This window comes from Homo sapiens, chromosome 12 (assembly GCF_000001405.40).
Source record: "Homo sapiens chromosome 12, GRCh38.p14 Primary Assembly".
Lineage (NCBI taxonomy): Eukaryota > Metazoa > Chordata > Mammalia > Primates > Hominidae > Homo > Homo sapiens.
The window spans coordinates 43562967-44499235 of NC_000012.12; the positions used below are offsets into that span (position 1 = coordinate 43562967).

At 37.5% G+C, this 936269-nt stretch overlaps 4 protein-coding genes, 1 long non-coding RNA gene and 4 pseudogenes across 47 annotated transcripts, besides 21 other annotated features; 4 read left to right on the forward strand and 5 right to left on the reverse strand.

Moving 5' to 3' along the window:
* On the reverse strand, nt 6780–9224 carry LOC400026 (THAP domain containing 12 pseudogene; annotated as a pseudogene).
* Nucleotides 23420–23920: an enhancer, noted in NCBI's record as "H3K27ac hESC enhancer chr12:43980189-43980689 (GRCh37/hg19 assembly coordinates)". NCBI's record gives its function as "activates a minimal SCP1, AML or CMV promoter by ChIP-STARR-seq in primed H9 embryonic stem cells {active_cell/tissue: H9 hESC(primed)}" and the evidence as "EXISTENCE:reporter gene assay evidence [ECO:0000049][PMID:30033119]".
* Nucleotides 96905–98317, forward strand: EEF1A1P17 (eukaryotic translation elongation factor 1 alpha 1 pseudogene 17; annotated as a pseudogene).
* Nucleotides 122612–123407: an enhancer, noted in NCBI's record as "NANOG-H3K27ac hESC enhancer chr12:44079381-44080176 (GRCh37/hg19 assembly coordinates)". NCBI's record gives its function as "activates a minimal SCP1, AML or CMV promoter by ChIP-STARR-seq in naive H9 embryonic stem cells {active_cell/tissue: H9 hESC(naive)}" and the evidence as "EXISTENCE:reporter gene assay evidence [ECO:0000049][PMID:30033119]".
* Nucleotides 156026–195824, reverse strand: PUS7L (pseudouridine synthase 7 like). Of its 11 annotated transcripts, none has more exons than NM_031292.5 (9): nt 195764–195824; nt 191370–192295; nt 185484–185643; nt 183080–183272; nt 179491–179589; nt 175344–175425; nt 173415–173695; nt 168739–168792; nt 156026–167736 (listed from the first exon to the last, which is right to left on the reverse strand). In NM_031292.5, exons 2-9 carry the CDS (start codon nt 192277–192279, stop codon nt 167410–167412), a joined length of 2106 nt encoding a protein of 701 aa, NP_112582.3. In that variant the 5' UTR covers nt 192280–192295; nt 195764–195824; the 3' UTR covers nt 156026–167409. The 11 variants fall into 11 exon arrangements, 10 of the variants coding, with proteins under 10 accessions (NP_112582.3, NP_001092084.1, XP_011537092.1 ...); NM_001098614.3 differs by having other exon boundaries at nt 195735–195824; XM_011538790.4 differs by having other exon boundaries at nt 195727–195824.
* Nucleotides 195512–195561: an enhancer, noted in NCBI's record as "active region_6217". NCBI's record gives its function as "activates an Ori minimal core promoter by ATAC-STARR-seq in GM12878 lymphoblastoid cells {active_cell/tissue: GM12878}" and the evidence as "EXISTENCE:reporter gene assay evidence [ECO:0000049][PMID:35858748]".
* Nucleotides 195902–196011: an enhancer, noted in NCBI's record as "active region_6218". NCBI's record gives its function as "activates an Ori minimal core promoter by ATAC-STARR-seq in GM12878 lymphoblastoid cells {active_cell/tissue: GM12878}" and the evidence as "EXISTENCE:reporter gene assay evidence [ECO:0000049][PMID:35858748]".
* Nucleotides 195985–226575, forward strand: IRAK4 (interleukin 1 receptor associated kinase 4). 19 transcript variants are annotated; one of them, XM_017019390.3, is made up of 14 exons: nt 195985–196050; nt 197959–198006; nt 200336–200490; nt 205137–205306; nt 208254–208399; nt 209214–209396; nt 209946–210106; nt 210999–211063; nt 214664–214778; nt 215227–215336; nt 219341–219524; nt 220696–220758; nt 223433–223591; nt 223714–226575. In XM_017019390.3, the coding sequence occupies exons 4-14, from the start codon at nt 205146–205148 to the stop codon at nt 223747–223749; spliced, it is 1383 nt and encodes a 460-aa protein (XP_016874879.1). In that variant the 5' UTR covers nt 195985–196050; nt 197959–198006; nt 200336–200490; nt 205137–205145; the 3' UTR covers nt 223750–226575. The 19 variants fall into 19 exon arrangements, with proteins under 19 accessions (XP_016874879.1, NP_001338268.1, XP_011536733.1 ...); NM_001351339.2 differs by lacking the exon at nt 200336–200490 and adding an exon at nt 208072–208138; XM_011538431.3 differs by lacking the exon at nt 200336–200490 and having other exon boundaries at nt 195985–197020.
* Nucleotides 196632–196691: an enhancer, noted in NCBI's record as "active region_6219". NCBI's record gives its function as "activates an Ori minimal core promoter by ATAC-STARR-seq in GM12878 lymphoblastoid cells {active_cell/tissue: GM12878}" and the evidence as "EXISTENCE:reporter gene assay evidence [ECO:0000049][PMID:35858748]".
* TWF1 (twinfilin actin binding protein 1) lies at nt 230757–243351 on the reverse strand. Of its 6 annotated transcripts, none has more exons than NR_073473.2 (10): nt 243255–243351; nt 242865–242919; nt 241529–241606; nt 239320–239498; nt 237469–237564; nt 236432–236536; nt 234742–234867; nt 234336–234486; nt 234010–234131; nt 230757–232789 (listed from the first exon to the last, which is right to left on the reverse strand). NR_073473.2 is itself a non-coding variant. In NM_001242397.2 (10 exons), exons 1-10 carry the CDS (start codon nt 243277–243279, stop codon nt 232619–232621), a joined length of 1074 nt encoding a protein of 357 aa, NP_001229326.1. In that variant the 5' UTR covers nt 243280–243351; the 3' UTR covers nt 230757–232618. The 6 variants fall into 6 exon arrangements, 4 of the variants coding, with proteins under 4 accessions (NP_001229326.1, XP_047285154.1, NP_002813.3 ...); NM_001242397.2 differs by lacking the exon at nt 242865–242919 and adding an exon at nt 235599–235619; XM_047429198.1 differs by having other exon boundaries at nt 242865–243036.
* On the forward strand, nt 232836–836142 carry TMEM117 (transmembrane protein 117). 10 transcript variants are annotated; one of them, XM_047429662.1, is made up of 9 exons: nt 232836–232854; nt 233009–233184; nt 281658–281962; nt 381244–381376; nt 580559–580658; nt 648324–648421; nt 736614–736773; nt 813629–813758; nt 825060–826792. In XM_047429662.1, exons 3-9 carry the CDS (start codon nt 281686–281688, stop codon nt 825704–825706), a joined length of 1545 nt encoding a protein of 514 aa, XP_047285618.1. In that variant the 5' UTR covers nt 232836–232854; nt 233009–233184; nt 281658–281685; the 3' UTR covers nt 825707–826792. The 10 variants fall into 10 exon arrangements, with proteins under 10 accessions (XP_047285618.1, XP_047285621.1, NP_115632.1 ...); XM_047429665.1 differs by lacking the exons at nt 232836–232854; nt 233009–233184; nt 825060–826792 and adding exons at nt 273115–273230; nt 831193–836142; NM_032256.3 differs by lacking the exons at nt 232836–232854; nt 233009–233184 and adding an exon at nt 273115–273230.
* Nucleotides 243047–243526: a silencer, noted in NCBI's record as "silent region_4370". NCBI's record gives its function as "represses an Ori minimal core promoter by ATAC-STARR-seq in GM12878 lymphoblastoid cells {active_cell/tissue: GM12878}" and the evidence as "EXISTENCE:reporter gene assay evidence [ECO:0000049][PMID:35858748]".
* Nucleotides 272790–272899: a silencer, noted in NCBI's record as "silent region_4371". NCBI's record gives its function as "represses an Ori minimal core promoter by ATAC-STARR-seq in GM12878 lymphoblastoid cells {active_cell/tissue: GM12878}" and the evidence as "EXISTENCE:reporter gene assay evidence [ECO:0000049][PMID:35858748]".
* Nucleotides 272930–273369: a silencer, noted in NCBI's record as "silent region_4372". NCBI's record gives its function as "represses an Ori minimal core promoter by ATAC-STARR-seq in GM12878 lymphoblastoid cells {active_cell/tissue: GM12878}" and the evidence as "EXISTENCE:reporter gene assay evidence [ECO:0000049][PMID:35858748]".
* Nucleotides 273356–273588: a silencer, noted in NCBI's record as "fragment chr12:44230125-44230357 (GRCh37/hg19 assembly coordinates)". NCBI's record gives its function as "represses an EF-1alpha promoter that drives an FKBP-Casp9 reporter gene in an ReSE screen in K562 erythroleukemia cells {active_cell/tissue: K562}" and the evidence as "EXISTENCE:reporter gene assay evidence [ECO:0000049][PMID:32094911]".
* Nucleotides 298967–299167: a silencer, noted in NCBI's record as "peak1704 fragment used in MPRA reporter construct". NCBI's record gives its function as "represses an SCP1 promoter by STARR-seq MPRAs in K562 erythroleukemia cells {active_cell/tissue: K562}" and the evidence as "EXISTENCE:reporter gene assay evidence [ECO:0000049][PMID:32103011]".
* Nucleotides 336440–337168: an enhancer, noted in NCBI's record as "NANOG hESC enhancer chr12:44293209-44293937 (GRCh37/hg19 assembly coordinates)". NCBI's record gives its function as "activates a minimal SCP1, AML or CMV promoter by ChIP-STARR-seq in naive H9 embryonic stem cells {active_cell/tissue: H9 hESC(naive)}" and the evidence as "EXISTENCE:reporter gene assay evidence [ECO:0000049][PMID:30033119]".
* Nucleotides 354987–355187: a silencer, noted in NCBI's record as "peak1705 fragment used in MPRA reporter construct". NCBI's record gives its function as "represses an SCP1 promoter by STARR-seq MPRAs in K562 erythroleukemia cells {active_cell/tissue: K562}" and the evidence as "EXISTENCE:reporter gene assay evidence [ECO:0000049][PMID:32103011]".
* Nucleotides 361726–362925: an enhancer, noted in NCBI's record as "BRD4-independent group 4 enhancer chr12:44318495-44319694 (GRCh37/hg19 assembly coordinates)". NCBI's record gives its function as "activates an origin of replication core promoter dependent on BRD2, P300/CBP, MED14 and CDK7 cofactors, and independent of BRD4, by STARR-seq in HCT116 cells {active_cell/tissue: HCT116}" and the evidence as "EXISTENCE:reporter gene assay evidence [ECO:0000049][PMID:35650434]".
* Nucleotides 416440–417071: an enhancer, noted in NCBI's record as "OCT4-NANOG hESC enhancer chr12:44373209-44373840 (GRCh37/hg19 assembly coordinates)". NCBI's record gives its function as "activates a minimal SCP1, AML or CMV promoter by ChIP-STARR-seq in naive and primed H9 embryonic stem cells {active_cell/tissue: H9 hESC(naive and primed)}" and the evidence as "EXISTENCE:reporter gene assay evidence [ECO:0000049][PMID:30033119]".
* Nucleotides 437435–437484: an enhancer, noted in NCBI's record as "active region_6220". NCBI's record gives its function as "activates an Ori minimal core promoter by ATAC-STARR-seq in GM12878 lymphoblastoid cells {active_cell/tissue: GM12878}" and the evidence as "EXISTENCE:reporter gene assay evidence [ECO:0000049][PMID:35858748]".
* Nucleotides 445019–447567, reverse strand: ZNF75BP (zinc finger protein 75B, pseudogene; annotated as a pseudogene).
* Nucleotides 466021–467220: an enhancer, noted in NCBI's record as "MED14-independent group 3 enhancer chr12:44422790-44423989 (GRCh37/hg19 assembly coordinates)". NCBI's record gives its function as "activates an origin of replication core promoter dependent on BRD2, BRD4, P300/CBP and CDK7 cofactors, and independent of MED14, by STARR-seq in HCT116 cells {active_cell/tissue: HCT116}" and the evidence as "EXISTENCE:reporter gene assay evidence [ECO:0000049][PMID:35650434]".
* LOC100294713 (IQ motif containing F1 pseudogene) lies at nt 685415–686047 on the reverse strand (annotated as a pseudogene).
* Nucleotides 745267–745767: an enhancer, noted in NCBI's record as "H3K4me1 hESC enhancer chr12:44702016-44702516 (GRCh37/hg19 assembly coordinates)". NCBI's record gives its function as "activates a minimal SCP1, AML or CMV promoter by ChIP-STARR-seq in primed H9 embryonic stem cells {active_cell/tissue: H9 hESC(primed)}" and the evidence as "EXISTENCE:reporter gene assay evidence [ECO:0000049][PMID:30033119]".
* On the forward strand, nt 749924–760311 carry LOC124902922 (uncharacterized). Its single transcript, XR_007063281.1, has 2 exons — nt 749924–759277; nt 759446–760311. It is a non-coding gene; the product is annotated as an uncharacterized LOC124902922 (long non-coding RNA).
* Nucleotides 878233–878312: an enhancer, noted in NCBI's record as "active region_6221". NCBI's record gives its function as "activates an Ori minimal core promoter by ATAC-STARR-seq in GM12878 lymphoblastoid cells {active_cell/tissue: GM12878}" and the evidence as "EXISTENCE:reporter gene assay evidence [ECO:0000049][PMID:35858748]".
* Nucleotides 878323–878372: an enhancer, noted in NCBI's record as "active region_6222". NCBI's record gives its function as "activates an Ori minimal core promoter by ATAC-STARR-seq in GM12878 lymphoblastoid cells {active_cell/tissue: GM12878}" and the evidence as "EXISTENCE:reporter gene assay evidence [ECO:0000049][PMID:35858748]".
* Nucleotides 878473–878522: an enhancer, noted in NCBI's record as "active region_6223". NCBI's record gives its function as "activates an Ori minimal core promoter by ATAC-STARR-seq in GM12878 lymphoblastoid cells {active_cell/tissue: GM12878}" and the evidence as "EXISTENCE:reporter gene assay evidence [ECO:0000049][PMID:35858748]".
* Nucleotides 903910–904105: a silencer, noted in NCBI's record as "fragment chr12:44860659-44860854 (GRCh37/hg19 assembly coordinates)". NCBI's record gives its function as "represses an EF-1alpha promoter that drives an FKBP-Casp9 reporter gene in an ReSE screen in K562 erythroleukemia cells {active_cell/tissue: K562}" and the evidence as "EXISTENCE:reporter gene assay evidence [ECO:0000049][PMID:32094911]".

Below are 936269 nucleotides of genomic sequence, written 5' to 3' on the forward strand. Positions count from 1 at the left end.
GAAATGGAGTCTCGCTCTGTCACCCAGGCTACAGTGCAGTGGCCTGATCTCGGCTCACTGCAACCTCCGCTTCCCGGGTTCAAGTGATTCTCCTGCCTCAGCCTCCTGAGTATCTGGGATTACAGGTGCATACCACCACCCCCGACTGATTTTTGTATTTTTAGTAAAGACAGGGTTTCACCATGTTGGTCAGGCTGGTCTCAAACTCCTGACCTCATGATCCGCCCACCTCGGCCTCCCAAAGTTCTGGGATTACAGGCATGAGCCACCGCGCCTGGCCTCAGAACGAGTTTTGTTGTTGTTGTTGTTGTTGTTATTGTTTTTATTTTTTTGTTTTTGATTTTTTTTTTGAGACGGTGTCTCGCTCTGTCGCCCAGGCCGGACTGCGGACTGCAGTGGCACAATCTCGGCTCACTGCAAGCTCCGCCTCCTGGGTTCACGCCATTCTCCTGCCTCAGCCTCCCTAGTAGCTGGGACTGCAGGCGCCCGCTACAGCGCCCGGCTGATTGTATTTTTAGTAGAAACGGGGGTTTCACCGTGTTAGCCAGGATGGTCTCGATCTGTGGACCTCATGATCCACCCGCCTCGGCCTCCCAAAGTGCTGGGATTACAGGCGTGAGCCACCGCGCCCGGCCCTCAGAGGGAGTTTTAAAACAACTCGAGTCAAGTAGAAAATGCAAACATTTATATTTGCATTGTATCCATGTGCATGTTTATATGCATATTTTGAACATTGTTTTAGAAAATCATCAATAGGCCAGGCGCGGTGGCTCACGCCTGTAATTCCAGCACTTTAGGAGGCCAAGGCACACGGATTGCTTGAGGTCAAGAGTTCGAGACCAACCTGGCCAACATGGTGAAACCCCGTCTCTACTAAAAATACAAAAATTAGCTGGGCATGGTGGCATTCGCCTGTAATCCCAGCTACTCAGGAGACTGACGCAGGAGAATCGCTTGAACCGGGGAGGCGGAACTTGCAGTGAGCCTAGATCGGCCCATTGTACTCCAGCCTGGGCGACAAGAGCAAAACTCCGTCATAAAAATAAATAATAATAAAATAAGAAAAGAAAAAAAAAATCAGCAATAATGAAAAGCTACACATCAGAACAAATGAGATAGAGATACAACAGGACTCTGAAGAAAATTTATTACCTTAAATTTTTAGATAATTTTTTAAAAGGAATGAAAAATTAATTCAGCCAATAACCAAAATGTTGGTTAAAAAATCATGTAAAACAAAATGCAGGAATTAATAAAAATACAAGCAAAAATGAAAGAGTTAGAAAATAAACTGCAGGCCTTCATGATTCTAAAGATAATGTATTTAACTGACTTTGATGGGAAAGTTTGCCATAGGAGAAGGAAAACTCAAAAGTCTGCTTGAGAAGTTAGCCTGTAATATGTGAAACAGGCCCGGTGCAGTGGCTCATGCATGTAGTCCCAGCACTTTGGGAGGCCAAGGTGGGTGGATCACCTGAGTTCAGGAGTTCGAGACGAGCCTGGCCAACATGGCAAAACCCCATCTCTAGTAGAAATACAAAAATTAGCTGGGCATGGTGGCAGGTGCCTGTAATCCCAGCTACTTGGGGAGGCTGAGGCAGGAGAATCGTTTGAACCTGGGAGGTGGAGATTGCAGTGAGCCAAGATCACACCACTGTACTCCAGCCTGGGCAACAGAGTGAGACTCTGTCTCAAAAAAACAAACAAACAAACAAAAAATGTGAAACAAAATAAGAAGGCATTCACATTAACTTAGAGACATTTTGTTTTGTTTCATTTTGTTTTTTATCATGGACCAGGAGGGTGACTTTTTCAGAAAAAGAACTAGGCTTCTTAGTCTTAGTTTATATAACTGAGAGAAAAAAAAATAAAGAATATCTTTTTCATCAATACCATTATGTAACAAAACTAAAACGTAATAACAATAGCAGTGTGTAGAAATATACAAATCACAGTGTCAGAGTGATAGTCTTGGGTGGTAGAACATTCTGCTTTCTCTACAATGAATATGTATTCTTTATGTAATAAAAATTAAAATACGATTCCCTACTTCACAGCATACCCAGAAATCAATTCCAGATGAATTACAGATTTATATGTTAAAGAAAAAGAATAGACCTTTTAAGGAAAATGTAAGATAACATATGGGCCTTGGGAATAGGTAAAAATTTATTTAGAAAGATTCAAAACTGTCAACCAAAAATGATAAACTGGATTACAGTAAAATTGAGAACCTCTGTGCATCAGATACCATTTGGAGAGAGACAAGTATGTTGGAGAAATTATTTGTAATTATATAAAATGACAAAGAACTTCTTTCAAAATAGAGAAACAAAGGAAAAAATAAGACATGGGATTTCTAAAGGAAAAATAACACATGGGATTATAGGAAAATTAAGAACTATTTTAAGTCACTGTCAAGAGAGTGAAAAGTGTGGGAGACCTATTTATCTAACAAAGATTTGTATCCAGAACATATTAGTAAAGGCTCCTCTACATTAAATAAAAGACAACCAAACAATAGTCAAAAGACTTTAAAAGACATTTCACAAACAGGATATAAAAATAGCAAATAAACATTGGAAAATTTACTCAAAACCATTAATCAAGATAATGCAAACAAAAAAAGCACATACCCACAGGCTGAATAAGTTTAAAAGACGGATAATATCAAATGGTGGCAACGACACCGTGCAACTGGAGCTCTCAGACACTGCTGAGTGGGGATGCAAATTGCTACAACCAGTTTGAGCTAAACCTAAAAACTACCCAAAAGCCAATCATCAGTAGAAAAGATCAAGAAATTGTGGTATATGTGCACAATGGAATACTAGACAGAATGAAAATGTAAAATCTGCAGTTACATGCAACAATATAAATGAATGTCACAAAGAAACTGTTTAGAGAGAGACCCAGACCCCACAAAAAAGGATAAATATTGCATGATTCCATATCTATACAATATACAAGAACAGAGAAAAATACTCTATGTCATTAGAAGTCCAGGTACTTGCTAACCCTTGGGATGCAAAGAATAGAAATTAGAGTGAAGTTAAGGGATTTTCTAAGATGGTAGAAGCATTCTGTTTCTTGATCTGGATTTTAGTTTTACAGGTGGGTTGTTTTGTGAAAGTTTATACATCTACACTCTTATGTTCATTTTTCTATGTGTGGGTATGTAATACTGTATTTTTATTTAATATGTTAATATTGAAAACACTTTTTTTTACTATATGGGAAAAGCTTAAAAGAACCTCAGGTAATTAAACATTAAAATAATCTTTGAGGGTAAATATTTATTTCCAGACACAACTTAATACAAAAATTGGAGCCTATAACTAGACTCTCACAATCCAAAAATATCAGGAAAATTCTGACAAAAATATCATCTATTGCTATTTATGAGTCACTTAACAATGTATTCAATTTTTCTTTATATTTCCTCCAAAGAACATGTTTGCATTTAATTAGAATACATTGTCAACTACATGGCGCTTAACTCATGAGTTAAAAAATAAAGAAAAAAGGAAATTAATAACTTTCCCTTGATTTTGAGGGATTCATTAATGATTCATTCATTTTCTTTTAAAATATGTAGCGCTGCTAAGTTTACTCAAGAGAATGTAGACTCCTGATGGGTCTAATCATCATTTTCTATTTTATTTGAAACTTCTTGACTTTTTACACCATTTTGCATATTAAGGTCTATATCCTGTTGTACAGTATTATAGGATTATTTAGTAGAAGTATTTTTTCTGACACAATGGATTCACACAAAATACATCAATTGACTTCTATACAGAGTGATGTTTCTAGTCCAGGAAAAATGAAATATAAGTGGAACAGTCAACTGCTTTAGAGGAAATACATTTTTCTAAACAATTATACCATTGTTTCTGTTTAAATGGTTCTTATATTGGAATTGTACAAAGCGTAATGAACTGATGCGTCTTGCTCCTGAAATTTGTCTTTTGGCAAAATGTTCTGGAAAGTAAGTTCTTGATATCTATGGTTTAAGGGCCATATAAGTAAAGTGTTTCCTTCTATACAAAGTATTCAAGTAGTATATTCTGCATTTCAATTTGCTAATGAGACAAAATTTTAGCAGTCTGTTAGGGGTAGAAAAGGTTAAAAGAATTATTACCACTGAGATTTTTTTTTAATTCTACACTAAGGCAAAGATATATTGAACTGAGAAAAAGTAAAAATAATTGTATTTTAAGGAAGTGTTAAACAAAAAATAGACATTATGTGGCATTTAACTACTAGATGGTTTTGCTAGGGAAAAAAAATGGCAGAAGATTAGAGAACACAGGAGCCAGTCTTGGAGTTTGCCCCAGTGACCTGACTGAATGACAAATAATGTGGAACACCACCAACACAGGGAGAAAAAAAGGCAAGGAGACTTTAGCAAGCCAATGAAGGAAGGGAAGACATGGTTTCAAGGATAGAAGAAGAAAGGAGATACTCTCTCCCTATCCAGCTTAAGTTACAAAACTCTGGAAGCAATGGGAGGAGCTAAAATTACAACTCTGTTCTGGCTGGGAAGGTGCCTGGAAATCCATCAGGCTAACATGATAATGATTGAATGGTTTAAATATAAGACTCTCTAATATGTTTGCAAAGAGCAAAGTAAATGCCTGCACTAAGGAGCAGGGATTTGCTGACTCTGAGCAAAAATTCATACAGGCTTTTCCATTCCAGTATACTTCACCACATTTTTTCAAAAATAATAACTATTTATAACCAATATAGCCTAGTAAGAGTGATACTCAAGACATTGTCACACCAAAGAACATGTATGTCAAACCTCTCCTTCTTTTAAGGTCTCTGTTCTCTTACCTGTAAAATCAGAAGATTGGACTGGATAACTTCTGTGACCATTTACACACACGACATTTTATTTTTCTATAATTTTGTGATTTAGAATAAAGTATAAAATATACAAGACCACCTGGGAAGGGAAGAGGTTTCAGGCTAAAGAAGGACAATATGAATATTGAATCTTCATTATGAAGGGAGGGTAGCAAAAAATAGATGTTGCACTTTGGGATATTATATAGGAGCTTCAAGAAATACCTTGTTCCTTGATGAAACAAAGTAAGGTGGAAATAAAAAGCTGAAATCAATATTTTGGTATCCAAAAGAGGCCTACTAAGCTCAAATGAATTACATGTAGTCAATAAAGCTTTACAAACAGCTTAGAGAGAAAAGGGTGCATTACATGGTTTCTTTTGAGAAATTTTGTAGATTATGCTCACTGACTTCTTTTGTTCCAACATTTTACACTGCACACATATATAGAGACTTAAGTATTAGGGTCATTTTAAAAACTGAAATGAACTTATCAAAGTGCATGGTTTCTATTACTGAATATTCTCACCCTCACAAATCGAGATCAAAATTATATTTTATGTAAAGGAATGTACTTTTTATAGAAAATTAAAATAAGATAAATCCCAATAAATAAATTAAGATAAATAAATTCAAATTCACAGGAATTACTTTGAAAATACACCAGCCAAAGGGATGCCTTACATAGTATTTCTTTACTTTCATGGTTTTTGTTTGTTTGTTTTTTTAAACAAAATTCACATTTTATTTAGATTGAAATAAACTACACAAAATTGATTTTCTTCACCAAAAATAACAGCAATATTTTCCATATCTTTCTAGATAAACCTCAACACTTATTTTTGTAGGTTTTCCAGGTTTTTCTTATAAATCAACATGAGGCAGTAGATAAGAGTCATGGAAAAAGACAGAAAAAAAACAGACGAATCAGTTGTCAGTATCCATGGCCTCTGATTCTGCCTTCACCATGAAACAGAAGTGTTCAACATATACCTGCTAAAAAGCTTAGGAGATGTAGGCTCCACAAAGGAATGTAAACAGCAACAACGAGATGTGGGAAAAAAACAGGCTCTTCCATTCAAACTTTAACTTTTGTTTGTTCCTTTAAGTTCATTTGAGAAAGGCAAAATCTACACTGAAGTCCTTGTTTGGAGAGCTCACAAGCTTTTCTCTGGTAATTTCTTGTAACTGTCCAGTATAGATTTTTAACATACTTAAAACTCCTATTAGTCAAAGGTCAGTTGTGGGCTTCACTGTAACATTTTATAAAATGTATTCCTTCCTCCCATACCTCTTCAAAATATATTTCTTCAAAGAATTCATAACACCCAACGAGTAGAGATCCACAGTGATAATAAATGCTATGTCTAAAATGACTTAACTAAGACAATTCCAGAGTGCCGCTAGCAGAGATCACACAGAAGGAAACATGGCACTTTCAGTGTTCTCTTCTGGAAGAACAGATAGGTCTTCAAAGCATGAGAGTTCAAACAGGGGCCATTTAAACAGGTAGATTATCAATGGCTAATGTATTCAGTGGAGTCCTATAGGCAAAGATATTTAGTGATTAAGTGGCCTACATACACCTTATGGCTTTTCTTCCACATATCAAATATGAGAAAGCCAATTTTTTTTTTTTTAGACAGTCCTGCTCTGTCACCCAGGCTGGAGTGCAGTGGTGCGATCTTGGCTCACTGCAAGCTTCGCCTCCCGGGTTCAGGCCATTCTCCTGCCTCAGCCTCCTGAGTAGCCAAGATTACAGGCGCATGCCGCCACCACGCCCAGCTAATTTTTTTGGTATTTTTAGTAGAGACGGGGTTTCACCATGTCAGCAAGGATGATCTCGATCTCCTGACCTCGTGATCTGCCCGCCTCGGCCTCCCAAAGTGCTGGGATTACAGGCGTGAGTCACCGCATCCGGCCAGGAAAACCTATTTTTAAAAGTCTCTTACGTATTTTCCACAGTTTCTGAATTATCTGTGGGAAGCTCTGACTTACTTGTATAGAGTTTAACGTATGTGTCCACCATTAAATCCAGGTCATTTTTTATATCAAAATTTATGTTAAGCAAAGCCAAGTTACTCGACCTTTGGTCTGTCAAAGTGTTCCCCAAATAGGCCTTAAGACGCTTTCATCCGTTTTCATACTGCTCATTCTCAACCTTCATCACAGGACCTTCAGCAATGCATACACATTAGGAAAAAAATGTCAGGCATGTGGAGGGCTTCATAGATGGTGGATGGAAGCTGTATATTTTTCCTCCTGTGTTTCCATTTGATTCTCCAACAATGAAGCTCGGCTGAGACCATGTTGGGATTGGGTAAGTCACTACTATACAGGTCAGCATGGTGTTCCTCCAACGTATTGACTTTGAGTTGTCCCATGACTGAGGGTACCAGAGATAAGCATTTAAGAGCTTTGAGGTGCTGTTCTGAGAATATGTCTTTAAGTTCCTGAATAATGTGCTCCACTGTTGGGACACTTAGGATTTCTTTATAGTAACTCTCAGAGGTTAGCTGAGATTCCAAGTTACCCTGGTGAGCTCTGCGGAATGTCCTAGGGAGTTTCATTTGAATATCAAGTTTGGTTGCCAAATTTGTGGCTTCCTCAAACCAAAATTCATGATAAACTTCAATATTTTCCATCACTTCGTTGAGTGAATGCAATACTGCAGTCAAGCCACCGGCTGCAAAGAAGACATCAGAGGTTTGCGCCTGGAGGTTTTTCCGAAAGGCTCTTGTAAAAGATAGGACACTTTTAAGAACAACAATAGCAACAATGAAATCAAAATCTGTTACTGCACTGCAGAGTACAAATGCTTGGCCAGTTATACAGTTATTCCATTAATATTTGTGTCACTATTTCTACCATCTAAACATAAAACAAGTGCTTGCAGGAGTTCCACTAAAATTTCAAAAGCATTAGGCCTGCCTGTCCACTGAGAATGGCAGATTTCCTTCAGTTCTTTACCCCTTTCTTTACTATTCTGAAAAAAAAAACAACCAGAAATTACATTGTCAAGTTCTAAAAGCAGTTGTGGTGATCCATGGAAAAAAGAACACACTTCCTCAATTGTTCCTAATGCAACAGATACTCCCATAACAGGTACTGATTTTGCCAACCACATATTTAAGGCACAGGAAGAGTAGATTGTGTGGATAGCTTGGGGATATTTCTTTAAAAGTCTGGAAGCAACAATTTTCATTTTGGAAGAAAATCCACTAGACACAATGTAAGCCTGGTCACGACAATACTCCATATTTAATCCCCACTTCTCAGTTATCATAGTGTGAAATTTCACAGCCATAATTTCTGCTTCAGCTTCATAAGGCAGGAAGCCTACAAATTCCTCTCATAGGTTATGAGATTCATCAACAAACCTCACCAACACAGGTAGGTGCTCTTCCTCTGATGTCCACTATGTCGTCAATGACAATGGAAAAGAAGTGTGAGTCTCTCACTTCCCTGAGAGTTTCTTCTCCAATACAGTTCTCACAGATCTCTAGAACTGCCTCTGCTGTGTTTTTGAACAAAACAACATTTTAACTGCTGTTGTCTCAAACCGCTTTCTCAGAACCTCTTCACCAGAATTTATTCCGCACTCCAGCAGTGCTTGAAAGTTATCTGGAGTAGAGACCTTCTGGGATTTCATCAGCTTCATGTCCATCCAGAGGTATGTTTTGCCTTCCCATCAGAATCAAGATTTCAAATAGAGATTTTAGGTATTCCTTGTTTTCCTTCTCTTCAAGGGTTAGAGGCAAAATGTCCTCATCTTGCCCTTCACCCTCTTCTTCACTGGGATTCTGAGCATTGCTATTGTTGGTTTCTTTCTGTTTTTGTTCCTGCTCAGAAGTTTCATCAATTTTTTTTTCTGTTTCAGTGTCCTGATTTCGTCTTCACTCAGTTTTTTATTTGTTTTCTGTGTCTACTACGTGGGTTGTTCAAATGACTGGTAAGATCAAATATTGTTGATATTGCATTATCTCGAAGAACTGTCCTATAAGGACTAGTTCTACAAATCATAGAGGTCGCAAAATGTTTGGCACATAATCGATAACGTTTATTTAGCTGATCATGTGTTTTACCTTCTAAATCTGCTCTCCTACAATTCTCTACCCACTTCTGGCATCTGGCCGGGTACCGCGGGAACCTGAAGAAGGCCACGTCGGACTGTGTGCTCTTCCGCATGCGGTTGAGGGCAGCGCAGAAGTTGGGCACCGTAGCCCGCCCGCCGGCCGGCCCAGCCCTGCCATGCCCGCCTCCTCAGGGGAGTACGCCCGCGCATCGGTGCCGGAGAGGGGAGCCAGGCTGGCCTGCCGGCCGGCTCATCAGGGCCGACGCGCGGGGGAGGGGCGGGCAAGCGAGAAGCCTACTTTCATGGTTTTGTATAAATAAGTGCTATTGTAACTTTCCCTGTCCTTTGAGATGATGCTAAGAATAATACACAAAGATTGTTTGTATACAAAATAGAAATGTTGTTTCAACGCAGACCAGATATTGTCATCTCTCAACATCATCTTTTCTTGATTCTTCCAGAAGAAAACAGAAGTTTTCACAGACACACTGAGCTTGTGCCATATAAACTTGTAAACATTGAAAATACCTAGATTCCCATTTCCTTGAATAAATACAAGATAAGGAGCGGCAGGCTCAGTCATCTATTTTAGAGTGGTTCACCATGATTGTGGATCAGACCTCACCGCATCAAAATATTTATTGATTATTCTTATTTGTGCTTTTTCTCATCTAATGTAAGCTATAGTGAATGTAGGAGGAGTAGAGAGCCCAAACCACATCTGTCAGTAAGATCAGCCATGATTCTGCAATTTTTGTTACAAAGTACCACATGTGAATTTACTTAAATCCTCTCTCTCTTAACTGTGTCTCTATTTTGATTTCATACAGTTGTCAGGGTTTTGTTTTTTCCAGAGTAGCTCCTAAATGAAGCATATTGAGGATTATCTATTTGCGATCTCCCCTTCCCCTCTTTCTCCCTGTTTTTCTCTCTCTCTTTGTTTTAAAAACGGGAACACCTATAAGGATATACCCACCTCTGTGGGATTGGTTTATCACACTGGAATATAGAAAAAAAATTCTTCCAACTTGTTGTTTCATTAAAGCTGCTAGGATGGTTCATTTTAAGAGGCTATCTTTAAAAAATTGGGGAAAAGGTTAAAATATGAGTTAAAATTGGATTACTTAAGAGCCAGAATATTTCTGGAAGGACCATTAGTCAACTAAGAATGGGGAAGAGGTAAAATAAAATGAAGAGTGATAATATCTACTGGATTTCACAAAAAGAGAATCATCCATGATGTTAGTGGACCCATTACTGTGAAACGAGTAGATCGTACACCAGGAAGCAAGGCAGGTTGATACAATGAGCACAGACAAGTATTTCAGAAACTGAGTTACGGAGAGAGCATGAGCTCTGGGAGACATATGGTTGAAGAACTTTTTAAAGATAAAAGTGTCTTGAGAATATTTAAAAGCCAATGGAATAGAGAAGGAGCAGTTGAAGTTTCAGGAATGAAACAGGAGTAAAGATAGTATTCTGTAAAGTGGTAGATGGATTGGTCTTGGGCAAAAAGAGAGACATCCAGTCAGTAAAAGGATGGTTTATTTCATGTAACATAATGACCTCCAGTTCTGTCCATGTTGTTGCAAATGACTGAATCTCATTCTTTTTTATGGCTAAATAGTACTCCATTGCATATAAGTGCAATATTTTCTTTAACCATTCATCTGTTGATGGACACAAGTTGCTTCCAAATCTTGGCCATTGTGAATAGCAATGCAATATACATAAGAGTGCAGTTATCACTTAAGTAGAGGATATATTTTTAACACAGATATTTGGAAGAAATTCTTAATTCTTAATACTCTTCATTATTCCCCAATATTATAATATGAAAGGAATAAAGAGCAAACACCACCACACACGTAGAACTTCAAAGAATACTACACACAGAAAAAGTAATGGTTGCTAAATATTACTACGTGACAAGCAATCACCTAAGATTCTTTGGAGAGAAGTTCCTTCTAAGGGAATTTGCAGGATGCATCTCCAGTGATAGAGAACAAAGGGGAATCTTTGGATAGATTGGTTGGAACATTCAGATGGCATCTCATTCTCTAGCTGGATGCTTTCTAAGCTACATAAACTATTTGGATCATCCAAGGCTATTTCAAGAATGAAGCATGATAGTCTTTGAGAGAACCTAATAAATCCATGGAGTTTGGAGAGCAGAGGGTCTAGGTGTGTGGCTCTCACGTGGAGCAGTCTGAGGGTGGCATATGATTGCAGTTGCCTTTGGTTGCCAAGTGAATAGAGAGGAAAGGGAAGGAGTGGGAATGGCCAGCTTGCATTTCCAGAGTTTCACAGGACTAGTCTGCATGAGTTCTGGGGGACCAAATGAATGTCATTGAAATAAGCCTGACTCCAGTTGGAGAGAGTTGTCTGCCTAACACCTGCCTAGGAGAGTTGTCTCATGGGAAACGGGGGACCAGGAGAGAAAGGTTGTGTAGGGTCTACCTCCAAGACAGAGGCCTGAAAACCTGAAGGTTTCCCTGCAAAGTAAGCTAGAGAGAGTATCACCTATGACAGAGAATGATAACGTAGAAGTCCCCGAAGCCTTTAGATGCGTATCTCAGAGGTAGTCCAAAAAGAGCCTGCGTCAAAGAAAAAGCAATATTTGGGCATCTGCCCTACAGAAGGCCCCAGCAGCCAGATAACAACAGGAGCTTCCGTCAAACAGCAGTCGTTTTCCTCCTATTGACCTCCAAAATTATTTTCTGATCAGCTCTCTTTGAATTCAGCCTGTTTAACCAACTGCTTTCCTCTTAATTTGCAGTAGTTTCTTGACTGGTCTCCTTATCCCAATCTAGCAGCTCTTTTTTTTTTTTTTTTTTTTTTTTTGAGACCGAGTCTCGCTCTGTCACCCAGGCTGGAGTGCAGTGATGTGATCTCGGCTCACTGCAAGGTCCGCCTCCCGGGTTCACACCATTCTCCTGCCTCAGCCTCCCCAGTAGCTGGGACTACAGGCACCCGCCACCACGCCCGGCTAATTTTTTTTGTATTTTTAGTAGAGATGGGGTTTCACTATGTTAGCCAGGATGGTCTCGATCTCCTGACCTTGTAATCCGTCCGCCTCAGCCTCCCAAAATGCTGGGATTACAGGCATGAGCCACCGCACCCGGCCTCTAGCAGCTCTTTATGCAACATTTTTAATGCTGTCAATATTTTTTTAGAAAATACTGCCTCCAGGTCAGACACTGTGACTCACGTCTGTAATCCCAGCATTTTGAGAGGCCAAGGTGGGCAGGAGTTGAACCCAGGAGTTCAAGACCAGCCTGGGTAACATGGTAAAAATGCATCTGTACAAAAAGACAAAGAAAATTAGTCAGGTCTGCAGTCTCAGCTACTCGGGAGGCTGAGGTGGGAGAATTCCTGAGCCCAGGAAGTCGAGGCTGCAGTGAGCCATGATCACACCACTGTACTTCAGCCTGGGGGATGAAAGTGAGACCCCATCTCAGAAACAAAAACAAATAAACAAACAAAAACCCAGAAAAGAAAATATTGCTTACTTTCTCAGATACCTGGCCCCTCCCAATTAAGACTTAACTCTTCAGTATTCATATATGGGATTCAATAATCTTTTCCTTTTATTCACTTTCCAACAAAAAAGCATTTTGAATAGTATTAGGAGCCACTTTGAAGGGGAACATTTTAAAGGATCTTTAGGAATACATTTTGTTCCCCCAAAGTTCTGTGACCATGCAATTTTATTTCCCCAAACTGTCCATGGGTGTCACAACTCTCTGTCTATGTCAGTCTCTCAATCTGAAGTGTTTCCATAGCCCCAATCAAAATCCAACCCACCCTTCAAAGCTCAGCTCAAATATCACCTCTTCTTAAAATTGTTATCTGATTCCCACAGTTGGAATCAGTTAGTCCTTAGCCTGCATTCCCCTGACCTTTTCTGTATTCTTTTGGTTTTGATCTTATTTCATTCTGTTTTATATTATAGTTATGCAGCATGGGCATCAGGCAAAGCCCAAAATGTACATCCACTGTAAATTTCCAACATATCAAGGAATAAAAGAAAAGAACTTGGGAGATTCTAGTTGCATGCAAACTAAACAGCCCACTTGAAAGAAGTTTCTGAGACCCTTGAACAAATAACAGGGTCAAACAAACCTCCCACTCTGTAGGGAGTGAGGTCTTGAGATGGACCTGAGTGCACAATGTGGAAGAACTAGAACTGTACTGGGGCACTAGCAGAAGTATGTCAGGGATGAACTCAAGGAATCAAACAATAGTTAAAATTACCAGCACCCAACAATGGGTTTGGAAGCCTCAGGTGAAGAATTTTTAAAAACTGAGCCTAATAAAGTGTTTTTATCTCTAGAAAATTGCAAGGGATACTATTTAGGAGCTGGTTAGGAGTTACTTCACTGGAGAGAAGAAGGCTATTTCTTACCTAAGCTGAAGATGAAAGTGATGGAAAAGAGAAAGTATCAACAAGTGTGATAATATGGGCATGAGACCAAAGAGAAAATGACAAATCCAAGTCATAGCAGTCAGCTTGAATGAGTGTGGTTAGGGACCGAACAATAAAGTGTGTGGGGTCAGTGTGTGTACAGGCAGAAGAAGTGGGACCAACAGGGCAGCTGTGACCGTGATGTTGTGGTGTCAGCAGCAGGGCCCTCAGATGAATTAGAGAATTCAGAATTACAGAAACAACCACATGTGGCTACAGTGAGGACATTCCAAAAGTCACAAGAAGCATTCATAAACCACTCCACCAAGGCAAGGGGTTTGAATTTGAGTTTTAGCTACTGCTCACTCCTATATCACAACACAGAAGAAACTGTACATAAGAGTTTACAATTGTAGACAATTAATAAATATGAATTGAATAAATAATAAACATATTGTCATTTTCTGCTGGAAATTCTACGACCAGTTCTTGGAAAACAGCATATCCAGCAATTCTCATTTTCTCACTATATCCTTAATTTTCCATATAGTTGCCATCTACATTTTTGCATGCTGAACATGCCTCTTTCTCCTTCCTCTAGTAAATGCAACTCCCTTCTTTTGGGAAACTGGTTCTTCCCTGGTCCAACTATTTGACACTGGTGAGGCTGCCAGTTGTAGACACACAAACAAGCCTCACAATCTCAACAGTATCCTGTTGTGTTAGCAACAGAGATTGGTGTCAAGGATAGATATAAGACTGAGATGTGGTTAATCAGAATTATTAAATAGGAGTATTATATATGGAATAAGGTAGAGAGAAGCCCTGTCTTTGCTCAGAGTCATGAAATTGTCATGTTTACAACCTCGGAGCGGCTGCTACCCATCGTGTTCTCAATCATGTGGGGAAAGCCTGTTTGAAGGAGGGGAGAATGAAGGACAGCAAGGACAATCTTAGGGGTGTGTGTGTGTGTGTGTATGTGTGTGAGAGAGAGAGAGAGAGCACGAGAGGGAAAAGGGAGGGAGGAAGAGAGAGAGAAAGAAAGAAAATAAAAGTTTTATTAGGAAAGTAGTAACTTGAATATTTTTCTGTTTGCATTCTCTTTATTAACATTTCATGCTGTTTAAACAAAAATTTTTTTGAATAAAAAGAAAACACAAACATATAAAGCACATATCGGTAAGACACATGTGAAAGTTTATCATCATTTAGCTGATCCAGCCTCACCAGGCTTGCCTGTTTTAGACTGTTTATTTCCAATCTATCACCATGTGTGACACTAATGAAGATTCTAGCTTCATAGCGCATATGCTAGAAGCTGCCTTGTTTTCTCTAACATGCTGGAGTCCCACTATAAATATTTAAAGCATGTCAAGCTCATTATCTACAAAAGAGATTATGGGCAAGAATAGAGCTTTAAAACTCTCTTAAAACATTAGAGTGGGATAACAGAGTCGTTATAAAACCATAAAGCCTTGTAAAATTCATGCTGACTTTTTTTATTTTAGATTTGGCATTTTTTTATATCATTCTTTGTGTTTCTTATTTCTGACTAGATAGTCCTGCTTAATATTTCTAAAGCATTAGATCATCACACTGATTCTTAAAAATCAATAAAACTTAAAGCAGAGGAGGAAAAAAGCCAAAAACCTTGGGATGAAAACTAGGCAAGGAAGAAAAGTAAATCAAAATTGTCTTGAACCACCAACAGGTTTAAAAGTTGAATTTTTCAAGGCAGCACGTTTTCTGTTTTCCAGCTCTATGCTGCAAGAATTGGAAACAGAAAGAGTGGCATTGTTATATATTTTTCACTGCCAGCCTTTTGCTGCCACCACAAAGCACCCCAGCCTCTGTCCTTATTGCTAGTGGGCAAGAACCTTGCATAGAAAATAACAAGCAGAATCCCTGGTTCTGTTTTTAAGTGATAAGGACACACCTTTAGACTTCTACAAAGAAACTTCTCCATCCAAACTTTCCCTAATTAATTTGTCTAATAATGTTATCAGGTAAGATTTGCTTCCATCATTTTTTTCACAGTTAAGACACAGCTGCAAACATAAAGATTGGATGTAAGAAAGCGAAACGTTTTTGGAAAATTCATGCAATTCCCATAATTTCTCTCCAATTTGTAACATTTACGTTGACATTGTCCACAATTACCCTAAAATCATGTAAATGATAGACTCTCTCTAATTTCATTATAAAATTTCATGCCTCCTAACTTCATAGTTTTAAAATAATTGGGACTGCAACAAAACACTGAATTCAGTTTGATTTTTCTTTACCCTTTTTCAAACAAACAATTTTTTTCTCTTTGAAATTTTCTACCCTTCATTTCATCAGGATGATCCATGGGATTTTTTTTTTCTTACATGAAGGCAGGTCTAGTCTGTCTGTAATTTGAGAAGCCCTGAAGAGACGCCTTGCCCACAATATTTTTTTTTCCTCTCCCAAGACTACTTTGTATTAAATCCCACATCTCTAGAAAGCTTCAGTTATACTTCAGGGAAACAAATACCTGGGAGGAAGAAGAGAAGTTGGAGAGGGCCAGTCACTTCCCTGGGAAGGGAAAGCCCAAAAAGAGACAAGCAACAAGCAAAGGAAACACTGAAAAGCTTTAGTGTCAAAAATGAGTTGAGAGTTTTCTTCAGATTTCAATGATGCAGCACATGGGAATGCACTACCACAAAGCTTGGCATGACAAGCTCTACTACAAATGTTTCTGTCTTTCCTCCCTCCTTCCCAGTTCTCCACGTAACAGAGAACGAGACTGATGTAGGATGCCACTGAAGACCCCCCAAAACACACACATGTCCACATTTCCAACACTAATTTGGATGTAAGCTAACTCGGTACTATGCTTGCAGCAGACTTGTTCTAGACAATACATGTCTAATGAAATAAGTTTGGAAAGACTAAAAGTTCCCGCTATATCTCTCAGCTAAAATTACATACAGATGCTGCTCAGTGCTTGTATTAACTTGTAACTGTGAACAAATTATAAGGTTTTAAGATCACAGAAAAGTTTTTGAAGTTGAAAATAACCACCATTACAGACAAAATAACCTGTCACTTCTTTTCGAGTTCAAGGAAATAAAATGTTGGTAAGAAAAAAAACATTCTGGCTTTGTGCCAGAGCATAACATTACATTCCCTCACGTGCTTCTAAAGTGCTGAGTGTCAGCTAGTGGCTGTTTGTTTAAATCCATGTCTCTTAAAAATATTTAAGATCTTTTTAATTGACAATATGGAGTGTCTGATATATATGCGATTATGTATTAACTTTGTTCTAAAGGCAATAGTATCCAAACCTTTATTTCAACTGAATCAAACTTATATTAATTGCAAAACTCATCTGCAAACCAAGAAAAGAAAAATATTTGATATGCATAATAAAGTGACAGCTATGTGCATTTTAATTCTGCAATGTGTTTATTTTCCTGTATTTTGTCATTTGAAAAAAACAATACACAGAGTTTAGAATGTATATAGAACTTAAAATTTCTGTCTCCAGATACTTTATCTTGTAAACATAAGATGTAAGTTCAGAAAACCTACATTGCATTATTATTATAATAATGTAAGTTCAGAGAAAATGAGGTCTGATAATAATCTTGAGTATCAGTTTAATCATAAAGAATAAATAACTGATATGAAATTAAAAGGGAAGTTGCTTTCGCCAACACTCTACCCAGAAAATACACATTATAGCTCTCAAAGGGGAGAAAACCAGTTCTCTTGAGATTCCCCATCTGCAGCTGAATTCTACAGAGATTGAAAAACCATTGAAATGAATTGCCCCAAAGTTCAACTCAAGGTTTTACTTTGAAGGGCACACTGAGGGTAAATTTTTGAACCTAATTATTATGCCACTTCAAATACACTCCTTCAGCTGATGGGTGGAACACAGCCATCTATACATAGGTTCAGCATCTCAAACATATACCCTTCTGACCCTTCTCATTTCCTCTTCCTCGATGCCAAGCTATGCTGGCTTTTATTTTCTTCATTACATCTTTCCTGTTCTCAAGGAGGAAAAACTAATGCGAAAGAGACTGAACCATGGTACCAAGTCCTTGGGCATGTAGAAAAGCAGATAGAATTTATCAAATATAGATTCTAAACCCTATGTATTTTTTTGAATAATGAAAATCAAGAAAATGATTTGTTACATTCACTAGCAATATTGGGTCCATTACGATATGTCAAACATGCCAGAAAGTTTAAAGTCTGAGACTACCTTCTGAAGAGTGGAATTGATGCATCATACCATTTAGCATAGGAACTACAGTTTAGTTTTGCCTTTGCGTCAACAGGTATTAATGCTTTGGGGTATTTTGGAATTGTATTAATTGATTTAAAGTTCACGAGTTCCAGATCGCACTCTGCCCTCAAAACTCTGTGTAATCTTGAGTAACCCCCATGTAACTTGCTTGTAAGTTACAAGTTACTCAACGTGTTTCCTTATCTATACAGTAAGGAAGTTGAGCCAAATCCATTTCTAACCCATGAGTCAAAAACCCTTTCAGAGTCATGGGGTTACTGAAAGGGATAAGGTACATCAAATGCACAACTGAATAAATGCTACTATCACACAGGTATGTAGAATACTAGTGTCATCAAATGTGTGCACATGCTATCGCTATTAGTAGAATATAAGTTCACTTAAAAGTCTTACTGAATTCAGAACAGCATTTTGTTACTTTCATTTCCATTAACCATTCAATACTAAAATTACATAAGAGATCTGAAAAAAATGGCATTAAAGAGAACCCCCATAGGGGGGTTCTACATTTCTATAGCTGTTCTACAGAACAGCTATAGAAACTTTGAAATAGAGCAGCAAATGGGTATCTTTGTGTCCTGTAGGCTGTTTTCCACCCAACTAGCCAGTGAAGGCCTTTATGGGGTATTGGAGTTATGGATTCTAACCGAAACCGAGAATGCTTCAGACTCCAACTTAAGCTAGGAACACTGGATATCTTCAAACATGTTTATTTCTCTTTCTCAGAGTTACCTATGAAAATAGTCATGCCTATAACCATTGCAACATTTTTCTTTGAACAGAAAGTTTAAGCTACAATATTCAATGTTAGAAAATAGTTCTGAGACTTGATATAAGAAGTTTGTGGTAATTCTTCTAGAATAAAAGCTAAAATTGAGGAGATAATACAATTCTGTAGAATTTTAACCAGGGAGACAAGGAAAACTATCTTCTGTATCCAGTTTGATTCTTTAGGCATGATAGGTTTTCTTTTTAATTCTCTTTTTTTTCTATTGTCTTATGTTAAAAAGTATCTTTCTAAAATCAGAAGTAGAATAAAGTCCTTACTGGGGACACCAATTGATCAATTATCAAGACAATTATAACAAATTTTTCTTTCTTTGCATGATACTTCCACTGTCTATACATCCTCACAATCCCTTCAATGGAGTTTTCTCAGTGTCCCACCACCCGCAAATCTCAAGAGCTCCCAGATTCCTCTCATCAGCTTAGAGAATGCTGATGCTCACCTTCCATCCACGCTGATTTCTTCTAGTTCGAGTTCATGTTGTCCCAGTAGAAAAACCCAGTCCTCGTCCCCATCCGTGACTGATTCTAGGTCACTCCCTACTCAAATTCATCCTATCCTACCATCAGAGTTATTTTTCTAGAACAGTTTACTTCTATTAACAGTTTACTTCTATTAACAGCTGCACTCAGATTTTGTTTAAATCTTCAACTACTCCCCATTAGCTTAAAGAGAAGGTACATCCTACTTAACATAGCCTACAAAATTTCACAACCTAGTTGTGCACCTAATTCTTTAGCCTCACCTCCAGCCAACTTAGTCTTAGTGTATTATTTGAATACACCATGTGTTTTTTTGCAAGTCTTTTTCTTTCCTTCTGCTACTTACTATGTCTAGATTATTTTCTCCCCAAAGCCTCACCACTCCTGTATCCCTTTTATTTAGTCTTCAAGATCCAGATATTTTCTTCCTATATTTAGCTTTCTCTTACTCCCTTCTCCAAAGCAGAATTAATTGAATCTCACATGTAACACTAACTGAACATCTGCTGTGTCTAATAGCACATTAGATACTGGGGGTACAAATATAACAAGACCAGTTCTTACCATCCAAGAACTTTCAGACTAATAAAGGAGACAGTCCTGTATAAAAATAAAGGCAATTGAGTTATGTTAGCTTTATGACAGAACCCAGTACAATTGACCACAATGAAGGAGGTGGTCTGTTCTACCAGAAAAAAAGGGAAGGGAACAAGAAAGGCATCAAAGAGGAAATAATAATTGAGCTAATCTTGAAAGATCAACAGATATACAATCAGTAAATAAATAATCATCAAAAGAAGGGGGAAAGTAGAACCAGAAATACCATTTGATCCAGTAATCCCATTACTGAGTATATACCCAAAGGATTATAAATCATTCTACTATAAAGACACATGCACACGTATGTTTATTGTGGCACTGTTCACAATAGCAAAGACTTGGAACCAACCCAAATGCCCATCAATGATAGACTGGATAAAGAAAATGTGGCACATATACACCAAGGAATATTATGCAACCGTAAAAATGATGAGTTCATGTCCTTTGCAGGGACATGGAAGAAGCTGGAAACCATCATTCTCAGCAAACTAACATAGGAACAGAAAACTAAACACCACATGTCCTCACCCATAAGTGGGAGTCGAACAATGAGAACATATGGACACAGGGAGGGGCCTGTTGGGGGATGGGGAGTTAGGGGAGGGATAGCATTAGGAGAAATACCTAATGTAAATGACGGCTTGATGGGTGCAGCAAACCACCATGGCATGCGTATACCTATGTAACAAACCTGCACGTTCTGCACATGTATCCCAGAACTTAAACTATAATAATCAAAATAAAATAAAATAAAATAAAATAAAGAGGGAAAGTCTATTCAGTCGTTCAATTATTCATTCATCCAACATTTATTGAGTGACCATGATATTCCAGGCACTGCACCAGGTGCTGAAAACACAAACATAAATAAATTATATTCTTTGTCCAAAAAAAGACAAACAATTATATAATTATATTACAATGGATACGTTAGACAGCTCCCAGTAATAAGGAATCTGACGCCAATTTCATTTTTGATGTTTGACTATTGACAGCTTTCATGCCCTACCCTACGCCTTTCCCTTTTGTCCCACATAAGGGGAAGATAAAAAGAAAACCTTGGGGCTCCATTCATTGGTGTTGGCGGAGAAGTGCACACCATTCAAACCCAGTTCCTCTGGGAACATTCACTACAGCCCCACCCTCTCAGCACAATAGAAACCAAAGCCACTGGCTTCCCTTTTCACTCAAGACATTCCATGAAGAGGTCCTTCACATCCCTTGTAAGTTGGATTCCTAGGTATTTTATTCTCTTTGAAGCAATTGTGAATGGGAGTTCACCCATGATTTGGCTCTCTGTTTGTCTGTTGTTGGTGTATAAGAATGCTTGTGATTTTTGTACATTGATTTTGTATCCTGAGACTTTGCTGAAGTTGCTTATCAGCTTAAGGAGATTTTGGGCTGAGACGATGGGGTTTTCTAGATAAACAATCATGTCGTCTGCAAACAGGGACAATTTGACTTCCTCTTTTCCTAATTGAATACCCTTTATTTCCTTCTCCTGCCTGATTGCCCTGGCCAGAACTTCCAACACTATGTTGAATAGGAGCGGTGAGAGAGGGCATCCCTGTCTTGTGCCAGTTTTCAAAGGGAATGCTTCCAGTTTTTGCCCATTCAGTATGATATTGGCTGTGGGTTTGTCATAGATAGCTCTTATTATTTTGAAATACGTCCCATCAATACCTAATTTATTGAGAGTTTTTAGCATGAAGGGTTGTTGAATTTTGTCAAAGGCTTTTTCTGCATCTATTGAGATAATCATGTGGTTTTTGTCTTTGGCTCTGTTTATATGCTGGATTACATTTATTGATTTGCGTATATTGAACCAGCCTTGCATCCCAGGGATGAAGCCCACTTGATCATGGTGGACAAGCTTTTTGATGTGCTGCTGAATTCGGTTTGCCAGTATTTTATTGAGGATTTTTGCATCAATGTTCATCAAGGATATTGGTCTAAAATTCTCTTTTTTGGTTGTGTCTCTGCCCGGCTTTGGTATCAGAATGATGCTGGCCTCATAAAATGAGTTAGGGAGGATTCCCTCTTTTTCTATTGATTGGAATAGTTTCAGAAGGAATGGTACCAGTTCCTCCTTGTACCTCTGGTAGAATTCGGCTGTGAATCCATCTGGTCCTGGACTCTTTTTGGTTGGTAAACTATTGATTATTGCCACAATTTCAGAGCCTGTTATTGGTCTATTCAGAGATTCAACTTCTTCCTGGTTTAGTCTTGGGAGAGTGTATGTGTCGAGGAATGTATCCATTTCTTCTAGATTTTCTAGTTTATTTGCGTAGAGGTGTTTGTAGTATTCTCTGATGGTAGTTTGTATTTCTGTGGGATCGGTGGTGATATCCCCTTTATCATTTTTTATTGTGTCTATTTGATTCTTCTCTCTTTTTTTCTTTATTAGTCTTGCTAGCGGTCTATCAATTTTGTTGATCCTTTCAAAAAACCAGCTCCTGGATTCATTGATTTTTTGAAGGGTTTTTTGTGTCTCTATTTCCTTCAGTTCTGCTCTGATTTTAGTTATTTCTTGCCTTCTGCTAGCTTTTGAATGTGTTTGCTCTTGCTTTTCTAGTTCTTTTAATTGTGATGTTAGGGTGTCAATTTTGGATCTTTCCTGCTTTCTCTTGTAGGCATTTAGTGCTATAAATTTCCCTCTACACACTGCTTTGAATGCGTCCCAGAGATTCTGGTATGTGGTGTCTTTGTTCTCGTTGGTTTCAAAGAACATCTTTATTTCTGCCTTCATTTCGTTATGTACCCAGTAGCCCAGTAGTCATTCAGGAGCAGGCACTATTCACAATAGCAAAGACTTGGAACCAACCCAAATGTCCAACAATGATAGACTGGATTAAGAAAATGTGGCACATATACACCATGGAATACTATGCAGCCATAAAAAATGATGAGTTCATATCCTTTGTAGGGACATGGATGAAAATGGAAACCATCATTCTCAGTAAACTATCGCAAGAACAAAAAACCAAACACCGCATATTCTCACTCATAGGTGGGAATTGAACAATGAGATCACATGGACACAGGAAGGGGAATATCACACTCTGGGGACTGTGGTGGGGTCGGGGGAGGGGGGAGGGATAGCATTGGGAGATATACCTAATGCTAGATGACACATTAGTGGATGCAGCGCACCTGCATGGCACATGTATACATATGTAACTAACCTGCACAATGTGCACATGTACCCTAAAACTTAGAGTATAATAAAAAAAAAAAAAAGAAAAAAAAAAAAAAAAAAGAAATATGATAGAAAAAAAAAAAAAAAAAAAAGACATTCCAGACCAGCTTTTATGCCTGCCCAGCTTTTTTTTAGAAAGTCTCATTATGTGAGCAATAAATCTTTTCCTACCGCTTGGATGGAGGGATGGAAGCATCTTCAGTCTAACAGTCTCATCATCCTAACCAATTATGGATGAGTGTTTATTGCCCTCCACAAAGCAACCACAAAACATACCCCCGCCTCCTGGTATTCATGCCCTTGTATAATTCTCTCTGCTTGAATGTGGGCTGAGCCTAGTAACTAGCTTCAAGCAAATAGAATACAGCAAAAGTAATGGGATGTCTTTTCCAAATTAAATGTCAAAAAGACTCTTGGTTTCTCTCTTGCTCAACTTCTATTGCTCTCTTGCTTTCTCTGATGGAAACCAGTTACCTATGAACAGGTCCACATCATCAGTAACTGAGGGAGGCCTGTGGTCAATAGCCAGGGAGGAACAGAAGCCCTCAGTCCATCAGCCCATGTACAGCTGAATTCTGCCAATGACAATGTCAGTGAGCTTTGAAGTGGATCTTTCTCCAGTTGAGCCTGTATATGAGACCGTTGTTCCAACCAACACCTTCAATCGTAGCCTTTCAAGAGACCCTGGATAGAGGACCCAGTTAAGCCATGCCTGGATTTCTGACCCACAGAAACTGTGTTACAATAAGTGTTTGTTGTTTTAAGTCACTAGGTTTTCGGGGAGTTCGTTAAACATCAATAGATAATTAATACAATGGAGTAGTGCAGTAGTGGTGAAAATATACAAAGATATTGACACTTTGGGGTGATGGTTAGGGAAGGAAGGGTGGCTAACCCAGTTTGGACAGCATGGGTAAAATATGGAGACCAAGAAACCTGGTGAATCAATGAAATGTAGGTGCTTACAATAATTCAATATGGCTGGACTAGGAAAAAGGAGGAGAGTGTGGAGCGCTGAGTCTGGAGATACATACTGAAGCAGGATATGAGAGCGCCTTGTAAGACCATGAGAAGTAAGCAGTTATTAAAGAATTCCAAACAACACAACGACATGATTATATCTGTGTAACCTGAGCCTGAGCTGTTTTTTGCCTCAGATTCGGACGTGTCCAGACAGGTCTTGAGGGCAGGTGGCCCAGGCCCTCAGTAATCTGTTTGCCTGAGTAGTCAAGAAGCTTCTTGGGAAATAGTCCATCCATAAGAAGTAAGAGTTCCAAGAACTCTTGAAGTGACAAAAGACCAGTGAGCCTAAGCTTAGGAATGCAATGTCTGTTCCTGATTGTTCTCCTTCCTAGTCCCCAGGGACTGATGCCTCAGCCCCAAGGAGAAGGAATTGCAATGTTGCAATGACAAGCAAAGAAACACCTGTTCCACAAGATGCCCATGAGAACCTCAGATCCCAAGACAATATCAGCAAATCAGCGTTAAACATCGGACACCAACATTGACATCAGTGCTATGGTAAGAACTCCAGCAGAAGGCATTATTCTCTCTTTTCTTTGAAAGGACAAGACAGAAGAAACAGTGGACAACAAGACTATTTCAGAGCACACATTAAATGTCACCAGCCACCCAGGCTTCTGTATTTGGATAAAAATTTGAGGGATCTAGAGCTTCCCACAGAGGGAGGGAGATTTGGGAAACAGAGGGAGAGACAGAAACTATTTTTTATTAATAGGCTATTTTGTAGTACAGTTTAGATTTACGGAAAAATCGAACAGATAGTAAAGAGTTTCCACATGCCCACCCCCTGTGGTTTCCCCTGTTATTAACATCTTATATTCATATGCTAGATTTATTACAACTAATAAACCAATATTGATACATGAGTATTAACTGATGTTCATAGTTTAGTCATATTTTCTTAGTTTTCTTAGGATCCCATTTTCTTAAGATTCCATCCAGGATACGACATGACAACTGGTTGTCATATCTCCTTAGGCCCCTCTTAGTGGTAATGTTTTCTCGGACTTTCTTTGTTTCCGATGACTTTGATAGTTGTGAGGAGTACTGGCAAGATATATTGCAGAACCCTCCTCTCTTTAAATCTACCTGATGTTTTCCCCATGATGGGTTTGGGGTTATAAGTTTTGGGAGGGGAAGTACTATTTTGATATTGATGTTGTGTCCCCTTATTACCTCCACACTGCTTTGACCTGAGAAATATAGTGTATTTCATTTGTATTTTGAAAGGATCACTATTGTAGCAAAAATATGAAGGGCCAAGAAACTAAGCAATATGACCAACTTGAAAACTATTGCAACAATTCAGACATAAAGAGGATACGGGCTGAGGCAACGGTGGTGTAAAAAGAATGGATGAGGTAGATAAAATATACGTTAAGAACGTAGAAATCACAGAATTCTACAACCAATTGTATTGGTTGTAGGTGTATGAATGGGGAAATCTGTAAAAGTGACTGAGAAGAAATGGTTGAAAATGTGAAAGAAGAACCAGAAAGAGCAGTGTGCCAGAGCCGAAGGAAAAGAAAGTCTCAGGAATGCTGTAGTAATTCAAACAAATGAGGGCCAAGCAACCTTTGGACTTGGAAATTAATATGATTATTAGTGAGCATTATTGGGAAGGGCTGGGAAGTGAATTCGATGTAAGGAAATAGAAATAGTGCGCATTAATATTTCTAATCATTCAAATTATAAAGGAAAGGAGAATGATGAGGGTCATAGCTAGAGATATACAGAATTGAGGACTTTTAATGATATAAGAGACAGGAGCGAATAAAGAAAGATTGAAAATATGGCAAAATGAAAAACTGGTCTTAGAGAAGATGAAAATGTGGAATCATTAATGATAATAATAGTTACGCCCACTGAATATCTATCTAACTGTTTCAGGTCCTGGGGTAGGGCTTTAATGCATAAATGACATTAACCTTAACACTCCAGGGAGGTAGGTGTGTGATTATTCCTATTTTATGGACAAAGAACTAAGACATAAAGGACTGTGAGTCAAGATTTGAACCTAAGCAGCTTAACTCCACATGGTTATTCATTGCTTTACATTGCTTCTCCAAAGCCTGGGTGGCAGCCTGAAACAGCAGAAGAGACATCTGTGAGATGAAGGAAAATTAATGAATGTGGGTGGCACATGGTGGTTGCATAATAAATATTTGTAGGATGAATGGAAGAATAACAGAGTATAGATAAAGATATGTAGCTATAGGGCCAGAAGTCAATAGAGGTCACAATTTATAGTGCTGATTACATCACCATCGATGAATGTGTACCATGTTATGCACGAACAGTATAGCACTTTTTATTATGTTACAATTCTGTGTTTCACCTCTGTCTCCTTATTTATCTGAATCCCACTCCCTCAGCTATGAGATTGGTTGGGGCTAACTTATCTGGCCTGGTTCCTTAGGCCAGAACTGGAAAAGACCAGGAAATGTCAGAAGCAAGGAGAAAACAAAGCTCAATGAAAACGTGAAATCCAATGAGCTGAAAATCAAAGATCCCCAAATAGATGGAAGGAGCAGAAGCAGGTTTGGAATTCAAGAGTCTGAAGACCAGAATTTGAAATCCTGGGAGTCAAGAGCCAGGAGAGGGCTGGAAAAAAATGATCTTAACAGATGTCACCTTCTGAGTTTTATTTTTATCTGTCAGTCACGGTGATGAATAGCCAAACTGGCTACTTTAAAAGGTTGCAAGGGGCCAGATACCTCCAGGTAGCAAACATCCTGGGGGAATGGGCTATGTCTTTTTTTTTTTAAACCTGTGATTATGTCCCTAGTATCTGACACAGTGCCTGGCATAGAGAATGTGTTAAAAAAATAAAAAAGACTGAATAGAATGGACTAATCATCTATGGGTTTGAGTTAAATATTTTGGGGGAGTGATTAATAACTATTTTGAGTTATAAGATATCTGAATTTGAACTTGATGATCTGAACTTGATAATGCAAATTTAAGCTACAACGTCACTTGAATTTGCATCTTACAGAACATCCCTGGCTTATCATTGGATGTTGTTGACACATGTAATCTGTAATCCTACTTAAGGTTATAAATAATTACCTTTCAAAGGGAGCAATAAATAGAACCATGATTCATAAATTTATTAATCCTTCTTTCTAATTGCAGACAGCTGCAGTGTTCCAAAACATTTTTACCAAATATATAACCAACCCAGGTGCATCTATCTGGTCTTCAGGCTTTGCCAAGTTTACCAGTTAGGATTTGATCAGTGAAGTAGAAACACTGTAATTGCTATGGGATGAGGGATTTATTATGGAGATTAGGCCTTAGGAAATTGTGGGAACTGATAAAGAAGTCTAAGGAAACACATTGTCTCTGCCTCTGGTGATGGGCCTGAAGTCACTGCAAGACAATAGGACTGACAGTCTGGATGTGAACTGACGTTGTCTAAGGACAAACTAGAACCCACAACAATAAGAAACAGTCTCTCACTGTTTCTAATCTTGAGATGCAGGTGACACGCAGAAGGGATTCATTCACTTCTTCATGGAGCTGCACATGTGCATGGCTCAGGACCCTAAGAAGCTGAAGGAAGACATGAGGGGAACAGGAGAAACTGCAGGCCAACTACAGCCCAGCACCAAGAAATTGGGCCAGTAGATCAGCAATGAAGTGCACAACCTTCAACCTTTCTAGCACCTTTGCCTAGCACCTTTGATGGACTTTCAAAGCACAGTTGCTACTGCTTTTCTTCTGCCTCCCAAATATCACACAAATTACTGCTGTGGTCAATTCTAATCTGGAACCATACAGTAAAGGGATTCTGGGAAATGTTGTTTCAATTTGGCTGAGTAGACACAAAATAAAACCAGCATACTAAGTCATGTCTATGTGCTCTGCAAATTTGTGTTGGCCCCTCAATCAGGACCAATCTCACTCCAGGTGCTTTACAGACCACTTCCCTTTTTCTCCCAAGTATTTTGTCAGGTTGTTAACACACATCATCCTATTTCTACTCGAGTGTGGGCACAGCTAAGTCTCTGCTGAAATGTTTGATAGCCTGGAGTAATGGTAGTATGCCATAGCTCTAGAACTGGCTAAGTCCAATGGACCTCCTTTTACTTCCACCCACCAGAAGGAAACTCTAGACATCAGTGACCCTTGAGCTCCCATATCATCCACCCATAGGACTAGAGAAAAGAGGCAGATTTCAAATTCCAAGCACCACACCCCAGTTTCCATATCTGCCTCTGCCTGGTTTCCTTCCAAGCCTTTCCTCCATGGGGCATGACAACTTAAAGAACGTACTTTCTTTCCTTCAGGGAGAAAATGCTCTCCTGCACCTATCAAGTGTGGTTTGGCCCGCATGGCCCAGAAAAGGAAAAACAATGCTAATCCAGTAAATTTCCTAAATTAATCTTAAATAACACCCTTTGTGGGATGCCAAAGTGATGTTAAGTTAGTATGTGAAATGTGACCTGGCTCCTTTTTTAGCTTTTCCTGATATAAGATGAAGAAATCATGTCTGCATTTCTTTTCTGCTGTGATCTAGTCTTGTGACTAGCTAATAACAAAGTTTGAGCAAAGAAAACCCTTCCTCATGTACGCAAACGCATACTTTTCAAGAATACTAATGCTCTTGGGCATTTGGCAGCTTAAGACCAGACTCGATAAAAGAGAGGAGAGAATTCTGTCTCCAGCGTGGAATGGTCCTCCTAAAAATGTACAAAATATTTTTATTAAATAGAAGCTTTAACATCTCATATGAAACACTGCCTATAGAGTTCATGATTGCTTTATTGTTTTCTCCAAGAATAATGGGTCGATATTTGTCTTATAACTAAAGGACTGCAAATATGTATTTGTATAACTAAAGGAATCTAGTGATTCCCGCAACCTCCACCACCAAATCAAAGTCTGTTCCAAGGTAAACTGACATCTCTACCTCTAGAAACAGAAAACTGTTGGCAACTCTTAAAGATTCTTCTCTAATTAAAAAAATTTAAAGACTCAATGAGCCATGCTATTGCCTATCTAATGCACCTTCCCACAGAGATTCTTTCACATCTCTGAGCCTCATTTTATGAAATGGGGACAATACCTTCCTTGAAGAGATATTATAAGAAATAAATGAGATTTGGTATAATATTTTTATGGCACGAACAACATATTAAGTACTCATCTTAGTCTATTTAGGCAGCTATCAGAAAATGCCATAAAGTGAGTAGTTTATAAACAATAGAAATTTATTTCTCACAGTTCTGGAGGCTGGGAAGTCCTCGATCAAAGTACTGGCAGTTCGATGTCTGGTGAGGGTCCACTTTCTGGTTCAGAGATAGCTCCTTCTACTAGTGTCCTCACATGGTGGAAGGGAGAAGACAGGTCTCTGGCTTCTTTTACAAGGGCACTAATCCCATTCATGAGGGCTCTGCTCTCATGGTCTAATCACTTCCTAAAAGATCACAGGTCATAATACCATAACCATGAGGTTAGGATTTCCCTGTAGGAATTTGGGCAAGACACAAACATTCAAACCACAGCAGTGGTTTGAATCAATAGATAGAAGCTATTATTATTCTATATTACCTATAATATTCATTTCAGACATGTATATGTACAAACACATGGATGTATGTGTGTATTAATACATTTCCTTATATATTATCTACTACATATACCAGAGAAAAATAATTCTTATTTCCATATTGCGCACATGTGTGAAAGAGAAAGAAACCCATCTGTATAAGGAGAAGGACATGGAGTGAAAGAGAGCAGTACTGGGTGAGGAAAAGTTTAGTGAAATAAAACAGAAACTCTCTCTCAAATAACTGTAGTGAAATCTCACTTATGTTCCAGCTTAGACACACCACCAGATATGCTTGAAGAGTTTATTTGATGTCAAGTCTACTGAAATCAACTGCCCTTGATTTTTATTCTTACTCGCCATAGAAATAATACTAAAACTTTTGAGGACAGTGAGTTATGACAAATTTCCAGCATTTCTCATAAGAACAGGTGGTGTACTGTCTAATTTTTCGCCTCATTTTTCACTTATGCTAAATCATAGCATGTGTTTTTTATAGTTAAATGTGCAAAGTTGGAACAATGTTACTTTTTTCTGTCATTTCTTATTCCTCAAATATTTTTCATTATCTTCCAAAATAAAGCTATTTAAATTATATGGGGGGAGGAATCTCTCCATTTATCATGCTTTTCTCACTTAGCAAATAATAAATAATTTGACTCATATTGCTAACGAATTCTCCCATGTGCCCAATACTCTCTGAATAGTTATTGAGATTCTTCTGTGTACCAGGCATTTTTCTAGACCCTGGAGAGGCAGGAAGAGGTATCAGTTTCTGACTCTAATAGATTATTAAGTTTACTACCAGGATATTCAATAACCATACAGTGTGACCAAAGATAAATACAAAATACTATGTGATGAGAAAGAAGGGAATAAATATTCTGTAGGGGACAAAGGGAAAGTTAAAAAATACTTTACCACTGAGGTAATATTTTAACTGGTTATTGGTAGATAAACAGGAGAGGCTTAGACAGAAATGATAGAAAAGGGTTTTAAGTAGAGGAAATAGCCTAAGCTGTGGTGGGGAGAAATGAAAGACCATGAAGCTTCCTGGGTTAAGGAAAGTGATGCTTCAAGAAGGGAGTTTTTCAAATCAGAGGGAAACAAACACAGCAGAGAAATTTAGAAAGGCAATCTAGGATGCAAGTGGAAGAATCTGGACTTTGTCCTATCAGCACAGAACCCTTCATAGATTTATTTTCAAAATATTGACTTAGCTCAAATATTCAAAAAGTGAAAATCAAATAAAATGGTATGGAATTGTTATTTTTCTGTGTATTTCTTCCTCAATTTTAACCTGGGCACTATAATATTTTACTAGGTTTCCATATATTTAAAAGGCCTGCCGATGGACTGTAAAACAAAGCCACAGAGTGAAGAAATTTTAAATAATGCAAGTCTGGGAATAAATTCAGAATAGAATGCAGCTTTCAGTTTTTGTTTTAAGGCTCTCTATCATTACATTGTGAGAAGATTTGGTGGAGGACCTAAAATATTGAGGAGTCTTTATCTTCTAACTTACCTGTCGGTAGTGACTGCAAATTATTTGTAAGACAATGTTTTTAGTAATCCATTAACGTATAACAACAACATAATCCTTGGTGGGGAGGAAGGAATATGTAAAAGAAGGGTGGAATGACAAACTAGGGATTTTAAAGATGCCTGAGACTGATTTATCAGCTGTGATGCAATGTCTTTGAAAAAATAACAAGTAATTCCAAGCAATATTAAAACAATCCCAGAAGCTGACACTCTCCCTCTGAAAAGAAGCTAAAACATTGATAGAAAGAATGCAAAACTGAAATAGACTGATTTTCAGAGTGTCACCAAACCAGGGAAGAAGAGCAGGCCGAAGATATAATAAATTTTTAAAACTTCAATTTCAGAATTTCCAAGAGTTAAAATAAGAGTCATCTTTCATTACCTTTAATTCTATAGAAAAAAGTTAAATACATTTCAAATTGCAGCCATTTATATCCATTGACTCATATAAATTGATATAGGTATGTTTTACACAGTTGTTATTAGACTGTACATATTTTTTATTCACTATTTCTCCAAATACATATATCTATGCACAGTAATTTCTAATTACTGCAATATATTCTAATTAGGATTTCTAGTTGGCTCAACAATGTAGGTGAGAAGGAATTTCTACCATCTCCAAATAAACAATCACTACCATTCAGCCGGGCGTGGTGGCTCACGCCTGTAATCCCAGCACTTTGGGAGGCCGAGGCGAGTGGATCACGAAGTCAGGAGATCGAGACCATCCTGGCTAACATGGTGAAACCCCGTCTCTACTAAAAGTACAAAAAATTAGCTGGGTGTGGTGGCGGGTGCCTGTAGTCCCAGCTACTCGGGAGGCTGAGGCAGGAGAATGGTGTGAACCCGGGAGGTGGAGGTTGCAGTGAGCCGAGATCGATCCACTGCACTCCAGCCTGGGCAACAGAGCAAGACTCCGTCTCAAAAAAAAAAAAAAAATCACTACCATTCATAATTGACTTGCATGTGAAAGAAAAGTAGGCCAGGAATTAAGAGGCCATCCTTTAGTCCCAGCTGTATGTATTGTTAATATCCCAAGTCACTTTACTGCAAACTATATTACCTTCTTCAGACTTCCTTTTCCCAATTTACAGTAGAACGTCTGAAAGGAAGATTTAAGTCTTCTGGGTCCCAGATGCTGAGATCCTGAGAAGTACATTCATTCATTAATTCATGTACTCATTTATTTATCCATTCAACTAACATTTACCGGGTATCACAACTGCGCAGGTTCTGGGATACAGTTCCTGGGGATACAGCAGTGGAAAAGACCATCAGAAATCCCTGCTCTCTGAAATTTATACATTCATGATGGGAAGTAAACAATAAGCCAATAAGTAAATTGGGTAATGTCAGATAGTTATAAATGCCGGGAATGTAATAAAGAAAATCCAAGAAGAAGCAAGGATTTGGTTTGGGTACCTGTGTACAAACTGAAGTACAATGCAGAATATACTTTGTCTTACAGTGCTTCATCTTTGGGAAGTGTGTCTTGCAATTAAATTACCCATGGTACAGTTAGTAAAAACAAGATGCTTACAGGCATTTGATGTTGTTCTTTATAGATCAACTGCCCAACACTGGCAAATTCCCTTTAACAATATCATTATAACCCAGATCATATAGACAGAATATTAACATGGAAATGAAATATATTTAAGCGAGAAAGATGAGAAAAGGGCCATTCACTTGCTCCTTCTTGGGGCACCGTGATGGATCAGAAGGGGGGTAATATTTGCCATGTTCAGAAAGGCAAGGCTGAGTCAAGAAGACTATGAATCCCAGGTTTTCTTTTATAATTTCCCTTAGACTACAAATATCTATGTTTCAATGTTTTTCCTTTATTAAATGACAAAACTATTTGTCCCTTTTTATTTAAAGACAAATGTATAATCTCCCTAAATATGAGATGATGTTTTGCTACTATGTGCACATTGTTTTACAGAATCTATATTCATCTCTATAATGGAAAACCGCCACTGCATAATGTCACTAAAAAGTGATTATAATTTTAAAAAATAAAAAGCAGGTGTATGTTTTAGATCACAAACTCAAGAAATCCCTAAGGCCATTTTTTTTTTTTTTTTCTGAAATAGAGTCTCACTCTGTCGTCCAGGCTGGAGTGCAGTGGCGTGATCTTGGCTCACTGCAACCTCTGCCTAAGGCCGTTTTTGTCATAGCTGATTTGGTAAACAAGTTCTGCATCTTCTCAACGTGTATGTTTCAAGTAGTACTATGCAAAATGAACTAGAATTATTAAAATATGAAAAAACAGTTCAACTTCTAGGTGAGGGAGGATGTCTACTTTGTTGATACATTATTCACATAAGAGTTTTGGAAACTAATATTAAATATGCCCCATTCTCCTAGAATTTTAGCAAGGAGAGCATCTTCCCTTTATGTGGATATCACATCAAATGTAAAAAATAAAAATAAAAAATAAACTTTCTTTAACAGGCCAAATTACACTTCCTTTAAAACATGTGGCCAGTGTGGTGGCTCATGTCTGTAATCACAGCACTTTTGGAAGCCAAGGCAGGAGGATCATTTGAGCCCAGGAGTTCAAGACCAGCCTGGGCAACACAGTGAGACCTCATCTCTGCAAAAAATTAAAAAATGAGGCCGGAGGATCACTTGGGCCCAAGAGGCCAAGGCTGCAATGAGCCATGATCATGCCACTGCACTCCTACCTGGGTGAAAGAGCAAGACCCTGCCTCAAAAATAAATAAAATAAAACATGGATGGCTTGGCCCCTAGAATGCTAATCACACCAGCTTATAGCAGAACAGCTGCTGCCTAATCAAAGAGTTTTGGTCATACAACAGGACAGAGAGGAATAAATTTACCTCAGCCGAAGTGCCTGTGACAATGTAACTGTAGATAATATAATCCATGCAATTTTCAAAGTAACAAAATTACTCTGAGAAAGTACCTCAAAGTCAGAGCTAAAGATAATACCACTAGATTTTTAGATCTAAAATTTCTCTTCCACAGTATGGAAACAAAATATACATACTTAAATCATTTTAGATAACATTGTCTGGAAAATTATGAGTTCAAGACACTATTGTATTCATTTATCAATCTATTTGCAACCATAAATAATGACACATTTTGCATTGAGGAAACTATGAAATAATTTTTAAAACAACTTTTTGGTAGTGATAGATATTCTGAAAGTAAAAGATGATTTGTTTTAAGATAAAAGCCTCTATTCAACTAGGTACACAGATATAAAATGAAAAAGTATCCCAGCTCCTTAAAAAATATGATAGTCAGAAGTGTCATTCTGGCTATGTTATAAAGAACACAGAGTATCATCCTGCATGCCATTGTCCACATGGGCCCCATGACAGGTTTTGGTACAATTGTGTATGTTGTTGCCCTTCATTTTTTTTTTTTTTAAGTTTTAGCTTCAGGGAACACACGTGCAGGTTTGTCACATGGGTGTATTTGGTCATACTGTGGTTTGGGTTTCCAGTGAGCCCATCACTCAAATAGTGAACATAATAGCCACAGATAGTTTTTCAATTCTTGCCCCCCTCCCCTCTTTTGGAGCCCCCAGTGACTATTACTTCCATCTTCATGTTCATGTGTACCCATTGTTTAGTTCCTTACTCATAAGTGAGAGGATGGGGCATTTGATTTTCTGTTTCTGTGTTATTTCACTTAGGACAATGGCCTTCAGCAGCATCCATGTTGCTCCAAAGGACATGATTTCATTCTTTTTTATGGCTGGTAGTATTCCATGGTGTATGTGTACCACATTTTCTTTATCCAATCTACTGTTGATGGACATTGAGGCTGATTCCATGACTTTGCTATCATGAATAATGGAGGCTGAAATGGGACATTTAGGAGCAAGCATTTGTCTTTTCTTTCAGTTCTTTGCTCTTTGCTCAAGATACACAGGCACAGTGAACTGTCATAGCATGGGCAAAACTGAAGACAGGGTCAAATGGCCTAAATAACTTTCAAACCAGCTATGCTACTACCAAAGATTGTAAAGAGCTATCCACTCACAGAATTTTTGAATTGACTATCCCTTACCACCTTGAATTCAAAATTAATTTGTACCTCATTTTGTCTATAAATATAGAGCTTGGAGTTATTCAGTGGATGCTTTTCACTTTTTCTTCCAATTTAAGAGAGTGCATCTTGCTCTCGTTGTCCTCAGATCTCCCACTAATTGATATGGCTATAATTTTGTACATGACAATGATTTTCAATATGTGGAGGTAAGTAAAATTCTACAGTGTTTTCTTTCCCAAATTGTGGAAGTAAAACAAGTTAATAATATGTCTTCTAATCTTAAAATAATACCTTGTTTTTCTGGCATGCTTGCATGACAATAGCAGAGACCTGCCCTCTAATATCGCATTAAATCTGCAGAGCAAACAATACACATAAAATATTTCAAAGATACGTGAAAATTTTCTTAACCCTTAGGTTAGCCAAATAATAGTTTATGGCTAACATAATTCACCTTTATTTAGTCCTTTTTCTTTTAATTTGCTGCTACTTCTCTCCCATTCTCCATTATTTTCTTCTTTCGAATTATTCTAAACAAACTGCTTACATGGATCTAATACTGGCTCAGTTTGTGTCAGTCATTAACAGTCCCTAAAAACAGTCTAATTGTTTTTAACTCATAGGTACCTTCATAACTTCGATTGCTATCATTGTTCAAAAATATGGGCTGGTCACATTATAAATGCTATGTGTTCTTGAAATATTTTGGTTTCATTTTGTGGAAGACACAGAAGCACCAATGGGGAATGTAAGAAGAGAGAATAAATCCATGTGCTTGGTGGAGAATGTCAGGCATGTGGAGGTTTATACTTGGCTTGTCCGATTGCTACTTTGACTCCTGCTGAGGAGGTGTTGTAAAGGCTGATGAGACAGCAGCCCATACAAGGCACCAAACTGGAGCCAGAGACAAACCAGGCCCACCCTGCCTAGACCTTACAGCTTTGATTTTGTTGTTTCTAGTTATATTGTTGCACATACTTATAGGAATTAAGTCATTTCATGATAATTTAATAGCATATTAATTTTAAAAGAATCAAAGTAACAGGGAACAGGCTGTATGAATGTACAGATGTTAACATTTTATAAATTAAAGGTAAAAATATTATCTCCATACACCACAAATGTACATTTTTCTCTAAGTATCCTGTTAATCTGGGTATTCACCAGATTTCAGCCTTCAATCCTCATTAATCCTCAACCTCACAATCTCCATGGGGGCAGCTTCTGTTCTCATGACTCCAGTTACATCAATAGATTTATAATCCCCAAATCTATATCTTCAACTGGTCTACTCATTTGAGCTCCAGGCCCATACATGTGACTGCCTGCTAAATATCCTGCATCTTTCCTACTTTACATTTCCAAATCTGAATGAATTCCACCTCCACTACCCCTAGTATTCTTTATCTTTGTACGCTGTCAGTGAATGCCACCACCATTCACCTAATTATCAAAAGCAACACTGGAGGGCTTGGCTTCTTTCTTCTTCGTCACCACAACGCCAACAATTCTGGTCTTCTAAATTCTTTTCTTATCTAGATCTCAAAGCTGCCCATTCCCTTAGACAATTCCTTTATAGATATAATAGGATATCTCAAGATCCCAGAAGACCACTAGATATAGACTCTCAGTTATGCTTTCAATAAATATTTGTTAACTGCTTCATCACCCAATTCACCAAATACAATACACTTAATAGATCTAATATAGATTTTAACCATTTTATATATCAATTTGCTTAGCAAATTTCTTGCATATCCATGAGTCCAGATTTTTTATAAGACACTGCATCATAAAACAATGCTGATCAAATCCATATAAAGTATTTCTACTCTATTTACTATAAGCCAGAGATGTATTATATCAGAGTTCCATTGGCCGATGATTTCATCTTCTTTTGAGTACTCAGGCTGAACAAAAATTACTAGAGAGTGCAAGGGAATAAAAGAAGTTGGACAGAGGAGAGGATTTGGGGTTATTTAACCTTATTTTTCCTGCCTTCTAAAGTCAGATTTATCTACATTCAGTATAGTTTTTGATCTACCAGTTGGTATGTGATCTTGACAAACCAGAAAAGAAGAAAGACTGTGTCAGCAAATTTGGTTCTGTCTTGACTGAACTTTACCTTGTTGGAATGGTCCTTTTTTGTGCCATATATTTCTTCAACACTCTAAATGTAAGAGGTATGCTCCTTGTGTTAGCATTGATATGATCCCGGAATTGTTAATTCTACATTTTGTCCAAACCTTTGTTTTCCATGATAAACATGTCCAAATCTACCTGAGATATTGAGCCTACCCCCAATCACAACTGATGACCTTTTTCTTTGGACTATCTTTGACCCTCACCTTTGGTAATGATGAGTGACTGGGGAGAATTACTTGGGGAAAGGTAAATTAGCTTCACATTCTTTATACTTAATCTCAAAAGAAAGTCAGATTTATATATTCCCTAAAGAGACCAGCTCCTAGGCCTACAAGAGGTGAAGATAATTTCATTTAATGTATTAACTTATTGATACTCAAAGTGTGGTTTACGAACCAGCTATACTGATATAACTGCTAGCTTGTTAGGAATACAGTATCTAGGGCTCCATTTCAGATATACTGTATTATAATCTTTTTTAGAAGATCCCTAGGTGATTCTAATGCATATTAAAGTTTGAGAAGAGCTTTATTAAATTATCTCAGACAATAATGTATCAAACCGAAGGAATATTGATCAATTATGAACACTATTTTTAAAATGCTTGTCCCAGAAGAAAATGATCAGAGTCTATTCCAGTAGAGTTTAGGGGAAAAAAAGTCAGTCTTAAAGTATTTGCATTGGCAGAGTCACTCCTACTGTAAGCTCATCCTCTATAAGCATTTCTCCACAAGTAATATATGCCTAGCATTTATATCTGTCCTTAAGAGGTGGAGGAATGGGGAATCATAAACCCATTTATGACCAAAGACACTCCTGGATTAGATACGGGCGCCTTAAAGCAATAGTTAAAGCTCATGTGCTCCTTATTTACTCTATATTGTTATTCTTATTATAACAAAAATCCTTATCATAATTTTTTATTCTTCTTATGGATTCAGCAAAGAGCCTTATTTTATATCTAATGAAACTGTTCCAATTCTGAACTCTTCATCAGTTTGAACAAATCTTGTGTGGCTCTTTTTGCCTATAAAATTTGTCACTGTGTTTATATCTAAGTTTAGAAATACTCAAGCCTATAACAATTTATGACGATTAGATGTTCAGTGCCTTGGTTTCTCACTCTTTCCTTTTTATATAGTCTTTATTCTTTTCTTTCATTCTTTTCATCCTTCTTTCTTTCCTTTCTTCTCTCTTTCCTTTCTTCCCCATCCCTCTACTTCCCTTCCTCCCTTTATTCCTTGCTTTCTTCCCTACTTCTTTCCTATTACTTCTAAACCATTAATACAGTAAATATCTCTTTGTTTAAACCATTGTGCAATCTACATACTTAGGAGATATAAGAATTTCCCTTGTACCTTCTTCCAGATTGGTAACCAATATCCCCAGAAAATATGACTGCAATTTTCTGTATCAGATGAGATTAAGGAATAAGGAATGCCAAAGGATTAGGATCAAGGAATAAAATATCTATTTGCCAAAATCATTGTTTTAAATAGGGCAAATCTTTGTGTCAGGCCCAATGTCCATTCATAAGAAACAGTAGACCTTCTCTTTTGATAATCTAATGGTGGAAACTCCCTGCATCCTGGCAAGCAGTGAAGAAATGTTGCTTCAAGCAGGATTATAGATGCCTTTAAATCATACCAGGTAAGGCTGCCTAGGTAAAGAACTAGTTCAAATTTTTCAAAAGAAAAGTCATGTATCTTGAGAGCAAGTGGGTATGACAAAAACAGCATTAAACTGTAAGCTGACCACTCAGAGAGCTAGTCCTAGGTTCTGCAATTCTCTGGCAATCGCTGATGAGTTACTTCAAGTCTTGGACCCTCATGTATTCAACTGTAAAACGAGAAATCGGATCCGTCCAGTCCCTTCCAATTTCAATATCCTTTTTTCAATGATTCTTCATAAAAATGAACTCGAAAAATAGTAGTGAGGTTTAAATGAAATAAGTGAAGAGAAAAATAAGGAGTATGAAAGAGAGTGGGTTAAAGTACGGAATGAAATAGTTCCATACTGCTATGGATAAATATACAGCTATATATAGCTGTATGAATGAATAAATATACAGCTATTTATTTATGAACAAATGAGATCAATTTAACAGACAAATTCTTGCTATGCTTGTGGTCTATGGGTGTTCTAAATGTGATGCAGTCTGCTCACTGGCAGGTCAGAACCTTGTCTGGTCACTAGGCTAAATTTCAGCAGTGAGCTTGAGATCCCACAGAACATGAAGGGTGTGTTTTCAGGAGATGATATAGACTCCTAGGGACCATTACTACAGAGGGAAATGTTCTCTGTTCTGTTTCACAGATGCTGTTTGACAGCAAACACACAAGCACTGAGTATATTACTTGTTTTTTCCTATGCTTTCTATGTGAATGAAAGGGGTCAAGAAAGCATAAAGTATCAGTAAGAGTTCTCTTAATAACTCCAAAATAGATTATGACAGTTTGATAGAAAATTAAGTTTTTAATTTCATAATTTCATTCTTTGAGTCTCAGAAGACTAAGACTCTCCTCCCTCTTTCTTTCTGTCTTTTTTTTTTCTGAGATGGAGTCTCACTCTGTCACCCTGACTGGAGAGCAGTGGCGCAATCTCAGCTCACTGCAGCCTCTGCCTCCCAGGTTCTAGCTCTTCTCTGCCTCAGCCTCCCGAGTAGCTGGGATTACAGGCATGCACCACCATGTCCAACTAATTTTTTTTTTTTTTTGTATTTTTCGCAGAGACAGGGTTTCACCTTGTTGGGCAGGCTGGTCTCGAACTCCTAGCCTCAGGTGATCCACCCATCTCCCAAAATACTGGAATGACAGGCATGAGCCACCGTGACTGGCCCCTCTTTTTCTTTCAATGTATTTATTTTGGGAAAATTATATTGAAATGCTGACTTTAAAACTTTCCCACTTAACTACTCTATGATTTCTGCAGAGCCTGAGTAACTCTCAAAGTTCAAAGATCACAGTTCTTTACAAGTCCGCTCAGTATAACATGCTTGTGTTCACGCAGAGAAATGAACTGTAGTATTTCATGCTCGTTCAGAGTGTTAACTGTTGGCAGGGCAAAACTGTTGGTAATCCTTTCCCCAGCTACAAAATAACCTCTGGGTATCATATCATTAGATCTAATGACAATAAAAATGCACAATAACTTAACAAATCTACATTTAATTAAATTATTAAGACTCAAAAAATTAAGATAACCAAAGTTTCACATGCTGACATCAAATGATCTTATTTGTAGAAGGTACATATTAAATTTGTTTGTTACATCACATGAAATTTACATTAAATGTAACTAACTTCATCTGACAGTGGTTTATTTGGTTAGGACGCACAGTAGTATATACATGCCAGGAAGACTGCTGTTTAATAAGCAGAAAAAAATTGAATTCATAAATGTTTGTGGAGGACTGGAATGTTCTACACTAAGACTAAATTTCACTGATGTATTATTTTTAAATTATAACAACAGTTTGGAATGTCAGGTGTCTGATGTACTGTGTACTATGAAACTATATACAAATACCCTCTATTTTGAGACAAATCTAGAAGTTTTAGTCTTTCCACTGCCACCCAGAGGGGGTAAAAATCAACAAATCAAAGGAAAAAAGCTTCTCTACAGTCAGCTACTATAAATCAACATTAGGAGGTATTCTGCTAAAGGGTTTCTTCAGAAATTTGTGTATGGAAACCATCAGCCAAAGCAAAACAAAAACAAATAGAGAAAATTTTTAAGTGATGAAGAAAATAATCCTCAGGTGGAATTTATACTTAGCAAGTGTGCTAGGGATGGGGTGTCAGGTAGCTGTATAACGCATGCTTTCTTGGTGTAAAGCAGGAAATGGAGCATTTCTAAGCACATCCCATTACTTAAATGCATGAAAGTACTCACTGGAACAGCTGGGTTTTTTTCAAAGCTTTTACCCTTCATTTAGTCTGGATAAAGTAACTCATTTTAAAGCTAATTGTAGGTTGCTCTTAAATACAGTGTGAGGGTCTCCAATTTATGATTCTCCTTTTCTTTATGGCAAAGATAAAAGTACTGTGTGTGCATGTATATGTATGTGAGTGTGTTTCAGTTGAAAGACTTTAATACGTTTATTTCCCAGAGTATATGAATGGTCTTCTTAGCAGAGATATATTTTTGTTCTATTGATATGTTTCTGGGTAACCCTTTATTCTTTTTTCATTTTAACATATGTTTTATGCTTTTCATTCTTCTAAACAATTCTCAATAGAGTTTGATCAGAAAATGTGATACCTTTGATCAGAAAAGGTTCCACTATTTTACTGATAAAAGATATTTTTCATAAAATAAGCATTAAAAGTTTATTAATGTCACTGTACACAGCCAGTGGGAGATATAGATGCAAAAGCTCTGGTCCTTAACTTTCAGGAGGCTTATAAATTAATGTATGAGATAAATTTTATGTATATATTTTATGTATAAATATACAAACACACATTATATTTGACTTCCACATTATATAATGACATATATGAGGGAAGTTAAATTTATAGTTTATTCTTCAATACTTCTTAAATTTTTATGTTTTTAAGTTGTCAATAAAAATTGTATATATTTATCATGTATAATATGTTGTTTTGAAATACAGTATGTATACGTTGTGGAATGACTAAATAGAGCTAATTAGCATATGCATTACCTCACATACTTATCATTTTTCTATGGCGAGAATGCTTAAAATCTACTCTGTTAACCGTTTTCAAGAATGCAACATGTTCTTATTAACTATGGTCACCACATTGTACAATAGATTATGGTACATCACTTGAACTTATTACTCCAATCTACCGGAAATTCTGTATCCTTTAACCAACATTTTCCCATAACCACTATTCTATTTTCTACCTCTATGAGTTCAACTTTTTTAGATTCCACACATAAGTGAGATCATGAGGTATTGACATTTCCATGCCTGGTTTATTTCACCTAACATAACGTCCCCTAGGTTCATCCATATTGTAAAAAAATGACAAGATTTCCTTCTTTCTTCAGGCTGAATAGAATTCTATTGTGTATGTTTGTGTGTATATACACATACCACATATATATAAATGTGGTATGTGGTATGTGTATACACATTTATATATATGTGGTATGGGATACATACCACAATTTTTAAATCCATTCATCCATTGATGGACACTTAGATTGGTTCCATGTCTTCGCTATTGTGAATAATGCTGCATTGAACATGAGAATACAAATATCACTTCAAAATACTAATTGCATTTCCTTTGGATATATACCCAGTAATGGAATTCCTAGATCATATGGTAGTTCTTTATTTAATTGAGGAACATCCATTCTGTTTTTCATAATGACTGTATTAATTTACATTCCCACCAACAGGTGGATTACCTTTTATTCACATCCTCTCCAACATGTATCTTTTGTCTTTTTGATAATAGCCTTCCTAATAGGTGTGAGGTGATATATCCTTGTGGTGTGAGTTTACAAATTTCCATCATAATTAGTAATATTGAGCATTTTTTCTTATATCTTTTGGCCATTTGTATGTTTTCTTTTGAGAAATGTCTATTCAGATCCTTTGCTCTTTTTTAACTGACTTGTTTTCTCACAACTGAGTTGAGTTCCTTATGTTTTGGAACATAATCCCTTAACAGATATACAATCTGCAAATATTTTCTCCCATTCTGTAGGTTGTCTCTTCACTCTGTTGATTGTTTCCTTGGCTGTGCAGAAACTTTTTAGTTTGATGTAATTTCATTTTTCTATGTTTGCTTTTGTTGTCTGTGCTATTAAAGTCATATTCAAAAAAGTCATTGTAAGGGATATGAACAGACACTTCTCAAAAGAAGACATTTATGCAGCCAAAAAACACATGAAAAAATGCTCACCATCACTGGCCATCAGAGAAATGCAAATCAAAACCACAATGAGATACCATCTCACACCAGTTAGAATGGCAATCATTAAAAAGTCAGGAAACAACAGGTGCTGGAGAGGATGTGGAGAAATAGGAACAGTTTTACACTGTTGGTGGGACTGTAAACTAGTTCAACCATTGTGGAAGTCAGTGTGGCGATTCCTCAGGGATCTAGAACTAGAAATACCATTTGACCCAGCCATCCCATTACTGGGTATACACCCAAAGGACTATAAATCATGCTGCTATAAAGACACATGCACACGTATGTTTATTGCGGCACTATTCACAATAGCAAAGACTTGGAACCAACCCAAATGTCCAACAATGATAGACTGGATTAAGAAAATGTGGCACATATACACCATGGAATACTATGCAGCCATAAAAAATGATGAGTTCATGTCCTTTGTAGGGACATGGATGAAATTGGAAATCATCATTCTCAGTAAACTATCGCAAGGACAAAAAATCAAACACTGCATGGTCTCACTCATAGGTGGGAATTGAACAATGAGAACACATGGACACACGAAGGGGATCATCACACTCTGGGGACTGTTGGGGGGTGGGGGGAGGGGGGAGGGATAGCATTAGGAGATATACCTAATGCTAAATGACGAGTTAATGGGTGCAGCACACCAGCATGGCACATGTATACATATGTAACTAACCTGCACATTGTGCACATATACCCTAAAACTTAAAGTATAATAATAATGAAATAAAATTAAAAATAAATAAATAATTAAATAAATCCATTTTGTAGAGAAGAAAGCCGAAGTACAGAGAAGTGCAGGTAGTAAGTGATGAAGAAGAACTCTCACGCAGGCAGGCAGACTTGGAATGCCACTTTCCACCACCATGTGGACATATACAGAAAATACTCCTCTGCCTTTTTTGCCCCAACTGCAAACATTTCATTCAATTTTATATTTCCCTGTATTTTACTCAAGTGAAAATTAATCTGTAAAAAATAATACTCACAGCTGTTCAATCTGCTCAAATTCTTTCCCCTCATCTGTGTAACAAAAGAAGAATTTGACTATGAAGTTGGTTTGTCATTTTTATGGAACATATATGCTCAATTAAACCTCCTTCCTAAGTAAGAAAGTACTATGCTGTTTCTCTTGTTTGGAATGAAGGAGAGACATGCTACCTTAAACACCTACACCTCGTTTATCTGCACTACAGACCTTATCTGCATTTCTGATCAAACATAGTTTAGTGGCCTGATATTTTCAAAAACATGACTGCTTAGTTTGTCATTATTTAAATCATTAAAAATTTAGTATAAAATCAGGAAAGAATACAGGATGTAAGGTCAATTTTCTCGAGGATTACTGCTTTATCAACCTGTAACCCATCAGGCACAGGCTGCAAAAATAGGAAATGACAGGATGGTCTCTCTTTAATGAGAACTCTGGAATGGTTAATAAAATATTTTTTAAAATGATAAAAACAAAAACAAAAACATAAAAAAGTCATTGCCCAGCCCAATGTAATGGAGCTTGTTTTCTTCTAGTAGTTTTTCAATTTCAGGTCTTAATTTAAGTCTTTAATCCATTTTTAATTGATTTCCATGTGTGGTATGTGATGACAGTCGAATTTCATTCTTCTACATATGGATATCTACTTTTCCCAGCACCATTTATTGAAGAGGCTGTTCTTTCCTCATTCTGTGTTCTTGACATCTTTGCCAAAGATCAATTGACCATAAGTGCATGAATTTATTTCTGTATCTCTTTTCTGTTCTATTGGTCTATGTGTTTGTTTTCATGGAAATATCACAGTGTTTTGATTACTGTAGCTTTACAGTATATTTTGACATCAGGAGTATGATGTCTCCAGCTTTGTTCCTTTTGCACAAGATTGCTGTGCTATTCGAGGTCTCTTGTGCACTCCATACAAATTTTAAAATTGTTTTATGTACTTCTGTGAAAAATGTCCTTGCAATTTTGATAAGGATTGCATTCAATCTGTAAATTACTGTAGATAGTATGTACCTATTAACACCATTAACTCTTTCATTCTATCAACATGGGATATCTTTTCATTTTTTGTGCCTTTAGTTTTATCAGTATTTTATTGTTTTCAGTATACAGGTCTTTCATCTCCTCAATTAAATTTATTCCTAAGTATTTTTTGTAGCTGTAGCTATTTTAAATTGGATTGTTTTCTTGATTTCTTTTTCTGATAGTTCATTGCTAGTGTATAGACATGCTACTGATATTTGTGTGTTGATTTTATATCCTGCAACCTTACTGATTTTGTTTATTAGTTCTAACTGGTTTGGGTGGAATTTTTAGGGTTTTCTACATATGAATTCATATCATCTGCCAACAGGGACAATTTAGCTTCCTCCCCTTCTAGTTGGATGCCTTTATTTTTTTCCCTTACCTAATTGCTGTGTGTAGTAATTCCACTACTATGTTGAATATAAGTGATGAGAAAGTATTCTTGTCTTGTTCCTGATCTTGCAGGAAAAGCCTTCAACTTTTCACCATTGAATATGATATTAGCTGTGGGTTTGTCATATATGGCCTATATTGGGTTGCAGTACATTCCTTCTATACCAAATTTGTGGGTTTTCATCGTGAATGGATGTTTAATTTTATCAAAGGCTTTTTCTGCATCTATTGAAATGAGTTTGAAAGTATTCCTTACTCTTCAATTTTTGGGGAGATGTTTGAGAAGGATTTGTATTTGTTCTTCTTTAAATGTTTAGTAGAATTCAGCATTGAAGTCATCAGGTCCTGGGCTTTTCTTTGATGGGAATCATTCTACTGTTGATTCAGTCTCATCACTCATTATTGGTCTCTTCAGATTTTTTATTTCTTCGTGATTTAAAAATTAATATTTTATGATCAAGTTATATATTATCTTTCAAGGGCAAAAATATGTTTTGCTATTACTTAGCAAAGAACCATCAGAAACGTCCATCTATATTGCTTTATTTTGTAACTATATTAAGGTATAAGTGAGGTCAATAAAATACCCATATTTAAATTTTATAATTTAATCATATTTGACGTAAGTATGCACATGTGAGATCCTCACCACAACCAAGAAAAACATTTCCATCAACTCATATGCCCCTTCGTAATCCAACCCTTTCTCCACCTCCCTCCCCAATCAATGATCTGTTTTTTGTTCCTATAGATTAGTTTACATTTTCTAGAATTTTATATAAATGGAATCATAGACTACCTACCCTAGTTTATCCAGCTTTTTTCATTCAGCATAATGATTTTGTGATTCACCCATGTGATTGTTTGTATTCATTTGCCTTTTCTTAAATGAAGACTAATATCCATTTTAGGTCTATACAACAATTTGTTGACCTATTCTTCTTTTGATTGGCTTTGGGTATTTACCAGTTTGAGGCCTCTACAAATAAAGCTGCTATAAAGTATCATGTACAAATCTTAGACTTTTTATTGACTATCTTCCTGGGAATTAAAAGGTCAAGTTATATAGTATATGTATGTTCATTTAAGAAAGTACCAGACTCTTCCAAAGTAGTTCTATCATTTTATATCCCCTTCAGCAGTAATGAGAATTTCAGTTGATACACATCCTTACCAACACTTAATATGGTTACTTTAAAAAATCTCCACCCCAAATCAACAGAATATACATTCTTCTGAGCACCACATTACACTTATTCTAAAATTGACCACATAATTGGAAGTAAAAGACTCCTCAGCAAATGCAAAAGAACAGAAATCACTACAAATTGTCTGTCAGACCACAGTGCAATCAAATTAGAACTCAGGATTAAGAAACTCACTCAAAACTGCACAACTACATAGAAACTGAACAACCTGCTCCTGAATGACTACTGGGTAAATAACGAAATGAAGGCAGAAATAAAGATGTTCTTTCAAACCAATGAGAAAAGAGACACATTGTAACAGAATCTCTGGGACACATTTAAAGCAGTGTGTAGAGGGAAATTTATAGCATTAAATGCCCACAAGAGGAAGCAAGAAAGGTCTAAAATTGACACCCTAACATGACAATTAAAAGAACTAGAGAAGCAAGAGCAAACAAATTCAAAAGCTAGCGGAAGGCAAGAAATAACTAAGATCAGAGCAGAACTGAAGGAGATAGAGACACAAAAAAATCCTTCAAAAAATCAATGAATCCAGGAGCTGGTTTATTGAAAAAATCAACAAAATTGATAGACCGCTAGTAAGACTAATAAAGAAGAAACTGAGAGAAGAATCAAATAGACGCAATAAAAAATGATAGATGGGATATCACCACTGGTCCCACAGAAATACAAACTACCACCAGAGAATACTATAAACAGCTCTATGCAAATAAGCTAGAAAATCTAGAAGAAATGGAAAATTCCTGGACACATACACCTTCCCAAGACTAAACGAGGAAGAAGTTGAATCTCTGAATAGGCCAATAATAGGTTCTGAAATTGAGGCAATAATTAATAGCCTACCAACCAAATAAAGTCCAGGACCAGACAGATTCACAGCTGAATTCTACCAGAAGTACAAAGAGGAGCTGGTACTGTTTCTTCTGAAACTATTCCAACCAATAGAAAAAGAGGGAATCCTCCCTAACTCATTTTATGAGACCAGCATCATCTTGATAGCAAAGCCTGACAGAGACACAACAAAAAAAGAAAATTTTAGGCCAATATCCCTGATGAACATCAATGTGAAAAATCCTCAATAAAATACTGGCAAACTGAATCCAGCAGCACATCAAGAAGCTTATCCACCATGCTCAAGTCAACTTCATCCCTGGGATGCAAGGCTGGCTCAACATACACAAATCAATAAATGTAATCCATCACATAAACAGAACCAACGACAAAAACCACATGATTATCTCAATAGATCCAGAAAAGGTTTTCAACAAAATTCAACAGTGCTTCATGCTAAAAACTCTCAATAAACTAGACATTGATGGAACGCATCTCAAAATAATAAGAGCTATTCATGACAAACCCACAGACAATATCATACTGAATGGGCAAAAACTGGAAGCATTCCCTTTGAAAGCTGGCACAAGATAAGGATACCCTTTCTCACCACCCCTATTCAACATAGTGTTGAAGTTCTGGCCAAGGCAGTCAGGCAAGAGAAAGAAATAAAGGGTATTCAATTAGGAAAAGAGGAAGTCAAATTGTCCCTGTTTGCAGTTTACATGATGGTATATTTAGTAAACCTCATCGTTTCAGCCCAAAATCTCCTTAAGCTGATAAGCAACTTCAGCAAAGTCTCAGGATACAAAATCAATGTGCAAAAATCACAAGCATTCCTATACACAAATAACAGACAAACAGAGAGCCAAATCATGAGTGAACTCCCACTCACAATTACTGCAAAGAGAATAAAATAACTAGGAATCCAATTTACAAGGGATGTGAAGGACTTCTTCAAGGAGAACAACAAACCACTGCTCTTGAAATAAGACACAAACAAATGGAAGAATATTCCATGCTCATGGATAGGAAGAATCAGTATCTCGAAAATGGCCTTACTGCCCAAAGTAATTTATAGATTCAATGCCATCCCCATCAAGCTACCAATTACTTTCATCACAGAATTATAAAAAACTACTTTAAAGTTCATGTGGAACCGAAAAAGAGCCCACATAGCCAAGATAATCCTAAGCAAAAAGAACAAAGCTGGAGGCATCACAATACCTGACTTTAAACTATACTACAAGGCTACAGTAACCAAAACAACGTGGTACTGGTACCAAAACAGATATATAGACAAATGGAACAGAACAGAGCCCTCAGAAATAACACCACACATCTACAACCATCTGATCTTTGACAAACCTGGCAAAAACAAGCAATGGGGAAAGGATTACCTATTTAATAAATGGTGCTGGGAAAACTGGCTAGCCATATGTAGAAAGCTGAAACTGGATCCCTTCCTTATACCTTATACAAAAATTAACTCAAGATGGATTAAAGATTTAAACATAAGACCTAAAACCACAAAAACCCTAGAAGAAAACCTAGGCAATCCCATTCAGGACATAGGCATGGGCAAAGACTTCATGACTAAAACACCAAAAGCAATGGCAACAAAAGCCAAAATTGACAAATGGGATCTGATTAAACTAAAGAGCTTCTGCACCGCAAAAGAAACTATCATCAGAGTGAATGGGGAACCTACAGAATGGAAGAAAATTTCTGCAATCTACCCATCTGACAAAGGGCTAATATCCAGAATCTACAAAGAACTTAAATAAATTTACAAGAATAAAACAAACAGCCCCATCAAAAAGTGGGCAAAGGATATGAACAGACACTTCTCAAAAGAAGACATGTATGCAGCCAATAGACATATGAAAAAATGTTCATCATCACCGGTCATCAGAGAAATGCAAATCAAAACCACAATGAGATACTATCTCATGCCAGTTAGAATGGCGATCATTAAAAAGTCAGGAAACAACAGATGCTGGAGATGATGTGGAGAAACAGGGATGCTTTTACACTGTTGATGGGAGTGTAAATTAGTTCAACCATTATGGAAGACAGTGTGGCGATTCCTCAAGGATCTAAAATCAGAAATACCATTTGACCCAGCGACCCCATTACTGGGTATATACCCAAAGGATTATAAATCATGCTACTATAAAGACCCATGCACACTTACATTTATTGCAGCACTATTCACAACAGCAAAGACTTGGAACCAATCCAAATGTCCATCAATGATAGACTGGATTAAGAAAATGTGGCAAATATACACCATGGAATACTATGCAGCCATAAAAAAGGATAAGTTCGTGTCCTTTGCAGGGACATGGATGAAGCTGGAAATCATCATTCTCAGCAAACTATCACAAGGACAGAAAACCAAACAATGCATGTTCTCACTCATAAGTGGGAGTTGAACAATGAGAACGTATGGACACAGGGTGGGGAACATCACACACCTGGGCCTGTCAGGGTGTGGGGGCTGGGGGAGGGATAGTATTAGGAGAAATACCTAATGTAAATAACGAGTTGATGGGTGCAGCAAACCAACATGGCATATGTATACCTATGTAACAAACCTGCATGTTGTGCACAGTACTGTAGAACTTAAAGTATAATTTAAAAAAAAAATCTTAGACATTTTAGTATCTGAGTTGTGGTAGCTCCTTGTGATTTTAATTTGCATTTCCTTGATAACTAGTAACTTTGAACATTTTCCCATCTTCCATTAGGTTGCTTGTCGATCATTTACTTAAGAGTTCTTTATATACTTAGTATATAAGTCTTTTGTTTGATATGTGTGTTGGAAATAATTTTTACCAGTTTGCAGCTTGCCTTTTGATTTGCTTAATTGTGTGTTTTGAAGAGCAAACTTTTTAATTTTGATTAAAACAAATTTTTTTTTGAGACAGGGTCTCACTCTATAGCCCAGACTGGAGTAAAGTGGCGCAGTCTTGGTTCACTGCAACCTCGACCTCCTGGGCTCAAGCAATCCTCCTACCTGAGCCTCCTTGAGTAGCTGAGCCTACAGGTGCATACCACAATGCCTGGCTATTTTTTTTTTTTTTTTGAGATAAAGTCTCACTCTGTCACCCAGGCTGGAGTGTAGTGGTGCCATATCAGCTCATTGCAACCTCCACCTCCGGGTTCAAGTAATTCTTGTGTCTTAGCCTCCCAAGTAGCTGACATTACAGGCATGCACCACCACGACCAGCTAATTTTTTTTTATTTTTGGTAGAGACAGGGTTTTGTCATATTGGCCAGGCTGGCCTCGGACTCTTGGCCTCAAATGATCCACCCACCTCCGAAATAAGCACATTGTGAAGAATGAGATATCCATCTCCTCAAGCATTTATCCCTTGAGTTGCAAACAATCCAGTTACTCTTTATTTTAAAATGTATATTTATTATTAACTGTAGTCACCCTGTTTTACTAGCAAATAGTAGGTCTTATTTATCCTTTCTATTTTTTATACCCATTAACCATCCCCTTCTCCCCTCCAGCCCCCCACTACTCTACTCAGACTCTGGTAACCATCTTTCTACTCTCTATGTCCATGAGTTCAGTGGTTTGGTTTTTAGATCCCACAAATAAGTAAGAATGTGTGATGTTTGACTTTCTGTGCCTGGCTAATTTCACCTAACATAATGATCTCCAGTTCCATCCATGTTGCTGCAAATGACTGAATTTCATTCTTTTTTATGGCTGAATAGTACTCCATTGTGTATATGTACCACATTTTCTTTATCCATTCATCTGTTGATGGACACTTAGGTTGCTTTCAAATCTTAGCTATTGTGAACAGTGCTGCAACAAACATAGGAATGCAGATCTCTTCCATATGCTGATTTCCTTTCTTTTGTGTATATACCCAGCAGTGGGATTGCTGGATCATATGGTAGCTCTACTTAAAGTTTTTTGAGGAATTTCCAAACTGTTCTCCATAGTGGTTGTACTAATTTATATTATCATCAACAGTGTACACCTTTTTTACACATTCTTGCCAACATTTGTTATTGCCTGTCTTTTGGATATAAGCCATTTTAACTGGAGTGAGATGATATCTCCTTTTAGTTTTGATTTGCATTTCTCTGATGATCAGTGATGTTGAGTATCTTTTCATATGCCCATTTGCCATTTGTATGTCTTCTTTTGAGAAATGTCTTTTCAAATATTTTGCTCATTTTCATTGGATTATTAGATTTTTTCCTATAGAGTTGTTTGAACTCCTTATATATTCTGGTTATTAATCCTTTGTCAAATAGGTAGTTTGCATACATTTTCTCCCATTCTGTGGGTTGTCTCTTCACTTTGTTGATTGTATCCTTTGCTGTGCCGAAGTTTTAACTTAATGTGATCCCAGTTGTCCATTTTTTTTTGGTTGCCTGTGCTTGTGGGGTATTACTCAAGAAATAACCCATATGCCGGGGCCAAAAGACATTGCCCATACCAATGTCCTGCAGAGTTTCCTAGATGTTTTCTTATAGTACTTTCCTGGCTTGAGGTCTGAGATTTAAGTCTTTAATTCATTTTTATATGATTTTTGTATATGGTGAAAGACAGGGGTCTAGTTTCAGCCTTCTGCATATGTATATCCAGTTTTTCCCAGCACCATTTATTAAAGAGATGTCTTTTCCCCAATGTGTTCTTGGCACCTTTGTTGAAAATGAGTTCACTGTAGGTATATGGATTTGTCTCTGTGTTCTCTATTCTTTCCATTGGTCTTGTGACTGTTTTTATGACAGTATCATGCTATTTTGGTTATTATAGCTCTGTAGTATAATTTGAAGTCAGGTTATGTAATTCCTCCAATTTTGTTCTTTTTGCTTAGGATAGCTTTGGCTATTCTGGGTTTGTTGTGGTTCCATGTAAGTTTTAGGGTTTGGTTGTTTTTTTTTTTTTTTTGTATTTCTGTGAAAAATGTCATTGATATTTTGATAGGGATTGCATTGAATGTGTAAATTTCTTTGGGTAGTTTGGATATTTTAACAATATTAATCCTTCCAATCTCTGAACATGGTATGTTTTTGTTCTTTTCATTTTTGGGAGTGTTCTCTTCCATTTTCTTCACCAATATTTTACAGTCTTCATTATAGAGATCCTTCACTTTTTTGGTTAATTTCTAAGTGTTTAATTCTATGTGTGGCTACTGTACATGGAATTTTTTTTTTTCAGATTGTTCACTGTTAGCATACAAAAATGCCAGTGGTTTTTGTATGTTGATTTTGTATCCTGCAACTTTACTGACTTTGTTTATCGGTTCTAATAGTTTGCCTTTAGAGTCTTTTAGTTTTTCCAAATATAAGACTGTATCATCAGCAAACAGTGATAATTTGACTTCTTCCTTTGCAGTGTGGATGCCCTTTATATCCTTCTCTTGTCCGATTGCTCTAGCTAGGATTTCCAGTACTATGTTGAATAACAGTTGTGACAGTGCACATCCTTGTCGTGTTCTAAATCTTAGAGGAAAACCTTTCTGTCTTTTCTCATTTAGTATGATACTAGCTGTGGGTCTGTCGTAGATGGTTTTTATTATGCTGATATATTTTCCTTCAATATCCAGTTTTTTGAGAGTTTTTATCATGAAGAGATGTTGAATTTTATCAAATGTTTTTTCAGCGTCATTTGAGAGGATCATATGGTTTTTGTCCTTCAGTCTGTTGATATGATGTATCATATTGATTGATTTGCATATGTGGAACCATCTTTGCACCCCAGGGATTAATCCCACTTGGTCATGATGAATGATCTTTCTAATGTATTGTTGATTTGGTTTGGTGGTATTTTGTTGAGGATTTTTGAATCAATATTCATCAGAGATATTGGCCCCCAGTGGTGAGGTCTGTGGGCACTCGAGTTCTGACTGTTGGGATCTGCAATTGTCCTCTGACTAGGGCTGGTTTAAATGCTCTGTCTGTGTGTGGGTGCCAGCTGAGTTAGGTCCGGTATTTCTTTCTGCTTTAACAGGACAGCACTGAGTTCAATGCCTCACAATTGCTGTGTTCTCCCTCCGCCAGTGTACAAGGAAGCTCTCCACATAAGGCAGCTGCTGCCCAGGGTGCCGGCAAGGTGATGTTGACTGCTCAGGATTTTTTTTTTTTTATCTCTTCGGTGCCTCTTTCAGAGATAAAAAGTTAAATCCAACCAGTGCTATGAACACTTGCCTGATTCCTGGTTCTTACGAAGGCATTTTTTCTGTGTAAATAGCTGTTAATTTGGTCTCCTTGCAGGGGGGACGATCGGTGGGGCTTTCTATTCCACCATCTTGCCTACATTTATGATTGTTTTTGAGCTAATTTTTATCCATGATGTTCAGCAAGGATTAATTATTTATTTCCATTCAGTCAAATCTAGTGCCTTTTGTTGAAAAGATGTGTCTCGTTGAATTGCCTTGGCACTTTTGTTATAAATCAACTGGTTATATATGTATAGTTCTATTTCTGGTCTCTGTTTAGTTCTATTATCATGAATAGCAAACTATAGGGTAAGCCCTCCAACTTTCTTCTTAAAAAAAAAAAAAAGTTTTGTTTGCTCTAGATCCTTTGCATTTTCATGAAAGTTTTAGGAAAACTTTGTCAATTTCTATTTAAAAACATGCTGGAATTTTATTTGGGATTGCATTGATTCTGTAGATAAATTTGGGGACTTTAAGAATATTAGTTGGCTTAAGAATATTGAGTCTTAATTTCTTTTCATATATGTAGCATTTCTTTAATTTCTATCAGCTATGTTTGCAGTTTTCAGTGCAGATGTCTTGGACACCCTTTGCTAGTGTCATTCGTCAGTATTTTATGTTTTGACTTGTTTTTTTGTGTTATTCAGGAAGACTTTTTTATTTTTTTCAGTTGTTTCTTGTAAGTATATAAGACTATAACTTTTGTATATGAACCTTGTATCCTGCTACAATGCTAAATCCATTAGTTAATTTAGTAATTATTTTGTCAATTACCAGAGGTTTTTCTACATAAACAATTACAGAATCTGCAGATAGAAACAGTTTAATTGCCTTTTTTCAATGTCTAAGACCTTAGACCACTGTTGAGTAGAAGTACTAAATCAGGCAGTATTGGTTTGCTCCCAGGCAAATGGGGAAACAATTCAGTTTTTCATCATTAAATATGATAGCTGCTTGCTGGTACCTTTTATTTCTTTCAGAAAATTCCCTACCATTTCTACTTTGCTGATACTCTCACAAATATAAGCTGAGTTTTGTTAAAAGCTTCTTCTGCATTTATTGAAAATATGTGGGGTTTTTAATTATATGAATATGGCTGTTGTTTATATGAATATTACTGATTTTTTTTGAAAGTTAATCAACTTTGCATTCAGGGGATAAGTTCCATTTTATTATAATGTCTCATCCTTTTTAAATGTTTTTAAAATTAATTTACAAACATTTTGTTAAGGATTTTTGCATTCTGATTCATGAAGGATACTGGCCTATACATTTCTCTAGGATAATGGCTTATAAATTTCTCCTGTGTGTGTGTAACATTTGTGTCAGTTTGTCATATTAAGGTAATGCTGGCCATTAGTCAGTGATCCCTCCTCTATTTTCTTTTTTTTTTTTTTTTTTTTTTTTTTTTTTTGAGACGGAGTCTCGCTCTGTCGCCCAGGCTGGAGTGCAGTGGCGCGATCTCGGCTCACTGCAAGCTCCGCCTCTCGGGTTCACGCCATTCTCCTGCCTCAGCCTTCCCAGTAGCTGGGACTACAGGCGCCCGCCACCGCGCCCGGCTAATTTTTTGTATTTTTAATAGAAACGGGGTTTCACCGTGGTCTCGATCTCCTGACCTCGTGATCCGCCGCCCACCTCGGCCTCCCAAAGTGCTGGGATTACAGGCGTGAGCCACCGCGCCCGGCCTCCTTCTTTATTTTTAATAAAATTTTCTGGTGATAATCTATGGGTTTCGAATTTTCTTTTTAGGAAGATTTTAGATAAAATAAATAAATTTCTTTCATTGACATGGTAGTTAAAATTCCATGTTAAAATTTTACAGCAAATTTTGGTATTTTTGAATAAACGTCTATTTTATCTGAGTTTTCAAATTTGTTAGGCATACATTTGATTATAGTATTCTCTTATTATCCTTTGGCTGTCTATGTGATCTGTGATAGCAATCCCTTTTTCATTTGTGATTCTTTTCCCCTTGATTAGTCTAACTAGACATTTGTCAATTTTATTGATCTTTTCATATAATCTGCATTTGCCTTCCTTCTTGTCTCTATTATTGGCCTGTTTTCTATTTCTTTGATTGCTGCTCTTCATTATTTCCTTTTTGCTGTTTAATTTAGGCTCACTTTGCTCTTCGTATTCTAGATTTTTAAGGTGGAAACTTAGGTCATTAATTCTAGATCTTTCTTCTTGTCTAATACAAGCATTAGAAGCTAAAATTTTCTCCCAAATTACTTCTTTAGCTATGTTTTACTTTGACATAATATTTTCATTGTCATTTTGTTCAGAATATTTTTTACATTTGCCTTGTGATTTTGTCTTTGACCTGTAAATAATTCATAAATTGATTAATTTTTAGATATTTGAAGATTTTCTAAGTACTTTTTTTTTTGAGATGGAGATTTGCTCTTGTTGCCCAGGCTGGAGTGCAATGGTGCAATCCTGGCTCACCGCAACCTCTGCCTCCCGGGTTCAAGGGATTCTCCTGTCTCAACCTTCCGAATAGTTGGGATTACAGGCATGCGCCACCACAGCCAGTTAATTTTGTATTTTTAGTAGAGACAGGGTCTCTCCATGTTGGTCATGCTGGTCTCGAACTCCCGATCTTGGGTAATCCACCCACCTCAGCCTCCCAAAGTGCTGGGATTACAGGTGTGAGCCACCACACCCGGCCCTAAATACTTTTTATTAATTTCTAAGTTAATAATGTTTTGGCAAAAGAATATACTTTGTATAATTATTGATCCCTTTAAATTACTGAGGCTTGTTTTGTTCTCTAATTTATACTCTATTTTGGTAAATCCACTATACACACTTGAAAATAATGTGAAGTCTGCAATTATTAGATGTGGTATTTTATAAGTGTCAATTAGATCAAGGCAATTGGTAATATTATTGAGATTTTCTATGTCTTTACTATTTTTTATTTTGTCTCCTTGCTCTGTCAATTTCTGAAATACTTGTTTTTAAATCCCCTACTATATTTGTGTAGGAGTATACTACTACTTGCCTTTTAATTCTGTCCATTTTGCTTCATATATTTATGGATTTGTTATTAGGGGAATACATACTTATAATTATGTATCTTCCTGATGAATTATCTGTTTTCAAGCAAGATCATTTTATCATTATTATTATGATGTACAAATTTATGGGGTACACGTGAAATTTTGTTACATATATATAATGCACTGAAATCGAGTCACTATTATCACAGGGTATTTACAGTATCCATCACTTGAGTACAACACATTTTTGTAAACTCAATCACCCTGTTCTGCTATCAAACATTGGATTTATTCATTTTAACTGTATGTTTGTATCCATTAACCTGCTTCTCTTTATCCTCCTCATTTCCCCCAAACTCACTTTTTCCAGTCTCTGTTATCTATATTTTGACTCTCTACCTCAATGTGATCAAGTTTTTTAGCTTCCACATGTATGTGAGAACATGTAATATTTGTCTTTTTGTGCCTGGCTTATTTTTCACTTAAGATAATGACCTCCAGTTCCATCTAGGTTGCTGCAAATGACATGATTTATTTCCTTTTCATGGCCTAATAGTATTCCATTGTGTATATACACCACATTTTCTTTATCCATTCATCTGTTGATGGGCACATACCTTGATTCTATATCTTTGCTATTGAGAATAGTGCTGCAATAAACATGTGAGTGCAGATATCCCTGTCATATATTGATGTCTTTTCCTTTAGGTAGATACCCAGCAAAGGGATTGCTGAATTGCAAGAGAAATTTTTTGAGAAATCTTCATAATGTTTTACATAGTGACTATACTGGTTTACATTCCCACCAGCAGTGGATAAGGGTTCTCTTTTCACCACATCCTCACCAGTGTCTGTAATAACCATTCTTCCTGGGATAAGATGACATCTCATTGTGATTTTAATTTGCATTTCTCTGATGATTAGTGATGTTGAGCAATTTTTCATATACTTGTTGGCAATTTATGTGTCTTCTTTTGAGAAATGTCTAGTCATTTCCTTTGCCCACTTTTTAAAGGAATTATTTGTTTTTTCTTGGTAAGTTGTTTGAGTTCCTTGTATATTCTGAATATTAATCCCATGTCTAATGAATAATTTGCAGATATTTTCTCTCGTTCTGCAAATTGACTCTTGACTCTCTTGATTTTTTTTTCTGTGCAGAAGCTTTTTAGTTTAATTAAGTCTCATTTGTCCATTTTTGGTTTTGTTAAATTTGCTTTTGGAGTCCTAGTCATGAATTCACTGTCTAGGCCAATGTCCACAAAATTTTTTCCTAGATTTTCCTCTAGTATTTTCTTAGCTTCAGGTCTTACATTTAAGTCTTTAATCCATTTTAAGTTGATTTTGTATATGGTGAGTGATAAGAGTCTAATCTCATTCTTACGTATGTGGCTATCCATGTCTCCCAGCATCATTTATTGAAGACAGTGTTCAATAAATGATGGCAGTTAATAGGGTGCAGTTAATAGTGGAGGCTGTGCTGTGTTTTGCTGGCGATTAGGATACCAGCTTGGCCAGTCTTTGGGCCCTAGTGGTGGCAGCAATGGACTGAGAATGCCTTTTGGGCAACCCAGGGCAGCTTACAGTATTATTGGTTCCAGGAGGGCTGATTATTCCAGTATTGGGATCATGTGTGGGTGTGTGCTGGCTGCGGTGGTATTGGAAAGTTGAATCAGCCCAACCTCAGAGTCTGGGAGGAGTGCTCAGGTGTTAGCAGTAGTAGGCTTGGCTGGAAGGTTTCCATAGTTCTGGATGGCATGCTCAAGTACTGGGTAGAGGGGCCCAGTCTGGAAGACTTGTCCTCAGGCCCCGTGGTGGTACATTCAGATATTGGCTGTGATAAGCAAGGGATGGTGGTCCCCAGGCCATGGCAGAATGCTCTGCTGTGGGCAGCAGTGTCTATGCTGCATACCTGCCACCGGGGAAGGTGGTTCCCCTCTTAGCTGGAGAAGTATAAGCAGGTAGCTGTGGGGAGAGCAGTTTACTCATGCATTTGTCACATAGCAGCCTACAGCAGCAGCAGTGGGGTTTGCACTAGGTGTATGTAAGTGTGCCCAGCCTTCCTTCTTCCTCCTTGGCCCAGCAGTGGCAATGGCAGTGGCAGTCCAGACACCATTGCAGAATGTAAACCTTTGAAGGCTAGGCTCTCAGAATAGTTCTGGCCGTGGGCTTACCACCAGGGAAGGGAGGACCCTCCTTGGCTGGACCAAAAGGCAGGTAGCTATGGGGAGTGGAATTTGCTTGCACCTTGGTCCCACAGCAGCCCATAACAGCACAATGGGACTTGTTCTTGGGGTGCATGGGAGCACCCAGCCTCCCTTCTCCCTCTTTAGTCTAGTGGCAAAAGCTGTGGCATTGTTCCCAGGGCAAGACACAAATCTCTGGGGATTTGGCTCTGAGGATGGTGCCAAGCTGCAGCTGCTCAGGGCTTGGATACCTGTGAGGCGTTACATGAGTTCCTTCTTTCTAGCAATGTGTTTGTGCAATCTCTAGGCCATTCCCTATGTTAGTTTCAAAATTTGTATGGGTTGAGACATTCTCCCATAGCTAACATTATAAAGGACCATGGTGCAAGTATGGAGCCCTGGGGGTCTCTCTCTTACGCTTTCCCTGCACCCAGAAGCTTCTTCTGGATCCCAGCCAATTCCAACCAAGCAAGGACTCACTCTCCCCTTACCTGCTTTTGGTGCTTCTCATCACTTCTCTGCTGAATCCCAGTGTTATCTTCTAGATGATCTATTTGAAATGCGAATATCCACTTGCCATTTTGGTTCCTCTCTGTGGAGGAGGTTCATACTAGCTGCATCTAGTCAGAAATTTTGAAACAGCATCCAGGTTTTGTTTTGTTTTTTAAGATAGGAAATGCTTGAATATACTTGCAGAGTAACATAAAGGAATTTAAAAGGGGAAGAAGTGAAGTTTTTTTTCTTTTATTATTATACTTTAAGTTTTAGGGTACATGTGCACATTGTGCAGGTTAGTTACATATGTATACATGTGCCATGCTGGTGCGCTGCACCCACTAACTCATCATCTAGCATTAGGTATATCTCCTAATGCTATCCCTCCCCCCTCTCCCCACCCCACAACAGTCCCCAGAGTGTGATGTTCCCCTTCCTGTGTCCATGTGATCTCATTGTTCAATTCCCACCCATGAGCGAGAATATGCGATGTTTGGTTTTTTGTTCTTGCCATAGTTTACTGAGAATGATGATTTCCAATTTCATCCATGTCCCTACAAAGGACATGAACTCATCATTTTTTATGGCTGCATAGTATTCCATGGTGTATATGTGCCACATTTTCTTAATCCAGTCTATCATTGTTGGACATTTGGGTTGGTTCCAAGTCTTTGCTATTGTGAATAATGCCGCAATAAACATACGTGTGCATGTGTCTTTATAGCAGCATGATTTATAGTCCTTTGGGTATATACCCAGTAATGGGATGGCTGGGTCAAATGGTATTTCTAGTTCTAGATCCCTGAGGAATCGCCACACTGACTTCCACAATGGTTAAACTAGTTTACAGTCCCACCAACAGTGTAAAAGTGTTCCTATTTCTCCACATCCTCTCCAGCACCTGTTGTTTCCTGACTTTTTAATGATTGCCATTCTAACTGGTGTGAGATGGTATCTCATTGTAGTTTTGATTTGCATTTCTCTGATGGCCAGTGATGGTGAGCATTTTTTCATGTGTTTTTTGGCTGCATAAATGTCTTCTTTTGAGAAGTGTCTGTTCATGTCCTTCGCCCACTTTTTGATGGGGTTGTTTGTTTTTTTCTTGTAAATTTGTTTGAGTTCATTGTAGATTCTGGATATTAGCCCTTTGTCAGATGAGTAGTTTGCAAAAATTTTCTCTCATTTTGTAGGTTGCCTGTTCACTCTGATGGCAGTTTCTTTTGTTGTGCAGAAGCTCTTTAGTTTAATTAGATCCCATTTGTCAATTTTGTCTTTTGTTGCCATTGCTTTTGGTGTTTTAGACATGAAGTCCAACTTACAAGGGATATGAAGGACCTCTTCAAGGAGAACTACAAACCACTGCTCAAGGAAATAAAAGAGGTTACAAACAAATGGAAGAACATTCCATGCTCATGGGTAGGAAGAATCAATATCGTGAAAATGGCCATACTGCCCAAGGTAATTTACAGATTCAATGCCATCCCCATCAAGCTACCAATGCCTTTCTTCACAGAATTGGAAAAAACTACTTTAAAGTTCATATGGAACCAAAAAAAGAGCCCGCATCACCACGTCAATCCTAAGCCAAAAGAACAAAGCTGGAGGCATCACACTACCTGACTTCAAACTATACTACAAGGCTACAGTAACCAAAACAGCATGGTACTGGTACCAAAACAGAGATATAGATCAATGGAACAGAACAGAGCCCTCAGAAATAACGCTGCATATCTACAACTATCTGATCTTTGACAAACCTGAGAAAAACAAGCAATGGGGAAAGGATTCCCTATTTAATAAATGGTGCTGGGAAAACTGGCTAGCCATATGTAGAAAGCTGAAACTGGATCCCTTCCTTACACCTTATACAAAAATCAATTCAAGATGGATTAAAGACTTAAACGTTAGACCTAAAACCATAAAAACCCTAGAAGAAAACCTAGGCAATACCATTCACGACATAGGCATGGGCAAGGACTACATGTCTAAAACACCAGAAGTGAAGTTTTGAGATAGAGATTGAGAGAGAGGATTATTGGAGAAGCAGGGAGGAGAAGGAATCTAGAAGCCAGGTAGAAGGATCAGCCATAGAAAGAAGGAGAGAACTGTGAATTGGCACTTTGATCATTATAAAATATTTGTCTCTGGCAATACCATTTGTCCTAAAGTCTATTTTATCTGATACTAAAGTTTTCACTTCAGCTTTTGTATGTATACTGTGTGTATGGTAGATCTTTTCCATCCATGTGTATATCTTTTTCTGTCTATATGTGCCTGTATATTTGAGGTTTATTTCAAAGTATAGTTGAGTTTTGCTTTGTTATATGCTCTATCAATCTCTATCTTTAATTGGTGTATTTAGAACATGACCATTTAATATAATTATTGATATGGTTTGGTTTAGGTCTACCATTTTATTATTTCTTATATGTTCCCACTGACTTCATTCCTTTGTTCTCCTTTTCCTGCATTCTTTGAGATTTTTGAATATTTTTAATGTTCCAATTTAACTTATTTATTGATATTCTGTCTATATACTTTGTTTGACACAATATAATCTACAGTTGCTCAAAAACACAGCAGACAGTGTTGTCATTTTTGCTTTAAAGAGTTATTATACATATCTTAAAGAATTTAAGAGTAAAAAATAATATTTTCTATTTAGTCAGATATATTTAACACTTCTGTTCTTTCTTCATGCCTGATGACAAACATTTCCCTCTGATATTATGCCTCTTCTCCCTGAATAAATTATTTAAAAATTTCTTGTAGACTATGCTAACAACATATTATCTTATTTTACCTTTATTTGAGTATATTTTTATCAGTTTTAAAATTTATAACTATTTCTTTAATTTGTAATTTTGTAACACAAACATTATCTCTAAATATTGTAGTTTCAATTTATTTTAAACTAACTTAAATAAATAAGATAATACATTTTAAATTTTGAGCATCTTTCACTCAATATTATGTTGCTTATATTTATCCAGTTGTTAATTTTATCATCTAGCATTCCATCAATGAATGTATAGCATTTATTAATTCATTCTACTATTGACAGATATTAGAGTTCTTTCCAGTTTGAGGCTATTATGAATAATTCTGCTTTGAACATTTTTGTACATATTTATTGGTGCTCATATATATGTATTTCTGTTGGGTATATACCTATGAGTGGAATTTCTGGATCATAAGGTATGCATATTTTGAACACTAGTATGTAATATCTAATTATTATCTAAAGTGTTTGGACTAATTTACATTCCCACCAGCAATGTAGAAGAATTTGGATTACTTCATATTCTCAACAACACTTGGATTGTTAAGAATATGTAGCAACCCAAATTCTCCGTAACATAATCTCAGTAGCACTTGATATTGTCACCCTAGATTCAGCTTATTCCATTGGGTATGAAGTGTTATCTGGTTTGTTTGCATTAATAAAATTTAGTTTTTAGAGCAGTTTCAGGTTCATATTAAAATTGAGTGGAAAGAATATAGAGTTCTTATATACTTCCTGTCCCCACACACACACACAACTCCCCCTCCACTACCAATATGTAGCATTGAATGCATATATTAGAAAAGAAGTTTCTTCTTCTGTATTTAATGCTATAAATTTCTCTCTCAGCACTGCATCCCACAAATTTTGATAATTTGTATTTTCATTTTCATTTAATTCAAAATATTTTTGAAATTTCTCTCCAGATTTATTCTTTGGCCCATGTGTTCCATTCTTATCCAGTTGATTGATGGTGCTATTGAGCTGAATCATGTTTTTACTGATTTTCTTTCTGCTAGATCTGTCCATTTCTATTATAGGAGTGTAAAAGTCTACAAATATAATGGTAGTTTTATCAATTTCTCCTTACAGTTCTATCAGTTTTGCCTCATGTATTTTGATGCTCTGTTTTTGGGCACATACCCATTAAGGATTGTTATGTCTTCTCAGAGTATTAACCCCTTTGTCATTATCTAATGCCTCTCTTTTTTTTTGGTAATTTTTCTGCTCTAAATTAACATAGCTACTCCCACTTTATTTTTATTAGTAATAGTATGGTAAATATTTCTCCATCCTTTTATTTTTAATGTGCATATGTCTTCATATTTGAAGGGAGTTTCTCATAAACAACATATAGTTGGAAACTCCTTTTTTTATCTGCTCTGGCAATCCATGTCTTTTATTGTCATCTTTGTTCCTATTTTTTTTTCTGTACTTTTTCTTCCTTTTATGGTCTTAATTGAGAATTTTATATGATTCCATTTTCTCTCCTTTCTTAATATATCAAGTATACTTATTTTTAAACTTTCTTTCGTGGTTTCCTTAGAGTTTGCAATACATATTTACAACTAATTGAAGTCCACTTTCAAATAACATTATACCACTTCACAGGTAGTACAAGTATCTTATATAGCAAAATATTCCTAATTTCTCTCTCCCATTCCTTGTATAATTGTTGTTATTCATTTTACTTATGCATAAACATTCACGTGTTCACTTATATGTGTGTGTGTGTGTGTGTGTGTGTGTGTGTGCCTATATAATTTCCAACAAAGCCCTTGAATTTTTATTTGTCCTTCAACTTCAAGGACAGTTCCACAGGGTACATAATTCTAGATTGGTGGCTTTTTTCTCTAAACATTTTAAATATTCTACTCTAATCTCTTCTTGCTTGCATAGTTTCTGAGGGGAAGTTGGGTGTAATTCTTAGCTTTGCTCTGCCAAAGACAAAGTGTTTCTCCTCTGGATTTTTGGAATATTTTTTATTTACCTTTGATTTTTCTGTAATTTGAATATTACATGCCCAAGTGTAGTTATTGCTGGAGGGTGGGGTGTGGGTGCTTATCCTGCTTGATATTTTCTGAGCTTCCTAGATCTACGGTTTTGTGTCTGGCATTAATTTGGAAAAATTCTCAGTCATTATTATTTTAAATATTGCTTCTGTTCTTTTCTCTCTTTCTTGTCTTTCTAGTATATTCATTATGCATATATTAAACCTTTTTTGTTGCCCCACAGTTTTTGGATATTTTAGGGTTTTTCTGGCTCTTTCTCTTTGCTTTTCAGTTTGGGAAGTTTCTATTATCATATTCTCAAGCTCAGCAATTCTTTGCTCAGCCATGTTCAACCTACTAATCAGTTCATCAAAGGGATATTTTTATTTCTGCTACTGTGTTTTATCTCCAGCATTTCTTTTTGATTCTTTCTTAGAATTTCCATTTCTCTGTTGCCCAGGCTAAAGTGCAGTGGTATGATATCACAGCTCACTGCAACCTCTGCCTCCCAGTTTCAAGCGATTCTCATGCCTCAGCTTCCTGAATAGCTGGGATTACAGGCACATGCCACCACACCTGGCTAATTTTTGTATTTTAGTAGAGACGGAGTTTTGCCATGTTAGCCAGGCTGGTTTTGAACGGGCCTCAAACGATCCACCCACCTCAGCCTCTCAAAGTGTTGAGATTACAGGTGTGAGCCACCATGCCCATTCTCGCTCCTTATGTTATTTATCTATTATATTGTCATTAAAGTTCTTAGCACATTAATTACAGATTTTAAAACTTTTTTATTAGATAATTTCAACATTCCTGCTATATCTAACTCTGATTCTGATGCTTCCTCCATCTCTTTAAACTGCATTGAGTGGGGGTTGGCTTTTAGTGTGCATTGTAACCTTTTGTCGAAAGGTGGACATGACATACTAGGTGAAAGGAACTCTGGTAAATAAGCCTTTAGTAATATGTTGATAACATGTGTTGGGAGGGGAAGTGTATTCATCTGTTCTCACACTGCTAATAAAGACATACCCAAGACAGGGTAATTTTTAAAGGAAAGAGGTTTAATGGGCTCACAGTTCCACATGGCTGAGGAGGCCTTACAATCATGACAGAAGGCAAAGGAAAGACAAAGTCATGTCTTACATGGCGGCAGGCAAGGGAGCTTGTGCAGGGGAACTCCCATTTATAAAACCATCAGATCTTGAGAGATCATTCACTACCATGAGAATAGTATGAGAGAAACTGTCTTCATGATTCAATTATCTCCACCTCACCCAGCCCTTGACACGTGGGGATTATTATAATTCAAGGTGAGATTTGGGTGGGGACACAGCCAAACCATATTAGGAAGCATTCTATAGTCCTATGATAAGGTGTCAGTCTTTTGGTAAGGCTGTGCCCCTGGACTGTGAACTTCATCAGTACTTCACAGTTTTTACCCTGCTAGATGGGATATGATGGCTAGAGGAAGCCCGACTTGGATATTTCCCTTCTCCCATGTGTAAAGCTAAAGGGAGTTGAAGTTGAGTATTTCCTTTCCCTATGTGGAAGGCTACAGCTGGCTGGAGCTGGGTATTTCCCTTCCCAAAGGGAGGTTTAGGCTCTGAAAAAAAAACCCCAGCAGAGTAGGCTGTGGTAAAATAGTGTCTCTTGAGGACAAGATTTGCTAAAAACAGAATGCTCAAGTGTATTTCAAAATGGTTCTTTTTCCCCTCCTCCTATTAGATGTGTGAGAGGATTTTTCTCCAATATACACTGTAAGGACGTGGCAGAGTTCCTGCAAGTAAAATTCACAAAATCATGGAGGCCTCCTTATGACTGGGTCTTCTGGAGTTCTTAACTCAGACTTGTTCACACTCAGCCTCCAGTAATTCATGAAATACAATTCAAGTTTTCATACCCTGGCACTGGTTCCCTCAGAGATTTCTGCCTCATGGGTTTCTTCTACTCCAGTAAATTGTGATGATAGGTGTTTACCTGTCTGTCTCTCCAATTTGGAAAGTGGCATTTTTCTGTGGCCTCACTTCCCTGATAGATCTAAGAAATGGTTGTTGATTTTTCCGTTTGTTTAGCTTTTACTTGTCAGAATGAAGCTGGAATAGAGACCAGAAGTTTCCTATTTTACCTGTATCTTTAAAGGATATTTTCACTGGCTGTAAAAGTCTAGGTTGGCTGTTCTTTTCTTTCAGTACTTTAAAGATGTTATCGCACTGTCTTCTGATCTCCCAGGTTTTAAATGAGCAACATGCCATTGTTCAAATCCTTGCTCCTTTGTATGTATGAAATGTAACCTTTAAAGAAAAAAAAAGTACTTATAAGATTAAAAGAAAATCTTTGGTTTCCTGCATTTTTAGTATTATTTGTTTAAATTTGATTTTTTAAAATTTATCTGGTTTGTGGATCTGCTGAACTTAAATATGTACATTTTTATCTTTCACAAATTTGGAAAACTCCAAGCCATTATTTTTCAAATATATTTTTTTATCATCCCATTCTCTTTCTCCTCTCCTTCTGGAACTCCTATTGCATGTACATTAGACCTTTTTATACTGTCACGTTTTTTTTTTTCTGTCTGTTCTTCAGATTTGATCAAATTACCTGTCTTCAAGTTATTTTGTCATCTACGTTCTGCCATTGAGCACATTCAGTGAATTTTTTTATTCTTAGGGAAACTACTTTTTAAATTCTAACCTTTCCATTTAGTTAATTTTAAAGATTCTTTTCTGTGATGGCAAATTATCTTAATTCATTTCAAGTATGTTCTTCTTTCTTCATAAAACCTACTTGTAATAACTGCATTAAAATATTTGATTATTCCAACATCTGGGTTATCTAGGAAAACTGTTTATTTTTTTCTCTTGATAACTGTCCACATTTTCCTGGTTTTATGCTGAATAATTTTGAATTGTATCCTGGACATTGCAAATGTCATGTTGTGTAGACTCTAAGTTCTGTTATAATACTCTGGAGAATGTTGATTTTTCTTTAGCAGGCAATCAACATGGCTAGGTTCAGATCACAAAGTCTGTCTCACTTTCTTTGTGTGGTGGTTAAAATCTCAGTTCAGTTCCAAAAACACTTAGTCCACTTGTTTGAGCTTGTCTCTCGCATCCATGAATAATAAGTGAGGCTGAAACATCTGCAGGTTTTACATAGAATCAGGGGATTCTCTTTTCTGGTTCTCTCTTCTCTGAGATTCTCTCCTCTCTCCAGCCCCCAGAATCTTCTTTGTTGGTTTCTCTGGTTGGAAGACGAGCTTCCTATCGAAGTTTTAATTATGCATCCACTGCTGATGCGCTGCTCTGTGACTGGGGCTCACCCCTGGGGCAAAGCATAAGGGAAAAAAAAATGCAAAAGATACCTTGTACATTTACTTTTGACTCTTTGTCTCCTACTTTTGTTTATTTTTTTACAGTCCTCAGGTAGTTTCTTTTTGTTTTTGTCAAGATCCTTTTGTTGTAATTAGTTGGAAATCTGGTTTCTAGTGGGCTCTTGCCATTATGCTGGACACAGAAAATTCTTCCTTAATGTTTAAGTCACTGTTTCTCAAACTATGGATCATGATCATTTGTGGGTCATGAAATTAGTTCTGTGAATTGTTGATTCACATTTTAAGAATTCAGTACATTAGAGACTAGTCTAGATTATATCTTATTGCATCATGTTGTAAGAAATGTAAATTATTTTATAAAATATAAAACACTTGTTTACTTGTTTTTTGTTTAACAACTATTTGTTGAATACCTACTCTGTTAAAGACTGTTAGGTTGTGGGAAATATAGCAGTGAAAATAATATACGAACATGCACACTTTTTAAAAAATGAGTTGGAAGATAAAAAATGTACAACATATAGTGTGTTGGAAAAATAAGAGAAAAAAAGTACCCCAAACCTGTCTAATCTCATGAGGAGGGATTCTGTGGGGAATATTGGGATGCAACAGTAAAGAAAAGTGTTACCTCCCAAAATTCTTCACTCTACTGACATCCACATGGGGATAGTTGTACTATACAAAAATAAACAGAAATCTAAGTTTTCTAGGCAGTGATTGGCAGCAATGTAAATGGTAGGCCAAATTAGAACAAGAGCAAACAGAAAAATAGCTACAGTGAGGGTTGTCTCCAGAGTTTCCATAAAGAAACCTCTTTTTTTTTTAAACAAGCCTCTTTTCCCCCAAAATGTGCTGAAGGCTGATGGTTTTACACTGTTTGTGAAAATGAAGATGGAGAAGGTTTTTGTCATAGCATAGAATGGAAAGTTAGAATCACTATTGTTAAAAATTCTACTACCCCACAGTCAGGAATTCTCTACTGAGCACATTTATTTTTAGGATGCAGGCTCCTGAAATAGCATCTGGCCTATCTTTTCCTGCTCTCCCTTCTCTTTTCTGCTACTCCCTATCCTCACAATCCTGTTTATTTCTACAAGACAGTGTCAGTTTTCCTTTCTTTGACTTCTTGCCCCAGAGTTAATGGTACATCAACATGAGAACCCCTTCTATAGCCACCTATCATTCTATTCTCCCTTAGCAACAAAACCTATTTGTTCCTTTATATTTGGGGACAGGTAAAATTTGTGGTCTTGGTCTGCCTTTGGGAGTCCTCCTATAACTCCTGCATTTGGGAAAGGAGTAGAGCTAAGTCCTATGTCCTCATATCCCGGTAGCCCCCAGTAGTGGAGGTAGCAGTTATGAGGGCATGTTTTTCTCTCTTCAAATGCTTCTGACTACTAATTGGACAGCTAATATCTAAGTAGATCAAAGAATTATACACAGTCATACACGAAAATATATATAGTGACACATGCTTTTTTCCTATGCTATATTTTGTTACTGACTTGCTTGTTTTTAAGAGAAATGCTACTCATTTAGTTCTGATATGCCATTAATACTGAGATGGGAGCTACAGCACAGCTTCCCATTCCATGCATCTGGCTGAGATCAACAACTAAACAGTTCTCTGCGACACTCTACCCCCATCTTCAAAATCTTTCCCAACCCAGGCCTAAGATAGCCAAAATCAGTATTGATACAGGAAAGGAATTCTGTGTGTCCTCTCTACTTTTGGTTAATAGATAAAACTTTCCCAGAAAGCTATGTTTTTGCCAATTTTTACAAATAAATTTGCATTGCCAGATGATAATAGCTGAGTAATAAAGCAATAGAACATCAAGGCACTCTTCTATAGCAATGTCCATTCTAACTCTTTAAAGGTGTTCTAGGCACCATTTTAAACTACAGAGAAAATTAACTGAACATATGTAACTAAAGAAAAGGTACATTTGGACAAAAACAAATATTATTTTTAAAGAGCAAATATTTCTTTCTAGTGTGCTTATTTTTAAAATGCAGATCTGGAAGCAATTTAGGAAATCTACTGCATGTAAATTATAATTAACTTTGGATAGAAATGATTTGTTTTCTTTGAAAGAGGTAGATAAACTCAAGGGCAAGGAGGTCGGGTTCAAATCTTAATCCCAAAGTTAAGTGAGGCAGAAACAGACCCTGTATGTGATGCCTACTATAAATATGTGCGAGGCTGTTTAAATTGCTGACCACAGTACAACATTGCTATTTTGCAGTAACAGAATCTTACACATTTATTTATGGTTTTGACTACACCGAGATTTTTCTGAGTATGATCATTTAAATTCAATCTGCCCATTATATAAAAATTAAAGTAAATTAGAATTTTACACCACAAGCCCAAGCCTGATAAATGCAGTTTCATATTCAATCAAAGTTTGTTCAAATATGAGTGTTACTGAAAGCTCTTAAATAAAATAATATCACTTATGGGGTAAAATGGATGGATAAAAGCAGAAATTAAAATTCTGATTAAAAGAGAAATGGTGGTATTCTGGAATGTCTACACTACTCACACTTCTTGAAGGGATCTTCTGCAGGTCACAACTTCTGCTGAGTGAATAATGGACCCTATGTTTCTACCTCTCTAGGCTATAGATGGCTAAAGGGGTTCATTTTGAACCATGAGTAAGATAAGTAATCATGGGAAATTTTTAAGAGAGAGAGAATGAGAGAAAGAACAGAAGCATAGAGAAAAGCAGAGATGACTGAGGAGTATCTAAAATAGAAAGAGTAGTCCTATCTCTCTGTACCTCAGGGAATCTGAGGTCATTGAATTTTTCCTGGGGACACTCCTCAAGGATAAAGTTTCAAAACTTATGTCTGTGCAAAAGCAGACCTCTGCTTGCCAGTGGACCAGGTTCAAGGCATTTGTTGTCATTGGGGACTAGAATGGGCACATCAGACTAGGTGTCAAGTGCTACAAGAAGATAGACAAGGTAGCTGGTCAGAAGGAGGGACATATGTCAAAAGTTACTCTTTTCTCCTGTTCTTGATTCTAATCACCTGTGTCCCCTAACACATTGCTTCATCAGATATGCAGATATGCATCTCCCCACTCAATATTTTCATTCAGCCTAAATATCTCCCTTCTTAACTCCCTCAACACTTCATCTTCTTGCAACTAAAAAAACAAGACCTTTTTTTTTTCTTTCCCTTCTCAGTTAAGCATTTTGAAAGCCTACAGGTGTATGTATAGTTTCACACCTCAATTGTCCCTCTGCCTACTGCAATGTGGCTTCTAATCTCATTCCATCATGTTCCTTTCAAGGGTACCCATGAAAGAAAGGAACCCTTGATCATCAAATTGCCAAGTACAGTATCTTTTAAAACCTAAACGGAATATTCTCCACTTACCCTACCAAGTCTACTCTCTACTCTTTTCCACTCTGCTTTTTTTTTTTTTTTTTTTTTTTTTTTTTTTTTTTTTTGACACGGTCTCGCTTTGTCGCCCAGGCTGGAGTGCAGTGGCGCGATCTCGGCTCACTGCAAGCTCCGCCTCCCGGGTTCACGCCATTCTCCTGCCTCAGCCTCCCGAGTAGCTGGGACTACAGTCGCCCACCACCAAGGCCGGCAATTTTTTTTTTTTTTTTTGTATTTTTAGTAGAGACGGGGTTTCACCGTGTTAGCCAGGATGGTCTCAATCTCCTGACCTCGTGATGCACCCGCCTTGGCCTCCCAAAGTGCTGGGATTACAGGCATGAGCCACCGCCCCCAGCCCTCCACTCTGCTTCTTTATCAGATAAGCTGACCTATATGAACTACATCAATAACTTTTTCCTCTGACATCCAGTTGGGTTTTGTCAATGAGAGGCACCATAAGAGGCCAGAGTATGGAAGGTATTCACCCAGCTCCCTTCCTGCCATCCCGTGGTTTGGCTGCAACTATATTTTTCTATTCATGACCACAACCACCTATGTCAGGAGGTTCTTGGCTCTTCTACAGCTCTCTCTCTCTCTCTCTCTCTCTCTCTTTCTCTCTCTCTCTCTCTCATTCTCTCCTTAATCACCCCACTTGAGGGAGCCAGCTATTTCCTGGTAGAACCCTGCCAGGAATCAGTTCCAGTCCTTATCTTGTCTTTCAATAACATTTGATACTGTTAAACATCTCCTTCTTGCTATTCTTCAGTTTCTCAGATTCTTCACTTTTTGATTGACCATTCTCATCTACTTTATCAGTTCTTTCTCTGTCACTTTTTTTTTACATTGGTGTTTCCCAGAGCCTGGGTCATATTTTCTTCGTGTTTTCATTAGGGTATCTCAATTTAGTCCCCTAGCTTTAATGTTCGCCAAAAGCATAATTCTTGGGATCTAGTAGGTACTCAACAAATGTTCGCTATACAAGTGAGTGAATATGTATGCTGATGACTACCAAAGCTTAATCTCTACCACATGTCTTCCCTGATCTGCCTATATGTATTTCTTACTTTCCACTAAACAGCTCTACTTGGATGCCTCACAAGCATCTCAAACACAATGTGTTCAAAACTGGATGAATTATCTTTATCCCCAAATCTTGATTCTTGTAGTCCTATATTATTTAATACCAACTCTATCCACCCAGTAAACACTTCAGAAATCTAGGAGTCATACTAAACAACCACCTAATTCCACACATTGCTCACTAAATCTTGCCAAGTCTATCATGTGCATTTCTCTGTTGTCCATACCTTGCTCTCCATTTGCTACTCTTGTCATTAAGGCCCTCTTGGTCTCTCATCTGACTAGTACAATGTCTTCTTACCTGGGCTCTGTGGCTCTTGCTTTATCCTTCCTAAGGTACTCTTCAAATAGTCTTCGGGGTGATCTTTATAAACCACTTCTCTACTTAAAATAATTTAGTGGATCTCATTTGCATGACGTTCTTGATAGGCTCCCTACCTAACTTTCAAGCTTTTCATCTTTTACTTGCAACATGTACTTCATACTAAAAATCTGACATTACTGAGAATAAACCTTACTATTTCCTCTGTTAGAATTTGCTTTCCAACTTAACTTTTCAAGCTTCTTTACATCATCCAAGACTTAACCTAAAAGTGATCTCCTCACTGTTGCCTTTTCTTATTTTTTAACTTTCCCGCCATTCTATTCTTAGATGGTACTTTGTAAATATTTAAATTATACTTCTAAATGAATTGCATTGTAATTAGTTACCTACTTATCTGCCTCATCCAAGAGACTGTAAAACCTTTGAGGATATGTATATCTTATGTTTACTTAGTTTGGTACCTTTAATGCCTAGCACCATGTCTGGTGTATAGTGGAATTCAATAAATAATTATTAGATGAGTTTATCTTTTAATTCTTGTTATTGTTATTCAGGATTAAATTGTGTACTCCTACCCCAAATTTATAGACTGAAGTTTGATTCTCCAGCACCTCAAATGTGAATTATTTGGAAATTGAGTCTTTACAAAAATAATCAAGTTAAAATGGGGTCATTGGGGTATGACCTAATCCAACATGACTGGTGTCCTCATAAAAAGAGGAAATTTGGGCACAGAGAGGCATGCATAGAGGGAAGATGATGTGAAGAAATACAGAAATAAGACAGTCATCTACAAGCCAAAGAGAGAGGTTTGGAATAAATCCTTCCCTCACAGCCCTCATAAGGAACCAAACCGGCCAACATCTTGATTTTAGACTTCTAGTCTCTATAACTGTAAGACAACACATTTCTGTTGTTTAAGCCACACAGAAATACTTTGTGATACTTTGTGATACTTTCTATGGCAGCCCTAGCAAAAAAATATACATTGCAATTTAGCAATAATTTTTTACATTAAAATAAATTTGTCATTTTTATTAAATCTTTAGTTAAATCACTCACCTGGACTCTGGGCAACTTGCAATAGGTCTAGTGTTGGCAATATTTTACCATTAAATTTCTTTCTCCTAATATCTTTCCAGTTTAGTGAGTCAAAATACAACTGCCAATGTACTCTTGTCATATTCCATTAATACTTTCAGTGGACCTTGAAAATATCTCATTAAATTAAAAATTACAATTATGCTACTTGGGGTTTATTTTGCATTTTCTCTGGCTCCACTAATTTGTATTTTTTTACCACATATTACTTTCCTCTTAAATATTTCCTCTCTACTTAAGTTAGCCAATTAATGACCCCTATAAACTTTTTCTGTCTGAATTTTTAAACCTTATCATTCATTCATTTCTCAGACATTGATTGAGAACCTATAGAGTTTGACAAATTGTCCTAAGTACTGAGGGTGGTAAAGGATGGGGCCATCAAATAGTCTCTGATCACAAAAGGCATGTAATCTAGAATAAAGGATAAAATGAGTATAGGTCTTGAAATTATGACACACATGTCCAAAGATGTTTGTCACCAAATACCTGCATGTAATTTATCAGTGACCTCACAGCTAAAATGGGTGGAATAATACAAGCATCATGGGATATTTTGACAACTAAATGAAATAATGTATCACAGAGAGTAGCACTGAGGCCTGGGGAGTGTAGGCTCTGTGTGTTTGTTTAGCCTTTCTTCCCTACTCTATGATTCATGTTCACACACCAGCCTTGCAATACTCATAATTCAAAACAATACCTCAGCAAAATATTACATACCATGGGCTTTTAAGCCTGCTTCAAAATCCTCAGATGACAGGGCTTATCCTGTACAGATGGATACCATTTAAGCAGGTTTCAGAGAAAGGGCAAATCATATGTGCTTGAATTAGAACACACTGGGTAAAAAAGAAATTAATAATCTGTGCTCTCTAAATAGAACAACAAAGCCTAAATGACAGCTTATCTGTTTATAGCATGATTTACTGAATATTTTAAGCCCACCATTGAGAAGTGCTCAGAAAAAATTCCTTTCAAAATAGTACTGCTCATTAACAAATGCACCCAGTTACTTAAGAGCTCTGATGCAGACATACAAGAAGATGAATGTTGTTTTCATGCCTGCTAACACAACACCCATTCTGCAGCCCATGGATCAATGAGTCATTTTGACTTTCAAGTCTTACTATTTGAGAAATACATTTTAAAAGGCTATAGGTGCCATAGATAGTGATTCCTCTGAAGGATCTAGCAAAGTCGATTGAACCTGCTGGAAAGGATTCACCATTCTAGATGTCATTTAAAACATTTGTGATTCGTAGGGGAAGGTCAAAATATCAATATAAATAACAGGAATTTGAAAGAAGTTTATTCCAACCTTCATGAATGACTTTGAGGGATTCAAGACATCAGTGGAAAAAGTAACTGCATATGTGGTAGAAATAGTAAGAGAACTAGAATTAGACGTGGAGCCTGAGGATGTAACCAAATTGCTGCAATCTCACGATAAAACTTTAACAGATGAAGAGTTGCTTCTTATACATGAGCAAAGAAAGTGGTTTCTGGAGATGGAATCTACTCCTGGTGAAGATACTGCAAACACTATTTAAATGACAACAAAGGATTTAGAATATTACATAAAACTGATAAAGCTGTGGCAAGGTCTGGGAGGATTGACTCAAATTCTGAACGTTCTACTGTGGGTAAAATGCTATCAAACAGGAAAACATGCTACAGAGAAATCTTCTGTAGCAAACTTCATCATTGTCTTATTTTAAGAAATTGCTCCAGTCATGCCAGCCTTCAGCAACCACCACCTGATCAGCCAGCAGCCATCAACATCAAGGCAAGACCCTTCACCCACCAAAAGATTACAACCTGCTGAAGACTCCGAAGATGGTTAACATTTTTTAGCAATAAAATATTTTTAACTAAGGTATATAAATGTTTTGACATAATGTTATTGCACACTTCATAGAATACAGTATAGTGTAAACATAACTATTATATGTACTGGGAAACCAAAAAATTTGTATGACTGACTTTATTGCGATATTCACTTTATTGCGGTGGTCTGGAACCAAACTTACAATGTCCCTGAAGTATGCCTGTATGTATCCTTACATACTTAAATAACTTTTCTGGGAGAGAGATTAGACTTCTACAGGTTCTCAGAAGGCTTAACAACAATTGATCTGTGGGAACATCATTTCTGTAGGCAGACTGTGGCTTAACATAATGCAATGTCAAGATATGACAAGTAGCACTGGATAAGAAATTGGCTGTCTGATGAGGTGCCTGGCTTTCTGAAAAGAGAGTTTTCTAACAAAACATGCCAAAATGTAAAGATTGTATTATTAGATATGATCTTGCATTGAAAGATGGTTAGATTAGAAACTGCTAAAATCTTTCCAATTTCAAGTTCTAGGTTCAGGTTTAATAGTATTATATTTTTAGAAATATGTTTTACATTTAAGCCATAATTAACAAAATAAGTCAAAGACTTCCAGAAGTAAAATACATATTTTATAAGTTCCATTTAATTTTAGTGACATACTTAAGCAAAATGAAGTATAAATTAGTTTTTTAAAGTTATCTGGTTTCTAAAAAGAATGTTTCGTATTTTAAAAAAAAAATCATTTCTGATTCCTTAAAGAATGAAATATATTAATGACTGAGGTTTGTTCAACGGATTTGGAGGAAATCCACTCATGATTCATTTAAATCAATTTGGAGGAGGTTGACTAATGTTTTCATACCTTCTGTCTAGACTAGAAGCTTAAAAAGCATACCTGTGACTCTCCAAGCCTCTGATAAATCATGTCTGTTAAAACAAGAGTATAAAGAATAAAAAACTCATCACCCACAATACCCACAAGTATGAATCTGGAGCCTGGGGATGCTGAGAGTCGTCATTGTGTTAGGAGCCCAAGTGCTATTTACACATGGTTCCAATAGATCTTCCAAAGAGCTTTTCACCTTTGTGTTAGTGCAGAATGTATATTCCAGGAGCAGGGTCGACGAGGGGTAATTGTGGGAATGAAAAAAAGTATGAACCATCTGTTAGTATCCGCTCCGTAAAGTCTCACCACTCTTCTTCATAAATCATTTCCAGGGGCCCTGATTCTTTTTTTCCTTCCCTGCCACTCCACCGGTACTTGAGGTTCTGACACTCTCCTAGTTTAATATTTGAAAAAGTCTGATGTTAAAGCAGTAATACTGATTTATTCACTGTGCTTTAAGCTAAAATGCAATACAGCTCTTTTAAATTATCTCATTGGGCAGGTATAGCCATTTATTGGAAAACTCTCTGTTCCATGTTTGCCAAAATATAGAAATTAATAAAATAATCCTTCAAGTAATTAAACATTTTGGTAGTCGTTTTTAAATTTTGGCTTTTAGCAGTTAAAAGATTTTATCAAATAAATTGTATTGGCTTTCCCAAGTTTATAACACAAAAGCTGAGCATCTCTGTTTAAAATAGCCCTAAAAAACCTGAATCCTACCCACTTCACCTCCCCAGAGACCTGCCTTTAAATCACCCATTAGTTCCAGAGGCAACTCTGTGACTAATAGATGAGAAAGACATGTTAGTAATACAATACAAAGCAGAAATCAAGAATATAGACAAAGGAAATATTAAGTCCTATTAGGGTATTTTGACAGACATCACAGAAGAATTGGCATTTGCATTGTACGTTGAAAAATCAGCAGTGTTTTGACAAAAATATAGAAGGAAAAGAGGGGAAGAGTGTAAGTGAAGAAAAAGCAGGAACAAAATTCACAGAAGCTTGAAAGTAGAAGTGTATTTTCAGAACAAGTCAGAAAAAGTAGACCCTTGGTCTTTGTTTCCTAAAAAGTCATTATTTATCCTTCACTCTAGAGTGATTGGCTATGAATGATGTAGCACTGCACAGAGTCACAGAGTAGGTTCACAGGCTGTAGAGAAGGCATTATCTCTGCTCTAAATAAGCTTGCTGGCCAAACAGGAAGATGAGACAAGTATATTATATGTAGGCAATGTTAATATAAATGCACAAGACCTTCTTACTGAATTTTAAATCGTTCAGTGGTAAAGTTATATCCCTAATTTGCTTTGATCATTTCTTTTTTTTTTTTTAGTGTTCCTATTTTTATAGTCACTGAAATTTTCCCAAATTAATAGATCAAAGAGAATAAAGATATTACCAGATCACAAACCATTCTGGAGCTTTTCGCCTATACTAGAAAATAAAGGAGTTGGATAAGAAGGCCATGAATGTCCTTTCAAGTTGTAACACGTTTTGATTGTATTTGCATAAATGTAGTCAGCACATAAGCTCTCTCTCTTTTCCTCTCCTTTCTTCCCTCCTCCATGTTCTCTATCTCTCTTTTTCTCTCTCATACATGTATAATAAAAATATATACATTTTTAACAATAAAAAATTACTTAATCCTCAGGTTAGACTGACATTTTTATACACAGGCATTTTGTCTCTAAGTGAATATTCTTAGAGTATATTTGCATATATAATCTAATAAATATAAAAATATATGGCATGAACATGTGTGTGTTATCATTGTACATATATGCTGAGGTTTTAAAGAGTTGATAATATAAAATGGTTAATGCCAAATGTGGGTTGGTACCACTCTTCAACTTGGAAAGTATCAGAGAGTGCTGAGAGAGAGAAAGTTCCAATATGTTACTTATTTTGGTAGCATTCCTGAGGCTCATCAGAACTCTCCTTGCCTCCAGGCTCTAAGGTCAAAGCAGCAGTTAGGTCAAGTCTAGGGACTTCATGCTAATGGACACTGATCACTCCTTAACACTTCCTCAGTCCTCACAGAAGAATGAGATCAATTCTTACCTCCCTAGAAGAAGTTCATCTGTGGTGATCCTGAACCCAGAGTCCTTGAAGGCTCTGTGGGACTTTCAAGACTGATTTCAGGGAAGCTGAGGACTTTTTTTTTTCCTTTTTCCTTTTTTTTTTTTTTTTTAATTATACTTTAAGTTCTGGGATACATGTGCAGAATGTGCAGGTTTGTTACATAGGTATACATGTGCCATGGTAGTTTGCTGCACCCGTCAACCTAATGTAGATACATTAGGTATTTCTCCTAATGCTATCCCTCCCCTAGCCCCCCAGCCACTGACAGGCCCCGGTGTGTGATGTTCCCGTCCCTGTGTCCATATGTTCTCATTGTTGAACTCCCACTTATGAGTGAGAACATGCAGTGTTTTGTTTTCTGTTCCTGTGTTAGTTTTCTGAGAATGATGGTTTCCAGCTTCATCCATGTCCCCGCAAAGCACATGAGCTCATTCTTTTTTATGGTGTACATGTGCCACATTTTCTTTATCCAGTCTATCATTGGTGGACATTTGGGTTGGTTCCAAGTCTTTGCTGTTGTGAATAGTGCTGCAATAAACATACGTGTGCATGTGTCTTTATAACAGCATGATTTATAATCCTTTGGGTATATACCCAGTAATGAGATTGCTGGGTCAAATGGTATTTCTGATTCTAGATCCTTGAGGAATTGCCACACTGTCTTCCACAATGGTTGAACTAATTTACACTCCCATGAACAGTGTAAAAGCATTCCTATTTCTCCACATCCTCTCCAGCATCTGTTGTTTCCTGACTTTTTAATGATCATCATTCTAACTGGCATGAGATGGTATGTATCTCATTGTGGTCTTGATTTGCATTTCTCTAATGACCAGTGATGATAAGCTTTTTTTTTTTTTTGTATGTTTGTTGGCCACATAAATGTCTTCTTTTAAGAAGTGTCTGTTCATATCCTTGGCCCACTTTTTGATGGGGTTGTTTTTTTCTTGTAAATTTGTTTAAGTTCCTTGTAGATTCTGGATATTAGCCCTTTATCAGATGGGTAGATTGCAAAAATTTTCTCCCACTCTGTAGGTTTCCCATTCACTCTGATGATAGATTTTTTTTTGCTGCACAGAAGCTCTTTAGATTAATTAGATCCCATTTGTCAATTTCGGCTTTTGTTGCCATTGCTTTTGGTGTTTTAGTCATGAAGTATTTGCCCATGCCTATATCCTGAATGGTATTGCCTAGGTTTTCTTCTAGGGTTTTTATGGTTTTAAGTCCTACAATTAAGTCTTTAGTCCATCTTGAGTTAATTTTTGTATAAGGTGTAAGGAAGGGGTCCAGTTTCAGTTTTCTGCCTATGGCTAGCCAGTTTTCCCAACACCATTCATTAAATAGGGTATCCTTTCCCTATTGCTTGTTTTTGCCAGGTTTGTCAAAGATCAGATGGTTGTAGATGTGTGGTGTTATTTCTGAGGCCTCTGTTCTGTTCCATTGGTCTGTATATCTGTTTTGGTACCAGTACCATATTGTTTTGTTTACTGTAGCCTTATAGTGTAGTTTGAAGTCAGGTTGCATGATGCCATCAGAAGCTGAGGACTTTTAGGACTAGTATTAACCCAGGCTTCAGATAGACCCTAGAAAACAACTTCCACTTAGAACTCCATCAGTCCTAATACTCACTCTCCTAGTAGACTAGACTCCCTGGACTCAGCAGAAATTTCTGGTACATATTGAACGTTAATGCTGAATGCTTAAAAGGAAGGTAAGAGCTAAACTATGCAGAAGTATGTGGAAATGCTGATCTAGCCCATGAATCAGACTATAGAAAGCCCTGAAAGACTGGCAAAGCACAGGGAATCATCAGCTTAATCCATACAAAGAGAATCTCAAATAATTTTGTATTGCACATAAGGATATTTGTCTTCTCTCAAACGTTAATTCATTAAAACTATTTGGATAGTAACAGTAATAAACAAATAATTTTTCTAAATTAATAGCAGTTGACTATTATACAATAAGTCCTTACAAAAAGACACAGGTCAATCTGTTTATAGAAAATTTCATAAACTTCAGAAAAGCCTTATTCTAACATCTACACTTCAGAAAAGAATAAATCACATGGAATTCTTCAACTCAGTAAATGTCAGTAGTCAAAATACTTGTAGACATCTTAAATGTTCTGATTTTCTGAGGGTTTTAACAAACTTTGCCTTGTGTTCTGACATCAGCACATTGGTAATAATATATATTCCTGGAGAAATATTTAATTGCACCAGAGCAAAACAAAGAGAGCCTTTCTAATGAAACGAACCACAAAATAAACATACTTTTTAAATTAAACTGAGAAATTTTGTAGAATGGTTGGATTAAACTAGCCTTCAATTATATCAGAACTATTAGTTCTGGGATGATTAAATTATAAGTTGTCAACATTTCCTTTTAACTCCCTACATTTAGTAATTAATAATTTGATGAGAAAATTTTACTTTCAGCTAAGGCTAAAATATGGAATGGATATAAGTTAATTATGAAACTAGCAATAACAACCTCAACTAAGACACAGAGAGCCAAATATAATTATGCAGGAATTAAGTTTTTATAGCTTTTTCAAAGGTGTCTATTTCAGATTTGCATTGGTTAATTTTAGGTTGTTAGTTACCTGATATAGGCTGTTTTCATGTGTCATTCCTATAAAATCAAGTTCAATATAATTTCAGAAATAAAATTTGTATATTTCCTTTAGTAGTTTGTGCATAGAACTCATGAGTTACAGAGGAAAAATGTATTACCTATACAGTGATTTTAGAAAGAGACATATTAATTTGTTATTTCAAAGTCAAACTGATGAGCTGTATATTTGATGAACAAATTGGCTCTGAAGCTTTTGTTTAAGAAAATAACACTAACATTTTAAGAAGTCAATTGATATTTGGAACAGATTACTATTATTTTTAAAGCAGACCAATTTTAAACTTTGAATTACAGAATTATTTTAAATTTGTGGCTTTCTAGGAAATATATATTTTTAATTCTTGTGAATATATGAACAAATTAAATATTCTCCTAGGGAACAATTAGAGTATTAACTACAGGTTTTAAACTTGTTTTAATAAGAATTTAGATCAAATATTGAATAACAGCATAATAGAACTATGCCCAAGACAAGGAAAATTATTTTTCAACTTCTCTTCTTTAATGGCACCATGATAGAGAATCTTATAGTATTATCAAGTACTGCCTTATAAAAATATTAACTGTCTTATGATAATATTTCACTGTCTTACAGTATTATTAAGAGAGCAACTTAAATATCGAAATCTTATGGATTTCAAAATTAATTTTTTTTGACATCCAAGTATGATATGTAGTGAAATTTTGTAGTTATGTTTAAAGTAAGGCCACTATAAGTTCTCAAATTATAGAGTTAATTCAGACAATTGAGTAAGCTGCCCCAAATCCTCATTTCCATATATGGAAATGAGATATAAATGGAGTTTGGGCCCTCTTCCCAAGGTTTCCCCAGTGTTTTTTTGATCATGTAGTTCAACTACTTAGCAATTTGGGGGATTAATTAAAGATAGTAAAGAAAAAGCTACAGGAAGATATTATAAAATATCCCATGCTAAAAAGATTATGTGGTTTAGGCTTGACAAATGTGAAGTGACATCTGCTGGGCCCTTTTGTAGAAAGGGATAAAGGAATTGGTTCATCAAGAAAAAAAAGGATTCTTACCAGGAACCAGTGAGAGAAACAACACATCTTCTAAAAAGGAGCAGGGCTAAGCAAATGATTCACAAGGCTAAGCTCACAGTAGATGAAAGGCCATGATTTTTAATTCATTTTCTGTAGACCACAGATAAGGAATCCTCTAGATCAAAGCCTGGCAACACAATGGATACTAGCAAAATGCAACTAGGTCTAAAAACAGCTGTCAAGGGTTTAATGTGCACAAATGAAATACTTTGGCTGTACTGGATGATCTTTAAAGACTTTCATAGTTCTATTGTTGTATAATATTATACTATAAAATATGAACTAAAAGGACATGTATATCTTCGAGTTGGTACTTTCTAATGTGGAAAAAAAAAAGTACCTCACCTAGCAATGAAAAACTGGGTTACGGCAAATGGTTGAGGTATAAGTATTTTAAGTTGAACAAGAATTTTCAATGCTGTATCATTTTCAGGGAAGATTCCATGAGTTTTAATGTTTAAAGTTGATAATTTTGGGAGAAAATATACACTATTTTATTAATTGGGTCATGAGTTTATTAAAGGTTATTGACTAAATTTCAAATATCAGGCTCATATCTTCAAAATACTTTCCTCATTGTGTTCTAATTGTCTTCCCATATGTGTAGCAAGTAATTAATAGGGTCACACAGGAGAGAATAGATTTATAACTTTGTTTGGTGAAGACTCATTTAAGCGATCTTCTATAGTGATGAAAGTGTTGGGTCTATGGGTTCCATTATTCCAAGTAGAAGATAAGTAACTTTAAAGAGATAGATCTTTCTTGTTTTGTAAAGACTCACATCACCTCTCTTAGGTATATAGATGTTCAGCTAGGAATGCCATTTTTGTTTTGACAAATTTTTTGAAAAACTCTCACTCAAGTGTAGAAAAATTTGGTCACCTGAGAAGATCTGGCCTGCAAGGAGGTCCTGAGGACACCTTTACAACTAGAGCATTCCTGGACAATATTTTGGAGGAACTGGAGTCTTGGAGTGGGATAGGCTGTACCTTTGGAATTCCTGCATGAAAAGGTTTGAACACTGCAACCTGGGGACTGCTGAAGAAGGGTTTTTACAGTGCCTGAGAGGCAGAGTAAGAGTTACAAACTCATAAGTCTACAGATGCTAGACAGATGTATTACCCGAGGAATGGGCACTGGAGGGCTTGCCTCACCTTAAAGGGACAGTTGCTTCATGGCTCCCATTCATGACATGGATTTTTGCCATGAATAAATGTTTTGTCTAGAATTGCCAGACTTTCTGATTTTTCAAGACAACAGAGAAATCCAAATTTTCATGCAAAAACTTTTTAAGTGTAGCCAATGAATTTAAGATTTTATTAAAACACTGTGAGGATTATACAAAACAAATCTAGCAGGGTGGATTCAGCTCAGAGTGGTTTGCATGCAATCTCCAGTATAAAGGACACACAACTAGAATGTAAGCTCCTGGAGGGAAGGACCTTGTCTTCAATACCCCTGCTAATATCTGATACCATAGCAGGTGTTTAATATGGAGTATCAATTCACATGTAAGTATTTTTATGTATGACATATTGACACCTCTAAGTTGTTCACTGGTAGGAGACTTGCAGAAGAGTGCTTGGCAGAAGAAAGCCTCTGGTTTCAATTTTCAGAGCCCACAGGAGCCTACATTTTGTTTACCTACTTGGGATCTTGGATTCAGGTTCAAGTTCCCTCCCTCAGCCAGAGTTTCCTTCTTACCCCATCTCTGTTCTTACCTTATCAACTTCATTCATACTCTCCCCACAGTTGTGGGAGGTGATGGATTATAGGGTTTTTGGATGACAAATTAGGGAGCCTGGAGAGGAGGAAGTCACATGCATTGGGTGAATCCCTTCCTTAGCTTTCATCAGATTCTAAATTACAGCTAAAAAATATTTCTCAAATGCTATTCCAGCTAAGTAGTCCATGCTTATAAGTCTGAGCATCAAGTGTTACTTGACCATCTAGAAAAAGTGGAAAAAGTGAGCAGCAGAAAAAAGTGAGCAGGGAAATACCTGGCCAACATCTTACATGGGATCTGTGAACATTCCACTCATATACTGTTATATCCTGTCCAAAGGAGGCTAAGCTTGCACGAACCATAATTAAGAATTTTGTTTTCTGGCTCGCTGGAAGTGGACTTCACCTTTAATATATGACTATTGATAAAATTCTCAAATACATTTCCCATTAAATAAGAAGTAAGAATGACGGTAAAGATCACTGCTCATTTAAAAATTTAGCTGCATTGAGAATTTCCTGTTAGAACAGGATGTAATAAAATGAAAAGGAGAAATCCATTAACTCAAGGTATGGTTATGTCTCTTATCATCTCAGAAGTCTGTTCTTGGCCTTTTTTTTTTTTTTTTTTTTTTTTTTTTGAGATGGAGTCTTGCTCTGTCATCAGGCTGGAGTGCAGTGGCGCGAGCTCAGCTTACTGCAACCTCTGACTCCCAGGTTCAAGCAATTCTTCTGCCTCAGCCTCCTGAGTAGCTTGGGGCTACAGGCGCATGCCACCATGCCCAACTAATTTTTGTATTTTTAGTAGAGACGGGGTTTCACCATGTTAGCCAGATGGTCTCGATCTCTCGACCTCATGATCCACCTGCCTCAGCCTCCCAAAGTGCTGGGATTACAGGCTTGAGCCACCGCACCCGGCCCAGCCTTTTTTTTTAACCTATTACACTATGCACTCCCCCTAAGTCATATTCTTCACTATTTTGGCTTCGTCGTTATCTGTACACTCATGACAACCAAATATTTCAGCCTCCATGCCATAGACCAAACACTTACCAGATCACTCTTCACGCACCACCTATTCACATGGCTCACCTTTGTTCATTCTTCAGAATACCGTTTATTAACACTTTCTCTGAAGGAAACTTCTCTGACCTTCTAAGACCAGTTGCATTTTGCCCTTTATTTGCTCCTATCAGAGAATTTATCCCATCATGTGTTTATTTAATCAGTCAATAATTGAGTGCTAGCTGCTTGGGATATAAAAATAAGTAAATACAGGCAAATTCTGAGCATGTTGTAGATGCTCAATAAATATTGAGCATATTGATGTTAACTCCAGGCTAACATCAATATCCAAATTGGTGCTTGATAATGAGTGAGTCCCAACAGAATTCTACAATTCTGCTCTAGGACACTGTTCAAAGAAGTGTGATCTGGCCAGGCGCGGTGGCTCATGCCTGTAATCCCAGCACTTTTGGAGGCTGAGGCAGGTGGATCACTTGAGGCCAGGAGTTCAAGACCAGCCTGGCCAACATGGAGATACCCTGTCTCTACTAAAAAATACAAAAATTAGCTGGCTGGGGTGGCACATGCCTGTAATCCTAGCTACCTGGGAGGCTCAGGCAGGAGACTCTCTTGAACCCAGGAGGCAGAGATTGCAGTGAGCGGAGATCACACCATTGCACTCTAGCCTGGGTGACAGAGCAAGACTCAAAAAAAAAAAAGTGTCATCTATAGACCACCTTCTGAGCTCAACCCCAGATCTACTGAATTAGAATTTCTGTCAGTAAAATATGAAGACACGTATTTTTAGAAGCTCCTCCAAATGGTGTTTAATTACCCTGATATTTGAGAGTCATTTGTCTAAGCCAAGACAATGGCAATGTCAGGCATTTGATTTGAATCATGAACTTAGCCAATAGCAGGAAATCCAGATAGAAAACAGGTTCAGTTACCTCACAAAGGTTGAGAAGGATATCACCAGAGTCCCAACTACGTGTGCTGCAGATTCATGGCAGAGTCCAATATAAAACAGTGAAATGACAAGCTGTGATGAACCATAGAAATGGTCCCTAACTTCATAGACAAATAAAGAAGCAGAGTAACTTCATTTATGAGGCTGTGCTCTCTGCCACTCTGCAATGCTTATTCAATAGAGCTGTTTTCCTTATGGAAATCTAAAAGTTTTGCCTCCTAGAATGCTAACCATTTGATAAATATTATTACACAATTACAAATTACTTCCAGAAACATGGTAATGGTTTGTGATGTCCTAAATGACCTTGTGGCCCTCAGAAAGATAACTTGATACCTATTCTCCGAGACTGGATATTCTAGAGTCCTAGAACGTTAGTCACTCTTTAAAGGCCAGAGAAGATAGAAGAGTAGGTTAAAATTAGATCAAATGGCCAGTAGTGTCAGAGGCATTTGAACCAGAGTAACTCCATGTTGAATAGGGATGGGATAAAATGAGTCTGAGACCTACTGGGCTGTATTCCCACATGGTTAAGGCATTCTAAGTCACAGGATAAGACAGGAGGTCAACACAAGATATAGGTCATAAAAAATCTTGCTGATAAAACAGGCTGCAGTAAAGAAGCCAGCTGAAACCCACCAAAACCAAGATGGCCATGAGAGTGACCTCTGGTTGTCCTCACTGCCACATTCCCACCAGCACATGACAGTTTACAAATGCCATGGCAACGTCATGAAGTTACCCTATATGGTCTAAAAAGGGAGGCATGAATAATCCACCCTTTTTTTTTTTACCTTATCACCAAGAAATAACCATAAAAATGGGCAACCAGCAGCCCTCGGGGCTGCTTTGTCTATGGAGTAGCCATTCTTTTATTCCTTTACTTTCTTAATAAACTTGCTTTCACTTAAAAAAAAATGACAAGCTGTGACTGCACTCATTAACAGTGAATATCTACTGAGGTTATACAATAGTACAGGCTCTAGACTGAATGATTTATATAAACTATGTGCACTTAAACTTCACAACAACCCCATAACATTACATTTTTATTATCCCCAAATAACAGTTAAGAAAACTGAGGCACAGAATCATTCACTAAACTACCAAAGGACTGTACAATTAGCAATGTAGAGTTTATATAAATCCAGGCATTCTTCCTCCAGCTGCAATCAGGGAGAACTTTCCACTTGTAAAGTAAGCTCTGCCAGGCAAAGTAAAAACCGACAAACTAGGAGACTATCGTGGAACAGTAGAATCTCGTGGCCATGCTTCCATTACTGGACAGTGACCCGTTGAAGCTCAACTTTCAGAACTGAGAAGGGTGGATGAGCTTGAAAAGTGTCTGGCTTATGGAAACCTCACATGGCTTCCCATAGTGGGCCCTCTTTGGAGACGTCACCCTTTCACTGCCCAACATTGGTTCTCAATGACCTCAGTGTGGCAGGTATCCAAAAGCTGGCTCCTCCAGGGTCCTTACCACTAAACAGTTCTCTGAAGTAGAAAATCAGCTCCCCACCAAAGGAAGATTGTTTGCAGCCTTTTGCTGCTGAGGTTCTTCATCCAGCTTAGGTATCAGCAACACAGGCCAAGACCAGCTCTCCTCTGTGAGAAACTCACATATTCTTGCCAAGCCAAAAAGTGAGAGTGAGGGCATCATGCTGCTGTGAGCCTCACATCTCTCTCCAATTCTTCCCTCCCCTGTTCAGGTAGTGCAGACCCAAATCAGCAAAACTGCTGATGAGCTGATTTCCTACTGGGGAACAAGCTTCCCACCTCCCTTTGCTGCATCCTTAACCTTGTGTAAGTGATTATCTTAAAACAACCCTCCTTGATACTGAGGATTACAAACAGCTCCCTCCCTCTCGCCTCTCTGCATGGACACTACTATCTCCAAAAGACTGATGATGACCCTTCTTTCACTTGGGTTTGAGGAAGAGGGGGTGAAAGTGGTTGTTGGTGACAGGGTTAGCTATGTAATTAATTAAGATCTGCAGGAAGATAGCTAAATTAATTTCTGGAAGCTCCTTCAATGTAGAATATACAGAGCTTAGAAACTTTTGTTTCATATCTTAGAAACTTTTGTTTCAGTTTTTTACCTTAGCAGAAATTTGAGGAAAACAGGAAAAACATCACTTGGCTTTCTGTTACAAGAGTTTATCTTATAAAAAAAAAATACCTCTTCATCTTATCCCATTCTTCATCAATCCATAGGCATCTGGAATTTTATGGTGATAAAGTAAACTGTACAGTCAGTATTTTATTCCCATCTGTTTTTTCGCTTTATTTCCCAAGTATCAATCCAACTATGATGATAGACATGTGTTACTGGAGAAAAGTTGAACCAAATCTATTACTGCCATGGAATATCTCTAATTCAGAATATCTCTAATTCTGTGAGTTTAAGTAATTGGCCACTTGCTTGGATTATCTTCACTCTTACTGAACATCAGGGAGAATAAATGAAACCAAAGATGGATTGTTATGGACATTTAGGTCCCTCTTCAAGGAGGAAGGGCTTATTTCCCATCTGCTGGAAATATGGCCTGAAAACAGCCCTCAATTATCAGCCTTCTTTAGCTGGAATGTCATGGCTCCAGAAAATTGCCTCCCCCAAAGTTTCATCTCCTTCCAAGATCAGATCATATCCAATAATTAATTTACATGGGGTATAACAGCCAGCCCCAGCCACAACTCAGAATAATTGGAATGACCCTCTTAGATCCAGAGCTCCCCATGTGTTGGCTGAGACCTTCACTGGGATCACATCACAGCTCCACTTCTCCCTATGCCCAATCTTGCTTCCATCACGTCCCTTCCAAGAATACTTCCTAATAAACATTCCACATGGGTTCCTGGGGTACCTGAGATATAGGCAGAGGTCAGAATCACAGCATTTCACCAGTTTCATTTTTTTTTTTCATTTAAATTATGGAGAAAATATTATTTAAGGAAATATTTCATTGTGTAAGATAAGATTACAATTCTAGAAGTTAATTTTAGAGTCTGAAGAATATTTGGTTTAGATTTAAACAGTCTCAAAGAGAATTATGGAAAGTGGAATAATGATAGTATTCTGTATGATTTCTATAATTTATTGTTTTTATGAAAATATTTGTGCAATTTTTAAAAAGAAGATACTACATAGATGTATTCAATCAAATAAATTAGGGGATTATTTACTGGCATGAAAACCAGAAGAGCATCTAATGCTGGCTCAGAAGAGAGAACCGATATGGTAAAGAGAGTTGCAGCGTTATACTAAGGCCAAGATCCATATACAAAACCCTAGGAAGATCACTATCTGTCTACTCAATGTCTCTTTTATGAATTTTTTTCCAGTCCAGCTCTTTGGTAGATGGCAGGCTTTATACAGAAGAGGAGTCTGGCACTAAACAAATTCTGTGTTCCTTCAAAAGTTCTCTACTTTACAACCTTTCTTCTCCAGTGATGGGTTCTACTTTCCTTCTGTTCCAGTGCAGAGTCATGAAATTCAACCTCTATTTTGCCGCAAAGTGGACAACTCAATACACCATGCCGTAATGAGCATTTTGAATATAACTGATTTTCAAGTAGATGAACTCTACTTAGTTCCTTTTAAATATTTTTCTCTAATTTTATCAAACACACAGTTGGAAAACCTTACAGATATATTGGAATAACTTCTTTTTCTAGCAGCATTTTGCAGAAGTTATCTAGGGAGTAAAACATGCTGTATTAACACTTCTCTATCCATCAGAAGTTTTCATTAATTCTGACCAAATAGATCAAATAAAGCTATTTCAGTGGCATGATGAAAGAGTAATTCTAATTAAAGGCATTGGAATAACAATACATAGGTTGAACCTTCAGAGACTACATTATAAATCTGGCCTTATACCATAGAGCAATTTTGCCCAATATCCCAAGAAAAGGAAGGAATTTGCCGAGCTTACCTATTTATTTCCAATCATTTGTAATGTTTAAAATAGACTTATAATTGTCCATACTTTTGAATTTATTTTTAATAAGAGTTATAGGAAAAACTTTTAATTAAGCGACTGAAATATAATTTTCTGAAATATCTCAAGTATGTTCTTGGATCCTGGAGGTTTACATGGCCTTGATCATGGCATTTTCTTCAGGCACTGCCTAGAAATACTTTCTCTGAAGGGAATTGAACCCAACTGTCTACTAATTGTGTTTAAATTAATTTATTTATTTTTGGAATCAGTTTTCCACATTTTAAAAAATTCATAGCTCCCACAAACACATAAATAACTTCATGTAATGTGAAATTTTGGTTGTAATACACATGTTAAGATGCAAAATAGTCTTATCCTTAAGATTTTGATTTTATCAATTTAATATTAATTTTAATTTTAATGATAATTGTGCACTTTTTAACGAAAATAGTCTTATTAAAATATGTTATGAACATATATGATCTTATACTTTGGTTTTAGAGCAGTAAAGCCATGGTTTTATTAAAATATGGTGAGTATATTGAACTCACTTGCACTATTTGCATACTTGTAATATTTGTGGATTACTAATTTCAAAATAAATCAAATAGTTGGTTATGCAACTTAAAAGATAGATAATAACAAAGAAATAACAAAATGGAATCCACAATGGAGTTAAATTTACCAAGTGATTTTACTTATATTGGATACACCATCCCTTAAAAGAGAAAAGAACTAACGTGTCAAGTAGAAAACATGCATTTCACTACATAGTAGCTCTCTGAACATGGGCAACTTATCTAAATTCTAAACTTCAGCTTCTTTAAACAGAGGTGATAATTCACAATGTGATTGTAAGAATAATTGAGGTAACATAAGTAAAGTGCTTATAGCACATATAAAGTCCCTCGCATATAGGAAGGATACAAAAAATCATAACGATCATTAATATTTGCTATCAACGCATCTGCATTTCTGTTTCTATCACTAGCTATGAGTCCTGGGCAAGTCATCAAGATCCTCTGACTTACATTTTCCTTGTGAGTAATATAGGGCATTAATAGGACTTGAATGGTCTTCTGTACAAGCTGTTTTGAGGATTAAATGAGATAGTATATGTGAAGGTGAAATGTCCATCATTATAGTCCTAACTTTTCAGATGAGGAAACTAAAGGCTAATAGCTGAAAGCAAACTATTCAAGGTCAGGTTACTAGCAAGTAGCTGAGCCAGGGTTTAAAAACCAAACCTTCAATTCCTGAACCCACGACTCATTTCATCTTATCACACAGCTGCCTCTAGTAAAGTTTTTAAGAACTTCCTTTGCATGGTCCAGGATTAGTCCCAGGGCATGGGATAGGATTAAGTTTTTAAAAGAAGCAAAAGAACCTCAGCTGCTAGGGTGAAAGGTCATGGGAGTGGAGAACTATAACACCAACCATACTATTTCTAATAATAGGCCTCCCTGACTACTGAATTCAGTAGTATTGCTGAAGTCAATCTTTGACTTTTCCTTCATCACCCACAGCTACTTTTGCAAGTCTCACTCTTTCTTCCCTTAAAATATTTCCATTATCCACAATTTTCTCCCCATTTTCACTGCTAACACTCCAGCGCAGCCTTTATTGCTGTGTGCCTGGTACAGCAAATAACCTTAGGCTGTTATCTCCTCCCTCTACCAATTACCCTCAACAATACTGCTAGATGGCTCTCCCAGAGATATCACTTTTCAGATTTACGATGCCTGGGATTATCCACTGGTGTGCTGGACCTGGCTCTCACCAGCTGGAGAAAGTGGATTGTGCACATGTCTTCTCAAACACTGCCTTCAGGGAAGTCATGTTGATAACTTTAAATTGTCCATTGTGGGTGCATTTATACCATAGACATCAGCAAACACTATGAATCAGGGCATATTTTCCCCCAGGGGCTTATTGTTAAACATTTAGCAGCACCGATTACATCTGACATAGTCACTACTTACAGGTACTATACACAGCATCTGACACACAGTAGTACTCAATATACATTTGCTCAATAAATTACAGATGTTCGCCCCCTCATAAATCTGTATGTCTTGTCTGCACAATTCATAGTCCAACTCTACTGCCTAGCTTTCTAGACTTGCCTCATTTGGTCCTCCACTAGGAAGTCAATGTTTTTATTCTTTTATAAGACTGAGTTCTGGGCTGGGCATGGTGGTTCACACCTGTAATTCCAGCATTTTGGGAGGCCGAGGCAGGCGGATCACTTGAGGCCAGGGGTTCAAGACCGCCCTGGCCAACGTGACGAGACCCTGTCTCTCAGGTGCAGTAGCACATGCCTGTAATCCAGCTACTTGGGAGTCTGAGGCACAAGAATCGCTTGAACCCAGGAGGCAGAGGTTGCAATGAACCCCTATTTAAAGAAGCTGAAGTTTAGAATTTAGGTAAGTTGCCCATGTTCAGAGAGCTACTATGTAGTGAAATGCATGTTTTCTACTTGACACATTAGTTCTTTTCTCTTTTAAGGGATGGTGTATCCAATATAAGTAAAATCACTTGGTAAACTTAACTCCATTGTGGATTCCATTGTGTTATTTCTTTGTTATTATCTATCTTTTAAGTTGCATAACCAACTATTTGATTTATTTTGAAATTAATAATCCACAAATATTACAAGTATGCAAATAGTGCAAGTGAGTTCAATGTGCTCATCATATTTTAATAAAACCATGGCTTTGCTGCTCTAAAACCAAAGTATAAGATCATATCTGTTCATAACATATTTTAATAAAACTATTTTCATTAAAAAGTGCACAATTAGCATTAAACCATATTGATGGCACCACTGCACTCCAGCCTGGGTGACAGAGCAAGACTCTCTTTAAAAAAATTAAAAATAAGACTGAATTCCACTTAAGCTGCTGGGGCCACCACTGGTGCTGGCATGGTCTATGACTAATCCCTCCTCTAGGCCTCAGGTCCTTCTCTTTCTCCCACCTGGAAAGCTCTCTCCTTCTACTTGTGCAAATCCTGCTAGTTCTTTACAGTCCAGATCAGATTTCACATCTTCCCTGAAAATTCCATCATTCTAAGACATTCTCATCTCTATATAGTTAGTCCATTTATTTAGCATTTCATTACTTTGTATTGTTTCATTCCCATTAGTTTTATTTCTGTAGCTATATCACGAACTTCTTAAAAGCAGCGTCCACTTTTTTTTTCTTATTTGTATTTCCACAAGTCAGGTAATATACATTAAGACTGAAGAAGTCCATCTGGCCCAGTTGTTCCCAAACACTTTTTCATGGTCTGATCCAAAACATTCTTCTCACATAAATTCTGGACTGTTGTTTTTGAGGCACTTAATGCCCACACACCTCCAACCCTCAAGCTCACAGTGTTCAGTATAAGGGGAACCTTTGAGCTTCCTAACCACAAGCTGCTCTAGCGAGTCATCCAAACTGCAGCCAAAGGTATGGCACAATCATTGCTTGGACTTTCAGTTTAGTTTTCCCAGAATATTCCAAATGAAATAAAATAGGTTTTATTTTCTATTTTTTGCCAACACATCTATGTATTGCAAATAGTATTTTCTATGTTAAACTGTGAAAAAATAATATAGTATAGGAAACAGTTGGATGAATAAACTCTACTTTGTGATATATAATCAAATATAGATTTCCAAATTGATAATTGTTCAAGGAAATAATTACGGAAGTGGTATAAAATAAGCCTTTATATTATAAATGTATGAATTTTAATAATATTTTTCCTCCGTGAATTCATATGTGCATATGTATGCATGAATGTCTTATCGTGATAAGGACATCTGTATTCTGCAATTGAGTCCCTCTACCTTTTTTGCTGGTAAAAATGACCTTCGTCTTATTAAGTAATGGTGATAGTTGAATACAGTTCATTTAATAGCTTTATTTGCAAAACTAAAAAGTTGGCAATTCAATGTTTTTTATTCTACTCCAGCCTCATCAAAACCTTAAATATGTATATATACATATATCTTATATACATCATATATATATATATATTTATGTATCTGTTTATGTGTATGCATACATATATGTATATTTGCCTTAGTTCATTTGGCTGCTATAACAAAATTACCACAGACTGAGTAATTTATAAAAATAGAAATTCATTGTTTACAGTTCTAGAGGCTGGGAAGTCCAATATCAAGGCACTAGCAGACTCAGTGTTTGGTGAGGGCTTGCTCTGCAGTTCAAAGATGGCACCTATTATTGCATTGTCACATGGCAGCAGCAGAGAATGCTATGATCTCACGTGGCAGGAGGGGCCAGGAAACTGCTTTTAAATTTCTTTCATCAGGGCACTAATCCCATTCATGAATGTGAAGACCTCATTACTTAATTACTTCCAAACAGGCCCCACCTCTTAGTGCCACCACAATGGGAATTAGGTTTCAACGTAAATTTTGGAAGAATTAGACCAAAGCAATATGTATAGGTATATATGTCTGTTCAGTAAAGGGTTAACTTGGACTTGGGCTATTCAAATACTGTGCATTCCAACTGTCTTCAAGGCTGGCCTTGACTGGCTCCTAAGAGATAACCCATAAGGTCTTGGAATATCCTACCTAATAAACATGTCATTTTATACCTGAGCTTTGGGCCATGCCAGAAGTGTTTCTGCTAACAATGTGATGTATGGTGAATGTCTGTTTTTGTTCACCTGGGACCTAGGGCCATTCTCTATCAGTTTGACCTCTGGGAGGGACTGGAGACTGAGTAGCTAAGGTCAGTCATGACAGCACCTCATGCCTACGTGACTGACCCCCAAGACTGACCCCAAAAATGCTGGAGTGAGTTTTCCTGGTTGGCCATACATGCTGTCACACCTTGTTACTGAGAGAATTAAGCGCTGTCTGCTGTTTCTACAACTTCACTTGAAGAAGATACCTGAAACCATGTGCTTACCTCTAGATTTCTGTGTGTTTTTCCTTTGCTGATTTTAATCTGTATCTTTTCTGCTGTAATAATCTGCAACCATGGGTATAACAGCTTTCTGAGTTCTGTGAAACCTTCCAGTGAAGCATCAAATCTAAGGATGGTCTTGGGAACCCCCAGTACAACATATATGGGTATATGTGATTCACTGGTTGTGAAACTCAAAACCTTGATAACCACTGAGCTCAGTTCATCCTCCCTCATTTCCACCTCCAGCATACCCCAACTCTACCCTGCCTCACCCACATCCCTATCTCCTGCCTCCTTTTCTCCATTTATAAATGAGGAAACATAGGCCCAGGGAGATTAAGTAATTTTCAGTATAATGTAATATTTAACATTCTGTAATATAATTACTTAGCCATCACAAAAATCCCAGAGGTTGGAACTAAAATCTTTATTTATAAGTGAGAACTCCGAAGGCTTGAGTAAGATACTTGTCAGAGGTCATCAGCTAGTTAAGATATGGAATTGGGATTTAAGTCCAGATATTCTGACTCTAGACCCCAGCTCCTAACCTCTGTGTTCTAGTGTCTCAATGAATTAAGGAATGAATGAATTAAATCACTGCTATTAACCCTATCAAAACTTCTGTTCACTTTCTTGGGATTACTTGCACACATTGTCTACAACGAAGCAGCCATTCATCATTAATGACTTAGACCAAAGAATACTGACTTACATAGCAGAGCCAATGCACTTAGCCGTATAGGTATGTTGTGCCATTTGCCATGTGTGCTCTATGAGTGACACCTCCTAGAGGTATTCAATGCAGTGGCCTAACACTAAGCCTAATTGCTGAACAATTAGGTAATCTGAGAAGTAAAAAGCTTAATTCAGGGGGCATACAAGGTTTATAATTGGGACTATTCATCTACCTGCAAAAAAGATTCCCTTTGAAGTACAATGATTAAATACTTATGTTTGTAGTTTGCTAAGAAATTCAGTATACAAGGATAGATCAGATAACTGTTTCTGCACTTATATTTCTTAATATTTAATTAGGGAGAGAAGCCAGTGGTTCACTCACAAATCATAATTTGAAGAACTCACTATAAAGACTGAAATTCACCAGGCCATCATTTTCTTTCTTATAACAATGCAGTCAACTCATCACCACTTAATGAGAGGCAGAATAACTAGGCAGTTAAGAACACAGATTGGAGAGCTTGAATCCCAGCTTCATTGCCAGAAGTTTTGTGAATTTGGCCATGTTACTCAACCTCTCAATGCCTACATTTCTTCGTATGTAAAATGTGAATGATAACAACAGTATCTACTCTGGGTATTAGGAGCTCAAAATGAACTAATGTTTGCAAATGTTTAGCACAAGTTCAAGCACATGGTAAATGCTGCATAAGTATATATTAAGTAAGTATTGTGCTTGGAGAGAACTTTAAATCTTTTTTTTCATTCTCACTGATTTATCATTTCTAACATGTCTTATACATTTAGAAGACTTTAGTTAGTTTATGTTGTTTGGTCACATTTAAGAATAAGATGAAAGAAAAAGAGGAGGGGAAATAATCCATATTAATATCATTGCTTTTCCTTGCCATCAGTAGATTGAAAATCTACTCAGGATGCACAGTTTCTGGTTCTGGGAAAACTTAAACACACTGGAATTATTTCGTATCACAGAAACAAACATACACAAACATTTTATGAACTCTTAACCAACAGGTGAGGAAATTAAAGCCAAGCTTAAAGTCTCCATGAAAAAGGCTCGAATTACAATACGAATTTGCCCTCAACTAAAATGAATGACTTCAGAAAAAAAACTGGAAATTTCAGGGCCTCCCAAACAAAACAAATTCAAAGTTTTGGTTTATCTCATAATTGTCTTTTGCAGTCCAAGCAGACTGACAGAATGAATCAAACTTCTAAGATGTGGTGACATTTAGTTATCCTACTTAGATAGGTACAAATATTTTTAGAAATTTGCCCAGAGTCTAACAGGAAAAAGTATTGGAACAAAAGAAAGATTTCTATATTGGCTGCATTGTCCTTATACTAACTCAATAACGAAAATAAGAATCAAGGAATATAACAATTATGTACCCACCTCTGAAGTGTTTAAAGGAGTAATTGACCTTTCACAGGCTGAGGTAGTTACATACATTTTACTCCATAATTATTTACTTTGGAAATAACAGAGTAGCTATTTAACTTCCTTTTTCTTTCCTTCTACCCCATTGATGTGAGGCAGACTTTTCTGTAAAAGGAAACAGGATCTTAATAAATCATTGGCAACAATCAAACTTAATCATAATCACCTCTCACCTACAAGAGGTATCAAAAGTTAAAACTGCATATTTTATTTCCATCATGACTTTCTCTCTATTTTGAAATTATCTTGTTCAAATGTATCCAAATAACAACCTTCACTAATTTCGCTTGAAGATACTAGAAAATGCTGTGGCAAACTGTCCAAAATAACTTCCTAGAAATTCTGAGCAAATTGGACTGCTTCAATTTTACAATAACTATTAAAAATACAAGAACAAGAAAAAGCGATTAAAATTACCTTCCTTCAAGTATGCCTGGGTCTTGGATAAACTGAAAGATGAGCTTGAATATTGTATCACCATTGATATCTCCCTGTGGAAATTTGAGACCAGCAAGTACTACGCGACTGTCATTGATGCCCCAGGACACAGAGACTTCATCAAAAACATGATTACAGGGACATCTCAGGCTGACTGTGCTGTCCTGATTTTTGCTGCTGGTGTTGGTGAATTTGAAGCTGGTATATCCAAGAATGGGCAAACCTGAAAGCATGCCCTTCTGGCTTGTATACTGGGTGTGAAACAACTAATTGTTGGTGTTAACAAAATGGATTCCACTGAGCCATCCTACAGCCAGAAGAGATATGAAGAAATCGTTAAGGAAGTCAGCACTTACATTAAGAAAATTGTCCACAACCTGACACAGTAACATTTGTGCCAATTTCTGGTGGGAATGGTGACAACATGATGGAGCCAAGTGCTAACATGCCTTGGTTCAAGGGATGGAAAATCACCCATGAGGATGGCAATGCCTGTGGAGCCACGCTGCTTGAGGCTCTGGAATGCATCCTACCATCAACTCATCCAACTGACAAGCCCTTGCACCTGCCTCTCCAGGATATCTACAAAATTGATGGTATTGGTACTGTTCCTGTTGGCTGAGTGGAGACTGGTGTTCTCAAAAACGGTATGGCAGTCACCTTTGCTCCGGTCAATGTCACAACTGAAGTCAAGTCTGTTGAAATGCACCATGAAGTTTTGAGTGAAGCTCTTCCTGGGGACAATGTGGACTTCGATGTCAAGAATGTGTCTGTCAAGGAGGTTCATCATGGCAACGTTGCTGGTGACAGCAAAAACGACCCACCAATGGAAGCAGCTGGCTTCACTGCTCAGTGATTATCCTGAACCATCCAGGCCAAATCAGTGCTGGCTGTGCTCCCGTACTGGATTGCCACATGGCTCACATTGCATGCAAGTTTGCTAAGCTGAAGAAAAAGACTGGTAGCACTTCTGGTAAAAAGCTGGAAGATGGCCCTACTTTCTTGAAGTCTGGTGATGCTGCCATCGTTGATATGGTTCCTGGCAAGCCCATGTGTGTTGAGAGCTTCTCAGTCTACCCACCTCTGAGTCGCTTTGCTGTTTGTGATATGAGACAGACAGTTGCTGTGGGTGTCATCGAAGCAATGGACAAGAAGGCTGCTGGAGCTGGCAAGGTCACCAAGTCTACCCAGAAAGCTCAGAAGGCTAAATGAACATTATCCCTAATACCTGTCACCCAAGTCTTAATCAGTGGTGGAAGAACAGTCTCAGAACTGTTTGTTTCAATTGGCCATTTAAGTTTAATAGTAAATGACTGGTTAATGATAACAATGCATCATAAAACCTTCAGAAGGAAAGGAGAATGTTTTGTGGACCACTTTGGTTTTTGTTGTTGTTTTCTTTTTTCTTTTTCTTTCTTTTTTTTTATATGTGTGTGGCCATTTTAAGTCATTAGTTTTTAAAATTAGTACTTTTTAATGGAAACAACTTGACCAAAAATCTGTCACAGAATTTTGAGACCCATTAAAATGAAGTTTACTAAGAAATATATATAATATATATATGTATTTTTTTTTAAGAAATAATAGTAATCTCACATAAGCTCTCCCCAAGAATAGGAAATAGGAAACTCTTCCCACCGGGGTGAAATCTGATGAGAAAGAATGATGTGAGTAGATTTTTAAAGTAGTTTAGGGGAGTACACACCATAAACTTTAGAAACAAATATAATTTTATAACTGTTCTGATTTTCAACTCTAATTAAAGCTCAAAAAATTTGCTTCTTGGTGTAACTAAATTTTTACTAATAGAATAAAGAAATTCATGTATACAGTATTTGTTGAATACCTCTCTTCTCCCTTCTTTTTAACTTCTCCCCTGACAGTGGCTGTCCCTCATGCATTAACATGTGCAATTGCCTTCCTTCCTCAAAACTCTCCCTTAGCCCTGTCATTTCCTCTGCCATCTACTCCCTACCTTAGCCATCCAGACTTGAAAAATTAACTAGATTTTTGTCTCTAATTTTTCACTTCCCATTTTTTCTTTTAGCTTCAGCAATCTGATTTTGGTAATTCTATTCAAAATGCTTTCAGAAAAGTCACGAATGAACCCCAAATTGCCAAATGCAACGTGAGCTTTTTAGTCTTTGTTTTGCTGGACCTTTCTACTGCACTTAACACTGTTAATGAGGAACTGCTTCTTGAAACTTTTCTCCATTGACAACTTTAATAATAATATCTCTGGCTTTCTAATCATTATGTTTCTGCCTCTTTGGGTCCTTCCTCCTTTGATTACTTTGTATCTTTCCTTCAGGGGCCCAAGAGGTATGAAGACTATATGAGTACAGTTTCAAAAAGTAAACAGCCTTTCAGAAAAATTTAAATGCAAATTTACTGGTTATATACATGAAGTAGAATTGCATGAATATATTTCTAAATAGGTGCTCTATTCAACTTTTTAATATATGCAATATTTTTATTCAGCAAATTAATTTATGTATTTATAATTGCTCTGCTAAAGCTTTGAAGAAATATTTTATTAAGTTGATTAAATATTGCCTCTCATTTTCTGTGAATTTATTATGAAAAATGTAAATAGTCTGGAAATAATATTTAATGCTATCTGAAATTCTGATTTAATTAATTTGTCTGAATCTAAGTTAATCAGAATTGCAACCAACTCTACATTTCACTGATTAAAACATTTTAAATGCATCATGATAAGTTGTATTACTATCCTTAAAATAAGTAACCATATTCAGAAGAAAAAATAGCTACACATTTAAACTTCTATCTTGCTCATCTTTGGAAACTTTAGGGATGACCCTTCCTTGCTTTCAAGACAAATCAGAATTTTCAGCATTCAGAATATAAGTGACAAGGTTGATAAGACAAGACATATATTACTTTCTACGAAACCTTTAAAAGGCAAACCAGTTACTCACCAGCACAGCTCCATACACAACACAGAGACTGAGACAAAGTCTTCCTAGAAGTACTTCACAATTGGCCCTTTCTACAAGTGAAATAAGAACATAATTGTAATCTCTACCTAATAGCCTGAAGCCTTTCCCTGGTAGTCAGTTTAAACTGAATTAAACTACACATGAATATACAAGTCAACAATTAAAGGGAGATTGCAAAATATGGGCCAAGAGAGTCCTGACTGAGATGCTAGAAAATTATGACTTGTCTAAGTACCAGAAAGTATTTATATTAACTTGCCCTTTTGCAAGAGAAAAAAAAAGTAGTTGAGAAGTAGTTTTATCAAACACTTTTTTGAATCAGAAAAGCAAGTGCTATTCACCTCGCTGTAACTGCGAGTACGGTTTAAAGTCTAAATGTGTCCTCAAAATAAGGAACACATGCAAATAATCATCTGTGAACTTAATATATATGATTCTGATAAATTCTCTGAAAGCAGTATCTCAAGCTGGGCAAATTTACAAAATGGTAAAATATATGTTGAATTCACCCAAACAAATAATTTCAGCTATTTGTCTACAAATTACAATCTCACATTGGCAGTTGCTCACTCATCTAATAAATTATAGCCTTCTGATTAATGATCTAGTCCACAAAATCAGAGAAAACCATAGACCAAAATTTAGGATGTTTATTTTCAATTTTTAAATCTTTCTTAAAACAGTTTTAAAATATTGTCTAACAAAAAAAAGTCCTTATTCTTTAGTTTGACTTTCATTCTCATACATTCTTTCAGGGAGTAAATATAAATCATTAAAAAATGGAAATTTTCTAAGCAGGAAAAAATCAATGAAAAGGAACTTGTGTAGTAGATTATTCTACTTGGAAAGGTATAGCTAAGTTTTTTAATACATTTTCATGTTTTAAAGAACATGAAATTTTTAAGTTGAAACAGAATCTGCAACTCCTTCATTGTATTTCAGTTTTGGGTAAAATTTCTTCACCAAACATGAGGCTATTCTCACAAAGAATTCTCTTTTCCTACATAAAATGCCCAGCTGCCCTTTGGGTCACTGTGGGAAAAGGTGTGTGTAAAGCAAATATGTGCATCGGCATGTAACCCAATCCTAAGAAGGAACTCATTAATTTCATTTTAGATGAGTCTTCATAAGGTGGAGCATGTCTTCATAAAGTGAAGCATAATGTAAAAATGCTGGAAGGGTCTTCATACTCATAGTACAAAGACTGAATAAAGGATACCATAATGGTGCCTAACATATTTGATATAAATTCAAGCATTTGCAAGAGGTGTTTTGATGTCTGTTTCCCATTAATGACAGAACAAAGCAGCTACTGCCTATGTCCCCCACCCACCTCAGTTTGCCCCTGTCAATCTTAACTGCAGCAGATTTTTCCCTTAGCTGACATGAAGAGAAGTGCTCTGCCATATCATATAACCCTAGCTTTTGGGAATGACTTTTTGAAAATCTAGCAGAACCAGAAAAAGGTGAATGAGGCAAGAACAAAAATTGAATCAGAGTATGATTTTTGCTAACCCTAGCCTTGATTTACTTCCATCCCAGGTTTCTTGTCTGGCCCTTACCACAGCAGAGAGTGGTCTAAATTTGTCTAGGGTTGCCTTTTATACCCTGTCAACTCTCACACTTTCCTCTTGATCAAACTCTTCAGTCATAGCACCACAACTGCCTTCAAGGCAAATCCCTGTTTCCTATTAAAATCTACTTTCTCAGTTCTCAACCTCCAACACCTCTGCTTCTTCCAAAATGTCTGAATTGAAGTAACAACTGTAATGAATTAATCCATTCTAATGAAGATGGGTGGAGAACCCTAAAACCACTCCCTATTGCCCAAGAAAATTAATACATTTTAACAATAACCTGAAATAGTGAAAGATAATATTTATGGCCTCAAAAAGAAGACATTTAGAGATTAGATGAAACCTGAATATCCTTCCCTCCTTTTTTCCACTTGTGATATAACTTGTATCTTTTTTGTTGACTCCTCAGATAGGCATGCCGCCATAAAAAAAGTCAGGTATCAGAGTTTGTGACCCTCTCTGCAACTTACTAGGTGTATTTCCTAGGACAAGTCATTAATCTTCCTAAGTTTTATGCCCACCAATTGTAAATAGACTTCATAAAATATCTAACTCATAGAGTCATTACATGAATCACACTGACTTTTCATGAATATGAAAAGCAACAAAAAATTAAAAATTCTCCATTTTTTATTTAGTCTTACCACAAATCCCACCACTTTTATTACCTGACCTTAACTTACTAGTCATGATGATACTTTTTTCTAGTTTTAATCAGTGAGCAGATTCTTTACTGCCACACTTTAAAATTTGTCACAGCTTTAACTATATACAGTTGATAACTTTTTCCTAATGAACCATATGTTATACTTTCTTTATAATAAATTACCAAGCAAGAATAACTAAAAGCAAGACCCTGGCATGTGGCCAAGCTGTCATCATCAAAGCTGGGTTTGGCTTGTGTGAAGAGAAGACTGTTGAATTTCAGATGGTCCAAGAGCAGGAATATATTTTTCATATGCCAAGCAGGCAGCAAAGAAATAAACATGTAGTGATATAACTGTAACCTTTTGGCGTAGCTGTGGGAAACAAGGAAGAAGTGAAATAAATCCACCAATTCCCAGAAATGCCATCACAAAAAAAAAGGAGGTTAACATTAAAGAAAGGGTCAGAAAGTCATGAAGTAGAAAAACAGAATCACTAGGAGTGACAAAATTTCCAAGTAGTCATAGTGGTCCATGGTTAATGTTGACTTGAGCTACTATGGAAAGACTGATGGTGGCAAGTTGATCTAAACAGCAAGATTTAATGACAAAGTATAATCACAAGTTTTATTTTAAAGCCTCCAAGAATCTTTTTATCTGAATGATAACTTATTTGGCAATAAGAAAGTAAAATGGCTGAGTATCTCAAAATCACATGGTCCTAGAAAAACCTAAAATAGATTTCTTACAACCATTGTTCTTGTTGCTAAAAAAGACAAAGAGAATTTTATCTCTTTGAAATGGCTCACTTCTTTGGAACATAATCTTCACATTAATTTAAACATAGAAATCATGCTGTATGTTGGTTTCCGTCTTTTTAAAAAGTCTATTGTTAGAAAAATATTATTTCATTCAAATGTAAATATAGATTAAAATTTATTTCTGAAACAAAGTCTCCTTCATCCTTCCTTATTTTCATGATAAAATCACTCACCTTGAAGGGTCATGAACTCTTTTTTAAAAAAAATGTATAAACAATAGAAATGTATTGCTTATAGTTCCTGGAGGCTGGGAAGTCTAAGATCAAGGTTCCAGAAGATTCAGTGTATGGTGAGGGGCTGTTCCTCATAGATAATGCCATCTATGGGTTCTCTTATGGCAGAAGGGGCAAACAAGCTCCCTCAGACCTTTGTTACAACAGTACTAATTCATGAGAGTGGAGCCCTCATGCCCTATCACCTCCTAAAGGCCCCACCTCTTAATATCGTTACCCTGGAGGTTAGTTTCAACGTGTGAATTTGGGAGACACAGACATTCAGATCATAGCAGGCCTCATCATCTGTGATTAGTTCTTATTTTATTATTTTTAATTGGCAAACAATAATCATATATATTTATGGGATGCAATATGATATTTCAACACATGTATACATTGTAGAATGATCAAATCAGGCCAGTCAGCATATCCAACACCTCAAATATTTATCATTTCTTTGAAGTGAAAACACTTAAAATCCTCTCATTTACATGAACTCTTTTTATAAAATCACTCATAATGACTCATGTCATTGTCTCTGACATATTATCTTTCTGAAAACATGCTGCAAATAGAGTAATAACACTGGCAACATTGCTTTGACTATGAGGGATCATTTAAGCTATTTTTAAAAGAATATAAAGTATGGGTTTGTATTAATTAAAAATGTATATGTGTGGGGGAGTTCTTATAGACTTTGTATAAATATGAACTTGTTTAAATAATGTAAATGGTATTTTATGATATAATTTATTCAATACTTTAATATTAAAAATTATTGGTTTCATTTTCTTTTTATTTTAGACTTCGGGTGGAACTTTCTTTCAACTAAGGTCCAAGGATCTCTTCAGCATTTATTTCTTCTCTTTGAGCTGTGAATAGTGTTATACTTATCACAGAAAATAGTCATGTTCCTTCACGGCAGAATTTCAGATTAATGGTCCAGGATTCCACTAAAAAACTAATAATTTATTTAAAATAGTGATTTTCTCCCAATAAGTAAAAAGTGCCTTTCTTCAAATCTTGAAAATGAATTTAAAGATGTTTTAGGAAAAGAATGGAGCTGACCCAGGGGATAGGAAAAAGTAGAACATCTGTGAGAATGACAGTTGACAGTTTTTTTAAAAAAGAACAGGATTGAGAATGAAGACAATCAATAATTATATCAATAGAATGAATATGTATTATTTAAGAATTCTCAGAATTTTAGAACAATACAAATGTGGCCAGATAAAAAGTTTGTTATTAGACGTTTGTTCTTTTATAAGGTAAAGATTAAAATAGATATCTAAGGTTAAAAAAAGAAAAATTGCAGATTACAGGTATAGTATGCATTGTTAAAGAAAATATAGCATATTTGAGATATGTCTTACCTTTATAATATTGATATAAAACACAATTACCGCTAGTCCCCAACAAAGACCATAGGTTCACTGTAAAGAAAATGCAGCAGGATTGGTCAGATGCAGGAATTTCAAAGCCAATTTTTAAGTCTAAGACATTTTCACAGTAGTTGTTATTTCACAATGATGACAGCATAAGTAACTTGTTTCTCTTCCTATTTTTACAAGTGTTCTCTAAAGTTTTTATATGTTTTTTTCACAATGTGTATGTGTGTGTATATATATGTGTATGTATGTATGCATGTATGTATAAGTCTAAAAGTATAGATTTGCCTGTTCATGTATGATTAACTTTTTATTTTATTTTGTTTTAATTTTATTATTATTATACTTTAAGTTTTAGGGTACATGTGCACAATGTGCAGGTTTGTTACATATGTATACATGTGCCATGTTGGTGTGCTGCACCCATTAACTCGTCATTTAGCATTAGGTATATCTCCTAAGGCTATCCCTCCCCCCTCCCCCCACCCCACAACAGTCCCCAGTGTGTGATGTTACCCTTCCTGTGTCCATGTGTTCTCATTGTTCAATTCCCACCTATGAGTGAGAACATGTGGTGTTTGGTTTTTTGTCCTTGTGATAGTTTGCTGAGAATGATGGTTTCCAGTTTCATCCATGTCCCTACAAAGGACATGAACTCATCATTTGTTATGGCTGCATAGTATTCCATGGTGTATATGTGCCACATTTTCTTAATCCAGTCTATCGTTGTTGGACATTTAGGTTGGTTCCAAGTCTTTGCTATTGTGAATAGTGCCGCTATAAACATACATGTGCATGTGTCTTTATAGCAGCATGATTTATAATCCTTTGGGTGTATACCCAGTAATGGGATGGCTGGATCAAATGGTATTTCTAGTTCTAGATCCCTGAAAAAATCAGTTTTCTCTCTAAACTTTTTTGAAATCTAAATTTGAGGGCTCACATAGCATTTTTCTGCAGTTATCAGCTATGCTAGTTTTAAATTTGGAAATGAAAGTACTATGAAATGTCAGAGATTGTATTCTACTTAGAAGCCAGCAAATTAGCCAGCCATAGTTTACTGGATGCTTGTGGAAGACATGAGTCTCCTGAATCAGAGACACAGGATAGTTCATTAGTCACAGCAATAGAAGCAAACTATTTATTAGTCACAGCAATACAGCAAATTTGCGCTCTATCCCTGAGCCCCAATTCCTGTAAGGTGATAAAGAGAGACCCAGTGAATCGTGCACGTGTAGGAGGTTGCATTATGGGAGTGGAATTCAGAGTTTAGGGAACTCGAATCTGTTCACAGCAGGCACTAAACCTGCCCAATCTTGCACCAAAAAGAAACATATTCATAATATTGGACAGTAAAGAAACCTGCTGTATATAAAGATAGATGATAGATAGAAGATAGATAGATAGATAGATAGATAGATAGACGAGATAGATGCACATCTGTGTGTATCTATCTCTAATATACGTATCTGTGTGTATCTATATCTATGGATATAGATATCTGTGTGTGTATATGTATATGTCTGCATATATATATTTATATATATAAAATACTCATAGGAGTATTATAAACTCATATACATTCCTTAGATATTCTCTAGAAAACACAAGAACTTGAAGGATGGCAAACTATAAAGATGATGGTGATCTCTGGAGAATGTGGAGAGGTCCAAAATTGGGAGCAAGTGGGATTTTAGCTTTATCTCTAAAATCCCAAATTGTAATTTAAATAGACTATATATTCATATGTGTGGTAGGCTGAAAGTGCCCCAAGCCCAAAGATACAGGTTCTAATCTTAGAACCTAAAAATGTTACTAATATGTCAAAAACTTTGCGGATGTGATTAATTTAGATTATTCTAAACTATCAGACTGGGTCCTAAATGTAATCACAACTGTACTTATAACACTGAGGTAAAGGGAGACTTGACACAGACACACAAAGGAAAAGGCAACGCAAAGATAGAAAGAAGAGAGAAAAAAGTTGGAAGTTGCTGGTTGGAGCGATGCAGTCACAAGCCAAAGAATGGCAAGAGCCATCAGAGGCTGGAAAAGGCAGGCAACAGAATCTTCCCTAGAGCCTCTGGAGGCAGCATAGCCCTGACCACACCTTGATTTCTGCCCAGTGGAACTCATTTCAGAGCTAGAGCCTCCAGAACTGGAAATACATTTCTGTAGTTTTAAGTCACCCAATTTGTGGTAACTTGCTACAACAGCCACAAGAAACTAATACAGTTTGTCATTTATGAAATCTTTTTTAAAAAAATACACATAGAGAAAAGACAAAAGCACAAAAACCAAAATGTTAGCAACTATTCGTTCTGGGTCACAGGATGTGGGTCATTATTCATCTCTTCCCTTTCTGAATTTTTCAAATTTAAAAAAAAAGGAAAATGACAACAACAAACAGAACAAGGGGGATGCTAAGGAGATTCACTCTGAGAAACTGTCAGAAAATCAACATTTACACAAACAGTTTTACTTTAAGGCTAAGTTTCTCAGATAAGGTATTAAATATAGAAAATTGATTTAAATATTATGTACTCTCTAAGATGGATTAATGTCTGTAAAGCAAATGGCCATTGTTTAAATAAATTTGATTGATATGCAATCCAATGCCTCTGGTATACCTTGAGGAAAATCTGTTCTCTGGAATACTCTTGGCATCTCTTAGTTGTTTCCAGGTACCTTGCAATTAGCATTCCACAGACCATAGCTCTGTTTTGACTTTTATATCAAAGAAGGTCCTTAGTCTCTAATGGAGAACACAAGGCTTAGGCTAGGGTAATGCCACAAAGAAGTGACCTGTAACTGTCCATATTAGCAGTCTTCGAATTGGCTTATACTTATTCCCAGATATACACCTAAGTGGCACAAAACAAGGATATTTTTCAAGTAATAATTTTCGTAAGAACCCTGAAATGTCCCAAGACGCTGACTGAGAAAGTATCTTTGCTAAAGAGGTAGGTTTTACTTTCCTATATCCCCTTTCATGATAGTCATTTTCCCCCTTACAAGGAAAGACGTCATTCTCACCCATCCTGAACCTTACCATGATATATTCCCTTAGGATATACCCTAGTGTTAACTAATAAACATCTGTGCATACAAACTAATTAGAGAAAATAGTTCCATATCCAGCTCATTAAGATCCAGGTTACCAATAAAAGTTAATTTTTATAGTTACCACCCATTTATCAAATGCATAACATATTCATGTTTTTGTTATTTGTATTTTCTTGATAATTATAATAATTTAATTCAGACACTTTTTGTACTTATAACTTTATGGTCACAGGTCATAAAAAGTTCAATCTTAATTTGTATACATATTTTTATGACAAATAAATATGAAAGAATTCTTATCTTAGCCTAGCCTAAAGTGATCATCTAAAGCTATCACCTTAGTGAGGGATGTAAACTCAGGGCATCAGGAAAAAGGGAGAAGGAAAAAAGAGGCAGGGAAGAAGGGCAAGCTAATATTAATACAAAGGAGGGCAAGATTTGTGTCCAATACCAAGGACGCACAAACTGAGAAGCGAAATTATTTCAACAATCTTGACTATATCAAAGAAAAATATATGTGTACTGGCAAAGGGGCTGAATTTTTCCATTACCAAGAGTCATTAGGCCTGAGATTTTAGACATTCACCTCAATTTTCTATTACTTAAAAGACCAAACCCTCTGCTTTATCTGTCCTGTTTGATGTGTTTACTATTCTAAAAAAAATTATATGAGAGGAAATATAGATCCAGATTTAATTTTACTGTTGCAAAACCATTTATCCTCCTACTGTCTTTAAAAGAGCAGAAAAATAAAATTTATGGCCTTATAGATGTTTAATTTAAGGATTTTGGAATACCAACAGTTTCATTAACCCTAATCACTCCACTCAAGTGTATAAACATCTTGAATGATGAAGGGCATTTGCAACAGGAAGACAGATGATTACATTACCTTTAGTTTGGACATTTGATCAAAGAGCTTCCTGTCACCTTGGAACAGGAATTTCTATTTAGATTGCCAGTCAGATAGATGCTCTATCATCTTTTTAATCAAGATAAACAACTCTACTGCCACAGTTACAGTGCAACCAAAAGAAATATAGGAACATACACTTTATAGGTGGCGAAGATGCAGATTATAAAACAGTACAATTAGCTGTTTGCTCTTAGTTAAAAGGATCTTCCCTGATTATTTTTAACAAAATTTAAAAACCTCACTAAAATTAATTTCAGGTATATTTTGCCTATAACAATATGGTGCCAAGCTATAAGTCACAGTGTCTATTAGATTATAAAGCTTCTCAAATACTCTCTGTATTTATTGAACAATACACTCCCCACCCTCTTTGGCTTCACTGATTCTTTTTTCTGAAGTGCCACATCTAGGAAATTTTATGTTTAAAATCAAATTATGTGAGTTGTGTCTCTACTTCCTGGTTAGATTACAATTATTCTTTTAGCTTTTGTATTCCTAGACTGTGGGAGTAACTATAAGAAAGACCCTTTTCTACACTTGGAAGTTGTCTCTAGCTTCACAGAAGCTGGACCCAGATTTGAGGAAGGAGTGTCAGGGGATGGAAAGGGATAGAATGAAGCTAGTTTTGGTATTTCTCTAAACGTTTCAAAACTGTAGTGTCAAGAGATAAGCCACCAGGTGTGGTGGCTCGTGCCTGTAATCCCAGCACTTTGAGGAGGCTGAGGCGGGTGGGTCACGAGGTCAGGAGTTTGAGACCAGCCTGGCTAACATGGTGAAACCCTGTCTCTACTAAAAGTACAAAAATTAGCTGGGTGTGGTGGTGAGTGCCTGTAATCCCAGCTACTCAGGAGACTGAGGCAGGAGAAGCTTGAACCCAGGAGGCGGAGGTTGCAGTGAGCCGTGATCACGCCACTGCACTCCAACCTGGGCGACAAGAGTGAGACTGTCTCAAAAAAAAAAAGGAGATAAGCCAAGAGTCTCTGTTTCCCTACTACACAACCCTTAGCTAATTATTTCTGAGAAAAATTCTGTGGCCTGATTTTTACTGAAGGATTGTTTAAAAATCCAGACAAGAAGTGTTTTCTTTTTTAGATAAAATGCTTTAAATTGTTGTTTAAATAAATATTGTTACTCTCCAAGTAAAATAAATGTTCAGTTAATTCTTATCTTTGAAAGGAATTTAATTATCAAAGACAAAAGCTCCCTCCTTTTGTTGAAAAGCTGAACAATTTTCTATTGTGTTTCCTTTTAAGTAGAGGCCTTTCAATAATGTTCAACCTTCAATTAAAAAAAACAACAACTGTTGTGGGGTGGAACCATCAGCTCTGGGTACATCATTATTTTTCAGAATGATTGGTGATTAACAAATAAATTATATCATCCACTTGCATTTATTAAGTTCCCAAATGAACATAAAGTTATGCTGCATGCTGTATGAGGCAAGTTAAATAGACACAGTCCCTACCTTCTAAGAGGGAATTAATCCTATTTGTGAGATAACAGCATGATGTAATCCATGCTATCCAATGTAGCATTGAATGAGAGCAGATTTTACTCATAGGAGTATTATAAACTCATACATATTCCTTAGATATTCTCTAGAAAACACAATTAAGAACTGGAAGAATTATTCCTGTCTTTCGCATAGGTGATCTGATAGTGACCCTAATTATTTGCTTTCTGTCACTAATCATCCGGTCATCATGAAATATTAAATTTTAGGGAAATTTTTATTTATACGATTAATTAAACTGGTTATAATAGAGTTTCCCAAAGGGTAGTAAACTTACGATTACCTAAAAATAATTTTAGGTGTCACATGCATGACATTTTTTACTTTAATAGTAATATATTTATTGTAATGCATAGGAGAAGACATTAATTTACTACCTTCTTAAATCTGTGATATAACATTTCCTTTTAGATAAATTTATTTATGTTTAAAAAGTGATTAGATTTTTAAAAAATATATTAAATGGCATGTAGATATGACAAGAGTCATAAAGGCAAAAGGAAAATAATAAAGTTTAGAAAACATTTGGTTAGAATATGAACTTGGCATGTAAGTAGTAACAGAGTAGTGCCAAAATGAACTAGCTGGCTTTTCACATAAAATTGTCTTGTTTGACGTGGTAATGACATCTTTTTGCATGGAATTACAACAGTTGAAATATTAGGTAAGAGACTAAATAAATCAACAAAACCTACCAAAACCGCTTGTTAAATAATTCGAGCTGTATACACTAAAAAACAAAAAACCATTTCAATTAAGTAGTCTAAAAATACAATGGTATAAAAAAACTTAGGAATAAAATTATTATTATTACTTCTTTTTTTTTTTTTTTGAGATGGAATCTCTCTCTGTCACCCAGGCTGGAGTGCAGTGGTATGATCTTGGCTCACTGCAACCTCCACCTCCCAGGTTTAAGCAATTTTCCTGCCTCAGCCTCCCAAGTAGCTGGGTCTATGGGTGTGTGCCACCACGCCCAGCTAATTTTTTGTATTTTTAGTAGAGACAGGGTTTCACCCTGTTAGCCAGGAGGGTCTTGATCTCCTGATCTCATGATCCACCCGCCTCAGTCTCCCAAAGTGTTGGGATTACAGGCTTGAGCCACCGCACCTGGCCAAAAATAAAATTATTTTTAAGTACAAGACTTGTATACTGAACATACCATCGAGACAGATTAAAGACCTAAATAGATGGTAGACATTCTTTGTACATGGATTGGAAAACTTAATGTTGTTCGGATGCAATACTGCCCAAATGGATCTACAGATGTGGTGCAATCCTTAGTAAAATCTCAACTGGTTCTTTTGAAGAAATGGAAAAGCTGATTCTGAAATTTTTATAGAAATGCAAGGGACCCAGGTTAGCCAAAACAATCTTGGAAAAGAAAACCAACGCTAGAAAGCTCTCACTTCTTCATTTTTAAACTTACTGCAAATCTACTGTAATCAAGACAGTGTGGTACTGGCATAAGGATAGACATAGAGATCAATTGAATAGAAATGAGTCCAGGAGATTAGATTCAAGACAGCTGACTAGATGCAGCTAAGATGTGGCTCCTCCACAGAGAGGAAGCAAAATATCCAGTAAACCTTCACACTTCAAATGGATCTTTAGAGAGAAAACACTGAAATGTAACAGAGATGTGATGGAAGGCACTGTGATTGAAGAGGAAGGAAGTGGAGTATCCTGCTGGGTGTTGCTAGGTGCCAGAACCAACCCCTAGACCCAGACTGAACCCCGGGAAAGGATGAATGAAGGAAACCCAGGGCACCACATTCCCACCGTGGACCTCTGAGATCCTAGCTACGGGAGTTCCCATGACTCCTGCAGATATTTGGAGTGGCAAGGAGAGCTGTCTGGAGAACAAGCAGAGGCACCGCTTAAACCTTCATGGAGCCCTCAAGATTTCAGCGTGCTGGGCAGCTATAGCAAAACATAACTCTAGGCACCCATCCCCTGAGGCTCTGGGTCATGCCCTAAGTGGCTGCAGCTCCTGCCATCTGTGGAGGCCAGGAGAGATTTGAGGCTGGGTGTGCTCATGGGCCCAAGACAGAACCCACCATCACTGTCACAGGACTGAGATGCATCATATCATGTGCCCCTCATGCCTGCTGGTCCCTCTCAAGACTATCTGCTTGTCATTCCCACGGTGGGGCAAGTGGGCACCCACAGCACAGTCTCTACTGCCCTGCCTGGAGTGGTTTGTTGGTGGCCTAGGAGCAGTTCAACACCTCCATCACAGCCAGTGCATGACCCTGAGTGGCCAGGGGACAATCTGCTGGTCTGGTCCCAGTTCCCCAGGACTTGACCACACCGCCTAGGGGTATGAAGATGAGACTAGTGGCCTGATCTTTAGCAGGAGAGGAGCCCCCACTGTCAGAACACAGAGAAGAGTTTAGTGCAGGTCCATGTCATGACGCAGGAGTTGGGCACCCCTCCTTTCACAGGACCTGGAATGTGTCTGGCCTGATAGCCTTACTTTCTGCCACAGGGAATTTTATACTCTGGAATGCCTGGAATGGCTCAGTGATCTGGGCATAGATGACTTGGAAGTAGCCTAACTGGTTGGGCCTGTTGCCAGAGCCAGACACTGAGAGGAGGAAGACCCACCAGATCAGGGTGTGGGAGCTGAGCAGGCCCCACAGCTCCCTACTGCGCTGAAAACCCCAGGCCACCCCTCTTCCTCTGAGCTGGCTCTGTGGCACAGGAGAGATGCCTCTGCCCTTCCCTGGACGGTTGTCCCAGTGGCCTGAGAGCTGCCCCAGAACTTCACCAAGGTCAGCACCTGTACCTGCCCTAGAGAGCCTGAACCAGCCTGACCCAGCAGTGTCCAGCTTTGCTGCCTCTAGCTGCCTTGGCAGCAGTGTGGGGAGTGACCCCTGAGAGCCACACACCCCACCCATCGCCAGGGACACCCCAGTACTTCCCCTATCAACAAAGGCCAAATACAAATTCCACTACCAGTTGGGCACAGTGGCTCACGCCTGTAATCCCAGCACTTTGGGAGGCCAAGGTGAGTGGATCACCTGAGGTCAGAAGTTCAAGACCAGCCTGACCAATATGGTGAAACTCCATCTCTACCAAAAATACAAAAATTAGCCAGGCATGTTGGTAGGTGCCTGTAATCCCAGCTACTCTGGAAGATGAGGCAGGAGAATTGCTTGAACCCAGGAGGCAGAGGTTGAGGTTGCAGCGAGCCGAGATCACACCACTGCACTCCAGCCTGGGTGACAGAGCAAGACTCTGCCTCAAAAAAAAAAAAAAAAAAAAAAAAAAAGCCATTACCATCACTGTAACTTCATCTTGCCTACAAGCACCATCTATTGGCTGGGAGGTCAAACCGTACTGTCCATCACAACTTCTGACATTAGTGTACGTGTACGACAGCCAGTTGTCACTCACAAGCACCACCTACTGGCATGCATGGTGAACTGCCCAACCCAATGTAATTCCTGCTGACAGAGGTGCTGGAGAACAAAATATGGCTCTCTCTATCTTTATTGGAAACAGTGAACCTGATCACACATACAGCACACTGCTACTACAACCTACAAACAACTAGCATTAGAGAAAACCACTACACTATCTATAACCAACTAATTCAAACAGAGATTTGGCCACATGAAACTACATTAAAAAAAAAGCCAGCATAGGCAACAGTCACACTCTCAAGGAGAGAAGAAAAAAACTCACCCAAATGAAAGTAAATTCAAATGTAAAAAGTGACAGTTTCTACAGATAAGAAGCAACCAGCACAAGAACTCCAGCACCATGAAGAAACAAAATGCTGTGATACCCCCAAAAGACCACACCAGCTCTCTAGCAATGGGTCCTAACCAAAATGAAAACTTTGAAACGACAGATAAATAATTTAAGGTATGGGTTGTAAGCAAGTTCAGTGAGATCTAAGTGAAAGTTGAAAAATAACACAAAAAGGCATAAAAACAGATCAGGAGTTCCGTTTTATTGAAAACAAACAGTTATGTTTGACTGAAAAACAGAACTTCTGGAAATATAAAATACACTGAAGGAATTTCACAATACAATTGAAAGTTTTAACAAGACTACACCAAGCAGAAGAAAGAATATCAGAGTTTCAACATCTGTCTTTCAAATTAACACAGTTAGACAAAAATAAAGAAAACACAATATTTAAAAGTGAACAAAGACTTTGAGAAATATGGGATTTTGTAAAGTGATCAAACTTACAACTTTTAGGCATTCCTGAGGGAAAAGAAGAAAAAGAGGTTTGGAAAACATATTTGAGGGAATAATTCAGGAAAATTTCCCTGATCTGGCTACAGATGTAGACATCCAGATTTAAGAAATGCGAAGAATATCTGCAAGATACTCTACATGATGAATATCATAAAGCCATGTAGTCATTAGACTATCCAAGGTCAACATGAAAAAGCAAATCTTAAAGGCAGCTAGACAGAAGCATCAAATCACTTACAAAGGAAATCCCATCAGACTAACAGCAGGCTTTTCAGCACAAACCTTACAAATCAGAAAAGATTGGTGGCCTATCTTTAAGCTCTTAAAAGAGAAAAAATTGCTAGTCAAGAATTTTATATCCTGACAAACTAAGATTCATAAATGAAGAAGAAATGAAGTATTTCCCAAAAGAACAAATGCTAAGGGATTTCTCACCACTAGACAGGTCCTACAAGAAATGGTCAATGGAGTCCTAAACATGGAAATGAAAAGGTGATACTTGCCATAATAAAGGCACACATAAGTAGAAAGTCCACAGATCCCATAAAGTAATTACACAGTTTAGACCCCAAAGCAACTAGCTAACAAAACTATGACCAGGAGAAAAAAAAAACCTCACATATCAATACTAACCTTGAGCATAAATGGCCTATATACTCCACTTAAAATATAGAGAGTGGCAAATTTGATTAAAAAGAAAAAAAGACCCAACTATCTGCTGCCTACAAGGGACCTCCCAAATAACTAAAGACAGACTCAAGGGAGTCGAAAAAGATATATCATACAAATGGAAAAAAAAAAAAAAAAAAGCAAGCAGAGTAGCCATTTTTATACTGGATAAAACAGACTTTTAACCAACAACAGGAAAATAAGAGAAAATGGGTATTATATAATGATAAAGGATTAAATAAAGCAAGAAGATTTAACTATCATAAATAAATAGCACCCAACACTGGAGCAACCAGATTCATAAAATAAATACTACTAGACCTAAGAAAAGGGGCTGACAGAAATACAAAAATAGTGGGGACTTCAACACCCTACTAGCAACACAAAACAGGTAATCAAGTCAGAAAGTCAACAAAGAAACTCTGGACTTAAGTTGGACTCTGGACAAAATAGAGCTAATAGACATTTGCAGAACATTCTACCTAACAACCACAGAATATACATTTCTCTCATCTGAGCATGGAACAGTCTCCAAAATTGACCATATGCTTGGCCACAAAGCAAATCTCAATAAATATTAAAAAATCAAAATCCTATCAAGAACCGTCTTGGACCACAGTGGAATAAAATTAGAAATCAATACCAAGAGGAACTCTCAAAAATACACAAGTACATGGAAATTAAACAACTTGACCCTGAATGATTTTTGAGTAAATAATGAAATTAAGTCAGAAATCAAATATGTTTTTAAAATGAATGAAAACAGAGACGCAGCATACCAAAACCTCTTGGATTTAACAAAAGCAGTGCTAAGAGAAATTTTTATAGCATTAAACCCCTATATTAAAAATATAGAAAGATCTCAAATTGACAACCTAACATTATAACTCAAGGAACTAGAAATGCAAGAACAAACCAAACCCGAAGCTAGAAGAAGAAAATAAATAACAAAGATCAAAACAGAACTAAATGAAATTGAGACCAAAAAAAAAGATACAAAGGATCAACAAAATTAAAAGATGGTTCTTTGAAAAGATAAATAAAATCAATAGACCAGTAGCTAGTTTAACTAAGAAAAAAAGAGAGAAAATTCAAATAAGCACAATCCAAAATGATAAGGGTGCATTACAACTGATACCACAGAAATATAAAGAGATCATCAAAAATAACTATGAACATCTCTATGTGCACAAACTAGAAATCCTAGACACAATGAATAAATCCCTGGAAACATACAATCTCCCAAGGTTGAACCAGGTAGAACAATTTATTTATCAATTCCTTGTTGTTAGAAATTGTCATGGTTCATATCTTCTAGTACTGTAACTGTGAAGAAACAAGCCACTTCATATATACATCTTTGTATACTTGTCCAATTATTTATTTTAAAAATATTTGTGGATCTGAAATTGCTGAGTTAAAGGTTAGGCTTTTCATACATATTTCTAAATGTATGAATTTAGAAATATGTATGAAATTCCCCAATTTTGAGTACCAAGCTCTGCCCCAGTTGTAGAGGTGGACAAGATTAACAAGATGGTGATTCTCAGGTAATTTGCCTTCTATTAGGATGGATAAATTTTGGATTAATAAATATAGGTATGATCTGTGTTTCAGAGAGGGGAAACACAAGGCATTTTACTTGCCTAGAAGAAGTGCCTCTTTGTTCAGTTCAGGCAATGCTTTACTAAGAGATGTTTAAACAGATCCTGCAGAGCACAGGTTACAAAGGAAAAACGTGTTTCAGAAAGAGAGAAGACAGTATGATAGATGAATCAGGGATAAGACAGAATATGCCATTTGGGGAAATTAAGTAAAGCCCAGTTTGGCTAAAGCCATCTGTATGACAGATAAAAAGTTAATATCCTTACTATATGAAGAACTCTTACAAACCATAAGAAAAATTTGAGTATATCAGTGGGAACAGACAATTCATCAAAAAAGAAATATAAATATATAATAATTTTAAAAGTTCAGTCCCATTATTAAAAAATTCAATTAAAAATGAAAAACATTTTTAAAATTTTTGCCTATGATACTAACAATGTTTTGAAATAATCAGCATCCAAAATGGATAAGGGTCATTGTGAACAATAATACATGGTGGCTAAGAGCTTGAATTGAGAGCCAGACTGCCTAGATTCAAAACCTGCCTGTTACTAACACCATAAGACAAGGAAAGAAAAATTAAAAATTAAACGTTTTTAAAAATCTGCCTGTTTCACTTACCACCGATATGATCTTTGGCAATTTGCATAATCTCTCTATGCCTTAGTTTCCACGTCTACAAAATAAGACTAATGCAACCTTCTAAGTTTACTGTGGAGATGAAATAATATATGTCAAGTGATTACAGCAGCACCTGGAACACAGTGAGTAACCAGTAAATGCTGTTATTATTATGTGACCTTGCTCAATGGCTTTCCATGCCACCGTATCCACACACTAAATCATTATAGATATTTTGGTTTATTTTTAATTGTACAATCTGACACTGGTACAATACTGAATTGATTACATAATATATGTTAATATGGAACATGTTCATTGCTGAAGTCTTACATATTAAAATATATTTCAATGATAGGATAAATTTCTTGGTTTTTTTTTGAAACATTTTCTTAATATTTCTTATACATTTTTTCTAAATGCACTATAAAATGCCTTTTTAAGTTTTCAAATTCTAAAGTAAAATATTCCAAAAACAAGACTTGGAATTACATTTAATTATAGATTAATATGGAGAAATTACACCTTACAATTACAAATTACAACATTGTAACAATATTGAGGATGTCCCATATCCATGTTTATGTTATTTCCCTTTATTTATTTTACTCTTATATCTGCACACAAAAATAAATACAACCACAGCAGTATATTTTGTAGTTTTACATATATAGGTCATGCAGAGGATAAAACTTTGTGCATGAATGTATGTGTATGTGTGTGCATGTATATTCATATAGGCCACACATGAGATAAAACACATATTTACATTTTATTTATACATACATGCATACATATATGTATGTATAAAACAAATTATGTGGGAAATTCCAACAAAATTCAATAATATTGGAATAAATGCATAAGCATATCACTTTCAAAAACGACTCCATTTTAAAGAAGAAACATATTTATTTCAAAATATGAGTGTGTTTAGCTAAAGATGAAGCTCGTTACTTTATAGTTAAACTATTTATTAGTAGCCTGTAAATATAAAGTGTCAGGAATTTTTTTAAGTAATAATACTTGCCCGCTTTACTGATGAAATTATCATTTATATTCACATACACAAAAACACCCAACTTTCTATTTCCTAACTTAGCTTATGAAAAATTCATAGAAGTTAAAGGATTGTTGTCTTAGATATCATGGCATTTGGAATTCTACTTGAAATACTTTGTTTATAATGGATAATAAATATTCATAGGATAAATGGGTACCATCTAACATGATTCTTTACAAGGGAAAATTTATTCATTAATCATTCCCCTTCCAGGTTAAGTTCATATTATCTCTTGCTAGAAAAAAACAAAAGGGCAGCCTCTGGGTTCCGGCACATAGGCTGAAATAGGCTGTACAGGAATCATGAAGAGTTGGGCTGCACTGCCCAACTTCTATTCTGTCATTTAACAAACCCAGTGTTTTGCCCAAAAAAGTCTAGTGAGTCAAAAGGGGGACTAGGTGAAGTATAAGATAAATCAGTGGCAAAAATCTGCACAAAATACATCTGAACACTGAACCAGATGTGGACTTTCTGTGATGCTAAACATTTAGGGACCTCTCCTTTGCATAGACCACCATGGTTGCATGATCATTTTTGTAAGCTTGTAAAGATATTTTGTATTTTTATTCTTAAGCAGGAACCTCCTCTCTCCCATATTAAATAAATCTCAGGCATCACAAAACCTGAATCCACTCCTGCTCTTCACTCTTCTAACAATCACTTCCTGCCCTTAATTTTTTGAGACCTCTCACTAAATAAATATAAAGGGAATACATTCTCTTGGCATTGTTAGAATCTCCATGACTGTTGGATATCTGCATCCCATCGCCCTGGTAACCCAAAGGAAAGAAGAAGGATGAATAACTTCCAATTCATTTAAACTTAATTAGAAAGAGAAAAGGATAGTTTGAGTGAGGGTGGGGACCGGGGGAGGGACCTAATTTTATTGCACAGAATGTTAACGACCAAAAGTTAATATTTGTGTGCTACAAAATATATGTCAACATTATTTTAAATTCCTAGCTATATTTGAGGAGGAGACCAAGAAAGACCTCTTTGGTGTTATCATCCCCCTTATTCTAAAACACAGCTGCTCTCAGACGCAAAGAAAGGAAAAGAGTGGGCAGTAGATGCCTCACACTGCCTCTAAAGTTTTATTTTGGTTACAATTTCATAGCAGGTAGATGAGAAAAATGCTAACATTAATGAGGAAATATAACTATTTAATAAATGACATTTGTTTGAATGTAGCATTAGAGAATTCAATCCTTTCAAGAGCAGAAGTTCTAGGAACACTAAGCTTTCCTTCACAAAGTAAGGTATAAATTGAATAAAGCGGGTTTTTTTGTGGGGGGAAGAGTAGCACATCTTTCATATCTTGCAAGTGCAGGTGCAAAAAAGGAGAAAGTTGTGAAAAACAAGTGATACAAATAATGATTTAAGAGACCACTGAAGTTGGAACATTGTTGAATTAATATTTTCTTTAAACTGGCGTGAAATATGTTTCTAGATATTTCTTCCTCATTTTTAAAATTTATTCATATTCAATATGAAAATAACCAAGACTTTCAAAAGGTAACATAGTTATATTCAGTATTTATCACAAAGTTTTTGTTCTGCAACATTTGCATGTCTTCCTAATTCTTTTTGATGCTAGCCCAACCAGCCCCCACCTTCTGTTAAATGATGCTTGTCAGGATTTCTAGTTCATCTCCTTTGTTTCAGTGAAGTGTACTGTTCTTTTTTCCACACTCAAAGCAATGATATAGGGATATAAAACTACTGAAGTTCTATTTTATTAAGGAGTTTTATTTCAATTTCAGATAATTTTGAACAATTCATATTCTTTATACCTGACCTGCTTTGATAAATAGATTATTAGGACATATGGATAATGTGTTATTTTTACTATTTACTTATTTTTCTGTCCCTTATTCCAAGTATATTTAATTTACTAAGTTGACAGGGCACATGGCAAGTTATAAGATATGAGCACATTGTGATTTTTATATTAAAAAATTCCAATGACTACCTTAAGGTATTCTCCAATGACTTAGTATTTCCATTTTTATTTTCAGAGCATCTTTAACCTAAAGTAACTCTCATATGGTGGTACAGACTCCTCATTTCCCCCAGTAGTTCTTCTCCTTTTCCATAATAAAGAACTCTTGACTTTTTAGTTAGACCCATAGACACCCAGAATAAGAACTACATATCCTAGCTTCCATTGCATCTTCAAGCAGCATGTGACTGGATTCTAGCAAGAACATATAAGCAAAACCTTTCTGTAAAAGTAGTTGGCCCACATATTTTCCTCCTTTTTTGGTCAATTTCCCCCAACCCCCCGCCACCACCCCCCAGCCTTAGAAAATGTGAATGGAGCAGTGAACTAGGACCATGAGTAGACGCTAGGAATGGAAATCTACACATTGCCAAACAAAAAGGGAGGAGGAATCTCTTTCCCAAGAACTTTGTGGAACAGATATTTCTTATCAGCATTGTACTGCCTATTTTGGAATTTTACTTAAGATGTAAATAAATTACTCTCGTTTAACTCACTGGTATTTTGGGTTTCTGGTACTGATAACTGAACATTGCCATATCCGATATGTGGTATTGTACCAGCTAATTTCCTTGGACATAAGCGCCAAATACAAAGATCCCTCTCTAGCATGTAGGTCCTATTAAAAGTTTATGTATAGATAAACATTCTTGCACAGTATTTACAAGCTTTATACTGGCAATGAATTTATATTTATGTCTGATATCAAATACTGCAAAGCTGAAGTTACTACTACTAGCTACAGAAAAAGCAGCAAACCTTCAAGGAGAAAACTACCTTGGAACTATACTCAAAAGTTAAACTCTGCACATGACATTCCTATCAGGTATGAGTCTTTAAATTACTTTGTTATCAATTGGCCAATAATTTAATTCCATCATAACCTTTGAGGAAATAAACTACATAGATATGTATAAATAAAATAATCAGGTCCAAAAATAATAAAGAAAAGCAAACAATGTGGCTAGTTGAACCATTCATTCATTTATTTAATGGGCATATGTTAAAATTCTTTGTACTGTTTCTTGTGCCAATTTATTCATACACATATAAATAAAACATGTCCCTCCTAGGGTATTGCATTTTTATATTTAAAGAGAAACAGGCAGCCCTGCCTCTCCCTCTCCTTCTCCCCCTCCCCTCTCCCCTCTCCCCTCTCCCTTCTCCCCTCTCCCCTCTCCCTCTCGGTCTCCCTCTCCCTCTCGGTCTCCCTCTCCCTCTCTTTCCACGGTGTCCCTCTGATGCCGAGCCGAAGCTGGACTGTACTGCTGCCATCTTGGCTCACTGCAACCTCCCTGCCTGATTCTCCTGCCTCAGCCTAACGAGTGCCTGCGATTGCAGGCATGCGCCACCATACCTGACTGGTTTTCGTACTTTTTTGGTGGAGACGGGGTTTCGCTTTGTTGGCCGGGCTGGTCTCCAGCTCCTAACCGCGAGTGATCCGCCAGCCTCGGCCTCCTGAGGTGCCGGGATTGCAGATGGAGTCTGGTTCACTCAGTGCTCAATGGTGCCCAGGCTGGAGTGCAGTGGCGTGATCTCAGCTCCGCTACAACCTCCATCTCCCAGCCGCCTGCCTTGGCCTCCCAAAGTGTCGAGATTGCAGCCTCTGCCCGGCCGCCATCCCGTCTGGGAAGTGAGGAGCGTCTCTGCCTGGCCGCCCATCGTCTGGGACGTGAGGAGCCCCTCTGCCTGGCTGCCCAGTCTGGAAAGTGAGGAGCGTCTCTGCCCAGCCGCCATCCCATCTAGGAAGTGAGGAGCGCCTCTTCCCAGCAGCCATCCCATCTGGGAAGTGAGGAGCGTCTCTGCCCAGCCGCCCATTGTCTGAGATGTGGGGAGCGCCTCTGCCCCGCCGCCCCGTCTGGGATGTGAGGAGCGCCTCTGCCCGGCCGCGACCCCATCTGGGAGGTGAGGAGCGTCTCTGCCCAGCCGCCCCGTCTGAGAAGTGAGGAGACCCTCCGCCCAGCAACCGCCCCGTCTGAGAAGTGAGGAGCCCCTCCGCCCGGCAGCCGCCCTGTCTGAGAAGTGAGGAGCCCCTCTGCCCGGCAGCCACCCCGTCTAGGAAGTGAGAAGCGTCTCCGCCCGGCAGCCGCCCCGTCCGGGAGGGAGGTGGGGGGGTCAGCCCCCCGTCCGGGAGGGAGGTGGGGGGGGTCAGCCCCCGCCCGGCCAGCCACCCCGTCCGGGAGGGAGGTGGGGGGTCAGCCCCCCGCCCGGCCAGCCGCCCAGTCTGGGAGGTGAGGGGCGCCTCTGCCCAGCCGCCCCTACTGGGAAGTGAGGACCCCCTCTGCCGGGCCAGCCACCCGTCCGGGAGGGAGGTGGGTCAGCCCCCCCCCCAGCCAGCCGCCCCATCCGGGAGGGAGGTGGGGGGGTCAGCCCACCGCCCGGCCAGCCGCCCTGTCCGGGAGGGAGGTGCGGGGCTCAACCCCCCGCCCGGCCAGCCGCCCCGTCCGGGAGGTGAGGGGCTCCTCTGCCCGGCCGCCCCTACTAGGAAGTGAGGCGCCCCTCTGTCCGGCCAGCCGCTCCGTCCGGGAGGGAAGTGGGGGGGTCAGCCCCCTGCCCTGCCAGCCGCCCCGTCCGGGAGGTGAGGGGCACCTCTGCCCGGCCGCCCCTACTGGGAAGTGAGGAGCCCCTCTGCCCGGCCACCACACCGTCTGGGAGGTGTACCCAACAGCTCATTGAGAACGGGCGGGGATGACAATGGCGGTTTTGTGGAATAGAAAGCGGGGAAAGGTGGGGAAAAGATTGAGAAATCGGATGGTTGCCGTGTCTGTGTAGAAAGTAGTAGACATGGGAGACTTTTCATTTTGTTCTGTACTAAGATAAATTCTTCTGCCTTGGGATCCTGTTGATCGGTGACCTTACCCCCAACCCTGTGCTCTCTGAAACGTGTGCTGTATCCACTCAGGGTTAAATGGATTAAGGGCGGTGCAAGATGTGCTTTGTTAAACAGATGCTTGAAGGCAGCATGCTCGTTAAGAATCATCACCACTCCCTAATCTCAAGTACCCAGGGACACAAACACTGCGGAAGGCCGCAGGGTCCTCTGCCTAGGAAAACCAGAGACCTTTGTTCACTTGTTTATCTGCCGACCTTCCCTCCACTATTGTCCTACGACCCTGCCAAATCCCCCTCTGCGAGAAACACCCAAGAATGATCAATAAAAAAAATTCAAATTAAAAAGAAAAAAAAAAAAAAGAGAAACAGAATTCATAAGCAAAGGATAAATAAGATACTTTTCAGGCAAGCAAATGCTAAGAGAATTTGACTACCAGACCTGCCTTACAAGAGGTTCTGAAGGGAGTAATATGGAAAGGAAAGACCAACACGGACCGCCAAAAAAATTCACTTAAATACACAGACCACTGACACTATAAAGCAACCATACAAACAAGTTTGCATAATAACCAGCTAACAACATAACAGGATCAAATTCGCATATGTCAATATTAACCTTATATGTAAATAGACTAAATACTCCAGTTAAAAGGCATAGAGTGGTGAGTTGAATAATGAAGCAAAACCCAACTGTATGCTGTCTTTAAGAGACCCATCTCACATGCAATGATACCCACAGGATGAAAATAAATGGATGGAGAAAAATCCATTAAGCAAATGAAAAACAGAAAAAAAAAAAAGCAGGCATTGCTATTCTAATTTCAAGCAAAACTGACTTTAAACCAACAAAAATTTTAAAAGATAAACAAAGAAAGGCATTGCATAATAGTAAAGGGTTCAATTCAACAAGAAGACCTAACTCCCTTAAATATATATGCATTCAACACAGGAGCACCCAGATTCATAAAGCAAGTTCTTGGAGACCTAGAAAGAGATTTAGATAACCACACAGTAACAGAGGGAGACTTCAACAGCCCACTGACTGTATTAGAAAGATCATCAAGGCAGAAAACTAACAAAGATATTTAGGACCTGAACTTGACACTTGACCAAATGGACCTAATAGACATCTACAGAACTCTCTATTCAAAAACAACAGAATATACATTCTTCTCATCTGCACATGGCAGATGATCTAAAATTGACCACATGCCCAACCATAAAGCAATCCTTTTCAAATTCAAAAAAACTGAAATCATACCAATCACACTCTTGGACCACAGTACAATAAAAATTGAAATCAATATTAAGAAAATTGCTCAAAATCATACAATCACATGGAAATTAAACAACTTGCTCCTGAATTACTTTTGGGTAAGCAATGAAATTAAGGCAGAAATCAAGAAATGGTTTGAAACTAATAAGAACAAAGATACAACATACCAGAATTTCTGGAATACAGCTGATGCAGTGTTAAGAGGGAAGTTTATGGTATTAAATGCCCACATCAAAGAGTTAGAAAGATCTTAAATTAGCAACCTAACATCACATCTAGAGAAACTAAAGAAACAAGAGCAAACCAACTCCAAAGCTAACAGAAAACAAGAAATAACCAAAACCAGAGCTGAACTGAAAGGAATTGAGCTATGAAAAACCATATAAAAGATTAACAAGTTTGGTTTGTTCATTATTTAAAAGAATAAATAAAATACATAGACTGCTCATACTAGACTAATAGAAAAAGAGAGAAGATCCAAATAAACACAATGAGAAATGACAAAGGGGACATTATCACTGACACCACAGAAATACAAAAAAAAATCTCAGGGACAACTAACATCTCCATGCACACAAACTAGAACCCTAGAAGAAATGAATAAATTCCTAGAAACATACAACCTCTCATGATTGAACCAGGAAGAAATTGAATCCCTGAGCAGACCAACAATGAGTTCCAAAATTGAATAAGTAATAAAAACCCTACCAACCAGAAAAAGCCCAGGACCAGATGGAGTCATAGCCAAGTTCTATCAGATATATAAAGAAGAGCTGGTATTATTCCTACTGGAACTATTCCAAAAAATTTAAAATGGACTGCTCTGTAACTCATTCTTTGAGATCAGCATCACCCTGATACTAAAACCTGACAGACAGACAGAAAGACACACACACACACACACACACACACACACACACGAGAAAACTTTAAGCCAATATTCTTGATGAACATAGATGCAAAAATCGTCAACAAAACACTAGCAAACCAAATCCAGCAGCACATCAAAAAGCTAATCCACCATGATCAAGTAGGCTTTTCCCTGGGATGCAAGGTTGGTTCAACATACGCAAATCAATAAATGTGATTCATCACATAAACAGAACTACAAACAAAACCATATGATCATCTCAATAGGTACAGAAAAGCTTTTGATAAAATTCAACATCCTTCATGTTAAAAACCCTCAACAAACTAGGCATCAAAGGAACATACTTCCAAATAATAAGAGCCAGCTATAAAAAACCCACAGCCAACATTATACTGAATGGACAAAAGCTAGAAGCATTCCCCTTGACATCCAGAACAAGACAAGGATGCCCAGTCTCACCACCCCTATTTTAACATAGTTCTGCAAGTCCTAGCCAGAGAAATCAGGCAAGAGAAAGAAATAAAGGGCATCCAAATAGGAAGAGAGGAAGTCAAATATCTCTGTTTGCAGATGACATGATTTTATAGCTATAAAACCCAATACTCTCTGCCTAAAAGCACATTAAACTGATAAACAACTTTTGCAAAGTTTCAGGATACAAAATTAATGTACAAAAATCAGTAGCATTTCCATACACCAACAACATCCAAGCTGAGAGCCAAATCAAGAATGCGATCCCAGTTACAATAACCATAAAAAGAATAAAATACCTAAAAATCCATTTAACAAGGGAGGTGTAACATCTCTAAAACAAGAATTTCAATACACTGCTCAAAGAAATCAGAGATGATATAAACAAATGGAAAATATTCTATGCTCATGGATAGGAAGAATCAATGTTGTTAAAATAGCCATACTGCTCAAAGCAATTTACAGATTCAATACTATTCCTATCTAACTACCAATGACATTCTTCACAGAATTAGAAAAAAACTTTTTTAAAATTCATATGGAACCTGTCTACAGCCATACCACCCTGAATGTGTTTACTCTTGTCTGATCTTCGAAGCTAACATTCATATAGAACCAAAAAAAAAAAAACAATCCAAATAACCAAGGCAATTCTAAGCAAAAAGAACAAAGCTGGAGGTATCACATTACCTGATGTCAAAAACAGACACATAAATCAATAGAACAGAATAGGGAGCCCAGAAACAATGCTACATACTTACAACCATCTGTTTTTGACAAAGTCGACGAAGACAAACAATGGGGTCTGAAATCCCTGGTCAATAAATAATGCTGGGATAACTGGCTAGCCATATGCAGAAGATTGAATCTGGACCCCTTCTTTTCACCATATACAAAAATCAACTCAAGATGGATTAAAGATTTAAATGTAAAACCTAAAACCATAAGAACCCTGGACGATAGACTAGGAAATATGATTCTGGACATAGACCCTGGCAAAGATTTCATGATGATGACACTAAAAGCAATCACAACAAAAACAAAAATTGACAAACGGGGCCTAATTAAGCTAAAGAGCTTCTGCACAGCAAAAGAAAGTATCAACAGAGTAAACAGGCAACCTACAGAAAGGGAGACTCTATTTGCAAACTATGCATCCAATAAAGGCCTAATATCCAGAATTTATAAGGAACTTAAAACAAGCTAACAAGGAAAAAACACACAGGTGCATGAAAAGGCAGGCAAAGGACTTGCACAGACACTTTTCAAAATAAGCCATAAATGAGGCCAGTAAATATATGAAAATATGCTCAACATCACTAATTATGGAGAAATGCAAATCAAAACCACAGTGAGATGTGGTTTCATCTCATACCAGTCAGAATGGCTGTTATTAAAATGTCAAAAAATGACAGATGCTGAAGAGGTCACAGAGAAAGGAGAAAGCTTATATGCTGCTCATGGGAATGTAAATTAGTTCAGTCATTGTGGAAAGCGTTTTGGTGATTTCTTCAATAACTTAACATAAAATTACCATTTGACCCAGCAATCCCATCACTGGGTATATACCCAAAGGAATATAAATTGTTCTACCATAAAGACACATGTATGCATATGTTTGTCACAGCTCTATTCACGTAGCAAAGACGTGGAATCAACCTAGATGCCCATCAATGGTAGACTGGATAAGGAAAATATGGTACACATACACCATGAAATACTACACAGCCATAAAAAAGAACTAAATTATGTCCTTTTCAACAACATGGATGAAGCTGGAGGCCATTATCCTAAGTGAACTAATACAGGAACAGAAAACCAAATACTGCATATTTTCACTTATAAGTGGGAGCTAAACATTGAGTACACATGGACACAAAGAAGGGAACAACAGACACCGGGACCTACTTGAGGGTGGAGGGTGAGGATCAAAAAACTACGTATCAGGTACTATGCTTATTACTTCAGTGACAAAATAATCTGTATACCAAATCCTTGTGACACCCTTGTGATTAAATTATAAATTATAAAGGCTATGAGTTGAGAAAGACAATATTTCTTCCCTTATACATAATGTTCAAGTTGCTGAATGACTGACCAGGATATTTCACCAGAATTTAGATTGAAACAAAAAAGGCTGGAAGTTTCAGGGACAGAATTAAGAATTTGGCTATGAGATAGTAAATGTTAAGGCTATGATTAAAGAATATCTAAGCAGGCAAAGATCCAAATCAAGAATATTAACAAAGACAGGTTGGAGTTGGCAAGTTCCTTGGAATCTAATTAGAAATCAGGTAGGTCAGTTATCTGGGAGGACTTAAAGCCATGCTGGAAGACAGAGGCTGAAAATTAGAGTTTCTGGGCAATGCAAGATCAGAAAATCAAGCCAAAAAGCAACGCTCAGATTCCAAGTAGGTGGCTTTAGTAACAGGCATGGGAAATCAACAATATAAATGAGGTTTATTATTGAGCTAAAGATTCAGTGAGCCTAGGGCTTTCTATGTGTTTAGCCCAGGGCTGGAATTTGTCTCATAGCAAGAGACTGGCATGAAATTTCAGATACCTTTCACTTGGATGAAGAACTAAGAGAATGAAGAATAAGGCAATTCTTGATGTAGGGATCCAAACTCTAGGTATATTAGACTTTCTTGAGCTAATTTATGAGCATGATAGAGTTTTAGCAAATACAGGATTATAAAATTGTCAAATTAGGATCTCTTAAAATCAATAGTTGGGTCAATTTCATGGAGACTCTGATATGACATTTTTACTTTGGTAGAATTAAATGTTGCTGACTAGTCTTGTGTCTTCAAAAGGATAATGCACAATCTAAATTATTGCTGAAAAGCTGAAATAAGACATTTGGTTTCACATGTGAGAATATGGAGTTTTGCTCTTAGGCACTAGATCTGAGGGGACAAACCCTTCAACCCAAGAGGTTGAGCTACCTTGGGTCATAACAGCCACTGTGATTGCTGCTATGAGAAAAAAGCAATCAGTATGCAGGAATAGGCAGTATAATTAGTTCTCTACATCAACATACAGAGATACTCAAGCTTTTTAACAGACACTGAACTCATTTACACCCAAATCTGCTTATGTACCTCAATGTCGGATTGAAGTCTACCAGAGTTTCCACAGAAATCTCTATCTTACCCAAATTTTACTTACTCCTGAAATTTCATTATCATTAAAAAATATATAAAATGCTAGTTTTTAAATTTAGATTTATAAAAAGAGGTAGAAATAGATTTTTTCCATCCATGCATAGTTAAAATTATAGAGTGAACTCTAATTAATACATATGTGATTAACAGATAAAATTTAACTTGTTCTGCTATGGCCAGCATAAAAAACATAGTCATCTGAACAAGCAGTATAGATGAAGAGATAATTCTATAAGAAAATAAATAGAAAAAGATTCCTAAAAGAAAAAAAGAAAAAGAAGAAGAAATCTAAAGTAAAGGGGTAAAATCACAAATGGGATTTCAGACAAGCAGAAGTGTTCCAGGCAATGAAGGATGATTGAAGACTTGAACTAAAAACAGATTCAACCGACAAGAAATACATTTTGTGAAGAAGGACAGATGTAATGGCTTGGGGGGAGAAAGGAAGTAAGCAATGGAGCAGTGAACAGGAAAGAGTGACTCAGCTATGCAGTCACAGAGAGGTGATCTAAGAAAAGATGAGGTTGGAAAGCACAAAATGAAGGAAAAGAGACTGACTTTGCAAGTCAAGCAGGAAATTTCAAATTAGTTTCAGAATTTGATTAGAAATAAAATGGTAGCTGATAGATAATTAGCCCTACCTTATTCTTAAAATTCTTAAGGTTGGAAGAGGGGAGTTGGCAATAAACTAGGGAAAAACTCAAAGAAATTAACAACTGTCTACACGTAAGAAAGCCTAAGTAGGCAAAGATTTGAAGAAGGGACAACTCATCAATCACCTAATTTATTTATTTTAAATTTATTGTTTATTACCATTATTATTAGAGATAGGGTCTCACTGTGTCACCAGGCTGGAATGCAGTGGTGTAATCATAGCTCATGACAGCCTCGAACTCCTGGGCTCAAGTAATTCTCCTGTCTCAGTCCTGAGGAGCTGACACTACAAGTGAGAGTTACCACGCTAGCTAATCACCTAATTTAGCATTTTCAGTATGCAAAGTACTTTGGCATGGGTCATAGCCTTAGGTTCAAGCCTTGGTTTCACCTCCTACAATATCATCTCATGAAGTTCTTGGCTTATTTGAGCAAAATAATCTTCATCTATGAAGTGAGGGTAACATATATTTAATAGAATATCATCAGAAATACATCCAATAAATCGTGCTAATGTTCTGGATAAACTGATGCTTACTGTTATTGAAAAATAAAAGCAGGTGGCCGGGCACTGTGGCTCAAGCACTTTGGGAGGCCAAGGCAGGCGATCACGAGGTCAGGAGATCAAGACCATGCTGGCTAACACGGTGAAAACCCATCTCTACTAAAAATACAAAAAAATTAGCTGGGCGTGGTGGCGGGTGCCTGCAGTCCCAGCTGCTCGGGAGGCTGAGACAGGAGAATGGCGTGAACCCGGGAGGCGGAGCTTGCAGTGAGCAGAGATGGACTCCAGCCTGGGCGACAGAGCGAGACTCCGTCTCAAAAAAAAAACAAAAAGAAAACTAAAAGCAGGTATTTCTTTTAGAGTATTTTTAAGCAAAAGGGGAAACTACTTAGAGAAATTGAGTCCTATGCCCATAAGAAAATAGTGACAGAGCTGACATTCACCCAAGGCATACAGCTATAGAGGCTATGATTCTAAACGATTTGTGTATACTGCCTCAGTCCCTGATTTCAGGGAATTTACAATCTACTTTGAGGTAAAATACATGGAATACTGAATAATAAGACAAAAAACTTATCACAAAGGAGACTGTGATCCCATATTAGATGACTGTTAGAGACAGGGAACTTTATCCTGGGATAGTGTTAGAAGACCTCTTAGAAGAGAAAAAACATTTATAATAATGATTGGAATTGGCCGGGCGCGGTGGCTCACGCCTGTAATCCCAGCACTTTGGGAGGCCGAGATGCGTGGATCACAAGGTCAGGAGACCGAGACCATCCTGGCTAACACGGTGAAACCCTGTCTCTACTAAAAATACAAAAAATAAGCCGGTAGTTGTGGCGGGCGCCTGTAGCCCCAGCTACTCGGGAGGCTGAGGCAGGAGAATGGCGTGAACCCGGGAGGCGGAGCTTGCAGTGAGCCGAGATCGCGCCACTGCACTACAGCCTGGGCGACGGAGCGAGAATCCGTCTCAAAAAAAAAAAAAAATAGAATGGTTGGAATTGGCTAATAAGAATGATGAATAAAAATAGAAGAACAGGAAAACAATGAGGCAAAAAAAAGCATAGATATTAAGATTACTTAGTCCCATTTATGTTAAAGAAAAAGCTCAAAAATAAACTTTAATAAAATTATAAATACTGCTTTCATTAAGCTATATAATAATTATTAGTATTTATTTCTATTGAATATAGTAAATAATTATTCAATTCCAACATTAGACCTTAGGTCCTAAAATTGTCTTTATTTACTATTTGAAGGATATTTTGAAACAAATGATTCTGGGATACACCAACCAGAAACCAAAAAATCAATAAAAGAAAATGTAAACCACAATAAATAAACCATAATTTTTAATAAAGTATTTTATATTTAGACAAAAATAACACTATTAGTAAATAATCTTATTTTAGAATATTACTTCCTGCTTTTAATGCTTATTTCAGATTTAAAGTTTAACAAAATTATATTCAGTTTCAAAAAGACTTGTGTTTCTTGGCCTTGAAAGAAATTATAAAAAGAAAGTTTTAATCTTAAGACTTTTTTATACTATTAAAAAAACTGTTAAGCCTTACTACAAAATAGTCTTACAAAGTATAAAAACTGCATTGTATAATCTGTATTTATTTTGTGGGAATTTTGAAAAGTCAAAAGTCAAACTGGGCCAGGTGCGGTGACCCACCCCCATAATCCCAGCACTTAGGGAGGCCGAGGTGGGCAGATCACCTGAGGTCAGGAGTTCGAGACCAGCCTGGCCCACATGGTGAAACCCCATCTTTACCAAAAACACAAAAGTCAGCCGGACATAGTGGCGGGCGCCTGTAATCCCAGTACTCAGGAGGCTAAGGCAGGAGAATCAACTGAACCTGGAAGGCAGAGGTTGCAGCGAGCCGAGATTGCACCACTGCACTGCAGCCTGGGGGACAGAGTGTGACTCTGCCTCAAAAAAAAAAAAAAAAAGTCAAACTGGAAATACAAATATAAAATACCATTAAAAAAAATAGGAATCTGTCTCTATGTTAAAATTAAGTTTACCAAAACTTTAAGGTGCTTTTAGGCAGCAAACGTCTGGAATAAATTCCTGCTCACTTTATCTCTCTGCACCCTTCTTCTTTGCTCTTTTGGCTCCTGTCCAAAATGTGAGCTGTGAATATTATCTCTGTGTACTACAAGAGTGAGAAATATTGTTCAAGATGGTCTCTGGGCATCTTTTGATTTAGACCTTACTATATTATGACCAACATATTTTTTCCACTAAAACATTTCTTATGAAAATGCATACAATATAGGGCAGGAATAATACATATCACTATTAAAACCATGATTAACATTCATGATCAGCTTAGCTATGTATTTTCCTGGCAGGACTTACTTCCCTAGAGGACTTATTTATGGGAATGGGAAGTTAGAGAAGACCCTGTCATGACTTATGTATTAGTTCGGATACTTAAGTAACAAGCAACAGAAACCAAACCTGGCTAACTTAAGTAAAAGAAAACATGATATGAGCATCATAGGACCTAAGAGAGAGCTGAAGAAAAGGGATGGGAAAAGTGAAACCAGATAACCCCCAAAGGTCTTTCTAATTCCACATGACCACCACTGCTCAGATATGAACCTGAATTTTCATCACGTCAAGAATACAGATAATGAAGCAGAGTTAACATAAAAAGAGCAAAAGCAAGGTACCATTAGGAAAAAAAAAAACAAGATTTGAGTAGCAAATAATAATAATAAACAGCCACAATAGAGAGTCTTTATGGAAGGTTCTCAAAGGCAGCAGACCTGGCTAACTCCTTAGTTACTATTTGAGCAATGGTGAAAATGACTGAATATAAAATATACTAACCAGAAACCAAAATTTAATAAAAACTGTATGCCAAATAAAGACAATAGTATTTTTAAAAATTACAACAGTATTTTTTTTAATTAATGGATAGACCAAAAAAAAAAAAATACTATTGGATAAGAGCACAGACTCTTGTGCCAGCTTCATTTTGCAACCCTGAAAGAGCTACTGAATCTCAAATGATTTATGTAACTTTTTGTACCAAAAATGTTGTTTTCATCCTGCCAGACAAGGCAATATTCCTGAGATGAGTGGTATATGTCACACTTAAAAATTGCTCTACAAACTTGGGGTACAACCCAAACTTGGGGTCACTTCTTTTTTATTTTCCCAATTGATTGCTTAAGCACGTGCCTGCCATTTTAGTAGTAAGTTCAACATTTTTCTTTGAGCTCCACCTTTCCCCTGAATTTTCCAAAATCCCTGGCTTTACCCAGTAGAAGAGAGGTTCATTCTGCCTTTTGCACTCAAGCAGAAAGGCAGCTGGTTCCACAGTTGCTTCTTTCTGCTACATGGTGTTGCTGTTGACAGCTGGTCCTATAGCCTGGCAGATAGTGAATATCTAGCGGTAACACACACCCCTGCTTAGGCTGTGCAGGTCATGAGGAAGGATGAGCTGATTCATCAGGGGTTAAACTCCGCTGAAATTGCCCGATACTTGGTTCCCAGGGTCTCATAGGACTGTTTCCATTCTCTACCACATTAAGTACTTAAAGACACAGAATCACTCTTTCTTCCCTCCCTAAAGATCTGGGAGTGTTTTTCTTTGAAATCCCCCAGATCCAAATGTTCTGATTACATCCTTTTCCCTCTGATAAGGGGGCTTCTCAAATATTTTCCTAAGGAGCAATACCCTCAGTGTCTCCTGGGCATTACCCGCTCCCACCCTCCTTTTGCACACACTTCTGAAGGACAGCATTCAGTGTCTTCAAGGTGATTCATTGGCCTAAAGAAATTCCCCAGATAATGAAGATAATAACTTACAATTTCTCTATTGAGTCCATATTGTCTTTGAAATCAGTATAGGCACAATTAGTTTGTTTTATATGTAATGCCACACAATCCTCATCCGTGAGTACCCATGCTAATTAAGTTGTGTGAACTTTTCAGTCACTTCTTGTTGCATGCAGAAAATAATCCATGGGTTATAAAACCCAATGTGATTTGGCTTTCTGAATCTTATCTCATACTGTGTAACCCCTTGCCCCACTAACATTAGCCTTTTTCTTCCTTGAATGTGCCAAGCTCACATCCTGCTAATTGCCTTGAACTTGATGTTCCCTCTGAAGACTTTCCCATGGCTGGTTCTAACTCTTCACTTCCCTTTTCTTGTTTTTAACTTTTAATTTTTGTCAGTACATACTAGGCATATATACATATGGGGTACATGAGATGTTTTGATACAGGCATGCAGTGTGTAGCAATTACATCATGCAAAATGGGGTATCCATCTCCTCAAGCATTTATCCTTTGTGTTATAAATAATACAACTATACTCTTTTAATCATTTTAAGTGTGCAATTAAATTATTGTTGACTAGAGTCACCCTGTTGTGCTAGCAAACACTAGGTCTTATTCATCCTTTCTAGATATTTTTTGTACCCACTAACCATCCCGGCTTCCCTCTCAACCCCAACTACCCTTCCCAGCCTCTGATAAACATCCTTATACTCTGTCTCCATGACTTCAATTGCTTTGATTTTTAGATCCTACAATGCATAAGAACATGTTATGTTTGTCTTTCTGTGCCTGGCTTATTTCACTTAGCATAATTACCTGCAGTTCTATCCATGTTGTTGCAAATGATAGGATGTCTTTTTTTTCAATGGCTAAATAGTACTCCATTGTGTACATGTACCACATTTTCTTTATCCATTTATCTGTTGATGGACACTTAGGTTGCCTCCAAATCTTGGCTAGTGTGAACACTGCTGCAACAAACATGGGAGTGCACATATCTCTTTGATATACGGATTCCCCTTTCTTTTGGATACATACCCAGCAGTGGGATAGATGGATCATATGATAACTCTATTTTTAGTTTTTTGAGGAACCTCCAAACTGTTCTCCACGGTGTTTGTACTAATTTACATTTCCACCAACAGTGTATGAGGGTTCCCTTTTCTCCATATCCTCATCAGCATTTGTTATTGCTTGCCTTTTGAATAAAAGCCATTTTAACTGGGGTGAGATGATATCTCACTGTAGTTTGATTTGCATTTTTCTGATGATCAGTGACATTGAGCACCTTTTTATATGCCTGTTTGACATTTGTATGTCTTCTTTTAAGAAATGTCTATTCAGATATTTTGCTCATTTTTTAATCAGATTATTAGATTTTTGCCTGTAAGTTGTTTGAACTCCTTATATATTCTGTTTATTAATCCCTTGTCATATGGGTAGTTCACAAATATTTTCCCTCATTCTGTGGGTTGTCTCTTCACTTTGTTGATTGTTTCCTTTGCTGTGCAGAAGCTTTTTAACTTGGTGTGATCCCATTTATCCATTTTTGCTTTAGTTGCCTATGCTGGAATTTTTGCCCAGACCAATGTCCTGGAGAGTTTATCCAATGTTTTCTTATAGTAGTTTCATAGTTTGAGGTCTGAGATTTCAGTCTAATCCATTTGATTTGATTTTTGTATATGGTGAAAGATAGGGGTTTAGTTTCATTCTTCTGCATGTAAATATCCAGTTATTCCAGCACCATTTATTAAAGAGACTGTCTTTTCCCCAGTGTATATTCTTGGTACTTTTGTCAAAAATGAGTTCACTGTAGATATGTGGATATGTTTCTGGGTTCTCTATTCTGTTTCATTGGATTATGTATCTATTTTTATGCCAGTACCGTGCTGTTTTGGTTACTATAGCTCTGTAGTAAAATTTCAAGTCAGGTAATATGATTCCTCCAGTTTTGTTCTTTTTGCTTAGGATAGCTTTGGCTATTCTTGGTCTGTTGTGGTTCCATATAAATTTTTGGAATTTTTTTCTGTTTCTGTAAAGAATGTCATTGGTATTTTGATAAGGATTACATTGAATCTGTGGAGTGCTTTGGGTAGTAGGAACATTTTAACAATATTGATTCTTCCGATCCATGAACATGGAATATTTTTTCCATTTTTTGGTGCCCTCTTCAATTTCTTTCATCAGTCTTTTATAGTTTTGTAACAGATCTTTCACTTCTTTGGTTAACTCCAAGGTATTTAATTTTATTTGTGGCTACTGTAAATGGCATTACTTTATATTTTCTTCTCTGATTGTTCACTATTGGCATATAGAAATGCTACTGAGGGGGTTCTGTCTCTCAGCTTTGGAGCCCCCCTCCCTCTGTCTCTCTACAGGGGAGCTTCTTCTTTTTTTCTTCCCCCTTCTTTCTTGCCTATTATACTCCCTGCTCCTTAAAACTGCTCCTCCTGTGCCTGTGTCGTTTTTTCTAATTCAACTCGAGATGAAGATCCTGGCATTCCTCCACTCATCAGAGCCATATCTTTTGGTGCATTGGTTCGGAATCTGAGGTACAGCCTTCATCGGAGTGGTGAGTATGGGAGCAAGCTTAAAATCTGTTCTATCATTCCGAAGTGCTCTTTGCCTCTATATTTAAATAAATCCAATAAATCAGTGGGCATTGGTCAGCCTAGTACATATGCTTAGCGTTGGCTGCTGTACTTAAGTCATGGATGTGAGGCTTGCTGGGGAGAACGTGGAGAACCCCCATTACCCATGGGTATTGGGAATGTTGGCCATGTTTGAACTAGTTTCTTTTCATGGGGAACCTTGCCATTGCACGAGGCTGGGAAAAGTTCAGAGGCAACTGAGAATTTCTGGCCAGGGCACACCCTGGTGTGATTCAAAGGCCTCTGGACCAGACACAGCCTCTGACAGCCCATCCTGGGTTTTGGCAGAGAACCTCAACTGTCCTGTCCCATAACTCTTCTTCCTTCTCTATCCGCAGCCTCTTACTGTTTCTCTGTGTGAAATGTGCAAGGATTTTTACAGTCTGGGAATAGAGTTTTCCCGTTTTCCCCTACAGTAAGTTTACTTGCTACCATTTCTCTGGCAAGCACATAGCATTTCTAAGCCAACAACATCACCTCATGGAAGTAAATAAGAATCTAGGCTCTTCTGGGAACAGGAGGTTTCTGCCTTTAGCAGTTAGGAGTAAAATGTCTTCCATAGCCAAATTTTAGTCTTAATATTGTCCCACTGGCAGGGAAACGGCTATTTGGTTCCTAAGTTCCTTTAAGGAATCAATTTTGTCTCCTATTAAGAGAGTACTTAATTAGTAAGGGATTTTAAGTCCGGAAGTTAACCGGAACCATTTTTTAATGGGTAAATGCTTTAGCATGGCCTATAATAGCAGGATATAGAATTCAGTCTAGCGCGCCCTCTCCCTTAAAGGGGTCTTGCCCAATTACGTGGCTTTTCTTGAAATTCATTGTTTTGAAAGGCACAAGGCAACACAACTCTAGAAGGTCAAAGGGAAATAAAAGGCAGAGAACTGATTGCTTGGGGACAGCACGACTAAGGTCCAAACTCAGTTCCTCTGGTGCCATGGCTTGGAGGGTCACACCTGCAGTCATGGGCGGCACATTTAAACGGGTGCTGGGAATCCAGGAAAGAAGGAGAGAAAATAGTTGGGGGAACGGATGCCTCCTACTACTTTCTCCTCCATCCTGGATCACATACTGAAAGGAAAGAGACTAAAAGGACGCTTTTCTTCTCACTTCTTTTTCTAGATGGGTAGCAGATCGTCTTCAACATGTACTCCCCTGGAGTGTATTTTGAAGCACTGGGACTCCTTCAATCTTGAAACTTTGAAGAAAAAGTGGCTTATTTTCTTTTGTGGCCATATCGGGCAGGCCCAGGGAAAATAGTTGCTCAAAATTAAAAAAGGGAACTTTCAGGGAAATCATCTGAGGGTCCCCCTTATTTGGGGCCCCTTCATGTTCTCTTCTCATTGCAGGACATTAGGCAAGTAGAGGGAGACTTGGGTCATTTTTCTGATGACCCTGATAGGTGTATAGAAGCTTTCCAAAATTTAACTCAGGTATTTGACCTCTCACGCAGGAATGTTATGCTGCTCCTAAGCCAAACCCTAACTACGGTTAAAACAGGCAGCTCTGACAGCAGGAGAAAATTTTGGTCATGAGCAATATGCCTCCTGTAGTAGGCCAAAAGGGAAAAGAGAAAATAGGGAAGGCAAAGAAATAGGAGAAACACCATTCCCAATAGGAAAAGAGGCAATAACTCTTAAAAACCCTAATTGGAACTCCTTTTTGTGGTGTTTTTCCTTCTTTCATGGGTTAAAATGGTTTTTATCTCTTTTATAATGCTCTTCCAACCTGGGAGAAGTTAAGTTTCCAAACCTTAAAAATGCTTGGCTTAGAGTTGAGCTGGGGGAAGGGAACCCAGAAGCCTGACATGCTGGCAAAAGGGTAAAAATTTCTTACCATTAGGGCTTTTGGCTTCTCTTTACCTGTGCAAACTGGTAAAAGGGATAAGATTAGAAACCAGGCCCAGGATCCCATGGGCCTGCTCTTCAAGCCAACTCAGCAAGATGATCAGTAACGAACTTGACCACAGGCCTCCATCTTATTTCATGTCCTTGGGAACATAATCTGTAACCATGTGGCAATACTTTGTTTTAGTCTCAGCCATTTTTCAACAGGAAGTAGCCTCTTCTTGTGCTAAATCAGATAAGCCAGTTTGTCAATCTGGGTGGTGCCAGCTGATCCATCAAGGGCAGGGTTTACAAAATATCTTAAGCACTGATCTTGAGAGCAGTTTAGGGAGGGTCAAAAATCTTGTAGCCTCCAGCTGCATGGCTTCTGGGCCATGGTTTCTAATCTTGTGCCTAGTTCATTGGTCTGGTCCCCAGGAAAAAAGGAAATGTATCTTGGGAAGTGCCTGTTATCATCTTTGTTTTAGACTATGAACTGTAAACCAGGCTCCTCCCAAAGTTGCTTCAGCCTATGCCCAGGATGGGCAAATACAGCTTAGGGGTTGGAAACAAAATGGAATTGTTTGGGTCCAATCTCTTCCACTGTCACAAATTTGCAATGACAGTTTCAAAACCTGCCTATCACACCTTTAAAAATACCTTGTACAATTGTGGTTAAGTCATAACTTAATTAAGCCTTGTTGGTTTCACCTGTGAGGTTATTTTTTGTAAAATTCAAAAGCCAAAAATCTTAACTGCTTGGCGTGGCTAAAGTCAAGTAACAAGGGATTTAAAAGGATTTTCTTAAAGAATGCTTAGCTTAATTAAGAGTGGATATTCATGTTATAGGCATATTTAAAAGGCCTTTATGTTTTTCTCTTCTTGGATCTTGTTTTTCTGGAAAAAGGCTCTTCTCAGTTGACTGAATTATTTTTCTCCATTTTTTGTCTTATCACTCTTAATGCATGCATAAGAGGCCCTAAAGTAACTTCTGGTAGTATGGGACTCCTGGAGAAAAACAGAGGAGATGCAACAGACTCCAGACCCTGATTTGGGAAAAAAACCTCTGTTTTCCTCACGAAAACCCAGGAATTAAAAGGAGATAGATCCCTCTCAAAATCAAAGGCTCTGTTCTGTTTTGCATTGTGTTATCTGACAGTTTTCAGTTTTGGGGGTATCAGAAATTACTTCGCATTATGAGAGAGCTTTGGTGTGTAATAACTAGGTAGAAAATACACTGTAAGGGATGGCTATTAGTAGTTATAAATCAGAGAAGCATGTTCTTGGCCATCTGGAAAATAGGGAAACATCCCCACCCATGACTGGGAGATGAGAGTCCCATCAGGGATGGGCTGATTACAAAATAAGCCAATTAACTTTGGGTTGCCTTGCAATGAAATCCATGGTAAAGGCACTATACTGTCCTCTCCCATAGTATCTATATGGTCTTTTCATAAATTGAGCATTGAAATAAAAGCATAGCAAGGAGGGCTTTAAGACATTAATCTGCCCTTCAGTACAAGGGTTATAAAAGGTTTGTAAAGATTTCACCTCATCGTCAAATTGATTAAAATAAAAAGAAATGATCTATAAGGTTTCATTTAAACAAACTGGGGTTAACATTAATAAACTAATGCGAGGGTAAAATTTGGCTTTGAACAGGATTTTCATGTCATAGTAAAGGCTAATGAAAGGTTTTTGCCTTTTGAGTAATCATTTTGGCAAAATAATTTATGGCAATCTGGAAATTGTCCTTCCTGATGCCTGGCTTTTTAGATGGATCAGAGTGTCCCTGAAACATTTAAAAAAGAAATAAACAGGATTATTTGACATATTTAGTCACGTGAGATTGCCAAAATGATGTTCAGTCTTCTTTAAGTTATATTTTGGTGAATAATACTAATATATGTTCAAATATTGTATGGAATTTCTAAAATTCTAATGTCTAAGTATACGCTATCAATCATAATTAAGGGTAAAGTTATTGTAAACCACGGAGATAAACAAACTTCTTTGTCAGTCATGTTTTTAACTGTTAACTATCCTGGAAATGTTGCCATTCACAGACAATTGTTGTCTTGCTTTGTACCTTCTCAAAAGATGGTTTATAATCAAGCCATATTAAGGACTTTAACAGGTGTTCTCAAATGCAGGTTTTTAATAGCTTTGAAGATTGTAACACTGGAATAAAGAATGTACAGGACTCCTAAAGAACTGACATGTTCACAAATATCAAGCAAAACAAGAGTTAACTAAGTGGACTCTACTCAAAAAGTTTAAGCAACCTTTTCAACTTTTCCTTGGAATATTGCTGATCCTTATTTTGTTTTTCAGAGTCAAGGAAACTTATTTTAAACTATTTATGGCCTTTAATAATTGAGTAAGGTATACTACTGTGAATAAAATTTGGGGCATGTTCAATTTTTCTCTGCCTGGTTCCTCTAAAATTTGGAGACTACCTGTAAGTACTCTTAACCTATGGCAATATACTTGATCGCAACAGTGCAATAAGAATCCATTTTTCTTTGTCAACAGGACACAATTGGAAAAACTGGTTATTTTACCAAGGCTTTAACTGAAACGGTGTGTTTCCCTTTAAGGAATCAAGCTTGACATGCAAAGCCAATAAAAGCCCCTTGGGGAAAACCGGCCTCATACCTTGTCTACACAGTCCCCACACAGGATTCCTAACCTGTGGTCAGTAAAGAGTGTCACTTTCTAACAGGTCTGGGAGCTCTGAGTTTATCTTGGGACCTCCAGAGGAGAGGATTACTCAGCTCACAGGTACTAGAGAATACAAACCCATGGTTGGGCTCAGCTTTAAAGGTCTTATCTGAGATTCCTTGTGAAACAGAGTTTCATCAAAGCCAATCCAAAAGGCCTATGTAAAAATAACCATTCTTGCTGCACTTTATGCAAATAATCAGGCCAAGTATAAAACTGAAGTTTATTCATAATTAGTTTTTACCAAAAATGGGACCGGAGAGAAAAAATTTGCTTCAAAGCTTATCATACGTTTGTCATTAAATCCTAGTCATTAATTGTTTTTAAGCTGCTTGCCTGCATTTTAGACTAACCCTGCTTATTCCTGTGAATCAAGTGGCGATCTCCTGAAGCTTGGAAGAAACAAGAAGGAATGGGTAACGTAAATATCCGGATCAATATACTAGTTCTGGCAATTATCTTTCAAACTCTGCCAGGTAATGAAAGTGAATAGGGTGCCCATAACCCAAAGATTTATTTTTTTAGGAAAATAAAACCAAGAAACTTCATAGACCCCCTGCAAAGGAAAATTCTATATCTTGGCAAGTAAATTTTTAAATGGAAATTATTTACTACACCACACTTGTGGGAATTGTTATACTCACTCGACTATTTGCAATAGGGTTATACACGGTAGCACCTTCTAACTAAAATATTGGACAGAGAGTTTCCATTGCTGTCATATTTTGCTTAATTATTAACCTTATAACCGGGATAATAGTTACTAACAAAAATGAAGCATAAAAGTTTTACTATCATTAAGTCTGCCAGGACTTTTTATTGAATTTACTGATGCACTTTTAAATGAAACATGCTGCTTTTGGATTAACACCTCCAGTAAAGTAAAGGAAAATCTACAAGTACTTAAAAATCAAATCAAAATTATTAACAGGCTCAGGGAAAATGCCGACTCCAGCCCTGGGTGGCTACAATCCCTCTTTAATGAATTCCAGTCTTCTTTATGGAATTGGTTAGTCACTTTATTAAGCCCTCTCTTGCTTATATGTCTTGTATTAATATTTAGACCTTGTATACTCAATACTGTAACTTGAATTGTTTCTTCTCGCCTAGAAGCAATCAAACTCCAAATGGTGCCGCAAACTGAACCACACATGGACATGCCATTCTTCCAAGGACCCTTAAATCAACCCCAGGAGGAGCCCTAGCTGCTGTTCCCCATTTGACACCCCTTTTCAGCAGGAAGTAGCCAGAAAGAGTCATCGCCCAAAACCCCCTAACAGCAGTCAGTGTGGCATCTCCACAGGGAGGAATGTTGTAAGAGTTAATAAGAAATTTTTAAGAAATTATTTTAGGCAGATAGAAAAAGCGGTCTTGGGAAGTTTTCATTTTTTAAAGCATCTCCGGAAAGGTTTCTTGTAAAGCCCCGGCTCTTAGAGCCAGGCCAGCAACCTTTAATATGCAAATGCCAGCTGTTAGAAACTGGGTCCACCCAACATGGAGATTCCCACGGCCTTCTTGCCCTTGCCCCACATGTTCCTGACAACATGGCTTCCCTCACGTATCCCCACGTGTGGAGAACATCATGGCGCCCTCCATTTGCAATATTAAAAGGTTAGGGTGAAAGGGCCAGCTTTTTCACCTGCTATGTGAATGACATGCCTAGTCAAACCAATCCCCTGAGCCGTATGAAAAACAGACACCACCTCCTCCAGCCTCTGCATATGGGCAATGGTAGGTGGGGTTCTGTCTGTCGGCTTTGGAGCCCCCAACCCTCTGTCTCTGTACAGGGGAGCTTCTTATTTTTTCTTCCCCCTTCTTTCTTTCTTTCTTGCCTATTAAACTCCCTGCTCCTTAAAACTAAAAAAGAAAAGAAAGAAAGAAATGCTATGCTACTGATTTTTGTATGTTGATTTCATATCCTGCAACTTTACTGAATGTGTTTACCAGTTCTAATAGTTTCTTCATGGAGTCCTTTTTTTTTTTTTTTGAGATAGGGTCTCGCTAGTGTCACCCAGGCTGGAGTATAGTGGCCCAATCTCGTCTGGTAGGGCAGGGTCCTTTCCTTCAAGGTAGCAGGTTCCCTTCTGGCCCAGAGTGTGTCTAGAAATGTCATCTGGGAGCTAGGACCTGGAAAAGGGGCTTCATGATTCTGACCAGTGCCCTACCCTTCTGTGGCTGAGCTGGTATCAAAGATGCAAAATAAAGTCCTCCCCACTTTTCCCTCTCCTCTTCTCAAACAGGAGAATGTCTCTTGGAGCTCTGAGCTGTGCAGACTGGACTTAGGGGAGGAGTAATGCCAGCACTCCTTTGGCTGCCCCAGCTAGTGTCTCAGTATGTCACATGTAACCCCAGTCCACTGTCTCTGGGCCAAGTGCTCTAGGACTTGCCTAAGAGCTGCAGTCCTTATGGTCTAGACTGCCTTTCAGGTTTACTTAGAGAGTGGGGGCACTTTGGCCCTCAGTGGCAAGGTTTGTGGGAACTCAAGTCCAGAGGGATCTGTGATGTCCCTCTGGCTACAGCTGGTTTAAATGCTCTGTCTGTGGGTAGACATCAAGTGAGTTTGGTCTAACAGGACAGCACTGAGTTCAATGCCTTACAATTGCTATTTCAAGAAAATTTTCAATTTCCTATTTAATTTCTCCATTGACCCACTGGTAATTCAGGAGCATACTGTTTAATTTCCATGTATTTGTATAGTTTCCAACATTCCTCTTGTTATTGATCTTTAGTTTTATTCCATTGTAATCAGAGAAGATGCTAGATAATTCAACTTTTTTAATGCTTTAAGACTTGTTTTGTGACCTAACATATGATCTATCCTTGAGAATGATTCATGCGCTGAGGAAAAGAATGTTTATTCTGCAGCTGTTGAAGGAAATGTTCTGTAAATATCTGTTAAGTTTGATGCTTCTTTTTTGATTTTCTGTCTCGAAGATCTGTTCAATGCTGAAAGTGAAGTATTGATGTCTCCAGCTATTATTATATTCAGGTCTATCTCTCTCTTCAGCTGTAATAATATTTGCTTTACATATCTGGGTGCTCCATTGTTGGGTAAATATATATTTACAATTACATCCTCTTGCTGAACTGACCGCTTTATCATTATATAGTAGCCTTTTTTGTCAATAGTTTTGGTCTTGAATCTATTTTGTCTGATATGAGTATAGCTACTCCTTCTTTTGTTTGATTTCCATTGGCATGGAATATCTTTTTCTATCCTTTTATTTTCAGTCTATGTGTGTCTTTATAGGTGAAGTGTGTTTCTTGTAGGCAACACATCATTGGGCATTGTTTTTTCATCCATTCAGCCAGTCTATGTCTTTTGATTGGGGAGTTTAGTCCATTCACATTCAATGTTATTATTGATAAGTAAGGACTTACTCCTGCCTTTGATTATTTGTTTTCTGGTTGTTTTTTGTACTTCTCTTTCTTTCTTTCTTTCTTTCTTTCTTTCTTTCTTTCTTTCTTTCTTTCTTTCTTTCTTTTCTGCCTTTTGTCCTTTCTTCCTTTTAGTGATGGTGATTTTTGTCTGGTGATGTGACTTAATTTCTTTCTTTTTATTTTTTGTGTATTCATTGTATATTTCTTTGTTTAAGGTTACCACAAGGCTTGCAAATACTATTTTTGTAACACATGATTTTAAACTGATAACAACTTAACCCTGTTGGTATAAGCAAACAAACAAGAAAAAGAAAACTACTAAAGGCTCTACTCTTTAAGTTTGTCCCCCAACTTTTTAACTATTGTTGTTTCTATTTATAGCTTACCATACTACCTGTGTCTTGAAAAGTTGTTGTAGTTATTATTTTTGATTTGTTCATTGTTTAGTCTTTCTACTTGAGATAAAAGTAGTTTTCAAACCACAGTTACAGTGTTATTATATTCTGTGTTTTACTGCGTGCTTTTGTATTACCAGTGAGTTTTCTACCTTCAGAGGATTTCTTAATGCTCATTAACATCCTTTTATTTGTCATTGAAGTACTCCCTTCAGCATTTCTTGTAGGACAGGTCTGGTGTTGATGAAATCCCTCAGCTTTTGTTTGTCTTGGAAAGTCTTTATTTCTCCTTCATGTTTGAAGGATATTTTTGCCAGATATACTATTCTGGGTTAAAATTTTTTTTCTTCCAGTACTTTAAATGTGTCATGCCACTCTCTCCTGGCCTATAAGGTTTCCAATGAAGAGTCTGCTGCCAGATATAGTGGAACTCCATTGTATATTATTTGTTTCTTTTCTCTTGCTGCTTTTAGGATTATTTCCTTATTCTTGACTTTTGGGAGTTTGATTATTAAATGCCTTGAGGTAGTATCCTCTGGGTTAAATCTGCCTGGTGTTTGATAACCTTCTTGTTCTTGGAAATTGATGTCTTTCTCTGGGTTTGGGAAGATCTCTGTTATTATGTCTTTGAATAAACTTTCAGCCCTTATCTCTTTTTCTACCCCTTTTTACAAGCAATTACTCTTAGATTTGCTCTTTTGAGTCTACTTTCCAGATTCTGAAGGCATACTTCATTCTTCCTATTGTTTTTTTCTTTTATCTCCTTTGACTGTGTATTTTAAAATATCCTGTCTTCGAGCTCATGGATTCTTTCTCCTGCTTGATCAATTCTGCTATTAAAAAGAATCTGATCCATTCTTCAATACGCCAATTACATTTTTATGCTCCAGAATTCTGCTTGATTCTTTTTAATTATTTCAATCTCTTTGTTAAATTTGTCTGATAAAATTCTGAATTCCTTCTCTGTGTTATCTTGAATTTCTTTGAGTTTCCTCAACACAGCTATTTTGAATTCTCTGCTGAAACATCGGATATCCTATTTCTCCAGAATTGGTCCCGGGTTCTAATAAAATTTATCTATCATATTTGTCTGATAAAATTTTTCTGGTAGAATTCTGAATCCCTTTTGTGTTATGTTTAATTTCTTTTAGTTTCCACAACACAGCTATTTTGAATTCTCTATCTGAAAGGTAAAATATCTCTGTTTCTCCAGAATTGGTCCCTGGTTCTTTATTTAGTTTATTTGGTGAGGTCATGTTTTCCTGGATGGTCTTAAAACTTGTAGATATTTGTCTGTGTCTGAGCATTAAAGTGTCAGGGATTTATTGTAGTCTTCTCATTCTGGGCTTGTTTATATTCATCCTTCTTGGGAAGTCTTTCCAGATGTTTGAAATGATGTGGGTATTGTGATCTAAGCTGAATCTGTGTTAAGGGGCACCACACGCCATTTAATATTGTGCTTCTTTGCAGACTCACAGAGGTACTGCCTTGATGGTCTTGGAAAGGTCCAGAAGATTTCCCTGGATTACCAGGCAGAGACTCTCATTCTCTTCCCTTACTTTCTCCCAAACAAACAGATTCTCTCTTTCTCTCTCTCTCTCTCTCTCTCTCCTCTGTTCTGAGCCAACTGGAGCTGGGGGTGGAGTGATACAAGCTCTCCTGTGGGCACTGATACCGGAACTGTGCTGGGTCGGATCTAAAGCCAGCACAGCACTGGGTCTCACCCAAGGCCTGCTGTAACCACTCCCTGGCTATCGCTTGCAACCTCTACAATCAGCAAGTGGCAAAGCCATCTAGGTCTGTGTCCATCCTTTCATGATGGCAATCTTTTTCAGGACCTGGGTGAGTCCAGAGCTGCCATCTTGGAGCCAGGAACTAGAGTCAAAAACCTTAGAAGTCTACCAGGTATTCTATTGTACTGAGGCTAAGCTGGCACTCAAATCACAAGATGCAGTCCTTCCCACTCTTCTCTCCCTTTCCAAAGTCAGAGGAGCCTCACACCATGGCCACTACCACCACAGGCCCACAAGAAGTACTACCAGACTACCACTGATGTTCCCTTAAGGCCCAAGGGCTCATAAGTCAGCTTATGGTGAATGCTGCCTGGCCTGGGACTCACCCTTCAAGACAGTGGGCTCCCTTCTGACCCAGGGCAGGTCCAGAAATGTCATCCAAGAGCCAAGTCTTGGAGTCATGGAACCCAAGAGCCCACCTGGTGCCCTAACCTTCTGTGGCCAAGCCAGTACATAAGGTGCAAGACAAAGTCTCCTTTACTTTTGCCTCCATTTTTCTCAAGCTGTAACCAGGGGAGGAATTTCATCATGTAACCACTACATCTGGGAATGTGCTGAGTCTCACCTGAGGCCAGCGAGTCTCAGAGTCTCACCCCCCTGACGTAGTACCTGGGTATTGCTGCTGGTTATTCAGGGCCCAACGGCTCTTCACTTAGCAGTTGATGAATCCTTTGAAGGACTAGATCTTTCCCTTCAAAGCAGCAGGTTCCCTTCTGGTGCAGCATGTATCTAGAAATGTCATCCAGAAGCTGGGGCCTGGAAAGGGGGGCCTCACGACTCTGGCTGGTGCCCTATCCTGCTGTAGCTGAGCTGGTATCCAACATGCAAGACATAGTCTTCCCCACTCTTCCCTCTCTTCTCCTTAAGGAGAGGGAAGGAGTCTTGAAGCCATGAGCTGTGCAGCCTGAGGTTAGGGGAGGGGTGATGCCAGCACTCTCTTGGTTGCCCCTGCCAGTGTCTCAGTAGGTCACATGTCCCCCCATTCCACTGGCTCTGGGCCCAGTTCCACATTAGGACTCAGCTAGGAGTTCAGGTGAGTCCTTTCAATCTTTTCAAATTGCCTTTCATGATTATTTAGGTCCCAAGAGCACTTTAGCTCACAGTGGCAAGGTTTGTGGGCACTCAAGTTCAGACCGCTGGTATCTGCCATTCCCCTCTGGCTAGGGCTGATTGGAATGCTCTCTCTGTGGGTGGGCATCAGCTGAATTTGGTCCAGTTTTGTTTTCTGCTATAATAGGGCAGCACTGAATCAATCCCTTTCTCAAGTGCACAGAAATGCTCTCCGCACCATGCCACCACTATCAGAGAATGGGGAAAGAGTGGTGTTGGTGATTGAAGACTGTTTTTCCTACCTCTTCAGTACCTCTTTCAGTTATGTGAAGTTAAAGCCAGATACTGTGAGTGCTCACCTGATTTTTTGTTCTTATGAAGGTGCTTTTTTTGTGTAGTTGTTAAATTGGTGTCCTTGTTGGGGGGAGACAATCGGTGGAGCTTCTATTCTGCCGTCTTGCTCCACTCCCCTCCCCTAACTCTTTATTTTTCAGTTTCTATGTCACAACCTTAAGAAAGTCCTTCCTTGAATTCCCTCTCTATAGTCACTTTCTACTTGCGTCAATCTGTTTGTTTATTCTGTAATACTTACCAGATTTTTTAAACTTACTTGTTTATTGTTTACCAGCTCCCTCCCACCATCTTCACTAGAAGGATCATTCTCTGTCTTGTTCATTTCTGTGTCTCCAACTCCTAGAGAAATATTTGACATACAGTGGGCACTCAATAAATATTTCTTAAATTAAATGAAATACAAAGCATAACTTTTTAAGTATCTGTTTCTTTATCTATATATTGGATACAACATCTGTATGAGAATCAAGAAAATAGTCATGAGAACCTTCTATTACAGCACCATTACAAATGTATAATTACAGTCATACATAAAATATTAGAAGTAGAGGATTGTTAAGTTCTTCAACAGTTACCTCCCGGGCTGTGAGTTCTTTGAGGTCAGGAACTATGTCTATTCCCCTTATCACTGTTTACTTCATGCTTAGCCTAGTGTCTGCCATGTAAGTAAATATTTGTAGAATGAACAAATGAGTCAATCAATGAGCATATCATCTCTCTGCCTCCAGAGAGACTTTCATCTACGTGGAATAAGTTTAGTTGTAGTCCTTCACAAAGAATTACATCAATAGAATTGTCTTCTATTCTTCATTTACTCAGTCATAAGAATTATTGAGTACCTACTATGTGCCAGGCACTGTGCCAGGTGCTGAGGATACAATGATAAAAACCCACAAACCAACAATGTCCCTGCTCTCATGGGACCTCATAGTGTTTTTGCTATACTCCTTAATCATTTCTACTTGTATAAAATTGTGATTGAAAGATGCTTCCACTCTTTCAATGTTATGGGATTTAATTTTTTATGTTTGTAAATATATGGCCAGTTTCCATAGACTGCTACATTGGCAATGAAAACAAGTTTTATTCTGTATTCTCCATGCATATAGCTCATTTTATATATATAAAATATCTACCTTATGAATTAACATAATTCTTTCATATCTAAACATATTTTTTCCCACTTACCCTGTCATGGATGGAGGGAAGTGAAGAGTCCTAAAAGTAGTATATTTCTATCTTTCCTTCTATTTATATAATACCTGCTTTTGGACTGATGAAACGCCTTTTATTCAATGCATAACTATTCCAGCTTATTTTAATTTTGTAATCTGGAAGTTTTAGCACTATAAAGCATCCTTCTTTGTCTTATTTAATGATTTTGACTTGAATTCATTCTAAACTGATATTAACATTATGACCTTTGCTTTCTGTTCATATTTGCCTTTGTTCACGACTTTATATATGAGCACTTTGAATCTATTTGTTTTAGGTGAGCCTGTATCATACAGGATAGAGTGAGATTTGCTTTCTGCTATGATATGACATATATATGGCCTCATTTTCCTCACAGTTTTATTTTAAATTGATAGTTTGTGTCAGAAGCCAAGATGGAATTAGACATGCAAAAGGTTTTGGGGATTAATGACTGACAGATAATGAAGAGAAGGAGCAAGAGTAGGCAGGAAAAGCCTTCAGACCATGGTATGGGTCTGAAACTTGAGAAGAGGGAGGGGAAGGAAAGGATAGTTGGGTTGGGTAGGAAGATCCTCTGACTGCAGTGCAGCTCTGAAAAAGTCATGGCCAACCTTACAGGGAGCTCCAGAACAAAGACTGTGCATTAGAGAAGCCTCACATTGGGCACAGATGTGGCCTTAATATCCCTGCCCTGCTAAGCACTGGTGGAGTTGCAGGAGAGAACATGTCCTTGTCGTCAACGCTGCAGCACATCCTGAAAGTATGTAGGTAACTAAACGCAGGCCTGTAGCTAACTGCATGCTGCCTGCCAATCTCACTCTTGGAGGAGTATTTGAGTGAAAAATTGCCATGGCTACCACACACATTTTATAATATTTTTATTCAAGTATAATTTACATGCAGAAATGCACAGATCTTAACTGTGTACAGCGTAACAAGTTTTGACAAATTAATAAATCCATTTATCCCATCTCAAGGTACCAAACATTTCTTTCACACGAAAAATTCCCTGTGGCCCTTGGATCAAATCAAACCTCCTTCCCTCTGCACACTGGCTTCTTCTCCCCCCTACAAACTGAGGCAACCATTGATCTGATTTTTATTACCATAGTTTATTTTGCCTGCTTTGAACTTCATATAAATGGAATCATAGTACATGTTCTGTTTTGCTTCTGGCTTCTCTTATGTAACATAATGTTTTTAATATGCATGCATGCAGCGTGATCAGTAGCTTAAAATTGTTTTTTATTCCATTATGTAACTATACCATCACCTGTTTATCCATGTTCCTTTTGTGGACATTTGGGTTGCTTCCAGTTGTTGACTATTATAAAGTTACCATGAACATTTATTTATTTATTATTTATTTATTTATTTATTTTTTGAGATGGAGTCTCGCTCTGTCACCAGGCTGGAGTGCAGTGGCACGATCTCAGCTCACTGCAACCTCCATCTCCCAGGTTCAAGCGATTTTCCTGCCTCAGCCTCCTGAGTAGCTGGGACTACAGGCGCGCGCCACCACACCCAGCTAATTTTTTGTATTTTTAGTAGAGACAGGGTTTCACCATGTTGGCCAGGATGGTCTCAATCTCTTGACCTCATGATCCGCCCGCCTCGGCCTCCCAAAGTGCTGGGATTACAGGTGTGAGCCACCTCGGCACAGCCCAGTTACCATGAACATTTTTTATCCTTCTTTTGTGTAGACATGTATTTTCATTAATCTTTGGTAAATACCTAGTTTGGAATTACTGAATCATATTGTAAGTGTATGTGAAATTTATGAGAAAATGACAAACAATTTTCCAAATCATTGTTCCAGGGGTTCCCAGCTCCCGGGCCACAGACTGGTACCCACTGGTACTGGCACTGGACTGTTAGGAACCCAGCCACATAGCCGGAGGTGAGTGGCAGGCAAGCCACCATTACCGCCTGAGCTCTTCCTCCTGTCAGATCAGCGGCAGCATTAGATTCTCATAGGGATGCAAATCCTATTGTGAACTGTGCATGCGAGGGATCTAGGTCTTGGGCTCCTAATGCCTGATGATCTGAGGTGGAACAGTTTCATCCCAAAACCATCTCCCCACATTCCCCTGCCCCGTCCATGGAAAAATTGTCATCCACGAAACCAGTTCCTGGTGCCAAAAAGGTTGGAGACGGCTGATTTGTACCATTTTCACACAAACAACAGGCTGTCAAACAGAGGTTGTGTTTTGGTTGGCATTTAATCTAATCTGTATACCAATTTGGGGTAAACCATTTTAACAACATTGAGTCTTACTGTCATGAACATCATACATCTGTCCACTTATTTAGGTCTTTTTAATTTTTCTCTCAGAAATGTTTTGTTAACAGTGTAGAGAACATGTAACCACTTGTTAAATACACTCCTATTTGTTTTATACTTTTATGCTATTGTAAATATTATTGTTTTTAAATTTTCATTGTTCAATTATTCGTTGCTATTACATAGAAATAGAGTTAACTTTTGCACATTGACCTTTTAGTCTGTGAACTTCCTAAAAGCAACGATTAGTTCTGGCTGTTTGTAGATTCCTTTGCATTTTGTATGTCCACCAACATGTTGTCTTCCAAAGATAAAAATTTATTCCTTTCCAAACTTTATGTATTTACATGTTATTTCTTTTCCTTACTTTATCTCCCTGGCTAGGACCTCTACTATCACGGAAGTGGTGACAGCAGACATTTTTGCCTTCTTTCTGATCTTTTAGGAGAAGCTCTTCAATATTTTAACGTTAAGTGTTTTCTTCATTATGGATCACATTTTCTTGCTTCATTAAATGCCTTATTTTAAGAATTCAATTCCCAACATTGAGTATAAGATATCAGTGGTGTTTTGTTTTATTTATTTCCCAAACAGTACAAGCTCTTTCCTTTTTTGGCTGTTGGAAGAAAGGCTGTTTATTCTGACTCTTTCTAGAGTTTGAGTTGAGCTTAGGCTGGTACACAGATTATGTTAGGTTGAGTTTACCTACCCTCAGAGTGGGAGCTAATATGGCTCTCTGCTTAGCCATAAAGAATTCATGTCAGCCTGGGGCAGTGCCATGTGCCTGTAGTCCCAGCTACTTGGAGACTGTGGCAGGGGGATTGCTTGAGCCCAGTAGTTTGAGGCTGCAGTGCCTTATGATAATCACACCTGTGAATAGGCAGTGCACTCCAGCCTGAACAACATAGCAAGACCATGTTGCTTAAAAAAGAAAAAAAAAATTATATCACCCTTATAGTCAGTCCATCAAGCTTTCCTTAAATTCATTACCCTCTGTTAATTCCATGGGAAAGTATAATTTTTGTTTTGTCTCAGAGATTCTTGTTAACACAAACATAAAGGTCTTTTGTAGTCTTTTATATCCTAACCCATTAACATTTCATTTTATTGTTTTTCTTGCATTTGTGGGTACCTGTTGTGTGTTTAAATCTTCATACTTGGGAGAGCTCAACTTGGTTCTAGTGGTAGTCTTTGTTTTCTCTTAATTTGTTTTCCTCATTGTCTATTGTTACCTGTGCTTCTTTCAATTTATTTCCATTTTTCTGATGATTTTGCTTTTGTCTTTTGCATCTTTCCTAAGATCCACTATCTCAGGTTTCACCTCCTCCTCCTTTCGTCTTGTTATATCTTTCCTGTGTTTTTATACTTGATCCATTTCTTTTTTATAGCCATCCTTTATAGAAATTATTACTTTACAAAAAAATTATGTTTATCACATTTTTTATCTTCTTTATGGCCACCTGTGTGTAGTCTGTTGGTAAATTTTGCTGCTCTCTTCCACATGTTTATCTTACAGTATCTATGTATTGAGGCCATGCCAGTATCTTTTATTACTAGTAATTCAATGAGTTAAATTTCCCAGAGCAGCTATTTGCAGGAAGATCTTGATTAGGAGGGAGAGGCCAAGAAAATCTTCCAAGCTTTATAACTCAAAGATTCCCTCTTCTACTTCTACAACTATAGCACACCATTGTTTGTGATGCTTTGTTTAGCCCCAAGTCAGGTTCAGCAGGGTTTCTGCTGCCAGTTTTGCTTACTTAATTTTGTACACCCTTGACAATAAGCAAATTAACTTTTTCTTTAGAAAAAGCAGTTTTGCTGCTTTTGAGATCCGCTATTATTGAACAGTCTTGCCACTTTTTTCATTCTCTATTATGCAAATTTTCAGGTCTCATCTGCTCTTGGTAGCTCATAGATGTCGTTAAATTTGCTTATTATATTGTTTGTAGGGGTTTTTTTAACGTCATTTTTCTCATTACTTTTGTATGACTTCCAGAAGGGGGAAAAAATCCCCACTTACACAGCTATGTTCATATCAAAAGTCACCTAAAGGTGTTTTGGCAGAAATCTAAATTCTAACTCATGTCTCATAAGACAGTGTTTTATCTAGTCTCTTGGATAACATGAAATACAATTGTAAATGCAGTAGTCAAGGATTGAAAATGCTAAGTTTGCTAATTTTTCTTATCAAAGAACATATACAGAATATTTCCCAGTAGCTCCTACTAAAAGAAATTCTATTCAACTGCAATTGTTAGAGCTATTCAGCTGATTATCAAAATACTTTAATTCATCATCTAAAAACTGATTGCATAATAAAAATAAACATCCTAAAACTCCAGAAATAGCCAGAGTGAACTGTAGAGTAGCCCCCAGCTTTTCTTAGTGCACTAAGCCATGCAAGTATACCCAGTAGAGTTACATAAGCTATGAGGGGGTTATAAGTGCAAGGATATATTTCACTGTGAAATTAGAGCAGGCATTGAAGTTGAAGGATGGCTCCTAGTGAGTTTTCTTTTGGGAACACTAAGTAATCATCAGTACAAAGGTCACAGAAGTATCTTATGAAGCCAACCAACCACCTATGGCTTTCTGTGGCTGTGGAACTGATCAAGTCCAGTGAAGACTGAGAGCATGGGGGCATGGACCAAAAAGAGAGAGAAAAACAAAGAAGAAACACACAGGGCAATAAATGTCATTTTTATATGGACATCATATTTTATAACATTATTTATTTTTAATATACCTTGAAAATGCAGAATGGTTAAGAATAATGAGGAATTTTGCCTTCAGCTTCTTCCTCTATTTTATCTGACTCCATATAGTGTATTGCTCCCCAACTTTTTCCCCTCACATGAAGAAAATGATAATTGTGTCTCTCTAAAGTAGACTGGAGAGGATTAGGGGTATCAGTGGGGGAAAAAAATGATTACCTTTCTTTAAATAATTATAAGAAAAACAAAATACAACTACTAGGGAAGATATTAAGTATAGAATTTGTATAAAATTTCAACATAAAATATTTTTGCAATTTTAATGAGACATTCGCGCTTGCTTTTCTGACCATAATATTTTAATAGTGGGTTTTGTGTGTGCAATGGGTATATACACTTCTTGGCTAAACTTAGGATTAAAAGAATAACAGGCAAAGTGTTTGTGACAGTGCCTACCAAATAGTAAATGCTGTTTAACTGCATATAAAATTTTTTGGAAAATTTTAGTCTTCTTTTAGAGTCATCCAAAGTTTACAGCTATTGAAAAGTCCTCCAGGTTCATCCATGTTATAGCAAATGACCGAATTTCCTTCTTTTTAAAGGCTTAATAGTATTCCATTGTGTATATGCACCACATTTTCTGTATCTATTCATCTGCTGAATGGTTGGTTTGTATTGTGGCTACTGTGAATGCTGCTGCAATAAACGTGGGAGTGCAAAGATCTCTTCAACATACTTACTTCATTTCCTTCGAATATATGCCCAGTAGTAAGATTGTTGAATCATATGGTAGTTCTATTTTTAATTTTTTGAGTAGTTTCTATACTATTTTCTATAATGTCTGTACTAATTTACATTCCCACCAACAATGTACAAGGATTTCCTTTTCTCCACATCCTTGGCAAGATTTGTTCTTTCATCTTTTTTAATAATAGCCATTCTAAGAGATGTGAGGTGATAGTCACTGTGGTTTTGATTTGCATTTCCCTAATGATTAGTGATGCTGAGCATTTTTTCATACACCTATTGGTTATTTATATGTCTTTCTTTGAGAAATGTCTATTCAGGTCCTTTGTCCATATTTTAATCAAGTTTTTTTCTTGCTATTAATTACTTTTGGATATTAACCCCTTATGATATGTATGGTTTGCAAATGTTTTCTCCCATTCCGTAGGTTGTGTCTTCATTCTATAGATGGTTTCCTTTGTTGTCATGGTAATCACCATGGGTTTTCTCATAGACTACTCCGCTATTACGTTTAAAATGCAAGTTCACCAGCCGGGCACGGTAGCTCACCCCTGTAATCCCAGCACTTTGGGAGGCTGAGGGTAGACTACTTCCCTATTACATTTAAAATGCAAGTTCACCAGCTGGGCACAGTAGCTCACACCTGCAATCCCAGCACTTTGGGAGGCTGAGGGGGGCGGATCAAGAAGTCAAGAGATCAAGACCATCCTGGCCAACATGGTAAAACCTCGTCTCTACTAAAGATACAAAAATTAGCTGGGCATGGTGGCACACACCTGTAGTCCCAGCTACTCGGGAGGCTGAGGCAGGAGAATTGCTTGAACCCGGGAGGCGGAGGTTGCAGTGAGCCGAGATTGTGCCACTGCACTCCAGCCTGGCAACAGAGTGAGACTCTGTCTCAAGAAAAAAAAAAAAAAAAAAAAAAAAAAAAAAAATATATATATATATATATATATATATATATATGCAAGTTCAATATATGTGTTCGTTTGTGTGCATCTGCGTGTGTGTGTGTTCCCCAAACCCCAAAGCAAAAACAGGGCAGCTTTTAAAAACGAATCTGTTTCAATAGAGCTGAAAGGATTATTAACAGATTTAGTAGTTTCCTCAAACCAAAGGATGTTTTATAATATTTATTCTTGCATTCTAAAAAATTTGATACATAACAATATAAAAGTCCTTAAAATTTATTGAAAGTGTAAGTAATATTTTTAGAACATATACTCATGTAACCAAATTCAGGCCAAAAGATAGTCTGAGAATGGAAATTTACATTCCAAACACACACTGAAATAGAGATGCAAAAATCCTAAACAAAATATTAACAAATAATGTGATTGATCTCAGAAACAGTATTGAGTAAAACAAGGAAGACACAAACACAGATATGTACAATTCCATTCACATAAAATTCAAAATCAGACAAAACTGTGTATTTTTTAGGAATGAATACATGGGTGGTAAAGCTATCAAGAAAAGTAAGAAAAGTATTATAAAAGTTGAAATAAAGCTAACCTTGGAGTTGAGGACTTGTGATTAAAGAGGTGTTCATGAAGGATTTCTTGGTTGCAAAGCAGTCTTCTATCTTTTAGGTGTGGTCTCATAAAGTAAGAAACAGGTGGGGGGACTCTTCTTTATTTTTTCTAATCTCAGGAAAGTTTGTGTAGACTTGAATTATTATTTTTTTGAATGTCTAGTAGAACCAACCATTGAACACATCTGGCCCTGACCTTCCCTATATGGAAAAATTTTAAACTACTGGTTCATTTAATGATTACAGGATTATCATTATAGTATTCACATAACATAATACTGTCAAATTATATTTTTAAATGAATTTTCCATTTTATCTAAACTTTCAATAATATTGGCAGAAAATTGTTCATAATATTCTATTATCTTTTTAATTTTTACAGCACCTATAGTGATTTCCTTTCCAATTATGATATTGGTTAGTTGTAACTGCATTATTTCCATCAGTCTCACCACAAGTATGTCAGCTCTACTAGTATTTTCAACAAACCAACTTTTGGATTTGTAGATCGTCTCTTCTATTCTGGTTTTATTTCATTCATTTCTGTTTTAAGTTATCCTTTCCTTCTTTCTTTTGATGTTCTACTTGATGTCATTTTCCTAACTTCTTTAGATGGGTGCATAGCTACATAATGTACAGACTTCCTTCTTTTCTACCATAAGCATTTATGAATATAATCTCCCTCTACATGCTGCTTTAAGTGCATCCCACAAGTTTTGATGTGTAGTATGGTTTAATATCATTGACTTAAAAATATTTTCTAATTTCATTTTGTCTTACTTGACATATAGATTACTTAGAAGTGTATCTCTTCATCTGTAATCCCAGCATTTTGGGAGGCTGAGGCTGGCAGATCATTTGAGGTCAGGAGTTTGAGACCAGCATGGCCAACATGGTGAAATCCCATCTCTAATAAAAATACAAAAATTAGCTGGGTATGGTGGCACACGCCTGTAATCCTAGCTCCTTGGGAGGCTGATACAGGAGAATCACTTGAACCCAAGAGGCAGAGGTTGCAGTGAGCCAAGATCGTGCCACTGCACGGGTGATAGAGTGAGACTCCATCACAAAAAACAAAAAATAAATAAGTGCATCTCTTAATTTCTGATATATAGAGATTTTCCTGTTATCTTTTTGTTGTTCATTTCTAGCCTAATTGTGTTGTGGCAAAAGAATATACTCATATGGTTTCAGTCATTTGAAATTTTATTGCATATGCTTATAGTCCAGTGCATAGTCAATTTCTATAAATGTCCCATGGATGCTTTAAAAGAATAGAGGTTCTGTGGCTGCTGAGTATATTGGTCATTCAGTATACTGTTAAAGCTGCCTTTAAGGTTTTTCTTTTTATTATTGATGTTTTGCATATTCACTATGATGTATCTCAATGTAGTTTTTTAATTTACACTGCTTGGGATTCACTGAACTTCTTAAATCTGTACTTTACTGTCTTATTAGTTCCAGATAATTCTCCATGTTTTCTCTTTCTCTAGTTTCCTAACTGCATTCTATATGTGTCCTCATCTATAAAATGAAAATAATAACAGTACTTATCCCACATGTAAGTACTTGTTGATAAAATATAAAATGCTTAGTACACAGTACTCAATGATTGATAGCTATTGTCATTACAACACTTAAAGTGAATTTTCCCCAACTTTCCTTAATGTCATAAAGTTTTAGAAATATGCAGATAAATTCAGAGATAAGCAGATATTAAATAATCACTAGCTAGGCAAAGTGGAAAACTGAAGCACTTTCCATTAGAAATCAGTAGAGCAAGTGGTTATCATCATGCCCTTAAAACCAAAAAGGGCCAGGTTAGACTCTCTTTACAATCTAGAGGAAGCTACTTAACTTCTTCAAGCCCTGGAATCCTCATTTGTTAAATGAGACTAGTTATCATACCTGACAGCTTGTTCTAAATTTTAAATCAAATTCTACAATGCATTTAATATTTCAATAAAAGGCAAAGATGAAAGTATTACAAAAGAAAAAGCATTATAAAGATACCCAATTTTAATACTCTAAACTTTCTATGAGGGGAAATAACTATTTCAGAACTTTCTTGAGATGTGTATTCAGCAAATAAATTTGCTAAGGTATATTTGCAGTATTCACTCAGCATTTTTAACCCTGTTATATGTCAGGCACTGATAGGTGCCAGAGGTATAAAGATCAATGCTCTTGAATAATTCACAGTAGATGATCCAGATATTTAATCAAATAAGTACAATACAATGTGAGCCATGAGATGGTAGAGAACTATACAAAAGGCTATGAGAACACAGATTTCACATAAAAGACATTTAATATAAGCAGAGATGTTCCAGCCAATGGGAATGGGAGGTTGAGGTGTATAACATGGGAACATTTGCTATTAGGCTGAGCATCTCTAATCTGAAAATTCAAAATCCAAAATCCAAAACTTTTTGAGTACTGACATGATGCCACAAATGGAAAATTCCACACCTGACTTCATGTGATAGGTCACAGTCAAAATGTAGGTGCACAACATATAGTCTATTCAGTGTTCCCAAGGGAAAAATAAATTACCTTCAGGTTATGTGTATAAGGTATATATGAAACATAAATGAATTTTGTTTAGACTTGGGTCCCAACTCTAAGAGTATCTCATTATACATGTACAAATATTCCAAAATCCAAACATATCTGAAATCTGAAACTTTTAGTCCCAAACATTTTAGATAAGGGATATTCAACCTGTATTTGTGAAACAGCTGTAACAAAGGGTATGTACTATGGAGTAGTGACAGAAGCCACTTGAAGATTTGGGGCCATACTTGCAGGTGTAAATGTGTTATGTTGAGGGGTTTGGACTGTTACTGCATAGATACTGGAAAGCTTCTGAAATGTTCTATGGCCCCAAAACAATGACATTTCTACTTTTTGGAGAACAATTGACATAGTAAACAAGATGGACTGACTAGAGTGAAAAACGAAGGCCACCCAGTTAGAACATTATTATAATCATCAAAATAAAGAAGACATAAAAAATAGTCATCAAATGTTTTCAATGCATTGGGATAATGCTCTTCCAACTTAGAATAACTGCTTCCCAGATTTGCTATTGCCTCCTAAATGTGAAAATTATATTATTATTTACATAGAATAAAAATGTATTCGATTCCTTTGCGATATTTTATAGAAAAATAAATTAGTTTCCTTTTGAAAATCATATGCAAAAAATTCATTTTATTATAACCTATCATTCATTTTATTATAATGGAATTATAAAGGTTATAGAAAAAATATCCATCTTCCCTTTTTAGAAAAGAACACTAGTCCTTTATGTTCCCCTGCCACAGGGGAGGCATTGGAAACAATGATCAGCTCAGATTAAAACCCTATTGTACTGAAAAACTCAGAATCCTGACTTAACTAGTCTAAGGAAATGCCAGTAAGGCTTATTAGAAAAGGGAGGCTTGGTATAAAAGCATAAAGAATTGAGTTCAACCCCCTCCACTCTTCACCCTATCCTGCTGCCCAAACACCCTTAGTTAAGGAGTGACCAGCTCTTTGATCTCTTCTCTTTTAAAATAACCAAATAGCTCTTGTTTTGACTCCATGGCTAAACTCCATCCTTGCAACAGGAGTTTTATTTCTACATTGGTAGTTGAGTTTCTAACAAAAAAGACAATTTAATATATCTTATATTTTGTAATATGTTCTAAAGACTAAATTTAAATAATTTCATGGCTATTCTGACTTCTTTCCATAGTAAAATTTTTCTTTTGTAAGAGATGGCCTATGTACACAGGCAGAGTAAATTAACTCCTGCCTCAAAGTTGCTGAGAAAATGAATTGCTTAAGAAGATTAGAGTCATTTTCTTTACTTAGAGGTATTCTTGACAACCCACACTGAAATTACACAAGATTAACTCCATTAACACCATTTCCCATTCTTTAAACTAGTAGCTTTTTAGAAAGCAGCATTTAGACTGAATAGTTCAAAGCATATTTTAAGAGGAGATCTCAAGATGCTTAGAAATGCTAAATAAGTATCATTTAAGGATTTAGAATGGAGTGCTGAGAGGTCAAGTAACATATTATTGGTCATACAGTGAGCTGTAAGTGAAATGAAAAGATGCTGCTTGTTTTTCTCTTTACCATTTAGTCTGCATATTCCACTTGCAAGTGGCATTTCAAATCAAATGAAAACAAGGGATATTAACACTGTTAATCCCTCAAAGAAAGGGATATTATTTATTTTTGTCTTTCCCATAGCATTTTGTAGAGTACCTTTCACTTATTCAAATATTTGTTGGTTATTATGCCATATATTTGACATTATTTTGTGGCCTATTAAATATACATAAATCAGAGGGCTTAGAAAAACAGATTAAAACAGTACTATAAGAGAATCTTTCTGAAACTAGAAAGCAAAATCTATTAACACAGGCCCTAAACTTTAAACTAGTTATCCTAGCTGCCATTGGTGCCATTAAAATCTCTCTCTCTCAAAATGTTGTCATGAGCCACCAAAACCATTCTGAACAAATGCAATCATAACCCATTAATTCCCTTAAATTTCCCTCTTTGATCTTTATGCAATCTTCAGTGTTTTTAACCGCAAAATAATACACAAATATACTCATGTTTGAAATTCAAACATCAAAAGTAAATGGAGGAAAAAAGTCCCATTTTCCTACCTCCCCATATCTTCCTCCAACCTCTTTTCCTACCCTTACATTAATGTAAAAGACTTTGCATTAAATTATATAGAGTTTCATTTTCTTTTTGTTCTCTTAAAGATTACTCCCAGGTAGAAAACGTTAAGGAACATTGACCTAGACAGCTCTTAAAGATCCTAATTTGAATGAACTACTGAATCCCCAGATTTAGAAATAGTTGTTTCTACTACTACAAAAAAAAAAACCTCTAAAAATATGAATTGTAATTACTTTATGCTAAAACTAAGTCAGATCAGACCTCAATGGAAAGTCATTAACCATTTTATTATAAAAATTTTATCAGGGAGCATAGTAAAGTAATACTAACTGTAATAATACTAGCTGAAATTTACTGAGAATTTGCTAGGCACCAGACATTGTTCTTAGTGTTTCATAAGACTTGCTAAAATCAACTATCAGTAAAATTTTAAGATATAGCATGTGGTCATCAATGCCTCTGCTCATAATGTCTCAAATTTGTATATATTTCATAATTTTGTTTGATGCAATACTATCCTGGACTGAAAAATGATAACTAACAGTACTTCAAGTCCAAGAATTCTACAACAGAATCAGTGGGTTACTAAAGTCGCATATTAAAGCAGTGGTAGAGCCCATCTCTGATTTCAGGGATTCTCAACTGTACCAGTATATTTCCCATACTCTAATCCTTCATGTATTGGTATCATAATTACTGCTATGTCTATACTATTATTTATTTAATACCTTTAAATTGATTCTACCTCTTTAAAATTAAATTTAGTTTTAAAGGAAACATAATACCATCACATAAACAGGAAGCCAGAATTGATTACCATAAATAAAAGGGAAGATAAATTCAATAAAACAATGCAATCCTATTACATTCTAGCTACATATTATATTGTTGACTGCTGATGTTTCTGAGCCTGAGGCCTGCATAGTTGGCTAAAAAGGTAAATCAGCCAATGTTGATATATGTAAATAGTATCAATCAGCTTTCTCCTTCCTTAAACAGAATGATTGATGTGAGGACTGAAAGTATATTGAAAAAGAACAAGTTTCTCACTATGCTTTTTCAATGATATTTGTGCCAGGTACCATCTAAAACACCTCCTATGATCTATAATGATTTTACATATTATTATGATACAAATCCCAAAATACTTTGGGAAAACTCCAAAATGATTTGGGGATTTCCTGAAGGGATCCCCTTTACTTTATATTTTGGTCTCAGAATCAAAAGGTATCTTGTCTCTCCCAAGACATGCCCCAATATGCCTATTAAATCAATGGCAAGTTATATCAAGTTGGTAGAAATGGAAGTTATATTTTAATTTTTAGTTTAGTTTTTTTTTTTTTTTGAGGTGGAGCCTCGCTCTGTCACCTAGGCTGGGCAATCTCGGCTCACTGCAACCTCCACCTCCCGGGTTCAAGCGATTCTCCAGCCTCAGCCTCCCAAGTAGCCCAGCTAATTTTTTTATTTTTAGTAGAGACAGGGTTTCAGCATCTTGGCCAGGCTGGTCTTGAACTCCTGACCTCGTGATCCACTCGTCTTGGCCTCCCCAAAGTGTTGGGATTACAGGCGTGAGCCACCGTGCCTGGCCTAAATGGAAGTTAATATCCAAAAACTTGTTCTCAGAAGGCAAATGTTAGGTAGATGAAAACAGTACTGATTTAAGAAGCATAATCAAGCTCAACCACACGCTATTTTGTTTGACCTTGATTAGGTTAGTAAACTACTCAGGTATGTTTCCAATCTGCAAATAAGGGAAGATAATACCTCCACACAGGGTGGGAATATGGATTAAAGTGTGAGATACTGACATAATAGATACTCAGAAAATGTTAGTTAAATCAAAAGTTACATGACTTTCAGTTTTTTACAGCTCACAAAAAAAAAATCAAGGTGTTTTAATTTTAATATTAGTAAAAGACCTCAATTTGTTTCACCTAACCGACTCCCAGGCACTACTGCTAGCTCAGCGTCAAACAACCTTGGCAATTAAAACTAATTCAAATATAGCAATGAGGGAGGCATCACACAACCTGACATCAAACTAAACTACAAGGCTATAGTAACCAAAACAGCATGGTACTGGTACAAAAACAGACACATAGACCAATGGAACAGGTTAGAGAACCCAGAAATAAAGGCCACACACCTACAGCTACTTGATTTTTGTTAAAGTCAACAATAACAAGCAACAGGGAAAGGACTCCCTATTTAATAAATGGTGCTGGGATAACTGGTTAGCCACATCCTGAGGATTGAAACTGGACCCCTTCTTTTTACCATATACAAAAATCAACTCAAGATGGGTTAACAATGTAAATGTAAAACCTAAAACTATAAAAACCCTAGAAGAAAACCTAGGAAATATCATTCTGGACAAAAGACCTAACAAAGATATCATGACAGACTCCAAAAGCAACTGGAACAAAGCCAATAATTGACAAGTGAAGGCTGGGCATGGTGGCTCATGCCTGTAATCCTAGCACTTTCTGAGGCCGAGGTGGGTAGATCACTTGAGGTCAAGAGTTTGAGACCAGCCTGGCCAACATGGTGAAACCCCGTCTCTAATAAAAATACAAAAATTAGCCAGGTGTGGTGGTGGCCACTTGTAATCCCAGCTACTTGAGAGGCTGGGGCAGGAGAATGGCTTGAACCCAGGAGGAGGAGGTTGCAGTGAGCCGAGATTGCACCACTGCACTCCAGCCTGGGTGACAGAAGGAAACTCCATCTAAAAAAAAAAAAAAATTGACAAGTGGGACCTAATTAAACTAAATAGCTTCTGCACAGCCAAAGAAACTATCAACAGAGTAAACTGACAATCTACAGAATGGGAGAGAATATTTTCAAAGTATGCATGAACAAAGGTCTGATATCCAGAATCTATGAAGAACTTAACAAGCAAAAAATTATCCCATTAAAAACGGAAGAAAGGACATGAACAGACACTTCTCAAAAGAAGACATCCATGGGCCAAAAGCATATGAAAAAATGCTGAACATCACTAATCATTAGGGAAATGCAAATCAAAACCACAACGAGATACCATCTCACACCAGTCAGAATGGCTGTTATTAAAAAGTCAAAAAATAACAGATGTTGGGGAGGCTGCAGAGAAAAGGGAATGCTATACACTGCTGATGGGAATATAAATTAGTTCAGCCTCTGTGGAAAGCAGTTTGAAGATTTCTCAAAGAACTTAAAGCAGACATACCATTTGACCCAGCAATCCCATTATTGGTTATATACCCAAAGGAATATAAATTGTTCTACCATAAAGACCATGCACGCCTATGTTCATTACAGCACTATTGACAATAGCAAAGACATGGAACCAACCTAGATGCCCATTACAGTGGACTGGATAAAGAAAATGTAGTACATGTATACCAGATAATACTACACAGTCATAAAAAAGAACAAAATAATGTCTTTCCAGCAACATGGATGTAGCTGGAGGCCATTATTGTAAGCAAATTAATGCAGGAACAGAAAACCAAATACCAAATGTTCTTACTCATAAGTGGGAGCTGAACTTTGAGTACACTTGGACTCTAAGAAGGGAACAATAGGCACCATGGCCTACTTGAGGGTGGAGGGTGGGAGAAAGATGAGGATAGAAAAACAACCTATCAGGTACTATGCTCATTATCTGGGTGATTAAATAATTTGTATGCAGAACTCCCACAAAATGCAATTTACCCATGTAACAAACCTGCACATGTACCCCTAAACCTAAAATAAAAGTTGGAAGAAAAAATAAAAATAAAGCAAAACTTTGGAAATGGGGCTATAGAAGGTCAGCAAAGGGTAGGTTTGAGATGTTTGGGTAGGTTAAGTGGGCATTTTGATGACACAGCTTCTCCTTCGGCATGTTTAATTGGCATGTGATGTTTAAAGGACATCCTTGCAGTTTAAGATGACACTTTAAAAATAAATTAACTCCTAATAATGAGGTGAAGAAAAAAAAAAAACTAATCCAAAGATCATGCTTATGAAGGTCTGAAATGCCCCAGCAAAACTGCAAAAACCTAAGTGACTAGTCATCAGTTGGTCCAAAGCATACTATTAATAATAAAAGTCCTTAAACAAAAAAAGTTTAACATGGCATCTTATTGGCATATAAAATAATATTCCACATGAATGATATCTCAATACATTTTATGGTGATGAAATAAACTTAGTGTTCCTTTATACACTGCTGAAGTATTTACTAAATAAATCAATAAATGTCTAAAATTATAGTGCCATCTGCAGGCAAAAAAAGTAAAATCAATGATATATTTTCATGCTTTCGTATTTTCTGATTGCTATTCAAAACTTTTAAAAACTAGGATTTAATAATGTATATAACTCATTTTATGATTACATTTATAGGATACGATTTATCATATAAAATAAAACATTTTTTCTAAATTTTTTTTACTACCTAATAGAGGATCACTTCATTCTCAATATAACATTAAAATGATGGCAGTAATCCAAAGAAAATCAATGGTACTACAATATCCAATTTTGTGTATTGAGAATTATTTATTGCCAAAACATATAACAAAAAAAACTTTTTAGTATTAAAAAAAATCCAAATACCCCATCATCTTAACAGGAAGGGATTTTCATTTATTTGCTTTTCTCTTCCAAACTTGCATCTGCAGACACTTACTTAACAATAACTAAGTGCCAGGCACTTTTTAAAGTTGCTTTACATATATTAACTTAGAAAATTCTCACAGTAATCCTATGAGGTAGGCAATGTTAACATGCCCATTTTACAGATGTTGAAACTGAAGCCCATGAGTTTAAATAACTTTCCCAAGGCTGCAGTGCTATACGTGGCAGTGCCAGGGTTCAAACTGGGTTAGTTTGTCTCCAATATCTGTGCTTTTAATCACTATGCTAACATGTCTCTTATTTGTGAAAGATGAATTCAGAGTATTATTGCAGTTGTAACATATGTGTTCTACTTTTAGGGGGCAACATTTTCTCATGAAACTAAATTGTTCATTGCTTTTTTAAATAACTACATATTTTACCATCAAGTTGATACACATCATTTTACTTACTTTAGTTACGTAATGCTGGACTTTGAAAACTGTTTTTAGTGTCTGTATATGAAAATATTGCAATAAGCAAATTTTGCATTGCATATAGCTTCTCTTCCTTCTTTTGGATTTTATTTCCTAATGCTAACATTTCCCAAAATGGTTAAACTGGCTTAAGTATATATATCACATTACTGATATATAATGCTCCATACTGCTTTTTAAATTTCATCATTATATCTTACCAACAATGAAAGAAATGCTCAGATCTTCCTAAATCAATACATGTCTACATGCCAGTCATTCCTCCCCAACACACCCATATTTAACTGATATAAAATGGTGAAGGATGATTTATAATGTGGGATAGTTAAACCAACAAAAATTAAAATTTTCAAATGGGCACAATGTTTTGTTCCTCCAGCAACAGAAAATGTGGAGATAATCCTATTATTTGTCATTTATGAAGTTGTAATTGTCTTGATTCTATCAGTAACCACACACAAAAAAATCAACAACATACTCAAAATCACTAGTAAGTGTCAGAGCTAGAATCTAAGAATGAATCTGTCTGACTCTAACACCTGTTTTAGATAATATGAAAAAATTACAAATGGTCAAGAGGGTCAGCGTATGCCAAGATATAAAAATTGGATGAGAAATTGTATTTCAATCTTCATCAAAGATTACTTATCTCACAAAGAGGTAATAACTACTCTGGGGTATCTATCACAAACAGAGGTATGGCATTTCCCTTGTATATTGTTCTGATCAATAATTTCAAAAACAGGAAAGGGGGACAATAATAATTAGCAAAATGCTTCATCTATCTTTCTCTCCAACATTTGCTTCACTGCGACCTAATTTTACTAGTGTTCTAAGCAAGGAGCTGGAGGATATGAATATTCACAACTTTTTTTCTTAAATGTTATCTTGCAGTATTATATATATTCCTAATGGTTTTAAAAGATTGTAACTTTATGACACAGAATAAAGGTCACTGAAACATATAATAGAAAAAAAACACAGGCTTTGGGGTCACATGGACCTTAAATTTGGACCCTGACACTTACATATCCTCTATAAAATTACAGTATCAAATCCTAACTTCTCAGGATGCTGTGAAAATTAAAAGAGATAACAATTATGAAGTTCCTAACACATGGAAGGTGCTTAAGACATTTTAGCCCCCTTTCCTTCAAAGAGTGACATATATATGGTTATACCAAGGGTATCAGTTTTAAACGTCATGCTTCATTATTTCCTTCAGACAAACGGTAGCATAGCATGAAGCATCAAGATCAAAAGAGATCAAAAGAGACAAAGCTGTTTCATCAATGTGGGAACCTTTCGTTTTGACATCAATGTCATGATCTTCCATTAGTTGGTATGAGAGATTACAGGGATGTTTCAAAATCTGTCTATAGCAACCTGGTATATTCAGTTTCAGAGTAGGTACTTTAAACCTACATGTCTGTAGTCCATCTCTGCTAAGTATGTCATGGTACCACTGCCCTACTTTGTTCTTCGGGTACTGAATATTGTATCCAAGTACTGGAAGAACCACCTGTGAAAGAAAAGAGGGAAAAAATATGAAAATAGCCTTCAAAAAGATACATGATCATATTTTTAATGTACTTTTATGACTGCGACCTGGATTTGTAAAAATAGTCTCAGAATATAAACACCACAATCAGCCTAAAACATGCTTTAAATAATATGCTATGATATTTTTATGCTGCCAAAGAAAATAGCTAACTAAAATCAAGGACTCACAATAACTAAGGTAACCAACTCAAATCAGATATTATTAAACAATCCACTGTTTAAGAAGTTTAGGTACACTTAATTAGCTGATAAAGACTTAATCTGTATAAAATAAAGCATGTACTTTCTATAACACAAAGAGTAACCTCTACTGCTCAGTCACATTACCGGTATTTTGGTGGACAATTTTAAATTTTCTTATTTCTTCCAGAACAAGAAAACAAACACATAGCAACACATTCAATGTTTATTTTCTTAGCTGCTTGTGAGTAAACACTGCATTTTGTGGGTTGTTCTTCCTTTGCTGGTGTCTTCTAGACAGTTTTCTTGAACAGCACCAAAAGGTAGTCAAGAAAAGGAAGAAGGTAAAAAATTCAAATATACACAATATGAATGAATCTGAAATTCACTATGCTAAGTGAAAGATGCCAGACACAAAAGGCCATATACTGTAGTATTCCATTTATATGACATTATTTCAAAGGCAAAACCATAGTGACAGAAAACCGATCAGGGGTTGCCAGGGGTGAGGGATGGGAATGGGCGCAGGAAAATTTGGAGAGGGGAGGAAACTGTTCTTTATGATTGATATTTGTGGTGGCCACACAGTCCTACATTTATCAAAAATATGTTTATCAAAGTCTATACAATTGTAAACTAAGTGAATTTAATTGTATATAAATTATACCTTAATTTAAAAGTTGTTTAATAAAAAAGAGGAGGGGAACTAGTTAACATTTTGCTTTTTGGGGACAATGTCTACACTTAGATCTAAGTGATAGTAATTTTTAAGCAAATTTACCTGATGTATTGCATACATATTAGCTGATCCCTCCTCTTCAGTTACCAGGTGAATCTAGTTTTAAAAAACATGAAAATATGAATGATTCCCAAATGTTCCAAATTTCCACCACTTTCAATTTTCCCTAACTCTATTATATATAAATCAGTTCCTATGCTGAATATACATAAACCCAAACAAGATCTTATCATAATTTGTTTCTGGAGGAGTAGACTACATAAAAATTAGAATGATTCTTCCTGCTTTAACCACTAATCACTGAATTTGGATAACATGGAGAAAGGTGGGCTGCTGAAAACTCTGAGGCAATACTTTCACCTCAATCACCAGCAATCTTTTTCTAAATCACAAAGTTTTTCTTTATTAGGCTGAATTGAAAATCTGCTTCTATAATATCAACCCACTACCCACCCCCACTAATCTCTGTCCCCCGAAAATATAATAATCTATACAGAACTGATTTTTCTCTGACTGGATGTGGTAGCTCACATCTGTAATTCAGTGCTTTGGGAGGATCGCTTGAGGCCAGCAGTTTGAGACCAGCATGGACAACATAGGGAAATCCTGTCTATATAAAAAAAAATTTTTTTTTATTAGCCAGGTGTGGTGGCACATGCCTGTAGTGCTAGCTACATAGGAGACCCAGGCAAGAGGATCGCTTGATCCCAGGAGCTAAAGACTGCAGTGAAACATGATGGTGCCACTGCACTCCAGCCTGGGTGACAGAGCAAGACTCTGTCTTTAAAATAAAATTGAAAAAAAAAAAATTTAAAGAGGTGGTATTTCTCAGCATTTGTTTCATAGAATGGTAACAGGTGTCACATACAAGAGGAAAAAAAGGTGCATGACAGATTAACTCTATGAAATGTGGCTCTAGGATATCACAGAATAAGCAGTTCTGCTTTCTCTTATACATGAAAGCTCAAACAGAAAGGCAGCTATTCTCTCTTCACAAGGCTTCAGCGCATTCTCATATTCCTAAAGCATTCATCACACGGTACAGTGTCTAGAGCCCCTCTAAATCTACCTGATTTCCCCTCAACTCTCCCTAGTCTTATCAATAATGTTGCTCCTTTTTGTTTTTAATTTAGGGTTTGTTTTTTTGTTTATTGGTAACTAACCTCTTTCAGTTACTGCACTCAGAAACAGAAACAAAGCTCCAGATGTGATCTGATCAAAATACAAGAGACAGACTACATGGAATTATGATCTCTCTTGCATCACCATTTCTAGCCTTTTTTCTTTCACAGAGTCATAAGTATACCTACATACTGTGATTTAAGTAATTTATGAAAACATCGAATAAACATGGTCAGGTATAAAACACCATGCTTTGTCTTTAAAGAATTCCCTCCAGGTTGATATCCAGCAATTCATGAACAAACATGCTTTCCTTGTATGGCTGCTCCCCAACTATAAATTCACCTAAGTTTTTAATTGTCTAACTCACATTTCTCCATCTTGCCCACACACACACACACAAAGAAAAGTTACCAAGTGATTTGAAAATGTAGATACACCTGTTAGTCTAGTAACTCTATCAAAAGAAGGAATCAGATTAGTTTTCTATAATTTTTAATTGTAGATGCATATTACATGCCCCATATACCATTTATTAAGAATTTTATTCTTTTTCCTTTTCATATTTTATATTTTGGGCCTCTAAGTCCTGCCTTTTCTTTCCTCAGTGCTAACTAATAAAATAAGTGATCGATCTTAAAATATATATAAACATTGTTTTTGCTGCTCATAAAAGGAAATTCTGCAAAATATGTAGGAGAAAATGTTTTCTCTTCTCCTATAGCTCCAAAAAGAAAGCAGCTAAAATTCCAATCACAAAACTATCCTTGTAAATGTTATTCTGAATGAAGAAGTCTTATAAAACTCATGCATTTCAAAAATTGTTGTATCTTGTGAAAGTAATCTTTAACTTCCAAAAATCTGAATTAGAAATGGATGACTTACTAATTAGTGTGCTTTCCAATATTTAATTGGACATGTTTTCTGGGAGGTGTTAAGAAATGATAACGATTTTTTATTATTTATCAAAAGGGGATCATTGACATATCTCTTCTCCCCCACATGAGGTAAAATAAAACTTAAATGCTACTAGATTTCTTTTCACACAGTTTGAGTCTGTATCTCAATTAAATTACCATTCTTAGTAACATATGCTGCCTCCTAGTGATCATTTTCTTATCATTTCTTTCCTATTAGGTTGGAGCACAAGTAATTGCAGTTTTTGCATATTCATCCATTTAATGAAAAAGTGAAGCCGACATCTGATGTTCTGGCTTATGCAATCTTTACTCCCTCTTTTCAAGTAGCGGCACTCTCATTTTCCAGGGGACCTCTCCCAGGTGTCAGATGTGGATTAGGGTCCCAGGAAGGAGCCCCAGGAATGCAGGTTTAGTCAATCACATACTGCAGTTCACACTTTCTGGTTTGGTTCTGTACATATGATCCAGGCCAGGCCATTCCTAGCCACTGAGACTCAATTACACAGCTTTTGTTGACACTGTTGGGAAAGAAAAATCATTTTTCTGCAGAGAAGCAAGTCTAGAGTGGTGAGAAATAAGCCTAGAGTCGTTAATAATAATCTTGCCACCAAAGGTGTAAGCTAGACTGGGAATGGATCTAACAGAGAAAAGCAGAGCTGAATGATGAAAAAAAGGAGATCGTTTAGGACACTTAAGTCCCAAATACAGCTGCGCCTGAATCAATCATGGGCTTTCAGTTATGAGGACCAATAAATTCCCATGTTTCTTTAAATTACTGTGGGTTTGAGGTGGGTTTCTATTACTTAAAACCAAAAAACCTTAATTAATACATCAAGAATTCTGACATTAATTTAGATAAAGTTTGCTTTATGTAGAGTTCAGAGTCTGTTTTACCTCTATTTTTGAAAAACCGGACCATGTTCTAGTTCTCACTACAGACTACTTCTCTATACTCCATGATTTTTCTAGTAGAGACCCAACAGGGCTAGGAGTTAGGCAGCCGGGTCTTTTTAATTCCACTACTTGTGTGACTCTGAATCTGTCTACTCTCCAATCTGGGACCCAATTTTCATTTCTATAAAATGGGAATTAAAAAAGAGTGTCTCTAAAATCCTTTTGTTCTCTAAAATTCAATGATTTTACTGTTACATACGAAAGTGTTACTCAAATTTTCACTAATTTTTAAAATTTATGAGACTGACTTATGATAAAGTTGGAGAATAATAATTTGTTCTTTTTGCATTACAGCACTATCAAATGAATTTCCTTGCATGATTTATGGAACCCAGTTTCATTAGTTCAAACTCACAGAGATAAAAACAACTGGATGGCCGGGTGCGGAGGCTCACGCCTGTAATCTCAGCACTTTGGGAGGCCGAGGCGGGTGGATCACGAGGTCAGGAGATCGAGACCATCCTGGCTAACATGGTGAAACCCAGTCTCTACTAAAAATAAAAAAAAAATTAGCCAGGCGTGGTGGCAGGCATCTGTAGTCCCAGCTACTTGGGAGGCTGAGGCAGGAGAATGGCGTGAACCCGGGAGGCAGAGCTTGCAGTGAGCCGAGATCGCGCCACTGCACTCCAGCCTGGGCGACAGAGCGAGACTCTGTCTCAAAAAAATAAAAAAATAAAAAATAAAAATAAATAAATAAATAAAAATAAAAAATAAAACTGGACAAGGAGGAAATGGAAGGACCAAGCTTTATAATATAAACTATATTATAACTTCACTAATATAAATGTCTCTAAGACATTGTTAAGAGGAAATTATGAATCATATTTAGATAAAATCACATTTCTATAAAAGAAATACACACATTACATTGTTCCATATACCATTATAAAAATCATATTCCTTCTCCTCTCCATATTTTAAGTTTTGAGTCTCTAAGTCCTACCTTTTCTTTTCTCGGTGTTAACTAATAGAATAAAAATAGATTTTCAATGGATATTTATGTGAAAACATACAGAAAGGTCTAGAAAGACACATAACAAACAACAGAGGTTGAGTCTCTGGAGGAAGCACAGGGAATCACATTAGGATGCTAGCAGGGATGGCAGCCTCATCTGTAATGTTTTTATTTTTGTTTTTAGGCACAGTCTCGTTCTGTTACCCTGCCTGGAGCGCCATGGCACGATCTCGGCTCACTGTGACCTCCGCCTCCCAGGTTCAAGAGATTCTCCTGCCTCAGCCTCCTGAGTAGCTGGGATTACAGGCGTGCGCTACCACACCTGGCTAATTTTTGTATTTTAGTAGAGATGGGGCTTCACCATGTTGGTCAGGCTGGTCTCAAACTCCTGACCTCGTGATCCGCCCACCTCAGCTTCCCAAAGTGCTGGGATTACAGGTGTGAGCCACCACGCCTGGCCTTGATTTTTATTTTTATGGGCTGTTTTGTGCATTATTTGTGTAATCTTTTTTAAAATGGGTTTTTTAAAGGAAGCTTTACTACCTATATATCTTTCACTCCATACCACTATTTTTATCTTTCCATTTACCAACATGTGTTAAGCCTAAACTGACAGCAGACTTGAAGCAGGAGATGAGTAAATATAAGTACAAATAGATAAATAAATTACATGTATGTTTAAAGTGTTTCTATAATCAGGGCTTTTGAAAAATTCATGTTCTGGTATAGTAACTACTCTTGGAAAACTCTGATGGAATGATACTTACTTTACTATTTGGGAAATTCTCGTCATCAATGTCTTCATCCAAACAGACCAAATCACCCTGCACTACTCTTGCTCCATAGGTTTCAAGTCTGTAAGATACTGCCTCATTCCAAATTTTGCTGGTATATGCGTGAACATAGAATATGCGCATGGAATGGGGTAAAGAGAACCATGCCTGGATACAACCTTCCTCGGTCATGCCAAAGCGGTGCAATGCCTCCAACAATGCTCTCTCACGCACTTTGAATTCAGGCATCAATGAAAGTGTGCCTTTAGCATCCTCTGAAACAAAGGGTAAATCAGGTATAGTTAGCCACTTTTATTTAAAGGCCAGTTATAAAGGCTTTTGTTCTAATCTCAAACTGAGGCAATGAACATGGGTATTAAGATGATATTCAACACTTTCAGTTAAACCTAGCTACACTTGAAGAGCTTTAAAAAAAATAATAAGCATAATATGGCCCTACTTTCACTTTCCCTGCTATTAAAAAAAAAAAAAGCCAAGAATCCAACATTAGTAACAGCTTACTAAAGTCCCTTACTTCAGAATAGAGATAATCTAATGAAGTTATTCACAGGACTGTTAAAACAAAATCAAACAAACAAACAAAAAACCTAAAGGATTAAATAATTTAATTGCTGAGCTAGCAGAGGCTTGAGTTTTTTAAAGAGCTATTCTGGACATAAACACAGAATTTTTTTACTAAGAAAGGGTTGAGATCTGGAGCCTTCAGGCACACTATTATGCCTCACAAATGCACTTTGAAATGTAGATGACTGGAATCTACCACAAAGATGCTTATTCACGTATGGCCTTGGAATTGGCATTGAAATAGATGTACCAGGTGTTTCTTATGCATATGAATGTTTAAGAATCATTGCCATAAGGAAATTATCATCTCGGGACTCTATAACAGACATAAACAAGTCACTTTGAATTTTCCTTATTATTACTTAAATTACTCATAAGAGTTAGAAGTGTCCACACTGTTTACACATTGTGGTATGGCACAAAAATACTACTTTCCTGCGAATAGCTGCACATATGTAATATGTACATAATTAAAAATAATAAATAAATATTTGAAAACTGACATCCTTTATTTCAATATAAGTGAAATTCAGTATGTCGGTCAGATATCTGAATGAATCTGAAATGGTGTGCTTGCTGTTTTTATTATTTAAATAAAGGTAATATTTATAATATTATAAATAATATTATTTAAATAAAGGTAATATTTATCTCTGTGTAGTACACGCAAGGCATTATTCCAAGGGCATATCTAAATCTCATAATACTCTTTTAGGTACTGTGATTTGCTTCAATTTACAGATAAGGAAACTAACACAATGATGTCAAATCACTTGCACAAAATCATACAGTTGGGAAGTATTAAAGTTGAGAGTTAACCCCATGCAGTCTGACTCAAGCCATACTCATAACCACTTTTCCTTAGTGGTTTTCATCAAGCATTCTATATGTATTCCATCATACTGACCTAACGTTTTAAAAATTGACAGGGCTAATTGGCAGCTAGAATGAGAATAATGTGTAAAGTTTGGAATATCATAAATGAACTTTTATTTATTTGTGTTTGTATCTCCCCCAGCTGCAATTAATTATTGTCATCAGTGCCAGATTCGAATTTGGAACTCTCTCTCAGAGGATTTCAGCCAAGAAAAACTAAGAAACTATTTCTCCCATTGCCCCTACCCCTAGACAAGACTTAGCATAGACAAAAAAACTTCCAAATCTGACCAAAAACGAAGTGAGTGCCTAAGTCATGTAATAAAAGTGTTCAGTATGTAATATACTATAATTTATTTCTTATCACATTTATGTTACAATAAATGCTCTCCTGCTGATAAAACATTTATAGTGTGTATCTGTATCTGCATGGTTATGTACAGGATAAAGAAACGTAAATACCAGTTTGAAGAAAATACTTCTTTGCTCTATTTACAGGATCATCCAAGTCTTCTGGTGTAAGAAACAATTTTATGGCTTTCATCTTAAAAAATCAAGCAGGTAAACATGTGTTAATGAAAATGTCAAATTACTTTCTTTAAAAAAAGATGCAAATTCTCTAGCATCCTAAAAGAATAGGGATTTAATAATTATACTTGATGCTGCAATTTTCTCTTTAGGCTTGCAAAAATTAAACAGACAATGTTAAATGTAGAAATAAGCCTTCTGCATGAAATAATTTTATATATAGGTTTAAAATATTATGGACTGAAAAAAGTATTTCCCTATCACTTCCATAATTCTACTTTTGTCATTTTTTTTAAATATTAAAGTTAAAATGTATTGACATTCTTAGTAAGGTGTAAGAATTCTGAAAAGCTTAGGCTAAATGTATTAAACCCTTATTTTTAAACTGTTTCCAAAAGCAAAAAAATTAGCAAGTATTATAAATAGTAAAACTTTTTTGCAGTCATTTCAGGTTCTTAACAACCCACCAGAAGAAGCACCAAGAAAACCTAGCATATTTCCTAAGACAGTGAAAACTGAGCCCCTTCTGGCCTAAAAATAAATATTAAATAGTTCTTTAATATTTAAATAGATGTGTTTGAAAATATTTAATATTTAAATGGCTGGAGTAGAAGTAAAATTAAACCAATGTTTGTATTGTTACAGAAGAAAAAAGAAAAAAAAATAGGGCAAATGAAAAAGGAAGACAATGTCCAGATCAAAGAGTTAAATATGGACACAAGAAATGCAAGCAGCTGTAAAGTGAAAGATCAAGAACCACTCTGAGGGCTCAGAAGTAGAAACTAGTGAACTCCAAAAGCAACCCTCAAAGAAAAACAAAAAAGCAAGAAAGATTTTAAGTATCCAACTTACCTGAGTCAAAAAAGGGAAGAAGAAAAGAAGTAGCTCTGAAGATGTAGAATGCCTCGCTCCCAGAGCAAAAGTAAAGAAAATCACTCAGAAAGACAACATTAAAAAAAGAAGCCTCAGAAGTTTCCAAAGAAAACACAGCTATAACTTTCAGGTTAGGATTAAATGAATTAAAGTTATGTTTCACCCATTTCACAGCCACAAATATCTTTTTTGTTTGTTTTTTTGAGACGGAGTCTCGCTCTGTCACCCAAGCTGGAGTGCAGTGGCGCGATCTTGGCTCACTGCAACCTCTGCCTCCCGGGTTCAACCTATTCTCTTGCCTCAGCCTCCTGAGTAGCTGGGACTACAGGCGCCCACCACCACGCCCGGCTGATTTTTGTATTTTTAGTAGAGACAGTCTTTACCATATTGGCCAGGCTGGTCTCGAACTCCTGACGTTATGATCCTCCTGCCTCAGCACAAATAACTGGCTTTTTTATTTCTCAAGACTTAGAAGTCCTTGAAGAACAAAAGGATGCTGGAAATATAAAAGATGGTTCTCCCTTAAAACTAAAAAGGATTCATAAGACAAAAGATAAAGAGAGACATAAAATTGGAGAAGAGGTTATATTGAGAGTACTATCAAAGTAAGTACACAGTATAAATTCTATTGTCATTGGCAATTGACAGACAACCTAGAGTTCTGTCATCCTTTATCTCTATTATTGAGCCAAGAACACAAGGGTAAAATAATGGCATACATTTCAGACTGGACCAACACACATGACAAAAATAGGAAAGTAGCAAGCAGAGGGGAATGGCAAGCCCTTAATTTCATTTGTGCCCTCAATTTCCTAAATTCTTTGGACTTAAAAATAATTGCCAAAATCTTAATGAAAAAGTTGCCAAATTTAATATTTTAAATCCTAAATGATTAAAAGATGTTCCTTTTTTAAAAAATAATATCTACTAGTTTATGTATTTTATCACTGTCTTTAGCACTGGGATTTATTTCTAAAGCACGTGTCTTAGAGTAGGAAAGGATCTTAAATAGGTCATTTGACCCAATTTCCCACTCAATTTTCTTTTACAGCATTCATTTATTCAAACAAATATTATTAGGTATCTGCCACATGCTAGGTACTGCATAGGGTATTAGGGACAGAGCATTGAGTAAAAGAGTCATGGTCTCTGTTCAACTAAAACTTTCTGCCTACTGACAAAATTAAATAAGCAATAACAATAAAATATAATAAAACTTAAGATGGGAAGCCCAAGATGATTCAGGATCACAAAATAAGAGGAATTCACTTTTTCTTGGGGAGTAGAATGAGAATATTTAAACTGAGACCTAAAGAATATACAGGTTGGGGAGGGGGTGCTTCAGGCAAAGGAAAGAAGATATAGTTTTTTAGCTGCAGGAACCAGCCTCTAAGATGGCCCCCAATGCTCTCCATCACTTGGTCTTCACACATGGAGTAGTCCTCTCCCACACTTATCAGGGTTGGTCTCTGTGGCCAGAAGACAGAAGAAGTGAAAGTATGCCACTTCTGAGACTAGGTTATAAAAGACACTGTGGTATCTGTTGTCTCTCTCTCTCTCCTTTGCATCCTTGGACTTATCTCTCTAGGAGAAGCCATGCCACAAATAGTTTTAAGCAAGAAAATAAAGTCTGCCAACAACCACGAGCATGAGCTTGGAAGCAGATCCTCCATCCTGGTCAAGTCTTCAGAGACTACACATCCGGGCCAATTGTGTGACTGCAGCCTCACAAGAAACCCTGATCCAGAGCCACTCAGCTAAGCTGCTCCCAAATTCCTGACTCTCAGAAACTGAGATAATAAATGCTTGTTGTCTTCAACCACCACGTTTTGGGGTAATTTGTTACACAGCAATAATTGATTATTACTACTAAAGCAAAATTTTTTAAAAATTCAAGAGCATGTAATATGAGGTTTGAAAGAGGTAGAGGGGTAGCCATCCAGCTTTTGCTTAAATGTTATGAGAAACAGGACATTCCAGTTATTTGAACAATTGTTAAGAAAAAGTCTTTCTTATGCTGGACTACAAGTCCCTTAAATATCTAGCCCATTCCATCTATGGACACTTGTCTGGCACTGTACTAGCTGCCTTCACAAAAGTTCTTTCATTTGATTCTCAGAAAAATCTTGTGACATACATGCTATCTCCATTTTACAGATAAGGAAACTGAGGCTTGGAAAAGTTAAGCAACTTGGAAAAGTTAAGTACCTATAGTAACACATGTGACAAATGGCAGAACTCAAGTAGAACATCTGCTGCATCCAACAGGCCCCAAACTATTAAGTTCTTCTTCTGTATGACAAAATTTTAAACATTTTACAAGTTAATTTTCAGAGTTTTCTAGACTGAAGAACCACTGCTGAGGTAAACATTTCTAGACTCTTTATTATATCAGTTATATTCCAGTTGCTAAAATCTCCTTTGAAATGTGAAACCCAGAACTAATTATAGATTTGCAGATGTGGTCTAAATCATCAGCTCTGAACATTATTTGATATGTAAGATGATGTTCAATGCACTACGCTTCTCACAAAATCTTTTACTGTTTCTTTCTCTTCCACTCAAGAAATCATATTAGAACACAGGTGAGTGAACGAGATACTATCATAAGAATAATCTTGCATTTGTTCAAATATATAATTTTTATAGTTTTATAGTTTTCCTCCATTATGTGCACTCCATTTTAGTGTAAAAATATGTAATTACATATAAAAAATATAAATTAAAAGCAGATATACACACATACGCTTTTAATATTTCAGCAAATGCAGCTTCTTAGTTGTAACATGAATTTTTAGCTTCATTTTGAACTAGTCAGATTTTGTTTTCAAATTTACTGCTCCCCTTTTAGTCTCTGGACTTATGTGGATTCCTATCTTTTATATGATCTGATATCTGATTTCTGGGATTGTAGGATCAAAATTTCCTCTAAATCTTCTATTCAGTTCACTAAAATTGGAAAGTGATGGTCATTTCTGTGTCAAATCTCAAATATGTACTAACCACAAGGACACTCACACTGTTGGCTTTCTTGTAATGTGATATCAAGGACAGAGCAGCAGCTTACTAAATGTTCAGTAATGTAATATATTTGGTATGTGAGTGTTTACATGCATTTATATGCTAGAGTTAAGAAAGCAAGGAGCTGGGTTATGTAGTAAGTATAATTGACAGAAACAGATAAGATTACATTTTTCAAAATCCATACCATTTCATTCTTCAGCAAAGCTAGTCCAATTTGGTCTGTGTGAACTTTCCTTCCCTTCCCAAATCTCTGTGGTCCATAGTAATTCACAAAGCCTTTTTTCTATGTATACAAAATAATCAACAAATTAAGAGTATATAAATACAATTATGTGTCAAAATACACAATTGAATTTTTCTCTTCATAATTATTTTAACAGAATAACTCTGTAATCAGCAGTATACACATAGGGACCAAATGGTCTGAAAAATGCTGTAAATTAAAGAAAAGGAAAGAAAACACAGAATTAGAAGTTAGAACATAAAACCAATGAAGAAAACTTTAAAAATACGTCAGCTTTCCATTCATGTTACTGAGGGATTTCCTGGGATGTGAGATTTTCAGTGTTAAAGCCAGAAAAGTTCTGGGCTTCCAAAATGAGTTGATCACCTAGTACCAAGATCTGATCCCTACTCTGATGCTCTTTCTTATTTTGAGACTCTTCGGCTGTCTGGAGATGTCGGGAGTCAAGAACAGGCTCACTTTCAAACCCCACATATCCTGGCTCTTTTCTACATAACGTTCGTTCTTTAGTTCATCTCAGTTTCTTAAAGGCTGACCTGAGACAATGGAGCCACTTCAGCAGTACTCTACCGGTCCAGCTATTCCAGCACCTGGAACAGTCTGTATTCCAGGGGAAGAATACAGACTTCACTTCCTGCTGGAGGTGAACCATACAGGCCATGTTTTAAAACTGTCACATTACTCAGAAGAAATGGAAAACTGTAACATACTACCGCAACCATTAAAGAAATTGGTCAGTCATTAAACATGTGCTCACAAAGAAAACACCAGGCCCAGACAGTTTCTTGAAAGACAAGAGTCCTCCACACTTACTTTATGAGGAGAGTATGCATTTATTCAGTCAACAATTATTATTGAATACCAACTCAAGAACTTTTTAATAAAAGATGCGGAGCCAATTTGTTATCAGCATGGTACAAAAGCAATTGCATCTTTATCTCATGTCATTTAAAAAATTAATTGCAGGCCAGGCTCAGTGGCTCACACCTGTAATCCCAGCACTTTGGGAGGCCAAGGCCGGCGGATCACGAGCTCAGGAGATGGAGACCATCCTGGCTAACATGGTGAAACCCTGTCTCTACTAAAAATACAAAAAATTAGCTGGGCGTGGTGGCGGGCACCTGTAGTCCCAGCTACTCAGGAGGCTGGGGCAGGAGAATGGCGTGAACCCGGGAGGGGGTGCTTGCAGTGAGCCGAGATCGTGCCACTGCACTCCAGCCTGGGTGACAGAGCGAGACTCCGTCTCAAAAAAAAAAAAATTAATTACAGATAGAATAAGTACTCCCTGAATTAAATCTCATAAATATTTTTAGTTATTTCAAATTTGAAAAAATAACATAAGATGACGTCCTAGAGTAACCAGAAGAGTTTTAAATTAACCCTTCAAAGTACTTAGATATAACAAAAGGTTTATAACAGAGATATAACCCCTTGAAACAAAACTTCAAAGACTCCTTATTTTCAGGGTTTCTCAATTCCTTTCTCACATCATAAGAACTAATGGAAGTTGGCTAAAACTAAGATTGTTTCTAATGGGAATTTTGTAATAGGCAGCTGTATGTTCATAAATAACAAATGAAAGACAGGGAATAAATGCTACCAGAGTTCAAAGAAACTTCTACCTTTTTAAAGTATATCATTTTAGTAACAGTTTTTGAGGAAAAAAAAGTAGAATTTTAGGTGGGTCAAGGAAAACGAAGGTAAAACAACATATGATATGGTTTGGCTGTGTCCTCACCAAATTTCATCTTGAATTGTAATCCCCACAATTCCCACATGTCATGGGAAGGACCCGGTGGGAAGTAATTGAATTATGGGGTCGGTTTTACCCCATGCTGTTCTCATGAGAGTGAGTTCTCACGATAGTGAGTTCTCACGAGATCTGATGGTTTTACAAGTGTCTGGCATTTCCCCTGCTGGCATTCATTCTCTCTCCTGTCACCCTGTGAAGAGGTGCCTTCTGCCATGATTGTAAGTTTCCTGAGGCCTCCCCACCTATACGGAACTGTGAGTTAATTAAAGCACTTTTCTTCATAAATTGCCCAGTCTCGGGTATTTCTTCATAGCAGCATGAGAATGGACTAACAAAACATATAAAGAGTATATAATCAGATAACTTCCATATACAGATGAAAGTGCTGGATTTAAAAGATCTTTAGTTGGAAGATATTTTCCTAACTACAAGGCAGATTAATAACCAGTTTTTGTTTGTTTTCCTGTTGGACAGGTATAAAATTGTGTAAAAAGGTCTTTGTGGTGAGAAACTTGAATCAGTGTTTCTCGGTATTGGCTCTAAAGTACAGTCACCTAAGAAGTTTTTCAAAAATAAGTACTAATGCCTAACCTGCATCCCCAAATGTTCTTTTTTAATTGGTTCAGGAGTAGATATCAATGGGTGAAATTTTTTGAAAGCTCCTCAGGTTGAGAACTACTCATCTAGATCAGGGGTTAGCAAACTACTATAGCCCACAAATGAAACCTGGTCCAACACCTGTTTTTGTAAATAAAGTTTTATTGGAACACAGCCATGTTCATTCACTTATATATTGTCTGTGGCTGCTTCCATACAATGGCAGTAGATTAGTTGCAAGAGGAACCATATGTCTAAAAGGTCAAAAATTTTATTATCTGGCCCTTTACAGTATAAAGTTTGCTGATGTCTAGATGATCTAAGATGGTCTAGTCTTGAAAACTATAGTTGTATGTGCACATTTAAATGTCGGGAAAATGTCATTTAGAAACTTATGCTAAGTAATTTTTTACTGTAAAACATAAAGTTTATGATATGTTTGGCTGTGTCCCCACCCAAATCTCATCTTGAATTGTAGTTTCCATAATCCCCACTTGTCATGGGAGAGACCCAGTGGGATTGAATCATAGAGGTTGTTACTCCCATGCTATTCTCATGATAGCGAGTGAGTTCTCACAATATTTGATGGTTTTATAAGGGGCTTTTCCTCCTTTGCCTGGCACTTCTCCTTCCTGCCACCATGGGAAGAAGGATATGTTTGTTTCCCTTTCCACCATGATTATGAATTTCCTGAGGCATCCCCAGCCATGCTGAACTGTGAGTCAACTAAACCTCTTTCCTTCATAAATCAACCAGTCTCAGGTATGTCCTTACTAGCAGTGTGAGAATGGACTAATACAGTGTGTGTGATTTATAATGTGTATACATCAAAATTTCCAAACAATAAATTCCCCTGACTAAATACTACTCTATATAGCAGATGCTTAAAAAAAATCTCTCTTATGAATGTAGATTGTCCCCTCTTCTCTGGAGGACACCATATCCTGCATTTTTAAAATCATGTTTACATATTTTGTTTTGTTTAAATACAAAAATGTATTAAGCTGAAAATAAAATATAAGCCAAATGGCCCTAATTATCACTTTAGAAAATAATTAATCACTTTTAAAAATCCCATAAAAAGGTACAAAAGAAAAAGAAGTTTCCCCTCTTGCCTCAGTGTAGAGAAAGAGACAATGAAGATTTCCCTGGATGCCTTTTAAAATTAAGTTTTCTTACCTTAACATTTTCTATTGCTTCCATAATTCTCTCCCTCAGGTTTGCAGAATCATTTATTTGTTTTTTTAAATTTCTAATGACAATATCAAAGTGATTTCCTTTGAGCTGACCAAGTCTCAGGGAATCATCTACAGACCGAATATTAAAGACATTCATTCTTTTCTTTTCAATTTCTTTTTCAATATTTTTCAACCTGTAAGTAATAAATCATATAAACTCAGTTAAATTTTACATTTAAAAATTACTTTAAAATAAGGTTTTAAGTGGCAGTTGCCAAGCAACCCCTTATATGAGAATACTAATACAATTTTTTAAGAATATTCTAAAGTTAATGTTATTTCACCAAATGTGTGCTTAATACCCATTATTATAGGATTGCATTAACAGAACTATTTTAAAAACTTGAACATATATTACTAATGTTATCACTCTTCCAGTGTAGGCCTTCTGACTTCTCCTTAGCTCGAGTGACAGAAGCTCCTAGCAGTTCTCCTGATCTTCCTGTCCCCAACTCTGCTCCTTTCCTTCTCAGTCTCTTTACCCAACATTACCAAGAAAAATCACTAGCACCAGAGGATTTTCCTGAAATTCTGCTCTGACCACTTCCTTACTCAAACTTTCAATTCTTCCCAACACCTAAAGAATTAATATCTTCAATATTTTTAGAGTAACTTGTATGACCCTATAAGGGCTGATTTAAAATTTCCTTTATAGCCATATTTTCCACAGTCCTTATAGGAATTATATACGTGACAGACTATTGAGTTTACTGCCCGCAAATGTATCTCTAGTTTTTTGCGTCTGCTAAAATCTTACTATTACTTGAAGTGTAATTAAAATTCCAGACTCATAAGCTAAATTAAAGTAATCTCTCTTCCTTAGAGGGGAGCTTTCATCTTAAATACACTTTAACATCTAAAGTTCTTCTTTCTGCACTATCCTGCACTTCTTGACCACAAAAGCAAAATCAAACACCTTTTTTGTCCCCCATATAAGAGCTTAGAAGCACTCAGAAGAGTCTACTTGCACATAGTGGATACTTAAACATGCGTTAACTAAGAATTAATATATCGATATTACGTTAATTAGGCTGAATTTTGACCCAATCATTCACATTTTGAAGTTTATCTTAAGGAAATTATAAGTTACAGATTTAAGTATAAGAATATTACTCATGGTATTATTTACAGTGAAAAGCTGGAAAGAATTTCCATTTTCAAAAACAGGGAATGTTAAACAAATTAGTCTATATGATAGACATAATTTATTTCATGACATAAATTTTCATCTAACAATATTATTTTATTTTATAAAGCAAAATATAAACTGTATATGCAGTATGATTTTCATATATATAATAAATGTTGGCTGGGTGCAGTGGCTTATGCCTGTAATCCCAGCACTTTGGGAGGCTGAGGCGGGTGGATCATCTGAAGTCAGGAGTTCGAGACCAGCCTGGCCAACATGGTGAAACCCCATCTCTACTAAAAATTCAAAAATTAGCCAGGCATGGTGGTGGGCGCCTGTAATCCCAGCTACTCGGGAGACTGAGGCAGGAGAATCGCTTGAACTTGGGAGGTAGAGATTGCAGTGAGCCAAGATTGCGTGTTGCACTCCAGCCTGGGCAACAAGGGCAAAAATCCGTCTCAAAAAAATAATAAATAATAAAAAAAAGTTTTTGTGTGATGTAGTCTCTGAAAAAGGTCTAGAGAGAAACAGAGAAAAATGTTATTGCAGTTATTTACTTTTGTTTATTTTTTTGAGACGGAGTCTCGCTCTGTCGCCCAGGCTGGAGTGCAGTTGCATGATCCCTGCTCACTGCAACTCCCACCTCCCTATTCAAGCAATTCTCCTGCCTCAGCCTCCCAAGTAGCTGGGATTACAGGCGCACGCCATCACATCCAGCTAATTTTTTATATTTTTGGTAGAGATGGGGTTTCACCATGTTGGCCAGGCTGGTCTCGAACTCCTAACCTCAAGTGATCCGCCTGCCTCAGTCTCTCAAAGTACTGTGATTATAGGCGTAAGCCACCGTGCCCAGCCTATTGCAGTTATTTCTGAGTAGTAGGCTTACCGGTAACTTCATTTTTAAAAAACTTTTTTCTATTTTCTATAATAAATATATGTCTTTTACAGTAACAAAAAAATTTGTAAAATTTGATTAAGCTGACGGAGGCTAAATTTGAGTACTTTACATTCTATTTCACGAGGATTTTTTTTAAATGTAAGGATCCACGATAATAAAGGCATAATATAATTAATTAGGAAAACATGATTTATGAGACACTTTTCTGAATATAAATGCATATTTGAATGCAGTACAGGATGTTTAGAAACCATTTAGACAATTTAAATCTTCCACTTCTCAAAGTTTCTATCCTAAAATTTCTTAATATCTTATTACCTCTCTGGAGTCACTTTTCTAACAACCATTGCTTGATAGGTGATGGCTTTCTTGTCTTTAAGGCCTGCATAACTAAAATCCGAAGGAATAACACCAAGTTTGATAGCTAAAAAACCAATCGCTTCAAACATTTCCAGGTTTTCCTTTCGTAGGGTAAAAGCTGAAACAAAAAAAAAACTTAGATCACAAAAAAAGCAGCTACCATACATCAATTACATTCTTAGCTAACAGATTAGTATAATAAATCAAACTATTAATCTAAGGAGTTTTGTTGTTGTTGTTGTTGTTGTTTTGTGATGGAGTGTCACTCTGTCACCAGGCTGCAGTGCAGTGGCGCAATCTAGGCTCACTGCAACCTCTGCCTCCCGGGTTCCAGTGATTCTCCTGCCTCAGCCTCCTGAGTACCTGGGACTACAGGTACACACCACCACGCCCAGCTAATTTTTGTATTTTTAGCAGGGATGGGGTTTCACCACTTTGGCCAGGATGGTCTCGATCTCTTGGCCTCGTGATCCACCTGCCTCGGCCTCCCAAAGTGCTGGGATTACAGGCGTCAGCCACCATGCCCAGCCGTAAGGAGTACTTTTTAATGAAAATATAAAATCAGCATGATAGATTTCAGCTGTTATTTTTAAACTGCTGGTTGGCTCATTGAAGGCTTACAGGCAAAAAATTCCAAATTCCTTAATTTGGTATTCATATCTGGCCAAATCCACTTTTCCTGTCTCCAAGTGCACCACTTCCCTTCACATATCCTGTAACCCTGCCACAGAGAACTTCTTGTAATCCCTGGATTAACTAGAGCCTTCAACAGTTTTGTACTTTCGTACATTTAAGTCCTCTGTCTAAAACATGTGTTCCCCTTGTATGTTCATTGCAGCGCTATTCAGAATACCGAAGACATGGAATCAACCTACGTGCCCAACAACAGTGGATCTGATAAAGAAAATGTAGCTGGGTACTGTGGATCATGCCTGTAATCTCGGCACTCTGGGAGGCTGAGGCAGAAGGATTTCAAGAGCAAACAATCTAAGACCAGGCTGGGCAACATATGGAGACCCCATCTCTACAAAAAATTAAAAAGTTAGCAAACACCTATGGTCACAGCTACCCAGGAGGCTGAGGTGGGACGACTGCTTGATCCTAGGAGGTCGAGGCTGTAGCAAGCCACGATGGTGCCACTGCACTCCAGCCTGGGTGAAAGAGCGAGACCCTGTCTCAAAGAAAAAAAGGTGGTACATATACACCATGAAATACTACACAGCCACTAAAAAGAAAATCATGCCCTTTGCAGCAACATGGATGCAGCTAAAGGCCGTTATCCTAAGTGAATTAACAAAGGAACAGAAAACCAAACACCTCATGTTCTCACTTATAAGTAGGAGCTAAACACTGGGTACACATAGACATAAAAATGGAAACAATAGACACTGGGGTCTATAAGAGGTAGGAGGGAGGAAGGGCATAAGGCTGAAAAACTACCTGTTGGGTACTATGCTCACTACCTGGGTGATGGGTTCCATCGTACCCCAAATCTCAGCATCACACAATATACCCTTGTAACAAACCTGCACATGTACCCCCTGAAACTAACATAAAAATTAAAAAATAAAATGTGTTCCTTCCATTTATTATTTGTCTTACTTCTATGCATTCTTGAAGGTCCAACAGCAGCAGCCATTCGCCCTAACAATTTTGGACATGTCATTCAAAAAGCTCAGCAATTTAAAAGAAATCCCCAGCTTGTTTATCAGTTTGTTGCTGATACTAGCCTAGGTGGATAAGCATTTTTTCACCCATAAAGATTTAGAATTTAGTATAGAAATATATTTAACAAAATCAAATCCATGATATTGTATTAATATTAATCTGTATCTACATAAAAGTTTATGCACTTGAATGTTTAAGAGAATGAAACTTGTAGTTCCAATTTAAAATATTTAATTGATTTAATTTGTCTTTTTACATTGAATCTTATTTAAGTTAGTAAGCAATATGGGAACATTTACAAAATCTTAAGGGTCACTAAATTTATAAGTTTAATGTATAAGATTTATAACATTTTCTTAATTACTTAGAACAATTACATATTTAAAAACAAAGTCAATTACACTGAATTTTAAAATTCAATTTTAGAGACTTCCACTTTGAGCCCTGTTGGAATAACTGACACCAGATGACCTCCCACTGTAAACAAATAGAACACTGAACAAAACATATGAAACAGCCATCTTTAGAGACTGGCAAATAGGTACCACAAAACTGTAATCTAAAAGAAAAGAAAAACAAATGAGGGGAATCCTAAAATACTCTAATTTTCTGCCTAGAAGTACATTCTGGAACATAGCACAGACAGAATCCAGGTAGAGCACAGGAGTTTTGCTGAGTTAGGAGGGTAGATATTGGAATTCAGGAAGGCTGAGTGGGCTGGAATTCACAGGGAGAGTACCTGATAAGACAAAGCTTTGTAGAGAAGAAGTTCCAGAAATCTACATAAATCGTTCCTTGAGTTTGTTGCTGATCAGTAATTTATGCATGTCTACGGTTAAATGCTATGTATTATTTATTGTTGCGTAACAAGTCACTTCAAATCTTAGTGGCTTACAATATTCATTTATCTCCTGTAGTTTCTGTGGATCAGGACTTCAAGAACTCTTTGGTTTGGTGGTTCCAGTTCAGGCTCTCCTGAGGTTGCATGCAGTTAGATGTGGCTAGGGCTGCAGTTATTTATTTATTTATTTTTAATTTATATATATATATTATTATACTTTAAGTTCTAGGGTACATGTGCACAACATGCAGGTTTGTTACATATGTATACATGTGCCATGTTGGTGTGCTGCAACCATTAACTTGTCATTTACATTAAGTATATCTCCTAAGGCTATCCCTCCCCCCTCCCCCCACTCCACAACAGGACCCAGTGTGTGACGTTCCCCTTCCGGTGTCCAGGTGTTCTCATTGTTCAATTCCCACCTATGAGTGAGAACATGCAGTGTTTGGTTTTTTGTCCTTGCGATAGTTTGCTGAGAATGATGGTTTCCAGCTTCATCCACGTCCCTACAAAGGACATGAACTCATCATTTTTTATGGCTGCATAGTATTCCATGGTGTGTATGTGCCACATTTTCTTAATCCAGTCTATCGTTGTTGGACATTTGGGTTGGTTCCAAGTCTTTGCTATTCTGAGTAGTGCTGCAATAAACATACGTGTGCATGTGTCTTTATAGCAGCATGATTTATAATCCTTTGGGTATATACCCAGTAATGGTATGGCTGGGTCAAATGGTATTTCTAGTTCTAGATCCCTGAGGAATTGCCACACTGTCTTCCACAATGGTTGAACTAGTTTACAGTCCCACCAACAGTGTAAAAGTGTTCCTATTTCTCCACATCCTCTCTAGCACCTGTCACCTGTTTCCTGACTTTTTAATGATCGCCATTCTAACTGGTGTGAGATGATATCTCATTGTGGTTTTGATTTGCATTTCTCTGATGGCCAGTGATGATGAGCATTTTTTCATGTGTCTGTTGGCTGCATAAATGTCTGCTTTTGAGAAGTGTCTGTTCATATCCTTTGCCCACTTTTTGATGGGGTTGTTTTTTTCTTGTAAATTTGTTTGAGTTCTTTGTAGATTCTGGATATTAGCCCTTTGTCAGATGAGTAGATTGCAAAAATTTTCTTCCATTCTGTAGGTTGCCTGTTCACTCTGATGGGCTGCAGTTATTTAAAAGCCTGAAAGAAACTGGAGGATCCATTCCCAAAGGGGCTCATTTACGTGGCTGGAAGGTTGGTACTGGCTGTTGGCATGAAGCTCTAGTTCCTGTCCAAAGGGCTGTTTTGAGTATCCTCACAGCATAGCAGCTGGCTTTCCCCAGAGTGAGCAATCCAAGAACATGACAAGAAGTGTAATACTTTTATGACCTAGCCTCAGAAGTCACCTCACATCCACATTCTCCCTCAAATTCTTTCCAAGTTCCAAGGCTGAATGCTTACAAAGTAAATATCACGTGTGCTTTACTGACCATTATATCCCATCCACTGGCAGACAAATGGGTAAGCAAAATGTGGCATACACCTACCATGGGGTATTATTCAGCCTTAAAAGGGAAGGAAATTCTAACACATGCTACAACATAGATGAATCTCGACAACATACTAAGTGAAATAAGCCCATTACAAAAAGACAAATACTGTATGATTCCACTTATATGAGACACCTAGAGTTGTCTAATCCATAGAGACAGAATGAAAAATGGTGGTTCCCATTTTTCAGAACTGGAGAGGAGGAAGAATTGTTTAATAAATATGGAGTTTTAGTTTGGGATGGTGAAAAAATTCTGGAGATGAATGGTGGTGAGGGATGTACAACCATGTGACTGTCCTCAATGCCACTGATACTTAAAAATGGTTAAGATGGTACATTTTATGTTATGTATATTTTAATGTAATTTAAAATTAAAAATAAAAGGTTTTTTGAACCATCATTCCTCCTTTTAACATATGCCTCCAACTATTCACAACTTTAGAAAAGTGAATTTAAACTAATATATAAAGTTCTATAATTTTTTTACTCATTAACCCAAATTAATATTGTTAGAATTTCAAGTAGTATAAGATAAATAAGAATTCCTAGAGCTGCTTAAATCACTCACCAGCAATTCCTCTTTCTACAAGTAAAGCTAGTATTGTTTTTCCTTCAAAATGGATATATCTGTTAACACTTACTATATGCCTAATATTAAGTAACTATTACATAGTAAACAATTTCATTATTTCATTTAATCCTTCGAATATCATTGTGAGTCAGGCTTTCCTATTACCCTATTTTTCAAGTACAACCAAAAGTTATGAATTATTAAGTAACTTGCCCAAGGTATTATTCTTCCCATTTTTACATTTGTGAAATCAAATCTTAAACATGTTAAAAATTTCATAAGTCTTTTTGTGAACTAAAAGTCATAATATCAAATCAAACCCACATAGTTCCAAGGTCCAAACTCTTTTCATTTGCACCTGTAGTCCCTACATGGCACCATCCTATTTCTGTGTCACTGTGCAAATTTAGGTTCCTGGTTTTATCTTAAAATATCTTGCTAAATAAATTTATTAAATATGATCATCTGAAACAGTTCCCATCCTTCAAGTAGAATTGAGGCCAATTAAACCTAGTCAGCTGGACTTTTACAGTGAGAGTTCATCAGTTCCAGCCACCATGGGAATTAAACACAGACCCTAAAACAGTGATTCTCAAAACATAGCAGACCAGGAAAAAACACTGCCTGGAAATCTGTGAAAGCCCCAGAATCAGAAACTGAGAATGGAGCTCTGAAATCTGTTTTAACAAGAACTTTTGATGATTATATGCATGCTAAAGTTTCAGAACATCTTGTCTAAAGACCAGCAGGACCAAGTTTTCAGGTTCCCTACCTTGGGTAGGGAAATATAATTTGTTTTGGATTACAGAGTATCTCTTCACTTTCCCAAGCACAGTAAATATATTCTTCTAGTCTCTAAAAACTTAATTTTAATTGAGATGACTTCCAAAATATGAAATCAAGATTTACCTTCAATAAAACTTATTAAACACGAACCAACTGCTTCAACTTTATACATTTGTGAATAGGCTAATATAAATGCCTAGGTTATCAGTAAGGCTAATTTTTAAATTCAGTGTAATTTAAAAGGTTTTATCATCTTCTAGTAAGTAACAGAATAAATAAGAATTCCTAGAGTTGCTTAAATTGCTTATCAGCAATTCCTCTCCCTAAAGGTAAATCATATATTCTTTCCAATCTCTCTAGCCAAGTCTGTTCAATTCATTTTCACAATTTTAAATTTAGCTAAGCTTATCCAAGAAAATGGATGATGATTTATTAAATTACCTGTATATATAACTTTTCCTTCTTGGCATTCAGAAAGAGGCCTTTTCCCACGTTTGTGTGCTTTTTCCCGAAATCTTACTGTTACCACCACATTCGGATTACCAGCACTGCAATTCATTTTAGAAAAAGATTTGGTTTCCACAAGGTTTCCAAACTTTTTGTTGACAAAATGGTGGACAGCTTTTCTGTGGTCTTTGTTTGTATCAGGTTTAAAGGTAAATTTGGAATTTTCTTTCTTTGCATCCAAATATTTAAAAAAGTCAAATGCTTCCTCTTCAGATACCAAATGACAAAGTTCTTTATATTCAAGATTTGGTTTTACAACAATTTCACTGTTTTTTCCTACAGTTACTAAAAATGGAAATTTCTGCCTAATGGCACTGTGTAAACTAGCCCTCTGGTTTTTGTCAAGGATTCTGCCTATTGAGAATTCAGGAGGTAGTCCAATTAGCTCTGTTTTAGAAAGCCACTTCTCTCTTACATCACAGGCAAAATTATTCAGTAACTCATGAGTTTTTTCATCCAAAAAGGAGCTTAAAACATCAGCTTTTTCTTCACATTTGGAAGTTCCATCAACGATAGTATCTTCCTTTTCTGAACCAGACTGATGATTTTGGTCACCATCAGTGTACTTAATCAAAGTATGAACTTCTTGGTTTCTTCCATCTTCTAAGGACAGATTTTGAAGATCTAGTTTTGGTTTTTTGGGAAAATTATTTGGCTCAAGTTGTATTTCACTAATCTTGAAAATAGGCTCATCGATGGTCTTATTAACTAACTGTCCCTGTTCATCAATTTCAATAACAATAAAGTCACTTGGTGAGCTTTTTATAGTGCCATGAAATCCAACGTGATCATTAAAGAAACACAAAGAACTAAACCTGATTCTATAATCTGTATCTTCTTCCATTCTTCTATAACAGTGCCTAGAAAACAAAACAAAGAGGTGGTTAGTTAACAGAAAGAGAAGTTATGGATGACCAAATAGGAATAGGTTTGCAGGATTTAGTTAATTCTGTCTCTCTTTTAATTCTGAGTCTTCTTAAATGGTATCATTAACTTAATTTATAACTATATGTACTTCCTGTGTACTTTGACTCTCCTATACCAAGCTGAATTAATAGGCAAACTATTTCTGGTATAGCTAAAGATTTGTTAACTTGTATCTTCACTCACTCCAGATTTGTACCTATTATCCAGGATTAAAATGAGTCAATTTTATCTTAAAAATATCATTTGTAGGCTCACAAGAAGAGGTGAGAACACAGGACTATAAAACAAAGATTTGTCCAAATTCCATTCCTGGAGCCTAAAATTTCCAGCTAATTCCAGAGAACATGTGGCTAAGTTTTCTTATATTATTAGTGGTTAGTGACAGGAGAGGTGACAAAAAGACAATAGGAAAACTGATGGGTAAATGAAGTTCTAAATACAAATTTGTGATTTGATTATATTTCAAGGTAGGATTAAGTCAGTCCTGGGCCTTCTCTAATGCCCCCATTAGGACAAATAGAAGCTTTCAAGGTTGAGCCAGAGGAAAGTTCTAACTATATCATTGGCATCAGACAGAAGAAACCCTTACAGAGCTTCCTGGAAACACTATGCAAGAGAATAGTACTCTGATCTCTCACTTTTCACACAAACCCATGGCTACCATACCATATGGAGCTGCAGGAAAGATAAATTGCCCAGGGGCCCCATACTAGTGAGTTCTGTGTTTCCCCCACATTCTCCAAGTAACTTATCATCATCTGGACCATCATCTCATACCTATAATGTATTCTACTAATCTGAACCAATTTAGCAAATCACACCTTCTCAATCCTTTCCATCATGCCATATAGAAATCACTACAAATTCTCCATATCCTAATTTCCTAAGGAATATATAAGATATACTTACTTTCCTTAATTACTTAATTTCCTGTACAGTTCCCTCACTTTCTTGCCCTAATTGAAATCTGGCTATTTCTTCAGGCTGCTTCTTCTTCAGTCCTCTCAAGTAAAGGCTATTTTTTCTTTCCCACCCATCTACCTTAGGACCTGGAGGCTGTAAATATTGGTCTATGTTTGTCACTGTTCGTTGCAAGCCATTTCTTCCTCTACTACCTCCAAAAACCCCAATTCTTTTGAAGAGCCTGCCATTGGGCTTTACCATCTGCTGTCATCCTCTCTCGGATCCCCAGACAACTCTGCTTCATTCACTGATCTCTGGCTCACTACCTTCTTATCCAACATGATTTTTATGATCATCTATATGGATCATCCATTCAATGTCTTGGACCCTCAAGTCCTCAATCTCAACCTCAACCTCACACCTCTACTTCATCTTGGTCATCCACTGTCACGGTCATAACTTTGACTTTCTCATCTCCAAAAACTGCATTAACCTTAAGCATCTGATTCTTATGACTCCCAATGTCCTTTATCACACCAACTTTAATACTTCCATTCCAAAAACTTTTAGATATTGTGAAGGTCCCTAACTCCTGCTTCTATAACTAGCCCACAAACCAGCCAGAATGGTCTTAAAAGGTAAATTAAATCATATCACAATCCAGTTTAAAACCCTCTAGTCACATTTGCAATAAAATCCAAATTACTCACCCTGGCTTCCAAGGACATCTAAGATTAGGGACCCTGCTTATTCTCCAAACTCATTTGTACCTTTACCCCATTACCCACTATACTCCAGCTACTCTGGCCTTCTTCAATAGTTTTGTGCTAACTGTTCCTGTTGTTTAAATTGTTCCCTCCCCAATCATATAGCTGCATCTTTTAGGATTCATTTCCTCAGAGAAGTTTTTCCTGACCAATAATCTACAGGAACCTGCAAGTGATTCTCTTTTTTTTTGAGACGAAGTCTCACTCTGTCGTCCAGGCTGGAGTGCAGTGGCATGATCTCGGCTCACTGCAACCTCCGCCTCCCGAGTTCGAGCGATTCTCCTACTTCAGCCTCCCGAGTAGCTGGGACCACAGGGGCGCGCCACCACGCCCGGCTAATTCTTGTATTTTTTTAGTAGAGATGGGGTTTCACCATATTGGCCAGGGTGGTCTTGAACTCCTGACCTCGTGATCCACCCGCCTCGGCCTCCCAAAGTGCTGGGGTTACAGGCGTGAGCCACCGTGCCCAGCAAGTGATTCTCTTTCACAAAACCCTATTTAATTTTCTGCATAGCAGTTCTAGGTAAAGTTTTTCTTTATTATTTATTGTATATCTCCTCCAAAGAGAATGTTAGTTCCACGTGAGGAGTAACCTTGTCTGCCTTATTTACTACTGATGATCACACATTTTGAACAGTGTCAAGCACATGGTAGGTCTGCAATAAATACTATTGTTAAATAAATGAAATAACTAGTACAAAATAAGAGCTGTAGGAATGAAGTGGAAGATAATTAGAAGAGGCATAATGCAAGAAGTGGCCATCTAAGTCCTCCATAGTTCAAGAGATAGAAATGAGGCAGAGACCTCACAAGTAATGTACAAACAAAACATGCAATGTGTGCAAGAAAAACAAGCAGTCCAGATACAGAGCAGTGGGGATGGGAATGCAGGGAGACTACAGTGCTGGAAAATGTAGCTGAGTTAGTACCAGATTATGGAAGATGTTGAATGCCCTGACAAGGACTTAGAATCTATTGGGTGGTCAATGGATGGCTACTGTTAGTGTTTGAGTAGAAAAGTGACACAATTCCAAAACATGCTTTTGGAATTGTAAGATGATTCTGATGGAAATGAGCAAGATGTATCCGATGGAGTAACAGTTAGAGGAGTTCAAAAACAAAACAGCATGGTCAAGAACATAGCTGTAGGGATTGGCCCTGAAAGAATAATGATCTTTTCTTTCTCCCAGAAAAAAGGAGGAAGACAGACATTCTAAGCAAGTGAAACAGGTAGGGAAACTTGGGGAGAATGTAATTCCAGCATCCTGGTAGAAGAGTGGAACTGACCTGGAGGACAGCAAAGGAGCCCACGTGGCGTTAAGCCTGAAGGTGCAGTATTCCCATTCAACAGAGACTGCTGCTGACAGTGGGCGGGGGAGTAGTTTGCTTGGCCCGTGGTTGAGGAATTCGTTGGCGGAGGAGGGATCCTGAGAAGGTACTAGAAATACTGAACCCAGTCCTGCAGAAGCTACTTAACTTCACAGAAAACTAGGGCGTCGTTGCCCTCCAGCACGTCCAAAGGTGTCCCCGACAAGGCCAGCAGCTCTACCTGTTTCTTCTCCCTCCTCTTACTCTGCCTGTCCAAAGGCACGACACTAGTCCACGTCACCTTTCTTTGGGCGCAAAGGGTATGGATCCTCAATGCCAACCTCGTCACCCCCCCCCCCCACACACACACACACACACACACATACAAGCCCACCATCGCGCAAGAAACTCGACCCCGTCTACCTCGGTTCAGTGGAAGGCATTCATTTGCACAACGCTGTGCGCATGCCCGGAAGCCTTAAGTGTTTCAGCCTCCGACAGGGGCGTAATTAAAGGGGCAGGCGCCCACGTAAAGACGCGCCCTACGCAATACGTGGAGTTTCTCACTTTGTGGAGCCGCCTGGAGGCGCCAAGATGAAGCCCATCGGGGAAGTGGGGCGGGGCCAACCCGGCAGGCCCCGCCCCTTCGCGGCGCTTCCTAGTTCGGCTGGTTCTTCTGTCGCCGGCTTCAGCAGCCCGCGCCCGGGCAGGTAAGGCATTCCCCGCCTTAATGCCTCGGTCAAACGTCGTCCGAGGTCCGCTTCCAGGCCTCGGCACCTCTGCCCCAGGGTTGCTGGGGTCGGCTGCGGAACGGAAATCTCTTTATCATCCGTGAGAAAAGTTAGAGAGGAAGTGGGTTCCTTTGACAGAGCTTACTCCAGAAGAAAGACTTGGGTAGGTCCCCGGTAATCAAGAAGTTCGTCGGCCCTGAGGAAGAGCCTGAGGCTTGGAGGGACGTCACCCAGCTGTTCTGGGGCGCAGTCGGACCTCAAGTTTCTCACCTCTCAGGCCCTGGATTCCGTGAACCCGACTGCGAAATGAAGTCTCTTTTCCCCAGAACCAGGAAGTCAGGCCAGCACCTGACAGATGCCTGTGGCGCCAGCAGCTCGCTGAGCCTCCACACGATTGTAATTCGCTTGTTTCTCCGGCCTCCAAGCTTCCAGGGAATTAGAAAGTGGAGGCGGCTTATGGGATCAGATGAGTACATTCGCAGATGGGGGAAAAAAGTGTACCTGTCAGCTTGGAAGCCAGAGGGAGACAAAGGGATAAAAGCAAACCCTGTCCAGGTGCGGTGGCTCATGCTTGTAATCCCAGCACTTTGGGAGGCCCAGGCGGGCGGATCGCTTGAGGTCAGGAGTTCGAGACCAGCCTGGCCAACATGGTGAAACCCCTGTCTCTACTAAGATACAAAATTTAGCTGGCATAGTGGCGGGCGCCCGTAATGCCAGCTACTCCGGGGGCTGAGGCAGGAGAATCGCTTGAACCCAGGAGGCAGAGGTTGCAGTGAGCCGAGATCGTGCCACTACACTCCAGCCTGGGCAACAGAGGGAGACTCCGTCTCAAAAGAAAAAAAAAAAAAAAAAAGCAAACCCTGAGAAAGCGAGAAAGCACTTTGAGCATTTAGAATGGGAACAAACGGCGCTATTAGTGCTTCAAAAACGTAACTGCCCAAGGCCCCTGGTAAGCAGAGGATACTAAAATCTGCCTTTTCCCTTTCTTGGAGTGGTCCTTGAAGAGGGCTATCGGGAAGTTCAAATTTCTTCTGTTTTCCTGCAGAGCGTTCATTTGAAGTTTGCTTTCTACCTCTCCAAACTGAGCTTCTGATATTCCAGGCCAAACTTGCTCCTTCCTCAGCCTTCTCTATCTCAGTAAATATCGGTAAACTTGGTTATGCTGTCTTCTCACTCTCCACATCAGCCCATAGCTTTCTATTGGCTCCACCTCAGAATCCTAGGACTTCTGCACTTGCTCTGCTACGACCCTGGTCCCAGCCTGCAGCACGTCCCACCTGGCTTATTGGTAGGCTCTCCTAAATGCTTCTTTCTTGCTTCTCTGTCCTTACTCCAACATCCTTTATTCCCAGCAGCCCCAGTATCCTTCTAAGACATGAGTACAGAGCATGTCTCTTTTCTCAAAACTTCCAGCATCTACATCTCACCCAGAGGATAAACAAAGTCAATACAAAAACTCTAAGGCCCTTGAAGACCTGGCCCCTTTACCTTTCTGACCTCATCTGCTACTTGCCTGTTCCCTCCTCTGCAGTCTCACCATGTCCTTGCTGTTGCCCAGTGGGCCCAGTTCCAACCTTTGCATTTACATTTCGTTTTGTCCACAAACTTTTCCCACAGATAGTCCAGTGGCTGGCTTTCTCCTTCTTTTTGACCTTTAATCAAATGGCACCTTCTTATTGAGGCTTCCTGTGACTACCATATTTATAATTACAACCTTTTCTCTATTTCGTTTTGTTCTTTCATTTCACTTGGCACCATCTAACATACTATAGAGTTTATTTATTTGCTTATTGCCTTCCTTCCTCCATTAGAATATAAACTCCATGAATTCAGGTTTTGGTTTTGTTTTGTTTTTTTTCTCTAATTTTCCTAATGCTTCATCTCCAGGGGCCTGGAGCAGTATCTAGCACAAAGTAGACACTCAGTAAATATTTGGTGAGTCAATGGTATTATATTTTGTTTTTTAAATATATGCAAAGCATTTTCAATTACTTACTGTTGTGTTGGATCAATGTTCAAGAAAGATATGTTAAGTTTAATTTATGGTACACCAGCACATATCCCAGTTTGTAATAGGCAGCCCTATCTAATTTAATAGCTCTGGAAGCCCTCACCAGCTTTTGTTCATAATGATGATGTTAAAGTATCTAAAAATAAAGATTAATGGTTATACAGCATATTTTGCTAAGAATATATGGAAGTAAATAGTGTATTTTAGAAAGGATATAAATACATTAAAATTACCATGGTTGATCAAATAAGACAGCCACCATCTCAAAAGCTTAGCTATTTTCTCAGACTTGTTATTTGTACGCTTTCAGTAGATCCTCACTACTGTTCTGGAAATTGAACCTAAATACAGTCTGCACATATCTTTAAAAATAATGTGATATAAGAATAATTTCTGCCAGGAAATAATAATTGCTCCTTTTTTTTTTTGACCACCTATTATTATGTGACAAGATTTGGCCCTTTGCATGTGTTGATTTTAATTCTTACAGCAATTCTTAGGTATTACTATCTCTGTTTTTCAGATAAAGAAAAGCAAGGTGCAGAGAAATGTATTTACTAGCTCTGGTCACAGTTGGCTTTGGTTAGAACTTAGGCCTGTGCAACCTCAAAGTTCATCTTCCCTCCACCCCTGCACAATCTTTTCCTCTGATCAAAGTGCTAATGAAGCAGTCTTAAAACTTTATTAACACATTTGACAAGAATCTTTTGCCCTCCTGTTTTGGGCACAGTACTTTGGGAAGGCATTGGATTCCATAAGCAGGTGCTTATTTTAATATATTTCTCAATCACCACCCCACCTTTTACACTTGTCTGAATTGTCTTACTTGAAAATATGAATGGGTTTTCTTTACTATGAGAGTTAGTGGTATGAGGAAACAGTCATGAAGGTATTTACTTATTTGTAAGCAACATATCCTGTTCCACCTGTGTTAATCCTAAGTGTACTAAAGTAAATCTTGAAGAATTTGAAAGAGATGACACTTTTTAAGTTTTTTTTTGCCCAGTCTGTTTTCATTATTGAAAATTCAGAAAAGCAAAATGAAAACAAAACTATCATAAAAGTCATCACCAAGGGATAACCACGTTAATATTTTGGCTTATGTTCTTGTAAGTATGTGGTTGGGAGTGGTATATGAATATACATTTAAAGTAAAATTTTAATTTCTGGGATTTTGAACTTCTGGGCACATGTGTGGAGGAGTTGCAGAAGGCCTTCTTTTTCCTAGTATCCCTACACTTATCACCTCTGCTGGAAGCCTGGGTGCAGGAGAGCTACCAAATTTATCCCTGGCCTTTAGATAGTCTGGGTTTTTTCCTCAATTCCTTGTATTTTGCTCTAATTTATAAGACTACTAAGCAGTTCTATCTTGTCTAGCTTTGTCAATCATGTTGTACCTTACAGTAGAGAGAAATCTTAGTAAGGAAAAATAACTTGAAGAGAGCAACTGCAGAGTCTATAGGCAACCTAGATACAATTTCTTAATTAAAGTTAAAAAGTCATCAGCCTTTCATTCAACACAAATGTTGTGAGTCGTTGCTGAGGTGAATTTGGTTGGGTCCTAGCTCAGGAGAGCACCCATCTAACAGAGAAAGCAAACACATAAACAGTAAAACATAATAATTATTATAACAGAAGAATGACTAGGTGACATTTTGGAGCAAAAGAGATGACAATCAGGGGAAGCTAACAGTGCCTTTTGAATTGGGCTTGAAGGAATAATAGGCATTTACCAGGTGGCCTTTAAGGTATGTGGGCTATTCTTTTACCTGGCCCTAGATGACTTCATTTCCTGTTTCACAGAAAAAATAACAGTATGTGGGAACTCTTCTCCCTTCAAATATATCTGTATTTAAACCTCTGCTTCCTTCTTTCTAGATTCAAAAGAGGTTTCTCTCTATTCAAGGCTGATTTCTTCACCCTATATGCTATTCATTATCCCATTTGTATTGCCAAACAGCTTAAGTCTTAAACCCTTAACACCAACAGTTCTCAAAAGTCTGGTTGGAGTCCCTAATGCTCTTTCAGGAGATTTGTAAGGTCAAAATCATGTTTAGTTAAAAGATTCATTCAGAGTGCAATGGATTTTAATGTTCCAAGTTAATTTATACAGCTTCAGATTCCTCATTGCAGCTTACCTTTAGGAAGTTATTTCTTGTCAAATTTTAGTGTAGTATCAAAGAGAAATATCTACTACTTTGTGAAAAGGCTATTAAAATACACCTTTCTTTATAACTATATGTCTGTGTGAAGCTGGATTTTCTTCATATACATCAACCAAAACAACATGCTGCAGTGGGTTGAGTGCAGAAGCAGATACAAGAATTCAGCTCTCTTCTATTAAGTTAAATATTGAAGAGATTAGCAAAACTTTAAAACAATGTTGTTCTTCTGTTTTTGAGGAAAAGGTAATTATTTTATTAAAATATATATGCTAACATCTATATTTATGATTATTTTAAATGAATTAATAAGTAATTTTTAAGTTTCTCAGCATCAATTTATTATGGTAAATATTGGTAGATATAACCAACATAAACAAAAGCCCTTTGGGGTCTACAATAGTTTTTAAGAGGGTAAAAGGTCCTGAGACCAAATTTGAAAACTGCTACTCTCTTGCATGCTCTCCTCCCTCTCTTTCCCTACCCCTCCACCCCCATTTTCCCTCCCCTCATACTCCTCTCTCTCTCTTTCTCCTTCCCTTCATAACCAGACTTCTTGGAAAATCTGTTTTTGCCATTCACTCACTTTTTCACTATAGCTGTTCCCAAGTCACCAATGGCCTTCTGATTTCAGAGTCTAACATATCCATCAGTGTCTATTTGACCTCTCTGAGTCTTTTATACCAACCTGCCACCTTTTCTAGAAGTCTCTGGTATGCTACCATCCTGGTTTTTTTCTTGCCTTCATGACTAAGCAGTATTTTTTAAAATTCTTCTTTCACATCATTCCTTTCCATTCTAAGCATTCCTAATAGGCAACCTCATTTTATTGTTGCTTCAACTGTATATGTGTATATGCTCTTAATTTGTATGAGGGCATTTCAAAAAGTTTGTGGAAAAATTGAATTAAAAGATAAAAAATGTAAACTTTGGCTCAGCACTATGGCTCATACCTGTAATCCCAGCACTTTGGGAGGCCGAGGTGGGCAGATCACCTGAGGTCAGGAGTTCAAGACCAGCCTGGTCAACATGGCGAAACCCCATCTCTACCAAAAATACAAGAATTAGCTGGGTGTGGTGGTGCACACCTGTAATCCCAGCTACTTGGGAGGCTGAGGCAGGAGAATCGCTTAAACCTGGGAGGCAGAGGTTGCAGTAAGCCAAAATTGCACCACTGCACTACAGCCTGGATGATAGAGCAAGACTCCAAAAACAAAAACAAAACTGTAAACTTTATTTCTGAACATAAGCCCATGAAGTTCAAGACACTTTTGTAAGCGATAACACCAGCCATTTGGGCCATCCCTAAAGAACTGAGAGTCCTGGGAATTTAACCACATCAATGAAGTCTTTTTTACATTATTAACTGAAGAAAAATGGGTGCTCTATGAAGATTTTTCAAGATTGGGAAACAAAAAGAAGTCAGAAGGAGACAAATCAGGACTGTAAGGTGGATGCCTAATGATTTCCAGTTGAAACTCACAGAATTGCCCTTGTTTGATGAGAGAAAAGAGCAGGGGCATTGTGATGGAGAAGGACTCTGTGGTGAAGCTTTCCCAGGTGTTTTTCTGCTAAACATTTGACTAAAGCTGTAACAGAAAAGCTTTAGTTTAGAAACACTTAGAAAAGCTACTGTTTCTCAAAACCCTCTCTAATAAGCAGATGTTACCATTCTTTTTCCCTCCAGAAAGTCAGCAAGCAAAATACCTTGAGCATCCCAAAAACCTGCAGCCATGCCCTTGCTTTTGACTGTCTGCTTTTGCTTTAATTGGACCACTGCCACTTTGGGGGAGCCATTGCTTTGATTGTGCTTTAGGATCATACTCGTAAAGTCATGTTTCATCTCCTGTTACAATTTTTTGAGGAAATGGTTTAGGATCTTCATCCCACTTGTTTAAAGTTTCCATTGAAAGCTCTGCTCGCATCTGCAGCTGATCTGGGTACAACAGTTTGGGCAGCCATCAAGTGGAAAGTTTGCTCAACTTTAATTTTCAGTCAGAATTGTATAGGCTGAACTAGTTGTCTATGGTGTTCACTGTTGGTTCTGCTGTTAATTATAGGTACTCTTCATTTAGGGCACAAACGAGATGAATGTTTTCCTCGAAAATCGATGTGGATGGTCTGCCGCAGCAGGCTTCATCTTCAACATCATCTCATCCCTTAAAATGAGTTACTGATTTGTACACTGCTGATTTTCTGGGGGCATTGTCCCCATAAATAAAGCATCAGTGATTTCACCATTCTTCCAACCAACCTCCACCATAAATGTGGTGTTTGTTCTTGCTTTAGTTTTAGCAGAATTCATGTTGCTGTGGTAGAGGTTCTTTTCAAACTGTCTTATTCTTCTCAGTGTCTCAACTAGATCCTGTTTAGACATGAATGATAAGTTAGTATGAGTTTATTTTGGAAATACATTTTGCAAAAAAAAAAAAATTGAAATCCATGCATGGTTTTTGCACGATATGCATTTTCCATGAACTCTTTGAAAACCCCTTATATATGAGAATACTTACATAATGAGCATTCTTTGCTGAAACCTCTCTCCTAAGCTCCAGACCACATATATAAGTACTTGGTATGAAGGCTCCTAGATAGTGCCAAAGGTAGATATTTCACATTTAACATGAGCCAAAAAAAAAAAAAAAACTTCATTCTATCTCCCTTTCTTCTAATCGCTCATCTCTAGTGAAATTGTTTTGATTTGGCCTCCTAAATGTTTTGACGTTTTACCTCTCCATTCCCCTACCCTATACTTTTTCCAAGCTCTCCTTTCTGCTCACCTGGATTATTGCAGAAGTTTTCAAACTAATTTTCTTGCCTCAATATACATCCCTTTGATTTTTATCCAGAGGAATCCACTTAACCATATAAGATTATTTAACATCCCTCCTAAAAATCCTAAAGTGGCTCTCCTGTAACTTTTAGTTTATAAGTTCAAACTCTTTGTCTTAGCACATGAGGTACATGATGATCTGGCCCTGCTACCTTTCCACCCTCATCTCTTCTCACTTAATCACAGGCATCCTGTGGTCCAGCCATAGCAAGCTCTTTGCCTGAGACACACATGCTCTTACCTTTTCCCATGCTATTCCCTCTGCCTGGAATTTTCTTTTGGGCTTATCCTCATTCCCTTTCATTCATCCTTCCAACCTCCTACTCCAACCAAATCTGTCTTGATATCCCTATTCCAGACTGCCTCTGCTTGATGCCCCTTTTCTGGGCCCCATAACATTCTTGCAGCATTTATCACTCCCTGTCACTGTTTGTATCCCCTGGTATACTGAACAGCTTGGAAACAAAGATTTTCTCTTCTCTGTGCTCCCACTTGTTAGTACAAAGACTGACATAAATATTTTCTGAATGTATTCATGAATGAAAGGAAAGGAATGGTCTTTCTGAAATAGAGAATGGCATGAACAATGCATTGTGTTATAAAAGCAGAGTTGTATGGCATGACTTTTGGAGTCAGACATAATTGTAAGTCCTGGATCTCTCACTTACCACCTTTGTAAAATAGAGATGATAAAACTGTACTGGGAAATAATTTAGTTGTTCCAAAAGTAAATACTGAACAATACCATTATCTACAGTATGCAAGTCACTAGGTGTATATTCATGAATAAAATTAGCATGGTCCTGAACTCATGGATCTTAAAATCGAATATGGGAGACAGTAAACAGGTAAACAAATAAGTATATGATTACAAATACATTGTGCAGTGATGAAAGATAATTAGGTGAAGGGCAGCTAGACCTATTTAGATGTGGTCAAAGAAGTCCAAAGAGAAGAAGTGAATACTAACATAGAAGCCTCTGATACAGAGAAGCTTTTCGCTTTTTACTCTTTTTGATAGTTTTAGAATGTTGTTCCATATGAACACATTATTTACTCTAAAATTGTATTTTTAAAATATATATAGGGAAGCAAAAATAATTGACAGAAGAATATCTGAGTCTATTTGTCTTAATTGGAAGGAAAGATCATTTCCTATTGAGAATGAGGGACACGCAGAACAAATAAAATCCACATAGAAAGAAGTAAAGGTATGAAATAGTCACTAAGGACTATGAGAGAAGACAAGTGGAAGGATTAACGGCAGTGTTGAAGGCCCTGTGGAAAGGGGGTTACCATAAATTTGTATTCACATCAGCAACCCTGGTGTACAAGTAAAGTTGTTAGATTTATCCCTGGCTGCAGCTCTCCAGGATGGAGTAGCAGAAGTAAAGGGGGATTGCAGAAATAAAGATTCTGTCTAGAGAGTAGTTGAAGTGGTGAAGCACAGGTTTTGGCGTAGTAGCAAATGAATTGTGGTCAGGCAGATCTCATGGACTCAAAAAATGTGCAGAGGTCAAGGAAGAGCAAAGTATGTGAAAAGTGGGTGGGTGGACCATATCTGTTAATGCTACACAAATCATTTCAGTACGTTTTTTTTTTTTACTTCTACCAAAGAATGTTGCATAAATTTTAATTGTAAATAAGTACTAATTGAGAAACATAAATTGAAAGGTAAATGTTTTTATTAATAGATTTGATTTCTGAATATGCTAATTCTGATAGTTTGTTGATATTACTCTTAAGAATTTTTCTGGTAAGTTTTTTGCCCCTTTCTATAAATTTTACTAGGAAAATATCAGTGTCAGAAAAAAGTCCTCCGATTTTTATTGCTATTAATGGGTGGAAAAAGGAAGCAAACCCAGAGGATAATTGGACAAATGAATTACAATTTTAATTTCATCTTAGGATATCAATGACTTGACTTTGGAATGTTTCTTTATTATGGTATAATCAGTTGCTGACATTTCATATGATATAGCAAAGTGTGATATATAAGCTTACAGATGTCATCTCTAAAAGTACTGTAAAATTTTAATGAGATTTTTCCATATTTTAGGAATAGAAGATGAACAAACCCATAACACCATCAACATATGTGCGCTGCCTCAATGTTGGACTAATTAGGAAGCTGTCAGATTTTATTGATCCTCAAGAAGGATGGAAGAAGTTAGCTGTAGCTATTAAAAAACCATCTGGTGATGATAGATACAATCAGTTTCACATAAGGTAACAGATAAAATTCTTTGTATTTTTAAATTCTTACATCACAATATGGAATGATTAATTGGTATAAGTACTGTCTAATGTGGCAGTTTAGAAAGTAAACCTCTCCACTATGGAGGAGACATTGGTAGTAGGTAACCTCTTTTTGATTGTTCCTTTTGCAGTTTTGTCTTCTTTGTCCCATATGTCAATAGGGCTAATACTGTGATCTCTCAAATAAGTTTTTTGGGTTAGAATCAAGATTCCCACCTTTGCTGTGGTTCCCTGTTTGGCAAGCCAAGTGAAGTTCACTCTGCCTCACACTTCTCATTTCCAGATTGAAGGAAAATAAGAATGTTACAAGAATGTCTGGTAAAAATCTAGAGCTTAAATTTCAAAGTGTGTGAATCTCTAACACACTCTAACAATGTATTTTGGGACTTTTTCAATTTGACGTTTTAAAGTTGTTGCTTACAAGTGTACACTTCTGTGCACAGAATTCTTAAATCTTAGCTAGGATTTCTCAGTGCTGTCTTCAGATAATTTCAATTTTTCCTTTTTACTCATCTCTGCTCAATTTAGTGTAAAATATGCATGCATATTTTATTTTTGTCAGTCATTGCAGTTAAAACCTATGTCAAAATGTTTCTTTGGTAGCAAAAGGAAAAGAAGACTATTTGTTATTTTCAGCATTAATCTGGGAAAGAACCTAAAAGACTTGGCTCCCTTGCAGGAAATATTTCCTCATAAGAAGAGCGAACATGTTAAATTACTTGAAAGAAGCTTAAGTTTAAACTGTGTTAAGCCAATGTTTAAAGATAATTTTTTGATATTACTGTTAAAAACTTATGGAAGATAATTGGGGCAGTGGTGGCAGGAAGATAAAGCTCTTCTCTTTTTTTTTTCTTTTTTCCAAGACTCATTCCTGTGACAGAAAAAGCTTTTCTTTACAGAATAATACCTGCAAATAATTGTGAAAAGAATGGTAGAATGAGAAAAATACCTATTTGCAACCACCAATGAGTAACTGATTCATGCAAGGCTCATCACTGAACCTAAAAGCATAAGGTGAAAGGTGGTTGTTCTCGTGCATGTGAGCAGGATATGCACAAGATTTTAAAGTATTATAGGCTGAGCACAGTGGCTCATGCCTGTAATCCTAACACTTGTGGAGACCGAGGTGGGCAGATTGCTTGAGCCCAGGAGTTCAAGACCAGCCTGGACAACATGGTAAAACCCCATCACTACAAAAAATTAGCTGGGTGTGGTAGTGCACGCCTGTAGTCCCAGCTACTTGGGAGGTTGAGGTGGGAGGATCACCTGAGCCCAGGAAGTCAAGGCTGCAGTGAGCCATGATCATGCCACTGCACTCCAGCCTGAGTGACAGAGCAAGACCCCCTCAATAGATAGAGAAAAAGTATTGTACACAAATTACTTGTGAAGTATGAAAGAGAAGGGTACATTTTTAATGAGGAAATCTGAAGTACACTTCCTTCACCAAGTGATCAAACTTTAGCACCAATAATAATGGTACAAAATGCTAATATGTACCCCTGGATGTGATACAATGGGAAAGGCACATTATACCTATGTAGTATTTCTACCAAAATGCTTAATCTGAATTTAATCATGAGAAAGTAGTCAGATAAATCTAGGCTGTTAGACCCATTCTATAAGACATCTGGCCCGTATTCTAAAACACACACACCCACAGACACAGATTGAAAGAGAGAATGCACAAGAGCCCAGATATGGCACAATTTTATCAATTATTCAATTGGTGAATCTAGGTGAATGGTTGTTCATTCTATCATTTTTTCAACTTTTCTGTAAGTTTGAAATTTTTAAAAATAAAATCTTTAGAGGAAAAACAGAAAGAAACAATATTGGTTAAATTTTTAAATGTTACTTTTCAAAACTAATTTTTGATTTTAAAGAAATGGAAAGAAATGGGTTGAAAGCCGACTTTGTGATTTTTTTCAATTTAATTGAATTACAGTTAAGATCAAAGGAATAATTTCCTAAGTTTTTGTGTGTTCTGTTTCTTTAATTAAGCAGGTGCATTTATTAAAAATTATATAGCTATCAGAGTCTTAAGTCATGTGGGAAGTAATATTGCTAGTAGATTAAGAATACACTCTTTTGTCAAATGAGATCTGAATTTGTACCTCAACTTGGATACATCATATTGGCTGTGTGGCTATGGGCTGGTTACTCTACCTCTCCAAGCCTGGCTTTTTCACTAGTAAATTCATATGATAATCATAATATCTTTGAACATGCTCATGTGTGTGCATCCTATAACCCACTAAGTAAATATCCAGTAAGTACCCAGTAAATTATTATCATCATCTTTGGCATCTTTTTTCCTCCTATCTTTCCTGTCTCTCTGTAATTCTTGCTGGTTCTCTTGTTGTCCCTTTTCTTTAATGTTGTAGGAGATGCTGTGGGCAAAATGGGCAGGGGAGATCAACACCTATTTTCATATGACCTCAGTTTATAAATGCTATTGTTTGAATGTGTCCCCAAAAGTTCATGTGTTAGAAACTTAATACCCATTGCAACAGGGTTGATAGGTGGGACCTTTAAAGGGTAGTTAGGCCATGAGAGCTTTGCCCTTATGAGTGGATTAATGTCGTCATGGCAGGAGTGGGTTAGTTATCTAGGGAGTGGGTTTCTGATAAAAGGATAAGTTAGGCCCTATTTTTCTTTTTCTCTCTCTCTCTTTTTTTTTCTCTTTCACATGCACGTGTGCATGCTCTTTTGCCCTTCTGCCCTTCCACCATGAGATGATGTAGCAAGAAGGCCCTAACCAGATGCAGCCTCTCGATCTTGGACTTCCCAGCCTCCAGAACCGTGAGCCAAATTAACTATTATTTATAAATTACCCTGTCTGTGGTATTCTATTATTGCAGCACAAAATGGACTAAGACAATAGACTAATTTTGTTTCTTTGTTACTTACTTTTAAGGAGATTTGAAGCATTACTTCAAACTGGAAAAAGTCCCACTTCTGAATTACTGTTTGACTGGGGCACCACAAATTGCACAGTTGGTGATCTTGTGGATCTTTTGATCCAAAATGAATTTTTTGCTCCTGCGAGTCTTTTGCTCCCAGGTAAACTGATTGTGACCAGGGTGTCCACAATTAGGGTGGAAAGACAAATGGCAGAAATATAAATGTTTCTTCTTACTCTTCCTTTTTTCTCATAGTAGATGAAGCTTACATTTGAGAGTCCCTTTCTTTCAGCACTCCTCAACTCTTTAAAAAGCAGCACAGACAAAGGACACTGTGGACTCTGCTGCTAAGGTGATAGAAGCTTCGTAAGAGTTAGATAGTTTTGTGCCAACAGGAAGTTTAGAAGGAAAGACTTCATACTTCTGGCTTAGGCTGTAAGAAAGTAATTATAATTTTGAGTTCTTCCTTTTTTTCATCTTCAACTTCTACCCTGATGGGACTCTATAATCATAATTTTAAAAAATTGTATTCTGATGTGGTAGTGTCTAGTTGCCTTCCTTATAAGCTTTCTTTTTTTCCTTTGATGCCTTTCACACCAGTGGTTCTCAACCTTTATCATGCATAAGAATCACTTAGGTTCTGGTTAAACATGTAGTTTCCTAGGGTCTGTTCCAAATCTATGTAATCAGAATTCTGGAATTGGGTTTAAGGTCTATATTCTTAAACAGGTGCTTCAGTGCCTCTGATATAGGTGGCTCATGGATCACTGTTTGAAAACACTGCCTTACTCTCTTTACCCATCTTCATTATAACTTACAGATTCTTACTAGGCAGCTTCTTGTGTGTGCTGTGAGAATATGAGACCAACCTGTAGAAACTGGAATGATATTAAATGAACCAAGTTTCTAGTTTAACTTTTTCACAACCACTTTTTCTTACTGAAAAACCACTTGTATCTTACTTCATTTGTTAGATGCTGTTCCCAAAACTGCTAATACACTACCTTCTAAAGAAGCTATAACAGTTCAGCAAAAACAGATGCCTTTCTGTGACAAAGACAGGACATTGATGACACCTGTGCAGAATCTTGAACAAAGCTATATGCCACCTGACTCCTCAAGTCCAGAAAATAAAAGTTTAGAAGTTAGTGATACACGTAAGTAACATTTTCAGTGCTTTCCACTAGGGATTTGTCATTAAGACTACCAGTGCTTTAAAAGAAAGCTCTTGCTCTTTTGTTTGTGCAGCAATCACAGGCACACTGGCAATAGCTCTTTTGTGAGTTGTTTCCTCCTGATATATTAAGAACCATCTTCATTGTATTAATCAGTGATTAGAGGCAATAGGACATGCAAACAACCAGAGAAGCTATGAAAAAAAATAAGTAAATATTTACATAACTTGGAAAGGTCACTTTTTAAAATAAAATATGTGACTAGAGTTTTGGGTAGGTAGACTAGACCCACTCAAATGTGTGACTAGAATTTTGGGTGGGTGACTACAGTGTTCAGAGGGTAGGATCACCAAACAGAGTTCTCAAGAAAAACTTATAATTTGTATTTTAGAAATGGTTTTATCTTCTCTCATCTTGTCTAATTCAAAATCATAAATATTTGCATATATGTGAAATCTTCAAATGAGAAAATATTATAATTATTAAAACGAATTTTTAAAATTTAAGCATGTTTTTCTTATTTTGACATAGGTTTTCACAGTTTTTCATTTTATGAATTGAAGAATGTCACAAATAACTTTGATGAACGACCCATTTCTGTTGGTGGTAATAAAATGGGAGAGGGAGGATTTGGAGTTGTATATAAAGGCTACGTAAATAACACAACTGTGGCAGTGAAGAAGCTTGCAGCAGTAAGTTATATTTTCAGGAATAAAAAGAAAGAGTTGCTTCATAGTGTGCCCTATAATAGGTTTTAAAGTTAATCTTTAGGAAATACATTATTTCAGTATGTATTTTCTTTAAATAAACATCATTCTAAATAGTAGTTCTTAAAATTTTAAAATCTGTTGAACACTATGGACCCTACCCCTAGAAAAATGTGGTTATGTCCATGTACACAAGATCATACATACAATTTTGGGAGATTCACAAACTAAAGTTGAGAAGCCCTGCTCCACATAGTGCTTCATGTGTAATCAAGATTAAAATGGTAAGATACCAGGAAAACTATTTTTAAAAAACCTTGTTTGCATTACTTTTCCCATTTAAAAATAAAATTTAGGAAGTATACATTAAGAAAAAACATTAAAATTTTTTTTATCTGTGTCCTTTGTTGCCATTTCTACTGAGGTGTTTACCTTTTACTTACTTGTTATATTCTAAATCTTTTGTTAGAGCCTAAAAATATCAATAGAATGCATATGTATGTGATAAAGATAGTCACTCTTTGTCATATATGTTGCAGGGCTTTTGTAGGGTTTTTTTTTCCATTTTGCACCTAAATTGCTTATGTTTTCTGTTTCCTAGAATTTTTTTCAAATTTTTTTGTGTAGTGAAATTTCGTGTTATTTCATTTTGTTTCCACAACTCAGTGAAATTTATATATATTTTTCATTCCACTAACCAGCCATGGGCCTTGAGCAAATCACTAGTATTTCTAGATCTCAGTTATTCTGTAGAATTGGGAGAATAATACACTATTGTTTTAAAGAAAGGGAGATGAGCCAGCTGATCTCTTGATCCCTCTGAGCATTAGGAACCTTAGAATTGTGTAGTATTACATTGTATATTTTATTTTTTCAGATGGTTGACATTACTACTGAAGAACTGAAACAGCAGTTTGATCAAGAAATAAAAGTAATGGCAAAGTAAGTCTTAATCTGGCAGTGCGGTGTAGTGGAAAGAAAAAAGACAAGGAGTAAAGAACCTGGTTCACTCTAGAGTATGCCATGAACTAGTGATGTTTGCACATATATGAAATTAAAATAAAGTGTTTAGATTAGAGAAATTGAAAGTACTTTTGGCTCCATAATTCTATGATTACATATACTCATATGCCTGGAGATTAAATAGCAGTCATTTTTATTTATTTATTTTTTTTGAGACAGAGTCTCGCTCTTTTGCCCAAGCTGGAGTGCAGTGGCATGATCTCGGCTCACTGCAACCTCTGCCTCCCAGGTTCAAGCGATTCTCCTGCCTCAGCCTCCCGAGTAGCTGGACCTACAGGCGTGTGCCACCATGCCTGGCTAATTTTTTTCTGTATTTTTAGTAGAGACGGGGTTTCACCGTGTTAGCCAGGATAGTCTCGATCTCCTGACCTTGTGATCCACCTGCCTCAGCCTCCCAAAGAGCTGGGATTACAGGCGTGACCACGCCTGGCCGCAGTCATTATTTTAAGTCACAACAAAGTTACGTGAAATTTCACTATCATGTCCTTCATTATCATGTTTTCCACTTCCAGAATTCATGAGAGATCAATTGTAGAGATACTTAAAAACAACTATCTATAGAGTAATAGGCCCTTATATATAAAGTAGCATCTATAGAGCAACTAGAGTCATGTTATCTGTAAGGATGCTTAGAAGGCATTGATCCTGTGTGCTGGAAAATTGTTGGACATCATCAGGAAAAGTAGGAGGGACAAAGTAGGAAATGTATTCTAATTATTATAGTGATTAATAGTGATTGATATTTGAGTGTGTGCAACATGCCAGACATTGTGCTATGTACTTTATGTGCATTGTCTGTCTAACCCTTACAACTGTTACAACTGCCCATTTTGTTTGTTAACTGAGATTTAGAAACATTAAATAGCTTGTCCAAGATCACATAGCCAGTAAGTGTTAGAGATGGGATTGAAATCCAGATCTGTTTGATTGCGGAGCCTGAACTTTAGATCTGAATCGTAATGGGATTTACCAAATTATACCCATTAAACCCACTGCTGTAAATCACCAATCATAGTTACCTAACCTCAAGTAAGAAGAATAGACTAGAATTGATTTATGCACGGTAAAAATGATACATGCTGAAAAAAGATCAAACTTTTTTTTTCAGGATTTGTCTTCTTCACTCCTACCCCTACTCTCCAATTCTAAAAGTAACTTGTTCACAGTAGGTCATCTGGAAAATACAGGAAAACATTTTTAAAATATACAAGCCTATATGCATGCAGGACTTAATACGTAGGTGATGGGTTGATAGGTGCAGCAAACCACTATGGTACACGTTTACCTGTATGACAAACCTGCACATTCTGTACATGTATCCCGGAACTTAATAATACAAACCATCTCTCAAATATATCACTCAGAGATAACCACTGCTAATATTTTTATATACTTGCTTCATGATGTGTGTGTAGCATTTTCCCATGTCACTAAAAATAATTTGAAAACATTTTAAATTATTGTACAACAGTCTAGCATATGTGAAAATCATATTTTATTTAACCATAGCTAGGTTTGTTTCTAATTTTCAGTATTAAAAATAAAGCTTCTTTAAAGTTCTTTGCACATAAATCTTTAAATGCAGTTATACTTACTTTATCATCTAGGGTAAAGTCCTAGAAAAAGAATTACTAGGTAGGAATGCATGAACTTTTTAAAGACTTTCTAAATACACATTCAAATGGCTTTTGAGATAAGTTACTACCAGCAATGTATTACAATTTCAAACTTTACTGGTTCCTTACCTTCATTTAATATCATTACTTTTTTTTTTTTTTTTTTTTTTTTTGAGACGGAATCTCGCTCTGTTGCCCAGGCTGGAATGCAGTGGTGCGATCTTGGCTCACTGCAAGCTCCGCCTCCCAGGTTCACGCCATTCTCCCGCCTCAGCCTCCAGAGTAGCTGGGACTACAGGCGACCGTCACCATGCCCGGCTAATTTTGTTTTTGTATTTTTAGTAGAGACGGGGTTTCACCACGTTAGCCAGGATGGTTTAGATCTGACGTCGTGATCTGCCTGCCTCGGCTGGGAATACAGGCGTGAGTCACTGCGCCCGGCCTATTATTACAATTTTTTAATAAGTGCCAGTCTCTGGATCTTACTAGCAGAATGAACTTGGCCAAGTTTTTTAACTTTCTATTCGTTAATTTTCTCATCTATAAAATGGGACAATAGTACTTACTTAAGTTATTGTGAGGATTAAATAAAACAGATAAATCACTTGCCACACTGCCTCGTTTATAGTATAAATTCAGCAAACGTTAACTACTCATGTTTAAAATGTGCCAGTTTGGTGGAAAATGGGACACTTACTGTTTTAATTTGCACTTCTTCAAATATTTATGAGACTAGAAGAAATTGATATAATGAACTGCTAGAATTGTGGATCATTTTGAATGAACAAAATGAATAAGCACTTAAATAATAAAACACTTATCATGTGCCAGATACGTTTCTAGGCTGTCATGTTTACATTTGCTCATTTAATTGTCTCAGCATCCATATTACATACTGTTTTCTGCATTTAGCAGATAAAGGAGCTGAGGCTCAGTAAGGCTGTTAACTTGCGGTAGGTCACATATCCAGGAGGGGGCAGAACTAGACTTTAAATTTAGGATGTATAACTCTGAGCCCTGTTTTCTTTCGTCTTACCACAGATGCTGCCACTTTATTAGATTGTAGGTCTCTTTAGTTTTATTACTCTCAAGTATATAAAGACACTCAAATTAGGTTATAAATAATCCAGTGTGATTAAAGATCAAAAACATGTAAATTAGATGTGATTCAAGATCATGTCTGTAAATCAGTGCTTTGAGTGTGTTAGAAAATTCTTGACAGTATTAGCATAAAAATTCAACGGACTTCTTGAAATCTTATTTGTGCCATCATTGAAAATTGGGCTAAAGAAAGTGAGCATCAGCCTAGTCCTTAACCAAACTTATCACAAGTTCCAAAAATCTGAATTATTTAGCTTTTACTGTAAAATAGAAAGAGGTTTGGCCAGCTGTAGTGGCTCACACCTGTAATCCCAATACTTTGGGAGGCCAAAGTGGTAGGAGCACTTGAGGCCAGCAGTTTGAGACCAGTCTGGGAAACACAGTGAGACCTCATCTTTACAAAAAAATTTAAAAAGTAGCTGAGTGTGGTGTACACCAGTAGTCCAAGCTACTTGGGAGGATGAGTTAGGAGGATCACTTGAGTCCAGATGGTCGAGGCCGCAGTGAGCTATGATTACACCACTGCACTCCAGCCTGGGCAACAGAGTTAGACCCTGTCTCAAAAAAAAGAAAAAGAGGTTTTACTTCTAATGTTGATTAATACTGGCTGAAAAGAGAAGTATTTGCAGAAAATTATAAACAGTTACAATAAACATATATAAACATAAACATCAAGTTAGAAATAATATATAACATACTATTTTTTTGCTCTTTTTTTCTATTAAAACTTTGAATAACTTCCAACCTATAGCTGAATATATATTTATTATAATAATTTTGCATGAAAAATTATTTGTCACAGGTGTCAACATGAAAACTTAGTAGAACTACTTGGTTTCTCAAGTGATGGAGATGACCTCTGCTTAGTATATGTTTACATGCCTAATGGTTCATTGCTAGACAGACTCTCTTGCTTGGTAAGCTATTTGTTCATCAGATTGTTTGGCTTTTTGTTTATATGCTGGAATATTAATATTCATTTTGTTACTGGATTATTTAAACCAAATTCACTTTCATATTTTTCCTGCTCTATGAAAATTATACAGTTGATATGTCAACAAATTATACAGTTGATATGTCAACAACTGGGTTGCCATTTTATTAGGTGGTAATCTTAAATGTAGAATTCAGTTAAGACTATACTAGGAAGATGCTTTTATATATTTTTATCTTCAAATAACAAATGTAAACACCCATTTGAGCTTATTTAGATATTATTTTTAATAACTTAAAAATGTAGTCCTAAATTATTAATGCTATAACATCATCTTCAGTTGTTGCCTAGAAAAATATTCTGTGTTATATATTCTCTGTAGATTTTTTATTATTCTTTCTCATTTTTAATTTGGTTTATTTCTTTATAAGGATGGTACTCCACCACTTTCTTGGCACATGAGATGCAAGATTGCTCAGGGTGCAGCTAATGGCATCAATTTTCTACATGAAAATCATCATATTCATAGAGATATTAAAAGGTAAATGCTACTGTTTAAAAGTTTTTGGAAAGCTGTCTTTAAAGAATAATTTGCTGTCACTCTATTCACGATTCATATGCAGGTCTTAACCTAGAGCATCTGGACTTTTTTCCCATCACTCCATGAAAGCTCTTCTCAATAAGGACATCTATAATCTCCTTTATTCCAAGCCCAGTGACCTACTTCCAGTACTCATCCTACTTGACCTTTTTTGTTTGTTTTAATAGTAGTTTATTCTGTTCTTCTTGACACTTTTGCCTTATGGAAATTAGTTGTTTTCTTAGTTTATGGATCACTATTCTTTTCTGAATCACCTTCATCCTCCATGAGTACTTTTCAGTTCTCTTTCTTTCTTGTGTATTTATCTAGTTAAATATTTACCTACTATAAGTAACATATTCATATATAGAGCTCAACATCAATCAAATAAGCACAAAATAATTATAGAATGTTAATATGTACAGTTCACATATATATTATATGTATTATTATTATATAGTATAGTACATAGGATTAATATAAAGAAGGGTTTCCAAGAAAGTGACATTTAAGCAGAGATTCAAAGAATGGGCAGGAAATAAGTAGACACAATTTGAGGGTAACTGTAGAATGGATGATGGGGAGAAGAACATTCTAGGCAGAAGGAACTGCATTTGTAAGACCAGTGGTGAGACAGAATATGGGAGCATGATGAGTTACAAGAAATGAAATATGCTTTGGGAGCCAAGATAGGAGGATCATTTGAGGCCAGGAGTAGCAGACCTGACTATGTTCCCTGAACAACATAGCAAGACCTCATCTCTACAAAAAAACTAGTCAAACGTGGTATTGCATGCCTACAGTTCCAGACACTAGGGCAGCTGAGGAGGGAGGAGGCTTGAGCCCAGGAGTTCAAGGTTGAAGTGAGCTATGATCGTGCCAGTGCTCCCCAGCCTGGGTAATAAAGTAAGACTCTGTCTAAAAAAAAATGAAGTAAATGCAGTATGACTGAGATGCAGAAAGTTATAGGGTGGTGGATTGGAGATAAAACTACAGAGAAGTGTAGGAAGCTAAGTCCTATAGGACTTAATAGATCAAGGTAAGGCTTTTAGTTTTATCACAAGTGTAATGAGATGCCGTTGAAAATTTTAAGTAGGAATATGGCATCATATTTAAGTTTTGCAAAGATGATTTTAACTCTAGTGTAGAGAACAGTTTGTAAGAAGAGGCAGTTAGTAGGCTATCATAGGTGGCAGTTCATAAGAAGAGAGGGGAGCAGATTAGAAAGATTAAAATGGCAAAACTTGTTGATACCTTGGCTATGCAGGGGTTCAGGAAGAGCGAAGTATCAGGAATGACTCCTGGAATAATGGCATCCAGACTTGCATTCTGGAATGATTATGGCATGATTCACTTATGTAGAAAGGACTGAAAAAAGACTTGGTTAGGTTGGGGTTAGAGAGATGGTTAGAAAATGTGAATTCTCTTTTGTACATGTTGTGTTTGGGGTGCTTTTAAGATGTAGTAGTAGAGATGGTAGACAGTGTGATATACAGATTTGGAGCTGGAGGTCTGAGCTGAAGATATAAATGTGTATTACTTGCATACAGGTGATAATTGAAGTGACTGTATTCACTTGAGGGGAGATGTAGATTAAGAAAAGGTCACAAGATTAAGTCTTGGGGAACCCTAAGACTTAATGGCCAAATAGAAGAGATGATCACAAAAAGGAATCTAAGGAAGTACACATACAGAGAAGGGTAAGATGAAAACCTGGAGAGTGTGGAGTCCCTGAAAACGAGGAAAGAAAGTGTTTCCCAAGAGGGAGTAGTCAAAAAGAGTCAAGGGCTTTAATCATTGGATTAGCATCACCATGGTCTTTGGTGACTTTATGGAAACCCATTTCCAGGTAGTAGTTGGTTTAGAAATCACATTGTAGTTGAGAGAGTGAGAGCTAGAGAACTGAGATAGGAGTATAGACAAGTCTTTTAAGACATTTTACTAGTGAAGGGGACAGCTAGAAATAGATAAGTCATTCAGGAAACTTTTTTTAAGCTGGCAGAGATTAAGCTGTGCTTATGTGCCTATAGGAAGGATCCAGATTAAAAGGGAGAGGATAGTATGGAAGAGAGAAATGAGATGATGTGTTCAGTAGGGTTACTGAGAATGTAGAAAGCAGCTCAAGCAGAGGAACTGACCCTAGATGAGAAAAGAAACGCCATCTCCTATCCTTCATGGATTGGTACTTTCTTGTGTTCTTATATCATTGTCTCTTTTCTCCCTGTATGTTCTTTTTTTTTTTTTTTTTGAGACAAGTTTCACTCTTGTTGCCCAGGCTGGAGTGCGATGGCGCGGTCTTGGCTCACTGCAACCGTCGCCTCCCGGGTTCAAGAGATTCTCGAGCCTCAGCCTCCTGAGTAGCTTGGATTACAGGCATCCACCACCACGCTCTGCTAATTTTGTATTTTTAGTAGAGATGGGGTTTCTCCATGTTGATCAGGTTGGTCTTGAACTCCCGACCTCAGGTGATCCGCCCGCCTTGGCCTCCCAAAGTGCTGGGATTACAGGCATTAGCCACCCGCCTGGCCTCTCTCTGTATGTTTTTGCTGAGTGATATTATGTTAATTTTAACTGCTACTTATATGTGAGTGTCTTTTGAATCTGTATTATTAGCTTCCAATCCTGGATTTTTAGTATCCCCGTACCAAAAACACTTCATCTGGGTATCCCACAGTAGCCTTTAAGTCAGAACATTAGAAATCAAACTCATCAGCTCTTCCCAACCTAAAGTCTTCCCACATTTCCTTTCTGATCCAGTGAAGTCACTGTTCATTCTGTCTCTCAAACTGAACACGTTCTCATTCTCTATATCATGCTAATTACAAAATTCTGTTGTGTGAGCCTCAAAATTTTCACTTTCCATTTATCCCATGTTATGACCATTTAAACCCTCATTATCTCCCATTTGCTTTGTTACAAACCTTCGTAGTCAACCTAAATCCAGCCTATCAGTTCTCATCTATTCACTACCACACTACTAGGTCATGGTCCTAAAAGTTAAGTCTAATAACATCAGTTTCCTACTGTGAAAACTTTAGCTGGTATCCTGTTGCTCACAGGATAAAATGCAAATTATCTCCATGTTTCTTGGACACTCGTTCCTTGAAGTTGACCATGTATACCATATCATGTTTTTGTCACTTTGTACCTGTTACTCCATTTGCCTGGAGTGCCTTTCTTTCCCTCATATAACTATTAACTTCTAATAATCCTTCAATACTAAGCACACTTTTCACCCTCTGTTTGAAATTTTTCCTACTTTTTCCAGGCACATGGTTGTTCTCTCAGCATTTTGTACCTAATATTACCATTGTTTTAAAAAATTATTTATGCCTTTGTCACAGACAAGATTTTAAGACTCCGCCATGCCCAGCAGTGAGCTTAAATACTACACAACATAGGGAGTTCTCAATAAGATTGTGTTGAATTAAAGTATGAAAGCACATAATGAATTAATTGAGATATTTTGGCCATATTTTTTTCTCTTCAAAAGCCAGATAGTACAGAACAAAAGAATAAAGAAATTCATAATTGAGATACTTTGGTTGGAAATTTGTTTTGAAATGAATTGATACATACTAAGAAAGGAATTAATAAAGGTGCCTTGGAAGACTTTGTAGTAATTTACCCTATAATAAATGATTTGTGGAATAATGAAAATATCTCTTACTAATGTAGACAGTTTTATTTCATTTTTATTCTCCTAAATGTTTTCCTCAAGAAACATAAAAAAAGAGGACAGTTGCTTCTCTTTAGCTATAATCTGAATTCTAGGTTTATTTCTATAAACTTTAGGCTTTTATGATGCATACTATAAAACGTTACACTCTGTAAATATGTATGTACATATGCATGTATGCATATACATATATACATGCATACATACGTACATCTAGCTAAGGAACTGTTTGACTTTTTTGGGGTGGGAAAAACATTTTTTTCTTCAAACTTTACATTTTTTTCAGTGCAAATATCTTACTGGATGAAGCTTTTACTGCTAAAATATCTGACTTTGGCCTTGCACGGGCTTCTGAGAAGTTTGCCCAGACAGTCATGACTAGCAGAATTGTGGGAACAACAGCTTATATGGCACCAGAAGCTTTGCGTGGAGAAATAACACCCAAATCTGATATTTACAGCTTTGGTGTGGTAAGTTCCGTATACATAATTATTAAAAATAATCATTCTGCTATAATTGTGAAAATGAAGAGAATATTATTTAATACACCCATCTTGTTTATCTCTCTTATGTAACAATATAAGTTTTTCACATTAACCTCTACTTATACCAGAAAGTTTATAAAAACTTCTTCCAATGTGTAAAACTTTTGAGTTGATTTTTGAAATGACTACAAGAAATGATTTTCTTGCCATCTGTCTTTATGAATTAGCATGACACCTAATGCATTAAATGAATCATGTCATACAGTATATACTTTAGTCTCACATTTTTTGACATTTACTAATCTACCTCTCTATTCCCAATAACTTTTAAGATAGAGCAAGAGATAGGTGTGGGTGGTTGAAGAAGCCGGGGGCTTTTTCTTCATTTTATTTTTTCATACGTGTTTCATATATGGAAATTTAACTTCATAGCACTGAAAATAAGGCATAGGGCTATAGAATATGCCTAATGTTTAGAAAATAATATTCTCCTAAGAGCCAGAGTAAATTATTCTTGTGAAGAATCCCCAAGAGGCAGGAAAAGGATTGGGAGTCCTTAGAACATATGTTGAGTGGGGCTGACTCTTTAGTAAGTTGCCAATAGAAAAGAGCTGCTTATGGTCATGTTGGGGTCCAAGATGTCCCTGAAGGAGGGATGGTGAGAAATGCCCAAAGCTCATGTTCTTTCCACTTTAATATCTAAAAGACATAGCTTTGTATAGAATGATTAATCAAATTTTGTAAGCAAGATTCATATTCATTCTAGTTTTTGTCTTGAGTATTATATATATAATTTATTAATATCATGTATAATATATATATTTTTTAGAGAGACAAGGTCTCACTCAGTCACCCAGACTGAAGTGCAGTGGTGGAATTATGGCTCGCTGTAGCCTCAACCTCCCAGGTTCTAGTGATCCTCTCACTTCAGCCTCCCAAGTAGCTGGGACTACAGGTGTGTGCCACCACACCCAGCCAATGTTTTTTTAAAATTTTTTGTAGAGACAGGGTCTCACTGTTGCCCAGGCTGGTCGTGAAGTCCGGGGCTCAAGTTATCCTCCCACATCTGTCTCCCAAAGTGCTGGGATTACAGGCGTTAGCCACTGTGCCCAGCCTATCTTGTGTATTATATTAATGATTTTTTTTGTCTTCATAGGTTTTACTAGAAATAATAACTGGACTTCCAGCTGTGGATGAACACCGTGAACCTCAGTTATTGGTAAATGAAATATTCATTTTCCTCAATCCTTTTTTCTCTGCTTTTGTAGTCTAAATTTATATGGATAAATTTGACATCTAAAAATAACATTTTCTATTGGCAATCTTTCCATTGGCTATTACACGACAGCATATGGAAAAAGCATTAAATATTTTCATTCTCAGCTCTCCCATGAAGTATTTGTGAAGCCTAGAAAAGTCACTTATATATTCTTTGTTCTGATTTCTTTGTGGGTAAAATGAGAATAGAACTAAATGATTTCTGAGGTCCTCTTTAGCTTATGTTTATTTTGTGTCACTTTTGGGGTGGCTACTGTTAATAACAGTGTTTCCAGCATTTTCAGAGGGGGGAAAAAAAAGGCTTCCATTCAAATTTCTTTCAGAATAAAATTGCTAGTAAAAGTTATCACTTATTTCTATCATGGGGTATTTTATTTACAAAGTTACAATAAAAAACATACCAAATTTGCTATTGTTAGGAAAAATTCATATCATGTTTTTCCTTTGCTCTCACACCACAACAACAATCAACACAGAAGATTTCTGTGACCAAATGCGACTGGGAAGGGTTTCTCCCCACCAACAAGCAGGCAATCTACTTTGCAGCGGAAGTCAGCTGGATCTCCTCCAATTTAATTCTGACACTACATTCCTGGACATAGCATCAGAGTCAGATCCCACAGGTTAAGAGCTCAGTCCCCAAGACTGCCATCCCACCAGACACCAGTTGTAAGTTTAGGCCTCCAGAACTTCTGACCAACTGCCTTCAAGTTGGAGTTCCTATGACCTCCTCTGTGGGTATGGAGGGCTCAAGATTGAACCCAGATTGATTCACTAAGTTGCAGCATATACTTTACCTAAGTTTTCCATCGTTTTGCCTAAGACTTTTTCCTTCAAAATATATAAAAGCCTCAAAACTTTGGCTTGAGTAAGAATGAAATGCAGAAAAACATAAGCTGTATCTCAGTCACAAGTTTTGCATTTCATCATATAATAGTGAAAATCATAAATCTTTGGAGAAGGTTTTACTCTTTCACCCATTCTTAAGGTTTGACTGTGATGTGACTCTAAAGTAATAAGATTTTCATACAAGCACAGTTTTTAAAAAAGTGATCATCTGAAGAACCGTTATGTCACTAGATTCTGCCGTTGTCAAACATTTTCAGAATTTATCTTTGAAAGTGGTTTTGAAGAGTTTACATCCTACCTCTCATGAATAGTTTTTTTCATCTGTATTAGCTTCCTAGGACTGTTATAAAAATATACCAAAAACTGTGTGACTTAAAGCAACAGAAATTTATTTGCTCATAGTTCTGGAGGCCAGAGTCTGAAATCAAGGTATGGGCAAGACTATGCTCTCTCTGGAGACTCCAGAGAGAATCTTGCCTTGCTCATTGGATGTAGGGCTTACCTCCAGGATTAGCCATAATCTGGAATGATCTCATCTCAGGATACTTAATTACACCTAAAAGGGCCCTTCTTTTCCTAATAAGATCACATTCACAGGTTCCAGGAATTATGACATAGACATGTTTTGGGGGACCATGATTCACCCAACTCCACGATCTTATTCCTACACTTCTCTCCCTGTTAATTTTTTTTTATCATGGCCTGCTCCCTATTTTTTCCCCTCCTTTTTTCTCTTTGATTCAACAACCTTAGTACCCATAGAGAAATTTGTTGGGTACAGGGAGGAGGAGTCAGGGTCCAAAAGTTGGAATTGCGCTATTAGAAGCACATCAAGAAGCAGACCACCCTGTGCTGCCCACCTAGTAAATGCTGCTAATGGGAACATATAAGCAATTAGCTCATAACATAGATATAAAAATTGGAAGGCAAATGGGTGGAAGTATCTAGGAGGTATAAATAATTAAATATACATTTGTATATATATATGTGTGTATATATATATATTTATATATATATATATACACATACCCAGCCATGTGTTGCCTAATGACAGGAATACATTCCGAGAAATGTGTTGTTAGGCAGTTTCATTGTGTGAACCTCATAGAGTGTACTTACACAAACCTAGATGATATGACCTACGACATACCTGGGCTATATGGTATTGCTCCTAGGCTACAAACGTATGCTATACAGCATAATACTCTCCTGAATACTGTAAGCAATTGTAACACACTGGTAAGTGTTTGTGTATGTAAACATAAAAGAGGTACAGTAAAAATACGGTATTATAATTTTATGGGACCACCATCTATATGTGATCTGTCATTGACCAATTGACCAAAATGTCATTTTGTGGTGGATGGCTGTACTTATTTACATAGGATTTGTCCTGTATGTCTTCAATTTTTTTTTTTTTTTTTGAGACAGAGTCTCGCTGTGTCACCTAGGCTGGAGTGGCGTGATCTCGGCTCAGTGCAACCTCTGCCTCCTGGGTTCAAACGATTCTCCTGCCAGCCTTCCAAGTAGCTAAGATTACAGGCATGCACCACCATGCCTGGCTAATTTTTTGTATTTTTAGTAGAAACAGGGTTTCACCATGTTGCCCAGGCTGGGTCTTCAATTCTTAATAAGGTTTTAAGATAAGATAGTAAAATGAGAGCACATGTTATTACAAAGTAGATTAATTTAAATAATTAAAATATATATTCTATTTTCTTTCACTATGATTTGAAGCTCTTAAAGTTTTAACACTCATTTTAAAGCTAGATATTAAAGAAGAAATTGAAGATGAAGAAAAGACAATTGAAGATTATATTGATAAAAAGATGAATGATGCTGATTCCACTTCAGTTGAAGCTATGTACTCTGTTGCTAGTCAATGTCTGCATGAAAAGAAAAATAAGAGACCAGACATTAAGAAGGTATGCATTTTTTATACTTATTTAAAAAGTGAAAGGGGTGGGGTTCATCATATTTTCCAGAGTGTATATTTTAAAGCAACTGTATAATGTGGTTCTTTTGTTTTTTTCTTTCTTTTTAAAAGGTTCAACAGCTGCTGCAAGAGATGACAGCTTCTTAAAACTTTATTGGAAAAGACTCTTGACTTTTTATATACACCTATCTCAACCATTTTTTTAACTGATTTTTTTCCTAAATATTCTTCTTTACCTTTAACAAGGCATAGGCTGTTGCAGGACAGTGGTTATTAAAGCATGGGTTGAACTTCCAAAATATAAAAATAGAGCCACCATATCAACACTTAGCCCTACCCATTAGTATCACCCCCAGTTCTTACAGTAATCCCTGAGAAATCTCCTTCAAGCATCACCAAACACAGTTTGAAAATTACAGGGTTAGCAAAAAGAGCCTGGGCTGTATGTAGGGTGGAAACACTCTGATCTGAAGCCCAGCTGACTCCACTACTAATTTGCTGTAAAGCTTTGGACATACACTTAGCTGCTGTGAGCCACTAATAACATTGGGCTAATATCTGCTGTGCTTCTCTGACAGGTAGTCATGAAAATCAAATGATGCAAAATATATACAAGCACTTTGTAAATTGTAAAATGATACAAAATTTAAAGTTTATAGAGCCAGTTACAAAATCCTATTAGTCATATATTTATAGATTGTGTTCACAGCAATCATTTAACCACAAATAAAATATCCCTTGATGATACTGCCATAATGATATGTCCATTATTAGATTATGTTACATGACAAAGTTGAAGGAATTTGGCAGATGCAGTTAAGGTTCCTAAACAACTCACTTTGAGACTGTTGAAAGGGCCTGACCTAATCAAGTGAACCCTTGCAAGAAGAATTCTCCTTGTAAGCCTTGAAGAAGTATGTGAGAGGGCCACATTGGCTAAAACCTAAAGGTGGCCTCTAGGAGATGAGACCTACCTTCCAGTTGTCAGCAAGCAGGAAAAAAAAATTGGGACCTCAGTTGCAACCACAAGGAACTGAATTCTGCCAAAAATCTGAGTCAGCTTAGAAGAGTACTCCAAGCTTCAGATGATAACCACAGCCTGGGCTGACACCTGGATTTCAGCTTTGCATGATCCTCAGTATGAGAATCTATCTGTTCTGTGCTGGACTTCTAATATATAGAACTGTGAGATAATGGGTCACATTGGCTGGATGTGGTGGCTCATACCTGTAAATCCCAGCACTTTGGGAGGCCGAGGCAGGCAGATCACCTGAGGTCAAGAGTTCAAGACCGGCCTGGCCAACATGGTGAAACCCCGTCTCTACTAAAAATACAAAAATTAGACGAGCGTGGTGGTGGACACCTGTAGTCCCAGCTACTTGGGAGGCTGAGGCAGGAGACTAGCTGGAACCAGGGAGGTAGAGGTTGCAGTGAGCTGAGATCGTGCCACTGCACTCCAGCCTGGGTGACAGAGTGAGACTCCATCATAAATAAATAAATAAATAAATGGGTCACATTAAGCCTTTAAGTTTGTGGTAATTTATTATTCAGTAATAGAAAACAAATACAGATACTCTCCCATGATGTTTTTCCCATGATGATTTCCCATGATATTTACAGGTTTTGCCCACATTTGAGGGGTATGTGGAAATTATACAGAGCATGTACAGCGGGAGGCTTATAGTGTACGTACTGAAATGTGGGGTTGGAGCCCCAACACAGAGACCCCAGCAGGACACTGCCTAGTAGAGCTATGGGAAGGGTGCTGCCACCCTCCAGACTTGAGAATTGTAGAGCCACCAGCAGCTTGCACTCTGAGCTTGGAAAAGCCACAGGCACTCAACTTCAACCATGAGGGAAGCCACGCACCCTGCAAAGCCACAGGAGTGGAGCTGCCCACGGCCTCGAGGGCCCACCCCTTGCACCAGTGTGCCAGGATGTGGGACATGGAATCAAGGAATATGTTAGGGCTTTTTTTTTTTTTTTTTTGAGACGGAGTCTTGCTCTGTTGCCCAGGCTGGAGTGCAGTGGCACGATCTCGGCTCACTGCAAGCTCTGCCTCCCAGGTTCACGCCATTCCCCTGCCTCAGCCTCCCCAGTAGCTGGGACTACAGGTGCCCGCCACCATGCCCAGCTAATTTTTTTTGTATTTTTAGTAGAGATGGGGTTTCACTGTGTTAGCCAGGATGGTCTTGATCTCCTGACCTCGTGATCACCCGCCTCGGCCTCCCAAAGTGCCAGTATTTAAAGTTTAATGTCTTCCCAGCTGGGTTTCAGACTTGCCAGGATCCTGTTGCCCCTTTCTTTAGCCAATTTCTCCCTTTTGGGACAAGAATGTTTTACTTATTGCCTGTACCACCAACTGTATCTTGGAAATAAATAACTTATATTTTATTTCAGAGGCTCATAGGCGGCAGGAACTTACCTTGAGTCTCAAATGAGACTTAGGACTTTTGAGTGATGCTAGAATGAGTTAAGACTTTGGGAAGGGATGATTATATTTTGCAATGTGAGAAAGACATTAGATTTGGGGGGCTGGGGGTAGAATGACATTGTTTAGATGTTTGTCTCCTTCAAATTTCATGTTTAAATGTAATCCCCAGTGTTGGGGGTGGAGGTGGGGCCTGATGGGAAGTGTTTGGGTCATGGTGGATGATCCCTCATGAATGGCTTAGAGCCACTGGTGATGAGTGAGTTCTCACTCAGTTCGTGTGAGATCTGGTGGCTTAAAAGAGTCTGCTCCCCCTTTGCCTTCCATTGTGATTGTAACCTTCCTGGGGCCTTCATCAAAGGCCAGGCAAATATTGGTGCCGTGCTAGTATGGCCTGCAGAACCGTAAGCCAAAACAAACCTTTTTTCTTTATAAATTACCCAGCCTCAGTTATTCCTTTATAGTGATGCAAAACGGGCTAACTATATAAATTTGTAATTTTTAAGTTATAGATTGTTTTTATTAAACACTTATGAATACTGTTTGAAGTGCTTTAATTTTTATAACAATCCTATGAATTTGGTAATAATCACATTTTACAGATGAGGAAATTACCCAAGATTATATAGCTAATAAGTTGCGTGGCAGAAATTAGCATCTGGTATCAGTTTGCGATCTTTACCACTAACACGATGTCTGTGCATCATATTAATCATAATCATTTTCTCTGTCATATGTTGAAAGTTATTGTGCCAAACATTGTGCTGAGTTTTAGAAGCATGATCTGATTTGATAAATCTACAATGTAGGTTCTATTCTTTTACTTCTTGAGGAAATTTTGAGACCCCCAATGATTAAATAACTTCTTTCCCTTGTTCATTGTATTAGACTGCAATTCTCCACTCATTATATTTGATGCCTTTTGCAATATGGCTTTGTAATTTTTCCCATCAGGAAGTAAAGTCTATTTCCTCAACCATTAAATCTGGGCTGGCCTTGTAACTTGCTTACAGAAAAAGTGATGGTCAGTTCCAAGCCCAGGTCTCAAAAGCACTAATGCACTACTTCTCTCATTTGGAACCCTGCCACTGACATGAGAACAAGCCAAGGGTAACATGCTGCTGATGACAGACCATGCAAAACAGAGACAAGGCATCTCAGATGAGGTCATCCTTAATCAGCCCACCTGCCAGCTGATCACAAACATACATGAGACATGAGAGGTCAGCCAACTGTAGATTTGTGAGGGAGGGTAGCTGTTGTTTTAAACTGCTACTTTTTTTTTTTTTTTTTTTTTTTTGGAGAGTCTCACTTGGTCACTCATGCTGGAGTGCAGCAGTGTGATCATGGCTTACTGCTGCCTTGATCTCTCAGGCTCAAGTGATCCTCCTGCCTCAGCACCTTGAGTAGTTGGAGTACAGGTGTGTGCTACTGTGCCCAGCTAATTTTTTTTTTTTAATTTTCTGTAGAGACAGGATCTCACTCTGTTGCTGAGGCTGGTCTTGAACTTCTGGATTCAAGCAATTCTCCTGCCTCAGCTTCCCAAAGTGTGAGATTAGAGGTATAAGCTACCATGAAAATCACATCTGGGGGCTAGTTTGTGATGCATTAGTACGGTATGGTTTGTTATTCGTTAGTATGAAGATTACAGGTATAAGCTACCATGAAAATCACATTGAAAATCACCTAGTTTGTGATGCATTAGTATGGTATGGTTTGTTATTCGTTAGTATGAAGATTACAGGTATAAGCTACCATGAAAATCACATTGAAAATCACCTAGTTTGTGATGCATTAGTATGGTATGGTTTGTTATTCGTTAGTATGAAGATTACAGGTATAAGCTACCATGAAAATCACATTGAAAATCACCTAGTTTGTGATGCATTAGTATGGTATGGTTTGTTATTCGTTAGTATGAAGATTACAGGTATAAGCTACCATGAAAATCACATTGAAAATCACCTAGTTTGTGATGCATTAGTGTGGTATGGTTTGTTATTCGTTAGTATGAAGATTACAGGTATAAGCTACCATGAAAATCACATTGAAAATCACCTAGTTTGTGATGCATTAGTATGGTATGGTTTGTTATTCGTTAGTATGAAGATTACAGGTATAAGCTACCATGAAAATCACATTGAAAATCACCTAGTTTGTGATGCATTAGTATGGTATGGTTTGTTATTCGTTAGTATGAAGATTACAGGTATAAGCTACCATGAAGATCACATTGAAAATCACCTAGTTTGTGATGCATTAGTATGGTATGGTTTGTTATTCGTTAGTATGAAGATTACAGGTATAAGCTACCATGAAGATCACATTGAAAATCACCTAGTTTGTGATGCATTAGTATGACTAAATCATGATTTAGTCATGTAGCCAGTAAGTGGCAGTCAGAAACACACACACACACACAAGGATGTGGCCCAGTTTGTCTTATTATAAATACAGCTTGGTAATAGAAAACTAAGAAATGCAATCTAACCCCTGTTCATGGCTTGCCTCTTTCCCATTAACCATCCAGAGTTCACTAAGAAACTACAGCCTGGCTGAATCCTAGCAAATGAGGGTGGTAGTGCAGCAGCACTGACAGTTGAGTAGGCTGGTATCAATCTTTTTGGAGCACAGAATCAGCTGAATGAAGATCCCTACTGGAAGGCATTTGATGCTCAGGAATGGGTCAGTACTGCCATTTTGTGTGGTAGAACCCATGGCTTTCGCAGGGCAAGAGATTTTGCCAGTGCTAGTGAGTTTTCCTGTGGCCAGAAAGAAAATGATGGAGGCCAGATCCTCTGGTGACCTACCACTGCTGGCATGTGCTCCTTTCACAGCTGTTCTTCAAGGAAAGGCAAATTCATTTATTCATTCAATAAATTGAAAAATGCCCACTATATCATAGAAACTTCTAGGTGCTAAGGATGTAGCAGTGAATGAAACTAAGCTTCTTGTCCCCATTGAACTTGTATTTTAGTGGAAGAGACAATATGGGCACAGATATAGAATACCTAAGTGCCATGAGGAGGAATAAAGCAGGATTAAGGTGAGAGGAACAAGGAGTACAATCAGATTGGGAAATTAGGGGAGACTTCTCTAAGGAGATGACACTGACACCTGAGCAGAGACCTGTAAGTGAGGAAGGCATGTAGATACCGGGTTAGAGTGATCCAGCGTGGGGAACGCATTCAGTGCCCTTGAGGCTGTGCTTGGTCTACTAGAGGAACAGAGAGCTGTCAATGAACTGAAGCAGACTGACCAAGGAAGGTAGAGAGCCACGGGCAAATCATGTAGAAGCTACTGGGCAACAGTGAGACCTAAACTTTCTTCTATGAGATAGTGCCACTATCATAACTAGTACAGTGTAAAACTTCAGTTTGTTGGCTGAATTGGGGTGGGGGAGAGCTACAATTTATATGATTTAAGGTAAACTGTTCCCAGTCATGGCTAGCCATGAATCATTTGTAGAACTATTTGATTCCTGGACCCACCTACTGGGTCAAAATCTAGTATGAAGCCCAGAATTAGTATTTTATTTAAAAAAGAACATTCCAGGCCGGGTGCAGTGGCTCACACCTGTAATCCCCACACTTTGGGAGGCCGAGGTGGGTGGATCACGAGGTCAAGAGATCAAGATCATCCTGGCCAACATGGTGAAACCCCATCTCTACTAAAAATACAAAGATTAGCTGGGCGTGGTGGCGCACACCTGTAGTCCTAGCTACTGGCGAGGCTGAGGCAGGAGAATCACTTGAACCTGGGAGGTGGAGGTTGCAGTGAGCCAAGATTGCGCCACTGCATTCCAGCCTGGTGACAGAGCAAGATGCCATCTAAACAACAACAAAAATTCCATCCTGAAACTTATGGCTCTATTTGCAAAGAAAATGTGAAAGGATATACACCAAACTGTTTACAGTACGTACCTCAGGCACATTAGTACATTATTTTAGCTCTGAGTAGAAATGCCTTAGCTTAAATGTTTAAAAGTTTTAATAATGAGCCTTTTGTTTTTTGAGACAGTCTCGCACTGTCGCCCAGGCTGGAGTGCAGTGGCGCAATCTCGGCTCACTGCAAGCTCCGCCTCCCAGGTTCGCGCCATTCTCCTGCCCAGCCTGTAGCTGGGACTACAGGGGCCCGCCACCACACCCGGCTAATTTCTTGTATTTTTAGTAGAGACGGGGTTTCACTGTGTTAGCCAGGATGGTCTCGATCTCCTGACCTCCGCCTCGGCCTCCCAAAGTGCTGGGATTACAGGCGTGAGCCACCGTGCCCGGCCCAACGATGAGCCTTTCTAAAGCTATTTCAGCATCTTTTGTAAAACTGCTACCAAAGACATCCATCTTGTCACATCTCTAATAAAAAGGATTTGAAACCAAATCGCACACAGGAGTGCATTCAACATTTTTCACATGAATGAATACAGTGGCAAGTCTGAGTTTAGTGTCAAGTAAATCAGTACTGGGGTGCTTCTGTTACAGAAAATGAATAACTCATGGCATTTTTATTATTGCTACAACAGTGGCAAATTTTTAATCTAAGCACTCTATAGTCACAATTATTCTTGCCTAGGTTTAAAGCTACTTAAAATCCTTTTTGGACTTAGGCAGACTAATTAACAAATAAATGAATGGGATTCCTAACCTAACACCAGGTACTGAATTATGAAACATTACACAAACAATTAAAAAAACTATAGTAGAAAAACCAACAGAACATACACAACTTAAAGAGAAAAAATTTTTATTGTGATATAAAATGCACTTATAAAATGTCCACCAGAAGGCATGTAATTCTTCACTGCTATATAAATTTACTGGGAATATGTTATTCACCATCTAGGTATGATACTGCCAACTAAAACATACTGTAAACGATGAGTTATACTCTATAACAAATGCATCACTGATTTTCAGCAATCATTGGTTTAATAATAATTAGTTTAAGACTATAATCACATCTATATTCTGGAATGTCCATTTACTTTAATGTAGTGTAGTGGAATTTAGAGTATAATTGCACATAGATGGTACAGAAAAACATTCACTTCTAAATTATTTTATACCTTCATGACAGGTAGTCTTCCTGACTGAAAATAACAGCTTCAGCTATGGTCTGCTCCAGGATTCTTAATGCAATAATTTGGGTGTATGTGTGTCTGTCTACGTGTACACCCATGGAACAACTTATATCTTTAGTAAACAAGTGCAACATTATTGTCAGTTATTTTGCATGTTTAAATATTATAGTCTGATTATTTGTAAACAAACAAAACCCCAAATACTCTAAATTCTATTTTAAAAATCTGTCAACCCACAATTATTCTAATATGCTTTACTTACTCGAACACAAATTTCTGAAAGGTGCATATATTACCTTAGATAATAAGGTTTAGAAATGAGTGCTTCACACTATGAAATGTGCATTTCCGATAAGTGATTTATGCAGCATAAAGTTTAGATCAAGAAATTACAAATCCTGGATCCCCACAGTTCATTTAGAAAATGCCTCAAAGTTATGGCTCTTGCAGCAGGTTTAACAGATTAAACATTAAGTGTTCTAGCTCCCTCTATTTCAAGTATCAAAGAAATATGAGGCTCAAAATCTCTCTAGGTTGTAACTGATAATGCAAAGCATTAGAAAACAGTTAAATGTGTTTTGAAATACAGTATTAACTGAGATTATTAAGGTGTTTATCTACGTTAGCCTGTTAAGTACCAGGACTTTAAAGTAATTTTAAATCTGAGTATTTGCTCGGAAGTGATAAAGAACACAATTTGCCCATAAATGTATGGTTTTGGAGAAAAAAGTCAATCCTGATTTTTAAAACTCAACATTTTTTGTTTCCTTTTGAATGATATTAATTTAAATTTCAATCTGAACATAAATGTTTGGCCTCACAGAGCATTAGAAAGATAATTTACTAAGGCTGTTTAAAGTCTTTCAATGTCATCAGAAATCCTGCAGTATAGAAAATATCTGGTACCCTTAAAGTTTCAGAGTGAGCTGATCTGCAATTTTAATGCTATTAAAAAAAAGTCAAATATAAAAGACTGCTGCAATATAAAGCACTATTTCTAAAAGTTGCAGACATGATCCTACAGTCTGACAGAGCTAGCACAGCTACTCGGAGTAAGCAACTTGCGGCCTTTTCCAAGGCACACTAAGTTTCCAGCTTAGAAAATACTCTAGCCTGGTCCTTAACATATTCATTAAGTAATATGAATATTTTAAGGTCTTTCTGTCCCACAAGAAAGTAGTAAGTTTACCCTTTGAGACATCAGACTTTCTAGAACTGGCCCAACTGTATAAAATTTTAAGAAGTATTTGAAGTGTGGAATCAACGCTATGAAAACAGTGTGACAAAATTAAACATTATGTTGAACCCTTTTCTAGCTTTAACTCAAAAATAGAAATCATGAGTCTTCTATAACATTAATTTTAAAAACACACAGAAGTGAAAAGTGCTATTTTCCAAAAAGTACAATTTTTTTCCCTACTTTATATCAACATGGAATGATTTCAGTTCTCCTGTACTAAAAGCTGGACTTTTAAAAAACTAGTATTACAATGTTTAATGTGATGACTTTAATCAGTAGTAGCTTCAGTTTCCGCTGGGCCCCTAATTAGTCTTCGAATTCCTCTTTTTCCTGCAGGACCTTTTGGTTTTGCAAAACTTTGCTTGTGTGCATGCTGCTTGGGATGTACTTCTTCATAAAGGAAGTCTGCAGTCAACTCATCCCCATTGTCTATCTCGATCTGTAAAAGATAAAATTAGAAGCACAACATTCAAAACCTAATACAAGCAACAAGCTGGTTTTCAGGTATATGAATGCTCACAAATAATACCCTTTCCAGTAAGGCAGAATCAAGGACCATATGTAAACAGTTTCACTTTCTTCTTTTGGGGGAAGGGGCTAAATGAGTTACTTGAATATATAATCAGCTACATTCACTTCCTTCTTGGTTCTTTCTTAGTGCTCCAGTTTAAATAATGTTTAAAAGTAGAAGCCACCACTACATTCTCAAGTTGCTATGATACACTATTTATTCAAGGAACATTTACTCATGACCCTTTCATCACTTGGGTCACTTGAAAGCCCTCTACAAGAGAGGTAAACAAACCATGGCCCGAAGGCCAAATCTTGCCCAAGGTAAGATTGTTTTACATTTTTTAAGGGTTGTTAAACAACAATAAGAATATATGACAGAGATTATATGTGGCTTGGCAAAGCCTTTACTTACTATTTGGTCCTCTGTAGAAAGTCAGCTGATCCCTGCTATAGAAGGTGCTACCCATGATAAAGTGATTGATTCTTAGGAACTTAAAAAGCATGAAGGGTTCAGAACCTAAAAACACTGGTAGTTTTTAAGGACCTGTATTTTTATGAGTTTAAGGGCTCAAGAATATATATCTTTCCCCATGCCTTATCTGTACTTAAGAAAATTTAAGAAAATTGGTAGCTTAGTTCCCAAAATTCAAATGTTTATGCTTATTCCTTCCTTCCCCCAAACTGGAAAGACTCCCAACCATCCCATAATTCAGTCATAATGGAGACTGTAATTCCTTATTAATATGCAGTAGAAATAATCACAAGTATGCAGCTCTGGCAGCGCTGTCCAATAGGACTTTTTGCACTGATGGAAATGTCCTATAAATTCTGCACTAACCAATACGGTAGCCAGTAGCCACATTTAGCTAATGAGAATTTGACATAAGGCTAGTGGAATTAAGAAACAGAACTTTAAATCTTATTTAAAGTTAAATAGCCACATGTGGCTTACTAGGAAGTACAGATATATATAGAGATGGGGATCATGACAGGTAGTTCCCAGGCACTTAGAGGAGATCCTAAGGATTTAGGATGATAACAAGAAAAATAAATATTTTCATTTATAAATCACAGTACATCATAAACTACATAGAAATGAAAAGAAAAATTTAGCAAAAACTGAAGATTTTAAAATAGGTGGGCTACCTTTCTAATTACATCCATTTGTAGTTGTCTTTCTACAATTTCTAGCAGACGGCTCTTGCAGCTAGAATACAGCATCCGCTCTCTTATACTGCATGTGTATCCAGGCATTGAATAAATAAAAACTGTAAGTTCAAATAATAACAAATATAATTAGCATATCAATACATAAACTTCATAAAACTACATATATAAACTTCATAAAAACAAGTACAGAAACTTCATAAAACTACAGCTAAGCCCTCTGGGCAAGAAATAAGTAAGAATATAGGGCTGATACACCAATAAACAAACTGAAAGTAATGTGTTAAAAACAATGTATCATATACCTATGGACTCTAAATAGTCTCCTTCATGGGAATGTTTATACAGAAAGAAATGGTAACGAGCTGAATCCTTGGGAATCCTCTTTGGCAAATCTTTCAGTTCTGTATTTGTTGTGTTGGCCAAAATTATAATTTCATTTTTTATATCTATTTCCTGCCAATAAGAAACAAAATATGTTCATTAAAACCAGATATAAGGAAATTAAGTTAAAACATATAATAAAAAGACCAAGAGATAAAGGAGGAACTTAGTTCTGGATGGTTTGACTTTTTCACAATGAACATTTACAAAATGAATTTTAGAAATCAGAAAGCTATTTAAAATGTAAAATCCATTAATAATAAACCCTATATGAGTCATAAACTACCAAAAAGAGCAGCCACTTAATAATCATTATACATCTCTTACCAACTGCACATAGTTGAGCTGTCTATTATTCAATTTTTCCAAAGCCTGAAAGGCTTCTCGAGAAATGGGAAATGCTACTCCTTGTAGTGTTTGATGCTTAGTGTCCACACCCACGTCAGTCTGTACCTAAGTATGACAGATTTAATTTACAAGTTTAGCAGTTAGCAGTATCCTATGGCAAACATAAGAAAACCCAACCTCTATAAAATAGTATCATTCAACCCTAGCCCAACCTATAATTAAAATTATTTTTCACATTTGTTTACGGTCCTGCTAGCATTTTGTCAACATGCAGAGTGCATGACACATCTTTACGACAATGTTGGAAGTGAACATTTGAATGAGTGTACAGTTAGTGGGGTTTGGGTGGGTTTGTTTTTATGTTTGGTTTGGCACAATTTCTTTAGAGTGTCATCAGATTACACCACTGATTGTAAAATTTTACTTGATAGAATTTATAAACAACAATCTACATACAATATGTATAGAACTTTACTTTGTTCTGTTGGACAGAAAATGCAACACAAACATCATGCACTGAATTGAAAGGAGTACAAACAGTGTACAAAGACAACACAGCTCAACAAGTTATACTACTGCAGAAGTTCCAGACTTAAGAGATTTCTTTACTAAGAACATGGTGTGCATGTACTGGAAGAGGAGAAAGATAAGAAAGCATTCAATGCACATGTTTAAGATTTTTATACTTGATAAATGATAGCTAGTAGAGAGTCTCATTCGCAGTGTTGCAACAGAAAGTCCAATAGAAATTTTACTTTTAAAAAAATGAATGGAGATTCTACAGCATAAATGATATTGGTTAATGAAAACATCATAGAACATATGCGAATGCATACCCCAATATGATCCTCTGGGCTCTGATTGCAAGAAATAAAACAAACTATCAAACTCGTAAAAAAAAAAAAAAATCACATAAAAAGCCCTACTCAAATAATATGAATTAAAATAATATGATAGATCCTTGCTACCAGTTTAATATTAAATGATATTCAACCATTCTCCAGACTGATTCCTACTGTCTGTGACTCAGGCTAATGAACAGTGGTTTCAGCTAATGAATAGTGGTTTCAGCCACTTGTTCTTTTCTGTAAAGTCCCAGTAGAAATACAGTAGTTATTCCAGTATGTTAGAATGGCTGTAGAAAACACATTAAAAATAATGATAAACTACAAAATAATATGGCTGAAATTTATTGACTCTAATATGCTCAACAGGTACTCAAATAATAATCTTCCATATATATCTCTATTCAAGTAGAGTTCATAGAAGTTAATTTGTAGACTCTCTAGAAAGCCAACAAAACAATAATCTGCTTCAGGCAACCTTATTAGATACATTCTTTGCACTAAATGGGTAACACACACTTTTTCTCTATATAATATTCAAAGTACAAAGTTCACAACAGTTGTACTTCAAAAGGAAGATTTACTATTCTGACATGAAGATTATAGGAAAAGCTATTTATAAAATGCATATAAAGTTTAATATTCATTTTAACTTTTTTTTTCTGAAAAGGCATTAAGCACATAGCCTTATCTCTAAACTAAACGGAATAAACCTAAGCTACCTAACTTCTTTAATCTCTAGTTATCCTCCCACATCTATTAATTAAAAATACAGTATTTTCAAACACTTAAAATCTTGCAAAGACTTTGTAGTTGTAACTTACCTCATTGATTTTAATCTGTCGTAGTTCTTCCTCAGCTGCAGTCAGTGGGGCAGGGGAAGATTGTGACAGCAAGTATTTTTTATATCCATGTAATGATACATCTTCCTGTAAGTACAGAATAGACTATAATCAGTAATTCTCTAGAAGTAAAATGACAGTGAAGTTACTTTAGGAAAAACAAAATCATTAACAGAAAAGATTTTAAATGAAAATAAATAGCATTATGAATTTTAATATCTTTTTACTTTTCTTTAATCCTCAATTTTAAGTTTCAAAACTTTTTAAGGGGAGTACCCACTGTTCATTTTATATGAAGCTTTATAATTACTAAATATTTTGTATGAGTTTCATACTGGCAAAGTGAAATACTGAACCTGGTCATCCTGTAAGTCTATAGGACAACTGTAATTAACCTTCTGGAGAAAACTGCCCAATGATTATCCAATAATCAACATATTCAGATTCTGAATACTATGTTATAATGCTTAATATAATTTCTTTGTAATTATTCATGGAAAATTATTATAGTTTTCATGTCAAAAGAAAAAAATACTACAAAGAGGTCTACCTATCATCAAAATTTTGTGGTTTAGAAGACTGAGACTCATGAAATTAAGAAACCAGCCCACTTCACAATTAATGGTGAAGAAGCAATATATTCCCATCTAGTCTTGTGCTCTATCCACTAGATTATATGACTTTCTGAATCAGAAAAGCTCTAAACAAACAAAAAAGTTCAAAAATATATTTCAGTGTTTCAATTTGTGTATATATGTGTAAATACATATATTTACCATATACTTTAGAAGAATCAGTATGTTTCAATATCACTTGTCAATGTCAAATAGATACAAATGAATAAACTCAAAGTTACATATTCATTACAGCTAACTTTAATATTATATGAAATACAGTATTTCTCTTATTCTCATGTTTTCAGATTATCCATCTGAATTCGTATCAATTACCCATTACCTAGGAGTTCCTCTTTAATCATTTTAATTGCAACATATAGAATCCACATACAAACATAATACCTTTACTGTTCCAAATACTTCATCTTTAATGTGGCCACCTCCAAATTCCTTCTTCAGAGTTGCTCTTGTTGCTGCATACAACATTTTTTGACGAACCTATTCAGTTGTGAAAGTTTACTTAGTTTATAGATGAAAACATAACATTACAAAAGCAAGCACATTCTGAATATATTAATATCCTGAATCACATTAAAAACAAAACTGAGCTGAAGTCCACCCACTATAATATGCTAAAATACGTGTGTACAAATAACCGTCATTAACATGGGCATCTAAACTATCAATGGTTAGTAAGATGGACTTCAATTTACAATGTCACTTTTTTTGTTTTTTGAGACGCAGATTTGCTCTTGTTGCCCAGGCTGGAGTGGAATGGCATGATCTCAGCTCACTGCAACCTCTGCCTCCCAGGTTCAAGTGGTTCTCCTGCCTCAGCCTCCCGAGTAGCTGGGATTATAGGTGTGCGCCACCACACTTGGCTAATTTTTTCTATTTTTAGTACAGACGGGCTTTCACCATGTTGGTCAAGCTGGTCTCAAACTCCTGACCTCTGGTGATCCACTCGCCTCGGCTTCCCAAAGTTTAGGGATTACAGGCATGAGCCACCGTGCCTGGCCACATTTTAAAGCTGAAAAAAATATAAATTGTTTAAATTCTTCATTTTTCAAACTCATAAGTTCAAGAATAAAAAATTAAAATATGAGGAAAACTGAAATGAAGTAACTTTGATAGTGACATTCTTCTCAAAGCTGTATCAAAGATTACGAATTAAGTTGTTAAGAATCAAAATTCACGGCTTACCGATGGCACATACCATTCTAGGAGGGACACAAAGATGGAAAAAAAAATTCAAGAGTCAACTAGTATCTATGGAAAGCTACTAAAGATAACTACCAATTAACAAATAATTTCATAATCCTGCATGGTCAAACCCAGTATTTCTTTCAGATAGAACATGGGGAATTAAAGAGGAATGGGATGATCTTTTGAGAAAATATCTAGATAACTTTAAAAATAATTATTTTTTAATAAGAAAAATTCAAATTAATTTTTTAAATATTGGGCCATATTCATATATTAATTCTGTCTATTGTTCTATACAGTCAATCTACTACCAGCTTTCCTAAAATACTTGTTTGTATGCAGGCCCATCACTTGAATGGTAGCGATTAATAAATGTATGATAATACTAACAAAATTTAATATTATGTTCAATTAGTTCTCAGATTTATTACAATTATTACTCTCAGGGCCAGGCAGTTTCCTTCATTTTTCAGAGGCCCATGGAGTCATTTTAAAATTACCACAAATTAGGTTGGACACAGTGGCTCATACCTGTAATCCCAGCACTTTGGGAGGCCGAGGTGGGTGGATCACTTAAGGCCACGAGTTTGAGACCAGCCTGGGCAACACAGTGAAACCCCGTCTCTACTAAAAATATAAAAATTAGCTGGGCGTGGTGGCACATGCCTGTAATCCCAGCTACTCAAGAGGCTGAGGTGGGAAAATCACTTGAGCCTGGGAGGCAGAGGTTGCAGTGAGCCGAAACTGCACCACAGCAAGCTGGTCTGGGTGACAGAGTGAGATTCTGCCTTAAAAAAGAAAGAAAAAATTGCCATTGCCACAAATTTTTAAATCTTAAATCAGTAATAATTATTTTGATTTCAAGGGCAAAACTCCCGAATCTAAGCACATTATTCCTGATTCTCCGTTATCAATCCAAGGATTTTCCTCATGATCATTCCCTTCTATGGGAAATAATTATTGTTTTTTAACCTTTATTTGACCTAGAAATTTCAAAAACATTTTTCTAGCATTTAATGTTAAACAAACTATAAAAAAGTTACTTACATGAGAATGATCTGGAGACCATGCAATGAATATCCATTCATATCCCTGGGCATTCTGAGAATCTAACCTGAATAATATATAGCATGGTTGTTTGTCCTCCAACAGGGGTAAAACAAAGGAATCATAATCCTTATCCCAGGAATCTGAAGGCTGACTATATGATCCAATCACAAGTTGCTCTATGAAAAATTATTTTTAGAAAGATAGGTAAATGGTTTGAGATATCAAGTGGTAGTGTGATGAAGACTAGAAAAATAAATATATAGTCATTTCCCAGTTACTATTATTCACATCAAAAAGTTGAAAAGAAAAATGTGGTAACATAGAAAGTAATTATGACATAGAGTATTATAAAAACTGTTAACTTTTTATGAACATGGTTAAAATGTTTAAAATATACACAGCCTAAGAAAGAAACATATAAAAATGATCATAACAGTTGAACTGAATGGTCAAATAATGTAATGACCTATAACAGTCATTACATTTCTATTTTCCAAAATGTCTGAGCTTAAGTTATCAACAAAATATATTTAAACTACCATTCAAAAGTATAATTTCTGACATTAACAATGAATTGTACAGTAAGAAATATTAAATAAAACCATGTTTAACTCCTTTTTATTTGGCCATAATGCTACAGATTTAAACATTTGCCTAGATGTATACACTGGTATAGCCACTTTGAAATGGTATTCAGCAGAATCAAGTAAAACTGTTAATCTACTATGCATACAGAATCTCTTATACATAAATACAAAGGTGTTCACTGCAGCACTATACAGTAACAGTGAAGTTATAGCCTCAATGTTCATCAATAAGACAATGCAAAAATAATGTGTGGCATAGTCATATAACATTCTGTTCAGATTTAAAATGAATTATTGAGCTATCAAAACTAATTGCAAATGGAACATTTTCAGAAAAAGGAAAGATACAGAGTAAGATGGTATCATGCAGTTTATGTAAACTCAAAGAGCACTATATGCTATTTAGGGATACATGTAAAAACAGACTGCACAAGTATCAGAACTCCCAATTGTAGTTGCCCCAGGGTAAGGAGGTCAGAAGCAAAATTGTTTAAAGGGGATGCTCTTATACCAGAAAAACACTGAATTTTCTAAAATGCTTGAAGTAAATAAGATAAAATGTTAGCAGTTATTAATAAAGGGGAGATATAGGTATTTATGATACAATTTTAGTCTTTGGAATTTTCCTTATTTAAAAATTTTCACAAAACAAAAAAGTAAAACCAGAAAATAATAACTTAGGAAGTAGTGCCATTTTCCTTCCGTAGAGATGCTAGTTAGATTAACTTTTCCATTTTAGTTCCTTAACTAGTCACTTAGGAAGTGATGGCATTAAAAATTTTAGCTCAGTATTTTTAAAATATGCTGTTTTACAATATACATATATTCCTATTGAATGTTGTATGTAAACAAATGCATATTTTACAAACTATTCTGGTATTTTTTATATAAGCAGAAAATAGAAAACAAATTAGATTTACTTCCAGTTTGTGAAAGAACAAGTTACTTTTCCAAAGCAAAATATTTTCAGATATTTAAGAAATTAGGCCACTGGAATATTTTAATATATTCATTTATGACTGAGTACCTATAACAATAATTGTTCAAATTCAAATCTGCCTGATTTAAAAGATTCTCCCACTCAACCAGATTCCCTGTTTACAGAATTATTTTTAAAGAATCAATTTGTAGTTTGTTATATTCTCAGAACTTTCCCAAAACAAGAAAGGGAAATGATCATTTCTGTGGCAAAGGTTGCAATCAAATGGAGAAAATGGGAGTTTGATATCCTTTGTTTATATTTAAAAACAAACTTAATTGAATAATTCACAAGTAACTATTTTTTTTTTTTGATAATCACCTGTTTAGTGATTTCCATTCCAGAGATGGAAGCACTGACATTAGAAATGGACTGTGGTGCAGAAACTGAGACACAAAAAGTAAAAGAGGAAGAAGTCACATCAAAAAACATCTTTCTGTTTCCCTGATAGTCACATAATTCAGAATGAAATTAGGGGCCCATAGGGACCTGCACAAAATATGAGGAATCCAAGTTACCGTAAGATTTGAACTTGCTTCATATTAATTAATAGTTCAAATCACTGACAACACACAGTAAGTTTAAAAATACAACAGCCACTAATCCAGGAACAGAAAATATTTTAAAATATTTAACTAACCATTTTCAATAGATATTTTCAGAAGTCTGTACTTTCCATTTCTGGCTCTGGCAAAGATCTCTTTAACATCTTCACTTGCTGTGGAAAAAGATAAAGAAAGTAAACTTTTTATACTTACATATAAATACTTTCCTATCTATATTGGAAAAGTTAATTAGAATACAAAGAAAAAATCTGGAGCATGTAGCATCCTTATTATCAGTATTATAAAACTTTACCGCATAAAATAACGAAGACTGTATACAATTAAGAAATATAAATATTAGCATTTTAAAAGTATGTTAATAATTCTAATCTGTTTTAGCTACATAATTCTGTGCAGAAATAACACTGGGGTGAATATACTGAAGTTACTCAAACCCAATAATGAGCAAATTACAATTTTGAAAAACTTTTCTTGCTCTTTTGAAAAATATTGAAAACCTGCTTTCATTCTCTAATTCAGTTTCAAGCTTATGACAGACACTCCTTCATCAATTCACTTTCTGTATTTTCCCGTTAAAAACAACAGTATATATCAAATATCCTAACTTGTTTAAAGAAAAAGACAATAAAATGCATTCAGTCTTAACTCTGGTTATATTTTTCTAACTTGCATTTCTCAAAAGCTAGATTAAACTCATTGAATAAATATGTATTTAATAACTAACCCTTGTGTTCCTATTAAAGCTTCAATTTCGTTCTAATTTCGTTCCTGTGTTGTCTATTAGCAGCAAGAACCACTATGTAAGTAGGTAGTGCTTGCTATAAGGCTCAAGCATGAGAGTCAATAACTACATATTTATATATCGAAATTAATGCGGATAAATAAAACAAAGTTTTCAGATTTGAGACTATTTTGCTTCTGCGTGCGTGCAGGGGGATGTGTGCGGTGGTGTCAAAAATCTTTACGAATAAAACATACAATTAAGTGTTCATCTGGGAGAAAGACTCGCTATTAACAGTAAGAGCTTGAGTTTACACTAGAACTCGTTAAGTGATCGCGAGTAACCCGGGGATATATTATTTGACTCTTGATGAGGTGAGTACCTGCAGGCTGCCCAATTTCAAACCAGGAAATAATGGAGGTCAGATATAACTGCATATTGAACTGTCTGCACGCATTACATGCAACCATACAGATCAGTTTCCCTTGGGGAGTATCTAGGAAAAAGATCAAAACACACGCTTACACTCGAGATTTCTCAGAACATAACTCTCATTTTCCTATTTGGAGAGAAAATGCGGGAGAGTTTTGGGAAGCACCCCTACTGATGTGAGAAAGATTCTGGCATGGTTCTTTTTGTAATCAAAGTCCTGTAATATTCTCCTTTGGACCATGAAAAAGAAAACTCGCCTGGTTCTCGACAGCGTACTGAAGCCCCAGTCGCCTCCACTGTCCCAGCTCTTCCCTACGTGACCAAAAGGGGGAAAGTTGGGCGACTGTCGGGGACGGTGGAAGGCACGCCCCCTTCAACCAGGCCGCCTCGAAAGCCAATTTCCTTCGCTCCCCCGAATTTCGGATCAATCTGCAACGTGACGGCAGCAGGGACCGGGCTGGAGGAGGACGCAGGCCGGCAGCGCCCGGGAAGCAGGAGCGCGGAGAGGCGCCGAGGCCCGGCTCGCCCCGCGAGACCGACTTCCGGAGCTCCCGGCCCGACTCCAGCCCTGCCGGTCCTGCAGCCCTCCCGGCTCTCCCGGCTCTCCCGGAAGCCCCTTCCCTGCGAGTCGCGCCGGGCGCTGTTACCTTGGATGCCGGTCTGGTGGGACATGGCGGCGGCCGCTAGCTCCCGGCTCCGGCGCTGAGTGCAGCCAGCGGCCCCGGCCGGCGGCCCCAGGAAGTGGCTGCTCCTCCGCCGGCCCCGGCGCGTCATCCGCCCGCGACCCGCGGCCGCCCCGCCCCGTGAGGTTGACTGAGTGCCCGAGCGTCCCCGCCGCCCCGCCGCCCTTCCTGGCCGCCGGGCTGCGGTCCAGCCCCCGGCCTCGCTATCCTAGTTCTCTGCTTGGGGTCCTGCTTCTGCTCTTGCCGCCGCCTCTCCCGCTTCTTCCGGGGGGGACATGCCGCAGAATCTAGACTGCTCAGTGCTCCGACGTCTGCTCTCTGACAACCCCGCCGACGCCGCCATTCGCTGCCTCAGCAAAGGGGTGCTCAAAAACGGAAGTGATCATTTTACCAAATAGGCATTTTCCAGCTTAAAAAAGATGTGCACATTATTTTTCTTGGTTTACTCTTCCTATAATCGATACCGTTTAGTGTAGAAAAGCCTTCTCCTTGCTCCATTGTTTTGAAAGAATTAATATAGACTGCCTCTCATCAAATTTTTCCACGATTTTAAATTAAGTTAATCTCAGACTGTTAACTTTTCTTTTCAGCTGGACACATTTAGAGACTCAGTGTATCTTTCTCTTCACTCCGGAAAGAGACAGCCACTAAGAGATTAGCTGATTTGAGTATCCCTCTGTGGTCGATTATACCATTGCAAATCCTGCTCTGCTTTAGGTTGGCAGTTTATTATTTAATCCAGTAATTATTCAAAATTCACTTGGACAGATTTGTAAGGTAGCAGCAGATATTACTTAAAAATCTTTTCCTTTCCTGCTTTTACAAACATGTAGTTCCTTCCTGAAAGGTAATGTTAGTTTTGTGGGGGGTTTGGTTTTTTTTTGGTACTGCTTCTCTACTGCTACTAGGTGGGAAGCTAGTTCTTATTTTTAGGGCCTTGAAGTGACACATACACAAAATTATAATCTGCTAATGAAGAAATAATTTATTCAGGTCAATAATATAAGTGCAAGTTAATCACTGTTCCAGTACTATACGATGTATTTTTCATGAGTGATGAACAGGCCTGCAATTGTTTTTCTTTACAAGAATCACAGCAAACAAGGTTATGTTCTATTGCCTGTTATCTGAGCTCTGTTTTTCAGACATATTCTCATATTCAGGAATAAACTAAATCTGAGTTTTATGACTTGTATGGATTTAAGAAATGTAGGGAGGAGTTTCATTCTAATCAAATTCTTCCTGACACAATGGTTCACCCTGATTTACCAGTTTTTGACTACATTGCTGAGCAGAGAGAAAATTGCAGAGTTGACTTGCAGTATTTTGACTGATTCATGTCCTAGTGCTTCGGGGAAATTGCTTAAGGAAGTTGGCGTTGCTCAAAAGTATAGTTGAGCAAAATATAATCCTTCCATATTCGTGCTTGGGAAAGGCCACTGTATTCTCAGTCCTGAAGAAGAGGAATGTCTAGTTAGGTTGGGACCACCCTGACAGCCACCAGAAAGTGCTTATTTACTGCCAGTACAATAGTTTGACTTAAAAGCTGCAAGCGTCTTGGGTACCTTGCTCTGCTCTAGCCACAAATATTTTCCCACTTTTCTTCATCTATTGTGTCTCCATTTAGTGAACATTTGCCAGAGCTGTCATGAGAATAATACCTTAGATTTGTATGGTAGTTTACAGTTTACAAATAATATATAATAGACTTATTTTGAGTACCAACATCCTGTGTGACGAGCTGAAAAAAATAGCAGGTTTTGTTTTTTAACTTTAAGAGGTTTGGAAATTGAACCACAGAGTTGGGAAGTCAGCAGGTTTCAAGGCTAAGACAAGTGTCTGTAAGAAACAAACCATTTGAAAACAATGTATGCAGATAAGAGGGTTTATTATAAGGATATTGGAGGATCTTATAGATCTTGACAACTTGGTTGTCACCTCTGCTTTTCTCTTCTTTTTCTCCAAATAAGATCTCTCTGCTTGTGCAGTCAAAATGGCTGAATATGGCTACCCTACACTTTCCAAATTGACAGGGTTGTAGCTGCATGCAGAGATTACATAGCTCTTCTAAGTCCAAGTTTAAAGTTCCTAAGAGAAAGCACGTGAATGACCCTGCTTGGCTTGTGTCAAATCATTCTTGGCCAAGGTGGCTGGTTTACCCAATATACACTGCCCATGAGTGAAAGGCAATTATCACAGGAGGGGAGATGGATCTTGGGTGTGGGAAACAGGTGTAGAATTCCTACTTTTTACAGTTTGGTAGAGGTAATGTTTAGAACCTAAGATGGTGGTCACAAAACACAAATGCTTATGGGGTCAGTTAAATAACATAAATGAATGAAGCTAATAAATGGAGACTGTGGCAATGAGAGGGAGCACAGGATCCATCTAAAATGAGCTACTACTAGGCCAAGTGGGATGGCTGACACCTGTAGTCCCAGCTCTCAGGAGGCTGATGTGGGAGGATCACTTGAGTCCAGGAGGTAGAGGCTGCAATGAGCCATGATCACCCCACTACACTCCAGCCTGGGCAACAGACCCTGTCTCAAAGGGGAGAAAAAAAAAAAAAAAAAAAAAAAGGAGCTACTACTACTCAATTCAATTCTGACTGACTGATGCTCTGTGGGAATTCAAGCGCAAGGTGACCAATCTTATGTTTTGCAAGTGATGTCGGAAACTGGGATTTTATGTAAAATCTCTATTTCAATTATGTAGGAAAACAAAACAAAAAGAGAACTATAACTGCAAGTCAGGTTTGACCTATGAAATGGTAGTTTAGGACTTCTGACCTAGATCATCTGTGTGGTCAATTGCCAAATAATGACATTTTAAAATCACAGCGTCCATAAAGTCTTTTTACCATAGAAGAGACTATGATGCGTGCCACATTAATGTGAGCAGTATACATGTTTGTGTATAGTGCATATACACAGGAAACTAAAAAAATCATTCATCCATCCATCTTGTTTCTTCTCTGAATTGAAACCTTTTTGATAGATTCATTTCTTCTTTACTTGGTGAGGTAATTATAAAGAGCTGCACTATTTGCGTTAGATTTTCCTAGAGAAGAAACCCTGCTGTAAAATTTTTAAAAACACATAGAAGTTGTATGACCATGAACAACATTATTTAACCTAAGTCTCCATTTTCTCTCTTGTTATATGTCATACCCATGTCTCATGGTTGTCATGAAAATCAAGTGAAATATGACTTTATGAAGCTCTAACATGTATGAATGCTCAATGTATGTTAGGCTTCATATTTTGTTAGAATTAAGTCTAACACAATACATTACAATACAGTATGATTCAAAATAAAAGGTCATTTAAAACAGAGCAAATGGAGTTAGATTGAATTTCCAAACCTCAAAAGCAACAATCCAAAGTTGATTTCTTATATAGGTTCATAAAACCACAATATCGCTGGGCCCTGTGAACTGCTGTGTTTTGTGTAACACGTCCTTAGATTTATAAAGCATTAAATAAGAAAAGTAACCCTTTGGGTTATAAAAAATGAGGATCAAGAATTAAGCAACATACCTTGACTGAAATTAACTTTTATTATATGCATGTAATTATAACCCTCAACAATTCACAATAAACACCTGACAAGATTGCTAAAACTCCTCACGAAATGGAATATATAAGATAAAATTCTTTCATTCCTATCGGACTCAGTGGTGCTTGAGAAAACAGAACAGAGAGTCTGGGTTAAGGAATAGTTCAAGCAAATGATATTTCTTTATTATTTTCCCAAGTAAAATATAGACTGAAGTAATATTAATAAATGATACGTACTTTCCAATGAAAGAAACAGGGAACACTTTGGTTCAAAAGAATTGTTGATAATGATAAGGATGCATATTGGAATCAAAGTGCAGGAAAGCACAAAGCAACCAGCTTTTTGATGTATTATTTATAGTGAGATTTTCACCCTGGGTTGGAAAAGTGCCTTAGCAACAGCATCTTGAATCTCTTTCTCATTATCTCTAACATGTCATGTGGGGTAGGATGGTTTAAATGCCTAATAGGAATATTTGCAAATCACTTTGAACATACTGCTTGCTCTCTTTCTCTGTTTCTCTGTCTTTGCTAGTGATGCTAATTAACACCCAAAAACCTTCCCTAACGTTTAAATAGCATGTACAGGAGATATTATCTCATACTGAGTCCACAAACGGGGACAACCTTCCTTGTCCTTTATGTATTTCTGTAATCGCAACACAGGCCACTCCAGACTTTCCATATTAGATAAATTTAGGGCTGGAATCTGCAATCTGGTGGGAAGATGGTGCAAGGGGAACTGTGAGCTGAGCTTGCATAGCAGGGTTTGTTTGTTTTGTTCAGATCTGCTGTATTTTTTAAAATAAATTCAAGAAAGGCATTCATAGCAAACTGACAAGCAGGGCGAGAGGGCAGGGATGCTCAGTGAGATTATGGGAGAGTTAAAGCTCCTTCACTTCCAGCCTAAACTACTCTTTGGAGCTGCCTGAAAATCATAGCCTCATGGTTGGGATCCAAAACAGATTAACCCTTTCACTAAGCGCTGCTCCATAACAAATACTTTATCATAAAGCTTCAATGTATCTGTTATGTTTTTTCAGAATAGGCTAGGTCAGTATGGTGACCTTTATTTAGGGGTGTGCCAATGAAGGAGTTAACTCTTACATTTTATGTTAATAATGGGAACAGTAATATAATGGATCCCAGAAAAAGAACTGTTCAAAAGTAATTTATTAAGATAATTATATTGGCACATATGTGTTTGTAATGCTTTAATGATAGTTTTTGGTGAGATAGACTGTTGCTACACAATAATTTTTATTCCTTAACAAAACAACTAATATTTGATGTGGCAAGGTGCTTAGCTAAAAGTTCACATTTCTACTTCCTTTGCAGCTTGATGTGGCCATGTGATTAAATTTCAACCAATGATATGAAAAATTGTTGGGTGAGTCTTCTTGAAAGGCTTCTTAAGTGGGGCTAGAGAGTGGATGTTCCTTTTCTATTTCCCTTCCCCACCTCCTCCTGTTTTCTGTTGGAATGAAGATGTGATGGCTGGAGTTCCAGCTGCTGTCTTGGACCTGAGGCTATCTAAATGATGAAAACCACAAATTAGGATAGTGGAAAAGAAAGACAAAAAGGAATCTTCTGCCTCCTTGTTGATTGTCACTCTCCCCTACTGGACCTGGCATGCCTCCTTCTAGAATTATCTTACATTCAAGAAAAATAACTTCCATTCTGTTTAAGCCACAGTTTATTACAGTCTGTGTTACTAGCAGCCAAATATATTTTGTAAGTGAGGCACCTTGTTTTACCAAGACTGTTAAGTAAAAATATCCTTCATCATACAGTTCATTGGTTCATAGAGTGAAATCTTTCATAGCAGGTTAGTACAACAGGGATGCTGTGTTACCAAATTCATTTGATTCCTAAATTTTAGATTGCAATTAGTGAGAATTTGAGCAGCAAAGGACACATATAGTTTTAAAGTTGAAATTACAGCAAATTAATCTACATTCTTTGCATGTAACTAGATAGTGGCAAAGTTTCCTATAAGTTTGCTAAATAGAGAAGCAAATCAGCTGAGACCTGAAAATATTCCTTTGCATAAAAGCAGCTAAATATGCCTTGGTTATCAGATTTAGAAATACTGTATATCTTTCAGCATGTATTTCTTTATTCTTAAAACTTTAATGAGATTCACTACTACAGTAAATGAAAACATTGTAAGAGATACATATATCTTCTGAATTTCAGCATTTTTATTAAATATTGACTCATCCCAAGGTTATATAAAAATCCAAAAAGTATTCACCATCTGCAAAAAAAAAAAGTTTAAGATTCTATCTGTTGAGTAGCTTTGCTAAACAGCTGAATAGTACTGTGAACAGACATCAATAGTCTCTGAATTTATGATGTAATCTTACAATTCTGGTTTCTACTTCATTCTTTGTTACCTACAGGCCTAGACTTGACACTATTCTCTCTTAAATGAGTTCTCAGAGACAGCGCCTAAAAGAGAAAACCCTCGGGAACAATTTCTCTCTGGCCTTTCATTTCAGTTGTGTTTGACCTGTTGTCAATGGAGAATCAAGCTTGTTAGAGGATTGGGTGGGCTGGGATCAAGGAATCCACAGAAGCATGGAGCTTGACCCACCTTTTCTTTCTGTTCTTTCTCTTTACTCACTGCAATGCAGCACATTTTACTACAATTAATGTGCACCTTGTAGAGAAAGGAAAGTGAAGGATATATTTACATACTAGTGAGAGAAATGTCAAATTCTTGTTTTTGTGCTGTTCAATTATCAGGTTAGCAAAGGTTTCACAAGTTAACCGTACTCTTCCAGGTTCTTGTTTCTGCTCCCGGGTCCACACTAGCCCTTGCACTTGGCAATTTTGATCAATCTTATTAAGCCAGTTGACTTTGATCCTATACTAGGCTGGGCTCTTTTTAAGAGAAGCCGAGGTCGGGTGCGGTGGCTCATGCCTGTAATCGCAGGACTTTTGAGGCTGAGGAGGGAGGATTACTTGAGGGAAGGAGTTCGAGACCAGCCTGGGCAACAAAGTGAGGCCTCCCACTCCCCATCTCTACAAAAAGTACAAAAAAAAAAAAAAAAGTAGCCTGTAGTCCCAGATACTTGGGAGGCTGAGGTGGGAGGATTGCTTGAGCCCAGGAGTTCAAGGCTGCAGTGAGCTACGATCATGTGCACTATACTCCAGCCTGGGCAACAGAGTGAGACCCTGTCTCCAAAAAAAAAAAGCAGCAGCAGCACCAGCAGCAGCTGAGTCTGCCACTCAAGTTTCCAGATTAGATTTTCCCTTCAGGCTCCCAAGAGCACTTTTCTGTTTGGATTCCTCTGACTCACTGACTCCATGGGTCCATCCCACTTGCCTTCATAGTCATACTCCTACCAGCCTTATTCATGATCCTAGGTGCTATTTCATTCAGGTTTTCTGAACTGGTTTTCTCTTGTTTTTTTTTTTTTTTTTTTTTTTTTTTTCTGAGACAGCGTCTTGCTCTGTCGCCCAGGCTGGAGTACAATGGCACAATCTCGGCTCACTGTAACCTCTGCCTCCCCAGTTCAAGCGATTCTCCTGCCTCAGCCTCCACAGTAGCTGGGATTACAGGCGCCTGCCACCATGCCTGACTAATTTTTGTATTTTTTAGTAGAGACAGGGTTTCACCATGTTGGTTAGGCTGGTCTCGAACTACTGGCTTCGGCCTCCCAAAGTGCTGAGATTACAGGTGTGAGCCACCACACCTGGCCCTGAACTGGTTTTCTTTCTTACCTTTCAAATCCTGAACTATTTTTCCCTCCCTTTCTCTGAGATAACATTACAGTTTATTTCTTCACACAGTGTGCCAGCCTACATGAGTCTCATCAGTTCATTTCCCTAGGCAGTGTTTTCTACACTCTCAAAGAAGCTCATTTCAAGGCCCTTCCTTACTCAGTGACTGTTGTTTCCTCGTGAACTGTTCTTTCACAAACAATAGCACAGGTCTAGCTAAATCACAGTTCACTTTCCCTGGCTCTAGTAGGTAACCTGCAATTCACTTTAGCCTCAATTTTGTTTCATTTTAAACTCTGTTTTTCCCTCCTCCCTTCCTTTTTTTCCCTCCCTCCCTTACTTTCTTTTACAACCATTGTCAGTGCCCTGATATTTCCTATTTATTCTAGCTCATTAACAGTGAAGTGGGATAGAGGGCAAAGATCCCTAGTAGATTTTCAGGTATATTCATACTGTGACAGCACAGCTTAGATGTTTATAATGGAGATGGACTAACGTGTTGAAAAGGACACAGACCTTTCTGTTCTACAGCTCTGGTCTGGAACAGGAATATGTTTGAAATTATATGTAATTTTCATTAAAAAAATACAACTCTAAGTAAGCTGAATTGCACTTTGAGGAATTTAAAGTTTGAGTACACATCAGAGAAGCAGTGTTTCCCCTATGGAAAAAGCTCACTTCCACGACTGCCTACTTGTGTGATGTTGAATGGGAGATGGTCAAAGGGAGAAAGAAGGGACCACAGCAGCAGGGTCATCTTTGAACAACAGTATTATCCCAGAATTGGTTTTGGTGTTTCATCTTTGCTGGGCTCTTTCTTTCTATTCTCTTCCCTACCATCCTTCTAACATCATAGCATATTTGTGACTTTCTCCCCACTGGCTTCTCTAGATGTTATCTCACCTAACCCTGCTCGTCCTGGCCCTCTGTTCTGGGCTGCATCTTTCCTTTCTCCTAGCACAGCTAACTTGTCCAGACTCTCGCTTGTTCAGAATACTTGCCAGGTAACTGGAAGCCAATCTGGTAAACTAATTCACCACGAGGAGCTCATTCACTGATTCATCAAACATTTATTGAGCACTGCAGCTCCTGTGGAGGTGTGAATGGCTGACCAAGGCTGTTCTGCTGCATTACCAGTGTACAATGCAGCAACCTTGGGTTTTGGGGTCAGACAGTCCTGGGTTTGAATCTTTTTTTTTTTTTTTTTTTTTTTGAGACAAAGTCTCCCTCTTGTCCCTCAGGCTGGAGTGGAATGGCACTATCTTGGCTCACTGCAACCTCTGCCTCCCAGGTTCAAGCGATTCTCCTGCCTCAGCCTCTCGAGTAGCTGGGATTACAGGCACCCGCCACCATGCCCAGCTAATTTTTTTATTTTTAGTAGAGACGGGGTTTCACCATGTTGGTCAGGCTGGTCTCGAGCTCCTGACCTCAGGTGATCCGCCCGCCTCGGCCTCCCAAAGTGCTGGGATTACAGGCATGAGCCACCACACCCAGCCCTGGGTTTGAATCTTACCCTGTCACTTGCCAGATGTGTCGTCTAGGAAAAATTCCTTAATCTTTCCAGACGTCTCACTTTCCTCATCTGTAAACTGGGGACAATAATAACATCTTGCAGGTGATGTTGGGTTTTAAGGACAAGTATATTCAGTGGCTAGCTCCTAGTCAATGTTAAGTAAATAGTTCTTGTTATTATATTATTGGTTATCTTTCTCATTTATCATTTATGGAGACCTTTAATGCTTTAACTTTTGATACAAATTGTCAGTGCCTTAACAGTTAAGAATTTTAAGCCTTGTGACGAGTTGGCAAGAGCTGTTTAGGAAGTCAGGGAAGTTTCTGTTTGCCTCTCACCAACACCAGTTGTCTTAGTTCTGTCAATAGAATACCCCAGTATCAGCTGTCTGAGGAACTGATGCAGAGTGAATTGCTGAAGACACAGGAGAGGTGTTATAAGGATACACAGAGGTACATTTTCAAATGAGGCAGCCTGGCGATAAAATACCAGGAAACAGCAACAGCAGATCATGAAGTGAAAAGTAGGTCATTTGTTTGGAGTCAAGGTGTCAGGTAGCATACAAGGTGAAGAACCCAAAGCTGTAAACAGTAACAGGCTGTAAAAATTGCTACTGCAGCCATAAACCAAAGGGCTGCCTTTTCACGTATGCTGGATGGAGAGAACTGCTGGTCATGCAGCTGTCTTTTTGCCACACTTGCACACATGCAAAACAACACTGTCAGCCATCAGTGGCATCATTTTGAACACCGATGACAATGATAAATTGAGACCCAATAGCTGGCTCTGCACAAGGGCAGGAAGGCAGTGCAAGAGAAAGGAGGACAAAACTCCATTCCTTTTGTTTGCCACTCAAATGTGTTGTACTTTTCAAATGTTTAGGGCTTCAAATTTTTTGCGTTAAATTTTGGAACGTCTAAATAAAACATCCATTTGTTTGCATATTCGTGTATATTGAGTAGGCTTTCTATTATCTTAGGTAGTTTTTGTGTTGTGAAGATTTTTTTAAATACTATTTTGTGCACAAATTGTAAGGGTTCTAAGCTCAAAGTCTTTGGCTATCACTTCAAATGGCATTTGAGCAGTTATCTGGGGTTGTCAGTTTGGGGAAAGGGACGAGGTAGACAAAATGCCATTTGGCTTGTTGGGGGTAATTGTGGGCAAGGTGTTCTGTTCTGCTTCATTATACTCCAAACCACTTCATTTCTTTCCACACCACAGTTAGCTCACTTCTGACTTTACTCACCTCCTGTCCACTACCCACGATGTTACTCACCTCCTGTCCACTACCCACAACTTAACTCACCTCCTGTCCACTACCCACAAGATTACTCACCTCCTATCCACTACTCATGACTTTACTCACCTCCTGTCCACTACCTATGACTTTACTCACCTTCTGTCCACTACCCACAAGATTACTCACCTCCTATCCACTACTCATGACTTTACTCACCTCCTGTCCGTTACCTATGACTTTACTCACCTCCTGTCCACTACCCAGTCTAAAACACTGGAGAGATGGTCGAGTAGCTGGCAGAACAGGGATTTTGATAGGCCCTGCATTTGGAAACTAGCTGCAAAGAAAGAAGATACTTAGCCATCATATGCCAGTGTTTCACCTCGGTGATTTGATTCAAGCAGAATCCTCCAAATTTCTCAGGCTTTTAAAATTAACTGCACTATGAACTAAACATTCTCTAAAATGAAACATCAATATTGTTGAAGTTATTGAAAATAAACTACCTGAGACCCAAACTATAATATGATGCCAGCATTAATTTATCTGACATCTGATGTATATTAATTTTATACAAGATGGTATAATTAACATTTCGCACAACCTGAATGCATTAGGAATTTGGAATAAATTGAAGTTATTGGGAAACTGGGAACTGTGAAAGAATGCAGAAATATCCTGGCTGCCTAGCTCTTTGAGCCATCAAAGAGCACACTGGATTCTTCAGCATTCTGAGCAGATGTAGGGCCTTTGAAAGGCCCACATTTAAATGAATCTAAATACTGGTTTTAATATGCTCTTCTTAAAATAGAAATAAGTGACACAGAATTGAGTAAAAATTCATAGAGTTTTCAATTTTCAGGAAAAGCAATTTGGGTACAAACTGTGCCTGTTAACCTACACTCAGAAAAATAACCTTTGTGGATCTCTGTCAAATGTGTTGGCCTTACCTGAAGGGATAATGAGCTAGTTAGGGAAATATATTTCTGCTATAAGAGTTATGTTTTGAAAACATAGTGATTGAATAAAAACTCCTCTTGGGAGAATAATGAGGATGATTTAGGAGATATTCCCTTGATTATATGATTGAAAAGAATATATACATTTGTTTATTTCCATTTGGAGTCCTGAATTGACAAAAGCAAAACTTGAATTTATGACCTTAAATGACTGGAATGAGCTTAGGATTTTTATATATTTAGGCAGCACCTAAGAAACTCTTCCATTACTGAAGGCAGTGGAAACTATTTAAATATTTCAGAGTGGACTTACAAGGAACTACATCATTCCTTTGAGTTAAGAAAAAAATCACCTTTTATTTTTCAGGCAATAAATTATGTTAGTATATGAACACAGTCATCCTAGAGTATTTCTGAAGGTACACTTTATTAGATTAGTTGATTCCACTTAGCATCAATGCAGAAAAAAATAAAAATACACTTCTTTTCTAAGCTCAGGATTGGACTATGAATTATTTCATAATTCTCCACTTGCATAAAATTTACTCATATCAGCTACATTAATGCAAGCATAAAAGCTTTATTCTTCAGAGAGTTTAGTTTTGTGAACTAAATTTAGAGCCATATCTCAGTTTATCTCATGAGTGAAGAAGCTATTTTTAAAAAATATAAAGAAACAAGGAGACTCCATGTCCACTTTTGACTTCTACTGCTTGAAAATATGTACTTAGTTATAGCACAGGTATATACTTGCACTTATTTAGCAGCTCTAAAATATGGGAGAGGTTTAACTTTTCAAGGATGCCTCTCTGATGAGTTTGTAGAATGTTAATTTAAGTCCACTTTCATACTGTTATTGAAATAAAGGACTTTGATTTTTCCCCTCTCCATGCACGTTAAAACTTGCAAACAAAGTTATACAAATACATTCTCACTTCTACCCATTTATATGTGATAAGCTTTAAATGTTTGAGTGCATCAAATTTCCTGTGAGAATAGAAAGTACATATAAGTAAGTACTGACATTTTTTCCTTCTATTTACTGGAAAATAAAATGAACTTTTAAACACCTTTTTTTCTAATTTATAAACAATCTGCTCCCCCCACTCCCACACCCCACCCACCTTAACCTAGTTTTCTTACTTTGAAATTTGTATCTGTTTTTTTTTTGTGTTTTTTTTTTGTTTTTATTTTTTTTGAGATGGAATCGCGCTCTGTCGCCTGGACTGGAGTGTAGTGGTGCAATCTTGGCTCACTGCAATCTCCGCCTCCCGGGTTCAAGCAATTCTCCTGCCTCAGCCTCCCGAGTAGCTGGGACTACAGGCGTGTGCCATTATGCCCAGCTAATTTTTGTATTTTTAGTAGAGACGGGGTTTCACCATGTTGGTTGGCCAGGATGGTCTCGATCTCTTGACCTCGTGATCCGACCGCCTTGGCTTCTCAAAGTGCTGGGATTACAGGCATGAGCCACCGCACCTGGCCTGTATCTGTTCTTTTAATCTTAACATTTTAATATTACCCTTATGGTCTCAGTTCAGATTTTGATACACATTTTAATGGAGTCAGAAATAGAAATTAGAGGAGTATGTACATCCATAATATTTTAAAGGAACCTCTTTCCACTTTTTATTTCTTCCTATAACTTTCTTTTTCCTTCCTTGTCATTTGTTCTTTCAATTTTAAATACATCTCAGTGCCACATCACTCTAACAAAACCGATAGGGTTCCCATAATTCTCCATGATGTGATGCATAGATTGAGAACACAGGGTTAATAAGAAACTAAAGATACAGAATTGTACAGGGAGAGGCAACATTACCCCACAGCTAGGGATTAAGTCACCAAATACATGGCGGAGGGGAGGAGGGGAAGGAGGGATTTGTTGAACCAGTTGTTTGATTGTAGACCTAAAAATCCACTTTCTATGATGTACTGTAGACATAGTGTATGCCAAATTCTTACTTGCTTTCTTGCTTCTTAGTTTTGGTAAAGGAAAAAAAGAGTGAAGGCCTCCACCGGTCTTCAAGTCTTTCTATTTATTGTAGATCTTTCTGATTTTTGATTCTAAAGTTTGATTGGTGGCAGATTCCACTGTAAGCTGAACTTTCCTATCTTGTTTCTCAGAAAAGTATTGCATTTCCCCTTATGGTATTTCAGAAGAGATGTCTGACCCAACAGCATTGATTTTCTCTATTATAGTACCCATGACTGGGTGGTTAAATTGAAACAGGCGGCTGGGCGGGATGGCTCACACCTGTAATCCCAGCGCTTTGGGAGGTTGAGGCAGGCGGATCACGAGGTCAAGAGGTCGAGGCCATCCTGACCAACATGGTGAAACCTCGTCTCTACTAAAAATACAAAAATTAGCTGGGCGTGGTGGCGCGCGCCTGTAGTCCCCGCTACTCTTCTTGAGCCTGAGGCAGGAGAATCGCATGAACCCAGGAGGCGGAGGTTGCGGTGAGCCGAGATTGCGCCACTGCACTCCAGCCTGGCGATAGAGCGAGACTCTGTCAAAAAAAAAGAGAGAAAGAGAGAGAGAGGGAGAGAGAGAGAAAGGAAAGAAGGAAGGAAGGAGGGAAGGAAGGGGCATCATTACAGTATGAAACTCTGTAGGCTGATGCTGAATTCTACAAAAGAGTTGTATTTGGCATCCTAATTATTTTGTGGTTCTCTTCTATATGGAAAGATCTAAGCTTATATTTCCCACATAAAGGCAGTTGAATAAATATGGTAAAATTAAACTTGTAAAAAAAAGAGAAAAGAAAACATTATTATCCATTGCATGTGCTTTCAGATATTCTACCTCTCTAGCTCTTAACAGGGTGTAATTACAGGTGTATTTTTTTTTGTTTTTGTTTTTGTTTTTGTTTTTGTTTTTGCCAAGTGGAGTGCTGTGGCGCAACCTCGGCTCACTGCAACCTCCGCCTCTCCGGTTCAAGCGATTCTCCTGCCTCAGGCTCCCAAGTAGCTGGGACTACAGGCGTGCGCCACCACGCCCAACTAATTTTTGTATTTTTGTTTATTATTATTTGAGATGGAGTCTCGCTCTGTCGCCCACGCTGGAGTGCAGTGGCACAGTCGCCACTCACTGCAAGCTCCGCCTCCCGGGTTCACGCCATTCTCCTGCCTCAGCCTCCCGAGTAGCTGGGACTACAGACGCCGGCCACCACGCCCGGCTAATTTTTTGTATTTTTAGTAGAGACGAGGTTTCACCGTGTTAGCCAGGATGGTCTCGATCTCCTGACCTCGTGATCCGCCCACCTCAGCCTCCCAAAGTGCTGGGATTACAGGCATGAGCCACCACGCCTGGCCACAGGCGTATTTTTTTTTTTTTTTTTTATAGAATCAATACATTGCTGTAGAAAAATATGTAGCAAGCATTGTTATTCTGCAGGTGTGCAATTTTATGCATTTTGCCCACTTTATTGTCCTCATAATCAAAAGACAGCAGGAAGGGCACTGCTTACTCACAAATAGAAATTAGTCTCAAACACACATAGACAAGTAATAAGTTAAATGTTTGCCAAACCCTTCTGTCTTTCTATAAGAAGCATAAAGTGGCCGGGCGCGTTGGCTCACGCCTGTAATCCCAGCACTTTGGGAGGCCGAGGCAGGCGGATCACGAGGTCAGGAGACCATCCTGGCTAACACGGTGAAACCCCGTCTCTACTAAAAATACAAAAAATTAGCCAGGTGTGTTGGCGGACGCCTCCAGTCCCAGCTACTTGGGAGGCTGAGGCAGGAGAATGGCATGAACCCGGGAGGCGGAGCTTGCAGTGAGTCGAGATCGCGCCACTGCACTCTAGCCTGGGCAACAAAGCAAGACTCCCTCTCACATTAAAAAAAAAAAAAAGAAAAAAAAAGCATAAAGACACAAAATGAATAAAATTTGCATTACCACTTGATACAAATTATTTAGGACTATAGAATTTTAGGGACTAAGCAAATATTTTTTAATCCAATACCCTTATTGTGTGACTGAAATCATGAAGAAATCTTCTGCCTTAGCAAAAATACACATAAGCACATGGGATGAACCTTGGGTGCCCACAGAGGTCTTAACAGGCTGGAGTGCAGTGGTGTGATCATAGCTGGCTGCAGCCTCAACCTCTTGGGCTTATGCAATTCTCCTACCTCAGCTTCACAAGTAGCTGGGACTACAGGCACACACCACCAGACCTGGCTAATTTTTGTATTTTTTATAGAAACAGATTTTCACCATGTTGCCCAGGCTGGTCTCAAACTCCTGGGCTGAAGCAATCCTCCCACCTTAGCCTCCCAAAGTGCTGGGATTACAATTGTGAGCCACTGTGCCCAGCCAAGAAGTCTTAAGATTTTGTATATTAATTTCATATTCCCCAAAATGCCTGAATCTACTAAAGTTTATGAAAATGCATTGAGGCCCTGAAAGCACAGAGTTAAGTAACTTATCCAGGATGATACAAATCAGCAGTGGCAGAGCTGAATAAGCCCGTCTTTCATGATTTCCATTTGTATTCTGTTTGTGTTATACTTCAAATGTGACTATCTGCAAGGATACCAAATATTAAATCATTGTTTTGTTTTTAGCGGAGAAGGGCAGGGATTTGGTTCCTCTCAAGAAAGGTAAGTTTTTAAAGCATTTTTAAAAAAGTATTATTTTGTGCATTTCTAAGGTGTCAGCCATGATGGCCTAGAACACTATGTTGGGTGACCTAGCTGTGGGTGTGACCATGTTGTTGTGAATGTATAATTTTGCCTGTCTCTTTCATGAGGAAGCAAAAGATGATGAGTCTCAAAGAGTTTTTATAACTGTAAGAGGTCCAGACATTTATGGACATGGAACCGATATTCAAGATTTCAGGACTTCTCTAGGGTACTGAAGATGTATTCCAGTGCATTTTTTTATGTGTATTTTTACTAAGGCACAAATGTGAGTTGACTTCAATGCGAGATTGGCTTTGGGAAGACAGTTACTTAACTCTTGCGTGAGCCCAGATAATTACCCAACATCCACATTAAAACAAGATTTTTATTTTCTTGTTGTTAAATTGGACAGAGAAACTCTCAGAACACATTACAAACTTTGGTTTTTCAGACTTAAGTAAATTCGTATCATTTATTACACTACATTAATGATTTTCCAGTAATGATTTAGCACAGTTCAGTTTGGTGACAAAATTAATTTGTGTAATTTTATAGATGGCCATAGCCTAGTATTTATCAAATCTTTAAATATCTTTTTTTTTTTTTTTTTAGATAGAGTCTCACTTTGTCACTCTGTGAATCCTTTCATATGCCTAGGTGAAACTGGTGATCCAGTACTCTGTGTTCTCATGAGACACTTATTCCTCAGTTTCTATATGGTAGTATAATAAATGATATGTTTACCTGTCTCTATTATTTTTCTATCAGATGAGCAGGGATGATGTTCTTTTAGCTGCTCCTATAGTAGACAGTAAATTTTTGCTGAGAGGATGAATGAAATATTGATTGAAATAAGTGGCAATAGCCAGGCATGGTGGTAGCTGCCTGTATTCCCAGCTACTTGGGAGGCCGAGGTAGGAGGATCACTAGAGCCCAGGAGGCAGAGGTTGCATTGCAATGAGAAGAGATTATGCCACTGCACTACAGCCTGGGCAACAGAGTAAGACCCTGTCTCGAAAAAAAAAAAAAGGGTAATCTACTGAAATTTGAAAACCTTTTTCTCTCTTTAATAGAGATAATTATAACTATTAGACTTATTGTACAAATGGAACCCACAGTACACGTTTAAGGGATATCAAGTCAAAGTCATGGACCCAGAGGGTATGATGATACTTTTCCATTGAATTTATGGCAAAGCATTTATACAGAAATTTTATTATAAAAATTTGAGGACATTTATTAGGCCTACTATCCACTGGAATGAAACTTGATGTATTAAGAAGGTAATAGGAGATGTGCCAGGATGTGTTTACTTATACTATTTCATTTAATCCTCACTGCAGTCCATACATTTTATGTTATTAGCCAAAAATGTTAGATATGGGTATGTGTCTCAGAGAGGTTAAACAACTTGGCCAAGTTCACAGATAGAAAAGGTAGCAAAGTAGAATTTGAACCCAGGCCTAACTCCAAAAATCTACCTCCTTTCCATTATACTATACATTTATTGAGGCTAAACGATGAGATGATCAAGAAAAGGATAACTACATTTTTTGGTGAGGCTGAAAACAATCTCACAGTAGAGAGAACAAATTTGTGTGAGTGTAATTTCATTTTTATTTCTTTATTTATTTATTTTTTTGAGACAGAGTTCCACTCTGTCTCCAGGCTGGAGCACAGTGGCGTGATCTTGGCTCACTGCAACTTCCGCCTCCCAGGTTCAAGCCTCAGGCTCTTCTGCCTCAGGCTCCCAAGTAGCTGGGACTACAGGCACGCGCCACCACACCCAGCTAATTTTTGTATTTTTAGTAGAGACGGGGTTTCACCATGTTGGCCAGGATGGTCTCGATCTGTTGACCTCGTGATCCACCCACCTCAGCCTCCCAAAGTGCTAGGCATGAGCCACTGCACTGGCCATGAGTGTAATTTAAAAAAAAAAAGCTTTGTGTGCTGATAGTGATTAAATTGAAGTACTTTCCATACCAGTTCAAATGCTAATTTCCTATTGTTTTCCTTTTTACTGTAGATAAGAAACATTTGTGCCAGCTTAATAGTTTTAACAATAGTTTGACAAATTACTTACATTAGTATACATATACATTCTCACAGCAGGAAAACAATAAAAATTTCAGCTGTCTAGCATTGATATTTTAAAAAATAATTAATTAGCTAATTAGTTAGCTAATCCATTAGCTAATATTGTGATGTAATTAAACAAAAGAGACTTGAGAAAGTTCATTACTTGAAGGAGGGGCAATTTTCTTGAATTTCTCTCACCAAGCATGTCTATCGAATTCTAATACAGAATCCAGCCTTCCACAGTCCTAGGGAGGCTCTCTGGTCAAACGAGGTGGCATTGCTTTCTCCTGAAGAAGAGTGATTTCACTAAGGCTTGAGGGACTTGCCAGGATTCATTCTGGGAGACCCAGGTGTCCAGCTAATTTGTGATTAGGAGGGAATCTATCCCTATTGGTAGAATGCAGAAGTATCAGTTTTGGTGTCAGACTTCACTTGGCCTGAGGTGAGTGCCGCTTCCAGGGTAGCAGCTCTAGTTCTCTCAAGAGGACATGAGACTTTGGCAACTATGGCTCCAGGAAATGGGCTCTAGGAGAGGATAAAACCAGCAGATAAGGTGGAGCCTGTTTCATGTGATTTTCCCAAACCATTGTCATGCTTGCTCAGGGAAACCTTGAGATCTGTGACAGGAGAGGCTAGCGTGGGGCCTTGGATGCAGGAAGGCAGCTGCTGAGCTAAGAAAGCCCTGTAGGGCCGGGCGCAGTGGCTCACGACTGTAATCCTAGCACTTTGGGAGGCCGAGGCAGGCGGATCATGAGGTCAGGAGACCACCTTGGCTAACACAGTGAAACTCTGTCTCTACTAAAAATATAAAAAATTAGCCGGGCATGGTGGCGGGTGCCTGTAGTCCCAGCTACTGGGGAGGCTGAGGCAGAATGGTGTGAACCCGGGAGGCGAAGCTTGCAGTAAGCCAAGATTGTGCCACTACACTCCAGCACCCCAGCCTGGGCGACAGAGCGAGACTCCGTCTCAAAACAAAACAAAACAAAACAAAAAGAAAACCCTGTGGTAGGGTGCACTATAGTCCCCAAATGCCTTCAGAGGCCAGGCAACCAGGTGGGGAACTTAAATGACTGAAGACCTTGTTCGGCAACTGTATGCCATTCAAGAATGTAGACCCTGTAAGGTCAGTTCTTTTGGTTTTCATGAGAAGCTAAACATTCTGTTTTTGTTTAAAGTGAAATCTACTGGTTTTTAAATATTTGCAACTCAGCTGAAGTTTTAAAGTAGTATGAGGATCAAAGAAAATAATCCACAGGAAAAATTGCCACTAGTTTACAAGGGTTGGCGTAGAAGCAGCTATTTGGAACTATGGAGGGAAGGGGGCTGGCCTACCTGCTTTTAAGGAATATTGATTTCATTAGTTTGGCTGGGTGGACCCCAAGCGCTGGATTATCCCAATATGCAGCAGGGGTTGATCCCTACTCACTTAAAAGGTGGTATGAAGTGACTGGATTCTAGGCACCACAGGGCCCTATCCATAAGCCTTTCCTGGCTACCTTCTCTCCTCATTCTCTCTATTCTCCTCAGGTGATTTTATCTTCATGTGAATGAATAAATCACAGATGCATCTGTCTGTGTTTGGTTGGCAAATCCAATGACCAGAATACTCCCTTTGACATAAAGAACGTGATTGTATTTATTATTAAATATTATGTGATTATATTATTATTAAATATTATACTATTCAAATATAGGAAGAGCAGTAACATGAATAATTCCCTTTCTATGTGTTTCTCTGAATTAAATGTGCATAAGAGTTATTTAGGAAGTTATTACAATGAAGATTATGAAACTCCACCTCAAGAGATTCTGGTTTAGTAGGTAGGGTTCTGGAATTTGTTTGTTAACACCCACCTGAGTTTACTGTAACACAGATGGTCTGGAGACCACACTTTGAGAAACACTGACTCATAATGGATGCTTATGGCTGGCACATCTCTTATTTCAGCCCTAGTTTCTTGCCTGAGTTGTATAAACAACTGCCTAATAGAAATCTCCACCATCTCTACCTGGATAACTTCTCATTGTCTGAATCCAAATGTATTATTTTCCTCCAAAGCCTGAACACAGACTTTTAAAAAAACTCCATTGAAATGCACCATCAAAGGTATATTTCTCTTGCCCAAGCCAGAAATCTACATTTGCACCTTTGGTGGGTGGATGCCAGCAATCAGGGTGCATGCAGTATGTGGCAGGCACCAGTGTGCCCACTGAGGCTTTGCCATGACTGCTCAGTGAGTCTACCTTGGCTTTCTAAGGGTAATCCAATTCTTCTGCGACAAGCCAATAATAGGAAGAGCTTTATTTATTGAGGTTTACTCTGTGCCAGGCACTCTTTTAAGTGTTTCACATGTATTAACTTAATCTTTTCTTGAAGCCACTGAATTCTCTGTCCAAGTTTTTGGCAGCTCAGTACCCCCTGAGGCTAGATCTACTCCCCATATTTCCAATTGCCAGCTGGGACTGCTGCTTCAAACAGATAATGTCATCTTTTTCCCACAATGAGACCACCCACCTAACTATAGACTTCTAGAGTTGGGGATTCCTGCTACTGTTTTCTGCTCATAATTCCAGGGATATTGGTGGCTGCCTAAATTGGAAGCTATTTAACATATCTGGCTAGCTATTGTAAATTGGGTTGCTGCCTACCTTAAAACAATAGAGTGCAGGGGTAAGAAGGAAATTCAGAGATTGTGTAGTCCAATTTCCTTACTTTATAGACTTGGAAACTGAGGCCTACAACTAAAAAGTGATTTACTAAGTGTAAGAGAGGAGTAAGAGAGCTGAGGAGGAAAGCTAGGTTTTCTCTCTTCACATCTCATGCTGGAATGCAAGCCTCATTCTAATAGAGTTGCGTGATACTGGGGATTTTTGTCTGAGTTGATCATTTCTGTATCTGCCTGCATCTAGAATAGTGCCTGGAATGCAGTGACTGTGAAGGAATACATCACAGATGCGTTAGTCTATGGTTGGTTGACGATGCAATGACCAAAATACCCTTTTGACATAGAGGACTGTGTTTATATTACTAAACATGGTTATTTGAGTTATATTCAAATATAGAAAAAAATACATTTAATCTAGTATGTGGACTACTTATTGCCTCTAGTAAGAATGCAATGGAAGAAACAGATGTAAAATAGACTTAAGTAGCAAGGAGGTCACTTAATTATTCTGCATAAATGTCACCTCAAAGGAAATCTGCCCTGACCACCCTTTCTAAAATTGTCACCCACATCCTTCTTGATGCTCTGATTCTACCTGTTTTTCTTAATAGCACGTCTCACAGTCTAACATTACATCATTATGCATTTTGTATTTACTGTCTGTTCACTCATTAGAATAAGCTGTTTGAGCCTTGAGCTTTATCTTCCTCACCACCAAGTTGGCAGAACATTGAAGTGCCTGACACAGAAGAGCTTCCTGAAAATGATGGTTTTACATTTTGGAATGGTAGCATAATTAACATGCAATACTTTGGCATTCAGAGGCCTAACATACCTCAGCAGATAGAAGCAAAATAAAAACCCAGTGCTGTACAATGCTGGAGTAAATGTGAGAGATGTAAATAACATTATTGGGGGGGATATTTACAAAAACACATTATCTTTATCATTAAGTAAATGACTTCTTTTATGTATTTTTAGACTTCTTTCATGTATTTTTACCCCATATTGAAGAAATGACTGGTATAAGTAAAATTATGACATATAGATGAGGGATAGTTGCTTATTTAAAAATGTGATGTAGTGGGCTGAATAGTGTCCTGCCCCCCACCCAAAATTCATGTCCACTTGGAACCTCAGAATGTGATCTTATTTGGAAATAGAGTCTTTGCAGGTGTAATTAGTTAAATCTCAAGAAGAAATCTTCCTGGATTTGGAGTGAGCCCTAAACCCAACAATGTGCCTTTCTAAGAGAAGATAGAGATTTGAACACACAGACACAGAAGAGAGGACGCGTGAAGATGGAGGTACAAATTGGAGTGATGCGTCTGCAAGTCAAGGAATACCAGGAACCACCAGAAGCTGCAAGAGACAAGGAAGATTCTCTTCTAGAACCTTCAGAGGGAATGTGATCCTACTGGCACAGATAATTTTACACTTCTAGTCCCTAGAACTGTGAGAAAATACATTTCTGTTTTCTTAAACCACCAAGTTTGTGGTAATTTGTTACGGCAGCCTGGAAAATGAATACAGTGAGGATAGGAGATATATGCTAACTTGAGAAAAAGAGGATATGGGAATTGTACCTTAGTCTACAATATTTTGAAGTATTATTATAATACCTAAAGCATATGAGTGCTCACTATGAGCAGATAATGTACTCTGTGAGATTCAGCTCTTTAATGGCATCCTAAAACTCAGAAGAATAGGCCAGCCAGGCCTCAGGGCTCAGCAGCTATGATGCAGGAAGGGCCTCAGACATGTCTCAGGTAGCTCATTGGAAGAAGGCATTCCAGCCCCCCTACCTTATTCCTTCACATGAAATACTAGGGGTAGGGGGTTGCTCCCCTTAACCCTTGAGAGGCAGAGAGACCAGCCCTTCCGGTCCATGGGGAGAGGATGGCTCTTACTGTTTTTCATTTCATGGCAACTGGTACTTATAACCCTTGTCATGAAACAAAGAAATAATTTTTGTTTCTTATTATTTAAAATTCCTGGTGCCAATTATTTCCCTTGACTTCCATTTTATCCTCCTCTATTCTGAGTCCCTGCCCCCATCCCCTTACCGATAAAATGGCTGGACCTGAGAAGTCCATTCTCAACAATCTGTTTTTTCCTACTACTACAAATGATATATTTCACTATCCCCCATGAGTCCCTGCTCTTGTGAATGGACCACAACATTCTGGCTCCTTCTGGCTTTTTTTCTTCGTCTTTCCCTCCTTTCTTTCCTACCCTTTTTGCTGTCTTTCTCCCCTGCTTCAGCACTTGTTAATTGAGAGCCTTTGGGTAATTAGAGCGTTGGGCATTGGGATTTTTTATTTTTGTTTTTTAAAGAGACAGGACCTTGTTATTTTGTTGCCCAGGTTGGTCTCGAACTTCTGAGCTCAAGCCTTCCTCCTGCCTCAGCCTCCTAAGTAGCTGGGACTATAAGGGCATGCTACTGTACCCAGCTATCATTACTGTTTCTGTGCTGCTCCTCATTGCCTGGAATTTCTTTCTTCCCCCATTACTGTGTATCTAAATTCTCCTTATCCTTCAATGTTTGCTTCAAACTTCTTCTGTCTGGCTTTCTACAGCAATTCTTAGGGATAGTTTTATTTTCCCGTTTCAGATTTCTGTAGCCTTTATGGTCAGTACAATGCATTTAGCCCCGATCATCTGTAACCTTGCATTACTATTTATGGTGATTATAAGCCATCTATTGTCTGCTCATTTAGATGATGAGTACCCTAAGGAAATAGACACAATGTATTTATATTAGAAACCTCAACATTTTCAAGTGCTTGATAGACTAGTTGCTTGGAGATGTTCATTGATTGGGTGGTGTATTTGGTACTTTACATGAAGTCAAGAGCTCTCGAAAGCCAGTACATTATTCTGTTCCCCCAGATTAAGCCTCCCTTCTACCTTGGGTTAGGTCTATCAAACTTGTCTGAGGTCTGTTTTGAAGAAAAAAAGTTTTGAAGAAAGAAAAAGATCATTTGTTTTTGAACCACGAAGAAAGGGAACGTCAGCTCAAAACTCCCCAAAGGCAAATTTGCCATTTAAAACCAGCAGTCACATTCCTGTTTATGAGGTCATCTAAGCACTGCACACTGGAAGTGGGAGCCTCTGTGTATGTGGGAGTGAGCATGGGGCAGAGGAGAAAGCAAGAGGCAGTAAAAGGAACTGTAGGCCGGGAGCAGTGGCTCACGCCTGTAATCCCAGCACTTTGGGAGACTGAGGCAGGTGGCTCACGAGGTCAGGAGTTTGAGACCAGCCTGACCAACATGGTGAAACCCCGTCTCTACCAAAAATACAAAAATTAGCTGGGCGTGGTGGTGCGTGCCGATAGTCCCAGCTACTCTGGAGGCTGAGGCAGGAGATGTGCTTGAACCCGGGAGGCGGACGTTGCAGTGAGGCGAGATTGCGCCACTGCACTCCAGCCTGGGTGACAGAGCGAGACTCTGTCTCAAAAAAAAAAAAAAAAAAAGGAACTGTAGGGGGACAGGCAGCAGCACAATTGCCCCTCTCTGTCAAGGTAATAGCCCTGTGAAGAAACTGCTGCATTTATATAGATTCTGCAGGACAGCCCTGTGTATGAATCAGGAGTGATGCTGACCACCCCACCACGCAAGTAACAGCTGTATTTCTGGTGTGACTGCTAGCCCACCCTCTGTTTGCATGACTCCTTTGCTTTGAAAACTGTTTAGAGCCAGGCGTGGTGGATCATGCCTGTAATCCCAGCACTTTGGGAGGCCGAGGCAGGTGGATCACGAGGTCAGGAGTTCAAGACCAGCCTGACTAACATGGTGAAACCCCGTCTCTACTAAAAATACAAAAAAAATTAGCCAGGCGTGGTGGTGCACGCCTGTAATCGCAGCTACTCAGGAGGCTGAGGTAGGAGAATCGCTTGAACCCAGGAGGCAGAGGTTGCAGTGAGCCGAGATCATGCCACTGCACTCCAGCCTGGGCAACAGAGCAAGACACTTGTCTCAAAAAAAAAAAAAAAAAAGAAAACTGTTTAGAAAAGTACCTTTGCCCAGCCATTTATAGGGTTAAGCCAAGGCTAGGTGAACCAGTTCTTTTAGTAAAAAACTCTGTGGGACATGAAGAATATAAGCAGGGCAGGGGTGAAATGAATAATAATGATGATAAAAAGAGCCAACATTTATGGAAAATTTAATACATACCAGACCAAATGCTAAAAGTGTAACATTCATTTTTTAATCCCTCTAAGACATGCAAAGCAGCTACTTCTAAAGTACAAAGAGGTTAATTAATTTGCTTGATATCATATTGCTACTAGTTGGCATCATGGGGATTTCAGAGCACGGGTTCTAGTATTCCAAGCAACATACATGTGATGGCCATCTTTTCACAAGCAAAATTCAGGATATGGGGCTTAAAATATATCAGCATGCATTGGGCTCAATGAGAATGAACACTTGAAATTAGGATTGTTGAGGAAAATCCTAGCAGTAGAGTCATTGCCCTTAGAAAATTGCCAAAGAAAATTATGGATCATAATTTGTCTGTGTTTGGTTGGCAATTTCTATTCTTGCCTCTTTGGCAATAAGGAAATTATGCTGTTTATATTCAGAGTATGTAATTAGCATCATCCCGACTGACCTATTGGAAGTTAAAAATAGTTTTGCTCAGAGTCCATCTAATCACTGACAAAAGCATTTCCCGATTGACTTGGTAGAGGTTACTGATGATTACACCTATACTTTCCCCTGGCTTTCAAAATGCCATTTAGAGAGGATAAATTGGTTCATAATGAAAGCTCTCACCAATTTTTGAAATGTACATTGAGCATTGATCTTGTCTTTTTCTTTTTTTTTTTTAATAAAGACTGAAATGTATTATTGAGGTACTGGGACATGTGAGGTGAACGGAAAAACATCATGTCTCATGTGGTTACTTCTGATTTTTTTTTTTTTTTTAGACCAAGTCTCACTCTGTCACCCAGGCTGGAGTGCAGTGGCGCAATCTTGGCTCACTGCAACCTCCACCTCCCAGGTTCAAGTGATTCTTCTGCCTCAGCCTTTCAAGTAGCTGGGACTATAGGTGCGCACCACCACTCCTGGCTAATTTTTGTATTTTTGGTAGAGATGGGGTTTCACCATATTGGCCAGGCTGGTCTTGAACTCCTGACCTTGTGATCTGCCCACCTCAGCTTTTTCAAAGTGCTGGCATTACAGGAGTGAGCCACCGTGCCCGGCCTTACTTCTTTCTGTTTTTTTAACTCTTGGATCAGATTTTACAAAGGAATGATATGTAAACAACACACATTTTAAGCCTATTTGCAGGGTTGACTTCAGATGTGGAGGTGGAGTAGGCAGATGATTGACTAGTGTGATCTGAGAGTTTTGAAAAACTATTTCTATTGTTACCCTGACACTCTGAAACTGTGGCCAATTGGCTAAACTCCTGCATATAAAAGAAATGGAGTTGTTTGGGCTAAAATATGGAGGAAAGAGTGGGAGATTTATGCCCTACTATCTTGGTTTCTTTTTGGAACTTCTATCTGTACCCTTTGAAAATCATTGCTGGCCAACACTGAAGAAGTGGTTAACTCTGCGTGAGTAAGCAATCACCACCTGGCTACTGGGCCAATTGATTTTGACCTAGAGGAAAGTTTTCATAGAACGGTAATGTTTGATAGGAAGGAAGAATGGCCTTTACTGACTACCTATTACATGGCAGACACTACAGGTGTTTTATAGATGTTGGTCATTTAAAACCCCTAATAGGTCTGTGTGGTAGTGATTGGGATGGAAGGAGACTGAAGAATAGGAAGAACAGTAGCTGAAATCCTGAGTGAGATCTCTCTGTGAACAGATTTCAGTGACCTACTTTGAGCTCCTAAGTCCACATCCGGATCTAACATCTCACCACTTCAGTGGTGAAGAAGGAAGATCTGGGGATTCCTATTGTAATTTTTCAGTAGCAATTTGTATAACTTTATAGCGAGTAAGCAGTGGAGCCAGAATTTATACCAATATTCATTATATCAGGTCTCCTAACCATAAAAGCCACATCTCTTTCCTCTTATATGGGGAGGAAGTATTATGTAAGATGAGAGGTTAAAACGTGGGCTGACAAGCCACATTGCCTGGTTTCTGATCCTTACTCTACCACTATGGCTACTTGTGAGATCTTGAATGAACTACTCAATCTCAGTATGCCTGTCTCCTCAAAGGTAAATGTAGAGAGGGATACTCCGTGTTTAGCAGCTATCTCACAGGTCTTTAATACATGTAATGAGCTTGGTATACAATAAGCCTTCAATAAGTTGAGCTTTTGTCACTAATTGTTATTGTGATCAAACTGAGAGGCTATTCCTCTGTCCAGTTCTGAAACAGGGCTGAGCTGGAGATCATGGCTGGCTACCAAGGCAAAGGGCACAGGCTTCTTGGTCAGTGGTTAAAAAGGGAACATTGATGCTGAAAACAAGCCTTGCCCATTTCAGTATTTTGCCTTGAAGTGGTCCTAGAGAACTACACTCTCTAAGCCCTGAGGTTTCTCAACAATAAATAGTAAGCATTGGTAGAGCTTATTCTTAAAATTATTATTATATGAAGAGAGATCTAAAGGTCTAAAGGTAGGCTAACAAGTTCCATGTAAGTGATGCCAGACATTTCGGTTCTGATGAACTGAAGTTGATTTTAGTAGACACTCATGTAGTTCAATTGATTATGGAGTGGATTGAGTTCTATTTCTTAAGGAGACAGAAGACAAGCTGCTGAATGATTTTTATCCCACTATCCCCTGAAATACAATATATTTTTCAGCCTCTTTCTCAATGAAAAGGAAAGTGCCTCCTCTTTTCCTTTATTTTCCCTTATTTTATTTTGTCTGGAGGTGACAGGGGGTTACAAATTACAGACCTCAACTGAGTGCTGTGGCTCACCCTGAAATCCCAGCACTTTGGGAGGCCGAGGCTGAAGGATGGTTTGAGGCCAGGAGTTCACAATCAGGTGGGCAACGTAGACCCTGTCTCTACAGAATTAAAAAAAATTAGCTAGGTGTGGTGGTGTGCACCTGTGGTCCCAGCTACTTGGGAGGGTGAGTCAGCAGGATTGCTTGAGCCCAGGAGTTTGAAGTTGCAATGAGCTGTGATTGCACCACTGCACGCCAGCCTGGGTGACAGAGCAAGACTCTGTCTCTTTAAAAAAGAAAAAAAAAATAGGCTGGGCATGGTGGCTCACACCTGTAACCTCAGCACTTTGAGAGGATGAGGTGGGCAGATCACTTGAGCTCAGGAGTTTGAGACCAGCCTGGACAATGTGGCAAAACCCTGTCTCTACAAAAAATACAAAAATTAGCCAGGTGTGGTGGTGTGTGCCTGTTGTCCCATCTACTCTGGAGGCTGAGGTGGGAGGATCACTTGAGCCCAGCAGGTCAAGGCTGCAGTAGGCTATAATTGTGCCACTGCACTCCAGCCTGGGGTACAGAGTGAGACTCTGTCTCAAAGAAAATAGTAGTAATAAAAGAAATAAATTACAGACCTCAGTATTCTGTATAATTTGTGAAGCTTTACTATTTTTCAGTTTTAACTGACTGAAGAGTCCTTGCTTTAAATGGAGATACAAGGAAAATATAGCATATGGAACCTTTGTTAAACAGTTACCCACGTGTAACAGTTTAAAAATTCTTTAGAGAATAATATTAATTACAGTTATAAAAGCACAGTGGAATATAATGACTAATATGTGGAATTAATCCACTATCTATGAGCCATTACTATAACTTACTATGTTAGGTACTAAGGATACAATCATGAGTAAGATTTAATCTCTGCCCTTGAAGAGTTCATAGCGTAGTGGGAGAAAAAAGAAGTTGCAAAAAAGAACAACAAAAGTGTAATAGTAAAATGTACCAAGTGCTAGCATAGGCAACAACTCTTTCTGGCAAAACTTGTTAAAGCATTACAAAAGAGAACCTTACTAGTTAAGAGTTCTGTAAAATGATCACAAATGATTGACTACTATATATCCAGTGGTGTGGGGATGTGGGGGTTCTATTTCTTAAGAAGACAGAAGACAAGCTGCTGAATGACATTTCGGTTCTGATGAACTGAAGCTCATTTTAGTAGACACCCATGTAGTTCAATTGATTATGCAGTGGATTGAGTTCACTCTCATATATATGAGAGGCATATTTATATATATCCATATATACGTGGTCATTTTTGGAAGCTAGAAAAATGTCAAATTAGTGGGAAGTATGGCAGTGAATTCCCAATTATGCCTATGCAGATAAACTACCCTATGGCACTTGGGCATGGCTCTCTCCATCCCATCTTAAAATCCGCGGACATCTCAGTTCTCCCTCTTGCCATCCACCCATTCCTGAATCAGGCTACCAGTACAGGGGAGGGCCTAGCTCTGCCTTCATAAGTTTGCTAATATGGGCATATAGAAATCCTATTTTCCATTTGATTATATACACTAGTGATAACTTCCATTACCACAAAATATTAGCATGCTGGATAGCAGCTGTTAACACGTTTTCAGCAACCGGTAAACTGAGGTAGCAGTTGCTATTAGGTGTGGAAGGAAACAGAGGCCACACATACATGATGGAAAGGAGGTTACATTCAGGAAGAGAGGAATTGGTCAGATGTAGTCAAAGGGTCTTCCTGCCCTATGCCGCAGAGGTATCATTTAGGTATCATAGAATGACAGGCTCCGGAGAGCCTCAGACTGCAAAAACTTTAAAAATTGTACATGAGTATGTGTGCTGATGTACATATGTGTGTATGCATGTGTATACGTGTGCTTATGTGTGTATACATATGTATGCATGAGTGTATTTGTGCATCTCTATGTGTGTATGAATGTGTGTATGTGTGCATATGTGTGTGTGTGTGTGTGATACCAGGCAGGTTGGAAAGTAAGTGGAAGACTTCTCATACTCCTCATGGGCTCTGCCTCTCCCCACCCCCACATCCCCACACCACCAACAGACAAAAACAGAAATCATGTTTTGCGACCTGAGATTGCTTTCGAAAGTTTGTAGCTCTTCGAGGACATTCCAGTGGGACCCTCATTGGTTCCCTGCAGGATGGTGGATTTTCTGTCAGCCGCCCCCCAACCCCCACCAGGTTCCTGAGTCCGTCCCTCGCCTGCAGCTGCCGCTCTGCAGAGGCGGGCCGGCCCGGGCAGGCTCGGCCCGTGGCGCACGCGGCCCGCGGGCTGGAGTCAGCCCGTGGTGCGGGCGAGAGGGCAGGGGCGGGGAGAAGCCATGCCTCCAGCTGCAGAGGTTGCACACAGCTGGCATGATCGCGGTCACCTGCGCGGCGCCGGTGCCCTTGCGCTCGCGTTGCCCGGCCCGCGGCCGCGGACTTTGCGGCGGGAGCGCGGCGCGGTGAAGCACCGGCGCGGAGGGCGCCCGGCGTAGGCGGCGGCGGGTGTGGGCCGAGCCGGTATTTATAGCTCCGTGACAGCAGCAGCGGCAGCGACGCCGCCGGCCCGTCTCGCCGCGCTTCCCAGCGAGGCCGCCGGCGCGCCGAGGGCTGTGCTCGACCGCGAATCCCGTGTGCAGTCGCCCCGCGCCCCGCGCGACCCTTCGGGTGAGTACGTGGGCCCGGGCGTTGGGCGAGCCTCCCCAGCCGTTCGGTCCAGCCGCAGCGGAGCCCTCCCGGCCCTGCCGCCCGTGTCCCGGCTGCCACCTCGTCACTGCCCGCGAGTGCGGAAGCAGCCGCGGAACCCCGGCCCGGCCCCCGAATTCTCCGGCGCCTCTGCTCCTGCCTTCCTGGGGATGGCAGCCAAAGAGGCAGGGTGAAGTGTCAAGGAGGGAGGGGGGACGCGCCAGCCCTCTGGCTAAGGGCAGAGGAGACTCCCGGGCGAAAGGCTCTTGGTGGGAGTCCTCAAACTCCCGGCTCCAGTGTGTGTGCAGAGATACGGCGGGAGAGCAGACCTTGAACTTTCCTTGCTTCAGCGATTCCTAGCCTAGGAACTGAGTAAAAGCCCTATTTTTCTTAATTAAATTAACAGGTTGCAGTTCGTAGGTGTTGTTCTTGGGAAAAAAACAAAGACTTGGGTGTTTGGGTGTTTGCTAACTTCATCGTGACTAAATAAAACTATTTTTTTTCATTCCTATTTTTGAAAATGCCACAGGCCCACAAGTGTGTTCTACCCTCTGTGGAACAATGAAGTATGTGTATGTGTGTGTGGGTGTGCGTGTGTGAGAGAGAGAGAGACACGGGAGTAAACATCACATGCTTATCAGGAACCAAAAAGGAAAAAAAATGAGTAAAAGTATGTTGAATATAAGGGTATGTATTGCCCCCAATTATAAATGATGTATTGTCTGAAATCCAAGGAAGGACTTCTAGGAAGCTACAGGGTTTTGTTTTGGCTTCAGAAACAAGGTCTTCCAATTTATTGAATATAAAAGTAGTTGAATCCCTGTAAACCCCATTTTTTTTTGTAAAGTATTGACATTTGACCATGGATATACTTTCTTTTATCCCCCAAGTCTTTATAGTTTAAAAGTAATTATGGATTTTGACATTTTGTCTCAGGCATTTATCCCTCCTATTCCACCCTCCATCTGATCCGTGTGATGAGAAACTGGCTCTTGTCAGTTTTATCTAAGTTTCTTTAAGCTGTCATTAAAAAATAAACTTTTCACATGAATTCTATTTAATTCATTAAATGTGTTTTTCTTTGGCATTGTGTTTGGAATATGATCATGGCAATTTCTTTTCTTTTCTTTAATTTCTGTCTTTCTTTCTTTCATGGAGTCGGGCTCTGTCGCTCAGGCTGGAGTGCAGTGCCATGATTTCCAGCTCACTGCAACCTCCGCCTCCCGGGTTCAAGGGATTCTCCTGCCTCGGCCTCCTGAGTAGCTGGGATTACAGGCGCGCGCCACCATGCCTGGCTAATTTTTGTATTTTTAGTAGAGATGGGGTTTCACCATGTTGGTCAGGCTGGTCTCGAACTCTTGACTTCGTGATCCGCCCGCCTTGGCCTCCAGAAATGCGGACATTACAGGTGTGAGCCACTGCTCCGGGCTGGCAATTCCTTATTGCAAACAAATCACTGAAAAGGAGGTCTAAACATTTTTAAAGGATATAGTAGTGATTATATTTTAATTTTATAATGTGCTCCGGCTCATAAATATTTTGCCATTTCAATGGAGAGTTTTCTCTGTTCAGAGGACCCCTAGACCTACTTTGCTTTTGGAGTTGCTGTTTTAAAAACTTGCATTGATTAAGCAATTTGTTTACCCAAGGACTGCAGGATAGGAACAAGGGAAGAAAAATCACTTAAAGGTTGAGACAATGTGAAGAGAAAATCTAGGAAGTGATTTATAGATGTAAACCTCTAAATTAGCTAAGGTACCACAAATATTATCCTGGAATCTATCAGAACCACTTATGGTGGTTTTATTGATTGACTTAAAAGGTTGCTTTTTATTTAAAAGCCCCTGTGGTCTTTTGTATTAGACTAAAAGTAAGAAGTTCTAACTTTATTTCTGTTATTATTGCTATTTGTGTTTTTTTTTTAACCTGTATTAGGCACTTGCATTATGTAAAATGCTATGTATAATCTTTTCCTGCCTTTTTATCTAACAATTTAAGATAATGTACTCAGACCTGTCATTACCTCAGGACTGGTCTGTGTGTATGTGTACATATGTGTGTGTGTGAGACCAGGTAGGTTGGAAAGTAAGTATAAGACTTTTCATACCCCTTGTGGGCTCTGCCTCTCCCCACCCCCACATCCCCATACCACTAATAGACAAAAACAGAAATGATGTTTTGCCACCTGAGATTGCTTTTGAAAGTTTGTAGCTCTTTGAGGACATTCCATATATTTGGTTTTTCACCTTTCTTCCATTTATCCTTTTGCAGATTTGGATATGTATTATCCAGACTCTACTCTCTCTGGAATGGAGTCTTCCAGTTTTTTTTTTTTTTTTTTCCCTCACCCAGGCTGGTCTGTTACGTGTTATCCATACATCTGTTTATTCATTTATTCATCCATCAGCAAATATCTATAGAGGGCCTACTAGATTCAAGTCATCACTTAGTACTTACTCTTACTTCCTTCCCATTGGAATTTTATTCTGTGTTTTATACTTCACACAATGGTAACTAAGAGTAATAACTTTGGGGTTATATAGAGGTAGTCGTGCCTGTTTCTGTCAGCTGGTAGCTTTATGACCCTGGACAGATCATAACCTCTCTGAATTTCTGTTTCTTCACTGGTAAATCCAAATGGCAGGTATCAGGAATAATTGAGAGAATACATGGATAGTGATTTCCAAGAGCCCAACCCCTAAAAGCACTAAAAAGTGTTAATTACAAGTTTGCTGTCTATATCTACTGCATCCCTCTTCATCTCAGGAAATGCATTTTCCATCTCAGGAAATGCATTTTCTATCTCAGGAAATGGCAGTTCCATTCTGGATTTTGCCTAGGTCACATCTACATCCAATGTATTAGTAAATTTTATTAGTTATTTTTGAATGTGTCCAGAACCAGAGTTGTTTAAACTGCCTTAATTTCTCTCTGCTTGGTCCAAGTTGCTGCATCTTTGGCAACGGCTTCCTCAGTAGCTTCCCTGCTTCTGTTCCTTGCCCTCCTTTCTTACAAAATATTTTCAACCAGGAAACAGACAGGCCTTTCTGTCATATAAGTCAGATTGTGTCCCTCCTCTGCTTCCTGTCCCACTCAGGGTGAAAGCCCACATACGAGGGCTTCAAGGCCTGCTCATGATCAGATGCTACCTTCTGTACCTAATCTCTTTCATACTCCCCTGCACCTGCTCCCCATCCAGTCATACTGCCCTCCTTAACGATCCTTAATTTGCTCTAAATGTGCACCCAACAATGGCCTTTCCAAGTTTTGTTCCCTCTATCTGGATCACACTTTCCCTAGATAGCTGCTGTCTTCTCTCCCTTCTTTCATGCCTGTCTTCTAATGTCACCTTATAATGAGGTCTTCAACTTCCCTCACACCTGACACTCCCTGTTAACTTTTCCTTGCTTTAATTTTCTCTTTGAACTTTCTTAAATACTGTGTTTAGTTTTTATCTGTTTAATATCTGTTTCCCTCAAAGAAACTATCAGATGCATGGCAACAGGACTTTGTCTGGTAGTTACCCTAGCACATAGGCCAGTGCCTGGCAAAAAATAGGCAACTGGTAAATGTTGAACAAATGAATGAATGAATGTTATTATGGAATTAACAAATCTGTACATCATCACTTTTATATGATGATCAGCACTCTTTTGCTCTGAAACTTTTGATAATTCTCTATTTTCAGTAAAATACAGACCAACACTTTTGGATAATCTTTGTTGGACTGGCTCCAAATTATCCTTAACTCTCACAGGATAACCCCAAGCACCCAGTGTTCCAGCCACACAGAACTAGTGATACATCTCTACATCAGCCCCAGGCGGTTTCCTTTGTGCCTTTGCACAAAATAGAAGTACTGTGATTTTTTTTTTTAATATCAGATGGCTTTATTTTTCTAACTAACGTAAAGGGTAAGATTTTAGAATTTATGTCCTTGTGTGTGGAAGGCATTGCATGGAGTGTTGAAGCCAGGTGGCTTGGATTTAAATTGTGGCTCTGATATAAATTAATTTTGTTATTCTTTACAAGGTACGGAACTCTAAGTCTCTGTTGCAATATTTGTAAAATGAGGAAAATAATATTTTCTTCATTGGGTTGCTATGAAATTTAAGAGATGCTTGTAAAGCTCATCAGCATAGTATCTGGTATATAGTATGTGCTTAATAAATGTTAGCCTTAGAAATATTAATTTAACACCTCGTGCTGAAATGAGAGGGAGTTGAGGGGGGGTGCATTAGTATTGTTACTGGCCACGTCATCAATGCAGTCCTTGGACTCCACTGCTTCTCTTCGCTTTGTTTGCCTTAGCGGAAGTTGAATGGCAGGTTGCTCCACCTTCTCATCTCACCTAAACAATGAGGGAGCTTCTCTTTGTGAGTGTACCACTCAGCTCATCCAGTAGATGCCTACTGATCACCCAGTATGAGCCCAGTATTGTGCTGTGCCCTGGCAGTAAACAGCCACTTCTCTGAGGAGCTTATGATCAAGTGAGGGAGACAAACACATACATAGATAATTTCACTATAGTGAGCCAGGAGCTAAGATAAAAGCTCATTCTCATCTGTGGTTATAGAAATGAATTTTTAAAAATGGAAAGGTTTTGCAGACTATGTGCCCTGTGTAACATAGTCCATTTGAACAGCCTCAAGCCTGCATTTAAATTAACAGTAGATACACCAAATGATCATACTGATTGTAAAGATGTTTTATGTGCACTACAGAGGTGAAAACAGTTTTGGTTCTCTGGATAATATTGGGGTACCTAAGGAACTAGAAAGTAGGGCTGAGAGGACTAGGCAAACATTTGCAGCCTGTGTACGAAGTCATGAAGTGAGGATAAGCAGAGGTTTAATTCAAATTATTATGTAAGGGTTTGAAATTTGGGACCCTCTAGAAGATATCACTTCAACTTCAGAATTATGAGGCAAGAATAAATTCCAGCCAGCTTAAATGATCAATAATGGAGTCCTGTTTTGTTCTGCTAGTTGAAATTGTTAGTGGAAATAAAGAATGAGCTGTAAGCATGATGGGAAATATCTTACTGGAAGAAACACTTCCAGCTTTGTGGTATATTAGAAAGATTAAGGGCTAGGTGTAAGTCTGGATTCAAATCCTGATGTTTCCACTTGTTATATAAATTAAACAGGCAGCAACTGCTCTGAGCCTTTGTTTTCTTCCCTGTAATGTGGCAGTGATAGTAGCATTCATGGCATTACTGTGGTAATTAAATAAGATCATGTACTAGTGCAGGATTATTGCTCAATGCTATAGTTCTCTTCCCTAAATAATATAAATGCTGGAGAGAAACAGCTGTCTCAGAAATTTTTTGAATGTTCTAATTTAACTTGAGCATGTGGACATTACATAGCCCACGAAGCAAGTTTCCGAACTTAAAAACAACAAGAAAATAAGTATGTGCTAGCCTCCAAAATGCGTGTATTTAAAAAAAGAGTCAAGATTATATGTATTGGAATTGATCTGGCCGTCTGCAGGAAATGGTGATCAGGCCCTGGAGTCAGCCTCAGAGGCTCAGATCACAGCTCTTCTGAGAGGTGACTTTGGGCCAGTTACAAAGTCCATGTGAGCCTCAGTTTCCTCTCTGTAAAATGAAGTGATAGGAATGATAATAATGGTATTTCAGTAGTATTTCTAAATCCTACTGCCTTAATTCTGTGTGTTCATGGTGGGAGGGGAGGTGGTGATAGCAACCATATCAGAATTCTTCACTGGCGAAAGAAGCAACAGCAGCCTGTAATAACAGCTTCTTAAATAATACTCCTTTCTAGTTCTGATGGGCATATGGGAACTATTTCTTTTTCATGACTCACTGGTGACCAGTGATGAATTTTTTTTGTAGTGGTGGTCTGTGGACACTTCCAAAACTGTTGTGTGAAATCGAGTTCAAAACCAACCTATTCTGGCATTCTTACACATTGAATATCATGAAAACACATAAAAGTTCATTTTTTTTGTTCTTCACTACTTGCTCTGCTCTCTTTGATGTGAGAGTCACACATATAAGTTTCTGCTGCTATAGCAGGTGATGAGCCTCATACTGAAAAATATGAAAACAAAAACAAGACTCTTGAGGTAGTCACCATTCCTAGGTGGTCCAAGCTACAGCCCCTGGGGACAGATTTCAGAGTGTTCACAAAGATAACAAGGGACTTAAAATTGCTTAGAAGGCTTATGAATCCAGGGCACAGTCACTATTTGCTTGGCTGAATTCTATTGCCAATGTTTATATTGCCAATGTTTATATTGCTTTTGTAAAATAGTCATGACAAGTCCTCATTAACTAAGATTGTGGGTTGAATTGGCATTCGTCAGCCCAGAATATTGGATTGGGACTCAGGAGCCTTGGAGGCTATCTCAGATCTTCCATTGACTTACTTCAGGCTTGTGGCATGGTCTTTGTGATTTCAGTCATGTATAAAGTGAGAATATTTATTAATGGATACTCCCCCCACCAAGTGTTCAGGGTTTATAAAGGATTCTTTCTCAACACACACACACACACACACGTGCACGCACACACACAATTTTTTTTTATGCATTAGAAGTAGATATATTACAGAGTTATTATAATTGTGTCTGGAGAAGAACATGTCTCCAGAAGACATTTAAGGGATGGCATCCCTGGGACTGGGACCTGGGCCTGCTCTCTAGGCAAGGAAGGTGCAAGGAGTTGATCTGGCTGTCTGCAGAGAATGGTGATCAGCACCTGGAGTCAGCCTCAGAGATTCAGATCAGAGCTCTCCTGCTAGGTGACTTTGGGCAAGTTACAAAATCTGTGTCAGCCCCAATTTCCACCCTGTAAAATGAAGTGACAGGAATGATAATAACAGTATTTCAGGGGGTTGTTATGACAAAAATGATACAATGATACACGCAGACATCCAGCACAGAGCCTGGCATGCAAACTGCTGTAGGCTTTGTAAAGGACCCTCTTCCCCCTCTTCCCCCTCTTCCCTTTCTGAATTCTAACTAAACTGGGAGAGAAGAAAAATGAATTGGCAGATGGCAGTCAAATTTTTGTCTGTATTATTTTTGATATCTAAGATTTAATCAGTGTTATTGCTGAAAAACAGACATAGTTTAGTCTGAGAGCCAAATGGGCTCACAAAGTCCAAACCCCAGAATTAGATAGACATAATCATCCACTTACAAGCCCTGGTGGACCCAGACAGATCTCTTCATGTGGAAGTTACAGCTTGTGTTCTTTATGGGCAGGCCGGTTCCCAAAGAGGGGAGAAGGAGGAGCTAAGCAAGACTTTGGAGGTGGGCCTGAACATTTTCATTTTAAGACAGCTATGTACTTCCAGTGCACATATTCAGGTTAGGACCTACTACTGTGGGCATATTACATATTTTGCAGTGCTCTGTGCCTTTGGATGTGCCGTAGCCACTGCCTAGAGTGGCTTGCCTTCTATCTGTCCCTTCTTCACTAGTAAAAAAATTCTACTAATCCTCCAACCTTAAACTTGGGGATATCCTTTGTGAAATCTTCCTCTTTATTCTCATTCACCCAATGCAAAGTTGCCCAGTCCTTTCTGTGGGCTACTACTCTACTGTAGACTTAGCTATTTCATAGAACTTACTCTCTATTGAAATTATTTGATAACTAGGCTGTGAACATTTTAATAAAAGTTTATTCACCTGTATACATTTGTCAATGTTTAGAAGAAGATCTGAAAGTAATTACACCAAATTCATAAGCAATCATAACTCTGAGGAGAGGGATTTGGGCAGAGGAGAGAATATTGTTTAACTTTTGTTAATATATGCTCATTTTACCTCTATATTGTTTTGATTTTGTAATAATCAAAAAGAGGAGGCCGAGTATGGTGGCTCACACCTGTAATCCCAGCACTTTGGGAACTTTAGGTGGGCAGATCATTTGAGCCCAGAAGCTCAAGACCAACATGGAGAAACCCTGTCTCTACAGAAAATACAAAAGTTAACCAGGCGTGGTGGCACATGCCTGTGGCCACAGCTACTGGGGAGGCTGAGGTGGGAGGATCACTTGAGCCCAGGAGGTGGAGGCTGCAATGAGCCATGGTTGTGCCACCTCTGCATTTCCGCCTGGGAGGGCCTCTACATGTCATCTTGGTCACCATCCCAATTTTGGACAGTGTTCTGCCCTCTCACATCCCATTGTCTCCCCATACTCTTTCATTGTTTTTCTTTCCTAAGTCCCCAGATGATCAGAGGTATGATTAGATGTTAGGGAAGGGACAGTATTCGCTTTCCTCATTCTCAGACTTGTCTTGGAGCCATGAGTAGGAACAGGTATCATCTTTTCCAAATACATTTTTATGGAACTGTTATAAACCTGAACTGATAAAAAGAAGAAAGCCATTACTTGTTTTCCTCCTCTAACCCTATCTATCTTTTCTTATACAGGTAAACTACGAACTGGGAGTTCTGAAGAATGGGTAAAGACTTTCGTTACTATTTCCAGCATCCCTGGTCTCGCATGATTGTGGCTTACTTGGTGATCTTCTTTAACTTCTTAATATTTGCGGAGGACCCAGTTTCTCATAGCCAAACAGAAGCCAATGTTATTGTTGTTGGAAACTGTTTTTCATTTGTTACAAATAAATACCCTAGAGGAGTTGGCTGGAGGATTTTGAAGGTGCTTCTATGGCTACTTGCCATTCTCACAGGACTAATAGCTGGCAAATTTCTGTTCCATCAGCGTTTGTTTGGTAAGTACCATGACCCATGAAATGTAATATCACTAATTATTTAATTTCTATTCTCCAAGATACAACTTTGCTATTTCTAAGTGCCAATGTAGGAGGCATTTTAGTTTGTCCTCCTGCCTTAAGTTGTTATGCATGGTTGTAACTGGGTTCTTCAACTACTCTCTGTTAATGGTTTACTTTTCCTACTGTCTAAGGAAAATTAGCACGAGGTAAAATTAGTACCAAACTTCATTAAAAAAAAATAGCATTAGGCCAGGTGTGGTGGCTCACGCCAGTAATCCCACCAATTTGGGAGGCCAAGGTGGGCAGATCACTTGAGGTCAGAAGTTTGAGATCAGCCTGGCGAACATGGTGAAACCTCATCTCTACTAAAAATACAAAAAATAGCCAGGCGTGGTGGCACATGTTTGTAATCCCAGCTACTTGAGAGGCTGAGGTGGGAGAATCGCTTGAACCTGGGAGGCGGAGGTTGCAGTGAGCCAAGATTGCACCGCTGCACTACAGCCTGGGTGACACAGCGCGACTCCATCTCAAAAAAAAAAAAAAAAAAAAAAAGAGCATTAGAGATAAAATGAATATATACCTAGTCATTTTTTAAAAACTTTTTTTATTTTTAAAATTTTTTTTATTATACTTTAAGTTCTAGGGTACAGGTGCACAATGTGCAGGTTTGTTACATAGGTATACATGTGCCATGTTGGTTTGCTGCACCCGTTAACTCAACATTTACATTAGGTATTTCTCCTAATGCTATCCCTCCCCCCTCCCCCAACCCCATGACAGGGCCTGGGGTATGATGTTCCCCACCCTGTGTCCAAGTGTTGTCATTGTTCAGCTCCCACCTATGAGCAAGAACATGTGGTGTTTGGTTTTCTTTCCTTGTGATAGTTTGCTCAGAATGATGGTTTCCAGCTGCATCCATGTCCCTGCAAAGGACATGAACTCATCTTTTCTTATGGCTACATAGTATTCCATGGTGATATATACGTAATCTTATTTAGAGAAGATATGAACATGAAAATAGCTTTTCCCCTCATAAATAGTACCAAAGTGTTGTAGAGAGTTTATAAATCATAAAAAAATGCCTCCATATCACAGCACATTTTCATTAAATATATTTTACACATATTGTTCATTCAGGGAGTTGGAACTATAAACTTTTACTCTCTCTCTCTTTTTTTTTTGAACATTGGCTTTAGGATGTTTATTTTGAGCCTATCCAACCAAAGAATAGTATATTAGTAAGGGATCTCTTGATAATGACAGAAGAAGAGACTAAATTAGTTTAAGTTAAAAAGGTAACTTACTATAAGGATGTTAGGATATTTCAGAGACTGAGGGTAGAATGAAGTGACAGGGACATTGGGACATTGGGATAAATGAAACCAAGGGTTTGACATCTGTTATGATGCGTTTGTCTCTCTCTATAATATCTGCTTTATTCTCCTTTTACACTGAAAATGAATTTTTATTACCTAGAGAGACTGGGTTGACTTTCCTGGTCTCAAGTTTAAACTCTCAGGGAAGAGTGTGAAGTTGTCTCAGGGTTTGGTTCCCACCTCTGAACTAACCGATTTTTGCCTAGAGGTAGGTGGTATTTATTCAATAGATGTTCATCGCTTATTACATGCCAGACACAATTCTAGACAGTGAATCAAGCAGGCAAGGTCTTTGCCTTCATAAAAACTTACTTCCTACAGGAGAGAGAAAGACTAAACAAATAAATGTATACTCTGTATGCAATGGGGGAAAAGAAAGTAGTTTTGAGTGCTGGGTCAATTAGGAAGAGAATGTAATAATAGAGCTTTGGACTTAGCAGTGATAAGATAAATAGGTGACTTACTGAAGGTATTTTTGGTCTAGAGTTTGGGTTAGAAACCATGGCAATGTTTTAAGGAATAAATAAATAAATAACTATCCGTACACACACACATACACGTAGTATTATGTATGTATTTTTCTCTGTTCCTCAAATTATTGCCATCTGTTTCTATTATATAAATATATAAGATGTACATATTTTATATCGTCTTGTGCCTATATGTATACAATGCACACATATGTATAGATGCACATAGTTTCTAGACATTTGGTGAGAAACTAGAAGAAAGAAATGGAGAAGTGCTAAAAATGGAAGAAGGGCCAAGGGAAAATTTTGTTGTTGGTGGTGGGGCAGATAGTTTTATTTGGGGGATAAGATTAATTGACCTGCTGATATTTGTGGGAGAAGGAGCTAGATTAAAGTGGAGATAAAAAGATATAGATGAAAGATAGCATCTCTGAAGGTTTCTGTGGTCTGGGACTTAAGACACAGGTAGAAATGGTGGCTTAGAGAGGACAAGAGGAGAGACCCTGGTTTCTCAAATATAGGCATGGGTGAGATAAAGATTGGTACTATATTAGGTATTTTTGAGGTATAGAAACAGGAAGGTGAATATTCTTCTCTCTGTTGAACCTGATAACCTGATATCTCTTTAACCTGATAACCTCTGTTTTACTGTGAAAAAGAAGATCCCATGATAAAGATGGAGGGGCTTGATGATGCAATGGGTTTAAGGAAGTGGTCAAGGTTTGGAACAGTGGCCCTAGGGAGTTGGGAAGTGAACTGACTCAGAACAAATGAAAGGGTTGCTGATTATCATGAAGATTGTTAGCCACTATAAATTTGAATGATACCAATCTGGATTGTTGAGCAGTGTTCTTTTTGAGAGCTCAGTCATCCAGAAGAGAATTTCAGCATGATTCATCTGGGTGGGGACTGCTCAGGCTTGCTGTATTGGAAACAAAGGATGGAAAATAAATGGAGAGTTCTAGTAAAAGCATTATTCATTTGATTGACAGGGGGTTGTGGTTGGACATGGAAAACAGGTGAGGGAGATGATGGTCTGGTATTGGGGGAACCTGCCCCCAATATTTTAACATAGGTTCTATTTTCCATAAGTGTTGGCCGGCTGAGAAATAAAGAGAGACAGTATAAAGAGAGGAATTTTACAGCTGGGCCGCCAGGGGTGACATCACATATCAGTAGGACTGTGATGCCCGCCTGAGTCTCAGACCAGCAAGTTTTTATTAAGGGTTTCAAAAGGGGCGGGGGTGTAAGAACAGAGAGTAGGTACAAAGATCACATGCTTCAAAGAGCAAAAAGCAGAAGCACTGATAAGGGTCTAACAAAGGTCACATGGCAAAGGGCAAAAGCAGAACCACTGATAAGGGTCCAACAAAGATCACAGGGCAAAGGGCAAAAGCAGAACCACTGATAAGGGTCTATGTTCAGCAGTGCATGTATTGTCTTGATAAACATCTTAAACAACAGAAAACAGCATTTGAGAGTAGAGAACCGGTCTGACCACAAATTTACCAGGGTTGAGTTTCCTCAACCCTAGTAAGCCTGAGGGTTCTTCAGGAGACCAGGGCTTATCTCAGTCCTTATCTCAACTGCACAAGACAGACATTCCCAGAGCTGCCGTTTATAGACCTCCCCCCAGAAATGCATTCTTTTCCCAGGGTATTAATATTAATATTCCTTGCTAGGAAAAGCATTTAACGATATGTTTCCTACTTGCATGTCCGTTTATAGGCTCTCTGCAAGAAGAAAATATGGCTCTTTTTGCCCGACCCCTCAGGCAGTCAGACCTTATGGTTGTCTTCCCTTGTTCCATAAAAATCACTATTATTCTGTTCTTTTTCAAGGTGCACTAATTTCATATTGTTCAAACACACATGTTTCACAATCAATTTGTACAGTTAACGCAATGATCACAGTGGTCCTGAGGTGACATACATCCTCAGCTTACGAAGATAACAGGATTAAGAGATTAAAGACGGGCATAAGAATTATAAAAGTATTATTTGAGAACTGATAAATGTCCATATTAAGATGAAATCTTTACAATTTATGTTCCTCTGCCGCAGCTTTAGCCCGTCCCTCTGTTCGGAGTCCCTGACTTCCTGTAACAGTCTGGGAGGAGTGGGCAGGGGCCTAAAGATTTGGATGAAACTCAACAGCTGAGATGGGAGTAAGAAAGGGGAAAGGATTTGTGGGTGTGGTCACATGACATGTTGTAACAGAAGTAAACCATTCTTTAGTAGTGATTCCCAAGTAGGGTGTGGTCTTTAGAGAGTGAGTCCTAAAGTGGAGTGGAGAGATGGCTCATTGACACAGAGAATATTTAGGAACTCAGTTGGATCATCCACCAAACATTAAACAAGCATCATGTCCTACATAGTAATTATATGGATAGAAGAGGATAAGGGTGGATAGCGAATGGGAGTGGGTCATTTTCCAAAAATGGATGGAGAGTGCTGGGGAGACAAAACAGTAGATACCTGTTACAAGCAATGGCTGGATGTATTTGGATCCCATTCAAGAAATTTTCTCAGCATAGGAAGCTAAGGCAAATTTAGACCAAAATATCCAGTTTGGAGAAAAGTCATCTGTCTATATTGAAGATTGATTGAGAATCACACCATTAAGCTAATGGTATTAATTATAAACAGGACATTTGGTTTTGTAATTGCAACATTTTGTTAAATTATTCTGTTGCAAACTTTTATCTCTTATACTAAAATCACATTTCAGTTATGGCTTAGATTTTAATTCTCCTGGTGGTATAAGTAATCAGCCCTGAAAAAGCACTTTCGATTTCAAGTGATTTATTGAGTACAAATTATTTTAAAATAATGCAAGTGAATTCTCTCTCTCTTTTTTTTTTACTTACAGTAGAAAAGATTATATGATGTAGTCAGCTTTATTTCTTCTATTTGGCAGTTTCTCCTTTTTTTCTTACTAAAAACCTATGAAATTATATGGAATATTAGAGAAGGAATCATAACCTTCTGTAAATCTTGGTGAGGACTCTTGATTTAATTTCCTGATGAACTCCGAACTTGTCACCTCTCATTCTCTGATCCAATTTCCTAATAAACTTTGAACTTGTCTTCTTCTTCTGTCTCTGCTCATGGCAGTTGATTCTTCATTACTTCATGAACTATTAATCATTTCCTCCTAATAGTTATCTGCTCCTCTTGTTCATTATGGATTTTGCTAGTGGAATTATTTTTTTCATATTGCTAAATGGCTTCTACCACTGTTCTGTGGTGAGCAGGTCTGTGCAAACCTATCCCCAAAGACTGAGGAGCTGAGAGGCTGAAGAAAGAGGCTGACACATCCGTTTTCACAGGAAACAACATTTAATAGGGCCTTACTAACAGAAGCCATGTCTCGGTACCTGTGAGATGATGGATCCTTGCCCTGTTATCCTCCAGACGCAGGGCTTATACACCATGGGGAATTTGCCTAAGGGAAGGATTCATGGTAAGTAAAAATCTTAGAGGCCTTCTCAGAACTAGGGTTGATCAGAAGTCAACATGATGGATTAGCATTTAAGATGGAGTTACTTTGACCTGCAGAACCACCAACAGAATAAAAGCTAAACTCCTTTGATTGATATCCGAAGCTATTTATGATCTACTTCTTCCTCACTCCAAACCTGATCTTTCACATTCCACATACTGCAGGGAAATATTTGCTGGTTCTCAAACTTGCCATGTTATCTCATGTCCCAGTGTTTTTTTGCGTATGTGCTCTCCCATGCCCATTATGCTCCTCTCTGCTTTGTCACCTTGGCTAGTTTTCCATTTTCCTTCAAATCTCAGTTCAAGCATTATCTCCTCTGTGACACTTTCTCTGACTCCCTCCCGTAAGACTTCAGTTGTCTTCTCTTCAGCTCCTGCTTGTGACTACTTGTACCAAAGAGTCACAGCCATGCAATGATAGGGAAAATAATTAAAAATTTAATGCAAACATTAATGTTCTTATTGGCTTGGTATATGATAAATGTTTCTGCCCTGGTTCCCAAATAATTAGCATTTATTCATTATTCATTTTTAAAAGGACATATTTAACAATTTGTACATGCAAACTTCTGATAGGTGATGATGATGGTGATGATGATGATGATGATGATGTTGTGTGTATGTTGGGAGGAATGGGATTGCTAATGACGAGCACAGAAATTTTTGTTACAGAAATATTGGAATGCCTTACAAAAATGATCAGAATCATTTCTTGAGATCAACTAAACAGCTTCTTTTTTTTATATAATTCTCTAATAAGATACCAAACACAGATATTATATAGAATGCCACTATCCCTTTCATTTAATCAACTTGTAAGTCTTCCTTCATTTATTTTGTTATGGGAAGTCTCTTCTTAGTAGATTCCAGAAGGACAATACAGTATTGCCAATTTAAGGGATGTGTGAGAAAGAGTGAATGATTCTGTGAGCACATGATTTAATATACTTCATTGGTTATAAATTTAATTTTTCTGTGAGACATAAATGTTATGATTTTGTGACTCTTTAGGTAATAACATAATTCAGGAGCAATTCTGAAATCAGAATTGATATGTTTAGAATTTTTTTTAGTTTAAAATGGAATCTTTGGGTATTAGGATTTATAAAAGTTAAATTCCATTGGAATGTCAGTTTATACTCTTCCAGTACCTCTCTCTCTCATTTGCTTGGATGATTCTAGTTTTTTTTTAAAATGTGTTTTAATAATGCATCCTAGCTTTTGGGGGGATTATACTTTAGACATATCCATGAATAGAGACATCCAAAATTCTTATGCCTACAATTAGGACTTATATTCAAGGAGAATTTAATTTCTTGAGCTTATTCAAGAAATAATTTTTATTCCAAAAAGGAATTGAAATTATTTGCAACATACATGCATAATACAGTAGAAGTAGAAAATCAGGACCACGGAAAAGGCAGAATCAAATTTGTTTTGATTTCATGGGTTTCAAAACCTTGCTTGGTTTTGAGCTTCCTCAGAGCTGAGCACAAGGGGAAACTACATCACTGTCGTTATCAGCAGTGATGAAAATTGTAAGTTCAACAGAGGTCTTTTTCTTTGCACCAAATTGTAGAACTTCCTTGCTATAAATTTTGGTAAAGCATTTCTTTTTTCTTGTGCTTGGTACAAGAGATGCTGAATGGTGAAGTGGCAAATGCAGAAATGGATTTCATATTCTTGTGTCTTAAAGCAAACGTTCATCAAAGTGTAGAGTATAACATTTAACCAGCTGGGCGCGGTGGCTCACGTCTGTAATCCCAGCACTTTGGGAGGCCGAGATGGGCTGATCACGAGGTCAAGAGATCAAGACCATCCTGGCCAACATGGTGAAACCCTGTCTGTACTAAGAATACAAAAACTGGCTGGGCACGGTGGCTCATGCCTGTAATCCCAGCACTTTGGGAGGCCGAGTCGGGCGGATCACGAGGTCAGGAGATTGAGACCATCCTGGCTAACACGGTGAAACCCCGTCTCTACTAAAAGTACAAAAAATTAGCCAGGCGTGTTGGTGGGCGCCTGTAGTCCCAGCTAGTGGGGAGGCTGAGGCAGGAGATTGGCGTGAACCCGGGAGGCAGAGCTTTCAGTGAGCCGAGATCACGCCACTGCACTCCAACCTGGGCGACAGTGCAAGACTCCATCTCAAAAAAAAACAAAATACAAAAATTAGCTGGGTGTGGTGGCACATGCTTGTAGTCCCAGCTACTTGGGAGGCTGAGGCAGCAAAATCACTTGAACCCAGGAGGCAGAGGTTGCAGTGAGCTGAGATTGTGCCATTGCACTCCAGCCTGGCATGGAGCGAGACTCTGTCTCAAAAACAAACAAAAACAATTAATCATGAAAGCAAGCCTGTGATGCTTTATTTCATGAAAACATTTCTATGAAGGGCAAAGTGATAAGGGTTCAAGTTACTTTGACTGAATAGCTTTATCTGAGGATGGATTTTAGAACATCAAGACTGTAATAATGTATTTCTCAGACAAACTCCTTTCCTATTATTTACCTTCTCTCTTTTACTTTTGTTTTCCAACATGTGCAGAGATCCTCTATTAGTTGTCATTTTCTTTTTAACACTGCCCTTTTAACACATTGTCAGATGACCTCCACCATAAGGAGCTGTCAGTCTCTCAACAAGAATGATGTTCTTTGTATTCATTGAAGGTATTACTTAGCTGAAACTGGAGTGGTTGGAAGGCAGGCCACCTCAGAATGAGTTGGTAGGTGTTGCATCTGAAAATGATTCTAAACCTGTTAATACTGCATACTTCCTTTTCCAAACATGTGTTTGCTTATATAGTTATTTGTATAATGTTTCATTAATGTCTGATTTCCCAGCTATACCCGAAACTCTATGAGTGAGAGATTATGTTGATCTTGCTTACCTTTTAATTTTCAGTGCCTAAAACAATGCCTGGCACAGTAGCATTCCATACATTTGATTGAATAAATAAATTTGTTTCTTCATCCTTTACATGTTGTCTTTGCCAGTGTTACCTTTTTTATTTTTTGAGACAGAGTCTCACTCTGTTGCCAGGCTGGAGTGCAGTGGTGCAATCTTGGCTCACTGCAACCTCTGCTTCCCAGGTTCAAGCTCTTCTCCTGCCTCGGCCTCCCAAGTAGCTGGAATTACAGGCACCTGCCACCATACCCAGCTAATTTTTGTATTTATAGTAGAGACAGGGTATCACCACGTTGGCCAGGATGGTCTCGATCTCCTGACCTTGTGATCCACCTTGCCTCGGTCTCCTAAAGTGCTGGGATTACAGGCGTGAGCCACTGTGGCTGGCCCAGTATTGCCTTTTTATTGTAAGATATAGAAAGGTATTTATTTGTTCATTTATAAAAAATAAGACATGGTCTCTGATCTCAAGGAATTTAAAATCTGGTTAAAAAGACAAGATATATATGCATGAAAAATTAAACACTCTTGATGATACAAGAAAATGTGTATCGAGTATCAAATGAATAGTATGGACTGTGAGTGCTGTGAGAATTTAGGAGAGAGGATCATAGTGGGCCAGGACAGGGGAAGAAAGCTTTGTTGCCCATGTGGGACCTAAATTGAGTCTCAAGCGTGAGTGGGATTAAAATAGTCAGATATGATGAAAGGTATTCCTTATAGATTTCAGGTCATGGGGTAGAAAGTGTGAGCAAAGATGGAGACAACTCAGCTTTTTTTTGGAGTTGGGGTAAAAGCTGAAGAATTCATGCTCATTTTGACTGAGAACAATTTATGTTAGGAAAGAGGCGTTGCAGTGAAAAGGTAGGTTGGGCCAAAATTCTTTGGTCTTTAAATGCCAGTCTTCTATCTTTAGACTTTATCTCTTCCATTACAGTCTTTAAGTCAACGAAAATATTTGAACAATGTGTGAGATGATGACAAGATTAATCTTGAAGCAGAATTTAAGGGGAATTGGAAAGGGAGAGATTTGGGGAGTAAAACAGAAGTAAGAAGTTATTTTGGGGGCTGCCTGCAATAATTCTGGCTTATGTTTGTTCAGACTAGTCTAAAATAAGGGGTGGAGCAAAGGCAAGCAGATTGGGGTATGTGAGGCGATGTGAAACCTCCACAACTGATAGGATATGAGTAGGCAAGAGTGAGAGTGAAATGAAAGGTAACTAGGAAGATTAGGCTGGGAGACTGGAGGAGTGATTATCCTACTGAAAAAAAAAAAAAGTCCATAGTGGAATCTGGTTAGAGAAGAAGATAATGAGTTAAGGAAGTGATGACAGCAGGTCATGAGCACATAAGTGATGGCTCATTTACCTTGAACAGTTCACAGAACAGTAAAGGTGTGTGTTACTAAGCTTAGTCCAGGCACACTTTTTAAAAAATTTTATTTTTATTTATTTATTTATTTATTATTTTTTTTCTGAACCTCACTCTGTCACCAGGCTGGAGTGTGGTGGCGTGATCTCGGCTCACTGCAACCTCTGCCTCTCAGGTTCAAGCGATTCTCCTGCCTCAGCCTCCTGAGTAGCTGGTATTACAGGTGTCCACCACCACACCTGGCTAATTTTTGTATTTTTAGTAGAGACAGGGTTTCACCATGTTGGCCAGGTTGGTCTCGAACTCCTGACTTCAGGTGATCTGCCTGCCTTGGCCTCCCAAAGTGCTGGGATTACAGGCGTGAGCCACCGCTCCTGGCCCAGGCCCACCACTTCTTATCCAAAACCTTGAGGCCAGATGTGTTTCAGAATTTAGAGCATTTGCCTTTATTTAAGGTCACCCTGCTAAATACCCCATCATCAGACATGTTAATATTTCTGTATATATGTATACATATTTACATGAAGTTGGATAAGTAAAGACCACAGACAGACTCAAGTAAGTTCAGGTTAGGTGTTGCTACTAAATGGATTCAGGTTTGGTCAGGTTTTGCGAATAAATTAGTTACAAAAATCAGAGTCTTTTGGATCTCGGAACTGTGGAAACTGGATTGTGGACCTGTACTTGACTATGATAAGCATTTCTTTTTTTCTTTTTTTTTTTGAGATGGAGTTTCACTCTTGTTGCCCAGGCTGGAGTGCAGTGGTGTGATCTTGGCTCACTGCAACCTCCGCCTGCCGGGTTCAAGGGATTCTCCTACCTCAGCCTCCCTGATAAGCATTTCATATACATCTTTGCTTACCCCAAGATAGCCAGCTGCATAAAAATCATGATTTTTTAAAAATGCTGTAGTTAAAAAAATAGAATAATTTGATAACTAAATATCTGCCATAGATGAATACATGCTAAAGATGTACTTTTCTTGTGTTTATATTATGCAAATCATTAAGGGGTTTGCTATTTTCTATGTACCTATGTCTGTTTTAGTTTGAAACAGGAAGTTTGGGGACAAAAGCATCCTCAATATATCCAGAGATTTGGGAAGACAAATTCTAGTTTGTATATTTCATTTTACTGTAACAAAAAGGATATCTCCCATACAATACCAAGTAACTCAACAATATTTTGTCATTTAATGAATTTAATAAAGTGAAATGCCTGTTTGTCTTCTATTTTCTTAGCTTTAAGCTTAGTTTGAATTTTTTTGGTATGTTGAACTGCACATATGATTTTATCATTTCAAAATAGAAGAGGTTAAAAGATTCTGAAAAGCATGGTCAAGGTAGTCATGGTAATACAGGAATATCAAAACATGAAGAATTCGACATTTAGGAATAAAAAACTATTATTTTAATACAATGATATGGGTATGGTTTGACTTCCTTTGTGTTAATTTGAGATCTGAATAGCTGAATAGTATAAATAACCAACAAGTTATCATGGTCGTTGAGAGTATATTAAAACTGTATTTATGACTACTCAGGGCAAATGTCAACAACTGATTATTTTAATAATTGTATTATCAGAGTGCTAAGGACTTTTTTGGGGAAATTATTTGAACAGACGCTGTCTATATAGCCAAATGCCATGTAGAATATCTATAGTTTTAAGCTTTGCCCCCTCAAAATGTTATATTAGATACTCATGACAAATATTTAATGTTGTGTCACCATCTTCATTCTCAACCAGTCTGTATGGAGTTCTGGAATCATACTTCTTCTAGGTGCTTGAATTGTCAAGACCCAGTCCTTTTTCACAGAGTTAGTAATTTTAGAGCCCAAAGTGACCAACAGAATTTAAGTTAGAGAAAAATGTTATTTCAAAGTTTGGAGTGACCTTCTGGCATAAGGAATTTAAAAAAGCAGTTCCTCATGTCTATCACTATGAAACAGTCCCTCATACCCCATCACAATCCTCCTCCTCCCTCTCCAAACCACTCCTGTCAACTATAAATTAGTTTGCATTGTCTAGAATTTTATATAAATGAAAACATACAGTATATACTCTTTTTTGTCAGGCTTCTTTCATTCAGCATAATTTTGAAATTCATTCATGTTTTATGTATCAATACTTCATTCCTTTTTATTTCTGACTGGTATTGTGTGACTGTGTCAAAATTTGTTTACCCATGGTATCTGTTGATAGACATTTCTATTTTTTTCAGTTTTTATATATCACAAATCTATGAACACTCATGAAAAAAAAATAAAAAAGCAGTTCCTTAAAAAGACATGAGATAGATTAGGAAAGGTAACCTGGAAAATTATTGATATTTGATGTTTTAAAAAATTCCCAGGAACACCCTTCTTCAGAGGGAGATTTGGTGTGTTGGAGCTACTGAACTTTGTAGCCCTTTTCAAAAAGCTGATCTTATTACTTTGTGTTCCTGTTATGTTCTCTCTCCTAGAGCAGGAAAGCAAGGTAAGGCTGGAAATCCCAAGGACATGGCCATTTCCTCCCACACCTGCTTATTAGGTGCCTTCATTAGTTTGCAGTGCAGTCAGTTGCACATCCATTAGCGCTAAAGGGCAATGAGCTTCATGCAGCTTTCAGTGTGATAGAATCGTCTGGCTGCTCTAGTTCCCCTAGGACAGAGGATACAAACACTGTAAAAGGATACCTCAAGGACTTAATAAACTAACTTAGGTTAGAGCATTATAATTAAGCAATTATGAACCAGGGTGCCTTTCTAGGTACTTTTTTTTTTTTTTATTGTACTTGATACAAATGAGTCATTCAGGGACCAAGGGACTCTTTTCTTACCAGGTCCAATCATTGCCTCCACGTCCTTTTCTCATTTCCTACCCATGGGAGGTAATGCTAGAAGTTTTTCACAAAGGGGGCTATCACATGGAATTACAGAAGGCAGACTCATATACATGGTGCAGAGGGAAACCACTTCACTATTAGTGAGATGTAACCAGCCAGGGTGGAATTTGACAGCTGGTTAAATAACATATGGTAAAATTGAAAATGAAAAGTGCTTGATTACTTGATTCATTTAAAACCATATTGATAGAGGTCTTAGTTTGCTTATTCTTCAAATAAAGGGGTAATCAGTCCTGGCTGAGTAGAGTACTGTGATTTGAGATGATGCTGCCAGAATTTTCCCCTGATTTATTTCCTTTTATCTTTTATTAATTCCTACAACTAGAATCATTTCTTGAAGATATTTTCACTGGGTTTAAAATATTATGCTACTTGAGAGGTGTGATGAACTAACAAGGATGTTAACAATCCCATCATAGAGAGATCTGTGCCCAAAGGATAAATAAGTGGTGGTAGGTGGGAGGAAGTAGGCGAATGTGCTGATATGGTAACTATGTTGCCCTGCACGGTTCTGGATAGAAGCACGGGTCAAAGAAACGCTGTTAGAAGATTTAGGGATATGCAGAGGGTCAGACTGGAATAAGGGGCTTCTCCAAAGACAGGCTTTAGTTGTTTTACTGTGGTGGCCTTGACACTATATCTGATTTTGAGTATCACAGGTGGTCCAAGCAGTCCTATTGTTTTTAATTTGGATTCCTATCGTGGCTGTGACCCAGAGTTATTGTTGATGGGTAAATAGAAATGTACAGGGTTGATCTGCCTGCCTTCAAGGTCATAACAGTAGCCAGCAGTAAAATTGGAACATAAACCGAAGCCTCCTGATTCCCAGACAGGCGCCTTTTCAGGCATCCCAGATGGCGAACTGGCAGCCGGTGTGCCTTGTCTGCCTTAGGACCGGATTGTGCTAGGCCACTCCCTACAGTTTTGCTCTGCATTGCCTGTGTTCTGGCATCTTTTTCTGGCACCACCTCCTGCCTGACCAGCTCTCACTTTTGGTTAAAGAAAGTCATTTAGTCGCCCCCACAAGAAGTCCTATAGTTTCAGGGCAAAGTCTGTCATTGCTGTGGAGCCCAGAGAAACTCAGTACAATGCTTCCTGTCCTTGTGGCCATCAGTAACCTCATTTTCTTGGCTGGACTATACTTTTTCCCCTTAATTTCAGAGGAGTGAAATCTAGATATTCTTAGGCTACTCCATGCTTGTTATGATACTTTGTGTGTCGTTGAGGATGTAGCCATTGAAATGGACAGACTAGCTAAGAGTAACCAGCAAATACACACAAACCTGAGAGAGTGAGTTGGAACTTGCTCTTCAGTATCTCAGGGAAGAGTGTCTTTTATGTCCTTTCCACTTTATTCCTGTTTGAACTGTGCTGTTTTTCAACATCATCATTGACAAATGTGTTGAATACCTGTTATTTGCAAGGGAAAGCACCAGGTGCCATGAGCCTCTGCCTTTTAGGAGGGAAAATTATCAAATATGATAATTGCCAGCACTGCAGTGGGAGTGGAAGGGACAGTCTCTTTTGAAGGGGGCAAGAAGTCAAACCGAAGAGAAATCATCAAATAAAGCTTCCTAGAGAAATAGGAGTTTGTGGGAATCATAGAATCTCAGAGTGAATGGAATTGGTGAGAGCTTTCTTGTTACATTTTCAGCCAATCTCTGAGCACCTCCAACAAAGGCGATTATCCCCAAAGAAGTCTCTGTGTTCGATTACTGTTTCTGCATTTCCTGTGTGTGAACCTGAGCTTTGCCATTACAACTCCAGCGGAATTCTGTTGGAGGGAGGAGGGCCTTCCAAGCTGGAGAAGTGGCAAGCGCAAAGTTGTGGGGAAGGAACGGGCAAAATGGTTGCAGTGTAGAGTGTGAACAGGCCAGTGTTTCTGGATCAGTAGTTTTGGGTAGACTGGCAGCAGGAAAGAGAAACTTCAGTGCAAATTGTGAAGGGTCTGGAATTCCAGATTTGGGAGCTTAAAATTCATTCTGAAAATGATAGGAAGCCATGGAGCATATCTCTCCCTTCTTGATTTGTAAATGTAAAAAGTTATATAAACCTATTGTGGGAAAAAAAACAGAATATATGAAGTCAAAGAAGAAAAATTTTTTGATCAAAAAGATGACGAGATCAAAACAGTATCATAGGAAAATGCATGCAGGCTTAGTTGGCCTTGAGGCAGGGAGGTGTGCCACAGTTGCTGGGGTATAACTGACCTCAAGTGATCAAGGCTTGATTTAGAAGTGGTGGCAATGAGAATGAAATGGAGGGGAAGGAAGGAAGAGAATATGTGAGGAAGACTGATAGTGCAAATACAGTTTTCTTCTATTCTAAATAACATCATTTTAAGGACTCCTATTCCCTGAGTCCATTCCCATCATATACTGAACATAAGGCATAACAATCTATTTCTAAAATTGGCAACTTAAATTATCATTAGATCATCTTACTTTATTCTCCAAGTTTGCTGAAAGAAACAAATGTGTGGTTCTGGTGGTTATTTGTGACACTAGAAGAGACTTTAAGAAAAAACAGATTTATGCTCACTGATACTAAGCTATGAAGGTGTTAATGTCATTGAGTTTCTTCTTCTTATTATTATACTTTAAGTTCTGGGGTACATGTGCAGAATGTGCAGTTTTGTTACATAGGTATACACGTGCCATGGTGGTTTGCTGCACCCATCAACCCATCACCTACATTAGGTATTTCTCCTAATGCTATCCCTCCCCTAGTCCCCCCACCCCGTGACAGGGCCCAGTTTGTGAAGAATTTCTTTTTTGAAGCTTAGCATTTGTTGAATTTGTGGATCATGCTCATTAATTTGTCTCATTTGCAAAGTACAGGAGCCTTAATGATATAGGACTTGATTTTGTTCATTCAATAAACACTTAGAATTTTCTAGGCCCTGGGGATCCAGCATTGAACCCAACAAGGTCCCTGCTGTGACTGAGCTTACAGTCTAGTAGGAAAAGATGGATAATAAACAAATAAATCATTATATATTATATCAGAGGGTGATAAATGCTGTGGTGAATAATAAAGCAGGGAGAGTCTAGGGAGGGGTCCAGAGAGTTCCCGGAATTCCCTCCCTAATGAGATGATCTGAGGAAGATGAAGGAACAACCTATGTAGCTTTCTGGGGGAAGACATCCCAAGAAGAGGGCAGGGCAGCCCTGAAAGCCCCAGAGCAGTGGTGTGTTGAGAGTGTTTAGTGAACAAGGTGGCAAGGAGGTCAGTGGCTGGAGCAGAGGGAACAGAAAAGAGAGTAGGAGGAGAAGTGGAGGGAGGTGGGACAGCCGGTCATAGGTTTTATAACAAGGCTTTATAACAAGCCTTCTCTCCTTAAGTAAAAGGGAGACACCAATAAACATATAAATCCGTATAGCTTTATTTAGTTTCTAAATTAAATATGGTATATTTAAAGTTGGTGTTTTAGTGACGCCCTTGAGCTCATTGTCTTAGTTTATTCTGAGAGAATGCAGGATCCATGATTTTTATTCTGGCAGTTCCTTTACTCTTCTCAGCTCCCCATTATGGCTCCTTTATGGGGCTGTCCACCTCACCTCCCTCCCTCCAGTGGGACATAGAAGTGAAGGAAGATGCTTTTTAGGAAGGCTGATTTATTTAATAATTTTTAAGAGAGATTCTTCTCTGTGCCTGTTCCCCATCCCTGTCCGTAGTGGAGGCAATGCTAACTTTGTAATAGTATTTTCAGCAGTGGAGGTGGGGAGCGTGGTCCTGGAGGCAGCCATGTGGGGAAGTCACAGTTGATTGTCTTTAAAGTTCTCACTCTCAGATCCCCCCATAGAGTAAGAAAAGCATCTTTCTTTCTCTAGGGATGAATAGATTTTCTGTCCATGTCGGGGAGGGGGTTGTAGAGATGGAGGTTCACAGACCTCTCAGATTCTTTCCCTGTTATAACCCCAGCCATGAGTCTGCTAGATCAGGCGCATGAAAATGACTCTTATCTGTTTTTTTCTGGGTTGCTCCCCTGCTTCTATTTAGAGCTTAAACAGATTACTGAACTCTATGCTATCCACTGAATTTTGTAAACACAAGTGCTTAACAATCTATGTTTAAAAGAGGACAGAGAATTTGCTTAACAGCTGAATTCTAGATGACAGATCAAATTGAATATGAAAGAAGAATATTTTTACTCTTCTTCGGAACACTGTCACAGTGGGTGGAGGAAGATCTTTAGATACAATACTTTGAGCAAGTCTAGACATATTTTAGCTTTAGGTATGCAAGAAAGGGTAGTAAAAGAGACGTTATACATTCATTCGAGAGATATTTCTAGTGTGCCTTTTATGTGGGAGGATTGATTCTATGCACTAGGGATACAGTGGTGAATAATAATAATAACAAAACACTCAAGATTTTTGTTCTTATAAGTTATGTATTCTGATGGGGGAAAATATACAATTGTGGTCGGTCATTCCTGCAATTCATCAGATATTTTTGTCTCATCATGTCTGACACGTGGTGAGGTTGTACTTGTGATTAGTTATGGCTGGTTAGGTCAGAGCAGGGGTGATGTGTGGCATTTCTGAACTAGAGCATTTGATTGCACATGCCAGACCCTCCAGCTTCTTTTTCTCTTCCTTGGCTATCAGCAGTTTTCCAGACAGTTGCTTCGCTGTCTGCTTGAGTCTGCCAGAGTGAAGGCAATGTGGAGTAGGGCCCTTAACTGATCCTCAATGGACATATAGTATGAGAAGGAAATAAACTTTTGTCTTTTTTTGAGATGGAGTCTTGTTCCTTTGCCCAGGCTGGAGTGCAGTGGTGTGCTCTCGGCTCACTGCAAGCTCTGCCTCCAGGATTCACACCATTCTCCTGCCTCAGCCACGGGAGTAGATGGGACTACAGGCGCCCGCCACCATGCCCAGCTAATTTTTTGCATTTTTAGTAGAGACAGGGTTTCACCATGGATCTCGATCTTCTGACCTCATGATCCACCTGCCTTGGCCTCCCAAAGTGCTGGGATTACAGGCGTGAGCCGCTGCACCCAGAAAATAAATGTTTATTGTTTGAAGCCACTGAGATTTTAGAGTTGGCATAACTCCAAGCATGGCATAACCTAACGTCCTGAATGCCTGACTGGGAGAAATTAAAAAGTCCTGACTGATATAGAAATTTAAAAAGTAACATTTTAGAAAAAGAAGTACTTCTAGCTAGTGATATAGTCTATAAACAAAACAAAACAGGGAGCTGTGACAGAAAATGCCTGGGGTGGAGTGCAGAGGATACTCTAACTAGAGTGGTTAGGTTAGCTCCCTCAGAGGAGGTTATATTGAAACCTGAAAGATGAGAAGGAGCTAGCCAAGTGAAAATCTGGAAGAAGTGCATTCAAACTGAAGGAATAGCACATGCAGAATATGAGTGGTGAAAACATTTGGTACATTTATAAAACATCTGGGAGGCCAAGACAGGAGAATCGCTTGAACCTGGGAGGCAGAGGTTGCAGTGAGCTGAGATTACGCACTGCACTCCAGCCCGGGTGACACTGCGAGACTCTGTCTCAAACTGAAAAACAAACAAACAAAAAAACCAAGAAAAACAAAAACATTGGCCAGGCACAGTGGCTCACACCTGTAATTCTAGCATTTCAGGAGGCCTGTGGTGAAACCCTGTCTCTACTGAAATACAGAAAATCAGCTGGGCATGGTGGTGGGTGCCTGTAATCCCAGCTACTCCGGAGCCTGAGGCACAAGAATTGCTTGAACCCGGGAAGCAGAGGTTGCAGTGAGCCAGGATTGTGCCACTGCACTCCAGCCTGGGCAACAAAGCGAAACTCTGTCTCAAAAACAGCAACAACAACAAACAAACAAACAAACAAACAAAACTTCAAGGAAGTTAATGGAGCCTAAAGAGTAAGGAAGGAGGAGGTAGCTAGGAGTTTAGTGATGTTAGACTTGACAGATCATGGTATTTCATTTTAAGAATAAGCCATCATAGAGTTTTCAGCAGAACATGGATATGATCTGAATTAGATTTTTAGAGTGACTCTTTGAAAAGATCAGACTATTACGCATGGGGCATCTCTGACTCTAGAAGAAAGCCACAATTCTCTTGATTTGGGGACTCAGAGCATGGAGTTCAGGGCTGACAAAACAGTTGGAAAGTAATAGAGCAAATCTTAGAAAGGGCAGACCCACAGAGGGAAGCCCCAAATTTTATGTATAAACTCTCCTTTAATTCTTAACTGGCCCTGAACTGTTCACACTTGAGGGAGTTTTTAAGAAGCCCAGCAAAAGCAATGGCTGAGAGGTGGTGAGAGGTGACAGCGTGCTGGCAGCCCTCGCAGCCCTCACTCACTCTCGGTGCCTCCTTGGCCTCAGCGCCCATTCTGGCCACACTTGAGGAGCCCTTCAGCCTGCCACTGCACCATGGGAGCCCTTCTCTGGGCTGGCCGAGGCTGGAGCTGGCTCCCTTGGCTTGCAGGGAGGTGTGGAGGGAGAGGCACAGGTGGGAACCGGGGCTGCGCCCGGCGCTTGCGGGCCAGCTAGAGTTCCGGGTGGGCATGGGCTTGGCGGCCCCACACTCGGAGCTGCCGGCCAGCCAGCCCTGGACAGTGAGGGGCTTAGCACCCGGGCCAGCAGCTGTGGAGGGTGCGCTGGGTCCCCCAGCAGTGCTGGCCCACCAGCGCTGCGCTGGATTTCTCACGGGGCTTTAGCTGCCTCCCTGGGGGGCAGGGCTCAGGACCTGCAGCCTGCCATGCCTGAGTCTCCCTCACTCCCCCCGCAGTGGGTTCCTGCGCGGCCTGAGCCTCCCCGACCAGCACCTCCCCCTGCTTCATGGCACCCAGTCCCACCCACCGCCCAAGGGCTGAGGAGTGCAGGCACACTGCGCAGGGACTGGCAGGCAGCTCTATCTGCAGCCCCAGTGCGAGATCCACTGGGTGAAGCCAGCTGGGCTTCTGAGTCTAGTGGGGACTTGGAGAACCTTTATGTCTAGCTAAGGGATTGTAAATACACCAATCAGCACTCTGTATCTAGCTCAAGGTTTGTAAACACACCAATCAGCACCCTGTGTCTAGCTCGGGGTTTGTGAATGCATCAATCGGCACTCTGTATCTAGCTCAAGGTTTGTAAATACACCAATCAGCACTCTGTGTCTAGCTCAGGGTTCGTAAATACACCAGTTGACACTGTATCTAGCTAATCTAGTGGGGACGTGGAGAACTTTTGTGTCTAGCTCAGGGATTGTAAAAGCACCAATCAGCACCCTGTCAAAACAGACCAATCAGCTCTCTGTGAAATAGACCAATCGACTCTCTGTAAAATGGACCAATCAGCAGGATGTGGGTTGGGCCAGATAAGAGAATAAAAGCAGGCTGCTGGAGCCAGCAGGGGGTCCACACTGTGGGAACTTTGTTCTTTTGCTGTTTGCAATAAATCTTGCTGCTGCTCACTGTTTGGGTCCACACTGCCTTTATGAGCTGTAACACTCACCACAAAGGTCTGCAGCTTCACTCCTGAAGCCAACAAGACCGCAAACCCACCGGGAGGAACGAACAATTCCAGACCCGCCACCTTAAGAGAGCTGTAACACTCACCGTGAAGGTCTGCAGCTTCACTCCTGAGGCAGCGAGACTACGAACCCACCAGAAGGAAAAAGCTCCGAACACATCCGAACATCAGAAGGAAACAACTCCGGACCCGCTGCCTTTAAGAACTGTAACACTCACTGCGAGGGTCCGCGGCTTCATTCTTGAAGTCAGTGAGACCAAGAACCCACCAATTCCGACACAGTGGGAAGGGTTGAACAGAGATTTTAGTGCTGTCTACTGCAGTAAAGACAGAGTTTGGGGTTTGAGTCATACCAAGTTAGAAGGATTGGTAAAGTCCTTCTAACTTTACCTTCTAACTTGGGCATTGAAACCCCAGAAGGGTGCCCCTTAGAAATAAACAATACATCCTTGGGCTATAGGAGTTGCCGCAGGATTGTGGGCAAAAACTAATGTAGATTTGGCCAGGTATACTGGCTCAGACCTGTAATCCCAGCACTTTGGGAGGCCAAGGTGGGTGGATCACTTGAGGTCAGGAGTTTGAGACCAGCCTGGCCAGCATCATGAAACTCCATCTCTGCTAAAAATACAAAAATTAGCCGGGCGTGGTGGTGCATGTCTGTAATTCCAGCTACTAGAGGGGCTGAGGCAGGAGAGATGCTTGAACCTGGGAGGTGGAGGTTGTAGTGAGCTGATATCGCACCACTGCACTCCAGCCTGGGTGACAGAACGAGACTCCGTCCCAAAAAAAGAAAAAAAGAAAAAAAAAAAACTAATATAGACTCATACATACCAAGTATCAAATCAAGCCTTCACAAGTTCAAAGTGATTAGCCAGTAATTTTAAATTTAATTTAAAGTGATTAGCCAAATCAGGCCTTCACCAATTTGAAATGATTAGCCAATAATTAATAATAATTAGTAAAATTAATACTCTTAGAGGAAGATAATAAAACAATGTATCATCTATAAAGTCCAGTTTAAAATTAAAGTTTATTGTACATACAAAAAACCAGGACAGTGTGACCCATAGTCCAGAGAAAAAGTAGTTAATAGAAACAGCACTTAGATGATCCAGAAGCTGGCATTAGCAAAGACTTTATAACAGTGTTCATACTTTGTTCATGGGCAAGGAGATAGAAAACCACCAACAGTTTCATAGTCAAACTGCTGAAATAAAAGATAAAGAGAAAATTTTGAAAGCAGTCAGAACTAAGGTCACATTTCACATAGGGGAATGATGATATGAATGATGGTTAATTTCTTATCACGAACAAGGGAGGCCAGAAGATATCTTTAAAGTACTGTAAGAAATAAAAATTTCAACCTAAAATTCTATATCCAGCCAACATATACTTACAAAATGAAGGTAAAATAAAGACACTTTCAGGCAGGAGGATTGCTTGAGCCAAGGAGTTGGAGACCATCCTGGGACACATAGTGAGACCTCATCGCTACCAAAAAAAAAAAAAAAAAAGTTATGTGAAGCGGTGCACACCTATAGTTCCAGCTACTTGGGAGACTGAGGCAGGAAGATTACCAGAGCCTGGGAGGTCGAGGCTGCAGTGAGTTGTGATTGCATCACTGCACTCCAGCCTGGGTGACAGAGCAAGATCCTGTCTCTTAAAAAACAAAAATAAATAAAAGACACTTTTCAAACAAATCAACAAGACAGTTATCTATAGCAGACCTGCTCTACAAGAAATGCTAAGGAAAGTTCTTCAGGCTGCTGATGAGTGAAACCATATAGAAATATCAAATATACAGGAAAGAATGCAGAGCATTAGAAATCATAAATATAGGGCTCAATTAGAAAGACTGTTTTTTCCTTAATTTTTTTAAAAGACAAAAATGTTTAGGTTGGCGCGGTGGCTTACGCCTGTAATCCCAACACTTTGGGAGGCTGAGGCGGGTGGATCACCTGAGGTCGGGAGGTTGAGACCAGCCTGACCAACATGGAGAAACACCGTCTCTACTAAAAATACAAAATTAGCTGGGTGTGGTGGTGCATGCCTGTGATCCCAGATACTTGGGAGGTTGAAGCAGGAGAATCGCTTGAACCCAGGAGGCAGAGGTTGTGGTGAGCCAGATTGCGCCATTGCACTCCAGCCTGGGCAACAAGAGCAAAAACTCCATCTCAAGAGAAAAAAAAAAAAGAAAAGACAACAATGTTTAAAAGGAAAATTGTAATATTGTATGTCATGATTTTGTAACATGATACTATAAAATATATGACAATAATGACAGATTGGAGGCAAATGGAATTACACTTTAGCAAGATTCTTGTATTTTATATGAAGTGGCACAATGTTAACCCTAATTAAACTGTGATAAGTTAAAAAGGCATGTTTCAATCTTTAGAACAATCAGTGAAAAATATAAAGAGGATACGTAAGAAACCTAAATAGGATGTAAATTATTATACTAATAAAATAATATTATGCCAAAAGAAGGCAGGAAAAGAGGAGCAGAGGAAGAGTATACAGATGGGACAAGGATAAACAGCAAAGTGGTAGACCTAAATCCAACTGTATAATTTTTTACGCAGAAAAACTAAACATTCCAATTACAAGGCAGAGATTGTCAGACTGAATTTAAAAAGTTTGATCCAAGTATATAGTGTTTATAAATGATGTATTTTAAATATAACAACAGAGCAGTTGAAATCAACAGGATGGAAAATGAATATATCCTGTAAACAGTTAACAAAAGAAAACTAGTGTGAATATGTTAATATCAGACAAAAGTAACCAAAAAGATGTTTTAAAATAATGAAAGGGTCAATTCATCTGCACAATAAAACAATCATATACCTATCTAGAGAATCAAAATATCTGATACTAAAACTAACAGAGCAAAAGGCATAATCGTAGGTAGATAATTTATTGTCCTTCTCTTACTAATTGACAGAATTAGCTATACAGAAAAATCAGTAAGAATATAGACAATTCTAGCACAAACACCTTGAGATCTGATGTTCACAGAACATTACTCCAGAAAAAGAATACACATTTTTTCAAGTACAATGGAATATTAATCAAGATAGAGCATATATTGATCCATAATAAAAATTTTCAAAAGATAAAATAATACAAAGTATGTTCTCTGACCACAAAGGAATTAAATTAGAAATAAAAATCAAATATACACACACACACACAGACACACACTCTGTCTGCTGTCTCTCTCCTTCTCTCTCTCTCTTTCTGTCTCTCCCCCTCTCTCTGTCTCTCCCTCCACCCAACCCCCGCCCCCCGCCAATTCTCTTTCTCTCTCCAAATATTTAGAAATTAAAAAACACACTTCAGGCTATGCATGGTGGCTCATGCCTGTTATCCTAGCACTTTGGGAGGCCAAGGCGGTTGGATTGCCTGAGCTCAGGAGTTTGAGACCAGCCTGGGCAACGTGGTTAAAACCCTGTCTCTACTAAAATAATAATAATAATAAAAAAAAAGCCAGGCATGGTGGCCCGTGCCTGTAGTCCCAGCTACTCTGGAGGCTGAGGCAGGAGAATTGCTTGAACCTGGGAGGCGGAGGTTGCAGTGAGCTGAGATGGTGCCACTGCACTCCAGCCTGGCGACAGAGTGAGACACCGTCTCAAAATAAACAACCCCACCCCACCCTCCAAAAAAAAAAACACACACACTTCAAAATGCCTATGGATCAAAGAAGAATTTAGAAGATAAATTATAAAATATTTCTAACTGAATGATGAAGTTATATAAAAATGTATGAGATGTGACAAAACAGTGCTTAGGGTTAGTTTATATTTTAAATGCTTATATTAGAAAAGAAAAAAGTTGCAAATCATTGCTCTGTTTTTATTGTAAGGGGTTGGGAAAAGAACAAATTGAATCAAAAGTAAGTAGGAAGGAGGAAATAATAAAGCAAATAAGAGCAGAAATAAAAAAGGAAAAGGAAAAAGAAAAACAATAGAGAAAATTAATAAATCCACATGTTGATTATTTGAGAACATTAATAAGACTAGAAATTTCTAGAAATATTGGTTAAGAAGCAAAGAGAGAAAACACAAATTACCAATGTCAAGAATTAAAGATGGAATTTCATTACAGATCTAAAGAGATAAAAAGTACAGGGAATGCCAGTTTATGCCAATAAATTCTAAAAAATCCACTAACGAAATATAATAGAAAAAAATTCTTGATAGTCATAACTTAACAAAACTGACATAAGAAGAAATAATCCACATAGCTATATATTTATATAAGAAATTGAGTTCATTATCAAAAACCTCTTTAGAAAGAGATTTCTTGGCATAAATGGTTCCCTTTTTTTGTGCTCTTGGGGACTTGTAGCTGCCATCCTTCTCTTAAGCAAAAGGGAGAGTCAAGGCTTCACTTATTTATTTACTTTATTTAATTCTATTGTAGCATTTATGATGTGCCAGCTACTGTTCTGAGCACTTTATAAATAATAACTTACCTGTCAGAGATGTGATTCATAGTAAGGACACGAAGAGAAAATTTCAGGAATGTTTATTTTCTACAATATATGCAAGTAATGTATGCTTAACAGAATTGTTTTCTACCCACTGGTGACAGAAACTTGTGGGCAAATGGGAATATGCCTTTAAATGTGTACTCTGATGGCAGGAGCAATCAGTCAGTGGCTTACTCTCATTTTCTCCCTGTACTGTGTATGCCGAATAGAAAACAATTGTTAAAACCTGGAATATGAGGCTAAACTGTAATGCTTTCTTTTTCCTGTTCTTGCTGCATGATTTTCTGCCTTTCAGGCTCATGCTATTTCCTTGGATCTCTACATTTTTTTTAAAATTTGTTATTTCCAACTTTTTATTTTGAGTTCAGGTGTACATCTGCAGGATGTGCAGGTTGTTACATTGGTAAATGTGTGCCATGGTGGTTTGTTACACAGATTATCCCATCACCCAGGTATTAAGCCCAGCATCCATTAACTTTTATTCCTGATCCTCTCCCTTCTCCCACCACCCCCCATACTCTCCTACAGGCCCCAGTGTGTGTTGTTCCCCTCCATGTGTCCATGTGTTTTCATCATTTAGCTCCCAGTTATAAGTGAGAACATGTGGTATTTGGTTTTCTGTTCCTGCATTAGTTTGCTGAGGATAATGGCTCCAGCTCTATCCATGTCCCTACAAAGGACATGATCTCATTCCTTTTTATGCTGCATAGTATTACATGGTATGTATGTACCATAATTTCTTTATCCAGTCAGTCATGGGTGGACATTTAGGTTGATTCCATGCCTTTGCTTTTGTGAATAGTGCTGCAGTGAACATGTGAATAGTGCTGCAGTGTGCATGTGTCTTTTTTTTTTTTTTCTTTTTTGAGATGGAGTCTAGGCCTGTCGCCAGGCTGGAGTGCAGTGGTGTGATCTCGGCTAACTGCAACCTCCGCCTCCTGGGTTCAAGTGATTCTCCTGCTTCAGCCTCCCGAGTAGCTGGGATTATAGGCATGCACCGCCACACCCAGCTAATTTTGTATTTTTAGTAGAGACGGGATTTCACCATGTTGGCCAGGATGGTCTCAATCTCCTGACCTCAGGAGATCCACCCACCTCGGCCTCCCAAAGTGCTGGGTTTACAGGCGTGAGCCACTGTGCCCGGCCATGTGCATGTGTCTTTATAATAGAACAATTTATATTCTTTTGGGTATATACCCAGTTATATACCCAGTATATACCCAGTAATGGGATTGCTGGGTTGAGTGGTATTTCTGCCTCTAGGTCTTTGAGGAATTGCCACACTCTCTTCCACAATGGTTGAACTGACTTGTACTCCCACCAACAGTGTAAAAGTGTTCCTTTTTCTCCACAACCCCACCAGCATCTGTTTGCTTTTGTTTTCTTTTTGAGACGGAGTATCGCTGTTGTTGCCAGGGCTGGAGTGCAATGGTGCTATCCCCGCTCACTGCAACCTCTGCCTCCTGGGTTCAAGCGATTCTCCTGCCTCAGCCTCCCCAGTAGCTGAGATTACAGGCACCTGCCATCACGCCTGGCTAGTTTTTATATTTCTAGTAGAGACAGGGTTTCACCATGTTGGCCAGGCTGGTCTCGAACTCCTGACCTCAGGCGATCCACCCGCCTTGGCCTGTCATAGTGCTGGGATTACAGGCATGAGCCACTGCACCCAGCCTTCTTTTTGTTTTTTTTTTTTTGTTTGTTTGTTTTTGAGATGGAGTCTTGCTCTGTCGCCCAGGCTGGAGTGCAGTGGCACGATCTCAGCTCTCTGCAACCTCTGCCTCCTGGGTTCAAGTGATTCTCCTGCCTCAGCCTCCTGAGTAGCTGGGATTACAGGCGTGCACCACCACGCCCAGCTAATTTTTGTATTTTTTAGTAGAGATGGGGTTTTGCCATGTTGGTCAGGCTGGTCTTAAACTCCTGACCTCAGGTGATCCGCCTGCCTCTGCCTCCCAAAGTACTAGGATTGCAGGCATGAGCCACTGTGCCTGGGCTTTTTGACTTTTTAATACTAGCCATTCTGACTGGTATGAGATAGTATCTCATTGTGGTTTTGATTTGCATTTCTGTAATGATCAGTGATCTTGAGCTTTTTTCCTGTTTGCTGTCCATGTGTATGTCTTCTTTTGAGAAGTGTCTGTTCATGGTTTTATGTCTGGAAATCAACTCTGAATAAAATATCTATCTTTAGCTGTCTCCACAACAGTGACTAGTATTTAATTACAACTAGGTAAGCCATTACAGAGCAGTTTTGCAATATTTGAGAATTGGATTGACTTGTTATTGATCTGATTTGATAATTTTTGTTAAGAGATGTATGCTAATAAGAAGCTAATAATGTTTCATAAAAGAGTATTTGGAAGTATTTTTCAAACATTATTGAGGAACCTTTTTCCCTTTGTTCACAGCACAGTACTAGGCCCTATTTAGTCCAGCAATTTTTCTAAGTATTGTTCTGATAGCAAAAAAATATACATATCAGTTGATCAGTTTTCTGGGTGCTCTCTTACCTTAAATGGTAGATGCTCAAAGGTTATGGATGTGAGTAATCATAGCTCACTGCAGCTTTGACCCCCTGGGTTCAGGTGATCCTCCCGCCTCAGCCTCCTCAGTAGCTTGGACTACAGGAGTGAGCCACCATGCTCAGCTAATTCCTTTTTTACTTTTTAATTTGTAGAGATGGGGTCTTGCCTTGTTACTCAGGCCTGTCTTGAATTCCTGGCTTCAAGTAATATTCCTGCATTGGTCTATTCCTGCCTTTTTAGCGGAGTGAGATGTGACTAAGGCATTTCAAAGCACTCTATCTTCAGAACTACCTGCTACCTATCTCAATTGCAGGTTCATTATTTTCTATTTTTGGCTTATATCCTGTAGTAATCAAAGATTGGCTTGAAAACAATATTGGCACAGACCATCATTATGAGCACGAATACTATTCTAAAAATAAATGAAAAAGGCGTCTGTACCTCTAACTACAGAAAAGCTATGATGAAGGCATTTTGACTGTTCGGCCAGTGGAACTCAGTGACATAGCAGGTATTAAGAAATAACTTTTCTGTAAGATACTTTCTTTTGGGCATCTAATTTGCTCATTTTTAGTTGAGAATTTCAAATACTTATTTTTTCAGAGCTTTTGTATGTATTTTAATGTTACCAGAGAATTAGCTTATTCAAGAATGGAAGATCATAAATCATTACATGACATATTGTACAGGAAGACATTGAGCATAATTTGTTGATAATGCCCACTCACAAAGGTATTTTTGAATCTTTCCATCTTCCAGTTATGACAGTTAAGATAATAGTGTGCTTTCCCACTCTACCATCAAGTAGTGTGTCGTGCCTTGTGGTACAAAGAAATTGTCATGAAATAAAATTCAACCAGTCTTTGAATTCTTAATACCTTAATAGCAATATGAAATTTCTGTAAAATCCACAGATTATAGCTTTCTTTTTTCCCCTCTTGATTCTTATTTTGTGGCAAAGAGAGAAAGATAAAAAATGATGATGCAAATGAGATGTTTTATAGCACTGGAAAATATCTTGAAATAAAAGATAAGTCAGACTCTAAAATGTAGGGGCAATATGAGGATGTAGGAAGATCGGTAGAGAATTTCATCAAAGGTGCCATGAGAAATAAAATCTTAGGAAGAGGATGCTCAATAGTGATGGATGCTTGAGGAGAGACAGAGGATTTTGCAAACTGATTAAAGGTGATAGAAATAATAGTTTCTAATTAAAACTGCTTCTAATTAAAACTCCTTTTAATGGAAGGATAATACTTAGTGAATTTGAGTTCTCAAAGTACTGACTTACAGTTTAAATATGAAAGTCTCATTTTTCTTCTAATAGGGTTAGTAGAGTATAATTAGGCAAACTTAAGTGTTGTGCAGCACAGAGATTATTTTAAAAGTTAAGTATTTGAGAATCCACTTTAATCAAAACCTTTTAGTATGTGAGAATATAATTACATTTTACAAATATATTTGAAATTCTCTTTACTATATGATGGAAAGGTATCAAATTCATCCAACATTCAGAGGTTTAGTACCCTAATGACGTTCTTATTTAACAATTAATTTTAATACCAAAATGCAATAAAACACATTTAGCTATCTTCTTGCTTGTCCTGGATATTAATAAAAATCTGAGGCTTATGCTGAGGCAGGAAAACATTCGTTAATTTTATGTCATTAAAAAAAGAAAACTGTACTCACTTTTGTTCTAATCTTAAATTTTGTCTTTCTTTCTGTACAGTTTCTACCTATTTTTACTGTATCTTTCCAGTTAGTTTTAATTTTTTCGTTTTATTTTATTTTATTTTTTCCTTTTATATTTCTCAAAATTTCATTCTGAGAGCCTTTTACCAAGAAGGTTCTCAGAAGAATACTTTGATAAGTTCTCTTAAAGCTTTGCTATTTTATTTTTGTCTTTTGCATTCCTTTTTCTCTACCTTAAAGCTATCTGCATATACTTGTTTTCTCTTTCATTTCTTTTATTCTTCCAACTGCCTTTTGATCATTTATTATTAAAGCCAGTGAGTTATAATTATTTTTTGTTGTAGCTTGCTTTTAATCTGAGCTGAAAAATCCATGTTTTTTTTCATTTGTTATATTCTAGTCTTACATTTTAACTCCCTTCTTTTCATTTATTTATTCTGTTCTATTTTCCTATCTTAGTTTTTCCCACATTGGTAATTATTGCTTTTTTTCTCTTTGGACTAGATAAATTTCTTACTTCAGTAACATTGTAGGAAGGAATGAAAATAGTGAAGACAACAAGACATTTAACTTTTGCATTACAATAAATAGGAAGGAATTATGGAACTTTAATTTGTCTCCTCATTTCATGGGTAAGAGGTCAGAAAGTTATATTAAAAAACATATTAAGGCTGGGCATGGTGTCTCATGCCTGTTAGCCCAGCACTTTGGGAGGCCAAGGTGGGTGGATCACTTGAGGTCAGGAGTTTGAGACCAGCCTGGTCAACATGGTGAAACCCCGTCCCTACTAAAAGTACAAAAAAAAAAAAAATTTAGCCAGGCCTGGTGGCAGGCACCTGTAATCCCAGTTACTCAGGAGGCTGAGGCAGGAGAATCGCTTGAACCCAGGAGGCAGAGGTTGCAATGAGCCGAGATTGCGCCACTGCACTCCAGCCTGGGCGACAAGAACAAGACTCCGTCTCAAAAAAGCAAGCAAACAAAAAGCCATATTAAATCCTGGGAGATAGCCTCATATAGTCTATTTTCCCCAACCATTTTGTTAGTCTACACAGGTTCTAGGATAGTTGATCCTGCACTTTTAGCATTCTTTTTAATTTGACATGTTTTTCAGTTTAAGTCCTTTGTCAGTATAGCACAGAATGAGTACTCCGTTTGTATCAGTTGAATTAATTTGAGCTAGTATCTAATGTACTGAGTTCATTACCATTTAAATATGCACTGAAATCCTTCATTTCTGGAAGAGTAATGGGGATATCAAATTAGATCCGCAGGGATGAAGTGAGGCCAGGGTCACTGAAATCCCTCTGGGGATGCAGGTGGGAATTACATTTTCTCACTAATAAATAACATTTGACATTTGATAAGTATTCTTAAGTTCAGGGGAGCTGAACTTGTTCATACAAACTGTGTTAATTATCTTCCGTAAAAAACAGGTTAGCCTCTATAATTTTGAGCTGCAAGTAATAGATACAAGTCGCCCAAAATTATTTTGTAAATGATGTATTTGTAAGAAGTTAAATACAAACAGCTTCTTTACAGCAGTAAGATTTGCTTAAACTCAGGACAGGGGGTTGAAAAGAATGGTGGGGAAGTGTGTGTGTGTGTGTGTGTGTGTGTGTGTGAGAAAAGAGTCAGAATCGGGTAGGGCAACAGGATAAGTAGAAAGGGTTGTGCTAAAGGTGTGCCGGGAGCCATCTGACTTGTACTGGAGATCCAGTAGCTGAATGTCACTATCAACAGTAGTGAGGGCTCAGAACGCTGAAGCAGGTTTACATGATATATTTTTATTTTATTTTTTTGAGATACCTGGAAATCCACATCTGAGCTTTTGGGATATGCTGTTGCTTTTTGCTTTCAGTAGCTTAAGCAATTCAACTTGGCTTATATGTTTCTCATTTGTAATCTAAAAGTCATGCAGGACTGTGTCCAATAAAGTTTCTCTCATAAATTCATTTCTCTATCTCTTGATTATTTTCTTTGCCTTTTCCTCTGACTGTGACTTTGGTTGGATTGATTATCTAGCTGCCTAAAATTCAAAGAATTAAATTTGGGACAGGGCCTAGAACAAAAACCTGTTGGGCTACTTTATTTACTATTGAAAGGAAGAATGACAAATTATCACTCCATTATTGGGCCGGGCTAACAGTGAATAAGGGAAAGAAATCAGAGGCTACTTTACCTTGCACTCATGTCCTACTCACTCTTCTCTCTTCCCCATTATATATTACGTTTTTTTTTCCCCTGGGATGATATGAGTCCACAAGCTTCATCTGGAAAACCCGCATTTAGTCCCACTTGGTCCACTTATTCATATGGAATAATTCTGATGGCTTAAACTTTTAGTCTTCAAAATTGAAAACCTTGTTGGGATAGTTTTGATTGGCTTAGTTCTTTTGAGTAAAATACTTAGTATCTCAGAATTCTTCTTCCTCTCCTCCAAGATGTCATCTGAAGGTACAAGAGAAAAGTGTGCCCTTCATGATCTGCATGGTATCCAGTGGCTCATCCTGTTCTCATGACTTTGTCCTTTCCTTTCCGGTTATTGTTCACCTTGCATTTATGATGAAGAACAACAGCTAGTGTAACTCATGATTTGATTTATCTAGGATTGTTCAGGTGTGGTGGCATTCTCTGGCTGATTTTGCTCTCTGAGTCTCTGTTGTTTCCTAGAGTTGAGACACACCTTCTTGCCATGCGGGGCCCAACCAGACTGTGGGCTTTCAACTTGGTTTCCTCTGATATTGTCTTGTCATTTCTAGGGTCATTCAAGAGCTTAGGTTGATCTTCAAGATGTCGTTTTCTAGGAAACTCAGCTCATATCTAGCTGCCAGATGGAGGATAAGAGGATGGAGAAGACATTCTTATTTGCTCAGTAATCTTGGACAATTTATAGAAATTTTGCAGTGCACTGAATATGGTAATATCTCACAGCCTTGTTAGAATGATTATACAATTTCAAATATTTTTTGAGCCTTTAACCTGTCCTGTCTACCTTCTGAAGCTCCCCTCCCCTCACCTTTTCTGAGCTTCCACTTTCTTCCTGCCTCATAGACACACAGGATAATTTTCATTAAGGTATTGCGTTTTCCAATGCTGTGCTTAGCATAGTTTCTGATATATAGATACTCAGTAAATATTTGTTGAATAAATGTTGGATAAACAAGACCTATGAAGTAAATAATTATACTTAGTTTAAAATACTATATAGAAATAAGTATTACTAGTATTTTGTCATATCCTTTCCCTCAATACCCCTCTCTTTTAAATTATTTTATGACAGTGACATGTAATTAATTTTTCTTATTTTTAAACATCTTACTGTGTCAATAAGCATATATTTTCATAATGTGTAATGTATAGTATAAACCCAATTTTAATGTCTGCTTATTGTTCCATTGAGTGTGTCTAACATAATTTATTTCATAGTTTTCTTGAATTTGGGGTGTTTTCTATTTTCCTCTTTTATAAACAGAGCTTCAAAGAATGTCCATGTACATACATACATTAAAAATTATGCTCATTTGCACAATATATTTAAGAAAAATGCCTAGAATTAGAATTTTTGAGTCAAAGAATGTGCACATTTTTCACTTGGTATATATTTCCAGGTTGTCCTATGAACTTTGATCTTCAATTTGGAGAAATATAAATTTTTGAAAAGAAGCTATAATCTTTGACCCACTAATTGAGAGAATCTATCTCATAGAAATATAAGTAGTTTTGACTGGGTGCGGTGGCTCACGTCTGTAATCCCAGCACTTTGGGACACCGAGGCAGGTGGAACACCTGAGGTCAGGAGTTCGAGACCAGCCTGGCCAACATTGTGAAATCCTGTCTCTACTAAAAATACAAAAAATTAGCTGGACATAGTGGTGGGCACCTGTCATCCTAGCTACTTGGGAGGCTGAGGCAGGAGAATCACTTGAACCCGGGAGGTGGAGGTTGCAGTGAGCAGAGATCGTGTCACTGCACTCCAGCCCGGGCGACATAGTGCGACTCGGTCTCAAAAAAAAAAAAAAAAGTGTTTTTGTATAAACATATATGTAATATTTTGAGGGCTTGTAGCAGCTAATAGCTGAAATCAGTGTGAATGACCACATATAAGAAAAAGTTTGAATAAAATGTGGATCATTCATGTTACATAATATTATGTAGCCCTTGGTTTAGATCTGTTAACTCATGGTAATGCCCATGATACTAAGTGAGAAATACCAGTTGCAAAGTAATATGGATAGTATGGTTCTTTTTTTGTAAAAACAAAACACACACACACACACACACACACACACACACACACACAGACAGAATAATACTTTATATATGTTTATGATTTGTTTGAATGTACAGGAAGCTGTGAAAGGATACACTCAAGTTCTTAAAACTGTATCTTAGTGTGTGCATGTATATCTTAGGATTGTTTCACGTTTTACAATGAAAAAAAGTTTTGCTTTTGTAAGAAAAAGTAAATAAGGAAGACAAAGAAAAAATCAGGGCCTTAACAAACCACTCTGACTTTTCTGCAGCCTTAACAAACCACTCTGACTTTTCTGCAAACTGTGCTTTCAAACTAGACAGCTTCCTGTAGTTCTCGGAGGAATTTCAGGGCTTTAAAGAGTGTGTCCTGAAGTCAGGATCACTTTTATAGTTAGCTTAATTGGTATATTATTTTACACAAGATAACAGCTAAACTGTTGCGATTTCTCAAGTCATTGATGTTCTCAGAGGTAATCATCCTCAGAAAGGCTGCTGAAAATATGGTCAGCTTACATCCTGGTCTGGTTCATGTCAAACAACCAATTTTTTTAGAAGAGGAAATAGAGGATGAAATAGCAAAAATGTTTCAATTTAAGAAATTGTTTTCAGAAATAATCTATACTTTTCTATTGATAAGAGGAAGGAACAATTTTTGTTACAGCTAAAAATATAGAATAAAATAAGGTGACAACAATAGGTTGTAGCTAAATGCATGCTTTTATTAACTCACTAGATGTATGCTGTGATTTTGATTAAAATTTTGTCTTTCTGAAGGAGAGAAGTAAATATTAAAAAGGAAAAACCTTGGTATGTCTTAGAAAATTTTAAGCCTAGTAGCACTATGTAAAATCATTTTAAAATGAGAAAGTTTAGAAACTTGGAGAACAAAAGTGAAATAAAAACTTTATTTGGAAAAGTAAAATTGGTTATTGCTCATGGAAAAAATCTTGATCATTCAATGTCTGTGAACAGAGATGTTGACACAGTGAATTAAATATGGCAGGTGACCATTCATAAATGTGTACCAATGATATATTGAAAATATCTAGTGAAAGAAGTTCCTGGAATACTGTATTTATACTTGATTAGCCAGTAATACTTGCGTTAAATGATAAATGCTAGTCATAAATGCTGATGAATGAATAAGTTTGTCAAGCATGATCAGATCAGGGATCTGAAAACCCTGTATGTTAATATTATTTTTAATATAGGTAGATAATGGATACACATATGAACAGTTTTATCAAAGGATATACTGAAATTGTTCTATTCCTGTGCGAGCCTCAGAATTCAAAATCAAACTATAATTTTGACATAGATCATAAATAAGTGATAATAAGTTAATGAATAAGGCAGATTTTATTTTATGTTTGCTAAAACTTTATCATCAAAACAGTTTAAAGCATTGTATTCAATGTCAATGAAATTAAATACTAAAATAGAAACAAAAGTTTCCATGGGGGTCATTGGTGACTACTGTATATTTCAGTGTATAATTGCATATGCAACTCCATTGCTCCCTGTTGGTGAGGTCAGTGTGAGTGCCATATCACTCTGAAGCAAACTTATATGTCTTCTCAGTGCAGGCCTCAAAGTAGTATGCAAATATATTTTGCTATTGGATGAGATTAAGTGTATCAATGCGTATAGCTAACCAGTAGAGGTACAAGTTGTGCCTCCTCCTAATTCTGGGTCTAATGAGGGCTATGTCATCTCCATAGTTTGATTCTAAACCATCCTACTGTGCCTGCTTGCTGTATTTTTGGAGAGCCCCAACTCCTTTCTACGTATTTCATCAATGTACATTGTATCAGCATGCATAGTTTGAAACACTAATTTATTCAAGTTTATCTAATTCAACTAACTGTTAATTTGTTTCTGCTGCCTTTGGAGTAATCTATCTCCAGGCCTTCCTGTGTTATCTTGAATAATTGAGAGTGTACTCGTAGAAAGAGCCACATTGCTGCAGAAGGTGCTGCTAAGCCTCCAAGAGGTTCCCTTCACTTGAGCAAGATTGAAAGTGATTCCAGCTGGCTAGAAAAAAATTACATGAAGGCTGTAATAGACCTTTAGGAAGGAAATCTGTTTCTACCAAGACAGAAGAATAATTCATTTGTAAGGAATATAAATTAAAGCTTTCTTCAAGTCATTGGAGTGTCTCTAATATTTTTCAGGTAGCATTTTTCATACTTCCCTATTTCATCAACTTTTAGTACAAAATTTTCCAAGCTTTAGTTTTCTCATTTATAAAATAAAGTAATAATGCCTGTCCTCAATTCTACGAATTTATGAAGATCAAATAGGAGGATGTAAAGGCTCCTATAAATTATAAATTTACCCACTATCGTAAGGCATTGTTTTCTTTATCAGGGTGGCTTTTGCTTTTTTATTACTTTTCATAACTACTTGCACTATATACTGTTATTTGAATACAATAACATAAAACCAACCATGTTACATGGTTACATAACTTTTTTAAAAAAATTTCTTTCTAACTTCAATTTTTATTCCTTTTTTTTTTCCTGTGCAGAAAGAAAAATCAGCCTGTCAGCTACTCATGTCTAATTTCAAAATTATCTTGCAGAATTAAGCAGTTAAGACTTTGTAGAAATTTGGGGAGTATAAGGAATTGCAGATGAATGCCAGCTCCTCCTGGGCATACTGTTGTTCTTAATGTAAAAGTCCGGTTTTGCCCAGCATCAATTAATGGTGCCTTGGAACTGGGTGCAGGGGTCCCTAAAGATCTCCTGCAGGCTGAGACAGTCTCCCTTGAGCCATTTTCCACAGAGCCAGAGTGGTGTGACCTCTTGCTGCTGCAGTATTTCAAAGTGATTGTATTTCACTGCTCTCATAAACACATCTTGTAAAAGAAACAAGGTTGTCTTTTAAACTGTGCTCTTGCTTGACAGGAAAAATAAAACCCAGTCTACTTTCAGGACCTTATGGCCTAATAAGAAGTCAACCCTTTTCATTTTTGTTAAGAATAGTTTTGTATCAACTTGCCATTCTTCATGTAAAAGTATAATTTATTATGAAAGAAGAGAATCTGGATGATAAATAGGACTTTTATGTTCTTGTTACCTGTGATTCAGAAAATTCTAACTCACAGAGCTGGTTGAATAGAGAATTCTAAAACCGACAACAAGGAGATGCTTGTTAAATCTACTTTTTAATGCTTGTTTATTTTATTATACACATGACATGTACTATTCACTGTTCATCTTATGTATATGGGAACTTGCAATTTTTGGTCTATTATACATGCCTATATATTTTATGTTTGGTGCTATCAGGAACATAGATATTATTAAACAAGGCTAGGATTTATTTTACTTTACTTTATATTTGTAGGTTATTATGCAGTCCAAAGATTACAGAGATGAAGGGAAATTAGACCAATTATTTTCATATGATATTTAGAGAAAAGCATTTGTGCATTCCTTTGTGTCAGTAAGCATAAGAACTCTCTGTCACCCAGGCTGGAGTGCAGTGAATACAAAGAAAATGTAAGATATTTTACTAATACTTTTTATATTGATTATGTGTTGACATGATAATATTTTAGATATATTTGATTAGGTAAAATAGGAAATTAAAATCAATTTCACTCTTGAAAGACTTTAAGTCCGGGCGTGGAAGCTCATGCCTGTAATCCCAACACTTTGGGAGGCCAAGGCCAGCGGATCACCTAAGGTTGGGAGTTTGAGACCAGCCTGACCAAAATGGAGAAACCCCATCTCTACTAAATCTACAAAATTATCCAGGTGTGGTGGTGCATGCCTGTAATCCCAGCTACTCAGGAGGCTGAGGCAGGAGAATCGCTTGAACCCAGGAGGTGGAGGTTGCGGTGAGCTGAGATGGCCCCATTGCACTCCAGTCTGGGCAACAAGAGTGAAACTCTTGTCTCAAAAAAAAAAAAAAAAAAAAAAGGCCAGGCACAGTGGCTCATGCCTGTAATCCCAGCACTTTGGGAGGGCGAGGTGGGCAGACCATCCTGGCTAACACAGTGAAACCCCATCTCTACTAAAAATACAAAAAATTAGCTGGGCGTGGTGGCAAGCGCCTGTAGTCCCAGCTACTCAGGAGGCTGAGGCAGGAGAATGGCGTGAACCCAGGAGGCGGAGCTTGCAGTGAGCCCAGATCGAGCCACTGCACTCCAGCCTGGGAGACAGAGCAAGACTCCGTCTCAAAAAAAACAAACAAACTAAAAAACAACAACAACAACAAAGACTTTAAAAATGTACTTACTAAAAAATTTAAAATTATGTGTGAAGCTTGCATTATATTCCTCTTGCACAGTACTTCTCTAAGCAGTCTTGGCATAGAAATATTATGGAAGGCCAAGGCGGGCGGATCACCTGAGGTCAGGAGTTCAAGATCATCCTGGCCGACATGGTGAAACCACGTCTCTACTAAAAATACAAACATTAGCCAGGCTTGGTGGCAGGCACCTGTAATCCCAGCTACTCAGGAGGCTGAGGCAGGAAAATCGCTTGAACCCGGGAGGTGGAAGTTGCAGTGAGCCAAGATCACACCATTGCACTCCAGCTTTGGGGACAAGAGTGAAACTTCATCTCAAAAAAAAAAAAAAAAAGAAATATTATGTTTATATCCTTTATCCTTCTTTACCAAATTACCTCACTTTACCCCATATTTTGAGGACAGTTTAAAGAGGTCTGCACGTTCTGCAAGCACTACTTTCTGTTGTCTCACATCAAAAATTTCATTAGAAGTACCTGAAGAGTTTGCTCTTCTCTAAGAGGTTTCATCTATAAAAAGTTGATTTTAAATTCACTTTAGGTCAATGAGCATAAATGTTGTGGAGTTTAGCTGTGCATGTATGGAAAGGAGGCTTTCTTCCTTGGGCAAGGGCACCTTCTGGTGGTATATACTGAACATAGCAGCTTATTCGATGATCAGATGTAGACTTTAAGATTCTGGAATTGGCAAAAAAATTCATTTCAGGTGTTTGGAGGAAAAAAACTAAGATTAACGATAAAGATGTTCATTTCTCTGCAGCATCTTTTATAATTGAAGCTCATCTCAGTTCTGGGACTTATTTTTCTTAGTTACACAAGGCTAAGGTTGAGACAATATAATAAGAGCATTCTGATTTGGAGTGCTTTTTAAAATTGCAAAGTTCTTATTTGAGTTTTTGGGTTATTTTTCCCAAAAGTTTCCAATGGTGGTTTTTGTATCCATTATAAAAAGGAGAAGAGTTCTATATTTTTGTTCTTTATAATGTAAAACTTGAGGATGTTTAGGTTATTTAGTATATACAAGTAAGCTTCATTAGATAAATGAGGAAGAAGAGGTATAATAAATAAGCCCTATTACATTTTCTCAAGAAGTGATTTTAGTTATTTTGGAGACATGCATTTAAAAAGAGAAACATTGTTGAAAGGCTCAGGATCATGTATTTCTTGTCTTTTTCTGTTTCTTCTTGATGTATTATAGTACATATGATTATTCAAGTCATATCTCTTCATCACCGCATTTCATATACAAAGCCTGCCAAAAATAACTATGAAATAGCTGAGATCTTAAATACTGAGAACAAAATAGATTTCTCATAATTTGGAATTACATTAACCAGAAACAGTAAGACAGTTAAAATATGAGCCAACATCCAGCTATCAGCTAAATAAAGATTTCCAAAACCACTTATTGCCTTTCAGGCTGATGTAAGAATAGTTATGAGTGGTTATAAGGGAATGAATCAGTTGGATTTCCTTTTAATGTAGAGACCCTGGCAGCCCATTTCTAAAATTGTGCTTTAGTTATGCATATTACCTTCTTTGGAACCTAGTAAAAATGTGAAAAACGTTCAGATGATGAAAACATAACACAAATACCATTCTTTCTTTGTATGAAAGACAAAAAAAAAAACAAAAAACAAAAAAAAACCCCAAACAAGGATCTAGCCAAGCAACTCTATTCTAAGGGAGGAAATATAGTAAGAGTGGCCTGTAGCCAGGCATAGTGGCTCATGCCTATAATCTCAACACTTTGGGAGGCTGAGGTCAGAGGATTGCTTGAGCCCAAGAGTATGAGACCAGCCTTGGCAACATGGCAAAACCCTGACTCTACAAGAAATACAAAAATTAGCTGGGCGTGATGGCTCACGCCTGTAGTCCAGCTACTCAGGAAGCTGAGGTGAGAGGCTCTCTTGGGCACAGAAGGTCAAGGCTGCAGTGAGCCATGATCACACCACTGCACTCCAGCCTGGGCAACAGAGTGATACCATCTCAAAAAAAAAAAAAAAAGAAAGAAAGAAAGATTGTATTACTCTATTAGTGAAAGGAGCCAAAATTTACCCATATTGACAGCAGAGAGCTGAAATGACTATTTTACTTGTATGAAAATATTGTCTTTGCTTATTAATTAAAATGCTTTCATGAGTTGATATGTGGTAATATACTTTTAGATCAGTATATGAAATAGTATATATTATTATATTGTATTATTTATTAGGTAAATCTCAATGGAATAAAAAAATTCATTCAAACTCATTTTCCCAAAAAGGCTATTTTTAGATTTATAGTATTTGTTTTAGTGATAACTTCTGTTCAGTTCTCTCTAGCATTTCCAGAAATCTATGCTTGTTTCATGGCCTCCAGTAAAGGCTTCTGTTGATGAGGGGGTTTTGATCCCATGTCTGTCCAAAAAAGACAATTGGCTTTTCTTGGTAGGGAAGGATTCATTTAAGTGGAATCTTCCAAGCAACTGTCTCTACCATCTTCCATATTCTTGCTCCACTCTTACTGTTTTGTTTGCCTGTCGTGGAGTCCTAATTAGGGAAAAAGTCTCAGGCTGGTGGGAACAGGGGAAAGCCAAAAGAAAAAGCAGATAAGCTAAGTCTGCCTTTCTTCCTGGTCCAGGACATGTAGCCCTCCTGCACAAATAACTCACAATCTTCCTGCATTCAACTTACCACCAGACCCTACAAGTTAGCACACTGCATTCTTGGCATTATCAGTACTGCACAAAGCTCTCTTCAGCACACAGCACAAGCACCATCCTATAAAATCCCCAGCAAGCCTTTGTCTCCTTGCAGTCAGCTCCACTCTTGCTGACTTGCCCATGGCACGCTCGCAACGTATTTTCATACTTTCTGCTTTCTCTAATAAATCTGCTTTTCTTTACTTACTAATGTCTTGGTAAATTATTCTAACTGCCTGCGCAATACAGGCCCCAGATAGTCGCTACCCGAGACACCTATCCCATCCCATTTATGAAAGTGAGGCAGCAAGCCAATAAACACTTCATGGATTCGTAGCAATCACAGTCTCTTGAGAGCAGGATGTCCACCTGACCTCTTTTGGTGTGAACAATTCAGCTTTGTGTGTATTGGTCCTAGTCAGGGCGGGCTGTGTAAGGACACTGTTTTGAGATCAGCATGCCCTGTGCCTGTGTAGGCTTGTTGTCAACATGTGAGTGCTTCAAAGAGAATAGAGTACAGCTTCCCTCCTGACTTGTTCTCTTGCTTTCATAGAGATTTAAGGGCCTCCCCTATTTTCTTTTTCTTTTCTTTTCTTTTTTTTTTTGATATCCAGATACAGTTTATTTTCATGAGAAAGAACTTTTTTTAAAAAAACAAATGTGAATTCATTGTAAAACATTAGGGAAACGCAGCCAAGAGGGAAAAAAAGAACAGTATCTATAATTTACCATTTTGAGATGACTACTGTTAATACTTTTGGGAGTTTTCTTTTTAGGCATAAATATATACTTTATTTTTTTTTTAATAAAGAAGATTTATTACTTTTTGGCTTTTTGGCTAAGACCAAGTGTAAATAAAAAAGCTTTAACCTTAGCGTGTGAGACAAATATGTATACAATAAATTTCACCATAATATGGTAGAAGCAGTAATACAGATATGCACAGGAAGCTCTCAGAATACAGAAGACAGACATTTAGTTCAACCAGAGGTAACCAGTGAAGGCTTCCTGGAGATGGTTACACAAGAGATTAATTTGAAAGAATAGGTAGAAGTTAGCTAAGTACGGACAAGAGAATAAGCATTCCAGGTATGAGACATTTTACTATGAAACAGTATGTTGAGCACAGATAATTACAACTAATGAGGTATTTCTAGAATATTGAGCATAAGTTGGGATAGAGATAAAGGCAGTCAGCATGACATGGGGGAACCTTGTGTATCATATTATATATCCCATATGCTATAGAGAGGCATTAAAAGATCTTAAGCAGTAGAGTAATAATTTAGATAGATGGTATAGATCACTTTGGCAGCAGAAAGAAGGATTAATGGTGGAAAATCCTGGAGACAAGATTACAAGAAAACATCTAAGGAGGTAAAGAGAGAGGAGAACAGGGACTAAGGAATATAAGGGACATATAGAGGGCGGTGTACCTGCAAAGAAGAGGAAGAAGAATTGCTAGAGATGGAGGAAATATCTAAGAGAGTATGGTGTCATAGGCATCAAGACAAGAGAGTATTTCAACAACAACAACAACAAAATGGTCAAGTAGGGAAGGACTGGGATGTTTCACTTAGATTTGTATGTAGATCACTTAAGATTTTATAAAAGATATTTCAGTGGAGTGGGGATAGAAGTCAGATTGCAGTTGGTTCAGGAGTAAATAGTACTTAGGCAAATTCAAACAGCTTGCATAGCTTAAAAAATTGGGCTTTGAAGGTGAGGAAAGAGACAGCAATAATTTGAGGGGGACATAGGTTTGAGAAATGTTTTTTTTCTGGCGAGGTAGCCATTTCTTTTTTTTAACTTTTAAGTTCAGGGGTACATGTGCAGGATGTGCAGGTTTGCTACATAGGTAAATGTGTGTCAAGGGGGTTTATTGTACACGTTATTTCATTAGTCAGGTATTAAGCCTAGTACCCATTAATTATTTTTCGTGATCCTTTCTGTCCTCCCACCCTCCATCCCCAGAAAGGCCCCAGTGTGAATTGTTCCGCTCTATGTGTCCGTGGGCCTCACCTATTTTCTCTTTTTTTGGAGACAGAGTCTCTCTCTCTTGTCTAGACTGGTGTGCTGTGGCGTGATCTCGGTTCACTGCAACTTCTGCCTCCTGGGTTCAAGCAATTCTCATGCCTCAGCCTCTGGAGTAGCTGGGACTACAGGCACATGCCACGACAACCAGCTAATTTTTATATGTTTCTGTAGAGATGGGGTTTTACCATGTTGGTGAGGCTGGTCTCGAGCTCCTGACCTCAAGTGACCCGCCCTCCTAGGCCTCCCAAACTGCTGGGATTACAGGTGTGTGCCACCGTGCCTGGCCTGGGCCTCACTTATTTTCAGTGAGGGGTTGGGTGGCTGCACCTGCTGTCATTTTTACCTAAAGCAAGAAGCAGAAGTACTGCCTGGGACAAAGCTAGAATCCAGTGCTCAGGAAGTTTCCTAGGATAAAATGTTATTGAGAATCTTATAAATAGCTATTCCCTGGGGAGAGTAATGATTAATGCCAGTTAAAAGTGAAGAAGGTACTTCTCTTCCTGCTGTTTTGTGCAATGTACACAAAACTGAGTAAAACAAATTATTGTAGGTTGTTGAAATAGCATCATGAAAAATTAAACAGTTGGAAGACAACTATTGTGGCATATATAGGGGCTTTTACAAGAAACTAAACTAAGGATGTTCTTTAAAATGTGGAACTGGAGTCTACTTAGGGTTTAGTCTGGTTTGTGACCATGCCCTTCAGCCAGTGCAGACATTTGATCTCAGGACAGGTGCCCCTGCTGCAGAAGACCGCCAGCACCCTGACTCCAACAGCTCTGATGCATCTCACTGCCAAGGCCTGGATGGAAAAAAATTCAGCAGAAGTTACACTTATGACGGCAGAAAGTTCAGCAGAAGTTGTACTTATTTAGGATCAGATAGAGGGCTGGGGTAGCTTCAATAGCCAGACAAGGACCAATCTACTCAAGAACAACAGTGATGAGAAGACAGATTTTATGGACTGGGTGTGGAAGGAAAGGGGCTGTGGCTGTAAGAGTAAATTATGTGGCTGCAGGTGAGACCATTTGTTTGTTTCATAGTGAGGATCAAAATAGCAGTTACAGATCCCTTCTTTCTGTGCTATGCTGTGGAAGCTAAGATGGCTCTATGTGTTTTTGTATAGCTGGTGTGCCAAAGTTAGCCTCTATTTGGGGCAAATCTGTAGAAGAGAAGTAAAGCAAAAGAGATTCTATAGTATAATACAAAAGTCTAGGTGCAGAAAAACTAAGTTCAGATGTTGGTTGTGCCACTTACTAGATGTGTAACCTTAAATAATTTACTTTCTCCGAACATCACCAGTTTCATATCTGAGAGATAGGCATAATACCTACCTCACAGTATTGTTTCAAGGATTAAAGAAAATACAAAATGCCAAACCCTCCACATTGTACTTCATATATTCTAAAGGCTCAGTAAAGACTAATTTACTATTCTGTATGTGATTCTATGTAGTATGAATAATCCTTTCCCATATCTTATTGATCAGATATGCCATCCATTAGCCATACAACTATTTTATAATTATGTGCTCTTTGTTAGTAGGGGTTTGCATCATCAGTGCGAATGAATTGCTTATGGAAAAGCAATTGTGAACTCATGCCCCATGGATAATGAATGGAGAGAAGTTAGGGGATATTTATTGAGCCCTTATTGTGTACTTTTGTGCACATTAGTTTTCTTTTTTTTTTTTTTTTTTTTTTGAGATGGAGTCTTGCTCTATCACCCAGGCTGGAGTGCAGTGGCATGATCTCGGCTCACTGCAAGCTCCGCCTCTCGGGTTCACGCCATTCTCCTGCCTCAGCCTCCCGAGTAGCTGGGACTACAGGTGCCTGCCACCACACCTGGCTAATTTTTTTGTATTTTTAGTAGAGACGGGGTTTCACCACGTTAGCCAGGATGGTCTCGATCTCCTGACCTCGTGATCCGCCCACCTCGGCCTCCCAAAGTGCTGGGATTACAGGTGTGAGCCACCATGCCTTGCCACATTAGTTAATTATTACAACAACTTAATGAGATAGATACTATTACAATTTTTTTAAATCATGAAGAAACTGAGGATCAGAGATTAAGTTGCCCAAGGTAATGTTGATCAGCGGTCCCCAACCTTTTTGGCACCGGGGTGGGTTTTGTGGAAGACAGTTTTTTCAGTGACCAGGGTTAGGGGAGCAGGAGATGGTTGCAGGATGAAACTTGCACTTTAGATCCTCAGGCGTTGGATTCTTTTTTTTTTTTTTGAGATGGAGTTTTGCTCTTGTCACCCAAGCTGGAGTGCAATGGCATGATCTTGGCTCACTGCAACCTCCGCCTCCCGGGTACAAGCAATTCTCCTGCCTCAGCCTCATGAGTAGCTGGGATTACAGGCGTCTGCCACCATGCCTGGCTAATTTTTGTATTTTTAGTAAAGACGGGGTTTCACCATGTTGGCCAGGCAGGTCTTGAACTCCTGACCTCAAGTTATCCACCTGCTTTGGCCTCCCAAAGTGCTGGGATTATAGGTGTGAGCCACCGAGCCTGGCCTGGATTCTTAAAAGGAGCACACAACCTAGATCCCTCGCATGTGCAGTTCACAATAGGGTTCACACTCTTATGAGAATCTAATGCTGCCACTGATCTGACAGGAGGTGGAGCCCAGGCAGTAATGCTTGCTCTCCAGCCACTCATCTGCTGCGCAGTCCAGTTCCTAACAGGCCATGGACCTGTACCAGTCTGCGACCCAGAGGTTGGGGACCCCAATGTAGATAATAAATGGTGTGGTTGAAATAGTTTTGTTTGAAAGTAGGATTTATCTTTTTTTTTACTTTCTAATGTCGCATTTACTTATAAATAAGAGAACTGTTGAGGGACAGACTATAACCACTTTGCTGAAACTATGAAAAAAGCAAGACATAGATTTTGTTTATATTTAATTCTTAAAACAATGGGTGATTCTTGCATCTTTCTTGCAGGTTCATTGGGTAGCAGTCTCTGAGAAGGAGGTGCAGGAAGTTCAATGGGGAGTGGTCTTGGGAAGGGAAGAAGGCAGAGCAGGATAAGACAGAGGCACCAGTTCGGTTGCAATATAGTCACAACAGGGTCCCTATGAGCACCACACAGGGAGCTCTGAAACTAGAATAGTCCTTCAGAGTAGGCCTGAGTGGGATGAGAGCTTGGGCTTTTATACAGTTGAGAGTTGAGATCAGTCAGCTGACAATCTTCCCAGCAGCTTGGAAAATCAGTCATTTGGTCTTAAAAGGGGTATTTGGGAAGTGCCACCCAGTATTCATGACATGTTCTATAATATGTAACTCATAAAAAGGAGAGAAGTGACATTTAATGTAGGAATATAGATTTATTTTTAGTGTTCTCTTTTTGAAGCAGTTATAAAATAAATAGAAATTTAATTTTTGGTATTTTCCTTTCAAATGTTAACAATTCTTTTTGCAACTTCTGGGTTAGGTTGACATCGTACTTTGGTCTGGACTGTAAGACCGTTAGTGAAAATCTGTCAATAAATCTCACCCCATGCAGTGTAAAAGTACCTTTTCTCTCTTCATTCAAATGAGAATCGTTTAGATGTCCTGTCATTCTAGATGGGTTTTGAAGACAAAAGTAGCATCTTTCTTTTTCATCAGATTTTAGGGCTAGAGAAAGAATTTATCCAAGGGATATTTTCTCTTCTTTTTTGTTTTTTTTTGTTTTTGTTTTTGAGACGGAGTTTTGCTCGTCACCCAGGCTGGAGTGTAGTGGTGCAATCTCGGCTCACTGCAACCTCCGCCTCCTGGGTTCAAGGGATTCTCCTGTCTCAGCCTCCCGAGTAACTGGGATTACAGGCATCCGCCACCACACCCGGCTAGTTTTTGTATTTTCAGTAGAGACGGGGTTTCACCATCTTGGCCAGGCTGGTCTTGAACTCCTGACCTCGTGATCCACCAGCCTCAGCCTCCCAAAGTGCTGGGATTACAGGTGTGAGCCACTGCGCCCAGCCCCAAGGGATATTTTCTTATGAATACTTTTAAAGAAGACATTGATTTGTCTCAGTTCACTTAGATGTCATGTTATATATATTCTAAAAGTATTTTAAAAATTCATCTGACTTTTTTTTTTCTAAAGAGGAAATCTCGGCAGAAAAACAGTACTTATTTTTGTTACTTTCTTATTGATTCCTAATGATTTCCCCAGAGGTGGTCATGCATGTGGAGGGCCATCCTCCTCCACACCCACTAGCTTCTTACTTTACTGACAGATATGATACAATCATCTTTGATGTGTCTCAATTCTATTCCTCCACATTTCAGGATTTATCTACTTTTAAAATAATGGCCCTTCCTTTTCCCTTACCATTTGACGAGTATTTGTTGAGTGCATACCATGTGTTAGGTATTCTTCAAGGTGCATGGAATATGCCAGTGAACAAAACACACAGAAGTACCTGTCCTCATTGAGCTTACAGTCTTAACTTTTCCAGATTCTGTTTCTGTTCTTAAGGCATCTTCTAACATTTCTTTTGGGAAATACCTCTTGAATTTTTTTTTTTTTTTTTTTTTTTGAGATGGAGTCTCACCCTGTCACCCAGGCTGGAGTGCAGTGGCGTGATCTCAGCTCACTGCAAGCTCCGCCTCCCAGGTTCATGCCATTCTCCTGCCTCAGCCTCCCCAGTAGCTGGGACTACAGGCACCCACCACCATGCCCGGCTAATTTTTTTTAGTAGAGACAGGGTTTCACCATGTCAGTCAGGATGGTCTCGATCCCCTGACCTCATGATCCACCCGCCTTGGCCTCCCAAAGTGCTGGGATTACAGGCATGAGCCACTGCGCCCAGCCAGAAATACCTCTTGAATTTTTAAGCTTTCTAACTGCTTTCTAGAAAACACTCATATCCTCTTATTTTATATAATTTTCTCCTTATCAGGCTACCCTAAAACTACCATACTCATATTTTTTTCCTCTATTGTTTTAAAGTAGTCTGCACTTACTCTCAGCTTCCTTAGTTCTCTATTATTCCTTAACCTCTTGTGATCCAATGTCTTTCATTAGAAGTTTGCAAAACTGTCCCGTGGAAAATATACTTTAAAAAAATCCATTTTTTTTGCCTCCACTGCTACACTGTCAATATCTCTCTCTTGGACCATTGCAATAGCCTTTTTCCAAACTGGCCTCTTTGTCAATAATTAGTCATCAAATCTACCTTATAAGCTGCTGTCAAAATACTCCTGGTATCAGGAGGTCAAGACTACCCCTAGTTTTAATGACTCATGAGGAGAATTCACAGGCCTCAGCATATATTAGGACTCATGGCTGGGATTTATTATGGAGAAAGAATCTAAAAGAAAGTCAACTAAGGGAAAAGGTGCGTGGGGCAAAATCCTGGGGAAATTAGGCACAAACTTCCAGAATTGTTTCCCAGTGAAGGCACACAAGACACACTTAATTCCCTCAGCAAGGGATTGTGACAACACATAGGAAATGTTGCCAACCAGGAAAACTTGTTAGAGACTCATTGGCCAGGGTTCTTATTGGGTGCTGGTCTTGTGGGCACCCTCTGCTTGGCATGTTACCAAATTCCAGGCTCCCAGAAGGAAAGCAGGTGTTCAGGGTAAGCCATATCGTTTATATAAACATTTTAGGCATAATGAACCAGGCTTTTAAATTATGGAATGATAGGAACCTTCCCCAAATCCAAGTTCCCAGATGCCAGCCAAGGGCCAACTTTGCAAGCAGGCTTTTCTAAGGACAGCAATTTAGGCCTGCTATGTTAACTATTTTCTGTACACTCTTCCTAAAGTGTAGCTCTAATCTAACTTCCTTCTTTCCTTCTGGAAATTCCAGAGATATTTATTGGAAATCTGCAATGTATCAGCCACTATTTTAGATACTGGGGCTACAGTGATAAACAAAATAGATAAAATCCTGTCATGTTTTGATCTATAAGAGAAGATAGACTATAAAGAGATAAATGAAAAATGAATAGTAAATGTCAGATGGTAGTCAAGATTATGAAATAAAGCAGTTTAAGGGGAAAAGAACAAGGGATGGGGTAGGCACTATTTTAGATAAGGTCATCAGGGAGGCTTGTCTGAAAAGGTGAGATTTTATCATAGACTTAAGGGAATGTCTAGGCAGAAGGAATAGCAAGTGAAAAGCCCAGAGGTGAAATGAGCTGGATATGATGTTCCAGAAACAGCAAGAAGGACAGCGTAGCTGGAGTGCAGTGTGGAAGGTAGAGCATGGAAGGAGATGAATTTGGTAAAATAGGCAACAAACAGATTATGTTGGCTCTTTTAGGAAGCCACGATAAGGAGTTTGGATTTTATTCTAAGTATAATGTAAAATTCTCAAAGCATTTTGAACAGGAAGGGACATGACCTAATTTATATTTTTAATTGATTATATTAGTTGCTGTGTCAAAAACGAACTGTAAGAGAACAAGAATGGAAGCACAGAGACAAATCAAATGCTTTTCTAGAAGTCTTAAGACATCATGGAGGCTTGGACTAGGGTGAGAGCAGTGAAGAGGCGAGGATATTATGACACTTTAGTGCTTAAAAACTTAAATCACTCAGTTGGCTACAGTATGTAGTTCAGATACCTTCAAGGCATTTTTTGAAACCAAGTTTCAGTCTTGCACTTATTCCCACTAAAAATTTCTCAAAATTCTGCCTTTTTCAGTGCATATTTAAATCAACCTAAATCTCTGTCCATTACTTAGATATTCTAGACTTTCTTACCTCCATGATTCATTATATACTCAATTCTCTTTGTGAAAAATCACAATCTCCTTTAGCCATTTTTTCCATCCAAATGTTACCTGTTCTTCAAAACCACCTTTTCATGAACCTTTCCCTATTCTCTACTTTGAAATTAATTTTTCTTCTGTTATCCCATATATTTCACTTATCTATTACTGCCTAAAACCCTAACCCAGACTTACTGGTTTAGAATATCAATTTTACCTTGCTTGTGATTTTGTGGGTTAGAAATACATGAAGGACTCGGGTGCGTGACTCATCAGCTGAAGTAGCTGGGACTAGAGGATCAATTTTCAAGAAGGCTTATTCACTCACAAGTTTGGCACCTCAGTGCTTCTTGGCCTTTCTCCACCTCTGCATGGTACCTCATCCTTCTGAGCTTTGGCTTTTCTCAGCATGACAACTTCTTAAAGCCATCAGGAGACCAAGATGGAAGCTGCCATTCCTCTTAAAGGCCAGGTCTGGAACTGACATACCAATACTTCCATGGTACTGTATTGGTCACTGAAATCACAGGCCAGCTCAGATTCAAGAGTGGAAAGAAAGTCTCTGCTCATTGCCAAGAGCATGGCATGGACATACAGGGAGAGAAGAAATTAATGGCAGCCACCTTGGGGACAGCTACCAAAGCATACTCCCTTACTCACATTTCCATTTTCAAGGTGTTGGTTGGTATTAAATGTATTTTCACAGATGTCTCATCTTCCTTATTAAATTGTAAATTCTTTGAGGGAGAGAATGGTGGCTGGTTCATTTTTGCATCCCTAGTGTCACATTACAGATTTTCTTTTTCTTTCTTTTTTTTAAAATTTAACTTTTAAGTTTGGGGGTACATATGCAGGATGTGCATGTTTGTTACATAGGTAAACATGTGTCATGGGGGTTGGTTGTACAGATTATTTCATCACCCAGGTATTAAGCCTGGAACGTACTAGTTATAGTTCCTCCTTCTCTCCCTCCCACCCTCCACCCTCCAATAGGCCCCAGTGTATACTGCTACCCTCTGTGTAAGTCTGTGTGTTCTCATCATTTAGCTCCCACCTAGAATTCGTGGTATTTGGTTTTCTGTTCCTGCATTAGTTTGCTAAGGATAATGGCCCCCAGCTCTATTCATGTCCCTGCAAAGGACTTGATCTCATTCTTTTTGTGGCTGCATAGTATTCCATGGTGTGTATGTACATTTTCTTTATCCCGTCTGTCATTGATGGACATTCTGGTTGATTCCACATCTTTGCTGTTGACATCACAGATTTTCAATGCCCTTTTTTTTTAAATAGAATTTATGTGGCAATATTCTTAGAAAATATATACAGAAATAAAAACTAACTCAGTTGAACACATAATTATTGCATATGTACTAAGTTCAATGGGTTTATTAATTGTGAGGATTGAACATTTTGCTTTTTTTAACTTTTATTTTAAGTTCAGGGCTATAAGTGGAGATTTGTTACATAAGTAAACTTGTGTCATGGGGGTTTGTTGTGCAGATTATTTCATCACCCATTATTAAGCCTAGTATCCATTAGTTATTTTTCCTGATTCTCTTCCTCCTCCCACTCTCCACTCTCCAAAAGACCTTAGTGTGGTGGGCTGTTCCTTTTTATGTGTCGATGTGTTCTCATCCTTTAGCTCCTGCTTGTCAATAACAACATGAGGTGTTTGGTTTTGTGTTCCTGTGTAAGTTTGCTAAGGATAATGGCCTTCATCTCTATCCATGTCTTTGCAAAGGACATGATCTTGTTCTTTTTTATGGCTGCATAGTGTTCTGTGGTGTATATGTGCCACATTTTCTTTATCCAGTCTATCACTGACGCGCATTTAGGTTGATTCTGTGGCTTTGCTATTGTGAATAGTGCAGCAATGAACATATGCGTGCATGTGTCTTGTTATATTTGAATAGTTTTACAGTTTATAAATGAATTAAAGCCATTATACATTTACTGGGCAAAGTTCTGTGATGGGTGCTGTGGGGAATACAAAGGTGAATGACACCATCTTCAATACAACATTATTTAATTCACATATCAAAACAACTGTCTGAAGTGGTGGAGAAAATTTGCCAGTCTCATGTTATACATGAGAAATGGTCAAGGAAACTTTTATCAGATCTGGTGCTACAATTTAGTCTCTTTGTTTCCAGGGCAGTGATATTCCGTACACCATGCTAAAGGTCCATGCTAATGCTAATGCTAATGCTTAGTTTATGTTAAGGCCCTTCATAATATGTCCTTAAACTTACCCTTCCTTTTATGTCTCAATAGTCTTCAAGTACTGAATATTGTTATTTTCTAAACAGGCTCAAAACATTCTCATAATTTTGCTGATGAAGGCTGTAAGACTCAGCAAATCTGCAATTTCATTTTCTCCTGCCTGCTTTATTCTAGCCACACTGGCAGCTGGTTAGATGGGATGGTGCCCATTCAGATTGAGGGTGGGTCTGCCTTTCCCAGTCCTCTGACTCAAATGTCAGTCTCCTTTGGCAGCACCCTTAAAGACACACCCAAGAACAATACTTTGCATCCTTCAATCCAACCAAGTTGACACATAGTATTGACCATCACAATATTTAATAATAAAATACTAACATTAATTGAGCTCCTACCTTGCAGCAATAGTGTATGAGGCACTGGAGATATAAAGGTTCGTGGGAAATATTCCTTACCCTCAGGAGGTTCTCAGACTATCAGTGGAGACAGTGTCTTCTAGATTGTGCCTTCTCCTTCCCAATCTCCCTGTTTCCATCTCTTATTAAAATCTTAGTCATTTTTCAGAGCTCAGCAAAAATATCACCTCTTCTATAAAGTCATTTGTGTTTCCTCTAGTCATCTGATCACTTTTATATGGCAGTTACATTGTTCATAGTTTGTTGTTATGTGGTTGTCCTCAACTTGCTTTGTCTCCTACTCTGCTGACATTTGGGAAGACGCAACATTTGAGTTCAGTCTATAGCACCTTGTACAGGGTAGGCAACCCCATGTTTTTGAACATTGGATTCATTGTAACAGTCACTTCTAGGTTGCCTGAAATAAACACATTTTTTTTTTTGTGGTCCACACTTCCTATACATGCTTTTGACATTTTTTCTCAGGCCATGGCCTTTGCTGGAGGCTTTGTTGGCCATGGTTATAGCATGTGACTCCTCCCTCACTACAGTTGACTGGATAGGAATGTGCACATAATCCAAGGCTGGTGAACTCAATTGCTGACCCACAGCTTATCATTTTATCATATTTTCTAATCAGTTTGCATTAATATGAGGAGGTTTCAGTTTATGGTGGGTGTTTGCCCTATAATTTAATATATTTTTGTGTCAGGCAACCGTATTGGTCTGTGTGCAAGAAGAGGAAGCTGCTCAAGAGAACAAATAGAGAAGATGAGATTCATCATATAAACTTCGAGAGAATGACTAGACCTAGTTGCCTGAGTCAAGTGCCTATAAGACAACTTTTTCTTTCTCTGTGAGATTGCCTCTCTGATTATTAAGTAAATTCTCCCTCACTTGAACTATATTGAGTGTTCTTTTGCAACCCCAAATGCTTTGAATAAAACATTGCCACATTCAGTCTTCTCAGTCTACATTTTCCTCAGTCTCTCACCATATTCTTAAACTTCTGCCGAGAGCTGCTTTCTTGAAATGTTTCCTTGGACTTTTGTGGTACTGAATTATTTCAATTCTTTTCTTACCTATCAGTTCCATCTATACTTTCCTTTTGTAACCATTCTTTTTTTTTTTTTTTTTGAGACAGAGTCTCACATTGTCACCTGGGCTGGGGTACAATGGCATGATCTTGGCTCACTGCAACTTCCGCCTCCTGGGTTCAAGTGATTCTCCTGCCTCAGTCTCCTGAGTAGCTGGGACTACAGGCATGCACCACCATGGCCCAGCTAATTTTTGTATTTTTAGTAGAGATGGGGTTTCACCATGTTGGCCAGGATGGTGTCTCCATCTCTTGAACTCGTGATCCGCCCGCCTCAGCCTCCCAAAGTGTTGGAATTATAGGCGTGAGCCACCGCGCCTGGACTTTTCTTTTTTTAGAGACAGAGTCTTGCTCTGTTTCCCAGGCTGGAGTGCAGTGGCATGTTATTGGCTCACTGTTGCCTCTGCCTCCTGGGTTCAAGCCATTCTCCTGCCTCAGCCTCCTGGGTAGCTGGACCACAGGCGCGTGCCACCATGCCCAGCTAATTTTTGTATTTTTTTTTTGCAGAGGTGAGGTGTCACCATGTTGGCCAGGCTGGTCTCAAACTCCTGACCTCAAGTGATCCACTCCAGCTTTGGCCTTCCAAAATGCTGGGATTACAGGCATGAGCCATTGTGCCTGGCCTTTGCCTTCATTTTCTTTGTCCATGCTTTTTCTCTCATGACCCTTGTCTAATTCCCATGGCGTCGGCTGTCAAGGCTATGAATGTGACTAATATACTGCACACACATGCACATGCGCACACACACACACACGCACGCACACACACACACACACACACACCGATTTCCTTCAGTTTTAGCTTCTCTCCTAATTTCTGCTCTTTACTTATTGGCATCTGAAACTTAACAGCTCAAAACAGAATTCCTCATCTTTCCCTCCAGATGAGTTTGTAGATTTGGGATGATGTTTGAAGTACTTCTTCACTCTTAATCCTATGAATCTGAGTTCTTGTGACTTTATTTCCTGTTAATGGTGTAATTTTTCTCTTAGTAATCTAGCTAGACATATGAATGCCCTTTTAGGTATTTTAGTGTCAAGCTGGACTTTCAGGATATATTGTGATTAATATATATTATTAATAATATATATTAATTAATAATATATTAATAATTAATAATACACTTCAGGACATATTGTGATTAATAATGATTAATAGACCCTTTCTATTAAGAATAGGTTAATAATAGACCCTACTTGAACCTCACATTTCTAGATCTATTCTAGATCTGGCTGTGGGATGGGAGGCTGTTTTCATCTCATCTGTAATCCACTTTAGATATCTAGGATACAGGAAAAAAGTGCCTTCAGTGTTCCAGGAGTGAGTTAATCTCATTGACCTATTATAGTGTCCCCTGCACAGTTTTCCATGGCTGAGAGCAGCATGTGATGTCGGTGTTAAATAACTTACTTCACAATGTACAACACAGTAGTTAGTTGTACTGTAATAGGGTGCTTCTCTTACATGATACTTTCTTGAAATTCAACTCCTGAACTGATTCATTAGCATTTGCAACAGAACCGGAGAGTCTAAGAAGATCTACCGAAAGTAGGATTGGCTCTGAGACAAAAGTGGCCCCATAAGTTGTTGAAAAAGTAACCGATCTGACAGACTTGAGAACTTCCAGATTCTTACTTCAGCCAAGAAAGACAGCGGTCATTTTCTAGCTGGGATGGAGCAGCTGTCCGTCAGTGGATTTCTGTCGAATATATGTTATAGGCAGATAACCAAGTGTTAAGGCAAGATCAGAAAGATCTTGAGAATGCAGCCCCTGCCCTTGCACAAGAACCTTTCATACTGCTGAGAATTCAATACAAGTCCTAATCTAACCACATGAAAGTAGCTGTTTTCTGTAGATTCATATTGCTTGAAGTCTGATCCTAAATATGTTTAATTACAAAACCCAAAATATTTTTCTTAGCTGCAATTGAAAGCAGCCTATTAGCAATGAACTTTGTAAGGTAGTGAAAGTTGGATTATCTAGGGCTCCTTTTACTGAAAATCTTTACTGATGAGTACTGTTTATAAACCACAGTGACAATTTATGTTGATAATTTGTAAAAGATTCTGAACTTTCTTCATCGTTAAAAATATAAACTTATTTTTAGTATGTGGTTGGGGGTTTTATTGTATGTACAATGTAAAACATTGGTAGTTCATATATTCATTTTTAAGTGGCAATAATAACCAGCCTCCTATCATGATCATTCTGAAGAAACAGTAGTTTGCCATATTGTGAATTCTGCATATTGGAGTCCTGGGGAGTTGTGCTTTGTTTCCTCAGTAAGCCACTTCAATTAACAGAAGATCTTTGAAATTCATTTCAGGTGTGTTTCCCTAAATTTTTATTTTTTTCAAATGAGAATGTACACAAGTTACTAACTTTTAGCAATTATAAAAAAGACTACTATTTATTGAGCACCTGCCCAATACCCACCACAGTGCAAAGTACTTTACATACATTCTCTTTAATTGTCCTCTTTTGAACTGGCAGGATCTTTAGTCCTAAGTAGTGTATTAGAAAGAAGATGAGCTTTGGAAGCAGACAGAGCTGGATTTGCCACTACCTAGATATGTGACCTTGTGCTTTTCTTCTCTCTGAAGAGGTTTATAATAAAGATTTATATATATTCATTTTATTCTCATGTGTATTACTATGAAGTGGGACAAAATTGGTAAGCATTCAGTGAGTGTTCACACCATCCATGATCATTTCCTGCTAATGGTTTATAATTGAAGGTGGTTTATAATCGAAGGTAAGTTTTAAAGTTTGGAGCCCACTCACAACTCATTTCTCAGCTTATTCTCAAATCTGATCCTCCAAACTACAGTAAAAATCTACTGGTGGGATTAGACCGCTGGAGTTTGCTGCAGCATATTGTATTTAAATAGGGTCCTTGCATATAGGGTTTTTTGGTTTATTTGCTTGCTAACTTTTGCCTTAACATCTGCTTTAGAGATCTGCTGGGACAGTGTTCTGAGGATGGGGGCAGTCATTACCCAGAGGTAGTTTAGGAAGTTACAGCAGCGACCACTGCTTTTTGGAAAATTACCCATTAATTTATTAAGGAATTAAAAAGAAATCAATTAGATTTTTCTTTATTATACTTGAAGAAACTCTCATGCCCTTAAATTATCTTACATTCTCGGCTGGGCACGGTGGCTCACACCTGTAATCCCAGCATTTTGGGAGGCCGAGGCGGGTGGATCACAAGGTCAGGAGTTCGAGATCAGCCTGGCCAATATGGTGAAACTCTGTCTCTACTAAAAATACAAAAATTGGCCAGGTGTGGTTGCACATGCCTGTAATCCCAGCTACTTGGGAGGCTGAGGAAGGAGAATCGCTTGAACCAAGGAGATGGAGTTTGCAGTGAGCTGAGATCGCGCCACTGTACTCCAGCCTGGGCGACAGAGTGAGACTTTGTCTCAAAAAAAAAAAAAATTATTTTACATTCTCTTCAATTCTTTCTTTTTGGGGGAGGGGTTATTTAAAGAGCAATGCATGTTAAGTATAGAACATTTGGAAACTACAGAACAGAGAGAGAGAGAGGAAGGAAGAAAAGAAAAGAAGAGGAAGAACAATGAAAAAGGAAAAGAAAATTAAAATCACCTACTATTCGAAGACTCTTGACTAACCAGAGCACAATTTATTTTCTGGATTTCCCTGATTTCATTAAGTATTATAGCCCATCATATAGATAGTTGTACTGTGATTTATTGAATCAACCTTCATTGCTTACTTAGGTTGTTTCTATTTTTCTTTTGATATAAATGAAACATTTTTGTATATAAATCTTTGAATAAATGTCTAATTTTTTTGGAAAGACTCCTAGAAAGAGAATTATTGGGTCAAAATGAGTCGACTTTTAAGAAAGCTCTGGAAACAAATTGTGCAAAGGCTTTCTGAAAAGAATGAAACAAGTTATGTTTCTGCTAGTAGCATATGAGAGTTATTTTTCTCCAGATGCTTTCTTTTTCAACAATAGATCATTCATTTGCCCCGTTTTTTGTTTGTTTGTTTTTGGTTTTTTTTGTTTTTGAGACGGAGTCTTGCTCTGTTGCCCAGGCTGGAGTGCAGTAGCGTAATCTCGGCTCACTGCAACCTCCGCCTCCTGGGTTCAAGCCATTCTTCTGCCTCAGCCTCCTGAGTAGCTGGGATTATAGGCATGTGCCACCAAGCCCAGCTAATTTTTGTGTTTTTAGTAAGAGACGGGGTTTCACTATGTTGTCCAGGCTGGTCTTGAACTCCTGACCTCAAGTGATCCACCATCTCAGCCTCCCAAATTGCTGGGATTACAGGCGTGAGCCATCACACCTGGCTGGTGCTGTTTAACTTATTTACATGTGTCATTTTCCTCAACAAGAAAATTATAAAGTGAAACTGCTAGTGTACACAATAGAGCAGAGCATCACAGCGCTACTAACCAACTTTTTAGGATTACGAAGAATAGATGAAGCACCTGAAGGCATTTTTAAGGTCTCTATTTCAAAAAGAAAGGAAGTAAAATATATGTATTCCATGAAATTATGAATCTGTTTGCCTAATGTTTTTTTCAAGAGCCTGGGAGAGAATGGGATTTAGTATTCAGTAAATATTGTACCATTTCTTATAACAATATACAAAATTTACATTTTGTGGTCTATTCTGTGGTGATAATGGTGGCATATTACATAGAGAAAATGATAATGTTAACATTTTATGGATTTGGGAAGACATTTGCTTACTCAACCTACATAAATTTTATAGGTTTATAAATCTGTGAAAATACGCTGTTTGATCAATTGTGCATTCTGTTAGTGAATTTACAACTGGTTGTCTTATATTGCAAAGCAGAGTCACACCTGACGGTGTTAACTGGAACAGAAGTGATCTAGGGAACCTGGAAGTTGGAACTAGACATGTCCTTGAGTGAGGGAGGCTGGAGATGGGTTGGGACCAAGGCATAACTATAGACACTGGGGGAAAGATTATTTCAGGAAGATACTTTATGGTATCCAGAGAGCTGACATAATGGTTTTATCAGAACAAAGGCCCAGGCACAGAAGGAAATGAGCAAGGGACCCAGTTACCACATCTAGAGGATCAGCTGGGACTTGATTTCAGGAAAACAAGACAGAAGCCTGTTGTTAGAACTTTGCCAAAGAGTCAGTTTTCAGAATTGAACTAATAGCAAGGTTGACTTGATATCTAGTGCTCTACATTGAGCTAAAGTTCCCTTCTCGTGAGGATGCTGTTGGTCCAAAGCCTGAGATAAGATTGAACATCCAGGAAAGCTTAAGTGGCTTCCACTGTGGGGAGACAAGGGATAGGGGTAGGAGGGTATTGGAACCAGACAGACCATGGTAGTATCACCCAAAGGTGACTATTAATGTTTTAGAAGTAAGAGGGATACATGATGACCCAGAGGAGCCAGTCCTAGATTCAGTGCTATTTAACACTTCCATTTAATGGATAGATTAGAGAACAAGCCATTAGTTACTCAAATGGCATCAAGTAAAAATAGTTACTTGCATATTAGTAAATAAGATTTCAGCATAATCTTAAAAAACTGGATAACTGATTAAAACCCAAGAGTAGCTTAACAAGGACAAAAGCACAACAGTACCTAAATAGAAAAAAAAAATGCTGCAAGTAAATTATTTTTCCTAAAATTATAGATCAAAAAATGGAAGACCTTTATTTTCTGGTTGACCTTTTCTGGAAAACTCATGAGGTATTGATGGAATTTTTAAACTGTGACATTAGTAACTTTACTCTTCCCAGTTTTAAAGTTTTCTGAAATTTACTTGATTTTCTAGAGTCCAGTTATGCTTAGAAAAAGAATAAAATATTATCAGACCTCTCTTGGTGCTACTTGATATATACTTTTCAGAAGAAGTATTGTATATATTTTTTGGGTACAAGTCAAGAAAAGTGGATGCCATGAAATTATGAAAAGTATAATCTGATTTTTCTAGTGTGCTGGATGGGAAAAGGTCACTAAGCACTACTATTCACTGCTTCTGCTGGTGTTTTAATAAAAACTTTTCTAAGAAATCGAGTGTTGAGGATATAAAATCAATTGAGTCCAAGAGGGACTTATTGAATATAGAATAAAGAAAAATACAGATTAAGGGACATTAGAATGAGTCATCTCACATAAAAAATGGGATATCAGTACAGCAGAACATTTTGTTAGAATGATTTTTATGTGTTGCATTAATAATTTACATTCAATTTCATTTAAAACTGGTTAGAATATTTGAAAAATATCTACTGAAGTTGGCAGCTTTCTTTTTAGATAAAGATAAAATGAAGAGGCAGGTGATAAAGGAGCATTTATAGCCTAAGATGTGGGTTTAGGGGAACTCTGACATTAAAGAAAATGTTAAAATGTTTGATATGTCTGCACTTTACAAGAGAGTTTCTGCTAGTGAGCTCTTTCTCTTGGAGATTATTCAACCCAAGGAACACTTGATCTTGCAGTGCAGCTCAGCCTGGGCCATTTATATGCCTACCCATGGTTATCTGGTTATCTGACCTCTTGGAACAAGAATCCTCTCCTTTCTAATTTTCCTACCACCAAGAATGGCTGAGCAAGTGTTTAACCCTGCCTCAATGACTCCTTTATGTACTCAAATGCCATCATTCTGATGGCTTAACTTTTTCTTCCACAAAAAGAAACAAAGCCCAATTCTTTAACTTTCATCACTATCATATTTAATGATCATGCATTCACAGAGTATTGTGTTATAAGTGAATGCCTGGTCATTTTGCCAGATGGTATCATTTAAGAAAAGAAGTATTTTGATTTTTCTAAGATCAGTTTGCATGAACAACTTGACATGTTCACAAATTAAAAAGAATGATTTCTTAATTTCCTCAAAATCGTTCAATAAAACAGATTCATTAAATAGTTCATAAGAAGAAAGTTTATTTCCTTAAAAACAACCTTTTAGGCCAGACACGGTGGCTCATGCCTGTAATCCCAGAACTTTGTAGGCTGATGGGGGAGGATAGCTTGAGCCCAGGAGTTCAAGGCTACAGTGAGCTATGATGGTACCACTGCACTCCAGCCTAGGGGACAGAGCAAGATCCTGTCTTTTAAAACAAACAGACAAAATGATTCCTAATGATATTAGTGTTTTAAATTCTATTTAACTTTTAATATCTATTTAAATTTTAATGTCCCCAATCCTAGACCTTTCATCAGGCCCTTTCACAAAGCAGTCTTTCTCCTGAGGCCCCAGCCAGCTCTTTTGGAACAAGAATTCTGTCCTTTCTAATTTTTCTACCACCAAGAGTGCTTGAGCAAGTGCTTAACCCTGCCTCAGTGACTCCTTTGTGTACTCAATAGCACTACATTGATCTGTTGATCATTTATCACTCCCGGGTTGGTGCCTGGCTTCCATTTCCCTGGTCCTAAACATTTACATCTGAAGAAGAAAAATCAGTTATAGAACTAATATTCTCTGTACGCAAGAAAACTTTTTTACATTGTTATACCAAGCAGTTTAGTCCCTTGTTGTTCCAGTTTCTTCACTCCAAAATAACATTTGCATCAACATTTGCTTATCAAACGATCTGTTTTTGGCTGGGCGTGGTGGCTCACGCCTGTAATCCCAGCACTTTGGGAGGACAAGGCAGGCAGATCACCTGAGGTCGGGAGTTCGAGACCAGCCTAACCAACAAGGAGAAACCCTGTCTCTACTAAAAATACAAAATTAGCTGGGCGTGGTGGTGCATGCTTGTAATTCCAGCTACTTGGGAGGCTGAGGCAGGAGGATTGCTTGAACCCAGGAGGCGGAGGTTGCGGTGAGCCAAGATGGTGCCATTGCACTCCACCCTGGGCAACAAGAGCAAAACTCGGTCTCAAAAAAAAAAAAAAATGTTTTTGAGCATGTCTGTGCCTGTGTATGTCTCCCCTATCCTGAAGATTTCTAGTTCCCCTTAAGTTATGCAGAGAAAGCTTAGAAAGGGCAGCTGCAGTTGCAAGGCATCAGATGAGTTTCTTAGTACTTAATCTAGAATACTTGAGTATTCTTTCTATTCATTCTCTTATTCCCAGTATGCACTCATCTGCATTTTCTAGGCACTCAGTGGGAGGGGTGATGGACAATCTTGATGGGGAGTGGGGACCAGAAGATGATCACCCTTCTTCTCCTGGCAGACACCGTGGCTGAAGACATTCTCCCATTAGATTATATTAACTGTTAGTCAATTAACTTAGACTTTATTTATTTTTAAATATTTATTTATTTATTTGCATTTTCACATAGACTCTTAAAACCATAATGGGTAATAGCAGAAAGTTGTCTTTCTGGGCTCTTTGATCTGCAGCTTGAGAGTGTTAGAAATAACCTAAAGTGTTCAGATTAGAGAAGGATGGAGACTTATTTGCTCATTTAACTTAGGAAAATGATTTAGGCTTGGAGCAAGAACTTCCTTTTCTATGAATTTCTGGATGTGGCATATCTTTATATTTTTAGAGAAGGGAGCAAACTCAGTCCTGAGTCTGATGACATCCTTATTTTCTGTTTCCTCCGTGTTGTGATCCTGTGCTCCCAAATCCCCCAAATCTTTCTGTAGCTTTTGCTTAGATCACATGAATAAATATAGTTTAAAAGTGTACTGTATATTCTCTAAGAATTGTCAAGCACTTAGTATCATTACTGTTTATTTGTATGTTTTGGTTATAATAATTCTGTTCATTTTAACCAAATATTTATACCAGCATGCTAAACATACATTGTATTTTGCTGTCAATAATTTTCTACCCAACTATTATTTTCTCTATAAAATACTTTTTAAACTCCTACTTTATTTTTTCTATTTTATTTCTATTAACACATTCATACTTGTGCAATACATTTTAGATGAGTTCAATTGTTAAACAAAGATGGCAGAATGATACCTAGTGCTATGGCTCATGCCTGAAATTCCAGCACTTTGGGAGGCTGAGGAAGGTGGATCTCTCGAGGTCTGGAGTTCGAGACCAGCCTGGCCAACATGGTGAAACCTCATCTCTACTAAAAATACAAAAATTAGCTGGGCATGGTGGTGCATGCCTGTAATCCCAGCTACTCGGGAGGCTGAGGCAGGAGGATCACTTGAACCTGGATGACAGAGGTTGCAGTGAGCTGAGATTGCACTACTGCTCTTCAGCCTGGGTGAGGGAGTGAGACGCTGTCTCAAAAAAAAAAAAAGAAAGCGGGGGAGGAGCCAAGATGGCCGAATAGGAACAGCTCCGGTCTACAGCTCCCAGCGTGAGCGATGTAGAAGACCAGTGATTTCTGCATTTCCATCTGAGGTACCGGGTTCATCTCACTAGGGAGTGCCAGACAGTGGGCGCAGGTCAGTGGGTGCACGCACCATGCACGAGCCAAAGCAGGGCAAGCCATTGCCTCACTCAGGAAGTGCAAGGGGTCAGGGAGTTCCCTTTCCTAGTCAAAGAAAGTGGTGACAGACAGCACCTGGAAAATCGGGTCACTCCCACTGGAATACTGCACTTTTCCGACAGGCTTAAAAAACGGCGCACCAGGAGATTATATCCTGCACCTGGCTCGGAGGGTCCTACCCCCACGGAGTCTCGCTGATTGCTAGCACAGCAGTCTGAGATCAAACTGCAAGGCGGCAGCGAGGCTGGGGGAGGGGCGCCTGCCATTGCCCAGGCTTGCTTAGGTAAACAAAGCAGCTGGGAAGCTTGAACTGGGTGGAGGCCACCACAGCTCAAGGAGGCCTGCCTGCCTCTGTAGGCTCCACCTGTGGGGGCAGGGCACAGACAAACAAAAAGACAGCAGTAACCTCTGCAGACTTAAATGTCCCTGTCTGACAGCTTTGAAGAGAGCAGTGGTTCTCCCAGCACGCAGCTGGAGATCTGAGAACGGGCAGACTGCCCCCTCAAGTGGGTCCCTGACCCCTGACCCCTGAGCAGCCTAACTGGGAGGCACCCCCCGGCAGGAGCAGACTGACACCTCACACGGCCGGGTACTCCAACAGACCTGCAGCCGAGGGTCCTGTCTGTTAGAAGGAAAACTAACAAACAGAAAGGACATCCACACCAAAAACCCATCTGTACATCACCATCATTAAAGACCAAAAGTAGATAAAACCACAAAGATGGGGAAAAAACAGAGCAGAAAAACTGGAAACTCTAAAAAGCGGAGCGCCTCTCCTCCTCCAAAGGAACGCAGTTCCTCACCAGCAACAGAACAAAGCTGGACGGAGAATGACTTTGACGAGCTGAGAGAAGAAGGCTTCAGACGATCAAATTACTCTGAGCTACGGGAGGACATTCAAACCAAAGGCAAAGAAGTTGAAAACTTTGAAAAAAATTTAGAAGAATGTATAACTAGAATAACCAATACAGAGAAGTGCTTAAAGGAGCTGATGGAGCTGAAAACCAAGGCTCGAGAACTACATGAAGAATGCAGAAGCCTCTGGAGCTGATGCGATCAACTGGAAGAAAGAGTATCAGTGATGGAAGATGAAATGAATGAAATGAAGCAAGAAGGGAAGTTTAGAGAAAAAAGAATAAAAAGAAATGAGCAAAGCCTCCAAGAAATATGGGACTATGTGAAAAGACCAAATCTACGTCTGATTGGTGTACCCAAAAGTGACGGGGAGAATGGAACCAAGTTGGAAAACACTCCTCAGGATATTATCCAGGAGAACTTCCCCAATCTAGCAAGGCAGGCCAACATTCAGATTCAGGAAATACAGAGAACGCCACAAAGATACTTCTTCAAAAGAGCAACACCAAGACACATAATTGTCAGATTCACCAAAGTTGAAATGAAGGAAAAAATGTGAAGGGCAGCCAGAGAGAAAGGTCGGGTTACCCTCAAAGGGAAGCCCATCAGACTAACAGCGGATCTCTCGGCAGAAACTCTACAAGCCAGAAGAGAGTGGGGGCCAATATTCAACATTCTTAAAGAAAAGAATTTTCAACCCAGAATTTCATATCCAGCCAAACTAAGCTTCATAAGTGAAGGAGAAATAAAATCCTTTACAGACAAGCAAATGCTGAGAGATTTTGTCACCATCAGGCCTGCCCTAAAAGAGCTCCTGAAGGAAGCACTAAACATGGAAAGGAACAACCAATACCAGCCACTGCAAAATCATGCCAAAATGTAAAGACCATCGAGACTAGGAAGAAACTGCATCAACTAATGAGCAAAATCACCAGCTAACATCATAATGACAGGATCAGATTCACACATAACAATATTAACTTTAAAATGTAAATGGCTAAATGCTCCAATTAAAAGACACAGACTGGCAAATTGGATAAAGAGTCAAGACCCATCAGTGTGCTGTATTCAGGAAACCCATCTCACGGGCAGAGACACACATAGGCTCAAAATAAAAGGAGGGAGGAAGATCTACCAAGCAAATGGAAAACAAAAAAAGGCAGGGGTTGCAATCCTAGTCTCTGATAAAACAGGCTTTAAGCCAAAAAAGATCAAAACAGACAAAGAAGGCCATTACTTAATGGTAAAGGGATCAATTCAACAAGAAGAGCTAACTATCCTAAATATATATGCACCCAATACAGGAGCACCCAGATTCATAAAGCAAGTCCTGAGTGACCTACAAAGAGACTTAGACTCCCACACATTAATAATGGGGGACTTTAACACCCCACTGTCAACATTAGACAGATCAACGAGACAGAAAGTCAACAAGGATACCCAGGAATTGAACTCAGCTCTGCACCAAGCAGACCTAATAGACATCTACAGAACTCTCCACCCCAAATCAACAGAATATACATTTTTTTCAGCACCACACCACACCTATTCCAAAATTGACCACATAGTTGGAAGTAAAGCTCTCCTCAGCAAATGTAAAAGAACAGAAATTACAACAAACTATCTCTCAGACCATAGTGCAATCAAACTAGAACTCAGGATTAAGAATCTCACTCAAAGCCGCTCAACTACATGGAAACTGAACAACCTGCTCCGGAATGACTACTGGGTACATAACGAAATGAAGGCAGAAATAAAGATGTTCTTTGAAACCAACAAGAGCAAAGACACAACATACCAGAATCTCTGGGACGCATTCAAAGCAGTGTGTAGAGGGAAATTTATAGCACTAAATGCCCACAAGAGAAAGCAGGAAAGATCCAAAATTGACACCCTAACATCACAATTAAAAGAACTAGAAAAGCAGGGGCAAACACATTCAAAAGCTAGCAGAAGGCAAGAAATAGCTAAAATCAGAGCAGAACTGAAGGAAATAGAGACACAAAAAACCCTTCAAAAAATTAATGAATCCAGGAGCTGGTTTTTTGAAAGGATCAACAAAATTGATAGACCGCTAGCAAGACTAATAAAGAAAAAAAGAAGAATCAAATAGATGCAATAAAAAATGATAAAGGAGATATCACCACTGCTCCCACAGAAATGCAAACTACCATCGGAGAATACTACAAACACCTCTACGCAAATAAACTAGAAAATCTAGAAGAAATGGATAAATTCCTCGACACATACACTCTCCCAAGACTAAACCAGGAAGAAGTTGAATCTCTGAATAGACCAATAACAGGAGCTGAAATTGTGTCAATAATCAATAGCTTACCAACGAAAAAGAGTCCAGGACCAGATGGATTCACAGCCAAATTCTATCAGAGGTACAAGGAGGAACTGGTACCATTCCTTCTGAAACTATTCCAATCAATAGAAAAAGAGGGAATCCTCCCTAACTCATTTTATGAGGCCAGCATCATCCTGATACCAAAGCCAGGCAGAGACACAACCAAAAAAGAGAATTTTAGACCAATATCCTTGATGAACATTGATGCAAAAATCCTCAATAAAATACTGGCAAACCGAATCCAGCAGCACATCAAAAAGCTTATCCACCATGATCAAGTGGGCTTCATCCCTGGGATGCAAGGCTGGTTCAATATATGCAAATCAATAAATGTAATCCAGCATATAAGCAGAACCAAAGCCAAAAACCACATGATTATCTCAACAGATGCAGAAAAGGCCTTTGACAAAATTCAACAACCCTTCATGCTAAAAACTCTCAATAAATTAGGTATTGATGGGACGTATTTCAAAATAATAAGAGCTATCTATGACAAACCCACAGCCAATATCATACTGAATGGGCAAAAACTGGAAGCATTCCCTTTGAAAACTGGCACAAGACAGGGATGCCCTCTCTCACCACTCCTATTCAACATAGTGTTGGAAGTTCTGGCCAGGGCAATTAGGCAGGAGAAGGAAATAAAGGGTATTCAATTAGGAAAAGAGGAAGTCAAATTGTCCCTGTTTGCAGACGACATGATTGTGTATCTAGAAAACCCCGTTGTCTCAGCCCAAAATCTCCTTCAGCTGATAAGCAACTTCAGCAAAGTCTCAGGATACAAAATCAATGTACAAAAATCACAAGCATTCTTATACACCAACAACAGACAAACAGAGAGCCAAATCATGAGTGAACTCCCATTCACAATTGCTTCAAAGAGAATAAAATACCTAGGAATCCAACTTACAAGGGATGTGAAGGACCTCTTCAAGGAGAACTACAAACCACTGCTCAAGGAAATAAAAGAGGATACAAACAAATGGAAGAACATTCCATGCTCATGGGTAGGAAGAATCAATATTGTGAAAATGGCCATACTGCCCAAGGTAATTTACAGATTCAATGCCATCCCCATCAAGCTATCAATGACTTTCTTCACAGAATTGGAAAAAACTACTTTAAAGTTCATATGGAACCAAAAAAGAGCCCGCATCGCCAAGTCAATCCTAAGCCAAAAGAACAAAGCTGGAGGCATCACACTACCTGACTTCAAACTATACTACAAGGCTACAGTAACCAAAACAGTATGGTACTGGTACCAAAACAGAGATATAGATCAATGGAACAGAACAGAGCCCTCAGAAATAACGCCGCATATCTACAACTATCTGATCTTTGACAAACCTGACAAAAACAAGCAATGGGGAAAGGATTCCCTATTTAATAAATGGTGCTGGGAAAACTGGCTAGCCATATGTAGAAAGCTGAAACTGGATCCCTTTCTTACACCTTATACAAAAATCAATTCAAGATGGATTAAAGACTTAAACATTAGACCTAAAACCATAAAAACCCTAGAAGAAAACCTAGGCATTACCATTCAGGACATAGGCATGGGCAAGGACTTCATGTCTAAAACACCAAAAGCAATGGCAACAAAAGCCAAAATTGACAAATGGGATCTAATTAAACTAAAGAGCTTCTGCACAGCAAAAGAAACTACCATCAGAGTGAACAGGCAACCTACAGAATGGGAGAAAATTTTTGCAAGCTACTCATCTGACAAAGGGCTAATATCCAGAATCTACAATGAACTCAAACAAATTTACAAGAAAAAAACAAACAACCCCATCAAAAAGTGGGCAAAGGACATGAACAGACACTTCTCAAAAGAAGACATTTATGCAGCCAAAAAACACATGAAAAAATGCTCACCATCACTGGCCATCAGAGAAATTCAAATCAAAACCACAGTGAGATACCATTTCACACCAGTTAGAATGGCAATCATTAAAAAGTCAGGAAAGAACAGGTGCTGGAGAGGCTGTGGAGAAATAGGAACACTTTTACACTGTTGGTGGGACTGTAAACTAGTTCAACCATTGTGGAAGTCAGTGTGGCGATTCCTCAGGGATCTAGAACTAGAAATACCATTTGACCCAGCCATCCCATTACTGGGTACATACCCAAAGGACTATAAATCATGCTGCTATAAAGACACATGCACACGTATGTTTATTGTGGCACTATTCACAATAGCAAAGACTTGGAACCAACCCAAATATCCAACAACGATAGACTGGATTAAGAAAATGTGGCACATATACACCATGGAATACTATGCAGCCATAAAAAAGGATGAGTTCATGTCCTTTGTAGGGACATGGATGAAATTGGAAATCATCAGTCTCACTAAACTATCGCAAAAACAAAAAACCAAACACTGCATATTCTCACTCATAGGTGGGAATTGAACAATGAGAACACATGGACACAGGAAGGGGAACATCACGCTCTGGGGACTGTTGTGGGGTGGGGGAAGGGGACAGGGATAGCATTGGGAGATATACCTAATGCTAGATGACGAGTTAGTGGGTGCAGTGCACCAGCATGGCACATGTATACGTATGTAACTAACCTGCGCGTTGTGCACATGTACCCTAAAACTTAAAGTATAATAATAATAATTTATATATATATATATATATATATATATATGGCAGAATGAAAGCTCCATGTGGGCAGGGATTTTTATCTGTTTTGTTAACTCCTATATCCTTGGCACTTTTAAGAGTGCCTGGTACATATTACACACTCAGTAAATATGTGTTTAATGAATGAAAATAATGGAAATATGTCTTTTTTTTCACCTTGGTTAATATTATCCTTAAAGTACTGATGTTTTTATTGGTGCTTTTCCATGTGATTTTCAATTAATATATGTGTAGCCTTTAATGCATGTACCCCAAGAAAATTAGTCTAATTTATAGTTATATTCATTTTATCCAAAAATAAACTACACAGTTTAGGCATCTTCCTGTTGTATCTGTCTGCCATGTTTTTGCATGACTTTAAAAATTGGAGTCCTCCAAGAAAGGCTTGTCATTATTGAGATTATTCATAAAAGCTATCCTAGGCTTTGAAACATTCCAAAGGAAAAGTTCAAAAAAATATTTTGAGCATCTGGAACTGTTTTGAGAAGTGGAATACTTTATAAGCCTCAAGGCAGTCATTCTTAACTTCATTAGGGCTACCAATCCTTTTGAGAATTTGATATCTGTTGAACATATGGCCCTGTCAAATGCACATACCAACATTTAAACACGCTACATTTATTTAAGGGATTTGTAGGCTTCTGGAAGCTCATTCATGAACTGTCTATGGGTCCTTGGACTCCAGGTAGGAAGCCTGGCTTTAAAGGCATACCTATCAAGCTCTAAATCCTTGAATATAGCTGCTGCATCTGCTTCATTCTTCACCACAGGAAAGTGCCTCATATTTAATAAACATTGCTTGAAACAATGTCTAGTAACAAAAAAGTCATATTGTTTTATAATCATATTTTGAACTTCTTACTGTATATATATTCATATAGATTAATAAAGTTTGTATTAAGTATCTGTCCCATCATGTTATGGGATAAAAGATCCCATTTACCTGAAGGAAAGGGAACTAACAGAGAGGGACTATTTTTGCCTGATAGAGGGCTGGGGCTATCTGAGTGACATCCCAGAGAAACTGGGGACAGAGAGAGGAGAAGCAGACCATGTCCAACTGGCATTCTATTTAAATCTAACATCCAGGTGTTCTCTGAGTTTATGAGTCGTTCCTGTTTTTGCCACTGTGTGACAGTTGCTTTTACAGTATGCATTATATTGTCTCTAGAAAATCAATACAAACTGGATTTATGCAAGGCACAGAATCACACAACATGCTTTAATAAAAGAATAAAGGAGAATTTTGGCATATTTTAATTATTCATTTTGTTCACTTTCATCATGGCAGAATATAAGATATGTTTTATTTTTAAATTTATGTTTACAGAGAATAGAAGTATTACACGTGACCAAATATTAACTATATCATGTCAAGTAGGACAAAAGTTCTCATGGGCTTTTCCGTTTATATTGATGTATTTTAATTGACTTAGTTCTGTTAATGTTTTTGGGATACCAGGTATAAATGCCCAGATGTGAAAGATAGAAATGCTTTATCCTTTCCATATTTCCTCTGGTGCATCTGAGGGCAGACAAAGTATCACAGGAGAAGTCTTTGGCTAAATTCAATCAATTAAATGGAAACCGTGATGCTATAACCCCATGTATACCAATGCATGGGAGAGTCGGGGGACATGCAGCAGCTTCGGGAGGGGATGTGCTTGAAGGCTTGGTACTAGGAATATTCATCTATGGGGAAAACCTTGAGTTACTAAACTTTCTCTGATACTGCTTTGGTTTTGCTTCTCTTCCCTCTATTACTGCTTTCTTCCTTTCTCAGACCTGCAGGTCTGCTAAGAAACTTAGCTCTAATGAACCCGCTCCTCAGTCTTCCCCTAGATTGTGATCACATTTTGTTCTTCTTTATCCCTGCACTAAGTCTGATCTGGCAATTGAATGAACTAATTCATTTCACAAATATTCGTGGTGCCCCTTCTATGTGCCAAACACTGTGCCGGGAATTCAGTGGAGAACAAGACAGACACAGGCCCTGCCAATGGAGCTTTCAGCCTCCAGTTAAATGCATGATAGAGAGGATGGGAGAGAAAGACAGTGGGGAACAATGGGTTACTTTTACTGTCCCTGACTGATACGTCTGCATATAAAAGAACAGTCAGATTGGTGAGATTTCATGGTAGCCGTGCCTGCTCTTTATTCTCCTGTCTTTCTTTCATTCATGAAATAAATCAAATTTTGGATTGAGGAGCTGACCAAAAAGCATTTGGGTATGTGGAAACTTTGAGATCAAAGGGAGAGGAAGCTGAAACCTTCAGAGGGTAGAGATTGATGGTATTTGATTTTGTTCATAGTGTAGTATTTATTAATAGTTCTGTAATATTTGGTGGTATAAGTTCTGGTACCCCCTCCTTCAGCAAATTTATATTAAAACTCACTGTACATCTGCATATCAGAAAGCCTAGTATCTTCTTGGGATTTTCTTCTCATCTTGATTTACCCAAGAACCCCTGAAGCTTATACTGTGAGAGGAAAATCTGGCTGCTTTCTTTCCTCATGGGAAAGCACTGATGTTTAAACAGTGTTACTGCGATTTCTTCTTTGCTTCCACATGGTTTCAGTATTGAGTGTTAGTTCTTTCCAGGCATACAGACATCCAGGTTCTCAAAGTCTAGGTCTTACCTATACCCCTTGGAGGGAGGCTTGGCCACCCCTCAGTGACATTTACCAAAGGCGCTCCACACTTTAGACTTCTCCTTCAGTTAATATTCCCATCATGAGTCATTACCTCTTAGGATCCAAGCATTGTGCCAGGTGGCTGGAAACAGAGGGGCAGACCGAAGTTAACCCTCCTCTGTGGATCTTGGGCTTCCTGTCTTGAGTCTGGTTCATCAGTCATAGTTCTTCTTGCCTCAAGGTTATTTTGTTTCTAGAGCTTCATTACCCTTTCTTACCACCTGACCTTGTCCAGTCCACACCCATAACTTTCCTTAATTTCAAATATCAGTGCTTCTTATACAAACTGATCTTCATCCCCTTCAGTGACCAACTTTGCATAGCTAAGTACTCTTGCTTGGTCACAGAAGGGTTTATTGCACTTAGTCCCAGGCCAGTGACTATCTGCTGGCTCTAGAATTGTCTAATTTAAAGGCCTGCTCAGGCGAGACCTAGGAGAATAGAGAAGGCTTGTTTCTATTATTAAAAAGAAAGAGGAAGAAAAAGAAAGGAGGGGAAGAAGGAAAGAAGGAGTGAAGAAAGAAAAAGAAAGAAAGAAAGAGGAAAAAAAAATCCAGTGGTGTTTACTGAGTGTAGTGTTTTCAAACTAGAGGAGGCAAGGGTAAGGGAACACTTTTTTTATTTTTATTTTTAATATGGGAGGCTATGACCACATTTCACTGCCACTGTTGCAGGTATTACAGCTTCAGCACCCCCCTCAACCTCACCTCCCATCCCCACTCTAACAACTCTCTTGTCTGATCTAGCAAAAGGACTGCTGTGGCCATTATGGTAAATAGTGGCAGGGAGAGGGTGATGGTTGGGCAAGAAAAAAGTGGGGGATAAATTCATAGTCACTACTAACTTATTCTTCTTTTTCCAGCCACATTTTGAGCCACCTTCAAATCCACCAGAAGAGGGGAGGCATGGAGGGAGAATGTTAGAAGGGGAAATGGAATGGAGAGAGGGGAGGGATTCCCTGTTCCACCTCTTTGTTCTTCATTGCCTAATATTTTTCAGTGACTTAATGCCAGCCATGGTAACCTCTTTATTTTCTTCAAAATGTTGTTTAAATTATTAAACTAAAACAAGAACGTTGTGTAGAATTTAGAAAATGTAGCAAAGTTCAAAGAAGAAAAAATTCTCTAGTAATCTGTCATCTAGAGAACACCACCATTAACATTTTGGCAGTTTTCTTATGGATATATGTTTATAAAACATGAATTTATTCTGTGTATTCAATATTTATAATGATTCTACCCCATCTAGATTATTAAATATCATGTATAAGCACATCTTAATGGTTGCATGATTTTATTACTTTATTGTACCACCATATTTAGTTGAACATTTAGGATGTTCACAGGATGCTGCCTTTATTTTACTACTTATATCACTCTGATGTGAACGTCTTAGTCCATAGATCTTTGAACATTGTCAGAAGGAGAAACACAATGAAGAGTTGTTACATTACTGTTGCTGGAGTATGAAACTGATGAGTCCTGATGGTGTTCTCTCTTCAGTTACTGGGACTAAAAAATTAAATGGCATCTCAAAGTTTTCCTACTTCATCCTAGGAATTGAAAGGGCTAAACATAAGCCAGGTAGATATATCTGATTTCTTGTTGGCGTGAAGTAGATCTAGGCTTCTTTTCTGATGTTAACAATCTCACTGTTAGAGCCTAGACTCCCCTCTCTACTCCTCCCAGTGGTCCATCCTTCTCCCCTGCTACAGTCAGATCCATGTTAAGGTTGCAGCCTCCTAGAGCATAATCAGATTACCTGAAGCCATTAGTTACCTTAACCATTTATTTACGGCCTCCCTATGCCCAGTTTTAGATGTGATGAGTTACATGCAGAGATCAAATCTGATTTATTGATATAGTGATACAATAATAGTACTATGGCTGGGCAGAGTGGCTCATGCCTATAATTCCAACACTTTTGGAGGCCATGGTGGGAAGATTGCTTGAGGCCAGGAGTTTAAGACCAGCCTGGGCAAGATAGTGAGAGCCTCATCTCTACAAAAAAAAAAAAAAAAAAAAAAAGGCGTGCTGTGGTGGCACGAGCCTGTAGTCCTAGCTATTCAAGAGGCCAAAGCAGGAGGATCGCTTGAGCTCAGTAGTTTGAGGCTGCAAGATCTTGTCTCTAAAAACAAAGAAAGAATGCTAACTCACCTTGAGTGCATGCCCTGTGTCAGGGCACTTTAGTAAGTGGTTTATGTAATTCACAATGTAATCTTCACAGCAATCTTATGAAGTGGTTACTATTATTACCCTCATTTTACATATAACCAGAAGCAGGGAGAAGTTATGTAACTGTCACCCCAGTGGGCAGTGGCAAAACCAGGAATTAAGCCTCAGCCATCTGTCTCCCAAGCCCTCACCTTTACCCATTATGCATATCATAAACATAAACATTTTTAGCTTTTAGTAACATTTATTTTTAAAAGATCTTGGGCTGCAATATTGGGGTTCATAATTCTTACCTGAATTTTCAAACCAATTCTTTTATATGTGTCTAATTTTAGGATTCTTTTAAAGATTTTTATCAAGCAAAAGGCAAACATTTTTATGAGGATTTATAAACTCATAGAAGGTGGGAGCTGGAGTGAGTGACCTTACAATCCCCTTGTCCTGTCACCCTCTTGCACAGACTTGGGTTATACTTTTTTAGACATTGGCCAGTTGAGGTTGATTTAGGTTTCTATAGAAGGACTTGATCTCTATTCCAGTCACTTGGTCTATGGCATTGAGTCATCTTTACTAGTTTGTTAGACTGATTTCCTAGGGCTATTATCTGGTAGATAGGGAAATCCTTCAGTTTCTATTTCTGCTCCACGAGAACACTCTTATCATCAAGGACATAGCCTGAGATGGAACATAACTGTCAGACACACACATTATTTGACAAAAATATAGCCTACAGGGTGCTGCAGACTGCCTGCAGAGTGCTGTGATTATAACTGTTACAAGGGGGACGTCATTCTGTCATTGCCTGGAACAGTTCTTTTTTTCTTTTCTTAATATAATTACTGACAGTACACTTTTTGTATATGCAGGCTCCATCTGGTCTAGTCTGATTAAAGTTGATGGCTATTTTTATGTCATCAGCAATCATAATTTTTTGTTTCATTTTTAGAACATCTCTTGCAGGGGTTTTGAATACTTTTTTTGACTTGTCTTTTTTAACTTGTCACCCAGTTCTTGCCAAGGTTAACAGCAAAGTTTACAAAGGTTAACAACCAGTCTCACCTGAGAATCACCGCCTAAGCAAAAGGTTATTTCACCATGCTAATTCTTTTGGATAGCTTTGTCTAGCTGCTTAGTTAATTAACCAATTAGAAGCTACTTCTGATATTATTTTTCAAGATACATGCTTGCTTGTCTGTAGGCCTTTTCTTTGAATTTATTTTCCTTTTTTAAAAAACATTAATTTGATGCTTCCTTCGTACAGACGCTTCCAGTGGGTCTTGTTAGCCCTTAGCTCTATGCCTGCCTCTTGAACACTGGGAATTATCCTGCATGCTACTGAGTTCCACAGCTGTCTGCCTTACCAACACTCAAAAGCATTTTAATATTCTCACCATGCCTCTGAAAATACTTTCTTCAGTCTCAATTGACCATCACATACCAAATCCACTTTTCTGTCTTAATTCTCTAATCTCTGTACAATTTGATACTGTAACTGCACTTGAAGTTTTCTCATTTGATTTCCATAATGAAAATTATCTACTATATACTCTGCTTTTTTGGTCTCCTTTATCGGCTCTTCTTTAATTTCCAGTTTCCTGCAAGTATTAAGTGAGCCACATAAGAGAGCTGCTTCCCTAGTTCAAAAACTTCGGTGTTGTATCTCCAGCCCTGCATTCTTTCTTCTCCTTTTCTCCTCATTGCATGCATCCACTCTCTTTTTAAAAATTTTATTTTATTATGGTAATAACACTGGACATGAAGTATACCCTCTTTAACAAATTTGTAAGTGTACAATACGTTATTGTTGACTCTAGGTATAGCGTTGTACAGCAGATGTCTAGGGCTGATTCATAGTTGTTTAACTGGAACTTTATGCCCGTTGATTAGTATTTCTCTATTTCCCCGTCCAGAACCAGACAACCACCCTTGTACTCTCTGTTCTGTGCATTTGACTGTTGTAGATACTTCATATAAGTGGAATCATGCTGTCTTTGTCCTGTGACTGGCTTGTTTCACCTGGCATAATGTCCTGAAGGTTCATCCATGCTGTCTCATATGGCAGGACTTCCTTCTTTATTAAGGCTGAATACTATATCATTGTGTGTATATATTCCACATTTTCTTTATCAATTTATCGTATCAATTTCTCTGTCTATGGACATTTAGCTTGTTTATATAGCTTGGCTGTTGAAACTGCAGTGAACATGGGGATGCAGATATCACTTTGAGATCCTGATTTCAGTTCTTTTGGATAAATATCCAGAAATTCAATAGCTAGGTCATATGGTATCTATTTTTAATTTTTTGAGAAACCTCCACACTGACACAGTGGCAGCACCATTTTTTATTCTCATCAGTAGTGTGTAAGGATTCCAGTTTCTCCACATCCTTTCCAACACTTTTTGTTGTTGTTGTTAATTGCCATTCTGACAAGTGTGAGGTGATATCTCATTGTGGTTTTGATTTTCATGTTCTTTCTTTTGGTGACTTTATTCTCAAGAATTGACTGATCAGCTCTAAATTGATGCAATTCGTATTTATATCTCTAGGTCCAGCATCACTCATGATATTTTCATCTCTCTTTAGGACCTCTTCATTCTGTTACTTTAATGGAAATCCAGATTCAATCTTCTCCCTGTGGCACAACCCATGTCAATAGTTAATCTCTGCAACCTCTCCTTTTTTACTGGCTTTACCATTTCCCCAGTTTCCTGAGTTTGAAACACTGAAGTTGCTCTCTGACCTCTCTCTCCTTACACTCAACAGGATAACAGCTACCAAATTTTATAGATTTTATCTCTAAAACGTCTTTGCACTCCTCTCTTTAAAAATTACTTTTTGTTGGTCAGGCATGGTGGCTCACGCCTATAATCCCAGCACTTTGGGATGCCGAGGCGGGCGGATCACGAGGTCAGAAGATCAAGACCACGGTGAAACCCTGTCTCTACTAAAAATACAAAAAATTAGCCGGGCGTGGTGGCAGGCACCTGTAGTCCAAGCTACTCTGGAGGCTGAGGCAGGAGAATCACTTGAACCCGGGAGGCGGAGGTTGCAGTGAGCCGAGATCACACCACTACACTCCAGCCTGGGTGACAGACTGAGACTCAAAAAAATGACTTTTTGTCATACCAGTTCAAACCTAGAGGGCCTTTTTTTTTTTTTTTTTTTTTGACAGGATCTCACTATTTTGCCCAGGCTGGAGTGGAGTGGCATGATCACAACTCACTGCAGCCTCAAACTCCTGGGGCTCAAGGAGTGATCCCTCTGCCTCAGCCTCCTGAGTAGCTGGCACCATAGGTGCACCACCACACCTGGCTCTAAATTGCTTTTTACTGTACTATTTCAGTAGCATTTTAAAATCCATCCTTTAAAATGTGGATTACTTCCTGTAAAGGATAATTCAGAGAGTATCTCTTCTCTGCTTGACAATCTAGTTATTTGTTATGCTCAAAATTAAGTATAATATCTTAGCCAGATATTTGAAGTCTGTCACCCTCCTGTGGTTCCCTCCCTGTATCTTACACTTCAGTCACACTCCTGCTTTTTGTTAGTCCTTGATCTGCATTGTGCTTTCCACTTCTACGCTTTTACTTATCATTTATATCTGGAGTAGCTTGTTCCCGTTCTTATAAACTTGTCTACCCTTCTGTGTTTCCTAATGTGGCCCTATTGATGCTCTTAAAATAATGTGATCTTTTCTTATCTGAGCCCATGGCATTTTCTCATTTTTCTTTGGTACTTTTCTTACTAAGCTTTGCATTATTTGTTGGTTTGTCTCTATCTGTCTTATCTATCTACCCACCCGTCTCTAGCCTAGAAGCTTCAAAAATGTAGAAAAATATTTTTCTTTCTGATTATTTTTCCCCAGAACATGCATATACTCAAACAGAGAGTCAATTAATATTTGGTGGATGAAGGAAAGTGTTTTGCTTGTTTTCCAGTGTTCAGTTTCCTTTACATTTTTTTAGTTAGTATCTGGTAGAGAGAGAATAAGATTTGGAGTCTGATAGATCTAGATTTAAATCCTAGATATCCCACTTGCTAGCTGTATGACCTTAGAGAAATCAAGTAATCTCTCTGAGCTTCTACTCTCTCATCTACAAAATGGGAGCAATTATACTTAGTTGCTTATTTTGAGATTTGAAGTATTATGTGAAAGACCTTTGCAAAGAAGAGCTCAGTAAGTTTTATTGGTTCTACCTTCTCTTTCTTCCTTCTGATTTTCTCTATTCTCATATATTAAATTTGTTATACAACTCCACTGTTAATCACATTTTGTTTTAATGCTATTTACCTTTTCGTTTCTATGTATCTCATCTTCTCAACTAAATATCAAGTTTCCTGAGGGAAGGAAAAGTTTTTATGTTCACAGCTGCAGTTAAGGTTAGGTTCTGCATAGAGAGTCACTCAATGAATATTCATTGAATAAATGCATTCCCCCATTTGCTCAGCTGACATTCTTTCCATTCCACTGACTCCATGTTGGTGACTTCTCCATTGCTACTTCTGTTTGGCAGCTTTCTAATTATTACCAGGTGTCCCAAATGTCCACTGTCAACCTCTAAAAGTGGACTTTCTTCCTGAACTCTACCATAAAAGTCCTAAAGCTTCTTTCTCCAAATTAAACCTCCATGTAAATTGCCCACCTTAGGGTGCCTTCTTGTCAGTAGAACCAGCAAAAAAGCACAATAAGGACTCCTTGGATTTAACTAGTGAGTCAGATATGTCTTACAAACTGTGGTTTCTCTTAACACTTGTGTGGTCTCTCTTTCTGTCTCTGCTTCTCTCTGTCTCTGTCTCTCTCTCTCTTTCTTGGTATTAGAAGGCAATACGCGTGCAGTGGGTTCTCTAAATAGAAAGGGATATAACATTAGAAATTGGAGCAGTAATTGAATTGTAATTATTTCTAGGTTTTTAAAAATTGAATTTAAGGATACATTAAGAAATAAACCATCCCTGGTGACTTAGTGAAAGAAAGGAGAATGTTATATGAAATTAACATATAGGTAAATGTAGCCCTTATTTGTGCTTTTGGTTTAATTATATGGAATAATGTAAATATTTATGTGCTTTTGTAAGGCAAAAGCATTACAATAGAGTGACACATTTGGTAAATTTGGATTTTATGTTAGCATGACTTAGCCTCATTAGGGCGTTCCGTTTGGCTTCTCAGGTCTGTTGATGGCTAAAATCACCTTTGCTTTGAGGTTTGGTTAAACATGTTATAGTTTGCTAACTTTACACTTGATTAAGTTATTTGAATCTCTTCATTGTAACTTCACACAACATAGGTAGTTTGCAAGAGAATGAAAGTTGGAACTCATGAAAATGCTGGTTAGTGTCTGGGGTGGTTGTCTTTGATCATTTTGTAGACTATTTGTTTCTTCTCACCACTGATGTTTTTAAGTCCCTTAGGAGGCCCAAGAAGAAGTACCCCTTTTCTCAGCCTATGTTTTAAATATAGAAAGAAATAAGACAGAAATAAAGCCTGTGGTTACCAAAATATCACCTTTATTCCTAAAAGACTGTATACTGGAGAATCTGCAGGCATGGGACTTCCCAATACTAAACTCCAAAATTAAATAGATTTCCCTAGTCCCTGACAATACTAGGTTGGACACACCTCTGCTGGAGGAGCAGAGCAGAATTTGGAGTGCTGCCAGGAGAGATTTGGTCTCTAGAGAAAAGATGTTGACTTATATATGCCAAATTTATTCTTTCAAAATGGTCTATCAGATATGTTGCTTCTCCCCTGGAAGTGGAGAGTGGGCCGTTCTTTATCTGGAAGGAAACACCTAGGACTAGGGAATAGACATTCCACATAATAGGGCCAATCCTCTTGTGTAATCTAGTTGGTAGAAAAAATGAGGTGGCCCATTATAGTGGATTTATCCCAACATATTTGTTAAAAGGAACAGTCAAGATTTCAAGTAATGCTTTGCATTTAATAGCTACCTAAAAATGATTTTTCATTTGTTAGATGTACAGACCAGGGTGGCATCTGGTCACACATTTTTCAGTTTCACAAATGTGACAATACTCCTATAACAGGTATCCCTGTTTTATCTTATGTGTTAATGATGAACCACAGTAGAATATAGTGTGTTACAATGAGTCAGTATTTTTCATCACAAACTCATCACGTTATTACTTCTTCCAGGCACTAATGGATAACTATTTCTAAGACTGTACAAGAGGCTAATTCAAATGATATTATATTTGGAAAGACTTTCCTACTAATCTCTCTGAAGTTGGAGGTTTGCATATTTGGTTAAGTAAAAATATATAAGATAATTTTCTGTCATAATTTCAAGTTAGTGTACAATAAAAATTATCAATTTCTTTTTACAGAGTCATGTAAAACCATTGAGTACAGACGATGCTGGAAATGGAAAGTATTGAGTAATATACTAATATTCTAACCACAGATTTTTCATGTCCTTATATGTAGAAAAATAAATGTCAGTAATAGTCAGCAGTGTTTAATTCATAGATTTATTTGTGAAGTTCAGGAAGGAAACACAATTTATACTATATAGATATTAAATATTGTTATGACCATCAAGTGTTAGAATAGTGGCTAAGTAAATTACTCTTTAATAAAACACAGAGCCTAGAACACAGCACTATATAAATGCCTGTTAAATAGGAACCAAATAAAATAATGAATTCTGTAGGAGTGGGATTTCAAACAAAAAATGGCACTGTGAATCTTAATGGGTTTTATATACTAATCTCTTTTCTGTAAATACAGTTTCTTGGCTCTCCAGAGTGTGGTGTGGCTCCTTGTCTATTCTTTCTATAACTGAGACAAGTTACAAATCTCAGTAGATTAAAACTTGGGAGGAATATTGCCTGAATTCTTAAAGATGAAAGAACCCTAAGCATTTAAATTATAGTGCTTTATTATTCATTGTTTGCGTAGACACTGGTCATATAAAATAACTCCTTTGTCTATTATTTTATTGTCAATATAGACATCAACATTCTGACTGAAAGGATATAAAATATGGTAAGAAAATATGATACATTATGTGAATTACAGTAGAGATAAAAAATGCCATTACTGACATTTACTACATAAAAGTTGCCCTTTGAAATTATTTAATTATTTCAAGTATTTCGTGCTGTGAAGGTTATTTTCACAAATGTTCTTTTGCTCTGTCTTAATAAAATGTCAAACATTTTAATAATGTAAAATACATATTTACCCTATGAATATTGTACTTTATTTCTAGTTTGTGATCTCACATCTCTCCTCATAAAAATTGCATTATCATATTACATTTTTAGCATGTTATTTCCATGCTTCAAGTTCTCAAGTGGCTCTTATTCATTTTCAGAATAATTATAGAGCACAAAGTTATTTATTGCTGTGTAACAAACACATCCAAAACTCAGTGGCTTAAAACAAGAATAAACATTTGTTTTCTCATAGTTTCTGTGCGTGAGGAGTTTGGGAGCAGGTTGGCTGGTTCTGGCTTGGGATCTCTCATGAGGTTGTTGTGACTATATCAGCCAGAGCTATAGTCATCCGAAGGCTTGACTGGAAAGTTACCTTCTAAGATGGATGGAAGATGTTCTCTCAAATGGATGGCAGGTTGGTGCTAGCTGTTTGCTGGATCCCTCAGTTCCTCAAGTGGAATTTTTCATAGGGCAACTTGATTGTCCTCGTGCCGTAATAGTTGATTTCCTCCAGAGACAGCAACTCGAGAGAGGGACCACGGTGGAAACTACGATAACTTTCACAACCTACCCTTGGAAGTTCCTCATGTCATTTCAACCATATTCTGTTGGTCACACAGGGAAGGCATAATTCAGTGTGTGTGGGGGTGTCTAGCCAGAGGTGAGACTCATTGAGGGCCATCTTGTAGGCTGGCTACCACACTTGCCAAAAAAAATTTTTTTTTTTTTGTTAAAAGTATTGAATTGGGTTAAATGGTCACATTTATTATATGTGCAACCCAATTTCACTGACTCTTTGTAACCTCCAATTTCTAATTTTATTTAAAATCTCAAACATTTATTTCTTATCTCTGAGTGTATCATATGGGCTTATAAAGTCGTCTGTCATATTCTGTTCTGTGCCCTCTATTGATGTTGACTTGCCGGAGGCTGGTGGAGGCTAGTGCTCCGCCACAGCTGCGGGCTTTAGGACTCCACCTCGTCAGTCATCCATGCCAATGGTATGGTTTCCCAGGGTTTCCACATTTATAAGCCCCCAGGCTGCTAAAATGAAGGTGAATTACGTGAAATCCTTCCTATTTAAAAACCTGTGCTTATTTCCACCCAGAAGTGGAAAAAATGTTACCTTTTCTACCTATGAATTATATATATTTATCCCCTAGTACAAGATAGTGTGCTTCTATATCTGGTGGGGCTTAGACCAGGATCCATGGGCTGAGCTTGACCCTCGTGTACCATCATGTGCTTCAGATGCAATGTTGTGTTGCCTATTTCATTTGACATTTAGTCGGAAAGTAGACTATTGAAATGATTGGAATTCTTTGCTTTCAGTTTAGCAAGCCAGTCTGGGTCCCAGCTTTAAGCTCAAACTAGCCACTTGCCATGTATGTGCAACACAGAACATATTAAACATACATATCCCCAGTGCCATTAGTAGCTGCATAAATAATGTTTGAGGTTAATCTGTATGCTAATTAAATATATGTTTAGAAAAATTCAGTATATATCTAAATTTTGGTCTTATATATCTTGAAGTTATTCGTTGCATACATCTGTCAAGGAACTTTTGTACTTTAATAGAATAATTCAATTCAAAATTGGCAGTGAAATTCTTACCTGAAATCAGTAGAAGCACCAGGGTGCTTTAGTCCTAAAACATTGGCTGGCATATCCTTTCCATTAATGGATAATTGATTTGTTCTCCCTTATATAAAGTGAAGTGCTATGCAACTGTAGATTCAACACTCTTCTCCTCTCTTCCAATCAGCTTACTGCTCCTCTTTGTAAAATCCAGTAGTTACATTGCTTAAAGTCTTCTGATAAACATTTTCATAAGCTAGGGAATATAGTCTGAGAAAAAAATAAATGTTTACATCGGAATTTCAGATTTAAATTCACATTAGTCATTCTTATAAATATCTACCCTTTTAAATTTGATTTTTTAAGTGAATTATAAAATCTTAGGGAAGAAGAGTTTATGAAATATTGGAATTAATTGTTACTTGAATGTTTGTGAAAGAACTCCTCTCTCAAACCATTTAGACATGGTGTTCTCTTTACCGAAAGGTGCTTGCACTACTGAACAGAATATTTTTTAGTAATAGAATAACTCAGGTTTCATACTTCTTTAATCATTTTGGCAAATAATATCTTTATCAAGGTATTTATCCATTTTTTATCTCTGCTATCTATGTTTGTAGTTTTTCATTTCTAATACTTTTATTACCTTATCTCTTTTTTCTTCATCAGTCTAGTAAGAGATTTGTTGGTTTTATAAAACTTTAATGTTTTTGGCTTCATTGATCCTCTATATTTTATTTTTGCCTTTGACTTAATTATTTTTTCGTATCTTTTAATATCAACTTTCTTTTGCTTTCTATGAGTTTATTACCTTGTGTTATTTTTCTTCTTAAGTTGGATATATAGCTTATAGATATTCAGCCTTTTATAATCTAAACAATTGAAGACTAAGTTTCCTATTTTCAACTATTTTTGTTGCATTCCAAAAGTTTGAAATGTAGTCTCTTGATAATGTTTCTTAATCTCCATTGGGATTTTTGTTTTATTCATGAATTATTTTGAAATGTGTTTTTAAATTCTGAAGTATGAGGTATAAAAATTATTTAACATTTTGTTACTAATTTCTAATTGATTACATTTGTTTGGAAATGTGGTCTGTGTGATATCTAATCTTTGAGCTTCACTGAGGTTTGTTTTGTCAATTTTAAAGCTTCCAATGCATGTTGGAAGAGAATATGTGTTCTCTAATTGTTGCATGCAGGGTTCAATATGAAGTCCATTAAATCAAGTTTTAATTGTAGTATTTAAATATACTATATCTTTGTTAATTTTTTTTGTTTTTGGTTTTTTTTTTGGTTTGCATGACTTATTAAATGAGAGAGGAATGCTAACATCTCACACTGATTATAGATTTTTAAATTCCTTCCTGTAGTTTATCTGATTTTGTTTTACATACAGTATTTTGAATCTATCTTATTTATATAATCTATCTCATTGATCAATTTTAAAATCATTCTATTTACCTGGAGAATTTATTATTTGTTATTATGTAATGATTCTCTTTATTCCTAACATTGTTTTTTAACTTAAAATCCATGTTGTCTGAAACTAATACATATTCTAGCTTTCTTTTTGTTAGTTTTATCTGGTATATAATTTTACAGCCTATTACTTCCAACACTTCTGCATTCTTAGTCATATCTCTTGCAAACACACATCTTTGGATTTGTTTTGCTCTCAGTTTTCTATCTTCTATCTAACAATTATTGTCTTTTAACTGGCAAGATCAATATATTGAATTTATATTAGGACTTGATTCTGCCAAGTTTTTTTGTGTTTTCTGTTAGCACAGCTTTTCCTTCTTTCTTTTTTCCCTTTTTTTTTGCACAGAGTGAATTTTGTTTATTCTTTTTCTCTTTCTATCCCTCCTTCACTCCTCTACTAGGTTTAGAAATTATGTATTAAATATCTACTATTTTAGTGGCTACCCTTGATACTTTACTATGTATATTTAAAAAGCTAGCTATTCTAAAGCTGATCAATATCTTAATCACCTGCTAAATAATAAAAGTTCTCTAGAACGTTTTAACTGTAATCAACCTCTTCTTACTTCCATGCGATTGCTGTTCAGGGTTCTAGTTCTTTTTTTGGTTCAACTCCACAAAGTAGATGTTAATATTTTTATTATTTTATATAAATAATGTTTGTCTAGATTTGATACATTACTTACTAGTTTATCACCATTTCTTTTTGCCTCAGATATGTCTTCTGAGATCACCTCTGGAATTAGGTTCATTCTCCTTGAAGTACTTTTAAATGAAGGTATATAGGAGGTATACTCTCTCAGTTTTTGCTTTTTGTTTTTTTCATTTTTAAAATCCTGTGACAAATGTCTTTTAGTGGAGTATTTAGTCCATTTGTACTTACATAACTATCAAATATTTGCATTTAAATATATCACTTTACCATGCTAGTTTTATTTATTTATTTATTTTTTATTATTATACTTTAAGTTTTAGGGTACATGTGCACAATGCGCAGGTTAGTTACATATGTATACATGTGCCATGCTGGTGCGCTGCACCCACTAACTCGTCATCTAGCATTAGGTATATCTCCCAATGCTATCCCTCCCCCCTCCCCCCACCCCACAACAGTCCCCAGAATGTGATGTTCCCCTTCCTGTGTCCATGTGTTCTCATTGTTCAATTCCCACCTATGAGTGAGAATATGCGGTGTTTGGTTTTTTGTTCTTGCGATAGTTTACTGAGAATAATGATTTCCAATTTCATCCATGTCCCTATAAAGGACATGAACTCATCATTTTTTATGGCTGCATAGTATTCCATGGTGTATATGTGCCACATTTTCTTAATCCAGTCTATCATTGTTGGACATTTGGGTTGGTTCCAAGTCTTTGCTATTGTGAATAGTGCCACAATAAACATATGTGTGCATGTGTCTTTATAGCAGCATGATTTATAGTCCTTTGGGTATATACCCAGTAATGGGATGGCTGGGTCAAATGGTATTTCTAGTTCTAGATCCCTGAGGAATGGCCACACTGATTTCCACAATGGTTGAACTAGTTTACAGTCCCACCAACAGTGTAAACCATGCTAGTTTTTTATTTACCTTCTGTCTTTAGTTCTTTACTCCTTTTTGCTTTGCTTTGGATAAATAAAATATTTTTAATATTTTATTATTACTACTATACTACCTTATTAATTACACATACTTTTATTCATTTAGTGATTACCCTAAAGAGTAAAACACACATAATTGACATTAAAGCCTACCTTTAATTAATATTGCCAACAATTTCCAAGAACCTTATAGCACTTAACTTTATTGACCCCTTCTGCCTTGTAGCTTATTTTTGTCATAAACTGAAATTCCACATCTTTAACAGCATTATTGAGGTATAATTGACATATAACAAACTTCATATACTTAAGTATACAGTTTTGTAAGTTTTTGACATATGTATATAACTGTAAAACCACCATGACAGTCAGGATAACCATGTCTGTGTGAGCTTTTGTAACCTGCTTCTCTTATCCTTCCATACATTCACACAATCACTGTTTATTTGCATTTTCTAGAAATTTATATAAATGGAATAATATATTATGTGCATATTTAACAGCTATTAAATCTATCCATTGGTTATTTCTTTGGTAAAATTCATAATCTTTTTATATATTTCTTTGAACATGCTAATTGCAGTTTTCTGACTTCTACGTTATAATGCCAATCTTTGCACCATCACTGAGTCTGCTTATGTTATCAATTTTTTCCCCTGCTTTTCAGTAATTTTTTTATGTCTTGTTTCTTTATGTGCCTAATTTAAAAAATTGAATATTAGAGATAATATCTAAAGAATTGTAGAGGTTCATGATGATACAATCTTCCCTAGAGAAAATTTTATTTTCTTCTGGTCTGTAGATACTGGGTTCAGGCTTTCTTTGGTTTGATCTGTTTCTGATTTGTCCTTACTCCTATGATATTGCCTTTCATATATCACATCCTAAAGCCTGAACTCTGCCCATAATTCTTCTACTTTGATGTTCCCTGAATTCTAATTTTTGTTTACTCAGCATCATGAGACTAAAATTTATGCTTAGTTTTTTTTGCTTATCAGCAGTTCTATGCTTGATCTTACCTCACCTACATAGTTTAGTAGGTGTCAGCAAATGATCTATGGGAAATTGTGTTAGAATTTCGGGTCATTTCCTGAGTTTCCTTATTTTTTCTGGTATTTTGTTCCCTCATGTCCTGATTGCATTTGTGGACATGAATTTCAATTTTTATCTCTGGCCCAGTGACACTGCCTCAAGCTCTAAGCCACAGTTTTCCATATGGTCCCTATGACACTGAAAATCAGCAAATCTCCCAAGGGGAAAAAGATGCAATAAATTTGGCTCATCTAAGTGCATTTTCTTTCCTTAGTGATCTTGGCCTTTCAAGTCTTGCCTGCCTTGCTTGCTTTTTGATGCCTTCAAACAGTGGCCTTCATTATGATAAATACACTTGCTAGGTACACAGCTATAGATTGATAGTTATTTCCTCTTAGCAGTTTGAGGCACTGTCTTATGACATCCGTTGTTGCTGTTGGGAAGAAATCAGTATAATTATTGTTCCTTTCAAATAATCTGCCTTTATTATTGTCTGATTTTAAGATCTTTTTTGTCTTTTAAGATAAATAAGCCCTGCAGTTACTACAGCTTACTTCCTGGAGAGTTTTTTGGCCTCATTGCAGGAAGGAGGAAATCAGGCAGAGGCCAGGGTCTTCCTGAATGGAAGAGATAGAGCTGGGTGTGTGGGGAGGCCAAAACAGCTATTTCATATGTCAGAGTACCAGAGTGAAAAAGAGAGCACAGAGGAATAACCCTAGAAATCTGAAGATGCCTCTTGACTCTTCACTGAGTAATGATCACCACAGGGATGTGAGAACCCACCCCAAGCTGGGGAAAGTATCACTCAAAAGGAACACAGGAAAAATTCTTAGAGCTCACACAGGACTAAGAATAGTTTGTGTCCCTACAAGGCAAAAACACAAAACCTTGTCATTTATTTGCCATCAGGTAGAGTAGTCAGAATGGTGGAAGTGGGGCAAAATTAACCTGAGGGCTTCTGCTGCCTAATAAAGTTTAATAGAAATATTCAGTAGCATCAAACTATTTCCAAGTAATTTAAATGCATCCAAGAACAAAACTCAAGAGTACTTATAGGCATACAAAAATATCCTGCACCCAATAAAGTGAAAATTCACAATGTCTGGCATCCAATCAAAAATTACTAGACACACAAAGATGCAGTAAAATATGACCCATAATCCAGAAGAAAAATAAGTCAAAAGAAGAGCCCGGGAATGATACTGTTGATATAGTTAGTAACAATGATATCAAAAATTATAACTATGTTCCATATGTTTCAGAGGGTAGAGAAATGCCCGTGTGTAAATTGAGACACAACAGATTTCAAATATTTTACATTTGGTAATTTCAATATTTAAAGTTCTTGTATTGTCTAAAGTTTTATTTGCTATTTCTATCAACTCTCACTCATGGTAGCACTTCTTTTTGAGTTTAGTGAATTTTTACTTTGAACTCATATTTTAATAATATAATCTATCTGAATTCTGAGGATTTAAATAAAGCTTGTTTTTCTCTAGAGAGTATTCACATTTGCCAAATTTGGAATCCAAGAGATACAATAGTTTAAGGACAACTTTACATTCTTTGAAGGGTCCTGATTTATTCTGGGAGACCCAGGCTTGGCATCTCCACCTTGCAGTGTCCTTGAGCTTACACTTTTATTTTCTCAGTGTTTTTATGGGCGTTTGGTCTGAAAGTAAGTCTAGATTTTAAGTTTGCTTACTGGTACTCTTTAAATTTTAGCTGACTCTTCTTGCCTCTAGCCCTTTTGATGTGCATGAAAATCTATGTTTGTTGTGTTTCCCGTATTTACCATCATATTTACAGTACACAGCACTGGCCAGGCTCATAGTTAGAATTAAGAATTTGCCATATGAGTTACTATCATTAATACAAAAGCCTATGGTGTTTAAAATTATATTGTTTATTTCTAGATTTTTTAAATCTTAGGAGTCTAGATAAAATAGAGAAAATGACTACCTCATATAATAATTTATATAAAATAACTTATATTTTTAATAAAAATTCTTTGGTAGTCAGATTTACTTTGCTTTGATTTCATTAAATAAGTTTTTTTTTTTTTTTTTCAGAACTGGATACTTTTTGTTTGAACACCTTTCAAATACCCTTTTTGATGGTGATCACCAAAGTGATTCCTGCATCCTGTTCTTTTGATTCTACTTTAACTTGGGCTTGGATAGTTATTGGAGAATTGTCTGAAAGATCTTTACGCTTGGCTTAAAAGAAATAATGATTGATAGATTTGTCCTAACTCACCTTAAAGTACATCAAAAGAGTCCTGGACTCTGCCTTCAAACTGTTGTGTGACTATTGGTGGGTTATTTGAGCTACTTACACCTCAGCTTTCTCATTTATTAATCAAAGGAGTTGAAATACATTATTCTTGGATATTACTAAGGGATTAAAAAGCATAGCAACTTAAAATTAACACCTGTCTATGATACTCCTAATCTGTCATTTAAACTTGTATCTTATGAATTATTAATATATTTTAGTAAATCTATAAATGGAATGGGTAGAGACAATAGCACATTTGCAGGTACAAGACACCAGTCTGAAAGACTTAGAGGACTTGTGGAAAGTCGTGAATGAAAATCAAATTCAGGATAAAAGGGAGAGTCAGAGAGATCTGAATGCATAGGTACAAATAATAGCAATACTGTAAATGTGGATGACATGGCAGAATCTTGGCCTTGGCATCCACCCCTTGTGATTGATCAAGATTGCTTAAGACCATGGAAATCAGCCTTCAGGGGACTATTCTTGACAATTTAACTTTTCCTTCTTAATTGCATTAATATAATGCCTGAAGTTAAAGGAAAACCTATTTAAAATCGTTAAGTATTCTTGTTTTTTAATATTGGTATCAGTATAATGATGAAGATGTAAGAATTTAATAATGGTAGTAATATTAACTTTTTTTTTTTTTTTCGAGACGGAGTCTTACTGTCGCCCAGGTTGGAGTGCAGTGGCACGATCTCGGCTCACTGCAGGCTCCGCCCCCCAGGGTTCACGCCATTCTCCTGCCTCAGCCTCCCGAGTAGCTGGGACTACAGGCGCCAGCCACCTCGCCCGGCTAATTTTTTTGTATTTTTAGTAGAGACAGGGTTTCACCGTGTTTGCCAGGATGGTCTCGATCTCCTGACCTCGTGATCTGCCCGCCTCGGCCTTCCAAAGTGCTGGGATTACAGGCGTGAGCCACTGTGCCAGCCCAGTAATACTAATTTTTAACAATTGGGAACTATACTTTCTATCTCATTGCCCATTTCAAAATACAGAATTTCCTTTTTTTATTGAGATGGAGTCTCACTCTGTCGCCAGGCTGGGATTCAGTGATGTGATCTCGGCTCACTGCAACCTCTGCCTCCGGGTTCAAGCTATTCTTCTGCCTCAGCCTCCCGAGTAGCTGGGAGTACAGGCGCGTGCCACCACACCCAGCTAATTTTTGTATTTTTAGTAGAGACGGGGTTTCACTGTGTTGGCCAGGATGGTCTCAAACTCTTGACCTTGTGATCCGCCGGCTTCAGCCTCACAAAGTGCTGGGATTGCAGGCGTGAGCCACCACTCCCGGCCCAGAATTTCAATAGTGACAATCTCTAATGGTTCAGGAAATATTTTGTTTACTTTTACTTGAATTATAAAAATGGATTCAAAGAATTTTGATTATTAAATGTTGAAATAATGTTTCTAATATAATTATTTTAAACCTATTATAGCTAGTTATGTCATATTAAGTTAAGTGATATCAAATTGCTGATGTTTGGTGGGTTTTGACCTTAAAAATGCTATTTGATATAATTTCACTTAGTAGTAAAATATAGGCCAAATTGATTCCGTCAAAATTAGAGAACATAATATATGTATGCATAAATTAAGTGTGCTGATAAATTTTACCTTGGGCTACAAGGTAATATGTAGTATTAATATAGCATTCTTTTTATTTGATGGCTAACTTTTCCTTAAAAGGAAAACTAATAGATTCTAATAAATGAATACCTTTATTTCCTCTTGGAGTCATGTTTTTTCATGTTGAGCAATAAGCAATTTGATTTAGTTAAACTTGAGGATAGTTTAATGGAAAGAGCCAAATAGTAATAGTAAAATATAATATTCAGACTCTCTCAAATGGAAGGTTTATTACTGTGTTACTGAGACTAATTTATGTCAACATGTGTTTATTTAGTAATTTTACTAAACATTTATTTTAATATGCACACTTTTGAAATTGACATTAACTTTAGTTAAATTGACATTAAACTTTAGATCTGAACACACTATTATTCATGCTGTTTCTAACCATGCTTTTATTTTCCTTTTTTTTATAGAACCTCTTTTGAATTTCACATTGTAATCTTTGTTAGTATTATATGAGATTGTATCTCAATATTCAGTGTTTGATATTCTGTCAAATTCAGTGAATAGCCGACATTTCTTGAGTATGCTCCTATTCCTAATAAGAGATGATAACCATCTGCTCAATGTTTTTAAATTCTCTTTGTACCCTGAAATAAGATTTGATCTGAATATTAATGTAATGGTACTCTTAGAGTACAAAAGTTTTATCATCTTACATTTATTATATAAAGCCGTGTTTGTCTAACTAGACCATCCTAACCGCCATAATGATACTCTGGTGTAGTTTGTTAGATAACTTTGTTGATGTCCCATTCATGGAATAATTCTCATATTTTAGTTATTTTTATTCTGTTACCGTTTTTTATTTTTTATTTTTTTGTTTGAGGCAAGGTCTCACTCTGTCACCCGGGCTGGAATGCAGTGGCATGATCATGGCTCACTGCAGCCTCAACCTCCTTGGGCTCAGTCGATTCTCCCACCTCAATCTCTGGAGTAGCTGGGACTACAGGTGCTCCACCATGCCTGGCTAATTTTTTGTATTAGAGACAGAGTTTTGCCAGGTTGCCCAGGCTTCTGTTACCAGTTTTTAGTTAGTGAATTTAAACAAAAATAGTCATATCATGTTTTTATAAACTATAAATTTACACAAGCTTGTGATGAATTCTTAATATACTTATTTTAGTCTGACCGGAAGTGAATTTCAATTAATTTTCAACTGCTGTAATCAAATTTCATTTTATCTTTTATTCTCTTCTTCCAGCCATAAGAAATAGGGATTACATTTCTTGTCAAGTATTCTAATATTTAAAATGTTAAATATTAAGTTGGCCTTTAAAGAATGTTATCAGTTTGTTACTTCGGGTTCATTTTATATATTAGAGAAGCATACATTGAGAGATAAAATATAAGGAGGAATATTTTTTCTTTTAGTGGGTAAGGATAATATATATAGCAGATTTTGAGCTAATCTCTCACTGACAAAGCAAATCATAAATCTCGGAATTGGTCTGGATCTTAAAAGTCATGTAATCCAGCCCTTTAAACTATGCTTGGCAATGGCCATTTCTCCTTGTCTGCACTGAAAGGAACTTACTACCTCCTGAGAGAGTCCATCCCATAAGCTCTTTCTATAATCCCAGATATAAAATATTAACAAAGAAGACAACTTCCCAGAGGAGATCATTTCTGACCTGCATTCTAGGCTTTATAGGAAGTAGAGCAGTTAGTTGAGTTATGGAGAAGGAAGGAAGGTTATCCCAGGCAGAGGGTTCAGCATGAGCATAGAAAATGCAACTGCTTAGTGTTCATGGAAACAGAGTGAAAGGATGGGAGTGGTGAGGGAGGAGAGGGAAGTATGGGTCAAATTAATTCATGCCTTGTATACCATGTTAGGGAGCTTGGATTTTATATTACGGGAGAATTGTGATTATTGAAAGTTTTTTTAAGTGAAGGGGTGACTTGATTTGACCACATAGGATTTTAGTCAGATCTATTGGCTCTGTGGTGGATGGATTTGAGATGGAAAAGGTTGAAGTAAGACAGGCCAGTTAAGAGGGCATCGCAATAGGTCTTATCAAAAGACAGTGAGAACCTAAATTATGAGAGAAGAGTTTGGATGTAAGGACATAAAATGATAGGACAATTGATTGAAATGGAAGGTGTGTAGGAGTAGATTTAGGGATGGGATAGGTCAAGTTGCAAATAGTGGCATATTGTATGTTGGGGCAGAGGGTAGGGATTTTGGCTTTGTTTTTGTCTACTGAGTTTGATTTCCTGGTAGGATATCTAAGACTATAGTGGGCAGCTGACTTCCAGTGTGAAGCTCAGGAGGAAAAATTTCTACTGGAGATATGGGATGTTGAAACCATGGGAGAGGATGAGATCATATAGTGATATGATGAAGACAAGGACTGAGGACAGACCATGGCACATCATTATTTATGGGGTAATTGGAAGAAGGGATGCCCAAAATGGTGACTGAGAAAAATCAGGAAAATAGAAAAAGAATGGCATATTTGGTGTTAGGGAACCCAAGGAAGTAGTATCAAAAGAGACGGAGAACAACTGTTAGGTCAGATGCAGCCAGGATGTCTTGCCAGTTAAAGACCAATATATTTATTCCGGATTTGGGAGTGGTGGAGGTCAATGCATTTGCCAGAACAACTTCAGTGGAATGTTTGCATGGCAAGTAAGATCTCGGTAAGTGGGTGTGATAAAGATTACTCTTTCTTGAAGTCTAGATGAGAAAACAAGGAGAATGGGTGGAAGTTCAAGGACATTGTTTTTAGGATCAACTTAAGAGGCCTCAGAGGTGGAGAAAAAAGAATGAGGAGAGAGGGAGAGATCAGATATACAAAGGAGTGAAAGGATGGCTGGACCAAGTCCCCCAAGAGAGGAGGGGGTGTGGTTTTAAAAAGGCACAGGTAGGGTCTTCTTTGGGAGGAGTGCTCCATCCTTTGAGGAATAAGGGAAGGAAGTTAGGATAGTCATGAAGGTAGATAAGTAGATGAATGTGAGCAGGTAGGAAGTTGAGGGAAAATAATGTTTGATGACAAGGATGTCTTCTTGAGGTTGAGACCAAAGTCATATTCTAAGAGTGAAAAGGGCTTAGTGGGAGCTTTGAGATGAAATTTGAAATAGATATTAAGGAGAACAGGAAAGAGAATTGACAAGGATAGGGAAAGGCATTGATGCATTAATGTGCAGTGCTGTGATAGCAACTAAACTCTGGATCATGATTGTGTAGTGGCTTCTCAACTGTGTTGTGCAACTTTTTTCCACAGTAGTCAAAATTGGAGAAAACGAACTGTAGCTGTACATCAGAGTTGGGTGTTTGCTGGGGATGTGTAAGACAAATATAGGGTATACAGAAATGTATGTGGTGTTGATGAAAAGGCTGATAAGGAAGCAGGAGCTTCTCGCCAAATAGGAGGGAACAGAATTTAGGAGGTGGCTTATAGATGGGGAGAAAGTTGGGGAGGAGAGCAGCTTAAAGAACTGAACGGCTCAGAGGGCAACTATAATAGGACCTAGATGTAGAAAGATAGGATTCCATACAGTGGAATATTATTTGTTCATTTATTTGTATAGCCTTTTTTTTTAAAATCCACTGGACAAATAACTTAAGACATACTGTGTGCCAGGTACTATGCCATGAGGACATAGTGGTAAAGAAGATCAATCTGGTCTCTACTGTGCTACAGTTTATAGACAGGTGTAGCACACATATAGTAGACAAAAAGTATACATATCTTTGGGTCTCAGTGTTATAGACCACAGGCTTTTAGGCTCCCGTGTAATAGAAATTTACATAAGGCCAAGTAGATTAGCCAGACAAGGCTTTATTTTGCGGCTTGTGCTCAAGCTCAAGGGAGACAGTGGAGGTAAAAGAATTCTCTGTCTGGCTCCCTGAAAAGAGCCCGTAGGGATTTTTTATTAGGCAATGTGCAGGAACTGACATCAGGGGGAGGGTGTGCAGGCTGGGCTGGGTAGAGCATGTGAGGGCTGGGGTATGCAGGACAGCATATCTAGTTGTGATGGTTTGAGGTAATGGGCCACCTAGTGGTCTGGCTGGGGGCAACAAGGCTATATTATATATTATTATATATTATATATTATATTATATATTTATTATATTTAATATATATATTAGCTAATCCTAAGGCTTAGTTAAATTGCTCTTCATAACTCTGGCTAGGGTAATTGCTTCAGGACCCAAATGAGCCCGAATAGAATGAATCTCATAATTTTCTCTAGAAGTGCTAGGGCAAAAGCGTTATCTTTTCATCCATGGACAACAATGAAGAAGCAGCCCTCAGGTTGTTATGGTCATCTTGGGACAACAAAGGGTGTGTGCATGTGTCTTGGGGGAGAAAGTAGTGGGAGCCTGCTAGGATAAGACGCCACACTGAGGAAATGGAGCTGGGAAATAGAGATTAATCAAGTCTTGATAATATTATCTGAGTGCTGGATCAGGCTTTGCTTGAAGTCATTCTATGCCTTTAGTTAAACTAGTTCTACAAAAATTTTGTTTAGAGAACAGACATGAGAAAAAAAGATGGAAAATGTGAGAAGGGCCGGGCATGGTGGCTCATGCCTGTAATCCCAGCACTTTGGAAGGCCAAGGTGGATGGATAGCTGAGGTCAGGAGTTCCAGACCAGCCTGGCCAGCATGGTGAAACCCCATTTCTACTAAAAAATACAAAAATTAGCCAGGCACGGTGGCGTGTGCCTGTAATCCCAGCTACTCGGGAGGCTGAGGCGGGAGAATCACTTGAGCCCAGGCGGTGGAGGTTGCAGTGAGCCGAGATTGCTCCATTGCACTCCAGTCAGGGTGACAGAGTGAGACTCCGTCTCAAAATAAAAAAAAAAATAAAAAATAAAAAAAGAAAAGAAAATGTGAGAAGGAAGCCAATAAAGAATCCTTATAATTTAATCTAGTTTAAATTTAGTTTTTGTTTTCGCTTTTGTTATTTGCAACAGGAATATTACTGGTATGTGGAATGCCTGCTATGCTGATTTTTTGACTATTATATCTTTTGACTCCAACAAACCAAATATACTCCTTTAAGTAGCTGCAGATTCTATTTGTTTCTTGTATATATGGGTGGGCCAAATCATATATAGGTTGGCCAAATCATATATAGGTTTTAGAGCAGAAGACTTAATGGACAGTAGTGTTAATTTCAGTTTGGAGTCCTCTTGAGGAATGAATCCCTTCATTTGTCCTTTTATATTTCCTAGTCAGGGTCTTATGTGTAATGCCATACTTTTTCCTCTAAATTAAATCTTACTCTGAGTTTTTGCTTACCAAGGTAAGCAGAGAGTACAATATTAATAATATTTCACATCACCTTTTCTATCACTAAGGTTTTATAGGAGTTCCAGGGCTACAGTTACTGAAAAGACTCCTTTAGCTTGTTTTTACTTCTGCATCCCTTCTCCTACTGCCACTTCAGTAATGGTCTTCTACCACTTTGGCACAATGACTCAGACTAAGGTGCCTGGGATCTACTCAGGTCATTGTGCACCTAATAGAGGTGGGTGGCTGCCCTAACTGGCACCATTCCCCTGGGACTAGCTTAGTTTGATAACTCAGACTTCCAAAGCCATGTGTATTAGTCTGTTCTCATTCTGCTAATAAAGATATACCTAAGACTGGGTAATTTATAAAGGAAAGAGATTTAATCGACTCTTAATTCCACATGGCTGGGAAGGCCTCACAATCATGGCAGAAGGCAAAGGAGGAGCAAAATCACATCTTGCATGGCAGCAGGCAAGAGAGAGCTTGTGTAGAGGAACTCCCATTAATAAAACCGTCAGCTCTCATGAGACTTATTCACTACCACAAGAACAGCACAGGAAAGATTCGCCTCCATGATTCAGTTACCTCTCACCAGGACCCTCCTACAACACTTGGGAATTATTACAATTCAAGGTGAGATTTGGGTATCAACATGACCCTTGATACCTTGGCCTTGACCAACATTCATGTAGTCATCCCCAAATGAGGCTCTGCCACCTTGGAGACCTAAATGCTTGTATTCTTTATGAACCCAGAAGCCCTCGGTCTATCTGATCCCTGCTTTAACAACCTTCCAGAGGTAGGGCTCCCCACATCTCCTACCTAGAAACACAAACACTTCTCCTTCTCCTCTGAGACTCTTTAGTGTATTTCTTTGCACAGGCTCCATGTGAAAATCACTCCTAAAGAAAAGGGACCTAGAACTCTCAATTTAAAAAGTCTAGCAGTGAGGTAGAAAGGAAATTCTTCTTTCCATTCTTTTGGTGAAGAGAACACAGCAGCAAAAAGGCCAAGAAACCAAGTAGTTTCTCCATAATTCTCCCTGTCACAGTTGTCTACCTCTATTTTCCACAACATATGTTTGCTCATTTTATATACACTTTTTTTTTTTGAGATGGAGTTTTGCTCTTGTTGTGCAAGCTGGAGTGCAATGGTGTGATCTTGGCTCACTGCAACCTCCAACTCCCGGGTTCAAGTGATTCTCCTGCCTCAGCCTCCCAAGTAGCTAGGATTACAGGCGTGCACCACCACGCCTGGCTAATATTTTTGTATTTTTAGTAGAAACCGGGTTTCACCATGTTAGCCAGGCTGGTCTCGAACTCCTGACCTCAGGTGATCCGCCTGCCTCGGCCTCCCAAAGTGCTGGGATTACAGGCATGAGCCACTGCACCTGGCCCATAATATATACTTTTAAATATGCTTTTATATCATTAATCTTGTTAGAATTTTATGACATCTTAGTGATCCTAAACCTACTGTATTTCCAGAAAAAATTCTGAAGTTCTAGGCCATTTCACCTGACTTTAGCCAACATTCATAATCATCAATCCCTGTGCCCTCCCACCCTCTCCTTCACATATACAGGTTTGTGTCCCACTTTAATGCTTTTGATTGTTCTAAGCTGTATTTTCTAATTTCTTTGACTGTATTGAAGGTAACAGTCTATATACTCCAAGATGGATCTTATTAATAACATAAATACACACTCAGATTTACAAATATTCATATATCTGTGATTAAAATAGTCATGTTTTTGGCCATGTCAGAAATGTATCCCTCTTAGTGATGTTTTCACTTCTGTTGGCCTGTAAGGATTGTTGTCACTTGGTTGTCTCCTGAAACTCCTCTAAAAGAAAGTCATAAAATTCTGAATTCTGGGACCTATAGACCTGTAGGAAAAGTGGCACATAATTTATTTTCCAAACCAGCATACCTAAGAAAGGAAGGGGTTACTATTAATAATTATGCCAGGACAACAATTATAAACCACTACTGTCCCAGGGAAACCACATATATAGTCACCCTAAAGGGCAGAGACAGTGTATTTCCATCTGACATCCTCAGGCAGTTCCAAGGTTCTTGGTCTGATTACATTGCATGGGAGAAGTCCTTCATGAGAACAGTAAGCTGAGGGCAGTCTATGTGTATATGTTTCTAACATTCGAGGGTTACTTACAGAGTTAACCTTTAAGTAGCTTATGGGAAATTTTTATAGTACAATTTGACTGAACACTTGGGTCATACTAGTTCTGGACTTAATATTTTGCAGCACTTTTATTGTTCTCTTCAAATGAATTTCAAGTCATGTTAACCTGCCATTTTGTTCTAATGACACTAATGGCTGAAATTAGTGGCAGACGATGAGCTTGGCAGTGACAGCATAAATGGTACTGCCACATCTCTCTTTTTGCTAACTTTGTATTATTTCCACCTGTGTACAGTTAGTCCACAATGTTTTATTTGCAAAGCACTGTTAAATCACCAGCATTATTATTTGACTCTTAACATACATTTGCTAGTGAATGTGTTTGACATATGCTTATGTTAAGAAAGAAATTTACATTTAAATCTTAAAGGAACTCTAATTGCCGGTCTTTGAAGTGCTTCATTATCAACTGCTGAATTAAATAAATAGGTCTTGGTCTAAAGCTGAAAGGACTTGCAGCAAAGGGGCCCCTGAACAAAGAGAGCCCATGAGTCCAAAGTAAGGTCACAATTCCATTAAATACTCAGATGATAATTGACTTCAAGCACTGTCCTGCATTGCTTACAGTTGAATCTCCAGCACCTAGAACTGTGTCTGGCATGTAATAGGCACACATTAAATATTTGTTCAATGAATGAATAAATATTCTTTATAGTGTAAAATATTTGTAGCATGTGGTTTTACTCTCAAGCATTCTGTGGTTAATATATTTTTTTAATATTCTTGTCAGTATGTTGTGTGGAGGCTTGAAAATCCCTGGTTTTTCATAATTATTGATTAAATTAATCAGCAGTTTCTATGATCTTATAATTTGTGGGGGCTAGTATCATTTGTTTTAGTAGAACGTTTTCCACTTTCTTCTTTTAGTTATACAGTCACATTCTCCCTGACTTTCAGTTTTAACCTTTGCTTCTCTTGGATAGGCCAAGAATCCATGGCATGATGTAACCAAATCTCCTCCCCGCTCTTTTTTTTTTACTCTTCATCTCAAGTTTTAGCTAGGATAATGTTTCTGTTAGCCTAGTTTCCAAATGAAATCTAAAGTACTGTTTTCATAAAGGTGAGATATAAGGAAAAGTTCAATAGTTAAATCTTAAAAGATTATTTCTTCCTATGCTCAGTGAGATATATGAGAGATACTGTTTGTCGCTAGAGAGATAATTTCCAGATAGAAATACATACATATATTTCATAACTGACATATCATTAAAAAAGGGAATATTTTCTAACGTAAGAAATTTTAGGATGGGCGTGGTGGCTCAGGCCTGTAATCCCAGCACTTTGGGAGGCCGAGGAGGGCAGATCACGAGGTCAGGAGATCGAGACCATCTTGGCCAACACGGTGAAACCCCGCCTCTACTAAAAATACAAAAAATTAGCCAGGCATGGTGGCGCATGCCTGTAATCCCAGTTACCTGGGAGGCTGAGGCAGGGGAATCACTTGAACCCGAGAGGCGGAAGTTGTGGTGAGCTGAGATCACGCCACTGCACTCCAGCCCAGCAACAGAGCAAGACTCTGTCTCAAAAAAAAAAAAAAAAAAAAAAAAAATTTATTGTAAGATTCAGGTCTACTCTACTCTATTTTAATTGTAGTTCCTATATGCACATCATCTCCATTATTATTCTTAGGAAAGGAGGTAAGTATAATAGACACGGTTTATCTTGGGAGAAGCCAGGGTGACCTATGCTCACTTCTTTCTTACTCCCAAGGTTTTTTACCTTCCTCATCTTTCAGGGTACTGGTGCCATCATTTCTCTTTACCATAAATCAAAACATTTCTCTGATCGAATTCTGATATTAGTAATTTTTACTTTAGTGTTCATCTTAATATATGTTTCTTCCTTAAAGTGTTTGCATCTTAACATTCTCTCTAACTTTAGCATTTGTCTTCATAAATGGAATTTTATCATCAGGGTGAAAATTATGTTTTGCCAGGAGCCACACCAAGCTTCATTAACACATACATTGTCACCTCTCATATGCACTTGTGTTTGTACTTGTACAGGGGCATGTTTGTTAAGAGTGAGGCTAAGCTGCATGTTTTATAACAGAGACTTAATTTTTTCTTTCAAGTTTTCATGTACCTTAAACAATTAGACCTTGTAAGTAAGGTTGGCCTTGGTTTTATCATCTGGCCAGTATTGGGAATGGATCTATAGAAGCAAAGGGAAACGATATAGGATTCATGCAACTTCTTTACTGTTCGCTATGAACCAAAAACATATTTGTAAAATAAAAAATAGCAGGTAAGTAGGGCTGTAATTCATCTTGTTTTCATGCTAGCATGATGAACTATCTCTGAACACTAGATTCTTGGATTAGTAGTATTTACTCTAGGATGAAATGTGATATGAGGATCGTCTTCGACTTTATTTATGATCACTTATTTACAAAACAGCAAAAAGAACATTATATTGTGGCTTCACTCATAAGGCAGTCTTATGGCAAAGACTTCAGAATATAGTGAGACATTAAAAGATTCATTAAAATAAAGCAAAGATCCATGAATTTTGAGTTACAGTGTACATTAATTTTTAATAATATTTGTATTTCAGGTCAGTTGCTCCGATTAAAAATGTTTCGAGAAGATCATGGGTCGTGGATGACAATGTTCTTCAGCACAATTCTCTTTCTCTTCATATTTTCTCACATATACAACACGATTCTTCTAATGGATGGGAACATGGGGTAGGTTTTCTTTCCCCTTTCTACTGTGGTGAGTGTTATGTTTGAAACTTGTAAGAATTTAAGAGTTTTTTAGCTTGTAGTAGTCTAAGTCTGCTTTACAAATATTCTACCCTAAGAAGAAGGAGTATTTTATGTATTTTTCTTACCTAAGACATTAACATTTTTTTTTTCCAGGAAGCATATAGTACATTACAATATTTAGATTTTGTTCTTTATCCTTTAGGACTTTTATATAGGGTGGTGGGAGGGCAGGTACTAATTTCATTATACTGACAAGGGGGTATGAGAATCAGGAAATCTTATTGATTTGCATATATTCAAATGATTCATAGAGTGGGGCTAAGATGAAGGTTTCCAGGTTTGCAATTTCATTGGTCTGCAATGCCTGGCTAAATAAAAGTGGTACAGGAGGCATTTTCTTTAACTCTCTTGACAGTCCTGAGAGAGAGAGACCTTTGTTATAAATAGGTTGTTTTAAAAGTGGGCCACAGCTGGGCATGGTGGCTCATGCTTGTAATCCCAGCACTTTGGGAGGCTGAGGCAGCGGATCACAAGGTCAGGAGATGGAGACCATCCTAGCCAACATGGTGAAACTCCATCTTTACTAAAAATATAAAAATTAGGTAGGCGTGGTGGTGTAGGCCTGTGGTCCCAGCTACTTGGGAGGCTGAGGCAGGAGAATTGCTTGAACCCAGGAAGCGGAGGTTGCAGTGAGCCAAGATCGTGCCACTGCACTCTAGCCTGGCAACAAAGCAAGACTCCGTCTCTAAATAAATAAATAAATAAATAAATAAATAAAGTGGGCCACCCTGTATTAACTCCTAGCTTGTGATATATACTTATCAAATCACTAAGACATGAAATATGTGCCAACAAGTAGTTGTATAATTTTTCTAACTTTCTTCACTTCTTTCTTTCATTATATAATGAAACACAAGGATTGGTCTTTCAGTATAATTTCCTCTTGGTTTGTTCTCAGTAAGTTTATTTGAGAAGGAATCTCGCTGTTGTCAGCCAGGGCTGGAGTGCAGTGACGCGATCTCGGCTCACTCACTGCAACCTCTGCCTCCCGGGTTCCAGCAATTCTCCTTCCTCAGCCTCCCTAGTAGCTGAGATTATAGGCGCCTGCCACCACACCTGGCTAATTTTTGTTATTTTTTAGTAGAGGTGGGATTTCACCATGTTGGTTCGTCTGGTCTCGAATTCCTGACCTCAGGTGATCCACCCGCTTTGGCCTCCCAAAGTGCTGGGATTACAGGCTTGAGCCACTGCATCTGGCCTGCTCTCAGTAAGTTTTAAGGCCGGAATGTAAGGAGATTGGCTTAGTATTAAAATTAGATTTGTGACAATAATAAACCACTTTAGGTATTTGTTGTGTGTTGAAATAGTTACTGAGAAAGATTTTGATCTATTTTCCCCAATAGATCAGAAAGTTAGGTAATATCCTTTTCTTCTAAATGTAGGCTAGGCAGGATTATTGTCCAGTTCCATGGGAAACATGGAACTGTTTTGATGTTACGTATAGATTTTGGCTACCATTGTTCAGTACTGAGAGGGAAGCTCATTTAGAATTTCATTGTTTTTCCCTCACCACTAAAGGAGATGAATAGCAAAGGGAAAAATACATTTCACATGTTTTATATTTTAGTTTATACTAACAAGTGATAAATTCACGAATGTGATTTTAGATAAAATGTTCAGGCTTTAGAAAGTTATTAAAATACTTTGTAATTATTTCTTGGACTTAGAATGATAGTTTTAATACCAGGTCTGTTTTGAAGGCTGTAACCTATGGCTAGTCAGAATATGTCTCAGCCTTGGAGCAGTGCCTGTAATACTAGAATGGGTAATGATTGGAGTTAGCTAACACAGCCAAAGGTTTCTCTGTGAGTTGTTTTTGAACTCAAAGCACTGAGAGCAGAAGGAGAAGGAACCTCTGTGAAAACTACATTTTAAAAGCAATTGCTGGAAATAATACATGATATAATATATAAAATATATCTTCTGCTCAGAAGCTGACTTTTGATATAATTCTGTTTTTTTTTTTTTTTTGTTTGTTTTTTTATCTAGAGCTAATGAGGTCTGTGCTAACTGGAAATGCTTATTCTGAGGAAGGGAGCAGATTTGAAAGCAATAAATTAAATGCAATAAGTAATTCCTTGTACTCTGTAAAGCACTCAATAGCTGGAAATAAAATGAGAGTTAATAGTTGTTGAACATTTACACCAGGCATGAATTATCTCAATTAAATCTCGCAGTGACTCCATGGAATAGGAGTTATTACCTCCATTTTGCAGATCAAGAAACTGAGGACTAGAGACATTTTGCCACTTTGTTGTTTAAAGGAGAACACAGGTCCGATTGATGGTTGACCCTGTTACTCATTCACCATATCCTATTAGCCTTTCTCTGTGTTTTATTATTCAAGCTGAATTTGACAATGAAAGAAGCAGGAGATATGCTTAGGAAATAAGAGAATAGTTAGCCTAGAATTTATGTGTAGCCTAACTAAAATTGAAAGTGGTCTTTTTTATTCTCAGACTAAATACAATCTTGCAGATTTTTAGGTAACTGTTGAACTCTTCACCATTATGCCTCATCTTCATAGGAAAAGCATCGTTTACTGAGAGGATATATTAAAGGTGCCACATTTTAGAAAAATTCAAAGCAAGGGACAAATGGTTTAGTTCTGCAGAAAAAATAAATCAAGGCTGAGCATGGTGACTTATGCCTATAATCCCAGTGCTTTGGGAGGCTGAGGCAGCAGGATCACTTAAGGCCAGAAGTTTGAGACCAGTCTGGGCAACAGAGTGAGACTTTGTCTCTTACAAAAAATAAAAAAACTTAGCTGGGGGTGATGGCACGCCTTGTAGTCCTAGCTACTTGGAAAGCTGAGGCAGGAGGATTGCTTGAGCTTGGGAGTTCAAGGTTACAGTGAGTTATGATTGTGTTACTGCACTCCAGCCTGGGTGAAACAACAAGACTCTGCCTCTAAAAAGAAAAATAAAAAATAAAAATTAAATCACCATTTATAAAAGATGTATAATTAACTTTTATGACACATCATTTGATCAAGTGAGCACATTGAAATAGGAGTGTAAACTTGGAGGAAAATCAGTTCTTAGAGCAAGTGGATACAACTGTGCTATTGGGGTTGTCCTAGAAGACACCATGTTTTCTGAGGTATTGCTTCATCCCATGTAGCACAGGGAATGATGGAGCCAGAGAGTGCAGAAAGGACAGTGAGCACACAGACATCACAAGTAACTGGTTTTATGTCAGAAGATTCTTGGTAGTAGAGAGGAATTCAGGATTCTTTACACTGAATCTCATTTGCATTACACTGAATTTGTGGGGAGTCCAATGTGTCTTTGTTTATAGGTCTCTCTAGGAATACGGGCCTAGAATTATTTCCAAAACAGTTTCAAGAATATCCTATGATGGCTAGATCTGTGTTAATGTATTTTAGGATTCCTTTCCAAACTGGAGGAGTTCAGGACTAGAATGAATGGTGAGTGGCTGTAGGGTTTCCAAGGGGAAGAAGGAGTTTTCTTAGACTGGTCTGCATTTTGTGTGCATGTATGCCAATTTTAGGAATGGTATAAATTTAATCTAAACTGGGGTCTCATGATCTCTTACTATAGAGAAAAGAATCCCTAGGTTTATCTAGACCGGAACCTCAAGAGTTTTTAGCCCAGAGTTGCCTGGCTCCTGTTCTTCTCATTACAGTGGATTCCCTGAAGTATGCACTAACTCTTATGGCTTTAGACATCTCTGGGGAGCCAAGCTGAAAGGCAGTCAGATGGAGAGGGAAAGAGGTAAGTTAGTTGGTTGAGCTAAAAAGGATCAAGGCTCAGACAATCCATATTTGTAGCACCACGAGGAAAAACCTTGTCTCAAATTTGACTCTCTTTCTGCACCTCTGTTCCTTATACCACTAAAATGCTGCTTATTGTAACCTCCTTTATTCTTTTTTTTTTTGAGACTGAGTCTCACTCTGTCGCCCAGGCTGGAGTGCAGTGGCATGATCTCGGCTCACTGCAAGCTCTGCCTCCTGGGTTCATGCCATTCTCCTGCCTCAGCCTCCTAAGTAGCTGGGACTACAGGTGCCTGCCACCACACCCGGCTAATTTTTTGTATTTTTAATAGAGACGGGGTTTCACCGTATTAGCCAGGATGGTCTCGATCTCCTGACCTCGTGATCCGCCTGCCTCAGCCTTCCAAAGAGAACCTCCTTTATTCTTTAAGTCACCAAGATGTAACTAAACTCATCATTTTATAAATGTTGAGGGTTCTGCTGAGGAGAAGGTGCTGATTCTGGGCATAGTTTTGCATGTAGCCATTTTATGAGTAACTTCTTTTTTTTTACAAGGTGGCAGACTAGGTAACCTGAAGCCTTGCCTACTACAAAATCTTTAGAACAGCTGGAGGAGATAATGCAGCTTGGTATACTCCTTTAAAATGCATAGCTGAGTTTACCCAAAGGTCAGGAAAAATCCCAGAGGACAAAAATGCAGAAGGATCTGAAAACTCGGGCGGTAAGACTAACAACTGATTGATACTGAGATGCTCAGTGGAGGTGACTTAGGCACTTGAATTTTAACCCTTATGTAGGGACCAGAAACAAGGATTTGGCTCATATTAATTGAAAAATTGAAAATAGAAATTTCCACACAGATGATCCCGCAATGGGCTACAGTGGGAGGGGGAGGTGAAATGGAAAACATGTAACTGTTAGCAGCACTGAATCCATCGGATCTGCAGCAAACTGGATTTTTGCCTTGTTAGAGGAAAGAATTCAGCTAAGGGACATAAGGCAGAGTGAGAGACTGAGACAAGTTTCAGAGCAAGAGTGAGAGTTTATTAAAAATTCTAGAGCAAGAATGAAAGGAAGTACAGTACACTTGGAAGAGGGCCAAGCGGACAACTTGAGAGATCCAAGTGCCCCATCTAACCTTTGACTTGGGTTTTTATACATTGGAATGGTTCTGAGGTTTGCATTTCTTCTCCGCTGATTCTTCCCTTGGAGTGGACTGTTTGCATGCTCAGTAGCCTGCCAGCACTTGGGAGGTGCTGCATGTGCAGTGTGTTTACTGAAGTTGTGTGCATACTCATTCAAGGCATTTTTCCCTTAGCAGTCAAGTGTTCCCAGAGGAAGGTCATATACTAGTTAAACTCCGCCATTTTGTCAGTTACTGCACATGCTTGAGCCCACTAGCCCAACTTCTGAGATCTTGTCGGGAAGCTGCTGATCACCAAGAGTTTGCTATCTGTTGGGAGACTGCCTTTCCCTGGCACTGGCTGCGACCAATTATTATTTTGGAGAGACTGTTTAATGACTGCCTATCTCCTGATGGTAGCCTGACATTCCTGAGGAGGGCCCTCTCCTGCCCTGCTCATGTCTGCCTAGCTACCTACTCCAACAAAACCACTTAGCACAGGCAAGCATCAAGGAAGCTTGTACTTAAACTGGGCTCTGGGGGAAAAATATCTCCCGGGGAACTGCTACCATAGGTGCAGTTTTGTGATTTTAATATACAGTTTCCTTTGGATTTTAGAACCTCAAAACATCCCCAGCTATTCTCTTCTCCCAGTTTCAGGTTCTTACTTTTCTCTGGACACCCCTCCCCAAATAACTTGAATTCCTGTTTTATTATGTAGAGCAATTTAGTTTCCTTTTGCCTCAACTTCTATCCACTTTGATTTATCAAGGGCTTTTCTTTTAGTGAAAAAAATCATATTGATGCATTTTCCAATCAAAGGAACCAATACTCTGATTTGCTGCTTTCTCAGAATATGAAAGTGTTGACCTAAAAGGAAGAAACTGAGGCAAAATTAATATAAGTAGAGTTTGTTTAGGCCAATCTTGAGGACTGCAACCCAGGATCATAGATTCAAATGGCCCTGAATATATGCTTCAATTAACAGCAGTTATAAGTGTTTTGTTAAAGGAAAAGAAGAGGCAGATTTTGAGCTGTTCACCAAGAATTTACATTAAAATAACACAAGCTGTTGATTGGCTATACAGCTGGTCAGGAACAAAATGACTTTAAACAATTGCCCCCAGGCATGGGTGATGGGTGTGGTGGAGGCTGGGGGTGGGGTCTTGTGGGGTTGGGGGCAATGACTGAAGTTTCATACTCATGTCTTTCTGGGCCTGAGTACCTCACATAGCTCAGACTGCTCTGAACTATTTTTTTTTTCTCAAAAAAAAAAAGTGTACTTTTGTTAAACAGTCTCTCCAAAATAATAATTGGTCGCAGCCAATGCCAGGGAAAGGCAGTCTCCCATTAGATAGCAAATTCCTGGTGATCAGCAGCTTCCCGATAAGCTCTCAGAAGTTGGGCTAGTGGGCTCAAGCATGTGCACTAACAGACAAAATTTTTTTTCTCAAAAGAAATATTTTCCTCAGTATTTTGGCTTTGTTTTAGAAGTAACAATTGTCCTTATTTTTGTAAATTCTACTATCAGTTTAATGATCTCTTGTGGAACAAAGGGAAGATGGTGGGAGGGGCCAAGATGGCCGAATAGAAACAGCTCGGGTCTGCAGCTCCCAGGGAGACCAACACAGAAGGCAGATGGTTTCTGCATTTCCAGCTGAGGTACCCAGTTCATCCTACTGGGACTGGCTAGGCAGTGGGTGCGCCCCATGGAGAGTGAGCAGAAGCAGGGTGGGGCATTGCTTCACCCAGGAAGTGCATGGAGCCCAGAGGAGTGGGGGGACCTCCCTCCCCCAGCCAAGGGAAGTGGCGGGGGACTGTGCTACCCACCAGGGTTACTATGCTTTTCCCATGGATTTTTGCAATCCATGAATCAAGAGATTACCTTGTGAGCCTACACCACCAGGGCCCTGGGTCTCAAGCACAAAACTGGGTGGCTGTTCAGGCAGGCACTGAGCTGCAGGAGTTTTTTACATACTCCAGTGACACTTGGAACTCCAGTGAGACGCAAGCGTCCACTCCTTTGGAAAAGGGGCTTAAGCCAGGGAGCCAAGTGGTCTTGCTCAGTGGCTCCCACTCCTATAGAGCCCAGTAAGCTAAGAACCACTGGCTTGAAATCCCCATTACCAGCACAGCAGTCTCGAATCTGCCTGGGATGATCAAGTTGCCAGGGGGAGGGGAAGCGCCATTACTGTGGCTTCAGTAGGTGGTTTGGGAGGTTTGGACTGGGCAGAATTCCCCGCAGTGCAGCAAAACAGCTGTGACCAGACTGCTTCTCTAGATCCTTCCTCAGCAGGCAGGGCCTCCCTGTAGAAAGTCCACCAGCTCCAGTTAGGGGCTTACAGACTGAACTCTCATCTCCCTGGGACAGAGCACCTGTGGGGAGGGGTGGCCGTGGTCTCAGGTTCAGCGGGCTTAATCTTTCTTGCCTGCCAGCTCTGAAGAGATTGATGAGGGCTCTGATCCTGATGAGGGCGATTCCCTGAGCACAGCACACCAGCTCTGCTAAGGGACAGACTGCCTCCTCAAGAGGGTCCCTGACCCCATGCCTCCTATCTGGGTGAGACCTCCAAACAGGAGTCAGCAGACACCTGATGCAGGAGAGCTCTGGCTGACATCAGGTTGGTACCCCTCTGGGAAGAACCTTTCAGAGGAAGGAGCAGGCCGCAATCTTTGCTGTTCTGCAGCCTCCACTGGTGATAACCCAGGCGAACAGAGTCTGGAGTGGACCCCCAGCAAACTGCAGCAGACCTGCAGAAGAGGGGCCTGACTGTTAGAAGACAAACAAACAGAAAGCAACAATAACAACAGCAACAACAACAAAAAAGACCCCACAAAAACCCCATCCAAAGGTCATCAGCCTCAAAGATCAAAGGTAGATAAATCCACAAAAATGAGGAAAAACCAATGCAAAAATGCTGAAAATCCCGGAAGCCGGAATGCCTCTTTTCCTCCAAATGATCACAATATCTCTCCAGCAACAGCACAGAACAGGGCTGAAGCTGAGATGGATGAACTGACAGAAGTAGGCTTTAGAGAGTGGGTTATAACTGATTTCACTGAGCCAAAGGATTATGTTCTAACCCAATTCAAAGAAGCTAAGACCCATGATAAAACATTACAGGAGCTGTTAACTAGAATAAACAGTCTGTAGAGGAACATAAATGACCTGATGGGTCTGAAAAACACAGCAAGAGAACTTTGTGATGCAGACACAAGTATCAATAGCTGAACTGACCAAGCAGAAGAGAGAATATCAGAGCTTGAAGACTGTCTTGCTGAAATAAGGCAGGCAGACAAGATTAGAGAATAAAGAATGTGAAAAGGAATGAACAAAACCTCCAAGAATTATGGGACTATGTAAAAAGATGGAACTTACAACTGATTGAAGTACCTGAAAGAGATGGGGAAAATGGAACTAAGTGGAAAAACACACTTCAGGATATCATCCAGGAGAACTTCACCAGCCTAGTAAGACAGACCAGTATTCAAATTCAGGAAATCCAGAGAACCTCAATAAGATACTCCATGAAAAGATCTACTCCAAGACACGTAATCACCAGATTCTCCAGAGTTGAAATGAAGAAAAAAATGCTAAGGGCAGCAAGAGAAAAAAGCCAGGTCACCAACAAAGGGAAGCCCATCAGACTAACAGCAGACCCCTAAGCAGAAACCCTGCAAGCCAGAAGAGACTGGGGGCCAATATTCAACATTCTTAAAGAAAAGAAATTCCAACCCAGAATTTCATATCCAGCCAAACTGAGCTTCAAAAGCAAAGGAGAAATAAAATCTTTTTCAGACAAACAAATGCTGAGGGATTTTGTCATCACCAGGCCTGTCTTGCATATTTAGTGCTTCCTTCAGGAAGCACTAAATACGGATAGGAAAAACCATTACCAGCTACTACAAAAACACACTGAAGTACACAGACCAATGACACTATGAAACAACTACATTAGTAAGTCTGCAAAATTAACCAGCCACCATCATGATGACAGGATCAAATTCATACGTAATAATATTAACCTGAAATGTAAATAGGCTAAATGCCCCATTAAAAGACACAGAATGGCAAGCTGGATACAAAGACAAGACCCACCGGTGTGCTGTCTTCAAGAGACATATCTCATGTGCGAAGACACACATAGACTCAAAATAAGGGGATGGAGGAAAATTTACCAAGCAAATGGAAAGCAGAAAATAGCAGGAGTTGCAATCCTAGCTTCTGACAAAATAGACTTTAAAGCAACAAAGGTCAAAAAAGACAAAAAAGGGCATTACATAATGTTAAAAGGTTCAATTCAACAAGAAGAGCTAACTATCCTAAATATATATGCACCCAATACAGGAGCACCCAGATTAATAAAACAAGTTCTTAGAGACCTACAAAGAGACTTAGACCCCCACACACAATAATAGTAGAAGACTTTAATACCCCACTGTCAGTATTAGACAGATCATTGAGACAGAAAATTAAAAAATATATTCAGGACTTGAACTCAGCTCTAGACCAGGTGGACCTGATAGATATCTACAGAACTCTCCCCCCCAAAACAACAGAATATACATTTTTGTTTTAGCACCACATGGCACTTACTCTAAAATTGATCAAATAACTGGAAGTAAAACACTCCTCAGCAAATGCAAAAGAACTGAAATCATAACAAAAGTCTCTCAGACCACAGTGAAATCAAATTGGAACTCAAGATTTAAAAGCCTACTCAAAACCACACAACTACATGGAAATTGAACAACCTGTTCCTGAATGACTTCTGGGTAAATAATGAAATTAAGGCAGAAATCAAGAAGTTGTTTGAAACCAAAAAGAGCAAAGAAACAATGTATCAGAATTTCTGGGATGCAGCTAAAGCAGTATTAAGAGAAATGTATAGCACTAAATGCCCACATGAAAAAGCTAGAAAGATCTCAAATTGACACCCTAACATCACAACTAAAAGAACTAGAGAACCAAGAGGAAACAAATCTCATAGTTAGCAGAAGACAGGAAATAAACAAGCTCAGAGTGGAACTGAAGGAGATAGAGATATGAAAAACCCTTCAAAAAATCAATGAATCCAGGAGCTGGTTTTTTGAAAAAAAATCAATAAAGTAGATTGCTAGTGAGACTAATAAAGAAGAAGAGAAGACTCAAATAAACACAATCAGAAATGATAAGGCGGATACCACCACTGACCCCACAGAAATACAGACAACCCTCAGAGAATACTATAAGCAACTCTATGCACATAAACTGGAAAATCTAGAAGAAATGGATAAATTCCTGGACCCATAAACCCTCCTAAGACTGAACCCAGAAGAAGTTGAATCCCTGAATAGAGCAATAATAAGTTCTGAAATTGAGGGAGTAATAAATAGCCTACCAACCAAAAAAAGCCCAGGTCCAGAATTCTACCAGAGGTACAAAGAGGAGCTGGTACCATTTCTTCTGAAACTATTCCAAACAATTGAAAAGGAGGGAATCCTCCATAACTCACTTTATGAGGCCAGCATCATCCTGATACAAAAACCTGGCAGAGATACAACAAAAAAAGAAAACTTCAGGCCAATATCCCTGATGAACATTCATGCAAAAATTCACAATAAAATATTGGCAGCAGACTGAATCCAGCAGCACATCAAAAAGCTTATCCACCACGATCAAGTTGGCTTCGTCCCCAGGATGCAAGGCTGGTTCAACATACGTAAATCAATAATGCAATTCACCACATAAGCAGAACTAAAGACAAAAACCACATAATTATCTCAATAGACACAGAAAAGGCTTTTGATAAAATTCAACACCGCTTCATGTTAAAAACTCAATAAACTAGGTGTTGAAGGAACATGCCTCAAAATAATAGGAGCCATTTATGACAAAAAACAGTCAATAACATATCAATAACATACCGAATGGGCAAAAACTGGAGGCATTGCACTTGAAAACTGGCACAAAACAAGGATGCCCTGTCTCACTACTCCTATTCAACATGGTGTTGGAAGTTCTGGCCAGGGCAATCAAGCAAGAGAAAGAAAGAAAGGGTATTCAGGTAAGAAGAGCGGAAGTCAATTTGTCTTTGTTTGCAGATGACATTATCCTATATGTAGAAACCCTATCATCTCAGCTCAAAAGCTTCTTAAGCTGATAAACAACTTTAGTGAAGTATCAGGATACAAAGTTAATTTGCAGAAATCACAAGCATTCCCATACATCTACTGCAGACAAGCAGAAACCCAAATCATGAATGAACTCGCATTCACAATTGCCACAAATGAATAAAATATCTTGGAATACAGCTAACAAGGGAAGTGAAGGACCTCTTTAAGGAAAACTACAGACCGGTCAAGGAAATCAGAAAGGACACAGGCAGATGGAAAAACATTCCACGGTCATGGATAGGAAGAATCAATGTCATGAAAATGGCCATACTGCCCAAAGCAATTTATAGATTTAATGCTATTCCCATTAAACTACCGTTGACATTCTTCACAGAATTAGAAAAATCTATTTTAAAATTCATATGGAACCAAAAAAGAGCTCGCATAGCTAAAGTGACAGTTGTAAGCAAGAAGAACAAAGCTGGAGGTATCATGCTATGATGCCTTTAAACTTACTACAACACCACAGTAATCAAAACAGCATGGTACTGGTACGAAAATAGGCACGTAGACCATTGGAACAGAATAGAGAACTCAGAAATAAACTCGCACATCTACAACCATCTGATCTTCAACAAACATGACAAAAACAAGCAATGGGGAAAGGATTTCCTATTTAATAAATGGTGCTGGGAGAACTTGGTAGCTATATGCAGAAAATTGAAACTGGATCTCTTCCTTACACCTTATACAAAAATTATCTCAAGATGGATTAAAGCCTTAAATGTAAAACCCAAAACTATAAAAACCCTAGAAGACAATCTAGGCAATACCATTCAGGACATAGGCATGGGCAAAGACTTTATGATGAAATTGCCGAAAGCAATTGCAACAAAAGCAAAAATTGACAAATGGCGTCTAATTAAACTAAAGAGCTTCTGCACAGTGAATGAAACTATCATCAGAGTGAACAGACAACTTATGGAATGGGAGAAAATCTTTGCAATCTATCCATCTGACTAAGGTCTAATATCCAGAATCTATAAGGAACTTAAGCAAATTTACAAGGTAAAAACACAACCCTGTTAAAAAGTGGGCAAAGGATATAAACAGACACTTCTCAAAAAAAAAAAAAAAAAAAAAGACGTACATGCAACCAACAAACACATGAAAAAGAGCTCAATGTTACTGATCATTAGAGAAACGCAAATCAAAACCACAATGAGATACCATCTCATGCCAGTCAGAATGGCAGTTATTAAAAAGTCAGGAAACAACAGATGCTGGTGAGGTTGTAGAGAAATAGAAACACTTTTACACTGTTGGTAATGTAAATTAGTTCAACCATTGTGGAAGACAGTGTGGTGATTCCTCAAAGATTTAGAACCAGAAATACCATTCGACCCAGCAATCCCATTACTGGGTATATACCCAAAGGATTTATAAATCATTCTATTATAAAGGCACATGCACACCTATGTTCATTGCAGCACTATTTACCATAGCAAAGACATGGAATCAACCCAAATACCCATCAGTGATAGAATGGATAAAGAAAATGTGGTACATACACACCATGGAATAGTATGCAGACATAAAAAAGAACGAGATCATGTCCTTTGTAGGGACATGGATGAAGATGGAAGCCATCATCCTCAGCAAACTAATGCAGGAACAGAAAACCAAACATTGCATATTCTCACTTATAAGTGGGAGTTGAACAATGAGAACACATGGACACAGGGAGGGGAACAACAGACACTGGGGCCTGTTGGGGAAGAGTGGGAGTGGGAGAGCATTAGAGAAAAGAGCTGATGCACGCTGGGCTTAATACCTAGCTGATGGGTTGATAGGTGCAGCAAACCACCATGGCATACATTTACCTATGAAACAAACCTACTCATCCTGCACATGTACCCCAGAACTTAAAAAAAGAAAAAGCTATAAAAAAGGCAAGATATTCAAAGAAAAAGGAGCTAGGCAACCAACTATATTAAAATGAGAATTCTATAGTAATCACAGTTGAACTTTTGCAGTGACTATACAATATGCTGCATTATTTATATATAGGAATGAAGGCTTGAGAAAATGAGACATCAATAGAAAACTATTTTCTTCCATAGTAATGGGATTTGACTTGATTAAAAATTATTCCAAATACATTTTCTAATTTCCTCTCTTTTCAACTATGTACCCTGAACCAGTCTATTTAGAAATTATTTATTTGGTATTAATAAAGAGAGGCATGCTCCCAAGTTCAGGTCAAAATCTTTACTGACTAGAAACTGAAAAGGTCACCCAGGGCTGGGAAGGATTTTTCAGTTTTGGGTACTTCAAACACTTTTTGAAGTTGTCTTTCTGAATAATTTCTTAGTAATGTAATTTTTATAGCATCCATAGTATAAAGCCCTAATTTAGGAAAGGCTTGCTTGGTCTTTTCAAATATTCCTGTTCCCCAAAGGATGATAATGTATAATGTACAAGGAAGGAAGTGGTGGGGGAAGCAGTGCTAGCACACCATGACGTTGATCAGAATATTCTGAAAAGAGCCACTTGATGGCAGCAAAAGGCATGTTTTCAGCACTGATTGTCTCATTAATGAATCACAGGAAAAGAAGGGTATCTTCCCCCTTCTGAATTTCTGAAACTTGGTGTTGAAATATTCTCCTGCTGTGTTGTTAATGGGCTTTTTGAGGAAATACATAGTGAACTCTTTAATAAGCACTTGTTATTTTGTGATGTGCTTGGCCCCTTTTACTTTATGTTCCAAAACAGGTTTAAGTAACAGTATGCATAGATACTTATATGCTTGCATATGCATCTATATGTTTATAGACTTATTTTCATATTATAATGATAAATACTGTGTCTAGCACTGAGGGAATTAGACATTTGACTCACTGGTAAAAATCCTTCTGTGAACTGGAATGTTTCCAAAGAGCGCATACTATTTGGGGCAGAATATGAAGAAGCTGATTTTTTTAGTGTTAATCAAAAGGAAAAGTTCCATTTTTCTTGATACAAAGCCTTTTCCAGAGAATCAATTACCAATATTAATACATCACTATGTGTTAAGTATTTCAGAGAGAGAAATTGAGAAATAAGACAAAGTGATACAGGCAATTTTGAAAATAAATGTTACTATTTATTTGAAAATAAATGTTACGTATTCAGGACCTGAACAACGTGAAGGTGAAAGTTAGGTGGTGACTGTAATGAGAATGGAATAGACTCTGTCTCTCTGTTCTGTTTCCTTTTTGATAAGCTTTAGTAAGAAGTCACGTGGAGAACTCATCTGGCTGGGTGTGGTGAGTACCCTCAGTAAGTGTGATCTGACCAGGACGACTGCACCAAAGGAGGTGGCAGGAGAGAATATCTGAAATGGAGACTTTCCTAAAGTGTAAAATGCATGGTTTCTTTTTTTGTTAGTTTGTTTGTTTGTTTTTGAGACAGAGTCTCACTCTGTCGCCCTGGCTGGAGTGCAGTGGCGGGATCTCGGCTCACTGCAAGCTCCGCCTCCCGGGTTCACGCCATTCTCCTGCCTCAGCCTCCCGAGTAGCTGGGACTGCAGGCGCCCACCACCACGCCCGGCTAATTTTTTTGTATTTTTAATAGAGACGGGGTTTCACCATGTTCGCCAGGATGGTCTTGATCTCCTGACCTCGTGATCCGCCCGCCTTGGCCTCCCAAAGTGCTGGCATTACAGGCGTGAGCCACCGCGCCCGGCCAAAATGCATGGTTTCTATGTGCTGAGGGGGCAGCAAAAGCAAGCAAGGATAAATAGGAAAAATAAATGAGGGAGAGACTGGCATAGACTTCGAAGGCTGAAAGAAATTGTTCAAGATCCAATTAAAGTCCATGCACCAAGCTGACTTAGGCCTTAGCCTCTGGAGCTCTTACATTTATCCCGATTTTTGAAAGAATCACTAATACAGTGGTTCATAAGTATGAAAAGACTCTCTGGTTTGTAGCTTCAGTTTCTGTCGTCACAGTTGTAGGCTTCAGCACATAATTTTTCTCAAGGCTGATTTATCATTTAGTGGAAAAAAATCAGGGTGAACTTTTACTTTAAGCAGTAGTTTATTTTTAATTAAATTTTTGTTAAGTTCACCATTTTCAACACCTTCAGTAATGCTTTCTGATCCCTTACACAAACTTTTTTCCTTTTCTAGTCAATATTGATTGAGTAGTAGAAGCCCAGGTGCACATTTTTACTGATAAGAACAGTGATTTTCACTTCTTATTGCTCTTCAAGTAATAAGGTGGTCAGCCTGCTTCCATTGTTTACACCGGTAGCTTCCTTCCAAGGAAGGAGTGTTTGTGTGTTTGCTTCTTTGTTTTATTTATTTTGGGAGGTGATATTTGTTTGTTTTGGGAGGTGGTATTTGTTTAATTTATTTTGGGAGGTGGTAAGAAAAAAATTAAATTTAATAAAATATAAGTGACCTAAACTGATGAAACTATTGAAGTACAAAGCTACCAACTGTAGCAAATTAAAAAAAGAGATACAATATGATTTCCAAAGGTATGTAGCTAAACACAGCATTTAGGGGTGGGTAAAGAATGGACGACTGGGAAAGGGTTCAGGAGCTAGTGTGGGAAGAGAGCCGAGTTGTATGTTTTAATGAAGCCCAGAACTCCTTGATTCAATAGCTGAAAAGCTTGATTGGCTGCTCATACAAGGCTGGATGCAAATTCTGCTGGAGTGGTGCTTTAGATAATTTGTTGGGTTCACTCTTAATTAGGCTAAACATTGACTTGCTTGTACGATTAATTCACAATAATAGCACAATTAATTACTAAGGCTGGGAGTAAGGGGCAGAGCCAGTTGCCGAGAAAGGGCTGGTGGCAAGAAAGGCTGGAAATGAATGGCTGATTCTGGTCAAGGGGGTTGACCCAGGGAGGCCCTGGAGAGGGGGGTTGAGTAAGGGGAGAGGGAGAAGGAGAGGGAAGGGGGTAAGAGGGAGGAAGAAGAAAGAGAATGAGACTAGACTTATTTAGCTAGAGGAAACAGCAGTAGGGCACAGTTTGCTGCTGTTAATACTATTGGTTTTGCATTACTTGGTTTTAATAGTACAAAGGTAAAATAGCACAGCATATCCAAATTATCACGAGTTTAGTTAGTGTTGTTTGAATTGGTGAAGTTTTAAAACATTAGTGAAAAACATAGTCAATGTTGGATCCTTGTTACTCTGTGGGAGTGCTTTATTACCTATTCAGAATGAACACTGATTTGACACACTTAAGAGGTGTTCTGTGATCGTTATTCATGGTTGTTTACTCCAGCTCTCTTATTAAATATTTTATCAGCTTGTTAGAGGGGGAAAATTCTGATTTGGCAAATAAAATACTTGAATGTTAGCCCCATCTTAACTACATAGAGCAAAAATAATGCGGAAACGTTAGACAGTTTTCTCATTTTCTAGAAATGAGTTGTTATATCATTTATAATTAATGATATTAATAGTGATATTAATATTACTATTCCTGACATCATCATCATCATTAATCTGGGGGAAATGCATGCTTCCAAGGTGAAGAGGCAAACTAAATTTTTAAGGTTGCAAAAAATCTTGGTTGTCTTTGGCTTTATTTTATGTGGGAGGCAGTGTGATATAATAGAAACAGCATGGACTTTTGTCCCAGCATTCTTTAGCCATGTGACTCTGAGTAAACTATACTTTCTGAGCCTCAGTTTCCTCAAGTGTAAAATGAGGATGTTAGTACCCATTTCAGGGTTGTTGTGACAATCAAGGAAGATAATAAATGCAAAACAATTGGTATGATGCCCACCATATAATGAACTCTTGATAAATATTAGTAGCTATTATAAAAACAGAAAACATATATTTTAGTTGAAGTACTTTAGCTCTCAATAAATATTAATTGCTGTAATTAAAAACAATAAATAATTTGGCCAATATAATGAAATGACCTAATTTATGGCAATAATATTATTACGTTATCATGCAATTGTAATAGTTATTATTAATTTCATACAAAATGCCCAAATGAATACCTGGCTCCAGTAGGTCTTTAATAAATAGGAAAGTCTTATGCCATAGTACTTAATGTGTAATCTTAAAGATACTTATAGAGTGAAATTAGCCCATGGAATATATGGCACCTGGCTTGAATGGTATTGGAATGCATCTTTATGAATGTAAAGCAGTTCCTTATTTGATTTTCCATAAATGAAAAGTAAATATTAAAATCTATAATATTTCATTAGGGTTCACAAGTTATATTAACTAAATGATTATTTGATAATTCTTTTTAAAAAGAGGAAAAATTTGATACAATTATGGATGATAGCATGGGAATTAATAACTCAGTGGCCTGTGTGTATGCACATGTTGTGTGTGTATTCGTTATCTAGAGCCCATACGATAATGAATATCTTTAGATCTATCTGAGTTCCTTCTTCCCAGTGGTGAGTATGTAGGAAATAATTACTTTCTAGTCATGGAAAATTGATGTATATTGATAGCCTGAGGTTTCAAGGCTTACCAAAAGTTATATAGTCTGATTTAATAAATTAATAAGAGATCGCCCAGCACCATCTGAGAAAGTGATATTTCTGTGGCAGGTTATCCTATTTGTTATTAACTCCATAGTTATTCTTGAGGAATTGATGAAAACAGTTAACAGAGTCCTATTAAGAAAATATTTTAATATTTAAATATTTCCCTCCTAAGGTAGCATCAGTGACAGTACAACTGTTATACATTATCCTTGCTCCTGAGTTAGGAATGTCTACAAACTCTTCTACCGTTCTGGTACCAGGTCAGGAAGGTAATACTTTTTTTCATAGTGGACTTAAGTAAGCTGCCTGTGCTTTCTTAAGAAGAGCATCACATTGGAATTGGTTAACTTTTCTCTATTTCATTTGCCTTTAGGCTACCACCAGGGTACCCTGACACTCTACTTTTTCTTTTTTTCTGGAGAAGCAAATATGCATAACATAATTAAGTTAGTGTCAGAAGATGTGGGATTATGGGACTTGAAAGAGCAAAATATTTACAATAGTAAAGTTCTTTAGAATTGGGACACTCAAAGACTGATACTGATTTAAGTAACATACTAAATTAATATCCTTATTTAATTTTAAGAACCACCACTTTATGTCATTTACAATAGAAGATCAATAAAATAAAAACAAAATATGAAGAAAGGGAAGTATTGGATTTTGATATATATTTTGTAGCCTACATAGTTTAATTCTCTCTCCCTAAAATACATATTTTAAAAGATTAGGAGGGGCCGGGCACGTGGCTCACACCTGTAAACCCAGCACTTTGGGAGGCCGAGGTGGGCGGATCACGAGGTCAGGAGATAGAGACCATCCTGGCTAACGTGAAGAAACCCTGTCTCTACTAAAAATACGAAAACAAAAAAAATTAGCCAGGCATGGCGGCGGGCGCCTGTAGTCCCAGCTAGTTGGGAGGCTGAGGCAGGAGAATGGTGTGAACCCAGGAGGCAGAGCTTGCAGTGAGCCGAGATTGCACCACTGCACTCCAGCCTGGGTGACAGAGCAAGACTCTGAGACTCCGTTTAAAAAAAAAAAAAATTAGGAGGATAGTTCCTAGGCATATTGAAAAGCATACATTATTCAGCATCCTATATAGTAATAGGAAATTATATATATATCACATATAAGATGCTTATATTCTTTTAGCAAAAAACAATTGGTTTTTATTGCTTCAGTATTGCCTCAGATTTCAATGTTGCGTCAATATTTGATTGCTTAAATATGGTTAATACAGCTACATATGCATATTCTGTTATTTTAAATATATTATAAATTATATTTTAAATATATTACTTAATGTATTCTAGTATACACTATATATATATCTCTATGTGTATGTGTAATATCCATTATTAGGTAATAAAATCTAGTTATTAAAGCATTTTACTTTTATTAGAGAATTTGATGTACAAACTTACAGCTGAGTATCCAAAATAAATCACTGATGATAAAAAGTTATGAGTAACAAAGAGATACATTTTGAACCCTACAGAGGCATCTTAAGTGTGTGGAGATATAGTTCATAAAACTGAGACATCAACAACATTTCATAGAATAGATCTTAAAGGAGCAACAGATGTGTTATTTCTGTTGGGATGCTGTCAAGTTAATACAGGGCTCAGCAGAAAAGAGATGAGCTAGGAAATTTCAGCTCTAGCTGTAGTTTAAAGACAGATTTCCCTGACATCAAACAGAGTTGGTTCAAGAAGTAGGACATTGACACATTTTGTCATAGCCATACAATGAGTGATGATGGCTTACAAAGGCAAGGTAAGAATTTAGGACTAGAAGATGCAAGTCAAGGTTGGCATGATTGGAGATCCAAGTCATTAAGATTGTCATTTGTGGTAATAGTCTAAACTCATGGATTACTTAGGAATTAGCAATAAGATGGAGCTAAAGTCAGGAGTTTTGGAGAATTTAATGAACTCCATGGACCCACTTCCTCCAGCCTCCCAAATTTTGTGTACAATGTGAGAGAGTTTACAGACTCCCAGCCATTGAACTAAGTATCTCAGAATTAGGAGAGTAAACAGGAGACCTCAATGATAAGCACTTAAAACTAATATGTATCAATCAGGATAGGTTAGATTATGCCTCAGTAACAAGCAAATCCAACATCTCAGTGGTCTGAAACAACAAAGTTTATTTCTTGCTCTCACTACATTTTCATTGTGAGTCAGCTGGAGGGCTCTACTGCTTGTCGCTGTCTCTCTGGGATCAAGGCTGAAATAGCAGTTGTAATGTGGAAGGTTGCTAGTAGCTCTCGGGGAGGTCTCAGAGCAGTCAGTAATTGAACATTCTGCCTGGAAGTGACATAAATCACTTCTGCTCACACTCTGATAAGAACTAATTATTTGGCTCCACCCAAGCACAAGGGCATGGTAAGTGCATGGGCCTGGGAGGGGGAGAACCAGAAGCATTTTCAGGAACAACTCTACAGACTACTACATGAGACCACTCCTACCTCTCAACTAGAAAGGGATTATATACTTCCTGATCTCTTTCCTAAAATTTCTCTTTCCTACTTCTTTCCTACTTCTCTTTCCTAAAATTCTTCTCCACCTTCTAACACACAATGTCCTTCTTCCTATGAAGGAAATATATAGAATATTTAAAAAATCATCCCATCTATGGCTTGACATAAAAGGTGTGGATGCATTTCACATCAAAATCTAGTTCTTTTTCCAACTATACGTCATAGTGATACCAGTTGGCCAGTCAGGATAAGTGTGCAATAATTGAACAGAGGAGAAATCTATTTCATGAGGAAGGTAAGATGTCAGGATTAGTTAGACATTGGACTGACTGGTGGCTACTACGCTCTGGTTGGGTTCTTATCTATAATTAGTACTGTATACATTCTGATACGGTCACTACATTCATTCTGATTGGTACTTCTTATGCCATTTTGGTTCTAAATACTTCGAATGTCATCCTTAGTTAATAGAAATAAATTAGTTAAGTTATTGAATTTCGAAGAAAAGGAACAGGTCAACAGAACTTTATGGAGATATGGATAAAACATGTATAATAAGTCAGAGGAATTATAAAATGTTATACCTTCTTATGTCTACAAATTTAAAATAAGTCAAGAACACAGTTGGAATTTGATCATTTAAAATAGAGGCTCCAACTGTGGCTGAACTTTTGCACTCGTCCTGGTTGCCCTAGTAACAGGGCTCCCTTTCTATGCTAGTAATGTTACAGTGTGAGTGAGGTAATAATTGGCAGTAGAGACATACGCATTCAAGTCAGCTCCTACTTCTGGGTAAGTTAGGAGTTTGCTGAAGGCAAAGGATGAGGTCATAAAGGGACGAATTTGAGTTAAAAAGAAAATAAGGAAAAGAATTAAGTTGAGCCTTATCTTGACATTTTCTGAGCAGAGCCCCACACATCACATGCATTTCTCCTGATCTTGGTTGAAGTCAGGGTAGACAGTAAGTCATGTGATTGTATATCTCTATGAGGTCTTCCATCACAGCCCAGAGGAAGCACTAGACTGGAAAATTGTAACCTGTGCAAATTGGCTTGGATTAGAGCCACCTGTCCGTGGATTACTCTGTCTCTCTTAGAGTTACCCAGAAAGTTCTCATCTGCCCAAAAGGTTCAAGAGGGAGTCAAAACAGGCTTGCTCATATTTTTCTGTAAATGTTGTTTACTTTCTGTTTGATATTGTCCTTAGGCATATTGTATCCTTGCCAAATGTATCTGTTCGAATTCTGCTTAATGGTCTGAGCCTTTTTTTGCTTTCATTAAATATATGTCAAATGTACACCACTGCTTGGACTGAGATTAGGAAGAGTAAGCAATGAGCACTTCACTATTTTTTCTTTTTATAATTTTGACTTTTATTTTAGATTCAGGGGGTACATGTGCGGGTTTGTTACATGGTATTGCGTGACACTGAGGTTTCGGGTATGATTGATCTTGTCACCCAGGTAGTGAGCGTAGTAACCAATAGTTAGTTTTTTAACCCTAGCCCCACTCCATCTCTCCACCTGCTAGTAGTCCCTAATGTCTACTGTTGCCATCTTTATGTCCATGTATACTCAATGTTTAGCTCCCACTTAAAAGTGAGGACAAGTGGTATTTGGGTTTCTGTTCCTTTGTTAACTCGTTTAGGAGAATGGCCTCTAGCTGCACCCATGTTGCTGCAAAGGACGTGATCTCATTCTTTTTTATGGCTGCGTAGTATTCCATGGTATATGTGTACCACATTTTCTTTATCTAATCCACCATTGATAGGCACCTAGGTTGATTGCATGTCTTTGCTATTGTGAATAGCTGAGTACTTCACTCTTTCAATCTGTTTTCTCTTTATCTAAACCTTTTCCACTAGAAAAAGAAGGGGATAAGAGGTGCTTCCTCTGTTCCACTCTTTAAAATTCCTGAAACAAAACCCAATAAAACTATAACATAAATAAATTAAAATAATACACAACATTACCTAAAAATAGGATGGTTTTTAATTTGTTATTCAAATGAGGACACCTTTGAAAGTGAAAGAAAGTACTGTTAATAATAACACAGAAGAAAACACATAGATTATGATGTTCATGCCTAACTTAAAAATATAGTCACCATACCTAAAGCTAGTAGGAGAGAACAGAGAGATAAGGAGGGAAGGAGAATTACCTTGGGATACTCTAAGGGGAAATCTTCACCTTGATGCACACTGAGTTTTCATACTCACTTGTAACTAATTTGCAGCCAAGTTCAGTACTATTAATAATAGAGAACATGAAATTATTTTAAGATAAAAGCTCTTTTCCAGGAATAACTTGTATCAGGCTGACTATTTAAGAATGAGTTACTAGGCAAAGAATAAAGTCATAGAAATCCATATTCATAGTGAAGCCTCAGAAATGGTCTTAGTGATTGACAAAAGAATTGTCAAATTAAGGACTAACTCACTAATTTGATTGCATTTTCTGTGCCCATGACAATAATTTAAGAAAATTAAAATGAACTCTACTTTTCTTAAGGCAAATCTGTCATGCCCTGCCTCAGATTTCAATAGGACTAAAGAAGAGTCCCTAGAATGTGAGAAATGACTATAACTGTGTAGTGGGCAGCCTCTGAGATGGTCTCAGTGATCCTACTTCCTGGTATTAAGCCCAATCCTTTATTCTTTTCCCCTTAAGTATAGGTCGAACCCAGTGGATCCTGCTTCTAATGAATAGAATTTGATAAAAGCAATGCCATGTTACTTCTTCTTCTTTTTTTTTTTTTGAGTGAGGCGTCATTCTGTCACCCAGTTTGGAATGCGATGGCGCAGTCACAGCTCACTACAGCCTTGACCTCCTGCTCAAATGATCTTCTCACCTCAGCCTCCTGGGTAACTGGGATTACAGGCATGTGCCACCATGCCCAGCTAATTTTTTGTATTTTGTGTAGAAATGGGTTTCACATGTTTCCCAGGCTGGTCTTGAACTCCTGGACTCGAGCGATCCTCCCACTTGGATTCCTAAAGTGCTGGGATTACAGGCATGAGCCACTGCACCCAGCCACATGTTACTTCTGAGGTTAGGGTGGCTTCTGTCTTGCATGCTCTTTCTTGCCCTCTCTCTGGGAGCCCTTACTCTGGGGGAAGCAAGCTGCCACATTGTCTGTATGTCGTCCTATGGAGAGGCTTATGTGGCAAGCAACTATCTCCAGATAATAGCCAGGAAGGACCTGAGGCCTGCCAACAACCTCATGAGGGAGTGGAAGCAGTTCCTTCCCAGATCAAGCCATGAGATGATTATAGCCTCAGCCGATGTGGTGATTATAGCCTTTTGAGAGATCCTCAGCCAGAGGATCCAGCTAAATTGTGCTCTGATTCCTGACCCACAGAAACTGAGATAATGAATGCTTTCTGTTTTAAACTGATACATTTGGTGATAATTTATTCCCTAGCAGTGGATAACTAATGCACTGCATATAAAATAAAATAGTGTGTTCTGAATGATGAAAATACACAGAAACATGCGTGTGCGTGTGGACACGCACACATACACAGAATGGCTACAAAATCCTTATGTGTGAAGGATAAGAGTTTTTCCTATGCTCTCCTGCATTCTCTGCGCTGATTTTATTTTTTGCCATGTGTTTTTCTGGATATTTTCTTCTATGTTTATGGTAGGGGGACTTTAAAATGGTTCCACAGAATATTAGCAAATAATAAACAGAAGACTTAGGCTCAGGCATAGAGACCACATATGATATTTATTATACAGCATATATTTGGGAGAAGCACTATTGATCTTTCTTATTGAATGCAAATTTTTCCTGTGAGTTTTCATAAAGAGGATTCTCTAAAATGTAGAGAACACCTTCAGTGACATTTCTAACAACATCCTTACCGTAAACAGAACAATGAATTTTAGCCGGCTTTCTTTTCAAGTCTGTCAGTATGGTCTTTATTTGCAGTTTTAAGGACTAGCCTAATTGTAGCACATGGCACCCAAGTGGAACTTACTAGCCTCCAAGGAGAATATCTTGCATATTTGACTTTTTCAACAATATCAAGTGTCATGACAAAGGAGTTCATCAAATTTCTTCTGCAGATGGATGGTTGTCTTTTGGGAATGGTTTAAGTTCTACTTGTGACAAAGGAAAAAATAATTGGCAGGTAACACCATTTTTCCGGCTATATAGTTCTGTGATTTGTTGTCTATAACTTAACTTTTAAGTTATTTGTTCCAAAAAGGTAAATATTCAGCTTGAAAAGCTGCTGAAGGAAGATTAAGTCCAGGCTACATCTCATCCTATTCTGCTATAGGGGTAGCTAAAACCCTTTGCAGAATTAAAAAAAAAAAATCTCTTTAGCACAATACAAATTATTAGAGTCATCAGATTATAGATGCCATATACCACATTAATCTAGGAATAGTGGTGTAATGCTGTTTCAGTTATTTATGAGAAAGTACCCGTATTTAAAACTGTTTCCAGAATTGGCAGTTTTTACTGCAGCCTGCACATGGGGAAATAATTCTTATTAAAATCACTTAACACTTCCTTATGAGCTTTGTGTGACACGCGGATTTATGTGCATGTCCTTTTAGTAGGAAATGAGTTTGAATTTTACTTTGGGAAGTAAGATTTATATTGTAAGCGGAAATATAAAAAGATATAATAAAACTGTTTTGGCTGGTAATGTCACAGTATCACTAATCAAAGAAAGCACAACAGAGCCATAGAAATATCTTTTTACTTTACAGAATGAAGTAGAAAATGCACTTTAATTGCTGTCAAGAAAAGATAGAAGCAAAATATTGTTTGTGATAGATATCTGTTAGTGTACAGTACAGATTTATCAACCCTTTAAAACTTAATTTAAAATTGGCCGGGCGCGGTGGCTCATGCCTGTAATCCCAGCACTTCGGGAGACTGAGGTGGGTGGATCACGAGGTCAGGAGTTCAAGACCAGCCTGGCCAAGATGGTGAAACCCCGTCTCTACTAAAAAAAAAAAAAAAAATTAGCCAGGCATGGGGGCGGGTGCCTGTAATCCCAGCTACTCAGAAAGCTAAGGCAGAGAATTGCTTGAACCTGGGAGGCGGAGGTTGCAGTGAGCCAAGATCGCACCACTGCACTCCAGCCTGGGCAACAGAGTGAGACTCTGTATCAAAAAAATAATAATAATAATTTAAAATTATATTTTCATCCTCGTATGAAAACCCTTGGAGGCTTCTGGCATTCAACTTGTACTTCTTCCATTCTGTCATCTGGCAACTTGCTGAATATTCCTTCTCTCTCACTAAAAGGTTTCTGTGCCTGTCTCACAGTCTTGGTCTTTGCTTCAAGTCTTGCCATCATCTTGGGTGTTTCTAAAATCCATACGGTCACCTAGGGACTCTGTCAAATCATCCAGTGGATGCTTCCCAGTCATTATTCTCCTTAACCTCTTTCTCTCTCCATCCCTTGACACTTATCACCATTCCTGCCTCCTGGAAATACTGTATTTCCTTGGTTCCTAACACCATTCACTCTCCTCCTCTCTTTAATCTCTCCTCTAGGTATAGCAGTATCTCCTTATCCCCAGTTTTTCTTTGCAGTTTCAGTTACTTGTGGCCAACCATGATCTGAGAATATTAAATGGAAAGTTCCATAAATGAAGAATTCATAAGTTATAAGTTGTGAGTCATTCTTAGTAGCTTGATGAACTCTTGTGCCATCCTGCCTGGGATGTGAATCATCCCTTTGTTCAGCATATCCACATTGGATATGCAGGAGGCAGGTCTCGGTTATCACCGTCTTGGTTATCAGATTGACTGTCAATGTACAACAGTGCTTGTGTTCAAGGAACCCTTATTTTACTTCATAATGACCTCAGTGTGCAAGAGTAATGATGGTGGCCTGTTGTTATAATTGCTCTCCTTTATTTATTTATTTTTATTATTAATTTTTTTTTGAGATGGAGTCTTGCTCTGTTGCCCAGGCTGGAGTGCAGTGGCTCCATCTCGGCTCACTGCAAGCTCCGCCTCCTGGGTTCATGCCATTCTCCTGCCTCAGCCTCCTGAGTAGCTGGGACTACAGGCATCTGCCACCACACCTGGCTAATACTTTATATTTTTAGTAGAGACAGGGTTTCGCCATGTTAACCAGGATGGTCTCAATCTCCTGACCTTGTGATCCGCCTGGCTCGGCCTCTCAAAGTGCTGGGATTACAGACATGAGCCACTGCACCTGGCCTGCTCTACTTTATTATAAAGTATTGTTGTTAAGTTCTTCCTCTGCCTAATTTAGAAACTAAACTTTATCATAGGTATGTATATATAGGAAAAAACAGTATATATAGGGTTCAGTATTATCTGTGGTTTCGGGCGTCCATTGGTGGACAAGAGGGGACTACTGTACTGCTTTTCAGTTTTCTTTGGGCTCTCATCACTCAGGGTTTTAATCTTGTTTTCTTACTCTAGTTAGGCTACTTGTATGGACCTACCTTTCTAGCTTGATTCACTGTCTTTATGCAGGAGATTCTAAAATATGTATGTCTACCCTTGATTTTTTTTTCAGCTGAATATCATACTAGCTACTAGAAACAGCCATTTGAATATGTCAACGGTATTCAACCTGATAGTCTAAAATTGAACTCTTCACTTCTCTCACCCTACCCTTGCCACCCTCTCTGTTCCATATCAACAAATAGCACAGTTATGTACCCAGTAGCTAAGGCCAGACTTACGTGTGTTGTTCATTCTTTTTTTTCTTCTCCCTTACCTCATGCATATAGTAAATCACAAAGGCTTATTGATTCTACCTGCTAAGTATCTCTCAAATCCATTTAATTAGTCCTACCTTACTGATGCTCTCCTTATTATTTCTTTCTTGGATTACTGCAACAATTGCCCTTCCTAGTTCAATATGTTCATGTGGTGGTAATTCCTCTAAAACATTTATGTCCTGGCTTCTAACTGTTCACTGAACAACTTATCATTGTCTTCAAAATTAAGTCCAAGTCCTTCCCGTGACTTTTACTACTCTAAGTAACGGCCCCAGCTTATCTCATTATTCTGCTCTTTTGTAATTTTTGCCCAAAGGCTAAGTTCCATCCAAAGTGAACTTCTTTTAGTTCTATGAAGAGGACTTTCTTTTTCAAACCTCTAGGTCTTGATATAAACCCCTTCAGCCCCTACCCTCCACGCCTTCACTGCCTATACCCTGGCAAGCTCATACTTATTCAGGTCTCTGCTTAGACATCATTTCCTCTGGGAAAACTTTCCTAACGCCTTAAGGTCAGGTAAAATGTTTCTTCTGTGTGTTCACATGGAACCATGTGTCACTCACATCATAACATGTAGCACACCATGTCCCTCCCACCTCCAGTACTCTAGATGAAAATTATTGTTTATGTGGCAAGAACACTTAACATGAGATCTGTCCTCTTAACAAATTTTAAAATATACAATGCATTATTGTTAACTGTAGGCACAATGTTGTATAGCAGATGTCTAGAACCTAATCATCTTGAATAACGAAAACCTTATACTCATTGATTAGTAACTTCTCAGTTCCCCATCCCTCCAGCCCCTGGCAACCACTACTGCACTCCCTGCTTTTATGTGTTTGAATATTTTAGATACCTCATATAAGTGGAATCAAGTTTTTTTATTTGCCAGTTCTTAATTGGATTATTGGCTTCAGGGTGGAGCCCTTGGAGGAACAGGGCCAGGATAACATGCATTGTTAGGGCCTAATAGGCACAGCTGAAGGCAAAGACAAATCCCCAAAATTAAGGGTCCCATTTTATACTGGATCTTAGATCCCCAACAGGAAGGAGATACTATGGGAGAAGACAGCACATATCATGCATTTCATAATAAGGCAACCCAAAGCCAATCAACTTATTTTGTAATCAGCCCATCCCCCATGGGAATCTCATCTCTTAGTGTGGGGGGTGGGGATGTTTCTGTGTCCAGAGTTGGTTCCTTCCGGTGGGTTCTTCATCTCACTGACTTCAAGAATGAAGCCGTGGACCTTTGCGGTGAGTGTTACAGCTCTTAAAGGTGGCATGGACCCAAAGAGTGAGCAGCAGCAGGATTTATTGTGAAGAGTGAAAGAACAAAGTTTCCACAGCATGGAAGGGGATGCAAGTGGGTTGCCGCTGGTGGCTGGGGTGGCCAGCTTTTATTTCCTTATTTGTCCCTGCTCACGTCCTGCTGATTGGTCTGTTTTACAGAGTGCTGATTGGTCCATTTTACAGAGCGCTGATTGGTCCATTTTACAGTGTGCTGATTGGTCCATTTTACAAACCTCTAGGTAGCCACAGAGTGCTGATTGGTGCGTTTTTACAGAGCACAGATTGGTGGATTTTACAAACCTCTAGCTAGCTACAGAGCGCTGATGGCTGTGTTTTTACAGAGCACAGATCGGTACATTTTACAAACCTCTAGCTAGGTACAGAGCACTGATTGGTACATTTTACAAACCTCTTGTAAGACAGAAAAGTTCTCCAAGTCCCCACTTGACCCAGGAAGTCCAGCTGGCTTCACCTCTCATTTGCATATCTTTCAGGTGACCAAGAGCATGCTTCTGTGATTCAAATGTACAAAGAGTTAAGTATCCCTCCTTAACTATTAGTTATCTTTTAAAGTATATTTCCTACCTAGTTGTTACATATCAAAGCTCTCATAATATGAAGTAATTTGATACCCCCAAAACTAAAAACTTAGATAACACAGTGTAAAACAGAACAGAGCCTATGATTTTGAGAGGGAACTCTCTGCTTTTAATTCCTAGGGTTTCATGAAGAAAAAAGGTTTTTTTCTGAAAACAGGTTTTTTCCCAAAATAGGGTCTGTGACACCTCCTTTGTTTTTCCCAAGGAGTCCCAGGCTACCAGAATTTATCTTAAGGCCTCTCATGTGTGCTTTAAGAGTGGCAAGACAAAAAATGGAGAAAAATAATTCAGTCGACTGAGAAGGAGAAAAAAATTTCCAGAAAAATAAGATTCAAGAAGAGAAAAATGTAAAGGCCTTTTAAATATACTTGTAACTTGGATATCCACTTTTAATTAAGCTGAGCACTCTTTAAGAAAATCCTTCTAAATCCCTTGTTACTTGACTTTAGCCACACCAAGCAGTTAAGATTTTCGGCTTTTGAACTTTACAAAGAGTAACCTCACAGGTGAAACCAAGAAGTCTTAATTAGGTTATGACTTAACTGCGAGTGTACAAGGAATTTTCAAAGGGGTGATAAGCAGCTTTTGAAACTGTCATTGCATTTGGTTGAAAGTGTGAGACAAGATCAGCAGCTCTTTGCAATGGCATGTAATTTCAGATTATCATATACTTACTGTTGCAAGAGCCTGGTATTCAAAGCTGCTACAGCAATTTGGGGTTCTTGGCTTTGGACTGGTTTCCCAGATGTTATAATTCTTTCTGGGACACTTATTTAGAAGTCTACTGTCAAGGAAGCCACATGTGAACTTCTTTGACTATTCCTAAATCAGGATCATAACCCATTTTCATATGCCACATTATAGTGACTTTAAAATCTTTTAAGTAGAAATGTTTGCTTGGGTAGTGAGACTTTTTAGAAGCAAAAATACTATTTTGTATCTTTTTTGTCAGTTTAGATTATGTTAAACAAGAAGTCTTTTGGATTATACCAGAATTTACTTGGCTCTTTCTGCAAAACTTCTCTAGTCATCAGACCATAGAAAGAGGGCTTGATTAAATTGAATCAAGTAACTTTTTCTATACCCTTCAGTGATTTGACTTTAAGCCACAGTTGGAAGAGAACAGTTTCCTGCCTTTGTCAGGTTCTGGAAAGATTTATTTGTTTCACTACCTATTTCTTCACTTGACACAGAGTAGTGGCACGTTATTGTTTTTTCTTGGAGACTGCAGTGTCTAGAGAAACTCTAATTGTACTTCTCTAGTTGAATCCCAATATTAAAGTCTTTTAAGTATTTTATAAAGGCTTTTAAGTATTATAAAGGCTTTAGCATTTTAAAATCTGACTTTATTCAGAAAACTTTTCCTTTTATAGGAGAATATTAATATTATTTATTTAAAATGAAGGGATATATAGCTGGGAATTATCCTTTAGAAAGTATGTTTTGTAAAGGACTTGTTCTATTTCTGAGTTCTTGTTTCTTTCACATGTTTTAAGAAAGTGCTGAATGATTGATTAAATAAACTTTAGATCGGTTAACACCTGATAGTGAGAAGACTGCTCCTTGGAATTTCTGTTTTAATTTCTCTTTATCCTCTTGTCTAATAACTATGATAGGCAAAATTTATGATCTGTCTCTCTATCTCAACTTACCTTGTTCCAGATGTACATTTTTGATGTCTGTTATTCCAGTTATCATGTATTTAATATAATTTCCTCATTTGCTACAACATGGAAATAGGCTTTTTTACTAAAAATTATAAAGTAATTATGTCTTCTATGTTTATATTCTTAATAATATTGACATATCTGTTAATAATATGTAATGCTAATGAATAATTTAGTTTCCTTAGTGATAGTTTCCATGATGTTATAACTAACATCCCTACCTATGAAAATGTAGGGAGCTGTCTGAAGCCCAGGAAGGTCAGGAAGGTGTTAAGAACCAGGACAATGTATTTAACCTATCACAATCAAAATGCCATTCAGCCTTTGCCCTCAATATTTGACAGCAAATGAATTTGTCATTTTCTCACAAATATCCTGCCTTGAGCTACCACTTGTCTGCCTTGTAACTCATCTTTTCCATGACCTAGTTCTTAACCTGGTTTTTGTCTTTAAGTTGTCACTATAAAATCTCTAACTGGGAGATATCTTTGGTTGCATTGTTCCTCTTATTAGTCTCAACACCTCATATTTATTATTATATCAAAGGGTATGGTCAGGAAGACAAATTGTATTTGCTAGAGGAAAAATAAAATTAGTTCTGTGTGCCCTTGACTCTATATATTTGTAGTGGTTTTGGGGTCAGACTCTGCTTCAAATCCTGCTTCTGCCACTTCTCAAACTCTCTTGTCCCAGGTATAATAATTATAGATAATAGTTATCAAGACCTAACTCTTTGCCAGGTGCTGTGTTACATGATTGATGTGTATCATTTTATTTAATGCTCATGACAGTTTAGGAGGAGAGACAGACCACTAACAGAGGTTAAGTAGTTTGCTGACCATCATGTAGCTGATATCATGTCAGGCAGAGTCAGAATTCAAATGCAGGCTTTCTCGCTCCAGAGAACTGGCAGTGTTAGCTACATGGAGTTTTCCTAGGTATAAAGTAAAAATGATAATATCGTATCTACTTCATAGGATTAGTGTGGTGATTAAGTCATAGAATATCTGAAAAATACATTCTCTTCTGTTTAAAATAAACTTTTATTCACCAAACATTAGCAGACTCTCAGGGAACATTGCTTTTATCCATTAAACAAAGGTGATCTTTGCTGGAAACCCAGTGGCTTTGTGATACAATTCATTATGCTGGACTAAAAAGCAGAAAGCATTATGGCTTTAGGATGACATGGAAAAACATACACTGAAAAGACTGATAGCTGGATGACCCTCCACAGTATCTAGCAGCATCCCACTGGGCTCTGGATCTGCCAGATTCCTCAGCCTATCAGTCTTTGGGATGATGGTGAGAGAAGTAGCTAAAGGAATCAGAATTACAAAAAGTATCCATAGGATGGTGTGATGGCTTGAAAGTACCAGGACTAAAATGAGAGACAACTTTAAATTCTACACTTGTATTAAGTATCTCCCCGAAAAATAGAGAAGTTTGTTTTTAGTAAAGCTCTTACACTTCTAGTCGACTGGAGGCTAAATGGGAATCACCAGTGTGACATGACTGTTAAAGGAGCTAATGAGTCATAGGTAGCATTGTTTTCTAAAATAAGGAAATTAATAGTACACTGCAGTATCAGACCATGTTGCCCAGTCTGTCCTGCAGACTGTGGCAGAGCAACAGATGAAAGGATTTCTCAGACACAGGTATCCAGTAAAAGAGTGGGCTAGGGGACTGCTGGCACTAGGGGCCCAAGAGAGTTAGCAGCCCCCCTAAGCTGGCAACGCTCACATTTATTTAGTACAGATTTAATGACAAAGGCTTGGAGCAAACACAATTTGTGGGTAATAAACATTGTCGACCCCCTGAGTAGAGAGCATCCTAAGCACGAATCATCAAAGGTTGGTTTCTGGAGACAGGAGTAAACAAATTTATCTAGATCGATTTCTTTACATTCCCTTATTATCTGCCCTCACCCTTTGCCAGGGTAAGAACAGCTGCTTTCAGCTCATTCTTCCCTGAAGCTTTGCAAAACCTCCTGGCCTTCCAAGAAGGTTTGCCTTTTTCCCTATAATTTTTATAACTTTTCCTACCAGCCTGACTGATCTCCTACATCTCCCCCTTTTCTGATTTTTGCATCAGGTTTTGTTGATTGAAGAGTATAGATGTGTGCAGCAACAGGTTTGTCAGGTGCCACGGTTATAACTCATGTTCTGGCTTTGCATCCTAGAATTAGTAAATAACATAAGACAAACATGAGTATAATCAGTAACATTCTTTTCTAATCAAGGAGTGACATGTAGTATTACTTGGCACCTCAGTTCAATGTGTGCCGTTACTAAGGAACCCCCCACTAGGGGTATGTTAACCCCTTTCAGCTAAGCAGTTATGTTATTAGAGACTGCCCAAGTAACAGGGTGGAAGAAAGGCAGATCTAAGAGATGAGCCTAATAGAGTGTAGCAGGTGCAGGTTGCAGGCAGAGCGAGAGCATAAAAAGGATAAATACCCTATGAGAGTTGTGATGTACAACAGAGAGTATAGCAAGGAACAGATTATCTGAAGTGAATGGTGTCTGTTTCTGGAGCAGGATTCACTCAGCCTCCTGAGTTGTCTTCTTCAGCATTTCCTAGGTAATGTCCGGGGCTTGTGTCATCCAAGGAAGCTGCATCATCCAGGGCTGCGGGTTCTGCAGGGACATTTCCTTCATTTCTGATACCAGGTTGGGTCCTAGCCACACCATGGTATGGGTTTGATGTGTCGTGCTGGAATCCACAGAGGACCTGAGGGGGTATGAACACAAGCATATTCTCTTCCCCATGTTAGCAATTTGTTTGGACCACTACATACATTACTGTTTACATCTTTCCATAAAACTGCGGGTTTTATGTCTAGAGAGGTTTTAGCAAAGTGCTTTTCTATAGCTAATTGGAATTTATTATTTAAATTTAAAAAATTAAAGGTAAATAAGGCTTGTGCTAGTAGTGTTGCAGGGTCCTTACTCATATTCCCCCTTTTTTGTTTTCTGAGCATATTTTTAAGAGTGGAATGGACACATTCTACTGTGGCCTGCCCTTGAGAGTTATATGGGATGCCTGTGGAATGTTGGATGTTCCACATGTGGCAAAATAGTTGAAATTGTGAGCTGGCATAAGTCGGACCATTACCAGTTTTAATTTTTGTGGGCCACCCCATAAATGCAAAAGTTGAGAGAAGATGTTTAATAACATATTGGTTGGACTTTCCAGGAAGAGCATGTGTGCTAATTAGGTGAGAATAGGTGTCAATGGATACATGTACATATGTAGTTTTAGTTTTCTGAATTCAGGGACATATGTAACATCTGTTTGCCAAAACTGATTAGGTTCTAGTCCTCTAGGGTTAACACTTGTTGAAGGAGGGGACATGCCTGTGAGCTGGCAATCTGGGCATTGCAGGATAATTTGTTTAGCTAGTCTTTGGGTAAGTTGAAATTGTTCAGTTAAGTTCCTCCAGTTTTGGTGGAAAAATTGATGTGATTGGGTGGCTTGGTCAAGCAGTGAGGTCATAACTTGCAGGTCTGCTTGATTATTACTGTAAGCCAGTGGGCCAGGCAGTGAGCTGTGGGCTTGAATATGTGTGATAAAAATAGGACGTGTATGTTGATCCAGCAATTGCTGAAGTTGAAGAAAAAGTGCACACAGGGTGGGCTCAAGAGTGGACTTAATGAGAGCTGTTTCAAGGTTCTGCAATAAATAGAGTAAGCAGAGTCATTAATAATATTGATAGGCTGAACGGAAAAGGTCTCCAGGGCCAATATTAAGGCTCTAACTTCAGCTCTCTGAATGTTAGTAAGTCCAGAACGAGTGAGGGAATTATGTGGTCTCCACCAAACAGCCACTTTTCCATTTTTACCAGAGCTGTCAGTAAAAGGTGTTAAAGCTTTAGGTATGGGGGAGTGAACTACTTTTGTAGGCACAACTACAGGAGTACGAGATAAGAACTGAATTAGTTTGTCAGCAGAAAGGGCATGCTCTATATGGCCTGTATAATCAGAGAGTGTTATCTGAAGATCTAGAGATAGGGGCATTATTGCTTAAAATTGCTTTTTACTTGAAGTAATTCTTATGACATCAGGGTCATAACCTAGCAACTGATTGCATCATCTGTGGCCTGTATAGATGAGTTTACTACCTAGCTGGATATAGGGAGATAGTGTTTTAGTCCCGGTATGTGAGCAAAAATCTCATTCTAGGAAGTATAGCCTTGGGGCCATCTGTCCTATTAATCTTGTTGGGGAATGTTTAGTAGGAAAAACAAACAATTGGACTGAATATTTTGGGTCTGTGCAATCTAGTTGCCTCTGAGAAATAGTATGCTCTATTTCCTTAATTTCCCTTTTTGCTGCAGGAGTTAAATGCCTGAGAGAGTCTAGGGTTGTATTGCCTTTTGGGATAGAAAACAGGTTTTGTAACTTATCAGTAGTTATGTTCAAGGAGGGGCGAAGCCAATTAATATTACCCAGTAATTTTTGATAATCATTTAAGGTGTGTAAGTTGCTAGTATTTAACCTTTTGAGGTCTTATTGACCAGGAAGTTAATATGTATCCAAGATACTTCCAAGGAGAAGACAATTTTACTTTCTCAGGTACTATGATTAAACTTCCTAACTGTGTGTTCTTTATGACAGAGGCATATAAACTTAAAAGTACTGGCTCCACTGGGGCTGCTAGTAAAATATCATCCATAAAATGAATAATCTTGCAATTAGGAAATTTTTTTTCTACTGGGGAGCAAAGCCTGATTTACATGATACTGACACATGGTAGGACTGTTTAGCATTCCTTGAGGAAGTACTTTCCAATGAAATTGGTGAGCTGGCCTTTCATTATTGATAGTTGGTATTGTAAATGCAAATTTTTCTCTGTCCTGTTTTGCAAGGGGAATAGTATAAAAGCAGTCTTTTAAGTCAACAATAACTATAGGCCAATCTTGAGGAATCGCTGTGGGGGAAGGGAGGGCCTGTTGAAGGGGCCCCATAGGTTGCAAATTAGCGTTGATAGCCCATAAGTCATGCAAAAGTCTCCATTTGCAAGATCTTTTGGGAATGACAAAAATGGGTGAATTCCAAAGGCTGTTTGATATTCTATATGGCTGGCTTTAAATTGCTCCTCAACTAATTCATGGGCTCGTAATTTCTCTCCCTTTAAAGGCTACTGTTCTATCCAAATAGGACTTTGAGAGAGCTATGTCAGGGGTAGGGGAGGAATAACAGTGGCCGTTATTAGAAAGGGGTCTGCAGAGTGACCTCAATTAACCCTCTTGTAAATGGGCTAGCGGCTCCATTTTCTCTAATGCTTTTTCTTATCTCTTGATAAGCGTCAAAAGAAATGGGTTCATAGAACTGATTGCCTTGTTGATCTTGTATTACTGGGCAGGCTAAGAGCTCCCCTTCTAATGACACTTGCCTAAGATAGGGTCCCACAGCTGTAGTGTATCCCTTGTCTTTTTTCCAATTTATTGGAGGAGGGGGCTTAGGCAAAACCTGCATTTCCTCTTTGTTATTTTTGCCCAGTAATGGCTTGGCTGAGGGAGAAGGAGGAGGTAGTAAGGTAGGTGATAGTTCTTCCTCCCTTTCCCATTTAGGCTCTTCTGTGTGGAGTGGGATCAAAGCAGCCCTAACTAAAGCCCATAATGTTAGAGTTGTTACTGGGACCCTTTGCCTTTGTGCATGATATTGTTTAAGATTTCTTCCCACTTGTTCCCAGAGTTCTACATCTAGCGTACCTTCTTCTAGGAACCATGGGATATGGGATACAACAGTTTGCATTAGGTCCCTTAATTGAGCCTATGAAACTGAGGCTGTGGTAGCTTTAAGCAGCTGCTTCAATACTTTTATATACTGTTGCTCTTGAGCTGATAACTGTTGTCCCATGATGAAACCCTAGCCTGAATAATTCCCTTAAACTTGGAAATCCCGAGTGGGCACCAATGACTTACTGACTTACTGACTGTGCAGTCTCTTCACTTCCATTTTAGAGGGTTCCATTGTGATCTGTTGCAGTATTCCTCACATGGGGTACCACCTGCCAAGTCTGTCCTGCAGACTCTGGCCAAGCAACAGATGAAAGAAGTACTCAGACACAGGTATCCAGTGAAAGAGCAGGCTAGGGGACTGCTGGCATTAGGGGCTGAAGAGAGTTAGCAGCCCCCGAAGCCGGCGATGCTCACATTTATTTAGTACAGATTTAATGACAAAGGCTTGGAGCAAACACAATTTGTGGGTAACAAACATTGTTGACTCCCTGAGTAGAGAGCAGTCCTGAGTGTGAATGATCAAAGGTTGGTTTCTGGAGACAGGAGTAAACAAATTTATCTAGATAGGTTTCTTTACATTCCCTTATTATCTGCCCTCGCCCTTTGCCCCAGGGTAAGAACAGCTGCCTTCAGCTCATTCTTCCCCAAAGCTTTGCAAAGCTTCCCGGCCTTCCAAGAAAGTTAGTGTCTTTCCCTATAATTTTTATAACTTTTCCCACAACCCTGACCGATCTCCTACACCATGTCTAGCACATTTTCACCACATCTCAAGTCTATATTCTTGAAGGTTCATTGGCCATTTGATTATATTTGGAGGCCAGACCACTTGAATAAAGGCTTTTCTGACCATTTTATTTCAGGAATTGTTCAATCTGGGTTTTAGCTTGGGGAATATTATCACTATCTTCAAATACTTGAAGAGCTGTCATGTATAATTGGGAGTAGACTTAATCTGTATAGTGCTGGAGCACAGAAAGAGGAAGGATGAATGGATCATAGTTATAGAGCTTCAGTTGGGGCTTAATATAAGCAATAACTTTTTAACTGTTAGAGCCACGTAAAACTAAAGTGCCTGCTTTGTTGGTAAAGCAATGAGTTCCTTACTGGTAGAAGTGTTCGAGAAACTGTGAGATAGACTGCCTATCAGGGAGAATATAGATAAGATTTCTGCTTTGAGTGATTGGTTAAACCTTCTGACTTCTAATACCTCTACCTAGTCCAAAATTCTTTAGTATTACAAAAAAGATACAAGTGTTTGCAATAGAGCAAAGTATTGCCTCAAAATGAAATCTAAATGAAGAGAAAATGGGTTCTACTACAAAAATTACCTTTTCAAGAGATGTTCACTCATATATGGAATTGCAAAGAAAAAAAATGTAGGTATCATAGAAGCAGAGAGTAGAACAGTGATTACCAGAGATAGGAAGGTGAGGGGGAGGAGAGAATGGGGAGAGGTTGGTCAAAGAGCAGAGAGTTACAATTAGATAGGAGGAGTAAGTTGTGGTGTTCTATTGCACAGTAGGGTCATGATGGTTAACAGTAAGGTATTGTATATTACACAATAGCTAGAAGAGAGCCTTTGAATGTTCTCATCACAAAGAAAGGATAAATGCATGAGTTGATGGATACACCAAATACCCTGACTTGATCATTATGCAATATATATATGTATCAAAACACTAAATTGTACCCTGTAAATATGTAGAATTACAATATGCCAATGAAAAATTTAAAAATTTCATTTTAATGTATAAATAGGAATGTGAGTTCATTCTTTTAAGGTGAGACTACAAATGTCAGAGAAACCAGATGTGTGGGTCAGCTAAAATAGTTTCCCCGAGGAATACAAAATGATCAGAAGGGTCCAGGGTGAGTGTGAATCTGAATAAGGGAAATGGGTGCACTACTGAGTGGCTAATGACAGCAGGTTCTAATGTATCCATGTTCACAAAAGGGAGATGTCTGGTAGGCAAACTGAGTCTACACACTGGCTTCACGTTAGGTACAGGAAAATATGGTTACTGCTAAGAAACCCCCATACTCTTTGTTTTCTAACCTTTTTTTTTCAAATTAAATGCATTAAAAAATAATACCTTCTACCTTTTCTACATTATGTAATTATTTAATCTACTTCCCTACATATACTTGACAAATTATTGAGATGGCATCTTAATATTTTCTGCTTAGCTCATTCTGGGAGAAGACCTTCTTTTCCTCTTAAAAATTATCTTGTGTGCTTATCCCTTTCAGGAAAAATCACAGAACAAATTCCTCAGTCACAATCTCTCCTGGGAGATAAACTGTGAATAGAATGACTCTTCTTTTACTTGTTCTGTCATATTGCCAAATAGAACACAGAGCGTATTCACATATTATGTATTTTGTTTAGAAGCTCAGCTATCAAAGACTTGAGCTATACAAATTTCCCGGAGAAGGTATTTTGACCCCTTCCATATGCTACCTCATTTTCCCTGGCCAATGATATCCTTAATCTATTATTCTAAAGCAGATTAACAGATCTCATTTTTAAATTCTTATTATAAAGTTGAATAAATACTATGCAGTTAAAGGAGTTGCATCATAAACCACCTCAATGTTTAGAAGCTTGAAACAGCAGCCATTTTATTTGATTGCTGATCTGTGGGCCAGCAATTCAGGCTGGGCTTAGCTGGATATTCTTTTGCCCATCTCAAGCAGCTGTTTTCTGACATGCTTTAAGATGACCTTACTCACACGTTTGGTGGTTCTGGCTGTTTGCAGGACTACAAGTCTCTGGTAGGCTTTGCAGGTTTGTTTACATGGTGGCAGCCTTCTAAAAGTAGCAAGAAAGAGTTCCCAGCACCAAGAGGGCAAGATCCAGTGCAGGAGCAATTCTTAAACTTCTGTTTGTGTCATGTTGGCTAATACCTCTTTGGCCAAAGTAAGTCCCATGGCCAAGTTCACAGTCTGTGAGGAAGAGGGCCATGTAGGGTCATGGATACAGCGAGGTGTAATACACTAGGAGTCACTGCTGTAGCCTGTATCACAGTTTGCACATGAATTTATAGGTTGGTGCAAAAGTAATTGTGGTTTTTGCCATTACTTCCAGTGGCAAAAACTGCAATTACTTTTGCACCAACCGTGTGTGTGTGTGTGTGTGTGTGTGTGTGTGTGTGTGTGTGTGTGTATGGTTGGCATTTAATATTTGGCTTTGATCAACATAGTATGAGGATTTACTTTATATATAAGTAACAAAGAGTAGTGTGAACAGGAGGGAATTAATCTACATTGAGAACTTATGATATGCCAAGAACTTTACATATGTTATCTCATTTAATTTTGTAAACTCAGAGTGAAAAAAACTGAGATACAAGGAAGGTAAATAACTTGTCCAAGGTCACAGTTAGCACTTTACACTCCAGTCTATGGGACTCAACAAGCATTAAAAAAATCAAAAAAGAACAGAATAAAAAATATCAGTAATGCATATATTAATAATAGGTACTTTTTCATAAACTGTATTTGCTTTTTTGTGTTGGCTCACAATGCATAATAGAATTCTTGCCATGAATTGTTTGTTTTTGTTTTTAAACTGGAAAGCCACTGTTACCCCATATAGACTCCCATAAGCATGTGAAACCAGAATGGTCAGAACCAGAGGGGATTAAAAGTATATCATGGCTGAATGGGGTGGCTCACACCTGTAATCCCAGCACTTTGGGAGGCCTAGGCGGGTGGGTCACTTGAGGTCAGGAGTTTGAGGCCAGCCTGGCCAACATGGTGAAACCCCGTCTCTACTAAAAGTACAAAAATTAGTCAGGTGCAGTGGTACACGTCTGTAGTCCCAGCTATTCGGGAGGCTGAGGCATGAGAATCGCTTAAACCCGGGATGTGGAGGTTTCAGTGAGCTGAGATGACGTCACTGCACTCCAGCCTGGGCGACAGAGTGAGACTCCGTAACAACAACAACAACAACAACAACAACAACAACAACAACAACAGCATATCATTAGTTTCCCAATCCTGATTTAGCTGAAAGGTGTACCATGACTACTATATTACATTGAGATAGTGTTTTCATCAGATGAACACCTGACTCTTTCCACTGCAGTTAATCTCCTTTTATCAGTATCTGCTAACATTTCTTTGTGACTTACAGAAAATCATTATCATAGGGAGAGATTTGAATTCTGGGTGGAATAAATTAGAACATCAATTTCCCCTATTGATAGACCCTTGTAGGAACCAATAACTAGTACAAGAGACACTTAAACAATTTGGATGTAATGCCTTGTGTTTGAACCAAAGCATTTATTACTCAAATATTTAGTCCAAAGAGGTAAAGGAAAAGTATTATTTTGTAATCTGTTTTTTTTTGTTAATCTCATTTGTCTTCAGTCATGCAAAATGGAACGTTTGTTTTAAAATCAGCCCACATACCGAAATGTCTTTTATTTGCAAAATGAAACCATGCCATTAAATGTTGAAGGAGAAAGATTCTTTTAAAGAAATATCAATGAAATGGGAGCATTTCCAATAGAAATTTGAGCTGAAATAAGTTCCTGTGTGATGGCTTTATTTGCAACTTCTCTCTTTGAGATTTTTTTTTGTACTTACCTAACATGCATAAAGATTGCATATTAATAAACTAGGAATCATTTGATAGAAAACAATGGGAGGGAAATGTCCATAAGTTCCTACATATCTCTACATGCAAAGAGGTCAAACGGTTGCTTGAAATTCTCAAGAATGTTTTATAGATTGAATAGAGATTTTTTTTAAAGCCGTTATCTTCTGTGCTCACCAAGTAAAGTGTGGGCTAGAAAGTTATTTTAAAGTCATTTTATTGCAAGAAAAACAGCAGGATCCTGCCAAAGCCCAAAAGCCAGTAAAATTGCAATGAAACATTGAAAATTACAAGGTCAAAGCTTTATATTCATATGAAAGTAATATTTGAACCAAAAAAGGTGATATACTTTTAAAAAAATTTGGCCTATTCCAAAGAAACACTGAAAAACAAAATAGCTGGGTTATTTATCATTGTATATTTTGATTGTTACCCCAAATTTAAGAAATTATTAGTGAAGAGCATAACTTTTTACATATTAATTATGATAGTTATTCATTTAAAAAGTGCTTGCAAAAAATAATTGTGGATGATTATTTCTTACTGATTTTATTTTCAAATGTTTGTGTATGGAACATTGTTTTGGAAGGAAAGATTTAGCAGCATCACTCAGCTTATAATTAGTGTCAGATATGTTAATAAAAACTAATCAAGATGTTGGTAAGCAAATGCTAGAAACTGAAAATGAAGGTGATTAAAAGAAAGTAATTTCTGAAACAAGCTAGGATTAACTGAGGATGGAATCCCAACAGGATTTCTGCTTTTGTTCATTGGCCTTGCCCGTCACTGCTAACATAATATGTCATGCTGAAAGAACAAACCTTCACTGAGGGGTCCAGAGGACATACTTCAAGTTGAAAGTTCTATGTTTGTTGGTTCAACAATGCTGAGTTAATTACATTTTATAATTCTGCTATACTTGAATTCTAAATTGCAGTCCCACGTCTTGTCTTAAATTGTTATTATTATTTTTTTGGTCACACATTTTATTGGGAAAGAATCAAAGTCTGAATGAATGATATTTATTCTAGTGGGCTCTGAGATGTAATACACCAGGAAAGAAAAATTACTGATTAAAGTGAAGAAAATGACTATGAAGTTATTCTGTTCAGTTGTCTTAACAAAGATGAATGTGTTTTAATTAATTTTTTTGTGTAAATGTAAATTGTTAATGTTAAAATGATAGAGGTTAAAAAAATCAACTGATTACAGAAATTTTTGAAAATACAGAAAAATATAAAGAAGAAATAAAAATCATCTACAGTTAATGTACTTAGAAGTACTCATGATTAAGTTTTTGATATAAAGTATTTTTCTTTTCCTTTTGCATTCTCTTTTAAATGATAGTATAACTGGATATAGGATTAGAATTTGACTATTATTTTCCATCAGCACTTTGAAGACATTACTTTGTTGTCCTATGGCATCTATTATTGCTGATGTCTTTATGATTTTTTTCCTTCCATTACTGCTTTTAAGATCTCCTTGTATTTGAAGTTCTGCACTTCACTACAGTACATCTAAATGTGGATTTCTTTTCATTTGTCTTCCTTAGAACTTCGTGGTATTCCTAAATTTTAGAATCAATATCTTTCAGACTATTGGAAAATTCTCAACCATTATCTCTTTAACTATTACCTCTCACTTCTGTAACATCCTTTCTGGAATTTCAATGAGACATAAATTGAACCATCTCATCCTATTCTCAGTTTCTCTTAATCATTCTGTCTTATCCTTCACCTTTCTATTTCTCTGTGCATATTGATGTTATCCACAGGTGTTTTCCAGTTCACTAATTCTCTTTTCAGAACTCCAAACTGAACTTCTGCTGTTTAACCTACCAATTAGATTTTAAATTTAAGGCTATATTTTTTTATTTCCATAAGTTTTATTTTATTCTTTTTTAAGTCATATTTTCTCCCTTCTATACAGTTATGGGCTAAAGGGCTAAATCATGTCCCCATCTCCCAAATTCTTTCGTTGAAGCCCCAGCCCCCAGTATCTCAGAATGTGATTATATTTGGCTACAGGGTCTTTAAAGAGATGATTAAGGTAAAATGAGGTCATATGGATAGGCCCCAATCCAATATGACTTGTGTCTTTATAAGAAGAGTTAAGGCACCAGACACAAGCACACATAGAGAGAAGACAGTGTGGAACACACACCAAGAAGGTGGCCATCTGCCAGTCAAGGAGAGAGCCTCAGAAGAAACCACACCTGCCAACACCTTGATCTCAGACTTCTAGTCTCCAGAACTGTGAGAAAATAAATTTCTGTTGGTTTAGTTACCCAGTACATGGGATATTTCTTATGGCACACTCACCAAGTCATGCACATGCTAGAGTGATTTTTTAATGTGACTTTTATCATTTTTTGATGTCTTTAATTCTGTTTAACATATTTTAATCTATTTTCTAGCTTTTTATTTCTGTTATCTTGTCCCTATGATACTCACATTGTCTTGTTTAGAATGTACATTTTACTGTGAATTAACCTCTCAATGAAGCTTTTAGTTAGTTTTTTTTTTTTCCCTTGGGAGTCTTATGTGCCCTGAGTCAGTTGAAAACATATTAATCTAATGGACAAAAAATTGAGTATTATTTTAATTTGTGTTATTTTAGGTACTAATGAGTTAGAACTTTTTCATGTGCTTGTTAGCATATGCATTTCTTCTTTCGTAAAGTTAGGAGCAGTGTTCATATTTATCCCTATAAAATAAAAACATGTACATTAATCATGGACTACATTTTGTTCTGATGATTCAGTGTTATTGATTTCTGAGCTCTGTAATATCTGCAAGTTATAAGTCTTTCTTGGCTTCCTCCAGGAAGTTGAAAATTAATATTTATTTCTATATTTGTCAGGAAAACACATGAATGTTTGAAGATGGGGTGGGATCTTGTTTTTAACTCTATATAATATCTGCAGTTAATCATGGCAAACCACCAGTTTCAATTTGTCAGGGTATTGTTATCATATTCTAATTTTGTATCAACTAAAATAATATATTTCTTTTTGGTTGAAATGCCTTTAGAATCTTAGAACAAGCCTTAGGAAAGACATTACTACCTATGGAAAACATGAAAATTTGAAATATTGTAATAGAAAGGTTTCATTTAAATATCTTTTTATAATAGAGTAAAATAAGATACTGTGTGGTAATAAGCCTTCACAGAATTGGGCACGTTGGATTCACCTATATATTAAAAAATGTGTGTATGTATTAGATGCCTGGCAGCATCTAGTAAAATGAGATCTACATGTGTGAATTTGTGTTATTTAACCCTTGGCTTAAAAGTACCACTCACAGAAGTAGAAGTGTGAGTGTTAAGGTTTTGCTTATGTCCATATATATCACACACATTTTTCATATTTTAATGACCAAAAATTTGGCAGTGTTACAATTAAATTACATTCATATGGTAGTGCTTTATTTCTTCTCCTTCAGGAAAGCTGTTATTAAATTGCAGCAAATTAGAATGAAAGTATGTAGTCTTGAGAACATATGGACTGTAATGCATTGGAAAATTCTACAAAGAACAGCATGAAGTATTTCAATGGTTAGCAATGGGAATTGCATGGTGATAGGTTGGGGTGTGTCAGTAAGAGTTTTGTGGGTACAATGTATATTATTTGGGTGATGGATACCCTAAAAGCCTCTGATTTCACCACGCTGCACTGTATCCATGGAACAAAATTAATGTTTACCCCATAAATTTATACAAATATTAAAAAACAAAATGAAATAAATATGAGGCTGCTCTGAATGATCGTTGGTATTTTGCAAAACGTTTACAAGTATGTATTTAAGTGTTTGCTAAACATAATACGTAAATAAGAAACCACTGCTTTTTAATTATAAGCACCTTTTCCTTATGAGTTTCTAAGTTGTAGATAGGAAATAGCTGTCACCTCAGAACACAACTACAGTTGATAGGTAGTGACTAAGTGGGGCAATGTTTTCAAAAGGATTCAAAAACCCTCCCTATACTCAGTGAGAAACTATCATTTTTCAATAAGTTATGTTTACTGTGGGCAAGGGAAAAGGGAGCGGTGGTACCAGTATGAGGCATTTACTGACTCTTCTCCAAGTGCTAATAAGATAGCACATGTCATGTTCAATTTTTTATTGGTCCTGATGAAATATTTAAAAAGTAGGTTTACAAATAGATAAAACTTTATGCCTTCCAACTTTATATTTCTGGGACAGGTTTTCAGAATCTGTTCCTCTTGGGCGTATGTTTATATTATTCATTGCTTTCTAGTCACTGTGCTTGATTCAGACCTCCCTGGAATGGGAAGTAGGCTGACAGGTAGTTTTGCAGTTATGCTTTCCTGATGACTCATTTGTATTTGAAATTTAGTTTTGGTTTCATAAATATAAGACCTAGAATCTCTCTACTGCTACATTTTTTTTTAAACGGCAATCTTATTCTACATTCTATAATTTGTTCTACCCGTGGCTGGTTTCTCTCTTTTTTCAAAGAATGGTTGATATCTGTGAAAGCAGAGTAACATTTGGATATTAGAAATTTCAATTGCAAGATTCCAATCAGAGATCGATGACCTCTTTTAATTCAAATGTATTTATTTTTCTGGACAATTGTTTTCTCTGTTAGGGGATGCTGTACTTAGCTGTTTAAGCCTTATGAGAATGTCATAGCTCTTGTTAGGAATCCTAGATCCATAAAATCTGTTCCTCTGTTCCTCCAGATAATTATTATTAATTATTGTTATTATTTTAATTTATGCCTAAAATTTTAGCCTCAAACAATAATCTGGAGTAATTGATCTTCATTTAAGAACTTAGATCTTAAAATCTGTCTTATCTTGTGGATCAGTGGCATTTTCTGACTCTGAAACAAATGTTTATTTCTGTGTTATTTCTGCATACCTTCCATACAATGCCTTTGAATAAGACAGTGACTGTATTATCTACTAGCTCTCAGATGGCATTTTAGACTATATTTCTAAAATGGGAAACATGCCCTTTGGTAAGATTTAAGCTAGTACATAAATCAAGGCCAGCATTTCCTAATATGGAAGCTGATCTGCCTTAGGAAATATTAATTATAAGAAAATTGATTTAAAAAACTCTTAAAGATAGTTCTTGAAGTAGAGGATATTAGAGCAATGGATCATCATCCTTTAGTCTAGAACTCTGTCATTCCTGGCAGCTGTTAACCATCTGCCTGCTTTCAACCCACGTGAAAAATGTAGATGAGCACAGGAATTGAGGGTCAAATGAATCTGAGGTCTTTTTTCTTGCAGTTTAAAAACTTAGACTTTACACTATTTTATTATCCAAAAATGACTTTAAGGTAACTCCAGATTTCCTTTTAAGATACTATCATGGGACATTTCACTATCCTTTGAAGTTTTAGAAAAAAGATGGAATTGAGCACTACTGGCTTTTAATCTAAAAGGAGAGGGCATTTATAAAGTGATCTTGTATTTTAATGTTTTCATACCTCACACCGTAAAAGATTTTTTATATAACTTATGATATCATGGTCCATTCCTCTGAAATATATACATTTAATAGGATTTGTGTGCCTCTTTAATTCTTTAACATTAATTAGGATTTAGTGTGCTGGATCTTTCATCCAAAGATCTCAAAGCATCTTGCCTGTCTATATTAGCTCATTATTTTTTCAGTATGTCCCTGTGAGGTAGCTGTTAAGTATTATTCCTTATTTTACAAATGAGGTACAGATGAAGCTGAGAGAGGCATAAGAGACCTGCCCAAAGTCCCCGAGCATGTTAATATTAGAAAAGCAATAAAGGCACAGTTCTCTGATTTGAGAGATTTTCAACCTTTCCTTGGAATATATCCCTAATTCCATTCTAAAATGCTACATTGTCCATGGAAATTAGCATATTATTATACGCTGGTGCTTTAGGGAATTAAAGTGGACTTAAGAATTTAATAAAATATCACTGTGTCTCTACTATACTTTGATTAGGTTTTCAGGGAAATATGTGTGATCAGTGTCCTGTCACACAAAGCTAGGTATTTCCGTTTGCCCTGTCATATGGGGAGCACTGAAAGAGGGCCTCAGAAATAGTAGCCAGAGAATATGGTGACTGCAAGTGTGGGTGACACTAGCGATGATTTTCTTACTGGTGGAGAACCTTGCAAGCTCAGAGGTTTCTCTTTTAATGATCAAGTCATGCATCCTTTAAATTCCTCCAATTATAAAGTCGTCGGAATGTTAGTATTATTAGGGGCCTTAGGATTTTCTGAGAAAAACTTCCACACAATATAGGATTTTGTTTCAAAATATCCTTGACAAATCGTCACATAGTCTCCATTTGAGCACCTCGGGAGATAAGAAATTGTCCAAGAAATTTTGTTCCACTGGATAATAATTGTAATAACCAATCCACAAATATTTATTGTTATCTATCTATCTATCTATCTATCTATCTATCTATCTAATCTATCTCTGTCTATCTATCTGTCCAAAATGAAAGAAATATAAGATATTGTCCCTGACCTCCTCAAGGACCTCGGCCAAGTAACTTGATTTCAATCTGTTTCCTAATGTATATAATGAGGAACTGGCTTGTTTTGAGGATTAAAGGAATCAAATATAAAGCACTTAGGAAAGAGACTGCTACATAATATATGCTCAGTAAATATTAGTTCTAATTATTATCTACGGACAAAATGAGAGAGAGAGAGAGAGCAAGAGTGAGAGCAAGAGAGAGATTGCTTATTACATCTTATTTTGTTTTCCATACTATCATCTTAAATGAGACCGTCATCCATTCTCATTTGAATGACGGCAGCAGCCTCCAAACTGCTCTCTCCGTTTCCAGTCTCAGCCTTTGTGACCCATTTTCCACACTGAAGCCAAACTGAACTTAATGCAAGTTTGGGAGGCCTAGGCGGACGGGTTGCTTGAGCCCAGGAGTTTGAGACCAGCCTGGGCAACATGGTGAAACCCCATCTCTACCAAAAAATATACAAAAATTAGCTGGGAGTGGTGGCACATGCCTGTAGTCCCAGCTACTCAGGAGGCTGAGGTGGGAGGATCACTTGAGCCTGGGAGGTGGAGGTTGCAGTGAGGTAAGATCGCACCACTGCACTCCAGTACACTCCAGTCTGGGTGAATGAGTAAGATCCTGTCTCCAAAAAAAAAAGGCAAGTCTGAGCATAATAACCACTGTCTTAAAATTCATTGCTCTCCATGTACTTCCGAATTAGTTTATTTTAATTTTAACTTAATTTAATTAATTTGTTTAATTTAGAGATGAGGTCTCACTGTATTGCCCAGGTTAGAATGCAGTGGTGTGTTTCTAACTGCAGCCTCCATTTCCCAGGCTCAAGTGATCTCCCACCTCAGCCTCCCAAGTAGCTGGGACTACAGGTGCATGCCATCCTGCCTGGCTAATTTCTTTTTTGTTTTTTAAACTTTTTGTAGACACGGGTCTCACCATGTTGCCCAGGCTGGTTTCGAACTCCTGGGTTCAAGCAATCCTTCCATCTCAGCCTCTCAAAGTGTTGGGATTATAGGCATAAGCCACCATGCCCAACCTGACTGCTTCTTCAGGCTTGTTTATACCACATATGTCCTCTGACTTTGTGTCCAAATTCTGAAATAGACAGTGTTCCAGCTCTCCATGCTCTCTCAGGTATGCATGTGTCCAGGTCTGGCCCAGGCCCCCAGCTTCACTTCCTGCTTGAGCTGTGGCACAAGTTGCATTATTGGACCCCATTTTGCTTCCTTTCCTCAGGCTATGTTCGACTCATCATTCAAGGTTTGGTTTATATGCCAACTCCAAGAAGTCTTCCCTGATCCCTTAGGTGTAATAACCTTTATGTCCTTGTTCATCTTTAAACCCAAGAGGCTTGAGGTTAAAGACTACATCTTGTTCACTGGTATTTCCCCAGAGTCCAAATCTTGGCACAAGGAAGATACTCACTAAATATATATTGAATGAATAACAATACACAGCAGTGTGGAACAAATGTTCAGTAGTTCAGACAAAAAGTGCAAGAAAAGCTACAGAAAGTAGACACTGCCTTGATTATGTAGGCAGAGAAAAGGTCACATAAATGTGATACTTTAGCTAAAGTCTTTTGCTTGGTCTTTCTGGAATAAAGACATTCAAGTAAACCTCTAGGGCATCAGTTAGACAAACTGTAGTCTTTGTGCCAGAATGCAATCCCAACTGAGCTACTTCCTGGCTATAAAATATTGTACATCTGTAAAATGGATGTTATAGTAACACCTACTTTACAGATGTGTTGAGAGAATTTTATAGTATGAAATGTGAAACACCTGGCACAGTGCCTGGCACATAATGGATGCTCAACAACGGGTGTTTGTTACACTTATCATTATCACTTGTACTATATGCCTCAGCTCAATTCAAGGGATCCTTAACTCTTTCAAGGGACAGATTACATAGATGTAAGCATTTCCTAAGCCTAATGATTGAGCACACATATATCCCTGGTGCACTAGACTCTTGTGTTAGGGTTTGGGATTGAGAGGAGAGACTTGGAGAAGATGGAGGGGGGTGGAAGATATGAGGAGAAAATGGGAGGGAGGTGAAAAAAACATCACTATGTATCTATCTCAGGCAGGCAGCAGATATAGAATTGTTTATATTAAATTAAAAACCACCTATAATTCAGACTTTTTGTCTCTTTTTTCTATTTTTTTGAGACAGGGTCTCACTCTTTTGCCCAGGCTGGAGTGCAGTGGTACAATCTTGGCTCACTGCAGCTTCAACCTCCAGGGCTCAAGTGATTCTCCCAACTCAGCCTGTTCAGTAGATGGGACTACAGGCATGTGCCACCCTACTCACCTAATTTTTGTATTTTTTGTAGAGACAAGGTTTTGCCATGTCGTACAGGCTGGTCTTGAACTCCTGGGCTCAAGTGTTCCACCCACCTCAGCCTCCCATAGTGCTGGGATTATGGGTGTGAGCAACTGTGTCTGGACAAGATTTTTATTTTCTTTCAAAGCTCATGAGAATGTTTTCATGAGAATGGAGATGTTAATGTAGAATATTTTGATGTTCTTAATCCTGCTAAGTCAGGGACCAACCTGAGTCCATGGAAGGCCTATAAATGTCTTCTGGTTCAGGTCAGCAATGCCAAATTTCATACTTGCAACTTGTCTGTTTTTGAGGAAAGGGACCATCGTATTAAAAGTTTCCATGCTCTTTCCAGAGGTAAAGAAACATTGTTATTTTTGTGCTTTCTCCAGTCAGAACTAAGGCAGTAAGCTACATCTCTGAGGAATGGAGGCATGTTTATTAATAATAGACCCCTTAAAATATTTGGTGACTATAGAATATCATGATTCAACAAGAAAAGTCTTTATCTTATATTCCTATCTCTCATTATAATAAAAAAGAGTTTCCTAAGTGATTTTAAGCCTAGCATTTGATGATGGCCAAAATTTTTTTCCCATGGAATAACTTTTGTGCAATCTTTAAGCTTTGTTATTTTGGAGGATCAGAGATTGGAAAGCAAAACAAACATGCAAATAAACAACATCAACAAAACAGTAGTAAAATCCAGGATTTTGTTTATTAGCAATAGTTACATGGTCCAAACATTTCATATAGTTTTTTCTTTTTTATCTAGTAGTGTATTTTATAGCTACTATTCCTTTTCAATTAATTGAAAGAAAGGTTTATAATTATCCTTTTCTCATAGTGAATATATATGCTCAAGAGAAATCATGTTTTGCATTTATTTATTTAACATATTATGTTTGATGGAAAATGGTCTTCGTTGGACTGGGAAGAGGAATTGGGATGGGAGATGAAGGAGGAAGTGAACTTTTGATGAGTGCCTATTGTGTGCTAGAAGCACTACCTGTGATAATGAGAATATCATGTGTTATCTCATCCAATCCAACAGCAATCTTATATGTTAGAAGCATTATCTTTATTATAGGTGAGAAAATTGAAGCTTCAGAAATTAAGGAATTCGGTTGGGTGTGGTGGCTCATGCTTGTAATCCCAGCACTTTGGGAGGCTGAGGCGGGTGGATCACGAGGTCAGGAGATCGAGATCATGCTGGCAAATATGATGAAACCCCATCTCTACTAAAATACAATTAGTCGGGTGTGGTGGTGCATGCCTGTAGTCCCAGTTACTCAGGAGGCTGAGGGAGGGGAATTGCTTGGACCCGGGAGGCGGAGCTTGCAGTGAGCCGAGATTGCACCACTGCACTCCAGCAAGGCTCTGTCTTAAAAAAAAAAAAAAAGGAAATTAAGGGATTTGCTGAAGACCGCAGAGCTTGCAAAACTGGCCTTTAAACTTTGACTCTGAAGCCTGTGGTTTTTTTCCCTCTGACTAGATACCTTTTGTAAAACCTGGTATCTCCTAAAGGTGATTGATTTTAGATGCCTTAGTGTTTACACAGGGATTGACATTGTTGTTACCAGATAGATTGGAACTCTCTCTCCATACTCTTTGAAGCACTGTAAAGAAGCCATCGCTAGTGATTACTTGTCTTCTTGTTTTTTAAAATTTTTAAGTCAATAGTTTTTGGGGAACAGGTGGTGTTTGGTTGCATGGAAAAGTTCTTAGTGGTGATTTCTGAGATTTTAGTGTACTCATCACCTGAGCAATATACACTGTACCCAATATGTAGTCTTTCATCTCTCACCTCCCTCCCATTAGATAATGCTAGCTAGTGATCTGGACTTTGTATGATCTGTGGAATACTGAATGCTCAGATATCACAGGCTACAAGAAAACAGACTAATAATCCCCACATTACCAAAACAATAACAGTAATATGATAAATTTCCAGATTATAAAATTAACAACTGATGTGATTTTAATGAATCATCTCTGAAAACTCCTTGTTCTGGAGTTTTGTCTCCAAATAAACTCATATATTCTCTGGACAACTTTCACAATTACTGTAGAAGTCACAAGAAAGCTTGTAGAACTTTGTCTCATTCCCCTGGATTTTAACTAGGGTTATGTATGAGCCTGTCTTAATGTGTTGCAGAATTTAACCTGAAACAAATATAGGTAATGTTAAAAAAAAATGACAACAGAAATCTTTTACTGTTTCATGCTGATTGTAAAAGTAATACAAGCTTATTGAAGAAAAAATATAGAACAAGTAAAACATTTAGAAAAAATGAAAGTTATTCATGATTCTATTATCCAAGTAAACACTATTAATGTTTTAGCGCATTTTCTTACAGTGATTTTGGTATATATTATGCTTTCTAAAGTTGAGATTGTTTCCTAGATACAGTTTTATTTCATTTTCACTTAAAAGTTAATGAATCCATTTTCACTGAAACGTATCATTAAAATTTTAAAGAAACATTATTGGCTGGGGCCAGTGGCTCACACCTGTAATCCCAGCCCTTTGGGAGGCCGAGGTGGGCAGATCACAAGGTCAGGAGATCAAGACCACCCTGGATAACACGGTGAAACCCTGTCTCTACTAAAAATACAAAAAATTAGCTGGGCGTGGTGGCGGGCGCCTGTAGTCCCAGCTACTTGGGAGGCTGAGGCAGGAGAATGGCGTGAACCTGGGAGGAGGAGCTTGCAGTGAGCTGAGATCACGCCACTGCACTCCAGCCTGGGCCACAGAGCAAGACTCCATCTCAATAAATAAATAAATAAATAAATAAATAAATTTAGGGAATGTCTGTGGGATTTTCTCCCAGCATGATCCTTTCTTCTGTTGTCTACTATGGTTACTATAGGAGCAGCCATCATCTTGTATAACCATATCCCAGTGGCAGTCTTTAGTCGGATCAGAGATGGGCACTTGACTCAAAATGAGCTTAGTGGAGCACTACCTTAGGAAAAAAATTTTAACTTGGAACCTCCCTGGTAGCTGAAGCAGTGGGAACTTTCACTGGGCATATTTGTTGGTGTCAGTAAGAGGAAATTAAGTTGACAATATAGAGAGCAGATACAAGAGTCAGAAAAATTATCCAGACAGTGCCTGTGATTCCAGTTGTTCTGGCGGCTCAGTCTTAAGCCAGTAGATTCTTTTTGTTGACGCTAGTTTGAGTTGGATTTCTGTGGCATTTTACAAAATGTTCTAATACATTTGCTTTAGAAGGGTAAAGATTAAAAATCTGAGGCCCTGAGAGATTGGGTAAGCTGGAAAGTGGTAGAACTAACATAGAACCCAGATATATTTGACTCCAAAACCTGCATATGCAACCATTAAGATTCATAGTCTTGAAGCAGAGTATTTCTGGAACTTCTCTCTCCATGTGGTTCTCTCCAACAGAAATAGCAGCAAGAACAGGTGAAATGATGCATAGGTACCTGCTTGTTTTAGTTTTGTTTCCATTTTTCTTCTTATTTTTTTGGTATAAGGACAGGGGACTTAATAAGAAACAATAAGGAGATCTTCCTTTTTTTCTACTTGAATATCTCCACTTCTATTTTCAATATATACCCTGTCCATCAAGTTCAGACTACATATTTAACTGGGACTAGTTATCAATTTCTTTGCTAAAGATGACTGGTTTCTTTCTGCTTCTTCCTTTGCATCCTCCAATTCTATTCCCCTTAAGTTCTAAAAATAAGAACACCTTATGTAGAACACCATATATAGAATCTGTAATTTCTTATTTTCATTATCATCATTACCATTGTCACTGGCATTGTATTTACTGAGTGCTTGCATGGGCCTCGCATGAATTAGGCAAATCAATATTATCTCATCTAAGTTTTACTATAAAGCCCTGTAGGCCCACCTCCTCTTTGCCTCCTACTACCATTCTTATTATTGATATGCCATTGTTGTTATGGTTCTCTCCATTTTGTATATGAGGAAACTGAGCCTCAGAGAGCTTTTCTGACCTTTCCCAAGATCACATACCTAGTAAGTGTTGGTGCCCAGATTTGAATCCAGTTCAATCTCCTTTTAAAGTTCATGCATGCACTCATGCTAATATTACCACTTATGCCAGATTCTGTGATAGAGCTGGTTCTCACAACTGCATAGGGAGAGGGAGATAAACAGATAGTGTTCTTACTAGTCTAGTAGAGTGTCTGGCTGCTAGGCTATAAGTCCAAATCAGTGTTTAAAGCGCTATGGAATCAACTAGGGAAGGTAAAATCTATAGCAAAAATCCCTCACAACTGGTGCAATACCTAGATTATTTTGTAGATAGGATAGTGGTTCTGCCTGCAAGCACAGGACTTAAATTACTGCTTGGGAATTCCAGAAACAAAATCATCCAGACATTGGTAGAGGGAAAGGCAAGGACTGGAAATGTTGTCAGGGCTCCAGCCAAGAATATAACTTTCTTTTAATTAGTGTTAGCATAGTATATCTTTATCTATCCATTTACTTTTAATCTATATGTCTTTATATTTAAAGTGGGTTTCTTGTAGACAACATATATTTGAGTCCTGGTTTTGGATACACCCTGATAATCTTTCTTTTAATTGGTGTTTCTAGACCATTGATATTAAAGTGACTACTGTTATAGTTAGGTTAATGTCTACCATATTTGTTACTGTTTTCTATTTATTCATTTTGGACATATCACATTTTATTTAAGAAATCAATTCCAGATGAAGTGTAAGTCTAAACTTGTAAAATAATACAACTGGAAAATTAAAACATAGGAAATTATTTTCATGATTTTGAGTAGACAGTTATTTCTTCACCAGAACTCCAACAGCACTAATAATGAAAGAAAATATTTGATAAATCGGACTACATTATGACTTGAAACTTCCCTTCATCAAGGGACATCATTAACTGAGTGAAACAGCAAGCCAGGAAGTAAGAGAAGATATTTGCAGTATATGTATCTAACAACTCAAATTTAGAATCAAACAAATCAGTAAGAAAAAAGATAGACATAGAAATATGGTCAAGAGACTTAGCAGGCACTTCACAAGAGAATATTCAAATACCCAAACACATGAAAACACATCTTAATTGATCATCAAGGAAATACAGATTATAACCACAATACAGTACTACAATTCACTCACTAGGAAGGCTAAAATGAAAAAGACAATCTCAAATGTTGACAAGGATAAGGAAACCCTCATACACTGCTATTCGGAATGTAAATTGGTACATTTTGAAAAACACTTTGGCAGTTTATAAAGAAGGTGAACATATATCAATATTCCAGTCATTCCGCTCCTAGAATGCTAGAATGCTGCTGTATGTTATTTTTCTTGATCTGGATGATAATTACAAGGATGTTCACTTAGTAAGAATTCACTGAGTTTTACACTAAATACTCCTGTTTGTGTGTCATGCTTCCAAAAAGGTTTCTTTTAAAATGCATATAAATAGAAAAACTTTCTTGTGACCATGAGGCTAAGTGCTATGTTTCTTCTGACTGAGCTATTACAGTTATTAAATGCTTTTGATCAAACCAGAAAAATGTTATACATTTAAATAATTATGAGGAAAAATTAAAATGTATTAAAAATCCCACTTCTAATGATGCAGATGGTTTTTGTTTGTTTGAGACAGAGTCTGGCTGTGTTGCCCGGGCTGGAGTGCAGTGTTACAGTCTTAGCTCACTCACTCTGCCTCCTGGGCGGAAGTGTTTCCTACCACCTCAGCCTCCCAAGTAGGTGGGACTACAGGCACACGCCACCACAGCCAGCTAGTATTTTTGTTATTTGTTTTTCTTTTTTTGTAGAGACGGGGTTTCACCATGTTGCCCAACCTTGTGTCAAACTCCTGAGCTCAAGCAGTCCACTCGCCTCAGCCTCCCAAAGTGCTGGGATTACAGATGTGAGCCACCGTGCCCGGCTGGATATAGATGGATTTTTGAAATTAGTTCATACCATGAATTAATATTAGTTATTTCCAGAATAAAGCTTGGCTCACCACCAATTAAATCTCTATTTCTTATTTTCAGAGATGGTATGTTAATGGGAATGAAAGGAATTTTCTTATAATAAGGTCATTCAAAATTTTAAATTTCCTTTAGAGTTATATGGCACAAATTAAATCCTGAACTATCATCAATTTTGCCCAATGATCAGCTGACTAATTGATGAAGTCCTTCTTCAGTTCTGTTGAAAGGAAAACACAGGAAATCATTTGCTATGCAGGATTTCCTTCCCAGCCTTTCCTCCTTTCCTGGGCTAGGATATTTTGAAAGCCCCTTTGGCTCCTGGGAGGTGGTAAACTCTGGGGCAATGTACCCGGGTAAGTTCAGGGAAGGAGAAAGTGGTGGAAGAGGTTAGTGAAAGGAAGGCAGGAGAGAACCTCCCTCGAGGTTTCTCTTGGATAGGTCTGGGGAAGAAGTATGTATGGAACTGAGGATTTGAAAATAGATTCCTTTAGAATTCTTCATGCCCACTATTCCCGGGGCAGTCTTTGTGTACTCCCAGAGGCAAGTGACCCTTGTTTGAATACAGCTGACTAAGGACTTCTCAGGACTTGCTCCTCAGACTGCATCTCCAGAGGCCTCTCTGGGTCTTAAACACCTGTGCAGCTGCTGACTTGTAGGGGCTGAGGAGCTGCAGGCCCCAGAGGTGAGGACTCTCTGAAACCACTAGAGGGAGCCCCAACTTTCTCAGAGGACTTTGGACAGGCCTGGGCAACTGGGCTGAGTCTTACTCAGCACACTGTCAACTGTACCTCCGGGACACTGGATGGATCTAGCCCTTGCCCACCTCCAGAATGAAGCAAGGGCTAAGAGTGTTCAGAGAAAATTGAATCTCCCTGGAGAGAAGTAGGTCCCTGCACTTCCCTGCTACATCATTTCAGGCTTCTCTGTGACCTCTTCCCGGGTCGGTTTTCAGTGGGGACAGCGTGCAAGGTGGGCTGAGTTGCAGAGGGCCAACAGGTAGCAAAGTGGAGGAGACACAGCACTAGAAAAGAGAAAAACCAGTTTGCAGAGATGATTCCTGGGTGTTGAGGTCAGTTCCACCCTTAGAGGTCACCAGATCCCAGAGGTCCTCACTATGTATCCAGCTTTGAAGTTGTGGTGACTGATGTGCAAGGGCCCAGAAAAGCAGATGGAAGAAGTGCTAGTTCATGAGTTCCTGCTCATGGAGACCCAGAGGTCTTCGACTCCTCGAAGGCTTCTGGCAGTCCCGGAGACATCAGGAAAATTAGGAAGACAGGCATTGGAAGCTTCTACATTGAGGGAACATATGGAGATTTTGTACCACTCTTAATTATTGGTGCAGATTTGCCAATTGGATGAAAATAAGGTACATATTAAGTTCACATTTAACCCTAAAATGGTCAGGCCCATCTATTCAGAGAGTGTATATAGATACCTAGCTCTGGGCCAGCCTTTGGTAGAATTACTAGGCTTCTAAGGCAACCCCTCCCCTCTGGAGAAAGTACAGGAGAGGTGCTCTAAGATAGTAGTTCTCCAAGTGGGGTTGCTGGAACATCAGCATACCTGAGAACTTGTTAGAAATGCCAGTTTTCTGGCCCTACTCCAGACCAATTGAAGTAGCAACTGTGGTATAGGGACCCACTGATAGGTGTTTAATCAAATTCTGGATTCCAGAAGCTGTTCTAAGAGGACACTATGAAGTGAGTTTGTGGGGGCTACACGGAGGAAACAGGGTGTGATGCCAAAGAAAGGATTTGGACAGGTCAGGAGGCAATATTAGGGGCTAAAAACAAAGCATAATTGAAGACAAATTCACAGCCTGGTTCAGCATCTAGTATATGTGAGCTGGAACAGAGGAGAGAGAGTGGCTATCATCCAGGGCAAGGCGAAGTAAGGCCTTGAGGCTGAAGGAGGGAGTGGGACTTCAAGGGTATGGGAACTGGGAGCTGTTGCAGCTTTACGAGTGGAAGAGTGACATTGTGACCATTGTATTTGAGAAAAATTACTGAATATTTGGCACAGAAATCTCAAGCTGGGATGTTTTGAGGATTCTGCCTTTCCAGGGGAATTTCCCAGTGTCCATCCTTTCCTGTGACTCTCCTGCTTCAGAATGGGTAGAGGAGGGGCAATCAGACTGTATACAGGGACAAGAAGTGCTCCTGGAGGACATGGCACCACCTGTTAACAGGCCAGCTCTTTCTTAAAGAATTCAGGAGTGAAACCTCTGCTGAGGGGATATCCTGAGAGAATAGGTTTGGAACCCTCCAAGAGGAACAACAACAAAAAGCCCAGACCATCCTAAGAAGGGATTCCTGGACTTATAGGAGACAGCCAAGAGAACACCTGCACGAGGCTTCAACATAGAGAATGCCACCAAAATAAGGTTTTTACACTCTTGTCACTTACAGCAGAATGGGCCCAAGGTGAAGAAATAAAATTAGAATAACCCCTTTTATGGAAGCTGAGGGCCTCCCTAATGGAGGCCTTGGAGATGGGCAGATGCACGGGTACAATCTGAAGAGACAACCCCCTTTAGGGATGAGATCTTTTGCTACCAAACTCAGAGTCCCTCTGAAGTGTCTGCTGCAGCTCTCGGGTTGGGGTCAGTTCCTTTTTGTCATCCAAAGTCTCACCCTGAGATACCCAGAGCCTGAGGAGGGACAAGGGAAATCTTTCTAGGCATTGCCTAGCTCTTCCTCCCTACTTCATCCCTAACTCCCAGCCCTGGAGCTGGGAGTTTGCTTCCCAAAGCTGACCTGGCCTCCTTCCCTCCCTCCTTTCCCTGGGTTGTCCAGATCTAAGGGTGACATTGTCCTTCTACTGCTCTCAAACATGGCTTCTGACCTCTCCCCTCATATCTCATGATTATCGATCCTTGAGAGTTTCCCTGGCTCCCTGTCCCTTCTTCCTTCTCTACCAGTGTCCCTTGTCTGAACCCACAGTGGTAGGAAGGAGTGGGCAGCATGGACGGAGAAGAGGAAGTTAAAGAAGACAAGAATGAGAATGGGAGGGCTTTGCTGTTGAGCCAGGGACAGGACTTTGTAGGTGGCTCCCTCCTTTAGGTTCCTCCCCAACATGGTCATCACCATGCCCACCTACCTGCCATTTACTATTTTTCAAGGAATAAAGAGGAGGTAGCAAGGAGGGCCTTTAACTTACTTGACAAAGACTAGGCCATCATTCTTTTTTGTTTATTCTTTTCTCCCCAACCCTGCCTGCCATTCTCAGTTATTGTGCCCATTCTTCTGGGAACAGTGGAACACAGTAACACTCACTAGGCCCTGCCTCTGGCCCCCTCCTCCTCTACTGCCCTGGGAAAATGGAAGTGGCAAAGTGGCAGGAGCAAGATTGGCTTGTGGCAGAGGGAACAAGGTAATGAAGGAGGAAGAGGTTTCTTGGGAGTGGAGAAAAACCTAGAAGAAACTTTAAAAGGCCCATGGGTAGAAGCCATGTCATTGTCTGCTGGGAGGGAAAGATGGAGACCTGAATCTAGCACAGGGTAGGCTTGACCCACTCACATGCTCTTGTGCCTCAGCCACCGCAAACAATGGCATTCTGTGCCTGAATTCCTGACTTCCAACCTCAGGCCTCACAAATGCACACAGGTGGAAAAAGCCTGCAGTCCTCTGCTCTCACAGACCCTTTCTTGTCTTTCTCCGCTCAGCCCATCTTCTCTGGGAGACTGAAATATGAACCCACACCCCCTCACACTTGGTTCAGGTCTTCAGTTCCATCTCTGCCTGTGGGATCTGGAGTTGGAGCATTCCGCCTCTTCACTCTGTCCCATGCATGAATAATCTGTCCATTTCTCTAGTCCCTGAGCTTTTGTATGCTGTCTTTCTCTTGTGTCCTCAGAAAGGCAATGGAGTTTATGTCTCTTAGCCATGTGCTGAGGAGGTGGTGGGCAGATATGCAGTAGAATGACATCTTTCTCCTTTATCTCATTTTGCCATTTCTTTCCTTACTGCCCATGTCTCCATGGACATATGATTTTTCTCTTTTTCTGTGATGGCAAGGAAATGACATGAGTAGTCAGGATGCATAGGCAATGTGGCCCTGGGGGACTGTGTCAGAGGGCTGAAAGGGCAGACTTGGCACTAATGAGTCAGTCAGAAGCCCTGACATTCTGGTCCTGTTCTACAACCTCAGGGATGAGAATATGCTTTTTTCTGGAGCCCTTGTACTCAAATAATGGTGGAGTATCTGAACTTGGAATAACAAATCTCAATTCTCTGTTTCTGCTCAGACACATCTAAAGGTAATCATTTCCTGCCACCTGCCATAAATAATTGATCTCTCAAATAGAACCATGTTTCCTGCTCTCGAACCCTGCTGGTAATGATGCCAGTGTAGATGGACCTGCACGATAAGCTTTGAAGCTAACAGGGATTATAACAGGGGTAAGCAGCTTTGGGAAAATGGAGTGCTCTTTTGCTGACTTGTTTCTGGGGACTTTGCTGATCCTCATGAGGAGCAATAACTGCTGGGTCCATTGATCTAGTACATCCTTGAATTTTTGAGTTAACTTCCTTTCTTTCTAAAAGCTACATGAATAAATTCTTTGGAATGATGGTATGCTAGCATCTATCCGGGATGCCAGCAAACATGGATTTACACAAAGAGAATGGAGCCCTCTGCAGGAAGTTGAATTTCCCCTTTTAATTTCAAGGGCATAATCTCAGATCATTGTAGGGAGGATGGTGGCACAGTCATAATCTTCAGCCTTTGGGAATATAATGAGATCTTTTCCTCCCAGATCGCTTCCTCCTCTTGGCTTAGCATTTTCATTCTTTTTAGTGGCCAGTTTATATGATCACCTCTTTCCTCTTTCATTTCTACTTTATTGGCTTGAGGATGCACCTAAGAGCATAAATATTGTCTACAAAAATTCCACCCCCAGCCATCACCTCCCCTCCATTTTCAGGAATGTCAAGTTGGGGGTTTCTAGTATATTTTTGTTTTGTTACTCATGAGCAGTATACCTAGCTGAGTTGGGACATCAGTATATTGTTTCAGGCTGACTAGAGAGGAGCACCTCCAGAAAGAAATATCATGCAGAAGGCTACCATTCTGACCATTATTAGTGGGCCTAAATACCAGCTAGAAATGTGGGAAAACTCATTAATGAAGGATGCTTAAAAGCCGGACAAGTAGTAGACAAAGCTTATTTTCTAATAACTAGCTGAAAGAAGAATGAAGAAAGTTCCAAATGTTTAGGAAACATCTACTGTGGCCAGTCATTGTCAGGCATGCTCACATGTGTGCATTTAATTCTCACAGTAGCCCTAGGAGGTAGGAATTATTATGCTCATTTTACAAATTTGTAAACAAGATTAGAACGGATTCTTGGTAGAAAAAATACCTGAAGACCTCTGTTGCAAATAAGTGAACATTGGCCATTTCTGGGTGATTTGGTAACAAAGTTTTGTTTAATGTCTAAATTTAACGTGAAACGTCATTTTCATTAAAAAGTACAATTTTATGAAATACTAAATATATAGAAGCCTTGGCCAACATTATAAACCAGGATCTGACATAAATCCATACCTTCCAACTTCCTTTGACATCACATTATCTTTTCATAACAGATAGTCACATTGGCTAATAGGGTAAAGAAGAAAACCAATAACATCAGAAAACAATTCCATCCAGCCTTGCTCTGACTGGGGTCATCACTCTAGGCCACATGCCTTATTTTGCTCTGACACTTCAGGATGTTTCCTGCTGGTATTAGCTGTGCATCAAGGCTAAGAGGTCACAGCGCTGTCCTTGCCATTCTCAATAAATCAGTTTTGCAAAATCTCCAGGCCTTCTTGCAGAGGATTCAGACATAGAGGGTGATATAGGTGATATAGTTTTGCTGTGTCCCCACCCAAATCTCATTTTGAATTGTAACTCCCACAATGCCCACATGTTACAGGAGAGACCCAGTGGAAGGTCATTGAATAATGGGGGCGGGTCTTTACCATGCTATTCTTGTGATAGTGAATAAATCTCACAAGATTTGATGATTATATAAGGGGGAGTTTACCCTGTACAAGATCTCTCTTTTTGCCTGCTGCCATCTGTGTAAGACATGGCTTTCTCCTCCTTACCTTCTGCCATGATTGTGAGGCATCCCCAATTACGTGCAACTGTAAGTCAATAAACCTTTTTTTCCTATATAAATTACCCAGTCTCGAGTATGTCTTTATCAGCAGCATGAAAACGGACTAATACATAGGGTTGTAGCGGATCAGCTATAAAGATGGGCCTCCCTTTAGGCCCTGCAGCAGTATGGCACCAGTTTGAAAGCCTCCATCCAGTCCACATAATGAAAATCAGAAAAAGAACATTCACCACTTATCTGTGCTTTCTGCAAAGAAACAGATACCGGGGTGAGGACCAAGACTGCCTTCTTCTTCATGTCATTTTGTATGTCTGTGTAGACAGAGTCGGCAAGAAGGGAGATATGAAGTGCTTGCAAGGTACCTAGATCTGTCCTTGCATTCAGACATTCCCTTGCTACTTGTAATTCCTTGACAGAAGACATTGTGGTAGTGGGTACTTAGGAGAGAAACAACTAGAATGGGGCATTTTTCCCAAGGCAAACATTGAATCCTCTCTTGCTGTTACAGAGTAAAATTCCCTGAGGCCTGGGCTTGGTTTTTCATGCAGATTGAATGATAGCTTTTAATACTGTCTCTAATTTAGTAATTCTCTGTGAGCTCCCTTGAGAAGAGGGCCCAGGTACTCTTATTTTCCATCTCTCACAAAGAATCAATAATGAAACTAAGTATTGACCATTATATATGTCAAGCATATGATATCTGAAGAATTTAGATGGCTGGGGGCGGGGAAACTTTGAATAACCAGATACATACATATAGATAGATAGGTAAAGATATCTCATAGCTCCACTTTCATTTTTTTTTGTTTATAAAATATTCACTATGTGTAAGTCTTGTGCTAAGCACTGAAGATGCAATGCTGAATAAGACAGCGTGGATTCCTTTTTGTGAAGCATAAGATGTATCTCTCCCAAATATTCTATTGATGACAGACTTCTATCATTAGAAGCCTCATAATTTTGTATTCTTTCATCACTTCTAAGGTCAAGTTTTACATGGTAACCTTCCTCAGTTTAGAGACATACTTGTTTTCTTACTTTTTAGATATTTGTCCTAGAGTTTGCAGTATACATTTACAAGTAATACAAGTCCCCTTTCAAATAACACTATACCACTTGATGGGTAGTGCATGTACCTTATAATAACAAGATATTCCTAATTCCTCCCTCTCACCCCTTGTATAATGGCTATCATTTGTTTTACTTATACAAAACTATACCTAAGCATATACACATGAGCATACATAATCAAATATGTTTTTGCTCTTATTTTGAACAGATTGTCAGATTAAGAATAAGAAAAAGAAATTTTCATTTTATGTTCATTTATTTCTTGATGATGCTCCTTTTTTCTTTATGAAGATCAGAGTTTCTGACCTGTATCATTTCCCTTGTCTCTGAAAAACTTTTTTCTAACATTTCTTGCAATATAGGTCTACTGGCAATAAATTTCCTCTTTTTTTTTCTTGCCTAAGAAAGTCTTTATTTCTCTTTCGCTTTTGAAAAATAATTTCACAAGACACAGAATTCTAGCTTTTTTCAAGAAAAAAAGTGAGTTTCTTTCTCTCAACCCTTCATTACAATGGTCCCTCCTATCCATAGGGGATACATTCTAAGACTTCTAGTGCATGCCTGAAACTGAGGATAGTACTAAGCCCTCTAAATAGTATTGATATGGTTTGGCTGTGTCCCCACCCAAATCTCATCTTGAATTGTAACTCCTACAATTCCCATGTGTAGTGGGAGGGACCCAGTGGGAGGTAATTGAATCATGGGGGCTAGTATTTCTGGTGCTGTTCTCGTGATAGTGAATAAGTCTCATGAGATCTGATGGTTTTGTAAAGAGGAGTTCCCCTGCATAAGCTCTCTCTTTTTGTCTACTGCCATCCATGTAAGTCATGACTTGCTCCACCTTGTCTTCTGCCATGATTGTGAGGCCTCCCCAGCCACGTGGAACTGTAAGTCCACTAAACCCTTTTTCCCATATAAATTACCCAGTCTCGGTTATGTCTCTATCACCAGCATGAAAATGGACTAATAGAGTTGTAGCTGATCAGCCATAAATACAGGCCTCCCCTTAGGCCCTGCAGCAGTATGGCACCAGTTTGAAAGCCTCCATCCAGTCTACATAATGAAAGTCAGAAAAAGACCATTCACCACTTATCTGTGCTTCCTACAAAGAAACAGATACCTGGATGAGGACCAAGACTGCCTCCCAGATTGAATGATAGCTGTTAATACTGTTTCTAACTTAGTAATTCTCTGTGAGCTCCCTTGAGAGGGCCCAAATACTCTTACTTTCCCTCTCTCCTGACAAAGAATAAAGAATGAGTCTTGACTGTTATATATCTGTCAAACACCTGATACTGGAAGAATTTAGATGACTGGGGCTGGGGAAGCTTCGAATAACCAGATACATACATATAGATAGATAGGTAAAGATATCTCATAGCTATACTTTCATTTTTTTTGTTTATAAGATACTCGTTATGTATAAGTCTTGTGCTAGGCACTGAAGATGAAATGCTGAATAAGACAGCTTAGATTCCTTTTTCTGAAGCGTAAGATCTATCCCTCCCAAATGTTCTGTTGATGACAGATTGCTATCATCGAGTGCCTCATAATTTTGTATTCTTTCATCACTTCTAAGGTGAAGCTCTATGTGGTAACTCTCAGTTTAGCGACATTAAACATGCCTTCCTTCTTCTGTGGCTTTTCTGGTGTCTAAGACGGTTCAACCACCTACTAAAGTTTCTTCTGCATATGATACAAGTATAAGGCAGTTCACCTGTGTGGGTTCTCTGGTGTTTAATAAGGTGGAAGTTCTGAATGAATCTTTTTCCACATTCATGACATTTAAAGGACTTCTCTCCCATATGAATTATTTGGTATGTGTGTAGATTTGTGTCATGACTAAAGCATTTCCCGCACCATGAGCATCTATATGGTTTTACTCTTTGATGTGTCATGTAGTGCGTATTAAGATCTGAACTCCATCTAAACCTTGTGTCACATTGGTGACGCTTATAGGTCTTCTGTTTAGTGTGAATTCTCTGGTACTTAATAAGATCAGAGCTAACTGAAGCTTTTCCCACATTCCTGACATTTAAAAGGTTTCTCTCCTGTGTGGTGTTTCCCATGAAGACACATAAGTTTTGGAAGCTCTTGTTTACAAGTGGCAAGTTTCTTTACTTCCTTGGAAAAGCTCAGTGCTGTTTCTGTACCTTGTGTATATCACCATGATTTTCCCTGCCTGTTGTTTTCTGGACAATTTCATTCTGGTCTGTTTTGATATTTTGCATCCTAGCATTTGTATTTCTGATGCAGAAACCGATACAGGATGATCATTTCCAGTGTCATATTTTAGCTTTAACCCTAGAGAGATGACAGCTTCACAGATACTCTGCATTACAACATCATAAAGTCTTCTCAGGAGGATGCAATAATTGACATTCTTCCTCAGAAAAATACACAACCACTTCTTCAAATGTCAGCAAACTCTGGGACTCAGGCAGGATGAGCTGAGATGCCATCTTCCAGTCTTTGGTGCTTTTCTGCTCAGCACAGGCTAAAACCTGTTGAGCATACAAGACTCTTTCATATACAGGCTGGGTTTCTTTGTGAGTATTCCAGCCTAGCTGTTCTTGTAGTACCCAGTATATATTCCAACATTCCTTCTGGAACACTCGCTTTGGTTAGGGCTCCGCTGGTTTATACTTGAAGTCTGGGGTCACTGCTGTTCCTCCCAGGAGCACTGCCTTCTCTCCCAGCTCATGGGCTGTGACCTTATTCTTTGTTTGACCAGGTTCTCTCTGCAAGCGTTTCACCAAGACCAGAGCCTGTTTTGACATTCTGTGGATGATGCTTCTGCACCCAGTTCTGGGTATCCTTGTGCAAAATGGTCAGGAACTGCTCTAACATCAATATTTCCAAGATCTACTCTTTTGGGTGGATCTCTGGCCTCAATCACTGATAGCATAATTTCTGAAGTAGGCTGATAGCCTCTGGCGTTCCAGTTGCTTCATCGTATCAGAAGGTCTGGAAGTGCCTGTGAGTGCCCTCAGGCCGAGATACTCTATTTATGTGGTGTACTTCTTACTGGGACTGGAGTTCTCTCTCACAGACCCATTAGTCTCCCACATAGCCCCCATCTGGGGGTTCAAGTATGCATCTGCCTTCAGCTCTCTCATCATTGTTTGCTCTAGGAACAGTTTTAACCCTGTGTGTGACACTGACACCCACCTGGGGCCACCTCTGACAAATGAGGGTGCATCAGGTTTGGTACAATATCAATGAGTAGATCTTCCTAAGAGCACTTCAGTAAGCTCTGGCTTCCCTGGAGGCCACTTTCCTCTTTCTCAGCTTGACTACCCTCTGTTGCCATGTCTCCCTGCTGCTCTGGGTATTGAAGCTCTGTTCCTGCGCCACATGGGGAAGCGGTGTCAGGAAAGCGCACTATGCCTGGCAAGTGAAGCTCCAAGATTTTCGGAGCCTTGGAAGGGGCCCTGGAAGACCAGTTTTCCCATTCTATCCCTCCACCTCCCAGAGACCTTACCCAGATTCACTATTCCTCGGTCGACGTCTGTCTATTTTCTCTTTATTGCGCTTGTTCTTTGCTTCTGTTTTTGTGTTCCACACTTTTGCTGCCTTTTGTGGTTTAAATTATTTTATATGATTTTATATTCTCTCCTTAGAATATTACCATGCTTGTTTTCTTACCTTTTTAGGTGTTTGTCCTAGAGTTTACAATATACATTTATAAGTAATCCAAGTCCCTTTTCCAATAACACTGTACCACTTGATGGGTAGTGCATGTACCTTATAATAAGATACTCCTAATTCCTCCCTCTCATCCCTTGTATAATTGCTATCATTCATTTTACTTATACAAAACTGTATCTAAACATATACACATGAGCATACATAATCAGATACATTTTTGCTCTTGTTATTTTGAACAAATTGTCAGAGCAATTAAGAATAACAGAAACAAAAGTCTTTATTTTACCTTCATTTGTTCCTTCACAATGCTCTCCTTCATGAAGATTGGAAGTTTTGACCTATATCATTTCCCTTGTCTCTGAAGAACTTTTTTCTAACATTTCCTGCAAGATAGGTCTACTAGCAACAAATTTTCTCATTTTTTTCTTGCTTAAGAAAGTCTTTATTTTTCTTTCACTTTTGAAGAATAATTTCAGAGGGTACAGAATTCTAGGTTTTTTTCTAGAAAAAAGAGTTCCTTTCTCTCAACCCTTTATTACAATAGTCCCTCCTATCTGTAGGGGATACATTCTAAGACTTCTAGCGGATGCTTGAAACTGAGGATAGTACCAAGCCCTGTATATACTATTGTTATGGTTTGGCTGTGTCCCACTCAAATCTCATCTTGAATTGTAACTCCCACAATTCTCATTCCAAGTGGAAGTAATTGAATCATACATGGAGGTCTTTCTGTTGCTGCTCCTGTGATAGTGAATAAATGTCATGAGATCTGATGGTTTGATAAAGAGGAGGTCTCCTGCACAAGCTCTCTCTGTTTGCCTGCTCCCATCCATGTAAGACGTGACTTGCTTCTCCTTGCCTTCCGTCATGATTGTGAGGCCTCCCCAGCCATGTGGAATTGTAACTTAATTAAACCTCTTTTTCATCCTAGTCTTGAGTATGCCTTTATCAGCAGCATGAAAATAGAGTAATATAACTATATTCCTTACTATACATACATACATACATATGTATGACCAAGTTTATTTTATAAGTTAGGCATAGTAAGATATTAATAATATTAATGAAATAGAATAATTACAACAATATACTGTAATAAAAGTTATGTAAACATAGTTTCTCTCTCAGAATATCTTATGGTGTTATACCAAACTTCGTTTTGTTGTCTGTTCTCTGATAAGTGAGAAGACTATTAAGTGACTATATACATTTATAGCATATAAACATATATACACTGGACAAAGAGATGATTCACTTCCCAGGAGGGATGGAATGGGATGGTGTGAGATTTCTTCACACTACTTAGAATGGTGCATAGTTTAAAACTTATGAATTATTTATTTGTAGAATTTTTCATTTAATATTTTCAGACCACTGTTGACAGAGGGCAACTGAAATCGTGGAAAGCAAAACCATGGATAAGGGGGACACTGTATTTCACCCCAGTCTCTTTTTATTGCGTGGTTTCTGAGGGGAAGTTGGATATATTTCTTATCTTTTTTCCTTTATATGTAAGGTGTTTTTTTCCCTCTGGTTTTCTTTTAAGATTTTTTTCCTTATCTTTGATTTTCTGCAGTTTGAATACAATTTGCCCAGGTGTTATGTGCTTTTTTTGGTACTTGTTCTGCCTGGTGTTCTGTGAGCATCGTGGAGCTGTGGTTTGTTGTCTAACATTAATTTGGAAAAATTCTCAGTCATTGTTGCTTCAAATATTGTTTCTGTTTTTGTTTTTTTTTTTTCTGTTGCTTCTTTTTCTGATATTCCCATTACACAGTTATACCTTTCATGGTTAACCCACGGTTCTTATATATTCCTTTTTATTTTCTTTTTTTTTCCTCTTTGCTTTTTAGTTTTGGAGATTTCTATTGACATATTCTCAAAAATAAAAGTTCCGATATTTTTTTCCTCAGTCATGTCCAATCTATTAATGAGCCCATCAAAAGCATTCTTCATTTCTGATCCACTTGTTTTGATCTGTAGCATTTAAAAAAAATCCTTTCTTAGAATTTCATCTTTCTGCTTATGTTATCCATCTGTTCTTGCAAGTTATTTTTTTCGATAAAAGCCCTTAGCATATTAACGATAGTTTTTAAACATTCCTGGTCTGACAATTCCAACATTCCTGGCATATGGGACTCTGGTTCTGATACCAGTTCAGTTTTTTCAAACTGGGGTTTTTGCTTTATAATTGTTTTCCTTGTAATTTCTTGTTGAAAGGAGGACATGATGTACTGGGTAGAAAGAAGTGCACTAAATAGGCCTTCAGTGATGCAGTGGTAGGGTGTGGGGGGAGGGGAAGTCTTTTGTACTCCTCTGATTAGGTATCACACTTTTTTTCTTTTTTCTCTTTCTTTCTTGCTTTTTTTTTTTTTAGACAGGGTCTCACTTTGTCACCCAAGCTCATGTCCAGTAATGGCGTGAACAGGGCTTGCTGCCGCTGCCTTAACCTCCCAGCCTTAAGCGATCCTTCCGCCTCAGCCTCCAAAGTAGCTGGGTCTACAGGCTCACACCACCACACCCTAGCTAATGTTTGTATTTTTTGTAGAGATGGGGTTTCGCCATGTTGCCCAGGTTGGTCTCGAACTCCTGAGGTCAAGTGATCAGCCTGCAGCCTCCCAAAGCGCTGGGATTACAGGTGTAAGTCACCGCGCCCAGTCTAGGTCTCAGACTTTTAATGAGCTTGTGGCCCTGGGCTCTGAACTTCACCAGTGCTTCACAGTTTTTCCCCAACTTAGGCTGGATATGATGGCTAGGGTGGTCTGGAGTTAGGTATTTCCCTTCCCCCAGGTAGGTTAGGCTCTGATAAAATTCCAAGAGGTTAGGGTCTGGAGGGCAGGCCTTGCAAAGAACAGAATATCCTTTCTTTCATATTTCAAATGGTTCCTCTTCCTTCCCCACTGCTGAAAGTACAGGGGAATTTTTCTCTGATAGTCGCTGTGAGGGCCTGGAGATAAGACTCACAGAAGGGTGAGGGTCCTCCGTGGCTGGGTTCCCTGGAGGTTTTAGCTCTCAGACTTGTCCACACCGAGCCTCCATCAGTTTATCAATTGCAGCTCAGATTTATGTACCTCAGCATTGGTTCCTGAAGAGGTTTCTGCTCATGAATTCCTCCTTTGGTAAGTTGTGATTCTCTGTATTTGCCTGTCTGTCTCTCCAATTTGTGGTGTAGGGTTTGCCCTAAGACTTCACTTCACTGACAGATCTAAGAAGAGTTGTTGATTTTTCAGATCACTCAGCTGTTTGCTTGCTGTTAGGATGGAGTGGCAACTTCTAAACTCCTGACATGTTGGAGTGGATACTGGAAGTTGAAAAAGGGTTTGAAACCTAACAAACTTTCAGGGGAGGGGCATAGGGAGAACAATAGACACCTCAGATACAACTGTGGACTAGAGAAGGAAAGACTTGTGTCCTTTTCACGGTGAAGCCTGGGCAGTGGGAAGCCGTATTCAGAAGTCCCCCTGTCCCCCACAGCACAAAAGCAATAGAGCTGAACTGGCTCTAGGTAGATAGGCCATTGCAGGTAGACGGGCCATGGCAACCTTGCAGAGTTCCAGTCACCCCACTGTGGTGCAGAGAATAACAGAATCATTTTATCTTTGTCACTGAGGGTGGTATGGACATGCTCCCTCAGCAGACCTGATGAGGCCTTGGGGTTAGGATGAGGGGGATAAGATGAGATTGAAAGATGAAGCTGATGACTGTAGGCCAGGTGCCTGAGGAGCTGAGTTTCTCATAACCTAACATGAAGTGTCTGCTTCCAGAGAGGATATGAGCCCGAGGTAGAAATAGCTGGGGTATGTCCTGAGAATTTCTAACATGTTCCCAGGTGATGCTGATGCTCCTAAATCTGGGATAACACTTTGAAAACCACTGCATTGTTTTATTCCAAACTTCCTAACCTCCTATTATTTGTTAAGTATAAGTAGATCTATGCATAATCAAAAGATACGTTACACTACCCAATTCCACAGGTGGTGTACTCTCTTGTACTATATGGTTAATCACCTAGATGTAGCAAGGAAAATGAACACTGGTATCTCCCATCTGTTGGTTACTGCTATTTTTTCCCCTTGGTGTTGTGCTTTTATGTTGACACTTTTCTTTCTTTCTTCCTTCATTTTCTTTGTTCTCCTTACTCTGATCTTTCCTTATAGCCTCTATTTGTTGTACCGTTTTTTTTCTATGTTCTGTGAAATACTGTGATCGGTATGTGAAAATAATATCATTTAATTAAGCTTTAAGGCACACTACCTTGCATCTAGCCTGAGAACAGCACAAGCCTGCTGTAATTTCTATGATTGGCCTCACTTAGGAGATTTTATTTGTTGAGAGGCACCTGAAAAACCTTAGCAAACTTGGTTCAGAAAAAAAAAATGGTGGCTACAGTAATAATATATAACTCAGAGATTTGAGACACAGATGATGTAGTTACCATAGGAAATTTTTTTCCTCTTTGGCTGTTATTACTCGTACTGTCTACAAGATCTGTCCAAGAACAGTGTATCATCTAAAAGAGGGGATGCTGGACTTAAAAAAATAAGTGAAAAAGAAAATTTAAATTAGAAGTCTTAAGTCAGTCATTGTATCCATATTGATATTCTTAACTGAAAAAGAACAAAACCCAGGAAGGCTTTTATTTATCGATTCCATGAAGAACATATTTCTTTTGTGTCATGGTGATCAGTGATTTTTGAATATATATATCTATAATATACTCAAATAAGATTTCTTGGTATTTTTTGGACTTAAAATTTTTGGATTGTATGATTCTGAGACTTACATGCATATGTTCATCTCATAAGATGGAAAAGCTTTTGCTCAAATTTTTTTTTGTCCATGTTGAAATGAGAATTAAAATCGCTAGAGGGCACTGTGGATAAGCATTTGTAGCAAAGATACCTATAGGAGCTAGAACTTGCCAGAATTTAGTTGTACAGGAAGTCCTCAATTACCGACATGTACTGGTCCAAAAATGTGCTTATAAATTAACTCTTCGGAATTCAGGATTCAGAGTGTATTTTCCTAATAGAAACAATAAAATAAGTAGTAGTATAACAATTTCCCAAGTTGACCTCTAATAGTCTGTTAAATATATATATGACACAGATTTGTTTGTTATGTGAAGGGAAGCAACAATAACAAAAACAAATATTATACACCTCATTGAGATATAATGGGATTTACCAAACAACAAATAAGACTATACAACTCATTTAGATATAATGGGATTTAAGAAAATTTTGATGTAGAGAGTTTTATTTTGGTGTGAACTGGCTTAATTACAAAAACCCACTAGCTTGGAAATATTACAGAGTTGCAATCTCTGTGTCTCAAAAACAAGAATAAAACAAAATACCCAGGAATAAACTGTTAATCTGTGGGTCACCCCCGTTGAATGGATTGATAGCACTACCCCCTCCTCCCAACTCCCTTCAGTTTTTAGTGGAGTGGGGTTCATACGGTTCTGCCTCCCCTGAACCCCACCTGGCTGCTTTGTTCTTATGTCCACTACCTCTCACTACTGCTGCTTCTCCTCCTGGTGCTGTTCAGTGGCATGTTTGGCTTCTTTCCCTTTTCTTTAAAGGCATCCAGATATCCAGCCAGTCCCAGCCTCTGGGTGAAGCCATTCCTCCTAGTTCCAAGCTAGCAAGGGTAATTTAGCACTGTTTGCTTGCAGACCTAACTTTGGGAATTCACTCAGTTCACCTCCCAGGTGGAAACGGGACCATCCCTATGGCCACAGCAGAGTCTCCCTTTCTCCCTGTGTCCCACCTGCCCTAGGAATGGTTCCCCTTTCCTCTTTCTTTCTTCAGCTTTCTTCCGTCTAACTTAATTACTGTTTTGGGATTATTTAATTTTTTTTCTCTAGGGCTTTCACTACGTAAGTCTACATTTCAATCAATGAGTGTTTTAAACTAGATGGGAAACAATACATGACTTGACAGTTAATTTGCCCTGATTTCTTGCCACACTTCCCTTTATTCTTTAGTGGAAATACAAAGTCACAGTTTTCTTTCATCTTTTACGAGCTAATGGGAATGTAGGCAGAGGTCAATGGTGAACAGAGTGCCTGAAGGTTTGTGGATGATGCAAAGTATTGGGAGAGTACCCTGAGCCCCACAAACCACCTTTATAATTTAGGTTGCATCAGTATCACCTGGGTGCCTGCCAAAAATACAGATTCTGTGAGGTGTTAGGTGGGACTCAGAAAAGTGCATTTTAATTAAGTATCCTTGATTATTCTGATGAGTGTTATTCTGGCCACAGATATAAATTGATAAATTATATAATAGTCCCTCCATCCTTAAGCCTCCTTTCAGGCAAATGTGTCATGGATTTTAGAGTGTTATCTTTTGTTTATGGGTTTTTGTTTTAAGGTGGCAAATGTGTCACTATCACCAAGGAGATGGGAAAGGTATGATTACTTTGATTTTTGGTGAGGTTGTGAAAAAATAATGTTTAGTAAAGATGAGCATCAATCTGATCTGCTCATTTAGCAGGATACATGTAGTATTTCCACCTACACTTTTCACAAAAGGAGAAAGCATTATTTATGAAGCCTTCTGTGTGTGTGTGTGTGTGTTTTAGGTGATAAATAATTGAAAGTAAAGGTTGGCATCACTATGCCATATCAAGCTTTTCCTTTTCTTTCTTTCCTTTTTTTTTTTTTTTTTTTGGTGATGAGACAGATGGTATTTTTTTCTATAGATGCCAAAAAAGGAAAAACCCCAAACCCACCAAGTCTCACAGTTGTGGAAAGAAATCTTATATGATTTCTAAAAGCAAGGATCTGCTGGCCCTCCTCTTACCCCAAAGACTAGGGACCATGAATCACTTGGAAAATAGATTTGTGTATTCTGAGTGCTTGTCACTGGGTTGGCTAACTTAGAGGGGTTTTTAGTTGAAACCAGGGCTTTCTAAGTATGCACTTGATAAGCATGTAAGAAGTAAGAACAAAATATATCCAGCTGATTAATAATGATATATTTCAAATATACTGGTGTTTAAATGGATATTAGACACTATGTTACCCTCTCCACCACTTCAAAATATTATAACATTTTAGGCTTTATAGTCTTTCATGACATCAAAGGTAATGTTATTATTTAAATAGAATAAGGACATCTGTTTTAGAAAGAGAAAACAGGTTCTTCAATGTGTGTTTTGGCTAGGCAAATGATAGCAGAAAAAACCTCTAATGCATCATTTTTAAATAGATCATTGAAATGACAGAGTTTTGATTTTTTTCAATGTTCTTTTTAACATCTGACAAGTCTAAGTACTTCTGTCTACATAAGTCACATACTAATTAGTAATTAACCACTGTTATTTAATTAGACTCTCTAGTTGGTACATCATGCATTGATCACTCCCAATTTGGTATGTGCTGGCTGCTCTTGGTGACTAGGCCACTCTGCTGGGGTTCATTTCATGCTGTGTGTTGCAGCTGTGCCCAGACACAACCTTTTTCTGCCTTTGTCTTGAAATTAGATAAGAAACATAAAAATGTGGAGAATTGAACTAACTCTAGTTAGTCAACTAGATTTCCAAAATGGTTACAAAAGGCAAAAGTGAATTTTTGCTGATTGAATGAAAAAAGGACTCTTTCGTTCAAAAATTCATTTTTTTCTCCTTTTTTATGCTTCAGATTTTCTTTCAGATGATTTGATAATGATATGTATGCTTTAAGGAAAGGTCAAAATTATATTTTAGACCTACTGAATTTGCAAGTGTTCTAAGCATGCAATAAAAACATGTAAAATCTCTACACTATATTAGATGAAACACATTTGAAGTAATTTTAATTAGAAATGGCCAAAGTAATTTAGAGACAATTGTTTTAATAAAAATGGTACATTTCTTAGATTATGAAACTAACTTTTTGCACTGTTTATTCCATTGGTTGTTACATAAATGGAGACTTCTGCTATTATGAATTCCTTAAACCACATAGTATGTCTTAAGCAACTCCTAGGACCTTATCAATATTTTATCCAGAAAGTACTCTTGATAATTAACTCTACTGTTTTTATTTTTCTTTTTTTCTTTTTCTTTCTTTTTTTTTTTTTTAGAAGAAGTCTTGCTCTGTCGCCAGTCTGGAGTGCAGTGGCGCAATCTTGGCTCACTGCAACCTCCGCTTCCCAGGTTAAAGCAATTCTCCTGCCTCAGCCTCCCGAGTAGCTGGAATTACAGGCACACACCACCACACCTAGCTAATGTTTGTATTTTTAGTAGAGATGGGGTTTCACCGTGTTGGCCAGGATGGTCTTGATCCGCCTGCCTCAGCCTCTCAAAGTGTTGGGATTACAGGCATGAGCCACTGTGCCCAGCCGATTAACTCTACTCTTGTAGCTGCACTCAACCCTAAGTGGACTTCACCTAAGTCAGTGGTTCTCAGCTCTGGGCAGAGGCCAGGGAAGGAGGAGATTTATGTATTCAAATTGCCTATAGAGTTTTTTGCTTGTTTAGTTGTGTTTTTGTATGAAAGAATGTTGTCTGGGGTGGGGCTTTATGATGAATGGCAGCCATCTAGTGTGACCAGACCATCATTTTCCCAGGATATGATGCACACAAAATCCTGAGACAAAGACCATCTCAGGCAAGTCCTGTAGAGCAGGTTGCGCACTTCCCTGAAAAGACTAGTCACAGTCAATTCTCACTCCCCAGGAGACCCATTGTAGTTTCACAGAAACGCTCACTTACAGCAGCCCTGACAGAGTGGCAGAGGGAGAAACAGAGGCTTCAGGAGGGTACTGGCTCATTCAAATCTGCACCATTAATAAGCACTGGAAGTAGGACCAGGTTTCAGATCTTTAGCTTCCTGATCTGGGGCTCTCTTCTCTATACATTTCTCTCCTCTTCCTCCTCATCTTCCTCTTTCTTCTTCTTCTGGATAAAGACATTTAGGCAAATAAGTTTAATGTGCTCATTATTTCAAGTTTTATGTAATGTTATTTCATAAATGTAATTTCTGATTAATTTTCATTTATTCTAGTTGGCAGGTTCATTAATCAGTGTAAATATGTGTAGATTATAAACTATGCAGTTGGTGCCTTTAATATTACATAGATATGTGGAAGTCCTTCCTTTTATTCTTAATTATCAAAAGATGGAATTCTGTCTCTAGAAAGTTTTGGAAGCATTCTAATAAAGGCTCTATGAACGTGAGTAATGAATCCCCCCAAACTTCTTTGATTTTTCCTCATTCCACATATGACAATCCCCAATTTGAGAAAAAAGCTCTTTTAAACAGAATGAAAGGTCTGTTTGTTCATATTTTGTAATAGAATCTGGTTGTTAAAAACACTCAGCAAATAGACATTCTTCCTCCTACTACCTCTGTGTAGCATAGGGAATGGTTTAGTCAGTAATGGTGTTTTCTTAGAAATTTCTAATAATTGTGCATATTAAAAATAAATTTTAAATTCAGAACAAACCAGGATTAAAAAATCCCAGGTTTTTTGGTCAAATTCAATGATCAGGTCTATGATATCTTTAATAAAAGAAATAACTCTTTCAATGAAAATAATATGGTCTGTGTTAGCAGTATCCAGATATTGTTGTCAGTGGATCATTATTCCCTCACAGTTATTTTATGTCTTTTTTACTATATGGAGCCCTATCTGACAAGGGTCAGCATTCTAAAAGTACTACATGGGGCAGTGGTTATGCCTCTTACTATCCACCTTCGATGTATTCTCTTGGTCAAAGACCAACTGTGAAGGATTTATAAAGTGGTAGCATGGCATAGTTCAAGAACTCAGTTTGAGCCAAGATTCCTGACTTCTCGTGTATTGTTACTGTCATCTACTTTTGTGTCCCTGGGACATCATTTATTCTGATCTACGAATTTAAAGGACTTCCCTAACATTATCATTTGTGCCTTTTAACCCTAAAGTTTTATGTGAGTATTTAAGCAAATATGTTGAAAACTTTGGGCATGCACTAAGGCTATGAATGCTGATTTAAACCTAGGGCTAGGGATTTTTTATGTAAATTTCAATGATTCCATAAACATTCTGTAGTTCTTGATAGGGTATTTTATACATATTTTAAGGAGTCAACAGTTTGCCAGAAATAGCTAGCAGCCAGAACTCAGCCCACAATCTACACGTCATTTGGAGAACATGCTAAAGACAGAATAGAGGCTACAATACATAGAAATGGCAAAATCCAAGATCCAGTTTATACATCAGTTGGTTAAGCAAATAACATATACCATGATTTGTGGTGCTAGCTGAGTTTGATGATAATAACTATAGGGCTTGCAAAACCCAGGCATTTATTTCTTTCTGCTTGTAGTGTGAAATCAGGGTAATGAAGTAGTTTGTTAAAAATATAAAGAGGAGGAAAACTCATGGATTTAACTATTGTTTTTCACTGTCTCACAGATTACCTGAAATTCAGTCAGTAGTTGAGAGATTTGTGTGTGTATATACGTAAATAAACTTATTTTAGGATCGGGGGTACATGTGATGGGTTGTTACATAGGTAAACTCATGTCACGGGGGTTTGTTGTACAGATTATTTCATCACCCAGGTATTAAGCCCAGTACCAAATAGTTATCTTTTCTGCTCCTCTTTCTCCTCCCATCCTCCACCCTCAAATAGAACCTAGTTAGTGTCTGCTGTTTCCTTCTTTCTGTTCATAAGTTCTTATTATTTAGTTCCCACTTGTAAGTGAGAACGTGCGATCTGGCTTTCTGTTTCTGCATTAGTTTTCTAAGGATAATAGCCTCCAGCCTCATCCATGTTCCTGTGTATAGTGTTATAGAACGGGCTAAAGAAGGCCCTGGTGTATTAGCTTGATTTGGCCTCTGCGTTGTTTACTTCTTCATAGCAGGCTAGGGTGGTTAGCTAGAACCAAACTCAAATTCTTACACATCCAGTTGCTTTAAATATAGCCCAAATAAGCATATTTTTAGACACTTAGAGCTTGCCTGTTTTACATAGCTTGTGAATCTGCACCCAGCATCTGCTAACCACAGATAAGACAAACTCCAGCAATAAAGACATGAAACCCTGCTGCCCTTTGATCCCTCTAACCCAAATAGTTTGCTGCTGAATGCCCTAACATAGGCATGTAAGCCACCTCTCCAAGTTCTCCTCCCCTGGAGATCCCTTGCCCTATTCTCCTTCTGAGTAGTGACCACCTGCCACTGTCTCTGGAAGTACTCTTGCTGGGAGGAACTTCCTCTCTCATGCAACCATAAGTTGCAATAAAGCATGCTCTGTGGTAGTGCCTCTTGGGGTCTTGCCTTTTCTGTGGTCAACCCCCAAATCCTTGAACTTACCACATATGTGTAATATATATCTATGAGTATGTTATTTAAAAATAATAAGCCAGGTAGGTTTGTTTCTGCCTTGGCATGAAGAAAATAAATCTACATGAAGGATGCATTAAAAATTGTTCCTTCATAGTATGAAATTGTAATTTGGTTCCTGTTTTTATGTGAACATTAAAGACAACATTATTTAGTGAAACACTAAAGGACTTAAAGTCAGAAGCCTTGAGTTTGAGCCTTGATTACTCATTAGCTGTGTGAACTTAGACAAGCCATTTAGCCTCTCTGAGCTGTAAAATAATGATGATACTACCTATAATTATTTTTATTGACCAAACTACAATACAAAGGTGACAGAAAGGCTGTAAAACAATGTAATTAAAACAGTGTAATTAAGAGAGTGAACTCTCCTTTGAAATTCTGGCCTCATGACTTGGGCGTCCAAAGGGGAACCTTTTTGAACTTGTTGTTTTAACCGTCAAATGAGGATAACAATACTACCTCATTCATGTGGTTACTCTAAGAATGAAAAGATGTCTCCTTTAAATGTTTCTAATGCATAGACATGCATATTATGTGTGTGCTTCAATAGTAAAATGAAGTACAAGTGTCATCTAAAGCATTTACAGGTGTCATGAGGAATGTGAGCATAATAAAGAAGGATGATGTTGAGGAGGGGGTGATATTCAGTTTTAAAAAAGCCATCAAGTCTTTAGGCAGTAATTTTGTATTGATGTGAAAAGTGTGAAATATTAGGAAGGGATAACACTCAGCAATAAAAGTTTCCCCAAATCATCAAAATAATTGTTGTATGTTCCTTTCTCATGATTCACATAGATATAGACTTCACACATATTATACTTAAACCAAAAAAATACTACCCAAGTACAGAGATGAATTTAAAAGGAAAACAAGGAGGTTTCATTTTAATTTAATTTCCAGACAGTGGATTACATCAATGAGGTCTGGCGTCTAATCAAAAACTGCAAATAAAGGAAGCAGATCAATTATCAGACTCCAGTTCAGTGGCTTCAACATGATGCCGAGTGCTTTTATTCATGTTACACAGATGAACCCAGCCCTCTTAACAGAAAAAAGCAAAGACTGCCCTTGCATGAAAACAAGGTGACTTAGTTCCCTAAAATCCAGTGGGAATGATGATTTCCAGTTTCATCCATGTCCCTACAGAAGACATGAACTCTTCATTTTTTATGGCTGCATAGTATTCCATGGTGTATATGTGCCACATTTTCTTAATCCAGTCTATCGTTGTTGGACATTTGGGTTGGTTCCAAGTCTTTGCTATTGTGAATAGTGCCGCAATAAACATACGTGTGCATTTGTCTTTATTGCAGCGTGATTTATAATCCTCTGGGTATATACCCAGTAATGGGATGGCTGGGTCAAATGGTATTTCTAGTTCTAGATCCCTGAGGAATCCCCACACTGACTTCCACAATGGTTGAACTAGTTTACAGTCCCACCAACAGTGTAAAAGTGTTCCTATTTCTCCACATCCTCTCCAGCACCTGTTGTTTCCTGACTTTTTAATGATCACCATTCTAACTGGTGTGAGATGGTATCTCATTGTGGTTTTGATTCGCATTTCTCTGATGGCCAGTGATGATGAGCATTTTTTCATGTGTCTGTTGGCTGCATAAATGTCTTCTTTTGAGAAGTGTCTGTTCATATCCTTTGCCCACTTTTTGATGGGGTTGTTTGTTTTTTTCTTGTAAATTTGTTTGAGTTCATTGTAGATTCTGGATATTAGCCCTTTGTCAGATGAGTAGGTTGCAAAAATTTTACAATGAGAACACATGGACACAGGAAGGGGAACATCACACTCCGGGGACTGTTGTGGGGTGGGGGGAGGGGGGAGGGATAGCATTAGGAGATATACCTAATGCTAAATGACGAGTTAATGGGTACAGCACACCAACATGGCACATGTATACATATGTAACAAATCTGCACATTGTGCACATGTTCCCTAAAACTTAAAGTATAAAAAAAAAATCCAGTAGGAAAACCCATGGATTTAACTATTATTATTTTCCATGTCACTGATTAACTGACATCTGCTCGTTCCACATGAAGACAGGAAGCCCTTTTCAGAAGACTAACATGGTAACGTGAGATCAGAAAAGACAATGAACTGTAGACATTTGCTCCTTGTGAGCCTAAGCGTAATATTGCTAAGTGCAGCACTAAGGAGATGTGTATAGTTTGTCTTGTGCACTGCATTAGGGTGTGACGGCAAAGAAAATGTAGCTAAAATGAAGACAAGTCAGTTGATATATCTACTTAGATTATATGCTGAGCAGCAGAAATGCCTTTGATGGATAATGAAGTCATAAAAGTAAGGTGACCTCAACAATGTGTAGGATAAAAATATGAGTGCTGTATGGGCAGATATGAAAGGGAGCAGTCCTCACCGTTACAGTACTTATTTCTGTGATGAGTGGTACAGAGAGCATGGATTGAGTGCATGTACTGATGAGAACAAGTTAAGAAACAAGAGCAGGGGGATTATTTAGTATCTCATAAACTTTTGGGGAAGAAAGCAGGGTATATAACTAAATGAAAGAAAAGAAAGGAAGAATGGAAGGAAGGCAGGAAGGGAGAAAGGAAAGTAGCAAGGAAGGTGGGGTGGGAGGAAGAGAGAAGGCAGGAAGGGAGGGAGGGAGGGAGAGAGAGTAGGAAAACAGCAAATGGAAACAAAGTGGAAGGATTGTGGTGATTGAAAGTCAAATTTACCCAAACGTTTCATATTAGATTTTCTTAACATAAGGAAAAATTATTTTAACGATTAGTCAGTGTAGGTATAAAAATATTATGCCTTTGAATGTATATATACACACATATATGTGTATATATGTATATCTACATATATATTTGTGTTTGTATATATGTGTGTGCACACACATATATGTACATACATATAAGTACATATACATACAGAGAGAGAGAGAGCGCCTTCATCTATTCCTAAGTGTAGGAAGGTTGGAGTGCTTGAATCAGGAACTAGATTTCATGTTACAACCAAAAGGTGACTAAGTTGCTCCACCACATACATAATAGGACTCACTGTATAGTAACTGAGTGATTGACCTTAGGCAAGTAACTTGACTTTGCTAGGCTTTAGTCTGCTCCTGTATAGAATGCAGATTATAATGCTCAAATGGTTGTTTTGAGGAGTCAATGAAGCAATGCCTGTAAAATGTTGATGTGAATTAAAGACTCCATCTTGTATAATAATAATAATTGTAACACAATGAAACAGATGTCAAGTTGAACAGATACGGTTCAGGGGCACCTAATCACCATACGCAGCGGGTGTGCAGCTGATTGGATTCATCCTGACTTTTATTTAAGAAGGAATTAGATAAACTCCAGATTTGCTTAAATTAATAATTATTCATAATAGGCTTCTCCTTCTGCTAATGTGGAAATAGAGTTTAAACTTCTGTGGAATTTTAGGAAAATAAACTCTATAGGTTAATGAAAGATATGGAGGAATAGGTAAGTGTTAAATTAACCCTATTTAAAGATAGAAAAACAAGAATGTAGAGATCTATTCCTCTTTTTTCACGATTGTATTGATTGGTGTTGAAAGGACTTTTTATAAGTTTAGGAACATGTAGTAATGAAATGCTGGGACAATTTGTGAATTCAGCTGTTGTATTTTCGAAAAAAAATGTTGCTGGCAGCCTGTTGGAACATCTCATTTTTTATTCTACTAAATGAGTATTAAAGAGTCTTCTTTCCTTAAGAAAAGGAACATTTCTAGAGAAAATTTCTGAAGTTTAAATATGATAACAGATGGTATTTCAAGTCTTCTGTCAATTACATATGTGATAGAACTCCAAATTTAGATTCATTACACAGCTACAATTCTTGACGAAGAATTTATGAATTTCTGGTATAATCAAAGAATTACCTATCCGCCCCCCCCACCCATAGAGGTATGTGTATATCCTTTTGGAGGAAATTTTAGGTGGGCCAGGTCACCGTTCTTCTCATTCAAAGATGACTGTAGTTGTCAGCACAAATAATCTTTGTGCTGTGGACCAATAATCTTTTCTACCCTCTGCACTGGAAACCATACTGACTGGTTTGTGGCTATAGCAGGTGACCCTGTTATATGAATTATCACATCTTGGTCTTGTGATTATTCTCATTCTTTCACTCAAATGAGAAATTTCATTTCAAAGACTTGGCTTGCTCCTTGCTGTGGTTGTTTTTTAACCATCTGCAGTGGTATTATCTTGTTGGAACCATGTTCATATGTCCAAAATAATTCCATAGGCTGTTCTGATTTTATACTCCTGCTGCTCTGGTACCCTGCTGCCACATTTTTTTCTGTCTTTCCTTGTAAATTTAGACTGTGATTAAAAACCTGGGGACCCACTTCAAGACCTTTGCACATGCTGGCCCAGATGCCTCTGTTGCTTTTCCCTGGGTTTCCACGTGCCTCCAAAGAGACGGGTTTTCACATGTCACCTTCTCACTGAGACAGTCCCTGACCTTCTCATCAGTGGTTCCCATTAAAACCTTCCCAGTCCCATTATTTCTTAATTAAACACTGTAGGTTTTTTTGTAGCATTTATTATGATTTATAATTATTTATTACATATTTACTTGTTTCTTTATCTTTCTGTTATACTTATGAGAGTAGGACTGGAACACTTTTATTTTCCCAGATCTCTTAATTGGCAAGTATGTGTTTAATCATTTTGTTAATCTTTAATTTGAACTCATTTAGAACTTACAGAAAAGTTGTAAATGATAGTACAAAAACTTTCAAATATTCATATTTAGCAATTATCACCATGTTTTAAAATCATATTTGCACTATTATTTTCTGTTTGTATATATCCTTAAATAGTTGTGTTTTCTAAGAACAAGAACATTCTTGTTTGTAAACACAAGACAATTATCAAGACATTTAACATGGATGTGGTATTAATAATCTATATTATTATGTAGATTTTGATAGACATTTCGATAACTCTTTCATTAATGATTGTTCTATCAACTGTTTTACCAGCCCAAGATGCAATATGAGTTGCATTTAGTAGTTAGCTCATTTCTTTGGTCTCTTTAAACCTCAAACCATTTCTTAGCCTATTTTATTTTATTTTATTTTATTTTATTTTATCTTATTATTTTATTTTATATTTTATTTTATTTTATTTTATTTTATTTTATTTTATTTTATTTTATTTTATTTTATTTTATTTTAATTAGAGATGGAGTCTCTCTCCGCTGCCCAGGCTGGAGTGCAGTGGCACAATCTTGGCTCATTGCAACCTCCACCTCCTGGGCTCAAGTGATACCTCCCAAGTAGCTGGGATTACAAGCATTCACCACCATACCCAGCTAATGTTTGTATTTTTAGTAGAGATGGGGTTTCACCATGTTGGCCAGGCTGGTCTTGAACTCCTGACCTCAAGTTATCTGCCCGTGTTGGCCTCCCAAAATGCTGGGATTACAGGCATGAGCCATCGCATCTGGCCTTCTTAGCCTTTATAACCTAGACATTTTAAAAGAGGATAGAATAGGTCAGTAATATAGTAGAATGTTCCTCCATTTGCAGTTATCTGATGTTGCTACATGATTGGATTCCATGCTGCATTTTTATGAGGAATACTACATGAGAGGTGTTTCCTTCTTACTGCATTACATGAAGAGGCACATGATGTCAGATGGTCACGTTTAAATCATATTTCTTAACAGTGACTAAATGGATGGTAGAGGTTTATATTCTAGGACTTTAGAACTATCGTTTGATTGTTAGGATACCTTACAAGTAGTATTAAATAAATTGTTTAACTATAGAGAGGAGACATGAGTGTGAGTTCAGGCCTTTGGACCCCTCGTGTTAGTCTAGAGTTAGCTGTTACACACTCTTAAGTTTTCTGTATTTGAAACATATGCTTATTATTTACTGTCAAAAAGCTGTTTGAGGCCGGGTGCGGTGGCTCACGCCTGTAATCCCAGCACTTAGGGAGGCCGAGGTGAGCGGATCACGAGGTCAGGAGATAGAGACCATGGTGAAACCCCGTCTCTACTAAAAATACAAAAAATTAGCTGGGCATGGTGATGGGCACCTGTAGTCCCAGCTACTCGGGAGGCTGAGGCAGAAGAATGGTGTGAATCTGGGAGGTGGAGTGTGCAGTGAGCCGAGATCGCACCACTGCACTCCAGCCTGGGTGACAGAGCGAGACTCCGTCTCAAAAACAAAAAGCTGTTTGACTGAGTGTAGATTTTTTTTTAAAGGCATTAAAACCCTTCCATCATTCCAGTATCTGGAACAAAGGCATGGGGTGAATGAATGAATGAATGAGCAAATCAGTGTTTAAGCTTAACGTTATTTTGTCAGAGGCATGTGAACCAGAGCAATTCCATCTTGAATAGGAGCTGGGTAAAATAAGGCTGACACCTACTGGGCTGCATTCCCAGATGGTTAAGGCATTCTAAGTCACACGATGAGATCAAAGGTCAGCACAAAATACAGGTCATAAAGACTTTGCTAATAAAACAGTTTGCAGTAAAGAAGCTGGCCAAAACCCACCAAAACCAAGATGGCCACTAGAGTGGCCTCGGTCGTCCTCACTGCTACACTCTCACCAGTGCCATGACAGTTTACAAATGCCATGGCAGCGTCAGGAAGTTACCCTATATGGTCTAAAAAGAGGAAGCATGAATGATCCGCACCTTGATTAGCATATCATCAAGAAATAACCATAAAAATGGGCAACCAGCAGCCCTTGGGACTGCTTTGCCTACGGAGTAGTCATTCTTTTATTCCTCTGCCTTCTTCATAAACTTGCCTTCACTTCGCACTGTGGACTCACCCTGAATTCTTTCTTGCACAGGATCCAAGAATGGAGTCTGGATTGGAACTCCTTTCTTGTAACATCTTTCTGGTGACCATGGAAGGTACTATAATGCGGAAACCCCTGACCCAAATGCTAACTTTGGGTAAGTGGTGGGGTCCAGTAACTTCTTTCTGGAGAACCCTGAAGGGATGATACTGAGAGACCTCTCACCCAAAGGAAATAGACAGCACTGATTGGATGACTTTGGGTATATGCATACCCAGGAAAAGAATGGAATTAGGTTAGAGGCTTAACTCAGGGGAGTTAGAGTGTCTCCTAAGAGAGGGTTAAAGGCTTCTCTCAATAAAAGGCAAGGATGCTTGACTGACCTTGTGTTAGAGGCCTGATTTAGGAGGGTTGGAGTTCCTTCTAAGATTTAGGGGGTTAGAGACCCCTCTTAGTAAAGTCCCTCTTGGTAGAGTCCTTCTCGTTTAAGTCCTTCTCGGCTAAGAATAGGTTTGGCACTATGGGATGTTAACTGCTATTCTCTTTGGAATAATCTGCTTAGCACTCTTTGCTTATGACTATGGTAAGCCTAATCCTTAGGCATGTACAGGCATGTACAGGATTAGGCATGTTCAGGATCATGGGACATGGGGAACTTTTTCCTCCCTAAATGGGGAAACTTGAGAGCTATTAGGACTGCTGGAAAAGAGTCCTTCACTACTGACAAGTGGCTGCCCGAACTTTTCAGTGTTGGCTGCAATGGGGGGTCTTTCTTTGGCCTCCCTGAGTGCCTCGCTTTCCCCACTCTGCCACAGGCAATGCTCCTCTCTCTCTCTCTTTCTGCAAACTGGTTGAAAGAATGGTAAAAATCATTGTTTATTAAAGTTTTGATTAATGGGAAAAAGGATTTGTGAGGCTAATCTTAAGCTATTGTGAATTTGGTGTGTGTGTCTTTCTGTGTTCTATAGTGGAGAGGGGTACCTTAGGATAGAACACAGGCTTAGGACACCTGTAAGCCCACTTTTCAAGATAGCCCAGCAAACTGGTCAGTTAAAAACTTTGCTGCAGTTCCCTGAAAAAACTGGATGAGGTTTCCTTCTTGTCTTGTATGTCCTTGGGAGCTTGACCTTGTAACCATGTGGCCATGCTTTCTCTTTTCACAATGGCGGCCTGCATTTAGGGTTCAATTCCTGGTTTAGAGATGAGTCCTTTATCTTCTGTCAGTATGTATATGTATATATGTTGTGTGTGTGATATAAAAGAGCTTTGATTAATTGGCTTAAAAATAAGAGCTTAAATCAAATATTTTGTTAGAAAAGTAAAAAGAGTAATGCTTTTTAGTTCATGTGACTTAAGTAATCTTTAGGAAATAAAGACAGTTTTAAAGATTATTGGTAAAATAAAAATATCTTCAAAAATGTAAACATTTGGTCTAAGTTATGCAGTTTCGATATTAGGTTTGCTAAATGCTTTAAGGTCATAAACTGCTTCTTTGACTTTTGAAAATTGTTCAATTTACCTACCTTGGAGCATTAAATTCTAGATAAAGCCTGGGGACATGTGGAGTTAGCCACGCTGTCTAGCTATGCTGGATTCAGCCCTTATCTGCACTTCTGCCTGGTGTGTCCTAGGATAGGCTCCACACCTAGTACATAATTAAAATCGCTTACTAACCAGGATTTTCACCAAAAGTAAAAGTCACTAAGAGTTAACAGTGTAATGTGTATTTGAGACTCCTAAAGAAACAGTTTTACATGCAAAGTGTGTAAGAAAAGTGAAATGTGTTTTTGGAAATGACTATGGAAAGGCATGGGAATGTGGATTTTTCTTGCCTAAATTAAAGGGTTAAAGGATTGTTTTAACCTATATATGCCTAGTGTTCCATTATTGGAACGCTGAGCTTGTGGCAGTTATTTATATCCTACTGCTCAAGGTCAACACCAAGGTCTGATTTTCCCCCCAAAATTTGTAACCTTCAGCATAAATGAGTTAAGTTAAATAGGATAAAGCTGAAGGTTTAAGCAAGTTATAGAAGGTTTGTGAGAAGTTAATTATAAAAGAAATTCTGTGTGTGAATATATTGGCTAAAGTTAAAGTGCCATTATTCAGTTTTTCTGTTATTGAATTTTGCAATAAAAGCACAACAGGTTTTTCTTAAAGCAAAAACCTGCTTATAATCTGCTCTTTAACAAAACTTATAAAGGGTTATAAAAGGTTTATGAGAATCTTACCTTAGGGTCAAACGAATTAAGATTAAATTTGTCTATAAGGTTTTATTAAGAATTGGGTTTGACATCAATAATGCACTAATGCAACAGTGACATTTGGCTTATTTGGTATAAAAATCATGCAGGTAGCATTGTCAAATGTAAAATAGTGTTTGCTTTCTTTGGGCTGTATTTGTATAAATGTACTATTGATATGTGTTGAAAATTATAGGAAACTCCTATAATTCTGATATAACTTAGTGTATATTAATAATAATAATTGTTACATAAAATCATTGTGTGCCACAGAGGTAACCAAAATTTGTCAATTGTGTTTTTGACTGGGGCTGTCCTAGAATGTTTTGCCATCCACAGACAACTGTGTTGTCTTGTTTTGGTCCTCTTTACAAGATGGTTTATAGTCAGGTATAGGACTTCGACAGGTGCATTTAAATGCAGGTTTCTGATAACTTTGGAAATTGTGACATTAGAATAAAGGAAACAACTTTCAGGACTCTCATTGATAGCTGAAATGTTCATGAATATCAAACAGGAGTTAAATACATAAACTAAACTAAAGAAATCTGAAGTAATCTTTTTACCTTTTTGCTTAAAATGCTGCTGATACTTTGTTCTGTTTTTCAGAGTTGAGAAAACTTTTCTTTTGAGCTATTTACAGCTTGTAGCAATTGAGTAAAGTATACTCAAGAACAAAATTTGGAGCATATTTGTTTCTCTCTACCTGATTTGTCCATAATTTAGAAACTATTTGTGAGTATCCTTAATTTATGGCAATGTAGTTATTTGCGTAAGTGCAATAAGAATCTGATTCCTTTTATAACAGGACACAATAGGAAAAACTGGTTATTTTACCAAGGCTTTGGCTGGAATGGCATGCTTTCCTTTAAGGAATCAAATTTGACTTGTAGAGCCAATAAAAGCCCTTTGGGGAAATGTCTCATACCTTGTCTCCACAGTTCCTGTACAGGGTTTCTGACTTGTGGTAAGTAAAGAATGCCACTTTCTAACAAGTCCAGGAGCCCAAAGTTATCCTGGGACCTCATAAGGAGAGGAATTTACTCAACTCATAGGTATTTGATGGTACAAACCCATGGCTGTGCTCAGCTTTAAAAAAGTCTTAATTGAGATTGCTTCTATGGAACAGAGTTCCATCAAAGCCAATTTAAAAAGAGCTTATGTGAAAAATAATTATTCTTGCTACACTTCATACAAATAAAATGGCCAAGTGTAATAAAGCAAATCAATCTTACCGTGATTTGTCTTTAGTAAAGATGGAAAATTGGAGATAGAAATATTATGTTTTAAGAACTGTGGTACACATTATTAAATTCTAGTCTCATCAGTTGATTTTAAGTTTGTTTCTTCAATTTAGGCTAATGTTACTTATTCCTGTGAACCATCCAGTAATCTCTGACAGCAGCTCAAAAGAAACAAGAGAGATGGGTAATGTAAAAATCTGGATCAGTATTCTAATCGTGGCCACATATTGGAATCATGTAGCAACCCCATATCAGCTTGGTTCCAACAGTTGTCCAATTCATGGAAAGCCTTCTAATTTAGTTTATTTGAGATAATTTTACTTATTTCACTTTACTGTTGTGGAATATTTTGCTGTTGTATTCTTGGTGTAGGAATGAAGGACAAGCTTATTAAATGTTTTTGTAAACACTTACTAATCTTTCATACAGCACCTTTTGTCAAAACTCAGAGTTATGAATGACCCTCACCATACTGATGCTTTCTGACTGAGCTCCTCTCTACCTTGAATACAAGAGACCCTAATAGTGAGGTAGGAATATCATTGCCCCTATTCAGCCTGAAGAAGTTACAGAAGATGGATCTTCATCCCTCTGCAACCCGTAGGATTAAGGGTTCTCTTATAAAAGGGTGGGGAGGAATGTCAGAGGTGTGTGAACTGGAACAACTCCATCTTGAATAAGGGCAGGTTAAAATGAGGCTGGGACCTACCGGGCTGCATTCTCAAATGGTTATGGCATTCTAAGTCACAGGATGAGATAGAAGGTTGGCACAAAATACAGGCCATAAAGACCTTGCTGATAAAATGAGTTGCAGTAAAGAAACCAGCCAAAACCCACCAAAACCAAGATGGTGACGAGAGTGACCCTCTGGTTGTCCTCACTGCTACACACTTACCAGTGCCAAGACAGTTTACAGATGCCTTGGCAACATCAGGAAATTACCCTGTATGGTCTGAAAAGGGGAAACATGAATAATCCACCCCTTGATTAGAATATCATCAAGAAATAACCATAAAAATGAGCAACTAGCAGCCCTCTGGGCTGCTCTGTCTATCGAGTAGCCATTCTTTTATTCCTTTACTCTCTTAATAAACTTTCTTTCACTTTATGGACTCACTCTGAATTCTTTCTTGCATGAGATCCAAGAACCCTCTGTGGGAGCCTGGATCAGGTGGGACCCCTTTCCTATAACGATTTTATAATAATGTGCCAGTTTTGAAAACCGATCCTTTATTTCCATAATATGTCCTTGATAGAGTCATAATATGTCCTAGCTGGAAAGCCAACAAGCTCAGCTAACAGATGAAATAAGAGGTCCAGGATTATGGAGTGATTTGCCAAAGGTCACACACATGATGTGATTTGGATCTAAACATTTCCTCAATGATGGTCATCAGGCTTTTGGATAATCATCTTAATCCCTTCAGTAGAAAAAATCTTCTAAGTGTAGAAGCACATTTTGACATCATCTTCAAAGTTTTTTCTCTTCAAGGAGGACTGAGTAGAATCTAATAAAAATGCTTTTAATATAATGTGCCTTGATTGGAGATGGATAGTGGACTAGACAGTATTCTGCCACTGGACGTTACTCATCCTGCCTTCAGCTTAAAGGTGCTGGTGATCTTTTCAGAGCAGAATCAAAGACCATTAATGAAGTTTGATGTTTTCTTCAGTTCAGTGGAGGTGGAGTTGTAGTGACTGTTTCTTGTGATTGTTGTCTACCTAGTCAATGGCAAAGATCATGTATATCATTCTTGTGGTATCCATTTACTCTTGATACTGTTAATTTTGTAGAGCATTTTATACATTTCTAAGTCCCTCAACAAAAGCAGGATGAGAAAAACATGGAGATGGAAAACAATTTCTTTCTTAGGCAACAGGTTAAAATTCCTTTAATTACACTGTGATAGATTTTACATCTGAAAAAACCCTCCTGCTACATACATAGAGAAATGCTAGGTTAGCTACAACAAACATCCTTTTATATTAGTAGCCAAGAAAGTAAAGGAAATTCACAGAGGCTAAACTATGAAAAAAGAGAGATGTAAACAGGGCAGTGAGGGGCTCTATCCTCGGGTTCTTATGGCCTCGTAGGGAAATCAGTAACATTTATCTTTGCGTGGTATAGCATTGGTATTAGATATAAATAATTGATATTAACAGTATAAATAATAGTTGTTAAATTAGTCCAAATAGATTAAAATATATGTGTGATGTTTAATGCAATTAAGTCCGTGGTGATTACTCCTAAAGTCATGTTAGAATTCTGCAAATGCAGAATTTACAATTTTTGGTAGCTATTTTTAGATTGCAGTCTTGAATTCAGAGTGGGCTCACAAGCTGTCCACTCAATAAATCAAACTCAAATGAAATTAAAATTTGAGAAAATGAAAATTCAAAATGAATGATTCTTTTACATTTTGAAAACCCTGTATTCTGTAGGAAGGTAATGCTATTATGAAGTACCTTTTAACATTGTGACAGTTTTATGAGTCAGCTTGAATGGCCATAGGATGCCCAGATTAATTATCAGTTCTGGGTGTGTCTGTAAGGATGTTTTTAGATGAGATTAGCACTTGAATCAGTGGACTCAGTAAAGTAGATTGCCCTCTCCAGTGTGAGCAGGCACCAGTCAATCTTTTGAGGTCCTGAATAGAACAAAATGGAGAGAAAGGAGGAATTTGCCCCTGTTGCTTCTCGCCTTAAGCTGGAACATCTCATCTCATCTCATCTTCTCTGGTCCTCAAACTGGAATTTCCACTATCAGCTCCCATGGTTGTCAGGCTTTCAGACCTGGACTGAATTACAGTGCTGGCTTTCTGAGTCTCGCGCTTGCAGATGGCAGATTGTGGGACTTCTCAGGCTTCATAATTGTGTGAGCCAATTCCACTATAATAAATCTCCGTGTGTGTATCTTCTACTGGCTCTGTTTCTATTGAGTTCTCTGATTAGTACAGTAAGGATGCAAATGAAACAACCTTGTAGACATTTTGAGAAATCTGGATGGTCTCGTTTTTCTCACCTGTGAAACAAAGGAATTGAGTAGATGACTGCTTATGTATTCTGTGATTATATCTTTATTCATTCATTTATTTAATATTTATTGAGTGTTACTGTATGCGCAATGCTGGACATTTGAAGATGAATAAAATACATTTCCTTTGCTCAAAAAACGTATGTTCTAGTGAGAGAAACAATAGTAAGCAAGTAATTAACCCAATACGTTATTTAACTGGATGTATATGTAGAATTGACTGACTGAATAAACTTGAAGCAGGAGACCAGCCAGGAGATGACTACATTAGCCTAGGGTAACACTGAACGTTGAATCTTTCTATTCATTGCTGTTTACCTTAATCTAGGTTGTTAACTTGAGTGTACTCTTTTCTTAAAGTCTATAATCTTTATTAATGTATTGAATCTGGCTTGGATTTTAGATGACTTTTACCTGCTGACAGTGCTGAAGTGTTGAGGTCTTGCAATTAGCTAAATAGGTTATGCTTGATAACAAATTGATGTGAGGTTACACCAGGGAGAGAATGGGACCATGAATTTTCTGTCATTTGATTCAAGATGAAAATGATGGGAATCACACCTGAAGAGAAAGGAAGGCAACTGCAGGACTGCTGAGGGCCCCTGAGTTTTCTTAGTATCTTTTATCAAATGAAAGATATGGCAGGTGTTTTATGACATGATAGAAGGACATATCTCATTCTTTCCCACTAAGTGTTTTCTAGCTCTTTGTTCTCTGATATTTAGCTCTGTGCTTTTCTACACAGTTTTGGGGCACTAATAATATAAAGTAGAAAAGTAGAAAGTTTCTAGATCACAGAGATCATTACAGATCTCAGTGGTTGTCATCTCACATTGCATTAAAAATAAATCTCTTCCACTGAAGTTGCTATATACATTATCCTTTTTAACAATGATATATGCATTTTGAAATATGTAAAGTAAATATAGAAAGAAGTATATAAAATATTTGTAAGTTTAAAGAATAATAGTGAAAGGAACAGTTTTCTACCTACCACTCAGCTTAAGCAACTAATGTCCTGAAGCCTTCTATGGACATCTCTCTGATCTTCTCCCACTCCCCTACTGCCTCCTTCCAGTGGAAACTTGTATAATTAATTATGTGTTTGTAATTATTTGCCTTTTTTATCAGGTATAAATGCATTCAATTAATATGTTATTTTTCATTTGTGGAACTTGATATCATACTCATACACTGCCAAGACTTGCTTTTTTCACTCAACTTTATTTTTCTGAGATATAGCAATGTTGCTGTTTATCACTAAGGTATTTGCTTTTATTACCGTATTCTGTTGAAGGAAAATAACATAAAAAATCTTTTTTTGTTCTTAGTGGAAAGTCTTGTTGTTTGTAGTTTTCTTGCCATTTCAAATATTGTTGCTAAGAACATTCTTGTAACATGTCCAAATTTACAGATAACAAATATACCTAGGAGTCAAATTCTAAGGTTATATGTTATGTGTATCTTCAACTTTGTTACATAATGCCAAATGATTATCCAGGTTGGTTGTACCAATTTATACTCTTATCAGCTGCAGGTCTGTTCTTATTATGTAACAGACTATAATTTTTACCCATTTATGTAATATGTTATCTCTTCATGGTTTTAATTTTAATTTCCCTGATTACAAATGAGGTTGAAATATCTTTTCATATTTATTGATCTTTCATATTGATGGCAGCAGCGGCCCACCTGGAGTGACCGCTGCAAACACACTGGCTACAGTGGGGGAGGTGTGGCCAGGGCTGCAGCTCCATGGAGCTGGTGGGAGCTGGAAACAGGTGGAAGCCCCGCTCCCTTCCAAGTGGGCAGGTTAGGAGCCTTGCACTTCCCAGGTGAAGCTGCAGCCACCCAAGCCGTGGCTGCAGACTCAGAAATCCCTGTGCTCTTGGGGGCTGGAAGCAGGCAGGAGCCGTGCTGTCCTGGAAAACAGCTATAGCCATCCAGCCACAGCTGCAGGCGAGGCATCTTTGTGTTCTTGACGGCCTGGGAAGCCCCCCTTCCCTGCAGCTTGGAAGTGCCTGCTCCTGCTGCCTGGCCTCTCCCCACTCCTGATGCTCACTCCCATTTCAAGCAAACTTGAGGCTGAGCCTGGGTGCTGTCACAACCCAGCCATTTGGGATAATGCTAACATGCTAGACTCCTGCCGCCTCGGCCCCTCCAGACGCTGGGCACTGACAACCTCCTGTCATTGCCCAGGCTCCAGATAGGCTCCTAGGCAGAAAGGGGTGGGTCCCCTGTGAAGCCCCATCTTCAAACCAGGGAGGGCCTGAAGCCTGGGGGCCTGGCTGACGGACAAGAATGGGAACATATGATGCTTTTTCTGGGCCCACCCATGGCCACCCATGAACCAATTAGTACGCACTTCCTCTTCTTTGAAGCCTGTGAAAACTCTGAACTCAGCCAGACTCAAGTAGATGACTGAGATGACTGGATGACCTGCCTGTGGAGAGGAGTGACCCACTCCAGGGTCTCTTCTCTGCTGAGATTTGGGCAGACGTCAGGACTACCAGCTGCAGAGAGGAGCTACCCACTACAGGGTCTCCTCTCTGCTGAGAGAGGAGCACTCCAGGGTCTCCTCTGCTGAGAGTTGGGCAGATATTGGGAGTACCAGCTGCAGAGAGGAGCTACCCCCTGGGGGTCTCCTCTCCACTGAGAGCTCAATACTTGTCGGGATGCCCTGCCTGCAGATGGGAGCTACCCACTGAGGGTCTCCTCTTAGCTGTTCTGTCACTCACTAAAGCCCTTCTTTATCTTGCTCACCTTCCACTTGTCTGCATACCTCATTTTTCCTGGACACAGGACAAGAACTCAGGACCTGCCAAATGGTGGGTGGGGCTAAAAGAGCAATAACACAAACAGGGCTGAAGCATGCCCCTTGCTTGCCTTGTTGCAGGTGACAAGAAGGAGAGAAGAGAGAAGGAGAGAAAAGCTGTGGCCCCTTGGGGAGCCTATACCTAGGAGCTCACCAAGCCAGGGCTGTGACACCCTCTCTGGGGCTCTGCAGTTCCTGGCATCTTCAAGCTTCTGGGTGCCATTGTGTTCCCCAGTGCCAGCCGTGGAAGCTGCTTGTGGTACACCTGGTCCAGTCACAGCCTCACAGGGAGCCAGCACCCTTCTCAGAACCCAGAGCTAAGCACCCCACCACAGCCAGTGTGCATGGCTGTGCGCAGTGACTGCACCCCATACTCAATTGCTCACACACCCCTCACCACTCGTGCCTGGCTTGCCCTTGACAGGCATGAGAGTCAGACCAGTAGTGTGAGCTGAGCACAGTCTGCCAGTCTGAGTGGGTGGAATGAGCCCAGCAGGCTCGAGTAAAAACTTGGGCAAAGGTGCCCCTGGCCACAGAGGTTTCCAGCTGGCGAATCAACACCTGACGGATCCTGTGACAATATTCCTCCTGTGTAGAAAACATATTTATATCTGGTGGCCATTTTCTTTTCTACTGAATCCTTTTTTTCTTATTAACACTTTAGGAGTTGTTTAAATGCTTTGAATATTAATCTTTTTTTCAGTATGTGTTGTGAATGTTTTCTGCAAATTGTGGCCATTTCAAACACATGTAAAAGTAGATAGAATAGTGGTACCCACTGCTCAGCTACAACAGTATCCATTTCATCAATTCATGGTTACTCTTATTTCATCAAACAGGTACTCACAATTCACCACCTCCCTGCCAAGCAAATGCCAGACATCATATAATTTTACTGTGGCTTGTTTTTCATTTCTTCAGTGTTTCTTTTGATAAACAAAAGTTTGTAATTTTAATGCAGTTGAATTCCTAAGTTTCTTTCCTCTATGGATTGTGTGTTTCTTATTTAAGAAATTCTTCTGCAAAAGATTGTGGAGATATTTCCTAAGTTTTTGTCTAACTGTTTTAAAGCTTTACCTAGACACTAGTTATAATAGCCTTTCCCCATTCTTTCACAGATTTCTTATGCTATCTCTGGCATATCAATTTTACAAATCTGTGAGATCTGTTTCTGGGCTCTGTACTCCTGCTAATACCATATTTTATTAATCACTATACCCTTATAGTAAATTAATACTATATATTATTGTATCTATAGTATTCTTATATATTATTGTATATATAACTATATTAATAATTATTAGGGCAGGAGTTCCCAACTTTGCTCTTCAGAAACTTTGACAATTCTTGGGCTTTTGTTCTTTCATGTAAATTTTGGAATTAGATGATGAAGTTCTACCAAAAACTTTTGAGATTTTGACTGGCAATCCATGTATAGATAAATTTGTGATAAAGTTACAGATTTTATGAAATGCAAAAGTATAACACATTCACAGATTAAAATTCCCCAAATTTGAAATATTTTGGGGTTTTAATCTGTGAATGCGTTATACTTTTCAATTTATTTAGCTTTATTCCTCTTTTTATTTAGGTTTTTAATTGGCTTTTTCCTTCTCAATGAAATCTTTACCATCCAGACTATTTAAAAAGAAACGCCACCCTCTTCTAGAATATTTGTATTTTACTACCATAGTTCTTAACCTTATATTACATGTTGCTTCTCCTTGATATAAATGATAACAAAGAGTTTTATCTGCCTGATTATTTCCTGGAATAGACCCTGGTATATAGTAGGTGCTCAATAAATTAATTTTAAATAATTTTTTTCCATAAAGGTCTTTTAAATCTTGTGATAGATTTGTTCTTTGGTTTGGTGATGTGCCAGTAAATGTTTAACAATAGGTTACCTGGGGAGTGGGAGAAGCAGAACAACTTGTAGATTTGCTGATTTCCATGCTGTAAATTCTCCTACCATGGCCAATATCAAGTTATTGACATGACATCACGGAATGGGGGAGTTGAGAAGAGATGTGGAGTAGTGTGCCATTATATAGTATTCCCACTAAACAGAAACAATAGATGCCAGTAACCTCAACAATGTAAATAATTGCAAAATGTAATAATAATTATTAGTAATTATAAGTTTATATAATTTAATTTTAAATTATGATCATATTTAACAACTGGCTCACAAAATTCTTAAAAATTTAACAGCGACTTCTTGCGAGCTGTACAAACTGGATCCAGAATTCCACTGTTTAGTTTCTTTATGTTTTTGTGCGACTGTTATAAATATATTTCCTTATATAAGCTTTCTAACAATTTCTTCTTGATTTATAGGAATGCAGCTAACTTTTATATTTGTTCTTACATCTGGCAAACAGGCTAAAATTTCTTCATAATTTGAATAATTTATATGTACATCTTTCCAGGTTTCTTTGTGGACTGTTCTATCATCTGAAAAATGACAGTTTTGTTTCTTCACTTCCAATCCTTATACACTTTATATCTTATTCCTGTATTATTGCATTGACATGAACTTCCAGTATAATGTTTAATGTTAGTGGTAATGAAAAGCATCCTTGTATTGCTTCTGATTTTAAATGAGTGCTTTAAGATTTTATGTTTCTTTTTGATATTGTCCTTGTTGGACAAAATAAGTTTTCTTTTATTTATAGTTAGATAAAAATTTGTTTTTATTATTCATGAGTGGGTGTCAGATTTCATAGCATGATTATTCTCTATTCATTGAGATGGTCATATACTATATAACGAAGATGTTCAACATACCAAGAATAGTTTGTGGCTTGCTTAATAACATAGTGTCAAAATGCAAAAAGCAATGATTGACAGAAGTAAATGGCAATGAAAAAATAAGCACATGGAAAAAAGAAATACATGTGAACAACATGACTAGCTACTTGATCTACTGCAAAAGTACAGAACACTCCAGTGAATGCAAAAATACATAGTATTCTTTTTTTAAATTATACTGTAAGTTTTAGGGTACATGTGCACAACATGCAGGTTTGTTACATATGTATACATGTGCCATGTTGGTGTGCTGCACCCATTAACTCGTCATTTAGCATTAGGTATATCTCCTAATGCTATCCCTCCCCCCTCCCCCCACCCCACAACAGGCCCCAGTGTGTGATGTTCCCCTTCCTTTGTCCATGTGTTCTCAGTATTCTTGAGCTACATTAATTATTTACAAAAATTAACCATTTAGCAGATCAGCTATAAAGCAATTTTCATCAAATTTCAAAGAATCTGTATCATGCATGCAATGTTCTCTGACCACAATTAAGCTGCTTGCACTACCTCTCAGTAATGTTTTCATATATGTTTTTCCTTTCCTTCCAACTTTTATTTTAGGCTTAGGAGGTACATATGCAGGTTTGTTACATGGATAAACCGCATCTGGGGTTTGGTATACACATTATTTCATTACCCAGATTGTCAGCATAGTACCCAATAGACTTCCAATCCTCAGCCTCCTGTGCCAGCATCATTCTGATACCAAAACCTGACAGAGACACAGTGAAAAAAGAAAACTTCAGACCAATATCCCTGATGAACATAGATACAAAATTCCTCAAAAAATATTAGCAAATCGAGTCCAGGAGCACAGCAAAAAGCCAATCCACCATGATCAAGTAGGGTTTATTCCTGGGATGTAAGGTTGGTTAATACAAATCAATAAATGTGATCTGTCCCATAAACAGAACTAAAAACAAAAAACCACACGATCATCTCAGTAGTCACAGAAAAGGCTTTCAAAAGCTGGAAGCATTTTCCTTGAGAACCAGAGCAAGACAGGGATACTCACTCTCATTACTCCAATTCAGCAGTTCTGGTAGTCCTAGCCAGAGCAGTCAGGCAAGAGAGAGAAATAAAAAAGTCATCCACATTGAAAGGGATTAAGTCAAACTTCTCTCTTACAGGTGATATGATTCTATACCTAGAAAACCCCATAATCTCTGCCCAAAGGCTCATAGATCTGATGTACAACTTCAGCAAAGTTTCAAGATACAAGATCAGTGTTTTAATATTCATATTTCATTTCATAAATTCCCTTTTCAGCTATGTGTAATCTGCCTTTTATCCTATTCATTTTTTTCATGTTTGATAATTACAGTTTTCAGTGTCTGAAGTTGTATTATGTTTTTGGTTTTTTTTTTTAATCTGCTGGGATTTACTTATTTATTTAAAAAAACTTAAAATCTTAATTTTTTTTTCAAATATTATTAAGCATAGTTATTGTGATGGTTAACACTGAGTGTCAACTTGACTGGATTGAAGGATACAAAGTATTGATCCTGGGTGTGTCTGTGTGGGTGTTGCCAAAAGAGATTAACATTTGAGTCAGTGGGCTGGGGAAGGCAGACCCACCCTTAATCTGGTGGGCACCATCTAATCAGCATCCAGTGAATATAAAAGAGGCAGAAAAATGTGAAAAGGAGAGACTGGCCTAGCCTCCCAGCTTACCTCTTTCTCCCATGCTGGATGCTTCCTGCCCTCCAACATCAGACTCCAGGTTCTTCAGTTTTGGGACTCGGACTGGCTCTCCTTGCTCTTCAACTTGTAGACAGCCTATTGTGGGACCTTGTGATTGTGTAAGTTAATCCTTAATAAACTACACACACACACACACACACACACACACACACACACACACACACACACTTATTAGTTCTGCCCCTCTAGGGAATCCTGAGTAATATTGATTTTGGTACCAGGAGTAGTTGTAGAGGAACAGAATATTAAGGATGGAGTTCTTTCATTGGTTTTGGGTTTCTGGAGTTGGCTTCTTAATATGATTAGACCCCAAAATGCTAAGGACTCTACTTCTAATGGTATGGAGAACACTGATTAGTCCTCAGCGTGAATTGTTTAGAGAGTTATGCAAAATAAATGCATTTGACACTCTTCTTTCACCACTTGTGAGAGGCAAGGAGTTTAGTGACTCCTTGACCGTATGTGGAGAACCAAGGAGCGTAATGAAGCTGGTGGTTGCTCCTAAGTTTAGTGGACAAAGTGATGAAAGAAAATGATGAACTCAGGGATTTTGTTTCCTGGCTTCAGAAGCAGATACTAAGCCTCAAATCTGCTAAGATTGCCCCCAGTGAGTTTTATCTTCTGTAGAGAAAGAGCTGAAATTGTGGAAAAACAGATACAAGTTCTTATCATGTGAGTGGCTGACCTGCAACGAAAGATGGATGCACAGCCTCACCAGGTGTCTACTGTTAAAGTGAGGTCATTGATTGGAAAAGAACGGGACCCTGAAACTTGGAATGGGGACATGTGGGAGGACCCTGATGAAGCTGGGGGCACTGAGTTTGTAAACGCTGATGAAACTTTTTTTGCCATAAGGAACAGCTGCCCCATCCTCCATAGTGGCAACATCCCCTCCCCGACCCATGCTGCCATCAGCCTTTCCACTTTTGAGGAGATAAACCTTGCACTGCCTGAGACAACAGTGATGGCCTCCCTGAGCCTGTTTCCAGGCAAAATAATGTTGATTCTCCTCAGAAGTCACCCCCAACACCCCTATTTGCTTCTGGACCTATAACTAGACTAAAGTCCCAGTGGGCCCCTGGAAGTGAGGTTGAGAGTGTGACCCATGAGGAGGAGCACTACACTTGAAAATAACTGTTTGAGTTCTCTAGTTTATATAAACAGAAATCTGGAGAACAGGCATGGGAATGGATATTAAGGGTTTGGAATAATGGTGGAAGGAACATAGAGTTGGATCGGGCTGAATTTATTGATTTGGGCCCGCTAAGTAGGGACTCTGCATTTAGTGTTGCAGCTCAGGGAGTTAAAAAAGGTTCTAATAGTTTACTTTGTTAGCTGAAAAGATGGCCTGCTGTGAGTGAGCTGGAAATGCCTGCCCTCCCTTGTTTTAATGTAGAGGAAGGAATCCAAAGGCTTAGGGAGATTGGGATGGTGGAGTGGATTAATCACTTTAAACGTACTCATCCCAGCTGGGAAGGTCCAGAAGATATACTGTTGACCAATGCCTTGTGAAACAGATTTGTGAGAGCAGCACCTGTGTCTTTGAAGAGCCCTGTAATTGCTCTTCTTGAGGTGTCAGTGGCAGATAGGGATGCTGTTTGGAGCCTTTGGCAGGCCCCCACAGGTGAATCACACCAGTGTCATCTAGGATTTTGGAGCAAGGCCCTGCCATTCTTCTGCAGATAACTGCTCTCCTTTTGAGAGACAGCTCTTGGCCTGTTTCTGGGCTTTGGTGGAAACTGAACGTTTGACCATGGATCATCAAGTCACCATGCAACCTGAATGAACTGGGTGCTTTCTGACCCATCCTGCCATAATGTGGAGAATGCGCAACAGCATTCCACCATCAAATGGAAGTGGTATATACGTGATAGGGCTCAAGTAGGTCCTGAAGGCACAAGTAAGTTACATGAGGAAGTGGCTCAAATGCCCATGGTCTCCACTCCTGCCACCCTGCCTTCTCTCCCTCAGCCTGCACAGATGGCTTCATGGGGAGTTCTCTATGATCAGTTGACAGAGGAAGAGAAGACTAGGGGCTGACTCATAGATGGCTTTGCATGATACACAGGCACCAACTGAAAGTGGACAGCTGCAGCACTACAGCCCCTTTCTAGGACGTCCCTGAAGGTCAACAGTGAAGGGAAATCTTCCCAGTGGGCAGAACTTTGAGCAGTGCACCTGGTTGTGCACTTTGCATGAAAGGAGAAATGGCCAGATGTGCAGTTATATACTGATTCATGGGCTGTAGCCAATGGTTTAGAACTTGGAAGAAGCATGGTCAGGGACTGGGAAGAAGCATGACTGGAAAATTGGTGACAAAGAAATTTGGGGAAGAGATATGTGGATGGAACTCTCTGAGTGGTTAGAAACTGTGAAGATATTTGCATCCCATGTGAGTACTCACCAACAGGTGACCTCAGCAGAGGAGGATTTTAATAATGAAGTGGCTAGGATGACCCATTCTGTGGACACCACTCAACCTCTTTCCCCAGTCACCCCTGTCATTGCCCAATGGGTCCATGAACAAAGTGGCCATGATGGCAGGGATGGAGGTTACACATGGGCTCAGCAACAACGACTTCCACTCACCAAGGCTGACCTGGTTACAGCCACTGCTGAGTGCCCAATTTGCCAGCAGTAGAGACCAACACTGAGCCCTTGATATGGCACCATTCTTCGGGGTGATCAGCCAGCTAGTTACCTGGTAGTAGGTTGACTATATTGGACCTCTTTCATCATGGAAAGGTTTGTCCTCGCTAGAATAGACATTTACTCCGGATATGGGTTTACCTATCCTGCATGCAATGCTCCAAGACTACCATCCGTGGACTCACGGAATGCCTTATCCACCATCATGGTATTCCACACAGCATTGCCTCTGACCAAGGTACTCACTTTACGGCTAAAGAAGTGCAGCAGTGGCCGGGCACAGTGATTCACGCTTCTAATCTCAGGACTTTGGGAGGCTTGAGGCGGTTGGATCACGAGGTCAGGAGTTCAAGACCAGCCTGGCCAACATGGTGAAACCCTGTCTCTACTAAAAATAGAAAAATTAGCCAAGCGTGGTGGCGGGCATCTGTAATCCCAGCCACTAGGGAGGCTGAGGCAGGAGAATCCCTTGAACCTGAGAGGCGGAAATTGCAGTGAGCCGAGATCGTGCCTCTGCACTCCAGCCTGGGCGACCGTGCGAGACTCAAAAAGTGCAGCAGTGAACTCATGCTAATAGAATTCACTGGTCTTACCATGTTCCCCATCATCCTAAAGCAGCTGGATTGATAGAACAGTGGAATGGCTTTTGATTGATAGAATGGTGGAATGGCCTTTGAGGTCAGAATTACAACATGAACTAGGTGACGATAATTTGCAGGGTTGGGGCAAAGTTCTCCAGAAGGCCAAGTATGTTCTGAATCAGCGTTCAATATATGGTACTATTTCTCGCATATCCCTGAATAACAGGTCCAGGAATCAAGGGGTGGAAGTGGAAGTGGCACCACTCACTGTCACCCCAGTGATCCACTCGCAAAATTTTTGCTCCCTGTTCAAGTTACATTCTGCTGGGCTAGAGGTCTTAGTTCCAGAGGGAGGAACACTGCCACCAGGAGACACAACAACAATTCCATTAAACTGCAAGTTAAGATTGCCACCTGGACACTTTGGGCTCCTCCTGCCTTTAAGTCAACAGACTAACAAGGGAGTTTCAGTGTTGGCTGGGGTGATTGACCTGGACTATCAAGATGAAATCAGTCTACCACTCCATATTGGAGGTTAGGAAGAGCATGCATGGAATATAGGTGATCCATTAGGGCATCTCTTAGTATTACCATGCCCTGTGATTAAGGTCAATGGGAAACTAAAACAGCCCAAATCAGGCAGGACTACAAATGACCCAGACACTTCAGGAATGGAGGTTTGGGTCACTTCACCAGGGAAAAAAACCACGACCTGCCAAGGTGCTTGCTGAAGGCAAAGGGAATACAGAATGGGTAGTAGAAGAAGGTAGTCATCAATACCAGCTATGACCATGTGACCAGCTACGGAAATGAGGACTGTAACTGTCATGAGTTTATTTCCTCCTTTTTTTGTTAAAAACGTGTTTGTGCATGTATAGACTTGCACTAAGAAAATATCTTCATTTTATTTCCTTTTCCTTTATCATATGACATAAGATTTATTGACTTCATATTAGCATTTAAGTATCACTACCTTTATGTAATAGTATTTTTGGGTTGGGGATTGATGTGTTTCCAGTTGTATGAAGGATAATTGTATTATGTTAGGCATAATTATGACCTCATTATTGTCTTTATTTGAAGATTATGTATGATCTTAAGAGATGTGTATGGATCCAAGTTGACACGGGGGTGAACTTGTGATGGTTAATACTGAGTATCAACTTGATTGGATTGAGGGATACAAAGTATTAATCCTGGATGTGTCTGTATGGGTGTTGCCGAAATAGATTAATATTTTAGTGTATATATGTGTGTGTGTGTATATATATATAGTTCTATTAGTTCTGTCCTTCTAGATTGCCCCGACTAATATAGTTATATTAGATATCTGCTAAATGCAGTGTCAGCAGTCTTTGATTCTGTTATTTTTTGCTCTCTGCATTCAGGTTGCTTATTTCCTCTTGTGTTTGATTGTATTTGCATTTGAGCTCATAATCCATGGGATTTTATCTGTAGGAATTCTTTGAACTTCACATTTAAAGTGCTTTACTGCAGAGAGAATTTGAGTTTGCTTTGTCTAAAACTGTAGGCTGTGGCAACCTTGGATTACTAGATATTAATATTTTGGCTTGGATTTTTTTGACCACACAGATCCTGTGAATTTAGCCCCCAAATCACCTACCTTCATCCATATTCAAGACAAAGAGATTGTTTTTCTCTTAGTTTGTTCTGTAGGGTGTATTTTATTTTCTAGTTCACTATTTCATAGAAGGTATTGCTTTTTAAAAAATTCTTGCTTTGTAAGGAGTCAATAATTTTACCAGCTAAATTGAATAGTCCATAGACTTTGCATCTAATCCTTTATATGACTGTAGACCATAAAACCCAAAATGGTAGGCCCTTAGAGAAAAATCCCCAATTGGTCAAGATGTATCATTTGTTTTATATATTACTGGATATAGTTGGCTGATATTTTGTTTAGGATTTTTGCATTTATGTTCATAAGTGAAACTGAGTTGAAATTTTCCTTTTGCACCAATTTATTGTTAGAATGTAATACCAAGGTTATACTGACCTAAAATAAGTTGAGAAAAGTTCCCTCTTTATCTGTTCACTGGAAGAGTGTACAAAGTTGGCTTTGTTTTCCTGTTAAATATTTGGTAGTATTTTCCAGTGAAGCTACCTGGGCCTGAAATATTTTGGGAAAAATTTTTAAATCACAGATTTACTTTATAAAATTATTAAAACTATTGAAATTATTGAAATTTTTTGTTTATTGTGTCAATTTTGTTGTATTTTAGAAATTTATCCATTTTCTTTACATTTTCAAATTCCTTATCACACGTTACAGTACACTCTTATAGTTAGAGATTTTGTAGTGATGTCCCTCTTTCATTTCTAACATTATTACTTTTCTTTTTCCCTTTTATTCTTCATTCATCTTGCCAAGGGATTATCGATTTTACAATCATTTTCAAGATCCAAATTTTAGCTTCATTGATCCTTTCTAAGTTTTGTTTGTTTTCTATTTCTTTGATTTCTGTTCTTATCTTTGCCATCTCTCTTTTTTCACTTTATTTGCATTTGTTTTACTGTTATTTTTGTAAATTTTTGAGATGGATTTAGCTCATTAATTTTCAAGTTTTTCTTCCATTCCATTATATTAAAGGTTAAACATTTTCCTATATACTTTAATAACAGCTTTAGCTGAATCTGGTAAATTTTTCTGTGTACTATCATATGCAAATATTTTTTTGGCTACTATGGATCAAAATGGTTTGCAGTGCACAAAATAAAGGGCAGAACTGAGGCTACAACTAAATAAATAGTATATGTTTCAGAGTATGTTCAACTCCTAGTAAGTTAGCATATCCATTGCGTGAGAGTATTTTTAGCGTGATAGAGTAATACCGTTGGCCAAGACAGCGTGGGTGTATTTGTCACACTAGGTGTCATTGACTGTGAATATATGTGAGTATTCAGAACAAGAGAAATACAAACACGTACTGGACAGAGTATTTCTTTAAGATAAAAGAAAGCTTTTGGAAATATAGTATTATAACAAATCAGTACTTCAAGGGAGTGGCATTTAATGCTGTAATCATTTTTGTCATTATATAACTATAATTCTCACTACTTTTTTATATTTATATAGCAGGTATTAGGAAATATGTCTGAAATGTTGGATAATTCTATCCTAGTTTAAAAGGTGGTCAAGAAATGCCTGGGTTACAGCAATTCCATTACTGGGTATATACCCAAAGGAATATAAATCATTCTACTGCAAAGACACATGCACACGTATGTTTACTGCAGCACTATTTACATTAGCAAAGTCACAGAACCAACCCAAATGCCCATCAATGATAGACTGGATAAAGCAAATATGGTACATATACACCATGGAATACTACGCAGCCATAAAAAGGTATTGAGATCATGTCTTTTGCAGGGACATGGATGAAGCTGGAAGCCATCATCCTCAGCAAACTAACACAGGAACAGAAAACCAAACACCACATGTTCTCACTCATAAGTGGGAGCTGAACGATGAGAACACATGGACACAGGGAGGGGAACATCACACACCCAGGGCCTGTTGGGTGGTGGGGGGCGAGGGGAAGGAACTTAGAGGATGGGTCAATAGGTACTGCAGACCACCATGGCACAGGTATACCTATGTAACAAACCTGCACATTCTGCATGTGTATCCCAGAACTTCAAGTAAAATAAAAAACATTAAAAAAAAAAAAAAGAAATGCCTGGGTTAGTCCCTATCTATGCATTTATTTCCTTGCATGTGGGACATTATGTGAGAGCACCAAAAGACAAGTTTATGCTATATTTATGTGTTAAGATAATGATTTTTCATTAATTACAAAATCTTTTATCTAAAATTTTAATAGTCTATAAACTATTTTTATCCAGAAGACAAATGGGTTCAATCATTTTAAAAAGTGACATCAAGCATAATAATTTGTGCCCATAAAATAAAGGGCTGGGTTAGTAATAGTTTTTCAATTGGAGAGAATGGCCCGAGGAATTAACTTTAGATTCTACCACTTTGCAAATAACAGCTTTCCCAGAGCAAATAATGATTGATACTTAGTGAGTAATAAAGTTTTATTTTATTTGACAAATTTTACAGAAAAGCTAGCTGCAGTTAGTGTTTGATTCTGATTAGCCTGGGGGATCAAGGGACAGATAAGGCAAAACAATCAATAATTCACAATTCTATAGCAGAATGAAGGGAAATGAGGTGGGGCCTCTGGAAGGGTAGGAGCTCAACACGTGAGCAAAGCTATTGGGTAGTGGGGAATCCAGACTACAGTCTTTGTTTGCTAGATTGGATGTTCAGAATAGCAGAGCTTCTTTGTTTTTGAGACGGAGTCTCATTCTGTCACCCAGGCTGGAGTGCAGTGGCACAATCTTGGCTCACTGCAACCTCTGCCTCCTGGGCTTAAGTGATCCTCCTGCCCCAGCCTCCCAAGTAGCTGGGATTACAAGCGTGTACCACCACGCCTGGCTAATTTTTGCATTTTTAGAAGTGACGGGGTTTCACCATGCTGGCCAGGCTGGTCTCGAACGCCTGACCTCACGTGATCCGCCTGCCTCAGCCTCCCAAAGTGCTGGGATTACAGACATGAGACACTGTACCCGGCTAGAATAGCAGAGATTCTTAAGCAGGTCAGAACTTTAAGGGTGATGAGCAACTTCTAGGCACTGAGAAGTTGATATGGAGATGAATCTCTTTCCTCATCAGCTCTCTCGACTCTGCCTCAGTCTCTTTCTCTGCCTTGCCTTTAAAAATAAAATCTAACATTGATGAAACAAACATATGTTGTGGCATTGTGCTTGTTAGGTACATGATCTTAAGGAACTTTCAATCTGGTAGAAGAACCCTTAGGAGATCTATCGCTAATATAGTTCTAAAGAGTGATTTCTTAAACCATTTTTGTCTGTCAACTTTTGTTTCACAAAGAATGTCTTATATTCCCTTAAGTTAGGAATTTACATCAGTAAAGACTGAAGATTTAATCTTACTGACAGCCCCAAGGACATGCAAGGGCAATATCGCCCATGTCCTAGGAAGTTTAGGAGTAAGACTGATGGCAGGTATTAAGGATATTCAGATTGCAGCTCCTTCTAAATGAAAATTTATTATTTCATTATTCCTAAGACTTCATTTATTACGATCCTTGGGATTTGAGATAATTGAAGACAACAATAATAATCTCTTTATGTGTTACATAGTATGGAGTCATTCATTTTGAAACATTTCCAAGTGTGTTGCCAACTGCATATAAAATTCAGAGTGGGAAGCTCAGGAATGGTGAAGGAAATGTGTATAGACATACACATGGATGCCCTTGAAGTCCTGAGAGGACCTTGTGGCCTCAAAATATGATAAATCCTGTAGCATGTTTGACATGTTGTAAACCCTCCTCCAACTCATAGTAGCCATGGTAATTTGATGTGAGAGGGAGGATACTAATAATAATAATGACAGTAATAATAATAGACGATATCCACATCTGTTCTACTGAACAACAGTAGCAAAAACTATACTATGTATATATGCAAGAAATGTCAGACTTCCTTTCATTTCTCAAGAATAAATGAATAATAAAATATACTTGAAGCCCAAAAGTATATAATTAAAAATTATTGTGAAACTAGGTTCTGACAAGACTAATGTTGTAAGGGAAATTGTACATTATATATTCTTTCACTAAATATTTCCTGTCCTGTCAAATGGTAAATCAGGCAACCATTTAAAGGCATCTATTTAAATTAGCCATGATCAAATTATATGACAGTGGAAATCACACCATCTTGATAAAGAAATTGAGATGCATAAAATGGTAACGAGACTGTGTGAATAGGGGCAGTGCTAAGAGAGAGGTGGGAATTTGTCTTCTCAATGGCCATGTCTCACATGCACCCTATTCATTATTGAAAGTTACCCCACTCATTATTCAAAGTACAAGCTAATGAACTTAAGTATATAATAACAACTTCAAAAGGAATCATATGGGCTTAACCATCATTATGCAATTTGTCAATACGATTTTAAAAACCTGTATGCAGTGGGCAAGTCAACATGATGCATTAAATAAGGGCACTATCTCTGGGTCAGTAAGGTCTGGGTTCATATACCAGCTCTACTCCTCAGTCATGTGCAATATTGGTAAGCTATTTCATTTCTTTAAGTTTTAGTTTTCTTATCAAATACAAAGATGATAATAGTACCTATAGTTGATAGGGTTATCATGTAGATTAAATATGTGTGGCACATAATAAAACAATACATATTAGCAATGCTGACAAATTTGAGGAAGATCTTTATCTCATTGAATAACTAGGTTTCTTCAAAGTATTCTATTTTTAGCTTCAGTACTATTGGGCTTGTTCGCCCTTTCCCACCTTCTTTGACCAAAAAGAGGCCATATCTCATGACTTTTCTGGCATCTTTTAGGTATAAATACATTTATTTATCTGGTTACTTTTAGTGCCCCCAGAGCAGTCTCAATCCAGTCCAGGGCAATAATCCAGCCTCCCAATGCACTGGCTCCTGCAGAAAAGAAAGAACAAGGAGGGTAAGGAACAGGAGAAGTCATAATTGAGTGTGGCAGTCACAGACAGCCCCTCAGGGACACTCCAGGCAGTTGTGGGTGTTTTTGTGGGTTCTTTGGAGACCTTCTGTAGTGTTGCTGGGAATCTCTCTCCTGAGTTCCGTGATGTGGGTGAATAAACCTCTTTGGCTGGTCACTTATGTTTCTACCCTCATTTCCCAGACACTGCTGGTGTCTCTACCCTGTCTCAAGGACCCTCGGGCAGCATTTAAGGCAACAACTGCTGGCCCTGTCAAGTGTGGCCCACGTCTGACCCAGGGGAAATAGTCCCATGCCCTTTGCCCCACACATTGTGTAATTGCTTTCTTCCCCCAGTGCAGGGACCACTCTTGGCAATGTTGTCAGAGCAGGTTGCCAGACAGTCTCTTCCGCTTTAGATTTCTCAGGTGTAGGCTCACTTTCATTCTAGGGGACACATATGAGTCTCTCTGATATCCCTTTCCTTGGGCATGAGGTGCAGAAAATTACTCCCTGCCCCCAAGGAATACCACGAACTGTTATAACTTCACACCTCTCCTCCCAGTCTTTCCAACCTTAGAGGTGGTGTCCAGGTCAGGGTGCAAAAGTTCTTGATCACCTCCTTTAAGGTCTTTTTTGGTGGTCCCTGACACCAACTGGGTGTCCTACAATTCAGTTCACTTCTGACACTACTGTGAGTTTGTGCAGACACCACAGGTTAAGAAGCTCAGTCTCATACACTTGCCTTCCCTTCAGATGCGAGCTGGACATCCTAGGTCCCCATGCTACCTGCTCTTCTGCTCAATTTGACTATAAATATGGAAGTTCCCATCAGGTTCAAAAATTTGTTAGAATTGATTCAAGACTTAGGAAAGCGCTGTAGTTACTATAGTTACAATGATATTTTATTATAAAGGTTACAAATGACCAGCCAGATGAAGAGATACTCAGCGCAGCAAGGTCTGGAGGGGTCCTGGGTACAGAGCTTCTGTGCCCTCTCCAACTGGTCTTTCTAGCATATCAATATGTTCACCAACCAGTAAGCTCTCCAAGCCTTATTGCTGAGAGTTTTTATCTAGGTTTCATTTTATGGATATAATTGGTTAAATCATTGGCCATGTGATTGATCTCAATCTCTAGTCCCCTTCCTCTGCCCAGAAATTGGGAAGGTGAAAGTTCCAACCCCCTAATTACATAATTTGTTTTTCTGGCAGCCAGCCTCCCCACCCCACATCCATGAACCACTTTGCTGGCATAAATTCAGGTATGGTCCAAAGGGGTTTGTATGAATAATAAAAGACACTCTTATCATTAAGGAAATTCCAAGGGTTTATGAAACACTGTGCCAAGAACTCGGGACAAAGGCCAAATGTACTTTTAAAAATTATACCACAAACATGGAATTTGGGAGTGGTTGGTACCTATCCAAGGGCCTTAGTCAAAAGTGAGAGGAAGAATATTATTTTAACATCTTATTATAGAATGAAAATGCAACAGAACTATTGCAACATGAATGTTAGTTCAGATGGGGCAAATACAACTTTTAAATTTGGGTGTGATTAGTTTTAAATGTTCTTGGAAGTTTTTTGCACCAGGTTAGGTAATTGTAAGTGAAAAGAAGTGACGCAGATCAAAGAAATTGTTGAAAAATTGCATCCCTGATAACTAGTGACATATTTTTAATGTGAGTTATATACACCCTGGAGGTACTGCCGTTAGTGAACCAATTTAGTTGGAGATCCCCTGGGTATCAAAGTCATAAGAGCAATGGCGTATATTGAGAAGGATATTTTCCTATTTTGGAAGGTTTGTACTTACAATCTATGTGCTTATAAATCTTTATCGAGGATTGGAAAGGAATAACTTATCTAGTAATTTCTAAATTTTCAGAAATGTTTGAGGGAACTAAAATGCTTTGAATTTGAAGAACACCTTGGGGTCGTATTGAGACTTCTTGAAAGGCTGCTCTTTTTTATAATCCTGAAATAGATTATATTGCAAATCCCCCTGAATATATGAACAATCGGTTTTGAAATTCAACTGAACTGTGTCACAGTGTTAGTTATGATCATTGTGAAAGCTGCACGGAGAGGTTATCTTAAAACCCACATGGCACATTTCAAAACAGATGTCTCATAAATAAAATTTGAAAACTTTGGATTTTTTGCAAACTGTGTTTTAAATATCAGAAGTACATTGTTCTCATTTGGAGCACAACTTTCCTTTAGGTTTTTGCCTTATTTGTTAGGTTGTATGTGACAATGATACTTTCCTTATGGATACCAATAGGATTATTTTTTTTTCAATTTTTTTTTTCTTCCTCATCTTCATTTTCTTTTTTTTTTAAATTATACTTTAAGTTCTAGGGTACATGTGCACAACATGCAGGTTTGTTACATATGTATACATGTTCCATGTTGGTATGTTGCACCCATTAACTCATCATTTACATTAGGTATGTCTCCTAATGCTATCCCTCCCCACCTTCCCCACCCCACGACAGGCCCCGGTGTATAGACTGGTCTTATTCTAAAAGAATGTCCATGTCCCCAAATACTGGAATAGTATCAGACTAGCCACGGCCATAAACTCACCTCAGTGTTAATCCTACTCAGAATTTTTTAGATTTATTACATGTTTATTACTTTCTTCCTTTATAATAGGTAGGCAATGGATGATCACAATTAAACTGTTAACCTAGAAAACATTTTAGATAAGAAAAGTATAAAAGTTCTGTGATGCAAACTCTATTTTATTTAAAAAAACTCTGTAAAACCTGTATAATTAGCAGGAAGCTCCTTTTTCTGTTAAAGCTAAGAAGAGATAGGAGAATGCAGATTAGATAAAATTGTATCAAATAAAAATTTTGTACATCTGTACTGATTATTTATGTTTAGGACATTTTTCATGAAAATAAAAACATGCTATGGCAAGAAAAAAACATGTAGCTGTTGGAAACAGTTACCCAGGAAATGTTCTTTTAAAATATATATCTCTTACAATACACTTAAAATCACTTTGATTGTAATGAAAATAATACAAATTCACTGTAGCATATTAAACATATGGATAGGCAAAAATCAACCTTAGGAAAAATAATCAGTGAATAAAAGCATGGACTGTGGAGCCAGAATACTTGAGTTCAAGTCCTGATATGTCCATTTACTAGCTGTGTGGCATCAGGTAGGTGTGCCGCTCTTTTTGTGTCTCCATTTTCCTCATTTGTAAAGTGGTAATAATATCATTTTCTTATAGGGTTAAAATCAAGATTAAATTAGTTAATATTTGTAAAGTGCTTAGAACAGTATCTTAAACATATTGAATACTATACAGATGTATTGTGAATAAGATATACACAGTCTCTTTAAGTAAAAATTTTACCCTATACGTCTTGCACCTACTTTTTTAACTTTGTATATTATAATTATTTTCCACATCTTTAACATTTTATTATTAAAAGCTTAAAGCATTTTATTGTATATTTCTACCAACAATTATATAAACTGTTACACTTTCAGCTTGTTTTCAGCTTTTTATTCTTTTAAACACTCAGCATAATTGTTATATCTAAGTTTGTAGCAGTTATAATTTTAGAATAAATTACAAGAAGTGGAATTACAAGTATATAGATGCATACGTATTTTTTAATTAAAATTTTACATCTATATTTAACAGTTTTCTCTTCTTTTCCTTTTTTTCTTTTTAATTTAGAGATACGTTCTTGCTCTGTCACCCAGCCTGGAGTTCAGTGGCATAATCATAGCTTACTGCAGCCTTGAACTCCTGGGTTCTTCCTGAGTAGCTTAGACCATAGGCACACACCACTGCACTCCATTGTATACACATTTGAAAGCATTTTTTAAATATATTAACAAATTGCTTTTTGTAATGTGCCACTGATGTTCTTCCCAGCATCAGAGGATGAGGGACATTGACACACTTTTCCAAACCTCTTTTCTCAAACTACTTGTTTATATTATGTTGGGAAAGGTGCTCCCAATAAAAACTTTCTCATTTGTCAAATTAACATTTTAACTTTTATTTTAATCTCTTTTCTAGAGAGTGTTTTAAAGTTTTAATTATATGTACTTGAACAGAGTTTTGAAAGGAGTTTTGTAAAATTAATAGTAATTATGGGTGTTAGAATATAGCTTTGAAAAAAATGTGTCAACTTTGGAAGGTAGCAAGAACTTGACTCTCTCTTTTGTATTTTAACATAAATTATACATTTGTGGGAAAGTGGGTGACTTGGGAGGAAAAACCAGTAATAGGCTGCCCATTACACCTGATAACAATTACTACTATGAACCTTCTGTGCTAGGCACTGTGATAGTGTGTGTATCTCTCTCTCTCTCTGTCTCTCTGTCTTTCTCTGTGTATAACATATATTTTATGTATTTTCAAATCTTCGTATTGATATATTAACCTTATGGGACAGGCTATATTATTACCCAGTTTTACAGATGAAGAAACTGAGGCACAGAGAGGCCTTTTATTCAGAACAGATGTGAGCAGGCACCCACCTATATGTAGGGAAAAGAAATGATTACCTGAGCTCTGATCACAGCAAGTCTCATGCCTTTGAGTTGTCACTGACTCTCTCAGAGAAAGCCAGAGATCTCCACCTTATTTGTGCTTAATGACCTTCGGAAAGAAACTGCCTTAAATGATGGCTGTCTTCCATTTGTGTAACTTTAAAAGTTATATTTTACTTTGAGGTGTTGAATCTGAGAGGTGGCTATGTTTTGTGAACTTCAGCTCCCTTTAGAAAAGGAAGCAGTGTATCTAAATTGCCCAGTTGCTAAGCGGGTCTTATGAATAAGTCATTTATTCAGGAAAAATGTCTTGATCACCTACTATGTGTCAGTCATGGTCCCGTGAATTTCTGGGGTTACATGATTAAGATAGCAGCCCTGCCCTTAAGGAACTTGTAGTGGGAGACAAATAATATACAAACACGTAAAATAATGACAGACTGGGTATAAATGCTATGAGGAGATAGCAGCATGATATGATAGAGTAACTGTTCTGTGAATACCCAAAAACCGCAAGCACATACCATTTCTGTCTCTGAAAGGGAGTGAAAGGTTTGTCTCTCTGAGTTAGCATATAGTGGCAGAGCATTTTACAGAGGTCCTGAGAGAAAATTTGCCATAGAAAGTCTGTGCTATGATTTTTTTGAAAAAAAAATATAGGAAATATGTGGCCAGCTAATTGATAAGAAAACAATATTTCTCAAAAAAAAAAAAGAATATGTCATTTGTTATTTAAATTGTTGAGGGACAACCCAAAGAACACCATTCAAAGTTTCTGTCTAGATTCTGGCTCTGTTCTGCCACATTGATAAGTTGTGTGGCTCTGGGGGAACCATATACTTCTGTTGCTTGATTTATTTATCTAGAAATAGAAAAAATATGTATGTCAGGATATAACTTAATAACAAACCCTGTGTAAAGCTGATTTCTTCTGTATGAAATGGTGTTTATGTGTAAAGCACTGGTGATTATATCCAGTTACCTAATACCCGTACAGGCTTCAATTCACAAAGTCAGGATTTCACCAGTTTTCCCAATTTTATTTAACCAAGAGTATTCTCTGTAAAAGTGAATTATTGCTGAAGCATTTTTAAATTCCAGCTATGTTAATAAGAAGCCATTTGAGAGCAGCTGTGCTTCATTGTTTATTTTTATTCAATATTTAATTTGGAAAAAATAATAGAGAGATGTAGAAAATAGATTTTTTTTTTTCTGGGACAATCATCATACATGTTATTGACATCAGAGAGTGGGCAATTTAACCTTCTCAAAAATAATATATTCGCTAAGAATCTCAGCAGCCTCAGGTCAAAAATGAAAGCTTACGTATATCACAAGGGATAGTCAAATCAGTATGAAAAAGTCTGAAACCTGTATTTTCTGGCTGAACATGATCTTCTGTAATCACAATAGAAAGCTATTTCACCAGGTGTTACCCAGGAAGGGATTGGTAGGTGATATTACCTGGATCAATTTTTCTATGCTGTGAATACCAATGTAATCATTTTCTCAGGTTTTTGTATTTTTCTTCAATATCCATTTAAAAATGAACCAAATACTGCTTCTTGTTCTACTGTAGTTCTTCCATGGCACTGTTTCAAGCAGTTAACAAATTTCATATGCTGAAGGAGTAAAAGTTACCTTGGTGACTTAAGAAAATATCCATACAGACATACTCATTCTTAAAAGGGTTTCTTCTGTGCGAAGGAAGTGGTTTCTACAACATAACATGTAATTACTACAGTAAATTGTATTGTGAATATGAAGAAGATGAAATCTGAGCCCTATAGACTCATGGATTTTGCTATTACGTTTTGTCTTCAGTTTCTTTTTTTGTTCACTCTGTTGTCAAAGTACTTTGTACATTCTTCTCTGTGAACTTTGCAGATCAGAGAAATCAACTGAAAGAAGGAAATGATATGTTTTAGTTTATTCAAAGGTATCTATAGCAGTGGTCCGCAACCTTTTTGGTGCCAGGGACCGGTTTTATGGAAGACAATTTTTCCATGGATCGGGGGATGGGTGGAGGTGGGCATATGGTTTAGGGAAGAAATTTTCACCTTAGATCATCAGGCATTAGTTAGATTCTCATAGGAGCATGCAACCTAGATTGCTCACATGCACAGTTCACAATGGGGTTCATGCTCCTATGAGAATGTAATGCCACTGCTGATCTGACAGGAAGTGGAGCTCAGGTGGTAATGCTCGTTGGCATGCAGCTCACCTCCTGCTTTGTGGCCTGGTTCCTAACAGGCAGCAGTATCGGTCTGCAGCTCAGGGATTGGGGACCCCTGATGTATGGTTTAGAAATAAATTAGGATAATGTATAGATTTATAAAAAGTGGCTTAGAGGTACCCGCTTTCTTGTCACTTTATTAAAATCCCTTTAAGATTAAAAAGAAAATGTGTAAATAAATGTGAAAAATTATATATCACTTTTTTCCCCAGAATCTCCATTGTTACAAGGAGAGAAGCTTAGTTTTTGAGAGAATTCTGCCAACATTTGCTGTAGCAGATGTATTTTAGTTGTTTAAGAATGTGTGATAATCTCACTCTTTCATTTTGGGGTGGTCTTTACTTTAAAAATAAGTGTAAATGGATTATGGCATCCATTTTGTAAGTCATTTACAAAAGTTTGCACCATTCTACCTCTTGTGACATTGAAGAAATAAGGCATAATTTTCATTTTGTCAGCAAATCTCTCTGACAGGCAAGGGCTTACATAGTGTATACAGCAACATTCTCTAATGGATTGCAGGTCCCATATGAGAATGTGCAATGTGCTCATTAAAATTACAGCAGCAGAAAAAGCAGAATAAATTGCCACCAAGTATTTAACTATGACATTTGTATGTATTTCTTTTTGACATGCCTATGGGCATGTCACTGTAAATTGTCCATGAGGATTGTTGTGACAGCTTTATGGACTAAAGTTAGGGACCCAGCCTCTCACTTGGCTAAAGGATGACAGCCTAAATAAGAAGAGTATAGTGAAATAGCTTATGAATAGCTGTATGATTCTGCTATAACGAAGTTTAGGTACAAACTATCCCAAGTACCTTGGGAATTTGGAACAAAAAATGAGAAAGCAAGTATCATCGAATGATTTCCAAATATGAGAAATATGAAGGCTCTATCCCTGGAAGAATTTAACATGCAACAGTAGTATCTACCTCTCAGGACTATTGGGAAGATTAGTGAAAGCTGCTAGCCCAGTGACTAGGATACGTGGGAAGCTTCATAGATGTTTGATTTTTTCTTCTTGTCTTCTGGCATTGTCTTTCTTTTCTTTTACCAAACCATCTAAGGAAATAAATGGGAAAAGAGCAGGTGTTATAGCAACAATAATCATTGCAAATTTTCTGGGGAAAGTTTGGGGCAACTGTAGAAGGATTCAGGAACAGGTGGAATTTGTCTAGTCTTTGAAGGAACTTAGAATTTAAGTTACAGTTGCGGGAAACTGGGAGAGTATTCTTGGCAAGAGGGCCCTCAAGAACAGAGGCTCAGCAGCAGAGTTTAACCTAGTGTTTCTGGGGAACAGTGCAGGAAACAGCTAAGGTTGGAGGCTGATTGTGGAGGGCTTCAACATGAGAGCTCAGGAGCCTGTGGTCTTCATCTTCTAAGCTTTGGGCGAAGTTGTTGAGTAATTTTACTTGCTAGAACAATGACAACATTTATAGAGAAAAGTATGTCTGGAGAGGAGCAGGTTTCAGACACAAGATTTATTTTTAGACATATAGAAATTTTAAGAGATGAGAAAGTCACAAAAGCATGGGAGGAAGGTTAGAGCTGTATATGTTGAAGCCACAAAATTGGTGAGTTTTCTGAGAGAGAGACAACGAGGAGGAGGAACAGGAGGAAGTATGAACTCTTAACTAACTTTGACATATGCTTTTATTTTGTAAATGGGAGAGACAAAACAAGCAAGAAATAGAGTTAAAGGAATGGTCACTGAGAGAAAAGGAGACGTTAACAGTGAAGATAGTCATGTTTGGTGGGGGAGAGTTACTTTTCTTTATTGCCTCTCAGATTTAGGCACTGTTTGGTGGCTTTATGTGTTTTAACTCATTTTATTTTTATAACAACCCAATTAAGTAGACAGTATTTTCACCAAATTATGGAACAGAAAAGTGGGCTTTTGTCATTAAATAGGGCCATGCAAATTTTAAGTGGCAATTGAGTTGAAAATATTTATTGCAGGGGATTAGGGAGTTGGTGATTAGAAAACAGCAGAGGACATATATTTTCTGGAGAAATTTTGTGGTGTGAAAAAATGTTACAGTGGTAGATCTCTGGTATCTGGGGTCAGAGGAGATTTTCAGACTGTGATATGAAGAAGATTTTATCTTCTTTGCAACTCACGAGAATTTCTTTGTAGGATGGGAAGAACATTTCTGAGAAGACAGTAAGAGGGAGCTGTTGGAGCTTAGCTGAGCTATGTTTTATATGGAAGCCAAAAATTTTGCTCTCCAAGAAAAATAAGTGAGAAAGAGAAAAGACTGGTCTCAGCACTCTGCAGTGGGAGGATTGTGAGGTGAGATATGGTGACTAGGGATCAAGGAGAGAGACTGGAAAGGAGATGTGTTTAATGGGGATTTTTCTGAGTGAAACTCTATGCTTCATGGTACGTGACACCTCCTGTTATCCCCACACATTTCCGTAACACTACAAAATCCAGGATGTACTTGGTATGATTACATTTTTTTTCATGATTGCCTGTAAGGGAGATGAGATTTATATCAATGTTAGTGAAGTACTAAAACAGTCATTCCATATGGAGGAGGACCCATATTCATGGGGATTTAATTTGTCATTGTTGTTTTATATTGGTTTAAGATTAGGATAGTTGAGGTAATAAATTTATGGGGTGGGAGAAGAAAACAATAGGGAGTGAGAGACTAAAGGTTCAAAAGTGAGATTAGATGGACTCAAAAATAGGTTTATAGGCCATGAATAAGAGGTGGTTATCTTTTCCTCAGAGGCAGAGGAAAAAAGAGAAGGTTGGGGAAAATGGAAGGGCATTTTTAAAGTGAATTGGTGGTTAAGCCTATGATAATTTTGGGAGAGACACTCAAGATGAGGAATTATGCCTAGATCAACTTCATTATATCAATCTCTCTATCAAGCACGGAGCAGTATCATTTTGAGGGATGAGGAAGCAGCATTAAACCTAAGATTTAAAGAAGGCAAATGTTTTGGACCATCTGACTGAACAATGAATAAAATGATTGCCTAGACCAAGAAAGGGTTTGAATGCTATCAGATTCATTTTATAAATTTTTCCAGGAATATTGCCACTTGCATTAGAAGTAAATAAAGTTGAAGGATATATTTAGGTAGGAAGAACTAGCTATGCTTCAAATTATATCAGAAGGGTTGTTCCCCACTTTCTTTGTAAGAGGCGGTTAGGTATGCACCAGTTTTCTTAAAAGAGACAGTCCGCCTAACTAAATTTATATGTCTCAGGGTATCTAATTAAAGTATCTATATAGATGTGCATACCGTCTATGAAATAGCTCAGTATTTTGCCTCCAAGACTGTAACCTTGGTGGAATAGTCCAAATATGATTAATTTTCCCATTAACTGGTTTAGAATGTTGCTGATGATGGGCTAAATCAGATATGTTTCATGGCATTTCTCTACCCTTTGTTCCTTGTGAGAAGGACTTTTTTGATTAAAGTTCCCACTGAGGAGATACACCTGGGAGCCATGGTCTTAACCAAATGATCCTAATTTTCCCTAGACCACAGTGGATTGGAATACGGGAGTCTCCTGACAAAAGAGCTAAGCAGTAGTTAGTGACTTATGAACCATTGCCTGGCAAGAAAAGGTGACGTAGGCCAATACAATTCTCCCTTTAGGGAATCTAATTTGATAAGTGCTAAGACAAGAAACTGCAAGTGATCACTGAAATGGAAAGGATGTCCTGAAGTCTAATTGTGGCCATAATGGTGGGTTAGTTATGAGTCCAGGTCCAGTTTCTAAAATGACTTTAAGATGTAAACCTAAAAATGTAATGTTAAAAGTTTGTTTTTGAAGAGCATTAACTCTCGGCCTCATGGGTGAAATGATGTCATGCACCTGCTGTACGGAGACACACAATGTCTTCTCAGTTGAACAGTCTGAACATTTAGAAACAACACCCTCCCTCCTCCTGCAGAATGTGACTGCTCAGAGACGTAGAGACACCAAGACTGAAAATCCTATCTCCCAAGAATCTTTTATCATCTTCTTTCCTAAAACATGAAGACTGTATATGCGTATTTCTTCAATGTAGAATTATTTCTGTTTTGAAGCTAGAAGATGTTTTCAAAGAGTATAAAGGAATGCAGTGGAGCCATTAAATCCCTCATTGACAGTTTGTATTCTCTGCATAACCTTGAATATCTTATTAGCAATGTCAGTCTGCTTTTTGAAATGCGATCTCACTGCTCAAAGTAACCTCCAACACACTTGCCAGTTGAAAAAAGAAAGTTCCTATGTGGTTAAATAGAATCCAAATTTGTCAATCCTAGGTTTGTTTCTTTTTTTTTTATTATTATACTTTAAGTTCTAGGGTACATGTGCACAACGTACAGGTTTGTTACATATGTATACATGTGCCATGTTGGTGTGCTGCACCCATTAACTCGTCATTTACATTAGGTATATCTCCTAATGCTATCCCTCCCGCCTCCCCCCACCCCACAACAGCCCCCGGTGTGTGATGTCCCCCTTCCTGTGTCCAAGTGTTCTAATTGTTCAATTCCCACCTATGAGTGAGAACATGCGACGTTTGGTATTTTGTCCTTCCCTCTGTACATTGTTCTTATTTCATTTCATACTAAGAAGATGTTATAAAGCCAATTAAAATTATATGCAGTTCTCTGATGATATAAAGGAATGCATGGCTCTGAGGGAGAGAAGTGGCTAAAGGTGGTTGCCAGGGGCAACCAGCGAAGGAGCTGTAAATTAATAGGCTTGTTCCTTTCAGATATGGCATTAATCAGAAGCCAGGAGGGAAATTTAAAATAATTTCTTAGAGCAAAAACCTCTTCCAGTATTAGGGAGATTCTAAACATGTTTTTATGCTAGGTGAATTTATGGGCCTCCTGGGGGGTCTCCTTGAAGGGATTACTGAGAACCAATTCTGGAGAGAGACCTACATCTGGCAGGATCAAAAAAGACAACCACAGAGAAAGAGATGATTCCCTAAAAAGAGAGATGATGACAGACTTCAGGAATCAAACCTAAATTAAGCAAGTCAGGGAGGAGATGCTTTCTCCTTAAAAGCCCTAAGAACGGTGTGAATCAGTTGACATTATTTCTATTTTGTTTTTTAAAAAGTTTAAAAGTTTCCGCTTAAATATTGCTGTTTAAGTTCATTTAAACTTCAGCTATTTGCAATATGTATATATGTATTTTGTTTTTAATTGGAAAAGGGTTTGGAAGCTCATACTAATTTATTACTTCAATAAAGTTTAGGGATTGCAATTTAGACCAAAATCGAATCTTTGATTCTGCCACTAACTGGTGCTAAAGTTATTCAGATTGAAAGGATATTTTATCAGGTGGCTCTTTGAAGGAGTGTGTGTGTGTGCTTTGTCCATCTGTTAGCTTTGTTAGTCAAGACTTCTATGAAATGTTTTGCAGTGTCATTAGTATAATGACTCGTGATTAATTTTTTAAAAATCTGTTTTTTTTAAAGAAAAAAGCTTTCTCTCCTGAATGGTATGATTACCAATGTGATATGATAAATTTTTGTTTCTATCCTTGGTTTTGAACACTAGGAATTGTATGCATAATTTAGCGTTCAATAACATAGCCCTATAATGGAGAGATGTAGGTCAAAGGTTATATAAAGTTGTATATGTATAGGATGAATAAGTCTAAAGCTATGATGTACAGCAGACTATAATTAATAATATTGTATTGTGTTTGTGATAATTGCTAGGAGTAGATTTTAGGTGCTCTTACCACATACAAAAAAGGGGGGGTAACTATGTGTGATGATAGGTTTTATTTGCTTGACTATAGTAACCATTTCACTGCATATCAAAATATTATGTGGTATGCCTTGCATACATAAAATAAAAATACAATAGCCCTTTTAGTTTAATTTTAGTAATACAATCTGATAAAATAAAGATAAAATTAATATGTAAGAATAATAGTAAACTGGCTGGGCATGGTGGCTCACGCCTGTAATCCCAGCACTTTGGGAGGCTGAGGCGGGCAGATCACTTGAGGCATTCAAGACCAGCTGGCCAAGATGGTGAAACCCTGTTTCTACTAAAAATACAAAAATTTGCCGGGAGTTGTGATGGGCACCTGTAATCCCAGCTGAGGAGGAGAATTGGGAGGCTGAGGCAGAAGAATTGCTTGAACCCAAGAGGCGGAGGTTGCAGTGAGCCGAGATCACACCACTGCACTCCAGCCTGGGCTACAGAGCGAGACTCTGTCTCAAATAAAAAGAAAAAAAAAAGGAATAATGGTAAACTGTAAACTCCCTGAAATGGAGGCTTTGGTCATACCTTACTGCCTAGTACATTACATATCCTTAGTACCTAGTACAGTTTCTGGGACATATTTAGAGCTCATTACATATTTCTTAAAAACAATCAGTAGTTCATAGGGAATTGTGAGTATGATTATAGGATTATATTTTTTATTTGGCAAAATCAAAACTCCACCAAATCACAAATTTTATTTGGTAAAAATCCATGTAAAGCAGTTGTGTTGAGGGCTTTCTAAAAAGTGCTGAACTTAAATTGTTCTGATAGACAAGAAAGGGAGAATGAGTTCATATGGTGAGCAGCAGAGATGAGATGAAGAATCCCACTCGTGTACAGATAAAAATACCTAGCTAACATTCAGCAAAGTGGGGTAGAGGGCTACATTAAAGTTACCCTTATAATGTGGTTCCTCTCTCTACGTTAATGATGCATAAGGAGAATATCATTTGCAGATGAAGTAAATAGGTTTGATGGTGTTAAGAGAAAAACCTTAGTTTAAATTTAGCAGAGTTTAATTGAGCAAAGAATGATTTGTGAATCAGGCAGACTCCTGAACCAGAGTAGTCTCAGAGACTAGTGCAGCAGTGGTGCAAGAAAATTTATGGACAGAAAAAGGAAAGTGGCATACAGAAGATAGAAATGAGGTACAGAAACAGTGCCTTATTTGATACAATTTGAACAGTTGGGCCCTTGATTACTTGGTGATTGGCACCAGAGTAGGTTACAGTCTGTTTACACATCCAGTCAGTTACAGTTTAATGTGTACAGAGAAACCTTTGGGCTGAACTTAAAATAGGTAAGGAGGCAACTTTAGGCCAAACTTAATTTAACAAGGGATAACTATAGGTGAGATGATGGGAGTGGCTTTGGCTGTAGAAGCAAAAGACAGTATACTAAGCATTCTCTGAAACTGTTTGTAGAGTTGTTGAATTTCCTGTTGACTTTGTGAGCCATAGTAAACAAGCTAAATGTTTTGGGTTACCTGTGTCACCTGTTGAATTCTGAAGCTATTGCTTGATTGGAGGAACCCCTTCCTTGGGAGATATGCAGATTCAGTTCTAGACTGCCAAAATAAAGCAAATATTTCAATAAAGCGAGTCACATGAATTTCTTGGTTTCCCAATGCGTATAAAAGCTATATGTACACTATACTGTAGTCTAGTTAGTGTGCAGTAGTCTAGTAAGTGTGCAGTAGGATTATGTCTAAAAGATGTGCATAACTCAGTTAAAAAAACTTAATTGCTAAAAAATGCTAATGATCATTTGAGCTGTCAGCGAATTGTAATCTTTGCTGGTGGAGAGTCTTGCCTTGATGATAATGGCTGCTGACTGATCATGAAGGTGGTTTCTGAAGGTTGAGGGAGCTATGGCAATTTCTTGAAATAAAAATGAAGTTTGCTGCATCAATTGACGCTTCTTTTCATGAAAGACTTCTCTGTAGCATGTGATGCTGTTTGGTAGTCTTATACCCACAGTAGAACTTCTTTCAAAACTGGAGTCAGTTCTCTCAAATTCTGCTGCTTCTTTGTCAACTAAATTTACGTAAAATTCTAAATCCTTTGTTGTAATTTTAATAATGTTCTCAGCATCTTCACCAGGAGTAGGTTCCATCTCAAGAAAATACTTTCTTTGCTCATTTATAAGAAGCAACTCATCATCTGTTAGTTTTATCATGAGACCTGCAGCAATTTAGTCACCTCTTCAGGCTCTACTTCTAATTCTAGTTCTCTTGCTGTTTCTATAACATCTGCAGTTGCTTTTTTAACTGAAATCTTGAGCCCCTCAAAGCCATCCACAAGGGTTGGAGTCAACTTCTTCCAAACTCCTGTTAATGTTGATATTTTTACCTCCTCCCATGAATCACAAATGTTCTTAATGTCATCTAGAATGGTGAATCCTTTCCAGACTATTTTCAATTTACTTTGCCCAGATACATCAGAGGAATCACTATCTATGGCTGCTATAGCCTTATGAAATGTCTGTCGTAAATAATAAGACTTGACAGTTGAAGTTACTCCTTGATCCATGGGTTGCAGAATGGATGCTATGTTGATAGGCATGAAAATCTCCTTGTACATCTCCCTCAGAGCTCTTGGGTGACCAAGATTGTCATTGTCAATGACATTTCATAATATTATGGCGGTAATATTTTGAAAGGAATATTTTTTTCTGAACAGTATGTCTCAACGGTGGGCTTAAAATATTCAGCAAACCATGCTGTAAACAAATGTGCTGTCATCCAGGCTTTGTTGTTTCATTTATAGAGCACAGGCAGAGTTAGGTATAGCATAATTCTTAAGGGCTCAAGGATTTTTGAAATGGTAAATGAGCATTGGTTTCAACCCAAAGTCACCAACTACCTTAGCCCCTAACAAGAGAGTCAACCTGTCCTTTGAAGCCAGGCATTTATTTCTCTTCTTGAGCTATGAAAGTCTTAGACGGCATCTTCTTCCAATAGAAGGCCATTTTATTTCCATTGAAAATCTGTTGTTTACTGTAGCCATTTTCATCAGTGATCTGAGCTGGATCTTCTGGATAGCTTACTGCAGCTTCTCCATTAGCACTTGCTTCTTCACCTGGCACTTTTATGTTGTAGAGGTGACTTCTTTCCTTAAACTGCATGATCCAACCTCTGCTAACTTCAGACATTTCTTCTGCAGCTTCGTCACTTTTTTCAGCCTTCACAGAATTGAAGAGAGTTAGGGCCTTGCTCTCAATTAGGCTTTGATTTAGGGGAGTGTTGTGCCTGGTTTGATGTTCTATCCAGACCACTAAAACTTTCTCCAAATCAGCAAGAGGCTATTTTGCTATCTTATCATTAGTGTGTTCACTGTAGTAACACTTTTAATTTCCTTCAAGAACATTTTCTTTGCATTCACAACTTGGCTAACTGGTGCTAAGGGCCTAGCTTTTGGCCTATCCTGGCTTTTGACATGCCTTCCTCACTAAGCTTAATCATTTCTAGCTTTTGATTTAAAGTAAGAGATGTGAAACTCTTCCCTTCACTTGAACATTTGGAGGCCATTGTATTAGTTATTAGTATTATAGTATTATTAGTTGGCCTAATTTCACTATTGTTGTGTCTCAGGGAATTGGAAGACCTGAGGAGAGAGAGAAAAGGGGAACAGCTGGTTGGTAGGGCAGTCAGAAGACACAACATTCATCAATTAAGTTCACTTTCTTAAATAGGTGTGGTTTGTGGTGCTCCAAAATAATTGCAAGAGTAATATCAAAGATCACTGATCACAGATTACTATAACAGATATAATAATAATGATAAAGTTTAAAATATTGTGACAGTTACCAAAATGTGATACAGAGACACAAAGTGAGCCCATGCTGTTGGGAAAACAGTGCTGACAGATTGCTTGATTCAGGGTTGCCACAAACCTTCAATTTGTGAAAAACACAGTATCTGTGTAGCACAATGAAGTAAAGCACAATAAAATGAGACATGCCTGTATTTACTTAGTATAGGTACTTCTGTAAATTGCCATCTCTAGCAATGATGGCAGCCAGTTGTCATAGTTAATTATTTTTTCCTGGGTCTTACCAAGGAGTTTGAGCCCACTCAAAGAGCTTAGAGTAAATACAAAGGAGAATCACCATTAAAATCTTTATTCTTTATGGTTTTTAGTTATGTTTATTTAGGTGATGACTGACTATGCATATTGCTTGTTTTGCAAGGTACTTCAAATCTCTCTTCGTAGTTGCCCTGACATAAATAATAAAATGTTTTTTAAAATGTTACATTTTTATGGTTCTGAAAAAAATAAACCCTCAAGTCTTAAATCAACTTTTTATGTAAAACCTACACTTTGCAGGATATATATGGGATTTATATTAATTAAAAAGGTTATAGACTAGTAAAACAGTGCTGAGGGCTGGGGAGGTAGTCTGATAGAGGGTGAAATAAAGACCTCACTGAGAGGTGACATTTCAGCAAAGTCCTGGCAGTAGAGAGGGAGAGGGTGGTAAATATTTAAGGGAGGAGTGTTCCAAATTGAAGAATCAGTAAAAATGAAAAGACTCAAGGCAGGAGTGTGCCTGGTGTGTTGATTCAAGACCAAGAAGCTTATTTTGGCTGGAATGGACCACGTCTGGGAAGATAGCAGGAGATGAGGTCAGAAAGTTCATAAGGGGGCCTGACTGAGTAGGGCTTTAGGGTCTTGGAAAGGCTGACAGTACCCTGTGTGAGGTGGGAAACCACTGTAATGTTTTAAAGCAGAGGAGGAACATGATCTGATTTAGGCTTTAAAATGATTATTCTGGCTTCTATCCCTATTTCAGGAATATATTTGTCTGTAAGCAACAAAATATCTGACTAATAGTAATTTAAACAAACAGAGAATTGCTTTTCTTATTGTTTTCTTTGATGCAGGTTTCTGAAATTGATTCAGCCTTTCCATGATGAAATCAGGGATTCAGGCTCTTTTGTTGTTGTTGTTGTTGTTTTCTGTTTGAGACAGGGGACAGAGTTTGACTCTGTTGCTCAGGCTGGCGTGCAGTGGCACGGGCTTGGCTCACTGCAACCTCTGCCTCCCAGGCTCAAGTGATCCTCCCACCTTACCTTCCTGAGTAGCTGGGACTACAGGCACATGCCACCATGCTTGGCTAATTATTTGTATTTTTTGTAGAGATAGGGTCTTGCCATGTTGTTCAGGCTGGTTTTAAACTCCTGGACTCAAGTGATCCACCTACCTTGGCCTCCCAAAATGCTGGGATTACAGGCGTGAGCCACCGCACCTGGTCCCCAGACTCCTTTTATCTTTTTTCTCCACCATCCTCCACATGTTGGCTGTCCACATTGTACTTTTTGTTTCATGGTTATAGGATGGCTGCTGCAGCTCCAGACATCACATCCTTGTTGAAGGCAGAAAGGAGGGAAAGACAGCACTTAGCCACATCTACTTGGAAAGCTTTACCTCTGTGTTACAGGCTATCTGGATCTGTAAGGAAAGATGAAACAGTTAAAATATTTTCATTCTTAGCTCCTATAGAAATGGCAGTTAAGAAATGAAGAAGTTGGGGGTGGATATTGGGTCAGTCAACCTGCAGTGTCTGACAGTCATGATTCATGATACCTGTTGTGGTTTATCATTTTACCAGGCTCTTCATGTACATTTTCTCATTAGGGTCCTGCAGTGATCCTCTGGGGGAGAGCAAGGAAGAGATGGCAAGCTTCATTTTAGAGATGAGAAAGCCAAGGCCCAGAGGGAAAGTGACTGCCTCACAGGTCTTTTGATGACAGGGCAGAGACTAACACAGATGTCACTAACTCTCATTTATTATATCCTGGGACCTAACTTTAGCATTATATGAATACCTTGTATGAGGCATTACCAATTGCATTCAGCCTCCTCCAGTAAATGAGAGAAGCCACCTGGTCTCTGCAAGGGTTTAGAGACTATGATTACTTTGTGGCTTTTCTCTAGTTGTCCCAGAGCTGAGCTTCCGCAGGCAATGAAGAAAGCCAAGGAGTAAGGAAAATCCTTACTCTCTGGAGGGAAGAGGCAGATTCATCCTTCTGGCCTGTGACACAGTGGAAAAGTTCCTGAGAATTCAGGGGTAGAGTATATTTCTTATAGAAAAACATTTTAAATGCACCAGAAGAGCTCTGTCTGTAAAGAAAGTATATTTCATTAGTTTTATAAATTGCATAATTATTTTATCAAGATAACAATGGCCCTTTGTTTTTTAACTAACCCTGTAGTTTCTTCATAAGATTTGCTTAAAGCTGGGTTTCCAAATAGCTCTGGGAGCAGAACAGCCGCGCTCGTGCCAGACAGGTGTTTTTCCTCCTGCCTGAGTGGATGCAGCTGGGAGACACTGCTCTTCAGATCCATCTTATGTCCAGGTGTGCGTTCACCCTTCCCTTGCACATGACTGATGCTGTTTTATCCAACAGACCTTGGGATTGAAATAATGAATGACCTAAGGCTCCAAAATGGCTATGAAAGAATGTAGAAAGCCCCTAGGTTTAGGCATAAATAATAAAATTAAAGGGAATGGGAATTTTAACCTATGAAGCTGCAAATGTAAACTACATTTAATCTTTATAACAACGTGTGAAAGATGTGACTATTTTATTACAATGTCTATTTTACAGATAAAGAAACTGAAATTTAGAGCTATAATTAAACTACTTACAATCAGTATTCAACCAAAAACAGATTTGGATCTAGTTGTGTTCTGCTTATGTAGCTGCTAACAGCTTTCTGTAGTGTCCTGGGCACCCTAGCAAAACTCGAGGGAAAAATGAGGAGCGGTGATGAAATTCTGGGGCATCTTAGGACCTTAATTTCACAGATAGGTAATATCACATGTATCCTATAAATGGCATGTGTTGTGGCCTGGTTCAAGTCTGGTGATTGGTTCTCAAATTCCTGTGTGCTTAAAATTCATCTAAGGAGTGTTATGAAATGCAGGTTTCTAGGCTCCGATCCGGAGGTTCTGGTTAAGCAGGGGTGGTGACAAGCCTGGGAATCTGTAGTTTAGTAAGCATCCAGGCTTCTTTGATGTAGATTTTCTGCAAATGACATTTCAAGAAATATTGCTTTAAATTGAAATTTAATAGCCAGAATGGCACTAGGCATTCAGGAGGCTTCCAGCTTCACATCCAGGAGTTGGTAGATTGATGCACTTCTCACTAATAAAGATAAACAAGTTATCTCCAATGGAGACTTTTTCCCATTTATTCCAGTTTGGCATTGAGAACTTTGAGGAGATATTGAAAAACCACAGTAGCTCTTTTCTTGGTAATAATAGAGAAACAACAAAAAAAAAAATTAAGAGGCAACATACAGCATGCTTTATTTACTCTTTCCCTTTACTTTGGATCTGGAATTTTTTTATTTGTTTTACCTAGCCAGACACACCAGAAGAGATTCTCAGAGGATGCTAAAAATATTGCTCTTGTCACTACAGGCTTCACATTCCCGTTCCTCTCTCTCTGCCTGAATCCTCAGTAGAAAAGATGGCTTTTGTCTTTTGTCTCTTTCTGACAAGAATTAGGTCCCTGGGTTCTGAGTTACTTTTGTGATAAGTTCTTGCCTGTCTGGCCAGACACACTAAGTCCACACTGAGGTCAAGCGTTTAGGTCTCAGGAAGTCATAGGACCCTATATGGGGCTCAGGTTAGGCAGGGCTTTTGTTTCAAATAGGGAGCTCAGTCTGGTAATGAAAAGAAGAAAATAAAACAAACAACAAACCTCCTGAATACAGCTTGAATATAACAAATAACCTGAATATAAGTTTGTTTCTCCATTCCACAAATGTTTATTGAGTGGCTGCTGTTTGTTAGATATGTGTCAAGGACCAATCAGGTAAATAATTTATGATTAAAAGAAGCGATTTAGAAAACCACATTGTCGGCCAGGCACTGTGGCTCACGCCTGTAATCCCAGCACTTTGGGAGGCCGAGGTGGGCGGATCATGAAGTCAAGAGATCGAGACCATCCTGGCCAACATGGTGAAACCCCATCTCTACTTAAAATACAAAAATTAGCTGGGCATGGTGGTGTGTGCCTGTAGTCCCACTTACTCAGAAGGCTGAGGCAGGAGAATCGTTTGAACCCAGAAGGCAGAGGTTGCAGTGAGCTGAGGTCGTACTACTGCACTCCAGCCTGGCGACAGAGCGAGACTGTCCCCTGCCCAAAAAAAAAAACAACAAAAAAACAACCCACATTGTCTTTTGTTTTCTGTTGAAAACCTTTAGCATTTGCTTCCCTATTCTATATTACAAGCTTTTAAAACATTAATAAGTAGATCATTTTTGAACACTTATTGTGCCTAATGCCCAGATAACTCTATTTTCAGGCCATGTAAAGAAGAATATCAGAGCAAGGATTTAAGAGGCAACCAACTGTGGGTCACACTTTGCTTCTGCTTTCCTTCCTATTGGCTGGGTGAACTCGGGCAAGTTACTTTGCCCCCACCCCCAATACCCCATCAAGCATTTTTTTTTTAAACGGTAATACCTTCAAGTATGTTTCTAAAGATTAAGTAACTAAAGAATGTAAAGCATTTGGCATACATTTAGTGTTTAATGAATTTCAATTCATACTATTATTGAGGTTTTCCAACTGCTCTCAAGGAGACTTTAGTACAGCTGGGAACACAGATATGTCCTTATTTAAAAGTGTATTGAAAGTCAACGTGGCAAGTTTCAGATCAGTCGAAGCTGGAGACTGGAGGTCGTTGGAGTGCTGTTGGAGGAAGTACTGTTGGAGGTTGGAGCAAGGAGAGTAGTTGTTGGAAGGAACTTCTTAGAAGAGCCAGTCTCGAAGATATGGTGTAGACAAAGCCTGAAGCTGCACTCTTACTACATTTGCAAGTTGATGTCCAGTGTTCGGTATTCTATTTGTGGCTACACAAATTGAGAAATGTGAAAAATGTAAGTGGCAGAAAAAAAGGACAGAAAATTATTTCTGTAAGGATAAGTTAAAGTTATTGTGATTATTTTAATCTGGGAATGTGGTTCTTAATGATTTTAGTACATGAGCCATTTTGGAAAGGAAAAAGAAAAAGATACAAGACAACAAAACTAGTGATAGTGATTGTGTTCTTTATTTTTGTTGGCCTCACATGCCTAACAGAGGGGTTAACACAAGAAGTTTTTAATCAACCTTTGTTAATGAATCAATGTACCTTCCCTGTTTTCTGTTTGATTTTACAAAGCCACAAATAAAAGTAACTTTTGAAAAAAAACCAACTTACCTGGAATGGAGAAACTGGTAGCCTTTGAAGTTATACCAGTTGCATTATAGTCAAGGTAATCATACAATTTTTCATCCAAAACGGGACACTTCTGAGAATCAAAGGGGACTTTTATTAATAATTAGACTAAGACATTAAGTATCAACTTGAATTGTCCTGGGTACATGGGAACATTTGGGCATCCTGATTATAGTTTTTATTTATTAAATCCCTTCTCATTAGTCTTTTATTAGTTAATACCAGAAACAAATTAATAGCGCCTATGGAAATTAAATTTACGAAGTCTCAGTCTTGCAAATGCTATAAGAAAAGTTAAGGGATTAAAATAAAATGAATAAATAAAAGTTAATATTTATTGAATGCTTATTTGCTAAGCAATTATATCTCTCAATTATAGATATAAAGCTCAGAGAGATACATAACTTCCGTAAGGTTCTGTTGCTAGTAAGTAATAGAGATGAATGAGGCTTTAATTCTAGATTTGTCTGACTTGGGACTTTATCATGATACAAATGTATATATATCATATACATTTGGCAGTTCTGGTCTAAAGCAAAAAGATGTTTAATAGCTGTGTTTAAGTAAAAACTGCAATTCTTACAAAAAATTATTGATGCCTCAGAAACAGAGAATTTCAGAGGAGGAGGCAAATTCAACCTTTTCATGAGAGGTGAGATCTTGTTTCCTAGAATCCTTAAGAACATGCTAGCATCTCTTGCTTCGTGGTAATTTAGACAAAATTGAGAAAGGATGTAAACCCCACTCTTTATACACTAATGCATTAGTGTAACCCAATGTACATGAATGCATTATTGTTTCTTGTCATTTTCTCCTTCATGTTTGAGGCTTATTCAGTTTTCTCAGAAGTTGAGTTTTTTCAACATATGAAGAAGCCCTGTGCTTTCTCCATAGTGGTAAGTGCTGATTTTTTTAGACTGGCTTAGTCATAACTTTGTCTACATGTAAGAGACTAGACCAGGGTTATTTTGTGATTCCCACCTTAAACCTGAGCTATGCTCTCCTCTTAGGTTTTGGCCAAGACTGGGTACATCTGAAGGATGGTGGGGATGTTGTATTAGGAACAGAGCACATGGTGGCTTCAAATCTAGGAGCTGGAATCAGCTCTCTGTGTTCAAATCCTGATTCAGGCATGCAGTAGCTGTGTGGCCTTGGGTAAGTTACTTCATTTCTTTGTGCAGAGTTGGCTTCATGAGCATGTGATCTGCATAGTTGCACAGCACCCTGGTCAGGAGGGCCCTGCACTTGGTTTAATGTTCTGTAGTTGCTATCTTGAAATGTGTAATATTTTTTGAACAAGGAGATCCATATTTTCCTTTTTCACTTGGTCTCAAAAATTAAGTAGCTGATTCTGTTTCTTAGCCTTAGATTTTTTACTTGTAAAACAGGGATAGTAATATTTTCTTCATCTTTGTGTACAGAGGATCCTCCTAGGAAAGGATATGCCAGTGGTAAGGTCAAGTCAGGCAGTGAGTTTAATCTAAGCTAATTTATTTAAAAAGGAAGGTTGAACTTGGCTATTATATGGTGTCCACCTCTCATGTTGTTTTTTAGCTTATCTTGCTGTAGACTTGTGCCTTGGGGTATAGGGGGGAAATTATAGTACTCTTTTACATGAGAATATCTAGGAGACATTAGGAGCAAAAGCAGCCTTGTTTTGAAACTGTGGCCAGGTAGTATCATATGAAGATGGTGGGGAGGGTCTCTTTTCTTCAGTAAAACTGGGCTTTGGTACCACAATTTTGGGATAGCATCAGTGCCATAACTTGGTAGACTAGCATTGTCTGAGTCCTAGCAGTGCTGACAACAGTGGGGCCAAAGTTCCCTATTAGGTTTTTGAGGACTTCGGAGAGCCAATCAGCTGATGCAATCACTGCCGTTACCACCACCTAAATGAACTGACTTTTTCATAAGAGGAAAATGGCAGATGCCAGGTAGTACCTCAGGCATTGCATTAAAAACATACGTGAGAAATTGCCTTCATTCTCTAAGAAATAATTGGAATGGATTTTGTAAAGCACTGGAAGTACTTTAAAAATTAGTGAGGAAATGACATCAGAGAAATTTGGGTTATTGATAACATTAAGAACTATATTGTATTGTGAGTGTCTGTGGCCTGTGACACAAAAGTTACTTGATATATGAGCCTCTTTTTCTTCTATTAATTAATGACAGGAAGAATTGGATTTCAATGACATATATAGCAACATAACATTCAAGCAAATCATACTTGAACACCAAAGGCAAGGAAGAAACAATCTTTAATGAAAAGGTTACTAATTCATCTCTTCTTTATAAAAACTAATAATGGATCATTATTGTGGTGTTAGAAAGGTTTTCATATCTTGCTCACACCTCCCAGCTCATGAAGTTAAAAGCTATTTAGCATGTAAGTGAGATATTCTGTTCATGATTCTACATTTATACCATAGATTTAAATATGGATAGCAAATCAGCACATATCTCCAATTAACCAGTGCTGATATATATTTGAGTAATCAGTGTCCACAGCAATATGGTAATTTCTGATTATGCATGGATAAACATAGTTGTCCCCTTAGTCGTTGAACTTTACTATAATAAATATAGCCCTTTGAGAATGGTAGTAGATAATGAACTAATGGGGGATTTATTGTAGCAGGCTGTAAAATAGCCCGATGGAAGATATGAAAAAATCAAAACACCAACCATTTCCAGGAGCAGTAGTAGACAGGCCTTAAACTATTGATTTGACAGTTTGGGCCATTAGAATGAAGGCCCAACTAAGAAGCAGATTTCCCAGTCTGCAGAGCCTGCCAGGGAGAAGAAATATGCCATTTAACAAGTACCTTGCCCAAGTGTTTTTGCTTCTACCAGCTGGCAACTACAGAATGTGGTACAGTCTCATACTCACCAGGAGACATTACAACAAGTTCCTGGGGAGTTAACAAATAGAAAATACCCACGCAGGCTTAGCAGGAACAAAGCTTTAATATTCTTAACCTGCTGAAGGCAGTGAAAAGCTCTCATTAGAACAGTTGCTCAAATGAGTCACATTTCTATCGCCTTCCAAGCCTGTGTTTCTTTACTAGATGCTACTTTGAAGCTGGCATTGCCACAGGTACAACTTGCTGCAAACAGGTCAAGAACTCTGCTCTAAAGTTGTGCAGAATTTGAAAATCTTTATTTTCATTTAATATTAGATTCATTTCAGTTTATAGCCTGTGTGAGAATATTTGCCAGAAGGAACTCTTTTTTTTGTTACTTTGGTCTGATCTAAATTTATTACTTAGAAACGTTGAGCTGAATTTATTACTTAGAAACATAAACAATGGCTTGAACTACTACATTTTCCAGCCCTTTAACGTGGCCAAACATCATGTAACATGTCAGCCCTGAGCTTGGTTAATTTATTGCACCTTTCTGTTGATTGGAAGGGCATGAATCCTAGAAGATTTTGCTTTCATTTTGAAATACCATCTGCTAAATTGCTAAATTATATTCTAATCACTTTTTTTTATATGAAGGGATTCCTTTCTAAGAACAACTTAGAAATGTTAAGATAATTTCACCTGCAATTGTGACCTTGAAAAAGATGCAAAATGTTACTGCTTCATTCTTTTGGCATAGTCCTTCAAACCAAACAGGATTCCAACAGCATAATTTTATTATTCCTTTTGCTGACAGTTCAGGTTCTTCATTCATACTTTATATTTTCTTATTTATAGAAAATATTTTCCTCTCAAAGACATAACTTTAGAAATTCCAATACCAAAATATGTTGTTGTACTTATATTTTACAAACTCAAAAGAAGGAGGAAAAATACCAGTATTTTTTTTGACATTTCCTACAAGCAAGTAACTCAAAAGAAATGCAAAAAACCAAAGAGACAGTATTCAGAAAGGCAAATTACAGGAATTAAGTAATCATAACTTCTGTGTTGATAAAAACTCAGAAAAAGTAAATGACGTAATTATCCAAAATGTTTAATTTTGAGAAATAGAACACTATTTATGTAAAAGACATCTTCATATTTTTGCACTTTTGTTCCCCTCAACTAGTATTTTGAAGGGTCACACCTTCAGAGCAGAGAGATATGCCAACGACAGAAATATTTAAGATTCCACAGAATTTTAGTTGATTTGTTGTTGGAGTTAACAATAAAACCATATCAAGTAATTTGAACTGGATCAGTTGGTTGTGGATAGATGTCAAGCAACATACATGACACAGCTCTTTAACGTTCTAGGAAAGTGGCTGTCCCCAGCTGGATACAGCATTTCGACAGCATGTGTGCAAACATAGCTGGTTCATCCTTGGTGAGTCATTTACAGCCACGAGTATACACTGCAGGTGACACAAGAACCAGTGCACGATTGGATGAACCACAGAGGAGGCACTTTGGTGCTCAACTTTCAGTATATTCTGTTTTTACATGTTTACATTTCAATTTTTTTTTCCTGAGGATACTCAGTTTAATATCTTCTATTTGAGATGCCTTACAATTGTGTAAAATTCTTAGGTATTATTATTATTTTGTTTTTGTTTTGTTTTTATTTATTTATTTTTATTATACTTTAAGTTCTGGGATACATGTGAAGAATGTGCAGGTTTGTTATATAGGTATACACATGCCATGGTGGTTTGCTGCAGCCATCAACCCATCACCTACATTAGGTATTTCTTCTAATGCTATCCCTCCCCTAGCACCCCCCCACCCCCCAACAGGCCCCAGTATGTGATGTTACCCTCCCTGTGTCCATGTATTCTCATTGTTCAACTCCCACTTATAAGTGAGAACATGTGGAGTTTGGTTTTCTGTTCTTGTGTTAGTTTGTTGAGAATGATGGTTTCCAGCTTCATCTATGTCCCTGCAAAGGACATGAACTCATCCTTTTTTTATGGCTGCATAGTATCCCATGGTGTATATGTGCCACATTTTCCTTATCCAGCCTATCATTGATGGACATTTGGGTTGGTTTCAAGTCTTTGCTATTGTGAATAGTGCTGCAATAAACATATATGTGCATGGTCTTTATAGTAGAATGATTTATAATCCTTTGGGTATATACCCGGTAATGGGATTGCTGGGTCAAATGGTATTTCTAGTTCTAGATCCTTGAGGAATTGCCACACTGTCTTCCACAATGGTTGAACTAATTTACACTCCCACCAACAGTATAAAAGCATTCCTATTTCTCCACATCCTCTCCAGCATCTGTTGTTTTCTGACTTTTTAATGATCGCCATTCTAACTGGCATGAGATGGTATCTCATTGTGGTTTTGATTTTCATTTCTCTAATGACCAGTGATGATGAGCTTTTTTTCATATGTTTGTTGACTGCATAAATGTCTTCTTTTGAGAAGTGTCTGTTCATATCATTTGCCCACTTTTTGATGGAATTGTTTGTTTTTTTCTTGTAAATTTAAGTTACATTTCAATATGTAAAGATATCTCAAGATATTTTAGATAAGGCAGATATGATTATCTCAACATAAGATTTTATGAGACTAAGGGGAAGCAAACCAAAAAATTGTTTATCTCCAGAGAGGTACTATTTTAAAGAAATTAAAAATGAGGGCCAGGTGCAGTGGCTCATGCCTGATATCCAGCACTTTGGGAGGCCAAGGCAGGTGGATCACCCGAGGTCAGGAGTTCAAGACCAGCCTGGCCAACGTGGTGAAACCTCATCTCTACTAAAAATAAAAAAAAATTAGCTAGGCGTGGTGGCAGGTGCCTGTAATCCAAGCCACTCAAGAGGCTGAGGTGAGAGGATCACTTGAACCCGGGGGGCACAGGTTGTAGTGCACCGAGATGATGGCATTGCATTCCAGCCTGGGCGACAGAGTAACTCCATCTCAAAAAAAAAAAAAAAAAAAAGAGTGCATATGGGAGTCTTTCTCTACGTATACTGAGGTTTGATAGTTCTGTCCAGAGTACCATTGTAGAACCTTTAAAACCATATGAGAAACACAAAATTCTTTTCTCATGTTTTATTAGTCTGTTCTCACACTGCTAATAAAGACATACCCAAGACTGGGTAATTTATAGAGGAAAGAGATTTAATTGACTCACAGTTCAGCATGGCTGAGGAGGCCTCAGGAAACTTACAATCATGGTGGAAGGGGAAGCAAACACGTCCCTCTTCACATGGCGACAGCAAGGAGAAGTGCCAAGCAAGTGGGGGAAAAGAACCTTATAAAATCATCAGATATCATGAGAACTCACTATCATGAGAACAGCATGAGGGTAACTGCCCCCATAATTAAATTACCTCCCACCAGGTCCCTCCCATGACACGTGGAGATTAGGGGAACTAAAATTCAAGATGAGATTTGGGTGGGGAAACAGCCAAACCATATCACATGTTATGCATAAAGATGATGTTTTTAAGAAAGGAACTTTTCTTAAAGAGGATAGTTTTATGTTCTAAATCAGGGTCAGCAAACTGTGGCTCACAGGTCACATCTTGCCTCCTACCTGTTTTGGCATGGTCTGTGAACTAAGGATGATTTTCACGTTTTTAAATGGTTGAAAAAAATCAAAAGAAGAAGAATATTTTATGACCCAATGAAGATGATATAAAATGTAAATTTCAGTTTCCTTAAGTAAAGTTTTATTGGAACACAGTCATGTTCGTTCATTTATGTATTGTCTGATGTATTGTCTGTTACATATGGCTACTTTTGTGCTTCCATGGCAGAATAGAGTTGTAACAGAGACTATCTCACCTACAAAGCCTAAAATATTCACTATCTATCCCTTTGCAGAAAAAGTTTGCCAACTTCTGTTCTAAATTACTTATCTTCTGATTTTGATACAAGATTGCATAATGAAAAGTAAGTGTTTTTGTAGTTAAATGGGAATTTATGTTATAATTACTTTTGTACTAATATTATGAACAAATAATTATAACAGATTTAATTAAACTATAGTATTATTTTCCATTGGCATTTGCATGACATGAAATAGGTCCCCAGTAAGTATTTTTTGAAGAAATAGATAAATAAATTCACACATGAAGCAGAAAAATATTGGTACTAAAAGAATAATCCATTTTAGCCACTTTTTCTTCTGATTTAAGTTCTGTTTTTGAAAACTTGTTTAATTTAGTAATATTTGTCATGTCTCTGAAGTAATCAGTTGCCATAAATTTGAAAATGATACAGTTGTGGAATCACAAACTATATTTGTGTCTGATTTAATTCAGCTAAATGTGATCCTAATTAGATGCATGGTGTTCCAGCTTTTTGTGTTCCTCAGTTCATTTTTTGTGGTTTCTTTGTGCAGGCAGTATTAAACATATATGCAAATCTCTACAATTATTCACACTGAGAGACAGAAGCGTCTGTGTTCTGTGATCATCCGTTTATACATTTAAAAACCTTATTTGTAGAGAATCAATAATTAGATGGCCTTGGAATATAAATTTGACATTTCTGCTGTACAGTGATTTCCTTCTGGTAGAGTCTTAAGTTCTGAGTTTGAAGCTTCCATGATTATTGATTATAATTATTTTTAAAGTTAATGACTTCTTTGGGGATTTATTTGAGACTGAAGTAAGTCCAACATGCAAAACTTCTAAGTTAGTAAACAAATAAATCTCCAATCTCATCAAGCAAGTTATTTACTGGAAGCCTTGTAAATTAGAAGCATGGTGCCCCACAATTCCATTAATAAAATCTCATCAGCATAATTTAATGTCACATATACAGTATTAGGTTTTAGAGCCAGAACCACAATTACTATGAGAGAGAGTTTAACTGTATAAATCTTAATGGGATAAACTTTCAAAACAGTTTAGAACAGACAGGTATAACAGAAAAACTCCCCTAGGTAAATAATATTAAAATATTATTTAATTTATATTTATGAAATTATCAGCCAAATAATTGTGATTTATAAGATCGTTTCAACAAAAAGGACAGCAACTATTGCTCATCTGTAAAATAGAATAATTCTATTAGAATGACATTGACACCATATTAATTTTTATTTACACAGTTTGATATAAAATCAAAATTGTACCCATGTTATTTATAAGCATGAAATCTATGGGCGTGTAGAAATTTTCAGTATGAGTTAGAAAGTAACAATTAAAAATTTTATGGATTTCTTAGTCCAAATTCAACATTTTTTCTCTACGAATGTATGAAACTTAATTGATACTACTGAGTATTTTAACTGACTTCTAATTGTGTTTGAAGGATGTATTATCTATGGGTTCTATAGCTACTGTTTTCTATAGGTTTCTGTTCTAAGTCAGTGTATCTATAGGGATATAGGCATAGATATAGATATTACTAAATATTTTTATCATAAACAAAACAGTAAATATCCTTACTTTTTCTTCTTATGGTTTTTAAAACACATTTAAATGATTGATCGATAAAATAGAATTGAGAGAAATATGTTACATAAAAGTACTTTCTAGAAAGTAAGGGAGAAAAATTGGAAATAATTACAACTATCAAATAATAATTATGTAACAGTTTTACATATAAGCCTTTAAAGACATTAAAATATACCAATTTATAAATATAATTCATGCAACATGAAAGTATGTTATGCAACACAACAATATAATGAACTCTACCACTCAAATCAGGAATCAGAACAATACTAGTAGCCTTACACTGAATCCCTTCACAAATAGTGATTATTTTGCATTTTGGCCTTATTTCTCCCATGCCTTTATTTTAAAATAGTTTTATGTCATATGTATATATGTATATGTGTGGGTGTATGTGTGTGTATGTGTATATATAGCCAAAAGTAGGTTGCCTGATGTTGCTTATCTTTGAACTTCTTTTTGTAATTTTTTTCATCTTTGATGTTGTGACTATACTTTATTAATTTTCTCATAGTAAAACATTCCATTGTGTGAGTATACCACAAGTTATTTATCCATTTTTCTATCGGTGGATATTTGGACCATTTCCAGTTTTCTTCCCAATTTTATATGTGCTGCTATGAATATTAGTGTAAACATCTTCCTTTAAACATATGCAAAAGTTTTTCTAGGCATATAATGAAGAGCAGAGTTGCAAGACCATGGTTTATCCAAATGTTCAACTTGGATATTGAACATTTATGTTCAGTAACATAAATAACATACTAAATTATCATATAATGACAAACTGTTTTCAAAAATGTTTGTGCCAGTTTACACTATTCCTGGCAATATTACCCTTGATCCATATCCTCACTTAAATTTGTATTGGGTATTGTTAGTTTTTTTTTTTTTTTTTTTTTTTTTTAGACATGGTTTCACTCTGTTGCCCAGGCTGGACTGGAGTGCAGTAGTGGGATCTTGGCTCACTGCAACCTCCACTTCCTGGGCTCAAGGTATCACTCCTGTCTCAGTCTCTTGAGTAGCTGGGAGTACAGGCATGCACCACCACGCCGGGCTAATTTTTTGTATTTTTTGTAGATACGAGTTTTCGCCATGTTACTCAGGTTGCTCTTGAACTCCTGGGCTCAAGCGATTCACCTGCCTTGTCCTCCTAAAGCCCTGGGATTACAGGTATAAACTACTGCACCTGGCCAGATTTCATAATTCATGCTAATCTCTTGGGTGTAAAATGATCTCATTGTGGTCTTAATTTTCATTTGCTTGATTACTAATGAGAGTGATCATCTTTTAATATTTTTATTACTATTACTTTTTTTGTGTGTGAAATATTGTTTGCTTGTTACATGTTTTGTTCAGTTTTTCCTCCCAGTTAGGTTGTTTGTCTTTTTTCCTATTTATTTGTATTAAATTAATTTTCCTAAATTAAATTCAGTTTCCTAAAAATACAACAAAAAACACAAGCAAAATATTTTGAGCACAACTGTTTCAAAATGTTATGTGAATTCTCTAAAGCAGTACGTTTTATTTATTGAAATGGTCTCCAACAAGAAAATGTCTAACTGGTTAAATATTGGTTTAAAGGTAGATGACAGACTAAATCATATATATAGATAGGTAGAAATATGTTTGTGTTTTTTCAGCCCAAACTAAGAGTGATCCTTTATCCTAAAGCCTTTAGATTCTAACATATTTATTATTGGAACAAGGGGAATACTAAATTTGGGTTGACATTTTTATGTTATTTAAACATCATTTATATTATACTTGTACTTTGAAAAGTCTTCCAATATCCATGGAACAAAAAAGTTCAGAATGATAACTACCTAAGCCATTACTACCATATCTGTAGATTTTTTTAAGCCTTTGTCAGTAGTCTATCATTATGCCATTATCAATATAACATACTATCGATAAAAAGGTACTTAAATATCATTATACTAATTATTTTAATTATTTAAAATACAACTTTAAAATCCAATTGTGTCCTAAAGTGATATTTCACAGTAAGAGGCAAATGTATTATATGAAGCATGAGCTTTCCCTGTTGTGTCTTTCATTCTTTCCCTCATCTGTATCAGAAAAGGTCACAATCTGGGGATAATTATTCACTTCACCTTTTCTACCTGGTGAGGTGGCTTGAATTCCCAAGATCTGTCCTTTTCAGGGCTTCATACTGGGATCTCAGGCCCCCATGCTAAGCCTAATTTACTTATCGACTTCATATATTTATAGTGGCATAACAATGACCATATGGATTCTCTGCTAAATATACTCTTACGTTGTTGCTTCCTATATAAAAAAGCACTCAATCCTACTGGTACCATCAGACCAGTGCTCCCCAGGTGATGTGAAAGTTTATCTGAAATCCAGTTTCTGAAGAATAAGTAAACTTTATATGAGAGGACTTCCCTGAAACGCTTGCTTCTCTGTACCATCTAATATAAGCAGAATTTCTGAAAACTACATTCAGCTAGGGTTGCTGTGAAGATTCAATAACAGCACCTGATATATAGGAAGTTTTCATTAAATGTTACCAGTGAGGAAAATGATGTGATTTTGTATTGTTAGAAATCTTGACACATTTGGCATCATCCATGTTTTGCTATTAATTCGTAAGACTACCTCATTAAACCTTTATTTTGAATGTACAAACATTTCTCATTTGTAGTCTTTGGAGGCCTACTTTTACACGTGTTTTGTTTCCATAATTACCTAAAGCTAATTTGACAGGTACTTTGTCTCATTTTTTTTTTCTACTACAGTGTCTAGAAATGTGCTTTACATAGTGCTCAATAAATGTTTGATTAAATTAAAACAATGTTACCAGGGCATCTGCATATTATAACCACAGATTAAGAAATGTAGATACAGAACATGTATTCATTTGAACTTCAAAGTACGAATCCAAATAATAAAGCTGGTATCAAGGTGGCTAGTGGTTCTGGGGCTCTGGTATAATCACTCTGTCTGGTTTGCTATCACTAAATTACCAATAGGGAGCTTGATCTGAGAACACATGCAAAAGCAGATCACCTTCAGCTCCCCTCTACAGGGGTTCAAGAGTCCATTTTCAGCAATGCAGAAAATACATTGAGAAACATATGTTTAGGGGAAAGCAAAATGGTGTTTTCTCACCTGCGAAAGGTAGTTGCTAATAATGCATTTTAACTCTTGTATGCCATCTCACTAAATCTGTACTACTTTGAAATTATAGAACATGTTTTCTTCCTGGAAGACAGAAATTATCTTCTTTATCCCCATGCCTGATCATTACTGAACATAACAATTACAAAATGTATAAAAACACTGTCTCTTTGGGCTCCTTCTTTAGCTATTTTTTTTTCTAGAGAAGAATAAGAATAAATAAAGCAGAGCTTCTTTCAAAATTACAATTTCTTCTGGAATCACGGTTTCAGAAAAAAGAGAAGAGGATGAAGAGTATGAGAAAGGAGAGAGAGAGGGAAGGATACAGAGAATAGCACAGGGTTTTAAATAAATTTAAGTATTCTCCTTTACCAAGGTTTCTTGCTATAAGTCATCTAAGGTCAATTTACTCCCAACATCAGTTTTAACAAAGAAAAGTGAACAAGAAAGCTAACAACAATGGAAAATGATGCTAGACTTTGCCAGAGCTTTTATTTCAACAGGATATTGAGTATTAAAATGCTTTGGCTTGGAGTATCTTGGATGTTGCTTCCAAGTCTTTTTTTTTTTTTTTTTTGAGATGGAGTCTTGCTTTGTTGCCAGGCTGGAGTGTAGTGGCATGATCTCAGCTCACTGCAACCTGCGCCTCCCAGGTTCCAGCGATTCCCCCGCCTCAGCTTCCTGAGTAAGTGTGACTACAGGTGCGTGCCACCACTCCCAGCTAATTTTTTTTTGTATTTTAGTAGAGATGGGGTTTCACCATGTTGGCCAGGATGGTCTCGATCTCCTGACCTCGTGATCCGCCCCTCTCAGCCGCCCAAAGTGCTGGGATTACAGGCGTGAGCTACTGTGTGCGGCCACAACTCTTGATTCCTGCCTCCATTGTACTTTGGTCCTGTTTTCCATTCCAGATCTAGGTTTGTTCTGCATGCTGGCCTTCAACTTTGTTTCTATTCAAATCCAGACCTGCTTTGCTTTCTCAGTTTCTGGCTCAAGTCCCAAGCAAAATTCTATCTGGATAGATCAGAGATTCAAATGGTCAAGGGCCATTTGCAAGCAGCTCTTTCGCTATCAAACAAAGTATGAAAGCCTAGTTTTTAGAAACAGTTTTTACTTTTAGCCATGAAATGCATGAGCATAGTACATGAGGTCCAACAATACTTATGGCTTATATTACAACAACCAGGGTGACTTCCCTTGGTCTTGTTTCCATCGGACAGCAAATGTGATGTCATTTTAATTAAATTCATTGTCATTATTTACATTATTATGACTTTATAATTATAAATTATATAATATATAATTAATAATTATAAATTATATAATATATAATTAATAATTATAAATTATGTATTATATAATTAATAATTATAAATTATATAATTATAAATTATAATTTGTAGAACCAAGCCAAAGAGTATGATGCCTTTTTTCTTATGCCTCTTATACACACTGTCATAGATCTATTCCTATCCTAGTTGTTTTTACTTTTGATCTGTGCCACAAAATTAGTACACTTTAGTTCCAAATTATGTACAATTATATTATTAATTTCACAAAATAAAATAGCTCAGTCAGAATTTTAATCAATATTCGTATTGCCCTAAAAATACTCTTTTATTCACTAATTACTTCAAGGTATTTTGAGTCGGAAGTGTGTTGGATTTTTCTTGTGTGTGCCTTAGAACAATGTGCTAAACATACAAAAAGTATTCAGTAAGCACCTTAGTTGATATAACTGAATTTGCAGTGTTTTTTTCTTACCATTCTTTCTATGTGTGTATGTATGTATGTATGTATGTATGTATGTATGTATGTATATTGAGACAGAGTCTCACTCTTGTTAATCATGTTGGAGTGCAGTGGCATGATCATGGCTTACTGTAGCCTCAATCTCTGCAGGCTCTGGTGATGGCCCCACCTCAGCCTGCCGAGAGCAGCTGGGACTATAGGTGTGTGCCCCCACGCCCGACCAATTTCCCTATTTTATGTAGGGTTGGGGTGTTGCTATGTTGCCCAGACTGGTCTCAAACTCCTGGGCTCAAGTGATCCACCCTCCTCGGCTTTCCAAAGTGCTGGGATTACAGGCATGGACCACCACACCTGGCCTTATTATTTTTAAATTGATAAGTTCACAAATGTATAGCATTCAAAAATGTTTTTCTCTGCCTCTCTAAACTTGACATGTATTTACCAAAGGAACATATAATCTGTGCATTATTTGTTTATAAAGTACAAAAGGAGCTCTAAACTGATATAAAATAGTGGTTCTCAAACTTTTTGATATCAGAAGTCTTTTACATTCTTAAAATTTATTGAGCACCCCAAACATTTACTTTAGAAAATTCTGGAAAATACAAATGTACACAAGCACAGCATTCTGTCAGCTGATAGCGTGATGATATCATATGTCCCTTAGCCTCTGGAACACTTCACTGTAGCTTTAGATAGTTAAGAGTGAAAAAGTCAAATAACAGCTTAGTTCTGTTATAAAAACAGTTTTGTTGTGGCAGAACTCAAAGGGTCTTGGTGTCTCCAGGGCTTCCCAGCAACACTTTAGGAATTTCTGTATAAATATGAAGTGGTAATAATAAATATTTTCAGAACAGCTTAAAGTTTACAATGTAGTTTCACCAGTGTTTTCTCTTTGATTTCCCCCATAACACTGTGAGATTAATTAGTATAGTCATGACAGTATTATATAAGTTTACAGGTAAGAAAAAATTATATTCAGGGAAATTAAGTGATTGTCTCACTCAACTAATAAAATTAACTCAGATCTTCTAATTTTAGAGCTTGTGATTTTTCCATTATATTGTATTTCCTCTTAAAAAATTTCCATAAAACAAGGTTAGTTGAGTTAAATCTAGTTCTATCACAGCCTCTGGCGCATGAGGCTGATTTGAATTAGAACTGATGTCTCCATTTAGATTATGAGTGATCTTGTGAAATCTAATGTGGTCCTGGGTGACACCTGAAAGTTTAATTTCATTCAAGGTTAATCTGAAGATGTCGGGAGACTTCCTTAGATGGATCTTAGGTAGTTCTGGGAATACACCTATCATGAACCTATAATTCTGCTGCAGAATTTACCTGGACTCTTAGGCACAAATGGTTAACAACTGAGCTATACCACTCAGGGTCACTGGATACTTGAACAGACTTGCCAAATCTTTCCTGGGCTGAACTGTTGCCTCCAGCACTAGACTAAAATGGCCAACAGCCAGGAGCAAAAGTATCAAACACTATATGCCTGGGAGCTGGCCCTAGTGTATTTATTTCTTTGGAGGACTGCACTTTCTATACTGTTTTTAAGTTTTAACCTTTGGGCAAATCAAAATGACAGCACCTGTACACCCTGTACATCAAAAGGGACCTGGTCAAATGTCATTCTTTTTCTCTGTTGCTGCTCAGGGCTTTGATACTTCAAGTATTAAGCATGAAGACAATATGGATCACAGGTATAAAGGACACAAATATGTGCTGGGTAAGAAGCTATAAATAACAATGTTAAATGTTCTTTGAAATGAATGAAAAGGAAGGATGAATTTATAGAAGTGGTATAAAAAACTCCTTGACAATCTTTGCTCTGCCGCAAACTGAACTAGTTAGAAGAAATATAATAAATGCTTTATTGAAATACAAAAATGGTAATATCTTCTAAACTGTATCTTTGATGTTTTACTTAGCTGCTAAAATAAAGCAAAATAAATAAAGCCACCACCCTGACAACCACAAAGCTCCCCTCTGTTGACTAGGAGGAGAAAGTCTCTGTTTCTTCACTTGACATTTAGGTGCTTTTTGTCAGTCTTGTGCCATACTCAAAACCACCTTTTCCACTTGGTCTCCTCTTCCCAAACAATGGCCCCTACCACCTTAAGCCAGGTTGGCTTCTGTATTGTCCCACCCCACAGATTTTCACCTCTGCACTTTTGCTCATGTGACTCTCTCAGCGTAAGAGAGTCACATGAGAATACACTTATCATGAATCTATAATTCTCCTGTAACACCTTTCCTCACTGATTTCTACCCATTCTTCAAGCCATTCTTTCCCAGTCTAGTGAATAGCAATTTCTTCTTCCTCTAACCTTTTACAGTAGGGGATAGCAAACTTTTTCTTAAAGACAGTAAGTATTTTAGCCTTGGTGGGCCATAGGTTTCAGTTGCAATATTGAGTCTTCTTGTTGTAAATAAAAACAGCCATAGACAATTCTTAAACAAATAGGTGTGGCTGTGTTCCAACAAATTATCTACAAATAATTTGTAATAATTATTAACAAAGGAGCTATATTTTGCCAACCCATCTTCTAGAGCATCTATTGTGATTAGCAATACTTACCACATAATGTCTTCTTTTCTTATTGTCTTATGTGTTTATCCCATACTTGATCAACTAGACTATAAATTTCATGAAGACAACCATAGCATTTTTTCTATTCCACACATCAATTCTGATACATTAAACATGGTATATATTCAGACATAGAGATATTTGTGATTGATTTAACCACCTTTAAACAATGTTTTTAATTTAAATTTTATTTTAGATTCAGGGGGTACATGTGCAGGATTGTTACGTGTGTGATGCTGAGGTTTGGGCTTCTACTTATCTTGTCACTCAAGTAGTAAACATAGCCTCTGATAGGTGGTTTTTCAACCCTTGCTCCCTTCCCACTTTTGGATTCTCCAGGGTTTATTGTTCCTGTCTTTGAGTGCAGGGCCCCTTTTATTTTTATCTTACTTTTTATTTATTTATTTATTTATTTATTTATTTATTTATTTATTTATTTATTTATTTTGAGACTGAGTCTCACTCTGTCACCCAGGTTGGAGTGCAGTGGCACAATCTCGGCTCACTGCAACCTCTGCCTCCCGGGCTCAGGCAGTTCTACTGCCTCGGCCTCCCGAGTAGCTGGGATTACAGGCATGTGCCACCATACCCAGCTAATTTTTGTATTTTTAGTAGAGATGCAGTTTCACCATGTTGCTCAGGCTGGTCTCAAACCCCTGACGTCCTAAGGTGATCCACTCGCCTCAGCCTCCCAAAGTGCTGGGACTACAGGCATGAGCCAACACCCTCAGCCCAGAACACCTTTTAAAGACAAGAAAAACACTTAATTCCTCTTTACTTCCATTCTTGTGCCTTTTTGTTTGTGTACTAATTCTTAATCCTGTATTTATGTGTTTTTTTTTGTTTTTTTTTTTTTTTTGCTGAGTGCAGGCATCACCTCTTGCTGATAGAGCGTATTACCTCTGATAGAGTGTATTACCTCTCTATGTTAAGGTATACAAAGATACATATTAAAACATATCAAGATAAATACTTTAAGTTATATCCTCAGAAAAATATTTTGTGACTTACATATTAGTCCGTTTTCATGCTGCTGATAACGAAAAGAGATTTAATTGGATTTACAGTTCCACATGGCTGGGGAGGCCTCAGAACCTCATGGTGGGAGGTGAAAGGCACTTCTTACATGGTGGCGGCAAGAGAAAAAGAGAATGATGCAAAAGTGGAAACCCCTGATAAACCCATCAGACCTCAGGAGACTTATTTGCTATCATGAGAATAACACAGGAAAGACCAGCCCCCATGATTCAATTACCTCCCCTGGGTCCCTCCCACAACACGTGGGAATTCTGGGAGCTACAATTCAAGTTGAGATTTGGGTGAGGATACAGCCAAACCATATCAACTTTCTTGTTGGCAGAATGATTAGGATGAGGCCTCATGCTTAGCCTGCCAACATAGCACTCATTTCTTAGGAGAACAAAGTACCATAGGTTGGGCTCCTGATAGAAAGCCTGTTGAGTTTTGCCATTTAATAAAATAGAGTGCACAGTGTAATTTGTACAATGTCAAACTTCAAAGAACAATTTATAACAATAATGTTTCTATTTACAGCGTGCCACTAAGGAAGGGACAATAAAATGTAAAGTTTGACAGTGTCTACTGATTGATATTAAGGTCAGAAGGGGGGAATATTTCTATTCTCAGCATTTTATTGTCAGTTGGCACAACAGAGGGCAGAATACAATCAACTTTGCATTCTTTTCAAAATTCAAGGCTTTGGAAAGGACAGTATTCTAGATGTTATATTTACCCAAGGGAAACTGGAGTGTAAAAACAGAAACAATTTAAAACTGCATGTTTCTAGTTGTTTCTTTTTTCTGTTAGCCTCGAGAAAAATTCTGATAAATGTAGTCCAGTTATAGGTTTTTATTCATGCTGTATTGTAACCATATATTTGGATATGTTAGCTGTTCATTTCAAATACTACACCCACATTTTCTGGTGACATAGATGGGGTCAGTAGATTAATGATAAGCCATATGATTTGTAGAACTGATGAGGGGGGAAAAAAGTATAGCCATCCCATGTGACACAAGAAGATACTCAGCTCAGATGCCTCATCTTGGAATATGAATTAGCATGGTTCACTGGTAACAAAGAATGGTTATGCTGATCATAGTGAAGAATCCGATATGTATCAGCTGCATCTCTTTATAATAAAATAACACAGAGCTAAGTATAGAAATAAGTCATTCTCTTGCCACTGTGTGGGATTAAATGCTCAACTTTGTGTACGCATTTATTACCTTCTAGATTCTTCACATGTTGCTAAAATCATAGAATTTCTGAAAGCATATTTCCAGTCACATCCTCTGACAGGGTGTTCCTTTCAAAAAGCAAAGCAGTGTTTGGCTGAGCTCAGTACAGTGGGCCAGGTACTGATGGGTACCATCAGAGCTTGACATTTAGAACTAGGGGCTTTCCTAAGTGCAGTGCAGTGAGATCATCTTGCCTAGGAGGTAGGAGATGAAATGCTTTAATGCTAGCTTGTGTAGAAGACATTACTTTTATTACCATCTAGGGACCATCCAGAGGCATATTGAAATAACAACACCTCTCGCCCACACATAGGAGTGACTTTGCCAATGGAATAGCTGTTGTTGAAGCTAACTCATGGGAATAAAAATACTGAACTCCTTCAAAAGCAGCCACACACTATAGAAAACCAGACGTCTACCCAGAGAACTCAAGTGGCATGGAAAAGCATCAGCAGTCTCCATGTAGATCCTAAGAGGCTAAGAACTATTCATTCTTTCACCAGTAGTTTTTGAGCTCCAACTCTCTGCCAGGGGGTGAACCATACAAGGCAGACATAACTCCTGTGAACACAGAGCATATATTATGACCACATAATCTTGTGAATACAGTTTTCTTAAATTCAATAAAGGAGGAAGAGTACAAAGTGTTCTGCACTTCTGCAGTACAGGAAATTGACTTGACCTAGTTTGGAGTGGGGTTTGGAGCAGAAAAATTCCCTTGAAGCAGTGACATTTAAGTTGCAAACATAAGGATAGAAATTAGACTGAAATGGGGGTGGGAGGAAGGAGCAAGTGTTTCAGAGATAGGGAATAAGACTGTGAAAGTTTGAGATGAGCATGGTAATACTCCGAATCCGTAAGAACGCTAATTGGGCTTGGAGTTATATTAGGCTAAATCCTATTTTTTTTCAGTGTCTGGTCAAGGGAGATTTTTTTTCTGAAGAAAGAATAACATGCCAGAATTACTAACATTATTCAAATTAAATTATATATTCACAGCTCCCCAGAGTATAAAGCTAAAGACTTTGTCTCTCTAACTTTGTTATTTCTAATTGATACTGTTTTCATCAATCCCAGTTTGATAATTATTAATATAATTGTATGATTTTTTAAGTTTCTGAAATGTTTTTAACCTGTTTTGCGTATATAATTTCATTCAGTTCTCACAATTAATATGAACAAGAATCACAGTGTCCAGGATCCCTCTCTGGGGGATGGAGGACATTGGCACAAACCTCACAGTTTTGTATTAGACCAATTCTAATGTTTACAATGAAAATCAGGTGATGGATGTTAACAAAAAACCATGTTTGATTTCTCAATCCAACCATGGGAAGTTTCTTTTTCTTATTTCTAGGAAGTTATAAACCAATCATCCCAATGAAATCATCTTTTTTTCATTGAATAGCATTACATAGATCTTTTAAGAAATATTTACTCATTACTTTTTCTTAGATGCTACTAAGAGACAGAATCATCTAAGGGACAGAGGTGGAATGTGAGAAAATTGATCTTTCTTGGAGGAAGGCAGATAGACTGGATGACCACTAAAGATTTCTTTAGCTGTGTGTTTCAGTGGCTTAAGAATTCTTCTGTTTAAAGAAATATGAACTGGTTTGCATATCATTGTGCATGATTTAGTATTGCTGTGGTTTATACAGGGATGATTTAATATTGTTAATTTACTCACAGAGTATATTAATCAACTAATAGTATTTAAAGGGCTAGAGTATGAAAAATCAAGCAGAATGAAAAGCAAAACATGGAAGAATCTACTTTAGCTGTGTCCCTTATGATGTATTACGACCCTTGTTTGATACATGACTATAATAAAGCATTGCCATTCAATTAGAGTAAGTTAACTTTAAAATTAATATTGTGCCTATGCTTGATTCAATTTAAAGGGCTGAAGAAAGGGAAGAGAATTTTGAACCATTCACTATGCATTAGCTCCAATGACAGAATATAGATCATAGTAAGTCATGGGCTTCTGCCCAGTTCTGATCTCTGTGTGGTGCATGTCAATGTCAAACTTAAAAAATGTGCACTTTGGTTAGAGCGGCATGCATTTGGTAATTGGACAGAAGTGAGTGGAATGAATTGGAGGTTAAAGTCTAGCCCCTTGGAAATGTTTTGACACTTTACCCAGGAGCTTGCATTTATTAATAGTAATGGTTCCTAAATTTTTATTTTGGCTGGCTTTCTGATTATATTGAAAGACCCAGAAGGAGTAATGAAAGAAATGCATTAGTGAAAAGTATTAAAAAATTACCTTTGACATCTCTAGCACACGGAGCAATTCTAGATGGTTGATAAAAGAGCATAAATCAATCGACACAAATATCCCCTTAAACCTTGTCTTTCATGTCCAGTATTTAATTCTTCCCATTTCTAGTATGAAGATAGGAATTCCATTATCACTAAGAAAATCCACTCTGGGCATCCAAGTCGATATTTCTAAAAATTCACTCACTATTAATTAATGAATAGTGCAAATTAGGGAAATAACTTGCATATGTGTTAGTGTGTGTGTGGGGGAATACTCAACTAAAAAGGGGAGAGAGAAATTAAAATGTAAGTTCTTACTGTGTGCCAAGGACTTTGTTAGACACTTTTTCTAATTTATAAACAACTAGTAAATATTATTTGTCTGAAAGTATTTGGCATTGTTTCATACGTATGTACCGTCATATTTTTACACTGGTAATGTGATCCTACCAGACTAATTAGTTAAAATATTACCATGTTGGTCAACATTTTTTGTCAGGGGTGGGATCAGGGCAAAAAAATCGTCTGAGCATTAAAAAGATGCATGATACCACTACAACTTGTTCTTGCTGCTTCTGTAGTGAAAAGCACTGTAAGGGAAAGGACACTTGTCTGTGCTGTACATGCACATGACCCATGTACAATGCATATTACACAAGCATGTACTAGCAGTTTAGTGAAAGTCTGATCCTGAAGCGTTAACACTTGTTAACATTTTTATTTGCTTTATTAAGTTTAATATTCTTAATTCTTTTTGGCTTTTTGTATGTGGAATCCTCAAAACAGACCATTTTTTGGCAAAAACTTTGAGAAAAATAAGTAAATTCATTCAACGAGTAGGATTGGGAAGCCATTTTGTATGAATCTTATGTTGAGAGTGGATTTGAATAGAAATCTAAATTTCTGCAAATAGAAATTTGATGGGACCACTGGGAAGTAAGTAGCAAAGTGGGGAAAGAAATGGAAGATATGTGTTTAGTTGAATAGAGGCTGGATAGTGAGTGTGTATTAGTACAGAAGTGAGAAGAAAAAATGAAAGTAGGCCTTTAGATTCAAGAGAAAGTTGCAGAGAAAAAGCCTGGAAGATGAATAGGAGAGAGAGAAGAAAAAGCTCGGTTCAAAGTTGTCACTTATTTTCAGGTTAGGTATTCATTTTCATGACTCAAAGATACAATAGCTTCCAAATCTTCACCAGTGGCCAAGTTGGAATTATACCAGTTAGAAATACTGAATGGGCAAAAACTGGAAGCATTCCCTTTGAAAACTGGCACAAGACAGGGATGCCCTCCCTCACCACTCCTATTCAACATAGTGTTGGAAGTTCTGGCCAGGGCAATTAGGCAGGAGAAGGAAATAAAGGGTATTCAATTAGGAAAAGAGGAAGTCAAATTGTCCCTGTTTGTAGACGACATGATTGTATATCTAGAAAACCCCATTGTCTCAGCCCAAAATCTCCTTAAGCTGATAAGCAACTTCAGCAAAGTCTCAGGATACAAAATCAATGTACAAAAATCACAAGCATTCTTATATACCAATAACAGACAAACAGCCAAATCACGAGTGAACTCCCATTCACAATTGCTTCAAAGAGAATAAAATACCTAGGAATCCAACTTACAAGGGACATGAAGGACTTCTTCAAGGAGAACTACAAACCATTACTCAATGAAATAAAAGAGGATATAAACAAATGGAAGAACATTCCATGCTTGTGGATAGGAAGAATCAATATCGTGTAAATGGCCATACTGCCCAAGGTAATTTATAGATTCAATGCCATCCCCATCAAGCTACCAATGACTTTCTTCACAGAATTGGAAAAAACTACTTTAAAGTTCATATGGAACCAAAAAAGAGCCCACATCGCCAAGTCAATCCTAAGCCAAAAGAACAAAGCTGGAGGCATCACGCTACCTGACTTCAAACTATACTACAGGGCTACAGTAACCAAAACAGCATGGTACTGGTACCAAAACAGAGATATAGATCAATGGAACAGAACAGAGCCCTCAGAAATAATGCCGCATATCTACAACTATCTGATCTTTGACAAACCTGAGAAAAACAAGCAATGGGGAAAGGATTCCCTATTTAATAAATGGTGCTGGGAAAACTGACTAGCCATATGTAGAAAGCTGAAACTGGATCCCTTCCTTACACCTTATACAAAAATTAATTCAAGATGGATTAAAGACTTACATGTTAGACCTAAAACCATAAAAACCCTAGAAGAAAAGCTAGGCAATACCATTCAGGACATAGGCATGGGCAAGGACTTCATGTCTAAAACACCAAAAGCAATGGCAACAAAAGACAAAATTGACAAATGGGATCTAATTCAACTCAAGAGCTTCTGCACAGCAAAAGAAACTACCATCAGAGTGAACAGGCAACCTACAGAATGGGAGAAAATTTTCACAACCTACTCATCTGACAAAGGGCTAATATCCAGAATCTACAATGAACTCAAACAAATTTACAAGAAAAAAACAAACAACCTCATCAAAAAGTGGGCGAAGCATATGAACAGACACTTCTCAAAGGAAGACATTTATGCAGCCAAAAAACACATGAAAAAATGCTCATCATCACTGGCCATCAGAGAAATGCAAATCAAAACCATAATGAGACACCATCTCACACCAGTTAGAATGGCGATGATTAAAAAGTCAGGAAACAACAGGTGCTGGAGAGGATGTGGAGAAATAGGAACACTTTTACACTGTTGGTGGGACTGTAAACTAGTTCAACCATTGTGGAAGTCAGTGTGGTGATTCCTCAGGGATCTAGAACTAGAAATACCATTTGACCCAGCCATCCCGTTACTGGGTATATACCCAAAGGACTATAAATCATGCTGCAATAAAGAGACATGCACACGTATGTTTATTGCGGCACTATTCACAATAGCAAAGACTTGGAACCAACCCAAATGTCCAACAACGATAGACTGGATTAAGAAAATGTGGCACATATACACCATGGAATACTATGCAGCCATAAAAAATGATGAGTTCATGTTCTTTGTAGGGACATGGATGAACTTGGAAGTCATCATTCTTAGCAAACTATTGCAAGGACAAAAAACCAAACACCGCATGTTCTCACTCATAGGTGGGAATTGAACAACGAGAACACATGGACATAGGAAGGGGAACATCACACTCTGTGGACTGTTGTGGGGTGGGGGGATGGGGGAGGGATAGCATTAGGAGATATACCTAAATGACGAGTTAATGGGTGCAATACACCAACATGGCACATGTATACATATGTAACAAACCTGCACATTGTGCACATGTACCCTAAAACTTAAAGTATAATAATAATAAAATAAAATAAAATAAAAATACAGTAATCTGGAATAGGTCAAAATGAGTGTTGCTGGTGCTTGGAGACAGTTCAGATAGGTATCTATAATGAATTTTGAAATAGGAATATAGGATGACTCCTCTAAGAGTCCAATTTAATAAGTTAGAGCAGAGATGGATAAGGTCAGCTTTTGTATAAAATGGCCCCAGGGTCAGTAGGGTCTATAGTAACTGGATTGAACATTAACATATTTGAAAATAGAATATGCATTGGTCAGCATTGCAAACATAGAAAAAGGTGAGTTGAATTCATTCAGCCAAACAAATATATATTGAATGCTTTCTGGGTGCCAGACAGAGGCTATAGTGATGAACAAGACAGGCAATGTCCCTGACCCCTCAGAGGTCTTACAGTCATAGAGGTCAGTGATGGCATGATGTGGCTGAGCATTGTCCGGGAGAGAGGCTGCCAGTGATACTGTTCTCCACTTTCCAGAACATCTCTCCTTTGAAGACAGAGACAGCAGGCATTTTTGCCTATTATTACAGACTTAAGTCATCTCACAAATGCCCTTTTTTTTCTGAGACCATGCTAACTCTCTAAGTTTCTGATCATAATTTGGATTCTTAGATGTGTCTGCCTATGAGAATGAATACCAGAGTCAAGCAAATATGAGGGCTTTGGTCCTGGTGATGTTTACATTTCTCTTTTAAAATATGGCCATTAGTATTCTGTGTGTTACATCAGTCTACTAAGGGTATATCCCTAAGGGCTAAACCCCTTCTTAGACTTCTGCCAAAGTCAGATTTTTGAGTCTGAAGGCTGGGAGCCAGATCCTATACTATCATAACTTTCTTGAGAAATAGCCAGCTGGGCTCATTGGTGACACTCAAAATCTGTGTTAACTGTTCTTGTTTTGCCTTAACATTTCTAAAAGGAATAGGTCTTAGTCTCTCCAAATAATATTGAACATATATCTGAGAGATACTGCTTTCAGTCAAGTGATGGAATAGGTACATTTATCTTTTCTTGTTTCCTTATAGTGGTTCCCTTGTGTCATTTCTTGATCTCATGGCAGACGTCTCTTGCCTCAGGTATGGCTGGCAAAGGGCCAGCCCATGATCTTATGGGATGTCTTTCAACTGTTCAGGGGATGGAGCAGTCTCATGATGTGTTAATTTGCTTTTGACATCTGGTTCTTATCCATCTGCTTAGAAGTCTGCTGTTATTATTTGATTACTGGCAAAGCCAACCTCAGGCTATCTTTATTTTTTTTTTAAAGTCAACCTGAAGTTATTTCCACTTTTCTAAAGAGATCTTAAGTATCAACAGCTAATTATTCTTTAACAAAATAGCAACCTCTGTGCTTTGCAACCTCAGCCTTTTCTTGGTATCAGCATTTTTGTTTTTTAATTTTTTTAAAAAATAATTATTCCATACAAAATACTTAAATAGATTTCTGGCAGGTGACCATTGCCCTTTGCAGATCTCTGTGATGTTTTGATTTTCATGCCCTAAATGGTATGCCACAGTGGACTTGGTTGAAGAAATTAATAGTAACACTATACTTTTAACACTTTTCCATAAGATGGTAAAAATACTTGGGTATATGTGGAAGTTTAATTATTTACATTTTTTAAAAATAGTGATATAGTAGGGTGTCTAAAACTTTAAAACTTTTTGTTTTGTTTTTCAAACTTTTGGTTTAGCAGTACAACCTTGTTTTCAGATAAAATATAAAGAACCTGATATAATAAAGTGATAAAACTAGAGATAGTCTAGATGAAGCCTGAATGCATTGGCGAATTGGGTGGAGTCCTGGCTTAGAACTGCATAAAACATGACTTCAAAGTCTAGAGTTTAGAATTTCAATATCAAATGTTACCAATGAGGAGGAGCATGAGAAAGAAACAGAATAAGAAGCAGAATATTATTTTGCCATATGTATATGGAGGAGCACTTTGAGAAGTCCACCAAAACAAGTGGGATATTAGTAAAAAGGCTAAAATGAGCCTAGAAGCTATAGCAGATTGGTAGCTGAGCAAGCCATGTAGTGGTGAGGACATTAAGAATGATGACCTGATATTGCTTTAATGGGAATGCTAGTTACAGATTGCAGAGGAACAGTAATATCAGACTAAAAAAAAGCCTTTGGGGGTGTTTCAAATTGTATTAAAATTAGAATGATTCTTTTAGGGCAAAGAAAACAGGCATATCAGGACTCCAAAAATAATGACAAAGTTTAATTCAGTTCATTTATCCTCTATAATGGGATAGACATGGTGCTAGGTATGTTTATATTATGTAGTGTACTGAAAATAATGCTGAAGCTAAAAACTGAAAACACGGGTTATTTTATGCCCCATAAACGTGCCAGATGGGAATCACTAGCATTCTGTTATCTACTAATATGTGGGATAAGGTTGCAAAGTGACATTATATATATAAAAGAATTGAGATTTATTCTTTTCATTTGGAATACTGGTCATTTTTTTATGGGCAGTACTAGCAGAGAGTTTGGAATATATATAGATATCTATGCATGCGGAGACCAATAAATTCTATTAAACATCCTAATTGTCTCTTAGATTTACTGCACACGTTAATGCCTAATGCTTCAGATCATGGGAATATTTAATGCCAGGTTCATTCTATTTTTAGCTAAAGCTTACTCATTGCCAAGTGATGGTGTGTTTTCACCCATAAAATATAATGCTTGATGATACTTTGCTCATATTGTGCTTATTCTCTTTTGTCTGTAACATCCCCCAAAGCAAAACTCCTCTCTGCCTCTTAAATTTTCCTCAAGTTATTGCTTTATCTTGTTTCTCATCATCACCATAAAATTTCTAGAAATAATAGTTTCTATCACTCAGTATTTACTTCTCAATGCACTGCAGGTTTTCTTCTGCATCTCCAGTGCTTAATAAAAGTACTCACTTCAGAGCCGTTACTGGTGACCTGCTAAACACCAGCTCTGGAGTGTCTTTGCAGCCTCTGTGCTACTGCTTGTCCAACCGTCAGTTTGGTGCTTGTCTTGGTCCATTGCAGTATTTTGCTGTAATAAAATATGACACACTGGGTGGATTATAAACAATAGAAATTTATTTCTCACAGTTCTGGAGGTGTGAAGTTCAAGATTAAGGTACCTGCAGATTCGGTGCCTGTTGAGGACCATCTTCTGGTTCCTAGAAGGTGTCTTCTTGCTGCATCCTTACATAGTAAAAGGAAAAGGCAGCTCTCTGGGGACTCTTTTAGAAGAGCACTAATCCCATTCAGGAGAACTCTGAATCAGATTCCAAAGGCCCCACCTCCTAATACCACCAAATTAGAGATTAGGTTTCAACTTATGAATATGTTGAACATATGTTGAACATACGCTTAATACATATGTTCAACATAATCCTATGTTGAAACCTAATCAACATCTTAGGTTGGTGATGGTGCCTTCGAGTGACACAAACATTGAGACCATGGCAGTGCTATTTGCCTTAAGTATCACTCTCCCGATCTGCTTTCTCCTTCTTTGACTATTTCCTTTCAGTCTCTTTCATGGACTGTCCTTCCTCTGTCCATTAACGTTCCCTGAATGTGGGTCCAAATCTTCAGTCTTTATAGTTTTTGCCTTAGTTTGGGACTCATCACTTCTCACCTGGTTTACTTCCGGAGACTCCCAATATCCTCATAGCTTGTTGGGCATAAGTCTCTCCCACCTGTTCCACATCATACTACATACTGTGGGAAGAGCAGCTGTCCATTAAAACAAGCCTGGTCTTTCACTAGATTACTTAAAACATCCATTGCGCAATGGATCAAATGAGAAAATTCTTGCATGGCATGCAAACCCCCTCAGAGACCGGCTGTCATTTTCTGTTTCTGTCTTATGTCCTTCCACTCTCCTCCGTACACCAGCTGGAATGGCTGCCTCTGCACTTGTGTTCCTGAGCATGTGGCTGTCCTCCTTTCTCTGTCTAGCAATATCTAAGGTGTTTAATCCCTGCATGCCTTTTTCTTTTTGATACAGCAAGGGTAACTGTAATGTCTGTATTAAGGGAAGATTGTGATGGTCAAAGGAAATAGGGCGTATGTAACTGCTTTATTTTCTACAAGCATCATAAACTGATCTATACACATTTATGTAGTTCTTGTTTTTAGATCACTTTGAGGTGGGCTTGGGGGAATTTGTGGAGGATACTCAGGAAACCGATAAAGATAATTAAAAGTTTAAAAATTAGAATAATGAAGAACAGGAAAAGGAACAATTATTCAGCCAAGAGAAGAAAAGCCTGAAGGGAGATATAAGAAAGAAAAATTATTTCCTAGAGGACAGACTTAGACCATCCTCCATTAATATTGAGAAGAAAGCACAGCAAAGCATATAGGATTTATGCTTGCTGTAAGGAACATTTCCCACATTAAGGGAATCGGCTATCTAGAATAGTTTATTCATTAAACTCCCCAAATCTGTTCATCTGTAGATCTAAAAAGATATATTTTCTTCTGTCTAACCCATGTAGGTATGAAGAGGCCTGAATGTGGAGAAGTGAGTTAGGTGATTTCTTGCAGTTCTTTTTTTTCCCCTCAGTAAGTCATTCTTTCATTCTCTGTCTCTCTCTTCCTCTATCCATCTCTCTAAATGCCTCTCTCTGGCTTTCTTTCTCTTCATCTCTGTAATACTATTTCTCCCTCTCCTTTTTCTTCCATTTGTTCTCTTACCTTTCTCTCACCATTCCTGAATACTTTTTCATTTGAGCTCCTATCCTCCGAGCCCTAAAATGCAGTACAAACAAAAGGTTTCAGAAATAGTCCAAACACCACTATTCTACCTATTTTTTTGGTCTTAAGTTCCTCATATTTTTTGGTTGGCGTAAATATTTTGGATAAGAGGATGATATGGTTTGGCTGTGTCCCCACCCAAATCTCATCTTAAACTGTAGTTTCCATAATCCCCACTTGTTGTGGGAGGGACCCAGTGGGAGGTAATTGAATCATGGGAGTGGTTACCTCCATGCTGTTCTTGTGATAGTGAATGACTTCTCACGAGATCTGATGGTTTTATAAGGAGATTTTCCCTCCTTTGCTCTGCACTTTTCCTTGCCACTGCCATGTGAAGAAGGACATGTTTGCTTCCCCTTCCGCCATGATTGTAAGTTTCCTGAGGCCTCCCCAGCCATGCTGAACTGGGAGTCAATTAAACCTCTTTCCTTTATAAATTACCCAGTCCTGGAATGTCTTTATTAGCAGTGTGAGAATAGACTAATACAAAGGAAAATTTTTATTTCTGTAGAGTTAAGGAGAGAGGCATTTTTATGATCACTTACTTTACATTACTTTATAAGGTCTTCTTTCTTCTGCACTTTTCTCAGCATAACTCCATATCTTTTTTTTTTTTTGAGAGGAATTTTTCCTGTAACTTATGGACAACATATTTTTGCCAGTTAACTATAAAGTTCCTTCATTACATGGTATTGTAATGAAGTCTGAGGGAAGAGGACATTAATCAGTACCATTACTCTGGGGAGCAAGAAGCACCACAGAATGCCCTGCTGAACTTTGAGGTATATATTTGTAGGTTCAATTTCTAACCCTTGCATTTAGTAGGTTGTACTTGTTTCTTATATTATCTTTCTACCTATGTGTGTACTTCCTGCCTTTCTTTTGATGATGTTGGTGGCAATCTGTCTCTCATTAACTTTGCTTCCTATTTCTCCTCTATTACTTTTTTTCAGTTCTTCTCATTCCTTTTTAATGTTTAGCCTTTTGGGGGCAGATTTCATCATTTACTGAGATTGGCTCCTCAAGGATGCAGTCCTGAAACTTTGCATGCTGATGGATCCCAGCACTTGCTACTGGAATCCACACAACTATGAGGTGACAAATGTTAAACTTGTATTATTTGTGGGAAAGTCACATGGCTGAGTCGATACCATCATTTTTCTTTTTCTTTTCTCTTGAGAAGCTACAATATCTCATCTTTGACTTTTTATCTAGTCTTCACTAGATTTCCCCCTCAAGCACTTTTAAAACATATAGATAATTGAATTTTGTTCCTGTTTTTTTTCTCACTAACTTTCATGTCATAGTTGAAGAGAACTATGTAATGTTCATTATCGCAGTTTCATTGTGAATCAACAAACCCCTGAATTAAAACTTTACAGTATAAACTCTAATAAGAAGAGTGAAATTGGCACTTCTGGAAAGCAAGAGAGAGGAGCAGTGGTCATTATAAGCAAGATATGGAGTTAACAGTTTGTAAATGATCACTCATTACTACTATTTCAACAGATGCTGTTAAATGGAAGCTATCCTGGAAAACTTATTTGGAATTGAATGTAAATATTGTTGCTATAAAGTAGAATGATTAATTAGTATATTAACTATAACAGGAATATAAGGTCATTTAAATTATAGCTTTGGGTTTCCTCCCTCCCTTCATCTCTCCATTCTTGTTTTTTCTCTCTCCACTCCTCCTTCCCTTTATTTTTTTAACAAATATTTTGAGCATACACAATCTCATCAATCAAAATTATATCAAGCTTAAATGTTTCAGTCAACTGGTAATTAGGGTTTTTTTTCCTGTCATAAATATTTATTGAGCACCTACCATTTGCTCGCTTGGTGAGTTAGTAAATTACCTTATTTATGTAAACTTATTTAAGTCCCACAAAGGTCCTGTGACTGGTATTATTATCTCCAATTTTCCTTAACTTATTTTCTTTCTCCAACACTTTTCCTTTATGTGGCTCTGAGTTTCTGACCTATATACTTTTTCTTCTCTCTGAAGAACAACTTTTAACATTTCTTGCAAGGCAGGTCTACTGGCAACAAATTCCCTCCATTTTTGTTCATCTGTGAATGTCTTTATTCTCATTCACTTTTGAAGAATAACTTTGCAGGGTACAGAATTCTAGACTGGTGTTATTTTTTCTCTCAATGCTTTTAACATTTCACTCCACTATCTTCTTGCTGTATGGCTTCTGAGGAGAAGTTAGATGTAATTCTTATCTTTACACCTCTGTAGGTAAGGTATTTTTTTCCCCTGGGTTCTTTCAAGATTTTTAAAAAATATATTTTCTATAGTTTGAATATGATATGCCTAGATGTAGACTTTTGACATTGATCCTGCTTGGTGTTTTCTGAGCTTCCTGGATCTGTGGTTTGGTGTCTGACATTAATTTGGGAAAATTCTCCATCATTATTGCTTCATATATTTCTTCTGTTCCTTTCTCTCTTTCTCTTTCTGTTAGTCCCACTAAGCTTACATTACACCTTTTATAGTTGTTCCATAGTTTTTGGATGTTCTGTTTGATTTTTTTTCAGTCTTTTTTCCCTTTGATTTTCAATATGGTAAGTTTCTATTGACATAGCCTCAAGCACAGAGAGTCTTTCCTCAAGTGTTCCTAGTTTACTAAGGAGCTCATCACAGGCAGTCTTCATTTCTGTTACACTGGTTTTGATCTCTAGAATTTTTAAATTATTTCTATCTCTCTGCTTACATTACACATTTATTCTTGCATGTTGTCTACTTTCTCTATTAGAATCTTTAGAATATTAATCAAAGTTCTTAAAGAAAATTTCTGGCTTGATAATTCCAGCGTTCCTGCCATATTTGACTCTGATTCTGATGCTTGTCCATTTCTTCAAAGTGTGTTTTTTTTTGCTTTTTAGTATACCTGGTAATCATGCATTGGATAAGAGAAACTGCAGTAAATCGGCCTTTACTAATGTGGTAGTAAGGTGTGGGAAGAGGGGAAATGTTCTATAGCCCTATGGTTAGGTCTCAGTGTTTTAGCCTTGGACTGTGAACTTGAAAAGTGCTTTTTAGTCTCCTTCACCAACCTCCTGGCCCCTGGGTGGGACAGGATGGGTGGAGGGGTCTAGAGTTGGGTATTTCCCTTCCCCAGGTCAGATAGGCTCTGATCAAATCCCAATAAGGTTAGGCATCATAAAACAGTTTCTCTTGAGGGCAGGTCTCGTGAAGAGCAGAGCGCTCTGTCATATTCCAAAAGGAGTGTTTTCCCCTGCTGAAAGTATAAGGGTGTTTTAAAGCAATTTTCACTCTGAGAACCTGGTAGAGTTCCAGGAAGTAAAACTTCTAAATTTCGGTACCTTTCTATGACTTGCTCCCTGTGGAGATTTTAACTCTCAGATGTGTCCATACCGAGCCTCTAGCAATTTATCAATTACAGTTCAGGTTTTTCTGTCCTGGCACTGGTTCCCTCAGAGGTTTCTACTTAAGGGTTTCTTCTAAGTTGCAATTTTCTGTATTCACCTGTCTGTCTTTCCAGTTTTGGGGGCAGCAGCTTGCACTTCTCTGACAAATCCAAGAAGAGTTGTTGATTTCTTGGCTTGTTCACCTTTTTTAACTTGCTGTTAGGATGGTGTAATGACTTCCCAGCTCCAGTCTGAAAGAGGAGCCTGGTGAACTGAAAACCTTGTCTATTATTTATATTTAAATATATGAAAGCAGGCAGTTTTCAACAAGGCTGAGTAACTTGCTTGAGGTCAAACACAAACATAAGGGATGGAATCTAAAATTTAAAAAAATTGAACTCCAATTAAAAAATGTATTTTAGCTGTTACAGTTGGTCTTTTGCTCTGAGTGACAATTATATATGGTTATTACTTTGAATAACAATTATATATCTGGGTGCTTATTGGTACAAAGAGTATTAAGTTTCAGTTAAACAGGAGAAATAAATTTTTGAGATCTATTGCACAGCATAGTAACTGTATTTAACAATAATATATTGTATACATATAACATCACTTTGTACTCCATAAATATATACAAATATAATTTGTCAATTTTTAATAAAAAATTAAACAAAATTATGTATCTGGGAAAATACATCTGAATCACAGAAAAATTCTTCTATAGATTACATAATCTAAATAATTGATACCACAGAGTTACAGATATTGAGTATTTCACATGTGGAATAAAAGATGAATTCCAATTACAGTGAATAGTACATTGAATATTTCTTTCTTATTTTTGAGCTTAGTTTCTTTCATGGAAATGTATACATATATTTCCTATGTAAAACAGAGTTTATAAAGTACTTTTTTATTTTTTAATCTCTTTTCTGTTTTATTGCTATTATACTACTAACATTGCATTCATAAGAGGTCATCCTTCAGATAGCAGTGAGGATGAATGATTATTTGGCTGTCCGTCAATAAAGTTGATGATGGTATAATTTTAAAAACGAACAATACTCAATTTATTGAGTACTTAGTAGAGGTCAGGCACAAAGTTTAAGTGCTTTACAATAAATTATCTCACTTAGTTCTCAAAATAACCTTATATATAAACTATCATCAATTTCTACTGTAAAACTAAGAAAATTGAAGTTAAAAATTAACTTTCTCTTATTTCCCAGGGTTAGTAAGATATGGGGCAAGGATTTGAACCTAGCCTCCTTGGCTCCAGGGCTCACAGTGTTAAAAATAACTCCATGTATATTTGTCCAATTAACACATTCTCTTTTAAGAAACATTTATTTGTGACCAGCATCAAAAGAGAGGAAAAATTAGTCTCAGGTTTACATTATCTACTTTTTTAGAAGAGAAATAAAAATTCACTTAGAACCTAGACTCTTCGTGCTTTATTGCACAGTGGTTTAAGAGCATTGTCACATTTAATTGAAGACTCATTCACTGTGTCACTGTATTTTAATGTGAGTTGACATGGAGATAGGAAACATATAATTTTAATGTTAAAAATTAACATATAGTAATGAAGGGTAAACAGCACAGACTGAATTTTTAATTTTTCGACTATTTCTAATGAAGAATATATAAAATATTTCAATGGTATTTAATCAGCCTCCAATTATGAATTTACATAATATTTACTCCACAAGAAACATTATTTTACTTCTTTCATGATCATTTTAAAATGTACAGTTTTCAAATCAACTTTTCAGAAAGCAACTTTGTTTTCTTTGTGGACAGATGGCAAAAATTATATCCACAAAACTTTTTGTTTTCATATTCTGGAAAAGTAGTATGCAGTCATTGTGGAACAGGGCTTTTAAAAGTTGCTCATGTCCTGCACTGAACCAATTGAATAACACAGCAAAAGAGCCACCAGTATCTGACCTGGCTTCTACAGACCAAATAAACCCTTTGTATGTTTGTTTATTTTCATCTGTAACTTTGTTTGCTTATTTTTCATTCTGATACTTTTTAGTAAAATGAGTAAGATCTTCTCAACAGTTTAGACTATACTTCCACAGATCTGTTGACATTTGATGAGCACATCTGCTAAAGTGAATTTAAAAGGGATAGTTTACTTCATCTCTTTCTTTACCTGTTCCACTAATCACTTGTACCAAATTTATTTATTTATTTATTTATTTTTTATTATACTCTAAGTTTTAGGGTACATGTGCACATTGTGCAGGTTAGTTACATATGTATACATGTGCCATGCTGGTGCGCTGCACCCACTAATGTGTCATCTAGCATTAGGTATATCTCCCAATGCTATCCCTCCCCCCTCCCCCGACCCCACCACAGTCCCCAGAGTGTGATATTCCCCTTCCTGTGTCCATGTGATCTCATTGTTCAATTCCCACCTATGAGTGAGAATATGCGGTGTTTGGTTTTTTGTTCTTGCGATAGTTTACTGAGAATGATGGTTTCCAATTTCATCCATGTCCCTACAAAGGATATGAACTCATCATTTTTTATGGCTGCATAGTATTCCATGGTGTATATATGCCACATTTTCTTAATCCAGTCTATCATTGTTGGACATTTGGGTTGGTTCCAAGTCTTTGCTATTGTGAATAGTGCCGCAATAAACATACATGTGCATGTGTCTTTATAGCAGCATGATTTATAGTCCTTTGGGTATATACCCAGTAATGGGATGGCTGGGTCAAATGGTATTTCTAGTTCTAGATCCCTGAGGAATCGCCACACTGACTTCCACAATGGTTGAACTAGTTTACAGTCCCACCAACAGTGTAAAAGTGTTCCTATTTCTCCACGTCCTCTCCAGCACCTGTTGTTTCCTGACTTTTTAATGATTGCCATTCTAACTGGTGTGAGATGATATCTCATAGTGGTTTTGATTTGCATTTCTCTGATGGCCAGTGATGATGAGCATTTTTTCATGTGTTTTTTGGCTGCATAAATGTCTTCTTTTGAGAAGTGTCTGTTCATGTCCTTCGCCCACTTTTTGATGGGGTTGTTTGTTTTTTTCTTGTAAATTTGTTTGAGTTCATTGTAGATTCTGGATATTAGCCCTTTGTCAGATGAGTAGGTTGCGAAAATTTTCTCCCATGTTGTAGGTTGCCTGTTCACTCTGATGGTAGTTTCTTTTGCTGTGCAGAAGCTCTTTAGTTTAATTAGATCCCATTTGTCAATTTTGTCTTTTGTTGCCATTGCTTTTGGTGTTTTGGACATGAAGTCCTTGCCCACGCCTATGTCCTGAATGGTAATGCCTAGGTTTTCTTCTAGGGTTTTTATGGTTTTAGGTTTAACGTTTAAATCTTTAATCCATCTTGAATTGATTTTTGTATAAGGTGTAAGGAAGGGATCCAGTTTCAGCTTTCTACATATGGCTAGCCAGTTTTCCCAGCACCATTTATTAAATAGGGAATCCTTTCCCCATTGCTTGTTTTTCTCAGGTTTGTCAAAGATCAGATAGTTGTAGATATGCGGCATTATTTCTGAGGGCTCTGTTCTGTTCCATTGATCTATATCTCTGTTTTGGTACCAGTACCATGCTGTTTTGGTTACTGTAGCCTTGTAGTATAGTTTGAAGTCAAGTAGTGTGATGCCTCCAGCTTTGTTCTTTTGGCTTAGGATTGACTTGGCAATGCGGGCTCTTTTTTGGTTCCATATGAACTTTAAAGTAGTTTTTTCCAATTCTGTGAAGAAAGTCATTGGTAGCTTGATGGGGATGGCATTGAATCTATAAATTACCTTGGGCAGTATGGCCATTTTCACGATATTGATTCTTCCTACCCATGAGCATGGAATGTTCTTCCATTTGTTTGTGTCCTCTTTTATTTCCTTGAGCAGTGGTTTGTAGTTCTCCTTGAAGAGGTCCTTCACATCCCTTGTAAGTTGGATTCCTAGGTATTTTATTCTCTTGGAAGCAATTGTGAATGGGAGTTCACCCATGATTTGGCTCTCTGTTTGTCTGTTGTTGGTGTATAAGAATGCTTGTGATTTTTGTACATTGATTTTGTATCCTGAGACTTTGCTGAAGTTGCTTATCAGCTTAAGGAGATTTTGGGCTGAGACGATGGGGTTTTCTAGATAAACAATCATGTCATCTGCAAACAGGGACAATTTGACTTCCTCTTTTCCTAATTGAATACCCTTTATTTCCTTCTCCTGCCTGATTGCCCTGGCCAGAACTTCCAACACTATGTTGAATAGGAGCAGTGAGAGGGCATCCCTGTCTTGTGCCAGTTTTCAAAGGGAATGCTTCCAGTTTTTGCCCATTCAGTATGATATTGGCTGTGGGTTTGTCATAGATAGCTCTTATTATTTTGAAATACGTCCCATCAATACCTAATTTATTGAGAGTTTTTAGCATGAAGGGTTGTTGAATTTTGTCAAAGGCTTTTTCTGCATCTATTGAGATAATCATGTGGTTTTTGTCTTTGGCTCTGTTTATATGCTGGATTACATTTATTGATTTGCGTATATTGAACCAGCCTTGCATCCCAGGGATGAAGCCCACTTGATCATGGTGGATAAGCTTTTTGATGTGCTGCTGGATTCGGTTTGCCAGTATTTTATTGAGGATTTTTGCATCAATGTTCATCAAGGATATTGGTCTAAAATTCTCTTTTTTGGTTGTGTCTCTGCCCGGCTTTGGTATCAGAATGATGCTGGCCTCATAAAATGAGTTAGGGAGGATTCCCTCTTTTTCTATTGATTGGAATAGTTTCAGAAGGAATGGTACCAGTTCCTCCTTGTACCTCTGGTAGAATTCGGCTGTGAATCCATCTGGTCCTGGACTCTTTTTGGTTGGTAAACTATTGATTATTGCCACAATTTCAGAGCCTGTTATTGGTCTATTCAGAGATTCAACTTCTTCCTGGTTTAGTCTTGGGAGAGTGTATGTGTCGAGGAATGTATCCATTTCTTCTAGATTTTCTAGTTTATTTGCGTAGAGGTGTTTGTAGTATTCTCTGATGGTAGTTTGTATTTCTGTGGGATCGGTGGTGATATCCCCTTTTTCATTTTTTATTGTGTCTATTTGATTCTTCTCTCTTTTTTTCTTTATTAGTCTTGCTAGCGGTCTATCAATTTTGTTGATCCTTTCAAAAAACCAGCTCCTGGATTCATTGATTTTTTGAAGGGTTTTTTGTGTCTCTATTTCCTTCAGTTCTGCTCTGATTTTAGTTATTTCTTGCCTTCTGCTAGCTTTTGAATGTGTTTGCTCTTGCTTTTCTAGTTCTTTTAATTGTGATGTTAGGGTGTCAATTTTGGATCTTTCCTGCTTTCTCTTGTAGGCATTTAGTGCTATAAATTTCCCTCTACACACTGCTTTGAATGCGTCCCAGAGATTCTGGTATGTGGTGTCTTTGTTCTCGTTGGTTTCAAAGAACATCTTTATTTCTGCCTTCATTTCGTTATGTACCCAGTAGTCATTCAGGAGCAGGTTGTTCAGTTTCCATGTAGTTGAGCGGTTTTGAGTGAGATTCTTAATCCTGAGTTCTAGTTTGATTGCACTGTGGTCTGAGAGATAGTTTGTTATAATTTCTGTTCTTTTACATTTGCTGAGGAGAGCTTTACTTCCAACTATGTGGTCAATTTTGGAATAGGTGTGGTGTGGTGCTGAGAAAAATGTATATTCTGTTGATTTGGGGTGGAGAGTTCTGTAGATGTCTATTAGGTCCGCTTGGTGCAGAGCTGAGTTCAATTCCTGGGTATCCTTGTTGACTTTCTGTCTTGTTGATCTGTCTAACGTTGACAGTGGGGTGTTAAAGTCTCCCATTATTAATGTGTGGGAGTCTAAGTCTCTTTGTAGGTCACTGAGGACTTGCTTTATGAATCTGGGTGCTCCTGTATTGGGTGCATAAATATTTAGGATAGTTAGCTCCTCTTGTTGAATTGATCCCTTTACCATTATGTAATGGCCTTCTTTGTCTCTTTTGATCTTTGTTGGTTTAAAGTCTGTTTTATCAGAGACTAGGATTGCAACCCCTGCCTTTTTTTGTTTTCCATTGGCTTGGTAGATCTTCCTCCATCCTTTTATTTTGAGCCTATGTGTGTCTCTGCACGTGAGATGGGTTTCCTGAATACAGCACACTGATGGGTCTTGACTCTTTATCCAACTTGCCAGTCTGTGTCTTTTAATTGCAGAATTTAGTCCATTTATATTTAAAGTTAATATTGTTATGTGTGAATTTGATCCTGTCATTATGATGTTAGCTGGTGATTTTGCTCATTAGTTGATGCAGTTTCTTCCTAGTCTCGATGGTCTTTACATTTTGGCATGATTTTGCAGCGGCTGGTACCAGTTGTTCCTTTCCATGTTTAGCGCTTCCTTCAGGAGCTCTTTTAGGGCAGGCCTGGTGGTGACAAAATCTCTCAGCATTTGCTTGTCTATAAAGTATTTTATTTCTCCTTCACTTATGAAGCTTAGTTTGGCTGGATATGAAATTCTGGGTTGAAAATTCTTTTCTTTAAGAATGTTGAATATTGGCCCCCACTCTCTTCTGGCTTGTAGGGTTTCTGCCGAGAGATCCGCTGTTAGTCTGATGGGCTTTCCTTTGAGGGTAACCCGACCTTTCTCTCTGGCTGCCCTTAACATTTTTTCCTTCATTTCAACTTTGGTGAATCTGACAATTATGTGTCTTGGAGTTGCTCTTCTCGAGGAGTATCTTTGTGGCGTTCTCTGTATTTCCTGAATCTGAACGTTGGCCTGCCTTGCTAGATTGGGGAAGTTCTCCTGGATAATATCCTGCAGAGTGTTTTCCAACTTGGTTCCATTCTCCCCATCACTTTCAGGTACACCAATCAGACGTAGATTTGGTCTTTTCACATAGTCCCATATTTCTTGGAGGCTTTGCTCATTTCTTTTTATTCTTTTTTCTCTAAACTTCCCTTCTCGCTTCATTTCATTCATTTCATCTTCCATTGCTGATACCCTTTCTTCCAGTTGATCGCATCGGCTCCTGAGGCTTCTGCATTCTTCACATAGTTCTCGAGCCTTGGTTTTCAGCTCCATCAGCTCCTTTAAGCACTTCTCTGTATTGGTTATTCTAGTTATACATTCTTCTAAATTTTTTTCAAAGTTTTCAACTTCTTTGCCTTTGGTTTGAATGTCCTCCCGTAGCTCAGAGTAATTTGATCGTCTGAAGCCTTCTTCTCTCAGCTCGTCAAAATCATTCTCCATCCAGCTTTGTTCTGTTGCTGGTGAGGAACTGCGTTCCTTTGGAGGAGGAGAGGTGCTCTGCGTTTTAGAGTTTCCAGTTTTTCTGTTCTGTTTTTTCCCCATCTTTGTGGTTTTATCTACTTTTGGTCTTTGATGATGGTGATGTACAGATGGGTTTTCGGTGTAGATGTCCTTTCTGGTTGTTAGTTTTCCTTCTAACAGACAGGACCCTCAGCTGCAGGTCTGTTGGAATACCCTGCCGTGTGAGGTGTCAGTGTGCCCCTGCTGGGGGGTGCCTCCCAGTTAGGCTGCTCGGGGGTCAGGGGTCAGGGACCCACTTGAGGAGGCAGTCTGCCCGTTCTCAGGTCTCCAGCTGCGTGCTGGGAGAACCACTGCTCTCTTCAAAGCTGTCAGACAGGGACACTTAAGTCTGCAGAGGTTACTGCTGTCTTTTTGTTTGTCTGTGCCCTGCCCCCAGAGGTGGAGCCTACAGAGGCAGGCAGGCCTCCTTGAGCTGTGGTGGGCTCCACCCAGTTCGAGCTTCCCAGCTGCTTTGTTTACCTAAGCAAGCCTGGGCAATGGCGGGCGCCCCTCCCCCAGCCTCGTTGCCGCCTTGCAGTTTGATCTCAGACTGCTGTGCTAGCAATCAGCGAGATTCCGTGGGCGTAGGACCCTCTGAGCCAGGTGTGGGATATAGTCTCGTGGTGCGCCGTTTCTTAAGCCGGTCTGAAAAGCGCAATATTCGGGTGGGAGTGACCCGATTTTCCAGGTGTGTCCGTCACCCCTTTCTTTGACTCGGAAAGGGAACTCCCTGACCCCTTGCGCTTCCCAGGTGAGGCAATGCCTCGCCCTGCTTCGGCTCGCGCACGGTGCGCACACACACTGGCCTGCGCCCACTGTCTGGCACTCCCTAGTGAGATGAACCCGGTACCTCAGATGGAAATGCAGTAATCACCCGTCTTCTGCGTCGCTCACGCTGGGAGCTGTAGACCGGAGCTGTTCCTATTCGGCCATCTTGGCTCCTCCTCCGTACCAAATTTAAATAAGTTTAAATTTTTATTTTAAAGAAAAATGACAACTTTTTACTCCTTTATATCCATCTTGTGCCTGTTCATAATGGCAACCAAAAATGAGTGAATGGCTATGGAAATAAAACGATTTTATAACTAGATATACAGTAAAATTAAGGTGCTCACCTCTGCATTTAGGACTGTATTTTAGCTTAGTATTGGACAAATGGTAAAACTCAGGAGTACTGAACCCAGATCTCAAGAGAACCTTTTTCTGTATAGCTCTGGGATGGCTGAGGAAATGCCTAAATCAAGCCTTCCATCTGCTTGGCCAAAGAAAGATTTCCACATCCATTTCTAGTTTGTTCAGTAGCCTCTGAAAAAGTAATTTATTCTCTCTGTGCTTTGTTTTCTCCATCTAGTCAGTGAGGCCAATCATACTTACCACCAACCTCCATCAAGACAAACTTCTGAGAGAAAAGAATCTCTCTGAGCATCAGGGATGCTCAAAAGTCACCACATAAGTATTAGTAGAAGTATAAGGGGTGAGGGTGGGAGAACACATTATTCTTCTGTGCGTTTAGCTAATAGAACAAACATTACTGTTTCCTATAAAAATGCTACTACTTCCACATTTCCTGTATGTGGACTCTATTCTAGACATTCTAGTTTGGTGTTTTTAAAGAAAATCAGATACAGGCTATGAATAAAATATCTCTTTAATCTTAAATCCAATTTACTGTAGAATATCTTTAAAAACTTAATTATGAATGAATTTTCAGAAAAAGACCGTAAATCATATATAATTTTTTATCTTTAAGAGCTGTATACATGAACTATTTCAGGATTGGCAAATATGTAGCATATGCGTCATCTGTTCCTCCTTCTGCATACATGGCAGACATTGCCAATCCTTTAAAATCCTCTACTCTATTGAATAAAGACAGAGCTGCAGAATTCTCTGCACTGTGTTTCAGGAAGCTATGACCAACCCATCAGAGTTGAGGATGAGTTAAAACCCTCATAGGTGGGAATTGAACAATGAGAACACTTGGACACAGGAAGGGGAACATCACACACTGGGGCCTGTTGTCGGGTGGGGAGAAGGGGGAGGGATAGCATTAGGAGATATACCTGATGTAAATGTCGACTTAATGGGTGCAGCACACAAACATGGCACATGTATACATATGTACCAAACCTGCACGTTATACACATGTACCCTAGAACTTAAAGTACAATTTAAAAAACCCGCTATGCCATTCCTGATCAACTCTGACTTTCTTATTTACAGATAAAGAATCTAAGACTCAAATAGTATGGGATTTTTTTTTTTTACTGAAGTCATATAACTTGTTATTTTTGCTGTTATTTGAATGAAAAGCCAGATGTGCATGTTCCCACCGTAGTTTTATTCTGTGACATCAGGCTGTTTCTACAATTTTCAAGCCTGTCTGCATTCATTATAGTCATTATAATTTTCATATTCTTTCTGATTGATCAACTCATTCATTTACTCTTTGATTAAGTAGCATTTATGGAACAGCTACTATGTGTACTATGCCTGGGCTGGTGTCTCTGCACTCAAGAAACTTAGAGTTAAATAGAGAAATCAGGTCTTTACAAAGCTAGCCCTCATACATGATAAAGTGCCTTCTGGATCAGTTTCATCTACTAGAAACACGATCGTGTCTTTCTCATTGCTTAAGCCTATGTTGCCTAGTTATTGGTGTATCTTTCTGTCCCTTTCCAGCCAAGCTTCACATTAAAATAAATGGCTACAGTTATGGTCTTTATCTCCTTTCTTTATATGACCCAACTGACTGCACGTTAGTATTTTTCTCTTCTCAATCACTGAAAATATTCTTGCTGAAGTCAATAATCATCTACATGTTAAATTTAACAGATATATTTCAATTCTTAATTTTCTCTCTTTAAGCATTTCATGCTGTCAATCATTTCATTTCTTGAATTTCTTATTATATTCTGTTTTCTTGTATTCTTTGTTATATCGCTTTACAATACTCTTCGAATGTGTTCTCATTTCTCTGAAGCTGCCTTCTCTTTAAACAGTGTGGGTTCTTTTTCTTCTTCCAATTCCTTTGAGGTTGGTTTCCCTGGGATTATGACCTCAATTTCCTTTTCCTCTTTCTGTGGAATTTCACCTACTATTAAAACTACAAACTGCAAACTGCACTTCTAGCCTGAATATTTTTGTATCTTTCTCTCAATCTCAGATTATGGCCTCAATTTCCTTTTCTTCTCTCTGTGGAATTTCACCTACTTTTAAAACTACAAACTGCAAACTGCACTTCTAGCCTGAATATTCTTGTATCTTTCTCTTGATCCCGGTGCAGACTAGTATTTCAACTACTTACTGGGCATGTCCTTGTGTTCCACAGGCATGTAAAACTCAACTTTTCCAAAATTGAATGTATCTCCTCTCTTCAAACCTTCCTCACTTCCTGTATTTGCTAATTTGGTGCATGGCAGCACCACTGGGTCACCAGTTGCTGAAGCAGAGATACTGAATTTCTTTTAACCCCATCTTTTTTCTTACCATCCTCATCCTACAAATTCTATTGGTTCTCATCCCTTAAAAGACTTTAACTGTGTCCCCACCTCCTCATGACTGCTGCTAGTTCCTTAGTTAGGCTCTTGTCTTTCCTTGACTCTCTGCAGTAGCCTCCTAACTGATCTAATTTTATCTCATCGTAACCTTATGAATCTCCATGTTGTTGTCAGCTGAATGTTAATAAAACACAAACTGTATCATCTGGCATCCAAGCTTAGAATCATTGAAAACTCCCTTTAGATTCTGGAGTAAACTCTCTCCCTTGTACTTGGCTCTTGAGGATCAGTTCCCGCCTACATTTCCACTTTTTGTTGCTCATCACTCTAACTCCCTAGTTTTCCATCAACTAATCCCTTAGTTTTGACTTCAGTTTCAGCATATTTTAAGTGCCTTGAGTTCATCATCATCTCTCTTGCCTCCTTACTTTTGCATATATTGTTTCTTCTACCTGAAATGTTTCCACCTCTCTTTTCTTAGCTATACTGACTCATCTTTTAAATGTCAATTCTGATGCCGTTTGCACATGGAAGCTTTATCTAATCCATAGCATACTGTTTTTTTTTCTTTAATTGTAGCATTTTCTTCAAGGTGTTGCAGTTGTCCTCTTTGATCTTTAGCTATTGCAATGCCTTTCACTATTTGCAGGATGTGTTGATCGAATCAGTTGCATCATGATTGGTCTTGTCCCCAGAGTCTTCCCATTCTGTCCTGGGGCTCTGGACATGCCCTTGGCACAGTTCCTCTGCTTGGGTTTGTCACTGCATTGGCTCATGGTGAGCAATATGCAATAGCTTGATCCTGAAGTCATCAGGGGTTTTGAGAATGAAACTAGGCCATATCTTGTTTTTGACCAGTGAAGGGGAAAGAAAGAAAGTAATTCTAGAACAACCTACCACTTACTTTAGAGCTTCACTTTTATATCATCTATATTTGACCTGGAAACCATCTGTGTTTTTGTCTTTGTGGTCAGCCATTATTGTTTGTTTTGCCATGATATATGTCGGAATGATATTATTTGACTCTCCTTTAAGTACCTCCTGCTTCTTTGAGTAAGGAGATCCTACCAGTAAAACTCCTTTCTGTATCTTTGTGTTACCAATTTATTGAGATATATGGACTATCAATTGTTTTGTTTGTAAATAATTTTATTTTTGTAAATTGTGATCTAGCTACCTAATTATCTATTAATATCATCTATCTAAATCTTCTGCCTCATTTTATCCTGATACACACCTTGACTTCTTTATTAAAAAAAAAACACGTACAGAGAATATATTGGAAGGAAATTGGGGCAGTTGTTCTGAGTGATGGAATATCAGGTGACATTTTCCTTCCAATCTTTAATGCTTTTTATAGATTAATGAAATTTTTAAACTTTCATGGTTAAAAAGCTTTTTAAATGAAGAAAGACAAATAAATAAAAGGACAATATTTTCATGGGAAATAATTTTATGTTGAGATCAACCCCTTTCTCATTGAGTAATGATCCAGATTTGATTTGAAGAGAATGACATGTATTTAACCAAAAGAATTCTATTAGGTACCTACGTTAACTGTGGTTTAGAAGAGGTAGAAATCCATTTCAGCTTTAGAAAGCAGGGGAAGGATGGAAAGAAGAGGAAGTGATATTGGAGCTTTATTTTAAAAGAGAAGCAAGGGTCAACTGCTGAAAATGATAAAGGAAGGTATTCCAAACATAGGGAACAGCAATTGTATAATAACCTCAGAGATATAGCAAAGCAAGGGCAGCTCAGAATGGCTGGATATTACTATGTTTATTAGATGACGAGAAGTAGAGAGATTGTATGTCATGTTATTGGCTTATCCCTAAAACTTTAGTAGAAATTGGTGAAAGTAAGGATTTTTGTGTGTGTGTTTTTGATGAGCTCTTCAAGTATTACATGATATCTTATTTTATTAAAATCAATACACATTGCAATTTTTCTTTAGCCTCTACTTTTCAGGCAGGGTATTTTTTCACTTCTTTAAACTTAATGCAGTTTATTTTTTATAACACCATTTAATTAATGAAATCCTGTTACCCTTTGTCACGAGTAGGTTTATTTGCATCTCTGGTTTAAAACACATTTCTTGCATTTTACTTTCCAGTTCTCAGGTGTCATTTGGGAATATGATGCAGCCATTAGCTAACAGACTTTCCCCCAATTCCTAAATAACCTAAAGTAATATGAAACTGTATTTTAGCTCATCTGTACTCATAATTCAAGTTTTACTGTTAATTTTTTTTCAGAAGGCTGACTCCAGAGTGAACAAAAGTAGCTTGTGTGGAATTATTTTTACTTATGCTCCACTTTGAATGCAATGTGTGCCAAGCACATCACCTTATGATGACAGCTTGTTGCAGCCAGAAGGTCTCTAATTTAAATAAATTCTGGTTGTGTTAATCACCAAAGATATAATTATGTCATCATATGCTGTGTGCTTTTTAAATAAATGATTCTGAAACAGACTGTTCTTTGATAGTTTCATCATTTTTTCATGAGCTTGCAGAGGATGTTTATGTAGTGAAAAGCTGACCACCTCAGCACAATCTAGATACCTCTTGATGGCAGGAAGCTCATGGTTCTGGTTCTTCTGAATGAGATTATTAATCTAGTGAACACTCAACTGAATGAATAAATGATGCCATTTGTTGAAAGTCAGGAGAGTGTAAACGTTTTGTTTTCATGAGCCCCAGCTTTGATCATTCCTATCTATCCAAAGGTACTTGCTTGTGTCATTTAAGTGCTTAGGATTCTTACAGTGCTCATGATTCTTATTGCAGTTGTCCTTTGTAGTGACTTCTGAGACCCTTTGTGGCTTAGTGTGGTGACTCACACCCCAGATCGTCTTCCTGACTACCTGACTACCTGGGGCTGTGTGTAGGAGCTTTAGCCATGTCAGTGACTCCCCAGTCTGACCGTGTGTTAGCATCACCAGGAGGTTAAGAAAAATACTGATGCATTTGCTTTTCATCAGCTTAATTAAGTCAGAACCTCTTAGGAAGTGGGCTAGGCAATAGTACCTCTTTAAAGTGCCCTAAGGTGAATCTAATGTGTAACCAGGGTTGAGAATGAGTAGAACATGGATCAGGACTGAGAGGTCTGTGGGACATGCTCACCATGGGCAGTGGTGAAGGATGCTCAGGAGTCTAGGAAGTAGTATCTTGGAGAAGTGGCAAAGAAAAATCCAGATAGGCTTTTAAAAGAAGTCACTTAAAATCAGTAGAATGGGAACTTTAGGCCTTGAAGAGAGAGAGAACTCAAAGGAGAGGTTAGAGATGGGGCCTGGAGGTAGCACCTGGGCAATTGTCTGGTGCCCATGAAGGTGTGTGCCCAGAGAAGGTAAAATCATATTGTGAAGAGGAAATGACAGAAGAAAGGGGATGATTTAGCTAAGTTGACAAAAAAAATACTTCAAATTAGTAGGAATTATCATTTTCCCGATGGCTGTCTTCTATTCTTAATTTTGGGTGCTGCTGATTTGCATGTGTATTGTTAGGCCAACTAAGGCCACTGAAAATTATCAAAGCAATGTTAATTAAAAAGGTGCTGTCTACCTATTTTTTCCTGCATTATATACTCATAGCTTGACTATAATAATAGTATAAGGTTCACCAGGTACAGACTTGGGTATTTATCTAGAGGCCTCCTGTAGGCTTATTCTTCTGCCCATTTTAAGCTCTTCTAGCATGCCCTTGCTCACAGCTCCAGGAGCTGGGTAAAAAGCTAGCCATGTATGTAACCAGAGGGCCTGCTTTTCAGTTCAGGAGTTGCTACTAGCTTCCCCTGTGCCTGCCTGTAGACATTGTCTGATTTTATACCCTGATGTCCACATTTCTAGTAAATTTCCTCCCTAGATTTGGTGATTTGACTTTTTCTGTTGGCTGAGCAGCTCTAGCTTGGCCTCATTTATCTGCTGACCCTTAGATGCAGGATCACAGTTCAGACTCTGATTGCTTAGGACCTCGTCCTGGTTTCTGGGTGTTGGAATACAGACATTTAATAGCAACCATAGTTAAGAGGTCCTACTGTGTGTTCCCCATCCCCTTCATCTGTGGAGGCCACCTGTTCACAAGTAATGAGTCATTTCAATTAAAGATTTTATGAAGATGTCTTTATTAGTCCATTTTCATGCTGCTGATAAAGACATACCCAAGACTGGGCAATTTACAAAAGAAAGAGGTTTATTGGACTTACAGTTCCATGTGGCTGGAGAGGCCCCACAATCATGGTGGAAGGTGAGAGGCACGTGTTACATGGTGGCAGGCAAGAGAAGAGAGCTTGTGCAGGGAAACTCCTGTTTTTAAAACCATCAGATCTTGTGAGACTTATTCACTATCATGATAACATCATGGGAAAGACCTGCCTCCATGATTCCATTTTCTCCCACTGGGTCCCTCCCACAACACATGGGAATTATGGGAGTACAAGATGAGATTTTTGGGGGAGGAGTCACAGAGCCAAACCGTATCAATGTCTAAAAGTATCTTTTGGAGTATGAGTAAACCTAAAATCTGTAATAAATATGGTTAACCATTGAACAACATGGGTTTGAACTGTATCAATCCTCTTATGCAAACTTTATCCCACCTGTGCCACCCCTGATACTGCAATGCCAACCCCTCCTCTTATTCCTCCTCCTCAGCCAAGTCAGCGTAAAGATGACGGGGATGAAGACCTTTAGAATTATCCATTTCCACTTAATGAATAGTAAATATATTTTCCTTATGATTTTCTTAATAACATTTTCTTTTCTCTAGCTTAACATATTGTACAAATGTAGTATGTAATACATATAACAGGTTAATTACATATTAATTATTTATGTTATCGGTTTGGCTTCCAGGCAACAGTAGCCTATTAGTAGGTAAGTTTTAGGGGAGTCAAAATTATATACAGATTATTTTTCTCTTTCCAATTTTTATTTTAGGTTCAGGGGATACATGTGCAGGTTTGTTGTATGGGTAAGTTGTGTGTTGTGGCAGTTTGGTGTACAGGTTATTTTATCACCCAGGTAATAAGCATAGTACCCGATAGTAATTTTTTTATCTTCATGCTCCTCCTACCCTTACCTCAAGTATGCCCTGGTGCCTCTTGTTCTCTTCTTTGTGTCCATTGTACTCAATATTTAGCTCCCACTTGTAAGTGAGAGCATTCAGTATTTGGTTTTCTGTTCCTGTGTTAATTCACTTACGGTAATAGCCTCCAGCTCCATCCATGTTGCAGCAAAGGACATGATTTCATTCTTTTCTTTTCTTTTTTTTTTTTTTTGAGACAGAGTCTCACTCTGTTGCCCAGGCTGAGTGCAGTGGCGCAATCTCCACTCACTGCAACCTCTGCCTCCCAGGTTCAAACAATTCTCCTACCTCAGCCTCCCGAGTAGCTGGGATTACAGGTGCCCACCACCATGCCTAGCTAATTTTTTGTATTTTTAGTAGAGACGGGGTTTCACTGTGTTAGCCAGGATGGTCTCAATCTCCTGACCTCGTGATCTGCCTGCCTCGGCCTCCCAAAGTGTTGGGATTACAGTCATGAGCCACCATGCCCAGCCTCTTTTTCTTTTTTGTGGCTGTGTAGTATTTCATGGTTCTATATGTAGCACATATTCTTTTTTTATTGCAACTTTTAAGTTCGGGGTACAGGTGCAGGATGTGAAGGTTTATTACATAGGCAAACATGTGCCATGGTGGTTTGCTGCACAGATCATCCCATCACTCAGATATTAGGCCCAGCATCCATTAGCTATTCTTCTTGATGCTTTTTCTTCTCCCACCTCCCACCCTCTGAGAGGCCCCAGTGCATATTGTTCCCTGCCATGTGTCCATGCATTCTCATCATTCAGCTCCCACTTAATAAGTGAGAACACGCAGTATTTGATTTTCTCTTCCTGCATTAGTTTGCTGAGGATAATGGCCTCCAGCTCCATCCATGTCCCTGCAAAGGACATGATCTCATTCCTTTTTATGGTGGCATAGTATTCTATGGTGTATATGTACCATACTTTCTTTATCCAGCCTATAGTTGATGGGCATTTAGGTTGATTCCCTGTCTGCTTTTGTGAATAATGCTGCAGTGAACATATGTGCAATGTATCCTTAAAATAGAACAATTGGTATCCCTTTTGGTATGTACCCAGTAATGAGATTGCTGGTCAAATGCTATTTCTGCCTCTAGGTCTTTGAGGAATTGCCACATTGTCTTCCACAATGGTTGAACTAATTTATATTCCCACCAACAGTATAAAAGTGTTCCTTTTTCTCCACAACCTCACCAGCCTCTGTTGTTTTTTGACTTTTTAGTAATAGCCATTCTAACTGGCATGAGATAGTATCTCATTGTGGTTTTGATTTGCATTTCTCTAATAATCGTTGTTGAGCTTTTTTTCATGTTTGTTGGCTGTACGTATTTCTTCTTTTGAGAAGTGTCTGTCCTTTGCCTACTTTTTAATGGGGTTTTTTTTTTCTCGTAAATTTGTTTAAGTTACATATTGTTTGCTGAATATTAGATGTTTGTCAGACAGATAGATTGCAAAAATTTTCTCCCATTCTGTAGGTTGTCTGTTTACTCTGATGATCATTTCCTTTGCGGTGCAGAAGCTCTTTATTAGTTTAATTAGATCCCATTTGTCAATTTTTGCTTTCATTGCAATTGCTTTTTGCATTTTCGTCATGAAATCTTTGCCCATGCCTATGTCCTGAATGGTATTGCCTAGATTTCCTTCCAGGGTTTTTATAGCTTTGGGTTTTACATTTAAGTCTTTAATCCATCTTGAGTTGATTTTTGTATATGGTGTAAGGAAGGGGTCCAGTTTCAATTTTCTGCATATGGCTAGCCAGTTCTCCCAACATCATTTACTAAATAGGGAATCCTTTCTCCATTGCTTGTTTTCGTCAGGTTTGTCAAAGATCAGATGGTTGTAGGTGTGTGGTCTTATTTCTGGGTTTTCTATTCTGTTACATTGGTATATGTGTCCGTTTTTGTACTGGTACCATGCTGTTTTGGTTACTGTAGCCCTGTATTATAGTTTGAAGTCAGGTAGCGTAATGCCTCCAGCTTTGTTCTTTTTGCTTAGGATTGTCTTGGCTAGTCATGATCTTTTTTGGTTTTATATGAACTTTAAAATTGTTTTTTTCTAATTCTGTGAATAATGTCAATGGTAATTTAATGGGAATAGAATTTAATCTATAAATTGTTTTGGGCAGTATGGCCATTTTAACAATATAGATTCTTTCTATCCATGAGCATGGAATTTTTTTTCCATTTGTTTTAGTCATCTCTGATTTCTTTGAGCAGTGGTTTGTGGTTCTCTGTGAAGATGTTCTTCACTTCCCTTGTTAGCTGTATTCCTAAGTATTTTATTCTTTTTGTGACAATTGTGAATGGGAGTTCATTTGTGATTCAGCTTTCCACTACCATGTTGGTGGTGTACAAGAGTGCTAGCAATTTTTCACATTGATTTTGTATCCTGAGACTTTTCTGAAGTTGCTTATCAGCTTAAAAAGATTTTGGGCTGAGATGATGGGGTTTTCTAGATATAGGATCATGTCATCTGCAAGCAAAGACAATTTGACTTCCTCTCTTTCTATTTGAATACGCTTTATTTATTTCTCTTGCTTGACTGCCCTGGCCAGAACATTCAATACTATGTTGAATAGGAGTGATGAGAGAGGGCAACCTTGTCTTGTGCCAGTTTTCAAGGGGAATGCTTCCAGTTTTTGCCCATTCAGTATGATATTGGCTGTGGGTTTGTCATAAATGGCTCTTATTATTTTGAGGTATGTTCCTTCAATACCTAGTTTATTGAGAGTTTTTAACGTGAAGAAATGTTGAATTTTATTAAAGGCCTTTTCTGCATCTATTGAGATAATCATGTGGTTGTTGTCTTTAGTTGTGTTTATGTGATGAATCACATTTATTGATTTGCATATGTTGAACCAGCCTTGCATCCCAGGGATGAAGCCTGCTTGATCATGGTGGATAAGTTTTTTATGTGCTGCTAGATTCGGTTTGTCAATATTTTGTTGAGGATTTTTGCATCAATGTTCACCAAGGATATTGGCCTGAGGTTTTCTTTCTTTGTTGTATCTCTGCCAGGTTTTGATATCTTGAGGCCAGAATGATGCTGGCCTCATGATGAGTTAGGGAGGAGCCCCTCCTTTTCAAATTTTTGGGAACAGTTTTAGTAGGAATGGTACCAGCTCTTTTTTGTACCTCTGGTAGAATTCAGCTGTGAATCTGTCTGTCCTGGGCTTTTTTGTTTGGTAGTCTATTTATTACTGCCTAAATTTCAGAAGTCATTATTGGTCTATTATGGGATTAATTTTTTTTTTGAGACGGAGTCTTGCTCTTTCGCCCAGGCTGGAGTGCAGTGGCGTGATCTTGGCTCACTGCAACCTCTGCCTGCCGGGTTCACGCCATTCTCCTGCCTCAGCCTCCGGAGTACCTGGGACTACAGGCGTCCGCCACCAAGCCCGGCTAATTCTTTTTTGTATTTTTAGTAGAGACGGGGTTTCACCGTGTTAGCCAGGATGGTCTCGATCTCCTGACCTTGTGATCTGCCCGCCTCGGCCTCCCAAAGTGCTGAGATTACAGGCGTGAGCCACTGCGCCCGGCCTGGGATTCAATTTCCTCCTGGTTCAGTCTTGGGAAGATGTGTAGTCCAGGAATTTATCCATTTTTTTCCTAGATTTTCTAGTTTATGTGTTAGAAGTATTTATTTATAGTATTCTCTGATGGTTGTTTTTATTTTTATGGGGTCAGTGGTGACATTCCCCCTTATCATTTCTGATTGTATTTATTTGAATCTTCTCTCTTTTCTTTTTTATTAGTCTAGCTAGTGGTCTATCTGTTTTATTAAGTTTTCAGAAAACCAGCTCCTGGATTCATTTATTTTTTGAAGTTCTTTTTCTGTCTCTGTCTCCTTCAGTTCAGCTCTGATCTTGGTTATTTCTTGTCTTCTGGTTGCTTTGCGGTTGTTTGCTCTTGGTTCTCTAATTCTTTTAGTTGTGATGTTAGATTGTTAACTTGAGATCTTTCTAGTTTTTTTCATGTGGGCATTTAGTGCTATAAATTTGTCTCTTAACAGTGCTTTAGCTGTATCACAGAGATTCTCCTAATTGTAGCTTTGTTCTCATTAGCTTCAAAGAACTTCTTGATTTGTAGCTTAATTTCATTATTTACCCAAAAACCAGTTAGGAGAAGGTTGTTCAGTTTCCATGTAGTATATGGTTTGAGTGAATTTCTTAATCTTGACTTCTAATTTGATTGCACTGTAGTCTGAGAGACTGTTATGACTTCAGGTTTTTTTTTTCTTTGCATTTGCTGAGGAATGTTTTAGTTCTAATTATGTATCACATATTTATCCAATCCACCATTAATGGGCATTTAGGTTGATTTCATGTCTTTGCTATTGTGAATAGTGCTGTGATTAACATATGAATGCATGTACACAGATTTTTGAAACTGTTAGATTTTTGCAGTTTCTCTAACCCCTCCATTGTTCAAAGGTCAACTGTATGTGCTTTTATATCAGATAACTGAGTATAAATGTATACAATGCTTGGTTTAGTTTGATATCAACTTCCAATTCTTCTTCACTCATTTAACTCTATAAGGTGGAATTTCTCTCCCTCCTTTTTAGATTTAACAAATATTCTCTAGACATCTACAGCATTAGGCAATATGTCAGATTCTACCTGTGTTCTTCTACCTGTATTCATATAATGCCTTGAAACTATCAGGATTTCAGAAATGGTTTCTGACCTTCAAAGTTCCAGCAGTTGGTGATTTCATATGATATTAACATTGTACAGTGTTTCTCATAGGCTGATGACTGTTTAGTACACAGTGCGCTAGTTGCAGTATTTGGCTCTGTTCAAGGAATAGTCTATTTTTAATGGGAAAAAATAGGTCATTTGGTAAAAACACCCAACATAAACATGACCTCTATTCTCAAGAGGATTTTAAAATGAATACCTTGTGGTTTCAGAGGAACACTTTTTAGGTTGGACATGCATGTAATTTACCTGTTATCTGCAGCTGTTAACATGCAAGCAGAAAGTTGATGCTTGACAGCATAAATAATTCTAGTGCAGGAACTTCAAAAAGGAGCCAGAAGAAAAAGAGAGCCATGTAGTTCTGTGTTGCAACAAAATTCATGGATTAAGGCACAGGTATGAACTCATGGAAACTGAGTTAAAATTTCAGAAATATTGCGAAATCCCACAGTTTAAATGATAAAATATTCAAGTATGAGTAAGTCTGTTGACTTCTCAATGATAATATTGATGAGAAGCACCATTTCTACTTGATGAGGTAGCTAGGGAAAGTGGAGGCAATTTTACAGGATTTCTGTGTTGAATTCTAAAATTAGGATCATAGAGATTTTAAAATATTGTGTCATATGTTGATAGGCATTGTATTTTTGGATGTAAAAACAACTGTATCTTTAAATGTAAATTATTAATATGATTTCTATGATAGTTTTATGTATCAATTTGGCTAGGCTGTAGTACCCAGTTGTTTAATCAAATACAAATCTAGGCGTTGTTTTGAAGGTATTTTGTAGATATAGTTGACATCTCCAATAAAATGACTAAGTAAGGCTGGTCACGGTGGCGCGTGCCTGTTACACCAGAACTTTGGGAGGCCGAGGGGAGCAAATCACCTGAGGTCAAGAGTTTGAGACCAGCCTGACCAACATGGAGAAACCCCATCTCTATTAAAAATACAAAATTAGCTGGGTTTGTTGGTGCATGCCTATAATCCCAGCTACTCGGGAGGCTGAGGCAGGAGAATTGCTTAAACATGGGAGGCTGAGGTTGTGATGAGCTGAGATCGTGCCATTGCACTCCAGCCTGGGCAACAAGAGCAAAACTCTGTCTCAAAAAAAAAAAGACTAAGTAAAATAGTTTCTTCTTGATAATGTGGGTGGGCCTTAGCCAATCCGTTGAAAGGCTGCAGAAGCAAAAATTGATGTTTCCCAGAGAAAGAAGAAATTCTTCCTGAATTTTTCAGTATCAGCTTCTTCCTAAGAAATTCCAGCCTGGTTGCCAGATCCACAGTTGCATAAGCCAGTTCCCTGAAATAAATCTCTATTTATGTGTATGCCAATGTCTGTCTGTCTGTCTATCTATCTGTCTATTTCATCATCTGCTGGTTCTGTTTCTCTGGAGAACTCTGACTGATACCATTTCCTAAATGGAAAGCCTTTTAAAGATATGAAATAAATAATATTAGGTAGATGTTGGGATACAGGTTTATGCTTCTAATGTTCCCATTTCAGTTCTCATTTCAAGCCTTGTTAAGGCTGTGCAAAGCCTGCTGGGACATATCCTCTGCCTCTCCAGCCTGCCTGCCTGCTGCACTGGGCATTCCAGCAGCAGCCCTGAGCTGCCCTCTCCGCTCCTCTCATGCCCTGCTGCTTCCAGCCTTCTCTTCCTTTGTCTGTCTGTTTTCTTCTACTTCAAACACTTTTGCCCTCCTCTGCCCTTCTCTGTAAAGCCTTCTCTTCTCTCTGCCCCCTTCTCTTCACACCAGAAGAATTAGGCTTCTCTCATCCCCACTTCCTCTCTCATGCACAACATTTTACACAGAGGGCTCTGTTGAATTGTTTGCAAGTCTTTTTTCATTTGCTAAATGGTAATGAGTATGTCTTATTCATCTTGGTATTCCCAGCACCTAGCACAGTTCCTGGCATCCAGGAGGTGTTCAATCAATATTGTTGAAAGAATGAATAAATAGCTGACCCTCTCCTTCAGGGATAAGCAGCTGCCTTTAAGTTCCATTGCAGATGGCTGGGAGGCATCCTAAGTGGCTTTTCTTTCAGGGCTGGGTATGCTCCTAAGCTTCTTGTTCCTGAGTTGCTTGAAGAGAAATTCCCAGGCAAACAGACCTTTAATTACCACCAAAGGCCTATGCTTTCAGTATTTGTGAGGGATTTTATGTATGCCCAGCAGATTTAAGCTGATTGTGTAGAAATATCTGGCATCATATATTGGTGGCATGAATGCTTTGCAAAATGAGTATAAATTTGGGCTGATATATTTTAACCTTTTAATTAATGTCTTGAAGTCTTACCTGCATTCATTAGCAAGGAATCCAATATCCCTTTTGAAGTTATACCCGCCCAGTCAACTTTAAACTTGATGCTTTGCCCAGTCCTATGTAGGGTCACTAGGGTCTGTGTTTTTCAAATACCAGCTATAGAAAAAGCTGTGCCATTCTGATTATTCTTCTACTTCATGTGTGTCTTACTGTTAGTGTGCTACATGGTGTCATTGTTGAAGCTTGCTCCTGCATAGTTCCACAGACTTCTGTCTACTCAGCATGAGTGTTGTCCCTGGCCCAGACCCTGCATGGGCCACAGCGCTGTTTCTAACCCCAGAATGGTGAGTTCAGAAGAGCTTCCATTAGTCATACTGGGGGCTGAAAACAGCTCTCCTACACATACCCTTTAGTGAGCAGCCCAAGTCAGCAGTGTGGCCATCCACTTTCCCCACAGTTTTTGTTTGGAGACGTCTCATCATTCTTCTGTAGCGCTGGGCCTGTCAGGTCTTTCACAAGAAGCCTGTGTGCTTCCCATCTTGGGGAGCAGATCTCCTCTTTTCCTCCCTGGTGATCAGCTCTGCATGTCAGTGTCTTGCAGAGCTTTACTAGAGTCACAGAAGTTTATTACACTCTTTCCCATTCCCCTTCCTCAGTAACTTTCTTATCTTAACCCAGAGAACTACCGGGAAATTACCAAAGTGATTCCTCATGGAACCCAGGGAACATTTGCTTCGAGGTGACTTCCTGCCTCCCTGTCTTGAAATAAATGAAGCAAATATAAATTTTTATGGGTCTTTCAAATGGCACTAGATTTAAGCTCTACCTTGTCATGCATTATGTATGTAAAAATGGTAGCCCTTTCATTCAGCTATACCATCACTTTCCCCTTAAGAGGTACCAAGAAGCTTAGTCAGTTAGAATGCAGAAAGATATTTAAACTGTAGCAACTTATGGAAGAAACTGAAACAATCTAGTTTCCAAATGTGAATTGTTCACATACTTTAAAATATAGGCTAAATTACATTATAGGCACTCATTACAATACTCTTCACTACATCATTAATTTTCAGCTTCATCGTTTATTATTTTTTTACCTTGCCCTTGTTCTGGCCAGGATATTTCACTAATTGCACAGCCTCGATCATATTTCAGGAATCTTCGTTCTTCTACTTCCTTTTGTGGCACCATCCGATCCAACATAAAAATAATTTTCTCCCAAAGCTATGTTGATCTTTTACTATCCCAGTGTTTCTCCCATAAAAAGAAAATAGTTACCATTCGTTGAAACTTTGTTATACTAATTGGTTCTTTATATTTTTGGTAATTTTTAAAATGTGGAAATAATCTACCTGCATAAATGTGAAGGCCGATTGCACACAGGTATATCTTAATTATTGTGGAGTAAATTGTTATAAAATATTATTAAGTGGACACTCATGTTGCTCATGTTATCATCACTGATGTCAATCAAAGGAGTATTGTCAGGATCCCAGAAGCTGCCCTCTGGCTGTCCTAGTGATAAACCTCTCCCTTCCCTCCAAAGTAATAACTATCTCATGTTTTAGGCCCTTTGCTTTCTTACTTTGCTAAATAGTTTTACCACTTATACAACTTCTCTAACACCATAGCTTAGTTTTGGCTATTTCTGAGTTTTATATATTTGTAATTATATAATGTTTTTGGTGAGGGGGTTTTGACTTCTTTTCTGTGACAGTTTCTGAGAACTATCCAGGCTTCAATTAGTACTAGTTTTCATTGTTGAACAGTCTCCATTGTAGGACTGTACTATAATATGCTCATCCATTCTTCTGGGCCTGGATTTTTCTTGTGGGAAAGTTTCTAAATATAGATAGAATTTTGTGAGTAGTTACAAATCTACTTTTTATTCCTATGTACATTTTGGTAATTTGTAAATGTTTTTTTTTCTAGAAACTTACTGATTTCACCTAAATTTTCATTTTTAGTTTGCATATCATTTAAAAAAAGAGCTGATTATTTGTTTAATCTCTGAAGAGTCTATAGCAATGCCCCTATTTCATTTCTGACATTGATTTCTGACATTGTGCTTTTTCTGTATATTTTTATCAGTCTTGCCAGGGACTGATTAATTTTACATCTTTTCATAGGACTAGCTGTGTTGGTCTATTGTATAATTCCTTTTTTCTTTACTGCTTATTTAATTGAAGTCTTTGAAAAACTTATATATTTCTCTCTTTGTGGTTAATTTTGCTGTTTCTTCTCTAATTCCTTGACAAGGATTTTTAATCATTCAGTTTTAGCATTTCTTATTTTCCAATATATTTATTCAAAATTAAAAGTTTAAGCATGGTGTTAGCTCTTTCTCACAGTGCTTTCATTATTATCCTGTTCAAAATATTTACTCTGCCTCATTGAGGTTTCTATTTTGACTCCTGTTATTTGGAAGTGTCTCTCTTAGTTTCCAATGATCTGGGAGTTCTCAAATTATATGTTACTGATGTATAGTTTAGTTATATTATGGACAAAGAATATCCTATGTATAATTTAGTCATTTTAATTTTTTTGAGACTTGTTTATGGCCCTGCTGATGATCAATATTTCTAAGTGTTCTCTGTTGCATTAAAAGAATGTGCATTCTGTAGTTGTGGGGTGAGTTTTTCTCTATATATCCATTAGGCAGAGTTTGCTCATCCTCTTATTTAAATCCTTTATATCCTTACTAGTTTTTGTCTGCTTGTTCCATTGATTATTGAGTAAAATATGTTATTTCACATTTTCTATGGGAATTTATTTTTCCTTAATGTTTTGCCAATTTATTTTAATTTATATATTTTGATAGCACACTGTATCTTCCTGATAAGTTGACCCTGTTATCATTAGTAAGAATCCGTCTTAATTTATAATAATACTATTCACCTTTAAAATTGATATTAATATAGCTATACCAAATTTTATGTTGTTGTTATTTGCATGTTATCTTTTCCCACTATTTTCAACCTTTATGTAGCCTTAGTTTTAGGTATTTTTATAGCAGCATATAATTGAATTTTTACTTTGCAGGTCTGAAAAATATCTTTATTCTGTTCTCACTTTTTCTGTTTTCTGCATTGTCTGTTTTGTTCCTTGTTTTTATTTCATTTTGAGCTTTTTATTTTCCTTGTTAGAGATTTTCTTCAAATATATGATAATACCTGAAGTCTATCCATACAGGCTGAGCGATAAAAAGATGACTGGGAAGTCTCTGTGCATGGATAGGCTTATTGATGGATAAGAATTAGGGAGACGGAGGCAGTGTAGGAATTTGGCCATTTCACTGGGAGACCCTCAATTGTTAATAAGCCTTTTTTAAGCGGGAGGGGCTGCTCAGGTTTTTTTTTTTTTTTTTAGATGAAACTTCTGTCTTTAACCTAGACAAATAACATTGTGGATGATGGGACTCATATGTGTATGTACGCACACACACACACCCTTTGTATTTTAAAGCTCCTTCTCATTAAGGTACCTCATTCCAGGCTTGAACTTCTTCATGTAGCAAATATCCCATCTAAGTTAGGTGGGGTGAAAGTCATTTCCAGGTTTCATTGCATCAGGGAAGATACCTGGTGGCCTAACAACTCATTGTGAAAGATTTCTACTGATCCTCCATTGGAGGATCATTTTTCTCTTTCATTCCTCTTCTCCCTTGCCTTCAGAAATCCTGAGCTTCTCATCCCTGAGCATTATTGGGATCCAGAGGTAGAGTTTAGCTTCCTTCTTATTACGTGCTCCAGAAAAAGTCAATACAACAAAGAAAGCTGAAACTATGACCATCCCCGTTCCTCAACCTGCTTTCTAAAATTGCATTAAAAATTTCTCATGTTCTGTCATTTCTTCTCCTACTCTGCAGTTTTTTTTAAATTCCTACATTGTCATTGTAGTAAATTTTGGAAGAGGGAAACATAATTTCTCACTCCACCAAGTTTATGTGTAATCTTACTTCTAGGGTGCTGTTTACATGTGGCACCAAAAGGCCTAAAAAATAACATCTAAGAGACAGTTGAAGCAGGGGTATCTAGTTCAAAGACACTGGGCAGATGTTGAAAAAGAAAGGATTATTGTGAATAAAGCACAGTGTATTTTACTCGTGGTCCCAACTACTTACACCTGAATCAGATGGTAAGAGCAAGTACAAGAACAAGTAAAAGTGAAAAGTGAGTTTTCCATAATATCTTTGGGAATTTGAGACTGCAGGGCATCAGTGTCCCTGTTGCTATTGGCTTATGGTAGCACAGGCATGGTACAATGATGTGGGTGTATTCGTTGACTGATTACAGACATTATAAGGGAGGCATCTGTTGTAATAACAGAATTTGCAAAGATGTCTGCATTGTCTTTGGCACAGACATGAGTACCTTGGTCTTGGTGCACATGTTGACAACATGAGTGGCAGTAGCAGGCTCTTTGGTGGGCATCAGTTGAGGAGAGGGTATCTCTGGAACCACTTTTGACATTGGAATCAACTAGCCTTCATGACAGTGAGTGGAACAAGAGGAAAATAGCACTGTAATAGCTAACAGTACTGGTTCCAACAGCGCAAAGGAAACTCTCAGAAAACTTACTGAGTTATTTGGAGGAACTCGATGGGTCTGAAATGTTCACAAGATGGGTGGAATTGTGGCTTTTCTTCTCTCCTCTCTTTTCCTTTTTCTTTTTGCTTTTTTGACCGTGGTCTGATAGCTGGTGTGGTGCAGCTTTTGAAACACACATTTCAAAAGCAGAGCGTGAAATTCTTGGTGGTTAAGTCAAGAGAAACTATATAATTAGTAAAATTATGAAACAAATTTATGGGGCAATGAGAACTAATTCACTTCTAATTTGAAGGGCATTTGATGATGATGAGGCTTTGTGAGGCTAAAGAGATGTCCCTTGGGCTTTAGAGCTCTTCGTGGAAGGTCCAAGTTCAGGTATGGCCAAGCACAAATGGGGAAAGTGCTTCATAATCCTTTCTCTGATATGCCACTTCTATATTATTGGCAAACTCAATTCCAGGGCCCCTCTCCCAAACTCCTGTGTTGCTCTCTCCAGCTCTATTCTATACTACTAAATGATGTCTGCTTAATATTATCTTCTTGTTACCTTTTTCTGACACTTTGTAAGAGACCTATAAAATACCTTTGGTCTTCAGAAATGCAGCCTCCACTCTCTCCAGGTTACACATTATCTGCCTTTATTTTATCTTTTCAACACTTTATATTTCAAAATCAGGCTCCCTTTATATTAGCTAGTTAAGTGATGTCAAATCTAGCTTTTCATCTATTCAGTCCACAGATATTCCCTCACTTATTGTGACTCAGTTGACACACTCACCGTTTGTCCCACATCTCTCAAAACGGAGACACATTGGTCTTTTGGGGTTTTTGTTTTTGTGTTTTTGAGACAGGTTATCACTCTGTTGCCCAGGCTTGAGTGCAGTGGTGCAATCAAGGCTTGCTCGCTGTAGCGTTGACCTCCTGGGCTCAAGCAATCCTCCTAGCTCAGTCTCTAAGTAGCTTGATCTACAGGTATGTGCCACCAAGCCTGGCTAATTTTTTGGTTTTGTAGAGATGTGGTGCACTATGTTTCCCAGGCTTAACAGATTGGTCTTAACTGGACCATATATCACATTTTTTAACTGGAGAGAGAGGGGAGTGCTATTCTAAATTTCAGGACACCTGTGAAATTTATATGCGGAAACAGTACATTAGATTTAAACAAAAGTTAAATTCCCCATTTCCTAGAGCAGTGCCACAAAGTGTGGGCACATCTGTTTATCTTCGTTCTAATTAGGAATAATTTGAGAACCAACCTCAGTCTACCAACTACACTGATGGCTTTTTTTGTATAGCCAATTTAGTGTCATTTATTTCTAAAAGGCTAGAAGAATGGTTGCACAGTTAAAATTGAACAAAATACTCAGAACCACAATTTTAGACTCTACCCTCTTTCCTGGGTGAATATTTACAATGCTTTTCATTGCAACGAATATAATCTCGGTGACGTTAGCTCAAGAACAAAGATAAGGTAGGGAACAGTGATTCTTAGGAAGCAACATGGATGTCCCATGGAATCCAAAGTGCTGGTATGCATGTCCCAGGAAGGCATTGGAATTAGACTGACACACCACCCATGTTTTTTCCTGTCTTCTCTCCTTTGCATATGTCAGCCAGCTTTCATCCTCTGCCTGCCCTCTCACTCTCTGCCACTCTCACTCTCTTTCCTTCTCTTGCTTTGTCTGCAGATTACAGGGGATAAAACTGTGGTCTCCAACAATCACTGGGTTATTTTCTCATATAACCTCCAGGAAAGATATTTCCTTCTTTCTCTCTTTTTGTATTGGTTCTAAATTACCAGAAAAGGAAACAATAGCAGAGTTGGGCATCATTGTATATGTCTCCATAAGCTTACCCCAATGGCAGGAATAAATTACTAGAAAACAGGCACTGAGTGATAATCCAAGATGGGACCACTAGCTCTGGGGTGCTATTTTCTTTCCCTTGAGAATTTATGAGTTTACAAGTATCAGGGTCATGGTCTAGCATGCAGTGAGACATCAGTAATTATTTGTTTAATGAATAAATGAATATAAATTAAGATAGGTGCTTATCCAATATAAATTTACATGCTGCAATAAGGTTCCTGGGTAAAAAGACAGTTCCCTTCTCCCTTCCCCATATCACTGGAGCCTAAAATTGTTTCAACAGGAATATGGAGTAAATCATTGGGAAATAGTGTTGAGTAGCTACAGGGAAGAGAAAAAGAGGTGGTTGAATTCATATCCAGAGGAAGATGGACGAAAAGAAGAAAGGGAAGAAGAAGGAGGAGGAGAGAGAAGAGAAAGAAAAGAAATTGTCACAATTGCTTTGAATTTGAAAATTTTGTAGGAAATACAAGAACAGTCTCATTTTTCAGGTTTCTTCATTTTATTATATACAGTGGACAAATTATAGTTCCTGGCAACTGTTAATTATTGTATTTATGTCCCATTGTTTTTATTCCATTATTTTGATCATTTGCAACCATGAACACTTGCCTCCACTGACACATACCCATTAAAATTGAACTTGGTTTTTGTTCTACTTTGAACAGCATCAAAATCTTTGCAAAACTTGTAAGTTATTTTATGCCCTTCTAATTAGTTTAGATAGAAGAATCATTATATAGGGTAAATTAATGAATGCCATTCTGGCTTAGCTTACAATTCCCTTTTACAATAATAAAAACTTATGGCAATGCATTGTATATATTTTACTTGAATAGTTCTAAACACTTAATTTTATTTAACATTAAAATGTGACTAAATTAATTATGAAATTACTTTCAGGTAATTTGTGACTCTCTGGATTCCTTTGGGGATTTATTGGGGTTCTCTTAGCAACAAGCTCAGGATTTTAAAGCTTGGTTATCTGTATCATTTTTCTAATAACTTTAGTGAAGATAAATGAAGTCTCTTTGTTGTATTTGTTTACTTCATTAGAGGTAGAAGACAGAACTATTCAGAGCATCAAATTAGATTGCATATTCCTGGAGTGTTTGGGAAGTTGATAAAAGAAAAGAATTAAACTATGAAAGAAACTTGGGATATAACCACACAAAATCTGGGACTTTAGAATTAGTTTTGAGGCTATATTGTTTTTTAACCTTATAGACCTTTATATTTTGACTTTAAAAGACACACAACAAATGTAGTTTTACAGTATCCATTTGAAGGGCAGTGGAATATATTTTGTTTCCTTTTTTTCATATGGATAAAATAAATGTGTTTTACTGTGTAGCTCTGGTATTGTTTGTGCCAGCAAATTGGTGCACTAAATCATGTATTGATAAGTAATCTCATTTAAAAAATACTTTAATATGATTAAGTAGATTTTCAATATTTTACTTTTTAAATTATTCAACTGACGTTCGAAGTAAGTAAATTTACAGCATGTGTTGCAGAAAGTCAAAGATATGTTCTTTATTTTGATTTATTTATATTCTAGCCTCTAGCTTTTTATTCCAGAAGAGGTAATAAAAATGATACAATAACGCTCTATTCTAACTTTGTTAGAGCATCATAATTACATGGCACACAATTTGTCTTTGATGTTTGCTTTTATTTTATCTTGTATTGCAAATCCTTGTTTTTACCTTTTATGCTTTTATACTCATCCTACTTTGGCCCTGATGTCAAATGATTTAAGTAATTTACTACTTAATTCATTTACTTATTTATTGCATTCCTAAAACATACTATACCCTGGGCCAAGAATTTCATTTGCCAAAAAAAAAAAAAAAAGATACATGTTTATTACCCTTGATGAAGCAAATCTTATGGGAGAGAAGGGCAATGTAAGAAAATCATTAAAATACTCTGGGAAAATGATTTAACATAGAGGTATAGTCAAAGTATTATGACAACACTAGGGAAGCGATAACTTTCAAAAGTAATGGCAGTAGGTTTCTCAGTGGACAGACTGAGTTAGTAATCTCAAGCCAGAAGACAGGGATTGGCATGGGACAATAAAGAGAGCATTCTGGGCAGCCATTATAAGTGTATTATGAAATGGTGGTATATTGGTGAGATTGATTTCCTAGTAGGAGGAGGGCCTGAAAGAAGGAGATTCTGAAATGTAAGGAGATGAGTCTAAAAATGAAGATGCCTTGCAGAGTGGAGGTTCTTCTTATCCATGTTGTCTTAGTCCATTTTCACGCTGCTGATAAAGACATACCTGATACTGGGAAGAAACAGAGGTTTAATGGACTTACAGTTCCACATGGCTGGGAGGCATCACAATCATGGTGGAAAGCAAGGAGGAGCAAGTCACATCTTACGTGGATGGCGGCCAGCAAAGAGAGAGTTTGTGCAGAGGAACTCCTCTATTTAAAACCATCAGATCTCATGAGACCCACTCACCATTGCGAGAAGAGCACAAGAAAGACCAGTCCCACTTATTCAACTACCTACCACTGGGTCCCTCCCACAACACGTGGGAATTGTGGAAGTTACAATCCAAGATGAGATTTGGGTAGGGACACAGCCAAACCATATCACATGCTTTACCCTGTGACATTGGGGACCACAATATTATTTTGAAAAATGGAAGCCAGTAGGCCAGAAGTTTACCTTTTTTTACATGCATATTATGAAATAGTTGTACTAGAAGCTTTGCATACTTTATATCATGTGTTCCCCAATAAACCCCTGGGAAGGAAAGGTATTTTTATTCCCACTATATAGATAAGGAAATGGATGATTATCAAAGTTGATCATTTGTCCCAAGTCATGGGGGTATGGGGTGGGTTGCAAGCTTAATCTTTTCTGGTTCCAGGACTTCTGCTTCTCCAGTATGCCCTGTTTCTTTGCTAGAAATCCCCATAGTGTCAATAAAGAATTTACTGTGGGTGGAAATAGTTACAATAGAATAGGAAATTATTACTTTAGTTTCAGATTAGAGATGATTATGGACAGAATTTAGACATTGATAGTGGTGATGACAGAAAAACAGCATAGATTTGAGAGCCTTTCAGAAGTAACATTAGTGATTAATCACTAATGTTGAGAGTAAAGGAAAGGGAGAAATTGATGTAATACTAATGTTTCTGTATACAGCACAAATGAATTTCACTGAATGGGCTGAAGTAAGGCAAGAAATGGAAGAAAGAATTGATGTATGCTGGATGTATTCACAGTGAGGGTGGGCTTGGTTAATGATACTCTGTCTCCCGTCTTCTTAGATATGTCTTCCTTATAGAACTTAGAGGGAATTAATGGCTAAAGTTAGGAAATTTGAGTTGGAATTTTATCAGTGACCATTGTTAGGTTCAGATGCAATTTTAATCATTACAGGCTACAGCTAACAATTGTCTGCAGCTTTTTTGTGACATTCCAGGGGATCTTGCCCCATAGCCTCAAACCATAGGTCTGGCCTGGAAGGTCCTTACACATGTATTGAGCTCCATCAAAGTATTTTAAATCAAGAACTAGAGATTTTGAGCAAATATACTAAAATGTGGTTATTTGGATAATAGTCGAGTAAGTGACTGGAGTCATTAATCTAGTTAATCATTTCACTACAAACACAAAATGATTGAGGAAAGGTTAATTTTAAAAATCTAGGTTTAGTTCCTGGCATTTTGTAGTGACAAATTTTCACTTTAATGCCTTAAGAATCCTTAGAGCTTTTGCTTTAGTTTTAGTGTGTTTAATGCAGACCTGTACTCATGCAAGTCAACTCCTCGCCCATGATTTACTTGTGTGTGAAGCCCCCAATCTTATTTATGTTGTCCAAACATGGCTGAGAGAGACAGCTGTGACATTATGAATCCAGCTGGCCACAGATGGTTTTTCAGTGAAGTATGGATCCATATTGGTTTGGTGATCTGTGTGTACTGCCTCCTGTTAAAATTCAGACTCAACCACTAAATCACCTGGCATTGACTGCAACCACTTATGTATGACTAATAGACTGAAGTGAACTGGAACTTTTGTTGCTAGTGATCAAGACCCTTACTGTAAGACCAATTCACTATATTATAGTTTTATTGACTATTTTGCTCATGTTAGAGTCTGTTTAGTTTAGTCATTTTGCAACAGGTTTTAATAGGCTTGGTATCTCGTATTGTCAAGATGTTATGATAATTAGCCTTTTCCAGATCTTGTATATTGAAATCTCCACGTTTGTTATGGATTTGATGGTTAAGGTTTAAATCTCGAGGAAAAAATAATTGAAGTTAGAGGCTGAGAAAAAATTTATTTAGGATCTTAAAAGCCTATATCAATGATCAATAGTTACTTAGAAGGCTGGTAGAACTGCAAGATTTTCTAGATAGTGGAAAAAAGAAAACAAATAAAGCATAAAAGAAAACAAAGGATGTATGAGTTGTTAAAATAATCAGCTAATGCACCAAACAAAATAACTTTAATTGTGCCTCTTAGCAAATAAAGTTTAATTCTGAATTACTTGCCCAAATCAGTAGGTATATGAAACCTCACAATTTCACTTTTCTAGAGTCCAATGTGATATTCAAACTGGCTAAAATTGCTGATATAAATATATGCCTGTCTTGTTGTTTACAATCCAACCAGGAAATCTTGTTAAATGTTAATGGATATGCAAATGAATGAAATAGTAGCTGAAAATTTTTATGACAGGTCTGCATATTTGTAATTCTTCTTCATATTTATCCAAAGCAGCAAAAATAAGAATAATTACTGAATGACTAGTCTTTATATATTATTCTTCATTTTTAAGTATATTAGTTATTTCATAAGTTGTCAGTACTATCTCATCTGCATTGTTATAGCATCTAGCACTTATCATATGTCCACAGCCACAGGCAAGGATACTTTATTTTGTGCTGATATATTACTCTGGGTGAATACAGGACAGTTATCTTCCAGTCAGTCAAGAAGCTATAAATGTAGCTGGAGAGATAAAGTGAACACACAAAACAATTTTTAGAAGTTTTTAATATCTTCCTCCATGGAAAAGTTTTTCATGATTCAATCTCATTTTATTGCTGTTTCTAGGATTTAATGTATGGAGATCTACCCATGCCATATATAAATAAATATGAATGATTTGGGTCACTTTATTAAATCATAATTTAAACAAATATTTATTAATTCTCCACTGGAGAATCAACAGTAGACAAGATAGCCAAAATAGCTTCCTATTCTTCTGGACAGTTTTTTCTCTTGGTTTTCAGTGATAGGAGCTTGTTTCTTGACATCCTAGTAATTTTTGAATGATGGACAGATATTATGTATAAAAGTGTGTAGAGGATAAAACAAAATTTTATTTTTCCACAAAACATTTACTTTTTCCTTTGTTAAGTGGAGACAGTAGAAGCTGTTCACCACAATCTGGTCATCAAATGGCCTGGGTAAGGGCTGGTTTATACTTTCATCAAGGATTCATCCATCTCTGGTTTTCTGTAGCCCTCCAGAGGGCTGTATTCTCTTGGACCACATTCTCTAGCTGGTTCTGAACTCTAATAGAGTCCTCAATATAAGGAAGTTGCCAAACCTCCCTAATGCTCTTTAGAGATTTTACTTAGTCTTTTAGTCTCCTTCCTGTACAAGTTCAGAAAGGTTTGGCAAGTGTCTTGAAAGGCAACCAGCTGTGTGTCATGCTGTCTTCTGGGTTTCTCCTTCCTCACTAGGATCTTGGCTCCTTAAATTTCCAATGTTGTCTGTTCTTCACAGTTCTAACTTTCCACAGTTCTCTCTAATCTGGTATCTTGATTTTTCTAGTCTTCATTGCCTCAACAATTTTAATTTTTTGATTATTTAAACAGTGTTAACACTTTTGATTAACATATATTCAAATTGTATACACATGTACAGTAGCACCACTTCATTAAAACTCCTTTTGTCAGTAACCTCCATGATACCAAATTTGTGACATTTTTTGCATTTTTAAAAAACTTTTAAGTTCAGGAGTACATGTGCAGTTTTGCTATATAGATAATCTCGTGTCATGGGGGTTTGTTTTACAGATTGTTTCATCACTCAGGTATTAAGCCTAGTACCCATTAATCATTTTTCCTGATCCTCTCTCTCCTCCCACCCTTTTCCCTCTGAAAAGCCCCAGAGTGTGGTCGTGGTTTTGGTTTTTATTTTTTTAGTTATTAGCTGGATGATTGATCTGTTGCAAGTGTATCCAGCCGCCTGTCTCTATTTTTAGATAGTAAAATAAAAGAATGATACCTTCTCTTATACAAATGTATGCAATTACAGGGAATATACCCTAAAATTTCCACTCTACCCCAAGATATTCTAGAACTAATTGGAAAAGTGGACAGGTGGGGCATTGAACAAGTTCTTCAAATTAGGTATCATTGAAAGAACTGGGCAATTACCAGAGCTAATCCTTTATAGTAATGTTGAGTTCACTGACCAAGAGCTGTTCAGTGATTGTGGTACTGAATGGTGCTACACCAAGTTGTCCAAGTGAATAACTTGGGGGCTTTCAAGTGGACGCCACTTTGATTGGTGAATTCAACATGAATTGAAACTCAAGACTTGATGGTTGCTCTGGAGAGCTAAAGGTTCTGCATACTATTCTTGACTTCTTATTAGGATTTATCTTAAAGGGAAATAAGTTTTAATTTTTATCATCTACTAAGCTACTTGTGGACAGAGTAGATATTTGTTGTGTTTTATATCTTCACTAACACTTATAAGAAGAAGATGTTGCTTAGTGGTTAAATTTCTGCGTTTGTGAGTCAATCAAGTTTAAATTTAAATCCTGTCCATTTACCAGATGCTTGACCTTAAGCAAGTTGCAAAAACTCTGTAAATCTCAATTTCATATTGTGAATTAGGAATAATAATACATTTCATTGTACCAGTGTGAGAGTTGATGTATACACTGTATTTAAAGTGGTAATAACTATCTTTGGCACCTTATAAGCATGCAATTTATGGTAGCTATAAATTTTGGGCTACTATCAAAGTCCATGGAATTGGAGATCCAGAATTTTGGGGTTGTCCTTAAAACACTTACAGAGAGCCTCCAAGGTAGGTGAATGAAGTCTGTTGAAAAAGAGTTATGTTAAGAATTTTTAAGTTTGCTTTTTTTGTTAAATAAAACTAGTTAAATATCTGTTTATTTTATGGATAACAGAACCATCTGAAATAACTCCAGAAAAGAAAAGACTGAATTGGAGATAGTTTACCTCTCAGTGACTTCAAAAACATGTTTCTTCATAATTTCAGTAGATAAATAATGAACAATCATTATCTATTGGATGTATTTTAAAATTAAGAAGAATTAAGTTTTACCAATACTCTAAATTGTACAGGTATTATTATGTATAAGAAAAGGAGCAAAATTTAAGATAAAAGTAGTTAAGTGAACAAAAACTTAAGAGTAAAATAAAAACTAAAAGAGGGAGAGAGAAATTTGTCACCTAGCTACCATTTGTTAGTTATATGATATGAATAGGGCGAGTTATGTGATCTGAGTCCCAGTTTTTTCAGAGAAATTGCAAAATTAGAAAAATAATAATTAGTGTTTTCTTGAATATTAAATGAAAATGCCTGATGAACAGTAAGCATGGTCTTAATACTAATATTTAATGATCAGTGGAAATAGGAATTAGCTATACAAAAAGTAAATGGTATAATTACATTCTCTTATTTATATTTCAGTAATAATTTAAATCACACATATTTGGATCAAATTTCATACTGCTTTATTATGCATGGAAATTTTTCTTAAATCTTGATATTATTCTGAACGTTATTCAGGTATGATGTTATATCTAAAGCCTAATCCCAGCATTTTTCCAATTGTTTTGATTTGATGGAACTGAAGGAAAGTTAGCTCTTCTCTCCTCTTTGAAGTTACTCCAATTTAGGAAGTGTTTCTGCTCTGCTCATACTTGAGTGAGCATGCAATAATACCTTTGCTGAGTATTTCTGTTTGATTTTTCAAAAGCTGTCATTAGTCGTACAGCTCAAATATGAAGTGCACATGGTAATTGGTGGAGCCACATTCAGTCTTCAAGTATAATTGAAAATGACCCAGACACCCTGAGAGCTCTTCTTAGACTTCCAGATTTGTAAGCATATGTGATGGGACAAGAGCCAGACAGCTTGCTGAGAATGGGAGAAGTCCCTTTGCCTGTTGCTGAACCAGAAAGCCTTAACTGTATGACTCTCTGAGTCCGGACAATGTCTTGTGTGTTTGTTTCCACAGAGCATATATCATTACAGACTATATGGGCATCCGAAATGAAAGTTTCATGAAATTAGCTGCAGTAGGGACCTGGATGGGGGACTTTGTCACAGCTTGGATGGTAAGAAAATTTTAACTTCACCCATTTCAAACATCAAACGGAAGACATGTTCACAGTGTTGGACAGACACTGCTTTTGATGATGTAGAGTAAAATAATTACCTCTCTTTGAGTGAAACAAATTTATGAGTAAAGATAATTCCAGAGATTATATCCAATATCTGTGGACCTCAGAAAAAAAATCAATGCAATTAGAATACAAGTAATGGCACTCCACCAGAATCTGTCGATCGATCTATCTATCTATCATCTACCTATCTAAACACACATGTATGTTTGAGCATATAAACATATACAGTCATAACATTAATAGAAATTCTCCCTGTGAAGTTACAAATAATTTTGTTTGTCTAAATAATTTTGGCTTTTTCTTAAGGCATGTACAATTTTCAGGTAAGGAATGTGGTCTGGCCTGTCTCAGAAGACCATATGAAATATTTTTTTTAGCAATTTAAGAAATCATTTTCTACATTTATTTTCCTCATTGGAACTACTAATATAATGGTAACTGAGTTCTGAGTATTATCTCTTTTAATCTCTTTTGTATTTTCTTACTCCTTGTTACTATAAGCCTGGAACAAACAGACAAACATGTCTCCTGCTGAGCTCATCTGTCAATAAAGTATCTTCTGTTTTTAATCATTGGGTTAAAATTTAAAGATAGCATGTTGCTAGAAGGCTCTGGGTTCTATAAATTTATGAGAGACTCACAAAATGCAAAGAACATAACTCCCATAAAAATGGAGCACTTCATTAATACCGTTCATAAATGCAGTTGATTCTAATTACCTTTGTCAGTCTATTCACTTGAAAATGAGGAGATATACCAGAAGGCAGATAATGCCTGACTCAGACAAGACTTGGCATGGACATGTCCCTGCAGATATGTCCCAGATATTGTAGGTAGATATTGTAGGTAGGAACAAAAGAGTTCCTGCCATTTCTATTGATTGCTTCTTACCTGGAACAGGTGCTTTCCAGGATCAGGAAGCAGTTGTAGCTTAACTGCTCCTACTGAGAACATCCAGGAAGAGTATCAAGTAACTACCAAAGGGTTTGTATGGCCTGTTTTTGAGCCTCCACCTACCTCTGTTGATTTTTAGAATGTTAACAGATTACTGTATGGATTCTATTCCATTAACTTTAAAATGTAAACTTGAAAAATGATTTATTTGTAATCTCTAGAAATAGCAATTAGAATAAACTAGACATTGAGAACAGGCTGCCTCACATGAGAATTTTCTTTTTTCTGGGCCGGGCGCGGTGGCTCACGCCTGTAATCCCAGCACTTTGGGAGGCCGAGGCGGGCGGATCATGAGGTCAGGAGATCGAGACCATCCTGGCTAACACGGTGAAACCCCATCTCTACTAAAAATACAAAAAATTAGCCAGGCGTGGTGGCGGGCGCCTGTAGTCCCAGCTACTCGGGAGGCTGAGGCAGGAGAATGGCGTGAACCTGGGAGGCGGAGCTTGCAGTGAGCCGAGATCGCGCCACTGAACTCCAGCCTGGGCGACAGAGCGAGACTCCGTCTCAAAAAGAAAATAAAAAAGAAAAATTTCTTTTTTCCATTGGAAAAAGCTTTTTAGGAGGAGATACATAAACTTTGAAAAACGTAACTTCCTTGAAATTTGAGGGGATGTTTAAAAAAATTTTTTGACATTAATTATGCATTGTGATTTTGACATCACTTTGTGGCAAATCTGCTTAATAAGATGGAAAAGATAACTAGATTAAGAGTCCAGGAATTTGAATTATCTGACCTGACCACCTATGGTTCGACCTTCCTACAAATAATGAACAGTTCTCGGAGGCTCAGTTTGCAGATTTATCAAATAGGATTAATAGTTCCTTCCTGTGTTACATATTTTCTGTAAAGCTTAAATGTGTGGCCCTGTGATGTGACTTAAAATGCTAACGTATAAGGTAGACATAAGTGCTTCATTGTGCACATTGTGGGGCTTCTCATCACTTTAGCTTGGCTCAGTCCTTTGAGGGGATGGCAAGGGCCAAGTCATTGATCCAAACCTCAGGATGCCTAGACTTCCTGAGCCCCATAAGTGTGAGCAGCCCACCTTATCCCAGGCCTGGGGTCCAGAGTGTCTGGAGTTTATTTCAATCGCCAATGATGCAGGAGGCTAAGATGATATGGTACATTGCTTCCTGACTTTTGTCTTATACTGAACCTGACAAAAGTTAGAGGAGAAACAATGAACCAGCAGGACCTAGGAGCTGAAGTTTGCAGGCTCATGCCAGCCATTTATTACATAAATCATTTTCTTTTCCACTATGGCAACATTGTTTGTTTCTAACCCAATTCTATCCAATTCTTCCCCAGCCATTTCTTCAAGATGTTGCTTTCTGTACCATATACAGCTCTGCCTCTCTTTATTGGTTCATTATTATTATTTTTTAAATTAGCCTTTTTTCTTTTTTAACCATAGGGAGGGGTCCAATTGCTGCAGCACCCTTAGGAGGAAAATGCATGGTAGAGTTTTGACCAAAGACCTTTAACCCTTCCTGGTTGGATTTCTATTCTGCACTTGTCTGCCACTTTCATCTGGCTAAGGGGAGTACAAATAATTCCACAGTTCAGCCTGTGATCTTTGTCTCCTTTCAAGGTCTGGCTGACCTTCATAGTTTCTTCTAATTTTACTGCTTTAATGTCTTATATTTCTACTAGCTAACCTGATAACTTCACTTTTTTCTATATGAGAGATTACTGCTACATCACAGAACTAAGACTGGATTGAGAGTCAAGAAAACCGTGTTCTAGGTTGAACCTCACAATGTGATCTTAAGTCACCTAACCCCCTGGGGCCTTTCTGTAAGCTGGAAGAGAATCCAAAGTCTCTTTATGCTATGTTATATGAAACATTGACCTTTCCACATTAGACACAGGGATAGAAATAGCAAAGGAAATACCAAGTGCTCCTGATTTTAAAATATAGTCACACAGGGAGGATTCCCAGAGCACATCATTTCTATTCCCATTTCTATTCACTGATTGGGCAGTGAGTTTCTGTATAAATATTTATATGTCTACATATGTGTATATTGATAACATTTAAAAAAATAATATTTTCCCTCATGAGAGAAGTCTAACGTAGCCTTGACCTTCATCTGTCTATAGGATTCTCATCGTGAAATGAATATCAATGATGAGGGTGACTGTCATGGAAAAGCAACTATTTACATTAACAATCAAAGTGTGTCTTTTATATATTTCTGAAATGGAGGATTTTTCTTTTATGGAAATAATTCAAAACTTTTTCATAGTTTTAAAAGGCATATCAATATTAATGTGATCCAAAGATAAGGATGGTGTCAACCAATATGAGAAGTATCTTTGGCCCTCACATTACAGAGCTTCAAGCTCTGCTGGGTCCAGTTTCTTAGGCAGCTCTGACTTTTCCTGGCTCTGTGGTACTCCCCATGCAGAGGACAAGAGATATATAACTCAGGGTTAAGGGTACTAATTCTTTTGTCAAATAGGTTTTTAAAATAGGTTAATATGTAAGAAATACGTAAAGTGCTGAGCGATGTAATCCACATTGAGCTGGGTCTTTGCTATGGGCAGGATCAGAGAAAAGCGCTGTCATGAAGCTGTAAATAAAACAACATGGGGTGTCTCACGAGACACCATTTCCAGGTATCCACCCGTGCACTGTGCCATTAAGTCAGAAGCTGGAGGAGAGTTGGCCAGTTCCATATCACATTACCCCAGTTTTGCCATTGCTGCTTCAGCTTCTGATGAGGTCTAAGGTGGCAGGGGATTCCAAGGACATCATGATGGCACTTGCTTCTGCCCTTAATTTAATGCCAGAGAGAAGAAGCACTTCTGCTGATCTATGCCTAATAATCCCCTGTTCTAGCCCCTGGTACATCCTGTTCTAGTTGCTTCCATCTTACAGAAGTAAATGGTATGACTCACAATAGAACCAGGGCATCAGACTCCAGGTTTGAGGTTCTTGTTGGGGTGAGGGGTATAGATAAGGTAAAACTGAGCCATGACCTAAGAAGACAACTCTGGGCCGGGCGCGGTGGCTCACACCTGTAACCCCAGCACTTGGGAGGCTGAGACGGGTGGATCACTTGAGGTCAGGAGCTCACCAGCCTGGCCAACATGGTGAAACCCCATCTCTACTAAAAATACAAAAATTAGCTGGATATAGTGGCACATGCCTGCAATCCCAGCTACTCAGGAGGCTGAGGCAGCAGAATGGCTTGAACCTGGGAGGCGGAGGTTGCAGTAAGCTGAGATTGTGCCACTGCACTCCAGCCTGGGTGATAGAGCGAGACTCTGTCTCAAAAAAAAAAAAAAAAAGAAAAAGAAAAAGACAATTCTGTTAGCCAACACTGAAGTCATCATAAAGCATCCTTCAACCTGAAAACCGTATACTGTGTGTATCAACTTCTAACAGTCACAGGACATTGCATGGCTTTAACATAGTAGCCCTAGGATTATCTGTCGGAATTTATGTATATGTGCCACTACTAGCAAAGGCTTTACCATAAAGTGATGTTGTAGACACATAAAACAGGAAAAAGTCAGTTTAGTTGTTTGCCAGTTGGCTTTACTTTTATTTAAGGCATTTATAGTGACCGTCTGTTTATAAAATTATGTGTGATTTTTAATGGACTTTTTTTCCCCTTGAAAGTTGGAGTTTCATTAGAGCCAGACAAGCTTAACCACTAAAAATGCTTTTGGATTAATAAAACATAGCCTTTGTAGTTGGAATATAGTAAGAAATAAGTTGTAATTTTTGCTGAATTATTTCTCTGTATTGAGGATCTAGCAAGAATATGATTTTAGAAAAAATGTGTTGATTTTAGAAAAAAGGTATTTTTTAGAAATATATTTTACCTTTCTATTTTAACTGTGTCTATTTTATGTATAAGTACTGCAATATCTGTCTAAATATTTGAGTGACAATTTTTGCTGTCTTATTTTTCATACACTTTGTATTTTTTCAGAGAGATTTTATCATTAATATTTATACTGCTATTATCTTTGCTTCAAAAGACTGTTCATACTAGTTAAGAGAAAAAGTTAAAAACTCTTCCTGACTTGACTAGAAGCTTCTTGAGGGGAGTTACAATGTCAATCATATTTATAATTATATTCCTAACACCCAACACAGAACCAGGTATAAAATAGGTGCTCAAGAAATATTTATTTAAAGAATAAATAGATCATAACAGCACATAAGCACTGTTTCATTTCTTTTTTCTGGTTCAGTTTTGTGACTTATTATTGTAAAATGAGCATTCTAGAATCCTATAAAGGTGGAAGGAGGTCAGCTATATTGTTCAGGGTATCATATATATTAACCCTGCTTTGCTCCTCTCCCTACCCCACCTCAACCAGGCTATGCACTTCTTCACACTAAATTTGTTCCCAGAACCACAGGGACACATGCTTGTGAACACTCTTGAATGGAAGTGATGAATTGCCAGTGTAAGTCTCCCAAAATGGTGATGTCATTCTTGAGTGTAAATGGCAAAGAGTATAAAGAAAAGATTGAGCTCTGCAGATCCTGCCAGTGCATTCTTCGAATGGTCATTACTGCTCTCAGTGGCACTGTGTTGATCCCAGCTCTGGGGCAGAAGGAAGCTGGGTTGAGATATGTCCCTTGAGTCATGTGAGCAAGAAGAGATTACTACGTAAGATAGAAAATTGGTTAAATTTCAGTGGACAGAGAGAATTAAAGAATGGCATATACTTGAGAGTAAATACCATTACATCAAGGGTCAATATTCATTTACAACTCTAGAACAGAATAGAGGGAGGAAATATTTCTGCAGTGTTTGAGCATAAAGTATTCCTTCTAGCTTAAATATAGATAATATGAAATAAAATTTATAATTATATAAACATACAACCTAAAATGTGGTGATGTTTTTAATTGTCATTTTATGCTTATTGCACACTTATTTAGGAAAGGAGTTAACTGTTTGTGTTATTTTCATTTTATCAAGTTAAAAATAGTTTAGTTCAAAATTTTCTAGTTTATACATGTCACTATTTTGTGGACTATTTCACAAACACTAAGTGTGTGAATGAACAGTAACCTGGAATATAACCAGCATCTAGCTTGTTATTCTGTCTGGAATTGAGTTTGACAATGCATATTATAATCAGTGCCAATTTTCTAATTATTTCTCTTCTACTGATGTTTCAAAATGACAGAATAAGAAGCATAATTGAATTTGATTTAGCACTTGAAATAAAGTAGCAATAACAGTTTAATTGAACTTCATAATAGAAAAAAAATTTAAACCATGAAACTTGGAATAGAAGGCCAGGATGAGCAAACTCATTGGACACATGTATATGAGAAATGGAAGGGTGCAAACCAGATATTTAGCCATGGGAGCTGGACCTAAGAGCTGAACATTCCTCTGGGTCTTTCTCTTTTGCTGTCTTTCTCTGCCTGTTCATTGGAACCATTTTGACCTCAACCTACCCCTGATTAGTTAACCTCATGTTTGGTACATTCGTATGTTCCATTTCATTACTTATACAGTGAAAATACAAACTGGATCAAGCATTTAATTAATACACTATCTTTCTATAAAGATTTCGTGTTATGTGAGGTTCTCTAAGAAAAAAAGCATGCATCAGGGATTTAGGGGCACAAGATTTAAAGAGGAAGTACTCTTGGGGAATCTGTAAGAGATGAGAGAAACAGGAGAGAGAAAGAGAAGGAGGCAAGCAAAGATATAGTTCTATGGTGTCACATAAAGTCTGCCCTCAGCCTGATCTCCTGGGACTGTGCTCTTGGGCAATGGAGTGCTCCAGTAGGTCAAGAGGTTGCGAGTGGGACACCAACATGGACCATCGCACAGACAAAACCCAAGGACGGCAGATTTAGTGGCACCCACACTTGCCAAAAAAAATTAATAATAATCAGTTTGTTTGATCATTTGATTGAAGCAAAGAGCATAAAAGGGAAATTATTTTTTGCATTTCTTTTTTGCTCATTAGGAAGTTTTGAGGGAAGTAAATGTGGTCATTTTGCTTTTGCATGTATAAATATTTTAATGTCTCTATAAATATTTTAGCTTTGTGTTTCATGTTCCTTCAAAATAATAAGTTCCAGCTAAAAAATTAATAAGGCAGGAGAGTCTAACTTCCTGTGTTCAGATAGCATCCTAAGTGATGATCAAGAGTCTTTTAATTTTCATGACTTTTGGAATTAAAAAAATAGAATATGACCTGGAATAAAAAAGGATTTCCGGGTAAAAAAGGTTGTACTATAATGTATAGACACTTAAGAACAGAGGCAAAAATTCTGGCTTTCACTGTAAGTCTCCTAATGCCAATGCCCATCAAAATATCAAATAATTCCATAGTATGTGATAGGTATATGTATGCAATTTATATTCATTTATTAAAAATTTGTGGAATATAAATTTTATATTCATATTCACCAAGAATATGAAAGGCACCTAGGAAAATTCACCTAGGTATTGAATTGAACTACATTAAGATATGAAAGAAACTGAGGACATCTCTTATAGAAAGACATTCCCACCAGAGACAGGGGATGCTCATTTTTCATCTTTTTCATCCCCAACTTAGTTTCAGCTTCTTCCAATTCCATTATACTTTATTTCTATTACTTAGTTTATACTTCCTCTAGTTGGGTACCTCCTTTGTCCACATATTCTTTATGATTTTTCTAACGTAAAGTTCCGCACCTTTTTTTTTTGATGGAATTTTCTTTTTTTTTTCATTATTATTATTATACTTTAAGTTTTAGGATACATGTGCACAACGTGCAGGTTTGTTACATATGTATATATGTGCCATGTTGGTGTGCTGCACTCATTAACTTGTCGTTTAGCATTAGGTATATCTCCTAATGCTATCCCTCCGCCCTCCCCCCACCCCACAACAGTCCCCAGGTGTGATGTTCCCCTTCCTGTGTCCATGTTTAAAGCAGTATTTATCCACCATTTACCTGAAGAACTTTGAATAAAGCCCAGGAGGCATTGATACTTGATTTTTTCCTCTTTGAAAGTCAATGATATAATGAAATGAGAGCTGGCTGTTAATATAGGCTCATATTAGAACTTGAAAAAAGAAGCTATGTGCTTTTTTGTAGTATGTTTAGGAGTTGGATGGCTCCCTTAACATTTCTTTCACCTTTTATTTAGTGCCTCTTGTGGGCCGAGAACTATTCTAAATACACATATTTAGAATAATGTTTATATATAATATATAATATTATATTTAATATATTATATATTATAATATATATTTAATATCATTTAATATATAATATATATTATAAACATTATATATTATATTATATTACATAATATATTATATAAATATAAGTATATATTTATATATAAACATTATTATAAATATAATATATATTATATATTTAAATATGTAATATATATTATATTAATCATATATTTATATTATAGATATAATATATATTTATATTATAAACATAAATATATAATATATAATATAAATGTATATTATATATTTATATTATTTATATATTTATATTTACATAATATATATAAAATTATATTTATAAAATATATATAAATATAATTATATTTATATTATATATTATAAATATAATTATATATATAATTATAAATATAAAATGTATAATCATATTTATATTATATATAATTATATTTATAATATTTATATATAATCATATCATATAAATATATATATTATATATAAATTTATATATTTATATGTATTATATCATATATAAATTTATATATTTATATATAATATTTATATCATATATAAATTTCTATATTTATATATTATATTTATATAATATAAAAATTTTTATATCTATAATTATATCATATATAAATTTTTATATATATAATTATATCATATATAAATTTATATATATATTTATATCATATAAATTTTTATATATAATATTTATATCATATAAATTTATATATATAATATTTATATCATATATAAATTTTTATATACATAATATTTATATCATATATAAATTTTTATATATAATATTTATATCATATATAATTTTTATATATATAATATTTATATATAAATTTTTATATATACTATATATAATATAAATATATTTATATTTATAATTATATTTATAATGTATATAATATAAATATAAATATGGTGTCACATAAATATATATACATTATGTTTATATGAATATAATGTATATATTGTATTTATATAAATACAATATATACATTATATTTATGGAACCATTTTGACCTCAACCTACCCCTGATTCGTTAATTATATTCTTAAGTATATATTTATATATACTTAAGAATAGTGCATATACACACACACATATTTTAGAATCATGGTGGGCCTGCAGGAGGTGCTAACTAAAAGGTAAAAGAAATGTTCAGGGGAGTCATTCGACTAATTCCAGAAGTACTACAAAAGAAGCACATAGCTTCATATTTCAAGTTCTAATCTCAGCTAATATTAATGAGTACTCATTTTATTGTATCATTAACTTTATATCAGATACATACTGATTTTCCATCCATAAAAACCCTGAAACAGGTGGAGACACTGAAGCTTAGGAGGTTAAGTGTCTTGCCCTTGCCCAAGGTGACACAGATATGGCAGTATGAATGGCAGAACTTGGAATATAACCCAGGCAATCTGGTTCCAAAGTTTTTATTGTTTTCACATACTATTCTGACAAACTGAATAATTTTCTTGCAAATATTTAATAGTAGATCTTAATCCAATGTGGCATATAGACATAGATTTTGGTTCAATTTTTTTTTCTGCTTACATGTCAATTGAATTTGTTGAATTTTGTCATCAGATGGGGGAAGTGAGTATATTTTTAGGCACGAAATGATATAACCATCACGTCTCAGCCAAACTGTTGATTTTCAACTTTAGAAAATTCCTAAATTCCTATATTCCTATTCCCTTTTGATAAAGATGGTGGAAAGCATCTTATTTCTGGAATGGGAAAAAGGTAAAAGAATAAGTTTTATCTTATTATTGTTTAAGATAGATATTGCAGTTCCTGGTTACTTAAGTGCTAAGTGTTTTTATGAAATTGCTATTCTTTAGCAGTTGTTTGCTCCACGTATTTTTAGAGCAGTAAAGTTTTTTATATTCATAGAATATGCCACATTTTTAGTTAAATGTGTTTTAACCATATTTAGTTAAACATCAGAAAGAGATTTATAGCAATGAAGTATCTTGTATTTATGCTTTATTGTTGTTGCTTCATAAAAGCTTCATTATGTTTCAAGAGATTAAAGTAATTTGAGTGAACACAGGGAATACAATATTTGATAAGAAATGATTAAGTAAGAGTTTTCCTAAAACTAAGTTTGGGATATATTCTTCTCTTATATATCTGAAAGCTGATTAGGAAATAAATAACTTCTTTTTTTCCTTGGCTGACAAAATATGTTAAGCTTTATCTCAGACCTGGACCTGCCTCCACGATCCTTCACTAGTCTACCAAATTGCTCAGTGAAACATCTTAAGTAGCTTTTGGAACATGATATTGCATAAGGAATCAATTAAGCATGCAACAGCAATAGAAATTACTGGTCAAGTGTAAGATCAAATAAATTTCTCTGCCATTTCCAACGATATCAGTTAAAACAGAAGATAAAGTCCACATCAACAGTTTCTTAAATGCTATAGACAAGGACGCACAAAAAGAAAGTAGGACACCACGTGGGCCGTGTTAAGAATTCCAAATTGTTCTTGACTACTGACCAGAGGTTATATGAGAAGTAATGCCTATGAGTCAAGTGAGTGAGAGTGAGATGAAACAGAAAACCTAGAGAGAAGCCATCTGTTTTCATTGAAAGAACAGCACCTCTCGTAAAGATTTTAAAATACATCATAAAAATACTATGAACCTGTAGCTATTGAAGAAAAATGAAACCTAATAATTTTCAAAACCCAAGTGCTTTTTTTCTTATGTTGTAATTATCCTAATTTCTCTTTGACATTTTCAGTTTGAACGAAAAATAATAGAATCAAGGAAGAATTTTGGCAAATCTAAGTTGCAGGTTTGAAAAAAAAAGAAGGCATTTTATTTTACTTAAATAAAATTTAGCAAAGTGAACCAGTTTTCCCCCAAACAATATGCTATATATCTAAAAAAAAAAACCCCTTGTTTTGATTATATGATTTTTTTTAAAAAAAATAAGCAGAATATTCCTGGTACTTCTGCATACTTTACTTTCTTAGCCCTACAAGTCTCTATCGTAATGCCATTGCTATCTTTCTAAAATTGGTGACAACTTCAATTGACTATTTCTTGGACCATAATATCTTTGAGAACATGTTTTCTCTGGTGTCAAGGGATTTGTGAAGTGCAGAGCTTATACAAATAAATGAGGAATAGTCCAAATTTATTTTTGCTACTATTTTTGTCCAAATATTTCTTAAGATAATCATCTCTTTCCTCCATTCAGCCACCTTTTTGCAACAAACATTTTGAGATAAAAAAACTCATGAAATAAGGTATTTGTATACATAGTTTTTAAATATTTTATCAAATTTTGATGTTGCAAAATTACAGACCTTTGGTATTCCAAAACCCCACTGAGGGTCTCTCTTACTTCTTCATGAATCTATTCACTTAACAAATATATACGAAACACATGTAAAGTCATAACAAATTAGTAAGGAGTAAACATTGGACTGTATTAAATATGGTAAAAATTGAGTCAAAATACCATTGCATTTGAAGTTAACTTTCTCTTATTAATCTCTCAATGGTCTTGTTCCAGCCAGCCCCTCCCTAGACTTGCTGGTTTGGCAAGTGGTCATGCTGTGTATAATTTGTTCTGCAATACCTTTTGGTCTGTTCAAATCTTACCAACCATGTTTCAGTAGCTTAAGTCATCAGTTTGTGGTGAGGTCTTAATGAGTGACAGTGGCTTTCTCTGTTAAACTTGCATAAATAATAAATACCAGCATTGCAAATTCAAATGCCCTCAAGGCCAGGCTCATCTAGTAGAAGTGTGAAACATCTGGTATGAGATAAAAGGGTCTGTGAGGAGTTGAGGGCAGCTGCGTTGAACCAGAGATCGTGTTTCTTGTAAAGAAGCATTAAAATTCAGTTTACAACAAAAATATCACTAATGCAAAGTAGGATATAACTTCAGCAGAAAGTCTGCCCTTTGGTCACCTGACAGGGAGTCCTGCTTTGTGCTTTTTAAACAGGGCACATTAATCTGGAAACTGATTATGGCATGAATGTTGCAAGAACAGCACAGCACAGGGCATGAGTTTGGGACAGGTACCATGTTGTAATGTCTCTATCGCACCCTTAAACTTATCCATCCTGTAAAAGGTTGGTTCTCCCTTTTCTGTCCACTAAAATTCAGGGGGGACAAGGACTGTCTGCATGTTAATCATAGCTGATAAGAACAACCGGAATCTTTGTACTGCTTAGCACTAATTCCACCCAAACATTTAAGGCTCAAGCAGGCAAAAAGCATTTTCATAATAACACTTACTGAAGTGTTAATTAAATGCTTGTTATAGTAGTCAGGTTAGCCCTTACCAGCATGGATTCAGAGAGACCTCAAGTTCATGCTGTATTTGTTGACTAACTTACTAGCTTTAGTTTCTCATCAGGAAAGTGTGTGCAGATGTGTACTTAATATGCATTGTGGAAATCTTAAATGAATACAAATATCATTAAGCTGTCAATATTTGTAAATCTCTTAAGCAGTTTATATATAGATTTAGGGAACAGAGCTTATTGTTTAGTTGGGTGCTCTAATCAGTTTTTACCTGAATTTCATAAGGCTATGATTCCCAAATTTGTCTGCATACTGGAATCACCTGGGAAGTTTCAAAGACTACTGATGCCTGTGTCTCACTCTGGGATAGTGGTTTAACTTGTCTGCATGTAGTCTGGGTGTTGGAATGTTTAAGAGATTCCTAGAGATTCTAAAATGCAGAAAAATGCAGGGACTGTTTCTCTAAGGTGGTTCCAGGAAGTTTGGCATGGGAACATTTGGACATATTCTATGTCAAAATCAGATATTATGGGGTCATACTTATCAGATATTAAGGTTGAAGAGAAACCAGGAGAAAGAATCTTTTGGTGCTGGAAGACTATACAACAAGCAGGCATGAGGGTAAGATGGATATGAAGAGGGTTGGCTTTCTTTTTGGGTTGCAGCACCCCAAGGGCCTGTACATTGCCACGAGGCAATATAAGTGCTCAGTAAATGTTACCTAGCCTCCAGAGTTAAGTCTAGAACTTGCTGTGGGATTCTTACAGAGCAACTTTGACTCTGGGTTCCTTTTGATGCTCACAGTGTATTCCCCTTTTCCCAAGGCTAGATTCTACCATCCTTCATGGAAAACCTGACAGATGTTACTATGCCCAGGCTTTGGCTCAGATAATATTTAAGTTTTCCTCTCTCTAGTTATCAGGACAAGCACTGCCAGCCCACCGCTTTCAGTTCATAATATGAAGAACAATCCTTTTATAATTTTGCCTATTGCAATAAAGTGTCATCTACATAAACTTTCTTCTGATACCTGCCCACCAGCAAATGACCTGCTCCGCCAATTCTTCATGTGCTTTAATTTGATTCTTTACTTCTTATTAAACATTAGTAGGTATTGTTGCCATTTGCTCAGGGGGTGGCTTATTTTTAGTAATTATTACTTAGAGGATATGGCTGTGAACTGCTGTGAGATAAAAGATAAAGCATGTGGAATTATGACTGCTAATATTGTTAGTGTTACTTAATTTAAAAAATTACAGTGTTTCATACATTAGAACATCTTAAAATATCGTTCTCAATTTGGATTTTCTGAATGAAGACTTTTTACTAATTTTAACATCTTTTTATTGTTGCTCTAGTGTCATTTCCAAAGCTTAGCCAAACAGGAACTGATACCAAGACTGTATAATCACTATTTTACATAGCAGCCTTTTTAAAAAAATAATGAGGTCGGCTGTAAGTAGGTCACTCTGAATTATAAATATACCTGATGTTAGTGTTATGTCATTTTACAATTTTCTCTGCTTATAGAAATTAAAATATGAATTATATGAATTATGTGATGAAAACACAATAAAAAGTTTGTGTTCTGTAAGGAATGCTTATATGTTAGGTATACTTTTCAAAAGATGGTAAGACAGTCTTGAGCAGGCAAATCATAGTCCCATTTATTAAAATAAGTGACTAAAAAGAAGTATTGAGGAATGAAAAACTTTAAAATATAATCTTGACTCAAAGTAGACAATTTGAGTTTTGCCATAAAACTTTGTCTCATAATTTTCCATCCTGATGAGTTCTGAGTTCTAAAGTCTATGAGTATTTGAGGCAAAAATTAGATACTCATCCAAATAGTTTTCTTGTGTATACTTTTAGTCCTGCTTATTTTAGTAGAGTCCAAGTAGCAGATTTTATTAAAGTATGAATGCTATATTCTCTAAAATGGATTATATGCAGAAAAACATGAAGGAAAGGGAGTTTGGGCCAGATATGTAATTCAGGAAGCAAATTTGGGAAGTAGCTGAGTAAAGATGGTATTTTCCTAGTCAGTGACAATTATCAGGACCTCTCCTCTGCGTTATGTTTCCACAACATTTCATTGACTTGTCTATAAAAGTAAAGCTTGGAGTCAATTCAGGTGTGACAACAAAAGAATTCAATAGTAAACCCAGGGGAATCATAAAGGCAAGTGCAGATTTTAATTCGAAAGTTTTGACAAAACAGCTGCTCAAGGACAACAACTTTTGATGTGAAGTGGATCCTGACAGAAGCTCAGATCCCTGATATTTCAGTCCTGTTCCTTTGTCAACATAAAGGCGAGATAGTGTCTTATGGGATTAAGCAAACTCCATGGCTAAAAATATAGTTTGACATTTCTTGAAAGCACTTGACAAGACTCCACACAAAATTATATTAGTATTCTTTTCAGCTGAGAGACAATTTTTAAGGGAGTCTGAGTTCTATTATTCAAATTCAGATTTAATCTTTGGTTGCCATGGCATCTTAAAAAATTTAATCATATATTGTTGGAGTTTAAATGTTGGGTCTAGGGTGTTTTAGTACAGTTGGAAAATAACAAACTCTAGAAACATTATTGCAAAAATTAAATTGCATTTGGGAACTTTAAAAAAAAATAGCAGCCCTGAAAAAGTCAATTACAAAGATTTTACATAATAGGAATTCTACACAATAGGAAAGTGATTATTGACCATGTTGTCAGTGGCCATCAGTGTCTGCCCTGGTCTTTGGCATCCTTGCTGTGGTACAGCTGGCTGGCAGATTGTAGCTAATGTGCAAGTAGAGAAGAAAGGTGAGGAGGAGCAAGGGTTGCAGAATACAAGACGCCAGCAGCCTCAGAGACTGGGGTGATGCATGTTTGATGTTTAGTGCTGGGAGGAAGAAATCTGCAGAGAATTTCTGTGGTACTGGGCTGATTGGAGATGGGGGCGGCAAATGGAAAATATTTTATGGGTAGGTAATTATATTGGTTCTGAGATAATATTTCAGCAGCAGAAATGGTGAATGGCAATCCTTAATCACCAAATGTTGCAGCCATGGGAAGTGGAAGGCTGAGTTTGAAAGTGTTAAGTCTTCTTCAGATGGAATGTCTGTTACTGCCTTAAAATCTCTGTCTTCTTAGCATTTCCTTTCCTTTGAAAAAACATTATTTGCCAGCTTGTTGGACTCTAGCTCTTGTTCTGTTTACCTACAGGGAAAACAGACTGCAGTGTCCAACAGCATTATTTACTCTTTAAAGACTTTTTTTTTTAACCAAAAACTGCAGATGGTTTAGTTTTCTAAAACAAATGCAGAGGTGTGAATGGTTAATCAAGCTGAAACAATTGCAGAGCTGTGCTTTTGAAAGCTTACCAAATGCCAGCCTCACTTTTGATGTTAGCATTTTTTTTCCTAAACAGTGTGTCCATAATTTCTAATGAAGGCTTTGCCCATTCATGCTTGAAATTCATGATAATAATGTGCAGCCAGATAATCACAAGATTTGGTGTCAAACTGTGGGGCATATAATTTCTGCGTGCCTGTGAATTAGCACTGATACCCTAAACATAAGTATATTTATGGTTCTCCGTAAACATGCCATTAAAAGTTAAAATGCTGATAAAATTATTAATTACTTTGTAACTTTGTTGAAAACATCAGCAGAATGAACTTAATTCAGATGGTTCTTGATAATAATACTAAAAAATAATTTTAATAAAGAATCTAAGCTACCAGATGCCTGGTGAGAAACAAAGTGCTGGTGTGGAAATGACAGAGAAGGCACAGGAACAAATGTAGGCAATTTAAGATAATGCTCATCTCCACCCAGGTTCCTAGTTTCAAATCAGAGAGAGGATGAAAGCACAAAGACCCTGGCCAAAGGAGGGCTCAGAGAGAAGTGGCAGATTGTAAATTAGCAGGACCCTGCTACTAGCCTGGAAAGCAACATGACATTCCCTGAAGGTATTCCAAGGATAAAAATAAGTACCGAGAATGTGTAGATGTCCAATCCACAGAGAAAGGCTCATGTATTTGTAAGCTGCGTTAGCCCTTTTAGATCGCCAAGTCAATTCAGTGGTGTTATATTGAGCATCTAAATTATTTTGTTCATGCATTAAGTAAATTACATACACATACACATATGTATATATATATACACACACACATATAACTCACAGAAAAGTTAATATATATCCATATTTCTCTACCATTTTAAAAGATAAGTGACAAAAGGAAATTACTAGTTACAGTGCAGTACGATCCACCAATGAAGCTTATTTTCAGCAAGAATGCTATTTACTTTATTAAAAATTTGATTTGTATATAATTTTTCAGGAATGTAAGTATTGAATAAGTTGGATTTCCTTATACAGTTTAAAAAATTAACTGGGTGTGGTAACTCACACCTGTGATTTCATCACTTTGGGAGGCTGAGGTGGGAGGATTGCTTGAAGCCAGGAGTTTGAAACCAGCCTCACAACATAGCAAGACACTGGCTCCACAAAAAATTTAAAATTAGCTGGGCTCTGTGGTGCATACCTGTAGTCCTAGCTACTAGGGAGGCTGAGGTGAGAGGATCGCTTGTGCCTAGGAGTTTGAGGCTGCAGTGAGCTATGGTTGGTCCACTGCATGCCAGCCTGGGCAACATAGTGAGATCCTGTTTCTAAAAAAAGAAATTACCCTATCAATGCCTTGATCCGTGTTGATGATTTGAAATGAATTATTGTAGCTGCCATAGTAATTACAATAGTAATATACAAAATTTGAATCCATGTGCTAAAGCCTGTTCTAAATGTTTTAAACCTATTGATTTATTTAGAGCCAAATGGTATTAGGTATATTATGATTATTTCTATTTTATAGCTGAGGAAGTAGAGGCATTTTGAGTCAAGGTTACACAGCCACTAATTGGCTATAATCATGAAGTGCAGTGAGCACTGGGCAATAGGGTTTTCAGGGATATTGAGTAACATCTCATTTATTTGACATCAAAATACATATTTCTCTTTACTCAATAGTTAACATAAACACAAATTAAACCCTGGAAGTTTGTGACTATAATTGTGTTTTGATGAAATTTTTCTGAAAATTTTTGCGTCTGTTCCTATCTTAATAAACAAAATTATAAAGATAACCTATCATATTAATAATGGAAAGAATGTTGAATTTGCATACAGTTGGGTTTAAATCTCAATTCTGATACTTAGTAATTGTATGACCTGGGTCTTAATTTCCTTATTGGTAAAGTGAACTGATCCCTACATCCTTGTAAGTCACTTAGCATGGAACTTATGTCATGATAGGCTCTCATAAATGCTAGCTATTGCTATTAATTTTATTGCTCCTATTTCCTTAAAAGGAAAGTGAGGGACTAATGCTCACCTTATAAGAGTTTTGCTAATTAAACGAATGGAATTTATATATGCCATTTGTAAATGCATATGTGTGTGTGACATACCCTAGCACAGTTCTTAGTAATTATCATTCAGTAAGCATATAGAGTACATGAATTAATGCAGGCAGAGCACTTAGAATATGCCTGGCATTTAGGAAGGACTTATCACATGTTGTCTGTTATTATTACCATATGATAATTTTGTTTTGGTATTTCAGTTGGTTGTCCTATTGTGCTTATTCCCTATTCTTGGTTTATGGTAGTGGCAAATTAATTAATTAATTAATTTTTATTACATGGATAGGTGTACCAAGTGACAAGTTGATACTGATCACAAAAATCCATAATTCAGGAAGGTGAGAATTATGTGGTGAGAGAGGTAGTGAGGTCAGATATATATGTTAGTTGAGGCATCTATGGAACATCAAGGTAGAGGAGTATGGTCAGCAATCAGATACAGAAAATAAATTGGACTTTATGCAGTCATTTGGGAATCATCAGAATATGCCTGTTATTTGAAACTACTAAAGTGAGTTTAAAGAATGAGATGCCGTATGGAGCTCCAGAGAACGTGAACATTCTAGAGAACTCCCCAAAAATAAAGATGATGATATATATTTGGAGACATAGAAGAGAACCACAGCAACTTTGGGCACTGTATGTGGACAGAGAATTTGTGGTCCACCCCAGTCTTTAAATGCCTCTTCACTTCTACAACAGTTGACATAGTGTCCCTTCTTTAGGCCCTCATGCAAAGTTTGGGGTGGGTGTCACTTCTTGGCCCCACTGTCTCAGCTTCCTCAATATTCTTCTGCATGAAACCATGCCCTCAGGGTGCATTTTCTCTCCCTCCACAGACAGAGCTGAATGGTGTTGGACAAAGTAACTCATCTCTGATCTTTTCCAGTAAAACTACTCCCTCATCTGTCACTCAGCCTGTCTCTTAGCCCTTCATGCTCTGACCTAATGCATATCCATTAACTGGCTGCTTGGGTTTTCTTGGTTTAGAAGCTTACATAGTCAAAACCTAACGCTTTTACAAAGAGTCATTATATCTTGTCCTTTTTCTCCCTCTTCCTTCCAGATGTATCTGTTTACTGTAGCATTAAGACTGAATGAATGAATACATAAATAAGGTTGTAATAGTTATGAGACTGAATGAATACTGATGATGCAGTGGCCTTTGCACTTGTTCTGTTGAAAATGTCTCTGATGTTGTCTTGCCTCCATTTCATAAAAGTAGACTAATAACACATGTAGTTGTGTGACCTTTGGAGTAGGTATTGCATGATGACCTTTCTCAAAATTAATTATTAAATCAAAGATTTTTTAAAAATAGCCTTTTCAAGTGATTTTTGCTCCCTAGGAAAAATCCTAAGAGATGTGATCAGTGTATTTTGACTGGTCACCAACATTGGAAAAATGCATATGCAAAATTCCTACAACACTAACAGGAAGATCAGGCCTTCTGGTCAGCCTCGGTTCTTCTGCCTCACTTAAGTGTCTGTTGAAGAGTCTTAAATAAGGGATTTGCCATTTGAAGAAATTGAGCTAGAAAACTTTAGAGATGACTTGCTGCAAAGCTTGCACATTCTTTGGTGGAAGAAAGAATGGTTTAGCAAATCCATAAGATTAGCATTTTAACAGGTATTTCTAGGCACGAGCCACATTTAAGAAATAAGATTAAAATTCTTCAGTAGTGACTGCATTATTTTTAAATTGCCCACTGAGGCTTTTCAGACCTTCTTAATACCTTTTGTCTACAAGATGATCTCGTGACATAACACTTAGGGACATGGAGAACTTTAAAATGCTGTAAAACCTGTTTTATTTTATTTTATTTTTCCAGAACAAGTTCAACATTTATTTAGTAATAATATAAATTTTCTATCTTTAGCTAAGTCTGCATTTCTGAAATGATCTTTTATTGAAGGTATGAAAAGAATCAGGTGACAGACTTACCTAATGTTAACCAAACTTACCTAAGCATACTTTGCCTTAGAAGCAATAGGTAAGTGTGTGACACTTTGGAAAGCACTGTAATAAAGATTTCTTTTAATCATCATCAGTTTTATTTATGGGACAAAAGAGAATTTGGCCTTGTTTCACTACAGCCAGAATGATGATTGGAAAAATTATTTCACTGAGTCTTCCTAGGATAAAAATGTGAACATCACCAAAATGTACTAATTTTAAGAGCATTGTTGGATTGCCATTGACTAGCCAGTGTCACAAATGTGACTTCTAAAATATAACATCCTAGGTATCACCCTGGTTACTTTTTATATTTTAAGACAAACATTGAACCTGCTAATGGCATTTAGAGATTATTGAAGCCACTCATCATAATATGTCAGGTCAACTGGATTTTCCCAAAGTATTTTCTATTTTCATCTAGCATTGAGCCCTATATTGGCAAAACCTCTTTTTTCTCCCTTCCCAGATGAAAGGGATCCTAAAATAAATGGATTGGATCCAAGTGGATCCTGGGGGCCTGGTGCAGGAGCTAGGGTGGGATTGGGATTGGACAAAGCTTTCTCCATCCCCAGTGGTCTTGGAATGAGAAGACTATACCGTGGAATAAGAGAAACCCGAGAGACAGCATAAAGGGGTTGAGACATAAGCCAAAGTCAGAAAAACATACTTCTTTTTTTCTTCAATGAATTTATTAATATCTTATTTTAAATTTATTTAAATAGTTTTTGGGGTAAAGTGGTTTTTGGTTACATGGATAAGTTCTTTAGTGGTGATTTCTGGATTTTGGTGCACCCATCACCCAAGCAGTGTACACTGTACCCAATATGTAGTCTTTTATCCATCACCACCATCCCACCCCTTCCCCTGAGTCCCCAAAGTTCATTTTATCATTCTTATGCCTTTTCATCCTCATAACTTAGCCCCAACTTATAAGTGGTAACATATGATATTTGGTTTTCCATTCCTGAGTTACTTCACTTAGTTTAATGGCCTCCAGCTCCATTTAAGTTGTTACAAAGGCCATTACAGAAACTATACTTTCATGAGGGGCTGGAAAAAAAACCCTTGTAAAAGGCAACAGTATGGAAATACAGGAACATGAATTTTGAAATGAAAAGAATAGGCTATGAAGATTCTGTAAACTCTGGGATATAATAAGAGGATTTCTGAATTATGGGGCTACAATCTTTGTCTTGATAGAGGGGGCAATTGAGGCAGAAGGTGTGAGCCTGTCAGTACTCTGAGAATCACTTAAACCATGATCTGGATGGTATATTTTGTATTGATATACAATATTTGTACATACTTATGGATACATGTGATATTTTGATACATGCATGCAACGTGTAATGATTAAATCAGGGTATTTAGGATATCCAGCACCTCTAACATTTATCATTTCTTTGTGTTGGGAACAGCTCAAATCTTCTGTTCTGGCTATTTTGAAATATACAATATATTGTTAACTATAGTTACCTTACTGTTCTGTGAAACACTAGAACTTATTTCTTCTATCTGTACATTTGTACCCATTAACCAACCTCTCTCTGTCACTACCCCCCTGCCACCGCCTTCACCCCACACTCTTCTCAGCCTCTGGTAAGCATCATTCTACTCTCTACCTTCATGAGATCAACTTTTTTAGCTCCACATATGAGTGACAATATGGTGTGAACACACAAAAGTTTAAAAACTCACTGATTGAGCAGACACACAAATATCAAAGAGACAGGAATCAAATGTTACCACTACAGAAAACCACCAAATCACAATAAGCAATGAGAGAAGGAAAGGAATAGATGATACATAAAACAACCAGAAAACAATTAACAAAATGATAGAAGTAAGACCTCACCTATCAGTAAACTTCAATCTGTTTACAAAACAGATTAATTTCCCCACTTAAACGATATAGATTGGCTGAATGGATGAAAAAATAATAACATGACCAAACTATATGCAGCCTAAAGAAATTTATTTCACCTGTAAAGACTCATATACACTGAAAGTGAAATGATGGAAAAAGATACTCCACACAAATGAAAACTAAACACTGACGGGAGTAGCTATACTTAGATAAAACAGACTTTAAGTCAAAAACAGTCAAAAAAGACATAGAAGGTCATTACATAATGATAAAGGGGTCAATTGAGCAAGAGGACTTAACAATTCTAATTACATATGCACCTAACACTGGAGCATCCAGATACATAAAGCAATTATTATTAGATATAAAGGGAGAGACAGGCTTCAATACAATAACAGTTGGGGACTTTAACACCCCACTCTCAGCATTGGACAGATCATCTAGACAGAAAATCAACAAAGAAACATTGGATTTAAACTGCACTTTAGACCAAATGGACCTAACAGACTTTTATGGAACATTTTATTCAACAGCTGCAGAATATACATTCTTCTCATCAGCACATGAAACATTCTCTATGATAGACCATATATTAGGCCACAAAACAAGTCTCAACAAATTTTTAAAATTCGAAATCATGTCAACTATCTTCTTGGCTTGCAATGGAATAAAACTGGAAATCAATAACGTGAACTTTACAAACTGTACAAATACAAGGAAAATAAAAGTGTGCTCCTGAATGACCATTGAGTTGAAGAAGAAATTAAGAAGGAAATAAAAATAGTTCTTGAAACAAATGAAAATGGAAACACAACATACCAAAACCTATGAGATACAGCAAAAGCAGTGCTAAGATGGAAGTTTGCAGCAATAAATACCTACGTCAAAAAAGTATAAAGATTTCAAATAAACAGGCCAGTGACATCCTCTCAAGGAACTGGATGGTATAGCTTAGCCACACATGTTTAGTAGTGCTAACATCTTTAGTTGAGTTAATTAAAAAGGTGAATCTATAACAATGAATTTTGTTGGAGGGTATTAAAAATAGGTTTTGTGAAAGAAATGAAGTTTCACATTGTGTTTGGACCAAATATGCTAAAAAACAACTTGATTTCCTTCATACAAACATTTTAGAGGGAGAGTCAGTATAAAAATTAAAAACGTTTGAAATTTCACATCAAGTTCAGTCTTTATGGGGTGAATTACACAAGATTGCTCTGTTTCTAAGTGGACAAATAAAATTTTCTAAAATAAACATGTTTTACTACTTAAATGATCATGCTGCTACAAGCCTTGCAGGAAAATGATTATATTTATTAGTCCTCTAGTCAAACTCCTATCTATGTTCACATGAATTTAAGCATCCTGCAAAATCTTCTTCCTCTGTGAATGGATAAGAGCAATTTCAGCACAGAATTTTAAATTCTCCAAGTATTCCTGTCTCTGAAATTAGCCTCTCTACCCAAATTTACAAGGCTTGTTATCAAATATGAAAATATACCAGTCTCTCAAAATTTAAAACCTATAATTTTTGGTTCCACACTAGTATTGTATGTAGCTCAGTGTTATTCCTTAATAAATATTTGTTGAATGAACAAACTAATTTTGCAATAATTTGTCAAATGTGCTCTTTCTTAAAGGATTTCCAGTCTCTTGTGGGATTATTACATCTTTTTTCCACTTGAGTTTCACAGAAGTGTAGTATACATGCACTAAGGTGGCCCCTAGAATATGTATTTTTTCCTGAAATTATATGCAATAAAACGTCCTCCATTCTACTTGAGCATAATTTGTTATATACCATATTGAACGTCTCCACAGATGGTTTTGCTGTCAAATCCTTGAGTTTAAATGATTCTGAATGTATTGTAGTCCTGTTGGACATAGAGAGGTTGCCTTGCATTAAATGCCTCCCAGGGATCAATATAATTATTCCAGTGCCCACTGCACTCCTTTTGCCCCAAGTTGAATACACTGGAGACTTGCAGTGTAGAAAGAACATAAGCTGTAGGCTGGGCGCGGTGGGTCACGCCTGTAATCCCAGCACTTTGGGAGGCCGAGGCGGGCAGATCAAGAGGCCAGGAGATCGAGACCATCCTGGCTAACACGGTGAAACCCCGTCTCTACTAAAAATACAAAAAATTAGCTGGGCATGGTGGCACGCGCCTGTAGTCCAGCTACTCGGGAGGCTGAGGCAGGAGCATCGCTTGAACCCGGGAGGCAGAATTTGCAGTGAGCTGAGATTGCACCACTGCACTCCAGCTTGGGCGACAGGGCGAGACTCTGTCTCAAAAAAAAAGAACATAAGCTGTAGAATCAGAGGGGTTCTTGTTTCAGCTCTGCCATTTCAATAGATAAGTAAGTTGCTTAGCTTTGTTGAGTCTTAGTTTCTTCCCTAGAAGAGTAGAGGAAATAATGTCTATAGGTTCACAGTTCTGAGGTCTGCATTACATAGTGCAGCTCTAGTGTGTAATTCAGTGCCCAGCACAGTCAGAACTACAAGAAGTTATTTACTCTCCTCTTGAAAATTCCATATAGTTCTGTTACTTCCTAAGTGCCCATATTCAGATAGGCCAAGTAGAAAAATCCTGGAATTTGGCCAGGCGCGGTGGCTCACGCCTGTAATCCCAGCACTTTGGGAGGCTGAGGTGGGCGGATCACAAGGTCAGGAGTTTGAGACCAGCCTGGCCAATATGGTGAAACCCCGTCTCTACTAAAAATACAAAAATTAGCTGGGTGTGGTGGTGCGTGCCTGTAGTCCCAGCTACTCGGGAGGCTGAGGCAGAAGAATCCTTGAACCCGGGAGGCGGAGGTTGCAGGGAGCTGAGATGGCGCTACTGGACTCCAGCCTGAGCAACAGAGTGAGACCCCATCTCAAAAAAAAAAAAAGAGAAAAATCCTGGATCTGTAGGATTGATGGCTACCTTGGAGAACCTACTGCTGTTTCCCTCCCCCAAATATTGTTTTATTGAAGCAATAGAAAATATTTCTAGCACAGTGTGAAAACCCATGGTTAACTTGTGATTTATTTTCTTTATAACTTCTTATGCATTTGTACATTATTTTATGACAGCATAATAACATAAGCATTTACTCCTTTTTATTAAAATCTTCTTAATGGCTGTATCGTAACTCTGTGTGGTCATAACATACTTTAATTAACCATTCTTTTATTGTTGGACATTTAGGCTCTTTCTTGTGTCGGGCTATTCTAAATAATGATACATCTTGTACAGGAAGCTTTTTTGATTTTTTCATGTTATTTTCTTGATAAAAGTTCCCAAAATTAGAACTTTTGAGCTAAAATATATTTTTTTATTGTGATAAAACGTACATAACATAAAATTTACCATTTTAAACATTTTTAAGTGTAGAGTCTGGTGACGCTGGTCATTCACATTGTGTGGAACCGGAACCACCATTCATCTCCAGAACTTTTCCCCCTTTTCAAGCTGAAACTCTGTTTCATAACAATAATTCCTCTTTTTATCCTCCCCTCAGCCACTGGCAGCTAGCATTCTACTTTCCATCTCTAGGAATTTGACTACACTAGGCACCTTATGTAGTTGAAATCATACAATATTTGTCCTTTTGTGTTGACTCATGTTACTAAATAAATGTCTTCAGGTTTCATCCATGTTGTAGCATATGTCAGAATTTCCTTCCTTTTTAAGGCTCGTATTCTATTTTGTATGTATACTAAATTTTGTTTATTCATTCCTCCATTGAAGGATATTTGGATTACTTTACCTTTTGGCTATTGTAAATAAGTCTGCTGTGAACATTGGTGTACATTATCTCTTCAAGTCTCTGTTTTCACTTCCTTTGAGTACATACCCTGAAGTGGAATTGCTGGATCATATGGTAATTCTATGTTTAATTTTTTGAGGAACTGCCATTTTGTTTTCCACTGCTTCCACAATTGCTACCAGCAATGCACAAGGATTCCAGTTTCTCTATGTTCTCACCAACAGTTATTTTCTTTCTTTCTTTTTAAAAATAATGGTTATTCTGTCAGGTGTGAAGTCGTGTCTCTTCATGGTTTTGATTTGCATTTCTCTAAAGATTAGTGATGGTTAAGTATCTTTTCATGTACTTATTGTCCATCTGTTTATCTTTTGGGTATATTCTTTGAGTGTTAAAGATCTTTTCCCATTTTTTAATGGACTTGTTTTCTTTTGTTAAGTTTTAGGAGTTATTTATATATTCTGGACATTAATCCCCATCAAATATAAGATTTACAAAAAATTTCTTCCATTCCATGGTTGCCTTTCCATCCTGTGGATGGTGTTCTTTGATACACAAAAGTTTCTAACTTTGAAATTCAATTTATTTTTTGTTTTATTGCATGTACTTTTGGTAGTATATCAAGAAATCACACCAATTAGAATGGCGATCATTAAAAAGTCAGGAAACAACAGGTGCTGGAGAGGACGTGGAGAAATAGGAACACTTTTACACTGTTGGTGGGACTGTAAACTAGTTCAACCATTGTGGAAGACAGCGTGGCCATTCCTCAAGGATCTAGAACTAGAGATACCATTTGACCCAGCCATCCCATTACTGGGCATATACCCAAAGGATTATAAATCATGCTGCTATAAAGACACATGCACACGTATGTTTATTGCAGCACTATTCACAATAGCAAAGACTTGGAACCAACCCAAATGCCCATCAATGATAGAATGGATTAAGAAAATGTGGCACATATACACCATAGAATACTATGCAGCCATAAAAAAGGATGCGTTCATGTCCTTTATAGGGACATGGATGAAGCTGGAAACCATCATTCTCAGCAAACTATTGCAAGGACAAAAAACCAAACACCACATGTTCTCACTCATAGGTGGGAATTGAACAATGAGAACACATGGACACAGGGTGGGGAACATCACACACTGGGGCCTGCTGGGGGGTGGGGGGAGGGGGGAGGGATAGCATTAGGAGGTATACCTAATGTAAATGAGGAGTTAACGGGTGCAGCACACCAACATGGCACATGTATACATATGTAACAAACCTGCACGTTGTGCATGTGTACCCTAGAACTTAAAGTAAAAAAATTTATAATTTTTTAAATTAAAAAAAATCATTACCAATTCCAATGTCATGAAGCTTTTCCCTGCTTTGTAGTAAGTTTTGAAATTAGAAAATGTGAGACCTCCAACTTTATTTTTCTTTTCTGGATGAACTTTTTTAAAGCCTGCATTTTCAATACAGACATGCATGCATTCAGTGTAGGCCAAGCAAGGTCTAAATAACCAAGCAAGTTTCTTTCTACCTCCTGGAGGCAGAACCAGTGAATTTTACATCTTGATAGATCAATGTTCTCTTTTCCCTGTGACTTTTTAAAATTAATTATTAAATTTTTAACTGTTTATTTTGAAATAATTTTAGTCTGACAAAACAGTTGCAAAAATGATGCGGAGTACCTTGTACCCTTCAACAAGTTTCCCTTAATATTAATGCTTTACATAATCACAATTCAATTATGCAATCAGGAAACTGACATTTGTGCAAAGACAAAACTAGAGATCTTATTCAAATTTTGCCAATTTTTCCAGCAACATGTTTTTCTGTCCTGAGATCTGATCCAGTATTCTGTATTTTCTCTCTTTATTAACAAATATCTTTTTTTTTTTTTTTTTTTTGAGACGGAGTCTCGCTCTGTCGCCCAGGCTGGAGTGCAGTGGCGGGATCTCAGCTCACTGCAAGCTCCACCTCCCGGGTTCACGCCATTCTCCTGCCTCAGCCTCCCAAGTAGCTGGGACTACAGGCGCCCGCCACTACGCCCGGCTAATTTTTTGTATTTTTAGTAGAGACAGGGTTTCACCATTTTAGCCGGGATGGTCTCGATCTCCTGACCTCGTGATCCGCCCGCCTCGGCCTCCCAAAGTGCTGGGATTACAGGCGTGAGCCACCGCGCCCGGCCTTTATTAATAAATATCTTGAGGGAGATAACTTTGAGACTTACACAAATATCCTATTTCTCCTCAACTTTTGCCCATTAATCTTAGCATCCATTAGTGGATCTTATCAGCAATAATTATTACTGTGGTGTTTGCCTAATGGTGATACTGTATTTCCCTCTTTCCTTTGACATTCATTGACTGGAATTCTTTTGAAATGAAAAACTGTTCCTTTTCCCCCATTTTTTTCTTAGAACATATTTTTGAAGCCTCTGAATACATTGAGCCAAATGTATTCCTGAAAGATTTCTCCCAAGTTATGCTTCTCAGCAATAGTATTTAATATCATAGTAAAATCGTTTTACCCATTCAGTGGTCCAACATGTCAAGAGGCTGTCCCTAATTACCCCATCTAAGTTAGACTCCTCTTAACTATGCTATTTTCTATGGCAGAAACTGATTACCATAATAGGAAATATCAAGACTGGGAGAGGGGACGGTAACTTTAGAGATGATTAAGGAATGCCTCTTGAGAAAGTAACATTTTTGCTGAGAAGGAGAGAAGTATGAGAAGGAGCCAAGCAGAGAGAAAGTGGAGGGAAGAGTGTTCCAGGCATAGGGAACAGCATGTGCAAAGCCCCAAGACGGTGAAGGCATTTGCCTTAGCTCAAGGGAGCTAACATCCCTGAGGAACTCAAAGATGGCCAGAATAAAACATAGTGGGTGAGGCAGCAGTGCTTGGGAGATGAAGTTTGGTTGTAAGCAGTGGCCACATCAGGTAAAAGTCTTGAAGACTTTGTTAAGATGAATGGATTTTACGCTGGGGACAGTGGAAAGCCACTGGAGAGGATTTTTCATGGGTTCTTTTAGGATTGCACATTCTGTTATTTACTGTCTATATTAGATTCCTATGGCTGACATAACCAAGTACCATTAAATAAGAGGCTTAAAACAACAGAAATGTGTTCTCTCCCAGTTCTGAGGCTAGCAGTCTGAAACCAAGGTGTTGGCAGGGCCATGCTTCCTCTAAGCCACTAGAGGAGGATCCTTTCTTGCCTCTTTAGCTTCTGATGGCTTGAGACATTCTTTGGCTTGTGGTATCGTAATTCACTCCCTGCCTCCATCTTCATTCACATGGCTTTCTTCTCGCTGTGTGTCTCTGTGTCTTTACATAGCAGTTATTCTTTCTGAATCGCTCTCCTCTTCCTATTAGGACACCAGTCATATTGGATTAAGGGCTCACCTATTCCAGTATGACATCTTAACTAATCAAATCTAAAATGACCCTATTTCCAAATAAGGTCACATTCTCTGGGGGCTAGGATTTCAATATATACTTTTCAGGAACACAGTTAAACCCGTAACACTGCCTCTATTGTGTGCATGTGTTTTTAATTTCAGCACACCTACTTATGTGGTAGTTTTCTGTGCAAAATCTTTCTCTTTTTTTTGAGACTGAGTTTCGCTGTGTCACCCAGGCTGGAGTGCAGTGATGCAATCTCAGCTCACTGCAACCTCTGTCTCCTGGGTTCAAGTGATTCTCCTGCCTCAGCCTCCCGAGTAGCTAGGATTACAGGTGCATGCCACCACGCCCGGCTAATTTTTGTATTTTTAGTAGAGATGGGGTTTCACCATGTTGGCCAGGCTGGTCTCGAACTCCTGACCTCATGTGATCCACCCACCTTGGCCTCCAGAAGTGCCGGGATTACAGGCGTGGGCCACCGCGCCCGGCCGCAAAATCTTTCTTTTTTTCAAGTTATAACCTTTTAAAGTAGCTTGTTTTTGTTTTGTTTTTTGTTTTTGGGATGAGGTCTTACTCTGTCACCCAGGTTGGAGTGCAGTGGTGAAATCTTGATTCACTGCAACCTCTGCCTCCCAGGGTCAAGTGATCCTCCCACCTCGCCCTCCCACGTAGTGGGGACCACAGGTGTGTGCCAGCATGCCTGGCTAATTTTTTGTATTTTTAGTAGAGACAAGGTTTTATCATGTTTCCCAGGGTGGTCTCAAACTCCTGAGCTCAGGCAATCCATCCACCTCGTCCTCCCAAAGCGCTGGAATTATAGACGTGAGCCACCATGCCTGGCAACCTGTTCTTATTTTATTAATTTAATAACTTTCTTCATTTTACTGAGGATATAAAGTAAAATTGTGTTTTCAATGGATTTTTACAGTTGGGGGCCATTTGCCTTGGTGTTTAACTTGATTGCCTTCTTTTGAGTTTGGATGTGGATGGTTTTCATATGTTTGTGAGATGTGTGTAGTTTCATGAATTGGCTGTTTGACATTTTTTTATTCTTTAGTTGCTGAAAACACTAGAACCTTTCTTATTATCAGTAGGTTCTTAATATAGATAATATATTAATGTTTCTCTATCAGATTTTCTGCATAAAACATCCCAGGTTGTTTTGGGTACTTGAAATACTTACTTTCATAAAATATTTGATTGCAATATTATGTATTTTAGTTTTTTTCTTTGAAATATATTTCATAAATTTTAATAATAGAAGTTTATCAGTAAGTCAAATAAATGTTTCCCACATATTTTCTTCTAGTTATTTATGGGTAAATTTTCTTTACACTTAAATACCTTTAATGCTTATTTTCCCCTAATTATTAAAATGATGAATTATTTATTTCTAAATATAAAACAAATGGTTAATGTCTAAGAAAGTTCAGAAAAGCTCAAAGAGAAATCAATTCTCCATACATTCATGACCCACTAGTAATTGCTTTTAACTTTTTTTTAAAGTTTTTAAGCTTTTTCCATGCAAATATTTTAACCATATTAATTTAACTCTCTGTGTAATATTTGGAGAACCCCAGATTTCTTTTCTTGACACTATAATCTAAGCATATTATAGAACATACTTTGTGAATATCATTTTTTTTAACCAAATGTACTATCATGTGGACATTTAATGAAGAGATCAGAGAACTATGACCCTTGGGCCATATCCAGCCTACCATTGTTTTTTGTAAATAAAGTTTACTGGAACACAGCCACAATCATTTGTTAACATATTGTGCATAGTTCATTTTGGGATAAAATAGCCAGTTTAGAAGTTATGACAGAGAGACACTGTGGCCCCAAAAGCCAAAAATATTTACTATCCAGTTATTTACAGAAAAAGGTTGCCAATCCCTGCTCACTATACTTAACTATTTTTTTGAGTTTTGTGCTTTGGGTAGTTTAATTTTTTTGTTTTAATATATAACATGATGATGAAATTTTATCAATTATATTTGTTACTTATCTTGAGTTTTCTTAGGCCAGAACTTTGAGTACCTTTAATAAAGTCATTCATTTATTTATTTCTTCTTTTATTCAACAAAAACATACTGAATAGCTATCTCATAACTAGCACTGTGTTTGTTTCTAAAATACGCTTGTAAATAAGATACACAGAGTTCTTTTAGGGAGTTTACAATTTGGCAGGGAAAACAAATATATTTAAATGTGTTGAGCATTTGATGAACATTTCGTACAGAGTTTATCTAGTGAGATTATCACACAACAGAAAATCCTGACTTAAAAGAAGGAGGTCAAGTAAAACCTCTCGAAAAAAGTGGTGATGCCTGAAGAATGAAACTTGGCCAGCAGGTTGAAGAGAGGCAGTGGCAACGGGCACGGAGTCTCCTGGAGAAGGATCAGAGTATTTGAAGATCCAAAGAGAAAGAGATTCCTAGAAATACCAGGACCTTGAAATTGTACAATTCTGGCTGAAGTTGCATGAGTGAGGAAAAGAGCTGGAGCGGTTGAAGGACCAGGCTTTACAGATTTTAAAGTATGGTAAATATTTTGAATTCTAATGATATAAGAAACTATTGAAGCAGATTTTATCACTACTTTGGCTAGGAAATAGGGAATTTTTTTGAGGACAAAGAGTTGCTGCAGAGATTTCAGTTAGGAGTTTAGGCCAGAGAAGATGGAGCTTAAGGTGTTGATGGTGGAGAAGAGAGAAGAGGACATATTTGACAGATATTTTGGAGGTTGAGCTGGCGAGATTTCGTGATACTAGTGGTGGGAGTTGAAAATAGGGAGGAAGCAAGGATGACCCCAGGCTTATGAAACTGGGTTAGTGTCATTCACTGAGTGAGGGAGCACTAGAAGAAGAGCAGTTTGTTTAGAGTGGGATGGGAATAATGATGTTGAGTTTGAGATGGCTGAAAGAAGTATAAATGGAAATGTCAAATAAGGGGTGAACTAGATCAGCTCAAGCCTGAGGGCACATAACTCAGGGGAGAATACAGTTGGATATACATATTCAAACGTCTTTTGCCCACAGATGATTATAGAGGTTATGGGAGTTACCTGAGCAGAGAGTATGGAGTTAGGTGACATGATGGCCAAGGTAAAGGCCCAATGAATACCACCATTTAGTTATTTATTTATGTTTTTGTCAAATGAAGAAGGTAGAGCTGGAAAAGGTAGATTGACAGAGATGGAGGAGGGGCAGCAGATAAGAACAGTATCACAAATCAAAGGCATGAGAACTGTAAAAGGGAGCAGTGGTCAACTGTAACAAATGCTGCTGGAAAGTCAGGTATACAAAATCCTGGACAGATGTTTATTGGTTTAATTGAAATGAATGAATGGTTTTTGTTGATATGTAGGAAGTCAGTTCAGTAGATGTTATGATGTAGAAATAATCTGGAGACAGGTTAAGTGGGAGGTGAAGATAAAGAACAGCAAGTATAGATGATTTATTCAAGAAGTTTGTAATGGAAGAAAAATAAAATAGAAGCTCAAGGGGGAGATGGGAATAAGGAAGGTGTATTATTTGTTTGTCTGATTTTTAAGAAAGAAGTTTAATCTTCTACATATTTCAAAATTTCTTCTCAAACATTATTACTAATATTATGAAGAATAACACCATCTACATATGAAAGTGCTTGCCTCACTTAGGGTTGACTAGACTGGAACATTATCATTTTTAGTAGAATTTAAGCTCTGCTAGGGCAAGGATCTTTTTTTCTCTTTCATTCTTTGTTTTATACCCAGCACCTAGAATGGTGCTTGGCACATAGTACATGCCCAATAAATACCTGTGGAATGAACGAGTGAATAATACATCTCTGTTAATATGAAGTATAGAAGTGCTATCTCAGTATTGCTTTAGCGTACAAGTCTTTGTTAACTAGTAATCTCATGTATAGAGATCCCTATCAAACTGAATTCCTCAGTGGCAAGAGCTATGATTTGTTTATCCATGGATCCCCATAAAGTTGTATAGAGTTTAGCACTTAGGCTGTCAAACATAGTTGTGCCAGATAACTATTTTTTTGCCTTACATATGGAGAGAAGGATGAGATTTCAAATAACTTAACCTAGAGTCCAAGGGAAATTGGCCATAGAGCCTGCTTTCAGCTCTCAATTAAGCTCTGGTTTAGTTAAACCAAAAGGAAATATTTTTCCCTTTAAAAATAATTCTATATGGAGAATCAAATCTGGTGGCTCTCACTTGACTATAACCATTTCATTCTCTGCATTGTGAGGTGTTTCTAGTACTATGGAATTGCTACTGGTGATGGAAAGAATGCTCTCTCTATATATAAATGTCCTTAAAATGCTATCCTCACAGAATTTTATAAAACAACACAAGAAGAGGGTAACAGTGTTAAGAATATAAAAAATGAAGTTTGGTACAGTATTATATCATGGAGGACTAGCTCAGGAAGGAAAGGGGTAAAGTTCTGCATGACTGTAAAATACCCAAGCCAGTCATGTTACTCATATTGATAAACTACTGTCCCAGCTGCATTTTTCAGATTAACAAAAATCAAGCTACAAACCATTAAAGAAATATAAGAGACATTTCTTACTGGTTTCATGTAGGGGCATTCAATTTACGGTGCAGTACCTATCACTTCAGGAAAGAAACATTGCTTTAGAAAAGAAAGATATTTCTAACATTTTTGGACTAAATGGTCAAGTCTCTAAGTCTGTAAATTTCACTAGATAAAAAAATTGTATGTGCTGGGCAAAATATTATTGAGCATCCATTTTCCTTTTCTTCTTTACACAAAAAATTTACTGTTATAGCTCATTGAAGGCTCAATGCGAAATGAACAACCTCTTTGCAATCCTGTCACCCAAGTCTTGTAAACAATCAGCTCTTTCCACACACATAATCATAAGCACAGACTATAATTGGGATATTTATTTATTTATAGCTTATTTGTGTTCTGTGTTTATTTGTGGCTGTGCCTCTGCAGGTAGAGTGAAGTGGATTGTTCAAAATTCAGTTAATGGTGGTGAGCTGGGTATACAAAGGCTGAAACGCTGCATATTTCTTTTTTTATTAGATTTTTGTCTCATTCTATTCACCATGCTTCAGGAAAGTTATTAATAACTCAATCTTCACAACTTATAAAGTGGTTACTGATTTGGGTATGAACTGATTAAAATTTAGCTATAAATCATCCATTTAATTGTAGTTTCTCAGTTTAGGAGGAGAATTTCATGATTATTTTGTTAATTTCAGCATTGGATTAATCTTGCAAAATAGACTATGCTTCGATGCCTCCAATAATGGAAATCTCATTACCTCACAGGAAAGCCCCTTCCAGCTCTTGACAAGTCTCAGTATTTGAAAGTTTCTCCTTACAGTGACACCCAAATCACTTTTCCTGAGCTTACATTCTGTGATTATTGTTCCAACTGTTGAAGTTATACCAAAACTTACTCTTCCGTATGACAAACTCTTATATAATTAAAGACACATAATATAATTCACCTAAGTATTTTTTTTCAGGACAAGCATCTACAACATCTTGTTATTTCTTAATTGACTTGAGTTCAAGATGCTTCCGTATCTTGGACACTTACCAATCTTTTTCTTAAAATGTGGAGTTCTGCTGTTACCTCTCATGTTTTAGATACACTGTTAATTTAGCCCAATATTACATTTGTCTCTGATAATCACATCAATTTATTGACCCATATTGAATGCACTGACAACTAAACTTTGTCATATAACTCTTGTCACTACTAAGCCATGCCACTCCCATTGTGTACCTATCTAATTTGTTTACTGGCTATGATAACAGAAACTTATATTTAACCTTATTTACTTTTAATTTGTAAGACCCCAGTCGTTTCTGCATTCTTTTAATAGACGTTTTCATCCTTTTCTCTCATATAGTCTACTTATCTCTGTCAGCTCCCTGTCACCTGCAGGTTTGATATGCAGAACTGTATATCTTCATCCAGTTCATTGATTGATATGTTAAACCTCAGCATTCCCGCTAGGTGGGCATCATTTCATTAATCAGGCTCTTTGGATAAGGTCATTCTATCAATTTCAAACCTATAAATACCACATTGTAGTTAAGAGTTTGGGTTGAAAAGAGATCCTAGACATGGTTCTCAAATCTATTATGTAAAAGATACAATATTTTAATTACCCTTGATAAATTATGCAATTGTCTACATTATGGGTTTTTTCCCCCTTTAAAAGGAGATAACATATCTACTTCTGAGAGTCTGGGATACACTTTAAATGGGATAATGTGTATAAATTGCTTAGCATAATACCTGACACATAGTAAGTAGTTGTATTAGTCAGGGTTCTCCAGAGAGACAGAACCAAGAGGATATATGTAAAAACTGCTTTATATGGCTGGGTGCAATGGCTCACACCTGTAATCCCAGCACTTTGGAAGGCCAAGGCGGGCGGATCACCTGAGGTCAGGAGTTTGAGACCAGCCTGGCCAAAATGGGAAAACCCCATCTTTACTAAAAGTACAAAAATTAGCCTGGTGTGGTGGTGGGTGCCTGTAATCCCAGCTACTCAGGAGGCTGAGGCAGAAAAATCACTTGAACCCGGGAGGTGGAGTTGCAGTGAGCCGAGATCACGCCACTGTCCTCCAGCCTGGGCAACAAGAGCAAGACTCTATCTCAAAAAAACAAAACAAAGCTGCTATATATATATATACATAAAGGGAGTTTATTAGAGAGAATTGGCTTACACAATTGGCTCACACAATTACAAGGCAAAGTCCCATCATAAGTCATCTGCAAGCCGGAGAAATAGAGAAGCCAGTAGTGTGGCTCAGTCCAAGTCCAAAAGCCTCAAAACCAGGGAAGCTGACAATGCAAGCATCAGTCTGAGGCTGAAGGCCCGAGAGCTTCTGGGAGTCTGCTGGTGCAAATCCTACAGTTCAAAAGGCCAAGGAACCTGGAGTCTGATGTCGAAGACCAGGAAGAGAGGAAGCCAAGTGTCCAGCATGGCAAGGGAAGAGTGAGAGTGGGAAGACTCAGCAGCAAGCTGCTTATCTCCCTTCTTCTACCTGCTTTGTTCCAGCCTTGCTGGCAGCCAGTTGGATGGTGCCCACCAATTGGTGGGTCTTTCTTCCTAGAACACTGACTCAAAAGCCAATCTCACCTGGCAGTACCCTCGCAGACACACCCAGGAACAACGCTTCTTCAGCCACCTGGGCATCCCTCAATCCAGTCAAGTTGACACCTAATGTTAACCATCACAGTGGTCTATTATTACTGACTATCTTTATCATTGTGTTAGTTTGGGAAATACTAGCTGTAATAACAAATAACCCAAATATTTCAGTGCTATATAACAACAATTCATTGTGGGCTGTCCTGGTTGGCAGATGGCTTTCTTCCATGTTGTGATTCAGTGGTGAGGCTCTTTTTATTTGGTAGCTCTGCCACCCCTTAGGGCCTCAGTGTCTTCTTTATCTAGGCAGAAGAAAATAAAAAAGAAGGTTTATAACTAACACCACCTAGAAGTGAAATAAATCACTTCAACTCACATTCCAATGAGGAGCACTAATCACATGGCCTCACCTAGCTTCAAAAAAGGCACCAAAAAATGTGGCCCCTGACTGGGCAGCCAGTTCCCAGTGTTAACAGTTGGTGAGAGCACACATTTATGGTAGACAGTGTATCGCTGCTGTGATCACCATCACCATCATCATCATCATCATCGTCATCATCATCATCATTAATATTCCCTCATTAAGCCACATGCAGCTCATGTTCCTCTATCTTGTCCAGTAAGATTTTGTAAACAACGATGTAAAAGAACTACCTGACATCTTTTTTTTTTTTTATTATACTTTAAGTTTTAGGGTACATGTGCACATTGTGCAGGTTAGTTACATATGTATACATGTGCCATGCTGGTGCGCTGCACCCACTAACTCGTCATCTAGCATTAGGTATATCTCCCAATCCTATCCCTCCCCCCTCCCCCCACCCCACAACAGTCCCCAGAGTGTGATATTCCCCTTCCTGTGTCCATGTGATCTCATTGTTCAATTCCCACCTATGAGTGAGAATATGCGGTGTCTGGTTTTTTGTTCTTGTGATAGTTTACTGAGAATGATGATTTCCAATTTCACCCATGTCCCTACAAAGGACATGAACTCATCATTTTTTATGGCTGCATAGTATTCCATGGTGTAATGTGCCACATTTTCTTAATCCAGTCTATCATTGTTGGACATTTGGGTTGGTTCCAAGTCTTTGCTATCGTGAATAATGCCGCAATAAACATATGTGTGCATGTGTCTTTATAGCAGCATGATTTATAGTCCTTTGGGTATATACCCAGTAATGGGATGGCTGGGTCAAATGGTATTTCCAGTTCTAGATCCCTGAGGAATCGCCACACTGACTTCCACAATGGTTGAACTAGTTTACATTCCCACCAACAGTGTAAAAGTGTTCCTATTTCTCCACATCCTCTCCAGCACCTGTTGTTTCCTGACTTTTTAATGATTGCCATTCTAACTGGTGTAAAATGGTATCTCATTGTGGTTTTGATTTGCATTTCTCTGATGGCCAGTGATGATGAGCATTTTTTCATGTGTTTTTTGGCTGCATAAATGTCTTCTTTTGAGAAGTGTCTGTTCATGTCCTTTGCCCACTTTTTGATGGGGTTGTTTGTTTTTTTCTTGTAAATTTGTTTGAGTTCATTGTAGATTCTGGATATTAGCCCTTTGTCAGATGAGTAGGTTGCGAAAATTTTCTCCCATTCTGTAGGTTGCCTGTTCACTCTGATGGTAGTTTCTTTTGCTATGCAGAAGCTCTTTAGTTTAATTAGATCCCATTTGTCAATTTTGTCTTCTGTTGCCATTGCTTTTGGTGTTTTAGACATGAAGTCCTTGCCCATGCCTATGTCCTGAATGGTAATGCCTAGGTTTTCTTCTAGGGTTTTTATGGTTTTAGGTCTAACGTTTAAGTCCTTAATCCATCTTGAATTGATTTTTGTATAAGGTGTAAGGAAGGGATCCAGTTTCAGCTTTCTACATATGGCTAGCCAGTTTTCCCAGCACCATTTATTAAATAGGGAATCCCTTCCCCATTGCTTGTTTTTGTCAGGTTTGTTAAAGATCAGATAGTTGTAGATATGTGGCGTTATTTCTGAGGGCTCTGTTCTGTTCCATTGATCTATATCTCTGTTTTGGTACCAGTACCATGCTGTTTTGGTTACTGTAGCCTTGTAGTATAGTTTGAAGTCAGGTAGTGTGATGCCTCCAGCTTTGTTCTTTTGGCTTAGGATTGACTTGGCGATGCGGGCTCTTTTTTGGTTCCATATGAACTTTAAAGTAGTTTTTTCCAATTCTGTGAAGAAAGGCATTGGTAGCTTGATGGGGATGGCCTTGAATCTGTAAATTACCTTGGGCAGTATGGCCATTTTCATGATATTGATTCTTCCTACCCATGAGCATGGAATGTTCTTCCATTTGTTTGTATCCTCTTTTACTTCCTTGAGCAGTGGTTTGTAGTTCTCCTTGAAGAGGTCCTTTGCATTCCTTGTAAGTTGGATTCCTAGGTATTTTATTCTCTTGGAAGCAATTGTGAATGGGAGTTCACTCATGATTTGGCTCTCTGTTTGTCTGTTGTTGGTGTATAAGAATGCTTGTGATTTTTGTACCTTGATTTTGTATCCTGAGACTTTGCTGAAGTTGATTATCAGCTTATGGAGATTTTGGGCTGAGACAATGGGTTTTTCTAGATATACAATCATGTCATCTGCAAACAGGGACAATTTGACTTCCTCTTTTCCTAATGGAATACCCTTTATTTCCTTCTCCTGCCTAATTGCCCTGGCCAGAACTTCCAACACTATGTTGAATAGGAGTGGTGAGAGAGGGCATCCCTGTCTTGTGCACAGAGCCAAAGACAAAAACCACATGATTATCTCAATAGATGCAGAAAAAGCCTTTGACAAAATTCAACAACGCTTCATGCTAAAAACTCTCAATAAATTAGGTATTGATGGGACGTATTTCAAAATAATAAGAGCTATCTGTGACAAACCCACAGCCAATATCATACTGAAAGAACTACCTGACATCTTATCATGTCTCTCTACATACTTAAAGGTTTTCAGCCATTGTAGAATTGTTATGAAAGCTCAGGAAAAAAAGCCTAGTGGATAATTCAGACATATATCCCCTGCCATATCTAGAGTTAACCTGAATTTCAGCAAGTGGATGCAGGTACCTCATAGCTTAGTTGTACTGATTGGCAAAAGTGTGATGAGTCGGTCAGTAGCACCTCCATCTTGTATGCAGAAATAACTTCATTTGATGTGTAGTTAAACAAAAAACGCTTTTAATCCAAACTGTTACTTTAAAATAACTTTCTACATCTATTAGTTGCCTTCTCTATCTTAGTACATACCTTTACTTGATTTTTTCATATTTAAGGATAATAAAATAATCCAATGAACATCATTATAATCATTTATAAGCAGCAATTGTTTTGTTTTTCTTTCACACATGCATACAGAGGCATATATGTAAAATCATTTTGGATTTAGAAAATTTAGAAATTTATAAAGAAAAAATTGCCAATAATCCTCAGCTAGGGATAATTACAGTAAAAATTTTGGTGTATTTCTAATATTTTCCATTCATATAGGATAATTATTATCTAATGACTATATTTAGTAAGGATATAAAAATGCCATTGTTTATTTAGACATTCCCTATTATTGTATGTATGTCAATATAGTTGTTGCATGTGTGAGAGTACACTGTGGTGTGATCTTAGTAAATGCATTGCTCTCTTAATTTTGGATACTTACTTTGCATAGCTGTTAATTGAGAATACTTACATTTTTAGGTGACATGAAGCTGGGTGTGATTAATTATAAAGTGCTTTATAAAGTACCTTAGCTATACTAAAGGTATGTGCTTAACATGTTTTTGCCTGGTTCCTGCACAATTATCACTATATTGTTTGATGTAAACATTAACTGGACAATCTTAGAGAGTGCTGTGCTGTGGCCTTCATTAAGGGGGCTGGGAAAACTTATTTTAGAGACCAGTAGCAAGCCTAGAGATCACACAGAATGATTTTGTGCAAGTGAAAGTGGGTTTTAAAAATAGGATCAAAGGCAAGCTGCATAAGGAATAAGGTCTCAAAGGATTAATATGCAACTGAGTAGCCTAGTGTGCTGAAAGAAGAGGTGGGAAAGGGGGCGGGACTGCATGTTCGGCCTGGGTGTATCACATAAAACAGTGAGGGAGTTGATAGCTAATAGCCCATTTGATAGAATCCCTCTTTTCTACGTATTCATTGATTGACTACTTCCCTCACATTTCACACGCAGCAAGACCTTCCCAAGCCAAGGCCTAAAATCCACATCCCTGCAGTAGGTAGAATTCTAAACATGTCCCCCAGCATTCCTGTCCCCTGGTTCTTCAACCAAACACCAATCTAGATACTGCTGGGAAGGGACTTTGCAGATGGAATTCAGGTTACTAATCAGCTGACCTTAAAGCAGAGAAACTGGCCCGGGTGCAGTGGCTTCCACCTGTAATCCCAGCACTTTGGGAGGCTGAGGCGGGCGGATCACTTGAGGTCAGGAGTTTGAGAACAGCCTGGCTAACATGGCGAAATCCCGTCTCTACTAAAAATACAAAAATTAGCCCAGTGTGGTGGCAGGTGCCTGTAATCCCAGCTACTTGGGAAGCTGAGGCAGGAGAATGACTTGAACCTGGGAGATGGAGGCTGCAAGAGCAAAGATCATGCCATTGCACTCCAGACTGGGTGACAGAATGGGACTCCATTTCAAAAATAAAGTAAAATAAAAAAGTAGAGAAATTAGCCTGGATTGTTTGGATGAGCCCACTGTGATCACATAAGCCCTGAAATGCAGCAGAAAAAGGCAGAAGAGTTAGGGAGATGCAGCAGGAGATATGGGGCAGATGGGGAGGGGAGCCCAGGGAGATTCAAAGCATGAAAGGGAGTTGGCTCATCATGACGTGCCTTGAAGATGGTAGAAGGGGACCAAGCAGGCAGCCTCTAGAAGCAGAGAAAAACCCCAGCTTACAGCTTACCAGGAAATGGGGACCTCAGTCCTACAGCTGCATGGGACTGAATTCTGTCAACAACCAGAATGTCTTGAAAGCGATCCTTTCCTAGAGCCTCCAGAAAGGAACTCAGCTCTGCTTATACCCTGTTTCACTTTGTGGCTTTTCTGGTTTTCTGTTCCTGGTTTTATAATTTACCTCATTTTCTGACTACACAACTGTGAGCTAGAAAATGCATGTTGTTTTAAGCCATTTAATTTGTGGTAATTTGTTCCAGGAACAATAGAAAACTAATGCAATCTCAAACATATGTAAGCATAACTTCCTATGCCAAGTACTCGTACCTTTTTGCTTGTACGCCTCCCTCTGCCTAGATGGTGCTTTTCTTATTCCTTAAGGTAAGCCCTACTCAGTCTTTGAAATAACCATGTCACCTCTTTCAGGAAGCTTCCCTCAATAGGGTTGAGTGTAATTTAGGTGCTCTTACTCTGCACTGCAATAGAAACCTGTTTACAGCTCAATCTTTGAATTTATATACAGGTAATCATTGATTTATTTGTCTGTATTCCCCTTCAGCCTTAAATGCCTTTTGATAAGAGCTGACATCTTTTCTTACTTTGCATTATCAGTGACTTTTCTAGTATCTAGTCCTGGTAGTAATACAAAGCATGATTGCTGAAACAATGGTTGAAGGAACAATGGTTTCTAAGCTGAGGTCATAAGCTGAATCAAAATGTTCCATCACGAAAATTAGATAAAGATTTTTTCCTATTTATAGAAAAAATACAGTGATAAAAATTCCCAATTTCAAACCTTTGTCCTCTAAGTTATATTTCAGATTTTGCCACCTGTTGTTGCATATCTTCTAAGAAGAGCTAGTCTATAAAAAGCAGAACAGAAAAGTGAGTTATTAAAAATAACAAAACAAAGCAAAAATCGTTAGGAAAAGACATTGGTGCTTAAAAAAAGCCTTTGTTTTTCTCATGAACTCCTATTTATGGTTGTGAATTTATATTGTATACATATTATTTAGCCATGTTTTACTAGTTGGTAAAATTATTCCTAGTTTTCATGATACAAATATTCCAGTATTTCACCATGTGCAATGAATAGCACTGACTTAGTGGTGCTCTATTCTCTGAATCAAGTAGATGGTCTTTGCTCTATCATGGATTTGGGGTCTTTTTACTTCTTTTTAACATGATGCTCAAGAAAATATGGTCTGGTTAATGCTGAAGATGAAACAGTTTATATAGTTCTGCTCATTTTCAGACCTAAAAGACATACACACACACACACACACACACACACACACACACACACACACACACGTGCTCCTACTTTCTTATAGTGTTATTATTAGTGCCTTTTCTCACATGCATTCTACCACCCATTCTAACCCAAAGCAGCACTTTTAAAACATGTAATCAGAATGTTCTGTAGCAATTTGTGACAGAAAATAATAACATATCCAATAGAAATTCCTAAAGGTGTTTCAGCAGGTGGAATGCAGAATGATCAGCAAATGATTTGGCTAGAACCTCTGCCAAAACCTCCACTTTTGTGAAAAGGGCCATTGGGAGTCCTGATAATGAGATGTGGTTAGGATTTTGACATCTGCTCTTAAAGATATTACTGGAAGCCCTTCCAGGACCAATACTGACAGCTCAGGAACTCCTTTTGACTTGCCTTTCCAAGGAATCTTATGCCTCAAAGAAAGTAATCAGAAGATTTGTTTCCTCCAGAAAGCCAGGGTTGGCAAACCGAGCAAGACTGGTCTAGGGAGGCAGATATCCTTCATTCTACAACTTGTTTGTTTAATTGATAGCCAACTTTGCAAATTCTCTCTGAGCTGTTAAATGCACATGGAAAGATGCAGAGAGGGCAGCATACATGTGTGAATTACTGCCAAACATCTCCATATGTTGTGTCACACGTAACCAGTTTTCCTATGGAAAGGGATAGGTGAAAATGAGAATGATTTACTCTCACAATAGCCTATTTTTGCAAGGAGCATATGTTTAAAAAATCTAGCAATAGTCATAACTCTGCTCAGTTTCATGTAACTTTGAGTTACCACATGGTATATCCTGGAAGACTAATTTTACTGTGTCTAATATTAGGACTACCTTAGCACTCTTCACTTTATAATGATCCTGTGAAAGAAAAAAAGGAATAAAAGTTAATAATTTATACATAAAAATTTAGACCATAATGGCACTAAAAAAGCAAAATGGATTTTGTCTCCATTGTCCCAAAGCATCGTTGTCCTGTGCATGTGTTCTTGGTGCTTTGGAAGCACATTAACATTTAAATTCTTGAGAGTTTACACGGTAGTGATTCCCTGAAGCAGTTACCCTACCTTTAAGCAGGCCTACCCTATTCCTTGGGAGTCATTTCAACAGTGGGAGAACCTGGGAGTATGTATAAAATAATCTTATGTTAAACCAGCAGTAATTTTATATTTAGCCATCCTTACTTAATTCTCAAGGCAGACAAGTTTTCTACTACGTATTAGTTTCTTGCACAGATGGACTCTCACTAGGGAGGCTTCTTATAACTATTTAATATATATGTGCTTTTTCATTATATCCAGACTTATATTTGCTTATTTATTTCCTCCATATCAGTCTAATCCAGATGGACAAATGTAAATGGGAAAAAAATCAAGGTCATCATGATCTTTAATATTTTCATCTGTTTTTTGATCTATATGCTTATCAAAACAAAATTCTTATTTCTCTATTTTTAAAAAATATACTATTTTATATTATTCCCTGTAAGCATAGCTCTGACTGTATAGTTCTTCATATTATGCCTTTTAGAACTTGTGCTGTTAGCCTGATATTCACTTGTTAATTTAATCACTTATCAAATGTTTGAAAGTCCCTGGGACAACAGCTATATATTTTTAATGCTTAGCACTCAGTAATGTTTTTGCATTAATACTATGTGCTAAGGAAATTCAGATTGAATAAGATGGGATCTCTAACCTGGAGGAATTTCACAGTCTAATGGAGACAATGGATATGTTGCATTTGTGCTGGGTCTTGAGTTATAAATGGGATTAAATCAAGGAAGCAGCCACTTCTCAGGCAAAGCACCATGTCCTAATGTTTCAGTCATCTCCTGAAATAACCCTTTTGGCCACCAGTATTTGTTTTTTTAGATGGCTGCTTCAGGTAAGGGGTACAGTACACACTCTGTAATATCTCTTAGGATATTAGAGACCCTCTGTAATATCCTAAGTGACTCATATGGAGCTGCCACCAATGATTTACTTACCATTGATCTATCTATTCACTACCTCTAAGGAAGAATGGATACAGCAGACTTTCTATTTCAAGAGCATTTGATGAAATAACAGCTTTTTTCAGGTGGCTCTGAGAATGGATTAAGAGAATCCAACCTGGTATTTGTAAGATGTACCTAGAGCCTCTTCTAGGACACATTTGAAAGGGGGATATAAAATACAATAAAATAGTTGTAGATAACCTTAATGAGGCAGAAAGGCATAAACACAAGACTTAAAGATCACATTAAATAAGCTGGCCAGTGTGAGCTACTTACATGTCCATATCTATTATCTATTGCTGATTTGGGGTTCTCTTTTAGGCCTGCAAATCTGTTTTCTCTTTCAATGACTTTGATCATCTTCTATCTGAACATCCAATAAGTGATTTCAGCTTTGCCTTTCTGCTTATCTTTTGCAGCTAATCCTGATCCATTTTTCCTTATTGTTTTTCTGGTACCAATTTTAGTCTTGCTACATCTTATTGCTTAACTGTTTCAAGGGGCCCATAACTTGATAATGAGACAGGATCTGAGAGTATTGGAAGATTATTGTGGTTTCTAGAGTAAGTCAGCCCTAACTATGCCATTCCTGGGGGCCAGAGAGCAAAGGAGGTTCTTGTCAGGTACCAGTTATATCTTATCTCTTGTCTTCAGAGGTCAGTGGATAGATAGAGATAATCAACGCACTTTAGTAACAAGCTTCCTTGCTCCTACTGCTCTGTTTTTTGTATATAATATCTCCCACCTGCTGTCCATTTTGCTCAAATGTCATCTTCTCAATAAATTTAGCCTTACCACCCCAAGTACAATTGCAACCATCCCCCTCCTCTGCTCCCACCTCCCACAGCACTCCCATTTGTCTTAGCAGGCTTAATTCTTTTTCTTTTTTTTCATGTCATTTGTTGCCTTGTAACATATTATGGAACTTATTTATTGTGTTTACTGTTTAAGTATTTTCTTCCCACTAGAATGTAAACTCTGTAATTTTCGTTTGTTTTTATTGATGTAGCCCCAGTCTAGAAAAGTGCTTTAGCATGTAACAAATTAATTTTTTATTGGTACATAATAGATGTACATATTTTCAGGGTACACATGATAATTGGATACATTCATATAATGTGTAAAGATCAAATCAGGGTAATTGGGATATATACCACCTTAAATATTTATCTTTTCTTTATGCTAGGAATATTTGAATTATTCTCTTCTAGCTATTTTGAAATGTACACTAGATTATTATTAACTATAGTCACCCTATTGATCTGTCAAACAATATGTCTTATTTCTTTTAACTATATGTTTAATTTTTAATACTTATTAAATATATGAATGAATAACTCCAATATCCACATCATTGCCATCATTCAGAATAGACTTATTTTGCATTCTTAATTCTTATTTCAACTATATATGTTTGCTAAGAATCTTTCTTTTAATCCAGTGTTACTGCAGAAAATGATATTTCTCTCTTCAGTATGAAAGGATTAGCTATCACAGTGAAAAAGAATATAAAGATATGTGAGAATGGCTTTGAGAAGCTAGAGATGCTAAAAGAATGTTAGATTTGCTTCTATACAATAGTACCCTCCAGGCAATAAAAGTATTTACCTTAGGCTCATGTTATCATGAGTATGAATTTTATTAACTTACTTGTTATGTGCAAAAGGAGATGACAGCATGCTACATCTGAAAGAAAAAATAAACTTTTGCCTTGTGTCTCCTCCAGAACAAAACAAAAACCTCAGTAACCTGCAGAACTTAAAGATCGTTTACGTAAAAGGGAAGTAAAAAGGTTCAGAAGCCTTAAACAGGCAAAGTGAAGCAAGCAATATATTGCCATTCCTCAGTACTTAAGGAGAGAACTTAGAAGTCCTGTAAAATCAACTTTTCTGCATCACTCCAAGGAGATATAGTAGTGATTATAGAAAAAAATAGTTTTATAAATACAAATACATAGTTTAAGTCATTTCTTCTAAAGTCTTGGAAATTATATGCTAGATGAGATGGCTGAAAATTATATGAAATTGTGGAGTTACCTGTTTTTACATGACCAGTAACCAAGCATGATTTTTTGACAGAAGGTTCACAGGCCTATGCCAAAATATGATTAAATTGCTCAATTAAGTAAGAAGAGATGACAAACTAGAACAGCTGTAGGCCAAGGATTGGTCCACATGAACTGTGCGCACAGTATGGATTCAGAGTATGGAAGTGTCCATCTAGGGAAAGTAATAATGAAAATGGTCACTGAAAGAATGGCCATTTTTGTTCTGCCACTTTTGTAATAGCCTAATATTTTTTAGTAGCACTCAAAATGCTAAGGTTTTGGGAAAGGCAACTTTGGATTTGGAGAGTGGTTAATTTTACACGAAATAATCTTGTTTGTTGAATTTCTTATGCTATTAAGCCACATAGCTATAAAGCAAAAATAAATTTTAGTATATTGTCTCTTCAAGCTATGCTTCTCAATGAAGGGTGTATAGCAAATCATCTGTAGAAATTTAGAAAAAATACAGAGTTCTGGGTTCTACTTCATAGAACCCAAATGCCCTGGGGTGAGGCTCGGCAACTGTGTGCCAGGAGCATTGCTCAGGTGATTCTGATGCCTGTTGCTGACTTGTAGTTGCTACAGAAAGAGAACCCACTTAACTTCAGGTCTAGACAAATGGAAAATGTGGAGAAGAAAATAGAGGATAAGTAACTGTGTCAGTTAAACACACTTCTGAGATTTACAGCTCCTTATTCACAATTCTGAAATCTTGAAAACGTTGAAAGCCAAAAAAGAAAAAAATAAGGCTTCATGAAACCTGCCCAGCCCTCATCCAGTTTCTGGCACAACCATATCTGAACTGACATGAGGCTTTTCATGATCTGTATTTATCCCAACAAGTGTGAAGAGATATGTGTTTTGTTACCGAAGCATGAATGTATTTCTTATGGAAGTTTTACTTGATAAACTGTATATGTGCACTCTCTCTCTATATATAGAGAGAGATACATACATACATATATATATAAAGTATATATGTAATATATATACTAGTAATATATATACTATATATAGTAGTCTATGCTAATATATATTATATATATATATTAGTCTATTCTCACACTGCTAATAAAGACATACCTGAGACTGGGTAATTTATAAAGAAAGAGGTTTAATTAACTCACAACTCAGCGTGACTAGGGAGGCCTCAGGAAACTTACAATCATGGTGGAAGGGGAAGCAAACACATCCTTCTTCACGTGATGGCAGGAAGAAGAAGAATGAGTGCCCAGCAGAGGGGGAAGCCTCTTATAAAATCCATCAGATCTCTTGAGAATTAACTCACTATCACGAGAGCAGGATGGGAGAAACCACTCCTATGATTCAATTATCTCTAACTGGTCCCTCCCATGGCATGTAGGGATTATAGGAACTACAATTCAAGATAAAATTTGGGTAGGGTCACAGCCAAACCATGTCTATCTATCTATCTGTCTGTCTGTCTGTCTGTCTGTCTGTCTATCTATGTATCAATCATTTATCTATCTATAAACTATATACATATAGCTGTATATATACCATTTTCTCTTCTAGAATCTAAAGAATTTTAGATCTTAAAGGGTATCTGGTCTCAATAAGTTTTGAATAAGACATGGTAGAGTTGTAGTAATGGCTTCAGTTGACATTTTGTTCTGTCCTACTCAGATGATTTGAATATATTTTACTGATTCTAAATTTTTTGAGGGCAGAAACTCTGTATGCTCACCTTATATAATAATGACCATACATATTGGGTCATTTAAAATAGTACCTCATCCAGGTCTCACAACAATCATGTCACGAATGCAGGGCTCACTGTTCCAAGGATGCGAGTCAATGAGCTATCACAATGCTTAGTGGAGGGGCACAGAATTAATAATCCATGAGTATTTAGTAAACTGAATATTGTTTTAAATTGAATTGAACTACTACATTTTTTTCTATAAGTAATAGAATACATTCAATGTGTGCTGGTCAAAAAAACCTTAAATGGGAAAATATTTAATAAATACTTTTATAAAATATATAGACATTTTGTAAATCCTATGAGCAAATGTAAAAGGTCAAGGGATACAAATTTTATTGATGTATGTAAGACCAGAGTCAGCTTTAAGCATTAAATTTAATGTATAAGGGTAGGATTGGTACTAATCACACTTATTTTGATAAACACTTATTTTTATAAGCTTCCCTCTAGTGATATATACTCAATCTTAGAGGAGTATACCAGTAATGTGGGAAGTGGGTTTGGGATAAAGGGTGCAGGGTGGTCAAATGTCACCCTCACTCCTTCTCCATCAGTGAGGTCTTCAGCAGCTGAGCCAGTGGTCCACTCCCAGAACCCGAGGTCCTCTGCACGTGAGGCTTAGACATGTGATTCCTGTTCTGATTGCACTGCCTTTCAGGACCTACTGGATGCTTACTGTTTTTGGTGTTTTCATAAGGAGATTACCATTTTCCAAATGCTAGTATAAGCGAAGGGAGAAGACCAAATAAAATGGACTAATTTGGCTGCAGTGCTAAATTGTTCTGTGCAAATCATGAAACTTCTCTGTGCCTGCTTCACCATTTGTGAAATAAAGATTGTCAAACTGGGGTGACACTGAATGGTGATGAGTACAAATGAACTGAAGTTTCCAAGAGTCCTTTGAAAGTTATTGTATATTTAATATAGGTGAAGTATTGGTTGAATGCACTGAATAAATAAAATGTTTTTACAAAAAATCTGAAAATATAAAATAATTAGTTTGAAAAAATATTACTTCATTAAATATTGTTAACATTAGTGAAATACACACAGAATCCATTTGCTAAGAGCTTGGACTTTGGGATCAGGCATGATTGTATTTAATCTGCATCCTGGCTCTGCTGTACTGTGACACTGAACCAGCTATCAAGCCTCTCCAAGCTGTCTGGTTATATTTTCCTGTTCTATAAAATTGGGAACATAGTAATGCCTGGATCATGGAAAAATATGTTAATTAGTTGTCAATAAATATATTGTAGGTCCTAAAAGGTACAAAGTGAAAACTTGGTTAGCCTTTCCCTTCTTCAGAGAAATAAAGGTAGAATTGAGGTATGTGTTGGGAGGGGAGACACTTCTCAAGTATAACCAGACTTAGAATCTGTAGGGTTTATTTGGCTGTGCACCTTTGAAAATCATTAAATATCTGTATTCTTTCTATAATTAATTATTTCTGGACTTTAAGAATATCTTTCTAGGACTAATGATGAAAACTTGAATTCTCTGTTAAAACATCTTGTGTTCTACAGTGCTAAAATGAGGGTGAGAGAAAGAGTATGGACAAATTGAACTGTTCCTAAGAATACAGTGGACAAGATAACCAGGAAAAAGCAACAGCAACAATTTCCCAATACAAAACACTTTGGCTATATAATTTTTTAAAATAAAACAGACGGATAAGTAAAACAGCAATCTTTTCAAAACCATGGTCTTTTGTACAAAAGTAAAGGATATCTTTAGAGACCAAAAATAAAGTGTGACTCAAACCCAGACAGGTAATGAGTAGGACTGTGACTGGCTTGAGGGCATCTGCCAATGCTAATGACTTAGAGCACTTGTTTTTTCACTCATGTGAAACAAAACCCAAGGGCTCAGACAAAGCCTGTTGTCAAATCAGAAGCAACTGATATAAGGCCAGGAACCTTGAATAGCTACACTCTCACTGAAAAAGCAAAAAACTACCTTAAATAAAAAAGGTGCTTTGGAAACTTGGTTGTCTTGTCAGAGATCCTAGAGAGAGGAAAACATAAAGTATCCCCTGAGAATTCATAATATTCTGTTCCTCAAGTGAGTTGATGGCCCAAAGTCTCACTACCTGTAGGCTTAAAAAACTCCACATAAAAATTTATTTTGGAGAGATCCCAGGTTGGAAGTTTCCTTAGTCCCTTCACAGAACGAAGCAAAAATTCTCTCTGAGGGAACACACTAACAAATCAGTCCTTAAAATATCTCCACAAATAAATTACTGATAAACATGACTGCATAATCAAAAATTACAAAACACAGAAACAAGTGTCATGAGAAACAGCAGTAAATACAACTAGCAGAATCAGACCCACAAAGATTTTAATTATTAGAATTATCTATATAGAACATAAAGTAATATATGCAAATAAATAAAGAGGAAATTGAAAATATGGGTGAGGAATGAAAGACTGAACCATTTGAAAATGACCCAAACAGCACTTTTAGGAATACAAATTTTAAATGATTGAAATGAAAAGTTCAGTTGTGGGTTAAAGAGCATGTCAGAAAAAGATAGAGAATATGTTTAATATGTTTTTAAATGTAAGCAAACATTTATCATATTAAACAGCTACCATAGTGATTTCTTTCGGAAAAAGCTTAAGCAAGTGTTAATAAAAGTCAAATGGAACTGAAATTCTGGAAAAATTTCCATAATATTTGGGAAGGAGGGTTAAATAATCACAAATTTTTCAAATTGGTGGCAGTAGAATGGTGATATTGATTAGTTCCGTTTTGCTAATTTAAGTATGCAGAGTGAAATTTTTAGGACAACTTCCTAGTGAATAGAAATCCAAACCAATATAGAAGAAAGGAAGAAATGAAATGAAAATAAAATCTCAGGGCTGGGTGTGGTATAATCCCAGCACTTAATCCACTTAATCCCAGCCTGTAATCCCAGCATTTTGGGAGGCTGAGGCAGGCAGATTGCTTGAGCTCAGGAGTTCGAGAACAGCCTGGGCAACATGAGGAAACCCTGTCTCTACAAAAGATACAAATATTATTCGGGCATGGTGGCATGGCACACACCTGTAGTCCCAGCTACTTGGGAGGCTGAGGCAGGAGGGTCACTTGAGCCCAGGAGGCCGAGGTTGCAGTGAGCCCGGATTGAGCCACTGCATCCAGCCTGGGTGACAGAGGAAGACCCTGTCAAAAATAAAATCTCAATTAATCTGAAAGAAAGCACAAAGAAAAGTTTGAGCACAGGAGCATATAAAATGAAGTGGTAGAAAAAATTATGTTAGTAAGCACAATTAATGTAATTTTTCTGTTAAAGAGCAAAGATTAGCAGGCTAGCTTAAAACATTTCCATCTATATGCTGTGCATTAGTTTTCTACTGCTGCATAACAAGTTACCATAAACTTAACAGCATTAAACAAGACACATTTGATAGCTCACTCTTCTGTAGGTCAAGTCTATGTGGGCTCCACTGGGTTCTCTACTTAGGTTCTCATAAATCTGAAATCAATTATTGGCCAGACTTGGCTCTTTCCTGGAGGAGCCAGGAAAAACCTGATTCCCAGCTCATTCAGCTTGTTGGCAGAATTCAGTTCCTTTTGCTTGTAGGGCTGAGGTCCCTGTTTCCTTTCTGGAAATGGCCCTGGCCACCTTAGGTCTTTTCAAATTGTCTATTCCATGTCAGCAAAGGAGAGCATCCCTGCATTGAATCCCTCTCTAGCTTCCAATATCGCTGACTTCTACTGCTTTTTAAAGGACTCATATGAGTAAATTAGTACCACCCAATAATCTTTCTTTTGCTGCTCATCATAGTCACAGGTTCCACCCAGAACTAAAGGAAAGAGGATTACACAAGAGCAAGAGCCATAGGAGGTCATTCTCGGAATTCCATCTCACATATACTGTTCTCAGAGTCATGTTTAAAACGTAAAGTAATAATGCCTGGAAAACATATACCAGGAAAATACAACCTAAAACAAAGTTGATATAGTTATATTGCTGTCTAGCAAAATAGACTTTTGACAGGAAACAAAGCATTTTTAGGATTAAAGAAAGATACTACCTAATGAACATGTAACAATTTTAAACTTGTATGTACCATATAACATACTTTCAAAATTTATAAAGAATAAATTAGGCTGGATATGGTAGCTCATGCCTGTAATCTCAACTACCAGGGAGGCCAAGGCAGAAGGATCACTTGAGGCCAGGAGTTTGAGACCAGCATGTGCAACATAGCAAGACCCTGTCTCTAAAATAAATAAATAAATAAATAAATAAATAAATAAATAAATAAATAAATAACTGGGCATGGTGACACATACTTTGTAGTCCAAGCTACTTGGAAGGCTTAGGCAGAAGGATTGCTTGAGCCCAGGAATTCGAGGCTGCAGTGAGCTATGATTTGTGCCACTGCACTCCAGCCTGGGCAACAGAGCAAAACTATGCCTCTTTAAAAGAAAAAATAAAAGAAAGAATAAGTTGACAGAATATGCTAATTGTTAAATCCACCATCATAGTGCTTATGGTGGAAAAGAAAAAGCACTGAAGATGTAAGCATTAAGCATTAAGAATTTAGAAAAACAAAAGAACAGGTAAATCAGTCAAAAATATATTAGGAAGCAAATAAAGATATGAGCAGAATTAATAAAAATAAAGGTACTATATAGAGGATCGAAATATACAAAATTTGTTATCTGAAAGGCTAATAAAACTAACAAATATAAGATTAATCCAGATTAAAAGAGTACAAATAAACCATGTGAAAAAAATAAACTATCAACAGATGCAGCAGAGATCAAAGATGTAACCATATGCTTCAATACAGAAAAATATCAGAAAAGTAAAATGAAAATATCTTGGATATGTAATTACATCGGATATATTAACAAAACAACAGAAAATGAAACGGTTTGACTAAAACACTTTTACTTGATGTAATCTTAAAAATATGTCCTAAAGCTGATATTTCACTTATATCTTAAATAAAAATATTTGGCTTTATTTTTAGACACTGAATGCTAAGTAGGATTTCTTTTTACAAAGGTACACATTTAGGTCGTTGCTTTTAAATTTCTAAGTTTTCTATTATGAATATCACTGAAACACTCATTCCATAACATTATAATTATATCTGCTTTCAAGCAACAATAAAATATAGAAGCAGTGCTTACTCAAACTTACAAACCATGTTACTGGCTAGTTCCCTTACTTCTTAATCTTTCAAATTCTGAAAATGGTTATGGTTATGTCAGATGGTTGAGTTACCAGTCTTTTCTTGGACTTGCCATTTCCTAACGTTAGAAACAAACATCAAGCCTATAGTTATCTTCCGCACATTAGCCTACAGATTTGGGTTTGTCACCCAATAGAGCTGGCTGAACCATTTTGATAAGTGGTATTATGCAAACAAAATGGCAGGCTACCTAGTGGTGCAGGACCTGGGAGACTGAGCTAACTCTTTTGGCTCCATCATTAGGGATAGCATGTAGTAGGCATTTCATTTAGAAAACTGGAATGCTGAGGATCTTTAAGATGAGATTTATTTTCCCTTTGAGAAAATATTTGCTTTTTTGTGTGTTCCAAGGGCTCCTTTGTGGATAATATTTTTTATGATCACATTTCTGAACACATCCTTTATTTTTCTTTCTATTAGCTCTCCATCCCTGTATACATTTTCAGAGCCGTTATATTATGGTATATCGTACATAATTACTTTCTCTAGTAATGATCAGTTATCCATGTTAACAAAGCAGAGACGGTATGCATCCTGAAAGCTACTCATTCTTTCAGGCAAAAATAAATGCTCAATCATATAATATTGGGCTAATATAGTTTGATAATTTAGCCACCCATAAGGAATGGCATGCTAGAAGATGGTGTAAATATTTTTTTTTCTGCTGGCTTCTTGCTCAGCAAAACCAGTGATCATTCTCATTTTTTCCATTTATTCTAAATTACAATTCAATGTGGTGGAAAGCAAATCGTACTGGGGCACATCATATTTATTTGTATTTGTTAACACACTTTTTGAAACTCTGCAGAACTTGCCTGGAAAGGTACTTTTTGATTGTGTATATTTCTGTATTCAGATGATTCAGGTGTCTTTCTCTAAATGCTTCTTTATTCTGAGACATGCCCAATTTCCTTACTTAATAATAAAACAGTCCATCACTCATTGTAAATCAGTAGGGATCCAGCAATAAGGTGCAATACATCACAAAAGCAGGGCAGGCTATCATTGAGATAATAAGAAGATGCATTAATATTCATGCATTATGAAACCCTGGTTGTGCCTCTAAAAAGCTGTAGAATACATTCCAGGTTTAATGTTCACCAGTAGGTGTTTGCCAGTGATTTTAAGATACTTCTTGTGGCAATTTATTCAAGGCATCACTAGGTGATTTAGGAAACTTTCATCTGCAGTTTCCATTCACTTAACTGTATACTCAGGTAATGTTCCTCAGTGAGTATGCATAATCCTTTCTGGTTAGCCTTTGGGTTGTTCTTTATCTCAGTTGGAAGTGATATTGTGTAAGACGGATCATATATGTATGTCTGTGTATGTGATGTGCTGTGTATGGTTAGAATAGGAAGGGCAGCAGAAGGGTGGTAAAACTACATACATACATCCTATATAGTACAGTATTTACATAGTGTCAAAGACATGAAATTTAGATTTTGTTTCCATCTCAGAGTAATTTAAGCGCGTGCATAAGAAAATAATGCTATGCTACAGTGGATGCAAAATTACCAACAAAGCAGGGCCACCACAGAGGATGCTTGTATTGCCTATTCCATAAGAAAAGTTGGACCTCAAATAATAAATGAGAAAAATTAACCAGAAACTCTTTACCTGTCATGATGATGTTGGGTTTATTACTGTTGTTAACATTCTGTGTACATAGGATGGACACACACCCAAAATTCATTCAGATGTTGGGACCAGTGATGTCTGACTTACCCCAAGAGGGTATAAAAAGATTTATTTCATAAGTAGTGAGGCTTTCTGGGGAGAGCATGGAGGCTCCCAGGCAAATCTGAAAATAACTTGAGCCAGGGCCAAGAAAGGAACCTGGTTTGGAATTTTTATGGTGTACTTGGAGTGAAACCAGGGTGAGGGTTTCCATACATGGTTTAAACTTCCTGCTGGTACCAAAGGAAGGGGCACCATAGTTTTCTTATCAGTTTTCTCAAGTGTCAGGCAGAAAGGGAAGAAGGAGGGGTGAGGCTTAAACGTTGTAAGCAATCAAACATAAAAAAAATGGAGTCATTTTTCATACTACAGTTATGATGATGTTGGGAGAAACTTTGGGAAATATGACTGTAGTGTATTTGGGACTTTATATCAATATGCTTAGAAGCAGAGAAGTAAAATGAACAACTTGAAGAAATACTGGAGCCCTGTTGTTCACCTCACCTCTTCTCCAATTTAAATTCTGACATTTTCTGGCTGGTAACCAGTGTCTCATCACTCCTAGCCAGTGCTCATGTCCTTCATCATGATAAAGAGTCTTTCTTCTTGGCCTGTGTATGTGAAGATGTCTCATTCTGATGTTGGCTTTGGCTATTGGTAAATCAGTATATCCTGAACCATATTCCATGGGCGGTAAAAGTTCTCAAACATTAGATCTGCTTTTACAAATTAAAAGAAATTCAGTATCTTTCCATCCTGTCACTGAATGAACCACCATAGGAAATTTCAAAGCATATGTTAAATTATGGGTTTTCTTAATATTGAAAGCTTGGCATTAATTGGCTATACATACTGAGAAAGTGCCAAATACTTGCTTATAATTTCACCTAAAATATTGTTCCTGATGTGAACCAGTATATGACCACAATATACTGACCAATATATGACCACATTTTCTTCAATGAAATTGAATAAAATATCAACCAAGTCAGGAAAATAATATTTCAGTGATAGGGAAATTCTTCCCTAATTGTCTCAATTGACTTTCTTAGTTGCACAAGGAACTAAAAGAATGTTGGCCATGATGACAGTTATACCAGGATCTTTATTGAAGTATTTAAAAGATAATTAAGGAAATCTATGAAAATCCTATTTCTGGTGGCATATTTTGCTGTAATTTTCATGAGATGGGAGACACTACCAATGTGGGACTATGGTATTACTATTATCTTCAAGAGAAGAGATGAAAAATCTACCTACTAAATGCTGTTAAAGAATACTTAGCAGCCGGGCTTGGTGGCTCACGCCTGTAATACCAGCACATTGGGAGGCCGAGGCAGGTGGATCACCTGAGGTCAGGAGTTCAAGACCAGCCTGGTCAACATGGTGAAATCCCATCTCTACTAAAAATACAAAAATCAGCGGGGTGTGGTGGCACACACCTGTAATCCCAGCTACACAGGAGGCTGAGAGAGGAGAATCGGCTTGAACCCTGGAGATGGAGGTTGCAGTGAGCCGAGATCGTGCCACTGCACTCTGGCCTGGGCATTAGAGCGAGACTCCATCTCAAAAAACACACAAACAAACAAACAAACAAAAAACAAAATAGAAACAAAAAAACCCCTTAGCATTCCATTTATGAAACACTTTTCATGTTTCATTTATGTCATAAAGATAGGTAGTCAGATAAACCCAATGTTTAGTTTACCACATATACTGAGTATTAAACAAAATGTTGCTTCAAAATTATCTCTCAAAAGAGCTGAAACGGTTTTATGTTCAAACTCCTACAGAATCTCCTATTACATTTATTTTATTTTGAACAAAGTTGTATTTGGGGAAGACATTAATAGAAAACATTGTTAATTAAAAACTGGCCTTAAATGTTATTTAGGTCATCTGATGGATACTGTTAAAAAAGGAAACAAGCCTCTCATGGAAATACTAATTATTTTGGGTGATATATGCTCAAATTTGCCAAAAATCTGTGTTATTTTAAATGGGCCTCTTAGAAATCGCTTTAAATAACAATTCAGAAATTTTGTTTTAAAATAGAGAAGTTTTGGCAATCAACCAAAAGAACACAGAGAACAGGAATTAAGACTAAGTGACATATCTAACTCTGAATCAGTCTGTAATGGAGGGTTCCCAAATGCAGTGACGGTCAACTATGTTTCAAGACAATGAAAAGAGGAAACATGATGGTTACTGATCAAAGGCAAAGTTGGTAAAGGACAGTTCTTCAACGTAGGTGCCAGACTCTAAAAGCCCTGGCACAATGCGGGTAGAGTGTGCTGGCTGAGTGGGTCCTGCCACCCCTCAGCATGAGCCTCTTGGATACAGAAAGTCTGGAAAAAACTCACATCATTCAGATGTCAATCAGTCCCAAAGGAACTAGCGTGAGAATTTTGTTACCAAGAAGAAAAAAGGAAGAAAATAATAGGAAAATCCAGCAGAAGTTGGAAGAGTCCTCCACCAGAAAATGCTACCAAGGATGAGAGGAAAATGATGACCAAACATATTATATTGAATTTTTTAAAATTAGGGAAGTAATTGCCTTTTAAAATGAGGTTTCAAAGCAATGAGGTTTCAAAGCAATGGCATAAGAATTCAGAGAGGATGATGTGAGACAATAGAAGATGAAACAAGAGATGGTGGACTCAGGGAAGAAACATAGAAGAAAGAAAATTAGATAAATAAAGGTCAAATTGAAATCTCTACAAATATTACTTGACACACGCCAAAATCCTCAGTATAGATCCTAACTCAATGAGCAGAATTGAAAGCTAATAAGGAATGTAGACATAGAGGACAGAGAAAACCAGCATATACATAATTGTTGTCCCTAAAAAATATAACTAAAGTAATGGAAAATAGAAGTCATGGATTAGGATAAGATTCCAAAAAGACTGAACAGAACAAAGGAAAACTTGAATTCTTAGATTGAAAGGGCAAATCATGCCTAGAAAATTGACACAAGTCAGTAAACTTAGCAAAATTATTCTACTCAAACTATAAAAAGTATACTTTATAAAACTAATTTACCTGGAAAGATGGAAAAAAATAATTTCAGGTTCAGTTTTCTCACTTCTTAGCATCAACAATGTTAAGGCAATAAAGGAATGCCTCCAGTTTCTTAAGGAAAAAATGTGACCCAATAATTTTAAACTCAGCCTAATTATTGGCCAAGTGTTTTGAAAATAAGCAATTTGGTTGTAGGCTATATCGTTGTCTTGCCAATTTAGTTTTAGGGTCAAGTTTAAAAGAAATACATAACACCCAATTATAAAGCAGAATGTAGAAATATTCCCAAACCCTAAGAACATAAAAATTAAATATAGTGTAAGAAAGTAAAATATTTTTATTTTCTCATTTTTTATAGATGAGGGGAGAAGATATCATGTGGTATCTTTATATCATGTGATATATCATGTGATATCTTTATATATATCATCTTTATATATCAAGATGATATCTTTTATATATCAAAGATGATAAATAAAATAGGAATATAAGATATTCAAAGAGTTAAATATGTTAATAGGAAAAATAATAAAATAGGGTAGTGAAGGGGAAGAAGACAAAAGGGGAGGAAGCAGAAATAAAATTTTGTTGTTTATGCTCATAGTAGGGAGTAAGTAAAATCTAAATAAATAGAAAATATTAATACATGCCTAAATGAAGTCTAATTATAAAGATAATTAGAACAAAATAGAAACCTTTCATATTTTAGAAGAATGCACATAAAAAGGTATGATGGTTCTTTGATGCCTAGTTTGTTTATTTTTAACGTGAAGCCATGTTGAATTTTATCAAAAGCCATTTCTGCATCTATTAAGATGATCACGTGGTAACTTTTTAATTCTGTTCATGTGATCCAGTAAATGGATCGTATTTATTGATTAGCATATAATGAACCAAACTTGCATCCTAGGAATAAAGCCTACTTGATTGTGGCGGATTAGCTTTTTGATATTCTGCTGGATTTGTTTGCTAGTATTTTGTTGAAGATGTTTGTGTGTATGTTCATCAGGGATACTGGACTACAGTTTTCTTTTTTCATTGTGACTCTTCAAGGTTTTGGTATCACAATGATGCCGGCCTCATAGAATGAGTTACGGAGATATTCCTCTTCCTTGATTTTTGGAATAATTTCAGTAGGATTGGTACTAGCTCTTCTTGCATGTCTGATAGAATTTGGCTGTGAATCCATCTGGTCCAGGACTCCTTTGGAAGTGGTAGCTTTTTTTTTTTTTTAGATGGAGTCTTACTGTGTCACCCAGGCTAGAGTGCAGTGTCACCACCTCTGCTCACTGCAGCCTCTGCCTCCAGGGTTCAAGCAATTCTCCTGCCTCAGCCTCCTGAGTAACTGGGATTGCAGGTGTGTACCACCACGCCTGGATTTTTTTCTTTTTCATATTTTTAGTAGAGACAGGGTTTTGGTATGTTGGCTACGCTTGTCTCAAACTTTTGACCTCAGGTGATCTGACCATCTTGGCCTCCCAAAATGCTGGGATTACAGGGGTGAGCCACCACACATGGCCTTTGTTGTTGTTGTTGTTGTTGTTGTTACTGATTCAATGTTGAAATTTGTTTCGGTCTTCTCAGGATTTCAGTTTCTTCCCGGTTCAATCTTGGGAAGTTATATGTTACCAGGAATTTATCCATTTCTTCAAGTGTTTCTAATTTTTATCCATAGAAATGCTTACAGCAGTCTGTGAGGTTCTTCTGTATTTCTGTGGGGTCAGTGATAATGTCCCTTTTGTCATTTCTAATTGTGTTGATTTAAATCTCTCTTTTTAACTTAATCTGGGTAGCACTCTATCAATCTTGTTTACTCTCTTGAAGAACCAACTTTTTGTTTCGTTCATCTTCTGTATGGATTTTCGTGTCTCAAATTTGTTCATTTCAGCTCTGGTTTTGGTTACTCATTTCTCCTGCTAGCTTTGGGGTTGGTTTGCTCTTGTTTTTCTAGTCCTCTAGGTATGATGTTAGGTTGTTAATCTGAGATCCTTTTAACTTGATGTAGGTGATTAGCACTATGAAATTTCCAGTTAACACTGCCTTAGCTTTGTCCTAGAGATTCTGGTATGCTCTTTCTTTGTCTTCATTTGTTTCATAGAACTTTTTATTTGTGCCTTAATTTCACTCTGTACCCAAATGTCATTCAGGAGCAGATTGTTTAAGTTTCATTTAATTGTATGGTTTTGATACATCTTCTTGATATTGATTTCTATTTGTATAATGTTGTGGTTTGAGAGTGTAGTTGGTATGATTTTTCTTTTTTTGAATTTGTTGAGAATAGCTTTATGGCCAAGCATATGGTTGATATTAGAGTATGTGTCATGTGCAGCTGAGAATAATGTATATTCTGTAATAAGAGCCATCTATGGCAAACCCACAGCTAACTTCATGCTTAAGGGGCAAAATATGGATGCATTTCCCCTGAGAACCGGAACAAGACAAGGATACCCACTCTCATGACTACTATTCAAAATAGTGCTGGAATTTGCTGGAATTCGCTGGAATTCCTAGCCAAAGCAATCAGGGAAGAGAAAGAAATAAATAGGAAGAGAGGAAGCCAAATTCTCTCTCTTCTCAGACAATATGATTCTATACTTAGAAAACCCTAAAAGGCTCCTAAACTGATAAACAATTTCTGTAAAGTTTCAGGATACAAAATCAGTGTACAAAAATCAGCAGCATTTCTGTATGTCAATAATGTCCAAGCTGAGAGCCAAATTGAGAACACAATCTCATTCACAATAGCCTCAAAAAGAAAAAAATACATAGGAATACAGCTAACCAGGCAGGTGGAAGATGTATCTACAATGAGAATTAGAAAACACTTTTGAAAGAAATCAGAGATGACACAAATGAATAGATAAACATTCTATGTTCATGAATAGGAAGAATCAATATTATTAAAATTGCTGTATTTTCTGCAGCAATTTACAGATTCAGTGCTATTTCTACCATTTTTCACAGAATTACCCATAGTCTATTCTAAAATTCGTATGGAACAGTAAAAGAGCCCAAATAGCCAAAGCAATCCTAAGCAAACAGCACAAAATCAGAGGCATCACACTACCTGACTTCAAACTACACTACAAATCTACTGTAACCAAAACAGCATATTGGTACAAAAACAAATACAGAGACCAGTGGAACAGGTTAGAGAACCCAGAAATAAAACCATACACCTACAACCATCTGATCTTCAACAAAGTTGATAATAACAAGCAATGGGGAGGGGACTCCCTATTCAATAAATCGTGCTGGGATAACTGGCTAGCCATATGCAGAAGAATGGAACCGGCCCCTTCCTTTCACCATATACAAAAATCAACTCAAGATGGATTAAAGACTTAAATATAAGATCTAAAACTATAAAAACCCTAGAAGAAAATATAGGAAACACCATTCTGAACATAGGCATTGACAAAAATTTTATGACGAAGTTCCCGTAAGCAATTGCAACCAAAACAAAAATGGACATGTGGGACATAAACTAAAGAGCTTCTGCCCAGCAAAATAAACTATCAATGGAGTAAATGAACAACCTACATGATATGGTTTTGCTGTGTGCCCACCCAAATTTCACCTTGAATTGTAATAACCCTCACATGTCAAGGGAGGTGCCAGTGGAGATAATTAATCATGGGGGCAGTTTCCCCCATACTGTTCTTGTGGTAGTGAATAAGACTCACGAGACCTGATGGTTTTATAAATGGGAGTTCCCCTGTACAAGCTCTCTTGTTTGTTGCTATGTAAGTCATACTTTTGCTTCTCCTTTGCCTTCTGCCATGATTGTGAGACCTTCCCAGCCATGTGGAACTGTGAGTCCATTAAACCTCTTCCTTTATAAATTACCCAGTCTTGGGTATGTCTTTATTAGCAGTGTGAGAACAGATGAATACACTACAGAATAGGATAAAATACTTGCAAAATATCCATCTGACAAAGGTCTGGTAGCCAGAATTTATAGGGAACTTAAATAAATCAACAAGCAAGAAAACAAATATATAATCTCATTAAAAAATGGGCAAAGGACATGAACAGACACTTATCAAAGGAAGACATACACATGGCCAACAAGCATATGAAGAAAAAAGCTCAACATCACTAATCATTAGAGAAATGCAAATCAAACCACAATAAGATACCATCTCACACTAGTTAGAATGGCTATTAAAAAGAAAAAAAATGACAGATGCCAGCTGGGCTGCAGAGAAAAATGAATGCCTATATGCTGCTGGTGGGAATGTAAATGAGTTCAGCCACTGTGAGAAGCAGTTTGGAGATTTCACAAAGAACTTAAAATAGAACTAATATTTGACCTTCCAATCCCATTACTGGGCATATGCCGAGACCAGCTCTGTCGTGGAGACCCTAACCCAGAGAAGCTGAAGGAATTAAGACAAAGACACAGAAATGGAGTGCAAAGTGGGAATCAGGGGGCTGACAGCCTTCAGAGCTGAGAGCCATGAACAAAGTTTGACCCACATATTTATTGACAGCAAGCCAATGGTAAGCATTATTTCTTTTAATTTTATTTTATTTTATTATTTTTTTATTATACTTTAAGTTCTAGGGTACATGTGCACAACGTTAGATTAGCTAAAAGCATTCCTTATGGGAAACAAAGGGACAGGCTCTGCCTTGTTATCTGCAGCAGGAACATGTCCTTAAGACACAGCTCGCTCATGCTATTGTTTGTGGTTTAGGAATGCCTTGAGCAGTTTTCTGCCCTGGGTGGGCCAGGTTTTCCTTGCCGTCATTCCGGTAAACCAACAACCTCCAGCGTGGGCATCATAACCATCATGAGCATGTCACAGTGCTGCAGAGATCTTGTTTATGGCCAGTTTCTCATGGCCTGTTTATGGCCAGATTTGGGGGCCTGTTCCCAGCAGGCATATGCCTAAAGGATATAAATTGTTGTACCATAAAGACAAATGCACATGGATGTTTATTGCAGCACTATTCACAATAGCAAGATGTGGAATCAACCTAAATGCCTATCAGTGGTGGACTGGATAAAGAAAATGTAATACATAAATACCATCAAGTACTATGCAGCCATAAAAAATAATGAAATCATGTCCTTTGCAGCAACATGGATGCAGCTAGAGACTATTATCCTAAGCAAATTAATAAAGGAACAGAAAACCAAATACTGCATATTCTAACTTATAAGTGGCATCTAAACATTGAATATATGGAGGCACAATGATGGGAACAACAGACACAAGGGCCTACTTGAGTGGGGAGGGTGAGAGGAGGGTGAGGACCAAAAACTTCCACCTATCGGATACTATGCTCACTACCTGAGTGATGAAATCACTTGTACAGCAAACCCCAGTGACACACAATCTACCCATGCAACAAACCTGCACATGTACTCCCTGAACTGAAAAGTCAAAAAAATTTTTAAAAAGGTATGATGGACAATTAAAGCAAGAAGAAACTATCTAAACAGCTTTATATGTGCTAATATTGAATGAAGTCAGTATATTGTTAAGTAGAAATAAATAAAATGACAAACTATCAAATAAAATTTTATCTATTATGTTCATTAATATCCTTTATGTATATGCTTGTTTATTGATAGAATAACATTTGTTTATCTTAAATGATACTCCACCAATTAGTGGCTACCTCAAGAGTGACACTACATAGCCATAGTTATTTTTCTATTTTGGTCTTGTATCCCTAATAAATCAATATTTTACATGAATATCACATGCTTAGCATACAACTATATCAAATATGACTTTAGATACAGTATATGTAGTACCTGCGTGGGAATTAGCTTGTAATCAGGCTAAGAAGATAAGAATGGCAAAAGTAGAGAATCATACAGAATGTCAATTAATACTCAGTTTTGTCACACAAATATTTTATGAAGCCCTCTTAGACGACTGCAGCCTTCAGTGACCTCCTTCCTCTGATTTTTAATAGCAATTATAGACTGTATCATAGTTCAACATTAAATTATGTCTTTATCATTTTCTAATAGTTCAGTATATGATAGTCTTGTCTTTATAGAAAAGATTGATTGTCAAATCCTTTGACTCTAAATTCATTTGTGTGTTGTATTACTGATGTGAAGCAAAGTGATGGGATAGAAATCTCAGATACGAACAACAACACACCAATAATTATTATACCACCTGCTAATATACATATTTTGTGCTCATAGGTGATTAATAAGAAAACAAGGTGCAGAGAGGTTAATTACCTTGCCCTAAATAAAAAAAAAAAACCTACTAAGAAATATATTTAGGGTTAGAACCCAGGCAGGCTGGCTCTGGAAATAGTGCACATAATGGTATAGATGTGTGACCTTGCTCTGTTATTTAACTTCATTGACTTCTCTTCCTCCATTGCTGAAAGGTGGAAAATAATGACTTACTTTACAAAGTTGCTGTGACTCTTAATAAGAAAAATCCATTAAGAGCTTTGTAATCCATGAAGCTGTATAGCAAATGTGAAGTATAACTCTCATCATTGCTATTTTCATGCTGTTGTTGCCTGGCATCATATAGGCTCACCTCAAAGGAAAGCAAAGATTTCACTTAGATTTCTGTAGAGATAATTGTTTTTTACAATCATTTACTGACTTTTAAACCTCAAAATGCATGTTTTTGCTCAGATTGTACAATATGTATTCTAAAATAAGTTATATTCTATTGAAAAAGATTATCTGACAAGCCATGATGCGGTGAGTGCCATAATGAGGTTCTGAGTTCTGTACAGAGACCTAGTAGAGAGGAAAGGGGAAGGGAAGGATTCTGAGACTCAAAGAGTTATGCACATTTCTCCCAGCATAGAAAGATTTGCAATTTCAAATTCTAATACCTGCCTGTGAGAGAGGTATTCACAGGTTTTGTGTATTTATGCTACACAGAAACCTCATGGCATTGTCTTTAGTCTCCCTTTCTGGCATCTTTTCCCACAAAGACTGTCCTTGACCAACACCAGAAATGAATTTGATTTCTCTAATGCAGGAGATAATTGGATTTTTCTTTATGGAATGCATACCTTTAATGACTGTCTCTGCTTCTGCCAATTTAGCTACAAGTGACCTGACATTGATCTGATAATATGACTTAAAAAATAAAGAGTTCGAGCTGGAGGTGGCAAAGATCAGCTGCCTGGCATCAGAAAGAATGTTTTTTTTTTTTTTTTTTTTTTTGCTTCATCTAACCATTTTCCTGAGAAAATGCTTTATCCTTGAATGTCATTTTTACACAACATGCAGCTGTAGTAATTGGTCATACAGCAGCAGATTGTCTCCTTCTAGAAAATATAATAAGTATTTCCCAGAAAGTGCCCTGGAGAAAACATTGAAAATTGAATAAAACCCACCCAGTAATCATTCTGTTCCTTGGAAATATTTATTACCATGTTGATTCTTTCTGGAACAGGATAAATATTGCCTAAGAGAATTAATTAAATCTTTTAAAAGTCTAATGCAACAAGAAATATTTATTTACCTATTTATTCATGTAACCTTTAGGTTTTGTTAAAATATTTGACACTAGACCTGTTATTAAAGAAGGTTATAAAGGAACAGTGGCTGAAATTGTTGTATTTGGAAAAAACAGCAATTTCTTCCTCTAGAGAAGTTACGATATAAAGCTCTTTTTATACCTAAGAGTATGTGAGATTTAAATTTCTCTATTTTCAACTTTATTCTTTTTTTCCAGTAACAATGTAATTCACTTGATTCATGGTTAATTTTTATTCTATCATCTTCCCCTTACTCCTTTTGATAAGTATCATGAATCATTTTGATGGAAAATACAATCCATGGGCATTAGTTTGAGTGAGAAAATATAATCCTGTAATTTAAAAGGATCAAGAAGAAAATAAACAGTTGAAAAAATCATCGATGAACTAGTTTCTCTTTAAAAATAAGCAAAAAGTGTTTTCCTTTTTGAATTCTTAATATTAGTTGCATTCACATTTATATAGTGATTGACAGTTTAAAGAGAAATGAACTGAAAGTTTATATTAAAACCATGCATGATTGTTGAATCTTTTTTGATTCAACAATGAAGCCACAAATTATTGTAGGCCCTATGTTAGATAGAGCCTACATAAATCTGTAGTGTTACTCAGTGAAGGGGAATGGACTAACTTTGGTTTTCATCAACCAAGAGAATCTTGGGAACTCTATTCCTAGAAATGACATTGAGAAATAATATGAAGAATTAAAATCAGATCTTTCCTGAAAACTGGAATCCTTATCCACCATTCTGATTGTGTCACCTAAGTGAGCATGTGAAGCATTGACATGCCGGTGAATGTTTCCAGAGACCATTTTGGATGACCCTGCTTGAGAATTGATGTGCCTTCCACAGGAAGTCCGGTATTATTGAAGGGGTCACTGATCTAAAAGGACTCCCCACTGAATCACAATCTTTCATCATAAATGATTAAATTTCACCCATTTCAAGGCCACTGTTCAAAGCTATACTCAAATGCAATGATAAAGCTTTAAGCACAAGAGAAAAATTTATTTTAGTGGATGACGAAAATTCTCTCTTACTCAATGCAGTAAACCTCATTTCGTTTCTGTTTTCATAATTTTGAATCTGTCTTGTCTGGATTTGAACATTATTAATTAAAATCATAAGTAATGGAATGGTGTTCTCTTCTCTTGAAGGGAAGGCAGATTTTCTGGGAGTGGAAAAAATGTGCATGTGTATAACATACACACACATTTATGTAACACTTTTTTAAAGGAAATTTATTCTCCATCCTCATTGGATTTTTAAAATACCTTTCTAATAGATTAACTATTTATAATACTTTGGGCTTCTGCTGAAACCATTAATATGTGATGTGGTAGATGAGAAATGTACTTTGTTAATGGATCTTTAAAAACAGGCATTTATATCTTAATTTATTTTATCATTTCTTCTTGAACAAATATTTTGGTCTAGTATATAAAAATCCCTTTGACATTCTTAGAAGAGGTAGAAAGATCTTCACTGGCAAGGATTTCAAAGCCTAGTGAAGAGAGAAAAAAGCATATAAGTAAGTAAAAGAGAAGGTAGAAGGTGATACATGACATGAGAAGGATGGGTCAAGAACCACAAGTTTTCTATAAGTGGGAGAGAACAGTGAAGACATCACAATAGTAATATGACTTAGGCCTCGGAAGATGGGCAGAATCTGTGCAGGTGAGGAAAAGAGGAAGAACATTTTTAGATGAAGGCACAGAATTGTGGGTGAGAGAATGCTAGCTAATTAGAATAAATATGCTGTAGAACTGGGTACGAGTACTTTACCACACATATAGCTGGAAGAAGTAAGGAAGAGGAAAAGAGAAGATAATATTTTGATTAATGATATCGCTAAAAATCTAGACATCAGGGAATGCTTGAGTTTTGGATTTAGACAAACTTTAAAAGAATATAGTATTTTATTTGTTACATATGCTTTGTTTCTATGGTACTGTCTTATATCCGGTAATCTTAATATTTAAAAAATTCTTAATATCTGACATGTTGAATGACTTTAAATGTGCTCATTCTGTATGTACAGTCGAAGAAACTATTAAAGTTTTTAATTGAATGAAGTATATCCTAATTTTTGTTTCTGCATATGTTATAATGTTAAAACGTATACTTATTCTGTTCTCAATAGAATGTAAATTATAGGCTTATAGTTAAATCTGATTTTAAGATTTCTGAAAGTGCTGAATAAGTTCCTTTCATTGCTTCAGGTCACTGATATGATGCTTCAGGACAAACCCTATCCTGACTGGGGAAAATCAGCAAGAGCTTTCTGGAAGAAAGGAAATGTTAGGATCACTTTATTCTGGTAGGAAATTGTTTCACTTATTTATTTCTGCCTTGCCTCATTCACTGAAGGACTTTAGTTGGATGTAATTTTCCTTACAATTATAGAATTCTATCTAGAGGGACATTTTTGGTAGCTACTATGCTCCATTAAAACCATTATCCTAATTATTTTATGAATTAATTTCTTCTTACATATTGTGTATATTCACATTTATAAAACAGAAGTTTTGCTAATATAGTGATAGAATTAAGATTTGACCAGAGGTAAGTTCTTGACTCAGCAAAAACAAGCTGTAATTTTCATCAGTAAAATCTGATAGATGAAACTGTCTCCTATAAATACTAAATTGCCTAGTATATTTGACAGGATATGATTTTGCTCTGAGAAGTGATAAAGAAAAGGAACCTCTTTATAAATCACATCTTCTACATTGGCATTTCTTCTTTATGTAGTTTCGTTTAGCTCTCCAGCCCAATCTTTGCAATTAAAAAACAATCCATGTCTTATGGAACTTTGTTTTTTGTGAAGTCACCATTATTTATGTGTACGTGAACAAGTTCAAACAGAAAAGATAGGAATGGAGAGGCAGCAAGAAGGGCACTTTCACGTGGCTGTGGGACACTCCCCAAGCACAATGATTCTGTGTGATATAATATACAGTTGAATAATTATATAATCCCAAGAAAAGTTATGTAAACTAACACTTATAAATGTTCTACAGTATTTCCCCCTTATCTATGGTTTTGCTTTCCCTGGTTTCAGTTACCCTTGGTCGACTGCAGTCTGAAAATATTAAATGGAATGTTCCAGAAATAAACCATACATACATTTTAAATTGTGTGCTGTTCTGAGTAGTGTGATGAAGCCTCATACCCTCCCGGGAGATCAATCGTCTCTTTGTCTAGCGTCTATCCATGCTGTCGATGCTACCTGCCCTTTAGTTACTTAGTAGCTATCTCACTTATCAGATCTATTGTTAAGGTATTGCAGTGCTGTGTCCAAGTGATCCTTATTTTAGTTAATGATGGCCCCAAAGCACAAGAGTATTGATGCTGGCAATTTGGGTTAAGCCAAAGAGAAGTGATATGGCTTCCTTTAAGTGAAAAGGTGAAAGTTCTCTACTTAATAAGGAAAGAAAAAAGATCATACACTGAGGTTAACATATCGTATGCTGAGAAATATGGTAAGAATGGATCTTCTGTCCCTGCAATTGTAAAGAAGGAAAAATGTTTGTGCATAGGATATATAGGGTTTAATACTATCCAGGACTTCAAGTATCCACTGGGGGTCTTGGAATGTACGCCCACCAGATAAGGGGGACTACTGTAATTGATTATAGCTGGCTCTGATGTATATTATCCTGTATACCTGCCTTTTGAAACAAAAGAGAAAAAAATCTGTTTATTCTTGGATTTAATTCTGGCGGTTGATTTTTTTTTTAATGCAAAAGCTTCAAAAATCATAGTAACTAAGTACTTGAGGAAAATATACACTCTATGTTATCTTTTGTGCTTTAGTACTATCATTAAATGTTGCTGGAGATATAGGACATGTTGAACTCAATTCTTAACAGGTAAACAAAAGTGGATTTTCAATACTGTTATGAAAATGAATATGATTTTTTAGCTGTGTATTCACACCTCATCTTCATGGGTCACATGTGGCCTATGGTACTATTTAACCTCCATCTTTTTTCCTATTTGTAAACTTCCCATATAGCTTTTCTGAATAATATATAATTTAATGATTATAAGAAATATTTATTGATAGTATGTTTTGCTTGAGGCAGCAGGCCAAAGACTTTACATCCTATATCTTTATTTATTTAATCATGACAATCCCATAAGATAGGTGCTATTGTTATAGGCATAGTTCTCTGACTCCAGAGCCCTAGTTTGTAATTATTACACTAGGACTGCCTCTAGGAGAACAAAAGATACATCAGTGTGCAAATTTCCAAATGATTAATGTTCATTCTTGTTTAGGTAGGGTGCTAAAGAAGAACATACAGTTCTTGGGAGCCCTCTTCCCTACAAAATTCCCCACATGGGTTTTAAAAGTCAGAATTTGAAAGGAGGTAAACTAATATCAAATGTGTTTATGGATGGTCTCTCTTAAAACAATATTTATTTACTATGTTTACACATGTTTCTTATTAGTGTACTGATACGGTCTCACTCTATGTCCCCACCCAAATCTCATCTTGAATTGTAGTTCCCATAATCCCCACTTGTCGTGGGAGGGACCCAGTGGGAGGTAATTGAATCATGGGGGCGGTCACCCCCTTGCTGTTCACGTGATAGTGAGGTCTCAAGAGATCTGATGGTTTTATAAGGGGCTTTTCCACGTTTGTTTGGCACTTCTCTCTCCTGCTGCCATGTGAAGAAGGACGTGTTTGCTTCCCCTTCAGCTGTGATTGTAAGTTTTCTGACGCCTTCCCAGCCATGCGGAATGGTGGGTCATTTAAACCTCTTTTCTTTATAAATTACCCGTTCTTGGGTATTTCTTCACAGCAGCATGAGAATGGAGTAATACATGTATCTTCAAAGGTAGCTGATTGATGACTGTTCTCTGCTAGTTACCAAGGTCACATGTATACTATTTGCAAGGGTAAGCCATGTATTCTATAGGCCCCTATGATTGTTGTCATTAGCTGTTCTTAATCATGATTGCTGTTTCAGAGGAGAGAAATCCATTAATATGATTTTTTCTTTGAACATTATCACTCAGGTCTATATATCACCAATGTCTTACAAATTTTTTTTTTAATTTTTTTTTTTTTTTTTTTTTTTTTTAAGACAGAATCTCACTCTGTAGCCCAGGCTGGAGTGCGTGGCACAGTCTCGGCTCACTGCAGCCTCTGCCTCCCAGGTCCTAGTGATTCTCCTGCCTCAGCCTCCAGAGTAGCTGGGATTACAGGCACGTACCACCACGCCCAGCTAGTTTTTTTTGTTGTTGTTTTTTGTTTTTGTATTTTTAGCAGAGACAGGGTTTTGCCATGTTGGCCAGGCTGGTCTCAAACTCCTGACCACAGATGATCCACCCACCTTGGGCTCCCAAAGCGCTGGGATTACAGGTGTGAGCCACCACACCCGGCCTCAAATGGGTTTATTTTTAACATATGTGATAACATAGCCCAGTGGGTATTCTAAAACGTAGTTTAAATGTTGTAAAAATGATAATTTAATTAGTCACTGGCAAGTAGATAATATTCTTAAATAGAGAGCAACTAAAATTCACACTTTTTTGTAGTTATTCTTTCTGTAAAATTATTAATAATTAGGCAATATATTAGAGAGATTGTTTTCACTGTTATATTTCAAAAGTAGTATTTCAAATCATTGCATAAAGTAACTGAAGAACAATTTAAATGCCACTTTAAAATTTTTTTCCATTTTATCCATTTCTATACATTTAGATTATCTTGACAATGGTATTCATGGTTGTAAAAAAGGAAAAGCTGATGGAAAAAGTTGAATATAGAAATTATGTGGGAAGTAAAGAAATCTTCCTTTTTATTCATACTTTTCGCATAAAAGGGATTTAGCAAGTAAAAAGGGCATTTGGGGTTTGGTTTGGTTTTGTTCTTTTAGCCCTAGGAGATAAAATACAAAACTCATTGGCAAGGTTTTAGATTAAATAAAAGACAGTATTTACATACTTTATGTCACCCACTCAAAAATGGGTATTTTCTTTTGATTTTGCTTTAGTTAAGGAAAGAGCGATTAGTGTGAAAAAAAATGTATGGTGGAGAAAAAATTTTGCAAAGGAAATCTTTCTTAAGTTGCAATGTGACTATGCACAGCAGTTTGAGCAGCACAACATGTAATTTTGTTCTAGTAAACATATCTCTTACCTACTTGTAGCTGCTTTAACTCACAAACACCTGTCAGAAACTGAGTTCTTCCTTAATTTTCAGTGATAGGTGTCTCTACGTTGAAGAAAATGGTTCCTATTTCTTTCTGCAGTTGTGCAAAGATGAGGCTGCTGTAGCACCTGGGCTTTCATATTGCAAGGGAGCCTAAATAGTGGCAATATTTGAAAGGCGGAAAGGGAGGAATATGTATAGATCTCTTCCAAAGCCCTTTCCGTAGTCCTTTTGATAATGAAAAAGAGTAAAGATCTAAGAATCTAAATGCTATATGAATGCCTTATGCTCTTCTATTTTTCAGAGGCGTTACCAACAACCATTTTCACTGACTTGTGTCTGAGGTAAAAGAACAGCTACATAAAGAACAAGTAATATGATATTCATGTTAGCTTCTATCCCCCTGATTTGTGTACTCTCTAGAGAAACAATTTGTATGCTTTTGAAGGGAAGAATTTTAGGATGATATTTCCCAAAGCCTTAGCTTTTTTTAAAAAAAAAAAAGACAAAATAGACTTCTATGATTAGTAGAGGAATTGGTGGAAGAAGGGATTGGGAGATCTAGTGCTCATTAGGGCTTCACAAATACTCCAGGTCTTCACCTTCCAGACACGTAAGAGGATTTCACCTTTCTCCCCCCTCTGATTACATGACTTGCCTTGATCAAGGCAAATGTGAATAAAATTGGCATGTGCCATATCTAGGTGGAAATATTTAATATTCAATGAGATGCACTGAAAGGAGCTCCTTTCTTTCTTTCTTTCTTTCTTTTTTTTTTTTTTTTTTTTGAGACGGTTTCTTGCTCTGTCACCCAGGCTGGAGTACAGTGGCCCAATCTTGGCTCACTGCAACTTGTGCCTCCTGGGTGCAAGAGATTCTCCTGCCTCAGACTCCTGAGTAGCTGGGATTACAGGCATGCACCACCACACCCGGCTAATTTTTGTATTTTTAGAAGAGAGGGAGTTTCACCATGTTGGTCAGGCTGGTCTTGAACCCCTGACCTCGCGATCTGCCCGCCTTGGCCTCACAAAATTCTGGGATTACAGGCATGAGCCACCACTCTCAGCCAAAAGGAGCTCTCTTTTCAGTTGCAATTGTGGAAGCCTGTGTCTAGCTGGAGCCCTTGTCATTTGGATTCCCTGAATGACCAGGATAAAACAAGCATCCTTGATAACACTGCAGACTTGTAGTTTGAGTGAGAAATAATCCACTGAGATTTAAGGACTGTTTGATACTGTAGCCTAAAATAACCCATTCTGATGTTTACAAAAAGTCATCCCTAGAAATGGGGCGCTGCCATAACGGAAAGCTGAAATTTGTGTATTAAGGGATGGGCAGCAAATGGCAAGGAAATTGATGCTGGAAACTGGAAAGATGGTAATCTGAGTATTACTGAGTATTATAGTGGCAAGTGTTATAGTATTTGAGTATTATAGTGGCAAAGCAGTTGGTAAAAACTGTGGTCTGTGATGACTTGGAAGCTCCAGGAGAAGTTGGAAAGCAAAATGTTCATAGTGTGTTGCTGTGTGTATCTGTGTACAGCAGTTGTGTACTCTGTTCCATCCTGGAACATAAAATCCTATGGAAATCCATAGGATTAAATTTTATGTTTTCTCTTTTGGATGTGCAATGTTGTATATTTTTTAAAGTACTTTCTCTACCAGTGTAATGGTGTGGATGGGGTATCTCTTAATCATAATTATCTTAATTCTTAACTGGGAAGCAAATGTAGCAGCTGATATTTTTCCTGCTTTGAATATCATAGTTATTAAAGTTTAACAAAAGGAACTTAGTTGTTTACCTCTGACCAGAGAAGAGTTAATCAACAAATGATTATTATCTTAATATACATTAAATATGGTATGGAGAGTAACATAATAATCATAAAAATACAATAAGGTAATAAAAAGACCTAAGAATCAGGGGAAATGTCAGGCAGAAGAGTTTTGGTAATAGTATTAGTAACTAGTAGTTTGACGTCCTCTACAGAGCAACTCATTTGCCATTATTAAGTGAAAGTGAATTATTATTTGTTTTATGAGCCATGGTTCAAAACTAAGGGATGTGGAGAGTGCAGGTGAGGGTTCATCTGAGACAAGTTGAGACCTGTGACAGTCCCCATTGATGAGCAGTCTCTTTCTGGGATTAGGCTGCTACCATTGCCCAGATCCAGCGTGAATTCCCCTCAGCACTGCTGGTTACATAGTGCCAGCTCTTGTTTTCAAAATATCTTTTTTCTTCATTTCCCCTGCTGTCCAGAGCTCCCTTTGTGTGTGCCTTCTTTCTTTAGAATAAGGGATAAATGCATTAAATATATTGACGGTTGAAATGCTTTGATGTTTGTTTTTGCACCAAGGAAGTTTTCTGACAAACTAGAGGTAGAATCTATAGGCAGGTGTCACAGGTCAGATGAGTCAGTCTCTGAATTAGTTCTCACAAAAGTTAAATAAAACCTGATTATAATGGCTGGGCATATGAGTGACTCGTATTCCAGAAACCAAAGAGGAACCAATGTCTCTATGTGTAAGCTGGACAAAGCTTTGCTATTAAGTCAGAGAAAAATACATGCTTACCTTATTTATATATTTGTTCATATTGATATCTTTCAATTGTGTTAGTCCTTCTGGGAATGTAATATGGAACAAGAAACATACACCCTGATGAACAGAGTTGCAACAATTGCTTAAAAATACTAGCAAACCAGGCTGGGGTGCGGTGGCTCATGCCTGTAATCCCAGCACTTTGGGAGGACGAGGTGGGCAGATCTCTTGAGTTCAGGAGTTCGAGACTAGACTGACCAACATGGTGAAACCCCATCTCTACTAAAAATACAAAAATTGGCTGGACGTGGTGGCACATGCCTGTAATCCCATCTACTCAGGAGGCTGAGGCAGGAGAATTGCTTGAACCTGGGAGGCAGAGGTTGCAGTGAGCCGAGATTGCACCACTTCACTCCAGCCTGGGTGACAGAGTAAGGCTCCGTCAAAAAAAACAAAAAACAAAAAACTAGCAAACCAACTTCAACAGCACATTAAAAAGATCATGCACCATGACCAAGTGGGATTTATCTCTGGGATATAAGGGTGATTCAACATCTGTAAATCAATCAATGTAATTATACCACATTAGAGTAACAGAATGAATAAAAACCACAGTTATCCCAATAGTACAGAAAAAGCATTTGACAAAAGTCAACATCTTTTCATGATAAAAACTCTACAAACTTGGTATAGAAGGAATGTACCCTCAACACGATAAAGGTCATACATGAAAAGCCCACAGCTAACATCATACTCAGTGGTAAAACCCGAAAGCTTCTCCTCTGAACATGCCAAGGTTGCTCACTCTCCCCCACTTCTTTTCAACATAGTACTAGAAGTCTTAGAGCAATTAGGCAAGAAAAGGGAAACAAACAAGTCCAAATTGTTGCACCCAGACATAGAAAGACATTTAACCTATCAGACATATGAGACATATTACCTATCAGTCATTACCTCTGTAGTGAAGTCTCCTTATAATCTCCTTATAATTCTATTCTAGGGCAACTATCATTCAGTGCTTCCTGTATTCCTGGTACTGGGCTTTTCACATTCGTTGTTTCCTTTAATCCACACTGCCACTCTTCATGGTAATTATCATTATTAGCTGTATTTTAAAGACAAAAATCTGCTGTTTAAGTTGCATAGCTAGTGAACCTGGGAATCCAGTGTGGGCAGAGCTTGCACAGTACTGCACTGTATGGCGACAGTTATTCTAAGATTTTAAGATATTTAACATATTTAAAAATGATTAATCATATTTTCAACAAATGTATTTACTATAACCCTTTCTTTCTCCTTGCAAATGAATTTGGGTTATGTAAAGGAAGACAAAATATCCAGGAAACCCTTGGAGTTTATCTACTTATGTTCTATTACCCTTTTATTATTGACAAAGAAATTGAAACAAAAATAAGTTACTTGTCTAAGCACAAAATTAATGTTTCTGTGGCAGTGAGCACCCAGGACTACTGATTCCTGGTCTAGCAGACTTTTGACTATTTCACATTAACTCCCTATATTCTTTGTTGTTGTTGTTTGTATGAAAGAGTCAATAAAATTGAAACTAAAAGAATTTGCTGATGATTAGATATATTGAGATAACAACTCTTTTAAGTCAGTAGTAACAATCAGAACATTCTGTGTAGTTTAACTTGATATAATTGTATATCATTTTCTCTCAATTATGGAGGTTAAGCAAGAAAAAGATGTACAGTATATAGTTCAATTTGCCAGTAAAACATGATGTATTACCAGAAACTTCACTTAATTTCACATATAAAAAGCCAGTTGCTGTTATTTTTATTTTGTTTATCTTCAGGGTTTTCAGGGGCTTAATTTCTTTAAAACATATTTGCAAGGTTGAAATTAAATACTATAGTTGATGTCCTAAATGTTGGCTATATTAAGCACAACAAAAGCCCAGCATTTTATTGGGGACACTAGAAGTAATAAGATACTACACATTATAGCTACTCAAATAATAACTGTACTCCTTGGAAAATAATGAGTTCATTGTTCCTGCCAAAAGCATCTACTAGGGAGATAACATTCCAGCATTGGTTGCAAGAACAGTTGGTATCTAAAGTTCTTTGCATTCTAAAATAATATAATTCTGGGTAGTCTATTTCCTTGTCTAAGGTCATCTATGTGTTCAGACAAACATGAAGTCTTCAGTATAATGATTAAAACAACTCAAAGTAACATCCTAAGAAAATGTTAAATTAGTTTTAGCATGCTCATTCCATAGAACACAATCTAGCCACTATCTTTTCACTATCTTTGGAAAGATATTTAATGACATGGGAGGTGGAGAAAAAAAGATACTAATGTAGGTATCTTTAGAAAACAGTGTGTTGACTGGGAATTTTAAGAATTAATATGAAGGGAACTAGACATGCACAACTGTATTCTAGTTGGTAGAGTTATTTCTCATGGGGTTACCAGTTAACAACTCTGAGCTTGCTTTACATGTTTGCTAGAATTGATTGATGAGTAAATGAATGGTAGATGACAGAATCCAGATTTCTCACTGTCAAAGACTGAAGTTAACAGAGAAGCAAGGGGTTGGGGACAAACTATAATCAACAATGTGGTACTGGATTAGAGACAGAGACATCAGTATGAATTCATGTTTAGCTTAATACATAGAAAGATGGATAGTTACAAGGATAATTTTAGCTATGTTTGTATATAGCTCATTCTAACATAGAAAGATGGATAGTTACAGGGATAATTGTAGCTATGTTTGTATATAGCTCACTCTATCTGCTGAGAGAGCTTAGATAGAATAATACCTCAGTGGTAATAAGCACACCCCCTACCCAGATCTTGGTCTCTGACATCATTCTCCAATAAAAGGAACCAGGGCTCTTTGGAGAAATGACTGATTCTAAATCTGGGGTAGAGAATATAGAAGATGATCCTGCAGCATCGTGTCATGCCAGAAAGTAAGGAAGTGTTCAAAAAACAGAATGATGGAGCATTTCAAAGGGATGCAAGAGTCAACCCAAAAGAAGTCTCAATGGCCAAAGCTAGAGAAATTTGGTCAACAAAATGAATTACATAGTATTAGATTATAACCCAAACTATCAAGTACTCATGAGTTCATACTTAGATAAAAATGATTAAATAAATAAGTAAATTGGAAAGAAGAGACAAATCTCCTGTACAGAAGAATTTACATAATTTATGTAGATATTCCTGTCCTCAAGATGGTGAAGCTTAACTCCCCACCCCTTGAGTATGAACTGAACTTTGTGACTTGCTTCCAAAGAATAGACTGTGGAAAGTGGCGGAAAGTAGCTTTACAGTAGAGAAATCTGACAAACATTACCTTGACCTTGTGATGAAACTTAAAGTTATCAGTGATAAGTCATGTTGATAGAATGTAGGTTATACATCTGTACCATAAAAATGCTGTACCATTATAAATATTTTATATCTATTTGGGCCCAATTTTTAAAATACTGTATCCTAGTTAGAATAGAAAGATAAAAGAGAAGGCCATCTAAGGGGGCTTCTCCCAAATTATTCATTAATGTTCAGTTGTTTATAGCAGAAGATTTTGTTGTTGCCTACTTATGCATAAACCTCAAGGCTGTAGCAACCACTCTCTTATAGCCAGTGTGTGTGCCCTAGCATAAGCTTCTAACTATGGACTATTTCTTTACTGATATCATTCAGTATAGGGATAAATCAAATGTGCAAAAAGTTAGAATAAATTTGTGATCTGTAGTTGATCATGTCTTCCTCATGAGCATCCACCTAGCTGCTATAATGTGGGATATAGGGGTTCATCACAAAATTTTAAATTAGTAATTAATGATATCTGTGAAACTTTTGTCTAAATGGTATCTTTCAGAGAACTCAGTCTTATTTGGTTAAGTCTATTTTGAATAAATGTTTAGTTTTTTAGATCTCCCTCTTTCTTTTTTTTTTGAGACAGAGTCTCACTCTGTCAACCAGGCTGGAGTACAGTGGCATGATCGCGGCTCACTGCAACCTCCATCTCCCAGGCTCAAGCAATTCTCCTACCTCAGCCTCCCGAGTAGCTGCGATTACAGGCATGTGCCACCACGCCCAGCTAATTTTTGTATTTTTAGTAGAGACGGGATTTCACCATGTTGGCCAGGCTGGTCTCGAACTCCTGACCTCAGGTAATCCGCCCGCCTTAGCCTCCCAAAGTGTTGGGATTACAGGTGTGAGCCACCATGCCTGGCTGATCTCCCTCTTTCACTCCATCTTCTTGACTTCTTTACCTTACTTTATAATGATGGAGGAGGGGAAGTCTGTGTATCTTTGATGGTCTCAACTGTTCATTTAGCCTTACTCATGGACAGTGATGGTTGAAGTCCAGCTTCCTGTTTGATCTTTTAATTCCTAGCCTTGTGTCTCTGGTCATGAATTCCACTCACCTACCCCTCCCTTCAGGTCCCCACAGTCCAGGGACTTAGTCTTGGACTGCTGGGACCTAAAGGGTCTTTGAATCCAGGCCTTTGCAGTCTTCTCATCACCTTTGCATCCTCTTAGTGAATGCAGGAACTTCTGGGTCATCTGCAGGACTTTGTGGCATTGGCAGAGAGAAAAGGAGGGCATCCAGAGCTTTCTCAGTCTCCTGTGCCTACCTATATCCATTTACAAATGCCCTAGACTGTGATAATCATTCTTTTATAGGAAAGACCTGCCATCTCCCTTGGGCTACAGTCAGAGAAGCCCTGATGCACCTTGAGTGCCTTCATGTGAATCTTGTCACTTCTACATATCACCACTCCCTCCTTAAAGTAGATGCTGGTGGTATAGGGGAATAAGATCCTTGCTGTCTGGCTTTCTCACTCTTCTATCCCTCTTTTGCTGCCTCTAGGTGGAAGGGAAGATTTCCTCCATTTTCATGGGCAGGAGTTTCTTTTACATTGTGTCCATCCTGCCTATTCTCTCCACCTCTGTGGTCAGGTCAGTCAGGCCTCTTGATATAGTAGCTCTGAGATGTTAGAAATTAGGAACTACCAAGGAATAATGTATTGGCTTAATAGTTCCAAAACAGAATCCCCATTACATCTCTATAGCAAGTAGTGCTATAATGCCACAAACTAGGCTTTCTAGCAATATAAATCTTTCCAGAATGCTACATTCTCTAAATCACATGTTTTGGTGGTTATAGATCCAGGAAGGTGTTGAAACTATTTAATAGTAAGTGTGAACCCTGATAAAAAAGTCATAAACCAAGAATTCAAAAACTTTTCCTTTTTTTTTTTTTTTAGTGCTAGTCTTCTTCTTTTAACTTTTATTTTAAGTTGAGGGGTACAAGTGCAGGTTTGTTACATAGGTAAATTTGTGTCATGGGGTTTGTTGTACAGATTATTTCAGTCACCTAGGTATTAAGCCTAGTATCCATTAGTTGTTTTTCCTGATCTCTCCCTCTTCCTACCCTCCACCCTGCAAAATGCCCCAGTGTGTGAACACATAGATGAATAGAAGGGAAAGATTTTTTTTTTTTAACCTTTCTTTTCAGTCCTCAGTTCTTGGGCCATTCCATATGAATTTCTTTACACGAAGTTCTCCTTTTTCAGCATTATCATCCCAGTGTTTCTGTAGATGACTTGAGCCTTTCCCCCATACCAGACCTTACTCAACCCCCCAGACCTTACTCAACCCCCATACCAGACCTTCTCCCTTCATGGTGGCTTCTACCTAGATCATCATTTGGAACTAGATCCCTCAGTTTGTATGACTATTTGATGGAGTCTCTTTCTTACCCCCAAAGTAGAAATTTACTTATTTTGTACACATGGTTTCAAAACAAAGGCTATTAAGAGTGTTCTGCTTTTCTCCAAATTGGCACTTCCTTTGCTCCTAAGAATAGGCTGCTCACATTTTAAACCAAAGCACCCTCTTCTATATAAACTATGAGTTTTTCCAAGTTTTAGGGTCCTGTTTCCTGCTATTCAGATTGGAGTTTCACCTCAGTTAACTAACTCAGCCAACCAGAGCTTATACAGGCTGACTTGTGAGGTCCTAAAGCAAACCAATGCAAAAAACAGAAATTCAGGTCAATGATAAGCAAAAATACCAAAGCTGCCAAGAGAAGCTTCTGAAAAGTATAATTGTTTGCCTCGTTCTGCCAATTGGCTTGGCCCTTCCAGAAGATAAAGAATTTCTGGGATGTGATCCATCATCCTGGCTGTCAATCTACTGCGCTTCCATATTTTATTAACTCTGTGTGGGCTTTTACTGTACTCTCCTTTTTTGGTAAACATTCTTCCCCACCATGTCCTAGCCCTTATAGCTTCCCTTCTAATATGAAGAAAAGACCTTTAACTTCATTCTCATCCCATGTTTACCTGTCTCTGCCTTGATTCTCTTACACACACCCACACACACACATGCACAACCTCATATATGCACACACCCAAGCATGCACATACAAACATATATTGGATTGATTATAAGCCTTGATTCACTACAGTTTTAGTATTAGCCCATGCAAGACCATCTTTTATCTATACATCTTTGTATCAATATTAGGCGTTAGAGATTTTATTTGTTAATCTGCCCAAGAACCCAAAATATACAAGTTCTTTAAATTAGACCTTTTTGTCCCATCTATACTTAATCTGCAGATTCATTGATGACTCTTCTCTACATCCTTCATCTGTGCCAACTCTAGCACAAAGGGGAACCAGGGATGAGTAATGATTTTTTTTTTTTAGTTTTTCTTTGCTTTCTTTGTCTTCTTCTTCTCCTTCTCCTCCTTCTCCTCCTTCTCTTCCTCCTCCTCCTCCTCCTTCATGTTAATATAAAAGGAAATTACCTTTGGCAAAATGCCAAGTATTGGAAAGCATGTGAAGCAGGATGTGAAAGTCACTGGGAGCTTATTTTTTGTCTCTGAAACTCTATCGCCATGTAAGTGTGGTCCCCCAATCGCTTGATCTGTAAAGCAGGTTTTGCTTTTGAATACCCTTTTAGTAAATAAACTACCCCAGAGGCAATGAGATTTTGCTATAAGAAATCAGTGAGTGCAGGTGTCATTGTATGGTAAACTGGTAATTTAAAAAAATCACCATAATTTTGCTCTCCCCAAGCCCATTCATTTCAGTCTTCCTCAGCTCTCTTCCCAACCTCCCCAAAGCCGCGTCTGGAAAGCCTGGGGTAGAGAGACCACAGTAACTCCAGGCTTCTATGCAGCATCTGCCCTTTTCCCCTTCCATAAGGAATGAGAATGCTGAGCTCAGTGCCTGTAGATATGCATGATTTATTCATACTTGCAGTCTTGATGAGAATCACTGAATGCTGCATTTTCTTGATACAGTATTTTTATGTGTCTTCATGTTAGAGTGGCAATTTGGGGTAAAGAAAGGAACAAAGACTATATGTCAAAGAAAAATACTTAGTATACTTTATTCAGTTGAGAAAGAACATACAACTTTTAGGTTTCCCCTCACACTTCTAAAATATAGTTGGCTGGGATTCTCTTGTAATATACCATGAAGTAACATAGTGCTTAATGAAATGAAATTTGAGTATCACAGAGAGGAAATGATGAGCCAAGAAACTGCCATGAAACTACATTAAAATGTACTTGGCATACATCTGAATTACCGCAGTTGCATTGCAAAAATAGTGCAGTGATACAGTTTCTGGAATTAAAAGAACAGCATGTTGCCAAGGTTGAAACTATCAAAGGCAATTTAGTATGTTTTTTTCTCTATGAATAAATGAACGGATTTTTTTCCTTTTAGCATAAGATGATTACATATAGAATCATATAATCTGAATTCTAATTTCACACCTACATTATATGAAGATACTTTTATCATTTTTCCCATTAAACAATTTTAGTATATAAACATCTTAATCAGTGACTTTACCACAGTATATTTTTTAATGTAAAATATGGTAATGCCAACTGCAGGTCTCTGAGGTTAATGAATTGGACACTTAGCATCATTGCTTCTTATAAATCCGTCCTCGCTGTAGCAGATTCCAGTTAAGCTGTCCATGATTTTCTGCACTATGGAAGTATTATTTAACAAATTTGTGTCCACAGTGGATTAAAGTTACTGGACTGGGTTTGGAGAAGGAAGGGTACTAACATCTCTGAGACTCTCTACTAAGACTGGTGCCTTAAATATATACTCACACTTAACTTGTAACAGCCCTGTGAGATAGATGTTACAATCACTGTTGTATGAGGAAGAAACTCAATTTATCTGACTAACGTCGCAAAAACAGTTTTAAACACCCATACACATGTTCATTTCGCCCCATCATGCAGCTTATAGACTCTACATTTACATGGCGCTCTAACTGTTTAATAAAATAAATAGCAAAAATTAATACAGCTCCTGAGGAAAACATTTTCCCCCTTTGGGGGAACCACCATGATTTCTTAGAGAACCAGGCAGAATTGCTACCACTATTTATTTAGAAATTTTTCTTCTTGCACCTGTTTCACAATCTGTTCAGGTCTCATGGCCATCTTTTCCATGTAAGTGGTTATTGACTGAGAAGTCATCTCTCTGGATAAGAATGGGATCACTGGGGCAGAGATAAAGGTCACCAGAAATGCCCTTGAAATAGCATGGTGATAGAATTAATTATTTCTTTTAAATAAGGTATAATAACCATTAGACCTCTGGGTTCAGTATCATAGCTTCTCATCTATCCTGAAGTAGGGAGAGTTTACCTCATTTATATCCCAATAAACTATAAATATAAATATATATATGTGTGTGTGTGTGTGTGTGTGTACACATATAATATACATGTTGTTATGGGCTGAATTTATATCCCCCAAATTCACATGTTGAAGTCCTAATGCCTCAGAATGTAACTGTATTTGGAGGTTGGGACTTCAAAGAGGTGATAAGGTAAAATGAAGCCATTAGAGTGGGCCCTAGTCTGATATGACTGGTGTCCGTATAAGAAGGTGAAATTAGGATACAGACACACACAGAGTGTAGATTATGTGAAGACACAGGGCAAAGACAGCCATCTATAAGCCAGGGAGAGAGGCCTCAGAAGAAGCCAACCCTGCCAACACCTTGATTTGAGGCTTCTAGCCCCTGGAATGGAGAGAAAATAAAGATCTGTTGTTTAGGCATCTAGTCTGTGGTACTTTGTTAGAGCAGCCCTAGCAGGCTCATATACATGTGTAATATAAATACAATAAAAATTGGCCCAATTAATCCCAATCGCCAAAGCAACCAATTTTTTTTTTAAATAAGGAGTCAAGAAATACAAGCACAACTTCATTTCATGGATTTTCACAAAGGCAATTTCTAGGACCTGCATGCCTTTGGCTCAAGACATGGCTTAGGATTGGACTTGTTATGCTTTAATTCCCACATATTCACTATTTGCATTACAGGGTCATAGCAGTAACTTGATTTGCAAAAACATGACCCTGGGAACTTTATTATTTGCAGTCATGAAAGAAAAGATTCACCCTGCTTTGGGAGTCCAAGGCAGGCAGATTGCTTGTGCTCAGGAGTTTGAGACCAGCCTGGACAACATGGCAAAACCCCATCTCTACAGAAATTAGCCAGGCATGGTGGCATGTACCTGTAGTCCCAACTACTTGGGAGGCTGAGGTGAGCAGATCACTTGAGCCTTGGAGGTTGAGGCTGAAATCATGCCACTGCACTCCAGCCTAGGTGACAGAGAGACCCTGTCTCAAAAAAGATTCTGTCATATGTAGTCTATTACACTTACAAAAGCAAGAAAATGGATTATTTGATTTTACTTGCAAGTTGGAACAAAATGGGTTTTGGGGTTGGCTAGACAGCTCTTTCTGCCTAATCATGTGGTAAGGCAGAACAAACTTTACTGAAAAGAAATCTCATACTTCTATATTTGAACAATAATTTTATTTTATATATGTCGCATTTTCATAGTGCTTTACAATGTAGAAAGGTCCTTTTTGAGCATTGTCTCTGCTTCTGTGAAGCCTTCCCAGGCTCCTCCAATAGACTCAGCACCATGTGATTTCAAGTCCCTGTCTTACAGCATTCATGGCACTGTAGTTGTTTATTTCACATGTTGATCTCCTCAAGGGCAGTGACTAAGCCTGTTTAGATTTCTTTTCCCAAGGCCCAGGATAGATTCTGCCACACAGCATGTGGCTACTAAATGTTTGTGGAGCATCTTATGCCTTTCCAGAACTACTATTTTTATAGCTGAAGAACGTGAGATCCAGAAAGTTTAATTGACAAGATGACTTAGAGAGAGACACAAAACCTGGAGGTTAAGGGTAGGGTGGGTTTGGGAGGGAGGGAGTGATAGGGGAGAGTTGGCAGCAGTCAGAGGTTAGATCATCTCAGGTGAAAAAATTTTGTTCTAAGAGAGATAGGAAGTGATGGACAGTTTTAAATAGAAGCACAATATGATTTCAATTACATTTTTAAAGATTGTTCTGGCTGCTGAGGGAAGCAAGAAGACCAATTAGGAAAGAGGGCATTGCAGTCACCCCGAGAGAGATCATGGTGACTTGAACTATAAAGGAAACAGAGGACATGAAAAAAAGTAGATAGATTCTAGAAATGTTTTGGAAAGAAAACTTTGCTGACATTTTGTATGTGAGGGGCCTAATTATAAATTTGACAAATAGTTTTTACCTGTTAGGTGTCAGTGACTATTTGAGGTATCGAACATATGTGGAAAAAACAGATAAAGTACCTTCTGTCAGGACCTGCAGTTTACATTCTGGTGGAGTTATACAGACCTAAATAAATAAAAGATCACCAGTCAATCAATAAATCCCATAATGGCATATGTCATAAAGAAGATAAAGCAATGTGGTGATCTGAAGAGACCACTTCAAATTATGAGCCAGGAAAATTCCCATGGATACCTAATCAGAGAACTGAATGACTGGAAGGAATGAGCCATGTGAAGGTCTAGGACAAAGCATCCCAAGTGCAGTATATAGTTAATGCAAAGGCTCTGGGTGGGGATATGCTTGGCATGTTCCAAGAATAGAAAAAAAGGCCAGCATATCCTATAGGAAGTGAAAAAGGTGGAGGGTCATTTGAGATATGGTCAGTCCAAGAAGTAGTGGGCAAGATGTGGTGTGGAGCCTGTGGGCCACACACAGGGTGTAGCAGAAACCCATTGTGAAATTTTAGGCAACTTTATAAAATGATTGCTCTAGTTGCTGTATGGAGAATGGATTATAGGAAGGCAGTACAATAAACAGGGATCTGGGCAAGACAGGGATGTTGGCTTGGACGAAAGTGGCAGTGGTACAGGTGGAGAGATGTACATAGATTTGGAACATGTCTTATAGGGAAAATAGACATGAGGAGGAATGGAAAGAGGCTATCTCCAAAGATGACTTAACTTGTGGCCTTGAGCATCTAGTAATAGTGCCATTTAGAGATGGAAAAACTGGTGGAGGAGCAGGTTGGGAGAAGAGGATCAAGATTTCTCTTTGGACAGATGCCTGCTAGCCACCCAAGTTATGATGCCAAATTAGTTGATTATCAGAGAATGAAATGGGGAGAAATGTTTGAGCTTCAAGGTTTCTGGTCCCAGCAATGAAATGTTACATGTTAGATTGAGATGCCTATTAAACATCATGTTAGAGATATTAATGAAGTGTCCTAGCTTAGTTAAGACCATTTTTACCTCAGAGTCACCCCACTATGACCTCCCATTAGTTGAGATGTGATCACAGTTCCACAGTAGCTGCCAGAGGGGAACATGTGCTCATGGGGTCCAGGTAAATGTACCATGCTACAGGAAAAGACACACAGCACAGCTTATGTGCATTGCCCAGGGATTTTGGAACAATTCACTTCTAGATTCTCTTTGCCCCACTTCTCACCTTTCTAGAAACCATCTTTTGACTTCTTCTAATCTCTGGAAGACTTTCCCTCTCATTTGCCTCCTTGCTTTGTAAAGCTGATAGAGACAATAGATATGCTTGTATTTCCACCAATTCCCCTGTTTAAGATATCCTTTGGGAGCCATAATTAATCTGTAGCATTTAACAAGTGTTAGCTTTAACTACATTGGAAGAAAATTTGTTATAGATTACATGCATGGGCTTTGGGGAAAAATGTTTCTCTTTATTCCAATAATTTTAATATAGAACTTCATTAAGCACACAAATCAGTGGGAACATTTGCTTATAAAAATAACATAAACCAAACTAACTTTGCATTTTAAAAATCCTCTTGTTCAGTTTTGTGAGCTCTGCAGTCACATTTCTGATGTATATGCTAATGGTGTGTTTTCTCACACGTTATGTAAAAGCAACCTATTATCTTCATTTCAGATTCAGATTCCTGAGTCAAGCCCCTATTATGACCTCAGTATGGTATTTTTTTTACTGACTCGTTTAATCAGAGCATGAACTTTGTGAAATAATACTGTTTTCCCAGTTTTATACATAAGGAAACAGGCTTAGAGTGGTTCGTGACTTGCTGAATATTATGTAGTCAGTCAGTAGAGGGGCTGACCCCTCGATATTTTCTATTTCCTGCTTTTGAATGGTGATCAAATTAGCTTGGTTTGAAAATACGTACCCAAAAGGGAACTCTATTTTCCTCTCAATTCTGCTTTTCCCTCTTCCCCTCCACCTCTCTCTCTCTGAAATGGCAATGTCATTCATTTAACTTTGTTTTCCATTTTTCACCTCTACATCCAATCAGGTCCTTAAAATTCTTCCTTTCTTTCTTTTCATTACTGTGGAATCAGCTATTTGCTATCCTCCCTGCCATTTCCTTGTTCAGATTCTCACCCTCTTTCTCCTGAAGAACATCAACAGCCAACTTACTTATCATCCTGCCTACATCCTTTCTTCCTCTTAGTAAAGGCTCTTCTGTTCTTCACTAAAAGACAGATCAAAATGTCTTAAACACAAATTTTATTTTGGTACTTCCCTATTTACAATCATCAATTGGCTCCCCTGTGCTCTTATAACTTCCAAACATTTTAATAGAATCTCAAAGCTGATATTATGCGTCTTTTTTCTTGGGCCTTTAGCTTCATTCCTTGTCACTTTCCACCTACAATTCTCTTTGACATTCTTTGCTCTAGAGATAATACATTTCTTTAATTCCTAGATGGCTGAACATTGTCACTTGCCTTTGGTTCTTTGAATATTTTATCCCTCCTCCCTGAAGCACTTACAATGTGTTCTTTTTAAAAATTGTGAAATAAAACACACATACACACATACACACATGTGTTAAAAAGATTTAAACACAATGTACTATATAATGAGTAATTACAAAGTGAACCCCTGTGTATCCTCTACTGCCAAGAAATAAAATGTCATCAACATTCCAGATTCCTCCAATTCTCTTTTATATTACATTCTTCTTATCCCCTTTCTTCCACTCCAAGGACTTATTCAGGCTTTGTGGTGATCATTTCCTTGCTTTTCTTTATCATTTCACCAATTGCACATGCATTCCCAAGCAATACAGTTCAATTCTTCCTCTTTTTGAAATAAATAACCACACTCTGTGTTTTCCTTTTTTCACTCATAATAATGTTTGTAATGTTTATACATGTTTTAGAGTGTATCTCTAGTTTCGTTTTCATTATTGCATTGTATTACATTGTATGAACATAGCCTTTAAAAAAATCCATTCTCCTCTCGATGGGCATTTTAGCTATTTCCCATTTTTAGCTATTAGAAATAATGTCTTCAGGATCATTCTTGCATACATGTCTCTTGGATGATGGGTATCCCCATAACTCTAGAATATGTATATTCAGGAGTAAAGGAGAGATACATATTTTCACCTTCACTAGATAATCTCTACAGCTTTCTGGAATATCACTTTACACCCCCACAATTAGTGTATGAAAGTTATCTTTGTTCTACCCGTTTCCTTCACCTAATGTTTATAGACTTACATTTTAGCCAATCCGGTGGTTGTTCAGTAACATCTCATTATGGCTTCAATTTGTATTCCCCTGATTATTGTATTGACCATTAAAAATCTTTGTTTCTGAAGTGCCTGTTCAAGTTTCTTGCCCATGTTTCCATTGGTTTATATGTATTTTCATAATAGAAGAGTTTTTAAATATTTTCTGCATGCTAATTCCTTGTCAGTTGTATATGGTGCTCATTTGGTACCTGGTCTTTTTACTCTTCTTATGGGTTAAAGCATAAACTTTGATGCAAAATTGTCTGATTCAAATAATGGCTCTATCTCCCTTAACAATTTGAACTTTGGTAAGTCATTAAACTTCTCCATGCCTCTTCTGTAAAAATGAGAATAGTAGTAGTCCTACCTCACATGGTTGTTGCTTAACCTATATAAAGCAGTAAAAAGAGTGCCTGAAACCTAGGAAGTATTATGTAAATAAACATTTGCTGTTCTTTATTTTTATTTTTTGATCATGATTTCTTAATTATAATATAGTCAACTTTTTAAACTTTAGTAACTTTTAGTGTTTTATTAAGAACAAAAAGGTTCTAAAGTTATTAAGATATTCTTTGTATTATTTTCCAAGCTTACTGCTTTGCTTTTTAAGTCTACAATCCAACTGGTGTTAAGTGGTTGCAGCAGAAGTAAACTTTTATTTTTTCTTATATAGATAAACCATTGTCCCACAACCATTTATGGAAAAGTTTATTTTTTTTCCACTGGTCTGCAGTGCTACCTTTGCCATATAATGTACATTTATTTGTGGGTCTATTTTTTAATTGGCCTAGTTACTCAGTACCAATATCACATTCTCTTAATTACTGCACATTTATTATTGATATATGTTGAAGTAGTTCCTGCCACTTTGCTCTGCTTCTTCAAGAGTATCTTCATAATTCTTTGGTTCTTTATTTTTAACTTTAAGAATTTTTCCATTTAACTTTATGAATCAGCATGTCAATTTCCACAATAAAATTGGAATTTCGACTACAATTTTATTGAGACTATAGATCAATTTGTGAAGAATTCACATTTTAAGAATTATGAACCTTCCAATCTCTGAATATTGATACATATTCCTTTATTTGTGTCTTTAATGTTTCTCAGTAAACAATATCATGTTCTCAATTACATATTCCTTTATTTGTGTCTTCTTTACTGTTTCTCAGTAAACAATATGTTCTCAATAGACGTGTTTGAAATATTACTAGCACTTGGTATTTTTAAATACTATTGTGAGTTATAGTTTTTTTTAATAGTTTTCTTTCTTACTTTTGTACATAAGAATCCACTCAAATTTCATATATTGATTTTGTAGCCAGCAAGCTTATTAAATTATTATACTAATTTTAATGATTTATATGCAGTTTATTTTTGATCTTATTAATATCATATCTCTTGTGAATGACAGCTTTGTTTTCACTGTTTTCAGTTCTTTTATCTTTTCTCTCTCTGTCTTGCCTTATTGTGGTGGTTAAAACCACCCAAACAACACTTGAAATGAGAAGAGTTGAGTTGTTACTTATTTCAATAAAGTCTTTATTAAGTATGATGTTTGCAGAGAGTTCATAGTTTACCTTTATCAGCTTAATGTTGTCTCCATTTCTAGTTTGCTTAGAATTTTATTATGTATGGATGTTGAATTTCATACAATGATTTTCTGCATCTGTGGAAATAATCATATGATCATATATATTTCAGTTAATATAGTAAATCACATTTATTTATTTTCTTGTTTTCTTTTTCTTAATTTTTTTTTGAAACTCAAGTACACAGAATTAGATTAATCATAATCCTTGATTCAGGAAGCTGTTTCTTCTCTAGTTCATTCATGGTCACGTTTAATTACTTGGTTAACTATTTCCAATAATATGTTAAATATGTATGGCACTGACATGCAAAACAATAGCTACATCACTGACAATAATTGACATTTACCTTCATTCCCTGCCTACCAAAGCAAAAATCATCCAAAATATTTATTTTCCTTTAAAAATATTTTATTGTATCTTTCATTTTTATTTATCTTTATGAAAAGGCATCATAGTGGCATTTTCTTTTCCACGTGATATTATATTGCCAAATTTTATCACATTAGTGTCTTTGTCTATAATTCATTGATTTTGACTGCTGAATAAAATTCTATTAGGTGAATATATGCAAGTTATTCGTTCTCATTTTGAAGAGCATGTAGTATGCTTTCAAGTTTTTGTGATTATTAACAGTGCATTTATGAACATTCTTGTATGTTAATTTCCTAATATTAAAATAACCTACATAATCTGGTATAAACAGAATTTAGTAATCTTGCATCTTACTCTCCATATATTGCTAGATTCAATTGCCAATATTTCTTAAGAGTTTTTGCCTCTAGGTTCATATATGATATTGGCCTCTATTTTTCTTTTCTTGCACTATCCTTGTGTCTCTATCCCGATTATGCTGGCATCATAAAATCAGTTGGGGATTGTATACTCTTTTCCTTCTCAGGAAGGGTTTGTATAAAAATAGTTATTGATTTCTTGAATATTTGGTATAACTCAATGAAGGCATTTGGGACAAGAGCTTTTTCTATGAGAAATTTTCTTTATTAATTATTCATTTTCTTTAGTTGTTAGAGGATGATATATAGTCATATTCTATTTCTGTCTTCAGTTTGTTTTGATGAATTATACCTTTTTCAGCATTTGTCCAGTTTTTTCTACATTTTCAAATTTATTGCATGAAGTTGTTCTTAATTTTCTCTTAGTATCTTTAGAGTCTGCAGGATTTGTAGTGATGGCTTTTTTATCATTCATTCCTAATATTGGTTATGTGTGCTTCTTTTCTTCATTATTATTTTCTATAGTTTTTCAAATTAATTATTCATTTAAATAAACTAATCTTGGTCTTTGTTGATTCATTTTATTGCATGTTTCTTTATTTTCTTAATTTCTGCTCTTTTTTAATTCTCCTTATTTCCTACATTTTTTTTGCTGTTTCTTTTCATTATACCTTGAAGTGAATACTGAAATAATTACTTCACAGGCATACTTTCTTTTTCATATATGCATTTCAGTATCTAAGTATTACTTTAGTTACATATCAGCATTGTTTACTTATCTATTATTTATTTCTGGCATAATTAAATTGTGTTAGATTATATACTGTGTGTAATTTCAACATTTTGAAATTTGTCAAGACATACTTTATATCTCTTTATATATCATCACTTTTTGAAAATCTCCTGATATGTTTAAAAATGTGTATTCTGTATTTTGGGAGTACATGTTTTCTATGTATCCATTAGGTTATGTTTATTAACTGTGTTCAATTCATCTATATTTTTACCATTTTTATGTGTCTACTTCTTTTAGTTACTGAGAGCTACATGTAAGTGTATTAAAACCCTCAAATAGTAATGGAGTCCATTTTTTCTTATTATGCTAATAATTTTTCTTAGTATTTTGAGGACATCTTAAGTGGTGCATAGAATTTGTAAGCCATCATTTTTTGTCATTTTGAAGTGATTCTCTTCGTACTCTCTCTAGATATATTTTTTTGACTTTAAAGTCTGTTTTGTCTGATATTAATATAGAAACACCCTTTTTCTTTTGTTGTCATGGGTATCATTTTGCCTACTCTTTTACTTTCAATCATTTAGGATATTTACGTTTTAAATGTTTCCTGTTAAATGCACAGTTAGATTTTTAGAAACAATCTGAAAATCTTTTTTTTTTTTGGACTGGGACATTTGGCCCATGTGCATTTAATGTAAACACTGATATACTTGGATTTAAATCTATCATCTAAATTTGTATTTTAATTTTTACCTTTTTTGATGTTTTTGATTGGATCAGTGTTTTTCCACACTTGCATTTATACTCCCCTATCAGTATAAAAGTTATAAACTCTGCTTTAATATAAGAATTTTTAAAAATGTATCCTTAACTTATTAAAGTCTTACATTCACTTATTTTCCCTTCTTCCAGTTTGCTTTCTTTTATTTTAATTCTTTTCTTCATCCATTAACTTGTCTCTGGGATCATTTTCCATCATTCCTTCTGCTTGAAGTAAGTTCTTTATTATTCCTTAAAGTACAGGTCTGTTAGTTACAAATTCCCAGGTATTGTTTCCTTGAAAATGTCTTACTTTAATCTTATAGTCTATAGTCATTCCAAGGTAGTCTGTATTTGGGAATTCTAATCTTGAAGAATATTTTGCTGACTATAGTATTCTAACTTGAAATTCTTTTTTACATTAAACATATTGAATATACATTTCAAAGACATCATTTCACTCTCTTCTGGTTTCCATTGTTTCTGTTAAGGAGATGGCCGCTTAGTCTGTCCTTTCTCTGTAGCTACTTTTGACATTTACTCTCTGTTTTTGGTCTTTCTCTTTTATAATGGCATGCCTAGATGTGAATTTTCTGAAAATTTTATTTATCATTCTTGTGATTTCTTGGGATTATTGAAATAGTAGATTGGTTTTCATTCCTCAGTTTTAGAAATGTTTTAGTTTCTAGCATATATATATATATATAGAGAGAGAGAGAGAGAGAGCGCCATTGTGCCATTCTCTTCCACTTTTCTATCTGAGGTGCCAGTTAAATACATATTAAGCCTTCTTTGTGTATGCCCTATTCTCTGACACTCTCCTTTGATTTCTCCCCTCTTAACATTTTGTCTCTCCATGCTATGCTTTCAATAGGTTCTCCTAGCCTATTTCTAGTTAGTTTTCTTTTCTTCTCTTAAACCTGTTCTTAATTTCAGCCATTGTTTTTTACTTCTAGAATTTCTATTTGTGTTTTTGTCAAAGCTGCCATATCCTTTAAAAAGTTTTATCTCCTTCTTGAAATTTTAAAACTGAATTTTTATTTCTTGACTTTCTTTCTTAGAATATAATAAGCGTGGTTGTTTAAATAGTTTGTCTGCAAATTCTAATATTTGAACATTTTGAGTGAATGTTTCTATTGGTTCTCAGTGTTGATATTTTGTTTTCTTGCATACCCAGTTATCACTGGCCCTATAATAGGCGGTTTATATTTTAAAAACACTTTATAGCGGTAATTTCAGGCATAAGAGGATAGCTTCTTTTTCAGAGTAGGTTTTTGTTTCTTTTGCTAGATGCTACAGATTTTCGTCAATACAAGTTCAAGGCTTGAGGCATCATGAACAACCCAGAATGAAGTAATAAAGCTGGGATGGGAGTTCACGCAAGGGCCACTTTATTCAAAGTTCACCTGTCATAAGGATGTAGTCTTTCATGCTCCCAACTTAAAGTCAGGAAGGAATTATCAGAGCCCCTACCCTTGTGGATAATTCAGCTTTCATTTTGAATCATGAGCGGTTCAAGGTTGCTAAAATCAGAGTTAGCAGGTCCCTTCCAAGCAGAACTAGGCTTCCTTGCAAGGCCAGTAATACCTCACTACCTTGTTAGCTCTTTGATGCTTTTAAAGAATATTCTTTCTATATGTTTTGCAGGCTTTTTAGTTTTTCAGCAAGGGGTTTGATCTGTTTCCTAGTTCCCCATTACTTGAAGCAGAAGTTTCAAGATACATCTGATTAAAACAGTCACGTTTCATCTGCTTAGTTTTTCTTATTCTTTGAGATGTGACAGACGTCATTTCTTCAGTAAAGGCTTCTGAAGCCCCCGGACGTTGTTCGAATAGGTTTTTTTTTTACCTTCATAGAATATAATTCTTTCCATTACAGCACATATTCTACATTGTAATTTACACTTGTTTATATACCCCCCATTAGTCTGCAAGCTCCTTTAAAACAGGGACTATAGGCCAGGCATGGTGGCTCACGCCTGTAATCCTAGCACTCTGAGAAGCCGAGGCAGGCAGATCACTTGATCTCAGTTCAAGACCAGCTTGGCCAACATGGTGAAACACCATCTCTAATAAAAATACAAAAATTTTCTGGGCATGGTGGCATGCACCTGTAATCCCCGCTACTTGGGAGGCTGAGTCAGGAGAATTGGTTGAACCCAGAAGGTGGAGGTTGATGTGAGCCGAGATCCCACCACCGCACTCCCGCCTGGGAGACAGAGTGAGACCCTGTCTCAATTAAAAAAAAAACAAAACTGGGACTATAGCTATTTTTGATTGTTTAATCATCATTATCTGATATAATTCATGGCATATAATAGGTATTAGATACATATCTGTTGAATAAATGAATGAATGCCCTATTACATCAGGGCACAGATGAAATAGTATCAGTTGAAAATAAGTTAATGCATTTGCATTATGCATGTAGAGAAATATTATTTTTGTATGCATTGAGAATATACTCAATAAAACAGTTATATCTGCAGACATTTATTCAGCACTGCTGTGTGAAGAGTTTTAGGACACTAAAACTCATTAATAGAATCATGAGAAAAAAGAGCCATGAAAGTAATTCTTTCTTACATATCATCATGGCTTTGACTTCACCATTGAAATGATTAAATTCTCACATCTCTTAAAAACTGTGAGGAAATTACAGATAAGAAGTGTCTGTGTGTTTTGCAACAAAACAACAAAACATTTATTAGAAAAGTTAAAAGAGTTGAGCATAGGAAAGAGGGTGAAGCATTACTTAATGAACCAGTTTCGTGTGAAGTATCTTTACAAATATTGTAAGTACATAAGGAGAAGAGCTTTCAAACTGATTTTTGTATGTTAAATGTTGGTTTAGTTGTACATAATAGTAAACTCTCAGTAAAACTTTATGGAAGGGAAAATAGAAGGAAGGAGGGAGGGGAGAACCAGGCTACTAATGTGTTTCATTTTTACTAAATCGAGGGATTTTATACATATATCGCTATGAAAAAACTCAACCTACCTGGGCACAGTGATGTGTGCCTGTAGTCCCAGCTACTTGGGAGGGTGAGGCGTGAGGCAGGAGGATGGCTTGAAACCAGGAGTTCAAGACTGTTGTGTGCAATTATCGTGCTTGTGAATAGCCACTACACTCCAGCCTAGGGAACATAACAAGACCCTGTCTCTAAACAACAACAACAACAACAACAACAAAACTCAACCCAGTTGCAACTCCCTTCTTAACGGGAATTCTTATAGCATGTAAAGACAAAGGTATTTTTCTTTTACCCATCTGTGGAGTTCAAAGAACCAGTTCAATGCTGGATTCAACTAACAAACTCAAATGGTTTCAACTAGTTGATTAAAAATTTTTATCAACTTATCTTTTAAGACAAATGCACTCAATTGATCATGGTATACCACATGTGATCTTTTCTTCTTCTTTTCTTCATTATCTTTTGTGCTTGATACTGTATTTCTTTGAATTCTGCCTGAAGTTGCTTTAGATTATTGTGACAATCATGGCACATTGTGCATTTAAATTGAGCTTATTGTCAGAAATATCTGCATTAATATAGGTTTCTCCATTTTTCAATCCCAGTGTAGGGTTTTAAATTTGCCTTTGTTAAATATATTTCCTTATTTATTCTAGGTTCAGAGTATAATTTCTAGCTTGTCACAATCCGCTTTGTGATTTTGTCTTTCACGGTATTATGTTTCTCAACTTTTTATTAGTCACAAATTTCATAAGCGTATCTTCTCAGTGTGTATTCAAATAATGGGTGAAAATGTTGAACAGAACAAGATCGAACACAGATCTGGCAACTTATTAGTTCTCCCAGCAAGTATACAGCATAACTCTTACTATTTGTTACTTTTTGGGAATGGTAATTCAACAAGCTACAACTGTACCTGTGGCATTAAGGATTGTTCTATCAGAAAATTTTATCAAATACACTGAAATTAAGATGTTCCTGTCACAATATTCCTCTTATTTATCAAGATTAAACCTTTTAGCAGCACAGAAATTGTTATTTTTGTATGCCTTTCTCTTCTTAAACCCATGTTGGTTCTTAGCGATCTCAATATTCATTCAAAATAGTCCAAATTTGTTCAGTATTCAGTTATAGAAACTTTCTAATGAGAGGTATCAAATTTACCAGAATATTGTTTTCAGAAGTATACAATGGAAATTAGGACATTTGATGCTTTTCACGCCTGTAGCATCTTTTCTATCAACAGTTGTCAATGGTACCAGTATGACAATTTATATGCCAGATATTTAATATCACAAAATATAGTCATATGCCCACATGCACACATACACATGCTCTCATACACTAAAGAGTGTTATAAAAAAAAGATAGTTGCTATTTTCCTCTTTATCTTTATAAGTGGCTGAGATACTACCTCATATGACTTTTTTTTAAATTTCAGTTGTAAAGATCATTTTTGATATATACCAAATAAATACTGGTAATTTCTGCTTTCCATTTGATAAAGTAACATATTCTATTATTTAATAACTTACAGAAATGACTTTTGAATAGAAAATGCATGCAGATGAAAAAAGATCAGATGAAATTAAAAGGTATTTGGGTAAAAGTGACTGCCCTGCTATATTAGCATTCCATTTAACTGAGAGTGACAGAAACCTATCAGCAACAGTGACCTTTAAAAAGTTCAGAATTGAGCCATGTATTCTGCTGCATGATTTATAGATTCCCAACCTCCTTATATTTTGCTGCACTGCTATCTTTGCCATTCTAATTTATGGGTCACAGTAGATGCTTGAAATCCAGTTTGAATCTTCACATTCCAGGTTGTAGGAAGAAGGAAGGTGATTATGAAAGGAACATGTCTCTTTCTCCTTTTAAGGCCATTTCCCAAGAGTTGCACATATGACTTTCATTTATACCCTGTTGGCTCAAATCTAGTCACATGCCTGCCCTTGGTGTGACTGCCACACACTTATTGAATAATCAAGTGTTCTGTTCTAAGGAAGAAGAGGGAACAGATATTGCAACAATTGGTGGTCTTTGCTATCCTCTCCTTATCTCCCAGTTACCCACGACTTCTTCCCAGAAACTGTGGCTAATTTCTTTTGTATCACTTAAGAAATCGGTATGTATATGTTTGTGTGTGTATGTATTTATAGACATATGTTTATGTTAATGCTTTTTTATTTCTTGTATATAAATATGGGAGTATATCATAGAGACTGTTTTGCACAACCCTTTTCATTTAATGATATATTTTGGAGACCTTTCCACATTTTATAGAAAAAAACATAATTTATTAAGCCACTTCCCTATTAATACCAATTTAAGTTGTTTTCAGATGTTTGCAGTGAATATCAATTTACATATATTATTTCACAGTTGAATGAAGCTATATGTATGTTCCTAGAAATTTAGCTCTTGGGCCAAAGGGATATGCATTTTTAATTTTGATAGGTGTTGACAAATTGCTTTTCTAAGTTGTACCAAATCTCCCCACTATTGAATCATGCATTGGATTAGAGTCTTCCCTTGTTATCCGTGTGAATTGGTTTCAGAGCCCTTGTGGATACCAAAATCCATGAATGATCAAGTCCCTTGTATAAAATGCCCTAGTATTTGCATATAACCCATGCACATCCTCCCTTACACTCTGAATCATCTCTAGATTATGTATAACATCTAATACAATGTAAAACACAATATAAGCAGTTGTTATACTTTATTGGTTTTTTAGATGTACTATTTTTTATTGTGTTTTTTTTTTATGCTTTTTTTCCAAATATTTTTGATCTGATGTTAATTGTATCCACAGATGTGGAGCCTGCACATAAGAAGGGCTGACCATATCTGATAATTTGGGCTTTGTCAGACACTTTTACCAAAACAGTATAATATCAAAATTTTTAATCCTTGTCTTTGATAGATTAAAAAGACATAGTGATTCCTTGTTGTTTTAATTTGTATTTTTCTTACTTTGAATGAGATTGATAATTTTCTTATTATTTGGTGATAGTGGACAATTTTTTGCCACGCAGAAATATTTTATTTTTACGTGATCAAATCTATCAACCTTTCTGTTGATGACTTCGAGAATTTGTTATTATTAGAGCGCTCTCCTACTCCAAGATTATGAAAAACATTTTCTCTTTGGTTTCTTTTGGTAGTTTTGTGCCTTTATTTTTGTGTGTTGAGGCCTCTGATCCATCTGGAATTTGTCATATGTTATGAGATAAGAAACATGCCATGATATTTTAAAGCTGGCAAAACAGTAGTCCCACAACAATTTGTTGAATGATTCATCTTCCCCCACAGTTTTGATATATCATTGGCATTATATACTAATCTCTGGACTTCCTAGTCTTCTCTATAGATCCATTTTTAAAAATCTTTCTATGCATACTAAATTGTTTTAATCAGTGGAACTTTATAAAATATTTTAACATGTGGAGGAATGGTCCCCATTTATTTTTTCTTTTTCGGAATTTGCTTGGCTATTCTTCTCTTTCCTGTTTAAATTTGAGAATAAGTTTATGTTACTTACAAAATAAGGTTGACGTGGCTCTGTTTCTTCCTTCTTGCTCTGCATGGAGTTCAGAAATCTCTTTGTGAATATTTAACATTCTCCTCAAGTCTCATCATGTTTTCCAGTCAACTCCCAGATAATTTGTCTTTTTTTTTTTTACTTTTATTTTAGATTCAAGGGTACATGTGCAGGTTTGTTATATAGGTAAACTCATGTCATGGGGGTTTGTTGTACAGATTTTTTCATCACCCAGGTATTAAGCCTAGTACCCAATAGTTATTTTTTTTCTACTCCACATCCTCCTCCTACCCTCCACCCTCAAGTAGACCCCAGTGTCTTGTTCCCTTCTTTGTGTTCATGAGTTCTTATCATTTAGCTCTCACTTGTAAGTGAGAACATGTGGTATTGGGTTTTCTGTTCCTGAGTTAGTTTGCTAAGGATAATGGACTCCAGCTCCATCGTCATCCCTGCAAAGGACATGATCTCATTCTTTTTTTATGGCTACATAGTATTCCATGGCGTATATGTGCCACATTTTCTTTATTCAATCTGTCATTGATGGGCATTTAGGTTGATTCCATGCCTTTGCCATTGTGAATAGTGCTGCAGTTAACATTTGTGTGTATGTGTCTTTATGATAGAATGAATTATATTCTATCTATATATATTATATTATATCTATATGTATAGATATCCATACATATTATATATGTATATAGATATCTATACATATAGATATATTCTATCTATATATTATAGTCTATCTATATATTATATTCTATATTCTGTATTATATATATGGGATTGCTGGGTCAAATGGTAGTTTCATTTTTAGCTCTTTGAGGAATCACCATACTGCTTTCCATAATGGTTGAACTAATTTACACTCCCACCAACAGTGTATAAGTGTTCCCTTTTTTGTGCAACCTCGTGAGCACGTGTTGTTTACTTTTTATTAACAGCCATTCTGACTTGTGTGGTATCTCACTGTGGTTTTGATGTGCATTTCTCTAATGATCACTGATATTGAGCATTTTTTCATATCCTTGTTGGCCACATGTATGTCTTCTTTTGAAAAATGTCTGTTCATGTCCTTTGCCCACTTCTTAATGGGGTTGTTTGTTTTTCTCTTGTAAATTTGTTTAAGTTCCTTATAGATGCTAGATATTATACCTTTGTCAAATGCCTAGTTCACAGATATTTCCTCCTGTTCTGTAGGTTGCCTGTTTACTGATCTTTGATTTTTGAATCTCTCTTGTATTTATTTGTATGTTACCTTTTCAATGATAGCATTATCAGATTTAGGTCAGAATAGAACTAATGTCTTTATAGAATATCTAGAAATGGGTCAATAGGTCATTATCTTGTATACTTTAACAACAGACTCAATTAGAAAGCTATACCTGAGAGTTTACACACTCCTGAAAATGTAAAAATTAGATTAAATACTAATTTTAAATAAATAATAACTAAAGTATAAATGCATTCAAACCAGTTATCCTTTTTTAAAATTTAATTGACAAGTAATAATTATATATATTTATGAGGTACAATGTGGTGCTATGATACACACACGTATATCATAGAATCATTAAATCAGGCAAATTAACATATCTATTATTTCACACACTTATTTCTTTGTGATGATACACTTAAAACTCCTTCAGCAAATTCTGAAATATAAAATACGTTATTATTAACTATAGTCACTGTGCTGTGCCATTCTGATCGCTAAAACTTATTCCTCCTAACTGAAACTTTGAACCTTTTGACTGACATCTTCTCTTTCCCCATCCACCCCCCACCCTCCCACCTCTGGCAACAATCTTCTACTCTCTACTTCTATACATTCAACTTTTTAAGATTCCACACATAAGTGAGTGAGACCATGCAGTACTTGTCTTTCTGCGCCTGACTTATTTCACTTAGCATAATGTTCTCCAGATTCATCCATGTTGTCAAGTGACAGAATTTCTTTCATTTTTAAGGCTGAATAGTATTCTGCTGTATGTATATACATTTCCTTTATCCTTTCATCCATCGATGGGCACTTAGGTTGATTTCATATCTTAGCTATTGTGAATAATGCTACAGTAAACATGGGAGTGACATATACCTTTGACATACTAATTTCAATACTCTTGTATATATATCCAGACTTGGAATTGCTGGATCACGTGGTAATTATATTTTTAGTGTTTTGAGGAACTTTCACATGGTTTTTCAAAATGGCTGCACTAATTTGCATTCCCACCAACAGTGTCCAAGGGCTCCCTTTTCTCTACATCTTCACCAACACTTATCTTTTGTCTTCTTGATAATAGCTATTCTAACAGGTGTGAGGTGATGTCTCACTGCGGTTTTAATTTGCATTTCCCTGATGGTTAGTGATTTTGAGCATTTTTTTTGTCTATCTGTTGGCCATTTGTATGTATTTTCTCCACCCATAATCCAATAATTTTTATTCTAGCAACACAAAACAATTCAACATTAGGCAAACTAATGTGTTTGTCTTTTTTGGATAAATGTCTGTTCAGGTCCTTTGCCCATTTTTAATCAGATTTTTTTTTCTTAATATTGAATAGTTTGAGTTCTTTATATACTTTAGACATTAACCCCTTATCAAATATATTGATTTCAAATATATTCTTCCATTACACAGATTGTTTTTTAATTCTGTTGATTATTTCCTTGGCTATGCAGTAGGCTTTTCATTTGATGTCATCTCATTTGTCTATTTTGTCTTTAGGCAACTGGTGATCGTATACAAAAAATCATTGCCCAGACCAATGTCATGGATCTTTTCCTCAGTGTTTTCTTCTAATTATTTTATAGTTTCAGGTCTTAGGTTTAAGTCTTTAACTCACTCTGTGTTGACTTTTGTATATGAGGTGAGATAAGGGTCCAATTTTATTCTTCTGTATTTTGGTATCAGTTTCCTCAGCACCACTTATGAAGATACTGCATTTCCTTATTGTATGTTCTTGTCTTCTTTGTCAAAAATCAATTGACTATAAATTGGTTGGCTTATTCCTAGGCTGTCTGTTCTGTTCCATTGGTTGGTGTGTCTATTTTATGTTAGTATCATGCTATTTTGATTATTATAACCTTGTAATATATTTTGAAATCAGGTAGTGTGATACCTCTAGCTTTGTTCTTTTGGATCAAGACTGCTTTGACTATTCAGAGTCTTTTGTGATTCCATACACATTTTAGAGTTTTTAGAGTTTTTTTTTCTCTTTCTGTGAAGAATGCCATTGGAATTATAGTAGCAATTGCCTTGACTCTGTAGATTGTTTTGGGTGGTATAGAAATTATAACTATGTTAATTATTCCAATCCATGAACACTGGATATCTTTCCATTTATTTGTCTTTTCTTCAGTTTCTTTCATCAATATTTTATAGTTTTCAACATACAGATTTTTCACCTTCCTGGTTAAATGTACTTCTAAGCATTTTAATTTTTGATGCTATTGTAAATGGGATTGTTTTTTAAAATATTTTTCAAATAGTTTGTTTTTAGCATGCAGAAATGTTACTAATGTTTATATTGATTTTATGTCCTGCAACTTAACTGAATTATTTATCAGTTCTAACGTTTTTTTTTTTGTTGGAGTCTTTAGTATTTTCTATATATAAGATCAAGTCATCAACAGAAAGAATTTCACTTCTTCCTTTCCTATTTGGATACCTTTTATTTCTTTCAATTTACTTATTTAAGGAAAAAGCTTAGGGAGCAACTAACAAAATGCTGCTGAGAACTCTGGATAGTATAGTAAGATGACTAAAGAGAGTGCTTGTGGTGGACATTAGAATGATTGTTAGGAAAAAATCAGTCAGGAAAACAGAACTTTCTATAATCCCAAATTAGCCTACAGTTATTGGTTGGAAATGACCATTTAAAAGAAATACATTTTATATACAATGTACATAGCATCAAAATAACTCCGTATGGGAATTATCCAAAACAATTATTGTATGCACCATTTTTTAAAAACTACTTTTACTTGTTCTAAATTAGGTTAGAGCATTAAGAATTTTAATTTGATCAGCATCTACAGACTAACAAAGAGATAAATAAATATGAGAATTATAAGCTCAGTTTCTCAAGCTGAGTCATATTACATTAACATTACTTACGTATATCTAATTTTTATGAACCATGCATAAAGGTAGGAGTTTTATTTTTGCAAGTACAGTAATGGACACTTTACTATTTTGATATATGTTTGTAAAAGATCTTAAGAAACATTTAGTTTTCCCTCCCTAGTAGAACTAAATAATAAGATATTCTGGGTTTTATTTTTATGTAATAGAATAAAATAAATTTATATGTTTTCTTACAATAAATACATTAACCACAAGGAGAATTGGAAGCTGCCAGAATAAGGTATTAATATGTCCACAAATGTTTATGCTCTTCTTAAAGAAGACTGTTTGCTTTTGCCTTGAAAAATGTATTTTTCGCTGCTTTTTTCCAGCATTGTAACTTAATTTGCTGCACACTGTATTTTAAAAAGCCAATTCAGATAAGATGTTTAGTGTCATCATTTAGACATGCCACTTTCTCCTGCTACAAGGAATTTAAGTGACAGCAATATATGTTGAACATTTTCTGAAAACACACTTTTTCTTTTAATATATACACAAACTCAATTAGCGTCCAGGTCAGTCAGTGGAAAGGCATTTATAGAATCAATCATTTTGGGTTAAGAAGTAGACACCCTGCAAGCTTACTAATGGAATGGAAATAATGCCTGGAACCTCTCCAAACAGTAACAGTCTCAATGGAGCAATTAAATATGTATGAAGAATGTTTGCTGAGAAGTTCGAACACATCAACCTGGGGTTTATATTTGTGGTTTAATTTATTCAGCACCTTCCAGTGAGCCGATGCTTGATGGTCTAAAAACATTGCTGGGCCCTGCATCTGTTGCATCCTGCACAGAGTTTTGAGTGACAGTCACTCAGAAGCAGTGGTTATTTTTAATCATCTCAAGAAGTACAGGCAGAGAGGGGAGAATGGGAGTTTTTGATTTGCATTTAGATACCCAACACTGCCTCATTAATAAATTTGGCACTCTTAAGAGTATGTCAGGCAATCTTCAGCCCATTTAATAGAAAGTATTGGCATAGGCAAAACTCCTATTTCTGCTCACAGCAGTGGTATTTAGGCCTTCAAATTACAGTTCACTTGTATGATTGCTGCAATCTGTATCTTCAGATCATTACTTTTCTCTCTCAAAAGCGAAGTCTGTATGGTACTAACTAGCTGAACTTTATACTATTAGGAAATAATGGTGCTACTGTGTTATAATACCACCGATTAAATTATGGAAAAATTTCAGGGGGAGATAGCAACAGGATGAGACGGCAACATTTTCTTTTATGCTCAAGCTTTGTTTTTAAATGCCAGAGAAACAAGGATATATTTTTTCTTGTTTTATTTTTAAATTTATAATTGATACAACAATTGTACATATTTATGGTGTGCAATGTTATATTTCAGTGCATTTATACATCATATTATGATCAATTGGAGTATTTACCATATCCATCACTTTAAACATTTATCCTTTCTTTGTGGTGACAACATTCAAAATCTTCTAAGTATCCTGAAATATACATTACACTGTTTTTTGCTAAATGGCAAACAGATGTATGAAACCATGTTCAGCATCACTAATCACCAGAGCAGCGCAAACCTTGACCTCTTAATCGGCCCTTTATCATCACCTATGCCCCAACCCCATGCCAGGGGGCAGTATTTCACAGGAAGGAACTTTCAGAGGAGCCAACTCTGCCTGGACCAGTCGTTGAAGAGGTTAGTCCTGGGGAGAGGGTGCTGTGATAGCCTGGGGTCTGACACTCACCAGAGGGTTGGGCTGGCAGCAGAATGCTCTCTCTCCCACCGCCTTGCCTGTGGAACCTCTTATGCCAGGCTTGTCTGGAGGAAATGAGTTCTAGCTTCCATGTGGGGCTTGAGGGCAAGGGAAAGGTAGGGTTTGAGATGAGAATGAGGACTTGGGTTATGCTAACAGCTTCCAGTTTGGGTCTCAGGTTCTGACTCAGAAGCCAAGTATGAGGATATAGCCCCCAGTTGGGCGGGGAGACAGGATCACAGGGTTTGGGATGGGTGGACTCCTCTCAATCGTGTGGTTCAGGGAACAAACCCTGAGCAACTAGACCCAGATGGGTGAATTTCTGGAGAATTTGATGCTATTGCCATCACTATCAGCCCCAAGGCTTCCATTATACCCAGTCTTGGGGAGGGTGCACCATTTACATAGACCAAACATGAATGATGCTTCCTGGAGTTGGCTAATTGACCGATCTGTACCCTGAACTTTCCTTCCTATGGCAGACATTGCTCATCAAACACAGTTTATGTTCAGTTTAGATAAGGACTAGAGTCCTTCTCCACATGGGGCTGCAGACAAGCCCTGCCAATTCCTCAAGATCTCCAGCTCAAGAGTAAGCGGTTGGCCATCACTCTCTAATGAACCTTGATGAGCCCCCAGGAAACACAGAGGCACCTCCAGTAGCCCTGGATGATGCAGACAGCATTGAGGATGTGACATTAGCGCTGGCAGATGTGGCACATGTGGGCTAGGGACTGCGGTGTGACTGCTGCCCACTCCTCCCGTGAGAAGTCCTCCAATGCTGCCTGCCCACTGCCTCATCTCCAGAATCCTGGACAGTATCAGCCACCATCAGCACTGAATGATCCAGGTGCTGAGGGCTGTGTTCCACAGTGCCTGATGCACCAGGGTGCCCCAACACCAGGCTTGGATCTTGATGACTGCCATATCTTTGTCAGAGAGCTTCTTTTGGTTTTCTGGGGGTTTTCCAAATTTCTCATTGGCATTAGCCACTGTTTGTGTCTTAACCAGAGCCAGAGTTTTGGCCTCTGCCTTCAACTTTGAGGTTAATGGTCCCGAAGAAAAATGGGCCAGCATGTCCTTCTGCTCAGGCTCATCTTTTGTGTGTGTGGGTTTATTCATTTTTTTAGGCTGCTTCCTATTAGTTCTGTTCTGCAAGTTGTACAGGAAGCATGGTGCTGACATCTGCACAGTTTCTGAAGAGGCCTCAAGGACCCTTTACTCATGGCAGAAGGTGAAGCGGAGCAGGCATCTCACATAGCAGAGCAGGAGCAAGAGAGGAAATAAAGATATTTAATGTAGGGAAAGGTTGGGAGGGTTTTGTGTGTGTGTGTGTGTTTCCAGGGGTTTGTATTCAAATGTATGTGGTATACAACTACTAATATCTTGTCGAAGTTACATGTTTATTATTCTAGGCTGAGGTCTGCAGGAGATAGAATTAGCAAACAACTAGAATCCATACAACGGGTAAAATTCCAAATATGGTCAAGATTTTGAGAGGGTTCCATGGATAGGAAGAATCAATATCATGAAAATGGATATACTCTCCAAAGTAATTTATAGATTCAATGCTACTGCCATCCAAACTACCATTGAAATTCTTCACAGAATTAGAAAAAACTACGTTAAATTTCATATGGAACCAAAAAAGAGCCTGTGTAGCCAACACAATCCTAAGCAAAAAGAACAAAGCTGGAGGCATCACACTACCTGGCTTCAAACTATACTACAAGGCTATAGTAACTAAAACACCGTGGTACTGGTACCAAAAGAAACATATAGATCAATGGAACTGAACAGAGACCTCAGAAGTAACACTACACATCTACAACCATCTGATCTTCAACAAACCATGTAAAAACAAGCAATGGGGAAAGGATTCTCTATTTAATAAATGGTGCTGGGTAAACTGGCTAGCCATATGCAGAAAACAGAAACTGGACCCATTCCTTACACCTTATACAAAAATTAACTCAAGATGGATTAAAGACTTAATTGTAGGACTTAAAACCATAAAAACCCTAGAAGAAAACCTAGGCAATACGATTCAGGACATGGGCATGGGCAAAGACTTCATGACTAAAATACCAAAAGCAATTGCAATAAAATCCAAAATTCACAAATGGGATCTAATTAAACTAAAGAACTTCTGCACAGCAAATGAAACTATCATCAGAGTGAACAGACAACCTACAGAATGGGAGAAAATTTTTGCAGTCTACCCATCTGACAAAGGTTCAATATTCAGAAACTACAAGGAACTTAAACAAATTTACAGGAAAAAAATAAACCCATCAAAAAGTGGGCAAAGGATATGAACAGACACTTCTCAAAAGAAGACATTTATGTGGCCAACAAACATATGAAAAAAGCTCAGCATCACTAATCATTAGAGAAATGCGAATCAAAACCACAGTGAAATACCAGTTCGCACCAGTCACAATGGCTATTATAAAAAAGTCAGGAAACGGTAGATACTGGCGAGGCTGTGGAGAAATAGGAACGCTTTTACACTGCTGATGGGAATGTAAATTAGTTCAACCATTGTGGAATACAATGTGGCAATTCCTCAAGGATCTAGAACCAGAAATACCATTTGACCCAGCAATCCCATTACTGGGTATATACCCAGAGGAATATAAATCATTCTACTATAAAGACACATGCACACATATGTTTATTGCAGCAGTATTTACAATAGCAAAGACTTGGAACCAACCCAAATGCCCATCAATGATAGACTGGATAAAGAAAATGTGGTACATATACACCATGGAATACTATGCAGCCATGAAAAGGAATGAGATCATGTCCTTTGCAGGGATGTGGATGAAGCTGGAAGCCATCATTCTCAGCAAACTAACGCAGGAACAGAAAACCAAACACTGCATGTTCTTGCTCCTAAGTGGGAGTTGAACAATGAGAACACATGGACACAGAGGGGAACAACACACACTGAGGCCAGTGTGGGCAGTGTGGGGCGAGGGGAGGGATAGCATTAGGACAAATAGTTAATGCATGCGGGGCTTAAAACCTGGATGACAGGTTGATAGGTGCAGCAAACCACCATGGCACATGTATACCTATGTAACAAACCTACACGTTCTGCACTTGTATCCCGGATCTTAAAGTAAAATAAAATAAAAATAAAAATAAAGATTTTGAGAGGGTTCTTGGTCACATGATTGCTCTGGTGCACGTCTTGACTCAGCATTACATATTGTCTTGTCCAAGATGCCGTGGTGTCATAGGGTTGAGGGCTGATACTCCAGAGTGAATGACACCTCTGATGGATGCACTACAAAGCCCAGGGATTCACCTTTGAATTAGATTTACAACATTATTAAAGGAAAAAGCTGAAGTATCATCATAATTTAATGGGATATAAAATGAAAACAGGTCTTCTAAAATGGAAACTTGAAATCCCAGGGAGGCATTTAAAATGTGGTTACTGACAGATCTGTCATGCCAATTTATGAGATGTGAAAGCTTGTTGCTTTCAAAGCCTCTTTCAGGACACTGGTATTTAAGGCCTCTAAGGCCATCGGTTGGATGCTTTTTTTATATTGATGAAATCCTAAGGGTAGCTTATAAGATGATAGATTTAGCTTCACTGAGAACTGGCATTTAATCATCTGTGATAGTAACATGAGGCCAAGTGTAGTATGACCACTGCCCTACGTCACTAAGGACACATTTTACAGCTCATTACTTTATATGTAAGATGGATTTAAAAAAAGTATATATTGGATTAATTTATAACCCAAACCACAGAATAATTGGAAATATCAAATAACCTTATTAGCTGACACTGAATCTACCAACAGTCCTAACTAGTCTTTGAGTTAGTAACTCTATACCCTGGGTGGTCAAAGAAAATATTTAAAGTCATTTATTTACCTCTACATATGTCAAACAAAAATTTCAGAGGCCACAAAGAAATAAGCAACAAACAAAAACATTCAGCATTAGCTTCTTAAAATGTGGATTGGATCAGATCACTCTTAGAAACTGTTACTATCTTAGTGGTAACTTCCTACCCAGAGATCACCCCACCCCTCCTTCACTACTCCCTTACTGCAGATTCCTTACTTACAGGCGAAAAAAGAAAAAAATTGCGTACTTCTTAGCGTAATGTTCAAGGCTTTACAGCATCTAGCTCATCCTTCATTGCTAGCCTTTTTTCGTCTCTTGACATATCAGTGCTTCAATTTATCTACAGTCTTCTCTCAGTTTCACAAGCTTGCTGCATGCTTCGTCTCTGGTGACTCTGATCATGCTCTACCCTTGCCTACAAGGCCTTTCTCCTTTTTTTCCACCTATTAAACTTTATCCATATCCAAAGATTCAGCCTGTGGCCAGGCCCAGTGGCTCATACCTGTAATCCCAGCACTTTGGGAGGCCGAGGTAGGCGGATCACTTAAGTCCAGAGTTCGAGACCATCCTGGGCAACAAAGCAAAACCCCGTCCTATTAAAAATACAAAAATTAGCCAGGTGTGGCAGCACACACTTGTTATCCCTGCTGCTTAGGAGGCTGAGGCAGGAGAATCGCTTGAACTTGGGAGGTGGAGGTTGCAGTGAGCTGAGATCACATCGCTGCACTCCAACATGGGTCACAGAGTGAGACTCTGTCTCAAAAACAAACAAACAAACAAACAAAAAACAAAAAGCAAAGATTCAGCTTGAATGCCATTTTTTGTGAAGTCTGCTCCCAATCCCTATTATGTAATCAGGGCTCCATCCTCTTCATTTGCACATCCCTTGGTTAAGTCTTATAGAATAGTTGTCTAGGATTTGGCTTTGATGTTTACACAGGTTTGATTTATACTGGGATGGAATCCCTTTATCAGTTACATAACCTGGAGCACCTTATTGAACCCTCCAAGCTTCAGTTGTTTTCCCCACAGGACTGTGAAAAGTATCTAGCGGGATATTTTTGACACAGAGGAGGCATTAAAGGGGCAGTATGGACATGTCAGTCCCACTCCTGTCCAGGAAAAATTTCACTACAGAAAAAATGAGGATAATAAAGCTTCTGAAGTAAAATTTAATGGTTGTGGTTATTAATTATTTAGCAAAGAAAAGAAGAAGAGGTCGGAAAAAGAGGAGGAACAGAAAGGAGAAAGAGGAGAAAAAAAGGAAAAAAGCAACCCTCTAACTAAGAAATATTACTGCTGTGTGAAACACAAATGTCTATAAACCAAGTGAATTTTTGGACTGTGGTTTAAAATGATATGTTTCTAACATTATCTTTCTACTTTATGTGTAATCACCTGTCAAAACACAGGAAAAGAATAACTAATTAAACATTAATGAATAGGGGGAGTGTGTGTGGGAGGGAGCACATATTTAACCTGTTAGATTTATTTTTTAAATTATATGATCAAAAATTAAAACATTATGTTACTGGTCCAAGAATCAAGAGACAGGATAAATACTGCTAAAATTTTCACCATATTTGAAGGGATGTTCAGGATGATGAACTTAAAATGTTGTCTTTTATGATTTATGCAAAGTTCAGTCTATCCTAAGGGAACACCTTAAAAGGAGATCAGTAATCCACTCAAAATCCTAAAGCTGAGGTCGACAGAGGGTAAGAAAAGACCCGATATGAGCCTCCCCAAATTGAAAGCCACAGGGCAGAGATGCTGAATTTCAGTTGTGGGTTATAAGGAGCTCCCTTTTCCCACAGCCAAATCTAGAGATTAGAATCCAGGATTGCTTGATTGGGTCCATTAACTCAGCAGGTGAGCTAGTGCTCTCTAGGTTCCTTGTGTGCTTAGTTTATGCCATTTTCACATCATAGTGAAGCTGACATTATTGTTATCCATGCTTTACACTTAGAAAATGTGGGCATACAGAGATCATTTGTTCAAGGTGATGCACTAGTAAGTGGTAAAGCCAGTTATAAATCCAATGTGACTTCAGAACTTGCATAAAAGCTACTGTGCTATACTGATAATTCCTACACACACACACACACACACACACACACACACACACACACACCTTCTCTCTCTCAAAGAAACATTACAAAACTGCAGAGAACATTTCTATCCTCAGTAGAGAAACTTGGAAAATCATCTATTTGGAAAAAAGTGAAGTTTGATCATCATTTTTTTTCCCCTTCACCTCATTTGACCAAAAAAAAAAAAAAAAACATAGAAGCAGGCTAACCAACTCAATGACAACAATAACCACTGTGAAGCAAAAAATAAAAAATAAATATAGATTACAATGGCATATGTGTGAGGAGTTGAGAACTGTAAAAGATTTCTAAGCCTAAAAGGAAAAATCACCACAAGTAAAAAGATTTATATATTGAACTACATAAAATATATATATTCTTGACAGAAAATAGTTATCAACAAAATTGAAAATGACTTACATGCTAGAAAGTTGTTTTTAATTAGTATGAAGAGGATTAATAGTCTCAGTAGATGAGAATCAATCAATTAGAAGAACACTATGAAGTAGACAGTTTACAGAAAAATGCATAGAAATGACTTCTAAATATACAAAATAAAAACCTCATTATTGATAACACAAAATGAAATGAAAACTCTAAGTACCATTTTCATCTATCAAATTAGCCCAGATTTTTAAAAAGTTTTTACTAGAAAAGATAAAAGTAAACATTCTCATACTCTACTGCTAGAGTGTAATTTGAATCAACCTTTCAAAAAATAAATTTTATAATATGGAAAATATCCATAAAATAGTCATACCCTTGATTCAGTAATTATTCTGCTTCTAGGGGCGAGTCTTAAGAAAGTACCAGATATATATATATATATTTTTTATTATACTTTAAGTTTTAGGGTACATGTGCACAATGTGCAGGTTTGTTACATATGTATACATGTGCCATGTTGATGTGCTGCACCCATTAACTCGTCATTTAGCATTAGGTATATCTCCTAAAGCTATCCCTCCCCTCTCCCCCCACCCCACAACAGTACCCGGAGTGTGATGTTCCCCTTCCTGTGTCCATGTATTCTCATTGTTCAATTCCCACCTATGAGTGAGAACATGCGGTGTTTGGTTTTTTGTCCTTGCGATAGTTTGCTGAGAATGATGGTTTCCAGTTTCATCCATGTCCCTAAAAAGGACATGAACTGTTCATATTTTATGGCTGCATAGTATTCCATGGTGTATATATGCCACATTTTCTTAATCCAGTCTATCGTTGTTGGACATTTGGGTTGGTTCCAAGTCTTTGCTATTGTGAATAGTGCCACAATAAACATACGTGTGCATGTGTCTTTATAGCAGCATGATTTATAATCCTTTGGATATATACCCAGTAATGGGATGGCTGGGTGAAATGGTATTTCTAGTTCTAGATCCCTGAGGAATCACCACACTGACTTCCACAATGGTTGAACTAGTTTACAGTCTCAAACAAATTTACAAGAAAAAAACAAACAACCCCATCAAAAAGTGGGCAAAGGATATGAACAGACACTTCTCAAAAGAAGACATTTATGCAGCCAAAAAACACATGAAAAAATGCTCATCATCACTGGCCATCAGAGAAATGCAAATTGAAAGTACCAGATATTAACTAGGATTTATAATACTGACATATAACACTGACATATATGACATATAGTAACTAAATGTCTAATAACGAGTCCAAGTAAGTTAGATAAATTTATATCATGGAATATTACACAGCTGTGTAAGATAGCATGTTTGAATGATAGTGTGTTTGATTTTTCTTAAAAATATCCACAATGTAAGCAGTTAATTGTAAAAGCAGGATATAAACTTGGACATGGTAGGATCACAATTTGGTAACACAGACACATGCATACACATATACATGCATAGGTATAGAGAAAATACAGGAATAAAATACAGCCAAAGAATAACAAAATACTGGCAAAAAATCAACCACTGCATTACTGGAGGGATAATTTCATTTTCCGCTATACCCTTTTCTGTGTTTTTCTATTAGCATTTAAAAAATATTTTTTAACATGGAAAATATGTTTTGGAAAACAATCCTCATATTTCAGAAAGAGAATGTCATTACTGGACACTGATGATAACTATAGTATTGTTGTTCAGTGAAGCAAATTATTAATAACCTGACTCAGAAAGCCAATCCAGACCATTCCTCATATCCTCAAGCAGATTTTATATTAAATTATTTATATAAGTCATTTATAACTCATATTACTAAAAACACTAGTTAGGAACATCATTTGTGGTCAGCATTTTTGTAAAACTTTAAATTAAAAATAAACATAAACACATATGTACACACTATGTGCATACATATACACATACATACCCACAGAATAAGGATATATATAAATTTATGTATACTTAAATTTATATAAAAATTTTATATTTACACATATGTGCATATAAAACAATGTATGTATGTTGAAAGGAACAAGACTTTTGCCTGCTTTTTTATTGCATTGGTCAGATATATGGAATCTCATTATTATATTTAAACTACTTACTATTGAATGTGGACCCAAAATGTCATGTTTTAACCTTTTAAATATGAAGGAAGGAAGAAATATGCAATCACATATTTCAATAAAGTTAAATTCCATTTCAGGTTTCATCTCATTATTTATAATTTGATCAGATTCACAAGATGAAATTACTCTTATAAATAATACATGGATATTTCATGTGAATTTTGATGTAGATTTATACAATGTGGAATTTTGCTGCTATAGATTACTATGCATTCTTGAGTTTTATGATGAAAGATATATCCAGTAGTAATATAATGCAATAGGAATTGATATGATGTCAGAAACCCCAAAAAGTGTTTGCAGATGCAATTAAAATGTATAAAATAACATGGGCTTTCATCTTACTTGATTTCTGTTTCTCAGAATAGCATTATTTAGGATAATCAAAGAAACGTTTGTTTTAAAAAATCAATACCCTTGAAGCATCATCATTATTTTTAAATATGTGCAATTGTTTCTACAGGTTATTGATTTTACCTGTCTCAGTATATAATGATTGTTTGGTTTTAAGTCTTTCCTAAAAGGGTTTGTAACTTGGCCATTATTTACACATATATGTTCTATGGTTACTGCCTTCTCTTTTCCTGGTCTGTGACTGGGTCCCTGCTGACCCTGACAAATGACTTTTTTATTCCTCCTAGTTAACCCTTCTTCACATAAAGGAAGAAAGGATTTATGAAATATCTATTGCATACTAGATGTTTATTTGTATGTGACTTGATCGAATCCTCAAATAGCCTATATGCTAGGTCATTGGAGAACACATCACTCAAGCAAAGAAGAAAGAGGCAGAGAGAAGGAGAAGTTGCACACCCATGGGAAGAGTTTTCCTCTTACGGTGGTTTAGAAGTAGTCCTGCTGCCCTGGGCTCAATATTATGTGCTTGAGCGGAGCCGTAGGCATCTGCACTCCTATCCATTTGCTGATTCTTCTCACCCTTTTGACACGTTGACTCTCTCTCTATATATAGGTGTCCACTCCATTTGTTGTTTGTCTTTACCATTCTGTTTTGGGATTGGAGCTCTGTCTCGAATCCAGATCTTGACACAATGTCTAGTCCTTTTAGCCATCTCCAGTAGAGGAAGGACCTTGCCTGTCATATCCTCAACTACTTGCTAGGGTTGTGTCTTCAAAGGACTGGTAGCTTGAAACAATAGTTGCTACTAATATCTGATTTCGAGTTTCTCCTCTACATAAAACCTTTTCTCCTGACCAGAATTTTCACTGGTATTGGGGCAAATTGCCATATAGATTTCATTGTAAATCACTACCTTTGGCATCCTAAAGCCAAATCAACTACTCCAACATAGATCCCACTTGACACCCATGTCTCTGGTGCTGCACCCTGAATAAAACACATTATACAGGAGACACAGCTTATTTTACATTTTCCTCTCCGAACAAAAATATATCATATGCAATAAGGAGGAAATTTATGAGAAAATATGGTGTTTCTATTTTTAAATAAAGTATATATTATGCACATATGTTTTTGGATTTTGCCAGAATTATTTTTGACATAATCTTTCTGAACTCATTGCTATTAAGTCATAACTATGTTAATTTTAGTAGTATTCTTTAGAATAATGTTAATCCAGTATATTTAAAATAAATAGATTAGGAAACCTGGAGATTATTAATATTTATTACCTTTATGAGAAGACAGAACATAGTTTGAAAATTACCTTTTTCATAATAGAGATTTAATTATCTTTTCCCAAGGAATTTCTTTATCTTGGCTTAGCTTTGAATTCAACTCTGTAGCTACCAAAGCATTAGGTGGGCATTTATCAACAAAATGCATTTTTTATGTAATTTTTGATGCTAGATAGTACAAACCCCTCCAAAGCATAAATGACCTCCCTGTTCATTCTATTACATTCAAAAATGTTTTTATATATTTTTGACATTAGTTCCTCTTACCTCAGGTAATTACTGTCTATGTATAATGAGCAGCCGTGGCCTCATTGAGTAATGGCTGTTCTATTTCTTTCAAGAGTTTAAAAGACTTGTAGCTCATATGGCTGATTATGAAGTTTCATTCACTTATGGAAAACATTTTTTCTTCTTCCCTCATGACATATGGTGTGTATTCTAGAGAAATATTTTTAACATTAAAGCATCACCAGGAAAAAAAAGATTAGAGTGTTTTGACATTTCTGTTATTTAAATTCTTAACAGAAGAAAAATCAACCTTGTTAAATGAAAGAATCTATATTTATTCAAACTCTTTTGAAAAAATAATTAAAGATTGGTTCAAAACATTTGTAATTACATTTTATTTTGGAAAGCTTTTCACAATTCAATAGTCAGGGTTTCTTTTAAGTCATCTCAGTGGAGAATACAGCTATCCTTGAGAATCACATATAAACTTTACAGAATTAGCAAATGTGTAGTTGTGGCTGTGTCCAGAGACTGCTGGAACATTGAGATGAATATTGATGAATTCAGCCAGATGTTCATTAATGTTCATTTTCTAATACAGGAGCCATTAGCTACATATAGCTACTGAGCACTTGAAATTTGTCTGAATTGAGATGTGCTGTAAGCATAAAGTCACCATGGATGTCAAGAATTCATTAAGAAAAAATATAAAATATCAAATTCATAATTTTAAATTGATTTTATTGATTTGTGGCTTGTGTTGTATTTCTGCCTTTGTATACAAAACATTTGAGTAAAATATAAAAATGTACTTCACTTTTCATATTAGTGTTCTGTTATCCCTTTAGCATTTCCCATGTCATTGTTTCTTACTAAACTGCATAGGAGGTACAGCAGCTCCGCTAATGGAGTGAGCTCTCTTGGTATTGAGGTGGCCAGCATTATACTAAATGTTCCAGCTATATAGCAACCTACAATATGAGTCCCTACAATGTGCTGTGTGAATTATATAAATTATCTCACATAGTCTTCACCATACTCTATGATGTGGTTATTATAACTGCAGTTTTAAGATGAGGAAACTGAATCTCAGATGATTCAAAAACATGTTTAATATGATTATTACAAAGCTTACTAAAGGGACTGAGTCAGGATTCAAAGCAAAGTTTGTCAGTCTTTATGGTCTCACTGCGCAAATACTTTTCTTTCTATTTTAAGACTTTCCAGGAAATTCATGAAGATACGGACTTCTTTCAAGGAGTTATGTTAAATTGATCTTTGGGAATGATGATGGTCATTACGATAATTGTCGGTAAAAGTTACACAAGACTTCTCCAACCTTAGTAGGTAATTAAGTATGTTCCACAAGGAATAGTAAGTGATGGCATTCACTGAAATAGGAACTTTATCTAAATGTTTCCATGCATCCTTATTGTTATAATGAGTAAATAATAACAGTGGCCATATTAAAAATAGAATTACCCTTTTTGAATTAAAATTATGTATTTGAATTAGAAAAAAAGCATTTGAAACATGTATTTTTAAAAAGCAACAAGAACTCGTTATAAAATTATTTGTAACCTGGCCCACATTTAGCACTACTGCTATTTGATGAGTTGAAGAATGAAGGACATCAGTTTATGTAATGATTTTTAGTTAAGAACCAATCGTTTCTTATTTTAAAAACCGCCATGAAAAATTTTGGAGATTTATATGATATCTGAGAACATTTAGAACACCATGTGAAACCTCCCTTGACTAGGTTCTGCTAATTGGTTTCACTGGTCAGAATTGGCTGTGGACATTTTCCCTACTGCTCCCAGGCCAACGTAGGGACCGATGGTACAAGAAGCGTCTTTCCATGACACTTAGCTCTTCTGTCCAGAAGACCTGCCTTGGCCACTAAGGCCATTATTGCCACAGATATCTGCAGGTTAGTGAAAGGTGAGAAAGCATGTTCTTCAGCAATTTGAGTTACCACCGTATTTACACTGGTAATTTTTATGGTAATGAGATTGTGTCTTACAGACTCACTTGTGATTTTTTGACTTGCCCTCTGGCTAAGTGGAGTCTAAACCTTTCCTCATATGCTGCCTCGGCCATCAGGTGCACAAGTACAAAGACTCCTTTCATGATGAGAAGCTGTGTGATTTCAAATGAAATTGTACCTAAAGGATGCTGTAATTCATACTTACAAAGAAAAAGTGCTTACTAGTAAATAACTTTCCATTTTCTAATATCCTCTATTTTTAATCCATTGGTAATATCTATTATTAACCTCTATGGTAAATACAAAAACAAATAGAAACATACAGTATTTATTATTTGGTAATATAAGGGAAAATTGCTCTAGTCATAAAATTATTTTAAAGTTGGTTACTTTGGTTATCATTTGCCCCAGCATGTACTTCAGACTACATGAGTTTAGAAGGGAAAAACAAATATCTGTTTACGGATAGAGATTAGTTTTGTTTTGTCTTGTTTAAAACCATCCTCCACCCCTTCCCACCCCAGCTAGTTTCACAGTGGAAAACCATGTGCAAATCATAGATCCTGGCAGTGAGAGGAGAGGCAGATGGGCATAAATCTTGAGATTTAAGTATCTTAATCAGACTCCACAAGTAAAAAGAGAGACAAATTTTTTTAGCAAGCTGCTTTTAAAATATTCTATTTTGTAATTGTGAGTGGCACATTGAACTTTATATAGCATGTTTCTTGTATAATAATCTCTATTAACTGATAACTATGTCCTTTACAGGACATTATCCAATTATGTCTTGGATTTTTAAAATAGATTTTAAAATTGTGAGTATATACAAGTTACATTAATGCGTATTGGATCTTTGGTCCATCTTAAAACATTTTTTTAAAAAAATCAATTAAAAAATCAATAATGTCTATAAAACAGAAATTATTTATGGAGCAATCTTATAGGCACTTCACATGATTAACTCAGTAAAGAACTGAAGGGTGGCTTATCGCTATCTCAGATGAAGAAGCTAAGGCTCAGAAAAGGTAAATAGCTTGCTTTTATTATTGCTTAATCAGTAAATAGTAAAGATTCAAACACGACTCTGCCTAACTGGAAAACTAATGTTCTCACGTGCTATCTGATTTAAAATATCAAACTATAATGTGGAAAATGCAAAACAATTCTGAAATTTTGGTATTTATGAAATCAGTAGTCTGGATTTTTTTGCACAATGGATAAAAAGCTTTTTGATATTACTGAGGATTTGGGCTGTCTTGGTACTGCTTTGGCTTCAAGGTTTATATTTTAAAAAAACTTGATGCTACAGATTCTTATCAATAGTATCGCTATGGGGAGAAGTCATATTAAAAAAATAAAGCTTAAGGAAACAGTCCAATTTGAATAATAGGAACATAGATGGAAGGTACGATGGTGTTGAATAATCCTGCTGTTGCTATTATGACATTTCGCTTATAAAGAAAACCACAGTAATTTTCCCAGTTTAGTGGTAAATTGAGAAGTAGGAATCTCTGAGAAACCTTCACATGCGCAGCATTTTGGATGGTGTTTGGAACAAAGCATTGGAGTGAAATTCAATTAAAGCAAGCCAGGAAGCCCTTCTGAATGAAGTTCTGAACTAGCTTTTCCTTTACACCCTGCAAGATTCATCTTATTGTAATTCTCTATTGATTTGGGTATGAATTACAAGTTAATGACTTTTGTTCAAAGGTGGAGAATTACCTTGTTTAATGAAATGGAATGTAAACAGCCAATGTTTTTGCTATTAAAAGGAAATCCATGTGGAGTTTTTATAAAAGAAATACCTGTAAGGATTAATGTAGGTGTGAACCAGCTTCTCCAGAGACTTTCCTGAATATTTTATGCAAAAAGTAAGTCCTGCCTTTAAAATAAGGAGAAAAAAGTGTAAAAGGTTATGCTGACTATAGTCAATAGGCTAAAATTTTGATAGTACCACAAATTTTTCCATTTGTACACACACACTATGCGGTGTGTATGTACATGTGTGAATTCCAGTGTCTAGTATATACTATACTCATACATTGTTTAGTTTTAGGAAGCTATGTAATATAAATATAGCAAGAAAACTTTATTTTCCCTTGGCAGAAAGTAGAAAACTGAAGAGAGAGTTAAAACATGACCAAGGATCCTGTGGTTATTCTGGTAGAACCAGTAAAACAGAGAAGTCTGTTCATTCGTGTTGCTTCCACAAACCCACGTGTTTGATGGAAATGAAAGAGGTTATCTTGTCCAAACTATAAAAGTATAAAAGACCTTCATACTAAGATAGCCACCAGAGTAAAAAAGTTTCATGTGATTTGCTGTCATATAATTCTGTAGCAGTTAAATTAATGTGATCTACCATGATTTTCATTGCATGAGGTTCATTTACTTATTTATTTATTTTTGAGATGGAATCTCGCTCTGCATCCTGGGTTCAAGCGATTCTCCTGCCTCAGCCTCCTGAGTAGCTGGGATTACAGGTGCGTGCCACCACGCCCGGCTAATATTTTTGTATTTTTAGTAGAGATGGGGTTTCACCATGTTAGCCAAGATGGTCTCCATCTCCTGACTTCGTGATCCACCCGCCTCGGCCTCCCAAAGTGCTGGGATTACAGGCGTGAGCCACTGCGCCCCGCCGAGGTTCATTTTTAATATTGCTGTCTTACTAAAATGAAGCAGTTACTTTAAGAATGGAAACTAAGTAAGAAAAATTCTCACAACCAGACTTTGTTTTAATCTGTGCTCTATTTTTTATGCAATAATTCTTTATTGAAATTGTGCTTTTTATAAGGCTGTGACTTTTCTTTTGCTATGTCACAGACAGGCAATGACATTTATAAGTTAACACTTTAAATAGGCTGGTGTTTGAAATAGCATTTTCACTTTGAAAAGTTAATAATATCGTGAAATAAATTCTGTTGCTTTTATCTATAACAAAGTTTTCTCAGAAATCTGCTTCTCTGTGGTGTTTCTTTAATGTGGTCAAAAAACATATGAAAAAAAGCTCATCATCACTGGTCATTAGAGAAATGCAAATCAAAACCACAATGAGATACCATCTCACGCCAGTTAGAATGGTGATCATTAAAAAGTCAGGAAACTACAGATTCTGGGGAGAGGATGTGGAGAAATAGGAATGCTTTTACAGTGTTGGTGGGAGTATAAATTAGTTCAACCAGTGTGGTGATTCCTCAAGGATCTAGAATCAGAAATACCATTTGACCCAGCAATCCCATTACTGGGTATATACCCCAAGGATTATAAATCATTCTACCATAAAGACACAAGCACATGTATATTTATTGCAGCACTATTCACAATAGCAAAGACTTGGAACCAACCCAAATGCCCATCAGTGATAGACTGGTTCCTTACAGAATTGTTTTTAAAAAACGAAATAACTTCTTCATTTGTTATTTTCATCACCTTTAAAGCAAGATAATGCCACTTAGATAAGAGGGGTAATTAGCCATTTGATTGATCTGCCATAATAATGCTACACATTCTTTGGACTTATTTGTCATTATGCCTCTCATAAGAAAAGATAATGGAAGAACAGACCACTGTGCATGGAAAATATAAATATAAAATATACAGTCTCTTCACTTTGTAAGATAAAATAATCAAGAATACTTTTAGTTCATAATTTATTTCAGTGAAGGTGCATTTGTATCCTGGAGGATCATATTAATATTTTCAGAGCAATAGAATTGTGTGATGTTTTACAACAGTTCTACTCAATTAGAATCCCTGTTTTATGCTTTAAAATGTTGCTATGTCAGTTTCATGGCTTTCTAAAGACTTTAGAGTTCTCAGTATACCTACAAATAGCAATGACTGTCTACATATACAAAAGATTCAGTGAATATGGTAAAACTATAAGTTGATGAGTGTTTAGGAGATAACCTATTTTTTTCTGACAAGTTTGTTTTTCTGTCTATTTGATCATTGTTTTTCATCTTTGTTGTTTACCTGGATGATCTCCCACTAGCTGGAAATTCAAAAGCCATTTCTCAGTGAGCCCTCTCACTTCCTTGATTTTATAACTATTACTGAAGCTTCACCCTAAGACAGTTACTTTTCCCTCACCAAGCACAAATGTGAATGTGGTGTTGTACCTTCAGAATCCCCTATCAGCTATGCTAGTCCCCTCCATATTTGTTACCTTAACTCTGTGGCTCTCAGGACACTGGAGCCAGTGTTTCTGTGAGGTGGGTATTTGTGAAGGAATATGTAGACTGGAGAAGGCTACTCACAGATCCCTCAGATAAGAAGAATGTTGATGGGAAGCTCTTAGGGAAGGGATAAGGACAGCAGAGATGTCCCACCTAATTGCTGCAAGGGAAGTAAAGGACTGAGCAACTTTTATTATTTTGATAGTGTATGTATGTCAGAAGGATGAAACTGCTCACAGAACCATAGAAATCTGAAAAAACAGATGCTTTTTCTAGGTAACATAAAACCAACAGAAAAAGAAAAAAATATAAAGATGTGGTTTGAATATATGAAAATCATACCAAATGTCATCATTTATATGGATGATCACTAAAAGAATTGAAAATAAATAATAATAATAACTAGCATATACTACAGCTTTTTAGCATTTACTAAAGTTTTAAGCATTCTATAAAAATTACATCTAAGCTTCACAACAACCTTATGAATTATGTACAGATATTATAATTTGCCCCAAAAGTGACAGAGCTGGGATTAGAAACCTAGCAGTATAATTCCAAAATATGTGCTCTGGGGATAGTAGATGATAAAGAAACGAATGAGAAACAAGCCAAAGAAAATACCAGCTTTGAAGATGCTTGTCAAGAAGTAAAATACTATGACAAAAAGAAACGAGTGTTTAGGTGGCTACTTTTGCCTGGGAGTTTAGAGAACTCTCTGAGGTTTAAGCGGAACACTATATAACGAGAAGCCAGTAAAGGAAAGAGACCAACTAATCCAAAGGCTGCACAGCAGAAAGGAGGCTGTTATGATCCAGAAACAAAGGAAGGGCCAGAGTGAAAATGGTACCACATGACTTTGGAGAAGGGAACAAGGTGTAGATCATGTAGTGGGGCTAAGGTAGGGTATTCGGATTTCATTCTAAGTGCAATGACACACTACTGGAAGAAGTGAGTGATAGGATCTGGTTTAAGTTTAAAAGGTCATTTTTGGCTGCTCTGTGGAGCATGTATCATAGAGAGGCAAAACTAAAAGCAGTAATTCCAGTTAGAAGGCTATGTCAGTGGTTTGGGTGAGAGAGGGCAGAGCTTTGACTAGAAGGTGAATAGTGAAGATGGAGACAAGTGAACCCGTTTGGGAAATAGTTTCTTTTTTCCAACCTTTATTTTTTTATTGAGGTGAAATTGACATAACATAAAATTAACCATTTTAAACTATACAATTTAGTAGCATTTAGGGCTTTCATAATACTGTACAACCACTCTCTCTGATTCTGAAACATTTTCATCACTCCAAAAGAAACGCCCTACCTATTATGCAGTTGCTTCCCATTCTCCCCTTCCCCAGGCCCTGGAAAACATCAGTCTGTGTTCTCTCTTTATTTATTTACCTATTCTGGATATTTCGATAAATAGAATAATACACTATGTGGTATTTTTAGCTAGTCTTTCACTTAGCATAATGCTTTCAAGGTTTGTCCATTATGGAGCATTTATTAATCATTCATTACTTTTTATTCACAAGTAATATTCCATTGTATGGATAAAGCAAATTTTATTTACCCATTCATGACTTGATAGATATTTGGGTTGTTTCTACTTTGGGGCTATTAGCAATAATGCTGCTATGAACATTCACATACTTTATCTATGGATATATGTTTTTATTTCTCTTGGGTGTATAGCTAGAAGTGAAATTGCTGAATAGTATGGTAAACCTATAACATTTTGAAAAAACTCCTGGGTAATATAGTAACATTTAACATTTTGAAGAACTACCAAACTGCTTACCAAACTGGCTATAGCAGTTTGTAATCCTACCAGCAATGAATGATGGTTCTAATTGTTCTCTATCCTCTTAAACATTTATTATCGTCTGTCACGTTTATTGTAACCATCCTAGTGGATGTGAACTGCTATCTCATTTTGATTTGCATTTTCCTAATGACTATACTGAGCATCTTTTTATGTGCTTACTGGCCATGTTTATATCTTTCCTGGAGAAATGTCTATTTAAAATATTTACCCATTTTTAAATTGGGTTATTTGTCTTTTTATGGTTGAGTTGTAAGAGTTTTTATATATTCTGCATATAAGGCACATATCTGATAAGTGATTTGCATGTATTTTCTCCTAGTTTGTGGCTTGCATTTTCAATTTATTTTGCTGTCCTTTGAAGCACATATGTTTTTAATTTTGATGAAGTTCAATTTATCTGTATTTTCTTTGGTCAGACTTCAGGTATCACATTTAAGAAACAGTTGTCTAGCTCAAGTTGACAAAGATTTATTCCTATAATTTCTTCATGAGTTTTATAGCTTTAGCTCTTATATTTAGGTTGTTGATCCATTTTGAGTTATTATATATGGTATAGGATAGTATCTAACTTCATTATTTTGCATGTGATTTTCCAGTTGTCCCAACACCATTTGTTGGAAAGATTATTCTTTTCCCCATTGTATAGTGTTGGCAGCCTTGTCAGAAATCAATTGACCATGGATGTATATATATGGGTTGCTTTTTGGATTCTCAATTCTGTTTTGCCTATGTATATATCTTTCTTTATGCCAAGGGTCCCTTGCATTTCCATATGAATTTTAGGATTAGCTTGTCAATTTCTGCCAATAAAGCAGCTGGGATTTTGGTAGGGATTATATTGAATATGTATATCAATCTGAAGAGTATGTCCATCTTAACGGTGTTAAATCTTTCAACACATAAACATAAAATATATTTCTTTTTATCTTCGTCTTCTTTAATTTTTTCAACTATGTTTTGTAATTTTCCGTGTATGGGCCTTGACTTATTATGTTACATTTATTTTTAAATATTTAGTTCTTTTTGATGTTATCATAAATGAAATCTTTTTCTTAATTGCATTTTTAGATTGTTCATTACTAGTGTATAAGAAATAAAATTGATTATTTAAAAATAGTTAAGGTATGATTGACATACAAAAAGTTGTACATATTTAATATATACCACTTAATGAATTTGGAAATAAGAATACACTGTGAAACCATCAACCACAATCTATGCCATGAACTTGTTCATCCCCTCTAAAAGTTTGCTCCCAATTTCTTTATTATTATTTGTATGATAAGAATAATTAATGTTAAGATTTACTTTGTTAGCAAAATTGTAAGTTTACAACACAATATTGTTAATTATAGGCACTATGCTGTCCAGTAGATCTCTAGGACTTACACACCTTGTATAACCAAAGTTTATACCTTTGACCCTCCTTTCTCCCTCCAAGTCCCTAGCAACCATTCCATTCACTGCCTCTATGAGTTTGACAATTTTAGATTCATCTTATAATTGGTATCATGTAGTATTTGTCCTTTTGTGTCTGACTTACTTTATTCAACATAAGCCTGAATACCTTAAAAAAGAAGGAAATGCTGTGATTTTTGATAACATGGATGAAGCTGGAGGACATTATGTATGCCATGTTTTCCTTGTCCATTATTCATCAGTGGACATTTAGGTTGTTTCTATGTCTCAGCTACTGTGAACAATGCTGCATTGAACATGGGAGTGCAGATAGCTCTTTAACATACTTATTTCATGTCCTTTGGATATGTACCCAGTAGTGGGATTCCTTGACCATATGGTAGTTCTATGTTTAATTTTTAATGATTTTTATAAAGGTTATGGGTCTGTAATTTTCCTTTGTTGTAGTGTCTTTGGAAAAAATTCTACTTGATCATGACATCTTTTTTTTTTTTGAGACAGAGTCTTGCTCTGTTGCCCAGCTTGGAGTGCAATGACGTGATCTCGGCTCACTGCAACCTCTGCCTCCCAGGTTCAAGCAATTCTTCTGCCTCAAGCTCCCAAGTAGCTAGGACTGCAGACATGCACCGCCATGCCTGGCTAATTTTTTTTTTTATACTTTTAGTAGAGATGGGGTTTCACCATGTTGCCCAGGCTGGTCTCGAACTCCTGACCTCAGGTGATCCACCCGCCTCGGCCTCTCCAGGTCTTGGGATTACAGACATGAGCCACAGCACCTGGCCCCATGGTGTCTTTTGTTCAGGGGAGAAATGAAGTCATTTTTAAAAATTATGAGAAATACTACATATGTATGAGTTTATCATATATAGAAGAGTGTATTATAAATATATTTGTTACATATTACATATGTATGAGTTTATCATTTATAGAAGACTATTATAAATATATTTGTTACATATATGTATACTATACAGTATATGTTTCTATGTTTAATATAGGTATACTAACAACTCTCACATTGTTGGCAAACTAGTAGGTGTATGCAAATGTATCTTTGTGGTTTAAATTTTAATTTCCTTGAAATCTAATAAGTATGAGCACTATTTTATATTGAAATTGGCCCATAGTCTTCCTTTTCTAATAAGTGTCAAGTACCCACCACTCAGGTCAAGAAATAGACAAGTATAGGGACCCCAAAAACCTCTGTTGTTTCCCTCCCAGATCACAGTTCCCTCCTCCCTTAAGATAGCCATAATTTGTGCTTTGTAATAATCAGTTACTTGGTTTCCTTTAGTTTTACCAACCTTACATGGATCCCTAAATAATATAGTCGATTATCCATTTCTGAATTTTATCTAAATAAATACATACTTTTATCTCTTGCTTTTTTTCACTCAACATTACATTTAAGAGATTCATCTCTGTTATTTTTATACCTGTATCTGGTATCTAAGGCAAGTTTTCTCCTTTCTCTATTGTCTGACATTCAAACTGGATTGCTTTTGGGTTAGCTATGTGATAATTTTATTACTCTAAAAGTAACACATGCAAATGGTAAAAACAAAAATAAAAATTCAAGTAACACCAAAAGGCATAAATTTAAAAGGAAAACACTACCACCCCAATCCACACTCCTTAATGACTACACAACCCTTCTTGTAATTGACTCCTTTTGTTTTAAAATCCTAAATTATTCTATTATGCTAATTTTAAAAATGTATCCGTTTCACACAGTAATTATTAACAACACACAATCAGTGATAGGAAATTTACTGTCTTATATTACTACCCTCTACTGCCCCTCCCAGACTACTTTTTGCAATTATTCTTATTTTTTTTTTAGTTTTGTTTTTTCTATTCTTATCTTTAAATAATGGCTCCATGTTTCTCTCTACCTCGTCTCCCTTCCTCATCGTCTACATTTTTATGAGCTATGTTGTTTTCACATTGTTAAAATTAAACATTCTCTCATTGGAATTATGATTACCTTCGATTTTGTTTATTGATTCAGCCCAACATTTGTAAATCCACTAATTATATTTATATTATGTTATATTTTTCAATTTGAGGAATGATACTTTCCAAGTCCTCATTGGGTCAAAACAGATACTTATGTTTCTATATCAGCACATATGCTTCTTATCACTTAATACTACCAAACAAAGCAGAGAAAATTATTGTCAATAAGAAATCTGGTTTTGTGGATTACAGATATCATCTCTGGATAAAAAGAAATCTTAACAGTCTTATAATTTGAAAGAAAATTTCCCCAACTACTTGTTAGTGGGATAATTTATAGTAGCTTTATCTTGGAATACCTGTGAAACGACCTGGAAAAAGAAGACTAAAGAATGACTAAATTGTTGTCATTTAAGTGCAATAATAACAAATATATTTTTCAGTGTTATTTCACATTCATTATTTCATTTAACCTTCACAACAAAACCATAATTAGGCACACCCAAATAGCACAGTGTCTAAGAGCTTTGGTGTTGGAGTCATAGAGATTAGGGTTTAAATTTAAACTCCATATTTAATAACTTTGTAATGTTAAACAGGCTACTTAATCTCTCAAAGTATAATGCTCCTTACACAGAAAGAGGTTGTTAATAGTTTCTTTCAGCCATGTTTTGTAGTTTTCCCTATAGAGGATTTTCACCTCCTTGGTTAGATACATTCCTAAGTATTATATATTTATTTATTTATTTGCAGCTATTGTAAAAAGGGGTTGCGTTCTTGATTTGATTTTCAGCTTGGTCGCTGTTGGTGTACAGCAGAGCTACTGATTTGTGTGCATTAATTTTGTATCCTGAAACTTTGCTGAATTCATTTATCAGTTCTGTAGCTTTTTGGAAGAATCTTTAGGATTTTCCAGGTATACGATCATATCATCGGTAAAGAGTGACAGTTTTACTTCCTCTTTACTGACTTGGATGCCCTTCATTTCTTTCTCATGTCTGATTGCTCTGGCTGGGACTTCCAGTACTATTTTGAATAGAAGTGGTGAGAGTGGGCATCCTTGTCATGTTCCAGTTCTCAAAGGGAATGCTTTCAACTTTTCTCCATTCAGTATTATGTTTGCTGTGGGTTTGTCATAAACAACTTTTATTACATTAAAGTATGTCCCTTCTATCCCAATTGTACTGAGGGTTTTTAATCATAAAGAGTTGCTGGATTTTCTCGGATGCTTTTTCTGCATCTATTGAGATGATCATGTGATTTTTATTTATAATTATGTTTATCTAATTTTTGTTTTTAATTCTGTTTATGTTAATTCTGTTTTAATTCACATTAAACAATACATTAAAAAGATCACTTGTGTTTGTTAAACCATCCCTGTTTCCTGGGTATGAAACCCACTTGACCATGGTGGATCATATTTTTGATATGCTGTTGGATTTGGTTAGCTAGTATTTTGTTGAGGATTTGTGCATCTATGTTCATCAGGGATATTGGTCTGTAGTTTTGTTTTTTTGTTATGTCCTTTCCTGGTTTTGGTATTAAGATGATACTGGCTTCATAAAATGATAGTATTTACCTCATAGGATGTGTTTGAAAAGTGAGTATATGGGTATAGTAATATAATTTTAACTACCTAATAAATTTTAGCTTTTATAATCATTGTCTCCTTCTGCCCATTCTGCTTTTCCTTCTTCTCCTTCTTCATTTCATAGATTAAGAAATTAGGCCTGAGAGCATAACTGTCTTTTCCAAGTACACATAAACAGTACAAAAAATATACATATAGGCCACTGGAACAGAATAGGGAGCCCAGAAAGAAATCCATCCATTTACGGTCAATCAATTTTTGACAAAGATGCCAAGAAAATACAATAGGGAAACAAGCATCTTTTCAATACGTGATGCTAGAAAAACTGACAGTCCACATGCTGAAGAATGGTTTTTGATCCTCCACTCATATCATATTTAAAAATCCACTTAAAATTGTTTAAGGTCTTAAAGATAAGACCTGAAACTATAAAACTACTAGAAGAAAACATAGGGAAATGTTCCATTATATTCTGGGATAATACTCAAGATGATCAAAACACAGGCAACAAAAGCAAAAACAGACAAATGAGATTACATCGAGCTAAAAAATCTTCTGCACAGCAAATAATCAATAGAGAATAAATAACTCATAGAATGAGGGAATATATTTCCAAACGGTATATATGATAAGGGGTTAATATATGAAATATATAAGAAACTCACACAGCTCAATAGCACAAAAACAAATAGACTGATAAAGAAATGGACAAAGGAGCTAAATAGACATTTCTCAAAAGAAGACATACAGAAATCCAACACATATGTGAAAAAATGCCCAACATCTCTAATCATCAGGGAAATGCAAATAAAAACCTTGAGCTATCACCTCATACTCGTTAGAGTGGCTGCAATCAAAAAGATGAAAGATAAGTATTGGTAAGAATGTAGAAAAAAGTGGAACCTTATTCACTGTTGGTGGTATGTATATTGGTACAACCATTTTGGAACACATTATGGAGGTTCCTCAAAAAATTAAAAATAAGAAATCCAAAAGCTAAACAGACTCAATAACAAGTAACAAGATCAAAGCCATAATAAAAGTCTCCCCATAAAGAAAAGCCCAGGACCTAATCACTTCACCACTGAATTCTATCAGACATTTAAAGAACTAATACCAAAACACCAAAAGCAATGGCAACAAAAGCCAAAATTGACAAATGGGATCTAATTCAACTAAAGAGCTTCTGCACAGCAAAAGAAACTACCATCAGAGTGAACAGCCCACCTACAGAATGGGAGAAAACTTTTGCAATCTACTCATCTGACAAAGGGCTAATATCTAGAATCTACAAAGAACTCAAACAAATTTACAAGAAAAAAACAACCCCATCAACAAGTGGGCGAAGGATATGAACAAGACACTTCTCAAAAGAAGACATTTATGCAGCCAACAGACACATGAAAAAATGCTCATCATCACTGGCCATCAGAGAAATGCAAATCAAAACCACAATGAGATACCATCTCACACCAGTTAGAATGGCGATCATTAAAAAGTCAGGAAATAACAGGTGCTGAAGAGGATGTGCAGAAATAGGAACACTTTCACACTGTTAGTGGGACTGTAAACTAGTTCAACCACTGTGGAAGACAGTGTGGCGATTCCTCAGGGATCTAGAACTAGAAATACCATTTGACCCAGCCATCCCATTACTGGGTATATACCCAAAGGATTATAAATCATGCTGCTATAAAGACACATGCACACGTATGTTTATTGTGGCGCTATTCACAATAGCAAAGACCTGCAACCAACCCAAATGTCCAACAATGATAGATTGGATTAAGAAAATGTGGCACATATACACCATGGAATACTATGCAGCCATAAAAAATGATGAGTTCATGTCCTTTGTAGGGACATGGATGAAGCTGGAAACCATCATTCTCAGCAAACTATCACAAGGACAGAAAACCAAACACCGCATGTTCTCACTCACAGGTGAGAATTGAACAATGAGAACACTTGGACACAGGAAGGGGAACATCACACACCAGGACCTGTTGTGGGGTGGAGGTGGGGGGATAGCATTAGGAGATGTACCTAATGTAAATGATGAGTTAATGGGTGCAGCACACCAACATGGCATATGTATACATATGGAACAAACCTGCATGTTGTGCACATGTACCCTAGAACTTAAAGTATAATAAATATACATATATATATATATTTAAAAAGAACTAATACCAATAGTACTCAAATTATTCTGATAAATAGAGGAGGAAGGAATACTTCCAAACTCATTCTACAAGGACAGTATTACCCTGACACCAAAATCAGACAAGAACACATTGTAAAAAGAAAACTACAGGCCAGTATATCTGATGAATATTGATGCAAAAATTCTCAACATAATACTAGCAAACCAAATTCAACAATAAATTAAAAAGATCATTCATCATGACCAAGTGGGATTTAGCCCTGGGATGCCAGGATGGTTCAACATATGCAAATCAATCAGTGTGATATATCATGTCAGCAGAATGAAGGACAAAATCATATGATCATTTCAATTGATGCTGAAAATGCATTTGATAAAATTCAACATTCCTTTATGATAAAAAATGGAATCCTCAAAAAACTGGGTATAGAAGGAACACACCTCAGCATAATAAAAGCCATCCAAACAGACCCAAAACTAGTATCATACTGAATGGGAAAAAACTGAAAGCCTCTCCTCTAAGATCTGGAACATGACAAGAATGCCCACTTTCAACACTGTTGGTCAACATAGTACTGGAAGTCCGAGAAATCAGACAAGAAAGAAATAAAGCGTGTCCAAATTGGAATGGAATAAGTCAAATTATCCTTGTTTGCAGATGATATTATCTTATATTTTGAAAAACCTAAAGACTCCACAAAAAAACTATTAGAAATGATAAATTCAGTAAAGTTGCAGGATATGAAATCAACATACAAAAATCAGTAGCATTTCTATGTGCCAACAGTGAACCATGTGAAATAGAAATTTTAAAAAGTAATCCCAGTGGCCACACACACAAATAAATACCTAGCAATTAACTTTACCAAAGAAGTGAAAGAACTTAGTAATGAAAACTATAAAACACTAATGAAAGAAATTGAAGAGGACACCAAAAAATGGAAAGAGAGTCCATGTTTATGGATTAGAAGGATCAATATTGTTTAAATGTCCATAGTACCCAAAGCAATCTACATATTCAATGCAATCTCTATCAAAATACTAATGACATTCTTCACAAAAATAGGAAAAGCAATTCTAAAAATATATGTAACAACAAGAGACCCAGAACAGCCAAAGCTATATTAAGCAAAAAGAACTAAACTGGAGTAGTTGCATTACCTGTCTTCAAATTAGGCTATAGAGCTATAGTAACCAAAACAGCATACTACTGGCATAAACACAGACACATAGACCAATGGAACAGAATAGAGAACCCAGAAACAAATTCATACAGCTACAGTGTACTCATTTTTAACAGACGTGCCAGGAACATACACGTTGGAAAAGATAGTCTCTTCAATACATGGTGCTAGGAAAACTGGATATAAATACTCGGAAGAATGAAATTAGACCCCTATCTCTCACCACATTAAAATCATATCAAAATGGATTAAAGATTTAAATCCAAGACTTCAGCCTATGATACTACTAATAAGAAAACATTGGGGAAACTCTCCAGAACATTGGTCTGGGAAAAAGTTTTCTGGAGTAATACCCCAGAAGCAAAGGCAACCAAAGGAAAAGTTGGCAAATGGGATCACATGAAGTTAAAAAGCTTCTGCACAGCAGTGGAAACAATCAACAAAGTAAAAATCCCACAGAATGGGAGGAAATGTTTACAAACTACCCATCTGACGATGAATGACTAGAATATATAAGGAGTTCAAACCACTCTATAGAAAAAAAGTTGAATAACCCGATCAAAAAATGGGCAAAAGTTTTGAGTAGACATTTCTCAAAAGAAGACATGCAAATGGCAAACAGGCAGATGAAAAGGTGCTAAACATCGTTGATCATCAGAGAAATGCAAATCAGAACTGCAGTGAGATGTCGTCTCACCCCAGTTAAAATGGTTTCTATCCAAACGACAGACAATAACAAATAATGAAGATGTGGATCAAAGGGAACCCTCATACACTGTTGGTGGCAATGTAAATTAGTGCAACTGTTATGGAGAACAGTTTGGAGGTTCTTCAGAAAACTAAAAATAGAGCTACCATATGATCAAGCAATCCCACTACTAGGTATATATCCAAAAGAAAGGAAATCAGTATATCAAAGATATATCTGCAGTCCCATATTTGTTGCAGCACTGTTCACAATAGCCACGATTTGGAAGCAATGTAAGTGTTCATCAACAGATGAACAGATAAAGAAAATGTGGTACATATATATAATGGAGTACTATTCAGCCATTAAAAAGAATGAGATCCTGTCGTTTGCAATGACATGGATGGAACTAGAGATCATTATATTAAGTGAAATAAGCCAAGCACACAAATAAGAACATCGCATGTTTTCACTTATTTTTGGGATCCAAAAATCAAAACAATTGAACTCATGGACATAGAGAGTAGAAGGATGGTTACCAGAGTCTGGAAAGGCTTGTGGGGGCGGGGAGGTGGGAATGGTTAATGGGTACAATAGAGATAGTGAGGAAGAATGAATAAGACCTACTATTTTATAGCACAAAAGGGTAACTATAGTCAACAATAAGTGTATATTTAAAAATAACTAAAATAGTATAATTGCATTGTTCGTAAGACAAGGCATAAATGCTTGAAGGGATGGATAGTTCAATTTTTATGATGTGATTATTATGCATTGCATGCCTGTATCAAAACATCTTATGTATCCCATAAATATATACACCTACTACATACCCACAAAAATTAAAAATAGAACTGTCATGTGATCAAGCAATCCCTCTACTGGGTATATATCCAAAGGATATGAAATGAGTATGTCAAAAAGATACCTGCACTGCCATGTTCATTGCAGTAGTGCTCATTACTCACACTAGCCAAGATATGGAATCAACTTAAGTATCCATCAGTGGATGAATGGATAAGAAAATGTGGCATGTATATAGAATGGAATAGTATTCAAGTTTTAAAAAGAAGGAAATCCTATCATTTGCAACAATATGAATAAAGTTGGAGGACAATGTGTTAAGTGAAATAAGCTAGGCACAGTAATACAAATACAGCATGATCTCACTTATAAGTGAAATCTAAAAACTTGAACTCATAGAAAAAGAGAATAAAATGGGTATCAGCAGCTGGGGGTGAGGGGACTGGGGAGATGTTGGTCAAAGGACAAAAAGTTTCAGTTAGGCAGGAGGAAGAAGTTTAATAGATCTACTGTATACCATGGTACCTATAGTTAATAACACTATGTTGTATACTTAAAAATTTCTAAGAGAGTAGGTTAAATGATGTCTCCCAAAAAAATAAGTCTGAGAGATAATGCATATGTCAAATAGCTTGATTAAGCCATTCTGCATTGTATTGTATACATATATCAAAGCATTATGTTATATACCATAAAGATATATAATTTTTACTTATCAATCTAAAAGCTAATAAATTAAATAAATTCAATTTAAAAATTAATTAGTGTGAGCTATGTCTATTAGCTAGACCTGTTTTTTTTCCTTTGAGAAGTTCTTTTTAAATACATGAAAAGTTTGTGTGTGTGTGTGTGTATGTGTGTGTGTGTGTGTGTGTGTGTAATAGATCCTGACTAGCAATCTTCTAAGGCTGTGGTGGTTAAATTTAGCTAAGAGAAATTGCATTTAGATATTAGGTAGCATTTTAATATGCCTGGATGGGTTTTGAAGGCATTATTCTTTCTCGTGAAATTTTGGGAAAAGAGGTAGATACAGCCTTCCTTGAACAATTATTTATAAATTTGAAGACAAGTAGCTGGACAAGATTTTCTTTCAATGCTAATTTTTATTTTCTAATTCAATGATCATTTTCCTGTGAATACATGTTTTTGCTTAAGCCGAGGTTTATTTTCCAGTTTGTATAGGTAATCCTTCTTAGTTGATCTTAATTATAGCTGTCAAGAGCTAAACATTTCTTTTCTACATCTGGACTAGGAAATGTTTCCAATGAACAATCATTTTAGGATCCCAAGTATCCTAAATTTCTAAAGCTGTATTAGTTTTCTATTACTGCATAACAAATTACAAGAATTTTGATATCTTAAAAAAAAAGACCCATTTATTATTTCACAGTTCTGTAGGTCAAAAGTTTGTTGAGACATGGCTGGGTCTTCTGCTTTGGCTTCAGTAAAATTGTCTGCTGACTATTTTAATACATTTTTATCTTGAGCTTGGGGCTCTTTACAAACTCTTTTCTATTGTTGGCTGAACTCAGTTCCTTGCACTTATAGAACTGAAGTCCCCATTTTCTTATTGTCTGTCTCGTAGGGCTGCTGTCAGCTCCCAGAGTCACTCTCAAATTTAAGCCACATGATTTCCCCCCATTTCAGCAACAGAGAACTTCCCTCCCATGCTGCATCTACTGCCACTAGCCAGACAAAACTCTGAGCTTTTTTTTTTTTTTTTTTTTTTGACAGAGTCCCACTCTGTCACCAAGGCTAGAGTGCAGTGGTGTGATCTCGGCTCACTGCAACCTCCACCTTCCGGGTTCAAGCGATTCTCCTGCCTCAGCCTCCTGAGTAGCTGGGATTACAGGCGCATGCCACCATGCCCAGCTAATTTTTGTATTTTTAGTAGAGATGGGGTTTCACCATGTTGGTCAGGCTGGTCTCGAACTCCTGACCTTGTGATCTGCCTGCCTCGGCCTCCTAAAGTGCTGGGATTACAGGCGTGAGCCACTGCGCCTGGCCAAAACTCTGAGCTTTTAAGGGGCTCATGTGATTGGGTTAGGCCCCTACAGATAATCTCCCTTTTGATGAACCCAAGGTTATCTGATTAGAAATCTTAATTAATGCTGCAAAAATCCCTTTGCCATGTAAGGTAACACAATCATGAGAGTGATGCCTCATCATATTCATAGGTTCTACTCAGGATTAAAAAGAGATTACACGAGAGCAAGCATCATTGGAGATCATCTTAAGAGTTTTGCCTACTAAAAAGTACTAGTATCTGGGGCAAGCAACATAGGTTTTTGAGGCTATCTGAATATCTGTCTTACAGTCTTCTATTCTCAAACAAGCTTTCTTTCCAAATTCCCTGTTTCTGTAAGTGTCATCCAAGTTTAGTAATAAGTTTCATTAACTTTCCTTTCAAACATATTTTATATTTGTTCTTTATATCATTGCTATTTAGCTGTAAGCATGCCATACATATATTACTGCAGCAGTCTACTTTCTGCTGTTCCTCAATGTGAGCTCTCTCTTCCCTCCGTGACAGAATCCATCCTGAAAAGCAATGATGTTAAAGAATATTATACTACTTAAAAATCAATCAATGGGATCTCTTTTCTGTAACATTAAAATAAGTCTTCATTGAACAATTTTAAGAATTTAAGAATTTTAAGTCCATCAGAAATATGGTTTTGCCCATAAATATCTAACCTTATTTTGCTTGGATAAGCATGGATCTAAACCCAGTCCATATCCCCTATCCTTTTTCTTGTCTAGGCAGATGTATCCACTTCCTCACAACACAATGGTGTTAATTCCTGCTAATTTTATCCCTAGATATCACATGATCCTTTCTCTTGATTTTATTTGCTCTTTCTTCAAGGCAATGGATAATTTTAGTGCCTTCTTGAGACTTTCCTTTATTCTTCATTACAGTTAGAAGTACATGATAGTCTTCTCTACCTAATTAAATTATAGCCCATTTTCCAAATTATGTTATAAAGTGCTTGAGAGTAGATATATTTGTATCTTATAATTTTGTGCCTATATATAATTGTTCCTCAAAATATTAATGCCAACTACTTTCTCTTAATAAGGAAATGATAAAGTCAAAGTCAAAAGCTATGACTGAGAAATATGTTTCTACAAAGTGGAATGACTTGATATTAGGTAGCATTTTAATATGCCTGGATGAGCTTTGAATGCCCTTCTCCATTCATGAACATAATGGAAAATTAAAGTACTAAATACCTTTGCCTCCGATGTTTGGGTAAACGCTAATAAAGTTGTCAATTACTTGGCCAGTTGCAGCCAAATTGTTTTAAATAAATTATCCAAATAATGTTTTTTTCTCTTCACCCTTACCAAGAGAGACCCTGGGAGCAGAACACAAATTAAGCCCATATCTGAATTTACAAGGAAAATATCTGAAACTATATTTACATCCAAGTTTGCAATTTTCTTTTCTTTTCTTCTTTTTTTTTTTTTTTTGAGATGGAGTCTTGCTCTGTTGCACAGGCTGTAGTACAGTGGCATAATCTCGGCTCACTGCAACCTCCGCATCCCAGGTTCAAGCCATTCTCCTGCCTCAGCCTCCTGAGAAGCTGAGATTACAGGCGCATGCCACCACGCCCGCCTAATTTTTTGTATTTTAGTAGAAACGGGGTTTCACTGTGTTGCCCAGGCTGGTCTTGAACTCCTGGGCTCAGGTGATCCGCCCACCCTGGCCTCCCAAAGTGCTGGGATTACAGGCGTGAGCCAGCGCACCCGGCCTACAATTTTCAAAGCAATCTCGTGTTGAAGAAGGAAATGTCTTCAACAGTGGTCCATCTTCAGTCTTTATCCTATGAAACCTCTATGTGGTTTTTGGAGTTTTGGGCCACTAGTTTGTTCCTGAAATTCTCTCCTTCCCTAGATTTTTACTGGTTTTCTCTGGATTTCTTAAGCTATCTCTGGCTACACCTTACTAGTCTCAATCTGTCTCTGAATACACCATAAAAAGCAGTAATATTCAAGATTCTATTTTTGTTTTTCCCTATATATACTTTTTATTTTTATTTTTTTTACCTGAAAAAATTCATTCATCGCTGTGACTTTAACTTTCATTTGAAAGATTCAAAATTCAGGCCCTGACCTTTTCTTGGTCTAGATTCCTATCTCCAGCTGACTGTTGTTAATCCCTGTATAGATGTCCTGCCAGTTCATAAATTTAACAATCAGTGCAAAACCAAATTCATATTTCATTTCTATTTCCTTTCCTATTTCTCAGTTGAGTTAATTGTTTCACAGTTCTTTTATTCACATAGTCTAGAAACTGTGGAAATATCTGCCATTCTTCTCCCATGTTTTACTACCCACCCGCTACAATTTCAGCATTTCCTTTCAAATTTGTCTTCCTGCCTGCAGTATCCTTTCTACTGTGGAAATTTACTCATCTTTTAGGTCCAATTTAATCAGAACTCTCAGCCACCCCTCATACATGGATAAAAATCAATCAGATATTCTTAGAAACTTCTATAGCATCTTTTTTTTTTCCTGAGGTATGATTATTTGTGTACATATTGGCATCCTTCAATTGGCAGCAAGTTACTTAAGGGCAGAGGTCATTCCCATGTCTCTATATTTTAGCTCTGTGTCTTTATCATGGTGGTTGCTCAAAAAATGTTTCCTGAATTCTCTGTGCCCTTGCCTACATGACAATATAACTTTCAAATTCAAAAAGCAATCCTATTTTCCAATCTTTTACATTACCTGAAGTAACATTTTCGGTTAAGGGAATTTCTAAATTCTGATGAAATTATACTTTTTATATAGCTTTAAAATTCCCCACTGAGTTTACCAAACAAGGTTGATGATTTGCCTTTAAAATGCCGACAATCAATTCTTAATTCAGTCAAACTGATGAGTGGGTCCCCCAATCACAAGTGCTGTCATGCATTTTCCTTATTTTTGAGTGAAGTATGGTTGTTTTCCCAGTTTTTCCTGAATTAGTCTTAAATAAGTCAGCATCTTCACAAGTTCCCAAGAGAAATTAAGTATATTGCTACAGTAATAAAGCATTAGATGCTTTAAAAAATCTTTCCCCTTAGAATTTAAGAGTGAAATATCTTACATGAATCCTAATATTAATTTTTTGATCTTTCATTGTGACATGACATTACATCCTTTAAATATTTACGTATAATTTCAGGTAATTTTTGTGTTACTTTTATTTTATAGTTTTCTTTCACAACAGAAAATTATTTTATGTTTATAATATCTGCCTTCCTAGCCATTATGTCATGCGGCCCTTATCATGGAAAACATTGTCTCTTTTAGGGGTACTTTTGGGGCGTTATCAAAATATGTTTCTTGGTGGAAAGTCTCATGATGATATATCCTCTTCAAGAGATGTTTGAGATGCAACTCAGACATACTCTTGTTCTTAGCCTTGATTTATGTAAACACTTTGTCTTCATCAAAGTCACAAAATTTTATCAGAACCTTATTTTTAACCCAGTATATAAATTCATCCTATTTAGAAATCAAATAAAACATGCTTTTGTCCTGTTCACTGCCATTTGACAGCATCCCACTTTTTCTTTTCTTTTTTAAAAGTACTTTTAACAACAGGTAAAAGATGCAACTTGATACAGTTAGTTAAGAAAATTCTACTTTGTATTTTTAAAAGCTGAGACAATGTTTGGAGTACTGTAGGTATCATTTTATTTTCACTACATGAATAATAATGGATATAGTTCTTCCTGGCATTGTCTGTATTAATGGGCATTAATCTATTGCCATATCTTTATTATGACTTTCTTTACCAATCTTGCAGTAATATTTTATGCCTGGGGTAATGATTAATAGATAATATTTTGTGTATTTCTGTTATGATTTGGCTGTGTCCCCACCCAAATGTCAACTTGAGTTGTAGCTCCTAGAATTCCCACGTGTTGTAGGAGGGATCCAAGGGGAGGTAATTGAATCACGGGGGCTGGTCTTTCCCTTGCTATTCTCATCACAGTGAATAAGTCTCACAAGAACTGATGGGTTTATCAGGGGTTTCCACTTTTGCTTCTTTCTCATTTTTCTCTTGTTGCCACCATGTAAGAAGTGCCTTTCGCCTCCCACCATGATTCTGAGGCCTCCCTAGCCACGTGGAACTGTAAGTCCAATTAAACATCTTTTTCTTCCCCGTCTCAGGTATGTCAGTGTCAGACTAATACAGTAAATTGGTACCATTAGAGTGGGACGTTGCTGAAAAGATACCCAAAAATGTGGAAATGACTTTGGAACTGGGTAACAGGCAGAGGTTGGAACAGTTTGGAGGGCCCAGGAGAAGACAGGAAAATATGGGAAAGTTTGGAACTTCTTAGCGACTTACTGAATGGCTTTGCCCAAAATGCTGATAGCGATATGGACCATAAGGTCCAGGTGGAGGTGAGGAACTTGTTGGGAACTGGAGTAAAGGTGACTCTTGTTATGTTTTAGCAAAGAGACTAACGTCATTTTGCCCCTGCCCTAGAGATCTGTGGAACTTTAAACTTGAGAAAGATTATTTAGGGTATCTGCAGAAGAAATTTCTAAGCAGCAAAGCATTCAAGAGGTGACTTGTCATTCAGTTTTATAAGGGAAGCAGAGCATAAAAGTTTGGAATATTTGCAGCCTGACTATGTGACAGAAAAGAAAAGTCCATTTTCTGGGGAGAAATTCAAGCCAGCTGCAGAAATTTACATAAGTAGCATGGAGCCTAATGTGAATCCCCAAGACCACGTGTAAAATATCTCCAGGCTGTGTCAGAGACCTTCACAGCAGCATCCCCATCACAGGTCCGGAAGCCCAGGAGGAAAGTGGTTTCGTGGGCTGGGCCCAGGGTCCTCGTGCTGTGTGCAGCCTAGGGACTTGGTGCCCTGTGACCCAGCCACTCCAGCCATGGCTGAAAGAGGCCAATGTCCAGCTCAGGCTGTGGCTTCAGAGGGCGGAAGCCCCAAACTTTGGCAGCTCCCACGTGGTGTGGAGCCTGTGGGTACACAGAAGTCAAGAATTGAGGTTTGGGAAACTCCGCCTAGATTTCAGAAGATGTATGGAAATGCCTGGATTCCCAGGCAAAAGTTTGCTGCAGGGGCGAGGCCCTCATGGAGAACCTTTGCTAGGGCAGTGCAGAAGGGAAATGTGGGGTCAGAGCCTGCACACAGAGTCCCTACTGGGGCACTGCCTTGTAGAGCTGTGAGAAGAGGGCCACCGTCCTTCAGAACCCAGAATGGTAGACCCACCAAGAGCTTGCACCATGCACCTGGAAAAGCCACAAACACTGAACGCCAGCCCATGAAAGCAGCCAAGAGGGAGTCTGTCCACTGCAAAGTCACAGGGGCGGAGCTGCCCAAGACCATGGGAACCCACCTCTTGCATCAGCGTGACCTGATTTTGAGACTTGGAATCAAAGGAGATCATTCTGGAGCTTTAAAATTTGACTGCCCCACTGGATTTCAGACTTACATGGGCTCTGCAACCCCTCTGTTTTGGCCAATTTCTCCCATTTCAAACAGCTGTATTTACCCAATACCTGTACCCCCATTGTATCTAGGAAGTAACTAGCTTGCTTTTGATTTTACAGGCTCATAGACGGAAGGGACTTGCCTTGTCTCAGATGAGACTTTAGACTGTGGACTTTTGGGTTAATGCTGAAATGAGTTAAGACTTTGGGAGACTGTTGGGAAGGCGTGATTGGTTTTGAAATGTGAGGACATGAGATTTAGAGGAGCCACGGGCGGAATGATATGGTTTGGCTGTGTCCCTACCCAAATCTCAACTTGAATTGTAGCTCCTAGAATTCCCACGTGTTGCGGGAGAGACTCAGGGCTAGGTAATTGAATCATGGGGGCTGGTCTTTCCTGTGCTACTCTTAGGATAGGGTGAATATGTCTCACGAGATCTGATGTGTTTATCAGGGTTTCCACTTCTGTGTCTTTCTCATTTTTCTCTTGCTGGGGCCATGTAAGAAGTGCCTTTTGGCCGGGTGCGGTGGCTCACATCTGTAATCCCAGCACTTTGGGAGGCTGACGCGGGCAGACCATGAGGTCAAGAGATGGAGACCATCCTGGCCAACATGGTGAAACCCCATCTCTACTGAAAATACAAAAATTAGCTGGGCATGGTGGCGCAGCCTGTAGTCCCAGCTACTCAGGAGGCTGAGGCAGGAGACTTGCTTGAACCCGAGAGGTGGAGGTTTCAGTGAGCCGAGATCATGCCACTGCATTCCAGCCTGGTGACACAGCGAGACTCCGTCTCAAAAAAAAAACAACAAAAAAAGTGACTTTCACCTCCCACCATGATTCTGAAGCCTCCCCAGCCACGTGGAACTGTAAATCCAATTAAATCTCTTTTTCTTCCCAGTCTCGGGTATGTCTTTAGTAGCAGTGTGAAAACAGACTAATACAATTTCCCTCTGTTGAACTGGTGAACAATTTAGCATGTACCAGGTAATTCAGTAGTAAGAAAAATGGGGCTGGTGAGTTACTAAGAGACACACAGGATTAACATGCCCATTAGGTGCATCCAACCTAATTTTGCAATGCACAGGCCTCTTTGCTTTGTAAAGAGGAATGTACCATTATTTGCAGTAGCATCTCAGCTTGGTGGATGATAAAGGATGAACATTTTCCACCTCAGGTCAAATAGATGAATTTATTCATTCTACTAGTTATTAAGCAGCAGCAATGTAGCAGTCATTGGTAATCAATAATAAATGGCATAGGCCATCTCCTAATGGCTTTGCATTCTACTAGGTATTTTTTTTCTATTTTTTATTCTACACCCTAAAACTGTGAAACACAGAGAAACTAAAATGGTTCTTCCTAACCAAGATTAACTATGTTCTATACCAATAAGCTACTTTTAAGTGCCTCTCAGTAAACTAACATCCTTCAGATATAGGTAGAGGAATTCAAGCCACTACAATAAATACAATTATTTCAATCATCACTTTTTATATGGAGATTGCCAATGTGCAGGATCCAACATAGTTGCAGTGGCTGGGCACTGCAGAACTCCAGGGGACTTTATTTACGTAGATTAGGATGCTGGCACACTGTTCACATACATTACAATCTGAGTGACCAAATGCTCCAACCCAGACGTATTTTTTTCAGCCACCTCTTTTATGGCCTGTCAAGAACAAGCATTACCAAGTTGTTCCTTCATTTTATTTTGTTTACACTTTTGAGGTGCTGCTGTGCTCAGGGTTCTTTTCTTGTTGAAGTAAAGAGATATACAAAGATAAATAACACGTAAATGTGTACTTTAATGGACAACATTAGAGTCTAGTAATTTCCTTTACAGACTCCAGATCTCAATGGAGCCACAAACAAGATAAGTTCATAACTGCATCTCCGTTCTCAAGGATGCTATCTTAACAAATGTGTTCAGATTGGCCAAAAAACAGCAGCAGCATTTACTTACTGAAAGCCATATGGAGAAGCTGTACTCTTTCACTAGGTCACTTGGCAAACATTACCTTTGTGCTCCCTCGACATTTCCTGATCTCAAGAGTAGGAAACCAGAAGAGAACCAAATCACTTCCTTCCCTACTTCCTAAAGAGCAACGTTGACCTCATCAGCTGGGCTTCAGGGTTCAGTAAACCCACATATTTCAGGATAAACTGGCTTGAGTACATGAGTGGTGATTGCTTTTGTTACAGAGTTGAGGTGACAATATTGATCATTAAAACAAGGAAAATGAAAAGTGTTGGCATTCTTTCATGGCCATCTGTGACTTCAGTGTGCTGGTACTTAGTGTTCACAGGCAACTGAATGTTTGAACTGGTTCTTGGTTTTGCAGTGAAAAATGAAGGAAAGCATTCTTCTGCTTTTGCCTGTTTATTTTTTTCTCATGAACAACATGGTTAGAAATTATGACATTTAATTGTTTTAAATTCCATTGTCATGCCATATTTTGTTTCATGTATTTAGCATTTTCATATGTGACACTATATCATAATTTAATTGTAAATTTAAGTTTGCTATCCCACTTCACTTTAAACCTTTCTATTTAATAAGATTCACAGATTTTTATTTTTCTGTAAGAAACTGATACATTATTTGACTTTTTTGGTTGCATTCCAACATTTTAACATTAGTATTATAAAAAGAAATCAAAGTTATTTTTATTTCCTTTAAGATTTTATAATAACTGTGCAGCATGAACATAAGGAATATGATATTCATGACTGGAATCAAAGATTATAAACATTTAGAACATGAATAATAGTTAATGTATTAAAACAGTTTTATATATATAATATATATAAACATAATAAATATGTTTTATTGTGTTGAATCACATGAAGTTTCTATTTTTGATAGAAAAAAATCGTCAAATTTTGGCAATCAGCTTATATTAGGTAATTCTGCACATTTTTGCTACCAGTTTAATGAAAATTAAATTGCATGATAGTTAACCACCATAAATGAGTCAGCCCTTTGTGGATTGTCTAAACCTAATACCACTTCCTCTCTCTTTTGATTTAATGACTGCTTTCAGGCTGACTACTCAAGAAGTCTATCTTAAGTGGTAATGAATGAAAGAAAACAATATCCATAAATTTAGATACCTAAAGTAAAAGTTCCGTATTTTATAAAACCCAGGAGTTAGAATAAAGGAGCAGTTAAGACTATGAATTAAATCTTGTTTTGGGAGATTATCTGGATTTATTTACATGTGCTACTATGTCTCTAATCCCATATATAATAAACAATTGAGTAGGCTCTAAAATGCATGTTTCCAACAAATGATATCAAGATGATATTATATTTTTGAGAATTTGTGCAGCTTTTTAGCTGAACAGAAAAAAGGTGGTCTACTACAAAACTTGAACTCTACTACAAAGCAAATCCTTACTGTCAATAGATGTAAATTCTCATCAGTTCTGTCACTGGCAGCCTCTGTGACACAAGCAGGTGGCCTAACCTCTATGGAAGCAGTTTATTTGTTCACTTTACCGAGATCTTAGTGCACATATGCATTCACACTTTTTTAACAACAACTCTGTGATTCTCAGGAGCCCACCCCAGAGGTTAGGAACCATTGGATTATAAAAGCTCTGTTAACCCTTCTTAGTCTCACATTCTAATTTCTATTAACCTAAGAGGTATTAGCAACAATTGAGGAAAAGGAAATAGACTAACTGGAAATATGGAATCATTATAATGAAGATTCCAACCACTCAAGCTGATAATTATGTATGAGTTCTTTCCATTTGACTAGAGGCCAGAAACCAGAGAGGGTGGAATTGATGAGCCAGCGTGTCTTGCTGGCAGTGGCTGCAGCCTGAAAGGAAAGTAATCCAGATAATTATTTAATTGGATACTATTTAAAAAGAGAAGTAGAAACCCCCCAAGAAGTATGGTCCAGATTAAACATCTTTTCCACCATATTGGTTAAATAAAAACCCAAGGATGGTGCACTGATGGCCAACATCCATGAGGTTCCATTTTCACTGCCATGAAATTTCCTTTTAACTGTTCCCTGCTGTCCTTGACAGTCTCTGTCAGCTTTACTTTTCAATGTTAAGTACTTCTGGATGATGATTTTACAATAGTATGCTTATAATGAAAAATGAAAATGAATGAAATCCTAGCTACAAACATAATAACAGGAGGGTAATATTCAAGTGCTTCCTATGAAAGGCATTGCAGTGCAGTGCTTATGACAAAAACTGTCATGAGTCAGCCTGGACTTGAACCATCTTACATCATTTCTATCTTATATGTTACATAATTTATAAAATATGTGTTATAAGTTTGGTTTAGTTATTGAAACTTCCTGTGATTCAGTTTCAGCACTTTTAAACTGGGTGGGATGGTATTGGGGTAGTAGTAAACATTACATAAGTTAATTGGTGGTTAATTTGTATAAAGACTTTATGCCAGTGCTTGGCTTAAGTGCCATATGTCTGAAATAGTAATTTGCTATTATTACTATTTCCTGCATGGCAGTTTTACAGAAAAGTGACTCTTTTTATATGACCTAACTAACTGAGCCCTGGCTCTTTAAAAGTATTGGTTTTGGCTGAATTATCATAGCATGGTGAAGTCTATCAATTTTACAAGAAGTGGCTCAGAAAAACAAATGGCATGCAATACAATACATTTGCATCTGCAGTTATATCTACATAAGACGCTGAGCATAATTTTGGAGGTGATATGACCAATTAAAGTATTTTGCTCCCTCTTTTCTGTTTTCCATTCTCTTGAGATTTTATTTTTAGGTCTTTTTCTCTGAGCTGTATGCATTGATATTTAATGATTGCCATTTTTATTCCTTTTGGAGAATTAAATATTAAATATCAGGCAGAATACCTCCTTTAATTTCCCTTTGGAGTAATAAAATGGTACCAGTAACTGTTTCCTGAGATCTGTAGCAATACCCTTTGTCAAAATGGAAGTACATTATAAAGCCAGAAAACCACGTATCAAGAGCTCTTAGAAAGAGTGTTTTATATTATATAAATATGTCAAATAATGAAAACATCCAAGAGGTGAATTGGTGCTGATTTGGCCTCAGGAATCTCTCACACAAAATGTTACAATAAATTCTAATTACCGAAGTACTTATCAAATTATAAAAAAGTTTTAATTACTAATTTTAATTACTTTATTCACAATGAGATAATTAGCATGAATAAGAATTACTCCCTTTTTCAGCTTTATTGGGGTATAATTAACAAAATTGTATATGTTTAAAGTGCACAACATGATTTAATATACATATGCATGTATCAACACAATCAAATTAATGAACATATTCATCATACATAGTTAACCATTGTGTGTGTATGTATGTATGCATGTGGTGAAGACACTCAATACCTACCTTCCTAGTGAATTTCAAGTAAAACTTCAGTATTATTAATTATAGTCACCATGCTGTACATTAGATCCTCAGAACCTATTCACTTATAACTGAAAGTTTGTACACTTCAAACAACATCTCCCAATTTTCCCCACTCATAATCCCTGATATCTGTTCTTCTACTCTTTGCTTCTATGAGTTCTACTTTTTCAGATATCACATGTAAGTGATACCATACAGTATGGGTATTTCTATATCTGGCTTATTTTATTTAGCATAATGTTCTTTAGGTGCATCCATGTTGTTGCAAATGGAAGGATTTCATCTCTTTTAAGGCTGAATACTATCCCATTTTGTGTGTGTGTGTGTGTGTGTGTGTGTGTGTGTGTGTGTGTAACATTTTCTTTCTTCATTCATCCATTAATAGGTACTTAGGTTGGTTCTACATCTTGGCTGTTGTGAATAATGATGATATGAACAAGAAAGTGCAGATATCTCATCAAGATACTGACTTAATTGCCTTTAGATATATATTCAGAAGTGGATTTGCTGGATTGTATAGTAGTTTTATTTTTAATTTTTTGAAGAACCTCCTTACTGTTTGCCATACTTGCTGAATCAATTTACATTACCATTCCCACTAACAATGTAAAAGAGATCTGTTTTCTTTTCTTTTCTCTTTTTTTTTTTTTTTTTTTTGAGACAGAGTCTCCCTCTGTTACCTAGGCTGGAGTGCAGTGGCACAATCTCAGCTCACTGCAACCTCCGCCTCTCAGGTTCAAGCGATTCTCCTGCCTCAGCCTCCCGAGTAACTGGGATTGCAGGCGCCCGCCACCATGCCTGGCTAATTTTTTGTATTTTTAGTAGAGACAGGGTTTCACTATGTTGGCCAGGATGGTCTCAAACTCCTTCCTGATCCGCCCGCCTCAGCTTCCCAAAGTGCTGGGATTACAGCCACTGCACTGAGTCTAGGGATCCCTTTTCTTAACACCATCACCAACACTTGTTATCCCTTGTCTTTTTGATAATAACCATTCTAACAGCAATATGTCATTGTAGTTTTAATTTGCATTTCCCAGATGATTAGTGAGATAAAGCACCTTTTAATACACCTGTTGGGCATTTGTATGTTTTCTTTGGAAGAATGTTTATTCACACCCCTTGCCCATTTTCTAACCAGGTTATTTCATTTTTTGCTATTAACTTGTATGAGTTCCTTATATATTTTTAATATTAACCCCTTGTCAGATACAAGGTTTGTAAAACCATCTCCCATTTCATAGCTTGCCTTTTTATTTCTTTTGCAGTACATAAGTGTGATTGTTTCTTTTGCAGTACATAAGTTTCTTACTTTGATGTTATCCCGTTTGCTTATTTTTATTTTTTTGCCTCTGCTTTTTGTGTCATATACAAAAAATCATTGCCAATACGAATGTCAAGGAGCTTTTTCCCTGTTTTCTTATAAGAGTTTTATGATTTCAGGCCTTACATTTAAGTCTTTAATCCATTTTGAGTTAATATTTGTGTATGATGTAGGTGTCTAATTTCTTTCTTTTGTATGTGGATATTCATTTATCACAATGCCATTCTCTTTGTATTCTTAGTGCTTTTGTCAAAGATTAGTTGACTGTCTATGTATGGGTTTATTTCTGGCTCTCTGTTCTATTGGTCTATGTATCTCATTTTTATGCCAGTAGCATACTGTTTTGATTACTGTAGCTTTGTAACATAATTTGAAATCAGAAGGTGTGACACCTCCAGTTTTGTTCTTTTTTATTTTTTAAGGACAAGTGTCTCTCTTTGTCACCTGGGCTGCAGTGCAATGGCTTAGTCATAGCTCACTGCAAACTCAAACTCCTGGACTCAAGCAATCCTCCCACCTCAGCTTCTGGAGTTGCTGGGGCTATAAGCATGCACCATCAGCCCCAGCTGGTTATTAATTTTTTATATATAAAAGCGAGGTCTCACTATGTTACCCAGGGTGGTCTGGAACTTCCAATCTCAAGATCCTCCTACCTTGGTCTCCCAAAGCACTGATATTTTAGGCATGAGCTACTGTGCCTGGCCCTGCTGTACTTTCCCAAGATTCGTTTGGCTATTCAACATCTTCTATAGTTTTATATTAATTTTAGAAATGTTTTTCTGATTTCTTTGAAAAATGCCATTGGAATTTTTATAGGGATTACATTGAATCTGTAGATTTATTTGGGTAATATGGATATTTTAGCAGTATTAATTATTCCCATCTCTGAAGATAGGAAGTATTCCATTTATTTGTCTCTTCAGTTTCTTTCATCAACATCTTACAATTTTCAGTGTACAGATCTTTCACCTCTCGTTAAATTTATTTGCAAGAATTTTATTCTTTATTATTCTTTTGTAAAGTGGATTGTTTTGATTCTTTTTAGATGGTTTATTATTAGTATGTAGAAACACAGCTAACTTTTGTATGTTGATTTTTTTGTCCTGCAACTTTACTCAATTTGTTTATTAGTTCTAACAGTTTTTTTTTTTTTTTTTTTTTTTGGTGGAGTCTTTAGGGTTTCCTGTATGTAAGATCATGTTATCTGCAATCAGAAACAGTTTTTCTTCCTTTCTGATTTGGATATCTTTTATTTCATTTTCTTGCCTAATTGCTCTGGCTAGACTTTCAGTACCATGTTAAATAGAAATGATGAGGGTGGGCATCTTTTCTTGTTCCTGATCTTAAAGTAAAAGCTTTCATCTTTTCATTGTTAAGTACAACGTTGGTTGAGAGGTTGTTATATATAGCCTTAGTTCTTTTGAGGTACATTTCTTCTGTACCTTATTAGTTGAGAGTTTTTATCATGGAATAATGCTGAATTTTATCAAATGCTTTCTCTGCATTTGAGATGATCATATGATTTGTATCCTTTATTCTCTTAATGTGATGCATCACATTTATTGATTTGTGTAAGCTAACATATCCTTGCTTGCCAAGGATAAATGTCATTTGATCATGGTATTCTTTTAAAGTGTTATTAATTTGGTTTGATTACATTTTCTTAAAAATGTTTGTATTTATATTCATTAGGAATATTGACCTATGATTTTCTTTTTTTGTAGTATCCATATCTGGCTTTAGTATCAGAATAATGCTAGCTTCTTAAAATGAGATTGGAGGTATCCTCTCCTTCTGAATTTTTAGAAGAATTTGAGAAGGATTGATACTAATTCCTCTTTAAATATCTGATATAATTCACTTGTGAAGCTATCAGGTTTTAGGCTTTTCTTTAGAGGTTTTTACTCATGATCGGTCTGTTCAGGTTTTCTACTTCTTCATTATTCAGTCTTGGTAACTTGTATGTTTCTAGGAATTTATCCTTATTCCAGGTTATCCAATTTGTTGGAATATTATTATTCGGAGTAGTCTCTTATGACCCTTTGTATTTCTGTGGTATCAGTTGTAATGTCTTCCCTTTTATTTATAATTTTATTTGAGTCCCTTCTTTTTTTCTTGGTTGGTATGGCTAAAGGTTTATCAATTTTGTTTATATTTTCAAAAAACCAAGTTTTAGCTTTGTTGGTATTTCATTGTTTTATTAGTCTCTATTTGATTTATTTTTGCTCTGATCTTTGTTACATCCTATCTTCTACTAACTTTGGCATTAGTTTAGTTTGTTCTTCTTTTCCTAGTTCCTTGAGGTATAAAATTTAGCGTTTTATTTGGGATCTTTCTTTATGCTTATTATAGGCAGTTATGATTATAAACTTCCCTCTTAGAACTGTATTTGCTGCATCCTATCAGTTTGGGTACGTTCTGTTTTTATTTTTTGTGGTCTCAAGATACTTTCTGATTTCCCTTTTGATTTCTTCTTTGACCCATTGGTTGTTCAGGTAGCATGTTGTTTAATTTTCATATGCTTGTGAATTTTACAAAATCTTCCTGTTACTGATTTCTGGTTTCATACTATTGTGGTCAGAAAAGATAAAGTGCTGTTTTGTGGCTTAATATATGATCTTATCCTGAAGAATGTTCCATGTATGCTGGAGAAGAAGGTTCATTTTGCTGCTTCAGATGGAATGTTTTGAATATATTTGTTAGTCATTTGGTGTATGGTGTTATTCAAGTCCATTGTTTCGTTGTTGATTTTGATCTGTATGATCTATTCATTGTTGCAAATAGAAATTGAAGTCCCCTATTATTATTGTATTGCTGTCTCTTTTTTTTCAGTTCTGTTAGTAGTTGCCTTGTATGTTTAGATGCTCTGGTACTGGATATATATATATACAAAATTGTTACATTCTCTTTATATATTGACACTTGTTATTATATAATGACCATCTTTGTTTCTTGTAACAGATTTTGACTGAAAGTCCATTCTGTCTAATTTGAATATATCCACCCCTGCTGTCTTTTGGTTACCATTTGATTAGAATGTCTTTTCCCATTCCTACATTTCAGCATATGTGTGTCCTTAAGACTAAAATGATTCTCTTATAGGCAGCTTATAATGGGCTCTTGTTTTTGCTTTTTGAATCTATTCAGCCACTCTGCATTTTTAGATTGAAGAATGTAATCCGTTTACATTTAAACTAATTATTGATAGGTAAAGACTTATGACTTCCACTTTTTAAAATGTTTTGCTATTCTTCTGTTCCTTTCTTTTTCTCCTGCTGTCTTTCTTTGTATTTTGATGATTTCCTATAATCTTATATTTTTAATTCCTTTTTGTCTTTTGTGTGTCTACTAGAGGTTTTTTCTTTGTGGTTACAATGAGGCTTGCGTAAAAGATCTTATAACATTCCATTTTAAGTTGATAAGAACTTGACTTCAGTTGCATACAAACACTCTACACTTTTACTCCCCAGTCAACGTTTTATGCTATTGATGTCACACCGTGCATCTCTTTATATTGTATATCTTTAACAAACTAGTGTATCTATAGTTATTTTTAATACTTTTGTTTCTTAACTTTTACTCTAAAGTTAACAAGTGGTTTATATACAACTATTACAATATTCTGAACTTGACTATATTTTTAACTTTACTAGGGAATCTTATACATTCAGATATTTTTATTTTGTTAATTAGCATCTTTTCAGTTCAATTTAGCATTAAGTTCTACCTTCAGCATTCTTTTAAAAGTCAGATCTAGTGGCAATGAATTCCCTTAGCCTTAGCTTCTGTGGAAAAGTCCTTCTCTCTCCTACATTTCTGAAAGACAGCCTTGTTGGATATAGCATTCTTTTTTAACTCTTCGTTTCCTGAACACTTTGAATATATCATTCCACTCTCTCCTGGTTTTCAAGGTTTTTTATGGAGATGTTCACCAATAGTTTTATCAGGGTACCCTTCTTTGTGATGAGTCTCTTTTCCCTTGCTGCTTTAAAGTTTCCCTCTTTATTGAAGACTTTAGTCAATTTGATCATAAAGTATTCCCTCTCTATCTGTGAGGAATAAATTCTAAGATTCCCAGTGGATGCCTGAAACTGTGGATAGTACTGAATCCAATTGCCATCAGTTGGAACCTGTTTCTGTTCATGTCTTCTACAAACAAATTTAATGCCTTTTCCATCTTTGCTTATCACACATTGTGACCATAACTTCTGCAGTCTGAAGTGCAACAGCAAATGGAAACTAGTATGAATTTCCATTTTTTCTTCTTAATTTCATGGGTAGAAGATTTGTTCTTACCATGGATCTTGGGAAACTCAGCATACCATTTTTTTTCTTTCTTTACTAAGTCAAGAGCTTTCACCTTTCCACTTGATGGCTTCTCTTTGGCATATCCAAATTGCCAGCATCACTACTCTTGTGCTTTGGAGCCATTATTAAGTAAAAGAAGTATTACTTGAACACAAACTGCAATACCACACAGTCAATCTGATAACAGATGGCTACTAAGTGACTAAATGACTGTTAGCATACTCAGTGTCATATCCTGGAAAAAGGGATAATCCACATCCTGGACAAGAAAGAGCAGGACAGAGTTAGATTTCATCACTCTGCTCAGAACAGAATGCAATTTAAAACTTGTGAATTGTTTATTTCTGGAATTTTCCGTATAGTATTTTCAAACTGTGGTTGACTGACTGTAGGTAAATGAAAGCATTGAAAGTGAAACCACAGATAAAGGGGAACTACTGTAATGTGTCTCAGAAAAATATTCTCTGGGTGGGTCCTTCTTTAGATTCTTTGAGCTTCATAAATCTGGATGTCTGTATCCCTCTGGGAAGTTTTCAGACGTTATTTCTTTAAGCCTTCTGTTTCTTTCTTTCTCTCTTCTCCTGTGACTTTCATAAATCGCGTATTTATTATCTTGATGGTACCCATAGGTTAGTATGCTCTCTTTCTATATATATTGTATTTATTTATTTATTTATTTGAGACAGGGTCTTGCTCTGTCACCCAGACTGGAGTTGAGTGGTGTGATCTTGGCTCACTGCAACCTTTGCCTCCTGGGCTCAAGTGATTCTCCTGCCTCAGCCTCCCGAGTAGCTGGGACTGCAGGCGCAGGCCACTATGCCTGGCTGAATTTTCTTTTTTCTTTTTTTAAGAGACAGGGTTTCACTGTGTTGCCCAGGCTGGTCTCGAACTCCTGACCTCAAGCAATCCACCTGCCTTGGCCTCCCAAAGTGCTGGGATTACGGGCATAAGCCACTACGCTTGGCCTAGTATGCTGTCTTTACTCTTTTTTAATTGTCATTCCTCTAACTGGCTAATTTCATGTGACCTGTCTTTAAGTTTGATATTTTTTTCTTCTCCATGATTAAATATGATATTGTAGCTCTCTTTTGAATTTTTCAGTTCTATTATTGTATTCTTCAATCCAGGATTTCTGTTTTTTTTTTTATGGTTTCTATTTTTTATGAACTTCTAATTTTGTCCATGCATTGTTTTTCTGATTTCATTTAGTTGTCTGTTTCCTCTTCCATCCCATTGATCTTCTTTAATATGATTGTTTTGAATTCTTTGTCAGACAGTTCATAGATCTCAATTTCTTTGGGGTTGTTACTGGTGCTTATTAGTTTCCTTCTGTGGTGTCATGTTTATCTAATTCTTTATTGTCTGTGTAGCTTTGCCTTTGTGTCTGCATTTGAAGGAACAAATACCTGTTCAAGTCTTTACAGATTGGCTTTGGCAGATATTGACCTTCTCCTGTAGGGTTCCCAGCCTGCTAGGATTGGTTTTGGGACCACAGTCGACTGGAATTTTAACTGGGTCACGAGACTTTTGCTGGTTCTTACAAGGAGCAGAGTGTATATGGATCCTGTCTGGTCTCAAGACAGATTGGACTTTGGGCAGTAGAACAGACACTAGGGCAAGGGTGTGCTTTAGATTCCACAGTTGGCTCCACAGATGGTAGGCCTATTACCAGGTATACTATTCGGTGTCTTTCTCTCCAGGTTCTTAAGAGGGCTCCCACTGGGTCACTAGGTGGATCCTTGGTCAGGCAGAACTGGTCCTGGACTATGGCTGAGAGGGGCTAGAACTGAGTTAGAGAGTGTGCTTCAGGGTCCACAGCTGAGTTCAGTGTTTTTAGGTCTCTCTCCAGGGTCACAGACAAATGTACCTCCTGCCAGGTTCTTGATTGGGCAAGACTGCCCCTGACTGCAGCCGAGCAGGGCTGGAGCTGGGTCACAGGTCTACTTCAGGATCTACATTCAGCCTGAGGCCTATTTCTGGGAGCATGGATAAGCATGTTTCCTATAAAGTCCCTTGGTGGGCAGAACTGCTCTCAGATCACAGCTGAGAGGAGCTGGAACCAAGTTAAAGGGCTCTTTCAGCATCTACAGTGGGACCAAAGTTGGTGGGACTGCCACCAGGGCATGAATGGGCATATCTCCTGGCAGGTCCCTGTGTGGGAAGAAATGCTGTCAGACTACAGGTGAGAATGGCTAGAGCTGAATTACAGGGCCTCTTTATGGTCGACAGCTAGGGCTGAGATCAGCCGGTCTGTTGTACAAAGTGCATGTGGGCATGACTCCTCCCTCATTCCTTGGTGGATGATTCTGGTGGCAGGACAAAGGCCAAATGGAGTTGTAGCCAAGTTCATAGGGGGCTGAGGCTGTTTCTGGGTCTGTATCCAGGACCACTGTTCATAAGCCTGGCAACTGGGTACAAGCCTGCCCTCTCAGACAGCCCTGATCAGTCTTGGACTTCGTATCTGAATCCAAAGCTCGAAAAAGGCACTTTTTTCCATAGATAGCTGCCAAATTATTGTTCTGTGGGAGGATATGAGTAGAGGATCTCCTATTCTGCTATCTTGCTGACTCCTAGAATAGTTCCTTTATAAATATTGTACTAGATGAGGTTTCTAATTTCTCAGCAGACACTTATTCCAAACTCCTAGACTTTCACACCTAAAAATGTGCCTCTGAATAAATATTTAATTTTACAGTATCAGTTTACATTTTTAGACCTATGAAGTAATATTAGAGTATTAATTCTTCTTAATCAACTGTCTTTACTAAAGGGGGTTCCAGGTGAAAATACAGTAATGATATTAAAAATACCACAGAGCACAGGCTCTGACCAATAGAATAGACACTGGCTATAGAATTAGAGTGAGGTACTAGAGTACCCTTGTTTCACCAGAGGTTAACCAGGCAGTGCTGGATAACAGGGAGGTGAGAGGCTCTGTGAAGGAGGCTGGGGAGAAAAAGAAAGTGGGATATAAGGAAATTGGAGCCCCAACTATTTACCAACCTATACAGCCATATGAGTGCATTCCTGTAAAGTGTATATATTTATAGCATCCTTGTGGGAAATGCATTTGAAAAGCCAAGAATGATAAGAAAATACCCTTACTACCAAAAAACTTTGAATAATAATCAATATTTATTCTTCATCAAGGTTGCTATATTCCTTCTTGAAAAAAGAAATTGTGGTGATTTCATTCAGAGTTGTTTGAGGTTTCTCAAGCTCAAGAAAACAAAATCAAAAACACATAGACTTAACCTGGAGAAAATTTTGCTTAAATCCCACTATTCTTATTACATAATACTTGCAATTTCTATCTATTGAGTTATAATAATTAGTTAGAACTTCTCCCATGCTTATTTAATTCATTTGAATTTTTGTGATCAAAGTTACTCTACACCACAGCAGGAGACAATCTGTATTTTATATTTTAGAGGTCGTGAGTCAAATTCTTTTGAAAGTTTGCAATTTTAATAAAATAATGAGGTTTAATAGGAATGTTTATTTTCTAAAATTTTAAAAAATAATGTATCTTTCCATTCATGAGGAGAAAAAAAAACATAAGAAGTGTTTCTTTATATCCATTATATTAAAGTATAACTTGCCTCAAATAAGAAATTGTGAAAAGGAAAACCAAATTTTTGGCTTAGAGGTTTACACTATGTACAATTGAAAAGAGAATTCTATGAAGATTCATATTATTTTATATGAGTTTCAATTATTATAAGACATTAGAGGGCAAAAACGGTTTTGTTAATTGCCAAAACGGATATGTGTTCTACAATGTTATTTCACCTCTATGTTTTTTCTTCTGTTTTCCTTTATTTCCCTTTTCTTTCTTGCATTTTTATCTGATTAAATTTATTTCAAGTAATTGTTTTTTTTTTTCTTCTTATAATTCTAAACAATATCTAGCCATCAATATAGCCCTGAAAAGCACAGGCTTAACTACATTATGGACAATTCTCTGGCAGATCAAATTTTCATCACCCACATTTCAGATCTACTTTAAAAGTCAGCATTAAAGACTAATTTGAGTATTTTTCTGATTTTTAAAAATGCTTTAGTTTCAACTAACCCTCATTGAATTCCATCTGTGTATACTTATGCAAGATTTTATGGGGGCTACAAAGATAGATAAGAGAAAATGTCAGGCTCCTAGTATCTTATCTAGCAGGGAGCAGTTGCTCTGACATGGAGAGAGGTCACTAGACCACAAGCCATGGATGATATATGTCCTATGAGAACAGGCTACATTATTGGCTTTTAGAGGTGGTCCCTGTATGGAGCTTATCAAGTCTTAGAGATGGTGATGAGTCTGGTCTAACTATCCCTCTCTTTTGTAGAAGGATAATGGAATCCAAAGATTTCCTCACCCATTCACCATCTGCCTTATCTTCTTACATTGCATGTCCACTACCCTTGGTAAACAATGTACAGGTTTACTAAGAGCTACACACCAATGTTTTCTTGGGACACTTACTGCACTAACCAAAGTCATTTTTAATATTGTTGTTGTTAATTATTTGTTCCATAATTATTATCTTAATGTTCTTTGGGGAAAACTGCTTTTGATAGAAGGCATTTAATTTTTTTTTTTTTTTTTTTTGAGATGGAGTCTCGCTCTGTCACCCAGGCTGGAGTGCAGTGGCGCAATCTCGGCTCACTGCAAACTCCACCTCCCAGGTTCAAGTGATTCTCCAGCCTCAGCCTCCCAAGTAGCTGGGACTACAGGCGCACACCACTGCGTTTGGCTAATTTTTTTGTATTTTTAGTAGAGACAGGGATTCACCGTGTTGGACAGGCTTGTCTCGAACTCCTGACCTCAGGTGATCCACCTGCCTTGGGCTCCCAAAGTTCTGGGACTACAGGCATGAGCCACCATGCCCGGCCAACTTTTTTCATCTTCCTTTTGGCTAATATACCTTAGGGTAGGTGCTTGCCAAGGGGCAGACATTTAATACAACACAGATAACATGCACTCTCTAGTATCTATATTTTATGCCTTATGTTCTTTAATGAGTGTCTTGTTCCTTACAGGACAGTTCTTTTTACTCTGACGTCTGTGGTTGTACTTGTGATTACAACGGACTGGATCAGCTGGGACAAGCTGAATCGGGGATTTTTGCCCAGTGATGAAGTTTCCAGAGCATTCCTTGCTTCTTTTATCTTGGTCTTTGACCTTCTTATTGTGATGCAGGTAAGTGTATTTCCCTCCCCTCAGTGAAGCTGCTGCATGCTCTGTTCCCAGTATAACAAACAGGATATGGCAACAGGCTCCATAAATCTAAATAAGTACAGCATTTACAGTTACTTTTGATGGGGCCTTCTCTGTTTATATTTTCAGCTATTATACTGGGAGGGAAAGCCAATTGGACTTTTATAAGAGGGGCACCAAAAATGTATTTTATGAACATTGCAAGGTGGGCCCCTAGAAACCATATAGCACATTGGTATTTTCTGCCTAGGCTTTAGGGGGAAAAAAAACACACTCAGAAACAAAAACCAAAAATCCTTGTCATTTAGTAAATGGAAAGCTGCAGACATGAGGATTATATAAAAGCAGCAAAGCAGGGAAAAGCAATTGTCAAAGCAACTCAGGGTTTTATAGCAGTTGAAATGAAGTGATGTAAAAATTCTTTTTCTGGTTATGGAAATTGTTACTTTCTTTCAGTATTCACCAGAGATCATTCCATTTTCATGTAAACCATATTTCTGCCCTGCTTAGCAACAGATTTTTCATACAATAGCATCACACTAACCAGTGTTACTCATGTAATCTGGTGTGACTCTTTGGCGTTTTAGGACTATTCTTTTGAATGGGGCAGAAAGAGACACTAGCTATTTCTTGCTCATTAAATATCCATCCATTTGTTAGACATTTTCTTATTGCTTTCATAAGGCAATTTTTTTCCCTCCTGAGGCATTGTAAGTCACCAGACCAAAGACTACAATTACTGAAGGAATACTCCACTGTATTCTGAATTTATGTGAGATTTCACAGGATAGCAGATTGGTTTTCTCATTTCTAGAGGCAAAAAGAGGCCTTTATGAGAGATATTCAGTGTTGTCTCAAAAGAGAATAACAGTTTATTTATTGATTTTTTTTAAATTTGTTAAATAATATATCTTGGGCATTAGGTTCAAGATGGTTCTTTGAGTATATTACTACTTTAATGGATAATATTTTAAAATACACTATCATTTTTAAAAATTATTTAAAGAGGTAAAACGGAATATTTTTGTTGCATTTGAAAATTGATAAATTTCTTATTTCCTGAAATAGCAATGGAAAAAACTTTCCAATCTGACTTTGAGTTAGACAGCACTGGCAGGTTCTAGATCTGCCTGTCACTAAGCTGTAGGACGTCCCATGGGTATCTACAGAATTGAATTTTTAGCACTTATGCAATAATGTATCATGCATTACTTATATAAAGGCTATTTTTATCTTCCTCTATTTCCTAACTAATATAATTTCTCTTGTAAAATGTCCACATTGGCCAGATGGCCTACTGATACCTCTCTGAACCCATCTTAAAGTCAATGGTATTAGTAGCCCAGTAGACTGTTGTCTAATTGAATTTGCTTACATTCATATATTTGAGAGCATAAATTCTTTGATTGTCCATTACCATCCTCATGCTTCTACTCTGTTTGTGTAAGTTTTCAGTATTCTTCCAATAAGTTCACTAAAATCAAGGACTTCAAGTGGGAAAATATAACATTGTAATTTACAGATATTATGGATTCACTCAAAAACTGCTTAATAAAGACAGATGGAAGAAAGAAAGGATAGTCAGGATTTACATAGGCAGAGTCAGCAAAGGGGAAGGGAAAGACATTCTAGATGAAAAAATATCATAACAATGTAAAATGTTAATAACATGCTGAAGTGTTCAGAGAGTAGTCAGAGCACCAAATGACCGACGATGAAGAGTTTATGCTGAGGAATATTTAAGTTTGGACCATTTTGGCTACAAGTAGCAATAACCCGGCCAAGCTAACTTAATCAAAGGAGGAATGTATTGCTGCATTTTAGGGATATCCTACCCAATTCAAGAGGAGGGATGTAGTTGCCTCTAGGGACACATGAAAGCAGAGACCAGGGTGTAACAGGGAATCCAGACCTAGCATTTATTTTCCATCTCTTATCTTTTTTGTTTTTGCCTTCTCTTTTTTTTTCTCTTATTGTAAAATGGCCTTTCCAGGTTTCTCGTTCAAATGGAAGAAAATGGCTACTGCCGACACCTCAGAGGGCAATCACCCTCTAGCTGTCAGGCCTGATTCCAGATTTCCTAGGAAGGAATTGGAGAAACTCATGGGCTCAGCATGGGAGGCTATGGTGATGAGGTCATCTGAAAGAAAAGGGGAGAGAGGTTGGGCTATAACTCCAAATTAGTAGGTTTCTAATATAAAGATGAGTAAAAAATTAGCCCCAAAATTTAGGTCTCTTAACTTCTTCTTTTCTGTCTCCCCTAACACTAAGTCAGCTAGCCAGGCCTACTGATTTATCTTTATGCCTTTAATATCATTCTTCTTTCTCGTTTCCTTGCCACCATTCCAGTCTTGACTCCCCTCTATACTATTTAATCTCCTATGGATCTTCTGCCACCACACATCCACGTACCATATGCCCTATGCAGCTCTTCTTCATAACCTTCCAGTTGGAAATGTCATGTTTTACACTTCTCAGCCCTAGATATTGTCCATGACTCCTCATTGTCCGAGAGGAGAGTCCAGCCTCTGGGAGCTCTCTGAGTGCCCTCCATGGTCTGGCCCTGACTCTGTATTCTCCCACGTCTTCTATGCTCTAGTTCCACCCAGATCAACATATTTGCTGCTGGGCATTTGCCCACAGCATACTTATTCCCCAGTGTCAGGAGTCTCTTGTTCCTCTACAGATTGTGCCTTTTCTGTTCTGCTCATTTGGATCCTACCATTGGAGACCATTTCAACTTTCTCTTCATTAAAGTCATGTGATCACTTCCTCTTCAGAACTCCTGTAGCACTTTTTACCTGAACTGCAAATCAATATGTCACTTTTTCCTTATAACTCTTCATATCCATGGAGCTTCCCAAGCAAAGTGCCTTACATGGCAGGAGTAGGCCCAGAGTAATAACTGCTTGATGAGGATAAAGAAGTGACAGCTAAGCACTGAGTCATGTGCAAACTGTATCCCTCTTTGTGAGCATCATGTAGAAGTTGTAGGAACTAGTACATGTGGTAAGAGAGTTAATTTAAGGAAACAGAGCCCCAGAAAGCATATGTACTCAAGACATTTGAAAATATATAAGACAAATATCCTAACAAGTTCACAACCAACTAAACTGTGTTCTAATTCATCCCATATTTACATATTCCAGATGAAAGAAAAATAAAGAAGTAAAATTAGTGTCACTGAAACACCTGTCCTTATTAGAATTATTTAAATGATTTGAAAGCAGTCGATCCTAGGTTCTCTATTGGTAGGAAAATTCCACTTATACTATAGAAAGGTATTGTATTTTTTTTTTTTCTGATATGGAGTTTCACTCTTGTTGCCCAGGCTGGAGTGCAATGGCGTGATCTCGGCTCACTGCAACCTCTGCCTCCTGGGTTCAAGCGATTCTCCTGCCTCAGCCTCCCAGGTAGCTGGGATTACAGGCATGCACCACCATACCTGGCTAATTTTGTATTTTTTTTTTTAGTAGAGATGGGGTTTCTCTATGTTGGTCAGGCTGGTCCCGAACTCCCAACCTCAGGTGATCCGCCCACCTCGGCCTCCCAAAGTGCTGGGATTACAGGCATGAGCCACCGTGCCCAGCTGGTATTGTAATTTTTTTTTAAAAGAAACCATTAGAATTTGGTGCTACTTTTGTAAAGTTCTTTTTATTATTTTTAATAAAATTAGCAGGCCAGTTCTGAATACTTTTAGAGAAAGTAAATCATTAATTTTTATAGATATTTACTAAATAGGATTTTTCTACCTTTATTGTTGTATCACATTTTTCTGTGGTTTTAGTAAACTCACTAGAACTAGGGCATAAACAGATACCAGCAAAGTGTAACGTGACTCACACATGCTACGTACAGGACACAAGAAATAAATTGTAGAGAAAACATTCTTCTAAGGAAAACTTTATCTCAGTTTCTGTTAAGTATTTGTAATTATGTCATTTGATTTATATATATCCCTCTATTTCTTTGCATAAGTATTTGACTTGTAGCATATCCCACCCACCGTTCTTCTTTGCTAGGTTAAGGAAAAGATTCAGGTAATGGATACCCTAAAAGTGCAGACTTCACCACTACACAATCTATCCATGTATGAAAATTACACTTGTACCCCATAAATTTACACAATTTTTTAAAAAAGAGTTAAAATATGTTTGTAAACAAAGGAAAAAAGTGGGACAAATGGAGCAAAATATCCAAATAGAACCTTCCAGTGATCGTCCCCCTATAGGAGCATGAAAGTTAACAATTCATATAAGAAAGCACCTCCATAAGAACCAAAAATCAGATGAATGATCACAGTGCTTGGTTTTAACATTATATTAGGAAAGAGGCACTGAAGAGGGTAAGAGAGACAGTCTTGAATTGCTGATACCTCTCTTCCCCCATCCCCCAGCAGTGGCCACGTGGCACAGAATCTATGTGCTTAGGGGAGGGAGGAGAGCACAGTGACTATGGGACTTTGCATTGGAACTTAGTGCTGCCTGTCATAGCAGAATGCAACACAGGGCAAAATTCAGCTGGCACACATAGAGAGCATCTAGACCAGCCCTAGCCAGAGGGGAATTTCTGGTAGCCTCCCAACTGCAGGCTAAAGTGCTTTGGGATCCCAAATAAATTTGAAAGGCAGTCTAGGCCACAAGGACTTGGAATTTCTTGGCTAGTCCTTGTGCTGTGCTGAGCTTGGAGGCAGTAGACTTTGTGTCATGCGACCTAGTGAGACACCAGCCAGGGTGGCCAAGGGAGTGCTTGAACCACTCCTTCTTCAATCCCTAGTAGTGCAGCTCACAGCTCCAGGACAGACTCCTTTCCTCTGCTTCAGGAGAGGAGAGCAGACAGTAAAGAGGACTTTGTCTTGCAACTTGGATACTAGCTTACCACAGTAGAATAGGGCACCAGAGAGAGTCCTGAGGCCCCTATTTCAGGTTCTACCTCTGGACAACATTTCTGGGCCAGAAGGGAACCCACTGACTTGAAGGGAAGGACTCAGTCCTGGCAAGATTAATCACCCATTGTCTAAAGGGCCCTTGGGCCTTAAATGAACATAAGGAGTAGCTAGGCAGTACTCACTGCAGCCTTGAGTGACATCCAGAGCCATGTTGGTTTCAGGTGAAACCCAAACATCCCCACCTGTGGTGGCCATGGCGAGATATTCCTTCTACTTGAGGAAAGCAGAGTGAAGAGTAAAGGGAACTTTGTCTTGTAGCTTGGGTACCAGCTCAGCCGCAGTGGGGTAGAGCACAGAGTTGGCTCCTGAGGTTCCTGACTCCAGGCCTTGGCTCCTAGATGACACATCTGGACTCATCCTGGGCCAGAGGGGAGCCCATTCCTGAAAGGAGAGAGCCAGGCCTGGCAGTATATACCATAAGCTGACTAAACAGCCATTGGATCTTGTGTGAACATCAGCAGTAGCCAGGCAGTACTTGCCATGGGCCTGGGGCAGTGGTAACCATGAGGAAAGACTCTTCCTTCTTGACATTGGCTTTGGCAAAGAATTTATGACTTAAGTCCCCAAAAGCAATTGCAACAAAAACAAAAATTGACAAGTGAGACCTAATTAAACAAAAGAGCTTTTGTACAGAAAAAGAAATAGGAGAGTAAAAAGACAACCCACAGTATTGGAGAAAATATCTGCAAACTATACATCCAACAGAGGTCTAATATCTAGAATTTAAAAGATACTTAAACAACTCAACAAGCAAAAAACAGATAATCCCATCTAAAATTGGGCAAAAGAACATGAACAGACACTTCTCAAAAAAAAAAAAGACAAGCAGCCAACAAGCATATGAAAAAATGCTCATCATCACTAATCATCAGATAAATGCAAATCAAAACTGAATGACATACCATCTCACAGCTGTCAGTCTGACCTATTATAAAAAAGATTAAAAAGAATAACAGATGCTGGCAAGGCTGCAGAGAAAAGGGAATGCTTATGCCCTAATGGTGGGAATGTAAATTGTTCAACCACTGTGGAAAGCAGTTTGGAGATCTCTCAAACAGCTTAAACAGAACTAGCATTCAACCCAGCAATCCCATTACTGAGTATATACCCAAAGGAAAAGAAGTTGTTCTACCAAAAAGACACATGCACACATATGTTCATCCAGCCTAGGTGCCCATCAACAGTGGATCAGATAAAGAAAATGTGGTACCTGAACACCATGGCATACTATACAGCCATGAAAAAGAATGAAATGATGTCCTTTACAGCAACATGGATTCATCTGGAGACCATCATCCTAAGTGAATTAACAGAGGGACAGAAAACCAAATACCACATGTTCTCATTTATAAATGAGAGCTAAACATTGAGTACAGGTGAACATAAAAACAGGTACTACAGACACTGGGGACTACTGGAGAGGGTAGAAGGGAAGAGGGGAATGGACCGAAAAACTACCCATCAGGTACTATGCTCTCTCCTGGGCAACAGGGCCATCCATACCCCAATTCTTAGCATCACATAATATACCCATGTAACAAACCTGCACTTGGACCCCCTGAGTCTATAATAAAATTGGAAATTATTTTAAAAAGAAAAAGAAAAAAATGGAAAGTAGATGATAAACCTAGCAGAAATCTACTCATATTTCTATATCAATAAATACAAATATATGTGTGCCTATATACATAGATATATATGTGCAGGTGTGTGTGTAATATCTTAGATTTATGTGCATCAAGTTCATAACAGAAGCTGAATAGAGGAGAGACTATTAAAAAAAGAAAGTTTCAAAGATCAAGTTTTGGATCCTTATACTATTGATATCTTTCAATACTTCTGTCTCCTGTAATTTATCTAAGTACCTGCTTGTCACCTGTGTACATACATACCTCCTATAATGTGTAAGCTCCTTGAGGAGAGGAAGTGTTTTATCAATTTTTTCATTCCCACAGCATGATTAGTGCATTGCAGTTTTACCATAAATATTTTGCTTTGTGAAAGAGTAAAGGAATTAATGTAACATTATTTCACATGCACCAAATAATGTGATTTTTCAAGAGGTGAAATACCAGCAGCAGGAGAATGAACTATCAATAATATTACATTTGGTCATTTTCACTGAAGTATGATCTTACAGTAATTAACTATCTAAATATAAATCTGAATAAATTGTCGTTAGGTGTTAAAAAGCACTCTGTGGTATAGTCAAAAGGCACTTGGAGAGAAGTGATATTTCCTGAAAAGCAATTGTTAATGCACTGAAAAAATAATCATGAAAATTGCATTCCACAAACATTTCACCATGTAACAGATTTGAAGTGTGTTTGTATTCTGTTTTGTGCGTGGCTCTAAGAAGTAGGTTGACTACTTTAAAAATAGACATTGTGACTCTTGGTAGACTTTATTTTAAAACCCCATTGACCTGACGTTAGTAGAGCATTTCTTTTGAGGTCACAGTTGTGGAAAGTGGATTCAGTCATTTCAGAGCATATGGCAGAGCAACAAGCATAAACCTATGTTAATTAAATAGTCATGGTGTTTTAACAAGTTGGAATATATTTTCAAGATAAGTTATTCCAACTGATTACATTTACAGGCTACTTAGAAAGAAAGATTTGTTTAAATGTTTGTCCACTAGATTTAACATCTCCTTGAGCTTTGGGAGTATTTTCTATAACTTCTTCAAACTATTTTAAGTTCCTCTTTACATGTGTTTAACATCTTCATTTTTCCTTACTAAAGGAAAAATACTATTTGAAAACACAATAGTGCTGGCTTCTGTTATAGGGTCCCAAGTGGTGACGTGGAATAAAGGGCTTATCACTTAGGTAATACCTGGATTAACCATAAATGCCTACTCTCCTCATGGTATGTGCTTAAGGGATTAAATCTCAACTTTATTTACTCTCACTTCCCTCATTACTGCTAGTACAGCGGGGAGACAGAGTGTTCAGGGAGAATCACGGAGGAGGACTGCATCATGTTTATTAGCAGTCCTGGCAACAGACCTCCAAATAGTAGACAGACTTAACACGGTGAGTTTGTCCATACAGAAGGAAGGAGTCCAGCCAAGTGGGTAGTCTGCATGAAGTGCCAAGGAGGATGTCCTAACAGGTGGCCCATGGTATCAGAGGAATTTGGCAGAAGGTAATAGTGAGCTGGAAGCATTGGGTTTATCAGGCAAAAACTTTTAGGATTCAATCATGGGTACTGGAGTGACAAACGCATTCACTTGAAAATGAAACTAATGGTCTGGTTAGCATATGATATAGATGACAGTTGAAACTGATAGTAAATTCTGTGAGGGATTATCGTGAGCGGGAGAGATCACTCAGGTTTTTATGTATAACATGGAAAGAATGTAGTTTGAAGGAATTATAAGATTTGGTTAAGTAAGTGGAAAATAGAGACATTCAAGTTTTATCCCAATTTAAAGTAAAATGCTTCAGTCCCTGGGGTATTCGTTTAAAAGAGAGCTAGAACATGATTTAAAAAACTGGAAATATATAAATTCTATACTACTGCAGATGGGCAGGAATTTTTTCAAAGCCATCCTGAAGCAGCAAGATATAACTCATTTGCATTTGTCTTTTTCCAATGAATGTGCTTTTTCTTATAATTAGAGCTTGACCATCGCTCTGAAAAGAATATTTCAGCCCTATCCCTCACTCTCATCTTTGCATGTGTGTCAAGGTTGGCCCTGGAAGTCTTGTGTAGTAGTTGCTACTTGTCATTGTCTCACTTGTACCCAGTAAAAAAAAGTGCAGCATTGAAGACTGACACATTCAGCCATGCTATTGGCACCCAAACTCAGAGCACTGCTGTACTTCAGGTCAGAATTGTATAGGTGATGCTAAATGCAAGCTATGGTGCAAGCTTTTCCTAGATCTGATGGACTGATTCTTTGTAACTTTTTTTTTTTTTTTTTTGAGACAGACTCTTGCTCTGTCGCCCAGGCTGGAGTGCAGTGGCGCCATCTCGGCTCGCTGCAAGCTCCGCCTCCCGGGTTCACCCCATTCTCCTGCTTCAGGCTTCCCAGTAGCTGGGACTACAGGCGCCTGCCACCGCGCCCGGCTAATTTTTTGTATTTTTAGTAGAGACGGGGTTTCACCGTGTTAGTCAGGATGGTCTCGATCTCCTGACGTCGTGATCCGCCCACCTTGGCCTCCCAAAGTGCTGGGATTATAGACGTCAGCCACTGCGCCCGGCCTGTAACTATTTTTAATGGATGCTGTCAGGGATATGAAGTATTTCTATGGGCTCCTCTATGAGCTTTTTAAGTTACAATGATAAAGCTAAGGAACAAATTACAAAAGAACTTTGTAGGCAATGGAATCATGGAAGCCAGTATAACAATCCTCTATAATTCAGAGCATTCATTTTAAACTCATGCCTAAAATAAGAAATGAAAAAGAGCTATTGTTAGACCGACAAGTTCATTAATATCATGAAGTCATGAAATTTTAGAGCAGGAGGAAAATTTAGGATCACTTTTTCATATCTTGAGTTTTACAGCTGAAGCCCAGGGAGGTTCTTTAATTTGCCTAAGGTCATAAAGTCAGTCAGTGGCAGGACCTGATGTAGAAGCTGGGTCTTCTGAACCTCTACCCACTACCCCAACGGGCAGTTTCTAAGTCAAGGTTTATTAACTCTGGAGTTGGACGTGAAGAGGCACGTTGGAGAATGTTGTCCAAGAGGCTCAGTGTCAAGTCTAGTTAGATTAAATGTGGAATCCAGTAACAGGAGACCATATGAGAACACTGCACAGTGAAATGAGGAACAAGCTACTAAGATGGGCAGAATGGTGCAATGAAAACACTACTGGACTAAAAAGACAGGAGTTGAGGGAGGGAAGAAGGCAGAAAAACTAAAAGGCCAACATTCATTGAGCACTTAATATGTACTGGGCACTGTCCTGGATGCTTAGATGTACTTTATTTCATTTAATCTTACAAAACCTTCCAATAAGGATAATATTATTAATATTATTTATAACTTTACAAATGAGAAGAAAATGGGAATTTCCTAAGGCACACAGATACAGTCTGGATTCAGCAGAATGAGAATTAAAAAAAAAAAAAAAACAGATCTGTCTGACTTCAAAGACCATACTTTTTTTCATAACTTGTTTTACTGTTGTGCATATAAAATGAAATAATATGCTGTATACAAAGTTGAAAACAAAGCACATTGCAGGTGATAGGAAGTTTAGTGAATGACGGGAACACTCTTGCAATAGACTAAAGTCAGGGCTGCATAGTTCTTAGTGGCAGTGTGACCTTAGTTAAGTCAGCTTGTTTCTAGGAATCCACTTTTCTCGTTGATAGCATGACAGTTTTTTCCTTCCTCTTGTTACAAGATTTTTTTGTGATGGTCAATTTTTTTTAAATGCTTGAAGTATGATGTTTTTGCATGTCAAAAGTACATAATGTGGATAGAAGAAAATTAATTTAGTTGAAAAATGTTTCAGTTTTTCTTTGAATTACAATTGATCATTCAGACCTTTGGTTTTAACTAAGAAAAACTATAGTAATATGACGGTATATAAAGAATTTGGAGTAGGAGAAACAATGTAGCCATAACCTACAAATAGAGGCATACTCTAAGGCAGTGATTCTCACTGTTATCTGATGATAAGAATCACTGGGGGCAGGGCACAGTGGCTCACGCCTCTAATCCCAGCACTTTGGGAGGCCGAGGCGGGTGGATCACCTGAGGTCGGGAGTTCAAGACCAGCCTGATCAACATGGAGAAACCCCATCTCTACTAAAAATACAAAATTAGCCAGGTGTGGTGGCATATGCCTATAATTCCAGCTACTCTGGAGGCTGAGGCAGGAGTATAGTTTGAACCCTGGAGGCGGAGGTTGGGGTGAGCTGAGATTGCACCATTGCACTCCAGCCTGAGCAACAAGAGCGAAACTCCGTCTCTCACAAGCACACAAAATAATCACCGGAACCTTTACAGAGATGTGAGTTCTCTGGATCAGAAGAGCTCCAGGAGTTTCTTGTTTAGTAAGTGGGTAATGGTGCCTGGGATATATGTTCCTTTAAATCATTACAGATGATTCTTGCAATCATAGTTACCTGCATTAGAAGCACCTGGGTTCTGCTTAAAAATGCAGATTCTTGGGTCTTCCTCTTACATCTAGTAGTATGAGAATCACTAGGGGATTCTGCCTGGAAATACGAGTTTAAAATTAGACTATGATTTCTCAGCTCTCATGTAACTCTGGTAATAAGTGAATGTTTGCTATTGCTTTGATCAGATGGCTGTACATGACAGAACTGCAAGAAAATTCTAAACTGCTAGATGATAGTCTCAGTTTATTGCATTTGAAGATGTTTGGGGAATTGTTCAGAATTTTGAATTTCTCCTATAAAACTATATCACTACTGTTGTGTATTTGTGGAAAGCTGAAAAATAAAACTAAATATATTCTGGATACATTTTTCTCAATTTTTATGTGAGTATATATATATATGTATATACATATATGTATGCTGAAAACGATATTTATATCTGAGAGATTACCGTTTGTTCAACCTTTGATTTCAGTAGCTGAGTACATTCATTTGGCAAGTCGAATAAGGTCTAAAGCAGAGAAACAGCAGGAAATCAAGGAGGTACATATATCTCAGTTTTATAACAAAATAAATTTACACACAAAAATGTGTCTAGAAAAAAGATAAGTAGTTGTTTATAATCCCTTCCTGGGCCTTCTAAAGAGGGTGAATGCCAAGAAAGATCTTTTGTTTTAATGAATAGGGTGGTGGGTGTAGATGCAAACTGGAGAAGCTCAGGAACCTAGGTGAGTATTCCTGCCTATGCAGAAGGTTGAGAAGACTTGTTATGGGGAAAGAAAGAGGGAGGACGTAGAGATGACAGCTGCCACAGCCAACAGAAATTGTAACAGAGAGGATTTTCAAAACAATTTTGCTGTATTATACATAATGTTACATCTTACATCCAGCTTCAGCTTCCCAATAAATTTTCAGTTAATATTAAATATATATATGTATATATATATGTATATATGTGTATATATGTATATATATATGTATATATGTGTATATATGTATATATATGTATATATGTATATATGTATATATATGTATATATGTATATATGTATATATATGTATATATGTATATATATGTATATATATGTATATATGTATATATATGTGTATATATATATGTGTGTATATATATATATATATTTTTCCTCCCATTCTTTTGGCATTTGATGGCCAGGTCAATCCTCCTCTTTACATGCCAGATGGGTTTCTGGGCAAGAGCCAGGGGAAGGAAAAGGTCATGGAGGCCAAGGTACATTATTTTTCTTAATAATTTCAACTTTTATTTTAGATTCAGGAGGTACTTGTGCAGGTTTGTTACATGAGTATATTGTGTGATGCTGATGTTGATGAATGATCCTATGAATGATCATAGGATGATGATCCTATCATCTATGGTGTGCATCATCCTATCACCTAGGTAGTGAGCATAGTACCCAATAAGTAGATTTTCAGTTTTTCAGCCCTTGTCCCTTCCCTTCCCTCTCTAGTAATCCCCAGTATCTCTTGTTGCCATCTTTATGTTCATATGTACCCAATGTTTAGCTCCCACTTATAAGTGAGAACATGCAGGATTTGGTTTTCTGTTCCTATGTTAATTTACTTAGGATGACGGCCTTCAGATGAATCTATGTTGCTGCAAAGGACATGATTTTTTCTTTTTCATGGCTGTGTAATATTCCAGGGTGTACATGCATCACATTTTCTTTATCCAATCCACCGCTGTTGGGCCCTTAGATTGATTCCATGTCTTTTGCTATTGTGAATAGCTCTGTGATACATATGTGAGTGCACATGTCTTTTTGGTGATGGAATGATTTATTTTTTATTGAGTATATACCCAGTGATATGATTGCTGAGTTGAATGGTAGTTCTGTTTAAGTTCCTTGAGAAATCTCCAAATTGCTTTCCAAAGGGGCTGAACTAATTTACATTCCTACCGTCAGTACATAAACATTCCCTTTTCTCTGCAGCCTCATCAGCATCTGTTATTTATTTTTATAATAGCCATTCTGACAGATGTGAGATGGTATCTCATTGTGGTTTTGATTTGCATTTCTCTGATGATTAGTGATGATGAGCATTTTTTCATAAGCTTGTTAGCTCCTTGTATGTCTTTTGTTTTTGAGAAGTGTCTGTTCATGTTCTTTTGCCCACTTTTAGATGAGATTATATGTGTTTTGCTTGTTAAGTTGTTTAAGTATATTACAGATTCTGGATATTAAACCTCTGTTGGATGCATAATTTGCAGATATTTTCTCCAATACTGTGAGCTGTCTGTTTACTCTGCTTTTCATTTTGCTGTACGAAAGCTCTTTATTTAATTAGGTCTCACTTGTCAATTTTTGGCTTTGTTGCAGTTGCTTTTGAGGACTTAGTCATAAGTTCTTTGCCAATCCTGTTATCTACAATGTTATTTTCTAGGTTTTCTTTTATGATTTTTATAGCTTGAGATTTTACATTTAAATCTTTAATCCCATCTTGAGTTAGTTTTTCTATATGGTGAAAAGTAGGGGGACAGTTTCATTCTTCTGCATATGACTATCCAGTTATCTCAGCACCATTTATTACATATGGAGTTCTTTCCTTATTGCTTATTTTTGTTGACTTTGTCAAAGGTCAGATGGCTGTAGGTGTGCAGCTTGTTTCTGGGTTCACTTTTCAGATCTATTATTCTGTCTGTCTGTTTTTGTACCAATATCATGCTGTTTTGATTACTGTAGCCATGTAGTGTAGTTTGAAGTCAGGTAGTGTGATGCCTCTGGCTTTGTTCTTTTTGCTTAGCATTGCTTTGGCTATTCAGGCTCTCTTTTGGTTCAATATGAGTTTTAGAATAATTTTTTATAATTCTGTGAAAAAAGACATTGATAGTTTGAAGGAATAGTGTTGAATCTGCAGATTACTTTGAGCAGTATGGACGTTTTAATGACATTAATTCTTTCAGTCTATGAGCATGGAATGTTTTTCCATTTGTGTCATCTCTGATTTTTTTCAGCAGTGTTTTGTAGTTCTCCTTGTAGAGATATTTTATATCCTTAGTTGGTTGTATTCCTAGGTACTTTTTTGTGTGGGTGGGTATTGTAAGTGAGATTATGTCCTTGATTTGGCTCTCAGCTTGAACCTCTTTGGTGTATAGAAATGGTACTGATTTTTATATGCTGATTTTGTGTCCTGAAACTTTACTAAAGTTGTTTATCTGGTCTAGGAGCCTTTGGCAGAGGCTTTAGGGTTTTCTAGGCATAGAATCATATTGTCTGCAAAACTGAGATAGTTTGACTTGCTCTTTTCCTATTGATGCGTTTTATTCTTTCTCTTGCCTGATTGCTCTGGCTAGGACTTCCAACACTATGTTGAATAGGGTTGGTAACAGGATCCTTGTCTTGTTCCAGTTCTCATGGGGAATACTTCCAGCTTTTGCCCAGTCAGAATGATGTTGACTGTAGATTTTTTATAGATGACTCTTATTTTTTTGATGTATGTTCCTTCAAGGGCTTATTTGTTGAGGTTTTATAATGAAGGGAGGTTGGATTTTATCAAAAGCCTTTTATACTTCTATTAAGATGATCATACAGTTTTGGTTTTTAATTCTGGTTTTGTGGTGAATCACATTTATTTAGTTTTGTGTGTTGAACCAACTGGCATCTCAGGAATAAAGCCTACTTGATTGTGGTGACTTAACTTTTTGATATGCTGCTGGATTTCATTTGGCAGTTTTTTTTCTTTTTTTGAGGATTTTTGTGTCTATGTTTATCAGGGATATTGGCCTGTAGTTTCTTCTTCTTTTTTTTTTTTTTTTTAAGACAAAGTCTCACTCTGTCGCCAAGGTTGGAGTGCAGTGGCGCAATTTCAGCTCACTGCAACCTCCGCCTCCTGGGTTCAAGGGATTCTCCTGCCTCAGCCTCCTGAGTAGCTGGGACTACAGGCTAGTTTTCTTTTTACATTGTGCCTTTATCAGTTTATGGTATCAGGGTGATACTAGCTTCATAGTATGAGTTAGGCAGGAGCCCATCCTCCTCCATTTTTTGAAATAGTTTCAATAGAATTAGTACGAGCTCTTCTCTGTACATGTAGTAAAATTCAGCTGTGAATCCATCTGATCCAGAGCTTTTTTGTATGTAGGTTTTTTTGACTAATTCAATTTTGTAACTGGGTATTGGTATGTTCAATGTTTCAATTTCTTCCTGATTCACTGTTGGGGCTTGTGTGTTTCCAGGAATTTATCCATTTCTTCTAGAGTTTCTAGTTTGTGTGCATAGAGGTGTTCATAATATTCTCTGAGAATCTTTTGTGTTTCTGTGGAATTGGTTGTAATATCACCTTTGTTGTTTCAAATTGCACTTTTTTGGATCTTCTCTTTTATTTGTTAATCTAGCTAGCAGTCTATCTGTCTTGTTTCGTCTTTCAGAGAGCCAACTTTTGGGTTCATTGATGCTTTGTATGGATTTTGGGGTCTGAATTTCATTCAATTCTGCTCTTATTTTAATAATTTCTTTTCTTCTGCTAGCTTTGGAGTTAGTTTATTCTTAGTTTTCTAGTTCCTCTAGATGTGATACCAAACTGTAAATTTGAGATCTTCCTAACTTCTTGAAGTAGATGTTTAGAGCTATAAATTTTCCTGTCAACACTGTTTTTGCTTCATCCAAGAGATTTTGCTATGTTGTGTTGACTGTTCGTTTCTTTCAAAGAATTTTTTACTTTCTGCCTTAAATTCATTGTTTACCCAAAAATTGTTCAGAGAAAAGTAGTTTAATTTCCAAGTAATTGTGTGGTTTTCAGATACCTTCTTGGTTTTGATTTTATTTGTATTCCACTGTGGTCAGAGCATATGGTGGGTATGATTTCTATTTTTTCTAATCTGTTGAGACTTGCTTTATGGCTGAGCACTATTGTGTGGTGGGCTAAGGCTTTTCATAGATATAGGAGTATTTGTATTATTAATGTGGGTGCTCCGATGTTGGGTGCACATATACTTAGGATTATTAAATCTTCTTGTTGAATTGAACCTTTCATCATTATATAATGTCCTTCTTTTTCCTATTTTATTATTGCTGGCTTAAAGTCTGTTTTATCTGATATAAAAATAGCAATGATATAAAAATAGCAACCCCTGTTCTTTTTTGTTTTCCATTTTCATGATAGATCTTTCTTTCTCCAGTTCTTTACTTTGAGCCTGTAAGTGTCATTTCCTGTGAGAGGGGTCTCTGGAAGACAGGAGACAGACTTTTTAATCCAGTTTACCACTCTCTGTGTCTTCTTAGTGAAGCATTTAGACTATTTTCACTCAAGGTTAATATTGTCATGTGTGGTTTTAATCCTATGGTGAAATTATTAACTGGTTGCTTTGTAGTTCCTGTTATATAATTGCTCTATAGGGTCTGTGAACTATAGACTTACATGTATTTTTGTGGTAGCAGGTATTGTTATTTTGTTTCCATTTTTAAAATTCCCTTAAGGACCTCTTTTAAGCCTGGTCTAATGGAGATACATTCTCTTAGCGTTTTTTTATTGTTGGGGGTGTCTGGAAAACATTGTATTTTTACTTTGCTTATAAAGCTTAGTTTGATGGGATATGGAATTCTTGGTTGAAATTTCTTTCCCTTAAGGATGCTGAAAATAGGCCCCCAATCTCTTCTGGCTTGTAATATTTCAGCTGAGACATATGCTTTTAAATTGATGGGATTCCATTTGTGCATGGTCTGAACTTTTTCTCTAGCTGCCTTTAAGATTTTTTCTTTAGCATTGTCCTTGGGCAGTTTAATGACTATATGCCTTGATGATGTTCTTTTTGTATGGTATCTCACAGGTGTTCTCTGGATTTCTTGTTCCTGGGTGTCTACCTCTTTAAAAATACTAGGGACACTCTTTGTACTATTGCTTCAAATATGTTTTCCAGATTGTTTACTTTTTCTCCTCCTCTCTCAGGAATGCCAGTAATTTATAAATTTGTTTGCTTTACATAATCCCATATTTTTCAGACTTTGTTCATTAAAATTTTTTTTCTTTATTTTAGTCTGACTTGATTAATTCAAAAGACTAGTCTTCTAGCTCTGTAATTCTTTTTCTGTTTGGTGTAGTATATTGATAAAACCTTCAATTGTATTTTGAAATTCTTTAATTGAATTTTTCAATCCTGGAAGCTCTGACTGATTTTCTTTAAAGATGTTTATCTCCTTCTTCATTTCCTGGATTTCTTCAGAAATTTCTTTTTCTTTTTCTTTTTTTTTTTTTTTTTGGCTTTCATCCTTGTCTTGAATCTTGTTGAGCCTCCTTGCAATCCAAGCTTTGCATTCTTAATCCGTCATTTCTGAGTGTCTGTTTTAGTCAGGGACCATTGCTGGAGATCTAGTGTGATCCTTTGGTGGAGTCACAATATTCAGATTTTTCATGGTATGAGAAAAGTTGCACTGGTTCTTTCTCATCTGGAGACACTGGCACTTCTAATTTTTGTAATTATTAATATTTTCATGTGAATAGGATTTTCCCCTTTCTTTCCCTATTATATATATATATATGTTTTTTTTTTTAATTTTTCTTTGTTTTTCTCCCTAGTGGGTGTAACTGTAAAGAATGTTGGCTAGGGTCTTTTGGCTTTGCTTCATTTTTTTGTTTTTGTTTTTGTTTTTGAGACAAAGTTTCACACTTGTTGCCCAGGCTGGAGTGCAAATGGCGCAATCTCAGCTTACTGAAACCTCTGCCTCCAGGGTTCAAGCAATCCTCCTGCCTCAGCCTCCCAAGTAGGTGGGATTACAGGTGCCTGCCACTACACCTGACTAATTTTTTGTATTTTTAGTAGAGACAGGATTTCACCATGTTGGCCAGGCTAGTCTCGAACTCCTGACCTCAGGTGATCCACCAGCCTGGCCTTGGCTTTGCTTCTATAGCCCTATGCACTTCTGTCAGCTGGTTTTATGTTGGACTGTGTGGTTCTACCTACAGGCCAGTAGATGGCACTTATGGGTAAAAGTCAGCTCTGGCCAACGTGAACGGGTATATATTTCAACCTTGTTTACTGGGAGGTCTCTGATGCTGCAGGCAATGGGCTGAACTGTTTAGTGCACAGTGGTCTTAGCTCCCTACTCACCACCACATGAGGGAACCAAGAGAGTAGGGCCTGGACTGGGCAGGCTCACCTACAGCCACTCAATGGCAGGTACTAGCACCAGCACCTAATGCGTGGCCACCTAGCGCCCAGAGGTATGTCTAGGCATGGAGCTTGGTAACCTGCTTGGCCCTAAGTTCTCTGCATGGGGAGGGGTGACGGCCCGAACTCCTAATCCAGTAGAGTGGATGCACCTGGAGATCTTCCTGGGCATGTAGCATAGGGGGCCGTACTGCACCACAGTCTCTCCACAGAAAGTGTGGGGCAACTCAGGCCACTGACCCAGGCAAGGGGGTACTTCAGATGCCTGGAGATATGCCTAAGCATGGAGTGGAGAGGGTCCTGTTACATCACAATCTATGCACAGGAGGGGTGGGAGACTCAGGCTGCTGGTCCATGATAGGAAGTGCTCTGATTGTCTGGAGATCTGCCTGCATGCGTGGAACAGAAGAGGCCCTGCTACACTCTAATCTATGTACGTTAAGGTGAGATGGCTCAGGCTACTAGTCCAGGAGAGTAGGTGCTCTGAATACCTGGAGTTCTGCCTGGATGTGTAGCAGAGAGGGCCCTGCTACACCCTAATCTATCCACAGGAAAGGTAGGGTGGCTAAGGTTGCTGATCCAGGCAACAGGGTGCTCCATCTGCATGGAGATTTGCCTGGGCATGAAGTGGAGAGAATCCTGCTACAAGCCAATTTATGCACAGGAAAGGTGGGGTGGCTCAGGCTGGTAATCCAGAAGAGCAGGTGTTCTCAATGGCCAGAAATCTGCCAGGGTATGGAGCAGAGAGGACCCCACTGCATCCCAGTCTATGCACAGGAAGGGTGGGGCAGCTCAGCCTACTGATCCAGGAGAGTGGGTGCTCTGACTGCCTAGGCATGGAGCAGAGAGGTCTCTGCTGCACCACAATCTAGGCACAGAGAGGGTGGGATGACTCAGGATGCAAATTCATGTAAGTGGGTGCTCCAAATGCCTGGAAATCTGCCTAGGCATGGAGCAGAGAGTGTCCCCTGCACCATGATCTCAGGTGAGCAGGATGGAGCTCCCAGCAAGGTCACACACAGGCCATTTCCAGGTGGCCAAGCTAGGCCTGGCTACAAGTCTCATTGCTCAAGAGAAACTGTCGCTGTAGCAGCTTCCCTCTCACCCTAGAACTACACACGGGGAGCACAATTCCAGCACCTACAACTGGGGCACTGTCCACACGCACCATTCAATTCTGGCTATGGAGGCCTCTACTCAGCACCAGAGCAAGCTCTGCAATCTCTGATCCAAGACTATAATGCCTGCATGGCCATGCTGCTGGGTTGTCAAAGAATTACTGACTTTGTATGCACCTGGATTAAAAATGGCATCCTGCTCTCCATCCTGAGTCTGGGAAAATGCCTGCAGGAATTCCTGGTATCTTTTCCTCTCAATGTCCCCAAGCCTCACCCCAAGCTAGTCCCAAGGCTTGGGAGAAACAAAATGCTCTTTCTTGTCCTGGGTTGCATGGATCCCCATTGGAAAAGTGACTCACAGAGGGAGGCTCTCTGCCCACCCCCTGTTCTGGGTCTTCACTCACTTTTATTTACCAAATGCCTTCCCAGGGGCTGCTTGCCCACCTTCTCCTCCCTGGGGTCTGGGACGTCCTTCACTGTCTTAATGGGTTCCCGTTTTCCCTTTTGAATTAAAATTCATGCATTTGAATTAAAATGTATGATTTTGCTGTTTCCAAGTGGCTAAGACACACTGCAAGCTTCTAATCCGCTGTCTTGGAAGAAAAATAATGCATTTTCTGATGACGTAAATACAAAAGTGCTAAGTTCTTACATTTATTAAATGAGTGTAGAAATAAGATCTGGTGGCTGCATTCACTTTGTCTTCTGACTACCAGTTAATTCAATATTTAAAATTCATTCTTTGGTTTTCATAAAATTACCTATTTTTTTTCTTGGCTCAAAACCTAACTATATGTCTCTTTCTTTCCAGTCCAGTTTGTCAAATTTCCTTCCTCTAGCTGTCCATTATACATACTCTGTGATTCTGCCCTGTGTTTCCTTATCTTCTCATCCAAGTTATTTTTTAAGGCAGTTCTGTTCACTGCCATGGCCTAACAGCCTCCCAATAGGCTAGTCTTTCTCAAATCTTCCTCAAGCCCTAAGACTTCTGCTGAATTTCAGACCTGGATATCTAACTGGCAACCAGCTCTATCCACCTGGATGTTTACGTGGGCATCTCTGGTTCATCATGTCTAAAACCAAGCTATCATCAACCCTTCAAACAGTTATCTATCCAGTCACTCACACCAAAAAACCTTTTAAAAATCCAAGATTTCTCTTTCCTACTTATCTTCCAGTCAGCCATCATGCCTATATATTCTTCTTGCCAAATATCTTTTGAATCTGCCCCTCCTTTAGACTCTTATCACCTATACCTTACAGTTCATGTTACCATCAACTTTTGCCTATATTAGTACAAAGCCCTTTCTCTTCTTTTGGTCTTACTCCATTATTCCAAAGTAATCTTTTTAACACCAAAATCTTATCTTCAAAATTCTTTAAATAATAATTCATTTGCATGTCATCTATACAAGGCCTTTTATCATCTAGCTCATGCCTAGCTTCTGACCTTCTCTTCCTGGTCATTATCACCACCTTCCCTCTCCTACCCCCACCTCTTGCATTTTACACTCTATTAAATTTTGAAATACTTGTTGATTACCGAATTCTGCCTTTTTAAAATAGTACAGACCTTTGCATGTGCAATACAAGGGCATCTCCCCAGTGTGCGTGCTTCACTGCCCTCAGCCATCCAACCCTCAGCTTATATGCTGTCCTCTCTGTGAAGTCTCATCTGCCTCTCTCAAATAAACTTTAGTGCTTCTTTTATTATTTGTTCATGGCAATTTTTAAATATTTCGATTAGAGTTATTTTACTCTTCCATTTAAATTTGTTTGGATGTATTTAATTGTTTTACTAAAAAGTTGTAAGAATTGCCTAGAATAGTTCACGTCAGACACAGAGAATATTCAACAGATGTTGGCTGAATTTAGACCAGCACCTAAACTAGTTCCTTTCAGGTCATTGGGACTCAATATTCACATTTTAAAGAAAAGATTTTAGAGTATTCTCAACTGGGAGCAATTTTATTTTTTCATTTCTTTAGAATTTCGGATCAATGTACTTGTGTGAGCTATTTTTAAGATAAATTTTCTATGTGATAATTGTATTTGAATTGATCAGAAACTGAAAGATTTGTTTTACAGGGATTATTTAAAGCCTGTTGACATTAGACAATTCCTGCATTAAATTTACTGTAAGCTGTAGGAGTGTTTATGATGTAATTCACTTTTCATAGTATTTTACAAAGCACAATCATCATAGACCCAGAGTAGATTGTTTGTGCTGACTCCTTTATACATCTCTGAGCCCAGCTTTTCTTCTGGTAACTCTTTTAGTTGAAATGGGTATCCTCTATGCGTGCCATTGGCATATCTCCTAGAGACAGCTGCAAAGAGTAGCAAAATCAGGGGGTATGATTGTTCTTCCGTGTATTATGAAGCAAGCTAGGAAAATTCTGAATGCAAAGTCACCAGGAAGAGATTCTGAACATGGCAGACCCCATGTTGTCTTTCCTAATCCCTAGAAGAAGGAAAAGAGGTAAAAATATTATGATAAAATCTGGATTCATTTTGCTACTGCCGACAGGGATGAATCTGGTGACTCCCACCCAGAGGTGCTTCCTTGAGAATGGAGAGATGGAAAATTGCAATCACAGACTTTCACATTAGGAGTAAAAACTTATATTATGATGGGTGAAAAAACTATGCCTAACGAAGTACAACTTTTAAGAGCTCATAAATCTTGAGCTCAGTCATAGATTATTAATTTAGAAAAATAACAACTATGTATTCTCAACTGCAAGCTACTCAATATTAATAACATTAGTGTGTATTGTATATCCAGATAGAGAATCACTAAAGGTTTCAAGCTTAGTGGCAAATGTATCTTTAAATATGCATTTACTATGCTCTCTGTAATAAAATGAAAATCATGGTTTATTTGATGGAAAGAGAATGATAGTTTGTAGGCTTTCACAATAAAATGAGAGAACTTGAAACAGGGATTCTCATAAAATGAGATTTTTTTCTAAACTGGAAAATTCTCTAGCCATAATGACCTGGGTAGGGATGGGAGAAAGAGAATGAAGTGTAACAAGGGCGTAATTTCATTTGAATAAAAGGAATTGGCGACTTATGTCAGAGAAGCTATGTTAGAGATATCTAACGGCCAACCAGCTCTGTCCATGGATATCTACCCAGATGTTGTTACTTCGTAGCATGGCTCGGGTATTAGTTCTCTCTGCATCTGCGTGGTGAGTAGCTCTGAGACATATTCTTTTGACCTCTAGGATTCCTTAGGTCATAAAGTGTGTATTTTCTGACCTAACGAGGCAAAAATGTAAATGAATGATAGAACATCTTTTTAAAATTGATTCCCAGAGATCTAGAGTGTTTATACACCCTCTCTGTTTTCTTCTCAGAGTTGCAGAAAGCTTCATTTCGCTACTAAAAGGTTTCCTGATTCCCTTATCTATCAGTAAGAGTAAGCCCAATTCTAAAAAATGTTTTTAGAAAATTACTTTCATCTCTGCATGGCCTGGAATTTGCTTGAGGACACCATGAATAGTAGGTCATCACCACTACATTTCAGGAAAGAGAGCCAATGTAACTATTTTTGAACGTCTTTGAGATATGGTTTAAAACTATGCTATAAAAAGGAACTTGCAAATCTAATTAATATTTAATTTTAGTCTCACGATGCAAAGTAACCTACATGGACATTTTAATGCCAAACTGCCAGATAGGTTGTAAGAATATACTGTACACTCACACCAATAGTGACTGGAAATACCTGGTATAGTAGGCAGAATAATGTGCTCCCCGCTGGCCGGCCCCCCACCAAAAAAGATACTCATACCCTACTCCCAGGATCCTGCAAATATGTTAAGTTGCATGGCAAAGGGGGATTAAGGTTATACTAGAATTAGGTTTGCTAATCAGCTGACTTTAAAATGGGAGATTTCCTTAAATTTCCTTATCCAGGAGGGCCCAATATAATCACAGGAGTCTTTAAAAGAGGAAGAGGGAAGCAGAAGACAACCAGAGAGATAGCAGTGTGAGAAGGACTTGGCCCTACATTGCTGGCTTTAAAGGTAGGAGTGAAGGCCATAAGCCAGAGACTGTAGGTGACCTCTACAATCAATAAAAGGCAAAGAAGCACATTCTTCCTTAGAGCCTCCAGAAGGAACACAGCCCTGTCAACAACTTGATTTTAGACTAGTGAGACCCATTTTGAACTTTTGTCCTCTAGATCTTTAAAATAATAAAGTTCTGTTGTTTTCAGGCACTAAGTTTGTGGTACTTTGTTACAGCAGGAATAGGAAACTAATACACTTGATTTTCTCCACATCTTTCCCAACACTGAGTGTTAACTGATTTTTTAAATCTTTTGCTAGCCAATAGTCAAACATACCCTATTGCTCTTTTTTTATTATTATTAGTTAGATGGATCTTATTTCCTCTATTAGATGCTTGATGAATATTCATATTGTTTTATGAACATCCAGCTCACGGGCTCATCCTATTTCTTTATTGAGGTTTTAGGGTTTTTTCTTACCCATTTGACCATGTAGTATCACTTTTGCTGTTGGTACCTGCTAAAACATTAAGAAAATAACTTATTGTTTTATCAGGAATTTATGATGAATTTTATAGAGCACCTTTTTACATTCTAGGTAATTTCATGTGCTTTCTTTAAGTATGTTTTCTACTTTGAACTATTAATGTAACAAACTTTAAGAATAGATTTCTTACCTTATCCCAAACTTACATTACTACGGTGTGTCCCACTTTGTGGTACTGCATTATTCTTTTAAGATACTTCTGAATCCAGTTTTGCATCTATATTTATAAATGAGGTGTGTGTATTCTTTTTTTCCTGCAATTTTTAAAATCATGGTTATGTTAGTCTTATAAATAAGCTGAAGCCCTTCTGTCTTTTGCTGTGCTCTAGAACCATTTACATATATAGGAGCTATTTGTGGTATACTCTATTTTTTTCCTGCCTCATTACTGATCCTCTTTCTTCACCTCATTTTGACATCATTTCAATAATTTTAATGGTATTTAGAGAGAAAAGAGAAGTAAATATAGTATCTCAAATTGTTATCTTGAGGTAGAACCTGCCCCATCTTTTAAAATCAGAAAGCTTTTGCATTCTTGAGCCATTCTCATATAATTATGGAAGGAAAAGGAGGTGAGACATATGAAAGGATTGCTTTGGAGAGTTGTTGGCAAGTTGACTTCTGCTTGCCTGTAATTTCATTAATTTCTTTTCTTTCCCCTTCTTTTCCTATGATGATACTATTATTAGTAGTACTATTTTCACCATCTTCAATATCATTACTATGCTCTATAACATATTAGAGCCTGTTTACACTGCACTAAATTATAGTTAATCCTTTATACTGTAAACTTGGGCTGTATTAACGGAAGTGTCCAGGGTAAGGGAAATGATAACTTCATGTTACTTTTTCATGGTCAGAATATTTCAGCAGAATTATGTTGAGTTCAGGGTACTACATTAAAAATGTGTTGACATTTTAAGTAACAAAAACATTACAGGTTCTTTGGGAAAAAAAATTGAAAGACTAAATAGTAAAAAGGAAACAAAAATGACCCTGATACAACCTTATGGATAAATCCATCATTCTAGGCTTCAATCTGTGCACATAATTCATATATATTTTTACAAAAATAGAATTATCTTCTATGTTACTGTTTTGCAAACCTGCTTTTTCAGGTCACAATATGTTGCTAACATTTCTCATGTCATTAACTATTCTTTCCCAAGATCATTTTAATGAATGCATTGTAATTTTATCTGTAACTGTATTAACAGATTCTCTATTGTTAAATATTTGTTTCCATTTTATTACTATTTATGGTGCAGCAATGAACAAGATATGGTGATTATTTTCTTGAGATAAATTCCTGGAAGTGGAATTGTTGGTTGAACATTATGACTTATAATAAGCTAAGCCAAATTTTTCTCTAGTGGTTATTTCATCTCTCATTCCATAGTAAGAGTAAAAAGGCAACCATTCCTTAAACCAACAAAGAGGACTGTATTTATATTAGTAGTTTCCAATTTGATTGACAAAAAAGAATATTTCATTTTGACATGCATTTCTTTAATTACACATGTCCATGATCTCTAGTTCAATGATTCTTTTAAAATTTGGATTTTGTTTAGATTTTTAGCAAGGTAATATAGAACTGCATATTGTACAACCACCTCAGGGGACCTGAGATTTAAAAGCTTTAAACAAACAAGCCCCTTCATCTTTCTACAGTGAAAACTATGAATATCCACACTAAGTGGGGGCAGACATTGGCCATTCATATTCTCCCTTATTATCAGGTTTTGCCATCAGGTCCAGTTCAGTTTTGCTGCTGAATGAATGATGAAAAATCTTTATTTTCAGAGCTTTTCTATTTCAAAATTGAGGACAAGGGACGAAAGATGTGCAGTGGAGATATTTTTTCTCAACTATTTATATTTATATTATTTATTATATTATTTATAGCTATTTATATTTATTCTTTTTGTGAATTGGTTGTTCACATCCTTTACATAATTTTATCTTAGGATGGTTAATATTTTTCTCATTGTCTTGTAATAGCTCCTTGCACATTAAAGAAATTACCCCTTTTCCTGTTATATATGTTACACATATTTGTTCTGAGTTTTATTTGTTGAGATTGTTTACAACAGTTGTTTTCAAGATTGAATCTACCCAAGAATCACCTGATATGTGTGTGTTTATGTCTGTATGTGGTGTGGAGTGGGTGTGTCCATGCGTGTATACAAATTCTTGAACACTGCTCATAGAAAATTTTATATAAAACATATAAAAAAGGTCAGGATAGAACTCTGGCATGTGAAGGCTGGGTGCAGTGGCTCACGCCTATAATTCCAGCACTCTGGGTGTCCAAGGGGGGCAGATCTACTTGAGGTCAGGGATTCAAGACCAGCCTGGCCAACATGGTGAAACCCCATCTCTACCAAAAAATACAAAAATTAGCCAAGTGTGGTGGCGTGCGCCTGGAATCCCAGCTCCTCCAGAGGCTGAGGTGGGAGAATTGCTTGAACCTGGGAGGCAGAGGTTGCAGTGAGCCAAAATCCTGCCACACTGCACTCCAGCAGCCTGGGCAACAGAGTGAGACCCTGGTTTTGTTTTTGTTTTTGTTTTTGTTTTTTGTTTTTTGTTTTTTATTTAAAAAAAAGAACCCTGGCTTCTGAATGTTAGAAAGCCCAAATATGTTATTAATGCAGAAATCCATATTTTAATTTATGAGAGGGTGTGTTCAACATACAGTTGTTTTAAATGTATCAATCTTTTTCTTTGTGATATCTGCTTTTTATGTTAAGCTGAATGTTCTGTGTTTCAAATGAGACAGTGAAGAACTGGAAAGTGTGTCCAGAGACCAACATCCAGGATCTTGAGAGACCTAGAGAATGATATTAGAGGACTGATGGAGGAAAGGGAGGTGTTTAGCTTGAAGCATAGACTTTCAGTAGGAACATGCTCTCTACCCTCATGTATTTGAAAGACTGTCATATGGAAAAGAGAATGTAGCTATTCTATGTTGCATCAGATCATATGAAGAGCAATGTGCTGAAATTCAGGGCATCAAATCCATCTTCCACTGTGAGTTTTCCTTTATAAAACAGCTCTGATCATATCACTCCCCTATTTGGAAAACTTCTGTGGCTTTTGTTGTCTTTAAAACATTCAATGTCCTATGAGGCCCTTTGCAATCCAGGCCTCATTGGGGAACTTCACCACACTATTCACCAAATGTGTCGCCCAAATGAATGGTTCTATGTTTCTTAAAATTCAGTAGGTTCACACTGTCCTCCTTTTCAAACTGTAGAGTTTCACAGGCTACCTATATACTGAAGCCTCCTTCTTTCTAGCCTGAGCCGTATGTTAAGCTCTAGTCAAGGCGGAGGCCTTGGAAGTCAGTTTCTCAACAGCCTCTCTGCAGAATGTCACCAATTTGACCTAATACAAAAGATAAGTCATTAAAAAACTTGATAAAGTACTTATATTTGTATATATTTACCTATATTTTTATGTATTTAATATTTATTGGCTATACTGTAGGTACTGGGGCTACAAAGGTAATTAAATACATATCCTCTCTTCTAAGAACCTTAACATCTCAAAAAAAAATGAAAATTCAATAGGAAAGATTAGTGAATATTTAAAAATTGAAGAGGTGATTACAACTCTGTAATTCATATTTCAGCCATTGTTGAAATTTGAATGAATTTATAGTACATTCAGGTATAAAACTATCTTTGGTAATACAGTGTTTAGGAGGATAAATAAAAGGAAAAGAATTAAACTTGTTTGAGTTGTGTAGAGGAATAACAGGATTGTGTTTGGAATCGAAATGCATAATTTTTGCCAAGATGATTAAGTAGAAGATGTTTATGATTCCATTGAAAATTTGATTGGTGTTATACAGTATGTTAACTAAAAGACACACTCATTTTTACTTGCTCAGGAATCCTTATAATGTTCATTAAAGTGCCTGCATGTTTTTGCATAACAAAAGAGAATGTGCATAGTTAACCACCGAACATCTTGGGATAATAAACATTTTATATATTTTAACATCTGTTATATTTATGTTTCATTCTGGCCATTAACGGATAGTTTTAACTTCCATGACTTTTTTTTTCTTATTGTTACATAGAAATATGAAGCAGGAGTTCTAGTTTTTCTAGCAATCAGTTACTCAGGTGTATTGCATATTGCATTTAGAGTCAGTCCTTTCAGATATAAGTGTGCTGTGCAGGAAAAGTTCCGAGTCAGTAAGAACTCCACAGTTGCCAAGATCAGAAGCCCCTAATATTTTAATTCCATATCTCCACACTTCCTGAGCTGGCTAGTGAGCTGTCATGGAATGCCCATTAAGGAAAATGCATCCCACCACATTACATACTGTGACTTAAACATCCAGACCCAGGCCTGAACTTCTGTGACGGATTACAAATGTGTTTTTCTCTATGGAGCGGTGAGCCAGTTAAGTAATTTGTAAATAGTGAACTTGTCAACCAAATGTGGCTTGATGTTATCTCTAGTTGATCAAAAACCCTAGCTTTTTCTCCAGTTGATTAATGACCCTTTTATTCTTTCACTATGGAACATTCTAAGAGTTGATACTAATTGTATTAGTTATGGCTGATTTCCTTTGGAAGTTCTAAAACAGTGCATAACCCTCTAGAATATGAACTCCTTGAAGGCACAGCCATCGTACATATCTTAGTATTGCCACCATTTGGCCAGTGTATTGCAGTAAGAGTTTTCATAAATGTGCGCTGACTCAAATTGAATTGAATTAACTTCATTTGCCATGGAAGATAAAAACTATTAAGAATTTCAGCACTGTTAACATTCTCAGTTCTGTGTAGGGGTTGAAGATTTACAGAAACAGTGCATTTTATTCTGCCAGTAAGTAAATAACTCTACAAGAAAACTGCTAGCTTTTATAGTTCCTTCGTTCAGCTACTTTTAGAAAATTAGTGTCACGGATCAGCCACAGCAGCAAATTCTAGCCAGACAAAGCACGTGTTACAATCACTGATATAACTTATAACTAAAAGATATCTTTGGTTGGAATTTAGATGTTTTCCCCAAATTTAAAATTTTTCAAATCTTTATCTTTTTCTACCATTTCAATTTGCTTGTTTCTACAGAATTCTAGAATCTTCTTGTAGCAGAAAGATCTTTTCATTACCAGGAAAGTCAGATACCATTCAAAAAAACCAATGTAATGCAGAAAAGAAAGTGTCATAAATAGTTCTTAAATATAGATTTTATCAGTAAACAAGTCTCTTGTTACATCAATGATTCCTGGAATCAGGATGAGGTGCTTTAAAGGTTTAGGGACCTGATGTAATACCAGAAATAAGACAAGTCTTGGATAGCTCAAGACAAATTATACTTCTCAGAACCCTAACTTCCACAGAGATGCCACATGGGTCGCAGAAGGGACAAGCAGAAGCCATGAAGTGAGTAGTGGATGGGAGATGGACTATCCCACCACAACCAGAACACCTTCCATCTTATTGCAGATTCCTATAAAACATCTCTCAGGGTTTCACTGTGTAAAATATTTTGACTGCTACAGCTCTATAACAGTGGCCCAAATGTAATATGAAATTACATAGGAAGAATGTAAGGGTTCTGAGTAATCACAGTGCAAACATACAGAATAGAGGCTCAGCAGCAATAGGTGTGAAAATATCCTGTTGCACAGTATCAACCAATACCATGATGTGGCTGCCCCACTAAACACACACACCAAAACTAATAAGAACTGGAGCTGTATTAAAAGAAATAAGGAATTTAAAGCAGTGGAGGTGAGCACTAGTCTGAACTGGTCAACTTCACGTAGCCAGAATAGTCTTCAGAAAGATGTACATAAAGCTGTAATTCCCAGCTGTCTGTACCGTATTTGGTGTTTAACCCAATCTTTCTTCCTGTTGTGATAGTGTTGACATCTATCACAATGGTCTGAATAAAGTCTTCCTTACCATTTTAAAAAGTGTCAGAATATTGTTTTCTTCAACACAACTACTACCTCACGATGCATCTCCAGAAATTTTTTATCTTGTGACTCTGAAACTCTGTGTCCACTAAACAGTAACTCCCCATTCCTTTCTCCCCTTGTGCCTGAGCAACCACTCTTCCACTTTCTGTCTTTATAAATTTGACTACTCTATGTACCTCGTACAAGAACAATCATATAGCATTTATCCTATTGTGTCTGGCTTACTTCACTTAGCATATGTCTTTAAGGTTTATCTCTGTCATAGCAGGTGTCAGAATTTCCTTTCTTTTTAGGGCTAATTACTATGTCTTTGTATGTATATACCGTATTTTGTTTATCCATTGATCTATCCATGGACACTTGGGTTGCTTCCATCTTTTGTGAATAATGCTGCTATGAACATTTGTATGATGGGCATAGAAATGTCTGTTCAAGTTCCTACTTTCAGGGGTTTTTTTGGAAATATACTCAAAAGTAGAATTCCTGGATCATCTGGTAATTCTATTTTTAATTTTTTGAGGAAGTGCCGTACCGTTTACATTCCCACTGTCAATGCACAAGGGTTCCAATTTCTCCACATCCTCTCCAACACTGTTATTTTCTGGATTTTTCTGGATTGTAGCCATCTTACTGAATGTGAAGTGGTATCTCATTGTGGTTTTGATTGCATTTTTTAATGAGGAACCTTTTTTAAAAAAGTTAACTTTTTTATGTAAGTTAAAATAAAACCTTTATTTCTAAGTTATTTGGGGCTGTTCCTCCTAATAACCCTAGAAGCCTCCTGACTATGCTCTAAGGCAGCTCTGTCCAATGGAAATACATTGTGAACTACATGTGTAATGGTAAGTTTTCTAGCAGCCACATTAAAAAAGGAACATGTAACATTAATTTTAATAACATCTTTATTTAACCCAATATTTAACCCAATTAAAATATTATAATTCTACCTGTAATCAATATAAAATTATTGATGAGATATTTTACATTTTTTTCATACTAAGTTGTTAGTGTGCATTTTATACTTATAGCACATCTCATTTCTACCTGTCCACATTTCAAGTGTTTAATAGCCACATGTAGCTAGTGACTACCGTATTGGACAAGTCCAAGATCTTGATTCTAATTGAATACTCACTAATCTTGTGACAAATTAGAAGGCAAAAACAACCAATGATCATATGTGATTTGCAGAAATCCTATGTCCATAGGCAGCTTGTGCATGGAGGTAACGTTTCCACCTCACCAACATCCACACATTGACCATGTGTATGCACACTCACACATGGAAGGAAACCTCCTTCTGGATAGAAGTAGCAACAGGGTCTCACTATTTTGTTATATTACTATAAGGTAATGGCATTGTTTTATACTATTTTACATTTTAATTTAAAACTGAGAGTATTTCAGCTAAACTATAAGTTTAAAAACATTGTTTAGCAAGTCTGGGAACCTAACCCCAAATTATTTGATTTCCCAGGAATCAATATGTAAACAAAGTGTAGAATCACAACATTTATGATTTGGTCAATTTCTGTGTGGAGGTGACCACTGAATATTTGATTTAGATCTCCAATAAGGGCTTTTAATTCCACTCTAGTATTTCTTCTAGTGGGACCTTTTTTTAAAAAAAAAAAAATCTTTTTTTCTCTTTTTTTTTGTTGGCAGCAGGTGAGCCACCTTAGTAGTACTATTTAAACTCTTTGATCATCTAAATGACTCTTTAAGTTAAGGCACTACACTACAAAGTAAATAAAGCAACCTGGGTGTCAAATCAGACATTGTCACAAGAGAGGTAAGATCCTCTGAGAGCTTTGTCAGCTTTAATAACCATGGTGTTTCATAAGCTGAGAGTTGTCTTCAGGGCCCAACTGTCACTGAAAAGCCCATGATGGTGTTTCTTGGGCTGGCATATTTATTTCCTCTGTGCACAGCCTCCACACTCAAGAGTTAAAGAGCTTTCAAGTGATAAGATAAGGAACTGTTAGATAAGGAACTTCAAATGATAAGATAAGAAGGAACTGTTTATCAATTTAAGCTTAAATGTTGACTGTTTAGATAGCAGGGTGATTGTTCATGAATTAATGATGCAGTAAAGTTCATTTACATTTAATGGACAATATTAACTATCTTTCCAAGCTTCCTATAGAATTCAACAATTTTTTACTGCTCAAAGTTTTGAATACCCTTTCTTGTCCACTGGAAATTTTTCCCTTCCTCTAGGGAGTGGATACCTGGAGACCGAATCCATGCCTGCTACTAGCCTTCAGTACCCCAAGCACCCAATTTCACAGCAGTACTTTGTGACACTTGCTAATTCATTGACTGATGAAGAAAACTTTATTCTTGTCACCTTGGGCACATAGGTTTTATCTGTGCTGCCAAAAATAAATTTAATTAATTAAGATAAGATTTATTAATAATGTGTGAATGCCTACCAATCATCAACTCTGTGCTAGAGGCATCACACTTATTTATCAATTTATCACATATCTGAGGCACATGTAGATGGAACAGCCACTTTTTCTGTTACATGTATGTAAACCAAGTCCCAGAGAAGACACATCTTGACTGCATCTGTTACCAGCTCTGGCACACTGGCTATATTTAACCTCTCTGGGTTCCAGTTTCCCATATCTATAAAATGGGGGTAATAAAACTAAGTGTTGCTATAAGAAATAAATTGCATAGTTTTATTTTAATAGCTTTCCTTCTTCACTTTGTAAGAATGGAATAAGTTTGTGCAGAGCATTTCACTTCTTACTAGAAGGTGGAAAAAATATCTTCTTACTTTGAATAACAAAGCCAGTCTTTGGGTTATGCCAAATTGCTCTGTATCAGACAAACAACTGGACCAAAGGAAAAGAAAACCAAGTGGGCTTATTTAAGCCTACCTTTGAATATTTTATAATAATATGACCACTGATAAAATTGTTCTAGATCCCTGTTGTAATCTAAGTTAAAAGTTATAATCCTGGCATAATTAATATCTAAATTCTCAAGCACTGTGAGAGTTCTATCAATTCTAGAATTTCATAGAATTAGGAGAAGTATGGAATTTATTATAGAATTTTCATAAGTCTATGAACTTTTTTTTCAGAGCCAGCTTCCAGCTAGGAGCTTATAAAAACAAATTAAACAAACTACTGTTACTACACACACACACACACACACACACACACACACACACAGACACACACACCCCTACACTTAGAGAAATTCTTGACTAGAAATAAACTGTCCTAAATTGAATATCAGCATTTCCCAGCATTTTCATAGTAAGTATAATTCTCTGTGTGTGTGTACACAGCTTTAATTAATATAAAGGATTGAAAATATCCATATCTTTAAGATCTCTTTTACTTTAAAATAATTTATATAAAGCTATACCGATTCTGTTGCAACTGACATTAAGAGATTTTAAATGTCTTTGTACATTGACAGTTTCTTAACACATTACATATTTTTATTACAGTTTGATAAGATGTAAATGATTACTGAAGAGTGTTCCTTAATATTTCAAAACTGATGGCAATTGTGTTGTCAAAACCACCCAGACAATTTATAGATCTCTCACCAATTTGAGACTGCATTGTTCTTACTGGAAGTGCCTTTGATCAACAGCTCCAGGTTTCTTGCTTCAGAATGCATGGAGTAAGTGTACTGCATGGAGTAGTGTCATTTATTTGATAAGAGCTTTTTAAACCCAAACAATATGCCAGGCCCTGGGCATAAAATGTGGTGGATAAAACCGGAACTGCCCTTTTGGAGCCTGGAATCTTGTGATAGAAGTAGATATTAACTAATGAATTATAGAAATAAATACATATTGATATGGTTTGGCTGTGTCCCCACCCAAATCTCATCTTGAATTGTAGTTCCCATAAGCCTGACTTGTTGTGGGAGGGACATGGTGGGCAGAAATTGGATCATGGAGGCAGTTACCCCCATGCTGTAATCATGATAGTGAGTTCTCACAAGATCTGATAGTTTTATAAGGAGCTTTCCCCCTTTGCTTGGCACTTCTCCTTCCTGCCACCATGTGAAGAAGGACATGCTTGCTTCCCCTTCCTCCATGATTGTAAGTTTCCTGAGGCCTCCCCAGCCCTGTGGAACTGTGAGTCAATTAAACCTGTTTCTTTTATGAATTACCCAGTCTTGGACAGTTTTTGATAGCAGCATGAGAACAAACTAATACACATAGGTACAAGTTGTGGTGATTTGTATTATGGAGAAGTAAAGAGAGATAGGAAAACACTGAAAAGGGGAGAGACATGGCATGGTCTGGGGAGCCTGGTTAGAGTTTACCTATCTGACTGATCAACCCCATGAAGAGGTTGATGAAAGGAAAGAACTGGGCTTTAAATGGATATGAGCTTGGGTTTCAAATCTGTCTGCTGTTATCCTGAGGGACGATGCTAAACCTCTCTGAAACCTCTGTTTTCTCATTTATAAAATGAATTATTGTATTTACCTCGATAGAATTTTTAGAGACTTTAAAATAGATTTCCTGGTGGCTGACACATAATGTGCATTTAGTAAACAATAATGTTCTTTCTTGGACTTCTCTTTTGATGACAAACTTTTGCTTCATGCCTAATAAGATTGTATTCTGCTTCTTAAGTATGATTTCAAATCCTATTCATGACAAAGACTGTCAAGACAAGTAATTATGACATAAAATTGTATCTGCTGTGGAAATACTTATATTCAATGTAGGGCTTTTTATTTCAGGTCAAATATTTGGTAATATAATTAAGGGAATGGATTCATTGACTTTAGGAAAATAGCATTCATCCTGGATATCATTAGATTGGCTAAGCAAAGCTATGTGACTTAATGGAAAAGCTACCTTACCAAGATTTAGGAGTACATGATTGTCGTTGAGGCTCTTGAAAAGGCATGGTGCAGCTCTGGGCCTCAGGTGAACCCTAAGTCTTTTTTAATCACCTTGGAAAGCTGAAGAATGTGGTTGGTGCACATTTCACCTGCATGATTCTTATTCTTTCTGAGATTTTTAGCTTAAGAGTCACCTCTTCTGAGACACGTGGCATGATTACTTAAGGTTTGGCTTATGTGGCACTGGGCTTCAGAAAGGAGGTTCCATTAAGAGAACCTTGCAACTCTTTACTTAACGCCTGGATGTAGGACGGAATCCTCCACCACATGATGCTCTCCACGAGGAGTGGAATAGTGGCCACCACACTCCTCAACTCTTGGCACAGTGACATTTAAAAAGTACTGTTTCATGAGTATCTGATTCATGATCTAAGAAAAAAAATTCAGTTATATGCTCAACACTATAAAAATCTTCTGAAAAAGTATATAGAATGGCCTTTCACTGTGATATTATAATTTCACAAGGAGAGCAAGCCAAAACACAAACAAAAAAATCAGAGAATGTAAGGGGGGCATTATAACATGAGGTATACTCTGTATGTTCATAGCCTCCAGAAATTGTCATGGAAAATTTGGGACTTTGGAGACTGGAAGAGAATTCACTAAGTAGAAAAGCAGACATGGTATATTGGGAGCACTGTAGGTGAGATATGGAACATTATGGTGATAGGCTTGAGAAGAGCAACAGAGTCCATGATGATTGTCAGTGGAAACTAACACTGGATATGTGGCCTGAAGTCAGATTATGGAAGCACTTGAAAATTCAGAGGAGTGTAGAAAGGTGGGGTCAGAAATATGGAGACATTAGTAGCTTTTAGCATGAAACTAACATGCTTAGAATAAAATATTTAGATTAGATTACAACAGATGAACTAAGTCTAAACAGAATAAGTCTCTGAGTAAAATCATTTTAAAGTAATACTTTATATGAAAATAGTATTTTTAATTCACTCTCATTGCTTTTTTCTCATTGATCATCATAGCAGTTCAATCAGGTAAGATGATACTTGTATCTGTTTTACAAAGGAAGAAGTACATGCTCAGAGAGGTTAAGTTGTATATTCAGGGTCATCTAGTTAATTAATGGCAGAGCCAGAATTATCAGAAAAACATCCTGAATTTCAACTTTCTATCATTAAAGTTAAAATGTATCTAATGGTAATAACTATGTAGTCCTGATTTTCATGTATATTGTCTAAAAACATAATCTTGGTAAAGACATGTAGAGATTTTTGTTGGTGAAGCTTTTCACTTTTTTGTTAAAAATATATACCTGTTTGTAAATCTGCACAACAGCATTGAAGAGAATCAAACAGATTTTGCTGGATTAACCCAAATTTATAATACTCAAGTACCATAATGCTTAAACAGTAGAATACATTAATTGTCTTATGTATGAGCAATCAGTGACAATTCTTGCCACTAAAACTACATACACTACAATCTAAAGGGGGAAATGTTTGAACTATAAGAAATAAGACCAGAAATATGGATTTGTTGCAAAGATGGGTTTTTCTGTAGAAGAGACATGATATACCTTCCATAAACAGAATCAATTTAGGATGTGGCAAGTACCATGTTTAACTTTTAATTTCATGAGTGCAGCTATTTGATTCATACTTTGCGCCACATAAAAATACATTTCATAATTTGTTGCAGAATGTTTTGAGGGAAAGCTGTATAGTATTGTGTTTAAAAGGACAGATTCTAAAGTCAGCTTTGCTGAGGTACAAATCCTAGTCCCAGCATTTACTCACCCTGTGATCTTATGCAAGTTTGTAAGCCTTATTGTCTTTATCTGTAAAATGAAGAGAATAATAATTCAGTAAATTTTATCTATGATTGTTTTTAAAATAGGAAAATAAAAAAGAAGTGAATTGATGGTAATGAGTAAAAAGGTTCTCATGCCAGCAAAACCACTATTATGCGTGTATTTCATACATAGACACATACATCTATATATTTTCTATTTGCCATGAGCTACTAATTTGTATTCTAGAACATGTCTAACCCATTCAGTTTTCCAACCCTTTACTATAGAAGTGTCAGCATTAGATTTGCAGGAAAATGGAAAGCAAGCTTTTATGACATTTTACTGATTTTTAGTGATCCGTGGTGATTAATGAAGCTTTATGGGAAGCCAGAAACAAATAATTCCTGGATTCCTGGTTTTATGTTTTAGAGAAATCCATTAGGCATTGGAAAAGTGCCTGAAGGTTGCATTTAAAGCCTGTTTTAAAAAAAACCATAGGGGTTTTTTTTTGGAAAGCTATATATGTAAAACATGGTATCAGTCATAGAGCAAGCACTTTATAAATGATTAAGTCTAGATTGTTCTTCCTTTCCCTTTTCTCCACTCAAGCTACAATCTACATCTTTTACAATTATTCATTCAAACTGATGTGAGTAAACATCAATCAGACCTACTGTCATCTAGAGCAATTCCTAAAAAGTAATAATAATAATTGATGCTGCTGACGGGAGCAGTATTATGAAGTTAAACGTGTAAGAAATAAGACTGATCTTTTAAAACAGTGTTTGAAACTCAGTGTCTTCGGTATCTTTTATCCTCTTTTGTGTGTAATATTCCTTTGCAGTTGGGGAAGCTTATAGAAGAAGCTGTCTTAGTCCATTTGTGCTGCCATAACAAAATACCTGAGGCTAGGCAATTAATAAGAACAAAAATATTTCCTTACAGTCAGGGAGGCTGGGACGTTCAAGATCAATGCACTCACAGTCTTGGTATCCAGTGAGGGCTGCTCTCTGCTTCCAAGATGGCATGTTGTTGCTGTATCTTCCAGAGAGCAAGAAGGCTGTATCCTCATGTAGTAGAAGGAGCAGAAGAACTGACCCTCTTATAAGGGATGGATTTTATAATCCATTCATGAGGACTATAGCTTCATGACTTAATCACCTCCTAAAAGTGAGGTGATTAATAGTATGACATTGTTGACTAAGTTTCAACAAATTAATTTGGGAGACACATTCAGGTTCTAGCAGTACCTGGTGACATTGGTCAGGTAAGAATGTCACAGAGCTGCTTTGTGGAGAGAAAGAGATCTCAGGAGATGAACAGGTGATCCTGCTTCCAGTGACCCACGCCCTTCATCCTTCAGGGACATCTTTCCAATAGACTGACAATCTGACTCCATATTTGCAAAGGACTAAGTCATACAGCTGTGAGAGGAAAATAAACAAATGATGTACCTTCTGATAGAGATGAGGATAACCAACCTTGAAAGAGCTCCTTGGGGGTTAGTGTGACGGCATGCAATCCATTCTCAAACACATATTTTCACATTAAAATGCATATCATAGTCAGTAGTTCAAAGTATCTTGGCATTAATTGAATTAGGGAATGTAGAATATTTGGGGGAAAATGTATAAATCAAGTGCTGATGAAGAAAAATGTAGCCTAACAGTGTTTCTTTCCATTGCAAACTGTAGAACAGAGGGAGCAGCCATGAATGATTAAGAACCACTGACCTACATGGGGAAATGCTGACTGAATGTTTAAAGTAGAAGGAAAAGCACTATTGATTTCTGATTTTAAGGATCTTACAGGCTTTACGTTAGAGCTAAAGCTTTCAGAATCTTGTTTTAAAATATTTTATAAGAAGTATTTTTAAAGGTTCATTAAAGCAGAATATTTTTAAAAACAGACCTTGACCCTCTCCACAACTGATGAATTATTTGAGAAGTTTAACACAATGTCCTGCTTTAAATTAAGATAATGTGGGTAAAGATGAAGAAAAAGTAAGTATAATTTGGTGGATTTGAAACTGATTAAAGATTATACCTAAAAATGTTAATAAATAAATCTATGTCAGTCTATAAAGTGATTTCTAAAGGTTTGCAGGAGTTTTTATCTTTAGACCTATCCTGTTTAACTTTTTGTTTTAAATAAATTATATAAATTTGTATTCTGGTCAGATTTACAAATAAAACAAAGCTGGAAGGTATAGGTAATACACTGCATTATGAAATTCTAGGCCAAATCCTTTACACACACATACGCACATACACACACACACGAAAAAGATGGTGGAAAATAGGCCTGAAAGTAACATGTGTAAAACATTTTAAAAATAGTGCGTGTCCATATAAATGTGCTATTACAATGGAAATTAAGGAATCCAAGGATTAAAAAAAAATATAAATGAGAAGCGTAAACATCCATGAGTGTAAAGGAAATTAAAGGAATAATTTCAAAAGTATTTTTTAAATTTCATGCAGATATATTTATACACACACATATTCAAAAACCAGCATCATACTTAGTGGTGAAATATTAGAATTATCAATATATTTTCTTTAAAGTTGGGAGCAAGATAATAATGTTTTATCATTAGAGTTTTTGGCAGACAACAGAAACCAATCTAGCTAGTTTAAGTAGAAAGGGCCATGTGGCAAAATTCATTTTGAAATTGTTGGAAAAGTGGGTGGAGCAAGCTCTGGGCATAGCTTCCAGGTATGTCTTGTAGAACAGCTGCCAAGAGAGCTGCTGCATCAGCTGTGATTATGAAGCTACGGAATCTTGCAGCCACTGCCCAACTATTGGCTCTATGACCACACCATCTCAGGGAAGACCTACAGTAGCAAAATGACTACCCTACCCACTGCTTCTCAACACCTACAAAACTAGGCATTAAACACTGGTATCTATGCTGTGGTTAAGAAAACTCCAGAAACTCTCTGACCATGTTCTTGGTTTGCCTAATCAATAGAACAGAAGCACAGCCCAATCTGCTTCATTTCTACCCTCCAAATTTCATGGGTAAACATCTGCTTGCTAGATTGCAGGTAGAATCCAAGCTCAAAGAAATCCTGGGAAACGTGGTTTTTCATTTTCCAGCTTCTAGCAGACTAAAGTCATACTAAAAGAGAAATGACATGGCCCTGATTGCAATGATCTACAACATCCACCATATTATATTCCCTACACCTGACATTTATCAGAAGTAGTAGCCAATGGAATTAAATAAGAGATATAAAGCAGGAAGCAAGATCATCATGCTTGCTGTTAACATGATCCTATACTCAGAAAACCAAGAGAATCAGCACAAATATTATTAGAAAAATTAGGTTTCAGAAAGGTAATGGTTATAACATTAATATACTATACAGATATCACATAGCTTTTCTATAATCAGTAACTAATTAGAAAATACAATGAAAGATGTTATCTCATTTATAAGCAATCAAAAAAGATACAATAGCTGGCATAAAGTTTAAAAATATGTAGATTTTATTGTGAAAAAGCCCTTAAAAATTTCTGCTGAGGTATATAAGAAAAAATGTATAAAAAGTACTTTGCTTTGAATTGGAGGATTCAATATTATCAATACTTTTAATTTTCCCTAAGTTACTCATATATGATTTTTATATATAATATATCCAATATACATATATTAATATATCCAAATCAAGAAGTGTTTTCCGAACCTGACAATTCTACATTTAAAGTGAAGAAATATATATGCAAAGTTAGCTATGGAAAGTCTGCAATGCACTGCCAGATATTAAAATATTGTAATGAAGCCACAGCTAAAATAGTTTTTGCATTAAAAAGAAATAGAGAAGTTAACTGGATTAGGATAGAGATTTGGAACATAACTACATATAGAAATAATTTAATATAAAATGAAGGTGGTATTTTACATCAGTCAGGGAAAGGTAAATTATTCAGTAACCTTTGAGACACTGGCTAGGCGTCTGTGAAAAACAAATGTTGGATCACAACCTGACTCCTTACACCAAAGGAATAAAGATGACGTAAATGAAGTAAATGCATGAAGGTAAAAAGTGAGTAAAGACTATAAAGAGAAAGTTGATTAATATAAATGGCTAATACATTTCCCAAGAAAGGCTCAACCTCATTTATAATTAAAGGAAAACCAATCAAAACAGGGAAGTACTTACTTCTTACCTATCAAATCTAAAGGCCACAGGATTGCGTTTATAAACACTGTGATTTGGCTATGCTTTCTACTTTCCTGAGAAAGTTTGCCAGCATTACCACAGTTCCGTTCTCAGTAACATCTGTGGTGCCTGCCTGCTCTTTTCAGCCAGTCTCGAGCTACAGAGGCCCTTTCCTCTTAAAAATATATGAGGCTTGGGGAAGAAACAGCTGAGTCTCCCATGCCAAACCATCTAACTACTTAGCTATGCACGTCAAGAATTTATTTACTGAAAGAATATCTAGTAGTTGCCTTTACAAGAAGGAGATGGAGCTGGAGGTTGTGGAGGAGGATAGATCATTGATTTTGTGTTACAAGCATCTATATGCTTACAGGGCATGTTTGAATTTCTGATCATGTGAACATTTTTTACATTGTACACATATTTTTAATTTGCATCAATTTATAGCATACAAGTGCAGTCCTGCTACATGCATAGTGCAATGGCCAAGTCAGGGCTTCTAGGGTACCCATCACCTGAATAATGTACATTGCATCTATTAAGTAACTTCTCACCATCCACCCACCTCCCATCTCTCACCCTTCCAAGTCTTCATTGTCTATCATTCCATTTTCTGTGTCCAAGTGTACACATTTTTTTAGACAGGATTTTACTCTGTTACTCAGGCTGGAGTGCAGTGGCATGATCACAGCTCTTTGCACTCTGGACCTATTGGGCTCAAGCAATCCTCTTACCTCAGCCTCCCAAGTAACTGGGACTACAGATACACACCACCATGCCCAGCTAATTAGAAAAAAAAAATTTTAAAGTCAGAGTCTCACCATGTTGCCTAGGTTGGTCATGAACTCCTGGGCTCAAGCAATGCTCCCACCTCAGCCTCCCAAATTGCTGAGATTACAGACATGAGCCACCATGCCCAGCCCAAGTGTGCAGTGCCCAGCCCAAGTGTACACATTGTTTAGCTCCCTCTTATGGGTAAGGATCTGTGGTATTTCCCTGCGTCTAACTTAGTTCACTTAAGATAATGACCTCCAGTTCCATTCATGTTGCTGTAAAAGACATGATTTCATTCTTTTCTATGGCTGAATAGTATTCCACTGTGTATATATGCTGCATTCTCTTTAATCATCCATTGATGGACTGTTCAGTTGATTCTGTATCTTTGTTATTGTGAATAGTGCTGCAATAAACATGGGAATGTAGGGTTGGTGTTAGTCTTGCTCTGCTCTGAGGTGGTCATCTTGGCCTGTGACTGTGTTTGGGTCTCTAAATCAACTAGAACATGTTAGGAGAGACAACCATGGCATGGGAGAATTTGCAGTCACATCCGATGACAAAGGATCCAAGCATTTGATTGGGTTATATAGCTGGGAAAGGAATAACGGATAGAAACTATAGCAGTGTTCATGGATATTGAATCTAGAAGAGTCAGTAAACATATTAGCCATGGGCTCAGAGAATATGTTAAAGGAAACAGTTTTGGATTAATGAAACAGAACGCTAAGCAGTGAGGCACTCCAGCAGAGGCTGACGTGGCAAGTGAGTTCTCTCATCATGAAAACTGTTCAGAGCTAAGCGTATTGTCAGATCGAATAAGGGACAGAGATCAAACCCTGGAATTCTTAGAGGCTACCATATTCTTACTTGTACTTCATAGGAGTTCCCAGATATTTTAAAAGACAAAAAAAAAGTTCCATATAATAAAACAAACGTAAAGTATATTGTAAAACTACAAGTCAGCTATCTAGCTTCTCAGGAACAATTCCAGTGTACTGGCGTTTGAAAGCAGAGCTACAGAAGGTCGTTTGTCATGTCTAAAGGCCATAGAATCACTTTTATTACCTTTTCGATTTAGCTTTGCTCTCTACTTTTTTCTGAAGTTAGCCAGCTTTACTACATCTCTGCTTCCAGGAAAATCTAGGGAATCTGCCCTCCCTCTTTTTAGCCAGCTTCCAGCTGATGGATTCTGGGCAACTGCTTAGAGACAGCAAAAGTAGACATGACCTTGGGAGAAGGTGGTAAAGCAGCTTTGGTCTGACCTTTCCTTCCTCACAGACCACCAAGTCCTGAAAGTGAATGTTTAATACCCCTGGCAAGATTGCTGGCCTCTGTTCCAAACAATTACTGAACTAATCTAAATTATACAAACACAGACCATTTATCAAGGTCAGCCTGCAACAATTTGCATATGTAGGCAGAGTGTTCCCAGTACAAAGGGTGAACTGAGGAGAGGTAAAACAGAAATGAGTTGCTGATTAGTCAAAAAAAAAAAAAAAAAGACTCATTAAATATCTAACAGTGGGCAAGTTTGCAGGTTTGGTTACCTAAATTATTGTCTTATTATCATGAGACAAAAAGGCATATTTTTCTTCTTTAGTAATAACTTTTAAAAAGACCATCTGGCAAATGTAGATTGAGACATTTGACCTCAAAGGTTTTTAACATTCTTCTTGATAAATAAGAATAAAAGGAAAAAGAGAATGGTTTGTTTTTGTTTTTGTTTCTGAGACAGTCTCACTCTGTTGCCCAGACTGGAATGAAGTGGCACAATCTCTGCTCACTGCAACCTCTGCCCCTCACCTCCTTCCCCTTCTTCAAGTGATTCTCGTGACTCGGGTATCTCAGCCTCCCGAGTAGCTGGGTTTACAGGTGCCCACCACCATACCCAGCTAATTTTTTTTTTTGTATTTTTAGTACAGGTGCCCACCACCATGCCCAGCTATTTTTTTTTATTTTTTATTTTTTGTATTTTTAGTACAGATGGGGTTTCGCCATGTTGGCCAGGCTGGTTTCAAACTCCTGACCTCAAGTGATCTGCCCACCTTGGCCTCCCAAAGTGCTGGGATTATAGGCATGAGCCACCACACCCGGCCGGAAAAGAGACTTTGCCTAGGGGAAGTGGTGATGAGAATATTTCCAACCCAGGGAACAGATCCAACTCTCCCTTTCAGTTGTTATTTCCTATGGGAATAAGCAAATTCCCTAAAACTTACTGGTTGTCTATTGATGCCCCTAAAGGGACTTGCTTCCAGTTCTCCACACTCACCTGAAAAATTTACATCAAAAGTTAAATAATGCAGTCACAAAAAGAGAAATACTGTATGATTCCACTTTTATGAGATACCTAGAGTAGTCGAATTTATAGAGACAAAAAGTGAAATGGTAGTTGCCAGGGGCCTGGGGGACAGGGGACATGGGGACTTGTTTAATGGGTATGAAGTTTAAGTTTGAGACAATTAAAAAGGTTGTAGAGATAGATGGTAATCAGGTTGACCAAAATTTAAATGTCCTCAACACTATTAAATTATACACTTAAAAATGATTAAGATGGTAAATTGTATGTTGTGTGTATTTTATCACTGTTTAAAATAAAATGTTAAAATCAATTATATTCATAGACGAAGGAATATTACAGTGACTGAACTTTAAAAATCCAGTTTTACATCCTCAGTGTCAGAGTCTCCACTGGACTATTTCAAGCCTGGGGAGCTTGGTAATGAGCTGATCATCTTTGACTATGTTTGGCTGGCACTGAAGTGGACCATGATGTTGAGTTTATGGTCTTGCTCATGGCAAGGAGCCAGAAGCCGGAAGCTGGGGTAGATCAGACAGGTGGGGGCAGCTCATAGCGGTTGGTTGCCTGGCTTGTTCAGTGCTGAGCACAAAGGTAATGGGTGGTAAATATCAAAGCTGGTCTTAAATTGTTGAGAAATAAGTAGGGAGAGCAGGCTTGCATTTAAAATCACAACTACTATGCCAGGGAAATATAGGTAACCTATTAACATCACCTGAGAACTGTAAGGTATGATGAAAAGCAAACATCTGCTGCTTTACATAGTTTTGATAATAGAGTCATCATATGTTTTTATATCCCTAGAGGAGAAGCAACTAGGAGTATGGTTTTCACCAAGTAAAGACTGAACAGACACCCAGGGCTAGCTTTATAAGTATGCCACTTGTGCAGTTACACTGCTTCCCATGCTCTGAAGAACTTTGTACTTGGTTTAATGACAGTTGTTGCATTCTTCATATTTGTAATACCTTTTGAACAAGGGGCTCCATGTTTTCATTTCTGCTAGGCCTCTCAAATCATGTACCTGGTCCAGTTGGCACCAATAAGAATATCAAACTACTGTCCAGGTGGTCACGCAAGGAGGTGATGCACAAGCCTAATTTGGGCAGATATGGAGTGTTAAAGAAAGGACCTGGGGTTGGTCTAGATATTATTTGGGAATCTGGGTGGAGATACTATTTGGGAATCTTGGTGGAGTCGAAGAAAAAACACAGATGGAGAAATATGTAGTATTGCATAAATTTGTGACTCTAAGCTCATCTGTCAGTAAACTGTTGGGGACAGAGTCCTGTGTCCAGTCAGTATCATTGTCCAGTCACATAGTTACATGTCTGCAGTGCTCCTCTCCTTTTCTACTCATGCTGTCATTGCTACATAGAGGAGATCCTGGATAGGAAAAGGTCAAGGTTCTGCCCAGTGAGTAGGATTGCAGGGTCTCTTATGCCTTCTGTTGGGACATCTGATTGTTTGCATTGCTTCTCCTGCCCTTGCTATCATCTTTCATCTTTATCCCCTCAACAGAGTGGGCCTACCGAGAGAAGGTGCATTAAACCAGTCATCAAGAATCACAACAGGGATTTCAACTATCTGGGGACTGGGAAGAAGAATGAGATTTCCAAGCTACAGGCTGGGTTGGACTTGGGGGCTGGTGTGGAGGAGCAGAGATTGGCCCAGAAGAGAAGGAGTAGGGCTCCTTTGGTGGGATAACATGGTGGAAAGGGGGTTCCATCCATGCCAGTGGGACTCACTGTCAGAAGGACTGTTGTCCAGGCAAAGTCACCAGAGCTGAGTTTTCTGGCGGGAATATTGAGGGTATTGTGTTGGCTCTGAATTTCTGGTTATTTCACCAGCTCCTATTTCTTCAGGGCATATTCCCCTCAGTTCCTTTATCATGTGGAATAGCAGCACCTTGATTTCAGTCTGACACAGATTCAATTTCTAGAATTGTCACTGTATAGATGGGGGAGACCTTAGGTAGGTTACTTTACCTCTCTGAGATGAGTGCATATTTTCTCATTTTGTAAAACAGATAAAACACATATTCATAGTATTGATTAAATACATAGTGATGATTAAATAAGAAAATATGTAAAATGTGGAGCACAAAATAGATCCCAAATGATTTGGATCTGTTATTACTATAATCAGCATTATAGGTGTTATTCAAACAGGGAAGAGCTAAAGATATACCAAACAGACTAATACAAAAATCCGTGGAGATTAAGTTAAAAAGAACGCTAATTGCTATTCATTTACATAGTCAACGTATCATTGTTATTTATTTACTTATTTCCTGGTTGTTATTGTTATTTTGTATGTACAGATGTAATTAATTCTACATTTTAAAATTGAAAATATATATCTGAATAGTGAGCCCTGGAGCTATTAGATTATCTTTCAGGGTTCTGTAAATAGGATTATAATTAGGCACAGTGTAATCTCTTATCCTCCACAAAGGCTGCTTATTTTACTTCTATAGAAACAGAATCTTCTGGACCTGCAAGAAATCTTACAGATCATCTACTAAAATTCCCTCTTTTAAAAGATGAAGAAATTGTGATCTGTTAAACTATATCTTTTAAAGTATTGAATTATTTTCCCCTGAAGTTTTATCAGTTCGATACAAATAAAATCATTTTATTTGTTTAATTTGGTTACCTTTAAGTAAGTTAACTTAAATCATTTCAGTCTAAGTCTTAGCTGGGAAACAAGACTTCTATTATTGTATCCACTGCTTTCCTTTAATTAAGCTCTTGAAATGATTATTTTGAACAAAATGCTTGGTACTAAATTTATAAATGGTGTGTTGCTTTCCACTGCAGTGTTCTACAAAGTTGGATTGAATTATTTTACCTATACAACTTTCTGTTCCTGCATAATGATGCTTTTTCTGTGTGAGTTGTTCATAAATCAGATAAATGTGGTTTTTCATCCTGCTTCAAAATATACAATGTGGTTGCTCATAATCTCCTCCTCAAAAATGCACAGGAAACATGCAGCACACACAGTACTCAATGAAGAGTCTTTCTCTCTCTCACTCTTGTTCTTGCACTCATTCTCACCCTCTTTTTCCTTTTCCCAATAGGAAAAGTACTCATTGGGTCTATTTGTCTTTCAGACTCTTGCACATACTGTGCGATCCCATGGTATAGGCAGCAGGACATGCTTTGTTCCTTGTTCCCCAGACTGTGTCACTTCAGCATATGTTGCCAAGTTGTACCTCGTTGTGTCAAATGCGGCTTGACCAATTCCCTTCAGAACACAATTTGAGTCAGCAGAGTGATTTCAGAGTTGAGTGCTTCCTCTGAATGTGGATTTTAACTGATGAATTTTCCAGCACAAGGGAAAAGATGCCATAGGCCAAAATATCAGTAAAATCTTCAGCTCACTGAAGTGGCAAAATGGTTGTCTCTTTGCAAGTGGTTGTATTAGGTAAGCATATTATTGAAAATAATGCTCTTCTGAGGGATGCGCTATGAGAAAAGCTAATTTTTCTAGGCCAATGAATTAGTTTTAACCACTTTTTTTCCTGATAAGGACATTTATTTTTTATTGTTTAGACAACTGAATATAATTCATTTGTAAATCTTCTCCCCTGTAATTTCTATTCCAATCTGCCTTTACACACACACACACACACGTAGAGCAAATTAGTTAAAAGCCTTCTTTTTCCCATTGTCTAATCCTCCACTTAAATCAATCCTACCTATATTGTAACCTTTTATTCCATGGTGAATAGTTTTCTAGATTAAAAGTTTGGAGTTTTTCCCACAGGTAACAGATTCTGGAAGGACTTCAAATGCCATGCATTTTTAACCTCTACTTAGGGTACATAGATGTAGAAATAAATATGAGTGCCAGAAAATTCACAACCTGTGATAGAATCATACAAATCTCAAGTATGTTCCCAAGAATGCTCTAGGGTTGAAGGGTACTTAAGTTTTAAGAATTCACAGAGGACAAAGGTATTAGTTTCTCTGAATGATTCCTATCTTTCAACATAACCTCACAGTTTCAATGGTATATATGTGTTTTGTTATGTAGGAAACTTCCTCACATTATAAACCCCAAATCTTTCATACATGAGCATAGGAGCTCTCTGGAGAGACAATCATCAAGATCATTTATGAATTTTCTTATATCTGACACTGTTCCCCCAATAATTTAAGATGGTAACAATCTTCAGTGCAGCTGTCCCTTCTCTCTTGGGAAGCTTTGTGTTCTGCTTACTAACAGAGGTGATTTTCTTACAACAGTTAGTAATCAAGGGGTCAAAATGAGAGGGCAGCATATTTTTAAAAACTCAGAGAAATAGTCAAACACCGCTAACTGTACCCTGTCATCAGAATTTTTCCTCTCTTCTTTACTCAGCTCTTAAGTTTCAAATCTGGCTGCATGTTATCATTTTGGGACTTTTAAAAAACTTCTACATCCTGGCCTTGCTGTCGAGCAATTGAAGCGACTCTGAAAGTGGAACCCAGTGAGTCAGGATTGAGCACCATGACCTTATAGGCTGAAGTATGTGCTGAAGAGGGTTAATCACAAATAGTGACCAATGGAGTAATGGAAACTACTGCTAGTTAGAGTCCTACATGGACATCATCTTAAAAAGAAGCTGAGGGACCTTTAAGGGTAGTTGTGTTTCTCTTCAAGAGGATGTGAAAGTTTTATCACAGAGCTCAACATAAAGTAGGAACATCACGTAACATAAAGAACATCTCAGAAATTAACCAAGGTTGACTTTAAAACAGAACACATTCTGGTTTAAGATATAAAGGAATAATATCTTTGACAAGGGCAATACTCTTTAAGAATGAAAAAAAAAAAAGAGAGAGCTATAGAGAAATATACTCTGGTGGGAAAAGGGACCCATTCTAATGATCCCAACTCTTCACCCTCAAACTTCTAACTATGTCTTGGGGTTTTATTATTTTGACCCTTCCTGCCATCATCACCCTTTACCCCAAGGTACCAATACCCCCTTTTCTTAGGTACCAATACCCCCTAGTCCAAAGACAAGAGCCACAAATGAAGCAATATGCCCAAAACACATTCTGATAATACGTTCTTAGTGCCTAGCAGGTGATGGCATAATTTGCTATCTCAGAACTGTACATTTTAACAATTTTTAAAACATTTTGTGTTTATAGCTCTTGAATTTTTTCTTAAATTTTCTTTAGAAAGTTAATGCTAGACCTAGTTATATTAAAAAGAATAATGGGAAGGGCATTTTGTTTCATTTGTGGGTTTTGTCTTTAGACTAAGAAAAGGGGATATTGGTACCTTTGGGTAATGGGTAGTGATGGCAAGTAGGATCAAACTAATAAAACCTCAAGACATAGAAGTGTGAGGGTGAAGAGTTGGGACCATTAGAACGGGCCCCTTTTCCCAAAAGAGTTTGTTTTTCTTAACAGGTCTTATTCTTTTTTCATTCTGAAAGAGTATTGATTGAATGTCAGTCAGAGAGGTGATTGTCAGAGAGATGATTCCTTTATAGCTTAGCCTGTATCTCCAGGCTTGAAGTTCTACACCAGTGAGATAATTAAAACAACATGCTTTGGTTGAAAGCCTTTCCCAACCACAGTGAGTACCGAAACTATATTTGTATTAATCAAGCATAAATTTCTAACAAAGATCCACTGATACAGGAATTCAAACAAATTGCATTTTTGCCCCTCTTAAAATACTATAGACTGTTATCAATGATAACATTTTCAAAGGCATAGATTGTAAAGTTTGATGGAGTGTGCCTCTTCAACCTTTCAGAGATGTATGTTTAATTCTTTTCTGTGAAAGGTAACAGCTAATAGACCCATTTAACTCATTCTCCAGGGCTTCTGTCATACAATGAATTTCTATTGTTTAAACAAACAATACGTCAGTTTCTTTATAATAACCACATGTTGAAAGAAAGCCACCCATTCAATAAAATATGAATGAGGTAGTTATTTTAACAGCTATGAAAACTTGAATCAAGTTGTCTGGGTACTTCAGCTGAATTGATAATGGAGGAAATTAGGCAGTGCAAGCTGCTCTTTTCTGAGTGCCTGTACTGTCCCTCCATTATTAATCACAACATGGCCATTGACATTCCTGTCAGATCCACTTCAGAGTGCTGATTGCTGGTCTGTGTCACTCCATGTGAGAATACATTCTGGAACCTGCATTTTATGTTCCCAGAGAAGTGCTGAGCATTCTGTTGGAAGTAGCATCCTTCTTTCCCTGAGGGCTTAACCTGTCAACTTTTCCCAGTTTAGGAAAGTGCAGCTGCCTTATGGAATAGAAAGTCATTCATTCATCATTCACTCACTTATTCATTCCTTTGACAATTTTTTACGCATTTGCTATGTTCCAAACACTGTACCATGTACTAGAAACATAAAAGATGACTGAGACCTAGTCCTTGCCTTCAAGTTACTCCAATCTAGCAGAAGAGAAAGACAAGTATCAGCCAATTTGCCACATGCAAAGTATACCTGATGTAGCCAGGAAAGGCAAAGGTGGCTCATTTGCAAATGTCAGTTCGAGGAAGTGAAATACAGAATGGGTCGTCAGAGAAGTGGCCAGTTAATGGACTATGTTTTCAATGGATTCTGTTCTTATCCAAAGCATATGCCCATATCATTGATATTTTCTTAAATTATCTTCCAATTATTTTCTCTCTTTCAGAAGTAATTAATTTCTGGGAACAGCCTGTCTTCACTAGGAAAAGCTTGTCTTACATACTCTTTAATTTTTAATTTTTGTGAGTACATACTAGGTATATATCTTTATCACAATCTAGCAGAGGAGAAAGACAAAAATCACCCAACTTGCCATATGCAAAGTATATATATCATGGGGTACATAAGATTTTTTGATACAGGCATGAAATGCATAATAATCATATCATGGAAATTGGATTATCTGTGCCCCCAAGCATTTATCCTTTGTTTTAAACACAATCCAACTATATTTTTTAGTTATTTCAAAAGGTACAATTAAATTATTATTGACTATAATTACCCTGTTTTGCTGTCAAACTAGTTCTTATTCATTGTTTCTAACTATTTTTTGTTGTATCCATTATCCTTCCCATTCTCTGGCAACCGTTCTTCTACTCTCTATCTCCATGAGTTCAGCTGTTTTGATTTTTAGATCCCACAAATAATTGAGAACGTGCAATGTTTGTCTTACTGTGCCTGGCTTATTTCACTTAACATAATGACCCCCAGTTCCATCCATGTTGTTGCAGATGGCAGGATCTCATTGTTTTATGGCTGAAGAGTACTCTATTGTGTATATGTGCCCATTTTCTTCATCCATTCATCTGCTAATGGACACATAAGTTGCTTCCAAATCTTGGCTACTGTGAACAGTGCTGCAACAAACATGAGAGTGCAGATATCTCTTTGATATACTGATTTCCTTTCTTTTGGGTATATAACCAGCAGTGGGATTCCTGGATCATATGTTAGCTCTATTCTTAGATTTTGAGGAACCTCCAAACTGTTCTCCATAGTGGTTGTACTACTTTACATTCCCACCAACAGTGTACAAGGGTTCCCCTAGTCTCCACATCTTCTCCAGCATTTGCTATCACCTGTCTTTTGAATAAAAACCATTTTTAACTGGAGTGAGATAATATCTCATTGTAATTTTGATTTGCATTTCTCTGATGATCAGTGATGTTTTCATATGCCTGTTTGTCACTCATATGTCTTCTTTTGAGAAATGTCTATACAAATCTTTTGTCTATTTTTTATTGGATTATTAAATTTTTTCCTATAGAGTTATTTGAGCTCTTTATATATTTTGGTTATTAATCCCTTGTCAGACCGGCATTTTGCAAATATTTTCTCACATTCTGTGAGTTGTCTCTTCACTTTGTTGATTATTCCCTTTGCTGTGCAGAAGCTTTTTAAATTGATGTGATCCCGTCTTTCTATTTTTGCTTTGGTTTCCTGTGTTTGCAGGGTATTGCTCAAGAAAATTTTTCTCAGACCAATGTCTTGGTGATTTTCCCCAATGTTTTCTTGTACTAGTTTCATAGTTTGAGGTCTTAGATTTAAACCTTTAATTCATTTTGATTTGATTTTTGTATGTAGTGAGAGATAGGGTTCTAGTTTCATTCTTCTGCATATGGACATCCAGTTGTCCCAGCACCATTTATTGAATAGACTATCTTTTCCCCAGTGTATGTTCTTGGCACATACTCTTTTATTCATTCAAGGCCTACATATATATTCTGATTCATATAGAAATCCGATTTGAGTTGCACAGAGAAAATTTCATTACATTTTGCTTGTGGATGTTTGACTAAAAAATGATTTAAAAAGCCAAACCTATTGTGTTTGTCAAAATCCAAGTGATTTACAACAATTATAATAAAGTTCAGAATATTTTTGACAACTCTTCCTGAGTGATTTTTGAAAACTGAAATGCTTCCGGGATGAGGTTCCCATTCTCTACACAGCATTGGCATTAGTAGATATATCACCATGACGTACCTTAAAAAAAAGCTGAAATTGCATTTCCCAGCAATCGCCCTCAGTACAGCCTTTATGCATTAGGGTCAGATATAAGGCTGGTGACTAAATTTATCTTCCTTTATTTTTATTCACTTTTCTTGCCTTTTTCTCTTTTGTTTCTTCTTTAAGACAGACATATATGCATGGTAAGTAAAAGCTGTAAAAAGCTAAATACTTGAGGGGATGGACACCCCATTTTTCATTATGTGATTATTAGGCATTGCATGCCTGTATCAAAACATCTCATGTACCCCATAAATATATACACCTACTATGTACCCACAAACATTTTTAAAAATAATTTTGTTTTGTTTTGTTTTGTTTTTTTGTTTTTTTAAATTTTATTATTATACTGTAATTTTAGGGTACATGTGCACAACGTGCAGGTTTGTTACATACGTATACCTGTGCCATGTTGGTGTGCTGCACCTATTAACTCATCATTTAGCATTAGGTGTATCTCCTAATGCTATCCCTCCCCACTTTCCCCACCCCACAACAGTCCCCGGAGTGTGATGTTCCCCTTCCTGTGTCCATGTGTTCTCATTGTTCAATTTCCACCTATGAGTGAGAACATGCAGTGTTTGGTTTTTTGTCCCTGCGATAGTTTGCTGTGAATGATGGTTTCCAGCTTCATCCATGTCCCTACAAAGGACATGAACTCATCATTTTTTATGGCTGCTTAGTATTCCATGGTGTATATGTGCCACATTTTCTTAATTCAGTCTATCATTGTTGGACATTTGGGTTGGTTCCAAGTCTTTGCTATTATGAATAGTGCTGCAATAAACATACGTGTTCATGTGTCTTTATAGCAGCATGATTTATAATCCTTTGGGTATATACCTAGTAATGGGATGGTTGGGTCAAATGGTATTTCTAATTCTAGATCCCTGAGGAATCGCCACACTGTCTTCCACAATGGTTGAACTAGTTTACAGTCCCACCAACAGTGTTAAAGTGTTCCTATTTCTCCACATCCTCTCCAGCACCTGTTGTTTCCTGACTTTTTAATGATCGCCATTCTAACTGGTGTGAGATGGTATCTCATTGTGGTTTTGATTTGCATTTCTCTGATGGCCAGTGATGATGAGCATTTTTTCATGTGTTTTTTGGCTGCATAAATGTCTTCTTTTGAGCGGTGTCTGTTCATATCCTTTGCCCACTTTTTGATGGGGTTGTCTGTTTTTTTCTTGTAAATTTGTTTGAGTTCATTGTAGATTCTGGATATTAGCCCTTTGTCAGATGAGTAGGTTGTGAAAATTTTCTCCCATTCTGTAGGTTGCCTGTTCACTCTGATGGTAGTTTCTTTTGCTGTGCAGAAGCTCTTGAGTTTAATTAGATCCCATTTGTCAATTTTGTCTTTGGTTGCCATTGCTTTTGGTGTTTTAGACATGAAGTCCTTGCCCATGCCTATGTCCTGAATGGTATTGCCTAGGTTTTCTTGTAGGGTTTTTATGGTTTTAGGTCTAACATGTAAGTCTTTAATCCATCTTGAATTAATTTTTGTATAAGGTGTAAGGAAGGGATCCAGTTTCAGCTTTCTACATATGGCTAGCCAGTTTTCCCAGCACCATTTATTAAATAGGGAATCCTTTCCCCATTGCTTGTTTTTGTCAGGTTTGTCAAAGATCAGATAGTTGTAGATATGTGGCATTATTTCTGAGGGCTCTGTTCTGTTCCATTGGTCTATATGTCTGTTTTGGTACCAGTACCATGCTGTTTTGGTTACTGTAGCCTTGTAGTATAGTTTGAAGTCAGGTAGCGTGATGCCTCCAGCTTTGTTCTTTTGGCTTAGGATTGACTTGGCGATGTGGGCTCTTTTTTGGTTCCATATGAACTTCAAAGTAGTTTTTTCCAACTCTGTGAAGAAAGTCATTGGTAGCTTGATGGGGATGGCATTGAATCTATAAATTACCTTGGGCAGTATGCCCATTTTCACGATATTGATTCTTCCTACCCATGAGCATGGAATGTTCTTCTATTTGTTTGTATCCTCTTTTATTTCATTGAGCAGTGGTTTGTAGTTCTCCTTGAAGAGGTCCTTCACATCCCTTGTAAGTTGGCTTCCTAGGTATTTTATTCTCTTTGAAGCAATTGTGAATGAGAGTTCACTCATTATTTGGCTCTCTGTCTGTTATTGATGTATAAGAATGCTTGTGATTTTTGCACATTGATTTTGTATCCTGAGACTTTGCTGAAGTTGCTTATCAGCTGAAGGAGATTTTGGGCTGAGACGATGGGTTTTCTAGATATACAATCATGTCATCTGCAAACAGGGACAATTTGACTTCCTCTTTTCCTAATTGAATGCCCTTTATTTCCTTCTTCTGCCTGATTGCCCTGGCCAGAACTTCCGGCCAGCATCATCCTGATACCAAAGCCTGGCAGAAACACAACAAAAAAAGAGAATTTTAGACCAATATCCTTGATGAACATTGATGCAAAAATCCTCAGTAAAATACTGGCAAACCAAATCCAGCAGCACATCAAAAAGCTTATCCACCATGATCAAGTGAGCTTCATCCCTGGGATGCAAGGCTGGTTCAACATACAAAAATCAGTAAACATAATCCAGCATATAAACAGAACCAAAGACAAAAACCACATGATTATCTCAATAGATGCAGAAAAGGCCTTTGACAAAATTCAACAACCCTTCATGCTAAAAACTCTCAATAAATTAGGTATTGATGGGACGTATCTCAAAATAATAAGAGCTATCTATGACAAACCCACAGCCAATATCATACTGAATGGACAAAAACTGGAAGCATTCCCTTTGAAAACTGGCACAAGACAGGGATGTCCTCTCTCACCACTCCTATTCAACAAAAAATAATTTTAAAAATTAAAAAAAAAATCACTGAAAACAAAGTGCTTTTAATTCGGAAAACAATTTTTAGTAGTGTTAAACTATAAAGACATTAGTCACAGGAAGAAATTTTATATCTTCTAAATTCTTTTGAAAATTCTATGCAGAACCATAATCACTGGGGAAAGCTTACAGTTAAAATTAATCTGTCCAGCATACTCATAATAAATACCTTTTTATTAATATTAAAACTAATAAAGTTAGCAGACCCAAAGTAAATGGATATATGATATTCTGTTTTTATTATTATTTCCAAAGGCTAAGGTAGCTAAACTTTCATGCATGATGTTGTAAAAATTAAATGATGCACAATCATTTGAAAAATGGATTTTCCTTGTACAAGTTGGCCTTTTCAGCTCTATATATTTATTTAGAAATATATCTGTCTTCTGGCTGATATTGCTTTAGACTGATCAAATTTGTGTTTGAATATAATAATGGGATAGTGTTTTGAGTTTCTCAAAATAAATGTCTGAGAGATAGCATTAATTCCTTTTGATTTGACACTTCCTTTCCATTGCCTATTTGGAGGTTACATAGTCTTTATCCTGGTTATTCTACTTGAGATACACAGCATAACATATGATCACTCAATCAGTATTTACCTTGAATCAGGTATGATTAGATACATCTGGAGAGTCTTAGAGGATGGGCCTGCCAGGAGCCCATTTGCATGACGGACTGAAGAGTCTTTTAGGAAGTAGTCCATCCTATGGCAATAGAGAGTTGACATAGAGAAGCTTGATATAAATTCAATGCTTTGAGAGTAGAAGGAACCAAACCATGGAAGTTGCATGGTTCATTCTGCCACCCTCCGAAATGTAGGCTTGAGTGTGTTGATGATCAAATCCTAAAGCATCCTTTACCAAATTTTTGAACAATTTTGGAAACACTGAAGACTCCTGCTTTGTATTCTATATATAGCACCAGAATAAGCAGGGGTACATAGAACTAAAACAGTGATGGCAGCAAGAGGCTGGAGCAGCCTACTACCTGACCCAGTGAAGAAGCAGGACAGGAGACATCTTTGGCAGTGGTTAGCTGGAGGCAAAACCAGTCATGCTAGCACTGGAGGGAGACTGTTTCATAAAGATTGGTGGCTAACTCAGTGGCTTTCCAGCATCTTCCAAGCAGGTTCATGGACATTGTCTTCTGCAGTAGATATCTGTTTAGAGTCAGGAAAAAAAAAGAAAAAAAGGCAGATGCCACATGGTAAAAGAGAGAACTGGGTTTATGTGCAATTGTGAGACCCATTGGTCACTTCTCAGAACTTGTGTGTGTGAAGGACCTTATTTTAAGAATACAAGGTCCTGAAATGCCTTAAAGTACTTTTCCTCAGGAAGATGTCTTGGGGAAGATAGAAAAATCTGATATGATAAGAATGACAAATTACAATATGACATGTAAAACAGATAAATGAACTGCATTTGTTGCAAACTGCAAAACTAAGCCAAATTCAGAATTGTAAAGGAGCAAACCGTTAAGCTCTTTTCATCCATTTTGTTTATATTGCTGTCTTCTGAATGAGTTCATAGTGTCAACAGCATCTTTGGCAAAAATAATGGAATTAACAGAATAAGAGAGGTCAGAGTAATACCTCACTAGGTATTCAACTGAGTTCCTTTGAACTATTTTGTTCTGCTTATTTTGTCTGGGGTTTTTCTTTCAGTTTATTTCCAACTTTGACAAGCTGCAGATCCACGTTTCCAGCTGTCTTCTGTATATTCCCACCTGAAGATGTTATTACCTTATAATTATTCCCCAAATCTTCTGCCCTCTGTATTTTGTTGTTGATGTTGTTGTTAATGATGTCACCATCCCTTTAGTCTCTCAAGTAAGGAAAACAGATTTACTTTTTCCTTCTCCCACTCCTTTGGTTCCCTTATCCAATATGTTAACGTCGGTGCCATTAGTAACTTCTGAAGTCTCACTCCTATCTTTCTACCACTGGAGTATAGGTCTTCACCATGTCTTGTCTGGACTTTTGCAATAGCTTCTTAACACAAGACTCTCCCCACTGTAGTCAATACTCTACCTTCGTTGTTATAGTCATCTTCCTAAGGACAAATCTGATCATTTAATTTGCTCTTCATAATCCCTGTTAGCTTCATTGCATGGGGCATAAAGCCAAATTTGTAAGCACTGAAAATAAAACCCTTCACACACTGGCTCCTTCAGCTTCATCCCTATCACCCAGATTCAGCCATATTGGACTTCTCACTGTCATTTGCATAAAACTGGCCCATTCACATTTGTTCGTATGCAGAATTCTTTCATAAAATGTCTTCAGTTGGCAAAATCTTAGTCATCTTTTCAACAGAGAACAAAATCACCTTCTCTTGGATTTTGAGCTTTCCTGAATGCTCTCAGGGGCAGAAATAGTTTCTCCCTCTTTTCTGTTCCTTGGCACTTTCCTTCCTAACCACAGCATGGCACCTGCCACAATTATGATCATTTCTCTATCTTGATGTCTGTGTCCCCACTAAACTGTGTGATCCTCTAGAACAGAAAGGTATTAGCAATTCTCTTTGTGTCCCCAGAGCCTCACATGGGACTACACCATGGGTATAGAATAAGTGTTGACAGAGTGAATGAATAAAGAAGCACAGCGAAGTGACTAAGTCAGAGGAGGGACACTTAGATCAGCTTCAGAAAGTGGAACTACAAGTGGATAGAGTGTGGCTATACATAGAGTAGAACATTCTAAGTGTCAGAACTTTTAAAAATGGTAGCGTTTCCATGTTACTAATCATCAGAGACATGGAAATCAAAACCGCAACAAGATACCATCACACCAGTCAGAATGGCTATTACTAAAAAGTAAAAAATTAACAGATACTGGCAAGACTGCAGAGGAAAGAGAATGCTTATACACTGTTGGTAGGAATGCAAATGAATCCAGCCCCTGTGGAAAGTAGTTTGGAGATTTCTCAAGGAACTAAAAATAGAACTACCATTTGACCCAGAAATTCCATTACTGGGTGTGTATATTCAAAATAAAGTAAATTGTTCTTCCAGAAAGACACATGCATCCATATGTTCATCACAGCACTATTCACAATAGCAAAGACATGGAATCAACCTAGGTGCCCATCAGTGGTGGATAGGATAAAGAAAATGTGGTACATTTACACCATGGAATACTATGCAGCCATAACAAAGAACAAAACCATGTCCTTTTCAGCAAATGGATGCCACTGGAGGCCATTATCCTAAGTGAATTAACACAGGAACAGGAAACCAAATACCACATGTTGTCACTTATAAGTGGGAGCTAAACAGTGGATAAACAGGGACATAAAGCAACAAAAGACACTGTGGATTCCTAGAGGCAGGGAGGGAGGGAGGCAGTCAAAGGTTGAAAAACTAACTATTGGGCACTATGCTCAGTACTATGGTGACAGGATCAATCATACCACAAACCTAGCATCACACAATATATCCAGGTAATGAACCTGTATATATAACCCATGAATATAAAAGTTGAAATTAATTTTAAAATGAAATAAAATAAAATTGAAAAAAATGAAATAAAGAAGTAGCAAGTATTCTTTAATTAGAAATTCTCAGAGGATGGTTGGCCACTTGTGAACAAATGGATAGGTGATGTACATCAGGTAGTTGTTGGCTATGCTAAATGACCTCTAATTCTACTCAGAGATTGTGTTATTCTTCATTAATACACAATCCCTCATGTCACCTGATAATTTCCAGTAGTCAGTGATATCTGCCTTTAACCCTGGCTCTGTAAGTTTATCTTCCATAAATAGATTGGAAATGTATTCAGTTGGAACCAAGCCAGGGAAGGGGGAGAGAATGAAAATGAGAATATCAAGTAAACATAAATGACATACTATGATTTTTTTAAAGATGGTACATGAAAACTGAAATGTTCTGTTTGTAACATTGAGAAGAGCTGAGGCTTTGCATTTTTGGTACTTCAAGTGCCAGGAGGGAGAAGCAGCAACCTCCTCCCACTCCTGGGAGTTTGGTGTAAAGGGACATGGCCCAGCCTGCAACTAACTAGGAGTTAGTCCAACCCATCTACTTGTGCTAAATTGTAGCTGTAATATCTCTGTGGGTTTCGTAATAACATATATAATTATGATGCATTGTTTTTATATAGCACCTTTCTCTAAGGAGCATAAAGTGCTGTGTGGACATTATCCCATTAAATCTCACAGCACTCTGGAGACATTGAAAGAAGGCAGGTGATATTATATCCCCTTTGAACCCAGAGCTGAAAAGGAATTTCTCCAACCAAAAGTAAATAAAAGCAAGATGGAATGAAAGCAAGATTTATAAGAGGATATAAGGTTAGAGTTTAAAGGAAGATATTGACTATGTTGGAATTAAAGGGAGATTTAAGGCAAAAAAAAAAAGTAAAAGAATTGCTGTGAGAAAATAACAAAGTGTCTAGAGTGTGTATATATATATATGTGTGCACAAAATTAAAATAATATACAAATACTTTCAAAATTTGAAAAGCAAGATTATTTTAAAACCATCTATAATTTTACTACAATAATAAAACTAATTTGATATATTACCTTATGTCTTTTTGTTTTGCTTTTACTGTGCATCTGTGATTTTCCACATAAAATTATACCATATATTCAATTTTGTATTATGTATTTTTCACTTAATTATATATCATAAAGTTTGCATACTTATAATTCTGAGTAGCCGTATAATTTTCCATGGAATTATAAACCATAATTTGTTTTACTCTTTTCTACCAAAAGGCAGTTTCCACATTTTCACCATAATAAATAACAATAGATTGAAAATCTATCTTTATGCATATGGATCTTTTATGTTTTTAATTATTTCCTTAGCAGAGAAAATTTCCGGGAATAGAATTACCAGATTAATATGGATATGTAAGTACATTTAAACATGACTGCATAAACATACTCTCAAATTAACATGTAAGTGAAAAAAAGGAATAAGAAAATTACTAAAAACCAACTATATTTACACGTTACAAACTATGTTTACAAGTTTCCAAGGCAGCTATTTTAAAAGTAAAAATGTTAGCAATTATTTTTGTCTGTGCACAAACAAGTAGTTTGATTTTATTTTTATCACATCATCATTCAATTCAATTTCTTTGGTAGTATGAAACCAGATTAAAAATAAAAAGTTGAATCTCAAAGAAAACATAAATTTGTACCTGTTTTTTAAAAGTAGATTTACTTGACTGGAACATGTAATTTCTCTGTATTCTTCTTAATTTTAATTTACATGGTCAAATGTTCTATGAAAATAATTAGGAAAGTGTGTATGTGTGTATACTAATACCTAAAGCCCCATTTTAAGAAAGTAAATATAATTGTAAATTTTTCTTATTAATTATGGAAGCACTGGAGAAAATGACATGTGTGTATTACTGTTTTTGGTGACAGGTTGTTACATGGTATCATGTACCAAAGTGATTACCTCAAGAGTCAAAGATTAGGTCGGGCGCAGTGGCTCATGCCTGTAATCCCAGAACTTTGGGAGGCCGAGGTGGAAGGATCACCTGAAGTCAGGCATTTTAGACCAGCCAACATAGTGAAGCCCCATCTCTGCTAAAAATACAAAAATTAGCCGGGTGTGGTGGTGTAGTCCCAGCTACTCGGGAGGCTGAGGCAGGAGAATTGCCTGAACTCCAGGGGTGAAGGTTGCAGTGAGTCGAGATCACACCACTGCACTCCAGCCTGGGTGACAAAGTGAGACTCTGTCTCAAAAAAAAAAAAAAAGTCAAAGATTAAAAATACTGGCTTTTAAAAACATTTAAAACACATTAAAAACATATTGATGTGTAAGGTAAATACTGACCAAGGAAACTGTCAGGCCAGTGTTTTTCCAAATGGCAATCAATCTAAATGATGTCGAGAATATGAAGTCAAAACTAGCTTAGATATGAATGAGGCATACAGCCTTAACCATGGACTTGAGAATCTTGTTTTAATCACTGTTCTCAATAATATTCTTGCTGATCTGAAGTCACATACCCCTTTTTATCTATTGTATGGTTTTAAGTAATGTTGCAAATTGACTGAAGTTAACATGGGACACCAAAACATTTCTACTAGCTGACAGAAATTTTGCAAACCATTCTCATTTTTATGGCTTTAGCAATAGTGTTCAAAGATATGAACTGAGCATTGAAGCAGTGCTAGAGATTGCATTTTCTATTTCACCACACAGTCTAACAAGCAGGGTCTGTCTTGGGAAAAATGGACTTAAAGTATTATAAGAAAGACATTTTTTCACAGACTCTAAAAGACAATTAATCTAAAGTTAGATAAATTAAAGCTACCCACTGAGAAAAGTTCATTTGGTCTCTGTTTAAAACTAAAAACTCCACGCTATAATTTGTTTTCAAATTATAGCAAAGATGAGCAATTTATACAGCTACATCCTACTCCTGTAATACAGTGATGAGCTACATACTCTCAACAACCTGTGGTCACCAAGAAAATGGAAGATAGAGAATGATTGGTTAATTTACTCATTCTCTCAGAGCTTGAATGAGGAATGTATTCCCCAATGGGTCCATAGGGAACTTCTTTCAAGACTCTATTACTAATACAATGCTTCCATATTATCCTGTAAGTATTGTTTAACTTGTTTGCCTCTTCTACTAGAGGATGAGCTTTCTTGGAGGCAAGAATTTTGATTGATGTCTTTGGTATTCCAAGGCCTTGCACAGTTTCTGGCACATGGTAAACACTTATTAAATATTGGTGAATAATCAAACAACCAAATGGTTTTTACTTCCCACCGCGCATCTACTATTGTGCTAAGGACTGAGAGAGACATAAAGAAGTGTACCTTCAAGGAGTGTATAATTAATACATAAATGTGAAGTTAATGAACACCACACGGTAGTCTGTTGTGACGCTGTAATAGAAGATTCTTTGGTGCTGGTACTAGGAAAATAGTCAAGAAGAGTTACATACACAAAAAAAAATTGTGCCATTGTGATAGGGGAGTGATAGATAGGCATGGCCATACAGGTTAACTGAGAAGTACTAAGGTCTATTTCCATCATTGTTTGATTAGTGTTCAACTCCCTTTCTAGACTGTGCTCTAAAAAGTCAGAGTGCACATGGGTTTTCATTCACCATTGTATTTCTAAGATCTAGCAGAGCACTGGCATGAAGTAGGTAATTGAGCACTTGCTTTGCTCAATATTCTCTACTTTTTCAAGGGCTAGATCATTCTCATCCTCATCCCCCAGCTTAGGTGTCCTTTCTTCCAAGATGCCTCGCAGGGTGCCCTCTGTTATTTCTTTTCTCAATCCCTAGTTTATTTCCTTTGCAAAACATATCACCACGTATTTGGCTCTTTACTCATTCTTTTACCTGTCACTCCCACCAGACCTGATGGTAAACCTCTGTCCATCTGTTTTGGTCCTGGTTGCAACCATAGCTCATATCACAGCACCTGGTACCCTTTCCCTGCAGAGGCTCTTACCTCATAGAGGTCTTTTCTTACCCTATCTAACGTAGCTTCTCCCAATCCTTATCGTGGTTTATTTTCTCTCTAGCACTAATATTTTCTGAAATTATTCTGTGTATGTAGTTATGCCATATTCAAACTATAAACCCCATGAGGACAGAGCCTAGAGCCATTTCTACCTGATTCATTGCTGTATCAAGGCTTAGTAGGGGGACTGACACAAACAGTTCTTGAATGTGCAAATATTTAGCAAATAAAAGGTGATGGCACAAATAAAAGACAAAATAATTAAAAAAAAAAAGCAAAGGAAAGAGATTAGTTGTTAACTAGGATAGCAAAACAAGTGTTAGCTTAGAATTGTGATGGTAAAGGCAAGATCTATTTTCAATGAAAAATAATGGTTGGAAATCAAAGATAGTTAGAGTAAAGAGAAGTGACAAGGACTAAACCAGAAGAGCAATCTGAAGACTTTATCTCTACACAACTGTGGGCAAACATCTCTACACAATTTGGCAGCTTCTTTTTCTTTTTTTCTTTCCTTTTCTTTTTTTTTTTTATTTTTTTGGTTGGTTGCTTGTTTTGAGATGGAGTCTCCCTCTGTTACCCAGGCTGGAGTGCAGCGGTGCGATCTCGGCTCACTACAACCTCTGCCTCCCAGGTTCAAGTGATTCTCCATCCTCAGCCTCCCGAGTAGCTGGAACTACAGGTGCATGCCACCACACCCAGCTGTGGTTTAATGAGAGACACAAACGAAACAATGGTTAGACCAAGACAGTAATGTAAGGTCATTTAGAGCCAGGACAAGCTGAATTACTTGCCATCATGCAAAAACACTCATGGGACTGGACAGACCTAGGTTTGGCTTTTACTCTTCTATTTATAGCTGTATTACAGTGGGTAAGGCAGGTGCCTTCTGTGAGCCACAGTGTCTCCAATTGCAAAATGAGAAAAATAAAACCTGCCATGTAGTATCATTTTTAAAATAGAACAAAGAAATATATGTAAAAGGCTGCACCTAGTACAGAATCTACTACATGTGGGAGATCATTGAATAGTGGTCATTGTTAGAACAGTGCATCAATTACAGTACCCAGCTAGAAGGGTGGCAAGCAAAATATTTAATCATATTAGTAAAGGAAGATGTATTTCCTTTCATTTAAGTAACTTTAAAGGACATCTCTTTATTTTAGATTATTGCATGAGCAACCAATTGATCATAATATATAATTGTCAGGGCATGATTAATCATAAACTACTGACTTGAAAAAGAAAAATCATTAATTATGATAATTATTCTTTCTCATTGTATATAATTGAGGCTTAGGAAGTAAAATTGAAAAAAATCTTTCACTGATTCTGAGTTAATTAGCATACCTTGCAGGTATTTACATTAAAACACCCAAATGTTCTTCCTATGTTTTGTTCTAAAAGAAGAGATTTGAAGAGCTCTCCATTTCAGGCTAAGGCTAATTGAAAGGCAGATGATAAATGATTAGTTGAGGTATTTGTTTTGAGTGTGTAGTTGTTAGAGTGAATTTTTCATTTGAAGATATATATAGTATTAAAAGTCCAGGAATCTCTGAGTTGGGAATTAGGGGCAGAGAGCAGTCAACAAATCATATATTTGTAAAATAATTTGGAACCTTCTTCAGAGAACTGATTTCTGAATAGTCTGTCACCTAAACAATTTCATAATGATGCTGATTTGCCAGCTTCTCCTCCAGCAAGAGGCAATAAATCAAGTGTATCTGGGTTTATATGGGGAAAAACATATTAATTGATTTATGCATATAACATTGCAGATATCCATAAAGCAAAGCCTTTGGCAACTGGCAAATGTAATAATTTCACATTTACCTATGGTTCACCAAGTACAATCCATTGCTTGAAGGCAAAACTGTATGTTTTATGTTTAGTTTTTACGATTGCTTCCATATAGTCTCTCTGTGCATTAAAAGTCCATTTTCAGAACCATGGGTTTACCAATTTTTATGAGTAAAAATTTTATGAGATATTATACTGAGGTAGCATAAAATTATTTTCTGATAATTTTTACCACCTTCAGAACTCCACTGTTACTTTGTTTCCACATATGCCTAAGGATATAATTTGTAATACTTTTAAATATGACACATTTCATTAGAAATATGATATATTGCAGAGATATTATATGAAGCTTCAACCTCACAATAACATTACAGATTAGTTTTTAATGTAGGTTACATTGACAATTCTATTTAAAATCAAATATAAAGAAGGATATTTAATAAAATGATTAATGATTTTTATATTTATAGGCAATGTGTCATCTTCTGATCATAATTATGAGCAAAAAGAATTAATCCTTTAAGTGAAGGGCTTCTTGTAACACAGTAACTTAAACACTCCATTGATATACAAACAAGGAAGACTTAAGATAAAATAGTTTGTTAGGTTTCTATGCCAAAAAATGTTATTGTTACCCATATAGATCTTCTTGTGTTTTTGCACTGCCTTAAGTCATATACGTAACATAAAAGTTTTACCATTTAATGATATGCACAGCCGCAGTATGTTGGGAGTACAAATCTTAACCATCACATAAGTTCCTAAGAAACATAAAAGCTGTGTCTTTTTAGCAAGCTGTGAAGTGATAGCCATCACTAGTGGGCTCTAAATCATCTCAAAAGCCATTCTGTTTTTCCATGCAGTGATATAGGAATCTGATATCAGAGTACCTACACATGATGAAAAATCTCCTCAGGTGAGAAAAGCGAAGTGCAAAGAAGTTAGGGAGATAGTATTCATTACTAGAAATATGATAAGTTTAGAGCCAAATCTATGCATTGGCAGTAAAAATTCTAAGATGGCCATAAACCATCTACAGTTAAATGCATATCTCAGCCTGCATATTTTGTAGGCTTTGTCAATGACTTGCAGGATAAACATAGGACCACTTCCATTCCTTCACTTTGCAATGTGTGTTAGACAGGATTCCCTCCCCAGGTGCTCCAGGTAGCAAAAAATCCTAAGAAAATATTATTTCAAGATCAGCTGCAACATACCACTGAAAGTCAACCTTTCATTACAGATATAATTTAGCATCAAACAGAAGGGCATATCGGCATGATAGTTGGGCTTAAAGTGGGTAGATAATTGCAATATTAGGCCTGATGGGGGAAAATGTCATGAAAAATCTTACTATGGTAAACAAAAGAAGTCTTTTCAATCAGACTGTCCTGGGTACAAATCCTTTTGGTATCAATTGTGCAGCATTGGACAAGCTATTTAACTGCTCTGTGAGCCTCAGTTTACTTCCATGTAAATTAAGAAAAATCCTACCTACCATATATATTTGCGTGTGGTTTACAATAGACTAAATATATCAAATGCCTGGCACAGAGAAAATTCATGACAAATGTTTGTTTGCTTAGTCTGAATTGAATATGAAAATACAGTCAATCTCCTATAAAGGATTTTCTTTTATTATTATTATTATTATTATACTTTAAGTTCTAGGGTACATGTGCAGAACGTGCAGGTTTGTTACATATGTATACATGTGCCATGTTGGTGTGCTGTGAAGAGTCCTCAGTAATGTGGAGGGAAATGTATTGGAATATAGTTCAGGGGCTACTGATTGAATTTCATCTGGTCTCTACCAGTAATCTTTTGGATGATATGGGAGGATTCCTGTAACCTCACTGACTGTCATTGTCTGTAACTATAAAAGGAAGAGTTTAATTTGATTCTTTATTTATCAATGTTATTTTATATTCTTTGAGAATAGATGTTTTTCATCTAGTGAGCATTGAGTAACTGTTGAATTAGTTCAATAATAGTGTGATGCCCTCCTATGGGGAACTTGAGTGTATCATTGGGAACTTCTGTGAGAAATGTAGACGTCACATTCACTCTATTCATGCTATGTGGAATCTATAAAACATATTTGCTGTAGCCACCTCAGGCTTTGAATGGATTGTGTCGGTATAAAGATAGGCAACTGCTAACAAACATGTAAGGTTCTTTACCCCAGCATGTGGACTTGTTTTCCAAAAAGACCCTGAGGATGATAGAATCTCTCTCCCATAGGTGTCCAACAAGGAAAGTAATGTATTTTAGACTTTTCTTGGCCATTGACCTCTGGACTAACAATAGTTTCAGAAAATTTTTCAATTCACTGAGGAAATAATTCTCCAACAGCAAAATGTATTTTATTCTTTCCTTCCCTCTAACCTGCTCCAGTGTATCTTGTTTTCCTAGTCTTTCCTCTCTTACATGAGGATGGATAATTTTTCTCTAGAGCTCAGAGGATGAATGCTCTTGACCTAACCCTCATTGAAGAAAGGCATGGAAAGCCTGCCAGTTCAAATCCATTGCTCTAAAGGTTTTACTTTCTGTTACATATTATCATTGGGTGGTCCAAAGGGGTCAGAGATGGAGGTTGTTTCAGAACCTGAAGTCTTTACTAAAAAAGATGAAACCAGAAAGAAACCACACTGGGTACAAAGCAGTGAGGATCCAGCCTATTGTTTCCAAAAGCCTGCTACATTCAAGACACAGTGAACTTAACCCAGTTTTGTTTTGTTTTTTAGAAGAACAGCCATCTTGACTTCACAAAGAGTGTTGGTCAGAATATTTAACTACTGGTACAGCAGTGGTACTGACCAAAGAGAATAGATACTGCCCAATCAGAATGGACACCAGCTGTAAACAACCAGTGTATCCATATTGGTGCACACTGGCTTTTAACATTTGCCCTTGCAAAAACTACTGAAAATATTAAAAGGGAATCTCACATGTCAGAGTCCTCTGTTCTACCAAAATTCAACTTATTTTATGCTAACAAAATTATTTGAAACTAATCTAATCATAGTCTCTCTCCAGTTACTGCCTCTTCACCCTACTTCAACTAACAGCAAAGCTCCTCATTAGAGTTCTGTATTTATTTCCTCTACTTCTCACCTCCCATTTTCTCTTGAACCAACTCTAATCAGGCCTTTGTCCCCAATGTCGGCTTCCTCAGGAGCTCAAAGGTCTTATCAATATCAACAACCCCCATATTGCCAAATCTGATGGTTAATATTCAGTCTTTTTATTACTTAAACCTTCAGGGGCATTAGACACAAGTTGATCATGCCTTCCCTTGTGAAACACTTTTTTACCTGGCTTCTAGGACACCACTTTCTCTTGTTCTTCTTCTATTGCATGCCATTTCTTTTCAGTCTTCTTTATGGGATTCTCTTCCAGCTTATAAATGAGGGAGTGCCTCAGTCAGTCCCTGGCCTCTTTTCTTGGCTTTCTATGCTCCCTTTCTAAATGATTTTATCCGATTCTGTGGCCTTAGATCAATAGACTGGTGAGTCCACATCTGTATCTCCAGCCTTGTGCTCTCCCCAAAGATTCCCAACTGCCTACATAATATACCTCCACTTGGATATCTAATAAGCCCTGCCATATTAGCATATACTGAGCTCTCTGGATTTCTTACCCACTTCTCTATTTTCTGCAAGTGTATTGGTTCCCCAATGTCTCCCTTCTCAGCAAATGCTATTACCATTTACCAGTTGCTCCAGCCATTCAGAAATTCAGTTGGTGATGCCTTCAAAATACACCTTGATCCGACCACCTGGCCACCCTTATTTAAATGGCTGTCATTTCACACCTAAACTACTGCAACAGTCTCCTAATAGATTTTTACCCCTCCTACAGTCAGTTTATAACTGTCCACATCTCTCACGCTCCCGTGACCATTGTTACCTTGCTGTTTCTTCAATACAATCATCTCATTTCCTCCTCAGGGCCTTTGTACTTGCTCTTTCCTCTAGCTGATATGATCCTCCTCCAGAGCTTCTCAGGGCTTCCTCTTTCATATCAATCAGTACTCCACACAAAGGTCATCTTCAGAGAAGTTTTCTTTTTAATAATTAAAATAGAAGCCACACCCAACTCACTATTCTCCATCCCCCTTCTCTGCTTTATTTGCTTCAGAGCACTTATCACTATTTGACTTCACATTATCTTGCTATTTTCTGTTTGGTCTGTCTCCCCAAATAGAATATATCCTCCATAAGACATTCCAGAAAAAACATATAATCATAGAACTGAAACCATTGTGAAGAACTCTGGAGGTCATTCACCTCTACCCACCATCTAATATTTAGATCAACCTTGTACTCTCTCCATTATTTGTAAAGTGAATATTTTTATACTGAATCACATTTTCCCACTGATCTCCATCATCATTATTTTTTCATGGAGAAAAATGACCTCAATATTAAATAAAAATGTTACCAAGGACAATAATACCTACTTTTGACAGTATGCAATTAATTTTCCTATATAGCCCATAGGAGAAATTAGTCATTCAGACAATTGAATGTGACCATTCCTGGCAGCATGTGCGGAGCCAGAACAGATACTGGAGCAGTGACATTTTGTACCAAATATGCAAATATAATAAAGCACCAAATAAGTAGGAGCTATGTGCTATTGAACTGTAGCCAGAGCCTGAACAAGAACACAAATATGTTGTCTAATAACTTTGTTCCACTAGATTTCATTCATTCCTTATTGGAGGAACATGCATTTGAGTAAGAAATATGCCAATTTATATAGTTAACTTTCATTCTTCTTAAGAACTGCCCACTAGATCAAGTTGTTTGATAACTGATGAAGATGATCTAAGATGACTTATCATTGAGTGTGTTTCTTTAGACTTTGCACTAACTTTAGTTATCAGCAACTCTTCAGAGCTAGTTATTTGTACCCTCTTTCCCCTTTTATTGGTGTCTTTAAGATGTTAAGCACTCTTTCCTGTGTACTGGTTAACTATATTTGCCTAGTGAAGGAGTACTGATTTTCCATTATTCCTAGATGCCACATGATGCATTTCTATTCGTTGTAAACACTTATAAGACTGACTTATATTTTGTCCTTCATCACATCAGTCTGCCAGGGCAAGATGTCTTTAAATGAGGCCCAGTGCGTTTCATCAGACACATTTCTACCTTGACACTTAAAGGAATGATGTTTTCAAGGTGTCTAGGTGTAATGAAGTTTGTTTTAAAAACCCGCTGCTATCTTGCCAAAGCCTCAAGGCAAGGCCTCTGAAAAGTAACAGACTATATACTTACTTTTCAGGCCTCTTCTGGGCTTGACTTATTTGCTTTTTCTATAGGCACTAAACTATTACTTATATTTCATTTATATATGTTGACTTCAGAATTTTCCAGGAAAATTCATATTGGCCTTTGCAAGTAAGAAAAATGATTGATGAATAAAAGATATTAAACAATCCTATAAAATAGATCCTTAGGATAATTAAATTGCTTGAGCAACAACAATTTTGAGAGTTCATTGCTGTATTAGAATACACAAAAGCACATAAAAAAGTGAAGTTTTTAACAACATTTCAAATAAGGGTTTACAGTTTGACTTGGATCTGTTTTAGTGATGAATGAGGTATGCCATCTTTACTACTTGTTGAAAAAAGCCTACTTGAACCAGAAAGTCTAGATTTTTCTCCACAGATTTTAAATTCTTTAAATAGCATAAGTTCCTCCTGAGAGAAAACTCCAAAGAGTTATAGAATTAATTTGCCCTTGAAGGGAAAAACAACAGTGAATATTAAGAGAAAGTGAGAATACAACATAAGAGAAAAGGGGAGTTGTCAAAGGACATCTAGGAAGTAACCTCCTGCAATGTCTCTATTGTTCATCCTTCAAATTTATGGCAGGGCATCTCTTAACATTCAACCTTGCCTTAATGCTCCTCCTGCTGTCATCCGCTATGTGAAATGATCCCCCAACCTTTAAAATCACATGTTGGTTTACATTCTCTTTCCTTGTTCTCTCACTTGGTTAGACATGTCTCATGAACTTCTTTGTATTTACATGATGACTAAAAGGGTGACTTGGTTCAACCCAACAAACATTTTTAATCAACTCTCCAAACATTTACTGCCTCTTCTCACAATATTTACAATGACTTCCACTCTCTCTAATTGTCCACTCCTTTCCTCTGTGATCAATGACAAATGGCTCAATCTTTGTTTCACTCTCTGTATAATTCCAGTACACCTAGTTTATAGGGAAAAAAATAAGACAACCAATTTTTAATAATAATTAATGTAAGATGATGTATAACGTTTATTTACAAAAACAAGTATTTATTGTGTTGTTTCTGTTTACTTATATCCATCCTGTGTTTCCATTTATGTGAAACCACAGAGATTCTTTTTTTTTTTTTTTTTTTTTGAGACGGAGTCTCACTGTGTCGCCCAGGCTGGACAGGCTGGAATGCAGTAGTGCAATCTCGGCTGACTGCAACCTCCGCCTCCTGGGTTCAAGTGATTCTTCTACCTCCGCCTCCCCAGTAGCTGGGACTACAGGCATGAGCCACCATGCCTGGCTAATTTTTGTATTTTTAGTAGAGACGGATTTCTGTCACATTGGCCAGGGTGGTCTCGAACTCCTGAACTCAAGTGATCCGCCCGCCTTGGCCTCCCAAAGTGCTGGGATTACAGGTGGGGATTGTTATATATCTTTAACCTTCAGAGAGCTCCATTCATCAATTCAACAAATATTTGAGTTCTTACTATATACTGAGCATTATTTCAGCCATAGAAAATTCAGCAGTGAACAAAACAGAAAGAAATTCCTCTAAGCTCCCTGGAGCTTACATTAATAAACAAATAAATAAGCAAAATCTACTGTATGTCAAGGTTTCCAAGGATTTATTCGGCCAAGTGATACTAGGACAACTTTGCCAATTAGAAGAAGTACAGTGTTGCTGAAAGAAATCAGGCACTCAGGTTTCTTAATAAGAAACAAAAATATCACCCAAAGCCTGAGTACAATTCTTCAGGCCACCACTGCTCACTGTCATCTGAAATTCGGTTGCTAGGACACTGCTAAGCATAGCAAAGCTAAGGACACTTTACAAGCTGGGGAAGTTTTTGGTAGAATGATGTTATGATATTCATAGATCTAAATTCAGTTATGAAATACGGGGCATAGAGATTAACATAGAAAGAAATAAATATATCTGTAAAGTTGACTTTTGATATCATTCAAGCTTAATAATCTAATGCCTATAAAAAGAAGATATACAAATTATTACATTGAAAAACTGTTGGTATTTTATAGTAACATTTAAGAATTTATAGCTTTTCACTAAAATCTAATCTAATCTATCTCTTAATTTCCTCATAAATCAGGTGGCTAATTTTTAGCCTAGAAAATGCAACTTTTGTTCTGATACTATGGCTTTAGTTTCGCAGGGTAGGGTAATCAGTATCATTACATTTTTATCCTCTAACACTTCTCTAAATAGAAGTGAGGTCTCTTCATTTAATTTGGGAAATTGAATGCCAGTCAGGGAATTCAAAACAGTGTTGGTTTCAAGTTTGAGTTTCCCTGAATAGTACCAAATTATTTTCCTTGACCCTGAGGCATGGGTCTCAATGAGAAAACATAGGGAAATTATGAATCCAAGATATCCTGAGACGATCTTGCCTACATATTTAACAGTGAACTGAAATTTTGTGTCTATTGTGGCTCATGAATAATAGGGATCAGTAACTGATTTTCATTGCATAGGCAAAAGTAAACCATCCATATATGTAAAAAATAAGATTAGATATATGTCATGACACTGTCCTTTTATTTTTATATGGGAAATACACCCATATGAATAAAAATTAACTGTTTGTCATATATGAAGCAAGATGCAAAGTTGGGAGTCTGTTCACACTGTGAACATTACCTTGAACTGATGAGAATTGGAGTAGCGTAATACCTTGTGCCTAAGTAATTCTCACATCACTGAACCACAAATCTGATAGACCTCTGCAGTTATTGTAAGATTTAATAGCAGAGAACGATAAGAAAGCTTTGAATTACTAAACACTGATAACACTTCTTAAAGAACAAAATAAATGAATATTTCATAATATACAATCCCAGGATTAGCCTCTCTACCATGGGCTTTGTAGCTGAACACCTCTTGCCTCGTCATTCCCTTAATTCAACATTTTTATCTTGTGTTCAAAATATATATTTTACATTTATGTAGAAGGAAAGAAAGCCATGACTCTCATAACACTTCTATACAATCTGTATATAAAACTGGCTATACATCCATAGTTATGATGCCAGGAGAATCTCAGTGTTTGCTATGAATCACCCATTAGTCAAATCTCTCCACTCATCAGAGTCTGATTAGAAGCCAACTATCCCTGGGGCAGTTGTTTTTTGAAGAAAATGTTAAAGTTGGTCTTCTTGTTTACATCCGGATAGTATGAATCAAATGACATCCCTGTGATGAAAAAAAAAAAAACAAAAGAAAGAAAGAAAATAGTTTAAAGCCTCTCATGGAACTGGCTTTTGGTGATGACTGCCTTCAGTGATTCTCAATTAGAAAACATAGAGCAGGTAAAAATAATTCCAGTTCTTAATTAAAAGCAGGAAATGATGTCACTTTCCATAGTTAAAGGCAGCATGACCTAGCAGAAAGTATGTATTCTTTGGAGCCAGATAAAACCTCAGCTCTGCTGCATGGCACCTATGTCACTTTGGACAAGTGACAACTTTCCTGAGGCAGATGTTCACATCTGCAGGTGGACGTGTTAATTAGCTTGATTGTGGTTATCATTTTATAATGTATGCATATATCAAGACATCACATTGTGATCTTAAATATATGTAATTTTTATTTGTCAATTATACTTCAGTAAAAAATGGGCTAATAATAGCAACTAGGATGGTTTTGTATATAAGTATATACAGGAATATACAGCCTAGGATTATAATAGAACGTTGCAGGTGCTCCATAATTTATAACCCAAATGTCCACAGATTTCCTCTGCCATCAGTTACACATGTTGCTGACTCTCCCTCCCACCTGCATAGCAGCAGTGTCTCCCTCACACTTAAAGTCTTTCACACACAGTGTGACCCACATTGCACAAGAAACCAGTAAGCTCCTGTTCTTCTGTCTTCATGAAACTAATGGTTACATGTCTCTGAGGGAGGTGCCCTTCTCAACAGCCCTGTTCCAGGTGCCCTCTGGGAGGACTGTGCTCTGGCCCAAGTCCTGGGCAAAGGCCCCAGGGGGCCAGTGCTCTGCAATGGATAAGGGCAGAAAGGAGAACACGACTTTCTTCCTTTTTCTCCTGGACCTTGAAACAGCCAATGTGTGACCCTCCTGGAAACATACCTATCCACTTCCTTTGCTTCACTGTCAGGATAAACTTGACCTTGAAATTATGCCAGGAAATAAACCATTTTTGTTGGACATTCACCTGTCTTTCACCTCTGTCTCCAGTAATGTGCTAATGTTATCTCATCCTCCCAGGGAGCTTGTGAGGCTGACATATTTAACACCAATTTATAGATGAAGAGACTGGAACCTAGATAGATTCAGAATACCGTCCCAAATCTCTCTGCTTTCTACCTCCTTTAAATACCTGAGGTTTCACCAGCCTAGGATGTCCATTTCCTTTTTTTTTTTTTTTTTTTTTTTTTTTTGAGATGGAGTCTCGCTCTGTCACCCAGGCTGGAGTACAGTGGTGCGATCTCGGCTCACTACAACCTCCGTCTCCCGGGTTCAAGCAATTCTCCTGCCTCAGCCTCCAGAGTAGCTGGGATTTTAGGCACATGCCTCCACACCTGGCTAATTTTTGTATTTTTGGTAGAGATGGGGTTTCACCATGTTAGCCAGGCTGGTCTCAAACTCCTGATCTCAGGTAATCTGCCCACCTCTGTCTCCCAAAGTGCTGGGATTACCAGGGTGAGCCAACACGCCTGGCCAGGATGTCCATTTTCTATTAAATGAGCACCACATGTTCTGCAAAACATTAGCAATTATCATTATTACTTTTCTGCTCCAAGTCAAATTAGGCCAGAGTTTACACTCACTCGAGAATGATGAGTCTGAAGAGGTATCTAGAGTAGGAATTGAAATGTAAAAATCAGAGTAGTAGAGAGAGAGAATGGAGGCAAGGCTTTAAGAGATTAAGTAAAAGAGGTTTGGAAAAACAAAATCTTGATTATAAAAAGTAAAATAGAAAGGATGGATATGAAAGACTTTATGAATGAGTCATCATCTATTTTATTTATCTTCTTTTAAAAAATTCTTACATGGCACCACCTGCTTCTGTCACACTTCACACCCCCAGGCCCAAACTACCTTCTCTGAGCCCTTTCTTTAAAAAAATACAAAAAAGTAAAGTAATCTTCCAGATAAAAACTAAGACTTGTTCTTCCCCCTCTTTCCTTTACCCTTCATTTCCGTAACTTATCTTTCTCTGTGAAAGTACAGGTGGGAAATAATCAAGGAACTATTTGTGTGTGTGTGTGTGTGTGTGTGTGTGTGTGTGTGTGTATGTGTGTGTATGAGATTTTTATCATAGTCTACAAGAAATCTCTAGAGATTGCTTTCAAACTAAAACCAATTTCATACCCAATAGAAAACTTTAGTTTCATTGAAGGAAAAGCTAAATGGGAGCATTCAAAAGTGTCGTTCTAAAAAGAAGCCGGTTCTGAATACACTTGCCCAATTACTACCAAGAAATCTTCTCCTCCTTAAACCCAGAAATAAAAAGAGAAGTGCGCTATTGATAATGCTTCGTGTCATTTATGCAGGGCAAGTGAAAGGTATTCTGGTTATCAGTCATTTTCTTTGTCAAGCATAATTTTTCATGAGTTATATTTTAGCAAAATACTAAATTCAATGTCTATTATTATTATCATTATTATTATTATTATTGCAAACGTCTTCCAAGCAACATAGAAAGAACAAAGGTGGCATTAGTGGAAAATAAAAGGCAAATGCACGTTAACCTCAGCAATAGTTCACATGTGTTATCACCGATGCATCTTCTGCATCTTCTACCTCCTTTAATGCATCTTAAGTCATAATATTTTAGATCAAAATGTGCCAAATTAATTCAGCTCTAGTGCGTTGGGTTTTATGAACCTCCCAAATTACCTGTCTATTTGCTGCTGATGTCTGAAAGACAAGTGGAGGTGAGACCAACAAGAGATTTACATGTACCCTGATAGAAAGGGATAATGTTGCATCGTTCTGTTTTACTTCTTGTATATTTATTTCTTTTTAGCAGCTTGAAATGATCCATAGATCCGGAAACTGGTAGACATTGCAGGCTTTCCTCGTTATTGCCACTCACATATTGTCTTCTTCAAGGCCCATTCTCTCTTAACCAGAGCTCCCAACAGAGAGGACAGTGGAATAGACATGGAAACCTCTAAAAAGTTTAGGCACTATATTACTAGCACATCCCTCTCAGCTGCATATATAAAAATCTCAAATAGACTTAATTTCTTTATATTGATGTAATAGATCAAAATCTCAAATTAATATTTTGTTTCTGACTTTTTCATATTCAAATTCTTTAAAGAATATTAACTAAATATAGGACTGATTATTTGGTGATTATTTAGGTGTTACAAGTGAAAATGTGTATACTAATGTCTATGGATCTATCTCAAATGTTTCTTCAAGTTTTGTGTATTCTTTCTTCACATGCTAGTTTTGAACTTTACTTTGGTGCCTCTATCTGAAAACCAAGAGGAGGTGAGACACCTAAAAATATCCTCATTTGCATCTGTTTCCCTTCCTTCAGAGAAGGAGGGTTGGCCCACCCAGTTTTGCCTTGACAACCAGGAAATATCTAATGACATGGAATTAATTCACTGTTGATCCCTCATGCTACCATGTCAGGTCTTCCATTATTTGGCTCAAACTGATGCTGAATTGCAAGAGAGCAGGACAGGAGCCTGTCATTTTTACATTCCGGATGGTTGCCAGTAGACATGATTAATAAAAGTCACTTGATACAAATCAAAGAACTTGGTTAAGTGAATCAGATCCTCTTTACTTTGTCTTCTTACAGAAAACATGCTATAAGGTTCATACTTTTTAAAAGTCATGAAACAAAATATAACAAATTTACCCCATATTTATTAAATAGGGATCACTTCCTTCCTAAAAACATTTAAGTGCAGTTCTCCAGAATGAAAGAGATAAACATGTGTAGATGCAAATCAATTCTGTATTGGTTTCTTATTACCACATTAAAAAGAAAATCTGAAGATATAAGTTATGACTTAATTTTGATTTTGAATGCATACTGCTACCTAATGTACATAAAATAACCATCACAGAATGAAACTGATATATCCAACAGCTGGCTGCATTTAAATGATTTTAAAATAAGTGCTTATAAAAAGTCAATTTTTGGTGTTTTGCTGCTTAGGAATGAAACGAATCACAAATGTTTTTATTTGATTTTCTCTGACAGGACTGGGAATTCCCACATTTCATGGGAGATGTTGATGTAAATCTCCCTGGTTTGCACACCCCTCACATGCAGTTCAAGATTCCTTTCTTCCAGAAAATCTTCAAGGAGGAATATCGTATTCACATAACAGGTGTGTTATATCTTTGAACACAATTTGATTATCTTCGTACATTAGTTAGGGTAATGCTAGTTGCTGTAAAAAGCAAGCCATAATATTTGAGAGGCATAAATACAATGTTATTTCTCATTCACTTAACAGTGCAAGGTGGTTTTCAGATCAACAAGGGGCTCTGTACTATCATTCTGGGACCTAAGTTACTGGTGGCTTTGACAATTTCAGTGTTAGCATCCAGCAGGCAGATGGAAATACAGAGAATGGGGAAAGTGATTAAGAAGGCTTGTCTGTTCCGTAATCTCTTGGGCTTGGAAAAGAAATATGTCACCTTTCCTCATGTTCCATTGATGATAACTGGTACATAGCCCTACTTAGAGTCAGGGAGAGCAAGGAAATGTAGTCCTTAGCTGAGCAGCCACTTCTGGTGTCAGATCTGGTATTCTAGTATAGGATTATCAAAGAGGGAAGACAAATCTTTGCTGTGGAGAGTCATTTCTGCCATACTCCATATGCCACTCTACCTTGATCTTGTTCATTGGATGGGTTTTTCACCACATAGAACTCAGTATCTATTTTCAATGTTATATTCTTTATGCTCTTGTTCTTCATTTGTTGCTGAAATTAAAACAATGGTATCCTAGAGCCCCAATCAGAACATATGTCTTTAGGGAGTTAGGCCACTTCTCATTTGATTTTCTGAAAACCTACTTCTGTGGCAAAGCTCAGGTTTGTCTTAAGTGATTCTCTTGTGGATCTTCAGATTATTTTATTTTCAGATATTTTCTGCTTTTGAAATGGCTAAAATATGATTTATTGTAATATCCTTTCATGACATATCAGTCATTCTCATCTAAAAAGGGCTTCCCGGAGCTACGTTTTATATCTGTCTTTCTTTATGACAAGAAGCAGACAGCTGAATGATCACAGATAAAGGATGGCATTAGTTCCAAAGCTGTTCAAATGCAGGTAATGAGTGTGTGTCTGTTTTAAGGACAATGGCCTAGGATCCCACACCTGCTATAATAAAATCTGCTGAAGAAATCTGTGCTTACACTACCGTCTGTGCTGCCAAATAAAAATAGTCTGAGCCCAGAAAACATTAACATCTGAGTACTGCAATAAACCTTTGCTTCCCAGCTAGGAGGCTGTTTTTTGCTTTAAGCATGAGGCGACCTTCCTAAATTGGAGAATGAGCTCATGAATAGGGAAGATGCAGCAGGTTTCTTTTCCTATTCAAAATGAATGAGGCCCATCTATTAAATTCACTGGGTAAATCAATCAATTTGAGTTCAGGTCACATAGTCTGGTTTCAGAGTCCCCACTTAATCTCTGCAGCATGCTACCCTCTTGGACTTCTAAAACAGCTATCACACACATGGCATCATCATATCCCTTTGGGGGGGGCTTTTGCGTAGACCATCTGTTCTTGCTACCAGCTCTTGTCCCAGGCCATCATTACACTAATATTGTCTCTGACTATAAGAATGCCTTGTCAAAAATATCCTGCTTAAGTACAGAACTTCAGGTTAAAAAAGGAAAAAAAAATGGAGAGCCCATTGGTAAGAAAAAAAATGAGCTGCTAAAAATATTTAATTTAGGATTATTTTGTATAACTTTATCATTTACATTGTCATTTATAGATGGTACAGATTTCAGATTTGTGGTGTCCAGAGTTTACACAATGTGGAATACTCTGTTTAAGAAGATGAATATAAAATTACATCTCAAAATTATATTCAGTGCCTCGGAAGGGGGCTATGCATGCAGAGTCCCTAAAGCTTCAGTGTTATTAACTTTGAGGTAAAGCCTACTGTGCATTTAGATAGAAGCAGATACATGACTTCCATTTGAACTAAAACCCTCTTCCCACCAAGAATTATTTTCTGAAAACCTAAAAGGATGAAAGACTAGTTCAACTTTTATAGCAGAGACTACATATTAATCTGGTTTGCCCGAAGGTGGTAATGTATTGTAATTAAGGCTTTGGTGCAGTGTTTGCCATATGATGCTGATGGCCAAGTCATCAGGGAACTTTATAAATACACAGATTGTTGGGTTTCATTACTAATGTTTTGATCCAGTAGGTCTGGGTGAGGGCCAGAGAATCGAACTTTGGGAAAGCTCCCCCAAGTGATGTTGATAATTGGGGATGTCTCCTTTCTGATTGAGAGATGACAGATGAGATCAGAGCATCTCCCTGAAATGTGCCATGCAAACAATTGGGTGTCTGGACTTGCCAAAAAGGCTTTTGAGGATTCTGGAGCTTAAATTCAAAATATTAATAAAATAAGGGGCTGAACGTGGTGGCTCACACCTATAGTCCTGGCACTTTGGGAGGCCAAGGCAGGAGGGTCACTTGAACTCAGGGGTTTGAGACACCCTGGGCAACATAGGGAAACTCATCTCTAAAAAAAAATAGAAAGAAAGGAAGAAAGAGGAGGGAGGGAAGAAAGGAAGGAGGGAGGGAAGGAAGGAAGAAAGGAAGGAAGGAAGGAAGGAAGTTTGGCATGATGGCACACACCTGTGGTCCTAGCCACTTGGGAGGCTGAGGTGGGAGGATTTCTTGAGCCCAGGAGGTCAAGGCTGCAGTGAGCCATGATGGCACCACTGCACTCCAGCCTGGGCAACAGAGCCAGATCCTGTCTCAAAAAATAAGCTAAAATAGGGTAGGTGAGGACTTTGGAGTGAAGGGTTCCACCATAAACAAATTAAATCCAATTTGTGATAAACCCAGTTTGTTCACATGCATCCACATAGCCATGATAAAAATAACTGGGAAAATGGCACAGGTTTGGAGGTTGAAGCAGTCTGAGCTTTTCTCTCTTGCTTTTGTTCTGTTTCTTTTACTCTCTCTGTTTTGTTAATTGGCTGAAGAGATTGCTGAGGCCACCCCAGAGTAGCATCTAGTCTTCTGTGAAGGGCTTTTTACTTTACCTGACTACATTTGTAAGACAATTGTTTCTGTGGAAAACTAGGTAAAATTTCCAAAATACTGTGCTACATGCTGCATTTCAATATTCTCAATAGTTAGCAGCCTACAAATTTCCATGTGAACTACAAATTCTAGCTTGCTGATCAGCTCCTCCGAGCCCTGGTACTTTTTTTATGGAGACTTCAGTGCTTTTCTTGATAACTAAATACAGTGTCACCACTGGGGTTATTAAGCATAAAACCCTCTAGATCCGTCAGGGGATGACAAACGTTAATGTGTATTGGAATCACCTGGAGAACTTATTTAAAAGACAGCTGCATTAGCCACACCTCCAGAATCTGATGCCTGAGGTATGCAGCAGACTTGGAATCCACCCTTCTGTCAAGCATGGCAAGTGATACGTCTGCTGGCTGGCAGAGGACTGCTCTTTGAGACATGCTGCTGCTGAGAGACATTTTCTATAGTTAGAATTCCTCTTATCTCAGCTTTAATTTGTTTTCATATGCAACTGTTAAAATCAAAAGCCAAGGGGTAGAATGCAAATTCAATAGCAGTGGGATGACCAGGGAGAAAGGCACATGGTAGAATCCTCCTAGGAGCTGAAATTTTAGAGCTGGGGCCAGCAGAGGAGACTATGATTGGGGAAAGGTGCTGGTCTGAGTGACCACAGAGGAAGCTGGAGCCAGGGATGGGAAGGGAACCTGTAGAACCCCAGACGGCTCCCTCTTTTGCTTTATCTGCTTTGTTTGTTCTGCACTAGAAGAGCCTGGACAAGGACTGTGAAAGGTCTCCTGAGTCAAAAGTTGACTCCACTTGGCCCCAATCTACCATGTCCCTATGATTTAGAAAAGACATCCAGCATACACTGAAGCAATGGAGCAAAGAGGTTGGATACATGGGCTCTAGCTTTGCTACTTACTGGTGGTCTGGTCCTCATCGAGTTCCTTAGCCCTTCAGAGACTCAGTTTCTCGTCTATTTAATGGGCACAGTAATAATACTTATCCCATAGGGTTGTTGTGAGAATTAAATTAATATATGTAAGGCACTTATGACGCTGCCTGCCATGTAGTAAGCATTCAGTAAGCTTTCACTGTTTTTTTACTTAAAGCTTTTCCTTTCATCTGGCCAGAGATTGTCTTTCCTATTTAATTCAGAAATGTTGGGTAGCTTGAGAGGGTGCCCTCTTGCCACTTACCCACTATTCTGAGTTTTCTACTGTTATCTGCTGTCCTGAGTCCTTAAAAAGGAGAAAGCTAAGAATGCAAAATTCTCTCTCCCAATGAAATATTCTGTATGTAGAGGGTTATGACACTGATGAGTTCCCACTGACATTTTAAAAGCATATAGGATTTGAGTATTTTTTTAATCCTGATTCCAAGCTAGTTTTATTTATGCATGTCAGAAATAACTTGAATTGTTGCATCTGTTTAGCTCATCTGGATCCCCCTTGACAGATGGCTTGCTGCAGTATGTATGAGCTTTCATTTTATAAGCTGGGCTACAGCTTATAAAAATAAATCATTTCTATCCAAGAGTGTTTTAAAATATATTTTTTCTTAGAATATGGGCTTCAGTAACAAAGGGAATAAATGGTTAGTGATTAAGTCACACTGGTACTTTTAGCCCAAGTTCATTGTTCTCCTCCTAAAAGTAAACCCTAAAAGCAACTGTATAATGATCTTCTCTGCCCTCTTCCCCTTTACCTGTAAGGTAAGTGCATAGATGGATTGAAAATGCGATGTACTAAATCTCTGGAGGTGAGAGAGGAATGGCCTCTCAATTCAGTCTCGGAAGCTCCTCTGAGTCCTATTAATGCCAATCCCGGTGGAAGCTCTGCCATCTGTCATCGCAGCCAAAGGAAGTGTCCCATTGGTGGCCATCATCTGAGTAAATTAGGAGGGGGTTGGGCAAAAGGCCAGAAGGAAGGCCTGTGCAGCCTTGAGAAAAGAATTCACACTGTTGGCACGATGATGCCCACGGGAACCCTTTTGGCAAAAATGGAACATGTAGAAGTAAACAAGCCTGTATAGTGTCTGTTCTATTTCAGTTTCCTGTGTTGTGTGAGGGTACAGGTGTTTTACAATGGTGAGAATGTGGAAAATAATGAGTAAAAATGAAGGATTTTATTTTCATAGGTGCATGATTTCTAGCAAATGAGTTCCCAGAGACTGTTTTTTTTTAAAGAGCTCTCCTGTATGAATCAGGCCATGAGAAGGCTGGGGAGGGGACAGCCAGTGGTTCCTCCAGCAGAATGTTCTGTCTGGCAAAATTAGCAAGGGACTCGTTATAAGGAAATGTGTTGCATCCTGTATACAAAGAAAGTCCCCGAAGATCATGAATTTATCCAAAGTACACAAAGACCTCTTGCTCCTCTCTCAGTTGTGAATTTTTCCAAACCTTTCCTCAAGCAATTTTCATTTTCAGCTCTTAAGAGTTAACTATGTTTACTTCTATATAAAGCAGCAATTCCTTTTATTTGTCCAAAACTCATCTTCTTCAGGGCCATCATTTTGCCCATGGCCTGTCAGTTCTTGCTGGCCCTGAGTTTCTGCCCTGCCCACCCTGAGGTATCCTGTCTTCATTTGTACATACATGAGCACCTTTGTAATAAAACTTACATGCCCTTTAGGAATTGACTTCAGAGCCAGAGGAAGGACTCGAAATATATAATTATTCATAATCCTTGAAACATGAACATTTTGCTTTTCACAGTTTTTCAGATTATGTCCAATTTTAGCTATGTCGTGGAATTCATCAGATAATTATGATACATGCATTTTATTTGAAATGCTAAAACTTCTCTTTTCGTATTTTTCTGGGCACATTGTCTCAGAGTTTACAAGTTGGTTAACAGATATTTTTCTGAGTTAATATGTGTCAAAAACTAGTTGGTATCTGGAGAACACAGAAATGAACACGACACAGTTCCCAATCTCAAGAAAGTCATAGTTTAATGGTCATCTAATTCAGTATAACCACTTTTCTTCTTTCTATGCTTATGATCACATGTTCCTACCTGTACTCGTCACATTGGATTGCTTCCTAAGAAATAGTCTCCCACTTAGGAAGTAACAATGACAAGAGAGGCACTTTGAGAAGTTGTATCAGTTTGTTTTTAAGTCTTAAGAAGGTACTTTGATAACTCAAATAATTATGACTACTTCATAAATTAATAAGTAAATATTTTCAGTTTACGAAATGGCCTCCTCATGACCCAAGCACTTAATGTGGTTTCTAGATATCCCTAAATTGCCTAGGGAGAGACATGAAGAGATGCTAACTCGTGAGCCCTGTTTTTACTGCTCACATCTGGAATGAGGGGAGATTAGGATGGATGGCCAAGAAGACTGATACAGCAAATTGCATATTTCTTTTACTTATCCAAAATTCATCTTCTTCAAGGCCATGGTTTTGTGCTGTCCCATGATGGTTGCTGAATGACTTTGGGGAGCGTAACCACATCCATACACCTGCACTAGATGTCAAAGTCTGGCCAAGTAATCGCACCCATGTGGTAGAGAGGGGCCCACAGCACAGCTCATCCACAGTGCTAACTGGCACCTCTGCAGAGTAAAAGATTAAAAATATTATATTTGCATATTTCAGTCATGAAAAGTTCATTATATGGTGGAATTATCAGTACCTTATAGTCTTTTTCCTTAGTTGAAAAAAATAACACTTTCCCTCAAATTGTTGTCATTTGCTATTTGAGGGTGATATTTAATGAAGAATCCTTTTAAAATGATCTATCCTCAGATTCTGTAAACTCCCACAAAGTAAAAAGATAAAATTTTCATTATAATATCATCTCTGACAACCAGTAGGATTCATTAAAAGCCCAAAAACCAAAAAAGAGGTAATCCCACCAACACCACGCAGTGATTTCTCATTAGAGGAGATAGTGAAGTATTTCAACAAGGAGATTAATAGAAAGAATGTATGGATTCTTACCCTACCTCCTTGCTGATTTACATTGTGCTAGGTAGTTGAAACAACAGGGGAAAATGCAAAAGCTCTCATATGATTAATGCTGAAATACCAACCCTCTGGTTACTGTCGATTGTATATTCACAACAACACACTTGGGAAAATGGCTATAGAAGCACTTTCTATTCTGTTCTTTTTTGTCTTAAATCCTTTCTATCTGGGTCATTTCAGGGACTCAAATTTATTTTTTATGGTAAACACTGTTTCTCAGAAGATACAATTTTTTTTCAGAAAACCTTTCTCCTTCTAAAATTGTATATTCCATCTTCTTTGCTCTAATGTTGAGATTTTCTGGCCCAGCATAAAACACTAAGATTTAGGCAATGTTTATTTCACAGACTCATCAAAGAAACTTTTAGGGCTGGGAAGAAATCTTAAGGATTATCTAGCTCAACTCCCTCACTTTATAGACAAGAACACAGGGGTTGGGTTGCCCTGCCTGACTTCACCTTCTGCTTTGCCACATCTGATAGGGCAAAAGGAATTTTTTAAGGAGGAGAAAGCATTACCAAGGTAACGACACAGTGTGTGGGAAAAATGGAAAGATGGATGACAGAGAAAGATGAACATCCTTCCTCTGTAAACAGATAAATGAACTAGAGGTCATGTCAGATGGGCAGAAACAAACAAACAAAAATAATAAAAAGGGCCATTTTTTCTACCATTTTAGCAGCTTCAAGTTTCAGCTGAGTGAGAGAAGGACACTGCTGCATGCGCAGGAGGGAGAAGAAGGGAAATGTGATATGAATAGGCAGCCTGGCTCACTGCATCCCTTCCCCTCTGCACTTCCCCACCCCCACATGGCCTCTCTTCTGTGGGGGAGAGGTAGGGACACGATCCCCTGTTTTTTAGTCTCAAAATTCATAGATATAAAAGGTCTTTCCTCAGGGCCAATACTACTGCAAGCAGTAGACAAACTACTAATTGCTAAGGATTTTTAACATGTTAAATATGCTGATTTAGAAAGCATATTTACATAGAGCCACACACTGAGTCCTCTTGGATAACTGGTCCCATGTCATCTTCCTATTATTGTTGGTATTTAGTAATGCATACTGTTTTATTCCAACAGAAAAATTAGATAATGTAATCACTTTTAGGATATATCTTTGTTACAATCCTTATGTGTCCTTCTCTCCCTCTATTCCGTCACCAAGATCCTATATTGTCTGGATTGAAGAAGTAGAGAAATAAATTGGAGAAATAATACCACCCTACATTTTTGGCAAACAATATATTTCAGAGAATGTTCTAACACAACATCTCATTTTATCCTCACAAATAATCCTTTGAGGTAGTTACACTGGTATTATTCTCCATTTCACAGAATAAAAAATTGGATTCTATACACGACCAATAAGTAGACAGATTTGGGGTAGAAGGGCAGAATTATGGAACTGGAAGGCATCTAGTTCAGTTTTCTCAATTTGAAAATAGAATAACCGTGGTCTAGAGAGGTTAAACAGGTTACCCAAGGTCATATGCTTTAAGTTCAGTGTTGGGATGAGATGCCCATCTGCTCATTTCCAGCCTGCAGCTTTGTTGCCATGGTGCTCCCTTTTACAAACCAGTAAAGATGTGTTGGAGTAGGTGATGATATCCGTTAACTGATGTTAGGCCATACAGTTTTAATTTGCTCCTTCTCCACCCCATCTAAATGTTCAGACATCAGGACACATGAGAAATAATAAAAAGTGATCCTTGGGTGTGCAAGTTTAGTGGTCAAACTGACCCAGCACTATTCACTTGGTAGAAAAATAATTAAATAGTGCTGGAAAAGTTCTTTGGGAGAAAGAAACCTTTGGGAGTCAAGAAAGTAGTGGGAGCCAGGTATGGTGACTTGAGCTTGTAGTTCTAGCTACTTGGGAGGCTGAGGCAGGAGGATTGTTTTGTCTAGGAGTTCAAGGCTGCAGTGAGCTATAATTGCACCACTGTGCTCCAGCCTTGCAACAGAGTGAGACACTGTCTCAAAAGGAAAATAAAAATTTTATAAGGAGACGGTGATCAGTCATACAAGCACAAGGACCTCTTCCCCCACCATCTGGTCTGGCTTTGTAACATGTACAGTTTACAGCAAGAGAATAAATATAAAGCTCCGACAACAGAGGAGAACCCAAAGCCCCTCCTTCAACTTGCTTTCTGTCATGGAATCTACAGATTAGTGTCTCCTTAATACTGGATAAGAATCTCTGAACTTTTTCATTTCTCCTGTTTCTCATCCCTTTCCTGCCTTTTTCTACAATAATCTCCATTCTTTTCCTTTTCTCTCCCCTCAGCCTCTTTCTTCCATGTTATCTCATCTTTTATATATGCTGTTCTATCTACAACATACTGAAAGCATAAACGAAAATAAACACAAAATTTTCCAAACTATTTTCTGTCCTGCTTGTTCTTCAAGGACCACATGAATTGTTCCGTCCTCAAAATCTTTCCTGCAGAAAGTATCCTTCAGTTTTTTTCCATTTCCTCAATATTTACAGCATTTATGGTTTGTATCACTCATTTGGCACCTCCAGATGTAGCCTCTCACTATTTATCTGTTGATCTCTGTCCTGTTCCCCTAACAAGATGATGAAATCCTTTCTGAAAGGCAGAGACATATGTTTTCAGCATCTACCAGTGTGTTCTACACGGAGTCTGTTATGGTTGATCTTTAATATGAACCTGGTTTAGTTTTGAAGATCTCATGAGTGGTTTGAACTTAACAGCACCAGACGCTATAGATATTTTATCATATCTGAGACAACATTCCCAATGTTCAAAATTACTTTCCAGTTGGGTATGCCCAAAAAAATCATTCAGGCAAGAGTTTTCATTTCAAATATTATAAACTCTATATAGCTGAACAATGTCAGGACAAGCAGTTACTATTCCCCTTCATATAGTTTAGGTAAGCTCTCTTCATAGAGGAGCAAGTTGCACCTTCTCATGCAAATAAAAAAATTATCATGGTTTAGGCAAGGCTTTCGTGATGATAATTATAGCAATTACTGGGCCCCTATTATGTACCAGGCACTGTCCTTAGCATCTAGTAATCGCATGAAATTCTGACAACTTTAATAAATACTATTATTTTCTGCATGTAAAGAAACTGGGCTTTGGAGTGTTTAACAACTGGCTCAAGATCACACAGCTAGTAATTTTGGAGCCAGGATTAAAAGTATTTAGCCTTACATATAATAGGAGCTTTAATAAAATATGTAATTATGATGATAAAATATTTTCCTAAACTCCTCGCAGTTATGTCTTTTATATTTTTATGTAGCTAGATATTTTGTTAGACTGTATATTGCCAAATACATAATCATATGAAGCAGTAACAATAACGTTAAATAATGTTACTTCAAATACAAAAGAAAAAAGTTTTGGCATAATACATAAAATTATTATAACTAAAGCTTCTGGAACCTGGTACATACGTCCCCTAACTTGCTACAGCAAACCTATGAGGTAGGTATTACTGTATTATTATAATATACATGATACTTGCAATAATTTATAATAAAAAATTATAATAGAATCTAGTATCACTCGAAAGTTTTTTCACCTTTTGTCCATTTGTAGAAATCATAATAAAAATTATAATGGACTCTAGTATACCTGAAAAGTTTTCTAGTATACCTGAAAAGTTTTTCCACATTCTTTCCATTTGCAAATGTAAAAATATCATTTGATAAAAGATCATTAAATATTGTATTTATATAAGATTTTAAATATTAAAAAAAGAAATAATAGTTGCAATCTCTTCAAATATATCTTTTCAAGCAGTTCATAAGGTATGGTTACATTTATGTCTGATAAATGCATTTTGTTCAATGAGAATTTGATGTAATTATTTTTAAAGTCTTGAATGCTCAAGGATTATTGATCTGAATCACATCAACTAATGGTTTAATCAACAGGTCACCTACAAACAGCAATATGAATTAATTTGATATACTGCTGTGCTTGCATTGCAAAATGATTTATTTCTTGCCCAGACATAATTATAAAACTGTAAGAGATGTTCAATCATACATTGAACTTTTCTAAGAATTTCATTAGACTTTGTTTTTTCACATTAATTGAAATGTTCTAGAGGATAACCTACATGGAACCAAATTTGAGTATAGCTGTGGTGCCTATAAAACAAGGAGACTTAATCTTGTTAGTATAAATGCCATAAATTACTGGCTCAGGGACCTACAGTTGTGTTTTCATATGCCCAGAATCCATTTAGTAAATTCCCTTTGCCAATTCACTTAATGGCAGCACAGCACTCTCAAAATATTAATTGTTAACCAGTCTGAAACATTAACAATTGATGTTATTATACCATTATCCTCATTTTATTGTAGAAAACCTTATTGCAATTTTATGGCCCTTTGATTAATGCAGTATTTCTTTTTTAATGCAGGCAAATGGTTTAACTATGGAATTATCTTCCTCGTCTTGATTTTGGATCTTAATATGTGGAAGAACCAAATATTTTATAAACCTCATGAATATGGGCAATATATCGGCCCGGGGCAGAAGATATATACAGTGAAAGACTCAGAAAGTTTAAAAGATTTGAACAGAACCAAGCTATCCTGGGAATGGAGGTCCAATCACACTAACCCTCGGACTAATAAAACATATGTTGAGGGAGACATGTTCTTACACAGCAGGTTCATAGGAGCCAGTCTTGATGTCAAGTGTCTGGCCTTTGTTCCAAGCCTGATAGCCTTTGTGTGGTTTGGATTCTTTATTTGGTTCTTTGGACGATTTTTGAAAAATGAGCCACGCATGGAGAATCAAGACAAAACTTACACTCGCATGAAAAGAAAATCTCCATCAGAACATAGCAAAGACATGGGAATCACTCGAGAAAACACCCAGGCTTCAGTAGAAGACCCCTTGAATGACCCTTCTTTGGTTTGCATCAGGTCTGACTTCAATGAGATCGTCTACAAGTCTTCCCACCTAACCTCGGAAAACTTGAGCTCACAGTTGAACGAATCTACTAGTGCAACAGAAGCTGATCAAGACCCAACGACTTCTAAAAGTACACCTACGAACTAGACTCGGAGATAGACTTGGAGATAACACAAAAAGCAACCTTGAGTGTAACTTTAAAAATTTAGTCTTTCCTTTTGTATATGTAAGGTTTACGTAGTGTTAGGTAAAAATATGAACAATGCCACAACGGTGCTCAACATGCTTTTTCTAGGATTCATTGTTTTCTATTTGTATTATAATACACGTGCCTACTGTATACTCAACAGTCCTCTAGAGATTGCTTTTCACAATTGCACAAGCTATTACTGACTTTACAGCATAGTGGAAGATTAGCTGATGACCCATGTATCTGATGTTCAACCATAGTGGTGCCTTGAGACATTAAACTGTTTTTAACTGTACCAGAAATGAAGTGTGGAACAGTTACCTAACCTATTTCACATGGGCGTTTTGTATACAACTATTTTGATCTACACTTGATGTCTGAGCAGAAAACAGAAATAGCTAAATGTGACTCAGGAAGTATCTCTTGGTTTCTTATTCAGCAGCAGAGTTGGTGACTTTGACAACTGGACTGCAGAGAAACATGGTGATCACCTTTTAATTTTTATTGGCTGTCTGCCAAATATAAATACAGATGCAAAATTCAGTAATAGGAGATCCATAACCCAACATGGGTCACTACTCGTGAAATGTGACTTTCTCCCACCAGTAATTGAAATGAGGTGATGATACCTAATTATGTTTTCCTAATTAAAGATAAATTGCTACTTGATTAAAAATCCTGCCCTTCACCTTTGGGAACAAAGGTTAAGAGACACAGTTGGGCGAACTCTCAAATTTATTGGCATTTACACAAAGTCCCAGACAACCAAGGAACTGAAGTTTTCATCATATGAGAGCAGCACATCCCACCATTTACAATATTCGTATATCTTTCTGCAAATATGGCTCTGGATAGTGAAAATTGAAAAACATATGCCAACCCTGAGCAAGGGAACTCCTCAAAAAATCATGCAGCGGAACCTTGTCAGGTAGAGAAGCCGTGCATGAAAGAATTTGTTTAATGTCTTGTTTTGCGTATGTGTTTTTTGTTTTTGTTTTTTAAGAACTAAATATTGCACATTAATAAATAAGAATTATACAGCAGTGATTATGTGATGTAGTTTTTTGTTTAATTGTATCTTGGCTTAAGAAAAGTCCATTTACATGGGGTTTTTATAGCTTGATGCCAGGCAAGTTAAGAGAAGGCACACTGCCAACTTGCTTTCAATTTTGTTCCATAAATTGTGGTTACGTTTCTTGAGGGGGTGAGGGAGATCACTTTTAAGGAAAAATTATTTTCCTGTCACACACTGACATAGCTGCATTTTTTCTTTATGATTTTTTAAATCTCTCTTGTTTTGATCTATCTACTTTTAAGCTTGCAGCATACTGAATTTAGCATGCATAATAGAACTATGCATTTATCTGTCACTTGAGAGCCAGCTTTAATAAACATCTTTACTAAGCATTTGGAACCATGCCCCTGCTGTTACTTTTACCTTTAATAGCCATGCATGGTGCTACTTAGAATCATAAACATATCTGACACACACACACACACACACACACACACACACAAATGCAGAGATCAAGCTCACTATAGTAACCCATTGCCCATACTATCTAAAGGAACTTACCATGTATGTCTGATAGGTGGCAACACTAGCTATTACTAAATTTTGGCAGCCTAGAACATTCAACTTTTAGCTCTGGGACATGTAAATAATAACACCTAGTACCACATTTTTATTTATTCTGAAAGTCATTGTCTTATAGAATGACGAAAGAAGTTGATTTAGAAAGTAGACGTTTATTATCAATATGCATGACTTATAAAAATATTATTTGAGAATTTTTACATGGGTATTAATGGAAAATGTTTTAATGAGAAAATCTAATTAGCAGAAGTAAGACAGAAAAAAAATAACAAACTTAGAACAACATGTTTATGTGTTTCTAGGGATTAGCTAGAAAAACTATTAAAAAAATGAAAATATATATTTAAATTTTCATAAATTTAGTAACAAATGGAACAATTTCCAAGGACATTTTAATAGTCAAACAAGACTTCAGCCTTCTAAGGCTTCCAACTGTTGAATTGTATATACTGATAGTGACCTTTTCTTACCTACATATGGATCTACTTTCTTCTTTTGCTGCCTCTTTTGGGTATTGCATTTATACCAAGTAAAGATACTAAAATGAAATAAACTAAAAATTAAATCCATTCACATTCAGTCTTGAATCCTGAGTCATACCAATAGACTGAGACTCTACAGAGATTTTTGAATACCAAAACTTTTAAACTATTAAGGACATTTTAAAAAGAGATGTGTAGCAATCTCAGAAATTGAGGTTAAAAAAAAGGATTTAAAAAATTACTAAGCACAGATTCTAAAGAAAGCTTAACAAATGTGATGTCTTAATTGCAGTGATGCTTAAGTACTATAAACAATTATATTTCTACTGTTCAGTAATTACAGTACTTTCTTCCACATAGTGCAGAATTTGAACTAATTTGACATAATTTTAGTATCCTACATTTATAAAGTACTTCATTAGTAGTTGAAATGGAAAATTAAATAAACACTATGAATTTGTGCCTGATAATATACACTTAGACATAAATCTCATCACCACATGTCTATTTGTATTGTATAATCATAATTAGTTACCCTATTTTCTCCCCATGGTAGCTACTTATGTTACCTTATCTTTTAGCATAGCTGAGATCACCAGCAAATTCTGTTTAAAATGTTAAGAATTATTTCTTCTCCATCTGCCCTAAGAGTCAACCAGGTACAAATTTTTTTTATTTTTGTAGTATCAGATTTCACACAAGTAATGTCCAAAAACACTGCACCACTGGCTGACAGTACAGTGGAAAGAAGTCCAACACAGGCATTCAGATTTGAAGGAGGGAGTCAATACATGGTAGCTCACCACTGGGCTCCATAAGCAATTTTATCACATTATTTGGCTTCCCCATGGGTCACCAACACAGCCCAATATGAAATATGAGAAAGACAATGCTAATAAATCCTAAATGTCTCTATAACTGATAATTCAGGAGGCCAACTGGATTATCTGACATTCAGCTAAGACCTCAGTACCCTGCCATTGTTTCTCATCTGCCTTCACTCTGAACTAACCCTTATTTTAAATTTCAACTCATGCTTAGGCAGCTACAAGTAGGGTATTATGCTTATATTGGTTTTTCCCTCTGAGACTGACTTGGCTCACTACTCTATCTGGCCTGATTTCTTCGAGCTTTGTCCCTCAGAACCCAACTCTGACCTATTAGCCAGCCCGTACCCTTGAGACAGCAAGAGCAACTCAATTAATTCTGCAGCAGATAAACTGGCACTTTCCTCATTTATCCCCATTTAGACGTTTAAACATGTTTGTGTGCATAGAGTTGTAATTAGTGAGTATAAATATAGGTAACAGAGTCAAGCTCAGAAACGTTTGGGTTGCTTCCATTTAGACTGGCCTAGAACTGTCTTATTTGAACAACTAGGGAAGTTTAGATGTAGTATTTATAACTCACAAGTCACTCTTGTTGAAGAAACTAGAAAAAGAGGTGGATATTTATAATGAAAAGAGAAGGTTAGGCAGATGGTGGAGAACAAGTGGAGGTTTCAGCAATGAAATCTTAGAAATAAAAACAGCAGTTTTACTTTAAACAGGCTTTAAAACTGCAGGGAGAGAATAGCCTCTATGAAAGGAACTTTACCATAAAATTCTCATTAGGCTAGTACTCTTATGTGTTGTGTAGAGGACTCAAAAGTTATGTTCAACATAGCTGACTGAGGGTATTACATAAAAGGCTGGTTGGTTGGTTAGTTGTTTTGCTGGTTAGCTGGCTTTTTTTTATTATTATTATACTTTAAGTTTTAGGGTACATGTGCACAATGTGCAGGTTAGTTACATATGTATACATGTGCCATGTTGGTGTGCTGCACCCATTAACTCGTCATTTAACATTAGGCATATCTCCTAATGCTATCCCTCCCCCCTCCCCCCACCCCACGACAGGCCCCGGGGTGTGATGTTCCCCTTCCTGTGTCCATGTGTTCTCATTGTTCAGTTCCCACCTATGAGTGAGAACATGCGGCTTCTTAAACATTCTAGCATTGAAATTACTCTAAGTCTACCCCAGGGAGCATGATGAGACCTGGGAGGGGAGAAGTGTTACTGTGAAAGAAACTACAGTAGGCAACATGAGAAGAGAAAGAAAAATCACATCAATTTAGAGAGACTGGAACATCCTTGATGGAAGAACAAACATCAGGGCAAATTTGGCTTGTAAGCATATTATCAGCATATAAAAGCTGATATCCTGTAAATGAAAATATCTTCCAGGTACTTTCTCCTAGAGAGAGATTCTGAAAAAATTTAATGAGAAACAAAATTGGAAAGTATTACTAATTTAATATGTATAAAATACTACTGATAATATTTTAATTTAGTGTGAGGTATCAATTATTTTACTTTAGTGAATATAAAACATATATTTCACAGGTTTATATATCTACCTCCAACATAAGCTCTCCTAAGGTCTAAATTCCTTAATACCAACTGTACTATTGGGCTTTTTAAGGACTTACATAACTGAGAAAGACCACGATAATTTATAATTGAGAATCACAGTAACAAAACAAATTTATAGATACTCCTTGCTCTAATAAACTTTTTCACCCTATCCAGATCTTTGCTTAATTCTCATATTAATGATACCACCATTTTGAATATTTTCTATGTGAAAATAAATATTCCATTCAATACTCACATTAACCTTAACAATTGAAGGTAAGTAGGGTTAATTTCACTATACAGATGGTGAACCTCAGGCTTAGAGAGGTTTTTTTGACTTGCCCGAGGACTGAAAGCTAGCCAAATGCAAAGTCAAGATTGGAATTCAGTCTTGTCTGACTCCAGTTTTCCATCACAAACATCTATAAACACCCATCAAAACCAGAGTATCTGTATCAAATGGGATCTTTGGTAAGGATAACCTGGGAAATGGTTGTAAAGCCATAAATATGCTTAACTTCTAGCAATTCTTACCGCTCAAGAATCTAAGTCAAATATTAATTTTTAATAACTGCCTGGATGTAATTTACAATTTAAAGCATATGATTGAAACAGATAAGGTCAAATTAAATGGCAAAAGCAGTCAGTTCATTGCCCCGTGTTTTGATTTAAGCTACATTTTTAAAACCACAACACAGATTTGTCTCAATACAATTCCTAGCACTGGAATTTGTTTCTTTTGTCATTTCACTTTCTTTGGGGAAGGGAGACTGGAGCTCTGCATGTTTTGAACACATCCCCAGGAGAATGTTAGAGGAAGAACTGGTAGTTATGAATATTAAAACAAGGGAAAAAAAGATTAGCTAATGGCCAGTTCTAGGAAGCATAATTTGAATATGGGCTCTAGAGACAACCATATTTTGAAAACCATATTTTGAAATGATGACTCCAAATTTATTATTTTTAAGAATCCTTATCCAGGTATCAAGACTGGCCATGAAGATGTTTCCCTTGACGTGATGAGCCCTATTCTCATCCCTGGAATGGAAATTCTTCACAGGGTTTCGAAGAGGACCAAAGAAGACTGTATATATGTGAAAGCATGCAGGTAGCTGCAACAAGTCATGCAGATGTGAGGTGAATATGACAGGCATGGGCTCCAGTCCCCTCTAGTGCCCAGCTTTCAACAGAACCCCCTTGGCTTCTTCCAAGTTGATGCTGCCATTAAACATGGTTAGGCCATTTGCTCCCAATTTTCTGTCCCTGTTGGTTGCTTTGAACTCTACAAGCTGCAATGTAATCCCTTTTCACTTGTAACAGAAGTTCAGATCCCTTAGTTTAAAGCAAGCAGCTATATTGTGTGAAATCAATGGTCATAATCCCTTGGAGCTGCTGGGCCAAACTTATTCCTCAAGGTTTCCTAGGCTCTAGAGTTCTAAATTATTTCCTTCTTTTTATGATTTCTTTACTAGCTTCTCTTATCAGGACACTCTCATCTTGCCAGTAATCCACCACCTTTCATAAATCCTGAAGTGAAAGTGCTTGTGTCTTCAGCATTTAAAGAAAGCTGACACATGCACCTGAGCCCCTGCACTTTAGGATCTTCCAGCTGTATTTGGATGAAGTTGAGGTAGCCACTTCTGAATTGGGATGTCACTCTAGCCTTGCCTTTTAGAAAGCTCACCTTGGCAGCCTGTGGAATCAGGGCAACACTTCAGCCAAGCCACAGTGCTTTGTAGAATAAAATTTTAAAACAGTGTCAGGGTTTTCCATTCACCATATAGACTTATTTGCTTTGAATACATCATTTTATCTGGATAGCAGTTGACTTCAACCAAACCACACTAGAAAATATCTGCATTTAAAAACAGTTACTCTTGACTGAAACAAAATGTGTAAGATGAGACGAAGAGCAATGGCCATATCAGGAAAGATAACTCTAACAATTACTCTTCAAGCTTGATAACCATGAAATTACTATAAAATTATCTTTGAACAAATTATAATGTTTTTGCATTTGAAGCACAACATGTTGAACTTCAAATACACTAGAAAACTCAGAGGCTCTGTCATTTACATATCCAAATGGTCTCCAAAATGAATAGATTTTATTTACTTCTGTCTCCTATAATTGGTCCACTATCCTATTCCCCATCATTATCACTACTGCCATGCTGCAATCTCATATTCTATTCCAAAGATGACTGCAATTAATCTTAATTGGTCTTCCTGGCTCTCACCTTTTCCAGTGCTATCTATTCTCCACACTTGTACCAGAATAATATTTCTGAAGTGTAAATCCGATTGTAACACTTCACACTTTCAGTGGCCAGTTATTGCCCAGCAGTGGTTTTCAAAAGTATTGTGTACAAGTCCAAAATCCCACTGGCTTAACACAATAAAAATCAATTCCTTGCTCATATGGCCACTGAACTGGGTGTTCACTGGGTAGCCTTACATACAATGACTCAGGGACTCAGACATGTTTCAGCAAGAGGTTCTTTGACTTTCTAGGGTCTTACAGTCTTCAGCATATTCAGCAGGCTGGTGATGAAGGAGAGCAGGTGAGGAAGATGCTGTAAGAATTTTCAGGAATAGACTTGGAAGTGGCATATATCACTTCTTGCATTCCATTGGCCAGAACTCAGTTACAGCCTGTGCCTAACTGCAAGGAATGCTAGGAAATGCTGTTCAGCTCTATGCCCACAAAGGACATGGAACAAGTTTCAGGAGTTTCTGGTCAGAAGAGCATTTGCAAAATATGCCCAGCCATGCCTCACACTTGGAAGTACATTCAGTGGGTTTGGGATGGAGCTAGAGCTGAGCTGAGTTTTTAAAGTTCCATAGGTGATTCTCTTACAAACATCAATTTGAGAACCACTAATAAAATGCATATTACTGCCTGGCACTCAAGACTGTATGCCAGCTTCTCTGGTTTTCTCTCCCCTGTCCAGTGACTTCTAACCCTGCAGCCATGTTGAACTACTGACAGCTCTCCATTGCATCACTTGTACCACTCAACTCTGCTTTTGCTCAGTGTCTTCTGTTTGGAATCCGCTTTTCCACCATAACCAGCAAGACCAATTCAAATATCATCTCTTTTATTAAGTCTTTCTTCATCTTCCAAAATAAAATGTACTGCCCCTCTCTTGTGTTCCTATATGACCTACCTTTTATCTATTATAGTATCTTTAGCATTTCTTCCACTATATGTTTATATATCTGTGTCTCCTATTAGATTATAAACATTTTGATCCTGCCTATAATGATGACTTGGTGTGGGGGGGAGGAATTAATTAGCTTTATAGTTTCTGACTCAATAAAATTTGACTGAATAACTACATATTAAGTGAAATAATGTACTTAGAATTGATTCATTTAGGCCGGGTGCGGTGGCTCAAGCCTGTAATCCCAGCAATTTGGGAGGCCAAGGCAGGCAGATCACTTAAGGTCAGGAGTTCGAGACCAGCCTAGCCAACATGGTGAAACTCTGTCTCTACTGAAAATATAAAAATTAGCCTGGTGTGGTGGCGGGCACCTGTAATCCCAGATACTCAGGAGGCTGAGGGAGGAGAATCACTTGAACCAGGGAGGCGGAGGTTGCAGTGAGCCGAGATTGTGCCTTTGCACTCCAGCCTGGGCAACAGAGTGAGACTCCAAAAAAAAAAAAAAAAGAAAGAAAAGAAAAAGAATTGACTCATTTATGTAGCATAATATTCTCAAATTATCTGATCCTCTCCATGATAGAGGACTCCATGACTCTGCCAGTCAAATCCTTTCAGTTAAGAGGGAGGCAGGATTATTTCTTACATTCAATATGGGAAATGAGGGGTAAGAATAGAAAATTTAAAAAATCCAATTTAAAGCGAGTATCCCAGTTGAGCCAGAAAAACTTGAACAAAACTATCAAGTAAGGGAGGCCCACGGTAGGGAGTGAGAGCAAACCAGGACAAAGCATGAGAGAGTTAAAACAAAGAGCAGCCAGTCAGAGGGGGCAGCTAGAAGTCCCCTGCACTAATTTCTGAAACAAGAGTGCAATATCCTCACCTGACTCTTCAGTTTCTTCTTCTACTAGAGCTTTTCATGAGTGAATTGACTGTGATTGATGGGAAGGCAGTTATGTGATGACTGACTCTGTATCTTGAGATGCCAGTCTTTTAAAAGAAAGGAAATATAATGTCCCCATTCTTTATGTTTTTCTACAGTTCATATCTCTAAGTGCAGACCCATAGCACTTAGTAAGTTTACAGGCAGGACCAGACAGAATGAAATTGAGATGATGAAACAGGTTTGCATTTTACATGTTGCTCTCTGAAAGCCACAACTGGAAAATAAACACAAGTCGGAAGCTCTAAAACTCGGACGAACTGTGATTATAGCTGTACTTTTATAACTGGTATCTCAGAACTCCCTAGAAGCTTATTTACATGTTGAAAACATCAATTATTCCTCCCATTTGAAATACATAGTTCTTGTAATCAATTGCTTTGAGTCAATGTTTAGAATTATTCATGAAAGAGTTATATTTTAATGGCATTTGATGAGAACCAGCAGCAGCATCCATTAATTTGATTAGTTGTTTATGGGCTGGAAGAGAAGCCTGGCACCTAGCCCTAAGCAAATCAATTGTGTGAGGTCTAAGCATAAGTATCCATCCAAGCCAGCCTTGCCAGCCAGGATTCTACACAGAGTGACAACAGTGGAGGGAGGGCAAAACGTTAGACAAGAAGTGTCTTACGGCCCCTCTTTCTGCCTGCTTGGCATTTTACCATCAGTTACCTCTTATCTAAAGGCAGTGAGTGTAAGCTGTTTTTCTACTCCACCCTACTCCGGCCCCATACCCTGTTGTCCTTTCTGAAGGACAGAGTAGAGGGATTTCTGTGGGTGGTTGTTTTTTTTTTTTGTTTGTTTTGTTTTGGTTTTTTTTTTAAACCTAAGGACTTAAATATGTATCATCATCCAAGCCTGAAAACAAATAAATCTGGACATTGAAGAAAACAGGAGCAAGAGCCAGGGGCCCAATTCCACTGCAGGTTCCTCTGTTTGAAAGGGTTGAGGAGTAGCTGCCAAAGAAGGCAGAAGAGCCCATGATGCAAGGGATCCAATATGGAGGGAAGTGTAGCAGCAGACACTGCTGGAGCTGGCAGGGTGTTGTCATTGTCCCAGAGAAATCTGTCCAGTTTGAAGCAGGAAGCATTCCTGGGAGAAGCCAAAGGAAAGCCATACAGACAGCCCAAGCTGGGACGTCAACCAGTTTGCATTTTGTGATTGACCAGTCACTTGGCCTCCAATCAAATGGTCTCGGGTTTTGGGCAGGGTACCGGTAGAAAATGGACTGCAGACAAGAGACCAGGCTGTATTCTAGTCCCAACCACCAGACACACCATATGGGGGAAAGTAACACCTCAGTGCCCACCCCACCCCCACACAGGAGGAGCTGGCTCCTGAGAACAGGCCTAACTGCTGGGGGCAGGCTACTGGGACACCGCTGGATTTTGGTAGGAGTCACTCAGTGATTGAACAAAGCCGAATCCACAGACCTAAGGATGCTCCTGCACAAAAAACCAACTGAAATAATGCCAAAGAATAATGCTTTGCTAAGGCAGGGAAGATTGCATTTGTTTTTATAACAGTCTACCTTCAAAAAAAGGTAGTCCTTTCTATAGCTATAATTAAGTCATTATTTGTGTCATTATGAGTTTTAAGTGTATCTTTCCCTCTAGTTATTTGTATGGCTCAATCCTGTATATCTAGTGCCTCTCTCAGGATATATGATAAATGTTTGTGAGGATGGATATGTTAATTAGCTTGATTTAATTATTCCACATTTGTATTACAAAATCATAGCATCATTTTGTACTCTATAAATACATACAACTATAACTTGTCTATTTACAATAAACTTTTTATAACAAGGATATGCTGAGATGGGAGAGGTGAGCAGGTTTCAGCTCATGCTTGGGCCTCATTGACCATGCTGAGGACTTTGTACTTTCTTCTGAAGATAGCAGGAAACCACTAAAGAATTTTAAGCAGAAAATGACATTATTAGGTATAGCATACTTAAAAACATACTCTGACCAAGAAAAGATTTCAAGGCCCCATCAATACAATAAAATAACTAAATCAATTTTGGCTTGACTTTGGTGTCTCAAGATTCCCTCTCCACAACTGGATGAAATTACTCACCACCTGCTTGTGGGAGGATGGCACACCAAACTGGCTCCGGGGATTCTTTTTCCATGTACTCACTCTAGGCAGCAGGGTCATGGTGACAGATGATGCTTGGGCTACCCAGCTGAAGGACCTCAGAAAAGGCTCTTGTAACTCAAGTCTTTATAAGGACAAAAAGGATTACCTGCAAATATTTCATTTCATATAATAAAGTGAAATATATTCTGTTCTTCAAAAAGTTAACCTAAGCCTAGACATAGGGAAGCAATAGCAGATATATCTGGGTTTATATGTACAAATAATATACAAAAGTAGAAAGGTACTCATAGTGTCCCAGTTCTAGCTCCTTAAATCAAAACAAAACAAAAGAAAAACTTCAGTTCTGCAAAGAGTTCTCACAAAACAGCAAGAATACCAATACAAACCCTCTTAATCACTTGTGGTAGACATGGAGATGTGCTGCCCCAGATCCCTTACAAAGCACTTTCCATTCAGCAGCAGGTGATATACTCAGTGAACAGCTTCCAGGTGTCAGCTCCTTTAGGGTCTGCCTCAGCTGTAGAGAGCCACCTTGCCCAGGGACACAGTCTCCCTGGAGCAACACACATCCTGTCATGGAACTATGACATAAGGCCAGAAGAGCCACTGGATGATTAAGCTCCACAGGAAGGCCCAGGAGATGAACATTGACCAAGAACAAATAAATGTATTGGTAAGAAAGGCAATGGCATAATCTAAACGTAGACAACCACATACTCAACCGAATAGTAGGTCCAATCACAGCTGCTGTGCCAGATGCAGTATTTTTGTTAGAACAGTGGTAGCTCTAGCAACCACCAGAGCTAGAGAGGGCCACAGCTGATGGTGAGAAAGGTTGCTATTTACTTGACTTATAGCAATGGAGTTGATGACACCCCAAAATAATTGAGGCCATGTGGTGGTGCTTGAATAATGAAATCCAGGGTGTAATGATTAATTGTGATTCCTGGCAAGGTTAGAGTGGCTTCCAGTGGGTCAGATCTATAGAAAATATAGGAGATGTGTCTTTACAGGCAAAGTAAATGGGCAGTGGACTAGGGTAATACTCAGCCTGCTGCAGCAAAAGAAATTAAGTACAGAGGTTCAGCAGACTAAGCATAATCACCCGAATAAATCATTACCCTTGTTCAGTTTCTAGACCTGAGCCAATTTAAGACCTGAAGCCCGTTGATCAAAGAGAGAACTGGGTCCTCAGGAAGAAAGATCCTAAAACACCATAGCATGTACTATGGCAATGATTCTACCAAACTTCCACATTTTACACACTTACCTGAGTAAATGGCTATAGATCCATTTGGAGGAAAGTTTGGGAAGTATAAGGACATGGTGCCTGCATCCGATGAGAGACTTCTGTCTGTGCCATAACATGGCAGAGGGCATTACATCGTGAGAGGGCAAGAGCGTGTCAGCTCAGGTCTCTCTTCCTCTTCCTCTTCCTATAAAGCCATCAGGGTTCCATCATAGGGCTCTACCTTGATGACCTTGTCTAGTCCTAATAACCTCCAAAGGCCACACCTCCAATCAACATATGAATTTCAGGATTAAGTTTCAACATATTAAATTTGGGGATGTGTTCAAACTACAACAGTGTCATAATAGTCTGTTGTTATATTGAGGAGCACTCAGAAACCAAGTTATAAATGGAGTCCTGGCCAAAATCCGGCTTGCAATAAGTTCACTGGATCCATGGACCTGCCCTGTAGTCATTTCTCCCATCCCTGAATGTATAGTTGAGATTGATACACTTAATACTTGAAGTAAGCTCCACATTTTGTCCTTGGCCTATAGACTGAACGCTATCAAAGTGAAGAAGGCCAAGCAGAAGTCTCTAAAACCAATCATCTATGCCCAGCCAAGATAACAAATTAAAAAATACTGCACCAGAGTGCGGAAGAGTGGAAATTAATGCCACTCTTGAAGACCTCTAGATCCCAGGGTAATCATCCTTATCATATATCTGCTTATTTTACCAGTCTGACCTCTGGAAAAAGCAGGTGGGTCCTGAAGGTAGGATATTACCACAAATTCAACCAAATTATAGTTCCAACCACAGCAGCTGTGCCAACTTCAATATTTTTGCTAGAGCAGATTAATATGTCCTCAAGTACAGCATATGCAGTGATTAACTTATCAGATAAATTATTTTCTATCTCAATCAAAAAAGAGTATTGGAAACCACTGGCATTTACATGAATCAGGCAAGAATATACATGTATAGTTTTACCCAAGGATAACTTTCCTACTGCAGTCACAACATAGTCCAAAGAAATCTGGACCATGTAGATATCCTAGGGAACTTCACATTGATCAATATCATCAATGATACTATAGTTATAGGGGCAAATAAGCAAGAGATAGCTAGCATACAGAAAGTCTTGGTAGTAGATATGTGCCCAACAGGGTAGGATATGGACCCTGAGAAAATTGTGAGGCCTGAAACATTTATAAAATTTCAGGGGCCCCTGTGGTCAGTAACATGCTGACATCCCTTCCAAATTAGTGTACCTTGCACTTCCCACCACCAAAAAGTAAAATAAAATAAAAAGAAACATAATGCCTAATGAGCTACTGTATTAGTTCATTTTCATGCTGCTGATAAAGACATACCAAAGACTGGGCAATTTACAAAAAAAAAGAGGTTTAATGGACTCACAGTTCCACGTGGCTGGGGAGGCCTCACAACCATGGCAGAAGGTGAAAGGCACATCTCACATGGTGGCAGATAAGAGAAGAGAACTTGTGCAGGGAAACTCCCCTTTTTAAAACCATCAGATCTCATAAGACTTGTTCACTATCATGAGAACAGCACTGGAAAGACCTGCCTCCATGATTCAATTACCTCCCACCAGGTCCCTCCCACAGCACATGGGAATTCAAGATGAGATTTGGGTGGGGACACAGCCAAACCATATCACCTACATTACACACAAAAAATACTTCTCCAGTTGATACACTGGGCAATGGGAAAGGCTTCCAGGTTTTAGTGGGATTGTTAAATCTAGAACAGAAGAGGACTCTACAGCAAGTCCAAGAAGCACAGCAAGCAACTCTGCCACCACTTGGGCCATAGACAGGTAAACCCAATGGTGTTGGAGGTATCAGTGCTGAGAAAAGAGGCCAGGTGGATCCTGTGTCATGCCGCAGTGGGAGATCACAACAGAAGTGTCTGGGTTTCTGAAGCAAGGCCATACAATCTACAGCAGGTAATTGCGTGTTTTTTGAAAAACAACTTCTGACATAGTACTGGCCCCTGCTAGAGAAGGGGTACCTTACCATGGCACAACACATGACCATACAATTCAATTGCTCATCATGGGCTGGGTCCTATCAGTCCTAGTCATAAGGTTGGGCAGGACCAGCAATAGTTCATCATGAGATGGAAGTGGTATATCCAGCATCAATCACAAGCAGGACCAGAGAAGACAAGTAAGCTGCATAAGCAGGTAGTCCAAGTCCAGGCACCCAGAGCTTCCCCCTTTATTATAATAGCATTCCTTTTTCAACTCACACCTCTGAACATATGCTGGTCACCAACTGACCAACTACTAGAAAGGAAAAAAATTAACCTTGGTTTATGGATGTTTTGGCTTGGTATGCAGACATCAACAGAAAATGGACAGCAACCATAGCATATTCAGGGATGACATGGAAAAACATTGAAAAGGGATATTCTTCCCAATGATCAATGCTTTGGTTTGTTTACCTGGTCATATCCTCTGTGTGGAGAGAAAAGTAACCCAAAGTTGGAATATATATGGATTTATGGACTGTGACATGTGGCCTAGTTGGCTGGTCAGGGGTTGTGGAAGAATATGGATGGACATAAGTGAGTGATCACAAAATATGAAGATCTTTACAACACATGTTAATGCCTGCAAGAAAGCATTCACTATAAAGAGGAATTAAACAACCAACAGACAAAATGACTCAGCAGTGGATATCAATATCTGTTATCAGAAAATGCTAAGGCTGAGTCATAATAGCAAAAAATTAACTAGAAACAAACTACAATCAGCAAGCTAGACTGTCAGCCCCTACATGAAGAAACCAGAGCAGCCCACTAAAGACGTATCATGTTGTGAAAGATGGTTTGTCTGTTATAATCCAGAGAGATTTTTCAGCAAAATAGGTTAATTTGTGCTCGTTAAGACAGCAAAAACAATCTGTCAACCTGACCCTCTCCACTATCTTTCTGGGAGCCTTGGGGCTGTCCGGAAGCTATGGGGAGAACTGCCTGCTTGACAGCTGGTTAGAATACTTCCACAAGATACTGCCATGAATAGGAATTTTTAAATAAGTGCGGTGAGGTTTTTTTCTCATTCTGCCTAGGTATTCAAAGACCATCTAAGGATATTGGAATGATTTTTAAAAGCTTACATTAATTAAGGAATATTGGATTAGATGCCCTCTTGCATCCAAAAAGCATGTTTATTCTATCATCTTGGGACCAAAAAGCAAAATATGGAAGATTAGCAAAGGAAAAAGATAGCAAATCCACAGATGCAGTCCTACTTTAATTGTATTGTTAATAATTACCTTTGTTGAACAGATGCAGAAATATCTGATAATCTGTGACAGATGGGAATTCATCTATTCTCGACTCATAAGGGCTGAAGTGGGTGTTCATTACTTGGTGACAAGAAAAGCTGTCTTCATCAGTATCCCTTCTGATGTGGTCAGTTTATGTTTGTCATCAGAAGAAAAGACAATCGGGGTTTCATGCGAGCCAGATCTGACACTGAATTGCAAAAATGCATGTCTCCATTGACAGATGAGGGAGAGCCCACCAGAGCATGCTTTCTGAGGTTTTCTTCTCCAAGTACTGGTAGATTTTGGAAATTTTATATTGTTTTGCAAAACAAACTTTCACACCAAATAGCAGTCACCACACTAAAACTGAGCAAAGACTGGCATACTTTGTCATTCTGAGAATCTGTAAACACAAATGCTTGTATACACACACACACACCCCACACACATACACACATACACAGAGTGAAACATTTAGCACATATAGTAAGGTGATGGCTAGGCTTTTCTGAGTATACAATATTTTATTAGCAAAATAGTAACAAATCAAATGTAATGATAGTCCTTCCTGCATTATCCCATTAAACATGTCTCCTTGATATGATTATTGGCCACTTGGCAACCAAAACCCTGCCTTATAAAGCTCTCTGTTTTAAACAGCCCCTGTAAAAATGCATGTTGATGGGTGAATAAAGGAAGGAGTAAAGGAATGAATGAATGGATAGATGGATGCATGAATACAACGTAAGTAGTATGATAGCTTTTCATAATACATGGCCTTATCACTTGTATTTTCTTAACTAATCTCTTAAAATTTGCTTCCCCGTATTACCCAGAATCCAATAATACCTCCCTGAGGTGCTCTCATTTCAACTATTAACCCTGTGGATCACTCAATCCCATGGGCATTTAAGAGCAATTGTAAGTCTGCTCAGTCCATCATTGTTATTGATTCCTTCATTGCCATACATGGTTACTGTTGGAAATTGGTCCCTTGTAGTCACATGGGTTGTTTGACACTGCTGACTAATCTCAAATTATGGGAGTTCACCATAGAGTTTCTGATAATATTGAACCTCAAAATAGGTGACAAAGGTCTCTCTTACTCTAAGGAGGCTTTTTGGCCCCCGTATGCCAATTTACTCACCTTTATATAGCAGGGGATGTTGACAGGGACCTCCCTTGTCAGGCTACCAAATGTTCTGCTCTTTCTTCCTCAAAGGAAATCAGCCTTACTTTTACCTAACTAACAAGTACTATAACTGCTCAACTGATTCCTGCCTGAATGCAGAAAACCTGAGGCAAGGTAAAATGTGAGTCTACCCAACGAAGAAAATACAAAAGCTAGTTCTTTTGCAAAAACAATTTAGAGTTCTCACTCACCCAATACTATCCCGCAATGGTCTCATTAACATATATTAAGTACGGTGTCCCAGCCCTTTGTTAAGCACCTCACATGCATTAACTCCTGTAATCCCCACACAATTTCCATGACAGGCACAATTCTTACCTCCTTTTTACAGAATGGAAAACTGTGGTCAAGTAATTTCAGGACCTTGGACTTGCAGAACCAGTTAAGGGTGAAACCAGTTTCAAATAAAGAGCATCTAGCTTGTGTGACAGCCCTGTCCTGTGTTATCCATCCATGCTTTTTGCAAGCAGCAGAGTGGGCAGGCAGCAGGAGGCATGGAAGGGAGAGATCAAAGATAGGCTACTGGTGCAGGTCGGGTCATTCTGTCTTTTTTGCTATCATGATCCCTCGCTATGGCTCTACAGACAGAATTATTTTTCATGTACCCTCTGAAGCTCTTCAATGAATTTAAGGTGAAGAAGTCTCAGTCTCACTGAATCAAATTGGATTACAGATATATTGCATACTCTCATTTTCTGCAACATTCTATGAGAATCAACACATTTAAAATCCATACATGTTGGAATATGTTGTTTCTCTGGCCAGTCTTTGTTCTGATATGCTCTTGCCTTATTGCTTGTTTAGAAAAACCAATTTTCTCAAATACAGAACCTAGGAAAAAAATTGCTGGTGGAATGGCCACTTTTGGCTTTTGCTGTGTTCTTCTATTGGCAGAGGATTTTACATGGTGCCAAAGATAAGCAAAGAACAAGTAGATTTGAAAAGAGATTTTTTTTAATGGTCAAAAAATCTCCTATTATGGGTAGTTGTATATTTTTGTAGAATGTCAGGATTTACATAAGCAAATTTTTCTTCTTTCCTTGAAATCATTTCTCTTCTTGAATCCCAGATCTTGGTGTTACCGTGTATGCAACTTACTTTAAAATACTTCACCCTAGACAGAGTGATGTAAATATGTGCATGTTTGTTTAAAGTACCCTCTAGGGAAGTCAGCTGTCCTAATAGGAACTCTCATTTCTTGGATGGTCAATTAGAAAGCTACCATCATATCAGAAAGGTGACACTCTATAAAGAAGTACCTTCTATACTGTATAAAGTACCTTCTATACTGTTCCAGCTATGTTGGCCTTGGATATGATATTGTTATGTAATATAATGAATTTCAGAAACAAGACCTCCTTGGTGAAATTAATGATAGTTAAGATTTGAGGATACTTTAATGATACTTCTAATTCTTGCATAAGCCTGGAATAAGTGTTCTAACAAGCCCTTTGGTCCCACTTTAGAAAAGACACCCAAAGACCGGGTGCGGTGGCTCATGCCTGTAATCCCAGCACTTTGGGAGGCCGAGACGGGCGGATCACGAGGTCAGGAGATCGAGACCATCCTGGCTAACACGGTGAAACCCCGTCTCTACTAAAAATACAAAAAAATTAGCCAGGCATGGTGGTGGGCACCTGTAGTCCCAGCTACTCGGGAGGCTGAGGCAGGAGAATGGCATGAACCCGGGAGGAGTAGCTTGCAGTGAGCCAAGATCACGCCACTGCACTCCAGCCTGGGCGACAGAGTGAGACTCTGTCTCAAAAAAAAATGAAAAGACACTCAAGGCTTGATCCCTAGAGGGCCCTCTGTGTCCAGCCACTGAATCAGAGGATCCAAGTTTCCCGATTGTTAATAAAAAGGTGCCTGAATCCTGCCTCTATTATTCAGTCAGCCTCAAATGAACATTTAATGTAAGCTTGGGTCAGTTACTTAAAGGACAGACAAATGGGATGTCAACAAGGTTACAAGACAGGTTGTATGCACTATTTTATGCCCACTTAGAAAATATTTAATAAATGTCTAAATGTGTGGCACAATTTTGGTCTGAGAGCTGCTTTCATTATACATTCTATCCTTATTGCATAATAGCTAAACTTCATCACCTCAAATTTTTCGAGGTTACATTTATCTACAAAAGCACCTAAGATGGGTACACCTTCCAATAGACTTGAGTCTATTTATACTTGCTTATTGTCACCACTCATCCGCTTACACAAACTAGAAAATTGAATCAACTTCAACATTACCCTATTTTTTTTTAAGAGGCAGGATCTCTCTCTTTCTCTCTGTCACCCAGGTTAGAGTGCAGTGCACAATCGTAGCTCATTGTAGCCTCAAACTCTTGGGCTCAAGTGATCCTCCTGCCTCAGCCTCCTAGGTAGATAAGTCTACAGGCAAATGCCAGTACACCCAGCTGATTTTTTTTTTTTAAGGACAGGGTCTCACTGTGTTGCCCAGGCCGGTCGCAAACTCCTGGCTTTAAGTGACCCTCCTACTTTGGCCTCCCAAAGTGCTGGGATTATAGGCATGAGCCACCGTGCTTGTAGTACGCCTTTTTTTTTTTTTTTTTTTTGGAAATAAATTGGACCATGCAGCAAATCTAAAACTTTCTAGTATACTTCAGATTCCCTCTTCTGTGCCTCCACTGCTGCTCCACAGATGAGCTTTTTGTTATCTATTACATGGACTGTTGCCACAGCCCCCAACTGTCTTTCACCTTAGTCTTTCCTTTCACATTGCTGACGTAATATTTCTCAAGGGTAACCATGTCATCCACTGTTCAGAAACCTTCAATAACCATTCCCTCCTTTAATAACAGAATAAAGCAGAATTCCTGCAGTTGGAATTCAAGGACTGTCATAGCCGCAGTTTACTTTTTGGCTTCATCTCTTCCTCTTAGTTCTCCGACATTTGCCACACACATGCCAGTCATTGCCAAGGTCTTTGCTGTTGCTCCTGGGGCTTCCTCTGCCTAGAATGCACACCTTTCCTTCTGCATGCCTCAGAGCTTGATGTAAATGTCACCTTCTTCACTAATCTTTCCTGATCCCCTTAAGTAGAAGTAATCCTTGCTGCTTCTATTACTACATGTCTCTAAATTTGGTGAGTATTATAATTAGATGTTTTATCCTATCTCCCCTAGTAAATTGTGTTTTGAAGGCATTGATCGTATATATCCTTCCTTTTATGTTCTTTACAGCACAATAGTATTCAGTTAATACTTTTGAATTGTACAGTATGCATACATACTCAGTCTAACTTAGTGGTTTCTTAAATGTCTACTCCAAGAGCAGTAGGATTCAAATTTAAGTGAATATGAGAACCATGGTGGTTGTGGTGGTGGAGCAGGAGCAAAAGGGTTTTATATTCAGATTCTGACACCCAACATCCTAAGATCTTGACTCAGTTCTAGGATGTGACCTTTTAAACACACATCCCAGGTAATCCTGAAACAGATGGTCCCAAGACCACATGCTGGTCTATGAGTCGATGGCAGAGCATGAACAGGGAAATACTAACGTGAGTTGGGAGGACTTGTTGGCACTGGGAAAGGAAGCTAGTAGGCAGAGCAGGTAGCTCTCTGGGTTCTGTGTCCTGGAATCATGCCAATCAACTCAAATTAGTGTCCTAGGGTTTCACTGTTTTTCAAACTGATCTACAAAAGCATTCATACTTTTGAACTACACTTAAAGAGCACCTGCAGGAATTCATCTATGGTGATTGTTTCCTTACTTTGAACATAACATACTTGAAGATGTCAAACAGAATGTAATATTTGGGCTGGGAAGTGGGAGATGGGGTGGAACGGTAGAAAGAAAGCCTAATAGAATCCTGTCTCTGAAGGCTAAAACAATTTGCAACAATCAGTGATAGTCCTTCTGTTATCACTAATTCAACTGATTAAATGCAATTGCAGGCTGGGCATGGTGGCTCACGCCTATAATCCCAGCACTTTGGGAGGCTGAGGCGGGTGGATCTTCTAATGTCAGGAATTCGAGACCAGCCTGGCCAACATGGCTAAACCCTGCCTCTACTAAAAATACAAAAAAAAAAAAAAAAAAAAAAATTAACCAGGCATAGTCCCAGCTACTTAGAAGGCTGAAGCAGGAGAATCGCTTGAACCCGGGAGATGGAGGGTACAGTAAGCTGAGATCACGCCACTGCACTCCAGCCTGGGCAACAGAGCAAGACTCCATCTCAATAAATAAATAAATAAGTAAATAAGTAAATAAAGCAATTGCATTATACTAAACAAATGGAAAGTTGATCATCAAAATGTATAAAACACCTTCAGTTTCAGCTACAACACGTCAAAAGTTTGGAAGTCATTACTTCCATCCTTATAAGAAAAAGCCCAACATATTGAAAATCAATGACTTTCCTTCAATTCATCAGATAATTGAGTTCAGGGGAAAAACTGTGCCCCTCAAATTTAGAAAAATAGATGAACACATAGAGTTATGGCCGAACTCAGAGAATCATAGCCAAATACAGAGAATCACAGCTGAGATTAGCTTATCTGCTGCAGAAGCCACAAGAGCTATAAACTGGTAGAAACACTTTAATGATTATTTTGATGAATTGCTAGAGGCCGAGTGTAAACTGGCTTAGAGTAAGACTTCTTGGGCACCCAGTCCTAGAGGGGTTCTCACACTTTTCTGAGTTTTATCTCCAGGAATCCTCAGGTTCTCATGGTGAACAAGCCATGGAAATTAAAAACAAAAAAATTCTTATTTTTGGTAGGAGGAGGGGAAAATAAATCATTTTGAGAGAAACCCAGAACATGCTCTATGACAAAAGCCTAATCTCTAGGAGAAACAATTTTACCAAATGCTTATAACACCAGTGAGAAAGGTGTCTATCCAATCCCAGTTTCCTCCAGCCTTTCTATTTCACCTAAGGAGAGAATAAACAAGTTTAGAAACACTGTAAAAGTCACAGTGCAGACACACAGACCCACTAAAACACTGAGATACCATCATAAAATTACAGAATATTTCTTCTCTTGTACCTTATCACCAACAGGGCTTCAGTATAATAAGAGTGGAGTGCTGCAAGACACAGATTCTATTTAAGGAGTAGCTCCTTGGGAAGCCAAATACAAGAGGGGAGACGTAAATGAGGAAAGTGAAGGCTTTGGCAACTACATCTGCCATAAACATAAAAATAGCCCAATCCCCAGCTGGATAAGCATAAAACCTTATATTAAAGGCCTATTTCCCTCAGTTCCTATTGTTCAATACATGTCCAGATTTCGACAAAATACTATGAGTCATGCTAAAAGGCAAGAAAAAAAAATAGAACCTAATGAGATAAAGCAATATAATAACAAAATTCAGATATGACATAGGTTTGGGGATTATTAGACAGGAATTTTAAACATTATGATTATTATGTCAAAGTCTCTAGTATAAATGTAGACATGTAAGAACAGATGGGTTTGTAAGCAGAGAGACAGAAACTCTAATAAAGAGTGAACAGGAAATGCTAGTCAAAAACACTGTAATAGAAATGAAGAATGACTTTGATGGGCTCATCAACAGACTGATCAGGAGACTGATCAGGAGACTGGGCATGGACAAAAAAAGAATCAGTGGACTTGAAAATGTGGTAACAGAAACCTCCAAACAGAGATACAAAGAGAAAATACAAAAGATAATAACAATTTTAAAAATAGAGCATCCAGGAACTGTGGGGCAATTTCAAAAGGTACAATATTCACGAACTTGGAATGACAAAAGAAAAAGAAGAAGGAGAGGAGAACAGAAGAAATATTAAAAGTAATCATGTCCGGGATTTTCAAAAGTTAGTGACAGACACCAAATCAAAATAAAGGAAGCTTAGAAAAACACCAAGCAGGATAAATATGAAATAATCAACACCTTGGCATATCACATTAAAACTGCAGAGAGAGAGAGAGAGGTTTTTTTAAAGCCAAAGGGAAAAAAAATACTCACCTCACCTATAGAAAAATAAAGATGAAAATTATATTGGACTTCTTCTCCTCAGAAACCATGTAAATCAGAAGATAGTGAAGTGAAATATTTAAAGTATTAGAAGAAAAACAATACCACCAGCCTAGAATGTTATACCCAACAAAATTATTTTCAAAAAAGGAAAAATAAAGGTTTTCTCAGATAAATAAAAACTGAAGTGGTTTATTGTAAATAGACCTTCTCTGTAAGAAATATTAGAATTTCTTCAGAGAAAAGAAAAATTACGTAAGTCAGAATTTTGATCTACATAAAAAAGGAAGAGTGTCAGAGAAGGAATAAAGAGGAAATCAAATAAAATACTAAGAAAATGGAATTATATTGAATGCTCAATCAAAACCTGCCAGAGAAGGTAGAAAAAGAGAGCAATGTATTTTTAAATGCCACCAATAGAAAACAGTTACACACATAGTAGTTATTAAACCAGTTAAATCACTGTATCGGTCTTATTTGGGCTACTATAACAAAATAGCATATACTGGATAGGTTAAACAGCAGAAATTTGTTTTCTCACAGTTTAGGAGTCTATAATTATATGCTTTCAACAAGAAACCCTTTGACACATACAAACACACATGCGTGCACACACACACACACACACATACATATATATAAAGGAATGGAATGCTGATGCTAATCAAGTGAATGCTAGAATAGCTATATTAATTTCAGACAAACTTGACTTCAGAATAATGAAAATTATCAGGGATAAAGAAGGACATTACATAATAATAAAAGGACTAACTCTTCAAGAAGATATAGCAATCCCTAATGTGTATGCAGTGAACAACAGGGCATCAAAATACATGAGGCAAAAGTTGATAGGGCTGAAAGGAGAAACAGATAAATTCACTCCTATGGCTGGAGAATCTCATACCTCTTTTTCAGTAATTGAAAATGATTCAGCAGGCAGAGAATCAATAAGGATATAATCAAAATAAATAATAACATCAATCAACTTGAACTAATTGACATATGTAGAATATTTTTATGCTTCCCAAGCTCAAGTGGAACATTTAGCAATATAGACTACATATGAGCAATAAGTAAAATACAACTTAACATATTTAAAAGAACATAAATTATACAAAATATGTTTTCAATCACAATGAAATTAAATATCAATGACAGAAAGATAACTGAAAAATCCAAAAACACAAATACAACTCTAAAAAAGGGTCAAAAAGAGTCTCAGACATTTAAAAATATTTAGAAATACATAAAAATTAAAATACAATTTATCAAAATTTGTGGAATGTAGCAAAAGCAGAGCTTAAGGAAACAATAGCAGTAGCTGCACATATTAGAAAAGAAGAAATATTTATAATCAACAATGTAAGCTTACACCTTAGGAAACTATAGAAAAAATATAAATTTAAGCCCAAATCAAGCACAAAATAATAAAATAATAAAAACTAGAAAGGGAATTGATTTCATTGAAAACAGGGAATCAATAGAAAAAAATCAACAACAGCAAATTCTGGCTTTTGGAAAAGAAATATAAAATTGATAAACTGCTAGCCAGGTGTCTGAATCCACTTTGCTTCTACAACAGAATACTTGAGACTGGGTAAATTATAATGAACAGAAATTTATTTCCACAGTTCAGGAGGCTGGGAAGTCTAAAATTGAGGGGCCAGATGATGGAAGGTAGAAGGGCAACACTGGACAAGATGCAGGGAGGGTAGACAAACTTCTCCCTTTTTAACAAACTCACTCTGACATTAATTTAATAATGAAGGAAGAGCCCTTATGGCCTAATCACCTCTTAAAGGTCCTACCTCTTAACACTGTTATAATGGCAATTAAATTTCAACATAAATTTTGGAAGGGACAAAGATTCAAATCATAGTACCAGGCCAACAAAGAAAAGAAAAGAAATGATAAAAATTGCTAGTATTAGAAATGAAAGAGGAGTCATCATTACTGATCTCATGGTCATCAAAAGGAGAATAAAAAGATATTATGAACAACTCTCTCTCCACAGATTTGATAACTTAGATGAAGTGGACCAATTTTTTAAAGACACAAGCTACCCAATTCACACAAGGAGGAAAAGATAATCTAAAAGAATCCACATCTCTGAAAGAAATTGAATCAATAATAAACTTCCAAAACAGAAAGTACCAGGGCCAGACAGTTTTACTAGTAAATTCTACCAAACATTCAAAGAGAGAATACCAATTTTCTATAATATGATCCAGAAAATAGAAACAGAGGAAATTCTTTCTAACTTATTCTATAAATCTCGCATTACCCTAACAGCAAAACTACATAAAGACATCACAAGAAAGAAAAACTACAGACCAATATCCCTCACAAACATATATATAAAAATATTAACAGTCAACTCCAACAATGTATCAAAATAATTATACACCATGAGCAGGTGGGACTTATTACAGGTATGCAATGCTGGCTCAACATTAGAAAATCAATTAATGTAGTCCGCCACATAAATAGGCCAAAATAAATTATATGGGCAATTGATAAAGAAAAAGCATTTGACAAAATCTAACATATACTTAACAATAAAATCTCTCAGCAACGTAAGATAAGAGGAGGACTTCCTCAACCTGATAAACAACATTTACAAAAAACCCTGAAACTACATAATGCTTGATATTAAGAAACTGGCAGCTGTCCCCCTAAGATCAGGAACAAAGCAACTATATCCCCTCTTACCACCTCTCTTCAACATTGTACTGGAAGCCCAGCTATGCAATAAGACAAAAAAATTAAAAAGGGACTTAAAAGTTTACATTTGGTATACTGCAGCAGGCCAAGAGCTGTTTCTCAAAGGAGCATAGTTATCTTTATTAAGAACACCACCATTTATAATAGCACAAAAATAAATTAAACACTTAGGTATAAATCTAAGAAAACTCACATAGGATCTATATGTAGGAAGCTACAAAATTCTGATGAAAGATATCAAAGAAGATATAAGCAAATGGAGAGATATTCCATGTTCAAAGATTGGAAGACTCAATATTGTTAAGATGCCTATTCTTCCCAACTTGATATACAGACTCAACTCAGTCCCAATCAAAAGTCCAGCAAATTATGTTTTGTGGATGTCAACAAACTAATTTGGACTCTAGTTTGTGTGGGAAGGCAAAAGACCTAGAATTGCCAACACAATACTGAAGAGGAAGCACAAAGTTGGAGGGCTGACATTACTGAGCTTCCAGATCATGTAGTTATATACTTATAGTTATTATATAGTTAATCAAGCTTATTAGTGGAAAACACAGACACATAGATCAATGTAACAGAACAGAGAGCCAAGAAATATACCCACAAAAACAGCCAATCAATCTTTGACAAAGGAACAAAGGCAACCAAATGGAGAAAGGATAGCATTTTCAACAAATGGTGCTGGAAAGATTGGACATACTTATGCAAAAAAAAAAATCTAGACACAGACTACATACCCTTCACAAAAGTAAATGAAAAATGAGTCATAAACTTACATGTAAAGTGAACAATTAAAAATAAATATTTAATATTTATTAAAGAAAACAGAAGAATGTAGACCTTGGGTTTAGAGATAAGTTTTTAGACACAACACCAAAAATATGATTCATGAAAAAAAAATTGATAAGTGAAACTTTGCTAAAATTAAAAACTTCTGTTTTGCTAAAGACACTGTTAAGAAAATAAAAAGATGAGCCACATACTGAGAGAAAATATTTGCAAAACATCTCTGATAAAGAACAGATATGAAAATATATAAAGAACTCTTGATTTTTCAACTTTAATTTTAGGTTTGGGGTACACGTGAAGATTTTTTACATGGGTAAATTGCATGTCACTTTGGTTTGGGATACAAATGATTTCATCCTTCAGGTAGTGAGTATAGCGCATAATAGGTGATTTTTTGATCGTCACCCTCCTTCCACTCTCCATCCTCAAGTAGGCCCCAGTGTCTATTGTTCCCCTCTTTGTGTGCAGGTGTACTCAACGTTTAGCTCCCACCTACAAGTGAGAACATGTAGTATTTGGTTTTCTGTTTCTTCATAAGTTTACTTAGGACAATGGCTTCCTGCTCCATCCATGTTGCTGCAAAGGACATGATCTCATTTTTTGTGTGTCTGCATAGCATTCTATGCTGTATATGTACCACATTTTCTTTATTTAGTTCACCGTTGATGGTCATCTATGTTGATTCCACCTTTTTTGCTATTGTTTATTGTTATTTTTTGCTATTATTTAATGCTACAATAAACTACTATAGCAATCAATAATACTGCTACAATACAATAAATAGGCATGCATTTGTCTTTATAATGAATAATTTATATTCCTTTGAGCATATACCAGGTAATGGAATTGCTGGGTTGAATGGTAGTTCTGTTTTTAGTTCTTTTGAGAAATCTTCAAACTGCTTTTCCTGGTGGCTGAACTCATTTACATTCCCACCAGCAGTATATAAGTGTTCCCTTTTCTCTGTAGCCTCACCAAAATCTGCTGTATTTTGATATTTTAATAATTGCCTTTCTGGCCATTATGAGTTGTTGTCTCATTGTGGTTTTTATTTGCATTTCTCTGATTAGTGATGTTGAACATTTTAAAATAGACTTGTTGGCTGTTTTTGTATCAGTGTCATGCTGTTTTGGTTACTGTAGCCTTATAGTGTAGTTTGAAGTCAGTAGTTTGATATCTCTGGCTTTGTTCTTTTTGCTTAGGATTGCTTTGGCTATTTGGGCTCTTTTTTGGTTCTTTATAAATTTTAGAAGATTTTTCTAATTCTGTGGAAAATGACACTAACGGTTTGATAGAAATAGTACTGAATCCGTAAATAGCTATGGGCAATATGGCCATTTTAACAATATTGATTCTTTCTATCCATGAGAGTGGAATGTTTTCCCATTTGTTTGTGTAATGTCTGATTTATTGCAGCAGTGTTTGGTAATTCTCCTTGTAGACATCTTACACCTCCCTGGCAAGCTGTATTCCTAAGTATTTTTTTCTTTTTGTGGATATTGTAAATGGGATTTTGTTCCTGATTTGGCTTTCAGCTTGGATGTTATTGGCATATATAAATGCCAAAATACCCATTTTTGATCATATCCTTTGCAGGGACATGGGTGAAGCTGGAAACCATCATCCTCAGCAAACTAACACAGAAACAGAAAACCAAACACTGCATGTTCTTAATCATAAGTGGGAGTTGAACAATGAGAACACACGGATATGGGGAAGGGCACATCACACACTGGGGCCTGTCGGGAGGGTTGGGGGAAAGGGGAAGGAGAGCATTAGAACAAATACCTAATGCATGTGGGGCTCAAAACCTAGATGACAGGTTGACAGGTGCAGCAAGCCACCCTGGCACATATATACCGATGTAACAAACTTGCATGTTCAGTACATGTATCCCAGAACTTAAAGTAAAATAAAATTAAAAAGAAAGAAAAAGAAATGCTACTCATTGATTTTTATATCCTGAAAGTTTACTGAAGTTGTTTGTCATTTCTAGGAGGCTTCGGGTACAGATTATGGGGTTTTCAAGGTACAGAATTATATTGTCTGCAAATGGAGATGGTTTGACTTCCTCTCTTCCTATTTGGATGTCTTTTATTTCTTTCTCTTATCTGATTGCTCTTGCTAGGACTTCCAGGACTATGGTGAATAGGAGTGGTGAGAATGAGTATCCTTGGTTTCTCCCAGTTCTCAAGGGAAATTCTTCCAGCTTTTGCCTGTTCAGTGTTATGTGGGCTGTGTGTTTGTCATACATGGCTTTTATTTGAGGTATGTTCCTTCAATGCCCAGTTTGCTAAGGGTTTTTAACATGAAGTCATGTTGAATTTTATCGAAAGTTTTTTCTACATCTATTGAGATGATCATGGGGTTTTAAATATTAGTTGTTTATGTGATCAGTCACATTTATTGATTTGCATATGTTGAACCAACCTTGCGTCACAGGAATAAAGTCTACTTGATCATAGTGAATTATCTTTTTGATGCGCTACTGGGTTAGTTTTGATAGTATTTTGTTGATGATTTTTGTGCCTATGTTTATTTGGGATATTGACCTGAAGTTTTCTTTTTTCATGTGTCTTTGCCAGGTTTTGGTATCAGAGCAATACTGGCTTCATAGAATGAGTTAGGGAGGAGTCTCTCCTCCTTGATTCCTTGGAATAATTTCAGTAGTATTGTTACCAGCTCTTCTTTATATGTCTGGTAGAATTCAGCTGTGAATCCATCTGGTTCAGGGTTTTTTTCTGGTTGGTAGGTTTCTCATTACTGATTCAATTTCAGAACTTGCTATTGGTTTGGATTTCTTTCTTCTTAGTTCAATCTTGGGAGGTGATATGTTTCCAGGAATTTATCCATTTCTTCTAGTCTTTCTCGTTTGTGTGCACAGAAGTGTTCATAATAGTCTGTGAAGGACTTTTGTATTTATGTGGGTTGGTGGTAATATCCGCTTTGTCATTTCTAATTGTGTGTGTTTTTTTTAACTTTTATTTTAGGTTCAGGGCTACATGTGCAGGTTTGTTATATAGGTAAATTGTGTGTTGCAGGGGTTTGGTATACAGATTATTTTGTCATCCAGGTATAGGCATAATTATGCACTTGATAGGTAGTTTTTCAATCCTGTCCCTCCTCCCAGCCTCCACCCTCAAATAGGTCCAGTGTCTGTTGTTCCCTTCTTTGTGTCCATATGTACTCAAAATTTAGCTCCCACTTATAAAACAGAACATGTGGTATTTGATATTCTGTGCTAGTTTGCTTAGAATAATGGCCTCCAACTCTATTCGTGTTGCTGCAAAGGACATGATCTTGTTCTTTTTATGGCTGCATAATATTCCATGGTGTATATGTATCACATTTTCTTTATCTAGTCCACCGCTGATGGGCATCAAAGTTGACTCCACATCTCTACTGTTGTGAATAGTGCTGTGATGAACCTACGTATGCATGTGTCCTTATGGTAGAATAATTTATATTCTTTTGGGTATATACCCAATAATGGGATAGTTGGGTCAAATGATAATTCTGATTTAATTTATTTGAGAAATCACCAAACTGTTTTCCCCAATGGCTGAACTAATTTACATTTACACCAGCAGTGTAAAAGTGTTCCCTTTTTTCAACAACCTCGCCAACATTTGTTAATTTTTTGAGTTCTTAATAATAGCCATTCTCGTGTGTGAGATGATATTTCACTGCGGTTTTGATTTGCATTTCTCTAATGGTTAGAGATGTTGAGTATTTTTCCACAGGTTCATTGGCCATCTGTATGCCTTCTTCTGAAAAGTGTCTGTTCATACCCTTTGCCCACTAGGTCAATCTTATTTATTCTTTCAAATAAACAACTTTTGGACCCGTTGATCTTTTGTATAGATTTTCTTGTCTCAATTTTGTTCAGTTCAACTCTGATTTTTGTTATTTATTTTCTTCTGTTAGCTTTGGGAGGTGGTTTACTCTTGTTTTACTAGTCCTATGTGTGATGTTAGGGTGTTAATTTGAGATGTTTGTCTTTTTGATGTAGGCATTTAGCTATAAACTTTCCTCTAAACATGCTGTAACTATTTCCTAGAGATTCTGGCGTATATCTTTGTTTTCATTAGTTTCAAATAATTTTGTGATTTCTGCTAATTTTTGTTCTTTACCCAAAAGTCATTCAAGAGCAAACTTTTAAAATGTTCATGTCATTGTATGGTATTGAGAGATCATCCTGATATTGATTGATATTTTTATTGTGCTGTTGTCTGAGAGTGTGGTTGTTGATTCCAGTTTTTTTAATTTGTTGAGAATTGCTTTATGATCAAGTATGTGGCTGATATTGGAATATGTGGCATGTGAAGATGAGAAGAATAAGTATTCTGTTGTTGGGTGGACTATTCTGTAGATGTCTGTTAGGTCCATCTGGTCAAGTATCGAGTTTAGGTCTCAAATATCTATTAGTTTTCTGCCTCAATGATCTGTCTAATAGCATCTGTGGGTTGTCGAAGTCTCCCAATATTATTGTGTGGTTATCTAAATACCTTCATAGGTCTAAGAACTTGTTTTATGAATCTAGGTGGTCCAACACTGGGTGCATACATATGTAGGATAATTAAATCTTCTTGTTGATTTGAACCTTTCTTCATATGTAATGCCTTTCTGTGTCCTTTTTGATCATTGTTGAGTTTTTGGTAGATTTTTCTCCATCCCTTTACTTTGAACCTATGGGTGTCATTGCATGTGAGATGAGTATCTTGAAGATAACAGACAGTTGGGTCTTGCTTCTTTATCCAACTTGCCACTCTGTCTTTTAAGTGGTGCATTTAGCCTGTTTACATTCAAGGTTAATATTGACATGTGAGGATTTGATTCTTCTATTATCTTTTTTAGGTTGGTTGTTATATAGACTATATATAAAAAATAAATATCCTCCCCATGCTCCATGAGCAATAGAAAATGGAGCCCACTTTAATGACGATCATCACAATGAAAACAAAGCCTTCAGAAATGGTAAACAACCCTGACCGCTTCCATTTCCTGAAGCTTCTAGATATTTAAAAAATAAGGATGGATCAAAACAGTACCACAAAAAGTTGTGATAGCTCTCCAGAGAGGTACAATCAGTGAGGACATTTGCCCTGCAGTCCATGGGAGAGAGTTATGCAAATATTCTTCCTCACAGTTGCCTGACCCTACTGAGGAGCGAAACATCCAATTACCCTCATGGAGGGGAGAAAAGGGAGCATCCCATTTCTGGAATTCCCTGACTCTGATTACTGGCACTGGTTGTGCTTCCTTTCAACCTACAGCTTGGAAGTGCTGCTTCCCAGTGACCACATTATTTAATTAAGAAGCTTCCTTTAACTCTAACACTGAGGTGGGCCTTACAGGAAGCAACAAAATATTTCCATAGTTTTTATTTCGTGGCAGTAACCTGACTTTCTATTTTAAAAATAAAGAAAACCAGCCAGGCACGGTGGCTCACGCCTGTAATCCCAGCACTTTGGGAGGCCGAGGTGGGCGGATCACGAGGTCAGGAGATCAAGACCATCCTGGCTAACACGGTGAAACCCCGTCTGCACTAAAAATACAAAAAATTAGCCAGGCGTGGTGGCGGGCGCCTGTAGTCCCAGCTACTCAGGAGGCTGAGGCAGGAGAATGGCGTGAACCCGGGAGGCAGAGCTTGCAGTGAGCTGAGATTGTGCCACTGCACTCCAGCCTGGGCGACAGAGCGAGACTCTGTCTCAAAATAAATAAATAAATAAATAAATAAATAAATAAATAAATAAATATAAATAAAAAATAAAGAAAACCTCTGCATTTCACTCATCTAGTAAAACAACCTAATAATAAGATTTTATTTTCCTTTTAGTGATGAAAGTCCCAGGTGTTGTATTGTGTGTGTGTGTGTGTGTGTGTGTGCGTATGATCTTGGACAAGTTACTTAACCTAATTGTGCCTTGGTTTCCTCTTCTATATAAATGGAATAACAACAATACCTACCTCACAGGGTTATTGTGAGGATTAAATAAGTTAATACATGCAACTAGAGTGGCTACTATGATACTATCCATGAGAAAAAGAAATCAAGCAATCTACCCAGGGTAATTATGCAAACAAATTTCTAATTATATGTATACTGACTGCCCAAGCCACTTAAATCGCCACTCTTTTTGATCTATGCCTTTTGTATTAATAATGACTAATTCTATGTTTTTGAGCCCTCTCTCGAACTTTAAATTTAAATATGCAAATGCCCACTAAACATATAAACTTAGACTCCACTGGCATTTTATATTTAGTGTATGTAGAACTTTCTGACAGACTTTCCTGATATATTGGTAATTTATTTTAAAAAATTTCTTATTTCTGTATAAGTGGTGTGAAGTAAGTTTAAATTTTAAACAGTTGTACAGATTAATCCTAAAAATGCCTGGGGGAAGGCAGGTGGGGGTAATTAGGAAGTATTTGAAGTAATCTATCAGAAATCAATGCTCCAAAGATGGTTACTAAACATTTGAATTACCATTATCAAAATCTGAGACCCTAGAGTTTGTAATTATCTTTAAAATATTAGCAATATTTTAATAATAAAATAATTTAAAAATTATTAAGTAAATGAATGTGTTTAAGAAAGGTGACTGGCTAGGAATGTTCTACAGGCTCCACTACCCTTGCAGGAACACAATGGTTCCATGGTTCAGCGTTCCCCAGCCAACCCCCGACCGCCAGTCCCCAACACAAGCCACCCCTGACTCCACAAAGAACCTTGTAACCTAACTCAACCAAAAAGTTGTCTGGCCCTTCATTAACAAAGTCCTGGAATCAGTTCTCACTAGCCTTTACTGCAAGGTGTTGGTCAGGTGCCTAGTGCAGAGTGTGGCACTGGTTTTGTGCATTTTTACTAATAATTTTTGGGACTTGCTTTCAGGATAACACTCCATCTTGTTACAAATTGTAAGGAAAAGGAAGCATAGACCACACCTACTTCTGCCCCATCAGTGGCTACTGTATTTACCAAATAATCTGGCATCTTCTGATCTGCTAAATTAGCTTTAGAACAGTTTCCGTGAATTTCCTGTCTGATGGTTGGCCCTATGGTTCACCCAGATGCCTAAATCAGACCTGTAGAATTTACCCTAGATTATTTTCTTTTCTTCACCTCACCCATTCCCATAGTTGACATACTTACAGTCTCTCCAGGGCATCTCTTTGAGTAAATCCTTATTAACTGTACCCTAGTTCAGACCCTCTGTCTTCTTCCTGGAATACTAAAAATGCTTTCTAACTGTCCCTCCCCCTCATCTTGCTATACCTTCTAACACCTTCCATATTGCAGTCACAATAATATATACACAAGTATAACCTTATTCCTATTCCTCTGCCTAAAAGCTTTTGAAAATTTGCATTTTCAACATAGTGAAGTCTGAACACTTTGCTTACATCCATCATTTTTTCTTCCACCTGGGAAGTCTCTGTCCCTGGTCAGATCTTGCTCCTATGTTCTAGACTTATAGAACCTCATGGTAATTTTCTCTCATTCATCTCTTTATCATCAACAGCCAGAGGGTTGCTCAATTCAAATTTGCTAGAAGAAAGAGAAACACAGTAGTTTTCTGAGTAACTACTTAGAATAGAATTCAATACAATAGCTAACAATTTTTGAGTACAGTAATTACTATGTGCCAGACACTATTCATAAGCACTCCATATGAATTAATTCATTCACTTCTCAGAACACTATAAGGTAGTATTGTAACCATTCCATTTTTACAAATGGGAAAACTGAAGCACAGAGAGGTTAAATACCAATGCCACACTGGTTGTAGTTAACAGAACCAGGATTCAAACTGGCAGTCAGGCCCCAGAGGTGGTATTTCTAACCATTACGCTCTGCAGTCTTTTGCAGCCTTTGGGACAGATGGAATTCATGGTTAACAGAATTTTGAATCAGACACTTCACATCTCTGAACCTGATTCTCATTCAGTAATTGTGCCTGCCTCACAGAGTTCTATGAGAACTACATGAGATGATTCCTTATAGAATCATAGCATTTTACTCTGTGCTCTGCTTATTATATTGTTGCCTTCTACTTCCTCTGCCCTGGCTGTCTCTGCTCTAGTCCCTGGCCTCCTTGCATTTCCTCCAACACACCTCACAGGCTTGTGCATACCTTAGGACATTTGCATAAGATATTCCCTCCTGTCCTTCCAGATGCCCACATGGCCAGCCCTGTAGCCATCTGTAAACCTTTGCTTGGATACTGCCTCCTCAGCAAAGCCAAACCTGAGAACTGTATTTAAAATGGCAACACTACCTTCCTTTCCGGCACTACTGAGACTTCTTACCTTGCTCTGTTTTGCTCATCTTTCCAGGTCATGGGGTCATCTTCTAGCAACTATATAATTTATTTATTATGTGTTGATTGTCTGTCTCCCCTGGCTGGACTGTAAGCTCCGTATCTGGTTTATTTAGAGATTTAGCCCAACCACCTAAAACAGTGCCTCACATGGAGACGCACTCAACAAATACTAGTTTAATGAATGAAAGCTCTTTTCCATCACCTATCTTCATACATTTTAGCCCCTTCTTATCCTCCAACTTCAGTTTAGCTTCACTTTTGCAAGGAAACCTCTGACAACCCCACTCCACTCCTAGCCCAAGACTATGTAGTCCCCTGGTTATTTTTTCTCCTTAGCACTAAGTACAATTTATCAGTGTTTATGTTTGTGAGTACTTGATTAATGTGTTTATCCAGCAGGTGATAATGTCTGTGAGGATGGGAATTGTTTTGCTCATCATTTTATCCCCAGGCCAAGCACACTGGTGGGTATGTGAAAGGCCTGGAATACAAATGGATAATGAATGATTGGAGATAAAGGAATGAGTATCCCCTTATATTCAGCAGGCAGTAAATAGGTAAGGCTCATATGAACTCCACATATGAATATCTTAGAGTCATGTGATGCTTTAATTTACTTAGCAAGTTTACCTACTATGATGGATAATTTTGTGTGTCAGCTGACTGGGCCACCGTGTACCCAGATAATTGGTCAGACATCAATATTATCTGGTGTTTCTGTGAGGGTGTCCTTGGATAAGGTTAACATTGACACTAGTAGACTTGGTAAAGCGGATAGCTCTCTCTAATGTGCATGGACCTCATCCAATCAGCTAAAGGCTTGAGTAAAATAAAAAGGTTGATTTCCATGAGTAAGAGGGATGGAACTCCTCCTGATTGGCTGTTCTGAGCTGGGAAATTGGTCTTTTCTTGCCTTCAGACTCAAAATGAAATATTGGCTCTTCCTGGATCTTAAGCCTAGAGCCCATCAGACTAGTACTACACCATAAGCTCTTCTGGGTCTCCAACTTGCCGACTGGAGAGCTTTGGAATTGACAGCTTCCATTATTGTGTGAACTAATTTCTCTTTCCCCTATTGGTTCTGTTCTTCTGGAGAACCCTAAATAATACACCTCCCTTATTTGGCTTAATTCTCATCACAACTTTGAAGTACAGGAGGGATAGATGGTTTGATATAAAGTCACATATCTTCAATGTGGTCAAACCAGAAAGAGAACCCAAGTCAGAAGACTCTAGAAAGTCCTGTTTTAGCGCCCTCTTGCTAACCACTTCGGACATTTAGTAGAATTTTGTCTAATATTTGCTTTCAGAGTAAAATACCAACTGGTAGCAAGATTGTTGGATGGCTTTGTAAAGTTGTGTACTCTTCAAATGTGCCTAAAGATTTCCTTGGCATCAGATTCAAGAGCTCCCAAACCAACCCCTCCAGCCCTGTCTCAGTCCTGCCTCCATTTATCATTTTGCCCAAAATCTGCAAGAAGAAGGACAACTACTCAATTAATTGCTTCCTAGTCATTGTTGCCTATGGCTAGGAGCTATCAATTAAGAATATAAGTATATACAATTTTAATTTAATGATACATAAAAATACAAATCATATTTCAAGAGTCACTGAAGGCACAAGTAAGAAAAAGAAGTATGTGTAACTCCATAATTCAAATTTAACATTGGAAATGTAAAATGTATAATGGATTTTAAAACCAAATCTGTTGAACTCTGTTACCTGTGAGACCAACAAAAATCTCACCTCTTTTGTGAAGCCTTAGCAATCTGGTCCCCAAAGAAGCAATTTCTTTTGACTCTGCATCCTTTTCTCTGTAGAAAAATGTCATTCTCATATCAATTATCATACACAATTGCAATTATTTCTTTACATGTTCTTCTTTCCCCTAGACTGAGAGTTTTGCATTTGTTTTGTTTTGCTGAAAGAAGGGCAGTGTTATCCTAGTAGCTCAAGTCTTGAGCATAGTGCCTACCATCTTCTAGTTGCTCTATAAAGTTTCATGTGCGCCTCCCAATTTCCCCACCCTCACCAAACCAGACACTCCTCTTTTTTCAAGGAATGTTCAGAGAGAGAAAACAAAAGAATATATATCCATTAGCCAGAATATTTTCTGACATCAAGCTGTCACCACTTTAACCAAAAATAACTAGACATTTGTCACTTTTTTCTAGTTGCCTTGATGGTGTTGGAGTGAAGGGGACATAGCTCTTTAGACCTTTTATTGGATAAATGAGAGGAGAAAAGTGCTTACCAAGGTGCAACAACCAAAGCTTATGCTAAAAACTTAAGCTAATGTTGTTCAGGAAGAAAAAATTTCTGATGAATTTCTGCTGCTTAATTCACACACAGAGAAATAAAGAACAGCAGCCACTCTACTTAGCAAGCGGTTCCTCCAGCAACAGGATTTACACCTGGACATAAACATGTTCACTCAAGTTGGGATGAACATTTCCTAAGGCAAACACTTTTTGAAAAATTGTAAAGCTAATGATCTTGCACTGACAGCATAACCTTGAGCTTGTTGCCAAATAGAACGCCAAGAGTAAACATTTAATGAAAGGAAAAAAAGCTGCAGTAATGATCCTTCTTGTGACCCCAAGCTCAGTGACTCCAAGTGTTTTTGAAAAGTTCAGTGAAGACATTTTTCTATTTGCTGGTACTTTTTCATACAGTTTTATGTATTTTATGATCTAACTTCATATGGATGAGATGCATTTCATCAATTAGAGCAAGATGCAACAATTGCACCTCTTCCTCTAATTTCTTATCCCCAGAAGAGGAAATAATCAGCCCTGAACTTTAGTAGGGGTCAGTCATTATTTTGAAATATTGGTAAGGGCCGTAGGTAAAAATCCTTAAGGCTTATTCTGTGGATAGGGGACATCTGTGTAATTTATCATATGTGGGGGTGGGGAACTGCAGCCATGTGTTGGTTGATGAGAACACAATAAACTTCTCATTTTTTAAAATCCCAGTAAATAAACCTCTCTATTAATTGGAGAATGGCCTTGTGAAAGAAACACAGGACATAGAATAAAAGCGCTTGGGTATCAATCCTGTTATCCAACCTCAAAAAAGTTAAATTATCACTCTGAACTTCCAATTACCTTATCTCAAAAAAAAGATGGATGGTAATTTAGGGTTATATGATTGTTATAAGGATAAAATGGGATAATATATGTGTAACTGGCTGGTACAGTGCCTGGAACAAAGGGCTCAATATATATTATTAGGTAAATATGAACTAATAGAAAGTATCTATACTTTAAATTAAATATATCTATATTGTACTATTTTTTTCTATATTTTTGCCCCCTCAAAATCCAATTTCTCCCTCACATCACATTTTTAAAATCCAATTTCCCCAAAATCCAATTTCCCCCAATCCAATTTCTCCCTCACACTCATCAAAATGGACAATTTATTACATATATGCAATGGGGAGTTGTATATATGTAATAAATTGTCCATTTTGATGAGTATAGAAGCCAAATAAAGACATACACCCTCTACTTACTTCAGAGAAACCAGGACCAGGTATATAATTATATAATATATTTTACTTATTTATCATATTTATTTTTATCATATTTCTTTTCTCCAATACTATAAGCTTCATAAAGACAGGCATTTTAATCTATTTTGTTAATTACTATATTTTCAGCATCTAGAACACTGCCTGACACTAAAAGAGATAATCAAGAATATATGTTGAATAAATTTGATACTGCTCTCCAAAATATTGAGTTGTGAACAAAAAATGCAAAAATTAAGAGAGAGTTCAAATTCACTCTAGCTGGCAGACAATAATAGTTGAGATGCATGCTGGCAGAACCATTGAGTACTATGAGATGAAGCATCATGCCAGGGTCTTCCTGTCTTTTAGACTCCAGAGCCCTCTTGATTCCTGCTTGTTTCCCAAAACTGCTTTTGCAGATTCCCCCAAATCTTGGAAGCTACCTGACACTCTTTGTATATGTTCATTTATTTCTTTAAACAAATCTGGTTTCTCTTTTTGCAACTATGTGGCTGATGCTGAATTGATGCTTGTTCAGTGCCTGTAGAAGAGAGTAACTGCTAAACTCAGAGCTAGTGGGAACATTATGACAGATGCAGTCTCATTTTGAAGGGGTCACATATGGCTTGAGCTAACCACCTATAGGCTTAAACATCAACTAAACAACTGGAAAGGCAATTAGATGCATTAAAATCATACTTCTTCTGCTGTAATAACCGTAAGTTCAACAATCACATAAACATCACTGGAGACACCTGTGAGCAATTCCTTGATCAGAGATAATCCTTGTCTTTAAAATGGTGAGATTGGAAAAGGCAAAAAAACTTTTCATGTCATAAAAAATACTAACAAATGAGAAAATGATTTAAATTTCTGCTCTTTAAAATATAATTTTAAGAAAATGAAAAGGCAAGCAACAATGGGAGAAAGTATTTGCAATTTCTAACAAAGGACTTATATCCAGAATATATAAAGAACAGATACATGTATATAATTATGAATTTATGTCAATATAAAGAATATATAAAGGACTCTTACAACTCAATAAAAAGAAGACAAAAAAGCCAATTGTAAATATGGGCAAAAGTCTTGCATAGTACTTTTACCAAAGAAGACATACGAATGCCACTAAGTACATGAAAATGTCATAAAGTCATCAGGGAAATGCAAAATAAATTCTCATACCTTGCTAGTAGGCTTGCAAATTATACAGTCACTTTCAAAAACATGTTATCAAGTTTTATAAAGATATTATTTTAAAGCTCACTGCTTCTACTCTTAGGTATGCACCCCAAATAAATAAAAGTATGTGTCTACAAAAGGCATACACAAAAATGTTCACTGCAGCTGTATTCAACATAGTCCAAGCTGAAAACAACCAAATGGTTTACTAACAGGTAAATGGATACACAAATTGTAGTGTATCTATGTGGTGGAATACTACCCAGCAATAAAAATGGAACTACTGATACTAAATCAACATGGATAAATTTCAAAACATTATGCTGAGTAAAATAAACCAAACGCAAAAGAGTTTGTGCTATACAATTCATTCTAGTCCTAGAATCAGCAAAACTAATCTGTAGTGATGGAAATGGGATTTTGGTTACCTGATGCAGGAATCAGTAGGGCAAGAATGGGCTGACTGCAAAAACCATGGCAGAAATCTCTGTGGTGGTGGAAATAATGGATAACTTGACTGGGTTAGTGATTAGACGAAGTATATATTTGTCAAGCTCCTAAAATGTAAACTTGGAATGTGTGTGCTTTATTATATGTAAATAATACCCATCTCAATAAAATTGATAAAGAAGCAGATAGATTGTTTGAATACAAAAAGCATGAGGCAGAATGTGGTAGAAGCTACTCAATGACTGATAGAAATTTACATGGAAATGGAGGGAAGAAATTATTTTCATCTGGGGAAGTCTGCAAAAGCCTCATGGGAGACATGGTGTTTGAGCAGAGGCTCAGGTCTGGATGGCATTTCAATATTAGATGATGGAAAGAGCACAGAGTGTGTATAGGGGATAACAAAGAATCAAGTATGGCTGGGGTGCATCCTAAATTCCTTAGTCGATTCAGCAAATATTTTACTGATAGCCTGCTAGAAGTAGGCACTCCCTTAAGAGATAAAATGAAGTACCTGTTTTCGTGGCTCTTATATTCTAATGTGGAGAGACATATGTGAAATAAACATAAAATATCAGCTAGTGCACTATAAAGCTGGGCAAAGGGGAGAGAACATACAGGGATGGGTGTGGGATATCTCTGTTAGATAAGGTAGCCAGCAAAGTTCTCTCTGAGAGGGTGACATTTGAGCAGAATCAGGAATAAAGTAAGACAAAGCACTGCAGATATCTGGAGAAAGTACATTTCAGATGAAGGAAAAGCACAAGCCTTGAAGAGGGAGCATGACTAGCGTATTTGGGGAACTGCAGTGAGCAAGGGAGGATGTAGTGGCTCCAGAACAGGAACAAAGAGAAGGCAACACATCTGGAAAGTAGTGGGGATTGTAGGGGAAGGCAGAGCTCATAGGGTGGTGCTTCTTATTAGCATGTAACATGAACCACCTGGGGATCTTATTCATCTGCAAAGTTGACTCAGCCGATCTGGGAGTAGGGCCTGAGATTTTGCATTTCTAACAAGCTCACAGGCAATGTAATGCTTGCTGTGACACTTTTTATGTAGACAAATTGTAAGGCCTTGGAGGATACCTTAAGGATTAGCATCATCTGCCAGCTCTGTCTAGGGTAGCAAGGCAGAGTAGGGGAAAACGGGAGGCTATCGAAATACGTTCAAGAGATTATAGTGGTTTGGACTAGGATGGCTATGGAGGAGGCAACAAGAAAACGTTAAAATTTTGATATATTTTAAAAATGAAGCTGAGTGGGCTTTTCCAACAAATTAAATTTGCCACATGAGAGTAAGAGAGAGGTCAAGAATTACACCAAGGATTTGATTCTAGCAAGTGAAATAGTATATGAGTCTATAGTTCAGGGAAAAGCTCCAAGGTTGGGATATAAATTTAGGAGCAGTGAGGGTATGGATGGTACTTGTTGCCATGGAATGAGGTGAGATCACAAACTCAGTGTAGAGAGGAGATGTCCTAACACTGACCCTGGGTGAACTCTGAAATTTAGGAGATTAGGTGGAACCAGTAAAGGAGACTGAGGATAAGTGGCCAGTGAGGTGTGTGAATCAAGTACATGGTGTCCCAGATGCAAAATCATGATAGTTTTTCAAGAAAAGAGTGATCATTGTGTGGAATCTACCAATAAGTTGATGAAGATGGACCTGAGAATGCTCAATGGATTTGGCAAGGTAGGGAGGGACCACTGGTGACCTTGACAAGTACTGTTTTGCTAGAATGGTGGGTATGAAAGACTGATTAGAATGAGTTTTAGAAAGAATAAGAGAGGAGGAAGTGGAAAGAGTGAGCTCCTACAGCTCTTTGGTGGAGCTTTGCTATAATAAAGAGCAGAGACTGAGATGTAGATAAAAGCAAGATCATGGAAATAATTTTTATAATGGGAATTATTAATGTAAGGTGTATGTCAATAGCCATGATTTAGTGGAGAGTGAAAGATAAGGGATAATTGCAGGGTGAGGTTCTTGAAGAGGTGAGAGAGCAAAGTATTCAGGACACAGGTAGAGAGAGTGGCCTCAGAGCCATAGGTGCAGGTGGGAAGGTAGGATTTAGATCTAGCAAAGTGGTAGATGGGATGTGAGCTTGTGGAAGTTCTCACTGGTTCAATTTTTTTTTTTTCAGTGAAGGAGGAAACAGGATCATCAGCTAAGAATAGGGAAAAAGATGCTAGAGGTCTGACATACATTGTGACATAGTTGTTCCAGAGGATAGGAGGAAGGCTATACCAGTGAAATGCTATCGGATTGGCAGGCAACACAGAGGTAAGTTTGGGATTTAGAGAGAGAAAAGTTAAGATCGTTTTTGTCTTTTTCTCCAAACATGAAATAAACTGTGTGAGTGTAGGTTGAGAATAGGCTGTGAGTTTGAGTTAAACTGGGTTTTGCCAGACAAATATGATTCAGGAAGAGAAAGGCATAGAAGATGAACGTATATGAAAACAACAATTAAAGTGATAAGATATTGAGAATAAGTAGATAAGAAGGAAAGAGAAGACATTTGAAAAATTGAGAGATAATGTCAAGGCGATCATTTGATTGTATTTGTCTCTGTGAGTATGGTCAAAGAAGTTTGAAATTTAGATAATAAACTGATTAATAGGAGGTTGTAATCAGAGACAAGAAAGGCTAGAATTCATATCATGGAGGTTGTCTGGTTATCAATACTAGTGTGTCCTAGGGTTTGCTCTGAGAGAAGGCATTCTTTCAGTATTGATGAAGGTGAAATTATTGCTGAGGAGGTTAAGGGGCTGAGAGACCGAGATATTGGAGGGATCATCTATATAGACATTGAAATCACCAGAGTTAGGACAAAAGGAAGGAAAGTCTCCAGTTTGGGAACTTACTGGTGTGTGTGTGTGTGTGTGTGTATATATATAGATATTATATGTATTATATATTATACACGTGCCATGGCACGTGTATACCTACGTGACAAACCTGCACATTCTGCACATGTATCCCAGAACTTAAAGTACATATATTATACATATATGGCACGTGCATACCTTCATAACAAACCTGCACATACCTATGTAACAAAACTGCACATTCTGCACATGTATCCCAGAACTTAAAGTACATATATATGTATACATAATGTATATATGTATAATATATAATACATATAAAATATATATACAGTATTAATTTCCTATTACTGCTGCAACAAATAACCACAAACTTAGTGACTTAAAGCAAAGCATACTTATTATTTTAGAGCTCTGTTGGCTAGGGTTCAATATGGATGTCACTGGGTTAAAATTGGGGTGTCAGTAGACATATGTTTCTGGAGCTCTGGGGGAGTATTTGTTTCCTTGCTTTTTTCAGTTTGTAGAGGCCTCCTGCATTCATTGGCTCATGCTTCGTACTTCTTTTACAAAGCCAGCAACATTTCACCTTTCTTGTCACACTTCTGTAGTCAAATTTCCCACTGACCATACTTGGGAAAGTTTCTATGCCTGTAAGAACTCATATGATAAGAATAATCCCACACAGATAATCGAACATAATCTCCCCATCTCCAGGTTCATGATTTAGTCACATTTGCAAAGTCCCTTTGTCACATAACATAGCACATTCGTAGGTTCCTGGAAATAGGCTGTGGACTTCTTTTGGGGGGGTGCATTATTCATCCCACCACACCTGGCTGAGGTGCCCCGAGCGGCGCAGTCTCTTAGAGATTGTCCTGATTGCCGTGCATCTCTTCTTTCTAATTATTATTTAGCATTCCTTTTGCATGGTCCCAATCACTCTATCATTATATTATCCATTTAAATTTAACTATACGAGGAGCAGAATTACTGGCATGTAACCAATGTCTCTCACTTCCTCCTACTGCTGATAGTGAAGTTTCTGTTACGTTTCATTTAGTATGTCTTTCTCATAATATGAGTGTTTTTCTCAGACATAATTTCTCATAAGTGAGTTTTGCTCAGACAAGATAGTAGCATAGACATTATGTGAATTCTTGCACGTTCTCAAATATCTTTCATCCTAACTGATAAAGAATATTATCCCAAGATATGAGATTCTTAGGCTGCAGTTCTTTTTTTCCATCAGTCTGTAGGGTTTTTTTCGAGTGTCTAGTTTTTATTGTCACTACTGAAAGCTCTGATACAAAACTGTTTTTCCTTTGTAAGTCATTTTTATTCCTCCTGGTAATTTGTAAGTGTTCTTCCTCTTATTCTTAGAGCTCAGAAATGTTATCTAGATACGCCTAGTTTTGTGTCTTTCTTTTTAATTTATTTCTCTCTGGATTCCAGCAAACCCTCTAATTTGCAGATTCAGATTCCAGTTATCCTTTAACTTAGATAAATGTCCTTCCCTTTACAAAAATTATAGCCCCTCTTACATATATTCTTTTTACTTCTTTTGGAATTCTCATTATTTGTAAGTTATGCCAATTAGATCTGCCTCCTAAGCTTTTTACATATTCCGTGATGGTTTTATCTGTTTGTATTTTTTTCTCTATATTTTCAAATATTTCTTCCATTTAATCATTTGGACTTCAAATTTGAGCCTTAATAGCGGTAATTATTTTTAAAAGTGAATTTATTAAATGTTTTAGGTTGAAGATCAGTCCTTTGAGGAGTTATAATTGAATGTTTTTAAAGACACTTGGGTTCCCTCAGAGGATTATTCTAGTTTTTTGCCCACACTTAGATTTATCACTGGGGCTCAAAATGTGCTTCTGATACTCCTGGAACATCAGCATTCCCTTGGGTGCTGGTGAAGATATAGCAGTTTCTGTTCTTGTGGGCTAATTTGGAAAATTGTCAGTTCCCCACTGGGACTCCAGGAAAAAACTCTGCTTTGCTGCCTATCAAGGTATAAAGCCAACTGGTCTCCCCACTTCAGAGAAAGACCGTGCTCAGCCCAGTACGGAACTCTCCTGAAATGCCTTAGAAGACAAGGATGCCAGCAGGTCCTCAAAGAACAGTCAAGCAGAATGGTACCACTGTTGCTTTGTTCTGTGTTGTTTTGTCTTTTAAAGAATCTATGGATATCTATGGGCCAAACTCAATCCAGGATCCAAAAGCCTCACTTTCTCCCTCTAAAATGGGAAAAAGATTTCTGATAGAAGAAAATGATGTATGCCAAATGCAAAAATAAAAGTAAATGCTGTGAGAAAAGTATTGGTAGTTGTAATTTCTCTTCTTATTCTCAGATTAAAATGTTAAAAACATTTAATCTTCTAGCTTGAGACAGACAAATTTATACAAGTTCATGTCTATTAATTTATTTAATTTCCATAAAACAGACTTAAAGCAAGTATTATTCTTTGTAGATAAGAAAAATGTTGCTCAGAGAACTCAGTAAACTTTTACAAAATCCCCAAAAGTTGTAGGACCAGGATTCAAATCCAGGCCTTTGAACTCTAGTTCCAATGTGCTTTCCACTATTCCACAGAATTGCCCTTACAATGTGATATTATGTCCTCAGGCTTTACAGAGTATCAATTCAAGAGCCATCCATGCTCACAGCATTATTTATCTATTGAAACTATAGATTCAGGGGTGTATGTGCAGGTTTGTTACATGGGTATATTGTACAATGCTGGGTTTGGCCTTTAGGGAACCCTTCATCCAAATAGTGAAGGTATTATCCAATAGGTAGTTTTTCAACCCTTGCCCCCATCCTTTCCTCCCTCTCAACTTTTGGAGTCCCAGTGTCTAGTGTTTCCATCTTTATATCCACGTGTGTACCCAGTGTTTAGCTCTCACTTATAAGTGAGAACATGTGGTATTTCATTTTCTGTTTCTGTGTTATTTCACTTAGGATAATGGCCTCCAGCTGCAGTAATGTTGCTGCAAACTAGCAGCACTTAAGCATCTTTTGAAAGTCATAGCATCTTATTTAATGACTCATACAATAAATTCATGTTTGGATTTAGTTTATGAAAGAAGTTTCTCTACTAACAAATTTGAATGTTTTCTTCTGCCAGAAAGTCAATGCTTCATAACTCACATCTTCTTTCTTTTCTTTACTGCCAGGAAATTTAATTCAGCTAAATTTAAGACCTAATTACGGTAATCAAATCATCTTGGGTAACTGATAACACTGAATTCCTTTACTTCTGAAATGTAAGGGATTGTCTTCTTTTTATAACTTTTTTTCTTGAAAGTATCAACAAATAATTTTGAATAAAATAGTATAAATTGACAATAAATAAAAATGAGTTGCTTTGTTCTGCACTTTTTAACAGGTATTAAGGGGTTCTGAATCTAGAAACAACTTACCGGGGATGGGTAAGAAGAAAGGCAGAGAGTTAACCTGCTCTCCTTAAGCAATTCAGGAGAATTTGGAAGGTTAGGAAGGATGTCTTTTGGGGAGGAGAGACAAAGGATAGGAGATTGAAAGAAAGAGAAAGCAGTATACCAATGCTGGGCATAGAGAGCTCACACAGAAGAGACGACTGGAGAAGATCCCTCAGGAGATCTCGATGCAGAGCCCAGGGACTGATGTGCATTGTGCACTCTCAACTGACTCCTGTGATTCTCCCTAAGCTCCTGTCCCTCGCCTTTTACTACTGGTCACATCAAAACAGCTCCAGTACAGCTACCTCCCCTAGCATTCATCTAGAATGTGGAAACTCATGCCTTCTTGCTCCCTCATGCCTCCTTGCTTTTGAATCCCTGTTAAGGCAGGCTGGTTGAACCTCCTTTCTACCTTTAGGCTTCTCTAAAAATAAAGAATTCAGCAAAATAATGTATGTCCCCAATATCAGACGATGGTTGATATAGTTTGGATGTTCCCTCCAAATCTCATATTGAAATGTGATCCCTAATATTGGAGGTGAGGCATGGTAGGGGGTGTTTGGGTCATGAAACAGATCCTTCATGAATGACTTGGTGCCCTCCCCATGCTAATGAGTTGCCATGAGATCTGATTGTTAAAGAGTCTGACACCTCTCTCATCTCTCTCTTGCTTCTTCTCTCACCATGTGACATGCCTGCTCCCCTCTTCACCTTCTGCCTTGAGTGAAAGCTCCCTGAGGCCTCATCAGAAGCCAAGATGCTGGCACCATGCTTGTACCATAAACCTGTACCTGAGAGAAGTGCATAGACCTATAGAAGTAAAGTCAAAAGACCCTACCCAACCTTCTCTATAGTCACATCTACTAGGGATGCTGTGTAGAAAATGGAATGTTTATACACTGCTGGTGGGAATGTAAATTAGTTCAGCCACTGTGGAAAGCAATCTGGAGATTTCTCAAAGAACTTAAAACAGAACTACCATTTGCCCAGCAATCCCATTACTGGGTATATATCCAAAAGAAAACCAGTCAGTCTACCAGAAAGACACATGCACTTGCATGCTCATTGCAGCACTATTCACAATAGCAAAGACATGGAATCAACCTAGGTGCCCATCAGTGGTGGATTGGGCAAAGAAAACATGGTACATATACACCATGGAATACTATGCAGCCACCAAAAAGAACAAATTCATGTCCTTTGCAGCAACATGGATGTAGCTAGAGGCCATTATCCTAAGCCAATTAGCACAGGATCAGAAAACCAAATACCACATGTTCTCACTTATAAGAAGTGGACGCTAAACAATGGATACTCATGGATATAAGGATGATAGCAATAGACACTGGGAACTACTAGAGTGAGGAGGCAGGAAGGGGGGCAAGGTTGGAAAACTAACTGTTGGGTACTATGCTAGTACCTGGGTAACAGGATCATTTATACCCTAAATCTCAGCATCATGCAATATATCCAGGTAACAAATCTGCACATATACCCCCGAATCTAAAATATAAGCTGAAAAAAAATAAAATGCCATAGCTTAAAAATAATAAAAAGAAAAATAACTACAAGAGTATAATTGTAACATTTGTAACACAAATAAATGATAGATTCTAGAAGTGATGACTATCCCATTTTCCCAATGTGATTATTGCACATTATATTCTTATATCAAAATATCTCATGTACCCCACAAATTTATATGCTTACCATGTACCCATAAAAGTTAAAAATAAAGATAAATGAAAAATGTAAGAAAAATTGTTGAATTCCTCAGATATTCTTTAGAAGATGCAAAACATTCTGTAAATGATTATTAAAACACTTCAATGTCTGCACCCCTAAAGAAGAAGAGTTTAGTGGGAAGGGGTGTGTACATGATTAAAATGAAAACGCTCTAGAAATTTTAAAAAAAAAAGGCAATATGGAACTGTAGATGGCATTCTTCTTGGGAAGGTGTGAGTGGGCAGTGAAACCAAGAAGTAAAGTCTGGTTCTTCTTGGATTTGCTTATTCCCAGCAGTGTTCATTTGAATGATATTCCAGATCATGACTATTTTTACTATTTCTCTGTAGGAGTCATGATTTTTAATAAAGATGCATCCTACTATAATAAGTAGTATAAAAAATACAGAGTTTTTGTTCAGGTAATTTTCCACTAGTATGTTCTAAAAAGTAGCAATAGCCATAATCCCATAAGAATATATGTATGAATTAATTATGTTCAAGGGCACAAAAGTGGCTTCCAGCTCTGAATAAATCAACTTGCCACCATTTCTTTCTCTAAAGGTCAGCAAAACAAAGTAGGTTACAGTTTGCTATGATTTGAATGTGGCTTGTCCCCACTAAAAGTCATGTTGAAAGTCTATTCCCAGTGTGGCAGTGTTGGGAGGTGTGGTTGTTTGGGTTTGGGGGGGCCGATGCCTCATGAATAGATTAGCATCATCTCTCAGAAGTGAGTGGGTTATTACTCTTTCAGGAATTGATTAATTCTGGTGAGAACTGGTTGTTATAAAGTGACGTTCCCCCTTGTGTTTGGTCCTTTTTCATACAGGTCACTTCCCCTTTGACCTTTGGTCATGTTATGATGCAACAGGAAAGCCTTCACCGGAGGTCCAGCAGATGCTGACACCATGCTCTTCGATTTTCCAGCCACCAGAATCGTGAGGCAAATGAACTCATTTCTTTATAAATTACCCAGTCTCAGGTATTCTGTTATAGCAACACAAATGGACTAAAACACAGTCCCTACTACCTTTGATAGGTATTTAAAATGAAAAAAAAAATCCCACTATACTTGTACCTTTCAGTATATAGAAATTGTTCAGACTAGTTCAAACACCACCATCTGGCTTTAGAGGTGATTAACAGCTTTCTTCCAGTTACTTAACCAGCCTTAACATTTATTGAGCACGTTCAAAGATAGAAAGCTCTTATGGAATTAAACTTGGCGGAAAAGGATGGTTATAGATACACTCACAGCACATTCAGTAAGACTTTAAGGAGCCACCGTGACAGATCTGACTTCAGGAAGTTCTGCCAAACTGTCAGTTGCTGCTTGTAAACTGTGCAGCTTGGAACAAGAAAAACATGTATTACCTTGTCAGGAGGATGCAAAACTTGACTGAAACTCTTCTGGGCTTATCCATCTCACCTGATGTTAAAAATGAGCAATTGATTTCCCTCATACCATACAATCTGTTGAGGAAACTAGCAAAGGTACAATCTCAGGAAGAAGTAGGCCAATGTTACTATGTTATAGAAATGAGATGTTGGAAAAGTTTTGACAACACATAGAACTAATTAGAAAGCACCACTCAAAAAACAAAGCAAGTTACCATTATATAAAACATTTAAAGGTTGGTGGCCCAAAACTTATCTCAGGTTGTTCTGTCATTAATTGCAATGCTGGACTGGCATGCTAACTAGTAATAGTGCCTTCTTCTCTGCAAATAAATGATGTCTTTGAAAATATATTCTTCCAGAAAATCACTAAAGACAGATCATTTCAGAGATTAGAAAAGAAGCAGTACCATGATGCAAAAAAAAAAAAAAAAAAAAGTGAATAGGAAGCAACTTTTGGGTCTAAAATGTCACAATGAAAGATTTATCTTTCTATGTTTCTAAATCGGAAAACTAAGCCTTTTGTTCACTAAGGAGCAAGTAAAACTGTGAGAGGCCCCAGTGCTGAGGAGAGTGGCTGGTACATGGTGGAAAGTCAATAAATTATTCTGCAGTGAAGAAATAAATTGTTTTTTTGTTGTTTTTGATTTGTCAGATCACAATATTTATTGCAATACATCTGTTTACAGTTCACAAATAGGCAACTTTTATTAATTGGCATGAATTTAAAAGCTTATAGTGCAATGGATACAATCTCTTCTAGAGGACGAGGGTGACGATTTTCAAATTCCAGAAGAGAAACCACAGTATAGACTATATTTCTCTCATGGCTAGCTCATTGGACTGTTCTGAAAAAAATCCTTATTGTGTTATAAAGACCTTAAAACCCTTGAAAGTTATGTTTTCTTCGGGTTTATCTGGTACATAAGGGTATCTTTACAAATGCTTTCTTACAAAATCATTAGTCCTACAGGCAAGTGTATTTAACCCATTAATTTAGCATTGTCCCATCCTCCTTGGCCCTCTTAATCATGAATGAGGAGTATTATACTGAGGTGGATAAAAGCATGAACTATGTTTTCAGATTGCTGGGCTTGAACGTTGGCTTTGCCCACTTAATAGCTATGATATCTCATGAAGATCATTTTAGTTGGTTGTGCTTCAGTTTTACTATCTGTACCATGGGCCTAATGATAGCACTGCTATAAGAAATAAATTAGTAAATTTAACTTGTTAATTAACTTGGTTAATACACGTGAAGCATCTAGAAAGTAGAATATAGTAAGCACTACATAAATATTAACTATTTTATTATTCGTTATTATTTTAACACAGAAAATAATTTGTTTCTCACAGGCACAGATAATCATAAAAGTGAAATAAACAATGGGAAGGCAAATCCAAATGTAATATGTTAATTCATGATCTGTTACTTGATTTTGGTCAGTTCCATCTTTTGGTTTCCATATGGAAATTACCAGTTTTGAAGTCTCTGAGACTGATTCTGGATAAGAACTTATTTTGAAGATAATTTTATTATATTCCAGAATGATCAATACTGCTATCTTTATGAGGTCATTTGTGTCAATGGTTTATCAATTTTTTGAATTTATAAGGAGTTGCTTTTACTTTCCTCGATTATAGGAAATGGTAAACGGTACATCCAATTGCCCAGAAATGAGCTTGATTCCATCCTCTTCTCATCTTCCACATCAAATCTGTAAGTTCTTATAGTTCTATGTTTCTGATTCATCCACATTCCTGTACCTCCAGAGCCACTATCCTAGTCCAAGCTGACATTATCCCTTTCTCCTTTATCTTAAGCCAAATCTGCCTTCTATGCTCTTTAGATATTTGGGGCTTTTGCATTTGCTGTTCCTGTGTCTGAAATGATTTTAATCTAAGCATCACACAAGATTGCTACTTTCTCAGCTCTCATCTCTCAGCTCAGCTAGCTCTTCCTCAGAGAGTTCTCTGTTATCCTAAAGTTTCTCATCTACCCCAGTACTCTCTATTACATCACCCTATTTATTTCTGCTATGGACTGAATTGTGTCCTCTCAAAATGCATATGTTAAAGGTCTAACCTCTAATGTGATAGTATTTGGAGATGGGGTATTTGGTAGGTAATTATATTGAGATGAGGGAACGAGGGTAGCAACTTCATGTTGGAATCAGTGTCCTTATAGTCAGAGACTATAGAGCTTGTTCTCTCTCTACTATGTGAGGACACAGAGGGAAATACTCATCTGCAAGCCAGGAAGACAGACCTCACCAGAACTGAACTCTAGCAGAAATTTATCTTGGATTTTCCAGTCTCTAGAACTATGAGAAATAAATTTATCTTGTTTAAGCCACCCAGTCTGTGGTATTTTGTTATGGCAGCCCAAGCCAACACAATTTCCTGTATAGCATGTAGTGCAATCTGGATTGCTCTTATTTCTTTATTTAGCTCTGTAAGAGCCAGGACTTCACCATCTTGTTTTAATTCTTAAGGGCCAGGACGTTGTCATCTTGTTCATTGCCATAACCCAGAAACTGGAACACTGACTGACAATGTAGAGTAGATACTCACTAGCAATTTCTGAATAAATGAGCAATGATGCACAGATGAGATACTTTTTCCAGATGTGATGTTTTCTTTAAAGAACATTACCTGAGGGATGAAACGCTGAAGTTTTAGTAGAAACTCAGTTTATAGTCCACTGATTGAATCACAGATCCCACTCCATCTCATTTCTAAGCAAAAATAAATATACCTTCTCAGACAACTAGTTGCATATTTTTCTTTAAAAAATACCATGAAGTATAGAATCTATGTGTCACTGCCAATACTTTATGGCTAGGATATTATTCTTAAAGCAGGAGAACTCCATTTGGCAACATATGTCTCTTTTATTTCACTTGAATTCAGACTTGACTAAATACTTCTAGAAGACTAATAATGGAAATGGGTATGCCACCAGCTTATTTGCTTTAGGGACTGAGAGTGTGGACCTGGGGTGGGTGAAGTTAATCTAAAGAATAAAGGACTGAGGTTCATAAGTTTGAACAAAGGGAAATGGACCATTTTAGGGGGCAAACTAATTACAAAAGGGAAGAGCAATTTTGGATGGAACACAAAGTTTCTTACCCCTGTCCCTGAAAGGAGAAGGGACTACATCAAAAAATCCAAAGGCACCCTAAAGAGCTATTTTACTGTGATCTGTGGAGACAGCTGGGGTAGAAGCAACTCTTCTCTGTAGTCTGGGAGGAGTGAAGACCACAGGACAGCAAACGAGGGTTTCCAATTTGCCATTCCTGTTGGAGCACAGTGTGGACCCAGAGTCCCAGCAGCAAACCAGAACAATGACATCTGGAATGGAGATACTACAGGGGGGGACATCTTATCTTTGTGACTTTATTCACCTCTGGCTTCTATGGTAGCAAGTCATTATGTCAGTGGAGAAAAGGACATGTCAGCCAAGAAATATCCCCCCAAAGACTCCTGAAATTTTATGGGTTTAATTAACGTGATCTGCTAAGAAAGGAATTGATTCTATTGTTGAAATTTTAATTTTTAGTTCCAGGCTGGTGTACTAGGTCATAGGCATTGCATCCTTAATATATAATTTCAGTGTTCATTGGGACTTTTGTCCTTAGTATTAGCAATAAATGCTGCTTAATGAATCAGCTCTGAATTTTGCCTCATATGATGACTACTCTAACAATATTCATACAGTTCTTTACAGTGTACACAACCAAACCATTTCAGCAACTCAATAATGAGAGTAAAGTTTGGGTCCTAGGGAAGGAGCTCAGTGAACTCTGAGGGAAGTCATGTACTTTCACTTTAATTCTTCATTCTTCTTAGTCAGACTGAGAAATTCAGTGCTTAAGGGCAAAGCTTCTCACAGTGCTTAACATGTACAAATAATTTCGCTCTTACCTTTCCCCTACTGTGGTAGGGTACCATTAAAGCCCAAGAGAAAGGAAAGAAAAATTCAATATGATACAGCCAGCACTGATGGGACCCTTTCTTCTCCCTTTCTATCCAGGCCTGGCCCCTGAACAACCTTGAGAAAACTGCAACTAGGTTAGGAGGACTCACATCAAAAGGAGCCTCTGTCCAGGCTGTCTCATCCTAATTGTAAAATATTAAAATAACCTGCTCGTGATATTCATGCATTACAAAGAGTGTTCTACAAAAGATTTTTAAAACCTCACATTAAAAAAATAATATATATATATATTCACTAATTAAAAAGAAGGTGAAAAATATTACATGGTTTTTTATCCAAGGAGGAGGAGTATAACACCTAAATCCACAATTTTCTCCATTTTCTGTTAGGACTTCCCATTTCACAGATGAGAAAATTAAAGATCTAAGAGATTTAATGACAAATAGGTAGTAAAACCAAACCTCCATCTCCAGAATTGTCTTCCTCATTTTTTTTTTTTTTTTGTCAATTTTGAAACTTCAAGAGGACTCTTGATACATAGCATTGACTCAGGCTCCTTTACTCAAATGAATTTTGTGCATTAAGTTGCTTTCCTCTGAATTTATAATTCGTTTTTACATTTTTTGAATGAAACTTCAGAGTATCAACTGATCTTTAAGTTCTGCTAGTCTATAAACGTGTTCTTATTTCTGCAGCAGGGATTTCATCTTTAGTACAATCTATGTCTTCTGCTGACATTCTGATTCATCTAGAAAACTTTGGTATGGCCCCAACTCAAGTCTCTTTTCACAGGGACTGAGAAGCCTCCTGGAAAAAGAGTTCACCTAAAGGGAAGAAGGAACGAGGAATGCATATTTATAACAAAGTCTTTGTCATTGAAAGGGAATAAGAAATTTCAGCATAACATAGTGGCCATCACTCAAATACATGTCTCACCCAGATGCATGTCTAGAATGAGAAAAATTTAACTAAAATAGAAAGAGCAGTTTTACACAAAAGCTCTGAAAGTGTTGGTGTAGAGGCAGTGCTGCTTGGTGATCTCTCGGACAAATTATAACACAAAGGGAAGAAAGGCATGCTACCTTTCCCCATTTAACCACTGTGAGACTTGAGCACATATTCATTGATGCCTGGGGGAGCAGTGGGAGAGCCTACTAGAAGATTATGGTGCCCAAGGTAATCGTTGAAAGCTAATGGAGCAATAGCAGAGTCCCAAAAGGGCATAACTGTTTATGAGAACACATTAGGAACCCTTTTGGGTTTTGTGGAAATACTTGGTGGTGAACATTGCAAAGCCTTATATCAGAAACTCAGATTGGATTTTACCCTTCTTCAGCTTCTGTCAATTGAATGTGTAGGACTACAGAGGGTAGGATAGGGATGAGGCAGGAATAAGTTGGCAACATATTCCCATGCTCCAATATAGCAAGGTTATTTAATTGTAATGTAATTGTAATTGATGTCAGTATAATATATGTAGCAGCCTACATCCAGTAATTGTCAATGCAATTTCAGCATTCTGTCATATATTCCAGTTCCTGTGCCCATTTCTACTAGGGCTTTAGTCAATTGCAGAGAGAGGACAAAACGTAAATGTAACAGTAAAGCAGGTAGGAGCCTCATTCAAAACATTTCATCTTCAGCTAATCTGTGACAAAGTAAATCAGTCTCTCTCTCTCTCTTTCTATATATATATATATTTTTTTCTCTGCCTAAGGAATAAGGAGGTAGAGTATTTCTGGTGTACGTATATATGTTATTTGTGTAAAAACTACATGTATACATATATTCAACATTTTATATTTTATTGTATAGGTACATGTTTACATATATTTTACTTATATGTACATACATACATATATATATTAGTAGGTATTTTTGCTTCATATGCCTTATTTTCTTTATCAGCTCTTCAGTAGTGACTGTATTTGATTTTTCATAAATATTTCCATGGAATATTGTTGATTTTTCTTCTTAAATGGATGAGCCACTTTTGTCCAAGGTTAATGGAGGACGTGTTGTCCTACTGGTCGTTTTTTAAAATTCATAAATCTATCCAGTTAGAAAATTTTAATGTTTTCAGAAAGGTTACAGGAAGAGATGTAGAGATCATGTGCTTATTAAAGAAAATTGCTTTAGACATTTTAAAAATGAAAAATGCTATTTCTGGGCATTTACACAACTACAAATGTAAAATTATAATGGGCAAGGTGACTCTGGTTCAACATAGGTACATTAACCAAAATCACAAGTCACAGCTACATCCAGATTGCGTGACCCTTTTGTCTAGTTTCATGGAAAAAACATTAGATAAGGACCCAGGTCTTATAGGAAATATAAAAAGTAGTCTTGACCTAGGGCCAAAAAGGACATTTGCAGGCAAAATTAGTGAGTGAGAAGACCACTTAAAATATTCCGAGTACTGCAGATTGTATTTCAGAGGACTCCGTGTTTGGAGAGCAAAACTGGTGGGGGGATCTAAGTTTACTTGATGTGGAGAGAGGCTGGTATTCTCTTAGCTTTAGAAAACAGACAAACAGAATATTTGCACATAGTTCAGGTTCTGCCCTATGCCTGTGTATCAAAACCATAAAACATTTCATAGATATTAATATTTTACTCTAATTTTATGGCACATAAAATTGGTCAATATCGTGAGTGTGTTATAATAATAGCAATTCCATTACTTACTAATTGTTGATCTTAAGTCTAATACTTTGCTTTTCTTAGACTTAGTTTCCCATCTGTAAAAGGGAAAAAATAGTTTTTTTTGTAAACATCTTAGAATTGTGAGGATTAAAAGAGAAAATATTCATGCAAGTTCTATATAAATGTAAAGTATCTTTGATGAACATTACATTTAACAAACACTTGATCAGTGTGTCTCCATGTACAAATAACATAAAGATCCAGAAACTTCTTGCAAAGTAGCAGTAAAAAAGGAAGGGATAGAGGGAGGGAGGGAAGAGAAAAGAGAAGGGAAAGAATAAATCAACTAATCTATTTAAGACACATTTTCTCTAAAAAAAAAAAAAAAACCCTGAATTTAGTCTTATTGACTCTTGTGAATAGACATCATGCTCTCCACTGATGAGCTCCTATTAGAAGTACTAAACCAAACAAAATGTAAGAAAACACTACTAATTCACTTGCCATAGGCTTAGAATTTGTAAAAGCAGAGAAATACTGTTTTATAGTCATGTTTTACTATCCATGAATATCTATCAGCTAAGAAAATTCACATATGTAAATAAGATTATAGGTAGAAAGAAAGTTTAAAGCTCTTGAAAATAAACTTTTCAAGATGCCCTCAGGCCCTTTAACAATATAATTTGCATATAAATAATTGACACCTAATTATAAATCATTTTGATCTGTTCATCAAAGCAGGTTCCAAAGGACTGCTGGTAAGCAGGGCTTTGTTTGCCTAGTTCCAATTACTGTATTAATTAAAATTTAATTGAACAACCAAGCTTAATTAATTAATTAAATAACATAATAGAAAAGGAACAGTAAAAACAGTGCAATTTTACAATTATGACTGCTAGTATCAGATTAGCTTCCCCAGGACATATGAATTACTGCAGTCTTCATGCAGTTGCATTTACTTTCATTTTTTAACCCTTTAATTCTCAAATGTTTCACATTTGTAACCTTTGAACTTCCCATCTCCTAACTCTGTCAAGTGCAGTCTTGACATGTTTGTCTTTAGCTTTCACATCCAAGCTCCAAGGTGGGTTTGTTCAGCCAGCTTATTCATAAATATTTGAACTTCACCAAAGTGTGTAGTTTTGGTTGAATGATTTACAACAGAGACAGAGAAGGTGGTGTGACATTATGACTCATAGTCACAGCTCTGGTTTTAAGACTTAGGAAAATCCCAGCTACTCAGGAAACTGAGGCAGGAGAATCGCTTGAACCAGGGAGTTGGAGGTTGCAGTGAGCCGACATTGTGCCACTGCATTCCAGCCTGGTGACAGAGAGAGACTCCGTCTCAAAAAACAAAAACAAAACAAAAACAAACAAAAAGACTTACGAAAAACTAATATGAGAAGCTTGATTAATTTTCACAGCATTTTGTTAGTCTGCTTAATTTTCGAATTCTCTTTCGTACTTAGAAAATGTGCTTGGCCTAGTAGTTCCTTTCTTTAGGATTGTTAGCAATTCCTGGAAAGGGTCTAGGGAGTAAGTAAGGTTACTGAGTTGGAAGTTTTTCAGTTCTCCCTCAGCCTTTAAATAAAGCCTCTGATCTAGAAAATTGGTGAGAGCAGTGCTGTGTCTTGACTTTGGCCCCATTACAGACAGTTGCTGATTCATCTGAGCAGAACTCTCACTGTACTTTGCTTGGTCATAGTCAGAAGAGAGGTGAGGTAGGAGTCTCATCCTGGGAGTGGACATGCAACACAAAGGGAAAATATTAAAAGAGAAGCTGAGACTCAGGGTCACTGTACCTGTCAGTTTCCTTGCCCACCCCATTCCCAACCAGCACAGCCAAAAACTATCCTCCCAACATGCCAACTCTTTCTCACTCTCTTTCCCGCTTCATTATACATTGAGCAAATGATCACCTCTTGTTACCATGAAGCTTCCATTATTTTTTGACCCACTGCAAATGTGTTTGGGCAGTAGAACAAATAAAACACCTTTCTGATTGTGTTTGGAAAGTTTTTAGAGTAATAGTATATTAAGCAGTTGCCAGGCATGGACACTATAATGGGAGGACAGGAACCATGGCTTTCTTTTTAAATTTTTGCTTCCTGCCTGTAGCATCCATTATCATACCTGGCATACCACAGGGTTCTAATAAATGTTTGGATAAGTAGCAATGGATAAATAATCTTAAAGTCACTGCAGAAACAAGTCTTGTCCTTCGGGTCTGATTTGCCAGGCTTCATTGTTCTATTTCTCTCTGTTTGCTTTTTCACAAGTCCTGTTGTTTTGATAAGTGGGTGCTATAAAAACAATTTAAATTACCACAAGGTTAATTCTTACATTGTATTGTAGTCAAAATGATGCAGATTCGTAGGAAATTAAGACTCACTTGCATGAAAGTTTAAATGTATTCTGTATCAGTCTAAAACTGAGGACGCACTTGGCTGAACTCCGGAGGTATAGAATGTAGTATTTCATTAACATTTCCTGGTAGCTTTCAAAATGTTATCCAGTGCTCAGGCAACAATCCAGGATTCCTGCTATGGCTAATTTAAAATCCGCCAAAGTCAATGGTCATTCTTCTAAAGTTAGAAAAAAAAATCAATAAGTCAGTTCAACATTGTGGTTTTCAAGACTTCAGCATCCAGTAACGATGGACTGCGTAATTTGGAGTAACACTGTCACTGAGGACAACTAGAAAATATGGACAAGAGATAAAAAATCATCCACTTGAGGACATCAGAGAGATAACAGAACAATGAGGAATATCGGGCCAAGATTGGAAAAAGAAAGGGACTCCTACCCTAATGATGTTAACCCAGTAATTGGGGCTGGTTTTGCCCCGGGAATATTTGTTGATCCAGATGAGGCTGCTAAGACTAACTAGAGTTTTCACAACCTTAAAAAGGGTACACGGCTGAACACTGAGTTTGGTAAACCACCTTTATCTTGGATTGGGACTCAAAAGGCTATGCTTCAGGAGTAAGGGTAACCCAGAAGTAAACTAGCCTTCTCCCTAGCTCTAGCCTGGCCCAGATCACCCAGAACAATCTCATCCTGAAATTGGATTAAAATAATCCTTGTTGGCCTGGTGCTGTGGCTCATGCCTGTAATCCCAGCACTTTGGGAGGCTGAGGCATGAGGGTCACCTTAGCTCAGGAGTTTGAGACCACCTTGGGCAACATGGCAAATCCCAGTCTTTACCAAGAAATTTAAAAAAAAAAATTGACAGGCATGGTGGTGCACACCTGTGGTCTCATCTACTCAGGAGGTTTGGGAGGATCGCTTGAGCCTGGGAGGCTGAGGTTGTAGTGAGCCAAAATCATGCCACTGTACTCCAGTCTGAGTGACATAGTGAGAACCCCCGTTAAAAAAAAAAAAAATCCTTGTTTTTTAATGCCCCCCAGGTACCTATAGAAGCAAATAAAAATTCTCCTAGAGGAATATAATATTATTCTATGCCTCAAATTATATCTAGGAATGTTTTTTTCAAACCAAAGTCCTGCACACAGTCAATGATATAACCAAGCCCATGAGGAGATAAGACAACATGAATGAGAACCAGCAGAAAAATATAGACGACAGGAAACATCCAGAAGCTGCAGATATCAAGTGGGAATTATTAGATTTCAAAGTCACTAAAAATAATTTAAAATTAATTTTATTTCAACTAGAATTTATCTAGTACTAGTCTAGATAAATTCAAGGATATAAATACAAATAGGTTATAATCTCTACTTTCAGGAAAATTAGAGTAAAGACATAGAAAATATGTATGCAGTTTTCCTCTTTTATTTATTATGTTTTTATGCAAGGACTGGTAAAATAAAAGAGCAAAGAAAGAAAAAGGTAAGGGAAATTTCTATCCCCATTAGCTTCCGAGCAAGCATGAGAAAGAGGAATTTAGAGGCAAATATCACTATAAGGGTAAATATTAGAAATAGGGAAAATTGACCAAGGTGATGGAAGGAGTGGCTCATCTGAGAAAGTAATGATTGGGCTAAGAACAAAGCATAGGATTTTACTGGTGTTATCTTCTAAATAATAGCTTGAATACATGACTCCTTGACTTCAAACCTGTAGTGACTCTGTATCCACTATATGATAATGTCTGTGTAGCAGGCTTATTAAATTTACTGAATCAGAAGGTACAATCATTTTTCAGCTAGATGTAGAATTAAATTAAATTAATTAATTAAGTCTAAATTAATACTTTAATTTACCATCCAATTTAAAGCTAGGGGTTCCCGCAGCAAGGAAGTGATATGGGAGCATGGTCTGGTTTTCTTTTCTCTGATTCCCCCTCTCAATCTCTTCCCCCTAGCTTTTAGGATCTGAGCTAGAGAAAAAAAAAGACTAAGAAAAAAAGAGGTAGTCATTTAATCAGATGGGGCTGCATCAACTTCTCTCTTAGCCACAAGTGATCTTCCAACAGCTGCATTCAAGTCCTGGCTTCCTTGTGGTGCATATTTGTGAGCTCCTTAGGGGCATTTCCACACTGTACAATTCATGCAGTGGGTGAAGTATTCTCTGGTGAGTCTGTTTTGCACCCTTCCACAGCTCCCATCCCTATGCAACCACTTCTGCCCCGGGAACACAACCCACTGTGTCTTGTCCCTGAGGCACTCTTACCCTGAAGGCAGTTCTTCCTTGGTGACCATCTAGGAGACACACTTGGACACCATAAGGCCGAGAGAGGAAACTGCCCTGTTGCTGCCCTGTTTCTCAGCCTTGCTTCTCCTACTCCTAGTGTAGATCTTGACTCAGCTTCCCACCTTCAGGATTCTCTGGTCAAGAAATACATACAACCCCCAGGTCCATGTGTGTTTCCCAGGGACTCCCTCACTGCCTTCCATTCTTGCAGCTCTACTGGGAAGAACACAAGAGTTTCTACAGCTGAACAAGCACGAACTCAGGAGTGAAATGCTGGCCTTGCCTCTTTGCAGGCGCCCTCAGTTTCTCTGAATGTCTTGTTCTCTCTCTCTCTCTCCCAATTTCTCCCTCTCTCTCTCACCCTTCATTCTAAGTCCTCCCCTCTCCTCTTGACTTAGAAAGAGGAAGGGAAGTAATGTGAAATGCCAAGTATTTTTTCCCCAAGCATAAGATTCACCGCCTCTATTAATCTCCTCTTTAACAAACTGAATTCTTATATAAGCCAGAAGGAGGGGTGAAGAGAAGAGGAAAAAGATGCTTTGGACTGTTCTTGATAAGACTTAATGAGGTGTGTGTTGTACCTCTTAAAAGAAATTGTCCTTAACTTTGGGATTTTAGACAAACTTATAAAGAACAAGAAGAATTGTGTTCAATATCCAGGCACGTTTGATTTCCTAATTATGCCAAAAGACATTCATGGTATGACTCCTGATTGATTACCTCTCATGCCTTTCCCCATACTTGGAACACATTCCAAGTGTTCTCAACTACTTGCAACATCTCAAACATGTCTTGTTATTTCATGCCTCTCCTAAACTCCTTCAAATCTCAGTTGTTCCCCACTTGGTGTTCCAAATACCTGTCCATTTCTCCAAACAAAAGCAAACATCTCTTCTGTGGAAACATTTTTCCTTCATTATCCCATTGCTTCTTCATATGTGTTTATCACTAAATTGAAAGGTAATTGTTGAATTCAATCAAAATTTATTGAGTATCTTCCAAGAGATGAAAATTATTCTCATTATTCTAGGAGCTCCATGAGGCCAGAGGGTATGCCTTATTTACATTATGTTCCCAGACCAATGTAAACATCTGTAGGAGACAAGAAAATGTCACCCCAAAATATGAAGGGTTGTTGAGTTGAAGGCAATTAAAAAGAAACAGATACAGGAAAGTTCTCTGCCCTCCCTCTATTTACCTAAAAGCAGGACACACATTTACAAAGGCAAAAGGTTTTCTGCCCCCTCCTCCTACCGCAGAGAACATAGGTCAATCACTGAAGACAACTTTAGACCTTTATCATCTAGAGATGATACTGTCAGGCTTCTGAGTCCAAGCTAAGCCATCATAGCCCCTGTGACCTGCACATACACATCCAGATGGCCAGTTCCTGCCTTAACTGATGACATTCTACCACAAAAGAAGTGAAAATGGCCAATTCCTGCCTTAACTGATGACATTATCTTGTGAAATTCCTTCTCCTGGCTCATCCTGGCTCAAAAGCTCCCCTACTGAGCACCTTGTGACCCCAGAGAACACCTGCCCACCAGAGAACGACCCCCCTTTGACTGTAATTTTCCTTTACCTACCCAAATCTTATAAAATGGCCCCACCCCTATCTCTCTTTGCTGTCTTTTCGGACTCAGCCCACCTTTACCCGGGTGAAATAAACAGCCTTGTTGCTCACACAAAGCCTGTTTGGTGGTCTCTTCACATGGATGTGCATGAAATTTGGTGCTGTGACTTGGATCGGGGGACCTCCCTTGGGAGATCAATCCCCTGTCCTCCTGCTCTTTGCTCGGTGAGAAAGATCCACCTACGACCTCGGGTCCTCAGACCGACCAGCCCTAGGAACATCTCACAAATTTCAAATCCGGTAAGCGGCCTCGTTTTACTCTCTTCTCCAACCTCCCTCACTATCCCTCAACCTCTTTCTCCTTTCAATCTTGGCGCCACACTTCAATCTCTCCCTTCTCTTAATATCGATTCCTTTCATTTTCTGGTAGAGACAAAGGAGACACATTTTATCCGTGGACCCAAAACTCTGGCGCCTGTCACGGACTCAGGGAGGCAGCCTTCCCTTGGTGTTTAACCATTGCAGGATGCCTCTGTGATTATTCACTCATGTTCCATTGGTGTCTGATTTCTGCGGGGACGCCTGCCTTGATCATTCACCCACGTTCCCTTGGTGGCAAGTCAATTGTGGGGATGCCTGCTTTGGCTGCTCACCCACGTTGGAGCCCAGGGCTTCTCCCCACCCCCTTCTCCGTGTCTCTACTCTTCTCTTTAAACTTGCCTCCTTCACTATAGGCAAACTTCCACCCTCCATTCCTCCTTCTTCTCCCTTAGCCTGTGTTCTTAAGAACTTAAAACCTCTTCAACTCTCACCTGACCTAAAATCTAAGCATCTTATTCTCTTCTGCAATGCTGCTTGACCCCAATACAAACTCAACAGTAGTTCCAAATAGCCAGAAAATGGCACTTTCAATTTTTCCATCCTACAAGATCTAAATAATTCTTGTCGTAAAATAGGCAAACGGTCTGAGGTGCCTGACGTCCAGGCATTCTTTTACACATTGGGCCCTCCCTAGTCTCTGTTCTCAATGCAACTCATCCCAAATCTTCCTTCCCTCCCACCTGTCCCCTCAGTCCCAACCCCAAGCGTCGCTGAGTCTTTCTAATCTTCCTTTTCTACAGACCCATCTGACCTCTCCCCTCCTCTCCAGGCCGAGCTAGGTCCCAATTGTTCCTCAGCCTCTGCTCCTCCACCCTATAATCCTTTTTTCACCTCCCCTCCTCACACCCGGTCTGACTTACAGTTTCGTTCTGTGACTAGCCCTCCCCAACCTGCCCAGCAATTTCCTCTTAAAAAGGTGGCTGGAGCTAAGGCATAGTCAAGGTTAATGCTCCTTTTTCTTTATCCCAAATCAGATAGCATTTAGGCTCTTTTTCATCAAATGTAAAAACCCAGCCCAGTTCATGGCTCATTTGGCAGCAACCCTGAGATGCTTTACAGCCCTAGACCCTAAAAGGTCAAAAGGCTGTCTTATTCTCAATATACATTTTATTACCCAATCTGCTCGCAACATTAAATAAAACTCCAAAAATTAAATTCCGGCCCTCAAACCCCACAACACGACTTGATTAACCTTGCCTTCAAAGTGTACAATAATAGAGTAGAGGCAGCCAATTAGCAACATATTTCTGAGTTGCAATTCCTTGCTTCCACTGTGAGACAAACCCCAGCCACATCTCCAGCACACAAGAACTTCCAAACGCCTAAACTGCAGTGGCCGGGCATTCCTTCAGGCCCACCTCCCCCAGGAGCTTGCTACAAGTGCCAGAAATCTGGCCACAAGGCCAAGGAATGCCCACAGCCTGGGATTCCTCCTAAGCCATGTCCCATCTGTGTGGGACCCCACTGGAAATTGGACTGTCCAACTCACCTGGCAGCCACTCCCAGAACCCCTGGAACTCTGGCCCAAGGCTGTCTGACTGACTCCTTCCCAGATCTTCTCAGCTTAGCGGCTGAAGACTGACACTGCCTGATCGCTTCGGAAGCCCCTAGACCATCGTGGGCACCGAGCTTCGAGTAAGTCTCACAGTGGAAAGTAAGTCCGTCCCCTTCTTAATCAATATGGAGGCTACCCACTCCACATTACCTTCTTTTCAAAGGCCTGTTTCTCTTGCTTCCATAACTGTTGTGGGTATTGACGGCCATGCTTCTAGACCTCTTAAAACTCCCCAACTCTGGTGCCAACTTAGACAGTACTTTTTTAAGCACTCCTTTTTAGTTATCCCCACCTGCCCAGTTCCCTTATTAGGCTGAGACACTTTAAATTATCTGCTTCCCTGACTATTCCTGGACTACAGCCACATCTCATTGCCGCCCTTCTTCCCAATCCAAAGCCTCCTTTGCGTCCTCCTCTTGTATCCCCTAACCTTAACCCACAAGTATAGGATACCTCTACTCCCTCCTTGGTGACTGATCATGCACCCCTTACCATCTCATTAAAACCTAATCACCCTTACCCCGCTCAACGCCAATATCCCATCCCGCAGCATGCTTTAAAAAGATTAAAGCCTGTTTATCACTCGCCTGCTACAACATGGCCTTTTAAAGCCTGTAAACTCTCCTTACAATTCCCCCATTTTACCTGTCCTAAAACCAGACAAGCCTTACAAGTTAATTCAGGATCTGCACCTTATCAACCAAATTGTTTTGACTATCCACCCCATAGTGCCAAACCCATATACTCTCCTATCCTCAATACCTCCCTCCACAATCCATTATTCTGTTCTGGATCTCAAACATGCTTTCTTTACTATTCCTTTGCACCCTTCATCCCAGCCTCTCTTTGCTTTCACTTGGACTGACCCTGACACCCATCACGCTCAGCAAATTATCTACGCTGTACTGCCACAAGTCTTCACAGACAGCCCCCATTACTTCAGTCAAGCCCAAATTTCATCCTCATCTGTTACCTATCTCGGCATAATTCTCATAAAAACACACGTGCTCTCCCTGCTGATCGTGTTTGACTAATCTCCCAAACCTCAATCCCTTCTACAAAACAACAACTCCTTTCCTTCCTAGGCATGGTTAGTGCAGTCAGAATTCTTACACGAGAGCCAAGACTGCACCTTGTAGCCTTTCTGTCCAAACAACTTGACCTTACTGTTTTAGCCTAGCCCTCATGTCTGCGTGCAGTGGCTGCTGCTGCTTTAATACTTTTAGAGGCCCTAAAAATCACAAACTATGCTCAACTCACTCTCTACAGTTCTCATAACTTCCAAAATCTATTTTCCTCTTCATACCTGATGCATATACTTTCTGCTTCCCGGCTCCTTCAGCTATGCTCACTCCTTGTTGAGTCTCCCACAATTACCATTGTTCCCAGCATGGACTTCAGTCCGGCCTCCCACATTATTCTGGATATTACACCTGACCCTCATGACTATATCTCTCTGATCCACCTGATCCCCATATTTCTTTATTTCCTGTTCCTCACCCTGATCACATTTAGTTTATTGATGGCAGTCCCACCAGGCCTAATTGCCATTCACCAGCAAAAGCAGGCTATGCTATAGTATCTTCCACATCTATCATTGAGGCTACCACTCTGCCCCCCTCCACTACCTCTCAGCAAGCCAAACTAGTTGCCTTAACTCAAGCCCTCACTCTTGCAAAAGGACTACACATCAATATTTATACTGACTCTAAATATGCCTTTCGTATTCTGCACCACCATGCTGTTATATAGGCTGAAAGAGGTTCCCTCACTGCTCAAAGGTCCTCCGTCATTAATTAATGCCTCTTTGATAAAAACTGCTCGAGGCCGCTTTACTTCCAAAGGAAGCTGGAGCCCTTTTACTGCAAAGGCCATCAGAAGGCATCAGATCCCATTGCTCTAGGCAACACTTAGGCTGATAAAGTGGCTATACAAGCAGTTAGCTTTCCAACTTCGTCCCTCATGGCCAGTTTTTCTCCTTCACATCGGTCACTCCCACCTACTAGCCCGCTGAAACTTCACCTATCAATCTCTTCCCACACAAGGCAAATAGTTCTTAGACCAAGGAAAATATCTCCTTCCAGCCTCATGGCCCATTCTATTCTGTTGTCATTTCATAACCTCTTCCTTGTAAGTTGCAAGCTGCTAGCCCATCTCTTAGAACCTCTCATTTCCTTTCCATCCTGGAAATCTATCCTCAAAGAAATCACTTCTCAGTGTTCCATCTACTATTCTACCACCCCTCAGGGATTGTTCAGGCCCCCTCCCTTTCCTACACATCAAGCTCGAGGATTTGCCCCTGCCCAAGACTGGCAAATTGACTTTACTCACATGCCCCTAGTCAGAAAACTAAAATACCTCTTAGTCTAGGTAGACACTTTCAGTGGGTAGGTAGAGGCCTTTCCCACAGGGTCTGAGAAGGCCACTGTGGTCATTTTTTCCCTTCTGTCAGACATAATTCCTCGGTTTGGCCTTCCCACCTCTGTACAGTCTGATAGGAGACCGGCCTTTATTAGTCAAATCAGCCAAGCATTTTTTCAGGCTCTTAGTATTTAGTGAAACCTTTATATCCCTTACAGTCCTCAATCTTCAGGAAAAGTAGAACAGACTAATAGTCTTTTAAAAACACACCTCACCAAGCTCAGCCACCAGCTTAAAAATGACTAGACAATACTTTTACCACTTTCCTTTCTCAGAATTCAGGACTATCCTCGGAATGCTACAGGGTACAGCCCATTTGAGCTCCTATATAGACCTCCTTTTTATTAGGCCCCAGTCTCATTCCAGACACCAGACCAACTTGGACTGTGCCCCAAAAAATTTGTCATCCCTACTATCTTCTGTCTAGTCATACTCCTATTCACCATTCTCAACTACTCATACATGCCCTGCTCTTGTTTACACTGCGCTCTTGTTTACACTGCCAGTTTACACTGTTTCTCCAAGCCATCACAGCTGATATCTCCTGGTGCTATCCCCAAACTGCCACTCTTAACTCTTAAAGTAAATAAATAATCTTTGCTGGCAGGACTATGCTGAATCTCCTTAGGCACTCTCTAATTAAATGTCCTAGGTCCTCCCAATTCTTAGACATTTAATACCTGTTTTTCTCCTTCTCTTATTCCATTTAGTTTTTCAATTCATGCAAAACCATATCCAGGCCATCACCAATAATTCTAAATGACAAATGTTTCTTCTAACAACCCCACAATATCATCCCTTACTACAAAATCTTCCTTCAGCTTAATCTCTCCCACTCTAGGTTCCCGTGCCGCCCCTAATCCCCCTGGAAGCAGCCCTGAGAAACATCGCCCATTATCTCTCCATACCACCCCCAAAAATTTTCACAATCCCAACATTTTACCACTATTTCATTTTATTTTTCTTATTAATATAAGAAGACAGGAATGTCAGGCCTCTGAGGCCAAGCTAAGCCATCATATCCCCTGTGACCTGTACATACACATCCAGATGGCCAGTTCCTGCCTTAACTGATGACATTTCACCACAAAAGAAGTGAAAATGGTCTGTTCCTGCCTTAACTGATGACATTACCTTGTGAAATTCCTTCTCCTGGCTCATCCTGGCTCAAAAGCTCCCCTACTGAGCACCTTGTGACCCCCACACCTGCCCGCCAGAGAACAACCCCTCTTTGACTGTAATTTTTCTTTACCTATCCAAATCTTATAAAATGGCCCCACCCCTATCTCCCTTCGCTGGCTCTCTTTTCGGACTCAGCCCGCCTGCACCCAGGTGAAATAAACAGCCTTGTTGCTCACACAAAGCCTGTTTGGTGGTCTCTTCACAGGGATGCCCGTGAAAGATACCAGAGGAATCTACATGAACAAGCTGTACTAATGAGCCTTTATCTGCCATTTATTTTTCTACTCACAAGTTCTCACCCCTGGAACTCAAAGTCATTTTCCTTTAGTCTCATCACTTCTCTAAAATTTGTTGTTCATTGTTAAGATGCTATATACGCTGGAATTTGAAGCCACCTCTTGGAGGACTACATATTCCCTGGTCATCTCCATGTATATGTGAAATTAGACTTCTGTTTTCCTCTTGCTGATCTGTCTTTTATTATAGGGGCCCATTCCAACTAAGGCCCTATTGTTGATGAAAGAAAATGTTATTCTGCCCTACTCACCCATAGGTATTGAAGAGTAAATGAATAAGTTAGTGAAATAAGTATTGTAAAAGGAAAAATATGGATATAAATCCAGCACCACGAAAACAAAGAAGAAAAAGGGACTCCAACTAAACGTATCAAGAAAAGCATTTTGGAGAAGGCGATATTTTCTCTAGACTTTGAAGAAAGGTGCTATGAGGTGAATTGTGTCCCCCTAAATCCATATATTGAAGTTCTAATCCCCAGTACCTCAGAATGCGACCTTATTTAGAAATAGGGCCATAGCAGATGCAATTAGTTAAGATGAAGTCATACTGAGTAGAACGAGACCCTAATCCAGAAGACTGGTGCCTGTTAAAAAAGGGGGAATTTTGGAGAATGCCACATGAAGATGGGGCAAAGGCCAAGGAATGTCAAAGATTGCCAGCAAAACACCAAAGCTAGGAGGGAGAAGCAGGAAGCAAATTCTTCCTTGCAGCCCTCAGGAAGAACCAACCCCACTGACACCTAATTTCAGGCATATAGCCTGCAGAATGGAGAGATAATAAATCTCTCTTATTGAAGCCACCAGTCTGTGGTACTTTGGTATGGGAGCCTATTAAGCTAATATGGAAGGGTAAGAATTCATCAGGAAAACATTGGGAAGCACAATACAGCTTGAACAAAGGGAAGAAAGGTGAGTGAGCCCTGGGAGCAGTCCATGCTCCTCAGGAGTGGAAAAGATGCTGCATGGGCTAGGGGCAAATATATGGCAGAAGTTAAGATGATATGAGAAGCTTTGAGCCTGATTATAAAGAGTTGTCTTGCTGAAAAGCTAGGATTTTTGTTCTAAGTAATAGGGACATTTCCCACCTTGTTAAGCTATGGAGAATATTATCAGTCATGATTCAATCATTTATTTAATCAACAAATACTGTGTAACTGCTTCATTGTTCTAGGCATTGAGGATAAAGTAGGGGGTGAGAGACAATAAACACATAAAATAAACAAATGAATTTTATATTGCAATGATTGTTGTGGAGGAAAAGAGTGAGGGTAATAACTGGGGAAGATAGAGAAATAAATATATGTCAAATAATGACATCAACTGAAGAAAAATAAACCAGGCAGGTTGAGGAGACAGAGAGTTCAACAGAGGGGAAGGGAGCAGAGCGGGATGTGTTATTTGAGGAGGGTGATCAGGGAAGTTGTCTCTTTTAAGTATCATTTGAGATCAGCAGGAATCCAGGAGCAAGCCTTGCAGTATTTCCAGGATTAGCAGTTCTGGCCCCAGGGGTGGGGGTGGTGGGAGTGGTGTTTGCCTTATGGTGTTTGAGGGAACAAGAAGGAAGTCATTGCAGCTGTCTTGCAGTGAGCAGAAGGGAGAGTTTGAGGAGATGAAAGAGTTTGCCAGGAGGTGGGAGATAACAGGATATGACAATGAGAAATAATTAGAATTACTAACTCTGGGTTCTTTTCTCTTGGGATTGCACATGAAAAGGTGAGGCCACCTCAAGATGACCACTATGAAGTCTGTCAAGAGCCAGGTGTACATTTCCCATTGTGGAAAGGCCAAGGAGTTAGTTGGACAGCTACCTTGAATGCTAGCATGCAGGTTTTAGCACACCCGAATAAATGAAAGATCTGATGACACAGCCAGCTCTTCCAGTGAACAAAAGCAATTTCAACATTGCTGGGTGTGTGGATAGTGCTTCTAAATGTAAGTGCTGGATTTTTCACCTTGGAAGAATGATGAATTATTGAAAAGCACTCAGCTTCATTCTTCTTTCCCCGTAACACATATTTTCTCATAGCATTTAATGTACAGGAGCCGGGAAACTTCACCAAATATTATGTATAGAAAATGCTCTATCATCTTAAGAGTCAAGTCAGCAAGAGAGGTGACTGAAATATTTTCATAATTGGAAAGCATGGTCAGAATTTAAATAAATCATTATAGACAGTCTCCATAAAAAGCCTTAAAGCTCCCACCTAGCTCCAAATTAATGCAAAGGGAAGAATGGCACCAAATTACACACCAAACTCAAGTTATAGTAATTACTCAGACCTCAGTCAATAACCTGGCCAATTTTACATTACAGAGAAACCATACTTTGCAAGTATCCATGCCTATCATTTTATTAACATTTACAAACAAAAATGAGTTCTAACAGCTCTCTGGAGAGGCATGAAATATTTTATTTTTCTTTATTTGGAGGCAGAGACATTTGCAAGAGTCATATTAAGTACCTTTTTTAATGATTGCACCAAAAATCAAGGCTAAAACAGAAAATCAAACTTGGTCCTGTGCTCTGGTTGAGAGGACAATAGTCATTTCCAACTTCCCAGAGGTTTGAATTCTAGCCATTGTGGGAAGACTGACAAACCTTATCTAAATTGCCATTTTTCAAAAGCTTGCTGAAAATGTGGTAGAGAAAATCATTCCCCTCCCCATCCTCACTCTTATATAAATAGAACATAGCCTCATTAGGATTTCATTTCAGATTCATTGGAAAGGACTGGGTTTTCACTTCTGAAGTTTCTGTCTAACCAGCTAGAAAGAATACCCATGGGGAATCAGAAAACATTTTTGAAAAAAAAAATAGAAACAACACTGCCTCAGTCTAGATAACATTCAATTATGCTTCTCTTTTTCTTTTTTGAAGGTATTCCCTTGAATATATTAAAAGCAAATGATTTTAAACTCACGACCACCGTCTGCTATTTAGAAGGCAGGATTCATCAGGTTGAATTAGAAAAATGGCACAACTGGAAAGGAACTTAGAGCTGATATAGTTTAACCTCATCCCTTTAAGAACCAATGCCCAAAGGGTTAAATAATTTGACCTAAGTGGCATAGTAAAAAAACATTGCCCTGAAATTAAATATGAGTTTGAGATTTTGATTTGAAGTCTTCTCTTTGAAATGAAATATTTAAGCTCTTAGGGAATGAACTAAATTTCAAAACTCTCAGTCCTGGTTTACTGCAGTTTAATGGTTTTCATGAAGTAGGATAATCATTCATCCAAAAGATCATGTATAAAATGTGTTTGGCATGTAAGTGCTTAATAAACATTAGTTATTATTGTTATGAAATAATTTTCAGCTCTTCTCAAACATTAGACATCTCTAATATGCTTGGACTTTTATGACAGAAACACCTTCCAAAGCTCAGTGCCTCAACAAGAACAATTGCTTAGCTGTGAAGCCACAGGGAAATTTAAGGACACTGGGAATGTGAGGCAACTATGCAACCCCATCATCTTTTACTGACATTAAAACAAGAGCATCTGCCATCACAGACATCTTTGCTGGCCTATTTTAGGATACCTGAGATTCTGACTAAGAGTATGTTGCCAGGAGCTTCCCTGGGGAATGAGGCAATCTCAAAGTGGCTGAACACATGCATGCTCAGTAGGAACACGGGATTGAACGCATCACATGTTTTTCTAGAGGCTTTGGTCTGTGTCTGAGCTGCAGTCAAGTACAACCTGATTTATGCAAACGCTGACAATACCACACCCTACTCTTCAAATCTCACCCAATAATGCCAGGTGTGGCATACCTGTCTGAGGAAGGAGGAAGATGAAAGAAAAGGGAGACTATTTCTGGATCTGGAATTTTTTCCACTCATTAGATTCTGCATGGTTGCCCCTTCATCTTTGTTGCATCTTCACATCATGAAGGTTGTTAAGTAATCATTTACTTAAAGTCTATTCCTGTGAGTTCACCAAGAACAAGGACCATGCCTGTTTGGTTTATTGCTATTTCTCAGTGTGTAGCATGGTGTCTGATATGTAGCAGACACCCAGGAAATCCTGTTGAACAAATGAATGCACAACTTGCATTCTTTCTGATTAGAAATGGAGTAGCCTCAGATCTTTGCACACAGGGGATGGAGGCGGGTTGGAAGAGGCAAGTGAATTAATATTTATTGGTTATCTCCTTTGTTCAGGGCATTTTCACATGTTATTTTAGGAAATCACTCCTCAAAAAGGATGGGCAAGAAAACAGGCCAGCTGTTTGTCTGACTAACAGCCGTGTGCATTTCACTTCAAGGCATTACATTTGTTTCCTGCTTGCTTTTCCTACTGTTCATCTGGGAGTGCTCAAATTTGGAGTCACTTTAGTTAAGCGCTAATTAACCAATTAGCAATTGTCAAATTTTTTCCCTTTCTTTTTAAAGAAAAGGATTCATGGATGCATTTCAATGTTACATTTCTGTCTAGGAATTGGCTTATGCATGTGGAAATGCTATATTCATAAATAAAATATAGATGTAAAATTCTATTTCCTCCTGCTCCCTAAAATCATAGACTCTGACTGAGTCCCAAAGCCCTAGTCCATCTTGTAGGTGATAGTATTTGCTCCCTTCAAAAGTTTCCCTGACCACAAGAGAAAAAATATAGGTGTGGATAAACTGTTTAAGTAAATAGATATAGATGTAATAGGTAGAGAAACAATTTCCCATTTCTGTTCTGTTTCTAGTTTATGATATGTTTAGATTGCTGATAAAATGTAGTTCAAAGACAATTGAACTAAAATAAAAGTGGCAGCAGCCATTTCTTTGTAGCACATCACGTGTTTAAGGAATTATCCCATTTGCTGGCTTTCTCTAGATAAGCCACAGTTCTGGTGACGTTACCACTTATTAGCTCTATGACACTGAACAATTTCTGTTGCCTCATTTGTAAAATACGGATAATAACTGTGACATTTAAGTTAGATAATACATATAAATTGTTCTTCACAGTGCCTGGTGCATAGCTACATACCAAATAAAAAGATCCCCTATTAGTAGTCACTCAAGAAACATTTATTGAACATTCATATACAGTAGGCATGAAGGTCAATGTTGGAGATTTGAAGTCCATTTGAAGTTACCGAAAGTTAATTTTTGTTACTTGCAACCAAAAATCGTAGCAAATATTACTGTCTTCCTTTTGACTGGGTAACATAAAACTGAGATAGTTCATGGTGTCTTTGCTGTAATCTGAAACTGAGGAGAGATGTCTTCTCTCCCCCAGGAAAAATGTAGGCCTGGAGAAGAAGCACTTGGCTTGCTGCAGAAAACATTTGAATGGTTGTAGAAGACACTTGTGGTAAGTGCAGGAAGAAAGAAAGAAGAAACAAAGAAGGAAAGAAAGAAAGAGAAAGAAAGAAAGAGAGAGAGAGAAAGGAAGGAAGGAAAGAAAAGAAGGAAGGAAGAGAGAAAGGAAGGAAGGAAGAAAGAGAAAGAAAGAAAGAAAAAGAAAGAAAGAAAGAAAGAAAGAAAGAAAGAAAGAAAGAAAGAAAGAAAGAAAGAAAAGAAAGAAAGAAAGTAAGAAAAGTTTGATTAAGGATAGTAAGTGTGTACTAGGGCCTACCCTGATATTTTTAGGCCTGGAGTCTGAAGCAGTGATTTCGTTTTTATGTCAGCTCTGACAACTTTGGGGCATAAACATGACTCTGCTTTAAAAACATACATATATACTCACACACCAGGAAAGGACTCCAGGAAATATTTCATTTAGTTCTTAATATATTTAAATTATAAAGCATAAATGAATAGTTAAATGAAAACATAATTATATAAATTACTAGCCAGTGACAGCCATTAGCAGGAATGCAGACATCACTTAATGTTTAGTCTCAATCTTACTCTGTCTATTCTATTATATGGAATGGAGGAATGCCAGAATATGAATTTTATTATTTCAAGGCGAAGGTTAGTAAGATGAAGGAAATGAGGGGTCCTTAGTAAGCTGATATAGTTTGTATATTTGTTGCTGCCCACATTTCATGTTCAGAAGGTATAAATAGGCTTCAAATTGGATCCAGCTAGGCATCAGTTCTTCAGCTCATCTTCAAAGATAGGCATGAGTCACTATGCAGTGTTATGCAGGTTATCTATCCTAAATGCAGACCTAGGGGAAATGAATAAATTCATTGAAAATGTTTTGTAGGAGGATTAAATGAGATGTATATGAGAGGCATGTTAGAAAGGTTTCTGGAAACATGGCTGCCTGAATGCAGCCTCTTTCCTCTCCTCAACAACTCCAAGGTGCTTTGCTATCTGGAATCAAGCAGCTGCTGTGATTTATTGGTTATTTAACCAATAAATATTATTTATTGGCTATTTAACCAATAATAAATAATAAATATTATTTATTGGTTAAATAACCAATAAAGTTAAAAGGGGGAAATAAAATCAAGTATACAGGTTATTCTGCTACATGCACATGAAAAATTTAAAGACAGAAACTGTCATATTTTCCTGAAAACAGAGCAAAAAGACTTCTATATTGTTCATAAGTAACCTGCACAAAATAATTAATAATGAAATTCTTATTTAAAAAGAAGACTGATAGATAAAAACCACTAGGCAAATGCAAACAAAAAGAAAATAAGAGCATCAATATTAAAATCAGTCAAAATGGAAGTTAGGGTTAAAGGTACTAAACAGGCTAGAGAAAAGCATTGTACAATGGAGGGAGTTTCCATAGGAAAGAAGAAAGAGAATAGAGACAATATTTTAATAGATAAGAAATAAAAATTTTCCAAAATTGATGAAAGACATCAAGCTACTGATTCAAGAACTGCTACAAACCCCAATCAGAATAAACAGTAAAAACAGGTACTTCATAGTGAAACTGCTTAAAAACAAAAATGAGAGGAAAGCATTAAGACAGCCAGAAGAAATAGGACTATTGTAATATAGCAGAGCAATGACAAAAGTCAGAGGATATTGGAATGATACCTTTCACAGAAGAGAATAACACAAAAAATGGGAGGGGAGGGCTAATAAAAGTTCTGCAGTTCTAAATTGCTAGGGAAATGGGAAAAGTAATCATTTTTATTATACCATAATAAGTCATTACACTGGACATAAAGGGAAAAAGCAAGTATATGCAGCTTACCAGAATCATGCATTAAAAATAAGATTAAAAACCAAAGGTAGAGAAAAGACGTATAATACAAACACTTTAAGAAAAATTAAGGCATCACCATGAGGCAATGTAAGACTGTAAGGAAAACAGTATTATTTAAGATAAAGAGACATCCTACAAGGATAAAATATTAATCTACTAAGAATACCTTACAACTTTAAATCTATATGAATCCAATGATATAATGAGAGCAGGCAACTGCCTTTTCTGATTGAGAACTTGGCTGGAAACCCCCACTAACTAGAAACTGCTGTTGGAACCAGGATCAAGGACAGGTATGGCAGTCTTATCATTGGTAGTCCCTGATCCTCTCTGCCCTTTTAATATGAGTGACCTTTGATGTCTGGGAAGTAGCTAAAGATTATTGGTGTTTTTATTTTATTTTGTTTTTAGACTATTTCTCACTAGACAGATGTCCTGCATGCTGACTCACACTAGGTAGCAAGATTTTAAATTGTATCCAGACCATCCGATTTCTGGTAAAGGATATGGCCCATGGTTATAGAGCTTACATGAAAATATCTTCCTTGCCTTCAAGCAACATTTACTTTGGGGAAGACCAACCTTTAAAAGTGACTAAAATACAAGACATGGTATGATAAATGTGGTAAGAATGGTAGAAACAAAAAATGTATAAAAGGCATAAGATGTTATATATTCTAAAGAAAGTTAGAAATAAAGGCAAAACTCAAGTATCAAAAAAACGAATTCAAAGTTGCTAACTCAAATGCAACATGAGAGTAAGTCAGAATTTTATTTTCCATTTAGTGCCAGAATCACCACAAAGATAAAATGCAGCAATAAGAATATCAGATCTCCATGGGTCCTACTAGTCAGGCATCCCATCCTCTCAATATTTGCATTTAAGTATAGTTTAGATCTACTTTTAAAATTGTGATTTAACATAAAAAGATGTAGAGGATCAAAATGTAAAAACACGAAGGCACCTATGAGAACCTTGCCTCACACAGCTTTCCATGGGAACTGGCTTGCTTGGCCGAGGAGTCTGATTTCTACATTCTCTGCTGAGCCTTCAGTAAGTGTGCATCTCTTTGGAGGGAATACAAACAGAGAGCTCTCACTGTCTTCAAAGGGCTGCCATGCTGAGTCAACTCAATAGGACAAAAAGAACAAAGTGAGACAAGCTGCAGCCTTCCAAATAGCATCCTGCAAGCCCCTCCACCTGCAAGTTGCAGGGCAGGATTCTAAAAAGAAAAAAAAAAAACAAGGGAGTTCAGAGAATTGTCTGTTTAATTTTCATCATCCCTAATGTAAACTGGGCTAAAGTGGTCATAGACCAGGCCCAGCAGATTCCAGCATCCTGTTTTTTTCATGCACTTGGACATAAGCTGAACCACAGCTCTGGGTTTAAGACTTAGCCTTATATTCCTTGCATAAATGACAGGCCAATTGAAACTCATTTATAGTGAACAGCATGTCCAAAATAGGACCAAGAGGCAAAACTAAGTTCTTTTAATGTTACTCTTTAATTCTGCATATTGCCCTTGTCTGCTTATCCAGGGAAAATAGAGATTTGGAGTAAGAATCAGAAAAGATTCTTGATGTTGTTTATTGTATATCTGTGTGTCTATAGAGAGAAGGAGAGATTAATTAATTAGCTTAGTTACACAAGCAAGATATGTTTTTAAATTATGGATTCTGGGGATTCTGGTCTCTCTCTCTCTCTCTGTGTGTGTGTGTGTATGTGTATGCACACACATACACACCCATACACACATGGAGAGGAAGATGTGTCACAATGAACACAACAAAATTTCTGACCTTTGGGAACTTAATTTCTAGGTGAAAACAGTAAGCAGATAAATTGATAATATATAATATGTTGGGAGTGATCCATGCTATAAAGAAAAAATAAAACAGAGTAATAGAGATTGAGAGTGACAGACAGTGAGGTAGTTACTATTTTTACATAAAGAGATTGTCAGAGAAGGCCCCATTGATAAAGTGAGATTTGAAGAGTTGTGAAGAAAATGAAGGAACCAACCATTAGGATATCTGTAGACACAGCAAAGGACCAGAAGTCCAGCAGAGGGCATAGTAAGTGAAAATGAGGTGAAGTATGTTTAGTGTGTGTAAGGAACAATGAAAAAGCCACCAGGGCTAGCCAGAGTGAAATGATAAAGGGAGAGACAAGAGGGAAAGAGAGAATGTCTCCGAGTGATACAGAGGAATAATCACAAGGTGCCTTGGAGTCCATGGTAAAAACGTCAGCTCTTATTCTGTGTGAGTCCATTGGTGGATTTCGAATGAGAAGTTACATGATATGATGTACATTTTAAAATGATCAACCTGGTTGGCCAACAGAAAACAGACAAAATTGGAACAAGAGCTAAAGCTGGGAGATCAAAAATGTAGAAGGCTATTGTAATAACCCAGGCAAGTGGTGATGGTAGCTTAAACTAGTGTGATAACATGTTGTGACCACTTCAGACAAACAGGATGTTCTTCCAATCAAAGTTTCATTTAGATATCGAGACTGATGTTGACACACACTCATACAAACAGGGCATAAAAAGATTTATTACTCACATATTAAGGCTTGAGGAAAAACAAGGCAAGCCTCCCAAGTTGGTCCAAAGAGGGCCAAATCTGCCCTTGAGAGAGAGCAGGGAAAGCAGACTGACTTGGAGTTTTGATGGTAGTTAGAAATTGGGGATGGATTGAGAGTTCCCACGCATGCTTTGAACTTCCTGCTACTGCCAAAGGAGGGAGTATCTAGGACTTTCTCATCAGCTTCTCTGATGTAGAGCAGAAGGCAAACAGGGAGGGGTGAGGCTTCAAAATATGAACAAATGAAGCCAGACTTTTATACAATGGTGGAGATAACAAGAGGTATCAGATTCTGGAACTACTTTTTTTAAGAAAGAGGTATAATATTTATAATTGGAATGGGATTTGGGGGGTAAGAGAGGTAGAAGGTAAGGATAATTCCCCCTTTCACTATAGCTTAGCAAATAAAAAATGTAAAATAATAAAAATGTAAAAAATTAATCAAAAAGCTACTTTATTTGTTCTTGGATTTCCCCCACTTTTAGATTGAAGATTTTATTGAAATATAAGAACCAAATCCTTTACTTCTCTTTAGTCCTCTCTAACTTCTCCAACAATTTTCCCTGGGAATAAAGACAGTGCTTTGCAAATAGGAATGTACAAAAGGGGTTTGTTGATTGAAAAGACGTGTAACAATTTAGTCACGTGTCACTTAACAGGGATACTTTTCTAAGAAATCAGTCATTAGGCAATTTCATTGTTGTACAAACATCAGAGTGTACTTACAGAAGCCTATGTGGTATAGCCTACTCTACACCTAGGCTAGATGGCATAGCCTATTGCTGCTATGCTACAAATTTGTACAGCAAGTGATATGGTTTGGATTTGCATTCCTACCCAAATCTCATGTCAAATTGTAATCTCCATTGCTGGAGGTGAGGCTTCAGGGGAGGTGACTGGATTATGGAGGACGTTTCTCATGGTTTAACACCATCCTCCTTGGTGCTGTTGTTGCAATAGTGAGTTCTTGTGAGATCTGATTGTTTAAAAGTGTGTAGGTCCTCACCCTTTCTCTCTTGCTCCTACTCCAGCCATGTAAGATATGCCTGCTTCCCCTTTATCTTCTACCATGATTGTATGGTTTCTGAGGCCTCCTCAGAAGTCAAGCAGATGCCAGCACAATGCTTCCTGTACAGCCTGCAGAACCATGAGCCAATTACACCTCTTTTATTTATAAATTACCCAGTCTCAGGTATTTCTTTATAGCAATGTGAGAACTGACTATTACAGAAAATTGGTAGCAAGGAGTGGGTCATTGTTATAAAGGTACCTACAAATGTTTAAGTGACTTTGAAATTGGGTAATGGACAGAGATTGGAAGAGTTTAGAAGTTTCAGAAAAAGACAGACAGATGATAAAAATTTGGAACTTACTAGAGACTTGTTCAATGGTTGTGACCAAAATGGTGATAGTGATATGGACAATGAAGACCAGGCTGATGAGGTCTCAGATGGAAATGAGGAAACTATTGGGAACTGGAGTAATGATCACTTTTGCTATACCTTAGCAAACAGCCTGGCTGCGTTGTGCCCCTGCTCTAGGGATATGCAGACTTTGGACTTGAGAGTGATACTTTAGGGTATCTGGCAGAAGAAATTTCTAAGGAGCAAAGGGTTCAAGATGTAGCCTTGCTGCTTCTATAAACCTATAAACCTATGCTCATATGCATGAGCAAAGAAATGATCTGAAATTGGAAGTTATATTTAAAAGGGAAGCAGAATGTAAAAAGTTTGAAAAATTTGCAGCATGGCCATGTGGTAGACAATAAAAACCAATTTTCAGGAGGAAGAATTCAAGCAGACTGCAGAAATTTGCCTAAGTCAAAAGGAGCCAAGTGCTAATAGCCAAGACGATGGGGAAAAGGCCTAGAAGGCATTTCGGGGACCTTTGCAGCAGCTGCTCCCATCACAGTCCCAGATGCCTAGGAGGGAAAAATGGTTTTATGGGCCAGGCCTAGGGACACTGCTCCTCATATCCCAGTCACTCCAGACATGGCTCACACAGGCCCAAGTACAGCTCAGGCTGCTGCTTTAGAGGGTACAAGCTGTAAACCTTGGTGGCTGCCACATGATGTTAAGTCTACAGGTACATAGAGTGTAAGAGTTGAGGCTTGGGAGCCTCTGCCTAGATTTCAGAGGATGTATGGAAAAGCCTGGGTGTCCAGAAATAATCCTGCTTCAGGGGCAGAACCTTCATGGAGAACCTCTTCTAGAACAGTGTGGAGGGGAAATGTGAGGTTGGAGCCCCCAGGCAGAGTTCCCATTGCTGCACTGCCTAGTAGAACTGTGAGAAGAGGGCCATCGTCCTCCAGACTCCAGAATGGTAGATCCACCAGCAGCAAAATGGTAGATCCACCCTGCACCTGGAACAGCCACAGGCACTCAACACTACCATGAGAGCAGCCACAGAGGCTGAACCCTACAAAGCCACAGGGCAGAGCTTCCCAAGGCCTTGGGAACTCAACTCTGACACCAGTCTACCCTGGATGTGGGAAACGGAGTCAAAGAAGATTATTTTGGAGCTTTAAGATTCAATGACTGCCCTACTGCGTTTTGGACTTGCATGAGGATTATAGTCACTTTGCTTTGGCCAATTTCTCCCTTTTGGAACAGGAATATTTACTTAGTGCTTTTATCCCCATTGTATCTTGGAAGTAACTAAATTGTTTTTTATTTTACAGGTTCATAGTAGGAAGGGACTAACCTTGTCTCAGATGAGACTTTGACATTTGGACTTTCGAGTTAATGCTGAAATGAGATAAGACTCTGGGCGACTGTTGGGAATGCATGATAGTGTTTTGAAATGTGAGAAGAACACGAGATTTGGGAGGAGAAGAGGGTAGAATGATATGGTTTGGAGACATGCTCCGATGCAAATTTCATGTCAAATTGTAATCCCCAATGTTGGAGGTAGGGGCTTGTGAGGCGGACTGGATCATAGAAGCAGTTTCTCGTGGTTTAACACCATCTGCCTTGGTGCTTTTGTTGCAATAGTGAGTTCTTATTAGATCTGGTTGTTTAAAAGTATAGCACTTCCCCCGTCTCTTGTTGCTGTTCAGGCCATGTAAGATGTGGTTGCTTCCCCTTAGCCTTCTGCCATAATTTTAAGTTTCCTGAGGCCTCCCCAGAAGCCCAGCAGATGCCAACATCAGGCTTCCTGTACAGCTTGCAGAAATGTGAGCCAATCACACCTCTTTTCTTTATAAATCACCTGGTCTCAGGCATTTCTTTATAGCAATGTGAGAACTGATTATTATAGCATGTTACTGTACTGAATACTGTAGGCAATTATAACACAATAGTAAGTATTTGCATATCTAAACATAGAAGAGGTATGGTAAAAATATAATATTATAATGTCACGGGACTACTACCATTGTATATGTATTCTGCCATTGACCTAAAGGTCATTATGTGGCATATGACTGTATATAGTACAGCACTATCTTGACTTAAAACTACATGCCACACTGCTTATAGCTCAAGCTGAACACTGACTTTAGTGAAAATTTCTGAAATGCTCTCAATTATGAAACTGGTATTTCATAGCACTATTTATTACAGATATATTTAAATATCTGGGGTATAATAATCTTTTACTTACAACTTTTATTTCAAAAGTGACCTTTTATTATTTTATAGCTAATTAAGAAGGCAGCTGTGCTATAATGAAAGTGTCCTAAAATAGAAACCTAAAATTCTGTTTCTTATTCTCATTTTTGCCATAAACTAAGTGAGTGTATGGTCCTGGGTACCTCAGTTCTCTTCTCTGAGTCTCATTAGTGAAATGAGGGAACTGGATTCACTAAATCTCAGGATTATTTTTTCGGTGAAACTCTGCAAGTACTGACAGCAAATGCAAATGTTTCAAGAACATTTGAACAATTGTGTGGATTCACACAGTTACTTCTAATAAGATCCATTACTTTTCTCTGTCTTGTCAAATACAAGGGAAAAGGTTTTAGGATTAGTTATATTCAGAGGACACATGTAGTCCCCAAGTTAGAAATTTTATGATAATTATTTTAAAGTAATTTTTTTAAAAAAATGAAACCATAAATGTCTATCGTAGAATATAGAAAAATGATAAACAGTATATAAGAATATTTAATAAAAATGAATAGAATTGGCTGTGTCCTGCAATTCCTGATTTCTTGTGATTTAGAAATAGTAAGGTAAATAGAACCTGTATGTTATTAAAATTTAACATTCAAATACTTTGTATACTTATAGTCAAGTGTGTTTTAAAAGTCAGTAAATCAGAGTTTGAAAAATAAAAGTTAATGGATGAGGCTGGAAGCCATCATCCTCAGCAAACTAACACAAGAACAGAAAACCAAACACTGCATGTTCTCACTCATAAGTGGGAGTTGAACAATGAGAACACATGGACACAGGGAAAGGAATAACACACACCAGGGCCTGTGGGTGGGGGTTGGCAAGAGGAAGGACAGCATCAGGACAAATAGCTAATGCATGTGAGGTTTAAAACCTAGATGACAGTTTGATAGGTGCAGCAAACCACCATGACACTCATATGCCTATGTAACAAACCTGCACATTCTGCACATGTATCCCAGAACGTAAAGTAATATATATATACACACACACACATATATATGTGTGCATATATATACACACACACATATATGCATAGGTATATATATATGCACACATATATATGTATATATATACGTGTATATATACATATGTATACATATATATGTATATGTGACTTTTAGGTAGTCTTACCTTTCAGCAGGTCAAAAACACACACATACACATATATATGTGGCATATATATATATATATATATATATATATATATATATGATTTTAGGTAGTTTTGCCTTTCAGCAGGTCAAAAACAAATTAATGGATGAAAAAGATTGTAATCTTTCTCCCAATGTGTGCAATGATCTCCTCAAAATGATTACTGCTATAGTTGAAAAAGAGTGTATACCAGCACAAAGTTAAAATTTGTACTGGTACAAAGTTCTACTTTTGTACAAAGCAGAAAATTACTAGTGCATACCAAAGAAAAGAACAGGAAATTCCTGTTTTTCCTGAGAGAACTTGTTCCCATATACCATTAATATTATTCCATGTAGCAGAATTTTTTTGGGTAAGTGTTCCATAATATGTGTACTAGTTACATGCAATAAAGACTTAGAACTGTACTAGAAATAAAAAATAATACAATATGAAACTATAACTCTGTCTTTGTTTTTTAGGTCCATAATGCAAATTAAGTGTGTTTTTTTTTGTTGATTTTCTGTCTGGAAGATCTGTCTAATGCGCAAAGTGGGGTGTTGAAGTCTCCAGAGAATATTTTATTGGCATCTCTCTCTTTAGCTCTAATAATATTTGCTTTATATATCTGGGTGCTTCAGTGTTGGGCCCATATACATTTAAAACTGTTATATTCTCTTGCTGAATTGACCCCTTTATTATTACACAGTGACCTTTAATGACCTTTTTGTCCCTTCTTATAGTTTTTGTATTGAAATCTACTTTGGTATAGATATGGCTATTTCAGCTCTTTTTTGGCATAAATTTTTATTTTACATTCAGCTACTCTATGTCTTTTGATTAAAGAGTTTAGTCTATTTACATTCAATGTTATTATTGATAAGTAATAACTTACTCCTGCCACTTCATTATGTGTTTTCTGGTTGTTTTGTGGTCTTCTCTTCCTGCTTTCCTTCCTGTCTTCCATTTAGTGAAGGTGATTTACTCTGGTGATATGACTTAGTTTCTTGCTTTTTATTTTGTGTGTATCCATTGTATGTTTTGTGGTTTGAGGTCACCATGGGCCTTGTAAATATTATCTTATAACTCATTATTTCAAGCTAATAACAGCTTAACAATGTTTGCATAAACAAACAAGCAAAAAGAAAACTAATAAAAATGCTACACGTAACCTTAATCCTCCCTCTTTCTAACATTTTTTTGTTTCTTTTCTGTTGTAACTTTTAAGTTCAGGGGCATATGTGCAGGTTTGTTATATAGGTAAACTCTTGTCATGGAGGTTTGTTGTACAGATTATTTAGTCACCTAGGTATTAAGCCTAGTACAAATTAGTCATTTTTCTTAATTCTATCCTCTCTGCCACCCTCCACCCTCCAGCAGGCCCCAGTGTCTGTCATTCCCCTCTATGTGTCCATGTGTTCTCATCATGTATCTCCTACTTATAAGTGAGAACATGCAGTATTTGGTTTTCTGTTCCTGTATTAGTTTGCTAAGGTTAATGGTCTCCAGCTCCATCTATGTTTCTGCAAAGGACATGATCTTGTTCTTCTTTATGGAGGCATAGCATTCCATGGTGTATATATACCACATTTTCTTTATCCAATCTACTTCTGATGGGCATTTACATTGATTCCATGTCTTTGCTATTGTGAATAGTGCTGCAATGAACATATTTGTACATGTGTCTTTGTGATAGAATACTTTATATTCTTGTGGGTATTATTCCAGTAATGGGATTGCTGGGTTGAATGACATTTCTTTTTTTAGGTCTTCGAGGAATCACCACACTACTTTCTACAACCTCACCAGCACCTGTTATTTTTTGACTTTTTAATAATAGCCATCCTGACTGGTGTGAGAGGGTATCTCATTGTAGTTCTGATTTGCCAGGTCCATTTGATCCAATGTTGAGTTCAGGTCCTTAATATCTTTGTTACTTTTCTGTATTAATAATCTGTCTAATACTGTCAGTGGAGTGTTGAATTCTCCCATTATTATTGTGTGGGAGTCTAAGTCTCTTGGAAGGTCTCTAAGAACTTGCTTTATGAATCTTGGTGCTCCTGTGTTGGGTGCAATATATATTTATAATAGTTAGGTCTTCTTGTTGAATTGAACCCTTTACCAATATGTAATGCTCTTCTTTGTCTTTTTAAAAATCTCTGTTGATTTAAAGCCTGTCTTTCCTAAAATTAGGATTGCATCCCCTGCCTTTTTCTGTTTTCCATTTTCTTGGTAGACTGTCCTCCATTCCTTTATTTTGAAGCTATGAATGTCATTGCATGGGAGATTGTTCTCTTGAAGACAGCATGCCAAGGGTCTTGGTTCTTTATCCAGCTTGCCACTCTGTGCCATTTAATTGGGGGCATTTAGCCCATTTACATCCAAGGATAGTATTGATATGTGTAGATTTCATCCTGTCATCATGATGTTAGCTGGTTGTTATGGAGACTTGTTTGTGTGGTTGCTTTATAGTGTCACTAGTCAGTGTAGTTTAGTATGTTTTTGTAGTGGCTAATAATCTTTCCTTTCCATGTTTAGTGCTTCTTTCAGGAGCTCTTGTAAGGCAGGTCTGGTGATGATGAACTCCCTCAGCATTTGCTTGTCTGGAAAGGATATTATTTCTTTTTCACTTATGTAGCTTAGTTTGGCCAGATACGAAATTCTGTGTTGGGATTTCTTTTCTTTAAGAATGTTGAATATTGGCTCCCAATCTCTTCTGGCTTGTGGGGTTTCTGCTGAGAGGTCTGCTGTTAGTCTGATGGACTTCCCTTTGTAGGCAACCTGACCTCTCTGTCTTCCTATCTTTAATTTTTTTTTCATTTTGACTTTGGAGAATGTGATAATTATGTGCATAATAATCCCATAATTCTTGAAGGTTTTGTTTACTCCTCTCTATTCTTTTTTCTCTACTCTTGTTTGACTGTCTTATTTTAGAAATCCAGTGTGTAAAGTTTGAGATTGTTTCCTCAGCTTGGTCTATTCTGCTATTAATATTTGTGATTGCATTATGAAATTGATGTAGTGTATTTTTCAGCACTATCAGGTCTTTTTAACTTTTGTTGTTTCTATTTATATCTTATTGTACTGTCTATGTCTTGAAAAGTTGTAATTATATATTATTTTTGATTGTTTTATTGTCTATTATTTTTAATTAGAGTAAGGATAGTTTACACACCACAGTTACAGTGTTATAATAGTCTATGTTTCTCTATGTACTTACTATTACCAGTGAGTTTTTTTTACCTTCAGATGATTTCTCATTGCTCATTAATGTCCTTTTCTTTCTGATTGAAGTGCTCCCTTCAGCATTTCTTGTAGGACAGGTCTGGTGTTGCTGAAGTCTATCAGTTTTTGTTTGTCTGGGAAAGTTTTTATTTTTCATTTAAGCTTGAAGAATATTTTTCCTGGATATACTATTCTAAGGTTAAAGTTTTTTTTTTCTTTTACCTTAGTATGTCATGCCATTCTTTCCTGGCCTGTAAGGTTTGCACTGAAAAGCTTGCTCCATTGTATGTTATTTATTTCTTTTTTTCTTTCTGTGAGTTCTTGGCTCACTGCAATCTCCGCCTCTCCAGTTCAAACAATTCTCCTGCCTCAGCCTCCTGAGCAGCTGGGATTACAGGTGCCTGCCACCACACCTGGCTAATCTGTTTGTATTTTTAGTAGAGGTGGGGTTTCACCATGTTGGCCAGTCTGGTCTCGAACTCCTGACCTCAGGATCTGCCTGCCTCGGCCTCCTAAAGTGCTGGTATTACAGGTGTGAGCCACTGCACTTGGCTGTATGTTATTTCTTTACTTTTGCTGCTTTTAGCATCCTTTCTTTATCCTTGACCTTTGGGAGTTTGACTATTATGCCTTGATGTAGTCTTATTTGGGTTAAATCTGCTTGGTGTTCTATTACCTTCTTGTACTTGGATATTTATATCTTTGACTAGCTTTGGAAAGTTCTCTTCCCTTTGAATTGTTATTATCCCTTTGCATAAACTTTCTACCCTGTCTGTTTCTTTACTTCTTTAAGGTAAGTAACTCTTAGAGTTCCCCATTTGAAGCTATTTTATAGATCCTGTAGGCATCATTGTTTTCTATTCTTTTTTTTTTCTTTTGTCTCCTCCAACTGTGTATTTCAAATAGCCTATCTTCAAGCTGACTAATTCTTTCTTCTCCTTGCTTGATTCTGCTATTAAAAGACTCTGATGCATTCTTCAGTATGCCAATTGAATTTTTCAGCTCCAGAATTTCTGCTTGATTCTTTTTTATTATTTAAATCTCTTTGTTAAATTTATCCAGAATTCTCTGGATTATCAGACAGAGACTCTTGTCCTCTTTTCTTCCTTTTTTCAAAATATATAGTCTCCCTCTCTGTCCTGAGCCACTTAAAACTAGGGATGGAGTGATGAAGGCACCCCTGTGGCCACCAGCACTATGACTGTATTTGTCATATTCATCAGAGCTAAAGCCAGCACAGTACTGAGTCTCACCCAAGGGCTGCGGTAACAACTCCCTGACTACCATCTATGTTCCATCAGGGACCTGGTGCTCTACAATTAGCAAATGGCAAAGCCAGCCAGGTCTGTGTCCTTCTTTTCAGGGCAGTGAGGACCCCAAGGTCTTGAGTGGGTCCAGAAGTGCCATCCAGAAGTCAGGGACTAGAGTCAAAAACCTTAGATGTCTACTTGGTTTTCTATTGTATTGCAGCTGAGCTGGCACTCAACCCACAATATGCAGTCCTTCCTACTCTTCCCTCCCCTTTCCAAAGGCTGAGGAACCTCACTCCATAGCTACTGCCACCACAGGCTTACAGAGAGTACTGTCAGATGACCACTGATGTTTCCTTAAGGACCAAGGGCTCTTCCATTCCCTTTGATACAGGAATTAAGAAGTAATCACTTAGGCAGATAGTAAGGGCATGGTAATCTTGGTAAGGCTTTACTTTTTAATAAAAAGCAGCTCCAAACCATTTTCTAACAAAAGCAGCCTGTAAAGTCAAGTTGCAGACATAGACAAGCAAGCTAGGAGCTTGCACAGGTGAATGCCGGCAGGAACTAGGGACTAGACATGTTCAAGATGGCGGCTCCATCTTCCCTTCCCTGCCAGCCATATGTACAGTAAGGAGCAGATAAAAATGGCACTGGCCAAAGAAAGTTTATTTGCACAATAAGATTAGGAGGGGCAACTAGCCTTCCCTGCACACTAGGTAAATGTCATACCTGATTGAACCAATCTGCGAGCCCTATGTAAATCAGACACTGCCTTCTCAAGCTGAACTATAAAATCCAGCATATCCACCACCAGCTGGTCTTTTTCACTCAGGGGACACCTCTCTCTCTACAGAGAGAGCTATTTTTCTTTCTCTTTTCTTCTGCCTATTAAACTTATGCTCCTAAACTCATCATGTGGGTCTGTGTCCTAACTTTTCCTGGAATGAGATGATGAAACCCAGATATATACCCCAGACAACATAGCTGCTTCATATTGGGGACCTCATCCAAGATACCAAGGTACAACATTCATTGAAATGGTGAGTAGAGGAGCAGACTCAAACTCTGTCCTTTCATTTCAGGGCTCTCACCTCCATTTTAGAATGACATAAAATCAGTAACAGGCATTCATCAGCCAGTTAAAAACAGCATGGCTCCAGTTTTTGAAGACTCAGATGTGAGGCTCACTGGGGAGAACATGGAGAATCCCACAGCACCTACAGGTTGTTGGACATATTGGCCATATTTTAAGCTTCCTTTCACAGAGGACTTAGCTGTCACATGGGGCTGGAAGAGGTTTTGGAGCAACTGAGGATTTCTGGCTGGGGATACCCCCCAATGTTATCTGAAGGCTTCTGGACTGACTCCAGCCTCCAACTGCCCAATGGGGTGTTGGCAACAAGATCTCCAAATTTTCTATCATAATTTCCTCCTTTTCTTTTCATGACCACCATATCTCCTGCCCTCTCTGTGTATGCAATGTACAGGAAGTTTTACAGTTAAGTGAAGTAATCTTGTTTAGCAAGATCAGGAAATGTTATAGTAACCAGGAATATAGCTCAAGGGAAGGCGTCTTTGTGATTTTCTAGGAACACAGGGTCCCCAGCCCACAGTGAGCGTCACTCTCTGCCCTTGGTCTGGAGAGCATATGACATTTCCAGATCTCTCTCTGTCTTTGGTCTAGAGAGTACATGGCACTTCCAGGTCACTCTCTGCCCTTGGTTTGGAGAGAACATGGCATTTCCAGGTTTCTCTGCCCTTGGTCTGGAGAGCATATGACATTTCAAGGTCAACAGCACCACCCAGGGGATCCTCTCCATGTGGTGCATTGTTGGTCCTCTACCGAAACACTCTAGCTCCCCAATTCTCTCCCCTTTTTGTGCCTCTGTACTTGAAACCAGGCTTCATGCTGCTTCTGTAAATGGGAAAATTCTACCTTCAACAACTAGGAGTAAAATATCCTCAGAAGTGAAATTTTAGTATCAATACTGTCTTATCAGCAGGAAAATGGCCATTTGGTCCCTCCATTCTTTAAGGGCACCTATTCTGCTTCCAATTAGAATGGTACTTAATTAGTGAGTGGATTTTAAGTTCAGAAGTTAACTGGACCCATTCTCTAAGGGTAAAAGTTTTCGCATGGGCCATAATAGCAAGATATAGAGCTCAAACCAGCACTCTTTCTCCATTAAGGAGGGAAGTAGAAAAGTTGCCCAAATGCAACTGTCACATAGTCTCTCCTGAGATCCATTTTTTGGGGAGCCAGGCAGGTCACACAAGTCTAGGAAGTCAAAGGGCAATCACAGGCAGAGGACTATAGTCATGTGGGTGAGTGTGACTAATTCCAATCGCTTAGTTCTTCTGGTTCCATGTCTGGGGGTCAAGCCTGAAACCATGGGTGGCATGTTCAACAAGGTGCCAGGACCCAGGAACCATGGAGTGAATACAGCAGAGGGGACACCACCACTGTCTTCCCCTCCACTTTGTGTCACATCAAAAGGAAGGAGACTAAATAGACACTTTTTTCTCACATCTCTTTCTAAATGGGTAACACACTATCTTCAGCTTGCACACCTCTGGAGTGCATTCTGTAGCACAAGGACTCTTTGACCCTGAAACTTTAACGAAAAAGGGGCTCATTTGCTTTTGCACAAGAACTTGACCTTCTTACTAGACCATCGCAAGTGTTGCACAATCAACCCAGCTCTTTTAGCAGTCATGTCAGGCAGGCCTATAGAGAATGATTCTCCCAAGTTAGAGAAGCAACTTCCAGGGGAACAATCTGTGAATCCCCCTTATTCAGTTCCCTAACTCCTCTAGTCTACTAATTACTGCAGGACCGTAGGCAAGTCAAGAGATTAGGTCGGTTTTCTGACGACCCTGAGAGATATATAGAAGACTTCCAAAATTTAACTCAGGTATTTGACCTCTCATGGAGAGATGTTATACTGCTCCTAAGCCAAACTCTAATTGCAGCTGAGAAGCAGGCAGCTCTGCAGGCAGCAGAGAGATTCAAAAATGTGTAATATGTCTCCTATAGTAGGCCTGAAAGGAAAAGGGGAAATAGGGAAGGCCGAGAAATAATGGAAACACCATTCCCAATAGGAAGGGAAGCAGTTTCTCTTGAAAACCCTAATTGGAACCCCAATGATGCTACAGATGAATGGAAAAAGAAACATTTTTAAATGTGCATATTGGAGGGCCTACTAAGAACTAGGGCCAAACATCTTAATTGCTCTAAACTGTCCATGATAGACCAAAAGCTGGATGAGAGTCCCGCAGCTTTTATGGAAAGACTTAGAGAGGCTAATAAAGCACACTTACCTATCCCCTGAATCAATGGAGGGACAGCTCATCCTAAAGGACAAGTTTATTATACAGGGAGCTCCTGATATTAGAAGGAAACTACAGAAGCAGGCTATAGGACCAGATAGCACCTTAGAGAACCTCCTGAAGGTGGCCACTTCAGTCTTTTATAATAGGGACAAGGAGGAGGACCAGGAGAAAGAGAGGAAGCAAAAGAGAAGGACAGAGTCTCTAGTAGCTGCTTCGCACACTTGCAAAATCCAGGATCCCTGAGGTGCATCCACTAGTTGCTATTGGTGCGGCATGTCAGGGTACTTTAAGAAGGAGTGCCCAGGCAGCAAGAAGAAATCACCATGACCCTGTCCAGCATGTGGCAGGGGACCACTGGAAATTGGGCTGCCCCCAGAAACAAAGGTCAGCAGGTTCAGAATCAGTCTTTCAGATAGTACAACTGGACTGATGCATCCCGGGGCTCAGACCCACAGCTCCAGTGACTCATACTGCCATTACAGCACAGGAGCTCTTTGTGATTCTGGAAATTGAAGTAAGGAAGGTGGATCTCCTTCTGGACACTGGAGTCAGCCTCTCTCTGCTCCTCTCTAATACAGGTCTTCCCTATTCCTATAGCACAACCATGAGGGGAGTCTCAGGAAAGACTTACATTTGATATACTTTTTTCAACCCATTAGTTGCAGATGGGGAAACCTACTATTTACACATGCCTTTTTAATCATGCTAGAAAACCTTATTAGGTTTTTATTTTTACCTTTATTAGGTAGAGACATTTTAGCTTACATGGGGGCCAATATCTTTATAGCCCCAGGACAATCTTTTTGTCTCCCCCTCGTGGAAGCTAATATCAATCCAGAAGTGTGGGCAACTCAAGGAAGAATAGGTTCAGCTGTAACTGTTAGGCCAATCCAAATTCATCTTAAAGACCCCACTTTTTTTCCTAACCAGAAACAATATCCTCTAGAGCCAGAGGCTAAGAGACAGCTAGAAGCCATTATTAATAACCTAAAGATACAGGGCCTCTGCAAACCCTGCAACAGCCCCTGCAACACCCCAATATTAGGAGACTGCAAAAACCCAATGAGGAATGGAGACTAGTTCAGGACCTCCATCTCATTAATAAAGCTGTAGTCCCAATCCACCCAATAGTACTTAATCCCTATACCTTGCTGACCCAAATACTTGAGGGAACTAAATGGTTTATAGTCCTAGATTTAAAGGATGACTCAAGGATTTTGAGATAGCCCTGATTTGTTTGGACAGGCATTGTCAAAAGACCTCTCTGAGTTTTCCCATGTTCAGGCCAAAGTTTTGCAATACATGGACAATAATTTTTAGGCTATGGATACCTGGGTATGGTGAGATAGCTCATCCCTGGTATCATCACATAAGAGAAACTCAAGTGGCTAAAACTTATCTCCTAACCTGGGAACCTGAAGCTCAAAAGGCCTTTATCCAGCTAACGCAGGCCCTACTTAAGGAACCAGCTCTCTGCCTTCCTGTAGGAAGGGCCTTCAATCTTTATGTATCAGAAAGGAAGGGAATGGCTCTGGAGTCTTAACACAGGCCCAAGGACCAGTTCAATAGCCAGTGGGTTACTTGAGTAAGGAACTTGATTTGGTGGTTAAAGAAAGGCTAGCATGTCTCCAAACTATTGCCACAGTGGTCCTACTGGTCCCAGAAACATCCAAATTAACCCTGAGAAATGACTTAACTGTTTATACCCCATGTAATGTGGTGGGATTACTGTCCTCTAAGGGAAGCCTTTGGTTAACACACAGCAGCCTCCTTAAATATCAAGTTCTACTGTTAGAGAGTTCTACAATCCAGTTAAAAACTTGCTCTCACTTAAATCCAGCTACTTTCCTACCTGAGGGAGCTGGGGAACTTGAACATGACCGTGAACAAGTTGTGGTACAGACCTATGTGGCCAGGGAAGATCTCAAGGAAACTAACCTGGAAAATCCAGATTGGACCCTCTTCACAGATGGAAGCTCCTTTGTAGACTAAGGAGTCTGTAAGGCAGGATATGCAGTAGTCACTCTGAATAATGTTATTGAAAGTGTATCTCTCTTTCCAGGCACAAGCGCCCAACTAGCCCAGTTGATAGCTCTTACAAGAGCACTTGAATTAAGCAAGGGAAAAGTGGCTAACATTTACACTGACTCCAAGTGTGCTTTCCTAGTTCTCCATGCTCATGCTACCATTTGGAAGGAAAGGCATTTTCTTACTACCCACCACCAATGGATCTCCTATAAAATACCATCAGGAAATTAACAGGTTATTATCCCTAGTTTTTCTTCCATGAGAAGTAGCAGTGATGCATTGTAAGGGACATCAGAAGGGAGTAGATTAAATAGCCAAAGGAAACAAGTTAGGTGGTCAGGCAGCCAAATCAGCAACAAGGAAGCCTCACGACATCAACACACTTGAAGCTCCTCTAATGTGGGAAGGCTCCACAAGAGAAATCAAGCCTCAGTACTCCCCTGCAGAAATAGAATGGGCCTCTTCTCGAGGGTACACCTTCCAGCCCTCTGGATGACTGTAGTCAGAGGATGGCAAGCTCCCCTTGCCAGCCTCTAGCCAGTGGAAAGTACTTAAATTCCTTCACCAAGCTTTTCACTTGGGAAAGGATAAAACTTAACAATGTGCCCAGAGATTGTTTTCAGGAAAGAACTTACTAAGCACAGCAAAACAGTTTGTTATGCTTGTGAAGTCTGTCTTAAAAATAATCTCCTGAGAAGATGGCTCCTTCCTCCTCAAACCCAAAGGATGGGAAGCTATCCAGGGAAGGACTGGCAGATAGACTTCATTCACATGCCAAAGACAAAGGGCATCCAATACCTCCTGGTATGGGTAGATACTTCCACTAACTGGGTGGAAGCATTTCTATGCCATATAGAAAAGGCCTCTGAGGTAGTAAAGGTGTGTTAGTTAATGAAATCATTCCCCGTTTTGGTCTTCTTAAGTACCTCCAAAGTGACAACTACCCCTCATTTAAGGCAGCTATTTTTCAGGGGGTCTCAAAGGCACTAGGCATACGGTATCATCTCTATTGTGCTTGGAGACCCCAGTCCTCAGGAAAAGAGGAGAAGACAAATGATATCATCAAAAGACACCTCAGAAAACTGTCCCAAGAAACTCACCTTCCTTGGGTTATCCTTCTTTCCATGGCTTTACAGTGAGTAATAAACACCCCTTCAAAGTTAGGTCTAAGCCCTTCTGAGATACTGTATGGATGGCCTTTCCTCACTGATGATTTCTTATTAGACCAAGAAATCTAATAAGAAAGAGATTCTTGCAACTCTGACCAGTGCCCTATCCTGCTGTGGCTAAGCTGATATACAAGGTGCAAGACAAAGTCCTCTCCACTCTTCTCTCTTCAAGCGGGAAGAAGTGGTCTCTTCTGGAGCCATGAGCTGTTTTCCTGGGGTTAGAGGAGGGGTGATGTCAGCACTCCTTTAGCTATCCCAGCTTGTATCTCACTAGGTCATATGTCAGCCCAGTTCAGCACTAGGACTTGCCTAGAAAATGCAGTCCATGTGGCCTAGAATGTCTTTCAAGTTTATTTAGGGCCCCAACTCACTTTAGCCTGTGGTGATGAGGCTTGCAGGAACTCAAGTTCCAACTGCTGGAATTAATGATTCTCCTCTGGCTAGGGCTGGCTTAAAGACTCCCTCTGTGGATGGGCATTAGCTGAGTTTGGTCCAATTTTGCTTTCTGCTATAACAGAGCAGCACTGAGTTCAATGCATTACAATTTCTGCACTCTCCCTCTCCTCAGCACACAGAAGCTCTCTCTACACCATGTTGTAGCCACCAGGGGCTGGAGATCAATGGCTTCAGTGATTCAAGAATGTTTTTTCTATCTTAGTGCCTCTTTCAGCAATATGAAGTTAAAACCAGGTAATGTGAATGCTCACCTTATTTTTGGTTCTTTTGAAGGTACTTTTGGTGCGTGTACATATTTGTTAAATTGGTCTTGTGGGGCAGGGGGGAATGATTGGCAAAGCCTTCCATTCTGCCATCTTTTTCTGCCCCTCCTATCTAACCCTTTTTTTTTTTTTGACAAGTAAGGAAGGACCTTTAGAATTGATGTAATCTGGTTGAGAAAAAAGGTATATCTCACAGACAGTACAATCCAATCTGTATTAGTCTGCTCATACACTGCTAATGAAGACATTCCTGAGACTGGCTAATTTATAAAAGAAAGAGGTTTAATTGACTCACAATTCAGCATGGCTGGAGAGGCTTCAGGAAACTTACAGTCATGATGGAAGAGGAAGCAAACACGTCCTTCTTCACATGGTGGCAGCAAGAAGAAGTGCAGAATGAAGACGGGGAAAGTCCTTTATAAAACCATCAGATCTCATGAGAACTCACTCAATCTCACCAGAACAGAAAGGAGGTAAATGTCCCCATGATTCAATTACCTCCCACCGGGTCCCTCCCATGACATATGAGGATTACAGGAACTAAAATTCAAGATGAGATTTGGACACAAAGCCAAACTACATCATTCTGCCCCTGGCCCCTCCCAAATCTCATGTCCTCACATTTCCAAACACAACATGCCTTCCCAACAGTTCCCCAAAGTCTTAACTCATTCTAGCATTAACTCAAAAGTCCATAGCTCAAAGTCTCATCAGAGACAAGTCAACTCCCTTCTGCATGAACCTGCAAAATCAAAAGCAAGTTAGTTACTTCCTAGACACAATGCAGGTACAGGCCTTGGGCAAATACAACCTTTCCAAAAGGGAGAAATTGGCCAAAACAAAGGGGCCACAGGCCCCATGCAAGTCCAGTATTCAATAGGGCAGTAATTCAACCCTGAAGTTCCAAATGTGCCCATCCCAGGCACATTTATATAAGAAATGGGCTCCCATGGCCTTGGGCAGCTCCACCCTTGTGGCTTGGCAGGGTACAGCCCCCTCCTGGCTGTTTTCACAGGCTGGCATTGAGTGTCTATGGCTTTTCCAGGTGCACAGTGCAACGTGTTTGTGGATCTACCATTCTGGGGTCTGGAGGACAATGGTCCTTTTCTCACAGCTCCACTAGGCAGTGTCCCAGTAGGGACTCTGTATGGGGGTTCCAACCTCACATTTCCCTTCTGCACTGCCCTAGCAGAGGTTCTCCATGAGGGATCTGCCCCTGCAGCAAACTTCTGCCTGGACATTCAGGCATTTCCATATATTGTCTGAAATCTAGGCAAAGGTTCCCTGACCTCAATTCTTGTCTTCTGTGTATCCACAGGACCAACATCACATGAAAGCTGCCAAGGCTTGAAGCTTGCACCCTCTGAAGCAATAGTCTGAGCTGTACCTTGGCTCACTTTAGTCATGGCTGGAGCAGTTGAGATGCAGTTCTGAGGCTGCACACAGCAGGGGGGCCCTGGACCTGGCCCAGAAAACCATTTTTCCCTCCTAGGCCTCTGGGCCTGTGAGAGGGGCTGGCCAGAATGTCCCTGACATGCCCCGAAGACATTTTCCCCAATGTCTTGGTGATTAACATTTGATTCCTCATTACTTATGCAAATTTCTGCAGCTGGCTTGAATTTCTCCCCAGAAAATGACTTTTTCTTTTGTACCACATCATCAGTTTGGAAATCTTCCAAACTTTTATGCTCTGCTTCTTCTTGAATGCTTTGCCACTTAGAAATTTCTTCCACCAGATACCCTAAATCATCTCTCTCAAGTTCAAGAAGTTCCACAGATTTCAAGGGCAGAGGCAAAATGCCACCAATCTCTTTGCTAAAGTATAGCAAGAGTCACCTTTACTTCACTTTCCAAGAAGTTGCTTATCTTCATCTGAGACCACCTCAGCCTGGAATTCATTGTTCATATCACTATCAGCATTTTGGTTAAAGTCATTCAACAAGTCTCCAGGAAGTTCCAAACATTCCCACAGCTTCCTGTCTTTTGAGTTCTCCAAGTCTCTAGGAAGTTCTAAATTTTCCCACATTTTTTTCTGTCTTCTTCTGAGCCCTCCAAACTGTTCCAGCCTCTGCCTGTTACCCAATTCCAAAGTCAATTTCACGTTTTTGGTATCTTTATAGCAGCGCCCCACTACCCAGTACCAATTTACTGTATTAGTTCATTCTCACACTACTAATAATGACATACCTGAGACTGGGTAATTTATAAAAGAAAGAGGTTTAATTGACTCATAGTTCAGCATGGCTGGGGAGGCCTCAGGAGACTTACAATCATGGCAGAAGGGGAAGCAAACACATCCTTCTTCACACGGCTACAGCAAGGAGAAGTGCAGAGTGAAGGTGGGGAAGCTCCTTATAAAACCATCAGATCTTGTGAGAACCCACTCACTATCACGAGAACAACATGGAGGTAACTGTCCCTATGATTCATTTACCTCCCACTGGGTCCCTCCCATGACACAAAATTATGGGAACTAAATTTCAGGATGAGATTTGGGTGGGAGCACAAAGCTAAACCATATCACAGTTCAACTAAGATTACTCTCTTAAATGACTCCAGTGGCTATTTGCTATATTGGATGAATCCCAACCTTCATTTTTCTCCATGCTTGCTCAATTAAGTGTTCACTTTGATAATTCCATTTTATAGTTCAGTTCAAGTTATATCATGCTTTGCAATCTAGTTGATAGTTTGTGGACCTATCCATGGTACCACACATGTTTTTGAAAGGGAAGGCAGTGACTGTTCTTCTTTGTATGCCTAGAGCCTTGCACGGTGCTTAATACATGAGAGGCTTTCCATATATGTTTGCTGTATTAAATAAATGAGTTTCTATACAAAGTTCAAGCAGTTATTGAAGAATAAATAATCAAAATACAATTTTGTCTTTTGCTCTAATGTGAGCTAAATGATTTAGATTTGGTGATTTAGAAACAGTATTTGAGTTGTGGGAGAGCAATTTCAATATACACTAGAATAGAAGATATTTCCATATAAGAGACAAGGTTGGGAAATTTATCAGTAAATTTGAGACAGAGTTAAGATGGCACCTGTCTCATGGAAATAGGCAAAAATCAAAAAGGGCTGAAAGCCATGCTAGAAACAGGTGATAATGTATAAGGTCTTTTTGGATACTAGAAGGGAGTTTTTATAGGATTGTAGCTATTCTTAGGAAAAGAATGTTCATGCTGTTTATATATTACTGTTTAATGTTATATACTTTAGAACCACTGGCAATTTAAAAAAATTCTCACATAGCTCAGTTATGCTGAAGTTTAATAATGTTAAGATTTTTCTCATTATTGGATCAGTTTTAAAGAGTGAATAGTGGCAATAATAATGAAAGTGAGAGAATCCTGCAGAGAGGTACCAGCCATGAGTTCGACAAAATACTGTTTGAATATTGTCTCCACAGAGCTTCCATCTTTTCAAACATTAGGAATTTCCTGTTTGATTACAAAGATCAGCAAGTGATACAAATGAATAAAATAAAATTTCCCTCAGCAGAGTTTATCTTAACTTATATAAATAACTCCTCATAGCTCTTACACCTTGATGTCTACCACCAGTCATCAACTATTTCAAAATTTCTGGGACCAATCTTGACTGTAGGAAGGGACATGTACATAATATCAGCCCAGTGCCTTGGGGCTCAACTTTAAGCCACCTTATGATTACTTGTCTTTACATGTGGCTGATAATTTTGATAACTTAGATTTTGCTTCTATTACTAAGACATAGCATTCATCTCAGCACCCAGTTTTGCAAGGGGTTAGAAAATCAAGGAAGTGCAAGGCTAGGCTCTGCATTCTAAGGGGAAATAGCAGAGTTGTTTCTAGGGCATAATTTGAGGGTCTAGTTGTAGACAAGTATTAGCTCAGAACAACATGTGAGAGCACAACATGGGGTCAACATAGTGGCCTACCCAGTCAACAAAGCATAAAGGTGAGAATCATAGTATTCATAAATGTAGGGGTTGGTTGGCAAAGTTTCAGACCATTTAGATCCTATCCTTGTTTCTAGACCTTGGAAACTTTTTAAAAAATGTCTTAATATCCCATTCTACCCCTGAGGCAGCACATAGCTGTGGAAGCCTTAACTTACTAAGAAGTGATAACTTCTTTAGATTATCCTAGGTTAATTCATCATTCAAAACATTTTTAATGTTTATTAAATGTGTTATATAATAATAACTGATTGTCAGGCATTGTCCTGGGTTTTGTAATAGTAGCATTGAAGAGAAAAATGAAAACAAGCAAAAGCATCTATGCTCATGAAATTTACCGTCTGGTAGATCCCGTCTCTCAACAAACACATGCTTCCAGCCCTACCAGGAGGGCTTTGTGGTCCTAGCCTGAGGATGTCTCCACCTGGAGAAGCAGTGATTAAACACTTTCTGTGATCCTTGTCTTTTGATGTGTGTGTGGTAGGGGGCAAGGGATGAGGTAGTATAGCAGTGGGCAAGCATACTTGCTGTCCAAGCATCAATCAAGGAAATTCCAGGGTATCTTGATACAGTTACTGACTTTTTCTCACAAACACATTCCTATATGATGAGGAAAGAATAGGTTTCAAGAGGTACAAATGATGGTACCGCTCTAGAGCCCACTGCTGTATCACGTTATCATTGGTGTCACATTCCTTATTAGTTACAGTTCAGTTCAATAAGCAGAAACCACTCTATTTTAAGCAGGAACTGACATGATATTGGGAATTAGGTGCTTACAAAATAGTTGGAAGTTATTTTAAAAGTTTATTTCCTCTCTGAACCTCCAGGAACAATTCTAGAACAATAGGTAATAACTGTAATTATGCCAGAAAAAAAGGACTACTGCTACTTCTAAAACAGCCACTGTTTAGCACACAGAAAACTGGATCATGCACACTAAAACATTACTTGAGAAAATCCATGACCATAACCATGCTAAAGCAGACATAGCCCAAAAGAGGGCAAAAAGATGGCTTCCACCCTGTTTTGTCTTCCATGTTTCCCACAAGTGCATCTAGTTAACAGAATTAATTTGCAGACAGAACCCTAGCTGCAAGGGAGTCTAAGAAGGCAGAAAAGAGGTTAAATTAGCCAGTTCCTGATATCTAGCATACATTCTAACTTTCAAAGTGAACATTTTAACCTCCAAGGTGAATTGGTGAAAGTGCAGACCCTTGGTCCCTCACAACACTTAATGAATCTGATTCTGGGATATGAGAACCAGCATGTTAACAATCACCTCCTCACCCTAACTAATTCTCATGCCTGGGAACATTTAGAAAACATTGCTTAAGATTATCAAAGTGTGATCTAGGATACACTGTCATATAGGTATCCAGAAAATATTTTAAAAATGTAATTTAAAAAAATTAAAACTGGGCCACACTTATATCATTTAATTTTATAGACCTGATTCTACTCAGAATCAGAAAGTGAAATGCTTTTCACTTCAGGTAATTTTTCACTCTATAATGCCAAATAGGAGAACATCTCTCTCCTTAGTGTTGTGCTTTCTGTAGTTCTTCATGCAACTGGGACAAATTTTGGCAATTTGATGACTGCATTTTATTATAGGAGTATTTTAAATGTTCTCTCTGTGGGTATTTCAAAGTAATGTCCAATTCAGACCTTGAAATTTATTCTTTTCTAATTTGCCAGTGGAAAACAGCATAGTATCATTCTAAAAAGAAGAGAAATTCCTCTTTTAGGAAAGCAGAAATACATGTTCTTTGTCTTAGTAAAGACTTTCATTGAACAAACGATTCCATGAGGCTTCTACAATTTATTGACTTAATAATAAATACATTTAATTGCTCAATTTAAAAATAAGTGGAAATTTGTAGCTTAAAAAAAATATCAAATCAACCTTGCATACTGCCTTAATCACAGTGCCTCAAAAGAATGTTGGCTGAATTAACAAAAACCAAATTATGCTGATTTACTTTGCTAAGGTAATATATCTGTAGCTATTTCCTGAAGTGACAGTTTTTCGTGGAAATACTTGTGGTTTCTGAGATTTCCTGAAATGTGAATTTCAGTCATGTAATTAAGAGGTTGTTTTAGTCATGGTAAATAATATTGGCTGCTGTAACAAACAACCTACAACCTTGTGAGCGGCTTACCGCAACAAGGGTTAATTTCTCACTTGTGTTGTGATTCAGTGGGATGTTTGGTAATCAGCCTCCCATATAGTGATTAGAAATACAGTCCCCTTGTATCTAATGGCTCCCTCCACCATCTGCTAGAGCAGGGATCAGAAAATATTTTTTTGTAAAGGCTGGATAGTAAATATTTTAGGCCTGCCAGCCAATAGACAAAATCAAATATATTATCTAGGTACTTATGTAACAAGAGAGAAAACAAATTTTGGCAAGTATTATTTTGATGAAATTAAAAATATAATAACAATGAAATTCTCTGTAATACAGGTGTACTAATGAGAAAAATTGAATAGTTCTTTTGGGGGATACACTTTGGCTTAATTGGGATTCAAAATTAGTTCCCTTGTCATCAAAATGATTGCAAATGTTCACTGGATAATGCTGATCTGTAAAAAATTTTATATATTTTATCTTTTGTATGTCTTTTTTTTTTTTTTTGTGACGGAGTCTCCCTCTGTCGCCCAGGCTGGAGTGCAGTAACACAATCTTGGCTCACTGCAAGCTCCGCCTCCCGGGTTCACGCCATTCTCCTTCCTCAGCCTCCCGAGTAGCTGGGACTACAGGCGCCCGCCACTGCGCCTGGCTAATTTTTTGTATTTTTAGTAGAGACGGGGTTTCACCGTGGTCTCGATCTCCTGACCTCGTGATCTGCCCTCCTCGGCCTCCCAAAGTGCTGGGATTACAGGTATGTGTCTTTTTAAATAGATAAATTCTGTTCAATATTGATATCAATCTGTGAGCATACAAATTTAATTGACCATATTCATCTCTTAGAAAACATTTGCAGGAGGCCAGGCACGGTGGCTCACGCCTGTAATCCCAGCACTTTGGGAGGCCGAGGAGGGCAGATAACGAAGTCAGGAGATCGAGATCACCCTGGCTAACACGGTGAAACTCCGTCTCTACTAAAAAAATACAAAAAATTAGACAGGTGTGGTGGCATGCGCCCGTAGTCCCAGCTACTCAGGAGGCTGAGGAAGGAGAATGGCGTGAACCCGGGAGGCGGAGCTTGCAGTGAGCCGAGATTGCGTCACTGCACTCCAGCCTGGGTGACAGAGCGAGACTCTGTCTCAAAATAAATAAATAAATAAATAAATAAAATAAAATAAAAAAGAAAACATTTGCAGAATTCTATTAGATTCTTCTCTTGTCTTGTAACATGTCATTGCATTGCAGGCTAATCACTTTTAATTGAAGATTAAGAGGAAGCTCCTCATTAGAACAGTTTTGAAATATGGAAGTAAGTATAGGTTTTTATAAATGGGAAATTCTTTTGCACTTGTCTTGAGGTCCAAAAACATTGCTGCAAATTTGTGTGGAAATGGAGATTTTTTTCTTCCTTTAAATTTACAGAACAGAAAGTGTGTAAAGCAGCTTGACATGACTTGTGAGTCAAGTTGTTATGAAAATAACTTTATAAAGTTTTACTTGTAAGTGCTATTTTACCTCAAATTTTTAGGTTGGATTTCTTAAACATGATCAATTCTGTGGAAAAAGCTGTTTTCCAAAGCTATTTAGTGTTTGCTAATCACAGCTGAGTGAAATTTTCCTTGTCCAGAAAAATTTTAATTTTGACCAGAAGCTCAAAAAAACACAAAAAAATTTTACCACTGACAGGCCCTTGATCTCCTGTGGGGTAAAACAAGTCAAGATATCTAGCTTCTATTCCTGACCAAAATTCATGGAATTGATGATAAGTAAGTCCATGAGAGCAAATGAAGTTCACTGTTGATGACTCTGGTTCAATAACACATGATAGAGTAAAATTTTTTCTGCAAAGTACCTGATGATGATCACAGCCTTTAAATACCTCATTTTTTCACTGCCTTTATGAATTTGTCCAGCTAAATCTTTTTCTGCTGTACACATATTTTTACCACTATCAGTTGAAACACATCTTAGCAGATCCCACTTCAGGGTGTACTGAATTAAAGTTTTCTCAACTTCTTTGAAAATAAGCTCACCTGTAGTTGTTCCACACAGATTATTCAGTAACTTCAAACTCAGCATTGAATAAACAATAACAATGAGCAGTACACATAACATCTACTCATGAAGAACTAAGACAAACCACTTAAAATCATTTGCCTTATTTTTTTGTTGCCTATTGATATCGCTCTCATATCCTTAACTGTTTGAGCAACTTCTTTGCATCAAAAGGCTAATAGTTTTAGATTCATTTTCTCTGGGTACATTTCTTCTACTACTACAGTCAAATATGATTTAATTAACTCATCATCAGGTAACAGCTTTCTTTGCTTGGCTAACAAGCCACTTGGAAGCTTACTGAGGGTGCAGCCTCATTTTCATTTTTTACTTTTGTGACGAAATTTTACCATGAGATATTTTGTTTTTAATTTCCTAATTTTTCTGGACATTGCTTACCTATGAGTTGAGAATGTTGTGATGAAGGCTTAGTTTGGTAATACCCATGTGTGTTGTCTTACTGTCCTATTTTTGCTGTAACAAATGTAGGGAATTAACACAAATTTATTTTCTTATAATTCTGGAGTATAGAATACCCCAAAGGGGATATTACTGGGTTAAAACCAAAGCATTCCAGAGGATCTAAGGAATAATCTGTTTTGTTGTTTGTTTGTTTTGCTTTCCCAGATTCTATAGTGTTTCTGAACTCCTTGACTTATAGGCTCCAGTCAGCAATCACATCTTTCCAATCTTTGCTTCCATTTTCCAGTTTTCTCTTCTGACTCTAACTCTCCTGCCTCCCTTTTATAAGGACCACTGTAATTACATTGAGACCACTAGAAAAATGTTATCTCAAGATCCTTTACTTAATCACATCTGAAAACTCCCTTTTGGGATGTAAGGTAACATATTCACAGATTTCACAGGTCTTGATTTGGATATCTTTGGGAGGCCATTATTTTGTCTACCACAAGTATACTGTCATTTCATAAAAAACATAATGTTTTGCTACCTAATTTGATAACAAAATAATCCACGTTACTCTACCTTACAAGTGTGCCATTGAAAGTCCTATTCTCTCTGCCTTTCTTCGTTTTTTTTTTTTTTTTCCCTGATGGACACGCACTCATAGAAAAAAATACTTATGTGTAAAATGCCATGGTACAATAATATACATGGCTCAAATGCTGTCAAATTATAATAACATCATTGCAGTGTGTAGTGTATTGAGTCAGAATGTTACAGCAATGAGATTGTCACATATGCTGTCTATTGCACCAATTCAACTCTGCCATTGCAGTATAAAAGTAGACATAGACAATATGAATGAATGTGAACATGAATGTTTTTAATAAAACTTTATTTGTGACATTGAAATTTAAATTTTATGTAGTTTTACATGTCATAAAATATTATTCCAATATAATTTATTAAAAAATGCAAAACCATTTTATTTGTGGACTACACAAAGATAGTCAGTGAGCCAGATATGTGCTGTAGTATTCTAACCTTTCTAGGACTCTCAGAGTCCTCCATTGCAGAAGGCTTTGCACGCTATACCTAGAATTAGGATACACTTCTGACCACACTCCCTTAACTGGAATCTAATCACTTGACCATATCTAATTGCAAGAGAGGCTGGAAAATATAGTTTTTCTGTGTGTCCAAGAAAAGGGAACATGGATATTGGTGAACACTAGCATTTCCACCATAATCTACTCCTCCTGGTAACCAAATTTTCAGTTTCTTCTTTTTTTCCCACACATAGATTACACTCATTTTCAAAATCTTGCTCAAAGTCTTGGGCCTCAATATGTCCTCTACATCATCATATCACACATAGTTCCGCATAGTCCTATGACTTGTAAACTTAGTATCTGTCCCTGATATCCACCATATCAAACAGTCCCATTTGGTAAGGATGAAAAAAAGAGACACAGCAGTTACTGTTTAAGGGTAATTCAAACACTGTGAAGGCTGTCAGTCCTGAGAGCAGAGGAAGATCCTTGATTCTTCCTTGGATCTGCTCTCTGTAAGGAACTCCTTTACACATTATTTTCTATGGCCCCCCGACTCTACTCTCTGGGAGGGACCTCCTTATCATGTCTTACTTGGCATATCTGAAGTGATTGAAGACTTCCTTAGGGCTGCGGAGCTTTGCCAGTGCACTGCCCACCTAAAGGTTTTTAAAATGTTCTTTAGTTACAAGTTCCTTTAGACTACCCTCCTGGTTTTATCTGCCATGCAATTTCCACAACGTTTGAGATTTGTTTGCTTGCAATCAATACCATGTGCCTGTAACCACATCCAAGTTGCTTTCCAGACATTGGTCTCTAATCAGCTTGATTTTATTGCTTAATTTCCCTATTTTTCTTTTTCTTAATTTAAGGTGGCTAAAACACCTGAAATGATTTTAAGGTGGCTAAAACTGGTGATTGATGTGGTATTTGATGCTAGGTTTAGTCACTTTAACCCACAGATGTTTTTTGATTACCCAAAGTCTCTCCCAATCACATCACTTACTGTTTGGGATCCAGAAGCTGTAGTCATAGACGTTTCCAACCTGTTCATGGCCCAAATTTTTAGACTTTTTCAGGTTTGTCTCATTTCTGCTTGCAACATGGACAACTCTTTCCTGAGCTCATCTCTTTCTTCTAACACCCTGACAAATGCAGACAACACTAGCTAGCATATACTACTACCATTGTTTTCCAACCTCTTCCCCTAGAGGTATAATTCAGTAGGCACATGACCTGCCTACCAAATTATTGTTGGCAACACATTTTTTTTGCAAATGTATTTTCCATAGAAGAACACTTTTTTTGATTTTCAGCCTGCTGACCACCTTCCTACTTAGAAGCCAGAATCTCCAACATCAATTAGAAAATCTAGGTACAGACTAAGTGCTGTAGCAAACAACACTAAAATCTCAGTAGCTTAACACAATTACATTTCACTTCTCATTCGTGCCTTAGTCCATTTTGATGTTCATTGAGAAGCTTGCTATGCAATGATTCAGAATCTAGTCTTTGAGAGGGGACTTTAAAAAGTAATTTAAGGTTCCAAATCTACAGATTCTGGGAATATACTATAGGGAATAAAATAGGAATTTAGGTATTAGAAGACCATTAGAGCAACTTAGGAAACAGTAAACCAAATATTAGAACCAGATGAAGAGCAAGAATCACTAGAAGCCCAGTCCCAGAGAACTGGGTTAAAGCTCTTAAAGTGTCTCCTGGGGTTCTCCCATGACTAGGATTGATCAAGAAAGCCCAATCAGCAGGTACACATATATTGGCCTCTGCTGTAGGAGCCGGAGAAAGGCAGAAAAAGGACACCAGGCAGATGTTATACCCTTCCTCCTAAGGGCACCCAGCATGGCATATGAAATAACTAGGACCTAGGGAGAGCTCCTACTTTCACAGTGGGAGTTGTCACTATTTCTTTATATTGACCATCACTTTCATTGTAATTTTGGGAATTGGTTTAAAGCTCAGGAATAACTTTTCAACTTCTTTTGTTTTGTTTTGGACCCCACAAATTTATTTATATCAGGGTTTGTTGTGTATTCCATTTTATGATTAACCTTCGTTGGATTTATTTATTTTCCAGTTAAAGCCACTAGTCTCAATAACTAAATAAATATAACTAACTAAATAAAAGAATGTAATTCCTTAGATAATTTTATATGTTAGACATTATTAATAAAATACACTATGTGTTAGGATATATATACATTTTTTAGAAAATGAAGTTCACCAAGACTAAGTTAGTAAGTGGGAGAGCAGGGGTGTAAAGATGTTTAAAAACACATTCCTTGTTTCTAAAAACTTTCAAATGTTTCAGAATGTTTTGGGAAATTTTGGATAACTAATATTGATATCCCTCCAATAATCCAAAGACACAGATATTTTTGGTGGCTCAGACTAAAAAAAATGCCTGTAAACTCTGGCATATTCTTGAGTTGAAGTAAAGGCTTGGGATCCTATACTGAACCAGCCAGATGGAGCATGGACCACTTCAGGGGGCAGTGAATAAGAGTGGCCCTAAGTAGGTGTATTAGTCCACTTTCTCACTGCTATGAAAAAATACCTAAGACTGGGTAATTTCTAAAGAAAAAAGCTTTAATTGGCTCATAGTTCCACATACTGTACAGGAAGCATGATGCTGGCATCTGCTGGGCTTCTAGGGAGGCCTCAGGAAACTTACAATCGTGGTGGAAGGCAAAGGGGAAGCAAGCACTTCACATGGCTGGAGCAGGAGTAAGAGAGAGAGTGAGAGGGTGCTACACACTTTTAAACAACCAGATCTCACGAGCACTCACTCGCTATCGCGAGAATAGCACCAAGGGGGTGGTGTTAAACCATTCATGAGAAACTGCTCCCATGATCCAATTGAAAGAAGGAAAGTTCCCTTATCCCTCTCACAGGGTGCGTGATGGGGGTGTGGCTTGCTTCTTTGGTGCCCCGCTGCTCAAACCTCTGGGAGCATGCAGACGGTCAGGTTGTGAGGCTTCGATCCTACAGCAGTGTCTACGGGTGAGTGTTTACGGCTGAAACTTCAGTCGGCATGTGTTACAATGTGCTCTTTCAGTTCAGCCGTCCATAGGCAGCTTGTGTTTATCAGCTCAATTGGCCCCCCTGCCTTATCATAAGGACAGAGGGCTTTCTGTATCCTAGGTTCTTGCCTCGGTGTGCCTGAAAAATAGGGTCACACATGGGCTTGGAGGATGGATGCAAGGTTTTTTACTGAGTGGTGGTAGCTCTCAGCAGATGCAGGAGCCAGAAAGGGGGTGGAGTGGGAAGGTGGTTTTCCCCTGGAGTTGGGCTGACCAGTGGCCAGGTTCTCCTCCAACTACCCTGGCCAAAATCAATGCCGTTCCACCAGCTGGCCTGCCAGCATCTGCTGGTGTCTGCCAGTGTGTTCTTCTGCCGGTGTGCCCCTCTCATTGTCCTCCTGACGTCCAGCTGCTTGTGTGTTCTTCCACTGGTGTGTGCCTCTTGATGTCCAGCTGCTTGTGGACATGCCCGCTAGGGTCTCAGGGTTTTTATAGGCACAGGATGGGGGCATGGTGGGCCAGGGTGGTCTTGGAAAATTCAACATTTGGGCACAAAAACAGAAATGACTGTCCTCACCTAGGTCAGTGGGCACAGGTCCGCCGGTGGAGCCCTAGACAGGGACCTGCCCTTCTCTACACAGCACTTCCTTGTCCCCCTTCACAATCACCTCCTACCAGGGCCTGCCTCCAACCATTAGATTACAACTGAACATGAGGGTGAGTAGGGACACAGATACAAACCATATCAATAGGCAATATTATTTAGCACTTGTCATAAAGATATCTGTATCTATACTAACATAGATTGATATCTGTCTATATGCTTCTCTGTCGATCTCTCTACATATCCTTTTGCTCCAAATGAAGATGAATTCTGATGCTACTTTTAGAGATCTCACAAAGTCTAAATCTATTCCTCTCTTACAGTTTTGGTGGTTAGAAAAGAAATCAGGTTGCTTTTACAATTTTCCCCAAACTTTTCTGAACTGATGCCTCATATTTCTCTGCAGGGTTTGAGCTAAAGAAGCTTTCATGAGACAGCCCTCTGATATGGCTATAGTGAATTCAGAGATGCTAGGACAAGACTGGATTTCCTAGATCCCTAATGAGCTAGATTTTCTGGCTGCCTCTAGGTTCAGAAGGAAAGAGTTGTGTGCTTGAATAATGATCCATATAATGGGCTCAAGAGGAGAAATGTAGAATGTGTAGTATATATCTTTGCTATTAGGGATATGACTGACTCATTTTGGGGACCTGAATAAATGAATATATCTTGGGAAGAAAATTCAGCAAGCTAATTGTTAGCAAACTTGTGGCTTTTAGTTAGCTGTTAGTGGCTTTTTGTAAAGGGATTAGGGTGAGGTCCTCCTACCAGCCTCTTTGGCACTGAGAATAAGTATTAATAATAATAGGTAACATTTAAAAGTACTTATGCTAAGCACTGTACTAGGTACTCATGAATAATCTTATTAAAACTTCGCAAAAGCCCTATGAAGTAGGTAATATTGTTAATTCCATTTTATAGGTGAGCATACTTAGGCTTTCAGGCTTATAAAAGATATATGGGTTTGTCTCCCTGGGTTCCAAAGTGGCAATGCCACCCAGCCCTATGGATTAAAGAAAGTATATTCACTTGCTTATACAGGTCAAATAAAATCCTTGATGCTAGGTTTGGTTGTCTGTATCTTTTATGCCTGGTAAATTCTGAGAATCTGTTTCTGGAGCCTTGAGTTCTTAATGTATGCAGTAAAAATACATCTATTTGTAGGTCACTGGAAAGGCAAAGGTCTTTCTGTGGTCATGCATTCTCAGCTTTAATTAGTTCAGAGTGAACAGGCAGAGAGTTTGGAGGCTAAGGAAAGACAGAGGCAAGATTTACTAGGGTGGGCAGCTTGACTATATTTGGAGTAAAGGCTCTAAAATGTGGTCTTTTTTACTTTGCATTTCCCAAAAGGCTTTTAGGATTTCAATCACGAATTTCCTCTATATTTAAATATAAGAAATGGAAAAATAAGTTTAGAACAACACATTCCTGAATATCAAGCAGGCTGTATATATTGCCATTGCAACTTCCCAGGGTATCTATAACTTAGAGTAGAGGTTGACAAACTATGGCCCATGGGCCAAAAATGGCCTGCCATCTGGTTCTGCAAACAAGGTTTTATTGAGAAACAGTCATGTTCATTTATCTATGTATTATGAATGTCTGCTTTAGTCCTACAAATGCAGAGTTGAGTAATTGCAACAGAGAATGTGAGCCCAAAATATTTACTCTTTGGCCCCTAGGTGGGGCTTTGGCCGCAAAACCTACTTTTGGTCAAACTCCTTGGACCTAATGTGAGCTAGAACTTCTATTTTCCTCTTTAAGGCCTAAGCTAGAAGCCAGCTAAGAGGCTTTCCTGGCCTTCATGGCTTCCTTACTCAAACCCATCACTATGATTTTTGTCCTTTCATCAGAACAAGTGTTCAAAGAGTTTCTCTAAGGCTTGGAGCACAGCTGCTTAAGCAGTCTTACATTAATGACAAAGTGATGGTTATCAGACAGTAAGAGTAATAGGATGGAGAGTAACTACAAAAGATGTGATAAAAATGCATAAAGTAATACATAAAATATTTCATGTTTGATAAAGTCAAAGTAGAAGTTTTAGCAGTTAAAGAAAAAAACTGATCAAATTCTGGAAATGTTAACAGGTGTCATATACAGAATAATAAAAATGAACATTCAGAAAACATGTGTCAAATTTGTCAATGTAATAATTCTGCTTTATTGTTAATCATAACTTGGTGCACTATTTTACTAGTGTCCTGTCCTAGGTACAGGGAGAATGTAACCAAAGTGATACCAATTCCATGTCTATTGGCTTTACTTTGCAGTTAAAATGATTCAAATTATTAAAATAAAATCAAGCTGTTTTATTCATAACGAGCCAAAGTTATCTTCTTTTGGAATATCTTTTAGAGATGATGAAAAGATGTATGAAGACCTGTGCTCAGAAATGTATTTACTACAGATCAAAAATCCAAATTACTAGAAAAATTCAATTCGAAGTAGAAAATACATGCTGTTGGATTCTTCATGGAATAGTAACAATACCACTGAATAGAATGTGATTTTTCACAATGTTGAATACGCTCTTAGAACGATAATTTTGTAAACACACTTGGGAGAATATAATTTGAATACAAATGTACTCTTATTTAGCATTTTACAGTATTTACGAATTTCAAATATATCAGAAGAGATCACTTGGCGAATTGGGAGGAAAATATATTTTTCTTCTCTGTAAGACAGAGAAGTCCAGTAAAAGAGTCCCAATTTATAGCCTCAGATTCTAAACCAAGTATGTCTTTGGCTGAAGAGATTTCTCCTGGAACATGGTGTGTGGTTCTGGGCATGACACATACAGAGGCACATAAACAACTCCAGAACTTCTAGAAGGGAACAACTGATATAGTTTGGGAGAAATCTAGCACTGAAGAAGAGTGTGCTGGAAAGATATTTGAAAAGGAGTTTGTCAGTATGGCCCAGTGACTAAAATCAGGACCAACATTATGTAAATTCAGTTGAAATGTAAGGAAAACAGATTTTAGTTGAATCATGTTCAGAAGAATTCAAATACAGAATTCAAGAAAAGGAATGAATGGTTTCTGGAGGTGGTGACATTCTTTATTTCTGGAATGTCCATAAGCAGCTATTTGGAGAGACAGTATTCTGAATTTTGAAAAAATATAAGAGGTTATAAAAGAAATCATCAATGATACATATTAAAATTCATTATAATGAAAATAAGCTGTAAACATAACAATATAATTGAAAAAATTGCAGAAATGTGTTAAAGGATTTCTAACAATTATAAGGGATATCTAATTCTCACGTATAAAATTTCAAAACACCAAATATATGAACATAAGACACAAGTAGATAATTCATACATGGGGAATAAACAACTATAAATGTTTACCTTCACAGTTATTTAAAGAAATTCAAATTAAAACAAATATACCATGTTATACAAATAAAATAAACAAAATGGAGGACAAAAACTAAATTGGTAATATTCAATGGTGGCAAAAGGGTGTTTTAAAATGAACTCCATACATTGCTGGTGGCATTGTACATTGGTATAGCCTTTGCACAAGCAAGAAAACAAGTTAAAACACATCATATAAACCATTCATAACTTGCTTCATTAAATCTATTCTTCATGATATTGTCTAAAGAAACAGCTCACGTGATATAAATTACAGTGGCATTTATAGTAGTA

Bases quoted from the DNA above. Each gene is read 5' to 3' on its own strand.
- PUS7L (XM_011538790.4), bottom strand. The intron at 185,644-191,369 runs GTAATTTAATAA...TTTTTGTTTCAG, and splicing joins AGGAAAAGTTATATATACAG to CTTTTACCCTACGAAAGGAA. The intron at 183,273-185,483 runs GTAATAAGATAT...TATTACTTACAG, and splicing joins AGAAAAGTGACTCCAGAGAG to GTTGAAAAATATTGAAAAAG.
- IRAK4 (XM_011538431.3), top strand. From the start codon at position 205,146: ATGAACAAACCCATAACACCATCAACATATGTGCGCTGCCTCAATGTT. The intron at 205,307-208,253 runs GTAACAGATAAA...CTTACTTTTAAG, and splicing joins TACAATCAGTTTCACATAAG to GAGATTTGAAGCATTACTTC. The intron at 209,397-209,945 runs GTAAGTAACATT...ATTTTGACATAG, and splicing joins TTTAGAAGTTAGTGATACAC to GTTTTCACAGTTTTTCATTT.
- TWF1 (NM_001242397.2), bottom strand. From the start codon at position 243,279: ATGTCCCACCAGACCGGCATCCAAG. The intron at 236,537-237,468 runs GTATTATGTTTG...CTGTACTTACAG, and splicing joins AAGTATTTGGAACAGTAAAG to GAAGATGTATCATTACATGG. The intron at 234,868-235,598 runs GTATGCATTCGC...TGTCATACTTAG, and splicing joins GCCCAGAGGATCATATTGGG to GTACAGACTGACGTGGGTGT.
- TMEM117 (XM_047429662.1), top strand. From the start codon at position 281,686: ATGGGTAAAGACTTTCGTTACTATTTCCAGCATCCCTGGTCTCGCATG. The intron at 281,963-381,243 runs GTAAGTACCATG...TTTGTATTTCAG, and splicing joins GTTCCATCAGCGTTTGTTTG to GTCAGTTGCTCCGATTAAAA. The intron at 580,659-648,323 runs GTAAGAAAATTT...TCATTGCTTCAG, and splicing joins ACTTTGTCACAGCTTGGATG to GTCACTGATATGATGCTTCA.